This window comes from Uloborus diversus, chromosome 5 (genome assembly GCF_026930045.1).
Source record: "Uloborus diversus isolate 005 chromosome 5, Udiv.v.3.1, whole genome shotgun sequence".
NCBI lineage: Eukaryota > Metazoa > Arthropoda > Arachnida > Araneae > Uloboridae > Uloborus > Uloborus diversus.
The window spans coordinates 50,574,831-51,728,263 of NC_072735.1; the positions used below are offsets into that span (position 1 = coordinate 50,574,831).

General features: G+C 31.6%; 2 protein-coding genes across 4 annotated transcripts; both read right to left on the reverse strand.

Moving 5' to 3' along the window:
* Positions 1-147,810: 147,810 nt before the first annotated feature.
* On the reverse strand, positions 147,811-712,099 carry LOC129222917 (cell adhesion molecule Dscam2-like). Its single transcript, XM_054857478.1, is given in 27 exon segments — positions 147,811-147,956; positions 290,895-291,022; positions 296,261-296,677; positions 302,664-302,883; positions 309,626-309,707; positions 311,481-311,710; positions 325,578-325,757; positions 334,982-335,275; positions 337,620-337,808; positions 343,114-343,212; positions 346,168-346,408; positions 353,529-353,599; positions 357,654-357,824; positions 361,546-361,677; positions 373,288-373,436; positions 381,593-381,740; positions 403,653-403,835; positions 414,232-414,360; positions 424,144-424,431; positions 425,627-425,788; positions 463,193-463,600; positions 474,526-474,795; positions 480,205-480,498; positions 527,378-527,527; positions 557,628-557,789; positions 646,574-646,888; positions 711,993-712,099. Coding segments are annotated over 27 exon segments (5,328 nt in total). The 5' UTR covers positions 712,063-712,099.
* Positions 712,100-986,982: 274,883 nt separating this feature from the next.
* LOC129222164 (cell adhesion molecule Dscam2-like) lies at positions 986,983-1,128,236 on the reverse strand. 3 transcript variants are annotated; one of them, XM_054856622.1, is made up of 12 exons: positions 1,128,117-1,128,236; positions 1,114,241-1,114,311; positions 1,101,450-1,101,687; positions 1,025,315-1,025,407; positions 1,004,953-1,005,138; positions 1,002,989-1,003,282; positions 1,002,078-1,002,257; positions 997,055-997,235; positions 994,974-995,059; positions 991,978-992,143; positions 990,244-990,374; positions 986,983-987,332 (listed from the first exon to the last, which is right to left on the reverse strand). In XM_054856622.1, the coding sequence occupies exons 1-12, from the start codon at positions 1,128,211-1,128,213 to the stop codon at positions 987,259-987,261; spliced, it is 1,797 nt and encodes a 598-aa protein (XP_054712597.1). In that variant the 5' UTR covers positions 1,128,214-1,128,236; the 3' UTR covers positions 986,983-987,258. The 3 variants fall into 3 exon arrangements, with proteins under 3 accessions (XP_054712597.1, XP_054712596.1, XP_054712598.1); XM_054856621.1 differs by having other exon boundaries at positions 994,978-995,059; positions 996,985-997,235; XM_054856623.1 differs by lacking the exons at positions 986,983-987,332; positions 990,244-990,374 and having other exon boundaries at positions 992,008-992,143; positions 996,985-997,235.
* Between the last annotated feature and the right edge of the window lie 25,197 nt (positions 1,128,237-1,153,433).

Sequence of the window (1,153,433 nt, forward strand, 5' to 3'; positions counted from 1 at the left end):
TCGAAGAATATTAAAGCATAATGTAAGCATTTGAAATGGATTATAAAAAATCTATATATATATATATATATTTAATAGTAAAAAAAAACCTCGCCTTTCAACAAAAATACATGCATGGTTGTCAATCCCAAAACGAAAAAAAATATTTCAGATAATAATAAGAATAATGTAAAGAGTCAAGTACAATAAAAAGTAATTTAATCGATTATTAAATAGTTAGCAACTGTTTAAAGTTCATGTCCGGTATACCGGACGCCGGATGTGAAGGGGCTAAGTATTAGAGCCATTTCATTTATACCAAGAAATGAGCTGCGTCGCACCAGTTTCGATTTTATCGAAACTATTTTTCTGTACTCTATAACAGTTTTATGTTTCTCGAACGAATTATGTTTCTGATTCGCTAGTTTTTGCTCTGCAAATTAGTAAAACTTGAAATTTTTGGTTATTTTTCTAATAGCTTTAGCAAATTTATTAAAATTATGACGAAGATCAAACATTGCGTACTGTAAAAGTAAAAGATTTAACTTTCAGTTGTGCAGCAAAAAAAAAAAAAAAAAAAATAATAATAAATAACTTATGCCTAGCTAGAAATATTCCAGGGTGAAATCGTGGTTCAAAAAGTGCCTTTTTATTTATTTTAGGCCCAACAAGGATTTACAATAGGAAGCTAATTTGCTTTCCTGTTTTTTAAGGCATGGATACTAGACACACAGAAAAACCGAACTGAAACTGTTTTTCCTTCATTATGCAAAAAAAAAAAAAAAAAAAAAAAAAAATGCTTAAACTTATGAAAACATGAGATTTGTGCCCTTTTAATCCCAAAAAAGGCCTGTGGGACAGGCGATAAAAACTTGAAAGTGCTTGCATAAGAAGCTGTTGTGTTGTCTTTTAACACGAAACAAAAACTGTATTGGCTTTGAGGAAATGTAAGTCTTTGAAGTAAGGTAATACTATTTTTTTGCACACGACTTAAAAGATGCTGAACAGAATGAATAATCACCTAAAAAACAATTAACTAAGTTTGATTGAAATATATATTTACACAATATAACTGAGCGCAACAAATATCTTTCAATTTTTATTAAATTTATTTTCAAAACATATTTTTTCACAAAACATTTTTTCTAATTCTATGAACTTATCTTACATATAATCTGTTTCAAGACATGTACTACGACCTTGAGGATGAAAATATTAACTTTTGAATTCTACATTATTACAGTAATATTTCACTCGAACAACTTCACTTAGTCACTTTGCTTTAGCATATGATAAACAAGAATAATCTTTCACTTTCGACTGTTTTACATTCTGATGTTGAACTGTATTCGCTTTATTGACCCAGCGAAGTTTTCCAAAAACAATGCCAAACACACTAAGATTACTGAGGCTAAAACTGTGTGCAAGGTCTGAGTTGGGGGTACATGAGTTTCAAGTTAATACTTTGTCTTCAGCAGTGTTTTTTTTCCCAGTGTTTTGCGTCCAACAAAATGAAAAATAAGATCTTTTTGAACAATGCACAAGCTTATCTACAGAAGTCATCTGATTTTCTGCGATTTTTTGAAGTTAATCCTCTCACATGAATTTATCAACACACCATAGAGTTGTCGTTTCCTATGGCATTGATGAAAAAATCCCACTGAGTTTGATTCAAAGTCTTGTTCATGCTGACCCAAATTTATGAGAATATTTCCTTGCTTATGCTGGGCTGCTGACTTATCGGAAAAGCAATTGTTTATTATTATTACTGTTTATTACAGTTACTAATTTATCATTATTTATCATTTTATTTTTAATGATTAATCCTAGTGTTACTATTGTTCGAAACCTTGCTTGCAAGAACTCTTTAAAAATCACAAAGTGCACTTATTTCCCATAGGAGCGGTACAATAAATTAGCGGTAAATTTTAACTGCACTGTACCATGAGAGTTAAAAACGAGCTGATGTGTGCATCACATGACTTCCTTTTACTGCAATTTAATGTCATTTTCTCATTATTGGCAGTTTTAATATGATTCGATAGTTTACTCTATATATCACCAACAGTGGCCAAATTGAAACCAGATTTGAAAAAAAAATATAATTAAAAAATTGCCAAATTTGTCTCTAAGTTGGTGACAAAACTTGGCGACCAAAAGACTGGCGATATATAGCCAAGTGTCCTCCAAATTATAACACCACTTGAGTTTACATCGAAATTAACAATGATTTTCCCCCAAAAAGGGGCAAAAGACCCCCTTTGGAACATCCGAATGCAACCAAAAAGGAAGGTGCAAAACTAGACCCCACTAAAAGTCTACGTACCAAATTTCAACTTTCTAGGACATTCCGTTCCTGAGTTATGCGCCATACATACACACATACGCACATACGCACATACATACGTACATGCAGACGTCACGAGAAAACTCGTTGTAATTAACTCGGAGATCTTAAAAATGGATATTTCGTGTGTCTGTACGTTCCTAGGCGTGGGTCGAATTGAAAAGAAAACTCAACATTCATTTGGGGCTGAGCAAAATGAAAATTAAGGCCAATTTTTGGGTGAAATTTTGTAAGTAATAAGTGGAAAATTATTTTCTTTACTTTTTTAGAAAGGAGCTGGCTACATATTGCTTGCAGTGAGTCTAATATTTATAACTTCGGGTTTGCAGAAAAGTATGTCTGCAGAAAAATGTTGTAAATCAGTATAAATGCGAATGTAACCACTCACAAGGATCATTTCAAAACAAAACATTTGCTTTGAAATGATCCTTGTGCTATTGCTTAAAAAAAGGCTTTTTTTATTGAAATTATAAAATGGCACTAAACATATTCAAGCATCAAAATGTTTTATCTATTCATACCATCTGCAGTTTTCTCTTTTTACTCTGCTTAATTACCCCAAACTTTCAGTAAACTGTTAAGCATGGCTGCATTTTCAATTAAACACATTGCGCTTTTAATAACATCCCTTTTTATTGAAATCATTTTTCGAAAGTTATAACAACAAATAGCTATTGGTATTCAATATATATTTAAATGATTTTCCATAACGTTAAAAGCAAATGGAAGTTCTAATAAAAACATCATAGCAAGAGCTCTTAAAAATTGAAGCAATTTAGAAAAATCAATATGCATTATACCCCATTTTACTACCATTTGCATGATTTTAGAAACTCAAAAGGTGTCTCTGAAAATAAAAATAAAAAAACAAATTCAAACTATAAAATGTGCATATTGTGGGAGTTAAGAATGTTTTAAGCAAACTTAATGGTTAAGAAAAGATGAAAGGCAACGATCTGGAAATGCCGTGAAAGGCTCAGCTTTTAAAAGTTTAATAATGTAGTCAGGAACTATGTGCAGCATTTTCAATTGGGAATGTATGAAAGACTTGGGTTGTTCAATTTAATTTTATGCAGTGCTCGGGATGATGAGGCATTTGTTACACACACATATATATATATATATATATATATATATATATATATATATATATATATATATATATATATATATATATATATATATATATATATATATATATATATATATATCTGAATCAGTGAAACATGTTACACACTTGTATGTTTTCCCTTTTTTCATCGTGCTTCTTACTCTTTTTTCTTTTTTGAATTTGTTAATGCATTTCATAACTCATACAGATAGCATAAAACTTTATAGAAGAAATTTACATAGCAATATTTACATAGCCATATTTTCAAATGTTAAAAATAATAATTCTTTTCTCCTTTATTCCCTCTCACTTTCGCAATAATCGACATATATGCCGGCTTTATTTATTACACCATATGTCAAGCAAATTATTATGTTCTTAAATGAAACATTTTTTTTTTTTTTGTGCTAGGTGTCAAGAGGATGTTATACACAAATTAGCTGTGTTATTTCAGCATCAAAACGACTTTTTTCAAGTCAAAAGAGTACAATTATGGATGAAGAAGCATTCAATCATAACTAATATTTTCAATCATAACTAATATTGTCTTTACTAATAATAAAGCTGAAAGTCTGGATGTCAGAATGTCTAGATCTGTGTTACGCTCATAGCGCCTAGGCCGTTCGGCCAATTTTCATGAAATTTGGCACAGAATTAGATCGTAGCATATAGGGGTGAGCAAAACAATGTAATATTTTGAAAATTCGATTATGTTCTTTTTCTATTCCAATTTAAAGCCCATTTTACCTAGCTAAGTACAGTAACATGGACGAGTAAATTATCATAACTTGGACGAGCAGAAATTACCATAAGTTGGACGAGCAAATTAGCATAGCATCTTGGCGAGAAATTCATCATCCATTATTTGTAAATATACAGGCGAACCAAATGATCTTTTAATTTTCTACTACGGGCAAAGCCGAGTGGGTACCGCTAGTGGTTATAATAAAAAAAGGGGATCCGGCGGTCAACTATTAAAGCCGGATTATACCCTAATATAATACGGCAGGTAAATGCCCACTGCCGGACATCTATATAGAGCACTTTACATAAACCGTAATGCGTAAGAATTTATTATAGGAAAATTTAATTCTAATATACATAACATTATCTCTTAGAAATCTATCAGCACTCACATCACAACACATTTCTGCTGCATTGTTATATGTCCAGAAGACAATTCAGCCATTCCTCGTGATTCCTTAATTTCGTAAATAACTTATCGAGAACAATGCATTGATAGCACTCACTTAACTCGTACATCAACATCAGATGGGAATCTTATAGCTGGAGCAAATTTAGAAATTCCTTCCAAAGTCCCAAGTGCATCCTAATTGATGCTCCATTCATTAAATTCCCCTCTTACGTAGATGATCGCTGAAGGTCCAATTTCTAAATCACGAATATAGGGTCCTGAATCACACACACACACATACAGATTCGCTGTCCCAATTTGCTCATCAGTTTGACTTCCTTTACTTATAATCAGTGACAGAATTGCCATTAGCATAGCCTCTCTAGATGATAGTTAAGTGACTGGAAATTGTTAACGACGCAGCGATTTCAGCGAACTGTAATTACATATACTTTGTCCTCGGCGGTAAATGTTAGCTTGGTGAAGTATTGTAACACGAAATCAATATCAAGATCTTGGTTGAGATGTTCCTTTGAAACATTAAGACATGTTTATAAAAACACTTTTTTTTTATTGTTTTCACATAGATATAATAATTCTTATGCGAGTTGCAATACATTTAAATTATTTTACTTACATCTTAATTCGACGATTTAAGGCACATTAATTTGAAAGTATGAGATAAGAGAAATAATTTTAATGTTGTTCCTACGAAGTTCTTGGTAATACACTAAACTAAATTCATCAAAAAAGAGTGCAGTATTTTATTTTTAGATAATAACGAACGTTCACTTGATTTTTTTGTTGTTTCAGATTAACAAAGCTGCATTGCCACATATGTATGTTGCATATATTCTCATTTTAACATCTAAGAAACTTGTAATTGTCAGCATTGCTTTTGTTAAACTTTAGTAACCTTACAAGAGTATTTTGCAGGAAAATATGTATTTATGATCTTTTAATAAAACAATGCAAGAAGGTCAAGAAACTTGTACTTGTCTGCATTGCTTTTATTAACATGTAGTAACTTCACTAGTATCTCTATACAGAAAAACGTATGTACGTGACATTTTATGCACGTAAAACAAGAAGGTCATGTCATAGTAGCGTGCACTGTGCATACATCAATGCGTAAAGAGAGTCTCACTAGTTCAAAATCGGTTATTCCTCATTTTTCTCCTCCTGTTGCTGTGGTGATTTTTCGTCTGATGATTGAAAATGTTTGAATACCTACCTTTTTAGGATCGGTGACTTTTAGGACTCTACTTTCATACCTTATGTGACTCTGGATAAATACACATCAATGAGTACATTATGTTTTTTTTTTATTTTTTTTTTTACCGCAACGGACAAATTGGCTTAAAAAAGGGTTTATAATTTCACGAAAATCTGTCTGAAGGCATGATAAATTGAATTTCGTTCATTGAATTTTGCACGAAAAAGAATGGCGACATTATTAAGCGATGAACATTACTTACCATGAGTATATTAGGCAGCTGTTGTATTCCAAAATGCACGTTATGTTCATTTTTCGCTTCCGAATAACTGAAGGTTTTTTCTTTCTATTTATTCGCACGCACCACAAAATATTCCAGACTTTTCACTACAAAACAATTTTAATTATGGAAGTAATTTGTTTCCAAATAATGAATATTTATGACTTTGAGTTAGTTTCATTTAACAGAAAAAACAATCTGTTTTTATTTTATGTTCGCTGAATATCTTAAAGATTTGCGTTACTTGCACGAAATTGTGAATGCTATTCTTCATTTTAACAATCCACTGCTTTTAATTAAAGTTTCGCTAAAGGACTCTTTTTTTGTTTTGCAACATTTTTTTATTCCTTACATGCTTGTGAACAACTGAAAAACAAATAAATCCAGAGACTTATTTAGTTGCCCCGTTCAGAGAAGAATTTCGAAAACTTCCTACAGATTAAATTTTAGATACGTATGCAAATACGTGCCAAAATTGAATTTGTTGTTCTTCTCATGCAAGATAGATAAGATTTGGTTGCATATACGGGACTATGATTTTGTGTAACACTGAAGCTTCTAACTACTGGGAAAAGATTTATTTTTATTTGCAACACGTTTTTTTTTTCTATTGGCTTTATGTTTTATATTGCCGTTGCACATTTTCCCTAATAAATATGATTAAATTTTCGAAAATAAGGTAAGAAGATAGTTGTGTTTTAAAATTTTGTTTTCGTTTGAAAACGTAATGAATAAAATAATAAATAGTTAACAAAGATTTCCCAGAGATTACATTTTTAATGCAAATTAGATGCAAAAACTTAAATTGTTGTTCTCTCCTGCAAAAAAAAGATAAGAAATTGTTATTTATACGGGACCATGGTTTTGTGTAACATTGAAGATTCTAACAACTGGGAAAAATAACGGTTTTATTTATATATTTTTGTACATATTTACGAATTGAAGAACATTAAAATGTAGAAAATGAGGTAAGAAAATCACTTCTAAAATTGTATTTGTTGCTTCTAAATGCAAAAAAGCAAATAATTTTGAAATATTTAAATATTTATATAGATTAAATTGCAGATACGAATGAAAATAAGTGCTAAAAGTGATTTTGTTGTTCAATGAAAGGTATTGGTATGCATATACGAGAGCATGATTTTATATAGCAATGCAGCTTCAAAGTACTAAAAAAAAATATTTATGTTTGATTGCAACATATTTTTTGAGCAATCACGATTGCTAATTGCTTTCATTTGAACGTCCTTGATGTTTGGTTCCTTTTTCAGCTTGTACAAGGGGCCGTTGCAGGTGCGGCTCCTCTGGTTCTCCCGGAATCAGCTTCTTTTGAGTGAGAACGTAAATGTCTTAGACACACATCCACAACGCATCCACTGCACACATACACACACGCCTATGTGCACACACACAGGTCTATGCACAACACACATACACAAGCCTACGCACGCACGCACGACTACACACACATGCCTACAGACACAGCTGTACACACTAACTGTCCAGTAGGAAAGGCAGGCTTAGGGGGACCGGAGCCGTTTCCAGAAACATAGTAGGGTCCTGTCGCAACTCGTGATTGCGAAACACATAGTTTGAACTCAAAATGTCAGAATTTAAATTCATTGTTGTTTTTTTGAATTTTTAAATATTTTATTGCTGTTGAATTTTTCCCCTCATAACTTCTAAATCCTATTAACTGCTAACATACTCGACATTCTCACTATGTGAGGTGACATATTGTTACCATAGGTAGCAAGTGTTTCATAACCATCTCCGACCATTTTCAGTCAGAATATTTAACAGAATATTTTTTATTTATTTATTTATTTATTTATTTTTTTTTTTTTTTGCAACTTAAAAGTACTAATAAGGAAATTGAATTAATCTGTAGAAAACAGCAAAAGAAAAAAACTCGGTAAAATAAACAATCATCAACAAGAAGACGTACAATGGAAGGAACGACAAATACCATCATTCTTTGTTTCTCACCTATCCTGACACCTTACAGTAGAATTTAATGGCCAGGAGAAAAGGGATACCTTGTCTGGCACAGAAAGGAATCATAAGTATTGATTATCAGTCAGGAGTAAATTTATATTTTATCAACTTTTTTTTTCCGACGTAGCGTAAGAACCTAAAATGACAAAATGATGCGGTATATCTTCCTTCGGAATTTGGAGTATTTTTCATATTTTTGCTAAAGACATGTGACATTATTTAAGACGTCGCTAAAAACGTTATAACTTTTTTTTACGTTTCGAAGAAAATGTTAATAGGAATATTGCGCTTGTTCATGATATATGAAAGTTTTCGCCAACAAAGGTTGCAGACAGGTTTTGAAACATCGTTTTTATTTTTACAAAAATTTGTTTTATGTGCTGTGCAGTCGATTACGTGTTTTTAAAAGTTATAATTTTGAAACATTCTCAGTTCATTTATCGAATTTTTTATTTATATTTAACGTCATACAAACTAAGAAATGGTAATGATTTAAAGGTTATAAAATTAATACAAAGAATAAAAATTTATACAAAGTATCTCAAAAGAATCAATATGCGCAGTAGGAAATTGTCATATTTCTGATATTAATCAAAAGATATTGTAACATTTTAAGAATAAAATTATAACTACTTATTTTAACGTAAACCTAATGAAAAGGAAACACATTCAAATGAACTAGGTTTTGTTAAAACGATTCTGAGAAATTCCTGAATTGCTTATATTTCAAAGATTAACCTGTCATAATTATCACATCTGGTTTTTAAAGTTAATTGAATCTGTCCACAAATGGTAACAGGCTGTTAAGAAGGAGAGCGATTCGTAAAGTTGTGAGTTTGTGAAGAAATGTGATGTAGCAGATTTTTCAATTTACAATATGCTTAGGAAAAACAGAGTGACTTAAGACTACTGGAGAGGAGAGGGTAAGATCAAGTGTGGTAATTAGTTGTAAAGTGTGGTACTCAATTAAAAAGTGTGACATCGTTTATGGACAGTCGCATTAAAAACGATCTAAGCTTCGGTTCTCATTTCGGTAATTAAATTGAGATCTTTCGGGTAATACGTTGTTTCTTGAGCAGATGAATCAGCGTATACATTGTTTCAGAACTTTCGCTTCAGATGCAGACTTGTAATTGATGAAAAGTACCATGTGGTCTTATCAACCACCGGATAAAACTACTCCAATAGCGATTGATTCGTCGACAATTCAATCTATTAGAACGTTTTTTAGTATGTCCGGTTAACTGGTGGATTACCTAAAAAGTTTTTGGTAAGTGGCAAAAGCTTTCTAATAAGTCCATTAACATTTTTGTACGGTAACTTGAGGAATAAGAGTATTGTTAACCACAATATTTTGAAAATGTTTTTTTTTTTTTTATTTTTATTTTTTTTTTTTTTTTAGTATAGTTCAAAGCTATCTTTGGTGATGTTAGAAGAAGGAAAATCTGGTTGGAGGGGGGGGGGGGTGTCCGGAAAATTGCAAAAACTGATGCGTCTAAAACATTTTAGCTATCTTTGATGATGTAAAGAGAAAAGGAGGAAGACAAGTGCATAGGAGATTTTATCGCAAAAATTATCATTATAGAAAAAATAGTAGGGGAATATGGGGTAAAGTGAAATTGTTAAGCTGGGAAAGTTTTCTTTTTTTAATGAACAAATTGGAAACTTCTTTTTACACTTTACAAAGAAAGAACATTGTATTTCAAATGAATGAGTAAAAGAAAGGAAGAATGAATAATAAAAAGATAATGAAACAATGAACGAATACTTAAATAAATAAAATACTTAATACTAAAAGAAAAATGAATGACCGTATAAAATAGTGAATAAATAAGAAAATGGTTGAAGGCATGAATAAATAGGTGAATTAATGAATGAAGGAATGTAAATAAATTAATAAATGAATCCGTAAGAAATTTTGTAAATAACACTGCGCAGCAAAAAAAACCCCTTCAAAATGCTTCTGACATTTCGTCGGCTGATTCTTGTGTAGAATGACCCACTGAATCTGAATATGACCTCCGTTTTCCCCCTATACGTACCAATTTATTTTAAAGGACCCTCAGGTTTTTTTTAAAATTTTCTTTAGATTTAGAGCAATTACTTTTTTTTTGGGGGGGGGGGGTGAAGGAGCTTTATATTAACTGCTAACATTGTTTTGGTGGGCAAGAGAGGTTCAAAGTTCCAGATCATGGACACCGATCGCAAAAAGGAAGATTTGGAGGGGGGGAGTATACACGAAAAACGATCTTTTTATTCTGATTTTTTAAAAAAGATGCTTGTAAAAATTTTTTCGGAGCAGAATGAGAGTATAAGACTCGCCTCTATGACTCCTATGTCCAAAAAAGTTTTCGCGACGTAAAAAAAATTAAGAGAAAAATATCATGTGAATGTCGCACGTAGCATAGAGTTGAATAATAGGTCTTCATTCGAAAAGGCATTCCTCTGGCTGATTAACTATTATTTTAATGTAACTATTATTTTGATGCTATAAAATCATAAATTAATCTTGCTTTTTTCCATTGTTAGCTTCCTACTGGTACACTTTTGCTCAAAGGTATTTATTCATTTGCAATGACACATCTGATCCCGGTGAGAGAAATTTTATTCAATTTAAAACTATGAAAGACCTAATATCGATTTCAACTCTGAATTTAATATAATTTTTTTGCCACAAATTTCGCACTTAGTTTAAATAGCCGACATGTGCTTATGTTTAGACATGTGCTTATGCAATCAGCAATGACGCATAATTAAGTTTTCTTAATTTAGAAGTCAAATGCTTGTACTTTATCTATTAACATAAACAAAAAAATAAACTAAACATAACATCACAAAAGTTTTGCGAGTGTTCATTTAGTAGTATAGAAGTATTTAATAAGAAAGGAGTTAAAAGTTAATCTGCGGAAACCTTCATTTTCGTGCATAAAATTTTTAATTAATTTTGAATAAAATATTAATATTTTACAGTCTTACTTACAGTTATACTTACAGTGTGTCATTTGATATAAATCACTATTTATTTGTAAATATTTTTTGAGCAGTTGCTCATTAGGGCTTTTAGATAAAGTTCAATAAAAACGAGGTGATGTGTGCATCACATGACTTCCTTTTACTCCAATTTAATGTCATTTTCTCATTGGTGGCAGTTTTAATACGATTCAATAATTTACTATCTAAATTTCACCATTAGTCGCCAAATTAAAACCAGATTTAAAAAAAAAAAAAAAAAATCGCCAAATTTGTCCTCAAGTTGGCGACAAAACTTGGCGACAAAAAGATTGGTGATGTATCGCCAAGCGTCCGCCAAATTGTAACACCACTTGAGTTTACATCGAAATTAACAATGATTTCCCCCCAAAAAGGGGCAAAAGACCCCCTTAGAAACACTCGAATGCAACCAAAAATGGAGGTGTACAACTAGACTCCACTAGCAGTCTATGTACCAAATTTCAACTTTCTAGGACATACCGTTCTTGAGTTATGCGACATACATACGCAGCACATACGCACATAAGCACATACGCGCATGCATACATTCGTACATACAGACGTCACGAGAAAACTCATTGTAACTAACTCGGGAATCGTCCAACTGGATATTTCGCGTGTCTGTACGTTCTTAGGCACTTTTAGGTACGTTTAGGCATCCACGTGTGGTCGAGTCGGAAAAAAAAAAAAAAAAAAAAAAAAAAAAAAACTCAACATTTATTCGGGGATGAGCAAAATGGAAATTAAGGTAGATTTTTGTGTGAAATTTTTTTCGCTAATACAATACTTCCTTTTTTTGTTAAAGGAGCAACAAACCGAGTTTTGCAAACCGAGATTACTTATAACCCCGATTTAATGTATAAAAGTTTCAGTCCTGATGAATTCGTTAAATAGGGATCCAACTGTATAAATGCATACTTTTGGATATCTATCTCTGTCTCTCTCTCTCTTTTTGTTTATGTTTTTTCTTTTTTTTTTTTTTTGTCTTGAGTTTTACTTAATGGTAAATGAATGTGTGATTTCCATTAATTTCATCATCAAATCTCTTATTTTTAGGAATAATATCTGTATTTGAAGATGAATTTCCAACTCGTAAGTTACATTGAATTCGTCTATTTGAATTTGTTGATATTACAATTTTTCCATATTCACTTATTTTATAAAGGGCTTTAAATAAATTATCAAATTCTGAAAATTGAAAGATTTTTATCTGTTTTATTCATATCTTTTGTTTTCACTAGTAAAAACATACATATGCATTTGGCGTACTTATATTTATATTTTTGCTTCTATAATTTAAAAATATTATTTATGTAAAAATATATTTAATAAAGTGTATGAATTTGATCTAAAATATCTGAAGTTTTTGTTTACAAATGGTGGATAAAATCTAGGTTGTACTGTACAAAGTTTTTGTTCTGATTAGTCCTGATTTTTAGCTAATTGTTTAAATATTCCTGGGTTTTTTAAGTAAAAATACATTTTTATTTCTTTTTCAACTGGAATGCAGTGCTGCCAATTCTACATCAAAAGGGAACTTCCTTGAATAAAAAAAGGATTAACTCTCTCAAAATCTTTTCCACACAAGCACCAATTTTCAATTTGACCGAAGTTGGTTTTGTGGTTCAAGATGCAAATCTTATGTTCTACTTTGCAATTGTTGTTAACTTTGTCAAATTACTTGTTGCATTGCTCGCTGTTGAGACATGGATAATCCCCACTGTCTTAGTTGACATACTCCATACTAGTGAGGCTGAAGTTGCTTTAAAATATCAATTCAAAAAAATAAATGTTAACATGGTGAAACACAAAAGATGCATATGTTCATACAGACGTCACAACAAAACAAGTGATAATTAACTCGGGGATCGTCAAAAGAATCCTGTAGACTAGAAAGCATAATTAAGTAACTTATACATTGAACTGCAAATGATTATCAGTTTCCGAGTTGGAAACAAATCTGGGGGGAGGGGGGTAAGAGAGACAGAAAAAGCATTCAAATTTACTAATTAAAGAAGAAAATGAATGTAAACTCATTAGATTATTTGCTCGACATCGCTCAACTTACTGATAATTTACGAAATATTTCAAATCCAGACGATCCATTATGATAAGTAGCACGATGAATTATTTTCGATTTATAGTTGCAACAATGGAAAAGTTCATCAGTTATGAATGAGAAAATACATTTATTTTAACACCGAAATGTTTCAAAGGGCAGACGCAGGGGCACAACGAGGAGCGTTACTGTGGTAAATCCTTCCAAACTTTTCGTATTAAGTTATATTAAAGCTTGACTGCAAAGAGAAGGCGGATGACTTTGAAGCAAAACCTCTTTCTGTAACATTTGTAATAAGTAGAATCATCCAGAAAGCACCTAAAATAGAGAGTCGTTCTCACTGATCCTATCTATTACAAAATAATAGCAATCATCCTATTACAAACGATACAAATGATGTTTTAACGTCAAGATCATCCGCGGTCAAGCTTTACCCATCCTAGTGCGACATTGTATACTTATATGAAGGCGTCCTCCCCCTTTAAATGCTACAAAGCAACCGCCCCCACAATGAGACCACAAACCCTGTAAAATCACCAAAAGTGGCCATCATCATGTTTTTTACATGCAATTTTATCTGAATATAATTTTACCTTTGGAAAATACTTGCTGAAAGTATGCTTTTCTTCATAAATTAAATCCTAATACAAACTCAATGCCACATTAAAAAAAAAAAAAACTTTCAGGCATTTATCTATTACTTGTTAACACCGAATATACGTTACTGGATTAAATATAAGAAAATATAGGTTGCACCCGTATGCGTACCCAAAGCTTTCGTTACAAAAGCTTTGTATATAAAAGAGATATGTTTCAAATGTAAAAAGGTTTCCTTTTATTTTCACCATTTTTCTTTAATTTTTAACATCATGAAAAGGAAAAAAATCACCATGTTTTAAAAGTTCTTTTTCCATCTTTAGCCATGGCATTTTTCCGTTTGCATTGTCTTATTTCTATAGCTTCACTACATTTTTTGAAACCCCTGTACTCTTCAGTTTCACAACAATGGGTAAAAAGAGTTCCCTTCAAATTTCTTTAACGAAGTAAAAACTAAATTCGTTTTGTAGTTCGAAGAAAAGAGAAAAAATAAAAATAGACTAGAAAGGAACGGAACTCCTTCGCTTTAAACAGAGTAGCAAGACTGATGAATGGGCTTTGTACAATTAACTCCATTTTTCCTTCTATAGCTACCAACATTTTTTAAATGTCTGTCTGTAGTAATTTGTAGCATTTTTTTGCTACTGATGAACATGAATCCTTTACTTTATTTTGTTACGTTTACATTCATTTACGTATCGTCTTAGAAACTTTTCAGGTAAGGGAAGTTTGTGTTGCTTGCGCTTTAATATTTACGTTTCTAAATTAATTGATTGGTAGCAAGGCTTTTTAAAGTTATTTATTTATTTCCCCCTTTCATACTTCCTTCTACAAAAAAAAAGAAGTATTGTATTCGCAAAAAAAATTTTACTCAAAAATCGACCTTAATTTCCATTTTACTCACGCCCGAATGAATATTGATTATTTTTTCGACTCGACCACAGCTGGATAAGTGCCTAAGAACGTATAGACACGCGAAATATCCATAATGAGGATTCTCGAATTAATTACAACGAATTTTCCCGTGATGTAGGTATGTGCGTATGTGTGGATGTGCGTATTTGCGTATTTATGTCGCATAACTCAAGAACGGTAAGTCCTAGAAAGTTGAAATTTGGTACGTAGGCTCCTAGTCGGGTCGAGTTGTGCACCTCTACCTTTGGTTGCATTCGGGTGTTTCTAAAGGGGTCTTTTGCCCCCTTTTTTGGAGGGGGGGGGGGGAAATAAATGTTAATTTCGATGTAAACTCAAGTGGTGTTATAATTTGGCGGACACTTGGCCATATGTCACCAATATTTTGATCGCGAAGGTTTGTCGCCAAGTTGCCGACAAATTTGGCGATTTTTGAAAATCTGGTTTTAATTTGGCCACTGTTGGTGTTATTTAAAGAGCAAACTATTGAATCACATTAAAAATGCCAAGAATGGAGAAATTACATTAAATTGGAGTAAAAGGAAGTCATGTGATGCACACATCAGCTCGTTAATCATTTATTTTACCAAGTTTCTCCATGGTCTTTATAGTACCTAGCTACGGACACTTGAAAACAAATATCTTCCGTGAATTAATTATTTCTGGTTAGAGGGATGTTCATTTTACAGATATACATTTGTATTCGCCGTTATAACTAAAATATGTTCAGAATATCCGGTTGTTTACATTATGGAGGTTTCAGATATAGTGAGTCAATGTAATTATTACAAGTCACTATATTTTTTGTAGGAACTACAGAAAGAAGAAGTCACAAAGATAGTGAAAAAAATAGTGGCAAAGTTCACGCGTGGAATAGGGTAAGGTGTTGTTTAGAGAGATTCTTACAGAGTCAACATCAAAATTGTAGATATCTTCAAAATGAATCTGTGCAAAACAATCTTTTTGGGTCATTCTGCAACAAACTAGTAGTGTATTTGTTTAATAAGTTTCATATGGTATTGATATTCCGTTTCCACATCATTTATTGTTTTTTCTGATGCAATTTCGGATTTTAGATGCTATCAAGATCATTATATTTTACCACATTAGAAAGTGCCATTATCTATGCTTACCAATTTTTCATAAGTGTAGGATATATTTTGAAACATATTTATGTAGTTAGTATTACTTTTAAGCTAGAATATAAATACACAATTTTGAGCTACTAAAAAGCACAAATTCCTTGAAATACATGCAAGACAGTACTTTTAATTCAGCATTAGATATTTAAATATTGATTATGGATAACTAAACTTTCGTTCCCTTGATTGGCCTTGGTATTATAATTTTATATTTGTAATTTTTCAATCACAGGGGAAGTACTAAAAATGTATCGTTATCTTCATTTTTTATTAAAATCATGATTTTTTTTATTTATAATGCTTTAAAAAATAGACATTTTAGATCTTGAATCCAAATTATGGTTTTCGCAAACACGACTTGCGATAGTACCCTACTCGTTGGATTTCTTGTTTCTACTAATGTCTTTTATCACAAACATAATTGGATTTCAAGATGTCAAAATTTAAATGAGTAACAGGGGCTGGATACTGGATGTTGTGTGCTGGATACTGTTTTTGCGTAAAAAGGATAAATGATTGTGTAAAATCGTGAAGATCGTTCATAAACAGTTGATTTCTGAGGCACATGGACGCCTGCATCCTAAGCATAGAAAAATAAAACTTAAAGTACATAAATGGAAGCGGGCTTCACTAAATGTTCAAGTGAAAACAATAAGCAATTCGTAATTGCTTAAAAAATATAAATAATAAAGAAATAAATAAACAAAAACTAAATAAATGAATAAACAATAAGTTAATAAATAAATTAAAAATAAATAAATAAAATAAATGAAAAATAAATAATTAATAAGTATATACATAAATACATATTGAATAACATAAAATTAAAAAAAGCAATTAATTAAAATTGTTAGTAATAAATTATATCACTCATATGTTTCCATTTACTTTGAATTATTAACTAATACTTGGAAGATAATTATTGCTAAATCAAACAGAATGCAATTAAATAAGTTTCATACATAATCTGTGAAATTTCATATATCATTCCGTCAGCTTTATATTGAAAGAATAACGTTGACAGTAAATGAATACAATTATACAGACGAACAATGCTGTGACGAATGAAAAGTGCTCGCAAAGTGGGGTATTAGTCCCGGTTATTCAGCGAAATGGCAAACAATGGACTAATGGTTGGGTCGAAATGCTCTTTGTGCAGAAAATAACCTGACATTACGTTGATGATGTGCCTCAATGGTTGTGTTTATTACTATGAATGATTATACGTGTAACGCTACAAATGTCGAAGAGAAGAAAAAAAAAAGGTAATTTAATTAAGGTAATATTTTAAAAGAACGAAAAGATAAGAGGGGAACATTGTAGATGCATAATGTTATAAACTTATCTTCAAACTCTAAAGCAACAAGAAATTGTGTATAGCTTAATTGCTAAGGACAAGTTAGAGATAATGGTATTGTTTCTCAAAATAGTTTCTTTCTGATGTCATGATTACTTCTTTCCTGATGAATATATGAAGGATTACTCTTGGTGAAATCACGATATTTATCCTATTTTAAGTATTATAAATAGATTGACTTAAGGTATAATTTTAAATATTTTTATAAATAAATTTAATTAAAGTAACATTTCAAAAGAACAAGAAGAGAAAATGGAGGAATTTGAGATACATGAATTTATAAACTTATCTTCAATCTGCATAGCTACAATAAATTGTGCATCGCTTAGTTGCTAAGGACAATTTAACAATGATGGTATTGTCCTCTGAAAATAGTTTCTTTACGAAGTCATGATTACTTCTTTCTGATGAATATATTGGGGATTAATCTAGCTGCATTAAGAATTATTATCTATTTTTTAAAATTATAAATATTTTACAATAAATTATCCTATGTAGTCATTTTATTGGACAATTTATTTATAGAACTACAAAATGAAAAAAAAAAAGGTTTATTGCAAAAAACTCACAGAATACTTTGAGCTATATATGTGCACAATGTTTGTGCATAAAGTATGTTCAGCCAATTAATTTTAAAGCGTTTTTTTCTTTTCTTTTTTTTTTGGTCTTGTTTAATTACTTACTTATTCAATAGTGATACGTCTTTTTTTTTTAATTCAAATGACCAAATCTTATTTGCTACTTTTACTATTTCGATTTCCTTTGTTGTTACTATTTGACGCCCTAATTTAAAATGACTTCGTCCGTTTGGAAGTTGTTTACGTTCGAATTATTTTTCTTTATGTCTACATCGTGACCCCTTTACGTTTAGACGATCCCTTTTCTTTAGAAACCATGTATTTGTAACCAATTTAGAAGAGTGATCTCTGACGAAACTTAAGAGTTATGAACCTCCCAGACAGCACGAAAAGTCCTTCGGACGTCCATTTTATGTCCTGAACGTCCAAATCTAGTCCGTTGTAAAAAATCGACGAAATTTGGCGATCCTTAGACACGTCTCGCAGGACGTCCCAAGGACAAACTTTTTTTTAGGCCTAAGGATGACCTAAAGTGATCCTTATCTTTTCAGGACGTACCACGGACTTTTTTTGTAGATATCCTTGGGACTTATCTCTAAGGATATCCCGAGTCTCAACAAAATCAATCATTTTTAGGACATTCATCTCAAGTTGAACGAGAAATTTTATTTTATTAGTTTTCTCACTGAAATTTTCTAAAAATCCTAATGAACTATGATCTACAAAACTTAAACGAGTTACGAAAATAACATTTAAGTTAAATAAGCGTAAAAAATTATTATTTTTTTAGTTTATTATTTTTATATATTTTATTATTATTATTTATTTATTTATTTATTTTTTTGAGGGAAAAAAGTTTTTTGAAAAAGTACAGTTTTTTTAAATCACAATTAATTATGAAATAGGAAGCTCAAATTAGCGAAAGAACTCATTTTAAAAAATCAAATAAAGACAAAACACGCTTGTTTATCCATGATACTTTTTCAAATATAGGTTAAAGCGCGGTGGGAAATTCGATGACATGAGGACATCCTCGGGAGTATCACACAAGGTAGTTCCAGGGATTAACTTTAGTCCTTTCAGGACGTACGAAGGATTTTCTTTTTTGACATCCTGCGGTCTTTGCCTTCGGATGTCCTGCGTATGTGAAAAATCAGTCGTTCGTAGGACTTTCTTGCCAAACTTCGAAAATTCTTATTTTTCGCATTTTGAGTGAAAGTAAATGTTATATGCTGCGTATAAAAAAAAGTATTATTGATCTCAGAAATTTGTTGACTTCTAATATACTTTATTTAAAGGGGAAAAGTCAGTACTTTTACATTTACATATTAGTTTTAATTTTACTTCTTTGTTGTCAAAAATGAAGTCATATAAGTATTTCACTTCTCAAAACATATTAATCGAAAGAAAAAAATGAATATTTTTACAGTAAAAAATGTGGAAATGTAAAAATGCAAATTTTTATGTGGAAAGGTAATAAAATGGACATAACATTTTTAAATCGGTTTATGATACTCAAAAATCCTACATTTTGGCGATAGTAAAACAAAATATTGCCAAAAAACGTTATTTTCTTCTCTAAAATTTAAAACATCAAATTTGAACTGGATTTTGTTATAAATTTATTACATTAAACTTGATATTATTATACAATAATATTCCTCTAACGCATTTTTTTTTCAAGTAATGGTTATTTATGGCGGTTTTTCTTTTTATTTTTGGTAATTAATTTTTAAAAAGGTAAAATATAATTTTATTCGCGCTTTTTTACCTTTATACATCACAAATTCAAATTGTAGTTAGAAATTATTATAAAAACGAACAGAACCCCCAAATTTCCCTAACTTTTTTTTTCCTTCAAAGTGTTACATTTCAGGGTTTTAAGAAGAGTTTTCTGTTTTAAAACATAAACATTTGAATTTACCATTTTTAAATCATTCACTGAATTCTTTTTCATCTTTTACAAAAAAAAAAGCAATTTTTTCAAGGTTAAAAAAAAATTCTTCCAACTTTGTCTCTTCTAAAATTCTTCAATCAAATGCATTTTATATCTCTTTGAGAACGAAATGTAAAAATTTAAATTGCTGTTCAAATTATCATAATTGCAAACAGAACGGATGAACCCTCATTTTTCTTTATCGAAATTGTAAACAATGGACAGACTTCAGGGCAAAAATGTCAGGCTTGTGTCATAATTTTAAACCAAATTATACATTTGAATTTACTATTATTATTTTTAAATCTATCACTGATGTGAAATTTTTTTTATTGTTTTGAACATATTTCCTGATTATTTCCAAAAAAAAAATTTTTTTTGGATTTTCATTTTTATCCCGCAAGATAAATAATTTAGAAAAAAAAAAAAAAACCTACGGAACTTTCTTTTTTTTTTTTTTCAAATTCTTCATCTCCGTATGCGAGATTTTGTAAGCTCTTAAAAAATCGCTTCCACCTACTCGGGGTTTGAACCTACACCCACAGGGTTACTAGGCTGAAACGTTACGGTGTACTCCAGTCTTGCTCGGCAGTGTGTAGTAACTTAAAAAAATAAATGGCGTTTAACATAGAAGGTTTCTGAAAGTTCTTTTGGGAATTTCGTTCTAATTTTGATCGTAAAAATAAAATTTATGACGTACAATGTTTTAAATCACGCACACTTTCAGTATTTCTTTTTTAAGTTAGCGCGAAAGATGGCGTTTGCTCATCGGTGAATTTCGCTGTTCAACACTCATATCTGATGCGCTTAATTCCATTCAATGGGGATCCAAAATTGCTTCTGAGCTTTACTTTAAATTAATATTGTTTCGCTGATATATAGCTTTGGTTGGTTTTTCAATTATGTACAATGATCAAAGTTTCAATATTGCAGTTTTGTAGGCTTAAGTTAGTTGGAATTTGAAATAAAAGTTGCTAAAGATCCCAAATTTAATCCAATATCGACTATCCGACCACAGGACTTACAAAAACGAAGCAATAAGCGATTAATTGTGCATTCGATCAGCAAATTGTATTTTTTTCATCGTTTTGACACTTATTACACTTTTTTCTGGCTTCTGTTATTCTGTACTTTGCACGTGCGAACTTCAATGGCGGCCAGGAAACCCCGAGAAGAAAGCTGGAAAAGGTAGAGATTTTTTAAAATACAAGTAGTGTGATAAATTATTCCCAACATATTTTAAATTTTCCCTTAGGGAGAAAAGAGACTTGAATTCTTACTGAGAAATCTGAAAATTCAGCTACAATATTATTTTTTTCAAGATTTTTTTTCCGGGAAAAACACATTTATAATTTATGTTAGGGGGGGGGGGGAGTAATCGATAAAACTGAAAATTTAAAGAGAATGACCAGATTTTGAAAACAACGGTCATTTAGGGACTTGAAAGTAAGAAAAACGGGACTATTGGGCTTAATTGGCGTGGAACAAGCATGTGTAATATAATCAGACTTTCTTAAAATTATCTCTTACTAAAATCATTTTTATTGAATAAATTTTGAACTTATAATTACTCAAGTTATTAAGAACACCTGGAGATAACGAGCAAGTTGACTCGGAGCTTTGGCTCTGTTTTTTTCAAATCATAAGCTAATTCATAAAGAAAAATAGGCGAGATACAAATGCGCTGCATTATACTAATTTCATACATTTTAAATACATATTTTCTTTTTGAAGGTGCAGTGCCCAGAACAGTCATCAGTTTACAATAGTTGCATAAAAGATAATTCTTGTAGACTTATATGAAATCCTCCCGAATATATATATATATATATATATATATATATATATATATATATATATATATATATATATATATATATATATATATATATATATATATATATATATATATATATATATATATATATATATATATATATTAATTTGAATTTTTGGCATCTTGAATTCAAATTATGTTTTTCGCAATCACGAGTGTGTGTGTATGAATGCGCGTGTGTGTTTGGGTAGGCGCATGTGTGTGGGTGCGTGTGTGTATGTATGCAAGTGTATGCGTGTTGTGTATGCAGTGCTGTGTGTGTACGCGCGTGTGTGCAGGTGTTCGTGTGTGTGTGTATGTAGGCATATGTGTTTGTGTGCAGGCATGAGTGTGTATGTATATGTGTGTGCGTAGGAGTGTGTGTTTGCGTCTGTGCGCAGGCATGAGTGTGTGTATATGTGTGTAGGTGTGTGTGTGCTCAAGAAAAAAAAAGCGCTTCTAATTATAAATTCGGTAGTATTTTAAAATTAGGGGACTTTTAATATGCCTAAGTACTGAGACTATTTTTGAGAATATGAGCTCAAAAACCTCTATACAGGTTGTCCCCAAAATTCGAGAACATGTGGTCGATTAGCAATACAAATCCATAGCCAATAATGGTGCCCCCCCCCCTTCGAGTCAAGGCGCACCCTCTAAAAATCACGAAGACCCCCTTAAAAAGAAAAAAATACCCCTCAAAACACCCCTCCCCCCAATTTTAATGGCGAGGTCTGCGCCATGACCACCTCCCTTCCCCCCTAGGTGGGCACACCTGCCACAAGACTGGGTTATATATGCATAGCTAAGCTATAAGGACTCTTTGAATCTATAATTACTTACTATTTTTTAATAACATGTCGAATGAAAAAAAGGGGGGGGGGGGGAATGAAAACATATTTGTTGAAGAAATTCCTTTTGTGTCAAACTTTTGTCAATGTCCAAAAATTAGTACATAAGCAATCCTTGCTCATATCATATGTATACAGTGAAACTCCGATTTTATGTTCTCTGGATCCACGTTTTCCTCGCATAAAAATCGGGTCCCATTATCGGGCCATGTATTTCCCGTATTTTGCGTTTTTTTTAACCCAGTCTCTTAAGAAACGTAAAATTCGGGTTTCACTGTGTTATTATAAACTGTATGACATATTTCAGAACTGTTATAAAGATTACTAAATATTGTTCTTAGTCATTTTAGAATTTAGTCAAAAACCAACAGGGGTGCCCAACCCCCTAAGGGCACAGGTGCACCTCCCTCTATATCGTGGAGACCCCCTCCGAAAGCAGAGGCCCCAAAAATGAGAAAAATACCCCCCAAAACACCCCCCCTAAAAATTTGAATGGTGCAGTCTGCGCCTTACCTCCCCTAGGTGGGCATCCTGAAAACCAATAAAAAATTGTAACTGCAAAGGTATAAGAAATGATCGCTTATTTTTATTACGAATCATTTTAAAAAAACGAAAATGTTTAAGAAAAATAATGTAGTTTGACTTTACAACAGTAAAAAGTAATGAAATCAAAATCGTTAAAGGGAAACCGGAAATTGTCCCAATTGAGTCCCCAAAAATATTTATAAGAATCCCCATATCGTTCCTGGATTTTAGGACACATCTGAAAACTGGCGTTCAGAAATACGATCACCTTAACTAAGAAGGGAAAAAATGAATCGAATTTGATTTGTATTTGAAAAATGAAGCATTCGAATGAATCTAGAAAAGAAAGTAACACGAGGCAATTTAAAAAAAAAAAAAAAACTGGAGGCATTTCACCATTATCTTTTTCCCTCTCTCTGATTGTCTGCAGTTAACTGCCACCGTGATGCTTTGTTTACGCTCGAGAGTGAAATGAGTTCTTGCAGCACGTGGCCGGCTGTGCCGCTTGAAGAACCTTATTTAGGATATAGGTAAGTCTAATTACTTTTATTTTATTTATTAATATTGCTAAAGTTTAACTTTTACTAAAAGAAAAAAAATTAGTTAAATTTTCATAATTTTCGCAATGATTAAAAAAAAAAAAAACTTAAGTCTCTCATAACACATGCGCTACTGAATTTCATTTCAACCTGATTTTTCTGTGTACACTGAAAGATTGTTTTATTTATTATGTCTTGGATGGTATGAAAAGAATCAAAAGAGATTTTAATTCTGAGGGAAAATTATTAATTGGTTTAATACTTTTACCAATCAGAAATTATACTGTTCCACTATATTCGCTCGTAATCTTTTTAACTAGAGTATTACATTTAAGTACAATAATGTGCCTGTCATGTGACATGCACATTGTTAACGTATCAAAATATTTGTATCAGGCATTGTATTTCTATCATATTACGAATATTTAATTAAATGCAATAGCAGGGGGGGGGGGGGTCTTAAAAATTCCTATGTGTGAGCAATTTTTTTTTTTTTTACTCAAGTTTATTTTTAGAGTTATGTTTGAATTTCCTTGAATGTTATGTAGTATATATTACATTTAAATTTTCTCAGATTATGTAAGTAGTATATCTTTTAATTATGTAAAACAAATCTATCCAGAGGCGTAGGAACTTTGTAAAAGTAGGGGGAGCTGGGACATAGCATAAGAAGTGTCTGGAATCTAAGTGGAATCTAAGGGGCAGAAGCAGTGGCGCAACCAGATTTTTTTTTGGGGGGGGGGTAGCCGAGCACTTAAATTTTTTCCCCGTAAAAAATTAGTTTCGAAGCTTTCATCTCTTATTTAATACTGTATATATACAATTGTTTTTGGAGAGAATGAGGCGATTAAACTTCTGGTTTTGAAAGGGGGTCGTTTAGTACTCGAAGATGAGCAAGTAGAAATAGAGGAGTTTCGGGGTGCCCTTCCCCGGAAAAATTTTCAAAATTCTTGTTCTAAAAACGAATTTTTAGGTGATCTTTGGAAATGTTAAGGGTTGAAAAGGTTCGAAAACCATCCCTGAAAATGTTTTGAAATTAATGTCTTAAAAACGTGATTATATACCATATTTGTTGCCTTCAGTGAAAATATGACTCGAAGGATTGTCCTCGATCGACAGAGATGTAAATCGAAAAGATTTACATCTCTGTCCCAATATTTCGAATTCGAAGTCCTAAAACGTAATTGTTGACAACCTTCAATGATGTTAGGGGAAAAGGCTGTGCTAGGGCTCTACTCTGGAAATTTTTCAAAATTGAAGTCCTGCTAGAGAGCGTTTTTCAGTGATGTAAATAGAAAAGGTTCAGGGGTTTCTTCTTAATTTTTTTCAAAATTGTAGTCGCCGAATAAGGAGAACTGTGGATCATATTTGTAACATGAAAGAAGAGTCACAAATATGATCCACACACAACATATGATGAAAGAGAGAAATAGGGGTCCAGCAATTTTTTTGAAATTGAAGTCCCAAAAACGGAACATTACATAATCTCCCATGTTGCTGGAGGGCAAGGCATTCAGGGACTCTCTTCCGGAAATTTTCAGGGAATTGAGCTTTGAAAACAAAAATTGAGGAGCTCTATAATAATTTTGGAGGAAAGGGGAGTCTCCGACAGCGTAGCATTTAGAAGATTTTCTTATTTTCTGAAAACTAGAAAAAGGGGAATAGATGAAACAGGAGGGCGGAGAAACAGAACGTTGGAAATGTGTTAAAATGAAATGTTCATTATATATTATATTGTTCAGATAAATTTTTGGAAAAGTCTTTCTTAGAAACTATAAAATATTGTTGGAGTTTTTTTTCTGCAATAATAGATGAAAGGTAACAATTTTGGCATGAAAATATATTTGAAAGTGATGAAAAAATCGTAATTTTGATAAAGCAAAAAAACAAGAATAAGTGTAACTTTGTAAAGTATAATCTGAGGGGTCAGATAACTTAAAATGAGATAAGTTTTTGGAAACTTGAAATTATTTGAACAAGTTCAACATTATTTGAACAAGTAAAACAACCTTAGTAAACCTTAGTAACCTTTTTTCAGTTATGTCTGGAGCACCTTCCATGTTATTTATATTTAAATGCCAAACTGGCTCATTATTATTTCTTTTTGTGATCATGGGATAAAACAAGCTGATGTGTGCATCACATGACTTCCTTTCACTCCAATTTAATGTCATTTCCCCATTATTGGCAATTTTAATGTGATTCAATTGTTTACTCTCTAAATATCACCAACAGTGGCCAAATTGAAACCAAATTTAAAATTCAAAAAAAAAAAAAAAAAACATTGGTAAGCTGGCGACAAAATTTGGCGACCAAAAGACTAGCAATATATCTACAAGTGTCCGACAAATCATAACACCACTTGAGTTTACATCGAAATTCACAATAATCCCCTCTCCCCGCAAAAGGGGCAAAAGACCCCCTTAGGAACATCTGAATGCAACCAAAAGGGAAGGTGCACAACTAGTCCACACTTGGAGTTTACGTACCAAACTTCTCATTTCTAGGACATACCGTTTTTTGAGTTATGCGAGATACATACACACATACGCACATACATACGTACATACGGACGTCACAAGAAAATTTGTTGTAATTAACTCGGGGGTCGTCAAAAATGGATATTTCGGGTGTCTGTAGGTTCCTAGGCATATATCCACGTGTGGTCGGGTCGAAAAAAAAACTCAACATTCATTCGGGATTGAGAAAAATGGAAATTAAGGCCGATTTTTAAGCGAGATTTTTTTCGAGGAATGCAATACTTCCTTTTTTGTAAAAGGAAGTAAAAACGGCATGCAAAACTAATAAGAATATGAACTGAACTGCGATGCCGCTCTTGAAAGACGAAACACGAGCTTAAGGTGGGGAGCAAACCCATATTGGTACTAGTACTGATTTTCGCAGGCCGCGGGGTAGAGCACACTTTTCCGCATTTCTGGAATCAAGAGATGTTTTAACAGTGAAAAAAGGGTGAAGGTGAATTTAAGTGCTCTGACAACTCCGTCTGCCCCCTGCTTTTGTTGCTTATTGGGTAGAAATTCCGAAATTCCTCGAAAAGGCAGATCACATTTTTGAAATCAGGTTTGAGGAAATCAATGTACGGCAATAAGCTGCAGTGCAAGAATTTTCCGGGGGAGCTGAGCCGATCTGAAATATTCCAGGGGGAGCTCAAGCTCCCCCAGCTCCCCCGGTTCCTACGCCTATGAATCTATCGGTAAGATACATGTTTATCTACTATATGGTTTCTTTCTGAATATTATGATCTGCATTAAACTTGTTATTTTTTATTAATATTTCAAGGTTCTGTCATTATTCTCAACTTCAAATAAATTTTGTGTTGCATCATTAGGGGCTAATTAATTACTGCCTGTAAATTCTATTTAAATGCAAGCTTGGATTTTAAGAGAACTTGAATTGTGGTTGGTTTACTAAATATTTAAAACTCGGTTATATTTTTAACATAAATTGCAATATTGTAAGCTTTTTTATTTTTTCATGATATTTTTTTTTAATGTTTCTCTTCAGAAACATATTGCTTGAAGTGCCATCCATATTTTCATGAAAATAATTGATAATTTCTAATAATTGGATGCTGAATGGTAGCTTAAAAAATGTTCAAATTTTCAGATAGTTTTCTCCTACTGTTCCTGTAATTAAAAAATTTCCAAGTTATACTTGTTTTTTTTGAGCAATCACGATTGCTTATTGTTTTCATTTGACTGTTTTTGGCGTGCTATCATTTTTCCCACCGGCGCGGCGCCACCCTCTGGCAGCACCACCCGTCGCGTCGGCCGGCCTCATGATGCTGCTCCTCTAGCAAAAACCGTCTCCAGGTTGCGTCCATATCCTACACACACAAGCATACATACACGCACACACAAACACATACACAAACACCACCATACACACACATACCCCTACACACAAACACATACACTCACGCATGCATACAGACACCTACACACACGGATGCATACAGACACCTACACACACATTCATACACAGAACTACCCACACACATGCCAGCACTGAGACACAAACACACATGCCTACACACACATACACATACCCCTACACACAAACACACATATCCCCCCCCCCCCATACACGAATACATACACACACTCGTGATTGCGAAAAACATAATTTGAATTCAAGATATCAAAATTCAAATTAATTTTAATTTTTTTTTTGTTTATATTATTTTTTTTTAATTTGTAACTTGAAAGAATATTTAGGCTTTCCTTAAATTATCTCTTGTTAAAATCATTTTTGCTTAAAAAAATTTGAATAACTCAAGTTATGAAGAACACCTGGTGTTAAGGAACTAACTTGCTCTTAATGTAACCAGGTTAAACTATTTTAAACTTTTTTAGTCTAAGTATCAATATCAAAATTAATTATTTTGCCTTGTGAAAAATCTAATAGTTTTTTTTTTAATCACAAATTAATTCATTTCAATTTGCTTTTTCTATGTGTTGAATGGCTCAAGAGACTGATCATGCTGCATAGCATAAGATGCCCTAAAAGAAGTTGAACACCTAAGACAACGTCTATCAGGCAAGTTTAAAATGTTATATGTTTATCAATGCCTTAATTTGATATTATTTCAGTATTAACTTTTTCCAATATTTTTTTAATACTTTTTTTAAGGCTGTTGTTAGTTGTATTTTTCCCATGCAAGCAGAATCTAATAATTACAATAAACCAGTGGTGCCCAACCGTTTCGTACCCAAAGGCTGCACCTCCTTTTAAAATGCTTTCCATTCTCTCATAAAAACACATATGAAAATTTTGAGTATTTAAAATTTTTCCTATTAACATAAAAAATAATATAGGAAATTATATGGAAATTAAAAACCTCATAGTGGGAGATGCTCTATGCTCCTTTTATTTATTGCACTGTTTTTCAGGAATCAATTTCTGAATATTTAACTCCAAACTTTATATTGTCATGAATTTGCTTTCATATTGTTGCTTTTAATCTAAACAACAGGCCACATGTATCAACTTCTGTGGCCGTAGGCTGGGTACCACTGCTATAAACTAAAGAAATAGTCATACCTTACTGCTTCAAGTTCTAGGCTTCACTCTATCGCATTTTTTAAAAAAATATCTTCATTATTTTTTTCTAATGGGCTCGTGTTGATTCTTCTGAGAAGGGGCTACAGTTAAGTTTTAGTGAGGTGATAAAAACAGCTGAAGAGAGTGTCAAGCACCATGATGTCATGAATTTCTATTGACTCTTGACTGTTAAAATACTTATTAAGCTGTGCATATCATGGACGCCCATATGAAAAATTTTGAGAGTGGCAATATTTCCCCCATGGTTTAGCAAGATATTTTTCCCATGAAAACTGATTTCAGATTAGAGTTATTAAAATTTGACATTTTTAATAACTTATTCATTAATGGCTGGATCAGAATTCTTTTATATATTTTTTCAAAAGAAAAAGTACTAAAAACAGAAGGAAGCTCTAATTTCAAGGGGGGTAAGTGGGGGCTTGAGCCCCCACTTACCCTATATGGGCTCCCATGATGCAATCACTGACAGTCAAACTAAGCAGAAAAAGCTAAGGAAAATATAAAACTACACAAATTGGAAAGGCCCGGCCGAGGTTTTAAAAATATATTATACTGCTTGACATTGAAAATGCAACAGCAAGAAGGAATGTTCAGAAAATTATGTAAATTTTAGGTTAGACGTATATCACTGAGTTATGTAAATGATGTGAGATGCGCAGCTCTCTGATGCACGTGAAGTAAGATGTAAGGGAAGAAACTTGCAGAATGGGCAATATTCGTGTGGTTATTTCTGACTGCAGTATTATCGAAGAAATTTTGTGACTGAGAAGGGGAGGTTGGTCCGAACGTCAAATAGCAGCTGATACCAACATGGATGCAAGCATGGTGCATCGGCTGTGCCGAAGATGGTTGAAAAAACGAAACGTGGCAAGATTGAGGGGTGCAGGCGCAGCCATAGTGACGTCAGATCGCGTGGATCGATGCATCCACCGACAAGCTGTAGCAGACCCACAAGTCACTTGTTCCTCAATTCTGCAGCAGGTGCAAGATACCCTGAATGTTTCGTGCCAACCAGAACAATTTCCCGTCGTTTGGTCGCAATTGGTCTGCAATCAGTGTCCACTAAGAAGACTGCCATTGACCTCACAACATAGACAGCAACGTTTAGTATGGTGCCGGACTAGAGCGACGTGGATGACAGAATGGCGAAATGTCATGTTCTCAGATGAATTCCGCTTCCATTTATCCAGTAACAGATCTAATCTAGCAGTAACTGGAACCTCCCACCGCACAACAACGTGGCATAATGGTTTGGGGCGAAATTGTGTACAATTCCATATCACCTCTAGTTCGTATTCAGGGCACTATGATGGTCCAACGATACTTGGATAAAGTGCTGCGGCCTGTGGCAATCCCTTACTTTTAAGGGCTACCTAATGCAATATTTCAGCAGAATAACGCCTGACTACATAGTGCTCCCATCTACCAACATGCTGTAAGAAACACACAAATGCTTCTCTAGCCACCATACTCTCCTGACCTGTCACCAATCGAACATGTGTAGGATGTGATTGAACGCCGTTTGCAGACTCTGTCCCTGCCTCGTTCAGAAGACGAACTTTGGCAAATGGTTGAAAGGGAATGGAGAGCCATCCCTCTGGACACCCTTATTGACTCTATGTGTAGACGTGTTTCTTCGTGTATCGCTGTCCCGGGTGGTCCTACATCCTACTGAGCCGACGTTGTTCTCGCTCTGTATTCTATCATTTTGAAATTAAGATAATTTATTATTCATTGCTGTCTCCGTCTTTTTTTCAAACTTCATCACTTTCTGACCACTCCTTCTTGGTGTTGCATTTCATTTTTACATGTTTGGTGGAACTTCAGGGACCTGGCAGAGGTTACAATGTATTTAATTAGCCAAAACATTTTTTAACAAACATTAGATGTCAATACACAACTTTTCCCACCACAAGCAATTTTTAAAATATTGCATAATAGTTTTTGCATATTTGGGAACTTTCAAGGTACTGGCGTGGGATCTTAATATATTTTGATTTCCAAAAAAAAAATTACACCAGTATTTGATGCAAGTACACAACTTTCCCCCACCACAGGCGTTTTTGATTTTGAAAAAAGATAAAATCGACCCACCCTAGTATATAGGGTTTTTTTTTTCCTTTTAGTATGGAACACTTATGTGAAAAAATAAGGTGAAGTTTCTTGTTAGTAACATCATGCTATTTCTGAAATACATTTACACTAAAAAGAATAAAATAATAGAATTCTTTAAAAAAAATACTAAGCACTTTTCATAAGGCACTCAAAAGGGCAAAATAACTTTTCTGGGCCAGAAAGGACAATTTAAGTATTCCTGTAATTTTCAAGTATTCCAAGAAAAACACTTTAAAGAAAAGTGTGGTGCATGTCATACAGAGAATGTCTTATCATTATCTAACTTTCAATCATAAATTTAAATTCCGAAACATGCATATTTTTCTTAATAGGAAAGATTGGTTTAAAATGACTTGAGCCGCACTTTTCTTCGTTTGGTTTTATTTTCTTAGAATAATTGCAAAATACAAGAATACTAAAATTGCCCTTTCTGACCAAGAAAAGTTATTTTGTCTTTTTGAGTGCATTATGAAAAGTGCTTAGTATTTTTAAAAAAATTCTATTATTTCGGAATACAATATTTTTATGTTTATCTCTTTTTACTTTCAAGTTAGGTAACTTTTGAAATCAACAATAATTTCCTGCCTGTCATGATTTATAAAGAAAAGTTATTATCATAGTAACTTTTTACTACAGTGAAGCACTGTTTATACATATCTTTTTTATACATTTTTGAAATTGGTCCCTGCAAAGTCGAATACACATTAGCCTATACCTGTTATACGTTTTTTTTCATTTGTACACTTTTTTCATACAGTCCCTTCAAAAAAGTATAAGCAGTGCTTGACTGTATTTACATGCTGGTTATCAGAAATCAAGGACACGTTCTACTAGATAAAATTTAATTTTGATATGGTGAATTTAATAAATATATTTTTCGAAATTTAGCAGTTATTTTCCCCTTATTTGAATCGCAATATATATATTGAAGTTTTTTTTCTTTAGTTATTGTGTTTGAATTTTCCTTAGAAAACATAGAAAAAAACTGATAATCATTTTAATCATCTCTGCTATCCAAATTTGAGTAGAATTTTGTGTCATAAAAATATAGATTGCATCTAAATCTACTTTTGTAGATTCTAGAATTTTGTATCTTAACCCTTTTTTGTTTATTTCCTTGCGTTTGTAACCTTTGAACCATATTCCCAGTTACTGTATTATTTTCCATTTCATATTAATTTCTTGTATAACAATACTTATTATTGAAAAGCTGTTATTTCAGTATTTTTTTTTCTTTAACAATATTTAAATTTGGTGCTATTATCTTAATCTAAAAACCAGTCTTGCATAGTATAGACAAACGTATGAACGGCGTTCGCAGAAAATGTTTGGCTCTGCAGAATTTTTTTACAAATTGCTAGCAATCAATACATATATATATATATATATATATATATATATTAAGGGATTTTTTTTTTAAAATCCTAGTTTATTTCTGAAAGTCTTTTTCCAAAAGCCTTTTAAAGTTCATGTGTGAAAAAAATAATGGTTTTGGCAGTTTTCTTCAGTTGGTGAAAAATAAGCAAACTTTATTATTGAAAAAAAATAAATAAATAAATAAATAAATAAATCAATAAATTAAAATAAAGATTTAAAGCTTGCCTTTTTTTTTTGGCCTCTTTCATTATTTGAATATAGATTTAATTCTTTATTCAAGGACATGGGACGCCATATGCAAAATTGTAAGAGGGGGGGGGGCTTAGATATTTTCTGCGTGGTTTAGCAGGATATTTTCCCCATAGACTCCGATTTCAGTACATATTAGAGTTATAAAAGTTTGACATTTTTGATAAATTATTCATCAATGGCTGGAAAAGAAATGTTGTTATATTTTTGCAAAGAAAAAGTACTAAAAGCAAGGAAGTTCTAATCTCTAAGGGGGGGGGGGCTTTTGCCTCCCTTGCCCCCTTATATGGGCGCCTTTGTTCAAGGGTGAGTAAGGCAAAATAATTATTTGCAGAAAATTTTTCAGTTAGAATTTGTGTTCAAATAAAGCTTTCCATTTTATCTAAGTCTGCTAAAAACCTTGTGTATCTCAAAAGTGAGTCTATGAAACATCAACATAATGGTAGTACAATTATTGTTGTATTTTCTGTACAATAATGTAGCACAGCAGGCCCTGCATATTGAATTACGAAACCAGCATAAAGTGCCTTCACGAAGTACTTCATAGTTGTCTTTCGAGTGGGAGAAAACTGGGGCAATTATCACACTAAAATAGTCTGTTCAGTTATCACAAAACATCTAATCTCTGTTCTCAATGAATGGCTTGGCACCTTGAAGTCCTGCGCACCTATACCGTTTGCACAGTTCATGAGTATTGGATATCAGGGTGTTCCCCCTGACAAATTAAATTTCAGGGATAACCTTTCTCATGCAGCAGCTGATGCAGTGCTGGACTTGGTCATCTCTGTCTAGAATCTTTTTGGATAATATTTTACTGTTGAAAAATCAAAATACTGAAACACTTAATTTCTCATTTAAATTTAGCAGTTATAGAAGTAGAATTTTTAAATAAAATTTATGAAACCGAAGTCTTCATCCCAAGTTTTCAATAATTGTGTAATAATACTATGGGCGCTGACTAAGTTTTTGAAATATTTTTTGCAAATGCAAAAATTTATTGCCTTTTTAAGATAGACAAATGTTGTTCAGGATGTAATACATGTTAATAATAAACAAGTTCTCAAAAAAAAAAAAAAAAACTTGAGAAAAAGAAAGTTTCAAAAAGTTTATTTTATTTTCCCTCTCCACCCCTTTATATTTTATCAAGGCATTCAAATAATTAGTTGTTTACATATATTTCTTTTATCTATTCAGGATTGGTGAAAGGCGCAGAAAAGTTAAGTGATGCAACTTCCGGATCTTCATGAATATGATCAAATTTTTCTATTGTAATATATGTTTTAGTAATAAATTTTTTCTCACATAAATTGGTGTGTTTACTTTGTTTCTTTTTCCTATGTGTTTAACATGTTTCATTTAAGCTTGCAAATTAAAATCCATGTGTGTATAAGAATGCTAAACTTGAAACAAAAGCTTTAAATAGGAATCATGTTTATATAATATATTCAAATATTATTTTTTTTATATTTTGCCAGCTTAATGCAGCGTGAAAATCAATTCATAATTGATAGTTTGTTGTATAACAAAAAAAAATCTTCAGGTGTTTTCAGAACTAAGAAGAAAAAGAAATCAATGCAAATTATTAACTTGAATTGATGTGCCATTGTCAAATCCTGATATTGAGGATGAATAATAATTAATTAGTAAATAAGTTAGTATTTGATAAATTAGTTTTTGTGATAATAAATAATTGGGATTTGTTTATTAAGCTTCAACATAATTGATGAGAATACGTGAAGTTTGGAAGTAGAAAATAGCTAGCAGTTATTATTTAAACAATATTTTTATGTAAACCATTTTATTTTTAAAAATTGCTGTATGCAGCAATAACAGTCATTATTGATAGTGTATACTAAAAATGGTATCATATATGATATTACTTTCAGGTATTTCCAAAAGGAGTAAAAAATCTGTGTATTTTAACTTAGTGAACTTTGTAAAGAAATAAAAATTAAGAGAAAATTAGAAAACTAATCAAACAATATAAAATACACACACACACAAAAAAAGGTAAGTAATTGTTTTGCATGTAAGCTTTTTTTTTACAGGGATTGCTACTTACTAAGCTTCAAGGTAATGATCTAAAAATACAATGAAGAATGATTTTAGAATAATAGATTTAATTCAAAAAGATTAAATAAATTGCTTTAAGTGTGATTGCAAAAGATTTGAAAATATTAGAACTGCATGAAGACTGCTGCATCTTAATGTGCAGCTTAAATTGAATGCATGCTTGAAAGTCATACACTTAGCGGGATGGCAGAACCAGAATTGGTTCAAAAGAACAAAAAAAAAAAATTCTTTTTAAATTTTCGATTTTTCCTTTCAAATTAAAGTTAAAAAAAAAAACTTTTGGTATGTTGTTTTTTTTTTTTTTTCAAATGAGAATGATTTAAAAATATGATGTTAGAGCAATTTCAAACAAGAATGTTTTACTGTTCAATAAATTATAATCTGGTATATATTCAACAAAAATTAAGAAAATCTTGCTCATTTAAAGTTTTTTATATATATAGTACGTGAAACACTTGATATAGTCCAATTAACATCCTGAAAAAGGTCAATATATGAACGGCTATAGTTCGTAGGACATCTTTCGGACATTTGATTTAGCCCATTTAACGTCCTGAAGAAGGCCAATATATGAACGGCTATAGTTCGTAGGACATCTTTCGGACATTTGATTTAGCCCATTTAACGTCCTGAAGAAGGCCAATATATGAACGGCTATAGTTCGTAGGACATCTTTCGGACATTTGAATTAGTCCGATTAACGTCCAGAGGATCGACCACAAAAGGCATGGTCCCAGACATCGCCGAAAAATGATCGACTGACATCATTTGGACAACCTGGGGATAATATTTTTTTTACGTCCTGAGGATCACGAAATGCTTAAGTCCTCGGGACCAGGCCGGACATCATAGGGACGAACTGGGGAAAAACACTTCGCGGACATTGAACGGTCCCTCGGATGTCCCTCGATGAGAACGGGATGAAATTCAAACGTCCGGAGGATAACCTAATGTTTTGAGTTAGTCCTGAAATGATGTCAGTAGGACGTCCAAAGGACAAAGTTGTGCTGTCTGGGCTGTTGCAAGAAGAAATGAACCTTTAAAACTTTTATGCAAAGTAGAGCAGGAAACATTTTAAATAACTTTAAAAGAAAGAGATAAAACCGTTTTAATTGATGATAAACTCACAGTTTCAATTTTTTTACAAGATGATTTTAGAGCTAAATCATTCTAATTTCCTATACATTGACACTGATAATTTTTAACAGTAGTTAAATTGTAAGTTTCCTAGTGTAAAGTATTTCATATGTTATTTTTCTATCAGTTTTCCATAAAGAAATATTTTTTAATACTTCAAGTAACAAAAATATCTGTTATTTATTCAGTAAACGATATTCAGCCTATGTAGTCTAGGTCTTAAGAAAGCAATTTGTACTTCTCGTATATGCTTGTAATGTATGGCTACTTACATTAAAACGAGCTGATGTGTGCATCACATGACTTCCTTTTACACCAATTTAATGCTATTTCCCTATTATTGCAATTTTAATGGGATTCTCTTTAAATATCACTAGCAATGGCCACATTGAAAGCAGATATAAAAAAAAAAAAAAAAAAAAAAAAATCGCCAAATTTTTCGCCAAGTTGGCGACAAAACTTGGCAACCAAAAGACTGGCGATATATCGCCAAGTGACCGCCAAATTATAACACCACTTGAGTTTGCATCGAAATTAACAATGATTTCCCCCCAAAAAGGTGCAAAAGACCCCTTTAGAAACACCCGAATGCAACCAAAATAGGAGGTGCACAACTAGACCCCACTACGAGTCTATGTACCAAATTTCAACTTTCTAGGACATACCATTTTTGAGTTATGCGAGATACATACGCACATACGCACATACGCACATACACACATACATACAGACGTCACGAGAAAAGTCGTTGTAATTACCTCGGTGATGGTCAAAATGGATATTTCGCGTGTCTATACATTCTTAGGCACTTTTCCGCATGTGGTCGAATCGAAAAAAAAACTCAACATTCATTTGGGGGTGAGCAAAATGGAAATTAAGGGCGATTTTTGAGTGAAAATTTTTTCGCGAATACAATACTTCCTTTTTTGTAAAAGGAAGTAAAAATGAATGACACGGATAAAACGAATTCTTACTTAAATATAAATTGAATTGTTATTATTAATTAAAACTACTTTTCACTAATGCAGCCTAATTCATTATTTAGCATAAATTTAATTACCAACCGAGTATTTTTTCCCATTAGTACTAAAAAGTTAAAGTTGTAAAGCTTCACAACAACTTTTTTTTTCGAAAAGTAAAATATTATTTTTGTCTCTGAATTTTAAAATTGCTTAGCATTTTCTCAACAAATATATCGCAGAATCAAATATTCCGATTTTTCTTTAACGAATTCAGAGTTACCAGTATTGTTAAAAACCATATTATATTACATTCTTCCGGCATACATTATCCATTCTAAGTCAAAAATAAACATTATCTGAATGACGCCTTACATGCTCTAAGCTTATTCATCATATTTGCTTCCCATAAAGCCAGAAGAAGAAGTTTTGGCTTTACCAGGTCTGCGCAGAAAATTAAGGGTGCCAAAGGAATGCATTCCCTTGGTGATGAAAAGTGAAGGAATGCTTAGAACTTAGAACCATGAAATGAAAAGGGTGTTAAGATGATTTTTTTTTCTTTCGCCTACCGACGAAATATCTTTTCTTTCTTTCATTGATTTTTCTTTGGAAGATCATACTTTTGTTTTGATGTTTCTTCAACGTTCTTTAAGAAAGTTAAAACTTAATTTAACACAAATATGGTTTTTTAAAATATATTTTTCAGGGAATGACAATGTAGTTGAAACGTATTTCTGAAGGGTTTGTCATGTATTCAGCGAAACATACTGCTTTTATTTATTTACTTATTTATTTTAAGGTTCATATTAGGGTGGTTCAATTTTCTTTTCAGCTAGAGCCCAGGCCTACCCCTATTTTTTTCATACTAACTAATGGTATTTTGCTGTGAAAATTTAGCTTCTTACTCAATTTATAAGAGGGTTCTCCGTGACCCCTTAATTAAACATTAGTCGTGGTATAGAAAATGCCAAAAGTTTAGAAACATTTAATTTCCCCTGCTGGTTTTGGTAAATATTTATTTAATTGCAATAAATACGCATACTACTAGTGTATATCATAATGTGTAGATTTTTTTTAGTTCAATGTATTTTTACCCCTCCCCCCTCCCAGTACATATGAAGTTTAGGGGAGTGGGTTGAGCGCTCTCTTTCAGTTGAAGTAGAAAGATATAATTCCTCCAGTATATTACTATTCACAAGTCTAAAAATATTGAGAGGTGCTCCATTATCTAGGAAAACTTTTTATTTTACATGTATTTTTGAACTCCCCTATTGCATATATTTTTGCCAAAAAAAGTATTAAGATATCGTATCTGTTCTTTTGTTTAAATACTCATATAAATTCAAAACATCCCACAGGATGTTTTTACTATCACGTGTAGTACGAATTGTACAAATGTTTTCCTTACATTTACATGCAAATACAAATAATTTAGGTTAAAAACTAAAAATTTTCTAGTGAAAGCATTTTATTTACTTGTGTGATTTCTGAAGAGAAAACGTTTTACAATATATTTTTAAATGCAAGTTGGAAACCTGATTCAGACTTATTAATTCTAGGAACTGCTATTGTTGCAATTTTCTTACGATTATATTGTTTCAATTCTTACAAATATGAACTATAATGTCCTACTATATATTTTTATATTAGTTTAAGAAAGAAAGAAATAGGAGGCCACACCACTCAAAACAAAGTATGTCGCCCTTCATGTCATCTTTTCATTTTATTTCGAATGGTATAATTAGAAAGTCGTCAAGGAAATTACACATTAATGTGTAAATTCTCAGACGCTGAAATTGTGTTTATTATATAATTAGAAGTGAAATAAAAGGGCTTTCAAGGGCAGGAAAAAATGTCTGCTTTTGCGAGGAGTTACCCTCGAAGGTACTATTCTAATTTATGGGACTTATTGTACAATATTTAATTATACAATGTACTTATTAACTTTACCAAAATTTACAAGAAAAGTTAATAAAAAAGAAAAACGATTAATTAAAAAAAAGTGATTGCTTATTCAGTGCTAAGATAAGATAAACCGAACATACTTCTGAAGTGTATTTAGCATACATACATTTTAGGTTTCGAAATTTACTTTATTATTTAACGTTTTTTTCTATAGTATATCCAATGAAACGTAAATAAATTACAATTATTCTCAAAAGTTTTTTTTATTTATTTTTTTATAAAATATATATATTGATTAACCAAATAAACATATGCAGTGAATACGCGCATTTACAATAAACATATTATACTATATTCGGGTTGTCGGGGTACATATTGCAATCGAAAAACTTTACTTATTTGTAATTGAAATTTGTTTGTTTACCGTCACCTTGTGCGGTACGGAAAATTTATATATAAAAATTCGTAAATATGCAAAATAAAAATTTAATATATCCGAAGTTTTTAGTCTCAAAATTGAAAAAAATATATATATATTGAGTAAACTGAAGAATTAAAACCAAAGGCAATGCACGGGGGGGGGGATTGTTTGTGTTGGATAGTATACACATCCCAGCACTATGTAACGTATTATAAGTGTAGCCGAAGCATAAATAATTTAATTTAATAATAATTTGGAGAGCATGTAACTGAAGACATCGTATAATGTAGCATGCATTCGTAAGAAGCCATAATTTAGCCTTAGGTAATTGAAAGTTTTGTAAAAAGAGCTTCAAAAAATTCAACAACGTGTACATTTTATCTTTAAGATCAAATTTTGTATTTGAACGTAGATTTTTTTTTTTTTAATTTTTCCTCAACTTTATCAAAAGCTAGGAATAATGAGTTTAAAGTAAATTTAAATTACTTGCACAAATGTTATTTTACATTTACGATGAGTTCCCTGAAAGAAACTCAACTACTTGATGATTATTCGAACTAAACGATAGCAGGAAACTGGCTAAGAGTTTAATCAGCAGCAAAGAACCTGGCTTTTACACTAAAATTCTTCCATAAGCAACAGGTATGGTGAGTGGGCCCTTTTTGTAGTTCGAAATCACAACATTTTTAACTTGCACTACTATTATTCTTGCCGAATAAGATCACATGCATCTATTCAGTCGTTCCGGAAACTCAGGAAAAAACACATGAGCTGTAAACGTTTAATATTATGCCTGATGCCCAAATAAGTTGTGAATATTTGGTAAATAGAGTGTGTCGATCATTTACCAATGAGGGGTCTCTTTTATTAAATATTAAATCATATCTAACCTATTCTTACCGAAATAATCGAAAACCTGCAAAGTCAACAAGGCAACTCTCTAGAGATTGGGAGAGGGTTGGAAGTATTAGATGTTGGCAGTAAGTTGGATCATTTGGTTCTATGCCTTCTGAAGTCCTAATTCTGCTGTCTTTACTCATCAAAACAAGGATGTGGGATGGACTGCTCCCACAGCTTTGGCAGATGTTTTACCCCATTATATTTATTTTCCTGACAACACGTCCACTACAACATGTTTCTTAGTTTCTTTTTAACATTTTTTGGTTTTGTATAGCATGGATACACTCCAAACTTCTATTTCTAACTTCAGATTCTTCTCAAACCGAAGAATATTTTTTGCATGAATAGTACAAATGTTTCACTGCATAAAATATCTGAATAAAAGAAAACATCACCATATTTAGTTTTTTTTTTTTAAGAGTTTCAAAGTTTTTAGTTGATTATGCATATTAAGGTACTTCGACAGCTTAATTTATTTCACGTTAGCTTCTTTCGTAAAAATAATTGATGCGGGCATTTATGCACTACCATTAGAAGATACATTTACTTATTAATTTAAAGTATAATAAATACAGATAATGGCATAATCGTAGAGGAAAAAAATACTTTTATTTTTAAAAAATACTTGCTGCGTCATCCGGCTTTCCATGGTCTACCTCGAAAATAACAGTTCTTTAAAGTTACGCGTATTCAACAAATAAACGAAGAAGACATTGTGTAAAAATTCCTCTCAGAGTAATGACAACTGTTTCTTATTACTCTAAGTTCTCTTCTGCCACCACTAATATTTGAGCATTAGTCCCTAAAAATTCCCATTCGAATAAGCTAATATCGTTATTGAAGCTAAAAATCCCCTAAAAATGCCAATACCTGAATGAACACTGCTAATAGGGTCATCAGAATAAAGGCAACAGTACCAAAATAGCGTCGACTAACCCTATATATCCCTGTTAAAATTAGGACAACAGTTCCACTGAAAACTCAAGTTAAATCTCGACATTAATTTCCAAAAACCCTTAGTTGACCCGATAGAGATCGCTCGGGGCACACAGTCACCCCATTCTTATCCAGACACATGTTGCAGAGTAGATATTTATCTGTAGTCAACCATCCTTTCAGTATCCTCATATCTAACACTCCCTTTGGTAGGTGAAGTGTTATTTTAACATTTCTTATCTTTCTGCTCGCGAAGCAATCATTTCTTAATACACACATGTTAATGGGGTAACTCACTCTTCCCACGTGACTGTTAGTGCTTCAAAGTTTCTCAGTCTAAGCAGTGTGGTTTAGCATTCTCTGGCTCTCTTTTTGCATTTATATTGCTTTGCGCTTTGAATACTGGCGTGCAAACGTAAACTTGCATATTATGAAAATATAGAAAATGATGATGTATAGAAAATTTTAGATAAAAAGTGACTAAGGTAACTCAGTCACCCCACGCATTCTCTTTTGAAACTGTTAGGTGTGCGATCTCTCTGGGGTTAAGAGAGGGTACCAGTCCTTAAAAGAGCCGATCAGAGTAAGGAAAACAGTACTTAAAAAATCTTAATAAAATGAGGACAACAGTTCTAAACATTCATCATTAGAAAAGAAAACTTTCCCTGAAGTTCCATATTAGAATATGGAACTCAGTCTGGAAAAAATATATGCCCAACCCTTCCCTCCCTCTAAAAAAATATCTGAAAACGGAAAAATATTCCAAAGATCCCTTTTAATTTGAGGGAAAAAAATCAATCTAACATCAACGTTTCCTATTTTAAACCCCATCAGAATTGAAATAATTGCCTCCAAAAAATTGCCGTTTGAAAGAAATTAATGTTCGCTTACAGTACCAATCAGAATAACGACGTCAGACCTTTAAAATCCCCTTCAGCATCAACCATTCTGAAAGAAGTCCTGATAAACTATATTTATCTTCATTTATTCAGGTATTGGCAGGGAAGTTCAGGTATTCTAGGGAAGTGTTAACTATACTTGCTAAGTTTTTTCATTCAATTGGGTTTTTAGAAACTAATGTCCAAACTTTACCGGGGATTTTTAGGCACTGTAGCTATTATTCCGACGGATATTTTTAGACAATGTGTTTTCATTTATTTAACACTGATAATTGAACACGCACCACATGATACAACTTTTTTTCGAGGTAGACCGTGCAGAGATAGGCGACAAAGCTAGTTGTTTTCTTAAACAAAATGTAGTTATATAAATTCCTCTTAAAGTACATTTTTACGTTAAGAACTAAGTTCCACAAACAATTAATTGCTTTTTTTCTCGGATCCATGCATTTCTTAAAATTAAACTCTTTTACAGAAATGATCGCTTAATTTGTATTTAGATAAACATTAACAAAAAACGCTAATACCTAAACACGTCTTCATTTTCACCACTCTTTCGTGCAATGCTTTAAATGTCAAACAGCAAAAAAGTACTAAAGATTTTCGCAAATGGATTTTTTTCATCCATGAGGCTTTAACTTTTTCAGATTCGCAAACGTTCCAAATTCCAAAGACTATGCAGAAAAATTAAATGAGTCTCAAGAATGTATTTCCATGGAGATGAAAAGAGAAGGAATTCCTGGGCTTCATCAGAAACTTGATGAGAGGCGCCTCTCAAAAATGTGTTCAATACCATACCCGAAGGCGCTTTATTTTGCTTTTTTCCCAATTGCTAAAATCTTGTTTAAACTCTTCCAGAGTTAACATCTTGTTCATTGAATCGAAAAAAAAAAAAAAACCCGAAAAAACACTGTACTTTAACACTGCAGCTAGCATATTTTAGAGAATGGAATTGTGTCTTTAACTAGTGTCATGGACAGGAAATTAATGCTATGTGTGCTAGATATAAAGTTACTTAGTTATAAAGTAATAATTAAATTCAACGTAAAATTTTCAACAAGATACCAATACATGAACAAATGAACATACTCTCATATACGATCGACTTTCGGTTAAATATATCGATGATTTTTTTTTCGTGAGATGTAATTAACCTTCTCAGATGTGGCTTCCGGTATACCGGACATGAACTTTAAACAGCTGCTAATCATTTATTAATTGAATAAAATTACGCGATTTTTTTAGTAGTTAACAATTTACAGTCTGCTTATTATTATATCTGTGAAACAATTTTTCATTTTGGGAAATAGGGATTGGGAGAGAGAATGGGACTTGCTCATTTTCTCAACCACGGATTCTCGTCGCAAAAGCGAGGTTTTGTTTTTGATTTTTTAAAAACAAATAATCTTTTATTAATCATTTCAAATTCTTATATTATGTTTTGTTATTGTTTAGAGAATATTTTACAAAGAAGTTTGTTTAATGTTTCATCGTTTTATTATCTTAAATACGTATTTCAATACCATATGTCCGGATTATTGGACGTGTCATAACTCTTTTAATTTCTCACCTTTAAACTTGAAATTCTGCCATAAGATACTCTTTACCACAGCACAGTGTCTACCAAGTAAAAACACTTTTGGTTAAGTATTTCAAAATTTCGTCTGAAAGGGTTAATTTGTTGAAAACAGATACTTGTTTACAAGGATACAACGTACTTATTTACAAGGATGTTTTCTTTAATAGGAATTTTGTGTTACGTTTGAGTAATAATTGAAAGCTTAATATCAAAAAGAAAGTGTGCAGTATTGAAAAAAAAAGGATTCAATGTATGTGCAATAAAAAACAAAATAAATATAATTGTAAGACCAGAAACAAAGCAGAGAATCTAATTGTGTAAGAAATATATTCCCTAATGCACAAAAATAACAACATATATAAAGAAAGAAAATATTAAAACACCTGAGAGAGAGAGAGCCTGGTGCGTTTCAAAGAATAGCACCAATTAAATGCTTAACTTTTCATTAAAATTAAATCTTTGTACTATTTTAAACGCATACTGCACGCACACATACAAGGTTCGGTTATTAATTTCCAGGACTGACGTAACTGTCGGAGAACGAAAAGCCGGAAGATCGGGCTAATGATTGCATATTGAAGAGCGTTTTCTTGCGCATGTGTAGTGCAATCGGCGCCATTCTGAAATAAATGGTTCTCGTGAAAAGGGGCATAACATTTAGCTTTTAAATTCCGGTTGTCTAAGTGAAAACAGAGCAAAGAATTAACTATGTATTTTGCTTCAAATTCGGCAAGACAGCTACGGTCACCTAAGAAATGTTAAAAGAAGTTTACGGCGGGGAAGCTAAAGAAATTTTGAACGGATTAAACGCTTTCGGGACGGTCAAGAAAGCGTCGGAGATGATCCATACACAGATCGGTCGCAGTCTGTACGCACGTCAGAAGCAATTGAAAAAGTTCCCGAAATGATGAAATGTGATCGGCAATTGACTATTCGAGTACTCGCCAAAGAATTTAAAAAATGAACAAAGAGACGGTTCGGCGAATTTTGACGTAAGGTAAGACCTAGGCAAACAGATGATTTTTTTCAGATTCGTTCCTCACCTATTAAGGGACGAACAAAAGCAATCGAGACTGGACGCATGTGGTGAACTTTTCGAGAACGCTGATGCTGACCCAGCGTTCCTGGATAGGATGCGTTCCTTGAAGCAAAATTTAATGTTAATTATTTGCTCCATTTTAAATTCGACAGCAGGAATTGAAAACTATGTTTTAGTGTGCCTTTTCACGAGAACCACTTACTTCAAAATGGCACCGCATGCACTGCACAAGTGAAAGAAAACGCTCTTCAATATCCAATCATTAGCGCCATCTTCCGGCTTTTCGTTCTCTTACATTTAAGTGAGTCCTGGAAATTTCTCAACTGTTACTCCTACATTCATAGTTCCAGTTGCAAAAATGGTGAAAATAAGATGCAGAGTTATTATATTAAGATATTAAGAGTTCATTAGAGTTAATTTAGACATTAAGAGTTTGAAGCAAAAAAGAAACTATTTAAAAAGAATGAAATCTAACTATTTATACTGACCCTAGGTCCCCTTATTTATGTTCTAGAAAATGACATCCAATGGAAAATTATTCTAACACAAAAGGTTTGATACTAGACCGAAAAATATGAAACAATGCGTTTTCTGACTTTAACCACTTTATCCTCACAGGCAATAGTATCTTTTGGAGAAAATATAGCGGCTAACACGGGTTTAAAACAATATGTGAGCACAGATTGTTTTTTTTTTTCCAAAATGTTCTTGCTTATAAATATTTCGCTTTTTTACGTCCAAAACCAGCATTCTCTTGGAAATACGATAAGTCCCAATCTAATCGTTTGCACGATCCCACAAAAATCATTGAGTTTTGGTGGAATATGTTTCAAAGTTTTTGTGTTGGAGTTTTTTTAACGGAGATTACTTCCCTAAATATAAGGTAAAAGTCCTAGGGTCCTTATAAAAAGTCTGATTTCGTACTTATTCATTAATAATACTTTCCGCTTCAAAATACTGTTATACGTAAACTCTATTATATTTTGACAATTTTTGCAAGACGAATTTTTCATGTAGGACTAACGATTGCGAAAATAGAAGTCTTGGTATAACAGAACCATCAAACAGAGATATCAATGGATAATTAGTTTGCTCCTCATTGGAGTTCAACAGTGAAATCTTTTGGCAAGAGATTTTTTTTTTTTGAAAGTTAATTCGTGACATACGTAAATTCGTCGAGGTCCAAAAACGCGTTGGAGTACAATTTGTGATTGTAAAAGGTGGTCGACATTTATCCGTGAATGGTGACAGTCATAGCACTAGAACTATGATAGCACTGGAACTGCTGCGATCATTTGATGGCCAAGTTTATAGAAAGGATAGCATATGATATAGAATCTGCCATGACCTAGACGAACAAACTTTCGTTGATAACAGTTTGCATACCCGGCGAACCGCCTAGATTTGTCTGGAAGACGAACGGCAGAAACTCAAAAACATTCTTTTTAGTCATGCATAGTACTTGAACCTCTGCGTAAAAGCTTGATTATTTATTTTCTGCTGAATAGAAAGCACGAAAAAGGCGACACATTTCAAAATGTCTTTGTTATTAATGTGAAATCCAAAACACATTTCTTCAAATGACTCAAAAACTTATTTTGGCAGATAATGCTATTTATCCTCCCTCGGCAGTGCAGAGGTAACTTTCATTTGGTCGATGAAGCGAAGGGAACTGTGCCCATCTTTCTCACAACCAGCCACTAACTTTTTGCACCAATGGTGGTATCTCATGACAACCACCTCATGAATATTGAATTGAATTCACTCTATTTAAATTACAGAAGGCTACATTTTACTTGGGAATTAAACATCAATATATTTGAACTAACTCCCCCCCCCCCTCAAACGCGCTTTCTGAACATTTAACCTTTATGTACAAAAGTGATGACTTTCTAAAAAAATGCAATAATTATTACGCGCGAATGCAAAGTGTGATTATATTGTTTAATCATTGGTGCAAACAAGTTCACAGATACGTAATGATGTAGGCACTCAAGTCCAAGCCGAACATAATGCTCAAAGAAGAAGAGAAAGTAGCTTCATGATGGATGACTTGCACCTAAACATAATTATTAACGTCTCATTCAACATGATTGATGATATTTCCTCACCAAAACGATAAAAATAAAAAGAGAGAGGGAAAAAGTTTTCGTTTCTCACAATTCTAGAAAATGTTACAAATGTTTTCGGATTTTTTTTTTTTTTTTGAACAATCAGTAAACAATAGGACGTACCATAAGATATATTAAATAAAGCGATCTGTTAATTTTTTCAATATTGTATAGTTGAAGAATTGAAAATAAGATTTAGGTGATTGCCTTTTGCGTAAAAAGCGTGTCGTTGCCTCAGTTTTTACTAACATTATAATTGCAAAAGTGAGTTTGTATGTGAGTTTGTTCGTTGCGCTGTCATGCCTTAACTTTTCAACTGATCACGGTGAAATTTTGTATACACATTGTCAGGGGTTCAAAATATGACATATGGTACCTTTCATCCTAAAAACAAGTATTGAAATATGGCGTATTCCAATTTTAAAGAAAATCATGAATCTAAGAATTTCTCAACGACAAAACGTCATATTTTTTCAAAGTTTATAGCATATTAAAGCCCTATAAAGCTTCACAAGGTTAAATTTTCCCGAACTTAGAGGAATAAGGGAAACATTCATTTATTTTTCGTTTTAAGTTTTTCTTATTCTAAAACAAGGCTTATCTAGATTTTTAAAGAAGCAATGCTAATCATATAGCTATAGATGCGTCAATATTGCCAAACTGATTAACGCCAATTAAAAAAAAAATATATATCATTTCTGCTTTGATAGTGCTTTAGCAATGTTTTGCATGCTAATTTATACTAAAGTTTAGGTTCAGTAGTACATTTCTGACCATGTGATAACAAGAAATGTAACAAGAGGGCCTATTTAATCCTATGGATAACACCACCTTCTTCATAACTATCCTCTACTTTTTGTTTTATGGCATTAGTCGATTTGGCAATTGAGGCATCCATACAATACTTCTCAAATGTTACTTCTTAAAAATTAAATGGAAGAAAAATCCGCCAAAAAAAATACTACAAAAACCTCAAATAACATTAAACGATCCGTTAAAATGTAAAATAATCCACAAATTCTATTACTTCCTTTTACAAAAAAGGAAGTATTGTATTCGCGAAAAAAATTTCACTCAAAAATCGGCCTTAATTTCTATTTTATTCATCCTCAAATGAATGTTAAGGTTTTTTTTCGACCCGACCACACGTACATATGTACCTAAGAACGTTTAGACGCCCGAAATATGCATTTTGAAATTTCCCGAGTTAATTACAACGAGTTTTCTCGTGACGTCTGTATGTGTGTATGTATGTGAGTATGTGTGTAGGTGTGTATGTATGTCGCATAACTCAAGAACGGTATGTCCTAGAAAGTTGACATTTGGTACGTAGATTCCTAGTGAGGTCTAGTTGTGCACCTTCCATTTTGGTTGCATTCGAGTGTTTCTAAAGGGGTCTTTTGCACCTTTTTGGGGGGAATTCATTGTTAATTTCGATACAAACTCAAGTGGTGTTATAATTTGGCGGATACTTGGCGATATATCGTCTGTCTTTTGGTCACCAAGTTTTGTCGCCAATTTGGCGACAAATTTGGCGGTTTTCTTTTCGTTTTTTTTAAAATCTGGTTTCAATGTGGCCATTGTTGGTGATATTTGGAGAGTTAGAGAGAGAATCACATTAAAATTACAATAATAGGGAAATAACATTAAATTGGTGTAAAAGGAAGTCATGTGATGCATACATCAGCTCGTTTTTTATCTGTAGTCTCGCCAAGCGATCACGTCAAAGCAGCCCCAACATATAAAGAATTGTTTAAAATATGTATGTAAATTTAATATATATATATATATATATATATATATATATATATATATATATATATATATATATATATATATATATATATATATATATATATATATATATATATATATATATATATATATATATATATATATATTATTCTTAAGGATAAATGATGCTGATTCGGATTTTGTGGGACTAATGTTCTTATTTAAAGGTAACAATAAGGAATATCGCTTTCATTTTAATGAGTGTTTTCTTTATGATACTGGATCTTTTCAGCTGAAGATTCTTTGAAGTATTCCAAGTTTTTCAGTGTGAGATCAACGTTATTTGAAAAGTGAAAGGCAAAATAATGCCATATTTTAAACATAGTCAAATTAAAACCCTGAAAAAATCAGTATTTGCTTGTCACAGTAGTCTAACTTTGGGGTACAGAGCTACCCGTTTCTAAAAACAATTAAAATGTTACAATCATATACTGCTGAGAAATTCCATTGAAACAGATTTCTTTAAGAAAAATAAACATATGAACGATATGTGACTTTCAAAGTGTTTAAGATTGGAAGTTCATCTGCAATTTGTGCTTTTTGGCGTCAACACAAAGGTACAGTCGAGCCCGCTTATTGGAATATCGGTTGAAGGAATATCCCGTTTAATGCAATGAACTTTCAAAACCCCAATTCGCTGAAGCTTGTTATTTTAATCCCGGTTATTGGAATATCCCGTTTATTAGAACATATTTTCTTGGCAAAATGGCTATTCCATTAAGCGGGTTCGACTGTATTTATTTATCTTAAGAGCAAACGTTTTTAAAGAATCATTATTCAAATTTTTCACATAAAGTTATGCTCATTCATGTGTAAATGCGCTTAAAATAACGAATATTGGCTGAAATTGGTTACATTAAATTAAGAAAAATGACAGCATAAAGCGATTCGAAACAAGTCAAAACAGCACCGTACTTAAATAAATATTACTCTGTTTCTGTAAATACTGAAGTGGAAGAGAGCAAGCTAAAAACTTCAAACGGGATTTGCTCTTAATTACGTATTTGTCACAGAGCACCTTTCCCACAAAACTCTTTAAGAGTGGTGTTATAATACTACGCAACATTTTTTTTTAAAGAAATATTTCTGCTTTGTAATTCTGTATTTCTGAAGAAGAGATCTTAGAGGAGATAATTACTGCGAAAAGTTTTATAAAAATAAATGAATAAATGAAATATTGTATAAGATAAAGTTAGAGAGAGAGAGAAAGAGAGAACACAAAATGCCACTCAAAAGGAAATTTAGCGTCAGGCTCTCTGACAGCGTTTTTATATATTGAAGTGGAAAAGAACACGATGAGAAAAATATAGATAAATATGTAATGGCCAAGAGATGAAAAAAGAGGAAAAATAGTCAATATGGAACCATCTTTTCTTTGGTGTTTATGTATTCGGAATGAGTAGATATTTCTGACATCACGTACGCATCTAGAGCGGCAATAGTCGTTTCATTTTATCTGGAAACTAGCCACCTCGAAGTAGAAACCAGATGATTTTACGCTAGGATTGAGATCTGTCTCATATATCATGCAGTTGCTGAATTTATGCGTATTCTTCGTTCTTAACAAGACTAAAAGTGCTACTATCAATCGCATAAAAGGTTACGTATCGTGACAGGCACCATTGATATGATTCATGCTAAAATGGTAGATATTATACATTCGGTTGTTGAAGTGTTACTTATTTTATTTCTTATGACGTAGAATACTTATTGAAACTTTTCGGGATGTTTATGTTTCAATGAATAAAATAAATATCTTAAGAAATAGTAGCAGGGAATAGCAAGCATCATTTTAAAATCTGGAAATATTAAGTTGTGTAATTACACTTGAGTTAAAGTTTTCATACATGCGTAAGCATTACTTTCTAAAAAAAAGTGGATAAATGGCTTTATTTTCATTAACTTTTAAAAAGTACGTCATTAAAGCCCAACATTTGTTTAAATTTCTCAACAATTTAATTATGTAATTAATGATTTTTTCTGACAATGTTATCCTTATATCTTATTTCTGCAGCCTGTTTTTTGTTTCTACGCGAGATCTTCCTCAATTCTTGATCGATTTTTTTTATTTGCACCTCATTTTAAATCTTATCGTGCAAGCTAATGATGAAAAATTGACCCACGACCTCAATTTTTTTTTCTCTCAAAATAAAACCTGTTTTAAAAGCACCGGACTGCGGTTTTCGGTTAAATTTATAGATTTAACTTGCGCTGTGACCGACGGAACTAAATGGCTCGATCGGCAGAGCGTTCGAATGGTAATCAAGAGAGCGACTGTTCGGGCCCGGACGATCCGTATCAAACAAAAAGGTATCAAGCCTTTTTTTTTGTTCCTACGCGAGATCTTCCTAAATTCTTGATCGATTTCTTCGATTTACCCCTCAGTTTAAAGCTTATCGTGCAGGCAGGATGAAAAATACACCCACGTTCTAAATTTGTTTTCAATTTTTTAATTTATTTTTTGTTAAAAAACCTGTTTTAAAGCACCGGACTGAGGTTTTGGGTAAATTTTATAAGTTTAACTTGCGCTGTGGCTGACCGAGCCGAATGGCTCGATCGGAAGAGCGTTCGACTTGTAATCAGGAGAATGAGTGTTCGGGCCAGTCACATTTTTACTGCATTGGAAACATACGCTTAAATTAATTTAACTATTCAGTTAAATGATAAACACGTGCTTTCATCTAAGCCACAACAGTTCAAGCACTCTGCGTTAACAAATTGTATAAATTTTCAAAAATAAAATCACTTCTCTTCAATATCTTTTCTTACATATTATTTCTGTGGATTATTCTTCTGTCGGTATGAGAGATCTTTCTTATTTTTTGAAGAAATTCCCCCCTCAGTTTAAATATTATCAGGCTGGCTAATGACGAAAATAGACCTATGGTCTAAAAACCAATCTTTCGGAATCGCCCCTAGCTCTTGCAAACCCTTGAAGCAGCCTGTAGTTCTTATGCAGATATTTTCTTACACATTTTTTAAATTTTCTGCGTCGCTTTAAGCGAAAAAAAAGTTCACAATAAACCTGTTTTTTTAATCTCTTTTTTTTAAAATAAAGTCTAAAGGCACTGAACTTAGTTCTCCGGTTTAATTGATAAGGTTTTTTTTCGGTCAAGTTTTCGACAATAAACTAGCTGAACTTCTAGGCCCGCCCGGGCTCTCCGCCGTTATAGCTAATTTAGATTAATATTATGCATTACATGTACACATAACATACAACAGATAACACACGTAAGGCAATAGAATAAATACGACGGTAATGCTCTTTTACGTTTTGACTCTTGGATGCAATCTACAGTTATTATTCAGATAAGTTGATTATTAATCTAGGGGTGTTCTATCTTTTGTTTTTAAGCTTTGACTTCGTTCAGATAACTAAACATAATGTAAACATAAAGAAAGTATTGGATTTAAAAATCAGATCTCAGAGGAATCCTTTTTTCTGTAGAAAAACTTTTTCATTGCATGCTGAAATGTAGATTTTTCTAATAACAGTGTTCGACCTTTTGTATAAATGAAAAAATACTACGCCAAAATGGAATTACGAGTTTCTCCCAGTAAATCTTTAACTATTTATTCGAATAGGATGAAAAACATCAAAATCAGTATCAACTTCATAAGTAAGAAATCATTTTCTGCTTCTCTGCTTTAGGCAAAAGAAAAAAAAAAGAAAAGAAATGCATTTTGTCTATATTCGAAAAATTACACTTAACAGACGGACTCAGTTTTACTGGTTTTGGTTTTGAATTTTAAGTGTTCCATTAAAAGAAAAACATGTGCTGGCATTCAAGCCGTAACGGTTAAATCAACCAGCTATGGGAAATTGTATCAATTTTCAAAAATAAAAACACGTATTTTCAATCTTACATTATTTTAATCGCTACGCGTTTTATGAACAATTTTAAAGTATCATGCTGGCTAATAACAAAACATAGACGCATGTTTTTTTTTTTTTTTTTTTTTTTTTTTTGCGGCAAAAAGCTTTTTTGCTGTTTTTTATTACACATTGCATCAATGAATAGCATTCAAAAACGGTTGGTTGGAGTGTCGTGCTGTGAATCAGAATGGCGCCAGTTCGAATTCGTGCCAATAATTATATCTTTAATATTTCTTTTTTTTCCGCCAGAGGCTCAAATAGGCAGAATTATATTTGCCAAAAATCGTTTTTTCACACGCACAATTACTGCTTTTTCACGAGTCACTCAGTCGAACTTTTAAAAAGATATTTATGTTTGCATTGAAAATACGTGCAATCAAGTGTAGTGATGATCACACTACCACAACGTTGTATTAAACGAGGTTGTGTTACTGATGGGATCAAACTACATGCCTTCTTTTGAGCGTTTACTTTTTTCGATTCTCCTTCGCTAGGTTCTTTCTTTGGAATGTTTTGAGAGTGAAATGCCACATGAAGCGACTCGAAGCACTGTGCCGGTTTCCGCACGAGTCGACTAGTTTTGCCACTTATCTAACTAGTGCAGGGATGGCCAGTAGTTTTGTAGAGAGTTTCTGTGGAGAGTTTTTTCAACAAACTGAAATTTAATTTTCCCCTAAAAATATTATTGCTTGGCTGATTATGTGGTTTACACTTAAATATTTTTTTTCACTTAAGTCTGAGTGATAAAAAAAAGAAAGAAAGAAAGAGAAAGAAATAATACAATTACGTAAAACAAACGCATACGCAAATTTATATATTACATGACAATCTCTAAGAGCTGTGTCTACATTTCTTGACTATTTTATCTGCTGGCAAGTAATATTTTTAAAATGTAGTATCATATTTCAAGAAATTTTATTTGTTTACAAGAATTTTATTGTTTGTGTAAAGCTGCAATATTCAAAATTTCTGTAAAAGAGAACAAAAAAAAAAAAAAAATCTAGCAGCAAAATTAAGAGATTTTTTTATTTTGGTACAAACATAAAAAAAGGCAGGAATATAAAACCTTATATCACAAAATGTGTTAGTAGGGCATCAATTATCTACCTAGATTGCAGACAAAACGTGTAATCGTCTTATAAAGGCTTAAAAATGATTACACAACGTTAAGAACCAGATTACAGCGTTTGCGAAATGAAATCTGTAATTAAAGTAGAGTCGAGTCCGCTTAATAGAATATCGTTTAAAAGAATATCTTATTTATAATAATACATTTTCAATGTACCAAACCAATGTAATGTGTTATTTTGATGCAGGTTAATGAAATACCCCGCTTATTAGAATATTTTTTCGTGGCAAAAGGGCTATTCCACTTAACGGGTTCGACTGTATAACCACTTCGAAGTTAATACAACTTAAGGTAACTTTTGACAAAGTCTTCATCAAACACCTTTCTCTGGAGAAGATATTACAATTTTTGTTCTTAGGAAAATATTGATGTAAGAAAATTTTATAAAGTACAATACGTGTTTTCGCCAATTCCATGGCTGTATTTGCTTTTTATCTGAAATATTTTTTTTTCAAAATGCTACATATTTTAAAATATTATTAAGGCAATTTTATCTTAAAACGCATTGCAAAACAAAGACATTTTGTCTCACGTTAGCTCAAAATAAAAGACTAAAAAGTCACTCGAATACACACATCATTCTCACAACTTGTATAAGGTATAAATCGAGAACCACTACATTAACATCATCTAAAATTTAAGCCAGTTGTTTTGGTGCATTAGCTTCTTATTCTTAAAAAAATACTTTATGAAACGCCATAGTTTCGAAAATCTTATGGCGGAAATTATGTTTCACATCGTATAGCAAAACATTCATATTTTGTCTCACGTTAGCTCAAAATAAGAGACAACAAAGTCGCTCGAATATACACTGCAATATTACAACTGGTATAAGGTACAAGTTTAAAACCGCTTATCTTAACGTCATTTAAAATTAAAACCAGTTGCATTGCTGTATTTGCATTTTAACCAAAATAATTACGTTTTAAAACGCCACAGGTTTTAAAATCTGAATAAGGCAATTATATCTCAAAATGCATAGTAAGTCGCTCGAATACACACCTTGCAATTAGTATTAGATACAAATGTAAATCCACTTACCTTGTCGTCATTAATCCATCTGCATTGCTGTATTTAACGTTTAATACATTTAAAAACGTTTTAAAACACCATAGTTTTTAAAATAGTTGGGCACTTACATCTTAAAACACGTAGCGAAACGTAGATATTTCGTCCTACGTTAGCTCAAAATAGGAGACAACAAAATCGCTCGAATACACACCGTAATTTTACAACTAGTATATGAGCTACAAATTTAAAACCACTTACCTGAACGTCATTTAAAATTAGGAAACTACGTAATCAAAACAAAATTAGGAAAGTTTGAAAACTCATTAATGGACATCTAGGATATGAAAGCGCTAAACGATTTGCGCTAACCATTAAGTGAACGACGCAATCATAGAGTTGATCATAATATTTAGTAATAATTAGCATGCTTTTAATTAATCCCTAAAACTACCAGAAATCGAAATTTAATAGGTTTCGCATCCACTGATGCGAATTTGAACTATGTTTTAATGATGATACTACTTTGCACATTCCCATTACATATACTTTTATGCTAATGGCTTAATAATCATTATTTAACTGTTGCTTTCGTTTTCGAAACATTGTATCAGTTCAAAAAACTAAATTTAACTAGGAAAATTAGTGAATTTAGTTGAAGTTAGTTCTGACATTCAATATCCAAAAATCAATAAATCGATAAAGTGACGATACAAGAAGTTTATAAACATAAAATATGTTTATTGTGAGTGATCAATGATGAGAAAAATCTATATGTTTTGCTTGAGGAAAATAATGGAAAAATGATAAACTATGCCCTAAGAATTTTGAAACATATTACATATTTATTAAAAATACAACAAATTTAGATAATGCCCTTTTAATTATTTCTATTTTATTATATATAACTGAATCAACTGTACCGTATAATATAGTTGAAAAGTTGGGCGTTTTGCCTTCTTTTATTTCTGAAATAAATCTAAAGAACATTCATAAAAAGGCCTCTGCCATGTCATAGAGCTAAATTCACTTACCCGGATGTTCTAATCCTCGTATTTATTGCGCTACGTTTTAACGTTCGTTTTTGGGTGCATAAAAATTTTGATAGCCAGTACGAAATAGAAAAATTAACTATGAGAACAAAAACGGTATTTTGATAATTGATTTTTCTTTTCCCCTGCCACCCCCCTCATCAAAGGGAAAAAAAAGTATTTTTTCTGTATGTTAAAAAAATGTCAGTTCAAAGAATTTATGAAAGGATGTCTATGGCAGGCCTGCGTCCAGGAAACCACATAAGACCTATATGTTTTGTGGAGTTAAGTGGTGCAGTCAAGGGGATCAACAATGACACATTATTTTCGTAAAACTATATGTAGTGCTATATAAACTTTCGTTATGCAATAAATACAGCGGACTCTCTCTATTGCGAACACTCATGGGATGGAACAAAAGTGTTCAGATTATGGGGGTGTTCATTATAGAGCAAAATTGGATACTGCATGTATATGTCTTCTGTCGCGTTAGCGGACTATGTTCAGTACTTTGCTCAATGAGCTATACCAGTAACTGAGGTAGAAATGTTGAATTTTGAATTGATGACTAGTGCAATGTTTAATGCAACTCGGCAGGAACTTGCATTATTAGTTTCATTTTCAGTTGAAAACGTTTAACGTAGAATTCAACAATAAAATAATACAATACAACTATCAATACAAAATCTGGGAGAAAAAAAGTTATTTTTAATCTGGTTTTGCATTGCGTATCCTCATGCAACCTGTGTGTTATCATCCAAGTGAAAATGGTCGTGTCACTCTCATTTGCTTAAAGGTAATCATACTTTAAAGGCCTTGAAAACAATTTGATATAATGGTTGGATCCTTGAAATATAGTTCAGTGCCAGAAACTTCAGTCTCATATTGTTTCAACTGAATAATTTCATGTGCTTTCCAGCTAGGTTCATAGGACTTCCGATTGTGAACATGTTCAGTATATAGAGATGTGATAACTGATGTTGATTGAAAATAATGTTCATAATAGTGAGGTGTTCATATTATAGGGTGTTCAGAGAGGTCAGCCTATGTAAAGTCTATGGAAGACTCACCGGGACCATCAAAATGTGTTCCCGGGAAATTTTGGTGTGTTCATCTTAGATAGAGTTTTCAGATGGAGGGAGTCCACTGTATTCGAACTTAAGTTAAGTAATCATAAATATCTAAAAAAAATATTTTGAACGCAGAAAACTCCAAGAGTTCCATAAACATATGTTTTTTAGAAATTAGTATCAAAAATATTGTTTCCTAATTAACCTTAAATCATTAATTTATCACATTGAGAATCAAATAATTCAAAACTTTCGCAATCAAAGGTGTGTCATTTTTCTTGCTTGGTAACTTGAGCATTATCATTCTTTATTCATTGGGACACTATAGAAGCTTACTTAGTTATTTGCGCAATATATTTATGCTTCCTTAAGACAATAGCTGATATTATAAAAAATAAATGCGAAAAAAATAAGTAAGCAACAATAAAAATAAACTCTGAAGGGACTTGAATACATAGAAAAGAAAAATACGTTAGAACCATCTTACTTTAAGCATTTAGATTTAAAACTTTTTTTTAATTTAAGTTTTTTTAGCTTAACATAAAAAAAAGATGCAATATTACGTTATTCGTGTATATGAAACTTCTTTAAAACTTTTGTACTACCATATTTTACCATCTGACTTAAAATAAGCCTGAATTTCTCCATAAACATCTAGAAGAAATATTGCAATTACAAAAACTGAAAGAGTTGTGAACAAAATATGACAACGTATATAAAGTACAAATTCAGAATGAAAAAAGGTTAAAAAACTGAATACCTATGAACTGAAAGAGTTGTTTACGAATTTCAAATTAAAACAATATACTAGCAGCAGAATAAAAATAAAATAATTGTTACCTTAGCAGTATAAAATATCAGTTCATAATCAAATTTAAATCAGTTTAGCTGTAAAAAAGGGGGAAAATCAGTTATATATTTCTCTCTTTGCCAATCAACTGTTCTCTTGGAAAATAAAATAAAATATTGCTTCCTTATTAACATTAAACATGTAATTTCTCTCATCTCCAAAGAAAAAGGTTCAAGACTTTTGCATCGGAAGTGCGTCACTTTTCTTGCTAAGTAACTTACGCATTATGGTTTTTTCTCCCTTGGGGAAGTATAGTAGCTGGTATCATTAAAAAAATCATGTGAAAAAAATGTAAACTCATGAAGAAAAGCTAAAAAAAGAAAAAAACCTGTAGCGACGTGAATGTGTGAATAGTACACTTGAACCCTTTCACACTGCACATTTCAAGATTTTTTTAAACTAAGTTTTCAGTTAAATATTTAAACATCCCAGGTAGCATCAACTCATCGGATTTTGCTCGGCCGATCATCGACTCCTCTAAACTCATCGCGTAATGCACGCTGATATCGTTGCGATCAGAATCCGAGAACGGTTTTCGATGAGCTGTTTTTTATCGGAAAACTATATCCTTACGATGAAATTTCCCGATGAAAATTTGCCGAGCTGCATTTCATCGGAAAAAGAGATCGTAACAATCAAATTTTCCGATGAAAATTTGCCTAGCTACATTTAATCGGAAAAAGAGATCTTAACGATCAAATTTTCTGATGAAAATTTGCCGAACAACATTTCATCGGATAAGAGATCGTAACGATCAAGTTTTCCGATGAAAATTTGCCTAGCTACATTTCATCGGAAAAAGAGATCTTAACGATCAAATTTTCCGATGAAAATTTGCCGAACTACATTTCATCGGAAAAAGAGATCGTAACGATCAAATTTTCCGATGAAAATTTGCCGAGTTACATTTCATCTTAAAAAAAGTAGGTCGTTTAAATTTTCCGATAAAAGTTTTCCCAATCTAAAATTTTTGGAAATCTCCCAACTGTTAAAATAGGATAAGTTTTATTATTCGAATATCCGACTATTGATCAAACGTAAGGCTATACGGATCAACATTCAGGGTTGAGAATCGGAGGAAAAATGACTGAGACTTTGACTCCGAATCCGGCTCCTGGATTTTGGAAGGGTTTACTCCGATTTGCTGCAAAATCAATTCAACTTTAACTCCACGATTCCAACCCCGATTAACTCACTGGAATTGCGAACAAATTGAGACTCCGACTCTTGAATGATTTCTCTCTATCTCCAAAACAATTCCATTCTGTCCAATTTGACTCCCAAAATCACCGACTCCGACTCGGTTTGCGGGCAAAATGATCGACTTCGACTCTTCACTAGCTGGCGCCACGTATATTCACTGAATAAAATTCTCACTTTCCGTTCAGAAACCTGTCATGGCCTTGCCCCCGATAGATGGCGCCACAAATGATTTTCCATTTAATACATTATTTTCCTCCTTGGAGAGAGCATTGCTTGTCTAGTGGTTAGCATATGTATCTCGTATTCCAGAGGTCTAGGGTTCGATTCCCGGCTAAAGCGACTTAGCTTGAGCTCATGAATCACGTTCATCAAAAGTTGTTAAATTAGAAATTAACTAAAAAAGTTATTAAAAGAAATTAAAATATATTAAATAATTGTCCAAAATGACGAATCCAAAAATACCCCTTCTGAAAGTTTAAAATATGGCGGACCCATCTTCCCACTGTTAATTTTTTTTCCTCCTGCTTGTCCCTATATTGCGGTTGTTATTACTTCTCATCGTATTTTCATCCTAAATTCATCGCCTCGGAACAGCACTGCTCGTCTATTGCTCCAAATTTCATCGTATTTTCATCCAAAATTCATCGCCTCGGAAAAGCACTGCTCGTATATTGCTCCAAATCTCATCGGTATAGGGAGCAAAATTCATCGGATTCCGATGATCGGATTCTACTATTGCCGATGAGACATATTGGAGCAATTTCCGATGAAAACTCATCGGAATCCGATGATCGGCCGATCATCGGCCGATCAAAGTTTGATCGGATTTCGATGAACGGCCGATGATCGGCCGATGAGTTGATGCTACTCGGGATACATGCAACTGCAATATCACTTTATTTGTGTATATAAAATTTCTTAAAAATACACGTAATTTATAACAAACAATCTCACTTAAATTTAAGCCTTTTTTTTTTTTCACATATATATGCGAATAATTTCATAAATATACGAATTCCAGAGTAAAATAATATAATTACTTCAGAATAAAAATAAAAATAATTGTTCTCTTAGCAGTATATTATATTGGTACCTAATCAAACTTAAATCTTTAATTTCCCTCATCGCCAATCAACTGTTTCAAGACTTTTGCAATCGGAAGCGCATCATCATTCTTGCTTAATAATTTGATTACTTGCCGTGGGTTCATTCCTCGCAATAATTAACAAGTGCGTAGTCGTTCAGCAATCGTCCTACAATGCAGACGATCGAACACTAATAGGATTGCAGGCGAACTGATGCTGCAGTGAGTAGTATTAGAGATAATGACCCATTCTGCTTGATGGGATTGCATTTACATTTTCCACAGGATAATGAATTATCCCGCTCCGATCGTTTTGTAACGAAGGGTTATCTCGACGGAAAAGTGGTTCGGAAATGACTACGAAGCACTGCGCTGACAAATGTTTCAGTACAACCGATGTTGATATTAGCGAAGTTTGAATTGGGACAAAAATTATGAGTCCATGTTTCAACATCATTAGGCTAGTGGTGATAAATTTTTAGGAGTATGCAATCGGGTAATTTTTATTGAAGCGCATGAAATGTAGATCATCAGTTTCGTGTTTTAATTTCGCTACGCTTTGTGATGTGATGTTTGTGATTATTTTACTACAGCAAAGTAAATAAAAAACAGCATGTAATGGCTTTTGGGCTAATTTATGTACAAATGTGTAATTTCCAAAAAAAAAAGTTAAAAAACCACATTAGGAATTTTATTCTATGAGAAAAAATGGCCTAGAATCATTAAAAGATTATTTAAAAAAGAATAAATACAAATGTCATCACTGCACCATGAAGCATTGAAGTGACTGATGAAAAGACTCGTTATTAAAAGTTCTAAAGTTTTATTCTTTCAGTTGTACACAGAAGAAAAAAAATAAATAAATAAATAAAAATTAATTTGAATTTTGACATCTTGAATTCAAATTATGTTTTTCGCAATCACGAGTGTGTGTATGTAGCCGAGTGTGTTTGTGTGTAGGGGGTGTGTGTAGGCATAAGTGTTTGTGTCTGTGTGCTGGCATAAGTGTGTGGGTAGTTGTGTGTATGAATGTGTGTGAAGGGGGAGGGGCATGTGTATGTTTGTGTAGGCATATGTGTTTGTGACTGTGTGCAGGCATGAGTGTGTGGGTAGCTGTGAATATGCGTGTGTGTATGTGTTTGTGTGTGTGTATGTGTATGAGTGTGTAGGTGTGTGTAGTTGTGTATGTAGGACATGGATGCACTCTTGAGATGGCTTTCGCTGTAGGAGCAGCATCGTGAGGAGCCGGTCGACAGTGATGGTGCGGAGGGTGGCGGTGGTAAAATAAAATGATAGGACACCGAAAGCAGTCAAGTAAAAGCAATTCGCGCAACTCCAGAGCTCGAATACGCTTCCTTGCGATGATTAACAATACTACCGAAAAAGGTAAAAGATTCCATTCCACGTGTTTTCTTTAGAATAAATTACAAGCTTCTGACAGTTTCTAGTGTAATGTAATTTCAGAAGAATAGAAAAGAAAACTTCCCATAAACACGATGAAAAATTACTGCGATTCACAAAGCGTCAAAACAAGTTATAAGTTACGGCACTTGTTTGTTTTACCTTTTTCATCCGCCATTACACAGTGGCTGGAGCGCCCCCTATAGTTTATTGGAGTTGCGAATAAGCAATCGTGATTGCTCAAAAAAAAAACTCGAAAATTAATTGAAAAACAGCTAAACGTTTATATGATATTGCTCTGTGGTTTATGTTATCTCTAAATGCATGTTTTCATCTAAGATCAAAATTAAAAATAAAATAATAAATAAATAAAGTTAATGAAAAAAATAAAGTTAATAAAAATTGCTGTTTACAAATTTGTTGAAATTTGTCTTAATACGTTTATGATGTTAGATTCGGAATTTTATGGCTTCCTTTTATTATTCCTTCCTATTTGAAGAACGCGAGTCGTAATCAATTGTTGAAGAAGATGTAAGCAACTGTTGAAAATCAGCTGTTTAGTGTACAAGTCTAACGGCTTCCAAGGTCCTCGACATGAACTAATATTACCACGGTGGGACAAACAACACACAAAAATCGAAGCAGGTGTATCAACGAGATTGAACAAAACGGTTAGCTTCACAGTGTTTTTTGCATAAACGAAAAAGTTTAAAGTGCCCCATTGTGCTCAGGCAAAAGTTAAATTAAAGTGGATATTTTCCACAAGCGTACAAGACCTTCTAATTAACTTTTTTTAAAAAGTGTTTAGTAAAGTTTTTCTATTGCACAAAAATAGATTTTAAAATGTGTAGAAAATCTTCTTTGAGTACTTCTTTCTTCGTTCCAGAATATTTAGCGTGAAAGAAAGAAGGAAGTATGGAACTGCAAAGAAGACGTCATGATCTGCATCCCTCGGGATACCAAAGTTTAGGATCATGCTTCTTTCCCCCCACATGCATTACTGCTAAAATGTTCCGATGCATCGTAAAAGAGTTTGGACAAGGATGACTACTTTTAATCGCACTTATAGAACCGTTGGGTCATTTGCACAGTATGCTTAATGTATTTCCATTGCTTTATTGTATGTGCGAAATAATAAATAAAAAAATAAAATAAAGAAAGTACAGTTTTCAGATTTCAACAGGAATCGCTGTTTTTTATAAAAATATATATTATGCATTAAATAGAAGCAAAAAGAAGACATCTGGTGTTGAAGACTAATGTTTTAAAGTGCTACGGTTTTGTTAAGTATTGAACGTAAGGAATTATGTATCTTTTTTCAGATTTATTGACTTTTATTTTAAGTTACTGCATCAATTTTAAATGATACCCTGGAGTTTCGCTCAAGTTTTGACTAAATGAAAAACGAACGGTGTTTTTCCTGCTATTGTTGAATTTAAGAGTGCGTTTCAAAAACTTATTGGAATATAGTAGACCAATTTAGTACTTGGTTTCCACGCAATGTTTGATCAGAAAAAAAGTCCACGTAAAAAGTATATATAAACGAATCAACAGAATACCGTTAATAGGACAAATTTGTTTTACAGTTGTCTGTATGTTGAGCAACTGGTTACCTTCATTGTCTTAATAAGAAAGCAGTAGTGCGAATGATGCCAATCACTCGTTTTATTCCTCTGTAGTCTACTTGTATTGGGTTGTCAAATCATAGGAAAAAATGGTCTTACACACCGACATTTTTAATTTTTTAACTGCATGAATTCTTTTGTCAACTACATAAAAAAAGACATTCTCTAACAACTACTATATTTTTTTATGCTAGTAATCAACGGTGAACAATGGAAAAGCAACATTTACAGCAAAATAAAATCAAGCAGTTCCATTTTTTTCTTTTTAAATAACAATTGATATACTTTTGCCTGTTGATAACAAATGGTTGGTTGATGACGATTTCTTATCAGTTAAGCTTTCTGATAAAGTCAAAACTCAGGATTTAGATAATTTTTGCTGTCCTACACAAAAAAAAAAGGGAAAGCTTGCCTTTTTGGTTAAAATGACATTTATCGGACCCTCCTAATATTATGTTCCTGCTATTGAGACAATCTCGAAGTCTCAATGTAATCTTGAAGTCTTCAAAGGGTTGAGAAAAAGTAATATATTAAAATATTATAATATATTAAAAAAAATCTATTGCATTAAAAGATAAAGAAATTGCATTTGGGCAGAAATGAGATGCAGTAGTACCTCATCCAATAGTTCATTCCCCTGTCGTTTCGTACTTTTCTGTTCTCTAAAAAATTACATTAAAAATATGTTTCTTTAAATTTGACAACATATTAAAGAAAAGTTATACTTCTCAGAAAAATGATTTTTTTTTCTTTTTCGAATCAATAAACAAAAAATATATTTTCGTACATCTGAGTTCGTTGCAATTTCAGCTGAAATTTTCGAATCATATTACACCAGTAAAAAACAGAAATAGCTTAAATTATTATTGTTTTTTTCAAGCAGAACAATTGGTATTTAAAAGAACATTTGGTTTTCATCTACTTTTGTAAGAAAGTCGTCTTTATGTGACTATAAATTTATCTGTTGATAGTAACATGTTAATCAAATTGTAAATTAATTGAACAATTAGATTTTACAAACTCGCTTTTATCGTGTGTGTTTTTTTTTTTTTTTTTTTTTTTTTTTTTTTTTTTTAACGTGACACATATAGGAGTTTCAATGAAATTCTAAACAAACGCATAACAAATACAAATGAAGTTTCAAATTAAAATTTAAAATAAATACAGTAGTTTCTAGGACTAATGCAGAAAACAAATTCAGATTAAATGGACAAATTGCAGATGCCATCTAAATGCGGATTGAAGTCACGTATATCTTAACGGAGTTCGTGCTTCAGAATCATCTACAGAAACGTGAACAATCTAGATGATGCAGTTTTCGTCGAGGGTATTCAAGGCAAAATGCACACTGTTAACAATAAGCATAAGCATTATATTTAACATTAAATGATGTAGTCGACTATTTAAGCAATAAAAAGAGAATATGTCCAAAGACCAATTCTGAGAAACGAACGTGATTAATGACCAAACATATTTCTCAAGAATGAGTTTAGATAAATTTTCTAAGTCCGTGAACCGATCTCTTACTTATCATTGATTGAGACAATTTTGCACAAGTCCACATATGTATGGTTGTTTTATTCTAAAATATTTATACAGATACATGAGAAAATTGCGTACATCCATTATGTAACTTAGCATATATCCTATAGATTACATTTGCAATGTAATCTTTGTATCCCTCATTACATTTCCAAAATAGTGCCTCTGTTCCTAAACATAAGTTAAAACTTTCAAAACTGAAACAAGTATATGTATACCAATGAGTTCGAGAGTAAACGTGGTAGTTGTTTTTTGCCACTAGGTATTTTTTCATAATGTTGTGCGTAAAAACAAAGCTTTTGTGCAACAGTTCTGTCTTAAAATTTTGTTTATTGAAGCTTTAATAAGAATTAAGTAACGATTTTTGTAATGTTTAGTTATCTTCCATTTCAATTATTTATCTCTATTTTGGGAAAGAAACTAACCTTTTGAGTTAGTGAGTTGAGTTCGTGTTTTGCTAGAATGTGTTTTTTTCCCTTTAATTCTATTTTATGACACTTTAGAAAATTTCTTGAAAATGAATTTTGTTTTTGAAAGCATTCTGGTTCTTCAAGTGCAATTGGCGTAATAAATCCATATTATATAGGGTTTAAAGGAAACGGATCGAATATCAAAATTAGTTATATGATCCAAAATGGATCAAATCCGCATAATTGTACAATGACGGTTTTTAAATAAAGGCGGTAGGCTTTTTCACGCAAAGAATATTTAATATTTTTTTTTTCTAAAGGCAAAGTTTTTTTTTTTTTTTGTAATTTCTCTCATTTTGCATTAATTACGCAGCAAAGTCTATATAGGGTTATTTTCTTTCTTCAGTATTATTATTTAAACTGAAACAGTTTTTTCAATTTTTTTTCTGCAAAAAAATTATTAGTTTTCAAAACATAAATAACCCCATGACTTAATATTCTTTTCTTGGTACTGTGGATTTTTTTTTTTTTTTTTTTTTTTTTGAGATTTTACAATAATTTATTTTTTTACTTTATGATATATTTTGAAAAATGTCCTCAATTATTCACATGCGCCCCTTTAAGGCCACATAATAGTAATAATAATAATAATAGTAATGATTCATTATAATGAATTTTGAAACATGGTAACTGTTCTCATGTGCCCCAGACGCTACGTTAACAAGTGCCCCTTCCTCTACTTTAGATCTCGCTTGCAAAAAAAAAAAAAAAAAAAACTTAATGTTAAATGAAAAAAAAAATCAAAAACGTTTCAACATTGTGATTCTTCATCCAATGGTTTGCAATAATTAAGTTTAGCTTGATAGTTTAAACTTTTGTTTCACTTAAAGAACACATACTGTAAAAAAAAGTGTAACCTTACTCTGTAAAAAAGATGGCAGCTTAGCTGCCTCCATAGCAATGGAGTAAATTAACTGCTTAAACTGGTGTACGCTCATAACGTTACAGAGTTATATTACCAGTTAAATCATTGCCTTGGAAGAAGCTAACCGCAGGAATGAGGTTTCACAAAATGCGGAATGCTGCCACCGTATTTACGAAGTAAAGTTACATTTTTTTTTGTGCAGTGGTAACATTATGTACAGCACATGCTAAAACAAAAAAAAAAAAAGTTGTCGCAATAAAAACATAAACTGGCTCATTGCTCTAAAAGATTGGCCAATAAGAGTCTGGATTGATACTTCCATTGCTTAAGAATTTTTCAACATGTTTTTCTTGAAGTTATCTTAATAAAGAATACCATATCCGCATGTGCCCTGTGTTAACTTGATCCCCTCTTTCCCATATAATTTAAATTATTTGTTAATCCAAAAAGGTTATAAAAAGTCATAATAATATAGGTATATCAATTCTCTAAGTTAAAGTTAAAATTATTTTAATAAAAGACACTTTTATTAAAATAACATTATTAAATCACATAAATAAAAATGACCTCGATAAAAGTCTGCCAAAAAGTCTTGTTTACGACCAGGTGCCAACATAAACGTCTTTTAGGTGCTAAAAATGGAAGCGCGTCCACCCTATTAAAGAAAATTTATAACTCAAGTGAACTGTCCATTAAATAAAGAACCTCCATCAGAAAGTAGATGAGTCTCTACAGCATGATAATAAAGTTACATTTGTAATGCCCATACTTAAAAATGTACTTAAAACACAGAAATGTTTAAGGCCTTTTTTCCCATGTTTAATGTTGTATTTTAAATATAAAACTCTCGGACTTTTCTTTTCATTCCAATTACACCGACGGCAGTTGAGCAGGCGAAAAATGCTTTTCCGAATATTATAGGCTATCACATTATGTTAAATCGATAACAGTTATGGATCATAAAACCAGTCGTATTTCCAACGTGTTCATATGCATGAAAAGTTGTTACAGTTCTTAGTCTAGATTTTTTTATTTACGAAAATATCGAAAGCGGAAGAAACTGCTTTGATTTATTAGTTTTTTGTGAGATAATTATCAATTTCTTTTGAAGGTCAATATTACGGTGTTTATTAAAAATATTTCTTTGCTATTTTTAAGTTAGACATTTTTCAAGCAAAATCTTAATTTGCTTTCACAATGTACATGGCTTGCACTTATGATTGCATGTAATAAGATGATGTTAGAAAAAGACGCAGGCTTGTTTATAAAAAGTTTTTAAGTGCTTTTCCATTTTGAGAAACCAAAATATTATTATATTTCATATGTTTCAGCGTTTTTTTACTGATTATCAGAATAGGTTTGTGTTTGTGTTACAAAGAACCGCTTTTGTATCACTGTTTAATGAGTAAAAAGTTGTAAAAGATTTAGAAAAACCTTATATGGGTATATGGAAATCATTTTAAAGAACGTAAGATAGTTCAAAACTTGCAAAATTGCTTGCCTTTCAATCCTGCTGTCTCTGATATTTGGAAACAACATCAAACTAAGCCGGTTTTTTAATCACTGTTTTTTTTTTCTGATTGTTCTTAAAATTGTTTGTCATGATTTTTAATGCTTAAAAAAATGGAGCATGTTTTAGAACTAGAAAATCGCCCGTCAAGGTATAACAGATGGAAATTGCTTCAACATTTTAACGAAGCAACTGCCTATTTGGTGATAGTTTGATAGTTGAAAATCCAGTGCATTAAATTTAATATCTAGTACATAGCTTTCATTGTTGACCGTTTTTTCGCGTCTTTGTTCTCCTAAAATGATTCTTGCCAGTAAAAGGGTTAAGATACCGGATCTAGTTCAGCCTCGTGAAAATGAAGCATTTCCCTGCATGTCAAACATACCGAAAATATTATCGAATTATCATGTTGTGGAGCGAGTTTCATTGTTGGTGACGATAAAGCTATTAAAAGATTAATAATATCTGTCACTGCATCATAAAAAATTGAACAAGAAACATCAACATTGCAGATTAATGTCTTTTTTTGGAGATGTAAAGCACTACACTTGTTTATAAGATCAAAAAGTTTGTTAAAAAGGGTATAGTGAGCCTTTGATAAGGTTGAATCATAAATTTAACAATGTTTACTTCTTTTTGGGGAGATAGGGAAGAGTAACTGTTAGTGCTGAATTGAGTTTGTTAACTTTCGTAATACTTTTGCGAAAATATCACAACTCGAATTCGCTTTAATAATGCGATTTTTTTTCACTGCACTCCTAAAAGGAAGTCAGCATTTTTAACATCATGATTGAACATTCAGAGCCATACTATAGCCCTTGATGTAAAAGGAAGTGGCGATGGTTCTAAGAGTTAACTGGAAATAAGAAGAGTTTGATGAGTAAAATACCAGGATTCAAGCCGTGTTGAAAATCACAAAGCGTTTGATTCTGAGATGCAATAAATAATAATGAAAACAATTAATGCATGGTAAACACAAAAACAGCATTTGTCTTTTATATCATAGTCGAAGCAAAGACAGAACTAACAAACTACTGCTTGATATTTGCCTGTCATAAATTAATATGTATTTAAATTTAAAAAAAAATTAGTTTTTATATGCGTCGGAAGACAAATAGACTTAAGAGCATTAAATTAAAATGCGCAATACATTGAAAAGAGCATTAGTATGTAGCGTTTTTTTTTTTTATAAATTAAAACAAATATGAACAGCATAGTATACTGGTTATAAGAACACATTTTTTTTTTTTTTTTAAATTCAGTACAATAAAGTAAACTTGTTGGCTGTACTTTATAAATTGCAATTAATGAACATTGAGCTCATTGAGAAAATGTTTTTTTAAACAATTTTTTATAGTAATCGCTATGTAAATTTTCAAATTATTATTAATTTTATAAATTTATTAAAAGTGAAATAGAGGCAATATTTTGTAGAAACTAAACATTATTAGTTACTCGAACAATATTTCGAATTACTTAACTTGAAGCGTGAAATATATGTAGCATTACTTTTGTTTAATATATATTTTAAAACTCCATTGTTAGACATTTCTTAAATTTTCAGTAAAATGAGAAAACATAGGATAGTCATGATATGTTCGTCATTCAAAACATAATTTAAAAAGTAACTTTTTCCGCCAGCATTTTTCTTTTCACACACTTTAATCCTAAAATTTGTCATTTTTAAAAAAAATGTGTGGGTATTCAAATTTAAGAACACTGAGTCAGCATTTTCTTTTTTTTTTGGAAAATGCCTCAAAACCTAATCAGTGTCTTCATACAAACAACAATAGATCCATAGTAATTGAAGTGATAAAGCCTTTAATTTATCCGCCTTACTTCACCTAAAGAGATTATATTCAAGACGCATTTAGCAGTCCCTTAATTAAGAGTTCAGACATAATTTATTACTGAGTCAAGTCGCTAATTGCAACATTTACGTCTCTTCTTAATTGTGTCGCCTTGAAAAGTACTTTCAATTTTTTGCGCTAATTTCGTATTAATTGCCTAAAAATAAAGTGGCCTCATTAATCAATATTTGAGCAACTCGCTTGTCAGAAAAGGGGGAGGGAGAAACTGTTTATTTTTCTCATAAATTTGAGGTTCTCTCATATGAAGTTTTTAAAAGTGATGTAAAATTTTAAGAAGTTGTTATTAACTAATTACCGGGTTTATAATTATACTTTATTTTATATGTTTTTATTCAAGATATGTATATTTTTAAGCTTAGTAAATAATGGACTTTTTAGCATTTTATTTCGAACGAAGCAGAGACAAATGTTGACTCAAGCTGTAAAAGTTCTGAATAGAAAATGTTCTTAAGATAGTGCAGAGTACCCCACAGGTCTTTATTTCGTTCCATGAGGTGAAGAAGCTAACTCAGTAAAACTCTTTCATTTTAATGACAATTATTAGAAAAAAGAGGAACAGTGAACTATGTTAAAATCAGATTTTTTAAATTTGTATTTATGTATGATATTAAGTTGTTGAAAATACTAATATTTTTATAGTAGTTAAACGCTAGGAGCACGTTACTATGCAGCGAAAGTCTGAAAAATGTAAATTTTTGTGTTTTTGATATTTGTGTAATATGATAATACACATTATAATGCAGATTTTTATAGACTAATATTTTAGTTCCTACAATGATAATGATCTAGTGATGAATTCTTGATATGTGAAAGCGTTTACGGACAAAATGAAAAACATCAGCTCAAAATCCACTATAATAATAAAATCTGTTCGCGTCCGTCTGTCTGTCTGTCTGTCTGAAGATCGATCTCCTCGAGAACCGCTGCGAATCGAGAGTCGAACGAGATACCGATCAATTCGAAATCCACTATAATATTAAAATCTCTTCGCGTCCGTCTGTCTGTCTGTCTGTCTGTCTGTCTGTCTGTCTGAAGATCGATCTCCTCGAAAACCGCTGCGAATCGAGAGTCGAACGAGATACCGATCAATTCGAAATTTTCCAAAGAAAACAATAGAACCAATCTCGTAATTGTACGACTTTAATTAGCGAAGATATTAATTAAAACGTTAATTAACATAACGTTATTCAGGAATTTTTATTTCTTTCCTGTTGCCATTTTGCGTATGAGCAAATAAAATTCTAATAATTGTTTTAAAAGAGATTTTTTTGGCTGCTGTCCAAATCTTAAAACAACGTTTCCATCTAGAATTTCATTTCAAATAAGTTTAAAATTGGTTGCTCTATTCGGATATAGCCTTTATTTTATCGTCTGTTCTTTTTTTATTTTTTTACACTCGACGTTCTTAACTCCTTTCAGCATAGGAAAGTTGTTTCTTTAGATATGTTTATTGATTGTAGTGTAAGTTTATCGTTCACTGGCCTCATATTTTGATACATTTAGGATGTGCGACTAATTATGTTTATTTTGTTGAACTTTTCCCGTTACATGGGTGAGTTTTCGAATTGCAACCACTTTCTTTTTCTTTCCTGTTTCTATTTTTGAAATACAGTTTGTATCGTTAAAAGAACATGTTAAATTAAGATTGTTTGGATTTCTTTAAATGAAACAGAGTTGAACAAAAAAATTGTTTTTAAGGATTTTAACTAAAGCTAGCTTGGAATCTGATGACTTGGTATTAAATTAATGCTTATTGGTATTTATTTAGTCTTGGTGCTTTAGTTTCACATAATCAATCAAAATGCGTGTGTCATTTTATGTACAAAGATGATCGTAATTGTACATAAATATTTCAGATATAGTCTATCAGATTTAATTCAGTTTAAAGTGACCAGAGATTATAGTTGATAATGCATATATTTTCATCTTTGGTGCTAATTGAAAATACTCATAACTTGTATCATTGATAACTATAATTAACGTTAAAGAGAATTTTGACAAAAATATGCTCTACTGGTGTTTTACAAACCTTGCATTAAGCGTATTTATTTACTCCTTAGCGCTTTATAAACTGATGTCAGAGTAATACAAAAACATCAATTGAACATCTCTTTCATTTTTTAAGTAGCCCGTGCAACGCCGGGCACGCAGGCTAGTGTAATATAAAAATTAATTAATTTGACCAAAAACTAGTTATCATAAACTGGTAAAGATTGCATAATAAATATCTTTTATATTGAAACCTGTGTACGTCTGTCATTGTGTGCGTCTGTAACCTTATCTTATCTTAACTGGCAATGTCTACCAGGTCAATACCGGTACCGTGGGATACAGAACATCCAGAGAAATTCATTTTGCTGTGCCTCAGCCCTCTGAATCTTAAGATGTCGGAGACAAGGGGTCTAACAACCAGCCCTGACTACATCCTAACCTTTGGGTGTCCTGAGGATGTTCAGGGGTAAAGCAGCAGAATTATCGTCACCCGTCAAAGGTGGTATTGAGCCGCAGCATTTGGAAGAGCAGGGGACTGAGATCCCTAGTATTTGACTGAAACGGAATTTCTCTTTTAGTTTATCAATCATATCTTGATATGTTTAATCTCTTTTAGGTCGTGCATATTTAACCCTAGGTATTCGTTTTTGTTATAATGCTAGTGAGAATTATTATAATTTTTAGACCGGAGGATGTTATTTCGTTCATAATTTATGCCGCGTCCAAAACCCTTTCGATACTATATATATATGTTGAATATAACATTTATCAATATGTAGTGTTTCAATGATATTAGCATATAATATGTGCAAGCGATCAAAATTATAATTTTCAGCGTTCTTTTATGTAAAGAAACAAGTTTGACGGGAACCATTCTGTATGTTTAATTTTACAATAAAATAGTATGCAAAAAAATTATTTTTTGCTAAAAATAACATTAACTTGAAACAATAAGAAAGCATGAAGTAAACATAAATAAAATATTTTAATACATAATGTAACAAAAACATTTGGTGAAAAGATTGCCTTAACCTCAAAGCGAGAGCTCGTATTTGAGAGGTGACCTAAGTGGTAGTTTCGTTTTATTTTTTACTTGACTAATGCAATTCGTCAACTCTCTCCTACACAGACTTACATTCCGGCGTCAGTTGAAGTCTGCACTTCAGTTTTTGACATTCAAATTTATATTAATTTTATTATTTGAGTCCTAAATAGTATACATTTTTTAGGAATGGCGCTTAGAGATCCGTTTAAATGGCATTCATCTGCAAAGAAGACTTCCTACAAAACATACAAAATCGAATGTGACAAGAACTTACTTCTACAGTCGCACGGGCTTCTCAAACGCTGCTTATATTCTACCACTAAACTCAACCAATAATAGAAGTTACTTCAAATAATATTTCAAAATTACAAAAACACTAGATTCACGGGACTCAGCCGCAACTCATGCCAAAAATTTATTCTGCCGTGGGAAGGTAAAACGTAGTATCTGCAGAAATGCGTTTTTTAAATATTTTAAGAAACCGTTTCAGATTCCGTTCTAACAATTGGGAAATGTTGGAATTTGACGAGTTTTTTTTTCGGATTTATTTTCCGTCAAATAAGCAAGCGTCGATAATGAAGCTCAAACACAGCAGATGACAAAAATTCAAAAGAAAAATAAAAAATGCAGATACTGCGTCTTACCTTCCTACTAGGAGTAGCGAAGTAAGAAAATACGTTTATGTTCAAAAGGGTCGTTCACGCAAGATGGTAAGACAAAGTTCGTAATCCTCAAAAATGAAAGGTTGTATATGTCCTTTTAATGAGAGAAAGAAATCGAGCTTGTGTTGTTTTTCTCAACATTCAATAATGTATCGTTAAAAAACAAATTAAGAATAAAAATAAAAATGGGAGGGAAAAAAAAAGCACGAAACACATTTTATAACCGACAAAGTTGATAAAATTATGTTACAGTGTATCTTATAGCAAAAAAATTCTTGTATTACTGAAAATGACAGATAAACACACTTCAAAGTAGCTTGATCATACGAGGTGTGGCTATTAAATAACGAGACTGTTGCTGTAAAAAATATTTTAAATTTATACATATTTAGTTTTTATCACCTTCAATATACACCCCTCCTCTATCCTTACAACGCTCCATGTGAATTTTTCATTACTCAAAACACAGCTGGAAGTCTCTTTCTGTGAGCTCCTGCATGACGCCATTGCCGCTTTTTCTTTCCCAGCTTCAACGGACTGATATCTTGTTCCTTTTAGTTCAGATTTGACCTTAGGGAACAGATAAAAGTCCCTTGGTGCCAGGTCAGGCAAATAAGACGGATGGTCGAAAACTGGGAGGCTGTACTTAGAAACGTCTTGAGAGACAATGCGGAATGTGCCGGCACATTGTCTTGTTGGAGAACCCACGACTTGTTCTTCCACAATTTGGGTTTTTTTTCCCTTACTCTTTCATGGAGTTGAGCAAGCACCTCAAGATAGTAATGTTGATTAATTATCTATTTGGATGTGATATTTTCGTCCGATTTGGACGTGGAAGGGCGACGCGAGCAGTCATCATCTTTAATGTCTTCTCGGCCATCTTGGGAAACGCTTGAACCACTAAAAACTCGCACACGTGATAAACATTCATCGCCATAAACTCCTTTTAATACACGATAAGTTTCCGTAGCGGTTTTACCAAGTTTCATGTGAAATTTCACGACAATTCGTTGATGTACTATTACACTTATCATATTTTCCGGCAAAGTGAAACAAACATTTCTTACATAAACGATGGTTACCGGTAGACTGATTTCTTTACAAACACGGGAGGTGCTGCAATCAAAAACGAAACCCTTACGCTGCGCAGCTGTCGGGCATTCGGATTTGACGCATGCATGGTTCTTCAATAGCAGCATCAGTCTCGTTATTTAATACAGCCTCACTTCGTATTTCTTAAACATTTCTCAGTCACATTTCGAAAGTATTACCCATTTTTTTTACTATCCCCCCCCCCCCCCACCCAAATTCATTTAAAAAGACAAAAAAATATATCTGTCAGTTTACAAAAAGAAGGATTTACCTTGATTACTCTCCTCTTGTGTCTAACCGTAATGAATTTTATTGCAGTAGTTCCTAAACATACAATTACGCAGTCCAGAAGAGAGAGTTCGTCAGATTTATGAACATAAAACATTAAATACGCTTAATTAATTTACTGAAAAGATAAACACTATGACACCTGAAACGCATTTGATTATGTTTATTTTCTTCAGCATAGCAAATGAACTGAAATGAAGCATTCCCTAAATGATACAGTTTCCGAAGTAATTCTTTGTTCATCACCAACTCAATTTTAATCAGCAAATACCTTTTGAATCCACACATTTTCTGGAATTATTTTAATGGTAATTACTATTTTAACGCAATTGTAAATGAAATAATAGGATGGCTATTTGAATATCCTGTTCACAAAAGATTTGTTAACACAATTATACTTCCATTCCCAAATCGCAATTTATATAATCAGGTTTCTACATTTGCTTAGTATTTATCTAAGTGTTGCAGCAGTTAGAATTTTGTAAGTTAAAATTATTATTCCCAGGAATGTGATTTGATTATTTGTATCATCAAGCTAGAAATGTATATAAAAACAAAAGAAAAACGTGCTATGTTTCATTAAACAATAGCTTATTCTTCAGTATGGCACCAATTTTGATTTTCGTGCAAACATCGTGTGTGTGTTGTTTGTATGATTATTAATTACTCGTAAGTACTACTCGTAGGTACAAAATACGGGAAAATTGTAGAAATAAACAGAAAATTATAAGCATGTCGTAGAAAATAAAATTATGGGAGTACTGTGCATCCTCTACTGGGTGCACTGTGTATCTACTAGAAATAACAAAAATAACAGAAAGCGTCAACTTGATTTTCCCAGATAGTCATGTAACTTTTACTTGAATACATACGAAAGCAAATGCACAAACCTATTTTTTATGCCAAATTTCATCCGCAATTCACGAGTTTTTTGACACGAAAAATAAGTTAAGATTCCGTCCGAAATTTAAACGAATTTGAAGTACTGTGCAATTGCCTGTGACACAAAAAAAATTCCTTATTCCTACCATGCCATTGAAGCGTAAAGGTAAACAATCACCAGTATATTTTAGTATCTTATCACCATTAAACCTTGAAATAATATAGAAAATGTCGAAAACAAATTGTAAGATTTATTTTTATCAAAGAAACTATCTTATTTTGCTATAAAGTTACGTCAAGTACTTGGATATTTCAATTATGTCTTTATTCATGTCGTTAACAATGCATATCTTCTGCACGCAATTTTCACTCATGCATCAAAATTATACCTCGTATCTTTCCAGCTCTATTTTGCCGTTGTAAGTTACACAATTTTTACTTCTACGAGAAACATAAAAAATAATTTATAAAAATATTAAACATTGAATTATATTTATATTTTTTTTATGAATGTTAAGCATACAATTAAAGTTAGTAAAACTGTTTACAAAACTAAATCTTGAATATCTATTCTCCATAATCTCAAAAATACTATATTCAAGAGTTTAAAATCACGTATATACGTAAATAAATTTTAAGCGCTACAACTTTGTAAGAATAATCAATTAAAAATGTAAAAGACAAACCAAAAAAAAAATGTTAGGCAAAAACTCCCTTTTAATTCAAGTACAAAGCATGTTAATAATCTTTTAATATTAAGTTGCAACTGGGGCATAAGGCAAATTTGATTGATGGACTCAAATTTCGTCGACGTATTCAGTTAAGCATGTACAGCTTCTACTAGAACACGTGCTCCATTAGTAACGGACGTTCATCGATATGAAATTATTAAATACTCGGCTGTTCTGCTTCAGATGTAATATGATGATGAAATCAGCAAATTAACTCACATGGGCAGTTACCAAGAATCTAGACATTTTCACGAAGGAGATAAATTAGATTAATTGGCTGTGATACTCACATGCGTGGCTAAATTTATATAACTTTGTGGATTCAACTTAATGTGTCTAGGGCTTTTAATCTTGAAACTTGATCTATAAAATCCTTATATATAAACATATAATTGTACGCTTTGAAATTATGCATTTGTGTTTGACGTAATATAAGCAAAGTAAACATCAATCTATAGTAATATCGTATGAATCGTAGTATCAGTAATCGATCTTTTAAGAACAAAGTTTTTGATTTTTTAAAGAGTTTAAGTTTTAACAATTAGTACAACGAAATCATTGTGATACTAAACCCGATTAAATGAAAATTATCATGAAACTAAACTCGATTAAATAAAAGTTTTAATAAAACAAAACTCGATTAAATGAAAATTATCACACAAGCTTTGTGCTTCAATATGATTAAAGTGAAAAAACAACGTAAATAAAGCACAAATTCTTAAGAAAATGCAGCATATAGCTATTTCAAGGCTCTCGCGACATTCGGTTGCGTTGGTGAGCTTTTTGCACTGATCAATTGGCTCCATTGCAGTCTTAAAATAGCTATATGCTCTATTTTCTTCAGAATTTGTGCTTTATTTACATTGTTTTTTCACTTTAATCGTAAACTCGATTGCTTTTTCTAAGTGGATTTTACGCATGGAACCCGGGGCAAGACGAAGGTAAGGGGAAAGATGAATAATATCGTACTGAAATGTTTAGACAATAAATTACGGCTCTATTTAAGGAATGGTAATAAAACACGTGCGATAGACTCTACTGACCAAATCAAGATGTTAGTAGAGAGATTCATTACTTGTTGATGAAATAATTTTTGTTTGCTGAATCAGCAAAGCCGATTTTTGTGCATGGTATGATATGGCCTCATCCGTTCAAAAAAATCGAATTTATTTTAATTGTTTTAAATAATATTTAATTAAACATCACAGTCGCAGTTTTCAAAACATGGGGTAAGACGACAAACTCGGAACCTATTACAGAGAAAAATATATTGTCATGTAAATATTTCTAGAGCACATCTTTCATCAAATTGCTAACATTCCAGTTCATGTTTTTCGACCCTTAAAATCTGTGTTCCGTCATGCCCTCAATAATGCTTTTGTGTCACATTTAAATGAAAAAGTTATGGAAACATATATTTTTCAACTATTGAGCATTATTTATTGCTATGTTTTTTTTAAAACTAACTATGAATGCTAAATGCTCCTTTATTACAAATATATTTGTTTCGTATTATTTAAATGGGAATCGACATCTTGACCGATATGATACGCAAGATGAGGAACAATATATTATTTTTTAACGACTCATTATGTCATGAAATTATAAAATTATTTTTATGCTAAACACATAGTCTCAAGAATTTCTTATACCAAAGTATCAGCTAACATATTTTTAAACCCGTAATTTTTTTTTAAAACGTGTTAAGGTCGACATTTTGCCCTGTGTCCCTTTAATTTTTTCAGACATAACACCTTTGTTTAAAAGTTCAAGGTATTTTGATACAAACTCTGGTCCGCTATAGAAGTTTCGTATTCTGCCCTGTATGAGTTGTTGGCCGTTTCGTTTTTATTAACCTTATTAACAAAATTAGCAAAACTTATAGTAAAACATTATGCATAAAAAATAGTAATTGAAGTATTTGCAAAAAAAAAAAAAAAAAAGGATTTCGGAGTATTTTACATTTTTTTAATCCAACGACATGAATATTTGGCTACAGGAAGTAAAAATAAACAGTAATAATACTTGAGAATATAGAATATAATTATAGAAGCAAAATACTTCTTACTGACTTACTCCTGAACTGTGTACTAATTTCCGAACAGGTAACGCTGGAAATCAAATTTTTCAGAGCACAAGATTATATTTGTTAAGTTTATAACAACGATTAAAATATGGGTGTCAGATCTGGTTCTAAAAAATATCAGTATTAAAACCTAAACAACTGGCACATCAGTTGACTGATTTTGCAAAACCTGTTTTGAAAACTGAATTGTAAACAACATTCGAAGGAATCAATTTTTGAAAAATTAGAAAAGAACAATGTACTCAACACAGCTAAATTGTCATTTTATCTAAGTAGTGTAATTTATTTTCTATTGGAAGAGCACGATAAAATCTCTTTTAAGAACGTTGATGACTAATTGGTAACCAAGTAAACCCAAATAGCACGCTGCTGGTAATCATCCTCCAATGACGAACTACTGAAAATGCAGGAAAAAGATACACAATAGTCGGTTTACCGCTTTAAACTTACCTTGGTCCAAATATATGTTTATGTTTTTGTTGAACTACTAGATCATATCTTCTTTAAAATTGTAGCCACAAAATTTGACAATTTAGTGAAAAAAAAAAAAAAAAAAAAACTTGTTGCTGTTGCCAGCTTTTGGAAACCGGCTAAGCACTCAAACACTCACTCTAGTTCTATTATAAGTCTCGTCGAAAATCTTTCATTTATTTATTACCAACACATTTGTGTCGGTATATAAAATTTGTTTCTCACTTTACTTGGATTTCTGTTTTAATGTTATTCTTTTTTAGAATTAATTTAGTATTTGTCAGTATTGAAGTTTCAGGTAGCCAACCTCCTTAAACATCAAATTTCTTTAGATTCGAAACTGCCATTATATAGATTTACCACACTTTATTGATGTAAGAGACTATCTAAGAAATCCTTGAATCATTTGAAATTCCTTTAGTAAATGCATGCAAGATTTATTGCTTTGAATGAGCATACATGACTACACGTATCCAATTTGCTTAACATACAACGCTTTTAATGAGCGTACATGAATGTCGTAAGGTTTATTTTGTTGTTGAATTTTTTCCTCTTTTTTTTTCTTTTTTCTTGTAATTAGAAAAAAAAATAAGTATGTTACAAACTTTTCGGTTTACTGGTGTAAACATGTCATTTTGGTTGCAATTGATTTTTCATCATTACAGATATAATAAAACGCAAAATGCTTTCATTTCTCTCAAATTTTCTAAAAATATTCTCAAATTTAATTAAAAAAAACTAATGCAGAAAAAGAAAGAGAGTTTTGTGTAACTGTATAATAAAAAACCTTAACTGAGGCAGTCCAAGGAATATATTTTGGAAAAAAAATGTTTCAAAAGGTAAAAAGAAAAAAAAGAAAAAAAAAGCACATTATCCCCTCGACTTTCTTTGAAAGGTGGAAAAAAAATGAATCAGTATGGGGTTCAAGTAATATAAAAGCAAATAATATTTACTATCTGTATACAGGAAAAAAACTGACCTGCTCGAACATTGACATCTCTGCTTCCAATAATCCCAACAACATTAGATGCTGTGCACCTGTAAGTGGCAGAGTGGATATCTTGCCGGAAGTTCTCAGGTCTGAAAGGGGAGAAGACGAGGGACGCATCCGGTCTAATCTGCAACAGATTTGGCACCTCTTGAACTGCAGATCCGTCCTGTCGAATCCAAGATATCATAGGAATAGGCATTCCATTTGCAGCACATGGAACCACAGCTCCAGTAGAGTTATAAAACTGCACTTTTCCTGGAGGTTCTTGACTAAATTTTGGTCCAATCGAGGTTCTTTCCGCACATAAAGCTGAAAAAATAATTTCCGATTGATGAACTTACATGCGAGGCAATTAAATGATTGAGAAATAAAATACATTAAATGTGAAAATTTCTATTGGGTTAAGGAAATGTGAAATTCGTATTCTTAATTCATCTATGCTCAGTGTAAAAGTATATATATATATATATATATATATATATATATATATATATATATATATATATATATATAAACTAAATCTGAACAAACAATGAAATATATGATAATCATGTTACGTTGCTGTGCAATCGTTATCTCATTCGTAGTTTGCATACATAAAAATGTTTTATTAGTTGAAATAAATGATTATGTTCAGAAATATTTGTAAGAGCAGTATTTTAAATAATAACTGTAGTTAATAACCGTATAACTGTAGCATAACTGTAGTTAATAAGTAGCATACATATTAATTTCTTCAAATGGTTTAAATAAATGTAGAAATGATTAAAAACTTATTCACGGTTTGTAACGATCTAATTTTGGTTCATAGTTCCGTTTATAATGTTATTGAACCAGAGGCGCCGACTTGCAAAAATTATTGAGGGGGCTAGACATCACTGGGGGTTTAATTGGTTATGCAATCCCACGGAGGTCCCCCCCCCCCAAATAAAGGTCAGATTTTTGTACTTTGAAAATGCCAATTTACATATTTTCTGGTGTTTAATTTAAACAGACAAATGTGACATGGCGTTTTTACCGTAAAACAATCTAAAAAATGGTATACAAATTTTCTAGTTCAACTAGATCATGTCACTTGTCTTAGAAAGAGACAGTTTTTTGTTCTTTTTTACGGGGAGCCGTGCAGTGCCGTAGCGAGGCATTGAAAAAGGTAGGGCACTTGACTTGCATGGAAGGGCACTCCTAGAGATGTCGACTTAAAAAAAAAAAAATGAAGGGCGGGGGGGGGGGGGGAGGAGGGGGTCTTGCCTCGGGAAATTTTCTAAATTTGAGATCAAATATAGTGAGCTTCAAAGTTATTTTAAAAGCATTTTAAAGTCATTTAATCAACATTAGAACCCCGAAAACTCGACAAGCCTGACACATATTTTTTGGCTTTGAAAAAAGGAAACAATAAACAAACACGCACAGTATTTTTGTAAAAAGGTAATTTAATTAACGCATGTTTTTTAAGATCAGTTGTTTTTTCATAAGTGATATCGGCTGACATATTCAAGTGTAAACGCAGTTTCTCAATGTCTAGGTCATTTTTGAAAAACTCACTTGATTTTTCAAAATTTGTTTCACTTTTGTTTAATAAAAGCAAGCACTCTTGTTCAACTGCATTGACCTATGTGAGTCCAGTTGATGTAAACCGCCCAATAATGCAAGATTATACCATTTCACAAACCTCAATGTAGTACTTCGTACAATGTAGTAGCCTTGTAGTACTTCGGGATTTTGAAAGTGTGCAGTGAGCTAGCTTTGTTACTCTTCGTACTTCTTTGGTATACGTCGATTCCGAGGAAGCGAAAGGATCATCATTTTGTGAAGGTTTTCCTTTTAAACACAATTCCCAAAAGCATTCAAAACTATCACGCCTCCCATTTAATATACAAAATCAAAGTCTCGTATATTTTTTCCAGATCAGCATAGATGAGCGCCGCAGCGCTGCCCACTAGCAACAGACTTGAGCCGTAAGTTCGCGCACTGGGACAAATTCTTAGTGTGCTTGCAGAATCGTAACACCATCATTATTCACACCACTCGTTTTCAGTTAACCTGCTTACTACTATAATAATTATTTGTTTTAACTCATTACTGAATGTATTTTACAAGGTAAACAAAGGTAAACAAGGTAAACAAATCTTCAAACAAGGAAAATAAAAGATAAATTTATGAGTTTAGAAAGCATAAAATGACTAATAATTTTCTTGATTTATTGGGAGGGCTGTGCCCCCTCAAAAGTATTTTTGAGGGGGCTCGGGCCCCCTCAGGCCCCATGGAGTCGGCGCCACTGTATTGAACCATAACTAATGATATTTTTAAAGATAAATATTAATGTAACAACTATATAAAATAAAGCAGTGAATAAATGATGATACTTCTTAATAAGAAAAACTTGCAAAAACACAACGCATTATATTATGGCAAAAAGAGCGTATTTCGTAAAAATTTTGAAAAAAGTAAAAGTGCGTTAAATTGAATACAGCTGCTAAAATGTGGTGCATTTAGTATTTTAAACTCATAACACACAACATACCAACGAACTTAAGGTGAATACAATTAAAGTGATTAAGACACAAATTAAATTATAATAAGAAACACAATACTCAACACAAAAACGAATATTTACAATTTCCAAGTTTAACCTGAATGACCAAGATTATTACAGCCGTTGGTTCTACAATACGGTAGTAAATATATAGGTCAAGACTAGACGCACTGGGAAAAATCGCGTTTGTTTTAAAACATATTGCCAGCTGCTTTTACAGCAGACAAACATACAGTATGTTTTGACGGTTTCGTTTGGTATTCTTTACAGTTGTTATGATTTCTGTATATTTTTGGCTCTTTTGATGCTCAAACATGATATATGAGGATGATTATTTTAATCATATCTAATTAAGAGTTTATTAAATGAATTCATTTACTTTTTTTTACATATATTGTCATTTTCAAAAAATAACTAAATTTCATTCTTTTTAAAAAATATATAGTTTTTCAAACATTACCAATTATTTAATATCATCCATTTTTGCTGACTTTTCTTCAAAAATTGCTTCAAGTACTATGATATATTACAGTGAAACCTCTCGAACCAGCCACCCTGTTAGTTGCCAATTTCCCACGTCATGGAATTTTCGACCTATTCGCATGATGTTAAACCAACCCTTAAGAGCGGTCACTTAAATTCCTCTGAGCGCCAGGGTAGTCGCCAGTCTGGGCTTCGAAATAAACTGATCATTCATTTCGTTTTTTTTTTTTTTTTTTTTTTTTTTTTTTTTTTTTTTGACCTGTATGCTTTCGTTTAGTGAACTGCCAGGAATTCTCAATGTGTTTTGTGGTGCCGGGTTTTAGGTGTGTGCGTGTGTGTGTGGACGCGGGAGGGGCATTTTGAGATACAGGCGCGTGTAGGCTGCTGATGTAGTCTATGAAGACTGATATTATTCCCCAGAAGAAAAATAATTGTTGCTTTATTAAAAATTTGAAATTTTTATAAATTTTTGACTCATTGATTGGTGATTGCAGAAAGAAAAAAAAAGATTTTAATTAGTATTTTGTATTTTGATGATGAAGTTTTAATTATAAGTTTTGATAAACAGAAGTTAAGTTCTCTGCAAAGTTTAGGGACAATTTTTAATATCATCACTAGTTCGAAAACCAAGGCTGATGACTCAATTCGGAATTTGCTTTAATAAGTTAAAAATAAAAAGTAGTTTCTTTAAAATTGTAAACAAATATAAATTGAATCATTTTTTCCTAAAAAAAAGGAAGTCGTGGAATAAAACATTTTCTTATATAGTTTTTCTAAAAAATTAAAAAGTGTTGAATTATAATTACATCATTAATAATATAGTTCGTGTTCAGTAATGAAAACATTTAAGAGCGGCCACCGCCTGTTTTTGGCCACATTGTCACGGAACGGAGCAGAGGCCGCTTACATGGTAGCACTGTATTACATATCTTTAGGATTTTTGAAAGTTATTTAGTGTGAATAAAAACTCCAAAAAAAAAAAAACATTTTTACTCATTTTTTTTTAAACACAGATTATAAAGCATATACAGTAGAAAGAAAAAAAAGAAGGTTTCATGTAAAATCAATTGTAATAGTTGTAAAAATAAACAGTGGTTCAAACCCTGGCTGCTATTCGTGATTGAGAAAATTTTAGTTTCCCAGAATGAAATGATTTTTTAAATTGAAAACTAATTAAAATCATTTATTTGTTCAGGTTATTGATACAAATTACGAGTGTTGCTACTTGGGATATGTTAACTGTAAGGAGTTGGCACGTATAAGTTTTAAAATATAAAACAAGAGCATGATACAACAAGAGCAATTATACATTGTGTTTTTAATAATCAATGACCTCGAACAGGTGAAAAACATATTTAATTTATGAAAACAGCATAAAAGCTCATTATCTTATAGATACATACAAAACATTTCTCTTGATTTGAGGACATTTTATGGTCTTACAGACTTAAAGACTTAAAATTTAAATATGTGTAAAACCTACTTTTCATAAATATAGTTGCCTTACAATGTGTAAATTATGATATAGGAAAAGATTAAGGTAGAAAAGACATTTGTACATTATAGTGAAATCTAGATAGAGGAAAATGTTTGAATTTACATAAGAAAAAAATGTTTGCTTGATTTTGTTTTACACAATACGAAGTAGAGATGATCAAGCTTTTTTATTTCCTTCAGAAAGTTTCTAACAATTTATTTATTTGGGATAAAACAGTGCAATCTGTTTCCAAACTCTATTTTAAATTAAATGCAGTTTTTGCTAAAAGTTAAAAACTGAAAGTAATTGAAGAGGGTTTATTGCCTAAAAACAAGAGAACCATATTGCACAAAACATCCCTTAAACATATTCATACTTTTTTATTTGTTGTCACGATTTTGGAAGACCTTTCCAAATGTAAAGAATGTATGTGTTTTTGAAGGCGTAGATAATGTTTAGAAAATGCTTTAAAAATAACTGTCAGTAGTTTAAAGCTTTTCAGGAGTGTTAACAGCAGCCAAAAGCACAGGAAAACTAATTTTGGTAAATTTCATAAGTTGTATCGTTTGAGCTAAATACAAGCCTTTAAATTAAAGAAACATTTTATTTCTTGCTTTATACACTTTGGAAACTAAAACAAATTATCGATAGTTCAGTTGCATTTGCCCTGTTACCCTGTAATACAATAATATGTTGACTGTTATAAGGTGAAAAACATTTTATGTATCCACAAATGAGCTTTAAAACTATGTATTGGTTGCTGTCATTAGCATTGCAATCCATTGAGCCATTGTAATCAAGGAAAAGTATGACGAGAAGTTCACGTCATACGGAATATCTCAACTTTCTCAGATTTAGTAAATGGAAAAGAAGATTACGAGATGCTGTTAAGTTCAATTAAGCGTTTCTCCTTCGTATGCCGTAAAAGAAAAGACTGCATCTTCAACCTTAGCGGGCGTTCTTCAAAAAAAATATTTTTTTTCTCAATGTTGGGCAATCTTATTAGATTTTCATTCATTTTTAAGGTATCATTCACAATATTTTTTTTACATACACAAAGTTCGTTGATTTAATAGAACAGTGCAAGGATAGATGACTTTACTTTTCCTGTGATAAGATGTATAACATGTCTCTGGAATCGGTCAAACTTTTTAACAAAATTTTTAAACAGTTTTTGCATAAGTCATGTTAATATTGAGTAAAGGAGAGCTGACACAGGCCCATTCAGATAATTTGAACCATTTAATAACTTTTTAATCACATCGATACATTGCCTTCAAACTCTCTCCTCTTGAAGTGGAAATACGTCTGTATCAGTTTTTTGTCATCAGTTACATAATTTGACCAATCCTAATTATGACACCCAGTTTTTCTCACTTTCGTAGTTTAACGTCTATATATTTATTTTACCCATCTTACTTTTGCAATAATTTTAGTTAATTTTAACTTCCCAAAAATGATATTTGTTATCGTTATTTTATTTTCTTTGTTTTATTTTTTATTTGAGGTCTCCAAGGCTCTGAGTTTTGCTTCGAAGATCGGATGTCATGGGATCGATTCTTACTAGGACTATGTGCATAATTTTCTCTTTTTATACACGGAATAATTCTTGTCTTGTCTTATATATTAAAAAAAGAAGTTCAATCTCTCGAGGTAATGATAAGAAAATAACAGCCACAAATGTTTATTTTGTACATTTTTCTTAGCTATATAATTAGTTTTAATTGAATGGTGTTTTTATGATTATATTTCATTCATGTATATAATTTTAGTATGTCGGAGTACTTATAATTTCACAAATTTACTTCAATTAACATTGTCTTTTTGCTATCGTTAAACCAGGATGATAATGATTATTCGGTAGACGAAGAGTATATATATATATATATATATATATATATATATATATATATATATATATATATATATATATATATATATATATATATATATATATATATATATATATATATATATATATATATATATATACATATATATATATATATATATATATATATATATATATATATATATATATATATATATATATATATATATATATATATTTCTTTACGTTACACTTGGTTTTCAACTTTTACTGTATAATAAATGTATAAATATGTACAATAAATGAACTACATGTCAAGATAATAATTTTATAAAACAACGTGTTAAGTTAAAGCATCTTTAGCACTTTCTCATTTTTACTCTGCATGTTTCTCTAAATCATATTCAACATAGATTTTTTTAAAAATCACATTGTCTTATAAACTATATAATTAATTTAAAAACCATAAGAAAAATCAACATACATTTAACAAAGCTTTATTAAGGACGCTTAAGCATATGAAAAAAGTATGCTTCAACTTTCCAAAATATATTATCTTAAGTAAGCACATTTAAAGGGATGAAAAACCAATTTACAGGCATATGTTTAAAGTGCAAAATGAAGAAAAAGATGTACTTGTGCCAAAGAGAATATTTTGATAAGAGTTAAACATACGTAATAACTACTAAATATGATGCAGATGTTTTCCTCGAAGCTTTTAAATAAGGTGCATGCGTGCCTGTATAAACTTAATGGACGCGCAGGAGGATGAGTTATCTCAAGTTTTCGGATCATTTCGTATTCCATTCAACGCATGTGTTTGAGAAAGCATGGAAAATTAAGGAACGCATAAGAGTCAACTTATTTACAATGCAGATGATGTTTCAACTTACTACATTTTGAAAATATGATACCTTTAGCTGATAAAAGGTTTGCCCGATTTTAAGTAAGAAATAATGTGTAATGTTTTGTTGCATGATTCAAAATATCAAAGGAGTTACTCCGTTTAAAAATAATACCTCTAATGTGAAAGCATTTTAAAAATACTGAACAACTGAAACTTTAAGTTGCAATATTTGAAAATCTACTTAAAATGGCTTTTGTTAAAATAATACCTATTCGTGAAATTGAATGTTAAATAAAATTAAAACGCAACATAAATAACAGCACGTGTAACTGTTTCATTGTGTAATTATTTTTAGCGTATCTAAAATGAGAGGTAAAATAATTATCATCTCAATCAGACAGATGAATGGAATAAAACTTTATAATTATGAGGGACAACAAGTATGATCGAATATGCATAAAATTATACACACGTTTACACAGTTGGAAGAGATAAAACAAATTTGCTTCTCTGACTGAACGAAAAAAAAGTTTTAGTAGTTCAAATGGTAAATCATTATTTTATCCTATAATTAGTGCTTAATGATGTGATGTACGCACTTATATACACATCTAAGAAGACTTTCTTTGTATCAAAGTTTTGGTAGTTTTTCTGGTAGAAACATTTTTGAAAATAAACGTTAATAATTTAACGCTTTCATTCCTATTTTTTCCCGGATTTTTACAGAAGATAACGTATTTATCATAATACAGCTTGAACTGTGTAATTTGGGACGAGTTCAGAACCATCGTGAACTCGTTGGTTTTACCAGAAATTTCCCTTGGGGGCAGGGGGTTAAATCTTCATTTATATGTTTAAATATTATCATTTATTAATAAGTGAATTATTTATTAATATGTGAACTATTTACTAATATGTGATACATAGAGCCAGTAAATTTAGAGAAAGAAACTAAATAAAACAAGAAAGAACTAAAAACGTATTCACATTAATAAAAATTAAATAACGGACTTGACTGCTGTGAAATAAAATTTAAGCCTAAAATCCGTAGTTTGAAAGAAAACTTGTTGACAAATAAAGTCTAACTTCAGCAGAAAAAAAGAAAAAAAAAAGAAAGAAAAAACAGAAAATGTGTATGTGTAACTTTTTTTCAGGTGATTTTCAAAGTAATTATAAAAACAATAATAATAACAGTCTCAAAAGTGTTCTGTTAAAAACAGGAGAACAGAGTTAAAAACAGAGATGAGTGTAAAAGTTTTCTTTTTTTGTTTTTGATAGAGTTTGTTTTAAAAAATGTGCTACGCAAAAATTTTTATTTGGAAAACATATTTCAAAACAAAACATTACAAAAAAAGAACCACAGCATGTAAATTTATACTTACTCATTTCTAGGTATCCCACGTGCAGGAGAATGAAAAACAATCCACAAAGAGACATATTTCTATCGATATTCTCACGTACACACAAGCACGAGGTTGCTTCCTCACATGCGCTCAATTGCCTCGATAAACCGAAACCAATAAGCCAGAGAACCGCTGTGTTTTCCACGCCGTTCCACGGCTGGAATCCGGAGAATCATTCAATCCACCCTTTACTGTTACTTTTCCCTCAGCGGTGGCCCTCTAGCGGAAAAAGGATTCATCGTCTATCATCGTAATCGTTCATCCCGATGGTGGAATTTAAGCGTGCGGGGAATACAAAGTGCACATGGAGGACTCGTTCGTCTTTGATGCTCTGAGAATAAAGGAATTCTTTAACTGAAGGAAAGGGTACGAAAGAAGAGTAAAGAACTTCAATAAATACTTTCCACGTAAAGGCTTGGAAATAAAATTTACTGGGAAAAAGGAAAAAAAAAGTAAAAGAAAAATATTAAAGACATTTTTGTGAAATTCTGCTGCAAAACTTCTCCTTTATAGTGTTAAGAATATGTGTGGCGTAAACGTCAAAAAGAAGAATAGCGATTAAAAGAACAATAATTTAAAGATTTATCTGCGCAAAGTTAAACATCAGTACGTTCATTGAATTACACGAAAATTAAAACGTGAAGGTAACTCTTTCTGTCCTAATTTCTTCTCTGTTTGGTTAACCGGTTTTCTTCTTCTTTTTTTTTCTTTTTTTTGGTTAGTTGATGGTTTTATGTCAAAGTACTTTCAATAAGATGTTTTGAAAATAAACGCTGCATAACGTAGATATTAATCTAAAATAAATTTTCGCCAGAAATGGCTCTTCCTACGCAAATAGATCGCAATTATATTTTTTTTATGTTCGATACAATTGTAAATTTCTTTTAAAAAATGCCTGAAACGAAGTTTTTCTCAAAGTGTCGAATTTCCAATAAACTAAATTGACAAGAAAAAAGTTATAAAGTTATAAGCATTTTGTATCTTGTGATTTTTTTTTAGTTAGCTAAAATATCTGCAGATTTTGTACAAAAATAAATGCATTCAACGTTTTTTCTTAGATTGCCCACCTTCTGCGGGAATTGATCGTCCACATAAGGAGTCTCTTCACATGCAAAAAAATATCATGTACCTTATAAACTTTTTTTTAGCCATCTATTGGGCTATAAGCTTCTCAGCACCATTAAAAAAAGATAATAGTGCTGCATTCTTCACTGAATTTACGCATTTTTGCAGACCGTCTATTTCGACTGGGAAACGGCTTTGCCGTTAAGCTTGAGAATCGGGTAAAATTTTAGATCAACGCTGTCATTGCTTAATAATATTTGAGAAAGAAAGAAATTATTATAAGATATTCTAAACTAAAAGTCCCGTCTAGGACTGAAGAAGCAAACATTTCCGTATACTATCACCAACTTTTTAGCATAAGAGTAATATTTTCTCAATTAGTTGAGGTTGCAAACAGCTCTCAAACAGCTTTTCAAAATGTAGAACTGATTTCAAACAACACAATATAAATTTCTTGTGAAAAAGATAGTCGTTAATTAAAGAACATAACAAATTGAGAATGATTAATAAAAAATAACTTTGATAAAAAAGGAAATAGATAGCCTCTCTTAATTTATGGTAAAAAAAATTGTTTTTTTTTTCTTTCGCGAGGCTAAAACTTTAAAAACACATTTTATACTGGTGCTAATATTAAGGATGTTTTTAACCTGTTCCAAGTGGAACGAAAGGATGTTGGAATCAGTAAGTTAAAAATGGGAATGATATGTCCTTCTCGACATCTTTGGAACAAAAAAACATTTCAAATTGGATTATTCGTTCAAAAGTTTTAAGGTTCTAAGGGGGGACTTGCAGACCGACAGACATATATTTTAACCACCTGAAACCCCAACATTCCAATTTTTTTTTAACTTGTTTATTTAAAAAAATGACTTTTGCTATCTTCTTTGTATGATAAATAAATACCTTTGTGCTGAACAGTAAAGTAAGAAATAACAACGTCAAAAATGCAAATTGCATAGAACTGAAGACACGTGTTTTGGCGTTACAGGGAACGCCTTTTTCAATGCAAAAAGTAATGAGCTTATGGATGAAAATACATCTGACAAAATCTTTTGTAACGCCGAAACACGTGTCTGTAGTTATATGCAATTTCTGCATTTTTGGCGTTGTTATTTCTTACTTTATCTTGTTTGTATTTTGCGATAGTTTTATAATTCACTAAACCATCTTTCATATGTCTTTATTATTTTTTTTTTACTCTAATGGGAAAGTAAAATTTAAAAAAACGCCGTGGGACCTACAAAAATTTTTAACACACATTTTCCAAGTCTTTTCTTGGCGAATTTCTTGTTTCAGTTAATATTATATTTGAATCACAATTTCCACTTTTATCACATTGAATTCGCAGAATATGTCTTAGACCTGTCTTTTCCTCTAAAAGCTCATTTTTTGCCTTAAAAAGGAGTTCCTTGTAACTCCGAAACACGTGTCTGCAGTGATCTGCAACGAGTGCTATTCGACGGTGTTATTTTTTGTTTTACTACTTTTTATCCACAAAAAGGCTCATTTAACTTAATATTTTAACGCTTCACTTACATCATAATTTTCAAGTTATTCTCATATTGCATTTACAGACAACATGATTTTTAGTATTTACAAAAAAGAAAAAATATTATTTAATTGGAAATTTTACTTTCTTTTGAACGCAATTTAGGCACCGAAAGCAAATGGTTACGCTGTAAGTTTTTTTCTCTATACAATACACTCTACAAAGACAAGGATTTTTAATCTGTTTCTTTTTTAACTTTTTTTGTGTCCTAGAAACGAAATTATACCTGAAGTGAATTGAATGTATTTTTATGAAACTCTTGTCGCAACTTATGATTATTGGCAGTTAATTGGCATTTATTTATTGTCAATCACGTCACGTAGGTAAAACATAGATGTCAAAATTTACCTTAAATATTAGCGTAAAAAATAGCCTTTTTCAGCATTAAATGAGTCTTCAAGGAACAAGGTGTGATTTCTCTCAAAAATGACTTCCCTCAGTGCTTGACATTTCAGGTAAATTATCGTTCACGACAATGAATTATCCATACACGCAGGGGTAATTTCAAATAGTGAATTGAGTGTTGGTTAATTGAGTTGTAAATGTCAATTTGGCTTTAACCCAAAGCAACAATAAAGCAAAAAGTTAACGCAACTACAAAGCTTGGTATGTTAGAACTATCTTCCGTTATCAGAACTTTATACTGAACTAGGATCCAGCTACAATATAAATTTAAAAAAATAATAATAATAGCATTCCGAGAAACAATATTTAACTGACATTTTAATTTTTCAATAATACACGAATCTCATAATATAGGACAGTGTAAATGAACTTGATTACAACACGTAATAAATACTGAGACTAAATCTTTAAATAAAATTAAAAAGTCAAAATTTTTACTTACTGAAACCCATGCTTACTTGTTTGTTTGTAAGCTTGTTGTAATTTATGTTCTGTGCTGCTGAGGATTTGACAATTACCAGGATGTAGGAGAGAGGAAGAAAAAATACCCATGATTTAGTAATGAAAATTACCTACTAGGATAACTTTTATGGGCAGTCGCATAAGATTGAGTTATTATGTGTTAGTTTGCAAATAGTTAAAATACGAACATGAAATTTACCAAGTTGATAGCTGTCTTTGAATTTAAGTATCTTAATATTTATTGGTACAAAGTGTTATTGCCTACATGTATGAAATATTTGCTCCTGTAAGCCCAAGGAACTAGAAAGCTGCATAGATACTTGTCATGTGTCCAGAGGACCTGAGACAGAGCATCTACTGAGTCTTGAATAGCTTTAGCTTCACTGCATGTTTGATTTATTGAAACTAAGTAATTACAATGTTCTCATTGTGTTATTATTCCCATCAATACGAAAGATCCATTACTGTACATCTTTTTTCTGACTAAACACAATAGCTCGGATATTGCTACTTTAAACGTTTGCAGCTCTTTTTTTTTTTTTTTTTTTTTACGTGTTTCAAAAAATATTTAGTTGTTGTGATTAACATACATTTTCCGGTTTAAAATATATATATATATATATATATATATATATATATATATATATATATATATATATATATATATATATATATATATATATATATATATAATACCCTATTATGTTGTGACTAGATTTGAGCAATTTCCAATTAGTTGCATACTTTCGAGAAACTAGTTAAATAGTGATTCCATATCAACTCAACCAATGGGGGTTGCATGACCGACTCGGATTTTCTTTAGATTTGGTACACAGATTGATGATATAGAGGCATGAAAAAGCCCAAATTTTTAGGTTCCTGCTCCACTTATTTTTTGAGATACGGGTCCTCGAAGTTTGTCCACCCGCTCAAAATGCCAAGAAAGTGCTGTCATTTTTTTTTCTTAAAAATTCTACTCATGCAACATAGAAGTGTTTGGTATCTATGAAAATTAGTCACTCCAGGCATTCAGGAAAAAAATATTACAATATTTAAAATGAAAACGGTTAAGGTACAGTACTCTTAGAACTTACTACCACAAAAATTTTATTTTGCAGATTTTGCTGAAATTGAGACATTTATTCCAAAAAAAAAGGGAGACAAAACCAATCGTTTGCTCACTTTCTGGTAGTCTACTGACGTTCCCTATAAATAACTACACAATAAATTATTTGGATTTCACACTCCTTCTTGGAAATATTTAAGCTGAAAGACAACCCATAAGTCAAAAAAAAACGCAATTTTGACCATTTTGGCAGCCGTTTTTCTCTTAAAGGGAGAGAGCACTAGGAACTTATTTCTTTTTATTAAGTAAGCTACTGATATGTTGGATATTCACAGGAAAAGAGTTTCCTTTTGGTTATTATTTGCATAAAGAGATATCCCGCTGATAGCATATGCATGTTTTCCTCGTAATACCATATGCTTGTGTTCATCCCCTCAGACTTTACAATAATAAAAAAGAAAAATAATGCATTTATTAATTGTACTATATCTGGAAAAATTCAAAAAAAAGTAACATATTACTGCATTTAAAAATATATTAGAAAGTATCATAATATTTTTTGAAATATAATAATTATAAAGTACTATAAATGACATCACTTTCTTGGCATTTTGAGCGGGTGGACAAACTTCGAGGACCTGTATCTCAAAAAATAAGTGGAGCAGAAACCTAAAAATTTGGACTTTTTCATACCTCTATATCATCAATCTGTGTACCAAATTTAAAGAAAATCCGAATCGGTCATGCAACCAACTTTTTTTATTTTGGTTGAGTTGGTATGGAATCACTCTAAACTAAAAATATTAGATTAACATGATTTTTTTTTCTTTTCCTTTTTATTTTTTTTATTTTTTATTTATTATTTTTTTATACGATATAGTTGGCTCCATAACATAAGTTGTTTATCGGGGTTGCAAAAATGTTACGTTAGTCACAATGCCTTTTTTTTTCGAAAAAATACCTATGGTAGACAGCGGTACGTCGTTTGCGCAATCCATTTTTTTCAAAAGAATTATAACTGGAGAACCAACAGTCATTACAAATTGATGTTACTCCCTAGGAAATATACTCACAAGTTTTTGAGCATTAGTCGAGCCAAGTTGAGTAAATATTGTATTGAAAGTTTTGAAGCTTAATGTCTTAAAGTGAATAAATAATAAAAAAAAAAAAATAAATAAATAAAAAAAAAATAATAATAATATATATATATATATATATATATATATATATATATATATATATATATATATATATATATATATATATATATATATGTGTGTGTGTGTGTGTGTGTGTGTGTGTGTGACCAGTTTTTTGTGGCTGCTCTACAGCAAAAACTACCGCATGAAATCGGCCGAAATTTGGTACACGTATGTGTCTCTATGTGAACTTGTGCCCATTGGTTTTTGGCGCGAATTCCTCCAAGGGGGTGGAGCAATGGGATGTTTTTTGAGTTTTGCATGTTTGCTATTCCCCAGGAAGTAACTGGCGGAATCAAACAAAATTTTATCCATATGTTGCCCTTAACAGGTACAAGTTCAATTTTGGTGTCAATAGTGTCAAACGGGGGTTGAGCTATAGAACGTTTTTTGTCGTCTATTTTATGTGTGCGAATAAAAATGGCTTTAAAATTGCAACAATAAGAAAGATAAATCGTAATAGACTGTCGTCTGCGTTTGTCTCGTGATTTTAATTGCATGGAAATGATCGGAAATATTATCTCAATGATTAAAAAATTTTAACTGTTGCCATCTTGTGTTTGTTAACAAATAAATGTTTGTAATTATTTTAAGCAAGACTTTTAAAATAATTTTAAATCTTAATTTTTTGCTTTGCTTTAGAGGTAAATCAGGAATTGGGATGGTCGTCAAGTTTTGGCATGTGTAATTTTGTTTTTGTTGGGAATATTGCTTCCTCGTTAAGCATGGGGAGGGATCAGAATTATAAGAAAGATATGGAAGAAATTTTCGTGATAGCCACAACATACTAGTTTGAGTTTTGTACTTGTATGGCTTGAAATGTTATTAAATTTATTTGCACGTTAAAAAACAAACTTGGCGATTGGGCAAGTTTACGCGTTGAACGTCGAATCACCTTTACGATCGTTCTTACCGTATCTTACCTTAACATGCCCCTGACACTTTTTACGCTCCAAACTGTCTCAAACATTTTTAGTATTTTCCGGCTATTTAATTTGGAAAATTGCCATTTAATTTTTAATTAAATGACACGTTCGTATATTATGGCTTACAATCATATAGTGCTGTCTTCATGCCCCCTTCGTCTTTAACTTTGTGCATTTTCTACTATGTAATAAATTTGCTTTATTTTAGCGATGGTAAGACATTATGTTCAAAACACTAACAGAACCACGTGAGATGTAAAAATAAAGATGCGTAAACTTGGACTCAAAAATATTTCTTTTAACGGTTAAAAACACAAGCTGAGCAACAACTGAATGCACCAATTTTGACTCCATTAACTGCTTTATAAAACTGCAATGTCTAAAAACTTCCTAAGTAAAGACATAACTACTATGTTGTGTGCATCACGAAGCTTTCTTTTACATATTTCTTATGAATTCTGACCTCTCCCCATGCTTAAGGAGAAAGAATATTTCCCAGAAAAAATAAATTTACGCGCACAAAAAACTTGAGGACCGTCCCAATTTCCGAATAGGGTTGCTTCTTTAGTCAAAAATACTACTTTTAGTCACTGAAATTCATAGAATAAGCAAAAAAAAAATAAATAACATGGGGCGAGGAAAAACTTTCATTTTCCCAGCGCTTAATTTTTAATTTATTTTTTTACATGTCCGATTTTGAAAATAAGGGGAGGTCTATATGACATCACAAATCATGTACTTTGCCGCATCTTTCTACCGCGTTTCTACGTCATAGTAATCAAGAAGCGAATTTAATATTACGCTCTACGCTAGCTAGCAACCATATCGTTGCCAGTACTCCTGAGTAAAGATGCGAATTAAATATTATACTTTGTGAAAATGGACACAATAAATGGCATTTCGTTATTTGTGATGTCATCGGTCGAAGCGTAAACAATGAAAGCTCACCAATTAATTTTTTTTTAAATATTAAACTTAGTCAAATTAATTTGAAAATGGTCAGATATATGTTTTTAAGCATGCTCTTTCAGAAAAAAATTACTTTTAAAATTTTGGACGCGACCCCATTATCTCAAAAGCAAAGTTATTTTTAAAAAGCCTGGCTTGAACTTATTACAAATTTTATTTGTTAACAAACAAAAGATGTCAACAGTTAAAAAATTTGAATCATTGAGATAATATTTACGATCATTTCTATTCAATTAAAATCACGAAAAATACGCAGACGAATGTCGATTACGATTTATCTTTCCTATTGTTGCATTAATAAAGCTACATTTACTCCCCCCCCCCCTCAAAAAAAAATCAGCACCTCTTGGAGCGATTTGCATATAAATTCACATTTATTCCAGCAGCACCTGCACACATGAAGAGCAACACATGGATTAATTTTTTTTAATTCTGACAGTTACTTCCTGGGAAATAGCAGGCACGCATTACTCAAGAAATGTTCCATTGCTCCAACCCCTTGGAGGAATTCGCGCCAAAAACCAATGGGCACAAGTTCGCATAGGGGCGCATAAGTGTACAAAATTTCGTTTAATTTCATGCGGTAGTTTTTGCTGTAGAGCGGCCACTCGCACACACACACAGACAAACAGACATTTTCCAAAAATGGTCAAAATGGACTCAGCACACCTCAAAACATTCGAATCCGTCAAAATTCGAAATTCAAAAATTTTCACGAAACCAATACGTTCCTCTATGTATATATTAGATATAGAAGAAAGTAAAAGTTAGAAAATTCATTGAAAAAAAAATCCGCGTAAATATGCCCCGGTCTACCCTATCAGCGGTTATTTTACTTCAAATTCTTGGTAGAAAGGTAAAATAGTCATCTTGTACATTTTAAATCTGCATGTTAAACCAAAAAAAAAAACTTTTTACTCCAGTTTTGCATTAAGAGAGTTAGAAAATCAGCTGCGAATGCTACGTTCGTTATTTTGGAATGACAAATATCGCGATTGTCATTCCTAATGACTCTCTTAAGAAATAGTGTACCATATTTTTTTTTTATTTACTTAACTTCAAAACGCAAATTAGGATACATTTGAAACAGTATTGAAAATCAAATTATTTTTAACTATTAAATTTACCCTACACACAGTTTATGGGAATATTAATGTATTATTTTAGATGTTTCTTATATTTTCAGTTTCCGTAATTTAAAGAATACCTGATTTGCTTTTTGTGTTCAACAATTAAATTTAATTTAATTCAATAAACTGCACTGCGATTGAAAGTTCCCTTAACCTTTAAAACACCTATTACGGAATACAGTCTTCATCTTGCTTTAAAACGTGTGTTTTTATGTTCTCGATATTAATATTTTATAAATTAAGTGTTTTTAATTTAATTTGTAACATAAAAAAGTACAGGTGTCGCTCTAATAACACGGTTAATTCGTTCCGTGAAGTATCGAAACCGTTTTATACGAAACATTTTTAAAAATAACATTTTTACTTATTTTTAATACTAGAAGAATCATGTTAAGATGTATTGTGTTATATGGAAACCGTGTTCTGTGTTATATGGAAACCGTGTTCCGTGTTATATCGAAACCGTGTTCCGTTTTATATCGAAACCGTGTTCCGTGTTATACGAGACTTAAAAATAACGTAAATCAAGGGATGTATACCGCGTTATATAGAAACCAAGTTTCACAAAAACAAAGTAAAAACAGTTGTCAACCATTAACTGAATGTATTAAGCAAAAATGAAATTCCATCTTTTTAAAATATAAGATTCGAGTTACATCAAAGCCATGAAGTATTAAATTCAAGTTTCGTACCGTGTAATATTGAAACCGTGTTATAATGATCGCAAATTTGGTACCGTGTAATATCGAAACCGTGTTGTAGAAGTACCGTGTTATACGAGAGACGCATGTATAATGTTTTTGGTTGCCACTATTTTCATGATATTATTCGGGGGACAAGAAGTAGTTAGAAAATAACACTGCCTTTGTTTTGGAAACATCGCAAACTTACATATTCTACAGCAAAGCTAGATACTAATATTTTATAAAAGAAGTGTTTTTAATTTCATTTTGTAATATAAAAAAATATAATATTTTTGGTTGCCACTATTTTCATGATATTAGTCGGGGCACAAAAATTAGTTGGGAAATAGTACTGTTCTTGTTTTGGAAACATTGCAAACTTACATATTATACCGCAAAGCTTTTGACGTTCAAACGGTTAAAGTTAACACACTTTGAATTTTAAAAAATGTCCGAAACGTCATTTAAAGTTTAATAAAACCTAGAAACGCAATTTGGATTTCAAGACCTAAGGTCCTTCAAGTGGTTTATCACTAGCACAAATCGATCAATAAAACGATGACGAACGAAATACATTGAAGCTGAGATTTATACCTGAAGGGTTCCTCATTTACAATTTTATGCGACGAAGCCACGCGTATTTCTCACAAACCTCCTTATCCTCCGGGTTCTGACTCCCAGTAAATTGCAGGAAGGTAATGACTCGACAGGAAAGGTAATTGCTGTAAACTGCGCAATCACTCGTTTTCCCTATTTCCCTGCAGCACGTCTCTAGTACCTTGTGCCTTCGACGCCTACAACTTCATTAGGAGGGTGTTTGATGGAGTATGTAACCACGAAGGGTTAACAATTATTTCAGCCAGAATCATTTTCCACCTATGAAGGATATAAATTTTGTATCATATTCATTTAGTTACTTGAAAAAAAGAAATTAAAAAGATAATGCAAGTTCATTCAATGTTTTTTTTTTTCTTTAGTAGTTTTTTTTCTTTAGTAAATTTGCAGCAAGAAACATTTAATAATAGTTTTAAAAAAATATCTTAAGGACATTTTTGAGGTTTGCATTGCAATTATTTTGTTTTTTAGATATTTGGAACTTCTTAGTTACGGTTGGTTAGATATTTCATTTTTATTGATTCAATACTTTCACGAAACTAACTTAACACCCAATGGACCTTAACTATTTACTTCATGAATCAGTTGGATTAATCACGGCAATCAAAAAACCATTTTAAAAATACGTTTTATATAATTAGCTATGAAATTACGAAATATATAGGTCGATAACATTTTCTCCGAAGTTTTGTATCAATTAATTGTAAAATAGTTGTATTATGTAGGCACATAAAATATTTAGATATAAACTGTTGTGTTCAATGAAACATAATACGCAAATATCTTTGCTGAATGTTAATTCTTAAATATTAAGATTTCCGAAAAATTTGCAAAAAAAAAAATAAATAAATAAATAAATAAATAAACAAATAAATAAAAAATGATCAAATGAACATAATATACGACTATTGTTAATATACGTCATTGACAATAAAAGGTTTTTTTGTTTTTGTAGTAGACTTTAAATATATAAATATGTAATGCGTTGAATAAAAACGTGTAAAACTGAAAGAAAAGTTCGTTTAACTGACTGAAAATCTGAAAAAGTATTAAAATGCTGTAATACATTTTGTGCAGCACAATAACAAGCAGTTCTTTTTTTTTCATAAGGATAATTGCGCATTTGCGTTTTAAACCAAGTCACATTTTAATTGTTTCCATAACACTTAACAGTAAATAATTCGTCTAATATCTCTAAAGTGAGTTCGTAGTATAATTTGATTTTTGGAAACAATGTGAGAAAACTATTTGATTTGTTCGAAGAATAAGTAGTTACAAAGATCATTGCATCCCGTTGTCAATAACTGACTTTTTGCATTAAAAAAAAAAATTAAAAAAAACACTTAGTTGTGTTTACATGGTTAATTAGTTATGTTTACATAAAACTTACGAACAATGTTTTTTTTTTTTTTTTTTTTTTTTTTGCCTTTCCAACAGTATCAGTTTACATTAAATGCTACAAAGTGAAAATGCTCCCAATATATAGTTCACAATTTTTCGTAATTGAATTTGGAATCATGTTATAATCGTTTATGATTTTCTAGTGATATATATACCGACTATTCAGGAGCAAAAAATGTTGAATAAGATTTTTACTCGAATACGGTGAAAAAAACACCCTTCAAAGGATAGGCAGAATGGAACGAATTTATTTATTTCTGGAATGAGATTCGACTTTATCGAGCTTGTTCCGTTCGATCCCAAGATGTCCGGTTCAAGTGCCCTGATTTACAATTCAGTCCTGTCACCCAATGTATCTCATACGTCATTTAGCACCACCTCATTGCATTTCTGTTCGATTACCATTTTCCAGAAACTTGTCTCTGATTTGTTGCATCTACAACAATAGAGAAAATCTGTTGTTGTAGAATTTATTTAGTTTTAAGCGTGTTGTGAGTTTCTAACAGCGTATTGCAAATTTTTACAGTGCATATAGTTGTATATATATATATATATATATATTAGGGTGTCCCAAAAAAATTAAAGTCGTTTTTCTGTTACGCATACCCTCTTATTTTTTTCCTTTTATATCAAAACCGTTGTAAAAAAAGTTTCATGCAATTTGAAGCACGGTAACCCGTGCCGACTTGCGCCTAAAGCCTAAACGTGTAAATAGCATGTGTATTCATAAGCAAGCGAACGCTGGCGACGCGATACTTTGCGAAGCTCAAAATAGCTGTAAATAGTGCACAGAAAACATATGTTGGGGGGGGGGGGGGGGGGGAGGGCTTTATCCGTGGCAATTTTACAAACCGTCAAACATGTCAGTAACGAATACATTCCGGTCAGCGAGCGCAGTATAATCCTTCCATAGGGAACGAAACATGGCAGTGATTGCAAAGTTTGAAAAAAGAGATATTTTTAATAGGAGTCGTAAAACACCAAACTACGAGCATGAAACTTCCCTCAAACGGACAAGTTCTGTTTGTTTTGTTTTATAACATTCGAGAAGTAAATTTAACCATCAGTGAAAGTGCAAATCTCGCTATTCGAGAATGCATCATCTTTTGGGAAAAGGCACGCATTCCCACCAAATCGTTGCCAAATTTTGTGAATAAACTTAAAAATCTGAAGCAAATTTGGAGAGACTTACAAAAAAATGCAAAGAAACTGCAAGAAGTATTCAGGCAGCGCCAACAAGAATTTGGAGAGTAATTTAAACAATTTATTCAATATTGCACATGCTAGATGCACTTCGGTTTATCAAAATAGAGGAAGACGGGATTTTCTTGCAAACTTTAGGTGGAGTGGATAAAAAACTGGCCGACAAAGAGGAAAGGGCTCAACTTTGAGCTGTCAAAGAAAGAAAACAGGCGCATTCAATACGATTCCGCTTCAACATCCTCGGAATTGTATGAACCTGTACAAGAAGATTCCTCTTCAAGCTCTAGTGAAAATATTAATTCAGAAAATTTCCCTGAATCATATAAATCAGTACCTGGAACAAGTATTCCAGAACCTGGAACAAGTATTCCAGAACCTGGAACAAGTATTATCAGAACCTGGAACAAGTAAATATGTAATGAGGAGCGATTTTATTACTCCAAAGTCAGTTGCTGCATTGGACAGGTGTCCAAGTATACGAGATTATGTCTTTATTTCGTCAAGCTACTATTGATGCACTTGGGTGTAACATTGATGAATTATCCATAGAGTTAAATCTGCAACTCAAAGAATTCGAACCGAAAAGCGGAAGGAGCACGAGGAAAGAATAAAAATTGCGTTTTCAGAACGAGGTACCATATGTAGTGAATTTACCTTGGGATATGAAACTGTTGCCAGCTTTGAGTGCTCAAAAATCAAAAGAAGATCGCTTATCTATAGTTATTTTATATGGATGTGACGAACAATTTCATTGCTGAGTCTAAAACTGGCTAATTCCACAGGAAAAGAACAAACAAAGGCTGTTTGAAAGGCAGTTTTAGCTTGGAATCTCAAAGACAAAGTTAAAACTCTCTGCTGTGATACTACAGCTCCTTTCAGTGGTTCTTGCGCTATTCTTGAGCAAAAATTTGATAGAGAAATGCTTTCCTTTGCTTGCCGCCATCATATATATATGAACTGATCTATCCCACTAAAAATACAATGCTATGGAGGAGATGCGGAGTTGTTCCGAACTGTACCCTAACTTGGAAAATTTACTTGACTTTTTACCGTGCTAAACTTACTAATATTACGGTCAGGGATGACTAAGAAGAGTTGATAGAACTGCCTATCATATTTTTAGGTGGAGGTACAGAAAATGAATTTAAAATAAGACCACCGGGAGCCATACACAAAGCTCGATGGATTGCTCGAGCGATTTACTCCCTGAAATTATTACTATTTAGTTCACAACTAAAATTAGATACGAAGGAAAATGAAGCATTTTGATGTCAGTGACAATATACGTGAAACTATGACTTCAATGCATTTTGGCAGTCAAAGCACCCAACAAATATTTCTGCTTTTTGATAAAAATGTACGAAAATGTGGACCCAATTATCTCAAATGCTGCTCTACAAAAATTCATCCAGCTTTTATGGTATGGGCAATAATATTTCATTCCTTGATGTGAAAAAGACTGTCTCCATGCTTAAAGCAGTAAACGATGCAGTTGAAAGAGCGATAAAAATGATGCAGGACTTTCATGGTTTGCTAACAGCTGATGAGGAACAAAAACAATCTGTGTTTCGTTGCGTTCAAGAGTAGCGGAAGCTCTATCCTGACTGCAAAAAGCAAACATTGAATTACAAATATGTGCAGTAATGTTTCTTGTAGTCTAATATTGTTGTAAATATCTGCTTTAAATAAATTGATATCGCGTGTAGTAAGGAATTATACAGTTAACAATATCTTTCCACTGTAGTCGCCGTACAGGATTTCAGGTCCAACTTTGACCTCAAGTCGGCACGGGTTCCCGTTATTTTATTGCAATGAAACTTTTTTCTCATGTTTCTGAGGTGAAATGGAAAAAATTTGGAGGGTATGCGTATTCGATTTCACAAATTTTTTTTTCGCCATTATATCTTGGGACACCCTAATATATATATATATATATAAATATATATATATGTACTCTCAACTTAAATTTCTTTTTGCTATTCTTCTCTTGAGACCACATTTTAATTTATAAAAAAATAATTATAATCATCATATTTCATGTAGTAAAGTAGTTTGAATTTTAATTGTGTGTATCAAACATAAATCACAATTGTGAGCTAAACAGAAGAAGAAATACTTTTTAAAACTATCCCCCGATCCGCTCTCCTAATGGCACCAAAGGTCTGAATTTCCTTCAATTACCTGAAATTAACACAAACATTTAAAATTTTAACATACAGTCAAAAGGAGTTATGACAGTTCTTATTGTGCCATTGTCAAAACCTATAACAAAACTGAATACTAAATAACCCAATACATAGTTTACGCTCAATCGAGAACTCAGTAAGCATTACCATTTACATTTTAAACGCAAAAAACATTATTTTGTAGTAAAAATTTGTCATACCAATCTTTTTCAAGGTGCAAAACTAAAAATTCATCTTTAAAATTTGCGACGCACCAGCTGATATCTTGCTGAATTGATGTAGCTTTTTCACAAACCTCACCTCTAAAATTGTTAAACACAACAACGCTGACCAACATAGATGCAGTTTTTCATATTAAGATGTATATAACTTTCTCCTTTTTTTTTCAGTAATTTTGTAATAAAGCTTAGCCTTTAAAATGTGTCTGTAATTTCTTAAAGATTTTTGAAAGCGAAAAACAGCAATGATTTCAGGAAACCTTTTTTGCAGAAATACTTGATTTTACAGGGGAAAAGATAAAAATCTCTGAAATCCTGAAACGTTTCACGGAAATCATTAGTGACTTAGTTCTTTTGAGTGATATTAGTTCTTCTTTACAGTGCAATTTACATGATATTTTTTCATATTTACCAGAATTTAATAAGACCATTTTACTGAACTGAATCATCGTTATTGAAGCTGCAATCTAGCGTTAACTCTAGTAAAATGTACTAATGAAATTTTTTGGTAAAATTTACAGACAAATGTATATCGCGATTATTCAACATGAAAAATTTGACAAATATGAAAAATTTAAGAATTAAAATGCTTTTTCAGAATGATAGACGCATTTCCAAAAAATTAGATTTATACAGAATGCATAAGAAATTTAATTCCACTTTAAAAATTGCTATACAATCTTCTTTTTTGACTCAACAACAGCGGGGGTGCGGTTTGAACTTTCTCTTAATTACTTTCACGTTGCCGCATATTCGGAAATTATTCTCAAATCAGGATTCCGTTACGTTTTTTTTAATCATTTTAATGGAAACTCCTAAATTAAAGCTCATAATTGTCTTGTTTGCGAATACTTATAGATACAGTGGCTCCCAAAAGTGTTCGTACACCTACGATTTTCAATGAAATAGGCCATTATCCATTGGTTAGAATTAATATTTCGGAATAGGTATTTTATTATAAGATCTATGATCTATATTTAACAAAACTACATGAAAATTTTTAATAAAACATTAAAACATAATTTTAAAAAAATCAAAAACCAAAAATTGCCGGAAATTTTATCTCACAAAAATCTTCGTACACTTTGAAAAAATGTCAAAAAATTAGTAAATAATCTAATTTTTTACAGAGTTATTATTTAGTAGAACATCATGCAGTATCAACAAGAGCTTTTAAACGTCTGGGAATAGATTTCATTGTTTTTTCTTTCTTTTTTTGCGTAATTTCTGAGTAAGTGTTCAACCCCAGTTTGAGTCTTACTGTTTCTAGCTCTATTTTCGTTTCAAAGCTGTATTTTCGTAATCTAGCCCCCAGATATCTCTAAATATGTTACATTAAGATCAAATCTGGAGATTGAGGGGGTATTTCTAAGCTTAAGGACAATTTTTGAGGCACCAAACGCAAACGCGTGCTTCTTATCGTTATCTCGATAAAAAACAAAGTTGTTTCCAATTACCAAATTTTGGGTTAATAGTTTAAAATTGCTTTTTAAAATATTTAAATGAACAGCATGATTCATTATTTAATCAAAAAATTCCAAATTTCCAAGTCCTGATGCTGTAATGCACCCTCACACTAAAACACTTTCACCGTCCTGATTAACTGATCCAACTAAGTTCTTCAGATTAAATTCCTCATTTTTTCTTTTATTTACAATTATACAACAATTTAACCCAAAATGTTAAATTTATTTTCATCTATAAGTAAGACGTTGTTCCAAAACGTTTTGAGCTTATTTATCATTGATTTTGCGACGGAAAGCGTAAGCTTACTGTTATTCGCACGAACAAGAAAATTTCTGCAGGAAGAGGTCCCATTTAATCCAGTTAATCAGAGAACTTGGCGAACAATTTTAGGTGAAAATTAAACGTAAAATGTTTCATTCAATTCTGCAGAAATTTTTTCAGCACTCAAATGTGTATTTTTCATAATTTTTTTTAACTGTAAACCTCCGATCACGCATTGTTAACTTCGCCAGTTGACCTTTTCTTACCGTGTTTTCGATCCTATTCTTGTCTTTAAAGCATTTTACCAAGCACTTCACTATAGAATGGTATAAATTACCTTATTTAGAGACATTTCAAACCAATTTACCGCTACTGTGAGTAAACAATTCAAATTTCGAATGGTGTTTGTGGTGTTTTTCAAATACCAGTCATTTTAAAGTAATAAGCACAATATTAAGGAATAAATAAACAAAAAATTAAAGCCAAATGACTTTTAAGGGTCAACACAATGCAAAAATAATGAAAAAAATGACATATGATAGTTTTAATCATGAATTTATTCGAAAAAATTTGAGTGTACGACGACTTTTGTGGCGCATTATTTCTCCGTCTCTTCATTTTTTGACAAATTTCAAAAATAAAATCTGGCAATATTTTGAAAAAAACTACTGAGTTTTATTCAGAATGGCATAAGAATAGTGTGAAAAAAAATGGACTTCATATTCAAATTCAGTTTTGCGTTATTTTGGTTTTACTACAAAATTTCAAGGTGTACGAACACTTTTGGGAGCCACTGTATGTAAAAAATGAATATTTGTGTTCATGTCTGTTCTAATTGCATACCCAAATAATAATTTCAAGATAACTTCAATTAAGTATCTAGAAGTTTTAAATTTTTGTACAATTTTAAATAAGTACTGTAGCTTCAAACAATTTGAAACTCAATTTCTCATTATTTGCATCACAGGAATTTTATTTCGGAATTTACGAAAATCAAGAAGAACGGCACTGGGAGGCAAAAAGTCAAATGAGACAATGACTTTTTTTTTCGTGTCCTTCGTTTTAGTTATGTTTGTCTTTTCCTATTTTTTCAAGTTCTCTGCCATTTGATACAAAATATAAACGAAAAAAAACCATATTTTCAAAATAAAGTATTTACACTTTATAAAAGTAATTACACTTTAAAATTTAAAATATGTATTTTAACAGCATTTTTTTCCACTTTTTCCACTTTACCATTTAACTAATGAATTTCCCCGTAGTTTTCTGTTTAATCACTTTCAGAAGATCCGCTATAAATTAAGTAAACTGAAGATACCCATACTTTAGACGGATGATTGAAAAACAAACAGTTAGAATCAGTTGCTTTTATTACATAAATAAATGATTATATGGTAAAATGAAGCTCCGTGGAACTTCTTTAGTATAAATATGACATAGAAAGTAAAATAGTAAAAGCGAAGTGTGTATTCCAATTAATGGGAGAATAAAACAAAGCATAGTAACAATAAAATAAGTTTATTGATATAAGAATATTTTACATTTATGTTTATTGGTAATATGCTCTCTTAGTTAATAGCAAACTCATCAATTTATCAAAAAATTATGTTGAGCATTTTAGCAATAGTAAAAACACCATTCATTTCACACAAAAGTGATTTCTTTCAGTAGTATTGAAACCGAAACGAGTGATCTAACTAAAAAAGATAAAATTGATTATATTGTGCTAAGTATCTCTGCAAATACAATGTATTATCTAACTATAAACTTATTTCGAAACTAAACGTTTGTTCCCCGATGCATGGTTCAGGCAGGAAGTACTTATTCCATGTTCTCCGTAATAGCTTTGCAGTAATGTAGGCATGGGCTTCGGTTTTCCCATTATGCAAATTTGAACCACTAACTGCAATTGTCAGGTGACACGGGGGATCCATCTAAGTCGTGAAAGTCGTAAAGGTTCCGAAAGTCACTGAATTCGTACATATAAAATGAAATGGAAGTCATTAAACAAATGCGAAGCATTATTTGAATTCGCTTTTAACATGTTTTGTTTACCAGAATTCTTAAATCAACATTACTTTAAAAGTACTATTTCTGAGACCGTATTCATTACATTTAATTTATGCGGTAGTTTGTTTTGTTTTTTTCGTATATGTTTATGTTTTGTTTTCTTCGGATATGTGTTAAGTTTAACAAAGGAGATGAATTATGATTGTGCACATCTACTGATCTTATTTGAAACATCAAAAAAATAGTGTATGGTTTGAATGAAAAAAATCACAAGTGTTTAAAAAATTTCACTATTGCAGCAGTTTTGCAAACCATATACTTTTTGTACATAGATTTATAAATAGATGATCTAATTACTTAGTTATCCTAAATTATTTTATCATTGTTGTTTTACACACCACCTAAGCAGAAACTTGTTTTAGAAATTTTATGGTAACAAAAAGTGGAAGATAATTCCTTTTACCGCTCTTAATGTAAGTCCAGATACTGTGTAAAATCTATCATGACCAAAAACTACTAATTAATTTTTTTATTAGATGAAAACATAATTGCAGCTTTGAGGCGCATTGCCCTGACCTTTAGGCCATACCACTTAGTCCAACAGACGATGTGCCCCATTGGAAGTAATACTGCAGTGCTTGAGGTAAGTTGCAAAAGCAAAAAAAAAGGTATAAATTAACTAAATTAGTTAATTAAATGCAAATTATGATATGAACAACGAAATGAAAAATGAAAAATTAATTTATTCTTGCAAAATGAAAATGATGCATTCTTTTCTTATGTAAATTGCTTTAAACTTTAATACAATAGCGTGACTTACGCGACTCTGAAATAGACAAGTTTGGAGTTACGTGGTTTCTTTTTTTTTTTACCAGACTGCTCATGCGCGACCTAAAGGAGGGTAATGTGATTATAAGTCTATGTATGTATGTTTGTTCCTATGTGGCATTATAGGGGCAAGATGCCCTGGCCTTTTTTGGTACGTCTATCGATTTGTCTTAACCTTGGGAGTGTCCCTAAACACATGACAGTAATCAAAATTCACCATATCAACGTCCAGTTGCCATTTTGTCAGTTCGGGATCGTGTCTTACGCTACCTGCGTTATACAAATGCAGGTAGCTTTCACTGTCTAAATTTTTTGTTTACTAAATCTACGAATTGGAGCCTCAGTGGCCGAGTGGTCTAAGCGATTGCTTTTCACACTTGAGAGGGTGGGTTCGACTCCCGCCCTCGCTCCGGATGTACTCTGCCCTCTTTCTGAAGTAAATTCTTTCATGTGTTTTTTGTACTGTATTTAAAAAAATATATCATACGTAAGGGAGGCAAGACACTCAGATTGTAGTCCTCATCAAAATAAACCTGCGCAATAAGCACCAAAAGAAATAAAGTTTACTAATTCGATTTTCATCTCTAACATGTTGCATTTGTTTTCGTCGTGATTCAGGGGACTTAGTTTCGCGACGTGTACTTTCTTGAGAGGCTTTTTTAGTTTTGTGAGAAAGACTTGACTGACGACGTTTCCAATTTCGCGTCATCATGGGTTATACAAGCTGTTTATATAGCTGTGCTGTGGTTGACTTAAGTGCACGCATTTTTGATGAAGGTCAAGCACATGTAGCTTTAAGCCGAGTTAGGTTCCTAGATTGACTAATTATCAGTAGTTTAAACCATCGCAAGTTAGTTAATAAACCTCACAATACAAACTCTCTCAATCAAATGACAAGATTGTAAAATGTACCGTCTCATATTCATAATAACTAAATCGACGAAAATTAACTAAAAAGTGTAAAATAAAAAAAAATATTAAATCAAAACAAAACAAAATAAACCGACTGCGTAAGAACCAAAAAAACTAAAAAGAAAAATGTATAAGTCCAGTAGTTTAGAATGTTATTAAGTACTACTGAATAACTACACCGTTGAAAGTTTTATATTCGTACACAGATAAGACAAATTATAAATTTATAAGCAAAATAAAAGAATCAACAGTTTCGGCCCATTCAAATATTACGGATTCCTTGATTTAAAAAGGAATGGGCCTCGACTGTTGATCCTTCTATTCTGCTTTTGAATTTATGATTTGTGTTACCTGTGTAAGCAGGGCCTGATAAAGCCACACTGGTGCCCAGGTCCTGAGTAGAATTTGGTGCCCCTCCCCCATGAGAAAATCCGCACAATTTTAAAGTCAATGTTTCATACTAGAAACTACATTTTAAAGGAACATTACTACATTTAAAAAAGGAAACCTGGGATTTGAATACCAAACACTTGATAGTCACCAAACTAATCACAGTTAAAAAAGCCTCTTAAGGCGAAAAAGAGTTAAAAAACAATTTAAACCTGCAAAAAAAAAAAAAAAAAAAATTACTAATTCTGACAGCAAGCTTTAAAAAGTATTCTTTCTGGCATTAACAGAGGCAAATGTGTCGGTCAAATAATCGAAATCTATGTTTGATGTCACAGAATTTTTATAATGGTCAATAAGGGAAAACGCCTGTAAATTATCCTGAGAAATGCAGCTTCTCAAATGATTTTTGATTCTTTTCAAAATTGAAAAGGAACGTTCACTGGAACAGCTGCTGATAGGCAAGGTAAGAAAAAGCTGCAGGGGTGAATCCACATTTCGGACACAATCGGGATTGTGTAATGTTTACTGATCTTATCCTTTTAAAACATTCTCCAGGAGAAGGGTTACGTTTGTGAAAATTTGAAAATGTTAATTCCTCTGGAAAATGTTCATCTATGTCATCCGAGTAATTTTTTTGAAATTCCAGAGCTAAGGAACAACTACTTCTTTACCCGAAATTTTTTTAACTTTATGAGTTTTTGAGCTGATTTAAAAAAAAAAATTTTGAGCCCCTTCTTCCTTAAAGTTGAGAAAAAGTAAAATGAGCTTTTTTTTTTAAAGTAAGTGAATTTAGACTAGGCCATTTTGGTGCCTCTAAATTTGTGGTGCCCAGGTCCGCGGACCCGCCGGACCGTGCATTAATCAGGCCCTGTGTGTACGACTATAAAACTATTTCAATGGTGTAGTTATTCAGTAGTACTTAATAAAGTGTTAAACTACTGGGGTTATACATTTTTCTTTTTAGGTTTTTTTTTTGGTTTCTAAGCAGTCGGGTTTTTTCTTTTTATTTAATTTTTTTTTAAATCTCGTAGCCAAAAAAGAACTCATTGCAGCAATGTTTTGTCGACTTTTTTGCTTTAATCCACAATTATCAGTGTTAAAAATATTTTTACCTCATTATAACACCAAATATTTACCTCAATCGCACAGCTTTTTTTTTATTCAGTGTATTACCATTTTAACTTTATTATGGAATGGAAAATAATGCCCTCGACTCATACGATTTTGAATTACGCTCTCCTATCTTAATCCCGCCAATGCGTAAATATAAGGCATTACTGTAACGTACATCTCAAAAGTAAGATCATGTCTAAAAATTTTTATCACGAGACCACCTGTGATCGCGACCCACAGGTTGGGAAATACGATAGTTTAAAGCAACGTTTTCGGCATTTAAAAAATCCCTTATGGTAGATTTTTCATAGGCCAGAAAAAATGTAATTAGTTTTAAGCCTTCATTCTTAGAAAAACATTTTCAATTCCTCGGGAATTTTGTCGTATTTAAAAAAATGGTTTCATTAAGAATGCGCCAATTGATGTCTTTGACAAATTGCGTAAAGTTTCTGTCAAATTGACAGGCATTTTGCGATATGTTTTTAACAAAGCTGAAAACGAATCAAAAATGACGCAAGTTTTCTAGCGATAGAAAGAATCCTTAAAAGTGAGTGATGCCTTTTTTTTTAATATTGCTGTTTTTATTGTATTTATTGAAAAGCAGTTTTTAAAAGAACTTTGGAAGTATGCTAAATTAATCAATTTTTTTTCAAAGACTGCTAACTTTTTATACATTTAGCACCGTTTTTTTAAATAAAAATGTTGGAACTAAATAGCCCATTTTAGCTGAAAACAGTCATACTATAAATTTTTTGGTTAAAAAAAAAAAAAAAAAAAAAAAAAAAACTCCGAAACCAGTCACGTACCTAAATAATACATTGCTATCTTACGATTTTTTTTTCTCAAGATAAAGTAAATTAAGTTAATTCTTGGTTTTTTTCAACACACGTTAGTAAAACTAAATGTGAGGTATATTACTCTGTCAAGTTATTTTGGAAGCAAATAATCTGTAAAAAGGAGGGGCATATTACCACTTTGGCAAATGATAATCAAATCGCTCAATTAACTCTTACTCGAATAACAAGCCAATATAGCTGCAGTATTCTTTATGTATTAACAGTACTCTTTATGATGTCCTCTTACTTGCAAACATATAATTTAACACACTATTGAAACGCTGTTATTAACACAACCGCTTTTAAAAGTGCCAACTTCGATCAGGCGCTTAAAGTTGTTGCTCTTACCTTTCACTTTGCCATAAAGCTGTAATTTCGTCTAAAAAGGGGCCGAAAATGGCTGTAGTGTATGCGTGATACTATAGTGCCTAGAAAGAGTAGTGTGTCGATCGACGGGGAAAAAGTGAGGTCGAGGAGTACGTTATGCTCCTCAATCAAACTCGTTTTAAATCAACGATTGCATGCTGATTTCGCAGTTTAAACGCCCCGTTTTTCGGATTGAACTTATTTCTGCTCAAAAGACAAATTCTGTAATATGTGCTAATTGTTACATGGGTGTTCATTTATTTTTTGAAGCATATAAAATTGCCTTATGCTAATTTTTCTTCAATGAAAATAGTAGACTATAAGGGGCCATTCATTAAATACGTAAGGGTCCCGAGGGGGAAGGGGGTTGGAAAAGCCTCTACGTACCCTTACTTGGGGGGGGGGGGGGTCAAACTCATTCTTACGTAATATTTTCCAAGTCGGTATTTCACATTAGAAATTGCGCGGTCAAGTGATTTGGCAAAGATTATGTTACATTTGCGTCTGGAAGGTAAGAAACGTGTTAGGGTAAGATGTTTTTTTTTATTTGTTTTACAAAGAATTTATAGTGTAAAATATCATAAAAGAGTCGCATTGTGTATGGCATGTTTTATTTGTAATTAATATTACATCAAAACAAAAAACAAAGAAAAAAAATGTCGAAAAACCATTCAGTTTAGATTCCAACTTTTCAGTAACTATTTCTTTACGCAAAAGGTTTAATTTACTAATGTGAATTTAATAACGATTCCAGTGATGTAACGATTCCAAGATTTGTTATTTTATCATTTTGAAAAACGAAATGGAATCTTACGTAAGAATAGGGGGGGGGGGGTGAAAAATCTTACGTATCCTTACATGGGAGAGGGGAGTTAAAAATTGCCAAAAACATCCTTACGTAATTAATGAAAGTCTCCTAAGTATTCAATAACTGCGCGTCTCTTATTTCTCTACTAATAATAAAGCTGAAAGTCTCTCTGTCTGGATTTCTGTCTGGATCTCTGTGATGCGGACAGCGCCTCCGTTCGGCTGATTTTCATGAAACTTGATACAAAGTTAGTTTGTAGCATGGGATGTGCACCTCGAAGCGATTTTTCGAAAATTCGATTTTGTTCTGTTTTTATTTCAATTTTAAGAACAGTTTCCGGAACAAAATTATCATAAGATGAACGAGTAAATTACGAATTATCATGACGTGGAACCGTAACATAGGAAGAGCGAATGAACATAGCCAATTATCGAGAAATTCATAATCCATTATTTGTAAATATACAAGCTAATCAAATGACCTTTTAATTTTCTCCTCCGGGCAAAGTCCTGCGGGTACCGCTAGGTTCAAAATAAAACTGCTTTTAAATTCTTAAGATAATTAAAATTATCAGGGCTTCTCAGTCTGAGTCGAAGAGTCGGAGTCGCTTGAAAATCTACCGATTCCGACCTGTTTTTTTTTTTTTTTTTTTTTTTTTTTAAATTTTCAAAGACTTTCCTTACATTTAAAAAATAATAGGGCCACTTGCTTCGATCACATATATAACTACATACTAATTTGCAAATAACTGCAATTGGCAAACAGCCGGCTTGATTATTTGTTGAATTTTCGGTAATACTTATCAACGTCAAACTACTAGTTTGCTTATTTTTATAACGTACTATAGAACCTGTCAGCAAACGGTTTTGTTGTCGATAATTATCGAAATAGAAGTAGTTTTTGAATCTGACGTTATCACTGTCAAAAAAAAAAATATTAATGCATTTTTATTTTTTATCTCATATGTAAAATAGCGAAAGAAATGTATCCTTAAAAACTAAAAACAAATGGGGAACCTCCTCGTCCCTCCCCTCTGTCTAACATTGCTTATGATAGCTTTGAAATGTTCTTTTAAAAGGAAGCGCAGCTTCTGAATCTCCTTAACCTTAATCAGGAAACAACATGACAGTGTTACAATTAAAAAATATAAATAAGTAGCGATCAAAAGAACATTGTGATACATGTTTTTGGACGCAAAAAAAAAAAATATTTTCCCGTTGTCGATATATGATATTTTAAAATATATGGGAATTTTAAGAAAAGCGAGTCTCGTTGTTCCAAATTTCGCGAGTTTCGTTGAGGACAGAAATCTTTCTCACGCTCTGTAGATATGGATGTCCTGCCACATGCAGACGAGGAATTTGTCTGTAAGAAATTGGTACCCTCAATCTCTCGTCAAGTGCTTAAATTTGCCACTTTTCTTAAACTTTCAGGAGACTTAAATACCTTTTATCTCGATAACAAGGGACGATAACAATAATAATTATCAACTTTGTAGAGGATTTTAAAAGACTGAAATTCAACAAAAAAACTTTTCTTTAAAATATGTCTTACGTGCTCGTTGATTCTGTTTGTCCGAAAGTCTTATGGTCGGTCGCTAACAGTTACCAGGCGTAGCGTTGCTGGAGATTTCCAACCTATTCTCCAGACCTATAAACTGTAGAGGTGGTTCTACCATGTACCGTGCCCAAGTCGTGCTCTTTCTCATTTAGGGGCTTCATAATGATCTTTTTATCGTCAATATTATTTTCCGAATAATTTACATTATATACAAAAACTACAGTATTTGGAGATTTTTTTAATTTCATACAAACCCAAAATTCGTTAGACAAATTAATATGAACAATTTAATTTATAATAGATTTATGCGTAGTTATTTCAGTTTCATCTGCAGAAAGATCAAGTTTTATTTTTTTTCAAACAGGGAACTTTTTTTTAACTGCATAATTCCTGATGGACCTGTTCTTTAGTAATTTTTTAGTAAAGTATGTTGGCAGATTTGCGGAAATTGTCGAAATTGCCTCATCTTTCAAAAAAGGTTTTCCCCGGGGAATCAAAACTTCCTCATCATTTATAATATGCTTAAAATGCGTTTCAATAAGATGTTTTTCGAAATACAGGACAAAAATTGAGCAATATTTATCAAAAACTTTATCTAACCTGGGAATTAACGAATTCCACTTTAGTTTTTCTTCATCTGCTGGAGTTTTAAAAAGCGTAACTTTTTCCTTGAATGTTTTGTGTCCACTTTTGCACCCTGGTACGAAACAAGATGAAGCTTTATTTCTTCTAATGTTTAACTTTGATGCCTCCATAAAAAGCCTTAAACGCTGTTTCATGAAATATTCACGAAATAAAGGTAAAAAAGAGAAACGCGGAACTAAATTGTTACAAAATTCCGCGTCTACTAATGTAAACACTGCGAAATTGAACGTGCACCTCGATCGCACTGCCCTCTAGCAGTTTTCACACAATTTGTCTTCAAGAATCGCGGGGGAAAAAGCGCCGGTCGGCACACTACTCTTTCTAGGCACTCTAGTGATACATCTTTCTACAAATTCTCTTGAGAAAATTGACCAAGGCGCACTCTATTTCTGAGATCGTGACGTGCAGTTAATGGGACGTACTACTTGGCAGAGCGTAACACTCCGATTTACCCTAATTTAGGGATAATGTGATAACCATAGAGGGATGACCGAAGAGAGTCAAATAAGGTGTATGTCAGAAGTAGAAAGAGCAATAAGGTTATTTTTACTTCCAAGTATTGTATTCGCGAAAAAATATTCACTTAAAAATCGACCTTAATTTCCATTTTACTCACACCAGAATGAATATTGAGTATTTTTTTTTTCCGACTCGAACAGACGTGGATAAGTGCCTAAGAACGTATAGACACGCGAAATTTCCGCAATGACGATTCCCGAGTTAATTACAACGACTGTTTTCTCGTGACGTCTGTATGTACGTATGCATGTGCGTATGTGAGGATGTATGTCGTATAACTCAAGAACGGTAAGTCCTAGAAAGTGAAATTTGGTATGTAGACTCCTAGTGGGGGTCTAGTTGTGCACCTCCCCTTTTGGTTGCATTCGGGAGTTTCTAAAGGGGTCTTTTGCCCCTTTTGGGGGGGGGGAATCATTGTTAATTTCGATGTAAACTCAAGTGGTGTTATAATTTGGCGGACTCTTGGCGATATATCGCCTGTCTTTTAGTCGCCAAGTTTTGTCGCAAACTTGGCGACAATTTTGGATTTTTTTTAAAATCTTTTTCGGTTTGGCCACTGTTGGTGATATTTAAAGATTAAACTATTGAACACAATATAAACTATTGAACACAATAAAATGGCCAGTAATGGGGAAATGACGAAATTACATTAAATTGGAGTAAAATGAAGTCATTTTTTTTTTAGCACAATAAATGATCACGTTGAAATTTAACATAGGCTGAGCTATAAGGTGTCAAAATAAAAGGGAATATCACTTGCGCTTGATTTGAAATATGTTTTCCAGTGGGAATTATAGAGGAATACCTTTCATTCGCTTCGAACATAGCATTTTGTTTCATTGCATGGAGTTGCTGCAGGATACTAAACGACATCATGGACAGAATTGACAATAGTCAGAAATATATCTATTATATATTTTAATTTATTGGATACTGCTTTTAGTGTATTTTTTTAACTAATGAAACGCAAGTTTCAACAACCATTAAGATTATGTTAACGATGGTTTTGGTGACCCTTTACTCATCAGTTGTATCTCACAAAAGCAAAAAACAAATAATAATAATAATAATAATTGAGAAGTATCGTTGAATTTCACAACATAACATTTTTATCAAATATGAAATAAAACATTTGCAACTCCAGCATCTGCCCCTTACCCCCCCCCCCAGACAAAAAAAGAAAAGAAAATATCTTTTTTCAAGATACAATGCACTTTTTTAATGACGAAATTTAATTACGTTGTAATACCCTGTTTCATTTAGTTGCAAATATATACATTTGTAATAGTCTATTAACGAATATATATTCTTAGTATAATATGCGTTAAACACATACCAAATCAATTAATGTTTGCTCATAGTGATATGAAATTCAAATCTCATCAACTGCCAATTCATCTGCATGTAATTTAGTGATACAGAATCAATAGCATAACAACGGAAGCGGAACTTAATTACATCAAGAGCTTGTCTACTAATTTGGAGTCTCTATCCCTGTGACGACATAACGACGAACTAATCAGCGTTGCCCCTTGAGTGACGTTTCACAGAGCGACTGAAATTATTGCCGTGATATGTTGTCACGGTAGGTAAATCTTCCCCTGAAGGCTTTGCAACTGCTAGTCGTTGAATATATTCATTAATCGATTAGCATTTACAAAATGAGTTTATATATATATGCATACTGTAGTTGTAATTATAATAAGAACTATAAAAGTATATATGTAATAATAACTTGATGAATTCGTTACTGACGAATTCAAATACAAACTTTTTCACATAACTTTTTCACATTCAAGATTAAGGCAGGAACTTTTCGCAAAAAAAAGGAAAGAAAAGAAAAAAACCGGCTGGTGATGTGATGGTAAGGCGCAGGCTTTCTACGCCTTGGATCCAGACTCTGACCTGAAGTGGCCAGTCGGTGGATTTTCGAAATGTAGAAAGTTATCAGCGCTCATGTCGTATGATTATGCGGGATGTAAGAGATCCCTTGGGTATCCGTTTGGCTTAGAATTCCCTCGGCAAAATTAAAAGTTCCTTGTACAGTTTCGCATTAAAGATAGTCCAGGTGCCTATCTGGTGAAACTGGGCGTCAAAAACTACTTTTGTCATGGATCAACGCCTTAACGGTGTCACATGAAAGATTGATCCCTTGTCGGGGAGCGCACTAGATCTGGTAAATGCTAAATGAATTCTTACATAGCTCTATTGGAGAGAGAAAAAAACATTTCGAAGAAACAAAACTTTAAAAAAGACGTTTTTGAAGTTCCCGTGTAATTACTCAGCTCATAAGCACTTCATGAAAGGCTTCCCCGTACCTACTCCTACATGTGTGTTAACCAGTTGGATGGGGTGCTGAAGATAATTCGGTTTTCAATCCAAACAATTCCTGATTTAGCATTTAAAGCAATATTAAGAAAGGAAGCTTGGTAGAGATGGTGACTTCGAGAAATTTAATCTGTGTGTGTGTGTGCACCAGTCACCATAGGCGAATGTGTAAAATATTCATCCAGCTAACATTTAACCCATGATATTTTAGTAACGTGAGAAAATCTTACTGATCAGGTCGGAACAGCCTAATATAGCTGCATTTCTATCACGAAGCCAGATAGAGCAATGAACATCACGACGCACAATGGTTCAAAACGACAAAAAAAAACGGAAAAAAATTCAATAACTTTGAACATTTCCAAAAAATGCTTTGGAAATTTGTTAAAATTGTTGCATGATAATATTTATCTTCATGCTTGCTGATCGTATTCACTGCGAAACCCCGATTTTACGTCCCTCGAATCTACGTTTTCCCAACATTTTACGTTTTTTATTATCAGGTCCCAGTTTTTCGGTACACAAATAATATTAACTTAACCCATATGAAAAGTTTGTTATTTATGAATTTCCCGCATTTTACGTTTTCTCTTGGCAGTTAAAAAAAAGAGAAAAATGTTTTAAAATTAAGAAAAGTGTTTCCCTCTGTGCATTTTTAAACATAATCAACTCTATTCAGTAAATTACCGCCCATTAAGCCAGGGCTAAAGCAGGAACACGTGAAATACTCCGCCAGCTCAGTCATTTCCAGCCGAGGACTGCAGTTTCGAGCTTATTAGCACTCATCAGACCGGCATAGGAAAATGACTGAGCTGGAGATGGAAAACCTCTTAAGGAAGCCAAGAGTGCGAAACAAACAGGTAGCTAATATAGAATTAGCAGACCAGACGAGTGACCGAAAGCAATGGTTCGGTTCAACTCGAAGATTGAACGCGAGGCAAGGTATATTCAGTAAATTACCGCCCATTAAGCCAGGGCTAAAGCAGGAACACGTGAGTGCTAATAAGCACGAAACTGCAGTCCTCGGCTGGAAATGACTGAGCTGGCGGGGTATTTCACATAATCCACTCTGTTGAAAGTTAATCCATAAAAACAGAAACGCTTCTGCTCCATCCGTAGCTGACCTTATGGACTTTTTGGTCGCCAATGAAGATGAACAAGAAGAAGAGGAAACACAACTCGTCTCTTCTTTCAATACTGTATTTAAGAGCTTAATAATAGTGAAAAACTATTTTCTTTATCATAAAGACCAGGAAAAATCTTTGCAAAGTGTTCCAATCCTGGAAGATGCTGAATTTACTTTGGATTCAATGACTCATTATTACTGACTATTTTCAACCTATTCTCCCGAATTCGTTACTTAATGTGTTAGAATGATCTAAGCTGGTGTGTACAATAATGTTCTTTTCGTAAAATATCGCAATTTAACATTTTATAAGCGTCATCGTAGTTACTTTTATTACTAATTTTTGTTTCCATACCTGATTTTTGCTTTTTATACATTTATCGTATTTTACGTTTTCCCATATTTTATGTTTTTGGATTTGAATTGACGTTTTCCCATACTTTATGTATTTTTTGTTTGATTCAGGCCTCTGAGAAACGTGAAATCGGGGTTTCTCTGTAGTTCAAATTTATTTCTGTTTTTAGTGAAAAATATAAATTAAATCCGTTGTATGCCACACGCAAGGTTTATTTATTGCAATTGATACCCCCGAACAATATTTTCTGGCAATGTTGACAAACTGAGAAAAGCTTTATACTAGAATGATTTCGAAAAGAAAATCAGAAATTTCAAACGTTTAATGATTTTCTAATTTCATTGTTTTATGAACAAAATGGTTATTTAACTTTTTATCTATAATTCTGTATGATCTTTAAAAATTTCTTTCTCATATGTATCTTCTTTATAGCCAAACGGGTCCGAAAATTGTTATTTTCAGGTTACTGATCATTGCATGTAGAATAATGATCCGCATTAAGCCATAACAACAAAAATCTGTTTTAAAAAAATCCTCTATATTTATTGATAAATGTTTCAAAACCCCCAAGTTTCGGAAACAGTAAACAAACGTTTTTAGGCTCTCCTGCAAAGTAGCGAAACTGTGACATACGTTAGTCTGGAGCATGTCAAATTTGATGACCAATTTCTTTGATAAAAAAGCAATTTACCCCCGTCATACCGTTACGAGTTATTTTCTAACTTACAATATTGGTATTCGTAAATAGCGAAGATCAAACAAAAACATCTGCCACGACTGCAGTCGCAGGTGGTCGCAGCTAAAATGTTGTTGTTTATTTACAGGAAGGTATACTATTGATATATGTAAGTTACTATTGATATATGTAAATTTTAGCCCACCGGAAGCCGCCGATAAAAGTATAGCCCATAATACTTTTCATTATATTTTTATGAAAATAATGTTTTTTTTTTATTTCAAGTAGTTTTCAATTTTGATGATTTTTTAATTCTTAACTACAATGTAATATGGATCCTATAGGTGTGAAAAACCAATCAGATATCATTTTTATTAAATTTTAGTCCTCTTTATTGAACGAATGAATTAAAACTTAAGTATAAGGCGTACGTGCGAAAAAAGTAAAAACATAATTGTTCGACAATCTCGGCTTATTTTTGTAAAAACGAATTTTTTTTTTTCAAAAAACTCTTATGGAGTAAGTTACTGCAACTCAAGGGCTAAGTAATTACGGCCTGAAATATTTTTTATCTTGAAACTTAAAAACGGCTATTTTTTCCGCCCTTGACCACTGTGCGACGTCTCCTTACGTGAGGTAAACTCGTCACATTAAGCTATAGAGCCCATGAATCGTTATATACTGATCTCATACATATGTAAGAGTCAGAGCTTCACCCATGGCAACTCGAATAGAATATGTAATCTTGAATACCGAATAAGCAATTATGTTTATATTGAAATTCATTTCTTTGAACAACTGCGAGGTTATCTAGATGTTACTGCACGCACTTAACCCATTAAGCGCCGCTATATGAACCACATTGAAAATACTTAAGTTTTCATGTGTTTTGATATTCAATACACATGTCTAATCATATGTAGCTGAAATTTCGCAAAAATATTTATTAGGTTAGGAGATATGGTATGGTCCCAAAATGGGAGACTTGGCGTTTAATGGGGACAACATACATATCCCTGCCACTATACTGATACTTGAATAATTTCCGGATAAATCCAATTAGAAAGCCCTAAAATCCTTTTTATGTAATGAATACAGCTAGTTATTGGTACTTTAAGTGCATATTTAACATATTAAAGCTTTAAAATGTAGAACTTTTACGTTTTCATGAGATCCAAAGCTATAAATTGTGCACCCCCTTGCAACAAAAACTGTGTAGGCCAGCCCCAGGGGCAAGCAGTGTACATTTACAACGTTAATAAGTATTAATATGCTAGTTATTTTCAATTTCTTGAGCCGTTGGAGCCCTTAAGAACGTGCCCTCCCTCCCTCTGCCCGTACATCACTCCGTGTCTGGTTTTCATTCTTGTTGCATTCCTTCTTCTTATACATTTTTGTACAAAACGGAACTTTTCCCACACATTTTACTACCTTTTAGCGAAAAACCCTTAGGATTTTCATACACAAAAAGAGAAGAGGTAGCTTTTTTCTATTAACCATGTAGGGGGATCGAGCAATGGTAAATGACAATGACATGAAGCACTATATAAAATGTATCTTATAAAATAGAACTGAGATAATTTTGGGCTCCCTGATGGTGTAATTGTGTTATTATAGGCAAGGGTTTTTTTGCAGTCAACATATCGGTTGCTTCGCAACATGTTTGATGACATGATTTATTCATCATCATCATGTTTTTAGAGATAAATGTCTAGCATGCTTCGCATTGAGGAATTATCAACGGTCATAGTTTATCCGATTTTATCCAACAAACTACGATAAATGGTAAAAATGTAGAGTGAGACAGTTATCGCATTATCTGTGATCTAAACGATTTCGATTAAAGTTTTTTTTTCTCAACTATCTGAAAAAAATTTGGTGATTCACAAACAAGTGATACTGCACTCATCTTGTATTGAACTAAAATATATTATTTTAATAGTATTTGAAGCTCGTAGCAAAGTCAAAAGTTTTTACTACATTTTTGCTTTCAAAAAAAAAAAGGTGAAGAAATTTCTCTATTGAAATTCAATCTCCCTAATTGAAGGGGGAGCGCCCTCAAGGGGAAGGGGAGCATGGAGCTGGCTGAGATACAAAATATTTTTATGGAGGCGGGAGGAATAGTTTTAAAGGGAATTTGAACTCCTTTTACGGAAATCTTTTTTGTGATCTGTAGAAATTCAGAGAGATGCGTCATCCTCCTTAGGGAGGATTGGCACCCCTGTTTTTTCAGAACTTTCTTCTAAACGAATGGAATGTTACTTGTTTTGATAAAAGCACCTGCTCTTGACCTTGAACAACAAAAGAGTGTTTACAATGAGAAACCACAAAGGGGGCTGTGGGAAAAAAGGGGAGAGTTCATTCATGCAAAATGGGTGAAGACGATTTTTACTGGGCATGACTTGCTATGCTAATCAGAACACGCCAAGTCTCCCATTTTGGGACTTCAGTAAATAAAGTCCTCTAAAACTCCTTTAAATTATTTTTCCTGACCCCTGTTTGTTGTGATTTGAAAAAAGGTCTATTGAGCTTCATATTCCATGTTCCTAATTTCCTGCATTTGCATTTATTATTTTTAGGGAATTTTTTCCCCGTGTAATGCAAAAACAAGAAATTTTCGCAAAATTTAAAAATTGTTCAAAAAAGAATTTACATTCCAAACCTTTTTGAAAAAATTACCAGTAAAGTTTGGTTCTCTATCATTCATTTTAAAAAATTTCAAAATGATATCTTAATTAATTGATGAAGAAAAAAATCTTAATTGAAGGTTCCCAAAATGGGAGACTTGGCGCTTAATGGGTTAAAGAGGTTCGCAACTATTAGAGAGTAACGAATCCGCTAGTTTAAATGTTTTGCTAATAAAAATCTAAGTTTTTGATGGTCTCTATTATATGAGTGTTAAGTTTATTCAGTTCGCTAGCACTAATAAAACATTAAACATACTTTTAAAAGAGAAATTTATCAATTAGTAGTGTCATATGGTTATGTTTGACTGCTTGTTCATCTACAGATTGATCAATTAATCAGTTTTTCACCATAGGTTTACGAGAAAGTATTGCTAACGAAAGATTTAAACGAAAAATACATTTTTGAGAAACGCATTGACCGATTTAAAATCAAAATTTAAGGAAAAAAGCAACTGTCATTCATATTATTACATTGTTCTAAAAGTTAAAAAAAAAAAAATACTTTGACCTAAGAAAAAGATTACTAATTTTGAAAGTAGTTTTAAGTCGACTGAAAAAACATGTACAAAATAATATGTAATCATATATTTGAAATATAAATATAAATGTACCCAAACATAATAAAAATTCGTTCTTCGGAAAAAAAATAAATCATTCGCCTACATTGCGTGAAAGAAGTTATTGTTGATTATTAAAATGAAAAAAAAAAAAACTTTTTATGTTGAAAAAGGTGTCCTAATTCCGACAATCCTCATCCATTCAGTTATTCTTTAACAGTTTAAGTCAACGAAAAACGTTTTAAAACACTGCTGGTATCTGAAATACTCTATCACTTTCTCCCCCTCCTCCCCCCCCAGAAAAACATTTTAGATACAAAAATGTATTTTGAAAACCATGTCTAGACATAGATTACACAGGATCAAAGATTTAAAAAAAAATGCAGTTTATCGGAAAAAATCACAAAAGACCTTTAATTTTTTCTAATAGTAATTTAATTTCTCGTTTTCCATGAAAAAAGCTATTTCTACAAGTAAAACGTGCTATATGCGTCAGCAGAAGATGTCATTGTTAACAGAAGCAATAAGTATATTTTGAGAGCTCGTCAACAGCTTGCGTTTTATATTTGGCAAAATTTGATCCTGTGTTTTCGTATGTTTTGTCCTTAAAGCGACTATTTGCTCGTTGTGTAAAGAGATCGATGGTAATATTTTGTACTGTTAAAAAAACGGTGTAAGTTCATTCGCTAAAAATTAGTAAAATTATTTTGCGGTCATAACAATTAAAGTCATGACGACAAAACATGTTAGTATGTATTTGTCATGTCATACTCAGACGTCATGGAGCTTGTACAGGTGTATACGTACAACTATTACGATTTAGCAATATGCAAAATCATAAATTACTGTACTGGGATAACGGTTTTAGCTGAGTCATTACTTCAGGTACTATCCAGAGAACTTTGGAAATTGCTACAAACACTGTAAATGATGCAAAAAATATATTTATTGGAATGAATGTAAATATATGCGAATGAAATAAGTCAAAATGTTGCATCATATGAGTCAGAAATACGTTCGGAACTGGAGAAAACGTAAATTGACAACATGCCAATTGACAATTCAGAAAGCTTAAAAATATAAATGTGAAAAACTGGCTATTTTAATTTTATCTCTACTACATTTACGAAACATCTTTGCGGACATCGATTGCAAATTTTGTCATTTTTAAATTGCACGTAGTATAGAAAATATTGTATTCTCAAAACTGTTCGTTTAAATTGTGGTCTAAAATGTATATTACTTACCTCCAAAGTAGTGTTGAGTAGACATTTGACGTGTCAGTTCGTGCATATTTACGTGTGTACGTACACACAAGAGGAACAACCGAAACATCCACTGTTTTCGAGTTATTTATCACGAGTTTTCCTGTAACGGTATATTGGAGGATATAAACGCAGACATGTAAGTTTGTGCGTATGTATTCATCACGCAAAACTAAACAATGTTTTTTTCATTGAAGGTAGACATTTTCGTTGTGAAATCTGAGTAGGGACCAGTTGTGCCCCCCGTTTTGGTTACATTCGGATGATCCATAAAGGGGTGTTAAAAAAGGGGTGTGGATTTTCGGAAGTGAATCGGTGTTAACTTCATTGCGTCTAAAAAGTGTCACGAATTGGCATGCACTCGGCGCTACATCGGTAATCTGTTCGTCTCCGAGTTTTTGCAGCCAAATTAGCGATAGATTGAAAATTGGGATCCGGTTTCAGTTTGGTTCTGGCGACAACATTTTGAGTGCCGTTAAACTAACGTCAAAACTTTGAATAATGGAGTAATTAAAAACATCTCTGTGGGAAAGTTTCTGCATCGGTTTGTGAACAACTAGGGATGTAATTAATTGAATTGTTTCAAATCGCTCTAAAGTACCATTGCATTGCATTTTGTTTTAATGTTTATTAAAGAGAGTCTTTTAAAATCATGGGTTAGACTTTAAAGTATCTCTAAAAATGTTTGTTTTCACTTTACGCACAATGTAAATTTGTATGAAAGCTGATATTTCCTTATCCAGCTTTTGAATTTCTGTTTCCATTTTTCCCTCCAAAAATATTTTGTTTGTGTAAGACAAGTTTGCTAAAAAGGACCTGTTATCTTGCTCATGTATGATTTAATCGGCTACAGAATCTGAACACTGATGAGATGACTCATAAAAAATAATTAAAATTGATGCCAAGTGAAAAATTAAAGCAACATGTGTCCCCAGTAAGACCAAATCTAGGTAGTTATTATTATTTCACGCAGATTTGAAGAGCAAAAAAAAAAAGTCAATAACTACTGTCAAACTGAAAAAAAATATATCAGTACAAAAACATATTAAACCACGTTTGATAAACTCAAAAACATGATAAAAATGTCGTGGTTATTTCTATTTTAAATTGAAATATCAGTACATTAGAGGCCCTGAAAAGTCCTTACTTTCCGTTTTTTTTCTTGGACGTTGGTATCTTCTAAGCACAATTCGTGCACATATATGCAGTATATGTATATCATAAAAAGTACAGAATCTTATCGTCCACAGGAAACTAATGTGTCCTAATAAGGAAACGGTTGTATTAATAAGGTGATCCTTCTGGTCTTATTGGGCTGCAATCTGCTTTCCTTGGTCATTAAAGCGCAGGAAACAAATGACGATTCACAAAGATATTTTTCTCTGTTTGAGATAATCATTTACTTAAAGTAGGCATCATGAGATGTACACCTGTTTTAACACAAGTAAACTACCGTGATCCAAGAAGAAACAAAACTTACTGTATCATCAGATTAGGTTGCAAAAACATCACTCTTATGTGAGAACTTTTGACTTAATGTTTCCTGGTAATTAAAAACGCTTTGTTAATAACGCATTTTAATAATTAGGCTTTCTGATGAATCTGAAGTTCCGGACAGTTCATTTGTACTTTACTATATTAAAAATGGGTTGATGTCTTTTTATGGGCCTACGTGGCTTTCTTTGGCGCACCTACCTTTAACGATATTTAAATCCTAAAATTTTATTTTAATTCAATGATAACCTATTTTACAACCATTCAAATGCGTGTTAGTACTGCATTTCAATTTTTAAAGTTGCATTTAGAAGGGTTTTATTTTTAAAATAGTGTGTATAATGAACTTGAGCAAACACAACTAAGTTCAAAAGTCACTAAAAACAATATTTTTTAAGCTATAATTCTTGCAAATACTATTTTTGCAGTAAAAGAAAAAGAAACCAAAAGTATATTTCCTATCTTTCTTCTCAAAAAACTTTTTCAAAGCAAATTAAAGTTTCACATTTAAAAAGAACAAAATTTAATGCTTAACATGGTCATTAATAAACAATTGGCTGCACGAAAAAGCTGAACTGAATACGATTTTATTACCATTTTCAAGCGGATAATTGCGCTCTCCCGAAAAAGCCTTCTGAGTTCCCTTTTCATTTCATTTTACGATCAGTCATCATTAATCATACCCATGATCGAAAGAACGAGCAGCAAATGATGTCTACGTGCCGATAACAAATGATGTATAGACGCAGTTATCGAAATGTTTGGAGTTTTTTCTGATTCTTTATCGCAATTTTCTGCATATTTTGGGAAGAAAAATGGCAAGATGTATAAGGGCGATATATTTGAACGAAAGAGTTAAATGATTAATATTTCATATGCGCATAGTTTCTTTAACTTCTATTGAGAGACTACTGTAAATAATAATTGTCTGTGGTGAAATTGATTGTGATTTATACAAAACCAAAAGCAATTTTTTCTGTAAATTAAACTATAAATTTTAAAATGATAGTATTTTTAAAGGGTGTAAAAATGCGTTAAAAACTTATGCGTATCGTATGATGCTACGTGATTTTTTTTTTTAAATTTGAGTTTGTTATCACTATTTTACTCTAATACATATAAGTAAAACAGAGTATATATATATATATATTCATCGGATCTGGAACAAAATTGACAGGGAAGCACTTGGGCGCCCCAGAAGAAACGTAGGAGGATTTTCAAATGGCAAAAAAGTACCGAACCGTTCGAATTTCCTTATTAAGACCAAAAAATGGCATTAAATGGCTGTTTCTACCCGAAATAATTATGAGACCATTTCGATTTTGGCACCATTCGAAAGCCAGCAAATAATACCCATAGGGTTCATATATTTCCTTCGAATTGCAAAAAAAAAAAAAAAAACTGTAAAATCACTGGGAAAAAATTAAAAAGTGTCATTAAGCCTAATGGAATAGAAATTTTGTGTCGAAAATTTATCGTTTTTTTCCTCGGCCGTGACTAAATAAAATTTTGTTTTTGTTTTGAGATAAAAATTTCCCCTTTTGATTATTTTTTGACGATTTATCTTCTTCCTTTTTTCCTTTGGATTTAAGGTGTTGCGTTTTATTTATTCAAGAATTTTGGATTTGCGGTTTTATTTCTTTAAGAGTGACTATTTTGACAAGAAGTTGACAATATTTTTTTTTTCTAATTGAAGCCTCATGCGTCACTTCACAAAACTTCTGTTTTCGAGGCAGACCGTGCAAAGCCGGGCAATGCAGCTGTTGTTCTATCTAATTAAAATTTATGTAGTATAAAGTAACACTATAATCTCTTATGGCACAGGGGTTTGCGTCTCGATCATTAACAAGATAAAAGTTTTTTATTCTTGTCATGCGACACTCCGTCGCTTGGTGAAATTATAAGGAAGTTGAAATATTTGTAATTCAAAAAATCAGTAATCCAACGTCATTAAGCACAAAAATTGCAAAACAATTTTTTTTTTTTGCAATTTTTGTGCTTAATGACGTTGGATTACTGATTTTTTGAATCTTCAGCACAAAGGTATTTATCCGTTATTTGTAATTGTTTCATAGGTTTCAATAAAAAAAACCTATTATATAACTCATGCTAAAGGCAAACCTTTTTTTTTTACTCGCGATTCAAAAAAAAAAAAAGACTATGTGTTATACTAAAATACTTATTCCAGCGATGAAACAAATGTTTTTGAAGCCAATTACAGCATTGGATGTAGTTATATTGATTTTAAAATACAAATGAAGTATTTCTATTTGTGTAGAGCAGTATAACAAGTTAATAATTAAAGAAATGGAAAATTCAAACACAAACGAGTGTTTGAGGTTTCATGGAATAAATTTTTTACTGTAAAGAAATGGGTGAATAAATAAAAACATATTCAATGGAAATAAGTTTTTTATTCTTAGGACTTACCCCCCATTCACGACCATTAATTTTCAGTTGAAAAGTTGTTTCTTGTTTTGATAACTTTATCATTGTTATAGCCAGGCTGATTGTGGACCAAATGAGTCGTAGTCACTTAAAAACATGCCAACTCCGACTCCGGGAATTAATCATTATTTTAAATTTCAACTAAAGTTCTTTGCATTTTTCTTTACTTACGGTTTTCCCCTCCTCTTCTTTTTGAAATTCGTAAGTGCAAAAGTACAAATAGGAATCACACTTTAACTACATGCTAGGGGATATACTGTTTCCGCCTGCCAGTAACTTTTCAAAATTTTTCGTTCAAGTCACTTTCACTGTTGCAATAAAGAAGGATTGATAATAAAATCTACTGAAGTACTGTACATATTGTATACATCCCGGATCCAACTAAGCCCTAGTTAGGCGACTAAAAAAATAATTTGGCGATAGCTGTTTAAAATCTTTCAAAGCCTATGTTACTCTGAATTTTATAAAACGATTTTTGCCAAGTGAACTTGCAAAATTGCAGATTTTTTTTTACATGCATACATAACTGGAAAAATCCACCATTACGGACAATTCCCAAAAAGAACATTTTTCTGACTCGTGACAGCAAATATATCGTTTTAAAAACAGTAATTTAAAAATGTATTAAACAAATTATTTTAGTTTAAGAAATCACGCTGCAATTTCGATTTCTTAAGATATTTTTTCTTATTATCTTCTTAAATTATTAGTGTGTAATAACCATATTAGTTGTCACGACCAGGATTTTTTTTTGGGGGGGGGGGGATTTCCCGTTTTAGTAAAAACAAAATACGAAGATAAAGCTGGGTATTGCTTACCAAGTTCAAAAAATTCAAAATATGGCATAACCGTTCAAAAAACAGAAATTTTAAACTTATCAGACACTCAAAACCATATTTTTGATCAACTGACATGTTTATCTTAACAAAGTAAATTGAAGATATACGTTATTACTAAAAACCATTTCAAACTAAGCTCGGTAGTGATGTACTCGGTAAGATGGTATTTACCAACTGATATTAGTTCGTATGGGTTCTCACAGAAACTCAGCTTAAGTGCTTTTTTAAATTAAATTTTACAGATTAGTTTGAATTCTCCTTCATTATTCGATTATATTATATTATTTCCTATATTTTTCGATTCTGAAATTAATGCAAAGCACGATGAATGCCACTAAGTATTTGAAAGACATAATAAAAAAACGAACAGAAAAATGTCAGCAATAAATTTTAAGCATTTTTTACACTCAAGATTCTTTCAACTTCCATTGAATGCTTTTTCTTAAAATCAAATACAGATGTTCCTCGTATAACACGCTTAATTTGTTCCGAGTAGTATCGAAACCGTGTTATACGAGACTTTTTTTTCATAACATTTTTACTTATTTTTAATATTAATTATGTATGTACATGAGAAAAATCAGGTAAAGACGTATGTGTTCTATTGAAACCGTGTTTCATGATATACCGAAACCATGTTATATGAGACTTAAAAACATTGTAAATCAAGGCATGTGTACCGTTTTATATCGAAAATAAATTTCATAAAAGCAAAGTAAAAACCTTGTTAGAGAGATCAAAAATTAACAGAATGTATTGAACAAAAATTAAATTTCATCTTTTATAAATATACCCTTCGTGTCATATCGAAACCATTAAGCATAAAATTCGAAGTTTCGTACCATGTAATATCGAAACCGTGTTATAATAATCGAAAATTTGGTACCGTGTAATATCAAAACCGTGTTGTAGAAGTACCCTGTTAAACGAGGGACGCCTGTATTTCTTCCCACAAATATTTTAAAACTTAAACTGTCAAGAAACGAGCTGATGTGTGCATCATATGACTTCCTTTTACTCCAATTTTAATGTCATTTTCCCATGATTAGCAATTTTAATGTAATTCAGTAGTTTACTCTCTAAATATCACCAACAGTGGCCAATTTGAAACCAGATTTAGAAAAAAGGAAAAATCGCCAAATTCGTCGCCAAGTTGGCGACAAACTTGGCAACCAAAAGACTGGCGATATACCGCCAAATTGTAACACCATTAGAGTATACATCGAAATTATTAACGATTTCCCCCCAAAAAGGGGCAAAAGACCCCCTTAAGAGCACCCAAAAGTAACCAAAAGGGGAGGTGCACAACTAGGCCCCATTAGGAGTCTACGTACAAAATTTCTACATTATAGGACGTACCGTTCTTGAGTTATGTGACATACATACGCACATCCGCACAAACGCATATACGCGCATACATACATACGTACATACGGACGTCACGAGAAAAGTCGTTGTAATTAACTCGGTTATGTCAAAATTGTTTATACGCTCTTAGGCACTTATCCGAGTGTGGTCGGGTTGAAAAAAAAAACCTCAACATTAATTCGGGGGTGACAAAATGAAAATTGAGGCCGAATTTTGAGTGATTTTTTTCGCGAATACAATATTTCCTTTTTTGTAAAAGGAAGTAAAAAAAGGGGAACGTGTTTTGAAAATACTGTCATTGCTTGTGTAAAAAATTCTTTTGAAAATATATCTAAAATAGTCATGAAAACGTGCATGTTTATTGTTAAATAAACAATTCCTTTTAAAACAGACAAAAAATAAATGAGCACAAGCTTAAAAACGGATGTTGCTGTTAATTTCCTTTCAGTATTTTTAATACACGAGCTTAATGCCTTTAAAATACATTTTCCAAAACAACGATAAACCAAACGCAATAGTTATTTACAGTGTTATGAAGCAATTTTCTACAAAATATCAAGTATCTTACAAAGTCTGAAACAAATGTGTTCGGAAAACTCCCAGAGCAAGAGTTCAGCCCAAGTATAGCTGTTCTCTCACATTGAGCAGTGGCTCAACGTCTCTAACAAGTAAATATTGCGTGCCAACATGCGAACTCCTAGCTTATAATTAAAATCGACCACAAAGTCATTTTGTGCCATGCTGGGAGGCTTGTGCAATGAATGCAGCTCCTCCCTCTTTAAGTTATTTTCATGTAATGAACTAGAAGTTCGAAGGATAGTGGCTGTACGTGCGAATTTTCACAGATGGCAATATTGATAGAAGGCGTAAACGGAATGCCATTTGTATTTTTTCGTAATTATTAGTGCATTGAAATTAACTTTCTGAAGAATGTTAGAAGATCTGATTCAGTTATTGGATTTCTTAGAAAGTTTCAATTGATATTTCCGAAATTGAAAGAAGAAAGTAATTATATTCCGTGCATATGGCATCGAATATTCAATAATTAAGAAAATGTTTTTGGTATTACGCAAAATGTTCTTTTCGCATTTGTTGAGATTTCATTAATAAAAACTTTTTTGCGTGTTTTCTACAGAAGCACAATCTAGGAATTAAATAGTATAAGCTAAAATGAATGAGGAAGATTGTGTATCACGGTACTTTTTATTCAGTCAGTTTGATGACATTTATACAGTTTTTTACATTATAATCTGTGGGCAATAAAATGCTGAAGAAATGAACTGTCGTAATCAAAAGACATTTTCTTTGATAAAAAGACTTAAAAAACTGAGTTTTTGTTTTTCAATACCGAAACACTTAATGGGAATATGATTCTTAAGCTATGCATTTCAAATTATAAACTTGTTACCATATAAGCATTTCCAGCTAGAAAATGTATCAGAATATTATATTTAAACTGGTAACGGATTAAAAAAAAAAAAAAAAAAACGCCTCATGCCCTAATGCTTAAACCACCATGTTTAATTATGACAGTATGGTAGCAATTACGGTGATCGGCAGGACATCATAAATACTGCTTGTGATAGCATCCTGAGTACCAAGTTTGATCATTCAAAAAGTACTGCTGATCATTTATATATGGTTTTGAGCAAATGTAAGACAGGTCGCTTGATTATTTTGCAGAAAATTAAAAACATTCTAATGATCCTCCAAATAATGTGGTTAAAGCTAAGACGTATTTTTATAGTTTAAAGAAACAAACCAACCAAGAATTATTCCCAAACAACAATGAGCTTGTAAACGTTGCCAAGTTGACGTTTCTGATATTCGACATGGAAACAAGCAGTTAATTTGAAATATATGAATAATTTAAGACACCTTCAGTAATGCTCTATCAGTTGGTTTTTTAACCTTTGAAGAACTCAGATTACAATTTTACGGAGCTGAGAGCAGGTAGATTCATCAAGTTCACTGTGCTGGTCGGATGAACCAAAATAAAATGATGTTTTATACGTAACTAAAACATAGTCGTTATGACTCAGAGAACAAATTAAAAGTAGACTATCGAGGCATGTTGTGAATACGACAGTAGAGTAAGGAAAAAAAAGAAACAAACACACAAATTCGATGTTTAAAACGATTTTTCATATCCAGACATAAGAATTGTCCGATTTCTTTTAAAATACTCTTTCACATTAACATACAAAAGGGAATTTAAATAGTTATCCAGAGTTGGAAACCTTGTATATTGTCACAATTCCCAACTTTACGTCATCGAGCAGGTTCAGTATATCATTAAAAAATATTTTAAGACCTAATTATAAATTAAAAAAAAAAAATCGTCTACGCTTTCTTGCAAGTCATTGTGCACATACGCAAGCACACACTTTTGTGTATGTGTCAAATAATTTCTGCACACACACACACTGATGCCATGTAAGCAACTCTACTCACCATTCCAAGCTAATAAACTTTAAATCTTAAACTTACTTCTTTAATAGTTTCCTTTTTAGCAAAAAAATAGCTTTAACCCAACCCTTCGATTAACGTGCATTAACAATTAGTTATTTTCGAGACTTCTAGCCTGTAAAATGTCTGCTTGAAGTAAGTACAGAAACCTGCACGAAACATTTCCGCAGTAAAAAACAGCACTAAAAGTTTTATTTAAAAGTTAAAGTCAGAAAAAGCCTTTTCCCCTTAAAAAAAAAGCGCATTCATTGAATGGTTGGATAAAAATGTCTCCACCACATTCGTTTAATAGTCAAAAGTGTGATAACTCAAAGCGCTTTACAGCCGCTGCAGTTGAAAAGAAACTTGCTTCGATGAACAAAGCGGGTATTCCCTAACATGGTGTATGCTCATTGGTGGATGTGCAATTACTTTCCAGGGGTTTTTCACAAATAAAAATATTTATATTTCTGATACATGCAATTTATAATTTTGTGCCAAAATTTCGGATGCAGTCGAGTGCTTTAACCACGTTCTAGCGAAAAGAAAAAAATGAACAATCAAAACTACGTTACTATGTTATTTAATTTACGCACAAAATGCGTTGATGGTTTAGTTTTTACTTTCAATACTATTAAGACAAATATATCAGCACTCTATAAACCTCAAAGTTTCTCTTACTGATCAAAAAGCCATGAAAATAAGGACAACAATGACAAAAATTCCCTACTAAGAATGCCACTTATGAATAAATACACAATTTTTATAGGATTTTCTCTCCTTTGCAAAGATACAGAAAAAGATGTCACCCCTTTCTGAATTTGGACATTAATATGTAACAGCACAGAAAACGTTTACTTAAATCTACGTTTTTAAGCGTACACACAAGAGAACCACTAATGAAAAAAAGGCAAAAAATGTGACTGCGAGAAATATGTATAAAAATACTTAGTTAATCGTATCATTTACTCCGTAACGAAAAACTAGGAAATGAATTAAAGAGTTTGTTTTGACGTCTTAAGACTAAAATCTGTTCGATAGTTCGCATATTTGCTTTTAATATTTTTAAAATGAATTTGTTCTTATGCATTGAAAAATACGAAAGGAACCGCAGTAATTGTCATTAATTAAATTTATTCGAGGTATTTTAGATATATTTTACCAATAAGCAAAATATAACGAAATAAACTGAAATATTGGTTGTAACGCATCTTATTTTAAATTACTAATTTGCAGATTAAATATACCACTCGAATCAGGGATGCATTTAAATAGTGGGGTTACTTATTTTAAAATAGCTAATTGCAGATTAAATATACCACTCGAATCAGGGACGCATTTAAGTAGTGGGTTTTGTTCAGGTTTAAACTCCCTCCTAAATTTTCAAAATTATTCAAAAAAAAGAAAAAAAAATATATATATTGTATTTTCTTTCCTTAAAAAAATGATGATTACTATTGTATTGTTTATTTATTTATTTTTTACTTTCATTTGAAAAATGAAGTTGTTATTATTAAAAATGTATGCAAATCAGTGCTCTATCTGGAGTATTTATTTTTATTGTAGTTATTGTGAATATACTTTCGGATAAAACACTAAAAAGTTTTCCTTTAAATTTTTAATACCTGAGACTAACAAAATCCTCACAGTTCTTTAAAATTGAATGAACGAAATTCTACATTTAACGTGTCATATAACTTTCAAAAATATGAAATTACAAAACAGTACTTCGAATGCGCGTGTATGAGTACAGGCATCTATTTTGAGTTGTTTAAAATACAGCGAATATTAAACAGGGGTGAAGTGGTGTAGTGTACACATGGTGTTTCTTTCCCTCATTTACTATAGATACGCTTTTTTTTTATATGTGATCATGTTAGCGTCCTTAAAGTAGTTTATCTCCTTAAATAATCTAATCTGACAAATCGCATTAGAATATGCAAATGAGGTGCTTATTTATTGATCACATAAACTTCATGAGAATTGTATTTGGTAAAATCTTCCTCAAAAGAAAAGTTGTGTCGAATTTTTCGAGCTCCTAAAAAAGCAACTAATTAAAAAATATAGAAATTGGTATATTTTATTTTGGTGGAATAATTCATTTCATAAGATAAAATAACATAGTATAACCAGACATTGAAAGCAATAAACTGGCTTCAACATTAAAAAACAGCTCTCTAAAACCAAATAATAACAAACATAAAAACATATGAATATCTTGCAAACATTTTATCAAGTTAAACTAAAAACCTGTTTTCACAGTTGGGCCCATAACATATAAAATCAATTTTACTTAAGACACGTGTTTAGAGCTTTAATTGATTTATTCAGATGTTCGCACTGGCAACTTACCCCAAATACATTTCTCAATAAGTTTTATTCCGAAAGCTTCGGATAAACAAGTGTATTTTTAAAATAATCGTTTTTCTTACGAATACCTTTTGTATAAAGCTTATCTGATAAAATTTTGAACTATTGTTTCGTCTCTATTTATACTCCTTTATAATTCCGCCGGTAAATAATTCACTGGAAGTACATTTTGAGTGCGATTCATAAACAACAAGCTAAAAATATTACTGCAACACATATTATTTCTTAAAATCAGAAAATACGGGCTGAAACATGCATAATATAAATGAATCAGATACTTGTGAAATTGTTCTCCATGCTTCTTAAGTTCAGAAATCCTCCTAATGCATTCCATTAAATTTACTTATCATCTCATCAGACATGCCGACAACTGAAGGAAATATTGATCGATTTCTATCACCGTAATTTTTCTTATACTTAGCAAATCGCTTTCTTTGCAATAATAGGATTAAATATTCGACAGCATTGCATCAACCTAAGACGTGACCATTAGCGTAAAAATCACAGAATGGAAGACTTACTTTTCTAATGTAATTTTTTCTTGAAGCCTTAGCTTAAAATCATTTATTTTTCTCTTATATTTCTCAGAATTTACTTAAGTGTGCTGAGTGTTTTCTTTCATTTGATCAGAAATAGTCTGAAATATTTTCTAATTTATGTCGAGGTGTTGAATAGTGCAACATGCTAAGACTGATGTTCATGTATAGTGAAGTAAATCATATTTGTGTATTTTATAAAACCGGGAATGTTTCTCCTAATTGTTTTCTTTTTGTAAATGTTACACAAAAATTTGAATAAGTACGTCACATATTTCACCTAAAACAAAATTTTAATTGCTTTCTCTTACTTTTCAATTCTAGTCCATGGACAGAGGCTCTGTGATTTTTGTGATATCAGTGCATTTAAAACAATCTATACTCACAAATTTACATACGAAATAGGATCAAAACGAGCAGCATGGGTCCTTGGGGTAAATTGAAAATAAACTAGAAAACACAGAATGCTTCTTTTTAAAACAAGATGCTGTGTTAATCATTTTTGCAGACATCTAATGATATTATAGCAAATATTTATTTTACTTTTAGAACTTGGAGTTAAGATAAACTTTTTTTAATTTTTAGTTTTACTCATTGCATGTGTTACTCGTGAAAAAGCTGATCATGAAATTTCCAACAAAACTAGTTTTTAAAAACTGAGTTTTACTATGAACTTGGAGTATAGCAGTCACGTGCGGTCCGCCCAAGTAAACCAAGCAGCATTTAGGGAGAAGATTCTTTAAGAGAAATTTTAAAATAATAATAATTTGTTTTTTTAATGCTCATTAAGGTCACGAAATATGAATATGGTAATTATTTTCCGATTCTCAAAATGAGTAAAATATGCGAGTAGATCGACCGAAATCCCCCCTGCACATTTTCTCTACCGTCTTGCAAACAGCAAACGCAAGAATTCAACTGGCATAATCCAAGCAGAGACCGGAATTGTAGAGTTGTCGATATGACAAACCACGTTACCCTTACTTTTATATCCAGTGAGGTTAGACTAGCGAAGGAACATGTGTTATGGAGGGAGCAAATCCGATCATTGGCTTTGCAAAAGCTGACCCAAAGACCCCAAGTCACGTGACTAAACAACGACGAATGGTTGACACGTTTTGCGTGAAACAAGCAAAATAAACTTGATTTCTTCCAATGTTTCGCTTTAAAAACTATCACGTGATTTGGGGTGTTGGTTTCATGAATGAAAGGTTTAACTTCCTCCATTTTTTCTCTTCTCAATGGTGACGGCCACATTTTAAGTTCCAAGAACGCTTGAATTGGTGCCGTAAAGTATAAACTGGAGTATATTATTTGAAGAATAGATAGATCTACAGAGTAACGCAAGAATAAAGTTAGTAATTATTTTTATTACTAGGCAATTTTTAAAGTGGAAAAAATTGTAGGTATGATTAGTGCTATATCGTGAGGTGAAAAGCACAACTATATTCAGTAAGTTACCGCCCTACAGCCAGTTTGTTTGGCCCTCTAGGCTTCCTTATGAGGTTTTCCACCTCCAGTTCATTCACTTCCTATGCGGGCTGATGAGTGCTAATATGCACAAAACTGCAGTTCTTTGCTCGGAATAGACTGAGCTGGTGGTGTATTTCATGCACAACTATAGTTTCAAAAACCATAACCTGGCAGCAGTATGAAACCTACGCAGATCGTAACCGCTTACTGCAATGCTTCCAGGTTAGGCCTGTTCCAACTATAGGTAACTACAATTCAGTTTTTTTTTTTTTGTAATATTTCATGAAATACTTATCGAGTTAAAGTTTTCTCGTGATTTTCGGAGAATATGAATAATTTATTCAACTGTTAAAAAACTATCATTTCCGAATTTTATGTAAAAGTCTTCTTCTTTTTCAAACAGAATGTTTAAAGACATTTGAAACAATATCTTTTGACGAGTTGGAAAATACTTATCTATAGTAAACAGCTGAAAATATGATTCTTTGATATCACGAAACAAGTACATATTATTACAAGGCCAATCCGATTTAAGAAATTCCTTAAATGATAATACAATTATTTCTAAAAATGCACAAAATTGTGACGTTGCGGGATACATGAGAATTGTTCCCTAGACGTTGTGGTCCCAAGTGCCTTGTCACCTGTCTTAGAACTACCTTGCAAAAATAATAATAATATAATTTAAAAAAATCACCACAGAGACATAAACTGACTCATTGCTCTAGAAATTTGGCCAAGAGATTGAACTGGTACTATCAATACTTTCGATTTTTTCAAGATTACTTTCTTGAAGTTCTGTTAGCAGCACATACCTTGTTTAAATGTGTCCCGTGCTCACATCGTCCCTCCTTTACCCTATGTAAAAGAAAGTTGTTACCAATTGCAAATATATCTTTGAAAATTAGTCATATATCATTAAAAACCGTCAACACAACAGTAAACAGTAAACAGTAAAGACGAAAAAACTCGGAGTCAAAATCGCAGCGCATAATGCTTCGCAACAACAGAGCTAAGACAAACTCTCCAGCACACAGCTGACTGTGTACTAGACTCACTCTTAAATACAAAGATTAGCGTCATGCTATGAAGGTGGCACGCCAATGGTGTAATTTTATATACATGGTGTTTATACGGGATCGTCATAATCGAGGCGCAATAATCATTTGCATACGTGCACTGTAAAAAAAAAAAAAAATGTGTAACCTTATTAACGTTTCAGAAAGTGCAGAAGACTGCCATCATATTTACATCATAGGTTACACAATTATTCTTTTACAGTCTTAAATAACCACGGCTCGTTGTTGTTTAAATGTGAACTATTTCAAACTATCAAGTTCTTCTTGTTTTGTGACTGTTTTTGTTGTTGTGAAGTATTTGTGAATCAATCTTCAAGCAATATACACAATAATAACAATAATAATAATAATAACAATAATAGAGGAATGAGATAATCTCATAACTGACGCAGTATAGAACTGTAACACAATTTGTAATAAATGTTTCTTTATGCTTTTTGTGCTGTATTTGTTGTAATTTTCAGAAATTAGGAGTTAGTTCGATCAATTCTCATCTGAAACTGTCAAATTTTGAATATATATATATATATATATATATATATATATATATATATATATATATATATATATATATATATATATATATATATATATATATATATATATATTGTTTTCCTTGCATCGCCATCAATTTAAAATGTGAGTCTAAGCCTTGTCACAGTGTCATGCTGACATTTTTTGGCAACCTTTCCGGTGTTAAATTTGGCGTCATTATATAATTTTGCAAAGTGAAGAAATTATTGTTGATATATAAATTTTTTAAATTTTTTATCCAATTGAAAATTAATTAAAAACAATTTTTGATTTTATTTCTTAAAGTAAATAAAGTGCAAGCAAATACTTTTTGAACCTTTAAATGTAATAAAAATGCATGTACTTTACTGTTATCATTCCAAAACTATATAACACATTTTTGATTGAATAGACATACATTTTTTATTTACTATCTCTCTCTTTCTCTGCCCCACCGCGAGGTTAAAGTGGAGTATCGAAACGTGCTCCTGCATGGTTGAGAGTAAACTATCCAGAAAAATAAATCTGTTGTGCTTAATTTTTAATCCATACGAATCTGATGAGCAAAGAATGAATACAAAGCTACATTAGCATGAGCTAAATAATCTGGCTTCAGAGTGTTATCTTTAAAAAACAAATCAGTAGGCAGCATGAAGGTCTGCAGTCCATACTTCTGCCCTTCTCTTAGGGAAGGTGGAGTGGATAACATAAATTTATACATTCGCTAAGTGTCCAAAAAAAAAAAAGTCACGGTCGAATTTTAAACATTCCAAGTTTTTAAGAAGGTGACTCGATGGGTCGTTGCACTAGAAGCATGGCTGGAATCGGTAGTAATAGTTTTCAATGGAGATCATTTCTCTAAATATTAGTTGGAAGACCTAAGGCCCGTATAAAAAAGTTAAATTTCGTATTTTTTGATTCTTTTTTTGAACAATCACGATTGCTTTTTGATCTCACTTGACTGTTTTTGGCGTCCTATCATTTTATTTTCCCGCCAGCACCCTCTGCAGCGTCACCGTCGACCGGCCTCACCCTCACGATGCTGCTCCTATGGCGAAAGCCGTCTCCAGGTTGCGTGCATGTCCGACACACACGTGCATACACACAAGCACGTACAAACAAACACATACATACACACACATACATGAACCTACACACATACACACACGCATACATACAGACACCTACACATACACACACACACATTTACACTAATGCCCACTCACTCATGCCTGCACACAGACACAAACACATATGCCTACACACACATACACATACCCTGCCCCCACGCACACAAACACTCATACACACAACTACCCACACATTCATACCTGCCCACAGACACAAACAGACACGCTTACATACACAAACACACTCGTGATTGCGAAAAACATAATTTGAATTCCAGATGTCAAAATTCAAATTAATTTGTTTGTTTTTTTTTTTTTTTTGTCAAACTTTCCATATCTTTTAACTCTGCATTTGATTTAGAACATGTTTGCAATAAGAAGTATACATCTAGGACTAACGGTTACGAAAATAAAGGTCTTGCAGGTTAAAACGGAACACCCTGTATATGTTTTTACTATAAGGGTTTTTAGGGTTTTAATGCAAGAATAACAATTAAATGACTCGATAACATCATAAAAAAAACTTCATTTATAGCTGTACTGTTTCAGTACTCTAGGGAAGCATCTTCATCGAACAAAGGTTTGGTTATCATTAAAAATCATTATAAATAATTTAAAAAAACAACAACAGAAAGTATCTTCGAAAAATTTTTTTTAACGAATAATACGAGGCTTAGAGTAAAATAAGTAAGTTATATTGTTAGAGCCTGCGAAATTTCTTTTCTGCTTTTTCGCTTGACTTACAGCCTAATGATGTGTTGAGACTCTTAACAACCCGCCAGGTGGAAGAACTTAAAACTCTCCGTCGTAAAAGATACCGTTTGCTGAGGAATTGACAGCAATTAAATTTACAGCAGTAGTAGTTTGCACTGACTTCATGAACATAAATTAAAAATTGAAATTTTGAAAATCGTTAACTCGAAATTACGTTGATTGTTATCATTCATTTCTAATAGTTATATTTTTTAAATAAAGTTTCGTAGGTATTTATCTCATTTCTTTAATTTGCATATGCAAACTTACATTACTTTCATTTTAAAAACAGCCGCGCGGATCATTTTAACTATGCTGTTCGTTTTCTTAATTAGCATTAATTTTCAAAACTTAAATATTAAAAAAAACACTGTAAATGATAGTAACAATCAATATTTCGCTTGCCGATTTGCTTTCACACGATTACGTACAAAACCACACGCAATATTATACTAATATTTTACATAGTATGGGACGCTAATCCTACACATTTGAAGAAAAAAAAGAAAACGTAATGTGGGTAACGTGTTTTCTCTCATCCAATCCGATTTTATACAGACAAACGTATTTTTTCAAACATCGTTCATTTGATAAAAAGTTATAATTTGATTTATATATACTTCAAAATAATGTATATTATTCCATCTCGACGTTTTAGTGAACAATTGTCTATCGCATGTTCATTCCTCATAACTCCATACAGCAATAGGCTTTGTAAAATTCCTTGAGAAATTTGACAATCGGATTTTGAGGTAAATAGTTTGGTAGCTTAAGTATTTTCTCAGTTCAAAGCGTACGAGAGCTAATGATACATTCGGCAAATATCCTTGCATAAGTGTCCCTTGTGCAACGACTTCTGAAATGTCCACAGAGTACTAGAAACCATTAGCGCATGTAGTAATTGTCTCAAACTTGCCTAATGACTGCAGTAAAGTCTTCCCAGAAGGTATTAGATTTCTATGGAGTTCTGATCCTTTAGATCGTTCATGCATACATGCTACTGCATTAGTAAATCACATACAATGCTTCTAAGAGAGTATATATGTATTGCATTTCTTTTGTTGGAGTTTTTTCTGCTTAACGCTTCAAAGATCATAAACTTTAAGGCAAAGTTCTCGGAATTAAGAAAAAATGTACGATAAGTTTATGCAAGTACGTTTTCTCTATTTTTTCTTTAAAATTATATTGGCTCAAAAACGCGAGACATATATTTATATCTTTGAAATTATATCTCTTTGTAATACAAAAAAATGAATTTGTATGACACATGCCGTCCACAATAGTTCTTAAAAAGTTAAAACGATGTGACTTTCCGCCCAAGCTTTTTTCAATTAAAACAAGGCTCGATTAGCTTTAAAAAATAGTAAAAATGAGTTTAAAAAGAATGTAACAGTACTTGGAATTGCAATCAGTTATTGCATAATTTCAGTTGCGCACATATCTAAGCCACACGTATTTTTTAAATATTTTCATTCAAACTTCATAACGATTTTTTTTCATCCCAATAATGGGAAGTTGAATGAAGTAGGTGGTTTTAATTGAAATTCCTTTACAAATACAGGCTGGTTATTCCTGAGCTAATTCAATGGATAATAAAATTGTAAAAACATATTGGAAAAAGTACATTATTTGGCATGGCACTCTATGAGAAAAATGCATACTTTGCTATCTTTCAGAATTTGAAGACATAAACTGTGTTGTATTTTGTTAAAATCGCTTGTCATTTCAATGTGGATTATTAATTTTATTCAATTTGGCTTTTTTTTTTTAATTCTTTAAGCGCATTTTCTGCACCAAGTTTGTTGGCAGTTTCCCGATTTTCGTTTCTGTATGCAGGTATGTAGATAAAATGTCACCTCCCTACAAGCAGATGATGTGCTGATAATTTCATTTTTAGTGGTAGACAGTACGTTACTTACAGTAACGTGTAAAAAATCCTCATTTATTGGTTCAAATATATTTGAAATAATGTCGACACGTAAAGTTTGTCCTTTATAACTAAAAGATAATTTAACAAGTTTTAAAAATAAGAAAAAAATCATTAGTTTTACCTAATGCTACTCCAAGAGAGTATAGTATTAGGCAAATGAAAAAAAATAATAAAGTACATTAAAAACACCTAGTAAATTCATATAATACGATTAAATGCTTTTTTTTCCTCTAACATAATGGATATAAGATCAGTCCAAATACTGTTTTTAGAAGTTTGTAACTATTTTTCTTTAGCATTCTCTGTATATCAAGGCAAGACTTCATTTAAGTGTAGTATACAATGAACTTTGCAAGCTATCGCCGTTGCGGATCCTAAGCATCGTAACACGGGACGATTATACTTTTTACTCTTATGATGAGTAATGAGCAAATGTTTGCGTTTACTTGATATTTCGTTCGCCTCAAAATAAATACCGGTGAGCTCATATTTGAATAATTGAGTATTCCAATTCAACTCATGTAGAATTGTATGAGTTTGGTTCTGCTGATATGTAGGGGAGGGTGGCCCAAAGCGGGTGGGTTTTCGAAAAAAGCTCGAAAAGTATAGTTTTTGGATTTTAATCACAACAATTTCGGTTTTATTTCCTAGCAGGGCTTTTGAAATTCAAAATAAAAAATGAATTTTATATTATTTCAAACCCAATATTTATTTATTATCAAACTTAAGAAACATGTAAAATCCCCGCTTTGCCCTACCATTGAGTAGAGAAGCGGGTAAGCTTAACTAATTGTGCTTTGGTACATTTGCCAATCGAATATGAGTTATAAATGATAAAAATAGTTGACTAGGTACCAGCCATTATATAAAAAATTTAAAACAGTTGTACTTATCTAGTTTAAAGTCAGTACATCTGTTTATAAAACATAAAGAAATAACTGAGTTAATTAATAGACTAATTAATTGTGTGCCATCCTAAAAAAATAAATTTTTAAAGTTATACTTATCCTATTGAAAGAGAAAATGTAAGTCAGCACACCAGTCAAGAAATTTTAAATAAATATATAATTAAATATTATACCCGCTTTGCCCGACTCGCCTTGCCCAACGCACGTTTTTATTTCAATAACTATAACTTTAAGTTAATGATGCAAAAAATCGGAATAACTATCGTAGTTTATAGGTTAATAGTGTCAGAATATGTTAATATTATTGACAACAAAAAAAAGGCTGGTCTTCGAATAATCACAAGTTACAAAACTTCATATTTTAAAAAAACTTTTTTTTTTTTTAAGTCTGTTTAGCTATGCCGCTTCACTGCTGCTTCACCGGGACTGATAATAACTCGGGGGTGTTCGGGTAAACACGACATACGTATTCCTCGCCGCTAACACACCAAGGGGAGGGAGGGCATACGAAGGCCTACCCGCTTTGGGCCACCCTCCCCTATACCTCAATGTCAATACATTACACACTTCCATTGCAACTCATTACTTTAAGCTTTAAGTAAAAGTAAATCACTGAGCTGCACAGCCAGATTGAAAATGTGTGCTAAATGAGGGGGAAAAAATCTCAAACACAAACGCTATTTTACACACAACGTCCAGCATCCGACACCTGGCAATCATTTGTATTCATTTGTGTTTTGTAGTTTAAATTACGTATTGCGGTTGGACCCTACTCTTGAGTTTATTGTTTCTGCAAATGGAACGTAGTGTGTATGAAGAAATAAACTGTAACGATCAGATTATTACTGGAAATCTTCAAGATTTGATGATGAAAGATATATCCGTAAGGTACAACATTGTAATTAGGATTCGATATTAAATATATGGTTATTATGCCCACTTTGTACTCACAAACTTTAAAGATTTTTTTTTTCAATTCCCTGAAGATTTTTGGTTCTGAAAAACAATTATATTTTTGTCAAAATCACAATGTAATTTTTATCTAAAGCGATATGAAAATGACGAAGACAAGTAGCTTTTCAAAATTTTCCGTACGGTAGCAGAATAATTTTTACGATGTACGAGAGACATAATGAAAATTGCAAATAAATAATTATTAACGACACGTCTAATCAATTAGTTTACATTAACCTTATTTTCAAAGCGTTAACGATCGAGCGTTTGGAATTTTTCATTAATACTTTTTATTGAAATTTACAGGATGATTCAGCACTGATATTTACTGAAATTAACTCGCAGTTTATTTGGTTATTATAGAAAAATATCACATCGTATGTTTTTGCATTCTTTTCTTTATAAATATCTGTAGAAAAAATTAATTGCCGCTTTATTAACGATCCGTTATTTTGGTGTTGAGGAAAAGAGGTAATAATCTCTTTAATTAGCTAAAATCTCAAAATGTGCTTAAAAGGAAGATTTAAACTTAACAAGCTTTACTTTTCATTAATGACGTAAAACTTTAATGCAATAAGTATAGTTAAAATTTTTACTACATTTCGTCACAAATAATCCGTAACGTAATTAAGAGAGCTCATTTTTTAAAGAAAATTTCTCAGCCTATGTTAAGAGTGAGTTGTTTTAAGTAAGACAATTTTTACATTTTTACACTCATGTTTTAAAGAAAACTGAAAATATTTTTTTTTTCGTGTCACAAATTTCCTTATTACATAAATAGGAAAATGGATTTATATTTTTTTATACATTATGTGAATACGTTAAACATATATATGTATATATATATATACATATATATATATATATATATATATATATATATAATATATATATATATATATATATATAGTATATATATATAATATATAGTATATATATATATATATATATATATATATATATAATATAGCAGATAAGGTAAAATATGTAGTTTTATCTGAGTTTTATGTGCCCCTTGTGATTTAAGCAGTTGTAATGAATTTATCAATAAAATAAACGACAACCACAAGATTATAAGCAGATAAATATGAAAAATAGTATTCCTTGGGTCGGAATTCCAAAAAACAATGTTTTTGGAAGCAGTCGTTCTCAATCATTGAAGCTAGATATTGTTTTAGGGATCATTTCGCAGTAATAGCAGAACAGTAATCGGCGATAATTTTAAACACAATTTCAAATTGCTTTCTCTGAGATAGTGCCTGCGTTTTACTTCCGTTATTTTAATCGTTGCTAAAAGCAATGAAAAATAAGTAAGTAATTACTTACGTTTTATAACTTTTGGTGACATCAATCAAAAATAACAGTAATTATAAAGTTAGTTTTGTTAAAAAATTGAACAAATTTATTTTAAGGCAATGATAAAGCAAGCATATCTTTGAGGATTTTGGGCAGTTTAAACTTTTCAAATAATGCAGTTCACAAGTAGCTGTGTTTTAAAACTTTAACTTCAAATAATTTTCAAGCCGAAAAATTTTTAAAACAAAATATAAAAAATATAATGTTATTCTATAAATTATTTATGTAAGTTCGGTTTGTACTTGAAAGTATAAAGTAAAATAAGTATATGATTTTTTGAGTGAAACACTCAAAAACTACGATTAATTTTGGGTTATCTTTACGTAATTTAATTCTGAAGCAGCTTATACAATTTAAAAAGAATAAATATGGTGTTATAGTTAAAGCTATTCGTACAAAACTGCATACCGCCTATTTCTTCTCTCATTTTGTTTTACTTAAATTGTATTGTCTAATTTACAATTAATCTAAATATAACAATATATTGATATTATGATAAATTTCTATTTTTTACCTTGCAATCAAGAAATAAGATACTTATTTTACTTCATTCTTTTCAATGCGAACTATGCTCATAGAGATATTCTTAAGAATTACAAACAAATAAGTTTTATACTTTATTCATATCAAGGTATTAATATCTGCATAGATGTAACTTTTTTTTTAACAGCTAACATATATTTTCTTTCAAAACATTTACTAAGTTTTGGAAAGCGCTTTTAATGAAACATTGTACCAGGGAGAAACGAAATTTCCATGATTTACGAAATGCTGGATTATAAACTGCGATGACGTGAATTCAAAGCCTTTATTACTTTTGCTTCTTTAACTTAAAAATACTGTATTTATAACAATTCAGTCTCGTTAATACTATTTTCAGACACTTTTTTTTCACAGTAGAACGGTTTCAAATTAAATGCATTAATCTTTCGTTTGCATTACAAAAGCCATTGGCGCAAATGCATATGTTTAGTTCTTAGAGCAGGAATAAATTAGCTCTTCTCAATGGTTTAGTTACTAAGCAGCTTGGTACTTATCGAACTATTGCAGGGGAAACCTTGAAAAAGCTGAATCGACCAAATAAAACCCGCGAATCAAGCCTGGGCTTGAGGCGGAAACTCAACCTTCACCTTCCGGTGAATTAAGTTTTACTCTTTTTCAGTGTTCACACACACAGACACACACACACACACACATATATATATATATATATATATATATATATATATATATATATATATATATATATATATATATATATATATATATATATATATATATATATATATATATATATATATAAAAGGTTTTTTTTTCATCACAAGTCCATAATGTCTAAAATGAAATGAAGAAAAAACGCATTCGCATTTTGATCAAAGTTTTGAATTTCTATGCCTGCTTCTATTTCTATGACCTGCTAAGAATATCTAAGTTAGTTTTTATTTAGATGCACAAAGTACTTCCGTTCATTTCATTACAGCAATACTCTTAGCTCTCTATCTTTTATCCCATCAGAAAACTTAATGATACCATTACAGTTCGGGATAATAAAAAAGCGTAAAAAGCACTTCGAAAGTTTACTGAAAGAGGCTTCTTGTATGGATTATGTTAATGGACTTTCTAAGAAACTGCCATTTAGTTTAAAAAAACACTCATTGCTTTTCAAATAAAACTTTTTTCTTCACATTATCTGATAAATTAACAAATTTTAACGTTCCGTTTAGCGTGATATGGTTTTTTGGAATTCATTTTTGTAAACTCAATGAACCGTAAGTTCCAAATATGTTTGCCTTGCAATCATTACATATTCGGTATTTCATACGCTTTCATCAAAAATGAGAATAACTTGAATGCTCAAATTTTTAGAGGACTCGTTTAAATGGAGTATCTAAAAAAGTTCTACCCTAAATGTGCTACGTAGAAATATTTTAGGAATACAAAAAAAAGCACACACACACACACACACAAAGATTTCGTCCAGAAGCCTTTTGAACCCATATTTGACCACGCGTACATTTTACCATGTACGCGTTATCAAACTATTTTTAAATTGTCACTACTTTGTTAGGAGGAACTGTTTAGATATATAAAACAAAAAGTTTGAAAATATCTTTTACAGTTTTTTAAATAGAAGCTGTCCTATAAATAGGACAACGGTCCAAAGCACTACAAAAATCTCTATTTTTTCTCTTTCCTTTCGGGGAAATAAATTACTTATGAAACTTTGGGAAATAGTCTAAACTTAATTCAACTTTGCATTTTTGCATATAGAAATTGATTTTCTTTAGCAACTTTTCGATTAGCATCTTCTTTGTTGACAATCAGCATATATGCTCCTTGGTGAGGTGAAAGATTCTTTGTTATTTTGTAGCAAACTGCGCTGCCCTATTTTATTTATTGGAATTGATAAGGAATGATATTGAAAGGGCCAATATTATTCATTGTAAGATACCAACACCCATAACTTATATCCAAATTTGACTGAAGTTTCTTTTTCATTAACATCTTGCAGCCATGTCTATTAAAATAACTCATTAATCTTTCATCAATAGTTACATTCTCGGAAAATACGCCAAACTGCTGCAAAGCAACATTAAGTTCTTCTAACTATGGTCCGATTGTTTAATAACGATCTTGTATGTCGATTTTTTAACTGTCATTGAAATTGAGATAAAGTCTGATGTCACTCTATTATTTTCTTGATGTAGCATTATTAACTAATATTGTACCAATATTTGTAGCATTTTCCTAATACATTTTTTTCATAGGGTAATATATGATAATTACTAAAAAAATATATTTCCTAGGAACAGCTGGAATTCATTCTCAATTCTCAAAGATACTAGGAGAATGATCATTCTTTTGGGAAGCATAACGGTTCGTCTCTCTAACGGTATGTGATATCACGTCTTCAGCCATTATGTGAAAAAGTTCAATACGATTTTTACCTGCATTAATATTGGTTATATTTTAGTGTTCTTGTGAAGGAATAGATTTTGTGCGCAGATATAAATTTTGGTTTAGGGTTTTCCCACTTGGCATCCTTCATTTCGAAACTAGGCTCATCGCATTTGTTCTTCGTAAAAAATTTTACACTTCCAGCAACATCTTGTACAGAAGATTTGTGTCTTCATATTGGTGCATGACAATTTGTTAAAGAGTCATCTATATCTTCTTTTTCACTAACTAAATCGGGTTCAGGAGGAAAAATAACCACTTCTGGTTCATCAACTTCATCATCAGAAAAATGTTTCTTGTACTCAATAGCTTCCTCAACTGTCAGATTTTTTTTGCCATTTTATTGAAATGAAGCTTGTAAAAATTTTCTCATTATTTTACATATAGTGTAAGAAACATTATAAAGCAAAATAAACAGCAAATGGCACTCTAATCTAAAAGACATCCTATGATTTAGAATGATTTTCCTAAAGAGAACAGGTGTGCAAAAAGATCTAGTTCGCAAAAGATCTAGTTTTCAGGAGTGCAAATCTTTACATGCCTTGAATATGAAAAAGAATATCTTTTGAGGGGGGGGGGGCTCCTGCAACCCCTTGCTCCAATTAGCAACCCTTCCAACTTAAAACTTGTTATTGTGTAAATACAGCTTGTTCCCCGGATTTGTAGGAATGTAAATCAGAAGAGGAACGAGCTGATGTGTGCAGCACATGACTTAAAGTTTTTGATCAGTTTAATGATAATAGTGCCTTGGAGCACGCAAAGTAACGCTTTATTATTTTTGCCCCACGTTTGTTGCAAACTGAAGCAAAAAAAATTTTATACAGAGTAATTTTCCCAATGTTGAACATTTTAATGTAATTCAATGGTTAATTCTCTAAGTATCGCCAATATTGGCTAAAATGAAACCATATTAAAAAAATGAATAAATAAACAAATAAAAATAAAAAAAGTAACAAAATAAAATTTAAAAAAAACGTCAAATTCTTTGTCGCCAAGTTGTTAAACAAACCTGTCGGTCAAAAGCTTGGCAAATATGTCGGCAAGCGTTTGCCTAATTATAACACGACTTGAGTTTGAATTGACTTACACGACTTGAGTTTGCATTAACATTGATTCCCCCCAAAAAAGGTGTAAAAGATCCCTTTTGGATCAATCGAATGCATCCAAAAGGGGAGGTGCACAACTAGACCCTACTAGGAGTCTACGTACCAAATTTCAACTTTCTAGGACGTACCGTTTCTGAGTTGTGCGAGATACACACGCACATACACACATACACTGTAAAAACGATTCAGAAACGTTCCTGGAAAATAATAGGCAGCTGATGTGCCCAATTTCAACCAGTAACATATCTTACAAAAACCATGAACGTTTTCCGATATAAGTCAGTAACCTTCCTGAAATACTGGGAAATCTTTCCTGTTAAAACCAGTCGCGAACCTTCTAGAAAAATTAAATAGGTTTAATGTACTTAGTTAGAACCTTCCTTATTTACCAAGAAAGCTGAAGAAGCATTAGCGCAACCATGGCCAAAGCTAAGCGAATAATTACAAGCAAGAACTAAACATATTCCTTGCCTGCAATTCCTGCCTCGAAAAGCTGGAGCTATCCAGCGACTTATTTGCTCCCATTGGGAGCTTAGTCAATCCAGACGAGCAGTAACTAAACTAAAACCAATACACTTAATAAACACGCTCAGTCAACCTTTAAACTGGTAGCAAAAAACATTTTTCACATAAGTGAAAAGTCTGCATTCGTGCATCTCTTAGCAATTCTGGAAACTTTTTTGCGAAGATACTTGATTTTGCGGGGAAATAGGTGAAAACCTCTGAAATCCCGAAAAGTTCCACTGAAATAACCAGTAACGTTTTGGATTGTTTTTTTTTTAACAGTGTACATACGTATATGCGGACGTCACGAGAAAACTCGTTGTAATTAATTCGGCTATCGTCAAAATGGCTGTTTCCGGTGTCTCTACGTTCTTAGGCTTATACCCACGTGTGGTCGGGTTAAAAAAAAAAAACACTCAATATTCATTTAGGGGCGAGCAAAATGAAATTAAGGCCGATTTTTGGCTGAAACTTTATTCGCGAATACAATACTTCTTTTACTTCGTAAAAGGAAGTAAAAATGGTCCGTTTTGGACTGTTGTCTTGTTTTTATGACACCCGGATGTTTCACTAAATATACCAACAAAATATTATTGTTTTCTTGAATATTATTATTCAAAGCAATAGCACTGCACTTTTATTCGTAAAACCAAAGCATACATTTATTTTTTAACGGAATGCATATTTTTTAATTAATCATGAGTAATTTTTTTTTTTTGTTTTTTGTTTTTTGTTTTTTGTTTTTTTTTTATTTGGTGTTAATTTTATTGGTTACTTCCCAATTTAAATTAAATTTAACTCGCAGCCTCTTGCTTGCATATTATACAAATGTTTGTCAAAAAAGATTTGTGACGAAGTTTGGATAAATTCATCTCTTTATTTGTCATCTGTGCTTGTTAATTTCCGCTGTCCTGTTTATAGGCCAGCGGTCCAATATAGGTTAATTTTAGAATCATGATGAAAGTACATTTTAAAACGTTGTCGCTTTAGTTACAGCTTTCAAAGAATTTTAAACCAATAATCAAATGAACTGTGAGCAACAGCCAGTAAACCTGTCAAAGTGAAAATTTTTTCATTGAGTTTTTATAATTACCTACAATAATACCGTTGCAAAGTTTAACAAGGAAAACCATACAATGGCTAATATATTTAAAGTATTATTATTTAATTTTAATTTAGGTATTTTTTTATTGATTGTAAGGAAGAAAGTGAAGTAATTTAATTAATTGTTAACGAGAACATTCAACAACAGAGACAAATCGAAGCATATGGTTTAAAACGATATTTTCTGTTTAAAAAATAAACGTAAAAGGAAAATGAACTTAAAAAAATAATAAGTAAATGTAAAGAATATCCAAAAAAATGGATTAAAAGTAAATTCTGGTAATGTGTTAGCAGCAAAAAAAAAAAAAGAAAAAATAAGAAAATAAAGATAAATTAAAAGAAAAGAAAAAGAAAAGAATAAGAAAAGAAAACGAAAAGTCGAAGAGATGTAAATAGATGTAAGCATGGCAGCGAAACAAAAGAAGACTTTCACATAAACGTAGTATTTTATATACAGTAGGTACTGAATTTGCATTCGAAACTGGATCTGTTGCCGACATTGGTTCCATACGTATTGAGAACAGCTTAAAAAATAACAGCCATTTTACAAATATGAATTAATTCATTGACATTTTGTAAGATCTTACCAAAAAGATTTACTTTCTATTAAACAGATGAGATTTAAGAATTTTTTAAACATTTATGGCTTACTAAACTAGAATTAATTTTTCTATAAAAAAAAGTTAAAAAAATAACTTAACAACTGTACTTTTAATACTTATGATTATAATCCATTCTTGCTGAATCTCTGTCGTATCTTAATGCTCAACAAACTTCAAACCTCACGTTTTACTTCAACCAAATGTGTGGCACCTGTACTCGTTAAACAGGAGTGCATTTCTTAATCGGAAATGTGAAACTGCAAATGAGTCGTGAAACAGAATGTTCTCGCTTCGACAAATTTCTGACAAGTGCTTTCCCAAGTTTCTCGACTTAAGCACTTAGCCTATATTTTCTGGTAAATTCTATGGTCTTAAACCAAGCATACGTGAGCTTCGTAGGAATAGTTTATAAACATTACTGCATTTCTTGATCATAAATAAAACCTACGGTTATCTAATCTGTGTCATAATGCAAAAAATCTTTTAAGATAGTAAGGGAATTAGGGGCAAAGTGAAATGTTTAAGATGACTGAGATTTTTAAAAATGAATAAATCGGATTTTTTTTCAAAATTACAGTACATAAAGAAAGAACATTGTAATTTATAATAAAACTTTTGTTAAAACAGTATTTTAAATTTTTGGAAGTAAATTTGAGTCTTTAAAAAAAGTGGATTTTTTTTTTTCCATGGGGCAAGTGAAAAGTAAAATATTTTTCTAATGAAATATTTTCTATTTGATTAAAAAACAAATGTTTTGATCATAATAATCAGTAAATAAAAGATTGAATGAATAATGAAGCAATAAACAAACAATTAAATGAATTAATCAATTGATATACGAAGAAAAATAAATGAGCGAGTAAAAGAATGATTTTTTTAGAAAATTAGTGAATGAATCAATAAATATGTGAATTACTAAATGAAGGAATGCAAATGAATTAGTTAATAAGTAAAAACGTAAGTGATTGAGATTAGATGATTGAGTGAGTAAAGAAAAAAAAAAAGTCCCTTTGCCCCGCATGTTCTTGACTATTTGCACAATTTATTTAAAATACAAATAAGCTCAATATTAACTAAATGTTTGCTGAATTGAATATTAAGAGGGTTCAATTAATATTTCAAATGATAATAACAAGAATTTAATCATTTTATAGTAACAAAAATAATTTTTGACTTACAACAAAATATTACAATATGAGTATCATTTTTTTAAAATTGCCTGTATTATCAAACACTATAAACTTCGGCGGTGTTTTTCTTATGACTGGATGGATTAAATATGGTATTATATTGTTAAAGTAATACCAGATAGGTGGAGCTAAATGCATAGTAAATATTTCACGTTTCCACTTTGCCCCGCTATCTCATTTTGCCCATGTTCCCCTACTTCATTTACTGCTCATTCTATTAAAAATTTTGGAAATTTATTTTTTTCGCAATATTGCCAAAATAAAAGTACATTAAGTTGTTGCTTCTTTTTTTTCAGTTAAAAGAATTGTATTATTTAAAATATGCTCTGTAAAATGGAAATAAATCTATTTTTCCGGATCGTACTACTTACAAGTTAATAGTCAAGCCAGCATTAGCGTTGTATAGTCGTTGAGTGTTAAGAAACAATCCTACTAACTTTTTAATTTGCTTACACGTGTTTCGTGTATTCGTTCATAAAGCTCATTCGTCTTACGATTTTATCGTAAATCTCTATACAAGCTTCTGTTTAGAAACTCAATTACGTCTAATTTGCATTCACGCCTATTTTGTAATTCATGCGCTTTGGATTATAGGATTTGATCAAAAATGAAATACATTTGAAAATGCGTTTTTATATTGACCTCGTTTGGATTAAAGTAGCTAAAATACTCCTACCCTAAAAATGCTACGTTGTGTAATCCGTAGATTTGTTTTGGAAACTTCAATATCAAAGTTGAATTTTTTAGTTAGTGTTTCTTGAATGTTTGTAGGACACTTGTTCGTCTAACACTTTGATTGCAGTTCTCTTTAAAAACTGATTTTTATAACTCCATTGTATACATTATATCTGCTTTTTTTATTCAGCAAGTTGTTTTCTAATTATTATTATTGCTCTGTTATTGTTGAAGATTTCAAAAAATATTAGGTTTCGTGTTGCAGGTGGGGTAAGAAAAGATTTAGTAAGCAAAGTAAATCAATTACTGCTTTGATTGCTCGACAATATGACTCACAGATAATTTAATATTTTGTTATTCATTTTTCTCATTTATATTCTGCAAACAAAGTAGAACTTCAGTAAGAAGTAAAAATCACTATTCAAAAGTAAGTAATTTCGGAGAAAGGAACACTAATAATTCTGGTTTTTCGATCTGGTAATTGTTCAGATTTCGTATTAACAGAATGTTTCTTCAGCCTCATGCATCTAGATTGGGCTTATTTTTCTGCATGGAAAATCTAGATTTTCTGAAAAGTTGACCTTGACTATATGAATTGTAATAAAGGTTTTGTTTTAAAGGTGGCATTTTCTAGTCAAGACCTTTTATCCCTTAATTTTATGTAAATACAAAGCTTGGAAATTTATTTCTGTAATTGATTAGTACAGTAAAAATAGGGGTCGGACCCAAACATCCAAAAAAAAAAAAGCTAAACCTGGTGCAAATTGTTTATTACCCTCCCAATAAGAACAGGTAAAAAGTCCCACCCCATTGTGCGTCGGGTTTTGGAATGGGGGGCATCTAAAAATTGCTGTTTTGGGTATTTTTCCAGAATTTTTAGAGTAAATTTAAAGTAAGAATATTATGTCATACTAAATTTAGAAGCATGAAATTAAAGATGTTTGATACCCAAGAGGGATGACATAACCCACCAATGCTACAAAGCCCCCCTATCTCCGTAAAACGAAGCAGTACCCCCGAACCCCCCTCCACACATTTCATATGGAAAGATTATTAAATGCTAAGTTAAAGTTAGAAATCAAGTGTGCCCATCCTCCAAGAGCGATGGTGCACCTCCTCTCAAAGCTACAGCCCCCCCCCCGCCAAATAAAATAAGTCCTCACCCCCCCCCCCCTCCTCCTTATTTCACACAAGTAGAAGTATTTCATGCAAATCTAAAATGCATTAAATCAGGACTGTCCACCCCATAAGAACAGTAGCTCACCTCCCAAAACGAAATTATATACTAAAATATTATCCTTCACCCCCCCCTAATGGTGCAGATTTGATTAAATGGCCAGAAAAGTTACGCTGAACTGTTTTTTGCTTTCAAATGATTTCTCCTAAGCTTGTAACAAAAAGTCTTCGTTATCAAGATGTTTTTTGGAATCTAGATCCTCAGCAAAATCGTTATGTTGCAGCTATGTCTAACACAGTTTGTGCATATAATTGAGCACTTCAGTCCTTTTTCAGACTTTTCAAACATTCACTATATCTAATGAACCCCTCAGAGCAAGCACAAGATTTGAGACGCAGAAAGTCTTCTAGAGCAGAAGGCTTGGCTGTTGTAGTCTGCATATTTTGCATAATTCACATAACCAGCTGCGTAAAAGAGAGGTAGCTTGGTGTTTGCAAGAGAACCCCACCGACTTAGAGGGTGCATTATTGCAGCATTGCCCGTCTCACTATTGGCAATTTCGGTTTGTCCCCCCTTACGGTGATGGCAAAAGATTGTAGATAAGTTGAAGTAAGTTAATCAAGAAGAAGTAGTGAAATTTTGGTCAATTTGGACTTTTTTTATGCTGCACAGGAATTTTGTTTTCCGGCGCTCTAAACCAGTTTAATAACTCCAGTCACAAATAATTTGGTTACTGAGGTCTCTTAGATCTTTTAGAATTATCATTCTGACATTGCCATATCACTGTGCGGCATTTTGTTTCTCGGAAAAGTTTAAATCAAGGACATTTTTTCGTGAACTTCACTGCAATAGTTGATTTTAGAATGTAAATTCAGGGTAATTCCCCCCCTCCCCAAAAAAAGCGATGGTGCACCCCTTAGGTGTGACGGAGTACCCATCCAGAGTAAAAGCGCTCAAAAAAGAAAGAAATACCCCTTGAAAAAACTGTCTTAAAAATTCCAATGACGCAAAGCTGCTCTATGAACCCCCCCCCCCCTTCCCCCTCCCCCGCCTGTGCACCCCTGTTAAGTAGAATTTTTTTTCTGCGAGAGTTTATTATTTTGCTATTACAGAGTGGTTTCTGCGAGGTTTGAGAATTTTTTGTAAGTAATAGAATTTATTTTTATTTAAATAGAGGATTATTTCGCCCCCCTTCCCCCCAAAACACGACGCGCAAAGTGGTGGGACTTTTTACCCCTTCTTCCTGGAAGGGTAAGAGTAATTTGCAACAGGTTTCACCTTTTTTTTTTTTTTGGATGTTTGGGCTTGGCCATTTTTTGGTCTAATTTTACTGTACTAGATTGAAGATAAACATTTAACCTCATAAACTTTTGTTATGACTCTTGGCTCATAAGGAAGGGATACTAAAGCTTAAGGTAAGTGGTTTTCTTTAATGAGTGAAAAAAAGAAAGAATTCGAAGGAAGTATTTTGAAGCGTTTAAGAAAAGAATTAAAAGAACATCGTTAAATAACAAAGGACTAATTGCATGCAAATGATAATTTTATAATTTTTGTTTTCTTCTAATACTACTCAGTAAACAAAGCCCGAGAAGCAATTGTTAGTCGATTTAAAGCAGTGAGGAACGGCTTCTGTTCTAGCGAACATAATGAAGGTGAAAGTTCGAATTGGCTCAGACAGCACACAATAAGTGGAACCAAAACATCCATTAGCATTTCGAAATTCGGAACCGTACCAGAAGCCAAACAACACCTGACCCAGCACTCAGAGGTATAGATTCACCCGTGAGGAGTATTTGACTTCGATAAATTTAATGTGTCCCAGTCATCATCAAGTAAACAAGGATGATCTTCGACTTGCTGGCATCGAATCCGAAACTTTTCAGTTACGAACCCAACACCATACCGATCAGATCACCAGGTTCCTGTTTTGTTAGGGTTTGGTCATAGGAACAAACAAAACAGAAAAAAAAAACTGTTCAGAAACTAGGTGTCGTATTCAACTCGTTGAAACGTTATGTCTCAGACAATGCAATGTTGTCAAAAGGGCATAAACTCAGTTGCTCAGGACACAAACCTTCAATGGCAAAAAACTTCAATGGCACTTTTAGAAGTATAGGCAGTAATAAAACTTTTCCAGCAATTCGATGAGTCTAGTAAGTTGAGATATAATGATTTCACAATAAAAAAGAACGAAAAATATACCAACCATGTTTCCAAAGAGAAAGCAACAACAATGAAAAAGAAATTAGTGACTACTAATCACAAACTAAGCCTTCGTCAGCGGCAAAAGGGAAAGAGACTTGAAGGGAACAAAAACACATTAATTAAAAACTTTTATTACAATAGGGTCGTTTCAGAAAGTTTAAAAGATTTTTTTTTCTTTTCTGAAAGGGCATATTTAAAAAAAAAAGGATTTGACAATTTTTAAATAATTTGACAAAGTTTTATATACATATATTTTTTAAATTGCTTTGATCAGTGCGAGGATTTAATTTTATGTTTTTCGCTTCTGCGCTTGACATCATAAGTGATGAAATGCCATTCACAGATGTCATTAGCGCAGAGCGCAATATTTAATTTGCTTCTGAATAATCAGATAGTTGAAACGCAGTAGACAGCAAGCGCAAGCATTAAGCGTGTCAGCGAAGTACTGCGCCAAAGTTCATCCCTGGTGACTTCTTAAAGACCACGCCATATTTGAAAAGTGAGACATTAAAAAAAAAAAAAAAATATATATATATATATATATATATATATATATATATATATATATATATATATATATATATATATATATATATATATATATATATATATATATATATATATATATATATATATATATATATATATATATATATATATATATATATATATATATTAAAAATTAAGCGGTTTGAAAGTAAATTATTTTCCTCGCTCCATGTAATTTCTTTTTTGCTCATTCTATCAACTTCAGTGACTAAAAGTAGTACTTTTAACTGATGGAAACAACATCATTTACTAATTATAGATAAAAGCACTTGAAAGAATCACTCGAACAAGCCTCGTATGTCAGTCAATGCCCTGGACTGTCTTTGCAGTACATCAATCCAATACTAGTACATATCACTTTATCCAGAATTAGAACTAATCTCAAAAAAAGTTTATTAAGAAGTTTAAGACCTCTTAACTTGGATTTTAAAACCTCTTCACTCTCCTCTAACTTCTTACCTCAAAATAAGTTTGAATTTTAATGGAAATATGAATCCTTATTCTGATTGCTGCTGTTCAGTCATCGCCTCTCCAGCGCATGTCTTGAATTGTATGTAATGCTGCCTTTGTGTAATGCTGCCTTTGTCAGGCAGCTGTTGATTGAGGGAGAATGAGGTCTTTAATTATTTTCGAGCCATGGTCTCTTGAACCTGGTTTAGTTAATTTAAGCCTGGGACAGCAACTGTCAGGCAATAGGTAAAAACACCTTAAAATAAAAATTACTTCATTGTACCATTTGTCATTGCACAAAAGTCAAAGTAATCATAATGTCTCAAATTTCATCACTAATCATAATCTTTTTTACCAGCGCGATTTATCCAAATGGACATGAAATTCAAGTGCTCATGCCAAGCACAGAAGAAAAAAAATATTTCACAAAGTTTAATAAAAAAAATCCTACCAGTGCATGAAGCAAGAAAAAATTTAGTATTGAATTTTTAAATGGAATTTTCTTCTTTTTTTCGGTTTTATTGGTTATAAGTACAGTTCGTAACTAATAATAAAGCAAGTGTTATGTCGTGAACACGTTTATCTATACACTAATGTTTTATAACAAAATTCATTTTTTACGGAAAAAGGTTTTTATGGAAAAATCAAATTTTCCATAAATTCTGCTTCTATTATCATTTTTCTTTTTTCGTTTTTCTTTTTCAATTTAGCACTTGCTTCTTTTCCTAATTCAATAAAAGCTAAGTAAGATCCATGTGTCTGTCTAAAGAAAGAGCCTTTTATTTCTCCTAAAAATCATTTAAGAACATTTTTCTTCGCTCTTGTCATGGCATTGAACAGTAAAAGGATCTTACTAAGAATACTCGATTGGGAAAGCTTTAACTAGGAAGAATTGTTGAGCAGAGCAACTCAAATTTCGTCGAGTTTCTTTGAAGTATGCTTAACTATTACTAATGTTATTTTTTGTATTTTTTACTTATTTCCTATTACTAAAAAATTGTTTTTCATATTAAATATTTTGCTATCTCACAATTATCTATATAACCAGCGCTTTACTATGATCGCCTATACTTCGCCTTGTGATTTTTAATTTAGTTAAATAATTGATTCGTTTATTTCAAAAACTATTCAAGCGACCAAATTGCAAATTTTAGTAAATATCTATATATTAAAATATTAAATTATTCAATCATAATAACAACATTGTTTATTGAAAGAAATACCCCTAAATATCTCTCTTTTCGTTTTAAACATTGTCATCTAAAAAGAAAAATCTTAATACGAAGGTAAAAATGCTTTTTCCGAAATTTTGTAGTTGTCACTTGACTGGTTTTGGAAATATACGGTTCAATTCCAAATAACTAAATTTTCTCATAAATATTTATACATGTGTCTATGAAAAAACTACAATCCAAAGCCTTAAACATCTATCTACCTTTTCTATTTTGCGGTACACAACTCTTGCTTTCTTTTTTGTAGCATGATGTTTCTGTTAGAGTTGTCCACTGATTTTCTTTTATCATTGACTTAAAAAAAAGAAAGAAAAAAACATGGTGAATAGAGTAAAGACACGCGATAGAAGTAAAACTTTTGTAGAACAAGGACACATTTAAAACATTCATTAGTCACGTTCGAATGGTAAGGATTGTGTTATTTATTTACATAAAAATATTTACAAATGTGTCATCAAACATCATTTTCTTTGTTCGTAGGCAAGAAAGAGATGGAAGAAATTTTTGAACTTTGGTAAATGTGTAAAACGTAATAATGCAGTTAAACAGAAAATGAAAATATGAGAGTAGAACAGTGGCACATTCAGGAGTTTTCCTGGGAGGCGTTAGAATTTTTCAGATACGTGAAGAGGGGTAAAATCAGCACTTTTTCGACCTCTCCCAGATTTATGTAGATCTTTTTCTAAAGTTTCGAATTAGTAAAGTTTCATACAGTTTTTATTTTAATTAATTCAGGGAAAATTTAGTTTTTTTGCTGCTGCTCTCTATCTATCGAAAGACATAATTAGTTAGAATTTTCAAATCATGAAAGATACACACCATCTAAAGGAGTTGTTTCCATCAGTCAAAAGTACTATGTTTAGTCACTCAAGTTGATATAATGAGCAAAAAATGATAACATGGAGCGAGGAAAAATTTTAATTTTCAAAACATTTAACTATAGTTTTTTTTTAAGCGTCTTAAACATTGTGATCTGTGCTAATGGTATTAATGAATGGTAATTCATAATTTGCGATGTCATGTGCAGAAGCGTGAAAAATAAATGCGCACCGATTAAAATATATTTTAAAGATATTAAACTTTTTCAAATTATTTAAAAACTGGTCAGACCCTTTGTTTTTAAACGTGCTCTTTCATAAATAAAATGTTTTAGACGTTCGGAAAAATCGAATTTTGCTCAAATTGAGAAAAAACATTGAATAAAGAAATATGCAACAAATATTATTTAAAAAAAAAAGAAAAGAAAAAGATGACTCCTCTGTAGAGAAAAAAAAAATGGTTAAAGATTTTTAGAGCAGCTGTATTTTCAGAAGAGTTATCAACCATTTCCTAAAATTTCCAAAATTAAGGACCCAAAAACGCAATTTTAGGCGTTTTTCTTTGGTCTGGTCAAGAGGGTTATGGCCATTTCTGAATTGCTTCTGATCTCTTGGAGGGGCTTAAGACGCTTAGTTCCCTCCTTGGGTGCGCCAGTTGAGTAGAACAAACTGTTTCGTCTCCATCCTGCAGTAACAGAAAATACTTTTTTAATGAAGCAAGTTGATGATGTATTCACCGTGCATACCAGGGCTGCGGATTCGGAAGGGAAATGGCCGACTCCAACTTAAGAGAAGAAAAGCTTTTTTGCCAAGTCGAAAACCCTTTCTTGAGAAGGAGCGGTCCGCTCGAGGTGAGACTAATCTGGAGGGTATAAATAGGAAGTAGCTAATACAGAAAGTTCGATTAACATTCAAACCAGCTGGTTGCCAAAGACAATTATTTTCTTGTTAGTCGGTCTTTATACAATTCATAGGTAGTCGAACCAATTGGTAGTCAGTTTTTTTTAAATAAATGCAAGGAGAATCTGAAAATTAAAGAAAAAAAAAGAAGCCCAGATTCAGAAGTGGCTTGTTTTCTAACGACTCCGACTCCCTTACCCCAAAATCAGTCTGACTCCGACTCCACAGGGAGCAATATCGTCACCTCAGAGCGCAGTAAGATATCTAATCCCAGAAATAACACTAAGATATCTTACTGTTGCTCTGAGGCGACGATAGTGGAAGGTTGCCGTCAATGAACCACATAATAGTTTTCGATTTTTTTAGAAAAAAAAACTCAAATTTCAGTTTAAATATAGGGGAAATTTCTCAGTATATTTGTTTTAATAATAATATTTACTTTCATGATTCATATGCACAATAAAGGATGAAAATTAAAAATAAATATTTTAACATGTGGTCCATTCATGGCTGCCGGTTGCTATGGATGGAATATCGAGTTTCCATCGATGGACCATACTCTGAAATTAAAAAATCAATGCGCATCTTACAAATATTCATAACAGGTGATCAATAAACACCATTAAAAATCTCTTTTATATGAAGTTAAAAAATGCAAAGTTTTCAAAAAGAAAGACAATATGCCCCATATAAGGAAAAAAAAATTCTACCATAGTCCAAAAGAAAGAAATCCAGTTCTCTAAATTTTACTAAACTGCTTATAATCGAATGCCGTTAATTAAGTGTGACATATGTAAATGTTTTAATAGTTTCTACAATAACGGTTCTCCCTTTTAATTTTATTTACTGCATTTTTATCATGCATATAATAACCATCAGTTACAAAAAGTATGTTGCTTGTTGTTTCCCGTTTTGCGCGAATTACTAAACCCCTTAATGCTCCACAAAATATGGGTATACATCATTTTTGATATCAAACAATGCCCCTGAGATCTGTCATAATGTTTTCGAGAAGTTGTGTTTCTCGAGGGAGGAATAAAGTAAATGAGATAAGAGCGGCGTAATTGACTGCATTTTAGAAAACTAACAAGTTTAGTTGCTTTTGAAATTTTCTGCAAATTAGGCTCTCAGTTGTTATTGTACATTTTCATTGACAGTCAAAAGTATTACTGCCTATTTTTCTTAAACGTTTTTCTTCTAATCATAAACTTCCTCAGAGGGTAAAGTTAATATTACTACAGAACACATCGCTTTTATTTTAGAAATATAATTTAAGGAAAGGAAAGGGTTTTAATTATCTACTTTGTTTCAGCTAAATTTTTATTTTATAATTAACAAAATAAATCACCCCTTTAGTCTCCCAAACGAGCTCAATTAGCTATTATAATTATAATTATTATTATTTTATTATTATTGCTTTGTTTTTTGTTATCACGCCTGACAATGCTTTTATTGCATGTAACATAAAATAAACTTAGTTTATTTAAAAGTAACTAGGAAATTCCGACTCCTGCTTTGCCATTTAATTTTGTCCGCCAACATTTAAATCTCCTGTAAGTAAAAAAATAACTTGATGAATATTAGTTTAACAAAAATATTTTAAGACAAAACGATTTATAGAGCACCAATCACCCGGAATCCAAACTAACTTGCACCAATATTTAGGTATTGGTACTATAGGGCATAGCAAAATGACCTTTATACGTTTTTAAAACTCGTTTTTATAAATTAGTGGTATAAATAACATTTTACTCTTCCGCTTTGGAGTTAAACCGGGTTTTGCTTAGGACGTACGCTTTAGTAGAAATCCCTATATTTTCTGTTTTCATTAATTTAAAAAAGAAAAATGGAACAGTCTTAATCCTGTGAGTAAAACCAAATTATTGCAAACATTGTTAAGTAATGTGGGGTGTCGTTCATTCTCTTCATCGCAATTTCTAAGAAGCATTATTTTTAAAAACTAATTCTTAAATTAAAAAAAAAATGCAAACCTCCTGTATCAGAAGCAAGTTTGTGTGTGTTATTGGGTATCCTGAAAGTGGGTCAGCACAGCTACAGGCATAAATTGCATCAATTTATTTCACGTTATTTTTTATTTATTTTTGATACATAGACATAGATATATTTAGAAAGTTTAAACTGTTAAAAATATAAAACACGACGGTTTATTTTCGTGAAAGCAAAATATAACACAATTAACTGTATTTTCTGGTAAAGTAAATTAATTTTGAAATATTTAATTCAAGCATTGCGTCAAAGTGTACCTGATGTCCTTATGGTTAACTCGCACTAAAAGTTTTGCCACATTCCCTTTCAGAAATGCTCTTAGGACAGAAAATTTATTTTATTCCACCAAAAAGCTTAATGGAGCCATTATTGTTCTCAGCATTAGTGGAACTTGAATGACTATTGAAAACTAAACAAACAAGATTCTTTCTGAGGTCGTGAAAAAACATTATAGTTTTTTAAACATAAATTAAAGTTTCAAAAAAAATTGATATCTTTTTATGAATTAAAACCAACTTTTATAAATAATATTTGATGGTTGACTATTTTGAATATTTTACTATTTTATTCTTCATTTTTTTTAACGTTTTGATTTAATCTTTCTAGCGCATTTTATTTTCTGTTTTCTTTTATTTTCTTCCATGCTGGGGTTATCAATGCTTAGAATCGCGATGTGCAGAGAGAGTTTTTCTTGAAAGGGGTTTTTGTCTTCCTCCCCCCCCTCCCCTCCTGTAAAACTTGGATAAAAATGGAGTTAAAATAATAACATTTTACATATTAAAAAAGTTTTTAACCATATAATTTTTTAAGAACCTTCAAAAACATTTATCACCTACAACCAGTCTTAGGATTTACGTGCATTTAGGAATTGCAATACCGGACCAAATATTCAATACCGGTATTCGGTATTTTTAAAACGTGAACCCGGAATAACGGTATTAATACCAGTATTTGAAATTTCTTAAAAATGCTTGAAAACGTATTGTTTTGTTGCCTTATTTCATATTTTTGTACAAAAATTGTATTATTTATGAAAACATATAGTGAACAGATGTAAAATGAAGGAACGGATGTGCACAAAATCAATAGTAGTGAAAATCATAATGCGTCTATTGAATTGTCTCTAAGCCTGGAACGTATTTAGTGCTCAACTTTCCAACAGTTGAAAATACTCTTTCTGAAATCACGCAGGTCGGTGGTACTGTTAATAATGTGTGATACACCTCCTCTAATTATCCAAAAGTTCTTCATCTTCAAATAATCTGGGGTCTTTTGTGTTATTTTTGAACAAATCCTTTTGCGTGTGTTTGTGATTCTTTTGTATTGTGTGTATAATTCTTTTTTCTTTTTTTTTTGAGATTTATAGATAGTTATAGTTTGTTTCTAATAGACGATACTTCTCCAATATTAATATCATTTTCTCTTGAGCAGGAGAGGTTCATTTTTAATATTTATTATTAGCCCTTTAGTTTGAAATTTATGTTACACTTGCTAGTTTCTCTAATTTCGTTTCGCTTTCTTTTCAAAATTCTTTGCAATTATTATTACGTAAATTGCTGAAAATATTTTTCAAATGTTTATGCTTAACCTATATGTAACTTTTCAAGGAACTACATATTTTCTAAATATTATTTTGCCAAGTATAAAGCGAGACATGACAACAAACCAATACCGGTGACAGCAAACTAATATTTTTTTTGCTACAAGAAAAAGTTTTTTTTTTCTCCAAATTTCGGTACTGTTGAAACAAATAAATAAAGAAAATATCATAAAGTACTCTGCAACTGATGGTTAAAATAAATTATTCATTGAAAAAATACGTTACAAATTTCACTCGAAATTAAGTTTCACAAAAAGGAAAGTGAGTGATCAGAGAAATAGAAAAAAAGAAAAGAAAAGAAACATGCTACTCAAAAACGCGCATTAATGCGATTCATTCTAACATCTAGTAATGAAAATATCATTTTGCGATTTTTCCGCTACTTTTATTTAAGGATATTCTATTAGTTCTTGCTTCTGAAGCCAAATTATTATAACAATAGATTAATTTTGGTTGTGTATCAAATAAAAGGAAATAGTCTTTTAAAATATAAGTGAATATTTAATACGTTAAATGGAAATTCTTCAATTGAAACAATTTATTATTTTCAGTTAATAACGAAAATACCGGTATTTTACCTCAGCAAATACCGGTTTTACAAAATTGCAAAATATCTCGAAACACCGGTTTTCGGTATACCGGTATTGCCATCACTACGTGCATTTGTTCTGTGCTATTTCTGAAGCTAAATAAATGGCAGTGTCCTATAGGTGTTGTAAAATAATTTTGCGCCTTAAAAAAATTATGAGCAAAACAATGAATTTTGGTTAAAATTCACAAGAATAAATATGTTCATCTTTCATTTGCATTTTTATTTTTATTTTTTTGAAATTCAGCGAGATTAGTAAAACAATGAAGAAGACTTCTTCAAAACTTAAGTATTACTAATAGTAATAATGATGGTAATAATAATATTAGTATTCATAAAAGTTATAATGAAAATAGCATTTTAGAGCTAGAAAACATTTACATTTTCCATTATTTAATACTTAGTTATTTATTTGTTAGTTTTCAAAAACAAGGCGTGGCCTCGTGTGAAATCACAATGATGTGGCACTGAATGTTTATACATTGCGATGTACCACTGTGTGTATTCAATTCTAGCATTAAATTGTACGTTTCTTTAATTAGGGCGCATAAAAATAAATAACTTCGTCGCAGCTCAGTTGGCGAGTCTTTTGAAATTGAGCTGAAATGCAAATTACCTTCAGTAATAAAACAAATGTTCTAAATTTTATTACATAGTTATTCTAATAATGTTATTTGTTAATAACTTATATTGTTTTTGGTGGTATTTCAGTAAGTTATATGCATAAATATTTTAAACAAATTTTATGTACGATTTTTCAGGTTTTTAAACGAAAATAATACTTAGAATCGTCTGAAAATGTGATAGCGATAGAATATAAGTCGATTGTTTACCCTGTCACTTAGAGTATGAGTTTAATTATACTTTTTCATTTCAAACTTTTTGTGTAAAGGCATATTTTCAGTTAAAGTAACATAATTAAAAATTATGAAAAAGTGTGCAGTAGAAAAAAATTACAAGAATCTCTAATGTATTATTGTTTACCAAGAGATTGTATTCAGAGAAAAGTTCACATAATTTCGATACTGGATTTTTTTTTTTAAATTTCCTTTTTATATCATTGTTTATTTTTTTCTTACAAGTATTTTTTAGCTTAAAACTATCATGATTGTACTCCATTCGTAATGAAAAGAGTATTCAATATAATAATTTAATAGCACATTCTGTTATATTTTAGCGTTAATCCAGTGATGAGGTGCTGTTTTTGAATATACCATGTACGCACAGTTAATTTAACAATGGGTATTATTTGGGATTTATTAAAAAATAGGTATATTTTTCGAAATAGTTTTTGCTCATTTTCTTCTCTATGTAAAAAATATATTATCATGCTGGGAAACAAATCCATTCAAAAGACAAATGAAATAAAAACTAATCGCCATTTGAAATCGTTTTAAGACTCGTATTATCTAATTCGTCAACGGCCATTGGGGATCCCCCCACCCCTTAAAAAAAGAGGGATTTGTCACATAAAGCAAGAAACAAACAAGACCTATAACATCCATTTTTCTGTGTGCGTAATATGGCCATTTTTTGTGACAGAAACTGCATTTAATTTATATTGCTTATTAACTGAATTGACGAAATTTCTGGATATTACAGATATTAAACAAAACTAACACAACGTTTCTTCTTGATTTTACAATTCAATCTGCAGATAAATTGGCTAAAACTCGCGTCTTTACTAAATATATGTATAATCCAACCGGGAAGCATTTTGTAGTTTCAAATTCTGAAAATGCAAATGAAGTGGGTAATGTAAATCTTATGCTTCAACAAAGTTATGACAATTAATATTTAAAGCATCTCGACTTAAGTGCTTAGCTCGTATTTCCCAGTAAATGCAATGATTTTGGAACGAACTAGTTATGCTATAGAACCCTGTCTTAGACGTCATTTACATCTTATGATATAACTGCATTCTAGAATCAAACGCGATAGCGTGGCATAGCTTCAATTAACTATTGCAGCACAAAACGTATAAAAGTTTTCTTTTGCTTTTCCAAAACTTTTGTTGAAAAAAACAGAAGTATAATGATTTTTAAAAACAGATCAAATCAATTTTATAACTTAAGAATGATCCACAAATCAATGTATTTTTTAAACCTTATAATTGATGACCTTTTTTTTATCTTTCTTTTTTTTCTTTTGCAGGAAAATGACGCAATTTGCTCAAAAATGAGCAGAAGAGGGAAAATGACCTGTTTTATTCCACGTGCAGAGAAACCTTAAATCACAAACCGACTAAATCAGTTAGGGCAAAGTCGTTGAATTGATTTCAACACTTTAAAACAGGCTGCCCTGACACGATTTTTTTCAGTGTTGCTAAAATGTTTATCATCAAATTTCAAGTAGTCAATAACTGTATGGAGGTCCATAGCTATACAGGGTGAGTTCGATCGAATCATCCACACGAAAGGGGGTTATAGAAGAGCCCAAGCGGAGTATAGAACCGCCTATTATCGTGTCCAATCCTTAACCGTAACCCAGTAGTGGTAGATATAAAGAAAATGAGTAAAGAAACAAAATTCTGAGAAAACGACCGATTTCTGAGATTCTTGTAGGACTTACACACAAAATAAGTGCATATTTGGAAAGAACAGACCAAATGCTACAAAATGACACTTTTCCCATGAAGATAGTCGCATTTTACAACGAGCTACAAGCTTTGAAACATTGGACATATTCAGAATTGAAATGATGCCTAAGTTTTCAATCGGCATTTGAAGAATGTGTAGGGGCTCCATTGAGTTTTCGCCCTCTCTGGAACAGGAGCAGCATAAAGTAAGCCAGGCAAATGCCGTTCGGAATTTTCTGACTGAACCGTATCCTCAATAAATTGGTCGTATGGGTCCCATTCCTTAACCACCTACATCGCCAGTGGACTTCTTTGGGAATTCCTAAAACAAGAAGTATACAAAACAGGAGTAACCCGTTTGCAGGCATTGCGCAACTGGCTTGATGGAGCAGTAGTAAAACTAAGAAATGGAATTTCACTTAGTGCAACGGTTGTTTCCGTTCGCAAAAAAGCAAGGGCATGTATCAGGTGTGGCGGTGACCAATTTCAGCATCTATTGTACATTTTGAAGATTGATTAAATGTACTCATTGATGCTATGTAACTTTTTTATTATTGATTTTTCCTTTGTGAAAAGCGAGGGAAAGTAATGATTCTTTTACTTCTATTTAATGTTATCTCTTGTGTTTTTTCACTTAATAAAATGTTAACTTTATTATTTTGATATAAAAATATCATTTTCTTAAACAAAGAAAGTCACATGCTTACGTGAAACAGAAAATTCAAAACAAAAAAGTGCGACTCCCTGCTGGTTTTCCTTTTTCAACGAATGCTGATTTTTACTGTTTCAAACAAGAGCTTGAATTTCTGCTGAACTTGAAGTTCAATATTATTTTTTATTGTATCAACTGAAAGCTAGTGAAATGAATCAGTTTTTGGTCGATTTGCCGGATTGGAGCTCATATGATTAGTTTTGAAAATTCGATTGAGAAATTTGACACCATTTCAATTCTGAGTGCGTCCAATGTTTCAAAGCTTGTAGCTCGTTGTAAAACGCGACTATCTTGATGGGAAAAGTGTCATTTTGTAGGATTTAGTTTGTTCTTTCCAAATATGTACATACTTATTTTGTGTGTAGGTCTTACAGGAATGTCAGAAATCGGTCGTTTTTTCAGGATTTTTTTTTAACTTATTTTTCTTATACCTACCATATTTCGATTACGAATAAAGATTGGAGACGATAATGGGTGGCTCTATGCACCGCTTGGGCTCTTTTATCATCCCCTTTCGTACGGCAGATTCTATCGAACTCGCCCTGTATACCCTTTCAACTAATCATTGAACTTTTAACAATAAAACGATGTGGTTTGAAATTACATGCGTAGATACAAGGCGGAGTTTTGCTCATAATGAATAAAAAATTATATGTAGTTACATCGGGTTTCGTTATATCATTTATTCTTTTACAGCTATAAAACATACAGGAACTAAATTTATTATATAAAAAAATGATAAGCTAAATTTATTTTGTTGTTATTGAAAAAATCATATTCATATAATAAAGAATGATAATTTGTATCGCTGCAATGAAATTGTCTTGATTGAGTCACCCCTACTATACTAATGATGTTTTAAAGCATAATGTTGGTTTACAAGTTTTATGAATCCTATTTTTTCAGCATTTTATTAACTCCTTTTAACTGCTTAGCTTAGCAGTTTTTGAAAATACATTGAAAGGAATATTATAATGTTAGTGTCTTTCTTTACTTGCTTAGTATGATATTAAATTTGATTCAGTAAATAAAACTCGCTCATTATTATTCAGACTGCATAAAATCTCATGTTTTAACATATAACATTTTCTGACATGCGAAAAACAAATCATTTCTTTACTGTAAGCAACATTGTGGTATTCAAATTCAAGTTTTCATTTTTTGTGTAGACTTTTACACCATCTGTACCCACATTTGTTTCTTTTCCAATTTAATGTATTCTCAGATATTGTCTAAGATCAATACACCTTTTATGTTTTTGTCAGAATATTTCAGATCCTTTTCTGAATTAATTATGTATGGTCAAACACCATAGAATAATATTCTATATAAACGATATAATTTACTTTATTCATTCTTTTACTGATATTTTTACTAGAAAATTTCATCAACTAAAATTCAAGAAATTAATTAATCATTTATATTGTTTTAATATACACTGATGACCATCAAAAATCCAACACCAAGAACGAAGGAAAGTGTATGCCAAACCCAATATTATTTTATGCGAAGTTAAAAGTATTATTCGCAGTTGATTTCAAATGCAGTAGAACCTCGGTTTACGGAACTAATTTGAACCGAACTTTTTTCCGTAAATGCACTGCAAAAAATAATTGTTGTTTTTACAGTAATATACTGTTTTTTCCTACAGTTTAATACTGCTCAGCTAAATAACAGAGAAAAACTGTAAAAATATTTTAGATTGCGCAAAACGATGCGCAAAAGGTGTTTCTTTCATACGGGAACAGAAACTAATGAATTCAAGATATTGGCAGCCATGTTTTTTGATGATTCGGGTGTCCTGAGGCAGGACTGCTGAGAATGTAATCCATGTTAAAGGTAAGTGCTGGTTATATTATATTCATTCCCTTTTCCTAAAAATATAGTTTCCTTTATCATCGAGAATGTACGTAAAATAACAGTTTATTTTGAAATCGCAATTCGTATCCTAATATTCGTAGATGCTGACTTTGCAATTTCTTATAGTTGCTAAGTTGTAGCGATTGCTTTCTAGCAAAAATCCGAGTAGTTGCTGTGATTCTGAATATTTTATTGCATGTGTGATAGTTTTTAAACATTTTCTGAAACTCAAATTTTATTTCAAAATAAATCAATTCCTTTCTTGATTGTATTTAAAGTTATTAGAACATTAAACTTTGTGTACGATTATATTTTGTGTTATATACTATGTAAATACTTAAAATTTAAATTTTTATTTTCTCTAGTGAATTTTTAACATATCGCGATTGACTTCTTTCTTCTGTTTTGTTTTTCTTTCTTATGTTCAGTTTTAAATTCTTTAACATTTTGCATTTAACCATTTTATTGAAAAACTTTACGTTATAGCATCAGTAGCTTTTATACATAATTCGATGAATAAAATGAAAATAAATAAAATAACAACGTGACAGAGAGACATGCAAACAGTATACAATTTACTGATATTTTTTGTTGAAGAATTTGACACTGTGGAAATACAATACTCTGATGTCTGAACTACTCAAAATTCTCTGAAATCTGGAGCCAGCTTTCATACTTAACGGTCGAAAGTAAAATAATAATAATTGAAAAAATCATCAATAAAGAACTCAAAAAAAAAAAAAAAAAAACTCAAAAAATAAGCATCTTAAAATACAAACACGAAACCCTTGTGTTTTAAAAGTTTTATATTTGCGTCAGCAGGAAATTAAAGTTTTACTTCAGGAAAATTGCACTAGTACCATTGAAACTTGGGAACGTAAAAATAATTTTAGAAACTATATTCAAAGGCACTCGATTGGAGGTCACGGGAAGTCTCTATGACCTCCCCAAAAATGCCACACTGGGAAAATTTTGTCTGGCTATTCGGCAAATTTGGGGACATAATTGTAATGTTGCAATTTTTAAATTCTCGAATGTGCAAATTTCATTAGATATTACACTTAATTGTGCGTACTTAATGTGTGCATTTACCAGTATTTTATCAATCGGCAAATATTTAAGTTCCATTTGGTAAATTGAGATTATACGCCTTCCCAACATATTTAAGTTCAGGCCGTGCCTGGCTATATTTTAAAATTTTCAGCTTTTCATTTCTGATCTGGCAGTGTTTCGTTCTCGTCAAAATTACAGCTTTTAAATTTAAAGTAGAATATTTACATTATTATGCATTGTTTGTCATATTTTATTCGCTTTGAAGGGCATGCTCATTTAGAAAAGTAGATGCTCGAGAACTACAGTAGAATTTGAAACTCTTACAACCTTGAAACTCATCAGTTTCCTTACATTTTAACTTTTAGAACACTTTGAGTCTTAAATTTTTGCATCAACATGTTCAGGATGAAGACAAAAAGTATATTATAAATAATGAAAAGTGTGATTCTGTACTTCACTGTCTTTCACTGCTTATCAAAAGTAAAAATATGTCAGATTGTTATCCGTGTAAAATGAAAAAATCGGAGAATTTCGTTTAAACCTGTAACGGAGATTCAAGCCAACACCCGGTAAGATATGTTGCATTTGAATACGATGGGTTCCTTAGCAGTTGAGTTCTTTAAAGTGGGGGGGGGGGGGGGCGATTATTTTCACAATAATAGACTATTTTTCAAGAAACTCTCCAGTTTATTTCTTTAAGAAGAAAAGTGAGGTTTAAGAACATTTTGTCAGGTTTCAAAAGATAAGAGAGATTTGTGGCAAAGCTCCGATAACGGAAAGGAATTTCTGAACTCCCGGTTTGAAATTTACCTTATCGACCAAAGCATAAGAATCGAAAAAACCAACAAATCCTCTAATTAACAAAGTAGCGTCATAGAACACTATAAGTCAACATTAATTGAGAGCGGCTTTAAAAGGAAAAACCAAACCCTTTTTTGAGCTTTTTGGGGGAAGAAAGCCATCTATTAAACAAAACCTATTTTGAGCTATTTGGGGTAAGAAAGCCATCTATTAAACACTCCCGGGGTTTTTTTTTTTTTTTGGATGCATTTCGTATATTGATCTTCCAAAACAGAAAATAAACAAATTGGATATGAGAACTCAACAAGGAGTCATGGTAAGATATGCGTTTCATACGAAAGGTTACAGAATTTGGGATCTCAAAAATCGCGAAGTGACAGAAACGCTGAATGTTAAATTTGATGAAAATAAATTCTGGACGAATCCCCCCCCCCAGGAACGAGAAACAGAGGGACACAGTTTTATTTCACTACTGAGTAAATCTGAAGTAGAAGAAGAATATCCTGAAAATTATGAAATAGCATGTTGAGAATTAAATGGGTTAAAGCAAGTCCAAGGCAAAATAAAGAATACAGGGATAAGTATTATTCTATTGACACGACGGTTCTAAAGTCCGAATCATGAAGCCGAGGTTTATTGTTCTGAAAATAACATTGAATATGACACAAAATATTTTAATTTCTACCTGTGATGATAATTCAAGAAAAGTATAGGATTTTCATGAAGATAGGGGGGATAATTCAAGTATGCTAGAAGCTAACATTTCCGAGATTTAAAATTGGCAAAACGGGATGGCTCAAGAAATTCAGGTGATATGAGAAAGAAACGTTTACGTATTGGTTCCACTGAATGAAAGTTTTAGAAAGAAAAAAGGGTACAGATGTTTTTTTTTAATTTAAAAACAAATGAGCAGAATGAAATAATGCGCTTCAAGACCAGACTGGTAATTTTAAATACCCACCAGGTGGGGGAGGGGGTGAAAGTGTTCTCTCCAGTAATTTCCTTTCCTTTGATTAAGGCTTTCTTTTCAATTTTTGTGTATAAGCTACATTGAGTCCATTTCCATGTAGATGTTTGCAATGAGTAACTATATGCGGATGTAAAAGAGGAGATTTGTGAAACAACCTGAAAGGTTTCTCCGTCCCTGAAATCTAAATTTTGTCTGTAAATTGAATAAATCATTGTCATTCTGATACAGATTACGCCTCGAATCACGACGACAGGATTTCAATGGGGGGGGGGAGGGGGCTTGTAGTGTTTTTGGATAGGGTACGAATAATATGGTGGCACATTCAAACAAAAATGCGTACAACTGTCAACGATGGAAGCGGAGTATATTTCAATTAGTGAATAATCTAAGGATGTGATTTGGTGTAATCAAAATATTTTGGGTCATATTCAATGTTATTTTCAGAACAATAAACCTCGACTTCGCGATTCGGACTTTAGAACCGTCGTGTCACTATATACTTTGCCTTGGTATTTCTTTAACCCATTTAATTCTCACAACATGCTATTTTATGATTTTCAGGATATTCATCTTCTACTTCAGATTTACTCAGAAGTGGAATAAAACTGTATATCTCTGTTTCCCGTTCCTGTTTTTCCCCCGCCCAGAATTTATTTTCATCGAATTAAACATTCAGAGTTTCTGTCACTTCGCTATTTTCGGGATCCCAAATTCTATAACCTTTCGTATAAAACGCATATCCTACCATGACTACCTGTTTAGCTTTCATATCCAATTTGTTTATTTTCTGTTTTGGAATTAAAATATACGAAATACAGCCAAAAAACACGAGAGTGTTTAATAGATGGCTTTCTTCCCTCAAATAGCTCAAAAAAGGTTTTGGTTTTTCTTTTTAAAACCGCTCTAGTCCGTAAGTAGTGGAAGCAACTAGCTGCTTCGGCTCAAAACTGCTTAAGCAAACCCGATTTATTTGAAAGTGTCCTAATTCCATTCATTAATGTTGAGTTATAGTGTTCTATGACGCTACTTTGTTAACTGGAGGATTTGTTGTATTTTCCGATTCTTATGCTTTGGTCGCTAAGGTAAATTTCACACCGGGAGTTCAGAATTTCCTTTCCGTAATCGGATCTTTCCCGCAAATCTCTCTGTTCTTTTTTTTGAAACCTGACAAAATATTCGAAAACCTCACTTTTTTGAAAAATTGTCTATTATTGTGAAAATAACCCCCCTCCCCCTAAAGAACTCAACTGCTAAGGAACCAATCGCATTTAAATGCAAAAGATCTTACCCGGCTTTGGCTTGAATCTCCGTTACAGGTTTAAACGAAATTCCCCGATTTTTCCATTTTACACGGATAACACTCTGACATATTTTTACTTTTTATATAGAGTGAAAGACAGTGAAGTACAGAATCACACTTTTCAGTATTTATAATATAGTTTTTTTTCTTCAGAATAAACACGTTGACGCCAAACTTTAAGACTCAAAAGGTTCTTAAAGTTAAAATGTAAGGAAACTGACGAGTTCAAGGTTACAAGAGTTTCAAATTCTACTGTAGTTCTCGAGAATCTACTTTTCTGAATGATCATGTCCTTCATGCTCATTCAGAAAAGTAGATGATGTCAAACTATGACAAACAATGCATAATAATGTAAATTTTCTACTTTAAATTGAAAAACTGTAATTTTGACGAGAACGCAACACTGCCAGATCAGAAATGAAAAGCTGAAAGTTATAAAATATAGCCAGGCACGGCCTGAACTGAAATATATTGGAAGGCGTATAATCTCAATTTGTCGAACGGAACTTACATACTTGCCGATTAATAAAATACTGGTGCATGCACACATTAAGTACGCAGAATTAAGTACAATATCTAATAAATTTTGGACATTCGAGAATTCAAAAATTGCAACATTACAATTGTCCCCAAATTTGCTGAATCGCCAGACAGAATTTTCCCAATATGGCAATTTTGGGGAGGTCATAGAGACTTCCCGTGACCTCCCATCGAGTGCCTTTGAATCTAGTTTCTAAAATTATTTTTAGGTTCACAAGTTTCAATGATACAAGTGCATTTTTCCTGAAGTAAAACTTTAATTTCCTACTGACGCAAATATTAAACTTTTAAAACACAAGGGTTTCGTGTTTGTATCTAAAAATGCTTATTTTTATTATTATTATTTTTTTTTTTGAGTGCTTCATTGATGATTTTTTTAATTATTGTTATTTTAGTTTTGTTTCATAAGTATGAAAATTGGCTCGAGATTTCAGAGAATTTTGAGTCGTTCAGACATCAGAGTATTCTATTTCCAGAGGGGCAAATTCTTCAACAAAAAATATCAGTAAACTTGATACTGTTTGCATGTCTCTCGGTTACGTTGTTATTTTATTTATTTACATTTTATTCATCGAATTATGTACAGTATATAAAAACTACTTACGCTATAGCGTAAAGTTTATCAGTAAATTATTTAAATGCAAACTGTTAAAGAATTTAAAACTGAACATAAGAAAGAAAAAGAAAAAAAAAAGAAAGAAGTCAATCGCGATACGCTAAAAATTTACTAGAAAACATAAGAATTTAAATTTTAAGTACTCACATCTTATATAACACAAAATATAATTGTAAACAAAGTCTAAAACTATCATACGTGCAGTAAAATATTCAAGATCACAACAACTACTCGGACTTTTGCTATAAAGCAATCGCTACAACTTAGCAACTAAAAGAAACTGCAAAGTCAACATCAACGAATATTGGAATACGAATTACGATTTCAAAATACACACTATTATTTTACATACATTATCGATGATAAAGAAAACTACATTTTGAGGAAAAAGGAATGAATAATATAATTATTACTTACCTTTAACTTGAATTACAGCTGATCAGTCCTGTCTCAGCACACCCCCGAAAAATTACTAACATGGCTATCGATACCTCGAATTCATTCGTTTATCTTCCCGTATGAAAGGAAACACCTTTTGCGCATCGTTTTGCGCAATTTAAAACAGTTTTACAGTTTTTCTCTGTTATTTAGCAAAGCAGTATTAAACTGTAGGAAAATACAGTATATTACTTTAAAAACAACAATTATTTTTGCAGTGTGCAGTCACCTTTATTTTCATTGTAACATTATTGATGCAGTTTATCTTTTTTATTTTAATTTTAAACATAAATAATGTCTTATAAATGCTACCTTGATGGTCGATTTCTTAATTTCAGGGTCCATTAAATAACTAAAACGGTGATCCCAGCAATTATTAAATAAAATACTAATAAAACAACTTCGATTTAACTAGGTACCTGTAAAAAGACCTTCGTATAGTCAAGATTCTACTGAGGATCCTTTTTTGAAGTGAGGAAGACCCTAAAATCAGTAATTAAGACCAGTAATCCTCTCTGGTGGTAAGTAACCACTGCTGCTCATCCCATGCTGCTTTCACACGTAGTCAAAGTTTGTTAGTTAAATCCACTGAAGCAGTAAATGAAGAAAATGGGATGGTCTAAGTAACAATGCAATATGCTACGTTTAGAAATTTTGAACATTGTGTGGGATGTGTAGTTGAGCATTATCCTTCTGAAATGTGTTAACAGGCAAGCTGTGAAAGTAATGAATGATGACTTGACTTTTTATTTTCTTTTCGTTTTTAATGAAACCACACACAAAGTGTACCACATTTTGTTTGGTACTAGCGATACAAACATTGTATCGCTAATCAATTGACAAAAATAAGTCCATTTACAAAAAAATATATATTTTGTTTGAATTAAAAGAGAATTAAAAAATAAAGAAGAAAAGAAAACAATCATAAGATGTTAAATAGGTGCAGAAATACCATTATTAAGAAAACAACACTTTTATATAAATAAGCTATTCCTGCTTATGTCATAAGTTTGACTGCTTGCAACAATTTGCACCATTGAAAATTATGCTAATAGCTTTTAAATTCATTCTCAGACTGGTATATGTATTTTAAAGTCAAAGGAAGTTAAAGTGGAATAAACTAATGATAAATTAGCAGAAAGTGGAGCCTTAGCAGAATCTACATGATAAATAAATAAATAAAATGCATTTCTGGAACATTGACTTCAAATTATACTTTTCGCATCACGTGTGTGTGTCTAGGTAGGTGTGCGTGTACTGGTAGGCGTGCGTGTCTGTGCAGGTGGTGTGTGTAATATGTGTGAACATTTGTGTATAGGATACAGATGCAACCTCTCAGCAGAAGGGGATTCCGGTGAGCGGTGCTCACAAGAGGAGCGGCATCCTGGAGCCGGTCGACGGCAGAGCTGCAGAGGAAGGCGGGAGCAAAAAAAAAAAAAAAATCACATGACGGACTACTAAAACGGTCAAGTGAGAACAATAAGCAATTCGTCACTGCTCAAAAATTTTTTTTGAAGCATTCATAAGTAACTTTTTTAGATTAAACAAAAAAAATGAAATTACGGAGGGTATCTTTGGTTCTAAAAACAGTGTTTTTGCACAACAACACGATTTCACTTTAAGCAAAATTGATATAAGACGAGTTTTTCACAAGCGACGCCTTTAAGAGCTAACGTGTAACGTAACGTTACACGTTAATTATCTTGGCTTAAGTGTCGAATTGGTAATTGGATTCTAAATGTATATTCTTTGTGAATGCACTTTTTTGCCTTTAGTACTGGAAGCTAAAGTTCCAACACCATACTAGTCTAAAACTTGCTTTGATATTATGTAGTAATACTTATCCATAATTTAGATTTTATGTGTTTATTTATTTTTCTTTTTGAATTCTAAATGTGAAAGTTAACTAAATATATAATTTTACCTATTAGCGCTGCTTGATCTAAAGCTAGTAAAGATGGTGAAGATGAGAGTGAAAGTTTCTTACAATTAACAAAATTTGAGCAGTATCGATGTGCTGAACTCTGATAACAAAATAAATAGTTTCAATGAAATGTGAAGTAGCATTTAACATGTATTAAGCTGTACAATAATGGACTTTCAGTGAAATCGTAGTTGAAATGTGATTACAGCATGATTATGGCTTTGTGTGTGAATGAATTTTTTTCTGATTCGTAAATGTAATATAATCCAGTGTTAATTAATCACCGTTTATTGCTGAACATTTTCAACTTACAGCAAACAAAAAAATGTATTTAATAACATTGCATCTTTTCTGCAGCTTGGATTTAGAGCATAATAAATAAAGTATTTTCAAATCTGAAAAAAAAAACGAAATTACCCATCTTTAAACTTACGTGTTTAATCCTCGTTATACAGAGCTTATTGTTTGGTTTGTCCGTCACTAGCAGAACTTTCTGATGGGAACAGTGAGTGCGATCGATTTTAATAAGGAGACCGTTTGCTTGGCTTCGCAGGATGTGTATTTGGGTTTGACGCATTTACCTCCTATTAATTGACAGTCCAAATGCTTCCAGATTCGTTTGGTAGCTTTTGAAGACGAAAATTCATTTGAATTTGCGCTAAATGTTACATTAAATTGCTCCTTGGTTAGTGCATTTATACATATTTGTTTCTGGGAATATATTTCTCAATAACGTATAGCATGTAAAATATATTTTTAATCCAAGATCTAAAATTAGCTCAGTGATGAACATATCAAAATGAATTAAAAAATTAACGGAATTTAGCTTTGTTATCATTTGTTTATTTATTTGTTTTGACAATGACAAATACTTTCTCATATCATAGTGTTTTTTTTTTTCTTTTTTGCATACGTTACTTACAGAGGTTGCAGGTTGACGCCTGCAGAGGGGCTGAATAATTAATTAAACGAGAAAAGAACGGTAAACTGATGAAAATGAAAAAAAAAAAAGACGGGACATTGTTAAAAGTTTAGGGCTCATAAAAACCAAACAAAAGAGCTAGTAAAAAACTAAACTCATACAAATAATCCTAATTGAAAGCTCGTTGCAGATAGTTATGGGGTAAATAGGTAAAGCGCAACATTGTAGTCAAAATCATAAAATTTGAAAAATAAAAATAACTGAATTTAAAAAAAAAAATGTTAAAATTCAATATGATATAAAAAGAGTTGTTTGTAAATTTAGAGTAAAATAAAGGAAAAACCGTTCTGGAAGGCGGAGAGTGATATCGATAAAAGTTATTAATGATGTCTCAGAAAATGATATACATTTGTTGATACCAAAGTATTATGAATTTTCTAATTTTTAAATCAAAAGCATAATTAATTGTAGTTGAAGAGACACAAAATGACCATACGTTAAAACAAGTGGATTGAAAGATAGTATATTAAAAAAATTAAAAAAAAAAAAAACTAGCAATCAACTTGAATTTGTTTCAGGCAAATTCATTTATTTTTTTGCAATAAAAATTGACATCTTTATCACTGAAACTGGTTTCTCTTGCTTCTTTGATAGGTTTCTTCTCAATCTAGATTGTAAAGATTGTGATTAGAATTTTTCAGAAGCAATTTTTTTTTGAAGAAGAAAAGTTTGAGCTGGTGCAAGGAAAAAATGCCACATAGAAAGATCAACAGCAGTATCTGAACAGTAGAAAATGTGTAAGTTTACCAGTATTAATGGCTGTAACATTACGCGTATCCGGAAGTATCATTATTTTAAAAACTCATATTGTTGGAGGAACCTTGCACTACGGTTTCAATAGAATTCCATTGAAATTCCAATTCAAAGCACATGCGTAAAGATCAGAATAGGAGCACAACAGCTAAACTCTTATGAGAGAAGCGAAAACCGGCCTTTGCGGCCGAGAGGTATAAGCTCTTGCTCTGCAACCTGTTTGAGATTCGCATTCTGGGTTCGGGCCTCACTCAGGTCACTTTCTTTTATTATGCAATAAAAACTTAATGTTTCTATATTACAACAAATAAAAATTAGTGTACATTGTTTGTTCAAACGCATGAACTTGATAAATTGTTCACGAAAGTTGGATGAAAGCTTAAATTTTGCTTTCAAGCAATATATCTGCAAACATACAGAAAATTCTGGTGCAACCTTACTCAGAAATTAGTGAGACATTACGCAATAGTTACATTACCATGTTGTAACTTTTGACAAGCAATGTGTAACTTTACACCAGTTATATCAGTTAAGTTACTCCACAGTAAGTCAGCTAAGTTGCCACCGATTTTACGGAGTAATGTGCTACACAAAATATATTAGTGTGCATATATATCCAAACAATAACGTTCAAAACGTGGGCTGCGCAAATGGCGTCATTCATGTACCTACGACAGAATTTATAACCGACGTGGAACTTGTAAATCGTATTTTGGAAGTAGACACCTCGCAGACACCAGTTTCTTTTGAATAGTAATCATATATTATTGTGCGTAACTATTGGGACATACATTTCATGTTCAGCCAATGTATCTTTAGACCTCAGAAGCTGCTAAGTAGTATGCCTGTCGATAAAAGTCGTGTAGTCCCTCCAAAGGCGAAGTAATTTTTTTCTTTCCTCGTAAACTATAGAGTATGTTCATTGAATGAGTGACTCAATTCAAACGTAAACTATATACGAGTACAACAATAGTCACTCATTAATGTTCACACGGTACCTCCAATCATCAAAGTCCAAAAATGTGCTATTTTTAGGTTTTTAATGTATTGTCTGAAAAATCATGTGCCACATTAAACCAGATAAGCGGTATTCCACTAAAATTGCTTTTCTATTAATTAAAAAGTGCAATAAAAGCATGAGTACCAAACTGTGTACACCACACACATTTTTACACTCTCTTGCAACATTTATCACTTACGGTAGTCTGACTTTGAGGAAAAGAACTTTGGACCGCATAGGCGGTCCAAAGTTTTTATTCGGTCAATTGTTTGTACTTTCAACGACGAATGTGACTGTGCAGAGTTCGAAAGCTATTTGCGACTCAACTGTACGTGTGGTCCTAGTGATTTAAATGATCATCATTATACTAAAGAACTACGTATGAGTATTTGGTTTCCTAAAGCATACACCCAAGAAGGAAAAAAAAATCAAGTGAAACTCAAAAGCATTAAGAACTAACAAAAATCATATTCAAATATTTCATCAAACTTTCAGCAAACCGAAAAAATTGCTTTGAAATTGCTTTCATATATCATTTGTTATCGCCAGGCAGACCCCATTTTCAGCTACTTCATTCAATCTCGCATTTGATTAATGATACAAAGATTTCAAGAAGAAATGAACATTTCTCTTGCATTAACTACCTTTTAGGAAATATGTAATTTCCGTCCTGGGAATAATTACACACTTAGCCTGTTTTACTCTCTTCACACTGTTTCATTATTTCTGACTAATACATAGTACATACACATACACACATTCAAAACAATTTATCAAAAACTAGGAACTTCGTCCCGTCAATATGCTTAAACTTCTTTAAAGTTAAAGAAAGCATATTTTACGCATTATTGATTGATTTCAACTATGAGTTTCATGCTTCTATAATCCCGTAAATTTAAGGTTAAAACAAAATTGGAAATGTGTTGTAAAAAATGGCGTGGTTAAGAATTAGTTCCTTTATTCTTATTGGAGAGCATTCAGTAAAACTGAACGTTTTATAAAGTCCCTCAACTGCATTTTCAGCACAATGACTTTTTTTAAATATTTTTTTTCTTCCGCGATGTTTTTTTCTAGTTTTTGTAACTAAGAAAGTCAGCTTAGTTATTCTGTACTATACTTAAAAACTGAACTTCTATGTCTTTACTAAAGTTTCCTCAATACTTCCAAATTAATGCATTATTTTTCCTCTACAGGTTTACGCATTAATAGATGCAACCACTAGCAGTTCAAGCGGGATACCCCGATATAGCATCTATTTCTTTACTTTTCCCCCATATTGGTGCAGTGCCATTACCGCGAGAACTTGACGTCCAGTTTCCCCACCAGATGGAGACTTCTGGCTCTTATTAATGAGAAACTGCAATACAGATTTACTTTTGCCCATGACATTTCAAAAGCCAACGAAACACTCACAGGATCTTTTACATGCCGCGAAACTATACAACATGGGCTTTGAGAATTTTGTGCATTGTCGAAAATGCCCTGACTGGCCCCCGCGGGTCAGAAACCGGTACCACGGCGTGGTAGATCAGCGCTATTTTACCACGCTACCCTGGCGACCTGCGCATTAACATGTACACGATGATAACTATTATGTAGTTTTACATTTCATGTATTTTGGTTTTCAAGATATGTATTGCAGAGACTGAAAATATCTCCAATTTTAGCGCAGTCGGACAATAATGAGGCAGTAAGTGCATTCATATTTCACTATATTTCGGCAGAAATGGTAAAAGTACGTTCATCTTGAAGTGTGTTTTCTGGATTTAACTTGGTGGGTTTAAAAGTTCAAGCGAACAAAATTACCCTAGTTCAACCAAATTGTTATTGAATAATATATTTTTTGTAGCAAGTACAATATTGATTTTAAACAAATCATAAGTTCTTTAGCAGAAAAAGAAAATCAAAACTCTTTCAGAGGACTGACTTAATTAATTTCTCTCGTTCGACAGAGATTACGATTCAAATAATTAAAAGAAAATAGAGATAAAGTGGTTTTTTTTAAGCGTCAGTTCAGCATATAAACATATCTCTCACAAACACACAAAAAACGAGCTGATGTGTGCATCACATGACTTTCTTTTACTCCAATTTTAATGTCATTTTCCCATTATTGGCAATTTTAATGTGATTTAATAGTTTTCTCTCTAAATATCTCCACCAGTGGACAAATTAAAACCAGATTTAAAAAAAAAATCGCCAAATTTGTCTCCAACTTGGTGACAAAAGATGGCGACCAAAAGACTGGCGATATATCGCCAAGTGTCCGCCAAATTATAACACTAATTGAGTATACATCGAAATTAAAAATAATTTCAACCTAAAAAGGTGCAAAAGACTTCTTTAGAAAAACCGGAATGCAACCAAAAAGAGAGGTGTACAACTACACCCCACTAGAAGTCTACGTACCAAATTTCAACTTTCTAGGACAAATTGTTCTTGAGTTATGCGACATACATACATACGTACATACGGACGTCACGAGAAAAGTCGTTGTAATTAACTCGGGGAATGTCAAAATGGATACTTCGGGATGTAATACGTTCTTAGGCACTTATCCGCGTGAAGTCGGGTTGAAAAAAAAAAAAAAAAAGAAAAACTCAACATTAATTCGGGGGTGAGCGAAATGGAAAGTAAGGCCGAATTTTGAGCGAAATTTTTTCGCGAATACAATACTTCTTTTTTTGTAAAAGAAAGTAAAAAGAAACATCAAACGCTATACAAATCAGCATTTTTTGTGGAATCCAATAATCGTCATTGCGATTATGTTTGCTTTTTTTCTTTCTTTATTCATACATTTCTTAAACTTAAGGGATTTTTCAGCGAATATTTATCAGACTTGCACTTTTAAAAATCAATCTTTGATATATAAAGAAAGTTTTCGATCTGTAAAATAGTTAATGCATTTATTTTTAAAATTTGATAACGTCATGCTCGTATGATCTATAGTGTCACTGATATTTTATCTTTCTAGTTGCCAGTAATGTCATTTCAATTATAGGGGAAAAAACGCATTATTTGAACATCTCAGGTTTTCCAAAGTTGCTGGGTTATTTGCTTTAAATGAAAATTTTGTTTTTGTTTTAGACTGGAACTAAGATTTCAGTGTTAGTATTTTCACTAATTACGTGTTTTTTTTAGGTGTTTGCTTATATTGCTCAAAGAGAGAGTTTGCAAATAGCTGCTAGTTTTCAGTATGTTCAATGTGTTGTAATCTTGCGACATTTTTGTGTTTATATCTTCAAAATTAACTTGAAATCAACTTACTTTTAATAGTTCTTGTGAGTAGTTTTTTCTGCTTAACCATCCGTTGATATGGAGTCCAATGGGCGAGATGTTAGATTTGCGAAGCATCGCGTATTATTAGTATTACATTTTGCCATGAAACTTTTCGATACATTTTTGAATTTTGCTAAGTCTGGCTATAGTTCGAGACTTTTTGATCCTAATGAAAAACTCAAGGTTTTACCGGCATGCTGACGAATTTTCTTTTTTAAAATTTAGAAGATAATCGAATATTTAAATTTAGTTGATAGTCAATCTGTAACAGCTGTTGTTCTGATGTTTATTGGAAAGAGCAAGAAGGGATTTTCGTTGTTATTTTCTTATTATTTTTTGTAGTAAATACTTACGTATTTAACTTTGTGACTACGGTGTTCGCAAGAGATTTGTTTGATATTTGGATACTTTAGCCGCAGCACAGCCATATTTATAAGTCCTATAAATAATAGTACTGTGTTTTTATAAACATGAGGTAAAGTTTTTGTAGTAGCAAAACCTTAAAAACCCTTCACACTTACACAAACGTTTATTTTTTTTTTCTGTGACAATCATTTAAGCTTTTTAAACATTTTTGTTAATACTTTGCATTTCAATTGAAAAGCCTAGCTATTTATGATTTATGAGAAGCTATTGTTCGTTATTGTTTCTTTTCTGATGTTTTACCTGCATTTTTATAAGCTTGAAGGGATACACTATAAGCGTTTCAAATTAAGTTTTTATCGCTTTAAATAGTTTTCAAAATGAATTCAATTCTAGCATCAAAATTCAGTAAACAGTTTTGAAGAAGTATTTTCGGTCATATCCAAATTATATCGACCAAAATAAAATAGTCTTGAAGAAAGGTCTCTGTATTTTTAAAGGAAACCTTTTAAAGAAGTTTTGTTACGAAAACAATTTTTTTTGACCTTCATACTAATAGATATTAATCTCTCCGGTTTTTTTTTTCACCCTTTTTCAAACTTTGACTTTGGTTAGCAACAATACCTTTGGTACTGTTTACGGAATACGCTTACTGAATTCGGTTATCTCAAGAGAAGAGTGATGTCAATTAGATAGGAATTTCCTAATTGACTCGATTTGAGAAAAGCATTTACTTGGCTTCCTTCAGATACTGGTTCCATTTATAGAAGTATTTATAAGTATTCTGTAGTATAAAGCAAACATCCGCTGTGAATGAAATAAGTTTTGTACCTTTTTTTCAAGATATACTTGATTAAATTTCTTTTCCTTAAGACTTTTTCTTTTTCCCCTTTCTTACGTTAATGTTAAATATTACAAAATCATAATCATTTAACTTAATTTTGTAACATGTATCTCTGTCTAAATTGTAATTACTTAACGTCCCTTAATCATTCTTATATATAAAAGATATACTTGTATATAACGTTTAACGGGTCTTAGGGCTATAAAACTGTTGCGACAATCAGACAAAAATCCAATATTTGAAAGGTTGTATCGAAATGTGCATTTAAGTTATGTTTTAAATTTTAGTCTTAGAAGAAATATGAAAATCTGAGAACAAATACGTGACGTATAATACGTTGCAACCAAAGTTTTATTGTAGGAAATATTAATGATAAAATTTACTTTTTTCTCGTAAAACAAAAAATAACATGTAAGAGCTCTCGCTCTTTCTCGCTGTCGAATGCATATATAATTGCAATTTTGATTTTAAAGTATTGTAATATATTTTTTTCAAGATGTGAACCTACATTTTACTTTTAAAATGCGTTTTATTTTTTTATTCACTTATTTCGAAAATGTAAAAGTAAATATCAAAATTTACCAAAATTTTAACATTTTTCTTTTTTAAGTTTTATTTTTCAGTAAAGTTTAGGCTTAGGTCATGAAAATAGGTTCGAAAAACATGCATGCAACGTTTTATATAAATATTTTTAAAAATATATTACCAAAAGATTTTTTTTTAAATCGGAAATACGCGCCCAAAACAAAAGACAGACTTCTGAGGAAAAGAGGCTTAACTAGTTGTTGTCAACAGAAATTTCTATGGGGATAGTTTATGTTATTTTGCGATAACTCGAAAAAGTTTTGTTTATGGGGACAAATAAGGTATTACATTTTTCAAAATTTAATTATAAATATTTTTTCAAAAAAAATTTAAAAATGAAGTCTAAAGGCATTTAGACCCCTTAAAAATTTCTCAGTTGCTAAACATGTTTTAAATAAACGTTGATTAAATGAAAAGGCAGCAAACCAAAATATTGTCTTTTAAAATGTACTGGAACATATTTAAAAAGTGCGAATATAAGTTTTAAGAAATTTAAGAAATAAGTGTTTTTTTACCCAATTAAAAGTAAAATAGTCCATCCATTACGAACTCTTATTGTGTCCTTTGAAAAAATGAAGATAAAATTAAAAGCTATAAAAACTTTATCACGAAATATTCACATAGATTACTTAAAACCCTTCTATGTAATAAAAATCCTAAAATGTTCTGCTGAATGTACTAAAATTATCTTCAGCGAGATAAAAGAAAGATGAATAAAATGTGTGTCTATAACATTTCTTAATAGTCGACGCATAGCAATTTAAAAAGTACTTTAAACCCATTCCTCATAAAAAGTTTTTGCTGCAATAAAATGAAGTGGAATTTGAATTTTTTCTTTATCTATGAAAGACTGCTTTAAACGTTTTAAGTGGACTTTCAGGTAAATCCTTTAGAACCTATTTATTTTTTTTTGAAATAATTTATACATTTAACTTAAGGGGGTCCGGGACACATTTTGAAAATTTTTTTATTATGTACTTTAGAGTTTTGAAATTTTTTGAACTGATTCATCATTTATTTAAAAAGCAAAATCATAACATAAATAAGAAAAAAAATTATTTTTTTATTTAAATTTAATTAGTTTTTTTCAAAAAAATGGGGTTGCTTTAAATTGCTATAACTCAAAATATTGTTGGTCAATTTTCAATTTTTTTTCAAAAAAGTATGCACAAATATCTAAGCTTTAATTTTTATTCGGCGATTTTAAAAATATTGATTCAATAAAAAATAAAAAATATTTGAAGAAAAATTTCGAAAAATTCGAAGATACTTTTTTTTAAAAAAATCATAATTTTTGCAGTAAACGTTTTTTTCAAATTCGCCGAATAAAAATGAAAGTAAATTGCTTGAAAAAGATATGCTCCAAGTTTCATTACTTTATCTTTATCGGTTCCTGACTTATAAGAATTTGAATGCAAGAAATCGGGAAAAATGGCATCATGGAGAAAAACGCGTTTAAAGTTTTAAAGTTATGTACACATTCGTTAGATACATGCAACAAAAATAACTATAACTTTCGTTCTATTTAAGGTAGAAACAATATTCAAACGTCCTCTTAAGCAGAAACAATCGGAGCAATTTTTCAAATTATAAAAAAAAAATTGCAAAATTTGAGGATTTTTGTGTCCCGGACCCCCTTAATGAATTCATATCTTATTATCATGGTAACTGTATTTAAAAAAATAATAATAATTTCTACTATATGCGTACAAAACACAGTGATAAACCTTTGTATATTTATTTCTTAATATAAGCAAACAAAAAACCATAACTATAAGGCAGTGGCGTCCATACAATTGGTGAAACCCGGGGTGGTAATCAAAGTGTCATTCCCCCCCCCCCCCCAAGGAATTTTTTCAAATTTGTAGTCTTAAAAATGCATTTTAGCTTTATATTTTTCAAAAACTTACAATTCCACTTCGGGCATCACCCCCCAGACGGGTGACACCAGGGATGGAGAGCCCCTTCCGCCTCCCCCCTGTAGTGAAGACATTGCTATAAGGACATTTCATTGCAGTTTATCTCAGCCAAGCAGTCGTACATAGGTACCAAAATTTGCTGATTTTTTGAAGTATATCCCATTTACAGTGATTTGCTCGTTTATGACGTCATGTGTTTAAAAATCCTTCCAAATACGCTGAAATATCATGACATGCATTATATAGGTCAAGTAAAATAAAGTTTCAAAATTAACGTTTTTTTTTTTTTTTTTTTTTTTTTTTGACTGAAGGGAAAAAAAGTAACACTTGTTTCCAGCATACAACATCAAGCATTCAACTGTCATCATCCAGCCCCAGGCATTAATTAGAATTTTGGCACATTGAGTTCAAATTATATTTTTCGCAATCACGAACTGCGATAGGACCCTACTTGATAGGACCCTACTTACTACCCCCCTTACAAACCCCTACTTGTCGGGTTTGTCGTTTCTGTAACCGACTCCTATCGCTAATCAGAATGGCGAAAAAAATAAATTGAATTGAAGGTGTCAAAATGCAAATTAATGTCAGCGGCTGGATGCAAAAATTTGTGTGCTGGATGCTGTTTTTGTGTGAAGAGGTTTGTCTAAAGTCCAGAAGGTAAGGTAAAAAGTCGGGAGAGCATTCGATGAAGTCCGGAGAGCATTGAATAAAATATTAAGAGCAGTGAATATAGTCAAGAGACCATTAAATTAAAGTACAGAGACGATTGGCAATAATAGAAAAATTAAATTGGATCAAGTTCAAGTGCGATTATAACTAAATTGTATTATTATTTTATTATTTATAAAAATTAAAAGGTAGGGCATGAAAAACCGCCAATCAAGAACAATAAAAAATTCGTAATTGCTCAAAAAAGATAAAAAAAAATGATGCGTTCCAAGTTTACTTGTAGTAAGTAAATATTGTTGTCGTCTACTCAGTTATAATGTTTGTTTGTTACATTAGATTTCCCATTTGATAAGCCATACAGAACACCAACTTAGAAATGGCAAATGCATTTCCTTGATTTTACTACCTTAAGTAAATAACACATCGTTTAGCAGGAAAGAAGATTCAGTCTGCGTGTATTCTTATATCCATCGATTTCTCGCATTCACGAAGTAAGTCGATTCCTCTATTGCTGAAACTCTTGATATTCAAATTCAAATTTTCTGCTTCCTTTATATCATCCAATATCTGCAGACTTGTATTTCCTTCTCAGATATTTCCTTCTGTTTGATGAGCTTTCAGTTGGATGGTTGGTAAGAAATGTAGTTGCCGATTTGCTACGTTTCATCTTTTGATGATAAACCATTTACGCACATGCACACAAATATATGTAAATGTAAATATATTTGAAATAACATACTATTTAGTAATATCGTATCTAGTATATATTATACCGAATCTATAATTGCTGAACATTTAATAATATAGTGTACCGTTACCGCTAACTACTAGTCTGAAGTGTATGACAATTACAGTAGAAACTCGTTTTGCGCGGGTTTATTTTACGCGGATTTGATTATACGAGATTTAAGATTTTAATGCGGATGCAAGCAGATAAAAACTTACCCTCTTTCAAAATTCAAACTCTTGAGATTGCAGATTACGCGTAATAATTTGCATTTTGGCATGTTAATATTCCAGCTTGGGCCACTGAAGACATTTCATAACATTGGTTTCAGAGCTCTTTCCAGAAGTAAAGTTATTAAACTCACACAATTCAGAACTCACTGGAAGAATAGCTTTTAGGAATGACAAGGAGAACGAAATTAACTAGGATATCGACATCGATGACACACAACCAAAATCGATCACATTGAAAATTTTTAGCCATTCCTTGACAATAGCAAATGGTATATCTGATTTGTTAGGGAAAGAAGATTCTGTCTTAAAAGTGACGCGAGTGACAATGAATGCCTTAATGCTTTGCAAAGAACTACATAGAAAAATCCTTAATGACTACCAAAAGACTATATTAACAAGAATTAATTTATTTAATTTTAACACAAAATTCATTTATGTGTACTTTATGCATGTTGTGCACACGTATCAGAATAAGCTCACACTGCACTAATTACAAATCACTAGAATGAATTATTTTTCGTAAATATGGGACCTAACCCGTATTTTAACATTAGTAATAGTTCTCAATTTATGCGGTTTCGATTTACGCGGCATTTCCGTGGAACGTAACCCTCGCGTAAAACGAGGGTCTATTGTACTGTGAGAAAGGAATGCAAACAGCAGTATCTGTTTTTTCCTCCTAATTCAATTGCAAAATAAAAATTCAACCTATTGCCCAAAAAAATATTTCGATATAAACAAAAATTACCTGAATTCAAACTTTAATATTTTATTGATGATTGTGGAAAAATTAGATACACGTTCCGTCAATTATCTCAAAAACTCATTTTTGTAGATACTACCGTTTACCTGCACACGGCAGTATATAGGGGAAAGAAGGGCATTTGTCAATGTTTAAAATATGTTATAATGTAGCCACTTCCAGCAAAAAATCTTGAAAAATTATCAAGTAATGAAAGTTTCAAATGGCAGTATCAATCCTTGTTCTAGGCCAAACTTTTAGAACAATGAACCTTTTTTATTTAATGCGGTAACAACATCTTAGTTTTAGCAGGTGTTCTATAAAATGTATGGTGTTGTATAATTTTTTTTTTCTTGAGAAAAAATGTTTTAACTGATACGCTAAACTTTCTACTGCAAATCATTGTACCTCACATTTAGGTAAATTAATGACATTGTTTACATTTTTTTAATTGAAATTGAATTTATTTTTTCAAGTTATTTTCAAGATAGATAAAGTGGGACTCTTTTGAACACGTCATCTAGGGTCACTGTTAAAAACAGTTGTCAATATATATAAAAAATATGTTATTTTTATATATGTTTTATTATGTTGTAATTTTTTATATATGTTTTATATATAAAAAATTATACATAACCATACTATTTTCCGTAATCAGATTGTAAATTTACTGTTAATAAGAACTATATGAATTTTTTAATTTCTTTAATTTATAGACTATTTTTTAATGGTTTTTCGTTACCAAATAATTGGCCAAGAGTTTATTCCTACATAATAATATTTATAAGGGAAAAATTACAAGAATTTTTTTATTTTATTGATAATTGAAGTTTAAAATCATTTTGAAACGTAATATCTTGCTCTGTATCAAGCTGAAGAAATATTTAATTAGAAAAATCTTTGCATAATATTCTTTTTTTGTGGTATGCAGTTTTCTAAGATGTTTTCGTGTTTATTTAATGATCAGAACAATTTAGAGTTTTAGAGCAAAAATTTATGTTAGAAGAAAAAAAGAGAAGTTTTCTTATTGACGCAGTTACTGTACAATTTCAACTGACACAGTATTAGTTACAAAACCTTCAATGTAGTTGGTATATATTACGTATATTTTTTATATTAAAGAGATTTTCCTTGAAGGTTCCTTCCATGTTTATGTGCTCCAAGCCCGTTCGAATGTGCCCCCCCCCCGCTCCTGGGGCACTTGGAAACAATTGATATATATATATATATATATATATATATATATATATAGAGAGAGAGAGAGAGAGAGAGAGAGAGAGAGATACATATATACAGGGTGAGTTCGATCGAATCTGCCATACGAAAGGGGGTGATAGAAGAGCCCAAGCGGAGCATAGAACCACCTATTAACGTGTCCAATCCTTAACCGTAACCGAGTTTTGGTAAATTTAAGGAAAATGAGTAAAAAAACAAAATTCTGAGAAAACGACTGATTTCTGACATTCCTGTAGGAAATAAGTACATATTCAGAAAGAGCAGGCTAAATCCTACAAAATGATACCTTTCGCATTAAGATAGTCGCATTTTACTGAGAGCTACAAGCTTTGAAACATTGGACATACTCAGAATTAAAATGGTGCCAACGTTTTTAATCGACATTTTCAAAAACAACCGTAAGAGCTACAATCGGGCAAATCTACCAAAGACTGGCCCATTTTATTGGTTTTCAGATGATAGAACAACAAGTCATATTGGGCTTCAAGTTCAGCTGAAAGTCAGGCTTTTGTTTGAAACAGTGTAAAATTCTGCATTCGTTAAAAAAGGAAAACCAGCAAAGAGTCGCACTTTTCTGTTTTGAATTTTCTGTTTCACGATAGCATGTTGCTTTCTTTGTTTAAGAAAATGATATTTTTATATAAAAATAATAGTTTTAACAGTTTATTTTAGAGAAAAAACACATGAGATAACGATTCGTAGAAATAAAAGAAACATTACTTTCCCGTGCTTTTCACAAAGGGAAAATCAATAACAAAAAAAATGTTACACCAACATCGATTAGTACATTTAATAAACCTGCAAAATTTACAATAGCTGCTGAAATTGGTCGCCGCCACATCTGACACACGCTCTTGCCCTTTTGCGAACGGAAACAACCGTTGCTCTTAGAGAAATTTCATTCCTTAGTTTCCCTACTGCTTCAACAAGCCGGTCGCTCAATTCTTTCAAACTTGCTACTTCTGTTTTGTAAACTTCTTGTTTTAAGAATCCCTAAACAAAGAAGTCCACTGGCGTCAGGTCTGGGGATCTAGTGGACCAAGGGATGGGGCCCATACGACCAATCCATTGGGGATACTGTTCAGTTAGAAATTCCCGAACGGCATTTGAAGAATGTGCAGGGGTTCCATCGTGTTGGAAAATGATTTCTGCCCTCTCCTGAACAGGAATAGCATCAAGAAGGTCAGGCAAATGATGTTCAATGAACTCTAAATATATGTTTCGTTTTAGGTTACCTCAAAGCACATACGGACCAATTAAATGATCTCCTATTACGCCAATCCAAACATTTATACTGAATCGAATTTGGAATGATGAGTTTTGGGTTAAGAAAAGATTATGTTCAGTATAATGATGCCAGTTATGCAAATATATGATGCCCCCTCTAGTGAACAACGACTCATCTGTCCACAATATCTTTCTTAGAAAATGGTGATCTTCAGTGTCTCGGGCTAGTAGCCATCTGCAAAATGTTATCCACTTTTCTAAATCTGAATTGCGCAGTTCTTGTACTAGAGTAAAATGATACGGGTGATACTTGTTTTGGTGCAATGTTTTCATCACTTTACGTTGTGATAGTCCACCTTCTATAGCAATCGAGCGTGAACTCACACTTTGGTTTTCCACTACTCGGTCCAGCACATACTCCTCAACATTGGCAGAACGGTGATCCTGGCCCCTCTCGAAAAACGTACCAAATGAACCTGTCTTTCTGAGCTTTCGATGTATAGAGGCAAACACATCTATTAGATGCAGTACGATTTGGGTAACGGAGCCGGTATTCTTTCTCGGCTCTGCGAGCATTACCATCACAAAATCCGTACACGAAATGCATGTCAGCATACTCTTCGATAAAAAATCGAGACATACCCAAAAACCGAGAAAAGAATAAAGCAAATTATCTTTAGAAACTTTAACGAAAACTTTCAAAAAATAAAAACACACTCTCTACTGACTTACTGTAAAAAGAATCATAATTCTAGCAATTTTCAAAACACATTTACAAAATATCAGAAAGAAGCAAACGATACATAAAATATTATGACAAATGAATAATTCTGTTTAGTTTTTATCATTAATTGTTTTGTTAAACAAATGCTTTTTATTTTCAGACTATAGTTTTCACAATCATAAATCGTAATCGGAAGTCTTTTGATGGGTCTGTATACGTTTTAAGGTCTTATAATGCAGGAAGCTCATATTTAGAGTTCATTGAACATCATTTGCCTGACCTTCTTGATACTATTCCTGTTCAAGAGAGAGCGGAAATCATTTTCCAACACGATGGAGCCCTTGCACATTCTTCAAATGCCGTTCGGGAATTTCTAACTGAACAGTATCCCCAATGGATTGGTTGTATGGACCCCATCCCTTGCCCCCCTAGATCTCCAGACCTGAAGCCAGTGGACTTCTTTGTTTGGGGATCCTTAAAACAAGAAGTTTACAAAACAGAAGTAGCAAGTTTGCAAGGATTGAGCGACCGGCTTGCTGAAGCAGTAGGAAACTAAGGAATGAAATTTCTTTAAGAGCAACGGTTGTTTCCGTTCTCAAAAGGGCAAGAGCGTGTATCAGGTGTGGCGGTGACCAATTTCAGCAGCTATTGCAAATTTTGAAGGTTTATTAAATGTACTAATTGAAGTTGGTGCAACATTTTTTTGTTCTTGATTTTCCCTTTGTGAAAAGCACGGGAAAGTAATGCATCTTTTATTTCTACGAATCGTTCTCTCGTGTGTTTTTTCTTTTTATTAAACTGTTAAAACTATTATTTTTACATAAAAATATAATTTTCTTAAAAAAAGAAAGCAACATGCTATCGTGAAACAGAAAATTCAAAACAGAAAAGTGCGACTCTTCGCTGGTTTTCCTTTTTTTAACGAATGCAGATTTTTACACTGTTTCAAACAAAAGCCTGAATTTCAGCTGAACATGAAGCCCAATATGATTTGTTGTTGTATCATCTGAAAGCTAATGGAATGGGCCAGTTTTTGGTAGATTTGCCAGATTGTAGCTTTTACGGTTGTTTTTGAAAATGTCGATTAAAAATGTTGGCACCATTTTAATTCTGAGTAAGTCCAATATTTCAAAGCTTGTAGCTCTCGGTAAAATGCGACTATCTTAATGCGAAAGGTATTATTTTGTAGTATTTAGTCTGCTCTTTCCAAATATGTACTTATTTTCCTTGTATGTCCTACAAGAATTTCAGAAATCGACCGTTTTCTCAAAATTTTGGTTTTTTTTACTCATTTTCCATAAATTCACCAAAACTCGGTTGCGGTTAAGGATTGGACACGATAATGGGTGGCTCTATGCTCCACTTGGGCTCATCTATCACCCCCTTTCGTATGGCAGATTCGATCGAACTCACCCTGTATATATATATATATATATATATATATATATATATGTATATATATATATATATATATATATTAGGGTGTCCCAAAAAATGAAAGTCGTTTTTTCAAAACGCATACCCTCTTATTTTTTTTCCTTTTATATCAAAACCGTTGGAAAAAAAGTTTCATGCAATTTGAAGCACGGTGACCCGTGCCGACTTGCGCCTAAAGGTCTAAACGTGTAAATAGCACGTGTATTCATATAAGCAAGCGAATGCTGGCGACGCGATATTTTGCAAAGCTCAAAACAGCTGTAAATAGTGCACAGAAAACAAATGAAAACAGAAAAATATATGTTGGGGGGAGGGGGGCTTATCCGTAGTAATTTGCAAACCGTCAAACATGTCAGTACGAATACATTCCGGTCAGCGAGCGCAGTATAGTCCTTCCATAGGGAACGAAACATGGCAGTGGAATTGCAAAGTTTGAAAAAAGGGATATTTTTAATAGGAGTCATAAAACAAGAAACTACGGGCTTGAAACTTCCCTCTAACGGACAAGTTCTGTCGGTTTTGTTTTATAACATTCGAGAATTAAATTTAACCATCAGTGAAAGTGCAAATATCGCTATTCGGGAATGCATCATCTTTTGGGAAAAGGCACGCGTTCCCACAAAAAAATAAATTGCTAAATTGTGTGAATAAACTTAAAAACCTGTATCAAATCTAGAAAGACTTACAAAAAAATGCAGAGAAACTGCAAGAAGTATTCAGGCAGCGCCAACAAGAATTTTCAAGTAATTTAAACAATTGATTCAATATTGCACATGCTGATGCACTTCGGTTAATCAAAATAGAGGAAGATGGGACTGTTGCCTGCTTTGAGTGCTCAAAAATCAAAAGAAGATCGCTTATCTATAGTTATTTTATATGGATGTGACGGAACAACTCATTGCTGAGTCTAAACTGGATAATTCCACAGGAAAAGAACAAACAAAGGCTGTTTGAAAGGCAGTTTTAGATTGGAATCTCGAAGACAAAGTTAAGTTGTGATATTACAGCTTCCAGAACAGGTCCTTTAAGTGGTTCTTGCGCTATTCTTGAGCAAAAATTTGATAGAGAAATGCTTTCCTTTGCTTGCCGCCATCACATATATGAACTAATCTATCTCACGTAAATACAGTGCTATGGAGGAGCTGCGGAGTTGTTCCGAACTGTACCCTAACTTGGAAAATTTACTTGACTTTTACCGTGCTGAACTTACTAATATTACGCTCAGGGATGACTATCAAGAGTTGACAGAACTGCCTATCATATTTTTAGGTGGATATACCAGAAAATGAATTTAAAATAAGACCACCGGGAGTCATGCACAAAGCTCGATGGTTGGCTCGAGCGATTTACTCCCTAAAACTATTCTATTTAGTTCACAACTAAAATTAGATATGAGGGAAAATGAAGCATTGTTTGATGTCTGCTTTTTTGTAGTGACAATATACGTGAAACCATGGCTTCAATGCATTTTGACAGTCAAAGCACCCAAAAAAAGATTTGTGCTTTTTGATAAAAGTGTACGAAAATGTGGACCCAATTATCTCAAAAGCTGCTCTACAAAAAATCATCCAGCTTTTATGGTATGGTCAATAATATTTCATTCCTTTATGTGAAAAAGACTGTCTGAAAGCTTAGTGCAGTAAACGATGCAGCTGAAAGAGCGGTAAAAATGATGCAGAACTTTCATGGTTTGCTAACAGCTGATGAGGAATAAAAACAATCTGTTACGTTGTGTTCAAGAGCAGAGGACGTTCTATTCTGACTGCAAAAAGCAAACATTGAATTAAAAATATGTACAGTAATGTTTCTTTTAGTCTAATATTGTTGTAAATATCTGCTTTAAATAAATTGATGTCGCGTGTAGTTATGAATTATGCAGTTAGCAATTTTTCCACTGTAGTCGCCTTACAGGATTTTAGGTCCAACTTTGACCTCAAGTCGGCACGGGTACCCGTTATTTAATTGCAATGGAACTTTTTTCTCATGTTTCTGAGGTGAAATGGAAAAAATTTGAAGGGTATGCGTATCCAATTTCACAAATATTTTTTTCGCCATTATATCTTGGGACACCCTAATATATATATATATATATATATATATATATATATATATATATATATATATATATATATATATATATATATATATATATATATATATATATATATATATATATATATATACTGGTGTGCAAAAATTAAGGACGAGACGGTTTTTTTCAATATAACTTTGCACAAAAGCTTTCCAAATCAACACATTTAATACCGTAAGATCCCCAATACGTAAGGACATGTGTAATGTAAGCAACACTTACTAAAAGAAAAATCAGAGGGATGCAAAGAAGCTTTATTGAAAAAGTAGCATGGAGCGCAATGCGACTGAAGGCCGAAACATCCCTGTGATGGGTGTTCAGCAAGAAACATCTGGTCTTTAGTAGGGGGTATGATCTCCCCCGACTGCTAGGCAGGTTTCACAGCGTCTGCCCATGCTGAGAATGAGGGTGTCAATGAGTTAATGAGGCATTGCTGCCCATTCGTCTTGCAGCGCCAATCGAAGCTCCCGAATCGTTACTGGTGGTAAGGTACGAGCTGCCAAGCGTCTGCCTAGAAAATCCCATACATGCTCGATGGGATTGAGATCCGGAGATCGTGCCGGCCAATCCATACGTTCAATATCCTCACTCTCTAAGAGCTGTTCGGCAGCTACTGTGCGATGACATGGTGCATTGTCGTCCATGAAAAGGAACTGCGGACCCATAGCGCCTCTAAAAAGACGCACATATGGAAGAAGAATCTCGTTACAATAACGGGTCCCGTTGACTGAACCTGCGTCGAAGATGTGAAGGTCTATACGACTACCAAGCATGATGCCTCCCCAAACGAGAACACCGCGACCTCCATACCTGTCCCTTTCAATGATGTTCGAGGGATGATTGCGGCTTCCCCGATCTCTCCAGATGAGTATGCGATGAGAATCGCTACTCAGACTGAATCTGCTCTCATCTGTAAAGAGTACTCGTCCCCATTCATTGTCTCTCCAATTCCGGTGTTCCGCGGCAACACAGAGGACGCCTTCTCCGATGGGCAGGCGTTAGAGGTACACACCGTATAGGGCGTCGTGCAAACAGACCAACACCGTGCAGTCTTCTGGCCACGGTAAAATGCGATATCGGTCGTCCAGTCGCTTGTGTCGTGTGTCTAGCGATTTCTCCCGCTGTCTGCCGCCTGTTTCTTCTGGCCTGTAAGACAGTATACCGGCCATCTGCGGGTGCGGTTCCTCGTGGGCGACCACTACTGAACCCCCGGACAGCTGTTCCTGTAGTTTGAAATTGTCTCCAAAGTCTTGAAACGATGCTGTGAGCAATTCCGAACTCTGCAGCCACACTTGTCACACTGCGGCCTTCCTCCAACTTCCCAATAATTCGACCTCGGATAAAAGCATCCAGATGTCGTCGAACAGATTGATTATTCGCCATTTCTCGCTGAGACAGCAACTCGGTGTGATTTTAACTGCTCTACGGCGTGCAATCTCTTTGCCAGAAATACTGATCTTACACCGACAACATGCTTTATACTACTCAGACACTCCCCCACTACGTCTGCCTGCATATCTGCGCATGTGCTACCGTACATCACCTTACTTAATCTCCTGATTGGTCTTTCTGTCCGCTCTTCTGTCTTCGTTCAGCTGATATGCTAATTTTTCGACTTCGTCCTTAATTTTTGCACACCAGTGTATATATACTCATATTGTAATATTTTGGTCGAAATTTATTTTCGGCATCAATAAAAATGATAAAATTATTGTAATTAAAATTTGATTAATTAATTGATACCTTCGAATATTCGGTGCAGTATTTATCTATTTATTATTATGTTTATTGATAATTTTTATATTTTGTACAATTAAACAATTACATGCTGGCCAAAGTGGATGGGTCAAAGTGAAATATTTAATGTCGTTTAATTATTCAATCATTTATTAAATCTCTTACGTATTCTTGATTAATTACTTTATTAATTATAGTTTAATTTAATAATTCACTTATCAATTCATTCATTCACTTTTTTTCTTATTTATTTACTCTTTTATTTACTAATTTATTTGTCTTCAAACAATAATTAATTAATTTATTTAATTGTTTGTTTTTTTTCAGCATTTTTTCATTTGTCTCTTCAATTTTTAATTTACTGATTCTTTTGATCAAAGCTATTTTTTACAATCGAATAGAAAATATTTAATTACAAAAATACGTTATTTTTCACTTTGATGCATGAAAAAAGAAATGAACATTTTCCACATCATTTTTAAAGTGAAAATTTACTGCAAAAATAAAAAATACTATTTTAATGCTAGTTTTATCATTAAATGCTATGTTCTTTTTTTATGTATTGTAATTTTCAAAAAAAGTTTCCAATTCGTTCATTTTGAAAAAGCTCAGTCTCCTTAACTATTTCACTGTGCCCCACATTCCTCTCCATACATAAATTCTACTTAAAACCAAAGACAGATTCCTTAATATCGTGAACTTGATCTACGCATTTCAAAGCTTTTTGTTATACTTTATACTGCAACGAAAAACATTAAATGATCTAAACAGTTACATCAAATAAGTCATATCAAAAATGATTTATTTTTTAATTTTTGTGTTTTATATATGTAGGCTAGTCAGATTTCTGAAATGTTCAACTGGGACATCAGAATGCCCCCCCCCCCAAAGTCGCTAGTTTTCAAAAGGGTACACAGCTGTGGCTGATTTTTGGAATGCTTTATAGGGCAGCTTGTTCTCTATGCTATGAATAAATGGTTACTAATTATGAACCTAAAACTGGGGTAATAAACAATGACATAAATAGATAAAAGTTTAAACATTTGAATTGCTTGATGAAAAAAAAAAATAGTTAGAAATTTTTTTTTGAATGATGATTAAAAACGAATTATGTAAATATACTTTTCATTTTATAGATTTTTTTAAGGGGGGAAGGGGGATTAATCTTGTAAAAATTCTCACAAGTTAATCCGGTATTAATTTTACTAGTTAATGTTACAAATGATCAAGTTATTGTCCTAAATACTCCTTCACATTTTATTATTTTCAGACTTTTTGGTCATTTGTAATCAAATTAATGTTTTTCCGGGACATGAAGTAAACTGGCCGGGACACCGGGACTTCGTCTGAAAACCGGGACGCCTGGCAAGACTATATATACATATATGTCTATCTATATTTATATATTTTTACATTTGAGGGGGTTGTTGAAAGTTTTGCATCAACTCTTTGTATGCAATTTACTACGAATTCCCTCGGTCGAAAAATATAGTAAGTTCAATTTTATTTGCCTTCGTTTTTGTGAACTCTTTGATATTCAAATTCACTACTTTCCTTCCCTTTAAGTTTTATTCCACCATCTGCGAACTTACGTTTATTTCTACACAGTATTAAGCTGAAAAAGGATTTCGAGAATATATTGTTTTGATGGGGCTTAGTTTAGGATTTTTTTCGAATAATACAATCCTTAAAAAGTAAATGCATCTTTTTCAGTAAGTTGGTTCAATAATTTATCTCTCTTTTTTTTGTATTTAAAACTTAAACAAAAAGCACTAATATTTGTTTCTTCTAGATGTAGCCAAACTTTTCCAATTGGAAGTTACAATTTAAACAAATGCACAAAATGGTGTATATTTTATTTCAACATTAAACATAACCCAATGAACATTAGCCGCTGCAGAAACTTCGTAAATTTTCTCTAATAACGTAAGTAAAATACGTAATACGTAAGTACCTTTGTAAAATTTCGCTAATGATTTAACCGGATATGGAATCTCATTTGTGACAAGAAATTTGGTTAGATATCAAGTAACAGTCTTTGAGCGGTCCCGGTTTCTTTAAATGGTCACTAATAAACGCTAAACCTTAAGGTTCCAATAGGTTTTACAATAGGAAGCATTACAAAAGGTTTAGCATATTTATTAGAGACTTCACCACCTAAGGTCAAAATTACCGTGCTTGCACAGGATTCAGAATCTCATTTTTTCCCTTGATTTGGCTATGTTTTGCCACATAGTCTTACATTAATGGTTGTAATATCTTAAACACTGTCATAACTGTCGTTTGTCACATCTTTTTCGAGAACCATAAAATCAGATAATGAAAACAGCTGGTAGTTTCAGACACACTTCTTAAGTTAGAAATTCAATTTTCTATACGCGTGATAAAAATTAAGTTTGGCATTAAAGTTTCTTGTCCCACATGGAAAGTGCTGCAGTTTTCGAACTTCTGGCTTGATTTAGTGCATCGGAATTGATGTAGTACTGGGAGTATCTGATATGCTTAAACAAACTTGGAGGTATGATAGTATTCATCAAAACAAACAAAAAATGCAGTGGAACATGGGGTCACAAATGCGACAAGGGTACAAATTCATCAAGGGTAAAACTCGAGACAATGCATCTAGAGCTGGACAAACTGAGACAAGAAAAACTCCGGGTAATTATTTATTGCATAGCATATTTACAACACATTTCGAGATGGCTATAGAAAACAAACAATTTGAAACAATTACTCGAAGTGTCGACCACGGACCTTTATAAACGGAGTACATCGAAGTAGGAACGACTGGCGAACACGCTTGAAAATTCCGGGAGTGGAAAAATTGCATACGTGAATTGCTGCTCAGACACTTGATCTGCTTTCTCCTAAGTATTTGTTATATTTTTCTTGACAGATATTCACAAAGTCAATGTTGTGTACTTTTTTTTCGGCCGAATAAAAAGTAATCAGATTACCGTAGTCTAAAAAGCACCATGACATGATGACGAGCATCTGAAATATAGGCATGTAACTGGCAGGTAGAGGGCACAAATTAATAAAAAAGAACAGGATATTTTCTTTAGTGATTATTTGTTTTGCTGACGTGTCCTTTATGGGCTAATAAAAATAAACAACAAAAATAAGCTTAAGCAGAGGCGGTCGCATGTTTTGGGGCAACAACATTCAGACCAGCGCACAAAAACCCGGAATCTCACAACAGCATTGACACCGGCTGTGAAAGCCTTCATTCAAAATATTAGTGCTTCATACGGTTGAATAAAGTATACAAAGTTGAGAAAGATGGTGCTTAAATCTCAACTTTAAAGAAATATCAGTATAGTGTCTTTCATTTCCCAGGAATAGAAAAAAAATCAAACAATTTTTTAAAACTTGTGTAACATGTTGCTTTACATTTTTAAACTCAAATTTAGTTATAACTAACATTTTAAAGTATTTAATGGAAGGGAAACGTAAGTAATTGAATATTTCACAAAACTTTGTTCTATGGTTCTGTTTTTCTTTATTTTTAAATGTACGTAGCACTGTTCTTAAAATTCTTTTAGTTTTCTATATTAAGTTAGATTAAAAAGTTTTTACCGTATTTAACATGCTTTAAACTTGTTAGAAATGAAAACATTTTTTTAGTTTTGAGACGCAAACGAATTATCAGGAACATTCAATTTTCCTGTCACTTGCAAAGATTTCTACATTGGTAAATGTGACTTCAATCGATTTAGCTAAGGTAGAGTTTGTTTGCCTATGCACGCCGCTATCGAGTTTGAAGTGTTTACTTGCTGTTTTAATTGGCAGTTTGAAACCTCAAAGCCTTAAGTCATTCCGTTTGAAATTAGGACTAAAATCATTATTTCACACTTGCTTACAATCTTGCACATTTTTTAAAAATGTGTTTTTTTTTTTCCCTTTTTATGAGGAAAAGGTATATAGTTTTGATTTTGCTTCATACCGTAACAATTAATCCCTTTTCTATTTAGCTATGGTTAGCAATAAAATGAACTATTTTGTGTGTTTAAAATGTGTCTTTTAACCTGCAGTATTTTGTGTACTAAAGGCGTAAAATCTAAGCTAATGTTTGGATAAGCTATACGATGCGTTTTCAAACAGCACAAGAATTAAGAATCAAGTTTTAACAGCATTGAACATACACAGTCAATATATCGTCCAGGGGCTTCATTCTCTGATCTTTTCGCTCACCAACCCGCGTTGCCTTGCCTACTGCTATGGCTGCATGCCACCTACTTCTACTAATTTGGCGATAAAACTGGAATCTCTCTCTAATTTTGCTGATCAAATAGTCTGAAAGAATGTTAAAATCACTAAAATGCTATCTGGCATTTTAATTAATATATATGTTAATTTAATTCAACCAAAAAAAAGTTTGATTCATTTCGTGCGATGTTTAATCCTTAACCATTAGTGTTTCATGTGGAGACGAGGCAAGAACATATTTTAATAGTATATACGCCCTAGAGCAGGAATCAGTAATTGGAAGAGGAGCAGGATTAAAGAAGTGGTTTCGCATTTGCAGATGCAGGAGGACAATTAAGTTGGCAGAGGATGAGGCCCAAAACTCACAGGATAATTAACTGCATTTCAGTGAGAGCTGTATTCTACTCGTTGGTAGCTTAATAAAGAGCCTTTATCTATTGTAAGACATTTTTCAGATTTACGGTCAGTTTCGGTAAGTTATCGCACTTAAACTAAGAATCCTTCATATATAAATTTAGGAATAAAATTTATCTGACAAGCAGTTTGAAGTTGCATGCCATAAACATAGTTTTTTTTTTAATTTAATGTGTGCTAAGCAGTAGGTACAACGTTAAAGTAAAATTAATGTGAAAAAAACAAACATTAATTCTTCGGTTATCCTCGGTAAATATATTTTCTTAGCCGTAGGAAAGCGGGATGAAAGAATATTTATCTGTTTGCAAATTTTGAGGATGTAGCATAATAATTGCTTGTGCCCGTATTTGCAAATAAAACTGATTTTCATGGAGATTTTTAAAATTTTCCTGTTTAAGCTCCGAAGGACAGCAATTAAGTATTCTTTTGGATTACCCTTAGACGAGATCTAATTTTTCTTGTAGTTCATTATCTTTGATAGATAGCAAGTCATGTGACCCATTATGGAGTAATCAAAGCAATGAAAATTAAAAATATCGTCTGTTTTTTTTGTATGAATAAATAATGTTTATTTTTTGTAATTATATACATATTTTTTTGTATTACTAATTTATGCGCTTATTTAATTAATAGATTAACATGGCTAGGCATTTTGTTTTTGACAAATAAGGAAAGTAACCCCACTAAGATCGCAACATTAAAAAAAAAAGAAAAAAAAACAGATATCACCCACCACTTAGATAGCTGGATGACATTGAAAATAATTAAAAAATTTAAAAAATGGAAAACTGGCGAAGTGTCGATCTTCAAAGAAATCGGTTAAAGTAACTCGTTGTTTGGGGCAGCCAAGACCTGTTCGAGATATGCTTAGGAAATTTAATTTATTCCTTCCTTTAATTTATTTATGAAGTCTTAATAAATTTTTTCTTTAGTTTTACATTATTTTTCCTCATTTATATTAATTTTCATTTTTTAAATTTTATTGGGGGCTAATTTTTGACAAGTTTGATGTTCTGAGTTAATTGCTATTTTAATATTTAGCTTTAAATCTGTTTTAGACTTTACTCCCACATACTCAATTAGGGATTTTCACATAGGGTGAAAAATACTTCTATTTGTAATTTCTTTTCTGTTATTTTATCTGTGAAAGGCATTTTTTTTTGTAAAAAATACTACTCTGATTGAAATAAAATAAAATGAATTCAATCGAAAATTCTTAGATATGGTTGCTCTTTAAACTATATCAAACTTAATTTAAACTTTTAGTGTTTGCAATATCTAGAGGATTTTTTTTTTTTAAATTTTGAAAGAAATAATAAAAATAGAGAGAAAAGAAAATATATCATCTTATGCTTTAAACCTCCCACACAAAAAGCATTTCATTTTTCAGCATATTATTTCCTTTCAAAATGTCTGCTGGAATACGTTTTTTTCTTTTTTTTACTGTTCTAATATATAGATTTTTTATTCTGCCAAAGATTTTTTGATGTAAAAATTAGATATATAACTTACTATTTAAAACTAGTTGTGCTACCCTCGTTCAAAGTCGTTTTTGACAAATGTTGTTTTTAATCGCCAACGATAAAGCGGTAGTTTTTATGCTCCATGTTTTGTCTGATAAAAAACAAAAGCAGAAGTAATGGAATGGTAATGTAAACTCTGGAATGGTAAACTTTGTAAGTATCATTCCTTGTAAAAAAAAAAAGACCATATGCATGTTAATGTCCTAATTAAACAACAAAATTCGTTATAAGATAAAACAAAAAACTTTTGGATTATGGAAGCACCCATATATGATTCAGTTTATATTCAAAGTGCAGGAATGAAACACTTGCTAAATGGAAAGAGCACCTTAATGTTTTTCACTTGTAAATGGACATTGGAATTGATTCAGTAGAAAATAAATGCTGATCATCATTCAGCTTGTATCCGTTCTTTTTATCTGATATCCAACGATTTTGTCCATTTTAAAAATAAGTGAATTCTCTAACGTAAGCATATACTTTAGCTTCCATTCAAATTCAAATTTCCTGGCTTCTTTTTTGCAACTTTTGCACCATCTGCGGCCTAATTTTCTTTTCGGGCGGGATTTCTGAGTCCCGGCATTGAAGAAGAACACGGAGATATTTTGTTATCTATAACGTTACATTGATAGCCTTTTTCTGCTTAATCATGCATTACTTTTTTCGTGTTTTTTTTTTTTTTTTTTCATTATTACTATAATCGCAAAGTATTAAAATGAAGCATTTGCTGAATTAATCTCTTCAAATTTCTAAAATGTTTTCTGAGTTAATTTTGTTAAGATTTTTGTTGAGTAATGGCAGCATCAATGATACTTCATGCATCTTGAACATCAGTTCCCTAACTTTCAATTTATACACTTAGTAATTGACATGACGTTGCCACTAAAGTAACCAGCGAAATTCAGATGCTTAGACTAAGTCGCAGTACTATTTTTTGTTTTCTAATAAGGAGACAGACTGCATTTACATCTTTACTTGCACTAACTTATGCCGAATTTTGCTAAAATTATGGGCCTGTCTTGAACGCATAAAAAAAGTAAGCAACAATTGTTGGACACAATTTCATTTTACAATGTTATTGCAGAGTTTATTTATCAAAGTAAAATACATCGAATACATATTGAGAATAATTTTAAGACTGCAACTCGAATCTTTAAAATTTTCCAAATTTGGACGTAAAATTAATTTAAAGCGCTTGTAAAAGTTGTTTCAGGTAATTATAGGTCAATTGTTAAAGATATTTCTTCACTTGGCAAGGTCTTTATTTAAAAAAAAAACGAAATATATGCCAACAGACACTAAGCTTAAGGGAAAATGTTACTCTAAACTTTTTTTTTAAAGAAGGGAAAAGTCTTCAGCATTTCATACTGTAACTTTAAGATTTTTCCTGATAGTATATACTAATATATTAGTGTTTCTTTCGCAACTAAATAGTTGTCTAATTTCGCTTCTAAATTAAGAGTTTTTTATAATTTGAACGTTTTAATTGAGGAGGTCATCTTTGGGGGAGGGGGGGGCTGGAAATATATCCATGCATATCAAGATCTGCAATTGATAAAAGCCCTTGGTAAGAAATATTTCTGTAATTTTTTTCAATAATATTAGCTACAACGACCCTCCCCACGCTCGTGTGGTGAGGGGGTGAGGGAGATCGCAAGTACAAACCAAATGGTTGAAATTTTACAAAGGGTACTTGAAAATTTTCAAGTCTTTGTGAAACAGACCTCTTTATTTGGGAATAACATTTTTAGGGGGGGGGGAGAAGGTGCCATGTAAACTTTCGAGGGGGGGGGGTAACACTCATATTTAAATCATCTGCACATTAAAATGTTCTTCCTTTGCATAATTTGCAAAAACCATATAAGTTCAGAAATGCAAGTTTATTCTCTGTTTTCTACGACAATCGATGTTTCCCAGAGAACCGGAAGTCCTAATATATGCTACGAAAAAGATATAACCCCGCTAGTTTTGATACCATTTCAGCGTCAACAATCAACAACGCAATTGGTATTCCCTTGAAATCAAACGCGCGAAAAACGACGGATCGAAAGCCATGCAAACTGCTTCACTTCTCAAATTAGGAAACTTACGTACATTTCCGAAGTTCTTAGATCTCCGTACTCTAGTAAAAACTGTTTAAGCGTCCGGTATGATATTCATTCAATGGAACAAGTGTCTCTAAAATTTTATCTGAATGAAGCAAGTTAATTCTCTTACTTCAACCCTGGCTTTAGACACGGCACGGTGTTGCATTGCGCGAAATTCGCGCATTGCTTAGCGCCAAAACTGGCGATATACGTTTTTTTTGTTGTTGTTGTTCTGCAAAGCACGAAAATACTGGAAAATTTTGCTCGTAATCATAACAAAGGGAAAATATATGAAAATCCATAAAACTTTTGGGAAATCTGGTAGAGTTGGCAGGTATGATCCACACATTAAGCACAAAGAATTATGAATAAATATACATTTTTAAATCATTATTTCGATTAGTTCATAGTTAAGTCCGGTCAGACGATACGTCATACAGATTTAAATCTGAGTAACATTATCGCGATATTAAGTATATATCGATACGTTACGGTATATCGGTATATCGCCCAGCTCGTTAATAGATACCTGTTGCTAACAACTTACATTTTTTGTAAAAATCTGTAATATATATGAATAAATATTGATTTAAGAACCATAAAAATTTCAGCCACCGATAAAAATAATACCTTTATGCATTCGTTATTTTTCCTCCTTTTTTCCCTCTGTTACTTTGCTTTAAACAATTATAATTGCTTTCTAACAAACTCAAATTTTTTGATTAAAGCTACGTAATACTTAAAAATGTTTTTTAAATAAAGAAATGTAGGTTTATTCTGTAGAACCGCTTTTTTTTTTCTATTTTAGTATCAACATAAATTAGTTTTCATCTCAGATCTTTTTTTAATAAAGAACGCGTCATTTTGTCAGGTAGGATGTACCATCTGTGCTATTTCTCATGTGCTATCAATATTGCTAAGCGGCAAGTGTTTTTCTACGGTATGATATATTCCAGTGTCCATACTTTGAAGTTTATGTATCGGAGTTGGTTGAAGATTTACCTTTGGCATTATGTTTATTTTGTCGATAAATATGTAGTTATTTTCTTCTAACAAAATGTGTTATTATAATAGGATTTAGTTTTTTCACTAAATTCTTAAAATTTATGCGGAAAAAATTCTATCAGAAAAGGATATTTTTCTGAACTTCTCTAGCACTTAAAAAGTAGGTATTTCTAAAACATTATTTTACTACATTTAAAATGATTTTCGGCAACCTTTAAAGCCTTTTAAAACGTCCCCAAAAATAAAAATAATAACAATTTAAAAAAAAAGAAAAACACGTTCAACAGGAGTTAAATATATCAATGCTGTGTTTACCCAAAGTCAATAAAACATCCAAAATTATTTTTTTTATCTTTGCCGTTGTTTATATGCACGCTACTAAACAGTTACCGCATTTTGTAAAAATCAAATCAAAATATTATGTTGACTAGTTCGGAAAACATATTGTTGAATTAAAACTAAGTTAAAATTATTTTAAAAAATATATAAATTTGTTTAACTCTCTCCCCCTCCCCCTTATTTTGGATGCTTCAATATTTGTATTATATTTGCATTTTTTTAAGACATTACTTTTCAAGGTTGTTTATTTAACCCCAATATCGTAATATATTTATTTTTATTCATTTAATGCTACACTGTAATCGAGCATCGCTTGCATTTTAAAACTATGCCAGTTATATTTTACTTTTATTTACATTTTTATTTAATTTTAGTGTTGTCTGATTTTGTTTCTGAACAATATATAGTCCATTTATCATTCATGGAACTCAGCATTTGTAAAAACAGCAAATAATTTAAATTTTTTCTTTTAAGACATTTTGCTGAATTTACTGTTGTTAGTAAAAAAAAAGTATTTTGCCTAAAGATATTAGTAGTTTTTGGGAAGTAACATCAGCGTAAAAATTCAAACCAAGTGAATAAAAAAAAGATTTGAATCATGAGATTTTGCACAACGAAGTAGTTTTCAAAAGCTTATAGGGCATTTCATTATAGATATGCTGCTGGTATAAACACAAATTTAAGCAATATTATACTTTTATTCTAAATTATTGTGGAGGGCATACATCAACTGAGCTTAATAGCCATACCTCGCGTAAATAGGTCAGTTGTATCAACTGCAAAAATTGTATTATTGTTATTTACCGTATACTATCTACTATTTCCGACCTTAACTTTTGTATATTTCTTATCGTTAAATATTTATAACATGATATCGAGTGTTTAGTATTTCTGTCATTATTTGCAAGAGCAAAAAATTCCAAAACTAATTCTAGCCACTCTAGCCAGTCTCACAATTATGTTACATCGGTTTTCCGCATTCTTTAAAGCAATAAAGATGAAATATATTTTATGCTCATAATGAGTGACTCCCATTAGTTTAAAATTATGAGCTCTTTTTCTTTTTCTTTTTTTTTTCATGAAGAAAAACCTTATTCTTTTGAAAGTGAAATTTCATCCAAGTGCGATGTTCAAACCTTAAGAGTCATCGAAAAGTGCCTAAAACAAATCGCTAGGGAAAAAAAGAGATGCTTTATAAAACTTAGGAGAGTTAACATATGAAGATGAGAGTTAGCTTGTTAAGTACAATTGCAGAACTTGGTCCCCGTTTTCAGAGGAATGGTAGTGTAGACATGACATGTTTTCGCATGGGTAGGTGTAAGCACAGATCTGTGGGTTTAAGCATTGCCATTGTTTCAAAATTAATTATAACTGGATGGCCAACAGTCATAACAGATTGATGCTGCTTCCTAGCAAATATTCTCCTAAGTTTTTGAGCATCAATCGAGCTTCGGTCTAGCGTGCAAAAAAAAGTATGTTCTCTGTGAAGTTGAGTAAATTTTGTGTTGGACGTTGTGAAGCTTTTTAAATCTAGCTATTTATTGAAGTTTATTAAATCTAGTATTTGAATCTTAATAAATACTACTTAGCTAAGCGAGAACATATATATATATATATATATATATATATATATATATATATATATATATATATATATATATATATATATATATATATATATATATATATATATATATATATATATATATATATATATATATATATATATATATATATAAAAAGCAGAATTTTATCTTTTTTTTGAAAATGGTTTTTGTATGAACTAAAGTGGTATTAAATTTTTTTTGCACGTTAAGAGTAAATCAGAACTTGACGTCGGAGCACCTTTACGCACGTTCTTAAAGTATCTTACTTAAACGTGCACCTGACACTTTTTTCGCTCCGAACTATATCAAACCTTTTTACTATTTTCCAGCTGTTTAGTTTAAAAATTAGAAATTAATTTTTAACTAAGTTACAAATTCGTATCATATAGTGTTTTTTTTCCTTCCTCTTCAGCTTTAACTTTATACAATATTCAGTCTGTTAGAAATTTGCAACCGACTTTGGTTCAAAAATAATTTTTTTAACAGTTAAAAACACAAACTGAGCAACAACTGAACATACGAATTTTGACCCCATTAACTGCTTCATAAAACCTCAATGTCTAAAATTACATAAAAATAAGAAAATAATAACATAAAAATAAGAAAAATCATTGAAAAACATCCGCGTAAACGTGCCCCGGTCTACTCCATGTTTTCCTTTAAAAATCATTTCACTCACTGGTCAAAAGAAAGAGGGTTCTTAAAACTAAATACATAAATAAATTAATAAACAGTGTCATAATGTATTAAATACAACACAACATATTAATAACGTTTTCCATTTCATATTTATTGAAAAAAATAATTATTGGACACATGTTCATTAAAGTTGTGTTTGCTGATAACTTGTCTTTATAATTATCAATCTAAATAGGTTAGTTACAACATTACACTTCAGGATCTCCGTACCTGACAGTGTACGTGGTTTAGCTGGTTGGATGAGGACCGCTTAAAGATTACTCTGTATTTTTGATTCAGAGTATCCAAGCAACCTGTGACAAAACACCCTACGGGTATGAATTAGGAATGGGAACTTGGGAGATCTATGGAACCACGAACCTTTTCTTCGTGTCCCAGTCACCATTTACGAACATAGAAAATATTTATCAGGCTGTCATCGAACATAGGTCAACTGCTAACGAACACATAAAAAATCACCGAAAATCAAAAAAAAAAAAAAAAAACATTATGAGTAACTTACATTGATTTACAATTCTAAAATTTTAACAATGTAGAAATCTCCTATTTTTTCTTGAAAAACATATTATTTTTCTAGAAGTGTAATTTTATGCAAATACCTAATGTCTAAAAAACATGAGATAAAAATATTTACTATGAATCCATTTATTGTAGATGTTACCTCATTGAACTAATTGCAAGAAATTTATTCTCGTAAGATTTTACATAAGAATTCATAGCACCATTCAGTGAGGTTTTTTTTTTTTTTTTTTTTTTTTTTTTTTTTACACGCCTTTCAAGACCGTAATTATTGGATGAGTTTCTAAGTTTCAAACCTTCTCGGAAAATTTTCAAAATTAGTTTGAAAAATCTTCTCATAATATTTTTTTTGCAAAAAAAAGAAGACTTTATTGTTTATATATTTATTTTTTTATCTATTTATATTTTATTTTATTTTATTTTATTTTTCCATTGCTCGTGAAAATAAAATTAGTATTAATAAAGAATTTTACGAACTCAGTACTTAATCTGCAGCATTTATTTTTATTGATTTTATTTTAGATGCATCATTTCGAACAGAGCAATACATGATTTTAAATACCTGACACTAACAAAAACATCATATTTTTAAAAAATTTGAAGTTTACTTTTTAATATTTTGAAAAAGCATTAAAAATATAAGTTAAAGAAGTATTATTTCGAATGTGCGTGTATGGGTACACTTATCTATTGTTTTGAGGTGTGTTGTGTTATAATATGCAGTGAACGCGTAATATTTTTTTCACCCTTTAACACAGTCGTCATGTTTAACTTTCGCTCAAGTTAATCTTTTTAAAGCCACATTCCTTTGTTTAAATTAGTTATTGTAATAAAAAAATCAATTACATTCATGAATGGAATCATATTTGATTGAGCATATAGGTTATACAATAAATGTGTTTGCTAAAACCCTACTCGAAACAAAAGTATGATTATGGCCCTGATGCCTTTGCATGTGTTGCTTTAAAATATCATGAAAATACTTAATTAAAGATTATTTATTACAGCTTTATAAAAATACTCATTAAAGATTTATCTATTTTTTTATAAAAAATAATATTTTTAGCTTTAAACACTGCAGTTATGATATAAACCAACTGGTTTCAAAGCAACTGCGTAAACAATTTGCCACAGCAGAAAAAACCTTGAAAAGAAGCATTAAATATATCTTCCTAGTCGAATTCAGTTTGTGAGAAATAAATCTTCTATGCAACTCAAAAATATTACTAACGAAAAATCTTGTTCAAGCATGTTATCAAAGAAATAGTAAACTGAAGGAAAAAAATACTTTGAAATTGCTTTCATATATCATTTGTTATCACTAGGCAGACATCATTTTCTGTTACTTCGTTCAATCTCGTGTTTGATAAATGGCGCTAGGATCACGAGAAGGAACGAAAAAAATTCTGGCATTAAATATCATGATAAATTCTTAATTACTATCTGGATATTCATTTAGTTTGTTCAACGGATGTTTACTTAGGATGTAAACTTTGTGAAATCAATATCGTTTTAAAATAGCAAAAAAGTACAATCATTTTTAATTTTTAGCTAGGATTTTCCATCGGACGATTATTTTTTTTTATGTGATATTATCTTAAGTAATCTATATAAATAGAACGAAGAGTATATGTGTATTTTTGAATGTATGTTCCCTATACAAACCCACAGTTTACGTTGAATATCGACCAAATTTATCAGGGAAGTATTGGGAACCTGAGTTAGAACATAGGGAAGGTTTTCGAACGCTAAAAAAGTACCAAATAGTTCGAGTTATAATTTTGGGGCCCGAAAATGGAATCAATTGGATTTTTCCAACCCGAAACAATGATCCGATTGTCTCAAACTCCGTCTCATTTGAAAGCCCGCGACAAATGCGCCTGAAGTAGTTTTGCTTCCTTCAGATTTCAAGACCACCAATACTAAAATCACTGGGAGAAAAGCTATAAGGATTTTAATTCAAGAAACATCAAAATTAAATTGCAAATGTATCGTCTATTGCGAGCTCAGTTTTAATTAGCGTGAATAAAATCATTGAGAAGAAAGATATATCCCTATTTTTTCTCGACTGTAAAAAAATAATTCATGCTTTTGTTTTGGTGCTTTTCCTGTAATCAGGGAGTTTATAATTTTCCCTTTATGGTTATATTTCTCCTAAAAAATGGCTACTATGTATGAATATATAAGGTTTAAAGAGTGGCATTTCTATTACTCAGAACTGAAATAAATTACTACGCATTTATTTTTCTTATCTGGTTATTCTTTATTTGTATAAGTATTTACTGGTATCAACAAATGCACACTTTTTTGAGATTTCGAAGTTTTACATTTTGAAAAATGTTCTGTTCAATCGGGTCCCGTTATCTTTAGGAATGTTTTTCAACTTCATTTTGAGTTTGGGTGAGTAAGGCACTCTTTCAGTAAAAGCCGTTTAGGTGTCAGTAGATTTTTTCCGTAATACTGTCTAGTTTTAGAGATTGCAGATTTTTTGTAATATGAGTTATTTTTAATTGAAAGCGTCCCAATATAAACTTGTTTGAGAGTATTATTATGATCAGCATATTTTATTAAATACAGTTTGGGGGTTTCGGAATGAAACTTCTTGCGCCTGACTAATTTCATTAATAAAATATTATTTGGACACAAAACAGAAAAAAAAATGATTTTTGAAAGCTGATAGCTTGTTGCACAAAGCATATTCACACGAAAATCGTTTTGTTTATTAACTCGTTTTATGGCATACGCAATTATATATCAGGAAAAGAAAATAATAACTGACACGTGATGAAAAAAATGGAACAAAACTTTTTATAAGATGAATTCCTTGCAATTTAAAACCTAATTTAAAAATATCTATTAAAAAACGAAAGCAAGGACAGCGAGATAACTGAGAAGTGTGTATCATATAAATTAACAAGCTTTGTGAGGAACATTAAAATGCTATTCCATAGGGAAATAATATTAAAATGTTACCATACGAATTGCACAATGTTATAAAATGCTTTATATTTGAAATTGGGTTGATAAAATGACTTTTGTTTCACTTTAAACGCATTTCAAAGTTTAAAAGATTAAATAAGTTACAGATGGCTGCATAGGATGAAGAGCATTAACCATAAAGATATGCTAAATTGAAATTTGCATAATATTAGGTTTCTTGAATAGAGATCTCTGACTTTTTTTTCAAACTCAATTAAATTATATGGAAAATAATTAAAGTGTACTTACAGTAGCACAATGGCAGTATTTGCATTTAAAAGAAATAAGAGCGAGAAAAATACATTCTAAAAAGTAGATCAGTCCACTAATCTTTTCAAATGCAGATTTAAAATTTAACTCTGCAACGAAATATCTGTCCCTTTGAAACAAATACGTTTGCCCCTGCATTACTAACATTATTTATTTTTCTCTTTTTAGCTTATTAAATTAAAAAAAAACGGTGTAAATTATAATATGTTTTTATTACATTTCCTAATATTCCTGAAAAAATTAACGCTTCCAGATTACTCTTTATTCAATCGTGAACCCAATGATCTTTATTATAATGCGTGAAAAAAATCACTTTATTTGTTCTCATACATTCATTGAAAAATTTTGAATAATGGTTCGTAATGCATTAGTTGCAAATCATTTAATATTATTCATAAGATTTGTATGACTATTTTTGGCACTGAAGTGTTCCAGTGTATGAGTTTCAGTGTTCAAGTGTTTCAGTGTTGAAGTGTTTCATGATCAGCTCGTCACGGATCATGAATACAAATCTGAGAAAGTCAATTTTAGTCGAGAAAAACTATGAACCACAAGACAACGTAGTATCACATATAAGACAAGAAGTTCTGTCTAGAACTAAACGAGCCTACTTTCCCGTAAACCTATACTACTTTCTAGTACCTGATCAATATTCTCAAAAATAGCTAAAATCGCAAATTGTTTCAAACATATTTTTTAAATATTTTAAGCTGATTTCTAGGAGTAAAATATTCCTCACTCATCTAAAAAAATAGATGCGTTAAAAAAAGAAAAAAACGAACAAATAAAATAGCGGCCTTTTAAACAAAACAACTAATACACTTTTTCCGTTATAAAAATTCTTTAACAGCTTTCAAAACGAAAAAATAATAATTAAAATTAATAAGCTCATTAAAATTAATACATCATATCAAAAAAAAAAAATCGTTTATTTTTCTCTGTTGCCAAAAATAATTTTTAAATGAATTAATGCACTTACCAAAATAAATAAAAACAATAAAAAGTCCACTTAAAGAAATAATTTTCATTGTCAAAAAAAAAAAAAAAAAAAAATCGTCTGCGCATATCTTTATGTAGAAACATAAATGTTTCGAGTTTATCCGCCGAAGACTGAATACCTTAATTAAAACTTTAATGTGAAAATAAAAACAAGTCATATCAACAATAATTATTTCACAGTTAAAACCATAGCTGCGGAGTCGGAGTCAATTTCATTTCGAGATAAAGGAGTCGGAGTCGAATTTTCAAGAATCGGAGTCAGTCATTTGTTCTCCGTGTATAAATTTTTGCCACAGCTACGAAGTCAGAGTCGAAGCCGGGGAGTCGGAGTCAGAGTCAGGTGCCCCTAAATTCTCGGAGTCGGAGTCTGGAATTTGGCGTCAAGAGCTACTTCAACGAAATTGGTTTGAAGTAAATCCGCCTTCAAGTACGGAATCTACATTGACTTTCAGTTTCCCCGTAGGCGCTAATGTTAACGGATTTGAACTGTTCAAAATTGAACGGAAAATTGTTCAAATCAAAAATATATTTTATATACAAGTTTTTCATCAAAAGCTTTTTCTTACAAATTTTGTTTGAAGCAAATTCGCCTCACAGTTCGGAATTGTCTTGAATTTCCCCGTAGGCGATAATGTTAAGTTTTTTTGAACTGTTCAAAATTGAACAAAAAATAGTTCTAACCAAAAAGTGAAATATGAGAATGAGTTGTCCTCGCCGAGATCTTTCGAACAAAAAAAAAAAATTGTTCGAATCAAACTATTCATTCAAAAGTTATTAGGGGGGGGGGGGACAGACAGACAGACCGACAGACATTTTTCTCCATCTCAATACCCTACTTTCCAATTTTTAATTTTTCGATCTTAATTTAATTATTTTATTTATTTTTGCCTTTTTTTTTGTTTTTTATGATATTTTTAAGATGCATTAAGCCTTTTTTCATGCTTTTGTTTTTCTTCTTTTTCTGACTTTTACTGGGAAAGTATGCTAAAAAAGGAAAAGGTTTATCCCTTCTGCTTAGTAAACGGAATTTTTAAGTGAAACATAACATTGTATACATACAGAATTGAAAATAACTGCATTTCGTAAGCATTAATAAAGTATTTATGTTCCATTTCTTTTAAAAATGTGCATCTTAAAATTACACTTTAACTAATATTTCACTTTTAAAGTAACGTAGGAAGGGCCGTATTTTTGTTTTTGAATTTATTTGCTTTCGCTACTTTCTAACTAAATATATTTTATAAATTACAGCATTTCGTATCTATTTTTCAGACAATAAACAAATGTGATTAAAAAAAAAAAAAACGACTTTTTTTTGAGTTTAAAAAACCATGTTCTCGAATTAAAAAAAAAGAAAAAAAATATTAAAGCTAAAACTTTGAGAATTTTAAAAGCAATGTTATCTAATGTACCACATTTAAACGAAATAAAAAAAAAAAACTTACTTTATTCATTCTCTCTAAGGGTTAATTATTTTTGCGAACGAGTTAATTAAAAACTATTTTTATATAAAACAAACTGATTAAAAGGAACAAACTAGCAGTAACAGTAGTAGAATATAATGCAATTAACAAAAGGTAATGCTTGGTTTAAAAAGTTAGAACACATATTTCATTAAATGATGCACACACTATTTCTATTCACTTGGTTTGCGCTAAAATGCATGAAATAAACTAGATTTTTTTATGAAAATCTGATACTAACCATTTCTTTTTTTTTCACATTTAGGTTTATATTTTACTGGCTATTTTATTTTATATTTCTTAGTGCAAATAAAGTAAATCAAATTAGTGTTTATTTTTTTCTATAAAACATTAGTGTTTGTCGTTAAGTTAAATAGTTAAGAGTCATTGTCTGTAAGGATCAGACAGGTTGTGATTGTTGATATTTTTAATTTTCTATATATTTGCAAATGTTGTTTCTTATCATGAATGTAATATTTGTGCAAAATATGAGCTTTGTCTGCTTTACCGTTTTTGGGAAATTAAATTTTAAAATTTATGGGGCGTAGCACATTTTTGCGTGTTTTTCAAATTTGCAGATTTTTAAGTTCTTGTTGCTTTAAGCGCCCCTATAATGACATGGATTTTTAAATTCTATACTATTATATGGTCTTCTTAGATACTATTACAGCTGTCAAATCGGTATCACCACAAACTCCGTTTAAAAATGACCGAAAATGATTTTTTTTTACTACATTCAATGCCAATTTTCTCAAAGTGCCTTCATGATGACACCAACGTTTTTACATAAATTCCTAGCTACACTTGCATACATCAAAAATATGTAATAAAATTGATGTCACTATAAGGGCACCAGAAGTTATTGAAATTTTTATGTGATAAATTTCACAAAAATGCAAATGTTTAAATTCTAACTACTACTCTCGCCCTCATAGCCGGGATCTGAAACTAATTAAGTTTTATAAACAACATGTTCGTCTAACATATAAAATAAAATAATCGGTGTCGCTCCAATTACTTTCGGAAATATAATCATTCGAAATTAGTATGTTATGGATTTAAAAAAGACTTTTCTAATTCGAATGGCTTTTTGCACGGTTTGTTTTAAATTTTAATCTAAAATTAAAGTAGTGGCACCTAAAATAATGTGTAGAAACACAGTAAATCGATATAGGTACAGATGGACGTATAGCGTAATGTGCATTATGGCTAAAATAGTCATACTCATATTTTTTCAACCGTACTAATTTTTTATCCGTTATTTACATTAAAAATGCAACTTTTTATAACATTATGTCTTAAATAGTGATGAACGTAATGTATTATATGGCGAGCATTCAGAATCTGAAACATAATTTGAGGATGACGTAGACTAAAACAAAGAAAACATAAAAAATCAAATCACCCAGTTTCAGAAAGACGGTCATTTCTTATTGATATCTGTTAATTTTGTAGGACTAAAGCTTGGGAAAACATGGTATCCCGGAGAAATAACAGAAGCTGACCATTTGCAAGTAAAGGTCAAATGCATGGCAAGAAGGATTGGAATAAATAAATTTATTTGACTGGAAGAATGGCGAGTATTGGTATGATAATTCAAACATATTATGCACAACAGATCCACCTGTACCTATATCAAAAGGAGCATTTTCTATTCTAGATAAAGACGCTCTTACTGCTCAAAGCTGTTTATGTCAAACATTGCTTCTTTGTAATAAATTTAAAATAAATATGGTCAAAACACTATCTAGGTGTGATAAAATTAAATTAACAAAATACATAAATAAACAAATAAAATAAATTAATAATAATGAATGAAAAAAATTCAGCACAACATACTAACTTCGAATGATTATCTTTATAAAATTAGTAGGAGTGACACTAATTTTATTAGTTCAAATGTTAGACAAACGTGTTTGTTATCAAATTTAAATAGTTTCAGATCTCTGCTATTAGGAGGCTGGTTGTATTCAAATTAGCAAATGGTCAACTTCTACAATTTCTCCGGGATACCATGTTTTCCCAAGCTTTAGTGCAACAAAATTAGCAGATATCAATAAGAGATGACCGTCTTTCTAAAACTGGGTGATTTGATTTTTTTATGTTTTTATTATTAAGTTTTAGATTATGAATGCTCGCTATATAATACATTATGTTCATTACTATTTAAGACATTATGTTATAAATAGTTTCATTTTTAATACAAATAACAGATAAAAAATTAGTATGGTTGAATAAATATGAATATTAGTACGACTATTTTAGCCATAATGCACATTACACAATACGTCCATCTGTACCTATATCGATTTACTGTGTTTCTAATGCTTTTTATAAAGCTTTTTTATAAAAAGCATTAGAAACATTATTTTAAGTGTCACTACTGTAATTTTATATTAAAGTTTAAAAAACCCGTACAAAAAGCCGTTCGAATTAGAAAAGTATTTTTTTAAATAACCCCATAACATACTAATTTCGAATGATTATATTTCCGAAAGTAATAGGAGTGACACCGATTTTTTTTATTTCGTATGTTAGACGAACATGTTGGTTGTCAAACTTTATTAGTTTCAGATCTCTGCTATGAGGGCGAGAGTAGTACTTAGATTTTAAACATTTGCATTTTTGTAAAATTTATCTCATAAAAGTTCCAATATCTTCTGACGCCCTTATAGTGACACCAATTTTATTACATATTTTCTATGTATGCAAGTATAGCTAGGATTTTATGTAAAAACGTTGGTGTCATCATGAAGGCGCTTCGAGAAAATTGGCATTAAATGTAGTAAAAAAATTCATTTTCGGTCATTTTTAAACGGAGTTTGTGGCCGTCGCCCTCGTAGTGACACCGATTTGGCAGCTGTAATAGTATCTAAGAAGATCGTAGAATAGTATAGAATTAAAAAATCCATGTCATTATAGGGGCGTTTAAAGCAACAAGAACTTAAAAATCTGCGAATTTGAAAAACACGCAAAAATGTGCCACGCCTCCTAAATTTAAAAATTTAATTTCCCAAAAACGGTAAGGCAGACAAAGCTCATATTTTGCAAAAACATACATTCATGATAAGGAACAACATATGTGAAAATAAGAAAAATTAAAAATGTCAACAATCACAAATGCCGTTAACTGCCTGATTCTTACAGACAATGGCTCTTAACTTGTCTTAAGTCGTCTATTTATTTTATTTTAAGTTCCCTTATTTCAAGGTAAATATTTTGTTACTACTATATTATGAAATCTACTTACAATTCAAAAAGTGGTGTCCCTATATTTGAAATAGTATTCAAAATGTAGTTTCAGAACGGTCTTCTTCATTATTAACCAAATTTTCTGACCGAATGCGATAGCATCACCACACTAAGAAAATTCTGAAATGTCACATTATATTTCTAATTAACGTTGCGGGATTACATGTCGTTTTCTAAGGAAAAAAATGTGATTAGATGCACGGTTTAAACAGAGATCCCACCAAAAACATTCTGTAAAAAACTATCCAAGTCTCGATGGAGCTGCTTGTTTATCTCTAAAAGGTAATGAAATCTAGACAAAGTCATGACAAATCTAAGGTTCCTTACTGCGATTTCTTTATTATTATAGTTAATGTTGTGTGACTTGGCCGTTAAACATTCTTTATACGTTCGTGGGTACAAGTCAATTTTGTTTACACGTTTTCCAAGTGGCAATTTTCCATCGTCAATGGGTAGCGGTTCTGGCGACAGATTGGTGCAATGGTGTCATGGAGCACTTGGTTTTGTACCCTTGTGTACCCTTTAATGGCAAAGTCACACAACATTAACTATAATAATAAAGAAATCGCAGTAAGGAACCTTAGACTTGTCATGACTTTGTCTAGATTTCATTACTTTTTAGAGATAAACAAGCAGCTCCATCGAGACTTGGCTAGTTTTTTACAGAATGTTTTTGGTGGGATTTCACTTCTTTTTGTAGAAACATTTAATTTGTGTAATGTTCGAATAGACTAAAGTTATGCTAGATTAAATTAGAAGATGTGTCCCACTACGCTGGACGTTTGCAATGACAGTCGATTTTTTGATGTACCAATAGTAGAACGGGGCATTACCATATCTCTAATACAGCTGAGGGTTCTTCATTAAATACTTCAGACTTTCAATTTTTCACATCAAATGAAGCGGCCTTCCAAGTTGAATATTTTTTTGTAAAGGCTGAATATCGATCTCTTATAGTTAGTTGGGCTCTTATGTTCTGATATCAGGGTCCCTCCAGATCTTCGATTAGCCTAGTTTTAATACTTTTCCCTTTATGTAGTCATCAAACCCTAACTCTGTACCAAATTTCACCTCTCTGAGTTTATGGGAAGTACTAGTTCTATTTTAATGATCATGAGTGAGTGAGTGCTTAGCCTAGTTTTTATAGTTTTCCCTTTATGTAGTCATCAAACCCTAACTCTGTACCAAATTTCACCTCTCTGAGTTTATGGGAAGTACTTGTTCTATTTTGATGATCATGAGTGAGTGAGTGAGTGAGTGAGTGAGTGTCATAAATGCGAAACTTTGCTTTCGCTTAACTTTGGAACTAAATGACCTACAGACTTGAAATTTCGGATTTTAAGTATGTGATTATAGTTTACTGGATGACGAAAATTTCTGCGTTCTGGTCTCATCAGAAGGTTCTCAAATAAGAGCCTGAAAATGCGGTGAAATGGTTCCAGTAAAGGATGGTACGGCAGTGTTTGCTTCGCGCTCGACTTAGCGGGGAGCACTGCCGTGCCCCCAGATACGGCCGTTTCATTTTTCCAGATATGCTACTTGTATTTTTTTTTTGACGTTCCTGTTTATTTAAATTTTTCTTTCCATATTATTTATTTCTTTATTACTTTTTAGTGGGTAATAAAGCGAGCAACAACGAATATATATATTTTTGTTTAAGGTTTATGTTGAAGTTATACAATATTATTATTGCCATACATATAAGGCTTGCCTCAATCAGAGCAAACATACACCTGGGTGGTTCTCCAAAAACCTGACATTTTCCAATTGCATTTTTTTTAAATAAAAATGCTGAAAAAATGAAACAAATGATACTTACTCTTTGTTAGGAACTTATTGAGAGAAAAATGTAGGAAACTCACTTTAACTATGTTACAGCCTCAAAAGAGGGGGTTCAAATTTTCATACAGCAAGAGACTGACAAGCAGCACCAGGAGATTTACAGAATGAATTTCTTCATGGATTATCTAAAATGTAACTTATATTAATAAAGAAATTACTGAAGCTTAAATCAAAAAGTAAGGTTATTAAATGACAAAACAAAATTTATGTAAAGCTCCCATAACGGACATCCCCTATTTCTCTGAGTACAAGTCCCACATATGTTTATTTACATTATTCACTCTTAACAGCTTACACTTCGAATAACGGATACTCATTTCAACGAAAAAAAATCGATTACTGCATTAATACTTTCTCTAAGTTAGCCATACACAGTATGATAAAACTTACAAAAAGAAAAATTACCTTCTCATAATCTGCGAATTGTTTTATAGTTCAGAAAATACAAACATAAAAAACAAAAAGGGAATCAGCAATATTAATAACATATATTTTACTTTTAATTTAAAGCAACTATGAAATTTATAGCAACTTCACTAGCCTATTCGAACAACATTTAGATAAACAAATGTCTAACCAATAAATCCCTTTTTGGAACGATTCGTCTGAACAACAACAAAAACATATGAAATAAATAGAATTACTCCACTGATACATTTTTTATTTATCGTTTGCCAAATTTAGCTTTCTTTTTTTCAATCAATCTTATTTTCCAACTAATGTAATGGAAAATATATCCGTCTATTATATGAGATACATTACCAGTACTAGAGAAATAATGATAGGAGAATTTTAAGACAGAAGTATGACACTTTTTTAGGGCAGGAGTATGACTTTTTCCATACAATTGCCTGTTACTTAGGCATAGAATTATATTTAAGGTAAATAATGTTACTTTTTCTATTCTAACCTCTTAATTTAACCACACACTATGAGTATAGTTAGAAGTTTTTGTTTAATTAAAGTTGAAATATTGTCCAGGAAAATGACAGCGAAAATGTTACATACCCTATTCTTGAACTTCAAAATGTTTATGGGAACAGCAGACAAATCATATTAACAAAATACTCAAGTAACAAAGTGGTGATAATAAAAAGTTTTATAGTGCAACAAATAAAATATTCCTTTTTTTATTTATAATAATTGACTTTATTCCTAGTACAGTAGAATGACATGAAAACCTGGGGACAAAGTTTAAAACGATGTACCTTAATAATTTAAATAATTTAATTTATTTAAAGGAATGCTATTTCGCCCCTTTAATTATGCTTAATTTCGTACTACTAATTGAAATTGTGGAATTTTGACACAAAATTTGTGAATAATATAAGTCCATTTGAAAAACGGATGGGGACACGCCAAAAGCTTAATTTCTGGTCAGATATTTTTTTTAGAAAAGACTAAACGAGTTATTGTTTCAATAAGAGTAGAATAATATGAGATAGGTTATTTCTAACTATTAAAAAATTAAAACACTTTCTGAGTTAAACACTTTTTGTGTTAGGCTACTGGGTCAAAATAGTGTTAGGATTTTGGAGAATCACCCATCTATCATTGATACACTACATGAATCATTTTGCGTGCTATCTTTACCAGCAGAATCGACAGATGTTTTTATGACAAAGAAAATATAAGTGCCCCGTATCCTCCCAAATTCATTGCAATTTAAAAGCCATTTGCAAATGCACCGGAAAAAGATAAAACGAAAAAATATAAGTGATAATTATACAATTTTGGAGTATTAGTTTCTATCGGAAGTCATTTAAAGTTGCAGGAGTAGTATTTCAGATAAATATTAAGTTGCTCACTTTGGTCCTTATGTGCACGGTGTTCCTTGTTGTGTGGACGGCTCGAAAATAGCCGGTAATGACATAGCCGGTTAAATTAATAAGATATGATATGTGCTGTACTGTTTGCTGATGCACCCAAAAAAAATAAGTACTATATTTTCTATAGCGACTGGAAATTCAATTAGCCATGAGAAGTATCGTATGTTTTATGAATTTAGCAGTAATGTCAACGATTAACTTTATAATAATATACGCTTTTTTGCATTAAAGCTAATGCGGAAGTAGAAGAAAATAGCTGTGATGTGTATGTGACCTGATGAACAAGTAGTTGTGTACTGATTGTTTAGTTGGTTTCTTCACAACATTTCAAAAAAAATTCGTGCACATTAATTTTGTGCAGCACTCTGCACACTTGCGTTAAGCAAATTTAAGCTTTCTTCTTTGTTTAAAAACACACGTACCTGAAATGAAATTCTACCTTCTTTGAGGAAAAAAAACATTATATATATAAAAAATAAAATAAAATAAAAAAATAAATAAAAAAATAAATAAACTTTAGTACAATGATTTATTAGTGGTGTATAATGATAAAACAATAGTTTTTATGGGAGTTTCCATATAAATTATAATGGTTCAGCTCAAACATTTTTTTTTAAATTTAAGTTATGATTTGTACTTATTCGTTGCTAAAATGTGTTTTATTTATTACACTCTTAAACACATTTTTTAAGGCAAAATTTTTATGATGATTTTTAACAATCATCTATTTACCAACTATATATTGGAATATTTCTCCTCGTGGGATTTGCTTTCTTTTTTGTATGTTTTAGAAATAATTTATGCTCACAAAGTACATTTGAATTCTTCTTTTGAAACCTCTATAGAAAAAGGTTTTCCTGCAATCTCATTAGCAATGCAGATATTTTATTGCTGAGATGCAATGAACCTTTTCTGCATTCATTCCCTCTTGAGAGAGGCTGAGCACGAAGTAGAGCAAAAGCTTTCGTTCATTGAAGTATCATCAGATTTGAATACTTCTTTTGCTCCCGTCTAGTGAATTTGAATTCTATTTTTGTACATATGTCTTGCATTCATAATCAAATGTTTTTTTTTTTTTTAATATCTCCAAATATCTCCAAGCAAAGAGAATATATTTGAATTTTTCCGAGTTACTTTAGAGCTTTAGTTACGCTGAAAATTTAAAAGAAGCTGGATAAATATTTTTTTTTAATTTAATATTTCTATGTTTTGAGCAACAGTTCAATTATTTTTGTGTATTTAGGAAGGACATAAGTTGTATAACGAGCATCATGCTGCATTGAATGCGCTTTATCCCTAAAACTTTGAGAATTGCAACATAAAAGAAATAAGTATTTAAGAAACAAAAAAAAAATTTTTTTCTTCTCCTTTTATCGTATTTTACTTTATCCCAAGTTTCCTGTTAAAAAATTAAATACAATGGAACTACTAAACCTTTAAATAAGTTGGAAGTTTAAAAAATTCTAAATTTATAGCATTATTTCATGTTATTAAAAATATGTTGCCCACAAACTCTGAATATAGAAATTTTTAATTGCTATTTTTAATTTTTTTTAAACAAATCACAACAAATAAACTAGAACTCGCTTCCAAACAATTCGAATATTTTTTTTCGCGGTTAAGGATGTAAAGTAATCTATTAAAAATCTATGAAAACTACACTCAAAAGAGTTTGCCATTACTCCATTAGTGTTGTGTTCAAACGCTTAAAAAATTAAAAAATATAAATAAAAAAATGTAAAAAAAAAACTCAGCTAACAAATTTAATAAAAATCAAGGTTTGCAGAAAACAAAAATAATCATACCTTTCTTTTCATTTGAAACACGAACAAAGACACATTTTTTTAAGTTTTCCCTAAAGAATGTTTCTTAAGTTAATTCTAATTTAAAAATAAAATTTTAAAAAGCCTGTAAATTACGTTCAGAGAAAAAAAAATCAACTTTGAGGTGAGAAAGATTCATCGTTAGCAGGAAGGAAAAATAAATATATAAATGAAAACAATCAAATAGTAATAATAGAACAAATAAAAAGGGGCAAGTTTTAAGGGTGGTCAATTTTAAAGGTTTTCGTTTTAATATTACTGCTATTCAAAAAATCAGTAATCCAACGTCATTAAGCACAAAAATTGCAAAAAAATTGCAGACACGTGTTTCGGTGTTACAAGGAACAGCTTTTTCAATGCAAAGAGGTGTGAGCTTCTGGATGAAAAAATTAAATTCAACAATAATTCAAATTACAATAATTTTTCATCCAGAAGCTCACACCTCTTTGCATTGAAAAAGGTGTTCCTTGTAACACCGAAACACGTGTCTGCATTTTTTTTGCAATTTTTGTGCTTAATGACGTTGGATTACTGATTTTTTGAATCTTCAGCACAAAGGTATTTATTCGTTAATTACTGCTATTATTATTTGAGAATGTATTCATTTTTAATCTTCTCCCTATGTATTACTTTTGTTTTCCTCCTCCTCTTATTCATTTTTTCTACTATTAAACTTCTTGATTTTTAATTATTAAAGTTGTAGTTTTAAGAACGGATGTTCAAAAACACTAAAGAAAAACATTAATATTAAAAAATAAATAAAGAAAAACATTAGAAATTATAGTTTGTTATTTCCTCTTTTTTTAGCTGTTTTTTTTTTTTTTTGTTTCGAAAATGTTAAAATTAGTGACTTCTGCATTTTAAAATAATTATTTTGAAAAGATTTAAGTATGTAGAAAATAAATAAAACAGTTAATAAAAAGCTAATTGACTTATTTTCTAACCAAGCATGGGGCAAAAGACGTTGAGAGTTTTCGGATAGAACGCCATCAGGTGTAAAAAAGAGAAAAAAATAAAATTAAAAAGAAACTTAATTTTTCAAAAGCACTTAAAAAGCTACTTTTTGAATAATATTTTAAGAGATAAAGCAAAAAAAAAACCTGAAAGACGGATTTGCACAATCTAAATAACTCGATTTTTTAAAAAAATGTTTTTTCCTTGCGTTTCCTTATTTTTCTCCTGGAAAGAACGTAGGATGACGCTACTTTTTGTTTTTAAAATTTTTTAGTGGGTTTAACGAAGACACAGACAAAAAAAAAAAAAACACAGCAGAGAGACAACAACAGAAGACTCTCGTTACAACGCGATTCAACTTACGCAAAATGGCTATGACGCGATTTTTTTCCCCCAGTAAAAAGTTTTAGACCTAAAGCGAATTACTCGCCCGCAACACGAAAATTTTCAGAAGGGAGTAGCAGCGTTAAAGTATCGAATTTGTTATTGGAAGATAAAAATATTTTTTTTTCCGTGAATGGACTTTCATCCCTTTAGCATCACTGGCAGCGGACCTTTGTTCACATAGATGTGTTTCACATAACTTTGTTTGTGTATACAAATAACTAATCCGCATTTACCATATATTTTTCATTCTAAATGTAAAAGTTAGTGAAACATAATGACACCTAAGAGCGCTGTTTCATCTACAGTTTGTGAAGGTAAAAAGAAAAAGAGATAATTTCTAACAATTAAAGAAAAGCTAAAGGGTCTCGAAGTACTTGAACAACTAAAACATGTTAAGTAAGACAAAAAAAACGATAGAAGAAGCACAAATTTGCAAATTACAGCAGACACGTGTTTCGGCGTTACACGGAACGCTTTTTTGAATACAAAAAATAATGAACTTATGGATGAAAAGACATCCGACAAAAGCCAAGAGCAGATAAGCATGCAGCTTAAAAGATAAAAACAAAGGATTAGCCAGAACAGTTCTAACTTAGTTAACGATCTTAGTGCAGTTCCATATTTTTCCAACATTTGGCTCCCATATCTTTAATACTGTCCTTTCCCCCCCCCCCCTTTGTGTTTATCTATCTTCCTTTGTTTATTTTTACATTTTTGTCTTGATTGACACCCCCCCCCCCCCCCAATTTTCTTCTATTTATCTTTATTTTTCCTTTTTTCGAACATTTTTTGGCTCTGTTTATTTTATTTCATGGTTTCCCATTCAGCTTTTCCTTTCTTGCGGTTCACGGTTACTGACAATTTCTTTTCTTTTTGTTTAAGCTTCGGCTTAATCTTTGTCCAATTGAATTCTTTCTTTCTGGGTTTCGTACCTAAGAGAAAGATCTTGGCCTTTGCTTGCATTTCTATTATACGCGGTCTATATATACGCCGTTTATAACTTTGTCATTGGTGTTTGTCTAATCCGCTGTTTTTATCTTTTAAGCTGCATGCTTATCTGCTCTTGGCTTTTGTCGGATGTCTTTTCAATCATAAGCTCATTATTTTTTGCATTGAAAAAGGCATTCCATGTAACGCCGAAACACGTGTCTGCTGTAATTTGCAAATTTGTGCTTCTTCTATCGTTGTTTTGTCTTACTTAACTGTTCAGCACAAAGGTATTTATTTATCTTAACTAAAACATGTGTCCAAGCTAGCACCACAGTTAAATGTGAGTGAATCTTTCATATGTACAGTGCTGGCCAAATTATTAGACTAAGACTGTTTTAAAAGCAAATTCATTATTGATTACATAACTAAAGACACATTAACGAACAGTGAAATAATAATCTAATATTTAGTATGCATTCCCTTGTTCTTGGTGAGCTTTTTAGTTTTTTTTGGCATGATTTTCAGAAGGTTTACACCATTTCTTAACTTTTTAAAAAAGGAGGTAAAAAATTGTTTATACTCACTATTATATATACTCACATACACATACTCACTAATTACCTAAAACTAACTTTAAATATAACAGAACACACTAATAAAAAGAACTAGTGAACTGTATAAGCTGATTGAAGTTATGTTTCCGGTAGGTAGATAAACAAAGAACACAAACAAAGCAGACCAGTGCTGCCACCTGCAAACAATTAATTATCCTAAAATATAATTATGCTAAAATAAGGTAAAATAATAAATAGTATTTTAATGCAAATAGTGTACAAAAAACAAAAAATAAACTCTTTAGTCTAATAATTTGGCCAGCACTGTACACTTTCATATGTTTGCATGTATTAAGTCAAGAAAGTGAAATTCGTAATAGTTCGCCGAGTAATGTCTAAACAAAATGCAAAAATTATGAAAATCGACGCTGCTCTTGTATTGAGAATTAAAATAACTAGGAAGAGGGGTGTTGCCATAGACAGAAACGTTATAAAAGAACTAGCGAAGCCATAGGCGCTCATATAGAGAGGGGGGAAGTGGGGGATCAAACCTCCCTTAGAAATTAGAACTTCCTTGCTTTTAGTACTTTTTTTCTCGTAAAAATGTAAAATCATTTTCTTTCTAGCTATTAATGAATAAATTATTAAAATTATCAAATTTTAATAACTCTAATATGTACTGAAATCGGTTTCCATGGCAAAAATATTTTTCCAACCCACGGGAAAAATATCTGCGCCCACCCCCTCCCACTTAAAATTTTGCATATGGGCACCTATGAGCGAAGCAACTGTATTAAAAAAATACACTTGAATAACGATTTAATCACGCAGCATAAATCATCAACATCTTTATATTTTAAAGTTAAAAATATCATCATTAGATCTACTGTACAGTATTATTATAGTACATCATTTTATTATTACTGCTGGTTGCTTTATGTCTTTCTTTCCCGTTGATCACTGATTTTGGTCCTCGTAACAGTATTTTATGTTGATTAAAACAGCTTTTTTTTATAAAATACAAATAAAAATTCAGCTCTTTATGCAAGAAACGGTAATTTATAATTAAGGAATGGTTTCAATCACTTTGAGGTGACGTTAAAAAGCGTCTAAATTAATGCGGTATGTTAATAAAAAAAATGTTACACATAAATTTCTCCACAACGCGCGAAATTTCGACTCACGCGAGGAGTCTTGGAACGTATCCTTCGCGTAAATCGGAATTCGCCTATATACAAATAACTGTTTCTGAATATTTTTTTTAGGTTTCCTATTTGGATTTTGTTGATTTTACAATCGATATTTATTTCAATGTTTGTACGTGTTCTATACATATCGTTCTTTCATTTTTTAACTATGTTTTTTCACTTCAGTTGGGAATGCCATAATTTCCTTGAAAACACTATTTAGAAAACTTTAATACTTTTTACATCGTAATAATGATTAAATAAAAGATGGAAACAATAATTGTACCTCCAATATTTCTGGTAAATATCAAGTGTTACTGAAGGTAGTTTAAATTAATAATTTCATAGGAATTTCAAAAAATTGAAAAGCTAGACTTAAAATTACACAAAAATAAATATACAATTTGAAATTAAAAAACTCATACAGAAACACTTTTGTGAGAGAGTAAAATATTTCATTTTGTAAGCATCAATGAATTTCTATTTGTTTTAAATGTGTATCTAAGAGCCTGTAGTAATAAGTCACATAACCGCTGCTTTGCAGGAGAGAGGGAATACGTTCGTCCGACGCATGGAAACTGCACTGGTAAATATTACAAAGGATTTTTATTTTTAGAATTACGGTCACATGGCTCAATGCGGAATAGGATTCTACACACAATGCACTAATAAACGAAAAACCGCACTTTTTGGACTTACTCTAATCTGACTCTGAGGTGCAGAAATAACATGCAAACGCAACGAAAGACGCGTGATAAGTTGGAATCAGTAAGATAATTTAAAAACATTTGGCCACATTTATTAACCCATATGCAGATAATGTGTTGCATGTATGTTTTGTAATGTAATATATGAGTATATGAGTTTCATGCAGTGCAGTTTTTGGCAGTGCATTTACATGAAAAATCTATGCACTTTACGGTTAATGAAATGTTTAGTTTTTAGCTTTTTTTCTGTTTGAAAACAGAAAAAAAAGCCTGTTTTTTTGTTGTAAAAACCGGATGACTATGAATCAAGTGCGTTGGCATGAGGCGAGTTTGTATATTTGTGTGCCTGTGTGGAAAATGTCTGGTTATTAATAAAGTTCGCCGCTGGAAAACGTAGCTGGAGTGACGTACAGTGCAGTGTCCTCATCGGATTTGTCATTTCAGATACAATGACGAAACGACTGTAGCCACAATAACCACTCAACCGGCTCTTCAGTGCAACCGGCTTAACCACCCAGCCATAGTCGCTAGGGGACATATCAGGAGAGTAAGGAGTCTATTCAACTACAACAGTATTAACCTAAATAAATACCTTTGTGATGAAAAGTAAAATATGAAAAACAAACGTTAAAAAGCGCAAATTGCAGATTACTGCAGACATGTGTTTCTGCTTTACAAGGAACGCCTTGCGGAAGAAAAGACATCTGACAAAATCTTTCATTATATTTGATGTCGTTTACCATGTTTAATAAGACTTTTTTACCATGTCCTTTAACGAAAAGCTCAATATTTTTTTTTTCTTTTTTTAAATCCTGTATAATTTCGATAAACATTTAAAAGATTTGAGATGAGTTTAGCAAAAGCATCATCAAGCAAACTTATCTCTGTCTCTAAGTATTTTTCATAACAAGGGAAAAGTCCTTAGTAAAGTAAGAAATAACAATGTCAAAAAAGCACAAATTGCAGATTACTGCAGACACGTGTTTCGGCGTTACAATGAACGCCTTTTTCAAAGCAAAAAGTAATGAGCTTATGGATGAAAAGACATCCGACAAAAGCCAAGAGCTAGATAAGTAAACAGCTTAAAAGATAAAAATAGCGGATTAACGAAAAACCAATGAGAATTATAAACCAATAGGAATGCGAACAAAGGACAGGAGCTCTCTCACAGGAACAGTCAAGCCCAAAGAAAGAATTCAATTCAACAAAGGTTAAGTCAAATCTGAAATATAAAGAAAATGTCAGTAACCGTGAACCGCAAGAAAGGAGAAATTGAATGGAATAAAAAAATAAGGAAATGAAATAAACAAAAACAAAAATATTTCGGAAAGGAAAAAATAAAGATAAATAGATGAAAATGGGGGGGAACGCCAACCCATGACAAAAAAGTTAAAAATAAACAAAGCAAGAAAGATCAAAATGAATGGAAAAATAAAAATAAAAAAGTATGCACACAAAATAGAAGAAAAAATGGATGGGGAAGGACAGTGTTAAATATAAGGAAGCCAGACATTGAAAAAATTTGGAACTGTTTTAAGATCATTAAATAAGTTAGAACTGTTCCTCAAAATATAGAAAAATTCCCAAAAGCCAAGATCTGATGAATTGGGGCATTTTTGGATAATCTGATAAGAGTTAAAATCAAAAGAGTGATTCGAATCCCAACGATGTTGAGCAATACTAGACTTATTTAAATGTTGTTTATTCACATAATGTTGATGCTTTTTCAAGCGCAATTTTACAGCACGCCGAGTCGGTCCAATGTAGGCAAGTTTACAGCTGCAATTAATTTTATAAATTCTACAACCATTAAGAGGGTGAATATGATCTTTAAGAGAAGATAATGAGTTTATTAATAGGAGAGAACACCATTTGGAATTGGAAACGTTTTAGAATCTTAGCAACCTGATAGCTTACAGATAGAAAGAATGGCAAAACAATCAATTTTTTTTCTGATGAAGGTTAGGTTAAGAACATTAGTTTGGGATTTATTTGAAAGTTTTTTATAAATGGAATCAATCAAATTTTGCGGATATTCTCTATCAATTGCACAGCTTTAAGATAATTAAATTCCACATTAAGAAGTTCCGATGCAGAACAAATATTAACAGCGCGATAAACAAAAGAAATAAATGCAGAAGATTATTTTTGATTTGGAGGATGTGGCGATAGTCTTTGATAAAGTAAAGAAACAGCAAAAGGTTTGTGATAAACAATAGTTTCAAAACCAATTTCAGTACGAGAAACAATTACATCAAGAAATCAAATGCAATTATCCCTTACTTTCTCACAACAAAATTGAATATGAGGATCAATGGAGCTTAAAACAGATAAAACCTTATCATTCCCAAACTGTTTCTGGTTCATTAGAACAAAACAATTATCAACATACCGACCATAAAATTGAAACTGCAGTTTTTGGAACAGCTTAATCTCAAAATAATACATGTCACTAAGAATGCTGCTAAGGGTTCCTTAGGCCCCATGGATCATTTTTTTCCAATTATATCCATATTGCATAAATGGTTCCCTACCAACATTTCAAGTACACTAACTTTATTTTCTTTGTATCTGACTGGCAAATAACCCATCACAAAAGTCGTATCTAGAAGATTATTTTACAATAGTTTTACTTTAAAGCAATTTCAGATGATGCTGTAACCATCCCTATACTTAAAAATATGATTTTTCGCAATAAACTTAATTTGAACTTTTTAAGAACCTAAGATATATATATATATATATATATATATATATATATATATATATATATATATATATATATATATATATATATATATATATATATATATTCTATATATATATATATATATATATATATATATATATCCAATGTGGCTGTGTAAGAAGCCATTTGGCCTTTACTAGACCTAGTGCGCTACCCGACAAGGCATCTGTCATTCATGTTTTGACATTATTGAGGCGCGGTTGCATGGCACAGATAGTATTTGACGCCTAGTTTCAACCAGATGGACTCACCTGGGCTCTTTTCGATGCGAAACTGCACAAGAAATTTAATTTTGCAAAGAGAATTCTACGCCAAACGAATGCCCAAGGGATCCGCATAATCATACGACATGGGCGTATACCTACAATCTGAAGAGTAACGATTTTTTTAATTCAATGAGTCATTTTTTGCCATGTCAATAATTAGTATGTTATGTATTAGGAACAAATTACTAAAAAATTAGACAAATGTTACGAAAAAGAATTTTATTTTCCTTTAAGCTTCATTTATGGTACACAGAGAAACCCTTTCTGTTATACGTTTTAACTAATTCTTTTAGATTTGCCAAATCCCTTATGTTTAAAATCAAACGTAATAACAAAACGCTTGAGTCTCAAAATAAAAGTCGTTATATTAAATTGCACCAACATTCATGAACTGAAATTCCCTCATGTTAAAATCCTATCCACGAATCGACAAATAAACCTCTTAATTGCTTTTATCAGGTAGAGTCAATTAAGTAGTTCTTATCTCCTATATTTTATTTCTCCCGTAGCGAAAGTAAATTCACCGAAATAATTTAGATAATTCCCTAACGCGTAGTTTTCTGGAAGTAGCTTATATCGAAATATTATTGAGAGGATTTCAACTTCTGAGCCTTAATATTTTTGTGGAAAAGTCAAAAAACTATCATTATAATAAAAATAGATCACCACAAATATTTTGCTTGAAAGTTGTCTGAATAAAATACTACTACGTTAAAATGAGCGCATATCCATACATATATAGTACATTAAAATTTTTAATTATACTTCTTTTTGTTACATGTTTCAATGCTTTTAATAGAACGAAAGTAATCAATAATTTTAAAGATTGAATTTTTGTTTAAAAAAAGTTACTGCAAGTAGATGTACAATAGCGGACATCGTTAGCGGACCACTTTCTTTTCGGAAATGAAATGCAATACCTCACAAAAGTGGTCATGAACATTAGGATGTATTAATCTTTATTATTACTAATAATAAAGCTGAAAGTCTCTCTGTTTGGAGGATGTCTGTAGGATGTCTGTGACGCGCATAGCGCCTAGACCGTTATGCCGATTTTCATGAAATTTGGCACAAAGTTAGTTTGTAGCATGGGGGTGTGCACCTCGAAGCGATTTTTCGAAAATTCGATGTGGTTCTTTTTCTATCCCAATTTTAAGGAAAAAACTATGATAAATTACGAAATTATCATAACGTGGAACCGTAACATGAGCACGAGCCAATTGGCGAGATACGAAATTATCATAACGTGGAACTGTAACGTGGGTACAAGACAATTGGCGAGAAAATTCACCATACATTATTTGTAAATATACAGGCGAACCAAAAGACCTTTTAATTTTTCTATTACGGGCAAAGCCGTGCGGGTGCCACTAGTTTTAAATAAAATAATATGTTTGTAAAACCTAAAAATTTCAAAATTTGGAGCAAAAATACAAAGATGAATAATAATTTTAGTTTGTAACAGTAAAAATTTTATATTTTATCATTTGGAAATGTGGAGAGTGAAAAAAAATGATGTTCACACCGCAAAAGGTCAATTAAAAGTCAGGTGTCTTAGACTTGTATCTGACCTGTGTAACCGTGGTAACACTAATAACCCAAATATTGAAAATTTAAAAACAAACATGCATCTTGTATGCACGTACAAACTGCACACTGAAGAAGTTACAGCACAAAAAACGGAAAGTAAGTCCGGAGCAAGGGAGGGAGTTGTACCCGCCACCTCAACTGTCGAGAGCAATCGCTTTAGACCATTAGAATAATGAGTGCGGCGCATTTAATGTAACAAATAGAAACGCATAATAAAGACGTTGACAACGGCAGACTGACCAGTGAATGAACACTTGAGTGACATTTCATTTTCAAAAATTCATAGCAATGTTAAAATCTGTAGTTCTTGCCACATTGCAGCAAAAACACTTTAGACGAAATATATACAGTTGGTTCTATGTTTAACGAAACTCTATTTAACGACTTTATCTGTTTAAGGACGATTTTTAACGGTTCCAGATGCTCTACTGTAGTGTTAGAAGCATTATGGTTAGGGTGCTAGAAGCATTATCTGCAGATGTTAGAAGTTTAAGGACGCATTCAACTTAAGGACAATTTTTTGTGGTCCATTGAAAGTCGTTAAATAGAGAGCCAACGGTATTTTTCATTATGTTTTAGTTTCAAGAATAATTTTGGTTCTGCCTCAGATTTTTTGGATTGGATTAAATGAAAAAAAAATGCTTATAACCAGTGAATATGCACCCGAAATAGCGCTTTAACGCGGCATTTCCTAGTGCTTTTCTTCCTGTTAATTTGTAGAAGGAAGTGACTACGGCTAATTCACAGAAGAAAAATGTTCTAAAACCTTAATTTGTTCAAAAAAAAGTACGAGATGCTCAGACTCTGGGGAATTTTTCATTCAACGATCGTCCTACCCTATATCTTTTAGCCAAAAATAGTTTTCACAACATTCAGAAGACTGTATTCATGCTACTTGTAGCAATTCAGAAAAATTTTCGCGAACATACCAATTTATTATCGGAAACTATTAGAAACCAATAAAATACTGGAACAATGCACAGAAGTAATCTGTTACGTAAAATATGTTTCACAACATTTAGAAGTTCATTGATGCAACATGTAGCAATTCAGGAAACTTTTCGCAAGTGTATAATTTTACCATCACAGAATGTTAGAACCCCCCCTCCCCCCCCCAAAAAAAAACGGAACAAGGCCCGGAAATAACCTGTGACATAAAATATTTTTCACAACATTAAGAATACTGCATTTGTGCTACTTGTAGCCATTTAATTAAATATTTGTGCTTTTTTTTTAATTTTTTTTTATTGAAAAACCAGGGACTTTTTATTGAAAACTGATAGGAAATTGTTAGAAACCAATACAATACTGGAACATTGCCCGGCAATAATCTGTGACGTAAAATACGAGATGTGATCCAAAAAATGCGGTGAATAATTTTTTATTAAAAAAGTTATAAGGTTACATAGTATTTCATTTAATCTCCTTTAAAGTAGTGCTCTTGGCGAGCAATGTACTAATCCAAACGTTGAATCCATGACTGGAATCCTTTCTGGAAGGAGTCTTTCGGAAGGGCTTTCAGCTACTATGTCGTGGCCCTCTCAGTGTCAGCAATGGTGTCGAAACGTTTGCCTTTAAGCCAGTTTTAATTAGTGAGAAGAGCCAGATGTCGCATGGTGCTAAATCCGGTGAGTATGGCCGATGTGGAGAGACAGGTATACTTTTTCCGCTCCAAAACCTCGTGAAACACGATCATCCTTCTGTTCATCACTCAAAAGTCTGGGAATAAATTTTGCCCTTACTCGTCTCATTTGCAATTCATCAGTTTAAAATGCTTTGCATGGAACCATAAGCGATTTTAAGGTCTTCCGATAGCTCTTAAATAGTCATTCGTCGGGGGGAACAGTCGGAAAACAGTCAGGGGAAACAGTCATTCGTCTGTTTGAACGAATCATTGTTTCCCGTTTTTGCACATTTTTTCTGTTTTGAGGTTACCGGCAGTTTCGCACACTGCTTGTCTTCAGCAGACTCATTTTCGTTTTTAAATCGGCCATGCCACTTGTACACAGTCTTCAGAGATACCACATTATCACCGTACACCAAGTTTAACGTTTCGTAAGCTCTTTTTCAACTTAAAACAAAACTTAATGTTAATGCGTTGTTTGAAATCCATGTTGCGCGAAAGACATGATAAACTCAACCTCACTCTAGCGACTCTGGCAGCTGACTGGCAGGTTCGAAAGTGATACAAATTGTCCCTGCTTATCTCAGATGATCATGCTACTGGACAAGTCACAGCATATGGATGTAGCTTCAGCAGTTACTGCTATAAATATAAATTCACCGTAATTTTTGAACGCACCTCGTGTTTATCGCAACACTAAGAATACTGCTTCCATGCTACTAGTAGCAACTGGGGAAAATTTTGCGTTTTTTTTTTTTTCTTTTTTTTAAAATTTATTTATCATTGAAAATTGTTAGAAATTCATACGATATCGAGACCAAAAATTATGACGCTTCGAAAATGTCTTACAGTGCTTGCATATTTCAGGACTTATTATTATATAATTATTTTTTTTTTTTTTTTGCAATGGAGTTTTAAACTTAATTATAAGTAAAAACATGTTAATATCAACACATTAATTCCTGAGGATTAAAAAGGTTGGATTTTTGTTTATGATACAGGTGCATTAATACTTTTTGATTTTTTGATCACTCAAAATTTTTGTAAATACGTTTTTTAAGTTCCCAGAATGTTTTTTCCTGTGATTATTCGTTTCTCGATCCTCAAAGAAAAAAAAACAATCACATTTGATCTATAAATCGCATGTCAATTATTTCAGCTAAATTATGGTCCCTGCAGGAAAAAACAGTGACTCAGACCTATTCTGCCGTAAGCAGGTAAACAGCAGTATCTGCAGAAATGAGTTTTCAATCAAGATATTTGAAGAAATGTGTGTTGGATTCAATAAGGATAATCATAAGGACTTGTTGGAAATTGACGTTTTTTTCACACCGTTTTTTTTTTTTTTAAAGCAGAAACTATATGCAAAATCTGAAAAAGGAAAAATTTACAGTTAGTGCTCTTTACCTGCAATTTAAGCATTCCAAAAATTTCATATTAAAAATAAAAAAAAAAATTAAAAAACTAAGCATTTTCTTCCATTTTATCTTTTTTTCGCAATTGCTCCATTGTTATTTTGTTGTTAATTTATCTCTTCTCTACTTTTATGATTTTATTGAATCTAGCAATGCATTATGTGAGGTAAATATGAAATCTAATTGAATTTTAGGAGTAAAATTTGAAATGTGAATAGTTTTAATCATTCTTAACAGCATAAAAATATATCAACAAGTTTAGTCTTAATTCATTTATGTTATTGAAACATTCTTGGTAGCATATTATTTCCTATGCTGTGTTTATTCACATTTAAATTAATTTTTTATCCAAAAGCTGCTAAAATTAATATTAATAAGAAAAATGTATTTATTGATTCACAAGTATTTTCTCTTTTCTGTGAGCAAGTTAAAATAAAAAGCATACGCTGCTTCGGTTTAATTAATTTTACCAGCAAATTTTTTAAAAAAATCAATGTTTATATTAAGACTGCTAACTCAGAACAATTGAAAATGTTTTCAGTTTTTGAGTATAGTGGTGTTTTATACTTATAGTTGATGTAAAATTACTATTTTCTATTTTCTACAAATATCTTAACCTCTAATTACGTAATGGAGAATGTATATAAATGCATGTATAGGCGGGAGTCTCCCTCTGTCATGTCTAAACAAATCATTAACAGTTACAGACATGAAAATTGGCACAGAGGTATTTTATTACGTTGGAGAATGAACCGCGAAGCACTCACTTTTAATACACGGTCTATAATATTTTATGTGAATTTTTAAAAACTTCTTCAATTTTCCGTCAAATATTGAACCCTGCGCAATACACATGCAGTTTAAAAAACGAGTTTCAGTTTTAAAGCACAATCCTCATATAAATAATAGCCAATGATCAAATAATCCGCGAGTTTCAACAATAAAACTCGCGCCACGGCATGATAGTTTGATTTTATGTTTTGGTAATGTTCAACATGCAGGGAAAGGCTTTATTGTGACAAGGCTGAACTCGATCCGGTAACTTAATTGTTTTACTGGTAAGACAGTCATTTAAGGGGCATGAAGAATCAAAAAAGTGGTTGAAAATTAACGCTATCCAATGGAGTTTAGGGTTAATCATCCCCTGAAAAGGTTAAAATTTCAAAGATCAGAATACCACTAAACAGGCAATGGTTTTGTTCAAAAGTAGAAGGGTAGAAGCAATTTTCACCTGCCATACCTTGACGGGCGACTTTCTAGAATAAAATAAATGGCATAACAAGTCAAATCACCTCAGCGTCAACCTCAGCTGTCAAACCTCAGCGATTTTTACACAAAAGAAATCTGTTTTTCAATTAGAGCCCTGAATTATGTTTAAAGATATAAAAAACAATGCAGATTTAAAAAATCCTTCTTTCACCGAACTAAAAGAAACCTACTGCAAATAACAGTCCTGCACAAGAAGCCGTTTTTTGAGATCATGTCTACGCCGCCGCCAAATTTATTTTTATGTGCTCAGCTAAAATCAGACGCACAAACCTATATAACTTTATTATAATGTACTTAAATATTTCTAAACCCCTTAAAATCAGTGGAGCAACGGCCTAGCTAGTATTCCTAACCCGACTGTGTTCTTTTTAATTTTCTTGACCGATGGCATTGGGGAGCAAGGCCCCCAAAACGCTGAACACCCTGGGTTTAGTTCTCTTCCATGCGTAGCACATTTTATGAACCCACTGAATGGAGGAAAGTCTGAGTCAATAGCGTCAAACTCGGGTCTGCGGCGTTGAAGTGCGAAAGGCTTCTTTTGTTCTTTCTGTCCTTAGCTAAATTTTTTGAGAAGATTTTATTGTAACAGATTTTGAAAAATATATATAACGCTTGTAAAACATTGATTTTTTTCATTTATACACTAACGGAAAGCATAACAATAGTTCCGGGTCCGTAGGGTTAAAGGTTTTAAAAATCACACGAAACATTGAATATCTTTTTTCTAACTATTTACTTAAAACCAGACGAAGAAACGGAAAAATCTTTTGAATTAATACCAGATTTTTGTAATAATGAATAAAAAATGCCGAATAAGGAAAAGTAATAATTTGAGTATTATGTATACAAAACAAAAATATTCAATTTTTGAAATAATATATTGCATATTACGCTTAAAATTATCACTTTCACATTTCTTACATTATTTTTTTTAGCATAATGGTTAGAAAAAGTTGATTGCATTCAACTCATGCTACATCCTTACATGTCTTTGAAATGATCATCTAATTGCGTTGGAGAGAAATTAAAACTTCTAAATAGAAACTAAACCTTAATAGTTTTACAAATTACGTTTCCACTGTGTTTAAATGCGAAGTTTATAAAAGTTTTTCGAAAGGTTTATTGGGAAGAGATTAACTTAATTATAGCTTTCAAGAAACGTTTCTTTTGTTTCCACTGCGAAGAACTTCGTTTATTTAACTCTTTCTTAGTTATTTAGTCTAAAAAGTAACAAACAGTGCATAGTTAAAATTTAAAATATTGCATATTTATATTGTAAATGATATATGCTAAGATTCTTTAGCATTTGCTGAACTATATGGTGTTTTGTTTTAGCCAAAAAGGAAAGAATACCATTTTTTTTTACAAAAAACAAATGAAATCCATATAATTTTGTATTTTGGTTCTAATCGATTAAATACTTGGTTACGTTCTTATTCACTCCATCCAGTCTTACTATAATCAGTAATTATTGTTCTTAAAAGCAAAGCTCTTTTTTTAAATAATATAGTATGAAAAGGAAAATAAAATGTCTCAAAAAAATTTTTTTAATGTAGTTTTGCACTCATTTTTCCTTTTAAAAGAAAAACATTTTTTTCTTAAAATGCTGTTGTAAGTCTTTTCAATCCCACTCGCATCCTAAGTTTCAAAAGAGCCAATCGGCAACTCCATTGCAGCTTTCGGCTAACAATGAAGTGTACTGTCGAAAGAAAAAATGTTTTCGTTTTTCAACGTTTTTGTCAAAAGAAGTTTTTATTTTTAATCAACTATTTACTATTGTTGTTCTGTATTTTTCTTTTCATTAATAGATCTTTTAATTTTTTTCTGTCATTTTCGTTTACCCGAATGACGCTATTTTTTTTTATGAAAATCAATAAAATAACTTAGTTTTTACAAAAGCCATCTTCACTCGTGGGGGGTTGGCCGAAAGTATAGATGGGGTTCTGTAAAATCAGCTAGGAATAACTATATGCAATCAAACCAATCTGAAAGGCCACTTAGCTCAAAGCTTTGTCTTAAAAGTAACACTTTTCATGTCTACCGTTATCACACAACCTTGAAATTTGTCCTTATCATCCCAAATAATTTGCTTCACACCATATTCTAGTAATGTTGCTAAATGTCATGAGACATATCACCAAAACTGCCCCCGATGCATGTTTCGTGAGCCCAAGATGCTTATTCATTAAACTGAATCGAATTTTGGAATTACGAGTCGCTTTACAGCTCGTCACGTACAAAGTACTTTTACTGGGATGCTGCCATCTAGATTCATCCACTGTCAAACTATTTTACAACTCTTTTCTATCGTTTCATGCTTGCAAAAGGTATTATATTTTTTGCATTTTTTAAATGGGTTATTACATTTTCCAAGAATACTTTTAACTCAGTTTTGACATTGTGATCTTTAATTCGAGTGCACGAAAATTTTTGCTCTTTGAATTTTTATTTTACTTGTAGTTTCATTGCACACAATTTTGGGTAATGTTTGGAAGGTTATAATAGTCACGTGGGATACTATTATAACTGCATTTTCAGTTGCAGTCATCCCGTCGTTAAAAACCTTAGAGCAGGAATTAGTAAATGGAGGGAACAAGTTCAATCATTGGCTAAGTAAAAGATGATTTAAAGACCCCAGTCACGAGGCACAGCAACGACAAATGGTTGGCACATTTTGTTCGAAACAAGCAAAAGAAATCAGATTTCTTCCAATGATTTGCTTTAAAATCTATCACATGACTTGGGATATTGGCTTCACGAATGAAAGTCTTCACTCCCTCCATTTTATCACTTCTCAATGCTAAAAACTTTATTGTGAGGCAAAGGCCAATTCCTAATTGCACCACTGAGTCAGTTTATTCCTAGCAGGGTTGTCATGCACTTATTAGTGTTCAACTGTTTCAGAACTGTTCTTTTTTTTTTCCCCAATGTTTCACGCATGTATGTAATATATCAACTAGTATACGCGTTTTGGCACATGGTTAGAGAACACGGTTAGTGAACTAGGATTACTGTTAGTCGATGTGGCAGAATGAAAAGAAATATTTATATTTTCTTTTCAAAGTCAAATATGGCCACTTTTCATAAGATACATCACTTGTAAAAAGTAGAATTAATTTCCCTTTGTATTAAAAAAAATCGGTGGTAGTGCAAGGTAAAACGATAGATGGTAAAACGGCAATGCATCTTTTGTGCAAAGTTCTGAATTTAAAGAAACTACCTTGATAAGTTACCATTCAAGTAATGATCTAAGTTTTGACGCAGACTTAACCTAGTTTCCAGGTAAGAACACATAATCATTTGGATGTGATTCCGTTCTTAAACCTTTGAGTTAAAATGCGTTTTCTGAAAAAAAATATTTGCCTTTATTTAACCACATTCACTTTAATTCACTGTAGCTCTAATAAATGTAACAGATTAATAGTTTTACGCAACACAAATAATGGACATTAATATGCTTCCATAGTCGCCACTTTAAGAAAAAGACAATGTTCGGGAAATTTTAAAATTTCTACTGTGGCACGACATTTCATAGCATTAAACATTAACGTGTTTTCCCTGACGAAGTAAAACCATGACATTGCCGGAGGACAGGGTCGGTAGCAAAAAAAATGTTTTTCTTTATTTTTTCGCCCATCTTGTATGAAGTGGAATTTTTTCTTTTAATTAAACATTGCATTATTCTTCTAAAAAGAAAAATATTTATTTTCGATATTTTTTCACCCTTTAAAAGTAATTTCAACCTATGGATCTTTAGCTCACCTATCTTACTTAAAAAGCGGAGTTCTGTAAAAGTTATGCAAGTGAACGAATACAGAGAAAAATAAATCCAATTGCTTGGATATGAAATTACTCTGAAAAACTAAAAGCTTTAGTTAGAAAATAAATATTCTTTTTATAAAAATCAGTTTAAATGGTTTCACTTGTTTTGCAAAAACTTAATGAATAATATCTTCAAAGAGCTTAACTTACAGCCGTACTAATTGAAATTTCAAGTAATTTTTATTATTTTGATTCTTGAAAATTGTTAAATATAAAGCCACAGGATAGAGAAAGAGCGCATATTTCTACGTGAACAAAAGCCCTTTCATTGTAAAAGGAAACATATGTTAGAAGGAATTTACGTCCTTCGTTCAAATTTTTAATAACTAATGAAACTTTTTACAATAAACATCCTTTTCTAAACAATATAAGTACTTCCATTTATCTTGGTTGAAATTTAATTTCATGCGAAGAAAAAGAAAAACAGCAAACATGTCTAGAGCGGGAAAACTACTACATAGTAGTTACAATTGAATGCATTACTTTTACGAAAATATTAAACAATTTGGTTAAAAAGCAACACTGATACCAGCTTTAATAAAGGAATAAAAGGCATAAACAAATGCCCAACATGTAAAAATGAAAACATTTTCGAAACAGATTTTACAAAAAATATAATTACACATGTTTAATGTAATGATTTTTGTTTTGTTCATGGTAAACCAAGAGTCAAGCTACATGCGTTACTTAATATGCTTTGGGAACGTAACTAAAAAGTAAAAATGGTACCTAACTATCAATAAGAGAATTAATGATGTATTAAACAATCCCGCATTAAAAATGTAAATATAGCAAATAGTATAAAAACAGTTTATAGAAATTTAATTACTTACGATTAATTTCATATAATTTTTTGTAGATCATAATAATTCATGTGTATACGCGTGTATCCCTTCAATTATTTTCCAAACAAAAAAGCACTTGGATAAGGTTTATATTTTTTTTTTTTTTTGCAAAAAAAAAAAAAAAAAAGTGAACACATTAGCCATATGTGTTATTATTCAAAATGCCTTGAAATATTTTTTTAAGGTTGCTAGTTTATATTTTATTTTGAGAAATAGTTCATCTTTCATTATTTCCATAATTGCTTCTCCTGCATTTCGTCTTACATAGCAAAAGAACAGATAAATATTAGGTTTTCGACTCTTTTTGCAAAAATATATTTTTTACAAATAATCTTACGCTCCGGGGCATGCTTAAACAATGCTTACAATTCTTATCTCAACCTTACTTAATTCCGATATAAACATATCAATAAATCTATTTCGTTTCAAACTGTATTTTTCCATATCCTGAGGTAAAAAAGATGCATTTTTCCAGCTATTTTGAGCATAATTTTTAGTTTCAAAGTGAATCCTTGTGAACCTTTAATAATTTTCTTTCTAAATTATTATATGTGCACAGAATTAATTAACGTGCAGTGTGCTTACTTCCAAGAGTTCCGGGTGGGGGGGGGGGCTGCTGCGTCCTACATGTACCTAAGCAAGAAACTTTTTGTTCCTCATTAATGTGCTTTTTTTTTTTTTTTGAAATAAAATAACGTTACTCGTCCTACAACCTTAAATATATTTAACGTTTTAGCTTGATAGCACCGTGGACCAGTTTATGAAATTCTGGTCTATAATAATGTCATTTTAGAAAAAAAAGCGTCTGGTGACGGGTTTCTGAAATTAATGTTTCAGATATTGTTTAAAGTGCATTATATTTTATTATTGAAGAAAAATCAGGAATTCTATGACCAGTCAAACAATTAACTCTGCAACGAGAACGTTAGGAGTTGCACATTTGATTCATGTATTTTTCTCTTTTGAAATCCGTTAACACGCTATGTCAATTAGACAATCACGATTTTTTAATATGCCATATATGTTTACATTTCAGAGCAGTAGAGTTGTAAATAACTTATGTATCCTTGCATGCATCTTTTTTTGAGGCTCTACAAAGTAACTATGTTTTAGAAAATAAAAAAAAAGAAGTAGCAGGGTAAAGTCGAAGATTTAAATATAATCAGATCAAAACCATTGAAGAAAATTGAAGAAAAAAACCTTGGTCAGTCGTGGAATTTGTTGAAATATTGTCTATTTAGTTCATTGATACATTTTTTAGTTATTTCACAATACGAAGAGTTAAATAACATTTGATTTTGTAAAGTACATATAAAGTTATTGTTCATATCATTTTTAGTAAATTACGACAATGTTAGGAAACGAGCTGATGTGTGCATCACATGACTTCCTTTTACTCCAATTTAATGTCATTTTCTCATTATTGTCAGTTTTAATGTGATTCAATAGTTTATTCTCTAAATATCACCAACATTGGCCAAATTAAAACCAGATTTTTGAAAAAAAATCACCAAATTTGACGCAAAGTTGGCGAAAAAACTTGGTGACCAAAAGACTGGCGACATATCGCCAAGTGTCCGCCAAATTATATCACCACTTGTTTTTACATCGAAATTAACAATGATTTCCCCCCAAAAAGGGGCAGAAGACCCCTTTTGGAGCATCCGAATGCAACCAAAAACGGAGGTGCACAACTGGACCCCACTAGGAGTCTAAGTACCAAACTTAAACTTTCTAGGACATTCCGTTCTTGAGTTATGCGAGATACATACACACATACGCACATACGCACATACATACGTACATACAGACGTCACGAGAAAATTCGTTGTAATTTACTCGGGGGTCGTCAAAATAAATATTTCGGGTGTCTGTAGGTTCCTAGGCATACATCCACGTGTGGTCGGGTCCGAAAAAAAACTCAACATTCATTCGGGGGTGAGAAAAATGGAAATTAAGGCCAATTTTTGAGTGAAAATTTTTTTGCGAGTACAATACTTCCTTTTTTGTGAAAGGAAGTAAAAAACTGTTTTAAATATGTTTACAACATGACTAAATTAAGTACAGTAAGAAATAACAACGTCAAAAAGCACAAATTGCAGATTTTATCTCAAATTAAGTACCTTTGATTTAAATGTATGTTTATGAAATCTTATTTATTACGCAATTCAGTGAAATAAAATTGCAATTTGTGAAAATAAAAAGAGCTATTTAATGCTCCATTATGTGTATTCAAATCAGGCCCGAAAATCAATATATTTTTCTATGTTCAATTACATAAATGAAACACAAACATAAAATCAAGAAACATCTTGCATGTTGTACCTATTCCAAAAGGTGAGCTTTAGAGAAGCACTTTCAGTGTTAAAATAGCATTAGCTCTATTAAATTTTCCATTAAACTTAATGGAAAACTTATGATTCAATATGATTAGCATAAGTATATACCGAAATACATGACTAAATAGGCTACATAATACGGTTAAAAAATTTTTTAACTAAATTATATTTCATATTGTTGAATTCGAGTGTTTTATTTCTTGCATTAATAGTATATTTTATTAAAGTATAACGGTTTTAAGTAAAGTTTTTTTTTTTAATTATTAACCTGGTTAAATAACTTTATAGCTAGTTAGATCTTCTCTGCTCTTCTTATTTTTGGATATTATCTTTTACAGTTTTGCATGAATTCATAATGAAGTGATGCTTTAAAACTTACCATTAACACATTCAGGAGTGCTAATGAAATATTAAGAATCTCACATAAAACCTTTAAATTTGATTTATCTCTAATTTATTTTACTTGTTCAAGGTTAATATGTATATATATATATATATATATATATATATATATATATATATATATATATATATATATATATATATATATATATATATATAAAATCATATTTAACTTTAGCTAAAAGTATGATGATGATGTATGAGGACCTCCCCCCCCCATTCCGTCATCGCCTTAGGATTTTACACATATTGCCGATTCTAATATTCTAATAAGAAAGTTTGCAAAAGGTGCATGGGTAGAAACGTAATAACAATGTGAAAAAAAAAAGAGTGATCTGCATAAAAATTATTTTTTGATATTGAAGAAGTTTTTAATGCTTATTTATCAGTGCATCATCAGTTATATTTATTAGTGAAAAATTTCATAAAACCTTTGCATATGTAAAATTAATTACGGATATTTTTCTTCAAAATATATTTTTAAAAAATATCTTTTGAATAAAAGCATTTTTTTTTTTAATTTTTAAAACAATGAGCAAGAATATCACAACACTCACTTAGGAATGAACTTGAAATGGTCAGTTTTACTGAAAAAAATAAATGGTAATTTTCTTTATTTGAGAAGAGTTAAATGATAATGCTTTCCACTCCATGCAAGATAAACACTTAACACAGTCGCTAGAAATAAACTTAAGTAGTTTAGTTCGTTTTTTAATTGGAAGTAATCGAAAAATAAAGTGTATTGCTTGTATTGCTTGTTTTTTTCGATTTAACTGCAAACGGAATTCGGAAGTGGATGTCTTTTTAAGTTCATCAATGATTTAAGTAATTTCGCCCTGGTATTTTACGCGTCTTTAACGTAAGTTCATACGATCATCGTAAATAACTAGTGCTACCAAATCAACTACAAATGTAAAATAAAGATTTTTTGATAGCTGAATTTTAAATGCGCTATTTAGTTTCCGATTTTAAAAAACAATAGTTCTGTGAGGAGATATTTTTAGTTTTCAGCTATGAATGATGTTGCAAATGCAAGTTTCTTCATCACTTGAAAAGTTTTTTTTTTTTTTCCTTTAAGTTACAGTTTAGCACTGAAAGAAACCGAAATTGTATATTAATTAAGGTTTTGTAGGCATTCTTGCAAGCCGTTTTAATGTAAATGTCACTCATATTAACAGCCTAAAATTTTGATCAAATAACAATCTGACCTCGCCAATAATGAATCTTGCCATAAAATGGATGTACTTGTGTCCATCAATACCTAAGTACGAAAATATTGGTTATGAATGATGAGCGTTACGGCATTATTTCATTGTTGGAGCACCTTAATTTGATAATTTCATTTTTAAAAGAACTAAAAACATGCATATGCGTTCTTTTTTTCCTGTGAACCGGATGTTAGCTTTTCCATCTAGTCGGTGGTCAGACTGTATAAATAGATTTCTATTCCACATTAAGTCATTGAAATGTATTTTGGTTTTAAAAAAATACTCATTTATATTTACTGACCAGTTTTATAAGAACGCGAGTCCCAACCAACGTATATAGTAACTAAAGGTTTTTTACGCTTTCCTGAAATGTAGTGCAAATGTACGTTAATCTGGCTTTGAGGTGCAAGTGTTTGCTGGAACACATCAAATTTGAATTCCAATATCTCTAAAAAAGGCAATTTTGCCCCCGTCATACCATGAAGGGTTAGTTTCTAATTGAGTTGATAAATATAGCAATTCTGAAAGTGTGCTCTAGAGCTTCTGCAACATAAAGGTAATATTTTTGAATTGTGAACAGCAACCTGACATACGTTCATCCATAACGAACTACTCCATTTTACTCTATGATGCTCAGCCTAAGCAATCAGCAAAATTTTTAATATGCGAGTGTGCGTGGACAATTCAAAAATAAATCAATGCTTTTGTAAATGTAACACATATCTACATGGTGCACTTTTTTTTAACCAAAAATGAAACAAATTACGAGAAGCTGACGGATCTACTGTAATAGAGTAGAGGAAAATTCTAAAGCATTATGTAAAACTAACGCTTAATGATTTGTTAGATCGTTAATTAAATACGATATTTCACGAAATAAAAGCAGTTCAATGTTCTAAAACCGCCCTCCTCATAAACATAGTAGCCAATTCACTGTTCGAGTAACGCTCCAGACGTCACTAGCAATGAAAGTTGCACCATAGCATGATAATAGTATACCTAATATTTTTTTGGTAATGTTTTATTTTGAAAAGGCTCTTCTAGACCCGGTAATTTAACCGTTTTACTGGTAAGACTAATTTTAGGAGAATGAAAGAACCAAATAGTGGTCAACAATGAATGCTATCTACTGGAGTTTAGGGTTAATCCACTGAAGTTAGAGTTAAACTATCAAAAACTATCAAAACAACTATCAAAACATCACCATAAAGGCCATTGCTTCGTTCAAGATGTTAGGGTGGCCCTTATTTTTCAACTTTGTAATAAGTTAGCTCCTGCTCCCCAATTTTGATCCAATAGAAAAAAAAAATAATCTGTGCAAAATATTAGCTGAATCGAAATTGTTTGAGGGGTGCCTCAAATAACATGAAATTATCGAATTTTCGCCGAAAAAAATGATTTTTTCATCATTTTTTAAATAAAAAAAAAGTATCAGATTGGCAATTTTGTTGATCTTATTTCCTGTTGCAAGTGTTATTTTACTCAATCTGCCTTCTCCTGTGACCTAGTATACCATTCTGATTCCTGCCCAGGTTTCTTTTCATACAATGAAGCGTTTTCGCTAGCACTATGTTTCATGCTACTACAATCATTTCTGAAACAATCTCACGCAAGTTTTTCCTTTAGTTGAGTTATTTTTGTAAGAACCCATAAGTTTATGAGTGATCTTAAAATTAATTATAAATATAATTTTATTTAAGTTTTATGAACTTTGTTAGCATGCAGTGTTTTAAATAACATGACTTTAGCTTTTGATAATTAAATGTGAGAAAACATTTGATATTTCCCTTTTGTATCATGAAAATATATTTTGTGCGAAATAAATCTGTAATTATTTTCATGTGATTAGTTAAACTTAATTTATAACTCTATTTTCACGAATTATGCATCGTTTATTTACTGTCTAACCACGTAAAACATTGAATGTATCATTTGTTTATTTGAGAGTTATTTGTGCAGTAACTCTATTTTTGTAAAAATATGCTTCTTTTACTTGTTCCCAAGGAAGTACCACATCGTCTTTTATCAATAATTTTTACTGACGAGTGGTTTGTGATGCTGATATATATATATATATATATATATATATATATATATATATATATATATATATATATATATATATATATATATATATATATATATATATATATATATATATATATATATATTCAATCTCTTGTCTGTTGTAACAAAGCATCAAACTTGTCTTTTTTAAAGTTGACTGAAATCTGTTTAATTTGCTTAAAAAATTGATTACACCCGATAATTTATAAGCAAACTTAACAGTCAGAAAACGAAAGAAGCTTAACTTCATTTCAACAAACAATCGGTTTTTCGTTGCTTGTTTCTGAATTTATCTTATTAATTTAACTTGAACTTTATGCAAAGCATAAAATTCCATACAATATTTTGAAGAGTATGAAATGTAATTACATTTCGAAAATTCAATTTAAAAAAGGAAGAGTGTTTCAAACATGTCTTGTTCATATGAATAACAAAAATAATCTTATAAATCCAATTGTATACTTTTCATTAAAACATTTTCTCATCGGCGCTTTATTCGTTTTGTTATGTTTATTCGAATTTAAAAGTAATGCTAGAATAAAAGTTGCGAAACCAGAACATGCACATTTTTATTTATTTACAGTCACTTTCTTTTTTTCATTTGCAATCGATACACATTTCCATTTTGTTTTCTTTCAAATGTTAACTAGCATTAGAATGTGTGATTTAGTATTGAATCTAACCGTCTTAACTAATAATAAAAATTAAAAATGTGCTCAGTTGGAGGGGGGGCATTTACTAAATTTATGCCTTGCTTTGAAGAACTAATTTATGCTTTGTAATTTCCGGAAGAATCAAAGATAAAATTTATTGTATTGATTTTTAGAATTACTTTTAGCATCAAAATTATTTTTTTTTATTATATGTGTGTGTGTGTGTGTGCAATATAAACTGCTGTTCAAGAAAGAAAAGCTTGTTCTTACTGCGTTGAAACAAGCACAGACAATGGTAAAAGTTTGTACTAAATTTCCTATCCTAAAAATAATCAACTCAGCCAACCACAAGAACTGAAACTCGTGATTTGATCAAATTACAATTATAAGACTAATTAAAAATTAAAATTTAATTAATTCATAAAAATACCAGCTCGCTTAATGTATGTTATGTAGAAATGAACAACCAATAATAGATCATTAACAGGACTTCAAATTGGGCTAAATTATATTCTGACATCAAGATCAGTCCTACGAGGAACATTTCTAAGACTTAGTTATGTTCCTCTATGAATGATATATTTTATGGTTATTTTATGGAACAAATAAAAGATTGAGAATTTATGCTGAAATCAATTGCATCGCTAAAATCCAGCCGTAATGCATAATTTTTATATAATGTTTTACCTTTTTTTTTCCTTTTTTTTTTTTAGAGTTGTGCGATACGCTATGCATTAACTTATAATTATCAGTATGTACTTTTCGCAAGGATAAAATAGATTATGATTCATGATAATGCATTTTTAGATCATTTTAGATATAATTATCAAAAATATGAAATAATGGGCAATTCCACGAAACTAGGGACATCACAGTAAAAAAAAAAAGTCCTTGTATCAGTAATTTTTTTTCTTTCATATGAGGTAAAAAAGACTATTTTCATCAAACTACGCGAAAAAAAGTTATCAGCACATTTTTTTTATAAGTTTTATGGCAAATTTTGACAAAATTTTCTCATTGCTCATGTGCTCATGTCTAAAAGTTACTCCTTTTTTTTCACTTTGGAAATTAATTGCTATGTCTACAATCTTATTTTTTTCTTGAAATGTGGTTTATCTAGGAAGAGATTAGACCAACAAATAAACTTTAAACAGTTATAATTGTCTTGTAGCAAATATTTTTAAACTAGGGCTCATACTAATGTAACATCAGTCACAAAATTGTATAAAAGTTTGCATTGCTTAAACAAAAACAAACCCAAGTTTATAAAATGTCATATTCTCCTCATTTATGATGATATCTTTAGTATCAATCCCTTAAATATTTAGAAATAGTTGAATTTAATTATTTAAAACTTATTTAAAATATGTAACATCAGTCACAGTAACATCAGTCACATTTCTGCTTTCGTTAATAAACCTCAAGCAAATTGCACAAATAGCATTGACTGCGGCAGAAAGACAAAAAAACAGGCGATATAAATTAAGAAATAAAGGAAAACATGAAAATCACAAAAAATAAAACAAAGTAGAAACTGAAAAGAGTGGATGATAAAAAATAAATAAATATTTTTTTAAAAATCTAGCATAATTACCAAAGTTGGTTTGAAATGAAATTCTAAAGAGAAATTAGGTGAAGAAATGGAACAGATATAGACCAAATTTCAAGTATTGAAGTCCCAGATTTAAATTAGCAGCTGCATTGCCTCACTTTAAAATAATGAAACCTTGGTAAAATATGTCATTCAAAGCGCTCTTTGTTATGTCTTCACAAAAGAAAACAACTGCTGTAAAAAGTTTTCTGGCATGAAATTTGATAAACAGATACTCCTAGTTCTTCATGCAGTACGTTTGAATTAAAGTGCTATATCATCGATACTGAAATATTTCTAAATGTAACAGCTTCATGCAAATTTCAGAACTATCACCATCCGACTTGCAATCATGTTATAAAGAGTTATATACGAGTGATACTTTTTTTAATTCGAAACCTGTATTAGGTGTTTAGAAACGACACTTTTTTTTGCAGTAAAGGAGGGATTCACTTCCTGCAGAACATGTTCCCAAATTGTTGATTGCAACTGGAGAACGGGTTCTTAAAGAATATCACTAACAATTGTATCACGAGAAGTTAAATGCATTGAAATTAAAAATTAAGAGTATTTAGTGACTGTAAAGATTCAAGCAGAAAGACATTGGAAATAGACTGTCAATGTGAATGAAATTTATTATTCAAATGAGAAAGGAATAAAATGTTTAGCGCACTGGATGTAATAAATACAAGAGACCTTTTTATTTTATGAAATACATCAAAAATATATCTTTTAAAACTTTATAAATGTACTTTTCTTGTAATTTAAATACAATTTTAAACAAAACTTGTGCTAATTTCATTTTTAAGGAGAAATAATTTGTAATTGCAGCAATTTATTGTAATTGTAACATCAGTCACAAAATCTTTGTATCATCAGTCACGGGTGTGAAATAATTTATTTACTCTCCGTTTTTAAGTTTTTACAATAAAACAAAATGTTTTCATCAAGTTTAAAATCTCTACTTTAAGGAGGAAAACTCTGTTTAGATTTTACGTTATTAGTTTGAAGAGAATTTCAAATTATATATAAGTCGATTTTATCAATGTCTCTTACGCGTAACATCAGTCACGCTTTTTTATTCCCTTCAAGTTCACACGAAAAAATTTCCTTAAGTCTGAAAACACGTGTGAGGGCAGTGATGTACCGTATTATGATAGTTTAGTTCAATTTCAGAAGAAACAAAATTCAATTTCAAGACAGCGCTGAATTTGTAAGTTAAAAATAGAGTCAAATTGTACCGTCAGTCACCGTGGACAGACCCTAATTTATTTTTCGTTTTAAAATGTTTATCTTTCGTAATATAAAGTTACTACACCTAAATATACATTATCTAGACGCAACAAAGAACCCCTTTTTGAAGCACAAAAAACCATAAATAAATAAGTAAAATAAATAATTAAGTTGGAAAAATAAAATAAAAGAGAGAGAGTGAAAGGGGTTTAAGAACCATTCGACAAAGTTTACCCCCAGTTTTGCCGACACTTTAAACTTTCCTCCCCCTTAAATCTATTAAAAGGTAAGATTGAAGCCGAAAACAGGACAAAAAGACGAGGGGAGGGGGGAGGGGATAAAATTCGTGTGAACGAATCTGGGGAAAACACCTTCAACAAAACCCAACTTTCGAGGGGGGGGGGACGTTTTAACTTGGTTGTTATTATTTATTCATTTGCCATAGTAAACTCTATTATGTCAACAGTGTAATAAAAATGAAAGTACACAACTAAAAAAATGCTCTCCAACAGGCATAGATGTTGGTAGTTTCAGGTAGTTAAAACATACTCAGTTAAACATAAGTAGTTTTGAAAGGAAGCAGGTGGTAAAAACGAGTTTAAAAATCTTGTAAATTATATTTACTATAGCTTTTAACTTCAATAGCTCTCATATAGTGCTACATTCTAGCGATATCAAGCTGCTCAGTTATTTATTCTCTTACAAGGAGGCATCACGATCTCGGAAATACAGATCGGGATGAAATTCAGCAGATTAGTAGTACCCCTTGAGAGTGTTTACACAATAAAGCAATAGAACTAGCCAGAACATTCGGAGAAAACAGCCTCTAAAGTTTTACGCGCAGCTGATATACTAATAGAGTTTCTTCCCCTGCATCAGCTCGGTGGCTATGTGGTCCGCGTACTGGATTCCAGAGCAATTCGTCACGAGTTCGATACCTCTTGAATAGTTCTTTTTTTCACCAAAATGTACCTCACTTGTTTAACCTTGCGATGTCTATTTTTATAGACATGCAAAGAATCTAATATAGCGTATACAAGATTGTGCGTATCTCGTTTAAAATAATAGAAAAATAAATACCCACGAAGACTGCATAAAAATACAATCAACACTCCATTATCAACTGTCATCGCCAATTTTCAATAAAATCATTCGGTATGCCTCTTATACTTCCAAACTTTCGGACAAAAGATAAATTTTCATGAATGCTAATGAAGTTTTCCTACGAATCTTTTACAGAAAGGTTCCTGTAAACTATCTTATGTTATACATTGTGCGAATTGTCAGAACAGTTTTTGTTTTCCATGCTTTTATAATTATTTTTCTTCTGTATGTATATAAATATATAATTGATAAATAAAAACAATATTGTTAAATGTTATACGTAAACTAATAAGTCCTACCATAATTTTATTGACGTGGTAATTCAAATTATAATTTTAATCGGTTGAATTTATATCTATTTTCTTTATTAAAAACTACTGGTACCCGCACGGCTTTGCCCGTAATAGAAAACTTAAAAGGTCTTTTGGTTCGCCTGTATATTTACAAATAAGGAATGGTGAATTTTCTCGCCAATTGGCTTGTACCCATGTTACGGTTTCACGTTATAATAATTTCGTATCTTGCCAATTGGCTTGTGTCCATGTTACGGTTCCACGTTATGATAATTTCGTAATTTACTCGTCCATCTTATGATAATAAAATTCTTAAAATTGAATAGAAAAAGAACCACATCGAATTTTCGAAAAATCGCTTCCAGGTGCACACCCCAATGCTATAAACTAACTTTGTGCTAAATTTCATGAAAATCGGCCGAATGGTCTAGACGCTATGCGCGTCACAGAGATCCTTACAAATAGAGTTCCGGACATAGAGAAATCCTGACAGACAGAGAGAGATCCAGACAGAGATACGTTCAGCTTTATTATTAGTAAAGATACCCATTACGCACTTAAAAATGAAGTATTTTCTTCAATTCAAATTTCAATTAGTACGACAAAAGTTTAACGGCAAAAAATTCAACTTCATTACAAATCACTGTCATTATCGCTACGAAATCCTTACAGTTTCGACAGTCACATATTACTGTCCACATTGTAGAGTACATTGCCTATAAAACAAATCTCTGAACCTCATAAAATGCCTACCTTTTGTGCTGCTACGTACAAATAAACAACGCTACCATTTGCTAACCCTTAACATTTGAGGGGGGGGGGGTTCTGGTATTTAAGTTATGGTGTGGGGTGTACGTAATCTTAGAGGAGGGAGGAGTTCAGCGTCAAAAAAATTCACTTTTGTTACAATTTTTTCCCTTAGGAAATGGCTGAATTAATTTTATTAAATTAATTTTACTGTGCATTGTTATGTATGGTTTTCAAGAATTTTCTATAAATTTTTGATCAAAAAAATCCACAGACAAAAACCAGTGTCAGAGCTTTTGCCCGAGAACCTTTTTATAAAGTTAATTTGTGGTGTTCACTGTCTCTCAGCTGACATTTATCCGTAATCAAATTCTATTTGAATTTAGTCTAAGTATTAATTTACTTTCCCTCACCCCTATGTTCTCAGATCTTTTTCTGTTTGACTTTAAAATTTTTGGCAGCTATTTGAACTTAAAAGTGCTATTTTTCACGAAAAATTCCGCCATTTTCTTAGTAAAAAACGCATTAATATAAACTCAAAATCAACGTATGGAGGAGGTTTTTTTATATCCGAATCTGTGTAAAAATTTAAAATGAATCGGTCAATTGGTTTAAAAATGGGAGTGAACACTGACTTTGAAAAAATGGTTTTGAGAAAAACGCGTTTCAAGTTTTAGAAGCTAAAAGCCATCAATTCCAGCTCCAAAGAAGACAGTCCCTGTAGCAGCTTCGATTTTCTCAGTCTTTCCGTTTTTCATTATTTATTTATATTGCATTTAACTAACCCCAAACAAGCAGCATTGACATTATTATCGTCCGCAGCTGTCAGAGCATCTGCATTCTTCGGCAGCTGTCGGAGCTACAGTTTGAAGGAGCGGAGACTGAACGCTTGATAACTTTGAGAATTTTTGTTCGAAAAGATTTAAAATGTTGGGAACATGATTTTGAATTGCTTAACTACAAGACAAATGAAAAAATCAATTTTTTGAAATTGCTCCCCCCCCCCCCCCCCCCGTCCCTTTAACATATGGGCAATTCCATGTCAGATCAATCACCTTCTTTACCTCACCATTCCCCATTTCCACGAAATTTGGTGTGAGGGACACATAAGCCAAGATAAGTCATTCACCGTGCTTTTTGACCTTGAATATCTCAAAACATGCCCTCTTCAAAAAAAAAAAAAAATATATATATATATATATATATATATATATATATATATATATATATATATATATATATATATATATATATATATTATATATATATATATATATATATATATATATATATATATATATATATATATATATTATATATATACTAGCTGTACCCGACGCGCGTTGCTACTTCAACAAAAAAAACAAAAAAATACATCATTATACTGATTTTCATAATAATCGGTCCAGGTATCAAGTGAAACCGTGACTACACTCAAATTTTGTACTCACGCAGTTTGCAAGATCAATCAATTGCTAAAAATATCAAATAGAAAAAAGTTTTATATCCCCCCGTTGCATGAAAAGCCATAAAACAATAAAGAAAGAATTTATTTGTTCAAACTTAAGAAAAATGGCAACAGCTAACTTCTTATCAATGAGATTTTTCACGCGAATTAATTTCTGCAGCCGATAATTTTATTCGTATTTATCCAATGGATTGTGACTTAAATTGGAGTAAAAAACATTCCCAGTACCAAAAAATAACAAACGGTGAAAGTTTCAGCCAAATCTGCCGGGTAGTTTTTGAGTTCATGGATGAAATACAGACAAACATTCATTTATATATATATATATATATATATATATATATATATATATATATATATATATATATATATATATATATTATATATATATATATATATATATATATATATCATAGCTCTGACACCATTCTTCCACTACCCAAAACATTGGATTGGGATCGCCATGGCAAGGTCCTGAAAAACAATGAGGAATGTTCACGTGTTTTACGCTGTGAAATTCCATATGTCAAGTCAGAAACCTTCTTGACCTCCTCACCTTTTCCGATTTCAATGAAATTTCGTGTGAAGGACAAATATGACAAGATAAGTAATTTTGCCATTTTTCAGAATTCTACTTCAAAAATTTTACTAAATACAGGGCTGTTAAAAACTTAAAAAGTGAGAAATAAACGGAAAGTTGTAGCATGCAAATGACTATAACTTCTATCCTAATTATAGTAGATCAATTATTTTAAAACCATTGTAAAGATAAAGAATAGAGCTTTCTATTAGAATAGCTTCGTTTTGCAAGTCTGAGGCGGTTGATTCCACTCCCATAGAGGCTTTGAGTGTCAGTTCCTTTTTTTTTTTTTTTGGTTTCTAATCTTCAATGTGCTTCTTCAGAGGGGAAAGCGATTTGTTCACGGTCCTCAAAGTGTGCGAAGATTTAATTATCTTCGGTATAAATGAATACAAATCTGTGATGATTGGAGCTCGTGTTTATTTCATTTCGTCTAAGAATGATACTGATTTGTTCTCCACAAATTAACACACAATCACGAACTACCCATTCAATTCACAACGAAAAATTGAGGAAAAGGGTTACTATTTTTGTGCAGTTTTATTTTCTTTGTATCTTTTACTTACTTTCGCAGACATTGTTCCATTAAAATTAACGTTCGCATTGCATTTTGCAAACTTAACGGATGCTTCAATTTCACATCATTTACTTTGAATAGAAATTTTTACTGGTATTCTTTTCTCACAACAAGTGCAATTTAATGCACACCACGAAAGTATAAACGAATCCTTTAAGTAAAATAAGAACATTCATTTTCGCTTTTGCTCAGTCTTTTTTTGCTTAATTTATTTACTTCATTAGATTTTTAAATAAAAGAATAAACGAGCATAAAGTTACACTAGTGATTTTGCTTTAGATTTATTTTGTTAATGCACACGCTATTTTGGCATCTATTTTAGAATGAAGCATTTGTTTTCCTGCCTTGTTTTATTCTGTCTTAGTTTTCGAAGTCACAAAACTAATGCCTTTAACGGCAAGTTGCACTATTTTTAAGGAAAATCCCTAGTTTAAACGATTCTCATTTTTATTGCTTGAGGTTGTTACAATACGTATTTGTTAAAAATACATATATCTATGAGTAATTAATGTATAATGACACGATTTTTAAAAATATTTTTTGAAACAGTCATTGATTTAAGAAATAAATCAATACATTTGTGCAGAGAAGTAGGAGGACATAACCAACTTTTTAGAGCAAAAAAAAAAAAAAAAAATTCAGATTTAAGTTGTGTTACTGTAATTTTGTGTTACAATGCGTTGTTATTTTCTTTTAAGCCATTGATTTATTTCAAAAAAAAATAGCGCTCTACAGCGGAAAATCAAAATCTAATTTTGTTTCATAGCACTTTTTTCAAAAAAGCCAAAATTTAAATTGTTTTATACTTGTTTGCTGATGGTGGGGGGAAAAGCCCTACATTTTTCAGTACTATTAAGTAAAACCTACAAAAAAACCCACTAACAAATATTATTTACGATATTGAAATCTACCGTTTTAAAATTAACGATTTTTTTTCCGATTTTGGAGACGACTCCCATGACGTTTGTGTTATTAAGCATGACATTCTTACCAAATGAGCTAGTTTGTCTTTATTCCTGGATGCTATACACTAAAACAGTCAGTAAGAAAGAAGCAACATAAATTTAAAACAATGCATCTATTTTTCTAAAATGTTTCTATAAAGCTATACTACGATTTACCATGTTAAAAGTTTGTTTCCTGATTTTGACAACAACATAACTGCAGATCAGAATCCTTCAATAAGATTGGGTAATATGTTTATAGAAGTTTTGTATAATAGTTCAGCTCAAGAAAATAAGTGATTAAAATGACATTTTTCGATCCACATGGAATTCAGTTATTGGATTTTGCATAAATAGCAAGAACCAACTAACCATCCGAGACAAGGGGTCTCTGGTTCAGGAATGCTATACATTAATCCAATGCAAATGAAAATAATGATAGTAAGAATATATTATTATTATTTGTTATTTTTATTATTGTTATTATTTTATTGTTATTATTATTATATTATAACAAGTTTTTTGACAAAACAGCCGCAATGACAATTGTCTGTTGATTTTTCTCTGAAGATGAAGAAGAAAATCTCTAAACTTATGCCCTACTTATAATATTTGATAAAGTAGAAGGAGGCCATGGCGTTCTTTCAAAAAAAAAAAAAAAAAAAAAACACTTGATAGATTTTTAGTCGTTGATGTTTTGCTTGTGTCACAAGATAAAATATTGCTGAATTACAGGAAATAGGGCACATGACAATTGAATTTTAAAAATTAATATTCTGTCACTTGCCATATACCATTCTCTTCAGAAATAAATTAATTTCTTGAATCTTAACCTATTTTTTCCCAATAGTTTGATGACTTTCAGAAAATCAAGTGCAAAATAAAGTTTTCTCTTTGTGTTTTTACAGAGCAAAAAACCTATTTTTTGTTAACATACTGTAATTTCAATATAATTCATATCAGCATATACTACTCAGGTTAACCTTTATCTTCTGAATGTCTAGTTAAACTTTTCGGTAAGTAATTTAAAAAAATTTTTTTTTTTTCAACCGTGAAATAGGTCCATTACCAAGGTGACAGTTTGATGTCCTTCCGTTACCAAACTACTATATCTCAGTTAGTTTACCAAGAACCTATTGGGTAAAGAAACGAATGTTTTTTTTATGCTAAGCAGAATTATGTTCCTTGTCAAGGGGGCTCAGTTAGAGTTTTAATATAGATTTATTTACTTGGTTTTTAATAGTAACGGAAGGACAAAAAATACGGTAACGGAAGGACATTAATTTATAAGTTGATAGAGGGTAAAATTTTATAATGCTAGTGGAAAACAAACTAATGTTTGAAGTTAGTAGTCACATTTAAAACATATATAAGTAATACTTGTACAAAAATTATGCGGGCTTTCATTTAAAAAATAAACTTTTTTTTTTAAATTAAAAAAAAAGTTTTGTGATTTAATTTATTCTATTGTATGTGATAAATATCATGAAAACAACACATAAAAGTTCCTAAGCATGTGAAAATCATTTTGGTATGACATGTTTGTGATATGACAAGTCAATTTAAGCAGAAACAATTGCTTACAAACTTGATATTTATATTGGAGCAGTACAATAATGAAACTGCTTTCAGATTTGCTAACACAAATCACAGGAAAGGACTGTTGAGAGCATTAGTTCAATTGTTAAACATACTGCGAAGAGATCAGTGCATCCAAAGATCAATTTTCTAAAGGATGGTGTAATATCCATTCTTATCCTGACCCACAAAATATAACTATTTGAACTGTGTAACACGTTATGTCATTGAATAAAGTCAGTATTTCAACAAATCAAAGGAGATTTCACTTCAGACTGACAGTCAACAAACTGACAGTTGTAAATAATATTAAAAAGAAGATACAGCTGAATCCAAAGCACCAAATAATGAGAATATGCGAAAGGATTCATAACATTTGGATTCATAACAGTTTTGTTCGTTGAATGGAAGGGAAAGAAATTAACAAAGATTTGACAGGTACTTCATATAGAAGATAAAGGAGTAAAAATACCTTGTTTGAGAATGCATAATAATGTAGGAATGATCTTTGTATTTCCTCACAAAGAAGACAAATGTTTTATGGATTCTGATTATATTTTTGAGTATTTCAAGAATTAAAAATTGTAACAGATGGCTCAGGTATTATACGTCATTGTTTCAGACTGCAGTATTAGCTGAATAAATGTTTGTAAGTTGAAATTTACCAAGTAAAATTGTTTTCGACTTCTTGTCCTTCCGTTAACTGTCCTTCCGTTACCCTTAACAAATACATCATTTATATGCTTAAAATATTTTTTTTTAAACTAGAGGTGAAATTGTAATGATTGAACACGTCTGTATATGGTCTAAGTTTTAGAAAATTTTCCCTCTAAAAAGTAGAGCATATACGGGAGCATTTTTAGAGAATTTTATATTTTGACTGAACTTTTGGGAAGAACATGATTGCGTGAAAATCATATCGCAAAAATGTGCTTCAGTTTCCGCTTGTTAAATTTTATTTTTAAAAAAGTTACTGGCAAAAAATTCCTGACTTTGGCCTTTTTAGCAACTTACTACGATGTGTATAAAAGTCTATGCATCAGTTTTTGAAAAAATATATTTTTTGAAATACACAGACGCACAAATACATCGATTTTTTGTTCAAATCGTCATTCCGTTACCGCTGGAATTCACATATTAAAGAAAATTTCGTTACCCTCGAAAAAGAGAAAAAAAAACTTGGGGAAATAATATACATGTCAGTGTGTAAAGCTGTGAGCTTCTTACTAAACGTCATTTATAAACTCAGCGAAGTAAAAAGGGCCATTACCACCCTCTTTTTTTTAATTTTTTGATGGGCCCTTGTCATTCTGATACAAGTGGTCCTCCTTATTCACTACTAGTGCACGAATGTATGCAAGTGTTTCGTTTTCATTTGTCTGGCAATTATTCATATGTTCAAAAACATGTTTTCGCTATCTTTAATAAAAACAGTATGAAATACTTTCCCAATCGTTAGCACTTGTGATGCTTTCAGCATCTGAAAAGGAAAATATCGCATCGAAAAGCATATGCACAAAAACTGGGTGGGTTTGCTCATGTATGCATTTAAAAGCAATGCTTCCTCATATGGTAACTGAATATTTAGTTGATGCAATGACTTTTTACATCCTCATATGGAAACATTTAGATAGTAATATTTTCATGTACAAGAAGGAAATTGTGCTCAATGACACACCACATGAAGTTAGATCTCAACCAGGGATACCATTTTAGGTGCAAGATGAACAAAATGTTTGGAGAAATGCAAGAAGTTATCACAATCTGCACTGTAAAAAAATCTGGTTGTTAAGGAATTTAACACAAAATTTTGCTTTGGTGACAAAAGTATTAACTTACTATAATTGTGAATAACTGTCTTATTAAACTTGAACTAGAATCTAATAAAGTTTTAGTTTATAATATTCATAGGAAAAATTAAGTGTTTACGTAACTTCATTGCAAAATGTATTACAATTGGTATAAAGAATGATCGACTCCTATGTATTTTAATGTAAGGCATATTAAATATTGAAAATGAATTTTCGAAATCAAAGAAATTTTATCTTTCATTTCTCTAACGTCTAAATATTGATAAAACATTTTGCTAGTGTTTGATAATTTGATTACAAAAGACGGACAAAGACGGCAAGTTTGTTTTTTGCGAGAACCAGGAATAGTCATACAATTCAAATATATGATTCTTAAATCACAGAAAAGTTCCAACTTATCTACTGCTCTTTCTTTACCGGTATTATTTTTTGGAAAAACAAGAAAAAGAAACGTTTGGACTTTTTAAAATATATCCCCAAGGAAAAATTTAGGGAAGACCTATTAGCATTGCAAATTTCACATTTTATTCTTCTAAAACTTACATTTCATCTTTTTTTTCCTCCTTTCATTTTGTAAAAATTATGTTCATACTATGGCAAAAAATTCTCTTTCGTTGGAGCATCATCTAGTTTGCATACGATTGCTTTTTTGAATTGCAGTGCAATGTGTGACTATATCTACTCCCAATTTCAGAAGAAAATGTCAATATTTTACTCAAAAAAAATTTATATAGTGGAAGGTTGCCGTCAGTGAATCACATAACAATTATAGAAAATAGATCAGACTCAAACTTTATACTGATGATAGGAATAATTACTCAGTATATTTCTCCTTAAATAAAAATATTCGCTTTGATGTTAACTGTATTCAATAAATAAAAAAATATATATAAAGAAATATTTTAGCATGTGGTCCATTCATGATAACCAGTTGCTGTAGATGATGCATTGAGTTTCCCTCGATGGACTACATTCTCAAATAAGAAAATCAAACCGTAAAATATTAATTGTTATTACAGGAGATACACAACCAATAATAGTAAGTTATTCAAAAAGAAAAAATTGGCTTTTAAAATTATTTTTTTATCACAGGAAAAAGATAAAAACCCCTCAGGACTCACACAAGAAAGCTGTTTTCACCACACTTCGCTCACCACTTGTTATTTTCTAATATGTGACTTACTCTTTTTCGCTAAAGTTTCATGGGGCCTATTTTGAACAAATCATGGAGTGTTATGAGAGTTCTTAAACTGAAAATATAATAAGTGAGGAAAATTTCCAAAACTTATTTTAAAATATTTTTCATCATTATGACACTTATTTTAAAATATTGATCAATTATTAAAAATAATTTGGCTGAAACTTTTTATAATATTTGTAAGATTCCATGAATGAACCACTTTGTTAGCTGGTTCATACATAGAAACACTTGGCGGTTCTACGATAGCAACTGCGTCATTTTTAATGTTCTAATAATTCTCACTTCTAAGACGATTCATGATGAAACTTTAAATCTGGGGAATTGTACTCGGAAATGTACTCTTTTAAGTCAATGTTCCCATTTAGCTTTTCAGTAATATTCAAAACATGTAAAAACAAAATGTAAATGTCAATCATTAGTAAGTGAACAGTAGACATCTTATTTGGACGCTTAGGAATATGATGTATTGATTCAAGCTCCTTGACGATTCTCCATTGGACTGTTTTGAGAAAAAAGAAAACAGTAAAACTGATTCCGTGCCAGAGAAAACTCTGGTGGGGGAAATATCTTCGAAACCCAGCCATAGAACTCACTGACGGCAAACTTTCCCTATGAAAATTGTAACTGTAGTTCTAAGAACGTGTTATTTTTAACTGAATTAATTTGATGAAGCTACGAAAACGGAAAGGAGTTTTAAAAAGATAATTAATTATTCATAAATATAATAGCAAAGAGGGAAAGGGTTAAGGAAAAAAAGGGAGCAAAGTTAAATAAATCATTAGCAAAACAATAATTTTCAAAACAGGCATAAAGCCAAGAAATATCCAATTTTTTAAAGGTAAAAACACATTATGCAGGGAATTAAATGTTATAAAAACCAAAATGAAGTTACTGTAAGGGGAGGGCATTTATTCTGCATTCATCGATATTGTATTCTGCATAAAATAAAATGAACTTTTAAACTACAAGAACGACTTTGTTGTCACAGATTTTTCAGTCAACTTTCCCGTAAACATTCAGAAGGAAGAATTAAAGGCACATAGGCATAATATATTTTGATCTGATCGCTATGAACAAGAAATATGGTTTAAAATTTATTTAGCAACGAATTAAAGAAAAACTTGACTTAAGGGTCATATGTTTGAAGTTGGGAAAATCTGTTTGTATGACTGCCCGTAATAACTTTTTAGGTAATAGCTTTTCGACAAACTTTTTTTTTCTTTTTGCTGGAAATGTGTCAACCAAGACATCTTATTCCAGTATTTATTCTCTTTTTTTGAACGTTTTTTGCTGTATTTTGAGTGCTTTAAAAAATACAAAAATAGTTCCTGCTGTTACAAAATTAAGACATGCATAAATTTCGTTCTGGAAAATATATTTCCTTTAAATAGTTTAAGTTAAGAAACTGCGTGTAATGGACAGAGAAAACAATTTTGTTGGTTCTTAAAGGCATTTTTAAATAGTTTATAAAAATCGCTAGGGTTGATAACTGAGGATAAAACTGTAGCACATTTGAAACCTGATTCAAAAGACGCATTTCCTTTGAATAAACTATAAAGAATAGAACTTTCGACGAGGATGGTGTGCATTTTTTAGATCATTTTTCTTTATTTGTTTATTCCTTTTTATTATTATTTTGTCATTTTGCAGATAAACATTGAAGTGTTAAAAAACGCTTCATTATTCCATATATGAAAATGTGAAGCAAATACAAGTATGGTTCTCAAACTCAAATGGAATTTGATTCAGTCAAACTTCATGAGAAGGAACTCCACTAGTTTTAGATACACTCCCTCAAATGCCGACAAGTTGGCAAAATATTTGTACTCTAGTTTTTGATATCAGTTTTGGCAAAATGTCAGCGATTAGTCGCGAAACAGTAAGCCTAGTAATTTCCAGGCTTATCTTGGCTATTCCCCATTAATAGATTAGCACTTTTTCTAAAACTGAAAAAACTAGATATTAGCCGAAAATGTTAGACACATTCGTTGTGGCTTTAAGTCTATTTTTGAGATGATTCGGTCATTACTATTTAGATGTGCTGTGTAATAAGATTATTCTTCTGTGCCTAAATATTAAAAAAAAAAGCTTGAAAATAATTACTTCTCAATTTTGTAAATTCACTCAACATTTTATTACCTACTAGTACTATCTCTTGCCCCAAGACAGAGGGAAGGTACTCCTACTATTTGAGCTAGTTTTCTACAAATTTTTAATTTTGCCACATACATCCCTCTGCTTCGTACTGCCTCATATGATCATTGCCATCAACACTTTAAAGTCCTCCTCAACAGTTAGGGTTGATAATGTGTCTTCTTTTGTCGTTAAAGGTTGTGCTGATGGGCTAATCTATCATCTTCTTATTTTGTTCAACCTTTCTTTAAAAACGAAAACATTCCCTGATGCTTGGAGGTATACGAAAATTATTCCTGATTTTAAAACTGGAAATAAAAATGAATGCAGATTTGAATTTGCCTAGAATTGCAATTTTGAACCCTTTTTCGAAAAGTTTTGAATATATTATTTATAAAAAGTTCTTTCATCATGTCAAAAATTTAGTATCACGTGCTCAACATGGTTTTTTTCCCCAAGCGTTCAACGAGTACCAATTTTCTTTTGTTTAACTAATAAAATAATTTCTGCATTTAAAAGCAGTGGTCAACTTGATGTTATTTACACTGATTTCGCAAAAGCGTTTGATGCGGTTGACTTCGGTATTCTTTTGGGGAAATTGAATTACATTGGCTTTCACATCCGTCTTACTGACTGGTTTATTTCATATTTAAGTGGTCGTATGTTATATGTTTATTTCAATGATGCTATTTCTGATGATTTTACTAATACTTCTGGTGTGCCGCAAGGCAGTAATTTATGGCCCTTGCATTTTATTTTAATCATGAACTAGTGGTACCCGCACGGCTTTGTCCGCAGTATAAAAATAAAATGTCATTTGATTCTCCGGTATATTTACAAAAAAATGGATTATGAATTTCTCGCCAATTGGCTATGTTCATTTGCTTACCCATGTTACGGTTCCACTTTATGATAATTTTGAAATATACTCTTCCACGTTATAATAATTTGCTGGGTAAAATGTTCTTAAAATTCGAATAAAAAAAAAGAAGAAATTCGAATTTTTGAAAAATCGCTTCAAGTTGCACAGTGCACACCCCCATGCTACTAACTAACTTTGTGCCAAATTCCATGAAAAATCGGCCGAACGGACCAGGCGCTTTGCGCGTAACAGAGATCCAGACATAGAGACTCTCAGCTTTATTATTAGTAAATATTAAAGGTGTAAAACCATTGTTGAGGAACACTAGATTTAATTTTGAATTTAATAAAGGTAATGTAAGCAGAAATATTTAATACACTCTATAGCGCTTAAATTTACTCAGTTGTAAGTTCTCACTTTTATTAAAGGAAACACCTTGCGCTTGTGAAAGCGTTACAAAATTAATGTTCCGAAAAGTACTTTAAAATCAAATTTACTATTGTTAAAATCAACATTCAAATACGTATTAGTAGCCGCTACAGGTTAAATTAACTTATAGTTATCTGTAAAAAAAAGGCAGTCATCATATTTAAAATACTTTGCTAACTCTAGTAATTAGATTTTAGCAGATTTTTAGCTCATCTATTTGAATAATTTAATTCAATTTTTAAAATTCGTTTGTAATTATGAATAGAGAGGTGAAGAAAAACTGCCGTCGATTATAGCACTGAGTATTTCGCTCCAGTTTTTTTAAATCCTGAAAACTATAAAAAAAGTCATTTTCTCATAAGAAAGCTGAAAAATATGAGCAATATTTTGTGTCGATTCATAAAAGAGTTTATGACTACCCATTTTTATAGAAAATAAAGATCCAGGCAACAGCTTTTGTCCGCTTTTACATTGTATTGGATGGACATCGTAAAGGAAATAGGTATTTTAAAAAATATTTCTCAGCTTCTTACATTTTGGAGAAAAATATATTTAAAAAAAAATTTACTAATACTTTTCTGTTGTCGAAAATGTGTGCTTGCTCTTGTGCTATAATTTTTAATAAATGTGTAGAACTGTTGAAACAGTTAAAATAGGAAGTAAATCATATCTTATAAGATGCTAAGTTGAACTTCAACTAAGCACAATAATCGAATTAATAGCAATAAATTTTAATCATAGCCATCACCATTATCATTTTCATGATTGTTATTATAATTATTAGAAGTAATCTAATAATTATTTTTCTGACCATCCATTATAAAAATGGTATTGCTTATTTCATATTTCCTTTCTACCAGTATTTTTTCTGATGTTATGAGATTAAAGAAAAGCTGTCAGGTACAATTTACCTACTTACCCCTCCAAATAAAAGTCAGTTATTTTAATCTCCTTTAACTATTCAAAGAAGTAAAGGCAGTATTGAGGATTACGTTCTGTCATTTTTTTCCTTCATTGTGTAATTGTTATTAAAAGACCAAACTAGGGGACCCTGTAAAAGTTTCGTAATTTTTACCTACAAACATAACCTGTATAAAACGAGTATTAAGCATTTTTACAATATTTTTGAGGTTTGAAGTATACATTAACGCAAAAATAGGAGACGTAAGTGATTCACTGTTTATATTTTCTCTCTTACAACTATAAATTACGTATTCTGATAGAAAATATAAAAAAAATAACAATAAATAATTATGAAAGTATAGTGAAAATTTGAATGTAACAGTTACAGTTTTAAATGTCCTTCAATTTTGAGAAACTAAGAAAGTTAGTTGGGTAGCAATAATAATACAGGGCGGCAAATAGCAGGTAATAACAATTTTGAATATACATACAAATAAATGGTGCAAGGTTCATCGAAAATTACACATAAGCATAATGTTACCAATTAAAGATCAATGGGATTAATTATTTTTGTCCAAAGTCAAATCTACACACCCAAAAAACAATCTAATTTGAATAAATAATTGAAAAGAGGATGAAATTCAAAATGAAGTTGTAACACTGACCTGCTTTTTTGAGGCACAAATCAGTATCAAAATTATTTAATATAAGGCACAAAATGAAATGCTCGTAATAATCTTCTTTTTCAATAATATTCTCAGATGTGAAAATAAAAATTGTTTTATAATATATAAGGCACAAAATGAAATGCTCGTAATAATCTTCTTTTTCAATAATATTCTCAGATGTGAAAATAAAAATTGTTTTTCAGAACATAAAACTAAGTATTTATGTGAATACGAATGGAAATGGAAATTATAGAATATAGCAATGTGTAGTAAAGTGAAAAAACTGGACATAGTCAAACCTTAAAGTATTCTACTATAGTTGCGCGCCATCTATCTGGCAATATTTTGACTATTTTATGAAACATGTTGTCTATTCATGTCCAAAAAAAAAAAAACTCTGAATATTAAAGTACTAGAAAATCGCCTGTCAAGGTACGACGAGTGAAAATAGTTTCTACATTTGAATGAAGCGATTGCCTGTTTTTTGATACTTTGATAGTTGAAATTTTAACCCTAAATCCTGCGGATTAACCCAAAATTCCAGTAGATAGCGCTCATAGTTGACCATTTCTTCGTTTCTTCATTCTCCTAAAATTACAGTGTTAACAATAAAACAGTCATATTACCATTTCATTGTAGGTGTTGTCAGGAGCTCACTCGATCAGTCCATTGACTTAATGCAATCATTTTTCAGAATGAGAAATTACTGATATTGTAATAATGTGTGGTGTATCAAAAAACACGTTTTTTTAGTGATAAAGTTATTATTATTAGTTTTTCAAATAGTACCTACTGATGCTCAGTGCAGTACTTATTTATTTAATTCTTATTATGCTTTGATTTGAAATGTGGGGTATGTTTTGAGTAGTGCCAACGCGGAAAAGTAATGTAATAATTTATTACATTTTATTATTCTTTCACTTATTGTTTCATTTGCTTAGCAACTAATTTACTAATTTATTAATAAACAATTAAACAATGATTTATACATTCATTCACTAATTTAATCAAACATTAATATAGTTATTTAGTGCATTGCTTTTTTTTTATTCATTAACCCATTCTTTGCCCCGGCCGATACAGGATCGGCCGCGCAGTTTGTGTTAATACTGCCCCGGCCGATTCAGGCTCGTCGCAAGAAAATGGTTCCTAACTGCCCTCGACGATCCTGTGTCGTCACGGCGTTTCTAGCAGTTTTTGCTTCGGCCGAATATGTGTCGGCGATCCTTCCAGGGGCAGAACCCTGTAATTGCGCTTCTCTGTTGGGTTCTGGAGCTTTTAGGGGAGCGGTAATCAAGCTCTGTTCTGAGACAAAAGGGATGTAATTTATAGTATTTCACGGAACTTGTTGTAATTTATTTTATTTTACTAAGATATTAACTTTTCAAGTACTCTTTGATGGGACACGTATAATGCTTCAAATAATCAGGCATTATATTTTTATCTTTTCGTGGAAGCTTTGTTTCTTAGCGTTCTGGCATTTGAACTCCTGATGAACAAGTGTGAAAATATTCCCTTACATATTTATCAATATTTCTATGCCTGAATAAAGCAAATAAACAGAAATATGTTTTTCCTGTTATCAAAAATCCACCTTCTTACGCAAGTATCCTTCCCTAAATTGTTCATAATCCTCAAATTTTATAATTTATTTTCGCAATATTATTTTTTAAAATTATCTTATATATCTTAATTTTGTACGAGTATGTTTTTTTTTTATTATAATGTGTTTCCTACGCTTTTTATTTTTTGTATACTATTATTATTATTTATTACTTATTTATTTTTAAATCATGATATTTTGAAACGCAAATTATATCTTTTTATATACGCAGCACCATTTGATGGATTTTTAGTGATACGGTTTTGAATATTTTTTATTTCACGAAAAAAAAATGACGACCGCATTGACTATATGTAAAAGTTGACTATGTAAAACATAAAATAGATACGGCAGTACGAATAAAATGATAATATCTTGAGTTCTTTTGTTGTACGCTTTACTCATAAGAAACGAAACATTCCTTATCTCCCATTCTTTTTCAGATTTTACTTATCATCTTAAAATAGCTCCATGTTTTAATTGTACCTTCTTTTATGAGATTTTAAAAATATAAATTAAATATTTGGTTTCTTTTCAATAATCAAATTGCCATAATTAGTAAATAATCATATGAAACTAACTGAAATTTATCCAAGTATGTTTAAAAAAAAGATTTAAAATCCGACTCGATTTCAAGCAAGATCTCCTTTTTTTTTCCTTCTGAAGACATGTTTCGTCATATAAGCATAAAAGCTTGCTTTGAAATTCCTTTCTGAGCTAAACTGTTTTGTTGTAAGAAAATAATGTGGAAGGGTTGACCACAAAACACTAAAACCTTCTGACCATTCTTTGAATGGAACTAACTTGCTCGGATGTTTGCAAAGAGGGTCCTTGGAGAATAAAGACCTCCCAGTCGGTCTAGTTATTCCTCTCTCAGCTGGGGGCTTTTAGTTGCATGCACAAAAGTATCCTTTAGGGAAATAGGGGATTAGCCGCAAGTTTTGATCTTTTGTAATCACTTATCTTTAAAATACTTCCCACGCTTGAGCAACTGATATCTGGGCATTCAGAAGGGATTTAAAAGTCACCTGAATTACGATAAAAGTCGACCATAGTCCTGCCATCAAAGGGTTCTGTGTTTATTGGTCGTTTTGAAGTGTCACAATATATCAAAAGGCACCGAAGAATACTTTTTATCCTCTTAGAATATCATTCCTACACTTAAAGCGTTTTTGTCCATTCAGCGTTTTGTCCACTTGCTCACACGTTGGATCGATCAGTCAATTGTTTGAAGAATGTTTTGTTGAGGCCTTTTGAAAGATAGATCATCTTACGTTTAACAGTAAAAGAAAAAAAAAGATATACTGAGATAAAAGCAAAACGAAAAATAAATTAATAAAATAATTAGTGTTATGAAAATAATTTCTTTTCGTCCAATCCTCTATTGTTTCTTATTTTCCTGTTATGTACTGCGTAAATGTATGAATATTTCAGCACATATTAGCAACCTTGTATTTTATTGCACTATTTAATTCAGCGCTTAAAAACAAATAAAGCGAAGCGATTTTCGAAAGCAAGCTGAACAGCAAAAACAACATTAAAATACCGATAGCAAAATGGGGAGAAAAGTGTTATTACAACGTAGCAAAAAGCAACTCCGTTTCGTTATCTGCGGCATGCGCGTTAAGGGTTTTCGGGCTGATCATCGAATGGGTTAATTGATTATTCCACTTATTAATCTATTTAACCATGTATTTAATCGTCCTTTATTTGTCTAATTGAAAATTAATTCAATAAATCACATAGAAACTATTTCTTTAGATTAAGAAATATTTTGTTACATCATGGCATAAGCTGAATATGGAAGTTTTGAGCTTTTACTTAAAAGTACAATTTTACCGCTAAAAAATTAAATCAACGATTCAATACTATAATTGTTATAAAAATTATGCTATCTCTTTAAGTTTTGAAAATTAAAATCAAATTTCCAGTATATTCATTTTGTAAAACAAAACGTAATTTATCTTAACTAGTCCACACATTCCCATTGTTATATTTAACAACTTTATTTCACTCTTTTTAAATAATTATAGTAAGAATACGAAAAACAAAAATCCCCAAATAAATAGCATAAAGTGAAGTTAATAATTTTGAAAGTTCATTTTCGGTATATAAATAAGTTAAGTCATTAGGTGAGGTGATTCTTAGTTTTGCATTTGTTTGAAAAGATGCATTGTTTTAATGAAATTCAGGAAACCCATATAGTGGCCTTTTTTATTCCCAACTGTCGTTTTCTAATTTTAAAAAAGCATGATTTCTTTGTTTAAAACAGAACATTTTTCTTTCTAAAATAGAACTGAAACTTTGTTCAAGCAATCAAGAACAAAAAAAAAAAACATATTTTACACATTATGAAAGTGCTTTTCCGTGAACGTTCCTCGGGAAATACTAACGAAGAAAAAGAAATATGGATATTTTTCTTCCGAAAATCCTGAACTTTTTTAATATCAAATCTTAAGAAATTCTACTGTGACTGGATTTAACTCAAAGGCAGGTATTCAAAATGAACAGCGGTGTTTCTTTTTCATTTTTAAGCGATTGCAAAAAGATGTACCAAAAACTGAAATTGCTCTTTCAGTCATAACAGGAGTAAGAGATGTGAGTCTGTAGTCTGATTAAATGAAATTCATAGAAACTGTGTGAGATGTTTTTTTTTTTGGTTTAAAATAAAGTTGAAGGTATTACAGCATTGCAATTACAATGCAGTAAAGTATTTTAAAGTCATACAAAATAATCCGTATAAACAGTCTTTATGTAGATACAGATATGTATTGTATGTTCATTTTACAGTGTTACCTAAGATGCATCGATCCAGTACCTTTCCTTCTTCTGCATGTATCCAGCTGTTTTAATGAAAACATTATGCTTGATATTAATCCTCATACGTATAATAGCGAATTCACTAATCGAGTAACACTCCTGACGCTACCAACAATGAAACTCGCGCCATGGAATATAGTTTGATAATATTTTTTGGCAATGTGTGACATGAAAGCAAGTGCTTCATTTCAACAAGGCTGAACTGGATCCGACAACTTAGCTGTTTTACTAGTAAGACTGTTCTTTTAGGAGAATAAAGAAACGAAAAGCTGGTCAACAATGAACGCTATCTACTGGATAGGGGACAAAGGTTAAATCAATGCAGTTCGAGTTAAGATTTCCACAATCAAAACATCACCAAACAGGCAATTGCTTTGTTCAAATATAGAAGCAATTTTTACCCGTCATACCTTGACGGGCAATTTTTCAGTCTAATAATAATTTCTGTACCTCAAAGTCAGACTAACGTGACCACTCTCGGGAAAAAAAATTAATTCACGGTCTTTGAAAACTATTACATCCAATGATAAGAATTAAATGTCTGTTAAAACTCTGTTTAAAAAAAAAAGTGCAAGCGAATGAGGAGACGGATTATTTCGACGATAAGAAGAGTTGAAACAAAATATGCTTTAATTATAAATAATACGTATTTATTAAAGCACTTATGGAACTTAAATGATAAGAAACATGAAGTTTAACAACATGATTTGTTTAACTTCCTTTGACATAAAAGGAAGTATTGTATTCGCGAAAAACATTTCACTCAAAAATCGGCCTTAATTTCCATTTTGCTCACCCCCAAATGAATGTTGAGTTTTTTTTTTCTTTTTTTTTTTCGACCCGACCAGACGTGCATATGTACCTAAGAACGTAAAGACGCCCGAAATATCCGTTTTGAGGTTTCCTGAGTTAATTACAACGAGTTTTCTCTTGACGTCTGTATACGCATGTATGTGCGTATGTAAGTATGTGCATGTGTGCGTATGTATGTCGCATAACTCAAGAACGGTATGTACTAGACAGTAGAAATTTGGTACATAGACTCTTAGTGGGGTGTAGTTTTGTAGCTCCTCTTTTAGTTGCATTCGGGTGTTTCTAAAGAAGTCTTTTGCACCTTTTTAGGGGGAAATCAATATTAATTTTGATGCAAACTCAAGTGGTGTTACAATTTGGCGGACACTTGGCGATATATCGCCAGTCTTTTGGTCACCAAGTTTTGTCGCCAACTTGGCGACAAATTTGGCGGTTTGTTTAAAATCTGGTTTCAATCTTGCCGCCATTGTTGGTGATATTTGGAGAGGTAACCATTGAATCACATTAAAATTGCAAAATCTGGAAATAACATTAAATTGGTGTAAAAGGAAGTCATATGATGCAAACATCAACTCGTTTTGAAATAATACCCAACAGCTCACTAACGGCTTCCAGAAACTGCAATTACTCCTCCGGGGGGGGGGGGGGGTCTCTCTCTGGAATAACCAAACCCGAGCAATTAAAACATTTTTTATAGAAGATATGTATGGCTTCATGCTGGTAGCAAAAATATGTTTTTAAAAATCGGCAGGACCGCATACATGTTTCTACTCCAGATCGAAAAATATGTTTGCATTTTGATGGCTACACCATTACCGACAAATCAAATTAAAAAAAAAATCGCCCCATTCATATTAATTCGACTTAAAATTTCGATGGGGCGCCATGATGACGTCATTCCTGCAAACGAACAGCAAAAGTGTTTTGTTAAATGGTTGGTGTCCTTTGAGAAGCTTGCACTCGCCATTTTAGGAAACCCTGCTCGTTTCTGCTGAGTATTGAATTTTAGCCATGTTGAACTTGGCTACAATTGGACCTAAAATGAAAATTTGTATAAAGAACATACACCAAGGATAAAATGGTGCCGCAATGTCGTTCCAGTGTTGCTTGGCTAAGAAACTAAATTCCTTTTTACATAAATTTGTTCACCACACAGGACTGAAATAGGCCTCTTTGGCTTTTGGTACGGGGCAATTTACGAATGTAACCTGATTCACACATATGTGCACACGCCTGCGTAATTAGTTTTATTTTTATAAATTTAACTGTTTGAACCCAAGTAAATCGTCGAAAATTCCAAATGGCATTAAATATAGCCTAGAAAACATAAAAAAATTATGCCTAACTTGCTGGTGTGGGAAACCCATAAATACATCAGAGCAATGTGCAATTGGAGAAATCCCGACTGCACAATCAGGGAAACTGCGCATTCATGTATTTAACAGTGCTTTAACAAAAACCGAGTTATGTGGTCAATATCCAACAAGAGCACCACATAATGGTGAACTGGACGTGAATTATGAACGTGGATTACGGAAAACCTCTAAATCCATCAGAGCGGTATTTAAATGAAGAAATCACTATTACGAAATCCTGTAAGCCCCAATTGTGCAACCACTTGAACTCCCACAAGGCTAACTGAGAATCTGCACTGGCAGTCAGAGTAAGTTGGTCACTGGAGGAGTGAACATTTAGTTTCCTGTATTAAACAGTGCTTTAACTAAAACCGAGGAGTTATGTGGTTAATATCCGATAACCACACCACACTGGTAATTCCAGAGAATATTTTTTATGAACTTTCTTTTTTAACATTTCAATATACTTTAAATTGTTATCAATTTTCAAATACTGGATTGTCTTGAAGCAGTACATTGTTTTAATATTTCACTACTTTTTTCTTCTTTTTTTTAAATATGTAGCGCAAAATATACATTATTTTCAGACATTTCTCCCATTAAATAAACTTTAAACAAAACCACAAATATAATGAGCTTTATCTCCAACGTTTCAGTACATTTTCATTCTTCCAATATCTTTATAAAATTTACAGGATGAACATATTTCCCTATCCATTCCCTAATATTGTTTTTCTCCATTTTGACTTACAATTGAAAATCAAGAAATATTGGATATTAAAATAGCACTTTTCTTACACGAGAATTTGTTTCAATTCATCGATTTTTACGCCGGTATTGGAAAATAACGCTTACATTTCCGTTAGCTAGCATTATGAAAGTCTAGCAGTATACTTCAGATTTTCTTTTGGGTTTTTTAATGCTATTTAAAAAAAGCGAGGTTTGTATTGTTGTCTTTCAATTACCTGCTTTATTCTACAGAAGATTCCTCGAGAAATCTATACTACATGAGATAGCAGTAAATTTATTTTTTCTGCGAAGCATTTTCTAAGTCATGGCTAATCAATAATCAATAGTGTAAAGTATTAAAACTCTTCGTTAGATTGAGTTGCAACAAACTTGTGTTTTTTCATACCGAACAAATGATTTTTTAGCAAGAAAAAAAGGGGGGCCACGCAGGCAAAAGTGTGAAATTATTTTTCCTATCATCGAATAAGTAAACAGAATACAATAATTTCGTTTCAATGGTTGCACTTCGTTATTTTAGGTAACAAAATTTGAAGTAAAGTAAGGAAAAACAACGTCAAAAAAGCCGGATGTCTTTTCATCCATAAGCTCATTACTTTTTGCATTGAAAAAGACAATCCCTGTAACGCCGAAACACGTATCTGCTGTTATCTGCAATTTGTGCTTTTTTGACGTTGTTTTTTTTTTTAACTTTCTTAAGGTATTTATTAATCTTAAAATTTGAAGTAATAACACATTTAGCTACACACTGAAACATGTGTTCAAAAAAATATGAATACAGATGAATACAGAACCGCATTCTATTACAATTAACATTTCATTTTCCTAATTTTTTAAAGAAAATAAAGAGTACCAAATGAAACATTAAGTGTAAAAGAATGCGGTTAGAAAATATCGTGTTTAATCCTTAGCAGATTGCAAATTTATGGTACAGAATGTGATTTGAGGATTAATGCTTTGTGTTAGCGTGAAAAAAGAATGAGTACTGAAGTTCAAAACACTAGGCGGCATGAAAAATGCTTCTGACAGAATTCCTGCTGATTCTTTTGTAAAATACATCTTAAAACCAAATATGACCACCATTTTATCTCATCATCCACCTCTTTTTGGAGATATCTCCGAACAGTTTTTTTAGTTTTCAAGTGTTCTGAGCCGTGACTTCGAGTTGGATGCGAAGGGAGCTTTATATTAACTGTCAGCAAGGAAAGATAAGAAATATGAATTGAAAACCGTTAAATATTTTTTTTTTATTTTTTGCCCAAATTGTTTTACTTATTTTTTAGTGTAAAAGCTGAGTATCGCCCATACTCAAAAAGCCACATATAGCCTTGTTGTAAAAAAAAACAAAAAAAAAAAAAAAACGGACGTCGCGACGTGCGACGATACGTGGTGATTTCGTGTACGAGTCTCATTGGAGATTTTCAGCAAAAAAACTTCCGTACTAATTACATTCATTTAAGTTACATCCCCATATATGAATTAAGATTGAAAATGCAGCTTAGTCTGTTTGTATCACAGCGTTTAATGAAGATTTCTATTTCCTGGAGATACACTTTAATCTTTTTTTATCACGTTTTGATACCTTTAATTCAAAGTGAGTAAGATAACTTATCATATTCAGAATATTGTATTACTTTACAAATATTTTTTTATCAAGGAAACATTACAACCTAGTAAAAACAATACAGTTTTATGTAGAAAAACAAACAAAACTCACCGTGCTTTCTAATTCAGTCTTTTAGATTCTTAATTCATCGTCTCATAGCAATGGTTAAACAAATAATTCCAGAATAAATTATGCAGTAACATTAATCAAAAAATAATGTTGCTTTAAGGCGACGATATTTACGTCGCTGGTTCAGATACAGATGTGGTCGAAATTACAGGTTCGACGGTAAGCCCTTGACTTGTGACACAAATCGACTGTTTCGAATCTCTTCCTGGAGCACCTATTTATTTTTTACCATTATAACAATGTATGTAGTTATGCATTAAAGTAACCTACGTTAGTTATTAATTAAATTTTTGTTTTAATCAATGTGCACGGAAATCACGTTCCTTAGATTATGAATCAAGATTAATTTAATTATTCCAGAAAATCCCCTATATTATCATAATACAAGCTTTACTACGAACGCTTTTAGGCACTTTTACTCTCTCAAATACATTAGTGTAAGAATATTGGAGTATACTCTATGTCTTTTTTTTTTTTTTTTTGAGAATGTTTTATGGATTTCTTTGACAGTTTAAGTCGTGTATTTAAGGTAAGAATAAAAGAATCTACGCAATTAATGAGCTTTGAAAAGCAATACAGATGAAAACATTTCAATTAAAGCAAAGTGCTAAGTATTTGCCCCTTTCCACACTACAAAGCTCTTTGTAATAATTGCATTGAAACCTATTCCTTTACTGTCATATATCAGTAGAATTTTCTTGACTTCAACAAACAATATTTGAAATGATTTAACTTTTTTACAACAATGCAATAAACATTATTTGTTAATGGAGAAAGCTCCTCATTATTATTTTAAGAATTTTCGCAAAAGCCTATAAAAATCACTGCCGGGAAGAAAAATGTAAAAATGTATGTATATTGGAAAAATTATGTCTTTATACTTACAGCACGCTTCCATGTTTGGGGAGGGGGGGGGCGAAGAGAGAGAAAAGGGAAATTACAGTAAATTATTATTTATTTATTAATTTTTTATTTATGTTATTATTTATTTATTTTTTTACACTTTGTCATCTATTTTATGCTTAACTTGATTGTGCAGACTTGCTTATTTGCTTTCCGCTGGAAAAAAAAAAGAAAAAAAAAACATCTAATTCCAACATTTTCTTATTGTTCGTATTGAGTTCGAAACGCATTTTTCCACATATCTCGAAAAATGATTTATGCTAGGACTATTTTTATCTTACCACGGCAGTACGCATTTATAAACTTATAAATTTAAAGCATATTTATTATAATACATAATCTAATGCCCTTAAATTAGAAGTTCTATTAGTCAGAACATTGTTGTACTAATTTGAGTTATCAAGCCGAACTACAGAGTAACTGTTAAAAAATCTTAAATAAACCAGGTTCATGTTATAACGTTAATTATTATTCAGAAAAAAATCTGTAGAACATTAATTTCCAGATATTCTAATGGGAGTTCTAACGTGAAGCAAAATATATAACGATTTTTGTTACGTGCTATGCTTGCACGATTTATACATTTTGCATGCAAAATAATAAAATATTTACGCAATATTTAGTTTTAAAGAATTAACAATGTGAATAAAAAATTATAGGAAGCAACATTTTTTGTTCTAAAAGTGAAAACAAACTTTCTTGGTTGAGAAATGTTTACTTACATATATCTCAGAGTTTCTTCCACGGGGAAAAAAGTAATTATAGCATCGTAAATTATATTTTGTCAGAGATTAACTTTTGATGGGATTCATTAAGCATTTAAAAAAGGTCATAAAACTTGAGAAAAACATAAATTCCATCAGCACTCTGAAGCACAGAGCAATTGCGTTGATTATTTTAATGACCAAGCGCAACCAGAATATTCTCTTTTTTTCTTTTTTTTTTTTGGGTTTCAGAAAAAGCTCGGCAAAAAATAATAAATCCTCAACGCAGCAGATTTCCCCGTTCTCAATTATGATTCCGATTTCAGAAATTTAGTTCCGAGTTTCTTAATTACAGAAGCATTATTTGAGAATGCACGAAGATCTGTAATTTTTTTTCCTTACTAACTTAGCAAGCATTTAAATACAAATAAATCAAGAACCTAATGAAACTTACTCAAGCTTGTTAAGTATGGTTAAAACGAGGAATATGTCATTAGTTAAGAAACATTTTCCTCAATATAGAATTATTTTGAAGTGAATAAAATAAAACATCCCGAATAAAATGCTAAAATAGTTATTGATAATGATTCGTAGGTTAGTTATGCATATTCCATATTTCGATTACATGCTTTTGCTTGTTACGCCTAAAATTTATTAGCTAATATGTTTAAAAATATTCATGTGCTGCTTTTGCACTAAATGGGGCATTGAGAAACAAAGAGGTTAAGTGGCAAAATTAAATATTTGGAGCTATCCATTACATATGGTAGGTGGACTTCTCCTATGATTTGTGGCAAGATATAGTATTTGTAGTCCTGGTAAGTGCTGCAAGGTACGATAAAGAATATCAGAAAAATCTTTTAATGCAAAACATACTTAGGACTGAAGCTTAAAGCGCGTTTTACGCAAAACTTAAAAATGTACATACTTTTGCTTCTCACTGCATCAAGGGGAAAATTTAAAGAAAACTCAAACCCAAGCTCAACTCGTATTGTAAATTTTTAGACCTCATAATAGCATATCTAAATGTTAAGCTGAATTATTTTGAATGTTAATTGAGTTTTTAAGTCAGGTATTAAGCTGATGAAAAGACGAACTCTGGAAACAAACTTACACTACATCTAGCCCACGAATAACCCAATAGCGGATAATCTCCCGATTGTCCGCTATTATGTTATCCGCGGGGCGGATATTCTGCGAGTTAACCAGCGATCAGGAACAGGTATTTTCGCAGCAAAAAACAAATACCAATGGATGTTTTTTTTTTCGAAAAATTACAAATGTAAACTCAGTTGTTTTTTTATTTATTTATTTGCTTACTTATTTATGCATTTATTTTTCTGCTTCCTTCATCAAACATACACTTGTTCCTTATTTGTATCAAATTCTGTAGTGCAAAAGTACAAAACATTTTTACTGTACTGAAAGTATTTTCACTGATTGTAGCAGGTAGTATGCATCAATATATCCAAGTTTTTGAGTAATTACAGTTTTTACCTTATTTGGCCCTCACTTGAAGGGGATTCTCGAAAAAAGTCCCGTGAGTACCGTTTTTTATTTTTTCCAGCTTACCAAAGCTTTCAAAAAATAATGCTGTAGGGGAATAATACATGCTTCAATATACTATCAAAGCATAATAGTTAATCCCATTATTAATGAATAGTTACTTGAATAAAATAAAAACTTAATGTTACGCACGAAACATTTTTTCGAGAATCGCCCTGAAGTCTTTTTGCGGTTTATTCACATGTTTTATTACCCGCGGCAATTGTGCCGTTCAATTCAGCGGATAGTCGGGACTTGACTGTTCATCAATATGGGCATCAACGTAACAAATAATTTGGCACATTTATTTTATTTAACTTTCTCTCCTCCATTTTTTTTTCCTTTTACTGGTTAGGATTCATGATCTTCTCAATATATTCTGCAAGTAATTCATGTTCTGCTTAGTCGTGGCAAGAAGAATGAAACAAAAATAGCAATGTACGGCATCAACAAATGAACTAGCCCCAAAAGTGAGCTAAAATTAAAATGATATTTTAATCTTATTTCTACATACAATCTTAAAAAATGTTAGAGAGTAAATCCAAATTACTGATGCTCAAGAAATGCACTCTTTTCCTGTCACCATGACATAAAGTGCTTTTTACGTTTGAAAAATTATATATATATATATATATATATATATATATATATATATATATATATATATATATATATATATATATATATATATATATATATATATATATATATATATATATATATATATATATATATATATATATATATATATATATATATATATATATATATATATATATATATATATATATATATATATATATATATATATCATTGGATCGCAGAAGAACAATTGATCATTTGTGTTTTCTAAGAATAAAACTTAAACTTTTATTGCGCGGGAGGAAATCTTTTCTCGCGATAACGTTGATTTGTTTCAAACAAAACTACGGCGTAAGATTACACTTTAAGAATTTTATTATTTATATTGTAAGAAAAAGGGATGCATTCGCAGTAGGTTTTATTTACCTAAAAAATTAAAAATTCGGAGTTTCAGGATGAATTTCGGTTTTCTTTAAAATTTTACTGTAAATTTTATGATATTTTCGCTTTTACGTTTTTAGTAATCTATTTATAGCTTTTGAGATAAATTCATAAGTTTAGTTGCAAGTATTTTTATTTATCATTTTTTCTTTGTTTCTCTTTTCAAACGTAATATCTTCTGTGCGTAGTGTATTTTAGTCTTTCGAAGCATTTACTGAACACAAAGAGAAACCATGATATTTTAAGAGAATTTTTTTTCCAAGAATCTTTATAAAATATTTTCTTTAAAAATAAATTTTACAATAGTAGAGAGCTATTTTACATCTTTTATTTAAAGCGCCGCTTTAAATTTCTCTTCGTAATGGCGGAAAAGGAAACGATAAAAATTCAATATCCTTTTCCATCAAGTACTAAAATGTGTGCGTGTGTTTTTATATTCCAACAAAATAGTAATTTTCTCTATACTTTTATATGCTTTTGAATGGGTGTTTGTGAAAGTCACCAAATAAAAAATTAATTATTTGTTTGAAAATATGTGTAAATATGTATCTTAATATAAAAGATTTAAACTCATAAACGCTACTTTCTTTCGTTTTAAATTGAAATCAGCGAGTTCACAACAATGTTTCTTTGTAAATGTAATTCCAATATATATATTTTTGAATTTTAATTATTTGAGAAAAGGTTTTTTTTTTTTTTTTGCTTTTATTTACTAATGCATAGTTGTATGAAAACAGCAACATCAACGTTCTAAAAAATAGGGAAGCTCCGAAAAGCAAATTGGCCGATTACCGATTAATCAGCTATTGGTGATTAATGATGATGGCCAATTAATGGTAATATGTATAATACCACCAATTTCTCCCCCATTGTTTTTTTTCTTTAAAATGAATAGTTAACAGTTAATTTCTGAGAGGCGATTTAGTTTTCTTCATTTTTCTTACTTTCCCATGATAATTTCAAACATTCATCCAATTTTTTGTGCCAATTTTCATGATATTGCTAATTACATAATATTGTTAAAGTTACATTTTGTTAAATACACATAAAATAATGTAAAAAAATGTTTGGTCACGTGGGGTCAAAAGGCTAACTTAGGAGCACTTTTAATTAAAAAAAATTAACCAATAAAAGCTATTTAACCCAAGACTTTTACTCTTTATGAAATTTACTAAGTTATCTAAAAGCATTATGCTAGAGAAGAAAAGTATCGACAAATGAAAAATATAACAACATTGTATATAAGTGTACGTTTATTCAAAAACGAAAGAAAAAAACTTTTCTTCAACCATCAGTTTTTAAAAACATGAACAATAATTTTACTCTTACTTGTGTAATATTGTATACTTATGTTTGCAGAAAATGATTTATTTATTGTTTATAAATTTATTCATAATAGTTTTGGATCAAGGCATCGTAAAGTAATTTTATTTTAATGATACATGTTCTGGAATCTAATTATTCTTAGTAGTGTCATTTAACTATCAAGGGTGAGGGTAAGTTTTTAATATTTTATTCAGTTTTACGCCCTTTCATCATAGTTTCTTGTTGAAGGAATACTTAATAAATAAATAAATAAAATAAAAAATAAAACATTTTTTTGACGATTAATCGGCGAAAATTAGTCAGTTATAAATTATCGGCAAAATGACAGATTAATCAGTACTGCTGATTATTCGGCACACCAATACTAAATATTACAAATCATTTCCTGCAAATGTTTCGGAACTAGAAGGATTACCTTTCTCAATGGAGAAGACGTGAGGTTAAGGATTAAAGAACATATACCAACGATATAAACTTAATCCATAAGATGCTCTTCGGTACTGAGGAAGGTTTTCCTTTTATTCGCAAAATACGTCTGTACTTTATGTGAAGGATTTTTTGAGGTTTTAACATTTTTTTTAGCACAAAAGTATTTTTTATAACATAGAGTTGTTTAGATTCCATGAATTTACAATTTTTCTCTCGTTGTTTAGTACTGAAAATGGAAAATAAGGATTCAAAGATTTAAGTCCCAAGAAAAAATGTCAGCGTAAAACCTTTTAAAAAAAACCTCTCAAAACTGGCAGGTATTTCGGACTTATTTCCCTGCGTAAAACCTGAACCATACCTGCAGGCTCTGTTCAGGTTTTTGAGTCCGAAATAACTGCTAATAACCTGCGCCTTCGATTTACCTGCAGACTCTGTTCAGGTTTTGTAGTCCGAAATAACTGCTAAAGCTTGACCGCGAAGAGAAGGCGGCTGACCTTGAAGCAAACACATCATTTGTATTGTTTGTAATAGGTTGGTTGTAATTATTTTGTGATAGATAGGATCAATGAGAACGACTCTCACTTTTAGGTGCTTTCTGGTTGATTCTACCTATTACAAATGATACAAAATGAGGTTTCGCTTCAAGGTCATCCGCCTTCTCTTCGTGATCAAGCTATAATAACCTGTGCCTTCGAAACACATGTATTTGTTGTTGTTGGCAACTTTTGTGGTAGGTTGCTTTATTTTCCGACTGTTAATTTGGTATGAAGTCTGACTTCCACTGTAGACACACATGCCATAATGACACGTTAATAGGGTGGGCTACCATTCACAGCACATTCAAAGGCAGGGACGAACTGGATATCTCAAGAAGGTGTGAACCTTGATTCCCAAAGGACGCAAAAATTAAAAGACCAAAGTGCACAGGTTCGGAAAGCTGGAAAAAGAAAAACAAAACCCAAGGTGCACCAGTTCGAGGGCGCAGAATGAAAACTAAGGGGGTAAAAAAAAGGATAAAAATAAGAAGCACAGAGGTGACATAAAAAAAAACCCTGAACGCCATAGGTTTGAGGGCGAAAAAAAAACAACTGAAGTTCCAGTTTTTCGATTGAGTACCGGCCCGTGGTCCGATGGGCCAATCTGTCCCTGCACAAGGGACAAGGACGGGAAAGAGAAAGTACATCTATTCCCGAGCCGGGATTCGAACCTAGGACCTCCCCATTCAAAGTCAGACTTTTCACACCGCTAGACAAGGGGGCCATCACTGGTGTTCACGGCTTCTTTATTGCAGAGCTCCCTCGCTTGAAACACCTATAGATAGATCACATGCAAAGCTGCATCAAGATTTGTAAACACAAGAAATGAAGAACGGCTGAGAGAGAACTAATAAGTTGCTTCAACATTCATGTGCGATTAGTGCGCCGTAGTCCACAGAGTAATTTGAAACATTCCTGACGCATCCCCCCCCCCCATTTATTCTCATAATAAAGTATGCTAACTTGGAACTGGAGTTCCTAATGCATGTTCCTTTAAATCCGGATGCAGCTTAGAAAATAGCTCGTAATACTAGCTTCTTTACTGAATAACTGCAAAGCAACTTTTCTTTCATTGTTGTACAATGTCTGCTCTGTATTGTTCCCCAGACAGAATAGGAAATATCATTTTTCTTAGAAAACATGTTTTCTTGTCCTTATGATACGATTGTTCAAGTTTTCGAAAATATATCTATTTTAAAAGAATAAGAAAATAAAAACAAAATTTATTTATATTTTTTAAAATATCCACAAAATCTTGGAGTTACTGCAAAAACTACGAAACGGAAAAAGTCAACAGGGTTCAAACTAAATAAATATATTTCAAAAAGCAAAAAACTAGTTAACTGGCAAATTCTAATACGTAAGCAAGTTAAAATCCTTGAATAAATTTATTGGCATAAATAGGATATAGTAAAAGAAAGTTAAAAAATTGAATGGAAAATAAAACCACATAAATAATTTTAAACAAATGTTCTAATTTGATTAAATGCCACGCCTCTGTGATTCTGAAAACATTTAATTATTTAAATTTCGACAATTAACCCATGTTGTAATAGTATTAATTCAAAACAAATAAGAAACAAAAACTAAGAAGGTAAATGATTATCATTCGAATCACACATCTGCATACGGAGAGCATGCATGCCTCTATATTATTTAGCTACGTCACCAAGGCAAAATAAACCCAAAGTGGTCAGGGCTGTACTAACTTGAGGTCCCTGCCTAACAACTGTCTCACAAAAGTAAATAAAACTTATATAATTTAAGAAACAATAGCAATTAAATTTGAAGATGCATTGAAGATCATATTTTGTGAAAAACCGAATATTTGGTCAAAAATCTAACTGAATATCTGACTGAATACTAAATAACTGTGGTTTTTAACCATAATATTTGTATATTTATTTCAGGTCAATTTAAAGCAGTTAATGTATTTCTGTCTTAGGTGAAAAGTAAATACATTTCCATTTAAAATCATAAATGTAACTACCAGGGCTCGAAAATTATATTGCCAAAAATGCCCGACTGGGCATTTAATTATTATAATTTTTAATTGAATATTGGTAATTTTAATGACGACTCATTATGTACTATTTATTTAAACTCTCATTTATGTTTTATATTGAAACAATTCTTGTTTCAGATATAAAACTGCTAAAATTTTGTTTGATTATTGCTATACGAGAAATTTAAATATTTTTGTTATTTACAATAAAACGAGCTGATGTGTGCATCACATAACTTCCTTTTACGCTGATTTAATGATAATAGTGCCTTGGACTTGGAGAAAGCAAATAAACACCTCAAATATTTCCATCCCAAGTTTTTTGCGAACTGAAGCAAAAAATAAAAGTTTTATACACATTAATTTTCCAATATTGACAATTTTAATGTGATTCAATTGTTAACTCTCTAAATGTCGCCAATAGTGGCCAAATTGAAACCAAATTAAAAAAAAAACTGCCAAAACTTGGCGATCAAATGTTTGGCAATATATTAATAAGTGTTTGCCAAATTACAACGCCACTTGAGTTTGCATTGAAATTAACAATTATTTCCCCCCAAAAAGGTGTGAAAGAACCTCATTGGAGCATCCGAATGCAACCGAAAAGGTAGATTCACAACTAGACCCCACTATGATACTACGAACGAAATTTCAACTTTTCAGGACATACCGTTCTTGAGTTATGTGAGATACACGCACATATATACGTACATACAGACGTCACGAGAAAACTTATTGCAATTCATTCGGGGATCGTCAAAATGGATATTTCGAGTGTCTATGCGTTCTTAGGCACATATCCACGTGTGGCCGGGATGAAAAAAAAAAATCAACATCAATTTGGGGGTGAGCAAAATGGAAATTAAGGCCGAATTTTGAGTGAAATTTGTTTCGCGAATACAATGCTTCCTTTTTTGTAAAAGGAAGTAAGAAAAGGTAAGCTCTATGACTTAAAGCTGTATGACTTATAAAATGACAGGTCCTTTCTTGACACAAACTTAATGAGGGCAAGCGTCATGTAACTTTAAGCTGTTTTGTCAATTATTCCTGGCAAGGAACACCCCCCCCCCCATTTCGTTTTTTTCAACACTTATTAATGCAAAATGACAATATCTCAAACTTTTCAAAATTAAAACTCAAAAGTTATATTCATGAATGATCTCCTACTAATTTGTACTCCTACTAAGTGCAATCGACTTTGAAAACCATATTTTCGTAATTTAGTAGTGACCACCATAAGGTTTATCAGCTGTAAAAAATAAAATGAATGTTAGAATAATTAATGTAATCATTCAACTTAAATAAAAACAGGATTGTGTTTCACAAGGCAAAATATTTCTTTTTTTAAATTTTTAACCAACATTACTTCATTTTCACAAAACAAAATGTGATTTTTCTTATTGATTAATGTATACAAACAAAATAATATCATCATTCAAGTTGTTTGTCTAATGTAAGAAAATAGCAGACTTTCAAGCATCTTAGTTTATAAAAGTTTATTATATCAAACATTGTACTTCAATCATTTACATTACAATCATATCATTTGGCTTACAAAAATTTACAACAATGAATATGCCGCTTCCAGCCTTACATCACAGTTGTGTACATCCTTTTAGCATATATTCAATAATGACGTTAATAAAGTTTTCAATCTTATGACAATGCAATTTGAATTGAAATAAATGTTATGTTTGCACTGTTAGCACCAATCGCAATCATTTGTATATCAATTTAAAGAATTAATAGAAAAATGGTTCCTCAAAAAATATGAAAAATATGACATTAATGAATGCTCTAGAAAGTGTTTTAAATACCCTTTGCGTTGAATCGAATCAAGTAACGGTGCCAAAATTATGTTCCCTCCGTCCAAGTTCAAAGCTACGTTTTGTTACTTTTTTACGAATTATTAATACTGTTGATTGTATGGTTTTGTTTTTTAAGCCCCGACGCACAAAAGAAGGGGGTTATAAGTTTGTGGGTCTGTATGAGTGTGTATCTGTCTGTGAAATTCCAGCGCCTCAACGGGTGGACCAATTTTGGATGAAAAAAAATCTGTTAGAAAGGAGAGTTAATCGAGAGTGTTCTTATAGCTAGGTTGCGTTTTTGAATGACATTAATTAACGAAGATATTAATTAAAACCTCTAAAACGTTTTTCGCGATTTTTGCAGAGAAATTTTGTTTAAAAATTATAAAATTTAGTACCAAAATAAGGAGTATTTTCTCCAGCGTCTGATAGAATGTGTTTGGAACTTCCATGTTATATAGAATTCGAATTATAAAGCTTTTTAAAGAATATTTTAAATATGGCTAAGCCTTATTCAGCGATTATCAGTCGATTTCATTGTTGGCCGACAAGGAAATTAAAAGCAATGATTTAAAAATTTATACGTTGCCTCTTTCAATTTGTTAACAAATAAAATAATTGTAATTGGTAATTAATATTATAAGGCTTTTGAAAGAATTTTCAATTTTCTCTCTTGATTCTACATTTGCAACCCAGTCGGAGTTTTTAGAAATTTTAATTTTAGTTACTTGCTAAAAATTTCAGGATGCTATGCTTTTACAATATTTACTTTTCAAGCAGTTCCTCCATTCCTCCGTAAATCAGTACCAAATTTGATTCTAGTTTACACATTCTTAAGACACGCCTCATTTAAAATAAATCCTAACAAAATAGAACAGTGCTTAAAACTGTGCGATACCTTAACGATTCAAATTATTTGACACTGAATGGAAAAAATTAACTTTTAAGTACACAAATTGCATAAAACTGCATACACATGTTTTGGAATAGCAAGGACCCCCTTTGCACTCCATCGAAAAAGGGAGTTTTCTGTGTAACCAAGAAACCCGCATATGCAGTTATCTGCAAATTTGTGCGATTTAATGTTGTTTTACTTCCGTTTAGTCTACACAAAGTATTTCTTTATTTCATAATTGGTGCTGATTTCAGCAAAAAAAAAGAAGAATTTTAATTTATAGCATAGCATTTTAGAAATATGTGAAAGATGGTTAAATAAATTCTTATAATCATCAGTTTTAATATTTAGCACAAAAGTATTCAAATGTGAATTCATTTCGGACAAAGCTTTCGACCTAAATGTAGTGCCTATTTTTGGACAGTAGGAGTAGTTATTGCCCTTTTTTAAAATTATTTATTTTGAAAGATAAAAGAAAAAGATTTTTTATCATAATGAAATCTGATACTTTCTACGCTTAAAGAAAATGATATAACATTGTATTCGCGCAATGAAAATGTGTTAAACCTCGTTATGAGGTACCTGTTTGAATCATAAAGCCTCAGCTTTGAAGGATCTCCCCAATATTAATACTGTTTTTAATCACTTTGTAGCGTATATTTGTTTATTTATTTATTTATTTATTTGGCATAAGATTTTTTCTTAATGAATATTTCCATCGATGAGAAAAAGAACACAAGAAAAAAGTATTTTTTGATGATAAATTTTTAACTTTGATCGTGTCAACTAAAATGGGCCATGGAAAAACATAAACTTCTTATTAAATGACTTTAAAATTTACATAACATGTTTTTAAAGTTTGAACATGGATAAAAAAGAAAACATTTTAGCACATATTTCAACTGATACACGCATTTCAAGCGCAATAATTTCATAACTGAAATTAATCTTTTTTTTAAAGGCAAGAAAAAAATATATGTATACTATATAAAATTTGTTAACATGTAAAACCATTGTGTTAAATAAAGTACCATAACATAAACCTTAATAGCGAGTCAATGTGCGTCAATTTAATTCATGTGACTAAAACTTAATACAAAATTAAACCATTTATGTTGCTTAAAGCACCAAATTAAGCAGCTTGAGGATTAAATGATTACAAAATACTAAACTTTACGTTGGAAGTTTTTTATTAATGGTTTTCTTCAATGAATTATGCATAAGAACGTCGTGAACTGTAAAAAACGACCGAAAATTGTGTCCATATATCATTCGTTATCGGCACACAAACCACACTTGGAGCTCATTTGTCCAATCCTGAATTTGACAAATGACGATTGGGAACCTGGAAGAAGACCAAAAGGAGAATTAACTGTGGCATTCATCATTTCGATAAAAGTCTAATTATGTTTTTGAGAACAATTTTTGCGAATCATCAGTACTATTTTTGCCCACAAGAAGTAGCATTTGCTTTTTGATCTCGTTTCTACAGCAATATCTGCCATCTGTAATTTATTTTGTTGACAAATTTATGTTAGTGGGCGATTTCACGGTAGTTGACTGACATATTTAAAGCAAACGTATTTTGTAACTTAAAATTCAAAACATATATTTCAACAGAAAAACATTTTCTCTATGTTATTTTAGTTTTGGGCTGAATTTAATGGTTTAGTTAAATTACTCAAAATGCATTTTGAATGGTTAACTAGAAAATTTAATATGGTAACTGACTGATACGCTACTTTCATTAGTAACAGTAAATTACCACGTTTTTAACGTTTTTCAAAAAGCATCCGAAATGCATTTATGGAATTCAGTTATACCATTAAACTTAGTTTAAAAATACAATAATCTAGAGGAAATTATCTTTTGTACGATATATATATTGAATTGAATGTTACCAAATACTTTTATTTTGTTTTAAAATAACATTGTCCTTTTCTCGCCCAGAATTTCCCTAATTGTATTTGCATAAAAATTGCTTTTCCATCTTAAAACGCTACTCTCTATATTGTTATACTTCATGTTAGAATTTAAAAAGAAATATTGTAAATTTAGAAATTGTATCCGTTAGTATTATTATGAATCACTCCAAAAATTGACCCATAAAAACCAAAAATGATCTCAAAGACATTGAAAAAAATCATACTAATTTTATCTGGCTAAAATGTGACAAAAAATAACTGATTGTTTACTGAATGCTTAATAACAATAAAAGTAAAGTTTATATACAAGACAACATCACAGCAAAGAATCATCAAGCTTTCAAAAATGTTGAAACAAAAGTGACCTCAAATAATTAAAATAAAAACTGTTATCTGAGCAACCATATAAGAGCTTGCATGTTTAAACAGAACTAAAATGAGTACCAGTTATTTCTTCAAAATAAAACTGACGTGTTGAGTAGTTTGACGCAAATGACTTTAACACTGACCCAAACATTAAAAAATATGTGGTAAACATTTGTAATTCTATCTAAAATAACTAAAATGCGAAAGTAATTCTAACATATCGCATTGAAGAGAAAAAAGCGTACCCCATCTGTTACAATGTGTCCCATTCAACCCTAACAATGCTTTATTCAAAACTACACTGCGAAAATTAAACTAAACCGTAACTTAAAGTAAGCAAAGGAATGATGAAATCATGTATAACATTCATAACAACTGAATATTGATGGATACTTTTTAATTAAGTTAATGGTTTAAAAAGAAAGTAAGTACTTAATTTTCCAATACATTTTTCCTAATTGTGCTCTTAGGAGACAATATCCCAACTTAGAAGATTAATAATTTTAACAAACTAAGTGAAACTACTAGTATCAATTAGTGCCCAAAGTTATGTTATCAGTACGTCTATTTAAACTTGCAGGGTCACATTCAACCTCATGTCACTTGCATTACCATTATTTTTATTTGTTTTATAATTTTACATTACTTACGTCTTAACGTCAGAAACCAATATGCATTGTGAAACAATTAAGTAATTTATTTTTTTTTTCACTCTACCTTTTCTCATATGCTGCTGATAATCTCTATCACATTCTGCTTCTGACATTTCATGACTGTCTGTCGTGTTTCCTCCACCTTGAAAACAAGCTTTCTCACCACTAGAACTTCCTTCTTCATCTGAATTCCTTTAGAAATAAAGGAAAAAACCACTATAAAGTCACATATTTTGCGTGTGTCATTAGCTATTTACATTTTCCCTTTTATTTTGCGCAAATCTTACATAATTTTATTTAATGAACATAATTAGAAGACTTATCGTACTTAACACATGAGCGTTTTAAAATATTTAAAATATAATACATGTAGAAACTACGCTAAAATCACAATGTGTCACGTCTAAGTCACAGTAACTCCACTCCGAGTCACAAGCTCCCATTCTGAGTGTGACTGAATTGTAACGATAAAGTAACTGACTTGTAACGATACATAAAAGTCACATTATTATATATTTGCTACAATTTTTATGTGACTTCACTACAATGTCGATTTAACAACTGAATTGTGACCGGTCACTATGTGACTTTGAGGAGACGCTACACTGCGACCTTGAGGTGATTGATGAAAAATTGTCGCTTTACTGACTAAAGACTGTAAACTAGACATTCTCTCACTAACAAAATCAGTCAAAAGCAAAATTTTTAAGAGTTCTAATAACTTTCGAATGGAACAGTGACTAAATTTAGACCCATTCGAGACTGTATCACGGCTTTTCCTTTAAGTCACTGTCCTCCCACGGTGATGTCATACTTTAACCGATAGCAGCAGTGATCAAAAGAGGATACGTGTGTGACCATCATATGGCATTCACAGAGCGTTACTACAAAGTTAACCGATACATTGTTACAAACTAGCAGCCACTTACGAATGTCAGTCCGCGATGACTTAAGAAAGTCGTGTTGCAGTGACGACTACTAACGACTGTTTTGCCATGACACGACACAGTTACAGCAACATTACATAACTATGTATGCAGAATTATATAATTATGCATGAAATCGAAATTTTAACATTTTAAAACAAAAAACAAATAAGGTGGATAAGACGTATATCTAAAATTAAGCAGGGACTGTAAGTACATTTTAAGCTTTTCGGTTCTAAGAAAACGAAGGGGAATTTTTAAATGAAAGCAAAACCAAATGTAGATATAGGTGATAAATTAAAAGCTGACAAATGAAATTGTTATTTACATAGAAGAACAAACATCTTTGTTGATAAAAGATTTATGAACAATATGCTTTAATTTTAGGTAAGATAACTTGGGCTTAGTTCATTATTAAGAATAATTTACGGTACAGCGAAAACGCAATTTTTACAGGCTGATATTTATAGTAGCAATTGGTACGAAATTAGTAATTGATTCAATTGCATTCAAATTAGGAATCACACGAGTTAGTTTTTGATTGGTGAACATTACTACATTCCAGAATTTGACCGAACAAATATGATAACATGGAAAATGGAAATCTTTTGATTTCACCATTGTCGCGTCATCAAAGGAATGAAAAATCAACCCTTGAAGATGATCACAGAACTTTGAAAATATATCACGTATTCATTTCATGAAACAAGCATTCATTCTACAGAGTTAATCATCTCAATAACATCTAGTTCCAATTTAAAAGTGCATTTAAGTACTTTGAAAATATATTTAACATTATATGGCACTGGAAAAAAAAGAATTGCCGAAGCAGTTTTTAGATTAAATAAAACAACGCCAGATAAATAGCTAGATAGATGCAATTTTTCTTGCTCAAACTTGATTTAAGTACAACAGAATGGTAGACATAAATTTGAGGGATAAACTTAATAGCATGCGGGTTGAAAATAAAAGATCAAAGATCATGTGCGCTTTTTTATCTGAAAAGTAATAATGCAGAATGATTTAACGATTTTTAAATGTATTTTTTAGAAAATATACTTGTTAAATTCCTGTTTTTTAAAGAAAAATTAAGACTTAAAAAAGAAAGTTTCTTTTTTTTCAAATTTTTTATTGTTTAGAATTATTTCATCAATTTGGATATAATCGAACATTTTTTTTAATTGGAGATTATATGCATTACTTGAATCTGTCCTTAAATTGCACAAACACAATAACCAAGGGTTATTTCGCCCGCAGTAGCTAGTCGTAAGTTGTCAAGTGTTTTGGGCTCGATTTCCGACTTGGGAGGAACCTCTTGCTGAACGCTGATCACATACTTTGCGACAATACGAAAGCTTAATGCTATTAAATACAAAATCCCGGAAACAAAAGAGAGTTAGGGTAAGTATTTATTATCTCAGAAATCAGAAAAGTAGGCGGGGGTGGGAAGGAAATAACAGAAAAAATATATTAAGTTCATTTCAGGGATGGTTTCATTTTTTAATTAAGTATAACATTCGATGTTCTATTTCAGTCAAATTCTTGCAAACATTTGTCTTGTGAATTCAAAACAAAAAAAAATTATGAAGCGTTAAAAAAGCAAACTGTAACAATGAAGCTAGTGGAAAATAAAGTATCATCTCACAATGCAAGCCGTGATATTTAATGCAAATTGAAGAAGAGTTAAACAAGTTTAAATTATTTAAAAAACATTAATCAACCTGAGATTTAAATAGAAGATGAGTGAAAGTAAAGCTCAGTTCTGAACCCATTTTTAAAAAATATTATTAAAAAATTAAAATTATCAAATATAGGGCATAAATCGTTGATTTAAAAGTTGGCAAATAACAGAAGAAATATAAGAGAAACATTGAAAGGGAATGAATCTAATCACCATTTACGTACCTGTACTCCAAAACAATTAATTTAATGAAAATATACCAATCTATTGTAAGGTTGTGCTTAATAGACTGGCACTTAAATACTTTTATGACCATTTTTCAAGCCTAAATAGTATAATTTCGAAATTCGTATTACTTTTCGATCATTGGTAATATATCGTTTCCATTTATGCATCTCCACTGACATCTGTCCTTTACAAATAATAATAATAATAATAATAATAATAATAATAATAATAATAATAATAATAATCTGAACTAAAGTGAGATTATTTTTGTTTCTTCTTTTTAATTCCTTTTACCAAAAAGAAAGTATGGTATTCGCGAAAAAAATTTCACTCAAAAATCGGTCTTAATTTCCATTTTGCTCGCTCCCGAATGAATATTGAATCCTTTTTTTCAACCCGACCACACGTGGATATATGCCTAAGAACGTATAGACACCCGAAGTATAGATTTTGACAATCCCCGAGTTAATTACAACTAGTTTTCTCGTGACGTCTGTATGTACGTATGTATGTGCGTATTTGGGTATGTGTGTATGTATCTCGCATAACTCAAAAACGGTATGTCCTAGAACATTGCAATTTGGTACGTAGACTCCTAGTGGGATCTAGTTGTGGTCTTTTACACCTTCTTGTGGTAAAATCAGTGCTAATTGCAATGCAAACTCAAGTGCTGTTAAAATTTTTCAAAAACTTGGCAATAAATCGCCAAGCTTTTGGTCGCCAAGTTTTCTCGCCAACTTGGAGACAAATTTGACGGTTTTTTTTTATAAATTTGGTTTTAATTCCGCCATATTTAGAGAGTTAACAATTGAATCACATTAAAACTGCCAATATTGGGAAAATTTATCTGTATAAAACGTTTTCTTTGCTTCGATTCGCAACAAACTTGGGGTGAAAACACTTAAAGTGTTTATTTTCTTATTCCACTTCACTATTGTCATTAAATTGGAGTAAAAGGAAGTCACGTAATTCACATATCAGCTCGTTTTTCGTTAAAGTTGAAAATATAGATAGGAAAGTGTAAATTTGTGTATACCTATCAGACATTAAGGATTTCCTCAAAAATATAACGTATAAAGTACGTTAAAGGATTGTGGACTAAATAAAGCACGATATTCAGACTTAAAATTTAATCCTTGCCAGTTCCCCACATTTAAACTCTGCTGTTCTCTATAAATGCATAAGTAATGAGATGTCAATACTCGTGATATGCAGATGCGATCTCATGAAACTTTAATATCTTGCTTAAGCTCGATTGCAATCAAAGTTTAGTTGAAGGAATTTGGAATAGTTTTCCTGATTAAGAAAATTCGGAACTCTCGGAAATGTAAAACTGTCTATTATTTTCAATGTGTGATAGTAATGTCTATTTTTTCAACTTTAAGGTATAACGTTTCTTTATTTCAGGGATATAATCAGTCTGTTTTTTACGGAATCACAACCCTTAGTAAATTTAAAATCACAATAGCTTTTCTAAACGTGATGTTTTATTGTTAAGAAACTACTTGTGTTTCAGGTTAATCGAAAATTTTGTCTATTTACATTCCTTTCCTGATTTAAACTTAATTTTCATGTCCAAAGGATGAATACCTTCATATGGTAAAATGAATCGATTAAAAAGACGAGAGTAGAGTTTTCTTTTTTTTTATTTTTCAAATTGATTTTAATGTTTTAATTAGGTTCGTACAGTATGAACAGGAAAATATTTACTGAGATCAGTTTTTATTCAAAAAAGAATAAAAGGATGCAAAATATCATCGGATATGCCTTACATTGTGCGTTAAAAGTAAAATATATTTTGAAGTAAACTTTATACTTATAAATTGCAGATAAAGACGCAAGAAAAACTCTGATCTTAAACTCTACCGGCGATTTTTTTTTTTTTTTAACTTTAATATTTATAAAAATTGTTTGATTATTTATACTTTTTGTTCCTTTTGGGTGGTGTTTGTTAGTGCCAATTGTCAACTTTGCAATCGATTATTTTTCATTAAATTCATTTATTCATTTTTAATTGAAAAAATGATAGAAAACTGGCTTAATTTTTCAAAGATTTTGCATCAGTATATTTCGTTTTGCTTAATAATAAGTTTTCTTTTTCATTAAGAAAATTAGTGAGTAAATATATTTCCTTTGCAATGTTTTGCAGTTTTAAATTGTATTTATCATTTAATTAATCTTTCTCAACCAAGCACTGCAATGCTCTTATTTTTCCAGTTAACCTAAAACATAAAAATCGAACTATTGTCCTGTATGAAAGGCCTTTTATAGAACTAATCTTGTTTTTTAGCCAAATGTTCTGGCACAATATACACTGCTCAAGACAATTAAAGGATATTGAGGTTTTGGGATGATTTTGAACCTGGAAAACTTTTTGGATGATTGATACGTTATCGACAAACGTAGTAAACTATGTGGGACAAAAATTAGATTTGTATGGAAGAAAAAAATACTTTTTTTTAACTTTTGAGTACAAAAGGGAAAAAACGCATTTTGTGCGTATGAGAAATGTGAGTAAAAATTGGGGTTTCCTTAAAAGAAAATCCCTTTTAGTAGGGGGTATGGTAACCCCAGACGGGCAGCAGTTTGAAACACCACTGAGGCATGGAATCAATGAGGCTATTTATGAGGGGCTGGGGTACTCTGCCCCACTCCTCCTGAAGAGCTTTTTCCAGTTCTTGGACAATTTGTGGAGGTGGTAGGCGTCCGGAAACATGTCGAGAATACGCTGGCCATTCCATTTGTATGATTCCTTCCTCTAAAAGAAAATCATTCTTCAAGTTAGAACGATGTGGTCTGCAGTTGTCGTCCATTAACATGAAGTCATCTGCAATTGCTAAAAGGTAAGGGATTACAATAGGCCGGAGGATCTCATCCTCACTTTGACGACCGGTCAGAGTTCCATTCGGAATAACATGCAGATCGGTACGCCCATCAATGGAGATGCCAGCATGCACCATCGCACCACCACCACGAAATCTCACACTTTCGGGCACGAACGCTGGATTGTTTCTAGTGCCACGTTCCCCCCAGATGAAAATACGCCATTGTCAGGATAAAGACAAGAACGGGACTCGTCAGAGAAAAGAATATTGCTAAATTAATTTCTTCTCCTATTCACATGCTCTGTTACCCACTCCCTGTAGTCCGACGGTGTCTCCCAGCTAATGTGACACACACCATTGGTGGACGAGCATACACCTACAGCGTGAAGGCAATTTTGGACAGTTTATGTCAAAATTGTGGTGCCTGTACCCGAGCGAAGGTGTCGTTGTAGTTGAGTGGCATTCATACTTCGGTGCTTCCGAGCCGTTAAAGCTAAATAACGGTCTTCATTGAGCGTTATTGACCATCTGCGATCTTGCCCTGATCTTTGGCCAGCATTTTCAGTCTCTAAAAAACATTTCCATATTCTAGAAATCACACTTTGCTAAACTCCAATAACTTTTGTTGCTTGTAACTTGGCTTGTGTTTGGCACCCCTCTAGCCTGCCAACCACTTTAGAAGCTTCTGATTCCTTTAAATGAGTGCGTTGAGGCATCGCACTCATCGAAACAACGCGCTTACTGAATGTCGATCATTCTTTTCTGCTTTGCTTTACAATAAGTTTAGAGTGAAGTTTCATTTCCCGACGCTTAAACGTCGTCTTCGACGTCAAACTCAAAATTCGCATACTGCGATGTTTGAAATTAAGAAAAAATTGCATTTGAAACTCCCTTCTTCGATTCTATGCCAACAAAAAAGAAAAAAATCGCTAATACATTTTTTGTACAAAGACTTACAATATCCTTTAATTGTTTGGAGCAGTGTATTAACATGCACGTACTTCGGTATCACCATGATATTTATAAACATTTTAAAGAGTTATTCTTGAACCTTAGTTTCCATTATTCAAATTTTGCTGATAGTGATCACACTATAACTCCAAAAATGTTAAAAAGGTTTCCCAGTTCGTTCGTAACACACTAATATTAAAACTTTCTAAAGATATGCAACGAACATTAAAACAGTTTTTATTTATCTTCTCCTGTTAATGCGTCTTCCATAACAAAAGTCTATATTTAGTTAACATTTTAAATCGTTTCCATCTTTCCAAAGAAAGTATCTAGAATTGTGATGAAATTATCTAAGCATAAATGCTATTTAAAATGTTGAAAATCTTAAAAAATAACATACAGTGTTGTTACGAGTTGTTAGATAAAAACATTTTCTTACAACGCGTAACTTTTTTAATAAATGGTAAAAATTAGTTGATGTAATCAGAATCTAAAGTAATTAGGATGTTTGCATGCAATTCGCTCATTTTCTCCTTACCATAGCTTTCTTCCTTGCGGCAATGGTAAATAACAAGTACGAAAAAATTTGAGCACCCTGACTGCATAAATAAGCAACGAACATATTAAGACGATGTTTTGCAAATTGCGTGCCGAGTAGCAACGGTTCTTAGAAAAAAAAAAAAAATATATATATATATATATATATATATATATATATATATATATATATATATATATATATATATATATATATATATATATATATATATATATATATATATATATATATATATATATATATATATATAAACATTGTAACCGTGATTATTTTCTTTAAAAATACGATAAGAGCAATGCGTAGCATGTCCTAAAATGCAGTCATGAAGCGCGTTAAAGGAAATTTTAAGATTTTATTTCAAATTTTAACACTAGTACTAGCAGTATATTGTGAACAGCAACGTTAAAATGCACAAAATTGATAAAATATCGCATACACGTGTTTTGAAATTATAGGGAACTTTTTTTTTTCAATGCAGGTAGATGAAAGCTTACGGATTTAAGCACTTGTAACTATTATCTTTATTTATTATTTAAGATGTTTTTCTATCCATTAACTCACATCCTTTTATATCGAGAAAGAGGTGTTTCATAGCTCCGAAACATGTGCATACATATTGTGTGTGTGTATTTTTTTTTTTTTTAAGTGCTGTTCATAATGCTTACTTGTCAGCTCTGGAGTGGTCTTACTAAACTTCTTAAATCAAATTGATCTTTCTAAAATCAAAATTTTAAAGATTAGTTATTATTCAAGACTAATTAAAAACGTTACAAATAAATTTCATTTCCCAAAGATGTTCTATCGGATTCAGGTCTGGAGATCGAGCTGATCATTCCATTTGTTCCAAACCGTGATCCTCAAGATATCCTCAGCATTCCGAGCTCGGTGAGGTCGTGCATTATCATCCAACTGAATAAAGTCATTACCACCAGCATATAGGCTTATATATGGATCGTGGATCTCATCCCGATATCTCATACTAGTCAGAGTTCACCCATGGAGCACATGCAGGTGAGTTTGACCACCAAGCGAGATCCCTGCCCAAAACATGGTTGCACCTCTATAACTGTGTCCTTCAACAGTATTGGATTGATGGAATCTAGTGTGCTGTTCTCTCCAGATCAGTAGACACCCTGAATCACTCTCCAGTGTAAATCTGTACTCGTCTGTGAACAGCAAAGAAGCTTCAAAAAACATGTTGTACCTTTAGCCAGTGTATTATGCATGACTAAGCAGCAACAGCTGCATTAAAAAACTTGATGGTTGAGAATAATTCAAAAACACGCATTGTAAAGGCAAGATACTGGTAATCCAGTTACCATATCCAGAGACCGTAATTTCGTCCTTGTTATGGACTCATCAGTCTTTAATAGTGAATATGGAGGCATATGTCATGATTACATTAGTCAGATGTCATGATGATAGCTAGATATTATTCTTTAAAAACCCATATACCTTTATACATGGGGCATTTAATAGTCCCCTCAACATGTATGTACGCAGCTGATCAAGTATTGTGTGTAATATTTGAGGAAACTGACTTTAGATCACAAGCTATGAATAGTTTAATTATTACTCAAATTTCTTCCTAAACATACCAATTTTTAGTTTCAATTCATATACATTCATATAGTTACATTCTATTTTCTGCATTGTGGTTTTGTTTTTACGAAATTAAGATTTCAAGCATAAACGAAGGAAAAAAAAGAAGAAGAAAGAAGCTAACCCTATATTCTCGGAAATTTTCTCTCGAAAAAATTTCATTTTTTACACTTTGATTATATGCATGAGCAATTTTTCACTTTCCTTTGATTTGCATTAACATATAAATCATTTTTAAATCTAACTCACAATCTTAAAGAATTATTCAAAAAAATATAGATTTTTCCGACTTTATAATTAACTCAGAGAACGCTGAAATATTTCACTGCTTTCCTTATTATTTGTTCTGGGACCAAATATCAACTTACTTGAAAGAAAGATCTAAAAATGCTTTTCGCTCCGATGAAGTTTCAAATTGTACGAAAGCAATTTAAGCCGTCTCATTTCGATTCATAATAACGAATGCTTTTCCTTCAAAATAAAAAGAAAAAAAAATATGAATGAAATAAGTCGATGTTGTGAAGAAAAAAAAATCTTTTGAAAAGCTCGCAGACTTATTCAGAACTTCTTAAAATGTTAAAATTCTGTATTACCGAATGCAACTGAAAGGGAAGAAGTGTGTCGCGACAGTTTATTTTCTCCATTCATATTAATGAACTGGAACCCCCCAAGAATTTTGCCTTGTCATTTGTTATTTGAAGGTAACATAAATTTACATTTATGAATGAAGAATGAGATCTCTACTCTTTTTGTCGTTTGCAAGTCCTCCCTTCAAATGACTCCATTGTTGCCCCCAGGGAATTCAAAAACAGTTATAATGAGAAACCTTCCGACAAATCCATTAGCATACTGAGATGTGGTGTACTGCTTGTGATTGCATCAAATAGCCTTAGAAGAATTATAAAAGGTGAAAGTGTTTACGAATGTTTACTCACATTGAGAAACAATTAGCATTGCGACAATCAGGTGCAAGTTCACACCGTGTATTTTTGATTTTGAGATAACTAAAGTTTTCTGCTTTATTCAAGATTTAGTTTTCCATAAAGAAGATACATAACAAATGCTGAATCTTAGAGATCTTTCTTCGTAGGTGATAATGGGACCAAAAGTTAATTTTAATCTCAAAGCAAAATAGTGTTACTTTGACACTCGCTTCTAAGTGAGAATATTAAAACATGTTTGCAAAAGTTAGGGGAGTTCATAGCGATAGTAAATATGAAACATTAACTTATGTATTTTTGAAACGCTGATATGTTTATCTTTGTAAATACGCGATATAAGAAATACGAAAATCATTAGTTATATTTTACTTCATGGTATATATATTTTTTTGAACTTATAAGAAATGTGAAGCTAATAAATTGATTTAAATATAGTAGGAAATACATAACAAAAAATTACAAATAATACAAAATATAAAATTAAAATGACTGATTTTAGGAAAAAGGACTTATAAACTATTAGAGCTCAAACATACTGATGTTTATTTTTTAAGCACAAAATCTTGAAGTGTTTTTAAATTTAGTTTCACGTTTTCGTTTACGTTCAGAAATACAATTTTTTTTTATCTGAAAAATGAGAGGCAAACGAAATACACAATTATAATTATTTGTAAACCTTCAAACAGTAACAAATAAATGCCTTTTATAAAACAAACAACTTTTGAACCACAAGATTGAAACAAAAGAAATACGTTGACGATTAATTACTTTAATTACTTTAAAAGGAAAGAATACTTACATGTGTTACATATATTTATACTTGTAATCATCACTTTAATACTAATGAAGAATTAGCTCATTTTACGATACTAAAATCTAATGGTGTCTAATTGAATGTCTCATGGGAGCTTATCGTCCTTAAAGTGGGGCTAAAAGCACCAATTGCAATGGGAAAAAAATCACAGTTATTGAATACTACAATATAAGTTTTTGAGGATGCATGAAGAAGTTAAGGTGTAGTTTCGGGTTAGTTAATGTGTCTATATGCCTTACCTTACTCGTAAAAAACAGCGTTGGGGAAAATATTCTCATTTTAAAAATAAAAAGATAGATTATTCGAAAAATCGTCATCCAAACACGCATATTCATTGCTTCGGTTTTTGATGTGATAAAGTTTCACAACTGATTTCAAGGTTTTTTTTTAAATTGAAGAATAGATTCTGCATAAAAAAGAAAATGCTTTCAATCCATGATGAAGCAGGAGAATTTGAGTCTGCGAAATATTGTCAGAAAGAACTTTCGCTGTAACATATGCGTGAACAATAAAATTCTTTAAATGTTTCAATTGCGAGATAACGTGAAAAGACTGTATCTTCTGCTATGCATTTTTATGGGCATTTTTTCTTTCAATTTTCAAGATTTCAGCTAATTTTAGTTATAAAAATTGATTTTAAAACTTTATTTAGCTAAAGATTTTTAAAGTAAGAACTAAAATTTAAAAAGCGACCTGTAAAATAGCGATTATTATTGTACACAATGGTTTTAAATATGAACCGTTGCCGAAGTAACAGTAAAAATATGTATTTCATCTTTTTTTTTTTCTTGTTAACATTTTTTTTTTCAATGATTCAATTTTGACGCTTTGTAATGAACATATATTTTCTAAATTAATTTCAGATTCCATATACCCATTATTTATATGCATATTTTTTAAAAAACATTTTTCTTGAACTTTACATATAATAGACGATTAGGAATGAAAAAGTGTAGCATAGAATAAACAGAGAAGAAAAGTTTGCTCTCTTAAGGTTTGTTTATCGAGATTTATTTTTTTACAGGTATGTTAAGGTCGACAGAGTATTGTTTAACAAGAATTAAGATTCCAATGTTGCAAATTGAATCAAAATTGATACTCGGATGTGAAAATATCATTTAAGGCAAACTTCAATGCAATGAACAAAAGAAAAAAAAAAGGGGGGGGGGAAGATGAGTAAAAAAAAATCCTTATTTATTTCTTTTACGAACCAAAAAATAAACATTATACCCAAAGAAATGTATAATTTATTAGTAACGTGATTCCCAGTAAGACATTACAGACATTCATAAGATAAGGGTCTCACCCGTCTGATAGGTAGTCGTGAGCGAATCGGGAATTGGGCTCCGAGTGCCTATTCAGCCGGTAGACATGCTGCTGCTGGAGATGCGGTGAATGAGATATATTGTTATGATTATGACTTTGCTGGTAAAGGGAAGATGATCGCTGATGACCCTGTTTGGAATCGCGGGCTTGTAGGCACATACGCTGAACAATTATATGGCGCTGATCGAAGTCGAGAGAGTCTGGAAAACATAAAATACAAGCAAATTTAAAAGCCACACTATACGCAAAACAGTAGATGTCCATAAAAATACATATAGATCTTAGAATATCGTCGCCTCAGAGCAACCGTAGGCGATCTAATTCCAGAAACAGCAGTAAGATATCCTACTGTTATTCTGAGGCGACGATATGGCGAAAGATTAAATAGATAAGTTTGATGTCGGAGTTGATCGACATCAAAGCAAATTTATAAATATAGCTTTCTTTTTCAGTGAGCAGCATACACTTAGAACATAACTGCTTGAATTGGCAAGAAAACCAGTCGAAATATTTCCTCAAGCAACTAAAAGGTTAATGTTAAAGAAATACCTTTGTGATTGATAAGTTAAATAAGAAATGAAAACTTTAAATTGCACAAAACTGCAGATTGATGAAGAAACATGTTTAGATGTTACAAGGAACCCCTTTTTAAATGCACAATAAGCTATCTTTTGTAGGATGTCTTTTCATCTATGTGCTCACTTATTGTATGTTTAGCACTAAAACACGCGTCTGCATGAATCTGCCAATTTGCACAAATTGACGACATCATTTTGTACTTTAATTTAAAGGTTACAGACAATATTAGTTTATTGGAAATAAATTCACTGTTGCGTGTATCAAAAAAGAGTTGTTAATGAGTATATTATTAAAATCAGTAAACTTTTACTTCCAATAGAATTTAAGTGTCAATTGGTATTTACCATTAAATATATTACCAAGAGAAAATAAAACAATAAATGTAAAATTATAAATACAACTTACATAGATTGAGTAACTTTTATTTTAAAATTTGGCATAAAAGCAACCAAAATAATTTTATTTTAATTGTTAGCATACGTAGCTTTAAGTAGAATTTTTCAGACTGGCACATACAAAATTTTTAATGATCAGAAAATAAAGCTACAACGTAGAATGGCATTAACTGAAGTAGGTAAAATAGAAAATATTTGAGTTACAGTATATATAGATGTATGTATACAGCATGGAGAGGGAAGGGGGGATACATAATGTGCCTTGCCAAGGAAGAAAACATATAGTTACCAAATCGTTAAACTTTCACTTCCAATAGAACCCAAGTGTCGTTTGGTATTAACCAATAAAAATATTATCAAGAGAAATCAAAACAAAAAAATTCAAATTAATAAATGCATGACATAGATTGGATAATTTTTATTTGAAAATGTTGCATGAAAACAACCAAATATTTTAATTTTAGTTGTTAGCATACGTTGCTTGGAGTAGAACTTTTCATGTATGTAGACAGCATGGAGATGGATTCGGTCTGAGCATTAAAGAGAAATAACTAGTATACTTTGCTACGAAAAGAAATATATAGTTACCAAACCGAGTTTTAAACCTTCCATAGACAAGCGAACAATAACAACCACCAAACTTTGCATCTATCTAAGTATTGAATTTTTATATAAAGATATTTTCACTAAAGAAATACCGTAATGACAAATATAAAAAACCTTTCTCGCTTTCCAATCGCCTAATTTTTCAGACATTTTCAAAAAATATCTTTAATTGAAATACATTGAATTTGCTGAACAACTTTAATTTACAATGGTGTTTATAGGTTTTGTGTTGGGTCATTTTTTTTTCGTTAACTTAACGTTTTATTGCTTAGCAACCTCTAAAAATAGTAACCATCTGTTCAAAAAAATACAGTAAAAACAACCCGTGCAGAATATCTCGATTTGTCATTTTTAAAAATAACCTAATTACCTTTCGGATACACCGAACAAAATTTTGAAAAATATTTTGATTCAATGAAAATAAATCTGTTTTACAAAATTAGTTCCCTAACGAACCCAATCATTTAAAAAGGGAAAGAATAGAATTAAATTTAGAACAAATCGTATAAAATAAATTTTTAGCAATGGGCATTAAAATATTGCCCTGATCAAAAATTCAATGCATGTTCGAATCAATTATAATTCAATTCGCATACTTGAAACATTTTGGTAATAAATTAAAATCAATATGAAGTTATGTTTATCCTAATGAAGGTCCCTTTTAATGGATAACAACGAGAAAATGTTGTTTTTCTTGATTGTGCATCACATTAGTTGCTTTAACATGTGGCGTTTAATGAATAAAAAGATGTAATTTGCATTAAGCTACAAAGATTTTTTTGGAAGTACTCATAAAATGTAGGTAAAAAATGAAATGCATTTAATTTCTCCTAAAGTAAGATTTTTTTCTTAGATTATTAAAATGCAGGACACATTGCAGTGCATATAAGAGCAAATTAAATTGGAAACATAGTTGAAAACATTATGAAAATTAACAAGCAATAACGAAAAAAAATCGTATTTATAAACATCTTTACAAAACATATATATATATATATATATATATATATATATATATATATATATATATATATATATATATATATAAAATATTGCAAAATACACATTGAAATGTATGAAATCAATTAGAATAGGAAAAAGCTATGCCATTAAACTAATGAAGGAAAATAAGGGGTAAGAACAATAATATTTCGTTTGCTTTCTTGCTTGTGTTTGAGGCATAGATAAAATCATTCGTAGTCATATAGTTCTATTACAATTTTACTGTATACAATGATGACAGCACATTTGTGTAACGGTATAAATGTTTCGTTCCTAACTTTGAATAATTTTTCTGCAACTTATGAACGAAGCACGGTTTTACATGATTTTACTGTTAGTTTTAGCGCCAGCTTCAAAATATATGCTGGAAAGTATTATCATAGGTGTTCAAAGAAAGAATCATCTTTTCGTTTTTTAGATCAGTTTCAATCTGCAGTTTTGAAGTAGGTTCTATTTTTTTCCAAAAAATACTTTTATCAGTGCTACAATGCATCACATTACTTAACTTTATAAGAGTAAATATTACATTAATTTCATTTACAAGATAAGTTGTTGAAAAAATGTTCAAAGAAAACAAAGAAACCTCTTGACGATACGAAGTTTTTTCATGGAATTTAAGTTTTCTTTCTTCGTCATTAAGCTATTAAAACAATGCATATTTGTCACTTGTTCGTGTAAGTATTCATCATATGACTTGAAACAATTGTTCCATAGACTCCTCTTACTTTAAAATGGTATCCCGTTTATTATTTTTAGTGCCCCATTTAATGCCAGAGGTAAAGATGAATAGGGCAAATGAACTTCTTTAATGTATTATTGTTAAAAATATACTTGTTCCTTACAAGTGATGTTTTTTTTTTTTACTTTAGAACTTTTTATATGTTTCTGAATACGCAATGAATATATCCTGAGAACTTGAGAAATAAAAAATACAAAAAAATATTGATAAAAATGACCCATTCTTTAGCACTTTTTTCTATTGCATTTCTTGAGTTGAACAAATTTAACACCGTAAAAATTCAGTGCAAAACGCTCATTGTATTATCTTAACGAATGAATTATAGAATTGAATAGCACATATACTACTCCCACAATATTTATATCTAAAAATAAGAAAAAAGTTTCATAACAAAAACTACTTTTAAAATCGTTATATTTATTTTATAAGAAAACTAAGAATTACAACGAAAAACGCATTTTAAAACTTGGATAATGGATGAAACTAGAGTAAAACGTCAATAACCTGCAAGCTTTAAAACTGAAAAAGGCATCAAAGAAATCATTTTTCGTGCTTATTTTAAAATTGCAATTTTTCTTAAAGTAATTCTTTCCTTTTACGCGATAAGAGTGAAATTTCAAGATCAAAAGAAAATATTGATAAGTAAGAGCCGTTATATTTTCACTTCCACTTGACGACAATTTGGCGACATCCAGCCAAATTTCGCTCCAAATATAAGGCACTGTGAGCTTAGCAGTATTAGCGATAGCTGAGGATGTTGTTCTCTAGAACCCAATGATAAACCACTAATAAACTTTAATTAACTGTCTCTTTAAAATTATTTTATGCATTGTTTCCCAACAAATATAGGAACTGGGGCTACTTAAAATTCTCCTCTTTTCACTAAAACGTATTTCTGTTCTGACCTTTATTTACATATACACTCTTTGGTATATGCGGTTATTGCTATTTTTTAATGTCTGACATAAACAAAAAAGCAATAATTTTCTAAAAGTTTTAAAGTGTTGTTTCTTTATTTTATGTATTTTAAGTCTCAAATGTCGCAAAAGGTCATAGATTACACTAATTATACTCAGCTTTGAAAATAAATACATAGGCACTTAAATAGAGAGAGAGCAGTACCTACTTCCTGAGACGAATTAATATAATGCAGTTTTCTCTCAATATGGACTTATGGACTTTTCTTATGAATACTACAAAGTAATAGATTCTTTGACTAAGCATAAACTAATATTTGATCAATTAAAATGTTTCCCTTTTTCATTTACTTGGGGTTGTGACTGCTGGTTGCATGTCTTTAATTATTTCTTTAAGCTTACTACTTGGCTTTGATCTAGGCTGCGGAGACTCTGGTTAAAGACTAAAAAGCTGTCTAATGCTGTGCTCAAAGTTTACTTTATATCTCAACTAGAAATTCACTACAGAATCTAAGATATATAAGTGTAATTATGATGCATGACTTCATACACGCGAAAATGAATAGGTGCATCTCCATCCGTTATTTTCTTACAGTGCAATTATTATCATACTACCCCCACATGCAATTATCAACATATTTTTTTTAATTAAAAACAGAAAATTAGTTGACCTTAAGTTGTAATCGTTCATTTTGAGGTAAAGGTTTCTAACTATATATACCATGAGTGAAGCTAGAATGTTCCTTGAGTGTTCCATATGTGAACATTTATTTTCTTTTTCCATTTTTCTATTTTTCAAAAGACTATGATACATTTCACAGAGCAAAAGCATTTCTATGATTTAATAATCTTTTCTTTGCGTCATGGGATTTGAGATTTTTTTTAAATGTTTTTTTACTTAAAGATTTTTTTTAAATGTCTTCAGGTTACCCCACAGGAGGGAACATGTCAACAGGCTTAGAGCACATATGAGCAAGTTTTTAAAAAAAAAAGCTTTAAAAAAATACAAGACACATACGTTTATATCAATTGCATTGAAAGGTTTGTAAACTTTACTGTGGCAGTTTAAATTGTAGGGTACACCGGGGCACGTTTACGCGGATTTTTTTCAATAAATTTTCTACTTTCATGTTTTAACTTAGGAAATTTTAGACCTTGTGGTTTTTTGGAGCAGTTAATGGAGTCAAAATTGATGCATTCAGTTGTTGCTCAGTTTATGTTTGTAACCGTTAAAAAACCCATTAAAAAAGTGCCCCGGTCACTGGGGACGTTTACGTATATTTATTTTGATACCTAACGTGGTTTCTGTTAGTGTTTTGAACATAATGTCTTACTAGCGCTAAAGTAAAGCAAATTTATTACTGACTCAATGGTGTATAAAGTTAAAGTTTAAGGGGCGTGAAGACTTCACTATTTGATTGTTAGCTATGAGATGCGAATGTGTAACTTAATTAAAAGTTAAATGAAAATTTTCAAAACTAAATAGCCGGAAAGGACTGAATAGGTTTGAGAGTTTGGAGCGAAAAAAGTTCCAAAAGAAACGTTTAAGTAAGACACAGTAAGAACATGCGTAAAGGTGCTCCGACGTCAATGCGTAAACTTGCCCCGTCACCATGATTGAATTTATTTTCAACGTGCAGAAAAATTTAATAATATTTCAGCTCATACAAATAGAATTCCCAAAAAAAGATGAAAATTCTGCTAATTTTTATATATTTGTTCTTTTTTAACGAAGTATTATTCATTCAGAATAAGCTTCAACACGTTCAACAAAAAAATTACTCAACTTAGTAGAAAACAGATTATTTTTTATGCCTGCTAGATCGAAGTTCGACCGATGCTCAAAAACTTGTGGGAGTATTTGCTAGGGATCAGCATCAATCTGTTATGACTGCTGGCTTTCTAGTTATAATTTGTTTTGAAAAAAGGGCACTGCGTAAACGTGCCCCATGCGTAAACGTGTCCTCAAAGATGTGGTGTCCCGGTCTACCCTACAGTAATGTATCTATGAAAAATCATTTTCTCAACAATATCAACCCTCATAGTCAAATTTTACTGTTTCGTAGCATGACCATTTCACTGGATTGACAAGAAAATACTTATAAGACTGCAAAGAAGCATAAATAATATTTTAATATTTAAAGATTATTCTTGTTATATCATACTTTTAAGCTTTATGCGGGGCTTGACAATGTATTTAAAATGATATTAAACCTTAGTTTTTAATTTACTTCAAAAGTTTTTTTTCCCCTTTTGATTTCATGTCGCTGCTACCTAACACGAACTTCTTGACCGTTGCTTGACACCCTGCATATACATAGATGTATAGCATAATAGGATTAGCAGTAAAACTTAAAAGAAGAGTTCTGAGGCGATAAACTAAATTTAGGTTTATATAGGATTTCGTAAGGTGTAAAGGCCTGGCAATATTTATGTTTTTCCTCAACACGAAATCCTTTTCGTGATACTTTTTCGAAGTACTTTATTTGATAAACCGGTATTCATCATCACAAATTAAGGCCAACGTCATAAAAGTTTTCATGTACTCACAAATTAAATACCATTGGAAAATGTGTATTCCGGGTTCGATATTGAATATACTCGATGTGATTTCCTAGGATGCGTCCTTACTTTGCTGTTAAACACATTTAAAGTTGAGTATCTATTATTTTGACAACGTTTATCCGTATAAACACATGCTTACCGACAAAATGATGCATCCCAGATTCTGTAAATAACTGTTGATAATCGTGTGCCACTGCATTGTAACTTGAACTCCCCCGAAACTAGAAGAAAACACGTGTTAAACAGTATAACCCTCGTCACATTATTGGTTTTTTTAGTTATTAGGGATGTAGTGCCAAAAAGCAAACTTTAAATTCCCATAAGGTGCCCAAAAATCAATTAATAGATAAATGAGTGTTTCATATCATCGTGATAACAGAAGAGGTATTGGGACACATTTTAGCTAACTTTCCCAGTAAAAGTCAGAAAAAGAAGAAAAAAGCTTTAAAACAGGCTTAATGCATCTTAAAAATATCACGGGAAAAAAGTCAAAAATAAATAAAGTAATTAAATAAATAGTGAACAATTAAAAATTGGAAAGTAGGGTATTGAGATGGGGAAAAATTTGTGTTGGTCTGTCAGCCCCACCCCCTCGACAATAATTTGAGTAAATAGCCAAATTCAAACTTTTTTTTTTTTTGTGTGTGTGTGTGTGTGTGTGTGTGTGTGTTCGAAAGATCTCAGCGAGGACACCTCATTCCCATATTTTATTTTTTGATTTGAACATTTTTTTTTGTTCAATTTTGAACAGTTCAAAAAATTTAACGTTAGCACCTACGGGGAAGCTCAAAGCAAATATAAATTCCGAACTTAGAAGTGAATTTGGTTCAAACGAAGTTTGTAGGAAAATGGAATCCATTAGTACTATGACTCCATTACTGCATTGTATAGGCTTAAATATGCGGCTGGAACTTGAAGTATGTTACAAACTATATCCCGCCCGCCACCCTGATTTGTTATTCTAATGGATAATATTCTTGAAAAGTTAATAACATTAAATATCTAATGTTAAATTTTTGTTTATCGACTTCATATACAGTGTTTTCCTGATTTAGTGTCTCTCGCATTTAAGGTTCTCCAACATTGAATGTATTTTTTTTTTGGTCAAAATTTCATTAATACTGTTAGTGTTATAACAGCTGGTGCATTGCTTCTCCAATCACCTCATTTTCACTTCTAACTTTTTGTTCTAAAATAATATATGTTCAGTTTGACTGTTAATATATATTTTTTTAATATTAAAAGTGTAAATGGTAGATTTTCTCATCAGTACTTAAATCAAACTGTATAGATAAATGCAGCATAAATATTACTCAAAGCAACGTTATTAAGAATTAACCGTTATGATAACTCACACAACTACGGGGGAAAAAAAACTACGAGCAAAGGCAATGGCAACTCCGCTTTTGCATTGCACGAAAATTATGAATTATTAATAAAAGCTATTAGTTTAAGATTTAAAACTATAATATACAGTGGGCCCCTAATATCTGAGCTAGTTCAAAATGATTTAAGGGAAGCCAAACAATGGGAACTGACTGAGGAACAACAATAATCAAAAGCGAGCCCCGAGCATTTTTAAAAACCAAATTTTTAATGTAGATAATTTGTCAAAAAATTCATCTTTCCGAAAATCTATTTTGTGAAATTTCAAATAATGGCGGTGAAAAATTTATGCAAGCAAGTTTTCTTTTCAGAGGTAGGAAAAAAAGAGTGGCTTTTGGAACGACCGTAATAGGAAGATTTTGTTCTTTTTTATTACATTTTTCCCCCATAGTTGCACAATAAACCGCCAACACCGCTAAAGAATCAAACTAGATAGCTGGGTTTGTAAGAAGAAAAGTTCTCGATTTGAAGCATATGAAAATATTTTGAAATAAATCGGCCCCAGTCATTTATATCTAATCTTAAAAAGAAAAACGTATAATATAAATGTTGCTCTGTTTTCCCTCTACTTGAAAGTTTGCTTTTTGGCACCGTACTTAACTTCTTACCTGTTTCTGTGGGAAAGGCACGTCATATGTGTGTTCGGGTCTTTGTGTTCCTCCGGTTCTTTGAAGACTGTTTGTTTGGCCCGATGAAGACTCGCTGTCTGCAGAATACATTGATATTCTTGTCGTCGCATATGGGGAAGGATAGTACAATGTCTCTCTTGGAGCCTCGTATAGCTTTTTACCAACGGATGCCATTGAAATGTTGTCTCCTTTCTGGTCAATTCTGGGTTCTTAAGGAATTAAGTATACATTGTAAGTAAAAATAATGAGGCAAAAAAAATTAAATAAATAAATAAATAAATAAAAATAAAAATCACAGAAATGGAAACAAACATTAGAATAGCTTTCGATGTACCGGAAGATTAACAGTTACTCGTAATTAAGGAATAATAACTTCAAAACTTTAAAAAAAAATTCTGCTGAGTTCGTATTTAAAATTTAAAGCTAAATGTTTCAGGGGTTGTTTTAAATATCAGCTGACAAGAAGAAAATCAATGTATGTATATATATTCTTTATGTATGTATGTATATATCATTCCAAATAGGAACGCAGTAAGGGGGTTTAGTGGATCCTTCCCCCACCCCTTTAACAACATAGAGCCATTATTAGTTTCAGTACGTGTGCCAATCCTTTGCAATGTTTTATGCGTTTTACGCTAACTTAGTGTTATGCCCCCCCCCCCCCGAGCCGAAGGAACATTCCGCTAATCTGCGCTAATGATCGCAAATACTCGCTTTAGAATTTTAGAGAACATTATGAGCGATCCGAGACTCACTCTTTGGTATACAAGTAAATAAGTCGTGATGCATAAGTAAAAGGTTTTTTGTATACTAGTTTTTTGTATGCTATAATTTATTTCTTTTAAAAATTTGATTTTTTTTCTTTTCATTGCATTTCCCGATTTCAGATTCCAGCAAAAGCATTGCAACTCTTTTAGCAAAAAGTGTCATCCTTATTAGTAACTACGAAAATGTTAGCGCTTCTAAAATATTGTCTTAGTTCCGACAGTAATAATTGTATTATGGCAGTTGTTTTAACAGCATTTACACACAATCGACTTTACTTTACCTGGTATACCATTAAATAAGAGAGTGAAAATGGATAAAATAGGTATTTTTTGATCAATAAAGAAGCACTTTAAACGATGACTTTTACAAAATTTGCTAAAAACCGAAGCATTGTGCTGTTTTTAATGACACTCATTTAATTGGCAATTTCATCAGTAATCTTTTTCAATACGATATGCTTTATTATAAAATGGAAGCCAGCCAAAGACAGTAGAAATTCTTCCACGTAAAAAATTGTGTTAGGTTACCAGTTTTAACGGGAGTAGTGTTGCACGAATGTGCAACACTACTCCCGTTAGTGTGCAACACTACTCCCGTCCCCCCCCGGAGTGTGTAGCATCGTTGTTTTAAAAACTCAAATTGTTGGAGAAACCTTGCACTATGGTTTCAGTAGAATTCAAAAATTGATAAATTGTCCAAGAAAATCAGATAAAAGCTTAATTTGTTTTAATGAGTAATCTTTCAAGCAATTTCTCTGTAAGCATGCAGAAAATACTAGTGTAACCTTACGCAGAAATTAGAAAGACGTTACGCTATAGTTACATTACCACTGTGTAATCTTCCACAATCTATGTGTAACTCCATACACTGTTAAAACTACAGGATGCATTCGGCACCTTTCAGGGGAGAAACGCTTGTTCACCAGCGGCACTCAATACGGAGCCGAAATCGCACCTCTAAATAGGGTGAAAAACAGGCACCCTTTAAAAACTAGACAGCCGGAGTGAAAAAGAGGATCCTTCGGAGAGAGAAATTGGCACCCTTACTATAGATCCTCCTCCCCCCCTCCCCCGTATTGTGTGCGTTTTTGAATACAGTTGTGAACTTTTTTTTTTTTTTAATTTTGTTTTGATTTATGATATTCTACGTTTTGGACATTTTTCGCATTGAACTCGGTATTGGAAATGATTAAAACATGTAATTACAGCATTTGATCATATTCCAGAGTTTTCAACATAGTTAAGAAGTGCTCATAGCGTTAATTCATCTGATCGTGCTCTAACTCAGTGTTTCTCAACCTCTTTTGACCCACGGGCGCGGTAAAAGCAAATGAAAAACTTTGCGGACCGGTGAAATCTGTATCGTTTTCTTAAAGAATCATAAAATAAATAATATGAATAATAACTCTGGGGTCGTTAAAAAACATGTGAAAAAATTCAGGGTTCTGATGTTTTTTTTTATATATACAAAAAGTAATGTTAAAAATTAATAAAACAATAAATATCTACCCCTTCACTTGTATCAAAGATCTGTCACAAATATGTTATAATTTAAAAACGAGTAATTATTTAAAACATGTGAGAAATTATACATTTACTAAAACTTGACGTATTCCGAAAATGAAGCATAGCTGTACTTATGGATCATTTAAATGATGAGCCAAAAATATTCAGGGATATTACAATTACGGAAAAACAAAATCTTTTCATAAACGTTAATCAAGAGTAACAAAAGAAAATGCACATAAAGTTTTTCAACAGTTAAATAAAAAACCAAAAGAAAGTTCTAACGCTATCGAGGCATTAACCGCTAACAGGAAATGATTCTAACACTTGAATGAAAAAGCAAAAAAAAAAAAAAAGAAAAAAAGAGCTAGACTGAGAGAGATTTTTTTTTTTTTGGATAGCTTTATGTTATAATCTACGAAGCACAAGAAACATTTTTATTAAGGTTCTTTTGGTGACTAATAAAAGCTGCTTATCGAGTATTCAAAAAAATAATGACAGATATTTTTAGTAGCGTTTTGAATGATGGAAATTTCACGATAGTAACGGTAAACGTGAACTAGAAGACTAACGGTTACTGAAAAGCAATAAATGCACTTTTAAACACTTAACTATGTTTGAAAGCCCTAAAAGCTACAAAGTGATCAAAAGCTGTACTTACTTGTAATTTCGAATAATTAATCCTAGAAAAGTTGGGTTTTGATCCAATAGTGTACTTCATTCAATGTGAAAGACACACAAACGCAATCATCATTTGTCCGCCATATTGAGGTGGTTGAATGTATGTCTAAGGCAAAAAGCGCATGCGCAATGAGTCTTTCTGCGATTGCATGATGTTCTGGCTCCTCTGTTCTACTTTCTAGCCTGTGTTGCACCTTCAGGCACTATGCTTTCACCTTAGAGGGTATATTTTCACTCGTCTGGAACCCCTGAATTTAACAGTGTACTAGCTACAGTCGAGCCCGCTTATTCGAATATCGCTTGAAAGAATGTCCTGGTTAACGTAATAAATTTTCGGTGTACCAAACCAATGTAATTTGTCAATTTTTATCCCGGATAATGGAATATCCCGCCCTATTAGAACAATTTTTGAAGGCAAACTGGCTATTCTATTAAGCAGGCTCGACTGTATATCAGTTAAGTTACTTCAGAGCAGTCCAGGCAGCTAAGCTTCCACCGATTTTATGGAGTAAGGTTGTACAATATTTTTTAGAGTTCCGCCAAACCAGCACGCCACCCTGTCGGTTGCGATTTATGTGTCATTGTGAATTACATGCACAAACTTAAAGTGAATAACCCAAAATACACCTACCGATCAGAAAAATCGACGCCCCCCCCCCCTCGTTTCTAAGAGCAGTTTTATTAATTACTAGCTGCATTGCCTCGCTTTGCACGGTCTACGTCGAAAATAAAAATTTGTCAAGTGACGCATATTGAAAAATCAGGCTTCAATTAGAGAAAAAAAAAACTATAAAATTTCCCGTCAAATTAACCATTTTCAAAGAAAGAAAACGGCAAACCAAAAGTTCCCGAAAAAAGTAAACGCAAGCCTCCAAAAGTACAACTAAAATCCTGAAAAAAAGAAAGAAGATAGATAAATTTCCAAATAATCAAAAGGAGAAATTTTTACCTCAAAACAAAAACAAGATTTTATTTCGTCACAGCCGAGGAGGGGAAAAAAGTGGCTTCTGAACGCTAATTTAAAATGAGATCTCGCAAACGATAACTTTCCAATTTAAAATTTCTGTTCCATTAAGTTTAGAAGTGCTTTTTAATTATTTCCGTGTGATTTTACAGCCTTTTTTTTTTGAAATTCGAAAGAAGTGAATGAACACTATGGGTGATTTTCGTTGGCTTTCGAATGGTACCTGAATCAAATAAATCGGATAATTATTTCGGGTAGAAAGAGCCATTTTCGGGTCCTAAAATAAAGACTCGAACGAATCGGTATTTTTTTGGCGTTCGATTAACCGCCCCCCCCCTACGTTCCTTTTCGGGTGCCTAAGTACCTCCCTGCCAAATTTCGGCGAGATTCGACGTCAACTGTGGATTTATATAGCGAACATACGCACATACACACACATATAATCCTTGTTTTATTTATATAGATTTTTATTATAATGAGATAATCACATGGAATATTTTATAAGAATTTAATCATAATTTTTAAGGGGAAACCTATTGCATTTACGTTTAAAATTAATTGCAGTTCATTTCGTAGTGTGTTGAGTGCAAGATACATACATGAAAAAAAAATGTCTTAAACTCAAAAAAAAAAAAAAAAAAATGGACCAATAATTATTTTCGGAGCTGATAAAAAATGCACGCATAATTTCCTTCAAAGAAATTTACTGGAGAACATATTAAGAGACAAGCCATAAATGTAGCTGTTATTCAGAGTTCTGAGATTATAAGTGTTTCTTTCGCTGCAGAACTTCATGTTTATGAACCTTGTTATCTTTGCAAAAAAATATGGAAATGAACATTATTTATACTATGAATTCGCAAAACATTTTCCCCATTTTTTTTTCTTTACCTCCCGCCAGCTTAAATATATCTTTATGACTAAAAATACCGCGTGGTTTGACTACGAAAGTATTATTAGATAGTTTTTATTTCTGGGTTCCTCTTTCTCTGGGAAATAGTTTTTAAATTGCTCTATTTTACATACGCCAAGAAGAAAATATGTTACCATAATGCTCCCATTTGTAAGAGTTTTTTTGCTCGAAAAACTTGTGCTTTGAATTAGTTTCCCAGCCCATGAAATAATTTCACACATAAAATGATGTAGAGCGTTTTAAGCAATTATCATAAATTATTTTTATGTAAAAAGACTTTTCCCCAAGTAGAAATAAATTCTAGAACAAAAAATTGTCAAGAAACTCCAAAATGTGATTTTATATTCTTCTTAAACGTAAAGATTTTTTTTTTCTTCAATGATTTCAGAGGATGGGAAAATTTACGTCAAGAAACACATCGATATAGGGGAAAGACGGGCCAACGTGATTTTTTTTTTAAATTTCTTAGAAAATGTCACTGATTTTCCATAGCAAAAAAGATCCCTGTGTTGAATTGTCTTTTACTTGTGTCATGGATTTTTTTTAAATATTTCTTTATTATATGGTAGTTTTTTTTAATCTTCTTCAATTTTATACGCATGTGCCCCTACAGGTAACCTCATTTGCATAAGCTTGGGGAACGTATGAACAAGGTTAGAAAAAACAGAACAATCATCTTTCAAAGAACAACGTGAAACAATTACGTATATACCAATTACATCGCTTGATTTTTAAGTTATACTGTGTTAGTTCAAATTGTACAGTGAATCATCTATATCAAAAAAAAAAAAAAAAAAAGAAACATTTTTTCCCAAGAAATATTACCCTGATCTCTGTCAAGTTTTAAAGTTTCGTTGCATGTTCGGTGGATACACATGAAAAAAGTAATAGACTACATAGCCCAAATAATATGTAAGATAGTCCTTATTAAATAATGATTTTCGGCTCTTACACGGCACGATAATGTAATTAAAATAATTACAAACATAATTATTTAATTAAATAAAAATGTGTTGTCTCTTTTAAGCCTAATTTCCCTGTAAAAGTTAAAAGTCAAAGAAAGTAGGAAAAAACCCATTAAAGAAGGCTTAATACACCTTAAAAATATCACAAAACACAAAAAAGGTCAAAAATAAATATAATATTTTAATAAGTTTCGAAAGTTTTAAAACTGGACGGTGGGGTACCCAGGTGGGGGAAATATATGTGTCGGTCTGTCGGTTTGTATGTCTGTCAGTCCCCCATCCTCCTAAGGACTTTTGAGTTAATAATCCGATTTGAGCAACTTTTTTTCGTTCGAAAGATCTAGGCGAGGACACCTCATTCCCATAATTACGTTTTTGATTCGAACAATTCTTCGTTCAATTTCGAACGGTTCAAAAAATGCTTAACCCCTACGGGGAAAGTCAAGGCAAATATAAATCCTGCCTTTAGAGGCGAATTTGCTTCAAACCAACTTTGTAGCAAAAAGTTTTTGAAGAAGAGCATGTATTTAACACATCTTTTAGATTTGAACAATTTTCTGATCAACTTTGAACACTTCAAATTTCTTAAAATTAGTGCTTACGGGGAAACTAAAAATCATTATAGATCCAAAATTAAATACGGATTTATTTCATCCACATTTTGTTCGAATTTGTTCTTGCAGACTGACTCCTGACACCGACTCCTGTACTTAAAAATTAGCCGGACTCTGACTCCCCGACTGCCACTCTCTGACTCCATAGGTTTGGCAAAAATTTAGACGCGGAGGTAAACTGACTGATCCCGACTCTTGGAATTTTAAACTCGGAATCTTCAACTCCGACTCCTTTATCTCGAAAGAAGTCTGACTCTGACTCCGCAAAAAAATGGCAGAGTTGCGAACTTTGACGGAAAATGACCGAGTCCGACTTTGTGTCTCCCGGACTCTAACCCCTCTTACCCTAAAATGCGATTGGCTTCGACTCCACAGCCGTTATTTTTACTGTGAAATAATTATTGTTGATATAATTTGTATTTACTTTCACTTTAAAGTTTTAATTTATGCATTCAATTTTTGGTGAAGAAATTCGGAGTCCTTTTTGTTTCTACATAAAAGTATGCGTAGACGTTATAGTGAAAAATAATTTCTTTAATTGCTTTTTATTTATTTTTAAAAGTACATTTTTTTCATTTTTTTGAATATTTTTTGGCAACATGGGATAAACAAACGATTTTCTTTTCTTTTCCTTTTTTTTTTTTTTTGATATTGAAACGGATACTTGTTATTTATTTTTTTTTTCTTTTTAAAAGCGATTAAAGATTTATTTTAACGTAACAAAATACTTGGTTGGCTGCTTTGTTTAAAATGTGCTATTATTTTATTTGTTTTTTTTATTTATTTTTTACGCATCTACTTCTTTAGATGAGCGATTTTATTTTGTTTCAGCTTAAAATGTTGAAAAGATAGAAGAGAATTGCGATTCTGGCTAATTTTGAGAATATTGGTCAGATACTAGAAGGTCGATACTGGCATACGGGAAAGTAGCCTCGCTTAGATCTCGACGGAACTTTTTGAAATTTCCTATAGCTGTTCCATGACACTAAATTCTGGAGCAAAAATTCAGTAACAAATAATAATAAGAAGAATAAGAAGAAAGAAAGAAAGAGTAATTTAAAACAAATGATTAACACTAAATTTATTAAATAACTACAGAAAACTAACATTTATAACTATTTAATCATTTACCACAATGTGTAATATCGTACAATAATATTCATAATATGGAAATACAGAGACTGTTCACTTGCGGATAAAATTGAGAATATATTTTTATTTTTTAATTCAATGAAAATAAATGTCAAAAATTTACTGCAATGTTCAGACAATGGCTTTTGACAGTTTAGTTAAGCTTAATAGTAAGTTTGAATTGTATGTTAACGTAAAGAAGACAATGATAAATATCATGCAACAGTCGCTAAACCACAGTTGCCACCATGAAAATGACTCATTGCTCTAAAAGTTTTGCCAAGAGGTAGGACTAATACTTCCATCACGGGAGATTTTTTTAAGATTTTTTGCTTCAAGTTATCATAATTAAATTTGACAATGTTTCCATGTGTCCCATGCTCACTAGGCTCTTTTTCTAATGTACCTTTTTCCCCCCTTCCAATTTTAGCATTTAATATTCCCAGATCATGTACGCTCATCCAAGACACAGAAGTGAGATTTTTTTAAAAAAAGTGTGCTTTTAAATGAGATCGCTTTCTACCATCTGGATATATATATCATTAGTTTTTTGAGTTACATTTTCATTTATTATATTTTTATAAAGAAGGGGCTGGGATAAATGAACTGCTTTGAAAATTCTGTAATTTATAGCACCTAACTTGCAGCCAACTCTCAGCCGTTTTCAAGGAAAAAAAACATTCAAAAACACCCATGTCTGTTAAGTTGCGGTAGTAGTACTCAACCAAAATTAAGTTTTACGAGCTGCTTACTGCTTATAAAAACTTTTTGACACCAAGTTGTCAACATTGATTTTTTTTTTTTTTTTTTAATTTTTTGCGTCAAGTTCAGCCTAGGGAAAGAGCATTTTGAACCATATAAATCTTACTGAGAGCTGGTTGGTTAAATATAAAAGCTCTAAAAGTTCTTAAAATACAAATGATTAAGTAAAGGAAACTACTCTGCTAATACTTTTTGAGCAAAATTTCTATTAATAGTTCTAAAAAAAGTGTCAGCGTCGTTTGGTTTCTGTCACTGCACTTTAATTTTGCTATCTAGTTCAATTAAGTTTCCTTGCCTCCAGGAAAACAATCGCATAATTCCATTCCAACTGTACCTACCCCCCCCCCCCCCCGGGCCACCACCAAAGAAAAAAAAAAGAGTTTCCTGGCTACAGCCTCGGAAGAATCAATTTTAATTTACCTTGTTGTTCATATTTTAATTTTTTACATTAATAACATTTTTTGTTGTTGTTGTGAAAAACATGTATTATTTTATTTATATGTTTTTAATAATATGGAAATCATTGGCAACCCATACGGGTGGGAAAGACGGGCCACTGTCAAAAGTAAAGCGGCATTGCTCCATCACTGTTCTAGGTCCAAACGTATCAATCGGTCGGAAAATTATAACATTAATTCCATTGATTCACGCCTTCAAAGAGAAGGTTTAGCTAAAAAGTGTTTTATATTTTTCTCTTGTTCTTTCATAAAAGTTTAAACTGAAGTTATGAAATATTTTATAAAAAATTTATTGGAAGGAAGGAAGGGGTGATGATGATGTCTCAAATTTTGAGACCGTGTCCCGAATTTACTTCAGAAGGTAATTATTGTTGACGTTACAATCCAATAAAAAAAAATTATTGTTGACGTTACAATCAAATAAAATAGCCCATTTTTCCACAGGCAGACAAGTTTAGTGAACGCGTCCCATTTAACTCCGCATCTCCTCTCTCTAATCCCAACGGAAAGTTTCAAAGTAATACGGGAAACGAAGACTATTTATTAACTGATTTTATTGCTACTGCCATCTATCGTGCAAAGCCAAAAGCTAAAACATTATTTAAATTATAATTCTGCCAAAATGATAATTCACCGCCGCACCATTAAAGTATGATATTTAATTACAGATAGAATGTTTTAAAGTTAAATTATCTTAATCAAAAAAGACCCCACACCTTCCCTTTTTGACAAAAAAAATGGCGAGGAGGTAATTCTTACAAGCAAGAAAAGAAAATTTAATTAGAAAACTATTAATATAAATTTGTTTGAACGTGCTAATCTCAGGAACTACTGGTTCGAATTGAAAAAAAAAAAATGTGTTGAATAGTCCATTTATTGAGGAAGGCCATAGGCCTTTTTTTAATAAATCAGACTGAGCGAATATTTGTAAATGCAAATTGAATGTTTAACTAATTGTTCGTTTCATGAATTTTTAAAAGATGGCGGGGCAAATTAACTCATCGAGAATTCATATGAAAACTTCAAAACGTGCAAATCCGTCGAAATTCGAAAATTTTCACGAATCCAATATTTTCTTCTATAAATTAGATATAGAAGAAAGTAAAAGAGAAAGAAAAAGTAAGAAATATATATAAGGTGAATTTATAAATTGCATAGTTAAAATGTTAAGAAATTCTTAACACAAAGTTTATTTCTTTAAAGGAAAGCTACCAAAATTTCTGATTCATAAAAACATAATGTCAGGGTCTCTGTTTACATCAGAGGAAAGATGGAAATCGGGATCAGCTATCAAAGGTCGTGATCAGGAGATCTCTTATAGAAATTTTCAAAATTGACGAAACAAAAATCAACTAAACAATTTTTGTTAATGTTTGAGGGGAAGAGGGAGGTGAGATGGCGTTCTCTGAAAATGAAGAAATTTATGTTTTTACGGTGAAGTTTGTAACTTTTTAAGGGAGGTTACGGGTTTCAGCTGCTTTCCGACGAAATTCTTTCAACATTTATGTGTTAAACAAAATTTTAGTCCATGTTTAACAACCACAGAGGAAAGAAGAGTTTAGGGGCTCTTCCGTCGAAATATTTAAAAGCGAACCTTTAACCTAACTTCAGTGACGTTAGATAAACAATAGCGTTTCACGGGCTCTTTCTGACATTTTTATTTATTTATTTATTTTTACATTGATTTCTGAAAAACAGAGTTGTAGGATCTCTATGACGTTAAAGAAATTTCTTAATGGCGTGACGTCACCAATAATTTAATCATATGAATCTTCTCCACATTCTTTTTATTTTTTTTTTCAAAATTGATTTGTTACAAACGCTACTTGAGTCTTTATTTGGTAATGATAAGATAATGGAAAAGGACCTCTTCCGGAAGTCCCCCCAGGAAAATTTGGTAGGTTAAGTTTTATTTTATTTATTTATTTATTTTTTAGCTATCTTTGATGGTGTTAGGAGAAAATTCAGAATACTGGATTGCCCGTTCGCACTTAAAAAAAAAAAAGATAAAAAATTTTAAAAGCGTAATTTCAGGCTGCATTATTAGGCGTTATCAAAGAGGATGATTATTTCTAGTCCATGGAAATGTGTAGAAAATAAAGCTCTGAACGTGTATTATGTTTGAAGGTGTTAGGAAGTTTCGTTAGTTTTTTTTTTGCATTAATAGGGGGCTCTGCCCCCTGCTCACTAACGTTGACAAACCCCCGAAGTTTGCTTCGCAATCTTGTTTGATTCGCAAAGATTTAAATCGTCAATTAGAAAGAAACAGATTCAAAACGCATTATGAGCTCCCTTTGGATCAAAACGCCCCCCTTCCACGAGTTTCAAAATAACTTGCACCAACTTTCAGAGCAGTAATGGCTAAAGGGCTTGTGAGCGTTGCAAAACTGCAGTTTTGTACGTTTGAAAAGTCGCTTTCATATTCGTGGTCTCTAGTAATATATTTTGCTCTTTAGCTCGGGCTTGAATTGGGTTCAGCCTAAGATTTTCCGTTAAAATCGAAACCCTTAAAGTTTGTGAATAAGAAAGAAGAAACATGCGAATCGAAGAGATGTAACTATGGCAACGCCAAATAAAACATCAATAATTTTAATAAAGATGAGATTATTCGATCTTGATTTTTAACGGCTTGTAATTTTTTTTCCTTTGGAGACATAAGTTTAGTTTTTCGACCGTAGGTCGAGTTAGATCTGGAGTAAAAAAACCGCTCTTTCCAGTCTTGTCAAAAAGAAAACTGGGACAATTCCTTCGCTTTTTTCTGATAGATTTAATGAAGAAAGTAGTGCCTAAATTTCGGCTAAGCCTAAAAACAAATCGAGCTAAAACGCGAATAACTCTCGCCGTATTTAAGTTAGAGCATTGAAACAAATTGCGTAGAAAGAGGAAAATTCTACCCTTTCCAACGATATATAATATTAGTATATGCAAGTAATTTTTCACCTCTTTAATAGCAATAATATGCGATATACGCGAAATTTAAGGTTTAAGAAATAAATTGCAAAAAAAAAAAACTAATTCTAATTTTAAAAAATAACACCCCAGGTGCAAATTCCCGGGGCTCGAAGTAATTTTTTTCAAACTTTCAAGGCTGTAGGTGCTATGGGGACGCAGGTCCGCCACAGACTTCCTTCCAGAATTTCATTCAAATCTTACTTTTATTTACTACTAGCTGCGTTGCCCGGCTTTGTTCGGTCTACCTTGAAAAAAACCATTGCGTCAAGTGAAGTATTTTCAACAACCAGGATTAAATGAAAGAAAGAAAAACATCATGCAAAATTTTCTCGCCAAACAATGACGACATATAGTAAAATACTTAGAAATTAAAATAAAATGAGAAAGATGGATTTAAAAGGCGTAACCATGGAAACACAAAATAAAACAAGTTTAAGAATTGAAAATGAGAAAGATGGAAATAAACAATGGATTCAAAAAGCGTTACCGTGGAAACGCAAAATAAAATGGTTAAAAACTTGAATAGAGAACAGATTTTTGAATTTCATTTAATTCGCTTGTAACTTTCTTTCTAATGGAGATAGAGGGTTAAATTTTCGACCCTAGGTCGAGATAGATCTGGAGTAAAAAAAGCAGCTCTTTCCAATGCTGTCAAAAAGAAAACTGTGGGACAACTCCTTCACTTTTTATTGATGGATTTAATGAAAAAATTAGTGCTTAAATTTCAGCTAAGCCTAAAAAAATTTGAGCTAAAAACGTAAAAAACTTCCATCGCAATTAAGTTAGAGCATTGGAACAAATTGCGTAGAACGCGGACAATTCTTCCCTTTCCAACGATGTGTAATATTGCTATTTGCGAGTAATTTTTCACCCCCATATTCGGGAATTTATGTGAAAAGTGAGCCTAAATTGGAATAGAAAAAGAACTTTTCATCGAATTGTTTTTGAACTGGTCTGCAAACCTTCTCAGGACTTAAAGGAACAAACTGTGAAAATTTCAGCAAAATTGGTCGGGTAGTTCTCGAGTTTTGCGAGTTCAAACACACAGACGCTTTTTGGAGACTTCATTTTATACTATGTAGAGATAAAGAGATTCAAGCTTTAAAAACGCATTCCCTAAAAAAATATTCCACACAAACCATCCCTGGACATAGGGACAGGGGAGGTTGTTGTGCATGATTTTTTTTTTTTTTTTTTAATTAACGCTCCATATACGAAATTGCGGGCTATACACGAACAAGTAACGGGAAAAAGGTATAGGCGGCTCTCTACATAAAATTTTTCGAAATGAATGCCTTAAGTGGGACGTAGGAACCCTAGGTCCAGCTCCGAAATGTTTCGAAACTAGATGGCCTGAGAACTCAATTATTAAACCTCTTTGATCCCATCAAGGGGGTCATAACATCTATTGGTTCCGGTCATGGGCGCAGCACTTGAATGTTCTACTCCTAGCAAAGAACCGCAGAGCTTTTAGTGTTAGTTTAAATGTAAATGAAAAACGGAAAGTAGTAAAACGTTACGTTTTCAGATACAACACGAAAAAGAGGCTCGATATATGAGACAGTGAAAAGCAAAGGGATGTAAGTGGACATTTTCAAGTCTTTAGTAAAACGCGTTTAAAGTTCCGGTCCTAGATAAACTTTCACTGAAAGGTCTTTCTAAAATATGCTGTATAGCAGTGCCTACCAAGGCTTCCACACTGTTAAAAAAATTCCTGAAATGTTACGGTAACAGTTACTGGAATCCATGTTGCCAGTAACTTTTTCCTTAAAATCCTATTTTGCTGTAAAATTTTAATGTAGAATAAAGGAAAGTTAAAAAACGCAAAACGTGAGCAGCAGGTTCGAACTTGGGACCTTTGTATTGGCAGTCTGCCATTGTGAACACCATACTGGTTGAGATACAGAGAGTGAGGGGAAGTACAATTTTATCTGCTTCGGACTCAAAGTCACGTGGTGTATCAATTGGCACTGCAATCGTTTGTTTATTTTTTTTTCGGTACCATTTACTGTATTTTTTTTCTGTACTGTAAACTCTTCATTTTACCAGTAGTATTTACCATACAAGATTCCTGAATTTTCAACAGTGTAGTTCTGTCTTTTGCACCACAACGGAGAAGAGGTCCACCTACCATATGTACTGGTTATCTACTAATTTTCAATGCTGACACTTACATAACTTTACTTCTCAATGCCTCATATGTGAAGAATAGTTAACGTCCTTTACAATTTTGAAAAATTACATGAGTAAATTTTTAATTATTCAAAGTTGTAGGGTTCAACGCATTTTTAAAAAAACTAATAAATGCTTTACAATCCCCACTTTTCTGCTCGTAGCAAAATAAGCTTATGAAACGTACGTACCTTGATGTTGTGATGGCGTGCTGTAGTCAGGATTTCTGTTTTTCTTTAAGCACATGATGAGAATGACTAATGTGATGACCAGAAGAACAACAATGGCACAGATGATAGGCACGAGAACAGATAGATTTCTGTACAATGATGGACCTTCTTCTCTCTCCGCTACGACTGGCGTCACAGTACCTATTGGATCAAAAATTGTCTTATATTGCACTTTTCAACTTAATGTTATCATTTATACTTTACTCTCATTGAACATTTGAGCTATGATTAGATGTGACAACGGTCGAAAAAAACGGAAATTTTGGGTAAAAACCGTTTTTTCTGAAGGATTTTATTACTCTTTAAAAATGAAAAATGTTAATACTTATTAATAATGTATTTAAAAACATTTGTGATATTTCTTTGCTTCGTATCCCGTATGAAAGCACTAGTATTCTGAGCTGTAGGATAATTTTAATCCACGTACACCAAAGTATGATTTGCTATTTTTCTCACTAAAACTGTTATGTATACACCAATGGTCGGAAGAAGCAAGGGGTGCGACGCTACTGTAGTAATTACATTTTTTAGTAGTTTGTGGTGTCTAAAAAAAGAAACAGGTTTAAACAATTCTGATTTGAGCAAATCTTACGCAAAAAAATGGCAACAGTGAATTAAGCTTTGTTGTTTTGCTAATTTTACGCTCCGTGTTTTTTAATGATATTAGCAGTAAATTTTTGTTAATTATATTTTTTTTCTGATGCAATCTGATGAAGCTTTCAATGGGAAACATGCAGGTATCTTTTTCTATGAATTTTGCTCAATTTTAAAGAAAGTACGTAATTTTGGAAAAAACACATTGAAGTTTGTATGATATTATATGATCGATAAATTTAAACTTACAATGACTTAGCTTCATGTCAAATGTGCTAATATCATTTGAAATTGACTTTTGCATTAAGCTTCTGGACTCACAAATTTACTTTGTGAAACTTTAATGTGTCTTAACTGTTTTTTCACATAACGAACTTTCATATTTTTACTTCTGTATGAACATTTCAAATTGAAATACTTCGTTCCAAAGATTGGCGGATTTTTCTTTTCATTGTTGGCGATATTTCTGCTTTTGCCTTAGCTTATGCAATTGCAGTATTTAATGAAAACAAATTTAAAGTACAACAATGGAAAGTGATTTTGAATTTCAGAAATCGCTATTAATTTCAACTGCAGCACTAGTACCTACTGTTAATGAGACGAAAATTCAAGCAATTGATTTAACATCTTCAGAAAATGATTCCTCGTGTGATAATGTGAATGAAACATCTTCTCAAAGAAATATAGCAGATTTGTTTGGCATTCAGCCAGCAGATAAAGTAGTTTTGAGACCAACTATTAAACACACTTCTAATGAATTAATTGATTGCATTAAATATATTATTAATGCCAAAACTAATGCAAACAAGAGATACTTCTTTAAGGAAGAATGCAGATCTTTTATTATAAATATATTAACAATTCTGCAGTCAAGAATTATTGACTCGGATAATATTTCCTGTCAAGATCTTATTTCATCTATAGCACAAAATAATAATTTGTCACCTTCTTCACTTATTACTAAACTGACAGGAAATGAAGATTTTTCCTTGAAAGGAGTTGCTATATCTGACTTTGACACTTTAAAAATTAAAAAACAGTATAAAGACGTAGGAACTCAAGAAGATCGAACTACCACAAACCTATTGTACACTACTATGAAAACTACCTCAACTTACAAAGATGCAGAAAACCAGGTAGGAATTGAAGAAGATAATATTTTCAACCTTCAGAATACTAATCATGTTATTTTCCCTACGCATTCCTCTGATGGATTAGACTTTCAAAATGAAATTTACGAAGTAGTCGACACTTCTCCAACACAGAGTGAGCTTGATACACCTCTAAAAGCTCATCTTCAAAATGACAACACTAAATTTTCTCCTGTTCATTCACTTAATAGTTTTTCTAAAACGTTTACAGAATTGAAACCTACCGATAATCAAACGGCTTCTCCTTTATATAAACATTCGTATTCTGATGTAATGAAGAAAAATCCAAAATTATATACCGTCTTAGTCTACCCTCTTCGTGAAAATACTTCTTCTTTCGATTTAAAATTACTTTTGAAAAAAGAATACAATCCAGCAAGCGACAACATACGTATTCACAAGTTACGTGTTATTAGGAATGGAGGTCTGGCTATAGATCTTTACAATAAAATAGACAAAGAAAAACTACAAAAAGCTCTCTTAACAATACCTAACATACAGCTTAATACGAGAATTAAAACTACAACTACAATAAACCCAAAGATTTTAATTCAAGGATTACCTAAAGAAACAACAACTGAACACATAAACCACATTATTTTTGAAAATACAGGAAAAAATTTAAACTTCAAAATTAATTTCAATTACAAAACAAGAAACGGTCGACAGAATTTCGTAATAGAGTGCGAACCTTTCACATTTAACATACTCATGAAATGCAAATTTTTACAAAATGAATGGGAAACTTACAAATTGAGAGAATATATTAATGTAAAAAGGTGTTATTTTTGCCAAGCATTTGGACACATGTCTAGCAAATGCCAAAGTAAATTGCAAAAATGCACTTTCTGTTCTGGAAATCACCCTCAACATGAATGCAAAAGCAATTTCACGAAATGCGCAAATTGCGTTAAATCTCTACCAAGCTCTTCGCCTTTATATTTGATTGATCACCCTGCTTCTGACTCATCTTGTCCATATTATCTTTCTGTTCTTCAAAAGTTGAAATCGAATATCAATTATGACGAATAATACTGTGTTTTCTATTAACTTTCCTTCCTCTCTTCATCATTTGTCTTATCCGAATTTGTTTACTTCATCTACAATTTTTCCTTCTTCTAATATTCAGTTCTCAAAGTATTCTTTTAACTCTTTGAATTGTATTCAAATAAATTTAGGCAAAAGAAGCATCGCTACTAGTTCTTTAAAACTTTTATCTACTCAAATGTTACCGAAGTTTTTCCTTATTCAAGAACCATATTTAAAAAACGATCAAATACCAGAACAACCTAGTAATTGGAAATTTTTTTATTCTTTAAGTAAAAAAGCTGCTGTTATAAGTACTGACTCAAATATAATAGTTTCTCAAATAGACCAAAAAGAAAACCATATAGCAATATCAGCTGATTTCAAGGAAGATTCAATTTTTATTATTTCAGTTTATATAACACCAACAGAAGATGTTAGAATCCCTCTACGTAATCTCGAAAGTCTTTTGAGAAATATTTCAAATAAAAATATTATAATTATGGGTGATTTCAATAGTAGAAGTAAATCTTGGGGATATGCTGGTGAAGATCCAAGAGGAAGAAGTGTAATAAATTTTTACCAAGCAAATGACTTGCAATTAATAAATAGTTCATATGACTCACCAACTTTTGAACATGAAAATGGAAATGGCTGGCCTGACTTAACATTTATTAAAGGAAATTTAATTCAAAATGATAATTACCAGTGGAATGTTATAGATGATGTAGATTCCCTAAGTGACCATACATTTATTTCACTTAAATTTCAAAAAGAGCTTTCGACTTATGCAATTAAACGCTATAAAATCACATCTAAAGGAATTAAAAACTTTGAAAAAGAGATTTCAGAAAAATTAACACCATTCATTAATTCTTGCCAGAATATTTTAACACCATTTGAACTTAATAAATTCTCAAATAATTTTATTACTACTATTCAGAATTGTTGCAACAATTCGTTTAAAATTAAAGATATTTCCAACAAATTTGAAGTAAAATGGTGGAATAATGATCTACAAAAAGAAAAAACAAATCTTAATAGATTAAAAAGAAAATTGAAGAAGCAGCCAACACCAGAAGAAAATGTTAGAGTCAAAATTGAATACAAAAAAGCCAGAGCCCAATATTTCCGAAACATCAAAAAACAAAAGACAGAAAGTTGGCGCAATTTTTGCAAGCAAGCATCTGATCCATTTGGTAAAGCTTATAAATCCTGTTTTGAAAAAATTAAGCGTCCAACTACTTTGCCAATTTTTAATGACGGAGCTACGCAAAAAGAAAATTTGGAATTCATTTTAAATGAACTTTATCCAATACCGCAAAGAAATCTGTTATCTAACTGCCAGATCTCAACAACTACATATTCATCTTTCAATGATCTTTCAAATGTTGAACCGGAAATTTCAATTGAAGAAATTAAAAATTCTCTGAATTCTTGTAATAGTAAAAAAGCCCCCGGATTAGATTCAATAGATTACGCAATAGTTAAACTAATCTTTGAAAAACTACCACAACTACTACATTGCTTTTATAACAAATGCCTCAATCTTTCTTATTTTCCAGATGTTTTTAAAATTGGAAAATTGATTTTATTTCTCAAACAAGGTAAAGATATTAAAGATGTTTTTTCATATCGTCCTATAACACTTTTACCAACATTAGGAAAACTTTTAGAAAGAATAGTTGTTAAAAGAGTTCAATTTTATTACCAAAATTTTTCTCCAAAAAATCAATTTGGTTTCAAAAAAGGATATTCAACAGAGGATGCTTTACAAAATATTTGGGAAAATCTTCTTGATTATAATATAACAGGTCATAAATTAATAATTTCCTTAGACATTCAAAGAGCTTTTGATAGCATTCCACATCCACAACTCCATAACAAAATTTCTCAATTACAGTGTCCTAATATTTTGAAAAAATTCCTTCACAGTCTGCTTGAAAACAGAAAATTAATAATGGATTCTAATAATGAATTTGTAATTCATAATCAAATGATAGGCGTCCCACAAGGATCTTGCAGCGGTCCGTTTTTGTGGTCATTAATAGCAGAAGATATTCTACACACTTCAATGACAAGAGGAGTTTTTATTCAAGCATTCGCAGATGACTTTGTGATTGGCGTTGTTAAAGAAACAATAAAGAGCATGGGAGATGAAGCAAACTCAGCTTTAATACAATTCAAAAAATGGGCAGATTATTATAATTTGAAAGTCTCAACAGATAAATCAAGTTTATTACTTTTTAGAAGAAAAACTAAGAATCAAAATATTAAATATGGGACTGAAAAAATTAAAAGAGTAAGGACTTTAAAGTATCTAGGAATCATTCTTGATGAAAACCTTTCATTCTTACCACATATACAACGCCTAAAGACCAAATCAACCAATTATTTACAACATTTAAGACGCCTGGCAGGAAAATATTGGGGCTACAATATTCGTTTCAGAGCTCGCTTATATGATTCTGTTTTTCTCAGAACAATAGCTTATGCATCTCCAATTTGGGCAAGCAATCCAACTACAAGATTGACTTTAAATCTTTTGAAATTACAACGTCCTTTGTTATTACATTTAACAGGAGCTTATGCAACAACAGCAAATAGTTCTTTACAAATAATCACCGGTATACCTCCGTTAGATATTCAAATTTCCTACGAAGCAAAAATGGGAACATTACTCAGACTTAATAAGGACGTTGTCACATGTTTTGGAATTCTTCGAGCCTCTTCCTTTGAAAAGAAAATCAAAACAATTTTATTTCATCCCAGTGTTTCCTTAACATCTTCATTACAAATAAACTCACCAAATTTGGAAAATTCAAGCACTAATATTTCTTCCTTCCGTTACTTCACAGATGGCTCGAAAACAAAACAAGCTACAACGGCAGCTTTCCTTATTTTAAATAACACAACTCCAACTGACGAAACCACATTTCTTCTAAATGTCTCCAACTCTATTTTTCAAGCAGAAGCGTTAGCAATAAAAGAAGCAATAGATCATGCTGTAACCCACAATAACTTACCATCAATTATGTACAGTGACAGTCAATCAGTCATTAAATCAATTGGTAATCTAAACCCAACAAACTCTTTAATAGCTGAAATCCAACAACAACTAATAAATCATGATAATATCAAAATTTCTTGGATTAAAGGTCATTCAACCTCTGCTGGAAACAATAGAGCCGATTTTCTCGCAAACCAAACAGCAAATGGACTCTTAGTACCAACAAAACAGCATCCTTTGCCATTTCCAAGAAGTTTTGCAAAGCATAAATTATTACAAGATCTACTGACTGATTGGCAAGAACGATGGGAACAATACATAACAGGAAGACTAATCTACAAAATCCGTCCGAAAGTTAAACTTACTCCTTTGAATTTAAATAGACAATAATTTTTTCTTTACTGGTCATGGCCCTTTCCCTTCATACTTGAAAAGATTCCATATTAGAAATAGTGACCTCTGCAGATGCAAATCAATTGGAAATCCTCAACATTACATACAACATTGCATTCACACTTCTTCATTACATCTTCGTTCTTCTGGCAATTGGACTCAAGACTTAAAAAACTATTATTCGTTTCCTGCAGCAAAAAAGAAAATTACAGATCTTATTACATTTCTAATTGACCACGAACATTTTCTCTTTGGATATTTTTTTTTAATATATAGGCATTAAGCATTTTAATTAATTTTTAAAATTATTATTTTTATTATTTATTTATTGATTTTTTTTATTATTATTATTTTTATTTATTTATTTATTTTTTTTTAAATTCATATTTTTTTTTCATCTATTTTTATTTATTTATTTATTTTTATTTATCTTAATGTAAATATTTATATATATTCTTTCTTATTGAACAAAATTATTTTCTTCTGTGTATATCAAAATTTATTGTTTATCAGTGTGGAGTATTGTTAAATTTTCTCGTACGTCATCCCATAATTTGTGAAATTTAACATTGTTGAATGTGTACAAAAGGATGACGTATTTAATTAAAAAAAAAATCTTACGCAAGTAGGGGAATGTGGAGCAATGTGTGAGGTTAAGATGACTGAGCTTTTTAAAAATGAACAAATTAGAAATTTATTTTGAAAATAGCAGTATATGAATAAAGACCATTCTATTTTATAATAAAACTTGTATTGAAACAGTATTTTTTATTTTTTACAGTAGATTTGCGCTTTAAAAAAAATGGACAATTTTAACTTTATTTTTCCATGGGGCAAAGTGAAAAAATGAAATATTTTCTATTCAATTAATATCAAATGAATCAGTAAATAAAACTTTTAATGGATTAATGAAAAGATACTAAAACAATTAACCAAATATTAAATTAGTTAATTAATTAATATATGAAGAAAAAATAAATGATCATGTAAAAGAGTAAATAAATAAGAAAATAAGTGAATGAATGAATAAATATCAGTGAATTTATAAATAGAGGAATACAAGTCAATGAATAAATAAATGAATACGTAATTTAGTAAATAAATGAGCGAGTAAACAAAATAAACTATTTCACGTTGCCCCATCTACTTTGCCCCGCGTGTTGTACTTGACTGATTGTAGAAAATATTTTAAACACAAATAAGCTTAATATTAAATAAATAAATTAATATTTAAAATGTTAATAACAATAAATTTATTCTTTTATAATAACAAAAATAACTTTTGATTTGCAACAAAATATTACAATATGAGTATTAATCTTTTTAAAATTGCCTGTATTATCAAATTTTCAATGTTCGATAATATATTTTACTGTCTGGAATAGATTACACATGCTACTATATAGTACAAATAATACCAGATACGTGGCGCTAAGAGCAGAGTAAATATTTCATCATTTCAATTTGCCCCACATTCCCCTACATCAGCGGATGCAATGAGAAATACTTAACTCATGACAATATGAGCTGACCTCAGACATATCATTTTGACCCATATGATCTATCGGTTTGACGCCATGAGTTTGTTTCGCATCGTTTTTTATGTTTCTACAAAATTCGCATTGAAAAGAGCGTGGCTTAGAAATAAATACTAAGCGGTAAGTGAAAATGAAGTACTAGCACGTTTGTGTTTTTTTGGCAGTCGAAAATGTCCTGATTATCAGGATTTTTATCAATGATTTCGATGATTTTTGAAAGTATATTTGAAGAGCTTTAATGATTTTTGTCTGCATATTTAAAGAGTGTTTACTGGGGGGGGGGGGCGTTGTTCGTAGTATCCCACCCTGACTGGAGTTAGGGTTAAAATTTCAACTGTCAAAATATCACCAAACAGTAGGCAATTGCTTCGTTCCAATGTAGCAGCAAATTTAACCGCCATACCTTGACGAGCGAGTTTCTAGTTTTATTAATAATTAATAATGAATGCTAGTGCCGTTTGGGATATTTTTAATATTTCTTCGTTTTTTGCTTTTTTTAGTGATTGAGTGTTGCTATACTAACATACTAAAAAAGTAAATTATTAAATATTTCTAAGTTTTATAGATTATTTGAAAGGAATGAAAAAACGTTTTAATTTAATTTTATTAGTGGTTTAAAAAAAGGAATGGTGTCCAGTTCCAGACCCCTAGCTGGAAGCTTAAATTTAAGCTGTGCATCAGGCGTAGATGTCTTGAAAAACAACTTTTTAAAAGTACGCATCGAATAAGTTTTATATTTGTACTATTTTGTAGCTTGTTTTGCAATAACAATTCATATGCGTACCCTCATTTTAATAAATTAATGTCTTAGAGCTATTTTTATGGACCGTTTTAACAATAGAAAACATCTCATACTTTAAATTGTCGCTAAAAAATGCGAATGGGCGTACCTCACCTTGAGTCTTTTGCAGAAAACTGATTTAAAGATTTCCAGTTTAATGTATCGCTTGAGAACCACCACCATTGTGAGGGACTGTAACTTTTTTACTATTTATTGCAGAGATACGCCCTTTTGTTATATTATAAAATCGACTTTGGATTTTCTGAGGTGGTCATAACTCATTTTTCGATTTTATTTTTTGAGCAATCACGATTGCTTATTGTTCTTATTTGACTGTTTTGATGTCCTATGATTTTATTCCCCCCCCCCCTCGCCTCCTTCTGCAGCACCAATATCGGCCGGCCGCTTCACTATACTGCTCCTTTAGCGAAAACCGTCTCCAGGTTGCGTCACTTGCCTACACAGACACGCATACATTCACACACCTACGCACACACACCTACACACACACACCTACACACACATACACACAAACACATACACGCACACTAACAGAAACATACACACACACCACCACATACACACAACTACCCACACATAAACATACCCCCCACACACAAACACACAACTACCCACTCACAAACACGCTCGCTTACATACACACACCCTCGTGATTGCGAAAAACAAAATTTGAATTAAAGATGTCAAAGTTCAAATTAATTTTTATTATCGTTATTTAATTTATTTATTTATTGATTGATTGATTGATTTTTTGAGGTACGCCCATTTGTCTTTTTAGCGACGAAATTAAACAAAATAATAATGACAGTTTTGAATTTTTTCTTGCATAAATAACTGTTTAATAGACTTACCTCCAGTCATTGTCAATGTTGCAAAGACATATTCTGCTTCTGTAGCTCCAGCCTCGTTATGAGCCGACATGAACAGTGTGTACCACGTTGCTGTACTCAGCCCTGTAACTACAAATTCTTCATGTCTAGGGTCAAGGTTGCTAGACACAAGAATCCATCCGCTCTGGCCCTTCGTCTTGTATTGTACCACAAAGAAGGTTATGTCACAGCCACCATTTTTCCAAGCTCGAAGATTGAGAATAACAAATGTTGTATTGACGTTTAACAAGGAAGACTTCTCGGGAGCTATTGGAGCTAAAAATAGTGTTTATTAATAAATACATTGATTTAACAGATTAAAAATAAACTTAAAATATCTTCTCTTTTCCTCTTACTGTCAAAGGCGAACGTAAAGTAAACTTTATTTGCATTTTCTTTCATTATAGACACATTTAAGAAATAATTTGAGTGTTACCTGCCTTTCATACTTTCAGTATTTTTAATGCCTGTTCAACCGAGCATAAGGGTATGTATTTACTTGGTGGATTATTTTTTCAATTTAGCGAGTCTTGTAGAATAACTTGATTTGCTCAAAATGTAAACACTAAATTTTAAATTTCAGCAGCATATTGTTTTCAGCGACGTTTGACTAGTTTAGCGAACATTTTTAAACGCGCCAAAGGTTTTCACGTTTATTAATTCTTACGCTAATTTTTACAACACACACACACACAATGATGCTTTTTTTTCCCATTTAATTTCCTCATAATGCTGAAGCGCTTAAATTCCATTTACATTTTAAACAGGTGTTTATTTATTTATTATTGTTATTACTATTATATTTTACTTCATTATTTTTTAAAACAAGCAAAAGTTTAATTGTAACAAAACTTGGATGGAATTATTTTAATTGTTTTCTAAATACTGAAAAGTAATTTTATAAAATCTTTTTACGAAAAGTTTCCATGTGTTGATTTTTGAAATCTCTATTGGCATGTTTTCCCTGGTGAATTCATTTTTGTTCCAATGTAATTTTTTTTTAACTTTTAAATGATTTGAATGCTATGAATGGTAATGCCTTTTGATACTAACTATCATTTTTATGCCTAAAATTTTATTTGGTAGGTTTTCCACATTTTTTTCTTTTAAAATCATTGCATCTCTATGCATTTTTTGTGCATTTTATTATTTCTTACTGTGCAAAAAATGAAGACATAGAATTCAGTAACTGCGTTTATTCATCATTTTCAGGATAGTTCTTGAAAAAATGACTAATTTGGAGTTCAATTTCAAAGTTAGAAAAAAAAATCTCTATTGGCATGTTTGATTTTATAATTACGCATAGTTTTACTAAGAACAAAGTTTTCTAAAGAGTTTTTTTTTTAATCAATTCAGATTTTGAATCAGAAATTAAGCCAAATTTTTGGGAAAAAAACAGCATGACCAAAACAATTAATTAACATACATTTCCAAACAGCAAACTTATTTTTGAGCTCGTTTGAAATAGTTTTTTAATGCATACATTGTAATGAATAAGAAGAAATCAATATTCAATATTATTAACTCCCATTGATATTTATTGAAGCTGTAAAGTTACATTACTCAAATAGTTTTTTAAATGTTTCATTGCAAAAAATGGAATAAATTATCAAACTTTTTTTCATTAAAATATTTTTATATTAAATTATTTCGTAGGAGAGAAACACCTTCTTCAGTTTATAACCATGGAATTTTGTTTTAAAACTTAATTTTTTTGAAAAAAGAGTGTCATATATATTTACTTTTTGTTTAAAATATCTTTTCAAACACAAAGGAGGAAAAACACCCCCTTAAAATTGAATTAAATACTTTATAACTCTATTTTGAATTCTCGCTTTGAGAATAAAATTATCTTGTTTGTGTGCAATTAAAAGTTACTATAAAATTCAACAGATGTCGCTGGAGTCTGAAAAGGTTTTTGTTTGATTGATTGATTTCACACTACAACTTATATTGAAATGACACAGCTTGATAGATACACGTATCAAGTGAAGCCTTGGATTAAGTAAAAACCTCTTTACTTGAAAACAGGATAATATTTTCAGTAAAACTTCTGTTATGATTATTGCTTGTCCGAGGCCACTAAGTAAAGCTTGGAGCAAACGCCTCAAACTTTTTACAATGCTTGAAGAAGCAGTAAAAAAAAACCTTTGTGCAAAAAATTAAAAAAAAAAAAATAATAATAATTAAAACGCTAAATCGCTCAACATTTCAAACAACTGTCTGCATGTGCTTGAGGGTTATTAGCAACCCCTTTTTCAACACACTCGACAAAGTTGTACCATATGGTATTCAACTTAGCAATTATTTTGTTCTGCTTGAACAAATCTATTCTTGAACACTGGTTTGAAGTTCTTGAATTATATTCTCCCCACTATTGTAAATGGACGTATAGTGGAAATAATTACATATTTTCCGTGATGTTTTGAAATGAAAGTGGAAAGTTTTCATTTCATAGCATAACCAGTTGAAGCTTTCTTTCGCTGTTTTGTCGAAATGGGGGCAATAATCGTACTAAAATACCATTGAGCAGTTAAAAACAGAAAAATAGTGAATCAAAGTTACCGTGAATAACTGTAGTTAAACAAATAAATTTAGTACTTATATGAATTTTACTTACAGCCTCCTTGAGTTGTTATGCTGATGACATCACTAGGATCACTGCGGCCAATATCGTTGTACGCTATTACATGAAATTGGTACCGCGTTCCACATTTCAAGGACCTTAGAGTATACGAACTTTGAGATGGATCCGTTATTTCCACTTCATCCCATTCTGCTATCTCAGCTTTGTAGAAAAGCTTGTATCCTAATAAAGAAATGTTCAATTTGTATGTTTCTTTTTTTAGAGAGATAGAGGGAGAGAGAGATAGAAAAGTCATAATGTGTGTTACTATGTAATTATACTTACAGATGATAATAAAAACTGTATCAAAAGGGGGTTAAACAACAATACATTTATTTAGATCAGGGGTTCTGAACGAGTGCCATATAGCCCCTAGGGGCCACAAAACAAATCACGGAGACAAGAGGAAATAATGTGAAAAAAAAGGGGAGAAATGAACCTTGAAAACAAGTCCATGGTTGAACTTTTTCAAGTTAGTTAACTTTTTTATATAAGGCTAAAATATTACATTAATTTTAACCAAATCTTTTTGACAAAAAATTAAGTATCTATCAAAGCTGTGGAAAAAACTGCATAACAGTCGAATGCATATGTTTTAAAACCTCAGGAAATGCATCATGCATAAAAAAAAAAAAAAAATCATTCCTTTAATGGTGCATATTCAACAATTATGGGATTACAAACCTGCTTTTTAGATGACTTATTTTTTATGGGAATAAAAGAAGAAAATGAGTAAAATAAGTGTTAGTAGTTTTGTTAGATCCAGAAAAATATGAATTTACAAGCTGTCTCTTTTTGTGTTGCTTCACTAGTTTTTTTTTTTTTTTTCAATATTTCACCAAATAATAGAAATCAAATTTTTTGTAACACAATTTTTAATTTAAAAATTATGTACTCAGATAAAGATACAATAAATTAGTTAATAAATTAGTATCAACTACAACAATTTTGAAAGTAAGATTGAGAAATTGTGAAATGGTTATCTTGTCTGTATGTGGTAAATTTAACAAGAATAGGGAATAAAAAGTCCAGTTATTTCCAAATATCGAGTATATTTAAAGCATACATTGTTCAACTTCTGATTTTGTTCTGTTGTAGATCGAAGCAAAAAATAGTGGGGTTATTCCATTTTAAATCAACAAATTTTCAAAAAAGTTGTTGCATCACCATTTTTGATTTTGATGAAAATTTGCACGTGCGCTCCTTTCATTTCCTAGACCTCAAAAAAATATATTTTTTATTTTTAAAAAATTTACCCTTTGATATATAGGCCATTTTTGTTGTTGGCAATAGCAAAAATAGGGCATTTTGATGCTTTGTCTTATGGACAATAACTTTTTTCTATCAAAGCTTTTGAGCTCAAACATAGCTCATTGGAAAGCTAAGAAAAAGATCTTTACATATATGGTATCAATAACATTCAGATTTAAAAACAATACCAATTTTTTCAAGGTCAAATTTTGCGATGAAAAATTATTTTTTTATCACTTTGAAATTAAAAAAAACTTATAAAGGGCTTAGAATAACCGGCCCTTTTTTTCATCATATATTTATATGCATGGCTACTTATTGTATAAAAAAAATTGGCTTGTTACTCCACCCCCTTTATGAGATATGCTCCCCAGAAGTTGCATATTTTCAAGAAAATCCAATTTTCAACGCTAAAAAAATGCATGAGGGGGGCCAGATAAAAAAAATTTTTATTTGTGATATTTCAAGTACTTTTTACCAGCTTTCTAACAAAATAAAAGTTACTTTGTTATTCAAAGGTGTTTGGCAAATATAAGGGTCTGAATTTTTAAATAATTGCATTGAAACAACGCAATAATTTTTCACTTTTTAATCTTAGTTTTTTATTGAAATGTAATTATATATCTTATTCTTTGCTTTAAATGGTTAAAAAAAAGACTTGAAGAGTTGACGTATTGTATTTGAACTTTAAAAAGATAATTTAACATTTTTAACACTTAGGGACATAAATCTTTCAATGCTATTTTCTTCAGTATTTTGTCTCACGGAGAAGAGTTGATAAATGTTCACTCATCACAGGTGTGATATTGTGACCTCTTCCTTGTGCAGACCATAATTCGGATGCAATCGAGATTTTTTAATATGTCTTTCAACTAAACCCAAGTTTAATCATTATCACTTGATTTTTTAAATGATGTTCCAGGTCCTTTAGGATGAAAAAGCGGATCCTGTATTCTTCTTCTACATTGCATACTTTTACTTCCAACACTTCTCCTTGCCACCAGTCACTATCATACATACAGCAAACATAATCTGATAATTTTGATCGAATTCTTGCTTTTTGTTCAGTAGATTCGTCTTTCATGATCTGAAAAATTTTTAAATCTGAAGGAACAGACGCGCGTCTGACATGAATGATATGTCTGTTGATAGGGATGTAGCAGTGAAAAGACAGTTTGGGGTAGTGGTAGTGCTGCTTTATATTTTTTTTCAAAATCCTTTGCTACTATGTTAACATCATCACAGGAAACATAGAAAATTGTTAAACCATTAATATGTTTGGTTCAGTAATCATGTACATCTAATGGAAATAAGATTTGATTATTAATTGGGCGCTGTAAACTAGCCTTTCGAACTGGCCTCTTTACTGTACCACCAATCCCATTGCATGGGCCTTTCCCATGGGACTTAGCAAAAATATGCCACTCTGCTTTTGTACCAAAGTCCTCTTCATGGTGGTTGAGGTTAATGAAGTTCTTTCCGTTTTTATATTGAGCAACAGACCCATCTGAAAAGTAGGTTAATTTTGAAGCTGAAGGGTGATTTGCCTTAATTTTTTCAACAAGGATCTTTGTGGTAGTGTTGTGATCCAGGTAATCACTTACAAAGCAAAAACTTTCAGCTTGAACATTTCCATTTTTTTGCCAGTATACAACAAAAGGATGAAGTGTGCATTGAGCACCTGGCCAGTGATAGGTCCGGACCTCGTCCTGGACAACACAAGAAAAAATTTCTGAGAAGTCTCCAAGCACCAAAACTTCTACCTTATCCAAGGGTGCACCTATGGTAGGTGGGGTAGGGGCAAGCAAGGGCTCAACCCCCCCTTAGAAATTAGAACTTCTTTACCTTTAGTACTTTAGAACATTTCTTCTTTTTCCATTAACGAATAAGTTATTTTTAAAAAAGTTAAATTTTACTAACTCTAATTGGTACTGAAATCGGTTTCTACAGGGAAAATACCCTGCTGAACCATGAGGAAAATATATAAGCCTCCCTCAACCCTTAAAATTTTGCCTATGGGCGCCCATGCTCTTTTCTAGAGCGTCTTTTTTTTGATTTAAAAAACTCTGCTTGCTTACTGGCAATGAAATGGTGGCTCTTCAAGTGTTCCAAATTTTCACAACACTTAACCAAAAATTCTTGCAAGGGGGGCGGAATAACAAGCCAATTTTTTTATACAATAAGTAGCCATGCATATAAATATATGATGAAAAATAGGGCTGGTTATTTTAAACCCTTCATGGGTTTTTTAATTTTCAAAAGTGATAAAAAAAATAATTTTTCATCGCAAAGTTTGACTTTGAAAAAATTTGTATTTTTTAAAAATCTGTTCTTTATTGATACCATATATGTAAAGATCTTTTTCTTAGCTTTCCAATGAGCTATATTTAAGCTCAAAAGCTTTGATAGAAAAAAGTTATTGTCCATAAGACAAAGCATCAAAATGCCCTATTTTTGCTGTTGCCAACAACAAAAATGGCCTATATATCAAAGGGTAAATTTTTTTAAAAATAAAATATATATTTTTTTGATGTTTAGGAAATGAAAGGAATGCACATGCAAATTTTCATCAAAATCAAAAATGGTGATGCGCACCCCCCTTGTTGATTTAAAATGGAATGACCCAGTAGTTTAAAGCACACAGAAAGAAACTAAACGAACAAAAATAATCCAAAAAACTTCACATTTTTAAATAGAAATACAGCGAAACCTGTCTATAACAAACTGTTTATAACAATAAACCTGTCTATAACGATAGCCTGTCCATAACACTATCATTTTTAGTTCCCAACAGCATCGTTGTAGACAGGTTTTACCGTAAATAGAGTTTAGCGAAAATCGAGACTATGTCGTGCTGCCATCTATTAACAAAGTGAAGTAACGTTAACTCACACTGAATAGTGGTGCCATCTACAGGAGGAAAATTATTATTGTTTCCTTTATTAAATCTTAGTATAACATTTGTTGGACAGTTCAATGCGTGATAATTGACATAACAGATTAGGAAACAAGACAAACGCTAAAAATCACGGAAATATCAAGGATGAAATTAAAAAGAAAAAGAAAACGAAAGAAGCAAGGAGGATAATAACATGTCGGAAAAATAATTAAAACGTAAAGAGAGTACTAACATTCCTGAAAAAGAAAATAATTTAAAAACGATTAAACAATGATAAAAAATATATAGTGTATGGATACTAATCATAATTTCCCGTGACTGAATGATTTTAGGCATAGTTTTAAAAAAAATGTAGATCATTCAGCAGAATCTACATTCAGAATCATAAAAGAAATTTAATGTGAGAAAATTGTTCCTTTCGAGTTCGAATATCGACCCAAAAAAGGGGGGGGGGGGAGGGGTAATGCAGAAAAAAAGGGAAAAAAAGGACGGGGGGGGGGAAACGTCCGATGGAAAGGAAAATATGTTTTGCATATGCTTTCAAAACACCATTTTTCAGTAATTCTTGGAGAATTTATCCGATTCGTAGACTATGTTTCAACTTCGTCAGGATTGCACATTCCATCCAAGAGCATCCCCGCATCCCCCTCAAATACTGCAGAGAACTCTCCGAAATGAGAACATCGCAACAAGCGAAAAACACACCTCAAATTCCTTATTTATTTCAGTCTGCGCCACGGACCCCTTCATGGGCACCCTTGGTTTCGCAAGGACACTTCACCATCAAGTGCACTTTTGTATATGAACGAACTTTCTTCGAATATTAAAATTTGAAAGCTTAAGCTTTAGCAATAGTAAAATCATGAACATTTTGGATTATACCGCAGCTTTTTATGCATCATAATAAAACAGAATTTGTGGTAAAAAAATTCTTATCTCAAAAATGTACTTAAAACAAAAAATTAAAAATATCATTACCTATAATTTGAAATATTGTTATACATTTGTATTTCAGAACATTTTAGTAAACACTGCAAGACTATTTTTTTCCCAGCTGATTTTTATTTTTTCAAAAGTACCGTTGTGATAGTAATTTCCTTATCATGCCTTGAAAATATGACGAAGAAATGTAAGATCTTTTTTTCAAGTAGTCCGGGAGATAGATATATATATATATAGGCAGATAGATAATTATAGATACATGGATATATAGAGAGATAGGTAGGCATAGATATAGTTATACAGATAGTAGATAAACGAGAGAAAAAAGTAAATTAAAAAGAAAGCCTTTTTAAATTGGGAAAGAAAAAAAATAAACATTTTGCAGCAGGTTCATACCTTTGATGTAATTATTTTCATTAGCTGAAGAGTCCCAAGCAAGAACTACCGCTGCAGACGTTGAAGATATAATTTTTAGTATAGGTGGAGAAGGTGGATCTGTAAGTGCATAACACACAAAACTTATTTTATATGACAACATTTAAAATGGAAAATTTGAACTTTAGTAAGAGAAATAGAAGTGAATAAGAGTTCCAAAACACAAACTTAAGAGGTTGTAATGGATTCAACTTCGATTTTAAACATATACGAAAAAAGTATTTGCACATTAGTGGGATAATTACAAGAGGATAAAACGAACATTTTTTATAGTGAGAAGAAATATTTAAAAAAAAAAAAAATACTTTGGTAAAGTTTTCATCATGAAGAAAATTCTTGGTGTCATAAAAATAACTTTCTTTTAAAGGCAAAGTATGTGATATACATTAACGATTTCTTGCACAATGACTCATGGTCAATTGCCTCCAGGAATTTCTTAAAAATTTTTGAACAAGAAAAAGATTCTGTAAAGTCAATTTAATGTGCCTAAACAAACAACGTTTTTACAAACCAGACTGATTTTGTAACTTATAAATAGTAAAAAATCATCCTCATCAAAAATAGCCAGTTTTCGATGCGATGTTGTTCAAAGTTGTCACCATCAATTTTTTGCAGCATTAAGACGAATAACTTTCTTTCCTATCATAATACGCTTTTTCTTATAGTGGTGTTGGTTGAGATATGAGTGGAAAAATGAGTTTGAGTGAACCAAAATTTAGTGCTGACTCATGACTCATAAATCATGAGAACAAATGATATGAACAAATGATGACGCGCCTTCAAAACAATGTTCATTAGGGTGGGCCGAAAAAAAAGGATATTTTCTTAAAGTAACTTCTATAAATAAAAAAATAAAGTTGTGTATTGCCATCCTAAGTATGGAAAAAATAATTTAAAAAATATTAATATTTATGTGTTCAGATCGTGCATTGGCAGCAAAGTTTGAAAAATAATCACTTTTTACTTTTTTTTTCAAATTTTTTTATAAAAATCAAAATGCTCAAAATTTTAATTCGAAAACCTTTTACATGCTTCCTTTTAATATTCTTATCATACATCTTTGAAAGTATTTACATTCCTTTACAATTTTTAGTTCGAACATTAGCCTCAAAGTTACCGTGAAATTAACCAAAAATCGATGTTTTTAGCTGATTTTGCACATTGCAGTATTTTTTCTTTTTTAATCCCAGTTATACTTTTTTTTACAATAAATGTGCACTATACATCTCTTTGCTAGAAATGTAAGTATATTTAATTGCATTAACAACCTAGAACCCACTTTAAGTAGGTGGCTGCATTTTGTGTTCCACCCTGCAATTCCCAAGACGACTACATGGGGTTGGTTTTGCGTTGTTAATAGGGAACAAAATATGATTACATTTCCAGCAAAGAGCTGTATACTGCACACTTATTGTAAAAAGCAAAATGTAACTGGGATCTAAAAGAAGAAATACTGCAATGTGCAAAATAAGTTTAAAATATCAATTTTTGATTTATTTCACATAAATTTGCGGCTTATGCAAGAACTAAATATTGCAGAGGAAGGAAAATATTTTGTAAGGTATATGAAAAGTCTTTTAAAAGGAAGCATGTAAGCGGTTTTTGAACAAAAATTTTGAGTATTTCGATTTTTATTAAAATATTTGAAAATTGACCATTTTTTACCTTTCTTTCAAACTTTGCTGCCAATGCGCGATCTGAAGACAAAATTATTATTTTTTTTATTATTTTTCCTATGTTTAGGATGTCAATAAACAACTGTTTTGTGCTATTAGAAGTTGCTTTTCGAAAATTATCTTTTTGCGGCCCATCCTAGTGTTCATACTTGGGGAAAAATTTAACCTGGTAGCAATGTGAAGGCAACTGGGATCGTAATCACTACATCACGACGTTTCCAGGTTAGGTTTAACCCAACTATAGTTGAGAACCATTCGAAAATTATAGATTTGTTAACACAAAATTTAAAATGAAGCAAATAGAGACTAAAAAAACCAATGACAAATGTGAAGAAATTGAAGCTGAACAACCTTCAACGACTTTTTATGTGTGCAGAAATCCTTTTTTTTTAAACCCATGGTTGCAAATGATGATGCATTTCAGGCATGAGTATTCCTCAAAAACAACAAGACACTTCAGGGTAATGTAACCAACTTTTTAAGTACTGCACAGAACTAATAAAAAATAATCGAATAAAGAAAGCATGTATGAATTGTTACGATTTTTTCCACGAATTTGTTTATTACGAACACTCGGTTGTAATGACAAAATAACACGGTCCTTTTGAGCTTGCTATAAGCGAGTTAAACAGTATTTAAATATCTGAATACATAAGTTACCGTTAAAGTGTAAAATGCAGTTATTTTATAGAATACCTAGTTATTCCATGAAATAACTGATAGTGTACGTTAAAGTATATAATATGTTATTATTTTGACACTTTAACTAGTTTTTCTATAAAATAACTTGGGATTCTATAAATTAACTGATGAGAGACAGTTAAAGTGTAAAATAAACAATTTACCTAAAATGAAATAACTATATAGGAATTCTACAAATAAACTAATGATAGACAATTAAAATGAAAAGAAGCAATTTATCTAATTTATGCAGCGTATAAATGGTATTTATGGAAATACACCATAAAATCATTTGTTACAACGAGGATTACTAAAATGATACTTGGAATTACAAAGAACATTATTTTTAAAACAAAAATATTTTTTGCTGACACACTTGATTTTACACGAACATTTTTAGGGGTGGAAGTTAAATGTATTTGTCGTGCAAGATATATAATATAGATTGCTTTACACTTTAACGGGCTGCAGATCGTTATTCTATGAAATAACTAATTAAACTATGAAATACAAGAGAGTTTTACGCTTTAATGGACACGATCAGTTATTCCATGAAATAACTAGGTATTCTATAAAATAACGGATTTCATACTTTAATGGTAACATATATACTTCTACTACTGCAAATATACCATACGCATATATAAAAATAACCAACCATTCTCGTGTGTTTTCACATAGGTATCTTTGGAAGGAGGCCCAGCGCCTTTGTTATTGAATGCCTGAACCGTAATGCTGTATTCCGTTGCTCTTCGAAGGTTTGTTATTGTACACTCCATTGTCGAATCGAATTCGCTCTCTTCTATGGTTTTATAGATAAAATGCTCTTGGGAGTTTCGAACTTTATGACCCACGTAATATCCTCGTATCTTTCCGTTAATGCTTGTCTGGGGTGGTGGCTAAAAATAAATAAGAAACACATTTTCTTCACTGTGTACATCACATGAAAATACATTCGAACCAACTACTAAGCTGCACTTAAATATTGTAAACCAGTTTATAAAAAACTCATTTATAAAAAATAATATGTTTTTTTTTATTGAATTAAGACTTTTTTAGTTTTGAAAGTTCATCTTCAAGTTGGTGATGGTGCAGTTGTGAAAATAACATGAGGATCAGATGCGAACAGTTTCCATATGCCTATAGTCATTATTAATGTTATTGTACGATACTCTAAGTTTTAAAATTAAAAAAAAAAGTTCGAATCCAATTGTAGTTGTTTTACTATAACCAAGCGATAAATTTATTGCTGGTTTTAGAAGTGAAAAACATTACACTTAATAGTTGGGCAACAATTTAGTGTTAAACAGCAGTTCAAGAAAGAGCAAAATATTTTGGTTTAGTTAAACATTTAAGTTTAAAACCATTGTAAAATGCTTCATAATACTAGTGTGTTTAAAGTTTAAGAGCAATAGCTATATAATAAAAATCACCATTGTAAAATAAAATGATTTAGCGTGTGTGCTGTGCAATTTTTTTTCGTTTTCTCCGTTATCATCTAATATGCAATAAAACTTTGACAAAGATTATGGTTATAGATTTGGGGATAAAGTTTCCTTATTGTAGAATTACTGCACAATTTAAATTGATATTGTATAGGTTTTAAATCCTTCCATGTAAATGTTATATTTCCAGGGAAAGAAAGGTAAGCGCAGAATCTGCGTGAATGATTTTTCTAGATATTTTATGAAACTTCGTTTGGATTTCCGTTATAAAAATATTGAAACATTCGACTTTTATGTTTTTTTCGTGCTTTATTTTCAGCCGCGCTCAAATAAGCTAGCTTGTACAATAAAGCTAAAGTACAATAGATGAAAAAAAAAAAAAAAAAAAAACACTGCTGCGCTTCACCTTTCCACGACAGCGTATGTGTTTAAGTTTCATAATAAAATGTTTTTTGTTGAAATATAATACTTTTGTTGTATTTACATCCGTGTTCATATGTGTTGCAGTATTGTTCACAGGTGTCTCCTTACACGGGAAGATATGAACAATTGAAGACTACTTATTAAGTGCCAAAAGGTAAAGATATATATATTTGACGCAACTTGACGCGAACCAAAGACTATTTAAGCTATTGATTCTTTTTGAAAAATAAAGAAATAGAAAAAAAAATCACCTACCCTCTTTCACCTACATTAATTTAATATGAAATTTGGAAATCATTTTATGCGCCTATTTTATACATACATATTAGGTATACTTATGCATGTTTCAAAAGAAATCCATCAAACTTGAAGAACAAACCCAAACAAATCAATTTTGAATAGGTTACAAGGATAGCATGCGTTAATATGGCAAGGAAGTGAAGCAGCGTAAATAAAAGGCAAAAAGTTGAAAGATATTTTCAAGGATGAAACTGAAAAAAAGCTGACGAAATTCTGTGCACCACACTATTTATTCTGAATCACACACTTTATTTTGCATATTATTAATTTCTGGGAAACCAAGACATCTTACAATATAAAACCTTACTGCATGAACCTACAGAGTCATAAGCAATAAATAAGACGGGGTTATACAAGGTGGTACCAAAAAATGGGAACTTTTCAACAATCCAATAAAATCAAGAGTGATGAAAAAACCGCATTTCATTCACAGTAAATGAAACCTCAAAACTTACACTTAAAAAACATTCATGGAGTTCATTATTAGAATTAAAAAAAACTTTCTTTTTTCATGGTACCTTCCCGCACGAATACATTGTTAAAATCTGCAGTTGATGTTGAGATTTCTCATTGACCGCTGCAACAACTCTTCTGAGATGCTATAAGTTTCGTTCTTAATTATCGGTTTTAAAAACCAAGAACTTAAGATGCGTTAAAAGAGAACTCCGGATGAAATTAACAGTATCCCAATTGAGATGTTGCAGCAATCAATGAGGAAACTCAACATCAGCAGCAGAGTTCAAAAATACATACTTGTAGGAGAAGTTATCTAAAGGACGTAACATTCTAAAATGATAAATCCCCTTAATGTTTCTTAAATTCTAAGGTTTCAATTACCATGAATAAAATGCTTTTCTTGCTTTAAACTTTCTTTGATTAAATTGCCACGTATTTCCCGTTTTTTGTATCACCATGTGAGTTAGATTTATCATATAGCTACTAAAATCGTAACCATTAACATATCCTACGTACATACAGTGCATTTCCGAAATAATTCATCCTTATATATATAATAGCGAATTCACTGATTGAGTACAGCTGACGTCATCAATAATTAAAATTACGTCACGGCATGATAATTTGAAAATATTTTTTGATAACGATTGACATGCAGGAAAGTGCTTTTTTTTTGACAAAGTTGAACTGGATCCGGCAACTTTACTGTTTTATTGGTAAGACTCATTTTAGGTGAATGAAGAAACGAAAAAGTGGTCAAGAATTAACGCTATCTACTGGCGTTTAGCAATCATCCACTGAAGTTGGGGTTAACATTTCAACCATCAAAAAATCCCCGTAGAGGCAATTTCTTCGTTCAAATGTAGAAGAAATTTTCACCCGCCATACCTTGACAGGCAATTTTCTAGTTTTAAAATAAACCCATATCCACCTGAAAGGTTTTGGTAAAACCGAACCCTCTCTCTTTACAGGGTATCCCCGAATGCTAAAAGGTACAAACTTAGAGGGGAAGTGGACATCATGATGACAAATAGAAATAAATTAAGGACATATGGTCGCAAATACAACGTGCAGAATGCACACGAAGCCAGAGATAAACTGATGTAAAACATGGAACAAATTTATTACACAAACACAATTTCATACATAATTTTAGTTCCCAAGAAGGATTTTAAAGCATCGATAAAGTTTATAGCCTGCAGCTGTAGTACGTAGGCCGCAATGACGGCGCAAGACTCGTCGAGCCATTTTCACAAGCTTTTATCGATTGCTGAGTTGTTGTGACGCTTGAGTTAACAGCCACATGACGACAGTTTTATCAACAGCTGAAAACCTAAAAGGTTGTGTGAAATCATTTTATTGTAATAAATTTATAACCTGTCTCACAACCATCATTTTTTGTCATTCTGTACTTAAAGTGCGTCAGTGACCATACTTTCCAAAATATATTTTGCCAGTTTATAGTTTTCTCTACCTTACCTCCAAGTTTGTACACGGCATTCTGGGACACCCTGTATAACAAGATGAATTAATTTACAATATTCCGAAAAATTTCTACGAGGAAAAGAAGTTAAATATTTTCAGGTTACACGAAATCAAAGCGAAATTATTGCTTATCCTGAAACGCATCAAAGGATATTAAAGGATCATTCGTAAGTAAAGTCTAAAAGCTAAATGAATTCATTAAAAACTTATCTGGATTGAAATTACGGTGTTTTGAAGAAATTACTTGGCTTTGAAAACGCTTCTACTAGCAAATGAAGAGAAAACTAAATCAATTGATTTGTTAATTAGTAATTACTATTAGGAACTAGAGCTTGAAACGGATTAACCTGAAGGAAAGAATAAATCTATACATTAGTCGAAAGGGTTTAAAAACCAATACGGAGGGAAACTAAAAAATAACTGAGCACTTAGCACTCAAATTAACCATTGAATCAGAATTAATTAACAAAGTAATAGCTTCTCTCCTGTGTCCTTTAAGGAAGGATTTGTACTAAATTTAGCATTAATAGCTTCATAAATAAACTGTCTAGCCTACAAAACGTAAGAACATCGATTTTATAACTCAAGCACTACATTTTCCCAAGCCTTGGTAATAACTGTATACCGCGCTGACCCATTTTTTTTAAAATGTAATGATTGTTTGAAATGAAATCAGCAGTTTAATGAAGTAAGATGTGTAAGAAGCTTTTTTTTTTTTCAGTTTGAAGTATCGTATTAAAGTAAATTTTGTACTTTTTTTAATATTAAAATATATTAAGTATTTAGCCGAACTGTCAAACTCAAAAATTGTCCCAACATCATTAAAAAAAGTTTGTGCGTTTTAAAACAACATATTCTTTCCATTAAGGAAATTATTCTCCCAACATTATTTTATATTTTGAAAACTGAATCTTCCCGTTATGTGGTTTAAAGCCAATTAGAGGTAAAGCTACGCTTTTCTCCAGAAATTATTCATATTTTAGACTAAAAGTTTTAGCTTTCTAGAATCATGAACGCTCAAGCGTTAATTTGTTTTAATTACATTTGAACAGTATTTCACATAAATATAATCTGCTATTAAAAAAACTTCTGTAAATAATCTTAAAAAAATGACTTTGTTAACTACAGCTCACAGAACAGCATTCGATGGCAAGGTAGAAAGATTGAACCAAACAATTTTTAATCGTTTAAAGTGTAAAGTGAATGAAACTTCTAAAAACATTCTCTGGCCGAAATCACTGTAACAGATGACCAAAGAGTACAACTTTACTCCATGCTCTGTAAACAAATTATTGCTCCTTTTAAAAAACTAATGACTGAAGGCATATATCCTTTGATCTAAAAATAAATAAAATTGGCAGTTGCAAGAACTGAAGAATACCACGTAAGAATTAAAATACGATACCATTCAATATTTCTAAAAAAACTTTTAATACAAATACATTGCTGTATATTAAGATTTAGAATATCCTAATATTCGAAAACTGGCTCAACCATTCAGTAGACAATATGAAATTCTTTAAAAAAAATAGACGTTAATTATGATATCAAAAAATCAAATGCTTATACCAGAAAAAAACACACACACACACACAAATAGCATACATATCGAAGCAGAGAAAGTATTATGCACCAAATGATTTCAAAATTTGAGCCATAAGAAAATGTATGTAGAGTGTCTATTGAATTATGTAACGAATTTCGAGAAATTATTGAATAACAGCATCATTTTTCCTTGTACTTTAATGTTGTTAAAATTATTTTGTTTGCATTAGTAATTAATAAGTGTATTTGTACCCTGTATAATGTCATAGCATTTTATACACATAGAAGCAGGGTTGGCCGGATTGGACCCAATTGGGTTGGACCCAATGGTTTTTTTTGAAAAAACCCAGTTAAAAAAACCCATTATTTAGCCCACTTTTGGGTTTTTTTAAATTTTTTGAGAAGTTTTTTAAAAAAGTAATTAATTTAAATACTTTTACAATTTAAACTTCTATTTTATTTGTTCTTCATCACAGACAATGGACATAAAAAATGAATTTTGAACTTTAATAGTATTTCTTAACTCTTAAAGGCATTAAATATACTTCAAAGATTTAAAAAATATATATTTAACTTTTATCTTTAACTGGTCAATAAATAACTCAAATTATATTGACTAAGTCCTGTCACGTCTGGTTTCCTCAATATTTGTAAATTGTACAGAGGAAACTACTCTAGCTAAAAGGCTTTCATGTGAATTATTTTCTGCAGCCCGACACGTCACAAATTTCGAATTAACAAGTTGTATTTTTTTTTTTAGAAATTAACAGGTTTTGCAAATGGTCGGACAGAAAACAGAATAGGATGTACAGTATTTTCATTATCTTACAAAAAAGTTTCATATTTCGTAATCTGTACACAGAAATAGAAAAACAGGCAACATAAAATTCAAAGAAATGTCTTGATTAAGCTGGAATTCAGTAAATAGGGATTTAAACTACTTGAGGTTCTACAGTAGTTTTGCATAAAAAAATGAAATACAATAAAGTAAAATGCAAAAAAAAAAAAAAAAAGTAGTAATTAAAAACGAACAATAGATTTTATCACTCAAGAAGTAATTTTGCCTTAACTGTTGGTAATCATGGAAACTAAAAAATCTCAAAGTTCACCATTCTTGGGTTTCGTCGTCTTTCATACTCTTCTTCAGAAAACGCTGAATTTTTACTAGTTTTCCAGTTTTTTTTACCCCAAGACAATTCTTGTGCTTTGTTCATATACTTACGCTAAAATATGCTATAAGTACCCTACATTTTCCCTAAAAAAAGACAAAAAAACCCACATTTCTTTTAAAAACCCAGCTTTAGTTGGGTATTTTTGGAGTTTATTTAAAAAAACCCAAAAAACCCTGGGTCCATGGGCTTTTTTAAAAAAACCCGGGTTTTTGCCAACCCTGCATAGAAGGAAAAACATATACTTCCGTCTCCAATATTTTTTTCATAGAGTCATACTTTTTGCGAGGGGTAATATGAAAAATACGTTACTAGACCTTTTGCATAGTAATTATGTTCGCATATATGTCAGCGCATGGGAGTTATAAACATTATTTATTGCACTTAAACATTCCTTATACCATATATGGTAATATTCTAAGGGTCAGATACGGTTTCCCTGAAAATATCTACCACACAGTCATTTTTCCCTCTTGACTTAAGCCAGCCTCTGTCTGTAATAACCGATAAAGTTTCGTTAATAACAATACGTCCCTCCTATTAGGATCAAATGATCGAGGAATAATTATCGGTCAGCTTTTCATGATATTCCCTATATAAATACACTACTACTAAAAATAGTTATCTCCCTGAGTGGTGGATTATCACAGCACAGTACTTAAAAACGCAAAAATCATTAGTTGTAGTTAGAACTGACCGACGCGGGGCGCGGCGTTTCTTATATATATCTTTACCAATAATAAAGCTGAAAGTCTCTCTGTCTGGATATCTCTCTGTCCGGATCTCTCTCTCTCTGTGTCAGGATCTCTGCGTGTCTGTCAGTATCTCTGTGACGCGCATAGCGCCTAGACCGTTCGGCCGATTTTCATGAAATTTGGCACAAAATTAGTTTGTAGCATGGGGGTGTGCACCTCGAAGCGATTTTTCGAAAATTCGATTTTGTTCTTTTTCTATTCCAATTTTAAGAACATTTTCCCTAGCAAAATTACCAAGTTATCATAACGTGGAACCGTAACGTGGGCAAGCAAATTCGCGATAATTTCATCATACATTATTTGTAAATATACAGGCGAACAAAAAGACCTTTTAATTTTCTACTACGGGCAAAGCCGTGTGGGTGCACTAGTATATTATATAAACTTTAAGCTAGACATTTTTGAACATTAAAGGAAATAAAAAGACCGTTACCTACCTACCTTCCACATTACACGTAAGGAATGTGAATTTATAGCTATTGCTTCAACGCTTGTTGGTGGTTCCCCGGGGACTGTAAAAAGAGACCAAATTCAGACACATTCATTTAGATAAAGCTTCGAACTTATCTAAGAACTTGAAATGAGCAATAGAATTAAGGTATGATAAAATATTACGTAAAAATGCTGGTTAGAATTATAATAAAATGTAGGGGTGCGAAGATTAATCGGTGGTAATCGGTACCGCTTCAACGATTACTCATAATGGGTCATATTTGGCCAATTAATGGGTGGTGAAAATATATGAAAAATACTGTTTAATATTTTTTTATTATTATAAAGTATTATTTGAACAATGAACCTAGATAAACTAATTTATTAACAATAAATGACTGCAATTTTATCGCAATAAGTATAAAATGTAGCATAAAAGTGCCCTATATATATATATATATATATATATATATATATATATATATATATATATATATATATTATTATTATTATTATTATTATTATTATTATTATTATTTATTTACTGTAAAAACATTTGAATAGTCAGGACATAAACTACTCGTATTTCTAACTGGTTGATGTATATTTACTCTTACACCAAACAGACCTCCACAGAATTTTATTATTTCACTTATAATTTGATTTTTAAAAATTAATGTACTCGCTTTAGCTCCCCCCCCCCCTTTTTATATTTTTTCTGCTTTTTTAAACAAAAAGTGATGTTTGAAGTGAAAGTAGTTTTGTTAAATTAATATTTCTCTAGAGAATACATACTTGTAATTTAAATGCTTCTTCGTGTTTCATATGTAAATGCTTTTCTCTAAGCCCAATTTTTAGCTTGGTGATTTAAGATTACTTAATAACTCTCATAAATAATAAAACATTAAGTGGTTACTTATAACAAAAAAAAAAAAACTTTCTAATTTTTAAGAGTATTTTAAAAACAGGGACTATGGAATTTTCATGTCTAGTTAGCGTAATGTAACTGTATTAACAATAATATGAAAATTTTCTCACAAAAATTAAACGAAATTCAAAATATTACTGTAACATTATAAAAGTTGTGTTGAAATTAAAAAGATATATATTCCTCAAAAAGAGAAGAAAATTATCAAAACCCTTGCAGTTTCAAGAATTTTGTGGGTCGATAAAATTGACACACCACTGGAGCAGATTTTCACTACATTTCATTAAAAATAGTGATTAAACACATACAGATAAAAATGAAATGGACTGTCATGACGGAAAAAGGGGCAATTATTTCATGCTAGAATTATTTCTATAGAATCATTACTAAGAATTACTTTTGATTTCACACTATAATTAACTATCATTTTGTATTAAAAAAAGGAAATATACGTATATTTAAGTGCAAAATCTTTTTTTTTTCTTTTGAAAAAAAAAATCCACGCAAACACCTATTTTTTACTCTGTGCGCACTCTAAGTGTAATATGACGTCAACTTACCGTCCAATCTCCCTCTTTTGGAAAACAAAAGTAGTATTTATAACCACTAAAAAACCCCGTAGCTATATTGTTTCTAGATTGAATCATATTCCATACTGAAGGTACTATTCCTTTAGCAAACTGACATCTTCGATTTGTTCGTTTTACACATGTGCTATGTTCTATTCTACTAAAATTGTCCTGTGATTTCTTTTTATGTTATTTTTTACCTTACCATGCGCTGTATGTTGCAGGAAGGTTTCATAAAATGATACTTGTAACTTTTTGATTAATTGGCAATTTAGTAAATTTTTCTTGATTTATTAGAACTAGAGTATATTAAAATGCATCATTCTTTTTCTCAACCTTTAGTAAATGAAGTTTAGATCTTTTATTGCATAAAATCTTCTTTTAAATTGTAAAATATATAATAACTATTATAAACTGATTCTTTACATTCCATTAATTATTTTTATGATTTATTTAATCATGTTTCTTGAGGAAAACAAAATCAGAAACACATTTATTGAAATTTATTTCATAACAGTTCAAATTGGTATTCTCTTGACAGTCTTTCGCAAAATAAAATTAATGATCGAAATTTGCTCCTTGCAAGATAACAATAATGAAATTATGTTTTTAAAATAAAGATGATTTTCAGAAAAAGTTTGTCCCTTTAGGCACAATATCGTTGTTGTTTTCGTATGGAAATATGCTTAAATTAAATATTTGACAATTGCATTGTAATAGAATTTCACCTCTGAATTAAAATGAACAGCGTTCAAAGCATAAAAAGTTTCTTAAATACTATGCTAATAAAGAATTTCTTTCGTTGTTTGCTTACGCTTTGCAATGGCTGTTTGACAAAAGACTAATCGACAGAGCAATCGAAATATTTTGAATTCTTTCGATTGAAATATTTATTATAAGCACAATAGAACGAAACAAAGATCCTGAAAAATTAAAATAATGAGAATATGTAACGATTTTACACTTGATCTGAATCTAGGAACAAATAAAGGATTCTTTTGTTTCTCCTCCTTGTCGAATAATGAATAAAATTATTTTCATCTTTTTATCGTCTTTGTCTTTTATTCATAAAAGCATAAAAGATGTAACACTACATAATGAAGTATTGCATTTTGTGATTGAAATAAAATGAGCAAGTAACAAACTGTTATTTAAGACTCAACACCAATTACGCATATTGGTAATTTTAATCTACCTTTCCACTTTGTTCCTAAGCACTGTTTTCGTCTTTATAAAAAAAAATCTTGTAATTTACCATCATAAAAGTAATTTAAGAAATAATGTATCTGAATTTAAAAAGTTTAAAATAGAACAGATTGTGCACATTCTATCTTGTTGACAAAAATTTTATGTAAAAGATAAACGCTTGAAGCAACGTAAAAAACCATGCTAAGTGACAAAGCTGACATTGGCTTCGTAGTCCGTTTGAGTGGGGGATCTAATAAGCCTGAGATCAAAGTATTCAGGGGGTGGATTTTCGTGATGCGGAAACTTGTTAGCACATATGACACAAGGTTTTGCCACATGAGATCCTTTGAGTGCTTGTTTGAATAGGATCATATCGGCTAAATTAAATTCATAGCATCATGATAACCCAGGTGCCTCCATCTGGTGAGAAACAGTGTGTCAAAATTATAAAAACCTTGGACATCCGTGCCTTAATAGTGCCACATGACAAAATGGATGCCATATCGGTTGATCGAATTACGGGAGGCACCGCACCCACACTGTTGAAGAAATATGGGAAAAAGATGCAGTATTTTTCACAAATATTACTTCTTTTTTTCCTGCTTTTTTTTTCTTCTTTTCCGTTTCTGTACATTTAGTATAGCATTATTTTTGTTTAAGATTACATACCCCCCCCCTCCATTATTCTTAGTTTTAAGTATTTTAAATTGATTAAAATTACTGATGTTGTTATCCCAAATTAAAAAAAAAACAAAAAACTTTCGAAAATGAGTAAATTTTTGATGCACCTTTTCTTAAGTTTCAGCCTTTTTTCTGTAGGACATTAAAATATTTGTGTGCTTGCTTTTCTTTAAATCTTCTCTTTAAAAGGCAATTTAAGTTCCCATTAATCTATTTCCTTTCTTTCAAAAACGAAGTTTCAACTACATTTTTTTTTTGTAATGGTACTTAAGGATTCGTTAGCTAATTTATCTTTATGGGTATAAAGTACAATGTGCTGATTTTTGTAAAATGTTGTTATAACAACGCTGAGTTTCTGCCATCATTAATATTGATACACAAAATAATAGTTTTTGATTAAAAATAATAAAAATAAAAATACTCCCGTAGTATACTGAATTCAAGTAGGTAATTTGGTGCAATATAGCCCTTAAGGGCTGTTGCGATATTAAAATAAAAAAAAACAGTCAAGTAGGTAACGCTTAAAACTAATCCAAGTTTTTTTCTCCTTACTGATCTCAAAACTGTTTGTCTAAAATAGGTTCAGTTAAAAGAGCGAGGCGCATATGTCTTGATTTTAACTGAAACATACTACTTTTTTTTTTGCAAATTTCAGATATTCTATGTTTGTCTGCATATGCTGTTATAATTACTTATATGATTGTTCTCTTCATTTGTTTCTAGTTCACTATACAGCCATAAATAATTAAAAACCACATCGAATAATACCTTCCTCTTCGGTCGTTATCGTTATTACTTCCCCGAAAGGACTTCTACCAAGTACGTTTTCTGCTTGCAGTCGAAAATGGTATGTGGTCATTGGATGAAGCCCCATTACAGAAACTGTTGTATTGGATCCGGGTATATCCATTTTCTTAGCATCTGATGTCCAAGAAGTCCCTAAAAAAGTTTCAATGGTTGTGAAAAAAAAAAGATGATTTACTTCAACAAAAAGATAAACAGAGTTTGGAATTAAAATGCATGGTTTTATGAAAAAAGCTGCTTAGTAGAAGATATATGTTGTTAGTTTTCAGATCAATTAAAATTGTATAGCATTTTTTATTTTGAAACTGTTTGTGAAAATGTTGCAAATTAAAACACAAAAACAAAACAGAGTATGCAAGAGTGTTAAGCTTAAAACATAGTTTATCGCAAATTTTCTAAATATCAGTAGCATATAAAGGCGTTGCTTGTCTGATTTTTCTGTAATTGGAGATTTTTCGTCTATTCATCAATAATTTTTACATCTTATTTCAAAATTTTTATCACATATATTTAATTATGTATCACATTATTACTTGCAGTTCACAATCAATAGAGCATATCCCTTTCCTATGTAGTGATATATTGTTTTGTTAATATTACTATATTCTACCACACCTATATTCTACTACTATCCTGGGAATAACAAACATGTTTACATATAAAAAGGTACTTATTTCTACTCAATTATAGTATCGCACAGACGTCAGAGAAACTCAAGCCAAATTTTATTTTTGACACGCAGCAGTTTAGATTTTCGAAGTCATAATATATACTTTTAAGTGAATTTTTTAAACTGTAATTGTTACATAGCACGTTTTCAGTGCTATGTTTTGAGATAGTTACTGAAAGCCATGTCGAAATACACCACTGTAAAATTCAAATTCAAAACCTAAAAAGGAAATTTTAAATAGCTGTGAAGCTACTTTTCCCTTTTGATATGAGTTTCTTCCCTTGATTTAAAAAATAAAAAAAAAAGTCAACGGTAATTTCTATGAAAGAAAGTTTTTTACACCACATTATTTGATGGTGGATAAATTGGAAAAGTTACAGGGACGTCACTGCGAATTAAAGTGGTCACAGTCGCAAAATGACCAAACTGTGATGTCACACAAAAATCACGATTTGATCTCCAAGAAATCACGAACTATATGACATATGTGAAAATGAAGCTTGTCACATTAGTGACTATTTTTTATGCAGCTTCACTATAAAGTAGCTGCAACAATTAGTTTGTGAAGATTCAACTTGGGACATTATAAAAGAAGCACTACAACGTCATTTTGCGATGTCACCTCGAACTGACTTTCGATAGTTTCTGAAACCTTTTGACGAATTTACAGCGACGTTTCATAATCGTGCCGTGATGGAAACCGTATACGACTGCCATTCAACTTCCCCACAAGAGTACAATTTTATATAGAGTGCTGTTAAAGTAGTTAACTTAAATTTGAAATTTAAAGAGAAATCTAAAAAAAAATTGAATAAATAAATAAATAATTAAAAATTAAAAACCATTATGAATTTAAAAACAATCTTTTGCATTTTTGGACCTCGGATAAATTTTACTCCTAATTTTACTGATTTTTTTCCTATTCATACCATGTTTTACATAGTTATAACAATTTGATCACAATTACGATTCATCGAACCTCACAGGTATGATTCATCACGAATTTGTCTACATGCAAAATACCAACAGCTCAGTTATGACATGCAGATACTTCAATTTCGTAATTGGTAGGGACTCACCAGTCTGGAATCGGTAATAAGCGAAATGGAGCTAGACGTTATCTTTTTGAAGCAGAGAGTGCAAAGAAGTTACTACCTAAAGCACATTTAGCACATCTGAATCATTCCATGGCAACTGACCTAATTTTTCAAATCGTCCACACTCGACCATCTCCGATTTGGATGAAATTTTATAGAGGTGTAGAGATGTCTTTGCAAATAACCTATGTAAATTTTCAGCTTCCGAGATCATAATCCTGAGGATCTAGGATCTCCAAAAAATGTGATTCAAAATGGCGGATTAGCTATTTGTGCCAAATTGCCAAGTTTAAACTAAGTTTACAGAATATTTAATGACACTGGAAGCTTGAAGTTTTAGGAGCTTAAAGTACGTGTGGCAATTAAAACATTCAAGTATTTTTGAAAATTTGAATAGATTGTTAGATTTTGTGTAGCAAACCGTTAAACTTGTGAAAAACGCGATATGGGAAATTTTTCTTGGATTCTAAATTGTTATAAAATTTGAACAAAAAAAAATTAGAAACTCTTGCTTTGTGATTCCTTTGTAAAAATACTTTTTTTATGAGCTTAAATATCTATTTTCTAATAGATATTGTCATTCAAAGTGGCTATCGAAACCGTTTGCACAACATTCACCGATTTTAATTATATCAAGGAGACTTTCTCGATAGCGACCAACAAAATTTCAAGCTCATTTTTTATGTTTATCTGAAAGAACACCATCGGAAAGAAAAACTATTTTGATTGGGAAAAAAAAGGCTCTTTGTGATGGTTCCAACGAAAAAAAGATGCAATGTGACAAGCTTGAGCTACAGTGCATTAAAATAGGCTATTTTCCATGTAAAAAAATTTGTCAGACTAATCGGATGTCAATATCTTTTAGAAAATAAATATTTACGCTCGGCAACTATAATCAATTAAAAACATGTGTATTGACAATAGAAGTACAAAGAACGAGCATTTGAATAATTTTTGTTCTGAATTTATAACATTCTAAAATCCGGGAAAAAAAATCCTCCACTGCGCTTTTCTTGCGACTTTGTATGCGTGCTTCACTAATGTTAATGAACTCAAACTCATAAAAATACTAGATTGTATTGGCAACTAAAAGTACTTTATGCCCCTAAAATTTCAGGCTTCCAGTGTGATGAAGTTTTCCGTCGCCTGCTCTTAAACATGGCAATTCGTTACGACAGACATAATTTTGAGCTCCTGTTTTTATCCTTAAATGAAAGAACACCATCAAAACAAACTTATTTTGAAAAGAAAAAATCTATTCTTTCTAATAGTTTTAACGAAAAGAAGATGTGAGGTGACAAACTTGAGCTGTAGTGCTTTGAAAATATTATATTTTACACTTGAATGGTTTTGATAGCCACTTTAAACAATATCTTTTAGAAAATAGATATATCAGCTCTGAAACTGTAACCTGTTAAAAATAAGTAGTTTTACAATGTAGTCACGAAGCAAGAGCTTCTGAATTATTTTTGTGTTAATTTTATGACAACTTAAAATCCAGGAAAAACTTTCTCAATCGCACTTTTTCTCAAGTTCACGGGCATGCTATACAGAATCTAACGAGACAAAAAAAATTGAATATATTAACGGAAAACCTACTTTAAGCACCTAAAATTTTAGGCTTCCAGAGGGATAAACTTTTCTGTAACTTAGCCTAAACTTGGTAATTTGGCACAAAAAGCTAATTCACCCTTTTGGATAACATTTTTCGGAGATCCTAGATCCTCAGAATTATGATTTCGGAAGCAGAAAATTTGCATAAGTTACTTTCAAAGGCGCTACTACACGTCCATAAAATTTCATACAAATCGGAGATGGTCGAGTGGGGACTCCTTGGTCATTTGACATGGAATGACTCATCTGCGAAAGTGACCAGCAACGTACGGTTCAACTTGTCAATTGAAGGCAAAGCTCGTGCAACAAGCAGTAAGTTAAGGGTTGTAACTTACTGTTTATCATTTATTTGTTACGTTAGGAATACATTTTCCAATTAATAGAAAGCGCGAATAATGATCACGAACTGCTTTGTGAGAAAAAAAAACAGAACAAAAAACAAATTTAGAATTTGAAAATTGAACCAAATTTATACCTGATGCTTCTTTCCAATGTAATATGTATTTGGTGATCGGGCTATTCCCAGCGTAAGGATCCGTCCAGCTGAGTACAACACTTCTACTGTCAATATCCTTTGCTATTATTTCGGACGGTGGATCAGGAACCTCTAAAACAAAAATTAGTATCAATTATTGCTTTAGTTTTGTAACAACCTGTTAAAAAATTAATATTTATGCATTTCAGCAAATACAGAGGGGTGTTAATGCTAACATGACAGCATTAAATGTATTAAAGAAATATATTTGCTCTAAAATGAGCTTTTCTTGCGGTTCTGGAAAATTTTTTTCGAGTTAATGAGATTTTTAACAGCTTATTAATTTTATTTTTTAGTAAATCTTGCGATACGTAAAAATTACTAAATTTCAAATTTAACTTTTTCTTTTAAATTCATAAACAGTTCGCTGAATTACAGCAGAAGAAGTTGCACACTAAATTGAACGTTAAAAACGTGTTGGTTAAAATAATTGGTTGAACCAAAAAATATCGAAACATGAAAGTCTTTAAAAAAAAAGTAAAATTAGTGATATTTTAGGTTTATTAGAGCAGTATTTACGTGAATACTGATTAAGAGATGTCTAATTTAATTGAATCTTTAAGAAAGTATGCATTTTTTCTTTGTCTTCTCCAATTTTTAAAATTTTTATTCTCCCTTTTATAGAAAATTATGTAAATTAAATTTGAAATTAATGCTAACATTATATGAAACTGATGATTAAATTTTAAAAAACGTGCTACAAATCAAATGTTAAATTAATGAAGTTGATTCAGTTAATAAAAGCGAGAAATTCATCTTAAATCACAAAATTGATCTCGCTCCTTTTTTATCAACCATCATTCAATAGCTATTTGAAATATTCATCGCTTTACCACAATCAATAGTGCATACGATCTCCTCAGTTATGTAAGGACACTAGAGGATCCGACATACGTTGTTCTGTTCATACTTTAAATTGAAAAGTTAAAAAATTTCAATAAACAATCAAGTGTTGAACCGTTTTGTCGAAAAAAATAAGTAAAAAAAATAATAATAAGTAAAAGAGTGTTTTAAGCTGCTTGGTGTCAGAATGCGTATATTTATTACAACTTGATTTATCTAATGCCTACTGAGCAGTTGTTTTATTAACTATTTTTCTCCCGTACTCGATTGTTTGTTCCTTCAGCCATACTCAAAGGATAAAAAGCGTTCTCAGATATTAAGTGTAAAACACCAACTATCCATCCAGATTAAACGCTGCAACATCCACCATATGAAAAGGAATAAAACAATCGAAAGGATATCGTTTAAAAAAATGATAAAAGTAAAAACAGTTCTCTGAATAATCGAAAATCACTCATCCCCCTCCCGATGTAAAATAAACACATTTTTCAACTAAAATGACTAAACACTCTTAACAAACGAAAAACATTTAAGTGTAAAAACTAACTACCCATTAAGAACAAACAAGAAATTCCGCTGCAACATCCCCCATATGAAAAAGAATAAAAGAATCGAAAGGATATCGTTTAAAAAAATGATAAAGATAAAAGCAGATCTGAACAAGCGAAAATTTCTCATCCCCCTCCTCCCGATGTAAAATAAACACATTTTTCAACTAAAATGACTAAACACTCTTTACAAACGAAAAACAATACTTTGTAATTTGAAATATAACAATAAAGTACATTAACAGTACCTTTAAAATGTAAACAAATGATCACGCAACCCTATTATTTATAGCCAAAGTCGCCAAGCCACCACGTTACTGTAATCCAGCCGATCAGTGAGCGAAGCTAACTACGACCGATTAGTGGTTCGATCTTTTGAACGAAAACTTTTGAAATTCCATATATTGCCTAATTGTTCTTTCCACCTAACATAAAGATCCTCCACTGCACTGATCTTTTGTGTACAGAACTACCCAGTTGTAATTTATCTGGACGAAAGTAAAATTTGTTTCGTCTTTAAATTCCACCCTCTTTTCCTTTAGTAATGTACTGATTAATTTGATAATCCTTAAAGTATTATTGACATTGGTGTCAAAACTCAGATGGATTTGTAGCGAGAAACAAAAGGTGCTAGGTACGGTACTTTCTGATCATTTGGTTAGGAAAACCCTAAATCACTGATCCGGTCACATGGTTCAACTACGACGACAGAACACACGTTTTGCGTAAACCTTCCACAGTATTTTACATTAAAATATATCACCAGACCTAAAATCGTTGCTTTCAAGAGAAATGAAGGCTTCACTCTCTCTTTTTCTACGTTTTATCTATTTTCAATTGACATATCACAGTAGGAAATTTCATTACAAAAAGCAGAGCTGACTTTCTTATTGTCCATCCAATGTTTAAATGTTTAAATTAATTAATTAATTAACAAAAACGTTTCGATTCGATTCATCGCACTTTATATATATATATATATATATATATATATATATATATATATATATATATATATATATATATGTAAACCATGCTTGACACAATTTAATTAGACACAAAAAATTTTATCAAAATCGGTCCAGCCGTTTAATCGCCTTATGGTGACGAACGTCCGCACAGAAGAAATATATATATTAAGATAACTGTATGCACTTCACATTAAAATTAATAACACGAAATAGCACGTACTTTGTAAAGTGAATCATTGCTTCCTTCCCAATAAATATAGATATCGATGTTCAACAACTTGATACGATGACAACATCGTGACGTGATATATTACTTTCCATCGATATTTCGGCAGGCGTATCCCCCTAACTAATGGATATGACTAACATTTTACTCCACAATCATAATTAGTGTACTCTTGTGTTTGATGGTGTATCATCAAACTTCCAATATGAAGCTTGTATGGAAGGAGAATTTCGTTGATTGATTCAGACTTGTGATTTTCATGAGTAATGGAGTTGGTTTATTTTATAAATTTTGCTATTTTGCCTTAAAAATACTCCACAAGGCATTCTGCATGTAATTATATCAGGTTTCGAAATTGGGACAAGAATATATAAAATTTGATGCAAGTCATAAATGGATGGTTAGTTGTTTTAATCACATTGTTATAAAGAAATACAAAACTTTTCTTCCACGTTCATTTAATTCCTTTAAATGAGGTGAAAGGTAATAAATAAATAAATAAACAAATACTTAAATACACCAATAAAGCAATGAATAAAAAATACATTTAATAAAATTAACGTGCTACTTTTACATTCTGAATTTTAATAATTATCTTGATTAAAGTGCATATGTAATTATCTTACAAAAAGGAAAATAAGTCTACCATGCGGAATAAGAAAACACGTAGAATGCACCATCAACATCATTTGAAATCTTTAAAATTATCGAAATGCAACTTTGATAAAGATTGTATTTTACATCTCAATGGAAACGAGCGTAAAAACTCTGAAGATAAGACCTTATTTTTGACAAAATAAATACATATTACAGTATTCACTGTATCCTAAATTTCAGGGGGAATTGTATTTTTTCTGATAAAAGACAATATGCTCATATTTACGCGTGTGTGTGTGTGTGTGTATCTGCTAAAAAGATAACATTAATATTTCTACATGAAAGGGATAGCTAATATTTCTATGCCCGAACCTGAGTTGAATATACATCAAAATATCTTGCTCTTAAAAAAACATAATTTATACGTTTTATTTAAGTACCGAGAAACTGTTTATGAATTTTGTTCCGCTATTTTTAACCCCCGACACACAATGGAAGGGGGTTATAAGTTTGACGTGTCTGTGTATCTGTGAATATGTGTGTCTTTCTGTGGCACTCTAGCGCCTAAACGGATGGACCAATTTTGAAAAAAAAAAAATATTCGAAAGGAGTGTTGATTGAGAGTGTTCTAGCTAGATTACATCTTTGGATGGTATTAATTAACGAAGATATTAATTAAAAACCTCTAAAAGGTTTTTCGCGATTTTTCAGTGAATATATAGTTAAAATTTTTAAAATTTAACACCAAAATAATGAGAATTTTTTTCCGCGTCTGATAGAATGTGTTTGAAATTTCCATGTTTGATAGAATTCGATTAAAACGTTGTTTTAAAATAGAACGGCTAAGCCTTTATTCACGCGATTGATAACCGAATTCATTGTTGGATGACAACATAGAGTAAAGAAATTACATAGAGAGGCCCCGCCATACTAAGAATTTGAAGCCGAAGTTGCACCGCTGTATCCCCCCTTTGCTTCTTGCTAAATATCTTGAGATACATTTTGAATCAAAGCATTCCGTTACTTAATTTAATTTAAACTTTGATATTGTCATATTGTTGCAATTTAATGGAGCACGATTTTGAAATTACATTACAATATGAATTAAATTGTAAACAAATCCGTCAATTAATTTATTCGGACCCTTTACGAGATTGGTGGAAAGTATTCTCATGAAGCAATCATGTTATCATAACCCCGCTCATCATTTCACCGCTGTATCTTATAACTCCGGCTTCAAATTCATCTCCTTTTTACCAAAGACGGGGCCTCTCTATGTAAATTTCCTTAAACTATGGATGACAAGGAAATTAAACGCAATGATTTAAAATTTTTATCTGTTGCCAGTTTCTATTTAATAGCAAATAAAATAATTGATATCGATTTTTAATATTATAAGGCTTTTAAAAGGATTTTCAATTTTCCCTTTCGATTTTGCAGTTGCGATTCAGTCGGGGGGTTTAAAAATTTTTAATTTTATCGTCTCTTGTGTCATTAAGGCCTTGACGCTGTTCAAATTATACTTGTACTACATGCTGTTACTAAGACTTTTAATCTCTAAGAAAAGATGTGTATAAGCCCTATATCGCCAAAAACACTTTTTAATGCGTATATAGTCTTAATTTCGTCAAATAAGCGAAAAAATTGTGAAAAGCTAAAAAGAAGTGATAGGAATGAGCTCCCATACAAGTTAAGGGTTTACAACTAATGTTAGGTTTAATTAAGATCGTTCAATGTGGTATCTTTCCGTTTGCATTACATTAGAGCTAGAAAAAAGTCAGAAATTAAATAATTTGTTTCCTTGATCGATTACATCTTCTATTGCTGAATTTGTCAATATTTTATAACTAACGGTAAAGCATCGGTAAATAAAACGAATTCTAAAAGCTGAAGTACTTCCTTGTACTTCAGCACTCTTTTAGGTTCTAAAAAATCTGATTGTACAAACTACTGCATTTTATTTGTTCGACTGCATCATTACTTTAAATTAGATGGGAGAAACAACATCTATATTTGTAGTCCTGTCATACTTTATTTACTACACATATTAACGATAAGTTCCTCATAAGTGATTTGATTTTATATAGTGACTAGTATTTGTAAACCATACGACATACATTTCGGTAATGGCAAATAAATGAGTTAAAATTTTAATCATTATATTTTAAATAACTTTCTGAAAATAATTAAATCTTTTACTTGTCATAGTTTAAAACTTCGCAATACAACCAATACATTACTTTCCTTTGCTGCATCAAAAATATTTAATACGTCAGCATTTAATCATTATCATTAAATTGATCATTGCCTATGATAGTAATTAGTAATCTTCACGACTGAAAACATTGACTCTTTCGTAATTTAATCAATAATTAAATACGTAATCTAATTATCCAGATAAAACTCATTGAGCCGAAAGTCTTGCTCGGCCAGAATGTGCACAGCAGCGTAATGAACACCAGGTTACCTCCAGCTTTAAAACTAATTGCCACAAATGGCATGGTCCTTATTTTAGACTTGCCCGTTGGCAACTTAATTAAAATCAGCAGTCAACAACGTAATAGAGCTCCGAACATCATAACAACATGAATCATCGCTAGGGACTCAAGTTTTAGAGATATTTGATTAAATGGGTGGCTAATATTTCACTTCATAAAGAAGATACATCAATCATTCATTTCTTAAAATATTACAGAGAGCACTAACTAAAAAGGTAAGCTTTCAAACATGCAAAACTATTTTGAAAAATGTATTATTTCATAAATTATTCGGCTACTCATATGTGTGCTTAAACATGTGCATTTAGATAAACAAATGAATTTTTGCTTATGACTAAAATAAAACGCATTTCACCTAAGAAAAATTTCAACACTTACTTCAAGAAAAAAATATACATCCGAAAGATTTTTTAAAGCCTAATAGGGAGTCATATGACAGGCTACTGTATTTTATTGTCGTAATAGTGGAACCACTCTTTCGTATTGACAAAAAAGAAGTGATAGTATTAACATATTCCTGTTGAAAATATGTGTTGAAACTGTAATATGATGACTAAAACTTTGAGCGAATGAAATTCGTCGCCAAGTTTACATTAACATACCCTACACATAAATTATATTTATCAAGGCACGTTTCAAATAATTTAGAGCTTAAGGCGGTTGAGAAAGAAATATACGTTTTCTACTAGAAAACTGGTCCTGACGCACATAAAATAAGTTGTCAAAATGCGTAAAGTTATACGCTGTGAATAAACTTTATGCTAAGTGTACTGCAGATATCGTCTATAAAATACTTATATTTATTACCACATCCTATAAACCATTTATGTTTTATTGATATGCTCGTTTTACCTATTCTATAAAATCAACCGTCATAGTATGACGAGTGCAAATTTCTTAGTCATTTTCATTCAATTCCATTCGTAGAATGGAAAAACCCAACCAGTAGGGTCCTATTGAAATTCATGATTGTGAAACACATAATTTAAATTCAAAAAGTCAAAATTCAAGTATTCTTTTTTATATCATTGATTTGCATTTTGTTGATGTTCCACTTTTATTGTAGAAAGCATTTAACTATTTTTACAATTTACTGAACATGAAAGTAATTGGTTAACATTGTATTTGTATTTGCTCCTAAAAGTTACTATTTTTATATTTTCTAAACGTAAGTAAATTACTAAAGCAAATCATCCGATACAGGAAAAATCTTCCAGCTTTGAACACATAAAACTAAAAAAAAGAAACTTTTTTCCTTTTTCCGACACATTTTTTAGTCATAAAAAAGAGAAATATTCAAAAAATATGTTCTTTTCTGAGACAGAAAACACTTCATACGAAGTTAGATTAAAGCGAAGTATATTGTAAGGGTAAAAAAAAAAATCGTACTTTATTGACAAAAAATGACAGTAAAAAAGTTGGAAAGCAATTAAGCAGCCGGTTAATTATTTTCCGATAACACCAACGGATTCATTAAACGATTAATCAAAGTATGTGCGATGGATATCGATCAAAGTTTTAATTAAAGTTTTCACTTGAAGTGTTCTCGAGAAGATTTTCTTTTAGCAAAAATATCACATCTTCATTATTAAAGTACAATTTTGAAAACCGAAGTGTTCAGTTGCGTTTTTTCCTTCCTTTAATTTCCATTTGCATACACCACTTCATCTTTCTTACTTAATGAATTTTAAACTAAATATGGAATGATAGGCTGCTCTTTAAAAGTTATTTATGTGGGCTAATGAACTCTTTAGTTTGTGCTTGTTTTTCATTCTCGTTGAAATATAATGCTAGAGCCAAGAATTGTTTTGACGGAGCTAAGTAAGCTTTTCGAGATGTAATTTTTATACTATTAATCCTCAACTGTTCGCTGCTGTTGACAGACTTTTAGAACAGTACTTGTTTAAATGATGCGTAATAATTAGAAGATGAGAGCAGCTTCTATTATTTAATTATGGACGAAAAGAAACTTCAATGATTTTTCCTATGCATTGAAAATATGTTTTAACACAAACTAATACTCAATAGTTCAAGTACTTTAAATGTAAATATGGTAGGTTTTTATATGTACTTTTAAGAGTTTTGAATTTAACTGAAGTTAACATTAAAAATAATTAAGCTTTAACCATGAAATCACTCAACAGATGCAAACAATAGAAGCACTCAATAACAACTTGTTATTACCAGAAAAATACCATTTTCACTGTTCAGAAAATATTTTTTTGGTTTACTGGATAATTTTAAATTATTGAAAATTTACAAATTTAGTCAATTTTTTTTATTTTGCTTACATACTAACGTTTCCCTTGTACAAGTTATGCTTGTTAAAAATAATTGAATTTATATATTTACTTGTTCCTTTTCTTTTATTTGACATTTTTTAAAACAACATATTAATCATTTTTTAATGATTTCTTCTGTATGTGTGATTAAGTTTTTATCCTTTTTGCATAGAAAAAAAAAGTTTCTTGGAGCACCAAAATCCGTGTTTGAAATTACTTAGAAACCTATGATGTAAATGTTTTCAATTTAATCTATATATTTGTATTTATTAACGTAGATGGAATTTCTTGTACTATTTTTTGAAGTAAACTTCATTTAGTATGGTTCACAAAGTGTTCTAAAAAATTAGATTTTATAGCTTCGTTTCCATTGATAAAAAACACGTGTGTCTAAAGCTCTACAGAGTTTTATAACTTAGTGCGTATAGCAATTACTTTGAAACATAACGTTTTGGTTTTGCACAATAAACAATTATGTATTTTTTAATAAAATACGTTCTTTTTTACAAACATGAGTTTATACGTAATATGTAGGGGACTATGAGGCATAGTGAAATCGCGGCGCAAAGTGAAATGATGAAATAATTACTCTGCTTGTAGTGCCACCTATCTCGTTATAGTTAAACTATGTAGTAACATATGTAGTCTATTCTAGTAATGAAAAAAATACCTCTGAAGTTCAAAGCATATGATAATACAAACAATTCTCAAAAATAGATACTCAAATTGTAATATTTTGTTGTAAGCCAAAAAATATTTTTGTTCTTATCAAATAATAAAGTTTATGCATAAAATAGGGTAGATCGCGCGGGGAATTGCCGCCACCTGGGGAAAGATGCCGCCCTGGTATTTGAGTCAAGGAAACAGATTGGTCGGTCTGACAGCTCCTGACCTGTAACGAAAGATGCTACAACCAATGCCCTAAGTCGATGGCAGCCATTGTGAGTGTTGTTTTGCTCTTACAGTGACGAACGTTGTTTTGAAGAAGTTGGATCTTATTTTTCCATTTTGAATAAGTTGAGGTATGTACCTTTAGATGCTCCAATGCCTACATTGGCTCTGAATAACCTTTAACTAGATATTTTAGCCTACATTTTAATCAACAATATTGATCTTTTCCGTTTGTTTTGATGTCTTTAAATCTACATTTCTTCCATTTTCTTGGATCGGGGTTATGACGCCATCTCTGCAAGGGTGATACCGCCATGGTGTCGGCATTACTCTCATTACTCTCGGAAGCGTCTTTCCACTGTATAGGTCAAAAGCAATTTTTTAAGGGAACGAAAATGCGCTCTCGTAAATTGTGCTTGGTAAAAACAGAGTTAGTTAATAGAAGTTAGTCTTAACAGAAGAAATTGGTGAAGAAAATAAGCTTGTAAATACGAGAAATACGTCTGAAGGTGAGTTTTTGGATGTAACACTTTGCTCATGAAAGACCGTTCAGGAAATGCCACAAAAAACGTTTCTTCAATAGCTAGAATAGTGTTCACCAGTTCGAAAATTGGCAGCAAAAAGGGTAAGGGAAAGTTCTAAAAGAAAAAGCCACTCGTCAATTCTTACGGGAACCCAACGAAGGCAGTTTTGGAAGAAACGGTAGCGAAAAGAAAGGAAAAGACATTGACAAAGAAACAAGCCGAAAGAAAATCTGCAGCAGTGGTTTTGGGAATGTCCATAAAAACTGAATCCAAGTCAAAGAAAGAGAAAGCAGTGACAATACGACAATCGCAAACGAATAAATCTGTTAAGAATTGGTGCAAGCGACTTTTTAGTTGTGAAAACTCTTCAGATGAAAAGGACATCAACGTCAAAAAGTTTTTTGACGACGATGAAAATGATGACCATTTTGGCCAGAACGTTTAACTTTGTGCTATATGCAATGAATATGGAACGAACGAATTGTGGTACAGATGCACCTGCTGTGGCAAGTAGGTGCATTCAGAGTTTAGCGATGCTGAAACAGCTGAAAACTGCACTTGGGATTTTTGTAAATTTTAAGAAAATCAGATGAATTGAAAATACTGTTTTTTCACTGATATAAACTAAAAATGTCATTTCTTTTGCTTTTCAATTCCTATTTGTAACGCTAATTGCATACAGGATTTTCAATAAATTTTCCTTCTCAGTCTTTTAGTCATATTGGATAATGGTGGGATTACCCCAGGTTCGTGGCGAGATTACCCCAGCTCCCTGGGTAATACTGCCACAGTGCAGAATTTAACTAATTGATATTTTATGGCTATTACTTTTATAGATTTATTTATAACAAATTTTGCCTACATTCTTAAGATGGCGTGCAATAATCCAAAATATTGATCTTGTTTATAAATACGATTTTTGATGGTGATAGAAATTTAAATTCCTAAAGGTGGCGGTATTCTTCTGGTCTACCCTACACCGACAGCTCAGTCATTCCATCCGATGACTGAAGTTTCGTGCTTTTTAGCACTCATCAGCCAGGAATAGGAAGTAACTGAGCTGCAGGCGGAAAACCTATTAAAGGAGCAAAGAGAGCCAAACACACTGATAGCTAATGTAGAATTAACTCAGCAGACGAGTGACCGTAGCAGTGGTGCGGTTCAACTCAATGATTCTAGGTACAGCTAGGTATGAGTTGAACCGCACCGTTACTGCAGTCACTCATCTGGTGCGCTAATTCTGCATTAGCTATCAGTTTGTTTGACTCTCTTGGCTCCTTTAAGACGTTTTTTGCCTCCAGCTCAGTTACTTCCTACTCCGGGTTGATGAGTGCTAAAAAGCATGAAACTTCTGTCCTCGGATGGAATGACTGATCTGGCGGTGTAATTTATGAATTTCTGTCTTAGCACTGGATTAGGGCGGTAACTTACTGCAAAATGAGGTATGCGGTTTTAATATATTTAAATATTAATTGACACCAGCTTGTAGTATTCGGTGCAGTATTTATTTAGTTAATATTAAGCTAATTTCTATACAAAATATTTTGCACAATTAGTCAAGTGCATGAGAGACAGCGTGAAATAAGTCATTGCCTTTACTCATTCACTCCTTTACTAAGTCTCGTACGCAATTATTAACTAATTAATTTATTTTATTTCCTTCATTTTATAATTCACATATTCATTCGTTCATTTAATATTTTTCTTATTCATTCACTATTTTATTCACTCATTTATTTTCCCTCATGCATTAGTTATTGATTGATTTATTTATTAGTTTCTTGTTTCACTATCGTTCATTTATGCATTCATCTTTTTATTTACGCATTCCTTTGATCAAAAATATATTTGACAATGGGATAGAAATATTTTATTGTTTTTTAATTAAAACAAAAATCATTTTTCGGTTTGCTCCATAAAAAAAGGTGAGCATCCCCCCGTTCCTCCCCCCCTTTTTTTGAAGACACATACTTACTGTCAAAAATAAAAAATACTGTTTCAATGCAAGTTTTATTATAGAATACATTGTTCTTTCTTCTTGTGCTGAAAGTTTTAAAACAAATTTCCAATTTGCTCATTTTAAAAAAGGTAAGGGATCCTAACTATTTCACTTTGCCCCATATTCCCCTACATGAAGGACAAAAAATAACTGTCCAGTCAATTGAGCTTTGAAATTTACTTTAGGTTGTTATTAATTTATTCTTCGTTTGTTTCACGACTAATCAAAAGTCTCTTTGTCTGAAGTTCGCAGGTCCTTTAATTGCTTTCGCAATGGATGATTTTTAATAACTTTCAGAAATACCTTCTACCAAAACTTGTATGTTGGTGTCAGCTTTTCCAAAAGCATTAACAGCTGTGCATGAAAATAAAGCAGTGTCTCTCCTGTCTGGCATGGAAACAGATAGCGTAGAAATTTTCCCGTTAGCGGTGAGCACGTATTTTATGCTGTACCTAGAGAAGAAAAGAAACAGATTTAATATTTAGAATGTCATATTTGTTTTAATTTGTAAGTAAAGATAACTTAAGAAAACTCGTATGTATTTATTTCATATTTTAAAACTCCATTAAGGTAACGTCAAAGTCGTGGAAATCAAGGCAAATAAAGACAAATTATCAACATAATACCCTTCATCATTCCAAGAACGCTCAGAACACAAACAGCAAAGTTATGACTAAACCGATCATACAATCAGGATTTTTCTCATATTACTATCAGAAAATCGCTGACCATCTGCCTTAGTAAGTACTAAACACTTCGGAGATTCCTCGATGGACGCCCTCACACGTGCCACATTTTTCAAAGTTGTAAGGAAGGTCTGAGGTCCGTCAGGTGTGTGTGTGCGTTTTTTCAGTGCAGTATCTGTGGGCATAAAGTTAAATTACCCAGACATCATTTTTTTTTTTATCTGGAATAAAATTGGACCATTGCAAGATTGGGGGAGGGAGGAGGAAACAAAGTGAGGGTGCAAAAAATGCATCTATCTTCAATGACATTCTGAACCCCATTGTTTAAAATATTTTCAACAAGTTTTTCACTAAAAATTTGACATTCTTAGTCTTATTTTGACTGACTAAAAATCCCCGTGGTACCTCCTTCATCAAGATCATCGTTCCCTATAAGCGTTCTTATTTGTCCGACAAAATTGCCTTCGAATTTTAGTACCTTTGGTTCTAAAATTCGATACCCAAACATCTTTTTTTTTTTCCCCTTTCTGGAATAGTAATGTGTTACCCAAATTAAAACCAAACATTCTACAGAAGTTTAGTATGCTAAACTCTGTATAAGAGGACAATCCAGTAAAAAATTCTGTCTGGCTGCTTTGAATTCTTCCACTTTAAAACAAACCTCTTTACTTTCAAAATAAAAACATTTATCATAGTTTTCCGTACCAGCATAAGTACCCAATAAGCTTTTTTAAAAAATAAAATCAAAAATATCTTGCAACAAAGGGCTAAGCTAAACTCGATCATTAAAATAAAGCCCATTTGGTGAAAGTAAAAAAAAAAATCGATTTATATTTCAAAAACAGTGTGCGAAAATGTATTACGTATATACATTTTCGTTACATTAACCCTTACATATTTGGCTCAAAATAAAAAAAAATAATAATAAGTTCGTTAGTTAAATAAATAAAAAAAAATTTAAAAAATATGCACCGATTTTGCTAATAGTAATAGTTATTATTTTTAACGTCACTGTCAAAGTAGTCAAATCGGTTAAGCTATGTTTTCAGTCTTCCCCATTGAAATCATAATAGAAAAGCAACATATTAACTTAGTTTAAAAACTTTCAACTAGAAAGATGTTGAAAAAAAAAACTTTTTTTTAAACAAGCAATCAATTTAATAAAAATCAACAAAAAATGAAAACTTTAATAATGTATCAAACCAATGAAAATAAACATCTTATATTATTTTCCAATGCAAATAAATTGTTTATATTATATTAAGTCAAGTTATTATGGTATAAAAAACAAAACTAAAAATATTTTTTCCAGTACACTGATGATTGTAATCGAAAATAATAAGGAATTAGGTAATAATTGATATTCCTCTTGGGACGGTCATTATATCAAATACCTTCATTTCTTTAAGTGACGATTATCAGTTTTTTTATAACTAGCCATTTCTTTAAAGTTATGATGATATTTCCACAAAAAAGTCGTTATTAGTTTTATCATGAGGGTAATAAGAACAATTTAAAATTCTTGGTAAAATTACTTCATTTTCTTTTGAAATTATCGTTAGTCTTTATTGAATCAAGTACTTCATAGCGACTAAAAGAGGCAATCAAACAGGATGTTAATTTCCTCGAAGAAATGGAAATTGCTTTGGGAGATGAGATATTTCAAAGAAAGCAAATAAATTAAATCTAATGAAATTTTAAATTAAGCTTTTGTGTTCTAACTTCTCTCGCCAATGGTACATATTTCATATTTTTTTACGTTTCAAAGATGTATTTTATCTTTCGATAAACTGTTTTTGGACGGAAGCGTCCTCTATGGAAGAAAAAAAATATTGTTACTCCTTGTATTTAGAACACAAAATATAAACTTGACTAAATTATGCAAGAAATATTAACAAAAGAAAAGCTAGTATTCCAAAATTAAATGGGTCGTTGTATGAACCTGTACGAACGTTCCAAATTATCATAACTGAAATAATATTAAGCATAAAGTAAAATTAATTTAAATAACGTAAATACATAAATAATCGCTAAATATAAAATTAAATAGAAAGTTTTTAAAAAAGTTCCGTTAAGCACTGGCAGTCTGGGTAGGATTAAGCGCGAAGGGTTGGTGGTTCAGTTCTCGCTGGTCTAAGACACTCCGCGTGCGTTAATTGTAACTTGTGCACATTGAATATGTTGTCTACATCGAAGTAATCCAAGCTGCAGTCAAAAAAATGATACTTCTTTCGCGGATGGATCAGGGGTTGTTCAGCTCCTGGTCTTTATTATGAATATTGAAATGCTTTGACAGATGATGCTTCGATGAGTCGTACGTTATCTGAGTAAAATTGAACTTTTAACAGTATTGCGCATGTTGAAGACCTTTGGTAAAAATTTTACTGAATATACTTGCTGAAAATGTTTCATTATTGCGAAAGACACGAAGTAGTTGATTATGGATGTTGATACGGACCAATCGTCTGTTGGAATAAAAAAAAAATATTAGTCGAATAGAAAGTCATTTCCTCTGCTACTTGTTATCAAATTCAGTTAAAGGGATTAAACATTTTTAAAGTTAATATGTAAGCGCAATTTATAAAAATAAATAAATAAATAAAAATCACATTATATTAACGCTGTAAAATAAAATATTTGTTTAAGCATTCTATTCTGAGCGCCGTATTTATGTTAAAACACGGTATTTAAATATTAAATGATATCTTGCCGTTATTTTTTGTCCTTGCGTTTTGATTTATCACTTTTTTAATGAAAGATTTCTCATATTCAACATTTGCCCACAGATTTGCTAGTCATGCTTTTTTTTTTTTTTTTTTTTTTATCGAAAAGGGATACAGAAAAAGTAAATGCGATTTCTATTGCCAGCTGTTTTCATCCGATGAAATGTGAATTTCAAATAGATTTTTCCGAAGCAATTTTATTTTTATCGACTTTTCACCTGGCGCATGATAATATCTTATGTTGCAAAATGAATTCTGCTAGAATCTTGTACGTTTTGCTCTCGCCTTATCTATTTATGCAAGTTAAATTGTTGATATGATAATATTAACATGAGTAGTAAAAAAATGCAAATAATACCGTGTTTATTACTGATGTAAAATCCTTCCCTAAGTCTGGTTTTTTCTTATGGTACTTATTCCTGAAAGAAAGCTACTGTGGTAATAATGTATTCATATTTGCCTAAAAAATACATTAGCAATTTTCTCTAGGTATTTTAATGAAACTAAACATTTTCTTCTTAAGTCTTACTTTTTCTATTTTAAACTACAGTAAAATCCCGATTATCCGCCGGTGACTTATCCGCGTGGCAGATTTTTCGAGAATTTTCACACTTTTATTTATTTATTTATTTTTATTTATTTTTTTTTTCGGAGATGATTAATAATGCACACATTTGAACTAAACAAGAACAAAACCTATTTTTAGATATTTCAATGACATCAGACCTTAAAAAAGCGCCGAAATCTCACTAGTTAAACCCCATTTTTACATCTAACACTACTAACTGCTTTCGAACTAAACTAACGTACGTACTCAATAGAATTTGTCCACTCTATTGTGTTATACAAAAGCTAATAAAACTGGCAGAAAGCACAGTAGATATTTAAAAAATACATGAGAGAGAAGACTACATCCATTATTATTTTTTAATCTATAAAAAAGTTTATATTCAGTAAATTACCGCCCATTAGCCAGGGTTAAAGCAAAAATACGTGAAATACACCGCCAGCTCAGTCATTTCCAGCCGAGGACTGCAGTTTCGTGTTTATTAGCACTCATCAGTCCGGCATAGGAAAGTGACTGAGCTGGAGATGGAAAAACCTCTTAAGGAAGCCAAGAGTGCGAAACAAACTGGTAGCTAATATAGAATTAGCAGACCAGACGTTCTCCAGCTCAGTCACTTATTCGTCACACACAGCAGTGCGGGGGGCCTGCTACGCGGACCCCCCGGATGGTGGAACCTAAGGCATACAGCTAAGTGGTGGGGTGTGTGCGGAGAAAAGTCTCTTTCCTATGCCGGGCCGATGAGTGCTAATAAGCACGAAACTGCAGTCCTCGGCTGGAAATGACTGAGCTGGCGGTGTATTTCACGTATTTCTGCTTTAGCCCTGGCTAATGGGCGGTAATTTACTGAATATACCTTGCCTCGCGTTCAATCTTCGAGTTGAATCAAACCATTGCTTCGGTCACTCGTCTGGTCTGCTAATTCTATATTAGCTACCAGTTTGTTTCGCACTTTTAGCTTCCTTAAGAGGTTTTCCATCTCCAGCTCAGTCACTTTCCTATGCCGGGCTGATGAGTGCTAATAAGCACGAAACTGCAGTCCTCGGCTGGAAATGACTGAGCTGGCGGTGTATTTCACGTATATAAAAAAGTGTTCACTCATTTTTCCACAAAAAACTAAGTTTACGAAACAGACGATATATATATTTTTTAAAGATAACGTTTTTTCTTTTTTTTCTTTTTTTAAAAATTTTTATTCGTCAGTTTGTTTTTTATTACCTCTCTTCACGAAAATATCGTCTGCTACGAATTAGAAACTCAACTCTATGTAACTTCAATTCCTTTAAAAATGAAGATAAGCCTCGTTTTATAACATGAAATCAACTTAAAATGAAAAATTAAGGAGTGTTCAAGTTATCCTTCAAATTTCAGATAGAATTTATTATATGCAGCTTTTTAAAAGCTTTAAAATGCAGCAAAAATCAAACTTTATTTTTCAATGAGATACCTAAAAATTAGTGATTTACTATAAAACTGGAATAAAAATCATTGAATAATTTTTTTGAATGAAGTGTAGTGTATTTTGCACCCCTGACCATGTGTACACAAAATGTTTTACCGATCGGTTGAGTAGTTAAAGCGCAATCAATCTCGCATTTATAATGTTAGTAAGGCTTTTCTATTCCATTTTAAAAGTTAATAATTCAAAAATACTTTTGTAACAAAATTTAAGTCACAATATTATAATATTTTTCTATTTACAAAACGAAACGATCTGCGGAAAAAAAAACATAGAACAATTTCTGCAAACCTTAGCACATTCTTAAGCATAATATATTATGTGGAGAGTAATAAAAGGAAATTGTTATTTCTTGTGTGTAATGAAATATTTTTAGAGAAAGTGTAACATTCTGGAATTTTTCTCAAGTTACAAAAATCGAATACCAAAATCTTGTACTTTGAAAGTAAAGTTTTTGTCCCATGCTATTTGATCTTTCTTTTCTTCGACAGGAAAATCCTTGCTGACAAGATCTGAAGTTTTGTATTCCCAAGAGCGAAGGAAAATTCTTGAAAAGTTTCCCATTATACGAATTGGATTTGAGTTTCTCGCAAAACATGGTCGAACAATTCAGTTTCTGTCTATACTTTATAATTTTACGTTTCGATTTTGTGCATGCACATGTAGATTCGTGTATGTATTTCTACAGCTGAAGTTATAGATAAAATTAAGTCTGTTTAACAACATCACCCACATAACATTATAACGAAAAAATATAGGAAATTCTAGTTTAAATTGCATGTCCTCAGAAACAACTGTAATTTAATTTAAACCCTTAGATTCTAAATTTGAAATGGGCAAATCCACGTGTAAATGACGGACATTTTTAAAGCTAAACAATGCCTGTTTTGTAATATTCAACGAAACATATACATAGTTTAAACAATATTTTCCCATGAAATATTGTATTTTTTATGCTGAACTCAAAGATATAATTTAATTCTCAAAATATATTTTGGACGATTAAAATAAATTGTTAAAAGCATGGTAAGTGACTGACAAACTTGTTTTTAAAATGTGAATCAGTTACCATGTTTTTAATAAATATTTAAAAATCATCGAAAATGTATTTCGGGAATTTAGTTATACCATTAAATTGAACTTAAAAAATACAATATTGTAGGTAAAAAGATCGTTTTCACAAGATATAGTTTGCGAGGAATGTTTCAAAATACGTATTGTTTTGCTTCAAAAATTTCAGTCAGTCAACCATGAAATTCCCAAATACGAAATTGAAACAGTTTAACAGTTTGTTAACCTTGAAAGTTATAGGTGAAATATCTAATAAAATATGATGAATTGTTTTATTTCCGCATTTCTTTTGCCTATATTTTAGGTTTGTTGAAAAATATCTAGATTTAAAAGAAAAAAAGTGTCAATGTTAAAAAATGTTACTTCTGTAAAACAAAAATACATCATTGAGATAATGTCAAGAAATCTTTCAAATATTCATTAGTTTAAATATTTTCAGTCCGGTTGCAATGTCGGAGGGAAAATTTCCGACTTCGACTCTTAGAATTTTAAAGCCATCGACTCCGACGCCGACTCTTTAACCCCAAAATCAATCCGACTCCGACTCCACGACTCTGAATCTGACTCTGCTCCATGGCAGAAACGAATGCATGGAGATAAAATCATTGACTTCTATCTTGGTGTTTTAAGGCCTTCAACTCCCTTCTCTGATTCCTTTACCCCCAAATCTTTCGGACTCCGACTCCAAAACCTTGATGTTTATAAAAAACATTTTTGGAAATCACGTTAATTTGTACCAAAAACAGCGAAAAAATCATAACAGTATGCACTGATAAAAATACTGATATTCAGGATTAAACCTGTACATGCAATATACAGTCAAACCCGCTTAATGGCAATTTTTCAGGAAAAAATATTTAAATAAGCGGGATATTCTATTATCCAGGATAAAAAAACACGAATCAACGGTGTAGTACACAGAAATTTTATTACATTAAGCGGGATATTCTTTTATTCGTTATTCCAATAAGCGGGCTCGGCATTACCTTCAAACAATCTGAAGAGTTTGATACTAAATTTCATAAATTAGTGAACAATATCCGTGGTATATAAAAAAATCATTTTCTAGAAACATTATCATTGATGAACATTTAATAGTTTTAAAATAGAAAACCATCAAAAACTGAGGGAAAAAAACATTGCTAGTAGTACTGTGTAATAAAAGAATTGGTAGAATACCTATTAAAATTCTTCTAACAAATTAAAACGAGCAACATTAAATTTTGTAATTTCCACCTAAGCAAATAGTAGTTTATTGTTATTACTTAAAAAAAAATGTTTTAATTCATGAAGTTTTCTTACTTGAAAATACAATTTCTTTACAGTGTTAATTTTTTTAAAATAATGTAAAAACCATTAAATAGCGTTGCAAATGAGATGCAACAGCGGTTTGAATTTCACCATGATTAGTCAAAAATTGTAAAACAGTTTATTAGAGAAGAGGCAAAATTGTCATTGTGAACCATTTTTTGCAGCTATATTTGAAACTTGGTGAAGGATTATAATTTCACTTTGTACTGTGGTTTTAAATTTTGTTTTTCTTTTTTCTATAATCGAATGATTTTTTGTATCTTTTAACTTTTAGAATAAGTTGACATAAAAATCATTAGGCACTAAATTTGGAAAATTTAAGCATTTGTTTTTAAAAAATGTTACACGTACGTGACACATATTTATATCTGCTGTTGCTATGAATATATCAGATATCAATAAGTAAAACAGTTATTTTTCATCAAAATCTTGTAAAAAAAAAGTTCTTCATTAGTTTAAAACACAAATTGCAGAAGTACAAAAAAAAAAAAAAAAAAAAAAAAACTGCTTCAAACGAATAAATGTCATCAGCGACACAAATATAAAATATCTTTTAACAAACTACAAGTTTATTTCCTTCAGTGTAAACTTTTCCACTTTATGAATATATATTTATTCAGAAACTTTAGCCTATCTTTGAAAACTCTACGAAGTAAGCAAGCTTTCAAACTTGCTAAAAGAGTTTGCTCTTTAGTTGAAAAGAACTTTTAAATAATATTTGAAGAGCACAGCGGTGCTCTTTAAAACATGCAAAGTACTAAATAAATATTTAAACATTTAAATCAGAATTTACCTCGTTTCACTATCGGGGTTCAAAGGAACTTTATCTTTCAGCCACTCAATTGTAATAGGCTTTTCTCCAAAAGCTTCACACTGGATATTCAGCGAGTTTCCTTTCGTGACGCGATGCACTCGGAAGCGAGTCTCAAAATGCGCAGCAACTGCAAACAAAAGAATGTCAAAATAGCCTTTCAGATTTCGGTACCTTTCAAATTTCGCCAAAAAATATAATTTTACTACAACACATAACATAATCATAATATTCTGAAACATAAATTATGATAAATATGATAAAAATATAAAAATTTAATAATTTATCAAGACACTGCAACATGATAAAGGTATCAAAACACAAAATTTCAAACAAAAAATGATAAGGTGCATATACTAAATAATACCAAATACATTCTGTGAGGCAAGGAGTGATACGTCATCAGGGGGAAGAACAGGCCCTATTTCACAAAGCTCTTTCTGTCCAGAATTTGGAAATGTCTTAGAAGCATGCGATTTTCCCAGAGAGCTTATTAACACGGACCAAAAAAAAAAAAAAGAAAGAATCACTAACGAGCTGAGATGCATCCGCTCAGTTCAGAAAATAACGCACTTGAGAACGCCGGCCAGTAAAAAGACGAGGAACAGTTACGGTTACAAGGAACTTTATTAGCCGGCGATTTCAGTTATGTTCATGTTATAAAATTCGCAGGTGAAGAGTTGCATGTTTTCTGAACTTCCCACATTCAGGACAGAAATAACCTTGTGAAAAAAGTTCTGACCCCCCCCCCCATTAGGTATCAGTCCTTGCTTTTCATAATTTCTTTGGTATTATTTTGTATTTTTAATATCTTTATCATACTGCAATTTCAAGATAAGTTGTATATTTATGATGGGTTTATCATATTATATTTTCTTAATAATTTATGCTTCTTCTGAATATGTTTGTACTGTTTTCGTTTCTAATAGCTTATCGCTTACACTACAGATGCTAAAGAAGTTATGCACCACTGATGCTCTATTTGTAACTCATGGGTTGAATACGAAGTGTTAAAGTTTACAAATGTAATCTGTTATCATTTTTTAAAAAATCATACAAAAATGAAAAATATGCACCAAATGTATGTTAAATACACAAAAAAGATAGAATTTGCATCAAAAGTTAACTTTCCGAAAAAGAAAAAAAATGACACATTTAGTTGCTTTAATTTTTCCAGAGCACAGCGTGAATAGGGTAATTGCAAACCTCCAATTTTCAAATCAAAATTAGCATCATTACCGGTTTATGATAACTAAAATAAGTAATCGAAACTCTATAGTGTAAAATAACCATGAGAAAACTACATCAATTGTTGTTCCATTCATTTGGTTTCTTTCAATCCAAACTGTCACTTCTCCCGCACATTTTATCACACGCCACGATCTTGTTCTTTGTGCGTTTGGCTTTGGCATATATACAACAAAATGGTATATTTTAGTGACGAAAATATATTAGAAACAACGAAAACACTAAACAACACTCAAAATGTGTTATACATACGTGTTTCAACGATTGCTCTGTTAATAACAGACAACTGTACTCATTGATTGCCACGCCGCCTGAACGCAATACACGCACACACAACAAGAAGAAAAGTAAGCAAGAAGAATGAATGTGCGTCTTTTCGTTATTCAAAAGAGTTGCAGGTCAGAACTTCAAAGCTCACGGACCGCGGACCGGTGATTCTCATCGCGTTCTTGTATAAAACATTTGTTATTTTATTAGTGCGAACAGTTTTGGATTGCTTTTATCTTTGTTTTAGAGTGAAGGCACGGAATAATTGTTTCCCCGTGCATCACTGTTAAACAAACCACGCGATAACCAGATAAGCTGCGATTGGTTAAACTTGATTTAATCTCTTTTGGCCCAAAACTCACTTGTGACTTAATTCTTTTCTGGAAAAAAACACGAGTTTTAGTCTCTAATTTCAATACGACAAAACTATGTTTCGAAAATTTAAAAAGTGTTAATTTATTGCTTGATACAATATGCCATCTTTACCATCAAAAAAGTGATTTAATGAAAAATTTTTACTTAACAGCTTTTGGAAACAAATCCTTCATATGCGTTTGTAGCAAAGCATAATTTCGTAAATATTAATAAACTTCACTACAGTCTAAAATGCAACTAAACCGATTTTCTGGTTGAAAGTTCGCTTACACCCTTTTTATTATAAGCGTTGCCTCAATAACTAGCCTTCATGTGGCTGTTCGCATTTTACGCATATAAAAAAAAAGATATTTTTTTAATCTAAGCTTCAGCTCGGGGTATTTTTCTGTCAATTTCAGACAAACGCCTGTCGCAGGAAACGCTTAGAAAAACGTCGATAACTGGTTTAAAAGATGCCAAGTTTTCAAAAAGCGATGAAGCACAACGTTTTAGGAATGAATTTTTCATACTGCAGTATATTTTTCCGCCCTACTTCTTTTGTAAGAGAGATTGGACTAAGAATGAAGAAGAAAGTTTTAGCCGGTAAATGCGAACGATATCTTAGAAATAATTTCAAGCTTTTTGCAATTGCTGACGAATGTATCCATTTTTAAAAAAATATCAATATATTTAGGAAATATAATCACTTAAATATTAATTACGAAACGAAGTTAACAAATACTTGCTATTTTACTTGAAGTGATGAAACATTAAAAAAAAATAGCTTGAGAGCTACGTTTATCGTACAGAATAAACGTTCTTGAGACTGAGTTAGTTTTGAGCATTGACAATGTTTTAGAAGAAGCATAATCTTTCACTTTCATAAAAGTAAGCTTTTATAATATTATCTACATGAATGAAACTCCAATTTAGGGTTTATTCTTTGGAAAGTTTTTTTTTTTTTTTTTTTGGTTCCTTAGATGTTTATGGAATAGTGCATGGAAGTATTCTGGTACAAACGGACTCTTAAAGGGGGATTTTTGAAATGCGTAAGGTATAAAACATTAAACTTTTTTAAAGGACTTTTGTGTAGTATCTCTTAAAATGTAACTAGAAAACGCTTCTTTAAAGTTTGCATGCACAGATATGCTATTTGAATCTTTAACGTCTCAATAAACTCATATGATTCGGTTGTTGAGAAAAGAAAAAACAAATAATGAAAGTAAAAATTACATTGTTATTGAATTAAAATTCTTCGCAGAGAGTAAATTTTGTTTTGGATTCCGGTATTATATTTGCTGTCACTTTTTATGTCACGTTGAAAAAAAAAACATACAGTAGTATAGTGTAGCTATTTCAGGCCTATTCTTAAGAATAAAGAAATCATCTTACCGTGCTGCAACGAGGTTTATTGTTCACCGAAAGATGTGTTTCTGGTATATTGAATTTAGGGGTTTCTTCTTCACTGTTACAACGTTCAGTCATTATCGCACCAAAACACGGATTGCATGTGATTCAGCGAACTTTCTTGGTTGTCTCTTTCATCTTTGGTACAACCAATTAAAAAGTAACAAGCCGTAACGTACAATTTAGTTTTCTGTATATGCACTTCAAATTAACACTTTTATAGTTTCTGAAACAACTGAAAATTCGATTGCAAATGAAAAAAAGAAAGAAATAAATCACTTGTAGGAAAATTCCATAGCATCATTAAAGCCTAAATGTCTTGTCGTCTGTGATTTTAGCAACCGTTTTACACATTTTCAAATTTTCACATTTTTCCTGCACTCGATCAGGCAAAAACATGCGTAATGGTATTTTAGAGATATTGTAATGTACCTGCATTTTTTCTTGTTAATTATATACTAATTCCACTTTATTAACTCATTTATACATCATTTGGCAATCATGTGCAGATATTATGTTTTCATAACAAAGAGGAATTTTTTAACAGAAGTGATTTTGTAATTTATTAAAGCATTTGTTTGAACTTGTCTGACTTGTCAATCCTCATTTTTCAATTCTTGCACTGATTTTTTTTGGAGGGGGGAAGGGGGCTTTTTAGAAATTTTTTGGGGAACAAGTTTAGATGCTGTGGTGTAATCCACATTGGATTCCCTTATTTTTTGTTTGCTTCGATTTCGCGCAGATTTCCTCAGAGCTAACTTTTGATCTAACCCGGTCTGTGATTTTAGAAAAGTGATGACGTCAGAACAGACGGTTATTTCGTGTGTGGCGCCAGTGTCTTTTTCCCCGCGATCATAGGCTGCCGAATATGGTAATGCTTTGTTTAAGAGTTTTGATTTGTGCATTTCGATCACCCGTTTTGTTATCGGTGTAACGAACTTTTTTGCTTGCCACGTAATTTGCTCGCATATTTCGAGAGTTCATAATTTTCCTCCGTGCTGTGTTGACGTGCGCGGGGCTTGTTTGTTTTTTTAGCGGATGTGCCGTTTCCCGCTATGTCTGGCCAAACTTCCCGATTTTGAGTCGGGGATGTTCATTATGTCCCCAACCTGCCTGCATGTGTGTGCTTGATGTTTTTGGATGTTAGTTCGCATATTATGATGGCCTAAATTGGAATTGATAATGTATTAACATTGTGTGCTGATGATGTTTCGTCCCAGTGCTGCCGACCGGGCATCGCACGGTTTGTGTGCCAATTTTTGGGACATCATTCAACTTGATGAAAATAAACTTCCTTATTTACCATTCTAAACTTTTGTGTGGACTTTTCATGTTTGGATTTCAGCGGGCCTGCGAGGCGAGATCACATGATGGGTGAGACACTTCCAATTTATTTCTGTAATTACGTAACTTAAAAGTGCCAACTTTAGTTATCTTTAAAAGTGCTTGACCTGTATGATGATGTCATGTGTGTCTGATTGTCCCCGTCATATAATTCTCACACTTACGAGTTGTACGCTTCATTGGTCAAGGGGTTCTTGCGATTGTCGTGGTTGCAAGACTCCGGCTTGGGTTCAATGCACCCACTATACGATACGGTTGCCTTTCCAATTAATTCCCCCCTCACCTTGGGGGACCTACACGACATTTTTGGTGCGTGACCAGTCCCATCTTGGGGTGTGACAAAGTTTTTTTTCTAAACAAAATGAATAATTTGTGTGAAGAATTTTGCTGGGTTAATCAGACTCAAAATGTGTTTTGGGGGTCTAGAGGTGCAAATTTTTTTTTGATATGTTCAATATGCATTTTGATATGTTGACATGACCAAAAATATTTGATTTGTGAATATTGTGAGAAAAAAAAATTTCTCGGAATTGATAATCATGAAAAACAGAAATCATATTCGCAGAAATAGTGCACCTCGTGCTGTTATTTCTAACGGTACAAATAACGTGAATTCAAATGTAAACACAAATGTTACACAAACCCCTCAAAACGTTTCAAGGTCTCCTAATGTAAACAAATCGCCTTTTATGTTGCATGTAAACAATTTTAGTGGTGATTCCACTCAGGTTGAATATTTTGTAGAGCAAGTAAAAGATATAATTGAAGTTAATTCTTGGCAAAATAAGAAGGGGGTGCTATATTTAAAAAGTAAATTGACAGGAACTGCACTCAAATATATTTTGGAAACACCTGATTTACGCTATTCTGATTCAGTAGAAAAAATAACTGATGCTTTGTTGACATTTTTCAAGACTGTCACAAATATTTATTCTATGAAAGATTTTCATGCCCTTTGCATGGAAGAATCAGAGTCAATTTTGAATTTGGCTCATAGAATAAAATTAATTACCACTAATGTTTTCAAAATTAAAAATCCAGAATTCCAGAATGAGATAATGTTGCAGAAATTGCTATCCACTATCCCTTCAGACTTTAGATCCAAAATTTTGGAGTTGAACATAAAGTCTTTTGATTCAGCTGTAAACAAAATTGAACAATTGCAACAATTAGAACGAGATGTTCAGTCTTATGACCAACCTCAATTTTCTGATGAACAGGTAGTAGCTCTTAACAAAAAAATCGTGTTTTTAGAAGAGCAGTTAAAAAATGTTGAAAATCTCAATGCAAATTCACAAATGAACTCTGATGATTGTTTACCTAGAAAAAAGTTGTTTACTTCTATGGATGATTTGTCTGATGATGATGAAATTCCTTTAAAGCGTTCTGATCAAAATGGTGTGTTTCATGGGAAACAAAAATTTTGTAATGATAGAGAAAGTGCTAAAATCATTTGTAATTTTTGTGGTAAATTGGGGCATGTTCAATCAAAGTGTTTTCAATTTGTGAAACAATTTAATAACAATGTGAGATTTCAAAATAAATCTTTGTCGAGAAATTTTTCTCAATGTAATAATGTAAATGCTAGAACTGATAATTTGTATCGGCGAAGAAATGAACGTTTTCGTTTGCATGAAAATAAGGAGAATAGTCAGGTTAATTTTTTGAGTTATTCAGAAATTCTTAAAAATAAGGTGACATATAATGATGTGGGAACTCAATTTTCTCCAATTAAAAGTGTTCAGTGTTCGCAGACTGTTCGCGTTAACACAATTCAAAATTCTGTCCCACTGACATCAGAGAATTCGTGTCAAATGCAAAATCAGACACCAATGGTAAATTTTGAACATCATGTTCCAAATAGAAGTCTGTCGGTACAAAATCCAGAGCCCAGATTTCAGTTCCCACAACCTATTCATAACACTGTTGAATTGTTACCAAATTACAATTGTAATTTCATACCTAACAATATTCCCATGGTTAAGAATTCATATTCAGGTGGAGGTAATTCTTCATTAGTTCAACCAGTTGTTGAACACAGAGCAAATTTTGCTAACCAAAATGTTGTTAATGGACAAAATTTTTTGAACTCTAATGAAAATACACAAAATATCCATAATGGTAATAATGCTGGTTACAATGTACACAATTAGGTTTTTCCACCTCCTCCTGGTTTTAACTTGTCATTTTTGCCTGCAAATAATGCTGTGATGTCACAACCACCTGTTTTCGACAATTTAATGCCTTTTCATCAAAATTTAAATGTGATGGGCAATAATCCTGTTAATCGTGGTGCTTTTGTATCTGATGTGACTCGCTCTAGTGGTTATAGTTGCTCGAAACCTGTTAGAAAGTCTACCGGTGTCATTAAATTGGGTAAAACTCTTGCAACTCAAACTTCTCCTGTGAAAAATAATTCATCATTGTCGGTTGAAGCTCGGGAATTTATTCCTGCTGCTCTGGTAAATGTAAGATTACAAAGTTCACATCATGAGGACTTGTCAAATAAGTTACCATTGGTCAAAGTTCAAATTTCGAATTTGTTTTTTTCCTTTTTTGATTGATTCTGGAGCTAGTCTAAGTATTTTGAGTGATGATGTTGTCCAGAAAGTTAAACAAATTGTCAAAATCAAAAATTTAGGAAGAAGAATAACTGTATCCACTGTGAATTCCAGTGTAGATTTTATTTCATGTGTAGAATTCTCATTTAAAATTCAAAGTAATTTCTTTCGTCATTCTTTCTACACGATGAATATCAGAGATAATTCTCCATTTGAGGGAATTCTTGGTTATGATTTCTTAACTAAACATAACATGTATATTCTCCCTAAAGAGAATGTATTATTTTATGACGGTAACAAATTTCCTTTGTTGAGGAGCCCTCATGAACTTGACAACAATGTAAACTTGTGTAATAATTGTAGTGCTTACACATCTCCCACTTTGGAAGCAATGAATAGAGTTCAGGTTTTTTCACAACAATTTGTTGAACCAAAACAAACTGCTCTCATTAAAGTTTTTGCTCATGGGAAGTTAGACAACAAATCACATTTTTTGTTTACAATTTGTGATTCGGTAAATTCAGTTAAAATTGAAGACTCAATAATTGCTATTGATGAGGACTCGAATGGGCAGCTGTGCAAGAAAAATTCTTTTTATCTATACGTTGAGAACAATTCTTCTCAAAAAGTCCATCTCAATAAAAACATGACTTTGGGGCATTTGAGTCAAATTGACCATATTCAGGAGATTGAGAATAAAAATAATGAGCATTCACTGAACTTTATTCAGGCGTCTAATGAAGTTGTGCAACTCAGGAAAAAAGAATTTAACTTGGAAAATTTTAATTTGGCTCATTTAAAGGATAATCAACTGTCTGACATGCAAAAATTGTTGAAAGAAAATACACAGTGTTTTTCAAGTTCTTTGAACTCTCTCGGTCATTCAGACAGAATCAGAGTTGATTTTCAATTTACTCATGATTATCCAATTAAGGCGCTTCCTTTCCCCATACCTCAGAGTCTTCAAGAAGAAGCTAAAAATTAATTAAATCAATTACAAGAGGCTGGCGTGATTTCTAGGAATTTATCTAACTATGGTTGCCTCTGTCTCCTGGTGAAGAAAAAAGATGACGGATCAGGTGTACAAAAGTACAGATTGGCCTTAGACTTAAGACTTTTAAATGCCATAATTGTTCATTCATCTTACCCGCTTCCGAAGATCCATTCCCTGATCAACTTATTGTCAGAATACAAATATTTTTCAACTTTGGACTTACATGCTGCCTATCATCAAATTGATTTACCAGAAGAGTACCGAGACAAATTTTCCTTCACTACACCTTGGGGTACTTACGCTTTTCACAGAATTCCTTTTGGCGTGGCCAGTGGAGCGAGCATACAACAACATTATTCTGACACTGTTTGTGAGCAAACAAACATGGATGGAATTTTTAGTTATCAAGATGATTTGATTGTAGGTTCCAGAACCTTTGATGAGATGAAGGCTAAGCTTCAGAAACTGTTTTCAGTCCTTAAAGACTTTAACTTGACTCTGTCACCAAAGAAATGTCATTTTTTCATGGATAAAATAGATTACCTGGGATTCCAGATTTCCCAACATAAAGTCTTGCCAATCTCGTCAAATATTGTGAAAATTACTTCCTTTCCTCCTCCAAAAACAAAGAAGCAGCTGAAGCGTTTCATTGGTATTTGCTCATATTACAGAACACTCATATACAAATTTTCTGATTTGATTCATCCACTGAACCAGTTGACCCATCCTAAAGCAGTTTTTAAATGGACAGATGAAGTAAATGAGTGTTTTCAAAAATTGCAAGAGGTGTTTTTCAAGAATCCATATATTGTTCAACCGAATTGGAATGAGAAATTCTATGTGAACACAGATGCAAGTGGACTGGCAATAAGTGGTGTGCTCTTGCAAAAGAGGGATGGTTTGTTTATCCCCATCTCTTTCTTCTCGAAATTGCTTTCTCCAGCTGAAACAAGGTATCCTGCTATAAAGCTAGAATTGATGGCAATTGTGAAGTCTCTCGAAGCATTCAAGTCATACATATTTAATCGCCACATCTTTTTGTTGTGTGATGCCAAAAGTCTGAAATTTTACAGTAAAAACTCGTCTCCTGCATCTTTAACTACTCGGTGGCTAATGACTTTATCTGAATACAATTATTCCTTCTTACATTTGGCTGGTGGAAAAAATTTATTTGCTGACATGCTCTCTCGCACAGACCTTACAAATCATCAAGTTGATATAGTATCAGATCCTTCTTTGTTACGTGATAAACGAATTAACCCTGTGGTTGACACAACTATCGATAAGGGGGAAGCTTTACCGGAAGTTGTTGAAGTGTATGAGGATAATACTGGGAATTGTGTAAACACTGATGGTTTTGATCAAAATGTTAATTTTGTTGATAATGTACAGAATTCTGGTACACTTTTACAACATTGTGTTAATGTGTTGAGTTTACTTGATGTTGGAGAAAAGGAGAAAGATCCTTTGTTACAAATAACTCAGTCGACAATTTTAAAAGAGTAATTAAAGGATCCTAAATTATCTGTCATTTATAATAATATTCTTAATAGAGTTGCTCTTGAAAAACATAACAAATTTTGTATCCATCCTGAAACTTTGATTTTAATGATGTGCAAAAGTAATTCATCTATTGATGATCAGGAAAATTTGAAAATTGTCATTCCTGATTCTTTAAAAGCTAAAGTTTTAAGTATTGCTCATCATTCACATCTTGGCATAAATAAGACGTATGCATTCTTAACTGAAAATGTTTATTGGGAGAGAATGTATGTTGATTGTTTAAATTACTGTGCTAGTTGTACTAAGTGCATTCAGGCAAAGCCTCATCGTATAAACAAAGCACCCTTTCAGGAAACTTTTTCACCTGTTAAATGTAATCAATTGGTGACACTCGACATTGTTGGACCTTTTAGCAACAACAAATACATCTTAACTGTCATTGATGCCTTTTCGAGACACTTAGAGTTGTATATTTTGAATAATATAACTGCTGTGTCAGTTGCTAAATCTTTCTTTAAATACGTCACTTTGTTTGGCAGACCTGAATTAGTTTTGACAGATCTTGGTCGTCAGTTCAATTGTGAACTGTTTGCTAAATTTAATCAGCTTTTTAATATACAATTAAGACATACAACGTCGGCAAATGCCCAGGCTAATACTCTGAGTGAAAGGGTGAACTTGTCCATTAAAACTTCAATTAAAGCTTTGCTAGCTTCTGGTCTTGATTTTGATTATGCTGTTGATGTTCATAAAGCCTGTTATAACGCGTCCACACATTCAACTACTGAATTCTCTCCTAATCTTGTTCACTTCGGTCGGGAGTTGTCTTTGATAACAGACATTGTTAATTTCAATATTAATCCATCTTTGGATTCGGCTTTTGAATTGCACAAGCTCTTAGAGCAACTTCAATTTGTGTATCGTGAAGTCTACCGGAATTCTGTAACTAAAAAGTTGGCACAAAATCAAAGTCATAATGAAAATTGTAAACCTCGTAATATTCAAGCTGGTCATCTTGTGTACTTGAAGTCAAAAAACAAGTACAAACCTTCATATGATGGCCCATATTTTGTTAAAAAAGTGATATCACCCGTATTGCGTCTTATTCAGGAATTGAATAACAAGCAGGCACCATTGAAGAAAATACATGTAAACCGTTTGGTGAAGTTCCAAAAAAGACAATCACATTTGGGTGGTGAACAATCTGGGAATAAGAACAATGATGTTGGGAGACCGGAATCTCCTATCCCATTTCAGGTACCTGTGAATGCTGATGTGGTTCCTGCTGTGAGACCCCAGAGCCCTGATGCTTCCGCCGGACCGTCTTCGGTTCCTGATGCCGTTCCTGTGCCTGACATCCCGAATGATATTGGAGCTCCTGTTCCCCAGCATGATCCTGTGCCGGTGCAACAGACCAGATCCCCATACCAGCTTCGGCGACGTTGAGTGGCTGGATGTGCGCTGCCGCCGCTGTGTCCCTGTGGCTCCTTCTGCTGACCGCGATAGTGATTGGGCCTCTGAAATAATAGTGCTTAATGATCCTGTCTCCATCTGCCGAGTGCCATGAAGGGACCTCTGATTTGTGCAAGTGATCCTGATGATGAAGTGATCTCATCAATAGGTGGTAGTGCCTCCAGAAATTTGGTGATAAGTGTTTAAATTGTTTTTTTACAGTTCATGTGCAATTGCTGCTGGTAAGTAAAGCGCATGAAGAATGTGTCTTCTGCAAGACATATGGACCTTGGTCACCTCTTCCAAGATGAAATGCTGTCAAGTATCTTGTATATATTTTTCTTTCTTGACAAATTTTGAATGAAAATTTTGATGTTTGCTGTTGACTTTTTTTTTATGATGATTGATGTTGTGCATATGCTTACCCTTTGGCTTGTGGTTGAAATTTGGAATTGTCCTTGTCACACAATTCTAGTCTTTCTCTTTTGACAAAAATAAATGTTGAGTGATGAAAAGTGAATTTTTTTTTAGTGGTTGATGCATAACATAATATATGCTTGTGAATGAATAGCCAAAATTTTTTTGATGATTGTCTATTGAAGTTAAAAATTCACTTGAAAGGCATTTGATCTCACTCAACTTGCATACTGCTTTGGTTTTTTTTTTTTTGTTTGTTTGTGACCCAAGTGACATGTTGTTGAAAGTAATGGCAGATTTTTGCAAAAGATTTTTTTTTCTGTGCATTACCTTTTAAAAGCAAAATTTTGGAGCAATTTTTTTTTTTTTTGAATTTGAAATATATTTTGGTATGCTCTTGAATTATTGGTCACATGTCTTTGAAAGCATCAAAATAATGGAAAAGTGAATTTAAAATGAAAAATTTTGATACCTGCTCTTGATATTGTATATGTGAAATACCTCTTGTTGTAAATATTAGTTCCCTTGTTGTCACGTTTGTTTGCCCTTTTTGCAGGTTGACTGATTGGAATGATTTGCTCACTGTGAAAGGTTCATTTGATGGTACTTCTTGGTTGGGTTGAGCCCTGTTGAAATTGGTGATCACCTACTTCTTTTGCCCTGTTTTCCCCATTTTGGTTTGTTGTAGAGGTACATTTTTGGCTATCTAAATTTGTTCAGATCTGATTCCTCTTTTCATTTCGACCTCAAAATTTCTCACATTTGGAATTTTTTTTTACAAAAATGAGTTGTTGTAATGTGAAGGAAAAATCTTCCTTCGTACCTCATTCGAAATTGTAACCTTCTTGGAGTACCAATTGAATGATGTGTGACAACTTGAAATGAATGATTTGAATGAAGGGCATTCTGTGTCAACATGTAAATATTTTTCTTTGTTTCTTTGTGGAATTCCATGTTTTGTGAAGTGAATTTGAAGCATGCAATTTTTTTTTGAAATGACTGAAAATTTAACATCTCCTCTGATCAGAGCTAATTCATGTGTGATATTTTTTCCGTTTTAATGAATGCTGCAGTTGCCATGTGTACACATTTTTGATTTTCGGATTCACTAGTGATTGTAAATATTGCAGAATTTGATATATGGCCATTTTGTATATTTTTTTGGTACCAATGAAAAGTTTTTGCTGCATTTTGAGAAGTGAAAAATTTTTTTGATTGAGATTTTTAATGCACCCATGTTCTGTGTTAGCTGAAACACTGTATGTATAAAGAGAATTGCATCTGAGTAATTTGATTGTATGATGTGTAAAGTTTGAAAAAATTGAAGAAAAGTTTCAATTGATGCAATGCCAAAATCTTTCAATTTGATGCAAGTTTTTTTTTTTGAAAATGAAAAATTTTGAATTTGATATTGTGAAATGACATGTAAAAAAATTTAATGCATCAAATGTTTGTTGTGAAATGCCAATTTGAAAATTTTGAATATCCTTGTATATATGGAGATGAATGAAAGTGAAAAATTATATTGCTGATCAGTATACTTTTGGCATGTTTTGGCCTTTTTGGAAAACCTTTGAAAGAGAGTTTTTTTTAATTAAAATTTTTTTGGCCATTTTGCTCTCTTTTTGTGTTTGGCATTTGAAAATTTGAATCGTTTGACATGCTTGATGCCATTGTATATAGTTGATTTTGAAAATTTTGGCAATTTTAAGAAAAAAAACAAATTTTTTTTTTTGTTGATGCTCTTTTGGGAAGTTTTTGAGGCTCAATCGGAAGTGTTAAAAATTTGAGCAGCACGTGCCAATTTATTTTTTTTGTTTGCAAATAAAAGCTTTCGTACATAATTGTTTGCCCTGTGTTGTGCCTTCTTTGAGCATTTTGATGATTACGTGGCTTGAGTAGAATTTCGATGCACAATTTTTTTTTCTGACAACCTATTGAACATTTTTTTGTGATTACACCTGTTGTGAAAGGCTTCTTTACAGCTTCTGATGTGTGCATGTGCCTATTTGTACTAGTTGTACCTGACGATTTTTTTTTCTTCTCCTGTTTGACCAATTTTTTTTTTTTTTTTTTTCAAAACTTTGTCGAAGGGGGGAAATGTGGTGTAATCCACATTGGAGTCCCTTATTTTTTGTTTGTTTCGATTTCGCGCAGATTTCCTCAGAGCTAACTTTTGATCTAACCCGGTCTGTGATTTTAGAAAAGTGATGACGTCAGAACAGACGGTTATTTCGTGTGTGGCGCCAGTGTCTTTTTCCCCGCGATCATAGGCTGCCGAATATGGTAATGCTTTGTTTAAGAGTTTTGATTTGTGCATTTCGATCACCCGTTTTGTTATCGGTGTAACGAACTTTTTTGCTTGCCACGTAATTTGCTCGCATATTTCGAGAGTTCATAATTTTCCTCCGTGCTGTGTTGACGTGCGCGGGGCTTGTTTGTTTTTTTAGCGGATGTGCCGTTTCCCGCTATGTCTGGCCAAACTTCCCGATTTTGAGTCGGGGATGTTCATTATGTCCCCAACCTGCCTGCATGTGTGTGCTTGATGTTTTTGGATGTTAGTTCGCATATTATGATGGCCTAAATTGGAATTGATAATGTATTATCATTGTGTGCTGATGATGTTTCGTCCCAGTGCTGCCGACCGGGCATCGCACGGTTTGTGTGCCAATTTTTGGGACATCATTCAACTTGATGAAAATAAACTTCCTTATTTACCATTCTAAACTTTTGTGTGGACTTTTCATGTTTGGATTTCAGCGGGCCTGCGAGGCGAGATCACATGATGGGTGAGACACTTCCAATTTATTTCTGTAATTACGTAACTTAAAAGTGCCAACTTTAGTTATCTTTAAAAGTGCTTGACCTGTATGATGATGTCATGTGTGTCTGATTGTCCCCGTCATATAATTCTCACACTTACGAGTTGTACGCTTCATTGGTCAAGGGGTTCTTGCGATTGTCGTGGTTGCAAGACTCCGGCTTGGGTTCAATGCACCCACTATACGATACGGTTGCCTTTCCAATTAATTCCCCCCTCACCTTGGGGGACCTACACGACAGATGCTTTTAGTTTTAATATAGTGTTACATCGTTTCGGTTAGCTAATCTTAAAATTGCGGATCACGGGCTTTAAAAACTTTTGTGGACGGTCCAGTCGTCAATTGTAAAATTAGTATCGTAAAATGGTCCAACTATGGGACATTTTTCGATGTTTCCAATAAAAATTCTGTGTACATCCATGATATAGAAATCTGATGACTTTAGTAACGGTAGTTATACTTCTCATCTTTCAAATGAAATGTTTAAAAAAATCTAAGTTGTAAAGAAGAGGAAGGGAAATTTTTTTCCTCGTGACCTATAGTTGTACCCCGTAGAGGTACAACAATCTACCTCATTTTAATGTAGAAAACACAATCAATTTGGTCTGACCTATTGTTGTCTGAGGCTACAAGTTGCCCTTTTGTTGAAACTGCATCGAGAATTTTTTTAATCCATCATTTTACCTTTTTTTTTTTTAAACTTTCTAAGGTTTAACAATCAATTATCGTCTCGAGTGATTATTAAACTTCAACATGGTAAATGTGGGTAACGTTCTTTTGTATGCGCCTAGCTTTTGACATAGAAACATTTGGAAACTGGAAAAATCTCAATAACAAAAAGCTACTGATTGAAGGCTACTTATAGGCCAACTAAAGGTACCTATATTTAGGTCTCACAAAATACGTACGTCTGACAAGCTCTATACGGAAACAAAAATTTTGAAAACTGAAATGAGAAATTACATTTCACATTCTTAATTTCATCAAAATAAATAATTTTCTAAAATTAAGTCAGTTTATATTTGGTCAGAATTTCAGTCAGCATCTTCTGCAAAAACGCCCATGAATACGGGTGATAGGGCGACCCCCAAGCTTTTTTCTGTCATTTCTTGCCATTATTTACAATAAATAACACAAAATGTGATGAAAGCATCCCTGCAGAGAATAAAATAAAGCTCCAAGCCACCAAAAACCGTGAAAAATAGTTGGCCCTTTGTTCTACCCCAACATTCCTATCTTCGATAAATGTTGAGAGCTTGTGAAAACTAGGAATCATTTTAAGTAAACAAGTGGCTTAATTCATAACTGACAAAATATTAAAGCAAATCTGAACCTACCAAATCTTGGAAAACAGTATAAGTGGTCTGCCCAAAGGAGAGATTTTGCTTTTCCACGAGTGAGTCGAATCACTCACTAAGAACGACTAAGTTATCTCAGGCATACAACAACAATGGCAATATCTTATGAAGTGTATTTAGTTACATAAATGGTTACACTACCAGGTGAATTTTTTTGGATCTCGTAAAATCAAAAAAGAAGTCACTAGAGAGCAAAATCATCACCAGGGTAACAGTGGCCCATTGTTGCCCCCTTGGCACAAAGTTGTACCATTTTACGGTAGATAAATTTATAAAACCATAATACAGTTACAGAGATTGTACTTCATTTTTATGCAAATAGATCTTAAAAGAACTTTTTTATATTTTTGTAAGCAATTGTAGATATGAATGATTACCCAGAAAAACATTGCTTGTTGGAAGATTTCAGTGATTTTTTAAAACATGTATTTTTGTATTGTACGAATTTTTGTTTTCGAAGTTTTTTAAATAGATTTGACGCAGCGTTCCTTGCGAAATAAACAACATTAGCCAGATCTTGAGTAAAAAAAAATCATTATGTTACGTATGGATTAGGTCCTTCTCATTATCTTTCTAATTTGTTCCTTTCTTCAGATTTACATTAAAAACATTTTATCGTTTCTTTTTTACTGCATACAATGCAGTGCCGAGCATATTAGATGATAAATGAATTTTAATGAATTACACGAAATAAATGAATAATGCAATACCGATATAAACCATACATTTTCTCCAGATCTGAACGTGGCTGCGTTTCTCTCTCCCAATATCAATTATATTTTATTTGATATCAAACGCAATACATTTTTTTTTTTAAATTTTGAACTTTGACTAAAGTCTCATTTTTTTCTTTGAATATAATAATACTTCTTGATCCAATAAAAAAATCAACTCAAAGAAGGTGCACAAAGAAGGTTTACGTTAGAGTAAATATTAATGCAATTATATAGTTCAGTTATATTGTTGAATTAAATTATCTTGTACATTTTTGTTTCTTACGGGCTAAATTTCCACTTATCACTAGATTTTCTAAATCTCAAAACAAACGAAGTTGCGCATTATGATCTCAAATTGTAAACTTTCTGCAAATACTTTGCGGACTATTTTTATTTTCAACACAAGGAACGTAACTAATTTCTTTCTGGAAGAAGAAACTTTTCACATAAAATAAAACATTTGCCTTAATTAAATGCCATGATTAAAATTTAACACTTCTCCTTTCGAATTATTTGCTTGAAAGAAAGCAAAAGTCAAAGCGCTTTGAAATATCTCAGTTCAAGGATTTTATCTTTGAAGTAGTTTTAAATTAACATTGTTTTTTAAACTGTTGTTTTGCTTAATACATAAACAGTTAATTGTTTTGTCAACATTTTAATTAGTGATTAAGAGCCATAACCACCGTTATAAATACACAAAATCTGCAATGTGTTTGAGAGAAATGAACATTTCAATTTCACTTTCTAGGATTTTTCATTTTTTTTTTTTTTTTTTGCCTTATTTAGTGTAATTGTTCAGTCACGTTTAGGGAAGATTTGATTTAACAAACTTACACTCGTTTACATAGGACAAGCTTTTTTTTTTTTTTGACAAGTTATATAAAGAGTCGTAAAGGCGCAGTTTTAAAAAAAAACTGCTTTACTTGTAATTAAATAGTTTAACTTATTTAATAACTTCTAATTTTCAAATTTGGTATTTTATAAAAACACCAAATAATTTTATCCATTTTCCAAGCCCTTTACGAATAAATTTATTACTGACGATAAACTTTTTCCTTTTACCAGCATCAAGTCATAAATCATTGAAAAGGAAAAGCGTTCTTTACTTTAGCTCATTTTTATTGTATCTCATCAGTACCATTTCTTCCGTATTAAAAAAATTAAGATGTTAAAAAAAAAGAAATCTGCAAGCGAAAGTCTCTTTCCGTTAGATACATTACTTTCATTGCTACGATGAACTGTAAGAACATAGTGGAGACGTTCTACAAAATCAAAACTTTAAGCAGTACTGTGAAATTGGAGAAAAAATTGCCGACTCCGGCTCTGACTCTGGGAATTTTAGAGACTCCTACAATTTCACCCTAAAATCAGTTCAACTCTGACTCCGACTCAGAAAGCACTTGCAGAGTGCTTGCTGAGACTTTGAGGGAATTTTAATGCGACTCTTTTACCCCAAAATCAGTTCGACTTTTGTAAGCACTGGCAAAACTGCGGACTTTGAGGGAAAGTGACTGACTCCGACTCCGACACTTGAAATCGCAAACCTTCATCTCCGTACTCCGACTATAACTCCTTTACCCCAAAACTTGTCCTACTCGACTCCGCAGTCTTGGCTCTAAGCTCTGCTGTTAATGTATCAATTAAAATCGATTGAAAATCTAGGCATTCGATTTAGTTTTGTATATAAGTACATAAAAATAAAAGTTATGTTTTTAGTGTAATAATTAGTTATTTAGTTAGAAAATACAACATGACTTTCAATTCTTTAACTTTAAATATTCATGGTTAGATTTAAACGTTCAGTAAGTAATCTTCCTTTCTCACTCTAATCATTCATCCAACACTGGGACACCACCGCCATTTAAATGTTAAAATGAATTACTGGAAATGATAATGAAGATTTTTTTTTCAATGTAAAAATGGTAATTACAAAACGTTAAGCGCGCACTTTCATCAAATAAGACGAAGATAACATAATTTGTGTCATTAGTAATTTTTTCCCGCTATTCCATATCACGTGGTCAATTTTAATTACATTTCCTCTTACCCATGTTATTCTTTATCAGATGGTGAGGACTTTTGAAGGCTAGAGCTTTATACTAATGACTGTTTGATGGAATTGTAATCCGAATGATTACGTCGTTAACGTTAGGGGCACAAAGGTATTTTTACCATGTCCTGTTTTTATCCACTTATTTCCCGTACTTGTCCTTTTCTTTGACTGTCTTAAACGAAAGAAATCTGAGAGGATTAATTAGTATCGATCCTTCCTGGAAGTCAATGTTTCCAACTGATTTACGTACTATGATCTCCTTTTCTTTTTTGTTGGAATATTTCTTCTTCTTCTTTTTTTAGTGGATTTTTAGTTTTTGCATCTATGAGAGTGACGGCTTTTGTTCGCTTTCGAGGGATTAGTGCTTTGCATCGCAAATTAGAAATTAAAGAAATAAAAAAGAAAATATGTTCGTTCCTAAGAGAATATTTTTAGTCTTTGCGTTAAAAATGCATTTTTGGAAGAAAAGTGTCTCCTTATCTTGAGTTTTTTAAAACTTAATATAAATATTAAAATAGTCCTTTCTTTGAGGGGGATTTCATAAAAATTGCTACCTTTTTCTAATTGTCATTTTTTTAGGGGGGGGGGGTATTTTTTTTTATCTTCCTAAGATTGCTTTCCGTTAAAGGATTTACGCGATTACAATTGAACAAAAATTTTTTTTTTGAACTTTTTATCTGAAAAACAACGCCGATTTTGACTTACATATGTAGATATTCTGAAAGTATAGCTATCCTTTTCAGAGAAACTTATAATCGTTTTAAAGTAGAAATCATTTTGGTGTGTCAACATGTTCCTTATTAGTAAGTCTCTTACCCAAGTTATTTCTACGTTTTGTCTTAAATTAGTTTTCTAAAAAAGGACAGTCAAATTTACTTGCGGAGCTCGATTTGTTTTTCTTTTTTTCAAAGAGCGGTGAAGATTGGGGTAACGGGAATGCGTACTGGGATTTTAAATATTCACATATTAAAAAAAAAAGTAATAATTACCGCCCCCCGCCCCTCCTTAAAAAAACGTCATATGAAAACTATACGTGAACCACTTTATTCAAACTTCAAACCGCAGTCTGCAATTTATCATCAATCATGAAACGGTTTTCGCATTTCGGATGATCTGTTTGCACGGTAACCGTCCAATTTTTTACAAAGCAAATATACTACTAATCAAACTTTTATAAAGAGCAGAGAACCCCCCCAGTGCAAAAATTTCAAAACTTTAGCATACCTTTTAAAGTCATAATTTATATCAACCACGTCTAAACATAGAAGACGCTATAAAAGTAGGTGACTAGTTTTTTATTTATCGAAATTTGACTGACTCAAATTTACTGCCAATCATACTTTTATAAAGAGTCGATAGCAGTACAATTATTTCAAGACTTCAGCATACCTTTCGAAAGAAACAATTTAGACCAACCACGTCAAAATCTAGAAGACGCTAGAAAAATAGGTGACTGATTTTGTAATTATCGTAATTTGCTTGGTTCTATCTAGCTTAATGAAGCACATAAATTTTGAATGATTTTTCGCAATTATTTTTGGCTGCACAAACTTTAGGAATATTAAAGTAAATATAAGCTGTCACAACCAATTAGTCCCAGCTCTACTGCTAGGTGTATATTTTTGAAAATTTCATTGACAGTGTGCAACATGACAATAATGAATTAAAGTACTTATTTCACATAGTTTTTTAGCTACATGATTATTTGTGTGCGAATTAATTCTGCTAACACTTCATTCTATGCCAAAAAATAATGTTCTTTATTTATTTTCTTCGATTTTATTTTATTTTTTCTTATAAAGAACTAAAACCATTAACCACTAAGCGGTGAGAAATGAGTCGAGATAAATCTTGTGTCAGGTAGAAAGGAGCTTTACGAGAGCTATGGTATAATTTCAACAAATGTGTGTACAAGGGATCTGTAGTGATTAGGGCACTTACTGGCAGTGTGCCAAAACTTTTTGTTTTGATTATAGCTTAAGCTTACTCAGTACAGTTACAGTTACCATTACTTGAGAGAGTATAAAAGTCTCCGCTTAGAGCAACCTAATAACTGGTTCTTTAGGAAACCCGATACTAATTGAGTTTTTTTAATTACAGTACTCATTTTGATGGAAACGATGAGACAGGCATATTTTATCCGTCCGAGATCCAACGGGATCTATCAGGGTTATTTAAGTATTATTTAATCTGAGTAGATTGACTGAAGGTAATTATCGATAATTATTGGGAAGTTTCTAGTAGATTGAATAAAACTCTTAAATGTCATCAAAATGTACTACAAAAGGCTCCTTTAAATTATTATCATGAGTTTGAGGATCAAATTTTATTTCTGATCGATGTTACTTTCTATCTGATGAAGAAAATATAGCATTAAATGAATTGTCTGTCAAATTATACAATATCCGAAGTAAAAAGGAAAATGAGAAAGCTAATAAAAATCATAATTTTTTTTTATATTTGTAATTAGAAATTTTTTTTTATGGCTACAACTTTCAACACGGCAAATGACAAAAACAGTAAAATTTTATTCAAATAAGAACTCTTAACATTATAAAACTTTTTTCGGACTTCGGAACTCAATAGTTTTGTGTTGGCAGTCCTTTTTTTTTTTTTTTTGGTCTTTCAATCAGAAATATTCAAGCAATAGTAAATAACATCAAATTCTCTTATCTTGACCAATCAACGTCACGCAGAATAGTTTTCAAAAATAGTGCAATTTTCTTCGAAGTAGTTGAGTTTCAAGAGTCATTCACTTTAATATTTACAAAAAAAAAAAAAATATTACAACGCTATATACGATGTAGTTTTCGCGCAATACTCAATATTGTAATTCTCTTTTCTCGTTCCCAGTGACTGTGGCTCTATGAAGTCATTTACGAAATTTTAAAAGCATTTTTTTCTGAAGGAGAGCATGCTAAAAAATATACAATTTGACCATTTTTAATATAATTTACCAAAATTTGGCAATGAAAAAAATTTAATCGGTGCGCAGATTCAATTTCTTTTTGTACACTTCTGCACATGACATCACAAGTGATGAAATGCCATTACCGCAGAGAGCAATATTTAACTCGCTTCTTTACTCAGATGTACTGGCAACGATATGGTTGATAGGGAGCGTAAAGCGCAATATTTAATTCGTTTCTGAATTATCATAACCTGGAAATGCAGTCGACAGCAAGAGTAAAAATTCAGCTCGCCAGTGTAGTGCACGCCAAAGTTGATATTTTGTGACGTGATCAAGCCTTATTTGAAAAATCGGACATTTTAAGAAATTAATAAAAAAATTAAGTGTTTTGAAAAAGAAAATATTTTTCTCGCTCCATGTTTCTTTTTTTTTTGCTCATTCTATCAACTTCAGTGACTAAAAGTAGTACATTTGAGTGAAGAAAACAATTCCATTGCAATATTTATATTACACTTTTGCTTAAATAATTTAAATGTATTGAAATCACGCAAATATCAAGCATTTGTTTTAAAATTGCATTTGTTGGCAAAATGTATAATGAGAATAGGAAAAAGAAGTTAAAAGTGCTCACGTACCGTGAACGGAAAGCTTAACAACTGTGCTTAGATCAGCTCCAACCCCATTTGCAGCTTCACAAAGATAGTAGCCCTTGTCCGCTTCGGTAAGATCCTTGATGCTTAAAGAGCCGTTCTCAAGTGTCTGAATGTGCGAATTACTGATAATGGATTTGAAATTTCTTGTGGACGTGGCATCACTAGCTATGAATAGAAAATGAAGAAACTTAGCTAAATGCATTCCCAAGGAATATAAATTACATTGCTGGTAACAATTCTGAAATCAACTACTGAGGAAATAAAATGAATTAATGCAATAATTGAAAAATATAAATTGAAACAAATGCCTACCATTTTTGAAAATTAATACTTACATGGTATTTTAATACCCGTTATCTCTTTCTTCACTCTTTTCTTTCTTTAATTGTGTGTAACAAATGCTCGCAAATTTTTTATTTGCTATTTTTGAATTGTATAGGTTTCTTTTTTTAGTTTTTTATGTTTTGTAACTTTTTTAATTGGCCCAGAACATACATGAATAAAATAAGGAATCTTGAATAGATTTGGATTTTCATTTTAACGAAAATAAGGAGTAGGGATTTCAAGGTTGCCGTCAGTGGTATACTTATATTCCGAGAATGTAAGCCTCAGTCCATACAGTCTAATATTTGTTCTGAAATATCATACATATCTTTAAAGCACAAATTAATTCATTGAAGATATTTCTATATAAAGTTTTATATGATCAGTATTTTTCAGTTCTTGGATCTGATGCTTTAAGTATGATTAGTTATTCTTATTTGCCTTTTTAAGACCAAACGTTTGCTTTATCATCCTTGGTTTCTAGAACACACACTGTTAAAAATTCAGTAAACTTTTATGGGAAATATTATTGTGAAATGAAATATTTACATACAAAAAAATTACAGTAAATTGTACAAAAAATAAATAAATAAATAAACAATTGAAGCGCCAATTGATACACCATGTGACTTATAGTGCAAATGACATAACACCGTACTTCCCATTAGTGTGCTCGAATTGGTATGGCGGTCAGCAAAGCCGCCTGCCAATACAAAGGTCTCGAGTTCAATCCTGCGACTCGCATCTTGTGCTTTTTAACTCTCGTTTATTCTACTCTAAACTTTCACAGTAAAATATGATTTTATGGTAAAAGTTAATGGTTGAAGCAACGTGGATGTCAGTAACTGTTATCATAAAATTTCAGGAGTTTTTTGAGCAGTGCATCATACATTTTCATTCTTAAACATTCTACTCTTACTGTGAACCAACGTGTTTTTAATTACATTCCTACAACTGTAAATGGCATTGCACATCTCCACACATAATCTATAAGGATTTTTAAGCATTAAAATGCCTTTATGAGAAAGTAATTATTTTTAATAGTTTATGAATTTTGGGTTTCTGTGATTAAGAATTTACGAGTAAGATCACATCTGAACACCAAAAAACGAAAAATCAAGTAGATGCCTCGTCCCCCAAGAACCGAAATGTTCAATCAGTCAGAAGCGTTAACATCAAATTTAAAATTGAAGCCCTATCCAATGAGAATAAAGGGTCATGATTTAAGTAGAATATGCTCATATATTTCTTCTGGTTTACAAAAAAAAAAATAATCATTTTTAAAAGACACATTTGTTACTCTGTACCGAGAGGTAATAGTAAGGAAACAAAAATAATACTGCATTCAAGTTTTGAGAATTATCCATTTTATATTTCTTTAGCGAGAAAAAATAAAGAATGACAGAAAAAGAACTACACAGAAACCGTCAAGCAGCGGTTTTGCACCTTCTTTAAACTTAATTAATTACTCGTGTAACTAAAAGATGAATAGCTTCACAAACAACGTCTATTCTTTTCAAATTTAATTGAGAGTTTTTTACCTCAAACATTTATATTATTAGATTATATTTTTAAGAAATATCTTTACGCTTTTCTGATTAAACGTTAAAAATGAAGTAAATTATTTAATCTTAGTTAATTTAGTTGATCTTTTTAAGGAGATAATCTTTTAAATGTTTTTTTTTTCTGAACTAGTGTTTTTACTAGTTAATTCCAGTGTATAAAAAAGTCGAATTGGATATTGGTTTGAATTTATGCATAATAATTGGGACTGAAGGGCCTGAAGATGGCAAGATTTTTTATGTTTACGATTATTTTTTAGAAATTTTTTAAGAGTGTAAGAAATATTCATATAAATATCATAATCCAATGAAACAAAAATAGATACATTTCTGGCAATAAATCAGTGAAAAATGCTTATGCATGTATCTATTCATCAATGGGAATAATAGTTTTCTAACATTATCCCAATTCTTCCAAATTATCATTAAAAAGTATTAAATTTGAGCTGAACTTTTAAATTTCAGTTAATTTAAGTTGATCTTTTTAAGGTGATAATCTTTGAAATACGTTTTCCATTGTTTATTCTAGTGTATGAAAAAGTCGAATCGTTTACATTGGTATGAATTTATGTATGATAAGTAGAACTTTTTTTTTTTTTTTTTTGAACAACACACACACTTCACTGTTTAAAGATGAAAATGATTTTCAATTATAGGAATATTTTTCAGATTTTTTTATGAGTGCAGAAAATATTTCCACCGTATTATAATCCAATGAAACAAAAAAATCTACATTTCTGACGATAAATAAGTGCAAAATACTTATGCAAGTATAGATTCATTAATAGACAGAATGATTGTATTAAATTATTCTAATAATTCTAAACTATCATACTAAATAATTAAACATGAGCTAAAATATTAAATCTCGGTTAATTTTATTTGATCTTCTAAGGTCTTTGAAATACGTTTTATCACACAACTAGTTTTTCTACTAGTTTATTACAATGCATAAAAAAAATAAATGGTTTACATTTGTTTGAATTTATGCATACTCTTTGGAACTAACTTTTGTAAAAGCAGCACACACAGTCCACTGCCTAAAGGGGAAAATAGTTTTTATATAAACGATTGTTTTTAGCTTACTTTTTAAGAATGCACTAAACATTTTCACCGGATTACAACCTAATGAAACAAATGCACCTACATTTCTGACAATAAATCACAGCAAAATTCTTATGCAAGTATGTATGCTCATCAATGGCAAGAATGATTTTCCTACATTATCCCAATAATTCTGAACTATCGTAACATATATTATTAAGGATACTGACAACCTTTAAGGAAAAAAAATGTGCGTTTTATACGGTGAGAAAATTTCAAACAAAGCGTGCTATCTAAAGAAGATGGCTCTTTCATCAGCAGCAACCTCATACAATTCGGCCCGTGCTCAAGTTCTTTTACTTCCTGAGGAAGAAATGGAGTTATTTTGGTATGGGATATCTGTCTAACTAAAAGTTGCCAGCAAACATGTCACTAACCTTTGGATCATAAAAGCTACTCTATTTCTTCCTGAAGATAAATTTCTCTGCTTCGTTGAGGTCTTGAATTATTAAACACTCGAGCCTTTGGCATGCTCTATTTATCACGTTAGGAATGACACCAAGAGTAAAAGTTTTCTATTAAGCTCAGTTAAAGTATATTAAAGCAACAAATACTTTTATATTTTGTCTTCCTAGTTAGTTAATGCATTTAAAAGAAGAAGCAATTATTTTTACTTCAATTATCGACTTTATTTAGACGGAAATGAAGTAATGTTTCTATAAATGAATGACACCATGAGCAAAAGTTTCTATTAAGCTCAGTTAAACTACATCTAAGAACAATTACTTTTATATTTTGTCTTCCTAGTTAGTTAATGCATGTAAAAGAAGAAGCAATTCTTTACTTCAGTTATTGACTTTGCTTAAACGGAAATTAAATAATGTTTCTATAAATATAATTTTAACACTAACCTCATTTATGCTACTTTCATTGCAAATTCTGTTATCCCTATAGTTTCAGCATCATATTGTTTTATTGAAATATGTAAATTCATTATAAAAACATTTGTTTGTAGAGTAGTAGCATGCTCACTAACTGAACAATAGGTATATCGATGATTAAAATGTCTAACAGATAAGCATATTGAAAAAAAAAAATCAAAAGTTTTATCAGTTTTAATAACAGATTTTTTACTAATTTAGGAGAATTTTGTAATAACAAAACATTAACATAAGAATTGTTTAAAAAGTTGTATCGGAAGTATAAGCTTAGCACTTGGTTAGTCTGATATTAACTACCTAGATACCTCCTATCTTAACTTTACATTGAACTGTTAAGTAGAAAATTCGTCGAAGAATTCGTTATGCAATTCATTTTATCTGTCGCAAGTAAAACCACTAATAAATACATTTATCTTTTAAAAATAATTGGCAATAAAAAAATGAAAAGCCGAATTGGGAAATAATATCAACAACAGCTACAACAGTGGTACAGTCAAATAATTTTCACTAGCTTATAAACTTAGTTGATAAACTTCAAACATAATCCGAAATACATTATGTACGTAATTAATTTTTTTAAAGTATAAAATTAAGTGAGATAATATGATATTTTGGTGATGCTTATACGCAGTTGGTGCTTAATGTTTTTCCTCATCTATCTAGTTGTTCAATATTTAGTCTTTTCTAATCAAATAAATAGTGATTTATCATGAGCTTTCAAAACTTTAATAATTTGCAGCCAATCTAATAAGAAAGTCACTAGTCCGGTTTAAATACATAAAATCTATAATTGGAATGAATATTTAAGCATTAAAACTCAATATAATTTGAAGTGATTGTTCTGTTTATATGTATACTTTTTAAGGCATGCTGAAACAACTTGAAAATGTTGTTCAATAATCTCAAAATCACTTAGGCAAAGCTATTGTATGTTTCGTATTCTAATATAACTTTAAAACAATGTTTATAATATGTTTCTAAAACATTTCCGGTAATTGTAAATACGTAATAAATTAAACATAAATGAAGAGTAAAAGATAACGAAAAAAAAAAAAAACTGACAAAAGGTTGTGCTTTCTAACATCACATATTGCACTTATTAAAACTCAGTTTTAACAGTAACCCTTAATACATATTTGAGAACATCTTTAGAATCTCTCATAGAAAAATCATAAAACTCTAAAATAAAAAATGCAGGAATAACAAGTAACTCTTCAACAAATTGAAATCAAATTTTAACTGAAAACATACTTTTCAAACCAATGTTTTAAAACTCGTGTTATTTCTAAACAAACCAAAATTCAGGGTTATAATATGAACGTCTACTTTTACTAACTTTAGCCATGAATTTTGGAAGCAAAATTATAATACATGGAACGACTAATAATTACTTATAAAGAATTCTCAGGAAACTCTCACACTAAATCATTTCTTTCCAGGTCAGGAGGAGTAACTAAACATTTTGACCCTTTTTGTAAATGTCCAACACTTTTAAGAAAACCGTCATTCTCTTGGCAACGAGAATGGAACTATTAAAGCTTTCAGATATCACATTAGCTCATTTATCACGCCATGCAAGATTTGCTAGAATGCCTAACAACTCTTGCAGCAAAACTTTCTTCCCGTGCAAAAGTATTTTTTTCTGTAAGGATTTATCGAGCTTCAAGCAAGAGAAATGCAACTTATTATTATGGAGCGGTAATTTATCAAGTGCTCTCTACTTTTGAGGCTTATTTATTAAATTTGGGCTAGGAGTTTGTGGAAATGTTTTTGAAAATGTTGGCATATCTAAGCTTTTCAAATTGAAGCAATTCTTTTGAACCGACCTTATGCACATCAACACATTTGAAGTGAATTTATATTTTTGTTTGATGTGAATGGGTATATTATTTTATTTTATTATAATCAATAAAATAACTAAAGTTTAAGCTTAATAAGTGTAAATGTGTAAGCTGAAAGGGAAATAAATGGTAATGTAAAAAAAAATACGTTTGCTTGAAACAAAATAAGAACCTAAAAATGAATTGTTAAAGTTAAACACTTCTGTGCATACTAAAAGTTTTAATTAAATTCTTAAGCATTGGTTTATGATGAATTTTAAAAAAATGGACGAAATATTTAAGATTAATAGATAATAAAGAATAAGATTTGCAATAGGATTATAAAGTGGCTTCTGTGAAATGATTGTAATACAGATTTACACTTTTCAAACTAAGCTTTGAAAGGCTCTAGCCAATCAATGTATTTAGTGCGTTCATTTCATTTGAAGATACAAGGTAAGATGCAAAAAATAGTTCCTAAAGCTAAAATCTTTAAAAAAATTAAAAAAAAACTAATTTAGTTATCAATTTTCTAAATTAATATAGAATAACTGTTTTATTTTTTTCTTTAGGGAAAAAACTCATTTCTCATTTATTTAAGAAAAATTTCAGTGTTTTCATTATGTGTTTCATGTAAAGATGTCTCAACGGTTGTTAATTTTTGAGAACTTTACCTTACTTTCTAGAAATGCAAATACTGTATGTTAATGTATAGATGAAAACATGATTAAAATAAATAAAATATGAAAAAAAGAAAAAAGTTGTTGCTTTGAAGTACGAAGAAGTTTGTTGATCAACGCTAAAACACGAAAACAACGAATAATAAAAGCCTAACTGTCAAAATCTTTAATAGAAATATTTTTTTAGAGTTAAATTTTTTTACCTAAAATACAATCGCGTTAATATATTATCTACTCTCAGAGTTGCTAATATATTTGAGGAGTAACATTAAAATAAAAGACGCGCATTTGCCTTAAAAATAGAATCGCTGTAGGAATAGAGTAAACATTTTCCTGCATTATTTTCCTTGTTTGTTTTCTTTTGCTAAGTTCATCCTACAAACAAGTGTTTACAATTTTCTGATACATTAATGCAGCTTTCATTATAACTTCCGAAAAAAGTGAAGAAACGATTCAACCGGAAAATATTTCGCTGTTCTGGAGCGGAAGCTAAATGCAAAGTTAAAAAAATAATATTCTGCTAAAGTTCTGAGAATATTAATTAATTTTCGTCCTTGAACGAAAAAAACTCCAATTACACAGAAACCGTCAAGTAGCTGTTTTCCACTTTCCATACAATTAATTACTCTTCTAAGGAAAAGATGAACAGCTTCACAAATAGCGTCCTTCCTTTTTGAACATAATTGAACGTTTTTCAAAGATTTATTTATTAGATTATCGTTAAACAAATATATCTGCACTTTACTGATTAAAAACAAGTAATTAAATGAAGACTAAACTATTTAACCTCGGTCTTTTAAAGTCGATGCATTAAAAGATAACTTTAGACATGTGTTATAACACATAGTTTCAACGCATAAAATGCGTCCTTTCTAAAACAGCTGGATGAAATTTAGACAATTGAGATTTTTATGCTGATTTTACTTGATTGCGATGTAAACTCTTTTTCTTCTTCCAACTTAAAAGTAATCCTTATTCTCAGTCGAGCTAAATTTGGTTCAGGGTTCGCCGACATATATCAGTCGATATATATCATGATATACACTAGCGTGCAAAAATTAAAGACGAAGTCGAAAAATTAGCATATCAGCTGAACGAAGAGGCAGAGCGGACAGAAAGACCAATCAGGAGATTAAGTAAGGTGATGTACGGTAGCACATGCGCAGATATGCAGGCAGACGTAATGGGGGAGTGTCTGAGTAGTATAAAGCATGTTGTCGGTGCAAGATCAGTATTTCTGGCAAAGAGATTGCACGCCGTATAGCAGTTAAAATCACACCGAGTTGCTGCCTCAAAGAGAAATGGCGAATAATCAATCTGTTAGACGACATCTGGATGCTTTTACCCGAGGTCGAATCATTGGGAAGTTGGAGGAAGGCCGCAGTGTGACAAGTGTTGCTGCAGAGTTCGGAATTGCTCACAGCATCGTTTCACGACTTTGGAGACAATTTCAAACTACAGGAACAGCTATCCGGGGGCTCAGTAGTGGTCGTCCACGAGGAACCACACCCGCAAATTTCCGGTATATTGTCTTACAGGCCAGAAGAAACAGGCGGCAGACAGCGGGAGAAATCGCTAGACACACGACACAGGCGACTGGACGACCGATATCGCGTTGTACCGTGGCCAGAAGACTGCACGGTGGTGGTCTGTTTGCACGACGCTCTATACGGTGTGTACCTCTAACGCCTGCCCATTGGAGAAGGCGTTTTCTGTGGTGCCGGGATAACCGGAATTGGAGAGACAATGAATGGGGACAAGTACTGTTTACAGATGAGAGCAGATTCAGTCTGAGTAGCGATTCTCATCGTATACTCATCTGGAAAGAGCGGGGAAGCCGCAATCATCCCTCGAATGTCATTGAAAGGGACAGGTACGGAGGTCGCGGTGTTTTCGTTTGGGGAGGCATCATGCTTTGTAGTCGTACATACCTTCACATTTTCGACGCAGGTTCAGTCAACGGGACCCGTAATTGTAACGAGATTCTTCTTCCATATGTGCGTCTTTTTAGAAGCGCTATGGGTTCGCAATTCCTTTTCATGGACGACAATGCAGCATGTCATCGCACAGTAGCTGCCGGACAGCTCTTGGAGAATGAGGATATTGAACGTATGGATTGGCCGGCACAATCTCCGGATCTCAATCTCATAGAGCATGTATGGGATATTCTAGGCAGACGCTTGACAGCTCGTACCTTACCACCAGTAACGATTCGGGAGCTTCGATTGGCGCTGCAAGACGAATGGGCAGCAATGCCTCAACAACTCATTGACACCCTCATTCTCAGTATGGGCAGACGCTGTGAAACCTGCCTAGCAGTCGGGGGAGATCACATCCCCTACTAAAGACCCGATGTTTCTTGCTGGACACCCATCACGGGGACGTTTTGGCCTTCAGTCGCATTGCGCTTCATACAACTTTTTTAATAAAGCTTCTTTTTTTTTATCCCTCTGATTTCTCTTTTAGTAAGTGTTGCTTACATTACACATGTAATTACGTATTGGGGATCTTACGGTACTAAATGTGTTGATTTGGAAAGCTTTTGCACAAAGTTGTATTGAAAAAATCGTCTCGTCTTTAATTTTTGCACACCAGTGTATATCACGATATATATGTATCGGATATTTATTTTGAAAATGTCATGATATTTTGATATTTTCGATACTTAATTCTTCAACTACGGTATTTTCAATCTAAAAAGTGTATCAATCATAGTAATATTGTTCATTTAGTATTAAAAATAACCTTATGTACTATATTTTTGTGATGTATTAATACATCATAAGTATAAAAAAGTAATAAAATATTCCCTTTTTACTTGTATTTTATATTCGTAAAATTATTAGTGATGTAACAATTTTAATTCATATTAAAAGTTCCTAGTTAAATATTTAACATTGTTCAGAAAATGTTTTATGATTGGGCATCGAAAAATGGATATTATTTATATTTGTATTATACACATTTAAAAGTATCTAATAGAAGAGAAATAAGTAAAACAGCTAATGCTAAAATTAACTCCATTAAATTTGATAGAACTTTTAAATGAAATATTAGATATAAATAATGAAATATATCTTAATTTTAAGTCTACGAATTGTAATTATAATATAAGAAAATACAGTGTGATCTGGTGATGAATGTACTATTTTGAAGACTTAAGTTTGTGCTGATTGAAACTATCGGATATGTATCAAAATGCGTTTTTGGACGGCTCCTGTATCTCGCTCAAGGAGGGGGCGATCGCATTTGTATCCATCCTTGCTGTTGAAGCACCTGGCTAAAACTACGGACTATTGCTTTTAAACCATTTTGCAAGTTAATAGATATACATCATGTACAAATCCCTCTCCCTTCAAGGAGAAAATTCTTATTACTCATCTTAATATACACATAACCTTCATTTATCGCGTGTCTTTGTACATTGGCCCTACCTTAAGTTCGTTGCAGCAACATTTCTAGCTGAAATCTATCCCCTTTTTTTTTAATATCATGGAATATCCTTAATCTATATTTTCACGGTTTTAGTCCTGGAAACGTACACACGAATCTGTTTTCTTAAAAGTAAGCAAAAGAGGGAGATTTAGAAAGAGACAGAGAGGGGAGGGAGATTGAGCAAAAAAATAAATAAAATAAAATAAAATAAAAAATAAAAATAAATAAAGAAATAAATATGAAAAAAAAGCAATCAATTTTACCCAAAGCAAATTTTTAGTGCAAGGATTTTTTAAAAGCATTCACAGTTTGATTAAAATTAATAAAAAAAAAAAAAAAAAAAAAAAAAAAAAAAACCTCAGCATGCTGAATTAGAAACGAAAAAAAAAACCCATTAATTTCGTATCACACCATGAACTAATTTTTTAACACTATTGTTTTTATGCTTAATTTTGATACGATTTAAAAATAACACAACTTTAAAATTTATATTACACAACTCAAACGAAGACTTCAAATAAAATTCAAGTGTTCTTTAACTCCGTAAATTCTTTCGTAAAAAATATTATCTGATTTATTTTGATTTGTTTAAATTTAGATTATAATTTCCAGCATACACCTAAGAAATAAGGAAATTAAGTCAAACGAAAAAAAAAAAAAAAACATGAATTTTCCAGTCGTTAAATAAAATATTTTGTTACTTGAAATTTACTAAAAAATAATTTTCAAACTACTTAAATGGACTATTATTGTACTTTATTTACCAGATGCTTTCTTCCATCGAATCAGAGGCTGCGGGTATCCCTCTGCTTGACAATCAAAAATAACAGATTCTCCAACCACAGAAGAAGCGTCTGCCGGCTCAACTCTCCACCTTGGTGGAACTATAAGAAACAATGCAAACAAATTATAAAAACAGATAACATAATGTGTTTAAAATTTGTACTCGTATCTATTAACTCATAATAAAATTGCTGAAATATTTTCATGAATTTTCTAAAAATACATTGCGGTAGAAATTTATCAAACATTTCATTATAACAAAAGCCATCAGTTAATCATAAAAAATGCAAAACGCTGAAAAGCACTTCCACGCTTTTTGAAATGCAAAGTACTCAACGTCATACTTCAGCATTAAAGTAATAAATGACTTTTCTCTTCGTAACCATTATTATATCATACTTCCTTTGCTCTCAACTTCAAAGGATTAGTTCCGTTCAATGCTTCTTGCACCATTTGGCAAAGACCCAATTTACCTATATCATTAAACTCGGCTATTTGACAAATTGAAAATATTAACCTGCCGATACCGTTCGAAGTGTTTAAAAATCAATTCCAGTGGAAACCATAAATTTTAGATCCCTTTAGAGGAGAATCATTAAAAGAGCAAAGTCTTTAATCTCCTTATTTGTACAGATAAAAAACGAAAAAGAGAACTTGTCGATAAAATGTTTCTAGATGATCTTAAATTTTTGTAGTAACGGAGGTTTAGGCTTAAAGAAAATGTCTGGTAAGTGCGTTCGCAATCGTCTAGAGCGTCAGAGACATCTGCTGCTGTAAGAAGACAGACTATCAGTATCGGCACCAGATGGCGCTGAAGAGCTCATTAGCGAGAGCCCTGTAGTAAATTTTGCAAGAAATTGACTTTTGGCCATCATAAAGAGTTTTTGTTTGAAAGATTTTTCAAAATAGAAAGCGAGAACAGTGAAACATTGGGCGTGAGAAGACATTTGTACGAAATTTTCTCCATTGACAAAAAACTTAAGGCTATTTGCGAAAGCTACGTTCTTAGTAGTTTTCTAAAAACATTCCAGCAGAAATAAGGCCCTGAGGCACATAAAAGTGAAAGAATGTTATTCTAACGAAATAAAAAGCAAACAAATATTCATTCAACAAACACATACTTGTGTACATTCAGAACTCTCGTTCGTGCGTTTATACAGATGCATTGATAGAAAAAATGTATAAAAAAATATTTTCATCTAGTATGTTTTGTCATGTGTTAATAAGAAGGATCGGAAGAAAGATGAAAACAGAAAAAAAAAAAAAAAAAACCATTCTCATTTGAATTTTACCCATCAAATATTCCAATTACATGATTTGCTGCATAAAAAAACATAATATTGTGTTATTAATAAATGGGTTTTAAAATATTATATTGGATTTGTTAGATTTTTAAACTCGTGCATTACTTAATTTTAAGCATCATGAAAAAACACGCATATTGCTGCTACGACGTCTTAATGTGGAACATTTTATTTTGTTAATAAGGTGACGCTTTAGTGAACAATATCGAATTAACTAAATCCGATCAAAAACAAACATCAATTTCATTCGTAACTTAAAATGACGAAAAATAGTTTTGTACACTAAGACCTCCAGCCTTAGCAACAGGTCAAACGTTGGTGAATGTCAAGAGTGGCGGCTTAACCCGGGAGAACTCGCATTGGATCTCTCAATCCCGGTCATTACAAAACTGCTCCTCCAAAAATCACCCCTTCAACGGAAATTAATGAGGTCCTCAGTAGCTGCGTTTAAGGTGACTTACATGCTGATCATATGCTTTTCAGGAATATATATTCCCACTTTTCCCCAGAAAATTCCGGTTCGGGTCGCAGACACCCGGAGCGAGCGCTCACGCTTTTCATTTCAGATTGTGAATGTAAAGGAAGAGGTTGTGAAATGAATCGCTATTTAAGTTACAAAGATGAAATAAATAGGTTGCAGTTCTTGTTAGTTGAGGTTTCAACTGATGATAACTCTCTTTATGAAGATGATGAAGAAAAAGTTGACACAGAACAGTATAGCGATCATCAGTCATGCTTAGAAGAAGATTTAGATTCATGTATCTTTAAACTTCCTTAAACCTTACTTTTTAAAACATATTTTAGAGGCTGTTCATCTATTTATAATTCAGTGTAGGAAACACATTTTTTTTCTCTATTTTGTAAACTCAATTTTCTGAAATAACCACTCCGGGCCTACTGAGCCCCAAACGAGCTTTCGTGTGACGAAAAGTACCGCGAGTTCTCCCGGGTTAACGGGGTTTCACGAGTCCATCACAAATCTATGTTTTTATAAAAATATATTTTAAAGCTTGTATTTTAAATTTCAAAGCAGCTAATGATTTTTCTATTCCTCACCATTTTCGTTTTTCCCTCAGCATATCTCCGACGATGTTTTTATGTGGTCAATTTTTTCCGTTGGTTTTCAGAAAATAGATTATCGTTGAGTGGCAGGTTTGCGATTTGGCTTTTCTTCTTGAAGATGTAATTCTCATAGAATTCTCACTAAAATTGTTCACTGTTGCCTGTGTACTCGTGTACAAAGCCAATCATAAGTTAATCCCATCAATACCCAGGACATGAACAAAGAAGGGGCTCAAGAATGAGTTCTTTTGTGGAGTGACTGGCTAAATGTTAAAATGAAGAGCTATGTGGGAGGGAATACCGATCAAATAAGGTATATAGAAATTCCTGTAAAGGTTTTGGAAACAATGCTCATTGACGGTGTGAGGAAGATTTTCCTGTGAATGGTCAACAACAAGAGGTGTAGCAGAAAGAGAAAAGAAATCTGGTGGCTAGTTTTAAGTGCATTTGATAGGGCAATGAGTGACAAGTGCATGTAACGTATTCCTGACTTTCCTCTGTGCACGTGGTCATGCCCTGAGGCAAATTGTTCATCACCTGCCATGAACTGTTTGTTGTTGGGCATAATCCTTCAGGAAGACGGTTAGAGAGAAATATACAGGAAGTAGTTTCTGCTGAAAATCATGGACGATGGAAATAAGTACAAACAACCCCTATAAATCGACATCCAATTGCTATTGTAGTTCAATTTTTGCTAGGAACATTCTTTGACATTGATTTTTTCACAGAGTAGTACGCTGCAGTTTCTTGGTGAATCTATCCTTTTCGTTGAATCTCTTGTAGAAAAGTTCATCTATTAGCTTGGGAAGTCAGCCACCATACTCTATGCCAGCGGTTCCCAACCTTTTTAGCTGTGCGGACCGGACCACCAGTTATGTAAAAAAAAAAAAAAAAATGAGGCCCACTAACTACTAAATGTACTAGTAAAATGTATAATGACAGTTAGATATTTGTGAGTACGTGTGATGCTAACATATCAGAGAAATTAGTAAAAGATACTGTACAAGAAGAGTTAAAGAATATTCTTTTAGAAGGAAAATATATTTTGATTGTACTTAAAACAGTGAGAAGACTCAAAAGCAAGAAAAATGTTTTGAATGGTTATTTTAAGTTTTGAACATGCTCTTCGTCAAGAAATTTTTCAATCAAAAACATTTTTAAAGCAAATCTGTCTTAAAGTTCGAGTACTTCATTTGTCTTGAACTCCCTGTTGGCAATAGTGTCACAATTTTTCAACTATTTATTCTGAACGTTAGGTTCTGATTCAGATTCATCTAAAATTATATGTTAAAAAAAAAAAAAAGTAGCTATGTGCTTCAAGTTACCTCTCGTTAAATTATACATTTAAAAGTGAGACAAAAAATCTTAATTTGAAGTGTAATTAGCTTTTACAATACACGGAAAAATAAACCCTAACAATTTGAGAAGCTGAATTTGGTATAAATTCTAACTCATCATTTTTTTCTAGGTTAACCAAAAGATATTTTGTTGCTTAAATCAGTTTTTAATGCTAAAATGTAATAAGTGACCATTAGCAAATTGATAAATATTTTTCTTATGGTAGAAAACTGATGTTGATTTACAGGAAAATATAGACTCGAATCATAACTTCTTGTTTGTAGTTTCACGAGAAAGTAAGAGGAACGTGTAGAAAATCCTGATGTAAAGCGGATTGCTATAGGAAGTAAGTATTTAAGTCAGTAAAGCTGAAATGGGGGGGGGGGTAATCTTTTTTGTTCCGGTCATAGACAAAATTCTTTTTTTTCTCAAAAGTATATCTTCTTCTTTTAAACGATTTGCTAAAGTTTTAACCCATGATTCAAACTCTCTGAGTGAATGCATACACACATGCATGTGCATGTATGCGAGTAAGTGTTTATTTTTTATGACAAAAAAAAAAAAAAAAATCACTATTCTCGCTCAACGTTAAATTTTGCTTGAAACTTTTACTCATTTTTTATTTATGCAACTTTCCTTACTTTGAAAACATATTTCATTTCAAAAATATTTTTAATGCCGAGGTAATCCTTCTACGACAGCAAAATCCTTGGCTATTAAAACCTTTCCTATTAAACATATTTTAAATAATCTTCTTTTGCTCTTGACAGCGAATTAATTACATGTGAGAAACAAATTCATTTTAGCTTGAAATATTTTCATTTTTAGAAAAATGTCTCTTTTTTTAAGATAGTAGAGAAATGTGCAATTAAAGAAATTACCTGGAGAACATAATTTATTAACAATTTGGAAAAATTATAACTTCAACATAAGGTTTTGTAATTAAATAAGATGCAAATACGGGATTAAGTAGTGCGGTTGCTTTGTCTTATCATTCTTTTTTTTAAATATTGATATTTGTATCTGAGATTTTATCTACCTCTTGCCTATTTATTAATAATAACATAAATGAAAGATAATCTACTAATTTAGTGATAGTAAACATAGTAAAGTTAAAGTAACCTCTATACCATGTTTGGGAAAGTCGAAAAAAAAATGAAACGGAGAGAAATTTAGCCTCTGCACTTATGTCGAAAAAAAAAGCAAAAAAGTATTTGTAAACTGTCCAGTGGATGTTGTAGCTTAAGCCTCATGTCTAAGTGTAATCTAATACAATCACACTGGGGAAGATTGAAATAATATATTTTAGCGCTTTATTTTAGAATAAGTACATTTGTCTCATTTTTTCCGGCTCTCCTTAATGACAATAAATTTATTTTATTAGCTAATCATGATCCAAAAGGTTGTAGTACGAACAATATTAAATGCAATAGCTGGCTTAGGGGCCATTCATTAATTACGTAAGGGATGATTTAGGCAATTTTTAACCCCCCTCCCCCATGTAGGGGTAATAAAAAATTTTCACGCCCCTTCCCCCTATTCTTACGTAAGATTCCATTTTGTTTTTTAAAACAATAAAATGGTAATATAAAATGATCAGTTACATTAAAAGTCCCAGTTTGACTTAAATTAATGATTTTCATTTTTCAACTATATTATATGATGAGATATTAATTAAAAATAATACATGCCATGAATAGTGCGATTCTTTAATTATATTTTACACTATTAATTCTTTGTAAACCAAGTAAAAAACAGCTTATCCTAATAAGTTTTTTTACCTTCCAGTACCAAATGAAATATGATCTGCTCCAAACCACTTGACTGCGCGATTTTTAATATAAAATATCCACTTGGAAAATGTTACGAAAGAATGGGTTTGACCCATCCCTCCAACCAAATTAAGGGTATGTAAAGATTTTTGTAACCCCCTCTCCTTCGGGACCCTTACACAATTAATAAATGAAGAGCAAGCATGTTTACCTACATAAATAGAAATTAACTATGCCAAGTAACCATTTTGTGTTACTTTAAAAATAACCGCCAGGAGAAATTGACTTTTATTGCAGTAGATGGTAGCACTCACATATCTGCATCTTGAGTCTGGAAGTAATTTTTCTTTCCGCTGTTATTTTTCTATTTGTGACGAAACCGTTGCAGATAACGGATTTATTTCTGTACCACGTGAAAACCTACATTTTTAGGTGAGTGCTAACACATTTAAAAGTTTTGTAAAAAGATATAATACCAGTAATATGTGCCAAGAACTAAAGTGGCGTCGTATGGGGCAAGTTGTTACAATTTTGTTGGGGTTAGTTGTTACAAGTTATAATATTTTGGAGTAGTGGCTTCTAATTATTTTTTCAAAAATATGTTATGAATGTTAAACAGTCTAGATGCATTTTAAAGTTTCACGCGTGTAAATAATTGAAATACTTTAGCGTAAAAAAAATATTGAAAAAAATTGTAACAACTGACCCCGCTCTCCCCTATAGAGTTTTTGCCTCGCAGTAAATTCATCAGCTTTATACAAAGCTGTCAGGCAGATAGTTCGATTTTGTTGACTATCAAAAGCTCGCGCTTTGTCAATTGTACGGTTATAGCACTGCAAAGCACAGTGAAAGCTATGTAAATTGATCACTTGCTGCGCAGTACTTTACTGCTAAATCAGACAAATGGTCTACATGTAACGGTTGATATATACAATACATGACTAAATCTGTATCTGACAAATTGGTCAACTTAGACAAGCGGTCAACTTACAAAAATAATCAGCTTTAAAGGTTTCAGTGTATTGCAAATTTCCAACTTTTCAAAATGCAAAGTAAAATCTTAACAGGCATTAATCCACTGAAAAACTAAAGCTTGATTTTTAAGTTCTTGCTACATGTATCTTCTAACTCGGTCTTAATTTACTTTTGTAGAAACTGAGATATAGTCCTAAAAAAACCTAGACAATCTTCACGAGTTTTTAGTAATTTAGATTTATGCTCTTGATTCCCGAAGATGCGGTACTAAAATAATCATAAACAACAATTTTACAGGGCTTTTGGAATAAATCTTTCGCATAATTAGATTAACGTAAACTTGTGAAGTTGCTCAATAGGTTGACTGGATATCAACAATGATTAATGAACTTAGTTTGGAAAAAAGTCTGTTATTGCACAAAAATAATTACCAGTCGAAAAAATCTTTACTTTCATCATTCGAATTGGCCTGCTTAAATTGATCGTTTTTCTGGCGGCATATTCTGAAACTTTTGGAGATTACATCAGATAATATTTATTAATGGTCTTATTATTAGGGTTAGTGGAAATTAATTCAAACTTTCTCAAAGGATTCCTTTTTATTCAATTTTAATTTGCTATATCCCTTCAGCTGTAGGTAATTGGTTTCGTGCTGAAGTGGTGGCATGGATTCTTTCCAGCACTCCAGACAAATCGAATAAAGATTCACGAGTTTCAGGCTACTTTTTTTTCTTTTAAAGGGCCCAAGTAATTTGTCTTTCTTTCAAAAGCGCTTAATTTCTCGGATTTCAGCATTAAAATGCTGGATACAATTGCTGAGCACGTTTATCTACGCAGTTATGAATTAAATTTGTTCCCCCAATTCTGTCAATGCTTGGTCTTAATGAAATACGGAATATTTAATTACGTTTTCGTATGCTGTAGGAATGTGTTTTACATATTTTTTATGATTTTTTCTTTGAAATTTAATATAAGAATGTATTTAGGAAAAGAAAGTACAACAAATAGAAAAGTCGTAGAACTAATATTTTTCAGTTATTTATCGATAACTATATCTTTAAAACTGTTTAATGTGCCATTAAAATAACGTAACATTATTTATATTTTATAATACTATGAAGTTCCTAAATCTCAAAAACAAATTTAGAAAATATATTTATGCATGCAGTTAGCTGTAGTAAAACTCTAAAATTATTTACTAATCCATTGAAAATAAGAAGTAATAAATGTAAAAATTTTTAATTTAGAAACTGGATATACTTCTGTTAAAACAATTTGAATAAAGATAAGAAGAATTAAAATGAACAGGTACATCACCAAGGAAGTGTGCTCATTAGCTTAAAACTTTATTTGGTACTTTCTTAAACCATTTTAATAGTGTTACCACGACATCATAAAACAAAATTTTAGAGAAAAATTTAAACGAGCAATTCTTATCTCTAGCGCAGACCACTGAAAAAAAATGCACGAAGTATTGAATGTAAAAAATATTTTACACGTATTTTTTACATTCAATGTTAGTATATGCAATGTAGCAATGTTTTTAGTTATAATTAAAATATATAAACGAGTGCTTTTAATATTTTTTAGCTATTGTATGCGCTATTATTCGATTTTTCCGCGTACCGTACTACACTGTTCTGCGAATAATCGGCAGTTTGCTATGCTTGGGAAAGATGACATTAAGATAAACGTATCATAATCACAAGAGCAGACATACAAAAGTGATATCTTTTCAGAAATGTATATAGAAATTTATTTTTGCAAAAAAAAAAAAAAAGAAATGCAACACGTCTTCGAAAAGTTTGTTATAAACGAAGTTGATAACAAAGTAATTTACGGAATATTATATTTCTTTTGTCTTCATTTTTCATTTTTGATATTTTGATTTTAATTTATCCATTTTTTACACCAAAAGCTTACGCTTTAAAACGTAAAAACAACATCTTAAGATTATGAATAAGCTTAACAAGTGAGTTTTATCCAATATGTTTTTTTTCCCTCCCGAGATGAAATACCATGATGTTTAGCCTTATGAAGTATGACAAGATACAAATAAAAAAAATAATTTAGGTCCGACCCGGTTAAACAAAATGTCTAGTATACGTGCTTCCAACAATAGTATAATATGATGTAATTATTAAGAATAGGGTCAAGAAATGAATTGTGTTGCTCACAAGACAGAGGAAAATGCAGTAAAGTGATAAAGAAAGTTTTTTATACGTAGTAATAACTTCAACTTGACAAGACAATTAATGCAAACATAATTCTCATGTATTAAAAGATAATGAGTTAGGAGGGGGGGGGGGATTGCCTAGATTTATTTGGAAAGACGTTAAAGAAACAAATTGAAATCCTTTTGTTTGAGTTTTAGAATAATTTGATTGCTGTTAGCAGTATGTTTTGCTTGTCGTTCAGTAGCGCGCAATGCGTTAAACTATACCGTGCAAACAAATATTCATAAAGCAAATATCATTGCGCTCACGATTAGCCAGAATTACCCCTTAAAATTGATGTGTCCCCAATATCAAAATATATTTTATGAGAGCTATAGAATACAATTTATTTATAAATTATATTTTCCTTGTGTTTTTTTTACTTCTAAATCTTAATGTTAGGCATCACAGTAATAGCAATAAAATTTTTTTAATACATTTTTTAGTTTCGTCAAAGAAAAAAATCTTTAAGCTGTAATTAATTAAACTAGAAAATCGTCTGTCAAGGTATGGCGGATAAAAATTGCTTCTACATTTTATTGAAGCAATTGCTTTTTTGATGATATTTAACAGTCGAAATTTTAACCCTAAATGCCGTAGATTAACCCTAAACTCCAGAAGATAGCATAAAATAGTTAAGTTTACCAAATCCAGTTCAGCCCTCTGGAAATAAAGTTTCCCCTACAAGTCAAACATTGCAAAACAGTATAATCAAAGTATCGTTCCAAGCGCAAGTTTCATTGTTGATGACGTCAGGAGCGTTACTCGCTCATTCGATATTATATATATGAGGCTATTGCTTTCTAATAGAAGAATAATTCTGGAGATTACAATGATTGAAAAAAATTGATTGAATGATAACGTGATGAAATTAAATATATATATATATATATATATATATATATATATATATATATATATATATATATATATATATATATATATATATATATATATATATATATATATATAAATGTTGCTTCGCAGCTTTTATTGACACTATGGACACATATGACCCATCAATTTACTAAACAACTCTCCGGATATAATTTGCTCAAAGCTAGACATTACAAAAAAAAAAAAAAAAATCATACTTTACCCCTAAGATTAGGGTTTTGAAAGAGTTAGCCACATTTTTATTTTGAGATAGAGTTTGTTTCTTATGTTGATAGACACTCAAAGTACTGTACAAAACTTTGAAACAACTTTTAACTCACCATTAACTAGCATGACTGCAGTAAAATTTGCTTCCCCGGCGGCATTTTCAGCTAAACAAGTGTAGTTTCCATTATGGCTCCGTCCAACGCCATTAAACATCAAAGCTGATCCCAGATGCCCCATAATCGACTCCTCTATGTTCAACATCTTCTTATTCAGCGTCATTCCATCTTTCAACCATCGTATAGTAATAGGTGGATCGCCTGTTAATACGCTGCAGGTTACTATTACGTGCATACTTTCTGCTAATTTCTTTGGAAACTCGAATGGGTTAATTTCCGGCTTTTCTGTCAAGAAAGAAAGATCATAAGTACTGACCTAGTAATAACACCATACACACACACACACACATATATATATATATATATATATATATATATATATATATATATATATAAATATATAAATATATATATATATATATATCTATATATATATATATATATATATATATATATATATATATATATATATATATATATATATATATATATATAATATATATATATATATATATATATATATATATATATATATATATATATATATATATATATATATATATATATATATATATATATATATATATATATATATATATAACAGTATGTAAAAGCCTATATTCACTCTATATGTTATCAGCATAAAAAAAAAATATTTGCATTAAATTTTTGATATACCTGACTTATGTAAAGACGATACTTTCTAAAACTATTGAGAATGTAATTTGCAATCACAGCATTTTGAACACGCTTTTTTTACTTTTCTTTTGTTAAACTACTTTTTTTAAAAACATATTTCACAAAGAAGTCAAGATTTTAGTTAGAAGCATAAAAATAGGCACTGTTAAAAAAATCTCTTGTAGTGAAGCTAAAACACAAAGTAACTTCTACTCTTTCCTTATTCTGTTGCAACTAGTATTTTGTTAAGCATTCGTTAAAAGTATAAAGTGTTGTTTTGCACGCTAAATACAAACACGAATATAGATTTTGTGTGAAAAAAGCATTTAAAATACAATAAAAAATGAAGATTAAGCTTAATTATATTGTTCACTTTTTACATTGTGCAAAATATCTAAATGTGAGGCAGCATTACATTAAGTCAGAGTTTTAAGTATCTTACAGTGAATAAAACTATTACATGATCCTTAACTGCCCTTCTTAACTGAAAGAGTGCACGGCATTTCCTTTTTGAAACAATCCTTTTAAATCTAAGTATTATTTTTCTAAAACGTACTGCAGACTCATTAACCTACTGAATCTAACCAAGTACAAATAATGGTAGCTACTCGGAGTATATAAGTGAAATTATAAAATTAATCAAACAAATGCTGAGAAAAATACTCCAAGCAAAATTTTTAGTTTTTGGGGGCCCATCTTCCTCACTCAGTAGAGTGGGACATCTTCCTCACTGTAAACCGAAAAATGTAAATCTCAAGTTCCTTCAAAAATAGTTTTGTGGTAAGGATTTAAAGTAGCATACTCATCACTTTTATGTGCAATTCCTTCTGAGATCTTTCACGTTGCTTGTTTACTGCTGCACAGAGGTAAGTTCCTTCGTCTGTCTCTCGTGATACATCTTTGATGAAGAAACTTCCGTTAGCGTAAACTTGCTGACGTTCATTAAACGGCATTTCTCGTCCATCTATGAAAAAACATGTTTGATAATTTCCATACTAATATATGAGGCAGTTAGAAGCATAGTGATGTAAGTGGAAAATTTCAAGTTTTAAATGAAACGAGTTTAAAGATAGCTTCCTAGGTAGGCTTTCATTGGATTTTTTTTTTCTAAATAATGATGTACAGCAGTAACTACCAGAACTACTAGTGATATATATATCTTGCCCCAGGACAGATGACAGGTTCCCCTACCATGTGTATAGTGTGTGTACCTAGTTATCTCTAAATGTTCATTTTCGGCACTTACATATCTTTGCTTCTCACTGCGTCACAAATGTGTGTAATATTACTGATACAATTTACTAAACAAATAATTACAAACTCAGAAATATGATACTTTTGAAATGTTCTCTGTTTCCCGAAAAGGTTATAAACATTTAGATATTGGCTTTGATGCCAAAATCGATTCAGTTTCTTCGAGTGTAAATCCTAAAGGACGGGTTTTAATCCCAAAAAGATTATAATGAGATTATCTTTTTTATAAATTCATAGAAAAAAAAAAACAATTAAAAAAAACTTTCTTGCAACAGTTTCTCAGGTAGCACTCATAATTGCATAATCGTTATAAATTATTTGTTTACGTTATGACAAATGTTGATGAAAAGTTTAAACATTGCGTTTGCCACATGAGGTTAAATCGCTTAAAAGTTGGGTAAATGCTCGCCTATTCGAAAAAAAAAAATAGATAAATAAATAAATACAGGGATATTAATTGTATAACACGGTTAATTCGTTCCGTGTAATATCGAAACCGTGCTATAAGACACTTTTTTTAAAATACTTTTTTTATTAATAATTTAATTTAATTTGTCATGTACATGTCCTAAATCATGTCAATGTGTACCGTGTAATATCGGAACCATGTTCCGTGCTATATCGAAACCGTGTTATACGAGACCTTGAAATAATGTAAATCAAGGATTGTGTACTGTGTTGCATCAAAACCAAGTCATAAGGTGCAAACTTTATACAGTTGAACCCGCTTAATGGTATAGTCATTTTTCCAAGCAATAATATTCTAATAAGCGAGATATTCCATTAACCGGGATCAAAACAACACATTATTCGTTCGGTGCATTGAACATATATTATAATAAACGGGATATTCTTTTAACCGATATTTTAATAAATGGGCTCTACTGTAATTGCTGAAATTTCGGCTCAATAGAATATACAAACGAAAACTGGCAACCAGAACATATAAAGACCCGCTGATTTAAATATAAGAGTTGTTATAAACAATAAAACTTAATTATTTTACATACCTCAAATTAAAACTGTTGTGCGTAACAAGAAAAAACTTTATCAACTCTCTTTATTAAGAACAAAACGCATTCTATAAGAAAAGGAAATCTGAACTAGCCTAATAATGTTCGCCTGAGCAACAACAACAAAGCAAAATACAAAATAAAATAAATAGCATTATTCTATTTATTTTATTTCATATTTTGTTTGGACTACATTTTTTATTTATCGTTTGCAAAATTTAGCTTATGTTTAATCTCAATGTTATTTTCTTACAATGCATTGAAAACAAAATATTATTAATCTTTTTGCTTTTAGAACACAAATGAGAAAAAATAAAGTATGTATTTAAAAGTTAGTGTTATACGGGGAAAAAGTCAAAGACAGAATTTTTGTAAAAAGTTTCATAAAAGCAAAGTAAAAACTTTTTACAATGATTATCATACATTTTTTAACAGTTTATTGAACAAAAACGAGATTTCTTCTTTTAAAATTCGTGTTGAATCAAAACCGAGTAGTATTTAAAATCAAGTTTTGTGCCGTGTAATATCGAAACCGTATTGTAGAAGTACCGTGTTATACGAGGGACGCCTGTAAAATGAAATGAAATAAAATAAAATATTAGAACTATTCTGAAAAATACTAATAGCGCTATGGGACTCCTGTATAAAATATTGAGTTGCGTTCCAAAATTAAAAAGAAAATAAATGTTTTAATACAAAAAATGCCCTGCACATTATTTCTAATAATACAACTAAAAACTGATGCTAACAAGCATTTACAAAATAAGTACGTTTTTAAAGTCAGGTTTAAAAAGAAAAAAATTATAATTAGCCAACTAGGAGAAGTTTCGTCTCAGAACTGCAGTTTAAAGCAACTACTGTGAATAAAATAAAATTATTTAACCTTTTCTTTGTTTATTTGTTTCCGATATTAAAAAAATGAATAAATAAATAAATTAAGAAAAAAAAACTACTTTAAAAATTTTAGTAACACCAATCGCGAATCAACATTTTTCCACGCCATAGCAATCAAGTTAGGATGACTGATGGTAAAATGTTTTATATTTTTGCTCGTTACTCAAAGTCCATTACTTTGTAATAATTTTTAACAAGAAGCATATTGGAAATAAATTATTTTCAAATAAAAAAGAACCGACTTCAAAAAACAAAGAGGAACTAAAAAGCAAAAAATAATTGGTCATACATACAATTTCCTACCCAAATGTATAAATAAAATTTATTTTACATTTCCAGTACAAAAATCAATTAAGCTAAATACCCAATTATACAATAAACACTGATTTTAATTACTTTACGATGAATTATTTCAATACCTAACTAATTATATACGATTTCTTAATTTTTAATAACCATTTGAAGTCGAGCCTCCTATAACTTACTATTTAACGTAACTGAGTAGGTTTAGTTTTAAAGACTTGCGCGTTTTGTTAAATTAATGTTTTACTCAGGATTTGGTGGGTTGTCAGTTACGTTAGGTAGTAGTTTATAGGAGACCTCGACTTCAAATGTTTATTGAAAATTAAGTAATCGTACATAATTAGTTAGGTATTAAAATATAGTAATTAAAATCAGTGTTTATTTTATAATTTGTTTAGTTTAGTTGATTTTTGGACTGGAATTGTAAAATAAATTTGATTTATACGTTTGGGTAGGAAATCGAATGTAAGTATGACCAATTTTTTTTTTAACTTTTTAGTTCCTCTTTGTTTTTTGAAGTCGGTTCTTTTTTATTTGAAAATAATTAATTTTTTTCATTTTAATGGTGTAAATAATATATAAGTATATAGAAACAGATTATCTACTGTGATGTTGTATATATGAAGATCAAAATACTACTAGAGCAATGATACTAAATGAGTTTCCTGTTTTCTTCTGAGTAGTCTTCAAAATTTGCAATATGACTACTAGTGATTAATACAGGGGAAATATTTAGGGGGAGTACTATCCCAAATCAAGAGCCCCCCTTAAAGGGAAAAATACCCCTCAAAACACCCCCACCACCAAGGGGCACCCCTGATTAATATTAATGTTTTATGGTTCTTTCTTTAACACTCAGTAAAGAAAGTACCTTTGTTTTATGGCAGTTTCTTTAACAATGGATTATATTATTTAATAGTTTAATATTGACACATTAATTGAAGTTTATTGTTTTTTGTCCATAACTTTTTTTCTAAAGAAGAAATATGGTGATGCAAATGTTTAGGACCTAAGTTAGATCACTCCTATCCATTAAACAAAAAAACCATAAAAATCGTTTTACATAGTGGGACGCTATGGATTTACAAACAACAAAGCGCGAGCATGAAATTTGAAAAGTTCCCTCGAATTCTCCAAGATCCCTCATACCCGGATTTGAAGACCATTAGACGACCGGGAGAAGTATACGCTTTCAAAGAGAGAAAAAGAATTTTCCTAATCGGTCCAGGCGTCTTCTAATAATCGGGGAGCACAGTACATAAAAAAGTTCCAACGAAGTCTGTTAATTAGTATTGCCATAACTTTAAATTAGACTGACGGCATCATGAATTATGAAATCTAGAATACTTGTCAAACTTCAGAAATCATACATCAGTTACGGTATATTTATTAAGGAATATAAATTAAATCGTTGGCGGGGGGGGGGATTTTTGTCTTGAATTCCCCTCAAATTGAGCACTAAATATTTTTCAAAACTGAATTATTTAAAAAAAAAAAAAAAAAAAACTAATGACTAAATGAAGTTATTTTTAGCAAATATTTTTTTAGAATAAATTAATAAATTCAACTATTTTCGTAGCAAAATACATTCAATTTACTGATTTGCTACATGAGTAATAAATGAATTAGTAAGACTACAATTAAATTTAACAAGCGGCTCCGTGAAAATCAAACATTCTGATGTGTGGGAATTAAATATTGTTAAGACAAGATTCCTACGTCGAAAAAATGCACCGTTCACCTCAAAGTCACGTGACATGTGACGTGTCGCGCAGCTGGCGAAAGCTGATCTAAGTAGTTCCAACATATGGAATATAAAGTTTCTTAGATTTTTCAGGGACCCCTCATCAGATCCAAACAAAATTAGCATGGGACCACCTGGAACGTATACCCTTTCAAAGAGTAAAATAATTTTTCAAATCGGTCAAGTATTCTTGGAGAAATACGAAAACATACATAAAAAGCCGCAAGACGAAATCATAACCTCCTTATTTGAAGTCGGTTAAAAAGAAAACTACGAAAGGAAAATAAAAGAAATATTAAAATTCCTTACATACTTTAAGGTACTAATTTTATTCTTAGTGAAATGAACAAACTATGCACATTGCACGTGCAAAAATGTTTTTTTTTTCCCTTTTCTTAGTTTATATATCCTTCAAAGAACGGCTTAGTTACAAACATTAAAAAGTTCTTATAGTATTAAATAAAAAAAAGTGATTTAATTGCGTTGTTCTTCATAAAATACAAGTATAAACTTAGTGAAGAAAACGCTTTTTTTTCATCCAAATAAATTTAAACAGAAATTTAAACGATTATCTAACAAAGACGATTTTTCGTTAAAAATGCAAGAATATTTTCAAATCAGTTTTCCCTGAAAATGGCAACATTAGCATCAGTTTTATTAGTTGAAAAATGCAAGGGAATGAAGTTATTTATATTTGTTTTTATCCTTCTAAAGAGTATAAAAATGTATATTTTATTTCGCCTTGTGATTAAAAATATACATGGTTTGATATGGCTTTTCAAACAAACAGAATGCGTTGATAAATTATATTAGTATACTGATTATTTTCTAATGAAAATGACCTAGTTATTTTCTAATGAAAATAACTAGGAAAAAAAGGAAACCATAGTAAAACTATCGTGTTTTTTACTTAACTACGGCTGTCAATCAATATGACATATAATCATACAATTCCTTATTGCTTGCATATTACTACTGTTATCAAAAATAACTTCAAACGCTTTGGTATTCAATTTAAAAATGTGTTTTTTCAATTTTCGGTTGCAAAAATATGAAATTTAATTATACATTTATTGGATATTGATTACTGTTTAATGTATTCTTTAGTTTCCACTGTTTTAACTTCGTTTTGCTGTTTTTTATGTCAGCGTAATAGTTTATTCATTTGTAAATCAACTTGTCCACTATTTTATCAAACTATTACTTTTCTAAATTTTGTTGAAGGTTTTATAAATATGAAATGAACTAGTAGACCCTCGTTTTACGCTTTTCCGACTACACGCGGTTTAAGATTTGACACCTTTATTTCATTTTACGCGGATGAGTTTCGGTTTTAAGCGGATGCGGCAATGAAAACAGATAAATTTTTCCCCTCTCTTAAAATCCAAACTCCTAAAGATTGCAGATTACGCGTAATCAACTGCAGTTTGGCGCGCTAATAATCGAGCTTGGGTCACTGGAGCAAATTTTATGCGATTGGTTTCAGAGCTCATTTCAGAAGTAAAGTTATGTTAAACTCACACAGCTCAGGGGCCCTACAATGATTATCTCTAGAACGAAGTCGCTAGCGAGAAAATCGGTTTTTCTCGGCACGTGACGTCACATTCCGTGACGCGGCGATTCTGCCTACCATGAAGCTATCCTAAACGTCTTTCTGCCGACTTTAGCTGCCGAGAAGGACCATTCTCGTTTTCACCCGGTTGACAGGTGGTGAGTTGGCTTTCTCGGGAGGTGAGAAGTACTTCCTAGTCAAGATGGCGGTGGCCAGAGAAGCATTGTGACTGTTTACACTTGCATAGTGATGGAAATTTTGCAATTGTGGGATTTAATGCTTTTAATTTTGCAAAAGGAGAAGTCTAGGAATTATTGCAGCCAAGTTACTTTTAATAATAGTAATATCATTATAGGAACATGGTTTTCATTAAACACTGACGCATTGTTTAAATCGGTTAGTAATTTAAATTAAATATCTTCGGTTTCAAAATATTATGAACATATTTTCGTTATAGAGTGTTACGAACATATTTTTATTAGGCTCATTCCCCGAATATGGATGTTTTTAAATAAACATTAATTATGATGAGTGCAAATAGATACACTTTTTAACAATTTCGATCGCGAGAAATGACTCATTTCTTGGTTTACATATTGGTGCTTCTGCCTTTAAATTACATGTTTTGATAGTTTTGACATGCATGTTGCTGGATTCAATTTTGCGACGTTAAGCAACGTTGCTCTACAGGTAGGCGTTTTCTAATAACTGAGAATATTTTTACAATCCAACCCCCCCTTTATTTTTGTACATATAATTTTGTCTTAATAAATAGTAGGGTATGACATTTGGTCAGTAGACTTTGGTTAATAGGACCTCAAGATCCTTAGAAATTTTTCACCAATCAAATATCTTTTAATTTTACATTTCATAAAATATCAATCTTTATTTTTCGAATCAAATTGAATTCAGTTATTTTCCCGCAGTATGTTTACACATTGTTTTGTTGTAACCTCAGTACAAAATCAACGCGAAACACTTTCCATTTAATTAATTTAAAGAAATAAAGTTTAAAACCCACAGCACTTTTCATGTTAAGTTATAAGTTATACACTATTCTAGCAAAATTGATTTGCTGGACCACTGTTATTTCATTAGAAGTAATGAGAAAGGGCATTGTAGTCAATTCAAAACGATCGTTTTTGAATTCCCCAGCTATATTATTTATCTATTATTCTTCAAATTTGCATTAAATATATATTTTTCTTTTAAATATATTTCACTCTATCTATTTGAAAATCCCTGATTGAATAGATGGGAGTAAAGGCTATAACAGTACCCTGAATAGCTCCCACCACTCAGAAAAGAACTTAATTTAGAGCCTGTTTATAACATAAGATAGAATTAAAAGAAAATAAATGCATAATCATACAAAGAACAATAAACACAAACAATGCAATAAAGTACGTCTAATTTTATAACGGAACCCAGGTATACTATATTACAAATATGCTACTTTATCCTAAATTGACTGCAGTAGAATTGAGTATAAAATTTTTTAGCCTTTTCTTAAACAAATTTCGATTATTAATGGTTTTTAAAAAATTGGGTAAGGTGTCCACAATCTTGGTCCGTAAGAGTTAATGCCATTAAACAATGGATTTGTTTTTGCGTTATTGGTATAATGTATTCACGGTTTCTAGTGGGGTAATTATGGACCAAAAAATTCTGTCAAATGGTTCTTAAAAACCCTTTGTTTTGCTTTTCAAAGATAATTAAGAGCGAGTTCATCGTTTATTTTTTAAAAAATATAACAATTACTTAGGGTTTTTTTTTTTTTTTTTTAAATTATTAAACAGATTCCACCTAAATATGTGGCGCATGAAAGTTCATGCCAAAAGAGAATTCTTTGGTGGAAACGAAGATTAACAGTCACTATAGTTTCAAACTAAAGCAACCGTGCTTCGCAAATCTGCATTTCTAATTTTACGAAACATAACCGTAAGGGTGAGTCATTATCAACGATTTAGGGGGGGGGGATAATCTTAAAAGTAGACCATTGTCAAATTTTATTCGCTTACTTACCGTGAAAAGATTTTGAAATCTGATGTATAATAAACAAAAGGCAAACAAAAAGGCACTGTGCATTTTAAAGTATTCTTTCGAAAGAATATTTTTAAAAGAAAAAAATAAGCCAAAAATAAAATTAATAAAATGCGTAAACACAAAAGAAAAAAAAAAGTTGGTTATGACATATCAAGAAATGTATCTGCCAATTTGTTAGGCCATGAGATAACTCCTCGGATCCCGAAACGCCGTGGAATTAAAAGTTGCGGATCCCCGTTGCTGTGGACGAAAAAACTCAATAAGTATGGGAAACCGCAAATGCCGTGGGAAACGGAGATGCAAGCCTCTTTTGCCGTGGGAAAAAAGAAATCCAGTCTGACTGAAGCGATTCTTTTCCCGCTTCACGAGTAGTTCTCGGAACGCTGGAAAACGAGACAAAATACTCACTCGATACAATGGTGGTAAGAGCAAATGGGAGGAACCGACTATTTTCTCGGTTGTTCTCGCTTTTCGTGATCGAGAAAACGTCGTCACCAGAATGGAACGTTACTTACGTTGTAGGGCCCCAGAACTCACTGGAAGAAGAGTTTTTAGGAGTGACAAAGGAAGCCAAAACCAAGGAAGATACCGACGTCGGTGACGCAGAACCAAAAATGTTCACATTGGAAATTTTGAGCCATTCCTAGACAATAGAAATGATCTTTCTGATTTGTTAGTGAAGGAGGATTCTATCATTGAAATGTAGTGCTCATGGATGCGTTAATGCTCTACAAAAAATTACAGAGAAAAATTCTTAAAGACTGCCAAAAGACTATCATATCCAGATCCTCTTTATAAACAGAACACGAAAGTAATTTATGTTTTTTTATGCATGTTTTGCATAAGAGGCGATATAAGAACACAATAAACTTATTATACAATTAGTCATCACAAGAATGAAGTATTTTGTCATCTATGGAACCAACCCCCTATTTAACATTAGTATTAGGTCTCAATTTACGCGGTTTCGATTTACGCGGCATTTCTGTGGAACGTCACCCCCGCGTAAAACGAGGGTCTACTGTATGTCAACAAAGGTTTGAAATCATTATTTGATAGGAACATAGTAATAGTATTACAATTTCTGCAAAAATTGAGATTTTTTTTTTTTTTTTTGCTTAACGGTTTTCTCTCAAATTGAACCCTTTAATAAATTTCGGCTGCAAGTTCTGTTTTGTCTTCTCTGTTTTGCTAATTTACTATATTTATTGTTTAAGCTGCCAGCTATTCATTCTCGTTGCTTTTACCGGATATCTTTACTCACTATTTTGCACTGAAAAAAGGTTTTTCTTGAAACTCTGAAACACGTGCATGCATTAATCTGCTAATTTGTGCGATAAAACCTTGTTCATTTTCTTTTATGTCATACATTTTGCCAATTACTTTAAAATTCTGTTCTGATTTCTCACCTTTATAGAACAGAATTAGTTTGACAAGACGAAGTTTTTCCAAACCGTTCTTGCTGTTATGCAGCAATCCCTCTCATTTTTTTAGAATACCAACTTAAGTAATCAGCATAACTAAAAACTATAAAATCAGTCGGAAAATAATGTTTATAACGATAACTTTTAAAATAGTTGAAATATTACGCTGAAAAAATCTTTTTGAATTGATTTTTGCTGAAAATAATTTGAATATTTGAATGTGGAAACGAAGCTGCTTAACTTAAATACAGTGACTTATGAAATATATTGCAGCATAACTTACAAAATAATGGTTGTCAACAAATTATTTTAATTATCATAAAGTTACATTAAAATGCTCTTCTCAGAAAATAAATATATTTTTTTTTACATTAAAAAAAAAAACACTGAAACATGCATTGCTTGTTCTATAACTTAGATATCTAATTAGAAAACGTATACTTTTTATAAGTGCTCGAAATTCGTTTAACTTTTTTTCTTCCGAAAAACAAATGTAAAACGGAAATCATTTGGGGCAGTGAGAAGCAAATTGATGTAAGTGGCAAAAATTAAAAAATCGGAGATAACCAGTACACATGGTAGGTGAACCTCTCCTCTGTCTTGAGGCAAGACATCGTACTAGTAGCCTCCATAGTTGCTGCTACACAGCATGATTTGAAAAAAAAAAAAATCAATAAAAGCCTATCTAGGATGTTATCGTTAAGCGCATTTTACTGAAAACTGTAGAACGTCCACTTACATCCCTTTGCTTCTTACTGCCTCATTTGTAACGACACTTCTTTCTCACCAATTAACGAAGGAAAGATCAAAAAATTCGTAGGCGTTTCCTCTTAGATCTCACACCCGTAAAACCCCATTAATGACTGAATAATACATGAATGTATTAGTTGGACGAAAATATGAAGAATGTTTTGGTTCAAAGTTATTATAAGGAAATAACTCGACGATTTTAGATTATTTACGTAGAATTAAAAAAAAAATGCTTCATACAATACAGAGAAGACCGTTATTAAGAAATTGGAGTGTATTTTATAAGTTAGAAGTTATAAATAATGCCCATGTCGAATACTAAAGAAGCATATAGCATTATTTTTCTCTCTTTGGAAAACAATCAATTCTTTTATCTATAAATCACATTTTTGTAATGATTTAAAAACCTTTTGCTGCAGTAATGCTGAACCACTTCATTTCGAGGATCTTTTGTTTATCTGAGAGGCATGTTGAACAACGTTGGACATGTGCGGCGTGCTTGTGGCGAAAATAACGCAAAACATGATGTCTCATACTTTTAAATTCGTTGAAAGTGAGTGTCGGGCTTGGATTCGTACTGAAGAATGACCTCAGTATGAAGTTATTATAGGTAAGTATGAAAAATTCTTTTCTCGTATAAATATAAAAGTAGAGTTTTCTATGATATATATTAAGTCTAAAAAACGGCTTTTAGCTTTTTAGACGTACCTACACCAGAAACCATTACGATACTTCATTTCGTTTTTTAAATTATGCAGACATAACCATTCCGTTTTAAATGTTCACGTGGCTTGTTTTCGTATTTTTAAAATGGAGGATACAAGGAGGAAATACATTTTGATGAGTGACACATAAGATACCGTAAACGCGCGCTACTTTGGCCCAGATTTTCTTATTCTTTTCTCAATAATTTTCTAGCTATTCAAATTTCCAAGCTGTGAAAACTTCATGAAATACACCGCCAGCTCAATCATTTTCAGCCGAGGACTGCAGTTTCGTGCTTATTAGCACTCTTTAGCCCTGCTAATGGGCGGTAATTTACTGAATATACCATGCCTTGCCATCAATTTTCGAGTTGAACCGAACCATTGCTTCGGTCGCTCGTCTGGTCTGTGCTAATTCTACATTAGCTACCAGTTTGTTTGGACCTCTTGGCTTCCATAAGAGGTTTTCCATCTCCAGCTCAGTCACTTTCCTATACCGGGCTGGTGAGTGCTAATAAGCATGAAACTGCAATCCTCGGCTGGAAATGATTGAGCTGGCGGTGTATTTCATGTATTTCTGCTTTAGCCCTGGCTAATGGGCGTAATTTACTGAATGTACTGTGAAAACTTGTTTTATTTATCTAGAGGATCTCTTAATTAATTTTTTGAATAGTATCAGTTTGTTTCCAAGTATTTTTACCCTTTATTAATGTTTTTTCTTTTGGCCCTTCTGTTTAGGTGGTTTGGCCCAAAGTGGTTTTCGCTATTTAAATTCATTGTAGGTAAAACTAACCAGAGTCAAAAAAATAATAGAAAGAAAAATACATTTTACAAGAAGTTAGAATCACACATATTTGTTTCAAGAAAAAGTATTATTGTTATTATTTAATGTGTGTGCATACCTTGTTATTGTTTCAGAAATTACAGACGGAGAACAGTCGTATTTTCATTCGTTTTGAATGTTTAATTAATTTACTAAGATAACACCGTTTGAAAAACAAATTATCCTAAATGTTCAGTCACTCCCGAAACTTGTTGTAGGTTCCATGCTCTGAACATGTAGAGAGCTGAGCTAAAAAATGTAGCAATGTTTGTAAGAAGTAGATGCAACTGGGTATACCTTTTTCTAAACCTCCTGCAACTTTTAATTCCTCTTCATCTTCCATAATGAAAGCCATGTAACTGAGCCCTGATGAATTGAATCTGTAATCTCTCTCTTTATCCGTTGCCGAGAATTCCCGGTTTTTTCTTGTGTTTTTCCTGTTTAGAGTCTTAATTTTAGCTATTCTTTAGTTTTCCAAATCTCTCTGGCAGATTTTTTTCAAGTTTTTATGCTGGGTGAAAGTAGGTCCTTATTTTTAGGTGAAGAGATATGTTGTCATTGCCATTTTTTTAAAATGCAAGCAGAAATGAGAAGTACAACTTTACTACGGCATAGAGTACTAAATAGTTCTCATAAAAAGGTACTAAAAAGACTCTTAGCTAATGTAGAACTGCTTCTACGTGGATAAGTGTGAAAGGTTTTGAAGGCACATGTTAAAGCACAAGTAGCGCAGAACCACTTGCGTTGCTTCTTTAGTATAGCTATAGAACTGCTTGATATACATGATTGAGTGCTTGGGGATACTCTGTAGAGGAATCTGTCAAAATATGTTTAAAAGATTGCGCCCTTATGATTGACAGAGGATTTTGTACATTTACCTTCCTATTTGGGCCAAAGAAGAACCCTAGGACCAAAATTCCCCGCGCTTACGGTAACAATGATGACTATACTAGTAATCAGCCCTTGTGAAAGGTTATGGATTAGATTGATTTTAGATGTTTTCCCCCTATTTTCTAAGATACTAACATTTTCTTATATAAGGTAGGCAAGCAGAAAGGGGCCAGTGTTTTTGAAGTAAAAAATTCTCAGAACTTTAAATTATGAAATGTTTTTATTTTTGAGTAATCACGATTGTTTATTGTTCTCACTTGACTGTTTTTGATGTTCCTTTGATTTTTCCCACCGCCACCCTCCGCACCATCACCGTCGACGGGCTCCTCACGATGCTGCTCTTATAGCGAAAGCCGTCTCCAGGTTGCATCCATGTCCTACACACACACGCGCATACAGACACAACTACACACACACACGCACACACACACAAACACACACATACAGCCACACACATACAAACACATACACACACGCATACATACAGACACCCACACATACACACACAAAAACATACACACACACATACACACAACTATCCACACATTCATGCTTGCACACAGACACAAACACATATGCCTACACACATACACCCCCACACACACATTCATACACACAACTACCCACACACTTATGCCAGCACACAGACACAAACACACATGCCTACACACACATACACATAACCCCTACAAACAAACACATACCCCCACACACAAACACACACGCCTACATACACACTTGTGATTGCGAAAAACATAATTTGAATTCAAGATGTCAAAATTAAAATTAATTTTTATTTTATTTATTTATTTATTTATTTTATTTTTTTATTTTTTTTTTGTCTTTAACGCAAATAACTTCAGTTCATTTTCACTTGAATAAATTTTAGAGAATTATATTTTTTTGTGGTGAAAACAATGGCACTATTTCAAATCAGAATCAAATGAAGCCAGGTCGTCATAGGATCGAAAAAATATTTATTATATTTTTCCTTTTAATGTCCTCCTAATTAAACTTTTTTAAAATAACCCTTGTATAATTATTAAGGAAGCAAACATAGTTTTCCCACTAAATTATTTGCTCCAGAAAAGTGATTTTAAGATGTGGAACAGCTGTGAAATATTGTGCTCCATAGGTGGCACGCACTTAACAATTTTAAAAAAGTATCAATACCAAAAAAATAGGGCCAGCTTTAGCTCACCCCTACCTTTATAATATATACCTTTCTTATATATATATATATATATATATGTGTGTGTGTAATTTCAGAGTCACAGTGACAAGCAGAAGTACTTTCGCAAATAGATACAATAGTTCTATGAGTTATACTGCCCCTAAGCAAGAACTAGACGAAATATTTGTGCCATAGAACGGATGAATGAGGTTTCGTATCAAAATAAGAGAAAAAAAAAAGAAGAAGAAACCAGAAAAGGAAAGATCTTAGCCTGACGAAAGAAAAGCTTCAAGAAAGAGGCCGCAGAACAAAAAAGGCGCCAAAAGCTATCATCCTCGTGGTATTCCATCAGCCGGTCAGCTGAACGCACAGATACCCCGGAATAGAAACTTCCTCGGTTGTTAGGGCGAAAGAGGGGAGGTGGCCCCTAACAGAAAAGGGACGACCGAAAGGCTCTATCAGTCCCAATTCTCAGCCAGTTGATCTCAATGAGGTGAATGAGGTTATCGTGAGCTGGCCAGCTGAGGTCCTTTAGCTACAAGGGAGAACAGAGTCGAGACGGGATGGAGAATATCTATTACCGAGCGGGAGGCGTGAAAAGATTGGACGGGAGATGGGTGGGTGGAGTGGGAGGAGGATTTGTTCCGGATATGCCACCACAAAATAAAGGGGAGTATTGGTTTGTCGATAAAGACTTGAAAGAATTTCTGGTAATCCTTTTCCAACTTTGGGCTTGCGAGAAATCAGCTGAAAATTGCTAGAGGATCCCTTTGAATGGTAGGTGGAATGGTTGAAGAGGGGGGAGAGAGTGAATCATTCTATATAACAGTATTTGGCTTTAAACTTTTTTTTTTATTTAAAGAAATTGAACAAATGATGGAACAAAAGCATTTTATACTTATTTAACTGTAGATTAAAAAATTATATAATAATTTATGTTAACATTACTAAAATGTATAAAATGGCGGAAATATAAACTAAATCACGAAAAAGAAAAAAAAAGTAAAAAGAAAAAAAAAACCTATGAATTAAATTTCAGAAATAGCAAACATATATAAAATAAGGCCATAGACAATGGAAAACAGTGTAGGGTGGTAGCTGTTTTGTGGTGCTAAGTATAATAGTCGTAGCTGCAGCAGAGTTCAAAATTAAAAATTGCTTTTTATAGTTTTACGCTTCGATTCAGACGCCATTCCGGAGCTTTTTTTTTTTTTTTTATATTTCCATTTATATCTCCCCATACAATACTGCATTTAGGTAGAATGATTCCCAAAGAATCATCTCGTTACAATAAATCTGTTAAAAGTGCACACACAAGTTCTGTGCTTGCCATGACATTCATGTCTCCTCTCAGTAAATAAATTTAATGAATAATCATTGATTTCCGTTTACAACCTGTATTCGTCAGAAAGGGGTTTTGAGCAACCAACCACTCGTTTTTTTTTTTTTTTTCATTTTAGATATTATTCTTTCTTATATTTGAGGAATTCATACAGACATTGACACGCGCATTCATGTAAATATTCGTTTTTAGAATACCAATCACTACATTCCAGCTGTGAGGGCTTTATTTTTTTCTCTCAGCATTTGTATTTTGTGGTAGGTTTGACTCCCACTCTCGCCTCGAATTTGCTTCTGCTTCTTTGGGATGTAAACTGTTTCCCGTAAATCTATCAATAAAATTGACCTTTCCGTATGTAACGAAACCCTTGTTACCTTTTTTCCTAGTGCTGTAAGTTTCACAGCAAAGTTAGAAACTACATCTTGTAAAATTTATAGCTGTATGCTGTAGGCATCGTAGGACTCGTCAGACCAGCTTCTTGTAGCACTTTACAATAAAATTGACGGCAGGGTCGATGTCAGTAAATTTTGTTTAGAATGTAAGGTTATGGGAAAAGGTTACGCATTTTTACGATAACTAGAAAAGATTTTTGCGTATAGTAATAGATAAGTTATCAAATTGTTCAGAATTAAATTATGCATAACATTTATTTTCCCAGAAAGTCGAAAATGTTAAAGGTTGTTGAGAAGTCCTTAAACCCCATGAAATTAATATTTAGCATTTAAAGGACGTCTGCATCTTTAATATAATCGTTTTCACCTCTGCGTACAATATTTTCATTTCTAAAAGGATTACCTGCTATATCATTTTTTTAACAGTATTGTCCAAGTCATCGAAATTATTTTTCAGTAAGTCATACGAAGCATAAAACAGCATACTAATCTACATAAAAAATATCAGCTTCAAACTATCATTTACATTTAAATTGATTTACGTGTTTATAAGCTCAAGTATTTAAAAATTTTCTAATCTACTCATGGGTAAAAAGCTTTTCATCAAGCATGCTCATAAACTGAAGAACTCATTACAATATAGCGAACGGAGGCGAAAGAATGGAGTTTCAGATTGTACCAGAAGCTGACACTTCATCCATCTTGTTAATGGGGTTGTCTTATATTTAATTGCTTCGCCGATGACAGCTTCGGAGATTGTGCCATGTGAAGCCACTGTCCTAACAATTCAGGTGCGTTAGTAAGAGTGGTGCTTTTCCACACAATTATCAAGCAGTCTATTTTGTTATGTGAATTTTAATTAGATTTGAAATTACAGTTGTAATAAATGACTCAGGTCATATAATGTATAAATGAAATTCTGTCATAGCATGAGAAAACGCTAATTTTATTAATAACAAATGAGTTCAGTCCTTTATATACTTAGTAACTATAACAAATAAAGTTCGGATCCTTTTATCCTCACTTGCATACAGCTCGATAAGAGGTACTTTGAAAAGAAAATACGGTGAAACACGATTAGAATGTACTCGAAAAGCATATGCATGTCTACGACGGTATTCAAGAACCCTCTAGACAAGGAACCGATAAATAATGTTACTTGGGGTCCGAATAATATTGGAATATTTTGTCGAGATCCAGAAGAATTTCTTATAACCTAACCTAACCATTAAAAACCTTAATCTGTCATGCCATTAATTGGAAATTTTTAGAAAAAAGTGGCAACTAAAGATATTGTTGCCTGCCTAAAAATATTTTTTAAACATAATATACTTGTGCAATTTATACTTTCAAAACATTTTTGCGGTCCAGTTTTTGATTTTCTACAATTCGGACCCGGATCACAAGCCGCGATTTCTCTACCTTTAATGTAGACTTGAAGAGCTGGAACTTTTCTTCTAAACCGTAAAAAAAGAAAACAAAAAACGGATTTCGTAAATTCTGTTTTTTAGGGTAACCTCACATCACTTCAAATTATTTGAGTTCAAGAAAACTAGCATACATTGGTGTTGCATTCTCCTGAAAAGGTTATTAATTACATTTTCAACTCTATTTTACAAAAAAAAAAGTTGGCAATATTGTTTTTGAAACATTCAAGAATTTATTTAGTTCAATATTTGATAGCTATTTTTACAGCTTGTGACTTAGCTTTTAATTCATTGCAATATGCTATGCAATGTTATTAGTGCTAGAAATTGTGTAATATTGTGATGTAGAAAAAGAACTTAAAATCAGACGTTTAATTTATTTTCTTCAATGGTGCACTACTTTTTTAAATAATTTATTTTTCATTTCATTTCTCAATTTTGTCTTCGAACTAAGTTAATAATTAATTTTAAATGCGTGCAATAATTATTATTTCTGATAAATACACAAAAATTAAAGAGTTTTTCTTCAATTTTTATGGACAAATGCAACTACTAAAACATAAGTGGGGCAGTTTAAAATTAAAAAACTAAAATCAAACTAAGTGATTGTAACAGACAATCAGAAACGAAAGCATCCCGAGTAGCATCAACTCATCGGCCGATCATCGGCCGTTCATCGAAATCCGATCAAACTTTGATCGGTCGATGATCGGCCGATGATCGGATTCCGATGAGTTTTCATCGGAAATTGCTCCAATATGTCTCATCGACAATAGTAGAATCCGATCATCGGAATCCGATGACTTTTGCTCCCTATACCGATGAGATTTGGAGCAATATACGAGCAATGCTGTTCTGAGGCGATGAATTTTGGATGAAAATACGATGAGATTTGGAGCAATATACGAGCAGTGCTGTTCGGAGGCGATGAATTTGGGATGAAAATACGATAAGATTTGGAGCAATATACGAGCAGTGCTGTTCCGAGGCGATGAATTTAGGATGAAAATACGATGAGAAGTAGTAACAACTGCGATATAGGGACAAGCAGGAGGGAAAAAAATTAACAGTGGGATCCGCCATCTTGGATGATCACGTGACCCTTCCGCCATCTTGAAAACTTTCAGGAGGGGTATGTTCGAATGACGTCTTTTGGGACAATTATTTAATATATTTTAATTTTTTTTTAATAACTTGCTTATTTAATTTCTAATTTAACAACTTTTTATGAACGTGATTCATGAGCTCACTCTAAGTCGCTTTAGCCGGGATCTAACCCTAGACCTCTGGAATACGAGATTCATATGCTAACCACTAGACAAGTAATGCTTTTTCCAAGGAGGAAAATAATGTATTAAATGGAAAATCATTTGTGGCGCCATCTATCGAGGGGCAAGGCCATGACAGATTTCTGAACGGAAAGTGAGAATTTTATTCACTGAATATACTTGTGGCGCTAGCTAGTGAAAAGTCGGAGTCGATCATTTTGCCCGCAAACCAGGGTTGGCCGAATTGGACCCAATTGGGTTGGACCCAATGGGTTTTTTTTTTAAAAACCCACTTAAAAAAACCCATTATTTAACCCACTTTTGGGTTTTTTTAAATTTTCTGAGAAGTTTTTTAAAAAAATAATTAATTTAAATACTTTCACAATTTAAACTTCTTTTTTATTTGTTCTTCACCACCACAGACAATGAACATAAAAAATGAACTTTGAACTTTAATAGTATTTCTTAATTCTTAACGGCATTAAAAAATACGTCGAAGATTTTAAATAAATGTATTTAACTTTTTTCTTTAATTGGTCAATAAATAACTCAAATTATATTGACCAAGTCCTGTCAAGTCTGATTTTCTCAATATTTGTAGATTGTACAGAGGAAACTAATCTAGTTAAAAGGCTTTCATGTGAATTATTTTCTGCTAACCAACACGTCACAAATCTCGAATAAACACAAGGTATATTTTTTAGAAATAATCAGATTTTTCAAACGGTCGACAGAAAACAGAACGGGTACAGTATTTTCATTATCTTACGAAAAGTTTAATATTTCTTACTCTGTACACAGAAATAGAAAAACAGGCAACATAAAATTCAAAGAAATGTCTTGATTAAGCTGGAATTTCGTAAAAAGGGATTTAAACTACTTGAGGTTCTACAGTAGTTTTGCATAACAAAATGAAATACAATAAAGTAAAATGCAAAGAAAAAATGTAGTAATTAAAAACAAACAATAGATTTTATCACTTGAGAAGTAACTTTGCCTTAACTGTTGGCAATAATGGAAAATTAAAAAACCTCAAACTTCACCATTCTTGGGTTTTTTCGTCTTTTATACTTCTCTTCAGAAAACGCTACATTTTAACTAGTTTTCCAGCTTTTTTTACTCGAAGACACTTTTTACACTTTGTCCATATACTTACGCTACAATATGCTACAAGTACCCCACATTTTCCCTAAAAAAGACAAAAAAAACCCACATTTATTTTTAAAAACCCAACTTTAGTTGGTTTTTTTTTGGGTTTTATTTAAAAAAACCCAAAAAACCCTGGGTCCATGGGCTTTTTTGAAAAAACCCGGGTTTTTGCCAACACTGCCGCAAACCGAGTCGGAGTCGGTAATTTTGGGAGTCAAATTGAACTGAGTGGAATTGTTTTGGAGATAGAGAGAAATCATTTAAGAGTCAGAGTCTCATTTTTGTTCGCAATTGCAGTTAGGTAATCGGGTTTGGAATCGTGGAGTTAAAGTTGAATTGATTTTGCAGCAAATCGGAGTAAACCCTTTCAAAATCCAGGAGTCGGATTCGGAGTCAAAGTCTCAGTCATTTTTCCTCCGATTGTACACTCTGAATGTTGATCCGTATAGCCTTACGTTTGATCAATAGTCGGATATTCGAATAATAAAACTTTTATTTTAAACTGTAAAACCTATTTTAACAGTTGGGAGATTTCCAAAAATTTTAGATTGGGAAATATTTTATCGGAAAATTTAAACGACCTACTTTTTTTAAGATGAAATGTAACTCGGCAAATCTTCATCGGAAAATTTGAGCGCTAAGATACCTTTTTCCGATAAAATGTAGCTCAGCAAATTTTCATCGGAAAATTTGATCGTTACGATTTCGTTGTTCGATGAAATTTCGCTCGGAAAATTTTCATCGGAAAATTTGATCGTTACGATCTGTTTTTCCGATGAAATGCAGCTCGGCAAATTTTCATCGGAAAATTTGATCGTAAATATATAGTTTTCCGATAAAAAACAGCTCATCGAAAACCGTTCTCGGATTCTGATCGCAACGATATCAGCGTGCATTACGCGATGAGTTTAGGAGGAGTCGATGATCGGCCGAGCAAAATCCGATGAGTTGATGCTACCTGGGATTTGCTTTGTTGTGGAATTCAATGCATATCATGCAAAAAATTTTGTTTTTAAAAAAATGTAACGCATTTCCACAGAAAAATAAATGCACAGCATTCGTAATACATTGTGATATACTTTTTAAAAAGGCTAAACACAAATTTTTAACAGTCTAGGAGTAAGCTTTTTAAGGGAAAAAGTGATCCGAAAACGTTACAACTGAGAACCGCTCCTATCTTAAAATTGCTTTTGTATCTTATGTACTACGTAATTAGATGCAATGATTTTAATACAATTGTTAGTTGAATACACTATATTGCTTTCAAAAATATATTTTGCTATCCTAAAAGATGAATTTATAATTTAACTAAAAGCCTAATAATTTCTGAAGAATTGGAGCTGAGCAAAATTCTATACGCCTCAAAAGTTATCAAGCTACATTTTGGCTCTTCAAAATAATGGGGTAAATACTAACCGAATAAACTCTTCCTTGCATTGAAACAGACTCGATCAATTTCTGTCGTGGTTACGAAATTCTATTATTAGCTTAATGTGATTAAGTATACTTTTAGTAAATTGGAATAGGATATTTTGACTCTAGACCCTATTTAATTTATTTTGAGTAGAAAACAATTATGTAAATCTATTTAAAACTACTTATATTTGTTTTAATGCAATAAGGATTTATTTTAGCATCTAAATAATTGAAAAAGAATTAATAAGAAAGTTTTAACCCTTTGGCTTGTATACTTAAGAAGTGTAAGTCCAAAAAGTATCCATCAAATATGAAACTGCGGTTTTATTGTATACTAGTGGTACCCGCACGGCTTTACCCGTAGTTGAAAATTAAAATTGGTTGAAAATTAATTATTAGTAAAGATTTTAAAAACAAAAATAAATACATTTATATTTTTATACTTTGACGACGAAAATATGATTCATGGAACTGTGGTCTTAACTGCGTTCCTTTGTTCTGTATTTTTCAAATGTATTTATAAATACTTGTAAAAAATTAAAAGAAAAAAATGATTGCAATTTCACTTATTGCAAAATGTTTTAAAAAACTATTTAGGGGATATAGTTTTAAATAAAATATGTAAGGAAATGCTTTAACTTTAATATCAACTGTTTTTCTATGGACGTCAAACTCGTATTTGACTTTTCTTCGACACGACGGAAAAAGGAAGATAACTAAATGGTAAATAGCGACATTTTGAAATGATGTCTACTTTATATTTTGCCAGAAGCTAATGCAGGTATTTCGGGAAATATTGGGCTTTGGTAGAGTAAGAGCACATGGTGAGGGAAAACGGAGTGCGAGTGTAATAGAGGTTCCGCAATTTCCAAGAATAGATTCAAAACCAACTTTAACATAACATGCCGAGCGTTGTTATCGAATTCGTAAGTTTAAGCTTTTAAAGTCGTTTCATGTTTTTCGTCCCATGTATTTTCCCTTTAATGATAAAAAATATATTATTTATTCTTGCTTAAACGTTGGAAATTATTTATAAATTTTCGTGAAGAACAAACAAAACAGTACGTTTTAACGTATTTAACTGTTTATAAATGTATTTATTAAAATGTTAATTATATTTATCATGCAATGCACCATTTAAAAGTTAAATTCAAAAACACTTACATGTTTTGTCCACTTCGGTGGAACAGCAAGCTTGGTTCAAAAAAGGGTAATCGATATATGTATGAACAATGTTTTATTGTGAATGATTGAACAAAAATATTTTTTTTTTTTTAGTTTACAAAGAAACACTAAAATATCTATTTTTTAGAGTTCTCAAGCTTGTTGCACGATTGGAAGATATTATCCGATTTCAATAAGTCAATTTTTCTTTTTAAACCTCTACTAATCGCAACATTTCCGTGATATAATGAGTGGAAAACAAACATTTTGTTTTTTCGTACCGTTCAATTGTAGATGTTAGTTTATGACGTATAAGATACAAATCATTTGCATTGATTTGAAATTTAAGTGAAAAATGTAAAAGTAAAGGCGAAAAAAGTCCATTTTACTTTAGAACCAGCTCGTATAAAATTAATTGTATACATGAATAACTAAAAAACACTGCTAATTTAAAAGGAGAATGTGAAATGTCATACACCGAATGTTTTTCAAGCGAAAAGAAAGCCTTTGGGGAAAATGACACATACATAGAATTAAATGCTTCTTTTTCTTTTGACTGCACTGTTAAAATTTAAAATATATATTGAGCTGATTTTGACCCTATATACTGACCTCTATAATAAGTGTATACTTAACAATATTCAAACGTGTTAAATATTGAAAGTGAAACACAAGTTTTGCGATTTTTGCTTAAAATATGCGTTGTAGAACGTTAAAAGACACCATTAGACACACGTTTTATAAAATTCTATTACTTTCTTCTAAATTTAACATACAGAAAATATATTGTATCGTGAAAATTTTTAAATTCCAACTATCTACGTATTTGCACGTTTTGAAATGTTTTGAGTCCGTTTTGACCAATTTTTAAAAAATGTATGCCCATTAGATTTTGATTCCCATTCATCCGAAGAGAGGTAGAACAATCGAACGTTCTATTCGCTATGTATGATTGCTATGCTTCAAGAAGTAATGGGTGGAGTTAAAAAAAATGGTTCACAGGTGGTTCTTAGAGTGTGCATGCGTTGCTTCAATTTTTGTGTCATTATCTCAAGAGGGTGGAACATTTGAAGGTGTTTCTCGTTGATTTTGACAGCTATTTCTCAAGAAATATTTAACAGAGTAAAACAAAAAATTTTCCACTGGTAAAACTGAGATTGTATAAAGGTTGATTCGATTTTTGCGCCAATAGCTTAAATACAGGTAGCTTTCATGGAGCAGTTGGTCCATAAGAAGATCTTAAAGGGAACAAGATATGATTTGAATTCGGTGCCTATAGTTCGAAGGGGGTTATGCAAACGAACGTTCTTTCTTGCTCATTGCGATTGTTACATTTCAAGAAAATACTACAATTTAATTGGATTTCAGAAAAAATGAACCTTTACCGAAACAGGCGCTGACTCAATTTTGGCGGTAATTGCTACAAGGGGGTTGATTTTGATCATTTTAATTAAATCGAAAATCTGAGAGATAAATTACATTAAAAGGTCTGCAATTACAAGTGTCTCATGCAAGCCTTTCACGCTGTTCAATTGCTGCAGATTGCAGACGATCGGAGACTTATCAAAGATTTGAATTTTTCACCTGCTGAGGTATTTTATTTGTTAACGAATAAAATATTTCTAACTAATTTAAGCAAAAGTTTTAAATTTTAATCTTCACTTTTTGATTTTCCATTTACGAATTATGTTGTAGTGATTATACGTTACAGCCAAAAATTATTAAGTAGCATATTGAAAAAAGTTTCGTAATGGCCACAACATGCTAGTTTTTATTGCAAATCTTCCTGAAACTTTTGTTTCGAGGAGTTTCGAGTCAAGGTAATAAAAACTTTATTACAATATATTTATACAGATTAAGAAATTAATAATTTTAAATTTAGATCAACAAACCGTTTGTTTGTTTTGTGACAACGGTTTAATCATATAAAACGCAATCTGAATTTATCAATAAAATTGTCTTTAAAAGATTTTAAAAATATATCTTAGGTAAAACACCAGTAGCCACTACTGGTGTTTTACCTAAGTAGCCACTACTTTAAAGTTTAAAACGCACTAGTAGTGGCTACAGTGAAGTATATTTTTAAACTGTCGGTCTGCAGTATTAATTTAGTCTCCTAAAATTTAATGAGCGTATTATAGCCGAACTCTTCCTTAATCGTCTATTTTCTAAAAATTCTCGAATTTCAATTTGATCAGTTTTTTGTTCAAACCTCAAATTTGATCCAGTAGTGGCCAAACCAAAATCTGAAATTTTATTAGCGGCCATCTGACATTCTCCCATCCGAAGAATTTACAATACTTCCTTATTAAATTCAAATAACTGATGAATAAAATTGATTCAACATGATAGTTACATTAAGTACTAGCAAATAAATCACACTATTACTGGGTGAACCGTGCGGAACTCCGCACTGTACTTTAAATTGTTTTGTGTGGCATTCCACTCTTTAAAAATTTCAAAGAGAGGAAATTATGAAGAATAAAAAAAAAGGATGTTGGCACAAAAGAAGGCATGTATTTCGAAGACATCAGTAACAAAACCCCTGTAAATACAATGTTGGTAGTGATAATGTGACCATTGTTAACTTTTTGGTTGTACATATCGTCAATGCAAACATAAATATCATTAAAAGTTTTTATTCGTGGATACGTAGCTATTTTGCATGTGAAAAACCGGGTTGTGGCAAATACAATCGTGCCTATGTGAACCTCTGATGAAAAAAAAAATGCTCTTTTAACCCTGGGTAAGAAAAATGAAAAAGATTTTTTTTATAAGGAATTTCGTTCACATAGCTCGATGCGGAATATGCTGCTAAATACAATGTACCAATAAACAGAAAATCGCAATTTTCGGAATTACGTCACTTTGTCTCTGAGATACAAATACATTGGTCTGGTTTTTTGATACTGGTGGATTGACCAAGCAAGGCTCGAACGCTGTTAGATGGTTATCAGCCGAATGGTATATCGATTGAGCTACTCAGCTCAGAAAGCAAGGATTAATTTACCCGATCGAATCAGTCCGGTCGTTTCAAACTTTCTTTAAAAAAAAAAAAAAAAAACAGGCCAAATGAGATTTTTTTTGCCGAAAGTAGTTGGAAAAATTGGCAAATTAAAGTAGAATTTTAGTGATGAAAGAAAAAATGAAAAGAAATTTTCTGTCCCAGACACGATTTTGCCATCTTCTCATTTATACACAACGCTCTATCCTACCGAGCAAATTTCTAACCTAAGCTTTCGAGTGCTATTCCTCGAACTAATATGTAATACAAAAAGGTCAAAAACGTTTTTTTTTTTTGACTTCAAAAAATGGTTTTTAGATTTTAGCGAGTAAGAAAGTCTCGCGCACCGACAAAAAAGCAGTCTAGAAAAATAATATTAAGACAAAATATTGAAAACTTTTTTTTTTATTTAATTGATACAATTTGACATAGCAGGCTGCTTGAACCGTTATATATTGGATGGCAGCACGTGTTCATCATTTAACCGAACAGTTAAGGGGAGTCAGTACCCTAAATACTTTCAAAAATTCGATTTTTTGATTTTTATATATTTTGAAACTCCATTTCAATACCTTTTTAATGATACAAACATCTTGAACGTGCTCATATTAGAAGTAAGTTAAAATAAGCTTTAAAAAATGTAAAATGATCCTATTTTGATGAGGTATGATTTCCCCCTTAAATTGCAATATCTCGAAATGGTATTTTTTAAACTAAATGTTCCTTTTACTCAGAAACTAAATTGTGTTAGGCTTTGAAATTTTTACCATCTATTCCATACATCTAACTGCATATACTGAAGTAAACTTTTTCTCATATTCGAAAATTATTTTTTTATAGAGCTGATTTTGTGTGGCAAAAAGGTATTTTTTGAAACAAATACAGTGACGTACACATTAGAATTTTTTACAAAAAAATAAAGCTTTCTTTCTGTAAAATTTTACTTCAGTATAGAGAACAGAGTCTACTTGAGGTACAGAAAAAAATTCATACTTGTATCTTTAATAGATTTTCAGAAAAAGGTACATGAACCTGTGCAAATTAACATTGACGGTATAGGGGATACTGACTCCCCTTAAAATACAAAAAAAGTTGAACTAAGTACGTTTTTTAAGCGTAGCTTTTGGAATGTAGTCAAAATGTGACTAGCTATTTATTTTTTGCCAAAAGCAGAAGAAAAAAAATGATATCTTACTCATGAAGTTGATAGTAATTTTTAATGCTTTCCTTCACATTTTTATAAATATTCATTGGTTAACTGAATGAAAAGTGTAATTTTAATTTTTGGTAGTAATTTCTTTTATTAATAAAAATGGTCAAAATCTGCCATTATAAGAATCTGAATTTCAGTATGAAAAAAAAAAAGAAAAAAAAAATCTGCAAAAAAAAAAAAAAAAAAAAAAAAAAAATCCATTGAGACCTTAAACCTGATACTTCTATTAATGCAAGTATTATACTTTAGTTTTCTAAGCAGAACCAAAGCTTGAAAAAAAAAAAAAAAAAAAAGAAAAAAAAAAACTTCTCGAATAAGAGTCAATAACAGGTTGCATCAGGGTTTCGCAACAGCAAAGATCGTTCCCGTCTCATTTAATTTAATGCCTCATTTGTGCTATTTATTCTATTTTGAGTGCTTATGTAATGCGTAATATTTGTCTAATTTTTCGTTTTCGGCAGATCGTCCAGGCTGGGCACGAACATTTGTTCTTCGGATTACCAGTCAAACGCTCTGCCAATCGAGCTATTCAGCTCTGTCGGTCGCAGCGAAAGTTAAACTTATAAATTTAACCGAAAACATCAGTCCGGTGCTTTAAAACCGATTTTTTGACAGAAAAAAAAACAATTTTTAGACCGTGGGTCTATTTTTCGCCATTAGCCTGCACGGTAGGCTTTAAAATGAGGGGAAAATCAAAGAAATCGATCAAGAAATGGGGAAGATCTCGCGTAGCGACAAAAACAGGCTACAGAAATAGTATATAAGGATTGTTCATTTCTTTCTTCAAATTATGTAAGTAAACTTGAAGTGGCCACTACTGGTGTTTTACTTTACTTCATATTCAAACTTTATTTCAGTCACAATGCCAATAGAAAACTTTGGAGTTTTGAGCATTTCAAAATAATTTAGAAGTTAAACCGGCAGCGTTTTATAGCTTTTCATATTAAAAATATTTATAATAGTTCATTCATTAACGTTTTCGAATTTATACACGTAATCTGAGTAAAAAGTCGTTAGGAGTTCAAATTAATGTTTTTTTCTTTCATAGAAAACTGATTGGCAAAAATATTGAGAACATTTTATAAAATCTCGCAATTTGCTTTTCCTTAAAAATGATATTAAGAAAACTCGAAATCAACAATAATTTCAGAAATCCAATGTCATGAATATTTATTTCCATCCATTGCATAGAGTAAAAATACATCAATATTTGCCAATGAAGTATTGGTAATTGTTGCACAAGAAAAATATCAATAGTTCTACAGTTAAATGACGGCATAAAATACCCTCATTCTGCAAAATAGATTTTGAAGTAGTCTCAATATTTATCTTTAACACAAATTAGAAATCTATGTACAATTTTCTTTCAATGAAATGTTTTCACAAATAAAAATTGTAAAACTTTTCATTTAAATATGCATCTCGTGAATACTTGAAATGAGATGAAATTATCGATAATATTACCAAGAAAAAATTGGTATTGAAGTAAGTGATTGATGATATTTCTTTGATACTGAAGTAATGAAATAATTTCAATGGAGTTAAATAATTAATACCTTTGAAATAGTTGCGTATGGCGATTATTTATTCACCATTTATTTGAATTTCATGAAACTTGTACCTTTGTGTGTCATATAATAAAGTTTTGTGCGTAATAATTCAGATCAATTCGAGGCATAAAATACTTTAGAAGTGTAGCGTTGTGAAATATTTTTAGAAGTAAGTTCATATTCCTGAAAGTTAGTTTAGTAGTTAGATGTAATGATGTAAATTTAACGCTTCACTTCATTTTTTACTAGCAATGAAAGGACCTTTAATTTTTAAAAGTACAATTAATTAAATTACACAATAAGTAAAATTAAACTGTTTTTAATGATATTTTACTCGTAAACGTTAGGTAATCTCCTTTTCTTTGTCACAATGGTATTTTTCTTAACAAATAATATCTCCTACTAATAGTTAACATATAAAAATCTCCTGTCACGGTGTTAGTGTTTGAACTCCTCCGAAACAGCTAGACCAATTTTTATGAAATTTTTTATGTGTATTTGATAGGTATGAGAATAGGTCGTAAAGTATATTGCATACCATTAGAAAATCAGGGTCTCCCTATCCAGAACTTTTTTTTTGAAAATCATTGCAAAAACCATTGTAGAAATTCTTTTTAAAAACAAAAGTTGAAATCATAGTAAAAACTATTGTTGAAAATCATTTAAAAACTATTGTTGAAAATCATTGTGAAAGGCTTGCTCAAATTAACTACAAACATTTTATGTGTAGACAAACAGAAGATGGCAACCTTTTTTTTTTTAATCACTGAGAGTTTTCCGAAGTTTTGCCGGAACGTCAAGTCATTTTGGCATTTTATTCTGCATTTGTTTTGTGATAACAAAGCAGTGAGTGCCAAATTTTGAGCGATACAAAACTTTTTTCTATTTGTATGTGTGTGTGTGTGTAATACTGTATTGAGAAAATGAATCGTTGATGTTTCCTTTTTTTAAAATCGGGGATCATCGCCTACAAGCGCTCCATTCCTCTTTCGGTCAAAGATCCCATCCCCAGGAACTTATAATACATTCGTTACTTTTTAATTAATAACCAAATTATTCAGTAGAAAATATTGATATATTGAGGAACAACGTTTGCTGGTCTGCTAGTATAGGGGAGGGTATCCTAAAGCGGGTAGATTTTCGAAGAACACTCGAAAATTGTAGTTTTTGGATTTTAATCGCAACAATTTCGGTTTTATTTCCTAGCAGGTTTCTTAACTTCAAAATAAAAAGTGATTTTTGTATTATTTTAAACCCATTATTTATTTATTATCAAACTTAACAAACATATGAAAAACCCGAATTGCCCTACCATTGAGCCCAAAGCGGATGAGCTTAACTAATTAAGGTTTGGTGCAATTTCCAATCAAATATGAAGTTATAAATAATTAAAATAGTTGACTAGCTACCTGCCATTATATAAATAAAATATAAAACAGTTGTACTTATCCAATTTAAAGTCAGCACACTTGTTTATAAAACATAATTTAATAACTGAGTTAATTAATAGACAAATTAATGGCCATCCTAAAAAAATGTGTTTTAAAAGTTATACGTATCCTATTGAAAGAGAAAATCTAAGTCAGCACACAAGTCTAGAGATTTTAAATAAATATACGGTAAAGTCCTATATCCGCTTTGCACAAAGGCACGTTTTTTATTTCAATAATTATAACTTTAAATTAATAATTAAAAAAAAGACAGGATGACCATCATAGTTTATAGGTGGATAGTGTCAGAATAAGTTAATATTATTGAAAATATAAAAAAAAAATTGAGCTGTCTTTAATGACAACATACACAACTTCATCGTTTTTAAATGTATTATTTTTTTTTTATTTTAAGTCTGGTTGCGCCATGCGTCTTCACTGCTGCTTCGCTGGGACTCATAATAACTCGGGGGTGTTCGGGTAAACATGACATACGTATTCATCACCGCTAACACACCATGGGGGGCGATCTTTGGACCACCCTACCCTATTTTTTGTTTATATATATATATATATATATATATATATATATATATATATATATATATATATATATATATATATATATATATATATATATATATATATATATATATATATATATATATATATATATATAAGGCAGTATAATGCTTATTGGTTAATTAAAATTTAACAAAAGTACTCGTATTTGCGAAGACCGCTGATTATTTCCTGTGTTAGAGTGGATATTTTTGGCACTCGGAACATCAATAAATGTCAAAATTTTAGATAAAATAAAATATAATTTCAATTTTTTTTGCTATTAAGTTGCGTATCGAAAAAAAACATGTAATGAAGTTTTTAATGTTTTTAATTGGTGGTAGGGAAACATTACAGTTGACTTGGGTAAATTAAAGATTAGTTTTTGCGTAACTACGTGACCTGATAGAACAGCCAAATGGTGTTCATAACCGTTTAGGCTTCTCCCGAATATTTTCAACACTTTGAGGGACACTCTTGCCTGCAAACATACTAATGTCTACATATTTTGGTTTGTTCTGCTGGATTCTGAATCCTGGAAGTGGGTTACTCCGTTTCAAGTAACGAAAACGTTCTAAATCACGTTGAGTGTACATGTTTGCCATACCTTCAACAATACCTAAACTGATTCTTAGAGTGAATGCATTTAAAAATGTGTTTATCTTTTTATATAAATGTTAGGTATTAACACTTAAGTTACTTATCACATGTATTCCCAATAGTTTTAGGCAATAGAATTAAATTATTTAAGTGCAATGCAAGTCACTGTTAAAAATTTTCCGGAAAATTTACGGTAATTTTTACTGGCATCCATGTTGCCAGTAACCATTACCGTAAAAACCAAATGTTACTGTAAAATTTTACGGTTTCCTCGGCAGGTCACAGCAACCAGTTGGCGCTGGGATCGCTTATTTCTCCGGCATAAATTACCGTAAAAATCAGCGATACGTTAGAGATGCAATTTTACAGTAACAATTACCAGAAAATCTTCCTGAATTTTTAAGAGTGCACGTGTCTAAATAAAACTGGTCATTAATAGTCCATAATCGCATAGCTACAAGCCAAAGTTTATTTCAGTCCTTTTTCAAATAGATGGGAATTTAGGCAATAGTGTCCGATTAAAAAACAAAATGGTAAAAGCAGAACTTTGAAGAAGGTCCGGAACAGCCGATGCATTATTTCAAAAATATGTTGCTAAGGATTTACCTCAACTAATGATGAAATATCGAATTTGAATACATTTTTGGATTCCGTTTTAATCAGGATGCTAGCGGAATGAAAAAGCAACAGGTTATTTGGTCTCTGAAGCAACAGTACCTTTCTTTGCGAGGAAAACGTATAGGTAATAACCATCTCGTTTATTACAATCTACTGTAATTCCACAAAATAGGAAGTGGAATTTCAAAGAAGTCAAAAAGACGTTTAGAAATACAAGCTTGATTATTGAAGATGGCTTGGAGTGCGGACAGGATAACTACAAAACTAATTTTTAGAGTTATTATGAGTACAGTAATTAGGGGAATTTTAAACTGCAACGTACCTTTAACCAAGTTGGTTACAAGATAGCAGGTGATATTCATTGCTTGGTCAATGAACGCATGGCTGCAGTACACTGTAACAAATTTCGGAAACGTTTCTGGATATATCGGAAACGTTTCCGAAATAGTAGGAATCCTTCATCCAATAGCGAATTCCTCAATATTCAGAAAGCTTTTTGTTATTTCAAGATATCTAGAAGCAGAAGTGATGACGCAACGCTTCGATACCTATTTCATCCTTCCAACACAGGCGCCAATGAGTCGGAAATAACGAGAACTTCTTTTTTTCTTATCTATGGTTGCTGCAGAGCATTGGATTGCTTGTTATTTCATGTCTAGAGAGTAGTAAAATGTGTCGAAACTAATTTTACGCCTTTGCATTTTGAACTGCCCTTGATTTTTTAGACGATGTACGCAGCTATTAAGTTAGTTAATAACCATTTGCTTCTTTACAATTTCCAATGCGACCATAATTAGATATATATTGTGTGTTCAAGCGTGAATAGTTTCAACATCCGTGTTTATACTTAATGAAACGAAACCCTTTGGATTACTTATTCAGTTGTAATGGAGGTGCTTAGATTTTCTTCCGCTCATGTTCACTTGTAAGTATTAATGAATATTTTAAAACATGTTGCTATATACATTTATATTTTTGTTGATTTGCATTTGATGAGGCTCCAATTGTAACTGTTTTTGGGTTTATCGAATTAATTTAAAGTTATCCTACATACCTATGTGCGCGGTGTACTATTTGTTGTAACTAACTGAAACTGATTAATTACGCAAAAGAAGTAAGATTTATATTTGAGAAGCAATCACAGAAAAGTTATTTCGAAATACTTGGATGTACATACATTTTGGTTCAAAAAGAAAAAAAAAATCAATTGTTTAATTCATTAGAAATATGGTAATGCAAATATTTTCTAGTATTGTAATATGCTTCACAAAAAATGTGCCGGTATAATTTATCTTTTTTTATTATAATTTATTCATTCATTTAAAAATATTTATACCATTAGAAAATGACCATGTTATCTATTAGTAAGAACATAGTTATGAAATTAATTCATCTGCTTATTCATTTTGTTAAATGTGGTTAACAATAAAAAAATTCCTTGACATTAGTTCCGAAAATAACATTTGCTTCGTGGATATACTAGTTTAATGTAGGACAGTCAGGAGAAATGAGTCAGTGGCAAAAATGGAACAGCTGCATTTACATGCTGAAATAAAAAGTAATATTATTTCATGTCATCGTTTTAAAAGTGATCAGTTTTTAAATACTATGTTATTAATATGCAATGCACATATGGTGAGAAGACGAGGGGCGTTCACCACGCAGACTGTGCCATTGACATTTTCAAGGGGTTGCTTTTGTTAAGGTGGGGGGCGCTTTATATCATTTTATGGGTGCACCATCACTCTTATGGTGTGGGGGGGGGAAGCTCTCGTATATATGAAATGGAATAATCATGTAATAGAGTTCAATGTTTTAATAAATAAAATATATAATGCATTTTGCGCACACTCTAAATCAGTAACCTATTTTGATTAAGTATCTATATTTGTGATAAACTGGAAAAGGGCAAGAACAGAGGAATAAACCCGAATGGTTCCAGCAGGGGGACTTTGGTGTCATATTTAAATTCATCAATTTCTCTGTTGGTACTTTTCGGTACACTTTGTTCGTCAAAGAAATTGACTTGACGTGAAATAATTTCGGAACGAAAAGTGTAGGTAAGTTCTGTCAAATTTTATCCGAAAATAAAAGCTATCAAGTTTGATACAAGATATGTTTTTAAGTTCTGCATTAAAAATACAGTATGTTGATAATTTTGTCTTGAAAATATTGAGAGAAAAACTGAAGTTTAATATTGTTTAACAAACAATCCCACTTTTGAGAAAGTGCTCCCCTTCCCTCCCCCGACGATTTTGTGATTATGAATGAAACTACTATATTATTTCAGAAATTTTCAAAAATTTATAACTGTGCATATGTTATGCTGTTAACCATGCTATTTGTCATTAGAAATTCAGAAAAAAAAATCCACGAATGATTCTAAAATTGCTTGTTTCATTGCTCTTAGATATCAAAGAATTGAAACTGATATGGCATGCAATACTATTAAAAAAGAATTATTTTTTAGAAAAAATCACGGAAAAAGGATCCCGAAATTCTCAGAAACGTTTTTGAAAATTGTTTGGAGAATTCCGAAATACTCGGAAACGTTTTCGAAACTTTCATGAACCACAGCTGCACAGAATACTCAGAAACATTTCTGGAAATTACGGAAAGAGGATTCCGAAATACTCAGAAACGTTTCTGAAAATTACAGAAAGAGGATTCCAAAATACTCAGAAACATTTCTGGAAATTATAGAAAGAGGATTCCGAAATACTCAGACACGTTTCTGGACATTACAGAAAGAGGATTCCGAAATACTCAGACACGTTTCCGGACATTACAGAAAGAGAATTCCGAAATACTCAGAAACGTTTTTGAAAATTTAATGAACCGCAGCTGCACGATATACTCAGAAATGTTTCCGAATTTTTTTTACAGTGTAGGAATGAATTTCCCTGTCCCAGTGATTAAAGTCATAGCTTGGTTATGGATTTTTTCAAGTTTGTCAGCAATAAAATTAAAAGCGAAAGTAAGAACCACATTTTAATAGGAAAAGATTGGATTGATTTACATTTTATAAGAGGTAATAAGAGTGTCTTTACTGCATCCCCACTTACAGCCTGCCAGACGCGTAACAGCGGAAGTCTATGTTTCCACTCTTTCATTAATTCGGTTCACTTGTTCATTCCAAGGCAAGCGTTTATCCGAAGTACAACACAAACAAGTAATTTTTTCACTAACAGTAATAATAAAACCACGGTATAAAAAAGAAATGCTTTTACTGCTTTTTTTTTTACAGCCGGCCAGGCGCGTAACAGCGGAATTCTAAGTTTTCCACCTATTCATTAATTCGGGTCACTAGTTCATTTCTCCAAACATCGTTTTGAAATATATTGACTGCAAAAGAAAAAAAACCGCTTGATACATAAATAAAGAGTCAATGCAGAGGTTTTAGTATTAAAGACAAAATGTACCGTGACAAATGTACATTTGCTTTAAATTTTAACTTGACTGAGAAATTCCTTGGTTTATTCGTGTCTTTATCTAAGTAAATAAATAGCTTTGAAAACTGGTGAAAGCCGAGAAAATGCTTTTTTCTTCTCCAAACTTTTCAAAAAATTCAGAGGTTTAGAAAAGGGAGTAAAAAGAGTTCTCAAAAGAACAAGAGAGAAATTTAATCGCATTAACAAACTTAAGCTCGTACACACAGTGCATTTTAAATATTTCTATTCTAGAAACGGTGAGATAGAGAATTTCTTATTGTGCTCTTATAAGCTTAATTCAAATTTAAAATGCATTCTGAAAATGCATTAAAAGCGAATATGTAATTGCAAAGATCTTTTTGTGCTGAAAGATCTGAAAATGATTTTATACAGAACCTTTTTTATTAGTTCTTGCAGAATTATTTTAATCCATAATTTACGCAATACATAATGTATGGTAATGCATACCGTTCTGAGGATATTCTCGTTGGGACAAAAGCGTAACGTTATGAAATAAGTGCCTCAAAAATTTAAATAAAAGCATTATTTGAACATGGTTAGATTACAACCATTTGACATTTTTATTCAGTTATTTAAACGAACAAAAAATATTTAAACAAAATAAGAGCGGTTCTGCATGTCGTCAATGTATCGTTCATTTTTACACTTAAGATATCAAGGATTTTAATATTTGATTACAAATAACTCATAAATGCTGTTAATTGCTGAATTATTCGGTTTTAAATAATCTAATTATTATATTCAATAATTAACTTTAAATAGAAATATTATAAATGATTTCAGCTAAAAAGATAAATTATTATTTTTAAGTTATATGACACATCGGTGCGTATATAATTTATTGTTTCGCCAAACTTTAATAAGCTAATTTAATACCGACGCGTATTTTTTTTAAACTTGGAAAATAACCTCTTTAATTACTGTAACTTAATATGCAACATCAGTTATATGAAGCAATATCAACTAAGAGTGAGGCAAAGAGAAGCCAGTTAGTTTGTTAATTTTCAGCCAGTAAAATGTTTGATTAAAATTTTCTTACATTTAATGATTTGACGATCCTTTTAATACAGAATAAAAGTTGCTCGAAAGGGTTTATACATCAATGCTTGACAAGAGTAAGCATTTCGGAAATTTATTGCCCACATATCGTCGCTTCAGCGCAATCATAAGAGATCTAATCACATAAACAACAGTAAGATATCATTCTGCTGCTATGAACTGATGATATATGATAGGGAAAAAAAGCCGTTTAACTGGTGCTTTTGTAGCGCTATTTTTAAATAAAACAGAACGATCTTATTTGTACATTTCACTGATAAATAAACATATAGTAAATAAATATTACAACCATGCAAAGTTTTAATTGGAAAACAAATGTTAAGCATCGAATGAAAAAATAACCTCTTGCTTAACGTATCAGAATTCAATAGCTTAGACTAGTGTAAACAGAGGCAAACTTATTTTCTAAATTTAAATCAAATAAATAATTAATTAAAATTGCCCTGTAGTAGATAATTTATCACGTTAAATGTTTTTAACGTTAAATTTTAAAGTTAAAAACGTAAGGTAAACATACGTATTAGCTCCTGTAAGTTTGAATCCATTTTGGAATTCTTGGTTTTTGTAAAAAATAAAACACTTCTAATTTCATTTGTATCCTCGTTTTCAAAAATTTAAAAAAAATAAATAAAACTTTACAATGGATGTAAAAACAAATTGTCTCCACAATCCTTATTTTACAGCAAACGCATTTGCGCTTTGAATTTATTTAAATTTAATTCAGTAACGTTTGTTTATGACTTATGTTAAGTCTACGAGAGATGGTATTTAAACTTTCATGGATATTTTTTTCCCATTTCATGAAATTCAAAATTATGAACACATTGAGCACATTCCTGTTGGAATTAATGTTAAACATTTTTGAATTCTTAAAAAAAAAATCTATAAAAAAGCTAGATTTTATATATATATATATATATATATATATATATATATATATATATATATATATATATATATATATATATATATATATATATATATATATATATATATATATATATATATATATATATATATATATATATATATAAATATATATATATTAATTATATATTTAAAGTCTCACTCGTAAGTGGCACACTAACAAGTGTATGAAACAAAAACAACAAGAAACATATAAGAATAATAACAATATAAATTGAAAAACTATGCGAAGTTGAACAATATGAACTATAGAAGTTGAACAATATGAATTTTAGAATGGGCAGTAATTGCTACGTTATCAAGAATAATTCAGATTTGTTTAAACCTAAGGTATGCCTTTACGTGGAAATGCAAGTTGCAATGACTAGGATCAGTTAAAACAAATACGGTTTAAAAAGTCAAAACCAGATGGAGGGTATTTTAGACAATGAGAACAAAAGCAATAATAAAAGAAGCAGCTTTCATCGTAGAACATGACTGATATTGCTTAGTATACCTTAGAATGCCTCTAACGAGAATTAGAAAAGATGGGTTAATTTTGATTTAAAAAAATCAAGGCTAACATTTTAAAACGAGAATTATACTAAATGCAAATAGTTATCAGTTTCTTATTCATGCAAAATGATTATTGGTGTTTTTACGTGTGTTACAATAGGGGTTGGTTTAGTTTTACACAAAATCAGCAATGGTTTTTCACAGGGTGTCCTGAAATAGACTGACTGTTTTCAAAAATTCATCACTGGAAAGCGGAAAATTATTTAAAAAAAAACAATTTCCGCAGAAAATCCATATGGTGGGCTTTAAGTTGTTTTCTACTCAGAGTTGCAAATTTTGGTTAAAAAAATCTGATTGATGGCGCTGTAGATAGTAATATTTTTAAATCAAATAAAGTTAGAAAATTACATCATACTTTTTCAAAAATTGCTTTTAATGAAAAAAATTACATAACAATAATTTCAAAATGCCTACCGTCGGCTACAGTCATATGTCGCAATCGGAGAAAAATTCGGCGAATTTCAATTTTTCCTTTTTGATCTACGTGCTTACTATCTGAAGAAGAAATTTTGAACAAAAGTTTGTAACTCATAGTGGGAAAATTAATGACCTATCATCTGAAATTTTTGCAAGAATTTGTTGTTTGTTATTAACCGTGTTATGGTTATAAATTTTTGAAAACAGTCAATTTCAGGACACTCTGTAGTTCAAGTAACAAAACAAACTTACCTTTGCTCCATGTTATAGTAGGCATAGGATATCCGGATGCTGGACAATGATAATGGAGTGGGTCTCCATCGACTACTGTAACATTACCCATAGATCTGATGTAAGGAGCGCCTATCACATCCACTCTTTCCTTGTGACTAATGTATCCGGCATCATTCTGAGCTCTGCATTCGTAAACACCTCCGTCTTCAGATCTAGCAGTGCTTACATTTACGAAGCTCACAACTTCTGAGTGTAAACTTACGAAATCTCCATACTGAACTCTGTGGTTTTCAGGAATAGGCCGAGAGTCCAAAGACCAGGTAACTCTTGGTATGGGATTACCAGCCGCTACGCATCTTAGGGAGAATCTTTCCGCCGGTTGAACAGTCTGTCTCGAAAAAACGTATTTCAGTTCCGGAGCATCTTCTGGAAATGAAGGATTAAACTGAATTTAGAGTAGGATGGCATCAATGTAGGAAGCACAAACAGCAGTAAAAGTTAGCATGCACTTTTAGAGATTTTTTTCTCTGATATCTTTTAATCTATAAATTCATTTTTGCATTAAAAAAAAAAAGAGTTCTTTAAAGCTTTAAAGCTCCTGAATAAAATTTTTTGATATTGCTTTTAGTTTTGCCAACGATGATTTTGTTTTTTAAATTACTACCTTAGCTGGAAAAATGAGGCGCGTAGAAAACTTGAGTTTGCATAAAAGAAATGGCAACGCAGACATTATTGCGAACGTAGCGGAAATCTATGAGTTACGCCTGAAGTTTTTAAAACACTCACAAACTGACAGGTTCCCACACCACTATTTCGGGGACATCCGAAACATTTTCGTGAGATTGATAGTCTGTTAAAGCATATATCAGCGAAAATAAGTTATTTTGAAACCATCTAATATTATTACTCTTGTTGTTATCGTGTTACACAACTATGGAGAAGAGAAACTATAGCCTCACATAGAAGTTCGGTGCCTGAAACAACATACAACAGATTGCAACAACGAATTCATGTGAATTAAAATGATATGAGAGCAGTTGGAGATTACTTTGGCCAACACGTGTATTATTCACCATTGTCAAACCATTGTCATTGTGAACATTGGTTTACACGAATGATCTTCGACGTGTCTGCATTCAAAGCTGTTACCTTCCAACTAAGATTCCATAGCTTTACCAAACAGGCACTACTATCTGCAATATAGACGCGAATATTTATACTAAATGTGTGGAAGAGCATTGTGTTGCCTTGTCTGAATTGCCATTATGTACTGTCAGTTTAAGATAATGTAATTTTTTAGAGGTATTGTACTCTAAGTACTTGAACAAATTAGCACTGTTAATGTTCATATATTTCAAATTAAGATGCAATCAGTATCATTAAACCAAGCATGCATTAATTCATTAATTATAAAATAATGAAAACAATTATAGAAATAAATGTAGTTTTTAACTTTTACTTATTTTATAGTTTCTTTTGTTTGATATAACAGTGACAACACAACGATTTTTTTCAAAGCGTCACAAAATCCAAGAAATACCTGAAACATAAAGTTTTAAAATACTTACGGAAAGAGTAAAAGCTTTAAAAAAATCAATCATCCAACCAATTAATTGTTAACTGTTGGCAATCTTTCTTGCTTTGATAAAACTAGTTGCAGACATAAATTTAATTGTCGGCACATCAAACTTTCCGCCTCACAAAAGGCAAATGCAATCACTGCTTCATTTTACCAAGACTGTTTCTGAGAGCAAACATAATTTCTGCACATCCTGAAATCCCATTCGCTTTGCTGCAGCTAGCTTATTAAGATCGTTAATGAAGTTGCATTATCAGATAATTACATCTCAGAAAATACTTAGTGGTTATATTTGTTGACGTTTAATGTGAAACATTTGTCCTAGAAAACTTTAGCATCTGCTTTCAAAGATTATGACATTTTACTACAAAATGACATTGTTGGCACAACTTTAGATAAGAACATCTCTTATTTAATGTTCTGTAAGAATGTTGAGTAAATAGTGCGAAATATTTTATGCTGTGATTTCTATGAACTATTTTGAAGTTTATTGAAGTAATTTTTAACTTCGAAGGATCAAGTTATTGTTCATATTTTTGTGCATTAAATAATTTTCATAAAATATTACTTTCAATATGTCTTTGGTTACTAACAAAACTGGTCCAAATTAACCCATTAACCGCCGAAACTCGAAATCGTTATTATTATTATTTTTTTTGGATAAAAATCATAAAAGTTATCATTCTGAACCTATATAATAGTAATATGCTTAAAAACAAAACAAAAATGCACTTATTTTTACAAATATAGGATGTTGCGTTGACGCAACGTCAGCGGAAAAGGAGTATTAATGCTAAGTAGTTTTATCAGAAATTCTTCAGCAGTTTCAATGCTTTTTATACACAGGAAATTTTTATAATCTTAGTTATGGTTCTTAACCATGCCGAGCACTTTAGAAAAAACTGAAATTTATATAAAATAAGCACATAAATGCACTTTAGAAATTTTAAATTTTGAGGAAACATCGATTTTTTATAGTTACACATGAAAAGTTTCGCTGCAATCGTGATGAAGTGCAACCTTACAAACATTGCAGCGATAAATAGTTTGGCTGTGGCAATTCTTGCAGCGTAGTCTTTTATTGTCTGTCGACCTTACGATAAAATGTCTCCCAGATACAGGCATTGGTAAGCTGAATTTGCTTGGCCGTCCTGTAACTGGACTTTTCTTTTTCATGTCACTATCATAAGATGAAGGGCAACCTCTCGCCTAAAATCTAATAGTGACTTTCTATTTTCTTCTTCCGATAGTCTTGAAAGTTTCCAAGCATTGGTTAATGCAACATCAATATAATTGGAGAATATTGGCCACCACCATTTTTTCCCTCGGACTCTAATTCTGTAATTTGAAACTAAATTGTCACACAAATCAACACCCCCCATTTTCATGTTGTATTGCCCAATTATACAAGGTTGAGGAACAGAAATCTTCTTCTTCTGGTTTCTGGAATAGCGAGAAACGTTTTTGACAGGCTCAATTTTACCATAGGTTGAACCCATAGTCACAACAGCGTTGTCATTCCATCGTTTTTGCTGGGCAAACAAATTTGTTTGTTCTACAAGATGCGATAAAACATCGGAATCAAAAAAAAAGATTAAAAATATCAACACTAGCTTTACCTTCTAGAGAGTGTCTTACAGCTTAAATGGGGACCTGTTTAATTTTGGTTGATACCTATCAATTGGTTCCTGTTTTGTCCATCGCCAATCTTCTGTTTTTCGTTTTTTACTATGGGATTTGGAACAATTGAACTTTTTTTTACGTGGACTTCAACTTCGCCTGCTCGGTAAAATTTCATTATCATTATTTAAAATATTGTCATTGCCTTCTTCTTCATCACTAGCTCTGTTATTTCTGGTGGTACAACAACAATGTCTGTTTCTTCATTTTCATTATCATCATCATCTGAGTTTTGTTCGAAAATATGTTCCAATGCTTCTTCCAAAGTTAGATATCTTGTTCTGGGCATTTCGGAATGCAGTGACGCAAAAAAAAAGCTTCCACAGTCAAAACGCGCAGAATAAAAATGAAATCTAGTTCTTCCGTAAAGCAATTGAGACAGACAGTCAGTCTACCCCTTATTCGCTGACGTTGCGTCAACGCAACGCCAGTTTTTACTTCCCCCTCGTCCCCAGCAGAAGCAGTTTCTTTGAGGAATGTTCTGATAAAAAGTGATCTTGACTAAAAGTATTTCATACCTAAACCAAAACTTTTTTTTATTTTTATTTTTTCTGACAGAAAACTGGATCACAAATTTAGTCAAAAAAACCATGTGAGAGAAACAATTTTTATCATACATAAAAAAAGAAATGTAAAAAAATTTTTTTATTTAACATATTTCTACTAATATTCTTAAATTGAATTTAAGAATTAGCAATCGATAAAAAAAATTAGATTTCTAGTGTAGTTTCTATGGATATTTATTATAACCGTTGTGTCAACGCAACACCAGCGGGTAATGGGTTAAGAATAAAGTGTTGACACAAAATATTAAAACGAAACTTTTGAAAATTACATGTAATTACATGGAACACATGTAATTATACTAAAAGTTCTTACATGACAGACCCATATTTTAACAGCTTAAGTTGCTTAAGTTAAACGGTATTTACTTACGTCTTGCTGTCTATTTACCTAAGTAAATCCCACGAAATAAAAAAAAATGCTTCTATGAGTAAATTGGCAACATATGTTCTTTTTTTTTTTAGCAGCTATATTCTAATCAACTCCTAAGACTCATAAGTTCACCTTTAATTATCTTTCTTAAATGTAATGTTTGACTCTGACAACAAAAGCTTCACATTTATGAACTAATTTCTGTTTAGGTTGAAAGAGTAGACATTTTGATAAGGTAAAACGCTAATACTGCTATTGAAAAAGCAAACCATTTTTCTCTCACTTCTATTTCAAGAAAACGTACGTTCAAATCGTTTTTCTTCTCCGAACCAATTCATCAAAACTAGAACTAGAATCTACACGGAACAAAGAAGCACATAGTTTCATCAAATAGAATGCAAAACACTTTTATTTTATATGGACACATTTTACTTTTAGGTAGCTTCAAAAGGGCTGTAATAAAATTAACCGAAAATACAATCTAACATTAAAAATGTTTAAAAATAGCTTACTTTTGAAATATATCTTGCTCCCTAATAAAACTGCATGCGAGAAAAAGAAAAGCTAAAAATCAGATGCCAAAAAAAATCTTTAAATTAAAATCTCCCCCGGAAATTACTGCCAATATTCCTTAGAGGGAGCACATAGTAAGAAAGTCAAGTTTAAATTTTTACAAAAAGTAGACATCTTTTGTGTATAAACAATTTGGGCTCAAAATTTAGATCGAATATTTATTGGACATTGTAATATGTTTAGGATTTCCAGCAAGAAATTTCTATCGATTCGAGCATTTACTTAGCAGAACTTGTTTAGTTGCTTTATATCATATTAGTATATGTTTTAATATCTCTAAGTAAATATCTTCTAAACCCCTAGAAATATTTGGATACGATTACATTGAACAAAAGTATAACATATATGCATAAATTCTTGCGACATGCATCGCTTTGCTAAAAGTATTTAAACGTAAAAATTGTTTCAAAAATTAAACTAACGATTCGCTCTCTCGACTGAAAATTCATAATTGAAGGGCGACATGAATTGCAATCCTTTGATTTCTTGGAGATATTTCTGATTCACGATGTGAAAATGTCCTATATTCATGGTTTGTTAACCAGATCCAATGGTCCAAAGGTTGCCATTTCTAAGTAAGTTGCCATTTTCTAGTAAACGATTTGCTTTATGTGAAATATTTACGTTTATTAACACAAATATTGGAGTGTTTAAATAAAATTGTAGTTCTATGATACCTAATATAAGTTTTCTACCGACACATCAAGTCATCGCAAAACATTTTAGAGCAGTCGTAAAAATCATTTCTGATTAATGCTAATTAGCCTAGCATTATCTATATCATTAATTCTATTGTAGTCTCATTCATGGTAGAGTTGTAAGGAAGAACAATTTTGTACAATAGCATTCTTGTAGGCATTAGTCACGGGACAACGGATTATAGCAAAAGACAGTGATTAACTGGCAGCGAAACTCGTGCGTTTTGCGACATAAATTTCCCATATGCCGCTGCATGATCCGTCACTGAATGGACGATGGATATACTCTATGTTGAAACATCACTTTGACTTTTGTTGTCGATTTCCTATTAATCCAGTTTGGTCCATTCAACAAAATGTACAGATTTATTGTTGTCACGGCACTGCGTTCGAACGGGAACGTTTCTCCTTTTTTCGGAAAATCACCAATTTTTTTCCTAATCTAATTCCCATTATTTTTATCATAAGAATGATTCTAGCTCTAAAGGGAAAAAGCTTCTGACGAAACATTTTTAAGAGGCAGCAATTTCACTCTTAAACATTCTGGAAACTTTTATGATAAATATAACTGTAAAATGGAGTGTTTACAAGAAAAAAAAATTACAGTAAATTGTGCCGTAAAAATAAACGAATGCAGCGCTAATTGATGCATCACGGGACTTACAGTGCGAAGCACATAACATCGTATTTCCGCTCACTCGGTGTCTCTCAACTGATACGGTGGTTAGCAAAGCCGCCTGTTAATACAAATGTCCTAGGATTGAGTCTGGTCCTCGCATGTTTTGTTTTTTAAATCTCGTTTATTCTACCGTAAAGTTTTTTGTAATAAAGGATTTTATGGTAAAAGTTACTGGCAACACGGATGTCAGTAACTTTTACAGTAAAATTTCTGATTTTTTTTAACAGTGTAGAAACTTTTCGTCCACAGCGAGATAGATTTACATCTATGCATATACCAAAAAAAAAAAAAAAAAGATGATACATCTTTGCGTATGCATACTCTAGAAGAGTAAATGTATAAAAACATAAAAAGTGCCGGTTGTTAACTTATACTTTAAAGCTTGATGCAATTGCATGTTTCCTTTATTGCAGTTTATTTAATGCTACGTTTATAAAAAAAATCAAACAATTACAATACATAACAAAACTTCAAAATACTAAACTGATGACTCGCTTTAGTGGTTTTAATTAATTTAATAAATTATTAATTATAAGAAACATAGCAGAAGCTTTTAAAAATTCAAGTTAAATCTAATTAAAAAGATTTCTGAGGAACGAAAATCCATCCATCCTTCTTCTTCACAGCATTATGACACACCTAAATTACTGCAATCAATGGAGCCAGAGAGAAGTGTGATCTCTTATAATCCTTTTAATTATATTTTTCCTCATTTTCTTCCGAAATTAGCAAAATTATTCTTAATTAAAGTGCTCTTCATTTCAATTAAGTTTATTTCTTAATGCGTTATAATGTTCCAAAAATTTTCAAAGGAGATTATAATTGTAAGTTATTCTGTAATCTCTAATTTAGAGTTTTCAGAAGATAAACTCAAGAGCGCATATATTTTCTGATTAAAGTCATTTCTAACAAGACTAGGGAAAATAACAATGATATAATGCAGATAATACAAGCTAAGAATAGTCGCTAAAACTGTAACCTCAGATCCAAACAAGATTATAAAACATTCTTTTTTTTTTTTTTTTGTCGAGGGAAAAGAGGCACGCGTGAGCATCATTTTCATTTCTTCATTAAAAAAATGTATGGCTAATTTCTCAGAACAAAAGTGCCCCCATGAGTGAATAGTCTTATCGTTAGGTTATGAATTTGTTCAATCTTTATAATTATTATTACTATTTTTATTTATGCACTTTATTTTATTTTATTTCGATTATTCATTTATTTATTTTATTTTATATACTTTATTTGTTTTATTTCATTTCATTTTATTTTATTCTATTTTAGTTATTTCATGTATTTGGTTTATTAAGTTACTTGATTTTATTTATTTCTGTATTTTTCATTTATTTGACAGCATAAAAAGTATATACATTTTCTTTTTACTTTATGACGTTTTAAAAATTCAACTTGTATCCAATGTTTTTTTTTTTTTTTGACGCTAGCAAAATGTACGTTTCGAGGGTACATTTTCTTGGTGATCTATTAGAAATAACTTCCCATGTGTAAGGCCTTCATTCTAATGTATCACTAATTGCTTTAACTGATCCAGTAATGACTATGAGTTTCTTCTGATTAACTGATTTTTTAATTAAGAATCAGAGGTCAGGGTCTCGATTTTATGCTTTTTTGCATGTTCCGTTTATATAATATATGTCTTGTTTAAGGTTTCATACGCACTTTTTCATTTAGCACCAGCAAGTCACTTCATCACTGAAATTCTATGCACTACCCTTTCCACTGTGATTTTCACATGTTCAATAAATTTTAATTCATTGTCTGACACTGTATCTATACATTTTGCATCAGAAGTTTGAAAATTTTGTTTTAGCTGAAACCACAACTAATAAACTGTTTTGTTTTTGTTCATTAATATATTACTTTTCTTGAACCACGTTTAGAGCTCTCTAGTGCTTGGTGATTTCTAGAGCTTTTTCAATGTCTAAAAAATGTGGACATTGATTCTTTGAATACCTATGAAGTTTGGTCATAAATATACAGGTGGAAAAGAGAGCATATTTGAACTGATCCCCATGCTAACCTGATTTTTTGTTGAAAAGTGTGATTTTTCTTTTTTATTCAATTTTGATTACACGCGTATTTGAGCTAAGAAACGTTTCAATGGAACTTAACATATTTCCGCCTATTCTGTAATTGAAAAGTTCTGACGAAGCATTATTTCCATGTTGTGTCGTAAACTTCTTTAATGTTCACAAACGAAAGTGGCATGCAAACAAAATTGTATTATTGCAGCAACATTGTGGGATTTCTTAGAAAGTACATTCATAAGTCAAAACGCGGTGTTTTTTTACCAGGTGTTACGTAACGCGAGACACGCGTTCTTTTATAACAATTTTTATTAGAGTTTTCTAAAATAATTTTCAACATGGTTATATTCGATTTTCTTTTCTCGTACAGAACTCTAAATACTCCATGTTAGATTCACCACCCTTTAACTTATAGCATTTTATGAGCAATGTATGTATTAAACATAATGGGAATATTTGGACACTGATGATTTTGTGTAATACTGTCGCTACAACAGCGCATTGTGCTACTAGTCGTTTTTTTGTATCTAAAAGCTATTGAAAATGTAATAAAAAATTGCCATTGGTTGATGCAATGTACGTAATCAATATTTGTAAAGTTTCAAACAAATTTTTCATTTTCATGGCTCTAAATATTTTTTTTCAAACAAAGTTTAATAAAATTTGTACATAACCAATGCTCTTAATAAAACGCATTTGTGAATAAAACAATTGCTACCCCAAACAAAGGAAACCATGATAATATTCTTAACAATTTCCGCCGAAACGAGAGATGCCAACAACATTTTACATCTAACGGAAAACAATAGCAGTTGATAAAAAGAAGTAATTAACGATAATTCTCAACGCATCCTTAATCCCAAGTCTTTTTGTAGAAAAACGTTGTGAGAAAAAAGAAAACAATTTTAATTAAAGTCTAGCGTTTCCCTCTTTAGTGAAGCTCACGCAGTGAATTGAAATGAACCTGATGTACTCGACGGATTAGAAACTGCTACTACTTGCATCATAACAAGGGAAAAAGAGATTAGCATTAGTTCCAGCTGTAATTGAGTTATTTTTGGACGGTTTTTAGGAAGGGTATTGCCACAGCGATAATGATTTTGGGTAACGTGGAAGGTTTCAAATTCACTCGTAATTAATATGGATTGTCTTTTCCATGTTATGTTACGCATATCAAAATCATGCGTTGAGATTATTTTTATGGGAGTGGGTAGATTATTCATGCTTGAATTGGTAAGTGGAAAACATTATTTTTAATTGTTTGTAGAGTCCGTTTTGGTACATGCTAATTTTTTGTGAAAGTTAGAACACAAGAGGTTCAAGTCCTTTCTTAAATCTATCGGCGAGTTAACCTTCTCAGGAACGTCATTTGGATATGTAACTAAAAAAACGCATTACAAAGGTTAATTAATGGCAAAAAACTTGGCTTAGACAATGGTGACAGTTGGGTTAACTAAGCTGAGGTTAACATACCCAGGAAATCCGAAATCGAAATTTTTGTATGGAAAGAAAATTCTAGACTTCAAAGGCATGTACGATTGTAAGACGTCTTAATGGGTTGTCATGAACGATTGGGAATCACGGGCTGCTGCAATTTTTGCAGTTACAACCTGTTTCTATGTAGTATCCTGTATTAATATGATTAGGACAACAAAATAACAGTTGGCAGCTTAAGCACATAGAAGTTAACTGGAATAAAAAATTATTAAATAAAAACAAAAAACCCGACTGCGTAAAAACCAAAAAAACCAAAAAGGAAAATGTATAAGCCCAGTAGTTTAGAATGTTATTAAGTACTACTGAATAACTACACCTTTGAAATAGTTTTATAACCGTACTCAGATAAGACAAATCATAATTTCAATAGCAGAATAGAAGGATCAACAGTCGGGGCCCATTCCTTTCTGATTGGGGGTTGTATGAAACGTGTAGTTTCATACAACAACAAGCCAGATCAAGTTTTTAATGTGATTTCTAGATTAAAAAGAGCTGGCCTATATATAGTTGTGGTTGGTCCCGTAGAGGTACAACTATGGGCCACGGGGAAAACTTCCCCCTCCTCTTCTTTCCAATTTAAATTTTTTTTTTAAACATTTCATTCAAAAGACGAGATGTATATCTACCATTGCGGAAGACCTCTAACTTCTAAATGAAAGATGTACTCGGAATATTGATTGAAAATATCGAAAAGTTGTCTACAGTTGGACCATTTTACGGTACGTGACTGAACGGACCTGGGGAAAAGGGTAACTAATGGCCAGATGTTAGTCAAGTGACTATTCAGAAATTCACAGCTGCTTTCTCGCTGAGTGGCGTACTCAGTACTCCGTCTAGGTTCTTAAAGATTAACTTAAAGGCAGTATTCCGTAGGATTAAAAATAATGATATTAAATAAAGCATTTTTAATTTTTATCTTACGCAACATTGTCAGACTTTTTGTTTTTTAATTTTACTGATAAACTGAAAAAAGCACTGTTACAAAAGATAAATATTCCAATTTTAAGTGAGTTAGGTGTTTAGTTAATATCTTACCTCAAAATATAAGAAGCTTTGTTTTCTTCCATAGACTTTAATGATTCACTGAAAAGCAGTATCCCACAAGATAAAATATCCTAAATTGAATAGACTATTTGACTTTTAATTGTATCTTACCTGACAATATAATAATCTTTGTTGCTTTTATACTTAAAAACAGTATCGCAAATAGTAAAACACTTGGAATTTCAATTAATGTTTGGCTTTTAACTGATATCCTACCGGGAAGTGTAACAATTAATATTTTACACGACAGTTTAAGAAGCTTTGCAGTTTTTACACTGCTATAATGAAAAACATGATTCCAAACCATATTAGATTATATGAGTTCAAGAAAAGCGTTTAACTTTCAACTGATATCTTTCCTGATTAGAGTAACAATTATGTTTTACATGTCCATTAAGATGCTTTGCTGTTTTACAATTTAATGCTTAACTATAAACCAGTACTACAAAAGATAAATTATTCAGGAATTAAATAAATGTTATGCCTTTAATTGCTATATTATCTGTCAATATAAGAAAATTTGTTGCTTTTACACTTTACTGCGTAGCTGAAATGAAGTATTCCAAAAGATTAATTATTTTCTGAAGTTAAATGACTGTTTAGCTTCAATGATATCTTACCGGACAAGGTAACTTGGGCAGCACTTTGGAGGGACTGTAAGCTTCCGTAGACGAAGCACTGATACATTCCTTGATCTTCCCTCAGAACAGACGATATATATAGAACTTCATTAGTGATGAGACGTACTCGGGTGCTGGTTACTAGGTGTTGAGCGTCCTTAAACCATGTGATTGAGTGCACTGGGAATCCTTCAATGCTGCAGTTTAGTGTAGCTGATTTCCCCGTCTCTGTTGTCAGGTGAGAGGGATGGAGAGAGACTGTCAAGTTTCCTGGAAAACAAGACGTTTCAAATACGTCATGTTAGATACAGTCTATTTTCTACATCAGTTACCATAAAAAATAGTATCACATTAAACAGATTGCATAGTTGTAAATATAAATGCATAAAAACAAGGCAAACAAATCGACATTTGACTTTTGGAAAATGTCTGCTCATACATATGCTCACCTTTTTTTTAAAAAAATCTAAATGAGCCCCGAACTATCTGGAATGAGTCAAAATTCGAGTTTCTTTGCATGCTGGTCAATCTCAAGGCATGTCGTTAAACTCACCAGCAAATAGTGAGAGTACAGTAAACTGATTTCGTGGAAAGTTTAGTATATGTATTGTTTATTATTTTTATTCATGGAAAACCGAATATCACAAACTTATTATTTATTTACATTTTTTTTAAATATTTGTATCAATATTTCCTTTCTAAATTAACTGAAATAGACCATACCAATATGAACATAATTGATGCTCGGATTGCGGATAAATGTGAAAACTAAAATAGAGCTGATATTTTGAATTTGCAAATTATAAAATTTTCATTTTTTGAAACTGAAATTAATTTTAAATAAAAATTAAACACACACCATATTGCATTCTCCTACTTTTCACCCATAACAAAGCAGTTTTGGCAGTCTCAACACTTGGACTCTTATGATTTTTTTTAAGAGTCAGTCATAATATTAGTTTCACATCATGAAACTTTCTCTTTTCGTAAAACATGTTAAATGGTTCGAGAAGTGCCTCGTAACTTGAATTCCCATCTTATATCTCTTGATGTTTGCTTTTCTGGAGCAAGCTCGTCTTCTTATCAGGTGTTTCACACGTACAGAAACATTTTCATTCCTGAAATACACCGCCAGGTCAATCAGTTCCAGTCGAAGACTGCACTTTCGTGCTTATTAGCACTCATCAGCCCGGCATAGAAGTGACTGAGCTGGAGGTAGAAAACCTCTAAAGGAAGCCAAGAGTGCCAAACAAACTTACTGAATTTTCACTCCTGTTCGTATTTGTGGTCCTTATTTTCCGGAATTTTTGAGAAAGCTCTAAATGACTGATCTCTATCTATTCAGATTTGTTGCTCCTTGACGTACAGTAAGTTGTAAAGTTTTTCAAATGACCACTTTCCGTTTCTCAAATTCTTTAATTTTAGTATCTATTGGTAGGTCTAAAAATAGTATGTGATGCTCCGAATCGCTTTCTAAGCATTTGTATCGTTATGAAGTGCAATGCGCAGCGCACAAAACAAGTAAATTTTCCTTTTTAGAACACATCAATCTAATTGTCCTTTTAATTTTGTTCATATAATAGGAATGTCTTACTTCAAACTTCTATCTATAAATACGAAATTCCTATGCATTTCCAATGAAAGTAATGAAACAAGTTTATTTTACCAGCAGTTTCCAGCCATAACATTTGCATAACTTTCCGACGAAATGCAGCCAAGATTTGGGAAGTTTTCCTTTTTGCTTTATAATTTTGGCCACCACTGTAGGTACGGGGGACCCTGCAGTGTGGTCTTACATATGTGATTATGTTACTTCACCAGGAATAGAAATATGACCTAACAGGGGAAATTCCTGGGAAGGGGGTAGGGGAGAATCATACTCCATCTTTCTCGACGCGACCCTGTTGTAAACGTAAACATAAAACATTTATGTGCCTTTTCACGCAGTAAAATGTTTAAATTAGAACTCTCGTCTTCATTGCAAAATAGCGGTTTACTTAAATGACAGTTAGCGAGTAACGACATGATTTATGGCGAAATGAAGCATATACGGATGCATTCTGCAAAATTTAATATTTAACTACGCAACAAAGGCAGCAACTTTGCGGTACAAATTACAATACAATGCTTGATGAAAGAGCAACAATGAATAATGAAATCCGTTTGTTCAAACTAATCAGAAGCATATGGGGACTATTCGATGCAGGAATGGGCATTTTACTTTTCCTTCTTTGAACTTTTATTATAAGTACCCTCCAGTGGCGTACCCAGAAATTAATTTTGAGGGATGCATATTGCTATTGCAACAAATGAAGTGAGTTTTTCAGTTTCAAATTACCACTTGGAAAAAGCTAAACTATGCGTTACTATTAGTCACATTAATTTTATTTATAATTACTTAAGAAATAATAAACTTTAATTAAGTTTAGCAAACTACAAAAATAAATATCATTTAAGAAAATTGAAAAAGGTACCACAAGAACTAATATTGCTATGGGCGAGAATCAGTGAAATCCGATTGAAAACATTTACCTACATGCACTTGTATATATCTGCTTTTTTTGACTCTAGTTGCAAATAAATCCATATAATTTCATTTTTTTTAGAGATTTACGCTACTGAAGTTTTCAGGTGTTTTTATATTTTTTAACTGATTAAAATAAAAAACCTTTGACCAATCAATCTTTTTGGTTTTTAAAAGGAAAGAAACATTGAGTGACCTATGCATGGGAAGTCATTTTATGGAAACGAATACTGACCTTTAATGAGTTTATAAGGAAAAAACCGATGCAATGAGATATCCTGAATTATAGTGTTTGTTTTAAGACGCATTTAGTAGGTATGAATGGTTGAGATTTTTCAGCAGTAAATTATAATTTCATTCTTTAGTATTGTAAATCGTGTCACCCCTTACAAATCTGCTTACAGCATTAAAAAAATTAAAAGTTCGATTTCTGAAAAGATTTGCCCATAAGTGGAAATACAGTTTGTTTCTAATATCTTAAAACGATACAGAAACGACTCACTGAAATTCAAAACCTTTCGGGAAATTAAGCACTTAAGCAATGTACATTAAAGCAACAAAATAAATAGAAATCGAAGCCTCGTTTTTGTCAATAGTTTTTTAAAAAGTTACACTGCGATTTACCACGTCAAATAATGTTTTGCTTTACTTTTAACAACGGCATAATCGAAATTTTACATCATTGTTTGATAGAAGTTTTCAGTTTAATTATTTCAATAGTTTTCAAGTCATTTTCAATAGCTTTGATTGCATATTCACGCAAATTTAGACCAGAGCTCTACTGACGAAAATAAGTTCTTTAAAACGTCATTTCTTTGGACTATGATAGTTCGAAATTACAACCTTTGCATTATTTGCATTACACTTTAACCAACTGAACCATTTGAACTCCATTTCGGGAAGCTGAACATTAAAGCGATACGGAATAATAAACAAAATAAATCTTTTTTTTTTTCAATAAATCCCACAAAATGTGAGTTTTCTTTTTAATTTTTGCCAAAAGCGGTAAACATTTTTTTTAAAATGGTTCTTTATTTAAAAAAGGATAAAGTACGTATTAAGTAAGGCATGGACAGTATAACAATTTGACTGTAATAACAATAATAATAATTAAAATGAATAAATAATGCATTATCACCATAAAAGGCTCATTTATCTTTTTTTATGAATCATAATCTAATGCTACTGTTCGTAATAAGTTTCTAAGTCAATAAATGTTTTAACAGGAAGAAATAATAAATGTATCTATTTAATTGCAAGTCAAATTTAGTATCGTTTCATTGCGCAATGAATTTCTTCACATCTTGTTTCCAATTTAAACAAAAAAGAAATAAAACTTAAAATAATAACCATTGAGTTTTAATGACGACACAAACTAAACATCTTTTCAAATATGCCATTGCGTCTTGAACAATACATCGCCACTGGAATGGTGAATAAACATTCTTATTTGTTTTACAGATATCTTTTATGTAAATGGTAAAAACAAATTTCCGAGGTATAAATCAGAATCCATTCACATAATAAATATTTGTGTAACTAATTAAATGCATTAATACTACTACGTGAATTTAAATAGCAAATGCATTTATGTGACATAAAAGTCATGTATTTAATCAGTGAACCTTTTGTATATTTGTTTGCCTCTTCGAAGGATTCAAAGTGCTTAAATCATCAACATTTAATTCAACTTTTAGATAAATGCAAAGCTATTGCACTAAGGTAATTGTTCTTCAATTATCGTAAATAAAGCACTAAATTATATTAAATGTTAGTTTAATGATCAATTAATTGTATATTTTTCAACGTGGAAGAATGCGAAATATGAAACAGTTGATTTTTAAACTGGATTTTATTCTAAGCTATTGTGGTTATGTCTAAGTCAAACATTGGCTATTTGATTTTGCTAATGAACAATTTGAACTGGTATGAGATCATTTCTGAAGTAACCGAGTTTATTTTTAACTATTTAAGGCAGTGACCTCCATTTTTTAGAGTTGATTGCTGAACCATATGTTTTAGCAAGTACAAAAAAAAAAAAAAAAAAAAATGAATTTTGAAGTTTTAAACTCAAAATTACGTTTTTCACAATCACGGATGGCTATAGGGCTCTACTCGCTGAGCTTTTTTTTTCCACAAATGAACTGGAATGGAAATCGAGTCAAGATTAGGTAAGACGAGACATATCCATATTAAGTGACATAATCATTCGGTACTAAATAATTATTATGCAAATGTACACCCATATACTCATCATAAAGATTAAATGTACTTCGTATACCTTAACTGTATTTTTATTTCTTATAGATCTCAAATGCAAGGGATTAGTAATCTGTAAAATTTATATTAATATGAAGTGTTCATCTACGTTGATGTTTTCTTAAAATAATTAATTTTACACCCCCGCCCCTTTTAACTGTAAAATCTGCTTAAGTTATGAATTAAATGAACGCAAATTATTGTTTTCTTTACAATCTAAAGAATAAAAGCAACATAAACCCCGGTCAAGTGAATTTAAAGGGGGGGGGGGGGGTCACACCCATTTTAACGTAGTATTTTCCAAGTCGATATTTTGTACAAGAAATCGCGGGATCAAATGGTTTGCAGGGATCATATTTCATTTGTGTCTGGAACGTATTAGGATGAGCTGTTTTTTCCTTGCTTCGCAAAGAATGAATAGTGTAAATTATTAATAAAAGAATCGCACTATGTATGGCATGTTTTACTTTTATTTAGTATCGCATCATATCCAAAAAAAAAAAAAAAAAAAAACAAGAAATGAATAAAAATGTCGAAGAAGCATTTAGTCCGGATTCCAACTTTTTAGTAAATATGTCTTTACAAAAAGCGGTTTTTCAAAATAAGTTCATAATATGAATTTAATAACGATTCCAGTGATGTAAGATTCGCTACTTTATTACTTTGAAAAACTGAATAGAATCCTACGTAAGAAAAAAGGGGAAGGGTCTTGAAAAACTTGGATACCCTTACAGGGGGTAGCGGGGAAAATTGCCAAAATCATCCTTACGTAAATAATAAATGGCTTCTAAGCAATCCGTGATTTCTCAAAAAATACTGATCTTTAACGAGGCCATCGTTCCTTCACAAGGCTTAACTAATTTACTCATATTCAGTGATGTGATCAATTAACTTACCGTATACCGTAAGCTCTGTTTCAACATTTACTTCACCGACGCTGTTATTAACAGTGCACACATATTTTCCGGAATCCTGTGCCCGTGCTCTGTCGATAAACAGACTCCCGTTTACTTGAAGCATGCGATCCCCAATGTGCAAAGGAAGCAGTCGGTTGTTCTCCCTCCGGAACCATGTGTACCGAGGAACTGGGTATCCTTGAGCAGTGCAAGGCAGTTCTGCAGTCTCTCCTTCCTTGATAAGCACACTCGGACGTCCACTGGTGATTCTAGGCGGAATGCTTCCAGTTGGATCTACAAAGAAGTATATATTATAAAAAATAAATAAACAAAAAAAAAGGGAATTACGCAGGAAATGTTAAACATTTTTTTATACTTTGAAGTATTTCAGACTGAAACAATGTTCAAGTATCAGTTGTTTCGAAATTGTGAAAAAAAATAGGGATAATGCTTCAAATCACAATTTTTAACCCTAGAGAAGTCGCGTTTTTTTTGTTACGCTAGTGCTCGCGCTTCGGTCTTTTCCCCACCGTAGCGATCCGTGAGACGAAAGCAAAAGAAAGGAAGTGCCGTGGAGAAAATGACACCTGACTAGGATGGCGCGCTATTGGTCTAAATGACAAATATACATTTCCAAAAGCTATGTAACCTTGAAATACCGAAGAAAATTCTCAGAACTAAGTGTGTGGGCTGGGGAGAGTCTGACCTTCAGCTACACAGATGGGCCTCATTATTAGAATAAGGGGTGGTGGGATAGAGCGAAATATCTGACAACGGGCGGGGAATCGACCGAATCGCTACTTCTCTAGTGTTAAGAAAAGTAAATTTTAAAATGCTGTTTTATACATATTTTTTTTCGGGAATCAAACAAAGCACGAAACTGCAGTCCTCGGCTGGAAATGACTGAGCTGGCGGTGTATTTCACGTATAAATTTATTTATTTATACAAATGCCAGGCATTAATACTTAAGTTTTTTTTTCTTTTTTTTTGGCCTTCTGAGTTGCCATATTTTCAAACAATACAAATAAGGTTTTTAAGGGCAGTGCACGTGCGCAAATGTAAACTGTTAATTCAAAGTCCATAATGATATAGGCAGCAAGCCGGTGAGTCCTTTAGTCCAATTTTAACCATACAGAAATTAGTTTCATCCTATTAAAAAGAGACGACAGATGCAGCATTTCAATAAAACTTTTGAGGGACTCAGATCTCAGTTTAAAAATTAAATCTAAGCTCATTAAATTGTAATTTAAGATATTTTTAGTGGGTAGAATCTATATTTTTTAGAGGATGTTTCAAAAAACTGCATATTTCATTTTCCATGTTGTAAATATATCTTTGGAAAAAATAAAGGTTCACATTACTTTTTTTTTCGATATTTGAACTGTATTCCCCATTGGAAATATCAAAACGTTGGATCGAAACTGAAAAACATGGGGGAGGGGGGGGGTTGCATGTCGACGAAATGTAAGGGGCACCGAAAAGAAATTAATAACAATGGAAACAATAAATGAAAAAATAAATAATGAACATTAAACAAAAACGTGCACAAAAATTACTCAAAAGGGAGCAGAACAGAAAGTTATTTGTAAATTATTCAGATAGCAAACCAAACAGAAAGAACTCGTTTTTAAAGAACAAAACTATACAGATCAAGGATTTTTAATTTGTCAAAACTTGTGCTCCTTCTTGTAATTTAACGTTTTTCCAACAACGCAGCATCTTCTTTAACATCGGAAGCACGTACGTAAAACATTCTTCAAAGTAAATTTATGAAGTGAAAGTCTCCTTTTGTTTTACTTAAGATCTTTACTTTCGATTTTGGTATGCAGTACCATCCTTCTCAAGTTCGCCAAGTTGCACTTTTGAATTTATAAAAACCTTTGTCAAGTACTCGCAACTCTCAAAGTATTTCATATATTTTTTATGTTAAAATTATTGTTCTTTCTTTCGAATATATTTTCCTAATATATCAATAAAATTTTTATTTGTCCTCCATTATGAAGATGTAGACTTCTGCGAAATATATTTATACTTTGATAGTGGCTTAAAAAGAGTAAGTAAAAGCTAATGGTTTACCCCCGGTTGGTATATAACTTCCTATTAATTAAACATATTTTCTCATCATCTTCATTTTAAATCACTCACGTAGCTTTCTAATAGCCACTTTAGAGAAATTACCCTTCATTAATTGAATCACGTAGCCGCTTCCGCTATTTGAATAAATCAATATTGATTTTTTGGCAACTGGTACGTCCGATACTCTGGTTCCTCACAATTAAATTAACACGAAGTTAAAACACATTCCTACTTAACAACTAACATTTTCTTCATTACACAACCTTAAGTGGAGTATTTATCTTCTTTATTAATAACAAAGTTGAAAGTCTCTCTGTCCGGATCTCTCTCTGTCTGTCAGGATCTCTGTGACGTGCATAGCGCCTAGACCGTTCGGCCGATTTTCATGAAATGTGGCAAAAAGTTAGTTTGTAGCATGAGGATATGCACCTCGAAGGGATTTTTCGAAATATTTTAATTTTAAGAACAAAATTATCACGAAATGAACGAGTAAATTACGAGATTATCATAACGTGGAACCGTAACATAGGAACAAGCCAATTGGCGAGATACGAAATTATCCTAACGTGGAACCGTAACATGGGTACAAGCCTATTGGCGAGAAAATTCACCACACATTATTTGTAAATATACAGGCGAACCAAAAGATCTTTTAGTTTTTCTATTACGAGCAAAGCCGTGCGTGTTCCAAGAGTTGCTAATAATAAAGTCGAAACTCTGGATGTCAGGATCTCTGTGATGCGCATAGCTCCTAGACTGTTTGGCCGATTTTCACGAAATTAGGTTCAAAATTAGTTTCTAGCATGGGGTGTGCACCTCGAAGCGATTTTTCGAAAATTCGCTATTGTTCTTTTTCTATTCCAATTTTAAGAATATTTTCCTGAGTAAAAGTACTATAAGATGGACGAGTAAATAACTAAGTTATCAAAACGTAGAACCGCACCATGGGCAAGCCAATTGGCGAAAACTTCAACATACATGATTTGTTTGAAAATATACAGACGATCCAAAAGATCTTTTAATTTTCTACTATGGGCAAAGCCTTTCGGGTACCACTAGTTATAAATAAAGTAATAGTATACCAAATGACATAGGAGGAATAAGTGATTGTACAGGCTAAAAGAACTAGTTGCTATTGTTTAGGTATAAGCGTCTCTGATATATTGTAAGGAACACGTTTTTCTAGCACACAAATACAATAGATACTCTTATTATTATTTTTTTTTCATTTCTGTTAATAATTCACTGATAATAAAAATGATACAATATTCTGCTTTTTATTTCAATAAATAAATAAATGAAGGCCTTAGAAGTTTCTCTAGTCTTCAGTCTTCATTTCTGTTACTTTCTGGATTAATTCAGAAGTTCAGTTTTCGCTTTTGCGACTTCTCAACCGTTTGAAGCGTTAGAACCTTTTAACTACACAATACACGTGCTTTGGTTGACCAGTGGTATAGTTCAAATTACTGAAGAACCGGTATGTTATTACTATTATTATTATTTGTGTGTGTGTGTGTGTGTGTTTGTTAAGAAAAAATAGAGAAACGTCAAGACAGTTTCTTTGTCAGAGTATCTGTAAATCTGCACGATCTAGTTTTGATACAATTGTCTGAACTAAATCCACTATTTGAAACATCTTCATCGACTAAGTAACAATTTTTACTTCACACCAAAGTTTTAAAAAATGATTTTAAAAAAATCGGAATTTTTTGATGCGCTTTATGCTTACAATTTTTTTCCAGCAAGCTCTTCAGGGGAAAAAAAAAGTCATCTATGTTTCTTAATTTAATTACTATATGTTTTGTTTCGGGGTAGCTGCATGAGAAAATGCTTTGTAGTAAACATTTGCATACACTAGATTTTTGATTTATTAACTTAAGACTATTTTTGAACAATTTATACATTTTTCTATCAGCATTTGCGAGCGAATTTCCAGCATTTTTTCCTGAATACAGGAAGAAAATCGTGAAAAAATTGGATGAAGTTATCACCTTATTAGAATACATTATTAGTTTTTGCATTCCATAAAATGATTAAAAAATATGATTTAAAAAGTTCTTGTAAGCTTAGCATTAAAGCACGTAACATAATTTGGAAGAAATAATGTAATTTACTAATTTGAAAACTTAACGTTATCATAAAAAATTGATCCAAATAGATGTATTAATTGTTTTTTTAAGACGTTGCAATTGTTTTTCTTTTTTTTTTAAACTGCAAACTAGCTAAAAAAATTAAAGAACTTGTTTCTAATTGAAACAACCCTTTGATTTTTAACGTAATTTTTAAAGTCCATACAAAGTATTTTATGAAATACGTTTTTGATTTTTTTATACTTGATTTTTCCCTTCTTTTGTGCTTATAAGTTCTGAAATATTGCTCAATCAATGGATTCAGACTTGTTCAAATTTTAATAACCCTCATCATAAAATCTTTTATATACTCAGAATTTAATTATCACGAAACGTACAAATTAATGGAGAAAGAAACGTGAACCAGTTATTACAATATCTTTTCATTTCACTGAAGAATACTTTGGCCTTTTTTGATTCTTTTTAATCATTACAAACGACATGGAAATATTTTCCTGTTAAATCTTCTTGCACTTTAAATTACAGAACTCATCTTAGTACGCGTAGAAGTTGGCTCGTTTTGTTCTGCATGAACTTACATTTACTATCAGACTGTACTAAAATTTTTTAAGCACCTTTGCTTTCTTTCTATTCAAATAATGACATTCTCCTACATAACCTAACATACTAATAAAAAACGCCACATAATCCAACTTAAGAACAACCCGGGCGGAAACAAACGCAGCGGAAGGCAATAGGAGGTCCTTCCGCATTCCTAATAACACCCACTGTCACAACAATTTTACAGCTTTCAGTTCGCTTTATGTAAATAAGCTGAGCACAAGGTTTCTACCATTTGTTCCCTCGTCCTCCTTCCTAGACATCCATTTGATCTCCTCTTAACGCCCGGATGAGCCATACTTGCAAGTCTGTGAATCAGTGCAGCGGAATATCCGGACAAGCTAGCTCCTCTTGGCGAAGTTTAGATGCTATCTCTGCTAAATCCCTTAGAGCGGGAGAAATGCACTTACGACCTGTGTGCAAATTTCGAGTGCATATGTAGATTAGATTGTGGAAGATGGAGGCGGATTTAAGTCCGGAGTGGCATTAAACTGTCAAGGTTCGGTCTCGTCATGTGGGATGAGACGCTCGTTCGACGAAACAGTTCCGACAATTGCATCAATATTGTATAATATTTAGATAAATATGACAATGATCGGATAACCATTTAATACCTCCGTCAAGAAAGTGTTATTCTAGCTTTAATCGAAAAAAAATACTCCTGAGCCTTTTTACACTACATTTTTAAGACACCTAGCATAATAATATTCATAAAATAAGCGAATTATTGAAAAAAAAAATCGAGATAATGCAATGAAGAAAAGGTATAAATAACTAGATAAAAAAAATTTGAAAAGTAATCATTTTCTACGTTACTTCTTTAAAATAGCAAAGAGAGGAAAGATGACAAAATTAATGCATACAGGTACATGATTTTATTTCCTTAAGTATTCCATCACACATACATTAATTTAGCATTTATCAAATATTTTATCTTCATCTATTTATTTTATCTGGAAAATGGGTGAAAACATAGTTCACATGAAAGTAGAAGTAATGTTGATATTCATTATATTGGTAAACATAAAAGGTAATTTTTCTTCAAAGGACTGATATGGGGAAACAACAAAAAATATGATGTTCTTATATGTTTAAGGATGAATATGTATTCATAGATACTTGTATGCAAATGCAACTGAATAGTTTCTGATATGCAAATAATTTACCACAAAGTACAGCATAGAAAACTAGGATACTGTGTTTCGGGGAGCAACTTTAAAACATTGATCACATATAAAACAGTAATGGAACAGAAATGAAAAAAAAAAAAAAAAAAAAAACTCCTGAAATTATATAAGTTGTAATTTCAATAAATTTCCTCCGAAACCCAATTCTAGAGTCTTATTATGCTTACTGTAACGTGTTGCACGTAAATTTATACAATAATTTAATAGAAACATTATTAACAAATATATACTTTAAAACAAATATGTTAAAAACTACTTTTTTATGATATGGATAGTAAAATTGATCGGAATTATGAGTAGAACATTGTGACATTTGACCGTTTTTTTTTTTTTTTTTTTTTTGCAGTTAGTAAATGTGAGTTGTTGAATGGTTAAAGAGTAATAAAATGTTCCATAGTTTTTAGCATCTAATGCTGAAAATTCATCACAACATTCTTCGATAAATCAGAATTTCCGGTAACCACGTATTAAAGTAACCGCTAGCAAATGCGTTGATTAATAGAATATGATATTAAAGACGTTATAGAAATATTTTACCAACTTTTCGGTTCACTCGACGTTTCGCCGACAGTTGAACCCCCCCCCCCACCTTAAATATACAAAAAGGTATGATACATTAAATTTTATAACAACCGTTTCAATTTACCATATTTTTTGAAAATCTCGAGTATTTTTTTTTTATTTTATTTATTAAATTATGTATTATGTTTAGTGCATTTCTTCCAAAAACAATCCGACTTTTATCTACCATCAAAAATCTATAAATTCTACCTTAAGACGGAAATCATTTGCTGAGTATCCAGAGGAAAAAAGTTTTTATTTCGCTAAATTTTATTTTTGTGAAAGATGCAGCTGCAATTTTGAGTACTACTGTTACAACGTTTGAAATATTGTTTCTTTGATGCCATTAAAAGTAGATTTTTCTTAAAAGTATCATTAAAATCGATCTCGCGAACAAGAAGTCTTATATCAAATACTTTTCTCATTGCGTGTAGCCCGTTTTGTCTCAATAACGCAGTTTTTATATATTTGTTCTGTAATTCCTAATTCATTAAAGAGAGACCTAATGAAAAGACCGAGTCACGTGAAAGTATCATTAGAAATTGATTTTTAGAGAACCATTAAGCCACCCTAATGATAAATATAAGAAAAGCGTTGCATTAGCATAATGAAAAAACTCTTTAATTACACATTATTCGGCGAGCTAGAGTCTGAAAATTAAAAAGCGGAAGGGAAAACCTAATAGTGGCATGTAATCTCTACGACAATGTTACTGAATGGCGTGCGCAATGTAAAATTATTCATATTTACTCGTACGTTTCAGTTCGCTGTGTATTGATTCAAGGTTATTTTGACACGTTTCACAAAATTTGTTTGAAACAATCGTGAACTTTCTGTTATGATCCTTTGTAGAAATTAAATTGAATGTGAACCCATCATAATGTATGTTGAGTCGAACCCGTATATTGCAAAGTCGAAGGGGTCAAATGAAAATTACGCTGTAGCAGTAATTTCATTACAAAAAGTTAAATAACGCAGTCAAGCACCTTTATTGCCAAAAAAAAAAAAAAAAAAGGAATGGAACAAATACATTTTACGTTATAGCCAAAATTTTATTTCAAAAAGTTAAATAATACGCAGTCGGGTCCGTTTATAGAGAAGCCCAAAAGGGCCTATCAAAAATTACGTAATAGCCGTAAATGCAATGAAAAATTTAAATATTTGACGGTGGATGCGCCCACTGTTCGTTGACGCTCACCAGCCCCCTAAGATCACTTCGAAATATTCTTAGATTCACTAACATTTAAGTCGTCTAGTGGAGAGATTCATATTTAAAAAAAAACGCGCTACGAGTTTCGTTGAACAAAATGAAAAGCCTCCCCCTCCTTCCCATAAGGAATGGAATTTATGGAAATAGTTCATAACTACAACACAATGTGGCTCCAACTTGACGACAAAAGAACTTGATAGAAATATGCGTACTAGAGGTATAAAAAATGATTGCTTTAAAGACCACCCTACTCCCGGGTTATGAACAAACTTGTACCAACTTGCACAGATATAGGTAATAAGAGGCTCCTGAACATTGCAAAACGCCAGTTTTGAACGCTTGAAAAGTAACTTTCAAATTCGTGGACTCTATAGTAATATATTTTTTGCTCTTAAGTTCTGAGTTCGAAATGAGTGGAGCCGAGGACTTTTTGCTAAAATAGAAACCCTAATATCTGCCGTTCTAATTAATTGAGAAAATTGGAGAAAGCTCCATGTGATGCAGAAACAAAATCTTTCTGGAACAACATCGAATGTTTAAGGATGTGAGAAACCGTTTATTCCTTTAATAGGCAATTTTCATGAAATTTTAGATTAAGAAGGGAGTTAAAAAAAAACTTAAAAAAAAAAAAAAAAAAAAAAAAAAAAAAAAAAAAAAAAAAAACAGGTGTAAACCCACCGGGGCTCGCAGTAATATTGTACGAAATTTCAAAGTTGTAGGGGTTATACGGTCTCCTGGACGCAGGCCCGTCACAAACATCTTTTCGCATTTACTTTGATGGTTCATTTTTTAATATATAGAGATACACAGAAAAAGTATATGCGAATTTATACTAGTATTAGGGTTTCCAATCCCGCACCAATCTCAGTCCCGCGGGATTTCGAGACTCTCAGAAGTCAATTCCGCGAGATCCCTGGATCCCGCGGAATTAACTTAATCCTTCAAAAAGTTGAATATTTATGTCAAAAAGAAAAAGTTGTGCTTTTTAAGAACGACTCGCTTTTGCATATGAATTAGTGTTTACGCCGAATTCGGTGCACCAGTTGTAGAATACTACAAAGACTCATCACAATCAGCAAACATTGTTTCGTACGCAAAAGTGTACTTCATAAAAGACCAATGCGTCTTAACAAAGCACCGCATGGGACAAGCATTTTTGTGCAAAAAATAATGGGGCTTGATGAGAACTCGTGATATGGCAGCCCTCCACTGCAGTCTAAACGTGCTTCACTGCAGTTGGTTTTACTGGGATTGAATAATTGCGGGTATTTAGCAAAAGATCCCATAAGCTTCACCACCTTCTAAATTAGATTTTTCTTTTCTTATATGGAGTATTGATAAGTGTTTTTTCTCACGAACGGACAAAAGCGATGTCTGTTTGATTTGTGTATTACTCTGTCCAATTTACCTTGCCTTGTTACGTTGATTATTACATCAGTGCACTTGATTTCTTACAATAGGGGATGAATGCTGACTGTGTCGCAGTATAAAAGCTTTTGAATAATTTAGCAAATTTTACCTCTCACTTTAAAGAGACTATCAAACACTTGAGTTGCTTAACGTACTGCAGTGTCATGCGAGTCATCTAGTGTTTCATCCAAATTTCTGTCACCTCTTTTAGAGTCGTGCCGAATATTGAAGATTCATCCACTATCTAATTCATCCACTATCATTTTTAAAGTACCAACCACATTTATACTGTTTGCTCCATGATGACAAAGACGCCGGCAGTTTCTTCCTACAGTTTAGAGAGCAAAAATAAAAAAATCAGATTTTTCATTGCTTTCTTCTTCGGAAAAAAAATATATGGCACTTTTAGTAAGTTAAAAGCTTAGAGCGCATTCCTTAAGTTTGCAAAAGCGTTCCAACATTGCATTCAGCCTACTCCAGCGGATTTTGCCCTCCGTAGAACACTTTCTCAATTTCTTTTAAAGCCCCATTATTTTGGTTTCAATATTTAGTGATGGTTTTTGAAAAGGCTTATGGTTTTTACGCAATTTTCCCAGTTTCTTAACGTATGAACACTGAAGACACGAATGCGAATACCAATTAATTCTCAGAAAATATACTCTATTTTAATTGTTTTCTGAAATAGTAAATCTACCGTTCATCACATGAGACATAAATGTTTTCTTGCCCTTTTTTCAGATAGACAGCAAGGTGACTAAAACTTTAGTTGATACTTGTAAAAATATTCTTTTTATGGACGGCAAAAATTGCGAAACATTTGCGTGCAATATATTTGCGGGATCGAAAATCCCGCGGGATTAATCCCGCTAAATATCGTGCAGGATCTACGGGATTCGGGATTGGAAACCCTAACCAGTACAGTATATCCATAAGTACGTGATATGCGACTTCGCTATAAAGGGGCATTATTGTATAACAATTATGGGTATTTTGAAAAATATTTGGGGATTTCTCCTTCCTAAATTACATCCAGAAACTCTTCAGATTGCGACTCAGGTATGCATATACTTTTTCCGGTGCGAAAACGTTTATTCTTCATTAAGTAAAATCAATCAGAAAAGTACATGCATACAGTTTTAATTGGTATCTGTATTGCATTATGTAATTTTAGACCACACACTAGCATTTCTTATTCCTTCCTACCGTTATTCCCGGATTCGGGATCAGGATTTCGGAACTGAAAACCCTTAGTACAGTATAGCCATAAGTGCGTGATATACGGCTTCGCTATAAAGGGGCATTATTTTATAACAATTATGGGTATTTTGAAAAATATTTGACTATTTCTCCTTCCTAAATTACATCCAGAAACTCATCAGATTGCGACTCAGGTATGTAAATATTTTTTCCGGTGCAAAAACGTTTATTCTTCATAGAGTAAAATCAATCAGAGAAGTACATGCATGCAGTTTTTATTAGTATCTGTATGGCATTACGTAATTTTAGACCACACACTAGCATTTCTTATTCCTTCCTACCGTTATTAAAATCATTTATTTTGCAAATGTGTAAATCATGTTATCGAATGCTCTACGTTATTCATCTTATTTAATGGTGTAGTTTTGAAGGAAACGCAGTGCAAAAAGGTCAAACACTACATTTCTCTTCAAGAATAGTCTTACATATTATTCTGCTTAACGAGAGTTCGCACAAAAAAGATCAATAGATCCCGAATCCTGCCCATTAGCTTTATACTATCAATAGACGTGCAAATCTTTATGAAAATAAAGTATGTACCGTAAACACAAAACAGAGGGAAAATATTAAAAAAAAATATTTCGATTATAACTCTTTAAATATTAAAATCTTTGGGGTTTTTAATATTGAATAATTAGTTTAAATTTTGATATTTCACATGCAACGGATCAATAATTAATCAATTCCTTATGCAAGTTTTTAATAGGAAAGAAAAGCATAATTTAATTTGTGTGTACAAAGTTCAGTAACCTTTATAGTTAAATCTCCTCTGAAGTGATTCTAGTGTGTTTTAATTAATTAAACACAGTTAAGTACGTTTAGAAATGCATTCATGCATATATGATTAAATGCGTCTGGGCAACCAGTTAATAAATGCTATTATGGTATTTAACATAATATATTATAAATAACTAAATAAGCGACGAAAAGGCCAAAAACTAATTAGTATTTTGGAATTACAATTTTTATATTAAGTTGGCAAAATTATGTATCTGATGATTGGTGTCTGTCCTTGGGCCCCATAACTTTTACGAGATCTTTCTAAACTCAAAAGTTTGTTTTTGCGGAAATGTTTTTGGTTATACATAGCAATACCATGATCCTAATTGCACTGCTGGTGATCATACCAAATGAAACACCAATAATTATCTGATACATCACAGCGAAATTTATTTGATCAACAGCATGTTGTAAAAAGTTCAAGTGATTAAAATTATTACCTTTTAACCCTAACAACTCAATTCTTTGCCATGAAAGTTTTGTTTAGGGCAATGTTTGAGATTTATTCGAATTTTTTTTTTTCTATAACTGGAATCAATCAAAGTAGGCGGGTAGTCTCTATCAATATCCATAGCTTTAAGATAGTTGAATTCCGCTTTAAGACGCTAATGTGAGGAATAAATATTAATAGCATGCTAAACGAATAAAAGCAGAATAAGTTTGACTTTTATGATGAGACAAGGGAAGATAATATGAAGAAATAAAGAAACAGCATGTTTAGAGATGAATAGTTGTTTCCAAATCAACATTTTTTAAAAAACGAGAACAGTACGAATGGGAATGGGATTTTCCTGTTTATTTCGCAACACAATGGAATATGATGATCAATGGAGTTTGAAACAAATTAAAGCTCAGCATTCTTAAACTGATTATTGCTCATTAGAACAAAACACGGCGTCTACAATGTTCACCATATTCTTCACATTTCTTCCATTAGCTCACTTATTTCAGTGAAAAAGACGTTTCTTTTTACGTCGAAACATGTGTATTCAGTTATTTGCAAGTTTTGTACACACACACCCACATACACACACACACACATACACACACACACACACACACACACACACACACACACACACACACACACACACACACACACACACACACACACACACACACATATATATATATATATATATATATATATATATATATATATATATATATATATATACTAGCCGCCTTGGGCGACCAGCTGGTCCGCCTTTTTACGCCAATGATGTTGCCTTCGGCGGCTGCTTAAATAAGTTTCGTGGCGGTATCAATCAATCTATATCTATATCATTATTAATTTAAATGAAATATTTTCTAGATCTATCTCCAGTTCCGTCGTTTGGAATATTTTTAAAGGAATGGGGAGGGGAGACACAAACGGCTTGCTCTTCATGTAAATTTTGTCGAAAAATAACAAAAAACACTTCTACTTTTACTTGAAAGCATTGTTTTTTCAAAGTCATGGTGTGTGTGAAGGGGGGGGGGGGCACTGACACCCCGTTGAAGTTTCTTAAATGACAGGCATGTCTCTTTCTTGCTGTCCATCTACTATGTCGACCTCTGCATTTGTCTATCTTTCTATCTATACGATCTATGCTATCTATCTCTGACAGTAATTAACAATCTTTTTTTATTTATATACAAGCAGCCGCCTACGGCGGCCGTGTTTGGCTTACTTGTCATTCACCATTTTACGCGAAGAAGTCGTAAAATAACAAAAATCGCATCCATTTTTATGTGAAAGCATTATGTTTTCAAATCGTATCGGCGCCCCTCCCTAACCCCCGTTGTTGTTCCTTAAATACGGGTCTGTCTATTTCTCACTGTACATCGACCTGTAGATTTATCTTTCTCTAGATCCATGTAAATTTACCTCTGATAGTAATTAACAATCTTTTTTTCAAAGAAAAAAAATATATTAATTCGAAAAAAAAAAAATTTTTTTTGTACGCTCAATGTATATCTATCTACCTAGTCGATCTATCTCTAAATTTTGTCATCTATCTCTATTTATTTTGATCTAACCTCCAATCTTATTCCCTAACAAAAATAAAATCATGCAAAAAAAGCGTGCTTACTTATTTATTAAAATAGCACAAAAAATTGGTGTCTCTGTGGTATCCGGAGTTTGCCAAAGTATAAAAATCATTGTTTTTATTGAAATTCAAAAAAAAAAAAAAGAAAAGTGACTGGGACCAAAACGATCCGATGTGGTCCGTCTGATTCACCGAAATCGAATGTTTAGCAAAACATCTGGTGGGGGGGGGGGAAACAAATGAAACACCTGGAAAGAAAAAAAAGCGAATGAATCCTTCGAAAGGAAGAAAAGAAAAAAGCAAGTTACGTACTTCAGTTAGATCACGTGGGTGCGTTATGTCATATTCGAAGCGGTCAGCGGATCTTCGGTGAAGCGATAGATCATATCTTCATTCTGCCTTTAAAAAATTGTAAAAAAAAAAAACAAAAAAAACTTTTGAATATTTTTGAAAACTTTTTTTTTTTCTGTAGAGGACGAAATATTCTGGCTACTACATAGTAAAGTTGTAGAAAAGAGGTTATTATATTTTTCACGGGATGTGTTTAGAAAAAAATTTAACCCAGAAAAAAATGCAGAATAAAGGTTTTTTCCAAAAATTCATAAAAAATACAAAAATTGCTCTATCTTCAAAATTTTTTTGTTCATCATATTTAAAATTAAATTTCCGACACTATAGTACCAAAAATATTTGTCTGGCGTGATTGGTTCGGGGTCTGTGAGGTTAAAAGTACTAAAAAGTGCTAAAAATCACATAAAACATTAAATAACTTTTTTTCTAACTAAAATATCAAAAATCGAAGCCCGAGGTGCACAAACTTCAACAAAAACTACACCTGTATACCAAATTTCATTTTTCTAGGCCTTACCGTTTTCCCCGGGATGCGCGCCACACACACATACACAAACATCTTATTTTATTATATATATATATATATATATATATATATATATATATATATATATATATATATATATATATATATATATATATATATATATATATGTGTGTGTGTGTGTGTGTGTGTGTGTGTGTGTGTGTGTGTGTGTGTGTGTATTTCTTATTGCAGCGCAAGGTTTCTTTTGAGTTCTTTCATTATTTCTCTTATTTTCTTTTCTTCTTGCTATAAGTTTAACAACCATGAGCAGAAGCAAAATACAGAAAACCCGCAGAATGCTCTAGTAATTAACACAAATATATTACACGTTTCTCAAGGATTTAAAGCTAAGACTGAAGATCGTTTCTTTTAATAAGTTTTATATTTTCCATAATCCTCAATATATGTATTTGTTTGCCTTTTAACCTATTATTTTCTCGTTTATTTTATGAATTACTCCATTAAACATACATGCTTTCATTAAGGCAAGTAACGCGTCTTATGTAAACTAAAATTGTGTAAAATTTGTGATATGGTTTCATTCGCAAAATATCTCAAGAAAAATCGACTAAATATTTTCTTAACTTTGAAAGAATAATCCAGCATATTTAACTCTTAACAAAAAGTTAGAATTTTCGAAGTTGTTTAAGGCTAAGTAACCGCTGTCCATTTGGCAAGAAAATAACATAACTCAATTTTATACGTCTCACCTTTTTCTAGCATTATGGTATTTTCACAACTCTTCAAAATATATGCTGTCACGACCTGCGTATTATTCCGCTAAGTATGATGAGGAAACCGTTTGATTAATTTTGTAGGCTAAGTTTTATTGTTTATCCAGAACACTCTCCAAACGAAAACTTCGTTACAGAGTTAGCAACATAGGCTTAGCGAATGTGATAAATTATAAATATGCAACATAAGACAGAAAAAAAATGCAATAAATTGGAACCTTCTATCCACCAGCCATTTTTATCCTTATAATTTCCCGCATCTAGATGTAAGCGCCACGGCGTATAAACACTGGAGCTGATTTATTATCGAAGAGGCTATGAAGGCGGAAACCATTAAATAAAGTAGCTGTTCAAAACAACAATGCATTATGGTAAATTAAGACTGAAGTTTATACCTCGGTTTTCCCGGCTTTCATAATATTTATAAGGGTAAGCATGTTTCTGAAGCATCGAAACCGTCACAGTATTTTATTTTAAGTCTTAAACTTGATATTTCATAGGGGATAAAGCATTAAGTTTCATTTTGTATGCATATACTATTGACGCATATTGCGTATTTTATAAGGAATCTAAATAAAGTTTCGTTTTACACAGAAAAAGGTGCAATGAAAAGACATAAAATATTTATAATCATGAAAACTAAATGAAAAAAAATTAACTGATGGTATATAAATACTACTTCTTTGTAAGAAAAAAACTTTGGTCTACATAATAACAGGAATCGCTGACCGGAAGTATTTCATAATGAAATTTCAATCAAATGAGAGGAAAATTTCCTAAGATTTGAGCATTTATTTCTAAATGTGTACATATAACAGGAAAACGCAATAGCACTCGATAAAAATTAATTGTCAACTTACATTTTTCACCTTAAAGAAATTCGTAATTATTTTTTGGTGTAGGCTGTAACAGATCTACAAATTTAGCTCTATAGAGTACGGAATATATTTTTTCCATTTCAAATAACTTTTATTGACATCAGGGTGCATGTTTGCTACTGAGATTGGACAGTTACATTTAAAAAACTTTTCCATAAATAAATAGTCTAATCACGTAAAAAAATATATATAAATGTCCCAAAAAATTTAATTTTTACCATAGCTACACGGACCCAAAATAAAACTTCCCCCATATATTCACACTAATACCTACATTAGAAAGAATTGGTGCTCAAAAATGCATCTTATATCCTCTTAATAAGCAAAAAATAAGAACATAAGTTATTTTTTGGTAAATTATGGATATTTTTTTATTTTTTTTATTTTGGAAAATATTAGGTTTAATTTTTTTTTCTATTATTTAAAAAACTTATTCTTCGATTATCATTAAGTAAAACAAATGCCAAACGCTGTGAGTATGTGAGTATGTAAGTATGTAATTTATTATAAGGACCTATATATATATATATATATATATATATATATATACTAAATTTACCAGAGACCCTCTATATTGCTTTATTAAGCTATGTCTCATTGTAGAATATCCACATTCTCTCCTGTCACCGATTCTCTCATATACCAGTACATTGCATAACTACTTATCTGTTTGCATTAATATGCCAATGCGTTAACGCTTCAGGCGAAACATAGATATTTCCACAGTTTAGTCCTTCGCTGGGGGTGAAATAATCTTATGAGGTGTCTTCTGATTTTAAACATCAATTGCATGCACAGAGAGATTAAAAAGTTCTGATGCACGAATGGTGGGACCCATATTTCAGACTTGTTTAATATGCTGAGAATAAAATAAGATATTGTATATGGATGGTTTCAAATTATTCATTAAGCATTCAAACGTAAATTCAAATATAAATTATTAGCTACAACATAACATTTATACAATGTATTAAAAGTTCAACATACGATGGCTACTATTATACAATTGTTAATTTTGGAGCAAATACTCATATTCTCTAAAGCTGGAGGTACGACATCGATTACAAATTTACGATTTTTCAAAACATCGAATTTTTAAATTGAAACATCGATTGGATTCATGCATTGCCCCACTCACCTTAAACGAGTTAGGAAGGAGAAATACTTTACACAACGAGGTTTTTTTTATTAAATATACTTAAACTTGTAAAATGTGACAAAAGTTTTTAGAACAGAAATGAATTCATTTAGCAGCGTCAATATTTGTTAAATTATCACTAAAACACTTTTCCTTAATTTAGGTACTGCATAAGAAGAACTACCTGACGCATGTACAGAATTAGCATAAGAGAATATACCGGTTTTAAAAAAAATATGTTTCGTAAACTGTTACACTTAGCGCTATAAGTGAAACATAAAATAAAGCTATGCTATCCAACTTTCTTTCCACGAACAAATGTTCGACTTGTGCACCTTTCGTAACGCGACAGACATCTAACTTACCTTTTGGAGTATGTCACTGTCAGTTTTTCGTAATGCTACACATATGTGATCTTTCAGTTCTTGCAATGCTGTAGGCAATGATGGTGTATGAACATTGTCTTTGACAACCCCCTCCCCCAAAAAAAAGTCATATGGGGTTAAGTTTGGGGATCTGGCTGGCCTACACATAAAGAATAAATCATCATCACCTGGACAGCCAATCCAGCTATGCGGAACGTCAGTGGCGCAGCGAAGGCCTCCCTCAGAGGTCTAAATTTTAACATTGTTGCCAATCCTAATTCAGTAGTTTATACCGGGGCTGCGGAGTCGAAAGAAAAATGGCCGACTTAGACTCCGACTTCTGGATTTTGAAACGTCCGACTCCGATTCCAACTCCGACTCTGACTCCCCCTTTATTATTTATTTTTTTTTTTCAAATCCCTCTTCATAGGGAGGGAAGAGACTCCAAAACAGAGATTAAAATATTAATTCCTTTTTATTAAATTTTCGCGTCGTATTTGAAACCTAAAATGAATGCAACGTTAGAAATTCAATTTGAAAATCGAATTATCCAATAGTTGCGATTTCTAAAGTGAGATTACTTGAAAATCCCATTTTTAAAAAAAATGAAAAGGATTAATTTGCTACCCTTTAACGTTCAACTAACAGATATTGATCAAATCCTGTGCTTTCAATTTTTAAAAGCTGTAACTTAAGAGGAAAAAAAAAAACTTTTTTGCACAGTGAAAACAAATTTCTTGAGAGGGAGTCAGTTCCCCCACATCCCGGGTGACACATATCTGGTGGGTGACACCTCATCTTCATTTCAAAGTCTATAAAAATTTATATACATTATTTCTGAAAAAAATCCCCAATAATAAATCTTATCTTAAAAATTTCAACGAACATATTGCACTATATTGCGGGGAGAGATCAAGTATTGTCCGTTTTTCACGAGAAGGCACTTCGACAAGCCTCCTTGAACGAAGAGATCCATTTTACGTGGGGGTGATCGGTAAGCAATCCACGCGCTTCTGAAGGAGACAACCATACAGCCTTAACTTGGGCGTGCATTTTAATGTGCAAAAAAGTCTTAATGTCCTTTACATCACTTGTTTCACTTTTTTGTTGTCATTTTAGTTGTTCTTACATTTCAAAAACTGTTGCTTTTACAACAAATAGCTATGATCACAATATACCTTCTGCCGAAAAAAAAACGAAATAGAATCAGCGGACACCGGGGGGCAAGACAGGAGTCAAGTGCCTTCTCGTGGAAAACAGACAATACATGTACATCTGGAGCAAATTTCACACAAGATGATAGGGTATACAGCTTAGTATGAATAGCTTTTACTGTACCTACATTTCCTGACTCAATTTTTAATTTTAATTTTATTGGCAGCTTTAGAATTAACCTTAATATAAAGAAATTAGGAGTAACTACTATTATTGAGTGTTGTAGCCAATAAATCAGGTACTGATTTTAATTTGTACTTTTTAATGATAACCATGTTTTCTTAGATGAAGCCTTTAGATTAAGAAAAAAAAAATTTATATTTTATCGGAAAATTGGATTTGCACTTTCGTGCCAACACTTACGGCTGTGTTTGAAATTACTAAGCACCCTCAGAAGTTTCCTGACTTGCTCAAGCGATACATTCATTTTACTATTTTATAACTGAGATCGAGGCAAAAAATATATATTTTTTGCCTGAAAGTGATTTCTTCGAAAATGTTGGGCAACAAAACTGTTTGCTAACAGTTGTTTTCAGTTAAATAAAGTTAAAAAATAAGTAAACTAGGAGACGGCGGCGTAGGTAGCTTATTAGTAAGCCTTTTTACATGTAATGGACTTAAGTGGTAGTCAGTTTTTTAAGAAATGCAAGTAGAGTCTGAAAATTAAAGAAAAGAAAGAAACCCGGAGTCGGAGTCGGAAAGTTTTCGAACGACTCAGTTTCCGACTCCTTTACTCCAAAATCAGTAGGACTCCGACTCCACAGCCCTGGTTAATACAAGGGGGCTGTTGTAACCAAAAATCCCCTTCCGGAAGGAATTTCTGGCTGCGCTAGGGCGAAACGCTCACGTTTAAGTAGCTACGTACGCTCAAAAAAACTTGTACAGTTATCTTTATTTGTATTCATCATTTATAATGGTAAGTGTAATAGTTTATAAAAAACATTAAAACCGGGATATTTTTTATGCTAACTGTTTTAAACCTACAATCTCTTTAATTGATTTTAAAGCTGCATATGACAGCATTATTAAAGACAAACTGTTTGAAGCTACGGGAGATTTTTATATTCCGACAAAGCTGATAAACCTTAGTAGTATAACTCTTAAAAAAGTAGTATATAAAATTAAAATGATGTTATATCTCTCGAAATCTTTCTATACTAAGAGGGGTTTGCGACAGAATGAAGTTACGTTTCATGCTTCCTGTTCAATCTGGCTGAGGAAAAAGCTATTCGAGCCTCAGAATTGAATATTAGCGGAATCATCCTACAAAGAACATTCCAACTGCTTGCTTTGGGTGATGATATTGATATTATTGGACGAACTAAGCAAGCTATTGTTGATGATTTTATCTAAATTGAGAATGCAGCAGGTAAGATGGGTCTAACTGTCAATGAAAATAAAACAAAATTCATGATTGCAACCAACAGAACAATACATACATCCAGTCTGAAGGCAAATTACTACGCGTTGGAGAACGTCAAGCAGTTTAAATACCTAAGAACAATGATCTCAAGATTCAACGACCTAAATATTGAAATTAAAAACAGGGTAGCCATTGCTAATAGGTGCTTCTGTAGCCTTAAAAATCAATTAAAATCAGATTACATCAGCATTAAAACAAAAATAATTTTACATACAACACTGACGAAACCTTTTGTCCTGTTTCGGAGTGGATGTTGGGCTCTTTACAAGGCAGAAAAAAACCTTGTATTGATTTTTGAGAGAAAAATTTTAAGACATATTTTGGCACCAATAAAACAAGACAATTGTTGGAGAATAACTTATTATCATGAAATTTACAAAAAGTATGGTGAACCCAACAGCTTAAAGGTTATAAAGGTCTCTCGTGTTAAGTGGCTGGGTCACATTTTTTGAGATGAAGATGCGTTCCTTACAAAAAGAAACACCTTCTCCAACATTGAAGGAAAACGCCGAAGAGGAGGACCCCTAATCAGATGGCTGGATGGGAAAGAAAAGGACTCAAAAAAATATAGAAGTGAATCGATAGAGGGCCATGGCACGGGATAGGGCTAGGTGGGAAAAATTAGGAGGGACGGTCTTGGCCAGAAGCAGGCTGTAGTACCAGCGAAGAAGAAGTATTTTAAACAAAATATTTAAATGTTAATAAACATGAACATGTAATATTTCAGATAAAAATTTAATTTTTTGCTTAAACAGCAAAAAAAAAGCAAAGAAATAAATTTGTTCAAATATATTTCATATGTTATCACTAATTATATAGTAAATAAATGCAAAGGATCAAATAAGCTTTGTGCTACATTATGACTAAATTGAAAAACCAACGTAAATAAAGCACAAGTTCTCAGGAAAATACAGCATATAACTATTTCAATGATGCAACGGAGACTCTTTATCAGTGCAAAAAACTCAGCAATCAATCAGAAAGTCGTGAAAGAACTGATCGTTAACCACGTGCACACCGGTCTTTCCATCAAATGGGTCAGTCAATAAGCATTTACGAAAAGAGACGACAACCAACCAATAAGAAAAGGGAAGAGACAAGTTACCAGAAACTTTGAAATAAAAAGTGCGGAAGAAAAATGAACAACCCGAAGCAGAAAACTATAAGAATTGCTTCCAAATATGAGGAAAAAAAGGAGCACTGGAAAAATCATTGACTTAAGAATGATAATTTTTACAACTATATTATGTTCCCCAAATAGGGGAAGAATATTTACCAGTAATTCCGGCAGATGAAAAACGAAAACAGTGGCCAGAAGTCCAAAAATGCTGAGCGATGGCAGCACGAGCCAGTTCTTGATGTTTAACGTAATTTTCATGCCTGTTTTCGATGTCCTGCCTGTTCTCCTATCCTGTTTGTAGCATCTACTGAAGTGCGGATATAGTTTAGCATTTTTTGAACCATTTATCGACCATAATACATCTTAATCACATCATGATCCTCAACTGAATTGAAAAGTACCACTGGGAAAAGATTGATTACATTGTAATACTCAAGTTTTATTCTGTTGCCTCCGGTAAATAAGAATTGTAGCTTTGTATATTGATTGCTTTTTAAATTTAAAATTTGAGCACAGAAAGAATAAGTCTGTTGTAAACATTTCGAGCATACTCTTAAAACTTTTGTTAAAAGTTTATGTTGCAGGAAAAAACTGCTCATTTTATAAATAAAATGAGAAAATTAAAAAAAAAAAAAAAACATTATGAAGAAACAACTTAAAAAGAAAATGCATATATGCAAAAATCTATTTGAATATCCAGTTGAAAAGTTATAAACAGTTCGCATTTCATTAGACATAACAATAGTTAATCGTGTTTTACAAATCATTAAGTGATCATTGATCACACATGTCTTCACTATATTGTTTCGATGAAAAACAAACGAAAATTAAAGTTAAATGAAATGTGTAAATACGGCATGCTAAACACATTTTTTTCTTGCACTCAAATAATTTTTTCATTTAGACTAAACATCTGAACGAATCTTTGCTGCATTACCGCAGTGGAAAACAAGTTAAATCATTATTAAAACATATATAAATTTCGTTTTTTCTACAATTATTAAATACTAATTTTGGTATTATTATCTTGAAACATTGCACAGACATTACACAAATTGGATTGAAAAAATGTCAGAAACTTTTTAAAAAGAATAAAATAAAAAATGATAAGAGGTAAATAATTTGTTTTCCGTAAAAGTTATCCGGTTTTGAATTTCTGAAAAAGTCCTTTTCATGTTTACATATACTAAATACTTCGCATCACAAATCACATTTCAACAGACTATCTGTAATGGAAATATAAGATAGGCGAAATATGTTTGAAAAAAAAAGTGCTATGCTTTCACATAAGAAAAATTTAAAATAAATAAATAGGCAGAACTCAATCGTATTACACTTTTACTGCAGTACAAAATAAACAATATTAAGCCAACATCGGAAAGAGATGGTTTCAAGAAGAGATGGATAAAGTTAAAAGTGCCACAAATAGAATATGCGAATAAATATTTCACATATCCTATTTAAAAGTTCCATTTGAATGATAGGGTTGCGTGCCGACTTTGAATATTTACTCAGCGCATCATGCATTATGCAACTGTGATCCTTCTCAAACTGACATGTAACCTCATTTTGTAATTTTAGCGAGAAAAAAGATTTTATCGATTTGGATTTGATCCAGTTTCTGATGCATCAGTTTTATATAATGCAAAAAGTACAGGAAAGCTATTTTCCATTCATAAGCAGTTTTTCAGTAAACGTTCCATTTTCCCGCCATAGTTACTATTCGATGAACTCTAACATGTTTTTTAGTATACTTTCTCCAAGCAAGAAAAAACTGAACGCAATAGAACCCTTTTGTTTGTCCTTTTTTTTCCAGTTCACTCGGGTAGCCGAAACGACCCATAGGAAGTACAGCTTCAAAATTATCGTGAAATGTAATAGAAAATTAAAAAAAAAAAAAACTAAATTGCTAATGCAATTTAGGGACAGCTTTGGGTAGAATATTGAACAATTAATTAATATTGGCTGACAAAGTCACATTTTTTTAAACAAAATATTTATTTATATTAATTAATACCTCACTGTGAAAACTTGGTTATGCTTACTAACACCATAAATCATGTAGATAACAATAAGAAATATAAACGCAAATTGTTCTCTTCTCCATTTATAACAAGATAATTGGACTGCATTGACGACTGCACTACAACAAGATAATTGATCTTTTGGGCTGCAAGAAAAAATTCAAAATGGTGAATTTTGCAATAACTATGTAAAATCCACTGAGATAAAAAATATGTATATATAGTAATAGTAGTAATAGACTCGTACATGTTCCACCACTATCTATGAAAATGTGCTACATGTAAACTGGTTATGATTGCATTTTTCTCACACATATCATACCCCCTCTGTTACAATTTCTAATACGAACCAGCAACTTTATCCAATCGTGGTAAACGCACTCGCCGTAGTAAGTTTCAGTTTTCTATATCCCCTCGGATAACTTAATTCAGTCCTCCTTGACGACTAGGTGCCTGCTTCAATGTCTAATTGCACAGTTTTGTTCTGCAGGATTCGGAAATTTTGGTCCCAAAATTTCCTGTGTTTGAGGAGGAACCGTATAAAAGCAGGAAACTTGTGTGAGGCTTTCCCTCATAGAATAACAAAGCGAAGGACTCGAAGTATAAACGTAACATTAGTACTGATTAATAAAGTAAATACAAGTAAAAACACTTATTTTGTTCAGCTATGATTAAAAATTGTACAAGTTAGAGAGAACTCGACAGGTCAAAGTACCCACATTGCCCTAACGTTCGTAAAAATTTTTCATATTTTATACTTTTCTGAAATATCGCCGTACATTACTAATTACATTATCAATTATGAACGCGCAATGCGGATGTTGCTGTGTTGATGAATTTCTGATCTTACTAGCGAGTCACTTGTGAAAAAAAAAAAAGAAATCAAGCTCATCGTTGATATTGGACATTATATTCAATGTCAATTTTGATTCAAGCTTTGAAAACTATAAGACTTAGGGGTTTGTAAATTTATTTTCTTGCTCAACCTCTGAGTTGTAAAAATTTTCAATTAGCAACGATGATCAAATCTGCAAGGTCAATCATAAACAGCGGTTATCTTACACGTCACTGAAGTGCGACTTTGTTTTTAAAGGTTTCTTAAAAGTGTTGAGATGGAACAGGGATCAAGGTGTCTCTAAATTACGATGCATTATTGTATTGGTTTGTTAAAATTTTATTCTTGATTCGTTCTTTATTAGTTTATCTTCAATGCCGGCTCTGATATTGCATTTCCACCTTTAAAATACCTAAAACATTAAGCATATGGTGTAACTATGGCAAAACGCAAATAGTCTAATCAATGAACGGTTTGAAAAAACAAAAAACATGTAGTTTTGCGAATTGGCACACATGCACAAGAAGGGCTCCTAATGAGCATACTAAAAGTCCTCGGTGGTAGGGGGGAGCTCGCAGCGCCACCAAGGATTTTAGGTGCATTTTTTCAGTTTTAGTCTTATTTCTCAAAAACTAATTACGTGCGAACAAAATTAGTAATGAATAAAGTACGTAAAACTATCTTTAAAAAGGTTTTAATTTTTTATTGCAGCTGTAATAGTTTTTGAGATATTAAATTTCAAAGTTTTAGAATTTTTGAAAAACTGATCATTTTTTCGCTCTTTTCTATTTTAGGAACCTCCTCAGTGATTGATTTGATGTGATTCCTTTTTCTTTTCAGTTTGAAGTGGTGAAAGTCATTGTGTTATTTTGATTTCTTGAAACTGGAAAGCAGGTGAGGATACTTTAAGTCCCAAATGGTAGGGAAGGAGCTCACACGAACATTTTGAAATTAAAATGCGTGTTCTCAGTTTTTTTCTTATATCTCAAAAATTATTAACTTGCCAACAAACTATTTATCTGATAAATTAAAGAACGTATAATTATCTTTATAAAGTTTTTAAAAACTTTTATTGTATCTATAATAGTTGACAAAAAATTAAATTTCAAAGTTAGTGACATTTCGGAAAATTCACCATTTTTTGGCTCTTTTCTATTTTTGGAGCTATTCGAGGATTTATTAAATGCGATTCATTCCTATTTTCAGTCTGAAGTAGTGCAGGTTATAGAAGGACTTTATTTCTTGAAATTACACGGCGGGGGGGAGGAGGCGGGTAATGTAGAAAGATAAAAATGTGTGCAGGTGTGCTTTTTATTCTTTTTCCCCTTCCACCATAGTCCAGCAAACGAAGACCCAAAATGAGGATAAAAAATAAACGTTTAGTTATAAAATTGGTACACATGTACAAAAAGGTCTCCTAACGAACAAACTAAAAGTCCCCGGTGGTAGAGGGGTTTTGAGGGGACCTCGTGCCACTATCTTGGAATTCCGTTTTTTCGGTTTATCTTGGATTCCGTTTTTTCAGCTTTCATCTTATATCTTTCAATCTTTTTTCTTGAAAGCAAAATCATCAAATGTTAAACTAAAGAGCACAAAATGACCTTCAAAAATGTATTTTTGTTTTTGTTATAACTGTAATAGGTGCAGAGACAATGTTTCCAAATTCGTGAGACTTGAAAACTATCTACCTTTTTCCCTTTTTTCATTTTCGAGACTCTCCAAAATTCATATTAATCACTTGTATTTCAAGAAATGGATTCTGTTATGTCATTTACTTCAACTAAGACCCAAAAAGACCTCTACGCATATAAGAAATGAACGTGTACCCTTCTGTGGTAAGGATAAATGATAAAATTAATGATAAAAATTCAAACATGCAAAGAGGGTATTCTCTACCTCAGATTGTTAAGGCGGTGTTATTTGTTGATAAACAGGTATGGTCAGTTTTTTTTAAATTCCCGGCAGTTTATGCAAGCAGTATTATATATATATATATATATATATATATATATATATATATATATATATATATATATATATATATATATATATATATATATATATATATATATATATATATATATATTAATATAATACATCATGCGACATAAAAGCTTAAAAACAGCTAGTTTGAAATGTTATCGTAGAAATAAAAGTGTTTTTTCTTCTGCAATCCAAAAAGGTTTTAACACAAGTTTAGTATTGTTATCGTACAACCATTTAAATTGTGTGTCCTTTCATTCCTAGTTTTCTTGAAAGCTTAATAATCAGAAAATAAATTCAATGAAAACAGTATTATCATGTATGCGATTAATACAAACAGAAAAATTGCAAACTGTCTGAAATTTTTCTCCTGTTAAAATTTGAAAAATTCATAAGCGGATTGAAAAACTCATTTGGATAATCTCTTCAAAAGGAGGACTTTATTTTCTTTGCATTTTGAGAAACATGTCGCTGAACGAGAGATTTAATTCACTTTATCCGTTATTCTATTCGTTTTAATTAGGAAAGTCAATTTCTTAACAAAAGTGTTCCATCAAATTTCTAATACAAAAATATTGCTTAGGCTAGATTTGAAAATAACCATTCGCCGCTTGCCCTCTGGCGACTAAATATCTTAAGTTAATCGTTAGTTTTTAAAAACCAAACGTCCATGGAAAACAATTATCGTTATGATTTATTCTTAAAGATAAGTCATTTCTATTCATAAGTAAATGGTTTGCGATGTAAAACGAGTTTGCACATAATGTCTCATACTGAAGATGAATAAGAAAAGCCAGTATTTATTTATTTATCTAATTCCTGCCCTTCAAGAGCTAGCAACTTCAAATTTGAGAGCATATACAAAAGTGAACATAAGGCGAGTGGGAGCTGAGAAGAAAAAATGTAAAAGAAAGAAAATACTGTTCGGGCTCATATGCCAACATTTTCTTCCAAACCTTACATTGCAGTATTGCACATTTTGTTTTCGTAAAAAACGATAATAAAACAATAAAAAGTTTTGGATCAATGCTTTACTTAATTAAAAATGTGTACCAACAGCAGGTGTCATGCTAAAAAATTTGAATTTTCCGGACTAACAAAGGCACTGTACAGGATTTTATACTTTGAATTGTACATTTATTAGGTCCACACACGGAAATGCAACTCATATAACATGAAATCTATGTTTGTAAATGGCTGTACGTGTGTGTGTGTGTGCATGTTGCTAATACTACAAATACACAATTTATGCTGATTTTTTTTTTCAAATTTGACACAGACGCCCTCTTAATACGTCATAAATTTACATTTGAGTCATAAAAATGCTCTTTTTTAGACGTTGGCGGGAAATTTTACGCTTTTTTCTTCTTTCATTTAAGCCTGATATTTGAAAAAAACGTCATTTGACATAAATTTAGACCGATGAAGCTAGTAGTGAATGTTTTTAAATTATTTTAAAAATTACGTTTATTACGGGTATACGAATTTTTGATTTTTGATTTCGGTCTCCAACCTGTAATTCATAATAAGCGCTATGTTTTAGTTAGAGAGACATGCTGAATAAAATATTTGCGAAGTGAGATAGTTTATTATCCCTATTGCAGTTGAGCAATTACAGATTTCTTTAGTTTAGCACAAACCAACTCTCTCTCTTTTAAATGTTCTCCCACATTTATAATACAGCATTTGTTCTCTAAAACTGCTTTCAGTGTTAGAAAGTACGCGGTTGAATACAAAACGAATCTCTTAGCTCGGAAGAAAATATTTAGTACTCATAGTCAGTGCTGTACCTGAGACAAAGGGGGTTGTATCCAAAAAAATCTGTTTCCTTATTATACAAATAATGGCAATGAAATGTAATTGGCAATATACGACGTTTTTTTTTTTTTATTTTTATTTTTGAAGAGTGCTCCCAAACACCAACCTGAACACCCCAAATCTATTTTTCCAACGACATTACTACCTATTACAGCATATGACGATTAGCTATGAGTTTAAGTGCATGAAATTATATAAATATGCATTTCTTTCACAGTTTTTTTTTAAATAAATTTTCTCCTATTATATACAAAAAAAGCAGTTCAAATTAAACTTTTTCATAAAGGTTGACATGAAAGATTATTCGCAGAAATTTTGCAACATAGCTATGTGTTCTTTCTGTGCGTAAGTTTTAAATTTAGAAAGCAATCGATATACTAAGCTATGATTCTTCCTAACCCGAGGCAACAGGGAAAACTTGATCATTACAATGTATCTAATCTTTAGAAAAGGCTACTTTCGAAATCAGTTGAGGATTATCAGGCGATTAAGATGCATATTTGACTGTAAATCTTCCTTTTGTTTTAAACATAAAATTTATTATCGTTCAATATTATTGCAATAATTATGATTTTAATAATTAGTGCAGTATATAAGAGGAATTTAATTACAAGTTTATTGAATGTATTTTTGACTGATTATTTGCTGTTAGTCAGAATGTGCTCCTTATTTCAGCTACAGAAAGTAATGTGAATTTCTTTTATGAAAGGACGTTTTTTTTTTTTTTTTTTGAAGTGCATTCCCGAACCCCAACTTGAATCCCCCAAATATCATATTAACCATGGATTAATAAGTGCTATTGAGCATAAAACTATTCTTCAATATTATTGCAATACTTACGATTTCAATAGTTAGTGGAGTATAGAAGAAGAGGAATTTAATTACAACTTTAATGAATGCATTTTTAATAGCTGGTAATTTGCTCTGTGTCCAAATTTCATCTGCAGAAAGTAATGTGAATTTTTAGTAAACTCTCTTCAGAAAAGATATAGTTGTTTGAGGTTTAAATTTGTAAAAGAGAATTTAAACACGTTTTGGATCATTGTATAAAGTTTAATGGGCCCATCCTCCAAATTAATGAATTTCATTGCACAAATAATTCTTTAAATGTAACTCGAACTTAGAGCGGTCACATGATACGCATGTACGGTAACGGTTAGTTAATTTCTCCTCTGTAGCTTCATATGTCAAGTTTCAATTTTTAAACGTATTTTCTTTTCACAGGCAGGCAAACGTATTTTACTTTGCAGGGCATTCGAGTCGAAGACATTGAGGGTATAACTATAACACACTCCTAATGAATTTTGAAGGACTTCCCATAGAGGCTACTAAATTTGGTACTGTTAATATGTTGACAAATGCAAAAACTGAAAAATAACTTATAAATGTTCCGCAAAAAAAAATGAAAAAACTTAAACATTTGAAATATCAAAAAAAAAAAAAAAAAGGGGGGGGGGGGAGAAATGAAAAGAAACTAAAATTTATTGCCTGGACACGTACAGTTATGTCCAAAACAAGACATATTTTGTATCATATATATTTTGGTTTATTGGACTTTCTGAATTTTAATTTAGGACATTTTTTTACGAGGACAATAATTATTTTTAAAGAAAACATTATACCACTGGGTCATTCCATAGTGACTAACGTAACATTCGCAGCTGATTTTCTTATCCCTTTTACTTCCACCGGGAGTAAAGCTATTTTTTTTTTTTTTTTTTTTGGTTTTACATGCAGATTTAAAATGTACAAGGTGACTATTTTTCATTTATACCAAGAATTTTAAGCAAAATAAGCGCTGGCAGGTATTTTTTCACCAAAAAAGGCATAGTGACTAATGTAACACTTTTGCAACGCTGAGAAAGAATGCTTATGTTACGAGGCAAATTTTTCTGAAAGTTAAGCAGGCATTTAAAATCGGCAGACATATTTGTAAGAGGTAAACAGTCTATTTTAAAAAAAATATACTACAAATTTATTACAGCTGAATATTTTTTGGCCCTTAATAGTTCTTTTTCGGAAAACTGTGTGTGACTAACGTAACCATCGAATAGCAAGCAAAGAATGCATATAAAAAACTTTTTGCAATTAATCTCTTGCTCTTATATTATTTTTACATTGTTTAGGAACCTTTTTTATGTTGCATTATGGTCCTTTCTTTAATTTTTTCTATATTAGTGTAAGAAATTGAATGGAAGGATTGAGTTCAAATTAACTTAATTTGAATGTGTGAAAAAGAAAAAAAAATGAAACAAAATAACTGCTTTTACTAACTGAATAACATCGTTTTTGGCCTAATTAAATCCAAAATATCTCTCTTTTAAAAAGATAACTTTATACAAGTTGGTAGTTTCATCAAATTCTAGTATTCTGCCGATATACTAGTTATCGTCATAAGAAACTCCGTAGTACTTTTTAGCGGCATATTATTTTTTATTTTTTTGGGGTTTACTGATTCATTGAACGAAGACTTGTGCATCCTGAATTAAAAAGTAATATTGAAAAAAAAATATTCGAACATTTTTGCAGAATGCATTTTAATTCTAGATATCACCGCAAATTTTTAGATTTCTAAATGATCATTCATGCATTTTCTAGAATATGCTGCAGTAGCTCTTATTGTCACTGTATCATGTAACATTTTCAAATGCTTTCCAACGTGCTGCCATTACTTCATTTTAATAATAAGTGGAGATATATTTTCTAAAAAATAGAGACGTTCTCCTTTGTTAAGACTGTCTTTCTTCTTTCTTAATTCATTAGCTGGGATTCTTGTGTTGAATGCAATCAGCAGAGTACTCATTTTGCTTTACTCACCCCTTTTTTTTTAATAATAATTCTTTAAATTGAAAGTATCTTTTCAATGACCTTTAAAAATGTATTCTTTTAAGTAGACAATGTAATATTACTGGAATTTTTCATCCTAAATATTTTTAATCAATATAAAATGCCAAATTATTCAAAATTGTTCATGAAAATATACATTAAATTAAATAAGTTTTAAGTATTAGCAGTCATTTTTAAAATGTTACATTAGTCACATGCAAACTGTTATGTTAGTCACAGCTAAAATGTTACGTTAGTCACACTAATTATTTTATATCTACTGATACTAAAATAATTATTTTGCACTTTTTAAGTAGATATGACACAGATGTAAGAAAATAAAATGTGCTGTTTGGTTCAATCATCTAATTTAGTTTTTAAGCAGATTATAGTACATTCTCGTGACTAGCGTAACGTAAATATTTTCAGTGAAATAATCAAAATAATTAAAATACTTATCTTATAATGTATGCAAAAGAACAGTCAATTTCATTGGGCCAACATCTAATATTTTAGAATCAACATAGTTCTTTTAAAATGTAAAAAATTTTACATTACACAAGAAAACTTAGATGCATGTTTTTTGCATTTGCTAAGCGTTTTCTACAACCTCGCACGTTTAGAGCCAGAAGAAAAACACCGAATTTTATTTTTGCAAACTGTTACTGGATTTATGTATTAGAAAGTATGCTGAATGAAATGATAGATCACAATTAAGGCTTTGTGAAATTTTTTTTTCTGAGGTTGAGGTTGACATTTCTATGGAATGACCCAAAGTTAGGTAGTTTAGTTACCAGAAGCTTTATAGCTGATACAAATGAAAGTTGCCATTATTAATGAATATAAATAAGAATGTTTTAATTTTTGTTGCATTTATTTAAACAGCGTAATCTTTCGACTCTGGAGTAAACTCAGTGGAATAAAAACACTCATTTTGATTTATTATTCATTGCGCTATGAAGAAGAAAACCATCAAATGAAGTAGCTTCTCAACTCTCTCTCTCTTGAATTAAGGTTAAGCTTTTTCTTTGGAAAAATTTTCAAAAAATGTCATGATTAATAACTTTTTACGTTGGTAATTTTGAACTTGTTTGCATTTGACGAATGCTTTAATTTTTAAATAAGTTGGTCTGACTTGTGGATCATTATAATGAAAACAGCACTGATTTATTTAATACTTCAGTACACCAGTTGTAGAACATGCATTTCTTTAACCCAAAAAAGCGGCCTATGCGCAACTTGATATGATAAAGTATGATTACAAATTCCTTCTATAAAACAGAGTCCAAACTCTCGGAGTGACTGCAAGTTCAAAAGTGGTATAGTTTCGGCTGTAAAACTTAGGTTTCAAATTTTGATAGTTCTTTATTGTAATTTTTAAGATGTCTTGCAACACAAGTGGTAAAAATCTTTAAAAAAACAAACAGAAAATCATTGCAGAAGGAAACAAAGTAAAGTTAACTTCTAGAAAACCTTGATGCAGCAAAAAATGAATAAATAAAAATAAAGAAATTAAGAGGAAAAGAAAAGTTCCATTTAGAAGTTTACTTTAAACATAGTGTAAAATGACTGTTATTCTAAGTGTGCAAGAGGTTTTTGTTCAGAAACTAAACATATTTTTCTTTAGATAAAGTCCTGAAATTCTGAAGTATATTGGTTTTTCACGTGCTATGTGTAAAAACCTGGTATGTGTATCAAACAAGTATGCGCAGATTTTATATTAAATATGTATATTAAAAATTATTATACGTTTTTTAGCGCAGCAATGCTCTTTTCTTTATTATCCAGCTTATTGATACACGTAGTATATCATTTTGAGAAATATTCATTTTACCAGGCTTCGTATAAAATACATTTTTCAAATTTGTCCATAAGTTATCAAAAAAAAAAAGCATATTGAAAAATAATACATGACGTTGTTTTTCCAGATAATATTTTTGCCTCAATAACTATTAAAATTTGAAAACGTTTGTTTTTCATTTGGTTTACCCAAAGTTCATAGATATGATGTGCTAGAAGAAAGAACTAAGTAAAATTTTTTTTACAGTAAATACTTTTATTTTATTTTTGAATTGTTTTCATTTCACTGGTGAAAGATGTCCGTCCTTTTTATTTTTCCTCCACCTTCCTTTGCAGAACCACCGTCGACCGGTATATCCCGATGATGCTCTTGTGATGAGCACCGTGTTCAGGTTTTGCCCATATCATACACACACTCGTATACACACATGCACACACGCGCGCGCACACATACACACACGCTTACATACATACACACAAACGCCTGCACACTTGAGGTATACAGTCAAAAAGGTAATGCTATTCAAATTATTTTATAAAGTTAGCCTCAATACAAGAAATTAAAAATAACACCTTCTAATTTGTTTATGGCTTTAAAAAAAGAACTAGATTTAAATAACATAATAAACTAATAAACCATTTATACATAGTTTAAATTCATATTCGCAACAAAAAATACTTATCAAGGTTTATCTTTTTGATATATTTGAACTCTAGCTTTAATTAATTCAGCGTATTTGGATAAAGTTCTATTTCAGCATCTGGATTCGAATGACTATGCTATATTCTTGACGACAATACGCATTTTCTAGAAAAAAGTAGGCGTGTGGAATAGACAGATTTGATTTATGTTAAGAATGGATGCATAAACCTTTTGATTCTGCATTTTCAACAGAAATTGATTCTATGAAATGTTTCTGACATGTGCATATGAAAAGTCTCAGACTTGATTTTTCTTTTCTAAAGACAAAGAGTTTTTGATATGTTTTAGAAAATCTTGGATTATTTATCTAGATTTTTTTTAAAGCATTATATAACCTAATTTTATGCTCGAAAAATTCTAACATGGGAAATAGGCATTTTTAATGCTATAAAGAGCTTATACTTTAAAAAAAATGCTATAAAAAGCCTTTATTACTTTAAAAAAAAAACACTAGGGTAGACTATTCTGTTTCAAACTCACAATTTTCAAAAATCTTGGTGTGTGTCCACCATTCCAATAAAAAACAGGGCTTTTTTTTCAGCAATCACGATTGCTTATTGTTCTCACTTTGCAGTTTTGGCATACATACACGCACCTACACACACACACACACACACACACATATATATACATACATACACCTACACAAACACATACATACACAAACACATACACACACAAACAGACACACACGCATACGTACAGACACCTGCACAAACACACACACGAACATACACACAACTACCCACACACTCATGTCTGCATACTGACACAAACATATGTGCCTACACACACATACACGTACCCCCCCCCAACCACACACACAAACACTCATACACACAACTACACACTAATACCTGTACACAGACACCAACACACTTGCCTACACACACATACAGATACCCCTACACACAAACACACTTGTGATTGCGAAAAACATAATTGGAATTCAAGATTACAAAATTCAAATTAATTTTTCTTTTTTTTTCTTTTCTTTTTTTTAAGAAGAAGAACAAGAACACCAAATATTTTCATATATAAAACTTGAAATAATATTTTGTATGGCATCAAAGGGAGAATTTTGGTAATCAATGTTGCCGATACCTTTTACTTTAACACATCTCGCAAATTTGTAAAGGCTGTTGTGAACCGCGTTCCAAAATATAAGTTTTTAAAAGATTTTATATTCGTAATTAACGAAGTATTTGGAATCGTTATCGACATCCTTTTGTCATCTAGATTGCATATTTTCTATCCCGGATAAATTAAAATCAATTCATTTTTAAACCAAAATATGAAAATTGCATCGTGGATACAATGCAAATTTTCAAGTTTTTGTCTCATGGAAAGTGTTTTTGTGATCAGAAGAAAGGGGAATCAGATGGGGCAATTTCGAACTAGAATATTTTCACTGTTAGCAACAGAAAGAGAGTGATCCTGAAACACTATAATCCACACTGCTCAAAGCAAACCCTTAAAAAATGATGAGCTGTGGTGAGCTGATTCAACCACGATACTCACCTGCACTGACGGTAACTGTTTATTAAAAATAAAAACTTAAGGTAGTCAAACACTCTAAATATTTTTTTCTTCGATGTCCATTGCATCTTTCTAAAATTTTATACGATTATTAAAATATGACATAAATAACACATTTTGACTACTTATTTGATAAAAAAATATTCTATAGGTTTATTTCAGAATCAGATGACTGGGGCACGTATTTAGGCGTGCATATCTAGACCCGGTTAAAAAGCTAAAATTTCGAAGATTGACGGTACAAGATGAAGGAAAAGACCAGCAACAAGGTGACTGGATAGTGTTGAGAAGGATCTAGAATTTTTGGAGGTGAACAGGTGAAGAAACCTGGCAATGTGTCGTACCGCCTGGAGGAAGCAGACGGAGAAAGCCTTGGCCTGCAGCAGGCTGTTGTGCTGATGAAGAAGAAGATAGGTTTATTTTTTTATTGAAAAAAACCTTATTTTAGCAAAAAAAAAAAGAAAAAATCCATTTCTTTTCGTTAACTTTTCCAGTTCACTGGTGCACATTATTTTTAAAACGTTTGTGTCTATCTCTTCGTCAGATACCAAAGAGTGATATGACCCTCCAATTATGGAATAATTAACTATAAACAGGCTTTATGGGTTAATGTTTGAGAAATTCCCCCGAAAACCGTGTCTTTTTGCTCCTCAAGTTTAATTGATCATTCTTTCAAAACCAGATAATTGCATGTCCATTTTTTTCTAGGTTTATATCACAGTAATATGTACAATTACCGATTTTGCAAAGTTTCAAATCTTGAGAGTGAATACTTTTTCGCTACAGCTGTTGCGTAAATATCAACTTTCAAAACGTGGGTATGAGGAAATCAAGAAAGAAAAAGTGAATTTAAATTATAAGCATTACATTTGAGTTTAGTAAATGTCTTCTAGTTCTCTCGATAATTCAATGATTTAAAAAAAAAACAGTGTGGATTTAGAAATAACACTGGGACTCTCTAAATTTCTCAAAATCTAAAAATCGATTTTTTTTCGAGGTTATTAAAGAGGTTATTATTTTTCGAGGTAAATTAGGCTGTTAGCCTACAAAAAAAAAGTCATTAGTTTCCGGTCCTTCTAATAATTTCTGATTGTGCTATTGTTCAGCGGTCTCACACATCACAATATATCCGATGACTAGGGAAAACAGGAAAATGAAAATTAACAGCGAGAAACTCGTCAGGTAATTTTAATGTATTCATATAATTTTTTAAGGATATCAAAATAGCAGGCGTTGAAAGCTTGGATACTAATTACGTTTTCAAGTTTTTGGCACTTGGAGCGATCGTAACAAAGGACAATCATATGGTACTATGTCGGGCGGATCTATACCAGCGGTAGTCATTAGAAAAACTGGATTCTGAGACGGGATTACGCTCGACCAAGCCACTCAAGACAAACTCAAGACAAACCTTGGAAAAAATTTTGAATTTCGGTGTGTTACTCTGCACTATACTCACCGAATATTGCACTACCTGATTTCCTTTTATTCCTATCGCTATGTGACAAACACCTAAGCATTTGATTAGCATCCAAAATGCCATCTCATGATATTTTTCCACAAAAACAGTTTTTTTTTTAATGCGTACACATTATGGCAGAAGGTAGTTGAACAAAAGAAAATACATCACTGAATATGAATTTTAAAATGGAAAATATTATCTGTTACGAAAAAAATCGTCAATTTTTTCCAAACCCCCTAGTGCCTAATTATGCCCGTATGGACACAGATAGCAGTAGAGGTTTTTTATTAAAAAAAAAAAAGGTCCGTACATACATTTGAAATTTACATATCCTTTCCGTAAATAATTATCAGGGATAAAATTAATGTATTTAAGTAGCCGATCTACTTTTATGATGCCCTCTGCAATCAACTAGCAATACTTGATGTGTCTTACAGGAAATTACGGATCTTTTATTCTAACTAGGTTCGTTTTCCTTTTCTCTTCTTTTATAAGGTCGCTGAGATAGCGGGAAGCATCCGGACTGTTTTGTTAAGTGCTTCTCGTCGTGTACCCTTCTCACGTACTCAAGCAAAGCTCTTCGTAACAGATCTATCAAGTGAACCGTTTATAGTGAACTTCAGCTTTAAGCTTTTGGAGATTATTTCGGGGAAAGGACATAAAAAAGGAGAATTCCAGGATCACGTTTTTAGGATAAGAATCTCGAAACTACGATTTAGAGTTTTTTTTAAGATTGTTTATTCGTCTAGTGGGATTTCTGTTCATTCCAGATGAACCGTTCTTTCCAATAGGAATCCAAAGTTTCAAATTTATTTGTAAGGGAGAAAAGTATTAGGGTTTTCGGAAATAATTATACAAGGAAAAAAATCCATGAGTAATCAGCCGATGTACATAGAATATGGTTAAGTAGTAAAGGCAAAATAGAAAGTGGTTTGCTGTAGAAATGTGATTTTCTATATATTTGAGCCACTTCACGATTTCTTTTTCTGTGTTTTTTATGTCTCGTTTTTAATAAGAATATCAGTATTTATAATAACGTTTTCAAAATTTATTAAGTAAGAAACAAACAATTGAGTTCTGTAAGAACTTTAAATTTACTGTGAAATATTTTCCAATGTCCATCGATAACATTCTTTCTGGGAGCAAGTAATGCAATGAAAAATATACACTTTCCAACCGTTACTATTTTACAAGTTGTTTCAAAAAGTTATCCATGGAAAATATATGGATTATGGTAAGGGGACACAGAAAAAAAACCCTTCGTTTCACATGTCCCAAATATGGAAGTGACAAAAAATAACCAAAATATGCAAAAACATTCATTATTTATAAGATTTAGATTAGTACCTAATAACGGAATCCATGATATACAAAAATCCTTATTATTAAGTAGTCATCATTCTCAAAAGTACAACTATTTTAGCTCAAAATATATGGATCCAAGAAATAGTAGGCATTTTAACTCATAGTTGTAATCTTAACAGAACCAATATTGTGTAAAAGAAAATCGTTAAGAGCAAAACCATTTTTTTCAAATAAATAACAGCAATCCGAATGAAAGAGCATAATGATAAAGAACAGAAATATAAAATCATAACGGCCAAAAACTAACTTTTTAACCAGGGCTGCAGAGTTGGAGTTGGGAGCTGAAGGTTTAAAGTTCCAACAATCGGAGTTGGAGTTGGTCATTTTCCACTAAAGTTCGCAACTCTGCAGGTGCTTGATGAGTCGGAGTCGGAATGATTTTGGGCACACAAGTCGGAGACAGGGTCTGAATCGAAAGTTAAATTTTTACTAGATTTAGAGCCGGAGTCGGTCATATTCCCTTCGACTCCAAGACCTTGATTTTAACTACTTATTAACCAGCTTAAAGTTTTATTTAAGCCTCAATAACAAATAATCAAGAGTAAAACTGAAAACTCCATAAATAGTTTATCACTCGGAACGTGCACACCTAAAGGAACTGTCAAGACTTAAGACACCTTGTCATTCCTAAAAGCCACCCTAAATTAAAGTTTTATTCACAGCCCCAAGGATAAAATAATAACTAACTTTATTATTTAAACCGTATGTTTATTGGAATGATTTTAATACCACGCACCAAAGTTAATATAGCTTAGCGAATAACACTTTATTAATTCAACACTCTCACCAGCCTCTCTAATGAATGTATTCCAATATCTTTCTATTAGCAACGCGGGGAGATGTAGCGCCTAATTTTATGGTGACGTTATGACTACGTTCCAGGAATATAATTAATGTAAATTTTCTCTCAACGTTATGCATTAGATGAAGGATGATTAAGAGCATGTACCCAAATTAAGATACTGCACTTTACATTTTCGTAATCCTCTCTTGAGTATCCTTTCCTTATGTTTTAAGCTAAGCATTCTGTAAATCTATAAAGATGGATGATTTAATGATCCTTTAAATTAGAAGCATCTTATAGTTTTATCGTATTCTTTGCAGTTCTACGGTTTTTACCCGTAATATTGCATTGTGGATAATTATTATTAATATACTGTCTTAGTGAGTTAACGTGATATTTTGTAAACTTTTTTACGGATTTCGCAATTTTATTTTCGAAAGAATATTATATTCTCGTTTCACATTAATTATATAACAATTAAATATAAATGCAGTACAGTAGGGACAAATAGTATTACGTATTTTCTTTTTACATACGGATATATATTTGTACAATTTTTTCTCTAGATTAATTTTTTATTATCGGTTTATAAAATATTTAGTTATTAAACAAAAAAAAATATATTTTATCTATATAGTTCAAGGAAAAAGCTACTATAAATAAATTAACGTACATATTTTTTTTACGATGTTAAAATATACACTAGCACCACTTTTAGAAACTAAAATTGTGCCTAAAATCAGAATATGTTAAATTTTAAGCATTAGTTGTATTAAATTTAAAGGAAAAAATGTATCTTATTATGGGTTTTCCTTTAAATAATCTTTATCAACATTTCTTCTTTTTTTCGACCGGCAGAGAGGTAAAAGCTTTCGAAATAAAAATCGCAGACCGGGAATGTTTTTTTTTTCTTTTCTTTTCTTTGTTTCTTTCACTCCTTCTCTCTCTCTCTATTTTTTTTTTTTTTTTTTTTTGACAAAACAGAACCTTGCACTTACTAACCGTTAAAAACATATGAATGTTTTTATATCGCGGTGAGGTTTTTTTTACTTTTTTATTTTTGTTCTGACAGTGTATGATTTAAGTGCGAAAATCTTTGCTCATTTTAAAGCAATCACAACTCATAAAAAATATAAATAAATCATATTAAAATTAACTCCATTCTAAAAGAAAATAACCCAAAAACCTGTAAATTTTCTTAGTTTCTTATCAAATCTGACACGAATCCGCCAGAACAGGTGACATTAATGCAAATCTAATCTCTAAACGAGACTTTCTAAACGCTTAACATAATCTAATCAACTGGCAAACAACTTAAAGTTCTGTCAAAAATACCTTTGTCCCAATTAACTTACACACTAATGTATGGTGGTATTTTAAGGAAAAAATCATCATAATACTCCTTTGTAGTACACTTGAAACCTTTTTTTCTGAAAGTTGTAATAAATTCCAAAAAAGTTGTTTTGTATATTCGTCATACTTAATGTTACGAATACGGCACGTTTGTTACAAATGTTACTTTCTAACAAAACTTGGTCAAAATGTCTTCCCAGTTTTATTCATGTCTATGTTTTAAAGATAAATAGTAAAAGATTTACAACGGCTTTTGTTTTGTAATGTGTAATGATTCAAATTTGTTTTGGAAGTTAGTATACATATAAAACGTTATTTTGTGCATTCGACATATTTAAAGTTACGAATACGGAACGTTTGATACACATGATTTTTGACAGACGTTGTTCAAAAGTATATTCCACTATTATTCATGACTTTGTTTTGATCAGAAAAGAAACATATTTACAATGGTTTTGTTCATGAGGTATTATTAATTATTAAAAGTTGGAACGTTAAAGCTATATAACGTGTAGTCAAATTTAGGCCTTAAGCGTTACGAAATCTAAAATAATTGTTGTACACGCGTATGCAGCAATTTGTAGTTATGAATATAATGATCATATACGACAAACAAAATGAAGATGCGCTGAAGAAAGTATTTTAAATTACTACTGTAGCGTCATTTATAGCTAATTAATAGTTTATGCTAACAAGCGACTCATTGAAAAAGTTTTCATCTACCTTGACAAGCTCTAAAACTTCAATTAAAACGAAAAATACAAATTCGTAATCACCAAGGGAAAGATGAAAAACATAGAGTTACAAAAACAAATGCTTCGAGGAATCTGCCAAACCGAGGTCATTCTTTGCTAATTTGTCACATACGCATTGAAACGAATAAGAACAGAAAAAATTAAATTAATTACTTTCAAAAACGTATCGAATAATATCTAGTTTAAAATAAGTGGAAACATATTGTTTTGCTAATTAAGTCGATTGCAAAATTTTGAATTAAAGCATTTCTAATTAATTATTCACTTTATTTCTTGTTTTCTATTCAGCACAAATTATGTGCATTTCTTGCGTTCATATGTATTATCTTTATTTCATCTGTTGTAGCTTTAAAATATAATTTTAGAAACTCGTTTATTCAAAGTGTGACAAAAACTTCTTATATAATGCTTTGAACGAAATCAAAAAAAAAAAAAAAAAAAAACCTTTTTCTAGATCGGAAAAAAATCGGATTTACTAATTACATCAGAAAAAATCGAGAAACGTGAAAAACAATAGATAATATGCAAATAATCCATACATAGAAATTCTCCTTTAACAAAACTAATGACAGTGAAAACTATTCTCAGCAAAAACATGAAATATTAAGTATATTTTTGGCTTGAAGTAAAAATAAACCGCCGTTCCACACCAGTCAGGTTCCAAAACTAAAAGTTGCATTGGTTTGAATTAGAACAAAATAGAAGATTTGTTAATTTACTAGTTATAATACTGCTGATTATCTGCCATCGTGTGATACTTGCGTGGGAAAGTATCTACATTTTGAGTAAATAAAGTATTTATAATACGAAAAATAAAAGCCACTTTTGAAATTTATTTATTTACAGAAAAACCACAATTATTTTTTCGTAGCAATGAATAAGAATATGCGTGCTCAACGTTAGTACCTACTTTGTATGGGGGGGGGGCAGAGAGAGAAAGAGAGAGAGAGAGAACGAGAGAGAAGCTATCACTTTCTCTAACTTTCTACTAGAGCATCTCCTTATGTATTAGCTCCCATAGTAGTGATATAACGAGAGTAGCGTAATTAACGGTGTATAGGAATTATTTTCATTTCTTTGAACTCATTTCGTAATTAATGATATTTAGCAGTTAAGCTATCATTTTCATTCAGTTTCACTTTTAGCAACAAAATAAATGAACCGGCACAATATTTACGTAATTTGTACACTGGAAACATAAAACATCCTTTTGATCTTCCAAACTAAATTTTGTGCCATCGTCTTTGTAGCTTGTTGTATTAGATCACTGAAATGCATTTTAGCACAAGAGAAACACTAGTTCAAAAAAAGATATCTCGAAAAGGTTGTGTGATTAAAATAAAAAATAAAATATTTTAAACAAGCCTTAAGCAAAAAAAATGCACAACCATTTTTTTTTTCACTAATGGTTCCAAAAAGAGTTACTTTTCAACGTGTTACAAATGTGCAGAAAATACATTGTTAAAATTACTATTTAATATCACACAGATAAAAGTTTTCCCTTTTCGTGCCGCATTCTAAAATTGGTAACAGCTTAATACAGTGGTTAATTTTCTCGGAATAATATCACTGTTATGCTGTCATCACGTTTCGAAAAATTTGTGTATGCATTTTTTCATTTCCCTGTTAAACGTACTAAAAAACTGAAATTTGCATTTTCGTTTTGTAAAATTATGTTACCTTCCTAGAGAATTCAAAAAAAAAAAAAAAATGCGATGTTAAATAATGTAATACATTTTCTCAAAAAATCAACCAGGCATGTTGGTGTTTGAATGGCTTCAAAAAAATTAAACACACTACATGAAAAGTCATAAGTATGGTAATGTGTTTAAAAGTCTAAAACTACGATTAACATCTAATAGATGTTTAAAGTGTAAGTTGATTTGATGGATTTATTAGATTTGATCAGTTTCCACCCATTGATACCCATGCAAATCAAATACAAACACTTTTCTCATAGTCTTAATATTTAGTTCTTACTGTTATTCAAATGTGAAGCATCAATGATTGAATGAATAAATAATATATTCTTTATAAGAAATATAAATAGCTTAAGACTTTTTTACTGATATATATTTCCCATAATATGAAGTCTATACCTAAAAAACTTTACCGCAAAAAAGGAAAAGGATTCAAACTACTAACAAACTAATCGGGTCATTATTTTTAGGCTTGATGGCACTTTACTTGTGTAATTTACCACACATTCGAATACCACTTTCTTGCAATTTACTTTTTTTCTGACAGACGTAGATGTTACATGCAAATAAACGAAAAATAAGTAGTTGATACTGGAAAAACAGCTAAAAAGTAATAAGGACGTTCTCTGGAATAACCCCACACAATTAACTATGCATCTAAAAATTGTATCCCCAAAACGCAGTCAAATAGCATGCTTATCGTGTTTTTACTTTTAAGCTTGAATATACTTCTACTTGTGTAGTTGTTCTTTCTGCGTATTAGAATACTGCTCCCACGCCGTTGTTTGCTTTTTTCTTTTTTTTTCGAAATAAAAAAAATATCCCTTACAAACGAGCTGCTGTTTGCTCATGTCATGCTTATTGTCATGCTCATCACATGACTTCCTTTTACTTCAATTTAATGTAATTTCCCTATTATTGGCAATTTTAAAGTGATTCAATTGTTTACTCTCTAAATATCACCAACAGTGGACAAATTAAAAGATAAAAAAAAAATCGCCAAATTTGTCGCCAAGTTGACAACCAAAAGACTGGCGGTATATTGCCAACTGTCCGCCAAATTATAACAGCACTTGAGTTTACATCGAAATTAACAATGATTTCTCCCCAAAAAGGGGCGAAAGACCCCCTTAGGAACATCCAACTAGACACCACTAGGAGTCTACGTACCAAATTTCAACTTTCTAAGACATACCGTTTTTGAGTTATGCGAGATACATACACACATACACACATACGCACATACGTACGTACATACGGATTTCGCGAGAAAATTCGTTGTAATTAACTCGGGGGTCGTCAAAATGGATATTTCGAGTGTCTGTACGTTCCTAGGCATATATCCACGTGTGGTCGGATTGAAAATAAAACTCAACATTCAGTCTGGGGTGAGAAAAATGTCAATTACGCCGATTTTTGAGTGAAAATTTTTTTGCGAATACAATACTTCCTTTTTTGTAAAAGGAAGTACTAAAAAATAAAAGAGATAATAAATAATGGAAAAACAACTATAAAAAAGTAAGGATGTCCGTTAAAAAATAACCTTTATAAAATTAACTCTACGTAAATAATTTGCTCCCCAAAAAACGCATTAAAAAGACTAACAATCTAGTCGTGTCATTACTTTTAGTCTTGATGGCACTTTACTTGTGCAATTGTCCTTTCCACGTATTAGAATACCGCTTCCTAGCAATCTATTACTTTTTTCGGAAGCACTTGTAAGAGAATAACACCCATCTGGCTCCAAAGTTCCAGAAGTTAGACCTGACTGTTGGAGTGCATCCAGCTTTCGACAAGCTTTTACAGCAGAGAAGGTTTTAGTGGGATTAGCTTCCTGCATGACGTTGCAATTACGGCTGTTTGTCGTCGGGGGAATTGTAGGCAGCAAGAGGATTAGCCTTTCGGCAAATAACCTAAAGATCCCTTTGACAATCATTTGCTGAGCCGAGTTTCATTCATTCCCTCCGCACTTCTTTTAAGCAGTGAGGCATCTCTAATCGATGGCCGTCTGATCCCGACCAACATTCTTAAATTGTTTAGAAAAAAAATAAACACTTTAGAAAACTTAATTTAGTTTTAGAAAATATCCAAAAATGTTGTTGGACGTAAATAAATCAAAAGTTTTGGAGGATTATAATATTAGTGTTAAATCGGTATTAAAATATACTCATTAGGGCCTCATTGGCTCTATGGTAAAAGATTCGCTTCACGTGGAACAACAATAATATCCTCATTTATTAAATTCTTTACTATGTATTTCAAGTAATGACTCGTTCATAGTTGTAAAAAATGCTCAGGTCCAACGATAGCTTTGTGCATAAGAATTATCCATTATAAAACATCTTTGTTTAGACCGGAGCAAAGTGTAGTTTAGTAAATATAAATCAAGCAGCTGGAAAAGTATACCTTAAAATAATTTTAATATGTTCTCCAACTCAAAAAGTTGAATGATACTAAAGAACAGTTCAGACTCAGCTATGGCTGAGAAATTGGTTTATATTTCAGTAAAAATTACTCTGGCGAAAGTAAAACAACATTCAGTAACTAGATCAGAATGATATTTCAAACTTGAAGTGATATCAATTGCTCCAGTTTTTTTTTTTTTTTTTTTTTTTTTTTTAATGTAAAAAAGAGAGTTTTCTTTTGATTTGCAAGATATATTACAAAATATTGCTTAAAGTAATTGCTGAAATGCAAATAACATTTTTCTCCCAAAGTAGGGAAAAAGACGCACATGTGAACATGTTTTTTTTTTTTTTTTTTTTTTACTTAGATAACGTCAAGCAAAAAATCTCAAAAAATATCTCGTAATAACAGTACCAGCCCCACTTTTAACCCCTCTTTCAGCACAAGGAGCCAGTTTATGTTCCTGCGGTGACAGCTTCTTTGTTTTAGCAAATGCTAAAGTACTTTTATCACTGTCTTTTTCGTGTAAAAACAGATTTTCAACTAACTAATAAGCTAAATTTAATTATTGTAACTAATCATTATATGGACAATCACGTAAATGTGTGCCAATGTTCGGATTTTGTAAATAAATTGAAAATTCTTTATTTAAAAAAAATAACTTGAGGTAGATATACCGGGGCACTTATGAACGCAAAATGTAGGGGCACATGGTAACAGCTCCCATATCCTCTCCACATATATAAATATTAGTGTAAGTTTATTATAAGTGTTATCAGAGATGTAGATATTTATAATTACGATTTTGCTGCAATCAGTTTGTAAATGTATTGTTAAATATTATTACGTAATTACTAATTATTTATTTTATTTCTTTTGTTTTTATTCGTTAATTACTAAATAGTTGGCTAAGATATTGGCTATTTTTTTAAATTCATCATCATATTCTGTAGGAAGCTTAAACGTGAATATACTTTACATAATAAAATATTATTTGTATTGTTTAGTACTATAAGATTTTTTCTTGTCGATCCACTGATTAGAACATGCTATGAAACTTTAGAATTTGACAGTGAGCAGAGTTCTATAACTCAGAAAAAAATATTTTCTAAATGACAGCTACAGTGCAATTCAAACTGACACAGTATAAGTTACAAACCCTTGAATGTAATTAGCACCTATATCTATGCTCCATTATAACGAGTTTTTCGTTGAAATATAACGATCATCCTGAATTTTTCAAACGTGTTCACCTATGTTTCAAGCTTTTTCACATCTGCTCCCTATAGGGGGAACAATTGAAGATATTTTTAAAAAATTCCATAACGTATATGAATATATATTTTTTTAATCTGAAAAAAATCCATGGCACAAAGAAAAGACTCTTCAATCATAGATACTCTTCTTCTGTGAGAAATTGAAAATATTTTCTGAGAAATTAAGAAATTTAAAAAAAAAATGTTCACATGTGCCTCTTTTCTCCTAGATATTTTTATTTATTAATCTTCTGTTTGACACATTATTTTACTTTGACTTAAAAGAAGTAAATGGAACACATTTTTGTCAACGCCTTGGGATAAACAAAAATAAATAAATAAATAAATAAATAAAAAAGAAAAACTGTGGAACATATGCATTTGTGACCCCTTATACTACCAATTGAACTTGCTTAAGATATTTTGAACAACACATTTTTTTGAAAAAACGACACGAAGGAACATAAATGAAGTATTATATCACGACGATTTTAAACTAACTGTTGTGTGTCGATTTGTCACATTTTACCAGTAAACGTAATTACAAAACCGTTAGCAACTTATTTTTATTAAATTTTACCCTATTCTAAAATACATAATTGCATTTCCCGTCATTGTTAATAGTAACTTCTAAGTAGCTATTTTACAATTGAATTGATTCGTCTGACTTGTGTTTTAAAAGTTCCAAATTACTATGTTATGTTTACTATAACTAGACTATTTTTTTCGCGCCTGTAGTTATGAAATGTAAGTATTTTCATTTATATGATTAGGTTTTACGTATACAAACAAAGTTCCATTTTAAAAATAATAGTAAATCGATAAAAATAGTTTTCGATATGTTTTTAAGGACAACGATAACTTTTTAAACGGTAGAATCAGTTAAATATTAATTCACTTGTTATTACTTTCTCAATTAAAATTAACATTGTATTTAAAGATGTATTAATTTTATATTATAAGCTAGAAACTGAGTAGTTTTTTTTTTTTTTCTTTTTTTTTTTTGACTTTTTGTAACCTAATTTGTATCGTTTTATTACATCATTCAACTTTAAATATATTACATGTTTTTTTAATTATTTCATTTATTTCGCATTAAAGACCATAAGTAATTTGTGATTTGAAAAATAAATTAAATTTTGAAAGTTTCAAGATCAAGTTATGTTTTTCTGAAATATTAACATACTGTTTATTTAATTTTGCAGTATAAATGGAAATGTATTAGGTTAATTTATTAATGAGTAAATGTTATGTACATTCAAAAACAAGTATAGGAAAAGCTAAGACATGGCAATGCAATTTGATGTTCCCTCAATTTACTTTTAGTAAAAAACTACCACGTGGAATAAACAAATTTCACTTTAGAAAACTGATTTTTCCCTTTTATAGAGAAAAGCAAAGTAAAGTACTGCTCATATATTCTAACAGGAAGGGAGTAAAGTAGCTCTATTTTCTGGTTTAGCAAACGGCTTTGTTAAATGAAAGAAAATAAAGCAGGCTTACGAGCACATTCGAAAAATATATAGCTTGAAATGGAGCGGAGTGAATGTTCTTTAATCTTCTTGAAAAGGAAAATAAACGGAGAGGATATTGAAGCTAGAAAGAATACCTGAGACTATTAACTGTCCTGTGGTTACACTTGGTGTCACACTTCCGGTAAGTAAGTTCTTAATGAGGCATCTATATTTTCGGAAGTTGTCACTGCGAGCTGCGTTTCTTATGTGCAGTTCTCCGTCTTTTAGTACTATATATTTGGCACCTAGTAAGAAGAAAAGAGCAATCAGGGGAGATCAGTATAGGAATGCAACATTTCATCCGTATAAGAAACTTGAAAATAATAATATATTTTAATAGAGTGTTAATACACTTTCAGAAAATATATAGACTTGATTTTAAAAAAAAAAGTCATAAAAAGCAAATAACTAAATAAATTAATCATCATATAAATAATAGCCGTTGAGGAAGAAAGCTGCGTGTTTCAACAACGAAACTCGCGCCATGGTATGATAATTTGATAATATGTTTTGGTAATGTTTGACATGCATGGAAAAGCTTTATTGTGACAAGGCTGAACTCGATTCTGCGAATTAACAGTTTTACTGGTAAGACTGTTATTTGAGAAAACGAAGGAACTAAAACAATTCGCAGCCCCAATAAATTATTGGGGGCGCTGCAGCCACTGTCTAATGGCGGATGAAAAAGGGTAAACAAATGCTGTAACTTATAACATGTTTTGAAGATTAGTGAATGACAGTAATTTATCATAGTGTTTGTAGGAAGCTTTCTTTTCAATTGTTCTGAAATTACATTTCACTATAAATTATCTGAAGTATGTAATTCATCCCAAAGAAAACACTTTGAATGGAATGTCTTACCTTTTTCGGTAGTATTCTAAATCAAAGCAAGGTAGCGTATTCGGAGTTTTTTGGTTCTGGAGATGCGAATATATGCTCCATTGGTGTTAGGGTTAAAATATCAACTATTAAAAGATCATCAAACAGGCTATTGCTTCATTTAAATGTAGAAACAATTTTCACCTGTCATACCATGACGGACGACTTTCTAGTAGATAAATAAAAACATTCAACACACAGCCCTCGGCATTAACTTGAATTTTGATGCCTTAAGTTCAAATTATAGTTCTCGAACTCACAAACCGTAATAGGACCCCACCCTTTGGGTTTCTTCTTTCTACGAATGGAATTGAATGAAACGGAAATGAAGAAGCAATCAGCACTCGTCATATTATGACTAGTGATTTTCTAGGTTAGATAATATGCGACGCATGTCCACAAAAAATAGTAATTACCATGCGGTGATAAAGATTAAATTATTATGGTCAACTTGTACCCGCACGATATTTTCACCAAAACCCTTTATGGTATTTTTATGTCTTCTCAACACGATGGAAATTAGTACTCTGGAAAATCTGTAAGGATAAAGTTTTTCTATTTAAGTGCATTTATATAGGAGCTTTTTAGGGTGGAAAGGAGAGAAAAAAGTGATTTTTTGCACACAAAAAGAGTTTTTATGTGAAATATGCTTGAGTTCAACGTAGGTGATTTGTATCCATGACGACGAAAACTAGTATATTTAAGTAAATATTAAAAACGAGGAGCTAGACTTATTCTCGTCGTCATGATAATCTAAAGAAAAAACAAAGGAACGCCAAAAACGTTTAAGTGAGAAAAAAAAAACAATTTTTCATTGCTCAATAAATAAAACTAATCTTATTAAAACCTGACTCGGCTTTCAACTCCCGGTCCAACTAAAGTTAATTACAATTTAATTGATACCTCTAGTAGCTAACTTCGTTTAAAGACAGTACCAGGATCAATAGGATCCCTGAAAATTATAAAACTGTTCAAAAATAACTTCAATTTCTATCTGTCGGCAATTCTCGAGCTTGAAATATGAACTTGACTTACAAACATGTGTCTTGATGTTTAAAGTATAATTTTAGAAGAAAAAAAATTGATGCACAAAAATTGCAAATTACTGTGGACACGTGTATCGCTGTTAAAAGGAACACCTTTTTCAATGCAAAGAAGTATGAGTTTTGGATGAAAAATAATCCAAAGAAAGCTTTCTTCGTGTCTGCAGTCTTGCAATGTTCGTGCATCAAAACGTTGGTTTCATTCATTTAATTTTCAAGAACAAAGGTATTTATGTATTTGTTAATTGTTATCAATAATTATGTTTGTTTTTATTCTCAGCGTCAATTTTAAAAATACACATTGCTCAAAGAAACATTAACGGTTTAGTAAGCCGAGAATTATAGTCACGGGATAAAATTCATTGATGTATATATAATTTAAAAAAAAAAAACTAAATAAAGAAGAGACGCCTAAGATCATTTATTATTTTAAATACGAACTACATTTGAGTATAAGCACTTTTGGGTACATTTTTGCATAACATAAGAATCATTTTACTTTCATAATGCTATTTTTGTAGCTAACAGCTGGTAGTTTTGCTGGTCTTCTAATAAATCATCTGAGTATTGATAATTTATGCTGAATACTTGATTGCATATCATAAGCAACAAAAATTAATCATTAGAAAAGATTGAGAAAAATTTTTTGGATTAACAAATTAATAGTATATAATAATCGTGAGTTTAATCTTAGGAAAAATGAGAAAAAAAAATGATAAAAAAGAAGAAATTTAGTGAAAATATTAATAAAGACTGAAGGAAAAAATATTTAACTTCGACAACAGACTCCTTTGTAATAGAACTCATTCTGTCAATTGCATTTGAGGAAGTTAATGACAACCTAATTTTCCGAGAGTTGCTCCAAATTACTTCCAATTAAATGAACTGCTTTGATAACTTTTTTTTTTCTCTCTTAGCTAATTCGATTAACGAGACCCTGTTAAGCTGAATTTTTATTAAACATTTCCCAACTTTTCTGTTCTTCAAATTATCCACTCAAACACTTAGACTATTCTTTTACTGAATAAACTAATTTATTTTTCGTAGCCTAAAGGAGGAAGATTTAAATGTTTTCTTATTTCGTCGATGTATTAGATATGCACTTTGCAATGTTTTTCATAGCAATATACTTTTGTACTAAACGTGCAAAGATGTGAACAGATTAATTGTTTGACTTCGCAGTACTTCTTTTTAAAAATTTAAATTAAAAAAAGCAATAATTGTCAAACGTATGCTTCATTTTGATCACATTTATAAAAAATATCTAATATGATCGAATGTACCTGAAAAAATCAAAGAATAATTTATGACGTTAAAAAAAAATTAATTAAATCATAGATTGGTAGTTTTGTTTTTGTTTTTCAAAGTAATAATAATAATAATAATAATAATAGTAATATAATAATAATAATATTGTTGCTATTGTCATTTTCAGAGTTATTATTATTATTATTATTATTATTATTATTATTATTATTATTATTATTATTATTATTACTTATTATAGCAATGTGTCGGATACTTTCAAATAAGTCGTGATAGAATAATTAGATACTTCAGGTTATTCAGCTGCCATCATATAGTTGACGATAGTTCTGAAGTTACATGTTTCCTAACAGTAGCTTGTTAATTTCGTTTAAAAAAATAATGTTTTCAGACTTACTGTTGAAAAAGCCAACAGTCTGTAATATAATGCGTTAAAGACTTTTATATATTTTTATTATATAAATAAAGACTGGTAATATGATATACAAAGACATACTAGCATTTTAACCTAAATGCTACATATAAAGAAAGACAAGACAACAGAGTTCTTGTTTAACATGGCTTAGATGCTAATACATGTATTGATATCTTATAAATAAGGTTTTTAGAATGGTCTAAATTCGATGAATTTAATTGATAGCAACCGCAAATTGTTATTTTAAAGATAGATTCATTGTATAACTTCATGTCTCTTCGCCACGAAAACATATATTCAAGGTATCCGAACACGTTAAAATGGCCCTTTTTGAAGAATTTATTCAATACATTTATTGTTTTACTTATTAATTTCCGTAGTAGCTGGTCAAATTGTGTATCTTTTTTTCATTTGAAGCAGATATATTTCTATTTGGTTGTACGTGATGTATGGTAAAAACATTGGAAGTACTATAACTTTAAAGTGCATTTTTCTGAAAAGGATTTTTGAGTAAAATTCAACCTCTTCAAAAAATATAACTTAAAATATTATCACCTTTTTTGTAACTAACTTTTCAAGCTTTATCTCTATACTGTTATCTAGAGAATACAGTTAAATTTTAATCTAATTAGTTAGTTTTAATCTCTTTAGTTACAATTTTATCTTAACATATCAATGCCGTGAATTTGGCAAAAAATTTTACAAAAAAATCTTCGATAAGCTCTAAAAATTCTTATTTTCAGCATATACTAAAACTTCTTGATGTATGATGTCCTAGACGAGAGTCAGTAAGTTAACTTAGCGATTCTTTTACGCTTTGAGTTTTCAAAAAAAGGCACTTTTAAAGATTTTGAGTCCTGCAAAATTTGAAAATTAACTAGCTATTTTGATCAAATTTTATGGAATTTTTTTTAAATACCAGCTAATTATTTACTTTTACCAAAACTACGTAAAAAATAATTACAATGTTTATACATATAGTTCCTCTAAAAAAATGCTTCAAACGCGTTCCTTGAAAAAATAAATAATAAAAAGGTATTATTTTTTTACATCTACTAAAACTAGCAGAAAAGTACTTCATCTTAATATTTTCCGTTCTAAAATCGGACGTAGTTTTTCGAAATTTAAATGAAACAGCATTCCTAACAGGTTTAGTCTCAATTATTTCATTTGACTTGATGAAGCAAAATATCCATTTAGTTGTCATTGGCCCATTTGATATAATAACAATAGATTGCTCAAAATATGATAAATATCTGTAAAGTACTGTGCTTAATTCTAATAGGTGGAAACTTGAATATAACCTTAAATATGATGTACCTTTCATAGTAATGATTTTAACGCAATGCCGATACATTTTTTATCAACTACTTATTCTTCTTTGCTAAGTAGAACTGATTTTAATAAAACAGTTTATAAATGCCTGATTTTATTTAGTAAACTTATGTAACCCCCTTCTCTCATTAACAATCATCTGAAAATATACAGTAAATAGAACAACGTAAAACAGCTGCAACTCATGTTTAAAAGAAACTGTGTGTTGCACCGTAGGTATTGGTGAACTGTAAATGGACTTCAAGATAAATTTTGAAGTGTAAAACATAGTTTAAAGGATTATGTTACAAATAACATTTGATCAACAATTGAATCAATTGTTAAGTTGAAATATCGTGCATACAGTACAGGAGTTTGACTTTAAAAGGTTAAGATCGTATTGATTTAGGTGGATGAAATACGTACGTACGATATATATTTTTATACATCAACGTTAGTTATACGTATAAGCGGGAATAATTCACTCATTCTATCTTTCCTTAACACACACCAAAAGCTAAAGAGTCTCTCCGTTTGACACATACTGATAATTCGTAAGATGCATTATGAGTGTAGCAAAGTTTTTTTTTTTTTTTTTGTACAAATGGAGTGTTTTTATATTGTATGTTTGACTCATTTTGAGGACAAACACTACACAACTTGGGAAGTGCTGCAAAGCTTCAGAAAAGTTGGGAATACGAAAAAAATAACAATGTAAAATAAGGAAAAAAAAAGTCATTAAAAACATAATTCGAATAGAAATTTTTTGGTCTTAGTGCAGCGTTTCTGATAAACAAACATTTAAAAATGTTTACTATCACACGGCAAAAGGAATGAGAATAACGCATTTCCAAAATGGAAACAAATGGGTAATGATTAGAAGGCAATGATGAATTTTGCATTTTACGGTGATAAAGATTTAAGATGCGTATAGCTTTAAAATATTCTCAAACGAGAAATAATTAAGTTCAAAATACCCGTCTAGTAATAACTTAAAATCTCGGTAACATTTTTCGGAAAATCTGGCTCCGTGCCACACAGAAACCCTTCAACATATTCTTCAACTATGCCCTGGTAAGTTTGAAACTTAATTTCGAAAACTCCGTTGCTATCGGCAAACTTCACAACACTCAAGAATAGTTCATTTTCTCCGTCCCATCCCAATGTTTGTGGTAATAACTCATGTACATTTAATTTTAAGCTTAAAGGGATACTATTAAGAGGATTAGAAACGCTATGATAAGCATTGAAAGCCTTTGGCGTGTTTGATTTGTTTGAATATTCAACGCTAATCCCCTTTTAAACTTATGGCGCCAAAACTCTATAATTGAAGAACCATGTTTGCACATTATGCTGGATATTCAATCAGTTACGAAAGGGGACCTGCTACCTGCTAAAAGGAGGTAGATGGAGTGAAATATTTTGAAATTTTAAAGCGTTTTCTGAATATTAAATATCTTGTCGGGAAGAATTTTTAGTCTTAAGGTTATTGAAATCTTATTCAATGTATTGAAACTTGTATCCATAAAGTTACGTGTTATGCAATTTTAACAATCTTAAGAACTGACGCTGGTTTAATTACAGATAAAAGCGCAAACTTAATTATTCTTTGCTTTAGTTTTCTAGAGAAATATCGGATCCATAATTTTCATTATTAGCAGCTTTATTAGCAGCTTAACACATACCGCTTTAATACAATAAATTATTTATTTACTGTCGAACCCGCTTAATAAATGGAGTAGTCATTTTGACACGAAAAAATATCTATTATACGAGGCGAGATCGACTGTTTTGGTGTTTTGTCTTCTTTGGTAGCTATTTTGTATTAAATAAACAATTGTTGGAGAAACAAACATTTTTTTTGCTAGTTAATACATTTAAGCAATGTCAAAATGCTTCAAACGACCAAAATTTTAAATTGTAAATTAAGAAATATATATGTTGTTTTAGCATTATTTTTATTTATTTATTTATTTTTTAAGAGTATCCTTTTCACAATCTGAATTTCGTTTAAGAATTCCAATTTCTAAGCGAAACGTTCACAATTTTATTAACCTAAAAATATGCAGGCGTCTAGTGTGGTAGTGAGCGAAACATTATTCAAAACTGAAATCGTACAAAATTGGGAGGGCAAAAATTGTTGTGTATTTATTGCAAGTTTATGAATTACAGCTAATTAGAATTTATAATCTCTGCGAATGTTATCATTAAACATTCAGTTTTTCAAACAGATTTATACAAAATTGATGTGGTCGATTGGACAGAAATTATAAGCATATGCCCTTCATCTGAAGTTAAACCAAATAATTAAACATAATATTGTATCAATTTCAACTGTGAACTTTTATACCAACTATAGATGTAGCAAACCTAACCTGGCAGCTTTGTGAAGGCTATACATATCCTAATTACAGCATTACAATAATGCCAAGTTAGGTTTGCCCCAACTTCAAATATATTGTAGAAAACTTGTCAAGATATCACAATGGAAATACGTCTTAAAGCTTTTAAAGTTTTATTTTCAGAATTTTTAAAAGAGGTAAATTTCGGCCTATATTTACATTAGTATGTTATTAGGAAATTATTTAAAAAAAAAGATTTGAATAAAATGTGATTTTATTTATTCTTATACTAACATTTAACTACTTTTAAAGTAAAGTAAGACAAAACAACGCTAGATGAAGCACAAATTTGCAAATTACAGCAGACACGTGTTTCGGCGTTACAGGGAACGCCTTTTTCAATGCAAAAAATAATGGCCGAAACACGTGTCTGCTGTAATTTGCAAATTTGTGCTTCATCTAACGTTGTTTCGTCTTACTTTACTGTTCAGCACAAATATATTTATTTATCTTACTTTTAAGGTGTTTACTAAAACTACAGTTTGGAAATAAATTTTATCAATTACTGAAATCTCGGAAATTCGTGTATGACAGAAGAACATTTTTGATGGAAATTACAAGTTTTTGTGATTACACTAAAATAATTTTTATTAAAACTAGCATTGATCATCTTAATATGAAAACCAAAGGGAAAAAAAAAAACAGTATTACAAACTGGCAAAATGCTTAACGGTCAAAACAAACAGAGGAATCAGGAGTTATTGTGACAAAAAATTTACTCTTGGAATAATTATCCATGGAAAAAAGACTGCTATTTAAAATGATCGTATGCTCTAGGGTCAGGTGGGTTTTTAACTTAGGTAAATAATAAATAAAGCAATTTCTTTAAAAACATCGAATGTTTTTTTTTGTCGTTATTTTACATTACAATTGGATTGGAAGAAGAAAATTGGTTTTAAAAGCTTAATGGCATTTTCTTTTTCATGTGTGTTAATGACCTGGGGTAGGGTAAAGTGGTCATAGTTTAAAAAAAAAAATTATCTAAGACCTTTATAAATAACTTTATTATTTATTATTTTTTTAATACTCAACGCACCTTTTTCTTTTGAAAAAATGAACTTTATTGAAATATGTTTTTGATCATCAACAATAGTCAAAAGTCCGTTCACCAAGAATTTTAAACATATCTCCCTCCTGGGTTTCATAAATATCATCAGGAAAGGTGTGATAATTTGCAATGTTATATTTTTCTAAAAATATATTAAGGATAGCGTCTACATAATGTCTAAACTACCTAAATTACTTAATAAGGAGATATTACCTCAAATAGAGCTCAAAAATCGTATTATTTATTCAATGTATGCGAAACAATTCTATTTTTAAGTTTCTACGTTATACTGATATTTAGCAGGTATTTTTTTTAGCGGGGAAGTGGGTCACACAAAGTGACGAACTAATGATTTTAGATACATGTAATGATACATGTAATGATATTAGGATATAAGTTGAGCCTAACCTATGACCACTTTACCCCATCTTACTTAAGTTGTTCTAAAATTATATATAAAATGAACCCAGTTCATACTCTGCAAAAAATAAACTGTTGTTTTTACGGTATAATACTGGCTCTCACATTCCAAAGAAAAACTAAAATTTACAGTTCTAAACTGTAAAATTTACAGTTCTAAACTGTAAAATTTGCCGTAATAAACTGTCTTATAACAGACTTTTACTGCAAAATTTGCAGCGATAAACTGTAAAATTAGCAATAATATTCTGTCATTTAATGGAAATGCCCTGTGAAAGTAACAATGACTTACTGTAAAATTAGCAGTAATATACTGTTTTTTAATAAAACTGCTCTGTAAAATTTACAGTATCAAACTGTAAAATTAGCAGTAATATACTGTTTTAGGAATGAATTGGCCTGTAAATTGAACAGAGATAATGTGTAAAATTAACAGTAATATACTGCTTTTTAATGAAATTGCCCTGCAAAATTAACAGTAACAAACTGTAAAGTTAGCAGTAATATGCTGCGAAATCAGCTGCACTGATCCGTAAAAGCAGTAGTATACGGTTTTATAAACGATTTGTACAGTAAAATTAACAGCAGTAAATCATAAATTAAATAGTTATAAATTTTTATGCAAAAGAGTTTTCTCTCCTATTATTGTCTCTTTTCATAGTCGAAATCACTGCTTTTACAGCTGAAGAACAATATATAAAAGTAAAGCAATTGATTCTGTATGTATGTTGTAGAAATCAGCCTGCATACGAAATCTGTTCCTTTTCTAAAGTTTTTCAGCAACAAAAATAATGTTTCAGGCTATGAAAATCAACAAAGAAATATAAAAGCATTTTACAAAAAAATAATTAATTGCTGCTAAATATATGTTTTATTGATATTAATTTCATTGTACACAAAATAAATCAATGCCCGTCTTTATATTTTATAAACACCTGTTAAAGGAGGAAAAATGGTGCTTTTTAATTTCTACAAAAAACATTTAGCTTTTATTGCCAACTTAAAAATTTACAAATAGAAGGAAACTGCAAGATATGGTCTGAAGCTTTATTTTAGGAACAATTATAGCCTTCTCATAAAACAAAACTTTTTTGATCCATGAAGGTAGTAAAAATGATAAGTTTATATATATATATATATATATATATATATATATATATATATATATATATATATATATATATATATATATATATATATATATATATATAACTGAAAACACTACATCGTATCTTCACTGAAAGTACTTTTTTCACTTTCAGCATTATTGTGATGCTAAAATGAGCAGCATAACGTGGGAAATGTTTTACAGTATCCAATCCAATTATACCTTTAAGTTTATTTTTAAATATATACATACAATTCCTTGCATTTATTTTCCTTTTCTGGAAAAACAGTTTATTTTCATGATTTTCTTCTTTTTTTAATGTTATAAGTTGCACTTGTACTTACTTTATTTGAGAACTACTACTAACAAACTACCGTTATTTCACACCATATGTGCAGTATTCAGCATTTAGACTGCATAGAATGGTTTTTATTTTAAACTGAATAGTATTATAGATTAGATAATACTTGATATTATTAACCTTTTAAAGTTTACATAGTTGAAAACAATAAATATGTGACAGTTCAAAATTCCAAAGCTACTAAACAGAAACAGTTTTTCACTCTTTATAGTAAAATCTGTCAGGTTTATATAAAGTTTAACTTTATATTCTGTTATACTGTTTTCATGAGAAAAAACAAAACATTCACACCATTAAAAATCGCCAAATTATTTTATTTCGTATACATTACGTATAAATACAGATTATTACAGTGAAATTGCAGAAATTCATTTAAAATAGAATGCAAATGATTTCAAGGTCAACATTTTTTACATCACGAACTTGATTCTTCTTTGTGACATCTTTGTCGACTTTGGAGCCATCATTAGGCGTTATATTATGAAAGCATCTGTCAAAATAAAAATTGTTAGAATCTCATAAAACTTGTAGACACCAAAAAACATACATGGAAAAATCAAATTACGTAGATATAAAAACACGCCCTAAAATGATTAAAATTATGACTCTGAATGATCTGGAATTAAGGTTGCCTTGAGAGTTGTTTTTATTTTGAAACTGCTTAACATATACCTAAATTGCAATAGAACTGTTTATTTCAGGAACCAGTTAAGCGCTAAATATGTTGTTTTAAGGAGAAAAAAAATTGTTTGGCAGTATTTTGCAAATTACGCATTTGTAACGGTGGTTATTAATGTCTAATTAAAGTAGACCTAATCTGGATACTTTACATAAGAACTCAAAAAAGAAAAAAAAAAATAGAAAATAATATCTTACATTCTATCTTTTTTTTGGTAACCCATATTCCTTTCCAACACTTGTTAAACAGCTCAAACTATGTTCAACTGATACCAGCTTCATCTTTTTCTTTGACAGCTTCCTATTGTTAGAAATCTGAATATTAAACAAAGTGTGACTTAAAGTAATTACTTAAAACTATGTCTGTACTTAATATAAAATATTTTACATACTTATAATTTTTCAAAATATTTTTTTTCATATATTTTATTCCGCAAATGTGTTATTAAATTGTTAAAATTTAAATTTTTTGGAGCTTTTTTCCTAAGTACTAAGGAATCACATAGAAGAGTCATTTGAGTTGAAATAAAATCATACCGTAAGAACGTTCTATCTTATGTCTTAATACTGAGGCAAATATAAGATGTTTCATTTATATTTTGTGTCTTTCAAAATGGGGACGCCCTCTCCCCCCCCCCCCCCCCAATTTGAACAGCTATCGATGTCCCCATTTAAACCATCAGCGACTTTTTTTTTTTTAAGTGGTACTTTTTTTGAGGGGATTTACACAATTTATCTTAATGTTTTTCAGAATTTACCTGAAATCTGGAAGAAACGTTTCTATATTCCCAAAATCAAGATGGCTTAGCTCAAGTCAATTCAGTAAAAAATGAAAATCGGACAGAAAAGTTGAAAGTTTTTAACAAAAGAATAAATCGTCAAACATATCAAAAAATTGAGTTAATCTGGTAGTGCCAGTTCCAATCATTAAGAAATTGTAAGTCCACATTTGGCCCGCCGTCTTTCTTGTAAACAATGCTACCCTTCTTGAAAATGCTTTGCCAGAAGACTGCACCACTTTTTAACTGTAGATTAAAACATACTCTATTTGCAAAATAACTGCTTTTTATTTACATTGCAGTAAGAATAATCAATAGTTTTGTTTGATAAGTGTCACACAAGTCTGAATATGCGAAGAAAGTTTCATACTCTGTAATATATCGTACTTTAAACTTTAATCTTTATTGTTGCTCTCATTATGAAGTTGGCTTTAAATTTTGCTCCTGTAATTTTTACAAAAATACGTAAAATAAATAATAAATTACTTAACATTTTGTTTTGTTTCCTTCGATTTTAATAACATGTAAAAAACAAAGAATCAGTGTTCCAAAATTTACTGAAAATTAAAAAAAAAATAAAGAAAGAAAGAAATGTACGTCTAATTTCGCTCTAGCAACAGAAATTTCTATATTCCGGTGATTCTTGGAGTGATAATATTCAACTGCCCGTAAAAACTAAAATTGAACTACAAATTTAAAAAACTCAGACTTAAATAAATAGTATGCCCGATCACATGTCAATCAAAACAAAATAAAATTTAGTTTATCTTGTTCCAATCCATAGTTCTTGATTGTAACATAGAACCTGACAAAGGGCCACAAAAATCAGCTTCAGGGGCCCAATATTGCACGCAGACCGTAGGATAGGTTTCAGTGGCTAAGAACGCTCAAACTCAAAAGCATTTGTGATTACAAATTAAATCCGTAAACAAAAAAAATAAAAATAAATGAAAAGAGATACTTATAAACTTCCGTTGCCGGCATTCATGTCACTAAGTGAATCATCGCAACATCGTTCACATTAGGGTCTTCTTTGAAATTCCAAGCGGAACACAACCCGAACTGCCATCTTGATAAAATGAGACAAACCATTATTCCATTCAGTTCTGGTCACAAGTTAAGGAAGTTCTTTACATTTGCATACCACTAAACTCAAAAAAATAATATTGTATTAGTGAATTAATTGAAATGAAAAATTCAGGCGGCTAAAATGAAATTTGTAGTTTATTTATTTATTTATTTATTTTAAAATACATAACCGCAACAATATCACCGGGCACAAACTCAAAATGAAATCAACTACAATTTTATTTTCTCCGTGCGCTGGAGGGAAAGGAACAAAATATTCGCTAGCAAATTCCCCCTTCTTGGCACGCCAGCACACGGAAAAAAAGAAATACTTTAATACATGAATAAAAAATATATTACAGGTCATCCGTTTGGGTGCGCAAATTATAACTTAAACATAATGGAATAATTGAAACATTTAAAAATAAAACTCCAAAAAAATGTCATTGCAATTCTGAAGTCATTGCAATTCAAGCTTTACGTAAATTTCCCCTAAAAAAGGTATTGTGAAACAATCAGCTAAATTATTTTTAGTTTCAACAGATTTTATTCCAAATTCATTTTCATCAATCGAATTCCTTAGGAAATGGTACCCCACATCAGTCTGCTTAGTTCTGCAATTTTCTATTGCAAATCTAGAAAAATCGATCGCAACTAGAATGTCACAGTACATAGTACTATTAATCAATCTAAAATTCTGAACTCTTTTCGTTCTTTTGATCCATATAACTTCCTTAGAATGTTCACTAATTGAAATATACTCCGCTTCCATCGTTGACAGTTCTACACATTTTTGTTTGAATGTACACCATATTATTTGAACCTATACAATAACACTAGAACCCCCCTCCCTCCCTCCCTCCCTCCCTCCGCCATTGAAATCCGATCGTCGTGATTCGAGGCGCAATCTGTATCAGAATGACAATAATTTATTCAATTTACAGACAAAATTTAGATTTCAGGGATCGACAAACCCTTCAGCTTGTCTCACAAATCTCCTCTTTTATACCCGCATATAGATACGCATTGCAAACATTAGTTTAGAAATGGACAAAATGTAGCTTATACACACAAATTGAAAAGAAAGCATCAATAAAAAAAAAAAGAAATTGCTGGAGAGAACACTTGCGAAAATTATCACCCCTCCCCCCCCCCATACCTGGTGGTGACCTAAAATAACCAATCTTACCTTGAAGCGCATTATTTCGTTCTGCTTATCTGTTCTGCTGTGTTTTGCCAATCTTCACTTTCTGGCGTTCTCAAACTTTGTTTCAAATTCGAAGGAATTATATCTTCGGAAATGTTAGCTTCTAGCTTACTTGAACTATCCCCCCCCCCCTATCTTCATCAAATCTGATACTTTTCGTGAATTATCATCACAAGTCAAATCGAACTATTTTGGGGTCACATTCAATGTTATTTTCAGAACAATAAACCTCGGCTTCGCGATTCGGACTTTAGAACCGTCGTGTCAATAGAATAATACATATCCCTGCATTCTCTACTTTGCCTTGGTATTTCTTTAATCAATTTAATTCTCAACATGCTATTTTATGATTTTCAGGATATTCTTCTTCTACTTCAGATTTACTCAGTAGTGAAATAAAACTGTATTTTCCTTTTTGTTTCCCGTTCCTGTCCCCCCCCCCCCGTCTAGAATTTATTTTCATCGAATTTAACATTCAGCGTTTCTGTCACTTCGCGATTTTCGGAATCCCAAATTCCATACCCTTTCATATGAAACGCATATACTATCATGACTCCCTCTTTAACTCTCATATCCAATTTGTTTTTTTTCTGTTTTGGAAGTCCAATATAAGAAATACAGTCAAAAAAAAAAAAAAAAGTGAGTTTTTAATAGATGGCTTTCTTCCCCGAAATAGCTCAAAAAAGGTTTTGGTTTTTCCTTTTAAAACCGCTCTAGTCCGTAAGTAGTAGAAGCACATAGCTGCTTCGGCTCAAAACTGCTGAGGCAAACCCGTTTCATTTAAAAGTGTCCTAATTCCATTCATTAATGTTGAGTTATTGTGTTGACGCTACTTTGTTAACTGGAGGATTTGTTAGTTTTTTCTATTCTTATGCTTTGGTCGCTAAGGTAAATTTCAAACCCGGGGGTTCAGAAATTCCTTTCCGTTATCGGATCTTTCCCGCAAATATCTCTATTCTCTTTTAACACCTGACAAAGTATTCGAAAACCTCACTTTTCTTCTTTAAGAAATAAACCGAAGACTCTCTTAAAAAATCGTCTATTATTGTGAAAATACCCCCCCCCTAAAGAACTCAACTGCTAAGGAACCAATCGCATTTAAATGCGAAAGATCGTATCCGGCTTTGACTTGAATCTTCGTTACAGGTTTAAACAAAATTCTCCGATTTTTTTCATTTTATACGAATAACAATCTAACATATTTTTACTTTTTATATGCAGTGAAAGACAGTGACATACAGAATCACGCTTTTCAGTATTTATGAGATAGTTTTTGCCTTCATAATAAACACGTTGATGCCAAACTTTAAGACTCAAAGGGCTCTAAAAGTTAAAATGTAAGGAAACTGACGAGTTCAAGGTTACAAGAGTTTCAAATTCTACTGTAGTTCTCGATTCATCTACTTTTCTAAATGAGCATGTCCTTCAAGGCGAATAAAATATGATAAACAATGCATAATAATGTAAATATTCTACTTTAAATTAAAAAGCTGTACTTTAGACGAGAACGCAACACTGCCAGATCAGAAATGAAAAGCTGAAAATTTTAAGAATCTAGCCAGGTACGGCCTGAACTTAATTAAATATGTTGGGAAGGCGTATAATCTCAATTTGTCGGATGCAACTTACATATTTGCCAAATAATAAAATACTAGTGCATGCACACGTTAAGTACGCACAATTAAGTACAATATCTAATGAAATTTGGACATTCGAGAATTCAAAAATTGCAACATTACAATTATGTCCGCAAATTTGCCGAATCGTGAGATAAAATTTTTTCCAATATGGCAATTTTGGGGAGGTCATAGAGACTTCCCGTGACCTCCCATCGAGTGTTTTTGGATATAGTTTCTAAAATTATTTTTATGTTCACAAGTTTCAATGGTACTAGTGCATTTTTCCTGAAGTAAAATTTTAATTTCCTGCCAAAGCAAATATAAAACTTTTAAAACACAAGGGTTTCGTGTTTGTATCTAAAGATGATTAATTTTATTAGTTTTTTTTTGAGTGCTTCATTGATGATTCTTTTAATTTTTATTATTTTAGTTTTGATCGATAAGTATGAAACCTGGCTCCAGATTTCAGAGAATTTTGAGTCGTTCAGACATCAGAGTATTGTATTTCCAGAATGGCAAATTCTTCAAAAAAAAAATCATTAAACTTGATACTGTTTGCATGTCTCTCGGTCACGTTGTTATTTTATTTATTTACATTTTATTCATCGAATTATGTACAGGTTATAAAAGTTACTGACGTTATAACGTAAAGTTTATCAATAAAATGGTTAAATGCAAACTGTTAATGAATTTAAAACAGAATATAAGAAAGAAAAAAAAAACAGAAGAAAGAAGTCAATCGCGATACGATAAAAATTTACTAGAAAACATAAGCATTTAAATTTTAAGTACTCACATCCTATATAACACAAAATATACTTGTAAACAAAGTCTAATGTGCTAATAACTTTAAATACGATCAAGGAAGGAATTGATTTCTTTTTAAATCAAATTTGAGTTTCAGAAAATGTTTAAAAACTATCATAAGTGCAGTAAAATATTCAGAATCATAACAACTACTCAGATTTTTGATATAAAGCATTAGCTACAACTTAACAACTAAAAGAAACTGCAAAGTCAACATCAACGAATATTGGGATACGAATTACGATTTCAAAATAAACACTTATTTTACATACATTATCGATGATAAAGAAAACTACATTTTGAGGAAAAGGGAATGAATTATATAACTAGCACTTACCTTTAACTTGGATTACAAATGGACAGTCCTGCCTCAGCACAGCCGAAATATCAACAAAAATGGCTGTCGATATCTTGAATTCATTAGTTCATCTTTCCGCATGAAAGGAAACACCTTTTGCGCATCGTTTTGCGCAGTCTAAAACATTTTTAGTTTTTCTCTGTTATTTAGCAGAGAGCAGTATTAAACTGTAGGAAAAAACAGTATATTACTATAAAAACAACATTTTTTTTGCAGTGTATATACATAGCTGTTTATGCAAACGTGTTTTAGAGACATCCCGGAAGCTGCCTGCGGAACCAATCTGCTAGAATGTTTTAATCAGCAAAATTTTACGAAGAAGTTAAAAGAGGTGCTCAGATTTTAAAATGTTTTATGTGCACCCAAAACGAAAATTTTCACGAGATAAAATGCTGCCAGTTTCAAAATTTTGAATTCCGAATCTAGATTCTAATTGTTAAAATCTAAAACAAAACAATTAACGTTGAAATGTGAAAAAAAAATTTTTTTTTTTTTTGACTGTTCTTTTGCGGAGAGTATTATTTTATATTTTACGTAAATAGAGAGAGGAGTTTTATTTTTCACATAAAAAGTGAATAATTTGATTTCTTTTAACTACAGTGGGTGGCCAAATTATTAGGGACACTACTTAATACCTCGTATTTTCAAGTTTACGCACATTTTTTTAAGAAATAAACTCCGAACCACATTTTTTTAATTTGCATAGCAGCTGGTATCATTATTCTTGTTTTTTAGAATTGGTAAAAATACCAGACTGCGTCAGTTTACAAATATTTGAGGTTATTCCACTTTTTATCCCTTGTGAGAAAAAACTGCTGCTGTCGTGAGGTTATATAAAGTATTCTAGAATTATTTCTTCGAAAGTATTGGTGTCTGCTATAATTAATACTCAAGTAACACTTATTAATAAAGCAATGATGCTACATTTTTGCGATTAAATTTCAGTGTTTGATTTATATTATTTTTTGATATTGTCCAAACATTTTTAAGAATGGACGCGTCGCCTTGAAAATACAGGGGAATAAAAGAATTACTATTCCCCTCCTTACATTTCTAAAAAAGCTTTTGCAAATTTAAAGATTTTTCAAAGTCACAAGTTGCGTGCATCAAAAGCTTAAAATTGACCAAAAGAAATCACTGAAAGCAGATCGCATAGACAAATGTGACAGAAACCGCAACACTGCTCTTTGTATCAGCTGTAGAATCAGAGATGTGTGCTTTTTTGGCTATTTAAAAATCTCTAAAAAAACATTCTTGATGGAATAGCTCCACTAGAAGGAGTCGCAAGCCGTCTGGGGGCGCTGGTAAAAGAAACTTTTTCGACTGAAATGCTAAAAGTGAAGTGGTCGGAGAAGCATGCCTATAAAACATTAAACTAATCAAAATAATAACAGTATTTGTCAATAGGGGGCACTACATACAAATAGTACTTACACGATTCCAGTCCTCAACAGTAATTTTTTAAAAATTGTTTGGCCCACTGTATTAGCTTTTTCTCAGTCTCGGTGTGGAGTGTTTTTTTTTTACTCTTAGACCAATTGCCTCCTGACAGTCCTGGTGGAAACTTCAATGCCCTGTTCATTCATAAGTAAGACGGTCTACACTCCTTTTGCGGTTTTTGAGGGGAAAATCACTATCGCTGGCCAATACGAGCACTGATGATGTGCTCTCTGTCACATCTTCCTGAGTACTCCACTTCCAGTAGAATATTTTGTGCAATTTTAATTTTGATCTATCCAACTATTGACCTAAAAACACCTGTTATACTTGTTATAATTCTGGGTATGTGTGGAGGGACGTAGCAATGCTTGTATTTCCCTACACTTTCTAGAAGACACGTCTTATCACGCCCTAGTGAGCATGTTTAAGAAGCTTTTTACACTTATTTTTCTGATGCTAAACGTTCATCGTCAAACGGTCATCGGAACAGGGCGGTAGCTAGGCATTTATAGAAGGTTGAGCACTTGATCTACTTGGCAAGTTATTCCAAAAATAATTTTCATGGGGAAGAATTTCAGATATCTTACTGATGACCCAGGACCATCAAAGGGTTAAAGCCTCGTGCATTCTTAAAAAACAGTTTTGACAATATCAAACAACAATGTAAATCAAATATTGAAATTTAATCGCAAAATGTAGCAACATTGCTTTATTAATAAGTGTTACTTACGTATTAACTATAGCAGACACCAAAACTATCGAAGAAATAATTCGAGAATACTTAATATAACCTATCGACAACAGCAGTTTTTTCTCACTACAGACTTATACTGGAATAACCTCAAATATTTGTAAAATGACGTTGACACTTCTAAAAAAACAATAATAATGATACCAGAGGTAGTTTTTTTTTTTTTTTTTTTTTTTTTAATGTGGTTTGTGGATTATTTCTTCAAAAAGTGAGTCTTAACATGAAAATATGAGAATTTGAGAAGGAGTGTAATGGAAGACACTTAGTAAAAATATGCTATAAATTTAAAATTTTGATTGCCTTTTTTTTTAAATAAGTATTCATTAACAACTTTAAAAAAATTGCGGTTTTAAAAGATAATAAAAAATGGGGAAAGAAAGTTTTTACTTCTTTTCCGAAGTACATTTATTATATAGTCTGCAATTATCCAGCTTGCTTTTAGCACCTTCTCTGATTAAACATTTTTTTTTTTCTTTTAACCTCTGATTTATCACATAATTTCCATACCGCCTGCATATTAGAAACTACCTTTCCCCTAGAGTTTTCTATTAACAGCTTGAGCTATTCGTTGTCCGCGGACAAATTGAACTCTGATTATGTGGCGGCCCGGAACATCCCATCAGCAACGCACGTCAAGCGGCAATAATTGGCCTCTTCACCTGAAGGATTAATCCTAGAGCCATGTCCCTATTGATTAGCATGGATGCGTATGCGTTGGAAGTCAAGGAGAAGTCATTTCGCGCAAAAAGTTAAAAGAAATTCGCGTTCACTCAACTTATTCACGCATCCTCGCCAAGAAACAACATTTTAGTGTATGTTTATAAATAACTATTCGTCTGGAAGATAAGTTTTAGCAACGTGTTAATTAAAAATTTTCAATCAAATGAAAAAAAAAAAATGTTTTTTTTTTTTTTTTTTTTTTTTTTTTAATGAAGAAAAAGAGCGATATTGTAAAATCGACTTAGTTAAGCATGAAAATATTTCTAACCCATTCAAAACATTTTTTAGATGCGGTGCATCATTTTTTTTTCAATTTGTAGGTTAAACATGAAAAATAATGTGAAGAATAAAAATTAAAAAATAACTACGAATAAAGTTAAATTTTATCGATTTGTGTTTTAGAAGTTGTAGGCATTTTGTAGAACCATTTTCTTATCGATGGTTTAATTTTTTTTGTTTTGTTTGTTTGTTTATTTGTTTTAGTATTATTGCTTCCACTTTTGTTATTTGTCACTTAAAAAACTATATTGTTATAAGGAAATTTACTATTTGTATAAGTGGAGAATTGACCATTTTCTTTAATGAAATATTTTATGCAGCTCACGGGGGGGGGGGAGGAGCAAAAAGTGTACATTATTAAATGAAAATTAATATTGGAGCAACTGCAAGAAATGATAACTATCATTGTGCAAAATCTCGTTTCGTAAAAAGTAAATTAGGGACACGCTTCAATATTTTCATTGACTTATGAAACTGTATTTTAATGCAATCAGTTTACTCAATGTATGTATAAAAACCGCTTTAAAAATATTCGTTATCAATAAGCTTTTTAAAGTTTTTGAAAAACTCGTAGTTAGTATTTTCCACAAAGGGTCAATGTCTATTTACATACATTATTCAGTTATCTGATCGTATGTTAATAACTTTCTGTAAAACACTTCAGAGATTTGTTTTAAAAGTACCGTTGGAGAACTAGCTTTTAATATATATATATATATATATATATATATATATATATATATATATATATATATATATATATATATATATATATATATATATATATATATATATATATATATATAATATATATATATATATATATATATATATATATATATATATATATATTAGGGTGTCCCAAGATATAATGGCGAAAAAAAAATTTGTGAAATCGAATACGCATACCCTCCAAATTTTTTCCTTTTCACCTCAGAAACATGAGAAAAAAGTTTTATTGCAATAAAATAACGGGAACCCGTGCCGACTTGAGGTCAAAGTTGGACTTGAAATCTTGTACAGCGACTACAGTGGAAATATTGCTAACTGTATAATTCCTTACTACACGTGACATCAATTTTTTTTAAGCAGATATTTATAACAATATTAGACTACAAGAAACATTACTGCACATATTTTTATTTCAATGTTTGCTTTTTGCAGTCAGGGACAGAGCTTCTGGCGCTCTTGACGCAACGTAATACAAATTGTTTTTTGCGTCTCATCAGCTCTAAGCAAACCATGAAAGTCCTGCGTCATTTTTCCCGCTATTTCAGCTGCATCGTTTACTGCTTTAAAACATTTGAGACAGTCTTTTTCACATCAAAGAATGAAATATTATTGACCATACCGTAAAAGCTGGATGAATTTTTGTAGAACAGCTTTTGAGGTAACTGGTTCCACATTTTCGTACATTTTTTTCAAAAAGCACAAATCTTTGTTGTGTGCTTTGACTGCCAAAATGTATTGAAGCCATGGTTTCACGTATATTGTTACTACAAACAAGCAGACATCAAACAATGTTTCATTTTCCTTCGTATATAATTTTAGTTGTGAACTAAATAGTAATCGTTTTAGGGAGTAAATCGTTCGAGCCGCCCATCGAGCTTGGTGCATGACTCCCGGTGGTCTTATTTTAAATTCATTTTCTGTATCTCCACCTAAAAATATGATAGGCAGTTCTATCAACTCTTGATGGTCATCCCTGACCGTAATATTAGTGAGTTTAGCACGGTAAAAGTCAAGTAAATTTTCCAAGTTAGGGTACAGTTCGGAACAACTCCGCAGCTCCTCCATAGCACTGTATTTTAGTGGGATAGATCAGTTCATTTATATGATGGCGGGAAGTAAAGAAAAGCATTTCTCTATCATATATTTTCTCAAGAATAGCGCAAGAACCACTTAAAGGACCTGTTTTGGAAGCTTCAGTATCACAACAAAGAGTTTTGAACTTTGTCTTCGAGATTCCAATCTAAAACTGCCTTTCAAACAGCCTGTTTTTGTTCTTTTCCTGTAGAATTATCCAGTTTAGCCTCAGCAATGAGTTGTTTGTCACATCGTTATGAAATAACTATAGATAAGCGATATTTTTTTGATTTTTGAGCACTCAAAGCAGGCAACACTTTCATATCCCAAGGTAAATTCACTACATGTGGTACCTCGTACTGAAAACCAATTTTTATTCTTTCCTCATGCTCCTTCCGCTTTTCAGTTCGAATCTTGGAATTGAAGATACCTATAACAAATCCATCACTGTTACACCCAAGTGCGTCAATATTAGCTTCAAGAATAAACACAAAATCTCGTATACTTGGACACCTGTCCAACGCAGCAACTGACTTCGGAGTAATAAAATGGCTCCTCATTACATATTTACTTGTTCCAGGTTCTGATAATTCTTGTTCCAGGTTCTGATATACTTGTTCCAGGTTCTAATATACTTGTTCCAGGTTCTGATAAACTTGTTCCAGGTACTGCTTTATATGTTTTAGGGAAATCTTCTGAATTAATATTTTCACTAGAGCTCGAAGAAGAACTTTCTTGTACAGGTTCATACAATTCCGAGGATGTTGAAGCGGAATCGCATTTCATGCACCATTTCTTCTTTGACAACTCAAAGTCGAGCCCTTTCCTCTTTATCGGCCAGTTTTTTATCCACCTTACCTAAAGTGACCACGTCGGCCGGGCTCTCTTTGGAGTGGCAAGAAAATCCCATCTTCCTCTATTTTGATTAACCGAAGTGCATCAGCATGTGCAATATTGAATAAATTACTTAAATTACTCTCAAATTCTTGTTGGCGCTGCCTGAATACTTCCTGCAGTTTTTTTTTTTTGCATTTTTTTTTGTAAGTCTCTCCAAATTTGATACAGGTTTTTAAGTTTATTCGCACAATTTGGCAACGATTTGGTAAGAATGCGTGCCTTTTCCCAAAAGATGGTACATTCCCGAATGTCGAGATTTGCACTTTCACTGATGGTTAAATTTACTTCTCAAATGTTATAAAACAAAACGGTCAGAACTTGTCCGTTAGAGGGAAGTTTCAAACCTGTAATTTGGTGTTTTACGACTCCTATTAAAAATATCTCTTTTTTCAAACTTCGCAATTCCAGTGCCATGTTTCGTTCCCTATGGAGCGACTATACTGCGCTCGCTGACCGGAAGGTATTCGTACTGACACATTTGACGGTTTGCAAATTGCCACGGATAAGCCCCCCCCCCCCCCTCCCCAAAATATGTTTTTTCTGTTTTCATTTGTTTTCTGTGCACAATTTACAGCTGTTTTGAGCTTCGCAAAGTATCGCGTCGCCAGCGTTCGCTTGCTTATGAATACACGTGCTATTTGCACGTTTAGAACTTTAGGCGCAAGTCGGCACGGGTTACCGTGCTTCAAATTGCATGAAACTTTTTTTACAACGGTTTTGATGTAAAAGGAAAAAAATAAGAGGGTATGCGTTTAAAAAAAACGACTTTCATTTTTTTGGGACACCCTAATATATATATATATATACATATCTATATATATATATATTCCTCTGCGCACTTTCCAAAACTAATCTAATTTGCTATTTTTGCATACTTGATCAGATTTCATGGTAAATCTGAAGTCTCAATTACCGAAGTTGTCAGCTGTTGCCAGTAAAATCAAAAGTTCTGCATAAAAAAAGCTTTAGAGAAAGTGAATGATGAAATGTATGAGTGCTTGGCTGATCTTAAGAAAAAGTCTGAAAAATGTAGGAAAATAAAAAACTTTCAACATAATCTTTTAAGATCCGATAAGCTCTCTACTTCCTTTCACTCTTTTCTTACTTTTTTTTAATCTAAAAAAAAAAAAAATGTTTGAATATTTCGTTTCACAAGAGATCTTCTCCTAGCTTTTGGTATCTGAAATTTAATACCACATTTCATTTGAATTTATGACTGCATTGAAGAACCCTGAATACCCAATCGTCATTGAATTTTCTCAAATCATTTTGATGGTAGAAAAGTGCAAAAAGTAACTTATTTGAAGGAATGATGACTGTTATTGAAACTTGATAGAAGTGAAATTGCATTTTTCTGTCCCGTCTATTGTGAAAGAGAGAGTGGTCCAAATGAAGTGCTATCTAAAAATACATTTATGTATTCATATTTTATGAATATTTTATACTGAAAATTTATAATATATATGCAAAAGTGATTTGACTCCAATATGCTAAATTAAAAATATTTTACAAAATTTGTTATGCTACTATACTTTAACGTATGAATATTATACTCAATTGTACGTAAAATGATAAGATACACTCAAACTTGTTTTTGTGCGTCTTCTTTTTCTTCGATATTATTTATGTGCAATTTTTATGTATTTATTTATTTTATTATTTATTTATTTTTGTGCGGTCTTTTTTTGCTCTTCTTATAATTTATTTATTTATTATTTATTTTTTGCGATTATTTATTTATTTATTTATTTATTTATTTTTGAGCGGTTCATTACAATTTCAATCCGATTGGAACTCATTTGACGAAATTATTTAGAAAACGAGTGGGAGGTAGTATCTTCAAGTGACGACAGAGACTACCCGATGGGAGTTCACTGTGGCCTCCGGATAATTTTCTAAATCGGTACATTTTGTCTGACGATTAGAAAAATTATCATTATTCGGCTGAATAGGAGTTCCCTTCCGCAGAGTTATCATTTTAGAAAAAGAATGGAAATAGAATGAGAACTATCTAAAGTCAAAAACAAAAACATCTTTGCCTGAATCTCTCACGATGAATAATTGCTGCTCATTGAAGCCTCATTTGTTCAGCAGTATAAACGATTATCTAGAGGTATTTGAGATTGCGAGTTCAATGTCTGACTTTGCGGTGGTTATGGCTGCAAATCCCTCTACGTGTGCCTGTATTTCTTGATACAATGAAATAATCATAAATAAGTGCATTAAAACGCTGAGCTCAGTTGTCATTAAAAATAAATAAATAAATAATTAATAAATAAATTTGAGCAGTAAGCTCTTTGAAAAAGAACTATCAAATCCTACGAATGCCTATTTCATGTGGGTCAGTCAGATAATTTTCAAATGTCCCATACTTGTATCATTGAAGTACATACTTTTATGCAGTTTTAAATAAAAACCCACTAGTTATGCAAATATGGAGATAGGTAAACCCAGTAGACATCTTCACCGGACTTTCGTTTTGCCACCTTAACCTTCAGAACTAGAAGATCATTCACCGAAACGCATTCATTGATCACCCAGAGAATGAAGATGGACTATCCACTACATAACTTGAGTTCATCCTATTATGGATGGGGGGCGGAGGGGGATAGTAAAGCAAAAGCGGACCCCAATGGACAAGACGAAAATTCCCGCAAAACTTAACGAAGATGCCGTTGAATGCTCAATACAAAATATTTAAGGTCTACACTATCTCAGATTCTATTAGAGTCATAGCAATGGCAGACAATGAACCAAGGAATCTCATCACTGCAGAGATGAATACAACTATGAGCTTGTCAAACTTCCCCAACCGCACGAATGCTATGGAAAAATACATGACGAAGCCACGAAGCTGCATAAGAAGCACGATTGCACTTCATGCGTGCACGTATCGCTTTGTGAACGCTAATGCTTACGTCCGACTCAAAATATCAATTCCATTATTCCGTTTTGTAATCTGTTTATGGCATTTTATTATATGAACTAAGTCTTAAGTTGACGAAACTAATTTTAACAGGGCGAGTAAAGTGATGTTTATTTTTTTGTAATGTCCTTTATACCATTGTAAAGGATAAGGGTTTGATAAATCACAATAATTTTCAAAAATCTTCAAATTTTACGAAACTTTTAATTATTTGGTACATTTTGAAATATCAAGAAAATTGAAATTTAAAAACGAAGGTTCTTTTGGTCATTTTCACACCACTCTACTACACACCTTAGACAATAAAACTCCAATGTCATTTTTTTTTATCTTTCTTGCAGGTGCCCCCCCCCCGCCCCCCTCCCCAAAAAAAAAGAATACAAAAAAGGACGAAATATATTTTATTGGGTCAGGTGTAGTGGAATGAGAAGATCATTTATCATTGAGTTACAAGAAAAAAAAACATTTTTTTTAAATAAAACACTCATATTATTTACAATAGTTTGGCTTTATTTCGGTTCAAGAAAAAACTCAATCGAAAGAGTCAGTTTAGTGGCACCCTTCTTGAAAGCTAAATTATAAAATTCAAAATTAGCTGATATCTTTGAAACTTTGTTTTCAGAATTTTATTTGAATTTTGATAGCATTCTATTACTGTTATTTTCATTAAAGGAAGTCTTCTTTGTCAACTGAAAAAATCAGATATGAAAAACTCCATACATCTTAAGAAATACGTTAAAATTTTTTAAGTGGGATGGAATGAGTAAAATATTAGGCTAAATGACAAAGTGAGTGGAATTAACATTTTTTCTCATTAAAAGTGTTTCTTTGAAGCAAGTTGTTTATTTTATCCGAAGTTTTAGATTCTGAAATCCTTATGTTATGGAGTTGATTATGGTGGCGCTAAATCTGATTGGATGGAAGACATAATTTTTGAGGAATGGTTCAAACCTTTTTCATTGCATCTAAAAAGACAAGCAAACCATCTGACATACGAAACTGTAAAGCATGCTATCGATACTGAAATTATAATTTATTTACCACCGAAGACGAGTCATGCCCACAACCACTAGAGAAAGCCAGAGCTGACTGAATAAATTGAAAATCAGTCTGATCAAACTTCTATTCCACTAAATTAATGTGCAATATTTACAGGAGATTGGGTGCTAGTTATAAAACAAACATTTGCTACTAATCTTTCTAAGAAATTTAAAATGTATTTTATTGGTCAAGTTCTAGAATCTTTAGATACTGGTGCTTATGCTGTAAGAATTCTGAAATATTTCTTGGGAAGCTTTTTCACCGTGTCCCCAATAATACGAAAATCTAAATTAATTACAGAAAGAAGGGATTAAAGAAAAACAGATCATCAAAAAATTAAGTCAGCCAATCCTCAACAATCGTGGACACTATACCTTTAATTGAAGTGAAATTACAGACTATACTTTTCAATAGATTTTTACCATTATATTGATATCTTTTTGTGAAAAAATAATTATAAATTCATGTTTTCACTTTGAAATTTAGTTTAAAATAATACTACCCATTTCACCCCACTCCATGGGGTGGAATGGGTATAAAAACAGAGTTCGAAATAATAGCTCTTTCACTAAACAATAAAATTATTTCAGTATTAATAACTATGGATATGGGAAGTGTATTGTTCAAAGGTAAAAAGTCAGTTATGGTTTTTTGATTGTTGGATATCGGATTTGAATAGTTAGACAATAGATAGACCCATTCCACCCCACCTGACCCTACTCTCGTTATAAGCTGTCACTTATAGCAAAAGTTGTTTGTTTGGGTACATTTCAAGGAAATCAAAAATGAATAAATAAATAAATAAATAAATAAATAAATAAATAAAATAAAAAAAAATGGGGATGCATTAAACTCAAATAAGGGTCCAAGAGCCTGGATTTCATTTAAACTAGTTATCGCTTAAATGTTGGCACTATATGAATGCTATAAGGAATTAAGCACAACTTTACCTTTCTTCCTAAATAATACTTATTTATGCCATGAGAATACAAGATTTCACGTTATTGAAAAACAAGCTCCGTGAAAAAAGTTTAAACTGTGCTTTTAAACTTTTACAAAATTAAGTTGTATCCCTTTCTTTTTTTGTAAAAAAATTTTTAGGTTTTTTTTTATGTATTTGTAATCTTTTTCGTTTCATCGTACGCAATTTCCTTCCAGACAGAACTTTGATGTTAGCGTTGCTTGGAAAACGACCAAACTATCGAGATTTTTACTGCTCATTTCCAAACTTCAAACTAATTCAAAAAGGTCACTTAGCAAAAAACATTTTTGAAATATGTGCAAAATAAAAAAAAAATATATTGACTGATTATAGACTTAAGCATAATTTTTGTAGTTTGAAAACAAATAATATTACTCAATTTTATAAATAACCTATTAAGTTAACCTATTAAGTAACCGATTCCAAATAAGTGTGCTTACAAAAAAAAAAAAAACATTTTTCTTCGCTTGAATTCAATAAGTTTAAGAAATCAATGCAACATGTAAAGCCTGACAACTTGGAAGTCTAAAGTAAATTTTGTACTGTCAAAGCATTAAATTTGACCTTGCCATTGATCATTTTTATTTTTAATGCAAATTAAATTTAAAGAAAAATTATACCAGAGTTGCATTTTGTGCCATGTTAAGTAACAAAAGCAAATGAAACGGCCACCTTATTTTATTTTTCTTCCAATTATCTATTTAAAGTAGCTTGCGAGTTGAGCTGAAGTAACTTGGATTCTGAAGTAACTTGAAGATTGGAAGATGTTTTTAAACTGTATTTCTTACACAGCTATCAGAAATGTGTTTTAAGTTAATTGCTGAAAAAGTCTATACGTGTTGAAAACCCTTGAATGTAATTTTTCGTCCTCTCAAATAAGTATTTAAATTCTTATGGAATATTTCCATTGCTTTTAAAGTATGATTTTCTTTACTGATAATAAAGTTGAAGGTCTATGTCTGGAACTATGTTACACGTATAGTGCCAATACCGTTGAGCCGATTTTCAAAAAATTAGTTCGTAGCATAGGGTCTGCACCTCGAAGCGATTTTTCGAAAATTCGATTTTTTTCTTTTTTAATTCTAATTTCAGAAACATTTTACCAAGCAAATTACCATAATATGGACGAGTAAACTACCATAATAAGGACACGCAAATTACCATAACACACATTAAGTAGCATACTGGCGAGAAATTCTTCATCCATTATTTGTAAATACACAGGCGAACCAAATGCAATTTCAATTTTCTACAATGGGCAAAGCAGTGCGGGTACCGCTAGCAGAATAAAAATGACAAATTTTAATCATCTGATTTGCTCTAACGCCTCAACGCAACGTTTCTAAACGGTCTAACGCAAGAATTAATATGCCTTACTTTGGGGTTATATCTAGGTGAGGGGAGGGAAGGGGTCCATGAAACATAGGGAAAATGTCAAGATGACCACAGGATAAAATTTTTGGAAACTAATGCGGATAATTTTTTGGAAACTAAAAGATTAGTCAATTGTTAAAAAAAAAAGAAAGAAAGAACGAAAGAAAAACATTCAAAATATTTCAATTAAGAACACCCATTTCTTTTTTTTTTTTTTTTTGATTTTAAGTTATTTGTTTGCTTTTGAACAACAAATTTATCATCAGCGTCTAAAATATCAGCATCCTCTAAGCAATTTAATAAATACAATAGAAATTAACCTTCAGTTGAATGACCCGACAAATATATTTTGTATCAGAAGGTAAAGTTTAAAGATTTGTAGGAAATATATAACGTTTTAATTCTTCGTTACGCCTGCTATTTTTCATTTCATTGTTCATAAAGATAATGATTGACATCTTTTAGTCCCAAAATACTGGTTTGTATTTTTTGAAAAGTTTATTTCTTAAGTTAGATCACATTACCCAAATAGCATTTGAGTTGACCTAGTCCAAAACGAGGAAAATGTAATACTATTTGCAGAAAACAACATCACATATGCTCCTTATCCTTAAGTATTGGATGTTTGAAAGAAAAATAGATATAGTATTTTCTGAACAGAAACTACAATGGCACTGTCCTCGTAAGGCAGGAATAGAATAATGTAATAAAATATATAGCAGCTCAATATTTCCGAACACGTCTCATATCGCCATCCGAGAATCGAATACAGATAACGATATTTCCGTTCCTGCTAGGTCATTTTGATAAAAGATACCTCTAAATCTCTTTCTAAATCAAAACGATGTATTGAAGAGCTTGATTTAAAGTCGGCATTTGTTACATTGAGTAAATAAAAATAAATGCAAGTGATTTCTTGTAAGATATTGAAAAATTACTTTGAAGATAAAACAGCTTTACATTATTTATTTGGTCCCTGTCGCTTACTGGTAGAAATGACGTTAGAATTTTTGTTATGAACAATCTTGTAATAAATATTATTTATGATGCGACTTAAATGGAAAATAATCAGATGCCCGTCAAATGCTAAAACATGTTGCAGGAAACCACTTATTCTTTGAATTTATTTTTTTTCAATTAAATTAAATTTAGATCTTTTTTTCTTATAACACTCAAAAATGATGATTTCCAAATCTCTTGACTGGCTGACCAAAATTCATTTGCTGTTTAAATTCAAAGTTCTGATTATGACAGTTAAGACAAAAAATAAATAAATAAGTTCAAAAATAATATTTTTGGTATTATACTGACTAATACTAATTAAAGATTATCTATCTTTTATCCAAGATAATCTCACCTGCATTTTTATGATGAACTATGACCAGGCCGTCATCTCTGGTCCAAGAAGTGACACTGAGAAATTCTTTCATAAAGTCCGGAACAATGCATCTAAACACTGCTGTATTGCCATGTATGACGTATTCGTCGTATACATTTACTTGATAATCTTGCAGAACCACTGAAAAGAGAAAAAAAAAACTTTTAAGAAGGTTGTAACACATCAAGAAACAAAATATTTATTTATGTGCGTACTGGGGAGTGCACAGAAATTTTTGGTGCCTGTGACAAATGCTTTTACGGGCCCCCTAAATATTGTTAACCCCTACGTTCCTACATATATTTCACCCCGCATTTAAAAAATATCGGTCACCTTCAGGCTTGGGCACGGGCCAACAGGGGCTCCCACCTTATGCATGCCCCTTTGCGTTTACTATAAATGAATTGATAGATGCAATGCATTTTCTGGTCTTTTTTGAAATAACAGGATCTACTGTTTTTTTTATTTTAAAAAATGTTGTTTTTGACAGTAACAAATGCTTTCTGAATTTAAAATTTAATTTTGAAAGCATGCGTAAAACTATGTAAGGTAATTAACGAAGCACGTATTTTAATACCACGTATTAATTTAGCTTACGTTTCACCTATAAATAATATATGTTTATCTAATGCAGTATCAATTCTAAATTTAATGACATAAAATTACAAAAAAAAAAAAAGAAAAAGAAAAACACTTTGCACGTATACATTTTAAATCGTGAAAAACACATTTTAAATATGAAAAATACGGTAGTGGAATGATATACAGGGAAAGAAAAATAACTAATTTGTAGGAAACATTCCATTCTTTAATGAAGAAGTAACTTCAGCTAGAAAATAATAAGTAGAACAACAAAATTGATGAATGACAACATTTCATGTTGTATTCTTCAAAACCAAGATCGTTCTGACTTCATCGAGATTTCAAACAAGATACTTTTCATTCTATTTCCATTCTTTTTCTAAAAGCCATCACCTCAGGGTAACAAGACTACAATCCAAAGCGCCGCCCCGTTTTCAGTACAAAATCCTGAGGCGTCTTGTCAGAGAACGAGAAAAAAAAACTTTAATTTCCTACCATTTCTACTGGGGCGTAAAGTTTCAAAGAGTGCTCGCTGCGCAATGTGTGCTTGAATTGGAGCCGAATTTTCTTTTCGCCAAACACTGCCTGGCTAACATTGGAAACTTTTCGTCGATGATTAAAACAGCTTCTAAGAAAAGGGGATCCTATCTGTCTATCCTCCTATCTGTTCCTTTCTTCTCATGTCGCATCGAATTTTCAAGCCCATTCATAGGATACGCTTTTATAGCATCGTTACCAAGGATTTTTCTTTACCCCAGAAAGCCTCCGTATATATTTGAGATATAGTGTGCATGCTTTTCTCTTTCCATTCCTTTACCGCCACGCGGGGCTTTTGTATCAAAGGGAGCTTTTCATCATTTTTAGAGTTCTTATTCTGTAATCCGTTGCTGAAGCAATTTATTTTTCTATAAGCAAAAAAACATCTCAAATTTCAAATTGGGCATTGATAGTATGAATTTTAATTTTAACACGAGTTTCAAAAGAAATGAACTTACCTAAAGGTTGTAGAAAATGTGTAACAAAACAAGTAGCAATTTGTAAACATTAATATTAGGAATGTAAACAACAAAATTACTTGAAAAAAAAGGCAAATTTAACTAGGCATATTAGTGACATAGTTTTTATGTCAGTTAAGGACCCATTTTTAAAATAAATTTTAGTCTTATGCTATTTAGTTTTTAAAAAATAACAATTGTTAGCATTAAAGAAAATACTTTTAAGAAATTCTTGACCACTACACTTTATACATGTTTAATATAGATTACAAGCAAAATTGCTTCGCAATAAAATATTGAAGTTTGGTATTTAAAAATTCTTATTTGCTGTAACCAATACACAATTTTATCCATTCACGCGGTAAAATAAATATAAAACATATACAAAGCACTGGAACATTTAATGATAGAGCATTTAAGTGTAAATAACATTGAAAAACCGAAAATGAATCCTTCGTATGATTAACTTGCAGCATGTTGCACATTTTTACCCATTTTTAACGAAAATGTGTGCTGAACGGTAAAACACTTTAAGTTTGCAAGTCTCTGTTCCCTCTGGTAAAAAAAAAAAAAAAAAAAAAAAAAAAAAAAAAAAAAAAAAACAACAGATCAACTTCAGATCCTACCGTTTCTTGTGAATGAAGTGAGTTTAAATTCTGTACAGTATATTTAAGAATTCCCCAGTTAACTTCTAAGAGTAACTTGGGTATGAAAAATATAGCTTTACGACTGTTTCTCAGTGAATGAACCCACATTTCTTTTTTCTTAACGTTATTTAATTTACCTAAGGGACTAGAGGTTAACAGATTCCCAACACCTTTTCTTCCCCGAAAGGTTTATGTAGGTAAAAGTTCGCACACCACACCATTATTTTAGAAGCTTAAAAATGTATACAACAGCAATATTTCATTTGAGAACCATATATATCATAAGATATTTCAAATTTTCCTATTATAATATCAATTGATTTAAATTGTATAAAAAATAAACTATGCGCAACATTTACGTAAATTTCACTCAAAAGTGTATTGAGCCAAATTTTAATCTTTCGAAACAACCCGAAGAAAGGAAAATTAAGTTGTTTCCAACTACATTTTATGCGTAAAATGCAAACAATAAAAATAGCTTGAGAAAGAATATCATTATCAAGTGTTTTTAGTAACTTTGCACCATTTACTCTGCATTTGTAGATCTGCTGGAGAGGGAAATGTAAAATCAGTAAACATTGAAAAACAACTTTTTCCACAATGTCATCTTCAAACACTGATGACGATTGCACAATTGTTTTTAAACTCGAATAACTGTCATAATCGATGCTATATGTTTCTTAGTCATCACTCACCCAACATTCGAGTTTCAAAAATTACCACAAGTGTGTTAGTGAAGTTTAATTCCATTTATTTCATGTTTCCTTTTAGCCCGACTGAACCTAATCTAACAACAATATTGTTTATAGGAAAGACATTTTTTGTTCATACAAAACTAACTGTGCCCACATCATGTCCGTTCTAGGAATTTAAAGGAATTCCCTAGAATGAATGAAAATCCCCCCCCCCCTTTCCCGAACAAACAATTTAAGAAAAAAAAAAAGCTAAAGTTTCTTGGAAAATTAAAGTATTTTTTCTAAAGAAATAAAAAGCATTAAATCAATTTCCAAAGTTGCTTTAAAATGTCAATCATTCCACCAATGTCATTGCTTATTGCTTATCTCGCCGAGCGACTAAGCAACCTCAGCCTAGCCAATGTGCGGGTGAAGTGAACTCGAACGAATTAGGGATCCGATCTTTTTAACGCAAACATTTGAATAAAGACCCTGTTCTCACCCCGTTTCAGCGAGGAAAAAGAACGTAACTAAAACACATAATAATTAGAACAGAATTAAAATCCCGTCCCCCGTTGAAAATAGATTTAACTCAAATACGCAACACAATGTACATAAAATGATCATTCTGCTCCACTTACAGAGAGAGAAAAAAAGCTTCAAAATCAATGAAAAAGAATAGCATTAGAAAACGTTACAGAATTTACTTTTATCGTAGCAAAACATATTCTGAATAAATATAGTTTTAAAGATTGAAAACAAAATATCGTCGCCTCAAGGCAACACTATGATATCTAATCGCAGAAATAACACTAAATGTCTTGCTCTGAGGTGACAATATAAAACAAACCACTGCTTCTCAATCATAACATTCCTTGCACTTTAAATGATTCATGTTAAAAATTAGTAATTAATCTTTCAATTTTTGAAAAAAGCATCGTGCATGGTTTGTTGTTAAGTTTTAACCATACATACGAAAATGACAAATTTTTCGTAAACACTTGGTAGCATTAAACTTGGTTTATTTATTTTTTTTAGAAGTGATAAAATAAGTCTGTAAAAAAATAACAAAAAAAAAACTTTTATATTTTCTATACTTTTCCAGCTTACGTGAAGTGTCATCGATATGAAGTGGTCTTAACTCAGCTTTTTTCAACAATAATAGAGTTTTATTTTCAAAGAAACCGAAAGCCGACTTAAGAATTTATAGTAGAACGTGCCAGTTGTATCAGAAAGAATAAATTCGCTTTCTCTACTTTTCAGTTATCTCATACGGTTGTATTTCTTTTAATGGCCTGTCTGAAATGTTTGAAGACACGTCACTTGTTTCTCTCATTATATAATTCCCGCACTAGGTAAGAACTGGTTTAGCCTGATCACCTTGTTTTGGTAATGTTTTTTTTTTTTTTTTTATAGATTTTATAAGGAATTCATTTTTATTTTATAATTAGTTAAGACACGAGCATAAATGCATTAGTTAGACAGAAATTTGTTTAAGTCATTCTAACATAGTTTCGAGAGAATAAAAATTTTGTGAAGTTATCCGGAAAAAAACCAGTCCGCGTAACTTTTAAGAGCAGGACTTGTATTTTCTATTGTTTTTTTTTTTTTGAGCTATTACGAATTTCTAATTGTTTTCACTTAACCATATAATGACGTCCGCGTCCTTTGATTGTGTTTTTTATGCTTATAATACACTAGCAGTATCCGCAGGGCAGTGCCCGTGTTAAGAAGTTAAAGGAAGTCCGTTTAACAAAAAAAAAAAAAAAATAAATAAATAAATAAAATCCACGCCCCCTCCCCCCTTTTGATGTGAAATGATCATTTTTCTTCAACTAAAATTCTTACAGACCTTTTAACAATAATCTTCGGAATTTTAAAATATTCACCAAAACACATACAAATATTGACACAGGGTTCAAACTGGATTTTAGAAATAAAATGAAGGAGTTTTGAAGGAGTAAAATGAGATATTTAAGGATTACTAATGGACTGTCCTTAAATGATGTCGCGCTTTTTTTTTTGACATGTTTAACTCTCTTCCTCCTTTGTCGAAGTGTAACACTTCATCTTGCTCCTCTTCTCACAAAGTCATATTTTTTATAAAAATATTGTTATAATAGCCGCGTGATGTTTCTTTTTGTTACTCTCTCTTCCCCTTGTCACAATTTTATGAACCCGTCTCCCCCTCAAGGCATTACATCACTTGTGGATGACCCATTTTACGATATCATAACTGCGATTTGCTTAACAATTGTTTTGTTTTTTAATACAATCACTGAATACAGTACATATTGTCGCATCAGAGCAATTATAAGATATCTTAGTATTATTTCTGGGATTAGATATATTACTGTTGCTCTGAGGCGACGATATGCTTATGTATTTTTTAAAAAATTAAATAATAACCAGACAAACTGTCTTTTGCAGCTGAGAGTATGGTGAAGGGAAACGCAATCAATATTCACATAAAACTTGAAAAATAGCGAAGCACCATTTAAGCATGGTTTACTTAATCATTAAATGTCTTAGTCATCCAATAATATTTTCACCTTCAACTTTTATAACTTTTATGATCCATTTGTAAATCACATCTTTATGAAAAATAAATATACGAAATTGCTACATTAAAGTCGCCTTTATACCTTCGCCCTTGTGATGATGTTAAGTTGTCGATCGAAGTATTTTAAGTTATTGTCATAGAAAAAGACTATGTAGTCTTGAACTCAAAAAGAATGAGTCTTAAAGGACTTCAAACCAAAACGAAGGATTTTAAAGGTTCCTTCAATTTTTTTTTTAGTTATGGAATACTGGAGGAGTTTCGAAGGAGCGTACGAACCCCGTAAACAGTAGTTTTAAAACTCAAAATAACCCTTCAACTTCATAGTTCATCGCTTAACACGCCAAGCAGCCACGCTACCGTAACCCTGCCCTTAAGCGAGTGAAGCGGGTTATCCTTCCTGCAATTTAAAGCGTTTTGCAAAAATACGCAATTCTATAATAAAAATGTTACAAAAAATAATCACAATTGAGTAATACGGCAAATCGAATTATTTACCTAGATAAGTAACTATTTTCAACTATAAGAACAAAAACAAACGTTGGAGAAATAAGGAATGCAAAACCCAATAGAAAAACCCTCCAAAATCAAATTATGTACCTGAATATCAAAAAAAAAAAAAAAAAAAAAAAATCATTTAAAAAATCTGTTAGCTATCAAAACAGCGTAGCAAAAGCATGGTTCCCCGCAGATATGAAGACTGTCGGCCTTCATAGCTGCGGTGCTCTATGAAGACTGTCGGTCATGCGCTCTCGAATATTAAACTTACCCCGTCATCTATTAGGAATTCATAGAACTAAACAATTAATTAAACTTTTAATTTGCAATTACAAATATTTCGGTTAATCCAATTTAAAAAATAGCCTGTTGACTTCGTCAATAAATGGACTATTTAACACAAAAAGAAGTTTTCAATTCCAACCAGTAGCTCCTGAGATTAGCGTGTTCAAACAAACAAGCTCTTCAACTTCATAATATTAGTATAGAATTTTTTTCCCGTTTTCATTACACTTTTTATTACTACTCCACTCCTATTAGTCATAGCGTGATGTTATATTGCCTATAACCTTCCTCAATGAATGAGTTATTCAACACAAAACTAATTTTTCAATTCGAAGCAGTAGTTCCTGTGATTATCGCGTTCAAACAACCAAAGTCTACAGCTTTTTATTATTAGTATAGATGCGTCTTTGGGCCGCGTGTGTATGTGTATTCAAATTATTTATAAAAGAACTTTTGTTCTATTCTTATAATGCGGGCATCCACGTAGGGTAGGCCAGGGCCAGTTGAACAACTGTTCACTTTGAGCGGATATAGCCGCTCAACGATAAGTCCCAATCGATTGGTTTGCAACCTGGTGGATTAGTAAAATATTTCTTTTCAAAAGTGTAAAAATACAAAGAGAAAATTTGATTTTGCCCTTGATTTTCTGGAAGTTATCAAACTATTTCGGAAAAACGGGTTAAGATTTAAGAAGTTCATTTATTTCTGAAGAAAATGGTATATAGCAAGTGACAGAATATTAAATTTTAAAATTAAAGTGTCATGTCGCCTTTTTCGAAAAGTACAACTGGGATTCACCAGTTGTACTTTTCTTCACGAAACTTTTTTATGTACTTAGCTTATTATTTCTACGCATTCAATGTTTAAATATAAAGCCCATTCTCACAAATTTTGTCGCCTTATAGCAGCAGTATTAATTGTAATCATTATAAAAATTTTGAATCAAGGCTTCTCTAGAGCAAGCATGAAATTTATCCATTGTCATTGCTTTCTTAGGATTTTTATTAAACATCCTCAGGAAGCAAAGATTTATCTCATCTGTGCCAATAATCAAATTGGGGCTAAGTAAAGACGTAAATTAGAACCTTTATCACGAGTAACTTGTATGTTGTGAAATATGAACCGGTTTTGCAAACCTTTAATATTTAAATCTTTCTAATTAAATTAGCACACAAGCAAAACCTAGAGGGGAACCAAGGCTTAATTTTAATCCCAAATGCTTAAAGTTTTATTTACGTATATAGTTTTCCTTCCTTTTTGTACGAAGCATTTATATGGAAAAAAAAGATGGAATTTCGTGATGGTAACATTATTCCATTTCTAAAATACATATGTACACTAAAAATAATAAAATAACAGAGTTTAAAAAAATACAAAGCACTTTTCATAATGCACTTAAAATGACAAAATAACTTCTGTGTGTCAGAAAGGACAATACTTGAGTATTCCTGTAGTTTTCAATTATTCCAAGAAAACAACTTTCCCAACAATATTCATGTTTAAACACTCAAGTTTGTGACAGAAAGTTGGATAATGATAAAAAATTATTTGCCTCACTTGAGTCGTACTTTTCCTTGTTTGTGGTGTCATTTTCTTGGAATAATTGCAAACTACAGGAATACTTAAATATTATCCTTTCTAAATCAGAAAAGTTATTTTGTCCTTTTGAGTGCATTTTGAAAATTGCTTTATATTATAAAGAAAAATATATATGTTATTTTAAAAGGTGAACACGTTATTTTTGAAGCATTAAAAGTAACCATAACGTTCATTCTAAGCATAAGTAAAATACTGTATTTTGAAAGATGGCCCTTACTTTTAAAGAAAATATCAGATTTCCCTTCCCCGCTGCTCATAAGACTGTTATTAGAAAAAGCATCTGTTGGGATTTCAAAGGATTCCGAATGTGCCTTTCTAACAACTCGATCGAAGTACGTGGCACTGCGTAGAAGCAAATCAATTTCTTTTAACAGAATCCTTAAGTGAAAAACAAATTTGAGAACTTCCCTCCTTTTCATATTATTTATTTCTTCCCTTTGAAAAACTGATAAAAACGTGCTTTTTTTTTACCAGCGCGCTAGAAAACGTATTTCTATGAAATTCCCTCTTTTTATGTCCATGATAACAAAGAAGCATGATTCTATCTTTGTACTGAGGTTATCGAAATTGTCAGTTGCTTTAGTACATCTAATATTACTTTACTACGTTATAGTTGCAAGTTTTGATTTTATGGTTCGATTTCTACAGTTCCAGTTTATCTTTATTTGGTTATTTTGTAGTTTAACTTGTGATCGGAAATATCACGTTTGCTATTTTAAACACTACAGAAGTACAGTTCTTTTTCGCTAGAAATATAATTTGCTCATTAAACAAAGGGAAAGTTTAACCATTATGTCTGTATATTAGACATGCTTTCGACTTCTGGTATTAGATACATAGGCTGAGTATTTGGTTACTAATACATTTGTAATATCTGGGTGATATGGCACTTTTTAAAGGGCAAACCGGTTTTGTTTAAATGTCAAAGTATCATTTTAGGAAAAATGTATATATATATAGTTTTAAATACTTACCTGATGGTTGGTAAATTAATTCAAACACATCAAGTTTCGATTGAAAAATAGTTTTATTCATATTATAAGCAAAATCATGTTTGCTATCGCTAATAAATAAAATAAAAGCAACTCAGGGATAAAAGGTTACTTCTGCTTTTTATTTTATAAACGGCAATGTTAAAAAGTGTTTTTTTTTTTTTTTTTTGCAATAGATTTCCGATTGGCATTACGCTAAATTCTCGTGTATCAATTAATTATTCCAAGAGAGATTGCGCACCTAACAGTGACAAAAAAGATCGCGTCGGGTGATTAAGCTATCCCAATCAGTTTTATTTAAAATTTTAAACAAACCATTATTTTCCATCTTTTCATAATCTGTAAGTTTACGTTTGTACGCCAGTATTCAGAGCACAAAGCAATATAAATGCAAAAAGAGAGCTAGAGAACGCAAAAATAACCTGCTTAAAATGAGAAATTCGGAAGCATTAACAGACGCGTGGGACGAGTGAATTACCCCATTAAAACAGGTGAATTCCAAGAAATGATTGCTTCAAGCGCAGAAAGAAAAAGAAAAGCAAAAATAACACTTTACCTACCAAGGGGGGCACTTAGATAGGAGATACTGAAATGATGATTGACTACAGATAAATAATTACCCTGCAATAGGTGTTCGGATAAGAATGGGCTGACTGTGTGCCCCGCGCGATCTCTCTCGTGTTAAATACGCGATTGATTAGAGCTGTACGATATACAATATATGTAGAAACAAATGAAGAACATTTTCTGCAAAAATCCTCAAAAGTAAGAGATAAAAACTATCTACACTCATACTCAGTAAATTACCGCCTGGGCTAAAGCAGAAATACGTGAAATACACCGCCAGCTCAGTCATTTCCAGCCGAGAACTGCAGTTTCGTGCTTATTAGCACTCATCAGCCCGGCATAGGAAAGTGACTGAGCTGGAGATGGAAAACCTCTTATGGAAGCCAAGAGTGCGAAACAAACTGGTAGCTAATATAGAATTGGCAAACCAGACCAGTGACCGAAGCAATGGTTCGGTTCAACTCAAAGATTGACGCGAGGCAAAGTATATTCAGTAAATTACCGCCCATTAGCCAGGGCTAAAGCAGAAATACGTGAAATACACCGCCAGCTCAGTCATTTCCAGCCGAGGACTGCAGTTTCGTGCTTATTAGCACTCATCAGCCCGGAATAGGAAAGTGACTGAGCTGGAGATGGAAAACCTCTTATGGAAGCCAAGAGTGCGAAACAAACTGGTAGCTAATATAGAATTAAGAGACCAGACGAGTGACCGAATCAACGGTTCGGATCTACTCAAAGATTACACGCGAGGCACAGTATATACAGTAAATTACTGCCCATTAGCCAGGGATAAAGCAGAAATACGTGAAATACACCGCCAGCGCAATCATTTCCAGGCGAGGACTGCAGTTTCGTGCTTATTAGCACTCATCAGCCCGGAATAGGAAAGTGACTGAGCTGGAGATGGAAAAACCTCTTATGGAAGCCAAGAGTGCGAAACAAACTGGTAGCTAATATAGAATTAGCAGACCAGACGAGTGACCGAAGCAACGGTTCGGTTCTACTCGAAGATTTAACGCGAGGCAAAGTATATTCAGTAAATTACCGCCCATTAGCCAGGGCTAAAGCAGAAATACGTGAAATACACCGCCAGCGCAGTTATTTCCAGCCGAGGACTGCAGTTTCGTGCTTATTAGCACTCATCAGCCCGGCATAGGAAAGTGACTGAGCTGGAGATGGAAAACCTCTTTTGGAAGCCAAGAGTGCGAAACAAACTGGTAGCTAATATAGAATTAGCAGACCAGACCGGTGACCGAAGCAATGGTTTGGTTCAATTCGAAGATTGAACGCTAGGCAAGGTATATTCAGTAAATTACCGCCCCTAATGGGCGGTAATTTACTGGCCATTGCTTCGGTCACTCGTCTGGTCTGCTAATTTTATATTAGCTACCAGTTTGTTTCGCACTCTTGGCTTCCATAAGAGGTTTTCCATCTCCAGCTCAGTCATTTTCCTTTGCCGGGCTGATGAGTGCTAATAAGCACGAATCTGCAGTCCTCGGCTGTAAATGACTGAGCTGGCGGTGTATTTCACGTATCTACACTCATGTTTGTGAAAATTGCAACACCACGAAGGAATTATGCAGATGAACTGAAATTCACAGGACATGTATAGGAGGATAAGATATGTAAATGATTAGAATTACAGACAAGTCGCGGATGCGTGGACCGAGTTACGCCCTCTGAACTGCGGCTTTGACTCCGTATATAATGGGCTGTGGAGGTCTTTTGGAATTATTGTATAATTATCTGTTGATGGTAGATGTTTCTCTAATACTCGGTATGTGTCATCCAAAACGCAGAGCGTCATACGAACAAGTAAAGGAGTTCGAATGGGGCCGCACGATCTGCATGCGTGAGGGCGAACTTACGTATAGAGAAATCAGTGCCCGCACGTGGCGTAATGCCTCAACTGTGATGCGTATTGGTAAACGATGGACAGAAGACAATGAAATGAGCCGAAGGGCTCGCACCAGCCCACGCAACCGAATGACGCCGCGGGATTCTCGACACCTCACCCGCTTAGCTACGTTGGATCGTATAGCGTTCTCTCGTACGCTAGCACAACGTTGGAGTATGGTTACATGTGTCACACTTGCTGCATCCACGGTTCGTCGACGTCTGCTGCTCCAGGGTCCCCATGCAAGGATTATTCCCCTGTACAAAATTCCCTTCACCCTCAACCATTGTCGCTTTCGGCTTCAATGAGCCCACCAGCACACCCGATGGAGTGTGAACTAGCAACAGGTCGTCTTCACGGATGAGTCTAAATTTAATCTGCACTATAACTATGGACGTGTACGCGTCAGACGTTACATATGGGAACGTCATCTCCCAAACTGTCTAATCCGACGTCATACTGGCATAACGCCAGGCGTCATGGTCTGAAGCGCCATTGAATATCAAGGGTAGTCCCATCTAGTGCGAATTACGTGTAACACCCTATAGCGAGCGCTACTTCAAGGACTCTGTGACGCCGGAGGTATTACCGTTTTATCAGAGCATTCCTGGTGTAGTGTTTCAGCAGGACAATGCACGTCCACATGTCACACGTAACGTGCAAGTGTTCTTCAGTACACGACAGGTTCCCCTACTTCCTCGGCCTGCCCGTTCTCCTCATATGACGCCCGTCAAGCATGTCTCGGATTGCGTTGGTTGGAGACACGCGGGCGGTTGGTACGGATGAACTTTGGCATCACATTGAAGCTATATGGGATGCTGTTTCCAATCGTGACATTCAGCACCTTTATAATTCGATTCCAAAACGTGTACAGTCTTGCATAGCTGCGCGGGTTAGCTGCATTCGATATTAATTTACTCCAGTTATTTTCACTTCATTGATTTGTAATTTTGATCGTTTATTTGTAGCACTATGAGTAATATGTGCCGTAAATTTTATTCCTTTTCAATGAGTCCTTCATGTGGTTGCAATTTTCACAAACATGAGTTTATTTTCTAATAAAGGGAAGTGGGTGTCTGCTTAATAATTTGCGAAAGTCTCAGGGCTTGTGGCAAGGCGAGAAATATTTTACTATACAACGATCGTGCATAATTACTTAACTCCGATAAATTGGCAAAAAATGTGGACTTAAACGGAAAATGATCGATTTTAACTCAAAATATTTGATTTAAAAATCCATTAACGCCCGAATCTGACTCTTTTACCTCAAAATGTGATTGACTCCGGCTCCGACTTCACAGCAATGGTTTTTACTTTGAATAATTATTGTTGATATGAATTGTTTTTATTTTCAAGTTAAAGATTATGTATTTAGTGTTTGGCGGTTAAATTCGTCTTCTTTTATGTTTCTACATAAAGATTTTCTATACGTATCTTTTTCTTTAGATGAGCATGGCGTATTTTAGTTATAGAAATCAGGTTAAAATGTTAAACAGTAACGCTTGAAATAATTCACGACTCTAGTTTATTTTGAGAAAATTTATCAGATAATAGAAAAGTCGATGTATTGATATACGGGAAAGTAAGCTCGTTTCTTTTTGGACGGAATACTTTGTTATTCTCCCAATTTTACCTCGTTAACAAGGTTCATAATCTTGTACGAAAATACATTACTGTAATGTGTATTAATTAACGTTTATTATAAGAAGCTAAGTAGTCGAATTTCCATAAGGCCTAAATATCCAAACAAGGAAACTCGTTTTTAAACGACTTCAAAAAGGAGGCGATTATCAGTTCATATCGTATGTTTTTTTTTTTTTTTTTTTTGTTAGTTTGTCCACTCACAGCGTCTCACCTAGTGGATGATTCTTTTTTGAACGCATAGAGGATGGCTCAACTTGGGTCACATTAATTTGTTTGATCATATTTGTTCTGTGGGATAAAAGTTATGGTCAAAAAACAGTAAATTCCATTCAATCTGCCTATTAAATGATTAAATATAAAACTCATTGTTACAAAAGTTTACTGCCACACAACAGTAATATTAATAGTAATTGCAGTGATAATTTTGAATGAAGGCTTCTCTGAAGCAAACATCAAGTTTTTTCAGTGTCATTGCTCCATAGTGGGGGTAAACGTAACCTGGAAGTGAGATAATGCAGTGACTAAAATCTTCTTAGCCTTCACATTGCTACCAGGTTAGGTTTGCCTCAACTATATAGTAGTATTCTTATCGTTATCATTTAAGGCTATAACAGATGATCTGGGCTAAGTAAGGAGATACCGGATTGCATCACAAGCAACTTGTATGCTGTGAAATGTAAATTTGTTAGGGAAAACGTAATATTTAAATGGTTATAATTAAATTAACACACAAATTAATTATTCCAGAGATGAACAGAGATAAATTTTTAGTGCCAATCGCTTGAAGTTTAAGGCGTGTTTATAGCTTTTTTTCGTATGGAGCATTTTTAAGAAAAACATAAGGTGAAGTTCTTGCTATTTCGGAAATACATTTATCCTGAAAAGAATAAAATAAAAAAAATTTGAAAAAAAAAAAAAAATAGAACCGACTTCAAAATTGCTTTAAAAAGTTAAAAATAATTTTATTCTTTAAACACCATCAATAATAGTTTTAAACATAATTTTTGAAAATGGCGCAAAACCGATAGATAAAATCATTCACAGCTATAACTCAACTTCAACTATAAATTTAACCAGGCCCAGTTTCTTCACTACTACATACATAACACATTGATGACACCATATTTGTGTAACGATATAAATGTTTCGTGCCTAACTTTGGATGATTTTCTGAAAATAAAATATGAACAAAGCATAATTATACTGAATTTTACTTTTTTTTTGCGCCAACTTCAAAAATTATGTTTAAAAGTATTATCGATGGAGTTTAAAGAATAAAACTATTTTTCCCTTTTTAGAGCAATTTTGAAGTCGGTTCTTTTTTTTTTTTCTTTTGTCACTTTCAAGCGCACTTGACTCTTTAATATAACTGTTGATATGGAAGTTGAAACATGTATTAACATATATGTAGTTTTTTTTTTTTAACTGAATTATATTTATTCCCGATTAAACATTCTTAAATTTTTGTTAACATTTTGAAAAGGAACAAAAAACAATCGCATCGTAGGAATGGGGTCGTTTCCAAAATTTTCAAAGTTTTTTTGTTTTGAAAGATTATGCTTCAAAACATAGGATTTTTCCAGTTTTTAAATAATTTGATCGGTGCGCAGATTGAAATTCATTTGTTACGCTTCTGCACATGACATCACAAGTGATGAAATGCTATTCACTGATGGTATTAGCGCGCATTGCAAATTATAATAAGCTGGCAACGCGGTTGACAGCAAAGCGTTAACATTTCGCACGGTAATGGTGTGGCGCGCGAAAGTGCATCACTTGTGACGTTATAAAGCCCACGCTTTATTTCCAAAATCAGTCATTAAAAAATAATAATAATAAATAATGTTTGTTAGGAAAATAAAAGTTTTTTTTTTTTGGCTCCATGTTTTTTTTTTATTCCATCAATTTCAGTGACTAAAAGTAGTACTTTTGATTGAGGGAAACAGACCCACTATAAATCTGTTTTCTACGTCAGCGCGTTTATTCATTAAAAAAAAAGTCAATTAAAAAATAACTTTTTAAAATTATTCATTTTTTAAGGCAAGGAAGCTATTTTCCTTTGAAAATGTTTCATCTTTTTACTTTCTTTCTTCTATTTCAAAATAAAACGAAAGATTTATTATTTTAAAGTTCTTCTCCTTCCCTTTTGCCTGTATAAAATTTGCCGAACAAAACCTCGAGCATAATAGCTTAATCGTATACAAGTTACGAACATGTTTCAAAATATTAGCCTAGCAAAAACAACACTATTCATTCATTTAATTTGTTTTGTGAGAAGACTCTTTCTACTTCATTTTATGATGTTATTGTTTGCAAGGAATTTCCAGACCTCGTTGTCAGAAAATACCCAGTAGAGAAAGTAATCTTGTTTGCCAGTGTAAATAGGATAATACAGAATTCCGAGTTCTTTACGTTCCTGGACATTTTGTATAAGGGAGCAAGAGATAAGAAATCCATTTATAAAGCGTCGGAATGTTAGTGAGTCTTCTGAGAAAGACGGCTTCAGGGTGGAACTGTAATCCAAACAAGAAACATGTTGTATTCCCTTTATCGACTTTGACTTATTCTTTTATTTTTTTACTCTACTTTTTTATTATTATTACTTTAAAGAAATTCATTCTTTCATTGAGGAACCCATTAATCTGTTTATAATATATTTTATTGCTAAATTAAAAGTCGATGTGCTTTGTTTTTTTTTTTTTTTTTTTTGAATGAGATTGATGATTTTATGTTTTAAGAAGGAACAGTTAAGTTTATTAATTCTTTGAAAATGTAAACAAATATGTTTTAAATCCAATTTTTAAATAAATATCTCCTCTATTCTAATGAATTAGTTTTGTAAGTAAGCAATACCCATATTATTCAAATATCGATAAAAATACATATTTTTCACATGCTTTTGATAATCTTCTAATTTACTAAGGGCCTCACAATCTTGAGACAGTAGTTTGCTTCAATGCTTTTTTCCTTGTGTTCGTGTTTGTGTTTGTATTGCTAAGGTACATTATTACTTATTTAAGGTACTTTTCATTCAAGGGGATACTCCTAGATATTGAAACTGTTGCTCGAATTAGATATGTGTGATAACTGTATTTGTAACCTATTGTTTAAGCTGTAGGGGAGGGAGTGTAACTTGGGGCGTTTGTACTTTGGGAAACTACTAGTTTCTAAGAATAAACTTTTAACAGCCATGTTTTTGCATTCTCTAATAGTAACCTTCACCATTAAATGGCGCCATAGTAAAAATCAGCATCAAAAAAGTAAAATTGAAGATTTTGTGCGTGAAACAACAAAAAAGAGATTTTTTGCTCTGTAAAGATACAAAGAGAAAACTTGATTTTGCTCTTGATTTTGTGTAAGTCATCAAACGATTTGAGAAAAACAGATTAAGATTCAAGAAGTTAATTTATTTCTGAAGAGATTGATGTATAACAAGTGACAGAATATGAAGTTTTAAAATTCAAGTGTCATGTCGCCTTTTTCCTGGAATTAACCAAAATATAAAAAATTGTCCCAAGGTACAACACTCTCCTCTACACAATAAAAGTAATCACCATGTTTCTAAAATGTCAAAAACGTTCTTAGTAAAACTACGTGCCACGAATGACTACCCACACTAAGAATGTTATCAACTTACTCATCAGTATTAGGCTCTTATTTCGTCACCTGCAAGCTCTTTAGGGTTGTTGTCAAAACTGTTGCTTCAAAACGTATCTGTTTCTGAATGGGTGTTGAGCTTTGACATAAATCGAGACTGAATGCTGCCTTTTTTTTGGATTACGTTTTTATAAGCTGTATACCAAACTATCAGTAATATACTGTGTTGCCTCTTGAAAAGTAATCAAGCTTAAAGAAACGCATCTTCGAGCTAACTTAAGTCAGTGAAGACGAGAGATTAAACTTCGGATCCCTTATCAGAGCCCTTTTTTGCATACGTACTTGAATATGCGTACCATAATCCCTTACAACTACAGACAAACACACCTTTTTACCCGACTGCGCGTGCGCGACGCAAAGGATGGAAATGTGTTTATGAGTCTATATATTTATGTTTGTTTCTATGTGGCGTTGTAAAGTCTAAACTCCTTGACCATTTTTGATCATTCTTACGTCAATTGATTTGTCTTAACCTTGGGAGTGTCTTTAAACACACGACAGTAATCAAAATTCCCTATATCAACAACCAATCGCCAGCTGTCAGTTCGAGATCGTGTCGCACGCTACCTGATTGCTACAAATGCAGTTAGCGTTTTCGCTGCCTGAATTTTTTGTTTACTAAGTCTACTAATTCGATTTTAATCTCTAACATGTAGCATTTGTTTTTGTCGTGATTCAGGGGACTGAGTTTCGTTTCGTAGTTTAGATCACCGCAAGTTACTTGATAATCCTCACGATATAAATTCTCTCAATAAAATGATAAGATTGCGAATTTTACCATCTTATAATCATAATAACTAAATCAATGAAAATTAACTAAAAGTGTAAAATTTTTAATTTATAATAATATCATTTTTTAATTTTAAATTCTTTATTCGGAATTGCTTTGATTGTCTTTACATCACATTTGCAATTCTCTCACATGGAGTTTCTTAACCATCACTTTTAGTATACTTTTGTATTCTTCAAATTATTATTCTACCGCTAGGGAAAAAGCTTGCAAGATTAATAAACTAAAAGTCGATGAAGCAAATGATGCATAAAATTTGAAATTAACATTTTAAAAGTAATCGAAGTAAGTTACGAGATGTGTAACAAATGTAAGATATTCAACTTTAGGTTAAATTCATTTGGTAAGCCAACTAGAAAGATGGTTTAACGCACTTTTTAGTACACACCATGAGCCAATCATACAAATTAGAAACTCATTGCATTGAAAATTCACAGAAAATATTTTTTTACCAAATTTGAAGAAACGAAAATGTTTCCATCTTTTACATCTACAAAAGAGCATATTTTTCTTTGTTTTTTTATCTCAACGTTTATGACTATTATATGATCAGTACTACGTAATAAGCTAAGAAAATCGATGTGATGCATGGAAGTTTCAGTTAAAGCGATAATTGAGTTTGGGGTATCCAAAGCTTTGTCATGATTACCTATTATATTTGGAATTTTTTATTCCGAAACATGCATCAGTTTGAGCAGTTATTTAAATGAAACATATTTTCTAAATTTTGAATTGTCCTGTGTAGACGCCTTGACCTTTTCAGACCTACAGCCATCCCCTCAGTTGGCATCTCGATTACTTTTACGTGCCACCATTATGGCAAGTATTATTAATAATTTTATTATTTCCATTAAGGCATCAGTGGTGCTTTTTGGCGTTCATTTTACCACCAAATGGAGACATGTAATCTCTAACTTAGCGGCTTTGCTCTAGTAATATAAATGAGTCGAAATTAGTTACATTCAAGGAATTTTAACATGCCACATTTTCACGAGGAATCGCATTGACAATTTTACATCCTTGTGATCCACTGACTGAAGATTTGGAACGCAATTTTGAACACAAGATCATAATTGTCAGACGCTACGGCCTAACTTCTACTTCACCCATTTGACCAAAAAAAAAATAAAACAAAAAAAAAAAAAAATCTTTCATAAAAAGACTCAGACTTCACAATTCCGAGCTGGGGGGGGGGGGGTAGTTTTTCAAGTATTCACTACGATTATTGTTTTCTCCGAAATAGGAAAAATAGTAGGCTAAGAGAGTATTAATTAAACTGCATCCGGCGTTTTAAAACCTGTATTCTCGGATTACAGCATTTAGTCAATCGTTCTGATAAGGTTACTGACACAAAGATAAACTTTTAGTGTTTTTATTTCTAACGAATAACGATTGATGCACATTTGAAAGGCAAACACACCAGTAGTGGCCCGTACTTCACTGAAGTACTCTGAAGCACTGGTCACTACTGGTGTGTTCACCTTATGTGTTTTTTTTTTCATTCAATTACACTAAATTTCATACAATTGCATTTGAATCCACATTAATTGTCTTTTAAAAATCAAATCGTAAAAAAAAAAAAACAATCCGCTTTATCGCAAACACTTGGATATATTTCAGTACGGGTTTAGTGAAATGTTCAAAAAGCGATAAGAAAAATCTCCGTATATTTCGTTTGAAAATAAAATTTCATCTAAATGGTTTGAGTTTCGATGGTATTATCTATTTATGGTTTCTACGTCAAAAAGATATCGAGTTTTATTTGACTGATTCCCCAGAGTGTCGTTTCACGTTATCACGAAAAAAAAAAATACATATGATATAAGCATAAAAGTGATAGAAGCGATGTACCAAAAAGTAAGCTACGTTTTCCTTTAAAGCCCAGTGGTACATGTTAAAATGAATCAATGAAATAATAGTAAATCATTGTGTAAGCGCAGAAATATAGTCTTGATTTATAAAACGTGTAATTGGGAGATATTACAAAGCAAATTACGCTTAATTATTTTAATTTCATTCTCTTGAATATATAAAGTCGAATTTTATGCCTAAAAGAGAAATATAGTGATCTTTCGCTCATATTTATTAATGTAATAGTAATAATGTATTTTTGATGAAAAATGATAAAATAGCATTTATTCAGTTATTTACCGAATAACTATTCCGGACAAATGATAAACGTTTAATTACTTCGAGATTTAACAAATGTAGAAATATATAAATAAATGGAAAAACTGTTTACTTTTTGTAATAGTTTGCAAAACGGAGAATCATATTAATACATAACAACTCTCGTATCGATAATCGTATAAAACTTTTCTTTCTTTTTTATTTAAGCATAATCATAGATTTAAACAATTTTCAAGAATATGATAAACAGAAAAAAAAATAAACCCCATTTTTTTTTTCTTTGTTGCATCGGATATTAAAGATTTCTTATTGAAGATGATGAATTTAGTTCCTTAAAATTTTTTAGTTGCAGATTATGAGAGTAAAGTTTCGCATAATAATTAATTTTAAACAGCTTTTACGTAATATTTCACCGATGAGTTTGATTTCATTTCCAGTGGTTGATAAACTAAAATTATTGGGAAAAACGGTAACACAAACATTCATTTAATTTCTTTTAATGGCGACTTTAAATATTGCAATATTGCAAAACAGCCAATAAATCAGAAATTATAATTTGTTTTTCATCTTAGGTAACCACATAAAAGAAAAAAAAACAATAGTATGAATGAAATATATGCTTTTACACCCAATAGCAAGATTTATGTGCACTTATTAATATTTTATTGCAACTGTTTTAATATATTTGTAGAGACATTTATTGTAAAATGAACTGAAAAAAATCTATTGGAAGTATTATGCGCATAAACGCTTAACAACACCTATAAACCATACTTCCCATTTAAAATTTAGCCTCAGAAGTTATTAATTTTTACATCAACAATTAACATGATTTTTCTTTAAACATGCTTTTATTAAGCATTACTTAAAGACGCTTTTTTTACTCTATTTTTCTTTTTAAGGATTCATGAACATTGTAGAACACATTTCTTTCAAAGTAATTAAATACATTTTATGTCTTTACTAGGACATAAGACATATGCTTGGAAAATGCTGGAAGGCAAAGATTACAATGTCATTTTAAATTTCGAAATACCTGACATTCCATTCACAGTTCGAATAATTTCGGACTCATTAGTCGAACATCCGACGCAACAAGGCGAAACCTTGTTACATTTGTTAGAAATCTGTTCACAAGTTCCGAACTCTTGTCGCTCTGGAATACTCAAACATCCTTAAAATATTTCAGCATTAGAAGCTTGAAAGAATTTCGACAGTTAGTGTTGTAATATTTGTCCACCCTTGCTTTCTAGCTAATGATAAAGTGTAATTTTAGAGGAATTTTAGTACGCGTGGGAAGTAGAAATTACCGAAACAAAACAGGAAATAATAATAATGTCTCTAAAATAATTTTTTTCCAATTTTAATGTTTTAATTTCGTATTTGAAAGTAAATTTTTCACTGAGTTGATACCTTAATTAACACACTCTGTGTATGAATTTAACGGTAGTTTAAATACATTTTAAAACTAATCACAATCAGTTATTTTTTTAGAATCTGCACTTATTTAGACCATTGCAACGTCATTCAGACGCAGTGAGAAGCAATGGGATGCAAGTGGCAAAATTAAAAAAAAAAAAAAAGTAGGTAAGCAGTACAAAGGTAGACGAACCTCTCCTCTGTTTTGGTGCAAGATATAGTACTTGTACCCCTGTTAGGTGCTGTAATACAGCGTGATTTAGAAAACATTTTCAAGGAAAGCCACCTAAGATCGAAATTTTAAAACGCGTTTTACTCAAAACTTGAAAATGTCTACCTACATCTCTTTTCTCCTCACTGCCTTATTTAATGTTTGATGAGATACTGCTTCCTTTTTCTCATTATGTAAAACATACGTTTGTAAGGCTTTTAATCCTTCATGAAATCTTTATATCTACAAGTTTAACAAGTTTCTGCGTATTAAGTTTAGCTCACAACTTCAATAACGATTTAAATAGAAATACTCAGAAACAAGTTATAAGAAGCTAAGGGTTTTAACTAATAGGAAAATGTGTACTTTTCTAAGACTCATTTTTCTCATAAAAAACATAAACTGAAATATACGGTATAGTCGAAATACATTGTATGTCAATACGCTAAATAATTACGAACTCGGTTGAAATTATTTGCCAACATAGAGATATATCGCATGCGTATATATACATACACTAGTAAACATAAATATAAACAACTTTTCAAACTAGTTTTCCGTTTTGATATTGTCTTGTGCTCCGTAACATAGGGAAAAAAAAAACAAAAAGAGATATAACGCCATCATCGAATATTAACAGTTTTTAGCAATACTTTTTTCGTAAAGTTGGAAGAATTATTCCCCATGGAGTCAAAAAACGCATTTTGCGGTATCTTCACAAACAGTAGCCAATCAAGTTTTTCCCCTTTCTTAGAAAGAATCAATAACTTGAGGATAGATGTGTACGAGGCAAAACAAATCCTAAAAGAAAGAAAGAAAAAAAAACTTCTGCAAACTATTTCTTAGGGTTTTATTTGGCTGCCTTCAATAACAACAAGAAAAGAGATTGTCTCCAAGTTTCTCAAAGGGAAAAAAATATCTCACATTTATGTAGTTGAATAAGGGAAGATGAAAGAGATCTATTGAGGTTTATCTGTCAAAAGAGTCTATTTATTTACCCAGAATTGGTTTGATTGCAAGATTAAGACCTTTAGTTCCTTACCAAGTCTATGAAACAATAAGAATATAAGCATAGCTTTTCACTGCTCACCTTACAGACATCCTTTTGAGGACACAAATTATTTGCTTTTTCCCCCTTTCTAATAAATAATTTTTTAGTAACTGCTTGAGAATACCTTTTTTTTTCATTTTCCTGCTTTTAACGGAAAAAAAATGTTTTAAGTGTCTCCTCTTTATTTTATTCTTAAATCAACTTTAATTAAAAAGGTTGAATTCCTTTTTTTTTTTTCGGTGCAGCGTGGTAATAAGAATGAATGCATTCCTTGGTACGATAAAACGCATCCCTAACTTATGGTGGGGGTGGACATTTATTTTTCTTAAATGTTGTACATAATAAACAACATTTAATTGTTTGTAAATAACTGACTTACCCTACAGATTGCTTCAAAAACATTTAGAATCTAAAATCAATATTAAGAACTTCAAAATAAATAAATTAATTAAAAAAAAAATCATTGAGTTCAATGCTTATCCTAATAGCATAGTGTCATAAATAGGATTTTTGTGTGATAATCTTTGCATGGTGGCACAAAACATCAATGTTATGTTATCTACAGGTTGCAGCAATTTACGAATGGTAATCCACTGCGACATTGCAGTAAAGAATCCATAATGTGAAAAAGTGATGGATAATTATTTTAATTGTTGCCGTGACGTCACAGTGAAGTCACATGAAACATTTACGTCCCTGTAGCAATACTAAGCCGTTTTAATCTGCACATATCCATCAGCAAAGGATACTCGTTTTGATATTTCTACCAGCAGTGTTTCTGAATCGATTAAGGTAGTTGAACAGCCTATATATTAATTTCTATTTCAACACTCATTACCCTTTTTTAAAACTCAAAATGATTATTTAATATGACATAAATAAAACATTTTGACTCTTTATTTGTTGGAAAAAAATTTAAAGGGTTTTTTTTTGGTAAAAAGTCATTCCCTCCCCCCCCCCCCAAAAACTACCGTTTCCACAACACTTCCAAAGTATAACACCTTTCGATTTTTTTAAAAAGCTTTCGTGTCTAACTCTTGGTTAGACACAAAAAAAATGATATGACATTAAAATTTGGAAATAATTTTCTTAAAACATGTTTTGTAACAAATTTGTAAAAAAAACTCCCTGAAAAACGTTTTTTTCGGCACCTACCTTTAATTGATCATTATTTGCAAATCCCACACTGCATGCATATACGTTAGGTTTTAGAAGTTATGTCATAGTAATATATTCAATTATCCTTTTTACGAAGTTTCAAAATGATAAAGTTTATCATTATTTTTTTACTAGAACTGTTGCTGGAAATAAAATTTTAAAAACGTAGTAATTTTTCTGTCACACGGTTTTTACAGTAAAAACTTTAAAGAACAATTCATTTAATAAGGATTTTTTTATTTCATCAAAAAAACATATATTTAAATCAGCCAACAATTTTTAATAGTAATTTTTATTTTAATATATTCTTGGTTCACAACATGTGAATTCTCACCTCCGTGGCATGTCACACACCGTGTGACTGTTTATGTTGATTAATAACTTGTTTAATTAAAAATATATACTTATTTATTTGTTATTCCTTTCACAAGTGTCTCAAATACTAGTTGTTTAAGTATATTTAGTTTTTTAATATTGTGTTTTAGTTTGTTTTAGTAGGACAAGGAGTCATGTCATACAATAAATTCTTACCTCCGTTACCTAAACAGAAAATGTCATTCCTCATTAACACGTGGTAGTAATGACATCAAATTTTATTTTCCGAGATAGAAGCCCCCTTGCTGAAGTTGTTGTTTCATAGTTGAAGTTGTGAGATTTTTGTCGAAAAACAAGAAGATAGATTTTGCTCCGTGAACTTGAATTTCAGGGATGTAAATTATTGTAAAAAAAGAAATGAGCATGTATTCATATGCTTAACATGTGCAGATTGTAGCAACTAAGAATTTTTCCCCTGAAAAATGCATCTATTAGGTCTATATTAAAGGAAAATTTCTCACCTCCGTGAATCTCACCATAGACCTTATCAATTTCATTATTTCTGAGGTGAAAATAAATGATGGAGGGAAATACTTAAATAATAGGCATTCTATCAAAATTATAAATTGCCAGTATATCCTTACTAAATACAATTTTTTAACAAACATTTGAAACTACTAATTACGCCGTACTTTAGTTAAGAGTGTAAATATTATATTCCCACAAATCATTAAGGTAGGTGATTGTTTGCACAATTAACAAAAATACTATTTTGATATTAAATTGGCCTCGATTTTAAATATTAAAAGTTTTTTTTTTTCCTTTTTCTTAATTCCGTCAACAAGGCGTTTTTTGTTATTATTTTTTATTTTTTATTTATGAGTAAAATAATTGGAACTTAACTGGATCTTTGTTTATGGATACTTGTAGTAAGTAACACTTTTATGTAAGAATGAAAAAAAAAGAAAAGAAACGGCTTCGAAATTGAAAAAAAAATATTTGCGTTCAAAATTTACGTTTTCTGGAGCATGACTCAGTTTTGAGAAAGACAATAAAGAAAACATAAATTTCAATAAAAGAAACGCATTTGAGCTTATAAAAATTCTAGTTGTTTTCTCAAAAAATCATTGATTAAAATATTTTCTGCGGATTTTGAAAGAAAATTACTGGGGCTTTCTAAATGGGTCTCAAAATCGACTCTTTTTGGAAATTAAGGCGCTTGCCTACCTTAAATTAAATAAAATATTTCAATTTTGTTTAGTTCATTTTCTCCCAAGCTTGAAATAACTAATATTAATTGGGTACAATTAACCATTGCTAACATGTTTGTTTCATCGGTTTCTTGACATTTTCAAATTTCTTCAAAATTTAGCGTAACGTTTGGAAAATTCTCTTCCAGGGTTGAATTAAAACAAGTGCAGTGCATTGAATCTTCAAAACTACCGATTCTGATGCTTCAAATATATATCTGAAATACATTCTTTAAAAATTCATTTGAGTGCACAATTCATGCATCCTACGCACATGCAACTAATTATGATTACTAAGTTCTACGGAAACGGAAATGTCAAATACTCCGCAAATGCTTGAAGCTCTTCCATAATTAATGCATTTCTGGAGAAGGAAGCATTAGAATTGTGCACATTCTGCGATATAACAGGTACTAAAGATTGCCCTAGGTGATGCTGACCTATATGCAGATAGGGTTGTGGCTTGTGTCTAGCCACTTATTGCAGTTTCTATCGCTTATTCCATTATTAAGGACATTAAGGCTGAAATGAAAATCGAAAAAGATTTTGATGAGGCAACGTATTAATGTTTCGTTTAATTTAACTCTTTAAAGTAGTTCGTATTCCGAAGACATGACTTGAATGCATATCCCTCTACACACATTAATCTATACTAATACTATAAAGCGAAAGAGTACGGATTTGGTATGGGTAAGGTTCGGAACTATACTTTTTCTTGAAAATAAATTTTACTAATTGAGAAGCCTATTACTCCTGATAGCAATAGGTTGTATGTTATAGGCATGTATAGGTTACTGTAAAAATCCAAAATATTGTAAATGTCAACATCAACCACTGAATATCAACGCAATTTTTACAAAGACATCGTCGAAAGATAAAATGTTTTGAGTAAATTACGGGGGAACGTTTGAATTCATGAAATTCGGTCTTTCACGGAACCATGTACATGAAGGAGATAAATTGATGACTATATTCGTCCACCTATCCAAGGTTAGTTTCAATGGCTTAATTAAGCTTTTCAATCGTGACAAAAATGAAATGAAAAAAATTGTTGTTGATTAGGAAAAACGTAACTTCACAACAAAACTTCAACAAACATAGATTAATGAATTACGAACGTTAACAATTTCGCTAATCATGCAGGTTCTCATGTTTAGAAAAACAGTGGCAGGCCAGTTACTTAAACGATCATATGTATAAAAATCGACAAAAAACTTTTTACAATACTTTTATACATTTTTTTCAATTAATATCATAAAATTTGCCAGAAACTAATTAATTCAAATACTAATAATCGAACACGTACTTCTGGTTAATGTTTTCAACTATGTTTTTTTTTATCACTTTTTTCCAAGAGTCAGTCATCAGATCACTAAATATCAAAAAAGTTTTGTTTTTTTGTCATATTTTCCTCAATTATATAACTGAAGTTTTCGCAACTTGAACACCCTGTTCAGGAATCTGACAGATTCCTGAATTTATAGTATTTCCTGTCAGTGTGGATTGACATACATACGACAGACTAGACGTAATCTCAAATTCCGTGTAAAAGAACCTGCAAATTACGTCAAAAAACAGGATTTAAGCGTTCCTCCATCGTCCAATACTGTTGGTCTTCATAATAATAATTTCTATTTTTAGATTGCCAAAGTTCATCATGGTTGGTCTTCAATGTACGATTTACAGTTTTGAGAACCTTACTTAATCTGTACAAAAAAAAAAAAAAAACTTTAGTATTTAATGATTTCTCGAGTTCGCCCCTTTCCCTACTGTTTGAAAATGTTTCCTTAAAAAAACTTCTTTGTCCATGACTTTTCTCCTAGCTGCTTCTTCCTACTTTGCACCCTTCTTTTCTACTTTGCTGTTTTTGATGACGTAACGTTTCTGGTCAATTCTAGTTTATTTACTCATTCTGATCTTGCATTTCTTGTCCACTTGTCTGCTGTCGGACTTGTGAACCTTTTTTAGTTTTGCACTGATGAAAGGGTTTTCTTTTGTAACCTTGAAACAGCTGTTTACAGATCTTTTAAATTAGTTTTAACTGTTTTTATTTGTGCATGTATACACGTGCCGAAACAATTACTATCAACAAATATCGAGTGTGCGTAGAATTTTCTCATTTTTTTTCCACTTACGCACATTCTCAGTATTTTTTAATTCACTACAGTATAATACAAAAAAGTAATTATACTGCTTATTAAAAATATTTCGATGCCTACGCAACAATGAAAATTTTAATATCTAGGGAATTCTGATGATTAATTTCAAGTTCAAAATTACATGAGACGAAGAAGGAAAAATTACAAGCGATGTATAATTTAGCTATCTTAGATAAAATAAACTACATTCACCGCAATCGAGTTCTAAAGCCTATGATTTAAATTTTGAGAAAATGTAACGTTTTCTAATTGCGTTTTGCAATTACACTGCTTTAATACTAATCGATAAATTTTGTGAGCAAGTTCTAAAATAGATTTCGGAACGAGTTCCATGCGCAATGAATTGGAAACCGAAATAGCATTTCTAAAGATCCATTTAACGAAGCAAATTCACTTTTGTTACTGCGCAAAGCAACATCGCTTTGGATATTTGATTGTTTGAACATACTGGAAGTAGAATTACTAAATTAAAATGAACGCTGATTGATACAGCAAAGTGATTTTCGTTATTTTACATTGAATGACTTCCGCATTTGTGAATAAAATAGATTAAGATCGAACGTTGCTAAATTGAGTTTTTTAATAGTTTAAAAATCTAGTCTAATGCAAGTTATAAACATAACTATAGTTCAATGAATAAGTTTTTTCATCATTTCACATGCTTTTTTTGCTTACGTATTTTACCTGCTTTACTGAAAGAATAGTTTCTAAAGACAAAATCTTTTTTCTCACTATCTAAACATTTGATTTCAGTAAAAAACTTACTTTTACACTTAATCATCAATGATAGTAACTGTTCTAAAACTAAGTCCTGTTTGGTTTCACTGAGAATCGCCTAACATATGCTTTAAAAATATGATGAAGTAATATAAAAAATACCACTCTTAATTTCACTACAAGCACACACTAAATTGTTAATTACAAAGTAAGCGCAAAGGTTATGACCCTCTACTAGTCCAACAATATAGGTTCAAACACTCTTCTAATTTCTAAAACCAAATTTTTTTCGCATAAGTGGTCACTAAAAAAAGAAAGTAACATTGATTTTATTCCTGCGAATTGAATTCACGTTGAGGAAAGTGTTTAGTTCCATAAGTGGTCACTATGGTTTTTAAGTGGTCACTATGGTTTTTCGCATAAGTGGTCACTAAAAAAAGAAAGTAACATTGATTTTATTCCTGCGAATTGAATTCACGTTGAGGAAAGTGTTGTTTTCAGTTTTTTCACATTTGAAAGCTTCTCACTGAACTTGTGAAGTTAAACTGAAAATTAGTGTATTATAAGCTGACATCTTAGATCATTGAGACATAGATAAGGCAAGTGGGAGTGGTTGGTGAGGCAGGAATCGTCGCGGGGGAAAAATCAGGGGAGACCACGTGACCGAGACCTTTCACGGAAGACGTTTCGCCAGATCTACACTAATTCTCATTGGGATTTGATCAGACGTCAATTTTAATACTTTACCTTCCGCTTTAAATGTTTTGGCACATTTTTTTTTCTGTCACCCGTAAGTGCGTAGTTTATTGATTCATAGATAAGTTTTTTTTTCTCAATTTCTACAGTAAGTTTTTGAGTTATGCCGATTTAAAAATGACTCTAAATGTTTCTCCTTCCTTTTATTGTGAAAGATATTTTTTTTACTACTTCATTTAAAGAAAGATATTCATTTAAGAAAATTAATGAATAAAGATTTTATTTATTGCAAAAACAACCTTAAAAAGCACATTTTTTTTTTAAATAAATAAATTGAATGATGAAAAAAAAAAAAAAACTTTCAAAAGTCGAACTGCAATTTTTCCTCCCAAATTTGGGTACGTGAACTTTGTTTATAGTTTCAGCAAAGTTTTTTTTCTTTAAGTCAATCGCTGAATAACAGAGAAATTTTTAGAACATCAAAACTTTTTAATACTTTGTGTTCGGAATTCGAAAAAAAGTTCTTTGTGAAATCCGAAATGCAATTTTCCATAGACTTCACAAGAAAGAAGTTGGTTGATTTTAAAGTGCTTTCATTGCACACATGATTTTATTACGTGTAAAAGTGGTTGGTGAAATGAAAAAAAGTGTTAATATTGTTTTGTAGTTTTGATAAAATAATTGTTATTATATTTGTTTCAATTATTTTACTATTTCAATACTAACAATTATGCGCACTGCAATAAGGCATGTTGAAGAGTCGAAATCTCCCGTTGAGTAGAGCTATATACGAAAAAAATGCCAAACTCCTGAAGGTCGTAGTCACGTGATACACGTCGGGGAAATTTTTTGATGTTTTCCCTCGGAAATAAGACTTGTCATAGTTATTCCTGCTTCAGCGTATACAGCAGCGAATGAATGGGAAGCTTCGTCTATTTGTCAGTGGTCTGATTAAGAGTGTCAGCGGGGGGGGGGGGCTGGATGCTTGATCAGCGGTCGGAACGCAAAACTTTCAGCGCACGATCCACGTTTTGGTCTGTTCTGGCTTGGCTTTCGAGAGGGGAAGGCCTTCTTGCTCCCAGCTGATAAGGGGTCGAGTTGCACATTTGGAAACACGACACACGAGAGCGAAGCAGCGCATTCAATCGCGCGGTGGATACCAACGTTGTTGGTGAAAGATAGCAGACGTCCACGATGATTTTATCATTTTTTTAAGTGAAAATAAAACTCAAAATTCACTTTATAGGCTCCAAAGTGTACTACAACTTTGTAAGAAGCAACATTCAGAGGTAAGAAGTATTCATTTTAATATCTTGCTCTTATTTTCTTTGTTTACTAAAAGAACTGTTAAGCCTAATCTAGCTTCTTTTGAATTTAAAGGATTTTTTGTAGATTTGTTGATTAGATTTGAATTGTAGCGACGGTCATGGTTCTGGCTGTTCGTTGTTGAGCGTCCAGAACGTGGTTCGTCGGCGACCTCCTCCCGACTCTCCTTGAACGCCACCTCCATGTGCCACCTCTCAGACTGTGACTTTGAAATGCAGTCGTCCTTAAAGGCCTCTTGAAGCATAAGGAATGATTCGGTTGCATTTGTTCAAAGCTTCACGCGCAACTTTATGGCGTATCGTTACTCAAACGAACGCTCCATCGTGCGCTGCTTTACAAAAGTCGAAAACACACTTCACCCAGAGGTACGTCTTTCCACTCAAACTTCTTGGAGCAAACTGGCGACCAGCTACGTTCAAAAAACAGATCCCCCGCCTCATTTCCACACTCTTTTAACACGCTTCCATCGATCGTCGCTTCACAATAAAAGTATGCGTATCACTTTCAAAATGAGTCATGTATATAGCAAGAAATCGTAATTTGGCAAAAAATAAAACTGACTCTCCAATGACATGTTAAGACTGACATTACTCAACCCTGAATGAATTGTAAACAGTGCTGTGTTCCGTTCGAACGTGCATATGTGCCTAGGAAAGACAGCCTAAATATCCGCTTAGTAAATTAGAAAGTTCTCATGCCTTCTTCGGCATGAGTGTGTACGTGGACGTAGTGGTTGTCAGAAAAGATTAGACTCACATCTGGAATGTCACGTGTACCATACCAGTCTGTCGAAGAGCCTCAGTCTTTGCTAATTGTGACTGGGCTAAATTAAATATGTGTTGAACACCAAACCGTCGAAGAACATACCATTCAAATCAATGTTTTTAATTAAGCTGGACCAGGGATGTTTTAACTCCTGATCCGGAACAAAAATTAAAGCATTGTCGATCAAAAAATGCAACACTTCACCGGTTAAATAACAAAAGGTTTTTTTTAAAGCTTTTTGACTGATCTGGCTATAGAGTAATTTAGGGTTTGTTAACTTTGAGATTAAGTGGTGCAATTTTTCTACTGGTTATAATATTTTTACTCAAAAATTATATTTCAATTAGCGGGCGGACCTAAATATTTAATTTTCATTTTTCTATAATGTTTATTTGATACAGATTAACACGTTAAATTTGAATTTATGTAAAAATAAAATAAACCTAAATTCTAAGTTTTTTGAGCTGCTTAAAAATAAACAAAATATTCAAATCAGAACAAGAAACATGAATATGAAGTGTCCTATGGAGATCTTTTAAGCATATAATTGTAGAATTAAAACTACTATTCCCTATAAACCTTTCGTTTATTGCACCATTGTATTTATGTTATTAAAGTATAAATGTGTGTTTGCAAGCTTATAACTTGCTTTACTGAATTTAATTAACAAACATATGGCAAAAATATAGAAAGCATATAATGGGAATAAGGGTAATCTATTTTTGGAAAAAAAAAATCTTAACTTTTATGAAGCACCCTTAAGTCTGCTAATTTACCATTCTTCGTCTCTTAAATAACTCTACAACTCTAAGAAGCCTTGATTATTTTTTTGTTTGCTTGAATTACCTCGAACAACATTAAAAAAAACGAAGTGTCATTTGTCAACAGGATGTAATTTAATTATGTTAGATTTCTAAAGTTTTTGTACCAGTGAAAAAAAGGAATAGTTTCAAAACTTCAAGAGTTACTACTTTATTAATATTTTTTTCCTTCTAGGAGGAAAAATTAATAATGGCTGATTAAAATGTTGAAAAAATTAAGAGGTGTTTTTTTTTTTTTCAGTTTTCTCTGAAATAAAAACTTTCTACTTGAAAAATACACTAATTTATTGGAATATCAAGAATACAAAAGCAACCAATTAAAAAAAAAACTTTTAACCTTTTTTTAATGAAAGAAAGTCTCCGATTTTTTCATTGAATGCTGATAAAACCCAAAAGTATAGCAAGTGGTTCGTAATGTGCAGTAGCCGAAATATGCGGCCTCATGTTCAAATTAAATCAAATGTAACTGAAAGAATATTTCTTAGATGTACGAGTATATTTTGCACTTTTTTGAGTCGTCACTTTGGTATTTAGTTTAAATTTTCTTCAATTTCTTGCGAATTAATTCAATCCATGTTTTTAAATAATACGATTTGAAACTGTTATTTATTATTTTTTTCAATGATATTTACTTAATTTTACATAGTAACAGAAGTATTTTTTCCGCGTATTTTTTTTTTTTTCAAATATTCGCCTAAATTTTCTTTTTGCTCACCTCCAATTAAATGTTGATTTTTTTCTCCTGACCTCACGTGCATTAGTATCTAAAAAGGTATGGACGCCAGAAATACCTATTTTAACGATTCCCCAGTCAATTACCACGAGTATACTCGTGACGTCCATATATACATATGTATGTGCGTAAATACTTTTTCGCACAACTCAAACACGGTGCGCCAAAGAAAATGGACTTTTGGTGATTACACTCTTAGTGAGATTTGGTTGCCCCTTTTGGTTTAATTCAGAGGTTCCAAAAGAGGATTTTTTCACCTTTTTTAGGACAAATCAGCGTTAATTTCTTTCAGAGTGTTGTCCATTGAATCACGTTAAACATGTCAATATTGGAAAAACTAATCCCTGTGAAACGCTTTTTGCATCGGTTGTGACAAACTAGGGGTGAACATGTTTAAAATGTTTTCTTGCTTACTCCAAGGTACTATTATCAATAAACTGGCGTAAAAGGATGTTATGTGGTGCACAAATCAGTTCGTTTTTCTTTTTCTTTTCTTTTTTTTTTTTTTACATCTTCGATTGTACTTTGATGTACAAGAATAATATGCTCCAGTAAATACCCATCTGAAGATTTTAGAGCCCATTTTTTAACTGATAATTTTAAAACACTTGTTATATGGTTTTAAAACCCGTATGGAGCAGTCCTTTTGCTCTCTTCGTGGTAAAATATATAAATAATATAAATAAATAAATAAATAAAAGTTGACGTTACTCTGTGATCAGGTTTCACAGTTTCTCACAGTAGACATACATGTTTCTGATCTATACGTTTCCAACGAAAATACAAAATAAATGCAAATCTCGCTTTCAAGCAAAGTGGTGTATCTAACTTTGTCGGATGCAAGCTCTCCTGTTTTGAACATGGAGAGGGGAAGGTCACATCTATCGAGAGTTCAACATTTGTACATAATTTGCTTGCCGAGAACACGCCTAGGATAGACTGTTACAATTATTTTTTGGTTTAATAGGCTCATGTTCCTCACAATAAAGCTTAAAAACATATTCAAGATGAAGACGTAGTATGTGGATTTGGGCGGTTCCACTGGTAAAGCTTTTAGACGAAAACGAATCTGTGTAAAATCGTAATAGTATCTTACTAACTGAAAAACATGCGCGTGATCTCCTTAAACGTAAGTAGAATACATCAAAAACTTGGGTTTGACTTACATTAATAGCCACACGATTTATTTCGTTTAAAAGCGACTTGTGTTTTATAGCACTAAATTGAATCATACGTCGCCCCATAGGTTACCATCACGCAAAATGAATAAGTCGGTATCTTCTGTCTTCTATATCTAATAACATTGAATTATGAGGTCAATTTATTTTCCATGTTGAATTGGCAGGACTTTTTAATTTGAGGATTAAAATGTTTTAAATGCTGATTTATTTTGGTAACTTGCAAAAGCTAGGTTCCTTGCTAAAATTAAATTTTCCGAAACCTTGGCTCACAGAATTGTCTCTTGTGTAGGAGTTCACCTATTTTACTAATATCTAACATCTCATTTTTTTAAAAGCTGTTTCCGGCTAGAAGTCCAACGAGTGATAGTTATAGTATTTCTAAAGGTATTAGAGTGCTTAAAAATGATTCAGTATCATGTGTAAATAACTACTTTTTATTAAACTAAAACAATTACAAACTGTAGAAACAATGTGCATGTAATTGTGCTTAAGAGGCAATTAACTATCACTAATATTATTATTACTATTACTATTTCATTTATCACGTTCCCACCTGCTTCTAATAATGTCCTATTGCAAAATTGCTATAAATGATACATTCCTTTTCGAAACGATATATATTCAAAAGTGCTGCCATAACAACTATGAGTAATATCTTAAAATAACCACAAATATTTATCAAAGCTATGGAATTGTGTTAACTATTTGGTAATACGATTGCAGTGTTTTCAAAAAGGAGACAAAACAAGAAACTAGGTTTTACTTTTTTTTTCTGCAAACTACTATTTTTTTTGTGCTTTATTGAGCCTTGTAGAACTGTAAAAATATTTTAAGAATATTTGTTAAATTAGATCTAAGGCATGAATAATTCTAATGATTCTGAAATTTAACAAGAGGAAGTTGATCCATACAGTTTACATTAATCTTCATTATTTTCCAAAATAAGGCTGCTTTACAAATGATCATTTCTTCGATCAAAAATTGATTTGAATCTACCAATGAACCACAGTTTCATTTTACAAATTGGAATCTGTTTTTACTATTTCAGTTAAAGCTATGAGTGATGCATGTATGCTTCATTAGGAATATTAATTAGATTACTTGATGACGCTTGTTTCCGACTACTTGTTCTATGGCAACCTTCTGAGATAAATTTACATATAATGCAAGGTTTGAAAAGACTAATTGAGGCAGTGAGCACCTACAAGGGCTACTAGGACTACCTCTTGCCCCAAGACAGAGGAGGTTTTTCCTACCATTTGTACTGGTTATTTCCGAACTTTTAATTTTGTCATGTACATTCCTTTGCTTCTCACTGCATCAATTCTTTTACGATTTTTTGAGGCATTTAACTTGCGTATATATAAATAATGACGAAACAGTAGTCTAAAAAGCAGTTAAACATACGCGATAATATTTTTTTTTGAAATGGTTGTAATATTTTTTTTAAACTAAAGATAGGTACTATTTGGATTTTATTAGAATTTTTTTCATTTTTAGCTCGCTTTTGTTGCAATTTAAAATATCATTTTTTTAAAATCTAGTTTCTTCACTACATAAACAAAAGCATGCAAAAAAAAAAAAAAAAAAAAACATGCATTGTATTTAAACTTGAAACAAATTTCAGAAAATGTAATAACTAAACTATTTAGAATGCAATTAAAAAGTAAGGAATGGCAAAAATATTTCATAATTATTGCATGATGGTAACATTTCGAAAAAAACTTAACTTTGTATGTGGCAACATAAACATATATAGGAAAGTATTTTGCTCATTTTCAGGAAAATAAAACTGGCAACAGCTGGGAAACGAAGAATTCATTTCTGTTTTACAATTTTTTATCCTTTTTTTTTCATTATGAAACTTTTCCTAGACGAAAAAGTTTTAGCGAGGACGGAAATCAATTTCGGGGAGAGTCGAAGCTGTTTTTTTGCTATTTTCATTCTTTTTAATAGAAGTTTAGGAAAAGGTTTGAGCACCCGAGGGAGGCATTTTTTCTTCTTTAACGCTACATGTGATTGGATGTATTAAATGCAAGATTTTCTACTTTAGAATTTTTAAGAGGTAGTGTGGAAATTTTTCTACGTACCTGTCAATGCATTTATTGTACAGTCAGAAAACGTCAAAAGTTTTCAACGTACTTGAAAATGCTTTTTTAAACTTTTCTTTTAGTTTTGCATTTTTCACTTATATATTTTCTTCATCGTCGATTTGATACGAATGTTTATGTACATTCAGTGGACTGGTAAATATATAATAAGTTTCATTACGCATAATAAAATGATGTAAAATACATGAATGAAAATGAAAATGAAAATTATATTTTATTTAAACTGTGAATGCACATTTAAGTCACTTTTAAAGAGTATATCAACTTAAAATTTTCCATAGACACAAGGCATTTTTATTGATGTATTATTTTCCTCAGATCATTGATGTTTCGCTTGTCCGCTACAACGATAGCACATCTCAAACAGTTGAAGTAACGTAATAACTATTAATTAAAATCTCAACTTATTGCTTTTGCACTCTACTACCACAAAACATTTTCTGGATGTGTGGTTGCAGTATAAACATTATAACATTGTAATAAATCACGGCGAATCAGCTGTTGAACGAGCGATTACTGAAAAGTGTGACCAGGTAGAAAGAAAAGGAATCTAACGGAATCCTTCACACAGCAAGTCAACTGGACTGGAACTCTAGGCACATTTGCCTCATTCATTCTTATTCCGAGGAGTTGAATAACGAAAGGACTTTGCCAAGCGTCTGCCATACACATGAGTAAACTAGTAGAGGCAGTTCATATCAGTTTAACAGCGTTGCTCGAATAAATTTGGTTTAGTCCAATAGTGTGATGCGCGAATTTTTTCTTTTCTATGTACACTTTTCTTTTGAGAAGAAAAGTTGATTTAACTAAGATGTTTCATTTGAATAGAACGAGAAACGCCAGTCATGAAGTTGACTGGAAACCTTTTCCAAAAAATGATTCAACTTACCGTCTAGTAGGAAGGAGGCCTTAGTGTTGCACTATTTTTTGGGATTGAAACACAACAAATTTTTATAACAATCCTGACACTTTTGCAAACTGCAGCGTTTGAGGGAAAATGACTAAAGTTAGAATAGCTTAAGTATAGACTTTTTTCTAACACTGTTTTATAATTACTTATTTATTTGTTTATCCTTATTATTTTTGTCTTCTTTAAAATGCCTCACTTACGCTATTCCATCACATAGCTTGAGCATTAAAGTCAAATAATTATAGTTAAAAAAAAGTCAAATTAAATTGCCACAAAAATGTTACAGTTATGAAAATGTAACCATACTATAAAACTATTTAAATAGATTTGAAGAATGGAAAGCTGATAAGAAATACACTTACTTTAATTGTTTCTGCTTGATTATTATTAATTATACTAATGGTTATTACATTAATAATTGATAAAGACACAGTTTTCGCTCTATAAATTTTGATTGCAAATGAAGAAATAGCATGTATAATTGAAACACTTTAATTTCTTTTGTAATACGAAATTCTCATATTTTATCCCTTTAATTAATACAAGACACATGTTTTTCCTATTATGGCATTGTAAATCCTTTTATTTTAAAATTTGGAAAAAAAAAAAAAAAACTTTAACCATTTATGAAATTCAACATGATGCTATTTCTTTAGGCTAAAACTTCCATTTCGAGTTCAATGAAATAATATTTAACTATTTCCAAAACAACTCCCAGTACCAACATCTTTTATACGTAAAGTATTAGAACATCCAAAAACTACGAATAGTAAATGTATGGAAAGCCTTTGTGTTTTGCTCCTTTCTTCTTATAAAGCCCCAACTAATCATTAACTACATATCAGGCATTCCATGCAATTTCAGGAAGAGCCAATGAAATTCCTCTATTCTCCACTCCATTAGTTGGCTAAAAGAGGTATTTCCGCGAACATATTCCATTGGGAGAAGCTTTCTTATGTCCGAATGTAATGATGTTGTTTGTGCTGAAACACAAAGAATTATTTACATAAGGATTCCCGCTCAAGTAAAACTGATTCGTTATTCAAAGGCAATACAAAAGATGCATCTCCTCAACTGCGCTTAATTTGTTTCAGAATAAAATTTGGTATAGACTGCTGCCAAAACTTAAAGGAACATATTAACTGCATAGTAATCGCAGTTTTGAGCATGCAAACATACAGCCATAAACCCAGTATAAGGTTAAAATAATCTTTCATTTCTGTGATTTTTTCTTTAAATTTACTTGAAATTAAACAATTGTTCCGTATGTATTTTGCTTGCACAAAATCATTTACTTTTTTTTTAAATTTATAATTCTCATTAGATTAAATAAAATGTATTGTTCTGTCGTGTGCAGGCAAATGGCAGTATCTGCAGAAATGAGTTTTCGATACATTTGAAGAAACGTGTTTTGAACGTGTTTCAACGTGCGAAACATGTTTCGAGATATTTGAAAAACGTGATACAAACAACAGGAAAATGTTGAAATTAGACGTCTTTTTCGCACCTTTTTTTTCAGCGAAAACCAAATAAGCGATCTTGTATAATAAAGATAACGTACAAAAGCTGACAAAAATGCAAAAAATTAAAAATGAAAAATATGCAGTTACTGCCCTTTACCTGTACACGGCAGTATTGTGTTTGATAATAAACTTAAAGGGTTATGACTGAATCATTAATAAATGATACTCTTGACAACGCACATCTTCATAATTAAGCTCATCATCGTTAAACCATTATTGTGGATAGAGTAAATTTAAATATTAATTTCACTCTTTCCGTTTCTTTGTTGATTAAAGCTATTTTATGAATGACTCATGAATTTCATAAATTTCCGGCATGCCAAGAATATCCTTTAATTATCTTTTCTCGAAAAGGCTGTTTTGAAGTCAGAAAATAAATATCACACAGGAAATACTTTCAAAATTCTTCTTCAGCAATATTTTCTTAATTATACGCAGGAATCTTTTAGACATTTAGCATTATTTTTAATTATTACGTTGATGCACACACATTCATTCCAATTTAAATTTTATAATCTCATAGAATTATCCATTAAACCCAAATTATTATATCGTTTTTTTTTCTCTCTTTTTAAACTTATTTGTTGTCGCTATTTATTTATTACATTTTTTTTAAATTTAATTTAATTAATTTTTTTATTTGGTTTAATTTTATCGAGGAACCAAAGTGAAAATTCATAATAAAAATAATCAAATATGATAAATTTTACTTCTTAGCGTTATTTTCGAAAATATATCCTGTCATACTAACTATTGTAAAAGTTTTTAAGTCAATATTTTGCACAGAAATCTATACATTTTATGGCTTTTTAAGTAGCATAGTCTTATTTTACCTAACTTTAAAAATATATTTAGTTCATGGACATCAGAGACAAATAACGCTTTATTGATTTATCCAAACTAAACCTAAACGTATCTGAAATTTTTTCACTTCACTATGGTAAACAAAGACTGCTAAAAATAATTTTATACGCTTTCTTGAGGCAATTTTGCACATTTTCTTGGCCACTCATCAATACATAACGCAGACAATATTACAAACTCAAATTAGCTTAATTTAAAAAATGAACAGACTTTCATGCTGGCTTTATTTATCTAGTTAATTTTTAACTCATCCGTGGCGTCATAAGAGACGAAAACAGCGAAAGTTTAAAATAACTAGCGTAATGTAGCCATCACGAAACTTTCGTGTGCCTTTTATATGAAATCTCGTATATTGTAAAATAACCGAAACTAATATCTTTTCCGTTATCGCGGATATTTAAATTTGATTGTTAATGTTACCAGATTGGAATGATAAACTGTTTCGTAATATTTATACTGTTATTTTTCCATTAACCCAAATTAAAAGACATGGCAGCATTGAAATTCCCTATTTAAAATCAAAATACAATATCCCCATGTTGAACGCTTTTTTAGTAAAAAAAAATTACCGTAAGATTACAATTTAGAGAGAACGTTGATAATGAAGTCCTTAAATTTGCGTATGAACTAAAATCAATTGCAACTATTTTATTGTTAACACATAAATAATGTTTACACACACACATATATATAAATATAAATATATATATATATATATATATATATATATATATATATATATATATATATATATATATATATAAATTTTGAGAATTTTTAGAAATTCCCTTGCACTACAAAACTAATATTAAGAAATTAATTAAAAAAAAAAATTGTACACGTTTATCTTTCTGTAAAGTAGTAAGTGAGAAAACACATTTTTTCAAAACACACCTAAGGAAGCGCTATAAGCTTATTTTTTTGCACCATATCGTTGTTCACTGGCATATAAATAAATCTTATTTTTCCTTTAACGATAATAAATCAATAAAAATAAGTTTAAAAGTAAAAATAATGCAATTCCGCGACATTTTTCGAAAACTAATGTTGCAGTAAAACAATGAGCTATGCACATTAAAAAACATGCGTAAAATTCGAAACCGTTAAAAATATAAACAAACTACTCTTATCTGGAAGCCATTACTGAAAATTAAAGATGCTTATAAAATAAATAAAATATCAAAAGTAATTCTAAACTCAAACTTCATTCTTTTCCAACTTTTCACCCATTAACGAAAAAAAAAAAAAAAAAAAAAAACGACTGCTAACTATAACACAACTCAAGCAAAGGGAAACCTTATATATTTATTTTCTTAAAAGTTTTAAAGATACTTTACGCACTTAGGGACAATTTTCCTTCCTCTAGCCCAGGAAGAGATTGCGCGCCTTTGAACATGGGTTCTCACATTTTGGGCTATCGTAAAGAATGTACCAAAAGGGGCTTCCGATCAATACCGCACGGAAGAGTGAATTTTGAAAGGAACACCAGAAAACGTAATGGGCTTTACATGTCATTGATTTCGGATTTCAGAGCAGCTAGTTTTTTTATGCATGAAGAGTGTTAGTAATTGCCATCTAAGATAACCTTGGTTATTGATCGGAGCGCTTCCTAGAGAACAAGTATCTCATATCGTGTTTCAATTATTATTGCAGCAAATATTTTCTCGGGGTTCTATAAACTGTTGAGTTTTAAAAAAAAGGGAAAAATAATAATGGATTGTTTAATGTGTTTTCGCGTTTTTATATTTCTCTAAGCATTGTCAGTTTATCCGTTCACTAAAGTTTAAAACAATGCATAATATTTTGCAAATCAATCAATTATATGTCATTTAAAATGTAACAGTGAATTGCGTAAGACGTTGCAATATGGCCTTATTTAAATGAAATATATTATTATTTATTTTATATAATTTATATTATTATTTATATTATATTATTTATACTATTTATATAACCCTAGTTGGGATCTGATCTTTCAACGCGTTTTGCTCAGAACTTCAAAATGTCCACTTGCATCCCTTTGCTTCTCACTGCCTCATATAATGTTTTGCATATCAATCAATTATATATCATTGAAAGTTTAGCAGTTAATTGCGTTAGACGTTGAAATATGTTGTTAACGAGAGAATATATTATTATTTATATTATGCCTAAATATTGCAAATAGCAATTGCCTTTTAAGATAACCTTGGTTACTGATTGGATCGATGCTTATAGAAATAAGTACGTCGAATCGTGTTTCAATCATTATTTTAGCAAATGTTTTCCTGGTAAAAATTTCGGGATTTAAAAAAGAACAAAATAATAATGTTTATTTTTAAACATGTTTTTGAATTGTGATATTTCACTAAGCATTTTTCTCTTCTTCAGTCACTAAAATTTAAATAAGTTCAGAAAAATTTGCATTTCTAGCTTCTATATACCTTTCAATGTGTAAAAACTGGGTTCGGGTTAATGTTGAAAGAAATTATTAACTAAATAGATTACTAATTGATATTCTGCCTGAAGATTGTTAGCAATTTTCTCTTAAGTAACAGCTCGAAGCGCTTCCTGGAGAACGAGTATCTCATATCGTGTTTCAATTATTACTGCAGCAAATAGTTTTTGAAGTTTATAAACGGTTGAGTTAAAACAAAAAGAAAAATAATTACCATTTTTTTTTATTGGTGCTCTAGCGTTTTTATATTTCTCTAAGCATTTTCCGCTAATCCATTCACTAAAATATGAAAAATTAATGAATAGTTCGTATTTCCAACAACTGTACCTTACCCCCATATAGATTATCGTCTCACCCTCCTAATCAAAAATATTCAGCTTTCAACACATATGTTTATCGTGCAATGAATATTTGTTCTTCACCTGAGCTTCTTAATACGGAACTTAACTATATAAGAGCTGTGGCTGTTGATAGAGACTATCCGCCCACCTTAGTTGATTCCATTTACAAAAAACTTTGCAAAAAATCTCAAAATGTTGTTCTTAATAGAACTTTTAACACTAAGAATTTATTTGTTCTGCCTTTGTTTCCTGGTATCAGTTTTCAGGTTGCTAAGATTCTGAAGCGATTCCAATTCCAAGTGGTATTTTCTCCTATTAATAAACTTTCTTTATCTTCTCTTAAAGATTCTATTCACCCTCTTAATTGCTGTGGGATCTTTAAAATTGTTTGCAATTGCGGACTCGGATACATCGGACAGACCCGCCGTTCTTTGAAATTTCGGTTAAAAGAACATCAAAGCTATGTGAGAAAACAACAGCTGAATAAATCCAGTATTGCTCAACACTGTTGGGAATCGAATCGCTCTTTTGATTTTAACTCTTATCAAATTATCCAAAAATGCCCCAATTCGTTGGATCTTGATTTTTGGGAATCTTTCCACATCCTGAGGAACCGTTCTAATTTCGTTAACGATCTTACTGCAATTCCCTATTTTTCCTCTGTGTGGACTCCTTTGTTAAAATTGGTTTAGATTTTCTATTATTTTTATGTAAACGTCGTACATTTCTTACTTTTATTTTTTCATTTTTTGCTTTCTTATTTCGTTTTGTGATTAACTAATTCCAATATGTTTATCCTTCACTCTGTTTTTTCTGCATTTCTCCATTTGATACATTGCTTCCATACATAGTTTTTCCCGCTGGTAAATTTATTGCTAATTTATTCAGAGTGGTTTCATTTTTGGACTTTTTGCATTGTTTATGGGTTTTCTTTTAAAATTTATTACTTAACGGTTTTTTTTCCTGATGGAATTATATAATAAATTTTGTCTCCATGTGTCATTTTATCTTTTTTGTTTTGTTTAATTTCTATTTTTTGATATTTATAATATCTCCTGTTCCACCGTGTTGCTTTTCTCGGATGACTTTTCATCCAAAATCTCACACTTCTTTGCATTGAAAAAGGTGTTCCTTGTAACACCGAAACACGTGTCTGCAATCATTTGCAAGTTTTGTGCTTAATAACGTTGGATTACTGACTTTTTAACTGTATACTATTCAAAATGTAATAATTGGGCTTGCTTTTTGTTGCAATATATTTTTAGCTAAATAGAACATGATTATGCCTAAAGAATGTTAGCAATTGGAAATTTTTTGTTCGGGTTAGAGTTGCAAGACATTGTTAACTAAATATATTACTAATTGATGTTCTGTCTGAATGAATTTTCTTTTAAGCTTCCTTTTATAACAGATCGAAGCGCTTCCTGAAGAATGAGTATCTCATATCGTGTTTCAATTATTAATGCTGCAAATATTTTTTGAAATTTCAAACTGATTAGTTAAAAAAAAAGAAAAAAAAATAAGTACTTTTTTATTGTTGCTCTTGCGTTCTCATATTTCTCTAAGCATTTCCCGCCCCTCCATTCACTAAAATATGAAAAATTACTGAATATTTTTAATTTAAAAAAGTTGTATATGATTCAAAGTGTAAAAATTAGGCTCGCTTTGGGTTGCAATATATTTTTAACTTAATAGAATATTTATTTATATTATAACTAAAGAATGGTAGCAATTATAATTTCCGATATTCTTGGTTGGAGTGCTTACTAGAGAACAGGTATCTGATATCGTGTTTAAATTGTTGCTGGAACAAACAGTTCCCCAGAGTTAATAAACTGAAAAAAAAAAATAAATAAATACATAAATAAAAAATAAAGATAAAACATGTAATGATTTTTTTAAATGTGTATTTGGTACATTGTATTTCTCCACGAATTATTCACTTCTCCATCTACTAAAAGTATGAAACGTTAGTTAAATTTAAAGGATTTTGCATTTTAAACAAGTATACACCAATCAACACGCAGAAAAGCACTCTTCATCTTGCAATATATTGTCAACTAAATAAGTAAAATATGAAGAAATAAATAATACTTTGCATGTAAAATAACTGTTCATCATTCTAAGATTTAAAATTAAGCACACCTTACGTCACAATATATTTTCAATTGAATATAACATTCATTAATTAAATGCCTAAAGAATGCTGGCAATTGGCACCTATGATAACCGTGGTTTTTGATCAGATAGCTTTCTAGAAAAAACAATTATTTCATGTATCAATTATTATTGGAGCGAACATTTTCCCTGAGCTGTTTTAAAACTGCTAAATTAAAATTAAAGGCGAACAAAACATTGATATAATCGGTATGTCTTTTTACTACCATATATATGAAATATCCCATACATTTATTCAGGTACAATGCGCTACTACAATCACTTAGTTATTCTTTGTTTGCCTATGCTTACAAAACATGTACTAATTGCATTAATATTACTGTAAGTAAGCAGATAATTTACCATTTAAGATGCACACGTACAAATCATTCGTTCTTAGAATAAAGGGAAAATACTTTTTCCCTTATACACAAAGTTTTTCTTGGGGGAGAGGGTTATACTGATCACTATGATTTCGTTTTATTGCGTTTGAATACACACGGAATTTCAAGACACTAGGCTCCCCTTGTTCTGAATGAATTTGTGGTTCCTAATTATCCAAAGTGAGCAAACGTGATGGATACAATTTTTTAAAAAATCGTATTTTTGAAACTACTGGGCACACTACAATAAGTCACACATGATTTTAAAGATAAATATACTTTTTTTTCCTGTTTCAAATGATTGATGAATTAGATTTTTGTTACACAATAAACGTCTAATTTGTAATCCAGTTCGTTTCAGATGTCAAGTGATTTCTTTTTCAGAATCGCTTATTGCAATATGTACAGTAGTTTCAGAAATCGGTTTTGTTTCAGATAAGGTCCATCATTTATGATCACCCTGTATTACTGTAAATTAACAGATTGTTTACAATTTACGATGCGTTTACAAAATATGCCTCTTAAACTAAAGTGAAAGTATTTTTCTTTATATTCCAATTTGATTAAATAGAATAGTTGAATTAAAGTCTATAATCTTGTTATCTTACGTTCTGACAAAAACGTAGATTAAAATAACTACGTCCATGTAACACTGGATTTTAATTATATTACAATGTGGAAGATATCAGTGTGTTTACAATTTAAATTGAAAGTACAAAACACTCCTGTTAAAATAAAGTGAAATCAATTGTCCTCTTGTACACTTTTGGCTAGTAGTTATAATATTATAAGTTAGCAGATTGTTTACAATTCAAACTCAAAGTACAAAACACTCCTCTTAAAATTACGCGAAACCAATTTTTATCTAGTGCACTTCTGGTTTGCAATTTTAGTACTAAAAGTTAGCTCATTGTTTACAATTTAAATTGAAAGTACAAAACCTTCCTCTTAAAATAAAGCGAAACCAATTTTTCTCTTATACACGTACCCATCCTTTTTCAGAGTTCCTACAATGGTTTAAGTGTATTTCGTCTACAGACGTGATTTGACTACATAGTACAGCTATATGAAGTGGGTTCCCAATAAATGCCAGACGAAATAGGGTTTCTTAAAAATATTTATTTCTCTACAGAGCTGCATTTTTCATATAAAATGGGGAGAATTCAAGCCTAGATCAAAGGAAAAGCACCACGCCATATATTGAATTAGCTTTAGAAAAAGTATTTCAGCTTGAGGTGACAGTATGGGTTAGAAATAAGTATTCTTAAAATATCTTTACATAAAAAGGAAGGTCCTTGAATTTCGTTATATAACTTAGTATTTTAACTTAAAGTTAAAAATAATTGTATTAAAGTGTGTTTTTATTATTTATTGATTAAATTTTCTTACTTCATTTCGCGGTTATGAATTAATTTATTGTTTTATTGTTAGTGAAAAAAAAATAGGAATTTATATTTAACTTCAATATTTATTTTTTTAATTTAATAAGAATTAAATAGGAACATTATTTTGGGCTTTAGTGTTACACATGCGATAAGAAGTTAAAATAATTTAAAGGAAAAGGTATTTAATATAAAGGGCAATTCCACGAAAAGTGGTCCTGACCCACCATTTTTTTTCCACAAAATATAGAATCAAACCTTATTTTTTGACCAACAAATGTCTACACTTTTCAATTCTAGAATCAATTTTGAGTTTAAAATATTTTTGCATCAGATTTTTGCTCTATTTGATAACATTTAGACGAAGTGAAAAAAAAAAAAAAAAAAAAAAAACGCATTGTAAGTGAAAAAAAATGTAAGAGCCCTTTTTTTAAAACTTAATCATGTAGAAACTATATTAAATATCATATATAAAAATACTATTCTACATTTGTATAGCAATTGTTTTAAATAAAAACATTTGATAAGTTTTTAACCCCTTAAAATATGCAAGCCAGCAACGCAAAAGGAAGAAAAGTTTTCCTCAAAGGTAAAATAGGGGTCCTAAAAATATCTCATACCATAAATTAACTTGAAGCCCGCTTATTGGAATATCGGTTGGAAGAATATCCCGTTTAATGTAATACGATTTCAATGCACCAAACAGTTGATGCATATTATTTTGATCCCGGTTAATGGAATATCCCGATTATTAGAATAGTGTTTCATGGAAAATTGGCTGTTCCATTAAGTGAGCTCGACTGTAAAAAATAATAACAAACAACCTGTAACAAATGATACAAATTATTTTCCTCTTCAAAATCACCCGCCACCTCTCCAAGGTCAAGATTTAGTTATAAATGTAGAAGCTTAAAATTCAATCAAATTTTATAAACTTAAAAAATAATGCTGAAGAATCAAGTGCAATAGAACCTCGTTAATAATAAAGCTGAAAGTCGAAAGGTCTGGATCTATGTCTGGATGTCTGTTACGTGCATAGCACCTAGACCGTTCGGCCGATTTTCAAGAAATTTGGCACAAAATGAGTTCGTAGCATAAGGGTGAGCACCTCGAAGCGATTTTTCAAAAATTCGATCTTGTTCTTTTTCTATTCCAATTTTAAGATCATTTAACTGAGCGAATCACCATACATGGTCGAGTAAAATATTCTAACCTGGACGGGAAAACTACCATAATATGGACGAGCAAATTAACATAACATGTTGGCAAGAAAGCCATCCTCCATTATTTGTAAAGATACAGGCGAACCAAATAATCTTTTAATTTTCTACTGCGGGCAAAGCCGTACGGGTTCTGCTAGTAAATAAATAAACAGAAATCTTTTAAAAAGGACAATTTGAGTCCATATCGAGGTGTGTTGAATCCATTTTGATCTTTTTTTTTAGACAATATCTCTTAATGTGTGTGACCGATTTTTTTTTTCTTTTTGTAGAGACTCTAGCGTTCGGTTTGCCGACGACTTCAAACATTCAATGTAATATGCTGTTTAAGAATAAATTACGCATATTATTTTACTATCTGAATAGATTTGACTACAATACCAAGCAAAAAACATTAAATCCATGAGTGGCGAACAATTTAATCCATACGAAAGTTTTGACACGGTAAAAGAAAGATTTTTTTGTCATGTCTTAGACATCAGAAGTAAATATCTAAAGTCTTTCACCGCTCATCGAGGCATAAAAGTGAGACTTAATTACATTTCGTCGCAAAAGCCTGGTATACGATATATAAGAAATGAATAAATAAAAAGGTGTCTTTAAAGTGATGAAATTACCTTCGCAGGTTCTTTTTTCTTCCTCCTTAGAATAAAAGTTGAGCCAGAAAAAACTGCGCACTTTTTATTTATTTTACTTTCCTAACTACGAAGCCTCAATTTTCTTAGATTTTTAAAGCAGGTGGAAATCAATTTAATGCAAGCACTAAACGTTTATTTTTAACTTTTTTTTTTTTTTGTAAACTTTGATTTTAGTTTTAATGGAAATTCAGAAGAAGCTCAACTGCCCTTGGGAGTTTTCTTATTTCTTACCTCAGCACGTGATTGGCTGTATTTAAACACAGGTTCTCCAATCACGACTTTTCAGTAAGAAGATTCGGCAATGTTTCTAATCAATACCACACTTAACTAGAACTTTTAAATAGAAAAGCTGAAGATGTAATAGGAATCCTACTTTATTGATTTTGGATTTCAACTGAGATAGCTTTTACACTCCTCCTACCCACGTAAGGAAATGCCAGTAATTACTTACAAGGAATGTTCTGATAAGAGCTTTTAAAAATACACTTCTTATATTACTGACGCTGAAAAAACAAGCTTATATAAATTAAAAGAGCAGCCTATGTGTACTTACGTTTTGTGAAACATGTCCTTTTTTCTCATTATTTTTTTAAGCAAATATATAACTAAGTAAACATATTGTCATTCTAAAATGGAAATGCTCATTAATAATCTGATTACAATACTGTTTACAACTAATAATTAAAAACATTTAATCTCACAAATAAGTAATGTACATTAAACATTTAGATGACGTCACAAGCAAAATATAAAGACATTAAATTAACTCTAAGAGGAGAAAAATACAAGCAATATTTTTTTTCATTCTTTCTTCCTTTTTTGATTTTAATTTTTCTTTATTTTTTTCCTTTCTGTTTTTTTTAATTCAATTATTTATATGACAATTACTTGCATACTTATTTCTTTAAATAAGATGAAAATGATCGAGTTTGAAATTAAGAAAAAGAAAATAATTCTTTAGATTCTTAACAAAGTCTCCGATTAATCGTAGTACAGACTAAAAAATATTTTGCAAACAAAGAGTGACTTTTTTTTTCGGAAAAATTAAATCAAACAATAAAAATGCATAAAGAAGTTTATGTATGTGTGTACGTGTGTGTTCTAATTGTACTCGGATTCAATTGTACTTGTATCGGATGTAAAAGTGTGCAGATTAGTCATTTCATTACTAATATTTTACTATTAAAAGACTTATTATCGTGCGGCTTTAATTTTTGCGAAAATTAAACATTACGAAATGTTTCCCCTTTATTTAACTATGTAATAAAATCAACTTTCAAGACGCTACAGTTAGGTACTACATCATAGTTTTAAGCGTCCAGGTAATATTTCTACTGCTTATTTCTTAGTGGTTGATATTTTAATTTTGTTACAACACTCTTCGATATATTCTGAAAAGTTGAACGGCAGCATTGACTTTCAGCTTTCATAGAAGTAGCAACTGATAGAATATTCAAAATGAAGCAGCCGCTATCTTTAGACCACTAAGTGTTTAAATGATTTGACCACTTGACAAAATGGCACTTATGGGGAGACTCAAATTATTAAAATTTCAACTCAGTTATATTTAATAAATGCTCTTCTAAAAAAATATGATAATGATGATTAAACATTTCTCAATGATGTATGGAAACTGCCTTACATTTTGGTTTTGTAATGATTTAAATATTTTTTAATAAGGTTTCAAATACTTTTGCTGTTTCAGAAAAATTTCAAAGGGAATGAAACATAGCCAGTGGACAATTGATATCAAATAACGTGCAAGAGTAACCTACAGGAGAAGTGACATGAGGCTATGAGCTGCCAAAAACGTGGAGTCCCACCTGAATCTCTGCCTAAATTACGCCTTAATAAACTAGCCGATATATAGCTATATAATTTTAATGTATCACACTGTTCTTATTACGTAAGTATTTATATTTTTCTACTGAATTCATTTATTTATATATTTATTTATTACTGATGTAATACAAATCAACAATGTGGTTCGATATAAGCTAAGGAAAAATTTCCCTTCACTCGCAAACGATTAAAAAGTTAATTACATACCACACACATTTTAAAATGAATGTCATTTATGCTCCAGTTAATGGATTTACTGATGTATTTCCCCACTTTTTCTTTTCGTTAAAAATTACTAGAAATTTCTATCAAAACTCTTTTCATTTATTATGACAGACAAGGGGAAGCACGTAAATCAGCTCTTAGCGCTGCCGTGGGGAATTGAGCCCCCATACCATGAAGCAATTTACTTTCATGATATCCTGTGGCGACGAGTATAGCTTATTTAAGCATTGTTCTCCATTGTGGTTTGACATGATGTGGCAACATATTATGTTAGAGAAAAATTCGGTAAACAACTTTCCAATAAATTTTCTTTCCCTAGGAAACACTTTTGTCGAAAGTGTAATTATCTTTAGGCAACAATATTGACACAGTAAGTTTGAGTTTTTTTAAGCGTTCGGAATATATTTATTTCTATAAGAGAAGTGTTAAAAACAAGGATGAATAACAAAGTTATTTTTCTACTATTTTTTTAAAATTATTCTTATTATTATTATTATTATTATTATGGATTTAAAGTCTTTTAATTGTAAATTTGCTATTTTATGATAAGCATTTATTCAATGTTTTAAATCTATATGACTCGCTCATATATTTATTAAACTGATCATGATTTCGTACAAATTATTTGTACTTAAGAGATCTGGATAAAAATATGTAGACGTTAAAGCCTAATGTAGAGTTAAAAGCGAGATTGTAGATTTTAAGTAATAAAAATTCATGAAGTCATCAAGATAATAGCAAACCTTTATCTTTCATTCACCGCATAAGTATAAGATAGCCATTTTTTTTTGGAAACAGTCTAAAGTTGCGTATTAGTTATTTCTTTTTAGTTTGTTACAATGCTTTTGATTACATTTAAGTTTTTAAATAAGCCGTTGAAATCAATACTGGAATAAGTCACTAAAACAGGATTTTGAGTAGTTAATGGTTCAGTACAATGGCCACTTCTGCACAACACACAACTATTATTTCTGGTTTACGATTAATACATTTCGACAGGTGGTTGAACTTAGAGTTGCAACACTTTCGCATTAAATAGAATAATATCAGTAGCTAAGTAGAATAGTTCGCATTAAGTTAAAACTAATGTTGGATATAGTAAATACGAATTTCTTAAAAAATGTGCTACACCAGTTTTGCTTTTAAAGGCAGACATTTATTTTTTTGAAGCATTTTAAACACATATTTCTTTTTAAGTTTAGGGTAATCGCTCGACGTAAAATGTAAGAAATAAAACGCAAAGGAAGTGGAAATGACATCAGCAGTTGATTATTGTTTAGTATCAGCTTGGCAATGTATCATTTTCTTTGAAACCAAAAATCAAATGCTTAATTCAGAGTTGCCTAGGCAATACTTGCAGTACGTGGCAGAGTTTCAATAAAAACTTATGTTTAACAATCGGTAATGTTTCTATCGGCAATCCCTGTTTGTATGTCTATTCTACACGGGTTTGACACAAAGCATGGCTAAATGGTCTGTGTTATCATTTTGTTTTAACTAAAATTATTATTTATGTGTCATTAGATTCTCCTGTGCAATTTGTTCAAAAGTTCTAACACAAAACTATATTGTTTCATAACATTATTGGTCCTGTACAACCTTACTATATGATATGAGTTATGTCTAAAACTTTAATGCAAATGATGCATTTTTAAAAAAAATCCAAAAAAAAAAAGAAAAAAACAAGAAGAAGAAGAAAAATGACAAAACTTAGCAAAGCAAAACAAGAAATCAAAAAAAGAAAAAAAAAACTGTGTAACCTCTTTGGGTTTCCAAAAACAATATTGCTTCTCTAAACTTCGGTACATGCGTTAAATGGTAAATCTTTTGTTGCTAAAAAATGATGTGCATAATTGTTACGATTCTGTTCTGCAATATATAATGTATAATAAGTACTGGTGTAAAAACTACTTCTCACCACATAGTGTTATTCGTCCCATAAGCCCACCCATCTTCCAAATGTTGAATTATGAAAATAAAAATGCATCTTATTATTATTTAGGACATATGTTTGAAATGACCATGGAATAATGCGTAGCAAATATTTACATTTCACTTTTGCATCTAAAAAAACTATAAAAAAATTATATTATAAACTACGCCTTTCACTTTTAACATTATGTTTGCACGAAACAATTAAAATAGTCCTGCAACACATCATGTTTTAAAATCGAAAGTATGATATTGCTTTTCTCCTACATATTCACCGTTTTTAACTAATAAAAATATCCCATTTGCATATTAAGTATAAAGCAAACAGTAAACCTGGAGCTTCTAACGAAAATTAATTAAGTGTTTCCATCCAAAATGATATTTATAAAATTATGAAACATGAAGTACATTAAAATAAAATCCATAAATACATCAGGTATTTAATGCAGACAAATTAGGATTAGTTTTAATTGGTGGATTTTATCAATAATCGATATCAAAACTGGAACTAAGAGGCAATTAATATTGATAACAGCAATAACATTAACTTTTAAAACGCTATGGTTGAATTTCCACCTACGATAAAATGTAATAAAACGTGCTTTTCTACTTCATTGCTGATTTTCTATTTGTAGCAGTTACTTTAGTAAAACATCAATTAACACTTCAGCACTGCAGTTAAATGGTATTAATTTATTAACTTTCCGCTTCAGTGACTGTTAAAGTAAATGATTGTAGGAAGATAACTGCTGGCTGCAAACTTTAATCAGCTTGATTTATGTGCTGTTTCTTGCTAAAATGTATAAATGTTACAATCTTTACAAAACACAAGCAGAAAATGTTGCTTAGTTGCACTCAAGTAATCCTATTTTGTTTCTGCTTTATTTGACGATTAAACTTTTATTTACATTATGGAGGATGTTGCTTAATTTGTAGAAATGTGTGTTTTATAATTTGAAATACAATCCGAAAACATAAGATTATGGCATTCAATTAGAAAAATCAATAAAGAATGTCTGCTTGCGTTTTGGTTAAGCAAAAAAAAAAGAGCCTCTAAGTGCATCTTTATTTTTACCTGTTTTCATCTTTTGTTTTAATTATGCAGGTGAATTAAAGATGAGTGCACAATATATGGCCACATGCCTCAATATGTCATCACACCAATTTTCGATGTAATGTTACAAAATTCGCTAGATTATGGCTTCGTCGCCAGAAAGCATAATCAATGGTAAAGCGTTATTAACAAGCAGAGTGTATTCTCCAGAAAATAGTAAACGTTATTACCAACGAGTGCTGAAAAAAAGTACCTGATCGTATGTAAAATTAAGTTTTGAAACTATCATGGTTCACTGGAATTTACTAGTAAATACAAGTTTAATTCAAACCTAGTTAATTTAGTTGACGATTTCAAAAAGGAAAATGTTTTTGTGTGCTATTTTTATTTCCTGTTATTTTCTAACCTTGAAAAGTATAGTGCAGCTGAATAAGGCCATGGCTTGCCTTTATAGAACACCCGAGGGCGGGATATGATCATGTGCTGTATATCCTGCACATATGTGCACAAATTCCGCACAGGAGTAACAAAAAACAGGAAGAAAAAAAGAAGTTCAACTACCTGAAAGTGACGATTATCTTTCCTCTGTTCTAATTAAGTTTTCATTTTATAAAGTATGGTTTAATATGTTTTTGTATTCACATTAAAATACCTTACAAAAAACTTTAGTTTAATGGTTTTTTCTGGCGTTGTTTCGTCTTCAACCCTATGAGAGGCAATCCTTGGCCAAAGTAGTCCTTATTGGGATTTCATGTGTCAATAAAGACAAAATGGCGTTTCATTGTTAAAACTGCTAAGAAACACAATTGTAAGTTATCCTTCAACTTGTAATTTTTTTTTCTTCTCATTTTTTATGAGTCACCTGTTGAAGATTCAAAGCGTTGGACACAATTAAATCATAAGTACACAATACATTAATGGCCAAGAGCCTTAGGAAGACCTTATTTAGCCCACTTGTCATACAGTAAATACAAAATAACATTGAACAAAATAGTGCATAAAGAACATTAAAAAAGAACTTTTTTTAAATGAAAAACACGTGACTTTTTGGATAAAGTACTCTAATTGCTATTTATTCAGTCTGGATTGCAATCTATAAACTCCGAACTTTTGTACTGAACAATAAATTAACTGTAGCTCGAAAACAATCTGTTTTTTTCGCTACTTGCACTTTTAAAATTAATATTTTTAAAATTTTCTTTACAAAATTAATTTAATTTACAAAGGTATTTTTTTCCAAACAACATAAACAACAAATTTTCAAGTCAAAAATTTGACTACTGTCAAAAAACCACTACAATTACTGCCCTAAATTCTAGCCTGAAGTGACAGATTACAGTCCTTTCAAGGAATTCCAACATTATCATCAAACATTTGTATCACCCCCAAATAAACAGAACTGTGACTTGAATGTTTTGGATAAGATATTTATCGACCCCTCTAATCACCTAATTGATCAAAATGCCAAGAACGTTGCTTGGAGGTACAAGACCTAAAAAACAACTCAAATGAGAAAGTTTTTCAGTTTTTTGTTCTGATTATTGTAACTTTAGCGTACAATAACAATATAGTTATAAAAGATTACCCATAGTTATAATAATACCAATACACTGGACTTGACCACACTTGTACACAATATTTCTCCTGTGCATGCCTAGCAGTCATTAATTAATTATGAAGTAATTACTACTTTGATTTAATTGATATGAATTTTACTCTCTAGGTATTTTGGGCTAACAACATTTTCCAGAATTAAAGTTAAAAAAAAAAAAAAAACAAAAAAAAAAAAAACTGGACATTCTTTTAGAAAACCGTAACCCCACAACTTAAAAAAGTAATCTGTTAACGAAAATTTAGAAGAAAGAATGGTTAATTTTAAGCATTCCTTTTTTATTGCACCGAAGGAAGCTGCACCTTATGGAAAACAGAAGAAAAGATGACTTTCATTATGATTCTTATACTATATATTGCTTACTGGTTCAGGATTAAACTTATTAAAAGGAATGGAAATATCACACAGGATTTTAGTTCAACTATAAGAAACACAGGGAACTGTTAAGAAATCTTTGTGTGAACTTTCAATCTTCTAATTTAAGATTTGGGAAATTCCTTATAATATCGATCAAATAAAACCTTAGAGGAAAATATACATTTTACTATTGATAACTATGGTTCTGTATAAATAAATCACCAACAAGTTGCCGAGGTACTGAGGAATGGTGTGGTCCAAAAAAAAAAAAGTTTTTTATTTCGGAATTGCGTCACCTCTCAAAAGTTGTAGTTTGGTATCCTCAAAAATGGGAAAAAATGTAAAAACAAATTATAAGTTGACATCTTCAGTTCGCGTATGAGGCTGATAGTTGGAAAAAAAATGCTAAAAGTTGAATTAAAAAAAATAAATTAGTTTTTTTGAAATATTTTAAAAGGCAACAGCCATAAATGTTTAGTATATAGCGCAGCTTTAGCATTAAAAAATATTTTATAGCTTTTACATAAGATCTTTCGTTTGCGCATACGCCTTAAATTGGGCAAAAATTTTCTGAAATTTGAAGCTCATTTTAATGCGTATGAGCAAACTAAATATTTTATGTAAAAGCTATAAAATATTTTTTAGGTTCAAACTACACTATATATTGGCAATTTATGACTGTTGCGTTATGAAAAAGTCCGAAAGTACTAATTTTATTATTTTCTGATAATTTCAATTTTTAACATATTTTTTCAAACTTTCAGCCTTGTACGCGCACTGAAGACGTCAACTTAGATATTTTTTACAAAAATTTTCACCAATTGAGGATACTAAACTCTGCAACTTTTAAGAGGTAACGTGATTCTGAAATTAAAAAAAAAATGATTCTTTCGAACCACCCTACTAAGGAATTTTAATATGAACACGAGTAAGTTAATATTTGACAGGGATGACACAAAAAGTTGACACAAAATTCAGAACGCATGCCAAAAAGCTAGAAAAAACTTGCTAGCCAGTAGCAAATTATTTAATGTATCTATTACTTCCTCGGAATTTGGTTGTATAATTTGTAAAATCAATGCGTAGAACTTATCTGACCACGAGAGTATACACGGAATATTCTTAGAAAATTTTGAACCTTGCGCAACTTAGAGATCCTTACACCCTTTTAAATTATCGCCGATAAGTATGAAAGGTAGTTGCCATTCGGTAGCAAACAAAAAAGGAAGTTACATGGATAGTTATAGCATCATCTTATTCATATACTTGTAATGGAAATTAATGGGAAAAGTCATTGGGAGGTAAATTACATTCTAACTCAATAAATACATGTTTTTCTTCTGGGAACAGTATAGGTTTCGTAGGTGACACAGTACACTTGACAACATACATTCGTTCTTTCAAAACTCAGGGTACACATGATATAAAGCCTTTTAGAAAGGGTACGACTTATTTCTTGATTGTATGATGGCTTTTAACAAAGCTTGGAGAGATGGGTTATTCGAGAAATGCTTTTTTTCAATTTAATATCAGAGATGTTTCGGTGGAAGTCTGATTTATGAATAACATATTTTTTCCAGTAAAATTGCAAAGCAACTTTCCCAGAAATTATATCAAAGCATACTCGAGGTAGGAGCTTAATTTCCAACCTTTACTCAATATTTATGGATGGCGTGGAGAAATCGTATTCTGCTTGTCAAATCAGCAGTTTTTCTAATAGTGATACGGTTTGGGACTATGGAGTAAAATTACTGCTTGATTTATTCGGGACCGTAATGAACTTTCACTGATACATTCTTCAAGTACAGAGCATTTGAGTTTCACTCCCTGTTTGTATCTAAAGCAAATACTGATTGTTGTATCTCACTAAATCATTCTAGGTAGCCCGATAAGTTTTTTTGTGATTTTCCAAGCAGTGCTATTGCCCCTGATTTGCTCAGATTTCTTTCACCATTTTTTGTCACGTAATGAATTCAACGTTTAACTAAAATGATAAGACCATCAATATGATAAGACCTTTTCGCTCAATATTCTGTTTTCACGTCTCACTTTCATGCCATTGTTTATATTGGCCCATCTTTGGGACTACTGTTAAATGAGAAATATACTTGCTCTCGGATACTAAATCAAGAAAATAGCCGTAAAACTAGTTTGGTGCCATTAGTAACGAAAGACTAACATTTCATCCTGCTTTGTTGATTGCATTTCTTTGAAATTTATTTTAGAAATGAAAAAAAAAAGAAGTTACTTTTAAGTAAGCCTAATATAAAATTCACAAATTATGAATACAAACTTATGAAATGCCATGTCTTAAAAAATAAATAAACGATTACAATTTTTTTAGCCATTAGTTTTGGATATAATCAAATAGCTGTGCTTGATAAAAAGAGCTTAAATTAAACAAGATGTATTTGAAACAATAGACATTATTGATTAGAAAAAAAAACAATAAGCATACAAATCTATAATTTTCAGAATTACACTGGTGGACATTTGCTAAGGACGGATTCCAATGAGCTTTGTAGCACGTAAAAAAAGTAAGTGTAATTCGATGCGAACTTACAGAAACTAATACCATAACTTTAGAACATTGCAATGACGATAATGGTTTGTGCTCTGAATTCCAGAAGGCTTTGAAAAGTGTTCAAAGGACAAAACGGTCACTTTGGGCTGAATGCGTAAAAGTGAATAAATGTAATTACCGATCCGGCGTAAGATGTCAATATGGGATACGGTTACCATGGAGAGCTATGCAAGCTTCCACACGTCATGTGATGTTTTACACAACATTATCCTACAGCTGTTGGAGGAATCTATCCCATTCTTCTGTCAGTCACGGATAAGGGTGTCCTTGCTTATTAAGGGCCGTTGTCGACTAGAAATACTGTTCTCCAAAGAATCCCAAACCTTCTCAATATGATTCAGAAATGTAGAACGTGCTGGCCATCCGATGTGTTGAATATTTTTAGTGAGCTAGACATTCCTGGACGGCGATTGCTAATGACATGTTACGTTGACATACATGAAAACGAATTTATCGACCACAGAACCACACAACACGTGAACATGAGGCAGTAGAACAACATTAATGTAACACTAGCAGTAATAGTCTTGTTTGAAAGAACACGAGAGAAGTATGGCCATTGATCATAATCCTATCCATACCATGACACAACTTGTAGGGTACTAGTCCTTTTCTTTTACGTTTTCCGACTTGTATGTTGTACAACTCTCATGCCAGGTTAGTTGTCGTCTACAATTAGACGACAGACTGAACCTGCTTTCATCTGAGAATAGTACGCAAACCCAGTCGACCCCTCTCCAAATGCGATGCTGAAGACATCATTACAAACGAGCAAAACATTGTCTTGTAGACAATGGGTTGTACAAAATAAGCTAACGGGTGAATAATCTTACTGCATTCAAACGTGCATACTCAGAACGCTGTGTCCCGAACTTATGCTAATTTCCATATTTCCTTGCCTTTCATTTTGTGGTTGCTAACACTGCAAATTGTTTTATAAATAAAATGCTAAAAAGATTCAAATTATAATGTATTCATATGTAGCTAATTGAAGAAATACTGAGAGTTTCCTTTTTTTTTTTTGAATACGCATGACAATTTATTGCTTTTTAGAACTTAATAAATGTTCAAAAATTAAAAAATGTGCTTAAATACCGACAAAAAATATAAATCAAAGAAAAGAAACGAAAAGTCATTTTTGCATCAAATTAAAGCCTAAACAAATCTTGAAAAACCTATTAAAATTTATAATATTCTTAAAACTATCATTTTTAAATGCAGAAATAATAATATTTTAAAAAAAAAAAAGCTTCAAAAATTGCATCTTGTAACTTCATAAGCATTTTCTTCCTATTAATCTCAAAAAACACGAAAAGAAGAAAAACAGTTTTACATTAATTTATAATTTTATTTTATCTTTGTGAGCAAGATATGCTCCTTTGTGGAATTAATGAGAAACGTGAACCGGTATTGACCCGCATACGACATAACGAGCTTTCGTACCAACAAAAAATTTTCTCAATAGGCTACTTTTGAGACAGGCTTATATAGGTTCATTTTCGTTTTTTAAATATATTTCGCGACAAAGTAGCGAACAGCTCAAAAGAGAACAAGATAGATACATTAAATTTATAAATAACCTACCCAACCTATTAATCTGTATAAATAGATGATAATTTTAGCTGAATTCTCGAAAGATTGTAAAACTGTTTAGTAGTGGTATTTTTTGCGCAGCATTGGATTACATTATTTTAAAATATAAAGATTGTTTCATAGTAATTATTTCAGCATATATTTTCCACTTAAACATTAAAAAATGATCTTAAATTTTCATTTAAACATTATCCATTTTTTTATGTGTGTCTATCCATACGGCTTTGTTTTTACTGGTAAGAACATTTGTTTTTTTTGCTCTCATATACAAAACCAGATAAAATAATGTTCCGAAAACTCCAATTCAAATTAATTTTACTCTGGAGGGCTTTTTTTCAGTTCTTTGTCGATTTACATAGTTCATTTAAAATAATCTGCTAGTAAAATAAATTAGTTTAAGAAAACTAGTTTTTAAATTATGCGTAGTTATTTATTTTTTTTATTATTATTATTTTTCAATTCCACCGGTAGATTTTGTGGAAAAAAAAAACGATTATATGTGAAAAGTGAACACGACAGATCACTTAATTCAAAATGTAGAACATATCCAATTGTAAAAAGGGGTAAAAATAAGATGAAGAGTTAAAATATGAGAAGTTTAAATTATAAAAAAAGAGGAAAAGTACGAAATTAAACTTTCTATATATTTCTCAAGTGATCTGCACAGGATTTAGGAAAAAAAATCTATGTTGAAAACTAATACCAATGAGAAAAAATGGAGTTTAAAAAACTCCTTTGAGTTTAAAAAATTGTAGAAACCGTATCGGAAGATGGGAACTGAACTTACCAACTTTTGAGAAGAATGACATGTTAAAGTAAGAAAAACAAAATATTTATGGTTTATATTGTTGTCGAAAAGTAAATGCAAATGATATGCTCTCATACGTAAAAGCACACTCGAAAAGCTCGTGCAATTTTAAAACCAAACTAGAACTGTATAACTTTAAAATGTTTTTAATCCTGTATGTCTTCTTAAAAAGGTGTAATTTTCGGCGATTGTAAGAGGCATTGGTAAAAAAACGCTAGCTTTCACAACTCGCTGAATATTGGTTGTATTAATGTCAATTTTGTTTGTGTTCTATTCTGAGGGTTTCCTTTTATGCAAGTTAGAGGACTTGAGGACCATAAAAGTTATCGTTCATATTTTAATTTTTTTTTTTGGTTCAGACTTTTTATATTTAAATTGTTCTTCTTATTTTGACTATTTAGCAACTGGAAATTTGCATTTAGGACTAACGGGTGTAATAATAGAGGTCTTGGGGGTTAAAAGGGGCCGCGTTTTTTACATAGTGTTTCTGATAAACCTTTCGAACCTTCTAAGAGGGGTAGGGAACAATATGCTAAGATACAAGAAACTACTATAAATTTGACTGTAACGGTTGTTAAATTTCGTAAAGCATGATTTCGGTTCACGCGTTATATTCAACTCTAAAAATATAAAAAAAATTAAATTTTTTTAAAGGACGGCTTTCAAAGTGTAATTAATTAAATGATCGTCTATGTTTTTACATTTTTACTTCCGTTTTCAAAAAAGGAATTATTGAATTACCGAAAAAATTTCACTCAGAAATCGGAATTAATTTCCATTTTTTTCACTTCTGAATAAATGTTGAGTTTTTTTTCGACCCGAGCACACGTGGATATGTGCCTAGAAACGTACAGAAACCCGAAATATACATTTTGACGACCCCCCGAGTTAATTACAACGAATTTTTTCGTGACGTCCGTATGTACGTATGTATGTGCGTATGTGTGTATCTGTGTATGTATCTCGCATAACTCAAAAACGGTATGTCCTAGAAAGTTGAAATTTAGTATGTAGACTCCTAGTTGTGCAGTGTGCACCCTTTCTTTTGGTTGCATTCGGAGGTTCCTCAGGGGGTCTTTTGACCCTTTTGGGGGGGGGGGAATCATTGTTAATTTCGATGTAAACTCAAGTGGTGTTATAATTTTTCAGACACTTGCCGATATATCGCCAGTCTTTTGATCGCCAAGCTTTGTCGCCAACTTGACGACAAATTTGGCGATTTTTTTTATTTTAAAATTTTGTTTCAATTAGGCCACTGTTGGTGATATTTAGAGAATAAACAATTGAATCACATTAAAATTGACAATAATGTGGAAATAACTTTAAATTGGAGTAAAAAGAAGTCATGTGTCATCAGTTCGTTTTTCTCTACTTCATAATTATACATCATTATACCCATTATTTCTCCTATTAATGATCGTTGATTTCAAAATTGTTCTTAGTATTTGACGTTGTTATGAGGGAAATAGTGATTTATAAAAAATAAAAATAAAATAAAACTAAGTTGCCTCGTGTTGGATTAAATAAATAAGTTACACACTGAAAAAGAAAACAAAAATAGTTTATTTTTAAAAGTTTGGGTTTCTTACAAACATCTAATACAGGCAATGCAGTTCTTTTTAAGTAGACATACTTAAAGACAGATTTGTGACCTTTGTTTTCGAAAAGTCGGGTAATGGCTTTCTTTAATCGATAACTCTCAAGAAAATCAGTTTTAAGTTTAGCATCTAAAAAGCGAATGCGATTCACATTTCATTGATTTCAGATTTTATTGTCATTAGATTTTTTTCTTGAGACAAAAAGAACGGCAATTATGTTCAAAACGGTGACGATTCGAAGGTAAAGTAAGTTTCATCTTCTCAAAAGGAAAGAATGTGAGCGGAAGATTTGGAAAAAATACTGATTGTGTTCAGCTAAAAATCTATGTTTTATTGTTAATTCGCTTAACGTTTGCTAACTGCATGTTTTATTATTTTTGTAATGATATAGTAAAAGCTGTACAGTAGGACTTCGTTTATCCCGGCCCCGTTTTTTCGAGTCTCCTGTATATCCAGATCAATTTTCTAGGGTGATAGCAAGAATGAAACAATAAATACGCCAAATATTTGTTTTTATTTTAATTAAATGCTCAAATCCTACATAGTTCGTACAATAAATACATATTATTAGTCTAACAAACAGCATGGAGCAACTGAAGCTGAACTGTTGATAATGAAGGGTTTGTGAGAAACAGTCCTATAATTGTGCTACAAAGCATTGTTTTTTGCTGCAATAAAAAAAAAACTGCTTTTCTAAGAATATATTTTGCTTATTACCCGTCTTACTCAGATTATCTGGATTTTCTTTTATGAGGATTATCCCGTGTCCTAGTTTGGAGCTATGTTGCATTAATATTTCAGGTAATCGATAAGACTCAAATATTGTTGAGTCAAGAAGGTACTATTGCGTACTAAGGCGATATTCAGGGCACCCCTACCAGGACCAAAAGTTTGAATTATAATAGTTTTAATGTAGTTGGCTCTCTGTTTAACGACGCTCTATTTAACGACGACTTTTCACGGTCCCAGATGGTCGACTCTAATGTTAAAATTATGTCTATTATTTTAACACTATTAGTGTTAAAGTATGTAAAATTAGTGTCTATTTAAGGACGTTTTCTACTTAAGGACGATTTTTTGTGGTCCCTTGAAAGTCGTTAAACGGAGAGCCAATATATGTATTTGTAAACAAGTGCTGCCATTTTATTCCTAATATCAATTAAATTTTTCATAGCTATAGGTTAACAGATCATTTTTCTTTTACGTCTAGCGAGTCATGTCAGTGCTAAAAACTTCTGGAATATAGTAAAATTAAAAACTTTTATTTAATCTCAAGTGTATTTAAATTTTAAAGTAAAATTTTCCAGTATTTTATTTTAAACGCTTTTTTTGTAAAAAGTTCTTTTAAAAATTAAAAAAAAAAAACGAAATATGTCCGACAATGATTTTGGCTCTTATTGTTGGACTGAAAAAATGAAAAAAAAAAAAAATAGATGCACTTTTAAAGTAACTATCAAGAATAAAAGCATCAATCCAATTTTTTTCAGCTTTGATATATATATATATATATATATATATATATATATATATATAAGTTACAAATTCTGAAAATAGTAATTATTGTAGTAACGTAACCTGTAAATAGTTTCCCGTATTGAATATACAACCCCTTTTCATTCGGCTGAAGTATACGATCTCCTATTTCCTTTTCTTTTTATTGATAAAATTTGATAACGGTCTACGCATTTCGAGAAGCAGTAAGAATGTTGTGGAAACTTCTTCGATGTTTATAAAAGCGTCCTGCGTGATAAAAAGTGGAGTTTCGATTGAGAATTCGAACTAAGAGCGTATTTGCTCTGCTTATTGCTAGGCATTTCGCTGTGTTGTTCTTCGTATTTGGAAGTAAATACGTGTGTAACCGTTGAGTTTACGGTGTGGTGTGATATTTGTTTAATTGCTGATGATTAATTAAGCAGTTGTTAACGATTTCTCCTGTACATAGTGTAAATAAAGCTCCTGTGTTTTTATCAAGAACTGTGTCTTCATTTCACGAAAGTGGAAGTCGCACCGAATCCGTTACAATTGGCGCCCGACGTGGGGCTTCTTCTGGACTTTCTTGGAGTAAGTGCGACTTTGGACATTTTTTTCATAAAGACTGTTTGAATTTATAGACTTTGTTTTTATGGTGATTACTCGCGCAATGGATGACCAATTAAAACAACTTCTGGAAGCAATTAATGCTGCGAAAAGTGACTTGGCTGAAAGTTTGGCGGCTAACCAAGAACAATTAAAAAATGATATGGCGGCTAATCAAGAACAATTAAAAAGTGATTTGACTGCAAGTTTTACTGCAAATCAAGAACAATTAAAAAATGACATTGCGGCTAATCAAGAACAATTGAAAAGTGATTTAATGGTACTGAAAAATGATTTAGCTTCAAACCAAGAGGAAATTAAAAACGACCTTACTTCGGTAAAGACTGTGATGGAAAATAAATTTAATGAGATAGAGCATCGAGTTGATGCTTTTGAAATTTTTGAAAAATTTGAAACAGTAGAAAACCGTATCGCAACAGTTGAAAATTATGTGGATGAGAAAATTAAAAACATGGAAAGGAGATTGGCGATCGCGGAAAGCAGCTCTGTACAGTTTGGCGCTCCCACATCGGTTGCTCGACCGTCCATTAAACTTGCCACATTTAATGGGAAAACTTCGTGGCGGGTTTACAAAACTCAATTCATGATAGTGGCGGAAGCGAACGGATGGGACTCTGCTACCAAGGCCTGCCATCTTGCAGCATCCCTGAGAGGTGATGCAGCGGACTTCAGACCCTTCCGGACAGCCAGCGCCTGGATTTCGCCGCCCTCACATCTGCGTTGGAGCTTCGCTTCGGTGAGAAGTGCCAGAAAGATTTCCGCCGACTCCAGTTGAAGTCCCGTTTCCAGAAAATCGGGGAAACCCTGCAAGAGCTAGCGGCGGACGTCGAGAGACTGTCTCATCTTGTTTTTTGCGACTGTCCTGCGGATGTTCGAGACAACCTGGCACTCAACTACTACATCGACGGGGTTCGAGATCCGGAAATCCAGAAAGCTCTACGGATGGCGGATATCAAAGACCTGGATTCTGCTGTTGTGTATGCGATGAAGTTGGAGGCCGCCCAGCAAGCAACCCGCAAGGATCGCCATTCAATCCGCGGCGTGAAAACTCATGAGCCTGATCCGGTTTCGTCACCCTTTGCTGAACTGGAAAAGCAAATAAAAGAAATTGCAGGAACCAGGATTTCGGTTCCCAAGGACCAAAATCAACAACCACTTAAGTGCTGGAAATGTGGCGGCGAGGGTCACTTGCGAAGAAACTGTGAAGCTCGCCAAGAAACCGGAGGGAAGAGCGCCTCTCCCTCTGAGGTCCAGGAAAACTAAGCCATGGCAATCTCTCGGGGCGGAGGTCGCCAAATTGGAATGAGCCCCATCTTAAAGTTTTCCAGATTTCATCGACGAGTGGCGGCAGTAATGGACTGTTTGTTTACGCATACGTAAACGGGTTTCCCTGCGAACTGATTATTGACACTGGAGCCAATGTTACAATCATTAGAACAGATGTGGCTCGTCAATGTGGACTCAACATTCTATGGACGCCGCCCTGCGTTACCCTCCAAACTGTGACAGGTGACAAGATCGAGATTGATGGTAAAGTAAACTTAGAAATTGTGTTTGGAAACGCCACTTACCATCATACGGCATTCGTTGCTGCTATCACAGACCCCTTCATTCTCGGATTGGACTTTTTAAAGAAGTATGACTTCAACCTCGACTTCAAGACTAATGAGCTGCACTCGATGAGAGAAGACATAGCCGTTTTCCCCGCAGAAAGTGATGTAAAATCCGCTCATCAAATAATAGCCCAAACAGATTTATCGATTCCCTCAAGGTCAGAATCATTAAAATCTGTTTCCATTGAAGAAAGCAATAGTTATCGATTTGGACTCATTGAATACCCCAACCTAAACAATAACCTAAAAGGAGTGCTGGTAGCATCTACGCTTGTGGACCTTTCTAAGGATGTAATTCCTGTGAGAGTCGCCAACGTGAGTGAAAGGCCAAGGAATATCCGAAAAGGTGAAGTGTTGGCAACTTGTACTCTAGTAAACTGCATCATTAGAAGAATCGATTCCCCTGAGACTGTGTCTTCTGAGTCCATGACATCGAAGTTAATTGGGTGTGCACCCTTATCGAAAGATCAAAGAACTGCTGCGGAACAATTGGTGGATGACTTCAAGCATCTGTTTTCATCTACATCGGAGGATGTGGGCCGGACGAATTTAACGCAGCATAGAATCTACACTGGATAACATCCCCCTATTAATCAGCATCCAAGACGACTACCGTTCGCCAAGAAGGAAGAGGTTGAAACCCTCCTGAAAGAGATGAAGGAGAATGATGTAATCGAACCTTCATCCAGTCCTTGGGCCTCTCCCATCGTCTTGGTCCGAAAGAAAGATGGCTCCACCACATTTTGTGTCGATTATCGGCTGCTGAATGAAATCACAAAGAAAGACAGTTACCCTCTTCCACGGATAGACGACACCTTGGACACTCTTTCCGGACACAAGTGGTTTTCGACCCTGGACTTGAAGAGCGGCTACTGGCAGGTTGAGATACACCCTGATGACCGAGAGAAGACAGCGTTTACAACTGGACAAGGCTTATGGCAGTTTAAAGTGATGCCCTTCGGCCTCTGCAATGCACCAGCTACGTTCCAGCGTCTTATAAAGACAGTGTTAAGAGGACTTTCCTACAAATCCTGTCTGGTCTACTTAGATGATATCATCATCGTGGGACGCAGTTTCGAAGAACATCTGGCAAATCTTAGAAAGGTGCTGCAAAAGATTAAGGAAGCCAATCTGAAGTTAAGCCCTTCCAAAGGTAATTTGTTCCGCCGGGAAGTGAACTACCTTGGTCACATCATCTCTTCTGAGGGTGTACAAACCGATCCAGAAAAGGTATCTGCGGTCAAGAGTTGGAGTCGTCCTGAAAACATCCATCAGCTGCGAAGTTTCCTGGGGCTCTGCACGTATTACAGGAAGTTTGTAAAGGGTTTTTCCAACATTGCACGCCCTTTGCATAAGCTGACGGAGAGCAAGCAAAAGTTTGAATGGTCCAAAGAATGCGAAGATGCATTTCTACGACTGAAGGAGGCTTTTACATCAACGCCTATTCTGTCATATCCTCAGCCTGGAAAGTCCTTCATCCTAGACACTGATGCGAGCAACGAGGGCATCGGAGCTGTTTTATCCCAAGAAATTGACGGAAATGAACATGTCATCGCTTACTGGAGCAAATGCTTATCAAAGTCGGAGCGAAAATACTGCGTCACCAGAAAGGAGTTGCTGGCCATAGTGAAAGCTGTAGAACACTTCCATCATTACCTCTACGGCCGAAAATTTCTGCTTCGGACAGATAATGCATCGTTAACTTGGCTTTTGAACTTCAAGAATCCAGAAGGCCAGATAGCCAGGTGGATACAGCGGCTTCAGGAATATGACATGGAGATCAAGCACCGAAAAGGGTTGTCTCACGGTAATGCAGACGCTTTATCAAGGAGACCCTGTCCTGAGAACTGCAATTATTGTTCCCGAATCGAGAAACAGTATGGAACGACAAGCCCTACCGCCTATCAGGTGACAGTGACTCCAATATCATCAGAACCTGATCCATGGAGTGACGACCAAGTTCGAAAAGATCAACTTGAAGACCCCGACATAAAACCAATTTTGGAGTTCATGGAAAGTGACAGTCGGCGCCCTAGCTGGCAGGACGTTTCCATCTTCAGCCCTGCAACAAAAAGATACTGGGCTTTATGGAACTCACTCCATTTACGGAACGGCGTACTGTACCGAAAATGGGAATCTGATGACGGAAAAACGTCTAGGTGGCAGTTACTACTTCTCCGATCAAGGATTTCAGATGTTCTGAAAGAAATACATAGTAGTGCGACTGGAGGACATTTTGGTGTCTTGAAAACCCTCAATAAAGTTCGGGAGCGCTTCTTCTGGAGCAAGGCGAAGGATGACGTGGAGAAGTGGTGCCATTCTTGTGACGCCTGTGCTGCTCGTAAAGGACCGAAGAAAAGAAGCACAGGGAAGCTTCATCTGTACAACGTTGGAGCTCCTTTCGAACGAATTGGGATCGACATCCTGGGTCCTCTACCAAGAACTGCTGATGGGAACAAATACATTCTTGTTTCCATCGACTATTTCACCAAATGGCCCGAAGCGTATCCCATTCCAGATCAAGAAGCTACCACCGTAGCAGAGACTCTAGTTCAACATTGGATCTCGAGATATGGAACACCTTTGCAGATTCATTCCGATCAAGGGAGGAATTTTATCTCTGCTGTGTTTAAGGGCCTATGTCAAATTTTCGGAATTGAGAAAACTAGGGCAACACCACTACATTCACAATCGGACGGCATGGTGGAGAGATTTAACCGCACGATCCTGAATAATCTCTCACTTTTGGTCTCTAGAAATCAACAGGACTGGGACAAGAAGCTACCTTTGTTCCTGCTGGCCTACCGCAGTGCTGTCCACGAGACTACCGGATATGCTCCATCTCAGATGCTCTTCGGACAAGAGCTTCGGCTACCTTGTGATCTCGTCTTCGGTCGTCCTCCGGATGCGCCTGCATCGCCTGAGAAGTACATCCAGGATCTCCAGGACCGGTTGGAAGACGTTCATAACTTCGCACGAGGGCGAATCAACATCGCGGCGGAGAAGATGAAGACCCGATACGACACAAGGTCTACTGGACATGAATTCAACGAAGGCGACAAGGTTTGGTTATGGAATCCCATCCGATGGAAAGGTCTGTCACCCAAATTGCAGTCGCATTGGGATGGACCCTACAATGTCCTTAACCGACTAAATGACGTCATAGTGAGGATCCAAAAATCACCTAATGCAAAACCTAGGGTTGTACAATATGATCGGTTAGCCCCCATACTATGGCCATAGTTCTTGAGTATTACGTAAACAACCATGGTTGATAACATAAAAGTTGTAGATTTTTTTTTTTTTTTGCTTTTCATGTTTAGTAATATTTCTTGTTATTATTGTGTTTCCTCTGCGTTATTGGTTGTTATTTAATGTGTGTGTTCGTGAACTTGTGATTGACGTTTGCACCCTTTCTGGAGATTGTACTGCCCGGGACGTGCAGTTCTTGGGAAGGGGGCAATGTTACAAATTCTGTAAATAGTAATTATTGTAGTAACGTAACCTGTAAATAGTTTCCCGTAATGAATATACAACCCCTTTTTATTCGGCTGAAGTATACGATCCCCTATTTCCTTTTCTTTTCATTGATAAAATTTGATAACGGTCTACGCATTTCGAGAAGCAGTAAGAATGCTGTGGAAACTTCTTCGATGTTTATAAAAGCGTCCTGCCTGATAAAAAGTGGAGTTTCGATTGAGAATTCGAACTGAGAGCGTATTTGCTCTGTTTATTGCGAGGCATTTCGCTGTGTTGGTCTTCGTATTTGGAAGTAAATACGTGTGTAACCGTTGAGTTTACGGTGTGGTGTGATATTTGTTTAATTGCTGATGATTAATTTAGCAGTTGTTAACGATTTCTCCTGTACATAGTGTAAATAAAGCTCCTGTGTTTTTATCAAGAACTGTGTCTTCATTTCAAGAAAGTGGAAGTCGCACCGAATCCGTTACAGTTGGCGTCCAACGTGGGGCGCCAAATTGTAACGGATTCGGTGCAGCTTCCAACTTTCTTGAAAGGATGACACAGTTCTTGATTAAAAAAATACAGGAAATTTATTTACACTATTTTCCAGAAGCGTTTGGAATATTTGAGAGATTCCTTTCGATGTTTATAAAGGCGTCCCGCGTGATAAAAAGTTCAGTTTTGATTGAGAATTTGTTCTGAGAGTGTATTAGCTTTGTTTATTGCGAGGCATTTCGCTGTGTTGTTTTCGTATTTGGAAGTAAATACGTGTGTAAACGTTGAGTTTACGGTGTTGTGTGATAATTGCTTAATTGCTGATGAATACTTTAGCAGTTGTTGACGCTCTTTCCTGTACATAGTGTAAATAAATTTCCTGTATTTTTTTTAATTAAGAATTGTGTCATCCTTTCAAGAAAGTTGGAAGCCGCACCGAATCCTTTAAAATATATATATATATATATATATATATATATATATATATATATATATATATATATATATATATATATATATATATATATATATATATATATATATATATATATATATATATAGGGGAGACTGGGGAGACTTGATCCCCACTTTAGTTTCCAATTTTTTCAATCTGAAAGTATTTTTTTTAGTTGAAATGAAATAGATAGTTTTGGTAAAATATTTTTTTTTCAAAAATCTCATAAAGGGATCGTGTATCCCCACATCAAGGGATACATGATCTCTTCATGGGGGACACTTGATCTCACTGAGAAGAATACATAAACTTTTCAATTGATCGGCAATTTATAAACGGATTTCAGTTTTCAACATAATGTTTCTTAAAAAAAAAAAAAAAATACAATTCCTAATTTTTTTCATTAGATTATAATAATGTGAACACAAAATAACATAGTTTCAAATTTCACTAGATATTTCTAAAAAAAAATATACACAACTTTCATGAACTTATGATGTTTTTGATCAGTTACTTGTTATCCAATACAGTTGTGAACAAAATACTAAATTTTATAAATAAAACTAACAATTTTTTTAAAGTAGCGTAATGAAGCTAAAATTACAACAAATAAAAAAATAAGATGACAAGTACGAAAATCATCTAATTTGCTTCTTGTCTTGCCATAAAAAAAATAAGAGTTTCATCATTTGAATTAATTTTTAAAAAGAGAGAAGAAAAATGTAAGTATCAGTGTACTCATAAAAAAGAAAACCTAGCTTATATTTTTTCAAAACTTGAAAAGTCAAATCAAACAATTCGTTTGTTGTAGTTCTTTAAGTTCCGCTCAATCAAGCCTCGATGTGTGCAGCTCAACACATTTTGTCATTTTTTCAGGAAAATAGATTGATTATAAACATATTACCTTTTATTTTCAGAAAACTAATTTCAAACTCTAGAAATCCAACTTTACATTATTTCCGCTAATGGGTCAACATAATGGGCAACTCACTTTTTTGTTGTAAATCTAACTATAGGGTCTGGTGGACGAAAGTGGTCGATGGGGTAAAGTGGTCATACGTCAAATACATGGCTATAACTTGGAAATAAATGTTCGAATGAATGTGAAAATTTTATTTTAGAGTAGGGCAGTAAGAAACTACATTTTGAATACAAAATTTTACAACTGGCAAAATTTTACTAGGTAAAAAAAAATATATTTTGCGTGAATATGAAAAATTTTAAAATCTAAACACCTCTTTTAACTTGCTTGGGAAATTTTGTTTGTTAGAATTAGGAACAGATTGACTGCACAGGAAGCTTCCTACATGTCTCAAGAACTCTTACTCATTAGCAGTTAGCTGAATCTATTTTAGAACAATTTAAGTAAGATGGGGTAAAGTGGTCATAATATTAGGCTTAACGAATATTGTTCTTCTAATGTTATTTAATCTTTAAGTATAAGACAGACACATATTAAATATAAATTTTACTTAATATGTATTGTTTTTACAGTAAACGGGGTTAAATATACGAGTATATGCGTATATATACGCCTATATACTCGTGTTCACATGAATGCGCCAAAAAATACGTATATGGGTATCTACAAGTATTTTTTATCCATAAAGCTATACATTCTACTATACACGTATATGCTCGTTTATACTCGTATATATAAGAACACTTATATACTCAGGTAGACACGTATATACGCGTACGTACTCGAGTAGACACTTACATACAAGCATAAGAAATACAAGCATACATGTTGAGTTTAAACTCTTGAGCAAATTATTAAAAGTTGTTAGAGGGGAGCATAAGAAGCAAGAATCACAAGGAACATATGGTCACAAACACAATGCTGACGCGCTACATGCACGCAAAGCCAGAAACTGATGGATGCAAAAAAAGTCACAAATTTATTATACAAAGAATTTTACACAACATTTTAGGTCTTAGGAAATTTTTAAAGCGAGTTATGAAATTTGCGACCTGCAGCTGTAATACATGCGCCGTATTCACAGATCACTCTTTGTTGCAGTAACGAGACTTTTGAAAAACTTTTATCAGCCGCTGCGCCTTTGTTGCGATGCGTGACCTACTACAGGCCGTAACTTCTAACAACTGCTCTAAATATTTCTTAAAAACTAAAATGTAAGGTAAAATCATCTTTGTGCAACAAATTTGTGCCCTGCTTTGCATCCATCAGTTTCTGGCTTTGTGTGCATGTAGTGCGTCAGTGATTATAACTTCCGTATGATTCTTTGTTTCTTATCCTCCCCTCTCACACCCCTTTGATTTTTGCTCAAGAGAATCACTCTGCAGGCGAAATCTATCTAAGCGTATATTGATTGTCGTGTATACATACATGTACTGGTGTATACACGTAAATGTACGTATATATGTCTATACAGGTATATAATCGTGTTTACACGTATACATGCGTATATACTCGTGCTTCCATATTATATATACGTGAGTAGACACGTACCAAAGACTCACTGGATGTATCCACGAATTAACTCGTGTATACCCGTATATGTATGTATGTATACTTATATATGCGTACATACGTCTACTATACACTTATATACTCAAGTATGCACGTATTTTCTCTAGATACAAGTGTATACGCGCACATGATATTCGTTTATGCGCGTATATACTCGTATATACACGTGACACGTATATACATATGACACGTATGTACTCATGTAGACACGTATACACTCCTGTAGGTAATCACGAATAGATGCTTATATACTCGTATATATGCTTATATACTCGTATATATTTGAGTAGGCACGAGCATGCATGTATCTGATGTATACATGTATCTCCTCATATAGGAACGTGTTTATTCGTGTATAACACACGACACATATATATTCGTGTATACACGCATGTACTCGAGAATATACTTGTAACTATAAATATAGCCGAAATATACAAGTATTAGGGTTATTTATAATGGTTTTGCATCTATTTTTAACTATGACCACTTTCCCCCACTCCATGGGTTAAAGTGGTCATAAAAACATAGGGAAAAGAAAGTGCTATAAAACTACTAAAATCAATATTTTTCTTCCTAAAATTCAATGTACCGTGTTCTTTAATACTGCAATGTAAAATAACAACAGAAAAAGTTGAAGTGTTTAAAGAATTTGTTGTATTTATTATCCACCTAAGTTGAAAACCTACGATTTTATGACCACTTTACCCCACCAGACCCTAGTAAAATCATGTATTTTTCTTTAAAACAAAGACTTTCCAGTTTTTATGCACAAGTATAACTTTAATATAATTGTCAGGTTTCAAATTTCTACTTCATGCTTTTGGTATATTTTTGGCAATGGGATCATGTATCCCTAGTCTCTCCTATCTAAAAACTACAAATTCGTTTAGTTATACTTTAAAAGACTTTACATGTTGTCTAAACTAGTGATCATCATCAAATTTATCTAGCATCAAATTTAAAACAATGCATTCTTGTTCAGATCTCCCGTCAAACATCATAATCTAAAGAACACATATCAAGACGGATATCAAATGCCTGATTAACTCTAACAAAAATGACGAGGGAAATGTAGAAATAAATATCTAAAGATTTTTTTTTTCTAATTATTCACCTCCATTATTTTTTTAAGTTTATTAAATTATAAATTTATTTTTTTACAAATTAGTTTATTGAGCAAAGACGATTAATCAAAATTTAATTTCGACAAAAAAGTAATATTGAAAACCTAATTTATAAAACATATTTAAAAGATTTAAAACATGTTTTCTTCCATTACAACTTTCATTAGTTCATGGCAATTAAATGAAAATATTATATATTAGTTTGCACAACTTTCTTGGAACAATAAAGCAGAGAAAATCTTATTCAAAAACGAAGTTTAAAGAACTAAATAGCATGCATAATGTAAATGCTTTTAACGATTAGAATATCTTACACGGAAGAACATATATAAGTATTTTTTAAAAGAAGAAAACTCACGTGGATAGAGCGTGAAATACTTTTTACGGCAAAATGATCTTTTAATTGCTTGTAATTTTTAACTTGTAATTTCCAATATAGAAGATGCTTCTGATACTTTCTTACCCTTGTAAATTACGAAGATAAGCGGTGCCAAAAATCACAATAGAATTTTTGGAGTTATTTAAGATTTTTTCTAGTTTTTTTGGGATGCTTATGCTTGGACAATGTTTCGCACTAAATGTAGTAATTCTTTCGCATACCTAAAAATGGGAAAAGTATCGCATTGTTTAATACATTGGTTCAGAAACATGTCGTACTAGAAGTTTTATGTGTGAGTGTTATTGCATTTCAATGCAAGTAAATTAACAGCAATTTTAACAATTTAAATGTGCAATTTGTTCGAGAACTTTTTTTTTCACTTTTTGCTTTAATTTGTATTTGCCAATTTATTTCAATTTGTTAAGAACGGGACTATTTTCCTTTAGTTGAAATTTTTCTTCTATTTTTATTGCATCGTAATTCAAGTAAAAATTATAAAATGAATCAATTTTTATGGTTACATTAAGGAATGAATGCAGTTTTAAGGTTTTAACTCCATTCATTTAGCAACTTTGAATTCCTTTACAATATTATCTTAACGCCATGAAGGAAATTGATGAAATGAAAGAAATCTGCATTAGTTATTGCACAGAAAAAAGGTTTCGAACCAGCTGGTAATCTAAAGAGGTTCTAAAGAGGAATAAAAAGTCCCATTAAGAACAGAATGAATATTATCTAAATGGCGTTAGAATCATTTTGGATGTTCTAAACCGACGTATCTATCAAAGTGCATATAGTGTATTGTTAGATTCATTTTGCTTTAAAGTTTCACAACCAGTATTGCAGATAAGAGTAGATCTTCTTTTGTTTCATCATTTAAATGTATATTTAACATTCTACGCCTAACTTATAATTATTTTTTCCATCGTGTTTCGGTTTACATTCTCTCTTCAAGTTAAACTTTATAAGTAATTTTATTTTATGGGAAAGTAAGATAACCCTAAAGGTTTTCAACAATGTTTGCAGCCTGCCTTAAATTACCTTCATGTTTAATAATTGTATCGTGCCTCTTAGACTTTAAGTTGTCGTAGTAATTATTACGATTATAAATTACTTCTTACAAAACTCATGATCGTTAAAGAATAGCTCTATAAGTTCTTAATTTTTTAGAATGAAACAAACAATTAATGTATTTGTAGAAAATAACCATTTGTTTTTAATGCAACAAAGTAATAACAATAGCTCTTTGACTAGGGTTCAACAGTTTTAGTTATTAGGATTTAGTCTATAATGGTCGAATATTTAACAGATTTCTAAATTAAAAATAGTTCTTTAAGTTAGGTGTTATTTAAACGACATTATACCAATTTTGCTAACTAATTTTATGCAACAATATCTTTTAAAATTTTATATATATGCGTCATTGTGTTTTTAACTCTTAAAGAAAATGCCCATTATAAAAATATCTACAAAAGTTAATGGAAAATTATGACTCTTTTAAAGCGACAGACAAAGTTCAAACTTTTATACCAAGAACAATAAAATTCTACTTTAATTAAAATTGTATCTAATATTTAATGGGTTAGGTGTTGTGACCTTAGGTAATAATAAATGGAATTTCAAAGGATTTTTGTTTCCCTAATTTGATTTTTTTTTTGTTTATAGTATCAGGACACAAAGCAATTTAGAATGAGTATCTTTAAATAAAACCACTGCCAAAAACTTCCGTTTCACTTCATACTATCTATGAATACTGCATGACAACAGGGAGCGTGCATGAAACATCAACAATAGTATTTGCTTATTTAACTCAGATTTTTGATCGTGCTGGCTAAGACAAAGTAAAAAGTTGAAATACCACATAAATTAACAATGAATTTGAGTGCAATTAAAAAGAAGAGGTTAAAGCAATTTACTTTAACAGCCTCTAAATCTAAATTAGTTTTACCAGTAACTAGTTAGACAATACTACCAATTTGTAAAGAAAAAATGCAATTCCGCACCGAAAACTATACAAGCGTAAATGTTTTAAAAAAATATTTAAAACTTACCCAGGTAGAGTGTGGAATGTAAGAAAGAAAAAGAAAAGAAAACTTGAGATGGTTTTGATGCCAAAGGCATTCATTTTCCTTATGTAATTATTTCACAATTTTTAAGTTAACTGGAAAATCCCGTCAAGGTATGAGGTAATTACCTATTAAGGTATGAGGGATAAAAATTTCTTCTAATTTGAACGAATCAATTGCCTGTTTGGTGATATTTTGATAGTTGAAATTTTAACCCTAACTCCAGTGGATTAACCCTAAAATCCAGTAGATAGCGTTCCTTGTTGAAAATGATTTTTTACGTTTCTTCATTATTCTAAAATGACTTTTTTACTGGCAATACTATCAAGTTACCGGATCCAGTTCAGCCCTGTCAAAATAAAGCATTTCCCTGCATGTCAAATATTGTTTGCGTCAAAAAAAGAAAAATATCAGAGAAAATACTGTGCCGCGAGTTTCATTGTAGATGACGTCAGCGTTACTCGATCATACGCTACGAGAAAGTCGCCGGTCAAGGTATGAAGGGTGAAAATTGCTTCTACTGTTTTACATTTAAGCGAAGCAATTGCCAGTTTGGTGATATTTTGATCTTTGAAATTTTACCCATAACGCCAGTGGATTAGCCCTAAGCTCCAGTTGATGGCGTTAATTTTCACCCCTCTTTTTTTTATTCTTTATTCCCCTAAAATGACTCTCTTAACAGTAAAACAGTTAAATTACTGGGACGGGTTTAGCCTTGTCATAATAAACCTTTCCCTGCAGGTTAAATATTACTAAAAACATATTGCCAATTTATCATGCCGTGGCGCGAGTTTCATTGTTGAAACACGTGGGATACTCGATCAGCGGCTATTATTTAAATGAGGATTATACATATGAGGATAATGAAACGTTATTGTTCAATACTATAGTAAATGTGGGTCATAAATATGTTTTATAAGAGTTTTTCACTTAAAAAGAAATAAATAAAAGAAACTAACATGAGTCAAATGTATTGTTGAAAATTTTGTTCACCGAGGTGTAGAACATGCTGGAATGTTCAAGTAACGCAATCTAACTCCTCGGAAAAAGCATTTTCGTGCCAGTCTTAGTGCACCTAACCCTTCCTAGAGGTTCTGAGCTGTGTTATTGAAACATCTGATTGTGTGGTCTTTTGTGGTAAGCAATCCATAAAAGTATGTCTAAAAATGATTTTAATTTAAAGTTTAGGTGTGTATTTTTTAAAAGTAGGGTTAATACCTCTTGACTGTAAACATCGTTTTTGTTTTTCCTTGCTTGGTTTTAAAAATATCCACGAGTTTGTGGGTTTGCTTTTTTCCCATCTTTTGATAATTATATAATACAAATTTTAATGAAATAATAATTTTTAAAAGTTAAAAGAATCATGTATAATATAGACTTTAAGTAAGGCGAAAAGTTTTTAACTCCTTTATAAAAATGCAATTTCTGTAATTATCAGAAGTGAATTTGAGTGTACTAAAAGTTTTTATTTCTATAAATATCACTAAGTTATATCAGTTTGAATAAATATTTTTTTTAACTTGAAAAAAAAAATGTTTACTTAGAGTTAAAAATGATGTAGAAAATTAGATTTCGTAGGAAAATAGTCGGATATAAATTAATTTAGGAAAATATTTTATTCATGTTCAACGGTTTGTATTTTAACTGGAAGATATAAAATTATTGAAATGTTCTTTTTTTAATGTTTTAGTTTGAATACAACTGAATTGAATGATTTTTTTTTCTGTTTTCTTTCTAAGTGACGATTTCGTATTTTTTCATGCAGTTTCCATTTTATCTCCGCACAATATTTCATTAAAATTTTTAAATCTGCATATAAATATATGAAAAAAAACAACATTTTCATAAGTTTTTTTCACAAAAGCAAACCTTTTAATAAAAGTTAGATAAAGCTTCAAACAAGATTCTCAAGTTTCCTAATATCTTATCTGAACCGTTATCACACCTATTTAGAAAGCAAATTTAACTTTGGCAATTTCAGTGCCTAAATTGAGATCATTAACTTTGTCTAAAAGTCGCGTTCAAATTCCATTAAAGTCGTTATTGAGAAGCCTTTCCGAATGTTTCAGGCAAAGTGGTGTTTCCAAGCACCTGCGTTGTTTCGGCATTTTACTTCCATTGCGTTTCCTATCGCAAATAATCGTTCTAAAAGAGGACAACGCCCGACTAGCGCTAATTAGGAACAAGAACAACTTCGATTTTATGCGTCGCTGAAATTGTTATCTAGACTTAATCTTCTTTTCAGAAAATATGAGCATAAATGCAAATGTAAGCTGTTTAATAATGGGGTGTCTCGATGATTGTCTAAAACAGAATTGTAATGCGCGTTATAATTAAATTTAACCTCAGAATCAATGGATATTTATGGGCGATGATACTATGATGGTTTAAAGTCATTTACAAGGCAGTTTTACCACGTTATATAAATGAAAGTATGACAAATATATCAGATATAATAAGATACTCCAAAATTCAAACATATTAAATAGTTTAATTTTTTCCAATCCTATATGAAAATACATATTTGAGGTAATTTTATTTCAGGTTAATTTTATTAAGCATTTTTTTACACAATAAAAGAAAATGAACTTTATTAAATTATGTGCTCGTCAATACAGATTAGATATATAAACATTCTGATATAAATTAAAATAATCAAATTTTAGCTACTCATTTTGGACCATTTTTGAAGGTTTGTACCATTTTTAAAGGACTGATAAATTTTATCTGACATGTTTTCCCATTAAATAAATTTAGAAATGAATATTATAATATGAAGCAGTGAGAAGCAAAAGGATGTAAGCACGATGTAATGTCCGACATCTCGACAGAGGGGGGGGGGGGGATGGGCAGAGGAATTAGGTTCAAGACTTTTTCTTCGTACATTTGGAAATAACGGTCCTTACATGGATACATTATCCGTTTTATACGTCCCTTTTTACGTTTCTCTTTTATGGGTTTTAGTAAGTTTTTAAATTGGTTCCTGTTTTTTTTTTTTTTTTGGTCCCTCCAAAATCAAGTACATGTAATGGATACAATTATACGTTTTTTCATATAACCGTCAAAAACGTATAAGCGGTGCTTCACTGTATAAATTTAAACCAAGAACTCTGTACTCTTAACCCTGTGCGTCCCCCTTCTAGTAACCTTGGTATCTAATACTTGTTCCAAGTGTAGCGTGGTAACTTTTAAAAACAAACTTTTTTTTCTAATGTTTGCGAGATGAAATGTGTGGTCTTAAGATACTTTTTTAAACTTCACGCAAATTACAATACTATTCATAGAAACTTCCGACTTACAATGAAATTTGCCCAAATTCAATATGACATTGTGTTTAAAATTTATTCCAAACTCCCAACTTAAGGCAAGATTTAAGTTCAGAATATTTACATTTGTTCGGAACGTGTTTTATAAATCCCTTAACAACTCATAATATATTCTGTATAGTGTCACGCATCTAAATATTCTGTATTCCACAGCTCAGCATTTTCCCAACGTCCCTGACAATGGAGTAAACAACGAAATTAGTATTTCGTTCCGCATTTCATGATAAATTAATTTGCAGCCAAAGGAAGCGAAGAGTTATTTTCGCGACTTGCATATTGAATTCATCAGATTTTGTTGGACGAAGGGAATTTGCTGTTAGAAGCATAAAAAGTTCGGAAAGACAGTTTTTCTTCTTTCATTTTCCAGTTGTAAATTTGCTTTTTGTACTCGCCCGTGCATTGTAATCTTCTTAAACTTGATTTAAAGATTTTTTCCTTCTGAAATGCATTTGAAATTTTATTCTTACACTCCGTCTTTCTAAAAATGTCCTGTTTTTTATTGAAAAAAGTACATTGTTAAATTATTCTTTTAAAAATTAAACCAATAAAGAGCAGCAGTATTAACTAAATTTTATATTGTGGTTAAAAAAAACATTAAAAAAAAACTGACTGAATCAAGAGTTCCAATTACGACGATTATGTTTAATAATATTTTGTGAAAGTACGGTATAAGAGTTTTTAAAATGCTGTATTGTCTTTCTTATGAAAAATATTATTTATGTGTGTTTGATAAAAGTGGTCTTTCAGTTACACATGAACTGCACAGCTGCATCCTCTGTACTTAAAGTAAAAGTATATGAACAAAAATTAATATAACTGACAAAACCTTTATAAAACAGTGAGCTTTATTGTGATATAAATGTGCTAGTAGTTCCATTTAACTTTGGATTAGATGTTTTCTCCATAAGTATTGTACGTAAAATATAGTTTGACAATTATAATTACATTACATAATTCTTTGTATCGTACTTTGTAAAATGGTTACAAAAAATAAAATCAACGCTTCGACTAACATCTAATTGCACAATAATATATACTTATTCATGTCTTCATTTAATTATTTTAAACTATTGGTACCCGATCGACTTTGTCCATAGTTGAAAATTAAATTGTCATTCGGTTCGCTTGTATATTTACAAATAGTGGATGACGAATTTATCGCCAATTGGCTATGTTCATTCGCTCTCCCATTCCACGTCATGAAAATTTCGCAATTTGCTTGTTCATCTTATAATAATTTTTCTCCGGAAAGCGTTCTTAAAATTGAAATAGAAAAAGAACAAAATCGAATTTTCAAAAAATCGCTTCGTGGTGCACGCTCCCATGCTACAAACTAACTTTGTGCCAAATTTCATGAAAATCGGTCGAACGGTCTGGGCGCTATGCGCGTCACAGACATCCAGACAGAGAGACTTTGAGCTTTATTATTAGTAAAGATGCACCATTTTTAGTAATGTTAAAAATTACTTTTTTGGTTAGGTAGGAACCGTTTCAAGTTTTGTCCATTATTGCCTGTTAAAACGTGAGATTAACATGAATTAACCATTAATAGGGGAGATGCTGTATCACAGACCGCTCAAAAGTTCTTCCGATCACCCCTATTTCATTTTCAGTCCGATTAAATGATTTTTCCCAATAGCTTTTTGTTTTGTAACCTTGAACACCCGTCTTAATTTTCAGTATCTTTAGGCATTCTATAGAAGCGAACTGTGAGACCGCACCTCCACTTAAGTGATACAATTTTCATTAGTAGTAGACATGATTCTTAACGTTAGAACCGCGGATATAGGTTTATTTATCTTATCCGCGCCATTCGGAAGAGGTGCAAAATATTCTAGATGGGGTTGAGAGTTGTTTGAAATGTTCAGAAACGTTACGCAATGATGTTCTAGGGACGATGAAGTCTGAAATTTTCTTCGAAATATATATTGCCAAATACTAATATTTAAAGGACTGTCAAAATTTTTTTAAAACGTGATATAATCAATTTTTTGGTATTAAACTGTTCTATGCATATTAAAGACCTAAAATGAAATCATAATTAAATAATAGATTCGTTTTTATTACGAGTATTTAGTTATTTACTGCAGCACATGAGTTTCTCGAAAAAAATTTTGACTCTAGCAAAATTTCCCCGGGAAAGGTATATTTCGATTTAAAATTCAAAAACATCTCAAAGAAATTGCAGGACTGTATCATATTTCCACGATTTAAAAAAAAATCTAAATAGGGCGGTCTCAGAGACTTCACCTCCCCTGATACGTCCTACTTTTTCACCTCCCCTGTTACGGGTTAAAGGGACTGCCAAAGTGCGAATAATGAAATTAAAAATCCAATAAAGGTCAAGTGAGGCTTTATTATGTTGAAGCCAAGCAAAAGGTAAAGCAAATCGTTCGACTGTTACGTTAGAGGCGAAGAGACAAAAATAGTACCAATGCTTGGATATTAGATATGGTCATGTCCAAATTATGGAGCATTTAGAAAGAGGTGATAAGAGAAAGTGAGAAAAGGGTGGAACCCGTAATTATATAACAGAATAAGATGTGAGAAAATATGAAAAATTAAAAATAAAATAATACGTGGAGAAATTTTCTGAAAAAAATGAATTAATAAACAAATTGAGAAAAAATTACTACTACCAGATTTTTGATTGCAAGTGTTTTGTTTTTGTATTTTTCTTTCCAAATTTAGAACTATATTTATGGTATATCTTATAATTAAATAATTCGATTATTATAAAAAAACACTTTTTGTGGGGGTTTAATATTAATATTTATTATTATCAAAGTTTAAAAATTCATTGGTACTCATTTTTTGTGCATATATGGTAATTGCAAGTTTATTTCCGATGAAGATTTAACCATTGATTCTGGACAAATATTATTTAGCTTTATAGTAATTATACATCTAAGGAATAAGAAGACAATAAACCGAAATGAATGCCACTAAACGTTTTATTCAACAAGATAATATTTTACAAAATTGTTATTACAAAAAAAGGTTAAAAATGAGCTATTTCATGGAAAACTAATAACGTTTATTTTTTTTTTCAATTTATTATGATACCTACATATGAGCAAAAACAGACAAGAATCATTTCAATTCAGTAAGTTTTTGTGCAATATTGCTCAAATGCCATAACACGTTAGTACATCAAAGCTCAAAAGCTTGTAATAGAAGACATATACTTGATTAATAAGAATTTAATGTTATGTAATTAATTATTCTTAGTTTAATAAACATTTGGGTAAATCGGTGATTTTTAAACTGTCAGTCGTGGCTCCCTGAGGAAATTCATCTTTCTTAGCAGTTCGTAACTTCTCAGTAACTTCATAAATAGTTAAATTTTCAGCCTTAGCTAGTTATTTAATGTTAACCATATTTCTCGGCAACTCTGAAGTATAAATATGAGCTATGCAAGGCAGATACACCAGCTTTTTTGTCTGAATTTGTCAGTTGAAATTTTATATTTATTTACCTTGAAGGAGGAATGGAGAGGGGGTATGGTATAGTTTCAAAAAATGCACCTTCAGTCAGAACTTATCCAAATAATTCCAAAATGTGGAATAAACATCATTGAATATATATATACAGGGTGTTCCGTTTTAACATGCAAGACCTCTTTTTTCGAAACCGTTAGTCCTAGATGCATACTTCCAATTGCAAAAATGTTCAAAATCAGTTGCAGAGTTAAGAAATTGAATGTTTGAAATGAAAATCAAAGTGAGTTAAAAAAGACAAAATTTAATTTTTTATACGGGCCCCAGGATGCTAACTTATGTTTAGGGAAATAATCTCCATTTAAAACTATTACTGACACAAAAAAAATTGACCATTCTGCGACCAAAACTCAAGGAGATATTCCAATTCAAAGTTTTCAGGGAGCATACTGAAGATGAGATTGGAATTTATCGCTCTTTAAGAAGAAGGACAGGTCGTCAAAGTAAGAAAAATTATGTTTTTCATTGCTATTCAAAAATAAATATAAATGTTATGCCGCGGGACACAAAAACACACTACAAAACCTCGAACAATTTGCAAAACCACACTCTATGCACACATATAGTTTTAAACACTTGTTAACTGCTATATTTCCCCCAAAAGGTGTTATTGACGGCGAGTGAAAAGTGGTGTAAGTCACAAAGCGCTGCGTTTTATATCTCGGTGAATATTGGTCGTTTTAATTTCAAACTTTTTGTGTTGGAATTATCATTCAACGGAGACTTATTTCCCTAAATATAAGTTAGGGGACCTGGGGCCCGTATAAAAAGTAAAATTTTGTATTTTTTAACTCATTTTCATTTTTACTTCAAACTTTCAATATCTTAACACTGCATCTGATTTTGAGCATTTTTGGACTTGGAAGTATTCATCTAGGACTAAAGGTTGTGAAAAAAAAGGTCTTGCAGGTTAAAACGGAACACTGATATATAGTTACTATTATGTATTTTTTTTAATTAAAAAAAAAAAATAATAATAATAGCTAAAAAATGCTTTTAGCATGTTACATGCTTCAGAAAAAGATTTTTTGTGTCTTTCATTCACAAAAAAAAAAAAAAGAAAAAAGAAAAAAAAAACCTAAAAAATATAAAAATGATATTATTACTCTAAAACATTTATGTTGAGAAAAATGTTTATAATGTGAAACGCTTGTCTTAAGAGAGGCATTGAGATAAAGAAAATATTCATTATGGCTTTTAACCTACTTTTGCATCTTTAAACGTTTTGACTTTCGATACTTTTTTTCAACATACTGCGTAATTTTGATGCCATGTTCATTTGTATCACTACTTTAATTGTTACATTGTTACTCGAGCAAAACTGCAAGTAAACTTTAAAATCTTTTGATTTATATAAGTAGTTTACTACTTATACTACTCATTTAAAAGAAAAAGCTCCCGTCATTTTTTGTTTATTATTAGTATTTTATTTTTATTGTTGTTCATTTGTGCACCAATTTAATTTTTAGCAAAAATTCTGATTGTTAATATATTAAGGCGGTTTAAATCAAATAACGATATTAAAACAAAACAGGGAAAGAAGTGATTTGTTGTGCAATCATGCTTTAACTAAACGTAATGCCAATAATCCAAAAGTAGTCATATCCTTTTTTGATATATCCTTTAATTTTGAAATGGGGGTAAAACCCGAAAAAAAAAAGTCAAGCATACCTATCCCTCCAATCTATTATTATGGATACATAAGTTAAGTTTTTTATTCAGCCAATTTTTGATAACTCGAAGTCCCAAGGGACCAGCTAAAGCATTCGAGTAATTGGTAGAACCCAAATCTGTCAGGAAAATTAAATGGCATCCAATTAGTTTTAGCAAATCCTGTTTTATTGTATTTTATAATATTTGCATACACGTTTACGCCCATTTACCGAAAGCTATAATATGTCCAACAACGTTCCTCTGTGATAAAAGGCAAAGAAAAGAAAACGCCCAACAACATTAATTAGTTCCAATAGTTAACACCTATTTACGAGCTAAGCAATATGTTGATTAAAACTAGTTGTTGAAAATTACTTAGTCATACATTTTAATGTTTTTGTGGAATAATTACTTCATCCTAATGAACAATCCATAGCAGAAAGTGCTGCGAAATTAATGGATTATATTTTGCACATTTTTCATTTCAATGCAAAAAAAATGCCTTTACCTACTTTTTCTAATAGGGTCATTCTCAAAATTTTAAAAGTATTTTTTACTGAAAGAATATGATTAAAAAAAGAAGGAGCGGACCGTTAATTAAATAAGTTTAATATTCATAAAAAATACTTCAATCGGTGCGCTTTCATTTTTTACACTTCTGCCGATGACACCACAAATGATAAAAAGCCCTTTACAGGTGTCATTCACAGAGCACACTATTTAATTCGATTCTTGACTCACATGCGTTTGCAACGATATGTCTGAAAGCAAGCGTACAGCGTATTATTTAATTCGCTTCTTGATTATCTTAACGTGGAAACACGGTACACAGATGCGCCAAAGTACAACATTTGTGACGTCATAAAGATTACGCCTTATTTTCAAAATCGGACATTTAAGAAAAAAATTCAAAAAAATAATCGTTGGGAAAATCAAAGTTTTTTCTAGCTCCATGTTGTTGTTTTTTATTCCATCTTTTTCAGTAACTAAAAGTACCGTTAATCGGGGCTACTTGTGCCTCCAGGGGATACTCGTGTCCAATTTTTAAAAATAGAAAACAATATATTAAGAGTTAAAATTGTTGTTTAAAAATGTTATGAAATTTCGGGTCCAAGCTGCCCCCGTTTACGGTAGTACTTTTGACTGAAGGAAACAATTCTCTTGCATTGGGCTGTTTTGTGAGCACCCTATACATTTTAGCAATAAAGCACACGGTGGACACAACCCTTGTACACCCCCAGCTCAAATCCCGACTGCAACTTAATGGGATATTTTTGTGGTTGATATAATCCAGTTGAGAAATATAATATAACGAAAAATAAACATTTGATGTTAAATGCATTAAAACACTTTCGGTTAACTTGTGCTACATGTCGATAAAAAACTCAACCTGATATTTTCAATAATTGAAGTTTCAATTTATGACAGCCCTCTGACCATTCCGTTGTATTACTTCTATTACAGAAGATCTTCCATCACACTCTCATAGTATTGAAAGGAGTATAATTTAAAGAAATGTATAATTACAAAGTTCAGTCATGTTTTTTTTTAAATATATTTTATCCAAAAATCCCGTTAGTTGCTACACTTATGAAACAGTGACTAAAATATATTTTAAATTTAATGCTATAATAACGGATACAATCTATGTCCACGCTAGCTACGATTTTCAATTTGTTTACCAATCGTTATAATTAATTGTGTACTCAGAAACTTTCGAATCATTTTAAATGGTTTGGTGGTTTTCAACTTCAAAGATTGAATCCCATTTGTAATTTCAGACGCTCCGGTTCTAGATCGACCAAATTAAAATGTTACAATAATTTATCCCATTCCCAAATTGCTAAATTCGAGTATTTGTTACATCTGTTGTACGATTGATTGTTAACAAAGTTTTGTGCGGCAGCATTTCTGAAATTCTGACTCAAGTCTTTCGAATGATAATTATTGAAATTGCCTGATGCACGTAATTTTCTCTGCAATATCACTTTGAAATACGTGCCTTACAAAGTGTTTTTATGAAGAGGTTTCTAGAATCGTAGTTTTTCGGAAAATGAGTTCCTTATGCCACTTGTTTTTACAACGTATGATTAAATTTCGTTTCATGATTTCTGTACCTCACAGCCAGACTAACGTAGATCCAGAAATTGTGAGTTTCCGTTTATTAGTGCATTGTTTGTAGAAGCCTAATCCGCAACGAGCGATGTGAAAGTAATTCTTGAAAAAAAATTATTTTTATTTTTTTACCTGGGTTAAAAGAGCGCGCCCCATTCTTTGCATGCGTCAGAAAAAAGTTTTTAATCCCTCCTGTAAATTGACCATAAGGCGACTTACGTTCGTCTGGCTATGAGGTACAAATTTGAAACTCTTTTAAGGGCGTTTTTTTTCCTAAGGGAAATTGAATAAAGCTGTCCCGCAAGATAATTTGCTGTCTTCTATTCGCGTAGTTGTTGAAGTAGAATTCTTTCATGAGTAGACATCCAAAGAAGTAATTTGGTTCTTGTCTGATCCCCTTTTAAAACTTACAATAACAAAAACTGATTAAGAATGATATTTTTTAATTTCTAGCAAATATAAGAAAGTCCAATAATGAGAAAAAGTCTAATAATGAGTAATAATGAGGAAAGTCTTTTGAATGTTAGACATTGAGGAACAAAGTATTGTATAATAACCACACTTCTGCAACACAATCGTAAACTTCAGAATTTTGAACACCCGTATGAAAGTTTTATATTTCGTTTATTATTACAACGCAGATTCTGAATTAATTATCTAATGAATAAAAAAACAAATCAGAAAAAAAATAAATGTGTAGAAAAAGACAAATATTGCAGAATCCACTCAATAGTATTTATTCCAAAAAAAAAAAAAAAAACCTCAAATATATAAAACTTATGAAAGCTTGGGTAGTAGCTTTTGGTGCTTGCTTATATGAACGTCTTTTGATACAGGGACTGTAAAAATGTAATGAAATTGAGCTGTGTTCTAAGATTTTATTGTAGATATTAATATTCACACCTAAAATTCTTCAAAATAAGACCCTTGGCGTAGCACACACTTTTCCCAGCGAGTCTTCTAAGCTTTGAAGACGGGTTTGTAGTCTGCTACCGGAATGGATTTTAAAAGTCTTGTACTAGCGCTTTCACGACATACAGAGTGACACGGTGATGCCCTTTTAATGAGGTTTTGATCTTCTGGAATAGAAAGAAGTCTGCTGGGAAAAAAGGGGCTGTAGGCGAGTGGGGGAGCGTTGGTATGCTATTATTGAATAGGAAGCCTTGGAGGATGAAGCAAGGTTTTTCACCATTTCTCAAGTTTTCAGAGATGATGCTGTGAACTGTCATTTTATCAAGTCCAACTTCATCTGTAATCATTCTCCACTTAACCAGAAGTCCGAATTTAGCATGACAGGCACACGATCAACATTTGCATCCAATCTGCAGGTTGACGGACACCCTGTTTGAGATTCATCCGTCACTTTTTCCCGGCCTTCTCTGAAACTCTTGTGCCACCAAAACACATGCGCCTATGACAGACATTGGGGTCGTTTCCAAAATTTAAAAAATATTTTTTTCTGAAAGAACATGTTTAAGAACATAGGATATAACCATTTTTTAAATAATTTATTTTAAGTTTAATATTTTTAAAAAAGTACTTAAATCGGCGCGCTTTCATTGTTTACATTTCTTGCTGATGACATCAGAAATGATGAAATGCCATTCACAGAGCAAAATATTTAATTCGCATCTTTACTCACGTGTATTGGCAACGATATGGTTGATAGCAAGCATAGATCGCAATTTTAATCCGCTTATTGATTATCATAACGTGGAAACGCGGTACAAAGATGCACCAAAGAGCATCATTTGTGACGTCATCAAGACCAAGCCTTGTTTGCAAAATCGGACATTTTAAAAACATAATTAAAAAATAACTGTTGGGAAAATGAAAGAATTTTCTGCGTACATGTTATTATTTCTTTTTTGCTTATTCTATCAACTTCAGTGACTAAAAGTACTACTTTTGACTGAAGGAAACAACCCCATTGTCCCCAAACTCTTGCTTACACGTCTCTAAAGTCTCTGAGGTCGATTTGCCAAGTTCCACACAAAACTTAATAGTGGAACGCTGCTCAAATGCTTTCTGCATTTTGGAGCTGGAACCGACGTTAGCAACAGAGGTACACGATAACGACGATGCTACCTGAACAAAGACTCCCGGGCGACTGCGGACCGGAGTGAGTTCCACCAGTAACCCCCACCATCGACCTATCCAATTTGTTCGCCCTTGAAGGTACAGTCAAATCAGGAAAAAATGAGTCTCATTACTTATTACACAGATCCTGTACGCTGATTCTATTAAAAAATATATTTTCCTTTCGTTTCCAAATATTCACTTTTTTATTATTTGAGCAGAATTTAATGTTTTACATTTTAACAAGGAGTGATGGAAAATCCAAGTAATCCCAATTATATGTTAAATAACTTCAAATGTTATGAACTATTTTCTAACTACAGCCTGAATATGAAAGAAATCGTTATTGCTAATTTTTGCTGCTACAGTTTCAACAACTCCCGTAAAGAGTATTTTGTGATTGTAAGTTAAACCGTTATAGTTACATTATGAATGTGTTTTTCTTTATTTTTAAAATTCATTAAAATTAAAAATTTTTACTAAAAAAAAGAAAGAAAAACAAGCCATTAATCTCACTTTAGATTCATTTTATGGTTATATTCGTTTTCTGAACAAATAAAAGTTAAACTAAACTAATTCAACTAAATAAAATTGCCAGTAGTTTCCTAATTGAAGTCTTAATATATTCTATTAATTATTATTTATAACTTTAAGAATAACTCTCAGCTGTTCATACAACCACGTAAGCAAATGCAATAGAATGGCTTCAGAATGTATAACACTTGTTTTTCTTTATTTCCAATGGCGCATTTAAAGACAGTTGAATATCAAAAGGATAACAACAAAACTGTAAATAAAAACGAGCAATCCAATAGCGTTCCCAGATGGATGTCCGAGGGAGAGCAAGACATCTGGACAAATGAGGCATGTCCATTACTTCGTGGAGATCACACAAAGTGCAGAAAGGGTCAGGAACCACGTTGATACGACAGAGATGTTTTCGTAGGCAATCATAGCCAGATAATAAACGAAACATGGCGACATATTTCATCCTAGGCCAATTAGGGACATTCAGAATCAGCTCAAACCATGGTTTATTGCTGTTGCGATTTTTGAGTTATTCGTGAAAAGTGTCTTTAAAGATTTTCTTTATTAAGCTTTTGATGTTACTAAATGGAAGCTTAGGATTGGTTCGAATGTATAACATAAAAGTGTATATTTTCAAAATGTCTTACCTCCACGCACATGGACTTCCGTGGAACCAATAGCACCGAAGCTGTTACTTGCAACACATCGATAAACTGCACCATGGACGTCCTGCCTGTACTCTTCGGGTCTAAAAGGTTGAAACACTAATGAACCATCTTGCCTGACATGGCGAAGACCAGGCATGCTGGGAAGGGGAGTCCAGTCACTTTTTGTCCAATATACAGTCGGCTGAGGAATGCCTGTTGCAAGGCACGGCACTATTGTTCCTGATGAGTTGTGGAATATTACTTTATTAGGTGGTTCTTTAAAGAAACTTGGGCCTCGGAATGTTCGAGCAGTTCCTGTGCGAAACAAAACATATATGCTTTAAGTTAACTCGAATTTAGCAAAAAAGAAATGCAAAACGTTTTTGGAGTGACGTCCCATATCGTACGATGTCGGCGGGAATGAACTGGGGGGGGGGGACCCACCGGAAAAGGATATTTTCGTGAGCAAAAAAAAGTTTTCTATCGTCATCCTAAACACGGGAAAAATGAATTTAAAAAATATATAATTTTTTCTTCAGATAGCGCATTGGCAGCAACGTTTGAAAAAGGGTTAAAAATTGTCAATTTTCAAATATTTTTATAAAACTGCCAATGTTTAAAATTTGTGTTCTAATACCATTTAAGTGCTTTCTTTTTATACTCTTTTCATATATTTTTGAAAGTATTTACATTCTTTAAAAGTTTCTAATTCGAGCATAAGCCTCAAAGTTACGTGAAATTAACCATAAATCGACGTTTTTTGGCTATTTTTGTACATTGCAGTATTTCTTCTTTTAGGCTGCAATAGTATTTTTATGCAATAAATGAGCACTATAGAACTCTTTGTTGGAAATTCTATTATATTGTATTGCATTCACAACCCAGGACCCACTACAAGTAGGTGGTTACATTCTGTGTTCCACCCTGCAATTCCCGAGAAGAATATTAACAGGACTTAATATATTTGTAAAATAAGTTATGTTCACAGAAACTATATTATTTTAAACATGTTTCTACGTTTCGATTAAAGTTTTAAGTTGGACTTAGGACTCAGTTTTGGCATTGATGTTTGTGACTATGAAGTTCTTCACGTAAATCTATCTGGTGCTTTTAGTACCTTAAAAAAATTCTGCAGATTCTCTGACAGTTCCCAAATTTTGTCAACTGCTCGAGTGTGATATAGGGATTTTAAGATTATGTACTTAAGCAAATGTAAATATAAATGTATATAAATGTAAATATCCTTGTTTTTTACCTCATCACTGAAGTGAAAGAAAGTAAACTCGTTGATGAATCAATTAACTGTTATAGTTCGAAACTTCAAACATTTATATTGGTGGAAGAAATTCTCTGATTGCTGTAGAAGGGTTTCTTAATGGATAATCTTTTGCATTGTACAACTTACTACTCTAATCCAATTTCTTTATATTTAAACTCTAGTCCACTGCCATAATCAACAAAATATTTTTTTTTCAAAAATAGCAAAGTAAACAATTCCTTGAATCACCGGATCCACGATGTTTAGAAATTCATCAGATATCAGATTTATAAATTTTGTCACTTTAAACATGCATACAGGTCCATGTTTCGCAAGAGTCCGTTCATTTCTTAAAACTTTAGTTTTATTGAACCATATAAGAATATTTTTTAAACATATAATTTTCGAATATCTTTATTTCATTAGTAGTTTCGTTTGAAAAAAATACAGCTGCAGCACTTAGCACGCGCTAACAAATGCTAATGACTGAAAGCTCTTGGTTTTGAGAAAGTAAAATCAATGTCACATTTTCCTTCTGTATTACACTCACAATATCCATCAAATAGTACTTTTTCCCACTGTTTAAATACCTTTTAAGAACTTCGACTTCTTCCAACCGAGTTACAAGTTAATAATATTTAATTTTACTGAAACAGCTATAACTTTATCTATAATTTAGTAAATGTTCTTCCTTTACACTCCGGCTATTAAAAGACTTTGTTATTCGGTAGGTTAGGTTTCTTAGGATGCGACAAGATATGGATTAATGGGAAAATTTTATGCTTGTGATCATCAGTGTGAAAATTTAGTCTCAAGTTCAACTTCAAACCTTGATCCAATTATAGAAACTTATTTAAAATAATATAGTTTTTGTAATTGTAAGTTATTTTACGAATATACAAGTCCAGTAAATAACTGTTCTTCTTGGGAATAGCAGGGTGCAACTACCTACTTGTGGTGTGTTCTGGGTTGTTGATGCAGTAAAGTATGATTGTATTTCCGGCAAAGAGTTGTATAGTGCACACACATTTATTCCATGAAAACTTATTACTGGAATCGAAAAGAAGAAAGACTGCAATGTACAAAGTAAACCAAAGACGTCAATTTTTGGCTAATTTCGCGTAACTTTGCGGCTTATGCACGAATTCCAAACCGTAAAGGCATTAGAACAAAAAAATTGAACATTGGGAGTTTTAAAAAAAATATTTAAAAAATGACAAGTTCTTACCCTTTTTTGAAATTTTGCTGCCAATGCGCGATCTGAAGACATATTTTTTTTTTTTTTTTTTAATTTTCCCCCTGTTTAGGAGGGCAATACGCAACCTTTTTTTTTTGCTATTAGAAGTTGCAACTCGAAATATTCTTTTTTTTCGACCCACCCTATTTTACACCTCTCCTCTTAGTTGTATTCGGATGTTCCAAAATGAATCTTTTGCACCTTTTTGGGGGATAATCAGTGTTATTATTGATGCAAACTCAGGTAATGTTATAGTTTGGCGAATACTTGGCGATATATCGCGAAGCTATTGGTTACCAAGTTTTGTCATCCACATGGCGATATGTCGTCAAAATGGTGCCAAGTTTGGTGAAGAAAAATATTTTTCGAATCTGGTTTTAATATTGTGCTTTTGGTGGTATTTAGAAAGTTAACTATTGAATCAAGTTAAAATTGCCTATATTGGTTAAATTAATCTCTGTAAAACCTTTTTTGGCTTCGATTCACAACAAACTAGGGCTGAAAATAATTAAAGCTTTTTTGCTTACTCCAACGCACTATTATCATTAAACTGGCGTAGAAAAAAGTCATTTCATGCATACATCAGCTTATTTCTTTAAGTAGCTTTATGGCGAGACTGACCGCAAAAGCTATAAGTTACTTTAACATAAGATCCTAATGCTGAAGATGTATTGAATTAAAAAATAGAATTAAGTTTTCGTTAATATATTCAAATGTATTCAGTCAATATCCTCAATTCTAGCTTTATTTGCTTAAGTTATTGAGTAAAAGCATAGTTTCTGCTTGCTTGTGCCGTGTCTTTTTTTTTTTTTTAATTTCTGCATAAAATTTCAACTTTTTCGGCATTATATTTGTCACTTTTTTAAACTATTCAAGAGCATGCATTTTAAGTATACATTAATATTTTTTCTATATTATATTTAATCATGTTCTTGTCTTCTGTCGATACTCACCAAGGAATAAATTATGTATACAATTACCGTAGATTAAACTAATCTTTGCAATTTAAGCTACCAGTACATCATGTGCACAAATCTATAATTGGGCTCGATAAAATTATGAATGTTCTGGTATGCTGTTCTGATTTAACTCTCTTACTGAGATGACATCTTCTGTCGCAAGACAAATTTCGTCACACACGACGATCCTTTCCTAGCTGGCTGCGAAATTCATGCAGTATAATCTCACAAAATGTTTATCAACTTAACGAAGCACAACTGCTTATGGGGTTTTCCAAATAACAGTGTCTTCTAATGCAATGGACTTAATTTGGAGTTACCTATTAAAAGTATAGCAAAATAAATAAAAAAATAATATAAAAAACTTTTTTTTTCAAAATTATGTTTTTATGTAAATAAGAAAACACAAATTTCTCATAAACAAGTTAAATTATGTCTTAATACAAGACGTTGCTAAAAAGCAAGCGATAGTTCAATGCTTCTAGTGCAACGCAAATTTGCCATTCGAAGTCATCCGTAAAATTGAATCTTTTTTAAATAAACTTTGATTTTTTTGAATTGGCTGTCAATAAATTAGGACAAACAGAAAAATATTGTTGATTGGTTCATTATCTCCTAAACTATTCTTATTGTTTTGACTCCTTTTCTCCTTTAATTAAAAGTATTCCTAGCAGAATAATCTTAATAATTAAAGGAAAGATGTAAAGCTTCCATTCCATGACATTAGCAACAAATTGTTAAAAGTTAGAACTATACTTCAAAACACACACGATAAATGTAAGCGGCTTACATCAATACTGGAACCAGATCAGGAGCTATACAACTAGTATCTTATCAGCAACACCAAATATACTGATTTGTGTTTAGAACTTAGACGAATTTGCGACCTCTGCATAGTTTACGTGCACCAGTCACCAGTCACTACCACTACCCCATGGATGGCTTTTGGCTACGTCAAGCCCATCATGTTTGAGCCTTAATCACGGTGCCTAACTGATCAAGTTACCTAGCACCCATCGCCTGAATTAAAAAATGTTTTCACAGGTCACATGTGACAGGCAAATATTTACTTAATCCCAAATTATATCCACGAATACAATACAAAATGTTTTTTTTTATGAAAATTGTGTGTGCTGCAATAACGAGTAGACACTAAATGGCCATATAATTAGAGTTCAAAATTTCTCCACGCATTGTATGTGAAACACATTCTACACGTTTTGTAATATAAGGAATACCAGTTGGTAAGACACATTTTTAACTTGGTGTAATACGAATTTTCATTTCACTTTGTACACATTCAAAAATACACTAGTTCTTTTTTTCCAATAGACACAAAAATATTATTAAAAAAATAATTGATTAGGCAAGATTTTAAACCTTTAAAAGTTTTTAAACTTTCGATTCAAAAAGTTAGTAATACAAATAACTGTGTATAAAGTAAGTAAGTTCATGCATTAAATGTTTAAAAACATACCTGAAACAAAAAAATATATAAATAAATAAAAACGTAAATAACGTATCTCATTATTTAAAGCGTTTTTTTCTTTTTTTGCACAAAACTGCAGCTTTCCCAATTATGTTTCTCGTGTGGAAATATTTACTGAAAAATGATGTTTTTAATTAAAATATTGCCTCGAGTCTCTTTGACTTTGATACAAATTAGTTCACTTCAAGTAAGCTAGCGATAATATCTTTGTTTCTTTTCATTGTAGAAGCAAAATAAAAAGGTTACTTCGTATAAGCTAAACAATTAGTTTTACAAAGAGAAAAAGGTATTTTGGGAGTCCCTACGGCATTGGTCATTTTTAAAATATGGGAAAGATTTTTAACTTTGTTAAAATAAAAATGCATTTAGCAATTAGGGGGGGGGGACTAAAAAACAAGTCTCCTTTATCAGCAATAGACAAGTAAAGTTTCTTCGGTTTATTTACTAATTAATAAAGTTTTAATTACTACTTCAATTTATTCTACATAAGCTGTAAATAATTAACTTTTCAACCATTCTTTCTGGTTTACTTTAAGTGTATTTAAGAAAACAAAAATTGCATCTTTTAGAATTTCAAAATATAATTATAATAGCTGTATGCAAATAGCGTGAAAGAAATTTTTAATTCGATAATTAAACTTTTTTTGCAATTTTTAATTAAAATGTATTCCGAAAAGTGTCATAGTGAAAATACATGAAGACTATTTAATTCTACAGTTATTATTTGTATGCGGAAGTATTTTGCTGATGAAAAAAAAATCTCATAAATGCATTACGGTATCCTTTTATGTTTAACCAGTGATACTCGCAAGGTTTGCCCGCAGTAGAACATTAAAAGGTTATTTGATTCGCCTGTAAATTTACAAATAATGGATGATGAATATCTCGCCAATTTTGTATGTCTGTTTGCTCTCCCATGTTACGGTTCCACGTTATGATAATTTAATAATTTACTCGTCCATGTATATAATTTGCTCGGTAAAATGTTCTTAAAATTGGAATAGAAAAAAAAACAAAATTGAATTTTCGAAAAAATCACTTCGAAGTGGCACCACACCTCAACTACAAACTAGTTTTGTGCCAAATTTCATGAAAATTAGCTAAACGGTCTAGGTGCTATGAGCGTCACAGACGTCCTGACAGAGAGCGATCCAGACATCCAGACAGAAAGACGTTTAGCTTTGTCATTAGTAAAGATTATTTAAAGTCTTGGAAGAAAAGGACCAAGCAATTTTTGTATACACTTTACACTAGACATCCAGGAATAAGTACATTTTTAGAAGCAATTGCAAAGAATAAAATTGTTAATATAAATAACATTTTGTTAATATAAATTTAGTAAGGTGTTAACTTTAGTTTGATTACTTCTTTAGAAATAAATTAAAGAAAATAATTCGCTCTAATTAACATGCTTTCATTAGCTTTATATGAAAGCATGTTTGTTTGTATTGGGATATTTCAATTCAACCTCAGCGGTCAGACGTATTTGATGTTAGCATGCGACCTAATATTTGATGACATTTTTACATTCTGTGATCATATTAATTAAGTATCCCTTACTTTATTCAAAATTTGCATTCAAATGAATAAAACACGCATACACATCAACATGTTATACCAATAATTTATATCTTTGCAATAAATAAAATTCTCATGACTTTTATTGGATGCTTAGAACAGAAATTATAGTTATTTTTAAACTAATTTCAAGCTAAAAGGAGCTTGTAACACAACACAGCGATTATTATTGGACACTACCTTAATTTAAACGTATCTTACACATACACATTCGTTTTTTTTCGGTTCGGTTTATACATATACATATTCAAAATACATGCAACTCATTTAAAAAAAAAAAAACTTTTTCACAAATTGAAAGAATTTAACTTCGAAAAAAACAACCGAATGTGTACTATAATGTCAGCGTTAAAATGCTAGAAACAAAAACAGTGCAAATATATTCCGGAAAAACATAAGGGTCATTCCATTTCTGGGACGGGGCATTTTTCAATATTATTTTGTTTTATAGTTATAAATAAAACAAGTTAGAAATTTAGTTTCTGATAGCATCAGTAATGATTTCTTATAAGAGTTCCGTAGAACGCTAAATTCATCGTTTTTAATTAAAAAAAGGACGAATAGCAATAAAACGCCCTTGACGGAACGGAACTCGTATTGGTCCTGCTCCGTCACGGTCATTTTATTGCATGTCGTTCAATTATTTTTCTCAAACTACTAACTTTTGATGTTCTACATAGTTCTTTTGACAAATCGTTATTGTTGCTATCAAAAGTAAAATTTCAAGCTTGTATTATTTGTATTTATGAAACAAAATCTTGTGACAAAACAATTCCAAAAGTCCCGTTCTGTCACATGGAATGGCCCATGACTATCAATAAACAGAAATTATACAATACAAAATTCTAAAATATAAAAGAATAAAAAAGGTGTAAAAGCAAATACAAAATAAGATAAATGAAATGCGTGAAGCAGGGGCTGGCCCTTGACAGAACCCATTGACGGAACGGGACTTGTGTGATAAAATTTCAAGCTTGTATTATTTGTACTTATGAAACAAAATCCTGTGACATAGCCATTTAAAATGTCATCTTTCCATCACACGGAACGGCCCATGAACTGTCAATAAACATAAAATATAAAAATACAAAATATAAAATTTAAAGGAATTAAAAACGGGTAAAAGAAAATACAAAACAAAATAAATGAAATAAGTGAAGCAGGGACTGACTCTTGACTGAACCCCCTTGACGGAACGGGACTCGTATGATAACCTTTCAAGCCAGTATTATTTGTATTTGTGAAGTAAAATCTTAAGTTTGAGACAAAACAAATAAAAAAGGCCGGTTCCGACACATGGAATGGCCAATGAACTATCAATAAACAGAAATTATGCAAATACAAAATTCTGAAATTTGAAAGAATAAAAAAGGTGTTAAATCATAACATCTTTAACTTGAGGGATGCAAGTATGGGACATTTAACCAAAGTCCTTAACTCTTACTTCAACATAACGTAACTGAATTTAAGGTCGAAAGACAGCACAAGATTAAATCAAGAACTATATTTATTAAAAACAGGTTAAAACATCGTTAAGGTTTGCACGCGCGTGTGAAGAAAAATGAAGCAAGCACTGAGCGCCACAACACCGACACTTTTAAACATTGCAAAACATACTGCTGCCACACAAAAAGTAAAGGTATTCGAAAAATAGAAAAAGGTTAAGTTGCATAAAGATTAATCAATAAACAACATTAATAATTCAACAAGAACACAAAACATTAAGAATATTCTACAATTTAAATTCTCTATTTTCAGTTCCAACAAAAGGTATAAAAGCAAATACACCTTTATATAAGATAAATGAGATAAATAATTTTAATAAGATACATGAACTAGGGACAGACAACTCATCAGGGGGCAGGTCCGCCCCCAATTCACAAGGTTCTTTTCACTAGGCAGAAGGGAAGATCCCATAAACATGCTACCTTTCCGGAGGTCCTTAAAATATGAAAACAAACGGAATGAGTGGAACAAAAAAAACGAACGGTATGAACTGATAACCGCCGCCGTTTAAAAAATAATAAACCGCCTAACCGGCTAGCTTGAAAAAGTATTGCAGTAACCAAAAACAGAACTCAAACAACGATGCCAAACAGTAAATTGCAAACAAAAGCAGCGAGTAAAACTGGAAAAGCGTAAGAAAACTAGGGAAATAATAACAAGATTTTAGGATAGCTCCATATTAACATAGCTCCATAGCTTAGGTAACCTTTCTGCAAGGTAGCATTTCTTTTATAATGTAGCTTGAAGATAAAAATCAGGTACCTTTATTATAATCTAAACTAAATCAATCTTTACTAAATTAAGGTTTAAAAAAATGTTACAAACATTTTATATTCTATTGATTTCATTAAGGTATCGATTGACATGGAATTTGAAATATACTCATTTATCAAAAATATCTATAAGATCAGCAATTTCAGAAAGACATACTTTAAATCCTGGAACTCAGTTTAGTTCAAGAAATTTAATTTGTGTGAATAAGTTCTAAAATGGGTGAATAGATATATCTTTTTTTTTTGAATTACTAGAAAATAAATAACAATTGAAAATAATGATGCTATCAACTAACTGAAAGCCTTAGGAATTGCAAAAGTAATTTTTTTTCGAAGTAATAAAAGTAAAGATTCACTAAAACAAAGAAGTCATGTAGGATACCGTTAATTAGTGGGATGTAATTTTCAAAGTTGTAACTTAAGTTTTGTAAAGACAAAAGTTAACTAAATAATATCGTCGAGTTTTATCAATATCAAGAGCTTTGCTAAAGCTTTGATAACGTTAAAAAATGTAAACTTGCGCCTCTTGAATTTTAATATTTTTACTTTTGTAATTTTTACCTGTTTTTTCTTTTATCTTAAAGATTAATGAAATTAGCATTTCGAAAAAGAAACATCTAAAACTTTATTGCATTTTAATAGGAAGTTTATACAAATGTTTTATTTTTAATATTAGATGTAGTGTATGCAGATTTAAAGACATTATGAATTTGGCCTGACGTACATGCGGGAAGACTATTTTTACTTTACTTAACGATACATTTTTTGAGTTTTCGCAATGCATCTTTGAATCTCGTTGATTCCATTTTGAGAGCTGCTCTCTCGCCAACTTCAAAGTCAAGATTTTACAAATATAAGCTAGCACGACTGTATATTTTTTCCAGAAATCTTATAACGTTCCTTAAAGATACATTTTTGGCTCGTTGAGATTCATTATGAGAACTTTAGAAGATATTTACCTCAATATTTTCCTTCTAAAAATGATTTCTGTACTGCTTCTTTACATTTTTTTTTTTGCTTTAACAACATAATATTCTTGTTTTGAATTTATTTATGTAATTTTTAAGAATAGTAATCAAGTATTTTGCATTCCTACAAAAAAAAAAAAGGAATTATTTTTTTTTCGTCGACTCCAATCGCACAAATATTGACAGAGTCACAGACTGTAAGAGAAAATAACTTCTTCCGATCTGAGTCTTTGAATTAAAAACCTTCAACTTCCGAATCTGACTCTTTATCCCCAAAATGAGCCTGACTGTGACTCCAACTCCACATCCATGGTTTTTACTTTGAAATAATTATTGTTGATGTGATTTGCTTTTATTTTTACGCTAAAGTTCATGTATTGTGTTTGGCGGATAAACTCGTCGTCTTTTATTTTTCTACATAAAGATTTTCTTTGTGCACCCTTTTTTTCAGATGAGCAAGGCATATTTTATCTATAGAAATCAGGAAAAAATGGTAAAAAAATATATATATGTTTAAAATAATTTACGATTTTATTTAGTTTTGAGAATATTGATCAGATAGAAAAAAGTCAATATTGGTTTACGGGAAAGTAGGTTCGTTTAGCTCTAAACGGAACTTCTTGTTTAAATTTGGCCAGGTATTGTTTCCGAAGACTGTATATTATTTTGTTACAGAGCGCCTAACAAGAATAAAATTGAGACAAACTTGAATAGCTGGCAGAGTTCGTCTGTTAATAAATTCAACGTATGACGTCTTTTCAGGTCAGTACTTCCGGCACTAGATGAAATTTACTATCATGACTAGAAAATAAGTACTACATAGTAAGTAGAATCACTAAGAATGAAAAAAAAAAAAAAAAAAAAAAACGAGAAAAAACATATCTAGAGGCCAACTGTCGTTTTCAACTGCATATACGAGGCATAAAAGCAATCATTTCGTGAGAAACGAACATAAAAGTCCTATTTGATTATACTCTATACGTAAGCATTGCCATTTACAAGTGTTTAACACTTACAGAAAGATATTTATAGCATGAATATATTTGATACGCTAAATAAAAACGCAGTGGGAATTAAATGATGCAGTCACGCGATTTGGCAATGCATATTATTCAAAGACATAGAAAATAGGTGAATCAATAAATAGATTGTTTTCAAGCTGTTATAATATCAAGATGAAAGAAAGCAGTTCCTAACGGTAGGAAATTGTAGCTAAAAATTAAATAAAGACGCTCATGTTAATAGTAAGCAAGATCATTAAAATTGATGAGTATAAAGTAACATCGTTCAATGACATTGATCAGCTGCTAAGATGATCAGGAAATATTTCCTTGTATATTTATTTGAAATAGATGAAAATAGCAAAACCCAATATTTATATAGCTTGAATTTGGACTATTTATAATTAAGGAAGATGGAATCAAAGGGGTTAAAATATACTTTTTAAAGTTTTGTGTTCTATTTTGTGCAAAGGAAGGCTTTTTTCGAGCAATCACATTGCTTATTATTCTCACTTGACGGTTTTGATGTTCCTATGATTTATTTCCCCCCCGCCTTCCTCAGCAGCACCACCGTCGACCGGTCCCTCCCGATGCTGATCCTCTAGCGAAAACCGTCTCCAGGTTGCGTCCATATCCTACACACTCACGCATTTATACACACAACTAAACTCATACCCACACATTCATGCCTGCACACAGACACAAACTCACACATACACAAACATACGCTTACACACACATACACACACACACAAACCCACGCTTACACACACACAGACCCACGCTTACATACACACAAACAGACCCACGCTTACATACGCACACAGAGACCACACACTCGTGATTGCGAAAAACATAATTTGAATTCAAGATGTCAAAGTTCAAATTAATTATTTTTTTTTTTAATGTACAGCAACCTTTACTAGAGATGCTCGTACCATATTAAGTTCCATATCAGAATTGCGTGTATACTACGCAGATCCTAATCACAGCATTATGACGCTGCTAGGTGAAGTTTGACTCAACCATAATTATCTTACATTTTTTCAATGCTGCTCCTACACTCTTTCACTTCTACGTGCTTTAATTGAAAATAATGCTTTTAAAAGAAGGTGATAGTTTTAAAATGAACATTTAAAACTATTATCCCTGTCTTTCGTTAGCAACTGTCCGTTGATAGATCATTTCTGTACACTGCATTTATGTCAGCATTAGTATTGACGCGAAAATAAAGCGAAAGACCAGTGACGAAATTAAAATATGGAAGTGGAGCAAATTTTTAATCAAGAAAATGCCAGAAGTTAGTGCAAATACTTTAAAAAATATTGAAATTATGCAACTTTTAAACCTATGCTTCAGATCTGAATCAGAAAAAATAAACACTTTTTCAGGTTTAGTAAATACTAATAAATGAGCATACTTCCATAAAGTGATATTGATTATATTGTGTTTCATTTTGGGTACACTGAAATGCGTTACAAGTTTTTTATCTCATTTATGTACAAGCAATGTCTTTCTCATAGTGACACAGTAATACGTCATCTAAAGCTGGACATGATGGATTGCGTCTTAATAAAGTTAGATCCCTGATTTCTGTTTCAGTAAGATTTTTTCACCTATATATTAAGCATATATATTGGACATGTTTTTGCAATTTTGTTTTTTTTTTTGTAGGGTGTTATTTTCCTTACGGGGTGGTCCATCTTGTTCTCCTCTTTTTTCTTTAATTCTTACCTAATATTGCAACTTATTGAGCTTATACGCGTTACTCCGTTATATATAATACCAGGGGTTTCCAAATTTCTTTGATTTACGGCACCTCTTAAACATTTGAAAATTTCTCACAGCACAGCACACAATAGGGTGAAAGCGCCAAAAAAGCACTTTAAAAGACTTTTTTTTTAAATCTTTTTTGTTTATTTGCTTACACAGCCAAGTAATTAGCGGGTATTTCGATTTGTTTTTGGTCAGAGTCCAAAGTTCGCAGGTTTACGCTGCTATTTCCCTTTCAGAGTCTTCATACAGATCCTTGATGGCTAATTAATATTAATTTCAAAGAGTAAATAAGAGTACATTTTTTTTGTGGAGTGTTTTGAAAAAAATAACCTTGAATTCCCAAGTTTTTGTGCTGATCAAAACCGATTTTTAGTTTGAATATTCGTTTTTTTTTTCTTGTCCTATTACTATCGTAAGACACGAAAGAAATTAAATATACCCACCTTTAATAAGAACAAAAAAACATAGCCTGCAAAAAAGCATTTTTTTTATCGCTCTCACAATTTCCGCACAGATGGGTCATCTTTGTAGTAGACGAAAGGCTCTAAAATACTATTTATAATTGCTTAAGAAGTAGGCCTGTGCAAATGTATTAATTATCAATTTGCCAAGCGGAAAAAACATTTTAAGGCACTTTTTGGTATTTTCGCTCCACTGTGCGGCACCCTAGTCGATCTATATTATTTATTAATATATTGAAACCATAGACACTTTTGGGGAGACTTCTTCCATAACTCATGCACCCCACGGTGCCAAGACACCTACTTTGGAAACTCAGGTATTATAGTTATTCTTAACGTATAAATCAAATGCTGATAACAATAGTTTTAATAAGTATTGTCTCTGCATCTAACTTACAAGAAAAAATTTAATGATTAATTATCGTTACATTTCTGGCTTGAAAACAATGAATGAAATTATGAAAACGATTATTGATATCTTTATTGAAAACAACAAAAACAGGTAAACAAAAAATAACAACCCCAAAAAGCACAAATTGCAGATTACTACACTACCGTGTGCAGGTAAACGGCAGTATCCACAAAAATGAGTTTTTAAGATATTTGAAGAAATGCCTTTTTGATTTCCCACAAACATCAATAAAATGTTCAAATTTGATTTTAGGCAATTCTATATGTTTATATCAAAGTATTGTTAGGGCAGTCTGTTTCATTTTGATTTTTCAATCAAAATTTTAATTTACAATGTACTATTGAATGACCAATAATTATGAATTCAACATAATACGGAGTAGATATGGCATTACGAAGTTTATTTATTGCAATTAAATAAATACCGTGTATACACTTAATATAAACTTAATATAAATAAATGTAACTTAAAAATAAAATTTAAAAAATTCTATTTTTACACAATTATACATTTATGCCATTATAGAAATAAATTAATAAATAAACATATATATATATATATATATATATATATATATATATATATATATATATATATATATATATATATATATATATATATATATATATATATATATATATATATATATATATATATATATATATATATATATATATATATATGATGGTTATACATTTATTATTGAAGAGGATATAATTTAAATAGGCTATCGACCTACATCCACTTGATATGAATTTACTTCAAAACACACTTACGTACCTCATCAGATACCAAATATACTTGCTGATTTAAACACTCCTTGCAACAACGAATTTATTTTTGTGTATTATCTTTTTAAACACTAAATAGAAAAAAAAGATGAAATAGATTTTTTTTCGCATCTTAAATCTTCTATCATTTCTCTTCTTAATTGGAATTATTCAAAGTCGCGGACGAAGGGGTGGGGGTGGGGGGCAGAAATAGAAGTCTTCAGCTGAAAATTATTTTTTAGGAAATCGAATTCCTTGAACTGATTATCTTCATGATCCTCTTCGTAAAAGAGATTCCTTGAACCTCGACGAAATTCCACTTTGTCGATGTCCTCTATGTACGGTCTTGACATGGATTTTAGTTTTCATTGAGATTGTCCTGAAGGGAAACCACGAAAGTTATCTGTAGTCATGCTGATGACTGTCAATTTGTTGTTGTTGGAGGAAGCCACAACATGTTCAAAATCATGAAAATCAAATACATTTACTCAAAATTCAAATACTGACAAAGAATAGTCCACAAGGCATATGTTTTGATTGCTTACGGCATTGTCGAAAACTCTTTAACGTTCCTGCGCTGTCACGTGGCAACTAGAAGATTCCTTAGGCATTTTTAAAACTACGACAACTCACTTGATGTTCCACACTTTGCAATAAAGCAATAAATCTCCATGAAATTTAGGCGAAAGAAATGCTTCGTGAGTTAACAATGGCTCTTATCGAAGTATTAAAAGTGCAGCAGCTTAGTATATATTAAAAATTGTGAAAAATATCGTATGCGACAGAACAAAACAAATGGAACAGAATCGTTCTATTGCTACACGTTTATTTATTGTCTGCCAAGCATTACTTGTATTTACTCGTATGTTATCTTCTATAATTCTACGTTAGCAAAAACTAATTTTGTTTTATTGTTTTTAGAACACGGATATGAAGAAGCAAAGATTTTTTTTTTTTAAATGTTTGAGGGCTGTGAAATCACAAAACGATTTATTTAGCGATAGTCAAATAAACATGTTTGTACCATAAAACTAAAAAATAGAGACTTAAAAAATTTCAAAAGAAAAGAAAAGAAAATGGAAAAATTTGCAGTTACTGCCATTTGCCTGCCCACGGAAGAAAGTTTCCGTTCTGCCGTGGGCAGGTAAAGAGCAGTAAGTACATTCTGCCAATTACCTGCAAAATGTAGTGACAAAAGCAGTTACTGCTGTTTACCAGACCACGGGAGAAAGTTTTCTTTCTTCCGTGGGCAGGTAAAGAGCAGTAAGTACATATTGCCGACTTCCTGCAAAATGTTGCTATAAAAGCAGTTACTGCTAATTACCACTGATAAGAAAATGCTTTTTTTTTTTTGCGGCAGCCAAATAAAAATGTTTGTGCCATAAAACTATAGTAATAAAGATTTCAAAAATGGAAAATAATGAAAATCGAGAAATCTGCAGTTACTGCCGTACCTGCACACGGCAGTACAGACAAGTGCATCGGCGTTAAAAGGAACACTTTTAATGCAGAAGAAATAAGCTTACGGACGAAGAGACATCCTACAAAAGCCAAAAGATAGATTAGCAGACAACTTAAAAAATAAAAAGTAGCGAATTAGCTAAACACCAAAGAGAAAATTATAAACCAATAAAGGATCAATAGGAGTACAGACAAATGGCATTCCTTGTAACGCCAAAACACGTATCTAGAGTAATCTGCAATTTATGCTTTTTTATGCTGTTATTTTTTTTTTAGTCCCAAAGGTATTTACTTAACTTTATAAGCACATGATTTTTTTCAACTCTAATACGAGCACTGGATAATATTAAAAGTATGTTATAAAGGGATAACTAAATAATCAATATGAAATAAGTAACTTTTACTTCAGGCAAAAAACTTCTATGCACAAACAATAAACAACAACTATCTTAAGTTTTCATCCATTAATTTATCACTCTTTCATTTAATAATTCACTTAGTTATTCGTTCATTCACATACTTTTGTGATCATTCATTACATTGTTCACAGTTATTCCTTCTCATGCATGAAAAAAATATTTATTCATTTGTTGCTTTATTTTCTATCATTTATTTTTTTTTACTCATACTTTTGATCAAAATTTTTTTGAATGAACAAATAGAAGATATTTCATTGTAAAAAGGGATTTTTTTCCGCTTATTTTGAAAGTATTAATATTCTGCTAGAAAAAATAATACTTCATTGCAAGTTTTATTATAAAATACATTGTTTTTTCTACATGTAACGAAGTTATCAAAAATAATTTGCAATTTCCTCATTTTTAAAAAGGTAAGTTGCTTTAGCTATTTCACTTTGCCTCACATTGGCCTACGTATTTTTCAAAGTACTATTAATTATATACTTTTTGAGCTGACTTATATGTTTTTTTTTCTGAGAAAAAAACTGACCAATGTTCGTGTCCTCAGATTAATTTTTAGATACGTAATAAATCAGTGATTCCATACTATTTTCATTATTTTAAGCTTCGGTTTAAACGATTGAAAGCTTGGAACATAAAAACATATTATAGAAATCATTTCTGTGATATAAATTCAGATACCGCATCTACTTTTTACGCGAATCACATGTAAAAATAAATTACTTTTAAATTAAAAAAAACCGCCTTCAAAAAACACCAAAAAACTAAAAAGCAAAAAAAAAAAAAAAAAGAAACGATCACACTTACATACGACTTCCTACCCAAACGTATAAATCAAATTTATTTTACAATTCCAGTACAAAAATCAACTAAACTGAACACTCAATTATAAAATAAACACTGATTTTGATTACTATACGATGAATTAGGTAGTAGTTTATAGGAAGCCCCGACTTCAAATGGTTATTGAAAATTAAGAGAACGTATATAATTATTTAGGCATTAAAATAATTCATCGTATAGTAATTAAAATCCGTGTTTCTTTTATAACTGGGTCTTTAGTTTAGTTGATTTTTGTACTGGAATTGTGAAATAAATTTGATTTATACGTTTGGGCAGGAAGTCGTATAGTGTTTTTGAAGTCGGGTCTTTTTTTATTTGAAAATAATTTTACAGTTTAGATTTCACATTAAAGAGAAAAAGCCTTATAGACTCGATGCATTACTGACATTTTAATATAAATTCGTTAAGTATGTTGATAGTAAATATTTATAAATACGCATACTAAGTGATCTGAATTAAGATCACTTAATGTGCGATAAGGATTAATTAAATATGTTGGTACTAAATGTTTATAAATATACGCATATAAGTGATGTGGAAAAAAATATTAAATCATCTTAAATTTACAAAATCCGTAAATGTTTCTTAATCTGTTTCAATTTAGATATAAATTATCAATTATAGTCCACAATTTGTGAGCAACAGCCTAATTTGTGTTTGAATGTGGGTAGTAAATATTTTCCTTTTGCGACGAAACTTATTATCATAGGTAAACACTTCATTATAAAAGAACTATTTAGCGCGCAACATGCTTTATAATTCTAAATTGGTATGTTGTATAAAGCTTTTAAAATATAACTGTTGAAAGCTGTGTTTCAAAGAAAAAAACGGGTACTCTTGTGAATATTTGATGCTAATGAAAACTAATACTAATTAGAATGTTTGTACTGAAACAGTACATATCTTATAAATTCAAGGTAGACGAACCCCATAATTTTCTATTTTGGGATTTTGATAAAATTGGAGAGCATCTATATTCTTCTTTCGAAATCTGATATATATTTTTTTAATCGATGAATTATTGAGAAGACTAGAATTTAATTATTAAATTGAAATGCACTGCTTATAATTAAAATTTAGTTTTCTTTCTTGATTTTTTCATAACCACGTTTTCAAAGAGTTTATTTACGCCAACAGCTCTAGCGAAAATACTATTAACTCTATATATTTGAAACTTCTTAGAAATTGTAGTTGAACATATTATTGTGATATAAATATTTAGAAGCTAATGTACATGAAATATGTGGTTTCGAGTTAATGATCAATTTAATTTAGGGGGCAAAAAGCACGTTTTTTGAGAAAAATTCTCAAACATTTACCAAAAAAAAAAAACTGGTTTTAATTAATTACTTATACATTAGAATATCGTATCACTCTCTGGTATCTAGTGAAGAGATAGACACTAAAAGTGTTAAGGAAATAGAAGTTGTTTGCTTTACAAAAATGCTTCTTAATTAAAAAAAAAAAAAAACTTTAGAATTTTTTCCCAACTATAAATGTTCAAAACATGTGGTTTTAAGCGATATTTAACAGACGTTTAAAGTTTTAGGATGGGACATTTCATATTGAAAAAAAATATATTTAGGGTGTTCGCCTACCTTAAAGAAGCTTTTAATTACTAAAAATACTGCTTGATATCTACATTTGATTTTTTACATCTTGCAAATTCAAGAAAAAAAAAAACAACAACATTTAATGGGGTTTTTTTTTTTGTCTCACATCGTAGCTTTACAAAAACCTCTTTTATTCTTTTAATCGACGCACAAAATTTCGTTAATAGCAATTTCTGCAGAAGTTATTATACATTTTAGTTGAATGATGAGAGTAAGAAAACATACAAAGCTGTTAACAGTATATTTCGATTAATGCTTCATCCCAAGCTGAAACTTTTCGAGCTACAACAAAGTATTACACCGTTATATAAGAAATAATATTTATCTTACACATCCTGAACTTAGGACTGCGGAGAAAGAAGCGTTGGTATTGTTATCAAGAAATTGAATCATAAACATGTATTTTAAAATAAAAGGAGAACCTTACCGATTTTCAGATCTTTAATGAAATAATAGCAAACATTTTTTTTTGCACGTAATAAAATGCAAAAAGTTTCGGTAAACACAACAGTAGCGGCCAGTGCTTCAGTAGTGATCACTTCAAGGTTAACATTTGAAAGAATATGATTCCATGTCCACCAATGGATTCAAAAGTGCATCCAACGTACAGTAGGTGTTACCTAATGAACGTTTCAAACGATTGGGAATCCTCGAATCTTATTTTTCCAAATATAAACTTTAAAGTTGTTACTCCTAAAGCAGTATTGAGCTCTGACCACTACTGGTGTCTTTTCCTTAAAGTGGTTTGTAACAAAATACTTCTATTGCTATTTTTGTTATCCTTCTGACAATATATCCTGTCACGTAAATAAATATATTAAAATTTACGTTAAATATGATGTAAAGCAAAATGCTCAAACGATTGCTAATATATCAGAGAAAACATTTTAAATTAAAACTTAAAATTTGTACTGGCTTCTGCTTACTTCCCGCATAAAATTTTCCGAATGTAATTCTAGTCTTTACTCTAATAAATTCAATAGTAAACAACCATTTTTCGCCTACCACTTCAGAAAAATCGCAGCAGTTGCAATGCACCCTTTAAGTAAATAATCCGATAATTAGCTTCCCTCCAGTTCACATTTATAATGAGGGAAAAGTCTGAACTTTTCTCTTTTTCTCCCCTCACTTTTTGCACGTAGAGTAGAATTATGCGATGCCAAAATGTTCGAGTAAGAGCTTTAAACATTGCAGATAAGAAGAAATCGGAGCGAGTTTTGCGGTATGAAATATGTAGCGGTATGTTAAAGGCAGTTGGTTCCATCGCGTTTGCATTATTTATTATAAACGCTCCTATTTTGCACACATTGCGTGAGTGGCTGAGCATTTTATTGTACACCGTTCTTTCTAAACAATGAAAATTAATTGATTAAGATCGCTGAGGAAGTTTACAAACGCGATGCAACTTCAGGAAACAAATTATTAAGGATTGACGGTGGGATAATTAAGTTTTCTTTTTGCTGCTGTATCTGGGCCGCAGTTTATTCAGCTTTATTTATGACCTAAGAAAATTAAGTTCGTATAAATTTCAAGGATGGCGAAGTACTTGGCAAAACAGAAGAAAAATTGATGGATATTTCTACGGCTGAAAACGCCATTGTTATGGAAATAAATAAATTAACTTTCACAAAAGATTATGACGTTTACGGTTATGACATTTGGGTGAGTAATAGATCCACCTCTTAAAATAAAATCCTTAAAAAATAATGTATTTATCTAAATAATGACTTTAGTTAAGCCCTTAAACTATTTATTTGAATTATTACGGCTTTTTTAACCTATTTTAAATGTATTTATTATTCATTATTATAAAAAAAAAAGCTCTATGAAATAAATTGGAGGGTTACTTAAGGAATGTGTAATTAATTATTTTTCATGCACTAAGATAAAACAACGCGTGTGTGAAGATTGTAAAATGTATCTTCGGTCACAGTACGTAGCATAAAAAAAGAAAAAAGAAGAAGAAAAGTCAATACCTACTTAGAGCAACAAAGAATATTTTGGTTACATTTCGATTAATCATTACAATAAATGTAAAATTTGTATCCTACTTAATATCTTATATAAGATTTTTTCTCCGATAAAAAAAATTAATTAATTATTCAAATTTTATTAATAAACTAATGTTTAAAGAAACTGCATAAACATTGTCATCCACTACAATTTTGAAAAAAATATATTTGAGTGGATGATTAAAATGTATTTTATTAAGGATTGAAATTTTGTACAAATTATAAAACAAATATATATGGAGAGTTTGAACGAATAGTAGGAATTGAATAACAGCCTTTTGTCAGAATTAATGCGTTGGAATTTCAATTTTCGACATTGAAAGTAGATTATGTGTAAAATGCGTTCGCGTTTATTTGGTTTCGTTGCTAAAAAAAAATTGCTCTTATTTCTAAAGGGTTTGTGCTGATTTTCAAATATATTTAAATATTTTAAGTTACGCTTAAAATTTAAAAAAAAAAATCTACTACGCTACAATCTCAGGTTTATCAGTGGTGTTCCCAGCAACGATATATATTTTAAAAATAAATCTTGAACAATAGATTGTAGTTAAAACTGACTCCTTTGCTCTCCTTTCAACCAAAGACAATGATGTTACTGTGACCAGAATAAAGTAGAATATTTTTAGAAATTTCGACATATGATTAGATATTATGACAAAATATTTGAAACTTTTGTTTTGAAATCAAAAAAGTTCTTAAAATTGTATCCGTGCATCGTTTTTTAAATATATTTTTTTATTTTTTACTGTTATTAAGCTGTAGTTTAAAGTATGCACATATAAAATGTACAACGGTTGTGATTGTTTCATCTAAGGTCAAGCTTCCATCCAAAAACAATAATTATTAAATGATTCATTTACTCATGGAATTTTTCTCTGTATATGAATTTAAGTTTATTTTCTTTATTAGTAGCAAAAAGAAAGTGATATTACATAAAAATGCTTTGAAAAATAAGTACCATTTAATTTTGTTAGGATATTAATAAACGATACAGGCATATAGTAAATACCCCTACTAATATAAAACATATAAGTACAGGTATCCCTCGTATAACACGGTTAATTCGTTCCGTGTAGTATCGAAACCATGGTATACGAGATCTTGAAATAATTTAAATCAAGGAATGTGTACCGTGTTATATCGAAACCAAGTCATAAGATGCAAATTTTATAACAGCTGAAATTTCGGCTCAATAGAACATACAGTGGCTCCCAAAAGTGTTCGTACCTCTACGACTTTCAAAGAAATAGGTCCCTATGCATTGGTTAGAATTAATGTTTCGGAATAGGTATTTAATTATAAGATCTATGATCTATTCTTAACAAAACTACACGAAAATTTTAATAAAACATTAAAACTTAATTTTTTAAAAATCAAAAACCAAAAAGTGCCTGAAATTTTATCTCGCAAAAGTCTCCGTACACTTTGAAAAAAATGTCAAAAAATTGGTAAATAATCTAACTTTTTACAAAATTATTATTTAGTAGAATATCATGCAGTATCAACAACAGCTTTTAAACGTCTGGGAATAGATTTCATTGTTTTTTCTTTCTTTTTTTATGCAATTTCTGAATACGTGTTCAGCCGCAATTCGAGTCTTACTGTTTCTAGTTTGCTTTTCGTTTCAATGGTGTATTTTCGTAATCTAGCCACCAGATATCTCCAAAGATGTTCCATTAAGATTAAATCTGGCGATTGAGGAGATATTTCTAAGTTTAAGGACAATTTTTGAGGCACCAAACGCAAACGTGTACTTCTTATTGTCATTTTGATAAAAAACAAAGTTGTTTCCTATTGCCAAATTTTGAGCTAATCGTTTAAAATTGTTTTTTGAAATATTTAAGTGAACAGCATGATTCATTATTTTATCAAAAAATTCCAAATTTCCAAGTCATGATGCTGTTTCGCACCCTCACACAAGAACACCTTCACCGTCCTGATTAACTGATCTAGTTAAGTTCTTAAGATTAAATTCCTCATTTTTTCTTCTATTGATAATTATACACCATTCTAACCCAAAATATTGAATTTATTTTCAGCTATAAGTAAGACGTTGTTCCAAAACGTTTTGAGCTTATTTATCATTGATTTTGCGACGGAAAGCATGAGTTTACTGTTTTCCGCACGAAGAAGAAAATTTCTGCGGGAAGAGGTAACCTTTAATCCAGCTAATCAGATAACATGGCGAACAATTTTAGGTGAAAATTAAACGTAAAATGTTTCATTCAATTCTGCAGAAACTTTTTCAGCGCTCAAATGTGTATTTTTCATATTTTGTTTTTACTGTAAACCTCCGATCACACTTTGTTAACATTGCCAGTTTACCTTTTTGAGCAATCACGATTGCTTATTGCTTTCATTTGACTGTTTTTGACGTTCCTATCATTTTTCCCACCGCCACCCTCCGCAGCATCACCGTCAACCGGGTCCTCACGATGCTGCACCTCTAGCGAAAACCGTCTCCAGGTTTCGTCAATATCCTTTACTTACACGCATACATACACGCACCTACACACATATATGTATATACACCTACACACATATACATACACTTACACACATACACAAACACATACATACACAAACACACACACTCACATACACACATCTACCCACACATTCATGCCTGCACACAGACACAAACACATATGCCTACACACACATACACATACCCCCACACACAAATACACACAACTACCCACATACTCATGCCTGCACACAGACACAAACACACATGCCTACACACGCACACCCCGCACACAAACACACACGCTTACATATACACACACACTCATGATTGTGAAAAACATAATTTGAATTCAAGATTACAAAATTCAAATTAAATTTTTTTTCTTACCTTGTTTTCAATCCGATTTTTGTCTTTAAAGCATTTTATCAAGCACTTCACTATAGAATGGTATAAATTACGTAATTTAGATACATTTCAAACCAATTTATGGCTACTGTGAGGGAAAAAAATCAAATTTCGAATCGTGTTTGTTGTTTTCTATGCATACTTGCCATTTGAAAATAATTAGCAGAATATGAGGAAATAAATAAACAAAAAAAATAAAGGCAACTGACTTTACAGTGTCATTATAAAGCAAAAATAATAAAAAAAACACATATGATAATTTTAATCATGAATTTATTCGAAAATATTTCGGTGTACGATGACTTTTGTGGCGTATTTTTTCTCTGGTCTCATCGTTTTTTGACAAATTTTAAAAATAAAATTTGGCAGTATTTTGAAAAAAAAAACTACTGGGTTTTATTCAGAAAAGCATAGGAATGGTGTGAAAAAAAATTGGACTTCATATTCGAATTCAATTTTGCGTTATTTTGGTTTTACTACAAAATTTCAAGGTGTACGAACACTTTTGGGAGCCACTGTACAAACGAAAACTGGCTACCAGAGCATACAAAGACCCACAGATTTAAAAATAAGAATTGTTATAAACGATAAAACTTAATTATTTTACATACCTCAAATTCAAACTGTTATGCACAGTAAGAAAAGCTTTATCAACTTTCTTTACTAACAACAAAACGCATTCTGTAAGAAAAAAAATCTGAGCTTTTCTATAGCAATAAAGTTCGTCTGAGCAACAACATCAAAACAAAATGTAAAATAAAATAAATATAATTATTCTATTTATTTTATTTCATAGCAGCGGTACCCGCACGGTTTGCCCGTAGTAGAAAATTAAAAGGTCATTTGGCTCGCCAGTATATATACAAATAATGGATGATGAATTTCTCACCAATTTGCTATGTTCATTTGCTCGCCCATGTTACGATTCCATGTTATGATAATTTGGTAATTAACACGCCCACGTTATAATAATTTGCTCCGTAAAATATTCTCAGAGTTGGAATAAAAAAAGAAAAAATCGAATTTTCAAAAAATCGCTTGTAGGTGCACCCCCATGTTACAAACTAATTTTGTGCCAATTTTCATGAAAATCGGCAGAACGGTCTGGGCGCTATGCGCGTCACTGAGATCCAGACAAAGAGACTTTTAGCTAATTAGTAGAGATTTTGTTTCGACTACATTTTTTATTTATCGTTTGCCAAATTTAGTTTATGTTTAGTTATTTTCTTACAATGCATTGGAAACAAAATAATATTCATCTTTTTGTTTTTATAACACTGATGAGAAAAATCAAGTATTTATTTAAAAGTTAAAAGTTATTGTTATACGGAGAAACCAAACTTTTGAGTCGAAGACACAATTTTTCGTAAAAGTTTCATAAAAACAAAGTAAAAACTTATTACAGCTATTATCATACATTTTTTAACAATGTGTTGAACAAAAATGTATTTCCTTCTTTTAAAATTCGTGTTACATGAAAACCGTGTAGTATTTAAAAGTAAGATTTGTACAGTGTAATATTGAAACCGTGTTATAATAATCGCAAATTTAACTACCGTGTAATATCGAAACCGTGTTGCAGAAGTACCGTATTATACGAGGGACTTCTGTACTTGGAAATGATAACTAATATGCAGGCCAGAGGAAAACATCTTCTTCTTTATCTTTATCTTTATCTTCTTAACTAATAATAAAGCTGAAAGTCTCTCTGTTCGGAGGATGTCTGGATGTCTGTAGGATGTCTGGATCTCTGTGACGCGCATAGCGCCTAAACCGTTCAGCCGATTTCCATGAAATTTGGCACAAAGTTAGTCTGTAATATGGGGGTGTGCACCTCAAAGCGATTTTTTCGAAAATTCGATGTGGTTCTTTTTCTATTCCGATTTTAAGAACAAAATTATCATAAGATGGACGAATAAATAGGAAATTACCATAACGTAGAACCGTAACATGGGCACAAGACAGTTGGCGAGATACGAAATTATCATAACGTGGAACCGTAACATGGGTACAAGCCAATTAGCGATAAAATTCACCATACAATATTTGTAAATATGCAGGCGAACCAAAAGACCTTTTAATTTTCTATTACGAGCAAAGCCTTGCAGGTACCACTAGCAAATTATAAAACTGTTTTTCAAGTTCTTTTTTTTCTTTCTAAATTTCAGCTTCACTTTGTGTTTCCACACATCTTTATAGATAAAATGCTACAAATGTGTTTAAACATTGTAAGAAAAAAATACAAAAGTTGATACAGTTGAAATTACTTTGCTTTTTATTCGCTGCATCGATTTTAAAGCCATTATTTCCGTTTCTCAAACCATGTTACAATAAGCTTATAGTGCACGAAGAAGCGATAGAAAGAGGATACAGAACCTAGCTATTCGGACGTGACGCAGGTCGTAAACAGAAATTTTAATTCTCATGAGAGTTAGAAACTTTCCGAAAAAGAAATACATGAACCTTTCTGTTCCAGGGTCCATTACATTAGAGATCATTAAATCTAGCTGAAAACGAAGTGCTTTCTTCTTACCAGTTTCAAACAAGAATGCCTTTTGAACAATGTTGTGCAGCATGTTACTTTTTTTTCAGAGCTTCTCTTTCTGATCAGCAAAGAAGGTAATCTGTTCTTTTAAAAGTATTTACATCTTGTTATTTCTGATAAGTAGCTTTGATTTATTTGGTCATTTAAGGAACAAGGAGGGAGAAAGCGCAGAAGATTTTGTTTAAGTACGTGCAGGAATTTCACATTTTTCAAAAACTGCTTTGGGAGGAAAAATCCTAATTTCATTTTTATTGCTTGAAGAATAGTTGCAAGCAAATTGCAAATAGTTTCTTAAATCAGTGCGTAAAAGAAAATATGCTTTAATAAAACTTACAAAAACGATTGCAAACCGGGATGTAAGGAGGGCAGCCGAGTTTGAGGGAAAATGGCATCTATCGGTGGCTACTCCGACTCCTACTCCAAGAATTTAAGAGCCTCCGATTCCGATTGTGCAAGAACTGGCAGAGTTGTGAATTTTGAGAAGAAATGACTGACATCGGCAAATGGAATTTCAGACCTCCGTCTCCGAACTTCGACTCAGACGCCTTTACCTCAAAATCAGTCCGACTACGAATCCTCATTCTCAGCTGTTTTTGTAATGTAAATAGCCAGTGCCTATTCAGATTATAAAAAATGTTGTGCCTTTTTTTACAAACCTTTCTCAATGAAAAAAATAAATAATAATAATAAAATAAAATAAATAAACAATGAATTCAAAAAAAGAAAAGAAAGAAAGAAAGAAGATGCCATGTATTTACAGCTTAATATCATTTCTACTTTTTGACGTAATTACGTTTTGTGATTAAGGTGATAAGGGAGTTTCATATGAGAATATTTTTTTTTACAAACGATTTTTCATTTATTATGTTTCTAATTATTAGACCTCTAGCTGAACTGCAATAATAATAATAATAATAATAATTAGTGTAAAACTGGTGAAGTTATGACACTTTCTGGGGAGGCCCCGCCCTTTTTTTTAATAAAAAATGCATGTAAAATTCAATAGTAAAAAATGCATATAAGGTTTTAATACTAATACCAGTTCTAATGAATCCTAAGACCTTATTTCTGGAGAATTTGTACTAAAAATTAAATTGTTTATTCAGTAATGAATTTTGCAACAGTAAAACAGAAAATCTTGATTTTCTCAAAATGTAATTTTCGATATAATTACAAAATTCAAACTATTCCAGGGTAATGAATTATTATTTAAGTTTTTGCTGAAAATTTTCCAAGTACTTAAGAGGTTTGTTACATTTTCTCTGGGAAAGATCATTCTGTTTGGCTTATTTTGTGGAATATATTTGCTATATATTACTGAAATACGGACATATTGTACCGAAAACGTATAGGTTTTGCCCTTTTTTCCATTATTTATCTTTACCACAAAATTTTAAAATAGTACTTCCAACATTTTACTTTCGGTTGTTTTGCGTATCATATTTAGCTAGTATTCTATTATTTTGATGAAATTTCATACACTAAGAGTAATATAAACAAGAAGTTCCGTCTAGAACTAGACGAGCCTACTTTCCCGTATACCCATACTACTTTCTAGTACCTGATCAATATTCTCAAAAATAGCTAAAATCGCAAATTTTTTCAAACATATTTTTTTAAATATTTTAAGCTAATTTCTAGGTATAAAATATTCCTTACTTTTCTTCCAAAAAAAAAAAACCAACAAATAAAATAGCAGCACCTTTTAAACAAAGCAACTAATACACTTCTTTCCATTAAAAAATTTTTTTAACAGCTTTCAAAACGAAAAAAATAATAATAATAAGTTCATTAAAATAAATACATCATATAAAAAAAAAACGTTTCTTTTTCCCCTGTTGCCAAAAATAATTTTTTAAACGAATTAATGCACTTACCAAAATAAAAAAAAAAACAATAAAATGTCAACTTAAAGAAATAATTTTCATTGTCAAAAAAAAAAAAAAAACGTCTGCGCATATTTTTCGAGTTTATTCACCTAAAACTAAATACCTAAATTAAAACTTTAGCGTGAAAATAAAAACAAATCATATCAACAATAATTATTTCACAGTTAAAACCACAGCAGCGGAGTCGGAGTCGGAGTCAATCTCATTTTGGGATAAAAGAGTCGGAGTCGAATATCCAAGAATCGGAGTCAGTCATTTGTCCTCCGTGTATAAATGTTTGCCAAAGCTACGAAGTCAGAGTCGAAGTCGGGGAGTCGGAGTCCGATTAATTGTCGGGAACTGGAGTCAGAGTCGGTGTCAGGTGCCCCTAAATTATCGGAGTCGGAGTCGGGAGTAGGTCGTCAAGAGCTATTTCCAACAAAGTTTGTTGGAAGTAAATCCGCCTTTAAGTTCGGAATCTATATTGACTGTCAGTTTCCCCTTAGGCGCTAATGTTAAGAGATTTGAACTGTTCAAATCTGAACGAAAACTTGTTCAAATCAAAAAATGAATTATGGGAATGAGATGTCCTCGCGGAGATCTTTCTAACAAAAAAGAATTTGTTCGAATCGGGCTGTTCATTCAAAAGTTATTAGGGGGGGACAGACAGACAGACCGACAGACAGACAGACCGACAGACATTTTTCCCCATCTCAATACCCTACTTTCCAATTTTTAATTTTTCAATATTTATCTAACTATTTTATTTATTTTTGACTTTTTTTTGTTTTTCGGGATATTTTTAAGATGCATTAAGCCTTCTTTCATGTTTTTTTCTTCTTTCTCTGATTTTTACTGGGAAAGTAGGCTAAAAAAGCGTTATAAAATAAAATTTAAATGTAAAAAAAAAGATAAATTTAAAAATAATTTAATGAAATTTTATATTTTAGTTGGTATTAGCATCAAATAACTCTGCTGAAAATTTCAAAAAATTTCATTGAAAATTACTTTAAATAAAAACTAACCCCCTTATCGCCTTAACGTACAAATACTTCCTATTATAGAAAGATAGTAAAAAATTACCGACGTGTATTATTCTCATGCATAAAACAATTTCTTTTCCTTATAAGCTTTCAATATTGTTTTATTTATTTATTTATCTTTTATTTTCAAAACTAGAATGCTTATTTTACTTAAATAGACTTGGTTGAGCGAAACCGCAATCGTAAGATGAAATGAAATAATTCTGTTTTGCAGCTACATGGTAAATAAGCTAATATTATTTCTGGAATGAATAATATTTGCGTTCTAAATTCAATCTACCTTTTCACACGGAGTGTATAAAATTACATCGTTCACCTCGTAGTCATCTACTTATGATGCGTTTAGCATACACCTTGCGTGAGTTTTTCCACTTTGTATTTCAATTTTCCCACCTAAAGCATAAAAATTAACTGCGTCGTACTCCTAATGTTTCCGTCTTATAAATGAAGGTTTATTTTCTTCATTATTTGAATGTTTGTCTCCTGAGCGAATGATGCTGAGTTGTTGTAATTTTTCATAAAAGAATTGTGGTTTTAATTACACCCCATATGTTAACTTTTTTTATTGTAAAAAAAACAATATATATGACAGAAAACGAGCATAAAAGTTTGGAAATAGTATTGAAGTTTATTGAGTCGCTCTTCGCACGCAACAAAAAATGCCACGATTCAAACACATAATTTTGTAAGCTTCGATGTAGTTTAAAATACCTTATTGTTGTTTTTAAAACATAAACGAACGAAATGGATCTAATCATCAGAAAGAATACTGATTATTTTGTCAAAATACAAAATTCAAAATTAGCAGATTCTACATGAAATGCTCCGAAATTTCATGCATTTCTGCATATTTTTAGGCAAACATAATTTCTCAAATAGAAACATCATCTAACTACAGCTAAAACCGATTGAAATGCTCATTATTTAAACAATAAAAATAATGGAAACCACTTAATATAATGGCTTAGGTGGATTTTTGTCTCTGATATTTTTTAATACCTGCTCTTCCTAGCTACTAAATACTACAGGATTCCCCGGTTTGTTTTGTGAACGATCTTTTAATTTCCTTTTTAGAGTTGATATACTTAAGTCAAAATAGGCTGATGCCACTCTCTAAGACATTTCTCCGGAATTAGTCGAATTTGGACACAATTGTTACTTTCCCTCCTAATAATCCGCATTATTTCCTACTTCAAGAGGTTATCTTTTACTTTCGGGCCATTTTATCCCCAGATCTGCAAAAAACGGGTATAAATAGTAACTAATCTCTTTATTTTAAAAGATTACAAACCTTACTTAACATAATTTAGTAAGAAAATGTAGTTTGGGGCTGTTTGAACGCTGGGTTCAAGTAGCCCCATTTTAAGGCAACCACTGCACTTTTACGATAAATAAAGGTTACGCATTTTTACCATAACTTGAAAAGTTTTTTGCGCATGGTAATAAATAAGGTACCCAATTGTTCAGAATTAGATTATGCAAAACATACATTTATTTCCAGAAAGCTGAAAATTTTGAAGGTTAAGGGTCCTTAGTCCCGTTAAGCGAAATGAACACTTCATTTGTTTTTACAATCATTTTCATTAAAGTCAATCTAGATAAAAACAACTTTATAAGGTGAGTTCAGGTAAGTGCGTCTCCTGATAATTTTGGGAATGCTGACCTAAACAGATTTCTGCCATGCATTGAATATGTTTGTAGAATGTCTAGTGATAATTCCTATAAGTAGAAATTGGCCTTTTTCACTTATAGATAAACTACAATCAGTGATATCTTACATGTCTTGCACATAACTCTCATGTGAAGATTGGTAAGGCTAGAGTTTCGTTTATTTTGTTGTTGCATCAAACAATTGAAGTCAGTAAGTGTAAGTTGTATTTTTTAGTAATAAGTTACTAATAACATACATGACTTATTTTAATTAATTACTGTAACCAGACCTGGTTTATAAAAGGGGTCGCACTTTCCCTTTCTTTTCAAATACGTTGGGGTTAGTGCGTCAAATATTGTGGAAAAAGTGCGACCCCATTCAATTTGCCTATAATTTTGCTTATAAATGCTATTTTCAGTTCATTCTTTATTTCCCTTTTTCAATGACTTCTACTAAATTTTAATTGTACTTTTGATTCGGAAATGGGGTTAACCTGTGCTCGAAAGAATGAATCAAGTGCAATCGTATTTGAAGGATAATCTCTAAGCAAAGTTAGACTTTAAAAACTGAAACATGAAGTGTCAATTAGATAATTTCAACGCATCAGTTGATTAATTTGGCGTTGCAGAATGATTTTTTGTAGACCATTTAAAATCTAGACGAGATCGGGTATCTTCGTTGGATATCTACTGCATTTCTTCAATTGGTAGAAATAATACAGTTTAGATGAAAGCAATGATTATGAGACAGAAATGAATTTAAAAGCAATCAATAATAAAACTTTATAGGCTTAAGAAATGTAAAAAATATAAAGAAATTAAATATTTAAAAAATCAAGAAAATCTTGTGTAAATTGGGCAAATTAAAATATGTATGAGAGAGATCAAGTCAATTCTAAAAATCCTAATTATATACACATAAACTCTTGTGTTTTAACTTCCATTATATATATATATATATATATATATATATATATATATATATATATAATGGAAGTTAAAACACAAGAGTTTATGTGTATATAATTAGGATTTTTAGAATTGACTTGATCTCTCTCATACATATTTTAATTTGCCCAATTTACACAAGATTTTCTTGATTTTTTAAATATTTAATTTCTTTATATTTATATATATATATATATATATATAACATATATATATATATATATATATATATATATATATATATATATATATATATATATATATATATATATATATATGTTATATCAAGCATATATATATATATATATATATATATATATATATATATATATATATATATATATATATATATATATATATATATACATATATATGCTTGAAATCATTAAGAAAGGACCTGAAAATGAATCTTAACAATTTGGTAAACGTACGAGACTTTTTAACAGAGTACCATCCAGAAACTGATCTTTGAAAAATAGGGCACGCACTTACCCGAACTCACCTTAATATTGGTCAGCACAAAGGATTAAGTACCACATTGCTAGTTTATGTCTCAATAAATGAATACGAACGTACTTTAACCTTTATTTTTTCATGGATGTATATTGATTTTGCATCTTATAGCGTGCGTGAAATAAAACATTTCTATCAATCTTAAGTATATACTAGCTCATCAACTATTAAGCACACGGCTACATTTGTTTTCATTTTTTTTTAGAAAAGTACTTCTGAGTAAAGTTAAAAACTATTGGTTTTAGTTGCGAGAGCATTTGAATATCAGTCAATAAACTCATGTTTAAGTGAAAACAATATATGTTGGCAGTAAGAATTGAATTAATTTTAGCATCAACTTAATTAAAAGGATTTAGAATCTGTCAGACCTTTGAAGAGGGTAGTAATCAGCCAATTAGGTACATTATATTGGATTCGAATTTGTCTCGAAATAGTGGCCAGGACACAACTGTTTGAAGAGGAATCTAGATTCGGAGATGAAAGCTCTTTGTTAACGAGGATTACAACTCTCAATCTCCAATTAGCAAATCGAGAGAAGATGGATTTGAAACACGAGATCTAATTTTCAATTGTTCAAGGCTGTTACTGTACAGGATGATATTTGAAGAGATTATTAAAGATTATTATTAATGTGGGATTGTATCCGGGCGTCTGTAACCAACAACAGAAATGAAAGCACGTAATGATGGATTTCCAACTACTTGACTGATAACGTTCAGTTTTTCTCTCACTTATTTTAGCACATCTTTTTGAAGTGAGAGGTGGTACTGAAGGATCATTGTGTATATTTTAATGTAAAGATGAATAAACATTTAAAAGGTAGATTGTTACGTCAGATACGAACCTTGAATTAGAATGAACTACAGAAATTGTCTGCTGAGTAATTCCAGAGTTACTCAATTCAGAATAAGAACCCATCGTGTTTTGTTTTAGTTTGTTCTTCATTGACTTCCTTGTAGAATAGTTCGTGTTTGATAAAGCTCCCAAAATGGAGCATTGCTATTTTAGAAAAGTGTATTTGACCCTAATTTTAAGCAACTGTATTGGTTTTGCTGTTAATGATTATTGTAATCATAAAGTATAAAATATGTATACTTTGAAGGGAGAACTTTTATGCGTTGTTTAATCCAAATTTTGAGTTAAATACAGTCTGCTTAGAACATCATCGAGCAAAAAGTTTTCAATACTTCTATTTTCCAGGTTTTTTTTTTTTTTTTTTAAACAAAATTATTAATTTTATGTTATGACGTTGCACTTGTATGAGTTTTTTTTATAAGAACAGGGCATTGAAAACTATTTTTAAAGCACATTTTCAAAAAAAAACCGAAGCCTTTAGTTCAAGCTTTTTATCCCTAAAATGTTGGGTTACAAATGATTTTTAGAAGTTATTTTCGCATTTTTAACTTATTTCATACTCAATACCGAATTTTTCGTCATACTCAATGAGTAGTTTATTGTGGGGGAAAACTGATACTTCGAAAACAATCAAACAGAAAAGAGATTCAATAAAAAAGATAAAATGAAAGTCAGAAAAAACCTACAAATGATGTAAGAAAATTTTATCAATTTTGTGTGCATTTTACGCTTACAAATTTTCACCTTCATCTTTATCTGCGTTCGGAGCTTCTTTTTATATAATGCTAAACTTTTTACTTAGAATTAGACGTTGCTAAATTATTTAAATTTTGCTTTAAAAAAACACTAGCCACTTCGCTTTTTGATTATAGCAATAGTACACGCTGACTTCTTCTTATGCTTCTCAAACTACAATGTAAAATTTGCTTTTGTAGAGAAAAAAGCCGATTTACATCAAAACAATAAATTAGAGCATTTTTACGGTAACAGGTGATAAAAGATTTCGGAAATATGAGGTTGATCGTAACTGGATGGTTCCGGATTCTATGCTAGCCAGTCGAAGATCCTCCGTGTACGTTGAGGATGGCTGTGACAATTTCAACATGTTAGGGTCATAAAGTCCGTCAAGTGAATCAATACAGCTAAAGGAGCTGAGCGAGGAGTAGTTTGGCTTCTGATTTGCATCAAAATTAGCGAAATATTGATAAAGTGTGCTTCTATCTATCGTGTGCTGAGCTAAATTGGACATTCACTTTAGTTGTGCTCTGTATACATAAATCGTACTTCTGTGCTTTAAATCAAATAATATTATATATTCTTGCCAGAATGCCCGAATGATTTTAACAAAAAACAACAGCAACAACTTTATGACAAACATGGACAATTTTTCTGGAAGCCTTTACAATTTTATTGAATATATTGAAGTTGAGTCTTATGTTCTTTAGAAAGGTCATGCAACTAAAAAAGAATGTAACATACTTGAAGTCTTTGTACGATTGTTGCGGAACAAAAGGCTAATATATTGTTGTGGGCTGGTAAACGGCAGTAATTGCAGAAAATAGTTTTCGGGATATTTGATGAAGCGCGACGTTTTTCGTGCTTTGTTTCCAGTGGCTAGCAAACAAGCTCGTGCAATGGAGTTAATGTACAATAGATGAAAAAAATGCAAATTAATAATAATAATACTTGGCAAAACAATTTGCTGCCATTTGCCTGCCCACGTCAGTATTATTAATAAGGAAAATAAAAATGAATCTGATAAAGATATTATTCCGATTACAAATAAATTTACAATTTCAATTAAATCTCGTTCAACAACTAAGGTACAAAACTTTTAGTTGTTACATACAGTTTATTACTGTTTCCTTCAAATTTTCTATGCTGCCAATACCTGTAGACAAAGTTTTTTTCCCACAAAAGGGAAATTATGTACACGCCTAACTTGGCTTTTAATGCAAAAAAAAAAAAAAAAAACAGTAGAGAAGGAGAAGAAAAAATATAAGTAAAGTTTCATTTCTAGATAGTATAAAAGAAAAGACTATGTCCATTAGATATGAGAAAAAAAAATGCTTTAAGCAGCTCGTAGTAAAGTAATTAAAACCACCTTTTTCGCTGTCATTAGCAAAGCGTAAATAATTTATGGACTTGTATTTTTTCTCCAAAAACTCTTTCATTAATGTTTTTTAAAGCTTTTTCGATAATTTATAGATAAAGCAAACGCTTTTATTTAAAATAGTAAACTAATCTTATGTTTATAGGCTTCAAAAAGAAAGTAAAGTAATAGTTGATGAAAAAAATCAAGCCTTATAATTTATTACTTTGTATAGATAGAGAATTCCCATTCATGAACTTTCACATATTTTTCTGCTACGAAAAAGTAAAGTTAAGATCAACTCTATTATGTACATTACAGCTACTTAATACATATTTATATGAAGCTTTTATAAGAAATAAAAATCTTACAGTTGTAAGATAAAGTGATATAAAGGGATTACTTTTTTTCTTTTTTTTTTCTTTTTTTCAATAACCAAAGCGAATTATTCGGAACATGTTTTAAGTTACTCCTTAAATATTAAACATAAGTAAAATAAGAGGAAGAGGGATTTGACTTGAGTTGTACGTCTCTGTTGGGGCATCAAAAATAACACATTTATGCTGAGAGTTTGCGTACACGTTGTCGAATATTCGATGATCCAACCACTTTTTTAAAAGCAAAAGAACAAAACCTATAGTTCAAAAAACATCCAAAAAATAGTTTTTATATATTTCTTGTTTTTTTCTGGACGGGTTAAGTACTTAAACATACATCTGATAGCCAATTCCATCAGATATCACAGAAAAAAAGCATAATTTTGGAAGGGCAAGTTTGTTTTGAATGAACTATCTACAACTTCTCTTCAATCTCTTAAAACATGAAGCAGCGAATTAGAGGCCGCATGCATTTTATGCCATGCGTACCGGAATACACTTGCACTTGGGCTGAATAGAAAAGCTGCATGGAGCAAAAGCCATCATAATAGGTTCTATCTAAACAAGTTATTTTCTAAGATTTTCAATTTCAACGTCGAAGCACAGTGACCAATTAGCGGTCTTAAGACATGCGCCACGATGGAAAAAAAATATTTTAAAAAAAAAATGAATAAGTAAACAACAGTAATATTCTTCACGACTTTTTTGCCGGAATTTTGTGATTAATTTTCAAAACTATCTATGATTTTTCTCGAATGCGTATTTACTTGTTGTTAGTTATTTCAATTATTAACTATCTTCAAACGTTACGTTTAACTGTTTTTTGGCAGGTTTTTAACATCAAGTAAAGTCTTATTTATTTTAAAATTATTTTACGCAGCTGGAATTCCGACTAAAATCGAGTGCGTGCGCTTATGCAAAAAAGAATGGGCAGCCTTAATTGAAAGGAAAAACAGAAATTAAGGGGCGAAATTGAGTGATGGCAAAACTCTTGGTGGTGGACAAGAATACTTTACGCGCACGCGATTGATGTACTAAAAGAACTAACTATTTACTAATTTAATGCTATACGAAAACACAGTAACTCGGTCAAATACATGCAGAAGGTTGTGTGTGTCATATATGTGTGTCATATCATTACTGTTCCACTGATTTAGAACCTACCAATCATTTCTATCGAGAAGGAAATAATTCGTGGTGCGCTTATCTAACGGCTTGTGAAAAAGGAACAATAGATGCTTATAAGCATAAAAATTCAATTCCAACTCCAGTATTGGATGCCGTAAAAGACATCTTTAAAGATCTTAGAATGCCAGCCCGTCTTAAAAGATGTGTAGGCGGCTATACCCAAAATCCAAATTAATCGCTGAATTCAGTAATTTGGGAAAATGTGTCAAAAAAAAAACCTATGGTTGTGGCTGCAATGGGTTTGGAGTCAATGAAGTTGTCAACTTGTTCAACAGTGGTCAGGCTGGGCGACTAAACGCTATGAATGCACTTGGTTATATGATTGGTGAAAGTGAAATGTTTTATGAAAAAAAATAAATAAATAACAGAGAAAATAAAACGCTCTTATCCGCATTCAGTCTCGTGAAATTAAGGCTGAGTCAGCCACTTTAGAAGCACGATAAAGATTTAAAAAAAAAAAAAAAAAAAAACCTGTTGAATAAAGTGCAACAAAATACCAACAAGTCCTTGTATTTGCACAGGGCAATTTTTAGTTGATTTAGTGCCACTCGAGAAGCACTACGTTTCAAAAGCAGATACTTTTAACTTTAAATGTGTTTTTCGTAGTATGGTGATTTTGATCACTGCGCGCACTGTTATAGAAAACATACTCAAGGTACTGATTTAAAATGTTTTGGTATGATATTATATTTATGATATAAAAAAAATTCCCTTATTTTTCTTGATAATATGTAATTATTGATTGCTCAGTGACATTTCATAGGAACTTTTTTGCATCGAATTTATGTTTTTGAACTACTATCTTCATTGTATGAATATGTTTTTAACATAAAAATTGTAAATAGGGGCATAATGTTAATTACACTTTACTGATCACAAAAATGTAAAAATAAAATGTGTAAATACTATATTTTTGCTCTAAATCTGCGCGCAGTATGTAGGTATAAACGTAAAAATTCCATAAAGCTCATTCGGAATTCTTTTCATTGATAATGTGTTTTTCATTTCACAGAAAGTAATTATGTTAACACAATATGTAACATTTATAATATTAACCCAACGAGCTTTATTCATTTTAGCGAAAAAAAAATGTTCAACTTAAGAATAATCGAAAAAACATGAAAATTGCCCCTTTTATGAGCAGCGTAAAGATGATGACTATCCTTAATTAGATCCCAAACATGTGTGTATAAATCACTAAAAACTGTCCTGAAACCTGCTAAAACCACGAGAAAAATTTCTTAGTTTAATACACGGAATATTGAAAATTCTACATCGTACAATTCGTACATCAAATCGTGAAACTTGCCGAGGTGGACAGCATTTGTTATAAAACCAGCTGTTTTGTCGATTGTGGGGGGGGGGGGGGGGTATCTAAACACTCCGCCTCCGGAATTTTGAAAAATTCAATTTTGACTACTTTAAAATCATAAATACTGCCATTCCATTTCAAATCAAGCTGACAGCGCTGAACTGGTAAATGGCCATCGCAGATGTTCATGACACACCACGAGAAAAAAAACATGGCATTTTCAAAAAAATAGCACAACATTTATCTTAAAATAATAGTTTCAAAAGTATATAATTAAGATGATATATTCTCGATGCGACATGCAAAATCAACATTTTTTTCATTTAGATATATTTTTTGAATATTTTGACTGGTTATAGATGAAGTAAAAACTATGAGGTGTAATAACGATGATATGTAATAACGTATATTTACCAAATTACTTTTAACGCATAAATGTTATTAACTTGCAAAGATAATTTTAATTAAGACTCCGAAACCGATTTTATTTTGTCTATTTAGCTTTTTTTATTTATTATTTTTTTAATAAATATGTCGGTTTATTTCATAAGCATTAAAAGATAAACTTTGCAGTATTTTTTTAAATGCCTAACTGCAATTGAAAGAGTAATTTTGCATTAATAAAATATCATTATCCTATTCAGAATATGTAAATTAAGTCGCGACACATTGAACGTTCTTATTTTTCATCTTTTAATCGAAGCTTTTGCACGTACTGTATGCATAATTTATTGCCTAGATTTATTCGAATGGTGGTTAATTTGAATGAGTTTTTTTTGCTATTTCATTTTATTTGATATTCAGAATATGGAATATACTTAATAATGTAAAGAAAATTCAAATGCCCCGATATTCAGAAGGAATAAATTGCTTAGAATAGTTAAAAGAGCACGTTTTTTCTCGAAATTGTCTAATGAATTAATTATATCCGCTAAATGTCCTATTAAACAGATAAAATTAAAATTTGAAGGGATTACTGAAAATTGTCCTTAATTTACTTTTAAAAAGAAGGCACATTTTTGTAGTGAACTATAAGTAATGAATTGTTATGCCTCCATGAAACTTGTTTTATTTTATGCATGAATATAAATTAGGAGTCATTATTCTTAACAAAACTTATTGAGGGATTGTAACTAAATGTTTTTGCAATATTTCTCGATAAATTCCAGTTATATGCTTAGAAGAAATTTTTGCTTTGAAAGTCACAGATATATATATTCAATAAATGTATAATAATCCTATATTACGATATTTTTCGAATCGAAAAAATGATAAAATAAAGAAAAAAAGCAAACATCCAAACGTTTTTGCATGCCTTAAATCTTACACTTTAATCCTTTCAACTAAACGTCATTGAAATTTAAGTTAAAATACATTTTTTCATAAGTATAATACCTGCAACAGTGCTAAAAAAATGCAAACTTAATAAAGATTGCAGAAGAATCCCCATTTACGACACAAAAACATGTGAACCCAAAACTGTGAACTCTGTAAATCTCTGAAAACGTTTTTGTATCCTTCCACATGCGAAAAAAGCTGAATTGCGCTGCTGGAGAAATATCACTGGTAAGCTGGTACCAGAATGGGTGAAACACCGCTACGATACTGATTTGTTTTGAAAATAAAACCATGGGGGAAAAATGAGAAAACATTTCAGGAAGATGTTTTTTTTTTTCATTTTTTTACACTAAGCTCTTTTATAATTCATCTCATTAAAATTCTTGTTATTCGTATGGAAAGCTCTAAAAAACTGAAGAATAAATCCAAAATTATATTTATGAAATTATGCGTCAGACTTAACTGTTTCTAACTGCCATTAAGGAACTTGAAGTTACTAAATGCAGTCCTGCGGTCCAAAGGCAAATGGCAATTTTGTCCCGCACTTGACGCTTCATACATTTCATTAAAAATAATAATTTCAAAGAGTAATGCACAAAATTTTGTTTTTTAAGAACTCAAAAACGTATGTATGACCTAAGAGAACAATTTCGGGTTTTAAAAGTATTTATTTTCGTTATTAAATACTAGCTGCATTACCCGACTTTGCAGGCTCTACCTATAAATTAAACGTTATGTCAAGTGACACGTGTTCAACAACATAGGCTTCAATTCGAGGAGAAAAAAAATACTGTAAACTTTCCCGTCAAAATAACCATTCTTAAAGAAAGAGGGGTGCCCAAATACCTCCGTGCCAAATTTGGTCGAGATCCGACGTAAACTGTTATTTGTATAGGGAGCATACACACATACACACACATTCAGAGCAACACTATCATATCTAATTCCAGAAATAACACTAAGTTATCCTGCTAGTACTCTGTGGTGACGATATATCCTTTGTTTTATTCATATAGAGATTATAACTGTCATGTGCGGAAGGAAATGAACGTTTTCAATGGAATGGCCACGCGCATAATTTTCTTTTCAAAGACTTAAATTATTATTCCTTATCAAATGAGATGTGTTTCATTTACATTGCAACCTAAGCTTCCTAAACCTACAATTTATTTCGTCATTGCTATATTAATAGAGCAAAAATACTAAATAATGTTGACTTTTGATGTCCCGCACGTGACGCATTCAAATTAAATACGTTTTAACTTATATAGATATTTATTAGAAATGATAATGTGTAAGGAGTATCTCTCTTCTTATAAAATGCAAAGATTAAAATTTGTGCTTACTCCTGTTTAATTAAAATTTTAATATCTATAACAAAATGGTAGTGAGAGTATCGAGTCGGATTGTTCTGCATATGAGAGTGGAATATGGCACATGTACATATTTAACTTTCCGCTTATACACATACATAAGTATATGAGTGCATCATCATGATTACCTATGTACCTCGGGCAATGCCCCTCTGCTAACGATAAAACTGCAAAATTTACCTGCAATATGCATTTAACTGCATAATGCAGGTAGCAATGCCCATTTTTAATTTAACCTTTGCTAAGTTTATAAGCAAGACTGAAAGACATTTCAATTAAACTGCAACCAAATTCATTTTGTTTACATTTAAACAAGAGCTACAGAACTTGTTTGAAATTATTTCTTTATAATTACGATCCAAGCTCTCCAAAGATCCACTTTGCCTTTCAATCCTGAAGATAACGAGCAGATTTCCAACCATCCAATTTTGAAGAAACGTTAGGAGGGGAAACTGGATAAGCCACTAAATTCTCTACCTAAATTAGAGTGGGACGTCTCCTGGGCAACATGGTGATTGAAATACGTATACTTCGCGCCTTGTTTGACTGAAACTCTCACTTATTTCACAATAATTACAGTGCGCTAATGTGAACTGGTATGAGGATTTTGGAATTTGTCAATTATTTGGAATTGTGTTCCATGGAGTTCAATGATTGATATACTTTCTCAGTTAAAAAAGGGAAGTAAAATATTTTTCACTTAATTTTTACTAAGTAGTATATATTTTCTTTATTTCGTGAAATATAAGACGTAAGTGTTCGATAGTAAATCGGTTGTTTAAGAAAATAGTGAAAACAAGCATTTTGAGTATATTTGAGACAAATCAAATGCACCAAAGTAATAGAGAAAGGAAAACAATCTGAAGTTTCTCCGGGACATAATATTTTTCACAATCCCACCAAGAATTCCTTGAGGTGTATCTAAATTTAAAGATAAAGTTTAAAGATAAATAAATAAAGATTAATTAATTATTTATTTAGTGCTTAAATCTTATAAAAATATGTTAATTTTTAATTTTGAAAGAGTAGAGTTCGTCCTTTTCATCACAATGAACGAATAGTATTTTTCCCAATGTCAATTCGCTATTTAAATTAAGGTATCCGACTGCGTTCGAAGGCATGTTTTTGAAAAATAACTGGGTCATTTTTCTAAATGTTACTTTTTATCTACATATGTTTCAAAAATATAAAAAACATGCAAAAACAAGCTTTCAAAATATATATATTTTTTTTAATTGGAAACATTTGAAGAAAAATAGCGAAAAAAGTGTCTTGCGCTAACAGCGATGGACAAAATTACGTCCTAATCGCACATAAATCATTGTAGTAATACATTTGTATGACGCTTATGTGTGTTTTGCTCTAAAAGATTCCATATTTTTCAAAATAGTTCTGAAATATAGCTGAAAGAAGTTCCTACACTGGTGTTTTTTTTTTTTGAAAACAAATGCTTTTCTTTATACTTACCCGCATAAAAATCTTACTTAATTCTGTAATTCAGCTTAACTTTTAGAGGAAAAACATTAAACATACTACAGAGAACTATCTCACAAAATTTCACATTAATACTTGAGTAACTTTTTGAGATATTGTTACAGTAGACAGATTTCTTCAAAAATATCATTCTTCAGAAAACTAATTTAAATGCAACTACCGGTCTGGAGTTTAGTGTACGACTCTGTAATGATACAGCTATAACTCCAGTTGTAGTTCACGTATAGTAAAAGCTAAGACAGTTTTGGAAAGCTAATCAATAAAACAAAATCAAAAAAATAAATAAATAAATAAATAAAATAAATAAATAAAATAAAATTAAATTAAATTAAATAAATAAATAAATAAAACGAATATTTCATCGAAAATGTCGATTTTAACGCAGTCGGATAGCTCAAACATCAAGCAAAACTTGTTTCACACCATATAATTTTGACTTTTTCCGCATTATAACGTGCAAATATATAAATGCAAATATATATAAAAATATACACTGAAACAAATTTATGTTAGTGCTTAACGCATACTTAACAAAAGCACGTAGTAAAACTGCAAAGTAGCGATACGAATTTTGAAAAGTGTATTATATTTGTTTTTAATAAAAATATTGTAAAAATATCGTGTTTTTAAATGACGACACATCGAATGGAGTACGCAAAAAATTCTTTTGAAAAGTAGAAACATTTGAAAACTCACAGTCATACTTGTCAAGAAGATCCTCGAGCAGCATTTTAGTGAAATATGACATTAATGAATGTAAAAAAAGTGTTTGTATCAGTTTTCCAGATTTTGTTCCTTTTTAGGAGTTTTGTAAGGCGCAAAATGTATCGATACTTAAAAATTGTCCGTATATATGGATAGAGTTAAGCACATACATAAATGACATTCAGCTGAGTCAGGATAAAACAAACATTGGAGTCTTTAGAAACGCAGTTTCTGGAAAGAAGCTTTCAGTATGAATAAAAGATATCAAAATAAACAGCAAAATCATTTGTCTAAACCCTGAAGCAAGGTTATTTCAAAAAGGATAGCCTGCTGCTCAGTTCGGCTGCTCTTCTTTTTTCTATTGAAGAAAATAAACAGCAGAAACGCATCTTTCGTTTTGCACGTAGATTTTTTACTCATCTTCCTAAGAAGAAACTTCAGGGCAAACATGCTGTTGCTCGGCAACAGAAGCACAAGGAAGAGAAAAAGAGCAGTAAACGAAAACGTATACAGGAAGTCAGTTCTGTAAACGGTCAGTTTTATGTACTGGTTTGAAATTGCAGATTACAAATAATAACAGGAATATTATTTAATCTCGTTGCGCTGCTAAAATAATTAACGTGTTAAAAAAATAAAAATAGTATTTAGCGTTTATCAAGGATAATATGTCGAGTGACTAACCATTTTCGGTAATTAACTGCTCTAGAATTGAAATTCAAACGTGATTTTGAACACCCGAAAGTAATTCATGTTTTGTATTAAAGACAAATATGGATAAGTTAAATTAAAAATATCCTATAGAGCTGATGCAGAGTTGTTCTTAAAATATATTTATTAACCAAGGACATTGACATTTGTGGTGAAAACTGCCTAAAATGTTACATACATGCGCTTTTTTATCTTAAAAAAAATAAATAAATAGTAAATAAAGAGTGTGGTAACAATTAAATACTACAAAACAAAAAACTAACTGATGTATATGTTCCTACTTTACTGTTTTATTTACACTCGGAACAAAATTAAACATTTAAAGCACTGAAAGTTATTTGGTGGTGAAATTGTTATTTTTTCCTTCGTCAAGGAATGTTGATGTAATATACTGTTTGCTTTTCTGACTACCTTATTTATATTTCAAGCGTTTTGCTTTTGGATTCAAACAGTACTATGTGCTACTAAATTCCACTCAAAAACTGTTAAAGCATATATAAAGACTATCAAAACATAATCATTTTAATAAATTTTGTTCTATTCCGTAAAACTAATGCACTTCTTAGTGCATTGCTTTCATGATTCAAGCAGTTATGTCTTTTATCCTTTATCACCTCTAATAATATTAAAAGTAAGAACTTGATTTAAGAATTAGAAGTTCTGGACTGTATTGGCAAAACGTGTTTTTTTTTTTTTTTAACATTAACTATATATGCCGAGAGCAAATACCCAAACTTGCTACTAAAAACAGGCACCGATATCGTGGTTTTAAATCCTCATATTCACATATATATAATTACCAATGATCGAGCAACATTTCTGACGTCAGTAACAATGCAACTCGTGCCACTACATGATCATTTCATAATATGTTTTGATAATGTCTTTATTGTGACAAAGCCAAACTGAACCTGGTAACTTAACTCTTTTACTAATAACATTCTTACTTCAGGGCAATGAAGAAACGAAAAAGAGGTCAACAATAAAACGCCGTCTACTGGAGTTTAGGGTTAATCCTCTGGAGTTAGGTTAAAATTTCAACTATCGAAATATCACCACACAAGCAATTGCTTCGTTCAAATGTAGAAGCAATTTTCACCCGTCATATCTCGCCGGGCAGTGTTCTAGTATATAATCGCAAATGATCGATCGTATCGCTCCTGACGTCAACAACAATAAAACTCGCGCCACGGTATGATAATTTGATAATATTATTTGAAAATGTTTGACCTGCAGGGAAATGCTTTTTTTTTGACAAAGCTGAACTGGCTGCGGTCAATTAGTGTTTTACAGCTGAGACTGTCATTTTAGGAGAGTGAAGGAACGAAAAAGTGATCAACTGTTAATGCTATCTACAGGAGGAGTTTAGGATTAAGCCACGGGAGTTAGGGTTAAAATTACTAAATATTTGGTCCAAAACAGGCAATTTCTTTGTTAAAATGTAGAATAGTGGAAGCAATTTTCACCCGTCATACCATTACGGGCGACTTTCTAGTATAGAAATATTTGCTGTTTTATACATTAAAGTTTTCTTAATTTTTGCAGCAAAGTGTGATTATGCAAAGGTATCCAACGGGTTTCCTTCAAAAGCTCGCAATTTTACTATTTTTTAAACTTGTTCATGTTGAATTAAGATATTAATATAAATAGTATGAAGAACATTTCAATTTCTTCAGGATAATCTTACTACAGCCTTTTTTCGAGTGTAGAAATATACATACGGAACACTTGACACTATCAATAGTTTTAGCACTTCCGTAACTTACATTTGTTTCCGACTTTCCTCGATGAAATACCCCTTCGTCCTTGCCTCCGAACCCAGGACAATTTTCTGTTCTTTACTTAACAAATAAGGCAAAGTCATTTCTATTATTTTTCTTTAGCTATTAAGTAAGCTTGCTCAATTCATTCAAATGTCATTCTGACATGAGCTCCAACTTTATACTGGCCACTCATGAATTATCCGTCAAAAGGAGCGCGGTAATTAATTAATGTTGATCGATGTTCAAACAATGTTGTGGAGAGCCTCCGGGAATTAAAAACAGAAAAGCCTTTCTTTTTATTCTGTGACTTCAGTAGATACTGACGCTCACTCACAAAGTCAATAAAAATAAATTTTATTCTTAAAATTACTCACATGATTTTCCAAGTAAATTACAACAAAAAAAATCTGCAGAATATAAACAATCATTTTGAAAGTTGATCATTTGCTATAATTAATTGTGTTTCTAAAAACTGCATGCATAATTTAAACTGACATTATTTGGGCAGAACAAGATTTTCTCAATAATGGCACTTTCTTTGTAATAAGTTGAGTTACTTTTTTGAGTTGTGAGAGATCCTCAGAAGTTAGTTGGATCTCGGGAGCTTGACCACTAGGTCACTTGATATGGAATGACCGAATTCTATTTTTTTTTAACTAAATCTATGGTTTCTTTGAAATATATCATTTAGTAAATGAATGGCAAATAATTGTTTTAAACACATAAAAAATTGTTAAAAATAATTGTTGCTAAAAATGGTTGCAAATAATTGATGTAAATGATTGTTAAATGTAAATAATAATTTTAAACATATATGTTCGCACTTATTTACTGTTGTGAGATACGTTTTATTACATTGTATAATGAATGATATTTAAATACAGTCGACTCCCGCTACAACTCGATTCGACTTACGCAATATGGCTACAACGCGATTGTTTCCCCAGTAAATAATATTAGACCTAACAGGAATTCCTCACCCTCAACACGAAAATTTTCAAAACCGGAATCGCAATGTGAAGGGTTTTGTTATTGGCTACTAAAAATATTTCTTTCGTCAATGGACCTTCATACCTTTAGTAGGACAGGCAGCGAAAGTTCCCACACCGTACTAGTCTGAACATAGCTTTGTTTGCATACACAATTATCTACTTAGTGTTTTTCATATTTCTTTCATTCTATATGCGAAAGTAGATAAAATATAAAGACACTTAAGAGTACTTTTTCATCTAAAGTTTGTGAAGACAGAAAGAAAAAGAGAAAGTTTCTGACAATTAAAGAAAAGTTAAAGGTTCTCGATATGCTTCAACAACTAACAAGTCGAAGGTGGTACGACAATTAGGTAAGAGTGAATCTTCCATATGTACAATTTAAAGTCAAGGAAAGAAACCCCGTGAAAGTTTGCAGAGTACTGTTTAAGCAAAAAGCAAAAATTATGAAAATAGGAGCTGCTTTTGTATTAAGAATTAAAGAAACAAGGAAGAGGTGTGTTTTCAAGATGGAAGCGTTATAAAGGAACTAGCGAAGCAACTGTGTTTAAAAATATATTAGAATAACGATTTGATCACGCAGCATAAATCATCAACATCGTCATTTTTTAAAGATACGAATATCATTACTGGATCTACTGCAAAGTATTGTTATAGTACATCATTATATTATTACTACATACTGTATGTACCATACTGGTTGATTTTATGTCTCTCGTTCCCGTTGATCACTGATTTTGTTCATCGTGACAGTATTTTATGTTTATTAACATAACAACTTTTTTAAAAATACAAATAAAAATCAGTTATTTATGTAAAAAACGGTAATGCATGATTAAGGAATGGTTTACAACAGTTTGATGTGGTGTTAACAAGTGTCTAAAATAATTAGGTATGTTTATAAAAAAAATTAGACATACCCTTTTCCACAACGCAAAACTTCAACCTACGCGAGGGATCTTGGAATGCATCCCTCACGTAAATCGGGATTTGATTTTACTTATTTTTATTTACTCTTGTAAGCACCTGTAAAAACTTTGTGTTTCAGGAAAACATAAGATGATTTATTAAATACCATACTAACATTTCCGATTCAAAAGTATTTCACTTCAAGTCATAAACTAGATTACTTCTTTCAACAAATCATGAAAAGTCTTGAAAATATTGCATTCTAATGAAAAGAGATTTATCGAGATTTGGAGCATTATTCAATTCAACGCAAATCTCCAAAGCGCAACATGTTCACACCATTTGAATCACGTGAGATAAAATACTTGTGACAATAAATTATGTCAGAATGATCACTTACGTGCGTTGTGTTTCAGGAGGAAAAGAAACGAAAGTTCAAAAATGTCAATTCCCCTTACTCTCAAAGGTAAATAGGAGCTGACAGTTTCCAAATTTCTGTTCCTGTTTTCGCTTTTGTGGAAATCTTAGAATCGTGCGGTTGCCTGGAAACAACTACATTCATCAGTACTGCATATTTCACAGAAAAGGTCTTTCGATGAATTCTTATGACTCCATGAAAAGCAATCCAGTTGTTTGAGTACGTAAACAGACTTGTTTTTGTCCCTGATGCTGCGACCTATGTATCAAATTCTGTTTTTATTCAAAACCCGATCTTATTTCTATTTGAAATATAAGCATTCAAACGGTGAGCGTGTTGTTTTTGTATGTAATGTTCACGTGGTAATATGTTTCCAAAAGGGCAGTCTACGAGGAATTCAGTTGTAGCAAAAAATACAAAACGTAAAATGTTATTGCTACAACAAAAGTTGTAGTAATAAAATTTTATAAATTAAAGCTATTTAATAGTATTCTTGTGTACATACTAGGGCTGCGGAGTCAGAATTATAGATCCAAAAACGGAGTGTTGTCGAAGTAAGAGATTGGAATTCGGAGCCAGAGGCTGCAAAATTCAAGACGTCGGAATTGCAAGTTTTGCCATTAAATCTGATACTCTACCAAATCAACGCAGTCGGACTGGGTTGAATGAATAGGAGTAAGAAGCTTTTAAATTCCAGGAGTAAGAATATGTCCATTTCAAACTAACGCTGCATATATTTATCCTGCTATAAATACAATGCTGTCAATGTCTTTGTCCACTTGCCGAGACTAGCTACGTAGTTATTTCGGTAAGCAGGGTGAAAAAATAAATGTTTCAAAGTAGGGATATATTTGGTAGTACCTTGCTAGAAAAAAATGAGAAACGGAATCATTCTTTAATCCCCCCCATACTCTCATAGGGTTTCATAAAGCAAGGAACATAAAGTTAAACAACACAAAGTTCATTTTCTGAAGGCTATTTTTCAGAAAAAAGAGAGGCATTTAAAAATTGCTCCTGACGTCATCAACAATGGAAATCGCGCAATGTCATGATAATTTGATAATATGTTTTGGTAGCGTTTATCATGCAGGAAAATGCTTTATTGTGACAAGGCGGAACTGGATGCAGTAACTTAACTGTTTTACTAGTAAGACAGTGTCGTTTCAGGGGAATGAAGAAAGGAAAAAAGGCCAACAATGAACACTATCTACTGGAGTTTAGGGTTCATTCACCGGAGTCAGGGTTAAAACTATAAAAATATCGCCAAACCCAAGCACAAATATATCACCAATTTTCACCCGTCATATCTTGACGGGAAATTTTCTAGTATTTAATGAGTGAGAATATTCCGGAAGAAAGGTTTTAATTGATCTTATTACCATTAATCGCATCACATTAAACATAATGCAAATTGGAGATCGGTTCACGCCTTCCCCTTTCAACAAATTAAAAAGAGGACAAACATGATTTTTTCCTCTACACATTGCGAGATATTTAAATCTGGTATATAAATAAAATCATTGCAAAATATAATAACGGAAAAGAAAATTAAAAAAGCAGAATGTCAGTTTTATTTATTTATTTTTTGTGTAAAAACATATTTTTTTTCCATGACTGCCAAAACTACAAACTTACTCAAAAAAATAATAAAATAAAATAAAATAAAATAAAATAAAAATAAAAATGAATAAATAAATGATTTGGACGATGATTGAAGGGAAAAACAAAAACTTCATTAAGTATCACTTTTTGCAAGAAAAGTGACACAACTCAATAAAAAAAAGAAAAAAAACAGCAATAGGGAAAATTAAGGTTAAATGCAATAGTAGTTTTAAGAGATTTAGTCTTGAATATTGCAACACTTGCTAAAAAGAAAAAAAAAAGTAAGTGGTGTTTACTGGTTAGTTTTTGTTGTCTAAATGAATAATGCATCGTTACAGTTCGAAAATGTTCCATCTAAATTATGAAATTTTTAATAATGTGTCACTTTTGGTTTTTTCGTTTTTACGCCACAATGCACCAGTTATCAAAGCTAACTGTGTCGTAATTTCTGTGGTAAGAAAGAGCATTAAATTTAGGTTTTAAATCAATAGTCAATACATTTTCCCCAAATTTTGAGTTGTATCACTTTTCTTGCCAAGGTGCAAAATGTTCATAAAATATGAAATACTTTAAAATGTATCATTGAAATCTTGAGGGGGGTCAATATTAAATGGGGTATAAACCCATTTTGAAGGTTTTGTTCTTAGGTTTTGACGTGGTGTGCCATCTTTCTTGGGGGGGAGGGGGGTGTACACTTGACCCTTGTCGAAAGAATAGCACAGTTATTTTCCTCTGCATAATAAGTATGCTTTTATTTGCTATTTTGATATCATTTATGGCTGCAGCGATGTGTAATTTCCAACGTTGAAAGTATATTTGAAACTTTTCTGTCTAACATACAATTTGTGTTCTCTTTTTTTTTTCTCGCCATTTCGCAGTGACGTCATTTTAAATTTACAGAAGCTTTCTCAAACTCCTTTCATACATTTTACTTAAATATTTTACTGTTACTAATTACAAAATTATTGTGAAAAAATGCATGGTTTTTCATTTTTTTTTAAATTGTAAAATATAACAGTGCTTGTTACTTAAATTTGACAAGATCATTTTAAAACCAACCGACGATATTGTACTTATACAATGAGTAGAAACTGTTGAAGAAATGACTGGACGCAAAGCCTTGTATTTACACTTAAATTTATGAATTACCTGAAGACTAACAACTGATGCGTCCTAGTGATTTTCTTTCTGGATATAGAAAAAAACAAATGAGCCGGGTATCTTTTTTGAACATTCTGTTTGGTAAAACCTAAAATGCGGAATAAAAATGAAAAAAAAAATGAGATGTGAAAGCAAGAAAAAGTCTTAAATACTGGATGAACAAGAAAAAAAGAATACAGCAGAAAGAGATAAAAAAACTCTGAAGAGGCATCGGAGTTTTGTTTGATTTCTGGAGAAAAAAAGCTGTATCTGATTCAGTCATATGATTCAGGCGTTTTTAAAGGCTTATACCATATTGCTTTTCTCATTTTAACAATACATAATAAACATATTTTTTTCCTTATATATTTGCATCTCTAATCACACTTCGTTTGTATATAAAATTTTGCACATGTTATATTTTACACCTATATAAACGTTTCCACTTCTTTAAACATATCTTTTCAAAATAGCTTTTTTTGGCGTAAATATTACTTGCCGCAAAGCATGCAGCTTATTGTAAGTCAATAGTTCTTAATGATATGTGTTAATATGAAAAAGTATATTGATACAGACAAAATATATTTCTGTTATGGGTTTAAAAGCTCACTATATAAGGATCTTTATCCTGCTAAAGGTTTTATTCATTTTTTACAAGTGTTACTCAGATCTTTGCAAGAGACTTTAAGAAAAAACATATGGTTTTATTTGTTCAAAAGGAGAAAAAAAATATCTTTAATGATCAAAAACTATTCTTTTGTGGTGTCTATTTCATAAATGATGAACACAAATTTCGAAACCAAAAGTTTCTAAATGTAGAAATCTTACAACGAGTGCAAAAATATGTGTTTCGACAGTAAAAAACAAACCTTTTAAGAAATGAAAAAGGCGTTTTTTCTCGTGGCTTTGTCTTCGTAGACATACAAATCTATACTCTACTTTTGCATAAGCCACTATCATTTTCTTTTAAAAAAGAAGATCCTGTCATTGTTAAAAAATTTTTATTTTTATATTTTATCCTTCTTCACATTTTTGAAATCATGACGCATATAACTCTATTATATTTGAATTTTGTATTATATATATATATATATATATATATATATATATATATATATATATATATATATATATATATATATATATATATATATATATATATATATATATATATATATATATATATTAGGGTGTCCCAAGATATAATGGCGAAAAAACAATTTGTGAAATCGAATACGCATACCCTCCAAATTTTTTCCATTTCACCTCAGAAACGTGAGAAAAAAGTTTTATTGCGATAAAATAACGGGAACCCGTGCCGACTTGAGGTCAAAGTTGGACCTGAAATCCTGTACAGCGACTACAGTGGAAAGATTGCTAACTGTATATTTACTTACTACACGCGACATCGATTATAAGCAGATCAAAGCAGATATTTGCAACAATATTAGACTAAAAGATACATCACTGTACATATTTTTATTTCAATGTTTGCTTTTTGCAGTCAGGATAGAACTTCTGGTGCTCTTGAACGCAAGGTAACATAATTAGTTTTTGTTCCTCATCAGCTGTTAGCAAACCATGAAAGTCCTGCATCATTTTTACCGCTCTTTCAGCTACATCGTTTACTGCTCTAAGCATTGAGACCGTCTTTGTCCCCATCAAGGAATGAAATATTACTGACCATACCGTAAAAGCTGGATAAAGTTTTATAGAGCAGCTTTTGAGATAATTGGGTCCACATTATCTTACACTTTTTTCAAGAAGCACAAATCTTTGTTGGGTGCTTTGACTGCCAAAATGCATTGAAGCCATGTTTTCACGTTTATTGTCACTACAAACAAGCAAACATCAAACAATGCTTCAATTTCCTTCGTATCTAATTTTAGTTGTGAACTAAATAGTAATAGTTTTAGGGAGTAAATCGCTCGAGCCATCCATCGAGCTTGGTGCATGGCTCCCGGTGATCTTATTTTAAATTCATTTCCTGTATCTCCACCTAAAAATATCATAGGCAGTTCTATCAACTCTCGATAGTCATCCCTGACCGTAATATTAGTTAGTTCAGCACGGTAAAAGTCAAGCAAATTTTCCAAGTTAGGGTACAAGTTTGGAACAACTCCGCAGCTCCTCCATAGCAGTGTATTTTAGTGGAATAGATCAGTTCATATGTTTGACGGCGGCAAGCAAAGAAAAGCATTTCTCTATCAAATTTTTACTCAAGAATAGCGCAATAACCACTTAAAGGACCTGTTTTGGAAGCTGTAGTATCACAACAGAGAGTTTTGAACTTTGTCTTAGAGATTCCAATCTAAAACTCCCTTTCGAACAGCCTATGTTTGTTCTTTTCCTGTAGAATTATCCAGTTTAGACTCAGCAATGAGTTGTTCGTCACATCCATATGAAATAACTATAGATAAGCGATCTTCTTTTGATTTTTGAGCACTCAAAGCAGACAACAGTTTCATATCCCGAGGTAAATTCACTACTTCACCGTGTACTGAAAACCAATTTTTATTCTTTCCTCGTATTCCTTCCACTTTTCGGTTCGAATTCTTTGAATTGAAGATTTATCTATGGGAAATTCATCAATGTTACACCCAAGTGCATCAATAGTAGCTTCAAGAATAAACACATAATCTCATATACTTGGACACCTGTCCAATGCAGCAACTGACTTTGAAGTAATAAAATCGCTCCTCATTACATATCTACTTGTTCCAGGTTCTGGAATACTTGTTCCAGGTTCTGATATACTTGTTCTAGGTTCTAATAAACTTGTTCCAGGTTCTGATGAACTTGTTCCAGGTACTGATTTATATGTTTCAGGGAAATCTTCTGAATTAATATTTTCACTAGAGCTCGAAGAGGAATCTTCTTGTAAAGGTTCATACAATTCCGAGGATGTTGAAGCGTAATCGTATTTCATGCGCCTGTTTTCTTCTTTGACAGCTCAAAGTCGAGCCCTTTCCTCTTTGACGGCCAGTTTTTAAATATAAGAAGCATGTGCAATATTGAATAAATTGTTTCAATTATTCTCAAATTCTTGTTGACTCTGCCTGAATACTCTTGCAGTTTCTTTGCACTTTTTTAAAAGTCTCTACAACTTTGATACAGGTTTTTAAGTATATTCACACAATTTGGCAACGATTTGGGGGAAATGCATGCCTTTTCCCAAAAGATGATGCATTCCCGAATAGCGAGATTTGCACTTTCACTCATAGTTAAATTTACTTCTCGAATGTTATAAAACAAAACAGACAGAATTTGACCGTTAGAGGAAAGTTTCAAGTCCGTAATTTGGTGTTTTACGACTTCTATTAAAAATATCTCTTTTTTCGAACTTTGAAATTCCACTGCCATGTTTCGTTCTCTATGGGAGGACTAGACTGCGCTCGCTGACCGTAATGTATTCGTATTGACACGTTTGACGGTTTGCAAATTGCCACGGATAAGCCCCCCCCCCCTCTCAACATATGTTTTTCTGTTTTCATTTGTTTTCTGTGCACTATTTACAGCTGTTTTGAGCTTAAAAAAGTATCGCTTCGCCTGTGTTCGCTTGCTTATGAATACACGTGCTATATGCACGTTTAGGCCTTTAGGCGCAAGTCGGCACGGGTTACTTTGCTTCAAATTGCATGAAACTTTTTTTACAATGGTTTTGTTATAAAAGGAAAAAAATAAGAGGGTATGCGTTTTAAAAAAAAGACTTTCATTTTTTTGGGACACCCTAATATATATATATATATATATATATATATATATATATATATATATATATATATATATATATATATATATATATATATATATATATATATATTATTTGAAAAAGTATGATTGTATCTGTCTTAATCTTAATCTCATTCATTGGTCACGCAAAATTACTTTTTTTTTCTTCAAACGGTACGCTGCGCAAAATGTTTCCATGCGAGTGAGTGTATTGTTCAGCAACTATCTCCCTCTTCCACACCAAAAAGAAGAGTAAACGCATATCCCAACAGACTAAGTAAAACACTCAACGAAATGTAAGAACATCCAAATTTAATTGATCGTTTGAATTGGAACACATTTAATTTAGAAACAAAATTAGCATTCAAAAGATTTCATACTCTTCTTATACACATATCACGTAGAGTAATTGTATTTCAAATTAACATTCGTTATCATAAAAATAGTAAAATAAGACAAATTGAGTCTTCTAAAATTTAATTTGTATTTTATTATGCAACATTCCACTAAACTCTCTAATTTAATGAAATCTTAATAAAGTTAAATTTTATCTGTAACACGAATACACATTTTCTTTGAAACAAGGAAAGAAACGCGATTAACATTTCGCATTTACCAAAGTGAAGCAAATGTTAATTCTCAAGAGAATACAAAAGTCAGGAAACTACCCGTAAATGACGGTAATAATAATTATATTCTAAAGCATGTTAAAAATGCCACTCTTTAGCAGTTCCAACTCGAGAAACCTTTTAAAAAGAAATCTTAATGAAGCAATCAGAATGAAGATAAACATCTTTAGAATCCTGTTAATGAGTGGAAGGTTTTAGCAGAGTTTTAAAGAAGTGAGCTAAATGGTGAAACAATTGTCTGTCTCCAGAGAACTCGGAGGCGATGCAATTACAATAGTGTAATTTACTAAAGGTTTCTTCACAAATTAAAATCAGTTTCAAAATTATTTGACAAAGAACGCAACTATGTTCACCTTATTTTTATTTGCACTGGAATTTTATATTTGAAATTTGCGAGTGTTTTTTCTTTACCGAAAATAAATTGGATTAATAGAAACTAAACGTAACAATAGAATGGGGATCGGAATCTTTTATCTACAGACGATTTTAAAAGATCTAGTAAATTGAATTTTTACTTTCGAAGTTTTGTCAGTACGGCGCTTTTCTCTAAATTCCATTGGATATTGGACATAACAATGCATATGATTGGATTTAAAATGAAATAGAAAAAAAACGAGTAACAGATGAAAGTGCACCTATGTATGTAACGATACATTGTAGCAATAATCTCTAAAAAATAAATAAAGATGTATTATCACTTAACATTATTTTTTCCAATCATTTGTTCTTCAGGAAAAGGAAAAAAACAAATAAAACTAAGTTAAACACATTTTATTTTTGACTCTACGTGATGAAATGAATCTATAAAATCTTCAAAATGAAAAAAATTTAATCAAACTTCTAACTATAACCTCTAAATGGACAATAACTATATCTAATCTAACTATCATAGGCACTAAAAATGAAGGATAAACATATATATTCTTGGTACAGTTAAGACTTATTTTATTCAAAAGTCAAATCTATTGTTTATAATTCAGTTTTGCGCACTATTTCTATTAACGTGTATTGCTATTCAATCTGTTTTTTTTTTTTTTTTTTTTGTTTGTGAAATTAAAAAGTTTATTTTATTTTACTATTTTTAGCGATTCTAACATTTTAAAGCAAATATTTGCAAGAAATGGTAGTTATTAATTTTGTTTATAATTAACATTAATAAAATGGATTTAAAAATACCCTAGGACCAGTAGGTGGATGAAACAAAACCCCGGTAAATTTATGATTGCGAGATTTGTTTTGGAAAAAAGGATTGCAAACAAAAAAAAAATAAATAATAATAATAATAATAATAATAATAATAATAATTTTGTATTATAGTGCATCATATTCGTTACAATTGTTTTTTTTTTTTTCAAGAATGTTAATGGGTAAACATTGGCAACTGAAGTGAAATAATGCGAGAAAAAGAGTTAGCGGTAAATTAATTTAGTTAGTTAATTCAATGGCCCAAAAAGTGAATTAATGCATCCCAAGGCAGTTCAACCTGTCTGTCAAGGGCGGTCAATGTAGAGTTAATTCCAATCTGTTAATAATGTCACGCAAGCAGTCGTCTAACATTTTCGCTTGTCAGATATAGAAAATGTTCTAATAAAATATGTAAAACATATTAGCTTAGAATAAAGGTTTTGAAGATGAGTTTCATGGAGCCCTAGATTCAACTAAAATTTTGAAAATGCTTATGCAAGTGATCTCCAGTTTTCTAATCCAGTTGCCAAAATGTTAGTACTTTTTTTTTTAAATTAAATACATGTTTTTTAACGGCGCTTGTTTTTTTTTTAAATTAAATTTCAATAAAAACAATTCAGAGGTTTCCAAACTTTTCATACCTTCATTCTCTTGTTTTCATACTAAACTTGTTCCTCCCCATTTTGATTTTAGTGATAATTTGATAGCATAAATTCTATCCTGATGTTACAATTTATTGGATGGGATAAGAAACAGTATCATTTTTCATTTAAAGTTGTTTTATGCACTAAAATATGTTTAGTTTAAAAATAACTTTTATCCAATCAAACTTAATTGCAAAATATCGATGTTCTAAATAAAACATTTCTAAAATATCAATAAAATATTAATGTGACTGGTAAGCTTGTTTTCTAGGGTAATTTTTCTCAAATCGTGGAGTGCTTAAACAAATATCGCTGTTATTAGTGCAGATACAAAACTCTGGCAAAGCAATGACATTTTACTGATTCTTATTTTGGACATTGGTTTGACTTTCTTTTTTGCTCAAATCTTTGGCAAAATATGCGTGCCTCTTTTCAGTAATCCTAAGCCTAAAATCCGATTTGCAAGTAGGAACTGTTTTTTATTTTATTTTATTTTATTTTAAATTTTAATAAATCATAAGAGTAGAAAAATCATCCTGGCAGAAAAAAGTGTGATAATCGATTAATAACTTCCGAAAGTGTACAAGAAATCGTTCTCCATTCAATATGTTTACCAACTATGATCTAAGTTCATATTCAGGCTTCTTAATACTTGGTAATAGTAATAAATCATTTATATGACAGAATATCTTTTGTCTATGCATTTCGGGAAGGAATTAGAGCATTTAACTGTATTTATTGACGCATAGCTCATAAGTACTCCAGGAGATGCATACATCAATGACTTTCAGAGACATTTTGATGTCGTTGTTTATTTTATGTCGAAGGAGTTCTGGTAGAAACTCTAAATTCTACTTTTTTATGTAGTGTTGCAATTTATTTAATGGTTAATAAACATTATCATAAACTAACTAGTTTTATACACTATTTAACATTCTGATCGTTACAAAGGTATTTATAGTTAAATGATTTTTTCTAAACAAAATTATATTATATAGGGTTATTACAAATTATTCAGTAGTGTTCGAAACAATATGCATCTAAAATCATCGCACGTACAACGATGAGGATTGTGTGAAAATCACGAAACTCATAAAAAGTTCGAATCGTGGTGGTAATGCAAGTGCAGCATTTTTTTTAAATGAAAACAAAACAAGAAAAGTGCAACCCTTGAGTACTTCTACGCTTTTTCTTTGGGGGGGGGGGGAGCGAAGTATCTTAACAAAACTAATGTGCTTCCAAGCACGACAAGAGCAGATAGACATTACGCATATCGTAACCTAAACAAACACACACACACACACACACACACACACAATTAATCTTTAATTTTTATACTAAACGCGACCTGTAGCTTGATTTTCTGGAGAGTCGTTGATAAATAATAACTGTTGTATCAGAAAATATAACTTACCTCAAACGGAGTCATTCTCTCAGTAAGAAAGTGAAACTGTCGACAAAATTATTTTTTAAAAATACTAACAAAGTTTAGAGATGTTTTCTTGCTAACCATGTGACTTCTCATAAAAATACAAATACATACATTAATAAAAAAAAGTTAAAAGTCATCCCCCCCCCCCGGAAGAAAAGAGAAAGCAGGAAAAGCAAGTTGGATGAGTATCACATATAAAATTTTAATTGATTTTAATTAGAAGTTCGTTTTGCAAAATATTGCTTATTGAAAAGGTTTTCTAAAATACAAAGATTCTGGCGTGAAATTGTTCTCTGAAGAAAATTGACAAATGCTCAGATTTTGCTATTACTTGTATTGCTTCCTAAAGATAAAAAAGATTTAAAAAGGAGGAAAATCAACAAGGAAATAGCACCACGAGCATCCCTAACTCAATTTTCTAAAAATTGCTCTTGCCTATTTTGTTGAATTAATAAACATAATTTAATTTTCCTTCGCAGTAACTAAAAGCAGAAAATATCTTTATTTTCATATCTTCCTAAGAGTTATATTAACACAAGTGCGATACAGTTTGAGAAACATTTTCTCAACTAATTTAATAATCAAAGAAAATTGGGCTGGAAGTAAATATTTGCTTCCTGTCTAGAATTAATTTAGAGGGCACAAAAACGCTAAAATTTATGGAAAAATTGTTTCTTTATCCTTGTTTTTATGCCTCACTACATTTCAGTAATCTAATTATGTAGTTAAGGGAGACAATAGTTTTATAGCATAAAACATGAAATACTCTTTACCGGCAGTGAAAGATATTTCGTACCACACACCCAATAGGTCTGTATTAAAGCCCACAAGAAGATAATTTTGTGTCGAAAAACAACCTGTTTTTACTGCAATTAAGTCCACATTTTTAGTAGCATTTTGCTTAGTATAGTTTTGAAATAATACGAACTTCGTCATGTACATAAAATTAAATAATGTTCAGCGTGTTTACTTCCAACAGTTCCTGAGGGGGGGGGGGAGCTGCAGCGTTCTCCATGTACTTAAGTTAGAACTTTTTTATTCCTCATTAATATGCTTTCTTTTAAATTAAAGTATCGTTACTCGTCCTTCAATCTCAATTATTTTTAACGTTTTAGCTAGATATCACCGCGGACGCCCTGGCAGGGACTCGTTGTTCCACAACACTTTGGGAAACTCTGCAACAAAGCACAATTTTTTATCGTCAACATTTGTGGGAAGAGCTGAACAAGAGTTGTCTGGCTTCTGGGTTGGGATCAAAATGATGTGTCGTTGAGGCATACCTAACCTGGCAACGTCGTAATGCTGTAATAAGGATCTGCGCAGACTTCATAATGTTGTCCGGTTAGGTTAGCCCCAACTATGAATGTTAATAGACAGTGTTTCCATTTGTGTGTGATACCTGAGCAAAGTTGGAATTCTACCTTATAGCAGGAATTAATAACTTGAGACAGCCAAAACAACTCCAATCATTGACTTAAGAAAAACTGATCAAAGGTCCCAAGCTACGTGATTAGAGTGGGACGAATTATTGACTCGTTTTGCACAAAAGAAGTAAAAGATATCTGACTTCTTCCAATACTTTTCTTTAAAATCTATCATGTGACTTGGTATCTTTACTTTAAGAATAAAAGACTCCCTCCACCTTTTATCCCTTCTAAAGAACTTTTACATTAGTGACGCTCTGTATAAACTATAGCCCTTTTTTGCCTTAAATTGGATAGCTTGTCTATTCGTGCTTTGTTACCCGAGTGGTTTAAGCTACAACAGCATCAGTTTTTTTTTTAATCAATTAACAATCGCCGAGCTGATGATGATGAAACTCAACGCAAATGATTATTTTGATAGCTATTTTTTTATAGATAAATGCATGAGCTATTGGCACGTAAAACGTACACCAACTTTGGGATATTGTAGTTGTAAAAACATTAAGATTTTTATAAACTGTTGAAAAACTATGCGTAGGTGAAATGTCAAAGCAGTTTAACATGAAAATGCTTTGGAACAATATGTTCAAAGAGTAGCTACTCTTCGCTGAAATGCTGCCAGGGGAATAAATAATAATAACTGGTAGAAATAACGTATAAATTAATATTACTTTCCTCTTACTAGAAACAGCTGACGTGCCTCACAGTTTTCGCTACAAAATGTTCGAAATATTTGAATATACCTAACTTAACAAAAGAGAAATGTAGCGAATGCAGAATCAATGATACTGCGTCGATCCAATAGATGCAATGATTACTTATTTCTTATAGAGCTATTGGTCAACAACCTATTAACGGTCAGCACGTACATTAAACTTATTAGGAAAAATGTTCCCTTTAAACTTTGTCTCGTGACTGCTTGCTTCCATCAAATTTTCTTTTCACAATTAGTCATTTTAAATTACTATGAATAGCATAAAAATCGTATAGCGGTCAGTTTTTGAACAACTAAAAAACATGGATGGATAAATGATTGCGATATATACAATTTATGTTAAAATACATGTCTAAAGTCAACTTTCTAGTCACTTGGAAGGAGTGACTTATAGCTTTAAATCTAGTTTATTTCCTAAAGACTTTAGTAAGTAGAATTAATTGTAACGCGATGCTGTAAATTTGACAATACTTTTATTTACTTTTGCTATTGTTCTGATCGATGAAGATCAGGTTTAAGGTCTCCACTTTTGCAAAAGATAAGCGGGGCAAAATGCACCATGTGACATTTATACGGAATTACAAACCCGCAACGAATAATTTTTGAAAATTAGAAAACGAACGTCGAAACACACACACACACACGTTTTTTTTTGCGCATTTAACATTAACTAAATTCAATTAACTACAAAAAAAAATCTTGCAAATTCGTCAGAAATAAAATAATTTGTGATGAGTAAAATGCATTAATTTGTCGGTGCAGTGAACCGATGCTGAAAGTGCTTAACCGAGATTTCGGATTTAAATATCGACATTTATAAGGGGTTCATTAAGACTATCAAGTATATCTCATCAATCTTGCCAAACTAACATGTTGGTGTTAAATATGGCGGCACACTTCCAAATTGTCACTACATAATAGCCAACGTACAATGAAACTAATCTTTGTGTGTCTTCTCCTAACTTAAGTATTAGGTAAAAATTTTACTTTAATCTCACAAAAACATTTCAGGCATCCAAAAACACCATACTTAATTAAGTAGCTAATTTCACTGCGTGAAATATCACCCTTCCCTCCCACCCCCTTTAAGCACAATGGACTTAGTGCTATTACGGAAATAATTTTATACCTTTCCTAATTATCGCCCTTCTTTGAAATGACTATTGGCTAAATTCTCTAAAAGGGAATGGGGTGCAATAGGGCAATCTGTTGGATTTTTTGTGTTGATAAAACTAGTAGTAATACAAATGCGTTATCTCTTCCTGGATTGAAACAGTGCAAATAGTTAAAACAGTATAGAGGGAATAACAAAGAGAGTATTGCAAAATGAAGACTATGAGAAATGAATTTTTAAATGTTAAAAAATAGGGGGTTGAACGTCATATATCAGTTGACTGAATTTAAAACAAATATTTGACATTCTGAAACACTCTATGCGCTCAAACCTGTTTTTGTGCTGTCTTTTTTTTTTCGTGCATTATATAAAACTTTCAATTAGATTGGGACTCAATTGGCGAAAATATTAAAAAAAAACAAGTGCGAAGTAGTATTTTCAAGTGACGACATGGGCAGCATGATGGAAAATCACAGCGGCCTGCAAAAATTGCGTTATCCGCGAATTTTGTCTATTAATTCGGCAAAATTACCATCACTTGGTTTATTCTGATTTCGTTTAAAGAAACAATTCCAAGTTATTTCGTAAGTTTTTGGATTTTTTTGTATTTGAAACTTTTTTTATGCGGTCCTTATCCAACGCATAAAAAAATAATAACTGTGTCGCGAAAACTATTTTTTACAGCTATTTTTCTATTGAAATGAACGTGGTACATCATATCAACGGGAAATTTACAATTGATTACATGCATATTTTCGTTCTTGAGACATTAACCCCATGTCGATGACAAAATAACAATACAATTAATAATAATGAAAATTATTGTGTGTATTTCATGCTTACTAGAAATTATCTGACATTCATTTTAACACCATCAGTTGTTTTAGTGTATATTAGTTCAATAAGATCAGTCGCATATTAGATCAGTGCCAATAGCTTTGAAAATGGTAATTTTTTCAAATTCGAATTTTTTTGATTTTCTTCATTTTTTGCAAAAAGTTTCCATAGTATTGTATATTGTTTTTTATACCATCAAAAAGTAGAGATTCCAACGAAAAAAACTTGCTCCGATTTTTAAAAAAAATCAGATATTTTGACGTGAGAATTTTTGATTGAAAATTCTGATGCTTTTTTACTACTGAACCAAAATAAGGAGAAAAAATAAATATTTTAAATCCAAAAAATTACAGTGTATTTGGGACATAATAAGGTAACTTTTGATTAAATTTAGTGAAAAAAAATTTTTTTTTGTGGGAGATAAAAATAAAAAACCAAAAAGTCGGTTTTTTGAATTTTTCACATATATTTTGAGGTTATAGAAAAAAAGTGCAAATGCAAAAGTGTTAGATCTTTTTAACCGACTTCAAAAAGGAGGCGGTTATCAATTCATACCGTATGTATGTTTTTTTTTTTTTTGTTTGTCCACTCATAGCGTCTCACCTAGTGAACCGATTTTGATGATTCTTTTTTTAATGGATAGGGGATGGCTCAACTTAGGTCCCATTACTTTGTTCGACCATATTTGTTCTTTAGAAAAAAAGTTATGGGCAAAAAACAGTACATTTTATGCAATTTCCCTATTAAATGATTTTGTAGCGAAGTTCGCACTTGGTCATCCGTGGATAACGGTGGCTCAGTGGCAGAATTCTTGCCTCCCATACGAGCGTCCCGGGTTCAAATCCCGACTAGGACAAAGTGAATTTTACTAAAATTTCGTTTCTACTGTTTCCCGTATTTTCTCGAATCTTCTTTTAATTTCTGTATCTTTCCAAGTCTGGAAAGTTCCCGCACTTTCTCAAGTTGTATATAGAGAGATGTAACGTTCATTCGTGGTTCTGAATAAAGATCTCGAGTTGAGACTAACGAGTATTCGCTTCATTTAGCTTTCACATTGTCTTCGTTATCTTCATCTACGCGACAATAGGAAACTCATTGTTATAAAACTTTGGTGCCCTATAACAGTAACATTAATATTAATTGTAATGATAATTTTGAATGAAGGCTTCTCTGAAGCAAGCATCAAATTTCTTCAAGGGATATTTCGATAATGGGGAATCTGGCGCTGTCGTCTCATTTTTGGGTAAAAAATTTTATTTTAGTAACCCTGCTGATTTATAGTAACCCTATGTGAATTATCAAAATCTTCCTTTCTTCAGTGCTATTGCTCCATAGTAGGGGTAAACCTAACCTGGAAGCGAGGTGATGCAGTGATTAGGATCTGCTTAGCCTTCACAATGCTACCATTAGGTTTGACTCAACTACTCTGTAGTATTTTTATCGTTATCATCTCGGGGCTAAGTAAGAAAATACAGGATTGCATCATGAGCAACTTAGATGCTGTGGAATGTAAATTAGTTAGAAAAAACGTAATACTTAAATGGTTATAATTAAATTAACTACGCATGATTTCCAGAGAGGAACAAAAATAAGTTTTTAGTGCCAATCGCTTAAAGTTCAACGCGTGTCAATGTTTTTTTTTTTTTTTTTTTTTAGTATGGAGCATTTTTAAGAAAAAAATGTGAAGTTTCGTGATGGTAACTTCTTATTATTTCTGAAATACTTAATTTACACTAAAAAGAATGAAATAAAAAAATTTTGAAAAAAAATTAGAACCGACTTCAAAATTGCTCTAAAAAGTGAAAAATAATTTTATTCTTTAAACACCATCGATAATGCTTTTAAACATAATTTTTGAAGTTGGCGCAAAAACGATAGATAAAATCATTCACAGCCATAACTCAAATACAACTATAAATTTAACCAGGACCAGTTTCTTCACTATCACATACATTATGCATTGATGACAGCATATTTGAATAGCGATATAAATGTTTCGTTCGTAACTTAGGATGCTTTTCTTTAAAAAAAAAATATGAACGAAGCATGGTTACACTGGATTTTACGTTTTGTTTTTGCGCCAACTTCAAAAATTATGTTTAAAAGCATTATCGATGGTGTTTAAAGAATAAAATTATTTTTCACTTTTTAGAGCAATTTTGAAGTCGGTTCTAATTTTTTTTCAAAATTTTTTATTACCAACAACTTTGCAATTTAGTTTTTTTCGATAGGACTCTTAGTTTTTCCGGAAATCGTGATAAACCGTTTCCCCCCCTTAAACCCCCCTACACCCCCCTTCCCGAACTCAGCTCGCCCGTAATTTATTTTTCCTATTAATGTTATTAGATTTTCTTACCTTTCGAACTGGTTTTATCCTGTTCTAAATTTTTTTGGTCTCAAACATTATTGGCACTGGCCTATGTGGGCAGGAAAGGATTTATACCTTTCAAATACTTTAAATGTATAAGAAATATAAATTTGAAAAAAAAAGAAAAACAGGTTGGTTGAGTAAATTATTATTTTTTAAAAAAAGCATTTTCTGTTTTAAATTCAAAACAACTAAAGTAACACATTAAATAATCAAAATTGTGTATTGCTGTAATTTAATAAACCATTTTTTCTTTGATACAGGCAACGACTTATAAACTAATTGTTTTATAATGAGCGTACTATGAAACGAGAAAAAAGAAAAAAACACGCTTTGAGGAGCATGAACATTTTCAACAATATAAAAATAAATCATAATAAAATTTTGAAAAATATAGCACATGCATTTGTTCACCTGTGGCACTTATAAAAGGTAAACTCCGACACAGTTCTCCTTTACTTCCCAAAAAGGCATTAAATACTACTAAGCTAGTTTAATATATTCTGCAGTTGATAAAAAATATCACTTGAAGAATATTAATTAATAAAACTAAACAAAATAACCCTTAAATCTTAAATATTGTTTTTTTAATGCTTTATAATAATCAAGCACTACTAAAAACAACTGTAAGACAAAAAAAGAAAAAAAAAACATCGTGCCTTATTCTGTAAATAAATGCAATGTGTATTTTTGGTTCAAAATTGGTCAATTTAGAAGACATTTATATAATAATGTCATGGAAACATTGTATCCTCAACCTCTAAAGACTCCAGTTATGATTTCAAGAAGTAACGATTAAGTATGATCAAGACACGATGAGCATTTTACTTCTCCGTCCAAATATATATCATTAAATCACTGTGTTAGTTTTCTTTTGTTTTACCTACACCGGAAATAAATAAACTTCATTAAACAGTGTATTATATTTCTTATACGCGTAGAATGTTAATTACAGTAGTCAATGTTGCCAAAAACCAAAGAGTTTTTAAAAAATTGCTCACAGGAAGATAAAAAACGAATTCATTTCCACATTTATGTGCCCATCCCAGTTCTAAATATTTGCTAACTAGATCTATATTATTGAGAATCTTGACTTACCCTGCAGGAAGAGTTGAAAAATCATAATCCAATATCCGAGCACGCGCTCGCCGTTTTTACGTCGGTACATTTTCCGGGAGCTAGCTGGAAAATCCGGAGTGGCAAAGTTTCCTGCCTGACAGTCCGGCAGACTCTCGGAAACTGAGGAACTCCGCGGGAAACACAGTTAGCCACGTGGTATCTTTGCGCCTTCGTCAGAGCGCGCAGAGGAGATGTTCCTGAGGTTTTGGTTTTGATATGATGTTTGTTTTTCTTTTCTTGGAAGAAAAGTTACAGATGGATAAGTTTGAGACATATTTCACTTCTCTGGGGAAAGCTTTCGTGTTCTTCCATCCAAATCTATTTTGTCAGGAAAACAAAATACTATTACAAAGGATATTTATTATTTGTATTTATTTGTACTTGAATTCTCAAAACTGCTTCCTAAGAATAATTAGATTATGATCTTTGCTCCAAAACCTAACTTAAACACATCCTTGCGTTGTGATACATTTCCAAAAGTGTTATCTGATGCAAGATGTTAAAGTTTAGTGTTCATATTAGTTAAATGGACACATTTGAGACTAACAGAACATTAGCTTTCGACTATACTATCGTAAGAACTTTCCATTAAAAGTTTTATTAAAACATATAAAAAAGAGATGAATATGATTAAAAAACTAATATAATAAAGTGTTGATGGGTATGTTACTGACTCCAAAAAAAAAAAAGAATAAAAACTATTTTAAAGCAAAATTAGAAGTGTTTTTTTCCTATTACTCAGAACACGTTTATGAAGTTAAACACCATCTACGACGATCGCAGTTACCATCATTATGCTATATGTAACAATTTTATATATTCTGTCATTAGAAAAACAGTTATTTAAATAATTTTAATAGAACAGTGTAAGAAAATATTTTGAATTCATTTCAATTGCAGTTTGAATGACGCTTTGTTTTACAATATATAGTTTGCAAGTACGTTTGGGACGTATTTGCCGAACCCAAAGTAGAGTTTGAAATAAAAAACGTTGCATAGATACAATTTGTTTTTTTTTTTTATTTCACATGAAACATACAAGTAATCTTCAATTCCTTTCAAACTCATCTTTTGATTTTTGTAGTAAACTACAGAAAGAGAAGAAACATTATCACTTACAGCAATATTTTTTATCCAATTTTGAGACTTGCAATTTTTTAACCACCCAAAGACAGTTACTGAGAAATGAAATACAATAGAATGCTATTGGTTTTAACTCCTCATATCATTAGATCTATTGAAAATTACCGGATTATAGAAGATCCAAACCTTTCAATACGAAGAAGAAATACCTTAAAGAAAGAGTTAACTCGGTGGTCATAGTGGAAAACCATTTCTCCTGCAGGTAATGACTTCTTGGCGTTTTGATGACTGCAACCTAGATGCTTCATTCTTGTTTTTCGTGCAACGAAACAGTTGAGGTATGTAGTAGAAACAAAACTAACGTTTCTCGTAAAAGGAATTGCGTTGAATATAGTGTTTGCTACATTTGGATTCGAATAGGTTTTCTTGTGCAGTAACATCAATAACACCGTAATTCGGCGCATTTAAGAACAATTTTAGCTGTACACAAGTTGTGATTTAAAACAATAATAATAATAATAATGAACTTTTTCCTTTTTATTTACTACACGATGTGAATAATTACTTATAGGTAAAAAGGAATAAACATTTCTCATATGTATGGTGCCTTAACCGTAGTTTTCTCTGATGTATTACGTTAGAGGAGTTGTAACGATAAACTTATGTCTTCTATTTTCTATATGCTTCTGAAAGCGCAAATCTGTTTTGAATTTGCATAACATGTGGCATAATCAAACACAAATATCCAAGCTTCAAACCCATATAATGGTATTACCGGCAAAAAGAACTTTACTTAAATGATGTCTGAAATGAAGTATAAGTAAAAGGATCTGTTTAATTGAAACAAATGGGGAAAGAAACTAACTGCGTGTGAACTTTTTGCAGCAAATTCTTTTAGGAAGTATAAATGATTTAAAAATCATTTTTTTTTTTTACAATTTTGACTTTGTGCAAATGTTGTAACTACTTTTGAATCACTTTTAAATGGATTTTTATTTAGGGCTTAAAGAAAACAAAGATAAAAAAAACAAAAAAAAAACCTAAAACATTTTGCACCCCGCACATGGTATCCAGCATCCAGCCCTTGCCTTTTTTTTCTGACATCTTCAATTCAAATTGTGTTTTTTGCAATTATGAATTAGAATAGGAAACTGATCGTGATTGCCAAAAAAAAAAAAAATCCCGTCGTTTAGCTGTTATATTTTTAGTTTTTAATTAACTGAAGCTGACATAGGGGAAGGTCAATCAATCACATAGCAGTTTTCGCTTTGTTTAGAAAGGAAATAAAACTCAGGTTTCACGTTAATTATAGGAACAGTGTCTTAGTATATTTCTCTTTCAGTAATAATATTCACTTTCACATTAAATGTACACAATAAAGAATGAAAGTTAAAAAAAATAATTAAATTAGCATATGGTTCATTCATGGCTACCGTTGTTATGGATGGGCCATAGAGTTTCCGTCGGTGGACACATTCTAAAATTAAAAAACCAAGGCGTAACTTACAAATATTTATAACAAGTGATCAATAAACATTACAAATAAAAATGAGTTATAGAAAAAGAGATTAATTTCCTAAATTGTTTTATTTTCAGATTAGAGGAACATAAAAATAAAACCCAAGCACTCACACAACACACAGCTCTTGTCATCGCACCTCGTACACCACTTGATATATTCCCAAACTGTGCAACACTGTTCTTAGCTAATATTGTTTCATCCTCTTTTGAACTGTTGAGATTTTTTTAAATATAGTTGACGCAAGATTTCTAAAATGTCAGATAACTTATTGACCATTTTGTTGCTGAAACTAGAAAATTAAGTCTCAAACTACCAGAGAATATAGTATTAAGACTTTTTGTCTTAATCAAATCTGTGGGACAGGTTATTTTTCTCAGCCGTTTTAAAACGCCAATTCCCTCAATTTTTGGAAGTAATTCCAAAAACGTCTTATCTAGTTTCAAAATACGATCTTATACATACTTATCATATTCCTTTTTCGGAAGGCTTACCTCCTAAATTTCTAATAAGTGACTAACCTAAAAACAAACCTGTTTTTATCTTCAGTGCGACTGTTTAAAGTTGCTTTCAGGACTCTATATTGTTGACAGACTTCGGTAAGGTGCATACCACCATTTCTGTAAAATACTGTAGCACGTTACATGCTCTCACTTTTCTACTAACTATATTTTACTAGTTTTTGCATTTTTTAGAAGCAGCAAAAGTATTTGGAACTTTAGTATTACATTTAAATTTTTTTAATCACTTTTGTAAAAAAAATGGCTTGAAACTATAATAAAGTATAAGAGTTTTTGTGAATTACTGAGATTTTTTTTTTCATTAACATAATTATTTCAAAACAGTTGAGCAATTTTCAAAGGTAAATGAGATGAAGTTACAACAATGTTTGCGATTTTCAATGAATGAACCATTTTATCAAGTGGTCTATTCGTGAAAACACCTAGCGGTCCAATGATAGCAACTGCGTCATTTTGAATATTCTCATAGGTGTTACTGCTATGACGAATCATGATGAAACATGAAGTATGGGAAAAGGCACTCTTTTAAGTCAATGTTCACGTTTAATAGTTGATAGTCAAAGCATGTTCCAACTAAATGAAAATCTCAATAAATAGTAAGATAATGGTAGAAATCTTTTCTGACCGATCAACAATATGATGAAGTAATTTTTGTTAATTGACGAATCTGCAGTAGATAGTTTTCAGACAAATGAAGGTACTTAAACTGATAACGCATCTGCACAAACTCTGGTACGGGAAATATCTTTGCGGTTTAGTCATGGAACCTGTTCGTTAACGGCAATCTTCCCCTTTATGAAATTTATGAGACCAATAGGGCATATTTGGTATTTATCAATTTTAACATTTGTTAAAATAGTTGGGAAAGATTAAAAAGTAGATTTATTATGCCAGTAAAACAATTAAACCACAAGCCCATCACTTATAATGCTAATACACTCATGTTTGTAAAAATTGCAACAACATAAAGGACTCATTGAAAAGGTACAAAATTTACTGCACATATTACTCATAGTGTTACAAATAAATGAACAAAATTACAGACCAATGAAGTGAAAATAAATGGCGTGAATTAATATCGAATGCAGGTACCCCACCTAGGTATGCGAGCCTGTACACATTTTTGCATCGAATCATAGAGGTGCTGAATGTCACGATTGGGAATAGCATCCCATATGGTTTCAATCTGATGCCAAAGTTCATCCGTACCAACTGCCGGACGAGAGGCATGGTCAAGTTTCCAACCAACGCAATCCGAGGCATGCTTGACGGGCGTCATATGAGGAGAACGGGCAGGCCGAGGAAGTAGGGGAACCTGTCGCGTACTGAAGAACACTTGTACGTTACGTGAGACATGTGGACGTGCATTGCGCTGCTGAAACACTGCACCAGGAATGATCTGAAGAAATAGCAATACCTCCGGCGTCATAGCGTCCCTGAAGTAGGCTACCCGTAATTCGGACTAGATGGGACTGCCCTTGATATTCAATGGCGCTAGACTATGACGCCTGACATTATCCCGGTATGATGTCGGATTACACACTCAGGGAGGTGACGTTCCCATGTGTAACGTCTGTCGCGTACACGTCCACTGTTATAGTGCAGATTAAATCTGGATTTATCCGAGAAGACGACCTGTTGCTAGTTCGCAAGCTACAGGGCGTGTTGGTAGTTCCATTGAAACAAGAGGCAGCGATGGTTGAGGGTGAAGGGAATCCTCTGTAGGGGAATTCTTTCATAAACTCCCTTGCGCAACAGACGTCGACAAACTGTGGATGCAGCAAGTGTGACTCCTGTAGCCGTATTCCTACGTTGTGCTAGCGTACGAGAGGACACTGTACGATATATCACAACTAGGCAGATGAGGTGTCAAGAATCCCGTGGCGTCATTCGGTTGCGAGGGGTGGTGCAAGCCCACCGGTTAATTTCAGTCCTGTGTCCACCTTTTACCAATACGCATCACAGTCGAGGCATTACGCCGCGTGCGAGCACTGATTTCTCTATACCTAACTTCACCCTCACACATGCAAAACATGCGGTCCCATTGGAACTCCTTTACTCGTTCATAGGACGCTCTGCGTTTTGGACGAGGCATATTGCGTACTAGAGAAACATCTACCATCGGCAGATAATCATATAATAATTGCAAAAACTTCTACAGCCCTTTATATACAGAGTCTAAGCCGCAGTTTGGAGGGCGTAACTCGGTCCACGCAGGCGCGACGTGTCTGTAATTCTAATCATTTGCATATCTTATCCTGCTATACATTTTCTGTTAATTTCAATTCATTTGCTAATACTTTCTTGGTGTTGCAATTTTCACAAGCATGAGTATATGTTAGATAAATAATTACAACATCACAAACATATTCACTTGTTTAAAAGAACATATCTGCAATATTTACTATTACACAACGTTTTGATTTTAAATAAAATTAAAATATTTTTAATTTAGAGTTAGTTTAATTAGTTTTAATTTAGAGCTCAGATTTAATAATTTTAAAACTCATTTTTTATGAATTGAGTAGAAAATATTAATTTATCGCTGCTTTGAACAAATAAATATCACAATTTTGAATAACTTTCACTATTTCAAGTACAAATACGCTAGCGGGAATAAATCAAATGTTTCTTACTAAACAAAAAAAATAACTGTGACGTCATTTGATGCCTCTTGTTATATAGATATTTTTAAAGCAGCATTGTACTAAAATAGATAAATGAACTAGTGTAAAAATAAAAATGATTGTTAAAAAACATCTTTTTGAAGTTTTCAATAAAATAAGCACATCAGATTTCAGTAAGATCTCTTTGAAAGTTTTTTTTTTCTTCTTTGTGATTTTTTATGTACTGAGGCTTATATGTGAGACACCTAAATAGTTTTTCAGAAAGAGGGGAAAAAACCGGTTTCAAAATCCAGAACTTCTGAAAAAAAATCAGTGTTTCTAAGAGTGTATTTTTTGTTCATCCGCTTGGGAAGAAAACAAAAAATATATATATATATATATATATATATATATATATATATATATATATATATATATATATATATATATATATATATATATATATATATATATATATAATAAAACAAAAAGAGCAACTGGTTTCGTTTTGCCTATCTTTTTTTTTCATTAGGTTTACAAGCCTTTACCTTGAGTAAAATTGAATAGGATTTATAAAACTCATTGAAGTGGAAATCAGTTTTCACGATGGAATAAAAACGAAATCAATTTTTTTAAGCACAGCTTGTTTCTAAACTTTTGTTAAAAACAAGCAATGCAGCGCTTTTGGGGTGAAACATAAAATTCGAATAAATATTATTTTCTATTTGCTGACAAAAATCGTATATTTTTATTGGGTTTAAAAAAGTTTTAAGCGTTTTTTTAAATAAAATTTTTACTTTATTATGTATCAAAGTATACGACATGTTAGCAAAAAATATACATCAAATGATGAAAAGATTGGTAATTCATGGAAAAATAGGATTGTATCAAAGTTCAATAAATTTAGGGAGGAGTAATTAAACACTACATATGATTCATTTTATTTATATTATATTTCATAGTTATAGATGATTTTTTATATTTCATAGTTATAGATGAGAAGTGAACATAACTCGGAATCAGGATGGATTATAAACTTATATAGTAAAGTAATTTCAGCATATAAAACACATCATCTTTGTTCAATATTATCAATGTTTATTGATGCATTTTTTAATATATAAGAAAACATGCTTTCTTTACAGCTTTAATTCATTTTTAAATGCATTCGGCCACCCACAAAAAAAAAAAAAAATACATTTCTTTAACTATATGTATTGGGGCTTAAATTATCTTTTCCGTCATTCTATTTTTTACAGCTTGTCCATTGGAGATTTTTAAATAGCTTAAAATTATAATTTACGTTGCTTACTATCACGTATCAAAGTTTCAATTCTGCATGCATTATATATTCAAATGCATTTATTCACTATCCCACTTCAAATCTAATACAACGCGAGAAAATGGAAATAAATATTTTTCTCTCCAGCTAGACGAAAACAATTTTTTCTTATAAAACATCAAAATCAGTAAATAGCCAGAAAGCAAGATTGTAAATATTTATTTAGCATTTCAATATCGAGATAAATTTTCCTATGTAATTCGTTTTCGTATTTGTTTCAAGTGTTTCAAAATGAAAATTGTGAAGCAGATTTTCTTGTATATTGTAAGAACAAACATATACTTTATGCAAAACAACCTACAAATTTACTCAGTTTTCTGATACATAGATTTTTGTATCCTTATTTTTCCCGTTTCAATTTAAAAAAATAATAAGTTACATACTGTTTAAGAAACGAAATAAGTAAAAAACTAAATTAGTTTAATAACAGAAAAAATAATTATTATTTGTTGATTTTTTTAAGGAACATTTTTAATGTGAAACATATTTTGTAAATTCTCTATTAAATTGAACGCAAGCTTTAAATCTGAGAAAAACTCAAGTTATAATGTTTTCATGTGTCTAAAAATCACTCATAAAAGCTTAATAACTAGAGTTCCACACTTCTGCTGTGTGACACTACTTCGAAACTACCATACTATTTTGATCTTAAAATTTATCACGTGAAAAAACTTATCACGTGAAATTCCTGGCTGATAGCACTGACGGCTAAACAAAAAGCGGTTAGAAACCAGTAGCTTTTTTGACACAATTTTTAGGTTGATTAAAAAAAAATCAAGTAGCCTACCATTTTTTTTCTGCAAATGAATTACTTTGTGTTTCACAATATATTAATAGTCTGACAGGTTCTTTTTTTTTACGAAGAGGTTAGTCTTAAAAAGTTCCTACACTTGATAGTATTCTAAAACAGTGTTAAAGATCTAAAAGAAATTTACAGTTTAGCTGAAAAAAAACAGTGAAAGTTTGTGACTATGTATTTAAGAAGTGTGCATCAAAGATAACCATAAAATATTATGTAGCTATTATTTTGGGGGAGCGAAAGACGGAACAAGGACTTTTTATTCTTATAATTTAGATACTATTGGAATTATTACTGAGGATGTAGTGATAATGAGCCCTCAACCAACTTTTAAAAAATGCTGACATTTAGAGCTTCCCAGTTCCCACTTATAATACCAGCTAATTTACCAAACAGATTTTCATCAAAATTATTATGTTTATTCAACACTGCATTACATGTAAAGAGAAGAAACCTGTAGGTTTTCAATAAATTCCACACAGATAATTTTTTACCTTTTTTGGTTTTAACTTTTTCCTCACAGATTTAATGACAGTAGATATCTTATGCATGTATTTAAAAATATATCATATTTCATAAAACATTTTACATGATTCATCAAGTAAGACCTAATTACCCCTTCTTAGGGTAATTCATGCTTTGAATTTAAATAAACTGTGGGTGACTAACTTCCCTCTTCAAGTGGGGTAATTTGAACTCTAATGTGCACTTTTGTTTAAAAGTCAAAACCAAGGTAAAATAAGTTAACATGTAAACATTTTTAATTCAAAACTTTTGTATAAGGCTTGAAACACGAACTGTTCTAAAAACGAAAGGTGTCCCACTTACCCCAACCATTCCTAGCTATATCTTGCTTCAGCTACGCATACAATTTGGGTAGCATCCTCAACAAATTCAAAGGAACACTCCACTGTTGTATATTGCAAAGAGATTTCCCGTATATTCTAGGATGTAGGTATGAAATATAGGTAGTTGCTCCAATTAGTATATTGAAATTTATATGAAATGCTCATTATTATTCTTATTACATAAAATACACTGCCAGTTCAGTTATTCCATCCGAAGACTGCAGTTTCGCGCTTTTTAGCACTTATTAGCCTGGAATAAAAAGTAACTGCGCTGGAGGCAGAAAACCTCTTAAAGGAGCCAATACAGCCAAACAACTTCTTATTCCGGGCATATGAGGGCTAAAAAGCACAAAACTGCAGTCCTCGGATGGAATAACTGAGCTGCCGGTGTATTTTCTGTATTTTTGCCTAAGCCCAGGCTTAGGACGGTAACTTTCAGCAAAATATTATTATTATTATTTTGTAAGCAATTCCATTCTGTATTTTCTAATTAAATTCTTAATAAAACGCTTACAAGTGTTCTGAAAAGAAATACTTTATCCTTGGTTGTAAAATAAATAATTTAAAGTTTGAATTTAAGCCACTTTAGTTAAAAAAAAAAAAAAGAAAGTTCTTACGGGATTGAAAAACATGAATGTCACATTTGAAACCAGCTCACACCAACGTAGTACACTAAACATCATTACACTTTAAACACTTTATTATAACTTAATTTTTAAAGGTATCTTAAAATTTTTTATTTCAAGCATTGTTTGTTCCTTTAACATAATTTCCTTACTGCTTTTGTAGAAAAAGAAACTTCCGCTTTTACGTAAAATTTGTCCCGACTGAGGATTCAATTATTTATCAAGATTATTCTTCTGGTATTAGAAAATTTATGATTTCACAGCCATGTTCAAAGTATACATTTTAATTTCAAGTATTTTTTGCATAGAATACATACTACATGCGTAGCCAACAGGTAAGAATACCCATATATTTATCACGGGATCTGTATTGGAGAGATTTTTTTCAGCCGCAAACCTGCTTTTTCCTGCCCTTGACGTACCTACTTAAACAACCAGTGACTATTTTTGTAATAAAAAAAGCCCTTCTTTATTACGTCATATTGAGGAAATTCTTTCACAAAACTAGAGACATTAAATGCATTTGTTGGCTGCTAAAACTTGAATTTACAATGGCAATATCTAAATGGATGCAAATAGAATATCCTGCAGTGAGCGAAGAATGTTTAAAATTATTAATTTTCCTAGAATGTTACGAAAATACGTAGGGAACACATTTTTTATACCTAGATTGACGATAGAAGTATTGAAGGAGTCAAATACTGAGTTCCATCCGAATCTTACAAATCTCATTAATATCACTTGGTGCCAAGCACCGGAGGGGGGGGGGGAGTCGCGATCAGAGTGAGGGTCGTGTGGGGCCCCCTAGCAAATAATGAGATGCCCTATTTAGTTTCAAGTCTAGACATACGCAGTATGATCTAAAAATTCCGAAATTTTTAAGTTATAGAATAAAATAAGCTTGGTTATACGTTTTAGAGCTAATATTGATTCAAAAAGAGACCCATTAACCGAATACAAAGTTTTGGGTTAAGTGGGTTTCGTACTCTTCTGATATATCACAGTGAAAGTATTTCTTACTCCCGAGCTTGAACTATGTTTGAACTTTTTACAGTGGTGTTACAGCCAATCAAGCAGCCGTGACACAAGTGCTAAAGAGCAGTCTCAAAACTGAGCCTAAAACGTCTGTAGATACATTGGTTTACCGTTAAAAATATTGTGTTGAGTTTAATAAATCCTATTTAAACACTTTCACGTCATCTCGCGTCAGGGCGTAACACTGAACAGCTTCTCCTTTTCAATCAGTATTAGATATAAGTTATCTAAAGAAGCTAAGTTATCTAAAGTGTTAGCAAAGGGCCAATCTATCGACAACGAGCAGGTACAATACATGTTAATTTTAAAACATATAACCAATCTTATTTTATTCCATTTCTAAAAAGTTAGGGTTTTCTTTTTTTTAGATCAATCTGTGTACATATTTTGGGAAATATTTTTTGTTATTCAGTTTTACAACAACGGCAACTGTTTTTTTGAGACGTTCTCTTTAAACAAATATATTTTTCTCACTCGTATTTCCTTTTTATAAAGAACTCATGTAGGTTCAAATTCTGATAGCTTATTAATAGCAATATGTGCGCTATTTTGTTTTTGATCTATTTCTTACTTAAGATATACTAATATCTTCTAAACTACCTTTCTAGCATTACGGGCATTAAATGCATGCTTTTAAACTTAATATTATGCAAGTATTGCTCTTCAAATTCAAAGTAAATTACGTGTAATAGTGAACACGGACACAAAACCTTTCGAGGCATCCAATGAAACTAAGATGAAACGCAGTTTATATTTCCCCAAATTTATTAGCTACATCGATTTAAATCACTACAAATGTTCGTACTAAACCTGTGAAGGCCTCGTTGGAAAACCCAGTATCCAGTGTGTGACTGCTATATTCAAATTCTGAAATGGATTCAGGTTTGTGCCAATTAATTCGACAGCAGGCGCCTGGATGAGATATTGGCAAGCATAATCATCGATGCATGTAACAATTCCAAACTGTGAAAATCCCTTGAAACGGATTTAGACACTTCAAGGAACATGGTCATTTGATAAACTGATACACACTGACTACTATGAAACAAACCCACTCATGAATGCATCTGCTCCAATTTACTTATTCTGATGTTGTTAGCTAAAACTATATTGAAATGTATGTTTCTTATAATAAATAAACGTAAACTGTTTTTTCATGTTACATCTCAAAAATTATTTAAATGAAACTTTTTAAAACCAACATTGTTACTTTGAACATTACTTCTTATTCATTTCATAGTTGTTACATTTTTACAAGTTACATTTTGTTACATAGTTATATCTTGTGACATTGTTAAATTTTGTTTCAAAGTTACAGATTGGTACATTGTTAATTTTTTTACATAGTTGTTACATTTTTTTCAAAATACATTTTGTTACATTGGTTCATTTTTATACATTCGTACATTTTGTTACATAGTTGTTACATTTTTACATGCTACACTTTATTACATTTTTTAAGTTACATTTTGTTACATAGCTATTTTTTTTTTACAAGTTACATTTTGTTACATCGTTATATTTTTACAATTTACATTCTGTTATACAATAGTAATTTTTTACAAGTTACATTTTGTTATACAGTTGTTATTTTTTACAAGTTACATTTGTTTCCATAATTACATTTGTTTCCATAATTACATTTTGTTACATTTTTTACAAGTAACAATTTGTTACATAGTTGTTACTTTTGACCGATTTCAATCTAATTTTTGTTGCATTACTGTTAAAAACGTTCTTAAATTAATACAGCAAATAATTTCTAAAAAATAATGCTTACATATACGGTTTTAAATGTATGTCGCTTAAGATGCTGATCCAGCTGTATTTATGCGAAAAAATAATAATGCTATATCGTTGAACAACTTCCTTGTGTAACGCGCTACATTTTGAAGTGATCACAGTTAATATAATGTTTGGAGTACATACAATCGACCTTACCTCTTTCATTGTTTGATAAGAAAAAAAAAAGAGCAGGGTGAAACCCATTGGAAAAGAAAGAAAATATGATAGAATTAATAGGAAAAATAATTATATCGGGCGAGCTCATTTTGGGAAGGGGGGGGGGGGGTAAGGGGGTTTAAGGGAGGAAAACGACTTATCCCAATTTCCGGCAAAACTACGAGTCCTTTTGAAAAAAAGGAAATAACAAAGTTAATCTAAAGATCTAGGACTTTTGTATTTGCACTTTTTAAAAAAAAACCTCAAAATCAATGCGGAAAATTTAAAAAAACCGACTGCTTGGTTTTTTATTTTTATCTCCCGCAAAATAAACGATATTTTTTTCACGAAACTTGGAGAAAAGTTACCTTTTTATGTCTCAAATGCAATGCATTTTTTTAACTTAAAATATTTATTGTTTTCTCGTTTTTTGATTTAATATTAAAAAAGCATCTTAATTTTTGATCGAAAAATCTCACGTCAAAATATCTATTTTTTAAAAAAAATCGGTGAGTGTGATTTTCGTTGGAAACTCTACTTTCTGATGTTATAAAGAAATGTACACAGTAGTATGAGAAAATTTCGCAAAAAATGAAAAAAAAAAAGTCGAATTAAAAAAAAAAAAGATCATCATTACGTAAAATGTAATCTATTTATTAAAATGTACACTCTAATTGCTAAAAAAATTAAAGTTTCCATGTTAAATCCTAAAATTAAAAAAAAATGAAAATTCACGGAACATAGGGATAGCAAAAAACACGCGAAAATAGTTATAAAAAGTTGACATACAAGCAGTATGATAATGCGCGTTTAGTGCAACTAAATCAGGCACATCTCAAACGAGCTATAATATTTTTATTGAAATCATTCTGTGTTCTGTGTGTTTTGTTTCTGAATATATTACAATATATTATCTCTTTTATTGTTATTTTTAACCGATCGTATTTTTTCCTTTCAAAAGAAAAAAAAAAAAAAAAACACAATGAGATTGGAAATTAAACGTGAGAGTGTCTTTATTTATTTCTTTTCTTTCCTTTTTTCTTTGATTCTGTCTTAAAGTACGAAATGTATTGCTATAGCAGTCACATCTTTATATTGTCGTTGGCAAGTTCGATGAATAAAAGCTGATTCTAAATTATCAATTTTTTTGTGTTTATTACTGACACTTTTCTTCATGGTGACGTTAGAGAATTACTCGATCAGGGATATTCACTATTCCATATGAGAGGCTAACATATATACTTGAATGGTCTATAGAACATTGTAGCCTTCAGGAAGTATTTTGCACAGAAGTGGGAAATGGTCTAAAATGGTCTGGGCCTTACTACCTGCTAATTATTTCGTAGCAGCTGCTAAGTTCGTTCGAGCAATACACAACATCTCGCGGGCTACGTTTCTTAAAGAAAATGTTGACGAATTTACTTAGTTAAAATACACTTTTGGAATCTACATAGTAAGGTAAATATACTACATATATTTTAATTTAAATCACTCAGCCATAAAATAAAAATATTATTTTATTTCATAAATAGTATGCTTATCGTGACAAAATCTAATAAAAAATTGATGATACAGATAAATGGTTGTTTATTAATCAAAAATTTATTTCATACTCTTCTCTTTAATGTACCCGAAAAAATTTGAATATGTGAAGCTCATATTTTATTCATGATACATTTTTTAATTTTTAAGTTTAATCAGGAAATTCAATTGAAAAAACGATTTACATAACAATTGGATATTATGGATATGTGTTTATAAATAGATTTGAAATTTTTAGCCTTCTGTTAGAAAACATTTTCATAAAACGTTTTAAAAAATTATAATTTCGTTTCTTTTGCGCAGACAAATTTAATTTAACTTATGATAAATTTGTACGGATATAATTAAAATGATTTCGTCTTTTCAGCTTATCAGTATTGATGAATCTGTTTGCATAATCTGCAATAAGTCAGATGAGAAGCAAGTTTATGAAATTAAAAAAGCAGCTTTAAACCATTTGTTGGGGTCTCGCAAGAAAAGAGTCGACAATAAATACAAAAAACAAATTGAGAATTAAAAAAAAAAAAAATTTTTTTCAACGAACTTGCCAAAGACAATATAATGATGAGACTGCTATAGCTATACATTTCGTACTTTAAGACAGATTCAAAGGAAGAAAAAGAAATAAAAAAATACGCTGTTGCGTTTAATTTCCAATCTCATTGTGTTTTATTTTATCTATTTTTTTTTTTTTTTTGGTAATATTTCAAAAGAAAAAATACGATCGATATCCCCTTCCCGAACTCAGCTCGCCTGTAAATTATTTTTCCTATTAATTTTACTATATTTTCTTACTTTTCCAATGGGTTTCATCCTTTTCTAATTTTTTTCAACTTTTTACCATTTTCAAATTTATTGGCACTGGTCTAAACTGGCAGCGGCTAACAAAAAAAAAGAAACAAGATAATAAATTGTCTACTTTTGTAAGATAGCAAGCAATGTTTAAATTATTCAGATTGAAGAAAAAGACATTTAACTCATAAGCTCTTTTCATGAGGTGAAGAAAAGACTCTTTCTGATTCCAAAACACTTGTCGGAAATTTTAGCTGTTGTTTTAACGATTTTAAAGTTGCATATTTGTTTTTAAAAAAATCTTAGTGTCAATATTTTTTTACTTTTAAATGCAACTGAATGAATATTGTTAAGCTAATTATAGAAGTAGAAAAAAGCGATATTTATTAACTATTATGTTACTGGAAAAAATCTGTGACGTTCTCTTAATACATAAAAGTTCTGCTGAAAATATTTTTTCACTTCCTCGAAATGTGTCAAAGAAAGCCTAAAATGAAAATCGATGAACAAAGCAGTTGATTTATCTATGATAAATGTTTCATAAGGATCGATTTTCAATTGACTTGTGGCCTGTGATGTGGTTGAAATTTCAATCACTTTATTTCGATATTGTTCCTCCTTTCAAAGTGGGGCAAACATTTCTTTTTCTTCTTATGTCACTATAAAGTTCATTTTTCTTTTTAAAAATAATGGTGGCATTACTTGTCGCGTAAACTAGCTAAGAAAATTTTACGTATGGAAAAAAATCTCGTCCTGAGTGTGACTTTAATTGCCACTGATTTTATTATGCTTTAAAACTTCAAAAGCAAGTTCTTTTAATTAAAAGACAGTTCAAAATGTATTATTACATACAGTAAACTCCGGATTATACGCGAAATTGGGTGTCACAGTTGCCATGGATATTAAAAATTGCGGATAAACCGCAAATGGTTTAAAACGACGGACAAATAAAGGAAAAATTGTCCTTCCTCAAATCTAGCTGTATTGATGCATGACACTTTCTTCAAACAGTAAAGCATATATGCAGTACATTGAAAAGGTTTTGCGTCTTTGCACAGCAGAACTTAACACCAATAAACAACCAGTGTATGAACGGTAAAGAAAGCACAATAAATAAATTAATTAATGGAACAAAAATAACTGAGCTTATTTACAATTCTTCGACAAAAAAAAAAAAAAAAAAAAAAAAAGCCATTGGTACTTGATTTATACTGCAAAAATGCATGCTCCTGATTGTTAAATGACCTGCGGATAATCCGCTTCCGGATAATGGGGAGTTTTTTGCAGTTGTTAATACATTTTTATTATTTTGAAATTGTGTCAATTAATATCTCTATTACGAAACCAACCAAAAGTTTCAGTTATTTACAATGCTAACAGTAAACAAAGTATGAAGGCTATTTTAGTTCATGGTTAGATCGGTGGAAAAATGAAAACTGCGTGGTAAACGAAATCGTGTATTGAAATATTTGGTGAGATGTAAAAAAGGAGCGCTACAAAAGAAATTTGTGAGTGTGGGAGGTTTATCTCAGCAAGCTCTTTGGTTGGCAAGAAAAAGTGGAGATCAAGGGTTTGCCCTTCAAATTGTAATAGAGCCCAGGTTGCTCAAACCATCATGGGCATCAGGAAATTGACAGAAACCAGCTGTTGCTCTTTAATACGCGATGTGATTTAAGTATCACACAAACAATCATATGCTTTGCAATATCATTCAGAAATCATTTTATTGAGAACAGTTTTAATATTACTTCACTTCAAAGAACGATAAGCTTTAAATATCTTAGAACAACTTTAAAAATATTGAACCACGCCTGTGAAGCTTTGATTTTAGTTATAATAAAGCATAAGAGGGTGTTTATAAACAGACATTACATATTTCATCCCTCTTTCTGTGTCGTTAAACAATACGCTCCACTGCTTTGCAATTACATTTCAAAATTTTCGCTTGGATTATTGTAGAAATGTTTGGCTCTCCAAGTTTAAAGCATATGTGAATATATTAAATGTTGAATTCGTTCCTGCATGAAACGTAGCATGCTTTTGAAACTTTTTTTTTAAATATATATTTTGCTTCAAACGACACAACAAAACAAATGAACTAAATGTTTAAATTAACTGGGGAAAATGATCAATAAAAAGATTGGCGGCCTTTGTATATACAAGGGAGTTATGAAAAATAATTTCAAAAGCAACTAGCGATTGCAATTTCAGAAGAAAAATCCAAATTTGTATATAAATACTAACTGACCTGGCAGACCTTGTTCAGCCACAATTTTTTCTAAGATTCGCAAAACTGTATCGATCGATTTGTACGATACCAAGTCGCCTGGTCGTATCTCGAAGTTTATAAATCGCCAACGTCCACATTTTTTGCTGCTAAATATGGCTCTTTCTGAAAGAGGCTCCTTCTGAGCGCATGTATTGTGTGCGTACATCGCGCTCAATGAGAACATTTTCTCGAATCAACGATGGTGCTGAAATTAGTGAGCAATTTTATGCTTTCAAAATTTTAATAGACAGCAAATTTTCATTCGTAGATATCTGACAACTGGTCCGAGAATTTGACAGTAAATGGATCTTGTAGCATTCTAATGTACATGTCTTAGCTGAACCTTTTCAAAATTACGATACAGTGGCGAGGTCTTCGAGTAAACTTTAATCTCATCAGTGACTTTTGAATGTAAAATGACGGAAATGTTTGTCTGAAATCACTTGAAGAGGGCAACAAGGTGCTTCGTTACCTTTTTAAGTACACTGCGTCTGGGTTATTTTGAACATTCAGTGGCAGCTTAAAAGCTGATTGAGCTGCTCTCCGTCCATCCAGTGAAGTTATGGCAAAATGAGAAATGTTTTGTAAGTTTCACATTGTGCATCCCCCTCTCCCGAAAAAAATACACACTTTCACCCGCCGAAACTGTCAGAGGTATAATCGGAATGTCACTATCCAGTTTTTTTTTTTTTTTTGATACTTTTTTCTTTCGAAATTGGGAATCAAAAAAATCTATAACCCCAAAGTTTCACCCTTCCATTCTTTAATAGCGAATTTCCCAATTATCAAAATACCCCTGCAAAATTATCAAAGAGCGAAAATGAAAATCATTGCAAAATCCTTTCTTAAATTATTCAAAAATTTTATTTGTTAACAAATAGCAGATGGCAACAAATAACATTTTTTAATCTTTGCAAGATTTTTGATGTTTTGCCAAATCGTCACGTCATTTTAACACTTGGTAAGCAAAAAATTCAAAAATTCTAGATAGAGACACACTAATTACCTATCGGTTTGATATATATACATTACAATCTATTATCATACCTGCCAAATACACATAAAAATTTCATAAAAAACAGTCGAGCCGTTTCGGAGGGGTTCAAACACAAACACCGTGACCTGACAGTTTTAGTATATTAGATATTTTGACTTTTTTTCCTGTATTTATTTCAGTTGTTGTCCAAAATACTTATATTCCCAAAATTCACACCCCCTCCCCCTTTCCAACTTTTAAATCGCAAATCTCCCAATTATCAAAATATTTCCGCAAAAGAATCGAAGTGCAAAGCTGAAAACCATTGCAAAAAGTCTTGCTTTAATTAGTTTCAAACATTTTATTTGTTTTAAATAGAAAATAGCAATAAATAAAATTTTAAATCACTAAGAGTTTCCGAAACGCCATCTAGTGGGGCAATGTTCCGATATTTTGCCGGAGCGTCGCGAAAAAAATTCTAAAAAGGGACTTCCTAATTTTCTAGCGATATGAAATATACTTTATGTCCTATTCTCATACCTAACAAATACACCTGAAAAATTTCATGAAAATCGGTCGAGCCGTTTCGGAGGAGTTCAATAACTAACACCGTGAAAAGAGATTTTTATATATTAGATTGTTTGAAGATTTAAAAGCTGAGATGTTTTGAGATTTTACACAGAACGAGCCTCAATTCGGTGTAATAAGGGAATTAAAAAAAATATATATATATGTGGGACGAAGTGAAATAGTGGAGCAAAGTGAAATGGTGAAATATTCTCTCTGCTTTAAGTGGCACCTACCTAGTAATATTTTAACTATGTAATAACTTATGTAGCCTATTCCAGTTTAGAAAAAATAACTCTGCATTGACACACATACCGTTTGAAGATTTAATAAAGAAATTCAAAACTTGATTTAGTTTAATGAATTAGCTTAGGTTAAAAGTGGGAGAGACGCCATACTTTTTGTAGAAATTAGATAAAAAATTTAAAATGCAATTTAAATCAACCCTTTATATTCTATTTTGAAATTACATTATTGTTAAGTATTAAAATTACCATTAACGAGCTTTTTAGGACTAAATAAAAAAGAAATAAAAAATAAAAATTGTAAATTGACAACAGGCCATCGCTCCCAAAACGTGCGCGAGAGACGTTTGTGTGGGGGAGATCCCATCTATGTTATTATTTCTTGTTTTTGATCATTTTGCGAATTATTTCCCTAAAACAATTATTACAGTACATTGTGCATGACTCATGCAGCCATTTTTAGCAGAAGAAACACTTAATTGGGTCAGTTTTTCTTTCTTTCTTTTTTTTTTCTTAAATAATAACTTTTCCAACATTCCACGCACACAAGTAACTTGTTTTCATTTTACTGTCGTGCTAGCAGTTTTGGGATCGGATAAGATTTCTCAAGAATTTTTCAAGGATTTCTTTACTTGTGGATGTTTATCTGGAAAGTGATGGTTTTTGGGGAGACGGGGCTGGAGAGGCAGCATTTTCGATAGGAATATGTAAGGAGTAGCTACGTCAATCAAATCAGATATATCAAAGAAATGATCTTAGAATAGCATTATGGTCGAGTGGGAACATTTCATAAGCTTTAAAATCTATCTAATATTTCCCACTAAATTCCATAAAGTTTTTGAGCTTCATTTTTCGATATTTCTTTTTTTTTTTACTTTATCAATAGCCAGAATTAAGTTATCTTCACTCCACTGCCTACGGATTACCGCATGCTTCCTCGCCCATTTTCTCGGGGCATTCAAAAAAATATATATAATAAAATAAAATAAATAATTAAAAATTCTAAAGAATACACCCCTTTATTTGCACTTTAGAAAATATTGGCATCCCTACTCATTATGTGGAGAGATGCCACATAGTTTAAAATACGTCAGTAATAAAACGTATTGCAAAAAAAAGTTGGTAATAAGTTGATAATAAGCTTAATCAAACATTAAATCCAGTCCTTACTTCACGGTGCTTTTGTTATACATTTAACATTTATTGAAAACAAAACGACTCAAAATGTTTCATCGAAAAATGCTCGTGCTAAAATGATCTTTTCGTCATATACACATCTAATATCACTCGTCATATACACATCTATACTACGTCTATGAGAAAATAAAAAAAGTGAGAAATATAGCTATATCTTTCTTAATCACTGAATTTCTGAAAGTATAGCGTCTCATCTCATATGGCGTCTCTACCACTTTTACCCTACATGAACATGGACTATTACTGATAATTATCTGTTCTTTCTTCTTATTATTCGTCATTTTCTTTTTTGTTTGAGCCAATTTGTCCTTCTAAACCAGTTTTTACGGGTTTTTACGAATATTTAATGCACAAAAGGATTTAAAAAAGGAAATATTTCTACAACCCAAATCCAAAATAATAGAATACTTTTCACTTTTTGGAAAAAAAGTTTTACTAACAAAATATAAAGGTAAAATATGTATTTAAACAAACGTGCCTCCTTTATTAGAGCTAAAGTGTACATTTTATTTCAAATATACATAATAAAAAATACTCTTAGACATAATTATCCAAAGGTTTATTGTGATGAGAGTTTACATCGACTCAAAAAATTAGAATATTAAAATTATAATAGGAAAAACATTTCCAAAAGAAAAAATATCCATACTTGACTGCGTCATTTTTTGCTAGATTTAATGCTTTAATCCTTTCACACATGGATTCTACTACCTATTTACACTCATCGCTTCTGAAACTATTTGCATATCCTCTTCAATGCGACAACCAGTTCAATTTTGAGCACTCGGTCTTGAACCACTTTCTTTAAAGTTGACGGTAACACTTTTCTTGATCATATTGAGATCGGTACAGTTTCTTGACCAATTTAATACCGAAATACCTCTTTCTGTTTAAAATCTATAAGTTGATTTAGAGATGTGACGCGGAGTAGAATCTTGCTGAAAGATAAAATGTGTCAAAGCTGTGCCTCAGATGAAGTATCATGCATTATTATTGTTAAACGGAGGAAGTCACACATTGTTTTAGTTTAAGATACATACAATCGCCCAATTCCAGCAGCCCTCATGCCCCCATACACCATAAAGGATGTCTCAAACTTGAGAGAACGTTTTACACAAGGTTTTTCACACGCTTTTCTTTTTAAACGCCAAACCCAAATACGTTTTTTGTTCAAAGATATTTCCAAAAAAAAAACATCAACACTAAATATATTATTTTTCCAACCTTGATGCCACTGTATGAGTTTCTCTTTGCTCCAGTAGAGTCGTGCACGTTTTTACTTCATGTTTATCTTTGGTCTTACTTCGTAGATCAATAATTGCAACTGCAGTCTATGCAACCATCCAAATGTAGCTGGCGTGAACATGGTAACTGAAGATTCTTTCCAACACTTATGGAAATAAGAAGCATTTTTCAACGATTATTTTGGACGATTCACTGTAAGTTTGGTTCATCTCTGCCAGTTGTTACAACTTCTCTACCTCATTTACTTCGGTTACTTTTTAGTTGATCAGTCCTTCTATATTCCATTAGACTCTTACATACCTTATATTGTAAAACTTTCATTTGAATTGAGTTGGATTGTTTTTTTTTTTTTTTTCAAACAATATGTAATGAATTAAAACGTAACTTCGTTTCTTCCCTATTTATCACCTTAATGATCCATTTTGAGAAATAAGTGGCTTTTAAAAGGGCGTAAAATTATCTGGGCACCAAGCTTCATGCTTGTGACAAGCCATCGGTTAAAAGGTATGTAAATATTTTTACCAGATTTTAAAATTTCACATTTAACGAATAGATTATTCTAATTTTTTGATCCATATAAAAAATCAATATTATTTTCCAATGTGTTAATGATTCATAAGTTGTTAAAATATTATATGCTGCAAAGTGTTAAAAATTTATTTACCTATTGAGGAACAACGTGTTTTATTCCTTTTAATTTACATGCGTTCATTTTTCCAAAATCAGGGACAAGTTTTGTTCAAACTGTTCAGATATTCTATTATTTTGAATTTAGGTTGTACCTTCAAATGTTTAACCATTTCTTACCGTAAAATATTTAATCAAAGAAATGCAACTAGACTACTTAAAAATGTAAATATGAGCAGATATAATTTCATTTGAATTTCACATTGGCATACAGATACATACAATTGATTAGATGATAACAAAACATCTTTTAAACAGAAGATACAAACTTTTATTTCCCTTAATGAAATTATTTTGAGGGAATTAATTAATTTTGAGCATTAAGAGAGGGTCCGTGCTTAGACACCATCCCCTTTCCCACGTCACTGATAAAATGTAACAAAAACGTTTTTTTTTTCAAACCTACCAAATAACCGCATAATCTCAGAAATAATTAATATTTGACTTTTGTTATTTTAATGTATCAACATTAAATTGCTAAAAAAAAACAGAAAAGAAAGTATGAACAAAGTTTCAAATGACACTAGTATTCACTGGTATTGCATATTAATTAAAGAGCAATCCAAAATAAGAAACACAACTAAAAATGCTTAACTTACTTCAATGAACAATTTCGAATTATATGCAGATTACTTTTGTACCGAAAGCTTTTTGCTTAACAGGAAAAGTGTGCGTGAAACAGAAACATTTATGCTTTTCTATTCTCCTATAACACTGTAATATTTAACGGAAGTCGACCATGGCAGTTTAGTAGTGTTTCTCTTCTATAACATTTACACTAGCTTCCATATCTGGTGAATATTGGAACAATTATCGCTGTGAAATCTAAAACGTCCATCCGCGGGACATTCTTTGCTGTCAGAAAATATAATTAATTGAAAGGTATCATATATTCCTATACTTTTTTTAATAAGCTACGCTCTATTTAATGCGAATATTGGACAAGTGGGAAAATTACGATTCCAAGTAAACTAATCGCGTCAAATAAACAGAACGTGCGATATCAAACTGATATGTCTGAGGTCCGCTTGTATTTTTAACTCGTATTTCTCATTGCATGTACGCGCGTAAGAATTATCCTTGTAATATTCATTTAGACCTTGTTTCTGATTAGTCGACACTGATCATAACCAATGCTTTTTTTTTCTTTATCAAATGTTTCTTTCAATAAAAAAAGTAGAGTTTTTGTAAAAATAATTTATTTAACGACTGAAAAGTCAGGAGAGTATTTGAATCTTGTTTAATATATTGTTGAAATGCTGTTTTTATGTCAGAAAATGCCATCGGACTGCATAAACAAGTTTTCTTAATGTTTTTTCTCCTACTAATGCAGCACTTGGAGAAAACGCTTCACAAAATGCTTTTGCATCATTCAAAATTAGGTTTTTACTATCAAAACAGAAATGAATTTCTGATGTAAAATGGATAAATCCAAAAACATACGCAGCAGTGAGCAATAAAGTAGCTTATGCTGTGTTGAAAACATGATTCGTCATCAAAATTTTGAGTTAAGACAGCTTTCTGTTACACTATTGTTGTAGATAAATATGACAGAACCATTGTATTGTAATGTTTTCGATGCAATGAAATGTAAAGAACTCCCCAATTACAGAAGTTAGACATTCAGCCGAGCTTCAAAGATGGAAACATACACGTATTCACTCATTGTGGAATTTTATTCTACGAATAATGCTTCTCGTTGTTATTGTTGATGTTATACGCTTATTTATCTTCATAAATCAAAGAAATGAAAAATAAAAAAATGTCCGTATGTCAGGATGTTAAAGTCTCATTAACATTTCAAACTTTTCTTAAAATTTAGTGTTGCAATACTTCTTCAAGTTATAAGTTCACATTGGAAAGTTTTATCTCTCAATTTGATTTTAATCTAAATTTATTGATTTTGTTTTTTTTTATTTTTAATTAGCTACTATATTTAATGAAATGTTACCCGTGTTCATTTTCTATACTAATTTAAAAATCGTGAAAAGAGCATAGTAAATTTTATTCTAAACTTGTCATTAAAGCTCCATATTATCTAGCTTTTTATTAAAGGAAGGGGTAGGGTTATCAGCGTTAAGTAAATCACTTTTTTTTACAGATTTTAAAAACAAATGGTTTGATTAAATTTTTTAAAACCATTTGCGCATTATTAGGTATGATTTCTAGAATATTCTATACACATTTGATTAAAAAATATCCACAGATAAGCCGGTGACAGCTTTTCCCGGAGCACCTTTGGAAAAAGATGAATTGCGGTGTTCACTGTATATCAGCTGACATTTATCTGAAATCAAATTCTATTTGAATTTAGTCAAAGTATTAATTAATCTTCCCTACTAGGTTCCCCGTTTTTATTCCCAGAGAAAGTTTTTGGCAGCCATTTGAAGTTAATAAAAATGCCATTTTTCACGGAAAATTTCGCTATTTTGTTTGTAAAAAATATTCAAAACACAAAAAAGAAAAAGAAAAAACTCAAACTCAACGTTGGGGGAGGTTTTTTATACGCAGAATGTGAGTACTAAATTTGAAATGAATCTATCAATTGGTTTTAGAATGGGATTGAACACAGACTTTGAAAAAGTAGTTTTGAGAAAAGGTTTTTTATTTATAGTACATTATACTAACTCCAAGCAAGCAGCACAGGCATTCTGAGCGTATGCAGCTGTCAGAACTGCTGTTTTCCTCGGCAGCTGTCGGGGTTACAGTTTGAAGTAGCGGAGACTAAATACTTGATGAATTTGAGAAGTTTGCTCGAAACGACTTAAAATTTTAGGAATATATTTTTGAAATGTTTAACTATAAGACGAAATAAAAACGAAAAATTCACTGTTTTGAAACTGAACCCCCCCCCCCCATTTAAAATCTTTATTATTGTTTGTTTATCGTGACGAAAAATCACTTTTGTAGGCAGCGCGGGCATAACATAAACGGTAAAAGTTTGCGTAAATTAATTAACATATAAATAAATCAGTACCGACGTTTAAAAAAAGGCATTATTTAGAAACATGTTTCAAAATCTTAATGGAAAGTCAAAAGATCATTATGAACCCTTAAAAAACCATACAAGCACATTTAATACAAATGTTTCCAAAGATGAAATCAACTCACCACTGTAAAAATTTATTTAGATTATCCTATATTAAACGCTGTTGAAAGCTTACCTGCTGAAAAGCATACCATAGCGTCAAGCATAGAAAGTTTTCCAATTGATAAAGAAAACGTCAAAAATTGATAACTATCGATGAAATATAAACTTACAGATTTTGGAGAGGAAGCATCTCCTGTTGTTGACGAAATCATGAACCATAAATAAGTACTTCAATTAATTCTCTTATTATTAACTTTGATTACTACATGAAATTCTTCTGTTTTTAAGTCCAACAAGCATCAATTGAAATGAAAAGATTAATTATTCTCCCTTAAATATTTTCTTTTATCCCTGCTTTCATCCTTACAAAACAAAAGGATTTTAATGATGTAGTCGAGGACTTCGTAGATTTGAAGGGGTGTTTTTGATTTTAACAACTCAAAATGTCATACACATTGTTTGAGTTATATGTTTTGACTTTTGTTTCGTTAAACTTGTCATTAGAGGGAAATTTTTGTGCCAGATTATTTTCATTTTGTCCGTTAATTAAAATAAGTTTATTATTTGAAATAAAGATTAAAGTAAGCACTTGATAACAAAGATTAACTATATAATTCGAAAATATATTTTATTAAGCATTGTAGTGTTAGTTTCAAGTAAACTAATGTAATATTTTCTTATATTCCATTATCATGCAGCATAGTCAAATTCGTCTTAAAATTGCCTAAAAGTATAGCGAAAGAATTTTAAATTTTATTCAAGATTGATTATGAATTAGTCAAATTTTATTAAACCTTTTCATAGTAGAACATTAACCGGAATAGTAGATCGTAACTACCAGAACAATGTTTGGGATTATTGTATAACTGACATACACAGTCCATCTTATGCCATTCCAATAACATTCTTTTTTCCCGCGCGAGATGACTTAATAATTTCATTAAAAATAATAATTGAGCAAGGTTAGGAACTAAATTTTGTTTCTTAAGAAATCACAAACGTATGTGAGATTGATAAAGCAAACTTTTGTCCTAACTTTTTTTTTTCCCTTTTTAATAAACTATACGAACTGTCGCGTGCTAAAGTGGTTACTTTTTCCTCTTTAATTTTTATATAACACTTTAATTCATTTTTTCTTAATAAATGAGTTATGCTTTTTTCACAGTGAAACCTTAGCTTCCGAAACGTACAGTTTGTTTCGCCATTGCTATATTAATAAAGCAAAATAATTAACTCATGCATAGGGTAAGTTACAAAAGTTTGACTTCAGATCTCCCGCACGCGAAATGAAATTTTGAACAAAAAAGTTTTTTAATTTAAAAAAACAGTGCCTGGAGTACCTCTGTATCAAATGCAGATTACAAAATGTGCTTAATCCTGTTTAAATAAAGCATTAAGGTTTATAGCAGAATATTGGGGAAATTATAAAGGTTGATTGGCATTATCGTGACAGTGGAATGAACCTTTTATATTTAGATTAGGATGGATACATAACAGTTACAGATACTGTCAGTCAAAGCATGACGGGTGAAATTGCTTTTACATTCGAAAGAAGCAATTGTTTATTTGGTGATATTTTGACAGTTGAAATTTTAACCCTAACTGCAGTGTATTAACCCTAAACTCCAGTAGATAGCGTTCACTGTTGACCACTTTTTCGTTTCTTCACTCTCTTAAAATGACAGCTTTAACAGTAAAACAGTTAAGTTACCAGATCCAGTTCAGCCTTTTCAAAATAACTAATGCAATTCCCTGCATCTCAAGCATTACCAAAAAATATTATCAAATTATCATGCTATGACGCAAATTTTATGGTTGATGAGGTAAGGAGCGTTATTGGATCAGTGAATTGGCATTTATGGATTGGCTATTATTGGAATGAGCAAGAGTGTACGGATTAGCTATTATTGGAAGATAAGAAGGATATTTTACTATTTCCATGAAATATTTCGATGCTTCCTTTATAAAAATTTAGAAGCATGTGAATATTTTTTTATTATTATTATTAAACTTGTTCTACAAATGAGCAAAAGACGTGCCTTAAATGCATTGTTTTCTATTATTAGTTTAAATATTTTAAAAGATTAAAAATATTTTATTAAATTAAATTCAAACACTTCATATCGTACTTTAAGCTAGATTTTAGTTGGCAAATTGCTTGGCACCATATTTGCTTTCAGGTACAACTAAAAGCATTTCTTAATTTAACCATGTCGGTGAGATCTTAAAGCGCTTTTGCAAGACTGGCGTAAGGTAAAGAAGACATTTTTTTGGCAAACAAAATTTTCGCAAAATATTGGACTATTTAATTCCTCAGAAGTGAAAAAGGAAAATCACATTCAAGTAGGACAACAACAACCAGGGATGGATAGATATGCTACAATGTTTCTATTTATACGTCTAGGCCAACACTAGTTTATGCAATAGTGAGACAAACCAATGCAAGTATACTGAATCAGTATTATTTTGTTGATTGTAGTAGCTAGAACCCGCTAATCAGTATACGTTCACGCAGCATGTGGCAGCTATCTTTTTTTTCGTTTTGAAAAAATCTTAGGATGAACTAATCTTTTACCAGTTCATCGTATATTTAAGCACTTGATGTAACCGTAACTATAAGTAAGAGGTCAATTTTAATATAATTTAAAGAAGTATCATTCACAGTAAATTAAAAAACGTTTAATTTTGTCAGAACTTCTTTAATTCTCTCTAAAGTGCGCAACTTTTATTTATTTATTCAAGATACAATTGCCAAACTAAAAGTATATATACATTTGTGTACAACACTGGTGGACAAAATTAAGAGATGGAAGGCATTTTTACACATTTCTCGGAAAATATCACATAAAACTGGACCCTGGTTGCCATATAGTAGCACTATGGCGCTGAGATGTGTTTACGTATTCTTGTGGGTGTTGCTAAGGGAGAAGGGAGATATAAAAGTCAGCAGTCAGCTTCTCATTTCATTCCACTCTATGACAGTTATGATTTGTAATGTGTTTCTGGATTAATCTTGTTGTTTTTGTTGACTTTTAGATGAAATGAGTGAACATCATCGTTTAGGCAAAAGTATGAGGTAAATAATTATGGGTAGAATTGAGGCAGGACAGTCCCAAGCTCAGGTTGCTAGGAAATTGGGTGAAACTCCAAGCAAATTTGATGAGTCAGTTTAAAAACAGTGGGACAGTGTCCAGAAGACCAGGCCAAGGTTGTCTGAGAGCAACAACGCCCAATAAAGATCAGTATTTGTTACTTACAGCCATTCGCCAGAGGACGTTTACAGCGACACAACTGTCTAGGGACCTCGTTGCTGCTCCAGGAACATTAGTTTCAAGCAAGACATTTGCCAGGAGGCTCGGTGAAAGAGGTTTGTATGCCAGGAAGCCCGCCATTAGCATCCTACTCACTCCCACAAAAGAGAGCGTGTACAATGGTTCAGACAACACCAACACTGGACACAGCTCCAATGAGCAAATGTTCTTTTCAGATGAGCCCGGATTCTATGTACAATTTGATCCTCGGTGAATATTCTTATGGAGGGAACCTGGGATCCGATACCATCTCAGTAACATCATGAAAAGTGATCATTATGCTATTGGAGGATTGATGGTTTGGGCTGGGACATGCAAGATACCGGCACACCACTCCATGTGTTTGACACTGGTTCCGTGAGTGCCCAGAGGCAAGAGATCCTACAACCCTATGTGCGTCTTTCCAGGGGTGCTGTTGATCCTGAATTTGTTTTTATAGTCGACAATGCCGACCACATAGGGCTGTTCTGGTTGAGGAGTATCATCGAACGAAAGGGCCAGCCCGATTTCCTGACCTTAACCTTAATAAACATATTTGGGATGCTCTTGAGAGGGCTATTGCAAAACTTCAACCCTTAACCTGAACCATTCCGGAGTTAAGAACCGCTCTGGTAGATGAGTGGGAGGGTATTGTATTCCACAAGCACTCCTTAACTGTTTTATCAACAGCATACTTACTCGTTGTGCATGCAGTCTATCTGTCAGAGATAACCACACACTATACGGCCACACTCCATACAAGCCTCACTTTCATTGCCATCTTTCATCCTGAAGTTCAGTCCACATTGGATATTTGACAATAACTTTTGCCACTGAATGGCTCTTTAGGTTTTGCTTTGCACACACTATTGTCTTACTATAAGTTATATCCATACCAAATCATTAATTTTTATCCCTTATTTCTCGAGATATTTGGGAAAATGCATTCTATCTCTTAATTTTGTCCACCAGTGTAGAAAAGGCACTTATCATGTAAAAAACGAAAAACTTCGTTAAATAAATAATATTTCTTATCGAAAAAATAAAAATAAGAAAATCAGTTCCACTCAAGTAAAATATTTTTGTCTTTCAAATAAATAATGAGTCTTGAAATCGGCTTAGTTAATCTTCTTACTCTGATCGTCTTATACCCACCTGATATACTTAAATTATTTACAACTGAATGGACGGCATTTGAAATGAAAGGATTATTTTTCTTGCTCATGGACATGATTACACATTGTGAGTACTTTTTGAAAATCATTTCCGAGGAATTGAATGTGAAGGGTGAATGTGTGTAATCTAATAAGTACTACGTGATTATGAGGAAATTAGATTCCGTTGAGCTTCAAGAAAAATTCAGAAATCCTTTGAATTATTTCGCACATAATCCTCCCATTTTGCATTTCTGGATGAAATTAGAAGAACATTATTTATTAATAGCAATGAATTGTTAAATAAACTCTTTCTCTCTTTTGTATAAAGTAGCGTCACCTAACATGCTTCGGTGGACATTAAGTATGAAGCTCAAGTCTGTTACTATTGCTTTGATACACTTTACATACTTAAATTGGCCAATTTTGTTTATTTTGAACTGTCAAATTATATAGTTTACATCTTATACTAAAAACTACATTTTGAGAAGCTTTTATTATACTAACGTAAACGTGGAAATGTCCTATTAGCGAATTTTTCAGCACATGATACAAAATATCATGTTTAATTAAAATATGTGTAGATATCTACTACTGAACACGCATCGTCAAGGTTATATTTTCAAAACATGTTGTATTAGCACACTGGACTGTAATAACCTGATTAGTAAAGCCACAAGGATGAACTCGAGACTGGATGGGCCCGGGTTCAATGCCATGCAATTGGAATTCAGCTGAAAGTCACTGGGCACGTACAAGATGCCGTGGCGAGAAAATCCTCCAAGTTCCTATTTCAAAGCAATACCTCTGAGATTGCTGGATTAAAGTTCGAGTGTTTCCTGATCTAGATAAAAAATATAGGAAAAATCTTCAGGACCCCATCCAATGGGTGAAACCACGTGTAGTGAAAGGAAAGGGGTATTGTAGAGTCAGTGCAGTACTGGAGTCCAGAGTGCAGTAGATAGCAGATTGTGCTGAGGTTTCCATTCAACAAGTTAAGTCATGCGCAGTGAATGGTAGGGTGATCGTATAAAGCCCTGAATCTTAGAATAATTAGTAACATATCCACCATCTTGTGCTAAACGATGATTTATTCTTATGTCTGCTATGGTGAATTAACGTGTTTTAATTATTGGTTGTGATTTCTTATTGCTCCATTTTAATCCATAATCAAGAAGCACCACAACTAAGAAGTAAAACGCGCTACATCATCATCGTAGACATTGGAAGAAAACGGCATTTAGCTCTAAGATTGCGAACGTGTTGCTTTTTATTTTACGATTCAGAGCTTTAGGAACGTGCAGCACTTAGCCTTCTAGTTGTTTTTGTAGGCAATCAAGAATTGCTTATTGTTCTCACTTCATCGTTTTAGGCGGCCATCTGAACACCGTATCCAGGTTGCAACCGTATGCAGCACACTCACTGATGTCTACAATAGACATGTCGACATACACACACACGCGTGAGCGCGATTGCGAAAAACATAATTTGATTTCGAGATGTCAAAATTGAAATTATTATTTTTTCTTTTCTTTCTTTTTTTTTCAAAATTACTTTTGACTCTTAATAAGTAAATTAAAATTTTGCTAAGGTTAATTTCGTGGGAATTTTGACGCATCACTGAAAGACGATTAGACGAGCTAGTTGTTTTTTCATCTTTTTACCTTCTACGCTTCATGCACCAATAGTTTTGCAAAGATAAGGACTGTCACAGCCATACGCAATCTATTTCAATAATTAAGTAAAAACAAAATCAAAATAATTATAGATAATTTACTATTGTTTACTAACAATATTGTTAGCAATACTTCCCTTTCTATATCTCACAGTAAAAAAAAATCTGAATTCAGTTCGTTTTTAGCCTACTTTAACAATAGAAAACAGAAAACAAAGGAAAAATCATGAAAGAAGGCTTACTGCATCTTAAAAATATCGTGAAAATAGAAAAAAATAAAAATAAATGAAATGATTAAATAAATATTGAAAAATTAAAATTCGGAAATTAGGGTATTGAGATGTGGAAAATGTCTGTCTGTCTGCCTGTCGGTCTGCCCCCCCCCCCTTCCATAATAACTTTTGAATGAATAATCCGTTTCGAGCAAAAAATGTTTTGACTCGAAAGATCTCGGCGAGGAAACATCTTTCCCATATTTCACTTTTTGATTTGAACATTTTTTCGTTCAATTTTGAGCAGTTCAAACAAATTAGCGCCTACGGGGAAATATTAAGGCAAACATAAATACCGCACTTGATGCGCATTTACTTGAAACAAAGCTCTTGATGAAAATCATGTATAGAAAATATCTTTTTGATGTGAACAATTTTCCGATCAATTTTGAATAGTTAAAATCCTTTAAAATAAGCACCTACGTGAAAACTAAAAGCCAATATAGATCCCAAACTTAAAGACGGATTTGCTTGAAAAAAAATTGTTAGAAATAGCTATTGATGACCAGCTCCTGACTCCGACTCCTAGAATTTAGTGCCTCAAAAATTGTCCCGAAGCTTAAAAATATCTCCTCAATCGCCAGATTTAAACTTAATGGAACATATTTTGAGATATCTGGTGGCTAGCTTACGAAAATACACTATTGAAAGGAAAAGCGAACTAGAAACAGTAAGAATCGAAGTGCGGCTGAACACTTACTAGGAATATGCACAAAAAAGGAAGAAAAAAAAATAAAATCTATTCATAGATATTTCAAAACCTGTTGTTGACACTGCATGATATTCTGTTAAATAATAACTTGGTAAAAAGTTAGATTATTTACTGATTTTTCACATTTTTTAAAAGTGTACGAAGACTTTTGTGAGATAAAGTTTCTGGCACTTTTTGATCATTCATTTCTTAAAAATCAAGTTTTATTATGTTACAGTCGAACCTGCTTAGTGGAATAGCCGTTTTGCCACGAAAAAATATTCTTCTGAGCGGGATATTCCATTAACATGGATAAAAATGACGCATAGTCTACTGAAAATGTAGTATATAGGATGGGATATTCTTTTAACCGATATTCTAATAATCGAGCTCGATTGTATTAAAAACTTTCATGTAATTTTGATAAAAATAGATACTAGATCTTATAATTAATTATCCATTCCAACATATTAATTTTAATGGATGGATGATGGCGTATCTCATTAAAAATCGTAAGTGTACGAACATTTTTGGGAGCCACTGTATATTAGCTGCGTTGTATAAAAGGTGCTACTTTATTTCTTCTTTATTTATTTTTTACGCATATATTTCTTTAGATGAGCGAGGCATATTTTACTGCTAAAAATCAGCTTCCAATGCTAAAAAGTTTTGTTTGAAATAATTTGCGAAGATAGCTAATTTTGAGAATGTTCAAAACTATAAAGTCGATATTGGTATACGGGAAAGTAGGCTCATCTAGTTCTGGGCGGGACTTCTTGTTAACATATTTTTAGTTTATTAAATTCCCACACGTTGTTTTCTCACGCAATTTTGTTTCGACACTATGATGTATCTGTCGTGTAGTTTTTTAAGATATTATCGATGGAAGTGTTTTTTATTTTCCACTAATGGTTAAAGGAAATGCAGAAAAAAAACAGACAACTTACGAAATACTAAAAAGAAACCTTGCTAAAATTCGAATCAGTAGACTCCTACAGCTCGCTGTGGAACTTGCAAAATATGTTGTGATCAATACAAATGCAAAATTAACATGTCTGACTTTAGCATGCTTTTAACAAGTTAAATACAATTTTTTTTCCATAGTATTTCGAACGGAGCAGATATGTGTATTAAGCAAGTAAGGCTTTAAATCACTATTAACGCTATTCCAGACTTTTAGACAACCAATATAACAACTAAAATATGTTTACTTCGTAAAAACACATGTTTTTTTGTTTTTTTTTTATTATTATATTTTTTTAACTGCAAATCATATTACTTATTTTTCATATCGGACTTGAGTTCTTTTTAATTTATTTATAATTTCAAGCTAACATAATAGCTCATTTAATTTACTATAGCGCTAATAAATATAAGTTTTCAAACAAGATCAACTTTTAAGTTTTTGGAGTAAGATTTGAAATGCTTTACTGAAGAATTGCAGATACTGAAAGAATACCGCTAAAAATACTTTTAAGAAAATAATTTTTTCTTAGTTAGCTTCAAGTTATAATGATCTTATTGAAAATAGTAGTTATAACAAAATATGCATATAAAATGTTTAAAGCACAGAGAGGAAATAATCATCTTATTAAAAGATTGGTTCGATAGAATTTTTCAAATTGGAAGCTTAATCTGTCAATGAGCGTTTTAAAAGTGAAGTAAAAATGCATGATCTGTTTAGAATAACGGTGGCACAAGTCTTCCGAAAATATTTTCGAGTAAATCGAAGATTTTGTAAAATCATTCAGCATCACGTTTGATTTGTGTGCAATTCTCACGTACTCCTATTGGGACTAGGAATTGGGATTTATTACGCAATTGGTAACTTAATGAAAAAATTAAGCAGCAGCACAAATAAATAAATAAATACTTAAAATGGTAATTTATTCTTAAAATAAATCTAAAATTCTAATAAGTTATGATGTGCTTTTAAGTGTTTCGAATTAGTTTCTATGTTACTAAAAAACTGCATTACCAAAAATAATGGTATTCATTTTGCATAAAATACATGCATTTTACGTAACCAAATTTTCAATAATGTTTTAAAATTGAAAACTGGAGCATTTTGGAACCTTCTCTACTTGGAACAAAAAACAAATGTAGTTAATGAAACAAAATGGAGAAATAAAACGTTTGTTTTTCAGTGAAACCTGGCAAAGTACGATATAATATTATCAAGAGAAAGACAATGGACAACCTGATTTTTTATTGTAGGAGGATGCTTCCCCACCTTAGAGATTATCACCATTTATTTGATCCACCATTGCATCAAGAGCATATTCTATACTGCTCTTTCATTCCGGATGCTGTCGCTCAGACTTCGTAACGCATCCTTGGTACCCAAGAGGCTAAGAGATACATCTGTCAAAAATCCTCAATTTTAGATGAGCATGATTTTTTACCTCCAAAAATACCTTCACATTTATTTTCATCTTCTGTATGGTACATCTAGAGGAAATGGACATGATACAAATTTTAGTCTGTCTTGCCTCCAGTTCCCATGCAAAAGTTTTATCTGATCACCTAACTAGAACATCACCACGTTTTCCCACATTACGGTAAAAAGTTATGAAAATAAAAAACAGACCGGTGAGGTTTTTTTCAACAAAATATGGTTACAAGCGATCAAAAAGCTACTACAAACGTTAATTCCTACATTTTTTTGTCATAATTTGCTAAGAAAAATATTTTAATATAAAGTTTAATGTAAATTTTAATAAGTATTTACGATCCTCTTTACACATAAGTAAATAAACATTTCGGAAAAATCACAGATAGTTGTTTAATGTAATCAATAAACAACATGAAAATATCGTATTAAACATCATTATCATCATCTTCTTCGTCGTCGTCATTATTATTATCAACATCATCACTATTATTATTTTCATTATTATCATTAATATTATATTTTTATTATTATTGCTATTACTATTATTATTGTAATTGTATTTTATGAGCATACGTGAACGAGATTTTTTTTTATTTTTGCTTTAAATGCAGAAACCGAAACTCCACCCAGATTTAGTCAATTTTTCTCAGACTAGTGGCGGTGCGCTTGACCATGGTGTTTAAGAACCCATTGTCTCAGCCATATCATTTCTTCCTTATGTATATACTGTAGAAGGCCGTTATAACGCACAGCTTGGGACCACAGCTTTTGCGTTATACAGGATTTTGCGTTATATAAATCATTTCACAAATTTTAAAACTAACATTCAAAATATATTTATATATTAGCACTTCAGAATGAGTTTTATATGCAATGAATATTAAAGCACCAATACTAAATTAGTTACTCCCAAATAAATATGTTTCACAATCAAAAGAAAGTGCATTATCCTGCATTTCTGCTAGCTTCATGGTTTGGATAACAGCTGCATTTTCAAGAGGCATCTGGTATTTTCTGCTTATTATAATTAGGGTCTGGTGGGGTAAAGTGGTCATAAAATCGTAGGTTTTCAACTTAGGTGGATGATAAATACAACAAATTCTTTAAACACTTTATCTTTTTTTTGTTGTTATTTTACATTGCATTATTAAAGAACACGGTACATTGCATTTTAGAAAGAAAAACATTGATTTTAGTAGTTTTATAGCACTTTCTTTTCCCTATGTTTTTAAGACCACTTTACCCCATGGGGTGGGGGAAAGTGGTCATAACATGTGGTAAAGTGGGTATAGTTAAAAATAGATGCAAAACTATTATAAATAACCCTAAAACTTGTATATTTCGGTTGTTTTTATAGTTACAAGTTTATTTACGAGTGTATGCGTGTATACACGAATATATTCGTTTCGTGTTATACACGAGTAAACACGATTCTATATGAGTAGATACATGTATATATCAGATACATGCATGCACGTGCCTACTCAAGTATATACGTGTATATATGAGTATATAAGCATGTATATGTGATTACCTACAGGCGTGTATACGTGTCTACATAAGTACATACGTGACACGTGTATATACGTGTCACGTTTATACGCGTGTCACGTGTATACGAGTATATACGCGTATAAACGAACATCATATGCGCGAATGCAGTTGTAGCTCGAGAAAATATGTGCATACTTGAGTATATATTTGTACAGTAGACATATATATGCATATATAAGTGTACATACATACATACATGTACGAGTATACACGGGTTAATTTGTGGATACATCCAGTGCGTCTTTGTATGTGTCTACTGACGTGTATATAATATGGAAGCACGAGTATATACGCATGTATACGTGTAAACATACGATTATATACCTGTATAGACGAATATAAGTACATTTACGTGCATATACCAGTATATGTATGTATACACGAGAATATAGGCTTATATACATGTCAGCCTACTGAGTGAATCTAAGCTCTTAGGAAAAAATCAAAGGGATGTAAGAGGGGAGGATAAGAAGCAAAGAATCAAAAGGAAGTTATAATCACTGACGCGCTACATGCATACAAAGTCAGAAACTGATGGATGCAAAGCAGGGCACAAATTTGTTGCACAAAGATTTTACGTAACATTTTAGTTTTTAAGAAATATATAGAGCAGTTGTTAAAAGTTACGGCCTGTAGTAGCTCTAATACACGCATCGCAACAAAGGCGCACCGGTTGATGAAAGTTTTTCAAAAGTCTCGTTATTGCAACAGAGAGTTATCTGTGAATGCGACGCATTATTACAGCTGCAATCCGTAAATTTCATCAATCGCTTTAAAATTTTCTTAAGACCTAAAATAATCTTTGTGTATTATATATTTGTGACTTTTTTTTTGCATCCATCAGTTTCTGGCTTTGCGTGCATGTAGTGCGTCAGCATTGTGTTTGTGACCATATGTTCCTTATGATTCTTCCTTCTTATCCTCCCCTCTAACACGTTTTAATAATGTGCTCAAGTGTTTAAACTCACCCTGTATACTTATATTTCTTATGCTTGTATGTAAGTGTCTACTCGAGTAGGTACGCGTATATTACATGTGTACCTAATTATATAAGTGTTCTTGTATATGCGAATATAAGCGAGCATATACATGTATAGTAGAATATATAGCTGTATGGATAAAAGATGCTTGCAGATACCCATATATGTATTTATTGGCGCATTTATTTGAAGTGCCTACACGAGTATTTATGCTTATGTATACTCATATAGTCGTATATTTAACCCCGTTTACTGTTCAAACAATGCATATTAAGTAAAACTAATATTTAATTTGTATCTGCCTTATACTTAAAGATAAAGTGACATTAGAAGAACAATATTCGTTAAGCCTAATATTATGACCACTTTACCCCATCTCACTTAAATTGTTCTAAAAAATTATCTAAAATAGATTCAGCTAACTGCTAATGAGTAAGAGTTCTTGAGACATGTAGGAAGCTTCCTGTGCAGTCAATCAATTCCTAATTCTAACAAACAAAATTTCCCAATAAAGTTAAAATAGGTGTATAGATTTTAAAATTTTTCATATTCACGCAAAATATTTTTTTTTTTTACCAAATAAAATTTTGCCAGTTGTAAAATTTTGTATTCAAAATGTAGTTTCTAACTGCCTTACTCTAAAATAAAATTTTCACATTCATTCGAACATTTATTTCCAAGCTATAGCCATTTATTTGACGTATGACCACTTTACCCCATTGACCACTTTCCCCCACCAGACCCTACTAATTCTAAATTTAAAAGCTTTGAATTAGGATGGAATGATGAAAAACTTTCAAAATTTAATTTGCCTAACAATTTTTATTTTTACAAAGCAAAACAGAAAGAGTTTTTAAGCTTCAAAACCTATTGTTTACTTCTGAAAAGTTGTGCGGTTTATAGAGAATTGCGTTATATAGGTCGGTGTTATAATGGGCTTCTACTGTATAATTTATTTTAGTGTTTCTTTTTGATAGTTGCTCTCTTTCTCGCCTTTTAAGATTAAAATAATAGAAAATATTAAAACGAATCGATGAAGGCACCCTAGAAATATCGATGCATTTCTTTATGGGGAGGAATGAAATCTATTTATGAACAAATGCTTCTACAGAAGGGAGAAAACGTTTCAATGATTGCTGAAGACCACAAACTGAACAAATATGCTACAACAAAATACTAAATAATTTAAGGAACCTATCCAAATGACGCATCCTATTTTCGCAAATTTTCCATAGATTGATTTTATTCTTTTGTATTTACGTTTTATGCATGTGTCATTGCTTGAAACGTTTATGACGTTAAAGTCAAGAAAATGTGGGAAAACGAAATACGTAACATGTATTGATTGATTTGAAGTAGAATAAACGAGGAAATTTGAGGCTAAAATTTTATTGCTAAAACTTTTGCAACCATTAATTCTGGAACAAATTGGAAATCGATTTGAATGAAAAATATATTGCAGATAAGGTTGATATCTTCGACATTTGTTTTTGATCCTCGGTTTTCATTTGACAGTATTGGAGGAAATAAATGATTTTTATCACTGGAATTGACTTTCGATTTATATTTTCAAATAAAGAAAATAATTTGTACGGCAAAGTTTTAAAGTATAGAAATATCAAAACAGTCCATGCGAATGTATTTTCATTTTTAGCAGAATTAAAAGTGGTTTTCTGGATTTGCTTTTAAATTGATATAGCTGCTAATTCTGAAATTTGCTTTAATTTTGAATTAAAAGAATGCGCAGCATTTGTTATTTTTACATAAAATACCTAAAATATATAAATAATATATACAACTAGGTTTTTTACTTGTTTTCTCTAACAAAAAGATCCACTTTTCAGACTGAAACTTCAACAAGAAACGATGCATTAGTGTAAGCAAGAAATAAACTGTTAATAAGTAGCAAGAAAAATGAATAGCAAAACATTTTTTTGCATAAATTGTTTGCGACCCGAAATCTAATTATTAAGTCCAAAGACTGCCAAAACTTTAAGAAAAAGTCTCCAAATTTATCAAAATTCTATAAGAAACGGAAAACAGCTTTCACACGCTGTTCTAAAGGTTGTCAATTTTGTTTATAAAGACTAATATTCAGGTTTGCTTTGACAACGATTCAACCAAACCAGGACTAGTATAGTAAAAGCAAAAAACAAAAACAAAAAAAAAAAAAAGAAAGAAAGGAAGAAAAGTGAAGTTAATGGCTCCACGTGTAAGCTACTTTTCCCTTATTATATCCTAATCATTTTATCGGTGAGTAGTTGCATTTTAGCCAAAAAAACTAACCAACTAAATCCAATAATTGAATGAAACGTTATATGCAATAATCTAATAAATTACACAGCATTCATTAAATGGTTCGAATCAAAAGATTTAGTGCAGGAAATATAGAATTATGCTCATAAATGCCACAGATGAAAAAAAAGAATAAATAAGTATCTGGAAAAAAAAAAATATTAGTTCATTTTATTTTCTTTACTTTTTGTTTGTTTGCCCATTAAGAAGCAAAGTGGTTTAAATTTCAGGAGTGAAATTTTTAAGGGATGATAGAAATCATCTTAAAAAGTAAGAATCAAACATGAACATATGAACTAAAACGCAATGCACTCTAAAATTGCAAAGATCGATAGATGCAAAACAAACCACAAATATAGTGACCAAATACGATTTACACAACATTTTTTTTTTTTAATGTTTTAAGCGGCATTAATACAGAAATCGCATCCACCTGCAACACAAATACAGGCGTCGACAACTCAAAAATCAATGAAAGCTGGTCAAAATGACTAGTCATTGCGATGTTGTGATGGCCGGGGCATTGTCATAAAATACAACTACAGTCCGAAAATCTGTGCAAATGTTTATAGTTTTTTTTTTAACTAAAATGTAGCGTTAAACTGTGTGCGTGTAGAATGAAGTGCTTCAAAATTACAAGACCATATGTTCTTGGAGACGTCTTGCTTGTTTAGATGTCTTATAATAGAGATTAAATTTTTGCCTCTATAGACAGCGTGTCTCCAAATAACCAGCAATACCTCTATTTTTGCATTCTCGGTATTTATATTCGCCATATATTTCAGTATTTAACCATACCTTTTATAATTTAGTAAAACATTTTTTTTAGCAATCACATTGCTTATTGTTCTCACTTGGCAGTTTTGAAGTCCTCCCCCCCCCCCGCCTCCCTCTGCAGCACCACCGTCGACCGACTCTTCCCGATGCTGTCCCTCTAGCGAGCTAAGTCTCCAGGTTGCGTCCATATCCAACATACACACGCATACATACACACGCACACATACGCACACACATACATACACTCATGCCTGCACACAGACACAAACACACGCCTACATACACATACTCGTGATTGCGAAAAACATAATTTGAATTCCAGATGTCAAAATTCAAATTATTATTATTATTATTTTTTTTTTTTTTTTTTTTTTTTTGCTTTTTGCATCAACTCAAGATACCAAACTAGTAACTATACCTCAGACAAAAAACAACCATTTTCAAACTTTTGAAGTAGGCAGTAAATGATATTGTGTCATAAACCACTGAAGCACAGTATTTTGCCGAGTTAAGGATGTCATGTTTTTAAATTTTTTTCAGCGTTTCTCAAATAAATATATTATCACGCATTAATACGAATACAATACTAGAATACTAATCTTTGTATAAAGTAAATAGGCTTCCAAACGTGGAATAAATATTGGATATGTTTAAAAAGATAGAAATAAAAAAAAGAACCACCGTTATGTTTGTATTGCATCTATATATTCATATTTTCAATGGAAATAGAGACGAAACTACAAAGTTACAACTAGTTTGCAACCATGAATTACATACACGAAGTTTAAAGTCGAATACTGATTAATGATGGGCATTTGGAAATACACATTAAACATTTCGTAGCTCTTTCACTGCCGTTAAACAATACGCTTCACTGCTCTGAAACTAAATTTTGAAACTTTCATCTGAATTATTGTCAAAATAGTTTGCTCTATGAGTTGAATACATGGCTGAATTTATTAACTGCGAAATACGACTATTTAACGGCATGTTTACTATTTTGGAGATTGTCATAGTTTAATGAATTTTTAAATTTAGCTTTGATGTTTAAAATAAAATTCTAAGTGTAAATCTGTAAATTTATTAAAAGTTTAGTGACGGAGATCAATGTTGTTTCATATCAATTCAAGTTACATTTCTTGTTACTGTTAGCCACATTGTTTTTTGACCAATCAAGAACTGCTTATTTACATCATATGACTTTTTGATGTTCCTACGATTTTTCAGAATATCATGACGACGAGAAGATGTCTAGCTCGTTAGTTTTTATACAGTGAAACTCCGATTTTACGTTTCTCAAGGGACTGGGTAAAAACACGTAAAATAGGGAAAAACGTTAAATGCGGGAAATACATAGCAGCGAATTTGATGATGGGACCCGATGAAAAAACATTAATAGCGAGAAAACGAAGATTTGGAGGGCGTAAAATCTGTGTTACACTGTATTTATTATGCGAGAGACAGCTCAAACTCACATAACCTACTTTAGTAACTCAAGCTAATTTTACTTAAATAAAGGATTTTTTTAGTGGGAAATCACGTGTTTTTAGGAAAAAGAATATATATATATATATGATTCTAATAAAAGAACTTCATCTTACTAAAAAAAAAATAATTGATTACTAATTCCCATCATTCAAGATTTATACGAAATAAAAATACCATATCGGTAGACATACATATGATCAGTGTAAGAATGCAAATTGATCACAATGTCAATATATTTTTAATCGCATCCTCATTACCATTTATGCTTTTATAGATGTTATAAAATCAAACAGATTACTGAACAATAAAATCCACATTTAAAATATGACGGACGCGAATTTATTTTTCATTTCCATGTCATTTCTTTTGTAGAAAAACACAACGGGATTGGTATTTTCTTGATTGCGAAAAACATAATTTGAATTTAAGACGTCAGAAGTCAGGTGAATGCCAGGGACTGGATGCATGATGTTAGGTATTATTATTATTTTTTCTTTTTATTTTTACAATGCTATTTTCAAATACTAAAATTCAGAAAATATATATACCAATAATAGTATCCATAATGCATAGATAATACTCATTTTGCCTTTGAGCATTTTTACTAGACTTTTAGGTATGACAGCATATATTTCTAAGGAACAAAATTTCCATCTTGCACAGAAGAAAGGCAAAATATTACTTCTTGTGGTAGTTAATTTCAATATTGGAGCACTAAGTGTCTACGATGTAGATTTTTAATTGCTTTATTTAAACGGAAAAGATGGGATAATAATCAAAGTAAAAAAATTTAAGCGTTAAAAGTTGACTAAAAAAAGAGATAGTTTGTTCAGTGTTATTACCAAACGAACAACTGTAATCTTACCATATCAAAATTATAAGTCTTAACTCCTCCTTTCATACATTGCGTTTGTATTTTGCAAGTTTTTTGTGAATGAGATGATTAAAAAGTCTGATTTAGACCATATGTCTTTTTACGCAACCTTTCACACGCATCCCATTTATAAGTCTTAACACCTGTATACCGTATACAACGTTTGTATTTTGCAAGCTATTTTTGAAGAATATTTCACAATGTGAACTGCTTTGAAAAATGTAATGTTTGATTACTCTCGCACCTTCAAAAAAGTTTTTTTTTTCATGCATTTTGTATCCATGGATGTGTTTTAAACGAGAGTCAGATGGCAAATTCCGAACAAGCATTTATAATCAAACCGTATCAAAATTTTAAGTCTTAACACCTGCATATCATAAATTAAGTTCGTATCTTGCAAGCTGTTTCTAAAAAATGTCATAAAAAACCCCTATTTTAGAGCAAATGTATATTTGCGGAAAATTGCGCACACAATCTTAAAGCAATTTTTAACGTTAACAACGTTCGCTCATTTCGTAAAAGCAACGTTTCTGGACATAATTTTTGGACTCAATTCTGCCTTAACATTTGCCTTGTTTTTCTTTTCCTATTTTTGGTTAAAATGACTAGCAGACAACGTTTAGCTGATATTTTTGTTAGCAAGAAAAGACTGTTTTAAGTTATCATTCAAATTAGACCAATAAAATTGATCTACTAACTATGTCAAGAAGCAATTCATAGTGTGTGTCTATGGAGATTGAAATTCACTATACCTTTTCAACAAAAATATGCACAATTAATTAATAAAAACAATTGCAACTACAGTAGGATCTCTGTTTAACGATGCTCTATTTAACGACTTTCTCTATTTAAAGGCGGCTTCTCATGGTTCCAAATGGTCCACAATAGTGTTAAACGCATTCTATTTAAGGACGCTTTCGGCTCAAGGACGATTTTTTATGGTCAATTGAAAGTGGTTAAACAGAGTGCCAACTCTAGTTATATTTAATACTAGTGGTACCCGCACGGCTTTGCCCGTAGTAGAAAAATTAAAAGGTCTTTTGGTTCGCCTGTATATTTACAAAAGATGTATGTTGAATTTCTCGCCAATTGACTTGCCCATGTTATGGTTCCACGTTATGATAACCTAGTAATTTATTCGTCCAGTTTATGATAATTTTGCTTGGGAACATGTTCCTAAAATTGGAATAAAAAAAGAATAAAATCGAATTTTCGAAAAACCGTTTCGAGGTGCACACCCCCATACTACAGACTAACTTTGTGCCAAATTTTAATGAAAATCAGCAGGCGCTATGCGCATCACAGAGATCCTCTAGACAGAGAGATTTTCAGCTTTGTTATTAGTAAAGATTGTCTAAAATGGCAGAAGTGAATAAATATCCAAAACAATTGGCTTGGAAAACCACCGCAATGTTTAAGTAGGTAAACTATATCATCATTTATCGTTACATGTCCAATAATCATTTGTCCTACTAATTAAGATCATTCACAATACCCATGAGTTTTTTAAATATTACAAACTATATCCTTTTGAACTATACCTTAGATTCCTTATACTTTGCAACAGTTAAAAATTGACCCGTAGATAGATACCAACAGAATTAGTTAACTATTTCAGCAAGAGAAATCAACGTGAGTTGAGGCATGAGAGGCAGATACACCTCGGTAGTTGATCCACTAATTGAATTACTCTGTCATGAGATCGGGAACAAATCCACGATCATGACTTCGTAAATGCTATGTTATAGGACACATTTATTGCATTAACAACAATTTGTTCAATGAATATGACTAGATTAGTTATAGTAATGTGCAAGCATATGCTTTATCTCCCAAAAATATTGTCCAGCAAAACCAGAATTCACTAGACATTAAAAGAGGCCAAAGCACTAACTTCACAGCAGACGTTAAGTAACCTGCGTGAGTAATTACTCAAACAGTACCTAGCGTAAATACAAAAAAAAAAAAAAAAAAAAAAAAACATGTGCGTCACGGGACGCTCGGCAGAAGAAATAACTTTCATAGGATTAAATTATTATCATTATTTAATCCTATGAAAGTAACAATTCGCTTATGGTAGCTATAATAAGCAACGAAATTTTTGCATTGTATCTTATCTACAAATCTTGCAAAGACTGCATCAAGTACAGTTCCGTGACTTGTAGTGGCGTTTTCTGGCTTATTAATCATTTGTAATTGTAATTTGGAATGTAGAAAGGATACTGAATTTTTAACTCGATCTTAAGCAAAATTAACATTAAAATATCCGATTAAAATTAAAGGAATTATATAATGATCTTCATTAACTAAAGCAGAACCTTCTTGTGTATAGTTAAAAGCGGTTTATGAGTAAATTGAATAATACATGACATACTTTTGTTTAGAGATATATATATATGTTGACAATAATAATTTATTGCTTTGCTTCATTGAGACGATTTCAAAATTGCTCTAAATGAAAAATAACTTTATTCTTTTATCACCATTTAGACTACTTTTGAACATAAGTTTTGATGTCGGAGCAAAAAGAATAATTTAAATGACGTGTCGTTTCTAAATATTTCGTTTATCAAAAAGAAAAACAAACTTACGAAACATTTTAGATTTTACTCTGTGATGAACAAATTACATGTTTATTTATTATTTTTGTTTTTTCGGTCGTCCCCTACCCTCGCGTTAGCAAGGTTGACCAGCGTGCCGGGAAATTCGAATTTTCTGGCATGTCGGATAGTTCAAGGTTTATTTTGAAACTACACAAAAGTAAATTTTCCCTCTGTTTCAACCGCAAAGCAAACTTTACAAGGAAAAATAATAATAAATTCCCAAAGTAATCCCGTATTCAAAAACGAACCAATAAATTTCAGGGCATCGAGATGAAAAAATTCTTGGTAGTTTGATGATGTGTTATCTTCCTATAGTTCATAAATATTTGATAAAATATTAAAATGTTTATTAATACTGATAAACTGATCTGTACTGCCGAGTTAAGAACAAAAATGGCAGCTGAGCTCAAAATGAGAAATCTGAAATCACATTTTAATTTTTTATGCCTACATGTATTTTATTTAGATGCCACTTTTTCAGGAATTTTATTTTATTATTTCCCTTTCACAAATATTCATAAAACAATGTTTTCAGGTAGTATATGTTACAAAAAATCACCCAGTGACAATAATTTGGATAAAAAGTGCAGATACGAATTATACTCATGTGCTTAGCACACCAGTATAGAACTTATATTATTATTATTTTTTAAAGTTGAATATATATTTGTTATAGTATTAAATTGTTATATATGATATTTTTAACCTTATTTTTTCTAGCACGCCGGAAAGGACGAGGAAAGATTGTTGAAAATCTGGTGACCCTCATATTTTGTGGCATTCTGGTAAATACGGAGTAATACGGTAGTTTGTTATAATTATGTACACTTTTTCCCAGTTCAAAACCCTAAATGAAGCGAGATATTTTTAGTATAACTAATCGCAAAAATGTTTTTTGTTTTGAAAATAAATTTAAAGATTTAATAATGTTTTAAAATGTTAATTGAAAATAAAGGTTATCACCATAAACAAACCACAAGGTTAATCTTAAATCTGAAACGATAAAATGAGAGTATTATTACGACCAGGCGTGGATCTAAATTTTGATCCCCCCCCCCCAAAAGTCACCAGGTACCCTAATTGTACACTTTATTGGATATCCCCTCCCTCCAAATAACTAACTTTTTAACGAGTGATTGTTTTAAAGTTAAAGTCAGTTTAGATTTTATTCTGTGACACACAACTAAAATGTTTATTTATTATTTTTTGTTTCCTCGGCCGTCCCCAACCCCTCGTTGCGGAGTCTGGGGGGATAAAGTTCGTTTAAAATATGTACAACTTATCACAGTTCAAGACCCTAAATGAAGCGAGATATTTTTAGTATAACTAATCGCAAAAATGGTTTTGTTTTGAAAATAAATTTAAAGATTAAATGATGTTTGGAATGTATATTGTTTACAATGTTATTAGTATTATATTGTATTGTTAAACGCACCTTTCTTTAGGAGATTGCGTCATGTTGCGAGGATCATCTATCTTCTATTAGTGCTCTATTAGTTCTTATGCTGATCCAAACAGTAAAGAAACAGAATTTCCCCGAGCATGCGAGCTTCTGTCGTATGCGCGAACGAAAGGAATGCAAGACGAGAGTTGCGCCGTTACGCATTATGTCACAAATCGGTTTACCCTCCCAGAAGAAGTTATCACTTCAAAAAAAAAAAAAAAAAAAAGATCAGAAGACAGCGATTCACTGGTTTTAGTCGCTAAATTCCTTGATTTGAAATTTGAATTAACACATGTAGCACGTTTTTGCACTTACTTCCAGTTTTCCGTCATTTACAAACGAGTTACCACTAGCAATCTTATAGTCCATGGCATAAAATCGTACTAAACTGCTCTATCTCTGTTTTCTAACGTATGCATAACTCCATGGCCTAATACATCCGGTGTAAATAACAACTAATATCTGAACATTTGCCGCGTAGTTTTGAGTAAAGTCTCAAGAAAACTTATATCAGACATTCAGTGAAGAGAAAAGATCAGTTTTTTTTTTAAAATTAATTCCTTGCGTCAGTGTGTCAGAAAAAGGGAATTAATGGTAGTTTCCCGACAAATTCTTCAGTCTATCCTAAAGAACACTATTCGTCAGAATTACGCAACTGGGAGACATGTTGCATTAATACAGAAAATTATTCAGGATCTAAAAATCTGTGTACTAATGACCTATTTAAATTTCAATAATCAGGAAAATACGTTCCGTTGCAGCTGAGTTGTTATTTAATAAGTGCTGATATTTAATCTGCTAAAACCATTTTTGTCCACTAAGCATACAAGCGCACAGAGATTGAGAGAGATTGAGAATTATTAAAATGTATTTGCATTCATATATCAAAGTTGAATATTTGGTGAGGCAGCTTTAATTATTATTAGAACCTATTATGTTTTATGTATCACAAAACAACAATGCAAGAAAAATTAAATAAACTTCTTCCTTTGTTGCAAAAGCATTCTTTTTTCCGAGAAATTTTATTTGCATGTTTTTAAATGCATTATTATAATATTTTTCTTTAGAAGTTGACTTAAATGAAATTTGAATGTCGCAAAACTTATGTAACTTATTTATCTTATATGTATTTCAGTTTATTGACAAAAAAATCCTATCGTAATAAAATGAAATAGAATCCATCAAAGAAACTATGTCTTCAAAACGACACTTTGAGAAACACAAACTCGACTGCGTTAAAAAAAAGTATTTTATGTAAGAAAATGTGTTTAAATTGAAAGAAAATTTTACTCTCGGTATGCAGAGATAAACTCTTTTCAAATTATTTATGCTTCACATAAAGGTAAACATCTCAACCGTGTAACGTTAAACAAAAATGACTGATAAAACGTATTAAATTCTTTCATTGTCGTTTCCGTGTGAGTACAATTTCCATTTCACTGAATTTTCAATGTCACATTAGAATGAGCTGATGGTTGACATTCAGTGTCAACATTAAATATAATAAAATTTACTGCATAAATTTTTTTCTCAAGTTTTATTATTATTATTACTATTATTATTTTGTTTCTTTATTTTGTTTATTAGTACTTGAAAGGAAATAAAATAATATTATTCTTACTTTGCAAAGATAATTATTCAAAATTAAAAACTCGTTTTTAAATTTTAAAATGAATATTATTAATTAATAATTTCGCGGGCAAGCGTGTATGTGTGTGTGTTTATTTAAAAATATAAATTAAAAAAATAAAAACCCATCTGTTGGTTGGTAACATTTTAATTTCATGAATTATAATGCAAATTCTAAATACCATATAAATCAAGAAATGAAATTTTTCTTTAGGTGAATCACCAAAACGGAACTGGCATGTATCTTTGCAAAGACTGCAGTCAAGTTTTGAAACATAGACTCTTATTTTCTCATTGCTTTTATTAATATATTTATTACTAGCAGTACCCACACAGCATTGCCCGTGCTAGAAATGTAATGGAAATCCGTTGAATAAAACAAATTGACTCCCCCTCTCCCTCTGATGTAAATTGATCATTTTTCTTTGTATAAAATGCGTACACACATTTTCAAAAAAAAAAAAAAAATATTAAAGTTTCTTGGAATATAAAAATTTTCGTCAAATCATTAAATTATATTTACAGTTGCTTTGAAACTTTATTTAGGGAGTGAAGCGGTTTTTACTGCAATTCAAAATATTTCACAAAATAAACAAACAAAAAAAAAAATCAAATAATATCTTTCAAATGTAAAAATAGTTCCGCAACTCTATTGTTTATCGACGAACTCGCCCAGCAACCAAGCTATCATAATCCAGCCGTCTAACGAAGAAAAAAAAAAAAAGAACATCCAGTGAAACATTCAAAAATCACCGTCAGAAAAAAAGAAGAAAATGTCGTATATTTACCTCGGATAAAACAAATCAAAAGTTTATTTTCTTTCAAAACAAATCGCCAAAACAATGAATTACATTTATGGTTGCATTAAAACAATAATCCTTGACTGAACTGCTCAGCGCCTAATGCGCCAAGCGACCACGCTACCGGAACCCAGTCCTTTTGCGAGCGAAAGCGGATGTTTTTGCTTCCTTTTCCAAAAAAGAAAGTATTGTTTTCGCGAAAAAATTTTCACTCAAAAATCGACCTTAATTTCCATTTTGCTCACCCCGAATGAATGTTGAGTTTTTTTTCGACACAAACACACGTGGATAAGTGCCTAAGAACGGATAGACACGCGAAATATCCATTTCGACAATTCCTGAGTTAGTTACAACGAGTTTTCCCGTGACGTCTGTATGTACGTATACATGTGCATACGTGCGTACATATGCGTATGTAGTTCGCATATTTCAAGAACGGTATGTCCTAGAAAGTTGAAATTTGGTACGTAGACCCCTAGTAGGGTCTAGTTGTGCACCCCTTTTCTTTCGGTTGCAATCAAGTGTTTCTAAAGGGGTATTTTACCCCGTTTGGGGGGTAAATCATTCTTACTTTCGATGTAAACTCAAGTTTTGTTATAATTTGTCGGACACTTGGCGATATATCGCCAGTCTTTTGGTCGCCAACTTTTGTCTCCAACTTGGCGACAAATTTGACCATTTTTTTCAAAATTTGGTTTTAATTTGGCCCATGTTGGTGATATTTAGATAATAAACTATTGAATCAAATTAAAATTGCCAATAGTGGGGAAATGACATTAAATTGGAGTAAAAAGAAGTCATGTGATTCACACGTCAGCTTGTTTCTTTGGCAATAATAAATGTTTTGCCAATCAAACAAAAAAGAATAAAATCACATTAACAGTAGCTTTCAAATCTTTATGTATTAAGAGCTGCGTTGCCCGGCTTCGCCCGGTCTACCTTGAGAATAACAATTGTGTCAAGTGACATATATTCAACAACCAGGCTTAAATAAAAGAAGAAAAAAACACCATGCAAAATTACCCTTCCAAACAATGACAACAGATATTAGGATACTTTTGAGAAATAAAAAAGGGAAAGATGGATTTTAAAAGCGTAACCACGGAAACACACAATAAAATAAGTTTTGAGAAATTAAATGCAAAATAAGGAAAGAAACAATGGAATCAGATAGGGTAACTGTAGAAACGCGAAAATAAAATGGTTGACATCCTGAATCAATTTTTTTTTCGAATTTCACTTAAAAACTTTTGTAACTTTTTTTTCCTTTGAAGATAGAAGCTAAGTTTTTTGACCATAGGTCGAAAGAGATCTGGAGCAAAAAATGTGGCTTTTTCCAATGGTGTCAATAACAAAACTGTGGGATAACTTCTTCACTTTTTATTGATAGATTTAATGAAGAAAGTAGTGCCGAAATTTCAGCTAAGCCTAAAAATGTTCGAGCTAAAAGCGCAAATCACTCCGGCCATAATTAATTTGAAGCATTAGAACAAATTGTTTAGAACGCGCAAACTTCTATCCTTTTCAACGATATATAATATTAATGTATGCAATTAATTTTTCACTCCCATATACGGGAATTTATGTGAAACTTGGACCTAAATTTGAATTAAAAAAGAACCATTTTTCGGATTTTTTCAAATTATAGCCTATGTCACTCAGTAAGAAAGAATCTTTCATATAGTGAAGGAATTCTTTACATAGGTGCAGTGGTTCCAGAGATTACCTCGAACATATAAACACACAAAAATCTGCCCTCTCTCTTTATAATATTTTAGTATAGATATTTAAAACGTTATTTTTCTTCTTAAAACATGAATGCAGTACAGTATAACAAATGCGTCTCTGAAGAGTTAGATTTAGGAAAATTTCAGACTAAAGTTTTTTAACAACACTAAACTACTATATGACTACTATAATTACCACTAAACTACACTATAATTTTATTAACAATATCCTGTAAAGTTTGTGTACCGTTTATTAAATTTTTATCAATTAAAATTCTTAAATTTTTGCTTTCACTTACATGTTTTTTGACGTATCGGCTCATTCTGACGCATTAAGCTACTAAAATTCAGAAAAATAAGAAAACGGACAATTCACTTTCCTTCACTTTATAAGAGGTACTTGTTCCATAATGCATGCATCACCTTTACCTAACTTAATGCTTAAGAATATCAAGTACGTTAAGGTTTTTTCATATACCCTTAAAACTGCACCTAATGACTTCTACCAATTATACCATTATGCCACTAATATCAATATAAGTAAGCATTCCTAAAATGTATCTAAGTTAAATGCAATGATTTTCAGAGCGAAACTTTAACTGTTACATAGCGTGTTAAAATTAAAATATTTAAGTTTTTTCAAGATAAGAGAGTTAAATATTTGCTTTTACTGCGAGCACTTTTGATATCAAAAGATTTACTTTCGATTGATTCAGCTTCTGTCTGTAAAGCAAGTTCCACTGAAGTCAATAATTTTAAAGGCTTCTGTATTTATTATAGAGCAATGATTCTGGTGTATCTATCTCTATCTATATTTTTTCCTTCCACTTTCATAGGCAGAAATTTTAGCAAAATGCAAGTGGGAAAAAACTTTCTTTTTTTTTCTTTTTTCCTATTAGATTTCTTACTGCAAGTTTGCTTTATTTTATATTAAATTATACAATCATCATTATGTTTAGTTTTTTATGACATTTTCCTTCATACGTACCATAGAAAGTTTTTATATTTGTTCGAAAAGAGAAAGACGATTTTGATTTTTTCCCATACTTACAAGTATGAATGTGTATACAAGCAAGCAAGTATGGTCAAAATGACGATTTAATCACGTAAAAAAATACGAAAGAGGAAAATTTAAATCAGAACCATTTTTGTAATTATTTATCTTACAAAACCTTGACACTAAAATAAAAAAAAAAAATTATTCTGAGACTTTGTTTTGTAAATCGTTTGCAGAATACGTTAAAAAGCAACACAATTTCATCATTAAAGATTGTACTCTGTTTTAATGATTTTTTATAAACTTATGGAAAAACTTTAAACACAATATGCATCGGTGCTGCAACTAATGATGTAACATGATTCACATTTTGTATCTCTTTACATGAAAATACTTCTTATATAAGTTTTAATGCAAATTAAAGTTTAAATGTAGCGTGAAAATATTTGTGAACATTAACTTCTGTTCACGTTTTTTCGGCTTTCATAAACTCTGGAAAAAAAAAAGATAAACTTATCGGTAACAAAATTTAAACTTAAAAACAATTATTTTTGAAACATATGGCGTTGTGGACAAAGGGAGCATTGTATAAGTAGAAACACATTTTAGTACTACACTTACGGTAATTTATTAAACTAAACTGTTATTGGGAGAAGACTAGGTAACACATACAACGGATTGTGCCAAATCTGAATATTTTCAATCACACATCAATCATTTATCATACACACACACTCGTGATTGCGAAAAACATAATTTGAATTCAAGATGTCAAAGCTCAAATTATTATTATTTTTTCTGAAGCAAGTCTACAAATGAGGCAGTGACAAGCAAAGGGATGCAAGTGGATTTTGTTAAGCTCCAAATTTACGCGTTTAAAGATAAGGACCTGGGTAGGCTTTCATTAAAAAGTTTTTTTTTCTTTTATTTTGATGATGTTGTATTGCAGCACATACCACTAGTAGGTGCTGCTATACATCACCTACCTACTAGTACCATCTCTTACCCCGAGATAGAGGAGAGGTTCACCTACCATTTGTACTGCGTATCTCCTAATTTTTGATTTTGCCCCTTATATCCCTTTGCTTCTCACTGCCTGAAATGGAAATGGTGACTTTTTGTCTATTGTAGTGCACTTAAAATTGTATAAAGCACAGCAGCAGCTTTATACAGCATTGGGTATTAGTCCGCAAATTTTCTACCGTATATGCTTTTTAACTGATGTTTTATTAAACTTATAAAACATTAAAATGGCAACTAATTTTCTGCAAAGTTAACATTTTTAGAAATAGTTTAATAACCGTACCGATAGATTTAAAAATGTATTAATCATTATCGGAAATGCAATAATATTCAAAAAGGGTTTGCTCAAAGAGTGATGCTATAAAAAAAATCATTGTTTTATATTTTACCAAAAAAGCAAAATATATTTTTTTTAAAGTGTTGATAGATTTTTTTTTTTTTTTTTTTTTGTTATGTAAAACTGATTATCATCTGGGAAAAATATTCTTCCTCTAAAAAGAACATAATTTTGGTTGCATTGGCTTAAAATGCAGCTTTGTCTACCTTTTACTGCATTATAATTTTTTGCCGAAATGTGTTCTTCAATAGTGTATTTGCAAGAAAGTTATAGCAGGCGTATCATTCCTTGAGGCTGCTTCATGTCAATATTTTTCGAAATTATAAAAAAAAAAGAATTTTGACCTCTTGAATTCAAATTATGTTTTTCGCAATCACGAGTGTGTGTGTGTGTGTGTTTATGTGTGTGTGAGGGGTATGTGTGTTTGTGTGAAGGGGGTATGTGTAAGTGTGTGTAGTCATGTGTGTTTATGTCTGTGTGCAGGCATGAGTGCGTGGGCATCTGTGTGTAGATGTGTGTATATGTGTTGGTGTCTGTATATATGCGTGTGTGTGTGTTTGTGTGTGTGTGTGTTTGCGTGTGTGTGTGTTTGCGTGTGTGTGTGTACGTGCGTGTATGTATGCGTCTAAGTGTAGGATATTGACGCAACCTGGAGACGGTTTTCACTAGAGGAGCAACATCGTGAGGATGCCGGTCGACGGAAATGCTGCAGAGGGTGCTGGTGAGAAAATAAAATGATAGGACCTCAAAACAGTCAAATGAAAGCAATAAGCAATCGTGATTGCTTAAAAAAAAACTTGTATGAAGTTCTCTTTATAGTTTGTGCTTATTAGTTTGCTGACTTTTCAGAAAAACAGTAGACATTTATTTTATAGGAAAGTTCTTTAATTCATTTCAAAAAAAGAAAAAAGGCAGTAAAAAATATAAAGCATGTTAAAATAAACACATTTTATTTTTTAAAAGTTGTGATTTTTTCTTTGGGTAAAAAAAAAGGCACCGGTTTTTTTCCGTTGCCAAAAATTAGAAGTATACTTTAGGGAATAAATAAATAAATAATAAAAATGTCCTCTCATTTTCGTCAAAATTTTTAGCACAGCTCTGTTTTTATAATAAAAAAAATTCTTTTATTTCTCGTAGTCAAAAATGATATAAATGAATTAAATATATAGAACAAAAATTAAAACAATTCATCTCAACAAGCATTATTTCACAGTAAACACCAAGGTTGCGGAGTCATGGAGTCGGAGTATGCCTAATTTTGAGTAAAGGAGTCGGAGTCCGAAGCAGAAGGCTTTAACATTCCATTACGAGTGAGTTGCAGATAAATAATTAGGTGAAACTAAAATTTATTTAAACAATACATTTTGAAGTAGAATTCATATTTAAATTAGAAGAAAGTTACAATACTTCACTGAAAATAGAACCTTAATATGAGTTAGAACAGTTTTGACGACGATATATTTGGTTTTTTGGATTAGCCACATGGTTATTCAAGGAGAAGAAAAAAAACACCCATTTTCCTGACATGAATGATCACTTTACGTTATCATTGGGAGAACGCCAATCGTATGCTTACTGGAGTGGAATTCGACAAATGCGTTGGAGAATCAGCCGTGCATAATGGTAAATGAGATTGAGAACAATGCAGAAACTTTAAGCGTTTCTTTTATCGCGTTTTATAAATGTCAAAATACTTACTTTACCCCTTAAATTTGAACTTGTATATAGTATTTGAGATGCTGTTCTTCAAAAATAAGTATGGTTCATGAATCAGCTCTTTGGAATTTTCGCTTGTAATGTTTTATATATCTTAAAAGGTAACTAATCTTCAGTTTTGGTCATTTCAGTTGTAGTGTTTATCTTTTATATTGGGTCAAAAGAATTTGATTCAATTAAAAAAAACCGCTGGTTTAATTTAAAAAAAGCACTTATTTTTTTTAAAAATTTACATTGTCGTATACCCAATTAACAAAAAACAGAAGAAGCATTTTATGCGTATAAATTCTAATGCTAATTTTTCATGCTGGGGCCATCAAGAAATGTCTTTTACATTTATCTTTTAAAGGAATAATTATGAGATTATCTTTAGTTACGGATCCCATTGTACGATTGACACTTATATCAAGGTTTATCTGTATAACAACATACATCTTGTAAAACTTTCTGGGAAAACAGTCCTGCCTAGGAAAAAGAGAGCAAAGTAACGAAACCCAAAATATTTGAAACTTGTGCATTTAAATATGCTTCACACTTTTTTCAGGTTCAATCCAATTTCAAAAATACTGAGTGCATCTAAAACTTCAATGCGATCAAATGTTTAAATGAATTAAGATTTTTTTTTTTTTTTTTTTGTGATTCCTTAAATTTGAATGCAGCTACAATATACTCAAGATAGAACGTAGGAAATTAGGAACTTTTGACGATGACATGTTTGACTTCAATAGCAAATTTCATTCATTGTTTGACAACACTGAGAAATAGCCTCTACACAAGAATGGTTATTTAGTGTTATCATTCGGAGTATGTCTTTATTATCACGAAATCGTATATGCAATGTAGTATTGTATAGACGTTTTGATTTGTGTTTTAACACTGAGTCCTGCAATAAAGAAGATACTTGTGTTGGGAGAAAACGTTCAACTTGTTCACTTTTTGAAGCTACTAAGTTTTATGCCAACATACTATCGATGCTTATGGGAGATCCATCGCTGCACACATTTTCGTTGGATTCCTTGGACAGTTGCTTAAGACATAGTAGCAATCATGATTAATTGGAAAAAAATATTGTGTGGCTTCCTTAAGAACAGTCAGCATTTCAATCACAAATGCTCCTATTCGCAAATAAGCTTATTTTTCTAGGTTCTTCATAGATGATGCAATAAGTAATCCACACTAAGGGTGAAGCGAAAAATCGAAACTCGGAAAATAATCGGAGCGGGGTGCAGAAGCTGTCTTTTGAACATATTATCATCCATGCAACCTTTTTTTTATCAAAGGATTTCTTTCGGTGACCTTTGTCTCTTGCTATTAGACAAAATGTGGCATTTATACACATTTAAACTTGAAATTTGAAAAAAAAAAGCATGGATTTTACAAGAAAAGAAATAGTGACTGAGAATGAAATGATGATTACAAAATAGTCAAGAACTAATATTTAGCATTCCTAAGTTTTTTTTCTTACATTTCACATTACGCAATTCACTTCACAGGGAATGCATTTTTTCCCTAAAAGAAACCCCCTTGTCATGCAGAAAATAAATATTGTGCGTAAATTCATTCCGCGCACTTTTTTTGAGTTAACAAGCAGATAAATTTTACTCTGAGTTAGTGACAGAGGCAATTATTCTGTCATTAAAACAATAAGTTCCGTCCAGAACTAAAGGAGTCTACTTTCCCGTATACTAATAATGACTTTCCAGTATCTCATCAATATTCTCAAAATTAGCTGAAATCGTAAATTATTTTAAACATAATTTTTTAATATTTTAAGCTGATAACTAAAAATTAAAGTTACCTCCCTCATCTAAAGAATTACATGCGTAAAAAATTAAATAAACGAAAAAAGTAATAAGGAGCATTACGAGCCAAAGTGCTACGTGCCTTTCTGGATCTCTAAGATACAGAGATCTCTCATCTCTGTATCTGGAAGACATTACCTGTACCTTTACTCCAGTACCTTACTCTAATCCAAGCTTGTTTCCGTCTTTGAATGGCAAATCTTGGACCTGGCCAACTGTTTAAAAAATCTAATGGAACAATTTACACCACAACAACAAATACCCTTGGGAAAGATACATCGTGCTTACCGGCCATATAAGTACAATCTTACAGACGCATGAGTCACGGAAGGTTCTTTACTCATTTGTTGAAGCTCTTCTATCCAAATAAAAGTGAAAATATTGTATACTTACAACTTTTCCAAGTAATAAATACTAATTACATCCTTGTGCGCATTAATGGAATCAAGCCATTTTTTACATAGAACACCTTTATTTACATCATTTAATTATAAAATCAAAATCACCACTTAAAATGCCCCCCCCCCCTTTTTTTGTCCAGCACCATTTTCACTACACTGGGGATAAAGTCAACTAGAGTTTTTGAATTCTTGATTTTGAATTCTCTCAACTCTTTGAATTCTTGATAACTAAACCATATTTTTAGGAAAGCACAAATAATCTTTTATTTTGTTGCGCAATCAGACTTTCACTCAATGTCACAATGGCCTGCCTCTTTCGTGGAGAAATATCTGCGACTAACAAAAAGATAAAAAGTGATCGGATTGAAAAAAAAACAGCTAAATGATGTAGAAATTTATAACCCTTAAACAAACACAATTTTGATGACAACAAAACGTGGTTATAGAGCCCAATCCACTGGTAGGCTAAACAGCTGTTATAAAAAAAAATGAACAATCTAAAAGATTGAAAGTTAAAAATTTATAACTTGATTTCAATTATTCGCACAAGGTTGTACTTACTTTACGTAATGCTGATGAAAATATCTTTTTGCATAAATAGCAAAAACAATCAAGAAAAATATAGTTCCGCTTCGGTCTACAACGGATACATTTTAGAAAATACGCAGCTAATTGAATTCTAAATTAAATCAAAAACGCGAACTATAGCGTATTATGGAATAGTAAATTCGTTTTTAAATAATCTAATGAAATGGTTACAATTTTTTATGCATTAGAATAAAGATAATAGAGTTCCGAAAAACTAAGAAATGTTTTTCAACTTACCAAGAAAACATTTAGGAAGGATTTTTCCAGTCTTTTTACTGCATATCATTTCCGAGAATGGTATTTTTTTCAGCTGAATTTTCTCCAATTATTTATTCGAAACCTTGTATTGAAAAATAATGCAATTACCCTATGCATTGCCTTTGTTGAAAGATAAGCGAAATTCATTTAGAGATATTATTAACAATGTATACAAACGTTTTCAAATTAATGCAAGAGTTTCCTTCATTCATTTATTTTGTTATTTCTGTTTTTTTCAGCATGGGTATTCTAGAACATCGTCTTGGATTTGTTTTATGATTATTTGTTTAACCGCCTGCAATTGCAGGACTAATTCTTGAACAAATGCCCAAGAGGGTAACTGATAGCTAAACTGTTTCAAATTAAGTATTTCACCTGCTTATTTAGATTAGTTATTTTACTAGATACACCACGATTGTTAAAAATTGGCATGATTGTTTTATTTTCATTTGTATATTTTACTTGTATTTGCTTTTGTGACAAGCATTCCGGTAACATATGAGCACCTTCACTTCCTTGATATGTCTTTCTATTGCAAATAGTTAAGTACTGTGTTTCGAGAGTCATTTCAAAAAGAAATTAAAACGTTATATTTTCGCTTTTTCAAGAAGACTACGAAACTATATAAGTTTGAATATTTATACATTTATAAATACGATACCTGTTTCCCATACTTAAACATCCATATAAGTCAAAAGAATAATTTGTTTTAACTTACTATAGAGGGAAATATGAAAGCGAAAAAATATTTGAAATTTCTACTCGATCACAGATTACAAGTCAATTGAAAATCGATTTGTAAGAAACATTCATCACAGGGAAAGCTATTGTTTCCCATTGATTTTTATTTTAGGGTTTTTATTGACAGGTTTATGTAATAAACGGTTTTCATCAGTTTCATTTATTTCGAAATGTTTCGTTGGATGAACACATAGTTGCCACTGTCACATGCAAGCAAAAAGTTGACTATAATACGCTTCTGTTACAATGAGATTGGATTGCAACGAAAGCTACATCTGTGATTTTTTTTAAAACTTCATTTAATAAATCTTTAAGGACAGATACGCTTCTAATTTATTACTTAACAGTTTTTGGAATAAATAGTGGTCAGCAACAAAATACGTAATGTTATTTTCTTGACAAAAATAAATGATTAAATAAGTCAGAAAACACAATATAAAAAACTATATTTAAAAATAAACTTCAGTATAGAGCATTGAATCTTCCATTGTTATGTTCTGTTTCATTAGGACTCGACAGGATAAATACTCTAATGAAAACTGTTTAGTTAAAATGTACAGCATCCGCGTTTTTTAAACCAAGATTTAGTAACATGAATGACATAAGCACAACAATTAAATATTGTTTGCAAATAAATAGATAAACAAACACTGATGCATTAATATCCAAATCAAGAGGCTTAAGTCAAAATCTCAGCTACTGAGAGGTAAAAAACAAGTAGTATGTTATGACTATTCAAAATTAATCATCTTTACAAGGACAGAAGTGTAAGTTATGTAACACGAATCTTTTATTTCAAAAATATATTTTCTTTTGTTTTTTTTCTTGTAATGAAAATGTTTATTTTTGATGTATAACGCTTTTTACGAACTCACACACACTAGATATATGAAAATTCATGTTTATTATCACTTACAGTAAAATATACCTATAGACTTACTAACAATAAATATCTTCGTATTCTTTTAAGGTAAATTGTGAAACAGCGGGGGAGGGGGGGGGGAGTACTAAACTAAGTTGACAACAGCATTTTCTATTTAAACTTTTGTTTAAGTTCTTTAAAATTCTCTAATATTTCTTCTGTATTTTCGTAATTTTTTGCTAAATATAATTCCTGGAAAACGTCAAAACCTTTTCTATTAAATCTGAATTATTCTCAACCGCATTTTTGTTCAAATTTTAATTTCGAGGAACTCAATTACCAAAGAATATGCAAATTGTGCGAAGACAAAAACGGTATTCCTGCTAAAGCATTTTTTACTGATATTTGCCTAGAAATTAAGTTTTATACTGAAATTGAGTTTCCCCTAAACGTATCAGTTGAAAAAAAACTGGCCATTGTTTTATTTGTTTTATTCTTTTAATAAATACAGTAGTTTTTTTTTTCCATAGTTCCGTTGAAAAACAAAAAAGTTGATTTCTACGTCATATTAACGTAGCGAATGTGAATGGAATATCGTAAAATACGATGTGGTTATTGTATACACTACGATAAAGAATAAAATAAAATATTGTCCTCTTAAATTTTATTCTGTATTTGAGTTTAAGCAAATCGAAATGATAAAAATGGGTTTAAACTTAAAACAGTTCATTCTCATATTCCATTATTGGGATCGATTTCACGTTCAAATTTGAACTGCTCAAAACAATAAAAAGACATTACTGCACTTTTTGTAACTGAAGTTTACTTTTTTTTTCTTGATTTTCTCAAAACCATCTTTTCAAGTTTTTATTTACGCCAACAGCTCTAGCGAAAAAAGTATTAACTCTAAAGATTTGAAACTTTGCAAACATGGTAATTGAACACATTACTGTGATATAAACCTCAAAAAGTTAATATGCATGCAATATGTGGTTTTTAAATAATGATCGATTAAACTTAGAGGGCAGAAAGCACATTTTTCGGGAGAAATTTTCAAACATTTACCTTTAAGAACAGTTTTTTGTTAATTATTTTTAAATTGGCGGGTCATATCCCTTTCTGGTATCTCACAAAGAGAAAGACACAAAAAGTTTTTTAAATTATAAAAAAAAAATGAAGTAACTGTTAGGAAATGGTAAGTTTTTTTTTTTTTTTTGCTAAAAATATGGCATTAAAAAAAGAAACCTATAGAAATTTTTTTTTCAACAAATAAGCAGTCAAAATGTGTTATTTATGTCATGTTTAATGATCGTAAAAAGGTTTAGAAAGGTGCAATGAATATTGAAGAAAAAAATATTTAGGGTCTTCCCCTACCTTAATTCCGTGGAGTAAAAGTTATCGAAAGTTCAAAACGCTGCAAAGCTTCATTAGCACACTGCTTGTTTCATTGTCTAACCTTTGTTTCAAGTTGAAAATAACCAGCTGAAAATTATCTGCTTTTAAACATGCATTTTAAATAAGTTTGTTTTCGTAAATATTCAAACTTAAAGTTGAAACTGTTCTTATTTTATAATTTTGCATGACAAATCGTAACTTTCAAATATTTGTTATGCAATTTTGTTCGTAAACTTACGAAGTGACAAAAAAAAGAGAGAGAGAGAGAGAGAACATTATAGTTTGGATTTCAATATCTTGATTTCAAATTAGGTCTTTCGCTACTATAAATTCCGATATTAAGACCTTGCCAGTTTTTTTTTCCGTTTCTTCCAATGGTTTTGACTGTAACCAAGATTTGAATTTAAGACGTCAAAATACAAATGTGATGGCCAGGGGCTGGATGCTGGATGTAATGTGTTGGATGCTAGATGTTGTGTACTAGATATTGTTTTCTAGTAAAAAGGATTGTGTGAAGTCATGAAGGGTCGTTAAAAAAATAAAAATAATGAAAAAAAAAACGATTCCGAGGCACATGGACGACTGCATTATAAATATAGAAAATTAAATCAAAAGACAGACATAATTCAACTGTTAAGTGAAACCAATACGCAATTTGTGATTGCTCAAAAAAAAAAAAAAAATTGCAATTCAAAAGTTATATTTAAGGTTTAATTATGCATTTACATTTGTTTATATTGAATTTGTACACATAAACAAAACCAGACCTTAATAGAAAAGTCAAACTTTCTGAGGACACGTTCTTTAAATCTGGTTGCTCTATCTCACTCTTATATTGGCTACGTTCGTGAATATTCTGATGTTGTACTTTCCTAGTTGTTTCCAGCATATAACTCAATGTGAAACTTTTCACACCTAGAACCTTGTCAGCAAAAAAAAAAAAAAAAAATACCGTCTTTGTGTTGTAAAAAAATTTTCTTCAATGCTCCATATTAACTGCGAGACACAGATCATTAGATAGACAATAGCTCACCGCAAACTTTTCTCGCTTCTTCAGTTGCAATACAGGACGTTTGAATTTCCAATAGATTTCATACTATCGTGCAAGATATTTGATGCACAAATAACCTTCATTTACGATAGCTAGAATTATACTTTGCGTCTAAGTTTTCAAGACCAGTCTCTAGTTAAAATTATGGAAGTACTGATTACTCAGCAATATGTGTTGTTGTTGCTTTCTTATAGAAGCGTGATTTTAATGAGAATGGTACTCTATTAGTAAAATAAGTTTATTGTTTTATATTTCATACAACAAAATTCAAACATTTTCACCTCATACAACTAGCAAGCGTTCATTAAAGTTTCACAGTTACGTTCTTTTTTTCTTTTAATTTATTATTTTCTTGAAGGGTTTTTTTTTTTTTTTTTTTTCAAATTTATTTTTTTCTCTTGTAGCTTTTTTTATTTTTTATTTATTTATTTACTTATTTATTTTTAAACACATTGTAGCATATATTCATCTTTGACGCATTCTAAATGAAAATGATACGCAAACTAGAAATACAAGAACGACAAATTTAATTTTACTAATTCCGCCGTTTAAGTATAGGAAATACATGCTGTTGGTGGACACCAGGTTTTTCTAGTTCAAACATATAGCACATCTTTCCATGTTCATAAAACTTAAGTAATTTGAAATGAAAATTTTCCGGGAAATTGTATAGTACATCATATCGAAATGCAATATTTGCCATCTTACATTCTTAATAGCACTATGTAGCTGAAAATAACATTGGTAAGTGATATTTCTTTGAGTTTAATACTTCTACTAATTCTACTTAGGTAATGAAGAAGTAGCCGTGGAAGAATGCTTGAAAATCATTTTATTTCATTTTTAGCTCTTATATATGGTTCGAAACTAATTTTGAGCCTTTGAAAGCTTCAGAATGAAATATTTCTAAAATTCAAAATGGTTATGACTTTTGCTAAAAATTTCCATAATGAATTCGGTCGAACTTGGTGTAAAATGAAAATGAGAGACATGAAATTTGCAGAGGCGCCTACTTAAAGGAGGGGGGGGGGGCTTCATGGCGCAGACTGCGCCATTGAAGTTTTTAGGGGGATGTTTTGAGGGCTATTTCTCCCTGTTTGGGGGGGAGGGGCTCTTACTCGTGGTTAGAGTCTTCACGATATTTAGGGGGTGCGCCCTTGCTCATAGGGGAGGCGCCCCTGCAATTTGTAATAAATAATTGCGGAAAACATCCCTGGATTTATGTATGTGACTTTTTGTAATGCCCATATAGTGGTTTATGGGTATTACAAAATCCCTGGATTTATGTTTACAAAAAGTCACATACAAAATCCCTGGATTTATGTATGTGACTTTTTGTAATGCCCATAAACTATGTAGTGGTTTCACGATACATTAATGTTTCATAACTTTTGTTCTTATTTTACATAGTATGTGACCGATGATCTTTGGTTAGCCCTATTGTCTAACAATTTTGGTTGAAGGGAACTATGTTTTTTTCAAAATTCCTAGAAATATTCTGTGACGCATACTACGTTCATACATAACTCATATGTTACAGCAATATTCATAGCAAAGTATCACTATCATAATTAAATCGGGTACATAGAAACCAAAAGCAAAAAATCGTAGAACGCACATATTTTCAATGCTTTATTTATTTTTTCTTGTTTTCGAAAAAACGAAGCGACTGTATTTTTATATAATACTTGATTTCATTTAAATAAAAAAATATTGTGGTTTGTTCTAACCATTGAGATTTGATTCATTGCTGCACTTAACTAAATGAAACAAGCGAGACAGAGTGGATATTTTGGCAAAAGACACGGACTGCTTTCACAATCTGACAGTATCAAATGGCGCTGTACTTAATGCCTTTTCATCGAGTTTGAGCAAATACAATGAAATACTGTCAGTTCAAAGTTGAAGCGAAGCATTCAAGTTAAATTAATTTTTAAGTAATTACTGTGTGTTTGATGTCTTTCAGTATGAAGATGAAACACGATCAAGTTATTATAGGCTTTTCAAATAACTGCATTTAGTCTCAATCAAAAGAAAATATTATACTTAAAAAGAAAAATAAACGTTTCAGAACATTGCAGAGTTAGGATTTTAAAAGGGAGTTCAATTTGGGGTTAAAAGGGAATACACAAACAAAACTTTGAAGTTGATTGAAATAGTTATTGCTTCATTTGGTCTACTAAATATTAAAAAAAAGGAAAATCTACACAAGATTTCAAGTTATAATGCTTTGTAAATTTTCCAAAAAAGAAGATTGTGATTTCAGGTGGGCCCACCCGAAAAAACGGATTTCTTCGGGCTGGGCACAGTTTGGAAAATCCTGGTTTTGGATCTGAATGCCAGGATAAATACTTGAGTTACAGCAGCCATGCTCTCGAAGACAAAGTTCGCTTAAACCACCCACTTAGAAAAAGTAACAAAAAACTATTTAGGAAAAATTCTTATGGGAGTACATTACTTTATCAAACTTCGTTTGGTTCCGCTCTGTGTCATATTTTTTTAGCTAGAGTAATCCAAAATAATTGTTTACACACATAATATCACACTGACAGCAATTTTCTAAAAAAAATGGTCAAAATAGATTCAGAACCTTTCAAACTTGGTTAACCCCTCAAAATGTGCCATTTTGAAATTTAAATACGTTCTTATATGCGTTAGATATTGAGAAAACGTAAAAACAAGGGTTTTGAAAAGTTATGAAAGAAATGAAAAGGTCCCCTTCATTTACAAATAGTGCATTGAGCAGTATTCGTCGCTATAAGATTTTGTGATACTGGAAGAGAAACTGCCACATAGGTGTATTTTTTATTCCAAGCAATTAAAAGTGTTCCTTAATGCATGCAGAATAATGTAAAATATGAGGAAATCATAAACAAAATAAGTAAACAAAAATAATAAAGAAGGACAATTCACTAATATTTCGCTTGAAAAAAAATGATGTCCCATTAATGTTTAAAATGAGCGGAACTTGGAAAGAAACTGAAAAGAAAAAGTGTCATATGAATCATACCCAACCAAAACCCTTATCTAAAAGAAGACAACTGAAAATTTAACGAGTTGCTAAGAATTCTGGTTTGCGAACATAACTTCTCATTTACTAAAATACATTACAACTTATTTACATATTTAACCAAAGATTAAAATCCATTTTTCGTCCGGAATAATTTAGTTACCTATGCATGAGAAGTTTTATTTTATTATGAGCTCACGCAAGAAAGATTTTTCCGAGCTTATATAAAAGCATTTCGCGCAGTGAATATTTAATATAGATGAGAGTTTACTGTGAGAAGAAGACAGAATTTTGGATTTGAAAAGAATGAGCTCGTTTTTAATTAAGGTTTTCTAGTGCTTTCTTTCTGCGGAATAATTTTCGTTTATGTAGAATGCAAAATATGATCTTGCTGATTTTTTTTTTGCTTATGTACAGAAAGTTATTTATTATTTATATTTTTATTAAAAGTTTCATGCCTGGCATATTTAAAGCAGTTATAAAAGTATTTTAATAGAAAATTTTCAAAATAGATTTCAGTGAAATCATAAATTTTGCTCAGGCTAAAAGTAATAACTAACTATTAATGTAAAGTTTTCAGGGTGCTTTTGTACAGTATAAAGTGTCTAATTTTATATTATAACATATAAATTAAAAAATATAATATATTTATTAAAATATAAAATTAAATATTAAAAAACAATAAATTATTTGTTGCTATTTATTTATTTATTTTTAATTTTTAATATAATTTTCCCATGTATGGTATATTAATTGATATTAATAACACTTATAAAACATTGTTTATCGGCTTGTTTTTTTTCTTTGTTTTTCCTTCATTTCTGCTTCAGAAAAATACCCATGAGCTAGCGAAACAAACGCTGAAAACCGTTTGTTATTTCGTTTTTATTTTCAATGTTACAAGGATTTTAAAAATATTAAACTGACTTTTTTCCCATACTCCATCTTATTGCCATGCATCATTTATTATTATTATTATTATTATTATTATTAAGATTATAATTATTTTATTGTTTTTAATAATTTCTCCTGTCTTTAAATTTCAAACGCTTATAACGATTACTTTTTGGACATCGGTATGTGCTCGTTACTAAGCTGTGCGCGTAAAAAGCGGGATTTAGAAGAATCACAAAAACTCATACATATTTGTTTTGTTCATTAAAAAAAACTAAACTCTGTATATTTTCAAAGAAGTTGGGTTCATTTGCTTTGAACTGTTCTATTGTCTCTTTCTTGTGTCATTGTTTTTCGTGGAAAACTCAATATTTAAGGCCCAAGAAACATCGTCATTTGGTTTTCCAAAAATTACACTAGACATACAAATTACAATATTACTTGTCCGCGATCAATAGTCACACAAAATGTTGTTTGTTTATAAAATCAGTTCTCACTTAATCCACGAGTTATATGCTTCATGAAAAATATCTTAAATCACTATAATATAAGTTTACTAGTAGAAAAAAGTATTAATTCTCAAGACACGTTGGAAACTTGTAAATATGTAAACTTATGATGTAGTACAATTAAATAAAAATAATCAACGTTGCTTCAGTTGTCATTTTTTTGTAAAAATAAATAACCAAATAACCGTGTTTTCAAAATCCAAACACGTTTACTTGCAGAATAAGTTTTGCTGAAGTTAAGAATTCTAACTCTTAAAAGGAATTTTAAAATATATTTTGCAGTTATTTGTAAAAACAGTATAATAAAAAAAAAAAGAAAATAGTCTCATCAGAGCGAGAGTAACCCATCTAATCCCAGAAACAACAGTAAGATATCCTACTGTTTCTCTAAGGCATAGATATATGCTCGAAAAAAGTATTTCCTCAAAAATGTAATGCATGAGGAGAGAAGGTTACCAAAACAGACGTGATTATAACTTACAATCTTACAACAGTTACAATTACAATTACAAAAATTAAAATTACAACAATGTAATTTTACAATCACCTCCCTTACCCTTTAAACAATAGAAAACTATATCTACTCATCGCGTATAAATTTATTTTGCATTATCTAGTCATTCTGAAGTCGATTAAATCAATACATGTTTTCCCGCCGATTAATCGTCAAAGTGGTTCATTATGGAAGACAACAGATTATTGTGGATAATTCGGTGCTTCCATTTCACGTAACATATTTTTTAATATAGCTTAATTCATGTATAAAAATTAAACTCAGTTGCGCAGCAGCCAATGGTGGCTTAGGCCAATTGCTGTGTCCATGTTTACTGTTTACGAGACCGAGAACTCTGGGATGCAAATCAGGAGTTCCGTAGGCAGTGAAACGAATACAGAAACCCACCGAATGGATGACAGTGCTTTTCGACAGTGCCCAAATCGGGAATCAAACCCGGTCTAAGCCGTTTTTACTATTTGTTGTGTGTAGATTTTAATTGCTTAAATACAATTGAAAGTGCACGATGGCACACACGTTGTCTTGCAACTGGGCGTCAGCAGTGTAATCATAATTGATATGCATAGTACGTTGTTACACTGTATGCACAGTACAGTGCTAGTCGACAGTTCCCAAAACGGGAATCCAAACCCGGTCTGAGCCGTTTTTACTATTTAATTGCCTAAATACAATTGAAAGTGCACGATGGCATACACTTTGTCTTGCAACTGGGTGTCAGCAGTATAATCATAATTGGTATGCACAGAATATGCAATAGAACTGGGCAAAATGCTGATTTAAAAATAAAAAGAGTTTTAGGAGAGCATAAATGTATTGTCTATTTCCAATAATGATTTGTTACGTTTAAGTAAGAGAGAAATAATCGTAACTTGGGCTGAGAAAAATATTTAACGCAACCAAATTAAGAGGATAGGAAATTGAAGAAATAAGAATTGGAAAGTCATAGAAATATGTTTAAATTTTTCGCGTTTTCCCATAGTCAAATCTTATTTCACGCTTATAATGCAATGCGCAAATCATATTTTCAAATTAAATATTTATCTCTTACTTTTTTGAAATGCCATGACTTCAGGGAAATTAATTTTCAAGAGCTCAATTTATCCTTTTGAATTTTGTGATCTCTGTCTACATATTATGTTAAAAACGTTTGCTAACGCATTTCATCTTTTGAAACTCTCTAAGCACACATTATAAATGAAATTTATTTTTGGTTCAAAAATAACGCTTCCGCTTCAGAGAAATGTCATGAAATCAAATACCATAAAATTTAAGTCATACTTCATAGAATTATCAAGGCGCATTTAGTCTCCGATCTTGTTGCTGAATTTTTTCCTGGAATTAATAAATAAAATTAATATGATTAATTCTTTTGTATTACTGTTGCAACTAAAAATAACACAACGGGATATTTACTTATGAAAACCCTTTAAGGGGCGAGTCTTTGATTTTTCAAATACTTAATAAAAAAGCACTGTGAGTAGGTTTCCTTAATCATCTAGACATAGATTTTTCAGTTAAATATTTGATTTACGAATTTCTTTTGCGAGGGCTTGTGACACCATACCGCCTATCTAATGCAGGAAAAGAAAGTGTGTATACATGCAAAAATGATGTCTCTTTTTTTTTTTTTTAATCTCGTAAATATTATGTAATACTAAATTTTTGGCCAACTTTTTAGCATCAAAAAAGCTAAAAAGTAATAAAATAAATAAATAAAAATTAATAATTATGTAATAATAGTGAACAATAAAACAACACGCTGATTGTACGAAAATAATAATTATAAATCTTAACGATTTCTTTTAACACTTATAATTACCTTACACGAATATTATATTACGGAGAGGATATGGGAACTCTTCACATGTGCCCCTACTTGTTGTGCTCACAAGTCCTTAGAACTAATTTTAAAAAAATGCAATTAAAAAAATTAAACAGAATTTTTTTTAGAAATTTAATTGAATGTTGGTATAATGGTTTGTAATAATTAATGGTTGCTTAACAGTTACCTTAAAATATGTTTTTACGTGAAAAAATTTATAATGTTACAAACGAGAAATTTGTCACCACAGGAACATAAGATAGCTCCTTGCTCTAAAAGTTTGGTCAAGAAGAAGGGCTGGAGCTGCTATTACTTGAGTATTCAAAACTTTTGCTTGACCTTATCCTAGTAAACATACCATGTTCATATGTGCCCCATGCTCATATGTGCCGCCTTTTCCCCTACACATATGTTTTTGCTTCTTTTGAAATTAGCTTTGACGAAAAGAAACAATACATGGAGTGATTAAACTGAATTCGACTACTTCGTCTATGAATTGTGTCTTTGCTGCTTTAATGGTCATGAAAAAAATATATTCAGCATTCATATGTTCTCTGTATTGCTTACATACATTTCTTAAGTCATCTTCAAATAAAATATTTGAATCACATGCCATAAGTTTCCGCTCTGAGAGTAAATAAAAAAAATACCAAACACCTCGCTAAAGGCATCGAAATACTTAAGCTTCACTTTAGTAGCGATCGTCAGGTCAAAGTAGTCGTAAAAATGCTAAAGGCTTATTATTGCACTTAAATTGTTTTCTTTGTTGAATTTTTATAACAAACACAAAAATAATAATAATAATTACGATTTAAAAATTAACCAAAATGGCGTCTAGCCATATATATGTCGTTAAGATAATGCATTTCAAACGTAATTTTTAACGAGTCAAGTATTGTGAGGCTCTGAGAAGTTGAGCTCTCACTCTGACAATTTTTACCTCTGTTTCGGAAAAAAAAGAGGGGTAATTGGCGCTAAATTGAACTGAAAAACTTTCTTTGGAGCTCTTCAAAAATATTCCAACTAAAATCGGAGCCAATAACACGTCTATTTTTCACTAAACTCCCCTAAAACAGGTAAACATAGTCAAGGTCACATCTCAACTTACCAGAGCTGCACTACACTTCCATTTGCACCAATTCGTTTTAAGTACCTTTAAAATTAAGCGCGTAGTCCAATTTATACCCAAGCGCATAGTTAAGTATTGGTCCAATTTAAAATAGTTGAAATAAATCTAAGAACCAGAAGATTGTTTCTGCCTCTTACTTATTCATAAAATTTGTAAAATGACAATTTATCCGAATTAATCACTGAAGATAAGGTAAGTATAATACTTAAATGTAAATGAAAGTATAATGCAAAACTTCAGAAGCTTTTGAAAGTAGGTGATGTTTATAATGCTTTAAACAAGCTTGAGAGTCAGGCTATTTTAAAATGCAAAAGTCTAATGGACTTATTTTAGATTTAGACTGCAGAACTAATCCTATTTTTCTTCTTTCTCAGCATTTTTATTATTCATGAGAAATCTTATTTTTCAAAACCCGAATTTCCTTAGTAGTTCCAAGACATCTTACTCTTTAAAATTATTTCGTCATCAAATATTTACACCAAAACGTTGAAATGTATTTTTTAGTGCATTTCAGTTGGTAAAAAGCGATTTTGACGCACATTACTTTTAATATTAAACATTCGTTGTATACCTGAATTTTCATTTTTTTCCTTTTATATTCCTTAAGCGGAAAAAATCTGAAAACCAAATATATATTTCCGTCTTTATTTTCTTAAGTCGTCGGCTGGGTGGCGTAGTGATAAAACTGATCTTCTACAACTTGTTCCCGGGATTTAACCCGCAGTGGTCAGTCGGTGGATGCAAAAAACCGTCAGCGTACATGTCGTATGATTATGCGGCATGCAAAATCGAGAAAAATGCGTTAAAAAAAATAAAACTGCTGTGAACGTCTTCGAATGTCCACAGCAACTTTAGTGCTTATAGCATCGGAACTTATCGGAATTTTTTACTGAAACTTTGGCAGCATATTCTTAAATAGTATTACTAACATTTTATGACATAAAAAGGTAGATTTTTTCCCATCTGATCTGGTGTCTCCCCTTAATAAGCGTTTGTAATACCATGTGTGGTCAGAGTTTTGCTTATCAAAAATTTCAGTGACCTTTAACTCCTGGGTGCCATCAATGTCATCAAAAAGTTTTGCATTTAAAACTAACATTCCTTTTCCGTTGAACGTTTAGAACTCATGTTGAAGTTTAAGGAATAAACCACTGACACACTAGTTAAAAGAAGATAGATTCCAGAAATTAACTCACTTATTCCGTAACCAGAACAGCACGACATATTCCTGAAAAGAACAAACTCATCTTCAAGAAAAAATCATTACTCAACCTTCCGTTTCTCGTGAAAACATTCTAAAGATATCGTCTACTATTTCTAACATGCATTCAGAACAGTTCTGCATCTTGTCATCTTGAGAAAGCTTTTTTTTTTAATTCATTTTTATATTTGTTAGAAATTTATTGTTTGGTTCTTCGTCATATTTGGCCAGCTGCTCCCCCCCCTTTCGCAGACACGACGATTTTCTCCCCCCCCCCCCTGTTTTTCAGTTTCAATCGTACAATTATACATTTAGGTATAGTTAAAGGGGAATGAAATTTCAAATTTCAGTGAAACTGGGGATAAACCCTTTAATTTTTTCAAAGTTAAAAACGCATTTAAATAACCATTATAAATAAACATAATATAAAAAGTGCTCAACACAGTTTGCTTTCGATTTTTATAGGCATTTGTTGTACCCTGTGTGGTCCAAACTTTACATATCAAAAATATTAATGACATTTGACTCCTCGGTTTTATCAATGCTATCAAAACTTCGTCTTTAGAACTAAACTTCGTCTATACTTCGTCTTTAGAACTAATGATTTTAGATATTCTTTGTTTAGAATAGATGGTAAAGCTCCAAGAAGAATCAAGATATAAACCTCTGGCAAAATAGTTAAGGAAATAGATTGCTGAAACGAACTTACTTATTCCATAACCAGTACAGGAAGACATATGCATGAAAAGTACAAACTCATCTTCTTAAAGTAAAATCATTACTCAACCTTCTGTTTCTTATGAAAACATTTTAGTGATATCTTCTACCTACTATTTCTAAAATGCATTTAGAACAATTCTTCATCTTGTCATGTTTAGAAAGCTTTTGTTCATGTTGCTGTTACTTTTTTTTAGACATTTCTTCTTTGTTGCTCCGTCACATTTTACCACAGTTAAAAAATAACATATTTTTTACCATTATAAACAATCACAATGTAAAATGTACTCAACACAGTTTGCTTTCTAAAAACGGTTACTTGTTTTTATTGGCTTTTGTAATACCATGTGTGGTCAAAACGTTGCGTATTAAAAATTTCAGTGACCTTTGACTCCTGGATTTCATCAATATCATCAAAATAGTCTTTGAAACTAACAATTTTTTTAAGTTGATTGTTCAGAACTCATGTGAATTTCGAAGAATAGTCGAGATTTTTTTTTTTAAATGGCCCACTAGTTAAGTAAATATATTCCTGAAACTAACTCACTTATTCCATAACTAGTCACCATGACATATTCCTGAAAAGTACAAACTCATCTTCTAAAAGTAAAATCATTACTCAACCTTCCGTTTCTCATGAAAACATTCTAAAGATATCGTCTACTATTTCTCAAATGCATTCAGAACAATTCTTCATCTTGTCATGTTTAGAAAGCTTTTGTTCCTGTTGCTGTTTTTTCGAGTTAGGAATTTCTCGTTTGTTGCTCCATCACATTTAGCCACTGAGAATCACTTTTTACGAGAACGGAAAAGAAACGAAAAAAGATAAATGGGATTATTTTTCTTTTGAAAAACTAGATATTATTTTACTTGGCTCTTTCTTATGGATGCTTCATGTTTAGAGTGATTAATGCGTTTCTCTTTTTGAAGTATGAAATATGATTTCTTGAATGTCGTTTTATGCATTCTAACTTATGAGATAATATTTTTCCTGTGGTGCAAGTAATTGAAGTAAAGTTGGTGTAAGTAAATGCGTTTCTTTTATGACGCAGTATTTACTTGTTTTTTATTTTATTATTTTAACTACAGTACATATTCGTCTAAATATAATTATAGGAGATGGTTTAAGTCGACATAAAGTCAGGAAAAATGGTAAACGAATATTATATTCGTATCAAAAAATTACTAACAAGGAGTTAAGGATTTATTTGGTAGAGGCCCACCAATTATGATGAGAGGTGGCTGAATATGATCGTTTGAATCTTCGGATTTGCGTTTTTAAGGATAAGTCTTGCAATTAGTAAATATACAAATGAGACAGTAAAAAGCAAAGGGATGCAAGTATCAAAATTAAAGAATTGGAGATAACTAGTGCAAACAGTAGGGGAACCTCTTTTTCAATAGATAATACTAGTAGCCCTGGTAGGTGCTGCTGTACAGCATAATTTAGAAAAAAGAATCAATAAAAATCTACCGAGGACATTACCTTCAAAAGCGCTGTACTCAAAACTTGAAAATGTCCGTTTACATCCCTTTTCTTGTGTCTGGCTCAAATGTATTGTGTGAATGTGTTTAGGGTGAAAGTTAACGTTTTATGCCTTTTGATACTACTTCCCATTGTCAATGGCACAAGGTTATCTTGTTTTATCCAGGGCAGTTAAATTAAATGACCCTTCGTTTTCAACAATTTAAATTGTAATGCGATGTTTTTACTTTCGTTACAATTAGTTGGGAAAAAAGCAAACGAAAAACACAAATAAGGATATTGTCACAGGAAAAGCAAATGCTGTTTATCAAATTATATTTTTCTCTGTAGCAAGACTAAAAAATTTGTATTTTGCGTCTCGATTTTTAACCAATTAACTCTCACAGCATGTAAATTTAAAACGAAAATTAATAGTTAGTAAAATTTGCGTACCTTTCCAAAGTTCCGATTGACTGAAAGATGTCCTTGAATGGCCCTGTAGATCTAAGTTAATAACACTGTAAGGAATGAAACAGGAAAATTTTAGCAAACCATCTTAGTTGGCACAACAATAAACTGATCCGTTGAAAATGCAAAAAAGTCGAAACAATTCCCAAAAAAGTCAAACGTTCGATCTTTGACTTTCTGCCGCGATGAAACATTTATTATCAATATCATCAATTTGGGATTCAAAAAGAACAAATTTAGCCATCTCCTCTCATTTTTAACCTCATCAAAATCCTAAGCGTTTAGTTAATGCACTCGCTTCAAAAGGTATATCTCTAAGTGATAAGGAAAATACTGTCAAACTGGTTGACATTTTTTTTAGTAAAAAAATGAAAGTGCTAAAGTATTTTATTTTCATACATGTTTTCGTTTGTTTACTTAAGATGTTTCTAACCCAACAATTTATATTTCAGCAATGGTATGATAAAAAATTCAATTTAATTTAGGTTATACGCGAAGATGGGGCTTGACTCACGCAATTAATAAATTTTGAAACTCTTTCACGTCCGTAAAAAATCGCATTACGATTTTGGATATTCATACGACATTTCTTTTAGACAATTATATACATTCTTCAATTTTTTGAACCACCCATACCACTGCATTAAATTTGCAAATAAATACTGCATTAAAAATGCAGTATTTTTAAATATTATATTGTGCAGTATAGTAAATGCGCAGTATCTAGTAGGACAGAAATATGTGAAGCACCAGCATTATACGCATAGCACTTTTGTAATAAAATTGCTATACTGTAATAATGACTATTGATGTTTTCCAGCTGATCAGATGGTGGTTAATTTTTTTTTCTTGACCACGACTCTACATAAGACAGTAAAAAAAAAAAAATGAGAAGATCAGCACAACTTATACTAGTTGTGGACATTGTATTGGTAAAACAAACATGTTTGTCACGAAGAATGATATTTCTAGTTGCTTAATGTTTTGTAAGAAGATCAGACACTATTAGTAGCTGATTACAAAGACGATACTTACTTCTGCGCATCGCATCTAAAAAAATCTCGTAGTTTTAGCAAATTGCTTGCTTTAGCCCTGAGATACGATGCACGAAAAAAAATCGCGAAATATCATTTTGCGTAAGTTTATTTGCGTTGTGGTGAGAGTCCATTGTATTCATACCTAGTACTTATGGTTGTCTTACAGGAGTACAAAATAAAATTTCAAAATGGCAAAAAACTAACAATTCTGAAATAAGTGCGGTATTTTTTTTCCACATTAAAAGATACATATATGGGTAAAAAATTAATTTCTATTTGAAAAAATATCAATTTATTTCTTTTAATAACGGGCATCAATGGGATTCTTACTGAAATTTTAAAAGTGTATTTTTCTGGAACAGCATGCTTAAAAACATAAGATTTGACAATTTTAAAAATAATTTGATTAAGTTTAGATTTTTTTAGCAATTATTTTAGTTGGTGCGCATATTCAGTTTCATTTTTCACGCTGCTGCACATGACATCACAAATAATGAAATGCCTTTTACTGAAGCCATTAGCGCAAAGTGCAATAATTAATTTGCTTCTTTGCTCATATGTTCTGGGAACGATATGGTAGACAGCAAGCGTAGAGCGCAATGTTTAATTCGCTTCTGAATCATCATAACCTGAAAACGCGGTAGACAGCAAGCGTAAACGTTCAGCGCGCCAGCAGATTGCGCGCCGAAGTACATCATTTGTGACATAGTAAAGACCACTCCCTGTATGAAAAATCGGATATTAAAACAAATAATTAAAAAGTTAACGTAGGGAAAATGCAAGTATTATCTGGGTTTATGTTATTTTTTATTTTTATTTATTTATTTATTTATTCATTTATTTTTTGCTCATTCTATCAACTTCAGTCACTAACAGTAGTACTTTTGACTGAAGAAAACAACTCCATTCTCAAAGAATATCAATAGTTTTCTTCCTTAAGATGTGTACTTTTTATGATTTATTAGATAGGATAGGAATATAATCTTGTTGTGTGCTCATTTTTTAAGCTTTCAGGTTCATTCACTTTTATGTCACTTTATATTTGTAATTTTTACATTAATAAACATATATCAGGCAGATCATCCTTTTCTTGGGCGTGTTAAAAAGTTAGCAGGGTGCGGTTGCTTTCGCACTTGACAAGAAACAAAAAATATCACCCGAATATAAATTAGTTTTCTTAATATGTCAGGTAAAATCAAGTTAAATATTCATAGGAGCACATACATTTGAATCCTTATAATATCTACATTAAAAAAAAACATTTTAAATACTTTTAAAATTGAAAATTAAACTTATCGGGACAAATAGCCCAAACAAAATTTACCTTATATGACAATATATTTTTGTTATAAACTATTCTTTAAGCTTGTTTTCTATCAAACTTAACTTATATTTTATTCATTTCTAAAGTTTATTAGGGTTGAATTTCTTCCATTTTCAAATGAATTTTTGCAAAAAAAAAAAGCAAAAAAAAAAAAAAAAAACACTCTTTTTAATACTTTGTAGTCTGCTGGAGTTGACTAGTGAACCGAACTGGCTCTGCATCTGCATTGTTAGTTTATTCATCAAGAAAAAATACTTATAAAAAAACTTATATTAAAAAATATTTCCCTTCTAATTTTAGTTTTAAACACTGCATTCAGAATACTGTAGTTCACGGCAAATTAGTGGATAATTGACAGATGAATTCTTTTGTTTTGGTTCTTCAAGTTTTTGTTCTAAAGGAGAGTAATTATTCTGTGAGACTCAAGAGCAAAACTCTAGGTTACCCCTCCTTTTACGTACAATAAATCTGGTTATTGTGCCAGAGTAGTTTTAAAACATAAGTAGTGTTTCTCGCAGGGAAGTTTAGTGCTGATAATGCGCTGGGAGATGTTCAGATTTCAAGGTTCTCATCGAATACCAAATCCATTTTTCAGAACTGAGGATGCAGAACAAGAAATCAGTCTTTCAATGGATTGTGGTCCATATGAAAATTAACCTTTCCAACTTCAAAAATGGCAATTAAAATTTTCAATTGTAAATTTGGGTTGCACCACCAACTACATTCGTAACTTCTTGGAAACAAATATTAAAGAGAAAAACTGTTCACTATTGTCTCAAATAATATCTGGAGTGACATTCAGGACAGAAATAAAGTAGAAAAAACACAAAATATAACAGTGTCCAATTTTTAAGATGAAAACCGGCCATGAATGCTTCGCGAGCCGTCTCTATCTCTGTCGCATTTGTTCCAAAGTGCCCACCTTGTGGATTAGATGAGGAAGTGAACAGAACTCACATCGGCAGATATCCAGCACTGTTTGATACCTTTGTTGTTGGAGTCCGAGAGTGAAAATGTTGAGACACTGATTTTTCTTGCTTACCAGCCATGTTTCTGTTTATTTACCTTTGTGTTACTAGTAGAGTTTTGCAACACAACATTGTTGGTTGTAAAAGTTTAAGAGAAATTCAATACACAATCATAGCAAATTTCTAGTTCCGCAGTACCGCAGTTGATTCCGCGCATAAATTACGAGGGAATCTGGGTTTAAAGTGCATTCATGTGTTTACATTCAAAATGCATTACCGTATTAACCCGCATTAGCCGGCATGCCGGAAAAAGTGAATTTGACCAGCATGCTGGGAAATTCGAGTTTTCCGGCATGCCGGATAATTTGAGGTTTAATTTGCAAAAACACAAAAGCAAATTTCCTCATTCAGTTCTAATTGTGTATTGCATATAATATACGCTTGTTATTTATAGTAGGTCATTATTACCGGATTTAATTATATGCCAATAAAGTAATGGCTTAGGGGCACTGGCTTAGGGACGGTAACTTACTACTTAAATATTTGCTAAGTTTTAATTTAATTTTATAACATTATTTGTTATTTAATATTTTTCTTAGTTAAATAACAAATGTTAGTTAAATATTTTACAAAATTAATATGTTTATTAATACTAGTAAGGTAAGTGTAGAACTTATAAAAATTTTTAAGCTGAACATATATTTTATAGTATTTTTTTCCTTACCTCGATTTTTCCGACATGCCGGAAAGGACCAGGCATGTGTTATTGAAAATCTTGTGACCCCAGAATTTTCCGGCATGCCGGCTAAATGCGGGGTAATACGGCATGAAAAAATAAGAATTAGGAAAATATACATTAGAAAAAGCAAAAAAATAAAAAGAAGAATTTATTAAAGCATTTTGTCTGATAAAAAAATAACACTCGAAAACAAAGTTAAAATATTCAATCATAAACCTGAAACCGAAAACTTTTGAAACAAAAATGTTTTATAACTCGGATTCTGTAAAACCAACTTCAAGGAATAAAAAAGAAAAACGGGGAGGTAAGTTGATGATTTCTGACGAAACTACGTTCTATAATAAGTTCTCGGAACTGGGATGTTGTTCGGTCCCCATCTGCCGGTTCCCTTGGAAACCAATATGAGTTGTTTTCATCAAGTTTCAGTTCGCATAAGCTAAAAACTCGAGAAATCTAATCTTAATCCTTAAAGAAACCTTCCGAACCCTCAGGCAGATTTTTTATTTGTTTAAAAATGTAATGCCTGCTGAAAATATGGTATTTTGTATTATAGCTAATTTAGAAAAGGAAATAAGAGTCAAATAGAAATCAAATAGAAAGTTAATCTTTCATGAAAACCGCGAGGTTCGAAGCAATGTAAATACTTGCAGCAGTCACAACGTGTCGTTCTTGAAAATGATGCAATTTTCTTTAAACGTTAAAAGTGGAGCTTTAAACATTTATCTGTTATTAAATTTATTAGGAACAATATGATTAATCATCAAATGCCACTCATGTAATATAGCATAAAAATGTTGTGAAATTCTATAAATTCAAGTACAAAAAAAAACACAAAATACATCGATTTTTCCTTTTTTTTTAAAAATGTTATGCTAAAAGTTGTACAATGAAATGCTGAGTATTTTAACACTTTCGAATCTTTAAAAAAGTACTGTCATTGTTTTCGTGTATTGTTGGGACAAATAATGTATTTGGTAATAATCTAATCGTTTTTGAAAATCCCTGATATTAGCAGTTCTTTCATTTTGTGGGATAAATATAATTATGTATTTGTCACTGAGACAAATAAATTGAAAATGGCTTTGAAAAATGTATCTGATTCTAAACCTAATTTGGGAGGAAAAACTTAACCACCAATGAAATTATTCGTTTAAAGTCTACGATCCGGCTGCAGAATTCGGCACTAATCGAGTGTAAAATCAAAATCAAATTTTTATGTTACATTATGAAAGTTGCTACGTGTTTCGGCTAGGTTGCCTAGCAAGAAGTGCCCGCAAGTATTTTTTATCAAATTTATATTGTTTGACATTTTGGGGTAAAAATCACGCATTTGTAATTGAAATAAACTATACTCTACTTCAAAGAAATATAGAATGAAAGAGTTAGCGCTTTACAATATTCTTTCGACAGGGGTGGCGATAGCAAGCTGTAGGGGAGACCGGGGCAAGATGACAAATTCCTTATTTTTTTTCCGTTTTCCTCTAGTTAACGGCGTCTACTGCATACTACTGGCTCTCCTATCCGCTGTTCGTTCAGCAATAGTATAGAGACGCTGAAATCACCATATTTGTGTTAGTTCTGAAGTTTTGATTGTTTACCATCGCCACGATCTAATTTTTATGCATTTGTAAATAGGCTCTGCTACAGATACATATAAGTTATATCGTGTCTCTGTAGTATTTATGAGTAACGTAGTTTAAATACTACATATTACCATGAATATATGTCAATTAATCGCCTCCTCTTACGGCGATGGAGAAGAACCCGTTCAAACAGGCAGTCCGGGGAAAGATGACGGGTCGAAACGCGGGGCAAGATGACAAGCTCGTCATCCGCCCCGTGTTTCGGAATTTATTAAACTAACTATGTTGTCCATTTTGTTAAATCCTATAAACGCTAATTAGATTGTGTTCACGCGACCTTGCGCTTCTATCTCCTCTGAGGTTAAAGGACGCATTGAATCGAGGAAGGTGTCATTCGAAAGCCGATGACCGGAGGCTATTTATAAACTAGTTGACCAAACGACTAGTTGACTGAAGTAAACCAAGCAAATAATCTCCTGCTCTGTTGACAATTGACAAGTCAACAATTGATATTGACAATCATAAATCTCACATAACTTTGCAGGCTATCTTATATTGCAGTGAAAACACATTATCAGGGTTGGGTCGCCACCCCACGCATCGCATCGTCTCTAGCTCCTGATGTGTCATTTATCTGCTCATTAAAAAACCTAATATAGCCAAGCATGTGACAACTTTATGGTCATTCATCTAGGACAAATTATCACAGACAACAATTTTGGTGAGCTTTTGAGCACCGCTTACTAAAGCAGCTACAGTTGGAAATGCCGATAAAAAGTTTAAAGAAGGAGTGATCGAGAGTGATAATTCTCTTGTTTTTAGGGAACTATGATGTTGTTGGCGATTAAGCTGAGAATGACAGTGCTAATCCTCAGACCTTGGGAGTAGAAAACCAAAATATAAACCCTCCAGACGAAGAAGTTATTGCAAATGTTGATTCCGATGCGTCAAGTAAGCCTGTTAGTGTTTCTGATTTCAATGCATTACCTAAAGCAACACAATGTGAGGAAATAAAAAGGAAAAGCAGAAAACTGAGATCAACCAGTCTTACAAGCACACCCATCAAAGAAATGTGAGAACAAGAAGCAAAGCGGAAGGAAAAAAGGCTTGTTTAAAAAAACAGGGAAAACAAGCTCGTGAAACTTAAAAGGGAGTAAAAAAAAACTGAAGCTAGGTTCTTTTAGGTCCAAGTCTATTTAATTCGTGCCAAGCAATTCAGTTGCATCAACTTCAAAAAATCGTGTTATAAGATGCCCCGGTTGTGAAGAGGAATATTGTGACCCTCCAACAGAAGAGCGGACCCAGTGCTGTAAAAGTCAAGAGTGGTGGCATGAGGCATGTTCCAATTATGAAAATGGCAGCTTTATTTGTGTCTATTGTTAGCTGCACAACTTAACACTTCAACATTACGCTCCAATGCATTAGACTTAATTTGATACTTTGTAATATGTAAAAGCACAGTTATCATTTTTAAAACTAGGTAACATATTCAAAACATAAAATGTGTTCAACATTTTTCAACGTTGTCATCTTGCCCCAAGGTCAAAGTCATCTTGCCCCAGTACTGGGGCAAGATGACGATTTATTAAGGTCATAAAAAAATAAAAATATCCTTCGTTATTTTTATTTGAAAAAATAAATGATAATATATTTAATAACACAAAGGACTACTCTAACAGCTCATGTGAAATTAATTTTACTATCCTTAAAAATAAATTAACAAACAACAAAAATTGTTAACATAGTCATCTTGCCCCGGTCTCCCCTACACATGGGCGTATTTAGAGGGGGCAAGGTTGGGAATACCCCCCCCTTCCCCAACTTCGAAAATAAAAAATATTTATCATTAAAAAAAATAATTAACGGTTGTTTCAATTTCTAAATTTATCAAAGAGTTCAGATGTAGTAACTTGTTCCTGAGTTTGAAAGTGTATACATCTTCTTTGGGAGCTCACTGAAAAGTGAAAGTAATTGGTGTTTAGTTGAGTTATTTCCGCACTCATTTTAGAATTTCATTGCTTCCAAAATCTTGGAATAAAAAGGGGGGGCGTGCTAAAAACCAAACTCCTAACTGCCCAAATGATGGTCTTTTTCAAGTGCACCCGAACTTCAAATTTTATCAGGGTGGAAACTCTCAATGGGCCGAATAAAACTCCAAATTTTTCCGAATGATCATAATTCGCTGAATGGACCTCCAAATTTTGACGAATGATATCTTTATCATATCGTCAAACAAAACTTTCCGAATGGTGATACTTTTGCCAAATCGTGAAACAAAATTTGCCGAATTTGCCCATCAGGGCTTCATGCGGCTGCCTCCCTCCTCTCTCCCTTCAGAGTTGAGCTGGATACGCCATTGGTTGCACGAAATTTTAAAGTCATCGCGCATGCGTCAATTGTTAGTGTTCTCAACTAACGGTGTAAATAGTAGTAGAAACAAATCTCTAATGCTCCAAAATAAATAAAATTTATAAATTTTTGTTGCTTACATTTAAAATCCCATATACGTATGAGATGTATTCCTCAATATAAAATGTAAAATGTCTTTCATCTATAAAATTAGAATAAAAAAATAATATTTGTGAAAGAATATGACCCCAGTTATTTATAAACAGACATTTATATTATACAGAAAATGTTTCCGAAAAAACAAGAAAATTATTTAAATATTTTTACCAATACAAATTAATTTTACCTTTTAATTGAGGAATACATATTATATGTGTATGGGATTTTAAATGAAACCAACAAAAAATTTATAACTTTTATTTCTCGAAATGCATGAACTCTATTTTACTTGAAATAAACCGCCAGCTCGGTCAATTCCACTCGAGGACTGCAGTTTCGTGCTTATTAGAACTCATCAGCCAGGCATAGGAAGTAACTGAACTGGAGGCGGAAAACCTCTTAAGGAGCCAAGGGTGCCAAACAAACTGGTAGCTAATATAGAATTACTTGTCTGGTCAGTGCTAATTCTATATTAGATACCAGTTTGCTTATCACTCTCAACAGATGTATTCCACCTCCAGTTCAGTCACTTCCTATGCCGGGCTGATGAGTGCTAATAAACATGAAACTGCAGTCCTCGGCTGGAATTGACTAAGATGGAGGTATATTTCAAGTATTTTCTGCCTTAGCCCCTGACTATAGGGTGGTAACTTACTGAATATTTTTCTATTTTATTGCTAAAAAAATATTCTTCAACCTGAAGTTTTCAGGAAAATTAGTATTCGCTCAATAAATTATTAAATTCTTAAACAATTTTTATTTTAAAATGCGTATTTTCTAATGGTTTTGGAAAACAATGCATAAAGTTTTAATAATATCTCAAAACTGTTGAAGAAAAGTAGTAACACATGTTTTTAACCTTTTGGTTAGAACAAACCTTTGGTTATTTGTACCTTTAGGGTATGGGTACTTTAAATGTGACTAATTTTTTTTCAGGAACTTTGCTTGTTTAAAACTTAAGATTCATGTAGGTGAACATAAGAACTGGTCAAGCTGGTAGGGGGGACAAAGAGTGGGGGGGGGGGATTTTTTGATCTATTACTCTTCCGCTCAGAAGTACTAATTACGAAGAAAAAATCAGCATGTCCCTAATTTCTTCCGACCGAAACATTTTACGGACTGGTATAAGAATTACGTAAGAAAGTTTCTGGTGCGTTAGCAAGTATTCGCGCATTCTATCCGTAAACTTGGCTGCATAATTCTATATCTTTAGACAGCTCAGAAACTGTTCTAAAAAACTAAGCAGCATATTTTTTTCAAATAATAAATATCAGATGCGAGAAGCCCCCAAGATTACATCATTAAAAACGAAAAATAATGAAAAATGATGTAATTGCTCAAATTACAAAAAAAAATATTAATTGTATAAAAATTTTAATGTAATTTCTCATTTGCCGTGTTATAAGATTAAAAAATTTTGTTAAGTTAAAAAGATTTGAAAAATATTAAGCGGAGATATAGACCTTTGTTTAGAAACCTATGTATAATGTTATACTTAAGGGGGGGCTAGGGGGGAGTGAAGGGGGACTTTTAGAAAAATATTCCCCTTCGTAAATGATTCCCACAATAGGTCAATTTTGGTCTGTATTGACTGGGCAAGAAGTCACTTGAGCGGTTTTGATAGCCGCTTTGAATGACAATATCTTTTAGAAAGTACATAGTTATTTTAATCTCTGCCAACTGTAAACCCGTTAAAAACAAGTTGTTTTACAGTATAATAACGAAGTGTGAACTTTTAATTTGTTTCTGTTCAGATTTTGTTCTATTTTATGAAAACCTAAAATGCAGGAAAAAATTCCCCCCATCGAGCCTTTCCACAAGTTTACACGCATGCTGCACGAAATCTAACGAGTTCAGAAGCGTAAAAGTGCTTAAATATATTAGCGGCAAAACGTACTCCAAACTCCCAAAATTTCGGGCTTCCAGTGTGATAACATTTTCTGAAATTTTAGCCTAATGATCGCAATTAGTCGCAAAGAGCTGATCCGCCATTTTGGATCACATTTTTGGAAAATCCTAGATCTTCAGGATTTGGATACCGGAAGCGGAAACTTTGCATTGGTTAGCTTCAAAGGACATCTCTACACTTCTATAAATATAATCCAAATCGAAGAGGATCGAGCTGTGGACACTTGAAATGGAATGATCACAGAACTATATCCAGCAACAACTTAAGTGTATGCAATTACTACACCCATATTAAATCTAAACCGAAAGTTTTAATTTCGAAAAATATGTATCACATCAATAAGGCGTAACTAAAACAGCGACGTTTTAAAAAAATAATGATAATCAAAAAAAAAAAGATTCAGCATTTTTCTTTTAAGCTGTAAACAGTTTCAAATGACCCCCCCCCCCCCTTCATACTCACACACACAAAAGCAATCAAAGATATTATACATTTTTTTTTTTTTTTTTGCTATAAAAACACCAAAAAAATTTTTTTTTAAACTATTTCAAGTACATGCTCGAAAAACTTGAAATAGAGCGAGGAAAAACAAAAACAGTTTTATAACTGTTTAGATTTAGTTTAACAACATTAGCATTTATTTAACGCTTTTCCGCAAAAAGAATTAAAAATACTCTATTATTTTAAAACATTCTGGCTTTTAAATTAAAGGAATGGCATAAAAAGTTTTTTATGCGAAAAATTGTTCTATTTGAAGCTTTGAGGAGTAAAATACGTTTTGTGCTGTGTATCGAAATAAATAATGTGCCCTGGACGGAAATCTTGTTAGCATCCATTGTTTATTTCTAATCTATAGCGCAAAAGAAAGTTGTATAAAAAGGAAATGGAAGGTGTGCGTAATAAACGACATGTCACTTTCCAAAGCTGAACTCATCATTCTCCCAGCAAAGACTTGCCAGTGTTTCGTCCATTTACTTCCATTTTACGCCTACTTTGGTTTTCTGTTTTTTATTTATTCAATTTTTTTTTCCTAGAAAAATGTCCGTTCCAAAACCTTTACAAATAACGTATAGCATATGCGCAAACAAACGAATAATTTTCAATGGATTGTTCTTTCAGCTTTGCAATGTTCTTTTGAGTATCCAGAATCTCTCTTTAGTCTAAACGTAATGAAAGTTGTCTAAAAACGGGGGCAGGCCTTTCCAAAAAATGTGTACGGGGAAGGAACAATTTTACGCATCTTACTCATGGTCCAGAGCCGTCACGAGGTTGAAAAATGGACTTTGACATCATCTGTTTTTTTTCTTTTTCCAAACATATATTTATTCGTAAAAGGCTTATACAATATGCATGCTGAAAGACAGACAAAGCAGATCCAGCTTCTGATTTAGGAGGGCCCTTATAACTGGAATACGAGCAGACAAACCAGGAGAATTGCGTCACGTTTATGCCCGCAGAAGGGAAATAAGAAATAAGAACTATATCAGCGCAAATACTGGGATATTGGGGGTATAGGTTCTCCCTCTAAAAATTTTCGAATTTTAACTCTAAAAACGCAATTTTAAACGATCTTTCACAATGTTTGGGGATATTAAGAGAGAGGTTCAGAGGATTCTGGGATTCTAGAAATTTATATCCTAGAAATTTTTCGAAAATGATGTTTCAAAATCGTAATTCATAATACCCATGTTTGATGATACCTCAGGTGTTATTTTCAACGGGGGATATTCTGGGATTTCACGGGTTTCCACCAGTTTCCTTTGAAAATCAAATGGCTTTGCAAAAGGTTTCCTTAATTGCCACAAATAGCATTAATGTTGGCACTTTACTATACTGTAAAAACAAAAATTAGTTTGTTGTGAGGATATACTCGTATGTTAATCTTATTTATGACGTTTTCTGCCTGATGCTCTGTTAAAGAATTTCCAGATTGGCTGAGCCCGAAATAAGGGAGAAATACAGTCTCTGAATACTGTTACCTTAGCAAGAGTTGCAGACAAATAAGCCTTTTGGTATTTGCTTGCAATTTTGCCAAATTTTCTACAGTGCGGGGCAAAAAATTTAAACACAACCGAAATCTTTTGATAAAAGAAAAGTACACACCGAATTTATTTGAAAATTTTACTGCATTTAAACAATCAGCTAACAGATTCTTGTTTCAAATTTGGAAACATATCATAGAAATTAAAAAGAGGTTTCGTAAAAAAAATCAAAATTTTGCTGTCGCAAAAGTTGAGGCACAAAAAAAGAAATATTTACATTTAAGAAAGCATAAAAGTCTTTTAATAGTCTATGGTGTTACCATTGCATCTGATGAGCTCGAATACGCGATTTTCTATTCGTAGAAGGATATGTTTGAATGTTTCGAGAGTGAGTCTGTACCCAGGATTCCTCGATTGCGAATTTGAGCTCTTGTACAGAGGAATACTGCTTCCCATGCTCGTATAAATCACGTGAGAGAAGTCCCCCAGATGTTTTCCAGTGGCCTGAGATCCGGGCTGAGTGCTAGTCAGTTCATTACACTAATGTTTTGAGACGCAAGCCATTGTTTTGTACTGCGGGAAGTGTGTATTGATACGTTGTCTTGCTGAAAAAATCCAATTAGTACCCCCTAGGATTTTACCAAACGGCAACAAATGTTTTGCTTTGAGTATTTTGATACGCTTCTGAGTTTTGTCTGCAATTTAGTAAAAAATAAGAGAAGTTAGTCCGTTGAAGCAAAAAGCACCTCATACCATGAATGGGCCATCAACTTGTTGCCTACTTCGGATACTTCTTCAAGTCACGCTAATAGTATGAGAACCCATCTGGACCGTCTAAATTCGATTTTTTTTTCATCTTAAAATATAATACTGATCTATTCGTCACTGTAATGCATGTGGTGTTCTAACCACTGCAGTCTTTCTTATTTGTGACACTGTTTCAGAAAAGGTTTATGAGCTAACTTTTGTTTTTTTGATAAATCCTGATTCGATTATTTGTCTATGTATGGTGTAACATGATATTTTTGATCCAAGTCGAGTTTTTATCCGATTAAGAGACAAACTTCCAGTTAGAGTCATTAGTTTAATTATTTTATCCTAACGAAAGATATTTTTTCTCCACCTTTTAGAGCGATACACAGGTTTGAATTGTTTCCTCCACGTTTCAAAACTTTATAAATACCACGTTTAGACCAATTTAAAATCACTGAAATTTCCATAACGGAGTTACCTCCATCTTTCAGCTTCCAGAGTTTTGCAACTTCTTCAGACGAGAACTGCATAGACTTCGGCATCTTGGTAACACGTTAAGCCACTGCTACACTTTATAATTCGTTGAAAATAACCGCACTGGTCCTTCATGAATCACGTTTGAAGAGATATTTGCATACAATCTGATTCGTGCATAAACTGTTGCGACAGCCAAAAAAAATGTCATTTGTACTTTCTAATTTTTTTTACGGTTACATTTTTCAAAATTTCAGACACATATGTAGGATTACATAGTAGGCATTTGAAAGAATTTCCGTTGAATAGTTTTATTATTGTTCAAAAATTTGCATTGTGCTTAAACTTTTTCGCCGCACTGTAAAATGCTTTAGAAGCCTTCCTGGGAAATCAAAAAGACGCCAAGCTGTTATTACAATTTTTATCTGTAATCATTATAATTTTTGTTCTTCGTTAACAGTATATAGAATATGAACCTAATTGTGATTCAAATAATTAAAAATTGTATGTTTGGAGGGGTTTTATTGCAATGTCATGTTTTCTACAATTTTCCTCCCATTTCGTGCATTAAAAAAAACAATTTTTAATCTTCTGGAAAAATTTCATAATTTTAATTAAACAATACGAAATGCATTTCATTTGTGATGAGGTGGGATGGAATGTGATTAGAAACTCACCCTTGAAATTTTCGAAATAGAAGTTCCATAAAATACTATTCTAGACAGTATTTGGTATGGTGATGTAAGGGAAAAGGTTCTCGGACTAAAATTTTAAAATAAGATTCGGTTTTTAAAAAGCACGGACAGTTTTTGAATCGCAGATGTGAAAACGCAATTTTGGCTATCTTTGATGACTTTATGAGAAATAATAGATTTCGAAACACTTCCTCTTATTTTTTTTTTAAATTGAAGTTCTGATACATAAATTTAAACTATCTTCAGTGAAGTTAGACAGAAGCGAGGTACGGAATCTTTCCCCAGGAAAATTTTCTACTGTATCTTAAAATATTCTAAAAGATTTAAAAAAGGTAGGATTTGAACTTCATCCACGGAAATTTTTTGAAATTAGATGTCTTAAAAACGATTGTGAGCCACTTTTGATGGCGTTAAAGGAGGAGTGAAATTCTATATTACATTCCGTAAATTTTTTCAAAAATTGAAAGTTCCTAAAATGCAACTTCAGAGCATAATTGTTGATGTTATAGTGTAGGGAACCAATTACTGACACCTTGTATCAAGATTAAATTAATTTCATTTCCTACTTTAAAATGGAAAAAGTAATACTTAGGTCGCGCGCGCACGAGAAATCAAAGCAAGTCAAAGCGCAAATTAATTTTATTTCCAACTTTAAAATGGAAAAGCAAATATCCTTAGGTCGAAATCACAAAGCACATCATAGGTAGGTACCTTCTACTTCCGAACAATGTTTTATGTAACAGTATAAGGTAGGAACTCTTCAATTCAATCAAATTTTACAAATAAAAATTTTAAATACTTATAAAATATCTTTCTACGTTTTAGTCCTACAGTGCTATGGTTGAGTCTCGGATTTTTTCTTCACTAATAGTTTGTTTTTTCCTTGCGCCGTTGCTTTCTTCTTTTCTCTTTCAGCTGCCTTCTGCAATTTAACCTTCACTTTCTCTGATTTTTTACTAACTTTTTCTGCCACTTGTTCTTTCTTCTTTTCTTCCTCTTTTGCTTTCTTATCAAGTTTCGCATTAAGATAATTTTTGTACCCAACAGAAGATACAATACTTGCCATTCACACCCCGTTGCAAGATTTTACGGTCTTTTTCAAGGCTCTCGCCAACTGAGGTTTGTGAGGACTCGGTACTGGTAACTTTTTAGGTTTTACAGGTGTAATTGTCTGAGTTTGAACGGTGGGCTCCTACAATATGCTTTGTAAAATTGTTGGATTCCAATGGTGTATTTGGGGTCACTATGAACAATATCTTCTACAGTTATCAACTGATGCAGCTTAAACTAAAGACGATAGGCGTTAGGGGGAGGATGGAGAGGGACGGGACTCGGCAACTCTTCCAACGTCAAAATTTTAAAATCCTGCTTCTATTCTGGATTTGATATTGTTAAATGATGGAGTAAGATTCTGTATTCTCCCGCGCCTTCTTTCTTGACTACGTTCTTATCTTTATTATTTAAATAATTAATTCATAAAAATGATGCAAAAAACCCTCCTCCAATTTTTATTTTCCAAAACCATTTTAATGCAGTTTAGTGTTTTAAAAAACTGAAAAAAAAAAGGTTTAGAAAACGATGTTTCGAGATAATAACATATGGCGTTTTTTTTTTTCTTTTTTATTTTTTTTTCTTTTAACATTCAAGAGTTTTTAAAACAGGAAGAAAGAACAAGAAACATTCATTCACGGATTTGTTTCCATATGTGAGAGGTGTTAAACTATTCATGCCCAAAAGAATAATGACCAACAAAGCGTATGCTTGATGTACATAAATAAACCCCATTTCAAAAGCAAAACAAATCCAGTAAGCATCCAGAGTTTATTCCTAATCTTTAGAACAATATACAAAATAGAAGGAAAAGCATGTGTAAAATAAATGACGCGTCACTTTTTAAAGCTGCAGTCATCACTCTTTCATCGTAGCAATGCTGTAGTTTCATCAGTCTCCTTTCGATTTTGAGCTCATTTTTTTTGTATCCTGAAGAAGAATATTGATGCTAGACTGCACAGAAATGACATGGAGCACAGACGTAAATGATTTCGGACTTTTTACATGTCTTGATTTGTGTTGCATGAAAATGCTTTGCAAATATTTTTCGGATGTTTAGGGAAAACGAAGTGAGTCGCTGGAAAAAAAAATGTGATTTCAAGATGCGCTATAGCAATCCACGTGATTTTTGAGTAGAGATGTAATTAAAAATTAAAAAAAAAACATTGAGTTTAATTGCAATAAACAAACATATTGGGTTAAACCAAGGTGGACTACAGCATTACTATATGTCTAGCAAATAAAATAATTAAAACGAAAATACTAATAACAAAGAATTATTTTACTAGACGAATTCCTGCAAAAGCGTTGATCAAGTAAAGGTAAACAAAGCAGACATCAAAAAAAAAAGTCCAATTATTTAAGAAACTATTATTTTTAAATTAGGGTTTTCTTTTTTTTTTTTTTAATTTTTCGTAAAAGGAAAGTGAATATGTTACAAAAATACTGAAATCATGTAATTATTTCCCCATATTTTTAAGTTATTTCGTATAATATATTTTTTAAATGTTTGCGATAAATTGTAATTTTTGCATACTCAAAGAAAAATAACAAGCTTGAATTACTTTTAGGGGTTAGGATTTGCATATAGCTTTGAAATCAAAAGAATAAGCTCCACGCACGCACTAAGTAAAAGTGGTTTTAATTTATTGTATTCACTTTAACCTACAAAGAAAAAAAACAGTTAAACGCTAGAGATGTTCATCTAGGAATGGTGCATGTTGGAAAAGCAATATCAACTGGATTGTTTACCAGTAAGTCTGCATACATAACTTAATAAATACCTTGCATATTACATGTAACACTGTTTTTAAAATTACACATACTGATATCATAAGCTCTATAGTTAAAAAATAACAATATTATAAAGAAATAAAAATTTATTACTTTTGCGCAGAAAATATGAAAATACTTCAAGGATATAACATCAAAAATACTGCAAAATTAATACATTTATTTATCATCTATAAAATTACTAATTTTGTGAACTAATTTGTCTCATGCTAGACTACGAGGTCTGAAATTTGACCCAGACTATACGAATAACCCTAAGGAAAGTACTGATTTATTAAATTATTAGCTAAAACTTAGTAACGTTAAAATGTTTTATGATTTTCACAGCGCTCTTTTAATTTCGTGGAACGTCGTAAACTCGGAACCATCACCAGCGTTTCTCCTTCGGACTGGTTTGATTTTTGATTGCGGAATAAACTTCATTCGATCTAAAATATTTAGGCGATAAGTCTGCAAGGAGTGGAATATTGTTATCAGTCCCAACTAACTTCTGCAGTAAAACAGCTATATTTAATCCTAAAACTAACTTTAGTGGATAATAAATTTATCTGCCGAAATGAACCCATCTCAAATTATGTAGGTCATATTTCGGCTGTTTGAGCATCCGTATTCTACTTTAAAGAGAATTTTAAAATGACATTTTTAAATAAAACACGTTTTTATTTGTTTCTTTCAACAACAAAGAAATTAATTTTGGAATATATATTACTTTTTATTTTAATAGTTTTTTTCCCCTCTTTTGCTTTGTTAGTTTCGGCAAAGAAAAACAAAGGTTACTTTTGTGATGTGGAGGGGTGCGGGGGGGGGGTCATTTGGACCATGAATCCCCTCTCTCTAAAGTCACCAAACACAGTCAACTCTAAATAACTCGAAGTCCCAAGGGACCGGGTAAAACGTTGATTTATTGGTAGCTCGAGTTACAGGAAGTTCCCACAACAGTCTCAAGCGTTTGGGACTCAATGAAAACTTCTAGATAAAGGAATGTTCGAGTTATAAGCTTCGAGTTATCGAGATTCAACTATTGCCTAAAATTGTATATTGGGGACCTATATTTCAAAAATATCGCCCCAGACCCGGTATCCTGAAAACAGAATTGCAATTTGATCCCTAATTTTTCGATAGTGACCACCTCCAAAATAAGATGCTGGATCCACCCTTTTCAGAAAGGTAAAACTTCAAGAACAAATTTGTTTGTTGGTCATTAAGGCACGTTATTCCTTGTGAGAGCCAAAATTTACAAGTGAGGCTTTGGATATTGCCGCAGCTTTTTGAAAAAAAAAGTGAATGGTCTCCAAAAAAGAGTAAATTCATTGGAAATAAGACATCTGCTAGGGCCAGCAACTGATATAGCATAAATTAAGGTTTCGAGATTAGAATGAGTCACCCCGTATAACATATCCTATATGTTTTTCTCTTCAAATACCACACTTGGAAAGATCACTTTCATGGAAAACAAACATTCTTAAATTATAAAGCAATATTAAAAAGTAAAATACTCTTCTTTATAATAGTCTTTCACGTTTATTTCTAGACTAAAAAATCGTCCTTCAAGGTATGACGAATGAAAAAGGCTTCAACATTTGAACCAAGCAATTGCCTGTTTGGTGATAATTTGATAGTTGAACTTTAATCCCAATTCCGGTGGGTTAATCCTTAACTGTATTATATAGATCTAATTGTTGATCCCTTTTTTGTTTCTTCATTCTCCTAAAATGCTAGTCTTACCAGTAAAACAATTAGGATTCCGGATCCAGTTCAGCTTTGTCAAAATAAAGCACTTCCGTGCAAGTCATACAATATCAAAAAATTATTGCCGAATTATCATGATGTTGCTTAAGTTTCTTTAATGGTGAGTCATTAGCGTTACTCGATCATTCGCTAAAGGATTGAATGCACAAAAAATGACAATTTAGAACAATTACAAAAAGACATATGCTTTCAAATACGCAAAAATAAAAAAAAATCCTTTTTTTTCATAACCAAAGATTTATATCAGATTAATTACCCAAACATTATATTCATTTTTTAAAAAATTATGTGTCAAAATTGAAATTATTGCTAATATTGCATACCTTGTGAAGATAAATGCATTTGCTGGCATAAAAATTATGAAAAATAAATCAAACTAGTTACTTATTTCGTGCGGAAGATTAGTTGGTATTTAACGTTATTTATGCAACGCCAATAGTTGTCAACGGAATAAGATAGATTATAGAAAGACTAAGATACCGTTTTTTTTCCTTAGAAAAAAAAACGGTTCAATCAAAGAAGCTAACCTATAAAACCAACTGTAATTAGGGTAGGAAAGGTCTAAACAAGAAATTCCGTTCTGAATTGCTACTCATTGCATTAAAGATTAAAGGATTCAGAGGAGCAAGGCAATCATTTCTTTAGCAAAATAAAACTCTTCGATACAAGGGAAATCTACTGTCCCAAAGCAATTATCTAATAGAGGAACCTTAAACGATCTAAGGATGTAGTTGATCGAAGTTTGCCAATGAAGACGGCACTGTTTGTAACAGAATTAAGAAGCATATAGATGATCAAAAGAAAAATTATTTTATTTATTAATCAAAAATTAAAATTATTTTTATAGGATTGATGTTTGAAATGGAAAGATGCATTAAATAGCACTACATTTCAACAGTGTTTTAAATTTTGAGTTATATTTCTATTTTAACTAAAATAACTAAACTAAGTTTCATATGTGTGAACTAGTATTACATGTTACATAATATTTTTGGGATTAAAAGTGCTAAAATGTGGTTTTTAAACTAGTAAATAACAGTATATTTTGATTATTTGTTCTCACGTAATATTTAGAGTAATCTTTTGATGTAGGGGAATATGGGGCAAAGTGAAACGGTGGAATATTTAATTTGCTTTTAGTGCCACCTCTCTGGTAATATTTTAACTATGTAGTAACGCATGCAGTCTACTCCACTCAAGAAAAAATTACCTCTGAAAGTTATGGAATATGATAATACAAGCAATTTTCAAAAATTGATACTCATGTTATAATATTTTGTTGAAAGTCAAAGATTATTTTTGACATCATTTACTGATAAAGTTCTTGTAATTAACAGTTAAATATTAATTTTGATCTTCTAATATTCAGTGCGCTATTTATTTAGTTAATTATTAAACTTATTTGTATTTTAAATATTTTGTACAATTAGACAAATACATGCGGGGCAAAGTTGATGGGACAAAGTGAAATAGTTAATTTCGTTTAATTTTTCAATCATTTATTAAATCTCTTACGTATTTTTTATTGATTACTTTATTAACATACCTTAATTTAGCAATTCACTTATTTATTCAGTCATTCACTTTTTTTCTAATGCATTTACTCGTTTTCTCACTCATTTATTCATCCTCATGTCTTAATTAGTTAATTTACTTAATTATTCATTTATTTCTTTCAGTATAATTCAATATATACGCTCAACCTTTTTATTTACTGATTCGTTTAATCAAAAATACATTTTACAATTGAATAGAAAATATTTCACTAAAAAAATATTTAATTGTTCACTTTGCCCCATGAAAAAGAAAAGTGAAAAATTTCCACTTTTTTTTAAAGCGAAAATTTATTGCCAAAAACAAAAAGTACTATTTCAATGAAAGTTTTATTATAAAATAAAATATTCTTTCTTCATGTACTGTAGTTTTCAAAACAAATTTCCCATTTGTTCATTTGGAAAAAGCTCCGCCATCTTAACTATTTCACTTTGCCCACATTCCCCTACTAGGTTTTCCTAAAAGTTCGTAAACTATTACTAAAATTTAATTTTTTAGCATTTCGGAATTGTTATCGTTATTTTTGTTTTTACTTGACAAATAAAATTTATAATTTTTTGCAAGTGTTTACGAACTTTTGGAACATTTCTAGCAATAGAGCAAAATTATCTTGTTAATTTATTTGAAAAAAAAAAAATGCTTGATAGTTTCAAAGATCAAAGGCTATCCAACAGTCAAACTAGCATTTTTGAATAAATTTTGTTCGTCAAAAAGTCCTTTACAAATGTGATAGAAACAGCGGCACTATGAGCTAAACCAGGGGTTCGCAACCTTTTTTTTTTAGCTTCTGGCCATATTATGTGGATCAATCTTTCTCGCGGTCCCCCCTCTTTTTAGACTCAAGGAGCGAAAATCAGGAAAATCGAATATTCCGCTCCAAAAATAACCTCTATATTCTTTCTAAAAGCCTAATTGTGATTTTCTAGAATAATCAAAGTACTAGATATGCATTATTTTCCCTCAAAATTTACTGTTTTTCTTGAGTTTACCCGTCCCTGGAAACACTGAGTCTTTTCTGATAACAAACAGCCATTATGAGCTGCTGTTGTTTCCAAAAGTGTTTCTGTAGCTGTGATTGGTGTGAAGCATTTTGTTGTATGTTTTTGCTCTAAGACTACCTAAATAACAAGCTTATATGTGATTTTGTGCTGCACACTGATTTTTAGGAACATTTTTAGTGTCCGTTTTCACGTTTTTCTCTTTAAACATCGATTTTGGAGAATTTTTTGAAATTGGTAAGCTGCCTGTCCTTTCTACCCGCAAGAAAATACTGGTTATGTGTATGCGAGACCAATTACGAAAAAACTTAAGATTTTGCAAAAAAACTGTCAACAGAAACAATGTTTCTGCCAAAGAAAACATACCAGTTGTCCCAAAGAGGCTTGGAAAATGTCGTAAAAAACGCAAAAGTCTCTAAGAATGGAAGAAAACTTATTCAGATGGTCAAGGCCAACATAGAATCAATTAGTAAAGACCTTGCCAGCAGTTTAAAGCATTATGGTGTGTTGAACCCATCATTTGTTTGGCGACGACTAATCGCCAATGGCATTCCTGCTCGAAATCCCCGTAGGAAGGCCAAAATCACCCCAGCTATGGCAAAGAAAAAGATTGAGCTGGCCAAAGATCAAGAAGTGTTAACCCTTTTTCCTTGCCATAGCTGGGGTGATTTTGGCCTTCTTGCGTGGCCTTCGAGCACACATCTCATTGGTAATGAGTCGTCGCCGGACCAATGAGGGGTTCAACTTTACACCATAATGCTTCAGACTGTTTGCAAGGTCTTTACTAGTTGCCCCTCTGTTGGCTTTGCCCATATGAATGAGTTTTCTTTCCATCCTTGGAGACATTTTGTGCTTTTGGTCACATTTTCACTTTAAGACAAGTGGTATGTTTTCTTTGACAGAAACATTGATTCTGCTGACTGATTTTTGGGAAAATATTAAGTTTTTTCGCAATTCCTCATTGTGAAAAGTTATTTTGGTCTAATATGCACATAACCAGTGCTTTCTAGCCTGGTGAGAGGTCAGTCAGCCTTACCATTGCAGAAAATTCACCAAAATCTATGTTCGAAGGAAAAACGTGAAACCGAACACTAAAACTGTTCCCTGAATCCAGTGTGTCGCACAAAATCACTTAAAAGCTTATTATTTTGTGGTCCTAATCAAAAAAAAAAAAAAAACGCATGAAAAAAAAAATACTTCACAAGAGTCACAGTTGCGGGAACAGTTTTAGAAACAACAACAGAACGTAATGGCAGGTGTTACCAGATAAGACTTAGTGTTGCCAGGGAGAGAGAGCTCAAGTAAAACGGCAACCTTTGCGGAGAAATAATGTATCGTACTCAGACTGGTTTGGATAAACGTAATTAGGCTTTTAGAATGGGTCTAGAGCAGTGATTCCCAACCTGGGTGCGATCGCCCCCAGAGGGGCGATCGAACTCTTCTAGGGGGCGATAAATTTCTGGGGGGCGATAGGGGGGCGACCGGTATTCGGATACCTGGTAATGGGAAATTCTTGACCTTTCAAAAACTATATTTATTTAAACAAATCGGCACACAATTCAGAAATATCTTTCAGAATACCTATGTTGTGTCATTCCGAACCAAGCATATGGCACGCCAAATCAAAGAAAGTCGCTCCAAGAAAATAAGGCATGTATGATTTACAGCTCAATCAAATCTGTTCGGATAAAAAAATCCCAAAAGCGAAAAATAACATTTTATTGCAGTTTTCACGAGGAAGAAAAACAATCTTGTAAGCACTGTCTGACCGTTGGCGCCAGCATATATTTAACGCCTGAAAAGTGGATGGATATGTGTAGGAATGGATTTTTGCATTTACTTATCAGTTGTCATTCAGAATCTTGTAATCAGCGCATAAACTTACGTAGTTTCTATTGCGAATTTAGTGAATTTCTGTTTAATTGTGCATGTTACGTAGTGTGGAAGCTCGATATGAATTCGAAAAAGTGCTGGCAGTATTCAGCAGAGTATTTAACATTTGGTTTTATCACGTGACCCACCGCAAAATGTGCAGTTTCCGCATTGTCTTTTGCGCGATAAAACATTTTCTAGCGATGAAGCCCTCGCGAATGAAAGAGCATTTGTCAAGAGTACATGGTGACAAAGTAAATAAGCCTCTTAGTTATTTTCAAGACCTCAAAACAAAAGCGGATAAACGGCCAAAGGTAGGTGAATTACATAGAAGACAAGCAACAGATTTTGACAAAGGGCTTCTTGCTTCTTACGAAGCGTCTCTTTTGATAACAAAATGTGGTGAGCCTCATACGATTGGTGAATCTCTTATTCTACCGGCTGCCAAAAAAATAGTTGAAATTTTGCTTGGTGCGGGCTTTAGTAAAAAGATAAGTCAATCTCTCCTCATGAGTAACAACACAGTTTCCAGGAGAATAGATGAAATGGCTGCTGACGTTGAGTGCAAACTCATAAATGCTCGGAAACAAAGTAAATTTGCACTACAGATTGATGAATCAACTGTGACAGATAACAGAACTATTTTATTAGCTTACGTGAGGTTTATTAATGAGCTGAAAGAGATAACTGAGGAAATGTTGTTCGCCAGAACTTTGATTGCTGATACAAAGGGATCGTCGATTTTTAAAGTGGTGAAGAATTATTTTGAAGAAAAAGAAATTCCACTGACAAATGTAAGTGCTTGCGCAGCAGATGGTGCCTCTGCCATGGCGGGTCGTCATATTGGACTTTTTGCACACCTTAAAAAAGAAGTGCCAGAAGTGATTACCATCCATTGTGTTATTCATCGTCAACACTTGGCTGCAAAAAAATTGAGTGGTGTTTCACATGAAACCTTACAATTAGTCATTACTGGTATTAAAAAGATCAAAATTAATTTTCTCAATGATCGCCTGTTTCGAGAGCTTTGCCATGAAAGCGATGAAAAATTCGAACGCTTGCTTTTACATACGTCTGTGAGATGGCTTTCCAAAGGAAACTATTTGCGCCGTTTCTTTGAATTATTCTATTCTGTAGCTGAGTTTCTCGACTTGCATGATTCTGCTTTAAGTAAGAATTTGAAACAGCGCAAATTGGAACTTGCGTATCACAGATATTTTTGAAAAAATGAACGAAGTCAACATTAATCTTCAAGGAAACAAGATGAGCCTCATCAAGGCCAAAAGCATAATTTCAGCATTCATTGCAAAATTCGAAATCCACAAGGCAAATACTGGCCGTAAAGAACTTATCCTGTTTCCGACTCTAAAAAAAAGTTTAATCGTGGATGATGAACTTCCTGAAGAAAATTTTTTAATTTTTATTGATCACCTTGATCAGTTAAAAAAGAACATGGAATCAAGGTTTGCAGATTTGATCATCTTACAAATTCCTGACTGGATTTTAGACCCAGTTTTGAAGATCTGGATGAACTGGAAAACCCTATGCAGACAGAGTTTATGGATTTGAAATTTTGATTGTTAATCAAAAATTACTTTCAAGCAATACGGTTACGAATTTGCTTGGGTGAAGCTTATGGGTAGTTACCCACAACTTTGAGAAAAAGTTGAACAGCTCCTCATCTCATTCCCCTTAACATATTTAGTTGAAAGAGGATTTAGCTCTGTAGTGCAGCTTTTCACGAAGTAAAGAAATAGATTGGACATCTGCCTCAAAGGGGACCTCGGATTAAACCTCACTAATATAAAGCCAGCCATCAAAGCTTTAACGGAGTTCCATCAAGCACAAGGCAGTCATTAAAAAGGTAAAAAAGAACAAAACTTAACAGTAAAAATTTATTTTTTTCCGTATTTCAATTAAAAAAAAAAGTATGTTACTGAAAAATGTAGTATTTTTATTTTTGCTAAGTATGTAAATGACGTTGGTTAATTAAAGCACTTCAAATTACGTTTTTTCTTTTTTTGGGGGGGGGGGGGGTGGGGAGGGGTTAAAAATAAAAAAATTCAGTTTCAAAGCCAATTATTGCTTTATCATGCACTTTTTGAAGCTTCAAACTAAAATTAGGCGTTCAGTAACATTAATCTTCACTAAAATCAGCGCCATCTAATTTGTGTTTTTAAGGGAGGAACGTTGGGGGGGGGGGGCGATAGGTGTAATTTAACTTCGGAAAGGGGCGATTGGCCAAAAAAGGTTGGGAACCACTGGTCTAGAGGTTATTTTTGAAGCGGAATATTCGATTTTCCTGTTTTTCGCTTCTTGAGTTTAATAAATTTCACCCCTCTGTAAATTGGCAACTCCACGGGTAGCTCTGACTCGCGTTTTAGAGCAAAACTATACGTATTTTGTTCTGTTCAACGCAAATTATACGTTGTGCAAACAATTCCCCCCCCCTCTTTACTATTGTATTTTTTTAATCTGAGATCAATGGTTTAGCTGGATTCTTGCATTTTATTTTATTTTTTTTTTTTTTAATTTGTTAAAAACACGGTAACTGACTGACATTTTAAACAGTAGCATGTTAGTCGGCGCTTTTTATAGCTATTTTAAAATTCCCAAAATGTATTTCAAGAATTCAATTATATCCTTGAATTCAGCTTAAAACATACTCAGGAGAAAAGATCGTTTGAGGAAAGTATATTTCGTGTTGATTGATGCAAAATACTAACTGTTTTGCTCCAAAAATATTAGCCCGCTTCCGTGGAATTGCCTACATACATAAATATATTCGCTAAAATTAAATTTTTGGAGTAGAACGAAGAGTACCCTTCGAGTTTTTTGTGTGAAGGAAATCACAGTTTTTTGTGTGGAGGCATTGCAACTGTTATTTGACTATTTTAGCACATTTTAATGAGCCGCATATAATCTTTTATGGTTTTTCCGCCAACTTGATTATAATTTTGAACAGTTGCTCCCTTTAATGGATAATTTTCTAAATTGTTACTGTCTTGTGTCTTAAAAGGGGATTAAAGAGCTTGAAATGGGAATCTGAGAAATTTTCATGCGAATCCTGTGATCCCATGCGGAAGTTTATTTGAGATTTGCAGCGCAAGCTTATCCCCATTTTTAAAAAAAATGACTTTTATAAAAGAAAAATTAAATGAAACATCTTACAAAACTATGCTGAGACGTAAGTTTTTTTTTAAGTTTTAATTCATTCATTTTGCAACTTCTTACAAGTTGTAGGCAGTTTTTGTTTGCTTGAAGTTTCTATTTTTTTTTTTTTTTTTTTTTGAGCAATCACGATTGCTAATTGTTTTCATTTGATCGTCCTTGATGTTTAGTTCCATTTTCAACCCCACCGTCCTCTGCAAGCGCGACACCTCTCGGTAGCCGCTGCTGCTGGTCGGTGGCGTCCACCGTCCATGTTCTACACACACGCACGCTCATACACACTAACACACGCGCCTTTACACACATACACACATGCCAACGTGCATACACACAAGCCTACGCACACACACACAAGACTACATACACACAACTATGTACCAAGAGGAATGACAGGAACCGTTTCTAGAAATAAGGGAGTGGGGTAGTTACCAATGAATAGGGTCCTGCCGCAACCCTTGATTGAAAAAAGCGTAATTTGAATTCAAAATTTCAAAATTCAAATTAATTTTAAAAATTCAAAAGTTTTTTTTTTTTTTTGTTAAGTCATTCGACTGGAAAACTGCAGGCATATATGACGCACAAATAATTAGATAAAATAAAAATGGTATACGAAAGGTTTAAAATGATAGATTAATGACAGGTATAATAAGAAGTATTTATTGCAATATAAACTAATATACGTTTTGTATTCAAGTATTTATTTTTTTTTCTTTTGAACAATTTAGGCTCATAATGATCTTTCCATTTCGATCTTAAATTTCTACATAGCATATGGAACGTAGCACTGCAAACGTTTCCAGAAATTAAGTACAGTATATTATTTGAAAAGCATTCTGTCACAAAATATAACTAGTATGTTGTGGCCGTCACGAAACTTTCTTCTAGATCTTTCTTATAATTATGATCCTACCCCATGCTTGACGAGGAAGCAATAATCCCAACAAAAACAAAATTACACACGCCAAAACTTGACGACCATTCCGATTCCCGATCTATCTCAAAAGCAAAGCAAAGAATGAAAGTTGAAAATTATTTTAAAAGCCTTGCTTAAATAATTACAAACATTTATTCGTTAACAATCAATGATGGCAACAAATAAAACAAAGATGGCAACAGTTAAAAAGTTTAAACCAACGCGATTTTCGGGTCATTTTCCAGCAATTAAAATCACCCGAAATACGCAGACGACAGTCTATTACGATTTATCTCTCTTATTGTAGTAATTATAAAGCCTCTTTTTTTACAAAAAAAAAAAAAAAAAATCAGGCCCACATGGAGAGATAGGCACCAAAATTGAACCAACGCCTATTTGCATATGGATTCATATTTATTCCAAATTTCATCCAGAACGTAGCATTACATCTTGAGATTTGGCACTCACAATGAAAAAAAAAGAATGTTCGATTGCGCCACCCCTTTTTCAGCTGTTGACACCAAAATAGAATCAGCTCTTTTACCCTCTAAGGGCTACTTGTCGATAAATTTTGTTTGATTCCGTTCATTATTTCTTGAGATACAGCCGTCACAATGGACGACAAAAAAACGTTCAATAGCTTAACCCCGTTTGAGCTATTGACTCCAAAATTGAATCAGCACCTGTACATGTTAGGGGCAACATATGGACAAAACGTTCGAACCAGTCAAAATTCGAAATTTGAAAATTTCCACGAATCCAATACTTTTTTCTATATATTAGATATAGAAGGTGAATTCCAGCGGTAACGGAAGGACGATTTTTATTTAAAAAAAAAACAAAAAAAAAAAAACGATGGATTTCTGTCTATGAGCGTATCAAAATTCATATTTTTTCAAAAACTGATGCTTAGACTTTTATACACATCATAGTAAGTCAAGAATTTTTCGTTAATAACTTTTTTTTTAAATCAAATTTAAAAACCGGTAACGGAAGGACATTTTTGCGACATGATTTTCACGCTATCATGTTCTCCCCTAAAGTTCAGCTAAACTATAAAAAGGAAAATTCTATGAAAATTAGAGCACATACGGGAGTGTTCAATCATTACAATTTTACCTCTAGTTTTAAAAAATAATTATTTTAAGCATATAAATTATGCATTTGTTAAGGGTAACAGAAGGACAACAAGTTCAAAGCAATTAAACTTGGTAAATTTCAACTGAAAAATATTTATTCAGCTAATACAGCAATCTGAAACAGTGATATCTAATGAATGAGCCATCTGTTACAATTCTAAATGCTTTAAATACTCAATAATTTTAGCAGAATACATAGAACATACATTTTCTTTCTCAGGAATTAAAAAGATCATTCCCTTACTATTATGCACTCTCAAACAAGCTATTTCTATTCTTTTATCTTCTATATGAAGTACCTGTCGAATATAGTTCTTTGTTAGTTTCTTTCCCTTCCATCCAACTAACAAACTTTTGTCCAAACAGTAATGAATCATTTGGCATATTCTTTATGATTTGGTGTTTTTGATTCAGGTGTATATCCATTTTCAACATTATTTATTACTGTCCTCAGTCTGTTGACTTCGAAGTGAAATCTCCTTCGAATTAGATTTTTGGAAGTACTTACTATATTCAATAACATAATTTGTTACAGGGTTCAAATAATGCGTATTTTGTGTGTCAGGATGAGAATGAATATTACTCCCTCTGTGTGAAAGTTGATCTCTGAATTTACTGATCAGTTCGTAGTACGTTTAACAGTTAAACTAGTGATCTCATCAGTCCTCTCCTGTTACTAGTGGCAACAAATCTGAAAGCAATGTCTAAATTGTATTGCTCCAATATAAATTTCAAGTATGTAAGCTTTTTTTCTGCTTGAATTGGCTTGTCATATAACAAAAATGTCATATCAAAATAATTTTCACATGCTTAGAAATTTTTAAGTGTAGTTTTCATGATTTTCATCAAATAAAATAGAAGAAATAAATCACAAAACATTGTTTTAAAACATTTAAATACAAGTTTATTTTTTAAATAAAAGCACTTAAAATTTTTGTTTAAATATTACAATATTACTTATATATGTTTTAAATGTGACTACTAATTTTAAACAGTAGTTTGATTTCTACTAGCATTCATAAATCTTACCCTGTATCAGCTTATAGATAAATGTCCTTCCGTTACCATTATAAATCATACTAATTAAATATCTATTAAAATTTTAACTATTCCTCTTGACAAGAGACAAAATTCTGCTTTGCATAAAAAATACATTTTTTATACCCCATAGGTTCTTGGTAAGCTAATTGAGATACAGTATTTCGGTAACGAAAGGACATGAAATTGTCGCCTCAGTAATGGACCTATTTTATGGCTGAAATAAAAGAAATTTGAAATTACTTACCAAAACGTTTAACTAGACATTCAAAAGATAAAATTTAACCTAAATATTATTTGATGATAATAAGTTTATTCAAATTGCAGTACGTTTTTTTGCTCTGTAAAAACATAAACAGAAAACTTGATTTTTTTCTGGATTTTCTGAAAGTCATCAAACTATTTGGGAAAAACAGGTTAGGATTCAAAAAATTCATTTATTTCTAAAGAGCATATGCCAAGTGGCAGAATATTATGTTTAAAATTCAAGGCTCATATCTCCTTCTTTCTGGAATACACTAGAAGAAAGTAAAGATTTCTACTGATTAATGAAGCATAATTTAATTTCATTAAGCAACATGTTTGTCCTGAAGAAATTGGGTTTCCTTTCCTGCATATTCAAATATGTTCTAACTATAGCTCTCTCAATCTTTCGTTTGGCTTACGCTCCAATTGAAGTTAAACTCTTTTAAGATTTGATAATTCTTTCAAATCAAATTTATCCTTTTAAACTGAAATGACAGCATTAACTACTATAAAAATAACGTCAAAATCATTATCTAAATGTTATGTTTTAACAAGTTCAGAAGAGTAATGTTTTATATTGCAAAATGTTTCTGTCAAGTACACATTTTCATTATGTTAGAATACAAACGAGGCAAAATAAAATGAGAAGCTGGAGTGCTTTAAAATTTTGCTTAATTTAAAAAGCCAATAGCAGGAGTTAGTAAAAATCTATCCCATTCGCAACATATTTTATTTAACAAAAAGAAAAGAAGCTTTTAAAAGTAGCTTATATTAAAATTGAAAAATAATAATAACGATTTATTTCACAACGAAGCAAATGTTCTTCCTTTTTTTTTTCATTTTCCAGTCATTTCTAAACAAATTAAGAGAAAAGTATTAATACAAAAAAGTAAAAGCTGACAGAATATTTATAGATTTATAATTATTTGCACCAAGAATAAAATTGTTTGTTGCTCCTTCTTTTGCCTGGAAAGTTGCGTTTTCAGTGACGCATTTGAAACTAACTTTGGGAACCCGTTGCAATGCATTTCTTTTTTAGTCCCATTTTTTATTAGGAAATAATGTAAAACAATTTTTATGAGTATTTGCGATTTACAAGACTTCAAATAGTCTCATTGACTCCTAACATGGTGCGGCAATGTGTAATGAAACGTTTGCATGAAGATAAACTCTTAAAGTGCATTCAGTATCACAACCCATTAGAGCAAAACTTGTCCTTCAGAACAAACCGTTGAGTAATTCTGTTCAAAAAATATCGATCAATAGGATTGCTTGTTTTCTTTTCTTTTTTTTTTTTTTTTTTTTTGAGAGAGAGAGAGAGTAAAAAGCTAACGTAAAACTTTTAATTTACACCGACTTTTTTTAGTTGAAACTTGCATAATTTATGTTTAGTTAAGAACTAAATCAAAGAGAGAGAGAGAGAAGGAGGGAGAAATCGCAGGTTTTACAATTTCCATTGTACATAAACCGGACATTACAGTACAAGCCGTTTTTTTCGACATTTTTTAAAAACTGATATACAGGAGTTGTATAAAAAATAACCGGAGTGAGCTTAGAAAACATTTATTGGCAAAATTTCTAAACTTTTTTGCTTAGAAATCTTCGAAGTAGTCCCCATGGAAGTCGATAATCCTTTGGTACCGGATTTTCCAGTCCCTGAACGCACCCTGGAAGTCGGCAACCCGTAAAGCTTCTAGAGCCCTCGTCGTAGCGAGTTGAACAGCTTCCAGAGTCCCGAACCGCGTCCCCTTTAGTACTCTCTTGACCTTGGGGAATAGGAAGAAGTCCAGTGGTGCCGTATCCGGCCCACGACGCTCCTTTTGCTCGTTCATCAGGTGTTTTGACACCAGCTTTGCATAGATCTTCCTTAGGCCCAGATCGTTCTCAACAATGTCGTGAACGGTTATCTTATCGATCTCGACCTCTTCTGCGATTGCTCGGATGCTCAGACGACGGTCAGTGTTCAACATATCACGCTCTTTTTCCGCATTTGGGTCCGTATGACTGGTTGATGGACGTCCGGTGCGCTGTTCGTCGCGGACGTCATCGCGGTCCTCTCGGAAATTCTTATGCCACTGGAGGACATGAGTTCTGGATAAAGCTTCCTCACCGTAAACCTCATTGATCATTTGAAGAGTTTCCATAGGCGTTTTCTTGAGTTAGACACAAAGTTCGATGTTACCACTTTGTTCGATGGTACGCTCCATTTTCACTCCGACGAGATCACTAAACACGCACTGCTCTCTTGCACGATGCTAACCCTCCAAGCGTTTGGAGGCAACTGACTTGGGTCCGCTCCCCTTTCGTCGATCCCCCTTCACCACTAGAGCACCAATAACCGGTTTACAAACGTTTTACCTGGGCGTCACAAACTCAGTCCAGTTACTTTTTATACAAACCCTGTATGTTTTGAAATGTCATGTTTATAAAAGAGTGTTTCAATTATCCGCAGTAAAAGATAATTATTATCTTATAAAGTTGACATTTCACAAAATTTAAAGAATATTTCGGAATATAAAATTTTCTTTTTAAAGTTATACACACCCAATCTAGTCACTTTTGAAATACTTAGGAAATGCCTTTATAGTCAATAACAAGGCAAAACTGATTTTGCAAAGAAATGTTTTTTCATAACTTGGCCACGGAAATGGAAATTCTAATTTAATCTAACGCTTCTTTTAGTCTTATGTAAATATTTCAAAACATATCCGTACTGAAACTCTCGTGTGAAATATTATGCATGTCATCATAATGATGGCGTTGTTCGTGATCAGATAAGGACTTTAAAGTATAAACGAATACTTTATTTTCCAGTGAAACATTTTTTTGAAAACTGGTTTAAAATTAATAATAATATTTGAATACTTGCACAAAAGTTTAATAATTACATCCGAAATGGAAACTATTTTTTAATCAAGAAGTTTTGTCCAGACTTACACGACCCCGTATACTAACAAGGACTTACATGTATCTATTGAATGTTCTCATTTTTAGCTGAGACTGAAAATTATGTCAAACACGTCATTTTAACATTTAAGTCTTACTTCTAAAAACAAAGTATGCCTTGTTCATCTGATGAAATAGGTATGTAAAAAATAAATAAACTAACAAATAAAGTAGTAGTTTCTTTTCAAGAATGCAGCTAAAAAAAAAAACAGTTCTTTCGAATCGGATCGTTTACTCAAACCTTTTGCGGGGGGGGGGGGCATACAAACAGACCGAAGGACATACATTTCCCCCCTTCTCAATACCCTATTTGCTAATTTTTAGTTTTTTTTTTTTGAATATTTATTTACGTATTTCATAACTTTAAAAAAAAAACCTTTTTTAAGAAGCTTTAAGCGGGTTTTTTTTCTGACTTTTATTTTTACTTGAAAGTAGGCAAAAAAGGAAATATAAATAGACAATTTTCACAGCAAATGAACCCATAAAGCAGTTTTGTACTCACTGAAATTCGTTCTTTAATTTACTAGTTAGTTTGATACATAAAAAATATTGGAAAGGTACATCTTTGTGATTTATAAAGTTATTTTCAGGGTAAAAATATAAAATAATTTTAAATGTTTTATGCTCGGATCCTTATTCTTTCAGTCTATAACACGCTTCGCATATAAGTTTTGTTGCCTCACCCTTTCTTCAGTTAAAGGTTTCGTGCTTACAGCTCGTCTTTCCGTTCGCTTTCTCAAAATATTCCCGCTTCCTTATTGTGACAGCGTACATGAAAAGACAAATGAATCTTTTAGGTAAAGGAGAAATAATTATTTTTATTTCTTTTCAACTTAGATGGTTGAATGCTTTGCAGTGACTTTATAATTTGACGCTTTATTTTCACTCGGGAAAACATTTCATCATATTCTGAGATTTCACTGCGTGTTTCATAAGAGATTCGCTTGCGTAAAGTAATTTCTTTTGTTAGCTTTCTTTGCTTTTATTATTTGTATGTGTGTTACTATTTCTGTACATTTTAATAAAACACATTGTATGTTACTTGCGTTTTTAGCCTACTTTCCCAGTAAAAGTCAGAAAAAGAAGAAAAAAGCATGAAAGAAGGCTTAATGCATCTTAAAAATATCGTGAAAAACAAAAAAAAGTCAAAAATAAATAAAATAATTAAATGAATATTGAAAAATTAAAAATTGGAAAGTAGGGTATTGAGATGGGGAAAAATGTCTGTCGGTCTGTCTGTCTGTCTGTCTGTCGGTCTGTCTGTCTGTCGGTCTGTCTGTCGGTCTGTCTGTCGGTCTGTCTGTCTGTCCCCCCCTAATAACTTTTGAATGAATAGTCCGATTCGAACAAACTTTTTTTTGTTCGAAAGATCTCGGCGAGGACACCTCATTCCCATATTTCACTTTTTGATTTGAACTATTTTTGTTCAATTTTGAACAGTTCAAAAAAACTTAACATTAGCGCCTACGGGGAAATTCAAAGCAATTCCGAACTGTAAGGCGAATTTGCTTCAAACAAACTTTGTAGGAAGAAGCTTTTGATAAAAAACTTGTATATAAGATATCTTTTTGATTTGAACAATTTTCCGTTCAATTTTGAACAGTTCAAATCCCTTAACATTAGCGCCTACGGGGAAACTGAAAGTCAATGTAGATTCCGTACTTGAAGGCGGATTTACTTCAAACAAACTTTGTTGGAAATAGCTCTTGACGACCAACTCCCGACTCCGACTCCGAGAATTTAGGGGGACCTGACACTGACTCTGACTCCTGTTCCCGACAATTAATCGGACTCCGACTCCCCGACTTCGACTCTGACTTCGTAGCTTTGGCAAACATTTATACACGGAGGACAAATGAGTGACTCCGATTCTTGGATATTTGACTCCGACTCTTTTATCTCAAAATGAGATTGACTCCGACTCCGACTCCGCTGCTGTAGTTTTAACTGTGAAATAATTATTGTTGATATGATTTGTTTTTATTTTCACGCTAAAGTTTTAATTTAGGTATTTAGTTTTCGGTGAATAAACTCGAAAAATATGCGCAGACGATTTTTTTTTTGACAATGAAAATTATTTCTTTAAGTTGACATTTTATTGTTTTTTTTTTATTTTGGTAAGTGCATTAATTCGTTTAAAAAATTATTTTCGGCAACAGGGGAAAAAGAAACGATTTTTTTTATATTATGTGTTTATTTTAATGAACTTATTATTATTTTTTCGTTTTGAAAGCTGTTAAAAAAATTTTTTTAATGGAAAGAAGTGTATTAGCTGCTTTGTTTAAAAGGTGCTGCTATTTTATTTGTTCGTTTTTTTGAAGAAAAGTAAGGAATATTTTATTCCTAGAAATCAGCTTAAAATATTAAAAAAAAATATGTTTGAAAAAATTTGCGATTTTAGCTATTTTTGAGAATATTGATCAGGTACTAGAAAGTAGTATGGGTATACGGGAAAGTAGGCTCGTCTAGTTCTAGACGGAACTTCTTGTTAATAGCTGTTTTGTTCAAAGCATAACATTGTTTTACTACATTGCTATTAAAGGAATATTATATTTAAATCAAGTTATAATGAACCATGTGGAGCCCTTTAGCTGGAAAAATATTTGTAGTTTACTCCCGCTTAAATAAATAAATAAATAAATGAAGCGTTTTTCTTGTGAATTAAGAAACCCATGTGTTGTGAGCTGAAACTCTAAATATTGCCTAAGTTCTTTAAGTGTTGTGTGTACTTTTGAAGATCTTGCTGGTTCAATTTTTAGAATATATCAGTTGCATTATCTGATGAGTTGAAAGCATTTACGCAAATTAAAACGTTGCTTTTCTTCTGTTCGGGAACGAATGTTTGAGGATACTTTTCAAGGGCTAAGATCCATCACGACAAGTTTCATCTTTAGAGCGTTCGGGCAAGAGATCGATGCAAGTAGTTGACAAAACCATCTACAAAAACTCAGCAACGCACTCTACGCTATTGAAAACTGCAGCTGTGCATTCTTTATTCTTGTACAGCATGACACTCAGTTACTGTTGCCCAATGTTCGATGAAATAAGAAATTTTCAATGCCCAATGATAGCCAATCTATCCTAAACATGCTGCTAGAGTATTAAAGTTTAGAGAAGAAATGCTTTCTATGCATGATATGTAAAATAGACACATAAAACGAGGGTACATGTTAATACAATTTCAAGTGAATGTAGATGAAGCAAAGAAACGTATACATTATATTTTATGTAAAAATGGAACTTTTTTCGGGTGAAGAAATTGTTATGAATTGAGACAAAAAAAAAAAAAAAAATACAAATAAAAAAAAGAATTTAAATTGAAATATTTTATGGTGTGTCTTCTATAAGTTAAGCAATGTGTTTTTGACAGTGTTCAATTCAATTTTTTTTAAAGGATGTGTGGCAGGGTCTTGAATTAGAATAATTTTGAAAATCTGCTACGAAAGTGCCGCAACTCAACTCAGCTTCAATTACTTACAAATATATATATATATATATATATATATATATATATATATATATATATATATATATATATATATATATATATATGCATGTATGTATAGGGGAAATCCGAGCAAAGTGGATACCCGGGCAAAGCTATTATTGCCTGTAACTCTCAAATTGTTCGTTGGTAATCAGCTGGGTTGTCATAGCAAGGGTCGTCTGTTGGCACTCCATGCGCGGCAAACACGTCGGGATGAGTTCGTCTCGCGCTCCGCCAATGAGCGGGGGAAAATATCATTTTTTACAGAGCTAAGTGTTTCGTTTATAACTATAATACTGTTTTTGACATCTTTTTAGGAGTAGGATTTGATGCATCATTATAAAGCTTTCAACTATCCGTAGATGAAGCTTTCAACTATCCGTAGATGAAGCTTTCAACTATCCGTAGATGAAGAGTTTAGAGGCTCGGGTTTTTAAGCAATTTGAGATAATGTCAAAAATATACCGAAAGAGCGAAACGGACTGGACGAAGTGGATACCGTATTCACTTTGGCCGGTCATGACAAGTTATATAGTTTTATGGAATTATGTACTTTATCGCGTTTTTTGTTCAATAGCAGATGGTGTATACATATTTAAAAAAAATGCAACACAAGAATCCTGGAGTAAGGAAAATAAATTTGTGTTTTGCGGGAGAATCGATTTAAGAGACAAAAAAGCAAATAAATAAATAAAATAAAAAGTAAAAAATAAAAATAAAAAAATACACGCTATCTTATGCTACACTATATTGTCAAAAGTGGATCTGCTTCTGCACAGTTAGGTCGATTCTGTCCTATATTCACGGGGAATCAATATAATGAAACGGTGGCTTATCTACAGGATACGGACGCGGTATTTTTTTGGCCTTACTCGGGATGAATTTATGATTCTAGGATTTGAATTTGCAAAACACAACCATTTAGCTGGAATAAACATGACAAAGCAGGATAAGGCTGGCTGCAATGATTTTATCACTTCATACTAACTTTACTTTAAGAACTCCAGAATCGATGTTTGTGGCGAGGGCAAGAGGATTTAATCGTAATAATTTTGCTTGTAATAACTACAATAATTAGCATTGTACAAAAAAAGTTTTTCGAATATGTTCTTTTAACTTTTTATGGTTATTTTATTTACAATATTTAGTTCAATGACAAATCATGTTGTCCGCTTTGCCCTTGTACCGAATCCACTTTACCCGGTGTGCTGGGCTAAGTGGATAGTCATACCACTGGGCAAAGGGGATAGTCAAAGGAAAACTAACCTTATACCTAATAGTTTGATTACTATTAAAATCAATTATTGTTGCATTATGTAAGTTCCTTAAATGACGACTCATTATAAACATTTGTTTCACTTTCCCCAGTTAGCCCCAAAAGCTTAAGGTATTCACGTCTATATACAGGACGTTCCGTTTTAACCTGCAAGACCTTTATTTTTGTAACCGTTAGTCCTAGATATATACTTCCAACTGCAAAAATGTTCAAAAACATATGCAGGGTTAAGACATTGAAAGTTTGAAGCAAAAATAAAAATGAGTCAAAAAATACGAAATTTAACTTTTCATACGGCAATAGGTTTCCTAACTTATACTCAGGGAAATAATCTCCATTGAAAACTACTACTGACACAAAAAACTTGAAATTTGTGTGACCAAAACTCAAGGAGATATTCCAATTTAAAGTTTTACGGGACCATAGAAAAGATGAGATTGGAACTTGTCGTTCTTTCAGAAGAATGACAGGTTTTTTAAAGAAAGAAAAACAAATTATTTATATTTTTCATCACTATTGGAAAACAAATGCAAATGTTATGTCGTGCTACGCAAAAACACACTACAAAACCTCGAACAATTTGAAAAACCATACCCTATGCACACATATAATTTTATGAACACTTGTTAACTGCTATATTTAACCTCCAAAGGTGTTATTGACCGCGAGTGAAAATAGGTGTATCACAAAACGCTGCATGTCATATCTCGGTGAATATTGGTCGTACTAATGTCAAACGTTTTGAGTCGGAAAACTTTTTCAATGAAGATTATTTCTCTAAACATAAGTTGGGGGACATGCAGCCAGTATAAATAGCTAAATTTGTATTTTTTGACTTCTTCGTATTTTCACTTCAAACTTTCAATATCTCAACCCTGCATCTAACGTTGAACATTTTTGCAAATAGAAGTACACATCTAGGACTAACGACTGCGAAAACAAAGGTCTTGCAGGTTAAAACGGAACACCCTGTACAAACATTGTCAAGGTAACAAATTGCTCTATGTACAGTATTTACACTTTATTAATCCGAGATGAAACGTAAATCGCTTGTTCATAACTTTTTCGTGTTTACAATGAAATCAGGTCTAACTCAACAAATTAAACTGTACTACCATAACATATTTGCATTTATGATCAGTCCCGTCGAGAGACCGCCTAGTCCAAAACTTGGGACCCGGGAATGAGAGGGGGAAGGGGGTGGAGACACTGAAGCAAAAAAGGAAAGGAAAGAAAAATGAGTGGAACAAAGAAAAATTGGGAAAAAAAACTGCAAATGATGGAAAACATAAAGATAAAGAAAAAACTCTTTTCGTGTATATTGTTATGGCACTTAAAATAGAGTTAATTGTTTTCGAGTAAGCAGTCTTGACTGTTTTTCTCTTATTTCTCCTTTTCTTCATCTCCTCTTTTTTTTCTTCTCCTTTTACTTTTTTTTGGGGGGGGGAGGGGGCAGGGAAATATCCGACAAAGGGCCCGCCTCGTCTCTTACAGCTCTGTTTAATTTTTGTAAATTATTTTACTTTAGGCCTACAGAAAAGCCGATTTCAAAATGCATTTTTGCACTTCAGTTGCACAATTGTGAACACATAACTTAAGTACACAATTCATGTTTTCTGCCATTTGAACATGCAATGTTAAAAGCTTTCTTTACGTAACGATTTCCTCTTGGGATAAAACCGTACCCCGATGTTCGTCTTTGTCCGAGTTATGTAAAACCGGTTTCCACTTACGAATAAATTCTTTGAACGAACGGATCGATTAATGGAATGATTGACGATTTCCACAGGCCCAACTGCAGCGAATTTCAAAACAATCATACGAGAAAAATAAGCAAATAAAGGTTCAAATCTCAAGCGTAACATTTCGATTTAAAGAAATCTGCTTTCAAAAGATCCTTAGAGACAGATACATTATTTCCCAGAATTCACCATCTATTTCACTATAAATATCATAGATGAAAAGAATAAATAATAAAACGTTTCATATGCATTTTCCCGTTTCATTTCTAAAGAAGAGGAACATTTAAGAAATAATAAAAACAAAATGTGAACGTTGTAACGTTTTTTAGATAAAAGAATAAGAGGCTTCATGTTAAAGTTTTCTTATTTTGTTATCAAAATCATATTCAGTCGTTCTAGCAAGCATTCAACGTTTTCATCGAATTTTACTTAACTGAAATAAATTTGAATGAGAAAAAGTGTTTATAAATAATTCCCACAATAGCCGTTTTAAATGAATGCTCCAGTAAGGAGAATGACATTCTTATTCATTGTAATGGTTTCCTGATTTTTAGGTATCATGTTGGAAAGAAATGAGAGGATTTAAATATTTTAAGTTTTTTTTTTCGAAGATGTAACTATTTTCTTCAAATGAGATAGATGTACGTTGAGAAAAATATTTTTTTATAGAAATGAACTAGGCAATCACATTGAACAGAGAATATACTAGTCATCTAACTAATTTTAGGAAATTCACTATTTGGGAATAGCACTTATACAATAACCCTCTTCTACGAAAAAAAAGACGTAACATTCTGCAGAAAAGCAAAAGAAAAGTTAGCAACATTGAAAGGAACAAATTTGCACAGAACTGCAAACACATGTTTCAGGGAAACGTCATTAAATTCGACGCGTTGTTAATTTGAATTCTATCTTCATTAACTAGAAATATGTTTTAATTGCGAACTTTTATGTATTTTATGCTTTTCAATTTCAATTATTTGGCATTTTTTTTAAACACGGTTCCAGTGTTTCACCAAATCTCTTTTATATTTTTTTTATTTTATCTTATCCAATCATTTTCCACTTTAAAATGTAGAGCTTCACTCTTGCACATCTACAGTATTTTTTTAATAGCTTAACCTCGCTTAACCTACAAGGCTTCTATTTTCGCAAAAGTTAGTCCTAATGCATACTGCAAAAATGTTCAAAACAATATAGAGTCAGGATACTAAAAGTTTGAAGCGGAAGGAAATGAGAAAAAAATATGAAATCTAACTTTTTTATATGTTTCTAAAGTCCGACCATTAAAAAAAAAAAAAAAAAAAAAGACAGTCGAGCCAGCTTAATGGAATAGGCAATTTGCCACGGAAAATTATTCTAAAAGGCGGGATATTCCCTTTTCCGAGATAGAAATAACACAAATGAACGGTGTAGTACATTAGAATTTTATTACATTTAGCGAGATGTACTGTTATTCAAAATTTTATTATGCAGTCTCGACTGTAACTAAATAAATATATAAATGAAACATTTGCAACCACAATTCAATCGTGCAGGAGGTGAGATTGGAACATAATGCTCTGTCAAAAGAATAACATGTTATCGTAGTAAAAATATGTACATTTCTTCAATTCTGTTGAAAAATAAATGGAAATGTTATAATGTTACACGAAAAAATGCATTACAAAAACTCGTACAATTTGAAAAATCACCCCATATGCACACATCTATTTCTAAAACCCTTGTTAGTAGCTATATTTCCCCCAAAAAAAGGTGTAAAAGTGTAAAGTGTAAGAAGTCATAAAACGCGGATTTCATATTTCGGTGATTATTGGTCGTACTAATATTCTTTTTTTTTTTTTAGAACTGCCTGTTTTTTAATTTTTGTGTTATCCCTTACAGTAGAATCGGTCCTTGTAAACCATATAAAAAGGCAAACTTCGTATTTTCGCTATTTGTTTTTCATTTCAAACTGTTCATATATTAACTTGCATCTTGTTTTGGTCGTTTTGTCTGCCTGTTATTTTTTTTACCCAAACCATTTTGTGTGCCTCTTGTCTTGCCTAGGTTTTGCAGGTTAAGCAGGCACTCGCTGTATAGATTTTTTAATATTATATATACTCTCCTCTTACCTTCTGTCGCAATAATATTCATAATTTTCCAGCCGTTTAAGTTACAGTACTATCAATTATAATTTTAATTTAACATAACAGGTCATTAAGATTCAAAGTACACTCATATTTTTGGCTATCTTAGATATATAGCATTATAAAGCATCAGCTATATTTCTAAAGATGCCGTCTCTGCCTATTCTGATGGTAGTCCGTGCCAATGATCGTATAGGAAGCAGAATTTTGTGTGCCCAGAATTTATGTAATTACGACCCCCATGCCTTCACACTGCACTAAAGCAGAGCAACATTGTCACTTGTTCTGTTTTCAGGAGCGAGTTCATTTTAATAAATGTAGAGGGATTAATGCAATCATACCCGATGATTCTGTCTCTAAAGAAATTCAAATTTTCGAGACAGTCGCAGAGTGCTACAACATGTTTGCAGCTGGTCTTTGGTGAATAGTGATACTAGCATATCTTTTCCCCTCAAAGGGAGGAAGACTTCTCAGAACCGTGACATCTGTTTCTTATAGTATCACCTAATAGCATTACATGTAAACATTTGTGGTAAAGAGGTAGCAGATAGACTGGTTAAAGAGGGATGTAAGGACGAAACGATCACTGGCTCTTCGCTTACCAACCAAGAACCAAACTCAAATGAAGTATCCTGACTTAATTCTGTATGGCGTATTCCACTGTTTACGAATTGTACATCGAAATATCTCCAGGTACTCGTTTAGAAGTCAAACATGACCGTGGCAACTCATACAGCTCTATCTAGACTACAATTTGCTATCTCGAATGTCTTACCTTTTAATGCATAAAAAAATCCACGCTACTGTAAAAAAAAATTATAGGACCATGCAGCTTTACCAGAGCACATTTTGAATTGCAACGAACATTCCAAGACATACAACCTCCGATTTCCGTATTTTAATCGACTTTTTAGCGGTCAGCAACCAGCTGGAGCTGTTCTGGCATCCGGTGAAATATCATCTGCAAACAAAAACAACAACAAGATTCGTTGTAAAAAATCGTTTCAGTTAAAAAGGTACTAAATTCACGATTATGTTTAATATTTTGATACTGCTGCATTTAGTGCATCCTTCTTTTTTACTTTTTTGCATGTGGTATTGATTTGACATAAACCGGCTTTACAGTTAGCTTCATGGTTAAAATTTATACCGATAACACACAGCAGCTCTTGCGCTAGAAAGCACTAGTGGAGTTTCTAAGGTTTCTATTCGACAACAGGGAATCCTTTTACAAATTTCAATTCAAGTAAATTTTTAACTATTAAATTTTTATGTTTTTCTATAATAATCAGTGGTTGATATTTTTCTTTGTTACCAAATTGCTTAGTATACCATCCAATCTATTAGAAGTAGTGTTAAAATCTTTTTTCTTCTAATCAGTTTTGAAATTTGTTGGGGCTGGTGTTGGTACGTAATTCACCTGACCTACACCATTTTCAGGAGTTAAAAAGCATTAGTATTTTTTTTTTATTTATTATTTTAAGTTTTAGTTCTGTTAATTAAAATATCCTACACTCAAAAAGCTTACATGCTTAATAAATGACCTTTTTTTTTTTTTGGATATTTCGATTAAAACATACTTACTGGAAAAAAATTGACCATACCCATTACACTTTTTAAAAAGTTTAATTTGTTTTATATGTCACACCGCCATAGCAGACACAACTTTCTCTCTACGCCGCAAAAAGGAAAGAAAAAAAAGAGAAATCTTATGTTGCTGGTAGCATTTTGGTATATGAGAATTTATCTTTTGTTTTTTGTCAATAATTTAACTCTGAACATGATAGTTTTTTATAATTTGTTTTCTTAAGGCACTAAACTTAGTGTATTAAGAACTATAAAATGCAGTCGTAAATTGAGTTGACTTACGGAAAATAAGAATTAATGTTGCGATCTCATTTTAATATCCTTTAAGTGTATATGTTTCCTTACAAATCATACTGCAGAAAATACAATTTTCAAAAACCGATGGAACGATACAGTAAAAAACATTCTAAAGAAATCAAAATAGTTCCAGCCAATAAATGACGACAAATGGGAGAGCTGTGCGCAACTTTATGTTTTCCGGCATTCCGCCAAAAATCGTTTCAGACTTTATTAGTCCCAATAGAAGATATTTTGTACGCAGCAGCTAGTTTTTTTCTCCTTAAATCTTTCCATCTAATCCCATATCAAGCAGCAAAATTGATACCTTTTCTGATTCTTCATCTGTAATACATTCTCTTTTTATTGTGGAAGGGGACGTGGGAATAGCTGGGATAGAAAGTAAAACTTATACCACGCAGTACAAAATACGTGGTTTATTTAGTTTGATAGTATAAATGCTGCTCGATCAATAATCCTAAATGCTACTAGAGTTAATATTTGTTTTTTTATATGGCTGTGCATTTTCATACGTGCCATTAAAACGCAATATGCATTACGCATGTAGCAAATATCTTTTTTTTTTTCAAAATTTGTTTAAGAATTATCGATTGCGCTTCCGACTTGTTTATCCATTTTAATTTGCAAATAGTAGCATTTTTGTTACATCCAGTTTGTTGAATTTTCTTTGAAAAAATTAATTTGTCCGTTCTTGAAATTTTGGTCAAATATGCGGCTGTAGAATAACAAGATCTAGTCGCATTTGAGTACTTTCTATAGCTATTATACTACAGAAGCAAAAATGTAGTCGAACAGGAAGTTTATAATGAACATGAAATACCTCATCTCAGTACTTCGATTCAATACACACTACATTGTTTTTACAAAATGTATTTACAATGACAAAGAAGCTGGATTATTTGCTTTGAAATGTTTCATCGTCTCTTTATTATATCACCCATGACTTTGAAAATTTCAGTTATCGCCCTGCCGTTTTATTTATTTTTAAAATCTGTATTCTCTGGATTTGCAGCGACAAAATAAGTTTCGGGGATTTGAGGACATTACTGCCAACGTGTTTTTTTTCAGTGGTTTCTCTACTCTATTTACATACATATTTGACGCATTAAACGCCGCTATATGAACCACATTGAAAATACTTAAGTTTTCATATGTTTTGATGTTCAATACACATCTCTAATCATATGTAGCTGAAATTTCGCAAAATTATTATTTAGGTTACTTGGTTTTGACAAAAGCACCTGCTCTTGACCTTGAACAACAAAAGAGTTTACAAAGAGAAAACACAAAGAAGGCTGTGGCTTTAACAGGAAAAAAGAGAGTTCATTCATGCAAAATGGGTTAAGACCATTTCTACTAGGCTCTGCTAATCAGAACATGCCAAGTCTCCCATTTTGGGACTTCAGTAAATAAAATCCTATAAAACTCCTTTAAATTATTTTTCTTGGCCCCTGTTTGTTGTGACTTGAAAAAAGTCTGTTGAGATTCATATTCCATATTTCTAATTTTCTGCAATCGAATTAATTATTTTTATGGATTTTTTTCCAATGTAATGCAAAAACAATAAATTTTTGCAAAATTTGTTTATTTTTTTTTAAAGAATTTACACTTCAAACTTCTTTTAAAAAAATACCAATAAAGTTTGGTTCTCCATCATTCCTTTTAAAAAAATTCAAAACCATATCTTAATTACTTGATGAAGAAAAAAATCTTAATTGAAGTTTCCCAAAATGGGAGACTAGGTGCTGAATGGGCTAGGATTTTCATATGGATAAAAGAATTTGAGCATTTCCAGGAGCACAACTTTAAATATATCAAAATATCAGTGTTTGAAATGGAGAGTGACTTAAAAACAAAGACTTAACTTGGATAGTTTGCACAGAGGCTGGTTTAATAGTGTTTACCCATACGAGCTTAACAAATCTTTTTAATGCAACAATACTTCCAATTCACAGTGTAAATACAAAAAAAAATCATTTTCAACGGAGCAAAAAGAAGAGGTTGTATGGGGAGAGGAAAAAATAAGCAGGACATGCAAATACTGGAAACCATAAACGCTGTTAATTACAAAGAGTTTAATATGAAAAAGTTAAGACTAATTAAAATTGCGATAATGTGCTCAAAAAACAAAGCACTGAAGATCTTTGTAAAAAATCACTTGGATGAGTTTAACTTTGAAAACAAGACTGTTCATGATACAATGATACAAATAACCTTTATCAATTAAAATAATCGCCTAACTTGCCGGTCGAAAATTTTGTAATCTCTTTTAAAAATAGAAGATTTCGACTGTATTAAACTCTCAAAGATCTTCGACAAGTTCAAGGGATGTTTCCCACTGAAATATAAATGTAATATACGTAAAGCCTTTAAATTTGAAAATAATTTTAAAAAGCTAATTTGTAACTACAGTTTTTACAGCAATAATATCGATCAAATGAAGGAAACGGACTGTATCTGCAATAAGGATATCTTTAAAAACTATGTTGATAAAGATCATTAGCATATTTTTACATGGGATTTGGGTAGAATTCAAGATGCATCCGTAAAATATTGATGAAAAAGGGTTCAAAGTTTCGACCACAAAGCTACATAAATAAAAGAACAATCATAAAATTGTTTTGCAATAAAGTGGATATTTTTATACTAAAACTTACTTACAAGTAAAAATGGTCCTCTGAAGGTTTTCTAGAATGGAAGAAAAATATGTTAGATAAAATTCCGTTATTGTATAATCTTCAGGAGTATCAGATTAACAACCTTATTAATAAAAAACTTTAAAAAAGATAGAGAGAATCTAAAAACAGTTTTATACCGTTGATAAAGCGACTAAAAATTTTGCCATTATGTGCAGACTTTTTATAAACTTATGCTTCAGAAAGAATATACAAATATCAACACATATATAAAGGTTAATGAAGCTGAGTTCAGTCTAAAGAAAATACTAGCATTCGACAAAATTCTAAATAAGCACCATCTCAATTTCAACTTTCTTTTCCTTTTTATAGCTGTCAAGTTTCGTAAAAATCCTTTAAAATTCAGATTCGTTACTAGAGGAACGTACTCCTACAATAATTAAGCTGGATATATTTTTTCGAAAAACTTAAAAATATCCTAGCCAAAATAGCAGAAGAAGAAAAAAGTTTCATAATTTTGAAGAACCAGAAAGTTTTGGAGTTCTTAAACAGTGGCATATGCAATATTCATTGCATTTATACTTTTGAGAAATTTTGAAAATCTGTTCACTAACATTCCCCATTATCTCATAATCGACGTTTAAGTTAGACTTTTTAAAAAATATGAAAATTCCATCAATCTAGATAAACACTCATAGATAAACCTGGTTAAATTTTGTATGTTCGAAAACTGCTTATACAATAGGTCAAATTACTACAGACATATCAACGGAGTCCCATTGGGTATATCTTTTTCTAGTGCATTTACCAATGCCTTCTTGCATTATTACGAATATATTTTTTAACAAAAAATAGTATAGAAGCTTTTAAATATATAGATGACATCATCATTTATAACAACAAAGATTTTCGCAATTTATATAAAGAAATTTGTCCTAATGAACTTCTGCTGAAACATACAAATAAGAATGACTCAGTTAATTTCCCGGATCTCAACATTTGAGTAAGTAAAAAAGGTACCAGTGTTGCTTTGTATGATAAACATTCTGATTTTGATTTTACAGTTGGTTCATTTTTTCTGCTGTATTTGTAAAAAAGTGTTCAGAAATATATTCATCTCGCACATTAAAAGATATAAAAAAAATCTGCAACAATAAAACAAATCTGAAGAAAACATTCAAAATCTAACTGCTACCTTAACTGAGAACCGACATCCAGTTCATCTCAACGAAACTCTCATTTACAAGCTTAAGAAAGAGTAGAAGTACAGTGCAGCTCTGGTTAGTTGAGCTGAGGCCTTGACTATGTTTACCTGTTTTAGGGGCATTTACTGAAAAATAGACGTGTTACAGGCTGAAATTTTAAATTGAATATTTTTGAAAAACTACTAAGAACGTTTCTCAACTCAATTTAGTGCCAATTACTCCTCCCTATTTTCCAAAACATGCGTAAACATTGTCAGAGTCGGAGCTCAACTTATCAGAGCCTCACAATAGGTCTTTTTGTTTGTTCCATGTTTATGATCTTCCCATGTTTTCCCTCTTGCAATTGAGTTCATTTCTGTTTTCTTGTAGTTTGAATTTGTTCCTATTAAAAACTGTGATGCTTGCATTTTTGGTTTGAAAATGTTTTAATTTCCGTCCTGCTTATATTTCTGACTTTCGGTATCACCTTTGCTTGACTTGTGAGATGTCCGGGTACTGGTGCTTTTTTTCAGGCATTTTGCCTACAGTACTTTCACGAAACATCACAAGGTTTCCCCTATCTTCGGGGGAGTAGCCCCCTCCCCGAACCAGTAGCCCCCTGACGGGGCCTCAGGTTGTTTTTGAGATCTTGGGATCTTGATTCAATTTTACGTTCCTTCTTGTTCAAATTTTACATTGCTGTATATATATATATATATATATATATATATATATATATATATATATATATATATATATTAATTAATTTAATCACTTTCAAACCAAAAATACTAGTGATAGGGTACTAGTTCTGCCTTTTTAGGCAACTTCATCAGCAGCACTCACGAAACATCTCATGGTTTTTCCATACCTATGGGGAGTAGTCCCCCGATGAGACGCCAGGGTGTTTTTGGACTTTAATTCAAATTTTCGTCCTTTTGTATTCAGTTTTTATTGATTATCGTTCAATCAGGATTTCCTATAAACTAGTCTGACTAAATTTGTTATCAATTGACGACAATAAGGAGAACTTTCTTCATTGTGCATGACATTGCTTTCAGAAGGATAACACGATTCTCTCTTAGTCCCGATCAGTGGTCATGCTAGCTTGGTCGGAAACGAGGGGCCCGGCTAAGAGTTGGAATAGTACTTATTTTTTACGTTTCAGGGGGAGGGGGGATTAGGTGACCAAATTGAGAAAGAACCCGCCTTGACTCTTGCCTGCCTTGTTCTGACAAAATCAATCATTGGAAGCAAAAAATCACATATTATTTCTTCCTTCTTAATAACATCAAACTGTTGATAACATCATAATTTTTGAAGCATGTATAGTGTATGTGGATTCTAAAACGCTTTTGACTTTATTTACTTTTAGCAGCTTGTTGGGAAAAACTAGTACACAATTCTACGCATTTAGCTAAAAGCATACAGAAAAAATAGTGAGTAAAAAAATCCGTTATTTATATAATAAAATAATAACAATAATAGCAAAATAAAATAAAACACATTCACAAATGCATTAATATAAATGATTTAGCTCTTAAACGTTGTAACTTATGAGAGTCGCACACTTTAATGATTAATTCTTGGATGTATATCTAGTTGAGTTTTTTAAATCATAATAATGAGTTCGAAGAACGCATTTCGGTTTTTAATGATCGATTCCACCCATAACATAATTTTAATGCTTAACACAATTTAAGCACGAAAATCATATTTTATCTGTAAGTAAAACTTTAGCTAATGTTATTTTACTTTTTTCAACCAATGAACAGTTTAATTTGTGATTTTGTACACGAATGCAATTAAGTGAAAACACACGATAGTTCAGTCGAATTAAACACTTTAGCAGGGTACTTTTTGTGGCTAATTAGGGAAACCCGTTGCAAGATTTCGACCTTAGCAGTTCTTTTTCCACGAGCTTAAAAAAAAGAAAAACAGATCTCTGTGCCTTTTTGTTTTTTGTTTTTTTCAATGCGACATTATTGATACGAATCGTACTTTATAAAACCGTGTGATTAAAATAAAAATCATTTTCAAATTTTGTGATACATTGAGTGATTTTTAGGAAAGGAATTTGTTCGTTTTCTTGTCCCTCATGAGAGATATGACAGTTTTGTTTAAACTAATATGAAACTAATATATTTGCAATAATGAAGTATTTAGCATGCATACGTAGCATTTTTGCGTCAATACCTAATAAAAACGTACCAGAATACAACGCAAAGAAACTGAAAAACCCGTTTTTCCGTAACTGGTATATAGCCGAGGGCATGACGAAATAAAGTGTTTCTTGGTCCGAAAGATGCAAAGTTTGAACTTTTTTAGTTAGTAAGTGACGTGCTTTGCAAAAATGCTCATGGTAATATGATTTTCTCTGCAATTGTCTCCGAATTCGTGTTACCCTAAGTGGCAGAAATTTACAAAACCGTTATTTTTCCTGATTATATTGCACTTCTGTCAGTTATGAGGTACACTGCATAAATAAGCTGTTTGAAACATCACTTAAAACAATTTATGACAGTAAATGCGACTTACTTTGAACAGATGAGACCATATTATACCATGAACACAAATAAGATTCGTTGTGTCATCATGAAATCTATGCTTGTTAAACAGTGGATGATTAGATGATTATCTTTACTAACGTTTTTATTTGGTCAGCAGGGTCTCTTGGGCTTGTTTTCTTAACAATCCATGTATATAGCTATAATATATTGCATAAAAACTTAAATACGATATTCTCCATCTTGTCCCATATCATTATATTGTCCCGGGCTTCCCCACGTACTAGATCAAATCTGAAATTTTCCAAAAAGCGTGAGTACCTTATATATTTTAAGTATGTTCCTCTGCAAGTTCAACTCTATCGTTCAAATACACTTTATTTGCAACAATGACTTTAACGTAAGTAATTTCTTATTTCAAAGTATGTATAATTAGCAAATTATTTTAAACTCTTTTAGTTAGTCTAATGTGCTATACTTTATAAGGAATCTTATTTGAAAAGCAACGCAGAACTTTTATTATAGGTTCTAGCCACGAACTTTGCGCTAGATTTAGATTAACGAAATCGAAAATTATTTTCTTTAAAACCGTTGTATTATTGATTACTCTAACGCTTAGAAATTCGACTGATTTCGTAATATGATATGGACTTAGATATGTCGAAAAGTATTGGTTCTAGATTGATTAATGATGGTAAAAAGATAAAAAAGAAAAATAATAAAATAGAAAATACCAAATGTACACAAGGCTTTCAGAATTGTTTCGACATCAATAAAATGTAAAATATTTTATTTTCTGGAAATTTGCAGGAATGTTTTTAAACTTTTACTCCAAATCAATATTTAACTGCCGAGCGTACACTTCTACTGATCATACATATATGTTTATTTAAAAATTATACTAATACGATAGAAAAAGGAAGAATAAAATCAATAAAATTGTTAAAGAATGAATATCGAGAAGGGAGGGGAATCAAGATAGCATTCAATTTTAAAGCATTTTTTTTTTTTTTCATAAAACAGAACATAGTATTTTTTGAATACAGACAAAATCCTATTTAAAAACATTTAATAACTCAAAATTCCATCCTTTAAAAAACATAACAAACAGCGTTTTAATTTTAAATAAAATCGAAATTTATAATGTAGGATTAGTGGAAAATTGATGAAAAAAAAATTTTTTTAGGCTGTTGGGTGCATTACAGACTGAAAATAGTTAAACGTTTTAATAACTAAAGGTTAAAATAAACTAGTAAAAAAAAGCGTTTAATTATCTTTGGTTAATTCTTTAAGCATGTTCATAAAAAGAAGAAGAAAGAACTTTGAAGATTATGTATGTGGACTGATTTTAAACTCTTGAATGTTTAATTATTTTATGGTACGAACAAAAACTTATTATTATATACAAAATACAGAATTGAATTGAAGCAACGATGAAAATAATTTTAATACCATATTAAACTCTTAAAATTTAATTTCTCCAAGTGCTTTGCTCATTTTCCCCAAAACATGTTATTTTTAATATTTGAACAAAATATTCTTTATTTTATTCTTTTTCGATTTCGTAAAGCTTTTCTGCTCATAAGCATTCCTTTTAATAGAGTATTATTCCAATGTTGTTGAACAGACGATATTTTCTTTCGTAAACCATGATAGATTATCATAAATTTAGGAAAAAATAAAAATGTATCAGGACTTTTTTTTTTCTTCTAATTGTCTTATTATTACTATTATTTTTTCCATCTGATAAATTTCACTGAAAATTTGTTGACAATAGTGTGTGAAGTTCACCACTTCCTTTAGCAAGGCTTCCCATACTGGTTGCCGTGACACCCTAGGGAGTGTAACTATATGTTGTAATTGTCTTATGTTTTTGTGTAACTATATGTTGTAAATGCCTTCTGTTTCTGTGTAACTATACATTGCAATCGTCTAATAAAAAGCCTCGTGGGTGCCGTAACAGGTTGTCACAACAATGACAGTCATTGTAGCCCCTCGAGGAGTAAAGTGAAGTGATATCCTCCATGGTATCAATGTATGTGTAATCAATCAATATATGTAACAGTGTTGCCCACAGTTCGCTCGCCCCTCCAGTCGAGCGGAAACTTGATGAGTGAGCTACGTCCTCAGAGGGGATTACTGTCATTTAAAACTATGGGAAAGAACTCGATTTGCAAGATGGGGTAGAAAATGGTTTTTCATTTCCTTCTTAAGACACGTGTGCTGCGGTCATTTTTTCAGTACACCATTTTTCTTCGTAACATTCTCGTTTTTTTTGCTATTATCAAGCACGTCACTTGAACATGAATGTAAATTTAATTTCATGTAAACGAGGATGTGTGCAACAACGTGTACGACCATACTGTGCAAAGTCAGAATTACGTTAAATAAAACGAGCTGATGTGTGCATCACATGACTTCCTTTTATTCCAATTTAATGTCATTTTCTCATTATTGGCAGTTTTAATATGATTCAATTGTTTACTCTCTAAATATCATTAACAGTGGCCAAATTGAAACCAAATAAAAAAAAATCGCCAAATTTGTTGCCAAGTAGGCGACAACACTTGGCGACCAAAAGACTGGCGATATATCTCCAAATGTCCGCCGAATTATAACACCACGTGAGTTCACATCGAAATTAACAATGACTTCCCCCAAAAAAGGGGCAAAAGACCCCTTTAGAAACATCCAAATGCAACCAAAAAGGAAGGTGCACAACTAAATCCCACTAGGAGCCTACTTACCAAATTTCAACTTTCTAGGACATTTCGTTCTTGAGTTATACGACATACATACACACGTACGCACATAATACATACGTAAATACAGATGTCACGAGAAAACTCGTCGTAATTAACTCGATGATCGTCAAAATGGATGTTTCGGGTGTCTGTACATTCCTAGGCACATATCCACGTGTGGTCGGGTTGAAAAAAAAAACTCAACATTCATTTGAGGTGAGCAAAATGGAAATTAAGGCCGATTTTTGGGTGAAAATTTTTTCGCGAATACAAAACTTCCTTTTTTGTAAAAGGAAGTAAAAATGAGGTTTTGATTTAACATAAAATTTTAGCAGCTAAATTAAAAACGAGAAACAATACCTTTTTAAGGTTTTTTCATAACTAATATAAAAAATAATGATTTCTTTTCTAAATTGTCATTATAGTACGCTAATTACTTGAAGACAAAGTCAAGAAAGGAGCAAACCGGCTAATTTTGTGCAAATGAAGGCTTCTTTTTCGGTATGTTGTTTATTTTACACAGCCTGAATCGTGTAAGAAGATCATTCAAGCTGTGTAAAATAAACAAGATACAGGAAAGGTCACAGTCTCGGCGAATCCTGCTGTAAATATTGAGGTTCAATGCGTTGGTGTTGAGGGAAAAACTACAGATAACTTTTTAAACAGATATTCCGTGGATTATTATACGCAGGAAAATACGGTACAATCTTTTTTTTTTTAAATTTCAAGCACGTACGCACGAAAAAAAAAGAAAGGAAAATAAATAAAAAGTTATAAATTATTGTCTGAAAGAAGTGAGGGGACCTGGGCCCTTCCGCCCCTCCCACGAGCCGCCACTGATTGTACGTTATCTTTATTGTACAAGCTCGGTTATTTGGTTTCTGCTGAAAAAAAGCACGAAAAAACCTTCAAATTCCAATATATCGCTATTATTAGAGTGGAGTCCAAAACGCGTTTCTTAAAATATCTCGAAAACTTATTTCTGCAGATACTGCCGTTTACCGGCACACAGCACGACAGTACTGTCCAACCACGGGTTTTATGGAATTGCAAAACGTCTAAATAAGGGGAGTTCATCTCATCATTCTAAATAAGGGGGAATGAGGGGGAAAATTAAAAATGTGATGCGCATGTTTCGCTCATTTGAATGCGACTCAGCATAATTTAGAGGATAACATACATCTGCAAACGCTGATATCCCTAAAATCTAATAGATACGTCCATTTCCGCCTGCAAACCGGATGTTTGCCTTTCCATACAATCCGTGGTCGGGCAGTATTTTTATTTCAAAAGTTTTACCTTTGCATGATTTCTAGAAGAAAACAAAAGATAACAATGGCATCAACTAAATTACAAGCTATTTCGATAATTAGGAAAATATTTCAAGAGTCATTTTATCCTTCCTTAAGGCATAAAAGACACTTCGTAAATTTCTATTTTCTTGCTAAAAATTCGGTTTTTGATTCATACTAGAAGATTAAAGGGTAAGGGATCCTAAATTGGGAATCAGAGCGGAAAAACTAGAAATCCTCTATCATTCATTTACACATCACTGCAGACCCTACCAAGATGTTGTTTCCACGAAAACTTGATTATTTGCGCTTGATCAAGCGATCTGATGTGGTTATGCAGAATGTATTTCTTGAAGCGTATTTTCTGCTCCGCACTTTCAATAAACACGCTGTTGTCATAAAACGTTTGATTTTCCTTTATTACATTAAGATCCCATTTGAATAAGCTGTATTCGTTTTAAGACATGAATTTTCGAATAAAAAATCACTATTGTGGTTTAGTGAACATTTTGGTGTTATTCTAATACTAGCGGTAATCGCACGGTTTTGCCCGCTTACTACCAGCCTACGGTTAACGCCTACTATCTACTACTATTATATTATTATTATTATTATTATTATTATTCAAAATCTCTAAATATTTTTGTCAGTTTTGAAAACTTAGCATAAAGCTTAACAGAAGCCATCAAAAGCATTAGAAATATTTTAAAAGAGGGAGGAAGTTTTCCTTTTTTGCTTAAAAAGCAAAGTAAGACATTTTTCTAAAAGTAAACACTATAGAAATATGATTGTAATTCAATTTTTAAATTTTTTTGAATGTAATTAAATAAAAATTAAGAAAATAAAACCAGACTACTTTTTTTTAACAGTTGAAATATCTTAGTTTAAATCCATTTAATGAAAAATTGATCGCCAAAGTAAGCCTGTTTTTAAAAATGTTTCAAAAGAGAAACCAAATAACGAAACATTTGAAGGGAATAAAAGACGAAACCATGGTCCCATACAAATTTAATTTCCACTTCGAAAATAATCTCCATTTATTTTTAATTTAGATTTTATTCTCGAGCTTCATTATTTAGAATCGTTTGGCTTGCTGAAGGTGTGAGTTGGACTTGAGTTTTCTTTAAATGATTCCTTCAGCTCTCCTAATGCTGGTAGAAAATTCTCAAGATTTATCCGATGTAGTTTTTGAATGATCTAAAATTTAAAAATGTTAATGATCTATTTCTCTCCCATATTATCAAATTTATGTTTAAAAGGAGCTTAAAATTGGAATAGAAAAATAAAAAAATCACATTTTTTAAAAATAGCTTTGAGGTGCACACCCTCATGCTACAATCTAATTTTGTGCCAAGTTTCATTATTATTAGAAATTTTGCCAATTTTTTTTTATTGTTTTGATGTGATTACTCTTTTACACTTATTAAAAACTCAATGTAGTAGCAGACACACATACTGGCCACCGAAAGAAGAACTATTTTGTCCCTTTAATGTTATTATTCTACATGTATTCTTTTCTGAAGTAAAAATCTTACGTATTTCAGATTATTTTTCGTTTCGAATGTATTTTTTTTTTTTTTTAGTTTGATGTAATCTTTTCTTGATTATAAAAAATGCCTAGAAGTATTTGTTAATTGTTTTTCAATAATTCGTTAATTATAATGTACGTTTTTAAGGAAAAGTAATAGGCGACGAATAAGGATACTCTATGCCTAGTAGTTCACCCAACAAATGCAGAAATGTGATGTGCATTATCTGCTATCATGTTGACCATTGTTACTTCCTTTTACAAAAAAGGAAGTTTTGTATTCGCGAAAAAATTTTAACTCAAAAATCGCCCATATTTCAATTTTGCTCACCCCAGAATGAATGTTGAGTTTTTTTTGTTTTTTTTTCGATTCGAACACACGTGAATAAGTGCCTAAGAACGTATAGACACGCAAATATCCATTTTGACGATTCCCGAGTTAGTTCCAACGAGTTTTCTCGTGACGTCTGTATGTACGTATGTATGCCGCATAACTCAAGAACGGTATGTCCTAGAAAATTGAAATTTGGTACGCAGACTCCTAGTGGGGTCTAGTTGTGCACCTCCCCTTTTGGTTGCATTCGGGTGTTTTTAAGAGGGTCTTTTGCCCTTTTGGGGGGTAAATCATTGTTAATTTCGATGTAAACTTAATGGGTGTTATAATTTGGCAGACACTTCGAGATATATCACCAGTATTTTGGTCGCCAAGTTTTGTCACAAACTTGGCGACAAATTTGGCGATTTTTTTTCCCTTTTTTAAAAATCTGTTTCAATTTGGCCACTGTTGGTGATATTTAGAGAGTAAACTATTGAATCACATTAAAATTACCAATAATGAGAAAATGACATTAAATTGGAGTAAAAGGAAGTCATGTGAGGCACACATCAGCTCGTGTTTTATTGTCTGCCACACGAAGATAACTTCTGATGAAAATCAGAAGATACTTTCTTATCAAGAGCAAAATATTTTTTTTCCTCACACCAAAATGTATAAACACAGTGGTATTTAGGCTGTTCTTTAAGTAATGTCTGAATATATTTGATAAAGCTGCGAACCCTCAAACCATCGATAGCAGAAATTCATCTAGAAACATTTAGCAAGTAAATTAGGGTTGGTCGGGAAAAAAAATGAAAAATTTTGGATTTCCTTTTGAATCGTGATAAAAAGCTGCGTTTTCTTAACTATATTAAGGGTTTAAAATTTTGGTATAATACCGACATCTTTGCGATAATGCCAAAAAAGGGTTTTTTATGACATTATCTTTGTTTACATCATCAAAGAGGAGCACAAAATGTTTTATCAATAAATATATTCTTAGGGTATCTAAAACCTATTTTTTTTTTCTTTTTGTTTTGAATTTTTTTTTAAACTTAAAATAAACGTACAAAATTCATTACGATTCATTCCGCTTTTGCTTTGGAGGGGGTCATTATCGGAAGAGGGGGCATGGGGTAATGTTCCATTTTGTGCTTAAATAAGGGGTTTAATATTCCTTGGTCACTTTAGGGGAGTTATTACCCCCTCCCTCTTTCTCTGGATCTACACAACGATATATCTAATTGCTTTCAAGAACGATACCCCACAAATTTTCCACTGATTTTTTTGATCAAAATGTTAAATTGAGTTGATTATAAGCTCTATTTAAAATATTGAATACATAAATTGTTTCATTTATTACAAAAATATTTCATTATGAAAATGTTCAGGTTATAGGAAATTGGAATACGTTTCGACATTCATCAAATAAAATGAAATAAAGATATAATTTTAAGTCACTCTGGGGGTGAAGTGAGTGCGACTGAAATGAAATATATATGTTTTTTCATTACGATGGTCGCTTTTTTTAACATTGAATCAATGAGGTTAACAACACTTCTTCTATTTCGTGATGCTAAATTTTCCCTTAGTGTTTCCTTTTTTTCTTTATTTGCTTTTTAAAAAATGAGTTTAATTTCTAAAGTCGTATGTTTGGTGGCTTACCTTGGAAAAAAAAAGAGTTCTCGAATATGCAATTTTTAACCAGTAATGTGAATTTTATAAGGCATTAAGGAATTTTTCGGCTTTTATTTGCTATTTTTTTATGTTTATTTCATATGTAAGAAATTATTTTTCCGAAGTGTGTATCATAAAAAAGTGAATGTGAAAGGAGGTGTTGTTTGTGATTTACATATTTTGAACATATATCTATATTAAAGATAAAAAATCTGATAAATGGGTTAAAAACCAAAGTTAAAGGACATAACTCCGGCATGAAGGTTTTTAAGTCATTAGACAAAAATTTTGAGCACATAAATTGCATGAGAAAAGGCACGTTTTTTACGCTGCGGCTAAGCAAATTAAAATCTTTATTATTTTCATCGTATTCTAATGTGCATCATATTCTAATGATTTCGCTAAGCAGTTATATAATTTATATTTGTAATTACGTGAAACAATATGTATTACTGTAAATTTTTTTGATAGAAAATTATGCCAGTTATGGTATAGTAACCTTTTTTGTGCAGCGTGCATGAAATTGCCGAAGAACAAGTAATAAATATTTACAAAACAGCTTGAACTAATTAATGCGTTCTTAAAGATTTTTCTGCCAAAAACGACTAACTTCTATTTGTATAAGCAAGCACAATAAAATTATTAATTCAGACGAACTCAACATCGAATTTTTAAAAATAAGCTATTAGTATACGTCCCAAGAGTTGGGTTGTAATGATATCCCAGTTTTCCTGCCGCTGTTGCAGAGAGATAAAATTCTTAACAATTTGGTTTATTTATCTAGAGGCACAGTAACATTAAGGAATTTCTCTACTTAATGATCGTTTTGAGACAAACTTTCAAGAGACTAACCAATCACATACGTAATGTAACGACAAACAAAATATTTTAGCAATAAATCTGAAAACTTATCGCGAAAGACACGATCTATGCTCAAGAGACCTACATCTAATTTTGCGCTCGTAAGTTAATAAGAAAGTACTAAGTTAAAAAATTGCAATTAGTACATCATGCCAGAATTTTCTGATATGCTTCTTATTATACATTTTTTTGTAACTTTTATACGGATAATTTTTTCTAAGATTGCTGTAATTAAGGAGAAATAAATTAATTTTCATTAATGCACCATAAAGACCGATTATTTTTAATTTTATAAGATTACACATATTTTACATCTACGTCATTTCCAATATCGTTCCCTAATTAAATTCATATGTAATGGGTTTTAATTATAATATTATTTGTGCGAATGAAAATCATAAAATAAAGGTTTGTTTTTAATGACCGTTTATCAGCGTTTATCGCACGCAGTCGATGGACGCCAAGTTTTAAAGGCGCCTACATTAAGTGCTTGCCCACAAAAGATCTTTGCAGGAGGTTGAACATATTCAGGATAAAACATTTTCTATCCTCAAAAAATGTGTGTTACTTGTTCGCAAGCATGTGATTTACAGCATGGGTTTTGAATGCAAAGTTTTTATTTCTGCATAAGTAAAATGTTGGATAGCAGCTCATAACATATTGCATCAGAGATTGTAAAATGCAGCAACATATATTGTAAAATGCTGCATCAGAGATTCTAAAATGTGCATAACTTTCCGTTTGTTTGTTGCTTTGGGTTGCTGATAAAAACATCAATGAAATCTTACATCAGTTTTTCAAAACTGTCGGTTAAGTCTTACTGTCCCAGTTGCCAAATCGATTAACTCAACTTAAAAAAAATCACCATTTCTGCTTTAATAGTACTTAATCAATGCTTAGCATGTGGATTTTTATTTAAGTTTTAGTTCAGTTCAATTCTGACCATGTGATGGCAGAAAATGTAACACGAGGGCCTATTCACTCCTAAGGATAAAACTATTTTCTTCGTAACTTTTCTCAACTTTTTATTTTATGGAGTTATCGATTTGGCAAGTGCAGCATCCATATATTACAATATTCAAGTTTCTTATCCACATAGATTTTCAGCAGAAGACTTTTCTATGAAACATTTAATATTGAACAAGGTACCTCACGACGTGTACTAGTCATCCTCTTCCTTGCTAGTTAAAATTTTAATCATACTATTTCCGTACTACTACATAATTGTTAAAAAAAAAGTTGTTCAGTAATTAAAGAAAAATGGCCTTTATTATCTCAAACATCCTAAAATTAAGGGTTTTTTTATATGTTATCGTATAATTTTTTTAAAACTTAGATTTTTTTTTTTCACTTATAAATTTTAGGGGGAGTTGGAAAAAAAAAGTTTGCCAATTTGACTATAGACAGATGTGTGTATGAAAGATAAACAATAGGAAGAAGCCATGAAAGAAACGACACAATTTAAATCGTGTATAGACACAAACTACCCAGCAAGTTGTGACGTTTGTCACACCACTAGATAAATTTCAAAAATCCCGTCAGTAAAACAGCAGAAATTTGCATACGGATAAAGCGTTGAACTGTTATAGGGGAAACAGGCGATTCGAAAAAAGAGAAAGGCCTTCTGAGATCTAGTGTTCTGATCTTGGATAACAATGCGAGAACAGTCGGCGACGGCAACGCGAGGCCATATTGAAACTCTGAGTTGGACTGCCCACACCATCCGACATACAGTCCTAATTTCGCACCAATCAACTTCTATCTGTTTTCAGCAGTGAAATACTTCTTCCGTTTGCAAAGGAGTTTTTCCTTGATGACTTTTTGGAGTTTATCAACCTGTATGACATATGTCTTAATGTCCTTGGTACTTATGCAGAAAAAGAAGTTATGCCTTCAGTTTAATATCTAATTCTTTTTTTTCCCTTAATTTCATGTACAACTCTGACCGCAAAACAGGGAAAACTTTTTTTCTGACTTTTCCTCGTACTTATAAACGTACACTTTTTTTTTAATAAAAAATATATATTTTATAGTTTTTTTCATTGTTCAAGTTTTTCTTCTGTCTGCATGAAAATAAAGTTCCATGTTAAAAAAAAAAAAAAAAAAAGCTCTTGAATATGTTGTGACGGTTCAACTTGACAGAGTATACATTTTTTTTGAATTTGTAGGAACTTAAAAAATCTGTAATTAGTCTAGGATATGTTAAATTTAGTGTTTTCTTCATTTATTACCCTCAAAAACAAACTCAATGTATGAAGTGTGGCAGAAAATAAGGTTATAAATCTACAAAAACAGGTTCATAGTATCCAAAAACCTATCTCATTCTTAAGGAAAGAAATAAATAAAGTCGAAAAACACTCCTTCAGATCCAATCAATGCTATAAACCTCTTTTTTGCGTCTAGATGCCCTCCCATGTGTTTGAAAACTGAGAAATGATTTATGACTAAGGTACATTCTCTATTCTTGTTTCCAGAAACGGTTTAACAGTAGAGCAGTGCGATAGTATCTTTTTCAACAGTGACTTATCTTCAGCCTTAGTTTTCAGGTAATAAATCTTCCTGCTATCATATCCAAGCAAGGTAAATTTTATCGTATATTTTACTTTACCTCCAATGTTTCCTATTGATGGCATTTTATTATTTAAAAAATGTAAAATGGTTTTAGGATTGTTTTTAGTACTTCAAAACTTTTATTGATTAAAAAAGTAAATATGCGAATGTTAATCTAGAAAAATAATAATGTTAAAATAAATGCTTAGAAGACATGTTAATCTATCCATAATTACATCTTTAACTTTTGCGTATCTTACAACATAAAATAAATATTTAGAAAAAATTTTAAATTTCTTTTGCATAAATTACAAACTTTCTACTAATTAAAGTCACGAGAAGAGGATGACTTTTCTCGGATGGCTTTTCATCTAGAAGCTCACACTTCTTTGCATTGAAAAAGGTGTTCCATGTAACACCAAAACACGTGTCTTCAGTAATTTATAATTTTTGTGTTTAAAAACGTTGGTGGATTTATTATTTTAATTTTCAGCACAGATACTTTTTTTTTTGAAAAAAAATCATATTTTTTGAAAAAAAAAACTTTTTTGTAAATTTGCCTAATAAAAATTAAATTGTTTGAAAAAGATATACTCCAAATTTCTTTGCTTCATCTTAATTAGTTCTTGACTTATAAGAGTTTGAATGCAAAAAATTGGTAAAATTGCATCGTGGAGAAAAATGTGTTTAAAGTTTTGAAATTCAATAGAATATTCGTAAATGCATGCACAAAAACAATTACATCTTTCGTTCCAACTAAGATAGAAACATTTTACAGGGGCCTTTTAATAAGAAAAAAACTGAGAAGTATTTTAAATGTCAAATTTTTCATTTTTTAAAATCGATTTTTGTGTCCTGGACCCTTAAAACTCATGTGCCAAAAAAAAAAAAAAAATAAATACATAAAAAAATGCATAAAACGTGCATACTCTTTACTAATAATAAAGCTGAATGTCTGTCTGTAGGATGTCTGTAGGATGTCTGGATCTCAGTGACGCGCATAGCGCCTAGACTGCTTGGCCGATTTTCATGAAATTTGGCACAATGTTAGTTTGTAGCATGGGGGTGTGCACCTCGAAGCGATTTTTCGAAAATTTGATGTGGTTCTTTTTCTATTCCAATTTTAAGAACGGAATGATCATAAGATGAACGAGTAAAATACGAAATTATAATAACGTGGAACTATAACATGGGCACAAACCAATTGGTGAGATACGTAATTATCATAGTAATTATCATAACGTAGAACCTTAACATGTGTACAAGCCAATTGGCGAGAAAATTCACCATACATTATTTGTAAATATACAGGCGAACCAAAAGACCTTTTAATTTTTCTATTCCGGGCAAAGCCGTGCGGGTACCACTAGTAAATCATAAAACATGTCGACTTCAGCTAAAAAAAAACATTATTTTTGTGAATAAAACTTAAAATATAACAGTATATTGCACCCTCTTTTTGACCAACAACACATAGATTAAGGGATAATTTATCAGCGTTAGAAGTGTTTATTGCCGATTAAAAAAATAACGGTTCAATAGTTTTACACAATTGCAGTTGTTTTACAGGCGTCCAAAGCATTATTCCAAACAGAGATTGAAATTGGTTAAGGTTAATTGTTATTCCAACAGAGTACTTTTTAAAAATTGATTATAACACATAGTACATATGCTTGCAGGCACATATAGTTAAAATATAAACACTCAGTTTTGTAGAAGCTAGCTTTCTTTCTTTATTAGGCTATATCTGATGAAGAAAAATAAAATGAAGGTTCATATTTTGAACTTGAACAGAACCTGCCCTTTAAGAAAAAATCAACGAATTTAAGATAAAAATCCAAGGTGTTTTGAAATACACTAGAGCTTATTTCTAAAAATAAATACCAACATTGGATAAATATGATAACCAAGTTTCAGAAATTGACTATACATTGCCATAATAAGTAGTTAACGTGCTTGTTTTCTTTCATACATAAACATTGGTTCGGCTAAACGTTTGTTAAAAATATATTGTCTACTGTCAAATAATTGACTATTTACAGTTATAGAGTTTTTAAGTTTTTTCTATGAAACCATAGTGAACCTCACCCAAAAAGTATTGCATTGTAACGCAAGACGAATCGAACTGAGGAGTGAAATTTCAGATGAGTCTCCAAAAAAATGTTTCTTCACTTTCTTTATGTTAAATAATTGACTATTTACAATTTTAGAGTTTTTAAGCTTTTTCTATGAAACCATAGTGAACCTCAACCAAAAAGTATTGCATTGCAACACAAGAGGAAACGAACTGAGAAGTGAAATTTCAGATGAGTCTCCAAAAAAATATTTCTTCACTTTCTTTATGTCAAATAATTGACTATTTACAATTATAGAGTTTTTAAGTTTTTTCTAGGAAACCATAGTGAACCTCAACCAAAAAGTATTGCATTGTAACGCAAGACGAAACGAACTGAGAAGTGAAATTTCAGATGAGTCCCCAAGAAAATATTTTTTCACTTTCTTTTCTTTTCTTTTTATAGTTTATTTACCTTATTTTTTCTTTGTAGCGTCTTTCTATTCGGGAAAGGAAACACAGTAAAGAATTTAATTTATAGTCATCTTGTTTCTTCGTCTCTTGCTCTCGAAATCAATTTCCTTCAGAAAACAATATGATGGTTTCTCTCTAAAGCTGAGCTTCTCCCAGGAGCATTCAGAGGCAATAAATCTTACCCTTGTCATTTTCCTAACGTGCAGGGGGCATACACATAGCATGTTAATGGAAATGCTTGGAATAAAGTGTTTTAAATTTTACCACTTTATTGATTTTTGTCTTCTGTTCTTTTGTGAGTGCCTCTTTCCTCTGAAAGGTTTTTTTTATGCTTCGGCTATATTTCTGTTGAAATGGCCTTTAAAATTTTTAAACAGATTTTAAACGAGTAAAAATTTATAATGCGCTTTTATTGATATTGCTAAAATAATTTTAAGAAAAGTATTGTTTTCACTCTAATTATGATTAATGTAATGTACTTATTTTTAAACCTATTTTATTAAAAGTATTGACGTATTCAAAAGCAAACTAATTTAATTAAAGAAAACGTCTTTGACATATAAACAGCTACGAAAAACCAAAATATAACTTAACACTCAATTATGCATATATATCTTCTATGTTACACTTCTGTAGAAGCTCCTCATTGCGGTCTTTATAATGTATACAGTCTGACCACCAATTAGAAGAAAAGACAACCCCCTCATCTTCATATAAATAATAGCCGATGATCAAGTAACCCGCGTGTTTCAACAATGAAACTCGAGCCACGACATGATAATTTGATACTATGTTTTGGTAATGTTTAACATGCAGGGAAAGGCTTTATTGTGACAAGGCTGAATTCGATTTGGTAACTAAACTGTTTTACGGGTAAGACTGTGTCATTTCAGGGGAATGAAGAAACGAAAAAGCGGTCAACTATGAACGCTACTACTGGAGTTAGGGTTAAATTTCAACTATAAGAAGATCACCAAACCGGCAATTGCTTCGTTAAAATGTAGAAAAGGAGAAGCAATTTTCACCCGTCATGCCTTGATGGGTGACTTTCCGGTTTAGATATACTTGTCTTAACTGGACGTTTGCCAATCTCTACATAGTATAAAATGAAGTCTCTAAAAAGCGTCTGCGTGTTTGAACTCGCAAAACTCGAGAACTACCTGGCCGATTTCGCTGAAATTTTCAGTTTGTTCCTTTAAGTCCTGAAAAGGTTTGCAGACCAGTTCGAATAAAATTCGATGAATAGTTCTTTTTTTATTCCAAGTTACGTCCAATTTTCACATAAATTCTCAAATATGGGGGTGAAAAATTACTTGCACATATTAATATTACATATCGTTAGAAAGGGTAGAATTTTCCGCGTTCTACGCAATTTGTTTTAATGTTCTAACTTTATTACCGCGGGAGTTATTTGCGTTTTTAGCGCGAACTTTTTTAGGCTTAGCTGAAATTTAGGCACTACTTTCTTCATAAAATAAATCAACAAAAAGTGAAGGAATTGTGCCACAACTTTCTTTTTGACGCCATAGGAAAAAGCGACCTTTTTTTTGCTCCAGACCTAACTCGACCTACACTGGTGTGCAAAAATTAAGGACGAAGTCTAAAAATTAGCATATCAGCTGAACGAAGAGGCAGAGCGGACAGAAAGACCAATCAGTAGATTAAGTAAGGTAATACACAGTAGCACATGCGCAGATATGCAGGCAGACGTAGAAGGCGTTCTCTATGGTGCCGGGAAAACCGGAATTGGAGAGACAATGAATGGGGACGAGTACTCTTCACAGATGAGAGCAGATTCATTCTAAGTAGAGATTCTCATCGCATACTCATCTGGAGAGAGCGGGGAAGCCGCAATCATCCCTCAAACATCATTGAAAGGGACAGGCATGGAGGTCGCGGTATTCTCGTTTGGGGAGGCATCATGCTTGGTAGTCGCACAGACCTTCACATCTTCGACGCAGGTTCAGTCAACGGGACCCGTTATTGTAACGAGAGTCTTCTTCCATATGTGCGTCTTTTTAGAGGCGTTATGGGTCCGCAGTTCCTTTTCATGGACGACAATGTACCATGTCATCGCACAGTAGCTGCCGAACAGCTCTTAGAGAGTGAGGATATTGAACGTATGGATTGGCCGGCACGATCTCCGGATCTCAATTCCATCGAGCATGTATGGGATTTTCTAGGCAGACGCTTGGTAGCTCGTACCTTATCACCAATAACGATTTGGGAGCTTCGATTGGCGCTGCAAGACGAATGGGCAGCAATGCCTCAACAACTCATTGACACCCTCATTCTCAGCATGGGCAGACGCTGTGAAACCTGCCTAGCAGTCGAGGGAAATCATATCCCCTACTAAAGACCAGATGTTTCTTGCTGGACACCCATCACTGGGATGTTTCGGCCTTCAGTCGCAATGCGCTCCATGCTACTTTTTCAATAAAGCTTCCTTTTATCCCTCTGATTTCTCTTTTAGTAAGTGTTGCTTACATTACACATGTCCTTACGTATTTGGGATCTTATGGTATTAAATGTGTTATTTTGGCAAGCTTTTGTACACAGTTATATTGAAAAAACCGTCTCGTCCTTAATTTTTGCACACCAGTGTATGGTCGAAAAAATAAGCTTTTATCTCGAAAGGAAAAAAAGTTACAAGCGTTTTTAAATCAAGTTTAAGAAATCTCGATTCCATTCAAATTGTGAACCATTTTCTTTCGCATTTTAATTCCTTAAACTTATTTTATTTTGTGTTTCCATGGATACGCATTTTAAATCTATCTTTCTGGATTTAATTCCTTAAAAGTATTTTAATATGTGTCGTCATTGTTTGGAAAGGAAATCATGATGTTTATTTTATTTTATTTTATTTTAATTTTTTTACGCCTGATTGTTGAATATGCTTCACTTGACACAATTTTTACTTTCAAGGTAGGCCGGGCAAAGCCGGGCAACGCAGCTAGTTCCATATAATCCGTGGACAGATTGTGGCGAATATGTCCAAATAGTTTGCAGAGTTTGTTGGACATATATTTACGTCATTCAACCTTCAATCTCTTTTATGGAAAAAAACGCGCGAAGAACACTCGTAATTTTCTTTCTAACATATCATTATCTTAAGATAATCAACAAAGATGAAGTTTATTTAAAGTTCACTCATTCTAGCTCATAATTCAAGAAACTAACTTCCAAGGTAAGGTATAGGGGTTTTTAAAATACAGTTAAAAATTCAGGGGGGGTTTTTGGGGGGGGGTAAATATTACTTTAAAATGGAGTGTTTATATATAAATTATATTAATGCAATATATGTAGGACTTTAGTTCCGTTTTAAACTAAAAAATATTTTTCTATATCCATTTAATGATATTTTTCAATCCCCAAATCCAATTCTTTGTCAGGCATGTCATAAAGGACCTGGGTCGGGTTTTTAAAAACCCGGTGACCCCCGAATGTTTTCGAATGATGCGAAGTAACACGGTATGTATTGTCGCAAGTCCTTTGCTTTCTTGTATTATTAAAAGAATGTCATGATCTTTTATTATTATTATTATAGTGGGTTTTATTCAAATATTTCAAACTCTTTTTTGAGTGAATTCAATTTAGAAAGTTATTGAAACTATATGTTTAAAAAAATACCTAAATAGAAAAAAATAACGGAAAATAAAAATATTTGACCAAATCGTAATTGCTGTGTAAATGTATTCTAAAGCTCCTAATTATATTCCAAGATCAAGCAGCTTCAATTTAAAATATGAAAACATCATATATAACGAGCCATGCATAAGAAATTATGAATATTCAAAATATTACAAAGTAAAAAATGTTTATTTAAGAACGCTTTCTAACAAAAGAGTGAATAAAAATATTACAGAAATATCTACTCTAATCTTTACTGAAGCCTCTAGTCTCTATGATGATGCTTCCTGAAAATTGTAGGATTTATTAATATCATGTTATTTGATTCTCCGTTGCAATCTTAATTAAAGAACGACTTTCTAATTTAGAAAGAGTAATTATTTCAGAAGAATGCTGACTGAGTTGATTGAAATAAAGGAAACTGAAACATAATTGAGATACTACATATGCCTTAACAAACACTAACAATGTTCCCGCTATTTTTGTTATCCACTTGACAAAAGTGGAATTCTTAGTTTTATTATACGTTACATAAGTAAAATTCATTAAATGTATTTAATAAAAATTTCCATTTTATTACGATAATGTTTGTTATTTCTCCTTTCAGTTATCGCTCCATCTCCCCTCATAAATTCAGTGTTGGCAAATTGGCACTTTAAACTACTTATGTCTTTAAGAAAACATCATTTTCGGTCTGGAGTATTAAAATATTACATATTTAAAAAAATTACAGTTCTCTAGGAGTCATTAGCTGAAAAATGTCATTTAACGTTTCAAACCAAACACTGCAGCCCAGAAATACATTTTTTTTTTTAATAAAAGGCACTAATGCAACATGTCATGCAACGAAACGCATACTTACATGTGTAAATAGCTCAGTTAAAAATACTTGTCAATCTGTCTCTTATTGAAAAAAATGATGCATAATTTGTGTGTGTGTGTGTGTAATGATTTCATAACGATAATTCTTATTGCCATTAAATGACATTAAATGCTTTTATTGCCGCAAGCTATCTGAAGGAAACTTCAATGAATTTTTAAGGAAACATTGCCCAACAAATGATCTTGATAGAAGTTAGAGTGTGATAAAGTTGTTGCAAACTTAACTAAATTCAACAAACTTAAAGCGAATAACTAGTTATACGGAGAATGTCAACGAGGTCAACCGGCGAGTGAAACATTTTGTTTAAGAATGGCTTTCTCTTTGCAAAAATGCACTAGGCGATATAGATGTGTATAATTAATCCTGCAAGAGACTTGAAATTGCTTATAACTTGTGCTGGCTTTTCTGTCTTCATATGAAGATCAAAATATTAAAAACTGTACTCCAAAAACGTATCTAAATTCAAAAATTTTTTTTTTACAAATCAAAAAATGTATTTCCTTTTGGGTGTGGTTTGGATGTGATGTTTGCTAAACGGCAAATAATCAAGCATAAATAAAAAAAATTCTGTTTATTTCTATATCTATATTAAGAGAAAGTCAGTAAAGTAAAACTCAAATCCAATAAGTTTACCGAATTTTAAATAAATGATTACCAGATTCTTTCAAAAAAAATACTAACATAAATTTTACATGCTTACTGCCAGTTAATTAAAAAAAAACTGGCCAATTTTTGATCTTATAATAAGAAATAAATTAGATATCTTTCCTGTTATTGGTTTTATTAAAACAAAACGTCAAAGCCTTTTGTTGCACATAACACGTATTTTTAATTGTAACTGAAACTCACAAAAAAGTATCATTAACACTGTTTTTTACAGGAATTTTACATAATCAAATCTAATAAGAATGCATTTTCAAACTGAACTTTTTTGCAATAAACTTGTATTCAAGTATTTGTTAACTTTAGTTACGCAATACTTTACACAATATTTCTATTATTTGACCGTCTCAATTATTAAACAAATTAAAATTACTGCCCAATGCACTATTCAATTGTTAGATAAAGCAGCTTAAATAGCTGATAAACTTTATAGGGGAGACCGGGGCAGGATGACGAGCCGGGCAAGATGACGAATTCCTTATTTTTTTCGTCTCCCCCCAGTTAACAGCATGTACTGCATACTATAAGGTCTCTTATCTGCTGCTCGTTCAGCAATAGTATAGAGACGCTGAAATCACCATATTTGTGTTAGTTCTGAAGCTCTGATTGTTCACCGTTGCCACGATCTAACTTTTATGCATTTGTAAATAAGTTCTGCTACACATACAGATACGTTATATCGTGTCTATTTAGTATTTATGAGTAACTAAGTTCAAATACTACCTATTACCATGAATAAATGTCAATTAATCGCCTTCTTTTGTGGCAATGGAGAAGAATTCGTTCAAACAGGCAGTCAGGGACAAGAAGACGGGCTCGTCATTCAGAGCCCGGGTTTCAGAAATTATTAAATTAACTATGCTGTTCATTTTATTAAATCATGTAAACGCTTATTTGTCTGTGTGTTATTCCACGCGACCTTTGCGCTATCTCTTCTGAGGTTAAAGGACGCATTGAATCAAGGGAGGTGTCGTTCAAAAGCCGGTGACTAGAGTCTATTTATAAACTAATTGATCAAATGACTAGTTGACTGAATTAAACCAAGCAAAGAATCTCCTGCTCTGTTGATTATTGACAATCATAAATATCGCACAACTTTGCAGGCTATCTTATACTGCAGTGAAAGAAACATTATCATGCTATTGGGTTGCCACCCACACATCGCATCGTCTCTAGCTCCTGATGCGTCATTTTTCTGCCCATTAAAAACCTACTATAGCTACGCATGTGACAACTTTATGGTCATTCATCTAGGACAAACTTTCACAGACAAAAAAATTGGTTGGCTTTTGAGCACCGCTTACTTCAAATCAGCTAGTTGGAAATGGCGATAAAGGGTTTCTTTATATTACTAATAATAAAGCTGAAAGTCCCTCTGTCCGGAGGATGTCTGGATCTCTGTAGTATGTCTGTGACGCGCATAGCGCCTAAACCGTTCGGCCGATTTTCATGAAATTTGGCACAAAGTTAGTATGTAGCATGGGGGTGTGCACCTCGCAGCGATTTTTCGAAAATTCGATGTTATTCTTTTTCAATTCCAATTTTAAGAAAAAAAATATCATAAGATGGACAAGTAAATTACGAAATTATCATAATGTGGAACCGTAACATGGGCACAAGCCAATTGGCGAGATACGAATTTATCATAACGTGGAACCGTAAGATGGGTACAAGCCAACTGCAGGGCCTGATCAAGCCAAACTGGTGCCCAGGTCCTGAGTAGAATTTTGTGCCCCTCCCCCATGAGAAAATCTGTACAATTTTAAAGTCAATGTTTCATACTAGAAACTACATTTTAAAGGAACATTACTACATTTAAAAAAGGAAACCTGGGATTTGAATACCAAACACTTGATAGTCACCAAACTAATTACAGTTAAAAATGCCTCTTAAGGCGAAAAAGAGTTAAAAAACAATTTAAAACTGAAAAGAAAAAGAAAAAAAATCTTACTAATTCCGACAGCAAGCTTTAAAAAGGCTTCTTTCTGGCTTTAACAGAGGCAAATGTGTCGATCAAATAATCGAAATTTATGTTTGATGTCACAGAATTTTAAATAGTCAATAAGGAAAACACCTGTAAATTATCCTGAGAAATGCAGCTTCTCAAATGATTTTTGATTCTTTTCAAAATTAAAAAGGAACGTTCACTAAACAGCTGCTGATAGGCAAGGTAAGAAGAAGTTACAGTGAATCCACATTCGGAAATGTATGTGTGATGTGGTCTTATCCTTTTAAGACATTCTCCAGGAGAAGGGTTACGTTTGCGAAAATTTGAAAATGTGTTAATTCTTCTGGAAAATGTTCATCTATGTCATCTGAGTAATTTTTTTGAAATTCCAGAGCTAAGGAACAACGACTTCATTACGCGAAATTTTTTTAACTTTATGAGTTTTTGAGTTGATTTTTAAAAAAATTTGAGCCCCTTCTTCCTTAAAGTTGAGAAAAAGTAAAATAAGCTTTTTTTTTTTTAAAAAAGAAAGTAAGTGAATTTAGATTAGGCCATTTTGGTGCCCCTAAATTTGTAGTGCCCAGGTTCGCGGACCGTGTGTTAATCAGGCCCTGGCCAACTGGCGAGAAAATTCACCATACATTATTTGTAAATATACAGGCGAACCAAAAGACCTTTTGATTTTTCTATTACGGGCAAAGTCGTGCGGGTATCATTAGTAAAGAATAAAGGATCAAGACTCATTATTCTCTTGCTTTTAGCGGACTATGATGTTGTTGGCGATTAAACTGAGAATAATAGTGCTAATCCTCAGACCTTGGGATTGGAAATGCAAAATAAAAACCCTCCAGACGAAGCAGAAGTTATGGCAAATTCCGATTCCGATGCACCAAAGAAGCATGTTAGTGTTTCTGATTTCAATGCATTGAATTGCATAAAGCAACACAATGTGAGAAAAAGAACGAGATGATGTGTATATCACATGACTTCCTTTTACTCCAATATAATTCCATTTTCTCATTATTGGTAGTTTTAATGTGATTCAGTAGTTTACTCTCTAAATATCACCAACAGTGATCAAATTGAAACGAGATTTAAAAAAAAAATCAGCAAATTTGTCGCCAAGTTGGCGAAAAACTTGGCGACCAAAAGATTGGTGATATATCGTCAAGTGTCCGCCAAATTATAACACCACTTGAGTTTACATCGAAATTAACTATGATTTCCCCCCAAAAATGGGAAAAACACCCCTTTTGGAGCATCCGAATGCAACCAAAAAGGGACTACTAGACTCCACTAGGAGTCTAAATACCAAATTTTAGCTTTCTAGGACATTCCGTTCTTGAGTTATGCGACATACATACACACATACGTACATACAGACGTCACGAGAAAATTCGTTGTAATTAACTCGGGGATCGTCAAAATGGATATTTCGGGTGTCTGTACGTTCCTAGGCATGTATCCACGTGTGGTCGGGTTGAAAAATAAACTGAACATTCATTCGGAGGTGAGCAAAATGGAAATTAAGGCCAATTTTTGAGTGAAATTTTTTTCGCTAATACAATACTTCCTCTTTTGTAAAAGGAAGTAAAAAAAAAGCAGAGAACTGAGCTCAAACATTCTTACAAGCACACCCATCAAAGAAATGTCCGAACAAGCAGCAAAGCGGAAGGACAAAACGGATTATTTTAAAAAACGAGGAAAATAAGCTCCTAAAGCTAAAAAGGGACTAAAAAAACTGAAACTAAATTCCTTTAGGTCCAAGTCTAATACGTCCAATTCATGCCAAGCAATTCAATTGCATCAACTTCAAAAAATGGTATTATAAGATGCCCTGCGTCTAAAGAGGAATATTGTGACCCTCCAACAGAAGAACGGACCCAATGCTGTAAAAGTCAAGAGTGGTGGCATAAGGCATGTTCCAGTTATTAAAATGGCATTTTTACTTGTGTCTTCGCTGCACAACTTAACACTTCCACATTACGCTCCAATGGGTTACGCTTAATTTGATTTTTGTAAGATGTAGAAACACAGTTATCTTTTTTAAAACATAAAATGTGTTCAACCTTTTTCAGCGTTGTCATCTTGCCCCAAGTTCAAACTCATCTTTCTCCAGTACTGGGGAAAGATGACGATTTGTTAAGGTCATGAAAAAATAAAAATATCCTTCGTTATTTTTATTTGAAAAATTAAATGGTAATATATTTAATACTACAAAGGACTACTCTAACAGCTCATGTGAAATTAATTTTACTATCCTTAAAAATAAATTGATAAACAACAAAATTTGTTAACATATTCATCTTTCCCCGGTCTCCCCTGCAAAAAAAAAAAAAAAAAAAAAAAAAAAAAAAAACAAGGTAAAATAATATCCTAAATATCAAATGTTACGAAACATTATAGAAATATTAAGAGCAGAAAAAACCGTTACGTCACGAATGGGTTTCTGAGAAATTACAAAAATAATGTAAATAAATATATGCGGTTATGTATTTTCTTAGCACAAAGAACCTTGCAGAAGTCTAACTTATCAACTTTTATGGGCTTTTTGTGACCAAAGAAGAGCATATGTAATTTTTCATACTCTACTTATAAAACTATTTTATCATTGTATAAAATTCCAAATTTCTTTTGTATTATGCATGTTCTACATTACCAAAAAAAAAAAAAAAACGATATCGACCCGTTATGAGGCAGCCTCAGTCACTACTTTAACATAATGGAATCTTAAAGCCTAGGTTTTTAGGATACGGAGTTTTATGGGACACTTCTTTTGAGAACAAGCCATAAAAGAAGCATTTTGTGAAGCGATGTAGACGGCATGGTTTAAATAAATAATAAAAGGTTAAGTAGCGAAAAAAAAAATCAATGTACGCGATTGTTGTTCTAATTGTAACTAATCGATTTTACAAGCAGAAATAGGGATATTTGTTAAAATGTATCTAATAAAATTATTAATTTGCAGCTGGAGTGGAAAAAAAATCCTTGTACTTTTTAGTATGTTCTGGATATACTGCTTCTAAAGTATTGCTACCATACCTAAGTGCTTGTGAAAAATTCCGTGTTGTTTATACCTTATTGTACATAAATTCCTTTCTTAGTTTTTTTTTTCCAATTATACATTTTTTTACATTGTGTTACACATAGTTTGAATTCAGTTTCAAAAGCATGAACTACGATATTTTGAAACGCTGCATAGCAACATGATACAAGGTGATACAATATATATATATATATATATATATATATATATATATATATATATATATATATATATATATATATATATATATATATATATATATATATATATATATATATATATATATATTAGGCAATCGCGAATTCCTTAAAATCCTCACTTGACCAAAGTTGGTGTTGCTCTGATTTTTCTGATTGCCGTGACGATTGTTGCTTTTTATATTTATTTAGAGAGCGAAATTTTCGTCGTCGTAGCTATAAATCGGTTGTTGCGGGATTTTATTCATCTTTTTTTTTTTTTTTTCAAGGTTTAACTCAAGCAGACTTTACATTAAAAAATGGATTTTTGCTCAAAATTAGATTTTTCAGACAAAAAAAAAAACACCTATGTATAGATGAACTGAAGCATTAAAACTTCTTTTGAAATACAAAGTTTCCTTCTTACTAATTACATAATTTAAGTACGCTGTACGCTGTAAATAATTTTTCTAATAAGTGTACTGGCGAATATCGGCCATGCAATATTCATCTTAATTACTTCCTGCTAACCCCCAATTTTTTTTGGATAGGCCTCGTATTACAGTATCTAGAAAATCACCAATCATACTATAATGGGTGCAGATTTTATCAAGACTATTTCATTCCTTAGACGTGTAGGTATTATCGCAATTCATGATGTCAAAAAAAGAAAAAAAAACATAATTTAAATTCAAGGTTTTTTTTAAATCAAATAAATGCAGGCGGCTGGATGTTTTGTTTAATATGTAGTTTTACTTTTTATATACTGAACTGTAGGTTTAAAAAAAAGTATATGTAAAGGATCTCATAAAATTATATGACATTTAACGTGATAAATTGTCCTCAAAAGTTGTTGTTCGTACATGGAAAAGCAGACTTTTTGGTTTCAGTGTTAACTTTTGTTACACTGATGAATGTTTTATTAAGCTACTTTTAATATGATTTCGTTATCCGACATTTTCTTATTCATTCAAGTAGGGGAATATGGAAAAAAGTGAATTAGCGGGGCAAAATGAAATGGTTAAATATTTAATCTACTTTTAGCTCCACCTATCAGGTATTATTTTAAGTACCATTTATATTTGAATTTTATTTATATTTATATTAAAAGTACCATATGCAGTTCATTCCAACCAGGAAAAAAATATCGCCGAATATTAAAGCTTTTGGTAATATAGGCAATTTTTTTAAAAAAATGGTACTCATACTGTAGTATTGTGTTGTAAGTCAAAAATTATTTTTGTTACTACAAAATGATAAAGTCCTTGTTATTAACATTTTAAGTATTTTTGGAGACCTCCTAATATCCAATGCATAATTAATTTAGTTAATATTAAGCTTATTTGTATTTTAAATAAATTGTAACATTTGGTCAAGTACATGCGAGGCAAAGGGGATGAGGCAAAGTGAAATAGTTTGTTTCATTTACTCACTCATTCATTTATTATAAATCAGTTACGTTTTCATTTATTGATTAATTCATTTACATTTCTTCATTTAGTAATACACTTATTCATTCATTCACTTATTTTCTAATTCATTTATTCCTTTTTTTCTTCATATGTTGATTGATTTATTCATTTAATTGTACGTTTATTTTTCATTATATTTGAATTTATTCTTTCAACCTTTTATTTACTGATTCTTTTGATCAAAAATATGTTTTCTAATCGAAAAGAAAATATTTCATTAGAAAAACATTTTATTTTTCACTTTGACCCACGAAAAAAAGTGAAAAATTTTCTCTCTTTTTTGAAGACTCAAACTTATTGCCAAAAATAAAAAATATTTTTCAAAGCAAGTTTTATTATAAAACACAATGTTCTTTTTTTGTGTACTGTAATTTTCAAAACAAATTTCTGATTTGTTCATTTTGAAAAAAAATCAGTCATCTTAACCATTTCACTTTGCCCTGCATTCCCCTACTATTAAAGATAAAAATAAAATAACACAATAAATATACAACATTTCGCATTTTTTGACATTTAAAAATCTTTTCTTAGTTTCATATTTATAAATTTATTGCATTTAAAATATTTTATAAATTTTCTAATCTGTTTCGAAAAGATAAAATGTATATGAATAAGATCTTTACTATGTCATATTTTTACTCTTACAAAATTATCAATTAGATTTTGAACACTTATTCTGAATTTAATTAAATATAACCACTAATAGAGACAACTAATTCAGCTGAATTAAGTTTCTTCTACTATCTTGAAAATGCTAAAGCATTACTCCAAATGTTGTTTCAAACGCGATAACGAGATACGAATCTTCAGAATAATTACGGAATAACAAGTATTAATGTAAGGCCGATTTCCACGAAAGGAGCGAATAGAAATGTTAAATTTTAGTCTTTATTCCTTGTTTCTATGGAAACGTTTTCCAGAATTCCGGGGACTGAATAATGTTGTGTTACTTGATTCTCTTTTGCAATCTTGATTAAAGAACTGTTTTCTGAATTGGAAATTGTAATTAAGGTCAAAAGAGGTCGCAATGCTTGAAGCAAACGAAATGAATGATAATGTAAATGCTTTGTATGTTTTCCAAGATCTCAAACAAAGTCATTAATTTATGAAGCAGATTCAAGACTAAATTCACCTATTTTTCTATGCTTAGGAAAACCGAAATGACGTAAAATTAAAGATTAAACACACAGTGATGATAAATATATAAATGAGCATATTTTTATTGTTTGATTTTCTGAAACTACATTAATTTTTATTCTCGAGTTAAAGTAAGTGAGTTGCAATCAAAAATACTTCATAATAAAATATTATTACAATATTTACGTGAAACACATTCTGCTGGTGTAATTTAAATTTCATTTATGATGAAGAACTGAAATTGTTTGAATGCCATGGTATTTCAACATATAGTACATGTTAGTCACTGTCCCCAACAGACGAGTAGGAGCTCGATCGCAGAAAAAGGTACTTTATTATTTTTATTTTATTACCATTATATACTTATTTCCTTATTTCTTTGTGCTGCTAAAAATCGTAAAACATTATATTTTTTTTCTAAATCTGTACTCATTGGTCCATATACGAAAATGTCATGGCATATTTCTAACTTCAAAGTCAAGGTTCAATTTCATCTGGATGCATATTTATTTTATCAAAAATGTGATTATTTCTGTTTGTTTATTTTAAAGAAAGTAAATCGAACTATTGATGTCATTTTTATCTCAGTCATCCACCCCCTTCCATTTAAAAAAAGAAGAAACTATTACTCGAAAATACCTTCCTTGTTTAATTTAATAACCTCACTAGAGCTTATTTCCATTTACTTTGCAATATGAGGGAATTTTGAAATTTTTGGACACGGATTGAAACATTTACATCTGAAGTTTAGTGCTAAAGGTACGCAAATTTTGTTTGAAATTATGTCGTAATTAGAAAAATTTGCAAATATTAAGTAAGAGGAACATGTTGAATGGAGCCTCAAACAAAATTTTAAAACGTTTCAAAAAGTAGTATGAATACGATGCAGATAATTTAACTGTTGGACACTTTATATTTTTAATCAAACTGAGCCTCGTTATTTCAAGATAAAACAGAAAGTTACAGCTGTTGGCTAATTTTTTTTTTCTGGTTGCAGTCAGTTTCACATACTTCAAGCTCAGAAAAAAGAAGCTGATATTTCTTAATAAAAACAATTGCTTGAACTGAAGAAAAAATGAAAATGAGCCTTTTTACTCCCTAAAAACGGCTTGTGGGTTAGGTGATTAATTTGTCAAAATGACAAGGTAAAGAGCTGTTACGTTGCCTTTTAAATGAAACAATAACTTTTTTCAAGGCGCATTAGATATTTACGTATATCTAAAGGAATTTAATACTAACTTTAAATACTGAAAGAGGCTAAGTAGACTATATAACTTCTTACTAAGGCATTACCACTTTTTGTTTTCAAATTTCATTAAACACTATTTACAAAACATATTTTTAAGCAGCAAATAGCTTTTAATTTTTATTAAATATACATTTTTTACCAAAAAAAAAACATTTTTTTTTTTGAACCTATTTCAAACAGTTTCATGACATATGCCAAGGCCAAGAGGATTTAAAAGTGGTTTATAAATTATTCGTTATTATAGTTAATTTTTCAGTTCAACTACTTCCCCATGATCCACAGCCTTACCTGCACAGCAAATGTAATCTTATACGTTTAGTTGTAGAGCATTATAATGTTAAATTATATTTTCTTTTTTGGCAAATATTTTGCGTGAAACTTTTCCCAAAACATTGCTAAACATGCATTAAGAACAAAGACGCTGACAGGTACAAAGTTGTTTATTCGTTTGTAGTTAAGAATTTTCCTCTAATACTTTTTTTTTACCTACTTGTTTGCTTATTTCTTTTTCCAATAACAACATGTAACAACATGAAAAAACAAGGTATTCTCTCACAACTTTCTTGTTGTAGGTTTGGCTTTTGTACTAATAAAGAGGCTCGTCTATAGCCTTGATAAAGCTTTTTGCTGTACTTTTTTGATGACTTGTGCTTTATTTACGCTGGTTTTTCATTTCATGTAATAGCACGAATCTTACTTGATCACTTTCATTTTCAAATATGCAATGAACTTAAAAAAAAAAAAAAATAACTTCTAAATGTTTCATTAGTTATGTAAAGTTTATGCAAGAAGACATTGCTCCTTTTAATTATTCCCCAATATATAATGATTTACAATTTATCGGATTTTGGCAGATGAAAAAAGGTTTTAAAAAAATAAAATGAGTCTGAATTTCGAGATTTTGAATTCAAATTGTGATTTTTATAATCACGAGTTACAATAGGACCCGACTCGTTGGGTTTCTTGCTTGAGATATGGCTGTTATCGCAACCATAATTTGAAATTAAGACGTCAAAATTCAAATGATTGACAGATGATGAATGCTTAATATTATGTCAAGAAGGTCGTTTGTAAATAATTATATTCCGAGGCACGTGGACATCTGCATTATACGCATAGAAAGATAAAATCAACGGACGGACGTCATTCAACGGTCAAGTGAAAACAATAAGCAATTTGAGATTACTCCATAAACATATTTTGTTGTAAAATTCAATAAAAACATGGAAGGGAAAAACATAAATATATGGACAAATAGGAAATATATTATTACTAGAAAATCAGCCGTCAAGGCATGACGGGGGGAAAACGGCTTCTGGGTTTGAACAAAGCAATTGCCTGTTTCAGCAAATTACCATTTGAACACAGTAATTACCGATATTTCGATAGCTAAAACTTTAACCCTAACTCCAGTGGATTAACTCCAAACTCCAGTAGGTAGCGTTCATTGTTGACCACTTTTTCGTTCCTTCATTCCCCTAAAATGAGACAGTCTTACCAGTCAAACAGTTAAGTTACCAGATCCAGTATAACTTAGTTACAATAAAGCATTTCCCTGCATTTTAAACATTACTAAAGCATATTATCAAATTATCATGCCGTGGCTCGATATTCATTGATGATCACGTCTGGAGTCATTACTCCTACTCGATCATTGGCTATGCGGATACATTTCCTATAATAAAATGTAAATATTATTGTGGAAAATATTGTGAAATCGTCATAATAAATACCTTATATTAGCACTCCAACAAGTTGATTAAAAACTATTGCAACTAAAAATAATCCTATCGGAATAATCTTTCTAAACGTAACTGGTTTCATAGAGGAAGGCCTGTTATCTTATATAAGTTAAAAAAAACTTGGAAGACCATAAATTCAAAACGGAAAGAACCATCGATATATTAGTATTTTTATCTGTTTCAGCAAAAACAGTATATAAATGCATAATTATAACCGTTTGAATGAAAATTTATTGAGTTAAAGTGCTTGACGCTTGTAACAATGTTGGTAGTCAAGTTGAGAATGATTGATGAGGTGCACGGATTATTAGAGTGATCTATTTTAAGTTTGAAGTTGACAAGCGAAAGATTTATTGCCTGAGATTGAAATATCAAAAAGTGGTTCTTCTGTAAAAGGAATAATCTTACATTAGTTTACTCATTTTTTTTTTTTTTCACGACAGTAAGATTTTTTTTTAAATGCATATTGTAAACAGTTTACGTAGAAAGTAGTCGTATCTTACATTTAAAACGGATATTTTTTTAAATCTAGAATTTTTAAAAAAATATTTCAACGATCTTAAATGACTAAGCCGATTAATTTTCTCTTAAATATTTACGTGTTCAAACTATTTAATGAGAAAAAAATATGAATTTTCTTCATCGTAAGTAGTGTGATTGAATGTGTCTAAAACGTTCAATGAAGCAGGTATGCGGGTGAAAAATGTATCATAAAAGTTATAATGTAATACAAAATAAGTTTGGTCCAAAGTAAAACATTTTAGATTAAAAAATAAATAAAAAAAACTCAAAATACGTTTTTGTAAATAGTTTATACTTTTATATGCTAAAAAGTATCTACTAAGTAATAATATACTTATCAGCATTTTCTAAAATATGAGTATCGTTAAGCATAAAATTTAGTTAATATTTGCTTTCTGTTCTAGAGGTCTTCCTGGAATCGCAATTTGTTTTCAGATTTGATTCAGCTTAATTTTTTTCCTGAAGAATCAACTGGAACTTCAAAGATTATTAATATGTATATATGTACGCCAGTGTTGGGCATCAACTAAAAAAATCAACTAAATTTGTAATTGATTGATTAGTTGACTAAAGTAATCTGACTCCCATTTAGTTCAGACTAATATTTTAAAAATTTAATTCAATTGCAGAGAAAGATTGACGTTAGTTTAAACTAACTCGTTAAATGCTCAAAAAAACTGATTTACTTCAGATTGATTTAGTTCAGATTAAATTAATCAGATTGAATTTAGTCAGACTAAAAGTAATCAGATTAAAAGTAATCAAATTGATTTGATTACTTTTTTAATTCAGATTAATTCGTAAAATATAAATATCACGCGAACAGAGGCACATTTGTATTTCTACGTGTATATATATATATATTTATGCAAGCATACACGAGTTAATGCGTGTACATACGACTACGTGCGGGCATATACGTATATAAACGTGTTATCCCGCGTAAGTTCGTGTACGGAGGTATATTTGAAATTTTAAGTAAATATACATATTTATGTGTGCATACACCAGTAAATACGTGTATATACGATTATGTACGTGTATATAAGAGTATGTACGTGTACACATGAGAATATGCGTCTAGATACATGTTACCCCGAGTATACTCGTGTAAAAAGGTACATTTGTATTTCTACGTCATATTCCAGCGTGCGTATACGAGCAAGTACGTGTATATACAAGTATGTTCGTGCACACACGAGAATATGCTTATAGATATGTGTTACCCCGAATATACTCGTGTAAAGAGGTACATTTCTATTTAAACGTGTATATACATATGTATGCAGGCATATACGAGAAAATACGTGTATATACGAGTAAGTACGTGCACACACGACAATAGGCTTATAGATACGTGTTTAACCCGAGTATACTCGTGTAAGATGGCACATTTGTATTTCTACGTGTATGTGCATATTTATGCGTTTATAAGCGAGTAAATACGTGTATATACGAGTATGTACGTGTACACACAATTATGCGTATAGATACGTGTTACCCCGAGTATACTCGTGTACAGAGGTAAATTTCTTTTTAATTGTGTATATACATATTTATGCGTACACACAAGATAAGATACGTGTATATACGTGTACACATTAGAATATGCGTATAGATACGTGTTACTCCGAGTATACTCGTGTAAAGAGGTACATTTGTATTTCTGCGTTTATATACATATTTAAGCGTGCATATACAAGAAGGTACGTGTATATACAAGTTTATTCATGTACACACGAGAATATACTTATACATACGTGTTACCCCGAGTATACTCGTGTACAGAGGTAAATTTCTATTTAAACGTGTATTTACATATCGATGCATGCATATACGAGAAAACACGTGTATATATGAGTAAGTACGTGCACACATGATAATAGTCTTATAGATACTTCTTTAACCCGAGTATACTCGTGTAACATGGCACACTTGCATTTCTACGTGTATGTGCATATTTATCCCTTTATAAACGTGTAAATACGTGTATATACGAGTATGTACGTGTACACACGATTATGCGTATAGATACGTGTTACCCCGAGTATACTCGTGTACAGAGTTAAATTTGCTTTTAATTGTGTATATACATATTTATGCGTGCACACAAGCGAAGATACATGTATATACGTGTACACATGAGAATATGCGTATAGATATGTGTTACACCGAGTATACTCGTGTGAAGAGGTACATTTGTATTTCTACGTTTATATACATATTTAAGCGTGCATATACGAGAAAGTACGTGTATATACAAGTATGTTCGAGTACACACGAGAATATGCATATAGATACGTGTTAACCCGAGTATACTCGTGCACAGAGGTGAATTCGTATTTAATCTAGTACATGCACTTTTATGCGTGCATATACGAGAAAAGACAAGTATATACGAGTATGTTCATGTAGGCACGAGACGATGCGTATAGATACGTGTTTAGCCCGAGTATACTCGTGTACAGAGGTACATTTGTACTTGTACGTTAAAATACATATTTATCCGTGCATACACGAGTTATACGTGTATATACGAGTAAGTACGTGTATATACGAGTATTTTTGTACATATACGTGTATATACGTGTTGACTCGACGATATTCGTGTATACAGGAATTTTGTATTTCTACGTGTATATACCTACAAGTACGTGTGAACACAAGTATGTGTATATACGATACATATTTGTAAACACGAGTTTATACGTAAAAATACGTGTTATCCCGAGTATATTCGTTCACGGAGATATGTTTAATTTCTAAGTGTATGTACAAATTTATTTGTGCATACACGAGTAAATACTTGTATACACGAGTATATACGTGTACACAAAGGAATATACGTATGGATACGTGTTAATCCGAGTATACTCGTGAACAGAGGTAAATTTGTATTTAAACGTATATATACATATTTATGCATGCATATACGAGAAAATACGTGTATATTCGAGTAAGTTCGTGTACAAGCGAAAATAGATGTCTAGGTTCTTTTTTTAGCCCGAGTATACTCGTGTACAATGGTACATTTGTATTTCTATGTGTATATGCATATTTGTGCGTTTATACATAAATAAATGCGAGTATGTACGTGAACAGACGAGAGAATATGTGTATAAATACTTGTTACCCCGAATATACTCGTGTACAGAGAAATTTGCTTTGTTTATACATATTTATGCGTGCATATAAGAGAATACGAGTATGTACGTATTCACACGAGTATATGCGTATAGATAAATGTTACACCGAGTATACTCGTGTGTAGAGGTCGTTGTATTTACACGATAATATGCGTATAGATAAATGTTATACCGAGTATACTCGTGTGTAGAGGTACATTTGTATTTAAGATTGCATATACATTTTTATGCGTGCATACATGAGAAAATACAAGTATATAGGAGTATGTACGTGCACACACAAGAATATGCGTATAGATACGTGTTTAACCCGAGTATACTCGAGTAGAGAGGTACATTTGTATTTTTGGTTAAAATACATATTTATGCGTGCATACACGAGTTAGTACGTGTATATACGAGTAAGTACGTGTATATACGAGTAAGTACGTGTATATACGAGTGTGTACGTGTATATACGGAGCTGTACATGTTAACCTGAGTATATTCGTGTCTACAGGAATTTTGTATCTCTACGTGCAAACAGAAGTAAATACGTGTATATACGAGTTCGTAAGTGTAAATACGAAATTTTACATATAAATACGTATTTCCCGAGTCTATTAGGGCACGGATTTATATTCAAACTTCTAAGTGTACACAATGTTTATCAGTACAGCGTTTACAGACTTTCAGGGCAGACAGAGTACACCTAGACGGGGGGAAACACATAGCAATGCATGGTCGGAAACACTTTCCTGGTGCGGTAGAGACAACACCATTCACCAAAAAGACAAAACACGAATAAGAGAAGAGAACATGTTCAGAATCTTTAGTACAGCAAAAAACTAAGGAAAAAGAAAATTAAGGGGCCAACGATCATCATCAAAGAAGGTGTTCGAAATTACGACCCCGCCCGTAATATCGAAATTTACCAAAAATACCGGGCGGGTCCCGGACTTCCTGGTGGAACAAAAACCACGTGTGCGCATGCACCGTCATCTGCTGCTTCGGTTTACGTAGCAACATCTGTTGTATGCACCAGACAAATCTTACCAGTATTTTTGCTGCATTAAAAATAATAAACATGTTTTCTCCTCTTAATCGTGCCCTGTCTTACGCTTTGTGTAGTCACTATCGCGTCTAGGTGCACTGTATCTGCCCTGAAAGTATGTAAACGCTGTACTGATACATCCTGTATACTTATTTATGTATGCAAACACGAGTAAATACTTGTATATACGAGTATGTTCGTGTACATACTAGAATTTGTGTATGGATACGTATTAACACCGACTAAACTCGCGTGCAAAGGTAAATTTGTATTTAAACGTTTATATACATATTTATGCATGCATATACGAGAAAATACGTGTACAAACAAGTAAGTGAGATTCCTCACGAGAAAAGACGTATAGATACGTGTTTAATCTGAGTGTACTCGTGTACAATGGTACATTTGTATTTCTACGCGTATATGCATATTTATGCATTTTTGCACGAGTAAATACGTGTATATACGAGTGTGTACTTGTACACACGAGAATATGCGTATAGATACGTGTTACCCCCAAGTGTACTCGTGTACAGAGGTAAATTAGCTTTGAAACGTGTATATATGTATTCATGCGTGCATATAAGAAAAAATACTTGTATTTTCGAGTATGTACGTGTACAGACGAGAATATGCGTGTAGATGCTTGTTTAACCCGAGTATACTCGTGTACAGAAGTACATTTGTATTTGTAAGTTAAAATACATATTTATGATGCATACACGAGTTAATGCGTGTATATACGAGTAAGTACGTGTATATACGAGTATGTGCGTGTACACACGTATGTAAACGTGTTAATCCGAGTATATACGTTTACACACTAATTTTGTATTTGCCACGTGTATGTACATCAAAGTACGTGCAAACACAAGTAAATACGTGTATATACAAATATATAAGTGTAACTTGTTATCCCGAGTATATTGGTATACAGATGTATATTTTTATGTCAATTGCAGATACAAAGAGGGGTCATGAAGGTCAGGACCCGCCCCCCCCCCCCACACCGCGGGGAAAATTTTGAACGTTTGCTTGAAAAATACAAAAAAATATCAAAACCATGAGAAAATGTAATTTTTTTGATTTTTTTTTTTTGGTGGGGGGGGGGCATTACAGTAGAACCTCGATAATTTGAATTAATTCGAATCCGACCCAATCCGGAATATCGAAAATCCGGAGAATGAAAAAAAAAACAAAACAAAACAAAACAAAATAAAACATACTCACTGAAAATCACCTTAAAAGGAAACACATACAATTACAAATGAACAGTAAACATGTCTACTTTGTTATTACAAAGTCTGTAATCTTCTCCTGTGACAGTTCAATTTTTTCCCTATCGAGTAAAACAAATTGATTCAAAAGTTGCATTGCGAAGAAAAGGGAACTCAATCAACGACATAACACGGTCTTGCCCGTGAGAGGTTAAATAAATAATTATTATGGAATTTTGACGATCGCTCTTTAAATGTAAAGGGAAATCGGTCAAATCGATCGAGCCGGATTATCCGGTGATCCAGACTAACGGGGTTCGTGGCGCCGACTTCAAATTTGTAAGGTTTGTTTTTGAAAAATTTTCCTGTTTTAGTAGGTTTTTTGAAGGTGGGGGAGCCCCCCAGAATATGAGGGACTTTCTTATTTAAGGAGGGGTATCCCCTTACGTAAGTTACTCAGAAACAGACCATGTATCAGGCATCTGGATTTAAAAAAATCAAGCATTTTATTCCCATAAAACCAAAAGCAGTGTGGTCTACCGGGGGGGGGGGCGGTCGTGGTCAGTGGAGAGGTTGGTTCAAACTTAAAACTTTTAGCGCGTGTTTTTTGAAAAAAATTTGTACTTATGTTTTTTGGGGGTGAGCCCCCTTCCCCCCGTAATTTGAGGGGGGTATCCCCTTAAGTTAGTTACTTTAAAACAGAACAAGCATCGGCCATCTGGATAAAAAAAATTCAAGCATTTTATTCGAATAAGATGAGAAGTGGTGTGGCCTACAGGGGGGGGGGGATTAGTGGGGCGGGGTGGCGCAGACTTCAAAATTTTAAGGTTTGTTTTTGGAAAATTTTCGCGTTTTTAATCACCCCCCATAATTTGAGTGGAGTGAATTTCTTTTTGAGAGGGGGGCATCCCCTCATATAAGTAACTGCAATAGGGAATAGGCATCGGCTATCTGGATATGAAAAAAATCAAACCTTTATTCCAGTACTAGTGGTACCCCGCACGGCTTTGCCCGTAATAGAAAATTAAAAGGTCTTTTGGTCCGCCTGTATATTTACAAATAATGTATGGTGAATTTTATCGCCAATTGGCTTATGCCCATGTTATGGTTCCACGTTATGGTAATCTCGCCCATCTTATGATAATTTTGTTCCTAAAATCGGAATAGAAAAAGAACCACATCGAATTTTCGAAAAATCGCCTTCGAGGTGCACACCCCCATGATACAAACTAACTTTGCCAAATTTCATGAAAATCGGCCGAACAGTCTAAGCGCTATGCGCGTCACAGAGATTCAGACATCCTCCAGACAGAGAGACTTTCAGCTTTATTATTAGTAAAGATTATGTGAAAAGGGGCTTAAAATTTTAATAGAAAATTAATAAAATCGAATTTTCGAAAAATCGCTTCGAAGTGCACACCCCCATGCTTCAAACTAATTGTGTGTCAAATTTCATGAAAATCGGCTGAACGGTCTGGGCGCTATGCGCGTCACAGAGATCCAAACATCCATACAGAGAGACTTTCAGGTTTGTTATTTAAAAAGAAAGGAAAAGGAGAAGCATAAAGAAGTAAAGAAAAGAAAGATAAAGAAAGATAATTTTCAGAACAAATTCTTTCCCATTTTATTAAATTTCTGTGAAAAATGGGCTTAAAATTGGAATAGAAAAAAAACAAAATCGAATTTTCGAAAAATCGCTTCGAGGTGCACACCACTATGCAACAAGCTAACTTTGTGCCAAATTTCATGAAAATCGGCCCGAACGGTCTAGGCGCTATGCAGAGATCCAGACATCCTACAGACATCCTCCCGACACAGAGACTTTCAGCTTTATTATTAGTAAAGATAAAGAAGATAAAGATAAAGAAGACCAAAAGCAGTATTGTGTACCAAATGGGGGGGGGGGGGGGTAGTGTGGGTCATGTCGCAAACTGCGTCACTATAAAGGGGATGTTTTTAAAAATTATTGATTTTTTAAGGTCTTAAATCGGCAAGGGGGGCAGCCCCCAACCCCCAATGCCCCCCGTAACACATTAGGAGCTACTTAACATTCATTGGGGGGGAGAAGAGAAAGGAACCCCTTAAAGAATCCAAACGCAATCTGTAGTTTTAACAGTGTAGATTTATTTCAATCTGATTAGATTTAGTATAAATTTTAATCTGACGAAATTTAATCTGATTACTTTAGTTGACTAAATCAATCTGATTAAATTAGTTTGACTAAATTCAATCTGATTAATTTAATCTGAACTAAATCAATCTGAACTAAATAAGTTTTTTTAGTCAACTAACGAGTTAGTTTAAACTAACGTTAATCTTCGTCTGCAATTGAATTAAATTTTTAAAATATTAGTCTGAACTAAATGGGAGTCAGATTACTTCCGTCGATAGAGGATTTAGTTGATTAATGCCCAACACTGATGTATGCTAATTGGCCCTCAACTTAATTTCCTCTATTGCATGATTTGTTTACAAAGAGCCATTTGTATTTTTTCATAGACTATACATTATCATCCCTATAACCTGTCTGAAATTACAGCATATTTAGATATTAGTGCTAATGCACACTACTTCATGTTTTACAGAATCATAAATGACATTTTTAAAACTAAATTTTAATCAATTACCGTATTATCCAGTTTTTCTTTTTTTTAATATCAAAGAAAGTTATTTAAAAAAATATATGTTATGTATAACAGCATTAATGTTTCTGAAAAATACTTGTAGTATTTCGATGTAAAACATTTTCACTGAAAATCAAAAACTTAGCGGATCAACGCAGAAGATAATTGCTAGATACAGTGTTGAGAAACAGTTGGCTTCTTGAGATTTTTATTTGTTTGTTTCAGTAACATAAAGTATGTTTAGATGTTTATTACCCGCGATACAACATTTTATGTGTTCAACGCTCTGATACTTTCTCAGTTTTCTCAGAATTCGAATGAAGCAGTTACTAATAAAACGTAAAGTATATTCCAGATTCGCGGACAATACGAGATGCTTATATTCGCTTATGATTGGTAACGTGGTCATGAAAGCCGTAAATTGCAGCTGGCTTATTTTATTTGCAGTGTCATTTGTGGGATTTTCTTTGAAAGATTTGTTTTTCATTTGCTGTTTTCGATTAAAATCCCTAAAGTTTTCAGAGGAAAAATTAAAATATTTAGGAGTTATGGATTTCAAAAGTAAAAACTTTAATTGAACAGCATAGAAGTGGAGACAATTAAAAGATCGCATTTTAGAGAAAAATGATAAAATCCATTATAAAAAAGAACATTTTGAATCGTTATAGATATGTAAGGAATACGGAAAGCAGAAAGGTATACAAATAATTTATAGAATTTATAATGAGTTTTAGGTAACTTTGTTCATTACTTCAAACTAAAAAGGTTCTCAGTCACGAAAAGTGAAAAAACACATATCATGTGGACATAGCACGACTGTCGTGTACACGCCTATTAAATGATAGATATTTTTAATTACTAAAAGTAATAGGTGTGCACTCATGTCCGAGCGTTATTATACCTAACATTAATATTTTTATATTAATTTGGCATACATTTTATATTTTTGTAAAATATATAAATCTTTGTTTCACAATATTTTGATTTATTGTCAGAAAAGTACGTTGAAAAACATTTTGAATTATGATACATGAGAGACAAAGCAATGCATGTAACTAGCAACTAGCATTACAGTTGTGAAATTTTTACACGGGATTAACGGACGCGAAGTACGCTCGCTTAGTTTTGAATCGACTTCTTGTGTTGCTTTACGGATCTTGGTTTATGCTGTTTCTTATATGTATCCATATATATATTTTAACTAAGATAACAGCATAATTACCCAAGAAAATATATAATTCGCTTAGTTTACTTTGTGACTGCTTAATACCTTAGAAGAAAAATGGTGCCTTCTCTAAGAAACACATCTTTGAATTGTTTATAACTCTTGTTTTATGAACTCTGCCTTATCACATTTAAAAACATTAATGGTGCCAAGACAAACCGTCTGACTGTTTACTCAGAAAATGTTCACTTCCTCTTATCCCCTGAGATGGAGGTAATTTCATTAGGGACTGCTGTGACTCAGAACATTTGCACATTTATCAAAATTACGTGAACATTTCAACCTTACGACACTTGTAGAATAATTCAGCTTTGCTTGGAGGCGTCCCAACCTGGATTCTTGCCAAAGAGTTTAAAACATTAGAGGAAAAAAACGAAGTGTTAAAGTGTTAGGCGTTATTTTTCGGAACTTTGAGAAAGTTGCTACATTTTATAGTTAATGTCCCTTTATTTAGTAAAGATACTCAAATAAGTTTTCATCTTATTAAAATTTCAGCAATATGAGCAATCGTTTTTGGATTTACCACCAGAGAAATAATTTGTATATTTCTTTCCATTTTGTATTCGTGTTATAAAATGATATTTCGGGTTGCACTCTACACATTTGAGAAACTTTCGTTTTGAATGCTTTAAAGTAATCGGGGTAACTTGTAATATCGCAAAGACATAAATAAAACATTTAAAATCAGTGCTGTAGCACACTGTAAACATGGAAATGCGACGCGATATACTAATAGTTTAGGTGATGTCAAAATTTTCCAATAAGGTAATATAATCAATTTTCCGGTGTTAACATGTTCTTTATGTATTTAATAACTAAAATGAAAGGTATATTTAGATTCAAAATTCAAAATTATTTCTCTCCCGTGCTAATAAAAGTTCAAAGAACATCTAAGGCAAATTACAGAAATGTTTCTTATATACACTGTTTTTAAGAAATTTTTAAATATAGCGGTCTCTGAGACCTCACGTCCCCTGTAACGTCCTACTTTTTCACCTCCCCTGTTACGAGTTAAACAACTTTAAAACAGCAGGTCTTATGCTTAAAATTGTAAGAATCCCGAAAACCAATATATAAATTAGGATATATATTGTAAATTATCTTTATCTTTACTAATAATAAAGCTGAAAGTCTCTCTGTCAGTCAGGATCTCTGTAACGCGCATAGCGCCTAAACCGTTCGGCCGATTTTCATGAAATTTGGCCGAAAGTTAGTTTGTAGCATAAGATTGTGCACCTCGAAGCGATTTTTTTCGAAAATTTGATGTGGTTCTTTTTCTATTCCAATTTTAAGAACAAAATTATCATAAGCTGGACGAGTAAATACGAGTAATAACGTGGAACCGTAACATGGGCACAAGCCAATTGGCGAGATACGAAATTATCATAACGTGGAACCGTAACATGGGTACAAGCCAATTGGAGAGAAAATTCACCATACATTATTTGTAAATATACAAGCAAACCAAAATATCTTTTAATTTTTCTATTACGGTCAAAGCCGTGCGGGTACCACTAGTTTTCTAATAAAGTGAAAGACAAAAATCAATAAACTAATTTATTTTTATTGAGTGTCTTTACTTCTATTCGACGATGCAAACTTTGACCGATTTTTTTTCTATTTTTTTTGCCGCACCCTGTGAATATACTTTAGAAACTAAATAGTACAGTAATAAAATATCTTCTTTAATAAATAATTTTCATCAGAATCGTCTGCACAGCTCTTCTTCATGATAAAAAATAAAGCATATAAATAAAGCACCATTTTCTTTTAATTCTCGTTGAAAAAAGAAAAGAACTTTAGAAAAACATTAAAACACATACTCATAGCAACAAACTTTAAAGTAAAAACTAGGGCTGCGAAGTTGGAGTTGATTGATTTTGGAATAAAATTGTTCGCAGTAGGGAATAGAAGGCTTTAAAATCCCATTCATCGGTGTCAGTTAACTGCACTTTGTGTCTGTATTTCTGCCAAGGCAACGGAATTTGATTCGTACTGATTTTCGGGTACAGAAATCAGAGTCAGAGTTTAAGGCTCTAAACTTCTAGGGGTCGGAGTAGGGAGTTAATCATTTCCCCATCGAATTCACTGCCCTGGTAAAAATATATATTCGCTTTGAATTCATTTTAATTTAATTCAGCCATCGGTATTATTGACTTGCGTTAATGTTAAGTCTTTGGAAAACTTTTTATTAATGACTTTTTATCCTAATTCTTGAAACAAAAAGATAATATATTCGGAATCTAAACATATTTTTCTATTTGTTGGTGACAAAAAATGATTTTCGCGTTAATGCGAATGTTCATAATTTTTAAACTGCTCTAAAAATACTGTTAAATTAGCTAAATAAAATTAAATTAGTAATAAAATATTTTCTATACATATTCTTATTAAACTCTTAATTTTTTCTTAAGAGTTTTTTTTTCCCATAGAGTGTTTTGAAACAAATCCGCCTTTACGTTTATATATTATCTATATTGACCTTAAATTTCTCCGTAGGCACTAATGTGAAGGTTTTCTGAACTGTTCAAAAATGAACGAAAAATTGTTCAAACCAGCAAGAACATTCCCCTTCAAAGGAAATAAACGTGTCTTTGAGTTCACGATTTATAGGTGCCTTAGTTGTCCCCATTGTTTAGTGTTAATTTTATTTATTTTTTTTTCATTTTTATTTATTTTTTTATTTATTTCTTTATTCATTTATTGTAATTATTTTATTTTTTTGATATATTCACTAAACCATTATTTTTTCAAATCAAAAAGAGCTTATTTAAAAATGTTCTACAGGATCTTCGATGAAGTGTGATTGAAGCGCATTCTCCCATAAGTTCGTTTTTTTGTTTTATTTATTTATTTATTTATTTTTGCCTTAAATTTCTCTGTAGGCACTAACATTAGTTTTTTTTTCAACTATTCAAAAGTAAACAAAAGGGAGGGGCAGACTGAACGACATACACTCATGTTCTCCATCTCAAAATCCTACTTTCTAATTCTAACCTTTTCGATAGTTATTTAATCATTTATATATTTATGCCTCCTTTTGGTTTCAGCGATAATTTAAAGATGCATTAGGCCTCCTCTTGTGCTCCTTTCTTCTTCAGTTCACTTTTACTGAGAAGTAGGCTAAAAAGAGTTCGCAAGCATATAGTTTTCAATCTAAAGATTTCTCTTTGCCCATTGATCATTTTAAACGCTAAAAGGGATATACCTTTATAACCTGGTGTGTAATCTAAAGCTATTTGCTGCTTCAAAATGCGCTCTTCTGACGAACAAACCTATTAAGATGTATATTATTATATCTTACACCGTTCCAACGGAAAAAATAATTGCATCTACCAGTGAGTTCTTGAATAACACATATATGTTAAGTAAACATATTTAAACTTTCTACATTTGAGATCCCAAAGGACAACAGTGATATGAGACTGAACAGAGCTAAACTCAATAGTGAATTCACAATTACATTTACTGGTTTGTTTACCATCGCAGTTAGAAAATGAATTCAATTGTGAAATGAACAGCGGGATGTAATGAATACGAAATTGTATGCTCGCAATGGATCATGTCAGCACTAGATAAGTCTGTTATGAATATTTAATGTCCAAAACATGTTCGTCAAGTTTTAATCGAGGGAAATGCATAAATGCAGTTCTTATGATTCATTTAACACGCAACTTTTTGTTAAATGTTTGGTTTTTCTTAGGTTATATTTTAAAAATGCATTGTTATATGCATTAAACCTCACTCTGCTTCAGCATAATTTCTTCTTAGAAAATAATACTTGGTAACGTTTTAACCCAGTACTTTTTTTTTAAACATTTCCTGTTTTCTTTTTTTCTTCATCTAAGGTTATATTTTAAAAATGCAGTGTTATATACATTGCACCCTATTCTGCTTCAACATATTTATTTTATAGAAAATATGTTTAGACAAAGTTTAAACGCTGTACATTTTTTTCTTTTTTGAAAGTCTTGACCGTCTTTGGCGTTTGGTTCCTATTTCAGCTTGGACCAGGGACCTCTGCAGCACCACCGCCCACCGGCGCGGCTCCTCTGGTCCTGAACACTGTCCCCCGGAATTCGCTGCTCCTGGTCGGTGGTGTCCATGTCCTAAACACATGCACGCTCATACACATGCACGCTCATACACATACAAACTCACACACACGCCTACGTGCATACACACAGATCTACACACACACAAAAGCATACACATGCACGCGTACGCGCGCCTACACACACCACTATACACAAGTAACCGAACAGGAGGAGGGGCAGGTTTGGGGGGACAGGAGCCGTTTCTAGAAACAATAACTCCAATGAGTAGGTTCGTGTCGCAACTTCTGATTGCGAAAAACATAATTAAAATTCAAAATTTCAGAATTCAAATTAATATTCTTTTTTCTTCAAGCATCGCACTTTCCGCAGAGTTACTTCTGAAGGTTGAGGAGCTAAAAACATTTCAAAACTGCTTACCAATTGTTCAAAACCACATAAATATCTGACTTTTATAAATTCAAGAAAAATAAATAGGGATGCGAAGTCGGCGTCAAAGAATTGGAGCCGGATTGATTTTTGAGAAAAGGAGTCTGATTCGGAGTCGGATGTCAAATTATTCCATGAGTCGGAATCGGTCATTTTACCTCAAAGCCAGCCTCTCTGCCATTGCTTTAAAGTCAGATTCGGACTGAGGGTTTTAGAGTAAACGTGTCGGAGTCGGAGTCGAATGCTATAAAACTCTAAAAGTCGGAATCCGTCATTTTCGTTTGACGCCGCTGCACTGGCTATAAATGCACAGAAAACGAACTGCTGTAAGAAAAACACTTTTAAATTCTTAAAGAATGAATATTTTAAGCAATGAATTTTATGAATGAAAAGATTTTCGGAAGTTTCAAGTTTTATTTTTCTAACTCTAAAATGTTTCCAAAACCCGTTAATGTTTCTATTTCTGATGTCGTTTGGCAATGAAACTATAAATTAAATGCAATGACGTAATAAAACAAGACGGACGAAGTAACAACGTTATTCGACTGCTTACAGCATGGAGGTGAATTATTAGTATTTTATGGTAGTTTATTTGGTATGGTCGAGTTTATGGGCGATAAAACTTGAATGACTTAGACATATGTAAGCTGATCAACTAGCATATGCATTTTCATTTATAATTGCAATTCTTAACTTGAATTTTTTACTTGGAAATTATTTCAATGAAGATTATTTTCTTACTTACTGTTTTATTGACAAAATAAATCAGCGAATGCAAAAGTTATACTTAGTTATTTTAAGGAGTAGATTAATGACCTTCAGTGGAACGTGCGATCGCAAAGTAAGACACATTATTGGTGCAATATTCATTTCTATTTCAGTTCTCTCATTGGTAAGGTAGTGCCTCGTTTTGGTTCTGAATGTCATTTTTATCATTTTTTAGTTAAGTTAAGCAATTAAATATGTTGTTTGTGTTCGGTTAAAGTTAATCAACCAGGAAGAAATTAAATGTACAAAATGCTGCACCGTTAACTAGGGCTTACAAAAATTGGGTCGTGAAATAACTACAATGCACCTAGCCTCAATCAACAGATTTTTTTTTATAATAAGATTATAAAGTCCCCTCTCCCACTGTCTCAATCGGTCTCTTAGACGGTAATCAATTTAACTGCGTATCTGCGTATTTTGCCTAATATTTCATTATAAATTGCGTATTTGCCTTATATTTTATAGTGAACAGTTCCCATAGCCGCTTTCCGTAATATTATTATTAGTACAAGATATTGTAAGTGCTAAAAAATTTGTATATACTTAAAAGTATTATTTTCCTATAATCAGTTTGTGAATTTGTTGTTAATTGTTATTAATATTACTAAATTTTAACTTTTTTATGTTTTTTTTTCCTTTTTTTCTGCTTTTTGTTACTAAATATTTGATTAATAATTTAATGTTATATAATTCTTACAGAACATAATAAGACAAAAAATATTTTCATTTAATTAAAAACTAAAATTCAAAATCACTTTGAAATACATTATCAAAGAATGTATGAAGCTTAAAAGCAAAATATATGTAGAATATGACCATACGTACTATATAATCATGTAAGTTTTCTCTAGTCTATTCAGTGATCGGAATAGGCAACCAGACTTCAGAATTTGACAGTGAGCAGTTATATATTCGAGAAAATATATTTTCTTAGAAGAAAAATACTGCACCATTGAAACTGACTCAGTATTGGTTATAATCCCCTCAACGTGTTTGTTATATGTGTGTGTGTGTGTGTTCCATGTACCAAATTTGGCAGGGAGGTACTTGTGCACCCGAGAGGAAACGTAGGGGGAATTTCGAACGCCTAAAAAGAACCGAACCGTTCGGATTTTAGTTTTAAGGCCTAAAAATGGCATTAAATGACTTGCGTCACTTGTTTTAACTTTCATTTTCGAGGCAGATTGTGAAAAGCTGGACTACGCAGCCAGTTGAGAAAAATTTAAGAGATTTTGTAAATAAAAAAAGAATGTTTATATATAGTTCAAGATATTTTTAGTTTTTCTTCTTTATTTTCAATTATAATTCAAATCAACAAAACGTGCTATCAAATCTTGGTCAAAAAATGCATAACCTATCTTCTTAGTGAAAATTTCTTACAGAAAGTAACGAAACTTTAAGATTTATGCTAAACTAAACAAGCTTAAATTTTTTAACTTGAGAAGACACAAGGTTTTAACCAAAAGCTCAGTTATTTCATGAGATGAAGAGTTGCACGCTTCACGAAATCGTCTAACTTACATTTAAACAAAGGACAAATTACACATTCTTAAGAAATGTAAACTGAAACTTAAGAAAAGTGGAATTGCTAGAGCTGAAATAACTTGGTAGTTTCGAGAACAGTAGTTTTCAAGTTAGCAGTTGTTTCTACACCGAAGTCAGATAATGAATGACGAATTTAAAATTATGTATAAGGTAGGGTCGGGTAATAAGGCGTATCGGCTAATAAAGCCTAAAAAACAAAAGTACAATTTAAAATGATCATATCCACTCAAGGACGGACTCGTAGGTAGCAAAAACTCATAAATGGCAATTCATACTGGTCGCGACAAGTTGCTCTTTTGTTGCGATTAGTGCGACGCGGTTAGTTTGCGCAGAATGGTAATGCAACACGAATAATAAAAAAACATCCAACTGAATGTTAAATAATTTCTGTAATATTGTACTTTTAGATATAGTTTCACGCTCCAGTTTTTTGTTATCAATGCTTCTATCGATCTTTAATGTCTGAATTATTTATATTATCCAATTATTGTATTTTTGTGTACTTCTTTGTACACGATGTCAGCGGCTAATAAGGCCTACCAAATTTGATCGTAGCCATTAGTATACTCCTTTGTATTGGCAACAATGTTAGTCAGTTTTACATCTTATTTTAAATATTTCTCAATATATTATGGATGTTTATAAGTAGTTACGACTATTTACTAATTGCTTCAGTGGCATAGTAGTACTTCAATCAGATTTTCTGAAAGTTGTACCACATGGTTTACGGTTCTATTTCGAACGATGAAAAAGACAATGTGAGGTTCGCTCCATTAAAAAGTACAGCATTTCAGGAGCTTATGCCTACACGAGAGAAAATTTTTAAAAAACCACACCAGTTGTTAGAAGAAAAGCCATTAATTATCAGAGAACCCCAGTCATCAAAGAATTGTTTGAAGGAAACAAGAAAGAGACGAAAATGAAAAAGAAGTAAACCCTTAATGAAAGAAATGATACTACAAGAAACGATGCTATATGGTACTGTCACACGCTTGTGAGAGGATAAAATGATGGACATGAGACTATATCTAAAATACGGCAAGTGGTACCATGAGGAATGCATCGGTGTATCAGTCTATGACAAAGATAATTTTGAGTGTCCTGAAGGTTGTTAAACAAATAATTTTTTTTTGTCATTTTGAAGACTTTAAGCATGATTAATGCATATGTATTACAATTGATTTCAATTATCAATGTTAGAAGCTTATTCTGGTTATTTAAGATTTTTCAAGTTCTTAGGCCTTATTATCCTACCATAGTAAGAACTAATGACAACGTTTTAAAAAAATGTTTAATTTCATTCTTGTTTTCTGAAAAACTGGGTATTTTTTGTTAGTTTCTTGTAGTGATTGATCTGTATGTTTAGCTAATATTTGATTCGGATACATAGTTTTGATTTTATTTCAAATCTCCCTTAGGTAGGCCTTATTGCCCGCACCTACCTTAGTATTTTATTGAAATTTTTAACCTGCATATCAGGGTACATTTGTTGAGGTGTTTCATAGTGTATTGGATTAACATCTAAACTACATTCCAAATATTTTAAAGATAGAAAAAACAAATAGCTCAAAGAAGAAGTAACATTATTTAAAGAAATGTGGTAGTAAGTTCAATAAAGAGAAATTACCGTTACACAGTCGAATTCGAATACAATCATTGTTGAACATCTGATTGTTTCCATACCATAGCAGAACGGTGCTTCCCCAGTTTCGCGGACACAAATCCCCCCCCCCCTTCCAGTTTTTATGGTTCAATCAAACCTCTTGAAATTTTGGGGGAGGACATTTGAAGCTGCAAAACTGGGAAACAACCTAGGAAAACAGTAGGTAATTCGTTTAAAGTTAAAACATTGGTGTCATCGTTCTTTATTAAACATTTAAAAATTTTGAAATAGAGCCGTTATCGTTTTTTTTTTCCTTTTTAAATTCTTTCACATCAGTTTTATGAACAACAAATTTTAAGTACTCTGCAGTTCAACTTGTTTGCATATTGTCAAATGTACATAAATGCTCATAAGCCATATTAGAATACTTTTGCTCTGATGCTCTATAATTTGTTATATTCCTTTGTTTTGGCCCTAGTAACATCAGTTGAAATATCATTGGCGAAACAGGAATAAATTTCCTTAATGATACACGGTTTTAACTACACCCGAATTACTGCAAAGTAAAACTTTTACTGTTATAAAGTAATGTTATGTTACACAAAATTTTAACCCAATGCTCACTGTGGTGGGGAAAAAAACACATTTTGCGTTGCAATGAATTTAGAGACATCTTTAGTAAGATGAATAAAACGAAAGTTACGTTATAGCGTCCAATATGTTATTAAAATAATCAATTGATTTAATTTATATATAGATATTTCATATTCGACATAAAGACCAAGTATTAAACTCGCCTCTTGAAATAAACAATCATGCAAACAGAATTGCAGAATGAATACAGAGAGTTCTCTTTTTTTTTTTTTTTTTAAAGGAGGTATGGATTTGTACTTACATTTCCGTAAAAAATAAATAAATAATGCAAGGAGAAAAGCATAATGCGTTTATGTCTTTCTGCTCGTAAAATACTTTCTAGATGCAAATTATAATTTAAGGTACATTTTACTAATGATTTATTACTCATTAACCTCTGTTCGGTATAACTTTAAGTAAACAATATTATACCCTGCAAAACTTGATTAATCTTGATTTAACTCGTGTATTTTTATTTACAAATAAAAGTACGCTCTTTCAGCTTTACAATAAGACGTACTTAATGTTCCTAATAATTTGAATACATTAATTAGAGCTCTTAGAAAAATATTTATGAATTCTATTTTACTCATTCGCGGGGTTTAAAAAAATTGCCATACCTCAGAAATAAAAAAGTTTCAAGGAAAAAAAATAAAAAGTTACAGAGTGCAGAATATTGGTTAACATTACCTACCAAATTTAATTAGAATCAAAAATGTACGGCACCACCCACTTCTTGATTTAATATGGAGTCGACCCTAATATTATTTTTCTTTCTTTTGCCTTTTTAAATGAAATGTAACGATTTCAAGTGTTATACACTCTTTAAATTTATTAGTATTTTTAATTAAGTAAATAAAAATGATAATTTTTTTTTACCAATTCATACTAAAATTATAGTAAAAAAGAGGTTTACTGGAGCTCTGTTCTTCATTTTCGTTTAGGCTAAAACTCTTTCTAAGTTCAAAACTTTTGTTACAAAAAAAGGAAGAAAATACTCAGTTTAAAAGAATTAATTTTATATATTTTGCATAACGGGTAAAAATATTATAATCGTTAAAGGATATAATTTCTTATCTATTTAAGAAAATAATATCCTTAAGGTTTTAACCTACTTAAAACTTTAAAACTTAATTTCAATCAGAAAGAAAAAGCGAGAGAGATGTAGAGGTGATAATAGTTAATGTTACTTTAAAGAAAAATTTGCATGCATGGAAAAGTTCAATTCTGGACGAACTTCCTGTTGATATATATTTTTCCAAAGCTCAAAAAATAATAATAATAAAATAACTGATTAAATTTCAATCTAAAAAATTAATAATTTCGGCTACCTAACTGATAAACACAAAAATAAAAATAATAAATTAACCACTTCGATGATCTAAAAACAACTTTTCTGAAAGCACGTAGTGATTTCACCTGCTTAATTACAACATTAGATGAACACATTTTCACCACCTAGTGCAATTTTGTGAAGAGTAAAACATTTATAGACTTTAGTACATGCGCACATAATCAGTGATTTGAGAATAGTTTTGTAAATGACTGTAATTCTGTTTTGGGAACACTTTACTCTTTCTTTTTTTTTTCAGCTGCTTAATGATCGTGAGCTGGTATATATGATTCGGGAATATTTCTGGCCTATTTTTAGTCTGTTCGTATAATGTGTGTGCACTTCCTAGGCCTCACAGATTGGGTTATATAATGTTTGTAAATGATTTCAAAATATTACCTTCCTTTTTAGTTCATTTTGAGCTTCCTCGTTAGTATTTTTTTTAATCTGAAACAATTTGTAAGTTATACAAGTTTTTTTTTTCCTTTTTTAACCTTAATTGTGCGTAATATTTCGTAATTTTAGAGATGTTTCCCAAAAAACATATTTTTACTGACTTCCTAAAATAGTCACGTATTCATTAAAGTTTTAACTATTGCTTCTATGACATGGATATTAGCATTATGATGGTAGAACCGAGTAAATAAAGTACCTAAATAAAATACGTTCATGTTCTTTAGAGTATTTACAATAAACAATCTTGTCGGGTGTTTTTCAACTGTACATTTCTAGAGAATGAATATGTTAAGTAACTCCCTCCCATATATGTTATATGTTTCTAGCTGCATTTCCTGGCTTTGCACAGTCTACCTCGAAAATAAAAGTAATGCCAAGTGACGCATGTTCAACAATCCGGCTTCAATTAGAGGGAAAAAATCTGTAAAATTTCCCGTGCAAACAATCATTCTTAAAGAATGAAAACATCAAATCATAATCCTTGACACACATTACATTCCTTGTTATCTTTTGCGAGCTGTACCGCTAGCAAAAGATACAAAAGGTGCAAAAAAAAAGAAAGAAAACAAATCGCCAAATAATATACAAAAGGAGAAATGTGTACTTTAAAACAAAAATAAAATTTTATTTCGTCGCAGTCGAAAAAAAAAGTGGCAACCTTCTGAAAGTTTATTCACACTAATTTAAAATGAGATCTTTCAAACGATAATTTTCCCGATCTAAAATTTCTGTTCCATTAGGCTTAAAAGTGTTTTTTTAATTTTTCCCCTTGCTTTTACAGCCTTTTTTTTTTTTGTAACTGTGGTATCCGTAAACTGCGGATTTGTATAGGGAACATACATACATACCCACATATTCTTTGTTTTTTTTCATATAGATACACAATTTGTTACATATGCCTTTCCCATAACTCTGAGACATATCTTTAACGAACGGCTGTAAGGAACAGCTACAGAGCTGCTTTGTTCCATATCAATTTCCTTCGATCAGACTAGGGGACATAGTTGTTTCAGCAGCAGTCTGCAAGATATTTAACCACCCTAAAGGCCCTGGTGGACATCCACGTGGTCCACTATCTTGCCATTTTTTTCAATGTTAAGTGTTAAACAAAAAAAAAATCCTATATTTATTTATAGTTTGGTCTCCATTTTCTAGAGGAAATAAATCTCAAAGAAATGTATTGAAATATATGCTAGATACGTAAAAACGTAACCAAACCAAACGTATACCAACGTATGCAATAGGGTGGATCGAAAAAACTCATTTTTTTATTTCGAAGTTGTAATAGCGCGGAAAAGTTGCCAATTATAGAGACAAACAATGGAAAAAAAGAATTATGGAAATCGATTGAAATCTTCCGTTCACGCATGGGGCCTAAAATTTGACAAAATATGAAAAAAAAAAAAAACTTTTTATGAGATTTTTTTTTTAATTTTTTAATTAGATCTTTTCTTAATATAATAATTTGTAACGTCTTTAAGCAGAGCCTCAAAACATTTTGTTTAAATTTGGTTTCGATCAGCTAATATCTTTCGATCGCGCATGGGCCCCAAAACTTTCCAAAATAATGAAAAAGTTACATTTTTATGTGTTTTCGGTATTTGATGAATAATCAGTATTTAAATGTAATAGACAAAGTATTTTTTCAGTCGAACTGAAAATGAGATAGAAAAAAAGAAAAACTGTCAGGTTCAGTCAATGTTTTCGGGTAGCGCAAAGCCTTAGAAACTCGTGCGCAGACGTCGAACAGCAATCCAGACAACGTCACTCTCCTGGCTGGGGGCGCTCCCCTTTACGCCATCCCCGCCACCCTAGAACACCGTTAGCTGTCTTCAAACATTATTTTTTTCAGTCTGCATCTGTCAGTAGTGATCTCAGTAAGCTATTATTTAGTTCGATCTAGCTGTTTTAGTTCTGCAACTATTTATGCCATTAAATATGTGACTGTGTAATGTGTAGTTCGTATCTTCCAATTCAATGAGTTGCCATTCCACCACATGTTTCAGCTCTTGGATGGCAAGAAAACGGGGTCTAGTACCTCTAAAGGGACAATTGGGGAAAAGTTAGTTGATTGCCAGAATCTTCCGGTAGTTAACTTTCAGAGTATTAGTTGCCTGGTCCCAGAGATGGACTAAAACGCGTGCAGCAAAGATCAGCCTCATTAGTTTGATATTTCAAAGGCAATTGAATCAAGAGCCTGGAAAGAAAATTTGGCTGTATGAAATCCTCGGCGTTTATCACATTCGAGGTGGTTAACAAAGGCAAATATAACTCTCAGATTGTGTAGATAAGTGAAGAAAACCTCGCATCTGAAAATCATTCAAGCCAATGTGGTTTTCTATCAAACCATCTTAAGACAGCCCAAAACTTGTTTACCAAGCAATACAATATATCAGGTACTTGCCAAAACCTTTGCTTTATCTTGTCAACCCTGCGATCGAACAGAATGGTTTTTTCGCACACCCAAAAAACTTACTGTTTAGCCAAGATGACAACAAATACATAAATGTTCGATATTCAAATAATTCTGAAGTCAAAACAGATAGATCCAAGAAGGAAAACAGTTAAGCCATTCACGCAAAAGTCAATTTTTAAGTGCAAGATTATTCAGAAATGGTCAACTGGATGTACTGCGAGTTATCTTCTTCCCCATTGTTAGTACAAATCAGTGACGACGACGATATCGAATCACACATCGACAGTGACTCAATCCCTAATTTGAAGACCTACTTGCTGGTGAAGTTAGGCATGGATGATTTGGATAGTAAAATAATTCTTATAAATCTGTCTCGAGATTCAGTTCCACAAACTTCTCGTGAGACTACTGTGACGAGTTTTATGCAGTGTTCAATAAATAGTCTGCGTGTGCATTGGGAATTGCTTGAAGGTAATGTTCCAGACAGCCAACAAACTTTCCACCAAGACCAATTGGCCCTTTAGAGGTACTGGGCTCCGTTGTCTTGCTATCCAAGAGCTTAAACTTGTGGTGAAATGGCAACTCATTGAAAGGGAGGAGACAAACTGCCCATTAAACAGGTATATATCATGACAGAAAACAACAAGAATTCCAGAGTTAAAACAGCTAGATCGAACTAAATAATAGTTTAGTGAGATCACTACTAACGTATGCAGACTGAAAAAACAATATTGGGAGACAGCTAACGTGGTTCTAGGAAGGCGGGGATTTCGTTGAGGAGAGCGCCTCTAGCCAGGCGAGTGACGTAGTCTGGATTGCTGTCGACTTCTGCGCACGAGAGTTTCTAAGGCTTGCGCTACCGGAAAACATTGACTGAACCTGACAGTTTTTCTTTTTTTCTATATCATTTTCAGTTCGACTGAAAAAATACTTCGTCCGTTATATTTAAATACTAATTATTCATCAAATACCAAAAACCCATAAAAATAAAAGTTTTTCATTATTTTGGAAAATTTTAGGGCTCATGCGCGACCGAAAGATATTAAACTGATCAAAAGCAAATTTAAAAACAATGTTTTGAGGTTCTGTTTAAAAACGTTACAAACTATTTTATTAAGAAAACTTCTAATTAAAATTTTTTTAAAAAAATCTCAAAAATGATGTTTTTTTTCAGATTTTGTCAAACTTAAGGCATCATGCGCGAATGGAAGATGTCAATCGATTTCCATAATTTTTTTTTCCTTTGTTTGTCTTTATAATTTACAACTTTTTCGCGCTATTGCAACTTCGAAATAAAATGAGTTTTTTCGGCCCACCCTAGTATGCAAACGTACAAATAACGAATGCAACGCATACCAAAACGCAATTTTGTTCTCTATTTATTTTCTGGTTGGTAACCAGTGATGAGTGTTTGATATAACATATCATTATTTACATTAATTTTGTTTAGCTTTAATCTTCGTACAAGAAGAAGAAACATATTTTAATGTCGAATTGAACTTATGTATGTCTTCTACTGCAGCTCTTTGATTACAAAATATGCAAGGAATACAAATACATTTTAACTTATCTTTCATTTATTTTTTTCTAGAAACTAAATAAATAATATTTCACTTATTTATTTTTAGGAGGGATTTTAAACTTTCCTAACTAACTTAATTTACCTTAATTTACTGCCGCAACATAGAAGTATGACCCTAGAATGAGGATCATGCATTTAAAAATGGGGCTGTTTCCATCAGTCAAAAGTACTTCTTTTAGTCTCTGAAGTTGATGGAAAGAGAAAAAAAATCAATAAGTTAATTAATTAATTAATTAATGATAACAACATGAAGCAAAAAAAGATTATTTTCAAAACGTTAAATTTTTAATCATATTTTTTAAATGTCCAATTTCTCAACTAAGGCGTGGTCTTTATGACGTCACAAGTGATGAACTTGGGCGCACACTCCACTGGCGCACTGAATGTTTACGCTTGCTTGCAACCGAGTTTCCAGATAAGGAAAATTCATAAGCAAAGGGCCGTAGCCGAGTTTTTATGTTAAATCTGCCCTTGCGGCTTTTTCGACTCGCCCTTGAGGGATCATTTTGGTGTGGATTAAAAATAATTTAGCCAAATTTTCAGCTAATTATATCAAACGACCTTTGAGTTCTTCAAAAAAAAAAAAAAAAAACCTGTTTTTTTTTTTGAGTTTATTTTTTTATTGCATAGTAAAATTCAAAATTAATGAATTGTAATTTATTTGCTTATTCTTGGGAATAAAATGCATGGAAATTATTAAAATCATAATTTTTAAACGAAAATCGATTTTTGGTGACGGAAATAAAATTTAAATTTTTTTTTTCAATGCTTTTCTGAAAAGTGTCACTCACCAAGTTTTGTCAGACAATGTCTTTTATACTCCTCTATACTCAGGAATTTTTTTTCGAATTTATTGAAGTGGTGAAACAATACAAAAAAAAATTAAAAAATGACTTTTTTTCCTAATTTTGCGTTTAAACAAATTTAAATATTTTTTATTGCCAAAAAAAAAAATGTTTGAACGAAGGCAGTAAAAAATCGTCTGCAAAAAAAATTTGTGAACATATATTTTCTGTCTCATGCTCGATATTTGGCAAAAATAATAAATCCTGTCGAAATATTGTGTCGTCTTTTCATTGATGAAAAAGTTAATGTCATTGTGAATGAAGACTAACCTTACTTAAAAAATCACCAAAAATAGTTTAAAATTATTGTATCAACTTTCATTTACGTATTAATAATATTTTGTTAAACGATGTCTAAATTATAATAAAGTTATTTTAATACTCGAAATTTTTGTCCTTATTGGATCAAGACTGAAAAATTATTCCCAATAGCATGGACAAATTATGTATCCATCTTAATGTGCAATTTAGAATTGAATAATATTTATTTCAAATATTTAATTATTTTTTTACTTCTTTATACCTTTATGAAGCATACGTCATAGTTTTTTTATTGTTTTCTTTACAGGTACTGATCTGCAATGCGCAAACACTGCAATTTTTAACGTTACAGAGATAAAACTGCAAAATACAGAACTTAGTAAATAAGCTGAACGTCTCTTGCGAAGTCACGCTAAGGATACTTCGAATAGACATTTTTCTCGTCGCCCACGTTCGAACTCGGGTAAAAACAAGAAAGCTTATGATCAATGTTGGTATCACTAAAAGTTTGGAAATGATGGAAAGCATTGTAAATCCCCTTGTCTTTTTAAAAACTCGAGAAACTAAATGAGAACTCGCACATAATTTGGCGCAATGTGATTTCACGCCAAATAATAAGAGTCGCTTTTTTGTACAGTTTCAAAACTAACTTATCTTGTTTAAGGCCCCTATATATACGATTCAACGCATCAACTTATGATTAGCCATAGAGGATCTGAACGCGTGTTTGAGTGGCTTTCTTTCTGGCGAGTTGTCGCTTTTGGCGATTGTTCACTGTGAGTAATTATTAGCGGCACGTGAATTGTTTATAAAATACAATATTATTTTTGGAAAATCTGGCGAAACCCGAAACTCTGTTGTAGTAACCCTAACAGTGCCTGTGTATATAGCGGATCTAATCTTGTCGACAGCGGAAGTGACGTATGCGTACTGCTTTTTCAGAGGAAAAATTGCAATTCTGACTCCAGATCAGAAGGTTGCGTGTTCAAATCACGTCCGGGTCAACACTACCAGAACTGATGTTTCGATGAAGTCAAGTACCTGCTTGAAGTGTAAGCTATGACAAGAATAAAAATGGTTCTATTTGTCATTTTATTACGAAGATTGAGATACATACACTTTACTTATACATATTAAGGAACGACGGTAAGTGTCGTATTTTCTCCTCGAGCAGTGGGAGAAAAGGAAAAGCGTGAATCAACAAATGCATGCGGGTACAGTTGCAGTTAAAGCGAGTTTAGTTCAGTTCAGTTCCTTTTATTGGAAAAGCTGACACCGCATCTTTATGTTTTTTCTCAGGTAAGATAGTATGATTTCGAAATTTAATTTTTTCATTCATTTTCTTTTTTACAGAGCAGATGATTTTTTACTGACTTTTTTGGAAATAAAAAAATAATAATAATATATTTAAATGCAAAATTATGAAAAGTAACTAATAACTTTTTAATTTTTTTCGTACTAATCCACCACTTCAAAAAAATCGAAAAAAACCTGAGTATAGAGGAGTATAAAAGACATTTTCTGACAAAATTTGGTGAGTGACATTTTTCAGAAAAGCATTGAAAAAACATATTTAAATTTTATTTCCGTCGCCAAAAATCGACTTTTCGTTTAAAAATTATGAATATGACAATTTTTCATGTATTTTATTCCTAAAAACAAGGAAAAAAATTACCATTCATTAATTTTGAATTTTACTATGAAAAAAAAGAAATAAAAAAACAGGGATTTTTTTTTGAAAAATTCGAAGGTCGTTTGAGATGAAGAGCTGAAAATTTGGATAAATTATTTTTATTCGACACCAAAATGATCCCCCAAGTGCTAGCCGAAAAAACCGCAAGGCAGTTTTAGCATAGAAACCCGGCTACGGCCTTAAATACTTTACTCTACGCTTGCTATCAACCATATCGTTGCCACTACATGTGAATAATGAAGCGATTCAAATATTGCGCTTTGCGCCAATGGTATCGATGAATGGAGTCTCATCAATGGTGTTATCATTGACAGAATTAAAAAAATGAAAATGAATCTGTGCGCTGAAAAATAATTGTTAAAAATAATTAACTTGGTCAAATTATTTTAAAAAATTTTCAGATCCTATGTTTTTAAACTTACTTTTTCAGAAAAAAATACTTTTAAAATTTCGGAAATGACCACATTGTATAACTTTTTAATAGCAGAAGAGCTCAACTTCAAAGTATATGGTTACTCTAAAAGATGAATATGCTTTAATAGGATGGTAATGGATAATAACTGCGTACCTCATATAAATACTTTATTTCTACATCATCGACACGCTATTTAATATGCTACATCCAATATATAACTAAAATTTTACTCTCTATTTTCACGTTACATTAAATTGTATTCGCAAAGGAATATGTTAATTCCTTTAAAACTACCACAGGGATTTTTCACTTTGAAAAGTTTTAAGTCGCTATTTCTCAGTCCTAAGCAACGTTCTTAAACTTCGCCGCTTCTGTAAATTATGAAGTTAAGTAGTCCGTGAAAAGAGTTGATTCAGTCTTTATGTGTGATGGTAATGCTTTAAATAATGATTCTTTTGAGGAAGCACATTAGATGCAAAAGGAATGTTTGAAAATGTGAAAGTAATATTATGCTATTGTTCGTCATGAACTTTGAGTTTTTGTACATTGTCCATATTTGTCGTACATTATTGTTTGAAATGCATTTGAAAAGTACCTGAATTTGTGGACAAGTTTACAATATTGTAAAAGAAAAATATATTGCTATATTTTCAAATTTCGAATTTTATAAAAAGGCTGTTGGGAATTGGCTGTTGGACGGTTGGATTTCTAAGAATATATTTTTAGCAGCCATGTTTTTGTAATATCTAATTATAACCTTTACTACTAAATGGTGTCATAGTAAAAATCAGCATCAAATGAGTAAAATTGACGATTTAATTTCCATGCTCAATTTGACTATATCGAGCTTTCCCAAAATAAGCGTAAGCAAAAATTAGGATGCCCATCAATGTAATCTGCCAGCCTTTGCTCCAATTCCCTTTTCCCAATCCGTACCAAATACTTAAAATATCGTCTTGCCATACAATGCTGGAGCCTATCTGCACTCTGACCAATTTCCTTAAACTGACTAAAAGCCGCTTGCTTATAATTTAGAGCTTCTTTAATCTCCTTGGAGAACCTCATGGGCCAAATTTTAGTACTAACACCTTTTCTCCTAAATGGAACATAATCCTCTATCGTTTTTAAGAATTTTTCCTTAAATTCCGTCCACTGCTGATCTGCGTCGATATCTTCCAATCCTGACGAAAAAACCTTTTTCAAGCTTTGCCTAAATGCAACAAAATCAGTGTTTCTGAAAATGAGCACAAGAATAGAATTTTTATCGTTGTACACTTCAATTTCAATCCAGAACCTAATGCTGTTATGATCACTATCTCCAATATGACCCCTACATACAACCCCGGAAGAGAATTTCCTACGTCACAGAAAACTAGATCCAAAATCGCATCCTCTCGATTCCCCTGAGTTACAAATTGAAACATTGAAACAGCCATCAATTACTTTTAAAAATTTCTCTGCTCTGCCATTACTAGGATAAAAATTATTTCAATCAATACCCGGAAAATTGAAATCCCCCATTATGATAACAGATCCCTTACTGGACATGTCACAAATAATTCGAAGTATCTGTTCATCTTGTCCCTGGATTGAATTAGGTGACCTATTAATGTTTCCAGAGTGCAAATTTTTGCCCTTATTGCTCATCAACTCCAGCCAAACCATATTAATATCAGCAGGTTTATCATATATGACCAATTTATTGCAAATGAAATTGTCTCTAACATAAAATAAAACTCCACCATCTTTTTTGCCTACTCTGTCTCGTCTAAACAAATTATACCCAGCAATATGTAATAAATCTGCATCAAATTCTGCAGCTCATGGCTCTGTAATTCCAATAGCATCCAACTTCTCATCTATAATTATGCTTTCAGTTCATCCATCTTGTTACTAACCCTGCGAGCATTGGTATAGTAAACTTTAATCATGCCCAAATTGCTATTATTTAACACATGAAATTTCCAAAATCACAATTGTTAAAATTACTACTCTTGTTCGACCCTTTATTTTCATTTTTAGCAATTCCGAAAAAAAATTCTTTCTTTCCATACTTGATGCTTAAACCATGCCCCGCATTCAAACTTAGTTTTTTGACTCCGAAGCCCCAAAAATTAAACCACTAGCCCTTTTGTCCCCTGAAGAGCTCAGATGCAGGCCATCCCTAGCAATCCATACATCAATGAGCCTGATACTACGCTTTTCGCAAATTGATTTAAGTAGCAGGTTCATACATCTAGCACGCTGATTTAGCCAGCTCCTATGCACTTCATTGCACGGGAAGCAAACCAACCACTTGGACATTAGTCGAACAGTTGTTTGCTTTTGTAAACAGATACTCCCGTTCCTTTGAAAACTCCTCATCTTTACTGTGGCCTACATCATTTGTTCCCACCCACAAAGTAATCATATCTTCCTTATTTAATATCCCCTTCTTTTCAGCAATCTTATTAACGTCTTTCACCCGAACCCTTGGTAAGCAACGCCTAGCCACCTTACGCTTAACTCTCCTAACTGTACTACCCACTTCCCTTACCGTCGAGTCCCCCAAAGTTACATTCTTAGTTTCTCAGTACCTTCTACAACTGACCACAACCTAATGCTAACTGGGCTTCCAAAGTTAGCATCCTAACTTTTAAGTCTGAGAGTTCAGTACATTTAGTGCAAAAATAATCCTCCTCAAAAACAGACTCATCCTCCCCCTTATACAGGCAGAACATATGACATAAGTCACCAGAGGTCCACTCTTCCCCCGTCCCACTCTTAAACTCTTTCATAATACGTATAACACTTATACATGTTATCTCAAATAGATGCTCAGAATAATTTCCCCAGACACATAAATGATCAATAATGAGTTTATGAATTGATACAGTATGATTCTTGAGGAAGTATGCAGACCATTTCTGAATTGGAAACATTTTTTGTTTGCTTTGTGCGTTAATAACCTGCACATATGACCTGGTTTGAAAAAAATAACTAAACTTATTGAAATTCGTCTCGAAATTTGGCTCATTCATTATCGCAAAAAGATGCTCACAATAATTTCCCTAGACACATAAATGCTCAATAATAAGCTTATGAATTGATACAATAACGCATGAAATCCAACCGTGCCCAGCTGTCGCATTTAAGCTTATGCTTTTCAAGCTTTAAATGCTTTAAAATGTGCTCACTAAAGATTATGCTAATTCTTCTCAAACTTTCCGGCAAATTTTCCACTTTGAAGAGCGTTACATGATAACTGTTTCCAAGGATGTAAGCATTGTTCTAAAATCTTGCCACATCAGTAAATTATGAAACTTAGTAATTTACGAAAAGCGATGACTTAGTTGTTCATTTTGAGGCTACGGGTTATATGTATGAGACGAGGACAGATGAATAAAAGGTAGTTATTGTAAAATTAAGGAGAACAAAGGAAAACTTTAAGATTTAATTTAAACTTAAAAACAAATTAAGATTTTCAATTATCCGAGAAGCAATGCGACTCAAATATGGGTAATATCCTCGGATAGAAGAAATATAGCCGCATTCATGATTTTTAATATATGAATGAAAGAAAAATATGTAAAATCGATTTAGAAAGTGATGAATTTGTTTCAGTTATAGAACATAGTTACAACTTTTTAAAACGTTGAAGGAGAAAAAAAATTAACTCCATCAAAAGACAAAGCCAACCATTTTGTGAAATGAAACTACTTTCGAGACACATTTTTAGTCTCAAAAGTTAGTCATAAGATTTGGCTTCAAAGCAGAGTAACATTAAACATACGCCGATTGCACTAACGAATAAGGCTCTATGATTTTCCAAAATGCGTGAAACAACTTTAGGGGCTTCGATGATCTTACGTCCAAAATAATTATGTGCTTTGTTGCAGTCACTTTATATTACATTAAAAAACGTTCTACAAATAAGAAAGAATCAATTTCAAAGACTAGCATTTATAATATTACATATTTCTTATGTTTTTAATTCCAACATTTGATTTATATTGGTCAATGATTAATGTATGACTGATAAGTCAAAGCAAAGTCTTTTTTGATGTAGAAATATTATAATTTTTACTATCAGTTTGAAGCAGATAATTTACTCATAACTGTATTTTAAACTATTTGTTACATTTTCATTACTTCAATAAAGCACATGATAGGATTCTTTAAATTTAAAATGATCAATGGCGATCTTTATTGTGATAATCTCTTAAATAGTACCACCTTGATATAAGCATAATTCGAAAGGTAAACCACACCCATAAAAGTCTTACTACACCCAAAATGTTTTCAGAAACTTAAAGGAAGTTTTATGGGATATTTAAAAGACTTATAAATGATCAACATCGAGGTTGTTTTGACAGAAGTATACTTAATAATCCTGCCTATTATTAAGTGATAGTCCTGTGTGAAGTACAAATCTATGACTAAATTTTACTTTAATTATTATTTCTTCTTGTCATAAAGCTGCCAAAATGCATTTCGTTCCATTCAAAATAAATACTGTTCGGTCATTTCCTTTCTAACCTTTATGTTTTTTAAAGCTTTATTCTTAATATGTCAAACGATATTGGATCTTAAAGTTGGAGATTAGAAAGCGAAGTCTAGTGTTTTCGAAAGGATGTAGGGGGAAGAGTGGAAAAACGCCTATGTTAGACCACGGCCTTACTTGAATACTGCTTTGGACGCGAAACTTAAAATCTAAATTATAGAGTTACGTACTATATTTGATCGTAACAAAGGCAAAACCTTTTATAAGCAAACTATGATAATGAAGATGTATCTATCTCCAAATAACTTTGCTTATGTTATACCATGATTTGTGTTTTGTTCTTCTGAAATCTTAATTCGAGTAAGTATATTTAGTAACTATTTAAGGAGCATGTGTATTGCGGTACATTTTATTAAAATTACTAGAAACAGTATTCAATAAGAATTACAATAAATGCTGGACTCTGAATCTTGTTTTGAAGGTGCAGGTAGACAGATTCAAGTACACTGTTTGTCTCTCTTGGAACAACATGTTTTTTTTTTAAATCGGACAGGTGGCTCAAATTAAGTACACACTTATATATATATATATATATATATATATATATATATATATATATATATATATATATATATATATATATATATATATATATATATATATATACACACCAAAGATGAAGCTTTAGTGTTGATTGAAGAGTTATGCATTTCAATTTCAAATCTGTTGTTTAGTCATTATGGTGTGATGTCACCTGATTGAAAGGTCACCGACTTAGCTAACACTGTTTCATAACGAGAGAAAACAGTGCTATGGCGCTGTCTTAGCTACAATTATTGTGAATAGTGAGCCATTACTGACAGCTGAAAAAAACTCATAATAAGATTGTGCTGACCGTTGATGATGAACAAGGCTATACAGTTGTCGATGAAACAAAGCCGTAAATATTCCAACTGAATTTTTAAATTCTCTGGATATACCAGGAATGCCACTAGACGGTTTCCGGTTGAAAATTGGTACACCAATTATTCTTTTTCACAGTTTAAACCCACTTAGATTATGCAACGGTACACGTTTCTTCATCAAAATTTCAACAATTTTGACAGAAAAGTTTAAAGGAGAAATTTTTGTGTTGCCACGTAATCCATTTACAGGGTCATAATTTTCAAACACATTTGAATGGCTTCAATTTCCGATTTGTTTAGCTTTTGAAAAGACCATAAATAGATCTCAAGACCAAACAATGTCTACTTTCGGTTTGGACTTGAAACATACATGTGTTTCTCTAATGGGAAACTATCTATCTCTTGCTCACAAGTGGGAAAGTTATCATACCTATTCGTGTTAGCAAAACAGAGGTTAAACAAGAATATTGTGCACAACTTAGTGCTTAGATAATTTTCAGTTTTCAAATAATAGAAACAATAGATCGAAGTCAATGTTATCTACATCATTTATAAATGTAATTTTTATATGTTTTTAATTTAGTTTATGTATTTTGTAAAATAAAGTTAATGTTTTAAAAAAAAAATTTTTTTGTTTATTGATTACAAACTATAGAGAAATCTGAGATAAATAAAATGTAGTGTACATTCTAAAAGTGTATGTTGGTTTATGCTTAATTTCTACGCTCCAATATTTCACAATCAGTTACGATATTTACTATCACTTTCAAGTTATTTTGCTTTGATTTATGGCCGAAGTCATACTTGCAAAATTCACTAAACGTAAGTATAGTTCTTTTCCCATTGAAAATTTAGTTAGTACTTACTAAATCCAATAAGTACTTAATTCAGCCTAACACGCCCATTATCAATCTCATATGATATGTTTTAAAATTTGCTAGACTATTTTAAGCTTCATTAAAAATATTAATTAAATTCTGTCAAAATATTGAGTAAAAGAATATTTAATCCATCTACTTCGCCACATTAACGCTAGGCTATATATATATATATATATATATATATATATATACGCAGAGGGAGGCAAAATTATTATACTCAAACAAGCTTTTCTATTGTCTTACTGTTTTTTATTGTGGTTACATAATTTTATTATTTGAATAGGTATTAGTTTATTTAAAAGTTTAAAGTTGATTCTGGTCTATTTCTTTAAGTCTATTACTTTTTTAAAAATATTTTAAAAGATGTCAGTGTCTGTTTACATTTTAAGCTACAAACTTCTTCTTGCGAGTGATTTTTAGAAAAAAAAATGCCAATTTTGTGTTTAATACTTGGCTATTCAATTAGCTATATCATGCATTAAAAGCATTCACGCCGTTTCCAAGCCGTGACAGCAGCAAAAGGCAAAGTTACTAAAGATTAAATAATTATATTTTTGCCTGTTTCGGGTCTCGATCCGATGGTACTACACATTTAGTATATTTTATTCATAGTTTAAATAATAAAAAAACGTTGAATTGTGTTCAATCAAAAAGAGGTATGTATTAACAATAAATAAAAATACAGAAAAAATTCTTGGAGTACGGTAATTTTGCCACACTCTATGTGTGTGTATATATAGGGGAAGGTGAGGTACCTTGGACCTATTTTCACTTTTCAATTTTTTATTTAATAATTATTTGCCTAATCCAAATCCAAGAACATTTAGTTAAAACTTTATGATTTTTTACACAACATATAAATTTCTTAAAAATTTATTTAACTTATTTCAATTAATTTTTAAGAAAAAACAGAAGAATGCAATTAGTACCGAGGTACTCTACCAGTGGTGTACCTTGGGTCTTGGGATGGTGTACCTTGGACCAATGATTAACAAGTAAATAAAACATGATTTTCAGTAAGAACTTCATTATTTATCAATCAGTAAACCACACATAATTTTAGAAATACATTTTTTATTTGTTTCAAAGATAAACAAAAACTTAGATCTTATTATCTGATTACGGTTAACTTTATTATTATTACTAATAAGAAAGCTGAAGGTCCCTCTGTCTGTCAGGATCTCTGTGACGCGTATAGTGCCTAGACCGTTCGACCGATTTTCATGAAATTTGGCAAAAAGTTAGTTTGTAGCGTAGGGGTGTGCACCTCGAAGCGATTTTTTGAAAATTCGATGTGGTTCTTTTTCTATTCCAATTTTAAATACAAAATTATCATAAGATGGACGGGTAAATTATAAAATTATCATAACGTGGAACCGTAACAAGGGTACATGCAGATTGGCGAGAAAATTCACCATACATTACTTGTAAATATACAGGCGAACCAAAAGATCGTTTAATTTTTCTAATATGGGCAAAGCCGTGCAGGTACCACTAGTTTTTAATAAAATAACAAGACGCTCTAGATTCTGAAAACCATACTAAAGATTATTTTTTTAAGCTACACTTATTTCTAACTAAGATTGTAATCGGATAAGTCAATTCCAAATGTTAACTTCTCGAGCTGCCTTTCAGATGCACCAATTGGTATTGGGTGTGGTAGCTTGAATATGATATCCTTTTTGTCAATTTCATAAAAGGTAGGATCTTCTCTGGTGAACTTCTAACAGTTTGGATCTTTTTTTTAGATATTACACTTCATATCCATCATCAGCAATAGAAATAATCTCTACAATAAAATATTTGATAGTTTTCTTGACAGAGAATTTCACCAATACAAAAACACTAATCTGAACATTGACGTTATCTAGATCTTCTAGCTCATTAAAATGATGATCTGAAATATCGGTATCGTCATATAAATCTTTGATAGTCTCAAGTTCAGACTCGGAGGAATAATAAAGTTTTTATTTACCTAGCTTGGTATGGGTTTTAACTGTCCTAGTTTGCTTTACTTTTCTATTTCAAAACTCTCTTTCTCGGGTGTGTCGGTCAAAATACAAGACTTTCTTTTAGGTCTCCTCCTATGAAATTGTTTTCGGTACTGCCTTTGGATATGGTCTTATTTCTTCAGGAGTGACAAGGCTTTGCAAAGAAATACTAGCTTCTGATGTTGACACACCAGTAAAATCATTTTGTGTGTTATTTTTTTTTGTTACTTTTGCTTTGAGAGATCAGTGACATTTGATAGGAGGAAATCAAAATCTTGATAAATATTTTTCTTCAGTATACGTAAGCCAGCGACCTTAAAACCATTGATTATATTTGTTATAATGCGCCAGTGGGAGTGCTCGTCCAATTATTCCAACAAACTGGAGAACATGAAATTTTAGGAGTTGTAATAACAATGCAGAAGTGTGTAGCTTGGGCCAGTCCAAAGTACACCACTTGTATTGGGTTCGAGGTACACTACTTGGTACTAAAAAAACAAAATAGCTGACCATCATGTTACATTTAGGCCTAACTTTGTTTCAACCACTTGGTGTTATAGCTAGAACATGACTGTATAATGCATGACCTTCATTTCAGAATAAACAATATTTGTTTCATAACAAAAAATGCATAAAAGCATCTGGAAAAACTTACTTTTGAACGGTATATATATTTTTTTAATAATACTTCCATCAGATGAGCTTTCAAGAAAACAGAAAGGTATGCAATGAGATGTCTAGCGGCAAATACTTTAACTGCACATGTTGCTATTCAAATATTCTAATAAGAAGAGCTATAATCAGCCTAGGTCCAAGGTACACATATGCCGGAGGTACACTACTTATACACACACACACACAGGCATACATATATATATATATATATATATATATATATATATATATATATATATATATTATATATATATATATATATATATATATATATATATATATATATATATATATATATATATATATATATATATATATATATATATATATATATATATATATATATATATATATATATATATATATATATATATATATATATATATATATATATATATATATATATATGCCTGTGTGTTAAAAATAATAGTAGATGTTAAGAAAATAATTCATAAGTAAATTTATCTATACACAATGCAAATAAGTTATACGTATTCATTTTTAAAACAGCTTGCTTTAAAAACATGATTTAATAAAATCACATTTATAAGTTGCGATATTTTTTTCTGAAAATTTTAAGCTAAATGTGTTAAAAAAACAAAACAAGACTTTGAAATAATTTCACTTAGAAACTTGTCATCAACGTACAAATTTCATAACGTGTCTTATATTTACAAGAAACTTATGAAATGTGCAGCTATAACAATAAAGAAACAAATAAATAACATAATATGAAATACCTGAGGCAGTTATATTGTTTTAAGAAAGAACAAAATAAATATGTTTTCCAACTACGATAAAAATAACTTAATTCAAACCACGGATCAAGTTATAATTTATAGTGAAACTTCAACTATCCAATTTGCTGTAGCAATTTAATATATATGTGTATAAGTTTATGGACGATAAAACATAATTCATTTATGTATACATACACACTTCAAGCATTTAAATAACGGTTATCTCTAGTGTAATTGCTGTAATAAAGCCGAGCTCTGCGTTTACAGAACGATTTAATCTTTTTTTCCCCATTGCTTAGATTTTTCCCGACATGTACCAGACGTAAAACTTGGAATTCTAACTTACTATTTTTAGAACGGAATCCCTTTTGTGCTTGCTACAAAGCTCACTTTAGCTCAGGAGCGAATGGGTTTGATATTATTTTGTGTTACTGCTGTATGAGTTCTCCAGGTTTGGTTCTGAAATTAAAATTTTATTTTACATTTGCTCTCGTTGGTTTTTAATTTCTATTGTAAAGTATCTACCATTCATTTTTTTATGATCTACTCTTATGAAACTGTTGATTTGTGATTTAGGAAGGTATTGCCATAAATAATAAATAAGTAAAAATATAATTTTGCTTATTATTTTACAATTTGGCGTGTGAACAGTTCTTACAACTAAACATTAATTGGTAAAATATAGAATCGGAAACAAGAAATAATTGAAAAAACGAAAATTGCGAAAATGGAGAAATAAACGATTAAAAAAACTTTTAAAACTCAATTTCTGAATGGTCGAACAAATAAATATTTTCGAAGTTATGATTTCACTAATTTTATTGTATTAGTGCGGAAGAAAATATTTCAGCGGCAAACATATAGGGTTTCAGCGGAATATATAAAAGTTTTGCATAAAACAAGAAACCTAACAAATGCCCAAATTAGTGTGACAAGACTAACCTTTTCCAATAAGATATGTCAAAGTTCATTTTTAAAATAATTTCGCCAAACCAGTGAAATCAACAAAGTTTTTTTTTTTTTTTTGCTCGTCAAATGTTGCCAAAATCAATTTTGTTAAAATTTAAAATGTATTATTCAGTTAAAAAAAAACATTAATCCATTAAAAAATACATATAGCTAAATTAAATGAAAAAAAAATCCCCTAACGAATGTAAAAATTTGCACTTTTCAGGAGATTCAAGATTTGTTTGAATTCCATTTGTTATAGTGTAAATTTTCAATAATAAAAGTAATTTTCAATAATAAAAGTAAATTTTAAATAAAAAATTTTCAATTTTTTTAATTAAATGAAAAAAAAAATCCCCTAACGAATGTAAAAATTTGCACTTTTCAGGAGATTCAAGATTTGTCTGAATTCCATTTGTTATAGTGTAAATTTTCAATTTTTTCTTCAAAATTTAGTGACACAGAAATCACTTCTAATTAAAATATACTTAATATTTGTAAAATTTGTTTTCTTGTATGTTTGTTACGTATTGCACAAGCATATTGGTTAAATTTTGACCTTAACTTGTTTAACTGAAATTTACTATTCTAAACTCTTGTAAAATTTCAATTAACCTTTTTTTTCTTTTCCTGATACGGACTCCCTGTAAGTCTGAAACGTTTCCGAGGATGCATGTTATCCACTTAAAAAACAAACCCGACCAAGCACATAAATTTGTGTTTTGTGAAGTAAAATACTTATACAGACAATTATTTATTCATTTAACCATGCATTTAAGAATTCATTTTTATTCCACAATGCCATTGTTTAGAGCTTTTCAAAAATATACAATGTTTATTTATATTAACTGTTCATAGAAAACTGTTCGCTTATTCCGGAATATTTATTCAGTTTCATCAATGCCAGAATTATTCAACATTTTGAAATGTTTTCAAGACAGACGCAACTATACATAAATAACTGGAATAATTCTCAGAATCTCAGTTAAGACACGTCTTATATTGTACCATTTAAGCACATTATCTCTTTCATTTGCTAATTGCTTTTGCGAAACCAAATGGTGAATTCTATTCAAAATTCATAGACCTTTATCACTTGAAGCTCCATTTTCTACGACACAGAAGGTAATTCATATCCTTGCCGGTAATTATGTTTTCTTAATTAGTAGATTTTATTCATAATACTTTATCATTCTCATATTAGTGTTACTGATAATTTTTTTCTAGTGGTATTGATTTTTAAAAAAAATGTGTAATTTTGTTGATAGTAAAATTATACCTTTTTTTTTTTTTTTTGTCGGCTGTGTAATGTAGTAGTTGGGCGTTAGCCTTCTGCGCCTTTTGCGCGGGTTTTGACCTGTGATGGTTAGTCAATGGATTTTCAAAGCGCAGAAAAGTATCAGCGCCCATGTCGTGTGATTATGCGACATGTAAAAAAACAAATAAATAAACAACTCAGAACAGTTATTTGGCTTAGGATGCAAAACAAAATACCTAATTCAGTTTCGTATCGAAGAGAGCTCAGGTGCCTACATCTAGGGGAAACTGGGAGTCAAAATCATATGTGCATTTGGCATTCACGTCTTAATGGTGGCACATGAAAGACTGGATGCCGTATCGGACTAAGTCTACAAAAGAGTAAATAGTCTAAAGCAGCCCCGTTGAAAAATAAGAGAAAGTTGAAAATACCTTATGTTTTCCCTTATTAAAAATTGCATTCAATCAGTAACATAACCGACGGTGAAAATATGTATGATTGAAACCTTAAGTTTTATTTTACAGTTAGTTACTTCTAATGTATCTTGAAGATACACCTATCTCTATCACCGTTAGAGATTTAATTTTGTTTTTCAAATTGATTTGCTAAAAACAAAATTGTCTTGGTGTGTAAGAGTACTTGCACCATGTTTAATGGAATCAGGCTGAAACAACAAACTCTTTTCCATGTTATGATTGTAGTACTGCACCCGTCCAAAACAAAAATTTTGAATAAGTAGCCATGTAGGCGCGTATCAAAGTATTCTTCATAAACTACGAGAAAAATAATTATAAAATTTTGAATAAGTTTATATATTTCAGAGAGTTTTTTAATTACGCGTAAGAGTTGTTAAAGGTATATACACGACATTGTGAAATTAGATATCAAACTTTTATTTCCAGAGAAAAGTTCAGTGTTGACTTAAAACGGAACACATAAAGAAACACTATTAATAAACTCTTAACTGAGGTATTAGATGTGTCAAATAAGGTGTCTTTACAGAAAAAAAACACACATTTTTGCTTTAGAAACATAAATACTATCTTACATAATCACCTTGGGGAAAAAAGAACTACATTTTGCGGACAATGCTTCATGCAAACCGTTTCCAAAATGTCTTAAACTGTTAAAGTTCCATTAATAAAATAAATTACGCAAAAACATTTGCAATTAACTGAAAATAAATCTACAAAGTCATGTAATGAAAATTCAAATGATTTATTTTGTTCTCTTCTATTTTTTACTTTAAAGGGGACTTTTAATTTTAAAACAATCTGGAAGTTGCTCCATTAAATATGTTATTATACTTTTATAGAATAATAATGGAAATTAAAACTGAATACAATCATTGATTTATTTTACTGCAGTTTTATCAAGCTGACACATTTGTTAGAACAGCAGTCTTGCATACGACTGCATCGTCAGTTAAAGGAATTAAAGGGAATGATCTACATATTTTTGAATAGCAGTTATTCAATACTTTATTACATTACCATGACCATTATCCTACACATACCTTTGTGATTTGCACCTTGCGATTTGACTTTTAACTATCACAAATTTACCCTTAGTAAAAACAGTTCAATCTTGTAAAGTTTCCTTACCTCCTTTGCTTTTGTTTTAATAAGTACTCGTGAACGCTGTCCTTTCATTTTCTGAATTAACAAAAGGGATATATTAAAAGAAAAACATATAATTACGACGCAACAAATACATTCCACTCATGGGAAAGGAGATACTGCCACTTGGTGTAAGAAAAAATAGAATTTCGATGTTTCAACTTAAGTTCCTTCCCTTTCTTTCAGATAAAATGAAACATGACATTGTGTGAGGGTAGTTTGGAGGGAGAAGTTGATTTCAAGATTTACAAAAATTATGTTTTTTTTTCCTACCAAGTGTGATTGATCCCCCCCCCTCCCCAAAAAACTAGGGGTTTAATGTAAACACCATTTACTTCATTATCAGGTTGATACAGGTACAACTTCGCACTTTACCCTACAGTTAAAAACTTTAGAAATTCTGAAACAAAAATACCCAATTTGTAGCCCGTAGGTCACTTGAGACCCGATGGTTCTTTCAAATGTAATCTTGAATCATTTAAAATCACATAAAATATTAAATTATAGGCTTTTTTTGTAAAATGCACACAAAAGATTAATCTACATCAAAATTTTATGTTCTAAAAAACAGGTAGACTGAAAAGCCTTACTTACGGGATAAATGGAAAAAAACTTAGTCGAACTTAAAAAATAACGGCAAAAGATGAACATCATAAGTAAATGTTTTCAGTAATCTTAAAAACTATTTGAAACAAGTTACTTCGCATTTGCATACCTGTTGGAGAGGATAATCTAATTTCACTAATTTTTTAAAATCTACTCTTTCCACATCTTTAAACAATGGTGAAACCTACACATTTGTTTAGAAACCCCACGGAACTCTCAGAACTTTTTTCTAAACATACCAAACATTTATTGAAAAAAAAAATTGAGAGTGGAAATAAAGTATGTTTCCATTTCCTGCATTACTCCTTTCCTCTTTACCATCTAATTTAATTAACCTCAATTTAAATATGCTTATATTATAACTTTTACTTACGATGAACGAGCAAACTGCATCATCAACTATAATATTTGAGGCACACCTAACCTGGATAACCTGGTAGTGCCGTAATGCTGCGATTAGGATCTGCGTAGCCTTCACAAATGCTGCCAGGTTAGATTTGCTCCAACTATGGAAAAAATAACTTCTAGGTCAAATAGACCATTTCATTATCACTGTGTCACTCCCTCATTCCAACTATAACTTGACTACGGATAGATGGCGGAACTGGAAACGGAAGCGGGTCACTTCTTTTTGTAATACGTAGGGTCAACAGAACCGCTTTAAAAGGGCAGTTCACTTATCAGAAATCCGTCCTGTCCAATCCGTTTTTTGACATGACAAGCTACCGACAAAAACAGAGTAGCATTCACATACGGTCGCCGCACATCAATCACGTGGCTAAACTCACCCACAACAGAAAAAGAGCACGCTGCTTGCCGGGAACCAATGAAATGCTGTCCTGCTTTTGACGGCCGTCAGAAATCAAGCCTCTTCTGATCGAAACCGGTCCCGTCCAAGATGGTTTGCTGTCATGGCAACCAGCAAAGTAAACCTGTTTCGGGAGGAAAAAAACGTGATGGACGGAACGGACGGCCGATATGTGAACAGGCAAGTAGTAGCTCGATCTTGCTGATCGAGCAAATTTTCTTTTACAAAATGAAACGGTCCGTCCCTGCTTCCAGTTCAACCGGCTTCTTTCTGTGGTCAAGCTAGAATCCGATTTTTCTTGAACACTTCTTGTAAACATCGGAAAGCGAAGAAAATTAGCATAATCTCAAGGTAAGGCATCGATGCTAAATTCCAAACATTTACTATTAGATTCAAATGTGTGTTTGTTTGTCAAATAATAATTAATCTATGCTTCAAAAATGTTGAAGGTGAATTAGATTCCAAATTTGGTACATTTTAAGATATTCGTCAGTTATTTGCTTTTCAATTTTCCAGACCAAATTACATCAACTTGACCAACGGGTTCAAAGAGCGTCCATGCATTAGCATTTAAAGAAGCTCATTGGAAATCGCTTTTTATTTACTTAAAAATGCAGATACTTTTTTTGCCAAAAATCTTAAGGAACATCACTGTTTTAACATTAAAAATATTTGTATGCAAAAGAGGGGAAATTTTTTGATAAAACAGCCATAAAATATTTCAGTTCATATGAATCGTGCACTCCTAACAACATTGTAATTGTATTTCCAATCTTTGGTTCTAGATTTTGCGATCATAAAACAAAAGGGACGAAAGAAAAATACTAAACTGCCTAGGGAACGAAACATTCACTTTTATGATAGCAATTACTCGGAAGCCAACGATTATGGTAACATTTGGTGTGCATATGTCTACTTCGATTACATTTTATCGTCCATAAAACCACACGCTTGCTTAAAACTGAGAAAACGAATGCAGAATATAATCTACAAATGTAGATTATGAACTCGTTCAACTACTTTGATGTTTCTCAATTTTAGTATATTTAACACTTCTTTCGCGGCTGTTATTAAAAGCAAATCGCGATAAATAAACTGAAAAGTTATTTTACGCAAAAATTAAATCAATTGTTTTTCCTAATTTAATGCAAGAAAAGCCAAAACCCGGATACATATGCATTTATTCTTACGCATTTATGTTTATAGGTGGGATATTTTACTGTTTTCAGCGTTTGTTATGCATTTACATTATCAAATGAGATGACAAATGGGAAAAAAAATTTGTGTGAAGGACATGATAATAGGCGAAACTAATGTAATACTGAAGGGATTTTTAGTTTAGAAACTATATAAGTATACTAAATCCCAATAATAGTAAGAGTATAATGGCAAATTAACTTGACGAAAAGATTATTTTTATGTTTAAAAAAATACATCCTTCAATAAAACGACGTGATTTTTGTGGTTTTTCCAACATAAAAATAAAAGAGCTCATATTTAACTACTACTAAATCTTAAAGCTTTTACAATTGATCAAAATAATGTCTTTATTGCAAAGGAGGTAATTAATTCCCTTTGCGAGGATCTTTTTGGAGTTCAATGCAACAAATAAGGAAAGCTATCCAAGGGTAGCCATGTTTAAGCTTTGATGATTTTCATCATATTGTGATTGAGAGTTTGACATAGTTTTTGTGTAGAACTGTACACCTATCTATAAGTGCATTTTTTTTTTTTTTTGTAAAAAAAAAACTATTTTATAATACGATTTCAAAATTGTATCTTGAGATCCACTTTTGGAGCTTACTGATCTAAATGTGACGTTTTTGTTGAAATAACTTTAAAAAGGTGAAGGAAAAAAAAACTCGTAAAACTTATTATCTATAGAAGAGTAACACAATGTTTAGTTGGTTAGTTAAAAGAATTTAATTGATAGAATATTACTAAGGACAAAATAACCGTTATCATTTTTTCAATCTCTTTCTGTCACAGTTTTGCCTTATCTAAAAAATAAATAAATACAATTAACACCGCAAAACATTAAAAAAAAACACATAATACATTGGAGAACCGAAAACTATTCCACTGCGTACATTTACATGTTTTATCTGAAAATGAATACCTTAGAAACATACATGTGGTCCTTATTTGCGCGATAGTAAAATATTAATCTCTTAAATCTAATAGACTTTTAGTGAATCTTGTTATAGAGACAGAAATATTTTTTCTGAAAAGTATTATTAGTCAAAAAGGTCTAGGATTAAGCCATAAGTAAACTAAAATGTATTTTTCTTTAGAAATCAGAAGTTCTCCATCGTAAAATTTAAATCACTGTTTGCATTGGCCAACGATGACGGCGATCTTTACAAATTCTACTACGAGCGTAAGATACAGTAAAACTTTGTGTAAAGGGGGCAACAATGGGCCACTGTTGCCTTGGCGATGATTTTGCACTCTAGTGGCCTCTTTTTTATCCGACTGCGCGTGCGCGACGAAAAGGAGGTCATGTGTTTATCAGTCTATGTATGTATGTCCGTTTCTATGTGGCGTTCTAGGAGCTAAACGCCTTGGTCAATTTTGGTAATTCTTACGTCAATACATTTTTCTTAACCTTGGGAGTGTCACTAAACACATGACAGTAATCACAATTCCCCATATCAACAACCAGTTGACAAAATATGGCAGTTCGGGATCGGCGCACGTTTGGTGTTGCACACAGTGTCGCACGCTACCTGCGTGCGACAAATGCAGGTAGTTTTCGTTGCCTGAATTTTTTGTTTACTAAGCCTACTAATTGGGATCTTAGTGGCCGAATGGTCTAAGCAATTGCTTTTCCTGCTTGAGGCGGTGGGTCAAGACACCCTCGCTCCGGATGTACTGTCCCCTCTTTCTGATGTAAATTCTTTCACGTGTTCTTTATTTGTATTCTGTACTGTAATAAAAAGTATATTATGCGTAACGAAGGCAAGACACTCAGATTGTAGTTCTCATCAAAACAAACCCGTGCAATAAGCACCAAAAGAAAGAAAGTCTACTAATTCGATTTTCATCTCTAAACATGTTGCATTTGTTTTTACCTTGATTCAAGGGACTGAGTTTTCCGACGAGTACTTTCTCGATAGGCTTTTTTAGTTTTACGAGAAAGATTTGACTGACGGAGGGGGGAGGGACGTTTCCGATTTCGCGTCATCATGAGTTATACAGGCTGTTTATATAGCTGTGCTGTGGTTGACTTAAGTTAGCGCATTTTTTCCGAAGGCCACGCACATGTAGCTTTAAGCGAAGTTAGGTTTCTAGAGGGACTAATTATCAGTAAACCATGGCAAGTTACTTAATAGACCTCACGATACAAACAAACTCTCTCAATGAAATGACAAGATTGCGAAATGTACCGTATCATGATCATAATAACTAAGTCAATAAAAATTCACTAAAAAGTCAAATAAAAAAATGTTAAATTAAAAAAAAAACCGACTGCGTAAAAACAAAAAAACTAAAAAGAAAAAATGTAGAAACCCAGTAGTTTAGAATGGTATTAAGTACTACTGAATGACTACACCGTTGAAATAGTTTCATAACCGTACACAGGTAAAACAAATCATAAATTCAAGAGCAGAATAGAACGATCAACCGTCGAGGTCCATTCCTTTCTGATTCAAAGAAACCCGTATAATTTGAATGGGCCCCGACTTTTGGTCCTTCTATTCTGCTTTTGAATTTATGATCTGTCTTACCTGTGTACGGTTATGAAACTATTTCAATGGCGTAGTTATTCAGTAGTACTTAATAACATTCTAAACTACTGGGCTTCTACATTTTTCTCTTTAGTTTTTTTGGTTTTTACGCAGTCGGGTTTTTTGTTTTTATTTAACATTTTTTTATTTGACACTTTTTAGTTAATTTTCATTGACTTAGTTATTATGATTATGATACGGTACATTTCGCAATCTTGTCATTTCATTGAGAGAGTTTGTTTGTATCGTGAGGTCTATTAAGTAACTTGCCATGGTCTACTGATAATTAGTCCCTCTAGAAATTTAACTTCGCTTAAAGCTACATGTGCGTGGCCTTCGGCAAAAATGCGCGAACTTAAGTCAACCACAGCACAGCTATATAAACAGCCTGTATAACTCATGATGATGCGAAATCGGAAACGTCCCCCCCCCCCCGTCAGTCAAATCTCTCTCGTAAAACTAAAAAAGCCTATCGAGAAAGTACTCGTCGGGAAACTCAGTTAGTTGAATCAAGGTAAAAACAAATGCAACATGTTAGAGATGAAAATCCAAATTAGTAGACTTTCTTTCTTTTGGTGCTTATTGCACGGGTTTGTTTTGATGAGAACTACAATCTGAGTGTCTTGCCTTCGTTACGCATAATATACTTTTTATTACAGTACAGAATACAAATAAAGAACACGTGAAAGAATTTACATCAGAAAGAGGGGACAGTACATCTGGAGCGAGGGTGTTTTGACCCACCGCCTCAAGTAGGAAAAGCAATTGCTTAGACCATTCGGCCACTAAGATCCCAATTAGTAGGCTTAGTAAACAAAAAAATCACAAAAAATTAATAACTTTTTATTGAACTTACGAGCTCCAAAAAAAATCCCAGGTAGTGTAACCATTTAGGTAGCTAAACGTTTTATCAGAGATTGCCATTGGTGTTGTATACCTTAGATAACTTAGTCGTTCTTATTGCGTGATTCGACTCAAACGTGGAAGAGCCACAAGTCTCCTTTAAACAGACCACTTATACTGTTTTCCAATAACTGGTGAGTTCAGATTAGCTTTACTATTTCGTCATTTATGAATTAAGCCGCTTGTTGACTTAAAATGTTTCATTGTTTTCACAATCACTCAACATTTATCTAAATTGGGAACATTGGGGTACAACATTGGGCCACGTATTTTTCATGGTTTTTAGTGGCTTGAAGCTTCATTTTATTCTCCGTGGGGATGCTTTTGTCATATTTTATGTTATATATTGTAAATAATGGCAAGAAAAGACAGAAGAAAGCTTGGGGTTCATCATATCGCCCGTATTCATGGGAGCATTTGCAGAAGGTGCTGACTGAAATCCGGACCAAATATAAACTGAGATAAGTTTAAAAAATTATTTATTTTGATGAGATTTCGAATGAGAAATATGATTTCACATTTCAGTTTTTAAAACCTTTGTTGATCTCGTTTAAAACTTGTCAGACTTATGTACTTTCTGAGATAAGGTATTGGTACCTAGAGGTGTAGTACCTTCTGAGTATAGGTACCTAGCCTTTAGTTGGTGAGATTTTTCTAGGCCTCAAATGTTTCCATGTCAAAACCTAGGCAGATAAAAAAGAACGTTACCTACATGAACCTACCTGAATGTTACTACCTTGTTTAATTTTATTAATCACTAGAGATGACAAATGATGATTATACCTTAAAAAGTTTTAAAAAATAATAAATGATGCACTAATAAAATTCTTTGTGCAGTTTCAAGCAGAAGGCAGTTGCAGCCTCAGACAACAATAGGTCAGATCAAGTTTTGACTGTTTTCTAGATTAAAATGAGGTGGCCCATACTTGTACCCCATATGGGCCACAGGGAAAAAAATTCCCTTCCTCTTCTTTCCGACTTAGATTTTTTTTTAAAACATTCAATTTGATAAATGAGATGTATAGCTATCATTGCTAAAGTTTTAAAATTTCTTAATCAAAAAAATACACGGAATTTTCATTGAAAACATTGAAGCGTGGCCCATAGTTGGACCATTTTGCGGTACATGATTTACAATGCAGTACCACCATATTGTAATGAACAATAAAATAAACTCTACTTTTTTGAAGGAAGGTGGATGGGGCGGCGCTCTACCTCATTATTACTGGCCACCTTCTGATCATCTGCTTCTAGCATTCGTTTCTTTACAATTTAAATGAAGCTACAATTTTCCGACAAAATTGTCTACATTATGTAATCATAGTTAGTGAAAAGCAATTACTTTTCAAATCTCCTCTCTCGTTTTTTTTTTTCTAGACAGTACATTGACCAGAACTTTTCCGAGTTATGTTCAAGTCAGACCAAATTCTACTTGCGATTTGTACTAGCTAGTTCTGCTTAACAGTTCCACACTAGATTAGGCTCAGACAATACAACAAACCATGATCCTTCATAAAAAAAAAATGTAAGCAATGTCTTTTCAAAACGGAAGATGTGTTTTCTACCTATGCAATGAAAATTCCCTATTTCAAATGGATCTCATAATACATGCACCTTTTTCAAAATGCTTAATAAATTTATTTTGTGCAAATGTCAACATATTAAGCTACATTTACACCAAGTGTTTTTTTTTTTTTTTTTTGTCCTGATTAACAAATATTTTTTTAATCTATACAAAATTTTTTATTCAAAACATTTGATGGAATGATGCTGAATATATTTTTGAAGCTTAATGTGTAGAGATGTGGCAGTTTTCACGGAAAAAAATGGTTAAGTCCTCATTTCTAAAAACTTTAAACATTTACAAGCGTAATGGGCGTAAAATTTCATTATTTTATCAATGAATCATAACCTTTCTGGGAAAAATCGTTAACCTAAAAAGACAGAAACATCACGTGAAACCTTTAATTAAAACCTCTACTTCTTTTCCACCAGGAAGATAATAATAAATCTACAATATATTTTAATTAAGATACCTTGTTTTCCGTGAAGAATAATAATAGTAATACAAAAATAGCGGAAAATTTACCTAAATGTTATTTGCAGTTTTATGATCACAAGTCTATGTTAACAAATGGTATGCAAGTGCTTTGTTTAATTATAAGTCTTCATTTATAATGCTACTCAAACGTAAGCTTTGGTGATATAAAATAACATAGATTACGCTAGCTGTACATTCTGTTCCGTTCCGTTATTTTGTACAAAAATATTTATCATGTCAGACAAATTGAATTTCATTTGCGAACTCCTCATCAAAGTCTAAAAGAAGTCCATGAAAGAGGTATATGGCTGCCTCAATTGCCAAATCGGTTAACTCCCCTTTTTCAAAAAAAAACCTCATTTCTCCTTAAATAGTGCTTATTCATTGCTTAGCATGTGAATTTATATTAAAGTTTTGGTTCAGTACATTTCTGACCAAGTGATGGCAGAATGTGTACTCAAGGGCCTATTCACTCCTACGGACCTATTTTTTTCATAACAATTCTCAACCTTTTGTTTCATAGAGTTAATCGATTTGGCATGTGAGGCATCCATATATTAAAAAAAAGTCTATTTCACTTTTTTTTGAATGACTTACTATTTTAACTTTTTAAACTGTGTAAATCTAGATTTTTTCATTTATCCTAATTTAATAAAACTTTTAATATTTTAAACATTATTCGTATAATTTTAAATAGTTTCATACGAACATTATATAATGCTCTTATGTTTTCCAACACTAACTGTCATGCACCAAGTTAGGTCAAATATTTGAACATTTGAGCTACCTTCAGATAAAAATAATAATTAGAGGAAGCAACCCAGCATAAAACGCGATCCGATCCTGGTCAGATTTTAATTCATTTTCTCAAGAAAGTATTTTGAATAACGCAGCGATATTAGACTGAAGACATTAATCAAAGCTTGATATTAATACAAAATGATTTTAAAAAATCATTGTCATATTTTTCAATAATAAGTATTTATATTTAGTTCTAAGACAATTAATTTTACTTTTAATTTAACTACGTAAATATATTAAAGAAAGTAATGTCAAAGAGGTCATGAATAAATGTCTGTGGCTGCTCCGAGTCCCGTAGCACCTACAAGTTTAAACGCGTTGGCTCCTCGTAGCACTTTTATATTAAATATTTTCTACGTGATGTGTAGCTGGATTTTCACTTTGCTCTTATCCTAACGTGTATTTTAATTTACATCTAAGCTAAACAAATAAAATTGCGAAGCACTTTTCCGAGATTGGTTAACGTCAGCAATCAGAGGTTGAAGCCTCCTAGAAATTTAATTCACGCGTGAGATTTAGATCAAGACAGAAAAAACAGACATTCTGCAGCTACTTTTTGTCAAACTGTTTTTTACTTCCTTTTACAAAAAAGAAAAAATGGTAATCGCGAAAAAATTTTCACTCAAAAATCGACCTTAATTTCCATTTTACTCACCCCGAATGAATATTGAGTTTTTTTTTTTTTTTTTGACTCGACCACACGTGGATTAGTGCCTAAGAACGTATAGACACGCGAAATATCCAAAATGACGATTCCCGAGTTAATTACAACGAATTTTCTCGTGACGTCGGTATGTACGTATATGTATATATGTGCATATGTGCGTATGTGCGAATGTGCGTATGTATGTCGCATAACTCAAGAACGGTAAGTCCTAGAAAGTTGAAATTTGGTACGTAGATTCCTAGTGGGGTCTAGTTGTACACCTCCCTTTTTGGTTGCATTTTGGTGTTTCTAAAGCGGTCTTTTGCCCCTTTTTGGGGGAAAGTAATTGTTAATTTCGATGTAAACTCAAGTGGTGCTATAATTTGGCGGACACTTGGCGATATATCGCCAGTCTTTTGGTCGCCAAGTTTTGTCGCCAACTTCGCAAAATTTTTGGCAATTTTTTCTTTTAAATCTGTTTCAATTTTGCCATTGTTAGTGATAATTAGAGAGTAAACTATTGAATCCCATTAAAATTTCAATTAATGGGAAAATGACATTAAATTGGAGTAAAAGGAAGTTACGTGATGCACACATCAGTTCGTTTTTATTTATTTATTTATTTGACATTGGTTGTTTTTGTTCCACAGTACAAATATCTTAGAGTTAAATTGTTCATTTTATTTTCCTCAAGTTCAGCTTTTATGCATTGTTTATTTTCCTCAAGAATTGGAGATTTTAAAATAGTCCTTAGTTCAAGAGCGTCAGCAGGGAGTGAACCATGTCAACTTTTTCATTTTACGCTACACGCATCGAGATCACAGTTTTACATTTTAATTAATCTCTATCAACATTAAAACAATATAATTAATAATTTCCACCCGATATTCTGAGCAGTATGTAGATTTACATTAGAAGAAAATATGCAATAACACAGATTTATGTAAAAATTTACCGACGAAAAGATCATAACAGCAGTATTTTCGGAAGTTCGGACTAGAGTTAAATATGATTGATGACGCACATAGATTAAAAGACTGATCGGTTTTAAGTTTCAAATTGACAGGCAAAAGATTTATTGCTGAAAGTTCAATTTCAAAAAGTGGTTAATGCTCAAAAAGGTTAAAGTTTCTGTAAACTTAGCTTGTGTGATTCCCTATTTTGTAACAAAATAGGTGCAAAAGTCAGTCATTTTGCTGTTAAACTGCTGTATAAAATGCCATGTTTTCTTATTTAAGTTTTCAGATGTTTAAGTTTTACCACATTTAATCTCTTACATATTGTCATCGAAGATTCAATTTTTAAAGAATTTATTCTGTATCTTACAGCCAGATTAACGTTAGTCCAAAATTGCGTTTCTCCATTTATTTTTGAATTTTATGTAGAATCATATTCCGCATCTAGCGGATAATTTACAAGGGTGGTCAACTTTACAGGTTTTTCTGTACCACAGTTTGCTGTATCACAACAGTATTTTTCTTCAGTGGCGTGGTTCATCTTTACGTGCATATACAAACATTGTTCAATAGAAAGAAGGCGTGAAGACTAAGGTTTAAGCAGAATTTTCCCAAGAAATTTCCTCTTTTTTCACAAGGACTCTTGGTAACAGGATATGTCCTCTGGGAAATATTTTGATTGTATGAAAAATGTCCATTTTTGGTTTTCAATAAAATATGTAGAAGATTAAAAAAAGTCTGTTGTTAACCTTTCAACTAATAGTTAACAAAAATAAATAAATAAATAGATAAACAAATGAATAACTATGCAAATATATTCCAGAAACGAACAGCATTTTTTTTTTCTTTTTTGCTACTAGTACGTAATTATCCACTGGTACATTTATCTTAATTTATAATAAAGCTGAAAGTCTGGATCTCTGTCTGGATGTCCATAACGCGCGTAACGCCTAGAACATTCGGCCGATTCTTATGAAATTTGGTTCATAAATAAAATTTAATTTGTAGCTTAGGGATGGGAACGTCGAAGCAATTTTTCGAAAATTCGATTTTGTTCTTTTTCTATTATAATATTAAGAACATTTTATTGAGCAAATTATCATAACATGGACGAGCAAATTACAATAACGTGGAAGAGTAAATTACCATAACGTGGACGAGCACGTTATCATAACATGGACGAGCAAATTACAATAACGTGGAAGAGCAAATTACCATAACGTGAACGAGCAAGTTATCATAACATGGGAAGAAAAATTAACATAGCAAATTGGCGAGAAATGTATCATCCATTATTTGTAAACATACAGACGAACCCAATCTTCTTTTAACTTTCTACTACGGACAAAGTTGTGCGGATACCGCTAGTATAAAATAAAAGGTCTCAAGAATCATTTTTAATTTAAAAAAAGGAAAGAAGAAGCAGGTTTTTAAACATTCATCAAACCAACAAAACCTACGCGAGTGATATGAAAGTCAATAACATAGTAAAATTAGACATGGATAAGGAAAGTTCGATTTTAGTAATAGTGGTATCACGTAAAGTGAAACTACAGCATGCTATACTAGAGCAAGTTGTGGAATGTATCCCACATCGTACGGTTCGAACATCGGACACCGTAGCTGCCTACCCTTATACAGGAGAATGACGTATTCATAAGCATTACGCATCTATTGCCACTCACGCTATACCAATGTTAAAGTAATATTATTTAGCAATTAATCTGTTTTTCTGACTACTTTCTACCACTGATTCCAAGGCATACAAGAGGATCATAATATATCTTGGGTGCAGAGATTCCACTTGATTTACCCTATATTAAAATAATAATAATAATAAATGTTTATTTTTTAATTTCACTCAACATGCAAAATTATATGAATATATTTTTTAAGGAAATAGTTAAATGTTTGTTAGAAGTATAATGCTGCCAACTTTTTATCTTTTCTCAATTAGTTCAAAATTATCATACTAATAGTTTAACGGACATTATCTTTCTACAATATGCTGGTGATAAACGCTTCGTATTATGTTGCACAATTATCATTTTATGCAGTTTTCGAAGTTGTTTAGTACACAGTTTTTTTTTCCTTAGCATAATACCACAAACTAGTTTCTAACTGAGAAGTTCGGCTATTAATATAAAAACATTTATTATTTTCAACCGGAGTTTTACCGTCCTTGAAACCAAAAAGAACTGAAAATTCAGGGGAACTAAAAGAATTCACTAAATTTACCAAATTAATAAGATACATAACTGTTAAACCATTCAAGTCTATGTTTGAAGCTAAAGCCTAATACATTGCACTTGCTTAATTGCACTCGAACCCTTTCTCTATGCGGAATGCTCCATCCATGTATGATTTTCACTAATTAGCAATGATTAAAGCAGTGGCACAATGTGGGGAAATGATTGGTAGTGATACTCAATGTGTGTCATATTCCCGAATGCCATTAGATAATAATTGGTTTAGGTGATTCACAATTATCGTTATCTTTCAACAACAACAACATTGAATATTGGTTAAAGTTTCCTTTCGGGCAGAAACAAGTGTCTAAACCAGAATGTGTTTCTTGTTTTATATCCTGCATATTTTAACAAAGTATGTTAGTTTTTTTTTTTTTTTTTTTGGAAAACGTTTCAATTGCATCATTTCATACAATTACTGTAATCTGATATGATAATGAGCAGAAGCGTATCTACACAAAATGGAATGGAATGCATGCTCTTCCTTCGGGCAATCAGTGAAATCAATTTCCCTCCTTCCCTCCCAGATTTGGGAATACATGTAATCATGCATTTGAACTCATATTTTGTTGTTTTTCTGAGTAGGATGCATTGAGTATACACCCTTCTTCTCTCTCTCCCGAAATTTCTGAAAAAAATGGATTTTTGGGAAAGCACTTCTAAACGCTTACGATGTGGGGAAGGAGTTTGTGTGTAATAACAAACGTTTTCAAAAGTAATCTTTTGCAACTTTTGCATGGAGAGTTTGGAAAAGGACGCTTTCTTACCTTTGTATTTTTTTTCATTACCTTCATGGCGGTAATAACTCAATTAAATACCTTTAATAATTTCCCAAAGAAGACACATAAACTTTAAAATTAGTCATAAAGTTAAAAAAACCAAACTCATCGAGGGCTTTTGAAATTGAAGCAATCTTCAATGACGTTTTGGAAATGTTTTTATATTTATTTATTTATTTATTTATTTATTTTTTGGTTATTATTTTTAATATTGGAAGGGAGAAAGCTGCCCTTTTTTCCCACTGGTTACGGCCATAATTATTTGTGCTCGTAAGCATGTTGTTATACTGATCAACATTGTTAGTAAAACAGGGATCGAAAGTATTAATTATATGGTAGAGATTTGGATCGTTACTCTGTTTACAAAACTGTTTTGGTATCGCCATCGTTGTTTAAAGAGGACAATATGAAAAAAATTGCTTTTGAAAGTTAAATGATTTTGCATTTCCTTCTACAGCAGGTCTACAATTTCGAAGTAAACCGTTTCCCCAGAGGTTTTTGATGGTTTATTTAGGTTTTTCATTTACTCTATAATGTGTAAATAGGTTTACATTTTTCCTTTTTTCTGGTTAAGAAAATTTTGATGCAAATTACACTTGAGTGTTTTGCGTATTAATACAGCGAATAATCGGGTCGCCTTAAACTTGCGGACCACAGATAGACAATTGTTTTTGTAGAACGTCTTAAGCGTCTGAACTGGTTGTGTATAGATCGATTATTTACCTAACCTCCTAAAAACGAATGGAATGTTTTCATGTATCATAGAATCTCTGGCTTTAAAGGAAACATGATTCCATCCGCTAACAAAACTACTTAAATCAAATATTTTCTACCCAGATATTCTCAGAAAACTAGTGTTGGACCCAATACACAAAATTTAAAGCATCACTTTATTTAAAAGAAAGGGTAGGATAAAAAATTGAAAAATTTAAATTATATCTCGGTTTACACTTCATATTCACTTGGTAGTTCTTTTACAATTTTTTTTACAAAGTGAAAGCATACATCTAAGAAATAACATGCTGTGTTTAACCTTTTAAATTAAGAAATACTAAACTAGGGCTAACTTTATCGCCATACTTTGTTTTGTTGTCATTTTTTATTTAATTTAATTATTTGTTTATTTGTTGTTCATTTTCCAAATACCTTCAAGGAATATTTGAGGGTTTATTGCTGCCCCATAACTTTTTATGTGCCCAATGTTGTGATATTTTCTCAGTTTTCACAGAAAGTGAATCCACGTAGAACCAAATAAAACGCAAAGTATATTCCAGATTCCTAGACAATACGAGATACTTTGATCTGATTATGATTGGTAACGTGGCCCCGAAAGTCATAAAATGCTGCAGTGTTGTTTTATTTTCGGCATCAATGGTATTAAGTTCTTTATATGAGGTGCGTTTTTTTTTCTTATATTTTCCTTTTGCGAGTCAATGGAGTAAAGTAGTTTCTTGTAAAATAAATAGTTGTAATAAAGCAATTGGCTGTATTATTCTGGCATGAAAATACATTACGCTATAAATGCATTTAAAAAACGAACAAAGTATTAAACGTTTTAATTGTTTTGAGTAGAAGTTGGTGGAAAATGTTTTAATTTAACAGCATTTTTAAACTAGTACCGCAAACGCGAGCTATTTTGGCCCACATTTTTTAACTTTTCTTATTTTATTCTCAATAATTTTGTAACTATTCATATTTCTAAGCTTTGGGAATATCTGTTTTGCACAGCTAGAGTTATCGTAATTTAATTTTTAAACACTGATCACTTTGTTCCAAAATATTGTTACACTTTTTTATTGTTTTAAATTTGGGTTAGTGTTACACTTACATTTGGGATATTTTGGCCCAAAGTAGTTTTCCCTATTTAAAATCATTGTTGAACTAACTAGAGATAAAGAAAGACGTGTGCTCATAGTAAAAACAGGTTTGTTTGAAAACTTTTTTGTTTTGTTGACGAGTCCCTAAGTAGTGAAACCAGTCTAAGACATAGCAAAGCATTGCCGGGTTTAGCTGGTATTCTGTGTAGTTTTTTATTTCAAGAAATGGGAAGATGCAATAAAAAATCGAAATGCCATTTATCGAATGTCATTTATAGCATTGACAAAAACTAGAGACATATTTACTAAATCAAAAATGTAATGACTTTAAATTGCGACAAATCTGCAAACTATTTTATTTTAGTATAAGTCATTAGTGTTACGCATTTTGCGACAAAGCTGCAAATTATTTCATTTTAGTATATGTGATTAGTGTTGCGGATACACTTTCAGAATAATTTTTAAAATCTTATGTTTCATCTCTGTTTCTAGACTGATTAAAAGTTAAAATCAACTTTATTTATTTATTTATTTATTTAATTTTCGTTTTTTGGACAACGATAGGATAAAAAAGGGAAAAAAATCTTCAGATTTGTTTTCTTTTTAAAATATTATCTGCTTAAAAGGCGACTTTTTTGAACATTTGATTGAGCTTAACTCTATTTCATTAAGGTTTAATAACTAAAACATAAAATTTTAACTTTTGAGAAATATTTGTTGTGATTCGTATTTCTAAACAGTTTTTTTTTTTCCAATTTCTACGCATTTAAATATTTAAAAATGAATGATACAATTAAATGCTAGTAACAAAGTGTTTACTGATTTATTCACTTTAATAGTTTGCTTTAGTATTATAGTGGCCAAGATTGTTACTAGTTTTCGCTCATACTTTCCCTTGGAACATAAGTGTAAAACATACTTGCGTGTCAAATGATTAAAATGTATGTGTTTGTAAACAACTTATTTTTAATCTTTCCTAAAACTTTTCACTGAGGTTTTCTGGCAGCTTACTTCTTAGCACAGAGAAAGCTTGAAAAAAAGCCATTTTTCTGCTAACTATCGCCATTTTCAAATGAAACGTTTGTTTTACTTTGACGTAAATATTTTACGAAAACAAATCTAGCAATTTAAGACATTATGATGAATTGCATAAAGCCAAATGGATGCCTTCCACATCATTACGCTGGTTTATCTTTCAATTCATATTCGCAGCAAGTTCGTATTTTCCCGTAAAAGCTAAATGAAAGAGTATTTAAAAATAATTTGCTACACGAAATATCAGTGATTTTTTTTCTTACAAATAACAAAAAAGGCATACAAACGCATTTTTACACATGAACTTACTTTTAAAGCATGAACGTTAACAAAAGATTTGCGTTCAATTATTAAAATACATATACTTTTAACATGCCAACTTAAAAGCTATCTTGAAATAAAATATGTAATTGAGCGTAAATTAAATATTTAAGCAAATCATAAACGCGTTCTGTCTAAAAAAAAATAAACTATCTATCTACTTTATAGGTCTGGTTTTCCTCACCATAAAACAAAAGAAAAGAAAACAGATTAAATTACTATATAAACGGTACATCTACTTTTATGATAGCAATTACGTGGGACCCAACGATTATACTAACATTTGCTGTGCATATGTCAGATTCGATTACATTTTATCGTCCGTAAAGTTACACACATGCTTTAAATTGAGGAAACAAATACAAAAATGTTTTAAAGTAGATATTTAGATTGCAGTTTCAAGGTTGAGGATTTTAAACGGATCTTGGTATTTGTGAGATCAGTGCTTTAACATTAAGAGTTTTTTTTTTTTTTTTTTTTTCAGTAATAAGAAATGTATTCTTTTTTTAACCATAAGTATTGGTTACTTTACGGAAATAAAGGAAGAAATTAAAAAATGACACAATAAATCTATATAATATAAAAAAAATCCAACCAAACTTGCTATTTAGGAGAGCATTTACTTTGTAAATCAGTTTCCATGTAACTGATTGAATCTGCAGTCAGAATTACCTACTATAGTGAGTGCACTTACTTATAACAGTTCTTGCATGGATTTGACCCCTTGCAGCTGCTCGAGTTTTATTAAATTGGTGTAAATCATTTCAAGTTGCTTTAAAGCAAGTTACAAAACACTTGTCAAAAAATATGATGCACATCAAAATAAATGCCTATGTTTAACTACAGATACTGTTTTGGAAAGTCAATTTAAGCAGTACTAGTGTTTTATTAAAACCTTCAATTACTTGAAACTATCTTTGGATGACTTATGTTACTATCATTTCAACTACGATATACGTATGCTTCTTCAGTAAACTATTATATGCTTTATTACATAAAAAACAATTTCTAGCTGTTATCTTTTCTTGAAATATTACGGTTTTTGACATAACTCTTTTATATTTCTGAAGTACATTGCTAACTATGTAGTGTAGGCTTTTGTTGGCCGGTTATCAAGATTCCCTTTTTCATTTAAAGTACGTATATCAGGATATACTTGATGTTGTTCCATTTGAAGTTGGATAAATGGAATTGAAAAGATTACAAAAAATATAAAAATTTTCTGGGTGAGTTGTTCGTTTCAATTTTGAGAGTCGTATATTAATCACTTTTATTAAGGTTTTAAAAATAAATTTGGACAAAGCGTGATGTTTTCTCACATTCGTTTCAATAAACAAAAAAGAACTTCAAAAAGTTTATTTACAGCATAATTATTTATATCATATATATTTGTTATAACTGAAGTAAAACTTTTTTTTTTTTGTTTTAGCTAATAACAAGAGTGGCAAATGTGTGTAATTTTCCATAGAAGTCAACAGTTCTAAGTTCTTGAATGGAAAGTTAATACGTATTTTATACATTTGTAAAAATTAGAACTTTTTCAAATAACACTTTTTTTTCAAAAATATCACTATTAAAATACTAGTTTTTATTTCAAACCATGTAGAAGATCTACATTAATTGAAAAAAAAAAACATTTACAAGATTTAATTATTGAACAGTATACGCCTAAACATTGTAACCATTGATTGCAATAATTGTCTGGGGTAAAATAAAGGTATTTTAGGTATTTGCTGAAAGTAATAAATAATTTCAATTAAAGAATTTTTAACTTGTTATTAAATATCTACTTATATTTTAAGTGTACATTTCTTTATCCATGATACAGAACCAAAATCAAACTTTTGATGCAAAAATTTGGCTCCAAAAGCACGAACTAATCAACTATCATCTTTACTAGATAATGTAGATGATGAAACGAATCGCATTTTCATGGGCTTTCATGTACCATGTTTTCATTTCCTCCTTTTCCCTGATCACTCACTTTCCCTTTTGTGAAAGTTAATTTCAAGTGGAATTTTTAATGCATTTCTTCTGTCAACAATTTGTTTCAACCATTAATTGCAGTAATTCTTTATGATTTTTTTCTTAACTTATTTGCCTTAACTGTACAAAATTTTGACAAAAACCTTTTCTTGTTAGCGTAACAAACGCTAATGTGTTGTCACCGGTATTGGTTTGTTGTCCTGTCTCGCTATTTGGCTTTGCACTTGGCAAGATAATATTTAAAAATTAAATAATGTCTTAAAAATTTGCATAGAGTTAAAGCATAATCAGTCAAAACATGTTTCCAGATATTTACATAATTATAATTGCAAATTAGTTTTAAAAGAAAGTGAAAACGAATAGGAGAAACTAACAAGATCAAGTTTAGTCAAGTATATCATAAATTTGAAATCAAAGGGCCAATAAAATGCAAACACAAACCTCTCCTGCTCAAAAGAAAATGATGGTTATATTGGAAGAGTATCGTCTCTCGATAAAAAAAATTACAGTTATAAGTTAAATAATAATAATAATAATAACAACAACAATACACACTATACAAAAGAAAAAGACACACACAAGGATTTATCCAAAAAAACACGCACAAGAGACCGAATTATTTGAAGATTAAGGACTTCTAAACAATTAGAGGAGGTATATCGCGCATTATTAAAATTACCACCGACCTTCGTGAATTCAGAAAGAGTATTTTCAACTGTGGAAAATTTTAGCATTAAAATGAGTTCCAGGCTTAGAGACAATTCAATAAGTGCACTGTGTTGCTTACCATCCTAAAGAACACAATTTTTGTACAAAATCATGAAAAGTGGCATCGAAACAATTTGTTTTCACGCATTTTTTGAGAAATTTCAAATACCGATATTAATGCCGGTATTCCGGTATCACGTTTTAAAAATACCGAACACCGGTATTGAATTTTCGATCCGGTATTGCAATCCTTAATTCTCACATTTAGATTCAAAAATGCATGATATACTTTTTCCCTGCAGCAAGCCACAATATCCCACCATTAAAATGTAATAAATAATTTGAGGTAACCGCAGCTGGGTATTTGCCATGCAACATCAATAACTAGTAAACACGTTACGTTGAATGTTATGTGCCTAATAAGATGCTGGGATTTAACAAGTAAATGGCGATAGGCTGTAATATGATATCAATGTCAAAGTGATCGTTTCTGTAGATTCCGTACAATAACTCAGGGCGCTATATTTCCTCTTGAAATCATGAAATGGCCTACGGTTAACGATGCATTTGCAGAGCTGTAATTTGTTTTGCAAATGGAAGTGCTTAGGAGATGTGTCAAGTATTTGAATACGGTTATCAGGATTGAGAATCAGTTAGAATAGGTTGTTACTCTACATGCAGCGTTTTAAAATAGTATTCCGACAATATGTGTAGGTTTTGAAGATTACATTCCATATGCCATTCCATAATAGTTGGGTTATTCTAATGCATTGCTGTCATACAAATATTTTCCGTCGGAGCAATATAAACTTCTTGAATCAATTGTTTAACAATTGAAAAAAGAAACTATATATAATAGACCGGGATCTGAAGGGGGTTGAGCATGCATGGAAAGGCTGACGCAATATTATTTCTTATTATTGTTACAGGCACGATGGTGATTATGAAACCACATGTCGTCGCCCCCCCCTGGGTGGTCGACAACCCCGGGGGTGGCTGGAAAACAGTGGAGGGAACCGTTTCCTAAAACACTCATAACTCGCGAACTATTTGAGATAAAACACTGAAAAAAGTGGCAATCGACGCAACAAAACAAGGGCTTCATAAAAGCTAAATATGATTATGGACCTATATTTGTTGGTTTCTGAGTAAAATTCCATTTTTCGCAAACAAGCAAAATTTTTGAATAAAATGCGCAAAACGAACTTTTTTCGACCAAAATAAATTCTAAATCAAAATTGTTTGATTTTTTTATTCAAACAAAGTTAAAAATATCATTGTTCAGTTTGTTAAAATCATTTAAGTACTGTTAACGCGTTGAAAAACAAAATGACAGTAGCAAGCTCGAACACGATTTGCATTATAGTTCAGGATCTGAAGGGGTATTTTGAGCATGCATGGAAGACCTGAAGCAAAATTATTTCCGATTAATGTCACAGGCACTGTAGTGATTATGAAACCACATGTCTTTGCCCCCCTGGATGGTTGTCAACCCCGGGGGAGGGGGGAAAGCAGTGGGGTGGAACTGTTTGCTAAAACACTCGTAACTTGCGAACTATTTGAAATAAAACACTGAAAAAAGCGGCAATCGACGCAAAAAAACAGGGGCTTTATAAAAGCTAAATATGACTATGATCATATCTTTGTTAATTTTTGAGTAAAATTCTATTTTTCGCAAACAAGCAAAAAATTTGAATAAAATACGCATTTTTTTTTTTTTCAAATTATCAAAATTATTTAACTGTTTAAGGAACCAATAAAATCTGAAATATCATTATCCAGTTAGTTTAAAATTACTTAAATATTATCAAAGTGTTGAAAAGTGAAATAAAAGCAAGCTCAAAAAGCATTTGAGATATAATTCACAAAAGGAAAAACAAAAAAAAATTGCGGAATGTACCTCGAAGACTCGACGTAAACCAAAGTAAATTTTGTGGCTCTCCTGTTTTGGGGGTTTTATTTCGTAATGTTATCAAAACAATATCCTAGTTAAGTAATTACTTAACCTTTAACGCATTATAGCTGCTTAGTATGGGTCACAATGGCACTTTTTTAAAAATTAAAACATTCAAGTTTGCAAGTACGAAATAATTACGGAGAGGATAAATGATCAGGATAACCCTTTTGCAGATTTTACACCTGAGTTATGAATCATAGTGAGCGAGGCTATTGCCACATAAGCAGCATCAAAATTTCAGTGGAACGTTAAAGAAAATGTGAATAGTCTCTTATCCAGAGAAGTCCTGCAATGGCAATGTCTTCAATAGCGACTGCAAAACAGCAAAAGAAAACCAAAAACACATTTAACCTGGGAAACAATAGCTTAAAAGTGATGTTAGTACATCTAAATAATCATTCCCATATAATAAGCCCAATGCTAGGTTAGGTTCATCAGAATAGTTCACTCAAGCAAAGCGCAAGGTCCGATTTCGTGAATGTAATTGAAAATGATACTTCTTGCAGCAAAACTCTGGAAGAAGCACCCTATTTTAAGAACAAAGTTCAAGTTATCGATGGAATGACTCTGGTCCATAATGTCCTGAACACTACTTTCAAATGTAGCAAAGATTTTGCTGGTCTCCAAATAAAAAATAATAAAATTTTCTCTCCAATAGTCAAACTACAAGAGTGGACCTTAAACACGATCGGTACATCTCACTGTCGTTTTCGTAACTTGAAAACCAGAAGTACCGGAAAGTACATTACACACACACACACACACAATAATTTCTTGTCATTTCCATCAGAAATAAATATAATATCAGCTCTTTACCATGCTCCTGCAATTCTTCCCAACATGTGCTAAGAAGTATTGCTCAACTCTACTATTGAATCAATTCCCCTGTACCTTAGCAGTGCCTTTAGATGTAACCAAGTTTGGGTTTCACTTGAATAAAAATAAAACAATAAAGCCCCACACCTTATGATGCAGCCAATGTTACCAGAGAGTTTAATTCCACCCTGCGCAGGCAAGAACTGTAAATAATCTTGTAGTTTTTTTTATTAATAATTCATCTTGCTGTAAATACTGTGCTTTTAAGGCTAAAGCAAAAACTCATAAACTACAAAATACTCGGAAGAGAACGATTCAATAGAACAATTACAAGTCAACAAAAATGAGTATGATACAGCTTTCAGAATTTCTGATATATTAATGCTCTATGTATGCATATTGATGTTCTACAATTATTTTTTAATGCGCATTATTTTACTAATTTTATTTAATTAGTTTTTTTAAAACTCTAGTGTATAATTTTATATTGATATTCGTTTTCATAAAAGCTCAAGCTTCTCATTTTTTATATTTATTTAGTACATATTATTTCTTGTATCATTGTTCTTTGTTGAGTAAATTATAAAAAGCAATATCCGCAAAACAATACCCGCAATATTCTTTTGTGCAAATTGAAAACATAAATTAATAGAAATAAATTAAAATTATATTTGAATTAAAACTACTCTGGGCCTGGTTCCCTAGTTCCTCTCAAATTTAAAGCAGTATATAACAAAATTAAAGCCATAGCTGCATACTTTGCAATTAAAATAAGTTTGTAAACTGAAGAATGAATAGTTCGTCATAAGTATGATAAGGCTATTTTTTTCTCCTTAACATACTGCCGTTTTATTCAATGCGCTAACTTAGGCAAGTCCGTGCATTTTCTAATTCGCTTTTTAACGCTCACGTTGGTAATAATTAAGTAGTTTTAAACAAACTGAGTAATGAAGTTTCAGGTTTTATTGATTCCCTAAACGGTTAAATAATTTTAAAAAAGAACTTATATTTCAAAAAAAAAGCTTTTCGTATTTTATTCAAAATTTTTGCATGGCTGCTAAAAAGGAAATTTTAATTAAAAACCAACAAAGATAGCACCATAAACATGTTTAGGTTTTTCAAACCCTTGTTCTGTTGCATCTTTTGCCACTTTTTTCAGTGTTTTATTTCAAATAGTTCGCGAGTTATGAGTGTTTTAGCAAACGGCTCCCCCCACTGCTTTCCCCCCTACCCCGGGGTTGTCGACCATCCAGGGGGGCGAAGACATGTGGTTTCATAATCACTATAGTGCCTGTGACATTAATCAGAAATAATTTTGCGTCAGGTCTTCCATGCATGCTCAAAATATCCCTTCTGATCCTGAACTATAATGCAAATCGTGTTCAAGCTTGCTACTGTCATTTTGTTTTTCAACGCGTTAACAGTACTTAAATGATTTTAACAAACTGAACAATGATATTTTTGACTTTGTTTGAAAAAAAAAATCAAACAATTTTGATTTGGAATTTATTTTAGTCGAAAAAAGTTTGTTTTGCGCATTTTATTCAAAAATTTTGCTTGTTTGCGAAAAATGGAATTTTACTCAGAAACCAACAAAGATAGGTCCATAATCATATTTAGCTTTTATGAAGCCCTTGTTTTGTTGCGTCGATTGCCACTTTTTTCAATGTTTTATCTCAAATAGTGCGCGAGTTATGAGTGTTTTAGAAAACGGCTCCCCCATTGCTTTCCCCCCTCCCCCGGGGTTGTCGACCACCCAGGGGGGCGACGACATGTGGTTTCACAATCACCTTCGTGCCTGTAACAATAATCAGAAATAATATTGCGTCAGCCTTTCCATGCATGCTCAACCCCTTCAGATCCTGGACTAATAAAGCTTATTTCAGCAATGTAATTCGGATTGTGTTCCTGCGTTTAGTATTCACTGATTGGAAATATTTTGCTCTTCGGAAAGCATTTCAGTCACCAACGACAATAAACGCATATATCACTTAACTTTTGGCAATGGTTGATGGAAATTCAAAATTTAGTTCTTTTTTGTCCTTTAACGTGTCATGAAGTGAATTTGCGTAACGGGTGCTTAGCGTCACATAAACAGTAAAATTAACTGTAGAAACAGTAACTCATTTTTGGAAAAGTCACTGCTTCTGCGAACAACTGAAAATGTTAAGAAAACGTTAAGAATTATTTTATTTCACCTTTAACAACACTTATCTTTAACTAATGTATTATTGAAAATAACACAATCGACTAACGTCATTAGAAATATCCCTGTGGTAGCCAAGTTAAGCGAATCTAATACAGAGCGGACTGGGGCTGGTTGTGACAGGGTTGGGTTGTTGGATCGGCAACTGTAACTCAGTTGAAACAAAAATAAATTTTTTTGTCACCAAAGAACAGCACTTCAAAATTATATTAATGATATAATTTAATTTTTAGTAATTTTGGTCTGATACGCGTTTCAATAAACTTATAGGTGTATTGATGTATAATTAACGTTGTCGTTCATGTTTTTTACACTTCAGTGTTTTTTCACTGTTATTGCTTGATTTGTTTCTCTATTGCACCATGAAAGGTTGCTTCTGCAACATTTTCTCGGGGCAAGTTGTGCCATTTTACTATTTGCCCTGTAGTGTTCTTTGTTTACTGCTCTAATTTTGTTCTTTCAATAGGATGTATCTGCTTGAGTTAAATATGTGTATATTGTATTAATTGCTTGCTATTGCAGCTATCTCATTCAGAATAAATGTATTTTTTTCGTTCGAGACCATTCGACATAGATAATTTCCGAATGACAGATCAAATATCCAGTGAAGCAAAATTTATTTAAACACATATATTTCACACTAGTGGTACCCGCACGGCTTTGCCCGTAGTTGAAAATTAAAAAGTCATTCGGTTCGCCTGTGTATTTACAAATAATGGATGACGAATTTCTCGTCAATTGGCTATTTTCATTCGCTCTCCTATACCATGTCATGATAATTTCGTAATTTACTTGTCCATCTTATGATAATTTTGCTCCGGAAAGTGTTCTTAAAATTGAAATAGAAAAAGAACAGAATCGAATTTTTGAAAAATCGCTTCTAGGTGCACACCCCCATGCTACTAACTAACTTTGTGCCAAATTTCATGAAAATCGGCCGAACGGTCTAGGCGCTATGCGCGTCACAGACATCCAAACAGGGAGACTTTGAGCTTTATTATTAGTAAAGAAGAAATAACATGTTCAATTATATCTATTTATATCACTATCATAATGAAATGAACATCTGCTTTAAAAAAGCACATTATACATGGCACGATTTTATATACTATGTATTTATCGTAACTAGAACATGAAGCCCAATCCATTTTTCTCAATTTAATGACGTATCGGTTTCAAAACTGTAATGACTATTTAATGACCTTAGTGGAATACAACATACATGTAAGTAGCATTAAATATTTTAAACAGTTACACCAAAATATCATTACATTTAACCTAATCAGTTTTTTAGAGAAAAATTTATCGCGAATATCCGTCTACTTAAAGTTAAATGTTATTCCATAAGCTAGTATAAGCAATATTTATTCTTTTCATGAAACAGATATTTTGCGCTATCTTCAGATATAGATAATATTTTTTGCAGTTCCGTGCATTGCGACTTAGTCAGCTTAGTCGATAAGATATGATACGAAATGTAATACTTCCGTGGACACGTAAAAAGGCAGTAACTACATTTTTTTTTTTTTTTTGCATTTTTTTCATCTATTGTTTGTTAACTTTCGTGTACAAGCTTGGTTTTTTTGGTTTCCGCTGAATAGAAGGCGAGAAGAAAACGCGTTACTACAACATTTTCCTTTTGTTAGTATTGAATCCAACACATATTTCTTCAATTATCTCAAAAACTCATTTCTGCGGATACTGCCGTGTACCAGTCTACGGCAGAATATTCCTTGACATGTATATTTTGATCACATTTCGAGAGTATATATATATTTTTTAGTTGTGTCTATTGGCAAATCTCAAAATGTCAAAGTTACTACATTTCTAGAGATGTATCAACTGGAAAGTCTTTATAAAATTGTTGGAAAAAATACATGATGAAATTCAAAAAAGCAAATTTCAAATGCTATCATATAATGATGATGCTATCGTATCAAGTAAATGAATATAAAATTAAAGAAATGGGTCATTCTCTAGAAAACGTAACTTTTGAACGCAAATATTTTTCAATGTCGAAACCTTTTGTTTTCTTTTTCTTTTTATTCTTACATGGAAATGTTTCCTACTAGAAGTAACCGTAAACAATGGCCCAGCTAAGTTCCAATTATTTTACTCTTAAATAAAAATAAAAAATGAAAAATGCACACGTTAATCACATGAAAACATGTTCACTTATTTTTTTTACATTTATTTATATCCCTGAAATTCAAGTTCATGGAGGTGAGAAGTTAGAATCACCACACTAAGTTTTTAAAGCAAAATCTATCTTCTTGTTTTTCGACAAAAATCTCACAACTTCGACTATGGCTGAAAATAAACAAGGAGGCTCCCTTGTATCACGGAAAATAAAATATTATGTCATTTCTGCCACGTGTTGATGAGGAATGGCATTTTGTGTTTAGGTAAGAGGTGAGAATTTGTTGTGTGACATGACTCCTTGTCCTTCTAAAGCAAACTAAAACACAATGTTTAAAAATTAAATATACTTAATTTGTATTTGAGAAACTTGTGAAACGAATAACATATAAACAAGTATATACTTTTGATTAAACAAGTTATTATGCAACATAAACAGTCACACAACGTGTGCGACTTGCCACGGAGATGAGAATTCACATGTTGTGAACCAAAAATATACTAAAATAAAAAGTATTATTAAAAAATTGTTGGCAGGTTTAAATAGATATATTTTTGATGAAATGAAAAATCACTGTTTAATGAATTGTTCCTTAAAGTTTTTACTGTAAAAGGCGTGTGGCAGAAAAGTTACACTTTTTGAAGAATGGCCCATATGCAATGTTGAATTTAAATGTTTCTCTATTACATTTGCTAATTTAATGGAAAACTGCAGAAATCATCGCCCAGTTAGTCTCATCTAAGAACAAACATTAAATAAAAATAGATTGGTTAATTGGTTTTCTTTATTAGGATATGCTGTACGAAACTAGCAAAAAAAGTTCAATTTCAGAAAACAAAGATTCAACTTTGTTTAAAAAGAAAAAAAAATATTAGACACTTCTTTTGTTGCAGGGAAAAAAACAAAAAACCTTAAACAATTAGCTTTAAAAAATAATTTAATTCTTAAGAAATAATTAAGTAACTTCTCTCCAGCATCTTACTATAGCTCGAATTCGCGATTGTTTCAATGTTTACCGCATTTAATAACTTTAACAGTTTGTGATCAAAAAACAACTGTTCTTAGTATTTTCTCATAGTTATCAAAACACAAAAGAAATTTCGCCGCATTTCTTTTTCAAACTCGGAAATTAAATGATCCAGTTTCATAAAGAAGTAATGTAAGTAACAATAAAGTGTGTTAATTTTTCCGTAAATTATTCTAATTCATTAAATCTTTTCAAAGAGCAAAATTGTTTTTTAAGCACCTAATGGGATCACGTCTATTATTCAATACGTTTTTAATTGATACTATTAAAATGAAAAAAATCAAAGCATTTTGCTTTTGAACAAACACTCGAATCTTTCTAACTCCTACGTAAAAAAAGTATTTATTATTGTTATGTATTTAAAACTATCTATCGAAAAATATGATCTGATTGTAATGTTTCTTTGAACCTTTATTTTCTTTTGTTTATCTGTCTTAAGAATTCAATGTTAACCGTGTAACTTGTAGTATACCTTTAGAGGAAAGAAAAAAAATAAAAAAATATTATGAGTAATTTGTTTGACATAAACTTACGTTTACGCTTGTCTCAGAAACATTTGCTGTTTTACAAAGCATTTTTGGCTTGTATATTTTAATAAACCCTTAATTGTACGCATATCAATAAAAGATTGGACTTGAAATAAATAAGTAACTTATTACATTTTGTTTGGGAATTTATAAATGAAATAGCATAGAAATGTGAAGTAAAAAAATCGAAAATTGTGAACAATTGGTTCGAAAATAACGAAACCTCTTACAATTAGATTGCAAAGTCGATTTTTGCACACTTGCTGGGGCTCAGCATTTTCGTACTTAGAGTAAGAATTACTATCCTGATTCTGAAATAAGCATTTCTACTGCAAAATTGAGGCGGGAATTTATTTGTCTGACCGTTTATTTGTCAATATGACGATAGATAATCACTTTTCTTCCGTGAATGAAGGATAAATACCATTGCGTGTCAATGAGCACCTACGAACAAATCTCTTGCCATTTTCCCTAAGCATACAAATAGTGTGTATTCTTCTGGCTTCATTTAGCAACTAGTTTTCTAATTTTTTTTTTACTTGTTAATAAATATTGTTGTGTCCTTTATTTCTTAACAGATACTTCGAAAAGGTTTGAAATGAGCTGTAAAATTTTTCAACATTCAAGATTTCTGCCCCCTTCTCGCTTTTCTCAATATCCCCCGTTCTGTCCCGGCGGTGGTTTCATTCCGCCTGCGACTTGTGACAATGGATGTCCTGTGGTTTTATTAATTCATATGTCTGGCCGCTTTAGATTTTGTAGGGTGAAACAGGACGGAATGACATCCTCTAGATGTCCAGTATCCAACAGTACCAAAAAGGCATTCGGGGGACGTCGGCAACGATGTGGCTGATCTCTTAGCAAGAACTGCAGCTGACGACTCGCAATTTCCATCTTCATCCATTCCTCTTCAAAAATCTGCACTAATTTCATACATTAAAAAAAAAAACAACATAAGATGACTGGCAATTTAGGTGGAATGAAGCGGATACTGGACGTAGAGTCTTCGATCTCTTCCCCACCGTTCGTTTTTCTCTCCGCATTAAAAATAGGTTTGAGACAATTTTCCTTTCTATACATTGACCATTCCCACAATATCATCACAGATTTAACCTTTCCGATTCTGCTAATTGCTTTTGCGGGGAATTAGGTTCTCCGGAACATTACATTTTCTTCTGTCCACTAATATCGCACTTGCATATCAGACGTAATCATAGTCTTTCACTCAATAAAAACATATTAATCGCCTTTTCACAACATCATACCCGCATCAGACTTAACTCAATTTTCAGTCTCTTGGCTAATGAAGGCTTGACGTTTCAATGCGTTGACTAATACACATATTTTTTATATTTTCTATGGTTAATATCGTTTAAATTTAGTTTTTTTTTCTGCGCTTTAACACGTTATCTTTTGTAAAACAACAACTCTCTAGTGTCGTTTATGTTTTATTGTATCATTGTAATGCATTGGTTTTGTCAACTTTATTACATATATTGATGCTAAATTACTAAAATTTTTGTCAAGAACAAATTAAAATTGTATCAGATAATAATATATTTTTTTATATATTTAAATAAAGTTCCTCAGAGACCCATTTGCTCAGAATTATTTGAGCACTTAAAACCGATAAAGCGAGCAATTGATAGATGCGGGTGGTTTCTGAGGGTGTCAAGTGTCAAGTGTATCCAACAGTGCCAGTATTGACCTGGTAGACATTGACAATCTCGAGAAGATAGGGATACAGAAAAACAGCCAACAGACAGACATACGAGCATAGATATCATTAGCATGTGTGATGGATTTCAAGTTGTTTTTCTTTCTTTCAAAATAATTATTTATTTTTAATAATGCATAGAACAAATACCCAAAATTATCTCGTTTCTTCAGTTTACGGCTAATGTTAGGGAAGGAGTTGGAAATATTTAACTTTAACATATTAATAACGATACAAAAATTAAGTGTATTCTGGCGAAAATAAAACTTATTTCTATGTTGTTTTAGAATGCGGATGGCTGATATCACTTTTAAGCAATTGGTGACACTTATAAACGAAATCAAACCAGTGTTAGTTTTATTTCCAGTGTCATTTCATCAGCACCACTTCTGATCAATCTATTAAACGGTTTAAATCTATTAACTTTTTAGGTACCAGTTATTCTTAACGAAATGAACCTCTAGTTCGTTATGTCCTTGAGAACAATTAACATCAGAAACTAATCACCAAATGCGCCACCGGAATCCATTTGCTTAGACATGTTCAGGGAAACTTTTTGAGACATCGGAGTTGTGTCTTACGAAACCAACAATTTCATTTGCCAATTAAAGTTAAGTATTGTTGCCAACCGCTCTGAGGCTAAAATTCCCAACTAATGCCAATTTTTGTTTGAATTCTTCCAATACGCTTTTCGATACACAAGTAAAGTTTTCAAGAAAAAAAATGTTCAGATGGTGCCGATTTCTCTGCAATGATAACATCAAAAAAGAAAATCTGCTGTAGGTTTTCTTTGGAGGGGAAGTCTTTTCCTTGATCTTGGGAGGAGAATGATTTTGTCCACTACCAAATCAGTTCCTGTCCTCACTCATATCCACCTGTACATAATTTTCGGAAAAAAATCCTTGCAATGTTTCTTGATTCGTAGAACCCTCTTTTAAGCATTTAAAAGAAAAAAAAAATGCATGGTCAATCAATACGATTTGCTAATATTATTTTACTTAATACTAAATGTTTTTCTGTTTTGCAGTCCTAAATCAAGAACTTGCTCATGATTTAGTTTTTGACAGAAGAGATGAACAAGTTTAAGCTTGTTATATGATGTAATTTAGAGATTATATGATGTAATTTAGAGAACACCTTGCTTGTCACATCTTTATTTTCCCATTTACGAGTAAAAAAACATATATGAGGCACTGTGAAGCAAAGGGATGTAAATAGACATCTTCAAGATTTGAGTAAAATGTGTTTAAAGATAACATCCTAGATAGGCTTTCATTGATTTTTTCCCCAAAGCATGCTGTATAGCAACAACTACCAGGGCCACTAGTACCATCTCTTGCCCCAAGACAGAGGAGAGGTTCACCTACCATGTGTACTGGTTATCTCCAAATTTTTAATTTTGCCACTTACATCACTTTGCTTCTCACTGCCACATATGTTTTTTTTTTTTTTTTTTTTTTTTTTTTTTTTTTTTTACAAGGCCGCATCTTACGTAATAGGGCAGAGTGACCCAAATCGAGTAGGTTTTCGAAGAACGCTCGAAAGTTATAGCTTTAGGATTTTTATCGCAAAATTTCGGTCTCAGGGTTTTTGAATAACAAAACAAAAAGTGCTTTTTGTATTATTTCAGACCCAATCTTATATAATCAAAAACTGAGCGTATGTGCCTATATATGTAACTATGTATGTATGTATATCCAAGTTACGTCTCCCGAACGACAATAAACTGACCATTGAACCAGTAATCGATGGATTCGTAATTTTCCCATCTTTATGTTTGGCTATTTAACATAATCCTCTGAAAATAATTAGCGGAGACATCAATTAAAAGCTATATATTATGACACTTAGATTTCGACATAAAATCCGTATTTTTCGAAGGCTTTCCTCCATTAAAATTATTATTCAATGCGTCATCTCAACTTTTCGTAACATTTTTTTTTTTTTAATTTGTAGGGTTTAGAAAATTATTAAATGAAAGATCTGTTGCCATTTTTTCTCGAATATGAATATTTTAAGACTTTTCCTGTAATCGGGGGACTTAAATGTTTCCTTCTTAGAAATTTTTCCGCAATCTGCCGCAAAATTTTACCTATTTTTTTTATCTTCTTTTTTCTTCATGCCTGATTGTTGAACACACGACACTTGACCTATTTTTTATTTTCGAGGTGGACCGTGCGAAGCCAGGCGACTCAGCTATTACTGTTTATTTTGAGTTTTTAAGATTTTTGAGTTGAAGAAGCTATTACTTACGATTACGTAACGTTGGATGAGAAAGTTATAAAATATGTTCCGATTTTCCTCTTTCAGACATACGCATTATAACCAAGCATTTGTATATATTCTTATCTGTAAATATGCATTCAAATTCATTTTTCTGTTTTCTGTATTTACGAATCTCAACACTTATATGGAGACGCATTTCCGCCGAGGTAGGAGGTAATAATTTCATGTTATAAAACGTGGCTTTTTCTTGAGTTTTAAAGAGGTATATTGCAAAGTGTTTTCGCCAAGACAAATATTCATTTTGTCGCCAAAGTGATATATTTTGCTGAAAACAAATGCATGGGTCTGGTACAAACTGTTTTTTACCCTAAAATTATTAATTTATTGTCTTACATGCAACAGATGCAATATAATTTGGGATTGAATCGCAGCCGTTTTAGAAAATGTAAATCACTTTCAAAAAAAAAAAAAGCTGCTAATTGTGTCTTGCACCTAAGCGTTTTAAAGAAGAGAAGGTATTCAGATTACGTTTATATTGCACTTAAAAAAGGGAAAAAAAACATACACGTATATATATATCAACACCTTTTACTTCTAGACCATTAGGTATTACTCAGCCAACCCTGAACTTCGGCAGGAATATTTCAAATAGTCTTAGAAATGTTTCTCTTTTCGCCAAGTGTTTTGACACTATTCATCAATGCATCAAAAAATAAGCATAGCGCGTAATTCGTAAAGTCTCAAATATCAAAATACATTTCGAAACTTTGAAAACAAACAAAAAAAAAGACTGTTCGGTAAAGATTTTTTTAAACTTTCGATGGGTTTCAAAAGTCGCAAGAAGACAAGCTAAAAACTTTCGATTAAATGTACAATAATTTGGTAACTAAATAAAGTCATTAAATCGAACCTGCCCCCCTCTCCTTAATTATCGTCGAAGAAAGATTTATTTCTCGGCAGGAATATCATTATAAATATCAAAAACAATCATATTTCATACGAAATCACAAAGTATAAATTAGTATGCATGTACATAAGTAGGGGAAACTGATGTACCGAAGGACAAAATTTACTTTTCAATTTTTGCTGATGTTTGGGAATGTATAATCGATCGGAAAAATTTCCTGGCAGAATCTACAACTTATCATCTAATTTTGCAATTTTTGTCAGGTAAAAATCTGAAAGCTTTCAATCTCAAAAAAAAAAAAAATAAAAGAAAAAGAAATCTTAAAAACCATTTTTTTTGTCCATGGGTACAACACCCCGTTCATCCCGCCTTAGCTTTCAAGAAAGTTTTTTACAAATACCATGGATTGGGTTAGTCACACATATAAAATTTTTAAATGCAGAAAAAGATACAAGCTCCACGACGACGTCCATAGAGTTTTTTTTCTCATTTTTTGCGATGACAACGCTTGAAGTGAGTTACATCAAACATTTTTTTTTCATCACTATTCATGTAACTATGTATTTTCCCTTTCTTTTAAAATTATTTATTTAGAGAAATTAATAAATGTAAAATTTTATAAAAACAAAAGATGCGCAGGATTAAATAAGCTAATGCTATTTACGTAACATTTTCTCATCCCGAAGTCTTTGAAAATAAAGATTTTTTTAAAGTGAATTCTAAGCTTTGATGAGTTTAATAGGGTAAAAATGAAGGAAACTTACCTTAACCTTGTTACATTTTAGCTATGCTATATTAGTATAGAAAGTGGCAAGAGAAGGATATTTTGCTTATACAACGCCTGTTTTTAAAACCCATAATTATGTGTAACTTTTATAGAAATATATTTTTTGCTATCTGTTGAATAAACTACGCATAACAAGAAAACACTATTAAATAGCCTTTATTTTAATCGTAAGTGTTATTTATATAACTGTCATTTACAAGTACAGAAGATAACGAATGTTGATTGAATACTTAATATACTGGACACTGCACTTCTTTTTTTTACTCTGTTTTCTAATAGCTGCTATTTTATTATTATTATTATTATTATTATTTTAATTTTTGCAAAAACAGATTAGACTTGCACCAATTAATGGGGAATTGGCTCAGGCAAAACGTTCCTATTTGTTTTCTTATTACTGTGTAACGACAGTGCAATCTTTGTTAAAATTTTATACATTAATCTCTATATAAGCTCAAAACAAAAACCAAACTGCTCTTAACTAATGATTAAAATCCTTAAACATAAGTAGTAATTTTCATTACTTAATATTTATCGATAAATTTGATTACTGTAAATGTTACAGAAATTTACGTTTAATGCATTGTTAAACATATCTCTAAAATACTCATCAGACATGGGATGAAATATTAAGCAGCACGCACAATATTTTTCAGACCCAAGCTAATATTTATTAACTTGAAACCTAAATTAATTTTATTTTATGATATTGAAAATTAATTAAATAAAACTGGAAATAATCATTTTTCTCCCAAATTAGTTGTGAAATTAACGTTATCTAATTCGTTATTACATAAAGTTTTGCATATAATAAGGAAAGATTATTGCTTCAGCTTTACATCAAATATTAACTGCATTTTGCAAGAATACTTTATTGGAGTTATTAATTAATGAAGTCCATAATTACGACTTCATTTATTTTAAAAAATTAAATATAATAAATTAAATATGCAGTTAACTATAACATTTTTAAAAATGTTTATTAAACCAATAATTATGTAATTAGTTGTATTTTTACTGAATTCCCATGGATCTACTATCTGTAAGTTATATCAGTCAATAAATTTTAAAGGTATCTTATTCCAAGAATAGCTGCAGCTCCCAGTTTGACCCAAGAATTGTGGATGTGTTTGCTAATGTACGTCGCTCGCCAGCGCAGGAGCGTGTACTCGAGTACCGGTACTCGATACGTTTCCTATTTCTGTAACACAATAATGTAAATCACATCATTCATACTTTACAGGAGATAAGGAAAATATGTGTCTGGTGCATACAAAGGGTGAGACGCGTTCTCTTTTAATGCTGGTTAATAATTGAAGTTTTTTTCTTTCTTTTTTGTCAGAACTACGTTACCATGGCTCTATGCGGAATAGGCTTCTAAGTACAATGCACTAATCAAAGGAAAGTCGCAATTTCTTTGAATTATGCTAGTCTGAATCTGATGTCCAATTTTTTCAAGTTTTTTTTTTTTTTTTTTTTTAAATATAACTGAAAGCAAAAACCTATTAGCTTGAGTGAAAATTTAAAGTATCTAAATTATATAAGCATCTTAGTAGCTTTGAGAATTAGAGATTGTTTTAACTTACACATGGATTCTGCTTAGAGTTTGAGTTTTTTCATGCGAGTTTTTGTATCACCTCTTGAAATATTAAAGGAGGTTTTGTACTCTGTATCCGCGTCATGGTAAGTTGCTAAGCCTTATATACCCATTTTTCAAAAAGTTCTTATTACGAAAACGTAACAGTTTCATTTACCAAAGAGTTAAACCCAAGATAAGAAAAGATACCCAAGATGCTACTAATGCGAAATTTAAAAGTAATTTAGTTGATTTCATAATGTATTAGCTTTTTCACCAAGAGTCAATTTTTAAATAAAGCAAAAAAAAAAAAAAAAAATCGACTATGAAAACAGCTGTTTATGAAAAAATCCTAAAGTAAAATTTTTATTTCAGTATGAAAATATCAGCAATATATAAAACAGTTTGCTAAAAAAGTGAATAAGAGTTTTAAAAATAGATATTTTGAGAAAATCGCGTTTGAAAGCTATTAATTTGGATATTTCGAATGTGACACTAAAAAATGTATCTAAAATATTAGGATACCAACTCTGCTGAAAAAATGCTTTGAAACACCCTGTATATATATTTTCAGTTTTGTTAATATATTATACTATTTTGATACGTTTGGAAATATCATAAAATGTCTTTTTTGTGTTAGCGACTTATAATATACTATAATACTTGATAAATAATTATAAGTAGGTACTTTATAGAAGAAAAATACAATATCTAGAAATTACAGCTTATGCAGCAAAAACTGTAAGCTGATAGTATTGATTTTTTAGAATGTTCTTCTTAAAATTGTTTAACTTTCGAATTAAACATTTCGAGACTCCAGAAACATTTATTGTCATATTAGTTTTGTTGAAAATTGGAGCATAAACAAATGGTAAAAGAAATTCTGAGTTCAAGTAAAAGCAAAATATATATATATATATATATATATATATATATATATATATATATATATATATATATATATATATATATATATATATATATATATATATATATATATATATATATATATATATATATATATATATATATATATATATATATATATATATATATATATATATATATATATATATATATATACATTTGCGCTCATTTGTTCTTAATTCAGTCTGTATTGTTAGTTCTTTCGTTTTAAGATTGGAATTGCCTTCCTTACAATAGACAAAGTTATACTTTTTGTGAAACTAAGTTTTTGTTCATTGCTGAAACACAAAACAATGACAGTTTAAAAAATATGTATGCTGTATTTAATGGGGTTCTTACCTTGCTTCGAAAAGGAATTATTTTGCTGTGTGAAGTTTAAGGGAAGTATATTATTTAAGACAAAAAAAAAGTTACCAATCAACTCAAGTGTAAAATGATTGCTTAGATTCATCTCAAACTTATAGGATTTTATTTTTGTTATAAAAAGTAAATCTGGAAAACAGATGATGGAAATCAGATTTTTGTGCATATTGTTCTTTTCGGAAAAGAAAACCATTCTACTCTAGAAATAAAAGTTCAAAATATATAAAGTAATTCCATTTCATTTTTATCATTAATTTTATAATTTTATCTGTTACACATCTATACAAACACGTTTTAGTGTTGCAATAGTTAGCAACAATTCGAACTGAAAAAATGAGATAGCTCAAACACATTGTTAGGAATAATTACAATTCGACACTTGAAATTGGTTTTATGTTCTGCTAAAAAAAAAAAAAAGGGACTTTTTACGGTTTCGTAAAACACCGTCATATTTTATTTCTAATAAATCTTGGTGTATTTATGACCCCTACCTTGGTGTATCTATGACGCCCCTGTATTTAAGTCCCCCCTACCTTCCCCTTATCTCAGCTATGTCGCCGATTTTAATAGGGAAATTCAAAAAACGAAAAAAAAAATCGATTCATAACTCCGAACAACTCTTTGCATTTGTTTAAAATGTGGAAATTTTAATAACAACTCCCTTGGTACCCCTTACGCCAACTTTTTCAAAATTCTGTTTCAAAACAAAATCTTAAGAAAAAGCTATGCACAAGTTTACTTATTATAAATTATATGTAAAACAAATAGTACATTAAGTTTCTCTAAAAATAAACTGACCTTTAAGACTAGTACAAATTAACTGTTAATCACTCGGCACAATTTGCATTTATAACGTTAGGACGTTTTTTAACATTTTATGGTTATTTGCTGTTTGATAAAAAACTTTTTAACACGTGATGAAAAGCTATGTCGAAATTTAATCCGTGTTCCGACGCATACGGCATCAAAAATTGATGCTTTCATAAATAATTCCAGTTACTAATTCCAAAAGACGTCTTCTTTGAGAAATGAAAGAAAAACTGATTCATAGTTTAAGAACGTGTCTCTACGTTATTTTGACTAAACGAGTTGAGAAAAAACAGAAGCTTCGTTAAAAAGCTTAGTTTTTATTCATATTTCATTTTAGGTTTTTCATTTTTAAATATATTTAGAAGCTCCTTTTTTTTCTGATTTTGAATGTAGAGATGAAAAATATCTAAAAGTCTATGCAAACTAGTACAATTTCTTTTCGAATTGAAAGGAAAAAAAAACTAGAAAGAGAATGAAAATAAAAAAGGAAAAACAGCACTTTTAAATGACTGTATAAAAAAAAAATCATGTTGAGTAGGATTTATCTAAGATCGATAAATTAACAATATACCAATTTGAAAACAGAAAAGAAAAACTTTTCAAATTTACCTTTAAAACGAGTTTTAAACATTTTGCAACTCTTAAATTGTAAACTAATTTAAAGTTTTTCATTTTTTATGCTAATTTATGTCTTTTTGTACATTTTGTTTTCATTAATTCTACTCGTTTACATAAGTTTCTATCAAAAAGAGGCAATATTTTTTTTTTCAAAACGAGTTTAATAGCGTAAACTAGTTGAACTATTTCAAAATGCTTACACGCAATTTAATATTTTCAATTGATGCTCAAATTATAATAGTAATTTTAGAGACTATTTGTTTTACGACAACGAGCTAAAATTTAGAAAAAAACCAATAATTTCAAACGTGTCATACATTACTTTTGATAATTAAATTTATTTTCTTCTTAACATTTAGTAAATAATTCATGCAAAATTATTCCTATTTGCCATTCTCCCATTGCTTTAGTTATTTATAATAATTAATAATCTTCAGCTCTGTGCAACCTGTTGAAATTTTGTATAACTATAAACTACTTAGTTAATTAGGAAGTTTTCATTTATAAAATATTACATGTTCGCAGTTAAAACATCGTGAACAACCATTGGGATTTGTCTGAATTAAGAGAGAAAACTAAACTTGCTTTATTTATATTTTCTAATCGATTTTTTTAGCGCAGGTTTTAACAAAATTTAATAATAAATGCAATTATTACTACATTTTTGTTTTCAAGTTTTGCAATACGGTTTAAATTCAAAAATCCAAAATGGTGTTACTCAAGTTAAAGAGAATAACAACATCGAATGTGTTACATTAACTCGCAATTCAAGACTAAAGCTTTTTGACTTTTATGGTAAGTGCTTTAGGTCTTTTTACCTGCAAATAATGTACAAATAATGGCTTGCTATTATCCTAAACTTCAAGAGAATTATCACTCTGTGTTGAGACATTAAAAATGCATCAACACAGCTTTTTTCCATCTGGTTTAAAATTCTTTTTGTGTATGCTGCAAGAATATTTTGAGAGAAAGCTCTCAGATTCCTTTTGCTAATTGCATTGTGTTGTTTTTTTTTTTTTTTTTTAACTTTTGTAGCCATATTGGATGCGCTTACAAAAAGGTGTTACAACTTCTACAAAAGTAAAATTACAAAAAAAGAATCTAAATTTCCTTCTATCATGCATTATTTTACATTTTTAATCGGGACATTCAAAGAGTAAAACCGTTTTTTATATATATATATATAGGTATAACTGTATATTTACTGGTTTTCAAAAGAAATTCATCCAATAATGTTTAAAACATAAGTAAATCTACATAAACGTTGAATTACAGCTTAAGACATTTAGCAGGGTTCAATAAATCTTGTTTCTATAGCAAGTATACTACAGAAACTCAGCAGAATTAACCTGTTATTATTCTTCAACACAGTTCTACAACAGATTTAATTTTCTTTCTCCTATGAAATTTTGTGCCTCATAAAGTTCTTGAAGGAGTTACAGAAAAAAACAGGACAAAAAGTATTTCATGATAGTATTTCGTTGATCAAATTACTGAAGTATTTTCCGTGAAATAAAGGGAGAAGAAAAACACTTAAATTGAATCATCAGATGAAATGCGTATGAAACATTGACTGCATTGATCTGAAATAGTTAGACTCGGAGTTACCAAATTATTTTCCTAAAAATAATTTGATATAAACCTATCCTTCTTTTTATTTTCAAAATTAAGTTTAAGAATTTCTTTATGTGTTACACATTGCATTCACTCTCAATTTTTGCCTCTATTTACAAGAATAAATGACATTCATCCAGCATTTCTGGTACAAATATCAATATTATAAGCATAGATTCCACCCTCACTTCATATCTTACTTTTGTTTTCAACAACTTGTTTCAAATATAACGTTGTAACTAATGGGACATTTAACAAAAACACACCCACACCCGAGCATGTGTATGTGTGAGAGAGCGAGAATAAAAAATAAATAGAGAGATAAATAAACAGTTGTTTGCTATGCTGGTTGATTTTAAGTTCTGAAATGTGAATGCCGTCGACTTTTAAACAAAAAATGTCAGTAAAATGATTACCACAAGTTTTTTTTTTTTTTTTTTTTTTCTTTTTTTTTTTTTTTTTTTTTAATGACGATTCATAAAACAGCTTGAAGCGAACCACGAACAATTTCTAAGTCCTTGACGGGAGAAAACATTGGGAGAATACTCACTTGCATATTTTAAATCAGTTAAGTGTTCTTTTGGCCACTAGGACACTTGCAGATTTAAGCATATTTCTTGAAAACAGGACCTAATTGGAAGTGCTAACAATTGATAACATCTATACATCTCCCAGATTCGATTCTACACTGTTAAAAATTTTCCGGAAAATTTACGGTAATTGTTACTGGCATCCATGTTGCCAGTAACTATTACCGTAAAAATCAAATGTTACTGTAAAATTTTACGGTTTCCTCGGTAGGCCACAGCAACCAGTTGGCGCTGGGATCTCTTATTTCTCCGGTATAAATTACCGTAAAAATCAGCGATGCGTCGGCGATGCAATTTTACAGTAACAATTACCAGAAAATCGTCCTGAATTTTTAACAGTGTAGGTCCTATACGCAAAATAATTATCTTACAAACTTTCATTTTACTAATTTGTTTGCTGTTTAAAAATAATAAAATAAGATGGGATAACATAATCAGATACATCCAAAATGTCTAAAAATATTAAACGCTTTGCATTTTAGATATAATAACATCTAGTGTAAATGTAGCATGTAGCACAAATGGAGGAATATTTTTGTTTAAATAACGACTTTATATTTTTTGTCGTCATTTCAAAGAGAAGAGATAGTTTTGAAGTGCACCACAAAGGAGACTGATATTTTATTTTATTTTTTCCGAATTTAAAAAGAATGACGGCTTAAGTTTGCCAACAAACTTAAAAATACCATTTAATCTCGTTTACGAAACGTATTCTCAAGTCTTCTGCATCGAAAGAGAAAATTATTTTTCTTTTAAGCAAACGCGTGCCTATATCAGATAAAAATTTTAACTTAAAGTGAAACTGCTTTATTTGCTTTATGTCTTTCTGCCCATTAGTAATGTGAAGAATTTGAAGCATCTACCGTTAAAGAACGAGCTGTAAATAATATACCGAGAACACATTTATCAAAAGTTAAATGTTGAAGCTGTAATTTTCCTTGCAGGCAACAGACATATATATATATATATATATATATATATATATATATATATATATATATATATATATTATATATATATTATATATATATATATATATATATATATATATATATATATATATATATATCGGTAACAAGTGAGAGACAGAGAGAAAAAAAAGGTATTCTTTCGTTATTAAATGAGGAATGCAATAAACTACCAACAAATTCCTTCAGCCAAAAGAAAAAAAAATGTATTTTAAATATAACTGAAACGTTATCACTATATTTTGCTAATTCATTTCTTGTCTTTGGCGACCAAACTCAGTTTGGATTACGCAAATGTGCCTATTTTGGATCGCTCAACTGCGGGCAATAAAAAAACGTTGTTTAAATTCCATGTAGCTCGAACTCAGTTCATCAAATGAAGAATATACAATTCTCCAAACTCCGAGTGTATGCTGCTTTTCAAGTTTTTCCGCAAGAATTCCGCCATTTTCGCACAATATGGCGATTGTTTCTAATTTTTCAGTTCCTCTCAAAATGTATGCAATCTTCAATTTTGTTCGCAATGTCAGAAGTAGACAATGATGTAAAGCTCATAGTCCCTGTTACGCCCAAGAAGCTTGGATAATGAGAATTAAAATACACTTAATATGTCAACAAAAGAGTGCATATCATTTAAAAGGTATTATTCAGAAATCTGATGCATCCTGGTTAAAACGAGCTGATGTGTGCATCACATGACCTCCTTTTACTCCAATTTAATGTCATTTTCTCATTATTGGCAGTTTTAATGTGATTCAATAGTTTACTCTCTAAATATCACCAACAGTGGCCAAATTGAAACAAGATTTAAAAAAATAAAAACAATAAAAAAATCGCCAAATTTGTCGCCAAGTTTGTGACAAAACTTGGCGACCAAAATACTGGCGATATATCGCCAAGTGTCCGCCAAATTATAACACCACTTAAATTTTCATCGAAATTAACAATGATTTATTGATCGCCCCCAGAAAAGGGGCAAAAGACCTCCTTTGGAACATCCGAATGCAACCAAAAAGGGAGGTGCGCAACTACACTTCACTAGAAGTCTAAGTACTAAATTTGAGCTTTCTGGGACATTCCGTTCTTGAGTTATGCGACATACATACACACATACGCACATACATACGTACATACAGACGTCACGAAAAAACTCGTTGTAATTAATTTGGGGATCGTCAAAATGGATATTTCGGGTGTCTGTACGTTCCTAGGCATATATATGGCACTAATGTACACAAAGGTACAATTTTAGAACTCAACGGTGCACTCATTTTGGGTTTGTCATGCTTTAGAGCCTTCACTTGAAAAGAAGTTGTGTCCATAAAATAACTCAATCAGTACTATTTTTACTTCCTTTTACAAAAAAGGAAGTATTGTATTCGTGAAAAAATTTTCACTCGAAAATCGGCCTTAATTTCCATTTTACTCACCCCCGAATGAGTGTTGAGTTTTTTTTTTTTTTTTCGACTCTACCACACGTGGATAAGTGCCTAAGAACATATAGACACGCGAAATATTCATTTTAAAGGTTCCCGACTTAATTACAACGAATTTTCTAGTGACGTCTGTATGTACGTATGTGCGGATGTACGTCGCATAACTCAAGAACGGTAACTCCTAGAAAGTTAAAATTTGGTACGTAGACTCCTAGTGGGGTCTAGTTGTGCGATTCCCCTTTTAGTCGCATTCGTGTGTTTCTAAAGGGGTCTTTTGCCCTTTTTGGGGGGACATCATTGTTAATTTCGATGTAAACTTAAGCGGTGTTATGATTTGGCGGACACTTGACGATACATCGCCAGTCTTTTGGTCGCAAATTTTGTCGCCAAATTAGCGACAAATTTGGCGATTTTTTTTAAATCTGATTTCAATTTGGTCACTGTTGGTGATATTTAGAGAGTACACCATTGAACCATAATAAAATTGCCAGTAATGGGAAAATTACGTTAAATTGGATTAAAAGGAAGTCATGTGATGCACACATCAGCTGGTTTTCTGTTACGTTTATAAACATTTTGTTGGGAACAGATTAACTGACCACAAAAAATATTATGACCACTAATTTCTTAGTCTAAATGCTTTTTTTTTTTTTTATTGTCTGCAATTGTTTATGAGAAAAAACATAAAAATGCGACCATAAGGTTTTGAAAATGAAATATAGTTGGCACTAGAAAATTGATGTTGTTAAATAAATTTTAAGCATTTTAAATTGAATAGCAGTATAAGGTTTAGTGAATAAGTTTGGCATCAAGCAAAAGTTAGCAGTAAAATAGATAGTAAATTTTAGCTTTATTTCAGCAAATGACATCAAGCAATAGTTCGCATGCCGCAAAAATATAGATTTAGAGCTTAGTGGTGCTGTTAGTTACCCGTAGTTTCTGACTTAAATAAGTAAAAATTTACTAAATATTGAATTTTATGCTTTCCTATAATAGACCCTGAACATGGCTTAAAAACTAGTTTGAAAAATAAAATAAAATTTGAAATTTGTAAAAATAACCTTATTTATCACTTTTTCATCTCCAACGAATGTATTTCATTTCATATCAAACGTTATATTGTTCCCACTAAAACAGATCATAGAATTAAACTATAGTAGATATTGAGAAACTGAAAACTTATTTAATAGGGTAACGGCCCCAGTAATTGATACTTTAAGAGCTTTAAATTTACTTTTGTTTCCATTACTTGGGAAAAAAATACTCACTTGCAAATATTTTTGTATTAAAGAATGTACATCTCTGCATCTATTTAGTTCACTAAAATAAAAAAAAAATATTTGAATTGATATTTTTATAAAAATATATGCATAAAATGTTACCAAAATTAACAGTAACTGGCACCTGATACCCAGTGTATGACACCTTGGGATCCAGTAATTGGCACATGTTAATAGAACTAGAAAATCACTTTATTTTTCACTTTTAGATAACATACCAATTTTCTTATCATAAGAAACATAATTAATTATAATTTAAAGTAGGTAATTTTACATAAATTATTATTAAATCACACAACTTGACGTTAAAAAAGTACTTCAGAGAGTTAAAAATAAATTAGGAGTGATGCACGAAAAAAACATATCGAGAATATTGCTGTTTCAAAAGTCGGCATGCAGTTTCGATTTTACGAATTATAGCTGTTTCCACAGAAAAAGAAACATTCACCCTATGATTCTAAGGGATCATAAAAAATGAACCAATTCTCTACAGTCGCAGTATCTGACTGATGGCCAAACATATTTGTTTTTTATTGTTTCATTTAAGAATTTAACAGTATATTCTGTTGAATTCGAATAAATAGTAGAACCCATATAATACATGAAATTCACCGCCAGCTCAGGCATTCCAGCCGAGGACTACAGTTTCGCGCTTATTAGCACTCATCAGCCCGGCATAGGAAGTGACTGCCTATGCCGGGCTGAGAAGTGCGAATAAGCACGAAACTGCAGTCCTTGGCTCGAATGACTGAGCTGGCGGTGTCTTTCATGTATTTCTGCGTAAGCCGTGGCTATAGGGCGGTAACTTACGGAATATACCCATATAATATTTGTGCTGCAAAAGTATTAGAAATCAAACTAGTGAAAATTTTGCTAAACCCATTAGTGTTTATAGCACATGTGCCAATTACTGCAGACTGACAAAACTGAAGCTATACTAAATGGCATCCATCACTATTTCAAAAATCTCAAAAGGGACAAAAATATATTTCTACCCTCTCAAAGTAACACCTTTTAACTAAATAAAACTTTTGACAACGAAAATTTAAAATATATTTTAAGTCAGATTTTAATGCATTGATGCGCATGCTTCAATTAAGCCAGAGAAGAAGCTTTTGCAACAAAAATAGCTGATTTGACACAAGCCACAATTGTTCCTCTTTCCTATGCACTGCTACCATTTTGTAACATAAATTGAAGTTATAATCTTTAAAGTAAATATTTATTCAGTTGATATATAGAATTCTACGTTTAAAAATTGGATGCGAATCTCATTTTAGGACATTTTTGTTGAAAGTGCCACTCACTGGTGACCTTCCAATTACTGAGGGTGTTACCCTACAGTTTACACATTTTTAAACTCCAGAAAACACTATTTACATTCAAATACCATCGTTTTTTTCCTTCCAGTTGTTTTCTATACCATGCGATAATAGCATTTGAGTATTTATCCCATCTGTTATTAACTGAAAGTTTTAAACTCTCGACCTTGCATTTTCTTTGGAATTTAAAAGAAATATATCGTAATTTTAATCATTAAAAATATACCTTTATTTACATTGTTTTAGTATAAACCCAAACACCCTAACAGCGTAAGTTCTCCAATAAATAAACACCTAGTAAAAGCAAAAACATTATATAAAAGTTTGTGACAGCATACAAAATATAATGTAAGTTTAGTAAAAAAAAACTTTTTTTTTTTCTGTATCAATTTTATAAGTTAATTTTGTGTTTAGAACTATTAAAATACACAAAAAAAAAAAAAAAAAAAAAAAAAAAAAACAAATTTTGTAATGATGTAACGGAAAATATCCGTTTTTATAACTATATAAATCTATCAATGTGTCGCCAAATATATCTCATGCAGTCTCTGAAGCATGATACGAATAATATTATCACAATATGGTGTCTAAGGGATAAAGCAGTAAATTTTCTACCAAAACCTCATAAACAGAAACTGGTTGAAACTAAACTGCAATTTCTAATCTGCGCGAGTTATAAAGTGAAGGATTTGTTGTAGTTTAATGCCCAGCTGGAATTTTATGAGCACTAAACTCTAATCGAGTAACTGACTCGCAAAATGGTAATATGCATATCAGTTTCCAGGGAAATGCTTTCCTGAATCAAATACAGTTTTATTTTCTTCTCTGCTGGTTTCCATTTAGTCATAGATCCGAAAATATTCTATGAGAAAATTACAATTTAGTAAGATTACCATAAATGTTCATGTTAGAGATCTAATTGTTGTTTACTTCATTGTACTTTTACTTTAATTTTATTAGAAGCAAAATACAAAATGTTTGCATACATTGGGTTATGCAGTGGTGAAAGTCAAAAAAAGCGCAGTTTTAGCTAAGCATGAATATAGGTTTCTTTTTAGTTTGATGAAAAATGTTTCATAATATATTGCACCCGGAAAGAGACAGAACTCAAAAAGAAAAAAAAAACATCATTATAGAAAGTCAAGGTTGTACGCAACAGTCGTTTAAAGCGATTTCGTGCCAAATATTACAATACCTGCAAAAAAATGCAATGGGATATTTATTGTTCTACATTAATAATCCATTCTGAAAATTCAATTTTTTTTCCTCCTAAATTATGATACTTTAAAGATGTGTCACCTTTGTTTTTATTGGTTTTACACCACCCTTGCTTAAAATGTTTTACACTTTTTTCCTCATTAATTGATCGTCTACGTTCTTTTTGACGTAGGTGAATTTTTTTCTGAAAATGTATTTTTTATTATCTTTCAATGAAACCAAAATTGAGACGATACGATACTATTTCGTGCAGAAAGATCCTTTTTTGCGTCAAAAAATAAAATTTTGAATGAAGGAAAAGCAATAAAACAAATTTTTTCAAGCGTTTTGCAAACCATCCGCACCACTAAGTACTTAAAGAATAATGATTTAAAAAAAAAAAATCGGTCCGGTACTTTCAAATTCACTCCGGGCATACAAATTTGAAGTTTTTGTTTTACTTATATAAAATTATAAGGTTTATTTTGTTGATAAAAGTTTTAAAACTAATTTCAAGGCTGAATTTAAGCAATGTTGATTACGCTTTTAACTGATGAATTGACTTGAAGCAAAGAAACCTTAGAAAGACTGCATTATATGAAACGTTTAAAATGCCCGAAATCCACAAATATATGCTTGTTTAATTTAAGTCTAGAATTTAATTTGTTAAATTTACTAACAAAATTAATTACTATGATTTTTCATTGCTTTTGGCAACGATTGAAAAGAAGAAGTATTCTAACTTGATAAATACTACTATTTATCATTGTCAACAACGAAAAAACAAACGGCATTTTCGTCACACCTAAAGGTTGCAGATCAAAATTTAAAAGCTCTTACATGAATTTTTCACTTAAAAAAACAAAATTTTTTCCTAACGGCATCGATTAACATGAAACCAGATAACCACCAGTGAAATAACAGAAAATATCCAACGTTGTTTAGCACCTAAACAACATTGGATACTTACTGTTATTCCTCGGCACAAAGGTATTTATTTATTGCTCAACAGTGAAATGTTTCAGTGAGAAGTGAAAAGAATGAAAATTAAATTATTCCTTAAGTCGGCGTTTCTTCATTTTGTGTTCCGCGGAACCCCAGGGTTCCACGAAGCTCTCTCAGGGGTTCCACGAGATTTTCTTCTTACACCTTTCAAATTTGTCATTTAAAAAAATCGACGAAAATAACGACTTTTCAAAAATACATTTACTGGCATCTAATCTAAGCATTATTACCCATCTGTATTCGCCACTATGGGAGCAATTTTATTTCTCGCCAAAAATAATGTAAATTTTTAGCTTTTAAAAATAGCATGAAATGATGCCGTTAAGGTTTTAACTTCAATTTTTTTTCAAAATAAACCCCAAAACACCCATTTTTCACCTAATGTCTCCAAAGATAGCATAAAATTGACTTTTAAAATCTTTAATTTTGAGAAAGTTTCGGAAGAAGCTATTAACTCTCAAATATTGCCAAAAATAGTTTAAAAGTGGCTTCAATGTTGAACAAATGTTGGAAAAGCAACCCAAATCCCTCTCCTACAACATTACCAAATAATGCCATAAATTACAATTTTTTACAACAATTTCAAATATTTTGCCCTTGATACTAGCCACTTTCTCACTATCTATGGCAGCAGTTGAAAGGACAATTTCAGCATTTAACGAGTGAGAACCAATTTAAGGAGGAGTACTGGTCACGAGGTTCTAAATGGTTAAGTTCTGTCTAAGGCCTCTATACATGCAACAACTCTAGGTATGTCTGATAGAACACACAGTGACATTAAAAACTCTGATTTGCGAATAAATTTAAAAAAAGAGATATTTTAAAAGTCTTAACTTTAAGGATTAAAAACTTTTTCTGCGTAAATTTAAGTGAATTATCAACACTTTTGTTGGTAAAACACATATGTGTTCCTTTTTCTAACTAAGAAAATATTTTAATTACATAACTCATGCATAAATTCTTAGGTTATTTATCCCTTTTAAAACTTCTGAGTATTTCACAGAATCACAAATAGGAATGTACTGGTAGCAATTTTACAAAACGAAATAATAATTATCAATTACCAACAATTAAAATAATCTATAATTATGTACATCTGACTAGTGATTTATTGACAAATAGTTAATGTGATAGTCTGTTTGAAATAAAAACCTGGGCTTTCTCTAAAATAGAAGAATACTGGCTACGCCACTGCAAACTATAGAAACACCAGAGATTCCACGAAAAAAGTGACCATTAAAAAGGATTCCACTAAGCAAAGCAATTAAGAAACGCTGCTTTAAATATTGTTCCAGCAATTATGTTAGTAGCACAAGCAGTATCTATTAATGATGGCGAGTGTACTCTTCTCAAGATTTCATTCCTAGTTTTCCCCAATGCAAATGTTTGTAATTGTGCCGTTTCAATCTTTAATACTCCCTTGGCAGTATCTGCAATCTTGGTGAGATCGTGAGCAATTAATCGCGAAATGAATATTTTAATCAAATTGCAAGTAATGAACAAGCATGATCTCTCATTAATAATATTTAATATTGAAATATTTGAAGGTTCATTTGCTTAATTTCAGTCGTGTTATATGCAACTTCAGTGCGTAGGAGGTGTAAATACTTGGATATTATAATGATTTATTACGTATGAAAAATAATTAATGAAATTAGTTCATTTCAACTCCAGCACTTATACAGGAAAGAAATTTCATTTTCTTTAACCGCGAATGTTTATTTTCAATTTTTATATTGTGTAAAATTTAAGTGATGTTTGTACCTTTTTTTTCTGTTCAAATCACCATATAAAATTAGATAAAAATAGATTCGTATAGATTTAGATAGTGTATCATTTAAGTATATAACAGAAATCAAACTGTTCGAAACAATTGGAAATGGACCCAAATCAGATGTTCAGGTTTCGGACAATCGTTTTTTTTTTTTTTTTCTTCTCAAAAAAGGTCTTTTTTTTTAATTACGGTATGCATGCTGAACATGAAAAAACTAATTCTAAAGTAAACGAACTTTTAATTAATCAAATGAAAAGGCAACACTTTTACATGTTAAAGTAACATGTAGGTGCTGTACATTAATAGTATCAATCGCTTCGTAGAGGAAATTAAGTATGAACAGAATTATTTCTTTGTAAATCAGACAACGTTTCAGTTTTTTTTTTTTTTTTTTTTGCTCTAAAATTCTGAATGCGGTTCGGATAATCAGCGATTTGAATGGTAGGAGATCAGATAATTGGAGTTCTACTGTATATGGTAGTCATTTGTGGTGAAATAAATGTTCTATATGGATTAAACTGTGTAAGTCATTTTTGTAATCTGAATTATTTTATCGAAACAGCACAATGTTTGCTAATCGAGATACCTGTTTCTTTGATAAATAATAATAGCAGTTTTCATTTATGTATGTTATTTAAATATGTAGAAAATTATTTTACGGGAAATTTTATCTATGTTTGTGTATGAAACCAATTCCATGCACCAAAATATGCTTTTTAAAAAATAATATACATTATAAATATATATAAATCAATATGGTATTTTTAGAAACAACGCATGATTTATCGATTTATATTGTAAACATTATTGATTCCTTTAGTTAGTGTTGTAACTAAACACACGATTTCTTAAAAGCTCGTTTTAAGGCACACTAGCAAGTGTATGAAACAAAAACAAGAAACATATAACAATAATAACAGTGTCAATGGAAAAACTATGCGCAGTTGAACAATATGAAAAATATGAACTTTAGAATGGACAGTAACTGCTACGTTATCAAAGAGCTGGAGCAGTTGGCATAATATATTAATTTTCAGGTTTCTATAGAGGTCGGTAACGTACATGTCATAGTGCATTTACATTCTTATCATATTATTAAGTATTAACTTGCCAGATTGAACGTGATAAATTTATGAAGTATTAACTTTTTATAACAATTGACGAGTTTTTTTAAATGCTGACATTTACAAGTCCAACCCCCCAGCTCTGACCTGCAAAAAAAGAAAGCAGTCATCTTCCCCGTTCTGATAGAAGAACGAGAACTCCAAGAAATCAGTCATCCATTTAAACAAAATCCAGTTTGATTCCCGTTCCGACAGTTGACCGAAGGCTCAGCATCCAAGAAACGCCTCCCTTGCATAAAGTTTTAAGTGTATCCCATCATTCATGCCTACAGCGGACCTGTTGCCATTCGCAGTGATTTGGGCAGAGACTATAGTTTTCGATTTTTTATAAAAGATTTCTTGAATAAATTAAAGTAAAAGAAGGTAAAATTGGCAGGATAAAAATTGTAGTAGTATAAATTTGCAGCAAATTTAAAACATTGTTTGCTGAAATAAACGTTGTTATTACAAATCTTAAAAAATCTGATTAATTGTCCAATTATTATATTTATAAAAACTTTCTTATGTAGATTGCTATACCAATGTGGCATACTTTTAGTGAAAAAATTGAAGTAATCTCTTTTATCGTAGATATCGGTGATAAGCCCAGATTTATCAATTTTGAAAGAAATGTCCAAAAAATTAGCGGAATGTATGTCGTCATTGGCTTTGTTTAATTGTAAGCTTTGTGAGTAAATTAGATTGAACTTATCTTCTAAGTTACTATTGAGGATCAAAATGTCGTCGATATACCTAAAAATATTGTATTTTTTGCTATACAACCGTGTATTTGAATTCGTAGAAAAATAGGAATAGATGTGCGGCCGTGCTAAAGTAATTTGTGCCCATTCCAATTCCATGAACCTGTTTAAAAATAGAATCATTGAAAGTAACGAAATTGTTGAAAAAACAGAAATTGCAGATACTCTCGTTGCAGATATTCATGGTTGCAAATTCCAGACCTGGTCATTTTTTGGTGAGTAACTAAGTTATATTTTGCTGTCAATGATCATAGCATTCAAACACTTGGGGAAGTCAAGCGTTATGGTACATTTCAAAGAATGTTGTGCCCTTTAAGGAGTTATCACTTTTAAATAGAGATTTAAAACATAATTTCATTTACGTAAAAAATTCAAATTTCCGAAGAACAGTTACAATTTTTCCGAACATTGAAGGGTAGAAATATTCTCTGCATTCAGAAGAAGCCGTATACTATACTTTAAGCTTTAAAATAATGCCAAATCGTACCCTACGAGTACGAATTTTTGTTTTTATATTTCTCGAACATAGAATCTTATTTTTTTAACTTAAAAATTAAAGTGCAGTTTTAAATTAATATTTGTAATATTTAGCTCAGTTTTGCCTATTTCAAGAACGGTTTTCACTATTCTAGATCAGTTTTTATGCGAAAAGGAAGCTCTACGTTTCGAGCCAAAAAAAGTAGCAAAATGAAACTAGCCGAATCGAAACTGATTTCTAATCTGGAACATAGCATATAAGAGGAAGTTCGCCGCAGTCAATTGCACATTTGGACTTTTATGGGCAATAAAATCTAATTGAGCAAGGCATAAGCAAATGTCAGTATACATGACGGACTCGAGGCATTTTTTTTTCATATATCAGGGGTCCCTCACTTTTCTAAATCTGAAAAAAAAAAAAAAAAAAAAAAAAAAAAACATTTTAATCGCTTACATTGCGAAATCAGCTGTCCGGTAAAAAAAAAGCAGCAAGCTTTGTATCAAGAAAAAAAAATATCGTTTTTTTTTTTAATCAGTTACTAGCGGTACACGCACGGCTTTGCCCATAGTTGAAAAAATCACAGTTCATTTGTTTCGAGTGTTTATTTACAAAATTGGTGATGAATTTCTCGTCTATTTTCTATGTTAATTTGCTTGTTCATTTTATGGTAAGTGGCTCATTCACGTTATGGTAATTTGCTCGTCCACGTTATGATAATTTGCTCGTCCATGTTATGGTAATTTGCTCATCCATGTCATGAAAATTTGCTCGGTAAAATGTTCTTAGAATTGAAATAGAAAAAGAGCAAAATAGAATTTTCGAAAAATCTTTTCGAGGTGCACATCCCCAAGGTACAAACTAACTTTGTGTCAAATTTCAAGAAAATCGGCCGAACGGTTTAGGCGCTATGCGCGTCACAGTCGTCCAGGCATCTAGACAGAGATCCGGACTTTACTTATTAGTAAAAATAACGATTTAATTATCATTTTGAAGTAAAAACTTAGGATTGCAAAAAATTTTCCCTACCATGACTTTATGTTAATTAAAACTTGACACGGGTCAAAAATATTTCGATGTTTCACTCATTCAAAAGAGTTTATTTCGCTGTTTCACTTCATTCATCAAAAAAAGAGTGTATCAGATTGTACAGAATTTCTACGATGTCCATGATTTATCCCTCCGATTGCTTTTAACTTCCCATCCTCCCTTGTGTGTTAGAATAAACTCTACTCATTTGATATGACATAGTGTGTGAAAACTGTTACTGTTAAATAGACAAAAGGAGTACAAGAAAAGCCCATATGAATTAAAGCCTCATTATCTGATTTGGCATAATACGTGTTCATTTGGACTTGCTTCAAATTAAATAATCTAGTACAGTCGAGAACAAAAATACAGGCATCAACATAACAAACTCAATAATCATGAAATGGTATGGTTCAAAAGTCAGTCTAGATTTTCGAAGAAAAACTTTTTTTTTTTTTTTTGAGAAATATTGAGGTTGACCATTACAATGATCCGTTTGTGAACAGCATACAAAATCAACTATTGGCAAATATGCCAATTTGTAAAATATTTAGTTGGTGCAAAATTTCTCTCCATACCATGTTTACCTGAAGCTCATGAAAACAATAAAGGTATATAGCAGAGATATTTACTTAAGTTTTTTTTTTCCCAAAAATAGCATGTTCCGAAATTTGGTCCACAGATATTTTAATAAAATATGTCATTCCAAGTGTCTAGAAATTGATCAGCTTTATTTAGAAAGCGAATTAAAACAATCTTGAAACATTATTTCGGTATTTGGTGTGAATATATACTTTAAGTAGATCAGAACCTAAAATTTAACTATGCCATTTAATGCAAAATGTGCTATGTACCTCTGCCAGAGAATTAAAGTGCACTAAGTCCCAAAATCTAAACTTGTTAGAATATGAATTTAAAGTTTTTCTTTTGCTAAATAGACATTGGGATTGCAACAACAATTATCTGGAGTTAAAGCTTCATTACTTTATTTAGTACAAGTCTTGATCTGCATTTCTTCATAAGTCCAATCTAGTCAGGGAAGTGCACAGAAATTTTCGGGCACGTCAAAAATGACTTTTCCGGGGCCCCTCCATTTGTTTACCCCTATATTTCACGCCCAGTTTTAAAATTATTGGGACCCCTTCAGGCTCGGGCTCGGGATAACAGGTGTACCTTCCCTCCCCCCTGTGCACGACCCTGAATCTAGTACCGTCGAGAAAAATAATACATCATCATGGTAGCATCAACATGGGAAACACAATAATCATATTCCTAGATTGCCAGAGTACAGAGGACTTACATGTATAACAGGTAAAGGTGTTCATTAAAATCATAGTTCGTGTTACCTTGTTCAATGCATTTGCACGAGTGTGACTTTTTATGTAAACTTGCACTTTAACCACGAATTTTAAACGCCATCTTTTAACTTTGATACATTAGAGCATTACGAACCATTACGCAGCATAACATTATCATTGTTCTAAAAATAATTGTACGGATAGTGTGACCGTACAGATACGCCTGCAAATTACCTATAAATCACAATTTTCAGTACAAGATTTTAAAAAAACAGATTAATATTATGTTACATAATGTTTGTTTTTTTTTTTTTTAATTATTATATATACTAAAATAAAAAGCCGAAGTTAAGTTCAAAAAAAAAAAAAAAATGCTAATTATGTCTCATTTGTGCAAATGAATTAGGCAACTTCTGAATAGAGTATAAAAAGTTGAGTAAGATTTTGCTTAAATTAAGTAATTTCAATTTTATTTATTTATTTATTTATTTATTTAATTTTTTTTTTATTTCTTTTTTTTTTTGGTAAATAACAAATATTTAACTGTACCGTCAACTGGGGTGAATTTACCCGGTTTTCGAATGCTAGTTTGTATTACTGATGAAGGTTGACGACAAAGTAAGGACTTTCAATCATTACAGTTCTTCTTCCATCTAAAAGGGAAAAAAAAACGTCAAGTTTCAGAAATAAAACAAACTTATATTTGAAAAATTTGTAAATTCCTACCGTGTATCCCTAAGTCACCCGGTTTAAGGTACACATGATGACAAAAAATCTATTACTGTAATGAAACATTAATTATACTGTATTTTCTAAATATGATTGAATTCACTATAAAAACTCTTAGTTTCAAATTATAAGCATCATTGTAAAACCTTTAAAATTCCTTCGAACCTTCGAAAGTATGATTTAGCCCTCATAATTAGTGTCTCATTAGGAGGGGATCTTTTACCTACAGTTTCCATGTATTTTTTAGACAAATTGTGTTTCATTTTAAGCATCCTAATTTGGTAAGACACTTTCTTTACACATTACTCCAACATTAAAGATTTTTAGAAATTATCGAGTTCAACAAATAATGTAAATTGACGCATTCCTTAAAAATACTTGACGTTTTTCTGACACGTCTTAAACAGCAAACATCTTTTGAAAAGTCGCATTGCATAAGAAAAAGTTCAAAAAAGGATTTAAAGCATTGTTTAAGACGAAAATTGTATGTGACAATTGGAATAAAATTACTAGTGACTTTCTTTGGGAATATTTCTTTAAAATCTTCTCCTTGCAACGTATGTGTGCATTTTTATTTTCAGTTATTACTCTGTAAATATTATTGGAACAGACATGCATACAAATAATTGCTGTTACAATGCGAGCACTTGAAATATAAAACAAACATAATGTCACAAAAATGAAACTTAGCGTCATCAAAAATAAAATATTTTTTTTGTAATTATGAATTGAAGTATGGATGTATGGCATATACGTTTCTACTTTTTAAAAACATACTAAAATCAAACCTGAAACCTGTTTGTTTTGCCATGAAAAAAAACTAAATTATTTCACGATTTTTGTAATAGTTTTAGTGCTCATGCCTTTCCATTAAAAAAATGGAGTTTTCTTCTGTGTAAAACAATACTAGTGCACGATGAAATGTATTTTTAAAAAATTCATGTACTTGTATCATGATCATTTAGAGTAGCACATCTTCATGTATATAATAGCCATTTCACTGATCAAGTAAAGCTGACGTCACCAACAATGAAACTCACACCACAGTAGGATAATTAGATAAAACTTTCTGACAATTTTTAACATGCAAGGAAATACCCCTTTTTTTTCTTTTTTTTTTTTTGAAAGTTTAAACTTAACCCGGTAACTTAACTGTTTTACTAGTAAGACTCATTTTAGGAAGATGAAGAAGGGAAAAAGTGGTTAACAATGAATGCTATCCACTTGAGTTCAGGGTTAATCCGCTAGAGTTAGGGTTAACGTTTCAACTAGCAAAATGTCACCAAACAGGCAATTGCTTCGTTCAAATGTAAAAGGAATTTTCACCCCTCATACCTTGACGAGAGATTTTATAATTACATTGCAATCATTTATCCCCGTCTTGCTTCAGAAAATATAAACGATTTATATTCCATGTATCCTTGTTGTATCCATTTTTTGTCATATTATGAGTTTAATTGTATTGAATTTCAGAAATTCCCCATCTCATGCGATGCTTTTCGTTGTCATGGAACAACAGTAGAATGTCTTAATGTTGTTTCCAAGACTTAGAGATCTTATTGTTTCTCTGATACGAAGATATGGTTTTCACAAACATTGTTCCATGCTATATATTTGAATAACGAATTTGGAGTAAAAAAATACATACAAATATTAACATTAATTTATTCTTCCCAATCAGATATGAATAAAAAATAGAAAGTTTAAATGATATATTGCTTTAAAAATCAACTTCTTTACGACATATTACTGAAAGTACAGTGATATCTTCGCTATGTTAACAGCGAGATATGGAAGCGAACTACTGCAGCCAAAGTTAAACTGAAAACAAACGTAAAGTCAAGAACAAAAATATAAAGTTATATTAGGCATCAATATGTATTTTTAAATCAAACAATAAATAAAATAAAATGAATAAATAAATAAATCTTGAAGATTTGATGAAGTGCAAAATTTAATTTTGAAAAGCTTAAATAGCATCGTTAAAATATTCAAACATTTAACAAAAAATGCTGAAACATTAAATGTATTTTATATAGCTCTTGTTTTTATGGGAATCTTCCTTTTTTTCGAGAATACCATAATCCATGATTTTTAAAAGGTAGATCAGCATTTAAAAAAAGGAGCTAAATAGCTTTAGACTTCAAAACTTTTGACTGAAATAATATGATTTTTTTTGTTTTTATACAATTTAGTAAGTCTCATGGGAAAAACATTGTCTCGGAAGTAGAAAATGTTTCAGTTTGGTTTGTACTGTATTCAAGTTTAAAAGATAAGTTTTTGTCGAATATGGATTAGTGTTTCAAAAATGGACAAAAATTTGCAATAATTCTTAACACTTTCGAAACGAGCTGATGTGTGCATCGAATGACTTCCTTTTACTCCAATTTAATGTCATTTTCTCATAATTGGCAGTTTTAATGTGATTCAAAAGTTTACTTTTTAAAGATCACCGACATTGGCCAAATTGAAACCAGATTTAAAAAGAAAAAATAATTTTAATTTTGAAATCTTTGAATTCAAATTATGTTTTTCGCAATCACGAGTGTGTGTGGGGGTATATGTTTGTGTGTAGGGGGTATGTGTATGTGTGTAGGGGGTATGTGTATGTGTGTGTAGGCATGTGTGTTTGTGTCTGTGTGCTGGCATAAGTGTGTGGGTAGTTGTGTGTATGAATGTGTGTGAGTAGGGGCGGGTTATGTGTATGAGTCTGTAGGCATATGTGTTTGTGTCTGTGTGCAGGCATGAATGTGTAAGTAGTTGTGTGTATGCGTGTGTTTTTGTGTGTGTATGTGTGGGTGTCTGTACGTATGCGTGTGTGTATGTGTTTGTATGTGTGTATGTGTAGATGTGTGTGTATGTGTGTGTATGTGTGTATGTATGTGTGTGTGTGTGTGTGTGTGTGTGTGTGTGTAGTTGTGTATGTATGCGCGGGTTTGTAGGACATGGATGCAACTTGGAGACGGCTTTCGCTATAGGAGCAGCATCGTGAGGAGCCCGTCGACGGTGATGGTGCGGAGGGTGGCGGTGGGAAAAATCAAAAGACGCCAAAAACAGTCAAGTGAGAACAATAAACAATCGTGATTGCTCAAAAAAAAAAAAAAAAAAAAATCGCCAAATGTGTCTCCAAGTTGGTGACAAAACTTCGCGACCAAAAGACTGGTGATATATCACCAAGTGTCCGCTAAATTACAGCAACACTTGAGTTTACATCGAAATTAACAATGATTTCCCCCCAAAAAAGACCCCTTTTGGAGCATTCGAATGCAACCAAAAAAGGAGGTGCACAACTAGACCCCACTAGAAGTACCAATCTTAAACTTTTTAGGACATTCCGTTCTAGAGTTATGCGATATACATACACACATACGCACATATATATGTACATACAAACGTCACGAGAAAACTCTTCGTAAATAACTCAGGGATCGTGAAAATGGATATTTCGGGTGTCTGTACGTTCCTAGGCATATATCCACGTTTGGTCGGGTTGAAAAATAAACTCAACATTCATTCAGAGGTAAGCAAAATGGATATTAAGGCCGATTTTTGAGTGAAATTTTTTTCGCGAATACAATACTTCCTTTTCCGTAAAAAGAAGTAAAAAAATGAAGAAAAAAAAGGAAACAAAATGGAATACTTGAAAAAAAAATATGTTTTCCTCAATGTTTCCCTATATTCCTAAATTTGTTAATTTTGCTGCACAATATAACTCATAAACTGCTAATTTTCAAGTAAAGATCTCACATGTGTTTTAAAACCCCTTATATTGTTAAGCACTGGGACTTTAAATCCTTTAAAACTGGGTTACATAATCTGGTATTTTGTTCAGTAATGGTGTTAATGCATGAAAAAGGAGAATCCCAACAAGGGAAAATTCATCAGGTTTTCAGTACTTTGATACTGTTAAATCTCCTTACACGTATAAAAAAAAAAATTCCAAGTATTTCTTAATGGCATAAAATGCGTAAGAAACTTTGGTTAACAGGAAGTTAGCTTTTTTCTCGCATTGACAAATTTGTGTTTTATCAATACTTAAACATAAAACCCAGCAACAGGATTTTTATTTCTCTTTTGAAGGATCAACTTCTACATCTATATTCAAGGGGGGGGGGATGTAACATACTGCTTTCATTAGACAGCTGGACAGCTTTTTCATTTAAGTATTTCTTAATGGCATAAAATGTGTAAGAAACTTAGGTTAACAGGAAAGTTAGCTTTTTTTTCTCGCATTGAAAAGTTACGTGTTTTGTCAATACCTGCATATAAGAAACAGCAATATACTTTTCATTTCTAATTTGAATGATAAACTTCTACGTCTATTTTCTATGGGGGGGGGGTTAATTAATATACCACTTTCATTGGACATTTTTTATATTCAAGTATTTCTTAATGGCACAAAATGCATAAGAAGCTTAGGTTAACAGGAAAGTTATTTTTTTCTCGTGTTGAAAAATCACATGTTTCATCAAAATTTACACATAAAACCCGACAATAGACTTTTTTATTTCTAATTTGAATGATAATCGTCTTCATCAGTATTCTAAGGGATACAATGTAATACATGAATTTTATTAGACAGTCTTTCCATAAAATTTATGGTTAGGTCTTGCAACTTTGATTACGAATATCTACTTGTAACAAAATGCTTTTTTTTTCTTGGTACTTAGATTAGCACCGCTATTTTTGTAAGCAATTCTTTAACCAATTATAATTGTGTGCTTTAATTTTCTGCATGTATTGTATAAACACGCTGGAAAACAATGTAAAATTTTTTCACAAAATCAAGCAGAATTTATTCATTCAAAATAATGGTTCAAATATTTCATCTATGTTTCTCTAAAATCTTATAAACAGCCATTTTTAAAGCATGAAAAGATAAGGACTTTTCAGACGCTATCTTTTCTAATTTTATTTATTGGAGATGTTTTCACTCTAAACTAAGCTCTTCAATGACATTTTTTTTCAGAAAAGGTACAGTCGACGAAGAAATAAAAAACATTTAAAATGTGATAAAGATTTCCAATATTCAGACAGATTTGTTGTTTCTATGTCTGTGAGCTTTACTGCTGCTTCGAAACAGGCGAAAAAATCTTTTTTCTTTTAGATAATTTAATAAGTGCTTATCTGTTGACATATCTACTAAAAGGATTTTTATGTCCGCAGCTGAACGAAAAATATTTCTTTATTACTTGAATTCATGATTTTATTGAACCAGCGTTTTTCTTTTTCAGTAATATCAAGCCGTCAAAACATGTAGTTCTATTGCATTTCAATAAAAAAAATATCTTTTTTAATGAAATTAACAAGATAAATTAATATTTAGTATTGTCCGTTTTTCACGAGAATGCACTTGATTTCTCCATCATCACGTGGTATCCGATTTCGCTGTTTTCGGCAGATGATACATTCGGATCATATTATTTCGTTGTAAAAGCAGCAGTTTTCTAAATGTAAGAATAACGAAAATGACAACAGACAAGTGAAGCAAGTGATGTAAAGGGCACAAAGACTTTTTTGCACATTAAAATGGACGCTCAAGTTAAGGCTGTCTGGTTGTCTCCTTTAGAAGCGCGTGAAATGCTTACCGATCATCACCGCATAAAATAAAACTTTGCGTTCGATGAGACGTGGCGAAGTGCCTTCTCGTGAAAAACAGACACTACATTAAAATATTAAAATATAGTAACAAATTGCGAAGAAGGGATTTCAGTAAGTTATTCTCAAAATTCACTTTTCCGCTTTTTTACGTGTACACACGTAGAATGTAGATCTGTATTTCTTAAGAAAAATACATTGATACCTGGTTCCTATCCTGGCAAAAATGCCCATGAATTTCTTTAACAAATTTGGGAGAGGTCGTACTTTTTTGAGATAAGAAATTTTTGAAGACTTCTGAAGAGGTTATGATAATTTGTGAAGAAATATTTGTATTTTAATAATTCATTATACATAAGCTTTAAGATACGGCATCGCATATGGGGTCGTAACTCTCAGATTAATTTCAAACAAGACTCATCCTAAAAAAACTGTAACAATCATTGTCTCCCTAAAAATTTCCCTCCAAAAATACTTCTTTGCAATTCATATTTCTTTCAATTACTTCCATTTCTTTCAATCAATTACAACAGGAGATATTAGCGCTTCTAATTTAGGGAACATTCAAGGCTAAAATCTATTCACTTGCCTTTTCATTAAGCTGGAACTGCAGAAAGCTTCTCACCAAGATCGTATTTATTGTTCATTTCAGTGAAAAACAAGTGATTATTTTATCTCAGGAAAGGGGGAGGACAGTTGGGAAGAGGGTCTTATACTTATTCAGGGGACATCCTTCACATTCTTTGCACGGGCAACGCCGTTTAGTTGCTGCTAGAAGTTTATAAAAAAAAGCTCTTAATGCATCAAGCTGTGCATTTAAGCATAGCTCCAACGCACGGTAGCGAAGCGCCGAAATCATGCTTACTAACCAGTAGCAGAGTAAACGTTTTTGAATGAAATATCAAGCAATCTACGAGTTACTGATCTTACGCACGTTGGTTTTGTGATTGCTCTGAGTTAGCGAACGACCACCCAAATAATTATGCTGAAGCTATTTTGAAATTCACGTGCGTTGCATGTGAATGCTTTAGTAAATTGCTACTGTTTGACCTCCAATAGGAGCGAAAAACGCACATAGAGACGAAAATGGGTGTATCTCTTATTTTTCAGGAATGCCAGTTTATTGTTACAAATGTGTATCAGACTCTAAATAATGTAGAGTCACATTGAAATGAACGAAACTCGTTTTAACTTTACACTTTCTCCCTCACTCTAATGAAATCGTCTTAACTGATCACTTTACTAATTTCAAGGCAAACGTGGTCGGACTGTTTGTTACTCTCTAATAGGTTTTTGTATTAGCAGTCACCATTGGTAATGCTAACATTTGTTAAACTCCCGGACGTCAGTATGTGAGCAAACCTTTAATGTAGTTATATGAAACAGAAAAACGTTTTAAGTCATATAGTTAGAGTAGTTTAAAGAGCTCTTTTTCATTTATCAGATCCACCAAATGGGAAAGTTAGCCATTTGTGTTTGGGAAAATTCCCAATTTACATCATTAAAGCACAAAACTAGGTTTCTCTACGTTATATCTTTGTGTGAAAATGTTTGAAAAGTACTGGCCTTGCTCTATCGAATTGAAAAGCAAAGTTCACCTTTGAACAGCAGATATTTAATGCTATATTATATATTAAATGTTTTGTTTCTTCTTATGTACATAAATAAATATAGATCGTATTTGAAAGAACAGCTAGACTTTAAAAAAAATAATAGAAGCTAAAAATAAGAAATTGACTTAACAAACACATATTAACATTTTTTTGCACGGCAGCACATAATCAGAGGCACAATTATTTGCATGAAAAAAAGGTCAAATGCAGAACAAACGTTTTTATGCTTACTATAACCATATAAAAGGTTATTTTCCCTCCAAAAAATTAGAAAACTTAAGCCAAGAAAAATAAGATTTATTTTTTCCCCATCTTTTAACATCTAAACAAGTTTAAAATCTTTGGGGTAAAATGGAATTAAATGAGACATGCAGAGAAATTTTAATTTTAAAATAAAAGCTTTGTGTTCGAAATTTGTATTTAAAATATGCAACCAAGATCCCTTAAATCTTATTTGTAAATTGAATCTTCTCCTTCGGTGCGGAAATTAGAACGTAATACTTTAATGCAAAGACAAATGACAAAATGGTTTCTTAAAAACTAAATTTTTTAATGAAAAAAAAGCCACAAAGCATAAAGATAATCCATATGTTAATTCTCTTCTTGAAAGAATTTTTTTTTTTTCATTATTTTTCATTTTATCTCTTTTTTTTTTTCTTTTACTTTATTTTAAAATCCTAAAATTAGATATTGAGACATTAATTTTAAATGTATATATCCCACTGCTCGTGCATTTGCATTCAGTTTCTTGAAATAAGCTGATATGTTTGGTAAGCAACTTGTGTTCAACTGGAGATTATTTTTTAAATTAATTTTTTGCGATGATGTTCCTATTTTCAGCTATCTTATTTTAATGTTTGAATTCAAAAACTGCATTTTAAGTTTTAGGCATTCCATAATTTTGCATTTTTATGCATTTTCGTTAAATCTTTGAGCTAAGTCAAATTTTCCTATCTCATTTAATTGCTTTAGTTGTAGTATAAAACGTATTGACTATTCATATGTTATTCTAAACGTTTTTGTTGTTGTTTTTAACTTTAGAAATTAGATACTGTAATGTTTACCATTGCTATTCATGTTCTATTTACAATTTAGATCAGTTTAATCTTTTCTCCAAAATCAAATGAAACAAAATGTTTCGTCCAAAACTAAACGATCCTACATTCCCGTATACTTAAATTGACTTTATAGTATCTAATACGCATTTACTCTTTTAATTAGACTGCAAATTATTGCAGATATACCTTTTCATTAATTTAAATTTATTTCTAGAAACAAAATGTGCCTTACTCATCTGATCAAATAGATACGTAAAAAATGAAAAAAATAAAACAAAAAAAAGTAGCATATTTAAACAATGCAGCTAAAGTATTTTTTACTTAAAAATTCATTAATAACCTTCAAAACGATAAAATATTGATGAATGAAATGTGCTCAGCATAATACATATATTTAGCAAACAAAAACACTAGTTTGTTGTGACCCCATCACGAAACTTTCTTCTATATCATTCTTATAATTCTGATCCCTCCCCATACTTGCCGAGGAAGTGATATTCCCAACAAAAACAAAATTACACGCCAAAATTGGACGACCATCCCGATTCCCGGTTTATCTAAAAAGCAAAGCAAAGAATGAAAATTGAAAATTATTTTCAAAGCCTTGCTTATAAAATAATTACAAACATTTATTTATTAACAAACACAAGATGGCAACAGTTAAAAAGTTTAAATCATCGCGATTTTCTAGCCATCTTCCAACAGTTAAAATCACGTGAAATATGCTGACGATAGTCTATTACGATTTATCTTTCTTATTGTTGCATTTATAAAGCTATTTGTATTCACACAAAAAATGTAAAAACCAGCCCCTCATGGAGCGATTGGCGCCAAAATAGAACCAACGCCTGTTTACATATGGATTCACATTTATTCCAAATTTCATCCAGAACGTAGCATTACTTCTTGAGATATGGCACTCTCAATGGAAAAAAAAGAACGTTCGATTGCGCCACCCCCTTTTCAGTTGTTGACACTAAAATAAAATCAGCTCTTGTACCCTGTATGGGTTACTTGTCGATAAATTTTTGTTTGATTCCGTACATTATTTCAAGAGATATAGCAGTCACAATTGACGGTAAAAAACGTTCGATAGCTCGACCGCCGTTTGAGCTATTGACACCAAAATTGAATCCCCACCAGCAACTGTTAGGGGCAACATATGGACCAAATTTTGCTTGATTCCGATAGTTACTTCCTGGGGAACAGCAGGCACGCATAACTCAATAAACGTCTTATTTCTTCATTCCCTTGGAGGAATTCGCGCCAAAAACCAATGGAGACAAGTTCACATAGCGGCACATATGTGTACCAAATTTTGTTTGATTTCATGCGGTAGGTAGGTTTTGCCGTAGAGCGGCCAGAAAAACTAGTCTCACACACAGAAACACACAGACATTTTCCAAAAATTGTCGAAACGGACTCAGCACACTTCAAAACGTTCGAATCAGTCAAAATTCGAAATTTGAAAATGTGCACAAATCCAATACTTTCTTTTATATATTAGATATAGAAGGTGAATTCCAGCGGTAAAGGAAAGACGGTTTTTACAAACAAAAAACCGATGGATTTCTGTCTGTGAGCGTATCAAAATACAAACTTTTTCAAAAACTAATGCTTAGACTTTTATACACATCATAGTAAGTTGCTAAAAAAGGCAAAGCCAAGAATATTTCGTTGATAACTTTATTTTTAATCATATTTCATAACCGGTAACGGAAGGACATTTTTGCCACATGATTTTCACGCTATCATGTTCTCCCCTCAAGTTCAGCTGAACTATAAAAGGGAAAATTCTATAAAAAATAGAGCACATACGGGAGTGTTCAATTATAATTAATTTAAGCATATAAATTACGCCTTTGTTAAGGGTAACGGAAGGACAAGAAGTCCAAAGCAATTAAACTTGGTAAAATTCAATTTAAAAATATTTCTTCAGCAATACAGCAGTCTGAAACAATAATATCTAATGAATGAGTCATCTGTTATTTCGTTCGATTTCATATGGTAGGTTTTGCTGTAGAGCGGCCACAAAAACTGGTTACACACATACTGACACACAGACAGACAAACATTTTCCAAAAATGATCGAAATTGACTCAGCACACCTCAAAACGTTCAATCCGTCAAAATTCGAAATTCGAAAATTTGCACGAATCCAATTCTTTCTTTTGTAAATTAGACATAGAAGAAAGTAAAAATGATTGTTAAGCTCTTCCGCGTAAAAATAATGCACCACAAATTGTATTTTCCCCCCAATAGGAAAAATATAGAAATAAAAAGATGGTTCAGAAATCAAATTAAAAATTTAACAATTAACTGTTTTATTATTTTTAAAAAAATCGTCCACACAGATGTTGCTGTTAAAACATAAAGGACTCTGAATTAATTTTTATTACCCGTTGAGAAAAGTGAAATGAATAAATATGAACTTTAAAGTGAAAATAAAGGCAAATCATATCAACAATTATTATTTCATATCGAAAACTGGGCTGTGGATTCGAAATCGGAACCGTGGAGCCAGAGTCAGACTGATTTTGGGAAGGGGAAGTTTAAAAATCCAAGAGCCGGTGTGGGTCATTTTCCTTCAAAGTCCGCAACTCTGCCAGTGCTGGCGGAGTCCGAGTCAGAATACTTTTGGGGTAAAAGATGGAGTCGGGATCATGGGTTCTTCAATTTGCGGAGTCATAGTCAAAGTCGGAGTAAGTCATTTTCTCTCCGAATCTGCATTTCCGCCAAGCCTGTGGAGTCGAATTCGAATTGGTTTTGGGGTTCAGGAGTCGGAGTCGGCGACTCTAAAATTCTAAAATACGGTGTCGGGATTTTGTTATTGTTATTCCGACTCCGCAGCTCTATTTTAAAAGAAATGTGCTTTGAATTCATTTAATTTTGATTGTCATATTTATAGGCCAGTGCAAATAATGTTTGAGAACAAAAAATTTTAGAACAGGATAAAACCAGTTCGAAGAAAGGAAAGGAAATCTAATAACATTAATAGGAAAAATAAATTACGGGGGAGCTGAGTTCGGGAAGGGGGTGTAGGGCGGTATAAGGGGGGGCGGTTTATCACGATTTCCGGGAAAACTATTCCGGAGTCCTATCGAAAAAAAAACTAAAATACAAAGTTGTTAGCAATAAAAAGATCTACAACTTTTGAATTTGCACTTTTTTTACATAACCTCAAAATTTATGCGAAAAATTCAAAAAACCGAATTTTTGTTTTTTTTATTTTCATCTCCCACAAAAAAAATTTTTTCACTAAATTTAATGAAAAGTAACCTTATTATATCCCAATACACTGTAATTTTTTGGATTAAAAATATTCATTTTTTCTCGTTATTTTGATTCAGTAGTAAAAAACGCATCAGAATTTTCAATCATGAAATCTCACGTCAAAATATCTGATTGTTTTTTAAAAACCGAAGCAAGTTTTTTTTTGTTGGAATCTCTTCTTTTTAATGGTATAAAAAACAATACACAATACTATAGAGACTTTTCGCAATAAATGAAGAAAATAAAAAACCTCGAATTTGAAAAAAAAAAAATCATCAGTATGTAAAATTTTAAGCTATTTATCAAAATTTGCACTTTAATCACACAAAAAAGGTATAAAACATTTATTTCTGTTATAAAATACTTCATTCATTTTAACAAAACGCTTTATTATCTTGTTATTTACCAATATTTAATCGTTAACTGTAATCACATCCTTTACTTATCCATTAGTTTTCGCTTCTTTGATGACTTTTCTTCATCGTTATGCTCAACTATTGTTCTTGATTCCAGTAGATCTTCGAAATTTTCTAGACCATCATCATCTTCGTCTCCAATATTTTTTCCAGTCTGCAGTAGTTCTTCATCCCCAATTTCATCTAAATCATTAACTTCATCGTAGGGTTTTTACTTCGACATTGGCGCATTTTTCAGAAACCGTGAACTTGAACATAGACTGCAGTCACCGTCTAATGGTGGATGAGAAGGGTAAAACAAACGCATGCTGTAGCTTGATTTTTAATTATTGTAGTAGGTTTCTATTTTCAGTTTGTGTCAATGTAACATGAAAAATTTCATTTTTTGTGTAATTAAAGTGCAAATTTTAATAAATAGCTTAAAATTTTACATAGTAATGATTTTTTTTTTTCAAATTCGAGTTTTTTTGATTTTCTTCAATTTTTGCGAAAAGTTTCCATAGTATTGTATGTTGTTTTATATACCATTAAAAAGTAGAGATTCCAAAAAAAAACTTGCTCCGGATTTTTTAAAAAAATCAGATATTTTGACGTGAGATTTTTTTGATTGAAAATTCTGATGCTTTTTTACTACTGAATCAAAATAAGGAGAACAAATAAATATTTTAAATCCAAAAAATTACAGTGTATTTGGGACATAATAAGGTAACTTTTCATTAAATTTAGTCAATTTTTTTTTTTTTTTTTTGTGGGAGATAAAAATAAAAAACAAAAAAGTCGTTTTTTTGAATTTTTCGCATAAATTTTAAGGTTATGTAAAAAAAGTGAAAATACAAAAATTGTAGATCTTTTTATTACCAACAACTTTGTAATTTAGATTTTTTCGATAGGACTCTTAGTTTTTTCCGGAAATCGTGATAAACCGTTTCCCCCTCTTAAACCCCCCTACACCCCCCTTCTCGAATTCAGCTCGCCCGTAATTTATTTTTCCTATTAATGTTATTAGATTTTCTTACCTTTCGAACTGGTTTTATCCTGTTCTAAATTTTTTCGACTTTTTACCATTTTCAAAACTATTAGCACGGGCCTATTACCTCAGACTTGCGTCAAGTCTACGAGATATTGCATCGCGATTTTTATTAATAATATTTTTTTTCTACTTCTTGAAACTAAAACATTAGCCAATATTTAGAATCTGCACATATTTTTCAATTTTTTGAGACCAAAAAAATATTTTTTGAGTAGTCCTTTATGTTAAAAAAAATGAACTAATCAAATAATATCTTCAGAAAAACTAAATAAAAAAATACTTTTTACACAGGTTTTTCATTAAGACCTTTTTTTCAACAAAGTTACTTTAAAACAAGTCTGCCTTTTTTTTGGGGGATCTATATTTGACTACGGTTTCATCATAGGCACTAATGCTAAGTTTTATTTGCGTTATTGTAACTGTAACACGCACTTCAATTAAATCAGTTTTTCTTGAAGCACGAATTTTCCTTTTAAATTCGCGCTGATTATATGTTTTTTTTTTTTCACTTTTTTTTCCAATATTTTTTAGATGCCTTAAGTCTTCTCTCATGCTTTTTGCACTTCATTTCCTTTTCTGGGAAAGTAGGCTAAAAAGTACGGACATCCGAACCATGACCAGTATAATACAATTATCAGTTTAATTTCTTCTTATTATTATTACGAAGCATTCATTTAATAGTATGTGCTCCTGTTAAACTCAAAAATAGGTCCAAAACTTGTAAATATTGAACTGAATAAAAAAATGCATAACGATATGGCATTACACTAAAAATAGGGTAAAACGTCTTCGTTTTAGCTCAGTTGAACTATTCTTCAATTTAAGGATGTGTTACTAAACTTGTAACTGAAATGTCACTCAGTTTTTTTAAACCTTAACATTGAAATTACTTTCAAAAAATAACTAAGCTATTTAGCATTTTTTTTAAACATTTGAATTTGTATAAACTTTTTTGTGAATTAATTGAATAATGTTTGTCAGAAAAGAAACCAGAACATGAATAAGTATAAGAACGTAAGAAAACTAGCAAAAATTAATAATAGTAAAACGCGAAATATTTTCCAAAGTATTTTAATTCCAAAAACAAAACAAATTTTTCATTCTTTGTACTTCATTACAAACATCTGCGCTCGCACAATAATGAAATTTGTTAATGAGAGTTTTCTTCGCTAAATGCAGGTGGTTTTGACATAAATTAATGATTTTACTGATTTACGAGCTGTCTTTTACAGAAATCCTTGAAACATGTTGCTACACATGTAATTGAAGATAGTTTGTCTTTAAAAGAGCTCTTACTATTGTAGTCTTCTTTGAACTCACAAATGTTTAATTAGGACATTTTATAGTTGTTATGACTTCTTTATGCTTTAAGGAAAATCTAAATATTTAAATAATATTTTTTCTGACTTTTAAGGAATTTATTACAGTTATATACCCCGGAACAGATTTTGTCTGGCGCTTGGGAAACTTAAAAACTGGGGACAAAAAGTTTAAGATTATAATATTTCACTCTTTTAAGAGCTTTTAAGGAAACTATGTCATAAAAACCTCAAAATACGCCGCTGAAGGGCCTAATTAAAAAAAAAAATGGTGGATGCGTGGACTGCTGGACTGCCGACCTGCTTCGCCTGTAAAAATGTACAGTGTGGCCCTTGACAAATGGTTGGAGACCCTGAGCTTTTAGGATTATCATTTTCGTAAAATATGTAGGCTACTCTATAGAGACTGATTGAATTTTAGGTAAATGACATTTAAGTCACAGAAATCTAATGGTGTATTTGTAGCGGAATATGTGAAGAATAAATCGCTTAAGTTAAGGGTCATGATATAAGTAACAAACCTCCAAGTACTTGAAGTGAATCTTGGCTTCAACGTGGGAGACAGCCATTTCAACTCAGGCTCTCTAACAATGTGGCCCTTTAGTACCACAAGTAGGAGACCCTGAGCTTTTAGGATAAACATTTTCGCAAAATATGTAGACTGCTATATAAAGACCCATTGTTTTTTAGGCAAACGACGTTCAAGTCGCAGAAAACTAATGGTGTACAGTCGAGTCCCGACTTACGAGAGGGATGCGTTCCAAGACTCATCGCGTAAGTCGGAATTTCGCGTTGTGGAAAAGTGTTGTGTATATAATTTTTTTATTAACATACCCAATCATTTTAGACATTTTTAAACACCTTTTAAACTGTTTTAGACCATTTTTTAATTATATATTACCGTTTCCTACATAAAGAGCTGAATTTTAACCGTATTTTTAAAAAAGTTGCATTATTCAACATAAAATAGTGTTATGATGCACAAAATCAATGATCAATGGGAGAGAGTGACATAAAAATAAAAAAACCGGTACGTACAGTATGTAGTGATAATAAAACACTGCACTGTAAAAGAGTACTATACAGTAGATACAATAAGTTACATTTATAACTTCAAAATTGAAGATGATGATTTATCCTGCGCAATCTGATCGCCATTCCAATATATTTTTAAGTGCAGTAGCTTCGCATTTACTTTTATAATATTTACATCTATGGTAACACCCCTCTGGGATCCCCTGGACTTATATGGATTGCCTTCTCTTGACTTTTAGTTGTGCTACCTTCGACCCACTTTCTAGTTGTTCAAGCGTATAAAGAATCTTTTCTTAAATTGTCGCAAACTTTCGCTTTTTGTTTCCCGCTTAAACTTTAGATGAAACAGCGTGCCTAGGTGACACAATATTTTATCACCTTTCATACTTAGAATAAATAAATGAAAAATATGAGGAGTGGTGATACATGCACACTAACGATACTATGTTTATAGTGCGGTATGTGGGAACTTGCGAGTCAGTGATGCTGAAAGGATGAAAGTACATTCACGAATTAATGTTTGGTAGTCAATTAACAACGCCGAAACTTAGCATCACGATTACTTTCGAAATATTTTCGTGTTAAGAGCGAAAAATTCGCTTTAGCTCTAAAATCCGTTGCTCCTGAAAAACTCGCGTTATAGCCATTTCGCGTAAGTCGGATCGCGTTGTAGCGGGAGTCGACTGTATGTGTATCAGGATACGTGAAGAACAAATCGCTTGAGTTTAAAGATCATGACGCCAGTAACAGCCCTCCAAGTACTTGTAGTTATATCGGCTTAAAGATGGAATACAAACATCTTCTACCCAGGTTCTTTAATATCTTCCTATAATGAAAAAGAAAAAAAAACGTAAAAAAAAGTAAATGTAATACGAGAAGAAGATGATAATTCACAATAACAGAACTGTTACAGAAAATGAATATTTCATTTGGTTCACCTCCATTTTTTTTTCTAGGAAAATCAGCAAAACACACATGTTTGTGCGCGGATAATGCAAATATTTTTTACTCTAGACAGAACGGATGACAAGTCTTTGGTGGACGCTTTGAAAGCGTTTTATAAACATGTTTGCAAAAATGACTTCGAGCACGTCTTTGAAGATCAGTAAAAATGATGTTACAAGTGTTTTGTAAGTAATAACGACTATGTGGAAAATGAACATCATATATTGGAGGATGAATACGCATAAGCAATTTCTATCAGTTCAAAAACTTTCTTAACTGATCAGTCCTAATATAATTCAAAGCAAACGGCAGAGAAAGTAATAAAACACGTGTTTAAAAATGAAAAATTTAAATTTAGCATCACCACAGGCAGGGATTCTGTGGAATTGCTAAAACATTCTGCGAAATTTTAACCATAAAAAAATATCAAGTAAAGCAAAAGATTGTTTAAAAAATCTAAGTAACTAAAAATAACACTACACTTATAATTTCTGAAGGAAAAAAAAGTTTCAAGCCTAGAGTTTGTGTGAATTTAGTTTTGTAACAGTTTCATTTCAATTAACATAAAGTTGTGTAATTTATCTCAAAACAAAGTTGCACATAAAGCGGTGGACTATAAAAGTGATTCACATTCGAACAAAAATAAATTAGTTAGTAGCAAATTAAAGTTTTTAAAAACTCAGTTTATACTGAAAAAAAATAAAAACTAATAAAATAAAAGTGCAAAATCATACATCTAATGTTATCAATACTACCTCTTTTCTATGCGACATTTAAGAGAAGTCATTGGAGATTATCGATAACTAATACGCACTAAAAAACCACAATTTTCAAACTTTAGTTTTTACGGTGGTCCAGATTTCAGGATACCTGTCAGTCAGTCGGGTCACAGGGAGCCATGGCACGCCAAAGAAGTACGGGGAGATATCCCGTATCTCATGGCGAGCAAGGCTCACACATTAAGGGTGGCTCACACCACTCCCAGCTGGCCTGACGCCCAGCACGGGGCCCTTCCCCGGCGCAATAAGCACCAAGACCGTCCGTGGCTTAGATGACTATCGACCGTCGCACTCAGCTACGTGGACCCCCCGGACGGTGGAACCTAATGCTTACAGCTAAGTGGTGGGGTGTGTGCGGAGAAAAGTCAGTCGGGTCACGTGGGGGAGAGGCTCATTGGAACATTTGGGGAAAATTAAAAAATACCCCCATGTTTCAGTTTAGTTTGTTAATCTTGGAGAGATGTAACTATGAGATTATTGCTTTATATTTGTTTAATTCAGTAAGATGCTTCAAAAATACTTTTGGGGCATTTGCGCCTTGAAATATAACAAAGATAAATTTATTTTATTTTACTCCTATTTCAAAAAAAAAAAAACAGTTTGCTTACGTTTTCTATGCTGTACACTCAATTTTTTTCAACATGTACTTTAACCCATGGTAAGATTAAGAAGGGATAATGATGTAACAAAAAAATGCATTTTTAAATCTATCACTGAACAAGCCAACAAAATTTGATTGAATCCAATGCATATAAAGTACATCAAGCGTTTCCTTAAAATTCTTTGGATTTCATGGTAATGTATTTAAAAAAAACCTTGATTAATTTCAACTAACCCCCCCCCCCCCAAACTCGGAAAGGAATTGATGGATGGACACAGAAATGTAGTAATTGTGTGGCCGAAATGACAATGGATAAGACATCCGTAGCCATAGTGACTCAAGATGACTTATCACAAATACGCTTGAGGATCAAACAATTAATCGAACAGACTCACGCATGCCAATTGCCTCGATATAATGGATATGCTCGACGCTATTTACATTTAGCAGGGAACTACAATTATCACGAAATGCCAATTAAAGATGGCGTAGCTCATTTTATGAACCAAAATATATGAATGCTACTCGCTCCTAATATATTAGCATTTGCCTGGATTTATGAGTATCTCCAAAATGTTAGGCCAGAGGAGATCTAATAATTTTCATTACATAACCTGTTATTGTGTAAACATATGTCACGACAGTGTATATATATATTTTTCATTTTTACTTTTAGATTTTAACGTAATAAAAGTTTAAAATATTTTTTAAAGTTCAAATAAGATAAAAAAATTATTGATTGAAACAATAGGACTATTAACGCATACGGTTAGAAATATTTGTTAACATAAACTAAATTTTAAAAATTTACGCTTCAATTACTTAGTGGGTTGTTTTAAAATTCATTGTGGCTAATGAATGATTTTATGTTTGAATTTGTTTCGTAAATCATCTAATAGATGCAATCCTGGATCAAGCATTTGTTTAAATGGGTAATAGATTTGGAAAGCAAGTCGTACAAAAGTATCTGGAAAGAAACTGATTAAAAATGCGCTTTCCATTTGTCTTAAATATTTGTTTCAAACAGGCACGCAAACATTTTTTCCTTTGAAACATCATTTAACTGTTTATTTCTCAGAGCACACAGGAGAGATATTTCAGAGCACTTGTTTTAACTGTCTATAGGAAATAGACCAGGTGCACAATCTAATTCTTTGTCTGAAATTAACTATTCATATGACGCTAAATGGGTACTGAAAATACAGTAGGTGTATATTGACAGCCTCCCTTCCCACTACCAAAAAAGTAGGATTCATATAAAACTTGTATCTCTTTTTTGATTGCATGGTTTTTCTTACATATATTCCCAATAATTGCGTTTTAAAATGCAATTTATATTTTACTACGCAACAATTTAAAAATAATAATAACAAAATGCAAGAGAAAAAAAACATATTTATAAAGCATTAGTATTTTTAAAAAATGCAAATGAATTGTTCTTTTAAACTTTAAACGTATACTTTCTTTCAAGTAATATAATTTAAACAGAACTTACAACAGTCTGGTCGAAACTTTCCATAAAGTGTATAAATGATGGAAAAAATATTACGCTCCGATAACTTTTCTTCTTCATAATTTTGAGTTGAGATATAAATCCAAACTGCGATCGAAGGAAAAGCAAGAAACTATCTTTCTCCTTTACGTACACCTCACTGCATTTTCTATGATTTGGAAACTAAATATTCCCGATGGCAATATGTCCTTTTCGCATGATCTACATTCCGAAGTTGTGAAAAAAGAAATAATTTAGAGCTTCTTTTGCTTATGCATTAATATTCTGCAATTAGCATAAATGATATTATTTAGAAAAAGGAAAAATTTGAAACATGGACAAGCTTTAACTTAAAAAAATCCATGAATTTCTTTTTTTTTTTTTTTTTTTTTGCGTAAGTATGTAGCACGTATAAAAGCATAATTGGGAAGTTTTAAATTTCTTAGTAACGGCTAGAGAATTTAAATTAAAATAAAATAAATGATATTGCTTTGAAAAATGCGTAATTAGCATAAGTTACATTTATTGTTCGTAAAAATAAGAATTTAGTAGCATTAATAAGCTTCAAAGAAAAATAAAATGGAAATCCATATACTAAATGATTTTTTTTCAGTAATCAAGAATAGCTTTTTATCCTTAGTTTACCCAAGTTGATGTTGCTCTGATTTTTTTAATTACCATGGCAATGATGGTTTTTAATATTTATTTAAAGAGCGAAGTTTTCGATGTCATAGTTACGAATCATCTGAGGTTGGATTTTATTCACAGTTTTTTCAGGGCTTATCTCAAGCATTCTTAACAAAACTTCATCGAAATACAAAATGTGTACAGAACTGATTCCCGTCATTTAAAATAGCAAGGAAATAAAAATACATACATTTTCACTGTAAATGTGTGTACTGGTGGATGTTGGCCATAAAACAATTATCTTTATTACTGCATTCTAATCACCATTTTTTTTTATATGTCTCGTAATACATATTCTAGAAAGTCACCAGTTATAACACGACGGGTGCAAATTTCTGCATCATTTCCATTCCATTCATTCCATTTGTAGCAACAAACTCAAGGAGTTGGGTCCTGTAACATTTCTTTTTCACTAGTTTATCGTTTTTTTTCTTTTTTCAAACTGAAATGAGTGGTACGAATAAGGTTGTGAAAAATGTTTTGGTTCATTATTAACAAATAGTTAAAAACGTAATATCTAACTGACATGCAAAGTATTTTAATACCAGTTAGTTGCCAAGTGGTTAACTATTTTGTTAATCAACCAAAAAGATAGTTTTGAAATTCAACTGCACCATTAATTTCAGTTTGAAAGAAAAAAAACGATAAGAAAGCGAACAAGATTTTTTTCAATAATGTGCATTTTGCGTGGAGTAGGACATGATTTTGCTAGGAAAATGTCCCGTGGAATTGTCCTGATATGACGCAATTTGAAGCCAAGTAGTGTAAGTGCTAAAACACAAGTTTGGAGATAATTAGTAGAGATAATAGAACTCTCATTTATTTGGAGCAAGATATCGAACAAAAAACCCGGGCAGGTTTTGCAGTACAGCACGATTTGTAAAAAAATATTAAGGAAAGCCTACGTAGGGTTTGAACGTTGATTGCATTTGACACACTTTTTTTTTTAAAGTTTACTCATATACTTTCGTATATCATTCTCTCACATATGAAACATTCGCGTTCTTGAGAAATAAAACAATATCTACTCGTTTATATCAATATACTTAGGAAAATATAATGATAAATTCCCAAAATGAGTCTTAATTTATTAAATTAGATATTAGAGGAAAATCGCTTATATTGGACCACTGCTTAAATTGGACCGGGGGCTTAAAATCTAGCATAGAGATCTGTGCTACACGTTGCCGGTTGACATACAAAGATTTGTGTCTGAAACCTTTCATTATGAAGTTTCTTCTCATTTCGATCTGCATAGCTTTAGTTACAATGTGATTTATGTTGAAAATGTGTTCAATCTTATGTTGAGAACTTGTATCTAGTAGAATAATACTAAAATTTGGAAAATTTCTTTTATAGTATTATAAACAGTATTTAATAGGGATTACTGTAATGTATTTACATGCACGATTGGGATACTTGTTGACAAATAATAAGTAAAAGAATAAAAAATAGCGTATTTTCTTTTATTGGACCGAAAAAATTTTCATATATCGGACAGGTGGTCCAATTTAAGAATATGTGATTATGCAAGAGTTTTTACTTATCACGTTATAAAATAAGTGATTACTTAATAACGTAGTTAGGATTATTTCGAGCATATTTTAACACTAATTGAGGAAATTCATTTTGACTCTTTGTTTTTTTAAGCACACTTTTTACAAGCTACCACCCATAAAACTAAATGTATATCCAATTAGATTCAATTTTAGTTTTGTTAGATATAGTTTTTCAATTCGACTGAAATTTGTGCTTGTTTTCATTACTTGTTGATTGGTTATTTTATTAATTACAAGAACCGATAGTCCAGTTTAAAAACATGAAACACAAACTAACTTTTTATTTTCTTTTATATTAAATGATTTAGTGGTGACATTTAAATGCGAATTTAGGATTACTTAAAATATAAATTATAAGGCTTATTAAAGCATTCACACTCGCTTTTATTAAGTTAATTGCTTAGAAGTTTCAACCTCATAAAATAGATTTTTTTCATTTTAGCTAGAAGCTTCAATTTCAGTTTTGTTAGATGAAATTTCTTATTTAAAAAAATGACAAATTTCTGCTTGTTTTTTAAGCTAATTTCTTTATTAATTACAAGCTACGTTAGTTTCTATCATTATTGGTTTTAGAAGATGTCTAAAGGGGGAAATGTGGTTCATAGGCGGGAAAAATAATGGAAAGAGCCTTAGCTGTTTGTTAGGAATGATGATATGGGGTTATGCAATAAACTTGGCTAACGATAACGGTGTAATAATGCTTCCTCTTCCAGCACACACCAATAATCGTTTACAGCCCTTTGACGTGGCCTTTTTCAAACCGCTATCCACATATTTCAATCTAACCTGTGATATGTGGATTTGAAAACATCCAATGAAGTCTATTACCCAATAAAAAATAAGAAAACGGATAGGTGACACTTATGAACAAATTGCAAGCGTGGCCATTATTTTGTGAATGTATTCTCTAGAACAGGAGTTTAACCTGTTAGTATAATTGTGTTTAATGACTGTGACTTTACAGCAACTGAGTTAGAAGTTTGTAGTCCAGATGAGACTACCAAAGTAAACATGCTGGGGCATTCCAAGGTATTTTTGACATTTATGTAGAGTCCGTAACGTGATCTTTTTTGCCATAACTTTTTAATTTACAGTTTGATTTGCGAATTATTTTAATTTGAGCTGGTGTGTTGGTAGGAAAAGATCAAAATAAAATAATACGCTAATGAAACAGTAAATTAAAAAGTTATGGCAAAAAAGGTCATGTTACGGACTCTACATAAATGTCAAAAATACCTTGGAATGCCCCTGCTACATGTTTGGTGTCAGCTGTTCAAGATGCACAAGAGCCATGAACGGATAAAATTAACACCAGCTCCGAGGAATTGGTGGTTAGTTCTCTTCAAGTCATGATCGTCAATTCTATTGATGATTTTATTATGGTGGCATACATATTACCTTTGCATAAAAAATGGAAGGCAGAAGAAGAAAACCTACTTCAGAAAACGTTCTAACGTCATCGCCACAGAAAAAGGACACAGAACAAAAGGCCGCAAAAGAAGGATATAAAAATCTAGTCATAATCAGTCAACTTTTTCTGATTTTTTAAAAAATATTTCTAATTTGCAAATGATTATAAAACATTGAATTTCGGTAAAATATGTAATAAAGCAGCCCCGTGACAATAACTCAATTTTGATAAAAAGTGAAAATACGACTTTTGTGCTTAGCACTGCAGTATAGTATGGTAGACCGGGGAACGTTTACGTGGATTTTTTTCAATGATTTTTTTAATTTTTATGTTTTAAATTACGAAATTTTAGACATAGCAGTTTTATGAAGCAGTTAATGGAGTCAAAATTGGTATATTCAGTTGTTGCTCAGCTTGTGTTTTTAACCGTAAAAAAAAAATAAAAGTCGGTTGCGTAAACTTGCCCCGGACACGTGGCGCATTTATGCATAGCTATTTTGACACCAAAAGTGGTTCTGTTAGTGTTTTGAACATAATGTCTTACCATCGCAAAAATAAAGCAAATTTATTTCAGTCTGAATAGTATATAAAGTTGAAGTTGAAGGGGCATGAAGACAGCACTAATCGGCAGATGGTTGTAACTAAAATATACAATTGCCCAACATAATTAAAAATTAAATGGTAATTTTTAAAACTAAATAGCCGGAAGATACTAAAACTGTATGAGACTGTTTGGAGCGAAAACAGTGTCAGGGGCACGTTTAAATAAGACACAGTAAGAACATGCGCACATGTGTCCCGATGAAAATGCGTAAACGTGCCCCGTCAGGACATTTGTATTTATTTTTAACGTGCAAAAAAAAAAATAAATAACATTTTAGTTCATACAAGTACAATTCTCAAAAAAAGGATAAATTCTGCTAATTTTTATGTATTCGTTATTTTCGTAACTAATAATTATTTACTCACAATAAGCTTCAAAACGTTCAACATAAATTTACTCAACTTGGTAAAAAACAGATTATTCTTTCTGCATGCTTGACCGAAGCTCGACTAATGATCAAAAACTTGTGAGAATATTTGATAGGGAGTAGCATCAATCTCCAGTTATAATTCTTTTTGAAAAAAAAGGGCACTGCGTAAACGTGCCCCATGCATAAACGTGTCCCGATATACCCTACTAATCTCAGTTTTGAAAACAACCATGTCATACAATAAAAACATAAAGGAAAAAGTTTAAACATAATAAACGGCACCAAAAAAACATTTTATTTTACGATAACGTGTAACAGTGTTTAAAGTACAGAAACAAGTGAAAAAAAAAATGTGAGCAATAAACAATTGATAAATAAATGAAAGTTATTTTTATTTTAAAATATTTCATAACGTTTTTGAAGAAATCGTCATCAACTTGAACATCGTTTTAGAACAAGATTAGATGCTTGAAATTCAGTACAAAACCTGAGACGTGTATGTTTTTTCATTTCAAAACATGTAGGTAACTTTTCAGAAATGTGTTGCCCAATCATATTTTCTTAGAATGTATTCTAAGATTTAAAGATCTTCCAAGAAAGAGCGATCGATATTATATAACAACCATGTAACAAGAAATAGTTTCAAAAGCAATTCTAACTATTTCCTTAAAAATATATTTATAAACTTATTCTAAGTACAATTAAATCTTGATAGTTTCTTATCTTAGATAAAAATTAAATTTTCCTGAAAACAATTTAATTCTTTAGTCCTAAGAAAATGAAACTACAAATACGCTTTACATATTCGTAAGCAATTTCGAACCAATAAATGTTGCATCTGCAATTTTATATTTGTTATGTATTTAAGGAAATTAAAATCTTAAAATTTGCCAAAATAAATTTTAATAACCAAATTCTTGTGTGCGATACCTTTAGGTTCTTTCAACAAATTGAAAACATAATCGAAACCATAACATTATATGGTTGAACCTTTTTTAGTGTTGAAACTTATTTTCAATGATAACACTGACAGGCAAACAAAAAAAAAATGATTACAAACCAATACTTGATTCTGGTAGACTTTTTGAACTCTGGTTTCAGGAAAATACTCAAAAAATTCCTTCATGTACCTGTTTTTCATAAATTAAACATTCTTTTTTTCGTAGCCCCCACCAAGAACAGACATCTGAAAATAGTGTCATAAAATGCTATTTTAATTTTTAGACCTCTGGGACAAAGCATTTTAAAAAGAAGCAATTTTTAAGTTAATTAATGAGACTAAAAATGATTTTGTCTCAACAGTCATTTTTAAAACTGATGCAATTTGTAGAATGAATGTGTTAAAACTCCTCATTTAAATTCAGATTTCATAATAGGACTTTTATGAGAGTTGGGAGCGTCTGGAAAATGTGAACCCCCCCCTCATTTCATATTTCTGTGCACTCTCTGCTCAATTACTCTTTGATCTTTGATTGAAGCAAGTTCAGCGTAATGTTTATAAATATGTTGTATATGTACAGCGTTTTTTTTTCTTCGCTGCAGACGAGTATACATAATTTTTGGTTTTCATTTTTCAAATTTTAATCTGTCTATTAAACATACTAAATGGCACCACGGGATCGTCTGAATTCACCAGATTCCTTTGTTATATTTGTGGAGAATAAAACAAATACCTGACTCCTTTGTTATATTTGTGCAAAATTTATAGTAAAAAGACATAACAGATTTTTTGGATTGAGTACATTATACATGTTTCATTTGGAGACCTATGTGATGCATAGGATCCACATAAAGTGTTTCCACTCGTGTAGACAATGTGTGAAATTAGACAAAATGCGAGTCTTTTTGTTTCAGAAAAGGTAAATTTTGCGTTAAAAATACACATGAACCCTGGCAATATAGTACAATTGTGGCAATTCTTAATACTATATTTTTAATAGCATTATCATTTAGCATTTCCATTGTTTGATAAGTAAATTAGTTTGCAAAAAATAAACTTACTGGTATTTTGAATATATCTTATATCTAACAGAATATGCAAAGTAGTTTGTCCATATTTTAACCCCTGTTCGCGAAAAATCCTTGTTTGATTAAGAAAAATGTATAGTCTATCTAAAATCAGCGCACCACTCATAAAAGTCACTCATTACCATGCAAACCAGTTTTTTACGACCCAAACTTTGCAGTCCTGTGTACTTCAAATGTATTTAAAATAGCTTTGTCAAAATACAGAAAAATTCAGAGATCAGATTAAACATTTAATCTTGTTTCGATGATTTTAACTTCATCTAAGGTTACATAACTGTTACTGAGAATTTTAAAGTAGTTCCAATTACATCTCCCAAACATGCTACTTTTGAAAACAAAAAAAAAAAAAAATTAATAAATAAAAAAAAAGAAATTGAATTTTAACGTCTTGAACTTAAATTATGTTATTCTTAATCACGAATATCAACAGAACCCTACTTGTTGGGTTTGTTGCTACAAATGAAATGAAATGGAAATGATTGATCCAGAAATCCGCCTTCCACCCACTTCATGTTATAACTGGTGACTTTCTACAATAGGTAATACGAGAGATATCCAAAAAAAAAAAAAAAAACAAGGGTGCAGTTGAATTTCTAAACAATCTTTTTGGTTGATTAAAGAAAAAAAATGTTAACTGACTAATATTAAAGTTATTTGCACGCATGTTTGTTGCCATGTTTTTAAGGTTTTTTTTAAAAATTAACTAAAACATAATGCAGAAACTCATTTATATCATTAATTTTAGCTTAAAAAGAACAGTAAACAAGCGAAAAATATTTTTTTGAACAATGTATATTTCGCGTGCAATGTGACGAAGCGCTTTTTTTTTTGCTTCGACAATGTTAATAAGTTACTTATGGAATTTCCCGTTAAGCATGGCAAGCAATTAACATGTAAAAAATTATACTAATTTTGTTTAAAGTGACTTTTACGTTTTTACTCCTGCGGCAGTTTAAATGTATCTTCGTGTCGATTTTTGTTGGCTGGAGTGACTAATCTTTGTCATACAAAATCATTATCATATTTGTTTGCACTTTTTTTTGTAGTTAACAAACATATATAGTAGCATACAAATTTAATTTTACGCAATATTAGCCACAGTTGAGAAGTAATAAACAATAAAGGCAGATGGTATGAAAACAATTTTACTACATTCTTTGTTCCAAACAAACAATTTATGCATGCACGGAGATGCACTTTTTTGTTAAAAATCGCAACAAACATTCAAGGCAGACATTTCTGGGTTACGAAATCGCATTCAGTTCAATATGTACATTCCATTCAGGAGGAGAGTTCCGTAGGTGGCAGAAAGTTTTTTCATAAATATTGTCTTTGTATTCAGACGAGTCAGTGGACGGCAAGGGCTGTTAGAGCAGCTTGTTGACACTCAGGAGGCATAGCGACACAAAGAGAACTATTTCCTAAATTAAAGAAAGAACAAAATTTGTAATCATGATCTCAAAACACTTTTACTTTATATTGGAAAAGTTTCAGAGGTTGAATAACCATAAATTGTGTCAGTGAAAATAATATAGAACTAGATAACATTCTATCCTACAATACATACGGCAATATATTTTTTTTTCATTTCAGAATCATATTTAGGAGAAATTTAGATTTATGGAGCTATAGCATTTACGGAAATGAAATAGACACTTAGCATTTTACGGAAATGAAATAGAAAGCAGTTAGTTCGGCCAAATTACTTATTTATTCATTTTGCAAATTAGATAAATGCAGAAACTCTCCTAGAAAAATAATTATTGACCCCCCCCCCCCACCACAGCATTAAAACATTTTTTTGGAGAAATTTTGCTCTATAACAATAAAAGTGGAAATTTCTCACTATTTGTTTTTTATGAGGGGAAAATGATAAATAAAATATTTTTGTAATTTAAGTATTTGTTTCAAAAAATATTTTGATCACAAGAACTAGTATATAAAAGAAAAAATAAATTAATTAATCATAACGAAAGAATAAATGAAAAATGAAACAAATAAAATAATTAATACTTAGAAAAAATAAAAAAAATAGAAAGAAAAAATAAATGGGCGAATCAAGCAGTGAATGAATACGAAAATAAGTAAATGGATAAACAAATAATTGAGTATTTAAATGAAGGAATACAAATTAATTAAATAATAATTAAAATCGTTATTGATTGAATAAGCATACAAAGTGATGCCCTGCATGTACTTTAATAACACTAGTTAACAAAAATAACTTTTTGTCTGCATCCTGGTTTTAAACCGTCAATTTCTACTAATTTTAGGTCGAGAAAAACGAATATGGTTTTGAATTTTTTTTTATTAGCTCTTGTTTTCAAGATACATAAAAGCTGATTGGAGAAAGATGCTCAGCAGCCACACGATATAAAGGTAATGTTAAAAAGAAAAACAAAATCTTGTGCAATAAATGTTTTCAAATAGGTCCTGTTATATTAAACAATGTTTTTTTTTTTTTTTTTGGAAAGCAGTCGTTGTTTTTGGCTCATTGCTGTAAATGCTTCAATTTCGATTTTTTTGTACATCAAAGTAGGACCATTTCGTGCAATAGTTCAGCGGCATTTGGTTCTTCTTGCTCACTGTTCATAGTTTTAGTTAATAAGCAAAATATCCTGTAAGAATTGAACAAATTAGAGTTTTAAAGACAAATCATTCGTTAATGGTCACAGAACTTCCGTATGTATTGTTTGACCAACTGTTTTTAGTTCTCGTCTTCTCTGCTGCTTAGAAATACTTGTAATAAAACCCTAAAAGGCTTCCTGGGTGTCTTTCTCTTTTCTACCCTCACATTTTTTTTTTTTTTTTTTCAAAACCAATGATTTTTACAATTGCGCGTATTTGAAGGACCCCGTTAAAAACTATCTCCTTAACCTTAGCTTGTATATATCTTGTAAATTTCCCTGTAAGGTATTGGAAAACCTTCTTTGTTCGCAGCTTTCATGAAGTCTTTCATTATCCCCAGCGGAATGAGCAAAAGTGGAAGCAGAAATGGGTGTATCTACTAGATTCTGATTTCGGTCATTTCTCTTCCCAGGTTTTAAATTTCTTGAAGTTTTATCCCAACCAGGGGTCAAAGTTTAGAAGACAGTCAGTCTCATGGAGGGTTTTCTATCTACCAGGAAAAAAGAACATTAGTGAGAACTCACTATCCTAGTTGACTCTTTATCGTGAAAACTAGAGCTAATCTCAACTTTTTATGATGATTTTCGTGTTTAGCGAGGCAATATACTTCAGAAATAGATAGTATTGAGCAGGATGCATTTTTGGTGTTGATTAGTGTAATTTTACAAAGCATTTAAAGCAAAAAGAGTTTAATGTTAAATAAATAAATACCGCACTGTACATAAGTAGAATCTCTACTAATGATTGAAATGTCAATAGCATGATGAACGTTATTATTTTATAATAACAAACATAATTTTGACATACACAAAATGCGCATATATGTGTGTCGATTTTTGAAAATTGCTTGTATTATCATATGCTTCGATCTTCAAACATTACGAGATAGGTATAGTTAAAGAAGAGAAAATATTTCATCATTTTACATTGCCATGCTGCATTACTTTGCTCTACATTGCCCTCCTTGTATATAGTAGAGGCGAACATGTAAGTAGAACTTTCAATATTAATCATAGAATAGGATGGAGGTATAAAGCGATGAAATTTGGCAAAAAACTATCTTCCGAAGAAGCAGTCAAAAAACTCCAAACTTTTAAAAACTGTTGTCACACTGATGAACACCATTCAAAACATTTATGAAACAAAGTAGATACCTAGTTGAATGTGATAGAGAATTTATCTCAATAAACATATTCCTTGCGTCTTTGCTGTTGTCACGTGGTACTGTGGAGCGGAGAGGATATCACATTATTTCTTTCTATCCTTTCTTTTTGGTAATTACTGAACAGGTTATTTTGATGATGACTACAATCTGAGTGTCTTGCCTCTCTTGCGGATGATAAATTTTTATTACAAAACAGAGTACATATAAACAACGCATGAAAGAATTTACATCACAAAGAGGAGAAAGTACATCCAGAGCGAGGGTGGGAGTCGAATTCATCGCCTCAAGTGTGAAACCATCGCTTAGTCCACTCGGCCACTGAGACCCCCTTTATCACATTCCATGAATTAGGTAGATAATTTATCACAACAAGCATATTCTATTCAGATCTGCCGGTAATTTAGTCTCTCCGCTCCACAATGCCTTTTGACAACGCGAGAGACGCAGGCACTATGCTTTTTGTGATAGATTATCTATCACAATTAACTCTAAAAATAATTCATGTTGATGAGCGACAAAAAATGTATAAGTATCATTACCTTTTGGTTTACGAAAAATTTTAAGCTCTCGGTCTGCTTCAGTCTCTGAAATTTCAGGGCCTTCTTCGTCATCGTCCTGAGGCAACATTCGGAGGGATTCAAAATCATTTTCATCATCTGAACACTCCAGACTGGAAACAACATTTAACATTAGTTGATTCGTTGTTACATTGGATGGACAATAAACATTAAACACTCAAACCTGTTTTTTTTTTTTTTTTTTTTTTTGGCGATTTTTTTTTTTTTTTTTTTTTTTTTGCGCCGCAGATGAAAATTTCTATCAGATTGGGACACAATTGTCGAAATCATTTATGAAACGAGTGCGAAGTAGTATCTTTACTGCGACAGTCAGGGGAAACCCGATGTGAGGTCACTGTGACCTCTCAAAAATGTCATTATACAGAAAACTTTGTCATACGATTCGGAAAAATTATCATCACGGTTTTTTGTTTTGTTTAAAGAAGCAATTCCTAGTTATTTCGTAAGATTTTGTGTTATTTTCTACGTGAGATTTTTTATGCGGTCCCTATGCACCACATTACAAATTATATATATATATATATATATATATGAACGTTTCGAACGTTTTTTTAGTGCGATTTTGTATGCGGTCCTATCCACTGCATAAAACTGCCACTCCATGTTGGAGTTGGCACTTTAGTTTTACTGAAATCTTAAAAAGAATTTCGACATTAAAATTTTTAACAGAAAAGGGAATTTCTCGTTAAAACAGTTCGATTAGAGAGAGTATTTTTTTTAATATGAAAGTAAGCATTCAGAAATAGATTTTTGCTTCACTCGATTAACTTTACATTTTTATACTATCCATAAAGTGATTAAAACAATAAATTATTTATTTTAAATAGTCATGCAAGTTAAATACTTATGAAAAACGTTGCTTAAAATTTGTTGGCAATTTTAACTAATTTTTCACCTTACAAACAACAAAGAGAAATAATTGTGGGCATTTTTGCAGCACTTATGCAGTAACACACTCTTCTTAGCACTCATATTCGCGTGACAAAAATAATAATCAGTAAAACAAGAGTGTCGTGTTTTCAGCTTTCGATTTCATATTCCTCTGCAATAATTCTGCATACTACAGACATTTCCCTAGCATCTTAAGTTTATAGATTAACAATTTTCTTTCTTACACTCTATAACAAAAGTCTTAAATCAATCAGGCGCGACGTTTGTAACAAGTTTTTTCCCCGACAAACTATTCAATTGGCCAGTTCAGACACTAAAAGCATTAAAGCCTGACCGTTTTCTCAACTATAATCGGTTTTAATTTCGTCCCATAGATGAAATTGTCCTTAGCAAAACCGTTAATTACCATTATTCCTCAAAATATCGCATTTCGTTTTTCGTAATGCCAAAGTTTAATTCATCCTCTCTCCTTCCCCTAGATCACTTCAAATAAAGATGGTTTTATCAACAGTGTGAAACGCTGTTAGAATAAAAAAATGCATGTTTAGTTGCAGCACAATGGGTAATCTATGGCTGTGTAATTTGTTTTAGTTTTAGAAGTACAGTCAGATCTCGAGAACTCGAAGTTTATAACTCAATATTCCTTTATTTCGAAGTTTTTACTTGTTCCTAAACTATTGAGGCTGTTGTCGAAACTTACCATAACTAGGACTACAACAACTCGAGCGTAGCCGGTCCCTTGGGACTTCGAGTTATCGAGAGTTGACTACTTGGATTAAAATGATACCTTAGTAATAAACTAACCGTTGTTCCTGAGGATAAGTACTGAGGGTCGTCCGATATCGTGCCGGATACCAGCGGCTCTCCTCTTGCATGCGTCGCTGATATTCTTGACTAAGTTCAAAAGTGCAAGGCTCTGACGCTGGACGACCTATCCATCTAGACACAAGTTTCTCTCTGTCACAACACTCTGCATTAAATGAAATTATATTTCAAACATATGTTAGTTACCTGGAACAATCAACAAAGAGTAATTTATGTCATTAATGTAAGGCTTCAGTCTTGAAATTTTCGTATTACTAATCAATAAAATTTCCCAAATGCATATTAAGATTATGCTTTCCTGTTTTAGCTTACCTTCTATCAGTTTTCTTTTCAAAAACATATTTTGATAAATTATTTCAATTGAATTTAAAACATTTCGTTCAACTTTTAACAACTCGTAAACGTTAACAGCACCACCGATTGTAAAATTTAAGTTACATAGAAGTTAAAGACATATCGAACCAACGTTATGATTAGGAATTTTTAAATAGAACACATTATAATATATACGAGTACAAAAGTAGAATCTATTACCCTTCCAATTTAATTTATAACGTTATATAGTAAATGCGAAAGTTACTTTGTTTACATATTTAATTGTTTGTAGTTATTTCACGCCTTAATTACTCAAACGATTATCATGAAAATTTTAATGGACGTTGTCAGGGGTTCAGAATGCAACATAGGGCACCTTTTGTTTAGAATAAAAGCATCCAAGATTTTTATTCCAATTAAAAAAAAAAAAAAACGTAAATTTGCGATTATCTCACCGAAAAAACGTCATTTTTGTTTGATTTTTGCACTACGTTAAAGCCCTTAAATAGCTGCACAATGATAATTCAATCCAAAGTTCGAGGAATAATTACAACCCCCCCCCCCCCCCAGTTTTCATTTTAAGAAAATTCTATGTTCTAAAACGAGGCTTAAACTTTTTTGAAATTTTTGAAGTATAGTCTGCGGTTTCCGGTTACAGAATTAAAATTAAATTCGCAACTCCAATAAACTATAGGGGCGCTGCAGCCACTGGCTAATGGCGGATGAAAAAGGTAAAACAAATGCACGCCGTAACTTATAACTTGCTTTGACGCTTAGTGAATGACAGTAATTTTTCATCGTGTTTGTGGGAAGCTTTCTTTTCTATTCTTCTGAAATTTTATAACACCACAAACTGTCTAAAGCCTGTAATTTACCCCAAGGAAAACACGTGGAATGGAATGCTTTACCTTTTCCTTTAGTATTATTAATCACCGCAAGTAGCGTATTCGAGCTCTGGAGTTGTGAATAAAGTTGAACTTATGATTCGTAGCCATGATGTTTTTGTGAAGAGAAGTAATAGATTAAGTCTTTAGTTTTTCTTTTTTTTTTTAATATCACATCGTTTGCGCTTTCTGCCAGTTTTAATAACTTTTGTGGAGCATAATAGGCTAAATTATGATAAACTGATAAATACATTAATTTTTGAATTACTTTTTGTCTAGGTGTTGAACTTTTTTTGAAATTTTTAGAATTTAATTCATTGATACATTCTGTTGTCAACGTGAAAAGACCGTGCCTAGTTCCGTTTGATAAAGATGATTTTAAAGAAATTAAAATACATCTAAATTTAAATTGTTAGTGATAAAACTGCTGTTTTCTAAAAATTGATAGGACATTTTCCGAAAAGCCTAATTTCTGAATATACGGTACGTGACATCTTTTTTTTTTCTGGTGGATTGTGTATCGTCGTTCAATGCAGCTATTAATATACAAATATTACTTTTTTAATTATTTTTTAATTTTTTTTAAAATCACTTATCAAAAAAGAAATTGTTACATTTGCTCCAACAGGAAATATTGCAATCACCTAAATAATATCCGTAAAGGGAGGTTTGTTTTACAAGCTTTAATGGAAACAAATGTTTACACAAATTCTGAAAAACAAAATTGCGGATGTTACTTTAAGGGTATTTTTATACCCCAAACCCAAAGCATTAGGAACTGTATAAAAATATAAATGGTATTATTATACATCCTGAACTAAAAATCTAATATTGATCTAAAATGAATTATGTTAAGATATATTTGGAATAGAAAATGCTAATAGAGAGTGTCACAAAAAAGTTTAAATGTGAAACAGGTACAGACTACGAAAACGTCGCCGCGAACGTCATCAAGCTGTGTTGATAACAAAATACAAATCCAATCCAAAAGGCTGAATCTCGTCAATTTCACTCATCCTCCTATCAAAAGGTTGGACCAAATTTTTACAAATGCTTCAAAAACCTCGACTACATGCATTTATTCCCGGTAATTTCAATTTATTTACTAGTTATAGAAATTTAAGTCTTAAAAACTATAAAACAAGTAGAAATTATTTGATTACATTATATTCTTAGATTCCATTCAAAGAAACCAATATGAAGACAATGTGAAGACAATATGATGTAAGATAAGATGAGGTTCTGTAAGACGCACTTTTGAAACTAATTTCTAGAAAATCAGTTAAAAGTTTTGACTATTATCATAACACATACTCTGTCGTACATAAAATTTGATCAAAGAAGACAGTAATTGTCATCAATAGCGGAACATAATTAATTTGAAACATAATTATATTTTAACGTTGTTATAATAATCCACATTTTTTGTCCAATCGATTGTAACAATCAAACAATTAATATAAAATTTTAATATGAAATCGATAGCAAATATGTAATAAATATGGTATTTTTTAAAATAGCAAACTCTCAAATAGAAAACTTTTTATTTCTCTTTTAAATCAAATATTCTCCCAGTGAGTGAAAGTAAATTTAATCTGTAATATTTATTTTCTGTGAAGGATTCATACTATTGCAGAATTTCCTCTTTTAAAACATTATTGAAACTTTTTGAACAACACAATATGAAAAAGGACTTCATTTACTGCGTTTGTCCAAATCCTAAAGGGGAGAATTGCGAAAAATAAGGTTAAATGAAGGAAAAACTTCTATACGCACTTACGAGGAGCTTCATAGACGTTGGTTGTTGTTGGTATGGATGAAAGTTGTATCCGCTTGATTTGCGAATACTGTTCCTGGAATTCCTGCTTGGAAGAAAAAAAAGAAGAAAGTAAAATACCACTCTCTTGTTCGGATATAAATAAGTAATTGCTTTATTTTCGAAAATCTTCAAAATTCTTAAAAGAAATACTTAAAATTTTGTACTCTAGAAAAGTGAATCTTTTTTTTTTTTCATTTTCATATATTTTTGTAGCAAGGCATGCGTGTTGAGAATATTTTGTAGAATGTAACCATCCAGGCAAAATTTTGTATTTACTATAATAAAATACGATACTAACCACTTGTATTACTAGTTAAAATTTATTACCAAAAAAAATCGACATGATGATAAGAGAATAACTTAACATTGGAAATACGTTTGTAATTTCCAAAACATGTGACCGCATTTCAATAGAAAAAAAAATTAAAATGCAAAAAAATATATAAATAAATAAATTTCAAGGGAAGTCATAACGCTGATATATGACATTTAAAGCAAACATTTCTTTTAAATTTTTTCATGATCTTTCAAGTCTTTATTTTTATTTAATGACTTTTTTGTACTTGTGTGCGTAGCTGAAAAAACCAAGTGAAGAGCTTTGCTTTTTACGACCACTTTAAAAAGATCATAAGATTCGTTTAAGTAGCTTTCCATTATTTTTATTTTAATGAATTCAAAAGCGAATGTGTTCACGTAGGCGTATGAATATTAGATGTACTTTATTTTTTTAATGTAGATCCAACGTAGTCAAAGTTTTTTTTCCTTTATTTTCTCCTAGATTAATGTATTGATTGAGACTATCAAAATATAGTAAAATGCTATAAGTTTCAGCATTAATTTGCGTAACATAATATGTTACTTTTCATTATATATTTTATGATGAAGAGTACTTTGTATTAGGTTAACATTAATGTGAATGCAATTTTATGTTTACATCATTGCCAAAAAATGCTAGTTAAAAATAAAATCTTATATGATTAAATTTTAATGCGTATTAAAGTTTATTTTTTTACTTACTTAAAAAGCGGAAAAGGTTTTGTTAAACTATTTTTGCTTAATTTAATCCAACTAACACCTGAAATTAAAATTTCTAAAATGACATTTTAAAGAATATCCTTGAATTTATTAAGTTATTTATTTTTATTTCGCTATTTTGTTTTACTTCACTTTTGAAGAGATTTTTCTTTTAAGTGAGATACGTATTCACATCATTATATACAGAAGAAATGTTATTTTATAGCATAATCAAACAACATTTTAATTGATAGGGTGCCATCTATCTAGTGATGATTGACGAATGACAAAATAAAAATGTAAAACAAATGATGGATTTTTTAATTGAAATCTTTAAAAGTAATAATAATAATAACATTGAAAACAAAGTTGTCTTGTCCAATACGTATTAACTAAGCTTTAAATCATCAAAACTCTCCAGCCTCTAATCTTGCTTTTAATATCTGCATTTAAACAAATTTATTTTAAATTGAACACATGATGACAGTAGAGACAATACTTAATCTTAGTGTACAAACGATAGTAAGTAAATCAATCTTTTGATGTATCCTAGTCGTTTAGTATTTACTTGTTTAACAAGATGCTTCGAGTTAATTTCAAAATTCTTCAGAAATTCATAGAGCGCAAGAAAGAAGTTTCCTTCCATTCACTTTTTATGAAAACAAGTTGAACATTTTTTAAAAATGCTCGAGAACTGTTTTGTAAATCACTTTCCATCATATTTCCTGAGAAAAAGTATCCACGCAGGATCATGTTACACCATCATCACTAAAAGAAAAAGCTTTGAAAGGTATTTGTTGCCACAAAGGGATAAAACTGCAATAAAATATGAATTGCTTCTAACCAAACTGAATTTGTCCACTCGCATAATTTTGAATTACCCACGCGGGTAAGAAGTTATCATTTCCCACTCGCTAATTCCCCTCTTCATACGAGTATTTTGCATGCACTAACCCTTCTAACTGGAAAAGGTACATCGTATGTGTGGCTTCCCTGAGGATCGCTAGGAGTTCTGGTACTCGACCTTAGGCTGTCACATTCGCTGCCTTCTTCCACGACGTACCCGGGCACTCGGGTTGTGGCGTAGGGAGACGGGAAATATAAGGAGTCTTTTGGAACCTCGTATGCAGTCTCTCCGTGGCCTTTCTTGCCCAGGACACTCATGTTCAAAGTGTCTCCTTTGTGTGAGGTGCGGGATTGACCGTCTGCGAAAAAGAAATTCGAAGTTGTAAGCATCAAGGTAACATTTTCATGCTGAATAATAAAAGATTTTAGCACGAAGTTTATCTGCAGGAACTTATAGGAAACTGCCCCGAACGTATTTCGGGGTGGAACTCCTTTTTCAAATATTGAAACAGTGCACTATGCATTGAAAAGAGGTTTCCTTCGTGCCCCGAAACACGTCTCTGCGGTTTTCTGACTGTTTGGGCATGTGAAAGTTGCCTTTTTATCTTTTATCGATTACATGCAAAGTTATTTTAAAAACTTAATTTCAAACCAATTTTTATAGTTTTGACATCTACAGCGGGTTTCAAAAGCTTTGCAAGTAAACCAATGGTTTAAACCAAATGGTTTTTAATACTTGCGAAACCTTTTTCAATCATAATTTCCCCCCTCCATGCCTGATTAAAAAAAAAAAAAAAAACACACAATAATCAATCGTGACTACTCAAAAAATAATAATAATAATAATAATTTTAAGGTCTAAATTCAAATTATTTTTTTCGCAATCACTAGTTGCGATAGTATCTTTCTCGTTGGGTTTCTTGTTTCTAAAAATCAATCATATCGCAATCATAATTACGAAATCCATAATTTGAATTCAAGGCTTCAAAATTTATGTGACGGATGCTGGATGTTGTGATCTGGATATTTTTTTCACCTAAAGGGCGTTGTGAAAAATCGAGAGGGTCGGGTGTGAATCAATTCGACCCTGAAACACATAGACACCACCACCAAGGAGAAGGGACATGCTAGCGGAAGAAATGTTGGGGGGGAAACGAATCTACACAAAAACAGTGCTAATTCAATTCTGACGAAAATCGCTGAAAAGGAGTGCTGATTTTTTTTTTTTTTTTTTTTTTTCAAAAATCACGTAAATGGAAACTGTCAAGGCGTCATCTGAACAAACTATATTTCTCTTTTAAAAAACCTGCAGCTGCTGTAAATTAAAGTGACAATAATATACAATAAAAACATACGAGTTACATAAAAAGGTATTCAAATATGTTCGCAGAAACATTGACGCAAAACACACCTTTTTTATTCGTTTGGTATATAATATTTATTCATCATTATTTTTGTTTTTTAGTTTAACGATATTCTTTTTTATACAAGCAACACTCCAACATAATTGGAATGCAATGGTAAAACCAAAAATTGAAAGCTGATAATTTAAGCAATAGATTTTTAAGCAAAATGAGCTAGTAAATAATTTTGTTCATTAGTATGCTTGGGTGTAATGTATTACAATTATATCTTTTCTGTTTATACATTTTGCATTAAGAAAATCAGACGCAAATTTTTCATGCAATCTCTTTTCCAAAACAAACGTGCGTAAAACAATACAAAATATCAATAGCAAAATCAAAATTTTTAACAGAATGACATGTGTTTAATAAACTCATCAATATATGATAGCTTTTGGTAGCTGCACCAGGCATATCTACTGCGCATAAAATCCAATTTGCAATTCCTTTTAAAAATTCCAAAGCTTATAGCTTAATGACACTTTCTAAAAACTGCTGAAATTTAAATATTTTAATGCAACTCAATGCATTTAGCTCTCTAAAATATATTTTTTTAAGAAATCGACCATTTCTCTGTATGATCGCACAAGGTGGTCGGATTGCTTCCACTAGAGGTAAGAGAAATCCGATCGATTTCCGTTTATCGGATTTCACTTAGTTTGAGCATTTAAACAACATTAACCACGGTTAAAGTAAATGTCGTGAGCCTTAAGGCTAACTTCTTAAATGTTTGTTTTTTCTTTGCTTTCAACTTCAACGCCTGTTTTCTTTAGCAAATGAGGCCTGGAAAGCGATTTAAGTTTGAGGAATAAAAATATATTACGTATTTAGGAAAACTTTGGCTAATGTGTTATACCAAAAAACTTCTAAGTTCTAGTTACTTCTAAGTATTTGCGCATATGAAAATCCTTTCCGATTTTCATACAAATATATAAGTACCAAAAATAAGAAAATACTTGAGATAAAAAATTAAAATTCCCAACAAGATCTCGACTTCAGACTCGTGATAAATAGCTTTCAATAAAACTAAAAAATGGGAAAATACACTTAATGAACAACAGAATAATCAGCTATGTTAAATAAGATTACGGAAAAATGAACACTCTGGTCTGAGTAATTACTCCATTTATTTATGTACGCATAAAAAAAGGTTAAAAAATTCTTAAATTTATTTAACCTAAGAGAGAACAATTGGGCCTCGTACTTTTTTAGCATAAAATTAACAGATTTGAAGTAACTTTCATCAAATCAATTGGTAATAAAATAGTTCACTGGCAGTAAAATGTCAATGTACACATCTGACATTAATTTGAAATATTTCAATGAATTTTTTTTTGCATGTTTTCCAATAAAATAAAAGTAAAAAACACTTAACTTGTAATTAAAATATTTGAAACTTAAAAGTCAGGTAGTCTTAGTCCCATGTTTTTTTTCTTTTAGTCAAGTAATGTTTCATTCTTTCTTGAACTGTTGAAATAAAACACTGGTACCGACTAGAAACTTAAGGCAGAGATAAAATCTGGTTTAAAAGTAGATTAGTTATTACTTTAAAGAGCACTTAACGTAGAAAATGTAATAAGTAAGGGTGTATTGATTGAGTTATTTCAAAAGCGGTTTTAAATTCTAGTTCAAAAAGTTTTAACACCAGTGATTACAGGAAACAAAATCTGGCTAGTTACTCAAAAAAAAAAAAAAAAACATAAATGCCCAAAATAATTAAAGCTTTTTTTTTTTTTGCAAAAAATCAAGAAAATAACTAACACATTTCTTCGTCGGTTGGATACTAACGACGGGAAACATTGAATTCAATTGCAGAAATACCTTTAATATTCCAAATTAAAAAAGGAAGAAAAAGTTTTCATAGAATCATTTAGTATTGAAAAAAAAACAAGGTTAGTTATCAGGGTGTTTCGTACATCACAGCGTTTCTTATGACCACAGCTCGCTACAGGAAGATAATCGTCAACTTTTGTTTAAAAAGTTCTAATGATTCATGCAAATACGCATAAAAGAAGAATAATTTAATCTGCATATTTCCTTCATTAAAGCTAGCGGCGCCGGCTCGAACGTAAATCGATTTCCAATTATTGACTTTCACTTTAGTAACTTCTATTCATAACTGCGATTTATTATCATGAAACCTCAATAAAATTATTGAAAAAAAAATACGGGCCGTACATGTAAAATTCCGTTTCTACTTTTCTTCAAACTTTTGAATTACTTAATTATTAGCTAAACCAATTCTGAAGTACAGAAGAATTAAAACACAAAGGTGATAAATAAAATGTTACTATTGTTTTCTTAGCTTCCAGGATCTCAAGAATCTTTACTCTTTACGTAAAATTAAAGGTAACCCAATGAAAATTAAAGCACATTGGATAGAAGTTCTCTTGAAGATTTTTTGTTTTTATAATACAGACCAGAAACATATCAACCCCTGAACAAAAACCTCCAGAGGCATTGATTTGGAATGGAAAATGGGAGGACTTTATGACCACGATAGTATTACCCTTAACAAACTTAGAGGATCTTCGCTTGGCTAGCATGAAACCCGTTACGCTGAGTCCGACGGATCATCGAGCATGCCGTCACAATCTTGAATTAAAGCACACAGAAGCAAAAGAGTGAAAGTGAAATTTGTTTCAAAAAATGGAGTTTAAAACCAGTAGTTTTTGTACAAATTGCAGAAACTCTTATATTTTTAGGAGCAAGAGATGGAGATAGTAGCCCTGGATGGTAATCTTATGCACAATAATTCTGTAACACTTTTCAATGAAAGCTTACATGTGGTTTGAACTTCGAACGCGATTAACTCAAAACTCTAAAAAGTCCCCCTCCATTTCAACGCTTGTCACTGCATCAATTTACTTTCTGGAGGAAGGAGACATAACTTCCTAGCTCACAGGCTATCTCGAAGGCCTAGCTCGAAGGTTAGCTGACCAAATTGTCTCAGTTAGGCTGGCAATTTGGAGAGCGCTTCTTCACTTTTACAACTGTGCCGGTGACCAAATTTGGTGAGAAGTCCGATTTCCACAATACACAGAAGCCATAAGGATTCATTTATGGACTAGGCAACCATTCACAGCGTATCAACACATTCACACAAAGAAAGGACAAGGACAGGATATTGACAGTATATCCATGCCCGGTGCGGGATTCAAATCCAGAACATATTTATCCACAGTCAGATTTCTCAAACCACTAGACAAGACGGCCGTCGAGTCATAACAGTGCTTTCATGCATATAAACTAAAATACTAGAGTTAGCTATATGACTTCAAACGGAATGTTCCAGAAGGTTGACCTCAGACATCCCCTCGCTGCAAGCCTGAAACTTCAGACTGTATTATATATATTTCATAAAAAACTATTCCTTTAAAAAGTTTGAATTAAATTCGTGATTTTTCTATGAAAAACATAATATTCTTCGATGCGGTATCCAAGTATACTAGCAGCATTTTAGGACTGGCACTCAATTCAGTATATTTGCTTAAAAGGAGTAACTGCAAGTTATAACGAAAAGCAAAGTGCTCCCAGAACTAAACAGGCACACTTTTCACATACAGTCGTCGAGTTCATGTAATTATTTAGCAGCAAAGGCGAGATTTTGTGTCTCATTAAGTTATCTCCTTTGGTAAAATGTAGTTATTTAAAATCTAAAGTGAATCTATCTATAATATATATATATATTTAACATTACATTACTCATCCATACAGTCATTAATAATGATTATATGCTTCATTATTTTTAAATAAACTTATAGGTTAATTAGACGAATAAAAAGTTCAAAATCTTACCAGCTTGATCGTAGTGACCCCGTCCATTATTTGGAGGATTGCGTCTTGTGTGCAAGACGCAAATCACTATAGTTACTACAATAACGATGACTACAGCACATACCACTGGAACTATAATGCTTAAATGTTTGAAAAATCTACGATCTGGAGAAATAACAGTTGTAGGAGGCGCCACAGTTCCTAAAAACATATATAAATAAATTTAGAATGTTTCGAAGAAATATTACCCAAACAAATATATTTTCTCCGTTATTTTTTAATTTTTTTTAAAATTTCTTTTACACTAATTACTGCATTAGTTTACGTTCTGAATACAGCAGTAAAAATGTGTTTAGAAACATTAAGTAAGAGCAAAGATCAAAAATATTTTATTTTTATTGTTTTCGACAGAAGTAAATTGTAAGTTATCTAAATGTAAAAATCATGTAAGATATTGAAAGCATTAATCTGCTCTTCACCTATTTTCCCAATCATGCCAAATACGATTTAAGAAATGTTTTCAGAAACTTCAATTGCACATTTCTATTAAGTACAACTTTAAGTCATTTGTTGGCTTTGCACTAACAGTCCTTATTTCGTGCATCGATTACATAGGTTAACAGAAAAAAGATAATGACAATAAATATTTTTTTTAATTGCCAATGTTAAAAGTGACATCATGTAAAAATGAGTTATTTTTTAAGAAAAAATAAAAATTTGAATTTTTGAACTACTGCACTAATATGACTATTTTCTAACAAGTGAAAATTTTACTTAACAAAAAAAAAACTAAATTCGTGTGCAAGTGTTTGTCTTGCAGCAATAAAAATATCAAAAATATCTAAAAAAGTTACAGAATATTTTACTAATAACCGGACATCAAAGTTACAAGTCACAAGAAGCAAAAACGTAAAACGTATTAAGATAATTACCTCCAAATATCGTCAATGTCGCAAATACATATTCAGCATCAGTTGATCCTGCATCGTTTTGAGCAGATATCATCAAATTGTACCAAGTTCCCGGAGTGAGTTCTGAAAGCAGGAGTTTTCCTGTTTCCGGGAGCACGTTATTGGACACCAGAAACCACTCGACGTCAGATAACAGTTTATACTTCACTTCAAAATAGGATATTTGGCAGCCTCCACTATGCCATGCATCCAGACGTAGAGTCGCAAAAGTTGAATTGATTGACAAAAATGAGTGTCTGTCTGGAGCTACTGGAGCTGTAAACACAGTTCGAATTCAAATCATAAAACTGTTTTCAAGGAAGAATACTAGAAATAAATTATATTTCGTAAAATTTGAACACACTGTAAATTCTGAAATCTAAGAGTGAATTACACTCCAATGTTTTTTTTTTCCTAAATCACTAACTCACTTATTATTACTTTCAATAAATTTGAATAAAAGAAACTATTATGTATTATACTAAAAAACAATTCGAACTCTGTACTAAGAACTAAGTATTGTGCATTAAAAAAATATTGGAGCGTGTTTTGAGCTTGACCGTGCATCCCGCCATCAACACTTAAAAATCGTTATTTTTTTAATTCACTTTTTTTTACAAAGTTGATACAGTCGAACTGGCTTTTAACGAGAAAGAATGGGCCTTTATATTTATTCGTTATAACCGAATACTCGTTAAAAACGAGTTTGTGAAAAGAAAATATGATTAAAATTCTTCCTTACGTATTTGCTTTGCTTGTTTCGAATTTCTTTACAGTGCCAAAAAAATTGGTTAATTCATTTGAACTGTCTCATTGCCTTTTGCGTATCAATGTCTTTCTAGTAATATGTCTTGACAAAAACATTGTCATTTCCACCCCTGGCTTCGAAAAACGGTTGAAGCGTTTCTGCATATTAAAATACATTGAGTATATTTATGTATAGTAGTTCAGATTCAACTCTTCAGAATTTTTTGTTATTGTTGCCACTTTAATTGATTTTTTCACTTGAATTAGCTAAAATTTGAGCTACAGTACTGTAATTGGAAATACGTATCTCAAAAGTCATAAGATTCGCGTCAACAATATATGTAATTTAATTTTTCCATGCTTCTGTAACTACAAAATAAAAATATCGTCATCACTTATTTTAAGGTTTTAAGACTCATAGCTTTGGTTAAATTCAATAAAAACTTTATGAATCCCAAAAATAATTGCTCGCTTTTGCTCGTTAAAAGAGAAGGTTGGGTCCATGGATTTAACATTGTACCAAACAAATATCACTAATTTCCTCGTTAAAACCGATGTCTCGTTAAATCAGGGCTCGTTTAAAGTGAGTCCGATTGTATTTTGTATTATGATACACAATGGTTCCTTATATTTAAGTATATATGGATTAAAAGCCAATTTTTAAAATCCCTGAAATATAGTAGGATACATGTAAAAATATGAAAATGTCATGTAAAAGCAATATTAGGAAGCTTTCAAAATAATAAATTTTCTGTTAATTCTTATTCATTTATTTTTGACTATCTGCTATTTTGCTGCTAAGAAAAATCCATTCCGTTGTCAAGTCTAAATAATAACATTGCACAAAAAAATTATTAAATTATTAGTAAAATATTTAACTAATAGTTAGATTAATTGATTTCAGTAATCGCTCGTCAAATTTGCATGTAAGGTAAACACTCTAATTTTTAACTAATTTATTCTCGAAGTTTATTATTTTATTTCTTATAGAGTTATACTTATAAAAGTAATATATAATATAATATTAATATGTATTTATAATATTAAAAACTTCCGAACATGGAAGTCCTACTTAGTTTCAAGCTTTGTGGTATATGCAAGCTATAAATTCCCGAATGATTGACAGAGCTATTTCCTGCGCTATCTGCGAGAAATCAGTTTCAGCGGGTGGCTTATTTGACAAGTCAACACATCCGTACCTGTTCCTTCGGTCTTTAGTTGTATGACGTCTGACGGTTCGCCATTCCCAGCTTTATTGAAACTGGTCATCTGAACTTGATATCGCGTCCCACATCGCAATGGCTGGAGAACGTGGTTGGTAATGTCTGGAGGTAAGCGATGTTCGATCCAATCGCTTTTATCTTCTCTGTATTGCATAAGATAGCCTTGAAAAGATGGAAATAAGTTTTGTAAACATTTCTTGCTAACAAAATTTCGGGAGGTAGGAATATTGCACATAATATATACATTAGGGTGGGCCAAAAAAACTCTTTTTTTTCATTTCGAAGTTGTAATAGCGCGGAAAAGTTGCGAGTTATAAAGAGAAACAAAGGAAAAAAAAGAATTGTGGAAATCGATTGACATCTTCCGTTCACGCATGAGGCCTAAAGTTTGACAAAATATTTTAAAAAAACATCATTTTTCAGATTGAAATTTTTTTTAAATTAGATGTTTTTTAATGTAATCGTTTGCAACGTCTTTAAACAGAGCCTCAAAACGTTGTATTTAAATTTGGTTTCTATCAGCTAAGATCTTTTGATCGCACATGGGTCTAAAAATTTTCCAAAATAATGAAAAAAAAAGATACAATTTTATGGGTTTTCGATATTTGATGAATAATCAGAACTTAAATATAATAAACGATAGTATTGTTTCGGTCAAACTGAAAATGAGATAGGGAAAAAAAATGTCAGGTTCAGTCAATGTTTTCCGGCAGCGCAAAGTCTTAGAAACTCTCCTGCGCAGACGTCAGACAGCAATCCAGATAACGTGACTCGCCTGACTGGAGACGCTCTCCTCCACGCCATTCCCGTCGTCCTAGAACCACGTTAGCTGTCTCCCTATATTGTTTATTCAGTCTTCATCTGTCAGTAGTGATCTCAGTAAACTATTATTTAGTTCGATCTAGCTGTTTTACTTCTGCAACTCTTGCAGTTTTCTGTCATGATATTATGACTGTGCAATGAGCAGTTTGACTCTTCCATTTCAATAAGTTGTCATTCCAACACATGTTCCAGCTCTTGTATGGCAAGACAACGGGGTCTACTACCTCAAAAGGGTCAATTGGGAAAAAGTTAGTTGACTGCCAAAATCTCTTACGGTAATTAACTTTCAGAGTATGATTGGCTAGTCTCAGAGATGGACCAAAACGCGTTCAACAAAAATCAGTATCATTAATTTGATATTTCAAAGGCAATTGAATCAGAAACCTCTAAAGAAGATTTTGCTGTACGAAATCCTCGACGTTTATCACATTCGAAAGTCAAGACAGATAGATCCAAGAAGGAAAACAGTTAGAACATTCACGTAAAAGTCAACTTCTATGTGCAAGAATACTCAGAAATGGTCAACAGAATGTACTGTGAATCATCTTCTTTCCCATTGTTGGTACAAATCATTGACGACGACGACATCGAATCACACATCGACCGTAACTCAATCCCTGACTTTGAAGACCTATTTGCTGGTGAAGTTAGGCATGGATGATGTGGACAGTGGGTGGTTCTTATAAATCTGTCTCCAGATTCAGCTCCACAAACTTTTCCTGAGCCTGACGAGTTTTACGTAGCGTTCAATAATCTGCGTGTGCAGTTGAAGTCTGCGTGTGTGAAAGTTATTTTCTAGACAGCCAACAAACATTTCACCAAGACCAATTGGCCGTTTATAGGTACTGGGCTCCGTTGTCTTGCCATCCAAGAGCCTAAATTTGTAACGAAATGGCAACTCATTGAAATGGAAGATACAAACTGTCCATCTCACAGGCGTATATCATGACAGAAAACTACAAGAAATGCAGAACTAAAACAACTAGATCGAACTAAATAATAGTTTACTGAGATCACTACTAACAGATGCAGACTGAAAAAACAATGTTGGGGGACAGCTAACGTGGTTCTAGGAAGGTGAGGATGGCGTGGAGGAGAGTGCTCCCAGCCAGGCGAGTGACGTTGTCTGGATTGCTGTCCGACGTCTGCGCACGAGAGTTTCTAAGCGTTCGCGTTATAGGAAAACATTGACAGAACCTGACTGTTTTTTTGTTTTTTTTTTTTTTTTCATTTTCAGTTGGACTGTAAAATTACTTCGTCTATTATATTTGAATACCAGTTATTCATCAAATACCAAAAACCCATAAAAATGTAACTTTTTCATTATTTTGGAAAATTTTGGGACCCATGCGCGACCGAAAGATATTAGCTGATCGAAACCATATTTAAACACAGTGTTTTTAGGCTCTGTTTAAATACGTTGCAAACTATTACATTAAGAAAACATCTAATTTAAAAAAAAAATAATCTCAAACATGATGGTTTTTTTTCATATTTTGTTAAACTTTAGGCACCATGCGCGAACGGAAGATGTCAATGGATTTCCATAATTCTTTTTTTCTTTTATTTGTCTATATGATTCGCAACTTTTCAGCGCTATTACCTCTTCAAAATAAAAAAAAAATGAGTTTTTTCGGCCCACCCTAATATACATGTCTCCCATATTATATTACATATTATATACTCACAACAAATATACTGTGGTTTGGACATATTCGAGCACATGTTATTTTATTCACATGTTTATCTTATGCTTATATACAGGGTGATTCAAAAGTCATAAACAACTTTAGAAATGAATAATCCGAAAACGAATAAAGATAACAAGATGCAGTTTGCCCTGAACGAATCGAAAATAAGCCGGATTTTGTGTGGCAAAGAGACAAAAATTGTTCTCGTTTAGATCAATAGATGGCGCTACAGCTTTTTATTTCTCCATAGTTCTTATAATACAGTTTAAATAAACGGGTTTTCTCAACTATGGACAGCGTTTCGATGCATATTAGCTTCGACTACCATTACCTGCTGCCGTTAATAGTTTTATATCGTTTGTTGTTTTGCATAATCCTAGATCATAAATTCGACAGCGTCATTCGTTGGTCGCCAACATAGCTATTTTTGGTTCGTTGCCAGACAAAAACCCGGCATCTTTTCCATTCGCTTAGTGAAATTCGTCATTTTAAAAGTTGATCCTGACTTTTGAATCACCCAGTATATATATATGTAAGGAGTTTATAGGCTGTTACATTGTTTAAATGAAATCATTTGCAAAACTTTTACAATGTTCTTCAGCTAATAGTGTCATGTAATCTTTTTAAAAAATAGAATCATGCAAAAATGCAAAATACATTTCTTAAGATTAAAATAATTCTGCAATAGGTCTTTTAATACAATTTTTTAAAGAAGAATTTTGTCTCTGAATATTTTATTAAAAGACAAAATGTATAAATAATTTGAAGTTATTGTTCATGATGAAGAAGTTTCTCTGTAAATGCCGTGCTCTTATGGCTCATAGTAGTAAGACTTTTCTTGAAAAATCAGTTAAAGTAATAATAAGTACAGAAAAGAATTATAATTTTTTTAATTTCAAAATAAGTGCAACAGCGAATGACTGTAATAGCTGGCGCACATTGTCAAATCTAAAATGATGTGACTAACAAAGAAAACATTTTTGAGAGCTATGAAAAGTGATGATATAACGTATTATTAGAGCAAAGACTTTAAATAAAGAAAAAAAAGTTTTCACCGATGGAAGAAATCAATGAAATATTTTACAAAAAATCAGAAAATAACAATGATTTTCTCCAATTTCAAAGAAAATCAACCTCAAGAATTACATTAAAAATTTTAAAACTTTCATTATGGTCAATTAATGCCCGTTAAAATAAACTTCTGATTGTAATCTTTCCGTTTAGCTTTCCCCGTGCAATTATGCTGTTAATTTCACCTTTTGTACGGCAAAAATATTCGTCCGTAATGTATCGACAGCGTATTTGTCCATACAAGTTAAAAGTTCATGGCTACAGAGGAACTGAATTTCAAATTTTTTGTCTTTCAATCTTTCCAAGTCGGGCTCTTGTCACGTGTTTGAAATGAAAGCAGTAAGTAGTTATTAATGAGTTTTATAAACATTTCTTGCTAACAAAATTTCGCGAGGTAGGAATATTGCACATAATACATATTAGTCTCTTATATTATATTACATATTATATAATCCCAACAAATATACATTTTGCTGTGGTTTGTATATATTCGAGCACATGTTATGTTATCTACATGTTTATCTTATCCAAAGAAAATTAACCTCAAGAATAACATTAAACATTTTTAAACTTTCAGCATGGTAAATTAATGCCTGTTCAAATAAACTTCTGATTGTAATCTTTCCGTTTGGCTTTTCTCGTGCAATTATGCCGTTAATTTCACCTTTCGTACGGCAAAAATATTCGTCCGTAATGCAAGTTTAAAGTAGTATATGGCTACAGAGGAACTGAATTTCAAATTTTTTGTCTTTCAATCCTTCAAACTCGGGCTCTTGTCATGTGTTTGAAATGAAAGCAGACAGTATTTATAGTAATATCTTCCACTTCGGAATAAAGTTTGTTTTTTACGGTATTTTTAAGATACAGTGTGATTAAAAAGTAGGCATAACCCACCTCCCCCCCCCCCCCGCTTTTTTCAGCATATTGCTACTTATGGTTGAATGTTTGTTATGCATAATAAAATTGGTATTAGAGTCATAAATATCGGTAAAACACCATCTATGACGTAACACAGCTGAATTCAGCGTCATGCTAACGTCGATGTTCTGTGAGTTCAGTGACGCAGCCAAGACGAAGGTTTCAATGCAAAAACAATCCTCCCAAAGCTCTTTTAGAACATATCGCCCAATTCTGGTAATGTAATTAATATGAATATAAGGGTGGTTATAACCAAAAAAAAAACTCTCTAATTAGATAATTTCTGTCTGCTCTGCAGGCATAGTGTCGGGGATGCGGAGTGTTTTTGCCGCAAAACATCTATGAGAACCTGGTGCTGAATTCAGCTGTGTTACGACATGGGTAGTGTTCATACCGATGCTTTTTCTCTAAAGACATCAAGGGGACTGTGTATAAAAAACATTCAGCAATAAGTTATATAATGTTCACTGTAAAAACGATTCAGAAACGTTCCTGGAAAATAATAGGCAGCTGATGTGCCCAATTTCAGCCAGTAACATATCTTACAAAAACCAGGAACGTTTACCGATAAAAGTCAGTAACCTTTCTGAAATATTAAGAAATCTCCCCTATTAAAGCCAGTCGTGAACCTTCTAGAAAAATTAAAAGGTTTAATTTATTTGATTAGAACCTTCCTGATTTACCAAGAAAGCTCCAGAAATATTAGAGCAACCACGGCCAAGCTACGCGAAAATTGCAAGCAAGAACCAAGCATATTCCTTGCCCGCAATTCCTGCCTCGCAAAGCTATCCAGTGACTTATTTGCTCCCATTGGAAGCTTAGTCAATCCGAACGGGCTATAAACAATCTAAAGCCGATACACTTAATAAACACGCTCCGTCAATATTTAAACTGGTAGCAAAAAATATTTTTCACACCAGTGCAAGGTCCGCATTCGTGCATCTTTTAGGAATTCAGGAAACTTTTTTGCGAAGATACTTGATTTTTTGGGGAAATAGGTGAAAACCTCTGAAATCACGAAACGTTCCACGGAAATAACCAGTAACGTTTCGGAATTTTTTTACAGTGTTGAAAATAAATACTGGGTTTGGAAACTTTTGGGCCATTCTGTACATTAAGCCTTCTTCCCAGTTTTTTTTTTTTTTTTCATCTCTTTAGCTTTTTTAAGAAAAGGGGCATAAAATTTATATATCGATCTAAAATTGTTTGTTTTCTGCCTTTTGAATTTCAATAAATTCAGCTTAGACTCATTAACTTACTATGCACATATACGTTTGAAGTTGAAATTGCAACGTAATTTATACAAAGAAAACTTCCTTACTGGAAACTTTCAAAATCTTTATTTTTCCCAATAATTTGTTTTCGGTCAGGGTTTTGATAAATCGGCTGCGTTGATCTTGAATGGAATGCACGCAAGGAATTATCGATTATTGCTTTGCTTATTGTGAAACAGGAAACTTTATGCTTCATACACATAACAAGATAGATAGAAGAAAGTATTTTGACCAAGAAAAGCGCAATGACTTGAACATGACTTATGATTCAATCCCATTGCTTCTACTCCAATTCCCTCTTTTGTGTTCAGGAGAATATCAAAGTAGCGTTTTTAAACATTTTTTACTGATTTATATTATCAATAAATATCACCTTTTTTGTATTAAGAATAATGATTGTCGTTTTCTCAGTTTTTTTTTATCGGATGTCGTTGCTGAAGATTAATTAATGCTATGTTAAATTTGAAATAAAGCAACAGTTCGTAAATCAAAATAATACTGTTTTAAAACAATCTTGCATCTCTTTTCCGGCTACAGTATGTATTTAGTACCGTTTAAGCTAGGAAATAATTTTAAAGAATGATTCATTTTTGAACGACACGATTGTGATGAGTTATCGTTGCCAATTTATAACTCACATGAATAAATTATGTGGGAATGTGAAGCAAAGTTAAACAGTTGAATTAACCTACATTTTTTTTTTCAAAATGAAGAAATTGGAAATTAGGTTTAAAAATTATAGTACATGAAGAAAGAACAATTTATTTATTTATTTTTATATAAAACTTTCATTGAAACACTATTTTTTTAATTTTTGACATTACATTTCTACATTCAATAAACGTCGTGAAATGTTTCACTTTTTTTTTTTTTCGAGGATAAAGTGAAAAATAAAACATTTTCCTTCTGAAAAAAAATTTCTAATTGATTATTAACAATACTTTTGATTAAATGAAGGATTAGTTAAAATAATTAATGAATTAATGAACAGCTATCAAACTAATATTTGAATAATTAAGTATATTAATTGATTAATATATAAGAATTAATAAGACGTAAAATAGTGAGTGAATAAGAACGTAGGTGGTTATCCCATCCACTTCGCCCCGCATGCTCATGACTAATTTGACAAAACATTTAAAATAAAAGTTCAATGTTAAATCAATTAAAACTGCACTGCACTGAAGGGTAGATCTTTACTTATACTAAAAATGTTAATAACAAGAACACTTTCATTTTATAATAACAAAAATAATTTTTGACTTACAACATTGGAAATGAGTATCAATTTTTGAAAATTGCTTGAATTAGCTTATGCTTTGATCTTCAGAAATGAATTTTTCCTGACTGGAGACGCGTACATGTGTTGCTACGTAGTTAAAATATTCCCAGATGCGTTTTGGTAAAAACAGGGTAAATAGTTCACCATTTCACATTTCCATCTATTTCACTTTGTCCCGCTATTTCGCTTTGCCTCACATAAAGCTATTTAAACCAACATGTTTCCAACGCCAGCCTCTGTCATAACAAACAGTAAAAGTAAAGTCCTTTTATGTGAACCACACAAGTTAACTTTGCATCATTTTGAAAATTTTCAAAATAATTAGTTTTGAATGAAATTGTAGAGGTTCAACTCTGCATTTTGTTGACTAGATTATAATTTAGGACATTTTTTTTACTTTTATTGCTAAAATAAGTTGGTAATGCAGTGCACGGGTGCAAAACCAAATAATTATTTTGTGAAACCGTCTTTGAGGATTAACACTAATTCATTAAGACAAATAAGAAGTGTTTCTCTGCAAATATAATCTTCAATGTTTCATTTGTTTTTTCATAAAAAATTATAACATTTTATTTTATTATAGTTCACCGGTACAGTTTTCCGACGCATTTCATGATGCGTTTTTGCAAAACAACTCCCTAAATGCAAATGTAGCCCGTTATCCACCTCTGTTGCGAAATAGGTCCTCCATTTTTTCATTTTTCAACAGTTTCATAGCCATTTTTTTAGAGGGATACGGATCTTTGCATTAACAATTATCAATCCTCCAAAAGGCTATATAGAGTTGAAATTTCAAAAAAACATGTTAGTTTGTAGCAATGAAGGATAATCGGCTAGTGGGGGGGGGGGAGGATTCACCTAAAACATTTTTTAAATCTTCAAAAACGATCCTTTTTCTCTGTATTGCTTTCCGCGTTTTTTTTTTTTTTTTTTGTATGTGTAAAACAGGATTATAGGATTCATTCGTATAAGCACCGTATTCCAAACTATGATCATGCTCTAAAAAAATAACAAAACAAAACAAAAACTTTGAAAGTACCGTTCGCTGCATACAAGGCGCATCGCAAATCTTAAGCTTAAAAAAAAGAAAGAAAGAATTAAAACCCTTCCCGTATTATTTTTTTCTCAATTCACGGTACATTGAAATTTAATGCTGAAATTTAGACTAAAAATGAAATATAACTATACATTAATGTATGGTTACATTTCTTTGGATGCACCACCCTCCCCCATTGTTTATCACTTTCTATCATCAAAAAGTTATATTACTGTTGGCTTTAATGAAATAAGACAATACATATTTTAGAGAATGTCTGATGTTTATTGGTCTTTTCTTTAACACTAATTCACATCAAGCGATGCCAGTTAAGACTACGAACGGCGTATTCAAAAAAAAAAAAAAAAAAGATAAAATGGAGAAAAAAAAACACCAATTAGCCTCATGAAGAGCGGTGGTGCAGCTGTTTAATTTAAAACTATCATAAATAAAACAGTAGAAACCGTGGCATTGTCAGCATTTTTCTTTCTGTTTGTCTGAAAATACGAGACCGAAATTGTGAAATAACTTAGTTATTCACTTGGAATAACTGCACTCTATTAGATTTTATTAACTTGTTAGACACAACCATGATGAACAATATTTTACAAGGTGGAACTCACACACGTTGATAAAAGATACCTGATATATGTCCTTAAGAGCAAATAATTGAACAACATACACACGTAATCTTCAAATGTAACTGAAAAAAATTCTAGCAATGGAGAAATATTTTACGTACTATTCATAGGTATTGCTTCTTTTTTCTTTGAATCTTTTAGCTCCTCCCTCAAAGAAATAAAAAAGATTTTATAGGGAAAAGAAATATTTATTCGAACTTTAAAATTGGATGCAAGGCCAACAATTTATGGTAAAATATATTTCTTCACTTCTTAACTGCATAAATTGTATAAGAAATATGCACTGGGACCACCATTTCAAATAAGCAGGAAATGTTTAGTTAGTATCCATTACTTTTATGCGATACTTGACAATTGTAGAGGGACGTGAATACATAAAATATCTAGAATGGTTGCATGCTGTTCTAAGAATTGTACTTTTCTTCGTTTTTTATGTTAAAGTATAAATCATTAGTCAGGTTGTGAGTACGTGCTCAAAGTAATTTCATTAATGTGTGTATATAAATGCTTGAACATATACTATATATGCTATATATTACAAAAACAGGGGATAGGTTTAAAATTTAAACTTTCAACATTGAATTCATTTAAATGAATGATTTGAAAATTGCTGCAGACACGTGTTTCGGGATTACAAGGAACCCCTTTTTATAATACAAAGTAGTGTGAGCTTTTGGACGAAAATTCATTCGAGGAAAGACTTATTTAGGCTTTCCTCGGATTTATTGATGGTGATCATTGAAAAAGGTATTCCTTGTAACCCTAAAACACGTGTCTGCAGTAATTTGCAGATTTTGTGCATTAAAACATTGATAAATTATTAATTTAATTTTGAAGAGCAAACTTATTTATTCGTTATTGAATTCCATGTTAAATTTACTTCAGAAAAATGAGGAACGGAAAATATATGTTAAAATAATGGGACCTTTAATTCGGTTTTGATTGCATATTTTTATTGTCTTCATGAATATGTGTAGAAAGATAAGCTTGTTAGCTTGCATTGATATTCTCATGTTTTGTTCCCTGATTTAGTTTACACAAGTTTATTTTGGTGTGACCTAGCTTAAACATTTTTTTAGAATATCGCTTCTTTAGGCATGCACTTTTCTTTCTTACTCATATCTTTGTATTGTTACCTTGAACATCAGTAGGAGCGAAAAATTGATCCTTAACATCAGCTGAATCAAAAACAAAATAAATTGAAACTGGTACAAGTTAATACTTATGCGTGAATAAAACACAGACATTAATCGTAATGAAGTAAATTTTCCTTCTGACATAAGAACGGGAAGAAAGTAACTTCTCGTTAAAGCGAATATGTTATTCGTACTCTTATGTAACTTTTTGTATTGCTTTCGAACAATTAATAACTTTTAAAACCGGTTTATTAGGTGGGTTAGTAGTAATTTTGTGACGAATCAGCATTATTTTAAACGGTTAAAGAAGCATCCTTTTAGAGCAAAAACATCTTTTTGCCCTAACCTATCCTACGGCTTAAGTTTAGATTTAAGAAAAAATTAAGTGGTATATTTTAACTCCCAGCTGTCATTTATTCCTCCACCGCAAGGGCTCATAAATATATGGTAGACCGGGGCACGTTTACGAATTGGGTACATTTACGCAGTTCCCTTTTTCAAAACGAGTTATAAATGGAGAGCAATCCAGATTGAAGCTACTCCCTAGCAAATATTCTTACAAGATTTTGATCATCAGTCGAGCTTCGGTTTAGAATGCGGATAGAAAAATCTGTTTTCTACCGAACAGAGTAAATTTTGTGTTAAAAATTTTGAAGCTAATTGTGAATAAATAATACTTTGTTAAAAACAAATAAATATATAAAAAATAGCAGAATGTCCTCCCTTTTTTGAGAATTGTATTTATTTGGACAGAAAAGCTTCAAATTTTGTTACACATTAAAAATGAATCCAAACTTGCCGACGGGGCAAGTTTGCGCATTTTCATCTGGGCACATTTATGCACGTTCTTACCGAGTCTTACTACTCTGTCTCACTTCTAAATGGACCCCGAACGCTTTTTTCGCTCTGTACTCTCTCACACCTTCAGCATTTTCAGGTTATTCAGTTTTGAAAATCACCATTCATTTTTAATTAAGCAAAAGATTCTCATCTTATAGCTTACAATCATATAGTGTTGTCTTCATGCCTGTTCAACTTTAACTTTATACACTATTCAGCCGGTAATACATTTTCTTTATTTTAAACATAGTAAGACATTACGTTCAAAACACTAACAGAACCACGTTAGATGTCAAAATAATGAAAAGGTTTATCGGTAATCCAAGTATTTCTCAAACTAGGCCTTCCACATCGTCACATATTGACTATCCCAACTGAGACCATTTGAAAAAGTAGGACCAAAGCATTGGAACCAGGAAAGGATTGTGATAGTACGCAGTCGAAAAATGGGAGGGTCATTTGACCCACCGCGAATCTTATTGTAAGTCGTAGTATAGTTCGTAAAAAAGAGTTCAAGCACCACGCCGTACATTTTGGATGGTACATGCGACTACACCGGTAGCAGGAATTACGCATCGGGAAAGGCAATTTTAGGATAAAAAGATTTTGCACGGCATATACACTGGTGGACAATTGCTAAGGACGGATTCCAATGGATTGTGTAGCGTGTAAAAAATACGTGTAATTCGATGCCGAGTGAAATAAACTAATGCCAGAACTATAGAGCATTGCTATGACGAAATTTTTTTAAAGTTCTGAAATCCAGAAGGCGGTAAAATGTGTTTAAAGGACAAAACGGTCATTTTGGGCTGAATACGTAAAAGTGAATAAATGCAATTACCAGCGTAAGATGTCACTGTTGGATTTGGCTACCATGGAGAGAGATGCAAGCTTCCACACGTCATGTGATGCTTTACTAATATTAACCAGCAGCTGTTGGGATAATTCATCCGATTCTTCTGTCAGACACGGATAAGGGTGTCCTTGCTTATTGGAGGGCGTTGTCGACCAACAAGACTGCTCCCCAAAACATCCCAATCATTTTCAATATTATTCAGATCTATAGAACGTGCTGGCCATTTGATGGGTTGAATATTTTGAGTGAGTTAGGCACTCTTGAACGGCGATTGTTAATGACAAGTTACGTTACCATCCTTGAAAACGAATTTATCGACCACAGCACTAGTCCTTTTCTTTTACGTTTGCCGGCTTGTATGCTGTTCTACTCTCATGCCAGGTTAGTTGTCGTCTACAATTAGACGACAGACTGAACCTGCTTTGATCTGAGAATAGTACACAAGCCCAGTCGACTTCTCTTCAAATGCGATGCTGAATACATCGTTACAAACGACCAAAACACTGACTTATAGACAATGGGATGTACAAAACAAGCTGACGGGCTTATAGTCTTACTGCATTGAAACGTTTGGCTACAGTTTTTCGGGATATTTGCCTGCTAGTAGCAGCAGGAAACTGCTTTGCTACTTCAGTAGCTGTGTTGCGCTGGTTCCTTTTCATTGCCTCCAATCTTCTGCTGACGTCGTATTGCATGCACGACCTCCCTCGTGACATTTGCTACACATTCCATTTGTTTGAAATGATTTCCAAACTCTAGAAACAACCCTGTGGCTGACGTCGAAATCCCTGGCGACATCTAAATTTTTTTTACCCTTCTTCGATGTTGCCAAGCACACGGCTACCCATAAAATCATCTAAGGGATGTCGGGAAGACATACCGAAAAATACAAGTTCGTCAATTGATTCTATGCCGTCAAACTTTGCTTTTGAACAACAATGGTCATCACGCGTCCAATCCTTTATATCGCTTATCAGTGCTATCACGTGACCAGCAACGTCATGAGCCTAAAATTTGCATACTCACAACGCGTCTTACTGTGTCCCGAACTTATGCTAATTTCCATATTTCCTTGCCTTCCATTTTGTGGTTGCTAACGCTGCTTTTACCATCCGTCCTTAGCAATTGTCCACCAGTGTCGTTAATTTTAAAGGTAATCAATTCAAAGTCATTTTTAACTGATTGCCGTACAAAAAAAAAAAAAAAAAGGATCTGGAGAGGCCCAGAATTTTTGTTTTTTCAATTATTTTACGGACTTTTTCAGTGATTTTACCATGTATGGCATTAGCATATTTTCTTTTCTTTTTATATATAATTTCGCTTTTTTTCAATGCCGTACCAATTTATTGGTAGGAGGATGAATATATGGGGGTGCCAAGCCCTCCTTTCAGAAAGAGGGTTGCAGGTCATTTGAAAATGTACGGCATTAGTTGAGAAATATTCTTAAATATTCAAAATAAATTTAAAAATAATGCCATCTAAAAATTATGGTCCAGGATGATATTATTTTTTTAAAAAAACGTTCATTTTATAACAACATTTTTTTTTTACATTAGTTTCATCTATTTCGGTACGGCAATAAGTTTTATGAGTACAGGCCGGAATATATCATCTTTCTACACTATTGCCGTTTAAAATGAGTGGTACATCAATAAAGTAATTAATTTTAAACAATGAGGTAAATTGATAAATTGAAAAAAAAAATTTAACTCAGTATGGTTGACTGAAGAAGTAAATTGATAATATTACACGATTTTTGAGCTTACCTAAGGTTGAAAAGAAAACAATCATAATGCCGTACATTTTTCAGTAGAGGGTTAATCGCAGCTGACGTGCTTTTCAATGATTTTTTTAAGGATATTTTTTGTCATAAATTTCTGTACGGCATTAACATTACTTTATTAACAATATATAGTTCTTATAAAAAAATTAATACCGTACATTTCACATGGGACTTTAGTGGAAACTGCAGTATTCGATTCATAATCCAACCGATTCTGTGCCGTCATGGCTGGAAGAATTAAAACTTACTTCGAAAATCATTTTCTTTTTCTCCCGACCGAACGTTAATCGTAAAGAAAAAAAAATGTTAGATATTTTTTATTTTTTTTCATTGAAGAGGGCGAATTGTTTTGTACTTTTAGGCACTTAAGTTTTAAAACAGAAGCTTTTATACTTTTTATGGGATTGTTTTAAGAAACGTTACAGGCCGGAAAATGTCCAAAATAAAGGTATTTTTCGAAAATATTAAAATTAAATTTTCAACACTTAGATGTGAAAAATAATTAGTCCTCGCTCTGTGAAGTAAAAAATACTAAAATTTGTCAAAAATCGCATAAAACCTTAAATAACATTTTTCTAAATAAATTCGCAAAAATCGGGCTCTGAGATGCACTTTTACTGCAAAAGTTTCCCCTGTGTAACAAATGTTATTTTTCTAGGCCTTACCGTTTTCGCTTTGTAACATATGCTATCTTTCTAGGCCTTACCGTTTTCCCTGGAAATGCACAAAAATACACACAGACACGCACATAGATACACACACAAACTTTTATTTTATTATATGTATAGATTGAAAACCTTCAATTTATTCAATTAAATTTTAAATATATATTCTAAATGTTATTATTATTGTTATGATTCGTATGCTTATTCGATTTTAATTGCAATGAAATAATACGTGTTATACAGTATGAGAATTGAAATAAAGGTATTTTTCGAAAATATTAAAAATAAATTTTTAACACTTAGATGTGAAAAATATTTCTGTGGCTCAATTAGTCCTCGGTCTGTTAAGTAAAAACTCTAAAATTTGTTAAAAATCGCATAAAACCTTAAATAACATTTTTCCAAATAAATTCGCAAAAATCGGGCTCTGAGGTGCACATTTACGGCAAAAGTTTCCCCTGTGTACCAAATGTTATTTTTCTAGGCCTTACCGTTTTCTCTGTGTAACGAACTTGACGTTCAAAATATATAATTATTATACCAACGCTTTATGCATTTTTAAAACACTACACTTTTATGAATATAAGAAGAGGACTATTTAATTCAAAAACAGTTTCAGATCCTTCAATAAATTTTGAATAAAAATACTGATATAAGGCATTGTTTGCAATCTTGTCTCTGTAAATATTCGTATATACGACACGACAAAAAAATCAAATAATGCAAGCATTTAAATTGAATTTTGCAAACCCCGTACTGTATCAACTTATCTGCAGTAATCTATTAAGCGCTTGATTTATATGATTAATAAAAAAGGTCGATAATATTTTTTTTTATCGCACATGTACAATTTTTTTCAGACGGCATTTAGTTTTTATTGAATTTCATTATCATCAATAAAACGTATGTATATGCAGTACAAAAATATTTGACCGCATTTCCCCGTCCTCGTGAATACTTTTTTTTTCCAAATGTTCCATGAAAAATGTACGGCATTATATTAAATCATATTTCAGAATCTTAAAAAAATATGATGGATCAAGTGACCAGCAATGTTCGACTGAATGGAGGGGTTGATACCCCCATATTTTCACCCCGTGCCAATAAATTCGTACGGCATTGAAAAGAAATTAAATTATATTTGAAAAGGAAAGAAAATATGCTTATGCTGTATATGGTAAAATAACTGAAAAAGTCCGTAAAATAATTAGAAATCGAAAAATTTTAGGCCTTTTCTGACCCGTTGTTTTTGTACGGAAAAAAGTTAAAAATGACTTTTAATTGATTATCTTTAAAATTAACTATATGCAGTAAAAAATCTTTTTACCCTAAAATACCCTTTACCGATGCGGTCATTCCTGCTTCCATTGTCGTCGAGTGTACCTACCAAAATGTACGACATTATATCAAATCATAGAAGTTTTAGAATCTTAATAACGTATGATGGATCAAATGACCTGCATCCTTCGGTCTGAAGAAAGGGATTGTCACCTCTATATTTTCACCCCCGTACCAATAAATTAGTACGGCACTGAAAAAAAATGAATTTATTTATAAAAAGAAAAAAACATTATAATGCCGTACATGGTAAAATCACTGAAAAAGTCCCGTGAAATAATTGGAAAACCAAAACTTTTGGGGCTTTTCCTGACCCATTTTTATTTAGTACGCAAAAAGATAAAAATGAGTTTGAATTAATCATCTTTAAAACTAACTGTAAGCCATACAAAATCTTTTTATCATAAAATACCCTTCTTGAATTGCGTCTTCCTGCTACCGGTATAGTCACATGTACCACCCAAAATGTAGGGCGTGGTGCTTGAACTCTTTTTTATGAGCTACACTACGGCTTGCAATAAGATTCCCGGTAGGTCAAATGACCCCCCCCCCCCATTTTTCGCCTGGCTTGGGTACTATGAGCATCCTCCTTTTTTTGCCTAACTGGTACTCCGATTAAAGAAGACCTCAGACAAAAGCAGTTAGATACTACAAAAAAAAAAAAAAAAAAAAACGGGCAGAATAAAAAAAAAAAGAGAAATTAACTTAAAATTCACAAGTTTCTATTGAAGCAGAAATATAAGACATCAAAGAAAAAAGTATGAAACTAAAACCTGCCACAGGGGAAAACGTTAGTACACTCTAAAAAAAGGAAATTAATGAACGATTCTGTTTACGAAGTAGAAAATGGTTCTTGCATCTATTGTTTGAAAGCACACAACCAATCGAAAAAAGGATAATAAAGGGTCCAATGTCATAGATGTCAAAATGCAGTCTCATGACAGGTATGCGAAGAGAAATACTTTATTTTTGTTAGTAAAATCTAACACTGTTGAAGGAGATGACTAAATAGTTTGTTTTTAATTAATTATTTGTGTTTTTCCTATTTTAAAAAGTTTTAAGACAAATAAAACATTAAAATGTATATTTGTCTTATAAATTATATATATATATATATATATATATATATATATATATATATATATATATATATATATGTGTGTGTGTGTGTGTGTGTGTGTGTGTGTGTATTTTTAAGAATTGACATTTTTGAAAGCATCAGCATGCTAATTCAATAATGGATCATTACGCTAAAACTGCTTTACAGCATACAAGTCTTACAATATCGAATATTTTTGCTACATAAACTTCCTCTAGAGAAGCAAAATGAGTAGAATTAAAAGGTTTTGAAGTCATGAACATCAAACGGAATGTTACTGAAATATTGTCTCGAATCTGGAACAAAGAATCCCATATTTTTCCGAAATCAGTTTTGGGGTAGTAATTTGCACACTTTCCCTATCGAATTTCTTCGAGCCTGGCGCTTCTTTGTCGGAGCAATTCGAGCGTTATCAGACAGTATCTGAAGGCAGTTGCGTTCGAGGTTGGATGACACCGAGAACATTTCCACATTTTCCTCTTACTTCACTGGACACATTTATGAAAAAATCTCCTCTGGAAAAATACTAAAATCCATGGAAGGGAATGTGTTTTTTCTTCGACAGTTGGGTAGACGCATGTCGAGGGAAAGTTTTATCACATCCTTGCCTAGCAATGCGGAAATAGTTTTCTGGTAATGCTGGAGGAATGTTTTCATATCGTTCCAGGATTTGAAACTTTTTTTTTCACTTATAAAATTACTCAAACAGTAAGTTAAATGCTGAAAAAATGCCACTTTTTTGGTCAAAATATCTTTGATACAAATTTTCTTACCTTAAACGATTTTTGATACTTAAAAACGTTCTATGTATTAACTAGACCTAGAAAGACTAAAATGTTATGTAGACCTATAAAGACTGAAGGAGCCAGTGTGGTCTAGGGTGCAGCGAAAAAACACTTTTTTTCTAATCAATATCTAAAAGCGCAGAAAACTTGCGCATTAGCATCCCCAATAACGAGAAAAAACAATTAAAAAATTTAAAAATATTTTTTTAAATCGCACAAGAGCCCTCAAGTTGAGAAAAAAAATCGATTATTTTTAAAGACGTATATTTTTTTCAAAAAATCCTTTTTTTCATTTCTAATTGTATAAAAAATACACTTTATAGTTACCGATACGTATAGGAAAAACATCGGTACGCATTGTCGAGCATTTGAATTCACGCAGAAAGCCTTAAAATACCGTTTTAAACTAAAAGCTACATTATTTCTAAAAAGCTGACGCAAAGCTATAAAAACGTTATTTCCACGTGGTGAGTCCTGAGTCATTTTAAGATAATAAAAGAAATTAGTAAATAAATAAGTAAGTTCATTTAGTAACAAGGCTGTGGCAAAAGCTTTGGATTTTGTCTTTTGTCGGATGTCTTTTCACTCATAAGCTCATTTCTTTTGCATCGAAAAAGGCGTTCCTTGTAGCGCCGAAACACGTGTCTGCAGTAATCTGCCATTTTGCGCTATTTGACGTTGTTATTTCTTATTTTACGAGCAAGGATTGTGGAAAACCTGGGGAAGTCCGAATTTTGTGGTATACGGCATATATTTAAAGATTTATGTGCACGTGTGGACAATAAATGCAGGGCATTTTTTCATGGGCGTATTTAGAATATATTTTAGTTGTATCGTGACTTTAAAAAAATAATTAAAAAAAACTCATTTATGAATTGTTTTACAGTTATTTCAAAGCCGATTTTTTTTTTCTTAAAAAGTGCCTCGTATGTTTTTTAAAAATGTTTGAACTATTCAAGTGGCCTTCAATTACACGATACGGTAAAAAAAACTGAATAAATTATCCAACCCTTTCTTTCAAGTTTAATCCTCAAATAATAATTTTTTTAAAGACAAGGAACGACGAAATAAAGGGGACACCTTCGCATGATTAACATAAATTTACTAAACGTGAGACTTTACAACGAATAAAAAACAAGTGAAGATTTACACGTGACAGCTTTGAAAATATTTTGATAAAACATTAAGTGGTGTAATTGCAGAGATATTTCTCCTATTGAAATTCATAGTTAGTTCATTGATGCCAAATCAAATACTTTGCTCATTAGAGAAAAAATTTTAAGTGTATGTTCGTTAAGTATGCTTGTCATTTTAGCATTAGATATAGAGGTATCACATACTTGCTAGTGCTACGCAATATAATAGACAAGTAGGATATATATATACTTTTTAATCTTACTTTAAACAGTTGATGAACACTTACGAAGGAAAAAATATAAACAGAGAAGCAGTAATGTAACACTAATGTTTTTAAAACATTAAATTAGATTTTTTCCGCGTTGTTTAAATATTTCAAAATAATCGCCTTTCAAGTGATTTCAAAAAAACAAAACAAAAAAAGTAAAGGGGTAGTTTCAAAAATAAAAATTACAAATTATTACTCTAGTTTAGCTTTTGGTGGCGTAGAACATAACCATGTGGCCCCTTTTAGGTGCAACACACCATATTTGTTATGAAATTAAATTTTAAATATCGTAATGTCTAAAAAAGTATATTAAGTAGTATTTAAAATCAATAAGATGGTTATGGACTAGAATATCACATAAATCTGAATAGTAGATTACCAAATGAATAAGTAAAACTAAGTGCAAAGCAGTGCCCAATAATGTCTGAAAAATGTATTACGGTGTTAAATTAAACTTGGAAGATTTAGGGCAAGTCAGGTTTTCTTGTCTTGAAACGTTTTTGTACAAAGTAAAAGTTAAAACAAAATATATGTTTTAAATAAGTTAATGATAACAAATTGTTTGCTTTTCGGCATCATATCCACATCCGTAACTGAAAATATATTTGTCAATTTTCGTGTCTAACCAGTGTCAAACAAATGACAGCAAACTCTTACAATAAACAGCAACTAAATTAAAATTATGCAACTAAAGCAAGACTTGTGGATATTAATTTTTATTAGTAAATAAAATTCATATGGAGATTTGTTACCGCATAAAAAAGAGAGATTAAACGCGAATTGAAAACTCATCCATGGTAATATTTCTTTACTCTACTCTTCTATGACTCATCAAATACGTTTATAAAATGTCACATACTAGAATGTTCTTCAATACGTAATTAATAACTTGTTTTTCAATTCATGTATGTTTGGATAAAATTATTACAATATATTTATCAAACATGCTCTTAAGTTTGCTGATATATTCGATGAACTGTTATCCGTATGTAGCATTAATAACTCTATGACAACATTGTATCTTCTCTAGGATAGAATAAACTTGATATCCGTCGTAGATGAAACTAATTTTAATAATGCAAATATTTATAACATAGGAGTTATATAGGATTTGTATTACGCTTCTGATACTGTTAACACCAATTATATCCGATAAACATTGGATCAAGATGTTTTCTTTCCTTGAGACGATATTGTATATTTAATGGACATGTTACATTACATATGCAAGTGCATTTTGTATTTAAAAAAAAAAAAAAAAAAACTAATATTTCTTCTTCATGTAAGATGGAGCTGAAAGTATATGAACTTTCTGTCACCTGCGTACCTAACCTGATATTATTTTATACCCTATAAATCGTTGTTTTAATGCGCTAATATTTAACTTATATATCTCTCCTTTTTTTTTGGTATTAACTTTAAGAAAAAAATAAAGTTATATATTTGGAATTGTACAGCGTCGTAGATTTTCACAAAAGAAAAAATGATTCTGTTCCTTTTTTTTTTCACTATCTCAAAATGCATTTTTAAGTGCATTTCCTACTTTAGGGTGAGGGGCATACATTTCTTTAACATTTTAATTTTTATACCGATCTGATTTTTTTCGTAAGATGAATTTTATTCTAACTTTCCAAGTTAGTTACACCGTTGGTAATTAACGTCAGAAAAATGTAGAAAGATTCACATCCATTTTTACCTTGTACTGGAGTGGAATCTGGTGTTTTCCATTCTAATTTTACAGATGTAGCACCAACCGAAATTACACGAAGAACAGGGGTCCCAGGAGGATCTGTAAAAAATAAAAATCGTTAACGATAACTGTTTTTACGAACATGCTGCGAGGAAATTTCATTTTTTTTTTTTAACAGGGGTAAGGTGGTGAGAAAAAGGTATGACATAATTTGTTTAAAAAAAAAAAAACATTGTCAGATTCAATATGCGATATTAAGTTGCATATTTTCTAGGCTAGTTTTGTGTTGTTTTATTGGAAAATAACTATAATGAAGATATATTCCTTTTGATACATTTTTTTTTTCCAGTAATTGTCTAAATTTCACATTTGTTGTTATCGTTTATTTTGAAGTCAATTTATGAGTCAATGAAATGGGTCTGAATAAATTAAATACTTTGAACATTCTAACTCAATGCATTTTTCAAGCATCTAACCTCTTTTTTGTTTGCCATTTACGAAAGGAAGTGGCATTGGAGTCAAATAGATCAAGAAAAGTGAGATGACTGAAATAGCCTTTGCCAGGCATGAATTTAAAATATCGCTTTGACATCTCTAAAGATACTTGAATTCCACGTACTTTTGATACATTTTTGAACTTTCTTTCTGAAACTTCAATGTTCTTTTTTTTTTTTTTTTTTGCATTATGAGATGCTCTGATAAATTTCATTTTCCTACAGCCTTTCGAATTTCAGTTGCACGAATTTTATACATTCCTATGACTTCTAGTTTCTTAAAATAAAACAATCTGATGCGTGCATAAAAAGGCCCTCTTTTACGCAGATTTAATGATAATATTGCTTTATAGAAAATAGAAGCACTTTAACTATTTTCACCCCTATTTTGTACCGAACCGAAGCAAAAATAGATTTTACAGAGATTAATTTTTCGAAAATCGGCCGTTTTAATTTGATTCAATGGTTTAACTGTCTAGATATCGCCAATAACGCCAAATTGAAACCATATTCGAAAAATATTTTTTTCGCCAAATTTTTCGCCAAGTTGTTGACAAAACTAAGTGATATATTGCCAAGTGTTTGGCATTCTGGAATGAGCAAAATGGAAATTTAAGGCGGTAGTTGATTTTAAGTGATATATTTTTCGCAAATAAATACCCCTTTACTACGCAAAGTGAAGTAAATATGATGATTCTTTTTATTCAACTAATTGTTTTAGCATATGTACCTACGAAAATGAAAAACAAAAACTTACTTATGAATTTCATTTTCGAAATCCCAAACGTTTTCATTGATGAAACCGTAATATGCTAATTGCTGTTCCTACAGTGAACACTGGATTCCTGTGTTCATATACAAAAAACGGAATATCAAGGAGTTTGTGTTAAATTCAAACGTAATTTTTCTTTACTGTAACGATATACTATTCGTATGTGATCTTAAATCCTGAAAATTACTGATGGCTAAATGAAATGTCGAAACACTAGCCTTATCCTCCTTTCCACCTTTTAAAGGATAATCTCACTCTTTTCTGATCATGATGGGATTTTTTTTACATTTGCCTATCAAAGCAGGATAATTGATAGTCTGCAAAAAATTTAGAGTTGTGGAATTTAATTTTCTTCCACCTTTATGGCTCCTTAAAACGAAATCTACATTTTCGATCTTCATGCAATCTCTCACTTTTAACCTAAAAAGGAGCGTACTTATACTTTCAAAAACTACAACCTACACTTTTCTTACCTTATAGAATGAAATTTATAAGTGCATTTTCTTTTACCTTTTCCATTTATTATTTTTGTCACAAATATCTAGCAAATAGTGGGGAAAACAGCCTACGTTAATGTAGATTTTCATGAAATATTATACGTAAATATTATTTTTAATATTTGCCTAAACACTCTATGTGTTGATACATTACTTTTTACTTGCAGGAGCATTATCCTCTCTTTATGGCTTTACCTGATTAATCGCTGCTAATTTGAATCTAAATCTTTGGGCTGATATTTCCGTTTTGTGAAATTGTGTATATTGTTTCTTGTATTCGCATTTAAATAACTCAAACATGGAGAAAATATTTGCTTCTGTATGATAGTCATGATTACGAATTTAAAATTAAAAAAACTGATATAGACATGATTTTTTCTCTTGTAGGTACATCTCTTTAAAGATTTTTTTTTTTTAGTAAATAAATATTTATCCACGTTGAAACCTAAAAGCATAACCATTTTACAGTTATAAAAACGTGTTTTAACTGTGTACATAAAATCAATTAAATGGAAAGGGGAAGCATGTCACAAAAACTGACAAAATAACTCAAAATATTCACTTAACTATGGATGTGGCCAGAGAGAAAACATCTCTATGCAAAAAACAACTTAAAATGAAAATTTATCGCCATAAAAAATGAAAAAGAGCATTTGTGGGGGCACCCGAATCGAGTTACGACGGGAGATGAAAAATTAGCCTTTGTACAGATCCTGGATATAAAATGTAAATCTTCTACGACTATAAGAGTTTTTGAATTATTTCAAACACATTAGATACGCTCAATTGTAAGCCCAAACATACATACATACGTCTCGATATTCTACGACAAATGGATATTTTGTATCCATAAGTTGTGCGTAAGGTTATGATTAAACGAAAAAACTGTTTCAGAGATAATTGAAATGAAAATAGTACATTGAAATTTAAAGTTACTGTTTTTCCTAAAAATTAATATTTTATGCGATAAGTAAAAAAAAATAGTCTAAAGTCCGTGTTGCAGGTACAACGTTCCTTTTCCATGGTTATAGTCATGTGTTTTAAAATGAAATTTTAGGGTAAATAAAAAATTTCTATACATTAATATACACTGATACACTTTAGCACCCTTTATAGTAAAGAAAATAACGTCTTAAGAAGTCCTAAATTTAGATTGCAAACGTTCTCTTATGTGCAACAAGAGCATTTTGCTTTCAAACTGTAATATTTACACGCCCCCTCTTAATGCAACAGTGCTTCATTTTGAAACAGATAATGCAATATATCTCCAATCTTGTCATTTCCACTGTAAAGCTAAAAAGAAAAGAAAAATTACTTCTCTGCTTTCATTTTGAAACCTTTATCTTAATGCCTAAAATAATTTCCTTCCTTTGGAGATTTAAAGATGTGTCAAAACACTTTTCCTTCTTTATTTATAGAAAATAAGCGAATTAAACTTATTTTGGACATCTGTATTTATCAATAATCTCTTTAAATTGAAATTTTTAGCATATATTTTCTTGGAGACGAGTTTTGGGGATAGTGGTGAATTTATTATTAACACACTGCCTGAAATAAAAAGTGGTATAAGTGTTAGAGATTGAAGCTACTTTTTTGCTCAAAAACAGGGCATATATCTCCAGCTAGATATATTTTTAAATACTATATATATATATATATATATATATATATATATATATATATATATATATATATATATATATATATATATATATAAATTGCACTTAATATATCTAATGTATTTCTATCATTTATAACCGCATTAAAAGGAGTTTTTCCTTTTAGTCATTTGGCGACTAGTACTTTAGTATACATATAAAGTTTGATCATTATTTCAATTTCCTATTTTACCAAAAAAAATATTCCTTTTACTGCCATTTTTTTTAATCGTAATACTCAAAATTGTGTACATATTTTACTTATAAACTAAAAATACCAGCTACGGAATTGTCAGTGTTAGAAATTTCAAGGAAGTTACTCGCGACACCATCGTCGCTGCACTCATGACCAGAGTAGGAAATGCTATTGTTTACGAATTGTAAAGAAATAAGCTCTAAAGTATCAAATATAATTTTGAATGAAAACATAACACCTAATCTTATCAAATAACACTATAAACCATAATACATTTTTCTTTAAAAAAAAAAAAAAAAAAAAAAAAAAAAAACAAGCTCTTTACTGTAAGGTCTTAATAGTTTCCATGCATTAAAAATGTCGCAACAAAAAAATTGAACGTCACAAGCCCGTCAAAATTCTATATTCTCACCAAAACTACCATAATTAAAACTCCACGCCAAAAAAAAGAAAAAACATGCTTTGTTTATTTCAAAACAGAAACGTTTGTGTATTGTACTAAAAAAAATAACGTCGTGGTAAAAGAAAACCAACGCTCCTACTGTAGAGTACTTGAATCACTTAAAAAAAAAAAGTAAAATAATGACAATAGTTCCAAAAGAAAATCTTATTTGAAAATATGGTTTGTAAGAAAATCGTGAATTAGTTACTTAAATTTCCACTCTTCTGGACTGAAGCTAAGGAATTACTCCGTTTTCTGAAAGTTTACATTTCGCAACAGTCTATCTTTTCATGTTTACTTTTTTTTTCTAAATATCATAAAAAAGGAACACCAGTGAATCTAATTAATACTTTAAAAGTTATTCCACATTACATGAAGCAATCATGAAAAAATAAATTTTATGTGCAGTGAGAAATTTGCTCATTCGTTACATACATACAGTGGTGGTCTGAATTATAAGGACAGCAGAATAATGCACAGAAAAAAAAAATTCTGAAACAATTCAGTAAAATTTATACACAAAAGCCTTTTTACGCTAGAAATCATTGTGGAAAACATACCATTTGAAAAAAAAATGATTTTTTTTCATAATTAACAAGAAAGTGACACTGAAAAACTGGACAAAGTTATAAGGTCAATGAATGTTTTGGCCTCAAAATCGCTAATAATTAAAATAATTAATAAGTTCCCTCGTCATTGCAACCACTTTTATCAGTCTTGATGTCATGGAATTCGTCAGCTCCTTCAGAATATTCTGGGGATTTTTTTTTTTTTTTTTTGCAGGTCTTTTCGATGGGGTACATAAGCTCTAGCTTGTTTTGATATTGAATGCCATTTTTGTAAACTTCATGAGCCAGAATACCTCACAGATTTTCCATTAGGCTTAGATCGGGCCTTCTGGCCGGTCAGTCAACTCGTTTCACGAAATTAGCATCAAACCATGATTTTGAAGTTCGAGAAACATGCACTAAAGCATTATCGTAACTAACGGTGCTTTGGGTAAAAGATTATCTCCCGGTATATCAATATACATCTCAGAATACATTCTGCCTTTCACAAAAGCTATTGGTGGTCGAGACTTTAGTTTTGCGTAACAAACCTTTTTTTTTTGAACACGTCGGGGATAGTTTGAGTACTGCATCGTAAATTTAATTCTCGTTGAATTTATGTCGATGTTTTTTTTTTTTTCAAGCTCGGTTGAGTATCATTCTTTTCATACGATCAGAAACAGAAGATGGCCTACATGTTCGTTTTGGTCGTTCATATTCGCCAGGGTTTTTAAAGAAATTAAAAATAACCGATTTAGATCTATTACGTTTTGTTGCAATTTGACGTCCACTTAGTCTTGAAGCTTTAAACGTAACTGCTTTCCCTTTCTTAAACTCCGAAAGTTTATTACCTGCCGGCATGACTGCAAAAGTAGAATGCGACTTTACCCTCTCCCCCCCCCCCAATCGTTTTTTTAGCACTTATATCGTCAACTACTGCCGCGTGCAGAGCAAAAATAATGCACATTTTGCTTTTTAGAACAAGGAAATAAAGTTGTTTTTATAATTTTGTCCATATCACATGACTGTCGTAATCCGAAATGCAATTTATGGATATGAAATTCTCGTTACTTCCATTAAAACTAATGTAAATATTCTTCATTTGTCCATAATATTTCAGCCAATGGTTGCCAAGAATTGGCGATTTATTCTTTGTCCTTATAATTTTGACCACCACTGTAGTTAAGGTACCGTAATTGTGGCAGGTTTTAAAAAAATATATTCGTGCAACAAATGTTCTAAAATTTCCATAGTCTGAAAAAAACATTGAAAGTTCTAGCAAAATACTGTATAACCATCCAACTTTATATATTTATCACCAATCCCTTCAAGTCACAGTGTCGCTGAACCGCACCACAGTATCAACTTTATTAAGTACAGTTGGCTCTCTGTTTAACGACGATCCATTTAACGTTTTTTTCTATTTCAAGACGACTTTTCACGGTTCCGGACGCTCCACTATAGTTTTGAAAGCATTCCATTTAAGTACGCATTCTACTTAAGGACGATTTTTTGTGGTCCCTTGAAAGTCGTTCAATAGAGAGCCAACTGTATATTGCGTAAACATTGTTGATTAATAATATTTACTTTGTTATTCTTTTTGCCAAAATTGTTAATTTTTTACCGGCTCATTTTAACTGATATTTCACCCTGTTTTACTCATATCCTTGAAATTAACGTATGCACATTTTCAGTTTCCAAGATCCAAATCCTTGATAAACTCAAGGGCTATTCCCCAGATGTAGGGCCAGCTTCAAGAAACAAAATGCCACATATAGGCAAATATTGCAGAAAATTCAATTGCACTGGAGCTCTGATATTTCAGGAGCTAAGAGTAATTTTGGGTTTTAATACATTTTACAAAGTTCGTGTATTTAAGCTCATTAACTTGCCTGTAGCACGTAAGTGAACCCTTAACAAAATTCAGTTAAGAAGATTTATCAGACTTTAGATTGTTACAAAATCTAATCAAAGATGATTCGAAACTTAATACTTTGTAATTTTATTAACAAATCTAACAAATAGTTGTTTTCAACGTGTAGCTTAAATATTTATCTCTGTAAAATATATTGTCATTCAAAGTGACTATCAAAATTATCTACTTCCAAAATAGCCCTTTTCAATTTTTTGAATTTGAAAATTTTCCCTAATACATTATGTTTCTTTCTTTTTCTTTTTTCTTTTTTTTTCTTCTTTTTTTCTTTGTCAACATAATATATATATATATATATATATATATATATATATATATATATATATATATATATATATATATATATATATATATATATATCATATAAGAATATGCTTTTTATTTATTTTTATAATGTTATTTATTATTACTACTTTTAAGTCTGGTGCCCAAGTTATTTTTTCATGTATTGAAAATATCTCCTTTTAAGTATAATCAACGTTGAATTAATCTGCATTAAATCGAAATGCAGTTCAAAGTTGTACTTTTGAATCAATTGCATATCATACATTAGCACTACTTACTTAACTTACAGTGAAAAAATATCACACAAAGATTCCCTAACAGTGTCCCCCAAAATATATATATATATATATATATATATATATATATATATATATATATATATATATATATATATATATATATATATATATATATATATATATATATATATATATATATATATATATATATATATATATATATATATATATATATATATATATATATACTACAAGTTATTTCCACCGAAAACAACTCATATTATCGTCAGAAGTTAAAGATAGACGGTCGACTTCAAAGAGTACTGGGAAAACGGTAAGCAACCATCTTAAAATAGTGCTAAATGCAAAATCTTAGCCAATTTTATTGTCAAAAATGTATTGTAAACTGTCAAATGTTGAATTTACTATTAAAAAATGCATTAACAATTGAAAAAGTAAACGTTTTAATGTAATGCATAAAAGTTTAGGATTTTACTTTTTTTACTTTTATTTATTGACAAAACAAGTACGATTTTCTTTGATGCTCTTAGCCAAAAAAAAAGGCATAATGCTTTTTGGCAACTTGCAAAAAATATCGTACATTAAGTTTTTGGAATTGTAAACTAAAAATTCTGAAAATAATAAAACGGTTTTGATTGAAATGGACATTAAACGTAATTCCAGTATTTATGAAAATTTATCAAAGATTTTCATGATAGGATTTGAAGACGGTGCAAAAAGGATTATTTCTACCAATACTTTATGTATCGATTTTAAATTTTTTAGATGAATAAAAAAGAAATAATAGAAAGCTAAATGAAAATAATGCCTAAGATATATAACAAAGATATTTTTCTCCAGTTCAAAGGAAATCGGCAACATTAAAGGAAAAATATTATATTTGTGCTAAAAGTTTTTAAAGAAAATTAATGAGCAAATGGGTTCCGAGCTCTTTATAAAACAATAAGAATAAAATCTTTGGGAATGCTTATGCATAGACCAAAACATAATTCATTTTCAAAGGCCAAGAGTAAAAAGACCGCAATTTTTGTTGAAATAACATTTACAATTTATACATAACAGAGTACGTAAATCACAATTGTCTTCATTTGTAACTTCAGCTAGAAAATATCATATGAAATTTGTTTTTCTTCCATATTTCATATATTTTTATGCTGTGCAAAAACACCTTTACTTACCAAGATCAGCTAGGATTAGCATTAAGGTTAGCCATATCCAACGTTTTTTCCTTGTCGTCATTGGTAAGTACGGAGGAACGTAAAATATTTTTCAATCGCTGGTACTTTTTATTATACAGATGGGTAACAACGTAATACAAACATTTACGAAATAAAGGAAAAGTTTTATTGGAAAGGAGCTAGACACCCCTATGTCTTCATTGCAAATTGCGTGCAACGTGAGAAGAATCCATAAAGATCATGAGCAGCATAAATATAATACGAAGCGTTTCTTTCTGCACAGTCGTCTCTTAGTCCAAAAGCAAAGATGGTGAAGGATACACAGACCGGAGTTTTGCTTCCAAATATCTTGACAAATGTCTAATAATCTTCAAATCCGGAGATTGTGGGGACCAAATAAGGTGTGATACTTCCTCTTCGGGCTCTTCAAACCATTTTCGGAATAAAGTACATAGGTATATTCCTAAAAATAAAGTTTGAGCAAAAGAATGTTCTTGAGCCTCTAGAATATTGACATAGAGAACATCTTTAACCTTCCCATTCAGAGAAACAAGCAGTTCAAGACTACGCCAAGATGTTCCACTCGATATTAAAAGATAACCACCTGCATGCTTCACAATCGAAAGGAGGCAGTCGGAAGAAATTGCTTCTTGTGGCTTTTTCTACCCATATACGTTTTGAGTTCTCTGAAATATTGTACAGATTGATTCCTCAGACCAGATTACTTGTCTCCAGTGTGGGACAATTCAGTTTTGTGTGTTTTAAACCATTGCTCTCGCTGAAAAGCATGACGTACTTTAACGGGTTTACGACTTGCAACATTTCCATAAAAGTTCAAAACATGAAGTTACCTTAGCAAAATTCTTGCTGAGACCAGATTCAGGATATGTTCATTTTTCTTTCGCATTGTATGGGAGAAATATTCCTTGTGTTTTCGGACCTTTATGAATGCCAACTCTATTTTATCCCTCTCAGAAAGCCTTCTTTTCTGTCCCCACTGTACTTCCCTCAATCCTTCCCTCCTACTATCCCTTTAATACATGAGGAGTTTGCTTTCAAAACGGATTGTATCCGCTTTTGGAAAAAAAATGTTTTTTTTTTCGTTTTCAGAATCTCTTATATAAACCCTATGGACCCATGAATTTCGCTCTTATGAAGTGGTTTGTATCTAATGTTAAATAAAATAATAAATTTAAAAAAAAAATACGCTTTAGTAGCAAAATGAATTAAAAAGTTAAAAAATAATCTTTGGATGAGAAGTATATAAAATAATTGACCAAACACTTAATTTTACTGTAATAGAAAAAAAAGCGAGGTGGCTTCTTATCAGTTGTCTTAAATTTATTCCATTTGTTATCCATGCAAAAATGTAAATAGGCATCCAACCCTCCACGTTTTTTTTCTATTACAGTAAAATTAGGTGTTTGGTCAATTACTTAATATATTTGTCATCCAAAGATTATTTTTAACTTTTTAGTTAATTTTGCTACAAAAGCGTGTTTTTTTTTTAGTTTTTTAAACTATTATTTTTATAACGGAATGTATCCTGGTATTCTATTGCATTTTTGCATCAGATATTTTGAATGCTTTCTGGTAAGTTCATGTGCAAACATTATTTCACTCCTCAGCTCTGATTTGTACGTTGTAAGTAATTCTAATGAGCCACTGGCTGTTTGTCCAAAGGAAAGTTGAACCCACAAACATAACCACGAACATACAAGTTAAGCTAATAAAAGCGTGTTAATTAGAATAAACTGATAACTTATCGTTAATAAATTTATTTGATTATAGAATATTGCATTGTCATCGGCTCTGAAGTTGTATTCAAGATTTTAAAAGAATCCGATCACAAAAAGTGGACAAAAATTGAGTTACAAGATTATAAATTTAATTTCGGTGTAGACGGGATTAGAACGTACGCCCAATGATTCCCGGAAGTGAACGTCAGCGAAGATCAGCGCCTTAGACGCTCGGCCACAATCGCTCCTAAAGTGGTGGAATGTACTAATACTAATAAGCCACTAGCTCTTAGTACAAAGGAGAGTTGCTCACAAACATACAAGTTAAACTAATAAGAGCCTGTTAAAAAAATGCATAAACATTGGTTTTACCACCTAAACGGTCTATATCCATCCCCTTATTTCTCGCCAGGTCTTTTACAGCAAAGTGGAACTTATCCCTTCTTTTTCCAGAACCCACTCATTCACTTTCACATCAAATGGGCACACATATCCAACTCTGAATTTGCTACTTCTAATCGGAAAGTAGTTTACAACGGAGCGAATCACTGGTTGAGCATTTCCAATAAACGTGATACCCGTCCATATTAAAAGAATTCAGCACCTTGCGCCTTGTGCAAATCTGTTATCAGTTAGATCAGCGCGACCTCAAATTGTGATTACTAAATTAATATTAAATAAATAATATTACTAATAAATTGTGATTAATTAATGATTAAATTGTGATTACTTTTGATCAAAAATGTGATAAACTGTGATAAAAGTCCTTTTTTTTATTTTTAATGTTCAGTGAAAAAAAATAAGTAAGTTGGAAGGAATAAAGTAGAGTAAAGAAAAAATAATATATTAGAAAATGTTGAATATTTTGTTTCAATCTAGTAAAGTATATTTCTGAAGAAAATGCGTGTTTTTTTGCAAAAGGGATTACATCCACTGTTTTACACCAAAAGGGAATATATCCAAAATAAAATTGGCAATTTAGGTCTGGTAAAATTGAGGAACAATTCTGAGCCTTATGCAAATAGTCACTTGTTATTTTACCAAAACATTGTGAGAAATTCGAAATTCTAACTGTTAGTGTTTATGCGTTAAACTTTTTTTTTTTCGTTTTGGCCAAAAAATATAAAACTGGATATAATCCGTTTTGAAAATAAACTTCTCACATGTTATGTACCTACCTCACTTGTCTATAAAAAATATATAATTGAAAAATGCCTATTCTTAAAAAAAAAAAGTCATATTTTTATAAGCACACATTTTTTACACTCCTTAAAATTAAAAATCAACTACAATGTTTTTCTTAATGCTTAAATAGATATAATTATTTTGACAAAAACTAAAATAACACGCAATTTGGATTGGAAAAGAAAAATCTAAATAAAATATATCATAAGTTTATTAGATCTTTCAAAACATGTTGCAAGAAGTTAAATCAAAACTCATTTTGAAACTTCAAATAATTACGTTTTAGAATCCATGTTATTTTCGAAGCAAATACCTTTTAAACAGTTTTGTTTTCTTTAAGCGTAAATAGCACGCTAAAAGATTAAATTTTGCTCTTGTGTCAAAGCAATGTATTGCTGAATTACGTAAGCGAAAACGCAATTTCCTGTTCGCAGTCAAAGCTATTCATTTCCGGGGAAAAAATACTTTTATGATCTAATAAAAAGAAAGTTCTAAACCATTGTTGCATTAAACGAGCTCTTAGGATTAAATTTTGTGTATTTTCTGACCAGTTTTGTTTTAAAATAAATCTGGACTGGAACAGATTCATTTATTTGGGCATTTTATTTTTGAAAATATACGTAATATGACTGCTCTGAAATATTATTATCTACATGATTACATACTTAAAAGGAAGCAATTTCCGGTTCGACCATTGTTACCAGTACAATAACATTTTACTCGCATATGTTACAGGCACTAGTATTTTGTCTATAAGAAAACAGAAACATTTTTGTAAGAAATAGGAGTCATTACTTGAGGTTTACATTTTTGAAATCGTTTAATTTAAAAACGCTGAAACAAATTTGAAGAAAAAAGGGATATTTTCCCCCAACTTTGCAAACTGTTACTTATGTCTTGATCACTTTTTATTTTTATTTATTAATTTATTTATTTATTACATTATTTATTTATTATTTTTGTTTTATTTATTTATTTATTCATTTTGCTTACTTTTACGCTAAAACATTAACGCAAAAAGGAAAAAATAACAGTTATTTAAAACAATAATAACAATAATAATAATAATAATAATAATAAATAAATGTAAACATTTTTCAGAGACAAAAATAAAATGAAAACCATATTCTAAATGAATTCAATAAAATAGTTAGTTTTAGTGCAAAAAAATTCTGAAGTTAAATATGATTTTAAAAAACTATCAAATTTATTATAACTGTATTTTAGCATTCCAAAGTTATCTTAATATATAAAAATCTTCTGTGCAGACGTTTGTCACCATAAGACTTTTAAACGACTGGACCGATTTTGATCAAATTTTTTGTGTGTAATTAAGTTGTGGCAAGCATGGTTTAGAAGCGCGATGGATCGAATCGGAAACGTTTTTGTTAATTAATTAATTAATTTAAACATTGGATGGTTATATCTCCCAAATGTTTAATATTTATTTTAACCTATTGTTGAGCGAGAACTGAAATACATATTTAACCCGTTGCCAAAGGACAATGAGAAAGCCAGCTCTGCTTTTTGTAAGGAAATTTCCTAGTGTGATATGTCAATTGAGAATAAATAAAACGTAGAGAGAGAGAGATTGAAGCCTTCATTTCTTGAAAGCAACAATTTTAGGTCCCATGATGTATTTTAAAGTAAAGTACTGGAAGGTTCACGCAAAACGTGTGTTCTGTCGTCGTAGTTGAACCATGTGACCGGATCGGTGCTTTAGGTTTTCCTAACGAAATGATCAGAAAGTGCCGTACATTTGTTTCTCGGTTCAAATCCGTTTTGGCACCAATGTCAAGAATGCTTTAAGGATTATTAAACTAATCGGTACATTATTAAAGGAAAAGATGATGGAATTTAAAGACGAAACAAATTTTATTTTCGTCAAGATAAATTGCAACAGTTCTGGACACAAAAGATCAGTGCAGTGGAACATCTTTCGTGGAAAGAACAAATTAGGCAATATATGAAAAGTTTTCGTTCAAAAGATCGAACTGCTAATTGTTTTTACCTTTATCATTTTTCTAAACGATATCCTTTCGATTGTTTTATTCTTTTTCATATGGGGGATGTTGCAGCGGGATATCCCGTTTGTTCTAGATGAGTAGTTAGTTTTTTATACTTAATATCTGAGGACGCTTTTTATCCTTTGAGTATGGCTGAAGGAACAAACTATCAAGTACGGGAGAAAAAATAGTTAATAAAAATAATGCTCAGTAGGCATTAGAAAAATCAAGTTGTGATAAATATACGCATTCTGACACCAAGCAGCTTAAAACATTTTCGTTTTACTTATTTTCTTCAACAAAACGGTTCAAACACTTGATAGTTTATTGAAATTTTTTGACTTTTCAATTTACAAAGTTTTAACAGAACAACGTCTGTCGGGTCTTCTAGTTATTCTTCAAAAATAATCAAAATAATAACAATAAAATAAAAAGAAATTGCTAATAAAGCAGAGGGGGGGTGGAGAGTCTGACTCATGGTCACTTAACACTCATGAGAGAATGTTTTGCCAACTGATAAGCAATAGAGTCACAGATAAAATTTCAATCATTGAATAGCCTTGATAATCACTGAAAAAAGATCGTAGCTAACGAAGGTGATAATTAAGAATATGAGAAGGGTGAGAGATTTAGATTATGCATTAAAATGATTATAGCTCCAGTTCTTATTAGTAGCCAAAAATTCTATCAAAAGCAAATTTTAGAAAGAATGTAAATTGACTTAAAATTAATATTTTACTTATTTACGCTATAAAAATAAGATTTGAACGAATAGGTTAGGTGAAAAATGATGATTTTTTTTTTTTTTTGGAACCGGCATGACCTTTAAATGCATGCCATTCTTGAGGGGATAACATGCACACATACATGCGTTCTCTTATTCGAAAGGCAGATATGAAAATTAGTAAAGTCGCTTCCTATCACAAAGAAAACTTGCCGCAAAAGTTAAAACTCTAAATGTTTATTCCGAAACAGCTATTGATTTTCTTTTTAGACATTGGTAAGCACGAAATGAAGAGAGTAATGTAGATTTTTTTTTTTTTTGAAAATAAAGAATTTTGATAAAGAATTTTGATACAATTGAGAATTTACAGGAGAGACTCGGTCCAGTTGATAATGGGTTAACTTGACTCAATGACTTTAATTCTTGAGTGCGAATGTGCTCCAGCTCAGAGATGAGAGTCTTACAAGGAAGTAACAGACTTTGGCTGACTTGTAATATACCAGAGAGTCCGGTAATCACATCCTGAAACTGCAGTTTTGTTCTTAATTGAACTCCTCAGTCAGGAATATAGAATAACCGAGCTGTATAGGCGGACGTCATCTCATTAAAGCTGAGAGTACCAACAAACTGGTTTGAACCGCACCCCCCATGCTGCGAACACTCACTGGGTGAGATAAATTTACTTTATCAGCTTGCCGGCCCTCTCAACTTCAATGAGTTGACATCTGCCTCCGGTTCGGTTATTCACTATTTCTGACTGAGGAGTTCTAATAAGAACGAAAGTGCAGCCTAAGTCCTTTTTTTTTTGTGCACAAAAAAAAATATTTGTATTTAGCTTTCAACTGTCGTATAAGCTAAGTTAAAAAAATATATCATACTAAAACAGACACTTCTATGTTCCTTGACTAGATTTTTTTTTACCTAACAGAAGCTACTACTCGCAGCTGTTTTTGCACCGTTCTAAAGGAAAAGTAATCTCGTTGTTCGTGTCAAGTTGATTTGTGCAATAATTTAACTTTCAAATCTTAAAGATATGCTTAGAAATAACAAATATCCAAAGAAAAGAAATTCATCTTAAAATAATTGAAAGAGCATTGAAAGAAAACCATAATTTTGCGTGTATTGGCTGACAATCAAATTTACGCTTATCATCATACTCGGAATTCAACATTTTATGAAACTTTTCTTTAAAAATAACTGTTGTAAAATTTTTATACAAAAAAAAATCAACCAAAATTTGTAAATCATTGTTTGATAGGAAAAGAATATCAGTATTGCATAAACTTTTATTTTGGTGCGTTTCATTAGTAACAAAAAATAGAAAAACTAAAATGTAAAAATTGTATCAACTAACTTTGGTCACCCCTATCAAATACAAAATCGGTTTGATTGTTTTTTCGCGTTTTGGATTCACTTTACTGCTATTCTTTCAACAAACTCCAACTATTTACAATCTGTTTACAATATCTTACAACAACTGGCTCCCATGAATGGATTATAAGCTAAAATATTTTTTTTTAATTTTTATTCCCTAATGAATACACTTAACATAAAAGCGAACATTTTTATTGGTGGAGAAATAAACTGATTAATTATTCCTATCGTCAATATAATGTTTGAGTCTGAACTACTTCCTAAAAAATGTCAAAAGTGTTATGTTGTTCATTGACGGCAACCTTCCCCTATATAAAGGGAAAATCAAAGAAGTCAAACAACTACATTAATATATCAAAAACCTGCTCTGTTTTATGTGCACCACTGTGCAATGTTTAACCAAACAAAATAAAACAAAACTGTTTATCAAACAGTGTCAAAACAAGGTTGCTGAAGTTTAAAATTCAATGCTTAGTTTTAAACAAAACGGGTCTTTAAAAAATACCTGAAATTCAATTGAAATGCAAAATGATCTGAAAAATTATTAAAATCGCAAATCTAGAACTTCAAAAATGCATAAAACATAGTATATACTTGTACTGAAATAGATAAATGGAGAGAAAGTTCCTATTTAACAATTGAACAAAACTTACTAAAAATTTTAATTTGTCATCTGAATCTCTGTTCAAAAATATTTTGATTGTTCTCTCAGGTGCTTATCTTTTCTGCAGCTTTTAATCCTGGACGACGCATTAAAGTGGTAGAAACTGTTAGACAAGTACTTTATGTTTCATGATTACTGTAGGACGTTTGAGATGAGAAATGGTGGGGGTTGCTTTAAAGCATCATGAGGAGTTTATATGGGGATCGTATGTGAGTTTTAAGTAACCATTTGCTTGCAAAATGAAAGTGCAGGGTAATTATGCTTTAAGAAGCTTATTATTTGTGAAACTTTAGCATACTAATGATATAAGTTTGAAATTTAGTGCGGTCTTTTTAACTATGAAGGTATTTTTAATCCGAGCGCAAAAAGGAAAGGGGTTTTAATTGACGTGCTTGCGTGTCATTGTTATTGTGTTTCCGCCATTGTCACTTTAAGTCACAAACAGATGAGCTAATTTTTGATTTTTTTTTCTTTTTCTAAACCATTCTGGATCGAAGGTGTTTTTATCTCGGTCTTATCATTGTAGGATTAAAATTACTGCATATAGGGGAAGGTTGCCGTCAATGAACCGGTTCCATGACTAGACCGCGAAGATATTTCCCGTACCAGAGTTTGTGCAGACGCGTAATCAGTTTTAGTACCTTCCTTTGTCGGGGTCATGGCACACTAACGAGGTACGGGGAGATATACCGTATCTCACGGTGAGCAAGACCCACACATTAAGGGGTAAACACCCAGCTGAGCGGAAGCTCAGTATGGTGACCTTCCCTGGCGCAATAAGCACCAAGCCCGTCCGTAGCACAGACGACTATCGACCGCCGCACTCAGTCCCGCGGGGGGGCCGCTACGCGGACCCCCCGTGAGATGGAACCTAATGCCTACAGCTACGGCCTACGGTGGGGTGTGTGCGGAGAAAAGTACCTTCCTTTGTCTGAAAACAATCTACTGCAGAGTCATCAAGTAGCTAAAATTATTTAGTCATATTGTTAACCGGTAAGAAAAGATTTCCACCATTATCTTACTAATTATAGAGATTTTCATTTAGGTGTAACATGCTTTGAATATCACTGATCATCTAAACGCAAACATAGACTTAAAAGTGTGCCTTTTAAAGTATTATTCCCCATACTTCATCTTTCATCAGGATTCGTCACAGCAGTAACACCCATAAGAATATTAAAAATGACGCAGTTGCTATCATTGGACCACTAGGTGTTTCCATGAATGGACCACCTGACAAAGTGTTTTATTCATGGAAAATCTCAAATATTACTGTAACTTAAGCTCAATTACCTTTGAAAATTGCTCAATTGTTTTAAAATAAATATGACAGTGAAAAAAATAATCTTAGTCATTCATGAAAACTCTTATATTTTATAATTTTAAGGCAAACTTTTTTATAAATTTGATTAAAAATTTAAAACATAATATTACAGTTTCTGATACTTTTGCTGTTCCAACAAAATGCAAAAATTAGTAAAATATGGGCAGTGAACAAGTGACAGCATGTAGCGTGCTACAGTAGCTTACAGAAATGGTGACATGGATCTTAACGAAGTCTGCCGACAATATAAACGCCTGAAAGCAACTATGAACAGTCGTATGGAAGATAAAAACCGGTTTGTTGTTACCTTAGTCACTTATTAAAAAGTTTGGAGATAAGTCCTCCGAAATAGGAACATGATTAGTGAGTTATATTTTAAAACTAGAGAAGAAGTTTCTGGAATTACTTCCGAAAAATTGGGGGAATTGGACTTTCAAGAAGCTGAGATAAATAACATGTCCCACCGATTAAATTAAGACAAAAAGTCTGTTAATACTATAAACTTTGGTAGTTTAAGACATAAGCTTCTGGTTTCAGTAATAAAATGGTCAAAAATGTTCTCTGACATTTTAGAGAGCAAGTACATTTTTCCGTTAAACGAAAATTTTCAAAATCGATTTAACAAAATTCTCAACAGTTGAAAAGATAATAGCTAAGAACAGTGTAGACAGGATGGGAAAATATGTGTAGACAGGATGGGAAAATATCAAGTGTTGAACTAGGTGTGATGACAACTGCTGTGTGTTATGTGAGTGCTGTTTTTTTCTTTTTATGTTCCTCTTATCCGAAAATAAAACATTTTAGAAAATAAATCTGTTTTTCTATAACTTATTGTTATTTATAGTGTTTATTGATCACCTGTTATAAATATTTGTAAGTTGCGCATTGGTATTTTAATTTGTGAATGTGGTCCATCGATTTGAACTCAAAGGTACATCCATAGCAACCGGTAGCCATGAATGGACCACATACTAAAATATTTATTTTTAATTTTCATTCTTTATTGTGTGTATTTATCATGAAAGTGAATATAGTTATTAAAAGAGAAATATACTGAGAAATTGATCCTATAATTAACGTGAAATTTAATTTGGATTTCCTTTCTAAAAACAATGGAAACTTATGTGGTTCATTGACGGCAACCTTCCCCTATGCATACAAATCTATCTTTATGCCAAGTTTCAAAATGTGAGTCACTTGGAAGTGCGTAAACATTTTGATGTGTGAGTAAGTCAGTCAGCCAGTCCATGCATAAAATGACTTCTTATGTCTTAATAATTCCATAACTATAAGCGGAATATTCATAGGTTTAAATTTATAGGTCTCCTATGAAGCTCTATTAGATGTACAACATTTCAAGCATGCAGATATAAAAAAAAATAAGATGTGAAGGGTTAGAAAGTAGCTTTGAAATGGTTCGTGCAAGATACACATTGGCAGCTACATCGTCCATTTATTTCTTAATTTCCGATCTTGGCTGACACATGCTCGTGTTTTTAAATAAAAAGTGTGTTACTGTGAAATTCTGAACCTGGTAAATGTCGACATTTGCAAGGAAATATCAACCTTCACATAAAAAATACGCCAGCTAAATACCGAATATTTACGGTAAATCACCGGTAAAAGTCGATGTTATCCTTTCTAGTAATAGAGTATTCTTGTGAAATAGAATATTCAAGTCTAATCTCCGAAAATTAATTGTAAACAATTCCACGGATATCTGCTGTGATCAATATTGTCAGTGCGTTACAATATATTCAACTTTTTTTTCTTCAAATCATCTAAAATGGCTTTCAGAAACTCAATCATACCATAAATGTAGCTAAAAAACACAATAATCCAGTGAAAACGATCTTTTGTACAATGTATATTGTGCTTTTAATGTTAAAAATATTTACTATTTTTCTTTTTAACTGTCAGGAAGTTAGGTACACGAAGAATTGCCATTATCGTAAATAAAGTTACATCGCATCATTCTATATTTTCAGAGTTGAATGATTAACTAAACTATGAAATAAATACCGATTTTACTCATTTTACAGTATAACATACAATGTATTTCGTGTATATAGTATCTGTATTTGAATTTTTAAAGTTGTTACTTAGAATTTTTAATCAAAAATTTTTCAGAATTATTTGTAAACTAGTGTGTCTAAAATGCTCAATAAAACTATTTTTAAAGTTTCCAAGAATATTGTTTAAAACTCATTATATTCAGATTGAATAATAATGTTCAATTTACTTTGTCTGTAGCAAAAGTTTGAGTATAATGATTTGTGAAAAGAAAAAAACTAATAAGTATCAGTTACAATATATTTCATCTAATAAGTTTTTTAAATAACTGGAATATTTTGTGTATTTTAAAACTGTTGATGAATAAGGTACTCAGAACTAACACCTTGAAATAAATACTTTCTACTTGTGGTAAAGTAAAGAAAAACGCAACCCTTTATTTATACAGCTAGAATTTCTGAGAAGCATTTTGTAACAAATAATATCTTTGCCTAAAGAAGCAGATTGAATGAAGTCATGTCAAAACTATTCCTTAGTGTAGTTATTAAAAATTATCCTTTAATTCTATGTATTAAACACGTATTTATCTGTTAAAATCTTAATCTAATCTTAATGCGTATTTTATTACACTAAATGATGAGTGACTGAATAAATTAATAACAAAACCCCTATACACATACCATTTAGCACAAAAAAAAATGGTTTTGTTTTCATGCAATTAATGGCGTAAAATTTTTTTCCTTGAATCTTTGTGTTTAGAAAAAGTAAGATTCTTGAGACTCAATCAGTAGACAATTTAAATACGATCGTCGTTTATTTAGTTAACTTGGTTTACAATTTGTATTCTTAATTAAGTGTAATTAAAAGAGTTCTCCAAGAAGAAAGAAATTATAGTTATTAAGACATTTCGTCTAAGTTGCAGAATACATGCATTGCATTAACCAATCAAAACCTAATTTTAAATTATAATTTGGATTTCATACCATGCTCTTCTTCATTACAATGTTTTAGAATATGTGGTTTTTAGTCAAAAAATGCCTCGGACAATGATTCCTGGCTGTTTTTCAAATTTCTTCAAGAATAGTTTTTGAAAAAAATATTTTTGTTTTCATAACCATAATCCATAAGAAAAGTAAAAAAAAAATAATAATTTGAATTCTGAAATTTTTAATTCAAATTCAGTTTTTCGCAATCACGAGTTGTGACAGGCCCCTACTCATTGGTTACTAGCCTACTCACTTGTATCTAGAAACGGCTCTTGTCCCTCCAAGCCTGACCCTCCTCTTGTGTGGTTACGTGTGTATAGTTGTATATGTGTATTTGTTGGCTTGGGTGTGTGTGTATAGACCTGTGTGTATGTGTGTAAAGGAGCTTGTGTGTGTGTGTGTGTTTGTGTGTGCGTGTACGTGTGTGAGCGTGTGTGTACCGACCAGGAGAAGCGGTTACTGGGGCACAGTGCTCAAGATCAGAGGGGCTATGCCTGCAGAAGACGGTGTCGTTGAAAAAGGAATTGGAACGTCAAGGACGGTCAAGTGAAAACAATTAGCAATCGTGATTGTTAAAATAATAATAATAATAATAACAATAATAATAATAATAATAAAGCAAACAATATCGTAAACAATGGTGATCGAAGTTATATCAACCCCGACGAATGGGAGAGATTAGCAAACATTTACATGCAATTTACTTGCATTACACAAATCGTTTGTCACATTTTGCGTTTGAAAACTAAAGTTACCTTTTTTTAATGTGATCTAGAACTGTGGATGTATTTAATAATCAGCATGCCCATCAATATGAAAAACATAAAAAGTAACCTGTGATGTGATGAGAATTGTATTTGCTTGTTTCGATTGTTATCGATAAGAGACATTAAAACATATACACACACACCCACACATTTTTTACAGGTGTCAAGTGACTTTTTTCTAGTGTGAGGTCCAAAACTACTGTATAGTATTTTAAAAGGATTTCATGTTTTAAATTATTACGCTAAAGTAGGTGGGAACAATATCTAATAACGACTAAATTGAAGAAATACCTTTATGGATAAAAATTGAAGGAGAAAAAAAAATAGAGTACTGGCACAATTTTTTGCAGGAAACTGCATGCACGTGTTCCGGCGCCATTTTCAATTCAAAAGAAGTTGACTTAGGGATGAAAAGGCTCCAGACAAACGCTTACTTCTTTTGCATTAAAAAAGACGTTCCTTGCAACGCTGAAACACGTGTATGTTTCTTTTGAAAATGTGTGGCTCTGCGTTGCTTTATTTTTATTTTACTAATAACTTCTATTAAAACACACTTTATTAATATTATTTTTATTATTGCTACAATTATTTTTAGTTACCATCAACATTATCATCATCATTATTACTAGAAAATCAAATCACCCGTCAAGATATGACGGGTGAAAATTGTTTCTACATTGGAACGAAGCCATTGCCTGTTTGGTAATATTTCGATAGCTGAAATTTTAACCCTAACTATGGTCGATTAACCTTAAACTCCAGTAGATAACGTTCATAGTTGACCACTTTTGCGGTTCTTCATTTCTCTGAAATGACACGGTCTTACCAGTAAAACACTTAAGTTACCGGTTCGAGTTTATCCCCTTGTCACAACAAATCCTTTCCCTGCATGTTAACTTTTACCAAAAAAAATTATCAAATTATCATGCGAGTTGGAATGATGATCACGTTAAGAGCGTTGCTCGATCATTGGCTATTATATATACATATGAGGACTATTGTTATTATTATTATTATTATTACCATCATTCGTATATAAGTATTAGTATTTGTACTTCCGCCAACACAAAACGCAATGCAACTGAAATCCCCAGTATCAAATTGCGTATCCTCTTCTATTGCGCGTGCAAAAACAACGACTTTACGCACTTGAAAAATGTGAAGCCAATTACAACGCCTGCAATTGTTATTAATTGCCATATTGTTAATTGCCATTTACTTGTCCTACAATTAAAACGCCATTCCATTTTTCACAAGCTATATGCCATATTTTTAAATATAGAAATAGTTTTTAAACTAAGGAACTTTATGACATCGCGTGTATGTACGGCGTCATCCGAAGCATATAAGTATCACATAATTATAAGGTATACTGAAGAAAAAAATATTTTGCTACGTGTTGCCATAAAGTCAAACTATCTTCAAAAATATTTACTTCAAGCTGATTGAAAAACAATCCTTCAAACATACAGTCTACATTTACAGATGCCCCCTTTTGCGCATGAACTAATGTTTTGAATTGGATTAAGCAGTGTCTCTTTAAAGATGTCTCTTCTTTTGTCCACAGAACAATGCGCTGAATACAGGCAACTTCCTGAACTCTCAGCCACATGACACTTATCTTTTAAGATTTTACAACTCCTGAGATATCGATTATCTTTTGAAGGAAACTACTTTTAATGTACCCACAAGAAGAAAAAAACGGGATTTTTAAAAGTTAAAGGAAATTATCTCTCTTTGGATCCTTCCGTCATCTGGGCTCTTGTAGGAAAATATTGATCTTTTTCTATTTTTTCCACGCCATTTCTCTTCTCTAATGATAGTTTGCAAGTTAAGCCGCTTTAAGACGTATTCATAAATATTAATGAATGATAAACTGATAGTGAAGTTAAAGCCATATTTAACATTGAAGTTTAAATATTTTTTCAGCCCTTTTAATATTTCTTCGAAGTGTAAATGAATTTTAATTTAAAAGGCAGGAAAAAAATGTATAGCTATTTTAAAAATCCATTAGTAATTTCAGTGTAACAGAAATTAATGTGAGGGGGAAAACTGTTAAAAGCAGCGTTCGTCAGGTAGTCTGTTATGCAATTGTATTAATAATTTAAAAGCAGGTTTATTAGCAAAAATCCGTGATATGGAGTGTTTACGTTTATTAATAACAATGACTATAAATGTTTGCAATTTTAAAAAATCCAAAGATTTTTAAATAAAAATCTTCAGTCAAAAAATTACTCTTTTCTACACGTTGACAGGAAAGTTTACACTATTTTTTAACATTGATTTTTCAACTTGCGTCACTTGACACAACTTTATTTTCATGGTAAACCGTGTAACACCGGAAAACGCATCTAGTTTTATGTAAATTATATATATTAATAATGTAAATGAAGGAAAACTTGCAGTTGAAAAGTTGGGTTTTGAGAAAGAGCCACCTCTACATTTGTAAGCTTTCAGGAATCGCAAAAATTGTTTTAAAAATTTAAATCTTAATGTTTTGCCCTAGTAGTTAATAGTATGTTAGATTTCCGCCTGTATGAAATCTATGAGTAATTGAATGTTTTGTACTGGAATTCTTTTGTTAGTGCTCCAAGTATAAATAATAATCTAAATACGTTTTGGATTTTCAGTAATAATTCAAATAACAATTTGTTCGGATAAGAAAACAATGCTAATCTTATGATAAAAAGGGACATTAGTTTTAAAGCAATACAGCAAAAGAGGTAACGTTTACTTCAGTTTCTCCTCAAACGTACCCTTGTTAGAGTTCCTTTCTCAATGTCCAATGAAATTTCGGTTGGAGATGTTTTCTTCTTGTACTTAATGAAGAATAATATTTTTCTTCGTAATAAAAGCTGGTTTAAACTTGGTGAGATGTTAATGATGACATCATATCATTTTTCTCAACGATGTTTTTTTTTTTTTTTTTTTTCAAAAATGTATCAAAGCATTTCAACCTAGAATTCCTTATGGTTTTCTTTTAAATTTGTTACTTTTTTAGTAGAATTAATCACAAACGAAAACATATGAACGTATTTCCAAACAAAAGAACGTGACTATAAAGTCCCACCCATAACACGTTCAAGTCACTATTTTTTAAGTACAGCCATTTTAGTAAGTTGAGACTTTGTATTATGATACATAATAGTACCTTCATATTCATATATGTCGGAAAAAAGACGAGTGAACTTTTAACACATTGCCAATCAAGTTGAACATTGAAAAAAAATAGAGGCACTAAGAAGCAAAGAGGCATAAGTGGACGTTTTAAAGTTTTTAATAAAACGTGTTTAAAGTTCAAATCCTAAGTAGGCGTTCCCTAAAAAATTTCTTAATCATGCTATATATAGCAGCATCTATCAGGGTTACTAGTACCATCGCTTTCCCTAGAGCAGAGGAGAGGTATTCTTACCATTTGTTCGGGTTATCGCCAAACTTTTAAACGTTGGCACTTCCATCCCTTTGCTTCTCACTGCCTTATATATAAAAACCAAAAGTCAAAGGTCACAATTAAGGTGGGAAAACTTAAATTTATGAGTGATTATTTGACGCCCAAGTAAAGGATTGAACAACATTAAAATACCAAAAAGGATGTAAAACTATTATTTAAAAAAAAAAGCGTCGTATTACTTTATTGTTTTGCAGTCTCCATTCTTTATGTGCAAAAGAAGCTTACAAATGTAAAGAAGGAAAAAAACTCCCTAAAAAGACAAGCGTTTAATCGTTCTTTTTTTTTTAGTTAAGTACGGTAGATAGTGACAGACATTTTTTTTTTCGTTTAATTAAAACAAAACATAGATATTTAACATAAAACTAATTCAAAATCTGCAAATCAAAATATAAGATCTGATATGTCACCTTCGTACTCTGCAGTGGTTCGGAAACAATGTATCATCCCGTTTCGATAAATCGCTACTGAAAGCAGAGAGCGAGTAACTGTCATAATCTTTAATGCAATGAAAGCTCTCTGCAGGTTCGATTGACACTAGAGCAAAAATATTGTGGCATTTACTTAAGCTAAAGATTGCTAAAAAGTAAAATTGTCGTATGTCAACAGGTTCAAAAGAGATTAAATTACATGAAGTAAATAGTATTTTTAGAAAAAAAATAGCCTGATCAGGTGGAAATTACCAAAGTTTATCGACATGTTTGGAAAGTTTAAGAGTAAAATCCACTCAATTAGTTTTTAAAAATTTTAAGGAGAGAAAAAAATAATTTCAGTCTCCTTCCTATTTTTCTTTTTTTTTTTTGTAAAACATTTGGTGTACGACTTTATATTTTCAAATTATCAGTATTGTCTATGTATTTCCAGGTAAAAATAATTTGAACTGAGTTGGTTTTGAAGAAAATAGGCTTTACTTTATTTTATTATTTTCAATTTTCTATTCAAACTCGATTCATGGCGTTTCTCCCTTTTATGCCACGTAGGGGAATGTAAAATATCGTGGCAAAGTGAAACGGTAAAACATTTTCAGTTTGCCAAGTCCTCCTATCCACCAATATTTTAACTATGTTCTTAAACATAAAGTTGATTCCAGTGAAACAGTAAATTGTTCTAAAGCAGTAAATTGCTCTAAAGATCAAGGAACATAATCATACAAGTAATTTGCAGAATTTTCCCATGTTGAAACATTGTGAGATTTACCAAAAATCAGTTTTGTTATCATAAAATGATATAAAGTTTTGTAATTATCATTTTAAATATTAATTGAGATTTACTGATGCCTTGTGCAGTACTTATTTTGTTCATATTAGGCATGTTTTGATTTTAAATGTTTAATACACTGTGTCAAGTACACACAGGCAAAAATTTGAATGGAGCCAGGTGAAATAGTTAATTTCGTTCGTTTTAACGTCATTAGTCATTAGTAATGCATTCATTAATTACATTACATGCCTATTTATTGATTATTTCATTCATTTAGATTCTTTCATTTATTAGTTCTCTAATTTATTCATTCGTTTACTTGTTTTCTTATTTATAAACTCATCATATAATTCATTATTTATTCCTTTTTAATTCGTTCGTTTATTTCTTTATTCGTTTCACTAAAAAAATATTTTTTTAAAAAAGCTGATAGAAAATGTTTCATTAGAAATATTTTGTATTTTTAAAGCGAAAATTTACACTTTCTGTTTAAAGTACAAATTTGCTGTCAAAATTTTGAAATGATATTTTAATTCATATTTTATTGCAAAATGCATTTTTATTTCATTGTGAACTGCTATTTTCGGTACGAATTTGAAATTTGTTCATTGTGAAAAGATATGTTGTCTTACATATTTTACTTTGCCTCAAATTTCTTTACTAAAGGTAGACCGAAAAAAAAGGAAAACTTCATAAAAAGCTCAGCAATAGTGATAAAAAAGAGCCTATTATCTAATATAAGTTTTGGCCCGATAAACATTTTTAAGTGGAGCACCGACCCTCTTGATTTTCAATTTGTTCCTTTTTTTTAACTTTGGTCTGATCAAAAGTGTTCCTGCGGACAAGGTTTCCAATTTTTTTAAATTCATCGAGAATTTTAGCTTTTGTTTTTTTAATGTGCTCCTCGTTTTGTAGCGGCTTGTCAAAACAATTTTTTTTCCTTCGGCTGGCCTAGAAATATTAAGCTATACTGCCATTGATTTTTTCCTTTTTTTTTGTTTGGTGAAAAATTGACAATGGGGTTGTTTCCTTCAGTCATAAGTAGTACTTTTATTCATTGAAATTGATAGGGTACACCCCCCCCCAAATAATAATAATAACGATAACATTGAGCGAGAAAAGACTTTCATTTTCCCAGCGTTTGATTTTGAATTAATTTTTCAAAATGTCCGATTTTGGAAATAAGCCATGGTCATTATGACGCTACTAGTGATGTACTTTGGCGCGCTCATCCACTGATGCACTAAATGTTTACGCTTGCCGTCTACCACGAATCCAGCATAATTAAGAAGTAAATTAAATATTGCGCTCTACGCTTGCTATCAACCATATCGCCAGTACATGCGAGTAAATAAGCGAATTAAATATTGTGCTCTGCTCTAATGGCATCAGTAAATAGCATTTCATCACTTGTTATGTCATGTGCAGAAGCGTAAAAAATGAAATAGAATCTGCGCACAGTTTGAAATAATAGTTAAAAAATATTAAACCTTGTCGAATTATTTTTTAAATGTTTAAATCATATGTTTATGGCAATGAAGGAGATCGATAGTAGAGTTTGGTTCCATGAAATATACATTCCCGTTCTAATAAAATTAACTTTCTGCGTGTCTATAATTCAATCACGTCGACTCATTCCAGTGATATCTTCGCTCCCATCAGAGGGATGTAACAGATCGACAGTTGTGTTACATTTATTTTTCATTTTGCTCATTTTTGTGTTATTTACTGTATTTTGAGCTCTGCAGTATTTTTTTTGTCCCACTGTTATCATAAACATAAATTAGTTACCCGCAGAAGTTTAAAAAAAAAAAAAAACGCATAATCATTTTCCTATTTTCCTTATCTTATATGTAAGAAAAAGAAACGCGCAATGAATTAACTTAAAGGTCATTAATTTTCCAAGAAATATGTTTCTTTCAAAGTTAGGAGTTTCTTAAAAATCGAAAAAAGTAAAAATTGAAACACTAGTAGAAATTCCAAAGCATAATTATTTACGTATTGTGTAAAAAGTATTTTTTTTCTATGAAAAAGAACATATTGCAGAAACGGCTTATAAAATACTTTCTTTAATAAAACTAGAAAATACACAATGAAACAGCCTTACTCTATATAAAAATTACTGATAAATATCGAAAATAATTCACACTGCCACATCAGTGTAATGCTTACAAACATTATGACAGCAGAAATGACAACAATTATTTCTGACACGTGCTTCGAGTTAATTGGAAACCCTTTTTTTGAAAAATGATTCATTCTCATATGAAAGAAAATATATCTGAAAAAGTCAATTGTTTTATACATTTTTGCACTCTTAATGATACTTAATATATTGGACAATGGTTCACATTTTATTTGTTGGTAAATCTGTGAGTGTAATTTAAGGTTGCCTAAGGTTGGCATAGTTAAGCTTTGAAGGTTTTTATAATTTTTTGGTTAAATGTTTCTGGCTGAAATTTTTTATGTTTCATTTTACACTTAGCTGTAACACATATGAAGGGCAATTTTCTTTGTAAGACTTAATTTAAGTATTTTTATGATACAAATTCAAGATTTCAGCTTGTGGGCCACCTTTAAAGCATAATGTTCCAAATGTGTCATATGTATTTCAATCATATGCAAAATGTGAAAAACATTATTGATTGTTTTTTACTTTTTAAAGAATAATTCAATACTGAATTAAAAGAAGAAATTTAAGTATAAGGAAACTACGAGGGAAAAAAAGACAGTAGCACTTGCTTATAACGAGACCATATTTAACGAGAACCCGGATTTAACGAGGAAGTTAGGAAATGTTTGGTTGGTACAATGTTAAAACTATGGGAGCATAACTCGCTTATAACGAGCCATGATTTAACAAGAACCCGGATTTAACGAGGAAGCCAGAAAATGTTTGGTTGGTACAATGTTAAAAATATGGGAGCATAACTCGCTTATAACGAACAAACCCCGCTTGAAGCGAGCAATACTTAAGTGATTCATAAAAAAATATTTTTACTTTTTCCGTCAGTTCAGCTAATTCTTTCTCGGATAAACCCTTTTCACACCTTGTAGAAACATAAGGTTATTATGAGTTATAAATCCTCAGAACAAATGATGAATGTCTTTTTTTATTCAACTTTTATTCAACACCTATTTATTCAAACTTTTACCAATATCAGGGGTTAAATTTTTGTTTTTTGGCCTATGAGTTTTCTCCAATAAACAATGACTCAAGAAAGCGACAATAAGACAGTTAAAAGGAAATTAACCAACTTTTCCGATATGCTTTTCCGATAACCAACTTTTCCGATGAATTAAAAATCAAGTACAATAAATATGTATGTTTTTATGATTTTTCCAAACTCGTTTTTTACGAGCACTCGGTTATAACTAGCAAATTTTACGTTCCCTTCAAGCTAGTTATAAGCAAGTTCAACTGTACAATGAAGTTTTTTCGATCCAACACTTTCATGATTTCATTTGTTCTGATTTTTTTTTCAAACAAATGATAGCAGAACATTTTTCAGAGTTAAAAAACTTAAGTGAAATAATGCAGCGCCAATGATTACGTTGCATTACATATTTTTTCTATAAAGTAAGCCCCCTGGAAACATGCGTGCAGTCACAATTTTCCCAACGGAAAATTTTTAATGTGCTTTTTTTTAAAGTTAATTTGACTTAATGTAAATGTGCTTAAAGAGAAATTAATAATCTCTCAGAAAACATATCTGAACGTAAAGTTCTTAGAATTTAAGCACTAACTGAAAATTAGAGCTATTCCTCCTTAATAGTGAAATCACAGCATACAAAGGCGACCAATCAAGATAATATCTTCAAATTTAGACTGCAGAGATGTACTTTACAGTGCAAAGCTACCATTTCGTGACAAAAAATGAAACTAAATCTAATTTTTTTAAAGGTAGTCTACCTTAGGACCACTATCCATCTTCGGATCAACTACCTTACAGCAGTACTTCCAGGAGTTCGTACCAGATCATACAAATGAAACTCAAAAATAAATCAGATAAATATAAAAGAAAATGCGAAATGTTTATTTGCAAACCCTCAAAAGTAGCGCGTATGTTTTCCCCATCATTTTCCTAGTTTTGCTTATGATATAAAAAGAAAAAGTAAAAGTTAGTACAATCTCCATCAAATGCATAGACAACTTGACAACATAGTAATCCAACTTCCATAAGTTCAAAGAAGAAAAGAACAACTCATTATTTTTTTCATATTTCATCAATCTTCTTTCACAGTTATTTTAAAAATGATTTCAGAAGTTTATGATAAATCATATTGAAAAGAAGAAAAAATTCTAAATAAAACTATAACGATCAGTTTTTAAAGCAAATTCAACTTATATTTTACCTTCCAAACTTTCAGATTTTCGAAGTTAAAAATGGTAAGCTTTTTTTTAATTATTTCATTATTATTATTTTTAAACTTTTCGATAGAATGAATCCACATAGCTTGGTAACAAATGCTTTTGGCACATTTTTAGGGAAAAAACAAACATGCATGAGAGAATTACTCAATGTTATGATTTTGAGCTGAAAAAAAACTTAAACTGGAAGGATTTTTACATCAAAACAAAAAAAAAGACTACCTTTTGTATACTTAGTGAAAATAACAAGTGTTTCTGATGAGAGTCGATGAATAATTAGCGTTCGAAACCTTATGGAAATAAAAAAAATACAATGTTTCCGTCTGTAAATTTACACACTGAAAAATACCGAAATTTTAAAGGTTTAAAGGATAACTGTTATAGTTTAAAGTTATGATTTTTATTCCTTTTTATTTATTCATTTACTTATTTCTACAGTGCGGTCCAGATGTGGGCATACCCCTAATAATTTTTGTTTGGCGGTCTAGGACATTTTTATTTATTGGTACATGTTGGCAACATTGCTTGTTGTGTTCATTTCTTTTTCTGTTTGGTAACCTTGGTGAGGAGTTATAGTCAACCATGTGTGGAGAATCTCTGCAAAACATCTGCGAGAAGATGGAGTAGAATTCAGCTGTGTTACAACATGGGTGGTATTAATACGTTTAAAATAATTATCTTTTTCTGTTAAATTTTTTTTTTCTTTTCAATACGTATTTTTACTTGTATTATTATCGGAATGAATTTGCGCATGCTTTACCAGAGTGCATATCTATTTGAACTACCTGGTTTTGCGGAGACATAAATAACTTCTGAACTGTAAGAGCAAGAATTTGTAACTGAAATGCAGCTCCTAATTGAATTATGAAACACTATGATACATATTGGTATTATAATCTTTTAGGTCATTTTCCCTAAACTGCTAAATTATTATCCTTGCTCCAAAAATAGCAAATTAACTTGTATAGAACAGACGCTAGAATGTTTTAACAACATGTTTTTATGTTTGTAAAATAAGCTGTAACATACTTTCTATTATTATTATGCATTTAATTTTTTTTTTTTTACATGATAAATGCCATTTTCCTTCGTGTCCCTACCTCCATCTTACAGCAACATTAGCTCGAAAGATTCCAGAAGCCATGCATATTTGTAAAGAAAATATTGTTTAACCTATTAACAACTTTAGTGCAATGTTGTAAAATAGAAAAATAAAAACTTTTCAAGGTTTGCACAATTTTAAAAAAATAGCAAAAAATGTCCTTTGATTTTTGTTATTACCCTGTCGAAGAATTGATTTAATGTTTCTCACATCTGGTAATAGTTGTATTAACCCATAATTTAGTCTTTGAATTGTGGTCTCATCATGGATTTAATCGTAATTAGTTCCTTTTGCAAAAACATGCGAAGTCGAGTATAATTGGATGATCTGAAGTTAAACCTTGTTAAGTATTTTTAATAACTGTCATTTCTCTGTCTCTGATAAGTGATTAATTTTGTGTAGTAATATCTTAATGAGTAATCGACTCTTATTTGTATCGAGCTTTTCCACCATACTTCAAGTGACATTGATTTGTGTTGTTTGCCGTTATGACAATATATAAGTTACCTTTCATTTTTGTCATTCCCCTGTCATATGTATCGGAAACAAATGATGTAAAAAACTACTTTTTGCCCACCACACATTAGATCTTTTTAAATTTCATAAAAAGTGTTTCCTTTTCCCACAGAGTTAAAAATACCGTCAATAAAGAGCATTATTTCCACTAAGTGTCATTCCCTTGTCGCAGTGAATGCCATTCCTTGCCTTGTAAAAATTGTGCTGTTTAGGGAAAATGACCCTTTTGCACTTTGCCTGGCACTTTAAAAAAAAATCAATTTTCTTATAATTGAACAATTTTCAGAAACACGCAGTTTTTTTTTTTTTTTTTTTTTGTTACGTTTAATCTTGCTAAATGGGAATAGCATTCACACTCGTAGTGCTGAAACATAGGATAATGATCGAAATGTATTAAAATCTATAAAACACCACTGAATATGAAATTAAGAATATTACTCAGACAAGTAATAAAATTAGACATAGCTTCCACGCATTGTTTCAGATGAAATGCAACGAAGTTTAACTCAATTTACTACATCAATAAATAATATTAGTTCTTGAAAATATTTAAATGGGTATGAATTTTTTGACAGAAAAAGAGACCAGACTGTAAGTTCCGTTCAAGTTATTTGAAACTACTTAGCTTTCCTTGCTGTGAGTTCAATATTTCATTTTTTTATTAGATTGGCTTCATCAATTTTGTTTTAAACTGATGGGGAGAAAGATTTATAGTTTAAAAAAGCAATATTTTCTGCCTTTCGTTTTTCTTGCATTAGCTTTCAAACGGAAGAAAATCACGCAATTTTTTCGTATACATCACCGACTTTCAAATTGCTGCACTGTCAATAAATCTTGCGTAGTCATTTACTGACTCAATACGTATATAAATAATAGGATATGGTTTCTTCTTTTGATGGGATCCTCAACTTGTTGAGATGCTTTTGAGAATTCTAATGGAAACTATTTTCTATTTCCTCACAAAATGTAACCAACCCTATTGTTTCAAAAACAATAGGGTACTGATGAATTTAAATTCTTTTTTTTTCTTTTTAGCTCAGCATTTTTTCTGTGATTTCTGGAATTTACAGAAAAAAATATTTAAAAAACAGTGAAGAATTCTGCTCCTTCATCTCTCTCTCTCTCTCTCTCTCTCTCTTTTTTTGTTACCTACTTCAAACATTTAATGGGAGAATGATCACTCATCATATCAAGATCTACCAATTGGCTCACCAGTAACCATTTATCACAGATGATAAGAATAAAATCATAGAAAAAGAGCAAAATCTAATTTTCCAAACATTGCTTCGAGGTGCACACTCCCATGCTACAAACTAGATTTTTGCCGAATTTCATGAAAATCGGACTAACGGTTTAGGCGCAATGCGCGTCACAGATATTCTGACATCCAGACCGATAGACTTTCAGCTTTATTATTAGTAAAGATAAAAGAATCGTTTACAAAAATAAACTAGCTTAAAGATGTTAATGCAACAGCTACATGACATCATTGTAGATAGAGATTAGTAGTGACATAACTTTTAATATGTTTATGTTCAATGTCTGAAAGATTCATTAAACCTTCTCTGCCACTTAAGGAAAACATTCTTAGACAATAATTTTTGCACCTGTAATAAAAGTTTGAATAAAGAATAATCTACTAAAAATGTAAGTATATGAATTCTTACTGCGCATCATTTCTGTTTTAAGTAAAAAAAAAAAACTACATTAATTTTCGACCACATCATAATCTAATATATTTTTAGTTTTACAAACAGAAACAATCTGCATTGAATCTTATATTACCCATATGCAATGTATCATTGGGGTGTTTGTCAGTACATACAAAACAAGTCTTACGTAACTCGTAATTTTCAAACTAATATTGGTATTTTCCAATGTATTTAACAGTCAAAGTAGTTTTAAGCGGCGTATTTTAGGCATTAAAGTTTAGTTGCTTCAAAAATTTAGTGAAGCGTGTTTTAGAGCTTTATTTATAGATAAATACAGCATCGTGTAAAATAAAGAAAAAAAATCTTTCATTCAGTCTAGAGCCTTTTTTAGCCACAAAGACTTTTCTTTTAACATTATATTTGAATGTTTTAATAACATTATTAATATTATTGTTATTTTTTACTCGAGATGCCAAACGTTATGAATGTCAAAAATCAAAATAATAGAAAATCCTTTGTTCGTTGACATTTGATTCTAAAAAAGCAAAGTTTTTTTTTTTTAATTGATCAGTAATACAGTCAAATAAAAATCACACTTTTCATTTCGTCAAACAGAGTCACAGTATTTACACCCCCCCCCCCTAAACAAATATTCGCTACAAATCTAGTCTTAGAAAAATTGTTTTTTTTTTCTTACCTGTTTCAGAACTTTGTTCTGCAACGTTCAGAAAGAAGACTTTAATTTCTAAATGAGTGTTTGTAGCTATACAGTAAACTCCCGATTATCCGCGGGGCAAATATCGACAGTCAATCAATACTCAGGAACACGTATTTTCACAGCAAAAAGCAAATATCAAAGGCTATTTTTTTGGCAATAAAATTGCTTATTGTTCTCATTTGATTGTTTTTGGCGTCCTACGATTTTATTTTCCCCCTGCCTGCCCCTGCAGCACCACCGTCGACCGGCCACTCCCGATGCTCCACAGTGGTCGATTTCCAAAATCTAGCTGGACAAAAATACTTTAGTTTGTCAAACCGAGGTAAAAGTTTTTATACGGTCGTTATACTGACAGTAAATATAAAACTACATGAAATAAAAGCGCAGTTACTAAAATTTTCGTCACAACTAATGTTTGAAGTACATAGAAACTGCAATCTATATTTTGATTGCTTATCAATAGCGGCGAAGCTTCTTTCAATAATCAAGTACACATGTTTCTTAAGGGGTTACAGTACCTCAAAAATGATGAAACGATCAAAAAAAAAATTATTGCTTATTTCAAAACAAAAACCTATTCTGAACACAGGGGAAAAATTTCAATGCTTTAGTTCAAATATTTAAAAAGTTATGAGTGTTTTTAGGCCATGCTCGCTATGTTTTCTTATGCAAAAGAAAAACTTCAAATTGCTTTTTCTCGATGATGATTTTTTTGTATTTTCATGTCACCTAAGGATTTTTTTCTATTAAAGATACAGCTTTAAAGAAATACTTTTTGCAATTGGGATATCATATTTGACAAAACTGTGCATTGGATAAGCATTTTATAAATTACTCTAATGTTTAGAGCATGTTAAACCTTTAAAAACCATTTTTTTTTTAATTTGATTTTTTACATAATTAATCACAGAAAATTTTCGAATTAACTTATAAGCAAATGAATGCACAAATTTTTAGAGATGATTATAGTGATCGTTTAGCAAAAAACTTTTTTTAAATTAGTGCAAAAATAAAAAAGCCTTAGGGGTTTTAAAAAGTTGAAATTTTCTTTAATTTTTTGAATTTTCAAAAAAAAGTGGGCAATATTTTTAAATTTTGAAACTAAATTATTGATTACGAAATAAGTGTGCATGCTATGGTTTCAAAGAATATTAAAATTTATATAAATTAAAAGAAATTGCTTGAAAGGTACTGTGACCCTTTAAGAGTTTCTTCTCAGCTTTGTAATTACAGGGTCAGACGTGATTACTAACATGCATATTATGTCATCTCTAAAGTATTTGTTCTTGAATACTTTCGTATGAAATGTTCTCAATGAGTTTTGAAATCTTTATCTGGGACCTATTATTACGCTTCTTCAGAAAGGTGTCCTATTCGTAGAATGGGCAGGCTCAGTAATTTGCTTCCAGGATTTAATAACTTATGTACACTTGCCGGTACCAGGTATGCAATTGAACATACAATTTTGCCGCATCAAAAGTAAATTTTCAAATTCGTCTTCATTTGCTGCTGTGTATAAGTGCTTTGATCGGACGCTCCGTCACATCCACATGTAAAAGTTATATTTATGGAACAAGTATCTACCGTTAAAAGTTTCTTGAAATGTTCGTATTTACATTGAAAAAGCCGCAGTATTGTATGAAATATGTATAAGCGATTAAAATTTGATTTTGAAAGCAACATCTGATAATGATATCATCTGGATAACAGTTTTTCTTTAATTCTAATGTATTTTTAAACAATGGATATAAAATTGCATTTTGTTTTTTAGCTTATTTGTGAGTTCTAATAAAATGACTTTTTGTACGTTTTATATTTGAATAGTAAGTTAAAGCTTGGGGCAGGGATTAATTTCACCACTTCATTTGTTACGGTACCTTAATTCTAGTAGTTGTTTTCGGTGAGACATTTACTTTCTGCATGAGTTCAGCAGCATCTAAGTTTTCCTGCCTAACGGATACTAATTTGCACAGCAAAAAATAATTGCTCTGAATTACTGTATTTCATAACAGATGCAAATTTCCGTTTCTTAGTTTGAGGTAACTTTCAAAATTAATGTAGGTCGAACGCGATCTACAAAGTTTTGCTGTCCTTTTGAAAAACCTGTGAATGTTACGACAGCTTCTTTAACAATTTCATCAAATATAACATCCTTTATTAACCAAATATAATTTTTTGTAAGAGAGTTTTTTTGTGAGGAACAACATCGTTTCTATTTCTCTTTCACATGCGCACATAAACTATTTACAGTATTTACAACACTTAGTTTAGTAACATCCTTACACTCATGAAAGTTAAAGTTCCAACCACAAAGTTATATACATTATTCGAGTCTTTATTCAGAAGCCAAACACCCAAGAGTTTTCTTTTTTAATAACCATGTAATCAGCAAAAATATTCGTCTGTACTATCAGTAGGAAAACATATTTTACAAAAACTTTAGAACAGTAATAAAAGTGACAATATAGTTGCCAAACGAGAAAAAACAAGGTCTCCAAATAAACAGCAGGCGACAATTAACAGAAAGACGATAGTAAAAAACAAAACAAAACCGAAGGGAAAAAATAAATCGAACATAACCACCTTTATTGAGTAGAAATTTAGTTTTCTTAACTAACCACCATTGTTCACAAAATGTGAAAATGCTCCAATGGCCGGGTAGATACGGCTATAATATTTTGCACGGAAATTTTTAGATATATCCGGTATATAAAAATGTAAATTAGAAGGCGGAGGATTGTAGAGAACTTTTTTGCTGCTATAATAACTTTTAATGAAATGATGTCAAATTCGCATTTTTTTCACTTTCATAAAAGTTCATTTAAAACTTGCATTTAATAAATGAAACTGATGAATAATATTAACCTTGGATAACACAATGTCAATACATAAGTACAAATACTTTGAGATGAGGCAGCCAAAATACAGTACTAACCAATTATCTTCTATGCAGAAGAACACAAAATGTGCTGTTGAGAATTGTGAACTTCAACACTTTGTAGGCAAAATTCCAGGAACTAACCGTCTAAATTAGAAATGGTTCATTGCTTTATGGATATTTAAGTTTCTAAAAAAAGGTTGCTTATCGAGAAATAACGATGATGCAATTTTAATTTTTGTCCAGCTAGATTCAATAAATCGACCACTGTGTGCTCTAGCGAAAACAGTCTCCAGGTTACGTCTATATATTACACAGTTACGTCTATATATTACACACGCACGCGTACACACACACGCATACAAACACACACACTCATACACACAACGCACACGCAGACACTCACATACACACACGCAGACACGCACACACACACACCCATACACACACGCAGACACGCACACACACACACCCATACACACACGCACACACTTACACACACACCCATACACACATCAACATACACGCACACACTTACACACACACACACATATACACACACACATACACACACGCACACACTTACAAACACACACCCATACACACAGACATATACCCACACACTCATGCCAGCACACAGACAAAATACACACGCCTACATAAACATCACACACACTCGTAATTGCGAAAAGCATAATTTGAATTGAAGGTGCCAAAATTCAAATTAATTTCTATTATTATTATTATTATTGTTATTATTATTATTTTTTTTTTGTCGAAAAATTGTAAATTTAAACTAAGTTGTTTTTCGTGAAATACACCGTTTCTGCTTTAGCCCTGGCTAATGGGCGGTAATTTACTGAATATAAGTTGTTTTTGTTTTATTTATTTGTTTTTTTTTTTTTTTTTTTTTTTTTTGTTCTGTCTTCATCAAAACTACATTTGATCTTTATTTAGGTTAAGTTCTGTTGTGCAAATGTACAAAAAACATTTTTACTGTATTGTATATATTTTCACTGTTTGAAGGAAGTATTATGTATCAATATAGCTAAGTTTTTAAGGACGGATAATTTTTACCTTATTCGTCCCTCATTTTAATGTGTTCGCTGCTTATCCGCGATTTTACTGTATAAGCATCTCGAGATACCTTTATTTGAACTTTAAGAAAGAGAGGTGATAAAAATATAGATTATACAACCTTTTTTAGCATTCTATTACACTGTGCATCCAAGATTATAAAAATTAAAAAATAAACGAGCTGATGTGTGCATCACATGACTTCCTTTTCCTCCAATTTAATGTCATTAACCCATTACTAGCAATTTTAATGGTGATTCATTAGTTTACTCTCTAAATAGCACCAACATTGGCAAAATTGAAACAGATTTTTAAAAAATATAATTAATTAATAAGAAAACCCGCCAAATTTGTCGAATGGGGATATATCGCCAAGTGTCCGCCAAATTATAACACAACTTAAGTTAACATCGAAATTAACAATGATTCCCCCCAAAAAGGGGCAAAAGACCCATTTAGAAACATCCGAATGCAACCAAAAGGGGGGTGCACAACTAGACCCCACTATTAGTCTATGCACCAAATTTCAACTTTCTAGGACTTACCGTTCTTGAGTTATGCGACATACATACGCATATACGCACATCCACACATCCGCACATACGCACACATATACATACGTACATACAGACGTCACGAGAAAATTCGTTGTAATTGACTCGGGAATCGTCATTATGGATATTTCGCTTGTCTATACGTTCTTAGGCACTTATCCACGTGTGGTCGAGTCGGAAAAAAAAACTCAATTTTCCATCGAAGGTGAGTAAAATGGAAATTAAGGTCGATTTTTGAGTGGAAATTTTTTCGTGAATACCATACTTCCTTTTTTGTAAAAAGAAGTAAAAAAGCACCGAGTTTTCTCATCCTTAAACGAAATAACCTCCAATAGCGTATCAAAGATTCCCATTTCTATTCGCCCCACTAAACTGCTATGTTCAAACACTTCAGCATTTAACGTTTTTCAATATGCCAGAAGCCCCCTGAACCTCATTAGTAAATCGAATCCTTTCTTTCGGTGCCAAAATCAGAACCTAATCTCTTAACGCAAAAACAAGCTAGAGAAGTACTCTTCGAAAACAAACTATTTCCTCTCAAGGAGAGAAATTATTGAACCGCAACGGTAGAAGGAAAATGTTCTTTTTAAGTGTGCTCTTAAAAAGCGATGAATTGTTTTCTTTTCTGAAATAAAAGGTTTAAAAGTTTGATCTGTAAATGTACAAATCACGCTATTTATTCTTTTCTCGAGTGCGTCTAAAGGTTCAGCATTTTCTGTAAAGTTTCATGAAAAAAAAGTGAAATAATTTAAGACTATGTTTTATTCTCTAGATAATTAAAGGCTTGCATTTTTTGGTATTTTCAAAAATTTGCTCTGACCATTTTTTTGAGGAAAAACTACCGCGCAGAAGAAATAATATGAAATCAGTGAAAGAGTTTAATAACAGAGCGCAAGTATGATACCTGAAACTTCGATCAGAAACATTTAAAAAGTTTTTCTGCGTCAAAGAAGATGTTTGTGTGTGATTGGCATTAAATTCAACCTTTCTTTTTAAATGTGTTCCATTGCATCAAATTTTCTTCAAATTGATTTCGGAAAAGTTTAATCATATCTCAAGAGGTTTGGTCTTAAAAAGTCAGAATTATTTTTCTTTGCACACGTGTGTGAAAGCATGTGCTTTTTTTCTGGGGGGGGGGGGGAGTGGGGAGTTGGCGATCTTAACAGATTGATTGACTACATGCATCTTTATAACAATACTAGAATTGGAAATGTGGCAAATAAACAATTGAGTTTTGACACTCAACTAGGTTTAAGATAAGTGACATAATTAGTTTTCTCGTCTTCACTATAGGAGTAAGCTTGGCATTTAAAATTACAAGAGACCAAGCTGAAGTAGAGTGGGTTATGTTGATTAAATCATAAACCAGTCAAGACAAGGATTGTATAGAGTCACTTAAAATTACAAGAGACCAAGATGAAGTAGAGTGGGTTATGTTGATTAAATCATAAACCAGTCAAGACAAGGATTGTATAGAGGCAAATAAAATTACAAGAGACCAAGATGAAGTAGAGTGGGTTATGTTGATTAAATCGTAAACCATTCAAGACATGGGGTGAATAGAGGCATTTAAAATTACAAGAGGCCCAAGATGAAGTAGAGTGAGTTATGTTGATTAAGTCATAAACCAATCAAGACATGGGGTGTATAGAGGCATTTAAAATTACAAGAGACCAAGATGAAGTAGAGTCGGTTATGTTGAGCAAATCATAAACCAGTCAAGGACAGGGGGTGTATAGAGGCATTTAAAAATTACAAGAGACCAAGATGAGGTAGAAAGGGTTATGTTAATTAAATCATAAACCCGTCAGGACATGGGGTGTATAGAACCCTATTACGTAATTATCTATAAAACGGCACTCTAAAATGTATTTCCCGGAGGATCTTGACTCAACTTTGTCGAAATTCGTTGCATCACTAATGTTCGTTGCACTAAGAGCTATTGAAGTAACATAATCTTAGAGCTGCATATTTCTGTTTCCCTAAATTTAGGTTCTGTCTACAGTCGGATCTCAATAACTCGAATATTCCTTTATCTCAAAGTTTTTATTGGGTCCCAAACTTTTCAGACGCTTGTAAAAACTTCCCATAACTCGAACTACCAATAACTCGAGCGCTTCATCCGGTCTCTTGGGACTTCGAGTTATCGAGAGTTGAATGATTATTCATGTTTTGATAACATTAGTGTCCTATATCAAATGCAAATTATATTAAAAACATATGATCCATTCCTTTCTATTATGAGAATTTCACATGCGTTCTTTTAAAGCATTTGTTTCTTTATTACCAGTATAACCTACCATACACTAATAAATAGATGAGTTAGTTTTGAAAATGACTTCATTTCCCCTACAGTAAAAGAAAATTCCTAAAAAGTTAAAAACTTCATTAACTTCTTTGTAGCTATTAAGGGCAAATGCATGCGAAATTTATGCTTCAAAAAATATTGCACCCTGTTATGCATAAAAAAAACAATACATCTGCTCTAAATTAAAATCATGCACAGTCTTGATTTATAGAAGCTGAAAAACGGAATGAAAAAGACAGGAAAAAAACAAAACAAAACTTCAGAAGTTTTGGAAGCACAAGGATAAAACAATGTCTTATTCTGACAATGGAAAAGTTCTATTGAATGAGGCCAAAGCTATCTGAAAAATAAATGGTCTTGTATTCCCGAATGTATCAGCTGAATGACTTCGAAGCATTGAGGTTCTACGAGCAGCCAAAATGGAACCTTTACGCTTGTTCCAATGTTTCGTTCGACAGGCGGTCATTTATATGAAAGTTGTTTGTGGTTAGGAATTCCAATCTTACGCCGATGCAACGCTGAGACCAGCGAGAGAGTACAAAAGAAAATTATGCTTTCTTTTTGGCTCTTATTTTTCAACTTTGCGTTCAAAGCGAAATTGTGACAGAATTTACACTCGTATATCAAACACTTACTTGAAAGTTAAAAAGTTGTACTATCTATCAACAGCAACACAGAAAAGTTGAAGCACCAATAACTTTTTTAAGAAGACGTCATTTGCAACAATGTTTTATGTATTTAATTTTCCTACGTCTTAACCAAAACAAAATATTTCCGCCAAAGTTCCACTATTTATCTCACTTTAATATTTATTAAATTGGAAGAGTACTTGTTTTTACTTTTAAAAGCAAACATGACATATATCGACATATATCGGCAAAATAAAAAAAGTTATTTATAAGTTAATTATTTTATTTTATACTAGTGGAACCCGCACGGCTTTGCCTGCAATAGAAAAATTAAAAGGACTTTTGGTTCGCTTGTACATTTATAAATAATGTATGGTGAATTTTCTCGCCAATTGGCTTGTGCCCATGTAACGGTTCCACGTTATGATAATTTCGTAATTTACTCGTCCATCTTATGATAATTTTGTTCTTAAAATTAGAGTAGAAAAAGAACCAGATCGAATTTTCGAAAAAACGCTTCAAGGTCACACTCCATGCTACAAACTAACTTTGTGCCAATTTTCATGAAAATCGGCCGAACGGTCTAGGCTCTATGCGTGTCACAGAGATACAGACATCCTACAGACATCCAGACATCCTCCGGACATCCAGACAGAGAGACTTTCAGCTTTATTATTAGTAAAGAATCTTTCAGTTATTTTTGTAAGATTCATTATAATTAGTGAATCAATAAACAAACGTTTTGATGCTCAAAAATTGCAAATTTCGTTGGTTAATTGATTTACTAATTTTCAAGCACAAAGGTATTTATTCGTTATTTCATTATAATGTTTTCGCACAAGCAGGTAAATTCCGTTCCTCCCTTTTTCTATATATATATATATATATATATATATATATATATATATATATATATATATATATATATATATATATATATATATATGTATGTATGTATATATATATATATATATATATATATATATATATATATATATATATATATATATATATGTATGTATGTATATATATATATATATATATATATATATATATATATATATATATATATATATATATATATATACAGGGGCGGACTGGCCAGGTCGGCTAGTCGGGGATCCCCGAGTGGGCCACTTCTAGCAATTTTTTACTGAACTTAATACATTTAAATTCACACCTAACATTTTTAAAGTGTCATAATAAAATAAAATTTAAAAAAGGCATGTAAGTTGTTTTCTCTATGTGAAAAAAGCGTTTGGAAACAGTTTCATTCTTTTTCCATCCTAAGCAGAGACCAAAGAAAGTAGCCGAAGTCCACACGTGCGAATGCTTACCACTCTTATCAACTTTCTCTCTAGTTTTTAGAGCTCTGGGGGGCATGGCTCCCACATTGAAGAAACGGGAGGAGGCCAGAGAAATTTGAGTCCGATGCGGCCTGAAAAAGGACCCGGGACGAAAAATAGGGTTAAAAACTTGTATTTGTACATCTATTAACAAAAATTGAAGGGGCCTGCACCATTAGATACAGCGTCCCCTAACCTGCCAGAAATGCGTGGGTCATGCTTTTGGGTGTTGGTACAAATGAGCAGGGGCATGCACAAGAGGGGGGGGGGGAGAGAAGGGACACCAGTTGGCCCGGTTCTGAGCCTAAAGGGGGCCCTAAATTTTTTAAACGAGGGTTGAAATGTATGTAGTGGTGTTGTGGTAATCAAGATGGAGGGGGCCCCCAAAATTTCTGTGCATACCACTGGTATTCACTGGTTGTAATAGATTCAGCTAAATGCTGTCAGTAAGCAAGATATTTCATTGGTTTATTGTAAATTATCACTATACAAGTATAGTATTTTCATCTCAGAATCGCAGATGGGAAAGCAAGTCTGGACTACAATAAACTGAATCTGAAACAGGACAAAATTTCGACTTAGATGGGAGAGTTCCTGAACATAGGCGGATTTGGGGTTGCGCAAGGTGAGGGGGGGGGCAAGCCTTTTTTTTTAAAGCTACATTAGTTGTAATCAAGGCCAGATTAAGACTTAACGAGGCCCCTAAGGTTTCAGGTATGACGTCCCTTTGTAGTCCTGGCACCAACGACAGTCTTAAGCCTACAATGGGGTTGTTTCCGAAATTTTAAAAGCAATTTTTTTTTTCCTGAAAGAGCATGCTTAAAAACATTATTTACCATTATTAACCATTATTTAAATTATATGGCAAAACTTAATATTTTTTTATCAACTATTTTAAATTGTGCAATTTCATTTGTTACGCTTCTGCACATGACATCACAAGTGATGAAATAACATTCACAAATGCCAGTAGCGCAGAAAGCAATATTTAATTCGCTTCTGAATTATCAAAACCTGGAAACACTGTAGACAACAAGCGTACGCATTCAGCACGCTAGTGGAGATGCGCCAAAGTGCATCACTTGTGATGTCATAAAGACCACTCCTTATTTTCAAAATCGGACATTTAAAAAAATTAATTAAGAATTAAGCGTTGGGAAAAGGAAAGTTTTCTCTCTCCATGTTTTTTTTTTTTTTTGCTTATTCTATCAATTTTAGTGACTAAAAGTAGTACTTTTGACTGAAGGAAACAAACTAATTGAGGATTTTGTTGCAAGAATTAGTTACGTCCGAACTTTTTCCTTTTGAAAAAAAAAATCATTTTTGCGTGGGGAGAATATAGATGTTCCGATTGGTGCAACAATGAGACACAAACGTAAGATCAGGCCTCTGCTATTTAGTAAATAATGTACGAAAGATATTTCCCTTTCTATCGGACACTGATGTTATTTGTTGGTCTTACCAAAAATGAATGAGTCTTTACTTACCTGGTTCTTAGTTCCTGCATCAAGGCCCTCATTTGTGTTCTTCAGATTTAAATATCGAAAAATTGCCAGAAAAAGTCTTCGACCCTTTGCTAGTCCCTTAAAGTCACTAAAGATAGATTGAAATTTCACTTATAGAAATTTCCATGGGAGATCTCCGTAATCTTTTTATCTGCACTATAGCCTGAAATTGATTTCAGTTTCAGAACAAAATGCCCAGAGGGGACTAGTGTTTCCCTCCGACCAAAAAAGGGGCAGTGCGCTTTCTGATAAAAGGGTACTTTTTAAGAGAAGTTTTGTCAAATAAAAAAGGTGCTTCTTTTACATTTTGGTATAGGTACATAGAAAGTTCAAGTGTTTTCGTTAGTAATTATTTTTAAAATATTGAAAAGCTTTTTGATGTTTAGTTTTAAAGGTAATGCAAAAAACGTTCAGATATATTCTAATCAGATTCTTGTGGATAAGTGATTGAAACGAGGGAGTGACGATTCAAGGTCAGGCTTGTGTGAAATTTTACCTTTTGTTAAAAAATTCGCTTCTGTGAATTTTTGTTTAAACTTTTAAGGGGCAAAGAGGGTTGATTCAGTTTAGGGTCAAAGGTTAGCTTAAGAGTGGAAGGGATTATGTTTTGAGATACATAATATACAGAGATATAAGATTATGTTTTTGAATTTTCAATCTCAAAAAATTCCAAAGAAAGTCGCCGGATTCCCTATAGTAACTAAATGTAGTAACTAATGTCCTAAATCGGGAGTTTTTAAATGCTTCCAAACGTTTTCGTAGAAAGCTCCCTATGCTTCCCGGTTCCATTAATTTTACCAAGGGTAGCCTAAAATTGCATTTCTAAAACTCCCCATTTCGGAGAATTTCTGGGAAGAGCCCCCGACATTATATTGTAAACAAAGATAGACTAAAATAGACTTTAATTTTGAAAAAAAAAAAGTTAAGAAAACAAAATCGTGGTGGAACCCCTTCTTTTTCCTGTTCTTTAATGTTACCAAAAATTGTAAAATTGCAGTTTTGACATCTACTTTGAAAATACCGCTTTGAAGGGAACTAGAACCTCTTCTCCCGATTCTTTTCTCCTTAGGTCTGTCTCTCTATAACTCTAAACCAATTTCGAAAATTTTCCAGGTTTATTTACCTGATTCTTCCCTTTCATCGTGTCCTTCCTATGTTGTCAGCATAGAAGCCTAAAGATGTGCCTTTTCAGACTTATTACTAGGCTTGCCAGACGTCCCAGTTCCACCGGGACAGTCCCGGTTTTCAGACAAAATGCCGGTGTGCCGGAAAAAAAAATCGGAGAAAAGATGTCCAAAAAAGTTTTTAAATAATTAACAGTAGAGGATTCTTTTGGGCAATTACTTTATTTTGTGTAACATTAACATTCAAAACTAGTACAGTAAAACCTGTGTAAGTTGACAACTTGCGATGCACCACTTTATTGGTCAACTTAAACAGGTGGTCAACTTATAGAGGTTGATTTATTCCATAAAGGCTAATTCCGGGCCTGAAAAAGGCGGTCAACTTAGACAGGGGGTCAACTTACAAGGGTGGTCAACTTTACAGGTTTTACTGTATTGGACTAGCTTTTGCAAGTCTTCAATTTTTCATCCCTCATTTAAAGTCTTCCTTCTAACTAAAGTAATCTGTAAATATTAATGTGTAAGAAATAAAATGTTTCCTGGTTTTGTTTCATAATTAGTAACCATTTATTCATATCATTGAGAATGAACTACCCTCTAAAAAACACTCTAAAAACTGACTAAAGTATGTGTACCCTTTTGAAGATCAGCGACACTGTGTGTGGGAGGGAGGGGGGTGGTACATTCTGGTGTTCCGGTTGAACATTTCTGAAATCTGGCAAGCCTACTTATAACCATTAGTATCCTTCTTCCAAGGCAATTAAAAAATGTGTCAGTGTTAGCTTTATTTTACGTTTCATATTTTTTTTTTAGAACTTTAAAACTTTAGAAACTTATAGGAAAATAGGAACTAGCGGTAGTTTAATGTCTTTGCTCGACTCGGGAGAATCGAGATCCGGTACAGTTTAATTTATTTTTTTTTAATTTATAGAGGTGGGACAAAATATTCTTTTGCCGACTGGGCCAAAGTCAGCCAGTCCGCCCCTGTTGTTGTATGGATATATATATATATATATATATATATATATATATATATATATATATATATATATATATATATATATATATATATATATATATATATATATATATATATATAAAGTTTACATTTGAATAAGAGGCATAATTTAACTTTTAAGTAGACTCATTTGAATCAATATACAAACATGAGCAAATTATTTTACGTCACAGAAGATGTTTTATAACAAAAAGAAAATAGTAATACAAAAAATAATTTAAAGATTGTCTTTGGACCATAATTCATTATGTTCAATTAATTAAAATTGTTTTTTTTATACGTTATATCAGATATATTTCAGAATAGACAAACGTCTACCATTGTAGCATCAATGTAATTTCTTTCGATATATTTTCTTATTTTTTGTTAAAACGAACAGTTCGCAATAAGTCGTACTACTGAAGACATTCTTCTTTGCTTAACATATACATATACATTAAGCTAGTTATAATTTTATTAATTTACTAGCCGCCTGCGGCGACCAGCTGGCCCGCCCTTTTACGCCATTCGCCTTTTTGCGCCAGGGTTGCCGCCTTCGGCGGCTGCTTGGACAATTTAGCTACGGTATTAATCAATATTTCTCTCTATATTATAAATATTATCATTCGCATTTTTACGCGAATGTTGCCGCCTTCGGCGGCTGCTTAAATAAATTTCGTGGCAGTATCAATCAATCTATATCTATCTTTATCATTAGTAGTTTGAATAAAACATTTTCTAGATCTATCTCCAGTTCCGTCGTTTGGAATATTTTTAAAGGAGGGGGAGGGGAGACACAAACGGCGTACTCTTCATGCAAATTTTGTCGAAAAATAACAAAAAGCACTTCCACTTTTATGTGAAAGCATTGTTTTTTCGAAGTCATGGTGTGTGTATGTGTGAGGGGGGGGGGGCATTGACACCTATTTGAAGTTCTTTAAATGACGGGCATGTCTCTTTCTTTGCTGTCGATTTACTATATCAACCTCTATATTTGTTTATCTATTTATACGATCTATGCATATCTATCTCTGACAGTAATTAACAATCTTTTTTTTATTTATATAAGTATTAATTCGAAAAAAATATTTTTTGTTCACTAAATCTCTATCTCTATATCTACCTAATGCGGCCTTCGGCGGCTATCTACCTTTACGATCTATCTCTAAGTTTTCTTATCCATCTCTATTTATTTTAACTTCCCCGCTCATTTCCTAATAAAAACAAAGATTACTCAAAAAATCGCTTTTTTTTATTTAAATCAAGCAAAAAAAAAATTATCTCCAAAATTTCCCGTTGTGTGCAAAAAGTAACGAAGTAAAGTAAGTGACAAAGAGAAAAAAATCTCGCTGTTTTTATTGAATTAAATGCGCACATCTATGAAATGTAACGTAATATAGATACAGCAAAAGGTCCAACTTGGGGGGAGGGGAATGGAAAAAGAAATAAATGCAATCCCTAAATTAAACAAAAAAAAGGAAAAGAAAAAAAAGCAAGCGCTGCCGGAAAAACACGTGGTCATCACGTCATAAAATGTAAAAGTAAGCTATATAGTAAAAAAAAAAAAAAAAAAAAAAAAAAAAAAAAAAAACATTGTTTGCGATTAAGATTCCGTCGTAAATATCGAATCAAAATCCAAGTAGTGACGTCAGAGGTATAAAAGATTGAAAAACGCTTTTTTCGACCGATGCGTAGAAAGACACGATGTGTTCAGCATTAAAAGAATTGTAGAAAAAAAACTATTGCGCATTTTTAAGAACTTTTTTCTTTTGAAGAGGGCGAAATGTTTTTACTATTACCAACTTAAATTTTAGAAATGAGGTTTTGATACTTCTCGTAAGATGATATTAGAAAAATATAAAACCCAGAAAAAAATGCAAATTGAAGGTTCTTTTCAAAAATTCATAAAAAATACAAAAATTGCTCTATCTTCAAAATTTTTCATTCATCGTATTTGAAATTAAATTTCCAACACTAGAGAACAAAAAAAAATTGTGTGGTGCGATTGGTTCGGGGTCTGTGAGGTAAAAAGTACTAAAAAAACGCAAAAAAGCACATAAAACATTAAATATTTTTTTTTCTAATTAAAATATCAAAAAATCGAAGCCCGAGGTGCACATCTTCAGCAGAAACTGTACCTGTATACCAAATTTCATCGTTACCGTTTTCCCGGGAAGCGCGCCACACACACACACACACAAACATCTTATTTTATTATATGTATAGATTTAAACCAAATATTTATTGCTCGTTATTCATGAGTTCAACAAAGCTACAAAATATCCAAAACATGCTTTTTCAATTCCTCCAAATATAAGTTCTACATATATTTATATATCTTATTCAAATTTTCAGTCGTTAATAAAATACATTTTAATCATCCACTTAAGTTCAAATATATATTTTTTTAACTTGTAGTGGATGACGCTTGATGTTAATACAGTTTTTTTTTAAATATTAATTTATTAATTAAATTTAAGTAATTATTTTCATTTTTATAGTGAAGAAAGCATTTGTCATATATAACGTATTCAGATTGATAAGATCTAAGGCGGAATTGACTTTATTTTTTAATCTTACTTGTTTTCTCTTTGAATAAAAAACATTTTTAGTGAGTTTACATATTCACATGCTGCATCAACGATAATCATACCTTTTTGCGGCATAAAACTTTTTAAAGCTATCAAGTACATTTTAATCATGTTAAAAAGTGTACAATAAATGCTTAGAACTTTTTATCTCGACTTCTCAGACATAACGCTGTTCTAAAACTCCCCGTACATAAAAATGCTTTTTCCTTAAAAAGCTTTTACAAGTTCATTGTTTATGCCCCGTGTTCTCTTTATTTACCACGCCATAAATTACGCTTGCGTCAGCGTTTGTTTGAAATAAAGATCTGAGAAAATGTGAAATCCGTGTGTTATTTAATTACTTTTTAAGCGATAAATTACACCCGGGATATTTTTTGCTGAGAGCCAAAAGAACTTACCTAGAGATATAATGTATCTAAAACACAACACCTTAAAGAATAATGTTATGTTTTATGCTCTCTTCATTTCTCAGTTGCTTAAGAAATGCAAGAAAGTAACTTCTTTTATAAATGGCTTATTCAGCTAATTACTGGGTAGCGGTAAGTGCAAAAAAAAAGATTTTTTTTTTTAGAAAATAATTGTATGTTTGTTAATATAAATATATAATAGTAATTGCGTCACGTATAATAATAATTTACGATATATTATAGTTTCATTTTACAATATACTTAGGCTAATCAAATTTTGTAAATTATTTTCAAAAGCACGTATGTTATACATAAAATAAAACTTTGCGTTACAAATTAGGATGTACAACAAATGATTTTCTTATTTTAAATAATTGAGTTATCATTTAAATTACAAAATAATTTGGTGAAGTGCGAAACTTTAATGTTGTGAAACCATGAATAAATGAATATATTTTTATTACTATTTCGTAACAAATGTGTTTGTAAATTACATTTGTTACAATAAAGTAAATCTTTTGTTTAGTAATAGAAATTTAAAATTTCTAAAAAATTATCTATCAAGCAATTAATCACATAAATGGTATGAACAAAGCGTGATAAAAAAAAGCTGAATAAAAATGTCGATGTGCAGTGAATAGTTTGTAGTTCTTAAAACACGTTTCAGATTTAAAATGCAGAGCATGGTAACAGAAGTTACATGTTTAATGTTTTTTTTTCTTTAATTTATCTTTTGCTTCGTTTTAGTTAGTACGCAGTATAATTTTGACAAAAGGCATTCATTCAAACTTTTGTTTTTTTTTTTAGTTGAAAGATTTTTTTTCCCATTTTTTAATCACAACATGTTTTTTTTTCTATAAAAATTACAAATAATCTCACATTTACCCAACACATACACAGCACAATTGACATAAATAAATGCCATAAAACTATTAGCATCAAAGTGGCAAAAATTAAATAAAGAAGAAGTTCTCTTACAGTCAAAATCTTCAAGTAACATTGAAATATCATTCACCAACACTAAAGGTTTATAAATATTTTATAGGTTAGCTATCCCTAAATGCAGCATTTTAAATTGCAATGCAGTTAGTTTGATACTGTTCATATTTTTTTGCCTTTGTATAACTTCAAATTGGTTAGCCTTAATTAGTAAGTATTCATTTGCTTTCTCAAAGGATCACAAAAATAATATTTTTTATTACTATAACAAAATTAAATAGCTTAACAATTAAGTTGCATGCGTGGCAACTATACAATTTTATTACGCGTAAGCTGTTTGACTTATGAACTGTTTTAGCTAGCAGCTTGTACAAAAGATTTAATATATCTTCCACAGATATTGATGTAACACAAATTGTCAAAACTATTACAACTTATAACTGTAAAATAATGATAATAAAGAGTCGTCCAATAAAATAATTTCACGCTTAGAAAAGGGAGAGTTGTTTGTAAAATTGTGAAACTTTGCGACTAGAGGAGAGACGGGTTAACATAAACCTGATCATGATTATAACATTATGCTTATGTATTGTATTATTGTTATTATTATTATTTTACAACTGTAAAATAATAATAATAACGATTCGTCCAATAAAATAATTTCACGCTTAGAAAAGGGAGAGTTGTTTGTAAAATTGTGAAATGTTGTGGCAAGAGGAGAGAGGGGATAACAAAAATCTGAACATGTTTATAACAATATGCTTATGTATTGTATCGTAATATGTGACAAGAAAAAGGGGCGCGAAAGGTGAAGTGTTATTCATTGTAATAAAAAGGGTAGGGATTAAAATATGGTGAAAAACGTGGGAAACTACCTATGGATTGCCTCAAGTATGGAAAGCCTCTAACAACAACAACAACAACAACAGCAGCAGCAGTAGCAACAACTATTATAGCAATAACAACAACAGCTACTACTACTACAACTGCTGCTGTTGTTGTTAAGTAATAATGATAATAATAATAATAACAATTTCTCCGTGAGGCCATGATCTACTTTTATTATGCTGAACTTGCTTGATATATGAGCTGTTTTAAGTTTCTGCTCGTAGAGGAGATTTAACACACCTTCCACAAACATTATTTAACACAAATTATTGATCACTTAAATTAGGCTGTTCCTAAATGTATAACGCATCGTAAACGCGGACTCCACAAAATCCTCCTGAACTAATTACCCCAGACATAAAATCGATAAGTATCAGTTACTTTCCTTCGGTTATAGTTCCTTATTAATCCCTCGTTCGAAGTCTTGTAAGGGAAATAAATGACTTATCTTTTTGGACCGATTCTCAAAGGAAGAACATGGACTGCCGAGAAGGCAATTAGAATACTCAGTCAGAGCCATTAACTTGATGCCGAGACTTCTAGAGGTAACTAATATGCGTAAATGAGATAGGTAGGGAAGAAATAGAAAGAAGTCTAATGGGGAAATGCTGAAGAAATCGAAGTTCATAATAATTAGATTCGTTTGCAATCAAAGGAAGCTAGGTGCTGCGGGGTTTCTCTTGTACGCCCCTTTGGTAGTCAGAAATAACATGATATTTTTGCCTAGTGTTGGAAACATGAACTAAATTTATTGCTATTTTTTTATACTGAGCTTTTATTAATTAATTTATTTATTTATTTTTACATAATTTGCTTTTCGATTGCTTTTATGCAAAGTATTTGAATAAAAAATCAGCAAAGAAATTCATTCTCCTAATAATTTAATTCGTTTTGCTATTAGATAGAAATAGAAACAAGAAAATATAGAACAATTTGAGAAAATACAGGCCAAAAGATATACATTTTTATTTTTTAGGCGATAAATCTCGTTAGAAACAAATTTATCACATTCACCAATAGAAGATATATTTGTCGTAGAGTGAAATAATTTATCAAAAGTCTATGGTAGCTACTGTCAAGACTATAATAGAGATTTTTTTTCATTTTTGCAAAATCATCGAACTGATAAAAGTCTAATAATTTAGAAAGCAATAAGTAAATTATTAAAATTTTGTCATTATTTAAACATTATTATTTTATTTATTTAATTTCATCTGCCTATACTACTGTTTCCTCTTTTTCCAATTTTATTATTTTTTAATTTTTATTTAAACTTACTTTTATTTATTTACACAAACTTATATTTAGTTTTTTTTATTCATTTATTTATTTATTTTTTATTTTGTTATTTTATTTTAATTTTTTAATTACAGATTTTTTGATAGCAGCAGATTGAAGAATTCAGATTACCGACTTAGGAATAAAAAATGCTCCAGACAAAGCCCCAGATGTAATAAAAGGTAAAATTTGTTTCAATAAAACAATGACACATATTTACAGTTATTTATTTTTTGAATCCCCTTGTGTAATAGATTTTTTATAAGAAAGAATTTAAATTGTAAAATGAAATGAACGAAAAAAGAAAAAAAAAGACAAAAAGATTCTTAAAAATGTGTTTTGTACATATTTCGTAAGGACCAAAAAAGAGCAATACAGATGCAAACTCGATGCTCTATATAATTTTAAGACTCTGGAGAAATAATGATAAAATTATTGGCTTTGAAAATGCTAATCCACTAATACTACTTCAAAAAATCATGCTAATACCTTTGGAAAGATTTCTTCGTCAAATCTGATTAATGTTAAAAAGAATGAGGCTTCTACAAAAGTCTTGTTGTTTACACTTGGAGATTTTCTTTCTCAATTAGCTGTTTTACGTCAGATATGTTTCCCTTGCGTAATTATAATAACGGCAAAAATATATGTGACCAAACACTTGTTTTGAATTCTCATCTTCTTAAAAACCCTCAGTATTTTTTATCTAATAAAAATTTAAAAAAAGAAAACAATGTAGGCAGAATACGTATTTTTATTTAGTTATGTAACTGGTTAATTTTCTTATCATTTTGAATTATTATTCTAGTAAAAACATAAAGATATTTTCTCTTTTTTTTAAATTTGTAAAAACCATATTATAGATGATTTCGTGATAAAATATGTGTAATTAAGTGCATGTGCTGCTTAATTAATGCCTTATAGCAAATATATTAAATGGTTTGCACTAGAGGTGGGTAATATCGTTCTTTTTAATGATCCGTTATTCAGAGGATCGTTCATTCTTTTGATCCGTTCATTTAACTCGTTCATTTGAACATCTTCGTTAATTTAAAAAAGTTGCAAGTGATCTCTCTGCACGACATGCTCACTTATACTCGATAGGTTTCATTAGATCAGTAATATTCTTTGAAAGAAATGGTAACTTAAATTATTTAAAAGTAAGAAAATATGCCCATGAGAAAAGGAATTAAAAAACTTTAATCAGGTTTAGGTGTATAAAGCGATTATAGTTCATTTTCTAAGATATTTCTCAGTTGCCGAATGGTAAGATTGTTTTTCCATTCCAAAAATCGCAGGCTCCATTTCAGCATGTCAAAGAATTAAGTTATTAAATTTTTCCAGGTACACAGCACTGTATGTATACATATAGTATTACCAATAGATCATGTATAAAGAAAAAATAATAACAAATACATCGGTAGCTCAGTCGAAGCACCGAATAACTTAATTTAAAAAAGTATCACCTAAATATTAGGGAGCTTCAAAATTATTCCACATTACCGATGAGAACAAAGAAAAAGAAAATCGATTTTCTAAATGGGGAAAAATATACAGCAATTATTTTTTTTAAACTCTCTGGATATTGAATGCAAAATAAGCGGCTTTGAAGTCGTCAAGTAAATTAAAAATAAAGCCAAATCAATATACACGGTATGACCAAAAATATTGGGACACTTTTAAAAATTCACATTTTTTTTTCAAGGGAAATGAAAGACCAATTGCTTTGTAACTTTGTCACACAAAAAATATGAGCCAGCTGTCATTTTCCAATGAAAGTTATAAAGGCAAACAAAACAGTTTTTTTTATTATCAGTCATCCTAAATAGCTTAGAAAACGCTGTAAATTTCAGAAAATAGTTAGCTTACTATGTACAATTATTTTACAAACTATCGAGAAAGTATCTCTTAATATTCAAGAAGATATGAGCATATCTTTCAAAACTATGAATTTTATTTGAAGGTTTTTGACTCATAACATGCAAAGTTTTCCATCAAAGCTTACCAAACTTTTAGGAAATTTGACAGCATACATGAAAATGTCATACTAAAATTTGAAATTAAAATATTGAAAATTTGATAAAATCTAGACATTTAAAGGAATTAATTTTTCACTGCGCGTGCGCGAAAGATAATTTATAACTTTCATAATCTGAAAATCAACTAGATTCCTCAACTCAAGAATTAATTCCAGTTCAATATCTTAAAAATTCAGAAAGTTATCAGTGATCTAATGAGCTGAATTTCAACAATTCTTGAACAGGCGACGAGTCTTGCTATTTAAGGGCTATAGTAAAGTGGTAGAACGTTTGCAAAAGGCGCAAACTGCCCAGCCTCTAATCTCGACGTGGAGTTTCTTTATTCAAGTGACAGCCATATTTTGTTTGATTGCAAATTTATTATGAAAAGTATCGAAAGAGAAAAATTAGAAATGTATTACAGTAAACAATCTAAAAAGTGACTAAATTTACGGATAAACATAAGTAATTAATTAAAAGAAAAATTTTCGAACAACGTTCAAAAACACCCAGGCAGTGGATTCAAAAGTAAATGAAAAATGTAACTTCTTGATTCGAAAATTTCCTAATTATATCTTAAATTATGTTTATCCTATGAAACTTCATCGAAAATGAAGCAAAATATTTTGGTGCCTAGGTGTCTTGGGCAAATTTTACACAAAATATGTTTATTAGTATTTTTGCGTTCAATGTGTATCAGCTATTGTAAACTATTATTTCGGTGAAAAGGCGTCGAAATTCGACACAAAATGCGTTTTATTGTAGATCAGCTATTGTAAATTATTTTTCAGTGGATAAATAAAAAGTAGTTGGTTCTAAAAATTGTATGAACTTGAAAATTTCTAAAGATTTTTTTCTCTTTTGAATGGGGAAGGGGGTGATGCAGCAAATTACCGCCCCGAGGAACGCCGCTGCTGTTAAGTTTGCATGCTCGGGGTAACCAGAAATAAGCGCTTTAGCAAGAAAGCATGGTTACTCGAAATCCAATGTACATAAATTGTTCTAACTTTGAAAAAGAAAAATACTAACAAACAAAATTGCTTTGAACATGCTTGTTTCTTCTTATTGTACTGGAGGATCACTTTCAGGATAGCGTGATTTCAATAGGTTATACAAATCACACAGCAATGAGCATTATTCGGCGGCCGCCCTTTTGAATGGGGAAGGGGGTGATGCAGCAAACTACCGCCCCGGGTAACTCCCTTGCTAGGCACGCCGCTGCTGTTAAGTACGTTTGCATGCTCGGGGTAACCAGAAATAAGCGCTTTAACAAGAAAGCATGGTTACTCGAAATCCAATGTACATCAATTGTTCTAACTTTGAAAAAGAAAAATACTAACAAACAAAATTGCTTTGAACATGCTTGTTTCTTCTTATCGTACTGGAGGATCACTTTCAGGATAGCGTGATTTCAATAAGTTATACAAATCACACAGCAATAACCATTATTCGGCGGCCGCCCTTCAATCTGTTTGATTGGTTTCTGTAAGGAAAACTTTAACACAAAGCGAATTCAAAGAATCCCAAAACGGTTGCAGATCTGAAGTGAAATATTCGAAGATAAATTGGAGGCATTAATGTGCCAACACTGAAGGCTGCAACGCGACATTTTGATCTGCTTATATGTCACGCAAATGGCATACTTTTAGAATGTGTGATTTCTTTTTCAGTATTTATACACAGAGGAAAGGGGGCACATGCTAACACGGGGCACATTTAAACATTGTATGTTTTACTAGGATAACGTCAAGCAAAAAATCTTGAAAATTTTTCAAGTAATGGCAGCACTAGTCCTACGTCTTTGGTTCCAACTTTCATAGCATTGAGCCAGTTTATGTTTATGTGGTGGCTACCTCTTTGTATTAGCAGGTGTTGTATGTAGTTTCATAGCTGTCAATCAAGTAAATTTATAACAAAGTTTAATTTTTTTAATTAATTTAAGAATTCTTCATTTTTGAAAAATACTTCTGATATAGATGACGGGGCACTTATGAACACATCATGTGAGGGCACAAGTGAAAAGTTCCCATATCATCTCCGTAATAATATTATTAGTGTAGGGTTATTAAGTGTTAAAAAGGGTGTAAAGGTATATATAACTTTTATTTTGCTACTTTCATTTTTTAAATGTATTGTTAGTTATTGTTACATAATTATTAATTAATTTATTTATTTATTTATTATTCTTTATTTTTTAAATTCGTTTGTTGCTAAATAGTTGGCCAACAATTTAGTGTTATATAACATTTACAAGAAAAAAAAGACAATATATATTCTTTTCAGCTAAAAACTGATGTTTAAAATTATTTTTAAATGTATTGTCATATTCTGCATGCAATTTAAACAAAATATGTAACAAAAAAAAAAAAACGTAACATATTAAAATATTCTTTGCAATGCTTAGTCTTAGAAGTTTTTTTCTTGTCGTTTAAGGGATAAGAACATGCTGCGAAACTTCAAAATTTGACAGTGAGAAGAGTTAAATAGTTCAGAAAAAATAATGTCTGATTGACAGTCACTGTTTAATTAAACTGATTCAGTATAGGTTACAAACCCTTCAATGTAATTGGTAAATGCGTATATGTTTCATATTAAAGAGTTTTTCATAGAAATATGATTGTTCTCATTTTTCAATCGTTTTCATGTTTGCCCCAGACTTGTTCACATGTGCCCCACTATAGGAGCACATGTCAACGATTGAAGGCATTTTTTTTTTAATTCCATAAGGTAAAGATTTTTTTTTTCTTTTAATTCCAGGGCGTAAGGAAAAGACTATTCAATCATGGGGATTATTTTCTCTGAGAAATTGATAATATTTTTTAAGAAAAATTAAGAAAAGAAAAGAAAAATTCTCATGTGTCCCCTTTCCCCTACAAAAACCGTCTGCGTATGTTCATAATTTCGCCAGTGCAAGAGTTTCTCTGAAATGTTCATTTTATTGCACAGATAAAAAACTCTTTGCGACTTGAAGACAAGTGTGTGCAACGTTCGTTGAAGATTATATAACTTTACGTTGACTTTCTTCTAGTAAACAGTTGATGCTAAAGTGGTGCTTTCTGTAAATCTAGTTTTCTGTAGAGGGAACTCGTGTGTAGTGAAACAGAAATTCATGTATAAACCGTCTGTGTGGGTTCGGAATTACAAAGCTCTACACATTCGACAGTACAAGGGTTTGTCCTTGAAATACCCATTTTATTGTACATATAAAAACTCCTTGCGACTTCAAAACAAGTGTTAGCAACTTAGGCTGAAGATTATCTTTTTTTCTTTTTACGTTGAATTTATTCAAGCTAACAGTCTATGTCGAGGTAGTGCTTTCTGTAAATCTAGTTTTGTTGCAGAAGAAGTCACTGTGCAGTGAAACAAACTCTTGCGCATTTATCGGTGGCGTTGATTCGGAATTTCAAAGCTCCACAATTTCGTCGGCGCAAGAGTTTCTCTGAAATATCCATTTTGTTGCACAGATGAAAAACTCTCTAGTAAACAATTGATGTTATGGTGGTGCTTTTTGTAAAGCTAGTTTTTCTTCTGAGGGAGTCACTGTGTAGTGAAACAGAAATTCATGTTATATTTGTTCATTCTTTCTTTTCTTTTTTCCCTAGGGACGCTTTTTTTCTGTTCACCCTGTATTATCTATCCTTGAAGAATTTGCTCATTTGCAAATAAAATCAAGAATCAATCAAAAATTCAAATACTTTCTCTCCCCCCCCCCTCCCCCCCGCCGTTGTTGTTTTTTGTTTTTTCAAGCTTTTTATCATGACTACGACCATCGGCATAAAATCTGTGGTATTGAAACAAAGATCACTTGTTTCAATGCTATTCATTAATAAACTAATTTAATTATGGTACTGAAACCATTTTTCCCGCAAATTGGTCAATGTACTAAATATATATATATATATACTTTCCGTTTAAGTTTACTTTTTATTTTGTTGTAAAGAGTTTCTCAATTGGCACGGGTGAATGATTGGGACTTGTGGCGGCCTTGTCGCTTTGTTTACGTCTGTATAATCTGCTGTGTTTTATCTAGGCAGTGATGCCAAATCAACGTGGCGCGTAATACGGTTGAACATCACATCCAAATTAAAGAACTTGACTACCAAAATAAGTTTTCGTTAGCCAAACTTTGCTCTCGTTGCGCCCATTTAACAGATGTTACGGTGGCCCTTCACAGCCGCATATTAGACGACGCTAATCCACACGTGGTTTCTGATTGAATGATGGCAACAACGAAGCAGTGAGAATTGCAATTAATAAAAAAACCAAGAAGTTTACACTTGACATAAAAATTTTACGCTATTATTTTTTAATTGCATATTTATTTTTCCCTTGGCTCATATAAATAAGTACCAAGTTTTAATGAGATATGTTTATTAGGACGAATTTGCAAGTAGCACAGCCCGTTTAATATACATTTAAAATTAGTTGGTTAAGAAAACATAACGCTTTTAAACGTCTATGAAAGTTTTTTAATGTTTCGGGTGCTACCTGGGGAACGTCTGAACTCAGTAACGTAAATTATACTTACTCTTCAAAATACTTTGCCGGCATACAATGACTAGAACTGTTTCATGATGTTTTTAAGAAGAAAAGAATGAATGTCTCACGTTTATCATTTTAATACATTTCAACAAATTGAAAATATCCAAAACAAATTTTATTAAATATTACGTAGCTGCTTAGTACTGTCCCAAAAATATAGACCTTAGTATAGAATGCAAGTCTCAGTAAAAATAAAAGTGATGCTTTTTTTTTTTTTTTTTTTTTCAAATGTATGTTTAATAGCTAATATTACAAGAAACACAAGTTAGGTCTAATTTATTGGGAAAAACATCGTGTGTTAAATTCATATTCAAAACATCGAAACTGGATTATGACATAATTAAAGGCAATTTTTAAAATTTATGAAACATATTTAATTTATATTATTATATTAAAAATTATAATATTTTAATGGATTTTCATAACTTGTAATTATTTCGAGCAGTTGGTTTTCCATCGAAAATATATCCAGTTTTTACAGCTCCTGAGGAGAGCTCATAAAATGCTTGCTCTATTGTTTCTTTTAGGTTCTTGGTCGAAAAATATTTGCACATATTTTCATATTGTTTCCATTCTAGATGTCCCCATACGTTTTTCATTGGATTAAAGTCTGGACAATGCGAAGGCCAAATATATGGTATTGTTGTTATTTTATCTTGAAACAAATCATTTGTTGTGCCAGACACATAAGTAAGCACTTTGACTTGTTGAAATAAACAGCTTGATTCGTCCAGCAAATCATGTATTGGAATGCAATGATCCTCTTATATTTGATGAAAGTGGTGGAAATTCACTTTCTTGCAACATAGTGTCGAAAATGTTTGTCATTCGAACACAAACCCACCAAAGAACTCTGTGTTAAACCTAGCAAAGAAAATGGTTTCTTTTGGAGACAAGAGTCTGTCAGGGGGGACAAGAAAAGGTAGAACTTGGATGGATTCGATTGATATAATTTTTATTGCCACGATTTACGAAGGGAACAAAGAAGTTTTCCTAGTATTCTTTGGTAGGGTTGAGGATCAGTAATGACTTCGGATTGTTTTCGATTCAATGAACAACATTTTTAACAATTTTTAGCAAAAAAATGAACATACACTACTATCAGCAAATATTAGAAGTCATTTCCTCCCAAAACCGTATTTGCTGAGAGGACCGCATTGTTTTTTAGCAATACAATGGACCTACTAATGCGTTTAACTCAACAAGTATGTTGAGTTATTTGTGGTTCTTATTTGTGGTTCAACACAAATAATATCAATGTAACGGAGCTCCCATCGCTTAATCGAGATTTAAATCCAATGGAAAACGTATAGAAACATCTGGCATGAAAAATATATGAAAATGGCTGCCAATTTATTTCGAGCGACAACCATAAAGCAACTGTTGAGCCAGAACTGTATGAACCTTAATCAGAGGTGGTACAAAACTTGATACTTTTGATGAAAACAGCGTACTTAATGAAGGTGAAACTAATGGAATTACATTTTAATATTAGCGTTTGTGCCTGCGTTTCTCATCCTGAAACATAATTTATTAACAAAAAAATTATCTACAATTACGGGACTCCCAATCATCTGTTTTTTAAATAAATTCAACGCCTGATGTTTTTTTTAAATCAATCAACTCTAACTTGTGCATATATTTCTCCATGAGAGAAAAAAAAATCGAAACGAGACGTTGTAATGCCCCCTTAAGGAATCATAAGGCTTAGTTCTGAAGCAGTTGCTTTAAAGATGAGACGTGGCACAACAATGGAAATCTTGGAATGGAATGAGATTGGGATTCAATGAATTAAATCAAAATATATTAATTTTCCGAGCTGCTTTCCATGCTATTCGCTCTTTTTAGTAATTAAATACGCATTTGGTAATTATTTGGATGGTTAAATATGTGCCTGAATTTAAACTGTATTGGCGGGTTTTTTTTTTTTTTTTGAGCAATCACGATTGCTTATTGCTTTCATTTGACTGTTTTTGGCGTGCTATCATTTTATTTTCCCACCGCTACCCTCCGCACCATCGCGTCGCCGTCGACCGGCTCCTCACGATCCGGCTCCTATAGTGAAAGCCATCTCCAGGTTGCGTCACTTACTTGCCTACACTTACACATACACCTACACACACAGACATACACCTACACACACAGACACACAACTACCCGCACATAAACATCCCCCCACACAAACACATGCGCATACATACACAACTACCCGTACACATACACACACACAAACACATACACACACATACACAAACACACATGCATACATACAGACACCTACACATACACACACACAACTACCCACACATTCATGCATGCACACACACACGTACACATACCCCGCCCAACCCACGCACACAAATGCATACACACAACTACCCACACACTTATTTTTACCTGTACACAGACAGAAACAAACATGCCTACACACAAACACACATACACCCCACTAGGGTGCGTCTTATTTTTAAAGGTGTTATTTTTTCATGAGGCACCCTTTCATTTTGTTCCTTTGGATGAAAAAAAAATTATCATACCTGAAAATTAAAAATTGAATAATATTTAGAGGGTGCTACCACTGCTGCAAAATTTGACAACTCTCTCTCTCTCTCTTTATTTTTTTTAAATTTATTTATTTAGTCTGGATACTAAGTAGCAATCAGTGAAAAGCTTGTATTGTCACATGGAAGTAACAAAGAGAAAAATTACAATATTGCAGACCGAAAGTGATATGAATTACATTACCGAACTTTCGGATGCTTTTCTGACATTATCGCATAAAATGACAACCATGAAATGCTTATTATTTTCTTGTATATATAAGAAATAGGTGTTATGTTAAACCCAACCAACCTAATTTCATGTTGATTAAAAATATGACAAGATATATTGGGGAGTTTATTTTTACACTATTTTTTTCACAATGACTAATTTTAGTCGCTGGTAGCACCCCTTAAATTACGTTCAAATTCTATGAAACTTTTATGTGTGTATTTTTTCATCAAAAAGAAGCAATTTAAGGGGTGCCCCATAAGAAATTCAAAACTTTTTAAAAAAGTACATTATAAGACACACCCTACCCCCCACACACGAACACACACGCCTACATACATACACTCGTGATTGCGAAAAACATAATTTGAATTCAATATGTCAAAATTCAAATTATTATTATTTTTTTTTTTTTTGAGCAATCACGAGTGCTTATTGTTCTCATTTGACAGTCCTTGACGTTGTGGTTCCTTTTTCAGCTTGGACCAGCAGCACCACCGCCTACCGGCGCGGCGGCGGGACGGCTGCTCTGGTCCTGAGCACTGTCACCCGGAATCCACTTCTGCTGGATGGTGGCGTCCATGTCCTATATACGCATGCTCATACACCCTCGCCTACATGCGCGCGCCTTTACACACATACACAGGTCTACGTACACAAAATTAAGCCTGCACACACACAACTATACACACATAACCACCCAGGAGGAGGGACATGCTTGGGGGGGGGGAGTCATTTCTAGAAACAATAACTCTAATGAGTAGGGTCTAGTCGCAACTCGTGATTGCGAAAAACATAATTTGAATTCAAAGTTTCAGAATTCAAATTAGAGTTGATTGGAGGAATAGGGTCACAAGTTTTTTTTTTTTTTTTTTTTTTTTTTTTTTTTTTTTTACGTATATTTATGGCTACTTAGTGAAGAGATTTTGATTCGTATTGGGTCACGCCATTGGCGTGTAAATCCGTCCCTCACGTTGACACGGTTTGCTTAAATTATTGAAAAAAAAACTTAGCCTGATAGTTTTGATAATATTTACAATGATAATATTAGTTTGTTAAAAAGGTACTAAAGTAACCCTTTACGAAGTGCGGATATTTCATTCCGCTTAAATTTTAAAAGCATAAGCGAGTACGCCGTCGACAAAATTTTAAAAAAAGAAGGAAAAAGGATTGGTAATTTTTAAAAATGGATCAAGGGAAAATTTAATATTTAGTAGACAGATATAGACGGCTTGATTCTTTATTTTATAAAGAGGAAAGTTGATGATTTGGTCATCTTTTCTCTCTTGCGTTATAGTGCCTAGAAAGAGTAGTGTGCCGATCGACGGGGAAAAAGTGAGGTCAGATCTGAGGAAAATCCAGTTGGCGCTGCTCTCGATTAGTACGTTTTGCTCCTCAATCAGACTCGTTTTAAATCAGCGATTTCATGCTGATTTTGCAGTTTAAAAGCCCCGTTTTTCGGATTGAACTTATTTTTGCGCAAATGACGAATTCTGTAATAAATGCTAATTGTTACATGGGTGTTCATTTATTTTTTGAAGCATATAAAATTACCTTATGCTAATTTATCTTCAATGAAAATAGTAGACTATAAGGAGCCATTCATTAAATACGTAAGGATCCCGAGGGGAAGGGGGGTTGGAAAAGCCTCTACATGCCCTTACTTGGGGGGGGGGTCATTCTTACGTAATATTGTCCAAGTCGGTATTTCACATTAGAAATTGCGCGGTCAAGTGATTTGGAAGAGATTATGTTCCATTTGCGTCTGGAAGGTAAGAAACGTGTTAGGATAAGATTTTTTTTTTATTTGTTTTACAAAGAATTTATAGTGTAAAATATAATAAAAGAGTCGCATTGTGTATAGCATGTTTTATTTGTAATTAATATTACATCAAAAAAAAAAAATGTCGAAAAAACATTCAGTTTAGAGAAGTTTTCAGAAACTTATTCTTTACGCAAAAGGTTTAATTTAATAATGTGAATTTAATAACGATTCCAGTGATGTAACGATTTCAAGATTTGATATTTTATCATTTTGAAAAACGAAATGGAATCTTATGTAAGAATGGAGGGGGGGGGCTGAAAAATCTTACGTACCCTTACACGGGGGCAGGGGGGGGGTCAAAAATTGCCAAAATCATCCTTACGTAATTAATGAATGGCCCCTAGTATTCAATAACTACACGTATCTTATTTCTCTACAAATAATAAAGCTGAAAGTCTCTCTGTCTGGATATCTGTGACGCGCACAGCGCCTAGACCGTTCGGCCGATTTTCATGAAATTTGGTACAAAATTAGTTTGTAGCATATGGTGTGCACATCGAAGCGATTTTTTGAAAATTCGATTTTGTTCTTTTGTTATTTCAATTTTAAGAACAGTTTCAGAAGCAAAATTATCATAAGATGGACGAGTAAATTACGAAATTATCATGATGTGGAATCGTAACTTGGGAAGAACGAATGAACATAGCCATTTGGCGAGAAATTCATCATCCATTATTTGTAAATATGCAGGCTAATCAAATGACCTCTTAATTTTCTCCTCCGGGCAAAGTCGTGTGGGTACCGCTAGTTTCAAAATAAAACTGCTTCTAAATTCTTGAAGCTAATTAAAACTATCAGGGCTTCTCAGTCTGAGTCGAAGAGTCGGAGTCGCTTGAAAACCTACCGACTCCGACCTGTTTTTTTTTTTTTTTTTTTTCAATTTTCAAGGACTTTCCTTACATTAAAAAAAATTAATAGGGCCACTTGCTCCGATCACATATATAACTACATACTAATTTGCAAATAACTGCAATTGGCAAACAGCTGGCTTGATTATTTGTTGAACTTTCGGTAATACTTATATCAACGTCAAACTGCTAGTTTGCTTATTTTCACAACGTTCTTTAGAACCTGTCATTAAAACGGTTTTGTTGTCGATAATTATCGAAATAGAAGTGGTTTTTGAGTCTGACGTTATCACTGTCAATAAAGAGTATTTATGTATTTTTATCTTTTATCTCATATCTTTTATCCTTAAAAACTAAAAACAAATGGGGAAAATCCTCGTCCTTCTCCTTTGTCTGACATTGCTTATGATAGCTTTAAAATGTTCTTTTAAAAGTAAGCGCAGCTTTTGAATCTCCCTACCCTTAATCAGGAAAGAACATGACAGTGTTACAATTAAAAAATCTAAATTAAGTAGCGATCAAAAGAACATTGTGATACATGTTTTTCGACGCAAAAAATATTTTCCCGTTGTCGAAATATGAAATTTTAAAGCCTATGGGAATTTTAAGAAAAGCGAGTTTCGTTGTTCCAAATTTAGCGAGTTTCGTGGGGGAGCGAGTTTCGTTGTTCCAAATTTAGCGAGTTTCGTGGGGGACAGATATCTTTCTCGCGCTCTGTAGATATGGTTGTCCTGCCACATGCAGACGAGGAAATCGTCTGTGAGAAATTGGTACCTTTAATCCCTCACCAAATGTTTAAATTTGAAACTTTTCTTAAAATTTCGGGAGACTTAAATACCTTTTATCTCGATAACGAGGGACGATAACAATAATAATTATCAATTTTGTACAGGATTTTAAAAGACTGAAATTCAAGAAAAAAAAAATTTTTTTTGAAAATATAACTTACGTGCTCGTTGATACCGTTTGTCCGAAAGTCTTATGGTCGGTCGCTAACAGTTACCAGGTGTAGCGTTGCTGGAGATTTCCAACCTATTCTCCAGACCTATAAACTGTAGAGGTGGTGCTACCATATACCGTGCCCAAGTCGGGCTCTTTTTCATTTAGGGGCCTCATTGACACTGGAGTCGCTACTTTCTGCTTTAAACTCATGCTGGCTACATGAATGGGGCTTGAGTTTCCCAAGTGGCATTAAAAACAACAAACTGCGCCCTAAGCCATCTCGATTGATAATACATTTGCCTTAAAATATAAGTATCAAGTTTTCAGAGTCAATTGTGTAAAATTTTGTTTTGAAAACATCCTTGTCTTTGTGTCTACTTCAATAATGATCTTTTTATCGTCAATATTATTTTCCACATAATTTTCATTATATACAAAAACTACAATATTTGGAGTTTTTTAAATTTCATACAAACCCAATATTCGTTAGGTAAATTAATATGAACAATTTCATTTATAATAGATTTATACGTGGTTATTTCAGTTTCATCTATGGAAAGATCAAGTTTTATTTTTTTCAAACAGGGAAAATTTTTCTTAACTGATGGACCTTTGCTTTGGTAATTTTTTAGTAAAGTATGTTGGCAGATTTAGGGAAATTGTCGGAATTGCCTCATCTTTCAAAAAAGGTTTTCCCCGAGGAATCAAAACTTCCTCACCATTTATAATACGCTTAAAATGCGTTTCAATAAAATGTTTTTCGAAGTGCAGAGCACAAAGTGAGCAATATTTATCAAAAACTTTATCTAACCTGGGAATTAACGAATTCCACTTTAGTTTTTCTTCATCTGCTGGAGCTTTAAAAAGCGTAACTTTTTCCTTGAATGTTTTGTATACAATTTTGCACCCTGGTACGAAACAAGATAAAGCTTTATTTCTTCTAATGTTCAACTTTGATGCCTCCATTAAAAGCCTTAAACGCTGTTTCATGAAATATTCACGAAATAAAGGTACAAAAGAGAAACGCGGAACTAAATTGTAACAAATTCCCGCGTCTACTAATGTAAACACCGCGAAATTGAACGTACACCTCGACCGCACTGCCCTCTAGCGGTTTTCATACACTTTGTCTTCAAGAATCGTTGGGGAAAAAAGCGCCGGTTGGCAGTCCGGGAGCAAATGGTTTCCCGTGCGATTTTTGTGATACAATTATAGCAGTTAGTTTTTCTGAAAGGTATTTGCATGAGGAAAACGAATTCAGATGTTGCCACCCCCCAAAATTTTGCAGGGGGGCTGGGGGGCAGCTATAACTGCCGTGGGGGCAAGTGATTTCCCGTTCAATTTTTGTGATACAATTGTGTGACTTTGCTTTTCTGAAAGGTATTGGTGCGAGAAAACCAAATTTCGATAATGCCAACCCCGAAAATGGTTTAGGGGGGCAGGGGGGCGGCTATAACTACATTTGGGGGGGGCAAGCTGTTTCCCGTTCAATTTTTGTGATACAATTATGGGAGTTAGTTTTTCTGAAAGGTATTGACACGAGGAAACCGAATTTGGATGATGCTACCCCGTAAATGCTGCAGGGGGCGGAGGGGGGAAAGGATTATAACTGCATTTGGGGGGCAAGCTGTTTCCCGTTCAAATTTTATGATATAATTATGCGACTCAGTTCTCCTGAAACGTATTGGCACGAGGAAACCGAATTTAGATGCTGCTAACTCCGAAATTGGTGCTGGGGGGCAGGGGGGGGCGGTTATAACTGCGTTGGAGGCATGTAATTTTTCGTTTAATTTTTGTGATACAATTATGGGAGTTAGTTTTTCTGAAAGGTATTGTCACGAGGAAAACAAATTTGGATGTTGTCAACCCCGAAAATGGGGCAGGGGGGCGGGGGGCGGTTATAAATGTGCAGGGGGGCAAGAGGTATTCTGTTCAATTTTTGTGATGCAATCATGGGAGTTGGTTCTGCTGAAAGGTATTGGCACGAGGAAAACGAATTTGGATGTTGCTATCCCCTAAAATGCTGATGGGGGGCAGGGGGGGGGGGGTATGACTGCAAACATAACACACTTATATATTCAAAATTTCTCGGTTTACAACAAGTTTTCAAAGTTTAATATGCTTAAATCCACTAATAACAACATTAAATGCAAAAAACTCCGAATTAAATTGCTGACACGTGTTTCGAAGCTATTAAGAGCTCCTTTTTCATTGTAAAAGATGTGAGTTTATGAATGAAAATTCATCCGACTAAAGACGATCTTTCCATTGATAATGGGTTCCTGGTATTGGGGGTATATGGGTTTGTATATGACGGAGAATTTGGGGCTGGTTTTGTTGGCATGCTGCATTCTTTCAGTGATGTCAAACAGTCTGGAATTTCAGTAAGGGCTCTATTGTTTGATGATATGGTCAAGTTTATAGCCGGTGAAATGTCATCTGGTTCTCTTTGTTGATAAATTGCAAGGGCTGTTGCATGCGTTGTATTTTTCCCATCTGGCGTATCCTCCATGAAATCTACGTTGTCCACTGCGAAAAAAATATATCTGTCCTTCACTATATCTGATGGCACATAGACCCCTTGGTTAGCTTTTATATCATTTAATATCGTCTCAGCTATTTGAGTTTCACATCTTCGAAGACGATCATACCCAATTGAGAGACCGTATCCATGCAAAAGCTCAATAACCTTTTTGTTTCTCACAACTTAATGTACTGATAACCCTATAGCTACTTGCTGAGGCATTATACGTCTAGATTGAATATTTGAAGCAGTGCGTTTCACTTGTCTCTCATTATATGTCATGGCTATTGCAGTTTGGGATATGCTCATAACAGCCTTGTTAACTTGTGATTGCTTGCGTTCTGATGACATGTGCTCAACAGTACCACAAATAAGCCATCTGAAGAACGAATACACTTCTCGCGGCACATGGTCTTCGTTTACATCTAATGAACCTGAAAACTCCCACTTCTTAGTATTCATAATAGATTTACGGAGATAATTAGCAGCATCATACAAACTCCTCATGGTCATGTTTAAATCTTCATCATCATTCTGGGATATCATGTTATTGTCTCGTGCATGCTTCATACTAACAATTTCTGCTTGATTTCTTTTCTGCGGACGGTGAAATTCAATATCTGCAACAGATTTCTGTAGCAATTCTTTTGTTTCTTTCCTTGTAATGGATGGATAAGGGACGTTATTCATAGTACGAATGTTTTCATACGTGGTTTGTACATCAGCCATACTCAATGTACCTGTTTTTAAACATTCTTGAATCATACAAGTAAATTCAATCTCTGACGCACTCTCAGGGGCTCTAGAAGTGTTGGGTAAACTGTCATTAGGACATCGTAGTACATTTGTCACATTCTTCGCAAAACATTGTAAATGGTATCGAATGTCGATAGCGTGACCATCTTCAGGGTTTATTGCTGTATTAAGTTTTATCTGGAGGGCTTCATTTCCACTTTTAGCAATAGCATCACTCAGACTTTTTTGAGCATGATCAACCGACAGTTTTCTGAGGGACTTTGCACGTGTCTGACCTTTATCACAGAAAAAGCATTTCTCTTTATTGAATGGAATGCAATGTGAACGTGTCAGTCTCGATGTGCTACTATTTGTAACAGGTGATGTATGCTGAGCTTGACTTTCATATCGCTTTTTTATGCGTTCAAAATGTCCCTTATGAGTGACATCTTGGTAACAACTTCGATGCCATGATGCCTTGTTGTCAGCCAGTATTTTTGCAGTCATTCCACGCAAACGGATATTAGATGAAACATACTTGACGTTTTCTAGCACACTCTTTAAAACCTTTTCATGTGTGGTAGGGTTAATGATTAGTCCTTCGGTGGATTTCTCTTGACATATAATACATAATGTATAATTAATTCCTATTTTTAGCTTTGTATTTGGTTCAGTGAGATCCATCTGAAAGTGACTAATTGCTTACTAAACTAATAAACTTCTGCATACAATATTTTTATTTTAAATGAGCTAGACTAAAATAAGAATCCCTTCTCCCACTTTCTTAAAAATAAATGGTACAACGTTCCCTTGTTGACGAATTTCCATTTCATGTGACTCCAGAGAAAAAGTGGCCAATTAAAGTGTCCAATAAAATAGATAATACTGGTGACAGCAATAAATTTCTGTTTTGACCATTTAAAGAGATCTGCTCTTCCCTCTCTGAAACTTGTTCGTGAGAATTTTCTTTCAGAAGAATAAAAAGATACGGTGTGCTTCATAGAGAAAAGAGATATTGTAAAAAACCAATACTATCACGATCTGATTAGGAAAATGAGACCCATCAAGTTGCTTTGTAGAATAACTAGAGACATATAGGTTGTAAAACTGGACATGCCGATTCCGTGAGAACTGGATCAGATTTTGACATTGTTGCTTTTGGAAAAACTGACCGCCAACCAAGAATTGAAGATACACTAGGCCGCAATACAAAGGGAAGGAAGAGATAAGCAAAATTAAAGGCGGCGGCAAGGAACTCATGTTAAGCTCTCGTAACAATGCCTTTGTCCTCCGCTTCTATGAGTACAAAGGAGAAAGGAGAAAAAAGACCTCCTTCGACATATGTTTGTTTCTTTAATGTACGACCACCATGGTGTTGGAAATTTCATCCAAGCGCTCCCACCACTTAGTTAAAATTTACTTTAAAAAAAAGGAGAAACACTCAAACGAAAAAACATTATTCTTTCAGAGCTGGGGCCGTCAAAGCCGTCATTTGGGGGGGCTTAACACTGCCCCCCCCCCAAATGATAGGCCTGGGTAAAGGGTACAAATTTATTTCGGAAGAGGAAATATATACAAAGAATAATAAAGTACACAAATACAATTTTGCATTTTTTTAATCAACGGGGGGAAGGGGGGGACCCCCCTTCCTCCTAATATTTTTTACTGAAATGATAAACTTTGTTACCAGGAACCCATTATCAATGGAAAAATCGTCTTTAGTCGGATGAATTTTCATTCATAAACTCACATCTTTTACAATGAAAAAGGAGCTCTTAATAGCTTCGAAACACATGTCAGCAATTTAATTCGGAGTTTTTTGCATTTAATGTTGTTATTAGTGGATTTAAGCATATTAAACTTTGAAAACTTGTTGTAAACCGAGAAATTTTGAATATATAAGTGTGTTATGTTTGCAGTCATACCCCCCCTGCCCCCCATCAGCATTTTAGGGGATAGCAACATCCAAATTCGTTTTCCTCGTGCCAATACCTTTCAGCAGAACCAACTCCCATGATTGCATCACAAAAATTGAACAGAATACCTCTTGCCCCCCTGCACATTTATAACCGCCCCCCGCCCCCCTGCCCCATTTTCGGGGTTGACAACATCCAAATTTGTTTTCCTCGTGACAATACCTTTCAGAAAAACTAACTCCCATAATTGTATCACAAAAATTAAACGAAAAATTACATGCCCCCAACGCAGTTATAACCGCCCCCCCCTGCCCCCCAGCACCAATTTCGGAGTTAGCAGCATCTAAATTCGGTTTCCTCGTGCCAATACGTTTCAGGAGAACTAACTCGCATAATTATATCATAAAATTTGAACGGGAAACAGCTTGACACCCAAATGCAGTTATAATCCCTTCCCCCCTGCAGCATTTACGGGGGTAGCATCATCCAAATTCGGTTTCCTCGTGTTAATACCTTTCAGAAAAACTAACTCCCATAATTGTATCACAAAAATTGAACGGGAAACAGCTTGCCCCCCCAAATGTAGTTATAGCCGCACCCCTGCCCCCCTGAACCATTTTCGGGGTTGGCATTATCGAAATTTGGTTTTCTCGAACCAATACTTTTCAGAAAAGCTAAGTCACACAATTGTATCACAAAAATTGAACGGGAAATCACTTGCCCCCCACGGCAGTTATAGCTGCCCCCCAGCCCCGCTGCACCATTTTGGGGGGTGGCAACATCTGAATTCTTTTTCCTCATGCAAATACCTTTCAGAAAAACTAACTGCTATAATTGTATCACAAAAATCGCACGGGAGCTAAAATTTGACCGTTTGCTCCTCGACCATTTCAGTGCCGCCATCTATAGGTGTTACTCAAAGTTAACAATGTTTCGATGGTTAAAATTTAACCATAAATTTACGAAAGTAGATAAATAGATATTATGCAATAGTTCTATTAAAGAAAATAATTGCTTTAACGCAATAAACTAACAAGCTATTTTTACAAAAAAGAAAGTATTGTAACTGCATTTTTCAAGTAATAGCTGAGGAATTGTTCTTCGTGGCTTTGGTAAGTGGTGGAGATATAAAAAAATTCATTTTTTTTAATCCATTACTTCCGTTCCTTCGTTAAGAAATAGAGAATTACAGAAAAACATTAAAATTAAAAAATAAAATATGGTTTGGAATGAATTTCGGAAAAAAATTATCTTAATTACATTTTAAATTAAAAAAATAGTGTTTTTGAATATTCTAATACGCACGAATATGGGGAAAAAAAAAAAAAAAGCTCTTTAAGTGTGCTGAACCACAGAATTCCCCATTATATTCTTCACCAAATTCCCCTGTAAATCACACTTACATTTGAATACTGTAAAGCTTATTGGGATTTTTTTCACTTACTTGTTTTCAACTTCTTGAATTAACAACATTTTGGTTTGCTAGAATGCACTGCAATTTTTCAATGTGAACTACACCATGTGGCAAAATGACATAAACAATCCGTAGTTTTCTGATAGCAAGACAAAAAATTACAAATAATTATTAAAAAATAATGTTGTGAGGACTATAATCTAAGTAATATAATCTAACCTAATATACATAATAAGTGAGCGGTTTTAAGAAAGGCAAAATTGTGGTTTTTTCGTGATCGAGGACTTTTAACCTCAGCTATTGAAAAAACATTGAAGAGATCCCGGGATGTTAAATTGAATTTATTTCATAAGAAGATAATAAAACAGCGAAATCTCAGAGTCGTCCACCAAAGCTATCGAAAAGGAAACTCAGAATGGACCCAGGCCATGATTTTGAAAACGAAAAAAGTTCCTGATATGTAGGGGGAGAGTGGGTAGAGTGAGACACGAAAATTTACTTTTTTATCATTAAAAAACTCAGAAATTAAATCCATTCAAATTTGTAAATTAGTTGGCACTGCAATAGGTATTATAAAAGTAAATCTAGAAAAAACTACAAGTTCACACAAATGAGAAAAAAAAATTAAATAAATGCAATTACGTCTCACAATTATCCTGGTAAGGGGGAATAGTGAGACTTTTTTTTTTTTTTTTTTTTGAATTAGCGAACCTTGAAAGAATAAATTAACCGGGGAAAATGTGAGCGATTATTGTCGTTTGCTTTTGGGTTGAGCTATTCCGCCGCGCTAAGAGCTAAGAGCAAAGATCATATCTGCAGCTGCTCAAGATGAGACACTACTATTTAAAGTTCAGAATATACTTTTTTGAATTTTTTAAACAGTATTTCTCATTCATATATGATCATAAAATATTGCATATAAGTAAAATATGTATAAAGAACTTCCTGGTGACCTTAACTCAAATTTGATAACAAGAAGTTCCGTTCAAAACTAAACGAGACTACTTTCCCTATCAATATCGACTTCTAGTATCTGATTAATGATCTCAAAAGTAGCTATACAGTCGAACCCGCTTAATCGAATAGACATTTTGCCACGGAAAAATAGTCTAATAAGCGGGATATTCCATTAACCTTGATAAAAATAACACATTACATTTGTTTTGTATATTGAAAATGTATTATATTAAATGGGACAATCTTTTAACCGATATTCTATTAAGCGGGCTCGACTGTAATTTTAGGCTGCTTTCTAGAAATAAAATATGCCTCGCTCATCTAAAGAAATAGACAAACAAACAATTGAAATAAATAAACAAACAATTGAAGTAGTACCACCTTTTAAACTAATCAGCTAGTATATTATTTCCATTTAAAAAGATCTTAAATCTTTTAAATCGTTTTCAAACAATGTCAACAAATTCATTATACTAAAAAAAATCGTTTGTTTCTTTTCCCGTGTTACCGAAATATATATATATATATATATATATATATATATATATATACATACACAGTCGGACCTCCATATATCGAAGTAGCAAATTGGCGGAAAAAAATTCGATATATAGAAATTTCGATGTAAGGAAACGATCTTATTTTATCATAAAAGTATCCTAAAACATTAAAATAAAAGCTAATTTTCGTGTATGAAATCCAATTTATAATTCATACGAGTATCGGATTAAATGAAAGTTAATAATTAAAAAATTAACAGAAATTACATTTTTACACCAACCATACATCTTCATATTCTTTGGTAATTCAACTTGATCGCAACATTAAGGGATTTTCGTTTTAACAATGTGATCGGGAGAAAAGTAAACAATCAATCTACTTAACTTGAATGATTTTTACTGAAGCAAAGAAGACTAGAAATGATAATCAACAAACAAAAGGGATAATTTGAAACTGATTTTACAGTGTTACTGGTTACAGCTAAGATTTGAAATAAACTTGAGGGAATTTAAGAACTTCAGAACGGAACAACGACTTTACTACACACCCTCCAACCCCAGATTTCTTATGAGTTCCGTATAGCAACCTTTAGTGTGAACGTAATTTTCTCCTCAAACCTTTATTTTTTAACAGTGGAAAAAAGAATCTACGAATGTCTCGAAAAAATTTTCGACATATAGAGATTTTTTCGATATATAGAAACAATTTTTCTATATAATGAACATAGAAATTTGCTGGAATTTCGATATATAGAAAATTTCGATATGTGGAAGTTCGATATATGGAGGTTCGACTCTATATATATATATAAAGAAAAATATCTTAAAAAATAAATAAACAACAATAAAATGTCAACTTTAAAAATAATTTCACTATAAAAAAAATAAAAAATAATAAAAAAATCGTCTGTGCTTACTTCTATGTTAAAACATAAAGGACTCAGAATTACTGCGCCAAAACCTGAATGCACAAATCAAAATTTTGTAATGAAAATGCAAGCAAATCATATCAACAATAATTATTTTAAAATAAGGATCATAGTTGCGGAGTAGGACTCTGAGTCAATCTCATTTTGTGGTTAAGGAGTCAAAAGCGGGAGTCAAAGATTTTTAATTCAAGGACTCGGAGTCGGTCATTTTCCCTCAAAGTTCGAAATTCTGCCAACGTTTGCGGAGTAGGAGTCAGACTAATTTTAGTATTAAGGAGTCGGAGTCAGAAACTAGAACATCAAAATTCAAAGAGTCGCAGTCAGTCATTTTCCCTCCTTGTCCAAATTTTGCCAAAGCTACGGAGCCGGAGTCCGACTAATTTTCGGGTACAGAAATCAGAGTCAGAGTCGACAGCTCTAGAATTCTAGGAGCTGTAGTCATGATTTGGTCATCAACAGCTATTTCCAATAAAATTTGTTTGAAGCAAATCCGTCTTTAAGTTCGGGATCTATGTTGACTTTTAGTTTCTCCGTAAACGTTAATGTTTGAACTGCTCAAAATTGAACAGAAAATGTTTCAAATAAAAATAAAAAAATCTACTCATAATCTTCATCAAGAGTTTTATCGGATTGTTTAAAACAAATTCGCCTCTATATAAGAGCGGAATTTGTATTTGCCTTGAATTTCCCCGTAGAAAATTCTCCGGTGTTCAAAATTGAAAGAAAAATTGTTCGTTCAAATCAAAAAGTGAAAGTGGGAATGAGGTCGAGATCTTTCGAGCAAAAAAAGAAGTTGGTTCGAATCGGACTTATTACTCAAAAGTTATTAGTTGGGGGGAGGGACAGACAGACCGTCAGCCCTACAGATATTTTCCCCCATCTCAATACACTAATTTCCACTTTTTCATTTTTCGATGTTTTTGACTTTTTTTTTTTTGTTTTTCGCGGTATTTTTTGTGATGCATTTAGCCTTCTTTCATACTTTTTTTCTTCTTTTTCTGACTTATACTGGGAAAGTATTTTTTACGGAGGAATAGAAGATAGATAGGCTAACCATTCAAGCTAAAGGTAAAGTTTTTCATTCTTTCTTTGGTTACACAGTTAACATTTCATGTCACTTTAAGAAACGAACAATGTTTTTTTTTAATTAAAATTTATAATGAAATGATAACAATTGTAATAATAACAATAATAGTAACCATAGTAATAATAGTAATAAGAATAATAACAACAACAGTAAATGCAGCAACAGAAATGTAATACATAAACATTGAAAAAAATGGGACTATATTATCAAGATAAAATGAAGTTTCCTTCAATGCCCCCCCCCCCCACCAATTATTTCATAAAAAGAACATTTCAATGCAAATGGTTTGCGCTAGAAAAAAAGTACTCTGCAACAGTGTAGTGTTAAAAGTTCAGCAGACTTATTGTCCACTATTTTGAAGAGTTAATACAAGTAATTTACCAAATGTGTCTTTAACTATAATATTTCTCTATTCCTAACTTTAGAATATAGCGATATTCCATGCCTAAAAATTTCCGACCAAACCCATAATAATCATCAAATGACTATTTGATCAGCAATTTCCACAAAGAATTTGCCCAGAACGACTTAAAGAGTAACCACTAACAATTATCCACTCACCATATTCCAGCGTTTCGACTGATATCTCTTCGGAATGAGGGCCACTCCCAGCTTTATTGAACGCTTGCAGGCGAATGACGTACTGAGTAAATCTTCTGAGGTTCGTCAAATGATGCTCCTCTCTGACATCCCCGCTGGATTCCAACGTCTTATAAGTGTATGTGTCAGCAGAGCGAAATATTTTATAACCCAAGTAATAGCCTTTTATGGAGCCTCTCCTCATTTCTTTGGGTGGAGCCTGGAATCAAAAGCATAACAGGCCTTTAGATAATAATTACAAAACATATTCATTTATTTTTTTAAGGGGCTCTCAACTATCCAGGCTCTGTGTCTCCCTTTGAATACTGACATGAGGCCATGCTCTCCTTCTCATCATATTTCGTTAATAAATGTATAAGGTCATGTTACCCACTGGTGGTTGATACAAGCAGTACAATAGGAACCTGAAAATGATTAGGACAGCTGAAACTATATTTTTTAGCAAAACTATTCTAACGGCATTGCGAAGACAACGCAGATCCTAGTCCCAACATTACAACGCTGCGAGACTAGGTTTACCTCAACTATAGTTAATACTTAAAACCCAGATAAATCACACGCAAAATGTAACATTATTACACAAAAGTTCATTTTTAACATATTATTACTGGAACATTTGAAATCCAAGAAGCAAAGAAACAGATACAACTTTTAAAGGTAATTTAGGATCTGGGTGAGGTCGACGTGTACCCCCATTTGTCGCTTTCCCAGCATTAATAAGAGGACTGACAAAGTAATTTAAACTTGACATGAGACCACAAAATTGAATACGCCACTATTTGCTTAATTTTTGTCACTCCCACCTTCTCAGGCGACATGGCCCCTAGGTTGAGAACAGCTGATTTATTCAATAGGTTTTCAGTTGTAAAATTCTACGATGAAAGACGCATCAATCACTGCAGAAAATATGCTACAAAGACTCGAAACAAAATTATTTTTTCATTGAATGAACTTTATAAAGAACATGGACTCAGTTTCTGTGTAAATGTATGCAATTACACTTAAACTATTTCCAGAGAGAATGTTTAAATAATAAATTTTGCTCAGTCGTGGACTTATTTCGTGAGACATAAAACGGCAGATAAGTCTATACTTTTGATAAAGTTCATGCAATAAAACAGAGGTTCGCCAGTCCAGGTCCTTATGGACACACATCTAAAAACCTACGATCATTGTGTATCCCCCCTCCCCTCCCACGCATAAGAAAAACTTTATGTCTGTAAAAAATTGTACTTTATAAAATTTAATTATTTGGTTTTAATTTTATTTATTCATTTTCAACCGATTGCAAAAAGGAGCCCGTTATCAGATCATACCGTATAAATGTTTTTTTTTTTTTTTTTTTTTTTTTTGTGCAGTCACAGCGTCTTAGTAATTAGTGAACTGATTTTGAGTTTTTTTTTTTTTTTTTTTTAACGGATAGGGGATGATCTAACAACATAGGTGTTCCATCATGGGCGGATTTATGGGGGGGCAGAGGGGGGCAATGCCCCCCAGTTTTGGGAGGACTTTATGTAGTAACAACACATCTTCCAAAAATTAAAAAAAAATTATATATATATTTTTTCTTTTTTGAATAGTTCTGAAGGGCATGGGTGGATTTATGGGGGGGGGCATAGGGGGCAATGTCCTCCAGTTTTGGGAGGACTTTATATAGTAAAAACACATCTTCCAAAATCTTTAAAAAAAAATCATGACTTTTTCTTTTTTGAATAGGATAGAAATGTCAACCTCAATCTCAGAAATTTTTTTTCAACAAAGCCCTAATTGTGACTTATCATTTCATTCAGCATACTTTCTAGCACATTAATCCAGTAACAGTTCGCAAAAATTTCATTCGGTATTTTTCTTCTAGCTCTAAACGTGCGAGGTTGTAGAAAAGGCTTAAAATACGCTAAAAACATGCGTCTAAGTTTTCTTGTGTAACGAAAAATTTTTTTGCAAATTTTTAAAAGAACTATTTTTATTCTAAAAGATTAGATGTTGGCCCAATAAAATTGACTGCTCTTTTTGCATACATTATAAGATAAGTATTTTAATTAGTTTGGTTATTTCACTGAAAATATTTACGTTACATTAGTCACGAAAATGAACTATTTTCTGCATAAAAACTAAACTAGATGATTGAAGCAAACATCACTTTTTATTTTCTTACATCTATGTCACATCTACTTAAAAAGTGCAAAATATTTATTTTTGTATCAGCAGATATAAAATAATTAGTGTGACTAACGTAACATTTGAGATGTGACTAACGTAACAGTTTGCATGTGACTAACGTAACATTTTAAAAAGTACTGCTAATATTTAAAACTTATTTCATTTAATGCACATTTTCATGAACAATTTTGAATAAGAGGCATTCTATATTGATAAAAAATATAAAGGGTGAAAAATACCAGTAATATTACATTGTAGACCTTCTGTCTATTTAGAAAAATACTTTTTTAAAGGTCTTTAAAGCCCGGTCAATTTAGACATAAAAATAGTGATCAAATAACAAAAATTCCGGGAAAGCTAAATTTTTGTATAGACCATGGGTTTAGCATTACAAATAAAGTGACAAATGTCCCCGTCGATCCCATGTGCGCTAAAAAAGTTATTTGGGGTCAAAGGTCAAAATTTTAGGTTAATTGGATTTTTCTCAAAAACGGAAAGTTTGATCGAAAAGTACCTCAGACCAAAGTTGTAGACCTCAAAATTCTCCATAAAAATGGTCCTCATGATTTTTTCTCCAAGACCAAAACAATTCCCAGATATTGCCTACTCTCAAAAGACAGCCAGTCATTTACAGAATCCCCTCTACACGTATGTCCTTGAATAACATCTGGCTATTCTAGTCCGTATGAGGTCGTTCACATACCCAGGGGTGCCCAACCCACTAAGGGCAAAGGTGCACCCCGTCATCATCGCAGAGATCCCCCCAAAAGCAAGCCTCCCCCCCCCCCCAAATGAAAAAAACCCTTCAAAACAATCTCCCTAAAAATTTCGATGTCGCAGTATGGGCCATGACCCCTCCTAGGTGGGCACCCCTGACGTATCCGCTTCTTTTTGATTTAAACGTGCAGTTCGAGTGAGTAAACGTATTTATTACAAGCGTCTACTGTTGTTTGTGCTGATTAATATTTTAAGAAAAATGTCACTATTTTGCTTTATTTGCAATAAACTTTGGACTGAAGGTGAAATTGTTGTGCTGGGCAGTCGTGGAATGCCAACTTTATTCGATGCAAGTGTCGGGAGAAGTTATAAGAATGCTGATTATTTAAGAAGTCGAAAGTCCGTTACAAGTCGCGTCGATTGCAGAAAATCATACACCCGGAAAAGTTTAATCTCTGCAGCAACGTGAGGATGAACAGGTCAGTACTTCAAAAGTAAGTCCTCCTCGTACTGTAGCGCGATTAAGTGAATTTGAATCCAGCTTTTGTTTTTAAAAACACTGCTTATTTTGTGGCTGTGAAGTGGAGGAGGAGACTGAGAAGAAGAAAGCGCAGAATTATCGCAGAAAAATTCATAAAGCATTGACTAAATCATACTCAAAATTAAAACGTGCAAGGGCAGCTTTTGACACACCTCAGAACGATCTCTAGCTAATTGTAAAAGCGATTCTTTGTAAGCAAGTGTAGAAAATTTATGAATTTTTCTGCGATAATTCTGCGTTTTGCTCATCTCAGCCTCTACATAAGCAGTGTTTTTTTACAACAAAAGCTGGATTCAGATTCACTTAATCCCGCTCTAGTACGAGGTGGACTTACTTTTGAAGTACTGGCTATGTTCATTAGAGTGGATTGAAGAAAATCAAAATCTGATAAACGCTAAGTAATAGCCCGGAAAAGTTGCCTTTTGTAGAGATATTTGGATATGCAAAAGGATTTTGACCGCAAAAATATCTTGAGGTGTCGCTTGCGCCTTGAAGTTGACCATAAATACTTAAAAACTGGAAAAAGTTACAATAATTTCATCAAATATCAAAATTTGATAAATTTGATGTTATCGCTCTTAAGAGCAGACTTTTTGTGTAGATTACACATTGCATAAGATCATTTCAATAATAAACTGTATTTTAAAGTTCCACACATGTGTTGAATCTTGAATTTGACCAATATAGTGTTAGAATTGAATAGCATCGTTTTGCTCCGTACTTAGAGAAAAAATATTAGAAGTTATGATTTGTAAAAGTTTGTTTTCATATTAATTAATTCTTACACAGATACGGAAAAAATAAGTAATAAAAGCATTTCTTATCTAGTAAAAAAAAAGTTAATTCTCCACTTAACTCATAACTTTGGCTCAAAATGTCAAATTTACCGCATCTGATAGAGAACAAAGGTTAAGTATTAAAAAAAAAATATGTCTTGCAACAGCCCACATAAGTCACCCTCTGAAACAAAAGACGTTAAGAAATTTTAATGGGTTTTGAGCCCTCAAACTGTAACCACATTGATTACAATAAAACATAAGTTTGGCGGGCGAGTTGAACTATAACACTTCTCATAATTTTCATTCTTGATTGAAATTGTGGCATGATGGTATTGTGGCTTAATATTTCTAGATTCTAATCGGACTCGAATAAATCCATTCCATTTGATTAGACAACAAACTGTACCTGACACTTCTTTCTCTTATTTTACCTGTCGTCTCACTGCTTTAGTATGACATGTGAGGTTTTGAAAACCATACTACTCAGTAGGTACACCATCAAGCAATTTCTTTCAAAGTTTTATCGGAAATCCCCTTTTTGAAAGAGGGAGCTGCCGAGTTTTACCAGTTCTGCTTATCGATGAGCTCCATCGTAGTCTCTCAGCTTCAAAACTGAAATCTGGAATTATAAATGTTCATTGTCCATCTTCGAACTGGTCGTCGTAATCCGTCTTGAAACAAGTTCTCTGATGATGGTCATCCGCAATGCCTAGTGTTATATTTTTTTTAGATTCTCAAAGTAACCAATTTGCAGAACGAGAGCTGATGATCGAAACATAGTACGATGGCAAGTTTGAAGAATTCGATTGTACAGCGAAAATTTACAATTCCAGATTTCAACTTGAGTTCCTTGATAAGCAGAAGTGGGAAAACTCGGATCATCTTCTTAAAAAAGGAATATCAGATAAAATTTAAAAGCAATGGTGCTTGATGGCATAACTACTGAATTATATGATTTCCAATACCTCACGTTATACTAAAGCAGTGAGATGATGCGAAAAATTAGAAGAAGCGTCAACCACGGTTTGTTGTCTAACCAAGAGAGATAGAGTAATATTAGAATCCAGAAATCTTACCCACAATGTATCACTAAGGCCAAAAATTGTAAGGAGTCAAGATAATAATGCGACTCACCAGCCAAACTATGTTTTATTGTTTGAAATGTGGTTACAGTTTGAGAGCTCAAAAAACATTTAAAGGGGGGCTGTTTTGAGGTGTATTTTTCTCAGTTTTTGGAGGGAGGCTGTTGCTTTTGAAGGGGGGGGGGGCTCCGCGATATTTAGGGGTGCTCCCATGCCCTTCGTGGGTTGGGCATCCCTGGGTATGTGAACGACGCTACACGGATTAGAATAGCCAGATGTTATTCAAGGCCATGCGAGTAGAGGGAATTCTGTAAATGACTGGTTGTCTTTTGAGAATACGCAATATCTGGGAAATGGTTTGGTCTTGGAGAAAAAATCATGAGGACCATTTTTATAGAGAATTTTGAGATCTACAACTTTGGTCTGAGGTACTTTTCGATAAAACTTACCGTTTTTGAGAAAAATCCAAAAAACCTAAAATTTTGACCTTTGACCCCAAATAACTTTTTTAGCGCACATGGGATCGACGGGGACTTTTGGCATTCTATTTGTAATGCTAAACCCAAGGTCTCTACAAAAATTTAGCTTTCCCGGAATTTTTGTTATTTCCCTTGTCTAAATTGACCGGAAAGACAGTTTTAACAAAGAAGAACGTCTATTTTTTAGAAAATACATCTCCACCTATTATTAAAATGAAGTAATGCAGCTCGTTGGAAAACATTTGAAGATGTTACATGATACAGTGAGAATAAGTACTGCTGCCATATATTTCAGAAAATGCAAGAATGATCATTTAGAAATTCAAACATTTTTGGTGATATCCGGCATTAAAATTCATTCTGCAAAAATGTTTGAATCAATGTTACATTTTGATTCAGGATGCACAACACTATTCGTTCGATGAATCAGTAAACCTTAAAAAATAATATGCCATTGAAAAGTACTAGGAGTTTCTTATGACGATAACTAGTATATCTGCAGAATACTAGAATTCGGCGAAACTATCAACTTGAATAAAGTTAATTTTTTAAAAGAGAGATATATATAAGATTTAATTAGCCCAAAATAATGTTATTCAGTTTGTAAAAGCAGTTTTTATTTATTTTTTTTTCGCACATTCAAATTGAGTTAATTGAACTGAATCCTTCCATTCAATTTTTTACACTAATGTAGAAAAAAAGTAAAGAAAGAACCATAGTGCTAGACTGTTTACCTCTTACAAATACATCGGCAAATCTTAAATGCCTGTGTAACTTTCAGAAAAATTTGCCTCATAACATAAGCATTGTTTCTCAGGGTTGTAAAAATGTTACGTTAGTCACGATGCCTTTTTTGGCAAAAAAATATCTGCCAGCTTATTTTGCTTCAAATTCTTGGTAGAAATTAAAAATAGTCACTTTGTACATTTCAAGTCTGCATATTAAATCAAAAAACATTTAATTTTACTCCCGGTGTAAGTAAAAAGAGTAAGAAAATCAGCTGCGAATGTTACGTTAGTCACTAAGGAATGTGACAATTAATTACAAACAGGGCCAAATTTGCTTATAAGATAAACAAGTTATTGCTTAGGGCCCCTGCTTTGAAGTGGGTCCCTAACTCTCAAAAAAATTTATGATTCATTCCTTAAAAAAATCGAAATTGCTTGAAAAAGCTAATTTTATTTTTAAGTGCTTGAAAACCTTAAATATTTGGAAACGTGTGGCTACAAACCTTAAATTTTAAAATTTCTAACAAATGGCAGAGGGGGAGGAGTGCCAAAATGTGTCAAATTCAGCTCCTTGCCACATCCTGTATTCAAAATGTAAAAATCATGTTTCTCACATGTTTCATATCTTGCTATTTATTCAATCCCGAATGCAGTACTTTGGAAATTCTTTTGTATTGATTGCTTTTATCTTACTTCTTCTGCATATTGTCTATCTGTTTAGCACGGAAAAAATACACACTACTTCTATTTCTTTTCGTTTTCTGCCCCACTTGCAACTGAAGAAAAGTTGTTGTCATGAGAAATCTATGGTTTCATTTTTCTTTTAAATTTAAAATAGCTATTTCTCACAAAGCTAGAACAGGACTGTAAAAATTTACAATCAAGTACTAAAATATCAGAGACTGGAAGGTACAAATGAAGTGCGTTAAATAATTTAATTTATTCTAGAGTCCATGAAAATAATTAGATAAGTCTTTGAAAATCCTAAGTAAAGTGGGTTCCAATTACTTCTACACCATATTGTTAATTTGATTAGCCAGGGAAAAAAAATGATACACTACCTCTATTCCCTTTGGTTTTCTGCACTTCTTATAATTAAAAAAAGGTTGTTGTAATGAGAAATCTATAGTTTATTTTTTCTTTCAAACTTAAAATGGCTGTTTCTTACAAAGTTTGAACAATACTGTACAACTGTATCAATGTCTATCCAATTAACCTTTGTAAGGCTTCAAAATGCAGAATTTTTATATCCATTTTACAAAATTTCCTCCGGGGGAGAAACCCCCGGCCCCTCTAAAATTGGTGATATTCTATTTCCCACTTAAAAGGGAGCCCTGCGTCACTCTCTTGATACCAGCCCTCTCTCTTTTAAGGTCAATTCAAAAAGGACAACATGAAAACACACATTAATGAAAATGACACACAAAAAAGTAAAGCATGGACTTATGCATCACAGGAAACAGACAAAAATATGGGAATGGGGGACAATAAAAATGTTGCTAAAAAAAAAAAAAAAATCCTGCCCCCCCCAGGAACTCAGTCCTAAATCCGCCTATGTGTTCCATTCCTTTACTTGATCATATCTGTTCTTTAGGGGGGGGGGAAATACGGGCAAAAAACCGTAGGATAAACCGGGACACGTTTAAGAGGATTTTTTTCAATGACTGTTTTAGTTTTTATGTTTGTGCTTAGGAAATTTTAGACATTGTGATTTTATAAAGCAGTTAATGAAGTCCAAATTTGTACATTCAGTTGCTGCTCAGCTTGTGTTTTTAATCGTAAAAAAATGTTTTTTAAGTCCAAGTCGGTTGCGTAAACTTGCCCCGAACACAGGGCAAGTTTACGCATCGAGCGGAGCACGTTTACGTATAATAAAAATGGTACCGAAAAGTAAGTGACATAGATATTTAACCAAATTTAAATGTTTTTTTTTTCTCTTAAAGCACTTTGAAAATAAGAAAATTACAAATAATTGAAGAACATTTTATAGGTTAAATTAAAATCATAGGGTTGTTTACTAATTAAAATCAGAAACTATTTAGTTATCTTCTTCATCACTGTTAGATTTTACTAACAAAAATAAAGTATTTCTTTTCGAATACTTGTCATGGGACTGCTTTTTGACATGTAAGACATTGATCCCTGTCCTGTCCTTTTTTCGATTGGTTGTTTGCTTTAAAACCGTAGATGCAAAGCACAATTTTCTACTTCGTAAACAGAGTTGTTCATTCATTTTCTTTTTACAGAGTTTTCTGACTTTTACCTATCGCAGGTTTTGGTTTCATAGTTTTTTCTTTGATGTTTCCTATTTCTGCTTAAATAGAAACTTGTAAATTTTTAAGTTTTTTTTTTTTTTTTTTTTTTTTTGAGGGTTCCTAATTCTAACTCTTAGCCTAAGCTTTGGTCCTACTTTTTCAAATAGTCTCAGTTTGGGTAATCCCGATGTGACGATGTGGAAAGCCTAGTGGAAGAAATACTTGGATTATCGGGGATAAGTCTTTTCATAATATCTAATGTGGTGCTATTAGTATTTTGAACTTAATGTCTTACAATCTTTAAAATAAAGAAAATAAAGTATTACAGGCTGAATAGTGTATAAAATTAAAGCTGAACAAGTATTAAGACAACACTATATGAATATAAGCTATGAGCTACGAATCTGTTACTCAATTAAAAATGAACGGTGATTTTTAAAACTAAATAACCTGAAAATACTAAAGGTTTGAGACAGTAGAGAGCAAAAAAAGCGTCCGGAGCCCGTTTAGAAGTAAGCCAGAGTAGTAGGACACAGTAAGAACGTGCGTATAAATGTCGATAAGTTTGGATTTATTATTAACGTGTAACAGAATTTAATAACTTTTCTGTCTATATAAATACAATTCTCAAAAAACGATAAAATTCTGCTTATTTTTTTATATTTTTATTTGTTTTCAACAAAGCTTTATTTATTCACAATAAGCTTTTAAACGTTCAACACAAAATTTAATCGGTTCGGTAGAAAATAGATTTTTCTATCCGCATTGTTAAACCGAAGCTCGACTGATGCTCAAAAACTTGTGTGAATATTTCCTAGGGATTAGCATCAATCTGGCGTAACTGTTCGCTCTCCATTTATAACTGATTTTGAAAAAAGGGAACTGCGTAAACGTACCCAATGCGTAAACGTGCCCCGGTCTACCCTACATTTCGTGTGATTTCCCCATTAAATTATTAAATAAAAAACCCATTGTTACAAAAACTCGATAGCCATACAACAGCAATATTAATATTAATCATAATGGTATATTTATTATTTATCCTATACTAGGTCTACTGTCTAGTTTAATTACTTAACATAATTATTTTGGGATTTCATGAAAGGATCAATTAAAAAATGTATGTCCAGGAATAAATCTTACCATATTAATTCTATTACAAGTTTCGTTACAATGTATTGTAGTTTTGCAGACCTTTTCTTTGAAATAAATAATTTATTTTCTTTAAATATTGCACTTTTATTAAATAGTATAAAAATACAATGGACTCCCTCTATCTGAACACACTCTAATATGAACACCCCTATATTCTGAACACATTTTGATGGTCCCGGCCAATACAATCCTATAACGATAACGAACACCTCCACAATCAACACTTTTTTTCGGTCCCTTGAGTGTTCAGAATAGAATGAGTTCGGTGTATTGGCTGATGTATAGTGTAATAGTTTTTTAGAGGATGGTTGTTTTTTGAGAGATGCTGCCATCTACTGACCAAAACTAAAACTAAACAGAATATCTTAATGAATTTCTTGAACTTGTTAAATGAATGGCTATTGAATGAACGTACAAACAAAAGTTTGATATTGTGAAAAACTTTACGAAAGTAAACAATCGTGTTGCATGCAGGAGTTTACCTAAATAAAAGCCAGTAAGCATTTTTTTAATTTTATCTTCGCTAAACTTCAATTTTCAAGAGAGCTTTATGGTAGTGCTGCCATCTGTTAGTCAATAGAATTAAAAAAAATTAAATGATATAACTAATATTATTCGTAAGTAAATTCAGGGGCGTAGCTATGGGGGGGTTTTTGGGGACAAACCCCCCCCCCCCCGAAAAGTTAGTCTCAAAAAAAAAAAAGAGAAAAAGAAGAGAGAAGAGAAAGAAAAAAAAAAGGAAGAAAAGGAAAAAATTCCAAGCGATTATACATACATATATATATATATATATATATATATATATATATATATATATATATATATATATATATATAATATATATATATATATATATATATATATATATATATATATATATATATATATATATATATATATATATATATATATATATATATATATATATATAAAAGAAGTAACCCCCCCCCCCCCGAAAGTCGGGTCTAGGTACGCCACTGAGTAAATTAATATTTGTTTGCTCTTATTTTTTAAAATTCCTATCTGATAGAGCTTTGGAAGCAGTGTAAATTGTGTGCATCATTTATTCTTGACGCTCTTACAAAACGCTAACACTTTCAGGTCTGAGCTATTTCGACAGCATATCTTCCAGGGGGTTTTTTTTTGGCGCTTTGCATGTTTTTTTTTTTTTTTTAAATACTTGGAAGATGTGTATATTATTAATTTTTTAGATACTTCACGATGTTTTCTTTCACAACGAAATAACTATTTAAATTAAATAAGAAGCAGTTCAAAACGAGAAATAATCAAAGAAAGTACGTATGAAACTTTAAAAAAAAAACAGTTCCGCATAGGAAAACATCATTAATAACCATAAAAATTTACACAGACTTAATTAAAAACTTGCGTCAATCTTGAAAAAATATTTGAAAATAGGTTCAATTTTCAAATACACATTATTTAATAAAATTTGATTTTATGTGATACATTTCAAAGCTCGAACTCGAATTTTAATATATATATATATATATATATATATATATATATATATATATATTTATATATTGAAAGTAAAAGGATCGTAGATAATTTCTAAAAAAGCTATAAACGTATATAACTTGTAACCCGAGTAACGCTCGGGCATAGACCTCAAAGTGCTAAGAAGGAAATAAGTCATTAACATGACATGAGATGAAACAGGAATGGATGAGTAAAATGTTCGTTTCTTTCTGTGACACCTTTTTTATTCTATTTTTATAACAGAAATTTTCTAAATGCTCTTATTTAGCAATCACTAATTGATTATTATTCTAATTTGACCAATGCTGATGTTACTTTGATTTTTCAGGTTACCATGACAACAAGAGCGAAGTTTTTGTTAAGAGGACAAATTTCGTCGCCACGATTACAAATAATTTGTAATTCAACTTGTTCATAAAATTTAACTGTTTGAACTCTATTGTCTACCGCACCAACCCGACCGCCGCAAGCGGGACCTCTCCAACAGGGTGCCGTCCATGCCGTAGACATACGCACGTACACACACCCGTCAACACATGCAACACCTACACACAGACAATTTAAATATTTGAATTTATGGCTTCAAAAATTCAAATTTATTTCTTCTATCTTTTTTTTATAATAAGTATTTATAAAAATATATATACTTAAGTGAATAAATACCTTTGCGCTGAAAATTTAATGAATTAATTAACCAACGTTTTTAATCACAAAATTACAAATTATTGCAGACACGTGATTCGGTGTTACAAAGAAAAATCTTTTTCAATGCAAGGAAGTCTGAGCTTCTGGATGAAATGTATTCCTCGCGGATGACTTTTCATAAAGACGTTCATATTTCTTTGCATTGAAAAAGGTGTTCTTTGTAGCACCGAAACACGTGCCTGCAGTAATTTGCATTTTTTGTGCTTCAGAACGTTGGTTAATTAATTCATTTAATAATTTAATATATACTTCGTTTGAAAGTTCTCGAAATATTGAAATGAGAAATCAAAATTAATTAAAACTGAGATATTAGTTCTGCCAAGATCATACATTTTGAACGGTGAAAATTCCTTTAAGAACCTATAAAGGCCAAGCTGTAAACTTACCACCTTTCACCTTTTTTTTTTTGTATTTCCCCCCCCCCTTTTTTTTTTCTTCGTTTTTTATTTATTTGTTTGTTTTTCATTTTGAAGTGAAACATAATTTTCTTCTTTGCTAAAAGCCAAACAGTTGACGAATCTAAAAAATATGTAGGAGAAATGTGTGCCACATGAAATATATTTTGTAATTAAATGCTGCGGAACAATCAGAAATACCGAAATTCCAGTAATTTAAAAGCTTTTATATAGTAAAAAATATACATAAACTTACCATCCACGACACTTTTATTGAGGTGGAACTAGTAGCTTCTACTCTGATGTCAGAAGGGGGAGCTGCAGGAGCTAAAATATTTGCAAATATTAATGTTTCGCATCTGTGATCAACTTATGTCTTATTTTAGTTGCATGAAAAGAAAACTCAAATTAGTTACTTTTACATTGAATAAACCATTTGACAAGCTGTAACATTAAAAAAAATCGTCGTTTTTTTTAATAAATTTTCTCTATTAACATGATGTTCATGAAAAAACATTAGTAGAATGTTGAGAGCAGTAAAGAAAAAAATCAATACAGTAAAGAGAGCCAGTACAGCATTATTTTTATTTAACAAATGTTAAAAAATAAGTAAATATAAATGCAATTTAAAAACAAATACCGTATTACCCCGCATTATCCGGCATGCCGGAAAAAAACGAGGTTGACCACCTTGCTGGGAAATTCGAATTATCCGGCATGCTGGATAATTTGAGGTTTATTTTGCAACAACACGAAAGTAAATTTACCCTTTCAGTCGCATTCAGAAAGCAAACCAATGTAAGGACTGTAAGTCATTATTAATGGATTTAATTATATGCCAATAAAGTAATCATTTTAGAAGCATTCATCGCTTTCTGCGATTTGTTCTTAATTTTTTTAAATACGTCGTTTTAGGTTCCTTTTAGAGAGGTAAGTTTAAATTTTTATTTATTGAATAGCTATGGTAAATTTTTTAGCACTGGTTTAGGGGAGGTAACTTACTGCTTAAATATTTGCTTACTTATTTTAAATTATTTTTTCATAAAATTATTCGTAATTAAACAATTGTTTTCTTGTTAAAATAACAAATGACAATGTTAGTAAATATTTTTTACAAAATTAAACTTTTCATTAATATTAATAAGATATGTATAGAACTTGTATTCATTTTTAAGCTGAACATATAGTTTTTTTACTATTTTTTTTCCTGACCTTGATTTTTCCGGCATGCCGGAAAGGACCATGCAAGTGTTATTGAAAAATCTGGTGACGCCCGAATTTTGCACCATACCGGATTGCGGGGTAATACGGAAACAATGTCCAGAGCTTAATACACCACGGAATATTTCCTTTGAAAACCACGATCTTTTGACTTCGCTATAGATATTCATTTGAATTAGCAACTACTATATAAGTTATGCAATGAACATCACTAGCTCCACAATCTTGGTATAGTATTCACTTTAGATTCTGTATTACATCGCATGGAATTATCCGTAGAAGTGTTTAGACACAGGTTTTATTATTTCACGTTCAAAAAACTTGTTTGCTGATCGATAGCATACATGATTTTACCTTTTAAACTGCTTTTGAATCGAATTTCGTTCGTATCGATGGAAAGTTCATTAATGATATAACTTTTTCAAACTAAAGCTATATAAAAAAATATTGTAAGGTTGACCTGGTCAATGGTCATTGAAACTACACCTGTGCAGTTTCCGTTTCAAGAACTCATTGCATCGTTCGACACTTGGTGCATGACAGTAAGAATATTTCATGTGGTATATATTTTTTATTTTTTATTTTTAAAGTTGGAAAACGTTTGCAGTTTTACGTAAAGTTTTTAAATTGGTTGAAAAAAAAAAAAAGAAATGAATCACCAACTCAGTGAATAAATTCTCCCATCCAGAAGAAAAACAGAATTTTGAAATCGTTTCTTTTTGGAATTGTATAGGAGGAAGTTACTAGTATGAATTCTTCTAAAAAATACTTTAAAAACTTATTTAAAGGGGAAAAAGGGGGGAAACCCGAGGTGTTCGTTCATTGGACGTGTTCATTCGTTGATTGATCTACCCTACTTTTATGATGTTCTTTGAACCAACAAAAACCTAATTACTACACAAATAGTTAAATAAAGAAAAGAAAACAATTTCCAAAAAAAAAACGAAATAACTTCTTTCCCTCACTACAACATATAAAAGTGGTAAGTAAGTTTTCTAAATGCAAGTTCTGCATTCATTTAGCGATTCGTGTTGTTTAGTTTGCTTTGTTCTGAACTTCCTCAGACAAAACACAAACTTTGAATGAGAAATTTTAAAATGTGTAGTAAGTACAGAAAAAACGAGCTGATGTGTGCATCACATGACTTCTTTTTACTCCAATTTAATGCCATTTCCCCATTACTGGCAATTTTAATGTGATTCAGTAGTTTACTCCATAAATGTCACCAACAGTGACCAAAATGAAATCAGATTTTTAAAAAAAAATCGCGAAATTTGTCGCCAACTTGGCGACCAAAAGACTGGCGATGTATCGCCAAGTGTCCGCCAAATTATAACACCACTTGAGTTTACATCGAAATTAACAAAGATTTCCCCCCAAAAAGGGACAAAAGATCCCTTCAGAAACACCCGAATGCAAGCAACAGAAGTGCAGAACTAGACCCCACTAGGAGTCTACGTGCCAAATTTCAACTTTCTTGGACATACCGTTCTTGAGTTATGCGACATACATACGCACATCCGCACATACGTTCATACAGACGTCACGAGAAAACGCATTGTAATTAACTCGGGAATAGTCAAAATGGATATTTCGCGTGTCTATATGTTTTCTGGCACAGATTCCGTGTGGTCGAGTCGAAAAAAAACTCAACATTTATTAGGACTCGACCGATGCATCGGCCTGGCCGATGCATCGGCGCCGATGGTTCAACAATTTAGCCATCGGCATCGGCATCGGCGGCCGATGCTAACTTGCGGGAAACATCGGCCCAACGGCCTTAAAAAACATCGAAAGCCGATGGAATTGGCCGATGTTTTTGAAAAAAAAAAAAAAAAAAGGACCTTTGCTGTTTTACTTTTTAATACAAAGTAAATGGAGTTGTTGTTTTCATATAAAATACTTAAATTTCAGCATGAATTTCTATTTTTAGTCATCCCTAAAAGAATTTTTAATACTACATTCAGGTACCAAACAAGTTAATTATTGCGTTGTTTCTTGCAGCAGGATGTACGTATGTATTTGTCATAAGTCATAACTCAAAAATGATAATCTGTAGAAGGTTAAAGTTTCGTATGTGGGGTCTGCGGACGTTCCAGTTGTGCACTTCCTTTTTGTTTTCGATCGGGTGTTCTGAAAAGCCTGTTTACTCATTTTTTTGTGGCTATTAATTAGTTATTTCAATGCAAAACTAATATAGCGTCTCAGACTGACGATCATTTGGTGATATATTGCCGAATTGGAGACTATGGAATCAAATATCAGATGGCGAAACCGATTTTTGTGTCATTTTATTAGATTCCCGTTGAACCGACGGTAATTTTTAATTTTTCGATATTTGTAATAAGAATCACAGTAATGCTGTCTTTTCTGTATCGCTTCGGCGGAGTTACAAGTTTGGGGCCCGTCGAAATACATTTTGGGGATCACAGAAGTTGTAAAACATTTATCATTCGCATTTTTGTAACTCCTTCGGTGGCCATATGGTTATGGGGCCTCTCGCGCAATTGCAACACTTGCTATATTTTAAATCCGCCATTGCACGTCAAAACAAACTCGGGTGCAAGTTTTGAAAGTGTTTTCTGCTCAATGTGTATGATTATTTTGAACTCTATTTTTACGATTATTTTTTCAATTTCCAAGAACACTTGCGTGCCCCTCCTCCCACTCCCTCAATTTCTGAAATTAACTTCTAGTTGTACTTCTGGGTTGTTTAAAACTAACACCATTCATAAAATTGGAGATTTTTTTTTCTTTCAAACTTTATCTATTGTTTAGAAAGAATTTAGGGCATTAATGTAAGAAATTGAAGACGTTTTGAATAGTGACATAATTCGGAAATCAAAGGGTCTTTTGAATTTTTTTCGGAAGTACTGAAGTAGATTCATAGAAACTCTTCCGAGGCGTTGGTGGTAGCTGTTCTGTACTAAAAAAAAATTTGCAGAGATTGGGGCCGAAGTGTGATTTACTCCAAAATCAGAGGGTGACCTCCCCCTCCCTAACCCTACCTCGTCGTTTCAAGCATTTCTTAAATATTTAGCGATTATTTATTTTGGTCAAGAAATGTCATTTTGCGTATTTCTCATACTTGATTCACCTATATCTCGTAAATTGCCATCTTTTTTGCATCATTAATAGCGATTGATTTTTTTTCTGCTGTAAGTAACTATTTTTGTGTATTTATATAAAATCAATGACTAAGTTTTTTTTCGTTTTTTATAGAAAATTTTCAAGGATTTTCTATTATGCAATTTTTCAAATTTCAGAAAATTATTTTTAAATTGAAAAATTTAATTTGAACTTGTTTGTAAAGCTTCATAAAAGATTAAACAATCAAATTGTTCAATACTATGTGTGCAAACATCAGATCAAGTAGTATATGTATTCAGTTATTGACTTGGTGTAAATATTGAGTTTGTTTATTGCACCTGCGTTTTAAGAACCTTGCTCTTTTCATGGCTATTTTTTTTCAGCAAAATGTATGTCACTGTTATAGCTTTTATGAAAAATGCAAACTTTTCTATTCATAAATTTTAAATAAATATAAAAATATTCCTATTTTGATTTAATATTGTAATTTATCTGTTACGTGTTTTATTTAATTTGATGACTAAAAAATGTCTACGTGCAATCTTTCCACTTTAATTGCGTAATTTGTTAACGGTTTCATAGTTCTATTCTTATTTTTTTTTTTTTTTTTTTGAATGATTAAAAACCGTAATTTAATTTTTTTAAACTATGTTTAGTGTATCTAAATCCATACATTATTACGACATTACTGAAATCTTAGTTATATGCTCAATAAAAAAAAAAACAAATCAATTGGTTATTAAACAGTCTCTTTGTTTTTCTTCCTTTTTTTTTTGGCTGTTGTTCTTTCTCTATCATCATACAACAGTCAAAAAAGAGAGGCATAACTACATCGTATATAGATTGTACGTAGTACGATAGAAAATTTCGGGGACAAGCTGTATAAAACTTTACCCAGAATAGTTCACATTACCGAAGCACATCCACCTTCAAAGGGTCACCCTGAGGGACTATGTACTTCTGCCAGTGTTCATATAACTTTTGGAAACACTCCTGGAAGCCTTTTTCGCAACCTACTATGATGCAGCTTTATCTTCTCCTGACAAAAGAAAGCGGCGTCCATGCAAATGTTTTTTTGCTGGGAAAAGGTAAAAGTCATACGGAGCTAAGTCCGACGAAACGTTATGTTATTTGTTTGTCATATCAAAGTATTGACCAATCGAACCGTGCATCCTCCACATGAAAGTCGTCTTCTTCCCCACGATGAAGTTAAAGTAGCAGCGCAAGAGGCCTTACAGGAATTTGCGAAAAATGTCTTCCAGGAGTGCTTCTAAAAGCTATACGAACGTTGGCAGAAGTGCATAATCGTTCAAGGTGACTATTTTGTAGGTAGATATATGCTTCCATAATGTGAACTATTCAGGGTAAGGTTTTATACAACTTGACCTCGACTTTTTAGATCGTACTGCGTACGTATGAGTTTTCAATTTACTATTTCATAACGTTTTTGAGTGACGCAAGTTTACGCGCATGAATACATCACAAGAGAATTTGCGATAATTAACTGAGGAGGCGTTCAAAATGGATATTTGGTTATCTATATATTCTTAGGTACATATGTATGTACAGATATGCCGAAAAAACTTGTGAAGTATAAATTTGGTGATACTAAAATAAAAATTTAGGTCGAAATCTGAACTTTTTTTTTTTTGGCGATTACAATTCTTTCGTAGAAAGGAAGTAAAGTGAAATAAATCAATGATCCTTTAAATCCCTGACAATCTTATCAATTTATTTCTGTTTGATTTTTTTTTTTTTTTTGCCATCGGCCAACGGCATCGGCCATCGGCCATCGGCAATCGGCCATTTGGAGGAAAACAATCGGCCATCGGCCATCGGCCATCTTTGAACAATCGGCCAACAATCGGCATCGGCCCATCGGCCAAAAAATGCCATCGGTCGAGCCCTAACATTTATTCGGGGGTGAATAAAATGGAAATTAGGGTCGATTTTTGAGTGAAATTTTTTTCGCGAACACAATACTTCCTTTTTTGTAAAAGGAAGTAAATATATTGAAAAATAATCTTATTTTTTATTTTTGAGACAATTAATGTCTCCTTGAGAATTAATTCTAAAATAATAGTGTTCTAAAACAGATGAAGAAAGACTTGAGTGCGGATTTTATAAAATATAATGTAAGAAAACACAACGTCAAGATAATTCAGCAGCATATTAAATCATTTTCTATTGTTCTGATAATTAAAATAGGGATGCTCCCCGATGCACATGTGAGTAAATATTTTTTTTTTTTTTAGAAAATGTTATTTTTACTTAACTGTAAAAAAAATTGTAAATGAGAATAAATGTCCTTTGGAGGTGCGATTCTAAAAACATAGTTTTCTTATTCAGATGAAAGAAAATTTGAGTGCGAAATCGATAAGATTTAACATAAGAAAACATAATATTTAAGGTATTCAGCAGCAAAATTAAAAATTTTGTACTGTAAGGAATGTTAATTTTCTGTACTCCTTTTTCAGTACAGTCATTTAATAACAAAAAAAAGTACTAGTCATGGGCAGCATTTGCACATTTTGTGTATGTTGAAGCAATCTTTTTTTTTAAGTGTTATTTGGAGACTTTTACGCGCAACGTTATGCCTAAGAAGGTTGAAAACATAATCCACAGTTAGTTACAAAGAATTTAAAGCAATTAAACACATAATACAGGGTGTCCGTTTATATGTTGTAACAAAAACCATACTTATAACAAAGAATTTTGAAGCTTTTTAACACACAAAGTTGGGTTTGCCGCTGACGTGTTGAAGCGCTTCATGTACCCAAAACTGAAAAATCCGAGCCCTAAAAGTCAATGCCTACATATATCGCAGGAAAAGTAATTTGAATCTCGAAGTTACCTCTTAAAATCGCTTTTATTACATTCAAATGTAACGAGTTAGCCATCAATTCGGGTGTTCTTGAAAAGTAAGAGACTCATTATACATTCCAGGTTATCCCGTGCCTACCACTACACGTGGTTTAACTGGTGAGGTATTAGTTGAGGTAATAATTGAGGCACTGAAGACAGCTCTGTTTTTTGATCCAGACCAAGAGTTGACCAACGCCTGATCCAGTACCCCCAAAGGTATTGATTCGATTTGTGAACTTGGAGGGCTACGTGACCGCCACATATTTAAAGTGCCCCACTCTCTATTAGTGAACACGGATGATATTCGACCAGCTTGGCATCGTACTCGGGACTCTCTTGTCACGAGTGCCAGCTTTAGCGATCAGTTCACGACGATATTTTTTTTTAAAACACAGCAAATTTATGTGCAATATTTACATGTAATATGCACAAGTGCTTCAAGTTCTTGCCAAACCCATATATTCTAGTGTTAAAAATTTATTGTTGGGGCCAACCTAACCAGGCAGAATCGTAATACTGAGATTTGGATACGTGTATCAAGTTAGATTTGCCTCAATTATAGAGGTAATATTTCAAATTCTACACGAAGTTTAACGGAATAAACACCAAACTCAGCAAGGCAAGATAATAGCAAATTAAGTACAAAAAAAAAAACATGTGTTTTCAAAATGAACTATGCTATTATAATCAAATTTCAGTAAGTCACCACCATATAGATCAAACCAAGAATCTAAAATAAGGTCTATAATAATCAGTGCATTTTGAAAGGGTTGACTAGTAAAAGGGGAACTTGTAACTGTACTCTCGAATGTATAATGATGATCCAATGTGAAAACACGAGTGCTTCTAGAACTCGTGTCACCGAAAACATCATATTTCAGTTACAAATATGATGTTCTAGAACGAATTTAAGCCAATTAGTGTAGTTTAAAAGTATGTTTGAAGAGTAAAATAGTTTGAACCTTGATACTTTATCATTTTTGCTAAAGGACCTATCGGATACTTTAGTATTATGCATTTTATAATATTAGTATTTTCTCTCTTTTGTTTCAATTAATGACACATTTTTTTTTCTTTTCTTTTCTTTTTTTTTTTTTTAATTTACCGAAATTTATACGGATGCATTTTCCTGGAAGACAAGTATACTTTCATATTGCGGCAACCCAGTATTAAATAATTTAAGAACCTAAGTCATATTTTTTCACCAAGCATTCATTAGAATGCAGGTTGAAGTTTTATTACACGCATATAATATTTTGACATATTCTTTTAGAAAACTACATTTGACATTAGCCGGTAAAAATATGTTTGCTGTGAACTTTTTTTATTTTTAATCTATAGAAAGTTGTTCAGAGAGAATATAATCATCATAAAAAATTAAAAGGTATTCTTTAAGAAAAATGCCTGAAACGTAAAATAAGATATAATAACGTTTAATCTCACAAAAATTCAATTTACTGCATGCACGTGTTTAGGATTTGCAAGGAAAACCTTTTTCAGTACGAAAGAATGCTTATGGATGAAAAGACATCAGAAAAAAATCACCGATGCAAGAAAAAAAAAGCAACTTAAAAAGTAAAAATTGCAAATTCATTGAAGACTAATGAGAAAACTAAAGAGAGATAAAAAGCTAAACGAAACGCAAATAATGGTTTAAAAGCTTTCTCACAGATACAAAACCTACGCCAAAAATAATTCGATTGGCAAAAGGTTAAGCCACTAAAACTAAAACATAAAAGACTATTTCAATAACTGTGAACTGCAAGGTAAGCAAAAGGTCGAAATGAAACGAAAAACAAATGTCGGAAGATGAACAAAACACAATTTTTTGGGAAAATAAAAATTAAGATAAGTCAAAGAAAAGAAATCATGCGAACTGCAGTACATAAACAAAAACAATTTTAAAAACTAAGCAAGATGGAAAAAAAATGAATAGTAAATAAAAAATGCAAAAAAGTTGAATAAAAATAAACAAGTAAAAAAAAATATAACTATAAAAATGAAATCCTAACAACAGAAAAATGCGGAATGGCTTTAATACCATTAACAAAGTAAGAACTGTTTCTGATATAATGGACAGATTCCCAAAAATCAAGATCTGATAAACTGGAGCTTTTTAGGATAATTTAATAAGAGTTAAAATCCAAAAAGTAATTCGAATCCCAACAATCTTATTTAACTGCTGCTTTTTCACATAATTTTGGTGCCTTTCAAAGTTCTTATCGAGTTTATTGCAAATGTTAGATCGGTTGAGCATAGGAGTAAGTTCCCCTTCTTGGTTTATTTTCCAGATCATCAATTCCTGACCTTTTTATTTCTTCCCACCCCTTAATCGAAGTTACTGTAGACTTCATTACAAATGTTTCAGCATCTTTTATCACATTCCACGAATTATCGCGTAAAAGATCCGAGAATTCCAGACATTCATTCTAGTGGATACATTGCTGTACGTACAAAAAATGTAGTGCCACTTTACGGTAGAATTTTATAGATTTTCTCTTTCCAAGATGTGCCCAAAAAGAATATTTCGGTGCATTTGATGGCATTTAATCGCTTTTTAAAGTTCACGTAAAGGCAATGGATGAGGAGTCATGAATCATGTAAGCATGTTTCTTATGCATTTCGAAACGTTTGTTCGCTTGAATGCAAGTATTTGAGTTCCATTTTACGCCTTACTGTGAGAAAAATAGGTGTTTATTTATTTATTTATTTATTTATTAAAGAACTTAGCTGAATTAAATACGTTTTGCTTTATGCGGACCTAACTATAAAAGAAAATAAGAAAAAACCCGTGGATATCCATGTACGTTTGGTTGAATTTATACCTAAATTAATAGAAGTTTATGAATTTTTTGTTAGAGTGAATGAATTTAGGAAACTAGAAAGAAATGTAGTTATTTTGGATCCTCGAGCACTGCACTTGAATTTCAGATAACAGTTTAAAAAAAAAGATTTTAAACATACATTTCTTGTTAGATTTCGCAAGAATAATCACTTAGACTAAACCAATTAGCAGTTTCAATGTTCCAATTTCTTTTACAGAGTATAGGAGAGATATTGTTTTATTTATTTAGTTATGTATTTTAATCTTTTCCATAAGAACGCTGAATTTACTATTTAACCGCGACTTTTACTAGTTAAAACTAAATATCCTTTTTTCCGACTACATGAGGGAAGTTAACTACTTCAAGGTTTTTATTAATTATTACTTACTTAGTTTCTGTGTTATTTAGTCAAAAGTTATTATATTCTTATTTATGATGAGTAAAAAAAGAAAAAGAAAAGAAAATATGATTCCGTAAGAGGTCGTCTACAAATGATATCATGCTTTTAGGAGGAGATGGGTTTGTGAAATTGTGACAAGTAGAAGAGGATTGGTAACAAAAATTGTGGCATCCCGCTTTTCTATATGATTGACTAATGAAGCGTGACATGTGACAAGAAGGAAGGGAGAGTAAGGTGCAGTTTGACACTTTGTGACAAAAAGCAGGGAGGGGGTGGGGGGAGGGTCAAACATGGTGAAAAAAAAATGACATTTAAATAGAATCCCTTATTACTAAAGTGATTGAAACGGTCTCGTACATAATTTGGTAAATGTTTATCAACACTAATTTTTTGTGAGATTTTTCAGACGCATGCATGAAAAAAAGCATGCGAAAAATATGCAACAATAATTTTCAATTTTCAAAATTTACATCAATCATGTGATTTACAAACAGTATTTTATACAAACTCAAAATCCCATCAATCTTTTTATACCTATTCATGATTATGCCTTTTAAATGTAAATTGCTTAATCCAGTTTTCTAAAGTACGAATTCTGCTGAACATTAGTAGACGTTAACTTCAACAGATGCATCTTTTAAGAAAAACTTGAGACATTTTAAACTACCCGAATAAAAGTTCTAACTTTTAAATTAATATTAAACGTCATTAAATCCATTAAAAACAATTTTCACGAACTACTTCCAAATTCAGATTTCTAAAAATATTTAAGAAATAGTTATGTAATGGCTTGGTAAATAAATCAATAGTTAGAATAGAATTTTTGAAGTTGCGCGAGCATTTTCATGAATAAAATTAAAATTTCTGTTTCGATTGTTTATCCAATTATTCTTTCAGATGGCGAAACAGAAATTAAGTGACACAAGTTCTTGCCAGAAAAATAAATGGGGAAATATTGTTTTAGATGGAATGCATTATTTTAAAAGGAACTAAAGCAAATTATAATGTACAATGTTTTTGTATAGTTGTCGAATACAGTCGAAATCGACACTTAGTTTGCAGGATTATGAATTTTGAAAGATGCACATATTTCTTTATTTCGTCAAATTATTATGCAGTATCTCTCGTTTGGTTGGGTTTAAATTTTTGTTGAAATTGAAACTGATGTTAATTTTTTAAAGCAGGGGGGATATGAATTTTTAGGGCAGCAACATGTCTTATTGTCGAAAATTAGAGAACTATACAATAGACAGAATGAATCAAAAATACATCACGGCTAAAACAAATTCAACAACTACATATGGAGAATTCTAAGGGTAACTGACTGACATTTTTGAAGAAAATGATTTGCATTTTGTAATATTCAATGCAAAATATACATCGTAAAAACAATATTTTCCCTTGGAATATTGCATTTTTTAGACTGATTAAATTCTTAAAATACATTTTGGAGAATTTTAAAGAATTTGTTAAAATTACGACAACTGACTGATATACTTATATTTAAAATGTCAGTCATTTACCATGTATTTAATAAATATTTAAAAATTATCCAAGGTGTATTTCAGGCATTCAATTATGCCATTTAATTCAGCTTAGAAAATACAACACCATAGGGCAGAAGATCGTTTGCACAACATATATTTTGCATCGAATGTTACAAAGTACGTATTGTTTTGCTTAAAACATGTGAGTCAGTTACCCGTGGAATTACCCATATACCTTCAGACAAATCCGGGTTTTATATAATAAAAGCTTATTCAGTAAATTACCATCCTACAGCCAGGGTTAAGGCAGAAATACATGAAATACACCGCCAGCTCAATCAATTCCAGGCGAGGACTGCAGTTTCGTGCTTAATAGCACTCATCAGCCCGGCATAGGAGTGACTAAGCAGTGCTAATTCTGTATTAGCTACCAGTTTGTTTGGTATTCTTGTCTTCCTTAAGAGGTTTTCCCCCTCTAGCTCAATCACTCCTTTGCCGGGCTGATGAGTGCTAATAAGCACGAAACTGCAGTCCTCGGCTGGAAATGACTGAGCTGGCGGTTTATTTCATTCATAAAAGCGTATTTGGTGGAATTTATTCCATTTCAATGTTCCTATTAGTTTTATTTAATGGATAGCTCAGGGTAAAAATTGTAAATAAGTTTTAAATTTCTGCAATATTGGTTTTGCAAACGTTTGACAAGCAAATAAACTCTTTGCTTTGACCAGTTGGCGAAAATTTCTGAGCCAAGGCACACCTATAACGGAAAACGAGTACAAATTATTTTCCGTTCCCCCCTCCCCCCTTCACCTTACTCTTTCTTTACATATATTTTACTATTTTATCTAAATGCAATACAATTTGTAATATCATAACTTCGAAAGCTTCAATGTGATGAGATAATTTAAGAATTTGAGTTTAAAAACTTTTTTTTCCAATATCCTATTAAGAATTTCAATATTATAGATTTTAACTAGTTAAGTAAATGCAAGATATGTTCTCTGTCAAAAATGGCGCTGAAGAACGTTCAATTGCGAAAAAAAACTATGTTTTGAAAGAACAAGGAACGGAATGAGAAATCACCAATATTTGTACGATCCAAATCGGTCGTTTTTAGTTTTTTTTTCTTATAAAATGATAATTCCTGTAAGGTGTATAAAATAATCAGTTTTTGAAACTATGCAATATGAAAGGATTTAAAACTTGTTTTATAAACACAACATCCAGTAGAAAATATTTTTAAAGTAAAATTGTATGAATTGATTTTTTTTTAAATCTAATGCGGATGAATGAAAAACTATCAGTCAAAATAAATACTAATATTACAGAGTTTCGACGCAGAAAAACAGACATTACGTTCAGAACGAGACAGATTTATCTTTAATTTCAAATTTTGACAAAAAACATTTTTTTTTTTTTTTTTTTTTTTTGCCTAAGGAACAACACACTTGAATCCGTGATTACTACGTATACCTTTTCAGAATATGTTAAACATCCAAAACACATAGCAAAGAAATAAAAATGAAGGTTCTGTGAGTTATATGGATTTGTCTTACAATAGTGCAACGCAAGTTTTCTGTTGAGCGTTCAGTTTTGATGCAGGAGATAAACAGAAACTAAAAATATTTTCTGACGGTTAGTTCTGAACTTACTTAATGTGGAACTGTGAAATCTAAATGAATGTTTTGCAAACATTGATTTTTACTTCCAATTTGACGAGTATGTATTTTTCAATGTTTAATTTAAGTTTAAGAAGCATTTAATAGTTAAAAATTCTAATAAATATTCATTAATATAAGTATTTATTTGTAAAAATTATTACATAAACTGGTTTATATAAAGTCGTAGTTCTGCATTCCTGCATCTTCTTCCTATCATTCTTCCTGTTTATGAGAGATCAATTCGTTTTCTTATTTTAAATTATACCAAAAAATATCATGATGAACGAACAATTTACTAACACGATTATTATACTGATAAAACACTTGAATTTCATTAAAAAGGTATGAATACAATAGTCATTTTATTCAAATTCATCAAATCTGAGAAAATGATCTTTTGTAAAGTACATTATCATTTTTTTGTTTTAATTTTAAATATTTAATGTCCAAAAAATTTCAGTAAAAAAAAAATGTTTTTTTTTTTTTTTAACTTAAATCAAAGAAAAAGGGATTGAGTGGAAAATTTTACTAAAAAAAAGAACAATTAGTAATCGAACAGAAAGTTTTATATTATAACAGTTACCTTCTTCATTAGTAGTAACAGTTATTGGTTCGCTTGGCTTGCTTTGTCCTAGAGAATTTTCTGCAAGAATACGAATGTTGTAGGTTGTAACGGGCATTAGCTCTCCAATCACAGTGCTGCTTTCAGTTACGGATGCAGTAAGACTTTTTGTTTGCTCTAACCATTGTTCTAAAAATGAAAGACATATGCTTACGTCATAAAATAAGGAAAAGGATTGCAACATGGAATAAAAATGTCATAATTATTTCATGAAGTGTTATGAGATATTACATGGAATAAAGTAAAATGTAATAAAAGTTATAACCCATTTTAAAGAAGTAATTGATATAAAAAAGCACTCTAACGCAATAAAGTAAAATGCTGCCCTAAAATGGAAGAAATAATTTGAGAGACAGAATGTACTACATTAAGTTAGAATGATGGTACGAAACTTACAATAAAATACATGCACATTTTTTTTTATTTTGCTTGGTTGAAGGCTGTGAGTATTTTGGGGTTTACATTAAGTTTATTTAAATAAAAAGTGTTATTGGACTCATGTTTTACTGTTAAAGTCTTATTCGTTACTATCTGTTGCAGTCTGCGCCTTTTCATAAAAAATTAGGAAGCAACTGATTATTTTTACTGCAACTAAAATAATTTTTGCATGTAAGTTGTTAAAAGCTTGGGGAAAATAATAGGGAAATGAAAAGCACGTACACGTGTTTTAATGTCATATTTATCTTTTAATTGAAGAAGCTGTATTTTTTAAACATGAGCGTTAATTTTTCATTGGAAATCTGCACTGTGTTTGTCGTTTATCGCTGAGCAAAAAGAAGTACTCTAAGTATTTGTACCAAATTGTTGGTTTAAAAAATCAATTGATACTTTGTTTTAATTAAATGATTTTCTAGTAACTATTAAATACATGCGTATAAGTTTATTGGCAAAAATTACGCTTTTAAAAGGTTTTTTTAAGTTTTAGAACACGTGTCTTTAAGTATAATTGCACATTTGCATTTGTTATTTGTAAACTTACACCAACTTACATCAAGGTTGATAATGTTAAATATGTTGTTATATTTACATTGTGCTTATAAAAATGCGCAATGAGTTTGGAAAAACTCAATGAATCTCGCCACCATCATTAGCTCCAAGTTTGTAAAGGGTAGCCATAATTAAATTTACCGTGTTTGCACTTGCATACAGCTCGATCTAAAAGACGAATGTCATTGAAACTTATAAATTACAGGGACTATAGGGGAAATAAATTTGCAATAAGAAAGCATTTGCAATAAGAAAATGTGTTTCAGTTGCCAAAGAGATGCATAAAGGAAAAACAATCTTTGAACAAAAAAACTTGTTTTTATCACAGAACTGGTTCACAGAACTTAAATCAAATTGATTCAATCACTCACTCAAAGCTTGTCATATCATGTTCAACAGTAATGCAAAAATATTATCTATCGATTGTAACAACTTAAAGAAGAGAATTGCTTTTGATGAAGATGCAAAAGCCCTTATCTGAGGAGTCAAAATAAACTGGTATTTGCCTTCTGCGCATTTCTTTTCTTATTAGCTCTTGCAATAGATAAACCAAGCTACAACGACATGAGTTTGTTGAAATTAACTCGACAGGGGTCTAAGCAGGATAACTTAAACTATAATGACTACTGTGCACTTTCTCTGTACAGGGGTCTAAGCAGGATAACTTAAACTATAATGACTACTGTGCACTTCCTCTGTACTCTGTACGCAAAGTAAATGATTTTTTTAAAGTAAACTGGAGTGTAACAATATCTTTTCAACAAAAAAAAAAGTGCCATTAAAACTTGCCATTGTCTTTAAATAATGTGATTAAATTTAGAAAACTCAAAATGAATCGAATGTATTAAGTTGTACTGTTAGAAGAATTTACGAAGAGTCCCATAAAAAGTGTTTAAAAATGCAATAAAACGCATGAAAGTAAAAACACCACAATTAGTGCCAACTTTAAAAGAATGAATATATTTGTGCAGAAAAATAATCAACGTTTTAGCTCGCAAAACTTAAAGATTACTGTATACAAAATACATGCTTCAGGGGTTCAGAGAGCCTCTTTTTCGATACAAAATAGTGAGTTTTGAATGTAAGGTCATCCGATAAAATAACGAAAATAAACATCAGGCAGCTTAAATAGCATAAATAGCGAATAGACAAAAGAAACAAGACAAAATGGAACCCCAAACCGAAATTTCTTACAAGATTACACTGCATACCTTACGTTTAGTTTTTTTTTTAGTTTTCGTCTCTGAGTTTCATTTTATCTTTTTTTTTTTTTTTTTTTTGCTACTTTGATATTTTCACTTTAAGTTCTCTTCTGTCTATTTTCCTTGCTTTTACCGGATATCTTTACTTTCAAAAGCTAACAATTTTACATTGAGAAAAGAGTTCCTAGGAACCCTGATACACGTGTATGCATTAATCTGCATACCTACATGTTTTGTGCGATAAAACGTTGTTAATTTCATGTAATTAGTAGTCTTAGTTTTTTTGTTCCATACACTTTTGACTTTATCTTTTTAACTGCTAAACCAAGTTCATTAGCAAGTTTTAAATCTCTTTTTAATTACTATTTAGTTTCCAGTGCTGTCGAAGACAATCTGAGACCCTTTTTTGAAAAAAAAAATAACTAATATTATAGTTAGATTTAACTAAGCTTTAAGCTTTATACATTTTTCGTTCAAATGATTTACTGAATTCTCCAGAATACTTTTATAAAACAAGAAAAAACGAATAGTTTAACTAATAAAACATTTGTAACGAGTATCTAATTTAACTTCACGAAAACTCGATAACAAGAAAAAAATCAATTGTAAAGACTAATACCCTTTGCTACCTCATAAGCGAAGCTTTGTTGTGTAACTTGTTTTGTAAAACGATTTTTCAGTTCATTTTTAAATTGTAAGAACTTCTTTTTTGCATTTAAAATCTTGTTATTCTTTCCTGAATAAGATTAGACAGTCTGGAAAATAATGGAGAAACGAACTTTATAATTTTACAATGAAAAATCATGAAATAATAAAGTCACAAATTTCAGCAGGAAACATAATGAGGTTGGGCTTTGTCGGGAGGCTGAATATAACTTTAATGAAAGAAATTCTTTTGAAAGCTCAGGCTTCTGCTTCTTGTAATCCCATTCCGAATGGAATGAAAATAACCAAACGTATTTCAAAGATTAAATTTCGAAAATACGGAGAAGTTAGAGCTCTGTAAAATTATTGCTACGCTGAGAAACATGTAAGGTAGTGGATTAGAAAGGATAAACTAAATGATTTCAAGGAATCTGAAATTTTATTTCCTTTCTTTGCACATTTGAAGAACTTTAAAATAAGATTTAACACCTCTAAATAAATCTGAAAATGAGTTGTGTTGTTTCAGAATTGCGAAAAACAGTTCTGGTATTATGAGGAAATTGAAATTTTAAACTTGTAATTATTCACTGTCAAGACTAAGATGATTTACAACTTGAGATTAGTACAGTTCATAAAAAAAAACATCTTTTGACGATTTATTTTTTTTAAATACTTCATCTTGAAAATGAGAATCACACTTACAACATTAATACTAGAATTTTTTTAATGCAAAATTAATGAGATGAATTTCGGAGTTGTAGTTTAACGTGTGATATAAATTCAGAATCTAAGGTGCATTTATCGAAATGATTTTCTGATGATGCCTATGTTGATCAATATATAAATTGGAATCTGAACAAAAAATTAAAGTTTCTTTTGTATATGTTTGGAACTGTGTGTTGTTTTTATAAATTATTAATCCTTTGAAAAATATAATTTCTCAATCATCAGCAATTTTGATTGCTTATAGTAATTTTACATACTAATTGCAACTACAGGGTGCGGAGAAAGTTCTCACAATTTTATTAGATATTTCAATAATCTGTAACTAACACATAATTCAGCTAATCAACAAGTTAAAGAAATAAAAACTCTTTATTGAAACAATAATAATAACATTGAACAAAAAAATTATAACAATTGTTTAAAATTGGCTCCTTGGGCTTCAATACATTTACGGAGCCACAGTCTGAAATTGCCGACGATGCTCGTGCACGCATCCACCGTTATCTCATTCCAGGCATTTTGCAGTGGTTGGACAACCACTCCGTGGACGGTCGGCAGTCCCTCCAGACTCCTTAACGTTTCACACCGTCATAGACTGTTTTACTCTTGAATCCAGTCGATCGAATAATATCGGCTGTTTTCATTCCCTTTTTTCATTCCCTTCTTGTGTAATTCAACGACAGTAAAACGCACATTTTCGCGATCCATAGCTCACTCACTCAATGAACTAACAAAGAACAAATGATTAAACCTCAAGTACTTTTAATGCCAATAAACAATATGTGCCAAATAAATCACCAACATACGATTTCAACACCAAAAAAAAAAAAAAAAAAAACGTTTTAAACAAAATCGTGAGAACTTTCTCCGCACCCTGTACAGTATATTTGATGGCTTCTGTTTTTAAAATAGTAAATGTACTCGTATTACTGAAATTAAGGTATTAAAATTGGCATAGCAGCTGTAATGAAGGAAAAACACGGCTTCGAAGCACACTGAACATTTTATTTTACAAATAAGGAATGTAGGATAATGCTAACATAATACACATATAATGATTGTGTAATAATAATGATACGTAGTAGTAAATAATAACGTGATAGAAGACTGAACAGTCAAAACATGCCTCTAAAATAAAAACAAAAAGTATTTTAAGATACTAAATTAATATACATCTGAAAAACAAATGTATGCTTATGAGTTTGGGATCCTGCAGTCCGTTTGTTCGTATGTGCATCTGTTTGCACCTTCAAACTCAAAATGTTTGGAGAGATAGTCCAAATTAAACGAAAAAAATTTTTCTCACAAGATTTTGAAAAAGACCTTCTATCCCCAGGCTTCTGATTAAAACAGATTTTGGTTCAATTAAAAAAAAAAGTATTATAAGTGTCATCACACTATGTAAAATTGAAATCCTGTACAAATTAGATACCAATAGGCATGTTTGTTTTAGCATTTTATAGAAAAAAATTACGGTAACAACAATCTGCTTGTCATCTTTTTTGTCTTGATCTAACGGAGAAACTTTGATTGTTTGTTTTTAAGATACTTCTTCATTAGCCACCACTAGTTATATTTACGGTAACATTCCATTAAAAAAACTATTAACTCATCAAGAGTGGATACAGAGCACCATTTCAGGGGAAGAGTTTATGCTAAAGAATGAGACCCCCCCCCCCCTCCCAGCATGAACCTGCGGTTTTGGGTACGAAAAGTTTTTGAAGCTGCTTGGATGTTAACATAAAGCACCAAATCGGCTAGAAATAGGCAACGAAGATGAGCATGATCAATACTAATTAATTGCGTAAGCAATGAAGGGAAGTATTTTTTTCAAATATTTACTTTTAAAAATAATAAATAAATTGAAAAGATTACTGAAATCGTGTACATTTTCTTCATAAAGTGTTCGAACACAATGTGAACGGATAATATTGTCGACTGTTTAGGGGGGATGGGTTCATGACTCCCAAGATCCTCCCCTTCTATCCACCAATGTTACTTATTACACATACCAATATTAATCTTCATCCTCCCTGTCCGCAACAATCTATATCAACGCCTACACCAAAGATTTGAAGCATTTATAGTGGTCTATACCCATTAAGTGGCACAATATCCAACTCTTAGAATGGCGAATCATAAAAATCTGCGCAGGGCAAACACTCAGGAATGTTATTTCGATGTTATAACTTTCAGTCTCCTGAGTAGATTTTATTCGAAGATAATTTCCGGAGTTTTTTTTTTTTTTTTGGCTCTGTTAGTGTTTTTTTCGTTCTTTCTATGTGTGTATGTATGTGTGTGTGTATATATATATACTCCTTTTTTCCCTTCTATACATTATTTATTTTCGCTTATTTTCGCTTTATTATCTTCTTTCATTTTAGTAAAGTTTGTAATACATTGTTCCAGTTTCGGTGATTAAGTATTCACTTAAATCTATATAAGTTTGTTTTTAATGTAAATATGTACAAAAAATAAATTACCATCCTGTCTTTTCAACTGTATGATGTAACGTGTCAAAGGGAGATTTCCACCATAAGGTTGAATCCAAGTAATTGTTATTGTTCTACTGGAGACTTCCTTTACTTCCAAGTTTCTAGGACTGTCTGGTCTTTCTATTAGAAAAACGAAAAATAAAATATTAACTATATACAACTAAAATTAAAAAATCGCACCGACACTGAGATCTTGGGTAAAAAGCACTGATGCGTTATACATTGAAATAATTCAAAGTAATTTAAATATTGCATAGTAATTACCAAAAAACGTAAGGAATGCAATATAAAAGGTAATTTTTGCGTATAAGGGCTTTACTTCAGACCCGGAATCGAATTTCGGCCAAGACGTTTCAGGTATATTCCCAACATTTTACATTTTAATGAAGAAAATAGATTAAAATTAGCAAGGGAGATAATTTAAAATCAACGAGAGAAATGTATCATAATCAACAACAACTAAACAATACTCGGCCAGCAGCAATACCAGCAGCAACGTGCAAATTCTCGCAAACAAGGTCAATTAGAAAAAACAAAAACAGAAAAGTTTGCTGATCAGAATTTCCATGGTATCGCCTTAAAACTTTCACTTAATAAAAATTCTTTATTTATCAATTCAATTTTGCAAATGTGTGCATATTTTGTAATGTACATGATACAAATAGAGCAAAAAAATGTTGCCGAATGAAGTAATATAACGTATTTGAGTAGAGAATCGGGGAAAAGTTGTAATTTTTTTCAATACGGATACGTTTGGTCTATCAACAAAGGTTGTTTATCTATCCGTCAAAATATAAACGGCTGGCCATAAAGAAATGCGAACTGGATTTCCCAAGTTCTGCACACAAGATAAAAGGCAAACAGCCAAAATTATTTCTAATTCAAAAATATACCAATGTAGGAAAGCAAGAATGCTAATTGGATGCCGAACGTGAAAAATTGAAGTTTGTTTCGAAGCTGAAAGCCATCTAGAAAAACAAAGGATTTAAAACTACAAAAATTAGTATGGGAATATCACACAATCAGGTAAACTATAGTTATTGTTTTTGAAAGCTTTTTCTTTTTTCCCGCTATCGTACTAATTGTTGTTATCACTTTTTCTTGCACTAAATCCCAGTTATTGAGGAAACGTAGGTTAATTTGACAGATTTAGATTAAATATTCAATATTTTTGTTAGATGGAATGCCGAGAGGGAAGAAGATGACGGGAATTATATTTCCAGAGGGAAAAAGTGTAAAAATGGACGAAAACTAGATTTTTGGGAAAAAAAATACAAATTGCATTTGTCAGCTCTAAAATCTACAATACTGTTTTTATTTATGTACTTTAAAATAAAATCATTTCAGTTTGTACATAAATTTCGTGGAAAACTTGAATTTTCTAAATCTAAGATAACACAGGGGAGCAATGTTTACAAATATCTCTGCAAAGTTAAACTTCGACTGTTTTACTGTAAAATTTATACGTTGATATAAAAACTGGTTAGTTTTCATCTACAACATAAGTTTTTGTTCTCTATATCTTCTGTGAAAGTGACCTCTTTCCATGATAGAACTCGTTTTACAGCAAACCCTACTGCTTTCCTCAGGGTTGCAATCAACCTTCTGTAATCGAAAAAAAAATGCAAAGTTTCCAAAATATATTTTCTTATTTTTTTTTTTTTTTCTTTGTACTTGCAAAAAAAATTTACTTCATTCTAATAGAAATGTATAATAATTTATTGTTAATCAGTAACACAAAAAGGTCAAATTTTGTATTGCGTATGCAAGATATGTAATTGGCGATCACATATTTTCCTTTCTTTTGTCTCATTTTTAAAAATAGAGTCCTATATTTTGGTAAATAGGCGCTTTGGGCTCTAGGTAACTTAAAACCGTTACTTTATGCACTAAAAATGAGATCTTTTTTCGTACTCAGAAGCTATAAGTTATGAAAAAACAAGCCATAGATCAAAGATAACCCAGTCACTGGGCCCCGGAGAAATCAATACTCCCTAATAGCATTCATTCAAAGCTGACTAAAGAAAATAGAGAGAAAGGGATGTTTTTTCGTTTGTTGTCTTGTTTAACATTGAACGGAAAACCTCTGACTCATAACAATAAAATTATATGTTAAGCAACAGCGACTTTTTGACACATCTACGTTCTACTAGTGTAGGATGATTGAGAAGTTTTAAGACTATTTTTTTTTTTTTTTTGAGAAAGGGAGAGCACGCGGACGGGCTGGAGAAGTAGTGGGGAGTGTCGGTGAATGAACGGAAGCTGCGGCAGTTGGCTTTGGAGCACTGGAGAGTGCGCATCGCTTGCTGCGTGGGTGCGTGTCATTGACCACGGTCGAAAAGTTGGAGATACGAAAGTGGAGAAGCACGTAAAAGTGCTCCGCTGCTTGAAAGATCGAGTCCAACGCGTCCGTCCGGCGAACAATGGCGATTGTATTCTCCACCAAAACAACGCACCCACTCATACGTTGCACGCTGCCGACGAAGTTTTGGTCAAGTTCAACGTGACAAAACTGCCGCAGCCATCCTACAGCCCGACTTGGCTCCAAGTGACTTTTCTCTCTTCCCCCGAACCAAGACTGGTTTGAAAGGGAAGCAATTCGACTCCATCGACACCATTCAGCAGGCTTCGACGAGAGCCATTGACAGCATATCGCCCGATGACTTCCAGAAGGACTACGAGCAATTGAATACACGCTGGCAACGATGTGTGGATGCTGAATGATCGTATTTTGAAGAATTTTAGACCGCTGTACTTAACTGCCCAGTTAATTTCCAATTCTGAGATCAGTTTTAAAATTTTGGAATCATACCTTGTGTTTCGCTCATCGAAAATAGGAAATAGGCGTCAAAAGTTGAAAAAAGCGAATTGTCGGGCGCAAGTTTTTATTCAAATTTTTCATCGTAGAAAAATAAACAAAAATGATAATCTTAAAAGGTTACTACATTTGATGTATTTTTCTTTGTCTAAGTGTAAAATGTTAAACATTCTATAAACGTTAAAAATCAGAGCACTAATTTTCTTTCTTTTCTATTTTCCATTTAATCTTTAGAAATTAATTTTTAAAAAATATGAAATTCAAAACTAACGATGTTGGCTATTTTTACACATTTCTCCTCCCACAAAATGGCTTACCTTCCCCTAAAAATGCTAAGGATCATTTTCATGCATTAAAAAGCACTTCTGTAATATATATATGCTAACATACAATATCTATAGATAGATGATCAGTAGCTATTCATGTTGATTTTATTGTCAAATTTTGATTCGAATTTTAGGTCCAATGTTTCTAATAGCATGAAAAATCTTGTTTTCCAAATATTAAACAGTACAAAATATTTCGATTTTATTTATTTATTTATTTATTTTTTAATTTTGAATAGGAAGAAATAACACATAATTCTCATGAATAGGTACATTTATACAATGGTTAAGCTGTAAATGTTTTACTCAAAAATTTAGTTAGTGTAACTGAACTTTTTGAACTGTCAGAAAATGATAGTTCAAGTCAACTCAAAATGTGCACTGTTTTATATAACCACAGTATATCAATGATAATAATATTACTCTTACTATCATTACTATAAAAAATTTAGAAGACTTACAAATGAACAATGTTTTAAATCTTTTGAATGTAATATTTCCAATCAGTATTAATTGCTTTTAATATCAAAATCAAGACACAGCTTTCCTAAGGTACTGTTTTTATAATATAAGTACACAATTAAACAAAAAATGTTTCTAAAATCAAAAACATTTATTTCGTATTACCTTGAACAACCACTTGAAAGTTTGTCTCATCCCGGCCGAACTCATTAGATGCCGTGCAACTAAATAACGCCGAATCTCTTCTGTCTGCAGAGATAATTGTTACCTCAGACATAATGCCTTCCTCTTGATCTTTTTGTACTTCACTGTACCTGTAAGTATGTTTTCTTCTCAGCAAAAAATAACAAAATAAATAAATAAATAAATATAAAGTCCACGGTAAAGTAATTATTAACTGAAAGTATTTATTTTCTAGCTGGAAACATTCTACAATTTAATTTTTAACTTTTGCTTTACGATATAGTTTTATCGCTTGCAATGCTTTTGCAAGGTTTAATGTTAATACTTTCTCTTTAAATTGGTCACTGAAGAGTACAATACAGATTTACCTTACCTGTTTTAGGGGTTTTTTTTTATTTCATAAGTTTTTTCATGCAGTCCCTTCGAAAACGTATAGACGGTGCTTCACGTATAAGTTATTTTAAACTTTTTTTTCACAAGAGCCTACCATTTCAGAGCCTGTAACCACGGTAAAAACTTCTAAAAGTGACCTTTTTGACGTTTATTTCATCTTTTTTAATGATTTAAAGTAATTTCTAATTCATTCTAATTTTTTCTAATTCATCGCAGTCGCCAATTTTGTTTAAAATAATGCTGACAATTAAAAAAGAAAAAGTAGAATTTTAGAAACACCTATAATAATTTTAGAAAAACCATATACACAACTTAAATCATGTTAATTAAGTAGCACAAGCAATGTAATAAATGCAAATGTGACAACATCTCAGTTCTAAAACAACTTTTCCACGCTTTCGCCCTTTGGTTATATTTTACTGTGGTGATATGCGAAAGTGGACTCGCAATCGCTAAAACTAGGCAAAAAGCCAGGACTTGATTTATGAACTCTTGCCAAAATACTTTCTTTTTTGTCAAAACCACATGGATAATTGACTTATTGCCTCTGAGGACTTAATAGTGCAGTAATCGCCAATAAACTCAGTAACTAAAATTTCATTTCTTAACCTCATAAATCAGCCACGCAAGATAAGAATAAACGTTCTTTCTCCACAATACTACCGTTAGTAATTCACATAAATCAAAAATATGTTTGATTATATCTATAGGCATGAAAATAGAACGGTAGCGTATATTTTGTTAATCAATTCGCAAAAGTGTTATACATGTATAATGAACTATACTCATACGCAAATAGATGCATAGTAAGATAACATATTTTATTATTTGAGATCTTATATTTTTTCCTTCAACTGTCTTAAAAATGCATTAAAATGGATATTTATGTATGTATTTCAAAAAACTTTGCTAAATACAGAATATTCCATTATGTTTTTATTTTAAGCATTAATATTATTTACAACCAATAATATTATTTTCTTCTAATTGCTTAGATAAATAATATGATATTACTCCTTATTATTAATTAATGTTTCACTGAAATAGTTTTAGCTAGTAAAACTGCTGGTTACCTGGATTCTGCTCTCAGATTAAAAATTTGCCTGTCTTTGGTCCAAATTAAAGTGATTGGTTTTTCTCCGAAGGCTGTGCACTTCAAATGCACAGTTTCTCCTTTTCGCACTGTAGCTGACTGAAATTTCACTCTAAAATAAGCTGGAACTGAAGGACAAGACATAATTGTAAAATAAGTTTTCAGTGAAAATGCTTTTATATCTTTTGTATAAAATGAAGGCTCAGTACAGTCTATGAAATACATGATATACTTATTAATACATTGTAAAAATAAACTACGCTTTAAAAAAGAAAGAATAACTACAAGCAATGCTGTGTACGCTAGTTCTTCGGAAGCTGAAGTCGTAAAGACAGTACTTTTTGATTTAACTTATAAATGTTTCTATCATCTAATTATATTTTTAGAACCATTTATAAGAAGTCGCTGGATTAAACTAACAATCTCCTAAAACTTCAAAATAAAAAATGAACAATTTCGAAGAAGTATTTGACATTTAATTTAGATTTAAGTGGGCTTAAAAAATCCATATATTTAAAATTTAAAATATGTCATATTAAATTTTTGAAGCTTCTTCAACTTCCAGACTTTAAAGGGGGTTTTGACTAATATCTCAGAGTATAGAAAGATCACTTAGAAAGACATAATCAGTTTATGCAAAATGTTTCACATGTTTGTTAAAACGCGACGTTGAAGTTTATTGCAAAATACAGCTCTTGAAACAGTGATATTATGAAATATTTAGCTAAGAAAGGTACGGTAGGTTTTCAATAAATTCTACATCTTTCAGCATTTCAATTGAATCTTTTTCACAATAATTAATTGTAACATTTTAAAATAACTGCTTTTAAATAATGATAACCTTTGTTTTTTAATGTTTAAATGGAAGACATTTCAGAAAATACTACTTTTTTACATTCACTTACTTAAAAACGAATATCGTATCAATTAAAGAAGCTTAAAACCCTTCAATACATCAGTGGCTCCGATATAAATATTTGTTTCTACTTTTTTACTTTAAAATAAAAATATCTGTGAGAATTACTAATAACTAGGAAAATCAATTTACTCATAATAGTTCACACATATTTTAAAAAATAACTTTAAGACAAGTTACGAAATGCAATTATTGAACTAGCGAAAAGTGAATTATTAATCAATTGCTTCACAAATGCTTATTATTTATTGATGAGCATTTGTAAGGTATTTTACATATCCCAGTTTCTTTAAACTACTATTTTTGGAAACAGTTTATATAACATTTTAGAAATAAATGCGGTTCTTTTTCGAAATAATCTTGCAGGAAGTGAAAGAAATTTTGAGAAAATACCCATTTTACTCACATAGTTAAATTCAAAAAATCGTAACGATTCAAAAAAGCTTATCCCATATATCACACATTTAGTGCAATATAACTTTGTTGTTTGTTACAAATTACTACGCCTGAAATACTGATTAGGAATATAACATGAAACTGTTAGCCAACAAATCATTAATTTTTATTGGTTACGTTTCACACGTTTTAGTAACGAATTCTAAAACTACTTTTGAAACATTGTACTGTTTTATTAATAAAGCATTGTTTTTTCATACCCGTTAAAAGTCGCATGTTGAAAAAAGAAAAGAATTTCATAATGATTAAAAAGGATTCAAATCATTCAATTTGTCATTTTGCATTAACATCACTCACTTTCTACTCATACCCTTTTACGTTAAAGCAAATATTTTCTATTTAAAAGTTAGAAAGTCGAAATAGAATAGTGCACAGCCGGTGCCCTATAATCCGTCATAAAACTGAGGGATATTTCATGGCTAGAGATTGCAATACTGGACTTGAAACGCAACGTCAGTATTCGGTATTTTTTAAAACGTGATACCGGAATAGTGGTATTAATATCGGTATTAGAAATTTTTGAAAAAAGAAAAAGAATCAAAAACCTATTTTTCTTTTCCATATTTCATATTTTTGGGCAAAAAGTGCACAAATTATGAAAATTTATCGTAAACAAATATTACGTGAAGGAGCAAATGATATAATGAAAAATCAATAATATAGTAAGAAATTAACATCGTCTATTGAATTTTCACTAAGCCAGAAAAACATTTTACTGCTCAAATTTCCAGCAGATGAAAATACTCTATTTGGATTCACGCTGGTCGGTAGTGTTGTTACTAATGTTAAATTTCTTCGAAGTCCCTTATCGTGAAAAATTCAGTCTCTTGCTTGCAGGTTTGAATACGTTATTTTATCTTTGTGGGTGTTTCTTTTGTATTGTGTTTGATATTTTTATTTTTATTTACACATACTTGTAATTTCTCAACGGGATAAGATTCTTTTCGAATATCAACATCATCTTGATCAGGAAACGCTTGAGTGAACACTTTGGTTTGATATTTGCAACAAATTCAACTTAATCTGATGGAGTTTTTTGGTTGTTTCTTTGATTTGTTTTCGCTTTTATTCCAAAATTCTTTATAATTATGCAAATATCTGAAAGTAAATATTACTTGAATATTCCTTTTTTCTTTGCAAATTTTCAAGGCACTACGTAATTTCCAAGTTTTATCTCGTCAAATGTACAGAAAAACAGCAAGACCGGACATCACACGGATACCGGTGAACCGGAGTCACCATTTTTATACTAACAAGAAAAGTTTTTTTTTTTTTTTTTGAAATTTAGTACAATGGAAACATTTTTTTTTTAACTTCATAAAGTTCTGCTTCAGTTGATGGTGGGAATAAATTATTTGTAGTAGCACAAATACATTTGTAATTATACTTGAAATTAAATTTTACCTGAGTGCAAATAAGTGATTAAGAAAGTGCAAGAAAAAAAAACATGGTGCACATAACCGCTTGAATACGTGAATCAGCACACCTCGAATGAGGAAAATATAATTTTGTATTCTTTCTGCTACTTTTATGTGTTGATATTCTAATTGTTGGTGCTTTTGATAAAAAAAAAATACATCAACAGATTTTGTTACTCTCTGATGAAAAAGATATTTGCATTTAAAATAACAGTAAATGTCTAAGAAGTTAAATTGAAACTACTTTAATCAAAAACTTTTTATTCTTTAAGCTATTACCGAAATATCTCAACCGTTATTACGAAATGGCAAAATAGCTTGAAAGACCAGTATTCGGTATACCGGCAATGTAATCACTATTCACCGATCTTCTCATTTCTATAACCTCTAAATTCTCTAACAGAACTACTGGGCGTGTCAATATTTTTAATTAAATATTCTTAATAAAATTATGCAAAAACATTTTAGAATAACTGTATTTCTGCCATAATGACTTTTATTTTAAAAATTAAAATGATGGACATTTTTTTTTTTTTTTTGAAAAACTGCAGTGTGTGCTAATATTTTTAATGAAATATTTTAGTTATACTTTATAGTAACATTTCAGAATAATTGAATTATTTCCATAAATTTTTTTAACACGTTAAGTGGAGAACTTTTTCAGGAACTATAGAGTGCGCCAATATTTTAAATCAAATCTTAAATAACAGTTCATAGTAATATTTAGAGCAATGATATTTTTTTCCTAATACCCTTTGATTTTTAACCCTGTAAATGAAGGACATTTACAAAAAAAAATGTCGAGTCAATATTTTTAATCAAATACTTTCTGTAACAATTTATAACCACTTTTAATATGATTGCGAACTTATGATGATCGTCTTTGTTTTTTAATATTTAAAATGGAGGACATTTTCGCAAAATAAGGTGTGCCAATTTTTAAAATAAATTTTTCCCTTAACAGTAACTAATACCATTTTCAAATAATTGCGCTGTTCTGAAAAAAAAAAGAAAATAAAAACCTATTTTTTTTAATGCTTTAAATGACGAATATTTTTAGAAAAATACCCATTTACACTCAAGTATTTAAAAATGAAAATCGGAAATTCGCAAAGATTCAAAGAGCTTAAAACCATTTAACATATCATAGTCCCCTCACAAAAATTCTGCTTATCCACTCTACCATTAAAGTAAATATTTTCTTCTTGAACTTGAGAAATATTCTTACTCAGTAGCGTCCAAATAGAACTGTGCACAAAGGTGCTTCTAAGAATATTCCAACATAAACCGTCATAAACCTGAGCGATATTACACGGCTCTTCCAATTTCTATAATCTTTAAATGCCCTAACAGAATTACAGTGTGTGCCTCGGCTGCAATATCTTTCGAAAAGTGCGTTAAATTCCTTCGCTGTAAAGGTTTAGATCTGTAGAATCGTTTCAGAAGGCTCTGAAACTCAACGGTAGATTTTCTAAGGAAATGTCTGGAAAGAAACTTTTACAGCTTCGAGGGCTCTTAAACAGGCTGGAGAATGCATTTCGAAGTCTTAAAGGGATAGGGAATGGCCTCGTATTCAGCGGGGTTGGAATCTTGGGATTTCAGTAGGGGCCATAGAAGTTGGTGGAAATTGAAATTGCAGAATCTGAAAACGGGGCTTCGATTACGTGATGCACTTAAAAGTACGGTCTAATGAGCGGAAGAATATAAAAGGGGCTGCAATTTTGAGCATTTATGTGAGCGTAAATGAGTTAAATTGATGATTGTCTTCAAGTGTAAAATATTTAAAGGCTTTAACTTAAGAAGTTGTTGGAGACTGTACAAAAAATATTATCAACTAAATTATTGGGAGATTTATTCTAAAATTTTGCCTACCATGTAATTTTTTTTAATGCAAGCATATGTATGCATGCTAACTTGAACGAAAATGATTTGTATTGTTTAAAGATAAACCCCCCAAAAAAAACGTGTTTCTCTTTAAAGTTGAGTTGAATTATTTATGTTTTCAGCCAGATTTTAAATAAAAGTTTGTTTTAAATCATATAATGGTAATAAGCAAGATGCAGCCGGCCGCCTTGTCTCCACATTGTCAAAGGAGTATGACAGTGATGGGGTGGTCCCGGGTTCAAACCCCGTCTCGGGCATGGATATTGGATATATTTTCTCTCTCCTGTCCTTCCTTCGCGCGATTGTGTTATTCTGTGAATGGTTGCCTACCCTATAAACGGGTCCTTATGACATGTGTTTACTGTGGAAGTTGGACTTCATACCAAATTACGAAACAGTAGGAAAAGTGAAACAGCTCACAACAAATTGCCATCCTAGCTGGTACAAGACAACAACAGCAAGCAAAATGTAAAATTCCTCGTACGATAAAATGGGATAAAAGTTAGGTTGTTTGTTCGTGTAACTATTTCATCAAAATTTATGCAAAATATAATTTTCGAAAAACATGCATAAAATATCTCCATTATATTTTGTTAGTTTTGGTGGACATAATAGCACATGGCATTGTTTCTATCTTTTATTAATCCTTAAATTTTAAGATTTGGCTAAGCAGGATATTCTTTTACTACATTAAGCTTATGTTAAAATGAAAAGCACATCAGTTAGACAGCTTATGCCTAAGAATATCAGTAAGACTGCCATAATTACACATAACATATTTTTTTTCCTCCAAGAAAACGAAATGTTATTGGCATCTAAAAATAATTTTAAAAGAACAACTGAAAAACCAGTTCTCGTATTTAAATATTATTTTATACATTTATTCAACATGTTAGATACTGAGCAAAAAACGTACTGGCCCTTTCGTGTTAAATTTAACATCATCAACACTGTTATAACTAATAAAAAGTTGTAACAAATTAGCCTACTTCTCAGGTTTCTGAAGGAATCTCTGATAAATAAAGCAAGGTAATATTATATTTATGTGTATGAAAAGACATTGAGACATACAAAATATGAATCAAAATTAATTTAAGCATCACATTCTTAAAACTGCAGATGAAGTAATAATTTGAAAGGAATCATATAGAAGATTTATATCACGGTTTTTGTCTCAATATACAGGATGTCCGAAAAGTTCTTGACACATTTTGACTTCAATACCATAATAATGTGTTAAGGACTTTTCGAACATTCCGTATCAGAAGTATAAGTGTAATAGAATATTAAGTGGACGATAGAGAATAATACATTTGAATTCAAATTACTTTTGAAACTTATGAAACATTTTGTTTTTTGCTGTGGTTACAAAAAGGAATTCCCTGCTCAGTAAAAGAAATAAAGTTCCCAATGCAATGCTACGGTCTGTTGAAGTGGCTTTTGTTCGTGTAATCACTGGACAGGACATACTTGCAAAAACATCTGCAAAGAATTGGAGTAAAGGATTCGACTGTTGTTCTTTGTGTCGTCAGGGTGAGGTGGACGGTAATCATCTCAGGAACTGCCACATTGTTTTAAAGTTTTTAACTCTAAAGACGCTAAATTTTATTCACATTATTGTTCAACTTCTTTATCTTATTGGATGGCTCATCGATTAATGACAGAAATGACGCAGAAAAGCGTAGGATTAAAATAATAATAATAATAATAATAATAACTTCTTTTTGTTGCCTCGTGTAAATTATACTCAGTCAAAAGCATGCAAAGGGGAGAAAAACGAATACAATATCATTATGATGGAAAAGCCACTTACCATGAACGGTTAATTTCACAACTGCGCTCAAACTCGGACTAATGCCGTTGGTTGCTTGACACATATATAGTCCAGCGTCCGACAGTTCAACTTCAGTAATGACTAGAGAGCCATTTTCTAGTGTCTGGATATGAGGATTGCTGATTATAGTACGATATTCATTGGTGCCACCTGGTCCTAAAACGTATCAATATCAACATAAAATATAGTGCACGCATGTAATATTAAAGCATGTAAAATCTTTTTACTATATGAAATTTTTTGCAGATTTTTTAAAAGAAAAATCTAAAATTAATTCAAACTGAGTTAGAAAGACTTTTTCCCCTCTCTTTTTAAAAACGACGACATACGCAAACTTTAAGAAAAATAGAAGAATTTTCTTGACTTTTCTCCCAAATGTATATTTAGGAGTTGTATAGGATTAAGATCTATAAAAATTCTAAAGAGGTTTACGTATCTTCTACCAAAACAAAAAATCCTCATTCATATACACACTTTATCCCACTTCTTTATCCAGATGCTCAGTCATCCAACAACTCTAAAGTATTTCAAGAATTGAAACTAAATAAAATATAAAAAAAAATTAAAATCGTTCGGGGACTGCAAAAATGAGAGAAAAAAAAACTTAAACCAGGAGGTATTTGGAGTGAGAAATGAAGCTATTTCCTCCAAAATTGCTTTCTACTTCTGGATGAAACTTTGGACCTTTGGAACTTTAAAAGAAAAAGAAAAGGGAAAGAGACGAATAGGAAGAGTAATCATTTGGCATAAAAGTATGATCGACGACATTCCAGACTTGCGGAGACATTTATGAAAAGATCTGCTAAATGAAGTGAACGAAAGCCCTTGAACTGGAAACATTATATCGATTAAATACGTGAATATGCTCCCGTTCTTTTCGCTAGAACACTAATATTGAGGAAAATCGATTTGACAAATGTAATTCTGTAATGGAATCGTTTTTCAAATTGTTAATGCAAGGAAATTACTTACTTAAAATGCAATTTTTATTGGAAGTATTTCTGTTCTCTTGCTCCGTGTTTTTCTTAGTGAAATTGATGCGAGGACACATCTTTATGCTTCAGGATAAGTAAAATACATTTTCTTTCTTACAAGTTTCGCTGCATTCGAGATAGATATGTCAACATTAAAGAATGAGTCTTGTATTATAATCTTTTAATAGTAATATGTTAAGTGTAAAACGTGCGGCACAAAATTAGTTTAAAGTTTACTTGAGTGTACGTTTAACTAGTTCTGAAGAATTGATGCTGAACATAATTTAAGAACATACGTAAAATATTGAACTTAAAACTTTAATAGTTATTATATAAGTGGGATATTTTGCGTAGAAATAATGCATGTTTTTTTTTTTTTTCAATTTTTTCAATTTTTTCATCAAAAATTTCTGATTTATTTTTTTCTGTTTTTTAATAAAAAAAAAAAAAGAAAAAAGGAGATAGTGCTTAAAAACTGACCATAATTCAGTATACTGTTTGCTGACAAACTATTTAAAAATGGTGAACGAAGTCCATGCATTCAAATGAAAGTGCTTTTATTTTATAACAATACTAGTGGTACGTCAAACTGAAACAAGCAAACAAAGAAAAAGTTCAATATTTTATTGTGTGCGTTTGTGCATGGATGTATGTTTGCTTGCTAACTTATTAATTATTACTACACGAGGGGTTCGCCAACTTCTTTAGTTTTTGGAAGGGGTTCGCAAGGGGGAAAAGGTTGGGAATCGCTGTATTAATTAGTTGATACAATGTGCATTACTTTAATTGATTTCGTTTTCTATTGTGATTAAATTCATATAATTATTTATTATTTCACAGTGTGGTGGGCCGGAAAATGGATAGTTTCGAAAAGCGATTTTTAGTACAAAAAAAAAAAAAAGTTGTATATGAGCATCCTAAATTTGGTTAAAAAAATATCAAATCAATTATCTTAAGTTTTTTGTTAGCGCTTTAATGTTTTGAAAAAAAAAAAAAAAACGTTACATTTCAATGAAGTAAAACTTTTATTAAAGTACAAATATTTAAAAATTTTGTTCCAATTGCATTCAATTGTGTCCTTATAATACCCTTTTCATGTATCTTCAAAATTATTTGAATTCCTTTACAGTTTTTATTTCGCGCATAAGTCGTAAAATGTAGCGACATTAACCAAAATGTGACTTTTTTAAAAAGCTCTTTCAGCACACAGTTTAGCATTTCTTCCATTGTACATTTCCACATTTTTACACATTCCGCAATAAATTTTCAATGAGCAGCTCTTTGATAGTAATGTACCTGTAGATGCCTTTTGTTGCATTAACAACTCGACACAACTCACCATGTGGAGGTGATTGCACTTAGTGTTCCACACTGCCCTTTCCATTCTTATAGATTAATCTCCAACGTTTTCCGACAAAACATTTTCTATGGATTCACTGATCAGTTTCAATCTTTTCAACAGCCTGAGTAGGACAAGGGAATTTTAATAATGCAAACTTGTAAAATTAATTAGTTTTTAAAAATGGTAAAATATCGTTATTTGTCACAATTTCTGTTGAAGAGCATGAAATTGACCCCGTTGACTAATCTATTAAAGCTTTATAGTTTGATACTTAAAAAGTTAATATTGGTAGTAGAAAATACTACAGTTCAACTCGCTTATAACGAGCCATGTTTTAACGAGAACCGGGATTTAACTAGGAAATCTCAAAATATTTCGGATATACAATGTTAAGTCAATGGGAGCATAACTCGCTTTCAAAAAGCTAAACCCGCTTAGAGTGAGCAAAATTTTTGTGATTCATAAAATTTCTATTGGTTTCTTGCTCAACTTATATGTTCCGGGAAAGTTTTCAAGAATTCTGAAAACAACTGAAAGTTTGTAATGAATAACAGATCCTGAAAACAAGCTACCCCCTTCAAAAAAAAAGGTGGACCAGAGAAGTATGGGAAAATTGAATACTTATTTAAGCAAATTTTACCACTTCCAAGTATATCGTAGCTCAAATGTAAATGCAGATGAAAAAACCATTGAAAGTGACGACGATAACACTACTTATGTAAAGCTGAACATCAACATACTCCATTGTTGTTCTTGATGTTCAGAAAAAACTTCGAACATTTTTTAAAGCCAAGGGAGCAAATGACGATGTTCTATGGATCACTGGACACAAAATACACCCAAGTGTGAGACATAATTCCATCATTTTTGGCTAATTGAGAAAGTATATACCGGATACCCAGAAAATCAAATTTGGTATTCGTAAAAGTAGGCTCGTTTTGTTTTGGACGGAATTTCCTATTACTTCGTAAAATATAATATACTTTGTAGATAAATTCATGTACTCACACTTAAAAACTAAACATATTTATATCAAAAATTTCAATGTTTTTTAATGAATTTTAATTTTGTTTCATACGTTTTTAGGCACCTTTCAAGTACGCATGCCCAATGACAGCTTGAAACTTCAAGAACTAAAATGTCTTTGTCTGCGTCTGAAATCGGAACTTGCAACAATGCTATCTAAGCAAATGTGTAAAAAAAGCAAATATTCAATAAAAATCAAAAACATTTTTTTTGACATGGAATTTTAAACAAAGCGCTCTAAATTTACCAACACTAAATTCTCTTTTTCTGTACGAAATTTGGCGAAATATTTTTTAGAAGCTGACCGAATGTATTAAAATATGACGCCACTCCTGTTTTCATTTAATGTCATCTATGCTGAAAATTTGTCATGATCACGCCAAAAGAAAAACAACTTCCATAAAGTCTGCAATTTTGCAAACTACTACAAATACTACAAGTTTTAAAACACAAAAATAATTACTATTTAATGCTAGATATTTGTTGTCTGTATTTGTACACCTCTAAAAAATCAGAAGACATAGAATTTTGGTAAATGTTGGCTGACTTAGCAATACATTGTTTGGAAATTTTGAGGCAGAGAATTTCAAGCAGAATGTTATGTGCACGTAATGCATACCTAGCTAGTCTTTTTTGGCATAAAACTCACCAGCCATATTCTATCTTCTACAGCTATATAGAAGTGCACATAAAAGTTGCAGACTAAAGGAATTCTTTTCAGAAGATAAAAAATGGAGAATGTTTGGTGCAAAACTAATGTATCAAAAGAAAATCGTTCAAAAAATGCACGTACGTGACTTCCGACTTAGGCATTTCAGAATAAAGACTGTCGCATAGTTTTTTTCTCTTTTATTCTTTATAAGCTTTCGACTCTCGGCTATGATCTCCTTCTAGTTTGATTCTAAAATGGAAATTTCCTTTTCTAAAAAACTCGCTAGTTGAGTGGCGATTCAGGAACCTTTGCAATACATGTTATGCAAAATCTTACTTCATATCTTGTATTCTTAGAGTATAATATGTCAGAAATACCTCTTCGTCTGATAAAAGATGCATGTGGAGCAGAAATATTCACCGTTTTTATTACTTTACTGTATGTTTTCCTGAAAACATCATCCAATTTATAGTTTTTCTGAAAGCTTTTCCGATACTTCTGGTAGATGCTTATAGTTCAAGGATTTTTATAGCAAATGTTTTACGAACTAAAATAGAAAAATCCTCCCGTTCGTTTAAACTAGTGAACCATTATTTGTTTTTAATGACACTTTATTAAAAAATAAATAAAAATTTTAATTTTGAATTGCTAAAACTTTACTTTAAATTTTTATTTCTATAACTAAAAAATTGCTATTTTTTTAAGAACAAACAACGCTTTTGAAGTGCCATCAGATTTTTTTGATGGACTAACATCTGTGTAATGTTGTGTCTTAAGTAGAAGAAAAAGTGCTATCATACTTCTAAATGTTAAGGCAATATAAAGGGGTGACTGCAAACTTATCTCTATAGAGTATCTAATACCTCTTAAAAAAAAGATATTCTTTACTAATAATAAAGCTGAATGTCCCACTGGTCTGTCCGGATCTCTGTCTGTCAGGATTTCTGTGACGCGCATAGCGCCTAGGACCGTTCGGCCGATTTTCATGAAATTTGGCACAAAGTTAGTTTGTACCATAGGGGTGTGCACCTTGAAGCGATTTTTCGAAAATTCGATGTGGTTCTTTTTCCAATCCAATTTTAAGAACAAAAATATCATAAGATGGACGAGTAAATTACGAAATTATCATAACGTGGAACCGTAACATGGGTACAAGTCAATTGGCGAGAAAATTCACCATACATTATTTGTAAATATATTGGCGAACCAAAAGACCTTTTAATTTTCTATTACGGGCAAAGCCGTGCGGGTACCACTATAATAAATATAAGTAAATGATTAGAAAAAAAAAAGAAAGCAAATGTTCAAAAAGAATCAGTTGAATTGATCTGTATTGTAATATTTATTTAAAACCAAGTAAAGTCTGCTAGGAAAGAAATTCTAAACTGTGTGTTAATCTTATTGAGAGACATATCTGCCTCTCACTAAGATTTTTTAAATTTAATATTCATTTTTAACTAAACATAGTATTATTTAAAAGATATCCGTCCCGTATTTTAACATTATTGCTATTTTTTATTACAATTATTTTTAAAGGTTACGTATTCAAATTTAAACAAGTGTTATGGTGAAGGAGGAGAGGATTTCAACGTTTTTAAACTTGAAAACCAGTAAAAGGTATTGAATCAGTCATCAAAAACCACTTTTAATGAGCATAAATATATTTCTGAATTCATGATTTAAAGACTATTTGAACAGCTAAAGCTCAAGCACTAGCGTCTGTACGCTTCTTTATTTCTTTTCTTACTTTCTTTTAAAAAGTAAAGGAATGATTGTAATCACGAAAATGAAATTTCTCTCAAACTGTGGCGTAAATTTACATTTTACCCGACTCCCAAATGATTATTGGTTAGCTTTTAGACTCGTCCGAACTTGCATATAAATCCATGAACGTTCGGAAATTAGAAGCATCCATTCTCACCATCCCACGCACTAGTTTTTAAAATTTTTCTCGTTCTGTGTATATGTGTATGTATTGTATTATTTCGTATAACTTTAAAAAGGGTCTGCCGTAAAAGGTTGAAATTTTTTTTATGTACGGTGTTTACGGGGTCTTGTTATACATATCTCGTTTTGGTTGTGTTCAAATGTTCCATAAAAAAATCATATAAAAAAATTAAAACGACATCAAAAACTGCACCTGGAAATTGCTTTAAAAAGTAAAAATAATTTAATTCTTTGAACAGCATCTATACTACTTTCTGAATACAATTTTTTAAGTCAGCACAAAAATGATAGGTAAAATGATGTGTAATATACAAATATGTTGTTAAAAATGTAGTATGCGAACACTATTGAAGAATCTGGGTCCATTGAAATGTACATTTGTAATTGAATTATGATAAAGTTTGATTTTGTCTACTGTTTTTTGCGCCGACTTCAAAAATTATGTTCAAAAAGTAGTATAGATGCTGTTCAAAGAATAAAATTATTTTTACTTTTCAGATCAATTTCCAGCTGCAGTTTTTAAAGTCGGTTCTATTTTTTTATTTAAAATTTTTAATTTCATTATTTTTAGTTTAAATGTATTTCAAAAATAGTATGTCAAAATCACTTAACGTCACACTTATTTTCACACAAATCAAGAATATAAAAAGTTTTAAACGACTGGCACTAATAACTAATCCTAATCACAAATACCACAGATTGAGAGGTCTATACTGCCTTGGGCAGACAAAGAGCAATAATTGATTATTTTCCATTTTCTCTTTTTTTTTTTTTTTTTTTTTTGCATTTTGTCATCTATTGTACGTTAGCTTTGTTGTACAAGCTTGCTTATTTGGTTTCCGCTGAAAAAAACGTCTCATTCCAACATTTTCCTATTGTTAGTATTGAATCCAACACACATTTCTTTAAATATCTCAAAAACTCATTTCTGCAGATACTGCCATTTACCTGCCCACAGCAATACAAACGAGAGACAGACAAGTCTGAAGCTCATTCATCATGAGGTTTTCTCTCTCTCTCCTTTTTTTATAATACTCAATTCAGCATCAAAATATCTGTGATTTAACATTAAATCACTCCCTTTTTCCCACACTTAGGGTAGGAATTTTTTTTCGAAATTAATATAGCATCAACTTTGGGGCGTACCCTTTCCAATAAAAAAAATTATCAAAATCGGTAATTATACAATGCATGTATATATATATATATATATATATATATATATATATATATATATATATATATATATATATATATATATATATATATATATATATATATATATATATATATATATATATATAAAATAATAATAAAAGTGAAATATATTGAAAAGACCACACCAAGAGCCCATAGATGCGCATCGCAGCATCTGCTTAAGTATAGCCTTCGATGAACATTTCGCTTCTTTTGAAACTGTTTAACTGTGTAAATGTATGATACAACCGTGACAAACCATTTTTTTATGAATCACTGTAGTGGATAAAACTTTTACACGT

What these genes read in the sequence shown, in the direction of transcription:
- LOC129222164 (XM_054856621.1), bottom strand. Translation starts at nt 1,128,213, where the DNA reads ATGCCCGTTACAACCTACAACATTCGTATTCTTGCAGAAAATTCTCTA. An exon ending in GGGTCACTACGATCAAGCTG is followed by an intron (nt 997,236 to 1,002,077) that starts GTAAGATTTTGA and finishes TCTTTTTCGCAG; the next exon opens with ACGGTCAATCCCGCACCTCA. An exon ending in TACCTTTTCCAGTTAGAAGG is followed by an intron (nt 995,060 to 996,984) that starts GTTAGTGCATGC and finishes TCTTCCAAGCAG; the next exon opens with GAATTCCAGGAACAGTATTC.